Source organism: Lithohypha guttulata, assembly GCF_036872675.1.
Source record: "Lithohypha guttulata strain CCFEE 5908 chromosome Unknown scaffold_2, whole genome shotgun sequence".
NCBI classification, from domain to species: domain Eukaryota; kingdom Fungi; phylum Ascomycota; class Eurotiomycetes; order Chaetothyriales; family Trichomeriaceae; genus Lithohypha; species Lithohypha guttulata.
In genome coordinates, this window is record NW_027042751.1 from 13,384 (window position 1) to 1,099,699 (window position 1,086,316).

A 1,086,316-nucleotide genomic window follows, 5' to 3' on the forward strand; every position below is an offset into this window, starting at 1 on the left:
CGACGACTCCAGAGACTACTACCAGCTCTGCAGCGCCTACTCCGTAAGTTCACGCCCTTCCCAACCAATCCACACTAACAGACTGTTCCAGCGACCCATGTGCCTGCGACGAATTCAACGTTGGCGGGTACTGCGGGCCGCAAGGCGGCCGGTGCTTAATAAACATCGAAGGGTCCTACAGCTGCTACGGCGGAGCTAATTGCGGTGCTGAATGCTTTACCGATATTGACTGCCCTCCTAATTATCCATATTGTGTTGTTACCAGTCCCTCAGGTTGCGAAATCACAGTAGATCCGGCCACTATATACCCAGGGGTTTGCGCCGTGCTCGCTGATCAATGTCCGAATCGGAGAAAGTTGTTGAGGTTTGCAAGGGGGAACGGAATATAGCGGAATAGGTAGGAAGGCATGAGTTATTCGTAGGATATAGGAGCTGATTATCAGATACATCCACTACGATTGCGTCTCCGGCATACCTGAGATTTCGACGCTGATAGTCTTGTTGCCAATCCAAACGTGCTGCCTCTCATAGCTGCTGGCGATACAATTGGAGGTTTTCCAGTGAATCACATTGGCCTCGACGATAGAATGGCCTGGAAAGAGCATGGAAAGCCAGATACTGGATATAACAATATTGCAATGTGATTTCTAATGCATGTTGAGTACGTCGTTCGGACAGGCTCATACTCCAGCGCTACAATGAGTGGGTTTCAGGCGTCATAGGAGTTTTAGTGATGGACGTGTCCTTAGGGTCGATCAGCGGCTGGACGGTCTAATGCGTTGTGAAGGCATCAGGCGTTGAAGGTCATTGATCAACACAGTCGGTATCTTCCCAAGCTTCTACTCCCTTTGTGTCTGCACACAGAGGGGACTTGCTAGGCACCTTTCTACGGGAGAATGTCTCGATACTGCTGGGTATCTATAATGGTGTGGAAGTACGATAAGATCTTCGAGACAGCTCTCTTAACGACTTACTTGTAAGCTGCGGTGCTAGACGAGGGCAAACACCAGGAGTGTATCAATTTGACTCCTTAGTGCATGGAGGTGCGGCCACATGAGGTCGAAGCAGCTTGAAACTGAATTGGCTGATAGACGACAGTGGAAGAGCACACTGGATGTGATTGACGTCCTGGAATGAGTTTGTCGATGTTGGCTTCGGTGCGAGTTTTACAGCAGTCTCAAGAATGAAATGGAAATGTACCTTGCTCGTGAGCAGAACCCTGCATCTGAAACTTTGTAGATCAGATCACACAAGTTAAGTGTCAGCTTTGCACAATTTATCACATGGACATGCAAGTCCCGCCTCATGCTACCTAGCAGCGGGACTGATATGGTGGCACAGTAAATGCTCTTACAACAACGGTGAATTCACGTGCTTGTTCATTCCCATGTATTATGCTTCCTATGACCTTCATCTACGTTCTCGATGCGGGTGACGCGGATGTTATCCACGAACCATCTGCTTACAAGACCTTGTCTTTTGGAACATGTCAATTTTCCAGTAAGCAATACAGCCTTTCTGTGCTGACAGCATAGTTACAGGTCTGGTTGAGTGTCGTTAACGCTGAGGTTAGTCTCAAGTGATCGAGTATTAGCATGGCCGGCCCAGAGAGAAAATGACACTCATACCAATCTGCAGCTGCGGTGCGTGGCTAAGTCTTCGGACAAGATGAATTATGAGAGATGAATTTGTACATCATCAGAAACCGTGTAAGACACCTCGTAGACGTTATACCCCTTCGTGGTGTAAATAGTACAATACCTTTATCACTATAGCAGGCTTATAATCCAAGACTACACCTTTCTCCGATCAATATGAAGCAGAAACTTCGTAATAAGACAAAGCCACAGCTTTCGGCTACGAAAATCTGTGCCTAACCTCGTGTTAGACGTACCAGCAAGGGCGCATACTGACTGGAAATAGGAGATCCCTAGAGGTGCTTGGACTTCTGTGCCTGCCGCACAGTCACTGTGAGGTGGTGGCTAATGAACGCGGCTGATCCTGCATATCGACCATACTGCAGCAATATCTCACACCTGACTTGCGAATACGCAGACCAAATAGCCTAGAACGAAGGAAATGTCGAGATGATATCCTATCAGCGAACAAGAGCTTCTAAACAAAGAACCATGCGTCGGCTGACAGCCACGACAGGATCAAGGACAGTTTGGGGACTCTATCGTACTTTTGATGACCGCCTGCTGTTGATTCTGTCATATACTGGAGACTGAGCAGGTATTGATCAATTCGTATAGAGGACGTCCAGTGCTGAGCTGGTCAATAGTTCTTGCTTGGGACGCCATTGTGCACAACGACAGCACTGTATCGAGCGTGCCGTTGCCATTGCCGCATTGTGTTTCTCCTGGCGGTGTGTCGCATCGCGCGCGAGCGATTGGTGATGTTGTGATAGTGCGAATTCGATAGATGGATGTACGTGATGTCCTATTCCCTAAAATGTGTCAAACATAGCGACTTGAAAGGGATGACGCTGAGTCATTAGCTGGCATACCAGCAAGGTATTCGAGATTGACGCTCGTTGGTCTAACGATGGGCTGGCTGTTCCTGAGAGGTAGACTTGAAGGCAGACCAGATACGGAGGGCTTTAAGACAGCGTTTTTTGGTAGCCAGCATCAAGGGTGTTGCTCGTCGACCAGTTGGAGGCTATGCACAGCCAACGTCGTGATACATCGTCGGGCAGGCACTAGCCTGAATGATGGAAAGCAACGAAAGATCTGAGATGACCGGCACGATACAGGCTGAGCCTGGGTTGAGACAGTATGGTCATAACAACAGCGCGAAGTGAGTACGTGCCAAATCCGTGTTTGTGCTTCTGTCGAGGTAAACAGCTAATTACACCAATCTGATGTGTCGATACCTGTAGATGTGCTCTTTTGCAGTCCCGCCTCTCTCCATCGTCTTTGGATCGCGTTTGGTTTTGTCAATCTCAGATATTGAGATGTTTGGGTCCTCGATCCGTCATGCTCGTTTGCATAACCAGCTCTTCGTGTCTGAATACGCAGCCTGCGAATGGGAGAAGCTTGTGAGGAGAGTGGAGAGAATTCGATGAAGGTCTTTCGTAGTCACATCGGATGACGTTGTGACTGACTGATCCTCAGCGGACAGAGAGCTAAAGGTGTTCGAGGACATTCGATAAGTGACAAAGGGGAAACAGGACAGTCATGATGTCGGAAAGTTGTGAACAGTCGTCGGAATGCCAGGTGATCTCGAGTACACCGATCCAGGGTGGTTGACATCTTGAACCTCAGGGTAGGATTGGAACAAAGTAATCATTGTCTCCCAGATACCAGCCAGACAACCATATGGTAGAGCTTCCTCCGGCAAGGTCGAGTCCGTTCCTGAAGTTGTTGATGCGCAAGATGTCGTGGCAGAGACGTTGCTAAGGTAATCCACCTATGTATTTCTGGTTTGCTCGAAGAATCATGCCTGTAATCGTGACGAGCATGCTATGTTACTCAAAGTGCAAGAAACCCAGGAAGCCTTCTGCGATATAACCAGATGGCCGCAAGGATTTCCCATCGTCGAGATGGCTTTCACCTGTACCATTCGTAATTGTGATCGGTTTAAACCGTGAATCACGAAGCGTAACATAGGAGGGTCAGCGTGGTCGAATGCGGTAGCTATATCTGTCGATCACCAGGGTCCGAGGTTGTTGGAATCGCTTGTGCTTCTTTTCATTTCGATCTCCAGCTGTCACATTGACATGCACCATAGTGGTCAATTCGGCTATCTTTGAGCACTCAGTCCTGCTCCTCAGTAAGGTGTGGTCTGCAGAAATTGCTACGCAGCGCTGGTCACCTTAACCGTAAACTGAATGTGACTGTGAGATAGTGCAAAGGTAACGAATCGTGATTGACATGCAAAGGCTCGCGAGATGTATGAAGGATCGTGCACCTGCTGGAACGACATGTGTGACATTGTAAATGTGTGACAGTCATGGCCATGATACCAAGAACCGGTAGGTTCGGCGAAGGGTCGTGGTTCGGTTCATTCGAAAGTGTCGGGTTTTGTATGGATAAGTTTTGAGCACTGACAACGCAGCCATTTACGTATGTAGCTCGCTCAAACTATTTATGCAGTAACGCGAGAGTTAGGCAAGGGTCGAGGTGTTGAAGATTGAGGTTATATGTCGAGCATCATCGTTCTCGGAAGGCAGAGCGGTCGTGTTTGGTACTGAAATAGGACTGTTTGTACAGCAATGGCTAAAGTAAGCAACGGTGAAGTCATTTGTTGGGTCATCAGACTTCGACCTATGCAGGCTAGACCCAAGAAGTGGTGAATACATCGCTTAGCTGCCATGAGCATGAGAAATATATCGCATGGCACATTAGGCGATCCCACAACGGCACGAATGAGACTTTTGATCGATAAGTGCCCGAGAAAGAATCAAGGACCACCAAAGTGAGTTGGAAAGGGTGTGGCATCCTATTTGACATGCAGACCTGCTATGCTTTGCCAATTTCGACTAGCGTACAAACAAGAAGAGTGCCGGAATCATAGCTCTGGAGTGTTCGAGCAGTGACACTACTGATCCCAAACGCGTTGGCGATTGACAGCAAGGGTATCAACCTTGCGATCGTGCGGTCGTAGTTGATGAGCATCTATGCATGCATGGAGCTGATCAAATTCGGCTTGACTCTCTAATCGCTTTTGAAGCAATTGAGAGGAAGCATCAGTGTCAGCCACATTATGTGGGAGACCTGTAGGAAAGTTCGGAATGACTGGTACAGAGCATGTTTCAGTCGTGCGACGGCGGGAGGGCGGAAGAGGAGGCGAGGATGATTCGATTGGATCGTCTTCCATATTCATCGTTAGTGAGCTTGTCAATGGTAATGGATGAAGAAGACGCAGTCGTATTCTCGAACGGAAAGTTTGAATCAATGAAAAAGGTATCGAGGAAGGTGCAATCACCATCTATGGGCAGGGGCCAAGAGAGGACTGCTGCATGCTCGAATGTCCTACAGTTGACACCACGAAAGGTATTGTTTCATGTTATCGCTGAGACCAAAAATTTGACTAGTAGTGGTCAAACAGTTCTGCTCAAGTCACAATACCATGCGAGAGTTGACTGAGGACTGAAAGGCAATCTCTCCGGTACAACTCATCTAGATGCATTGAAGTGAGCTGATTATCAGTGAAATACACTTCGCAGGAACATCAAATATATCGTAACCATCCTGGAAGTCACAGCAAGCTGTACACAACCATGATGGGTTAACTGATAAAATCATCAAAGTATGCCTGCCCAAAATTAGCGACATAGCTCCCAAAAACATAGCATGTCAGGATGAGTGACACGCCGAGAAGTAGGCCAACGATGATTCGGACGTCGCATACAAATGAAAGGCCCGCGCCTTGTCTCCTCACAGGCTCTTGGCGCTTGTGAAGTGCGTAACGAATTTGGTGACCTTCGAAGTCAATAAATCGAGGGTTGGCAGCTAGGTCATACCTGGTATCGGTGAGGACACCAGCAGCGCTGCGAGGAGCGTACCCACTCGCGACACCTGGAACGAAGTCGGCGTACAAGCACACTCGACAATGACAAGGTATCATTACGATCCTGCAATCACCACAGTATTGATTCGTAAGACATATAGATGGAACAAGTAAATGCTCATGTGATTCTTCATAGAAATCAATTTAAAGAGTTTGGTTGTAATCCTCCACATTTATACCGTCCTTGAAACGAAGATGTATTGCGGACGTTTGGTATAGAGATCTTCGTGGATCAGTGAAATCGAGACAGAGGATCGTATGTATCGACGGTTGAGGAGGGAAATGCTGTGGCAGATGAGGTCGGTAGAAGAGGAGGAACGTCGTTGAAGAGAAGTTGGGAGTTCTGCTAGAGAAACGATTTAGCTTCAGAATCGTGCAAGCCACCAAGTAAAATTCATCCACCTCAGCATTTCAACCACTCACGATCATCTACTCACTCCTGATGGTGGCTCAAGCAAGATTGGCTCGTGGAACCAAGGATCACGAGCAGGTTTTCAGGCCAATTGTGTTGAATTTTGGTGAGCACCTTTCTGGAGCATGGACTGCATGTCTGAGAAGTGGCCAATACCAACACATTGCTCACAGCCAGATATCATTTGGTAAATCGTCGATGTTTGAAACGCCGATTGCAAAGATCACATTGGGGCAGAGAAAATGCACGTCTATGACTTGGACGTGCTTGTAGAGGCACCGGGAAAGCAGAGCCTCCGGGCACTAGCGCCTCGCTCTCAGCCAGAAATCTGTCGCCGTTGTTGATTGTCTACTTCGGCACATCGTGCCTCAGTACACTGCAGCGACCAACTCAAGTCCAAGCACGTACTCCTGCATCGATGACTGAAGTCTTCGTCTTTCGAAATCCTTCTCGCCTTTCGCCCAGCACTTAAGCCCTATGTGTCGCCACGACCGACTAGAAGCCCATGAGCCTGCACACTGCACCTTTGAGCGACAACTTTCTACGCCTCTACTTCTTCTCTCTAACTTTGACCTCCTCTTCTACTCCTTAGTTCTCGAGAGCCGATCTCGAACGTGAGAAACATTCCAGGAATAAGAGACAGGTTCACAATGCCAACCATGCTTACATTTGTACAGGCTCGGTCGAGGGAACAAAGTTTCATTCGATTCCGCCTGTAAAATGAGCTACAAGATGTTCCGCGATACTACTTGACTTGTACCGCCAATCGCACGAAGGAATGGCACCCTCACTGCTGACTTCGGCTTGCTGAGGCCGCAGAGACAGATCATACTTCGAGCACGACCTGGAGTTCACGTTCAGCGAATTCTAATTTCCCTAGATCCACGATGCCGTTCCGATTTCCCTTTCTTCCTACGAATTTCCCACGATGTCCTATGGCTATCGGCTGTTCTCCTCATGTCCTTTTCGCAGACGTGCCCGCTGGCTCGCAGCCTTCGTTCGCAAAGCTATGTGGAAAGAGGAATCGAGTGTCAGAGCAATATACATGCCCCCATGAGTCGACAATGAAGCTTTGTCGTTGTAGTGAGCACGAGCAAGAGCACCAGCAAATATGCTACATAAAACGAATTTGACTCAATGCAGGATATGCTTGGTCATGACGTGGTAAGCTGTCCTCGATTCCTCCTCAGTCAGTATGCTCGTCAAGCTAATCCAGTCCTACAAGCAGACAAGCGCTAAGGGACGTATCTCACCAGCATGCTTCTTTGACTACTGTCATCGTGCTTGCCTAAGACAACAAATTTCACCTACAATATCCTACGAATCGTGGTGGTCTCCCAGACCTTGGATGAAGAGTACGAGCATTTACTTCAAGGAGCCTGAAAGATCATAGTAATTGGAAGACCAGCTGGACACCTCGCGGGTAAAGGATGAATTGCTGGCTATTGCAGGTTGAGCTACAGCTACACCAGCAGGGAACGTCGTTGTCCTGCTTGAAGAGACAGAAATCAAGAGAATTTAGGTCACCAATATCTAGTATACAATCAAGAACTCTGGTGCCGAAGTGCCGTGCAAAGACGAACAACGGTATCTGACTGCACGCGGCCTTGCCACCAGCGTTGATATCAGATCAGATTCGATTCATGCGACTTCTTGCTCGACCGAGCCTTGAACTCACAGGAGACCAGCCCTGTATGGACTGCTCGAGCCACAGAATAATGTGAAGACAACGGTCAGATCTCTGTGCAAGCCATGTCACACGAAACATGCGCTTTGATCAACGAAACCAAAGATCGACCTTGACCTACCATTTGGGTCCCCAAAGTACAAGAGGCGAAATCAGGAACCGAAGGCTCGCACGACGGCGTGAGCATGCTAGCTGGCAAACCAAAGCCTGCTAGGTTTTATTAAAGACTTCTGCAAGTCGATGCAATTGACTCAAACACCATTGGCCGCAATATGAGCGGGGGCTGACATGCAGTGCTTGGCAGCACTGAATCGAGCTCGCTTTGAACGGAATCACCTCAACCGGCAGAGATCTGTCGGCCTAGGATTCAAAGCGAATCGAGAGCTCGACGGCTGCGATTCGAGCTGAACAGAAACGAGGTGATTTCATGGTCACGGTTTAAGGCTGGCCCCCAGATTCATCCTGGAGTTCTGCCGTGTTGGCACTCGCCAAGCACTTGGCATACAGCCACTCGCTTATAGCAAGCTCAAATGGTGTTTTGCAGAGGAGGAGAAGAACGTGAAGCAGATTTTCATCTCTCCAAAGTATGCGTTGATACAGCGTCGACGCACTTCAGAGCTTACACGGCACTTCAGAGCTTACACAGCACTAGGAACGAACACGATGCCAGAAGCAATTTGCTCCAATGCTCACGAATTACACATCATGCAATCAGGCTGCCAAGGTCGACCCCGGGTCGAAGCTGCATGGCAAGACTTTCGAGACTCAGAGCTGCATCTACTAGGTTGTCCAGACACATCCTTATCGCCGCGATGCCATTAGCAGGATGGTCCGGCATTGTCGCATCGCGAGGATCACCTACCCCGCTCTACTTGGTACAGCATTGAGTCGCTCTTGAATCAAGGTATCCTACCTCGAAGATTCTGTTACTACTGTCTCGCCATACCTCAACTCAAACAAATTGTGCTTGAGTTGTCTACAGCGGTATTATTCCAAGCACCATGTCGACCCAGACAGCTACACCTACAACACGCGAGCCTGTCACTCATACAGTCAGGGTTGGAGAGGTATTTCCATTCTCGTCCGAGAGGTAGGAACGTGCTGACGTCCTCCAGGCTGGGTATACAATTCTGCCGCCCTCCAGTAAGTCCTCCGACAACTCCTCGTCGGGTTCATGTCCATCGAGACATGCGATATTGCATCTGAGCCTCGAGCCCCAAGCAACAGGGTGAATGAGACTTGGCTAACACATCCTGAAGCTCTTGCTGAAGTTGGCGACTACATTGGTGAGCGCATCGTATCTTGCATGAATGTTCTGGCTGATGTCTTCGAAGAATACCTACTATATCCAAAGAACCACTCCATTGTCAGAGCCGACTTCGACTATCCATGCATACCAGTCAGTTGCTCAACAAAAGCTGATCAGATATGTCAACTAATGCTATCAAGTACGAAATGATCAATACCTCGCCAGGCTTCTACTCGGGATTTCGACCCGTAGATACCGTCAGGGATCCTTCATCCTTTATCAAAAGAGTAAATGACAGCGAGCCAATCTTCACCTACTGCTCAGGTCCTGAAGCATGTGATAAACATGGCATGGTCCATGTTGTAAATCCGAATTCGTCCACTAGCTTGGATGTGCACCGACAGAAGGCGATGCAAGTTGCGTATGTTCTTCAGCCTGGTACAATTCTCATTTCTCGAGCTCTCGACCAGATCGCTAACATACTGCAGGTGACTCGTGGCCAGCTGAGGGATCCAACGCAGCTGGCGACCAGCATGGAGAGCACTCAAGCACTAGCGCAACACTTCCTGCTACAGTCACAATAACACCGACACCAACATCGCCTGCAACATCCACGACAAGCACGGCAGCCTCGAGCAACCAGTCCAGTCTTAGTACAGGAGCAATAGCAGGTATCGCTATTGGTGCTGCTGCGATTGCTCTCATCGCTGGTATCGCTATCTGGATATGTGGTCGCCGCTCGCGTGGGCGCCGTGGTCCTGAGGATAATAATGGGACCTGGCTCAACGGTTTTGGCAGCAAGCAGAACCCGTTTCAATCCGGTACCACTACACCAGCCATCATGCCTCCAGCTTATGGCCCACATGGCGTTCCTGTCATGATCCAGGCTAACAAAGGCTATCCTGGCTCTGATGTAAACACTTCCATTGTCGAGCATTATCGACCTTCCACAGGCAGTCCACCAATACATATGTCTCCTAATTATATGGAGCAGAGCTTTCCTCCCTACTTGCTGAACCCTGCTACGTCTAACCAGAACCTATATGGGGCACAGCACCAACCCACACAACAACGTTATCATACATCAGAGATATATTCTGGCACACCAGCTCCGCGCTCACCTCCACCGATGTCAGCTTCATTCATGCCAGGAACAGCTACGGTTGCAGACAATAGGCAGAGCACTACTGTTTCTCATAGCACTCATAGTCGAGGCGGAAGTCCAGACATCAACGAGATGAACGTGATGAATCGTAGTCCTGGGACGATCAACCAGGGTGGTGGTGCTATGCCAGATATGCAGGAGCCAGTTCCACGAAGGTCTGGACTCGGAGTTCATATCAACAGGCTCGGTCATTCTGGTTGACTAAGTTTATGGATCTCCCTACGTCCAAAAAGATGGATCCACTGTCTATTCAACCGACTCTTAACAAAGATAGCACTGAAAAGGTACAACATCGTGCATTACCGAGCCAGATGAAAGCCGCTGGCAACACTGTCTACCGAAAATACCTCTACAAACTGAAAGTGATACAACTTACCAAATACCGAAGACATGACCACCTGTCTCCTGAGGAGTTGTTGGACATCTTCTTCCTCGTTTCACAACTGTTCAGCTGCATGATCTGCATGATGCGATCTAAAAGGCAGCTTCTTGCTTCACTGAGTGACTTCTGAAGGGACGGCATGGATAAGAGATGAGTCTATGGGTTTGCAGCAGCAATCACTTAGTGGCAAAGTCTTTATTGCTTAAGTATGTACTGATAGCCACGAATCAGGCCACTTTCCTACCCTTATGCTCCTACCATTTACTCGATTTTGGTGGCCCTATAGCGCTCTCAAATTTAAGTAACACTGGTCTACCCACGAGACACTCAGTCTGGTGCTGCTCATACCGGGAACGCTGATTAAGAGATTCAGTCAGAGAGCGTCTTGCTTCGCAGCAATCTCCTGCCTTCCTGTTTACAGACTTACAGAAGGCAAGACTATTACTTCGTTCCGGCCATGAAATCTGTTCGAAATCAATAGCAGATGTGCTCCCAGCCATTGTTTCGTTGATCAATTTCCGAAGGATCGTTAGTCGGTCTGACCGGACGGAAGTGGAAATACGCTAAGCCGGATCTGTCGTGCTCGCAGAGTCTCTCATTTGTAAGCTATATCTCATTTGAAGAACTCCAGCAGCGCATACCCTTATCTGCAGGGGTCGAAAGACCGGAGAGATTTGTTATAGGTGCATAAGTATCACGTTCAAGAGTTTTCCCCAAGCACGTCGTCGACCGGAAGTTGAAAGTCTTGGCATGAATACCAGAAGATGTCCGGAGTAAGTATATCCACGCCGGCAATCTTCATTACCAACCACAATTAAAACACGAGTGCATCAAAGTTTCTGAGGTGCTGACAATGAACACTGTCTATTTTCACATCCATTACACGGGCTCGATGTGAGGCTGGGGCAATGATGCAAGGTCACCTTGAGGTCGATCTCACCGGTACGCATCCAACGTTTGCAGCATGAAGATCCTTAGAGTTACGCGATACATCACAATCTAGCCACATATTTGTGGTATGCTCGAGGTGGTCGGTCTTCCCAACAATATAATATCCAACCACACGTTTTGTGGTGAACTATATAGAGCACTCTTTTCACACTGCTCGGCTTGAACATGAACAAAGCAGGACTACTCACAAGCAACATTTCTAAAGTCATATCCCTCATACAGTAATCCTCACATCTTTTCACACACCCAAATACTGTCTTTCCGGACCGAACTCCTCGCAATTTGACAACATGCTCCACAACCTGAAGGCTCTTGTACTTACTGGTCTTGTCGTTAGTGCGGCTGTTCTTAATCCACGTCAAGGTTGGCCACGTTACCGATCACAGCTGGATGATCGACAAGGTTCAAATCGCGACGGTAGTCGACCAGGACTTTCAGGTCCGGTTGATGCAGTGGATTCATGGTCGGGACAGCGTACAGATGGTGACAGATCTTCCTTTTCATATGATCGGTCTACAATAACTCAGACTCCGATGGTGTCAAGTCAAACTCCCACACTGACTCGATGGGTACAATCATCAATTAGACCGACACAACAAACAACACTGCGTCAATCGACACAACCATCTGCCAGGCCAACACAAACATCGAGTTCTACTCTTCCTCCTTCGTCAACACCAAGTCAACCCTCCGATAGCGTGGACTACATGACAGTGGTAAACAAGTGGCGCAACAACTTATCTCTATCTCAACTCACGCAGTCGCCCACCTTGGAAAGCAACGCTTTGAAGACAGTGGATGATAGCCAAGGTCAGATGATACATCAACTGAATCCAGGGTCTTTTGCGCAAGTTCTTGCTCCAGGCAACGCCGATAATTTCGAAAACGTCTTTGTCGGAGGTTGGCTATGTGAGAGACCTGATTTGCCTGGTCTCAACGGAATCTGCACGACGATGTCAGCTGGTTGGGCTTACAACGGCCAGACTGGGCATGCGGACATTTTGGTTAGCCCGAACTACAACAACATAGGATGTGCACTTGCATACGGAATATGGGCGTGTGATTTATCCTAGCTTTGTACCGGAATGGAGTTAAAGGATCTGGATATACGATTATCTATGACAATTTTATGAAACAAAAGGTTATGACGAAGGTTGGGCTTAAGTTATTTGTTAGATGATGAAGACGTGGTTCTAGTTGATCTCTCACGGTAGTTTATATGCAATTTCTGGAGTGCTAATAGATACATTATTAACCATTATTCAGCATCCTTTTATCGACATTGTGGATGATCAAGTGACTATGCGCATTAGCGCGATATAATGTATGTTTATTGATTGCGTATTTCGATTGATGTTGAATAGCGGGAATACATCCTTCTCCTGCTCTTTATCTTGGTCGCCTCCACTAAACGGGCTTAAATATTTGCAATAACCAGAGTTCGAGAAAACCATAGCTTCACATGAACACATTACGTACGAGGAAGTCATCTTTAAGCGCAGTCTCATGCAGGATACTGATCGATAAGCCTCATCTATCATGGCATTAATTGATTAAGCACTGCTTGCAACACAACCTGAGATGAGCATAGGATGGAAGTCTCTCAGAGCACAGAGAAGATTGCTATCGCACCTTTATATCATGTTTACGGAGCTCACGGAAGGTACAGTTTCTGACTGTGAAACCAACGGCGTCTGGAATCTTGTATGGACCCAGGAGATTAGCAACGTAGTGATGCTCGGCCTTGAGAGTTATCCCAGACTTCTATCCAGACCAAATAGTAAACATTATCATTATATGTCTGCCTGTAGCTGAACAAGAGCTGACAACAACTCTTGCCGCTCTTCCCAATATCTTGTCATAGACTTTCGAACACCAGATTCTTTGTACACTACCTCTTCGAACTCTTCTCTGATCCTCTCGAGAACCTCTTAATGGATCGAATGCCACTAAAGCTCGGTTTCGGCTTCTCATAGTCATCATGCCCATCACCACCGAGCGTTGCAGCACTACTGATCGTCGTGCTGTCGGTATTCCCGTTCACTCCTGAGTCTGCATCTTCTCTTTTCTCACTGACCTTCGCTGCATTCGACTCTGTGTCCACAGGCTCACCTACAGCTTTTCTCTTCAAACTCTTCCACTCCATGCATAGAGAGCAGAGAAACGCACAGCCACACAATGGAACTGCCGCAATTAAGGCAGCTTGCAACGCGTCGTTGTACAAGTTGATCAATGCGGGTAGATCAGCCGCAGGTACAACAGCACGAAACCGTATCGTACCAAGCTCGATTATTGATCTGATATTAACACCAGGGATCGCGTTTGCATTGTTCTCATCTAGCAAGTGATTTTGTAGAAGCGTATTGCCAATAGACACGAAGATGGCACCACCTGCAGATTGGCAGGCCACGACAGCAGCCGTACCGATGGGAACTTCTTTCAAAGGCAAGACGGTTTGAACGGCACTGAAACCTTGCTGAATAGCCATGCCTAGGCCTGCAGAGATAAGTACCTCAAATCCGACCCAGGTGGCGGTGGAAGTGTTGGGTTGGAGGGTGGCAAGAAGACCTGCACCGACAGTGCCAATGGCACAGCCAATGATAGCAGGAGGCGCAAACAGACCGTTCTTGGAGACGAAGATGCCTGCAAACAGCGAGAAGAAGGCGTTGACGACCATGTAGGGGATCATATTCACACCGGAGCCGATTGCTGAAGCGCCCTTGACAGCCTGAAACCAGATAGGTAGATAGTATGAATGAAGAAGGAGAGCACCATATATGAAAAAGGCTGCTCCACAAGAGGCAGCGACTGTTCGTTGGCGGATCACATGAACAGGAATAAGAGCCGCTGTGCCCTTGTGAAACATCCAGGCAACGAAAACCATTGCTGTAACACCGAAGCCACAGATGAGGCCAATGCAGCGGGCGCTAGACCACGAGTGGCGTTCTTCAGAAAATTGCAGTGCCAAAAAGAGCATTGTGCAGGCTCCAAGAAGAATGAGATTGCCGATCCAGTCAAGAGCAAGGACCCTCTTCGTGAAGGGTATGCTTACAATAGAAGAGTCGTGTTTTTGTGATGTGAAAAAGATGAGAACAGAAAGGAACGTAATGCCTCCGACAGGGAGGTTGATGTAGAAGCACCAGCGCCAAGAGATAAGGTCTGTGAAGACGCCTCCAAGGAGAGGTCCGCACAGGGCACCAACTCCATAAAGAATGCCAACGAAAGCGAACAGGATAGGACGAGCCTGCAGCCTGACCGAGTGCGTACCAACCACGAAAGAACCAGTCAGAATGCCTGCTGAACCCACGCCTTGAATAGCACGACCGATGATGAGGACCTTCGATGAGGGAGAGATGCCACAGATCAATGAACCAATTTCGAATACGCCGACAGCATAGAGAAAAGACTGTTTTGTGTCGAATGACATATAAATTCTCCCGTAGAGGGGTTGGAAAGCTGACGCGGTGAGCAGGTAGGCGCTGCCATACCATCCTATATCGTCGTATGAATGAAACCGAGCAGTAATTTCTGGTATTGCCGTTGTGATGATGTTACGATCGAGAGAGATGAGAAAGACTGACAAGCAGATACCGACGATGATCAATGCTAGAGGCAAAGGACCCGGGTACTCGTGGTCGTCATCTGTAGGACCAGCTGCTTTGCCCAGGACTGATCTGTCCTCGGTAATGGCTAGTGGTCGGACACCTGGATGAGGTGCAAAGCCGGAGAAATCAGAAGCTATCGAGCTGGACGACGAAATTGTGGAGAGACGGGTACTGAAGGATTGCTGTCGGTGGTGAGTCGCCGCAGGGCGAGGAATTAAGTGCTTCGTCCCACTGCTGCTTGACTTGCTATCAAAGGCTATAGTAGATGGAGGAAGATTGGATGACAGCCTCGATATTGGTGATCCTATACTGGTTCTATCATGGCAGTCGGCCGATAGTCTTGTCGACACGCCTGAGACAGGTCTCGAGGGAGTACAAGGTAACAAAGCCTTCACACTCTCATTAGTTGCTGGAGGCTCACTTCGATCAGGGCTCTTGAAACGCGACAAGGCCTCGAATGGTGAGTTTGCCGATCGAGTAGATAAAACTGTTCTGCTGCGTCTAATGCTAATTCGCGAGTTTCGATCACGGTTGCCATCGTCAATGTTGTGCTCTGTGGTTTGGGCTATGTCTCTAAACAAGTCGTTGAGCCAGTCGTTGTTGTCGCCCTGACCATATGAGGCAGTAAAATGTGCCATTGTTGTCAAGGTTAATCAGACAAAAGGCTCTGTTACAGGCAGGATAACAAAAGTGTGAATCCCATTCACCTCTGCGAGAGTCATGTGCGAGCGAACACTTCTAACCTGTAGGAGTCACTGATCGAGCGTTCGATGTAGCAGTTTCCTTGGCCGCAACAGGCGACAAATGACGTCGGCGCCACCAATATATGCTAGCAGAGGAGACAGTGGTAGTGCCGAACAGGAGAACCAGGTCTTGTTGTTCTGTCACATAGTCAATCTCGGAGGAACAGAACCTGCATGTCAACGAGAATGGAAAGCCCAAAATCGTGTCTGTCTCCATGTATTGGCAAACCTGAAAAGTATTGTTCCAAGGTGATTGCGTTTCCAGTTTTCCTGGTCCGGACGATTGTCGTCAGACTCACCAAGTTGGGCAGCCCCAGACGTCCAAGCGCGGTGGGTAGCGGCGATGTGGACATGTTGAGGTTCCAAGAAGTGAAGATGGTGTTCATACTGTCGTGCCCCCCTCATGACGTGTCATTGGACGAAGCGCGCCGCAAGTACTGTATTTTGGCATGACAAGAATTTCATCCAGTGTTCGTGTTATTCGTCACTTGGACGCGAACAGAGTGTCTGGTAAGAGGACTATCATACGTGGTGCAGGCATTACAATCGGACGAAGCCAATCCATCGTCGGCTGTTGCGCTGTGGAGAAGAATGATTACGTATGGTGGGTAAGGACTTGGTCGATTTAAGCTTATCTGCGCTAGAATCCTACCCTGGCATGCGCCAAGCGAGGGCCGCCTGCAGAATTGACATAAACGATCTACTAGTCCTTAATATCATCGTCTTGGTGGTAATTTTGATCCGGTATCAAATGTCAAAGCCGCATTTCTCCTGCAGATCCTCCAACTAGAGATAAGGCATCCTATTCTGATCCTAGCGTGCTTCGGTAGGCAAGGTCTGCTAGAACTTTTGTTGTCACATACTTCGCAGTGCAGATCCCTACATTCTCGGAATTTTATCCTACGACTACAGTAATTACCGTCTTGAGTGAGGGATTCCACTATCCAAGGAGATAACCCTCGAAGCCGCAGGACTGCACTTCTGAAGCACGCAGACATTGCCGATCGAGCAAAAGTGTCACCTGGGGCTCGCCCGTACCACGCCCGTGGTGTTGCCGATCAGCTCCCATCATTGTCCACTCCTTTGATAAATGATTCGCTCGAGATGATGATCATATGTCTTGGGGGAGTGACTCAATTGCATGCTTGCTAAGAGCCCAAGCACGATGTTAGCATAACGGCAGCAAAGAACATTTGGTAAGGCATGAAAGTATAGCAGACATTTTTTGCCAGTGTGCATTTGTGTAGAAATGAAAATTTCGTGATTATTCTGTTAATATTCATAATGCTCTATTCTTTTGTGACAACCGCCTAAATTCTGTACCAACTATTCAAAAACCGAGACTAGAATGAGATTGAAGGAGAAACCAAAGCATGCCGCTTATGCTTTAATAGGTGAAACTTGTAGATTGATACCATCTCTTGGTCGCAAGACGAGTCGCCACATTTTCAAGTCTTCGGGATCCTCTTTGAAAGTCTTGTCCATCTCGAAGGTGAATTTACTCAGCAGCGCACAAAGCAAGGCCTTCATCTCAACTTCGGCAAATTTTCTGCCAATGCACCCACGTGGACCTATGACAGTTAACGACCGACCAACAATCGTGAACGAGGAGTAGCTTACCTTGTAAAAATGTCATGAAAGCGTTCGTGGTATAGGTAGGTGGGAGATTGTGCCAGCGATCAGGGTCAAAGGTATTTGCAGTAGGGCCCCAGTAGCTTTCCAACCGGTTGATAGCATTTGCCATCAGGTAGACAGTGGTGCCAGCTGGAACGAAGTAACCACCCATCTGATCGTCTTCGCGCGACCTGCGCACTGTCATCGGGATGGATGGAATATATCTCAATGACTCCTTGCAGACATCCTCCAGATATGGTAGCAAATCGACATCAGCCTTCTCGAACATCGCAGAATCATATCTCTTAGAATCATCGAACAAGAAGGGCAAGGATTCGCGAATCTCATTTCTGAGTTTGGTCTGTATCTCAGGGTGCTTCGCAAGCAACATCAACGTCCAAGCAGCGGATGTGGCAGTAGTATCGTGCCTGGATATCATTAGCGCAGACTGAAAAAGTGAAGGCAAGTACTTACCCTGCACCAAGGAAGGTCATCACCTGATCGCGCATCGCGTCGATGGTCAGAGCATCCTCCTTGGAAGCTGTCATATTGTCGCGGACAATAAGTCCAATAATATCCTTGGGTTTAGAAGTCTTTTTGTTTTCCTGGGCTTCAACTTGCTTCTGCTTGATGATATCGGTCGCTCGTGAAAGAATTGTGTTCTTGGCAAAGGCAATATCCTTGTTGGTCTTCGCCGGAACCAGTCGCACAAGTTGTGTGAACGCCGCCAGACCGTTGATGATACGTGCTTGTAGACCAAAGTCGAAGCATGCTCTGTAGGCTTGTCTTAGAGGAGTTTCTGGATCATCTAGCGAGTCGATATCGGTTCCCAAGCCTGCCTTGCCGATAATATCCAAAGTCGTCCTGTTCAACCATTCCAGAACCTCGAAGGACTTGGTCTTTGTTGGTTCTTGGTGTACTTCTGTATCCCATAGTTCTGACATATGGAGTGCTTTCTTCCAGAAAACAGGCATCAAGGAGCGGATGGATGTTATAGAGAATGCTGGTGTCAAAGCTTTTCTTTGCTGTACGTGTGTTTGGCCCTCAGCAAGAAGTACACCTTCGCCAAGAACTGGCAACATCCAAGCTTTAGCTCGTAAAGGTTTTGGCCAGTTGTAAGGGTTTCGCACAGTCATTTGCTTGATAGCATCGTCGTCGGCAATAGAGAGACGTTCTGAACCAAAAGGAAAGAAGTAGCGCACTACACCACCATGCTGTGCATGCCATTTTCTGGCAGGAACAGCACATTCCGAGGTGATGATTTCGTAGAACTGACCCCATAGTGGAAATCCTGGCACTGTTGGAACGTGTCGTAGAGGAGATAAATAAAAAGGATAGATATAGGAAGAATAGAAAACATGCAACAGTACAGCTGTTGGAAGTAACCAGGAAAGGATGCTTGCTGTAGTTGTTTCGCTCAGCTTGCCTACTGAGTACCCAGCCACGGTTATCGCTGCGACATAAGGCACGAATGGTACTTGAAGAGCCATATTGGAATGTTTTTAATGAAGTTGTCCAGACGAAGAACAGTTAGATGCGGAAGAGAGAGGGTTAATGAGCATGTTGATAACCTCAGCTCAATACTTAAAACCGGCGTACCTATGCACACTAACGATGATGGCAACACGCAGAATACAGGGGCGTATGATTGCCAACAATACTATCCGCTCGAGGAGCATGGTTCGGTTCGCATTGGTGAGTCGAGCCTCCCTACATGCAATCCACGCTTGGTTGTACTCAGACATGACATGAGCCTTTCGTGATCTAATCTTCATGCATCAGTGCCTGTCAGACGGCGATTGCACAAGCTTGATCCAGAAGATCGACGTCAAGGAAAGTAGTCTCACGGAGAAAGGACAAGTTGGTGGGTCAGGGAGATTTTTTCCCGGTAATGTGGAGTCCTCTGCCCGCGGCCTTATTAGGAAAAGCTTGACATAATCCTATTGGTACGAATCGATTCAGCATAATCTGCATGTGCAACAGATTGATGAATAGACAACCAAAGTTTAAATCCACTTAATGTCTATGTGTCGACAGCGAAGGAATTGATCGCCAAGTCTACAGATTATGGCTCCCTCAACGCTTGGCGACGGCGAATATCAAGCAAGGGGAGAACTGATGATGAGGTGCCATGATCGACATCGTGGAGCTACCAAATATTGCCTTCACTGGCTACCATTTGCTTCGGGTCTCCGAAAGATATTCATGGTGTTGTCCGCTGCGATATTGGTAGCGCCTGTATAGTCAAGCTCATGGACATGACGTTCAGCCTTTCTCATCGTGGAGTATCGATTGCCGGAAGAAGCGCGAGAGCTGAACGAGTCCTCACTCATCGCAGACCCATCGAATTAGTGGCATCCTTGCTTCGACACTTGCTGGGCTTGTTTTGTGTGAACAGTCTGATTTGATGGCCGGCCCCTGGAAATTCTTAGGAGCGGATTCGAGCAGAGATACATCGCCCACCTACTGTAAGCGACAAAGTTATGGAGAAGATCACTCCAAGCTATACAATCTCCTACATGAGATCGTTGCTACACACGGAAGGGGATTATTGACCGAACACCACTTACCTCACCAATTCCACTTGTGCTCGATCCATTCATGAGACTCTGATGGTGATATATTTTGGCACGACTCTCGCCCATCAAGATCTTTCTCTCGTACACACTCATTCATTCTTTACTCAAGTACATCTTAGACATCTCTGACACCTCCGACATTGTTCTTCACCATGACTTTCATGAATTCGACCATCTCTGCTGCGGCAACCCTGCTCCCATATGCAGTTCCCCAATTTCATTCCAGTGGTACCGTTGAGTTAACTCCTGTGAATCTCAACATTGATCCCTGGTCGATATTTGACAAAGCATGGACAACTCTTGTGGGATATCCTGCACAGGATTTCAGATTCGAGGAGGGTTCGACCCCAATTTCAACCACTAAAGCTGTTCTATCGTGGATTGCAACATATTATGTGGTTATCTTCGGCGGACGTGCCTTGATGGCTAATCGTCCCGCATTCAAGCTTCACACAGCATTCATCATTCACAACTTTTACCTCACAGCCATCTCCGGTGCCCTCCTGGTCTTGTTCTTACAGCAAATAGTACCTAGCATTTGGAACAACGGCCTATACGACAATGTTTGTGGAGTTAGTGGCTGGACTAAACCACTCGTCGTCCTGTATTACCTCAACTACCTGACAAAATATTTGGAGCTGCTGGATACAGTCTTCCTTGTCCTGAAGAAGAAACCTCTCACTCTACTACACACCTACCACCATGGTGCGACCGCTCTCTTATGTTACACTCAACTCGTGGGCCAAACTTCTGTATCTTGGGTCCCCATCACACTCAATCTGACGGTTCACGTCGTCATGTATTGGTACTACTACCAGTCCGCTCGTGGCGTCCGTGTATGGTGGAAGCAGTACATTACAATGCTACAGATTTCTCAATTTGTTCTTGACCTCGGTAAGCAATCTCGCAATCTATCACGATACATCAAGTGCTAATATGATCAGGATTTATCTACTTCGCCTGTTACAACTATGCTGTTAGCACATACGCACCATCGCTCCCTCACGTGGGCACTTGCGGTGATCCAAAGCAGGAGCTTGCTGCTGCAACTGGCTGCGCCATCATTTCATCATATCTTTTCCTATTCATTGGATTTTATCTGTCAACCTACAAGAAGCCAGCTGCTGCCAAAAAGGCTTTGAAGAAGGCTTCGAAAACTCAAGTACCTACACTTGAGGAAGCTTCTGAGAAGACTGTGGACGCCCTTCGTACAGCTGGGACCACGGTCGTAGAGACTCTCAGGGATGAAAAATGTTCAATCTCGATATAATCGTTGTCGCAGTCAGCCTAATGGAAGGTAGCAAGGGCGTTTTTCATGTTCTGCCGAGCTAAATACTAGCACGCAGTGGGTATCATATTGGGAACGGTTAATGGTTTGTGGTTCAGCTCTTAGTAATCATGTTCATAATTACTTATTTTCATATACGTATGTTATGCAAATCTGATTTGTTGCTTACTGGGTAAAACAATCCAAGACACTTCACTAATCATTGACTCTTCATCAAAAATTGGTATACAATAGTCACATCTTTTCTAAGTATACATTCATCTTCTGCTTTCCTGTAGAGATATTACACGATAGGATCACGTCCACAATGCTCCAGCATGTTGTGGACGTTCAAATAAGAGCAAGCTCCACTTTTCAGTCGCAGATCCTCAGCTTTTACGTGAAGCCACATGCCGTCAGCCCGTAGGAGAAAGTTTGCTGGGTCTCTGAATCGGGACATGTGGGCGTTCAGGAAGCCGGGTTAAGACATTGGCGTCTCTTAGAATCCACTTCCAGCGGACCTGAAGATTAACCCGTACCCTATAGAAAACGTACTGTGCCCAAACTTTAGTAGTCCTCTTATTGCGGCGATTACTGAAAAAGGTATATTATCGTCTGGCGTGCAGCCGATATGGAAGACCTTGTCGACTACAGCACATGCTATTCGGCTTCACTGAATGCTCATAAATTTGTCTCAACTGTCCAACAGTAGGTATGTTTTTAGCCGAGCTCTTTCGTCATGACAAACGTTCGTTCTTTAGTGAGTGTGAATGGCGCTTTTCATGATGTCTTACCACTATCACCCGTCTCCTGTCTCTAATGAAAATGAACGACAACAACAAAACTGGATACGCAGCCACATAGTATTTATTATAAGTGAGGCTCAATATCAAGCCTCAATTCGAGACTGGTATCTGACTTTGCAAAAGTACCAGACCGTTCGAATTTGGCTTAGTAGACTGCCATGGTTGTTTCTCGGCGTTACTGGCTGAAATACTGTCTCTTCCAACCAGTTTACGGAGCGTGTCCGTAGATCTTGCATATATTCCGTTACAGTGCTTGATATCATTCGGCACCAGAAATTTCAGTGTTCTTAGCAGAGTTTTTAAAACGCCACTATCCTCATCGTGAGCCTGTTGTTGTTGTTGCTGTTTGGACTTTGGTACGCGCTTGACCAAAGACAAGCGGGCGCTGGTTGTTACGTCAATCACCGTCACATTGAAGCATCAGCCAACCTCTTTGGGTTGTAGCTCGAAACTCTGAAAGATGTTGACAAGCTGTTGACGAACAAGCAATCTAATCTAGATAGAGCGTCTTTCTGTCATGTGACGAGTGATGTGATCAGCATGCTGGCGATCCGCGATGCTGCAGGGCATTAGTAGAAGCAGCAATTTCGGCAAGCGAAACGTCAATAAATTTTTCCACTTCGATGCATCTCCTAATAACTCAGAGCCACTAATGAATGTCAATCCTTCTATTGCAGTGCTTGAATGTCAACTGCTGATTTAGTTGACACAACGCCACGACGCAGGGGCTGTCTTCATCAACGGCTACGTTTATGATGAAGGTAAACAAATTCCCACGACTTGGGGTCGTGCTGGCTAATTGACGGATCCTCGACCAATTACTTTATAATAAAGCTTGGCTTTCCTGGACTATCATCTTGTGACTCTAGGTTCAGACGTTCTGTATACGCCTGTTAGTGTCACCTCACGAAGAAGCAGCTCGAGCTGTCCCAGCTATCATCACTAACATCATGGCAACTATCTCAATCCAAGACTGCAACTCCTTTGTGAAGCAACAACATATCGTCAGCCACGATGTTTCTACACTCGCGACAGGCCTCTGGCAATACCTCAACCTTTCTCTGCTATGGAACACTTTACTCATCCTCTTGATTGCCATCAATTTCAAGAATTTTCCATTCATCTATCACCTTCGCATCCTCAATGCCATCCGCTTCGTTCTAAAATCCCAGCGTTCACCACATAAACTCACACCAGACCACCTCTTCCAACCCATGATTACCTCTTCCAAAGCACCCATTACAGAAATCGATGTCTTCGGTCACAAGTCAAACAGCACATACTTCACCGACGTCGACATCGCACGAACACATCTCATCACCACCATGTTCAGCCATTCGATTGAAAAGTTCCGCGGCGGTACTACGATGAACGGTCTGAGCGGACAGCCTCGCAGTCAATTTACTATGCCGTTGGGAGCTGTCTCGTGCACTTTCAGGAAAGAGTTCAAGCCTTACGAGGCGTACGACATGTGGACGAGGATCTTGTCATGGGACGAGAAGTGGTTCTACCTCGTCACTCATTTTGTCAAACAAGGCGACAAGATCGAGCCCACAGAGCACAGTCTATATCCTCAGCAGAACAGCAACGGCAAGAAGTCTCATCGCAATTTTGATAAGCCAATGTGTAGCTCTGTATGTGCAACAGCGCTGAGCAAAGTCGTCTTCAAAAACGGCCGCATGACTGTCGCGCCGGAAGTCATGCTCGAACTCGCTGGCTTACTACCGGCGAAGGAGGATATACAGACAGACGCTGTTCACGCACAACTCAAGACCAACATGGCCGAAGGACTAACTAGGCGCGAGGCCGTCAAACTTGCTATGGATGATGTTGAAAAGATCGAAGGCTCTGACAGTGAGAGCAGCTACGATGAATCTCGCAGATCAAGCACAGATCAAGTCAAGATTGAATGGACTCGCGAACGCATTGAAAGGGAGCGACAACGAGGCTTGGAGACTGTTGGAGTACTAGCTAAGCAAGGTGTACTGGAGGACGAATTTAGTGGTAGTGACGGTCCTGCGTTAGGTCGTCACTATGACGGCCATGGAATTGAGGGTGTCGTGACGACTCTGGCACAGCTTGGAGGCCTAAGCAACTACCAGCTACTGTGAGTTTCTGATGATTCATGTGGAGTCCCTGAGATAGTGGGGGAAGCATTTCGTTACATGATTTTATTCACGTTTCGTGCACACAGTAACGGAAATGATCTCTGCACTACAATCGTAGCGTTTACACTTAAACTTCACGTGCCAGGGCCCTGGCCGACTAGCCGCTAGTGTGCTAACGAGTCGGTATGGTGGATATTGCCCGGGACAGTGGAACCTGAAGATCCATCGGAATAGTGGAACTAGGGCTGAAACTTCGACCGGAGTTCAGCTGCAGGTCTAGCGGTAGCCGAGAGATCCATGAGTTCCACAATCTCCATGTTGACATAAAGAGTGCCCCGTCCGCTTCCGGTCCTCGCTCGGTGGATTAAGTTTGTTCGCTCCAAAGTATCAACTCCAAACCTGTGTGTTGAAGGTCGAAGTACCAAACGAACGACATCCAACAGAATAATGTAGAACAGCGCATGACTGGGACTTCCGTGACCTCAGCTTCGTGCCAGCGAGGTTCCTCCAGTCTGGAGCATGGAGACGTTCTTCTGAACCCATCTGCCATTTTACCCGACATCGTCGATCAACTCCTTGCGCTCTTACAAGACACAGAGTCATTCCGTTTCATTGGTCGTGCTCCTCATCTATCCATACAGATTTTGTCTTAGCTTCTATGATTGAGACTCAACATTGACGGATCTGGTAGTTCATCAATAAAGATCTGCAGGACTATTGTCCTGCCACAGTAGATCTCTCTTCAAGACTTCTGAAATAGTGCTATCACGCATGGGGAAACTCTTGAGGCTCTTCTTGTCAAAGTTAATGATAAATACTTGTTGATGAGTTGAACGACTGGCGCGCATTGTGCGCAAAAACAGTTGCAACTTTGTGGGGCATGTGACGCTGAGTCGCAACACTGCTTGAACATGACGCCTGTAACGTCGGTACGTTCTTATAGGTGTGGTTGAGTATGAGAGCATCGTGCCGATATGTGAGCTCAGGGTTTAACTCTATACTCATAGTCTCGGGCCTGTCTTATTTGTGTCACATAGACTGTACAATATTCGGAACTTGATGTGATAGTATTCTCCTAGTATCAACGATAATGATCATGGCATTTTCATATTCATGTGCCTTCGGGTATGCCTCAGTAGCTTTTATTGTCTACCAAATAATCAAGCTATTCTCAACAAGAAGGCATATTGCTCGTGAAGCACAAAGAAGAGGTTGTCTCCCACCCCCGGTTGCTCGAAATCGAGGGTTTTGGGGTATTAATACCTTACGCGAGAGTGTCGCAGCAACTAAAGCTGAATGGGGACCTCAATGGATGCATGCTGCCATCAATGAAATCGGAAAAGATGTGCATACCGTGCGAGCCTGTGTCTTCGACTACGAGCTGCTAATCACCCGTGATATCGATAACATCAAGGCAATTTTCAACACCCAGTCTGCGGACTTCGATATAGGTCCTCATCGTGAGAAGACCTTCAAGTCTGCGTTCGGTCTGGGGGTTATGACTGCACGTGGTGAAGCATGGCAGCACTCTCGACGTCTCATTCGACCACAATTCACCCGGGATAATACTGCAAATTTGCCAATGTTTGAGAAACATGTGCAGAGTTTGTTTAAGAAACTGAGGCCCACCCAAGATTTGTGGACTAGCAAGGTTGATCTGCAGCCTTTGTTCTCATATTGTACCCTCGACATAAGTACTGAATTCTTGGTAAGTGGACAATATATATTGCCCGGAACTCCATCTGATTTCCATAAGTACGGCCAAAGTGTTTGGAGCCAAGACGTCGACGCGCGCTCGAGGCTACCATTAAGCAGAGACCCAGAAGCACCAGATGTCGCTAATTTTGGAGCCCATCTTGACGAAGTGAAGCACATCCTTGATCGTCAAGGCGCTTTAGCGAAATATAGCTGGCTCGTCAATTCCGATGGATACTCGGAGCATTGCAAAGGTCTCCGAAGTTTTGTCGACTACTTCGTTCGGAAAGCCTTGGAGCAGACTAACGAAGAGAAGCGCTCCAGCGACATGCAAGACAAGTATGTCCTGCTTGATGAACTCGCCAAGCATTCACGAAATCCTGCTGAACTTCGTAACGAGACCTTGAACGTACTTCATGCTTCTCGTGATACGACTGCAGCACTTATGGGCTGGATCGTGTATTTCCTAGCTCGACATGAAGATGTTTTCCAGACTCTGCGGGCGGAAATCTTGAACACTTTCACGTCGAATGGAACTCCAATAGAAATCACTTTCAAGGGAATACACTCAATGACGTTTATGCCTCAAGTCATCAACGAGACCATACGAATGGTTGGGATCGTGCCAATGAATGAAAGAGCAGCATTGCAGGACACTACTCTTCCTCGAGGTGGTGGTCCAGACGGTCTATCGCCAGTTTTCGTATCAAAAGGTCGTCAGATCCTCATCCCTACTTATTCCATGCAGCATCGGGAGGATATATGGGGACCTGATGTAGATTTATTCAAGCCGTCAAGGTGGACAGGTCGTAGGGCTGACTGGGACTTCATTCCTTTTGGATCTGGCGCTAGACAATGCCTAGGACGTAAGTTTTACTTAGTCATCTGCCCATCTCTGTATTGCTAACGCCTGTCCCAGAACAGTTCGCAAGGACTCAAGTAATGTACGTGATCATTCGATTACTTCAGACATTCGATGCAATCGAGAATGTTGAAGCACCTGGGCCAATGAGGTTCCATCATACAATCGAGAACCGGAGTGGTAATGGTGTACAAGTTAGATTGCATGCTGCATTGCCGACTACATTCCATGCGCTTAGACAGGGGGTTTCAGCAGAGGAATAAGAGTCAGTTGATGGACAACCGAGTGAGCTTCGTTCTTTTGTGCCTCGTCTTTAGTGCCCTTGCCCACCATTTGCTTGGCTGTGTTCAGGAAGTTGTTGTACCGTTTTACCTAGCTAAGCTGAGCTATGTCCCGATTGAATCGTTAGTTGCGTTAGTCTATAGCACATAGCACGTACACGTCAGTTCAGATCCAGCTATGAACACGAGATAAACAGAAACGATCGACCTATCGATCCGTCTGTTTCAACACTATTGTAGTGTACGCTTAGAGAAATGCCAGTATTCTGGTACTCGTGGGTGATCCGCTGATAGACAATCGGCGCCGTAACCGTCCGGTGTCACAGTTGGCGCCAACTTAGTTGCTGTCGAACGTTGTAGATCGCTATGTGATGCATATGCAGCTTCAACCCGTTTCGACCGCCCTCGCGTCGGTTGCAGATGGGATCGACATTGGACACAGCGAAGTTCTCGCCTGCTGTTGTATGGTAGCGCAAGGATACTGGTAAGACGGGCCAGTACTGAACTAAGTCGCAAAGTGTCGTGGAGTGGTCGGTAACGCACAGCTACAACGACTGGTCGCAACTGTTCAACGGGCTCCGAGGGATGTCCAGACCGCAGCGCTGTTGCTATTATTCAAGCACTCGCCGTTGTTGATTCGATAAGATGTCATAAGTGAAAGCTCAACTCAGCTTCTTTACGCCGCAGAGGTATGGTGCGATACTGTTGTCCCTCTTTCCCTCTCTCCCTCTGCCTCTTTCGAGAGAACACTATCTGTAGGCCTGCAAAATGCCGTATAGTGAATTACTCGACCAACCGAGACGGAGCTAGTTTCCGACCAATTCGCTGCATCATGCAGTTTCAGAATACTTCCCTAATGACACGAGGCCGATATCAGCCCAAGGTCGAGCTTCGTAGCGTGAAAAGCCCAAGGCGAAGTTTTGCAAAGCATTGTTCACAGCTTTCGATGTTGAAGCAACATCTGCAATACCTGAAATGAAATTCAGGCCTATCTATGAGCCTGAGCTAGAGATTCACGAGGCTTGGCAGCACAGCGAAAATCAAAGTAAGCACGTCATTACTCAATCTTTTGGACGGAAACAATCACTTCAGACCACAACACAACATGGACGCTGTTGGTCAATCACCCAACGATGGACGCTGCGAACTCACGACACACAACCATAACAGTATCACACCCTGCTCCTGACAAAAGTGTCGCTGCATGGCTCAAGGTGCTTGGCTGCTTCCTCGTCTTCATCAACACCTATGGAGTTGCCGCCACCTACGGCGCATATCAGGCATATTACCAGACGAATCTTCTCGCCACATCTTCACCATCAAAGATATCATGGATTGGAACCATGCAAGTCTTTCTGCTCGGACTAGCTGGCGTCGTAGCCGGTCCATTCTTCGACCGTGGCTATAGTCGCAGTGTACTCAGCTTTGGATGCTTTCTCGTCGTTCTCGGACATTTGACACTCAGCTTTAGCCATAGCTATGCCTCGATCTTGCTATCTCAAGGAGTATGCATAGGAACAGGTCAGTCCCCAAGCAGCATACCTCACTGACTGACAGGTGCAGGACAAGGCTTGACATATGTACCAGCTGTGGCAGCAGTTGCCAACGCATTCACAAACCTCCGCCCAATCGCTCTTGGTATTGGAGCCAGCGGAGCAGCAGTAGGCGGCGTCATCCTCCCGATCACGTTTAGATCGCTCGTCTCCAGAATCGGCTTCGACTGGCTCAACCGTGTCTTTGCCCTATTCACACTCGTAACATCAGCGTCAGCAGTCATTCTACTCTGGCCTAAATCTCCAATTCCTCCTCGGCGAGGGTTTCTGGACCTGTCAGCTTTCAAAGAGCCTCCTTACATTCTTTTGTGCATCGGTCTCTTCCTCGTCGAGCTGGGATATTGGATTCCTCCTTTCACGATCCCTGTGTATGCCGAATTGAAGATGCGGACCGGTACAGAGTTTGCCTTTGACCTGCTGGCGATGATGAATGCAGGGTCTTTTGCAGGTCGTATACTGCCCGCCTTTGTGGCCCAGTCGAGGAGAATCGGACCAGCATGGACACTGGTTGTTGGTGCATTCAGTCTGGGTACGTTAATCTTATGTTGGATAGGGATTCAGTCTAGAACCGGGATCATGGTCTGGGGAGTGCTTGTAGGCTTCATGTCTGGAATCACGGTCTCGTTGCCAAATGCTGTTCTTCCGCGCTTGTCGCCGGCGCACGTGGTAGGTGCTCGTTCAGGAATGATGTGGTGTATCGTCTCATTCGCCGCTCTGATAGGTGCACCTATTGCAGGTATATTGGTCAACACGGAAATGAATGATTACAAGAGGGCTCAAATGTTTAGTGGAATCAGTATTTGCCTGGGAGCGTGCGCGTTGTGTGTGCCAGCTTGGCATATCGGAAGGAAGAGAAACGTATAGAATAAACTTAGTTGCTGCATGACTTTTTAATCTTTACTCCGAGAACTGCATCGAGAACCGCTAAGGACTCAGCGTACTTAGTATGCTGATCTCACCTTTGCGTATATCCTCCATCCACAGACAAGGCAGTTCCGGTCACGAAAGAACTCCTACCACCAGCCAGGTATACGACACCATCAGCGATCTCATGAGGTTGACCCATACGCTGCATGGGCACTGCAGTAGCCACTCGCTCCACCATCGCCTGCAGTATCAAGGGCGATTTTGTGGTCATGGGGGTTTCGGTGTAGCCAGGGCATATGGCGTTGATACGCAAGCCGTCTTTAGCGTAGTCCTCCGAGGCAGTTCGAGTCAAGCCTATCACCGCATGCTTCGAGGCAGTATAGGCAGCAGACAAAGGGACACCGACTACGCCCTGGATCGAGCTGCAGTTGATGATTGAGCCCCTCTGAAGCGGTCGACCATCTATGCTCGACAAGATGGGCTCTTGCTTCAGCATGATCTTCGCAGTCGCTCGCAGGACGAAGAAGGTACCGGTCAGATTGATGTCCAGCGTCTTCTGCCAGGCGGCAGTGTCTGCGAAAGCAGTACCGCCTTGGTGTTTGATCGCAATGCCAGCAGCATTCACAACGTAGTCTAGTCGACCAAATTGCTCCGCAACAGCAAGGACAGCTTTTTCCACCTCTTCTTCTGCAGCCACGTTGACCGTCAGTGTGAGAACCTGGCACGACCTGCCAATCTTTGTTTGTTGCTCATCAATCTCTTGCTCAACTGCCGCCAAAGCTTCCTCGTTCAAGTCGAACAGGGCGATTCCAGCTGCACCATCTCTTGCGAAGGTCAACGCGCAGGCCTTGCCAATACCAGAAGCCGCACCTGTAATTAAGGCGAACCCAGGAACATCCATGGAGAAGGACAGGAGGTAACGCTGGGGAGGTAAGGTGAGGTGTGGAAGTGCCACAGGTCTATGAAATTCAGCAAAAGCTCACGAAGTTGACAATCACAGGAAGAAAGCTGTACGAGCACTTGGTCAGCAGGAATTGTTGCACTTATCGAGAAGGAAACACATCTGACTATGCGCGAGTAAGTCTGCTCTGATCACAGTGGGGAAGGATCTGAGGCTCAGTCTGTGGACGCGAGACGAGGATAGCCCTCGAGGCCATACGACTTGGTGGGGAAGGGTATGCCGGTATTCGTAAGGAAAGAAGAGTAATAGACTGTGGTGGAGAAGGACCTGCGGGCATTCACTGCATGAGACAGCCACGTACTACACGTGTATGCTTCGATTCATGGATGGTGTTATTTCTCTCAGTAGAATTCGAGAAGAAGTGTTGCAGAGAATTGATAAGAAAAGAACAAGAAGGCAGGTGTCCCCGTGTTGCGAATTCCAGGGAAGGTGGAGCCTAAACCGGAACCCCGACACCTTCCACTTCCCTTGGAACATCGCTATTAATCCTCAGCAATCATGCATTCGCCATACCATGAGCAATTCAATCGACTCACCATGTAGAGTTCGTTCATTCCGTGGCTGTGGCACAGTGAGTGCCGTCAAGATGTATGTTGGCATAGTTACTCACGATAATAGTGCCGCTCCCGCCATATCAAATGCGATGAGGCCAGGCCCACCTGCTCGACATGTACGGAAAATGGTTCTTTCTGCACAGGATACCTCAAGCAGATCTTCTTCGACGATGACAAAGTCGATGGCCAGGTCCGATACAGGCAGTTGCTGTTCACCGACGAGGAGCGTGTGAGCCTGAATGCACTTATGCTGCAGACCATCCCATTCCGTAATACTTCTAGAGTCCTCGCTTACATAGAAGACCAGTGCCAGGCCACATCTACTTCCGAAGGTATTGATATCATACAGGGACCTTTTGGCGCTTTCAGACTCCCTACGCATCCCAGCTTGGACGACAGCCTGGTCTTCACTTCAAACTTCCAGCTGGATTCTTGCACGTTCGACACGCTGGATTGGAATGCTGAATGCCTGCTGCCACCAGGTGAAGTGGTCGGAAACATGAATGACGAATTGACCGTGCCTAGCGAACTCAATCTTTCAACTCAAACTGATGACAATGAGCTTTGGCAAAAGACCTTCGAAAATGCACCCCTCCTTCTGAAGCATTACGTCGAGACGGTCATTCCAATGCTGACACCCATGAGACACCACAAGACACCTTGGCACGTTCTGTTCTTACCCTTTACCAAGCAAACACTGGCCACAATCACCATCGGGCAAGATGCCGATTCTCCCAGCCTGACCACTTTCTTCGGCACACTCGCACTCAGCGCGCTAAGTCTGATCTCACAGGATGAGCGTTGGACAGCATTAGCACAACTCTTTCAATCTCGTGCACGAGAATGCCTGCAGGATACTCTCAACGATGCGCTCAGCTCGCCCAAACACTTCAAGTACAAACATATCATTATGGCCATGTTGACCATGATACAGCTGTCCATGGCTGATGGTTCATGGGATGAAACAGATACCTTGCTGATAGAGACTGAGAAGATTATACGCCTCAGAGGCCTTTGCAAGTCGTACAAGTCACGAAAAATAAGACTGCTACATCATTGCTATGCTTATGCAAGAATATTTCAAGAAAGCATTTCCTTGACCTCGTCACGATCACCACTACTTCTCAATCTTGTCGATGCTGTCGAGAGCAGTGGTGTTGTAGTCAAAGGCGCAGACACGCCTTTCTTTGGTTTGAGTGCTTGGGGTGATCTTGAACTCAAGTTTCAGGAACTCAAGACACAGGAGGTAGGCGAGAACGATTTGCACCTCGCTAGCCCAGGCACATGGAAGGCAACCCTCTACCCAGAAATCTTTGGAGTGCCTGAAACTTGGCTCACCCTGCTTTCACAAATCATTCGACTTGCCAATGAGAAAAGCATAGCCGAGATGGACGCGTCCGTTTTGTCGCTCAAAGACTTCACTTTTCGAGCAAAAGCACTGGAGAGGTATATCCTCCAATGCAACAAATCCAGGCCCGTACTTCGAGGAAATCTGCCCGACCTCATGCAAACAACGCTGTACAGTGCACTGGCGATATATTTCTACCGAAGGATATACGAGGTTGATGCGGAGCTACTTCAAGCAAGAGTCGTACACGTCAAAGAGTATCTCACTACATGCCAATCTCTCTGTAACACAGCAGGCATGTTCGATGCTCTCATGTGGCCAGCTTTCGTGGCAGGCTGTGAGGCTATTGATCCGAATCTACAGGAGTACTTCTCTGCTTGGTTTGATGTCGACACGATGCACAACAAGTTGTCGGCTTCCAAAAGGATGAGGCAATTGATGCTCAAGGTTTGGGAGAATCGTGAGCATGATGATAGAAATTCATGCAGCTGGCTACAGTTCCTTCGTAGTTGAAAGACCTGGAAGGATATAGACATCGGCTGTTTGAGAGAGATGTTCTTCACCTACTGGGTCGCCACTGACTAGACTTCTGCTTCCACGGTAGATCTTTTGCAGTCAGGATATAGCATGCTCAACAGACAACGACTTTACACCCCATCGTGAGCGAAGCAGCAAGCACTCTTCAAATTGAGGGAACAAATTTCAGCTTTGTCGTTATTACCTTCTGCCATAGGTATTCAAGCCATGCTATCACCTCCCAGTCAGCTCGTAATCAAATCCGGTCAGTGCACAAGATGAGACCTTCTCAATCCAGCTGCAGCATGCAATCTTGCAGATTCGACCAGGATCCTCGGACTCCAACAACGTGTCTCCACTCACATCTCCAAGCTTCCACCCTAGGCAAGTAATTCCTCGACCTGCCGTCGTTGATCGAAGACCACAACTCTGCTTATCTCATCCCAAGCATCAATTCACCGATCGCAAGAATCGCAAACACACCCCGGACATCCTCTGATGTGACTACAAAGCCATTGATATGCTTGCGTCCGACACCTGCAGAGAATAGAGCACATCTTCACAGCCGTAACCCTTTCCATCATGGGATCAATGCCAGTACTGACCAAGTACGACGTCCTCATCATCGGCGCTGGCCTCTCAGGCATCTGCGCTTTACATCACATTCGACAACGATTTTCCACCTGGCGAGTCAGCATTCTTGAGGCAGGCACAGGCGTTGGCGGCACTTGGTTCTGGAACAGATATCCAGGCGCAAGATTCGATTCAGAATCGATATCCTATTGCTTTTCCTGGGATAAGGAATTGCTAGAGGAATGGCATTGGAAAGAAGCATTCTCACCACAGCCGGAGACACTACGATACATTGAGAGGGTTTGCGAGAAACATCAACTTTACGATCACATCCAGTTCAATACTCGCATAAAGTCTGCAAGATGGCAGGACGCAACACGAACTTGGCTCTTTACAGATGAAGCAGGTGCTGAATACGAAACCAAATTCTTCGTAAGCTGTCTAGGCTTCCTATCATCGCCAACACTTCCAGATATTCCTGGGATCGAGACTTTTGCTGGGCAGGCCTTCCATACCTCAAGATGGCCAGCAGACTTCGACATGTCTCGCGACCTAGCAGGCAAGCGGATCGGCGTCATTGGCACAGGTGCAACAGGCATTCAAACCATCACCGAGGTTGCAAAAGAGCCAAGCATCAAATCACTCACTGTATTTCAGAGGACAGCAAACTGGTCTGCACCGTTACGCAACTGGACGATCTCAGAAGACGAAATGGTACAGCACAGACAGAACTACGTCACGACATTTCAAAGATGCAATCAGACTCCAATGTGCTTCCTTCACCAGGCAGATCCTCGCAAATCATCGCAGGTCACCGACGAGGAGCGACTCGAGTTGTGGGAAAGAATGTATTCGCAACCTGGATTTGGAAAGTGGCTGGGTGTCTTCTCTGATACGTACACTGATCGTGCAGCAAACAAGCTGTATTCAGACTTCATGGCGGAGAAGATCAGAAGTAGGGTCAAGGATCCTCAAGTCGCCAACAAGTTGATACCCAAGAACCACGGCTTCGGCACCAGACGAGTACCTCTTGAAAGTGGATATTTTGAGGCTTTCAATCGAGGCAATGTCTGCCTCGTTGATCTGCAGGAAACACCAATCGCACAGATCACACCTCATGGCATCAGTCTTACCGAAGGCACAGTTCACGATCTTGATGTCCTCGTGTACGCTACTGGTTTCGATGCAATCACTGGCGCCTTCGCAGCAATCGACTGGCAAGCAAAATCCGCCTGTCCACTTCTGGGAAACAGCCAGACCAACACAAACGCAGTCTGGGTAGATTTCAATCCACGCACCTTCCTCGGCATCCTTGTCCCTTCCATGCCAAACACATTCATGGTTCTGGGCCCCCACCAGCCCTTTGGCAATGCAACACGAAGTATCGAACACGCTGTCGAGGTCATTTGCGAAATGCTGCAATATTGCAAGGACAATGATTTCACCTACGTCGAGCCAAGTGAGAAGGCTGCGGATCAGTGGACGGAGCATGTTGTTGAGTGTAGTAAGGGTGCACTGTCGAATGAGGTGGATAGCTGGATGACAGGTGTGAATAAGAATGTGGCGGGCAAGACGGTACGGAATGTAGCGAGGTACGCTGGTAATGCTGTTGAGTATCGGAGGAGATGTGAGGAGTGTAGAGCGAATGGATGGGAGGGTATCATGTTTAGCTAGTTACCTGACACGAACGAGCGAAGCAATTATAGTATTTTCCTGGTGCGCCTAGCAAAGAGGATACGGGTGTTCTGAGCAACGTAGCAAGCCAGTTCCTCAGAGGAGCAATGTGTAGGTGAAGCGGTAACAACGATCATGGTCTTCCATCCACATCTGGAAGGAACTCCATGCTCTTTCCAAGAATTTGCTGTTTTCACCAACTCCGACTGCAAAGCGAACAACCTAGAATCAGATACGGCTCACGTGGACGGGGAAACCTTCCTGATCGACGAAGCAAACTCGCAGATTGATGAACGTCAAAGTGCTGACACCACAGTCTCGAATTAACGTAATCGGTCAAGTTCGCATGCACTTAATCCGATCGAGACTCATGTTCCTGGTTACAAGTCTTGATCTTCCACCAAAGAGAGTAGTTTCGTAAAGTGTTGCCATGATGTTAGCTGAACGACAGTTGTAAGTCAGCAAGTTGTTGGCATCCATCTGCTCGAATATCGAAACTGGTCGCGAAGCAAGTTCGTGGTCATGGCTTCCTTCGATCGCAAAGTGGTATGCACGCGCTCCTCGACTGCTGACGAAAATTGACAAGACACATTAGATCGCCGTCACCGGCGCTGCATCTGGCATGGGCTTGGAGACAGCAATGCTGCTCGCATCACGAGGCGCTATCATGTCTCTCGCAGACCTCAACGCATCAGCAGTTGAAGCAGCTGCCAAGTCATTACCTAACAGTGACAATCATATTTTCACCGTCGTCGACGTACGAAAGAGTGCTGATGTTGACCACTGGATCAAAACAACAGTAGAACGGCTAGGCAAGCTCGATGGTGCAGTGAACATGGCTGGTGTAATTACTCCAGCAACTCCAATCGCCGATATGACGGACGAAGCTTGGGCCTTTACCTTTGACGTCAACGCTCGAGGAGTTTTCGCTTGCTTGCGAGCTCAAGTGAGGGCCATGACAGCTGGCGGCAGTATCGTAAGTACATCAGCTCACGAGATACAGAGCTGACGTTTGGCAGGTGTCCGCTGCTAGCACGTTTGGCCAATTCGGCGCTCCTGGAAATGCAGCCTACTGCGCGAGTAAAGCGGCAGTAATAGGATTGACGAGGACTGCTGCGAAGGAGAATAGTCATATCAGGATAAATTGTGTTGCTCCTGGTAAGTCTCGATCGTGATTCTCGAAAATTGGCTGACGAAGGCTCAGGATCTGTCAACACTCCAATGTCACGGGGTGAAGACCCCGAAGATGTGAAGCGTGGTTTGCAAGTGACTGTGCAGAAGAGGAGAGCTGAACCAATCGAGATTGCGAGGGTCATTGCTTTTCTGCTCAGTGAGGAAGCGTCATTTGTGACAGGAGCTGTGTACAACGTTGATGGTGGTTGGGTGTGCTAATGCTGGCACAAAGAGAGTGGGAAATAGAGAAGGCATCTCACCAGCTCTAGATACTGTTGCTATCTCAGACGTGCAATCTCCGGATGATACAACGTCGGTTAGTCCGTACAGCTAAGCAGATACACTCCTGATTGAAGCCCTTGGCTGGAACGTCTGGCATGAAGAGAGAACGGAGAGCAGCGCCACAAGACCACTCCGCAGACATTTCTGATACTTCCCTGAATAAATCGGTCTTGCGATTCTCTCGTTGAATGACAAAGTTTCGCATGCCCAAAGTCAGTTTTAGTTCTGCCCCGCGAACATCGTTCTTAAGACGATCCCACGAGCTCCTTACGCGTAACCAGAGCCTCCAATGCCGTATCCTCTGACTTCTTTGAGCTTTGGTTCAGCGTGCCAGCGAGGGAGCGACTACTTGAGCATTCTTGACTCGACGAAGCATCTGAGTCCTCGCCCAGCACATCGCTCCTCAACCAAAATATTGTTGTGTGCATCGCTGGAGTCTTTCCGAGGTCTCGCGCAGATTGCCATGTCGTTCATGCTTTGTTTGACTGAATGTTCTAGTATTATCACTTCCTTCCAGTTCAAGCACATCGACGCGTTGTAGTTTATAACTTGAGATGTAGCATGTGTGCGTGAAGCGCTCGTTGATGCGGACGCGATACCGGTTTGCAGGAAGCTGGGATTGCTGTCTGTCAGCATTAAGGTATTGATGTCTGGCCATCCACTTCAAGCCCGAACCTTGATTCGCCGCTAAGGCACGAAAGACGAAGAGCCTTGATTGGCGGATTTTACCGGAAATTGGCTGGCTCCGGATCGGCTGTAAGCATGGCACAGTGCCGGTGCGCACACGACGCTTGCTTCTTTGGCTACTGACAGCTAGGAAAGCGCGATTCTGCTCCTCATGATGCACGCTAAATGCTCGCAATACATACAAGTTGCGACACATTCGATATTTCGCATAATTTCGGTTTTGGCTGCATGAAGCTTGGTTCCGGCAGCAGCATAGGTTTCGTTTGTGCAGACATCTACAGTACCAATAAACAGTATATGATTGACATGGTATATATGAGAATCCGAGCAATAGAAGATACATGCTCAGGCATGAGTGAAAGTGGAAGTCTGAGGGCGAAGCAGGGACAAGGTAATGAGATTAGCTATGTCGCGGTCGAAAACAATGATGAAGCAAAGATTTCAGTGCTAATGGTATGCTGAAACGTGTGTCTCTAAGAGAAACGGTGTTCCTCGTGGCTGTCATTGACTTCGGGCATTGTAGGCCTGACAGGGATGAGCATGTGAGTCATTCTGAGTGAAATGTGGGGATGGAATTGTGTCAACGGATGGGAGCACCAGGTTTCATTCTCAACGACCGATGCCTGGGGTTCGATATGAAGCTGGCACCATGCTCCGCTTCTTCCTTTTGGTGTGGTGGAATTCACATTGTTGCTTAGTCTCCGACCGCATCTCGGGAGCAGAAACTTCTTGTCGATGGCCGGAGACTTTTGCAAAAGGCTCGCTCGTGGTCTAGCGCTTCGGCTATGGTTGTGGATGGTTGAAGAGCGCCTTACAGGTCAGCACGAAAGATTCGGTGTTGAGCACCGAAAACAGATAGAGGAACAGAGCCGTGGTGGAGAGGGTTTGCTGTGTGTCGAGTATCGCTCGGTTGTTGTTTTGATCTGGCGACAGGTTTCTTCGTGGGCGGTTCTCTGTCAGAGCCTTGAACAGCATCGTGAAACCTAGAATTGTTAGGACAACGGCTGGCAACAAGCAGAATAGGCTTTGACTCGAGTAGTATGAACATGATGGCAAGGCTTGCATTGCTGCTTCAAGGCATGCTTGAGTTGTTTGTAGGTGTGAAGGCTTCTTCCTCGAGCTGATCGTCCTACCGTGAGTACATGGTGGTCAGTCAGAGTGCAAGGAGTACACGAGCACATGCGTAACTGTCTCTCGAAGGTTGTGCCTTCTTATTGGGATTGAGCCATATTCCGCGAACGTGGTTCTTTCTGTCCTCGAATTGCTTCTGGTCCTGACACTGGAGAGGTGTCGTCCCTCGTGTCAGGCATCAGGGCGAAGCCACTCGACGAGAAAGACTCAGCAGGGTGTCTTTAACGTTGTGAGGAAAGAGATCAGGACGACGAATAGCTCAACAAAGGACGAGGACAATATCGATCGTGATAAAAACAACGAATTTATTCGGAGATTGCTTCTTTGCTCGAAAAGTTGCCGAGCTTCCTGGGATCTAACAGAATAAACACGGCAGCCTCTCCCAGCCGCCAACTCACAACTCTGCACTAAGCCCGCAGACACGTCCAGCTTCAATCCCGGCATTCACACGCTGCCACGATTGTAACCATCAAGCCAACAGTCGCACTAGCATGCACCTGTTGCAGCTCGACAGCATATCGTCAAGCTATGCGAAGTGAAAGAAAGTCGCAAATCGAGATGCCTCTTCGTCGTGGATGCAAGATTGCGAGCAGGTGCTTCAGCGCCCACAAACCGAGTAACAGAAGACTACACTGAATGTCAGCTTCGTACTCAGATATCTTGGACGACAGGAAAGAGTCAGAGATGCAACGCCAAGGGCTTTCAATAGGCCTAACCCGCTTCTTTGCTCGTCTCCAGCCTGAAACTCAGCATATACTCCCATCACGAGCGATATGAACAGCTACACCATCTTCGGAGCACTCGATCATGCTCCGAAGAAAGTGTGACTTCACAAGTGCCACGACAGTCTGTTCCTAGCCGTGACATTGTCGAGCAACGCAATCAGCACCTCGGAAATCGTACCGTCGTGAGTCAATGACCCCCATGAACCAAACCGATGTGGGAACACCGTGAAGAGGAGCACTTGTCATCGAAATCAATGCGTTATGAATGCTGGATTGGATGAAAGAGACGTATCGGGTGTAGACAATTAGCAAAGATCTGAATATAGAAGAGCTGGAACAACAAAATTACCTAATACTCAGATACGAGTGCACATCCAGCAAGACAAACCTATCCCAACTTCTTCGCCGCCTCGATAGCCATCTTCATCGTCTTTGCTGCTGTTCCTCTCACGCCACCCTCCTCGAGCGCGATACTTCCCTGAATAGTACACCCCGGCATCGCACAAACCGACTCCCGCAGCTCCGACGCTTTCTGCTCACCAAGCAACGCGGTCGTACTTCCCATGACCTGCGCAATCATAGCATTGGCCTTGTTGCGAGGCACACCAGCAGCAACCGCACCATCAATGAGTCCATCGAGGAAAAGAGCAATGAACGCAGGTGTTGATCCACAAACAACTGTACTGGCATCCATGATTGAAGCTGGAAGAAGCACAACCCCACCAAACTGCTCAATCACAGCTGTGGCCAGATCGACTTTCTCCGCAGGCATGTCCTGATCAAAGTCCTCAACGGCTGTTGCAGATGCTTGCTGGGCTGCAGCCAGGTTGGGCAGGGACCGGACCACCCACGCTCCGCCAGCGACCTTCTTGATGCTTTCAGTGCTCACCCCAGCGAGCACACTGATTAGCAGTTTCCCTTGCAACACCTTGTCTAAACCACCAAGCACATCCGACATCAGGTTCGGTGGACATGCCAATATAACAATGTCACATGCCGCAACAACTTCATTTTCACCTTTGTGCACCTCAACACTAGGTAGTGCCTCTCGCAACTTGGCCGCAGAAGCCTCAGAAGTGACTGATGCTAGAATCTTGGATGGCCTCACTTTTGGTTCCTTCGCACTGAGCAAACCTTGCAAAATTGCTGTGCCAAGGCTTCCTGGAAAGGTCAGACTTTGTAACGAACAATGTGCATCTGCTTACCACAGCCAATCACTCCAACTGAAGGTGTAAATGCCATGGTCAACGACCTGTGAAGCACTATGCAATTGTACGATTTGCTGTTTACTTGGGGCAATGCCTTCCTCATACGGCTTGGCCTACGCTACGGCTCCTGCTCCGAAGACGTACCCCACAGATTGTTTGCAAGCCCGACAACGTCTATCTCCGCATCACCAAGCCCTCCCACATCCTGCTTGCGGGCCGAGGGGCACTCGCATATCTCAGTCGTGATCGTGTCACTGAGCCGATATGATCAAATGCAAACTTTTCTCAGACATACATAGAGGAAGGACTGAGGTATCGTATTGAGAGCTCACCACTAACACAAATATGCAACGAACAATGCTCACCAGCAGGCTGCTTCGCCAAGATTGCACATGCAAAGTCGCAAGGTCATTCAGAAGATCACTGGCAACTGCTGGCAATCAGAGATTACCTAAGCCATTCAACGAAGCCAACTTACATTATGCACAATCCTCACCAGAACGAAAAGGTCTAGAAGAGGCTCTAAAAAAGCTAAGATCACAATTACCAGTCTCAGTACCATCTATACGGAACGGCAAAGAGGTTGCCTCGTCAGGCTCTGACCAGCTGTCACAGCATATGCCCGCCGAACATGCAAATGTCTTGGCAAAATATACTGCCGCAACCAAAGAGGATGTCTCTGCTGTGATAGAAGCCGCTCTCAAGGCAAAGCAAGAATGGGCTGACATGCCATTCTTCGACCGAGCAGCCATTTTTCTGCGAGCTGCAGAACTGGTCTCCTCAAAATACCGCTTCGAGATTATGGCTGCCACCATGCTAGGCCAAGGCAAGAATGCTTGGCAAGCTGAAATCGATGCCGCTGCCGAACTCGCCGACTTCTACCGCTTCAATGTCTCATTCGCTCAGGATATCTACGATAGACAGCCAACAATCAACGCACCTGGTCATGCAGGTCGAACAGACTGGAGGCCTCTAGAAGGTTTTGTCTACGCCATCTCACCTTTTAACTTCACCGCTATTGGTGGCAATCTTATCTCAGGTCCAGCACTCATGGGTAACACTGTTGTATGGAAACCATCGCCATCCTCAGTTTATGCCAGTCATCTAGTCTACAAGATTCTCCTCGAAGCTGGTCTTCCACCAAACGTCATACAAATAGTTAATGGAGATGCTGAGATGATTACACAAACTGTCTTCGATCACCCCAGATTTGCCGCTCTCAACTTCACGGGTTCATCCGATGTCTTCCGCCATCTCTACCACAAAGCTGCAGAAGGAGTTGCCAGCAAGAAATATGGCGACTTCCCCCGAATGGTCGCTGAAACATCCGGCAAAAACTTCCACCTCATTCACTCATCGGCAGACGTCAGCAATGCCGTCAAGCACACAATGAGAGCTTCTTTCGAGTATTCCGGGCAAAAGTGCTCAGCATGCTCTCGTGTCTATCTCGCAAAGAGTCAGGCTGATGCATTCCTTACCGAGCTCAAGCAACACATGTCAGAGACGAAGATGGGGGACCCCGAAGACTTCAAGAACTTCCTTGGGCCTGTCATCAATCGTCCAGCTTTCGACCGTGTTACCAAGATCATCAAGACTGCAAATGAAGACTCTCGACTCGAGAGAATTGCAGGAGGAAACTACGATGACAGCAAAGGTTACTACATCGAGCCAACAGCCTACGTCTCCAACACTCTGGACCATCATCTGTTCGACCAAGAACTCTTCGGTCCTGTCTTGATCATCTATGTCTACGAGGATGCCGAGTTCGAATCATTGCTCGCCAAGATTGATGCTCAAGGTGGTGGCTTCGCATTGACTGGCTCAATCTTCGCCAACGACCCTCAAGCTATTCGGAAGGCCGAGAACCAACTCCGATACGCTGCAGGCAATTTCTACACCAACTGCAAGACAACAGGTGCAGTCATTGGTCAGCAGTCTTTTGGTGGCGCTCGAGGCAGTGGCACAAACGACAAGGCTGGCAGTGCTGACTCATTGAGGCGTTTCACTTCTCCAAGGACGCTCAAGGAGGAGTTCAATAGACTGGATAGCGTTTTGTACCCCAGCAATCTGTGAGCTGTGCATAGGATTGGTATAGAGTGTATTTTGCATGGGCAGGGTTTTCACGGCGTTGCAGCTAGAATAACCGGGTCTTGCAATAATCATGAAGCTATTATGACAACCCGTTTTCCTTTGCACCTTTTTAGCCATTATGACAAGCACACAGAGAGTTCTGCTGCTGCTTTCAGCCTCGTCAAGGCGATGAACACGACACCAATATGCAGAATAGCTCAAGCTGATAGAAGAGCACTTGCAGACGTCCTAAAGCAACAGCATGCAGTCCGAAAATCGACCAGATTTGATTGTAAGATGTATCATTGGCGTCTATCTGTACTCTATCTAGTCTCACAAACGACTTTGTCTTACATTCGCCAAGCTAACCTCAATCTCATTCGCAAGTACCATCGTCTCCCTAATCTTCTTCTTCGCCGCCTCATTCGGCTCGAAATACGGCCTTCTCGGCTTGAGCAACTCAACAGCATTCTTAATCCCAGCCTTCGAAGCCGTGAACTCTGCCGCAGCATACTTCGTATTTGCGATTCCCGCCTTGGTGGGACTCTCAGCCAACGCAGCAATCTTTTGTAGTCTCTTCGCCTCCTCTACATCACCTCGAGCATAGAGATTGTATATTTTCACCACCAGGTGTGGGAAGATATTGCCAAAAGCAGCGATGCATCCAGCACTTCCGACAGCAAGACCTCCGACGAGGAAATCAGACTGTCCTCCAAAGACAGCGAATCTCTCAACGTCAAAGGTAGCCGCTAATCTGGCTATCTTGGCTACGGAGCCACAAGTCAACTTCACACCGACAACTTTCGGATGCTGTGCGATTTCCGTGATGATCTCAGAGTCAAGATCCAAGCCATTGCAGACAGCAGGGAAATTGTAGACAATGACAGGTATGGGCGATTCGTCCGCGACCTGTGAGAAGAACACCTTGACCACTTCTGGCGTGGTTTGCTTGCCAAAGTATGCACATGGCAGGACGAGTGCATAATCTGCACCAGCCTCGTATGCGTCGTTGATGTACTCTAGCACCTGAGCAGTTGAGTGACCTCCCACACCAGCGATGATGGGATATCCTGGTCCAACCGTCGAGCGTGCGAGTTGAAGAAGCTGTTTACGCTCATCGCGAGTAAGGAGAAACGTCTCAGCGTTCGTGCCTAGGATGACAAGTCCATTCAGACCGGTCTTTGAGAGGTATTCATAGTAGCGTTTCTGTTCAGCTGGACATATTCTGTCTTTGCTGTCGAAGAAAGTGATTGCTGGAACGTAGACACCAGGCTTAGGCACTGGGTATGGATGTGCGGCTGTTTGTCTGACAGGAGCGGTTGCTGGACGAGAGATGGATACAGGAGTGGTCGCCATGGCTGGGTCTTTCTGCTGAGTAGCTGTCCATTGTGAAAATGCCGCGTGCTCAACATATACACAGCATCAGTGGTCATCGATTGTACGCTTGTTGGTACGTTGACAGCCTAGGAAGGTGATCGGCTCGTGTGCCGAGTGGTATCGGTAAAATCGTCTTTGTGGGCAGGCTGGACCGAGCATGCCGATGCTTGTACACGCATAGTCTGTGCTTCTCCATTCTAAGCTCGAGGAGAATCTCGAGTCAGACAAGCGTCGGATCATATCATTCCCAGCCAAGTAGATCGTTGCGGCACTTGTACATGGGGTGAAAACATTATAAACTTCGAGACACTGACTATCTCTACTCCTTATCGTGGCTCAGGCATGCCGTGCCAAGACCGTGGCCCCCGCAACGTTTGATATCGGCAGAAAACCGACACAACTCGCACGATGTGTCGAGTAACCTTTGATGACAGCATCATTAGAGGGGCACGGAAACGTTCTCAGGGAGGGTTTGTGTTTGCAATCATAGTTTCGTCTCTAAGCAAAGAATTAGAATCAGAACCCTACTAATCTCCTCCTCAACTCCTGTCGTAGCTGAACAGCTCCTTCCTTCATCCTATCCGCAGCACCACGATTCTCGACCAGTCGCCGTAGCAGATACTGCATGCATTCTTGAATTGATCCCCACGTCAAACACTTGTACACTCTCGGCACAAATAACGTGTTGGGATTCTCCTTGACCATATCATCTCCCATCTGAACTAGCTCACAACCAATATCGTCAGCCATCCCTTGCAGTTGAGCGAACTCTGGAATGACTTTCAGTTGCCCTGCACTGGCAAGCTCATTTGCCAACTTTGCAGCTGTTCTGATAGTTTTTGAATTGTGTCCAGCCAAGAGAAGGTCGAATTTCAGATCTGGTTGTGATGCAAAAATTGGGAAGTTCCTCCCTCGAAGCAGATCGTCGACAATACCGTTGTAGGATGCATCAGTGTCCGCTTTCGTGTCATGGATCAAACTTCTTTGATCGTTGGCAATGTATGCACCACGAACAAGCTTGATTCCGGATCTCCAACCTTCTTTCGCAGCAAGTTCCAATTGTCGCTGAACTTTGTCCCTTGATGACTTGAGATATGCCTGCACTGTGCTGTATATCAAGAGCTGTCCCCCTATATTGTACCTCCTCATTAGATCAAATGTCCATGAGTCAATGCTTTTCTGCAGAGCCTGCTGCTCAGCATCGACCCAGATTCTGCAATTCTTTGCAGCGATACCCTTGCATATCTCATCCATTGCCTGCATGAATTGTGCTGGAACTGGTTTTCCTTCCCGTAATGCCTCAGTGATACACACACCAGCACCTGTGAATTTCAAAGCCAACCAGTCACCTCTTCCGATCATGTCTATCGTCTCAAGATTGCCATTCTTCCATTCCTCAATCTCGACTTCCTGTGACTTCTGACATCCATGTGTCTTGTTGTGCTTGTCCAGCTGCACTTCTCTGCCATATGTCAGAGCAATTCCCGTGAATCCTTGATCCCTGATCATCGAAGATGTGTTGGATATCTCGTCACGATTCTTGCCAGCACAGAACTGGTCATATATCAGCTTGCGAGTTATTGGTCGTATCAGAGGATTGTTATCTGGGTTCAGCCATGCGGAACGTGAATTTGCAATCTTGCCGAAAATTGCTAGTCCTGGCCTGAACAGGGCTGCGTTCGTGAAGAAGATGCTCAGAAACAGACTTCGTAAGATGCTTGATGTTGGAAGTCTCGCTAAGGGTGAACAAGACAGTTCAGTAGGCTTGATGGAAACTGCATGGGAAGGAGCCGGTGTGTATGTCGACTGCCTCCTGAGGATCGAACATGTCGAGGGCTTGTTTTGGCATGAGAGAGAGCTTGTCTTGAAGATTGATTTGGTGATTCTCTTCGCCATAGTTCTCTGGATGACTTGCCCAGTTGCAGGTCTATCAGATGTTCTAGTATTTCATGATCATAGTCTTCGGTATCTTTCCCGAATGGAGCACGTCCGCCTGACCTGTAGAGATAGGATCACATAACGTTTGATCTGGTGTGAAGGATGAGGGGTAGTGTTTCCATGGCCACTTGCCAATGCAATGGATTTTATGCCCGAAAGCGTGTCGGAGAGACAAGATAGCGGGATGATAACCAATTGGAGAAATTTGAGGCAGTCGACCAACCATCTTTCAGGAAGCCGAGAGCGTAACGCAATCGGTTGTTGAAGCCGTTGACAATATCAGAACGGAATTCTGCGTACCATTCGAAACTTCGTCTACATTACGAAAGATCTAGATCTCGTTGCGTCAATGCGGCTCTGATATGTAGGTGTATGTTCTAGAAGTTCTGGAAGAGGTAGACTCTTAACTATCGAGAAACCTTACCCTGTCAAGCCAGGTCACAGAGGTAAAACCGGCTATTTTATAGAAGCATACTGTCGAATCGTCAATCGTCTATCCCAGTGGCTCAATGACAGACCTTTACTTCCCTCCACAGGCTCGATCGGTTTCACTCCCGACTTGTTGTCATACTTCATCTTCCTGAATACCTGGATTTGAGCCTGTCGTCATCCAGTCGATACCATCTAAATCGAGAGTGTTCGCAACGTTTATGAGCTGATCGGCAGTGAATGTGGTACGCCATATTGCATCCTCGATGAACTCGTAACCGAAATTTGGGTTCTCTGAATCCATGTTCAGATGCATCGCTTGCTGTTGCATGAAGACTGCTTGTTCCTCATCCACAAAGTCGTTTTGCGATGGCTGTGGCATTTGTTCGAATACCTTCTGAAGTTGTTGTAGTTCTCCTTTGCGAGCACGTGCATTGAGAAGACCTTGTGCTCCTAGCTCGTCAAGAGTTGCGTACGCCATGTCTAGCCATGGAAATTGTGTTGTGAGTAGCTCTGAGTCGACCAGCGGCGCTATTAAGAGCACCATACCAGCTACGAAAGCTCCTTCTAGGTCGAATGGCAAAAAGCTTTCTATGCACAACAATTAGCTGACGCAATCGAACATTGCAAGAAACGTACCAAGAAGATTCTGTTCTTTGAGTCGTTCTAGCACGGCTAGTATGTGTTGGGATGATTCAATGCACATTTGAAGTAAAGCTTTAGCACTGCCGGTAGTAGTAGGAATCGCCTGTTCTTCTTCCAAATGATCCAGTCGTTTCTTGAGTAAGCTGAATAGGAGTGGCCTTGTTGCTAGGACAACGCACTATACTTCATATTAGTACGAAAGACGCAGAAAACATGTAGCCTACCTGATGGTGTAGAAGATGTAGATGCGCTGCCAGCCGAGATATGCCTGCAGCTGATCCACTAGGCGGAAACTCAAAGGACTTTTTCAACTGATCAGTGATACCAGCAATAGCTTTGAGTGCATTTTTCGTGCTTGATATGAATTTCCTGTTCAAACGTCCTTCTTGACCATACACACCTATGACATCAGTATGTATAGAACTCTTTCACTGGAAACTTACTGTTGAGTATTCGTGAGATGATACCCGACAGTTTCACGTTGAGCTCGAGAGCCAGGGTCTTCTGTAAGGAACCATGGAAGGTCGGTAAAGATGCAGTTATATCGTCATCCTTCACAGCGAGTGGTACTCCCATCAAGGACGACATCTGCCTGTCTAAGATGTAGACCGTCCACCAGACATTGCGACATCGTTGGACATGTTGTTCATCCAGGCCCTCAACTTGCATATTGGTGTGCATACCTTCCCCGAGTGCTAGTCGTAGTGCTTCACCAATCTGGAAGGATGTAAGCATATGGATATTGAGGACATAATCGCACATACCACTGTATATGCTGAGGTCCTGAAGTCCAAGCAGTGAAGATAGAGTGCTTTGCAACAAAGTACTTCTATGGCGTGGACAGGCTGTGTATGAAGAAAGGTGATATCAGGCATTAATTTCATGGCCTGCACAAAGAAGTCTGCGCCCAGTGGTCTTCGGCCTTCGTTCTTTCGCGCAACGAACACCTTACCAAATGCCAGCAGGATCAAGAAGTGAACATACCAAAGACCCCTTGCTGAGTCATCATCAGTGGCCGCGTAGAAATTGTGAAACTGTCGCATAAATGAGACATCATCGAAGAGATGGAACATCTGACCACAGTGGAACTTCACAGCGTTGATAAGATAGATGGCGTAGTCAATCGAAGGCAGCAAGATATTGTCAGCCACAGAGGCATCGCGTTGTCCATCCCAACCAAGATTGTACATCGTACCATCGAAGAGAGTGCTCAATGGTGGTGCAGGTTGACCTGTGAGTCGGACATGGGCCATACCTAATACACGTCGATTGAACGCCCAATTCGAGGAGGTGCCAAGGTACCCTATCACTGATAAGCTCAAAGACCAAGACAAGCTTCATGATGCCTACAATGTCGACCAGCACTGTCAGCCTCGTAACGTGGAGCATGGTTCGAGAAAAGGTTGACTAGCTGTGCTGAAGGTGTCGCACGTCCAGACTCAGAAGTGGATGCTCTGTCTGCGAAGGAGACATGAGGTGCTCCATCATTGTCATCTTGTTCGGAGTCATCATTTTGTGTGTGGGCTTCGACAACTGCCTGATTGACAGAACCGACACCACTAGCAGCGTCTTGCGACAAGACATGACCATGACCATGACCAGGCTGCTCTAGAGGCTGATTGAAATCGAAACTATGTCCGGGTGGTGGAGCGAAAGGAAGGTGCTGAGCTGCATGTGCACGCTGCTCGAGATCGTGGATGAACCTGTTCCATCAGTACCGGCCTCGTCTCGGCCAGTTATGTAGCTCACTCTCGGGACACCAATACCTTGGACGATCTATCACCAAAATGGCATGGCAGTTCTCTCTTCGAACACTGTTCGCATGGGACACATCCGGAGCACCGTATTTTCTGCTGTCGGCAACGCTGACAACTATGGCAGGTCAGCGACTCGAATAACAAGCCTGACTGTAAGGACATACGCGTTAGAGGCACGCTTCCGATTCACATTCTGCCGACGCTCTGGTCGCTCGGAAGACATTGTGTTTCCGACATTGAAAGGACCTGAGTACTGTTCGAAACAGCCTACTGCCTATCGCATGATTGTGCAAGTGTGCGACGGAGGAGAGGTCGGTAAGTTGTGATAACGGAAGCCGAAGCCGACAACTTGACCACATAATTTCGGACTGGCAACAGCGAAGCTTGGCAGCGAATTGGACCGAAGTTCAGGCGCTCGGACAATGTCTGCCAGCGATCGAAGCCTCTTCTATTCTTACACGCACGTGGGGGTCACGAAAAGCGGCCCTTCGCTTTGGTGTGATTCACGGCGATCTGGAGGACGCCTTGGGTGATCCCCACGTGACACGATACAGATTACTTCACAGCCATAAGACACTGAGGAAGAGCTGATACCAGACGTGTAATTGAAAAGGTGCGATTAATCATTCAACAGTGATTGCTAGGATGCAGTTTTGCTTCAGCTGGAAATGCACGATTCGAGAAACCTTTGGTGATCGTTGACCAGAATCGGTTTGATGCTCTTTCACTAGCCTGCTGCTCCTGAATCACAACGCTCAAGCTGTGCATATTGAGTACAGGACAATAGTACACAGATATCCGCGAAGCTGGAACATACAATTTTGACATTGATATTGACGCTCTTGTCGATCGCAGATTGTGCACAGCCATTCCGCAGAGTTGGGTATGCTCAATAAACCCGCTTTGTGAACATCTTCGACGTGCTACGTAGCCGTGCTCATTGTCAGTATTGCTCAGAGTGATGTGTTCTAATGGGTCAAGCAATTTCTCCAAAGATCGATGCGCTAATTTGTGATATTTGTCTACCTGAATTCGGAGCGAGAGGGAACTTTCTTCACGCCACATCACAAGCGAGCTCGAATCATACGATCACGCTCCTGTACAACATCTCCAATCTCCCTTGTCGTGCCAATTCTCCACGATACAGCATCACCCCATGCTGCCATATTCTCACCTTCAGGCTTTTTCCACTGCCACCTCTTCATCTTCTGATGGCCATCCTTCAACAAGTCCAGCACCCAAGACCCAACGATTGGCATCATCTTGAAGCCATGACCTGAATCTCCTGACAATACGATGAGTGAACGATCTGTATCTGGCACAAAATCGACGCAGAACTCGGAGTCTGCAGTATCGGCGAACCAACAGATCTTCTGATCTACAAAAGGTCGATTAGCCAGCCATGGTAGTGTTTCCCTCAACAGCTGCCTCAACTTTGCCTCGTCCTCAGCCGGTATATAGTCCTGTGGTGGTGGTAGATTGTTCAATGGTGGTAACGAGATACCAGTCTTCTTGTCTGTGTTGATATACCCAGCTCCAAGTGGGCAGAGTTTCAGCAATCTTGTGGCAGGATCTGGCTCGAAGAAGAAGCCTAGATCTCTGACGTTGATGACAGGTATACCTCGAAGCAAGTCACATTCGGATTCAGTCAGTTGAACATGAGCCACTGACCATGACTTGGCCACGCTGAACTTTCCAACGTCTGGGATGAGTTCTGCTTGGTACGCTCCAAGACACGAAACGATCAAGGTCGCTTTGTGCTCCTGTCCGTCAGCTGTCCTGACGCCAACACATCGTCGTGCTTTACTTGTGTCATAAACGAGCTTTGTAACCCTGCCATTCTCTGGCCCAAGCACAAATTTAACTCCTCGACCAGCTAGGTGATGATGTACGCCTTTCATGGCATTGGCAGAATGTGCGTATCCAGCAAATCGGTTCAGATATCCAGAAAATCCAGTCACTGGCCCACGGAATTGCCAAAAGAGATCTTTGAAGTCTTGCGGCTTGTTGAGGGGTGTGATATGCGACTTGAAAACCGGATGGTCTTTTATTGACGCAAGCGCTTCATTTAGATGTTTGATGGCTTTCTGTGGTGCCCGGCCTGATGTTGCCACTACATATCCTGTCTTGTGGAAGTATGGACCGAAAAGTGGCGTCTTCCAACCTTGAATGGCTTTCTAGATGCAGTCAGTACTCTTATCTCCTCTGAAAGTGGATGGACTCACAAGCGCCAAGTCTGTGTAGAAAGGATCTTCATATTCTGGTCGTACTATCTTGTTGATGTCATAACCAGCAGAGTACCTCGAAGGTATCTCGGACGCCCTGTCAAAGACTGTGATATTTGAGTGCCCTTCATTGACGAGATGGAGAGCCGTTGACAATCCCCATGTCCCAGAGCCAAGGATTATTATTGGTTCTGACTTGTTAGCAGTCATTGTCTTTGTTTTTTGGCTGTTTTAAATGAGGAAAGGTCGTTGCACGATACTGAGATAACGCTCTTGTGGTAGAACAGTCTTTATGTTTGATGTGGCATGAATAATGTTGCGTCTCTGAATTACAATACCTTTATCCGACGGTAGGCACGGCGGCACGAGCCAAAATGCTATTTCCAAATTCTACAGCGGATAGGTTGTGCGTGGTGGTGGAAAGTGCGTGCTTTTCCATTCTGGAAGCTATGGCACTCGATTGCCACTCTTCATGCAAGCATCACGATGAATTACGGTCATCTTGTGTTACGTGCTCGGAAGTTGTTGATGGTCGCCACGTCTGAGGAGGGCATCCTTTGGTGGGCTTACGGTTGAGGAGCCGCGGTTAAGGTTCGGGAAATCTTATCTCGCTGTCCGCAGGCACGATTTACCGCATCCTTCGTTCTGGAGGTTGCTCATGCAATGACCTGCTGCGCTCTAGGCTTGAGTGACTTGAAGCTCTGCTATTGTGCAGCCCAAAGGAAGGTTTTGCCGTTCGGGATATGCCTCGCGGGATGTTCGTTTTTCACGGCTCACGAATCGGTAATGATTACCAAAAAGCCCGTCTTCCAGGGCAGATATCAACACAAGCGCGTGCTATAGCACACTTCGATGGCAGTAACACTCACCTTCATATTGGCCCATGAGACTTACCATACCACTAAAGATGGCTCAATCTGCGTTTGCTACAGCTCTTCGAATTCCTAAGGACGCAATCTTTGCTTTGACAGCTCAATATAATGCCGATCCAGCTTCAGTCAAGGTCAATCTAGGTCAAGGCACCTATAGAGACGAGGCTGGCCAACCGTGGATTTTACCATCAGTAGTCGAGGCACGAAGACGTGTTCATTGTCAAAAGCAAAACCATGAATATCTACCAATTCTCGGACTACCAGAATTCAGGAAGGCTGTGCCGAAGCTCGTGCTGGGTGCAAGAAGCTTTGATAGAGTGTCTTCACAGATCGCAAGCTGTCAGAGTCTTTCTGGTACAGGTGGTCTTCATTTAGCGGGTGCTTGCATCAAGCGATTTAGCTCTCTCAGCCCGACGATATGGATACCAGAACCAACATGGTCAAACCATCACTTAGTCTTCAAGACTTTGGGCTTCCAGTGTCGCACATTTCAGTACTACGACTTTGAGTCGAAAAGCCTGGACATGAAGTCGTATATAGATATGCTAATGACCGCCGAACCAAACTCGATTGTCATTCTGCATGCTTGCGCTCACAACCCAACAGGATGCGATCCAACAAAGGAACAGTGGCAGGAGATAGGTAATATTATGAAGCGACGACAACTCTTCCCATTCTTCGACGCTGCGTATCTTGGCTTTAACTCTGGCGACCTGGATAACGACACGTATGCAATCCGTTACTTTGTCAATGAGCTTGACATGGAAGCTGCTGTATCAGTCTCATTTGCGAAGAATATGGGACTTTATGGTATTTCAATATGTTAATGTGTGTGAAAACACTAACTTCCTGCAGGAGAACGAGTTGGTTGCACGTTTTTCGTGACTCACGGCTCGGATGTTGCAGGCAACACAGAGTCTGTACTTGAGCAGCTACAGCGCTCGGAAGTTTCAAATCCTCCTGCTTATGGTGCCAAGATTGCGAGCACGATTCTGGACGATGAGGGACTGACAAGTATGTGGAAGAAAGACCTGGCCACTATGTGTAGTCGAATAGAAGGGATGAGGCAAGCCCTGTACGATGCGCTCCTCGCCAACAGTCAGTTGATCCCACGGCAAGCAGCACACAACTAACAAGCATAGGTGCACCTGGTGACTGGAAACATATCATCAGTCAATCGGGAATGTTTAGCTTTCTCGGCCTTTCACCAGCAGTGGTCAAGGCATTACAAGGTAAGCTGACTTGGCACTTCTCCTGGCGTTGAGACTGACCTCCTGTTAGACTACCATATCTATATGGCGGAGAACTCACGAATATCGATAGCTGGTCTGAATGATTCCAACGTTGAGTATGTGGCTAGAGCAATCGCGCACGTATTGCGACAATCTGAAAAGCAAGAGTCTGGGTCAAGGCTGTTTGCCACACTGTAGATAGGTTGGAAGTGATAATGCTCAGATGCCATTTCAACGTTCATGTGGCCGCTGCCAACGACATGGAAACATCCTCAAGGAGGACAACGTCCAGTCTTCTGAGGTCAATGGCATCGGTTGCCGTAGCGTCTTGGCAGCTCCGACTTCAGCGAATGACGCTGGGCTTGGTTGATGACGGTTTCGAGACTTGTACAAGAGTCTAAGATCTGCTGACACTTGAAGAGTGGCTGAGAGACTTAGCAACAAACATCTCGCTGTGAGAAGAGACGTATCCATCGTACATATCATCGTCATGCACAATAATGCCCACAAAGCCAAGGGTCATCTTAGGACTTCTCACTTTTGGCCCACCAGAATCAGAGCTTCATGGTTCTAGGATCACATCTCTGACTGAGTACAACCGATGCTTGGACTACTATCAATCGCGTGGGTACAGTGAGGTCGATACAGCTCGTACATATGTCGATGGCTTACAGGAGAGCTTTACAAGAGCTGCAAATTGGAAGGAAAGGCAGCTCCTCCTTGCAACAAAATGCTATCCAACAGAGCCTGGGATACATTCGAAGTCAAGCATTAAACAGATTCTTACCACGAGTCTGCAAGAGTTGGGCACCAATCAAGTTGAAATATTTTATCTCCATGCACCAGATCGATCAGTACCCTTCGAGGAGACATTACAAGCTTGTGATGACATGTATAGGGAAGGAAAATTTCGAAAGCTTGGTCTGAGCAACTATGCTGCATGGGAGGTAGCTGAAATCTGGAACATCGCAAATCAGCGCAATTGGGTCAAACCGACAGTATACCAGGCTATGTACAATGCGCTGACAAGGGCAATTGAGGAGGAGTTGGTCCCTTGCTGCCGAAAGTATGGCATCGACATAGTCGTGTACAACCCGCTTGCTGGAGGAGTTCTCAGTGGAAAGTACAAGAACAAGGAAGTGCCTCAGGAGGGTCGATTCGCAGAGACTGACCCACGAATTGGCGGAATGTATCGTGAAAGGTATTTCAAGGACAGCAATTTCAAGGCACTGAAATTGATCGAGCCCGTTGCAACAAAATATGGCTTGTCTCTGCTAGAGATAGCTTTCCGCTGGTGTGTACATCATAGCAAGTTGAACATGAAGGAAGGTGGTGATGGCGTCGTCATTGGTATAAGCTCTCTGACACAGCTGGAGTCAAACCTGAACGACCTTGAGCAAGGGTCATTGCCAGAGGAGATTGTAGAAGTGCTTGATCATGCATGGCAGATCACAAAGCCGTCATGTCCGCTGTACTGGCGTTGACGGCCAGCCAATTCGTACGAACCGGCTCGTTGTGCCGATTTTGCACCTCAAGATTTCCCCGGTTGTGCAATCCATGTCAAGGATTTTTTGTCTCTCCGGAGAAGTAGCAAGAGATCGGAAGCAAGCCGATATGTCCGGAGTCGACGCTGTAATCCGTCAGCAAAGCGGCACATGCTCAGGCCGGGCGTGTGTCGCCCTGACTGGTAGTGTCTAACATTCAATCAGTCATCACTGTAGGCGTGCATCTGAATACTCTGGCATAGACCAGAAAGACTTCAATATCATTGATTCACCTAGCGATGCAAGCGAGTGGCGCACTTGAGACACGAGAGACAGAGCTGTATGCCGGACGACTAAGCACTGCTTCGATACCAGCCAGAGTACCACTCATATCAGGCACAGATGCATTAGCAGGAGCCATCGGAGGAGTGGTATCTGTATTACTTGGTCAACCTTTCGACCTCATTCGTGTTCGTTTGCAAACGTCCAACTCCAGCAATGTCCTGAAAACAGCGAAGGACATCTGGGTTTATGAAGGGCCACGTGCATTCTACAAAGGCGCAGCTGTCCCTTTTGCTGGTGTTGGAGTGTGTGTTGGTATCCAATTCGCCACCTTTCACAGCTTGCGACGGACTCTGGCCAAAGATAACCAACCTTCGGTCGTTCAAAGCTATATTTGTGGTGGTGCCGCTGGTGCCTCCAACAGTTTGATATCCTCTCCGGTCGAGCACATTCGCACAAGACTCCAGCTTCAACCTCATGGAGCAGGTAGGCTATATTCGGGACCAGTGGAATGCATCAAAGCCATAGTAAGGCAAGCTGGAATACGGGGAATCTTCAAAGCATATCCTGTAGCTCTTGTAAAGGAAATTCAGGCATTTGGCTGTTACTTCGCTGCGTTCGAGGCCAGCATGACTGGGCTATGCACGTTACAAGGGAAACTGCGCAGTGACTTGACGGTATGGGAAACCATTCCTTGTGGTGCATTGGGTGGAATCGGTTTTTGGGTGGGTAGTTTTCCAATTGATGTCATAAAAACGAGGTTGCAAGGAGACGCTTTCGGGGAGGCAGCTCAGTATCGAAGTGCTCGGATGGCAGTTGCCAAGACGTGGCAAGAAGGTGGTGTCAAAGCGTTCTGGCGTGGCCTATCTCCGACACTGGTGAGGACTTCGTTGTCGTCAGCTGGATGTTTTGCTACGTAAGTTCTGCCTCGCTTGTGGGCGCACGCAACTGTGCTAACCTTGACAAAGGGTCGAGCAGATAAGAAGGTTAATGGCGCAACCACCTCATCTACTGCCAGATCTTTGACCACTTCAGCACAAGCCATACTCGACAGAAGAAGATTGTAGTTGAATTGTTGTCGATCCACAAAAGCACATCGAAAAACAACAATTTGGTGTGAGATTCGTTGATCGCAGAACAGTCGGTCATGATTCGGCAACGTTGACTCTTCGTACTTAACTGCCTCAGGCCGGCAGTGAGCACACTCACTAGAGTAACGGATTGGCACATCCTTCTCCTCAAGTTTCTTGCTATACTCTATGGATAGAGCTAATTCCTGTATTACTGGCCATAATGAGAAATTTGAAAACGCAAGAGACTGCTAGGAAGTAACCCAGAATCATCATTGATGCTACTTTAGTTCCGAAATACTTTGTGTCTTCATCCTCGGCTGCTTCGTCTCGGAATGAACCACCTCAGCCATCGCTATGCAAGTCTCTAACGGAGCGAACGCTGCGCAAACGCCTCGAAAGAAGGTTACGACCGCTTGTGAATCGTGTTGCTTAGCACGGACAAAGGTCCTTTATTGGAAAATCCTAATCTTCAAACTTACAGATATGTCCAGTGTGATGGTCTATCTCCTTGTCAACCTTGCATCGATAAATTGAAGGAATGTTTTTATGGAAAGCAGCAAGATACCCGAACTGTAACCAGAGGAGATATGGAAGAGCTACGTGCGAAGAGTGATCTGCTCGACACGCTCGTCCTGTCGCTGAAGCACAATAGTGATGGTTCAAACAGGGAACTGTTGGACCTCATCAAGACAGATGCTTCGATAGCTGAGATAGCACAGTGTGTTGATGAGCTTTCTCAACGCCCTCCGAGGATGACTAGTCAAATTCACCAAAATGCAATGCATATCAGTTCCCTTATCGACCAAACACTTTCGCCCACAGCCCCTAGCTCCACCCTGGATCATTGGTCCAAATCACGGCGAAGTCGCCCCTGGACCGTCTGTACAAAGCGACGAAGATATTCTCAAGTACGTTCTCGAATTCTTGTCATCGTCTAGGAGGCTCATATTTCTAGCTAATCCGCAACGTTGCTTTGCCAATATGGCTTGCATCAGGAACGTGCGCCATGCTGCACGAGGCGTCCAGTGGTGTTGTCGATAATTGTTTACGGCTGTATGGTGTTCAAGGTTTGCGAGTCATTCATGCTAGCATCATGCCAGTCATTCCTGATACCCATGTTCAGGTACGTTAGCCTCTTATTGGTCTGCTTGATATTGCCATTTCGAAGCTAATACATAACCAGGGCCCCATGTATATGGTTGCAGAAAAAGCTACTCACATGATTAGAGAGGATTAGGGCTTCTAGTCAAGCTATTATCACCAAGGATTAATGACTATGCGTGCACGCGCCTTGCACTAATATTGCAGGAATCATGATTCACACCACAAATCATGGCTCTGCCGATGTATTTCGCACCTGTTGCAGCCAGAAAAGTTTGCTCTCGAGTCTACTGCCCTCCGAGAACCGCAAGTTGCGGCCATTTGTCTTCACAGAAATCTTGCAGAATCTTGTGCCCCGAGGGTAGGTGTCCATGCAAATCCTACAGCACTCGGATATCTTCAATGGTCACTTATTCAGCTTAGCTCTGGTGAGGAAGTCCTCTTCGCCTAGTTTGAGGCCTTACGTTGAGAATCTGTTTCCCGGAGTTTTGAGACAGGCTTCAGAGGTCAAAATTCTTGCAAGAATTGTCATCTCTAGTACTTCGCTAGATTCAGGGCTTGGATGGTGGTATGTCTGTATTGTTGTTGACCGGAAGCGTCGTTATCCTGAGGTTGGTCCGCAAGCATGACCGCGGATCACTGTCAATGGCTTGTGCATTGTAGACGTGTTGACTGAAATGATGTCGATTCACAAACAGGACAAGTACGGGCCTTTCCCTGACACAGCCTCGGACATCGAATTTGAGTCCTTTTGTCGTACCACCTGAAGAATTTGACGTTGCAACGAATCTAGAACCGCCAAGCTACTCCGTCCTGTTCCAGACTGAGAAATAAGGCGACACTACTCTGGAGCAATTGCTGTATTGGTGTGTGCGAATGCATTCAATCACTTCAATTTTGTGACGTTTTCGTCATTTTTGACATAAAAGTGTCTCTCTCGTCCACCCGGCACACCGCTCTGAACAATCTCTGCTGATCAGAATCTCCAAGTTCTTGCTCGTGCGACGGCGCATCTAGTTGAGGTGTTGACAGTGCAGTAGCAAAATTATCACCTGGTGTCTAGCCGATTCAATGCAAATCACAGCAAAGTGAGCGCTCGCTCTTGCTTACCATCACGCGGAAATGTACTTTACCTCGCTGCAATAACTTCGCCTGCTATACTGGTTGTCGTGGCTCACAGCTGCAATTCCTAAGCTCACGTCTTCAAACTGTGCCTCATTGCGGGCCAATTTCTAGGCCTTTTGACGTCACAAGGACAAATCACAAAATCCCAGCTTCGCATATTGAAGAAAATTACTATAGCAATAGCGGAAGCAGGCATGATGCTGGACCTCCCCACAATTACCCTCGATACAACTCTCACGGACCTCTATGCTCGCACCGGTCCTAGTCTTGGTAAAAAGCGTATCGGGCAAGTTCTTTGTGGGACAAGCTCAGCGATCGAACTCAATCAGCATTTTCCCCGCAATATAAAGTATCTTTACCAGGACAGCCCTTTCAATTCACTACCTCAACAAGAATTAATTCGTGAGAACGACAAGCTCAAATACTCACTTGCCTCAAAATACCTCTCATTGATCCCTCAGAGGGAGGCATTCATCGCTGGCAATACTAGGGTTTTCCTGTTCAATGTCAATCTATCCGACGAGCAAATTCATCACGACGAGCAGGAAGCGAAAAGAACCATAGCCGTGCTAAACAACAATCAGCGACCTGCTCTCGTGTTTTGCCCAGGACCAGAACATATCGATCTCGAGAAACATGGTGTCGATGTTTTAGCTAGCAAACTCGTGTTAGATGCTCTGGATGGTTATCCTTTGACTTGCGACCCAGAGATCCACTGGCTACTGAACACGAAAGAGGCACTTGCACGTTCTGGATTACCTACACCTCGTTGTGATATTGTCGAGCTCGAAGGATATTGTGCGGATCGCCAAGATTGTTGTGCAGCGTGCAAGGATGACTCCTCACCTTTCGTGCCGGAGTGTTGCACCGGCCCACGATCAACTTGGCTGCAACAGTCAGTACGGAAGGTCATAAAGGCTGTTCGTGGTCGTTCCCTACCTTTCGTTGCCAAGAACCAGCAGACTTTTGCTGGCGCTGGAACTTGGATCATCAATACTGACCAGGAACGCGATGAACTTATTGAGCAGCTCTCATCTGGCTTACTCAGAAAGCTGTTCTCTCAGGTGACCGCTATCAACCACACGCTAAAGCCTGCGACCATACTACTGAGCGACATGGTCGTGAATCCCATCGCGAACCATGGTCTTACATTCTTCGTTTGTGAAGATGGTGCTTCTATCTATCTGGGCACTTCAGAACAAATGATTGACGAAAACAGCTCGTGGATTGGCTCGACCATTACCTATTCTCAACAGAATCAACTTGAAGATAGATTCAGCCCGATCATGAATCAGGTCGCTACATGGCTTCACAGTCATGGATACGTTGGACCTGTGGGTACGGACATCCTTCAAACACAGTCTTCTGGTGACACTCTGAAACAGAGTCTGTCTTTCAGCATCGTTGATGTAAATGTGAGGACGTCTGGATCAATGTGCTTGCCACTTCTTCGCAAACACTTCACCAACCGTGGCTTTGATTGCGCTAGCTCTTTCGGCATCACAACAAAGGCAACAAGAGACGAATTTATTCAAGAGTGGTCGACACAATTTCAAGACGGACAAATGTGTCTTCTTGCGTGGTACGAGGACAAGTTTGCAGGCGAAAGCTTCGCAGACATCGCAATCAGTGCTAAAGATAATGAGGAACTTCGCACATTGATGGAGCAAATCAAAGCCATGACTGAGCAGGTCACATTCTAAGATTTCGAGTCCGGAACCACAACTTATCCTACAGTATATCTGGGACTTTCTGGGAAAGCAGGTATCCATTCCTTGGTACAACTTTGTCTTCAACTGCGTCTAATGAGGCAGGATATGTTGCTCAAATGAGACAGAACTGTATGAGTACCTGTCTGCTTCTAGGGTATCCTTTCCAGAAACTTTCTTTGTCCCAAGACTTCGCACTCGGCCACTTGTCTTTGTCGCTAGCGTTCTCCCGGTGTAAGTCTACGTCAGTCGGTGAGAACAACTCCAACTTCTTTGTTGTCTATCTGACGCTGCATACACGAGCCTAGTTTCATCTGCAATCCGAGCTCTACCATTTCTTTCCACTTACTCAGATCCAGCTCTCAGGCAGCTGCAAAGATACAGCCACTATCTCAGCACGTTCTCGTGCAGAAACAGTGGTCTCTCTGGTGGACACCCGCAGCTCAGTGCACTTAAATCTTGCTTTCTTGATTGCTGCTTGCTTAGGTCGAAGTGATTGTATGCGAGATGGCAGCTGAAAAACAGCCTGAAACTGCGACTGGAGTCGGCGAGACCGACATCTCCAATGACCAGCCGGATCAAAATTCTGGAATGACCGAGCAATTAAAGGCTGCTCTCGAACAGATTTTTCATAACACATCAACTGAAGTAGAAGTTGAAGTGACCGATACGGTGAGCTCGATCCCTCAAGAGCTGTTGAGGTTAGGAAATGAAGGTGGACATAACTTGCGAAAACCATCCGCTTTCCGATGGCGCCTGCGACACCAAAAAGATGCTTCTCAACCAGCATCACGCCTTGCTGAGAAAACAGACGATGTTTTCAAACATACTGATACTACACCATGGCTCCAGCTCGATTTGAACGGTAAGAGATCGTTTTGGGAGCGCAAGACTTCACCGGGCGAACTTGTCGAGAGCCATACCCTTTCAAGTCCCACTACACCGCTTTGTAGTGATAATTCCTGGATCAAGCACGAAAAGCCTCGCCCGGCTAACGCTGGGCTCTGCACTACATTCACAAACGAGGTTAACAAGCCACTTGCATCTCGAATTGAGAAACTGAAAAGCTTGAACTTCCACATGACTAATTCTGAGGAAAAGGATCAGACAGCGCAGACGCAAAAGGCGCATCCTGAATTACGAAAGCGGAATAAAGATGGAGCCATTGAACCAACTCTGTCTGACAAAATCGACGCTGCAGAGCTAGTACGAGACAGGCTGGACGCAAAGTTGAAGTCTACGTTAGCCAGCCATGTAAGACTTCAAAATCAGCTAGATGACTTGTTAGGTATGCACACCTCAGGAAGATTGGGACATATGCCTGAGTTCGATGCAGACTCGGCTACGACATCAAGAGAGGTACCAAGAGATGATACAATCCAATTGCTCGACACGAAGAATCCACGCTTGATGGAGATCTGGGCCTTTGACCACATCAGCGTAGATTGGGCAACGTCTCAAACACTCAATCGCGCCTACACACTTGCACATCAGCTTCGAGATCAAATCAACGAAGTCACAATTAGTGCCTTGTATCACAGGGCACAACCAGGCAGTGTTGAGGCAGAGCAGATCGATCATATCGTCTCGTACCTCGAGAACAAGCGATAAATTGTGGGTGTAGCTGGAGAGAACATCCAGAAAAGGCTAGAGTGGTATGTCACAGACGATGACGATGACCCTGCTGGCATCGAAGAGGAGGCTATCTATCACGACGATGTAGATGATCTACCAAGCTTGACGAGCCGAATAGTGACACTTCCAGACACAGAAAGTCCTAGATCACAACCAGTGTCACGGCCAGTGTCCAGGAGGCGAGCCCGCTCGGCAAGCTACGACAGGTTTCCAAAAGCTGACAACACCCGATTCGATGCGAACGAAGCGCTTGCTGAACATCTTCCGGTCCCAAGCCTTGATACGTTGTTATCGAACCGGAGAAATAGCCATCGAAGCAAAGGTCGTAAAGACCTCGGAGCTTGCGCGATTCTACTGTTACTGATCATACTGTTCGTGGTATTGGTCAATCTCTACTACGCACGACTATGGGTCTTTACTAGTAGTCTGCCGTTGATCTTGCAAGTATAGAGCTACTCACTCAAGATTGAACCACGAAGAAGACCATAGAATCTGACGAGTTCATCTCGGAATATCTAGATGAACTTGAGGAAACCAGATACATGTGGAGGATGTCGGTGATACCGCTCAGAAGTTCCATAAGACTGTGGCTGAACACGGTTTGAACTCCCGTCTCGTCAGCATTTTCATTTACAGGCGTGCCTCCGACACCTTTGCTGACTTGAACAAGGAACTGTGGCGGTGTCGCTTCTCCAAGAAGGGTTGGAGAAGCTGGATTGTGGAGCTGTGATGGTGGGCATGGGTGGGATCAATGTCAGTGAGAGAGGAGCGGGTATCATGCGACAGCTAAATAGAGATCTTTATCAACACAGGATTACTTTTAGTAACACCTTTCCGAAGTAGTGATCGCTCAGTACACGGCTCTGGTAGTATAGCACAATTTATCTGTCGATCATGCCCTCCACAATCATTCCCAACTCAACGGCGGCCGCCTTGTCGTCCGCTCCGTCGTCACGAGTAGCCACTGGTACCTTCACAGGCACAGTGTACATGGACAGTATATCTACAACCACACCAAGCAAGAGCGCAACGTAAGTTCCGTTATCAACCAGAATGCCCTTGCAACTTACAGACTATACACGTAGTTCAACCTCTGACCCTGGCAAAATCATGCTCAACCACGTCTTCTTCACCCCATCTTCACGCACATATTGGCACACCCATGAAGTTGGACAGATACTCGAGGTCAAGATGGGGTCTGGGTGGATCTGTGACCGAGGGGGGAAACCAAGACAGATTCGAACTGGTGACGTAGTAGTATGTGAAGCTGGCACTGAGCATTGGCATGGTGCTGCAGAAGGAAGTGTGATGATGCATCTAGCGATTAGCCTGGGTGTAACAAACTGGAAGGAAGAGGTTGGAGAAAGTGAGTGGAAAGCGAGCACAGGTGGTTCGTAGAATAACGAAGAAACGAGGGATCTTCTCTCAGCTCTCATTCAGAGTGTGTTTAGATTGGTATATACGTCTGAATTACTTCTGACTATGATAGTGCAGCCAATATGTCAGAGCTGTTTCCGAGGAAACCTGACCACGTTAGTCTGATCAATAACTGAAGGCTCATCACGACTTACCATTGAGATCGGCATTATAACGACACATATCAGTGGCAAACTGGGGGCTTGTTGTCCCACATATGTCATCGACAAAGACCACATCATAACCTATCCCATTAGTACATTACTGGCTTCGGATAATTTGATTCACCTTTAAAATAAGCATCTATCAGCGTTCCCCAGACACACTGATCGGTATTGACACCTCCAAAGAATAAAGTAGTGATCTCGTTCTCCTGCAACCAGAGACCAAGAGGAGTCTGTGGACCCCACAGACCACTGAACCTATTCTTGTTGAAATACAGATCAGTACCAGCAGCCAATCCCTCATCCTTCATTGTCTTCAACACGCCGTAAGGCTCTGCGTTCCAGGCTCCTCTGAACAACTTCCTGCCGACATTGATGATTGTGCCGTTCTCTACAATCGTGCCCATGTCGCCGCCGAAGGTTTGCGTGTTCAAATTACTACCCATTGTGTTGAAACCGTTTGCACTGAAACTTGAGAGGAAAGCAGGTGGAATAGTCAGCCGATCATATCCGGTCAGGCCCCAATTAGTCCAGAGCACTTTCATGCCATTCGCTCGAAAGCCATTGATCGTATTTACTGTTGGCGCAACAGCAGCACGTCCAGCTGTAGCGTTGGGAGAGAGCTGAGGATGTAGGAAGTAATTCTGCATGTCAATGATCACCAGTGCTGACCTAGTTGGCTCGATGATGATCTCGGGACGAGATCCCCACATTGGCAGGGTCTTTGGCGTTGTGACTGGTACAGTGTTGCTTCGAGTCAAATCGACAGTGCCATTTGCCAGTACTGACCAATAATTGTAGTAATTGCCCAGGATTTTCGTGTCATTGTCGAAGCCTGTTCCTACTAGAGAGTATGCTTGTCTAGCGTGTAGGTTGCTCTCAATCGTCGGAGACGAAAGAGCAAGCAGGGGGGGCACTAGAGCCAGAGTTTGTCTGAACAGCATGGCTAGATCGAGTGATCGAAGTACAATGCTCTGCGAGCAACAATATGTGCTATCAGGATATTGTCAGATCGACCATTGCCAAGAACATGCGAGTCCAGGCTATCGCGGAAAAATTATGGGCGTGGCCCCGACATTTTTGCTAGCCAGGACGTGGTTAGGAATGGAAGTGAGAAATCCGTCCATACGAGGTGTCGTCATGTATGTCTGACTAAATTCCATGTCCACAGATTCTCAAGAGGCAGTTTTAGGAGCAATATCATACGCCACATGCGTGCTATGGAAGTGACTCCGAAGGTGCTAAGTAGTGCGGAGCGCAACTTCAGCACCTAGCATTACTAAAGCGTTCACGCGTCTTTTCAAGGCGGCTAACGAACTTATTCCTTTCACACCGCTCAACACTGAAAGAAGAAGAACAGTGGATATTGTGTATTGAGCTACATTACGTGTGGTATGAAGGATGACAAGTTGATCTCCGGTCTTGAAAAGACAAAAAGGGCTAGACGTGGGAGTTACGCCCCGCAACACGATACATAGCAAAGTTGCTCTTTGTTCCACGTTTTCTATCTTTCTCAGTGGGCAAAGTGTTCAGTCACGTGAACTACACGTCAGGCGCGCTAGTGTTTACCTACAGCCGCTACCAGGTCGTGCAAAAGCTCAGTAGATTTGCCTAAGGCACCAGCTCTTTCCTCACAGTCACAATCGGCATGATAGCCTTATTCGAGGTGCTGTTGACTCAGGCAAATCTGTTGAGTTTTTATAAGACCTGATGCCGACTTGCAGAGCATGGCAGGGCGTTGATAAAATAACGTGAATTTCGTATACCTTCCTGACAAGACGACAAGTATGACCTTGAGCTTCATCACTGGTGCAGTGTTACGACCGCGGTACACCAGTACATCGACCACCTATCGTCATCTGGGAAGATGTGATGAGGCTCACATCACCTTTATCACAGCCTGAATAGTAGTGCAAACGTGCTTGAAGCACAGAGCAGCCTACTGAAGTCACACGAAATGTATGATCGATTTCTGCCGGAAGCCAGGTTTGATAATTTTGGGATTCGTAAGATCGTCTCGTGGTCTCGTCGTCCTGAGCAGGATGAAACTGCCTTGCCTTGACCTTACTCAACGACGAAGTACTCGAGCTGGAAAAGTGTATGCGTAGCACAGCAAGATCGCGTTGACTGCAACCCTAGGAGTATCCCTCATTCGAATATGGTTTTCACAAAGTCTGGTACACCTAGAATTCTTCATCTTGTTTCAGTTGTGTCCGGTACCCAATCATCAATCTTCTCCCTGAGGATCTTGGCAAAAGATTCTCCATGTCAAAGGCACGGTTCCGCAAACACGGTTTCCACCTTTCTGAAATCATGTCATCCTCTGTATCACTATGAAACGTGCTGCAAGAACATCTTGTTCATCTCTTCCTGGCGTCCTTGAGTACAGCATCAGGGGCGCCCTCCAGGATGCCAACGATGCGCCCCTTGAGCCCACGAGATGACCTATATCAACGTGGCTCCTTAGAATGTCCGTCACTGGAAATCTTACATCTCAGCGTGCCGAATTTGTTCTCTACATTCTCTTTTCCCGTTTCACAGGTCTGCGACCTCACCAATTCCCTCAAACCAAGATCCACAATTCGAACTAGTCGCTCATTCGCCCCTTCTGCAGTTTTCCACAAAACACATCAACGCAACATGAAGTCATTCGCTTATCCAGCCCTTGCTTTTGCTTCTTTACTCTCCGTCACATCAGCACACACTCGCTTCACGACCTTGCACATCAATGGTCGATCTCAGGGCGATGGTGTCTGTATCCGTCAAGACCAGAACCCTGGCACAACCACGAACTTCTTGCCTTCACTGACAGGCTCTGAGATGGCATGCGGCATTGACGGCACAATCCCAAATCCTAGCATCTGCTCTCTCAATGCCGGCGATCAGATCTCTCTCGAACACCGAATGTGGCCAGATGCCTCTCAACCTGGTGCGATCGATGTCTCTCACAAAGGCAACACGGCCATCTACATGAAGAAGATCAACAGCCAATCTGACCAGGTGGCTGGAGGTGGTTGGTTCAAGATATACTGGGACGGTTATGATAGCACAACAGGACAATGGGGTACAGACCACATGAATGCCAACAATGGACTAGTGACAACCAATGTACCCACTTATCTCGCTGCCGGATCATATCTCATACGTTCTGAAGTGCTGGCACTGCAGAATGTCGGAGAACCACAATTCTATGTTGGGTGTGCGCAGGTCCAGCTTTCTGGTTCAGGGTCTGCGGCGCCCTCGAATACCACGACAATTCCCGGCTATATCGACATGTCGACGTCTGCAATGAATGTCAACATCTATGAATCATTCACCTTCACAGAATACGGTCCTTCTGTTTATGGTTCTGGAGGGAGCAGTGGTAATGCCACAAGCAAATCATCCTCCGGTAGCAGCAGTGGCGTCAATTCAGCGTTCGCAAGTGGCTCGAGCTCAACCGTGGGTACTGATGTACTTGTGAATTCCGAATCTACAAGCACCAGCAAGACCAGCAATATGACCACTTCCACCGTCGATACTTCTGACTCGAGCGCAAACTCAAAGGAACCCTCGTCTACGAGTGGCTGGACTGGTGATTCTGGCGATAGCTCTGAGGTTGATGCCGAAGCGGACGAGGAGAGTACAATCAATGGGGGCGATGATGACAACGCTGAGATCGCAGACGACAGCGACCAGAATGGTTCTCATGGTTGGCATCAATGGAGCAGATGGAACGATGTGAAGACGCGTGTAAGAAGGAGTATTGCGGCACTGAACATGCGAGTATAGACGTGGCCGCTTTTCTAAGGTACAATGATCTTGAGGGCATTCAGTCAGGGTCAGACAGTGATAGTGTTGTATATTGATCGAGGGAATGTATTCGTCATTTCGGGTCGATGGTGAAGATAGTGGCAACTTCCAGCCAAACTTCCACATACGAAGACCTAGAACCATGGCGACCTGAACTTGCTGCACCCCATGCTCCGCTCCCTTCTGCTGTCCCGTCACTTCGCATCGTGTAGTCCTACCGCCGCCTACCACCTCCACCGACCTCGCGATCAGCAAGACTAACCACATCACCAATTCCGGCAGCTTCTTGCTCATCTTCGAGTGCTTGCACCTCCTCTCTGCAATCCCACCATCGCTCTTCTGCTTGTTGAAAAGCCTTCTCACGCAGCTCTTTGATTGATAGCAATGCCGCATCTCGAACGTAGTCAAGCACATATTTCTGCCATTCGTTTGTCGTTCTTCGGAAAAACTCGGCTCGGCTTTCAAATGGCCGTGGAAATGGTCTTGGGTCTTGGGAGGCGAGCTTCTCCGTTTCGACTTCTGGAGGCTCTACACTGACAGAAGAAGCTTCAGTGATCTCTGTGTTTGCGACTGATTCAACAACTGAGGAGATCTCTTCTGCTTCAGATGCTTCGGAATCGTCCTCGTCCACATCCATGTCATCGTCGTCGACTTCTTCTTCACTCTCATCCAGGACCGCGTTCATGTTCACTGGCTCGACGTAGTATAGCTCCTTCACACCATCTAGCTTGTTGAGGTCAATAGCATAAAGATCTGAGAATGTGACTTCGACATCCTTACGCTCAAACGTGCCACCATAGAGGAACAACGTATCTTCCTGGACAGCCAGGAGAGCATTGAACCGCGGATGTGGGAATTCAAACTTTAGAGGGTATTGCTTCTTGTCGATATCCTCTTCGTCCTCTTGCTTATCGACAATCATTTCTTCATCATCATCCTCGCCGATCTTGCCCTTCGTTTCCAAAGCGGCCAGGTTCTTTAGCAGCTCCTCTTCATCAGCTTTGCCTCTGTTGCGAACTCTTTGTGCTGCAGCTTTAACCTTAGCGCTAGCCCTCGGTCTTCTCAGTGTTACAGGGAACATTCTGTTTCGATCGATGTTGTACACGAAAAGTTCCCTAAAGAACTCCGAGTCGATACTCTCCTCAGTATCCTCCTTGTCATGGACACCACCAAAAAAAACACCACGACCCTTGTGGTATGCCATAGTGATACCAGCTCGTGCTGGACTTACCGCATTTGCAGGCTTTTTTCGTCTCTCCCAACGCAGTGTCGGGCACGTTCCTGACGGTACCTCCCCAGCGGGTAGGCTGACTCTCAGAAACCACGAGTCTTCATGTATCATAGGCTTAAGCACGTTCCTCTGAGGACCAGTCTTACCCTGCTTCTGCTGTCCTTTCACTCCGATTGTGGCTTTAACACGCGAGTATCCGCCAAATAGCACCGCGCCAGATTCATGTGGTAACCAACTGAAAGACGATCTAGCATCGGGCTTTTGACTTGCAGGAGGCAATTTGAACTCATGCCAGATATTCTCACGAATATCGTATATCCACACGTCTTGTAGATACCTTGTCTGCTGACTTGTATCCTGAAATCCACCAAACAGCAAGACGAAGTTCTTCCAATAAGTCATGCGATGGCCACTTCGTGCAGGAGGAGACTTATTCTTCCCTTTTGATTCGAGTCTCGTCCACTCTCTTGTGTCAGGATCCAAATACCAGAAATCGTTGTAGTGATAGAATGTGCCTTGCTTCGGACTGCTGAATTCACCGCCAAAAAGGTAGATACCCCCAGTATTGCCGCCACGACACCAGGCATGACCGGATCGAGGCAAAGGACTGTTTGGCGAAGTCACATGTCGCCATTCACCTTGATTGATCTGATAAACGAACAGATCATTGTAGAATTGAGCAGTGCCTGTGACGCCGTCGTAATACTCGCCACCATACAAGAACAGCTCATTGCGATTCGAGGGAGATGCAATGAATGTAGCGCTCGATCGCGACGAAGGCGGTTCGCATAGCTGTTCTGTAACCTTCAAGAACTTTGCTTGTTGATCAGCATATGCTGCAAGGACTGCATCGAGGTCGACGTTTTCGTCATCACTGTCGGCATCGGCACTCTTGGCCTTGACTTTCTTTTCACCTTTCGAAGTCTTCTTGGTCTGCTTAGCGGCTTTTGCAGCCTTCTGCTCAGCTGATTTCTTCTTTTTGTCCTTCGCCATACACGTAGTGGTGAAAGAAAAGTCCGATGTGCCGGTGTGCGGGCGTCCAATGAACGATCAGGTTTTTTGATGTGTGAGTTGCCCGAATGAAAAGTAACAAAAACCGAGACATTGATGGATGAATCGTGACCAGTAAGAAAGTTGCCTCTTTTTCGTGGATGTCCAATTACGGCGGCGGACGAAAAGAGGGACAGGACATATGAAGTTGAGCTGTCTAGTGGAGATGCCGTCGTGGTAGACAACTCCATCCAACAAATCGGCTTCATCTTGCGCTTCAGAATTGGATGGGGCGAAGTAGAAATTGCTTCGGAGATGGAGGAGGACATTTCCTCTCCTCTTCATGTTGACTTGGTTTCGATCAGCTCTCTAGAAGGCAAATATTTCTTTCGCGAACTGATACACAAATTATTCCAAGTTGTTCATGTCTGACACGTGAAACCCTCAGCCGCAATTACTGTACCATGTCCACGCTGTTGCGACGTGGCAAGCGGGGCTTGCATATTCGCTTGACGAACAGGCATAAATGAGCCTCTGCATGCTACAATTGGCATCTTCCTGTGTTCTCCTCACTCTGTTTATTCTTGTCCACCCAAATACTATCACCAAACCTCTCGTACTCAATATGCCTTCTCTTTATGCCCAAAAAGTCGCAAAGTGTGAAGCGATGTTGAATATCACATTTTCCAACAAACTACTGTGCCTCGAGGCACTGCAGATGTCCGGCAATATGCTTCCATGGAACGAACAGTCCCTGAAAGTCAACAAGAACGACCGACTTGCTGTTCTCGGCGATACAGTCCTGAAGTCTTATCTGTGCAAGAAATGGTATCATAGTGGTCGAGTCAAGGGTAGGTGTGATCCTTGGAAAGGAAGAGGAGGACTCTCTTAGACACCAAGATCCGCAGTATCAATCTGACCGGTCCAGGTCAATGGGCCGATGCTGAACAAACGCTAGTTAGAAACACCAATCTGGCTCGGATTGGTCTCAACAAGAGCTTAAAGGAATGTATCATCGATAATCCCGGCACCGTCCGCATCTCCGATAAGATGTTAGCAACGACCGTCGAAGCTCTAATTGGTGCAGCGTACTGTGATGCTGGCGATGATGGGCTAGCAAAGGCAATTGCAGCCTTTGGACTTGATGAGCATGAGTCCCTGATTGCGGTAACGTACCATCTCTCTCCTTTACCTTGAAGAGCTGACTACACTCATCTTTTGGGCTAACGATTACAGGACCAGTGACGCCATGGCAGTGTGATGTGCACCCGGTGGCAATCCCCAGCTGCCATGTGATCGCCATATCGGCTTGTGGCGTAGAGTCATGGTCTTTACATCACAAGCCAGCATGGCGCCGCTATGTACACTGATGCCTGCCACCGAATGTAGAACACAATGCCATGACGCCAGTGGTCCGAGCAAGATCTCGTGCGTCATCGGCGATTGCGTGTTTTGGTAGACTGTGCTACTGCAATGGCTGCCAAGCATCATACATCGATGTCGCACAAGATCGCGCTTGGGCTTCCAAACTTCCTCAAGTTATTAGGTTGCAACCGTCCGACGTTCTAACCAGTGCCTTAGCCTCAGGATCTCTTAGTCAGTGGCTGATCAACACGATAGAGGAACGAGCAAGTATACAAGTGGAATTACGGTACTGGAAGTGGTTGTCAACGTTCTTCAACGAGCTCATGGCATGGGGATGGGACAATGATTCAACATCAGCAAGCGTTTATTTCGGGCAGAAGTCTGTGTGGACCGCCTGATATAGTACGATTCATATAGGAGGAGAACTTTATAGAGGAAAAATGCAATACCCTTGACACGGATGAAGGGTTGTACTTAAGAAAAGATGTTCTTACCAGGAAGATGACAGCTCTTCTTGGTATGACAGGACGGCTGTGGGACACAAAGGGGTCCATAACGGTTACCCGCAATCTGCAATCACGATTCCGAGACCTTCTGGCTCACTCGCCAGCCATAGTATACCTCAACCGCTCGTGGTATCCGTTGAGGTACTGAGTCCGGGACTGATTGATGTTGCCGAACGGTGTTCGTAGTCCAGGGCAGCGTTGTGAGATCTTTAAAACCTTTTGACTGACCGCCCAGATATAATTTCAAGCTCTGCATATCGTTGCTGCGCCTCCGTCCGCGCTTCAGGAGCCAGAGCCGTCATCCATTACCTCCAGAGTATTATATCGCGATCTCGTTCTTCGAATATTTAGGCCACACGGATCAAGTCATCTGATCGACTGATATAGGCTGGGATGGTGATGCATTTGCCTCGGTCATTAAATGTCAGCACCCTGTATCGCTCATACCACGACAATCTCCTCTTCTATGCCATCACTGATAAGAACCTCTCCGTCCATGAAATCTTGCAGGTATGCCTCGGCCACGATTTGAAAATTGCCTTCTTCGTTCTCGCGCAAGATCAGGGGTGTATCAGCACCACTGGAGACCCACAAGACATCACCCTTACGCGCACATGGACGTCCGAGTCCCAAATAACCTTTTTGAGTAACGAAAGGTGAATGGCATCGACCCCAAAGTTGTACGGCCCAAGCATATGCGACCGCAGAATGAGACAATATCACTATGCCGTCATGCTCGACAAGCTCATTGTAAGCTTCTGAAACGTCCTTGGTAGCACGAATCTGCTCGGTGTCTATTTGGTCAGCGATGGGAACTCGCCATGCATTCTCTATCGTCGTCCCATGACTCTGCACCGCTTCCTCTACGAAAGCCTGGAAATTGCGAAGCCACTGAGTGGCGTGAAATTTCTCGCTGGGGAGTATGTCAGCAAAATGACAGATCGTGTCGACTCTGCGGCCGCGTAAAGCTAGAGACTGTCCATCAATGCGATATGTGAAATCTTTGCGGGGACCACCAGCAGCATAGATACGCATTTTGTTGATGTCGACTCGTGGGATGTTCAGAGTCCAGACACCATGTTCCGCAAAGTTTGTCACCCAGGATGGCAAGTTGAGCTTTTCTGCACGACAGATTTCGCATGATGCGAGCGCTTTAGCTCCGGTCGTTCGTAAGAGGTAGTATGTGACGTCTTGATATACCTCTGCGACTGCTTTGTTGTAATCTGGAATGATACCACAAGTTTGCCGATCACTCGCTAGGGAGAGAAGTGAATAGATATGATCAACCAGCAGACTCGCTTTCATCTCTCGGAAGATAGCGCTAGGGATGTATTCTGATAACGGCCGATCTTCTGACATCGCGTCCGCCGTAAATCGATCAAGTCTAACAGACTGACTGCGTAACGTCGCTATCCTGTCTTTCGGCCATTTCGAGGCTGTCTCCCAATCTTTCTCATGATTGATTAGGTACATGATGACCATCAGCGTATGAGCGGCATTGACAAGTGTTGCCCACGCCCACACTTGGCTGCCGATCAAGACTAAGGCTTCATTGTGATTAGCCAAAGCGACCTCCTGCACTACCCATGCTCGTTCCCAATAAGGCAAATTCATGAGAGCAACAAACGCGTCGAAAGACTTCCAATCACTTTGAGAAAATGCCTCCATGATGGTATCCAAGATCTCGAGCGTCTCTTCCCGATCCACTTTTGACTCCCACTTTGCGTCAAGATCAACGAGCATAGTCATGCGTGAATCAGGTCGTGGCGGACACGGATCGTAATCGAAAGTGCCTCGAGTATCAAGCGGCACTATGACTTCTTGAGCATCCTCAGCAAAACCGTCATGAGATCCAAGCCATACAATGACTCTTGCAGCGCTACTGTAGATTTGAGCCATTTGCTGAACTTGCTGACTCTTCTCAACGAGGTCCTCCTGGTTGATACAGATAGCATCAATCCATAATAGGTTATCGAATGGAATGATGCTGCAGAAAGTGTCTTCTCTCAGACGACCGTGTACACGCTCCCAGATTTGTAGTAGGAATTCCCACAGATTTCGGGTGACCTCTTTGATCTTGCCATCGCAGACCAACGGCAATACATCATTGGCATCACCCCAGGTATACGAAAGTGCGTGGTAGACAGGTAGATCTATACCAGCGTCACTGTCGCAACCAGTCGTTGTGAGGGAAACGTTGAAGGTCGATTCGCTACGGGTGGTCAAATCATCATGCCAGTTTATTGGCGTGCGTTGAAGATGCAGCTGGAGAAATCGAATCTCTGATGCGGGCGCCTTCAATGGCTCGTACACATATCTATCACTGCAATTGATCTTGTCGCTCGTATAAATGCGAGGCATATCAACAATTCAAGTTCACGAGGGTGTCCAAAGCGACGGCTTTGGTGGGAGGAACATAAGTGCCAAAAGCGAAGATTCGCTGCCAGTAAGGCGGGTTCCACTTCTGGACTGGCTAATACTACACCATACTATTTCACTCAATATTTAGCATAAGAATATCGGCCCAATTGCCAGTTCTCTCCCTATATCAATGCGCCCACATCCCAAACATGATCCAGCCCACCTGCAGCCGCAATCCTCTCTCTAATCTCCTTGTTACTCTTTCTTACCTCTTCCATTCTCATCTCAATTTCGGTATCACTTAACTCTTCTGTCTTGTCATCATCTTCCTCTTCCACATAACGTTGCACTCCATCGTCTTCCTGCTCCGCAAGGATCTGCCCCTCATTGTCATCCAGTTCTCTGATGTACAAACCGTCGCCACTGGCTTCACCTTCCTCAACAAACATGTCATTCGCATCAACACTCACAGGCTGTGGATGCTGCGTCTGGTACTGCTGGTGTACGTGAGCTGTACGAATAGGCTCGGCAGTCGGTATGCTGACATCGCGCATACCGAACCTTTGTCTTTGTGCATCTTGTGTCCGGATTGGTAGTCCCTGTGTAAAACTGGCTATATCGAGCCTATTAAATCTCTCCCGCATTGCGTCCAGCTTCTCAGCTGTGGACATTGGTGCTGTTGCGATGGAGGAAATGCTGGCGGCAGCAGTAGCAATCGAGTCACTTGCCCTCCTTCCGTGCTGTTGAACGGGGCTACCCATTCGCGCCCTTGCTTCATCCCTGATCAGCGCAGCATGGTATGCGCGTTCAAGATCTTCTGCTGCTTCACTTCGCTGGCCTCTCTGCCGTTGTTCGACTCGAACCTTCCCGCCGTGCACGTCGGCGGTGACACCAAATTGAGCTTGTAGCTGATTGTTATTTGCCACGCCTTGTGCTTCAAGCTCACGCACGATAGCTTGGTTCTCAGCATTGCCCTCTAGTAAGAACTTCAAACACATGACGGCGTGTTCCTTGATATATGGATTGTGGCCATCGTAGACAGTACAGGACAGAATAGTAGGGACGCCACCATACTCTCTGATCTGATCCTGTACTGTGCGCGAACGCCAGACAAGGCTTGATAGCACCAACACAATCAATTTTTTGAGGTTGCGCCATTCGAACGTACTTGGATCTTGATCAGCAGAACTCCTTTGCTTGTCTTGGTCGCGGAACCCAGGGCGTTCAGTCGAGCGGGGAGGTGCACGGCCGTGGACTGGAAGATCTTGATTGCTGCGGAGGTCGAGCGGCGCTTTAGGAATACCAACCTCAAGTTCACCAAGGAGAGTGACCAAATCATATACAATTTCCCAGCGGACAAGCACTCTTTTCCAGTCATTGTTCTCGGTCAGGACAGCGAAAAATTCAAGGAACTGATAGACGCCTTCGTAAACTCTTTCCATATCCCATAGATTCAGAGGAAAGTCTTCGCCACCATTACCATAGGGATCGAAAGCGGACGGTTGGTTTTGGGCACGAGCTTGAGCTTGCACTTTGAGTATTTGACCTTGCAGATAGATAAGAGCACACGTCTCTGGAATGATATTCCCACGGAAAACAGTGAAGATGTATCTGACAGTAAGCAGATCAACACGACTGATAGGTGCTGGAATTCGAAGTTTCTGTCCTCGTCGATTCTGTCGAACAGGCATGTCGTGCTCGTCGCGCTCGTCATGCGTAGGACTATACTTTGTCCGAAAGATGTGCGTAAGGATCTTGATAACAACTGCCTGAGCTGGAGAGATGATATCCTTAGCCTGGCCAAAATCAGAGTATGCATGGGACATCAGTCCATTCTTGAGGATAGCTTCCATAATCTGTACCATCATCCTAAAGTAGAATTCATCGTCTGGTAAGTCCCATGCTGCAATAAAGATAAGTAGCTCCCTCAGGACATTACGGCCGGCTTCTTGAGCCAGAAGAATGTGACAACGCACGGCCTGCATGTTTCGTGCACCTTGTCGTTCAATAGTGTCGCGATACTGGTTCTTCATGCCGAAGTTCTCAACTATTCCGGCCTGAATGATCATTGGCAGCGCTTCAATTTCAGTTGGGCCAAGCACAAGTGGGACATCGGTAAGTAAACCACGTTCCTGGTCGCCAATACGTCGAGAGTCGAATTCGTCCTGATCATCGTCCTCATCATCGTATTCTTCTTCTCCTTCATCAACGACATCTTCTTCCAGCATACCACCTTCCTCGCCCTCAAGTTCAGGTTCTAGTTCTGCTTCTAGGATGTTCCCATCCTCATCGACCTCAACGTCCCAACCTCCATCAGCCACGATACTACGATCGTCAGTCAGTCGACTCATAAGCTCATCCTTAGCCTCTTGTAGAGTTTCAGCTGCACTCTCCGCACTGCGTGGCATGACTAGATCGTCTTCAGTGATTTCCTGTTCAGCCACATTTGCTGGATTGACATAGTTTGCGAGAGTTGGCAGAGTACCCATCCTTGTCGTTTTTCCTGCAGCAGATCGTCGTGTTGGAATTGCAGGCATACGTGCAGCGTTCCTAGCACTGAAGTCACGAAGCGCTAGATGTTCTCGAAGTGCCGCACCTGCCCGAAGTAGTATATCTGGGTTGTTGTCCAACTGAGTCGCTGTGAGACCTGACATGCGTTCGAGATCGGTCCTGATCTTATCCATCAGCATTCTCTTCTTCTCTTTCTCGGTATCATCCAGTACTCGTTCGGCGCTCATAAGGTCGAAGAGAGCATGAACATCGTCGATGTTATAGCCAAGACCGGTTTCTGTAAGATCTTGCTGTGAATATTGATCCTGCGGCATAGGTATCGCTGGTTGTGGTTCAGGGCTAGACTCGGGAATGTCGACCGCCTCTACTTCCGGCTCTTCAACGTCAGTATGCATACCATTCTCAATCAGCTGGGCCTGAGTATTTATCCTCATTTGTGCCTCTCTGCTGATCTGCTCTTCCACTTCGCCAACCTCTCTCTGTTGTGCTTCCCTCTCAGTCGCTTTGAGACTGCTACTGCCAAATAAATCCAGCCAGAGCACAAGTTTTCTCTGCTCATTGTGCATGATAAAGTTATGCAGGAATTGCAGACATGTGATCAACAATCTCTTATACAAATTAACCACCTTCTGCCACTTGGCTCTTGACCTGTCGCCGCCCACATTATCAATAGGTGCACTTGACCCAGGTGTTCCGTTATTGGCTCCAGCCGCAGCTATCGATTTGGCGGCCTGTCCATCATAACCCCGAGCAGCGACTCGAACACAGACATCGATGAGCTTTAGGATCTGCTGATCGAACCCTTTTTCGGCTGCAAGGTTTTGAGCTCGGCGGGTTGTCGCAAGGAGATTTCGAGCAATTGTAGTAAGATCGTTCAAACGTTCGATGTCCTTGATCAAGCTTAAGTAATTGTGGGCGATAACATCTGAGGAACTAATAATTGCATGCGCCGCATCGTAGGGATCTTTTGGATCGATGAATGGTGCAAAACTGTGCGCTTCGAGGACTGGGACAGCGAAGCTTAGGACTTTAGCTAGACCTGTCCATATTTGCCCACTAAAACCCAAGTTCTGTCGGACCTCAGCCTCTTGATGGCTCTTGTATAGAATCTGCTTCCCTGAGAGGAGGAGGTGTTCGAGTCTCTTGTCGTCGATCAAGCCTGGAGCTTCGTAGTGGGTGTGAGTGCCTGTAAGAACGATTTTGAGAAGGAGCTCAGCTGGCGTGATAGGCATTGAGAAGTTGTGAGGCGTCTATGCGCCACACTATGGAAGATACACTCTCAAGCAAAGTGGCATTCGATAAATGCAACGCTCACTTTCGAAGTTGGAAAGTTTGGGCAAGCGCCTAAGGCAGGAACAGTAGCGGCAAGCTTACCTCTTATAGCTATACTCAATGAAGCAACTCCGCCGCTGGAGGAAAGGAAGGGAAGTTGTACCTCGAAAAGTAGCTCTTCAACATTTTCGTTAAGCTTATCAGCATCAATGTGTTGGTTTATCTTCTATATAGCCACCTTCCATCTTGCTACTTTCATGTGCAGACGAAATGTTCAACAAGCTGCTATGTGCAATCGCTGATGGGTATTTCTTCAGATCGACATTGAGTGAGATAAAATGCTCGCGGGCAAGACCAAACTTGCGCCTACTTACCTGGCAGGCTCCCCTTCAACCGGAACATCTAAAGCTTTCTCTTCGTTGAGCTGACCTGACAGCGCGTTGATTTGCCTTTCACCCTAGGCTCCTATGACTTGGCTCGATGAAGGTCCTCTTGCCACATGCTCAAGATGTGCAATCATCACTTGACTAAGACCTCAGGTTGTTATCAGTTTAAGGTAATCTGCCACTATCAGGGTGATCATTCTGTTCACGAGTCAGTGTCATGAGTCATCGAGCAGGGTCAGCACTCACGCATGAGGCGCAATTCGAACGTAGTAAGTTCCGAATCCACGATAAAACCTTAGCAATCCTTCATCTTTGATTACCTTTCTAGCACAATCCATAAATCCAGCATATGGGTATTTTCCATCAGGACCTCTCGACTGCTTCTGCAACCTCGTCTTGATGAAGTCGAATGGCAACGAGAAGAACGATGCGAAGAATCCAGCAATTGCGGATGCGCCAAACCTTTGCTGACCTTCTGACAACGTCGGTGCTCGAACCTTGAGTTGCTGTTTGCTTTCTGCAAAGAAAGTGAGCTGGCCGAAGTTCAAAGCCATGGCTCGAATCACTGTTGGACTAGCACCTGCCCAAAGTGCGCCAATACCTTCACTCTTGGCGATACGACTGAGTGCGTCAAAGACGGATCTGTAATTCGCTCTTTCAGCCCTCGGCCTCATGCCGTCGGATTGCATTCTGATTAACGCAAGATCAGCTGGATTACCAACCATGGCAGCCAGACCACCGGCCGTCAGACCAGCGGCACTGCGCTCGAGGAATGTCACGCTTGTCCCAGTCTTTTCGGCCTTCGCAGTCAACATGTTCTGGAACGTATCAAAGAAGCCCAGTCTCGCAGTTGTGTACACCGCCTGTCTCAGCAAGCCTGCAGATAAGCCTGTATACAGATCAAGGACCTTGCCCTGTGCGATTATGTCCCGTGCCACACCAATAGGTGATGGCTTCACCCCACCTCTTGAGCCCTCTCCTGCAAGCTGAATACGTACTTTTACCATATCGATAGGCTGGATGCACATGGTCGCGAACATGCCGGCAAGACCGCCATTGACGAACGGCAAGGCAGCTCGTACAGCTGGAAGGTGTAGGAAATCATTCTTGGCTGCTGCTGGATTTTGCACAGCCTCTGTCGTTGCGGCTTCGACTTTCTGTGCGGCGGATCGAGCACCTTCTTTGGCTCGAGCTATGGAGCCCGACATAGCGGAGGCGTGTGAAGGAAGGATTTTGAGGGACTCTTCGGAACTGCGCAGGTCAGTTGAAGGGACCTAGCTACGACAAACCCACGGACGGAAGCGATCGCTCCCATTTCGTGTCAGCGATGGGTCGGAAGAGACCATGGCTTACCTGAATCAACCTCTACTGCACTTTACTGATGGTCAAGATACTTGACAAACTTACTCCGAATCAACTGAAATGTATCTTTAGCAAGATCAGCTCTCCTGTTTGCGCGTTGGGATAATGTGGATGTGGTCGTCGTCGTTGTTTGTGACCAAGCTCAACGTCGTGCTACACAACCAACGTTTCCGCTTCACGAAAGGACCACAATAAGCAAACAGGTATATCCTCTGTACATTCAATTCGCGAAGGCAGCAAGATCGGTGAGGAGAACGCCGTACGTGCGTGAGTCTACTCCTCGTACTTAACTGAAGGTGTGAGGTTGAAAGAGGAGCTGCAGCAGCTGACAAGGATCGACTGCCGCGGACGAAGCTATCAAAACTAACCACTCACAAGCAGCCTGAAACAACAAGCATAAGAATCCCGAACCAGTACAGAGAACATCCCGTAATGGTGGGCCACAAACAACGACAAGAGCTGCTTGTGTAAGTCGGCTTTGTGCGAACCGCCAGCAGCCACTCAAGGAAGAGCAGTTTGAGCAGCACGATCGAGACAGGATCTCGTGCAAGGTGAAGACGAGTTGCGGTAAACTTGGACTGCGAGCTATCTGCGGGGTATTGGCTGGGTCCTGCATTGGGCATGATCAGCACGAATCGGAACGTGGATTTGCGATGCAGCGAAAGTCGTTACATGGCACAGCCTGGAGTGGTTGCCGTGTACATTGAGCCCAATGATATAGAAGGCCGATGTTCCCAATTCAAGCCGGATTGCCTTTGTAATTAGCATGTGAAGCTCAACGACCGAATACATTGTGGACACGAAGCGTCGACTGCAAAAAGCCGCACATGTTTTATTGCTACTTTCGTAGCGTTGAGCTAACTCTATCAGCACTACATGACCCAACAGACGGCCTCTGTGCCCACCGATCTTTTAACTCTTCATTCGCTGGATCTCGGTGTCAATGCAACCTCTTAAGATATCGCAACGACTATTCACATAACTCAGGTCAAGGACAAAGCTGTTCTGTCGCACTGGCAGTACGAAGAAGCTATGACGTGCGATTACTCTAGGCGAGGTGGGGTAAACCTTCCAGGGCTCGCCAGGCCGACATTCAAGCCCTGGTGTACCCGAAACCTGGGGTAGCGTGCCCGAGTATTTGTCCCTGTGCTTTGCTTTGCGCACACTTGGCAAACGAATAGATAGGTTGCTTGGGCTTCTACTTTGACCCTTGTGTTGTGCATCTGACTGTGTATAACGACATCTTGAACCTCCCCTTCCACCACCTCAACGGTCTGATATTCGTCAGGCATTAACTTCTTTCACAGTCAGCACGACGGATCATCCGAGAGGCCACTAGAGCTCCACTACTAGCAGCGTGTTCTAAATCACACCAATCTGAACTCAGACTAGCTTCCTAAACGTTACGATATCCATCAACATCGGCCTCAAGTTCCCGGATTGACCCGAACGTACGGCAGCGGTCATCTCGGACCTACACAGATCCGAGCAGCACGTGCTGTTTCAGCAGGCCTTGCTGGACACGATTATGATGCTAGTCAGAGGGAATTAAGTCTCGGCATTGTAGTCGTGACTAAGGATTGAGGAAGGCTATGATTCATCATGGAAGGAACCGTGACGGGAAGGAAGAAACTGGTGCCGTACTGCGGTATAGGGTGGAATAGAGGAAGCCGTAGCTGTTTGCCGGCTGAGGCGAGGCCGGCCGTTACAAATACCGCCTAGGTACGGGATCCGAGTGGTAAGACAGCTCGCATACCGACGTGGACAGCTGTTCTTGTGTTCTTCGGTTCATGACAATATGATGACCGTGCATGTTGGACAAAATGCACGCAAATGGCCCGGCCATTCGAGAACATTGTTACACTTTGTTGCGAGCTAGTAGAGCACGATCAGCCTCAATGTTTAAAGAGAGAGTCGAGACCGATGAAGATTCCGTCAATCATGCAAAGAACGACTGTACACGGGTCTGCACGAGCGCTTGATAGCACTAGCTTTGTGAGAGTACGGATTTGGTGGCATGGACCAGACATGGACGTTCAGATCAGGCCGTATATCGCGCACTAAACCCTCAAATTTTGCGAGCATGTCCATCTCGTATACCCCCGCTGTGACCAACGCCTTCCTGATATTCTCAATAGCAGTCCAGAGTCTTTGTGCGTTCAGAACAGGCAGCAGGATGAGGTAATAGACACTTATGGCCTGTATCGGCATCCTAGTCCCTTCTATCAATGTAGCAGTCTGAGCCAGCAAGCGGTTAGTGGCATCGAGGTGTGTGCTCGGCGTCGTGCTTCTGGACAGTGAAGGGCAAGCCGAATGACATACGCTGTTGTTTGTAACGTAAGATTCTTGAACAGGCACTCTAATCATCGTGACGGACCGTTTCGTGCGCAGCTTGAAGGCGTGGCCACAGCCACCAAGGCTCACTACCTCGCATCGGTCTACTTCACCAGCAAAAGGGCCAACGAAGAAAAACCGAGATCTTTGGGCTGTGAATAGCAGAGTCTCAGAGATGCTTGTCAAAGCAGCCTCGTACACCATGTGCTCGTGTGTAAAATCTATTTCACAAACCGCTGGTAGCTGGGTAAAGTACGCACAAAAACTTGCGTTGACACAGCACATCTCGTAGATTCTGAGTACCACGGGATGTTGGAGTGCTGTGTTGAGGTCTTCAATGGTGGAGTTGTACATTCTGAAGCCACGCGCCGTGTAATTCGGGGACTGTAGTCACTTGATTTGTTTCTGGCGTGGCCGACTACCTGGACGCTTTTGATATTTCTCTAATCACCATCTCTTGAACCAGGTCTTGTACATCTTCCGGGTAGCTTCGAAGCCGCATCGTTGAGCCATTATCTCGATGACACTGTCTAGCTTCCTGTCATCGTTGGTATAGAGCTTTTCGATGGTGGAGCGCATCATCTCCCGTTGCCGGCGGGTATATCTGGGTGTGACCATGATGTTAATATAAAATTTGAGGTGTGAGACACTGAGAGACCGAAGCGAAGAGGGGGGAAGTGGTGGTATTTTATAAATGTTGTTGATCAGGCTGCAGGTAGAACAAGTTAGCCTGTAAAGTTCCTACCGAATTGAGGTTAGCATCGAAAGTTCCTATCAGCCAAGAGATGCGACTGCGTCGAAGCATGTAGAGCACCAATTAGATGCCAGCTTGCAGGGAAAAGAAGATCAGCATTGTCAGCTACAGAAACATCCTTGATTATGTCCGCACAGTGTCCTTCCTGTTCAGAAGACCTTTAACGTTGAATGGTTTCTTGATCTCCTTGATTCGCCTCATGAGGTCTTTCATCCTCCTCTCACGTTGTTCAGGCGTTTGCTGTTCTCGTAAGGCATGATCATCGTCGGGCTGAGCAGTTGACCAAGACTCCGCATCTCCACCACTTCTTCTTTTCACTGTCTGTTTCAAGAAAGCATGATAAACCAATGCCCAACCCGGTAATTTAATCTTCTTGCTAATATTAGATCCGTTGGCAGGCAGCACGATCTCGGTATCTTGAGCCTCGGCAGACCTCCATGGACAGTAATCAAGATGACTATCGACCGCGTCCAAATTCTCGACTGTGGGAGATGTACCTCGATACAACCACAAGCCCAGTGACCTGAGACAGTGCTTGCACTCTATAACATCAGGCTCTTTGTATTGCCACCCACACATTGCGAGTTTCAGCGGGTTTTTGTCTCCAGCTTCTTGTAAATTGTCGAGATTAGGTGGTGGTAAATCATTATAGGCAGGTAGATCCGACACTGTGGGTATATCGTCTATCTTCTCGATAATGCCTTGCAACCTCGCTTTTGTAGCCGTGACCGTGGTAGAACCATTGAGCAGCCCTTCAATGCGTTGTATGGAGGCATCACAGCCTCTTTTTCGCCAGGAACAGGTACCGGAATGTGAGGTTGTGATCATTTCTTCATAGCGGTTGACCAATGCTTCGTAGACTTCGACCTCCAGATCGTCAGCGGCCTCATCTTGCTGAATTCCAGACTGTCGTGTTTCCTCGTCCTGATCCTCGCCCACAACAGGTCTTGAACTGACATCCAGGTCGACAGTTACTCTCTCTCCGCAATACCCACAAGCAACTGTATCAACATCGACGCAGATCCAACCTCTTTTGGCCCATTGAGCAGCATTGATTGATACAGTGGAAGGGACGTGCCATTTCGTAACGTGTCTGTAGGTTTCCAGTCTTTCTAAGAATGCAGCTCTGCTAGAAGGAAGGTAGTTGTTAATTAGAGAAGACTTCGATGTCGATCTTCCTAGACTTTGGGCAAGGCGCCGTCTTTTGAGCGAGTCGAATGAGCTATGTCTCGAGGCCGTTACTTTATTGCGTGCATTGTTCGGGTTATCGTCTTGTTGCGATGGGCTGGACCCTTCTGTGAGCGATTCCAGGAGCCGATCAAATTTGCGCTTCTTCGTTTCTATCGCGTAGGACATTGAGGTAGGGTGGGTCACGATTTGGGAACGTGCTAGATGCCTGAGAAAACTAGCTCGCTATCGACAACGACGATCACCTTAAATCGCAGTCAACAAAAGAACCATTCTCAGGAAGGTGCAGAGTGGGGTATGATGACACGTAACTACACGCTAGGACGCGAGAAGACGCGTTGCACAGTAGTTTGAGAGACTTGCCAGAGTGCCAGTGTGCCGGTGCAGGAGCACAAAACGCGTCACCCAGATATGGTTGCTAGGACTACAGTACTCCCAGGAGGACACCATCTATCGTCTCATCGAGAATCTATGTCAAGGTTCGCGTCATTCTAATCACGGTCCTGTTGGTATGATTAGGTCACTTGGACCTCTACTGCCAGTGTACCATCAATTTCTTACCGCTGAGATGACTTTACCAACTAACATTTCCGAGAGGGGTGTTCTAACATCAGCTACTGGCCTGTGACCTGCTTCGGGGAGGACACCGGTTTGTAACCCTCACGTCTGGAGAGGTGAAGGACTTGGATGGAATTCGTTGTGAGAGTAGTGACAATGAGCTTACTTGCTTGTCACTTTTGTCTCCTGCAGAATGTTGCGCTCCTCACGATCTAGTTTAGTGATGACAAAGATTTTCCAGTCTCTCGACGGCAGTACTGATGCCTGAGGTAAAATCCTTCTCGTCACGCCTTTGCTGGTCATTGTTGTGAACCGTGCCTTCCTTCTCTGGTTTTATCGCCCACGCGCCTCCACCACTATGCACGAGCTGCAGCGGCACTCTCGTTGCAGCCCACGATGTTGGTCCTTGTCACTCAAAAATCGTGTTCCAACTTCCACCACTGAACCACTATATGCACTATGGCCTGGACAGCTATCAATTCCAGCAACCGTTGCACGAAGCTCGTCAAGCAAGACGATGACCCCAACAAGTCCACCAACATCGTTATTCAGAAGCCGCTCTCCACTGCTAGCAAGTACAGAATCAATATCCTCGCTGCCGCTGAACGACTCGTGGCCAATGTCCCGAAAAAACGGACGACAGCATCGACAAAGACCCAGAGAGCTGCCTCAGCAAAAGCCAAGAAGTCTAAGAAGGTCGTTGCAGTAGCTGAACAGGATTCGACTCCAATAAAGAGAACACGAAAGCGCAAGAGGAGCATCGACAGCGAGGTCAGCATTGATAAATCCACTTGCTCGATGACGACCACGTCCAACGCGAAAGTCACACCATCCAAGCAATTTCCTCTTGCTCAGATATCATCGATCACAGATACTGTCTCTCTAAATGACGAAAATGAATCTGGTCGGCACTGCAGAAATACCTCGACGGTGGTTCATGCTTTCAAGTCATTGGTTGCTGAACAACGCTCAGCTGATGGTTGGGAATATGGCAAGGTAACAGAACTATCAGTGAACTGTTCTGGAGAAGAATCGCAGCACAGAACAGCGACGAGGCATGCTGGGCATGACAGACTGGAAACCACGATGCAGTCATCTGCTTCGCCGGTGTCCAATGCTGTTGCTAATGAGTCGATTGTCCTGCACAACCTCAAAGCTCGCTCCGTCATCGAGCTTTCGTCAGACGACAGCCTTAGCTTTGAAAATGACTTTGACGATACCATCTTCGACGACAACCCATTTACTCTGCCCACACCACAGACGACAGTCTCATCTGCATCCCTGCAAGCTCTTCCAAGTACTGACGACGTGGCTAACTCACCTACACCAAATCGCCATCCTAATGGTGCGCCATATCCAGCTTTCATGCATCCCTGTCCACCCAGTGGCAATAATGATCTTGCAGCTCGTCACAAACACATCTGTTTTCGCGCAGCTGATTTCCATCGTCTAGTGAGAGTCGCGCAGTCCCATGATCGATCACAACAAGAATACGATATCAACGTCCAGCTCTTTGCCACAGTCAACAAGATCAATTACGCGAACAGCATGGGTCAAGGCCAGGGAGTCGTCTTTACGGACTGCTTCTTCCCAGATAAGCCACCGAATATCACCACAATCTCCAAAATACCATATAGCGCAAGAGATCTCATGTCTCGTAGACAGAAGTCAGCGACAACGAAAGAGATATTCAAGGCCAATGTTCAGATTCAGGCTCGATCACCAGCAGGCAGGGTCGCAAGACGTATGCAGTACGAAATCGTCGATATTACTCCAACCTCTTGGGAAGAGATAATGGAAGCGAAGAGGATGATAGAGAAGGACAAGATGGCACGTCAATCTGCGACAACGACCAAGGAAGAGATAGAGAGGGGGATCGAGAACAAGGATACGAAGGCTAGGGAGGAGTTCAGCGATCCAGATCTCGACGAAGCATTACCCGAGCTTTTTGAGCTGTTTAGAAGTAGAGGTAAGTGATGGGCTATATGGACTACGTATGAAACCTGGCGTCTTCCACATCGAGCTGTATAAGATGAGCTGTATCATCTTTACAGCGCAACAAATCATGAGTGAAGCCCTCTAAACTATTGCCATTAGACCGCAGAGAGAACTACTACTAAAGTTTCTCTTTGAGACATTTCACTGCTTCCAATTGGGCCGGCATTTCCTACAGCGCAGGGGTCTAGCACAAGTCAAGCCATTGAGTCGTCGTCGTCGTTACCCCATAATCATGTCCTCGCCCTTTCGTCGTAGATGCTCTCTGAGCTGGAATCCTTATTAGTGCTACAGTCGACTGGTTCGAGACGTTCGAGATCCGTTCGTGCTGCAGACAAATCTGTTCCTCCATGGTTATTGTTCGTCCTCAAGCTCACCTCTAGCGCTTCAGCAATCTTTTCCATCAGGCTGATTTTTTCCAGCTTGCCGTTCATATACTCCGATACAAGTTGTCTGCGAGCATCGTCATCGAGGCCGTGAAAGAGCACTGCGAGCATACTTCTTCGACACGTTTTGCTTGATATGTAATGGTCATCAAGAAAAGAGCAACAAGCAGAACGACCGTAAATGCAAACAAGCTTGTTAGATGGCTTACCTGTCGTGTTTCGACAAGAGCAGGCAGATACTGCCTATTGTGCTTCTGCTAGCCGAGTCTAGCCGTTGTATCGTCTGAATGTTTTGCTTTCTGCGCTTCAGGAGAGTCCATTTCAGTTGACCGAATCCCGATGCCAAAGAAAGGCCCAAAGTAGCATCCATGATCGCGACCATTACAGATATGACAGCATTGGGTATGATGCTATGTCTCCATTTCCCTATAGGCTTTCCATCACACCACAAGAGCAGTGCAAAAAAAGCCGCTATACACAACATGCTTACTCTCATGCTGATGATCTCCTGTGACCAGGTATCAAGATTAAGGCGTGAAAAAACGAGCAGCACCTTGACCACAATGAATCTGAAGGCGCTGATCCGCCATAGTTGATGCTGTACACGCTCTTCTTGAGTGGATTGCAAGGAGGCGTCCGGACACCTGAAACGAGCGTCTCAGCGCTGGCGAAAGCGTGATCGAAGTCCAGAAATGAATGCGCGACCAGGTCTGGCCGGTAATCTGTCGTAGCCTCACTGCCATGGCTCATTCGTCTCGGCTGACAGGACATTTTATCCCATGGTTTCGGTCTGGATAGAATCAGAGATTAAGTGTGTTTGACTAGAGCGACCAATACACGGTAGATATTGTGGCTCGGCGCTCCGACATCGTGTATCGACAGGACGCAAAGTTTGTTGTCGCAGAACAGAAGCTCAACCATATACTCGCCTTGCTCAATATTTGCATGTTCCCACTGGACGCTAAGTATCTCATGGTTTGTAGGCCGACCGGCGTCACGATCGTCTATTGTTCGCATCCAGATCGTGCGAAAAGTTCTGAGTCTGATGAGTTGTCAAGTTTGAAGAACGTCATTCCATTATCTCTGTGTGTTGTGCCCGATAGTATTGGACGCGGTTGGATATTCGGAAAAAGAGCGATTACAGCTGCGAGGCTAAACGGGTTGTCCTTTCCGGCTAGAGCACCTTGTACTTCAGCACGCTTAAAAGTCGTTCAGCAAGGGAGCAATTCCGATTGCTGGTACACTAGTAGACAAGGCTGAACGATATGCTGTGTCACTATCTGGATGAGTGGTGCCGCTGGTGTCAACTACTGCAACTTCTGTTAACCATAACTATCACCACTCGCGCCGAAGACGTCAAAGTCAATGCATTTACACCAAATTCTTCTGAAATCGACATCAGCATATCAGGTAGCTTACTCCGGTATTTTTGTGCCGAGGTTTCTGATCAATGATTTGCAGGCATTCAAGGTCCGCCCTGGGCAAGGACATGATTGTGGTGAGAAGCGCCATGTTCGCGTATCTCACACCGTAGTGGCGGGGGCTAGGACATGCCGAAACTTTGTGAACATAACACCGTGCGGCAGCATTTCGCTTATCCATGTGAGGGCCGTCGTTGCGCCAAGGACTACTCATTCATGTCTGCCAAGATCACGACAGCATTCGGCTATGCTGTTCTCCCAGCACCTCACCATGAAGTTACCGTCCATATGCCTGAATGGTAAACAGTCGAGAAGTACAGTGTCGATGCGCGATCCATCACCAAGACATCTTACAATGTCTATCCTCGTGCTAAACCGCATAGAGACATTGCCGAGGTTCGTCCCATACAAGATATGTTCGACCTATGTTTCTGCTGACCTGGAATCATAGCTCTCGACTGCTGTTCTAAACCATCTCAATCTGACTGACCACAGCTACTTCTTGTTCAGATCTTCAGTGTCAGCAGCAGAACGTATACGCTACGCAACATCGACAAACCAAGATGATGGTGTGGGAAAGGATCGTGTCCAACCGACCTCAATCCAGATTCGCGCATTCCAAGCTAAGGATCGCTTTGGGCCAGTGATATCTGCGGCAAAGATCTGCCTGTCGTACAAGGATTTTAAAGAGAACAAGGCAAACCCTGACACAATCAGCTCATCTTTCCAGCCATGATCACCCTACCACTTGACGTTCTTGAGAAGCTGCTGACTTCGGTGGTCTGCTTCTCTATTATAAATAGCAGGCTCGCTCATTCCTTCAGCTCATGTTGCTAAGGCAAGCGAAAGGTCATGCGTTAGCGAGACTCTCGGCTAAGGTGCATGCCATGTTCCCATGGTATTCAGATCACCAACTATGGATGATTGTACGACTAGAGTTCGTACGTCTTGTATTCCCGTGACGAATTGGACAGTCCTCACCGAATTTGGGCATTAATCACCCCTCAGGAGACCTCCCGAAATGGTGTAAGTCAATGAACGGCAGCACGATCAAGGTGAAGGCTGGTAGTAGTCCTTGCTCTTCCTCCGCTAAAAAGATCAGGCGCTCAGCAGAAGAAGTCACTGTCACATAATTAACATAGCGCACGTTGTGGATTCTGGTTGTCTCGAAGATCGGTGCGGCACCTCTACAAGACTTGCTATCGAAAGACCACATGCTCCCCTATTTCACGGAACACTTATCACCTTCGGCATGTTTGATGCAGTGGCTGTTCAGCCGGTCTCGAGGATTTCCTTCGAAAGCAATGTCCTCAGCACTATGGAGATAAAGACTAAGACCTTGATCACCCTTCTAAAGAGACCAAACATCTTGATTTGTGACATGGACGCGAGTAAACTTGCATCACTCAAGAGGCATACCCAACGTCTGATGCCTCATTATTGGTGGGCATCCTCGCATCGACTTCGCGTTGAAAGTTGGGCTCGACCGTCAACTTCACCACTTCTGCTGCCCAAAATCTCACACTAGCCGATGCTGTATAGCCGTCCAAAGCATTGATCGCAGCCGCTGACGAATAAGACAGTCATAAGATAGGGGTCATGTTCGAATGGGTTATGAGTGTAGAGTACACAGCTTTCGTGCTTGTCTATGGTGAGAAGAAAGGAACTGTACTAGCCAGTAAGTTCTGCCCCGACGCCGCACTTCTCAATGCGACGTGGGTGTACAGTCACGGCTTCGACAAGACTGTGACAAACGGTGAGTGGAGCAACTGTGCGAATACGCAAGAAGTCTTCCTACACGAGTTAGGCCATGTTCTAAGGCTGAGACACGAGTTCACCATGGATGCGGATGAGTTCGAGGAGGAGGCTGCTTCCCGACTGGGCACAGCGAATCTGCACTCAGTCATGATCTACCATTTCCCGCCCAAGAACCAAGATATCGACATCGTAGACACGCGAACATTCTACAAGCTCCCAATGATGGGAGTTTTTGCGCTCCACAACTTCTCGCGTTGTGAGAGCTCACGTTGTATGATCTGGCGAGCAAAGGAGAGTGATGGAGACGGAAGTTCGGATCAGATGCTCCAGCAGGACGCTCATTGTAGTGGATTCTTGGTCTACCTGAATTTGTCCTGGCGCTAGTTATTAATGCTTTCCGCTGACTTCAGCATGTTTCTCGGATTTTAGAGTATCTCTCAAAAAACCGCTTGTATGCTTGACACCGCTCTGGCTCTATTACAACCGTCAAGTTTTGTTATTCTTTCGTTGCTCTCCTGCTGTATGTTTCTTATCCTCACCCTTCTAGGCTTCCTTCGCACCATTCCTAGCAGATACTTTTGGCTAAAGATTGTTGTCTTTTCCCACTCAAGGACAACTGTCACTTATTTGGTTTGTAGAAGATCAAACCCTACTGCATGTTATGAATTTACACATACCAACTCTAGTACTATCCATGTACGAGGACCCTTTCTGACAAGACTACTCCGAGGATCATCCAAGGTGGAGCCCATGTTTCATTCTTCGACACTTTGGTCGCAGGTTGAGCGTTCCGAAGAACCACAACCGGAGGAAGGTAGCCTTCAAGCAATGGCGTAGGTCAACGTCGTAGTAGTAGTACCGGAAGTCGGACCGGATCATAGTGGAGCACGGTCTAGTTAGTCTCTCCAAAGCTCCACTTTTATCATGATCGACATGTAAGCTCCTGACTATGGATACCCTGATCGTGCCCCCCTCGTGCAAGTACTTGCCCACAACCCAGGAGACTGACTAAACACGACCTGTCTTGTAGCAACGCATGTACGGCATTGGTCAACGGTCTTTAAGCCACCGACCGGTTTCTCGTATTGGCACCGAGTGTCGCGTTTGATCTAGTCGAACATAACGCAGGGGATTCTTCATCCTCTTGCGAGCACGCGATATGTAAAGATGTCTTCGAGGCACAGTATGCCCTCTACTCTTCCTAAATTCACAGCCCGATCCATACAACATGTGTTTTCCAGGCCTCTTTGCCAGATTAGCCCCCTCGACCACTGACCTCGAAAGTGGTCAAGCCAAAACCACTGGACAAGAACACAAAGCAAACGGATCGTCACCGTATGGTATGGCGCCGAATAGCCTACCTTATACACATAACGTCGAAGTCCAGAAAGCACTAATGGAATTTCGACATTTTGTGGGCATCCATCACGATCCTGATCTGGCTGCTGGACGAGCTGTCGCGAACTTAGGCATCTACCAGCGTGTCATCAAGCAAGAGCGGAAATACAAGCAGTGGTGTAGGGCATCGGCTTGGCTGACATACGCGGCGCTGGTCTTACAGTTAGTCTTCGCCACAGCTCTGACTGCGCTTGGTGTAGGAGACGGACCAAGAAGCGCAGTCACCGTCTTGGGTGCCATAAACATAATTATAGCAGGTACTTCGCTTATCTTCCAACAATGAAGTGGTCTGGACTAATCGCTGCATAGGATTCCTTGTCTACCTGAAGGGTTCCGAATTACCGAATCGACTCAAGTACCAAAAAGAGCAGCTCTCTCAGATCCGAGAATACATTGAGCAAAGAGAAAGGGAGTTCGCACGTGGCGACCTGGATGTAGATCTCAGGGCTGAAGTAGCGACGATTGAAGACGTATACGAGTTACTCCGACGAGACATTGAGACCAATACACCTGATGCCTATGTTAGCCGGATCAAGGAGTCTGCAGCAATTGCTGCAACACAATTGGATCGGCAAACTCGCAGAGCCACTAGAGAGCTGGACAATCGAATATCATATGTCGATGAGAAGTTTAATTCCGCTTATCATGAACATGGAAGGAAGTTCAGCGAGCCACGGTTGGGAGCCTCCGCACGATACAACGAGACATACTTAAGCAACGGCGATAGACCAAATCGGGTCACCTATGGTTGGGACGCTCAGCCAACTCAAGAGAGGCTGGCAGTAGAAAAACGATATAGGCATACTCGGCGCCACACCGACGATAGCCTGCGTGCAATGGGGCTGGCGACAGATCTGCGGCGAGCCGATTCAGACAAATGGCATTCGAATTCTCAGCGAGATGTCCGCTCACGGACACAAGAAGCAGATCTGGATAGGCATCCTTCCAACCGGCAAGCACCGATCAATTCTACAGAGCAGACCAATAACGAAAGCCTGGCCACTCAGGCACAATTCGACGGTCCGGGTCGAGAGCTGCTGCCAAGCAGTAAAGACGCGACATCTGAGTTCACTGTGCATCCTGAAGACGGTCGTCGTGGTATAGAGCTCAGGCTAAGGGAGGCTGAAACTCAGATCAAGCCACCCGAAGACGATATAATGAGTAAGGCAAAAAATGTAGCCCAAAGAGTGTTGGAGTTCACGCAACATAGGCGTCAATATTCGCCATAATGAGGAATTGCACCCACATGATTCATGACACTAGCATCAATATGAAGTGCTATATGGGACGACCTGCAGTATTTAAGCAGGATCGTATCTACGGAAGCAGAAGACATCTTTGTACATCTGACCCACGACTTATGTTCTTTCCCTTTGGTTGCACTATTTAGTAGCATGATCAGCCTCACCACTTGGTGGTATGGATACACTGCGAATACCGCTGATGCCACGGCCAACTTGTGAATGGTGTGAGGACCGCGCAGCTGATTGGGAATTAATGCACACGAGCCTGTGTTGACTTGGACAACAGACGGCGTCTTCGTGTATCATCGCTATGCTAGCTAAAGCTGGTAACAACCGTTGGTGACAGAGCAGAGATGAGTGGTACGCTAGAAGTACGTGGACTGACCTTCTGTCTGTCCACAAGGCTCAGTTGGGATTAGATCGGGCGCGTGAGACGCGACGTGTAGCGACTACGAGTAGTACCAAGCCTTGGCATATCTTTTGTTGACCGCCAGTTTTCATCTCCTCTCCTGCAATTCAGATTTCCTTGCAACAACTTTCGTCTCCCGGCTTCCCTAGCGGTTAGAGCAGAAGACCACTACGAGGACTTATCTCAATGCAAGAAACACGACGAAAAGCGTGCGAAGAATGTCGGAAGAAGAAGAAGAAATGCTACCACCATGAAAATCAGGCTGAGGTTCAAGTGCCCACAATCTCCGAGCTTCACGACCGAGCAGAACCAACGGAAAGGCCGAATTTAAGGCGCAAAATTTTACCACTCCGGGTGACGCGTAACAAACGTCCAGCTCGAGTGCGCCCTTCGAATGATGATTTGACAGACTTCAGCGAATCCAGTGAGATGGACACCAGTCCACAAATCACAGGAGAGGGATGTCTTGGTTGTCAATGTGAGACTGAAGCTCATCCGGATCAATGCGAGCAACGCAGTCCGTCCTGTGAGAGGAGCTACCATGATGTATCTGGAATACCGAACGAGGCTGAAGACACAGCAGTTTCAAATCAAAGGCACGAGCAGACGACAAGTGCCGACACGGAACTGCTGCACGATATAAAGGATCATATCGAAAAAACGACAAACGGATTGATGAACAATATAAAAGACAGGATAATCGAACAGCGAAACCATGAGAATGCACAAAAGGAGAAGATGATGAAGCAGCTAGAGAGTGACAATGCTCAAACGAAAGCTAAGATACAGCAATTGGAGGATGAGAGGGTACAAACAGAGAGCCACATATCGCAACTGCAAAGCCAGAAAGCACATGCAGAGGAGGCGACGAAACGGCTGCAGGAAACCAACACATCTTACCTGATAACTATGAAGCAGCTAGAGACCGGCAGAACCCAAGCAGAGCACGCGCTGGACGTGATGCGTGACGAACAAATACACTTGAAGGAAGTCCAGCAACTGGGAGAGGCAATCAAAGAACAAGCGGTCAAAGACAAAGAGCAGGCCGAAGAAGCACAAAGACAAGCGGAGAGAATTGCCCTAGAGAAAGAAGTCCTTATACGCGATTTAGAAAAGCAATTATACGAAGTAAGAAAAGAGCTTCAGGAAAAACGAATCCAGTACGAAGAGACCAACAAACAGCTTGCCATAACTGAGGGAATTGTAGAAGCGATGGTTCGGCCATACTTCTCAAATCCAATGGCAAAGCGACTTAGGTCAGATCAAGATACTTGGCCCATGAGTCTTCTTCCAGAATCCTCAATACAATCCGCCTCAGGTATCCGATGCTGAACAGCATAAAAACCTGAATTCGATGTCTTCAATCCTGAGAGCACCGTATTTCATTTCGGTGCTTTCAATTATCACCCTCGAGGTACTGTCTGTACCCCTGGTGGCTGATACAGACCATTCAACAACGCCACGTCTGGAGGACGACCTCGCTCCTGGTCCATGACTACATCTTCGAACAACGCTCTGGCTGTTCGAGATGGCTTGCAATTGTCAATGTATTTCGTATTTTGATCTGATCCTGACAGGACATATTACGCTTGAACATACAGCCACCACTACCAAGTGGTATGCTGGCCTCTTGGTTACCTTCCTGTTAAAAACCTGACGACTCTGATCAGGCAGACACACCGCACTATGTTCAAAGTACTTCGATCTAGTAAGACCTTCTTTTTACTGACTGCCAGGTCCTGTCGACTCAGACCACCGAAAGGACCAGCACTATTAACTCTTTGAGAGAATGCTGCAGTAAGGGTAGATGGAGTTGCTGATGCTGTGAACAATTGTGGTGATACAGGGACCAGTGCTCAAGGATTGTTGGGGTCAATCGTAGTAGCATCAGCATCGATGATGCTAAACCTGGTATTGATTACTGGTCGATTGCACACAGATTCAATCGAGAAGAGCCTGCTGGTCAGGCGACGTTGAATTTACTGGGTGATGAAGCTGGACTAGCGCTCCTTTGGTTGCTACTTTCTTCGAGCAGTCGTATCTGTCTCCATTGGTTCAGCCTCCATTCCTTGCTAGATCTCTAGGAGCCCTTCTATCGTCTTAGTTTTGAATCGATGCTGGCTGGATATGCCATTGGAAGTGGCCCCACCAAAATCCGTCGAGAGATTAGAAGAAGTTACGGAATGTCCAACTACAATAGGGGATGAGAGGCGATGGAGATATCCTACCTAGTCACAGACATCTGTTGTACTGAATTTCAACCTCTTCATCTGCCTGGTGAAGATATCGTAGCTAGCATGCTTGTGCTTTTTGAGATCCTTTAATGTAGTGTAAAGCATCTATCAACGTCCAATTGTACTCTGGAAGAAAATCATATATTCTACCACCTCGTCTTTTCGTATCTACTTGAGCTGAGGCCTCTAGAAATGCACAACATCAACTGTTCAAGGCTCTCGTATTGCTAGCCGTTCGCAACCACTAGCAAGAGTGGTGTCTGCTTCGCCAACTTGGTCCACGTTCATCGTGCACAATTCTTCCAAGCCATGGTCATGCCACGCTATTGGCTTACCTGACTGACTGCGGCGAAGATGCCAAAAGACTGTGTCGTATCTAAAAGCTTTTGGCACTAGCATTGCTGTAGGATCAATGATGAACAGAGGCCCTAACTATATCGATCGAGTCTACACTATCGAGAGCAGCCATGATCTTGAGTGACATTTCTACTCTAGGACGTGCATCGTATCTGTGCTTCGTTCGAATCCCATGATGACGACAGAGTTCAAAAGCATGGCTCTCAACCAAACCTGGGTATCTTGTCCGCATCCTCACCACTTACAGGGATGGACAGGAGTTGGAAGCCAAATATCTTGGGCACGAGGACCACACCCTGAGAATCTTGGGATGGTCCAGCCTCCGATGTGGGTAGCTTGGTGTCCAGCGCCACACGAGGCAACGCCACACTCAAATGAGGTTGCACAGCATATATGTCTACTGTCTCCAGGTGGAACTCTGAAAGTTGTGCTGAGCCAGGCAAGCTGTTGTGTAGTTAGAGTGATACCGTCAATCCAGGCCTGTAAAATCGAGCATGAAGCGAGTCTCATCTTGCTGGACCTTAATGAATGTACCGTCGAAACGAGTGAATGACGCTGTCTCGCCATCAGCCTCTTAGTTCAAATGATTACTGCTGGCGATCTCGTTCAAGATCATATCTTGCAACTCGCTATCGGTGCAAAACTTTTGGAGAGTTCCGGTATCGTGGAGTTGACAAAGCTCGCGAATATAGCCTCGTTGCCAGCGTGCTTCTATTCGACTCGGGCAATGAGTGCCGGACTGCTTAAGTGAGTCGTCCTCAGATAAGATCCTGGAAAGTTCGTTGGAATCCAGTCTCAAGAATGCCAAGATCATCAGCTGCATGTACAACTCTGCTCCAGCAGCTATCTTTATATCTTTTGAGATTGTATCACAGAGATGCGTCAAGCAAGCCTCTCTCGCAATTCGGAGTGCTGACAGTTCCTGGATCTTGCGTGCACGATCAGCCAAGGGCATCGCTTGAATGTTCTTCAGGTTCGTGACGAGCTCTTCACGTAAGTCGACTAATTATCGCCGCACGTCGAAGTCGCCTTGTCTATGCTTGCAGGTTTGGCTTGCCTCGTTGCATCTGAAGAGGGTCTCGGCTTTATCTATATACTCACGTGCTCTTGCGAAACGTCCAAGATTCAGTGTGGTATCTGCGATATTGAAGTATGACTCTAGTCTGTCCACCTCGTTCAGAAACTCCTTGTCTTAGTGTAGAGCTTCGAACGTGGCATAATTCTCATCTGAGTTTGACTCACACACAATCTCGAACGATTGTGCTAGTTCAACAGCCTGGTGAGCATAGCCCAACATTAATTCACCACCCTCCACAGCTTCACAATCATGGTTCGGATCAGTCTTGATTGTGGCAATCATTTGCTCACACAGCCGAGTCTGAGTCCTCAAATCTTTGTGCTCGGCTTTTAAAGCATACACGAAGCACAAAGCTAAATGCAGCAACAAGCATGTCTGTATGTTCTGTGTGTATCTCGGCTTTTCCAGAAGTTCAAATAAGATTGTTTCATCTCGAGCCTGCATTGCTTCGTCAAACGCATCACAAACATGTTGAAAAGCTTGTTTTGTGTGGAGTAGAGGATGATCGATCCAGATGAAAGGAGTATCAAGCTCCAAGGTCCGAACGTGAGAATAGATGGATAACCATCCCCTCGAAAGCCAAGGATAATACTCTTCGACATGAGTCGGGGTAGGAAGTGTAGGCAGTATCTTTTTCAATCTCATCTTCAGCATCGAAATGCTAGCACGAAGTGAGTGAGCCTCACTGAGCATCAGGTTATCAGCAATGCCCGTACTTATAGCGATTGCAGTGAGGCTGTCGCTGGTTGCTGCTATGAGGGACATCTTCGGGAACGATTTCGTATAGCCCCAAACCTCAGTAGCCTGGCCATGAAACAAAGCCTGGGCCATCATGATGCCGAAGGCGAACATGTCAAAAATAGAAGTGCGCATTGATTCCTGTAGCCAGTCAGCGTATCTTGCCATCTGCAGCTCAAAGAGAGGAAGGCATCGATAATGTGCGGAGGAGGAAATATGGAGCCAGTCGATGGTGCACATTTGATGGAGATAGTTTGCCGGGAACCGCAAATCTTTTGTCAGACGGTGCAGGCCAGACACAAGATGGTTCTCGAGTTGAATTTCAGCTATAGAACTGACCTCTGGATTTGTGTCGCCATTCAGGTATAGATAGGGCGTAAGTTGTAGGCGCTGGAATCTTGCGAATGCGTCCCAGAGACCTTCACGGAGCAGCGGTGACAAATCTGCGATTTTGACTCGAAGAAGTATCGAAAAGAGAGGGTTCACTGCGAGATGACCTTGAGCAATGCCTTCAAGTACACCCGTACGTCGCGTGATTGGAACTAGGAATCTCCGATCACTCTCCTGTGCATGACGCCTCAGTTTATCCTCATTGTCGTACACCGCAGTACGTTGCAGAATGACACCTGTTTCGTCCGTGCAGGAGCTTTCGTATGTCTCATCTTGCAGCTTTCTCGGCTGGCCTCCAAACATCATGGAGAAGTACATGGGATTTGAGAGTCTAGCGTCGAGACGACGAAGCAACCTGTTCTCGATTGGGTACGTGTGAGCCATAGCGAAAGAATGTAACTGTCTCTAAAACTCCTCTGGCCAAGTCGACATAGTACCAAACACGTAACGGTCTCGTAAGAACAGTTTGGACCTCCTGACTGCTTTTAATAGAAACAATCGAAACGGGACGATATCCTGTGGCATTACTCTCCAAAATATGCCGTACACCAAATGAGAAGACTCTACAACGACCTCAAGGCCTTGCTGCCAAGCATTCGAGAACCCTTTGTCGAGTCTGGTCAAAGCATTCGGGCCAACAAGCTGTGTAAAACCAGGAAGATCAAGTGTTATATCCCCTATGAGCACGCCAGTGTAGAACTGTTTCAGGTCACGGCCACTTTTCATGTACATGTACATCATGGCTTGTATAGCGAGTGAATTACCCAAAGCCAATTGCACACAGGCTTCCAGTATTTCACGCTGCTCTCGACCAGACAGATCTATCGAGTGACCATGTGAGCCGAGCCAATGCAGTCCAACCTCGAGACTAGCATGCGTGTCGAGAGGGCCCAGCTCGTAGACGTCGAATTTAGGATAAACCCAATTTGGTCTTATCCAGTACGATATCACAACCCGAATGTTTGGTTGTCGAACAATTGTCTTCACGAAAGCCCAGAGCGATGTAGCCGAGACGCAATTTATTGCTTCTTCGTCCTCATCGTCCAACTGATCGACGCTGTCAAGTATAAGGATGCTGTACCCCATCTCAGAGGCGAAAGCCGGGTCGGGAGCGGCACATTCATCCATGAACCATTGTTGCAGCAATTCGGGATCGAAATTCTCTCGCGTGTGGTAATGCAGAACTTTGGTTGCAAAGCCAGTGCCCAACCACCATTTGGCTGCTTCTTACAAAAGTGCCGTTTTACCTACTCCGCCGTCACCCCTCAACATCATGACGCGACTCCCACCAGTCAGCAGATATCCGAGATTGCTAAGATCAACTTCTCTCCCAACGACAGCTTCATGCAACGCTGTGTATGGCTCGTATATACCTGTAGACACTAGCATAGTCGCTCTCTCAACAGGTATACTTGTGTACACCACAGGCACAAAATGGTCGTCAACGTCCACTCGGCCTGCGAAACGTGACCTTCGGGCTTGAAAACATTATAGAGTCCTACGTGCAATGCTGGTTCCATACACAAGGTTGGCGGAAGATTGTCTGAGCGTGAGGTACAGAGTGGTTGTGAAAAGTGCTACCATGTCCTCTGAAACCTGGATACGACATGCCTACAACGTTTCCAATACCACATCTGACAAACTCTTGGGCTCCGTTTGCAGTATGTGCTTCGAGAACTGCCGATTCACAGGCATTGAGCACTAAGTTATTCACCCTCTGGACACTAGTAAGTCAGCCACTTGAGTAGCAGATACAAGATGGCTAGATATGATTCCACTTTCGAGCTTTACGAACTCAAGCCTGAACCTGCAGAGCATCAGCGAGGCCTCAATGCATCTCAGCCGCAGTAGGCACCCCGAACATCATGTCTGTTTCGCTGGGCGCAAGTGATGATCGGCTCAACAGTGATAATCAACGAGTCACCGCTCAGATCCAAGGGCGAAGGGTTTTTGCGGTTGAGTACCGCCCCATACGACGAAGGCTACTGTCCGGCCATTGACAGCCAGATTTTGATAGATATCCGTTGTCGGGGCCTCGAATGTTCAGTCCCGAGATCGAGACGCCCTTGCAAAGCGTCGAACAAATGGTCGAAATTATATTGGACGATGATACCATGGCTGATATAGAGGAAGCTACACAAAGCTGCTTTACCCTCTGTGTTCCTAATCAAGACGTATAGCTTTCGGTATTTGAGGTACGAAATCGATACCAGGTCGTGATCAATGGTATCTCAACTAGGTAAATGTGACCAAAGCCCTCCTATCGTAAAAACATCCAGGCTTGTAACAGCCAGTAAAGGTCAAGCGTTCGAGTTGTGACGAATTGCCCGTAGTCAAGTAGAGACAATCTCTGGTGAGAACGCAGGCGTGCTAGCCAACCTGGTCATTGGGCTCAAGTTGCTCTATGTGGGTATCGAGCTGCGACCAACCAACGGCAGCCCCGAATGGCTTGCGATTTTCATCTTAGACAATTATGCGCTTTGGCTTAATCGCATCCTCATGCGTCGACCACGGCAGTGATATGCGCCATCCTCTACTTGCAACGAGTGCATGGGTAACATCTTCCACAGGCCGTACGCAGGCTTGCTCTGGCATCTCCCGAAGTAGCAATTGGCGATGCCTCCCATCCACCGGCTCTACATCATTACGGCATGGCTGTACATTGTCATCTCCTTCCTCGAGCATTGGATCATGTCGTCTCAGGCAGCAGCAGCAATGTCTGCTAAAGTCAGCACCCTTTCTTAAATACCACTGCCTACTGTCGAATCCAATCGGACTTCGATATGCAACGAGCAGCAACACTCGCTGGCTCACTCGACAGAAAGGCGACCGATTCGCACGAGAAGCTAAGGTTCAAGACCTAAAAAGCAGAGCAGCATTCAAACTCCTCCAGATAAACGACCGATACCGTATCCTGCGTCCCGGACAAACAGTGGTGGACCTAGGTTTCGCACCTGGCAGTTGGAGTCAAGTCGCGATTGACCTTGTACGACCAGGTCTGGGACGAGTTGTGGGGGTGGACGTGCTCCCTGTGCCGCCACCGAAAGGTGTAAACGGTTTACAAGGCGACTTTCTGAGCCCAGAAACCCAGGCACGAGTACGAGATCTGCTAAGAGACGAGAGCGCAGGCAGAGCGAAGCAGCACGCACTGATGCCTGACGTGGTTGGAGAGGACGAGACCAATTATCTCGAGAGAGGAAGAGCTGCTACAAGTGATATCAGCGATAGCGAGAACGACAAGGAGAAAGACATGCAACACGACGGAAAAGTGGTCGATGTGGTTTTGAGTGACATGTCAGCACCCTGGGAGATCACCTCCGGCCTATGGAAGAACAGCTTGAGTAACCCATATTACAGGATGATGAACACGAGCGGAAACAAATTCAAAGACCACGCAGGCAGTATGGTAAGTGCTACTTTTTGGCTTTCAATCAACCAGATACTGACCACCAACAATAGGACCTTTGCCGCTCAGCTCTCTACTTCGCCTACGAGACACTCAAAGTAGGTGGTCATTTCGTATGTAAATTCTATCAGGGTGCAGAGGACAAGCAGTTCGAAAAGCAACTCAAGGCTATGTTTCACAAAGTCCACAGAGAGAAACCCGAAAGTTCAAGATCAGAGTCAAAAGAAGCCTTCTTCGTGGCCCTGAAGAGGTTGGCAAAAGTGGATCGCAACGCTGTTTTTGACGAAGGAAGTTGAGGACTCTATACCATCCCTCTATCGCCTCTACAACGAGCCGACCTGAACGCCTCGACAAAATGAGCACCGGAGAGCATCATAGCATTTCTCCTTCCGAACCCTCGAGATCATCGTCGCCCTCTTCAAAAGCAGCCTCAATTTCAGCTGCAGCAGCTTCGGCACGTCTGTGAACCTCCTTGAGGCCACTCAGCTCTTCAACATAGTCTTTGCTGTTCAAGGCCTTTTCCACAAATATCCAGCCATCTTGCTTGTACTCATCGAGCACACGATCTGAGCAAGCGCTACAGCAGTCATAGGATTGTCCTATCACATTGATACTTGTGAAATTGGATAGAAAACCACGTATTTGATGCGGTACCAAGCCGAGAGGATGTTCACCACGATCATCATTGGCTGTTTTTGGGGCTGCTGCTCGTGCCCCATCAGGATGTTGCAAGACGGAAGCAAGAAGCTCGACGAGTGATGCAGATGCTATCGCAGCAACACCAGGGCGTGTCACCGTACACTGTTGATCGAGTGTACGATCTTGCATGCTGTCTTGAGGTGCCACCACGTCATTGCAGAAATAGCACCCAAGCTCTTGCTGGCTATCCTTCTCCACTTTCGAGCCATGTCGCATCACTACATAGGTGTCGAACCCAAGCGCCGCATTCATTACAGTCTTTCCAGCTGCTTTTCCCATGACAGTCGGCAGCCATCTAGATTCTCTGGTGTCCATTAGCAGGAAGATCACGTCATGCTCATTCACCAAGTTCTGCAATTTCTCGAACTCCCCTCTGGTTTTGGCTGAATCAGTTACTGGATGACCAATCATAGGTACAGACATGACATGCCCTTCAGCTTCAACACCGGGATATATCTCTTTCAGAGCCTCGGCCGCCCGTACTGCCTTCTGCTTGCCGCCATTCAAACAATCCTGGAAATTGAAAAGTGGCTGCCGAACAGGGTTTGAGTACGATACGGTCGCGTTGTCCACGAAAGTTATCTTCCGCACACCCCATCCGAGCAAATTCCTCGACACATAGCTGCCCAATGTTCCCGCGCCAAGCAGAAGACATCTCGTGTTTTTGATTTTTTCGAGGTCCAGGTTTGGTGATATACGCCATTTCATTAGTTTGAGATTCAGGTCGACGCTTGAGTCTGCCAATTTGGTTGGGTCCATGTATTCTGTCAAATCTGCAAGACGTCCTGCCAGCTTCCCCGCTGCATTTCGTTCCCAGCCAACGACTTTTGGCATATCCGATGGAGGGATTGACACCTGCAATGACGAGGAATTCGATCTGTCTTTCGGTCTTGATAATTCCATGTCGTAGACTACACTCCTTGCTGCTTCGCGTCTTCCAACTGTCTCTCTGTAGCACAAAATTTGCATCCTGTCTCTTTTCCACCGTTGTCGTACAAGAGCAAGCAAATTCCGAAGCATCCATCCTGGTGCCGCACGACCGCCCTGTGATGTGTAATTTGATGGGTCAGCAAAACAAACGTAGCAGTCATCGCTGTATTCTCCCTCGAAGAAGCCCTTTTCGTAGGCAGCCAGCGAATCAACGACCCATCTAAACCCCAGCTGACTGAATGCATACTGTGGCTGCTGCTCCCCTCGCTGCTGATTTGCTGTCTTCCCTCCAGACCGTCTCGACTTCTTTGCGACAAAGAAACCGTGCTGTCTACCGTCCACACTTTCCTTCCATGCCTCCACTTCCTCTACCAACGCACCGCTTTCGGTCGTCGATAGCACTTTCGGCACATACTCTGTGCCCTTCGTGCTCGCGGCCACAGCATCGTCCATGACAGGACCCCAAGGCGGGTCCATGACCAATGCTGGAAATGCGAACCAATAACTAAAGCGGTATTTCTTCAAATCCGCAAAAGATATTACCAGGAAACTTGCAAGAATCGAAGGGTCAACGTAAATGCTTCCATTATCATCATTAATCGCGTCCCAGATCTTTTTTCCTGCTGCTTGGATTAAGGCGGACTTATCTAGATTGCGATAGTCCTCGATCGTGTTCACGTTGCGTATCGTTCCTGGCGCGTGGTATGTGTTAGTGTTTGACGTTGTTGTGCTTGGCGCATCTGTTGTTGCTGTAGCCTTAAGCGCATTGCCATGAATTTGCATGCGACAGCTTTGTTCGCGCGGATCATTGGGACGAATTTCGTAGAGTCCACGGATGGGCTTCGGTGATGAGTCGAGTTTGTCATGGTCGATCTTCTGGCGAGCGAGAGAGGCGTAGAAAGGGATTTCTATGTCAGAGATAAAGGGGACGTATTGCATTTCGGATTGCTGATGGTTGTTGTTGAGGATGATGTTGATGCTTCTGTTGTTGATAGTAGTGATGGATGCAGGTGCAAGAAGGTGAAAAAATAGTGTTTGCCGTCTATTAGATTGTATTCACGATGACCATGCAGGAACAGATGGCACGAGGCGAGGTCAAGCGTTTGTTGGTGTCGCCTGGCACTGGCATGTGGCATGTGCTTACCTATCGAAATATTATGGGGTCTAGCAGGCACGTGAACGAAGAAGAAAGAGGTGGCCGGTCAGGCTTTCCCCGTGCAATTTCAATGTCAAGCCTTCAGACACGATGTTTAGCCGAAACCGATTGTGACGTTCTTTGTACAATCTTGCATGCTGACCGGTGAGTGGCTCGTCTTCAAACCTGCATAACTTTGACTGAAAGCGCTCGTCCCTTCTCGAAGAGGCTAGATGTAATCTGCAGGTAGTTGAAAATATGCAACAAACGATACGGTGTGCCGCTGGCGCCGCGAGAAAGCGTGGTTGCAAGTTTCCAGCCCTCGAATCTGCCTGGTCAGGTATTGATGACGACCTCGTCAAATCGTCGCTGATTCACCTGCCTACCCATGCAAAGTGCGAAACCTAGTGCTTGCACATTGGCGCTTACGCCTCACTCCTGAAAGTCTTGATAGAGACCATCCGCGATGTGATTGCATAATTCGCGCCTGTCGTCGATCTCAGAAGCTTGGCCGCAGTTCAGTACGATGAGCGAACAGTCATCTTCTCTTGTATTGATAAACCCGAAGCGATCGTGAGTCAAGGTCCTAGAACTATTTTACAAAAGGATACCTGGTATTTCGTCTCATCTTGTCTCCTCTGGTCGTTTATTTGCGCCTTTGTCTCCTCCCTTTGCTCCAACGTTTTCACGTCCGGAATACTAACACAAAGTTGTATCGACACCATGAATTCCCAATACCAGCATTATGTACCACAACTGATCTTACGAAAGTTTTCCGACTATATTGAGCCGAAAGATAGTGCATATGCGACTAAGAAGAAATTAGACAGTGCACGTTCAAGAGCCAAGAACAAAGCAAGAGTCAAAGTCTTGACTTGGAATGAGGACTTCTCAACCGATCGTCTTGAAAGTAGGTTATGTGGCAGGACATTTGGCGTCAAGAACATGTACGCGCCAGAGATTGAGCTGGCATTCTCAACCCTGGAACAGCAAGTGTCAAAGGTGATCAAGGCTGTCGAACACGACTTTGTCGGCAACAAGACCTCCACTATTCTGTCGCGGTCCCAGAAAGATCTTCTTCGAAAATTCTTATTCATCATGGCCTATCGCAACTGTACATTCTCCAAGCGATTCGACTGTACCATGGACGAGTATAGGCTTAACGATCGGGAAAAGCTTCTCCAATATGTTCGGTTGAAAGGATTCTCAACACTGAAAGAAGTCTGGTTAAGCAACATTCGCGCCTTCATCGACGTAGATATGGAGAAGAACGGCTGGCCAGATTGGCTTCAGCAGAATGCCTATCCTGATGATGCCTTGTGGTTCTGGAAGAACATGACACAGTTCTTCCTTTGCTTCTGTACTCCACAGCTTGCTTCGGAAGAGTTCTTATTGACTCAGAACGCTTACGGTATATTTGAAGGACCAAACGATCATCTATCATGGACCGATTGGCATGTTTTCGCACCAGTGAATGATAGATTGGTCATTGTATCGAGAACAAACTGGCTTAGTAACATACCTGACTTACCGCTGAACCTAACAAGAGCCGTCACTGAGCTGCAAAAGGAACATATACGATCATTAACATCGAGATACAAGGACCCAGTGGCGGCCCATTCGTGGTTAGAGAATCTGCCAGTCAGAAGACCCACCACGAGTTACCCAATAGTGCAACCATCTTCTGCAAGTATAAACATCTCGGGACGGGCAAATTTCTGTTCATCAGACACATTCGCATTTGAATTTTTCCAACTGCCAAGCACTTTTGTGCAACGAATCAATACCGTACTCCTTGAAGAGGCCATTAACACAGATGCAATTGTTTACAAGACAAAAACTGGACTGCGGAAGGCTCTTGACTTCTATCTCGAGGCTGAGGGACCAGGCCTGAAGTCAATAATGCCGGAGCTGCAGCATGAAGGACCTGTGATTTGGCATCCTGGCCATAGCGGGTCCGCGAGATCCAGCACTCTACCAGAGTTCAAGCGTAAAGGATATTTAGGAATGCTGGAGCGAGTTGCACGATCTCTGGGTAGTCAGTGCAAAGCGAAAAGTGTTCTGATTAGGCCAGAAGTGATCTGTATCATGCCGGTTCTATCAGAAACGTTTGCAATCAGGTACGATAGATTAGGTAAGGTATAGCAAAATCGGCGAAGATCAAGCTGACGATTTCAGGCTACAGCGGACTGATCTCTGACTGGATAGCTGATCTGAAGCAAGCTGAGTGTATTACCCGTTTCTGGCTCTGTATTAACAATATCATTCGTGGTCGGCCAAAGATATTTCGAGACTACATGCAGCAAGAACGTCTAAAGTTGGTTTACACTTTGCATCCAAGGAGGGTGTGGCTACACCTACGCATGATGAGGATCCTGCCAGATACACCAGCCCCGACCCTGCAATCGTCACACGAAACAGTCTTATCTCTTCTGGTAGCGGAGGATAACAATGGTCCTGAAGATGTGATCGCTGACTGTATGTGCTTCTTACACCTTGGCTTGAACGCAGCCATCATACACCGACTTTACGGACGAGAAGCTAACAAACATGGCAAAACAGGTTCGGTAGCTCTCTGCTGCGACGATATGTCACGCGCTATGATGCGAGCATCTAGTATTCGGCAGTATTTAGAAATCGAAAGTAATGGTACATTGACTGAGCGAAAGAGAAAGCACTTTGCGGCAGCGAGGGCATTTGTGGGAGATATTGCTAACTGCGATCTGCCCAGAATAAGGACGGCAGCGGTCGTCTTGGCAAAAAGTTTCGACAAAGAGATGAAGGATTTGATGTCGCAGAATTTGCCACAAGTACCCACAGACATAATTCGCGAGAAGTGGGTGCGGTGGCAATTGCAAAAAGAGTTTGAATGCATCCTGGATGGCCGTGCACTGCAAAAGCAAGATCTCGAGCGGTTGAAGGATCTCATATTCGACCACATGTATCCAATACAATAGAGGACTTCGGCGGCCTTGGGGACGCATCAGTCTGATAGGCGCTATCGAGGACCTCGATAGGAGTTCGCAAGGATGGAGGGGAATGGAGGATCGGGACCACTTATAGGTCATTCGACCCACACAAGTAAGGCGCAGCGGGGTAGAGCGAATCGTCGCTTTTGTCGACCACCACATGCACGGGCAATACTGGCAATATTGCAAAGTCGCAGTCACGCAGGTGGAGAAGCTGGACTCTGCTTGACGGTCCTACTTGTCTCCGCCTTAGCACCATCAACTTCTTTACACGTAACTTGAACTGAATAATAGGCACGTTTTTCTTGGATATGCAAGCGTCGTCGAGATATCCTTTTTGCTCGAAAAAGCTAAGAAGCGGACCTGACTGCGGAAATAGAGTTTCGGTGTTTTTACCTCGGGTGGAGGAGTCGTAGCACGAGGTGTGGAGGCAGATTTCATCTTGTAAGTGTTCGACACTCTTACACGCCCGTTCCTCTTGTTTGTGATGATTTTTACTTCTGAACGTACAGCTTGAGAACCACGCATCCAAGAACTAGGACAAGAGATCTCTCGACTTGTATAGATACGATCGCGACGTCTCAGCAAATCCGGGTCACATCGCAGACGGGAGGGTAGACCTAAAAGAGAGCCAGATATAAATCAAGCTAGATCAAACATCGTCACTGTCATATTGTCCGCTCCTGGAGGTTGGCATGGACCAGAAGACTTCCATAAGGTCGCGTCCAAACTGCAAGATGCAGGTTTCCAAACAGACTATGTACGTCTCGCCAGTATTGGAGCAGCTCAATCCCTGAAGAACATGCAATCCAATGTCGACGTCATCCCGGAACACGCCATCAAAGCTGTTAATGCAGGTCAAAAGATCGTTGTGGTCATGCACTCCTATGGTAGGATCCCATCATGCGACCCTGTCGCAGGACTGTCGTATAAAGAGCGCCAGGCCAATGGTCTATCTCGTGGTGTGGTGCATCTTTTCTTCATGGCCGCATTCATCATACCTGCTGGCAAGACTTCAATCGAAGCTTTAGGAGGTAACGATCCCCCATGGTGGGATATTTCGGATGACAAGATGGTGGTCAACCCGATCGACCCAGGCATAATCTTCTACAATGACATGACTGAGGAGCATGTCAGGAAATGTATCTCCGAACTAGAAAGGCACAGCTATTAGGTGTTTCATAACAAGACTGGAAATGCAGTCTGGCAGACAAGCCCAAGCACATGCATACCTATACTGTTTGCAGGGCAATGCTATTCCAAAGTTCGTGCAGGAGATGATGGTCAATGAAACTGCGAAAAGTGTTGATATCAGGACCGAGATGGTGGACGCCAGTCGTAGTCCGTTTCACTTGGAGGCTGGTGAATGTGCGACTGCAATGTAGAAAGCTGCGGAAGCTCGAATCACTGGCTACTGACTCCACGTTCGGAGCATGAGGCGAAAGCAAGCATTTACTGACAGCTTCTGTGAATGTTAGATTCATAGATCTTTGTACATTGTTCGCGTCCAGATCTTGTGCATGAGATATCCTTGTCAAGATTGATTCCACGTAATCTTCTTGCACCTCGTACTACCGATCGATCTTGTACCTTGCAGCTTGTCCTATCTGCTCGCTTGTACAATCGATTCAGAGATTTGTCATTGCTGCGAGTTAAGTGTCTGATTGCCCATTCTACCTAAGAGAATCGGAACATTACTCTATCTTATGTGTAACATTGTATTACATGTCTACACTTGAAGCTTCCAGAACAACAGCCTTCGCATTACCATTCAATAACGAAAATTATGGCTAGATCTGGACGCGAAAGGGATGACGGATTAGACCGCAGGGAACCTGATACAATCGGATGCTTTATTCCCAAATAGGATGTCGAGCTCTGGCTTCGATCGCTAGTAATTACTCCGACTCGTACTCGGCAGCTTAAGCTCACGTTCAAGCTCAAGCTCAAGCTCAAGCTCAAGAAGTCTGCACGCGCCAACCGAGCTCGCTTGGATTCGGGGAGCGATTCCGATGCTTAGAGGACGGCTATTCGCGGCAGGAGATTTCCGACCTCAATGCTTATTGGTCACGGCTTGTGGACTGCCTTGGCGGGTGCAGACTTCTCAAATTCAAACTGTCGAGGAGCGAAAAGACCACACGACCTTGCCTTGTTGCTCACTCGAGAAGAGCAATGTTACAGTCTACGAACCATCAGACTTCGAATTGCCATCGCAATTAGGACCGAGACATCGGTGCGAATCATTCACTTACGTTGTCACCAAATAGACTTCAGCCAGTCGGACATGCACGTCTGTCTAGTCCCTATCTGACCTGATACAAACCTGGCGTCCTGCTCGGCCGATATTACTCTTTCCTTAACCAACAGGGATCCTGCCCGCGAATTTCAGGCAGGGCACTCCGATGTACCTCCATCGACTCCGCAAACGACCAGCGGGAGATCATCCGATTTTACCGTCTCATCGAGCATTAGATTACGACATAGTTTGACCCATGGAGTTCCGGGCAGAAAGTCTCGTTGGCCAAGTTCGCAGCTGTCAGGCAACCAGTGCTGAGTTCAAATAAAGCTTTCAATCACACCTGTGAACAGTAGCTACTCATCATTTTGCAGACACTATCTTACAGAACAGCGCTGGCTGATATCCTCCCATCATGGCGAGATCAGAGAAAGATGTCAAGTACGATGAAACACACCCCTCAGGTGAAAAGCGTGGTTCGATATACCAGATCGTCCCTCCCAATGAGAGACGAATGTCTGCTCAGGGTCGTCGCGTATCCGTTGTCGACGACATCTTTGGCGAGATCAAGGAGGGTGGTCCAAACTACCGAAATGTAATATTCACGATGTATCGAAATGATCAAAATGTTGACTGGATTAGGTTGGCTGGCTTGGAACTGCCGTATTGATGATCAAAACCCAGATTGGTCTGGGTGTTCTTTCTATTCCTGCCGTACTTGACACTCTCGGTATGGGACCTGGACTTGTCGTTCTGATCGTGATCGGAGCTATCACAACATGGTCGAACTATGTGATTGGTACTTTCAAGAGAAACCACCCCTCTGTCTATGGTATCGATGACGTTGGAATGAAGCTCTTTGGTCCAGTCGGGAGAGAATTCTTTGCGGTCGTGTTTGTCTTATGTGAGTGCGCCTATGGTTTACTTGTGATCTTGGTACTAACACTCAATGGTCTGGATCTTCGTTGCTGGAGCTGGTATGCTAGGTATCTCAATCTCGCTCAATGCAGTCTCCACCCACGGAGCGTGCACGGCTATCTTCGTCGCAGTTGCTGCCATGATCGCCTTTGGACTCGGAAGTATTCAGACCCTGCACGAAGTTTCATGGTTGGCGTGGGTAGGCGCTGGTTCTATCTTGACTGCGAGTAAGTTGTGCTTTCTAGATCTCTCTTTGTAGACAGCTTGCTAATTGTCCGACAGTTCTTACTTTGACAATCGCCGTCGGTGTACAAGACCGACCGGCCTCAGCTCCAACAACAGGCGTCTTCGTTTCCGATTGGAAAGGCGTTGCAAACCCATCCTTTGAAGCCGCAATCTCAGCTTGCTCTTCAATCGTCTTCGCATGGGCCGGTACGCCGGCATTCTTCTCAATCGCATCCGAGATGCGTGTACCGGAACTCTACACCCGCTCACTTCTTCTTTGCCAGTCAGTTGTCGGCGTCACTTACGTCGTCATTGGCGTCGTAGTATACATATACTGCGGCAGCTTTGTTTCATCACCTGCACTAGGTTCAGCAGGACCTCTTCTGAAGAAAGTGTGCTACGGCATTGCTTTGCCGGGCCTGATTGTCAGCACCCTGCTCTTCGTACATGTGAGTGGCTTGCTTCTCCTGCTACGCTGATGGATTGCTAACGGTTTTCAGATTTCTGCCAAATACATCTTCGTTCGCGCTTTGAGAGGGTCACACCATCTTACTGATCCTACCTTCCGACATTGGGCTGTATGGTTGAGTTGTACTGCTGGTATCACACTCATCTCGTACATCATTGCCAGCGCAATTCCAGTATTTGGACCGCTAGTCTCACTTGTCGGCGCACTATTCGGCACTCTTATGTGCTTTCAACCTATGGGTGCGATGTGGCTTTACGACAACTGGCACAAGCCTAGGAACGCTCGGTGGTATGCTATGGTCACTTTCGCTTGCTTCGTGATTGTGTCTGGATTCTTCTTGATGATCGCGGGAACGTATGGATCTGCAGTTGACATTAAGAATGCGAAAGGTCGAACTGCTCCATGGTCATGTGCTGATAACTCGAACTCGGTACCAACAAACTCCTAACCGTGAGCAGTCGGTCATTGGGATGCTCGAGTTGCAACGCCGAAGATTGTACAACGATGGAGGCGAAGCGTGTCTACTACGTTTCTGGCTCAAGAGCTGCTGTGCGACAGCCGGTCAGTAACGAGTGGTGAACCTGAACCTGATCAAGAGCCGACCCAGGAGAGAGGAGTGGTAGAATCTCTCGATGTGAACAATTGAATCAGATCTGAGCGTCTTGCCAGCTTACAGTGTTTCCTGCAATCGAGCATATTTTCAGTGTCAAGATTATTCACAACGGGAATCCAAATCTCGATGCGATGTACGAGTTCAGATCTCTACAGCCAGTTCACACGACGCAAGGTTCATCATATTTGCTAGGAGATAGCGATGGCAAGCGTTCGTCCAAGACCATGTGAGCCGCGTGTTCATCTAACATGTAATGTTATGTTACATCTCCACACCTCAAGCCTCCACGACAACAGCCTTGGGGTTATAAGTTTCGACCTTATGCATGTCATCACTAAACCAACATATCCCATTCGACCAATTAGTACATCTTGTAGCATACTGACATCGATGGCCGTTGTAACAATCAGGATTCTTACAATCCAAGCCGTATTCACATGCTGTAGACCGAGCCACGTATCGTAGGTTGTCGAGCTCAAATGGTGTCAAAACACGCTTGTGACTGTGCGTACAAGAATCACCGTAGCTGCAATCTTTACTAAGGTAAAACCTGTTGCAGAGCTTGAGTTGTTTGAGCTTGTAGGCAAGATCCTTATCGAGGTTTTTGATTGGTTCGTCCAAACGTTGATCGTGACCATTGACAAGAATGCGCTTGGCTTTGGAGGAAGGCTTTTGTTCTTCTTGACTTGTAGTGTGTGAATCATTCGTCCTGTCGGTGGTAGGCGTCGTGGTAGACCTTGAATACTGGTAGCGTACGTCATAGGAGGGGAAGAAAGTGCTTCAGACGTGTGTGAAGAATGTGCGGATGTTGCCCTGACCCTATTCACATCTTCATGAAATGAAACTTTTCTGGTTATAATCCTACTGTCTCTGAAAATTTCGTCAAACTTGCCGATCTTGAAGCGGTCAGACAACTGTCGCAGCTCCCTAGCAAAAGGCAGCGCTTCAATCAAAGTGATGGTCTCTGATTTGCCAGCATTCAGCGCGTATGGTCGCAGAATCTGCGCATAGCTGTTGTCACCAGAACCTGCGAGGCAGATTTGTTTGCAATGAACGTTGCGGCGAAACAAATCAAATTCAGCTGATTAAGATTGTGAGCATCAATCATGTAGGTGAAGAAGATAAACGTACCTTTAACTTTACTATCTGCGCCCTCCTTGCCATCACCTGCGTCGACAATTTGCATCAAAAGGTGTGTTCTGTTGAACCCTTTCACGAACTGCTGGAAAGAAAGCACATTTGATATGATCTTTGAATCAACGTAGGTCTTTGATAGGCCCGTCAAGTTCATGTAAATTCTCGTCACAATTTTAGAATCATGCCTAAAATACTGCTTGTCGCCAAAGTAGCCCAATAAAGCTTGCTGAAGATCTCGAGCAGCTCTTTCGCCACCTTGGAGGCCATCCATAACATATTCATCTGTAAACAAAGTATCGTCTCCATCGATAAGCACGAGCACGAACATGTCGCAATCAATGCGTCTCTGCAATTTATCGACTTGATCCTGCGTGGCTTCGAACCGATCTTGATATGTATTAGCAAGCATCTCCTTGGCTCGCAATGCCCTCACGAACTCGTTTCGCTCCCGATCTAGGTTCTGGATACTTTGTATCAAGTTGTCGATAAGTTCATGACGATTGCGCTCAGCATCTTTCATGGACTCTATTCGCTATTGCAGGGCAGTGATATCTACCGTAAGGTGTGAATTTGACATTGTCGACATGAATATGAAGCAGCCGAGTAGGGAGTTGCTGTTCCACTTTTTTATGACGAATTGTGGGCGGGATAATCAGTGGTAATTGTGAATATGATAGGTATCGCAAGGTACATCTACCTGCTGATGAAGACGTGAAATCAAAATGTATCCAAACGAAAGTCAGCCTGTCATGCCCTGCTAGGCATCAAAAGTTGACTTTAAATAGACTATTGGTTGTTCTTGACATAGAATTACTGGCTCTGATATCAGCCTACTGTTCTACATCGTAAGTAAACGTTCATCCGACCTTCAATTGCTAATCGAGTATTACACTGACCTTTCAATGCCACCTTGATGCTTTGGAATCACTATAATGCTCGAACGTTAAACATGTGTCTTTTAGGATATTTAGAATCCGTACCAGCCTGCGATGTAGCGGATTACGACGCGGACTTGTTGCGTCGCTTCAAGGTCTTGGTCAATATTTCGATCCATACCACGTGGTAACACATCATTGGTCAGCGCTACGCCGACTGTGTGGAAAGTGGCACACCCCATTCCCCATCTTCCCTTGTTTATACGACCAAGTTACCAGAATAGACACACCCGCCTGGCCTAAGAGGACTGGAGATGCCGTAAAGGGAAGATTGCTTCAGCGGGACAAGAATATGTTATCTAGTAGCGATCAATGAGGTATACGCCAGGCTCGAATCACCCAGAATGCATGCACTCAATCGCCAGCAAGCGCGCGCCGAATGTGATTGATTGGAACCATCAACTCGGATTGGTGCACGAAAGGCGGCATCACACCATGCGTCTGTCTCCACAAATCGACCCAACAACGACGTGTCAACGGCACATTTGCTTGGAGGTTTCTGATATCAAGAATTGTCGCAGTATGTGATAACCACTATCACTTGGCGCATAAGGCACAAGCTTGGAAAGCCATTCCCGGAAGTCTCCGCGATTAAGCTATGTTAGCATCCATCGAAGAGCCTCTGAGACAAAATGAGTCAGAAGCGCTACCTGAATACCCGCTTTGATTCTGTAAATCTTAGCCTTCTGGTTGCTGCCCCAGCTGGAAGCGACTTTGCTGTTCGCCTTTCTTGATCTCTGCGTACTGTACTCTCGGTTAAGTTGACAGATGTGCAGAGTACGAGACTCAAAATTTGTCATTCCGCTTCCAATCGACACGATTTTTGGCAGCTAAATCTCTGTATTAACATGCGGCTAAGCGATAACAACGATGTGTTAGATCTCATCGACGGTCTACGCTCGCAAGGCGTCAGCCACTATGTTGACCTTCCTGGAATTATAGTCTGCGGTGATCAATCCTCCGGCAAGAGTTCCGTTCTTGAAGCTATCTCTGGTCTTCAATTTCCTCGCAAAGATAATCTGTGCACTAGATTTGCGACAGAGGTCATATTGCGGCGAAGCGTCAAAGAGAATCAAAGCATCTCGATAGCACCCGCACGCGATAGGTCAGACGATGAGAGGAAGAGGCTTTTGGAATTTGGCAGAGATGAGTGGCATTTGGACAGCCTGGAATCGCTCGTTGAAGACGCGAAAGAAGCAATGGGAATAGATGGCGTAACACGCAGCTTCAGCAATGATGTGCTTAGGATTGAAGTGTCAGGGCCGTCCCAACCACACCTCACACTAGTCGATCTACCTGGGCTCTTCAGCGCTGGCAACAAGGCTCAATCAGAAGATGATGCAGATGCCGTGAAGGCACTTGTTCTATCGTACATGCGCAATCCCAGAAGCATCATCCTTGCAGTAGTGTCGGCGAAGAACGATTTCGCCAATCAAATCGTCACCAAGTATACCCGAGATGTAGACGCAGACGGCATGCGAACACTTGGAGTTATCACCAAGCCTGACACGTTGGACGTTGGTTCGGATAGCGAGAGGGCCTATCTGCTATTGGCCAAGAATGAAGATGTTCAATTTCGCCTTGGTTGGCATGTTTTGCGCAACCGGGATTTTGAATCTCGCCATGCGTCAGCTGACGAAAGAGATCAAACCGAGAACGACTTCTTCGCAAGAGGTGTCTGGAAGGAGTTGGCCAAGAAACAGGTCGGAATAAATGCTCTTAGACCTCGTCTCAGTTATCTTTTGCGTCAGCAAATCCTTGCGGAACTACCGAACCTCATTACGGAAGTTGAGCAAGGTCTACATGAGTGTAAGAGGATCCTATCACATATGGGAACCGCACGAGCTACCATCGGAGAACAGCGGCTTTATCTGCTTCGCATCAGTCAAGACTTCACCTTTTTGACTCGCTCGACGACCGACGGATCGTATTCGGACGGCTTCTTTGGTAGTGCTGCTTCAGAACATGGCTACAGAAGGCGACTGAGGGCTGTGATCCAGAACGAATCAATACGTTTTGCCAAAGTCATGAGAGAGCAAGGGCATGCGAGGCACATTGTCGATACAGTGACCAAAAAGCAGTCTCAAATGGATCCGCGTCTGATCGGAAAGCACGCTTATATTGAAAAAGTGCTGTCACTCATGACGAGAAGTCGTGGAAAAGAGCTCCCTGGCACATATAGTCCGCACATTATCGGCGACCTTTTCCGTGAGCAAGCAGAACCATGGCAGGCACTCGTCCGTTACTTTATCGTTGATGTCTGGACAGCAACACAGATGACACTAGGCTTGATTCTCGATCATGTGGCTGACCCGAAAACAGCTGCTGGTTTACAGCAGAAGGTTTTACAACCTGCTTTGAACGACTTGAAAAGCAGGCTTGACCACAGTGTGAACGTAGTGCTTGAGCAGGTCGTCAAGCAGCATCCCATCACTTACAACCATTACCTAACCGACAATATTCAGAGATTGCGTGCTGAACAGCAGACGGCCCTACTATCTCGCAAGTTAGATCAGTTCTTTGGCACCGATACAGTTTTAGGTGAGACATATTGTGAAAACAAAAGCTTCGACGTCAAGAGCTTGCTGCACACATTAACGGAAAGTACTGTGCCGGACATGGACCGCTACGCATGCTCTGAAGCTGCGAACGTCATGAGAGCATATTATAAGGCACGTACATAGACATATCATAATATCTTAATGACTAACGTTACCAGGTAGCACTGAAGACGTGCATAGATGACATCGCTCATGCTGTCGAACGTGTACTCTTGTGTCAATTGCCTGAACTGTTGTCTCCAGGGATAACAATGGCGCTTGATGATTCAATGATCAACAGTATAGCCGCAGAGACTGAAGACGTTCAACAAGAACGAGTTAGGCTCACTCACAAGCATAGTTCTCTTGAGGTCGCTTGGTCAGCCTTGCGAAATCTGAATCAATCACGGGCGTTAGGTAAGCAGTTGTTGCTATATAGACTTGGTTGAGGACTTTGCTGACATTTTAGATATCAACGAATGTGGCATTCAGTCTCCTGTTGCTTCTGAAGGTGACGAAACGTATTCTGATGGCTTTGAGAATCGTGATAACGGAGAGGACTTCAATAAAGATGGATCCAAGCAACAAGTTGGAGATCCAGGCTTTCAAACAATCACGAATTATTTTCAACAGCCTGGGTGTGGCCCCTATACAACAACGCAGACACTTGCGCCTGACCAGATTGTAGCCAGCGATGAAGGGAACTTTCTGATCAGGTCACTCGGTCCTATATCGGCATCCGTGCCCGATAAACAGACAAAGAAATCTAAGAAGAAAAATAAAGCTATGCTTCATGCTCAAGGAGAACAGGAGGGGAGTCGGGGCCAATGGTGAGCACAGTGTCACAAAAACGCCAATATTCAGTGAGCCCTTCACACTATCAGAGATGTTGAATCATCGTGATCAATAGAACAGCCTTACCTACAGCGTGTTTGTACAGTGATAAGCGCAAGAACTACCTACGAGATCATCCTGTCAGTTATGCTCATTCATGATGGAGGATACAGTCATCTGATCATGTAGATCTCAAATGGCCATGATTGCGTTCTTAGCTATGGCGTATAAAGATCGAGGATGCGTCGTTCTTCTCAAGGGCGGTCACAATTACTCTCGCAGAGCATAAGGAAAAGCACAGACAGAACAAAAATTAAGTTAATCTTGTGTCTTCATCGCCTCTTTCTTTTAGCCAAGAGAATGACCATCAGATTCAATTCTATGTGCCGACCAGAATGGACAGGCATTGCGGCTTTTGAAGTATATCACTAAGTCATTCGAACGTTTCGAGTATTCTCTATTGATAAAATGCACAAAAAGCTCTCAGGGCATTGGTTCTTCTTGTCTTGCAGGCCTTTCGTGGCCTTTTCGTTCTGTAGATTAGATTCGTAAATACCATCAAGGACATACCCAATGTTCGCCACAACTTTGGGCAACACCAGCTCAAGAGATATTCATCGATACCAAGAAAGTAGCTGATCGCCTGGTGTGTCACGATTAAGTGGTCACTATCAGCCACTTTCTCAAGATGTTCCCTCACTTTCGATTGAGATGACGAATTGACGCTGGGCACTCTCGATGCTTAGAACTTCTTCAAAGGCTTCTTTGTATTTTATCAGGAAGTGTATAAGTAGTTGGTTGCTTGTCATGCCTTTCTGTTTCAGATACTTCTTGATAAGCCATGATGGTATTTTTTGACTCAATACATTCTCATGTTGTTGGTTGGGATAAGTTGTGCATTGGAACCCTAAAGGTGAAAGTCTAACTGCGCAAACACTGTTCAATGCCAAGAGTGATTTTATGACTTACATTGTCGATGGAGCTGAAATCCGTCTTGCAGACATGACTATCAGCGCACTTGATCGGCGAGCAATGCCACAAGGCATCGTCTTGAGAAAGCTGAGACCTCAATAAAAGGACATCCGCGGCCCAAACTTTGTGGCAAGATTGGAGCCACTGGCAATATGTCTCGGGTGGGTTGACTCAGCAAGATAAGTGCCTCGAGGAACAACGAAAAGATATAAGCACGACTTCACGATTAGCTTGCCCTTCGTACACACTTCTCGCATGAAAACAAAGAGCAACAAGAATCAACAGCAGTCGTCTAGAACTATATCCCAGGCCTGGAAAAACATGAGCCTCATATGTGTCAGACTGTCGTTTCAATAAGGTTTCTAAAGAATTGTATTGAAGCCGACACCACTATCATAACATGCAGACATAAGTGTTATAGTATCTTTCGAAAACATACAACGTAAACAGTCATATTAAAATGCGCTCGCTCGAGTATTTTTGCTAGTAGAAGCGTGAGCTTGTCACCACTAAGCACTTATCTCGTGTATTGCGAGATAGCATCTGATTCTTTGACGAGCAGCTGGATGTTTGTCGGAATACGTTCGAGCAAGGTGGAAAAGGACAGCATCCAAGGTGCACTAGTATGCACAACTGTGGCAACCAATTGTGTTCGACTTAGTCGCAGTACGAACTAGTAGTTGTCGCCCCATCGGACGTCCCACGCCATGCTGTAACCTCTATTTGAGTCAGCTGTGGCGCCATTGTTGACCGGCGTATGACCGGGAATCAGTTTCACTACCCAATTCTTGCCCGATACCTGACCAATATACAGTTGCATGCCAAAGAAAGACCGCGGTAGGCTGAGGCCGCCTTTCATACTTTTGTACTCGTTGCCCGGGTCGCATTCATTCAAACCATGATCAGACAGTTGATTGCCAACTTCTCGGTCGAAAAAGGACTTTGCCTCCTGCCAAGTATTGAAACCGTCAATTTCAATGAGGATGGGGAATATAGGTTGTTGTTGCGTATATTTGACTATCGCTGTGTGGCCCTGAAAATTACCCACAATCATCTCAGGATGTCCTTCTCCAGTGAAGGTGGACCGGGTTTGAACAAACTTGCCAGCCATGTTGTTACCTCCCATCCAGGTGCTCACGAGATCGATCTCGCCCATAAAAGGTACGTACTTGCACCATACCACTGGACCGCCAGGGAGGTCATTCATGACCGAACAAGTAGCGCCCATATCTGGAGCGGTGTCAAAGGTGAAGTTCTTCGAAGTGCAGGGAAAGCTCCTGTAGAAAGAGTTGGGACCTTAAGAGTTGAAGCCCGGGCAGGAAAATTGCTTCTTATCAGGTTCGAAGGAAGCTGAGTCCAGGAAACAGCGAGAACATGGGTGAGGCACTTTTCAGCTCTCACAAGGTGAAAGACCAAGCAAGAATGGTGGTGATCCTTGCTGCGTATGTTTCTGCACCTCGACACGACAGAAGCTAGGCTGAATCGTCCTATCACAGAAGAGCACGAGCTTCGAAACTTGATCGTGATACAGATGGGAATTGATTGTGTTGCGGCTGGTCTCCGTGATATGGATGAAACAAGTGAGGAGCATCAAAGAACAACACCAATCAGTAATTCGTGAGGTCCGTCAGGAGTACGCTTGTTGTTTTTGAGTTTCAGCTTAACCAACGACTTTCGAGGCATGTGCGACACTCGATTGGCATAACACAAGCGTACTGCACGTCTGTGCAGAACATCTCAAATCAGGCAGAACCTCCGAACTTCTCTAGCATAGCTCCTTGGCAGTGGAATGGCGCTCTTCTGTACCCCGCGACATTCATATCCTGTCTTTTGAACGACTAAAGCCTCAGGTAAGGGAAGTAAAGCTAGCGAGGTCTTTCCAGATGCCAGGACATTGACAAGGAAAATGTTCAATCTAAGAGGAATATTGGCATGCAAGTAGCCACAGACTGGACAGTGAATAACCACCAATAAGACTGGATCTGATGGTGGTACGACAGGTTTGGGCTGAAAACGTTGTGCTCGCTTGTTAAAGCTTGAATAGGAACTAGTGCCGAGCGAGGTCAAAGCTTGTTCAGATAAGCGAGTCTTGTTAGCAGTAATACGTAGCTGTGAAACACAATTGATGCGCCATGAAGGCGATCATATTGTTCCATGGGGGGGTAATGCTTGGCCTCATGATCTTTTCATTCTGTTCTCAGTACTCAACTTCACTATCTGTGCAAGTTGTCGTGAGCCTACTACGACAAGCTGACAAGAAGCCACGCTCTGGCATGGCGATCCAGACAACTGTTTCGTAAATCGTTGCTGAAGTGCTGACATCCTGATGTCTTCGAGGTTCCATGTCTCAAGTTCTGGATCGAGCAGTTGCAGCTCTACTCGAGCTCTTCGAAAAGTCTATCGCCCATTGACGTCTCTAGCTAGTCAACAAGATATTTTCATCCCAGTCTACGACATTCTAATTAGGCGCACCGCCGGTGTTGGTCTAGGTCCCTCATCTAATTCAACAATCTTTTCAGGTCGCACGAAGCATGGCTCTAAGCGATCATCCTGCGACGTGTGTAGATGTGAAAGGGTTTCATATGAAGTAAAATGCGTGTGTGACGACGACAGATATGGAGCGTGCTTGGCCAAGTACATCGCTTCACGAGTCTGACACTATACATCCGATTGGAGTTTTACTGGATGGGTCTTGTTCTTCCGACATGCCGCCGGACGTGGATCGAACCCCAAGAAGTGATGCTGCTTGTGGTAAGAGAAGAGATCGAAATTGAGTAAGAGCTGAGTCTGGATTCATGGCAATACTCTGACCTAGACTCTCAGAATTCTATTCGTCTACCCTTGCTGACGCAGTTTCTGGGAGGATAAAGTATAGGAAGAATGACACAAATACAGGTACGAGATCTTGGAGAAGGAAAATTCATTGTCAGCCATGTCGATCACCGATACCTTTCATGCGCTGGACACCGTACGCGAGAAGACCTGAGAATGCCGCAGACACAGACGCTGCCGCGTAGAAGATGGCCATACGTTGCATCACTTCATACCGCTTGTACCAGATGATCAACAAATATACCCAGATCGGGAAGAATCCAGCTTCCCGGAGGTCGAGACTCAGTCAACTGGTATGATCAAGCGAGGCGATTCGCTTCGCAGAATGCGGAGTATCAAAAGGACAACTCGACTGGCGGAACCGTGGTGGAGTGTTCGGGGGTGTCTAGTGACACGGCTGGGAACCAGTGTGTCTAAGACTTTCCTACCGCTAATGTATTGGCTATGAATTGAGTAGGGAGATGCTGTTAGGTTATTCAAGAGCGAAAAAAGCGACAGCTAGTGAAAGTGGAAGCGACGCTATCGCCGAGAAGCAGGAACGCTTGGCAATCTTTTCGAAGACATCACAAGCGAACGAGACAAGGCTACTAAGACTGTAAAAGATTACCCTCAGTTTAGTGCTTTGCCAAAAGCTTGTCAGAACGTCTTTCTGGTGAATTTGCTCGCGAGGTGAAGTTTTTAACGCTACCAAGAATCCCTCCAAAAGTACGTTGAGGTGGAGAGGTGGAACCTCGGCTGGGTCAGGCAAGCTGCCAAGGCTGTGGAGTTTGGAATAGCCAAACCAAGTTCGAACTGCAAGCTCTTATATTAGTAACTTAGGTGTCACAGCCGACACTTGGTCATTCACGAATGCTACGCCGAACGGTAAAGAGATTAATTTCGAAACCTTCCGCGCCTCTCTGATTGAGTCATTCCTTCTCTAACTACAAGGTTGCTGTTCAAATGGTAAATCTTCTTTTCAGGACTGCTGATGATATCACATAGTTATCGTACCCCTCGAAACATATTCGTCACACAAGGTCATTACCTTCGACTCGGCCATATACGATCACCCCATTCTCGACGCCATCGCGCAAAATCTGACCTATCGTGGTTATTCCAATCGATAGTCACACCTCGACCTCGGCACAAGTCCCTTCTAGTCGGGCCATGCATTCGATTTTCCCACCCATGCGGTGGTGTTGTCCTCCCTTCTAGCTGTGCCATACTACGGCCACGCTCTCGATCTCTTGATCGTTGGGATGCTTGTGGCTGTGCCTGGGTTTGTGTTCGATTTGGTCGACGTGTCGTTGACGGATTTCTACCTCGTTCCTGGCTCCGTGACCGGGCTCTATCTGGGTGATGGTGTCTCTCACGCTCGCGCTCCCTCGGGCGTTGATCTTCCCGATTTTGTCGCTCGAGCTCTCTAATTGTCGCATCAACTTGTTCCCTAACATCCGAGTGTCTTACACTAAGATAATCTTGATAACGAGCCTCCCATTCTCGACGGCTTTCTCCGCGACGGGTTGTGGGACTTCGAGAACGGTGATTGTCACGTCGACGATCGTTGTCGGATGTATACCCACCAATATGACCGCCAGAAGACTGCCTGCGCCTATGGGGGTCATGCAAGAATGGGTTGCTTGGTATGTCAACCACATAGTTGCGAGCAGTACGGGGCCCAGATCTACTATTGTGCCGAGACCTATCTTGCTGTTCGATCGGAGAGGGTCCTCGTTCGATGCGATTCATGCGCTGTCGTCTGAGCAGCTCCTGCTGCCTCTCATGGTATGTCATATTGGCTCGCCGACAATGGTCTGCTAATATCTCTTCTGCTGTCCACTGTCGTGGCATGGATTTGAGCACTTTGTTTATTCTTAACTCACTTTTTGCTTCGTTGATTGATAGCTAGATAGTGTTGTGTGCTCACAAATCTGTTTCTAAATTCCACCGACAAGCAGAAATGATGCGCCATTAAGCGAGCACCACTTATATGGCAATCCATAGTAGTATGGTTAGACCTGTTAGCCGCTCGCTTTTGATTGTCTACCTACCATCGTCTTCAACAAGGCCATTGTCTCATCACAGAGGCTGATGAAAGACGAATGTCAAGCTTATACAAGGCACCTTGTCAGATTGAACGTCCGGACAATGCTAGCATTGTAGTTGTGGACGAACATCTTTGTCTGGCTGCGCGTTCCTTCCACCCGTATTGCGAAGTTCCACGTGTTTGTGCTTCCATAGCTGGTGGTGCAGGCTAGCATTGTCTACAAGCCGCCATAGTAAAAGCTTCACAAGTCGAGAAGCTGGTTCACAGCGCATCGTAAGAACTCCAAGGTATGCGGGAACGAGCTAGAAGGGCTGAATGCGTGAAGAGGCCTGTATTGATGGCCTCCAACAGACGATCGAAGAACAATGATTCAGTGTCGTGCGTCTTGGTTCTAGAGTTGAATCAGTTCCTAGAGAAAGATAAGCTTGAAAGGGGCAGGTCTAAGCATGAGTGAGGCTGACAAGGCTTTGATGGTTCTTGATCGATAGGTAGACAAGCAACTCATAGTTGGCTGCTTGGAATCGTGAAAAGACTACTTATAACGGCAACTACTGCTATGTGGAAGCATGGTTGAGATGCGCCCGGCAGCGCAACCACATCACATGCCGCTTACTGCTTGCACTGCGGCTGTAGCATCGAAGATATGTCCTTCTTGACAATGACCAATATACTCGACCATCATCTGACGAATGCAATGCCTCATCGGACAGTCCTCTAGCTGGACTATCACCGCGACTCACGCTTGCACTAGAACACTTGCGGCTTGTCGCAGTAACGACTGTGCACCACCATGAACCAGAACGAAACCTCCGACAGTATTGCTGGTAACAAGTATGGCAATGTATACGCACAAGACGATCCTTTTGTACATCTGGGACATAACTATCAGCTACGAACCCAAACTACGTGCTCGACCATGATCATCGATTACTTGACTCCCTGCGTTTTCCCAAAATGACTGCCAGGCTGAATGTGGTTGAAAGCGCTCATGGAAAGACGTTTGAATGGATGCTGCAAGAAACCACAATAGCTATGCCAGGTGAAGATAACAGACTCGATCGGCTCTTGTGAGGCCGCAAACATTATTGGGAGGGAAGATTGCAAGATTGGTTGATAAATAGCCCTGGCATTCTTGTCGTCAAAGGAAAAGCAGGATCAGGCAAGGTACGTTGATGGAAGCAAAAGATGAGGAATGACTTCCACCACATGATGACTGATTTGCCAGTATATAAGCAGAGGCTCACGGAGTACGAGGAGAGGTCGCTGAGGGGATGAAGCTGTAGATTAAATATGCGACACGTGATTGTGCCGATAGTTCCACCCACCAAGCCACGAGTAATTTCCTCCGACTCCATCTGCTCCACTTGAACTTCTTAACGGCCACGCCGTTCAGACTCTAGAGTTGCGGCTCGAGATTAACATACTTCTTTCAGGAACTTCAGATGGCATGTTGCGAGCTGATGAGTCGCGTCGAAAGCCTGAAGGATGCTGTCTTTTATCTCCTTTGCGTCTGATCCGTGTTCTCTGTTGCTGTTTCAACTACTAATCGTTCGCCCAGTCGTTCTTTTGAGCTTGTCAGAAGCCTGTAGATTTCACCATGCGCTCACTGCATACTGTGTTTCTACTCCTCTTGCCTAGCTTGACATCTCTGGTCACTGCTGATGCGCTGAAGAGAGAGGATTGGACACCTTGGGATACAACAGTAACAATAACAACGACCAGAACCAAAATCTATTGTCCGTGCGACCCCGCGAAATCTTCGACTTGGAGTCAGTGGAACAATGCCTCCAGCTCGAGCAAAACCAGAAGCTATGGGAAGTCGTCTACTTCCGTGGTAACGACGACCACCACAACTTCAGCTAGAGCTTCGAGCACCAATGCGAGCACAACAATCTCAAATGCCTCATCAACAACTGCCTCGCCCACGACTTCTAGCTTCCGCACAAGTACAACGTCGACTATCACTGGTAGCACAACGAGCTCTTCTACTTTGAGTACTACAGCTGGTACGATCACGAGCACGTCAAGTGTCAGCACCAGTACCAGCACTACGTCCAGTAGCACCAGCAAGACCAGCACGACTAGTTCGATGGGTACAACGAGCACAACCACTGGGTCGACTACCACTAGTACATTGAGCACTACACGTGCAGTAACCACGACCTCCACGGATTCGACGACAGCAAGCACAAGCACAACCAGTACGAGCACGACCACCACTCCGAGCACGACCACCACTCCGAGCACGACCACCACTCCGAGCACGACCACCACCACAGCGCCCACAAGCACAAGTACCAGTGCAACTATAACTACAACCACAACAGTGGTGACAACGATGACTACATCTGTTACCACGACTGACACCACCAGCACGACTGCCACCAGCACGACAACGACAACAGCACTACCTACACCATCCACTTGTCCTCAGCTAGCCCCATCGAACACCGGTACATACATCGCTCCCAACGCCGACAGCTTCACCATCGAATGCAACAAGTACTACCAACAGCAAGCCGAAAACGGCATTAATGGTAATGGAGAGTTTGCCAACAGCTTCAGAGACTGTCTCGATCTGTGTGCTCAGACAGATACATGTATATATATCAGTTACTACAGGCAGTCGTCCTTGTGTCTTTTGCTCAATGGTTTTGTTTCGAGCGGTGCCACAGGAGGAGATTTTGATGGATATGATAGGGCGTCGCTAATCCAGTGAAATTCATGCGTGACAAAAGATGGATAATTGAGAGTGCTGCTGCACGTCAACCTGGATCTTAAGGTGAGAATGGCTATCTTCAATTGACATAGCACAGCACATCAAGTTCGTATTGAGATTTTGTAAGTCCACACTCGGCGACGATTGGCCGAAATAAAAATCTGCGTCGATCTGTATTGCGTGATCTTGTGCTCATGACCTTTTGCCCAGTATACCAGCACTACTCCAAAACGCAGAGATCGCAGAGATACAGGCTAGCATGACTGTGATCGGCACAGCAGCATTCTGCATATCGTTCGGATGCTTCAGCATCCACCAGATCCAAAAGCCCACAGGTCCAGCAACAAAGAAGACATGCCATAGTACCACGCGAACAGGGCTGAGTTCGAATACGCACTCCAGACCCCACGCGACGCTAGGCTCTTCCGCTTTGAGAAGCCAAAAAGTTTTCTTCTTTGGTATCAATTTGACGATGTGATGTCGCGCGGTTGGTCTGTTGCAGTTGTGCCATCCTATCATCCCTGAGAAGCATATTGCAGAGCAGAAGTTAAGATAGTCAATGAACTCGCTCTCGTCAATCGGTGGTCCGTCACGTCTGGGAGGATTATGAATATTTTCGTCATACTCGTAATCAGAATCGTTTTCTGGATATTGCGGCCCGTCGTTCTGTGGATTGACTCGTTCAGCGCGATGTTTTCGGAACTGGGGAAACGTATCAGCATGTGATCCAAGTGCTGGAAAGGAGCTCACTCTTCTAAAATTGCATGTACGCAAGGCATGGACGGAGAAGTACAATCTACGCCAACCCCTTACACCTCTATAAGCTTGCCAGATCCTCGACATCGTTTCTCCATCATTGCACGAATGGTTTAGGCCGACTTGATCGATGGCTAGCGACCAAGTTTCAGATCCTTCTGCGCCTAGGATAAGCCGCAGCGAGTCAGGTGAAGTCGTATTGAACGTCTGAACTGGTATGTTGGTACTGACAAGGTTTTGTGATTGTGTAGTGCCTGTCGCTGGAGTACTCAAAATACCACTGGGCGGAGGGCCAAGCCCGGTCACTGAGCTGGATGTTGGAGCAGAGACAGTTCGTCCATTGGGCGGAGCACCCGCGGTTGTCCTCCCTGAGGCTACTGAAGATGTGGGAGTTGCATGGTATTGCCCACTTAAAATCTCCATCAATATTTTGAACGTCATCAGTAACGGTGTCAGTAGAACAGTAAAATTCGGCACGGACTTGGTTTGAACCTTACCCACGTGATGCTTAGTTCCTATGCATAGATGGTTGGTACCCAGCTTTGACCATCTCACGTCAAGCAATTTTTGCATGCGGACAGCGTCGTTCCGTGGAATGTCCCGGTGATGAGTATTGCCGCAATGCTGTGCTTCATTAGCGTGAGATTCCACAAAGGCGCCATACTCACACAGGTCCAGAGAATTCTTGCATCAGTAGAGTCGACTGCCATACGTGGACAAGGCAACGGCCACCAGTTCCAGGCCGTACGTGAATGACGTTCGACAACACACATTGCTTGATCGAGCCAACTGCTGGAAGGATTGAAGTAGAACGTAATGTTTTGTCTAGGTAGAGACAGCAGCACTCGTCGAAGGCTATGAAACTTCGCGCCAATGGTTTGAGAGTACGCTCGTTCAATCAATAGCTTGTAGGCATCTCCTTTCACCATATAGTTCTCCATACGTTGTACAAAATCTTCAGAATGCATCTCCGATTGCATGTAATCGTCATTACCATCATCAACCTCGTGCTCGATGATCGTTGAGCCAGAATCCTTCACATCATCCTCAGGTATTAGCTCCGGTGTCTCACTGGGTTGCGTCTGGTTAAAGCCGGGATTACCTTGTAACCAGTCATTCACTTCCTGTCTTGACATGCCCATTGACATCTTCGTGTTTGGGTCGTCGTCTTCTGATTCCACTGGACTATCTTCATCGATGTCCAGATTTGTACTTCGTCGTAAGAGCTTTCCGGCTAATTTGCATCGATATGCGCGAGATCGCACTATCTGTGCACTTGCATATTCTCCATTTGAGCGAGCATTGTCCCGAGCGTCGATAAAATAGTATTTCAAAATTTCCGTCAAATCTCTTTCGAGGAGCGTATCCGAGATGTTCGATTCTGAATAGCTTGATCGCAGTACTTGGCAAACACGTATGAGCGCATCCTGAGCACAGAGAGTCTGTAGAAGGTGCTTCTCAAAGTAAATGGTTATAGGCGGACGAGGACCTCTCACAAGAGATTGGATGTCTTCATCATTCTTCGCAACTGGCTGGATACCGCCTGACCGATCTAACGTTTCACGTAGCTCATAACTGTTGGCCTCAGACAGACCGAGGCTAGTCAAGTCATTGGTATGTCGCCCTGTATGACTTGATGCGTTCCAGGAAGTGGAACTTGTTTCCTGTTTCTCTGCAGTACCATAACCAGAGTCGGTGTTTTCCCCTCTGATAAAGCTTCGATCTTGAGCTCTTTCAAGCATCTTGCCTAGCTCGGTGTGAATTTCCTCAGCTTCACTACTGGTATCACACGAATCGATGCGCAGCCCAATCTCGCGCACGCAGCCGCTAGAATCTGGAGCTGCTTCAACCATACAAGCCAGTCTTGCAAAAAGACGGCGACGCCGCAGTTCTGGAGTCTTGTCCTCGTCAATCGAAGGGATAGGCCGCCAGGTTTCCGTGCTTGAAAGATAATCAACAACAGATTGGTGAATGAAGGTAACATTCGTGTGGTGGTACGATTCGTCGTCCTCATCAGAACAGAGTGCGTCTAGGCTTTGGTAGAGCGCCTTCATTCCTGATTCTGTATTGTCAAGCCATGGACGGCATTCTACAAATCCAGCCGTAAGTGTTGTCAGTTTTCCCTTCAATGCCAAACATTTGGACACGAGAATACGCTTATCGACTGACAGACCATATTGACGGTAGTACTGCAGGATATCGTCCTCAAGCATAACCATGAGCTCGAAGAGATGTAATGCATGCTCACGTGAAAGCAGGAGGATGTTCAAGATGGTGGTAATCTCGGATGAATGTCTATAGTCTCCAACCCGATAATTGAGAAACATTACATCGTATATGTCTCGTAGTTCAGGAGGTAGTTCTGAGAGTCGATCTTCCAATTGGCGAAACGTGTCGCGATTAACGATTCCCCTGCGCAAAGAGCGGGTCGCGAATTTCAACCAGAGGAATACACCCTCAGCTCTTTCTTTGAGAAGTTCGACAATACTAGCGAACCTGACATCGTTGATAGCACGGAACTCTAGGAATCCAACGAACTCTTGGCTGATGTAAGAGGAGATATCGTTGGCATTCATGTCTTCCATACGAAACGTGTGCGCATCTCGGAAAGGTTTCGCTAGCCAGACTTCTGGACGGCTGGCAACGCACAGCTTCAAATTTGGAAGCAAGCTGAGACGTGTAAGAAAATCGATTATTGAATGTGATTCTTCCCCTTCGACTTCATCCAGACCGTCCACCAAGACAAGGATACTGCCGTTGTAGTCTTCCAATATTTGGAGCAACGAGATCTCAAGGTCCGCGTACGACAAGTCGAACTGATCAATATTCAGGGCTCGATTTATTGCCGCCGCGAGGGGAGTTACGTAGGCATCGGCATGTTTTTTGTACGTGTCGTCTAGCGTATCCCGTGCTGACAAGATCTCACGTAGAAAGGTCAAAAGCATGCCTCTATGGTTGCGCGCAAGGCTAGGCCCTGCAATCCAAAAGAAGTGATGTAGAATGAGTGGTGTAGCTTTTTTTGAGTCTGCAGCCAGGTATCTGAGCGTCACAGGGCTTTCGGAGATGTACTTCATCAACGTGCTTTTGCCAGAGCCCGGTTTGCCTGTTATCCAGAAGACACCACGACCACTCTGTAACCACCGGACAAAATCTTGACCTGCATGATTTGTCTGCTCTTCCAAAATCCAATCGTAAGTGCCTGGATGAGGATCGTGGATCTGGTAGAATCGCTGACGTACTTTAGGGAAGTTCAGAGATTCAAGAATTTCATTGGATGTGTGTTTCTCTGACGAACCGACTACAATCGAGTTCCCAAGTGCACCTTGCCAGTCACTGCTGAGCCTGGTCTCGGGAGATACCCGACCTGCTACTCTCTCTGCACGTTCTTGTTGTTCCATCACGCAATTCGCGCCAAATGCCGAACCAAGGATTCAACCGCCTCTGGGCATCGTCTTCGTGGTTTAGACGTGTGAGAGCAGCGTAGCTCGCTAGGTTGGGTCAGGTTTGCTCAAGTCACAGGGAGGTTGTATGTCAAATAGATTCGATGGTGAGAAGCGCAACGCAGCGCACACATATCTGCCAGGCTCAGCCTTTCTTGACCTGCTCATCAAAGCCGCATGTGAGACCGTGGTTGATCGAACGAAATGCTACTAACAAGCTTGAGATAAGCCTGACTGCACCCGCCCATTGGCTCGGATAGGCTGGCCCCGCTCGACTCGAAGCGTCGTAATCCACTAAGTCGATGCTGACCGGTGAGCCAAAAGCGGGGTCCTACTACGTGCTTCGACCCTTTCTCGTTGGATGATTACAAGTCATCTCTCCAACCAGACATGTATCAAACGTCGCTCGTGAACTCAATCCAATATGCCAGAGAACGCGGAAGTCGCCAACATGGTATTCGTGGGACGCGGTGTTCTGGGAGGTTGACTACGTTTTAACTTGACCGACATTTACGCACTGGGAATCCGTCAGAGCTTGCTACTTGGCTTGCTCCCTTTCGACCTCGTCGCAAAATCAGCCATCATCTTCTTCGCAGCATCGCCACTCAATACTCGACTCAAAGCTACTCTTTCCCTTTCGCTAGCCAGCCTCATCTCCCTCACTTCCTCCTCCCGACTCGTTAGTTCCTTCACAAGCTTCAAACTCTCCTCATTGTACCCAGCAATCATCTCGGCTTTCTCACATACCTTTCGCACGAATGTCTCTCGATCACCGCTATCATCAACGACTTCAGTAACCAATCCATTGATCTGCATGCCATTCGCACTGACCCTCTCACTAGCAAGCAACATCCTCATTGCTCTCTGCCGGCCCATGGTCTTGACGAATGTAAAGCTTGATCCACCTTCAGGCACAAAGCCCAATTTGGTGAATGGCGTCTGAAAGAACGCCACACTACTCGCATAGACAAGATCGAAATTCCACAGCTGAGTACATCCCCAACCTATAGCAGCTCCATTGACAGCTGCAATCAGGATCTTTGGAAAATTCTGCAAGACTTGGCCCAATGCACCGCCAGCTGCTATCTCCTGATCGATGGTTGGTCCGCCTGCATCAGGTGACTGGAGGACTTTGCCTGCACAGTAGTGCTTGCCAGCCCCGGTGAGGACGATCACAATGATTTTGGGAGCGTCTCGAGCCCATTCCAGCGCTTCTGCCAGGTCGTAGTATTGTTGAAGAGTGAATGCATTAGAGATTTTCGGCTGGTTGTAGGTCAGCAAAACTGCTCTCTCGGAGATGCATTCAATTCTGATAGTTTCCAGGACTGGCGGCGACATTCTCTTTGCGCACTAGCTGAGCCTACCGTATAGAAGCTATACATATCAAATGTTGCGCTTTGTGAATATTATCGATGCAATACACCGAGGCAACTCAGAAGCATTCCGGTAAATACTCCACATCTCCGCAACTGCTCCGCGAAGCTAACCGACCGGAAAAGTCGATCCACTCAGTCGACAGCATTCACCTTTAATCACGGGCGAGAGGTTGTCGAGCAGCAGCATGTAGAAGCGGAGTGATAAACATCTTCTCATCGTCTATGAGGGCTCAAGTAAACAAGAGCGGTAGCGACTATCTCGTAATTGACGCGGCGGTCAAGCAGTGAGCTTCTGGCTCGTCATGACCACAATATCTACGATCAAAGAATTGGTTTGATGCGAAATTCTTGCCATATGCATCGCTGCCTGACTGGAGGATACCATACGGTCCTTCGTTCGAATTAGTGCGTACACGAGTACATCGATCTCAGCTTGACGCACGTGGTCGCAGTCCCATGTTGTCTCAACTTGCAACAACTGTCGTCTATAGCTCGTCAGGTAAGCGCTCACTTTCAATGACAGAGCCCATGTAATGATATCGCTTAGACAGCTAACGCACTGCATCTTTTCGGAAACTCGCTGACAGAGATATAGTTATCTTCGCATAGCCACTTTCTAGAACCCAATACACCGGCAGGGTCATCGACCTAGTCCTTGTCTGTGGCTGCGTGGGCTGCGTAGAAGACTTACCAACCTATCACGATCCTCAACACCTGCTTTTTGGCCTAGTCCTTGTTCGCCTTGACCTGTCAGCATGGTATCTTCCGTTACCGTGCACAACCCTTGTCTTTCAGCATATTGCAATAGTTCCCTTTTCTTGCACCACGCGACTTAACAACTTTGACATCATATGCCAAAAGTTATGAAACATGGCAGCCTGGCGCCTTGCCCAAATCGTGTTACCATTGTCAGCTTTCTTGACCTTGTCGCTGGCACTCAGCTTGCACCGGTTCCGCTTGTCCTTACGGACCTTGCTATTTATCAACCCCGTCTGAAACATTGGCGAGAAGGCCAATGTCTGATATAGCTTTCTCGTAAGGTCGAAAGCAGAAACCTCAAGTGGTCTTGCTGGCAGTCCAACTACTATCAAGATACCATTAATATGGGGCAATTTGGTGGCATTAGCATAGGCCGCTGTAGCCGTACTGTAAACCACCGCCATGGGCTGCCTGAGACGGTCGATGGGCGACGTGACAGAAAGTTTTTGTTTCTCTGGTTGGGGCTTCGTGGAGAACTCTGAGTAAGGCTACAAACCCAGACTATATCTCTATACCTTTTAAGTCATATACCTGTTGCTCCATCGTCCGGAAATTCGTTCGTATTTAGAGTCGGCAAATCATGCTTTTTGAGAAAACGCTCAGATGTTACATTTCGTAAGTGGAGCAGTTAGGCTTCCTTAAGTTCCGGAACCATAGCAGACGTTCAGGTGGTTTCTGGTAGGTTGTTAAAGAAGATCTCCGCCGTAGCCAATCAGCTCTATCATGGCGCATGGCGTGACCAGTACTCCGGACTTTGCGCACAGCGTATCATTGATATCGAAGAGCAGGGTCTCAGTCGTGTTGACATAGATCCATACGTGCCTGAATCTCAACGCATTCGTAAGGTGTCGGCTGACATCGACGAGGAGAATGGGCGCATCATCATGCAGTATATCTATTCGCCTTTCACAGCACATCCTCAGATGTGCACAACCGTCATTCAAGTTGACGGTTGATCTGCTCCCTATGAGCTAGCGATAGGCCATAGTTTAACGGAACAGCCGTCCCGTTGGCAACACAATCGACCGACCATGTACTTGGTCGCTTTCAAATTTATGCTGTTTGAGGCGTAGACGACTTGTGGTTTGAATTTAGAATTACAAATTTGACTGTAAATGTACGGGACATCATCAACCACTGGACGGGCCCAGCTGCTGCAAGCAATGAGCCCTCGACTCCTGCTCAGTCTTCTGGTATAAACTAGACATACACTACGCAGCCAAGCGCCTTCTCGAGCGTATCCTGATCAGAGACAGGCCTGTCGATATCACTACAGCCTCCACGAAGATTGAACTGGAAGGTGCCGGCTGCACTTGCTGGTAGGAAGTCTTCGTAAATGGTAGGCTCACATGTCAGAACTCCAGACTCGATGAGAGAGTCGACGTCGAGTAGTTGTGGAGAAAGATGGGTTGGTTCCCGAACAGAATATATCTCAGATATGCTAGTCCTTCTTGGCGTATTTATTTTCAGGTCATCGCGGAAGCCTGCCAAGCACTGGTTGCGAACAGTCGACAAGAAGTAGCTGACTCCTGTGTAGTACCTAGTCTGATGGCTCCATGAACCTCAACCTCGACGTGGTCCTGAATGTCGCGAGGGACTCCCAATCTGTGTTGCGTCTCCTGGTTGAGAGTTGGAACTATTTTCAGAAACTTGCCATATTGCGGCACCTCCTTCTGATTACATATCCGACAAAGTCGACGCAAATTTGGCACTAATGCCATTTCGTAATTGTCTCCTCGTTGTTTCTATTGCAAATGCGATCTAGACACATTTTGCTCAGGTTGAGATCAAATGAAGTGACGATTCGATGAGGAATGTAGAAGTTTGAGCTTATCTGCCTTATAAGGCATATGGGTAGGACGGCACCATTGTCTTTCTGTCCTCAGTTCCTGGTTCTCTTGCCTTGATGTCAATCCTGCTACGTCCGGCCCTCTGTGATATCGACACCCTTGATGCGTAAAAGTTCAGACATGTGTGAATGACTTGCGGTCAACATTGGCGCGCGTTGCGCCACATAAACCAAGTCCAATTGCATCGCCAGAATCAACAAAACTTTGTGCTAGCCAGAATAGTCGTGTTTGACATCTCGAGAGCAGACAAGCTATCAGCAGGGTGAGCTGGTGCTACGATATCCGCCTCTCGTTGTGATTGGCTCAAGCAAAATCGCGACGATCAAACCAATAGAAACAGGTCTGAAGTGGATCCGATTCCGCGGTTGATGGTATCATGCCTCCGCATAGATGCGGTAAGTCAAAATGTCATCTGACGGACATCGGCATTGCCAAAGTCCTAAAAGTGTCTTACTGGAGTCTTTCATGTTGTACAGAGTAAGTCAAAGTTGGTCATGAACTTGGGTCTCGGCTGAGGAGAGTTCCAACTGACTGAATGTGATTGGTTTTTGTGTCTGAGCGCGACCGAGCCAATAACAACACATTCCGGCACAAGTACCGCTGCAGATCGCTTGCTTCTCCACTTCCCAGCTATGCGTCCCGACTGTCGTGTCCGAGAATCGTGAGCTGTGCGAGCATCTTGGACAATGACCTCGTGCCACTACCAATCAGTGACACTGATCGTGAGGTAGCCTGCGGCTTGCTGCACCGCAGTTTGACTTCGCCCTACTTCACGGAGCATAAATTCAGCAGAAGTCATGAGGTAACGATTCCGAAAAAGCAAGGGAGGACAGCTCTCAAACAAACCGCAGCCACAACTGATACCGAAGTTCAACATGACCAACACGCAGTCACACAAATCAGAAGTATTGATCGTGGGCGCAGGCGTGCTAGGAACAAGCACAGCACTGTCCCTTTCGAGACACCAAAAATATACTAATAGCCATATTACTATTTTAGACGCTGCTCCTCAGCTACCCAATTCGTCAGGTGCCTCGATAGACACAAGTCGTATTTTGAGAGCAGATTATGCTGTCGAAGCATATACGCGGCTCGTGTCCGAAGCACGATCGCTTTGGCTAGATTGCAGCGACGATGGATGGGGCGGCCAGGGCCGCTATCATGATGCAAGGCTTCTTTTGACGGAGCTTCCTGGAGTCGAAGGACATGTCGATGGTTATCTGGAAGAGAGTCTAACGAATTTGAGACGGTTAGCAGCATCTGGGAAAAGCGGGTTTCATGACGAGGCATTGACGGAGTTGTATAACAGAGAAGCGATCAGACGACAAGCCCCGTTTCCCGGAGTCAGTGGTAATACCGGCTATGTTAATGACAATTGCGGCTGGGTCAATGCTGAAGCGTGCGTCAGATATGCGTACAAGCAGATTCAAAAGGTAGGAGAGAACCGCATCACAATCAAGAGCAACGCCAGAGTTAGGGGACTTCTTACAGAGAAGTACGCTTCCACTGGAACTGCCACGACGCGATGTTGTGGTGTAGAGCTTGACGATGGCTCCTTAGTACGTGCAGACCTTGTCGTTCTCGCTGCAGGTGCCTGGACGTCTTCCTTGATCGACCTTGGAGGCAGAGCCGTTGCCACCGGTCAAGTACTCTCGTATCTCACCCTTAGCGATGAAGAACAGGAAACACTGAAATCGAGTCCGATATATTTCAACGTCAGCAGAGGCATGTTCATGGTTCCACCACACCACAATGAACTCAAGCTTGGTCGCCATGGCTTCGGGTATCAGAATCCAAAGCAGGTGCAATTCTCGAAACTCGAGTTGGCTACTGATGGCAGTAGCAGCCAGCGCACCGAAAGTCAGGCCGTGGTTAGCATACCCAGGACTGATCTGCCTATACCTGCAGAGGCAGAAGCTGCGTGCAGAGATTTCTTGGTCGATCTGAATCCACAATGGAAGGATAGAAATTTCACGAAGACGCGACTTTGTTGGTACTGCGACACGTAGGTCGGCAGGAAGCCTCTAATATCGTTCGTTTGCTAACATTTCTCAGGCCAACAGGGGATTTTCTCATTGATTACCATCCTCAATATGCTGACCTGTTCATCGCGACAGGAGACAGTGGCCATGTATTCAAACTATTCCCTGTCATAGGCGATAAGGTCGTTGATGCGATAGAAGGATGTCTTAATGAAGAGTACAGAAGTCTATGGCGCTGGAGGGATGATCCGCCCGATAAATTCGTTGGTGTCAACGATGGAACACGTGGAGGGAGACATGGAATGATACTAGAACAAGAGACGTGTAGGGGTATGCCCCGAGCACAGCTGTAGTTTACCAATCAGTCCAGATCTACTTACCTTAAGCCTAGGAACTTACGTAATAAGTAAGGGTTTAAAGAAGAAACAAGTCATATTACTTAAAGACTTAAAATTCTTTATAGCAAATATAACTGGAGTCTCTTTACACGCGCATACTGCAATGATTCTGCCACGACCCATACAACTCTGGATAGCACACCGACTAAGAGCGAAAAAAACGCCAACCGCAGTACCCATAACTTCCTGGTTTTGTCCTAGATCATAGCAATGCGGCCCGAATCAGATCGACAATCCTTGCGAACGCTCATGTTTACATATGACACCCAGTAGCCACAGTCGCCTCCAGTTCAGCAGGCGTCTTGCCGTCACATACCCCAAAGCTACCTCCGTACCGACTTGGACCTTGAGGCTGATAAAATGGCGGCGCACAGAGTGCATCTTCGTCAATAGGGGGTCGTGCAAGCTGTCCGTACACGTTGTCACTACCTTCTTTCCTGTAGTTCGATGGACCGAAACCATCGAAGCGAATCTTCCAGGCTGTGAAAAGAGTCAGTGGACCTGATAGCGAAGGCAAGGTACGCTGGAATAGAACTTACTGTTAGGGAAAGGTACCATTTCATCCCATTCGGGAGTCAAGTAAGTGTCTGTTGCTGGTTTCAAGATCTTTTCCGTGTAAATACTGCCAGCAACACCTGATGATTCATGTGCAATTCTTTGTATTCTCATGGGAGCCATGAAATTTGAGTAGCCTTCAGATGATGCATCGAGCCTCACTTTCTTCAGTAGACCCTGAGCATCATGACCTCGTCGAGGATTCTTCATTTGAGCGATAACTTTGATCATGACTGGAACACTCATGGCTGCAATTCGCTTAGGGTCGTAATCGGCGATCATCTCCGTCGCGCTTGACTTGTGGTTCAGGAAGGTCTTCTTGCCAGCCTTGAGAGCTTCGGTATTGGCTCTATGCTATCATCGCAGTCAGTTCAATCGAGCTCCATGTCAGGAACACAGGTCTTACAATATCGCAAATGACGGTTTCTCCCGCCTTGACGTTGAGGTCCGTACGATCTTTTGTGGCTGTACGTACAACTGGTAGCCGTATGGCAGTACGTTCAGCCTGGAGAACAAGATCCATGAGCTCTTCGAAGCTGTTCTTCGTCTCACTGAAAGCAAGCTCTTGCACCTTCTGCCACGTTGGCGTCTTTGCGGGTATCGAGTCGGCATTGGCATAGTCATACATCTCAGCGAAGAACATGTTGAGCACAGACGTGAACTATCGGATATATTAGCGTCACAACTGTGTTGACATAATTTTTGCTTACCGCTAGGACAGAGTTGTAGGCAGTATGAAGTCCAACAAACACGAGAATGGTGGCAGCCTCAACTCGGCTCGACGCAAACTTGTGAATGTGCTCTGCAACCTCAAATCCCAAGTCAATCATGGCATTGTCACGCTTCCTTCCGAAGAGGTATTGGCCGATGCCTGATCTGCTGGCCTCATAGATGTTGCCGTCCAGAGTCAAGTCGTAGAGGAATTGAAGTGAAATCTTGAACGCCTTACGTCGTTTGAAAAGTTTGGTTTCGTCTGCATTGTACGAGAGGAAGATCTGGCAGTTAGTGATGTGCTGATAGATATCGTTCTCGGAGTACAGCCCATGGGGATTGTCTGCATTGCGAATGAGATGGCCGAAGCCCAAGAAGTCGGCCACATATTGGGTAGTCACAGGTATGGCAAAACTGATATCTTGTTAGCTCGGCTAGCACTCTTGCAATTTACTTACTCTCTTGTCGCATCAAGTTGATATGTGTTTGGTTTCATCGTGATGGACTCTCTTTTAATGATGTTCCGCATAAGTTTGGTGAAGTACTTCATGATGCCGTCTAGATCCTCGTGTACCTGGTCTTTCGGCAATGTCGCTGTCCGCGTCTGTCTCCGTTTCCCAGCTTGTTGCTTGAATAGACCTTGCATTACCTCGGGAAAGTTGGCAGGATTCTTGAAGGCAGGGTGAATGAAGTCATGTGGGTTGTCTATAACAAGAGAAATCTTGTCAGCCTCTGCGAGATACAAAGGCTTGACTGGCTTCATAGGTTCTGAAGCGGCCACATCAAAGACTGTATTGCCATTCCCTTCAATCTTAGGCTCTGGAGACATCTTGAAGTCTGCCGCATAGCCTTGCTCCTTTGCAAATTTAGCGTTCTGCTGTGAAGTGTAGAAGGGATGAAAGAACCTGATCGAGTCGTATGGGAACCAACCAGGAAATGCTCGCTGAATCAAACGGTGGAAGACAGAACTCTTGCAGATATCGTTATCTGCCGTGACCTCCTTCATGCCCCATGAGGTGAGGGAGTTAGTGTTCCAGTCCACCGTGTAGAAACGGTCTGATCGCACAAGCGTGATCGCATCTGAGAAGATGGCGCCCCATAAAGCAGCGTTCAGATCGCTTGGTCCAGGATCCAAATTCATGGTGCTGTCAGACTCGCAGAATACACCAGGATAGAGCTCAATCTTGTCCGGATGTTCATACAAATCACGCAGGGCATTCTGAATGTCAACGTTCTTGGTGACTTGCTCGAATGTCTGGTGCCTGGTCATACCGAAGAATTCTCGGAAGTCATTCAATGTGCCAATCTCCCATTTTCGTGCTTGCATGATACCCATGATCTCGACTGCTCTCAAACACCTTGGCACGTTTCGAGGACCGAAGTTCGAGATAGGATCATCCATCGCGCTTGTTAGCTCCTTGATCATGTCTGCGTCATTGAACAATCCAGTGATTGGATCACGTGCAAAGTGGTGTTTTGGATCATAAAGACCAAAAGTTTGGTCCTTCGGCTCGACAGGGTGAGCTTCGTCGTACGCCTTCTTGTCCTTCGTGGCATCGATGAACTGCTTGACAGAGACATCTTTAGCATCTTTGACATGAAAACCAGCTTTGATGTATTCTTCTGTATACGCCTCATCTCTCTGAGATATAGCGCAATGGAAACGATACAATAAGTTGAACTCCACTGTTACCTGGTTTCCAATTCCACGAGACACGTTCTTGTGGTCAATCTCGCTTCGAGGATCGAGTGTAAAATTGGTGTTGAACTGGTGGAAGCCCATCAAAGCTCTGAGGTAGTCATGAATAGCCACCTGGATGTACATTCCGCAGGTGATGAGACGAGCGGTATTGAATAGGTCGTCGTCGAGCTTGTCCCAGGCTGCATCGTATAGTGTTCCGAAATCCTTGCGATCCTGGTCACTTGGCCCTGACTGAGCGATATAGTCTTCCAAGGTCTTAGTGCAGTCCTCCAGGTGCTGGTCGTCTTTCATAGCCTGGACGTCATTCTTTTTAGCTTGGTTGGCTTTCCAAGCTGTGTTGTACTTTTTGAGATTGGCAGCAAACTGTTCATCTTTGTTCCCTTTATACCATTTTCGTGCCATTGCTTCCAGTTTTGTACCGGTGTACTTGCTCGGCACTGAGAATCTGCCGTTCTCATTGATGCGCCGAAGTTGAGTCGCAGCATAGTTGTGGTACCTGTTGTACATGACGAGCATGATACATACACCAGGCGGCTGTCGTAACAGTCTGTCCTCGGCAAACACGTCCGGTTTCAATAGGCCAAGCTTGTACTCGTCGTCTCTGATTTTGCGCTGCATCTCCATCGTGTATCCGTAGAGAGGGGACAAGTCCAGATACGATGAACTGTCGGAAATGTTCTTATCGTTGTCGTTGGTACGGAATATGTCATGGATGATGATCGTGGCATGGTAAATCAGCATGCTTGAGAGTCCGGATGTGCTGTTTCGACCTCCATCCTCTCTAGCTAACAATCTATCAAACAAATCACCAGGGTCAGGCAAAGCTCCTAGAGGATGTGTCTTCGAAGGTACTGTCTTAGCGTATGGTGCACCAGCTTGTCCAAGGTGCGGGCTCATGACATTGTTGTATTTGCCGTCAGCTTGCCGGTATTGAAACGCATCTCCCAGATAGGTCAGTGGCGGGTGCAGCATCTTATTGTAAAGACCCTTGACTCGTTGGTCGACCATCGATTTGCGAGACTTGCTGTCGTTGGACATAGATCCGGCAATAACAGCTAGAGCTTTGACCTAACATGACCTGTCAAAGCCCGGACAGGACGCAAATCCGGTGCAGTGTTTTACTCACATCTGTTTTGGCACCCGGAAGCATGCCTCTTATGGCGCTGCCAATCGCAGGTAGATTTTTAGCCACAACAATGCGACGGATGTCATCTAGTAGACCGACTTGTGTTGTTACTTTGTCCTAGAATCTTGTCAATTGAAGGCCTCGTCCCGCTGTCATCTGAACGTACACCAATGAGCTGATCTCCATGGAAGCTATCATTTTTACGATCGTGCTTTGCATTTTTGATGTCCAGGTTGAGTTGGACAATCTCACTCTCTAATCCACCCATGGCAGTTGGTTTGCCATTCATGCGTCGGTTAGCAGATCCATTTGCTTGCGTGGTAGAAGCCATGATCAGATACAATGCTCGTAATACCACTGCAGTTCTAAGAAGGGATAGTACGGTTCTGGCAAGGTAATCATCCGACTATGGAATAGCAGACAACGACAAATGCCAATGTTATGGGCAAGGTGGGTGTAAGGGTATCGTAATTGCCCAATGCTGCTCAGCACAACCTGGCGAGTCTTAGGGCACCCAAGAATTGACAACTTCTTGGAGGCGGGACGCCAGGATAGAGTTGACCCATTTCTTATATATTTCTTCTCGTCCGACAACTGATTGGCGATATCTGAGCTGAGAGATGCTCGGTGGGCCCAGGCGCCAAGAACACATAAGTCCATGTCCTGGTGCATATTGTGAAAGCCGCAGAGGTCTAATACGGGTGAGGTGATGGACATACCCAATTAGGTTCAACCAATAGTTTGTGATTTTATCCCATCACAAAGCACAGATTGACATGTGGTATGCTGAAAGTCGGTGCGTGGCTTGCACAGCTGAGCACTGTAAGACACCTGACCGAGTTCTTAGGTCTCAGCCCAGTTCTTTTCGAAGATATCCCTGATGTGATTGGCAAGGACCCGCAGCTAACGCCGCGATGGGTCAGTCTGACCTCGCAGAATGTCGTGTAGATGAAGCATGCAGGCAGACACTGCATGCGAACCCGCATCCGGTCAACAACACGGAAGATTCGGTTTACCCTTAGTGTCAAAGCTAAATGTTTTGTTGCGGAAAGGAGAACGAGAGGCTCGTTCCGTGTCACCTCCAGCTTTTTCGGAAGATTAACTCTTCCAAAATGTCATTGGATCTTTCGCAGACCCTGCCTGCTGCTCTTGGTAGCTGCCAAAGGTGTCCGGAAGTCGAAATCACAACGCGCTGATGAAAGCGAGAAAGCGAGGGTAGTGCCAAGGAGGTGAATTAAGTTACGAGGTGTAAACCAAAAGCAGTCGCAGGACCAATTCAAGCAAGGGCCGAACCCTGAAGAGGCAGCCGTACTGGAGAAAGGAATTACTCCGCAAAAACGTGGCTGGCTCCGTCTTCAGCTGGGCTTGACCCACATCTCAGCTCTCTGCACAATCTTTGCCGGATAGCGCAGGTTTGCCGAAAGACGACCAGATCCAGGAAAGCGCCATCGCTTGAGGGAGATCTAGATGGCTCTTTCCGGACGCCGATGCGTCTTTGGATAGCTGAGAAGGCTCAGGTGTGAATTGTATGTGAGAGGGCACATGCAGCTGAAGGTCTTCGAGTCTTTCTTGCCTTGCTGCACTACTTACCCTCATACGACCCTTGTACCTCATCTCAGACTTCCATTGTCCTCAATCCTCGTTCTGTCAACCTTGCCAACCTCAATCATGCCAGGCTCGAACGTACCATCGGAGCGAACTCCTCTCGTGTCATCAAACTTGTCAAGAGGCACATATGCACCAGCTGGGCCGACCGACACTCGAGGTCCATGCCCACTGGTCAATTGCCTTGCGAACCATGGCTACATCAACCGTACAGGTCGAGATATTCGTGCCAGCGACCTCAACACAGCCATGAATGTTGTCGGCCTTTCCGCAGCTTTGGGAGCCGTTTTTGCCTTTCCAATTTACAACGAGAGGCTGGATCGTAATGTGGCCAAACTGGACAGAAGACGAGGCTTCCTGGCACGTTTGTGGTATCTTCTCCGTAATCCGTGGTCCATCATGTCCAATTTTGGCCTCCGCAGACGCAAGCAAGTCGATGGCCAAGGCACCAAAGTTCTCAATCTCGATCAGCTGGCCACACCTGGCATTATCGAACACGATGTCTCGCTGACGAGACGTGACCACACACAGAAGCCTGGCAACATTGCTCCTCAGTCAGAACTTGTGGAAGACCTTCTAGCCTCTTCGAGCGATGGTAAGACCATCACTATGGCAGATCTAGCTGCTCTGAGGAAGCGGAGAATACAACGACAACTGGACGAGAATCCAGATCTTCAATATGGGGCCCTAGCACACCAAATTGCTTGCACAGAAATAGCGCTGATACTGGACGTCTTCGGCAACGGCAGTAGCGTTCCGTGTGACTATGCTCGTGCAGTCTTTAAGGAAGAGAGACTTCCTGTTCGAGAGGGATGGACAAGACGATATTGGTGGACTCTGGGATTTTATGAGCTTGTAGGTACCATGAACAAGGTGAAGTCGCTCGTCGGCTTGCAGGTTTAATCAGGTTTGATACGTTGCGGGTACTCTTGTGTTTTTACAGGCTGGCCAGCGAAGCAAAGGTTCATCGTTATGACTTATGAAGATAGCCACGGAACTTGGAAGCAAGGCGTAGTGCTTGTACGGCGTTGCATGATTTCCGACCTGGTGGAGGTACCTCTCATATGCTGATAGGCTCGTTTTCGAGTACATGCATTGTCCATCTGAGAATTTGTTCGATTATTCAGTCATTTCCGACTTGCAAAGATAGTAGTGGAATAACGTGATCTGTAGAGACAAATTCAATCTTTCACACCATATCCTTCTGAACTCATCTCCGACAACCTCGATATCGCACGCACTATCGCAAACCTGACGTCCGTCTCGCCAGCTCCACCAGTTGCAAGCGAAGCTTTCTTCAGACCTGTAGCACTCCACTCAACGTCGTTAATGAACGTGCTCATCATGCTTGAACTGCTCCCTCCCTCGCCCCTGACTTTCAGGTTTTGATCTTGTAGAACTTCGCGTAGCTTATTCAAAGGTTTCGACGTTGACAAGCCTTGGTCACCTCCGCTCTCGACTTCGGATGTTGGTTCTCCACTCAGGATGATGTTCTCAAACGTTTTCAGGATGGGTTCGGTGGACAGGCACAGAATGCGTGTCCGCGATTCATATGCAATGTCAACCAATGTGATGAATCGTCTGACAATATCCAGTTCATCGGATCGAAATTTGCGAAGGCCTGAGAGGTAGATAGTAGACGCAAAATTGCACAAAGCGTGATAGTCTGAGGCGCCGAGAAAAGCTTCGCAGAGGGATGAGAAAGTGGCCGACACCATCGGCTTGGCGTTGTCGTTGACTTCTGTAGCATTGACCTTCATTTTCCTGCCCATCACGACTGGTATTTCGATAGATTTGACAAAAGCGTCGTCCGTGACTTTTGAGAGGGATCTTTGAAATTCCGTGGCATCGGTGAAGAAAATATCATGTCTCTGATACTGCTTCCCATTGTCCATACGGTAGTCGTGCTCACCTTTCATCTGGAAAATGACACAACGTCGTTGTAGTTCCTCAATAAAGGGGATAAACAGTCCTCTGTTCAGCCCGTTTTTGTACAGTTCTGTAGGATGTCGATTGCTGGTCGAGATCATTATTCCACCTCGTTCCCAGAAAGAGGTAAACAAACGCTTGAGTATTACTGCATCAGCGATATCGCTGACCTGAAACTCATCCAGACACAAGACAGACGACTCTTTCTGTACCACATGACCAATCTGCACGAGTGGATCTCCAGCATAATTCGCTTGACTACGTGCACGGTGTAAGCGCATATGAATGTCTGTCATAAACTCGAAGAAGTGTGCGCGACGTCGCGTGACCTGCGATGGCAAAGTCGCAGCGAACAAGTCTGCCATCCTGGACTTCCCGGTACCCACACCTCCATGGATGTAGAAGCCGTTATGGGTGTTCTGCCTCAACCATCTGGTAGTGGTGAGCCTCTGCTGTAACTGACCAAGTTCGCTGGCCAACTTAGCTTGTTCCGTGTTTGATTTTAGTCGACCTGCTGAGAGCAGATTACGGTATGCTAACCAGACTGGCGAGCTTTTGTACATGCTCCGACGCCATCACATACGATACCGTGATTGATGTGGCATGACGAGTGGTTTGTTGTGAGAAAGAGACGAGCTTGTGCTGTTTCACGTCATCACCTCGACGATGTTTATGCCTAAGGCATCTTTAAACCACAAGTCTCAAAAGATTACGATTACTGCCAGCACACCCAAGAGTAAATCATCAACTCGATTCTTGACCTCCTCCAAGTGCTAGCTGAGACGAGTGGCACCTTCATACCAAATTTGTGCATTCTGATCGAGCTGCGTTGTACAGAGGTGGACTATGTTTCCAAGGGAGTGCTGGGTCAAAATTGACAGTTTCACAATCCGGCATTCTTGGCTACTCATTGACGCGGTTGTCTACTGAACACTATGTCGAAGAACGCGATGTAGTGAGGGAAGCCAACAGCATCACGACAAGTAGTGTCCCAACCCGGTGACACTTGATTTGACAGCATCTAAACACTGCGTAACAGCCCAGCAGTGACCAAGGTGTCTGTATGTCTCAACCACACAGAGATACCAGGACTGCTCAACGAAAAGCAAACTCCCTCAATCGTCTTTTTCCAGCCACACAATCAATTATAGCAATGCCCACACCACCCGCAATCCTTATCGCAAAGTGCCCAGTCCAGGTCTTCGTGATAGGTCTCCATTGCTGGTGTTGCTCCTTGGCCTACATTGCTTGCCTTCTTCTTTTTGTTCACATTCTTCTTTAGCTTGGGATCTTCTGCCTTGACAAAGGTGACTGGTTGATATCGCAGAGGCTCTGTGCCTCGACCAGAATCAGGCTTAATGTTCCCTGAAGGAACCACTATGCTGGTCTCGAACACTTCTTCCTGTCTCTCAGGTCTGGCCGAAGTGAGGTCTCCAAAGAGTCGATTTAGTGGCTGCCCACGTCTCGATCGGTTGTAATTGCGTCGTGGGCCCTTGCGCTTATTTCTGTCTTGTGGATTGTATTCTGGTTTTTGAGAGTCTTCGATCCTCACGCGGGATTGTGTCTCCACCATCTGCCAAAGCCTATGCCTCAGAGGAACACGATATGCTCGGTACAGAGCAGGTAGATGCATAACGTCATTAGCGCTGTACTTAATGAGTTCATCAGGCAAGGGTCTCTTCTGGAACAACGATTGAGTGTCACCTCGAGTTTCATCGAACCTAGCATGCATCGCGGACTTTTCGCTTCGCCAGACTTCCATCGCGTCCGCTGGTAGAGCACAATCTCGTTCGATACAAGCCTAAAGGCCTAGTAGATATGTCCCGTAACGACCAGGCTGATAATACTCCATGAGTTGGAGATCAATGACACCTTGGAGCTGAATGCCGAAGTGCTTGAAGAGTGCGTCAGAGTCATTTCGAACATCAAAGAACACCTTGATGATGACATTTGACTCCAGAATCGACTTCAGTGATATACTGTTCATCGTGGTTAGAAATGCTCCTTCGCCAAGAGCGAAGACATCAAACACGAATGCTTGCTCAAGAGAGAGTGCATAGAGCTGTAAGAGATCCAACGTGCCATTCCGACCTAGATTTTGACCCTCAATGTCACAGTATAGAATGGTCGAGTCTCTCAAGTTGGATGCAAGCTTGGTCAATGCGAGATGCAATAAGTCTACAGTATCGATCAGTAAGAAAGCCATGATGCCTAGGTTCTGAAGCGGATAGTTGAAAGACTAGGAAGCAGAGACTCAAACGACTTGTTGAGGACACTGATGTACGAGCTCTGGCTGCCCATAAGGACTGACTCTGCTGTTGAGCAATGTGTTGTCAGAACATCATGCAGTGTTTGGCGACTTGTCATTCATCAAGGCCGTGCTGTTTGCTTGGAAGACTAGCACGGTCGGCTTAGGCAAAGGTGTGGACCTAAGCGCGTGATTCCTGCATACCTAGACCGATCAAGTGTCAACGATGTGTTGTCTTGCAGTAGTAATGCTTAGCCAAGCGTAAGCACGGTCTTTTGGCCCATCTATCGTCAATTCGGTTGAGCCATGTCACATCCCAAGCACTTCCAGACTGGATCTAAATAGCCAAGCTGACCAAACTTCAGCCGTTGTGTTTGGAAAGACTGATTAGTAGACCCAAAGGATTTTGTTGACGCCACCACGGAATGTCCCTGGACGTCTTGATCCAAGTATTCACAGGCAGCACCAAAGTGTCTTGTTGACGAGTGGAGGGACCAAGAGAAACGGTTTGGAAAGGCCACATTAATTGACCTGCAAGAATGTAGATTCTACATGCAGATACCCATGATACTGGTGACGCCAACACACCTACCGTTGTCGGTAGGAAATCTGCTTTCTCTAGTCGTGGCTATGCAAACTCCGTCGGCCTGTTCTGCCACTTCTTCTGTCAACCGTTCATTGACTTTTGAGAACAGATGGTGTGAGGTGAACCAGAACAGCAATACGTCGTTCAAGCATAGGACGAAGGTCAGAGGGGGTGCATGTTGGAGAGCAGAGCCGTGCCCTGACATATACATCACAATTTTTTCGCTAAGATAAATTCCTGTTCGATCCGCATCCAACTCCAGCAATGTCGTGTACTGGTGACCACAAGTTGTGTTGTGCCGGTGCAGGATACGACTGCTCGCTCCAATGAATGGCAGTTTGCTTGGTGACAAAAGCGTTAGGATCTGTGACTTCGTGCCATGCATGGGCTAGTGCTTGGTATTCAGGTGCAGAATCGATGGCGTGAACCTCGACTTCGATCTGATCGCGTGTTACGAAATGCAACAGGTGGAAGTGATCTTCTTGAGCATCGAGTCGTGAGAGGTGGTTGTGCAATGTACTTGAAGGCGGCGGCGTTAAGCCATTGCCAGAAACACCCATATTGAGGTTATGCCATGAGCGGCCATAATTTGCTAAGCGTTAGGATAATCGACTTGAGCAGATAGTTCGCCACATCATGCACTCGCAAGTGCGGTGCACGCTTCAGCACATGTACATGTGCCTACCAGTACTTCTGTAGTCTAGCAGAGCAGAATGCCATAGCTGTGGAGATCAGCGGGTCGAATATGGAGGCCAAAACATTCAGCCTGACAACTTTACCCGAATGGCTTTTTGTGCAGCACTTTCGTTCGCCAGATGCTGCTCAGAACTCAAAGCAACCACCAATCAAGAACAGAAGGATCATGAAGTGAGCAAGTCATCGTGGTGGAATTCTGGCCACTTCGTCGTTTCCTGTTGCACAGGCATAGTGATAACTTCGAAGCACTTGGCAACAAATGTGATTCGAGGGCTTCACAAATCACCAGAGCCGTGGATAAATGCGCACATGCTCAAGCTAGGATTGTCTTCCAAAACTTGTCCGTCAATTGGATCATTAGATGCATAATTCATACATTGGCATTCGCATGCTTCGAAAGTACGACGCAGAATACAGTAGTGGATCATCTTGTGGAGTTTTGCAAATGATTTGGTTTAGAAGAGCGGCGCATATTCCGTCAAAGAAAGTAGTGGGAGGACAAACTCCTTTCGCGAAGTCAAGTCAAAGAAATCAGGCTATGCGGTTTTTGTCCAAGCGTGCTGACTTTCGTCAGGCATCAGGGGCGCCCCGTGCATCGCACGAGTTGCGTAAAGAAGAACAAGGTCAGGTGGAAGGGGCAAGTCAAGCTATGAGAAGCCATACACTCTTAGCGATCGTCTATATATCACGTCACAGTCGGCTGGGCACATGCCAGCAGGTGATGTACACACATACCTCTCTAGAATGGTGGCAACCAGAATGGGTACCCGCCATTCTTAATCCTAAACAAACTCATCAAGAAGCTATACATTCCGAAAGCCACGCTTGCCCAAATAATAGCGGCAATTTGTTGTGTACGAGCGTCCTTCATTCGTGGAACTTTTAGGCCGAGTGAAATGGTAGCGAAGGAAAGTACAGCGTCTGTAAGAAAAAGAGTTAGCGCGTGCATAGCTTTCAAATCTTGTTGAACTCACAAACAGCAGCAATAATCTGTGTCTCAATTCCAAATTGATTGGAGAATCCACCAGCGAAGTAAGTGATTCCACCTTTTCCATTCCCAGTAACGTAAGGAACTTTTCTGATGTGATTGTACATATGCCCGCTCGTGAACATCAAGACCATTATCAGGCTTAGCAGAGCCCAAAGATTCCGATTCTGAATGACAGGCAGGATGTATGGATACGCTACTGTGCCAAAAGTGAATATCCCAATGACGATCGTAACAGTTGTGATGAGTTTGCTCCAGTTGAACGGCCTGACGAGTTGAGGATAGTCACCAGCTGGTAGCTGTCGCTGGATCCAACCGTGGATACCTTCTGCTGTTTGTGGACCAAGGAAATCCAACCGCGTAGGTTGGCCGTCAGGCGAGGCATTAGCGCCAGTTGTGGGAGGAAAGAGGAAGAGGACGGGTGCAGTTTGCAATTGGTGCTGTAAGATGTTAGCTCTGCCATACTGAAGACTATTTTACACACCTTCATGAAGACGTTTCTGCCCTGATCAAAGTCAAGAGTAGCAAAGAGAACTCGACTCTGACCCTTCTTGTCGCCCTTCTGCCAGCTCTTTCCGATCACATCCCATTCAGGCTGAAACTCTCGACATATGCCGCATGCATACTTTGCATCGAGAGCTGTCAGGACGACTGCGGAGTAGTAGTCTCGAGGGACAGAAGTCAGCTCATCGTACTGCTGTTCGTTCAAGGTGATGGGAAACTGCTTTTTCTGATAGATGTCGAAAGCGGAAGGAGACTTCTTGGCTGCAACCGAGAATATAGACAGACTCGCCGCCAATAACAGCTGAAGCACTCGCATCTTCACCATTGAGCTGTGCATAGATGTAGAAGTAGCGCCTGGGAACATTTGAGGCTTCGTGGTCTTTCCGATGATTCAAGGACAAATCAGGCGAACTTTGGCCTGAGGCATGAGAATGTATTTCGAGCAACAACCGGCTTTTCCCCGAAAGCTAAGATTAATTAGGAAGCATCAACAAACATGCACACGTACCCCGTTTCCTGACTTCCGATCCAGCGTCACATCGTCCACCATCGACGACGTGAACTGAAGCGTAAAGCAAAGAGGAGGTAGGTGCTGAGACCGTCCTGGACTTAGGTCTGCAGTACTACACACACCTCAAAATGGATGACCTTTCACAAAGTATCGCTCAATCAGCTGAGCTCGATCTCAAACTCGTCCAAGCCAAACACGTCGCAGAACTCATCTACCAGGAAGAACGTGCGCGAATCTTGAGAGTCAGTCTACTTCTTCAAGAAGACGCGAGCGACGAGTTACAAGAGCAGCTCGAAGCGCAGGAAGATGCTCTACACAGGTCGGAAAGCTTGAACGAGGGCCTGCAAACACGCCTCGATGAGATGCAAGAACAGTATCAAGCCGCACAGGATGAACTAAGGGCCTGCATAAGAGACGTTAGTCAATATCAGACCGAGCTCAACGCGTTAAATGCAGCAGCTGCCGAGAATAACAAGCAATTGAACGAGAAGCTGGCATTAACAAGGGAACTGCACAATCTCCGGCCTGAATTGGATCATCTGCGTTCTGTTGTTGCTTCACAAGAGAATGTTTTGGCAGACAAGCTTTCTTTGCAACGAGAACTCACGGCTGCACAACTCGAACTCGAAAACGAAAAGCGCACAATCGAGCGCCTGCGACAGAAACAACAAAATAGTACACCTGACCCTGCCATACAAGAAGAATTGCAAGAAACGAAGCGCGAACTTAGCGAAGCCAACAAGAGAATGAGCAGACTCGAAAAGCAAAACACAAAACTCACATCGATAAAACCTGCTGCCGATGCAGCTCTGGTTGATGCAATTGAATCTCTCAAAGCAGAGCTTGAGACCACCAAGCAGCGAGCGGCACAAGCAGAATCCGCCCTCCAAACCGCGCAGTCTACCACGACCAACACCACTCCCGCAACGGAAATGTTCCAGACCTTGAAAGCAGATTTGGCCAAAGAGAAGCGTGCTCATAGCCGGACTCAACGTGAACATCTTAAGAAACAGACAGAGTGGGACACTGAGAAGACAGCCTTGGACACCAAACTCGATGCATTCCGCAACAAACTTCGAAGTACAAAAGAGCAGCTCAAAGAGGCGCAGGACGAGCTTGAAAGACGTGAACAAGCCAAGTATGCTCAATCCACCGCAGCAACGAAAGCGCGCATGACTGGAAGGGCATCTAGTGTTCAGCCTGAACATGCACAAACAGCTGCGCAGGAGCAGCAGAACCCGCGAAAGAGAAATGTTGCTCGATTCGATCCAGACATGACCATTGGAACACCTGGCAATGGTGGCGTGGCCAATAAGAAAGCTCGCTTGACGCATGGCAGTACCACGATTCTAGCAGACAAGAGCACATTTTCCATAACGCCGTTTCTCAACCGGACGATGAGTATCCTGCCCGAAAGTCCAGGTCAGATCATCGAGGATACGATCAACGAGATCGTGGAGGAGGCGGACCGAGCTATCGCTGAGAAGGAGGACAAAGCCAAGGCAGCTGAGAAGGCAGCCAAAGCTGTCGAGGTCAAGGAGAAGAGCAAGCCTGTAACTGATGCAAAAAAGCCTAGACCAAAAGAGACGAAACTTATACAACCACAGCCACTCAAAGATCGATCTAATGCCTCTACGACTCACACAGCTGCAAAAGCCCCAGCTCTCGATTCTGTTGTCGAAGAAGACGCCGACGAAGATGCAGATCAACAAGAACAAAACCCTCCCAAACCTGCCGTCGGGGTACAGCCACAACCTAAGAAGAAAAAGCTTCTCGGCGCCAGGAAAAACATTTTCGATGCAGACGAACCTGATGGACTGAAGAAAGCTGCTGGTAGTACGGCAGGCGGTGGTGCATTGGGCAAAGCTAAACTCGGTCTTGGTAGGAACAAAATGACCATAAATAACAAGCCGAGATTGTTGGCGGAGTTTAGTCCATTGAAGAAAGAAAGGAGGAGTATGAGCGTTCTGCAGCCGAGTTTTGTAGCATGAATTGGCGATATACCCTAAAAATTGAACTGAGCCTTGACCTTAGAAGAAACATTTTTATACCAAATTGATACACCTTGACATGCCGTCTCTATCGCAAGTTCGCAATGGACTATTTTTCGCCCTTCCCATGACTGATTCAACCTGCTGAAGAAGAAAGCCGGTAGTCACAACTGCATGGTGCTAATGCTATACATCTTCTGCTTGTTGTTACAGGCGATGGACCAAGCGAGTAGTGTTTTCTCGTGGTGAATGTCGAACCACTGCACTGTGGAGATTTTACCTCCGCACTAACTGCTTAGTAACCAGGGGATGTGGAGGCTCAGCGGCTGCTGCACGATCCGTTACCTTTCTCGAGATATCTTGTGCATTTTAGAGACCATGTGAATTGCTAAACATCCGCCGTTGAAATGAAGCGTTGTCTAGTAGGAACTCATCGTAATATTTGGTACAGCTGCACCACTAGGTCTGCACTTCGGGGCTGTGATCAGCTGTAGTCACTGGTCGATACTGGGGAATCTCCACAATTCATAAGCAATCTTAGAAGAGTGCTAGCCCCGACTAATCAGACTCCTCTTCGTATGATGTTCTGAAGGTAAGGAAGACTGATAGTTCTGTGCCACATCTTCTCATCCTTCTGACAAGGCTGTCGGCATTTTCTGTCTCCCACTTCACCACCAAGAACAGGCTGTACAGTGTATACACGACTCAAACTCCTCGATCTCGCCATGTCGTACTCCGGCTCAACACAGTATATTGAGACACAACCAGCCAGCCCACTTCTCCGTCTCCCAGGTGAACTTCGTAGTCAGATCCTCAGCTACGTCGTTGCTCAGCCTACCTCCATCGTCCTCTGGCCTCCCTCGGCGCCATTCAGTATTGACCTGAACGTGCTCCGTACATGCCGTCAACTCTTCTCCGAAGCCAGCTACCTCCTGCACCACTTAAATACCTTCGAAGTTCTGATCGAAAGTCGCGGGAGCATTACCTCTTTACATTTCTCGAAATACCATTCGATATGTGAGCATCGCGCGGAAGAGGCGGTTGAAGAAGTTATGAGATTGTTCGTGTCGAAGTTCCAAAGGTTCCAGTTCAGGTTCGCGAATAGCAAGGGAAGGGACTCATTGGGGAAGACAATGATGGCAATGGGAGAACTGTTGAACGATAAACACGTCACAGTCGTCCTGCCTCCTGCAAGACCTGATCGAGGTTCATCAACGGCAGTAGCAGGAGCAGGACGAGCACGCAAATACCCACAGATAGACAACTTACTTCTCCCATTCTCACTCCTGCGATGCGCGTCTCTCAAGATTCTGAGCAACGAGTCTAATCCTCGTCATCGCGACGACGGAAAACAGCACCAGAAACTCATCGACCTCGTCACAAGCAACAGACCGATCGTCGACATGGCAAAGCAATATGAAGATATCCAGCGGACTGCTAGAGGCGTGGAGAGAATGCTAATCCGGATCAGTGTCTCGAGCGAAGAGTTCGAGATGCGACGTATTGAGCTGTTTGAGCATATGTGGGGGATGTGTGAGAGTGCGCATGAGTCGGATCAGGGCATGTTTCTGGCGAAGATGGACGAATTTCAAAGGTGCTATCAATGGATTCAGGAGCAGCAATGACAGCCCCACACGCAGGACAAATATATCTGCCTCTGTAAAGAACATAGTCACAATAATGTGTGTAAGCAACTTACACGCATGATGTGCCAGTTCAGAACAATCATGTTGTGTACTGCTCGAGAAGTTAGAGGACTGTCGACATTCTTGGAGTTTTGAAAGTGAAATTACTCGTGCGGGGCGTGCTGCGCGGGACGCCTTGAACTCAAGAACTTCGAGCAAGTTTCCGGAAAGTCACCTATCTTGAGATGGATGATCGATGAGCAGCAGTGTGGGCTACAATTTACGCGATACTACTCTCTGAACAGCAATGATATATAGGATACTTGTCCTCGATGTTGTCCTCACTTGTAGTTAGACTTGACTCTACATCACCATGCATTCTTGAATAGCTGACCCCAAGTTTTGCGCATTCGGTAATGATCCTACCACTCAGCTGAAGTGTAAAGACATCCTCACTACTCAAGGCCTAGTAACTTCTCTGACCTGCAGCCTGTCAAGCTTTCTCACGATGTCTCGATCTAGTCCATACCCGCTCGACCAGACGTTCACCCACACCGCCCAGACACACACCTCTACCGTACACTGGACTCGAATCGGCTCATCGTCTCTACCTACTTTGATCTTTATCCACGGTACACCCTGGTCCAGCTTCGTCTGGCACAATCTCACATCAACACTCTTATCGCGGTACTGCATCTACCTCTACGACCACCCTGGTTTCGGCCTCTCACCTGCTCCACAACGCACCAGCAGCGCCTCATCGACGACTGATGACGAAGCAGAGGACCTAGATCCAAGTCTAACACTTCGCGCTCAGGCATCGGCAGCACTGATCGAGTCATGGAACCTTCCCACCACTCCGCATATCATCGCACACGATAACGGAGGGCTCGTGAGTCTTCGTCTCCTCCTACAGCATGACATAAAGTTTGCGAGTCTGTGCCTCATCGATGTCGTCGTGCTTCCTAATGCGGAGAAATTGCCATTCTTCCACTTAGTCGCCAAGAATACGGATGTCTTTACTTCGATTCCACCACATCTTCTGGAAGGACTGATCAGAGGATATGTAAGGAGCGCTACGTTCCATCCACTCCCGTCTGAGACCGAAGATACATTGAGTGTCCCGTGGTGCGAGGGCGGAAAGCAGGGGAACAAGGCGTTTGTGAGGGAGATGGTTCAGGCGAGTAAGCGGGATACCCTGGGGTTGGAAAGTGAATATAGTAGGGTAAGTGAGATGGTGCCGACAAAAATTATCTGGGGAAGGGATGACAAGTGGTTACCCAACGAGATTGCTGGGAGGTTGGGCGAGGCGTTGGGTGTTGGAAGTGAGGATGTCATCGTTGTTGAGGACGCAGGGCATCTGATCCATTATGATCAGCCTAGCCGTTTGGCAGTGGAGGTGGGCTTGTGGCTTGATAGGCATAATAAGTCGTGAGGATGTGTCGGCAATCTACCAGCACCATCGTTTGTGTGTCATGTTCCATTGCTGGTGACCAAATCCATACTTGGCCCTGCATCATTGCCAGCAACAGCGCTTGTGTCCATGCCAACCAGACTGTTCATCTTCTCTCCACTGTATTGTCTCAATTTCACACCCGCCTCGGCCAGTACTCTTCGACTTGCCTCGTCCATGTTATAGCTCTGACTATAGACGACCTCTTTGACACCCACCTGCGCAATTTTGACGCTACATGTCAGACATGGGCACGTGTCGCAGTACAGCACTGCCCCTTCTCTGATCCTTTCTCGTCCTGCCTCCAACAAGGCGTTCTCCTCAGCATGCAGACACAAGCATGTGGAAAGACTAGCCCCACCAGTACTGCCGCTGTTGTTGCATCGTGGACAGCCACCCTCGTTGCAATTGGTGAGACCACGTGGTGTACCATTGTAACCGGTAGAGAGGATGCGGAAATTCAAGGTCAAGACACACCCGACGCGACGTTTCATACAGTTAGAACGGAGAGACGCGAGGTGTGCCAGATGCATAAAGTAGGCGTCCCACGGAGGTCGAAGACGAGATTGAGCTGCAAGGTCGAGATTATGCAGGTGACTGAAGTATGAATCAATGCTGCTGAATGGATTGAGGATCTGAAGATGTGCACGAGCTTGTAGTTGGGCAATGCCACTCGTTACGAAGGATACACCGTGAGAAGCTCCAGCCATCGCACGTTGGTAACCCGAGCCATACAACAGGGCATCGTCTCGCAGAGTGAACTCTTGCATGGTCATTCCTGGTAGTTGCCTTTGCAGACACCTCTCCATGAAGCGTATGTACCTTAAACTCACAGGCGCTTCCACGTTCAGTAATAGGAAGAACGGCCTTCTGAGCAATAACTCGAGAGTGTCCTCATCGTGGATATCCGTCAATACCCAATGCTCTCTCCAGCGTTTAGTAACGAAGTCCAGTAGGCTATCCACGTCTGGAAACGTTAAGCCTCGAGTGCCCTTTTGATCTGTTGTAGATGAGAGGAAGCGCTTGTCCTCGTGATTGGTGTGATCGCCACGAGAGGGTAGATGTAATCTCAAGAAGCCATGGTGCTGGACCAAGTACTCTGCTGTTGTGTGTTTGCCGGAGCAGATAGTGCCCACTATACCAATGAGCATGCTGTGCTCTACTGACCACTAAGCAGATCAGGTTGCTGCAGTGGCTTGAACTTGTTCGATCGTGGAGAGAGATAGATGTCGAGTGCTCAGATTTCTGAATTTCCTTTGCAACAGAGCACAAGTCTAACAAGTGTAATAAGAGCAGCCGCAAGGAGGACACGGCGTGCTATCACATCGAGCATATACAAGGACAGTCGGAGCGAAAAGGCTTGAATCGCGATGGTAGTAAAGAAGTTGAGAAGAAATTGCCGTCTGTGTATCTTCACTGATCTGTCGTAGCGGACATGAATCCTGCGGCTGCAACAACAACCAGTAATTGGCTCCTGCCAAGCCTGGCTCGCTCTTGGTCGTTTACTGCCTAAAATTGCCCTGTAGCAGGGCATTTTGCGCCACTAAATCCAAGATATGCGGACACTTTTACAAGCGCGGTCTTACCTTGAACCAGCTGCGGAAAGCGCAGCTCAGTTGCAAAGGTCTACAACCACGATGCGAAAGCTTCCCAGAGGCTTTAACAAGCTGTCCTTCGACAAGATAAAGAGAGCATCCTGCAGCCGCCGCTTGTGTGCTAGATGTCGGACCTGGTCCCGGCTCAAGGTCACACATATGCGACGGCTAACCTGAATGATGGCTCCTTCTTACAGGCGATCTCGTCAAGACAATCTGGGGCTTCTAACGTCTCAATCACCACCATACACAAAATCTCTTGACTTTGTAACACCTCACTTGCCTGATCCATACTCACATGTCCGTGGCCCGTCATGGGACTCGGGTTGATGGATCTCTTCCCCAATAGTGGATATTGATACTGCCCACCGCCGCTCTAGCATCATCTACACTTCGAATACGTGGTACGATGATACCACTTGCTCGCTCGTCAACAACCCGCTGTATGTACTTATCGCCGCCTTTGGCGCTCACACGCACGAAAGGCGATGTTTGCGAATGTCGCGGCCTGGCAAACTTGGCCGGTTGCTTGCAGGCTAATTAGAGAGTGTTCGAGATCGACGAAGAGGGCGCCATATTCAGCAGCCAAGGCCGTTTGTACGACTTGAATGCTCAAAAACAGACGAACATCCAGTATCTGTGCAGGACGACCTTTAAGTCAGCCACTGCTCATACTGCAGGTCTACTCAAATGCTCTCTCGTATGGGCCACGCGCACGTACCTTGCACAACTTACCGCTCTGATGACATTCCAGCACGCATTTGTTTGGGATCACTGGCATGGCGTCGGCTTTGAACAAATACGGTCCCTGTAGGTCTTTGAGTACTTCCTTTTTAGTTTCTGGTAGCGTCATTAAATACAGAAAACTTCCTCCTGTCTTACTGTTGCTGCGCTCATTACCCAACGTCAGGAGACCGATACTTCCGTACTTCACATGTTCTCTTCCGACTCAATCAGGCTGACAAAATGTCCTTCTGCCTCAAAGTTCACCCGTGTCTCCTTGGCATTGAGATCCTCTTGGCTATAACACCGCGGCCCAAGAGGCATATCTTGCATGCACCATCTAAGCGAGACAATTCAATGTGTGAGATGAAGCAGGGGAGCGCTGCTGACGAACGACTCTGGCTTTGACCGGTCGCGAAAGCGATTGTTAGGAGGTAATATCTGGGCTTAGCTCTTCGGAAGTTCAAAGGTGAGGCAGGAATTGAGTTGCTGGAGGACTTTTGTTTGGCCAATACGTTGAACTTCGCCTTTCCGCACGAGCTCTACCTACCTAGTGCGATTTCGATGCCCCCATTCCAAGCGCGCAGAGTCCCATCTACCTTCGTTTGCTTATCGACTGTCCGAGACATTAATCCAAAGGGCGGTCGGCCGCACTCGCAATGCCATCAATCCAGTTTACCCGACTAATAGTGCCCAGCCAAAGAATGCAGCCGTTCAGGAGTCTAGTAGGACGTAGAGTTCCTCAGGAAAGATCTTCCTGCTTAATCTGAGCAGCACAAAGTCCTAGTATGTAATGAGTGGACAAAAGCCACACTAGATACCAGGTCAGCCCTGACTTCATTGGTCCCGTAGCTTGAACAAGTATTAGTGCATGGATGATGTGCTTCGATCTGACGGATCCTTACAGTAACCGCGCGCTTCAGTCGTGGCTCACTGTAGTAAACTCAGGCTGACGTACATCGAGCATGGTATGGAGGCTTGCTCATTGTGTCAGCCGCGCAGGCAGGTAAGCGTCTAGTGCTTGGCCAGGCATCTAGAGACGAAATCCCCACAAGTCATCTTCATCTTCATTCCCTAATTTTGTCTTCTACAATCGCGTATTCCTCCAACACACCCACACAACTCTTCGTTTCTCTATCAGCAACGTAACCACAACGAGCACGAAGTCATGGCCGTAATCTGGCTGCCAATGACTGACTGGACAGCGCAAACGATTTCAGGCACCCCTTCATCGTTGCAATCTTTGCTCCAAAAGCTCTTATCAGATACAACAAGCTGGTTTGAGAAGCCTTGTGAGTTACTCTTGCCATCACTACATACTCGTTATATCGATCGAAAGACACTCATTAATAGGTCTCTAGGCATTCTGTATCCTCTCCTCGCTTGGGCGATCACCTTCACTGTAGTCCTTACGATCCTCCTCTCACTAGGCTTCGGGCCAGCAGGGATCATCGCCGGTACTGCTATCTAACCCCGCACCTCAAAGATAGTTTGACTGCAGCTGACAACCACGCTCCAGGTTCGCTTTCTGCAGGATTCCAGTCCTTTATGTATGGCGGTTTCACTCCTGCCGCTGGCGTATTTGCGACTCTGACCAGCCTGGCGATGTTGGGGTGGTTGCAGCCGATCTTTACAGTTGTTGCTGTTATGGTAGCAACTTTGGTGGCGCTGGGAGTCAGAACGGCGTTGAGTTCTTGCTGAGTGGTTTAGAGATATGGTGATGGATTGGGAAGAGCTGTGTAGCTGTGGTGGTCAAGGGTAAAGTCAGCTAGATGAAGCAAGCATAATATCGTGGCGGGAGGACAGACATAAAATGGATGAAGGTTTTGCCACCACATGTTCGCATTGGTTTCTCCCGACAAGACAACGTAACATCTCTTCATCGATGGACACGTAGTAAACTCTCCTGGCCATGAAAGACCTGTGATTTCGCAGATATTTTTCATACGATAGCTCATACGTCAAGTCCTCGAACCCTCCATCCCAGAAGCTACCACGTCCAAACAACTCTGCAATGCCGCTTTCGCTTGTTCGACCGACCGAAAACAAGGATATACACGTTGAATATCATTTCGAGCATAACAGGCCTCAACAGAAGTAACACTCGGTAAAGTTCCAGATATACAGATATCAATATACCCGCAGAGTTCATGATTGTGGACATGTCTCTGGATCTGTCTTGCTTCGAATTCCTGGCATAGCTGCGAAAGTGCCTTGGTATCATTGCGGATACAGTTCTGCTCTAGCTGCTTGATTTCATCGGGTCTGAGGATTTGACGGAGGTCGGATAGTGCAAGAGTCTGGTTGTTGTTGGTGACATTGTCGGATGGTCGTTGCAGCGAGTTAATTCTCTTGGACATGTTTATGTTATCAACGGCTGCTCTCCACGTCGCCGTACAGCAGAATGCGATTGCAGATAGCAGATGTGATAGTTGGAGGACATTGTAACATGTCTGGGTATACTTGTCGTTGAAATCGTAACACGTTTGACAATTCATCAATTGTTTGGCCACCTCCATAGAGCAACGAACCTTGTGTACCCTCGGTAGAACGTCGTCGTCGTCGTCTATCTGGGAGAGTTCCTGCACGGCCTCGAATGTCCGTATAAGGCATGAACACCTTACTCTCTTGCTGGAGGAGACAGTAGTCGAATCTGTTTGGGCGGTGTTAGCCACGGCTGTGACTGAGGTTGTACCTTGTCCAAATTCAGGTTCGTTAGTCATGAGTGCACTTGAGGTTGCTTCCCTGATTGGCTGCAGTGAATCAAAGTTCGAATTGTGTCGTTCTTCCCCAATGGATACGGTTGACCTTGTCTCTGGCTCGGTGGCCAGGGACTCGGGCGTAACGAAGCGAAAAGAGCCAGGTCTCCCATGGTTAGACTCATTTGTTGAGTCAGGAGTCCTCATGTCGCTACGATGCCTTGATGGCCTTCCCAGAGGTCGTGTACGCGAATAGATACAGGAGATGCTGGACCTGCTGCATCTTGTGCAACCTGTCCTATCTCCTGAGCATCTTTTTTTCCGAACGCCTGATCATTGTCAATCTTGTGAGAACATATTATCCGCTCAACGGACTTACGACAGCTATCACATGCCGCACGAGGAGTACTGCTCATTATACTAGGTGCATACCAAGCTAGTCTACCGAGCTAACGCGTTAGAGTCCAGACACTGGAGATTCAGCCTGTCGAACGTAGACCGTGGATCGCGTAAATTGAGGTCACCACTGGAAAAGTCGCGAGACCGACGAGCAGTGGACGAACCATGCGATCGGTCGCAGAGTCAGTGTGAGGCAATCGGCAGGTGAGAGCGGAGGTTTCCCACGAGATGGAGAAATTGCTAAGCCCGATTGCGTCGGAAGTTCAGCTTAGCGCTTGAGATGAACCGTGGAAGGTGTCAGGCCAGCACATCTTCTTCTTCAAGATAATCCATTACTGCGTCGCCGTTTCCCAGATAATGCAATGAGTCGGCACAACTTGTTTGTCGAGACATGATAGTGCTATATTGTCGACTACAAGGTGATCGTTAAAGGTGTCTCTCCATATTTCGCAGATCAAGCGAACATAGTAGCCGCTTTCTGAATTCAAGTCGCCCGCTGCAGAAGTGAGGTTGTCACTACGCTTGCAATATACGGATTTTGTCTGCTTCTAGGCAGGAGGAAAAAGGTTAATGATTCTTATGTACTTATATTAAGCAGGTTTTAAACTTCGCCCGATCTCTGTCGACCACTAAGAACTTCCAAAAACAATTTGGGCATTGAACGTTCTCTTTGCCGAGTCGGATCAGTATCCGTTGTCGCAGTCTTCCTAATCTGCAGAAGTTTCATGACTAGCATAGTCATACTTCCAATAGTCAAACAGCAAGCAGCGAAGATTTGAGCTTGCCGGTAGTCCCGCTCAACCTCGTCAATCAAAGCTCCTGAGATCGGAGGCCCGATCAGTACAGCTAGACTTGCAATGCTAAAACCCCAGCCAATTCGAGCTCCGGTCTGGCCGACGTCTTTCGAGAAACTAGATAAACAAGCTGGGAAGAGACCGATAAGTGCAGCACCGAACAAGCCGTACAGAACGGCGAAGACATAGGCACTCGCTGTGGTTCGCGTTGCTAGCAGAACAAAACCCAAGATGCTGCAGACAATGTTGACAGGTATCGAAATCATCAATGGTCCCCAAAATCTATCCGCCGCCCACATGGGAAGTAGGCGTCCAGGCATGCCCATGCCATTCATGATGATCAAAAGGTCAACGCTGCTTTCAGACGAAAAGCCAAGGACACTTTTTGCGAATTGCGGTATCTGAAGAGAAAGTTAGCACCGCAGTGAGGGATTCATTACGGCGCAAATACTTACGAAAAAGAATGCGAAGAAAAGGCCAAGTAGATTGAAAAACATCGCCACAGTCTACCTGGTATCAGCGATACTGACCACATTGACGTTCTAGAATACTTACGTATAGAACGTAATCATAGTCCTTCAGCACAGTCGTGGAGAACACTCTTCCGCCATTTGTCGGTTGCAGACGGCGCCGAAGAGTATAGCACGAAACTGGCAACAGTGTCAGGGACATAAAACCCACACACCTGACAGACCATGCAAAGCCGACACGTGGTATAGCAGCCCGCAATAACGCTGGGATCACTATACCACCAGTAGCAGTTCCAGAAAGTACCAGTCCAAGTGCAAGAGTTCTTCTACTCGAAAAGTATGTTCGGACCACCGAGATGGCCGGAGTGAAGAGCAGACCATATCCGATGCCACAACAGATACCTTGTGACAAAATGTAGTGTATGTAAGTCTTTGATATGCTCATCATGAAGATGCCCAGTAAATTCAATAGGCATCCCGTTCCGAGAAGGACATCAAGACGCCATCCTGAGTCAAAAGCTGACCCTGAAAATACTCCAATGAAGAAGATGAGGAAGACTTGGATCGAGCCGATCCAGGATATTGAAGAGGATCGTTGAGGCAGGACCTGTAGGTAATAGCTCTGGAAGACGCCGAAAGAATTGATGATACCCCAGCTGAAGAAAGTGATCATGTGTGCTGCACCGACCTGCGACCAAGCTGTCCAGCCTCCATTGGGTGGGTCGTCTTTAGATAGATCGCTGATTGTGGTCTCAATCCTAGTCTCCGTCTTTTCTTCTGCCATAGCAGCCTTTGACCACGAAATAGAGTCAGATGCCATGGTCAGTGGTTGTAAAAGGAGGAGGCAGAATCGTGATATAGCCACATCGTGTCGTGCTGCAGAATGAAATTGGGCGGTCGATTCGCGAGCTAGAAAAGTCTAAAGCCTTCCACCAGTATAGCTCGAACACTGCCAGTCGAATTAAATCGCCGCCACTAAGCCCGATTAGGAGGAAATGCACCGCTCAGTGCCGCGCTCCCTTCGTCATCGGCTTCGCCCTCACTGACTTCCTGCTTCGCATTATGGTTGGCGGAAAGGATGTTGCGGTGCCTCGTGCTGTGACAGTGTATGATACGGGCCGAGTCGAGGGTAGCGACCTGAACTTGATTTATGGTTCTTCAGTAGCTGCGATGACATTCTACTGCTGGAGCAGTATTGAACGCAATATAGGTCTCCATGGTTGTTCTGGGAGTTGTAAACATGCGACACATATCGAGTCTCTCGCTGAGCCTACCGATGAAGCTCAGAAGGAGATCGTGACCCTCTCTGTCGAAGCATTTCATCGAGAACGTCCTTCACAGTTCCGTAATTTTGACCTCTTCCACGAGGTACAAAGAAGTTGGATTGCTGAATTTTCTGTGGTCCATAGTAGTAATTGTGGCCCTACTCGGTAGTTAAGGGGAGATATATCAACAATTTAATTCGAGAAGTCGTCTGGGACCAACTTGGGCTGTGAATACTCCCAGAACAATAGAGTAATCATATCCAACTCGCCCGGAATCAGTCTTTGATGGCCAGATGGTTGCTAGATTGTGGCATGCTCTCAGATGTATCACTGTCGTGAGATGTGGTGCGCGCTCTCTTCGCACTGCCCACGAATAAAGCAGCAGTCGTATACATAATGAGAAGACCATTGGCAGGCTGACATGTCTCCAGAGTTAGGAACGCTCTGCGAGAGACCAAGGCTGAGGCAAGCACTGTCTCTGGTCCCAAGTCGGAAGTAAATATGTCTTGGAGGAATAAAATTACAGATTTGGGGGAGAGTGCAGTCAGCGGCAGAATAACCGCGTCCTTGCCCTTCCCTCGCGTTATTCGCACGAAGTTGGACCTAGGATTTATCCTTTATAGCTGCAATCTATCTGTTGGTAATTTCTGTACTCTCGGTGCTCGATTTGGATTGAAGATAAACCCCATCACTCGACTGCTGCATGTTATCTGCCATTTACAGAGAGTGTAAGGACTATTCGATTCAAACGATAGAAGCGCGTCAATCCCTGAATTGCTTGTGATCGTATCGAATCCTTTTGGTCAGCAAAGATGGAAGACTCGATGCAGACTCGAGGCGACGACGACCTGTTCGACGACGAGATCATGCCGATCACTCCAGCGCAGGAGCTCGAACAAGGTCAACAATCACAGCAGCAGGAGCACAACGAACTAGCAGAGCAGGTCCAAAGACTAAACATGCAACAGAACGACCGTGGACGAGGACGTGGAAGAGGACGCGGACGAGGCTGGCAGAGAGGTCATGGCCCCGTACAGATACAACATTTTATTTCAAGAAATGAGACACCGTCGCATTCCGAAGCAGCTTCTGGCTCAAATTCACAACAGAGACAAAGACCTCAACATTCACAGGGTCTGGGTGCATCGAAGTTTGCGCCCAAACCCGCTGTAGCAGAACAGATACAATCGCAGCCCGAGCCTCAAGCAGAACAGCCTGAGTCTCAGCAGGACAACCAAGATCAGATTCAACAAGACACAAGCACCATTCAGACAGAACACACCTCAGCCAATTCACCACTCAACGCTCCCACAGGCCCGTCTTCCAAAGCTTTACCTCAGAAACCACCTGCCGTCCGTGGCGATCGCACAAACACAGGCGGCCTCAAGAAACCCAAACTCACCGAAGCCGAACTCTCCGCAAAACTATCAGCAGCAAAAGAAAGATCGCAGGCCCTCTCAGCAAAACACGCCCTAGCTCAAGCCGATGCTGCCGAGTTCGAGGAAAGAGAACGAATTGCCAAGCAGAAGAGAGCAGAAGAGGAGAAACAGACACGACAACTAGGTCAAGAAAGAGAGAAGAATCGTGTAAGAAAACTAAACGCTGGCGCCGGCAGGGAGTGGGATGCTGAGAAGAGAGAAGAAGATTTCAGAGCGCCGAGATATGGAGATCGGACGAGGAGGGCTGGACAACCTGAAGAACAGCAGGATATGAGCCTGTATGAGTGGCAGGATCCTAGTGAGAGAGGTTATGGATACAACAGAGGGAGAGGAAGGGGTCGAGGATCTGGAAGAGGCAGAGGTGGACGAGGGAGAGGAGATACAGATCGAGAGTTGTTTCCGGAGAAGACACCAGACGTCAAGGCTGTCGATGACTTTCCCGCATTACCTACGAAACCAAAAGGACCTGATCAGCCTGTTCTGCCACGAAAAGATTCGGAGCAGATAGCTGGCTCAAGTTGGGCCGATCAGATGGCAAGCTAACATTTGGTGGTTGTAACAAATTCGGTGGCAAGACGTTTTCGCATTCAGATCTCAATCAACAGCTTGAATTGGGTATCTGAAACGACTTTTAAAATATTGATCAGTTTGCTCCTTCTCCCAGGCTGCATGCATCCCTATCCCAGCCTTGGAATTCCACACATTAACAGCTGTGCCTCCATGCAACGTAAAAGCATTAACTCCAGCCCACTCAAAACCATGCTTGCTGAAAAAACCATTCACGAAGGACTCTTTCAAATCTGCCCTACCACCTTCCTCGTCCTCTACCTCTACCTCTTCCACGGAATCCACCACCACCACCATATCCACCTCTTCTATCACTAAAGTCCCCGCCTCCATAACCATCCTCCCCTCTCGATTCTTGATCTCTGACAGGAGGCATGCGTCCTTTGAACTCTCCACTCAGTTTCTCGTACGTCTTCCTCATTTGCGCGTATCCGAGATGCATCTTGCCGTAGAAATGGTCCGCAAGTCTGCGATCATTGTCTAGTCTGCTCAGATATGCTCCACAGACATCGCAGACCTGTAGCTTTTGATGTCCTGATGGTCCAGATGTGTCGGATAAACTCTTCAGGTCGTGTTCTGCCTGTTCTCTTGCAAGTTTTGCTGTGCGTACCTTGAAGAATTCACTGGCCGCGAGATTGACCTGGCCCAGCTCTCCCAGAACCTGTATTTCCAGTAGTCCTGTATTTATTGTCTTGGTCAAGTCACTGATTGTTTTCAATAGCGCATTCGTCCTCCTAATCTCATCCGGCGTCTTCTCCAGTCTCCTCTGTGCACTCTCTATCCTTCGGTTGCAGTCGGCCACATAACGCTCCATATCCCGCATGTAGTCGTACTCAAACCCTAGCTTCGCTTTTTCGTGCGCGTCTAGTGTCTCGTACTCGAGCTTGAGGTTTTCTGGGTGAAATTTTGGACAGGCTCCAAGATCTTGTTTAGTATTTGTGAAGAGATCGTGTGGGCAGGTGCCGCAGAGATAGGACCGACAGACTTGAGGGGAAGTGAGAGAGAGATTGGCGGTTTTCGAGGCGATAGATCCAGCAAATTGATCGCCCATCAACTGTTCGAGGAGTTTGCGTTGTTCGGCCGCCATGATAGGCGGGAAGAGGAGTGGTTGTGGTCGTCAGTAGCGGTAGATGCTTGTGGTAACAAGTGAGGATACTGTGACAACTCTCAGGCGGTGTGTACCTAACTCCTCTTCCTGGACAGAATTTCGTGAATACAAAAGAGTCCTTTCGACAGTCGCGAAGCTCACCTGGGTCGTTCCCGCTCGGAATGAAAGAATGCGCCGGCTAAACTTCGCCGCAACTACATATGTGCAAACAGGGCAAATGGAGAGAGCAATTAGAAGAACACCTCTCGACACGATGTTCACTGAACTGATCAGACATAAAATGCCGTAATGAAGGTCATCCTGCTTGCCCTGCTGGGCCTGCTACTCGTCCTCAGTGTCTCTGCCACCGACTACTTCGAACAACTCAACCTGACACCTCTCCCACTTGGCTCACTTCTTGCCTCGTTCGAATTTCGCAGCAACGAGTCTCTATCTGCCTACCAAAGCCAGAACTTCCGCTACTTCCCGCGCTCGCTAGGCCAAGTTCTGCAAAGTACCGACACAAAGGAGTTACATCTACGCTTCACCACTGGTCGTTGGGATACAGAAACGTGGGGAGCACGACCTTGGAATGGCACGAAAGAAGGAGGAACTGGAGTTGAACTCTGGGCTTGGATTGAGTCCGATACAGAGCATGAAGCTATGCGAAAATGGCTGGTCTTAAACCAGGCTCTTTCAGGCTTGTTCTGTGCAAGTCTAAATTTCGTGGATGAGACGAGAACCACAAAGCCGGCCTTGTCCTTCCAGCCACGAGGTACACATGACAACTCGAGCAATCTACATCTACTTCACGGTGTGCTTCCTGGCGAGGTTGTCTGTACCGAGAACCTGACGCCCTTCATCAAGCTTCTGCCTTGCAAGGGTAAAGCTGGCATTTCCAGCCTCCTAGATGGTCACAAAGTCTTCGATTCATCATGGCAAAGTATGTCCATCGACTTTCGCCCACAATGTTCGCCAAGTCAAGAATGCTTAATTGAGATTTATCAGACCATCGATATGGTTCTAAACATAGCACGAGCAAAACGCCCACAATCAGATCCTATACCTCGACCAGTCCAACCACACGAACTCATCTGTGACGAAACGAAACCCTACCACAATCACGAGACCTGCTTCCCTATAGATGCCCTAGAGACACCTGCTTGGAGTCTCAACGATGTCTTTGGCCGCCAGGCTGCAGGTTCTTGTCCTCTGGCAGAGACAGAAGGCCCAGAAGCAAAATCGATTTGTCTCAACGTTCCACATTCTCAGGGCGTCTGGATTGGAGCGGGAGGCTTTGAAGTCCGCTCTCCACCTGGTGTACCTGAGAAGCGCTGCTATCAACTCGTCAATGGCGAGCCATTTGACTTTGACATGCCTAAGACATCGGTCCGCACACATCAACAATTAGCAGTAGGCAGCGAATTGATCAAAGTCGAACGTACTATGACCGGACATGGTGCCGCTCAAGGTGGTATGAGGACAGTCCTCACGAACCCCCTCGACACATCCGTCGATCTAGTCATGTTCGAGTCCCTGCCATGGTTTCTGAGACCGTATATGCACACACTCACGGCGACTATGTCCGCCTCATCCATGGATGTCGACGTGGTAAAGGACATCTACTACCGCCCCGCCATCGACCGTCACCGCGGCTCACAGATCGAACTACTCCTTTCCATCCCTCCTCTCACGTCTATAACCCTGACCTATTCCTTCGAGAAGTCCATCCTTCGTTACACGGAGTACCCACCCGATGCCAATCGCGGTTTCATAGTCGCACCTGCTGTCATTCGCATCCTCAATCAGACAAGTCCCGTCTACGTACGCACAACCAGTTTACTGCTCTCCTTGCCAACTCCAGACTTCAGCATGCCGTACAATGTGATCATTCTGACGAGTACCGTTATGGCGCTAGCCTTCGGCAGTATCTTCAACATCTTGGTTAGGCGGTTTGTAGGTTTGAAAGAGGTGCCGGAAAGTGGGATTGGAAAGGCAGTGAAGAGGGTAAGAGGCAGAATCGTGGCACTGAGACGAAGAGCGATAGGAAAAGAGAAGAAGGAGGAGTAGAAAAATCACTGTTCGTCGTGCAAATGGCGTAAATGCTAGCTTGTCAGATCCGATCACGAAGAACTGGTGTTCTGAAACGCCCAACGGGTGACGAAGGGTGCGACAACATCGCTGGTCCTGCCGCCACGATGCCGATTTTTCGCCTACAGGATTATATACCCTATGTATTACGCCGGAAACGAGGTGGAGGTGACATGGAGCAGCCTCAAGGCTTTCGTCACTGTGAATAGTAAACAGAGTTGCTACTGCGTGGTGTGGGGTGATCCACTGACAACCTCGATCTGCGTGTTATATATCGAACTCATTCGGCCAGTCTACTACATCCCTCCTCCTCAACAAACCTCAACATATCATTTCAAAGCCGCATCTCATGACTGGCACGATCGATATAAACTTAAGCACGAAAATCGAGCTCAGCTGCATACTCAATTTCCTAAACGCATTCTCAAGAGCGGAGAACATCATTCTTGGAACCATGGACATTACTGTAAAGGACCATAGCCGCACACATGAAGTCGCTGCGAGCAACGCCAAACCACTCAGTCTTCTCAGTCTAAATTCTTGCGGTATGCTTGCACATCCAGATCTGCTTAAGCATGTCCTACCCCGAAACAAGCGGCTCTATAGTCTGTGGATTCCTTTGCCTGCGGCGGAAGCAAGACCTCTTGATCCCGCTGGCTTAGTAGCTGCTGATTCGCCTTACTGATTTCGAGGAGCCAAAATCCAAGAATACCTCTTTCCGGTCGCTGGAACGCTGACCCATCTGTCAATGACTACTGAAAGGTGGTAAGACCGCGACTGGCATTTCTTACAGATTGTGCTTTGGGTCCGTGGCGAGAGATACACCGATCTAGACGCACATGACGGCTCTTGTCTGGATTTGTCCTCTTTCCACAACATGACTAGTCTTGAAATTGCTGGGTATCTCATCTTTAGAAATTGCGATGCCGCTGCTGAAGGACACAACCAAGAGAAGCAGGACATATGGAAGCTCATGCCGCCAAATGCGAAGACCCTCGAAGTTTACTTCGAAGGCGAGCAAGGGCTCTTTGGTTTCCTCTGCCAACCCGTAAATGAAATTACAGAAGGCAAGGACAGCTTTCTCTGCTATTGGTAGTCTGTAACTGTCCGGAACATCAGACACAGCGACAATTTGGGATGGGCGTTTGACACCATACGACAAAAGACCATTGGCAATCTACCTCATCTGCAGGAGATGATTCTGAAAGAGTGTTTTATGCATCCCCGCCGTCGGGATGAGTGAGAATGCCTGAACGTGGCGGGGCTCTTACCACATTTTCAACAGGATGATGTATCAGTTGCTATAAGGATCCTGGTTCCAATAGAGGTTTGTGCTGAGTGTATTGGTTTACTCAGAAGCCTTGGAGACGAGGATGGCGGGGCATTCGATACTACCTACGAGGATGAACTGCGCTCGAGAATGGCGGAGCGTGGGGTAGCCTTGCCTTGATGAGCTTGCATCCTGTTTTCTTCAACAATACATGTACAGCTGTTTCTTGAATATGATGCACTACCCAAGTGAGCTGATACTAGCCAGCCGCGACATGCTTCAGAAATGCGTAAAGGTCAAGCTTTCTCGTTCAGATCTTCTTTCTATGTAACACCTTTGTTACGCCTGCAGCAGATAGGACGTTGCTCGACTGTCGAGATGAAGACGAAACACACTTTTCCCGGATGAATCTAGTTGCTTCATGGCAAACCGGGCCTTAAGATTGCAGTTTCGCACTGGTGAGGCTGTGTGTCAGTTCCAAGAATACTTCTTGACACTGACTGAGTCGACGCAGAGTATGCCCTCGATTAGGGCATTGGTATATCGCGGCCACTCAAACAGTTCGAAACAAGTCAGCCACCGACCTTGAAACAACGTATCACGGTCTGGCTGAGGTTGTCGCGTGTGGGGAACAGAATCGAGATCCAATCGATAGAATGTGTTCAATGGCGAGACCTTGTTTCGAGTTCCGCCTACAGTCATGCACCCGACACACAGTCCGTTTGTGGTCAGATATCTTCCTGTATATTCTCCTCATCTTCCTCTGTGGTTCGTAGTCTGATCCACAAGTTCTTACACACCATCTTCGATCCTTAAGTTTCTCCTTTCATAAGCTGTGTACACGAAGCGTTCAGCCGTCTACCTCTGATCTCCACAATGGGAACTGGAGTTCAGGCAAGTGATCCGGTCGCATTGCGCCACAAAGACACGAGTGACCCAACGAGCCAAGTGACAGTTCTGCCTGCTACACCATCCACTGGTTCAGCTGAACAGTGGAACAACGCCCTCGATCATGTCATCAAAGGTGTTGTGCGAATCCACCTTGTATGCGTTGCAAATTTCGATACAGGATATGCAGGACGCACATGCGCATCCGGTTTCGTGATTGACAAAAAACAGGGGATCATACTCACCAATCGACATGTTGTCAGCCCTGGACCTTCTTGGGGCTACTGCACTTTTTCAAGTCAAGAAAAGTGCAACGTTGAGGTGATATATCACGATCCCGTGCACGATTTCGCTTTCCTCCACTTTGACCCTTCGAAACTTCGATACACAGATCTCCGAGAAATCGAGTTGAGATCTGAAGGTGCGAAAGTTGGGACAGAGGTCAGAGTCATTGGCAACGATTCTGACGAGGCGTTGAGCATTGCTCCGGCAGTCATCAGTCGAATCGATCGAAACACGTTGGAGTACACCGGCTTCTACCACGACTACAACACTCATTATATACAGGCAGCAGCTGTAGCTGGTGGCGGCAGCTCTGGAAGTCCAGTTGTGAACATCGAAGGCCACGCTGTCGCTCTGCAGGCAGCTGGCACGAGTGCTTCGAACATAAACTGGTTCTTGCCTCTCGATCGAGTGGTGAGAGCTTTTCGGCTTTTGCAAAAGCGTGAACACATTCCGCGGGGAACAATCCAGTCAAAGTGGCTCTTCAAGTCTTTCAGTCATTGTAGAGGCCTGGGACTAAGTTCTAAACACGAAGAGAAGCTAAGGCGTGCCGACCCGTCTAGCCGCTTTGTGCTCGTGCTCGAAAACATCGTGCCGAAGAGTCGTCTTGATGGCAAGTTGCAGGTTGGTGACCTTTTATTGGGCATCAACGGTGCGTCTGTATTGTCCTTCATCACTCTGGAGGAGATTCTGGACACACATATCGGTCAGTCCATTACAATAGAAGTTGCTCGGGGCGAGAACGAGGTGACTGTCGAGGTCAAAGTTGATGACCTGCATGCGCTCACCCCACGACGGATGGTCAAATTTGCAGAGGCTATCTTTTGCGATATGTCATACATGGTTGCCCAATGCAAAAATATCCCCCTTGACGGCACATTTTGCTGTTACAACGGCCTCTTGCGTGCACTGTCATCAGACATCATCATTGAATCTGTGAACAATCGTGCGACTCCTAATTTGGAAGCTTTCCTAGATGTCATCAAACAAATAGACACAGGAGCGGATGTAAAGTTTGTGTACAAGGACATAAAAGATGCTCATCGTACCTGCACGGCTGTCATCCCCCTACTCACCGACCTCTTTCCAAAGTTCGAACTCTGGTCGCGAAACGATGACTACAGGCAATGGACTATCGAAGCAATCGAAACCATAAGAACTGAAAGTTCGCTGGATGTCAAAAGTGGCACATTTCCTTCATCAAACATCATCAAGAACCCAGATCAGGCTTATATCGCCAGGACCATCGTGGGCGTCAAAGCTATCTCTCTGGTGTACACCGATGGGACAGATCGGATGCTCTTTCGCGGGCACGGATGCATTGTTAATGTCACCCAGGGGCTAGTCCTAGTGTCTCGAGCACTTATTCCGCACGGTCTCTGCAAGGTACGACTTGACATTGCTAACGTCGAGGTCGCAGGCAAGATCCACTTTCTTCATCCTAGTTACAACTACGCTTTGCTGAAATACGATCCAAGCAAGATCGAGGTGGATGTCGCTGCTGTGAAATTGGCAGAGGTTCCCGTTAATGTTGGTGATAAGGTGACCATGATCTGTGACGATCCATGCCGAGACCGAACAGTCACCGAAACTGATATCAAAAGCATCCAGCGCTATAATATGGCACAGCAAAGCTGGCCGTGTCGATATCGAGCCATCAATATTGAAGATGTGTCAACGAGTTCCAGAATACAGGCTGAGAACGACTTTGGCTTGCTGCTCGATTCGTGTGGACGTGTTGTCTCAGTAATGCTCGAGTTTCAAGGCACAGGTAGCTCCGCCTATCAACTTGGACTACATGCCTCGGTCATTCGACCCTTGGTTCAGAAATTTGTACAAGGCTTGCAAGTCGGAAGGATGCTTGGCTTCGAATTCAGCGAGCTCACAGTGGCGACTGCGCGAAAGCTTGGAGTCGCTGAGCACTGGATTGATAGCATCACAAAAGACCAGTCAAATCAGGCTTTATACAAAGTCGCGCGCCTTGCATGTAGACCCATCTGTGAGGAGATAAAAGATCAGACGGGAGGCCTCCTCGAAAGTGAAGATATCCTGCTTGATCTTGACCACAAGCCAGTCTCCAATATAACCGGAATTGGTAAATTCTATGAAGCGACACATGTCCCCGCTACCGTTGTCCGTCACAACAAAGAGATGACACTCAATGTGCCAACAGAGTCACTCGAGGAACTAGAGACCGACAAAGTCATCGTGTTCTGTGGTCTACATGTCCATCGCCCACATCTTTCTGTGCGACAATACGTCAAACGACTTCCATCAAAGGTCTACGTTGATAATAATCGAGCGGGGTCCCCGGCGAACCTCTACGATGCCCCAAGATTCTGCTTCATTACACATATCAACGACGTTGAGACATCAGATCTCGAAGACTTCGTTCGAATAATTCAACAGATTCCCGACGACACATTCTTTCGTCTGAAGGTTACATCATTAGAGCTCGCTGCTTCTGTGACGACTATGAAGAATTGTGATCACTATGTAAGTTTATGAGTCCCCACCTGGTGGTCATCAAAGGCGTCCTTCCCGATATATGTAACCACATCAAACTAACCGAGCCGCTTTTGCTGACCACTACACGGCAAGCTATTCAGTCAAGAACTTGCTAACCATATACAGTGGCCTACACAGATATTTGAGATCGTCGATGGAGAGGTCACTATCAGAACTGTTGAAACAGCAACCGAAGCTGTGGAAGGCAGCTCTGCTTAATATGTGGCTTCCCAGGTGCTCCTTCTTCGACTACTTGATAGCATACTCGATCGTGAGCTGCTTGGGTCCGAACCATACACTCGACATCACAATACAGAGGTTCGCATTCGTTCGCTCACTCAGGACCGCCGCATCAGATAACAGTCGATGGAATCATGTCTGGGTCACTATTCCGACGAGGAGTTTTGCCAGAAGACATACTAGTAGCAGGCCATCACTGACTAAATCTGATAGATGTTGGCGTGTCGAATATCAATCAACCTATACCTGATCTTGTTCTTACTTGCCTTTGTCTAGCTCGTGTTCCGGTTATGCCCTAACACTTCCAAGTTCAATTGATGTAGCATAGCACCTTTTGCATGACGGCAGCTCATCAAGGTTCGATATGTGGTATGGCTTCAAGTTGGTGGAGCTCGTGACAGGGACAATGAAGCTATACGGGTAGAGGAGTTGTCGTTCTGGGATTGCTATTCTCTACTTTGTCAGCAAGGAGAGGACTCTTGACCCCGCAGTCGTGCTCAATAGTGCAAGTCGACCGAGAGTCAAGATTGCCGCTTTACCAATTTTGCCACTTTGAGGTGATCGACCTCGTTTGCTTCGGCTTTCATGAAAGCATCGAGTAAAGTTGTACCTGTCTGCCACTGCAGGCTTGTGCTCTCTCTAACATAATAGAAATGTTGTCTACAGAGCCGTGAGCATGGCTGCCGTCTCATGCCTTCCGCAGAAGATGACACCCCACGTTCTACGCTCAGCGTCGTCATCAGAATCCACCAGATCCAGCTTTACAATTGCTGGCCTCCAATCAATGAGTCCTCTCACTTGTATGCTTAAAAGCAAGTCTGTACAATGTGAGTATCACATGTTCGAAGAATTTCACGAACTTCGTCTCGATCAATCTTTCTCCAGTCAACGAAATAACCTCGTTGACTGACTGACTATTCTCCCTTTGCCATGGCTTTCGCAACATCACACTCATGTAGCGCTGTGCTGCTGATTCTGATCATCATCTCGTTCGCTAATCCAGCTGCCGCTTTTGGCGCAGGATACACTGCTCGAGGCTCTAATATTCAGGGCGTCAACTATCGTCATGGAGACATTCTGATGAACGTCTACTTCCTACAGCATGTCCACTCGACTTTCGTCCGACAGATCTATTTTGGTAATTGGTTGCGTGATTTCAGTCAACTGATTGATCGCAAAGCCATTGAGCTTGTGCCAGAGCCAGTTCTACGTGCAGTCGTCGCAATCTTTGCTCACATACAATTCGGGTATTCTACTGGAGAGTTCGAAGTCACACCAGAGCGGCTTGGCTGCTACAGGCCAGAAGAGCATATCGACAACCCCAAAGGATATGAAGGCGCTCTCGAGGGTCGGCACAAGCAGCTTCGGCTTCAAGTCCTGCCTGAAGAGATAGCTGTTGAAAGTAACACCGGGATGAAGAATTATGTCGCCAATCAGGAATTTACAGGCGTCAACGACACGAGTCTGGACTACATCGAGAAACAATTAGTCGCTGCTGTCGCCTGTGGTCGAGCCCGCGATCCTGAAGCCTATACACATCTCGGATCTGCATTGCATACACTTGAGGATTTTGTTGCTCATTCAAATTGGCTGGAGCTTTGTATACAGATGCTCGGCTCCCAGATGGGCGAGGGTCTGCCAGAGTCAGCTGCGATGAAGAACGTCTTTACTTTTACTGGTGGTGCTGCAAACGTCAGGACTCATCGTGGATTAGCTGCTCCCCTTGTTACTGGCACTTTCGGTGCGCTGGACTTGTAAGATGGGCAACAAGCATCGAGAAGTTTGCTAATACAATTCAGATATCAAACTCTGCTAGGTGAGGTTGACGACAAGATTACCGCACTGAGTTTACCTGGCTTGCAACTGGTGAGGTATCCCAAGTCAGTCAGTGATCTCGACTGACGAAAGTAGCGTATGAAGGGACCACAAGATCCGGCTTCAGGTGTGGGCAAAGCTCTGATCAGTCTTTTGGCTGGTCTTGGCACATCCGATTTCACGGACGACATCACAAGTATCAGCAAGTCAGCCACACAAACACCAGCTGATTGGGGTAAGCTGAACGAAGCGCCACATCTACTATGGGAACAGATATACCCCATCTTCCGCATACGCGATAAGATTGTACGTTGGGTGTACGATCATCTGACGGTGGATGCTGTGGCAAATGCTATTGCTTCAATATCGACAGCTCTTGACAAGCTAGTTTACAAGACAATTGGCTTGTTCCTAGGCCCGGTCCTGCAAAATATACACAAAGCGCTAGCACAACAGTCTGAACAATTGTTGCTCAGAGATCAAGAAGTTAGACTGCAAACAGGAGAATCGAGTATCTTCGATAGTGCTTCGAAGGCTACAGATCCGACACATTCGCAGCTGTGTAAAGACCACTACAACCATGAGCTGAATGAGCTAGCAGGTCGAGTAGCCACCAAAATAACTACCTTCACAATCAAAAAGATCGTCGAGTTGTGGCAGCCAGGCTCGTTGGTTGAGGTCAAACCAGCGCTGTCCTCGATTCTTGCGACCTTGCATCATCCATTCAATTACTCGAAAGACACCGAGATCCAGGCTCTTATGGTTGCCGAAGTCCTGGAGTGGTGCACATCTAAACACAAGGAATCACCTACACTATTTGCATCGCTCCTGAAACGTCTCGATCGGCCCAGCATGGCCGCCAAGCTGGGTGAAGAGGCCGAACAGGTAGCGCACTCTCACGTGCCAGCCTTCACAGCCGCTTACACTGCGCCCAACCAGATAGGCGGCACGACAGTCCACGACATTGTCACAGTCGGCCTTACTGGACCACGCGCCAGCTTTGTTGAGAAGATAAGCAAAAACATTGAAAAGAGCATCCAAGCTGGAAAGCTGAAAGGCTTCACCATGGAAGACATGGCAGGGATCAAGAAAACAATGGAAGCTACTCCTTCTTCTGAGGCGCCAAATCCGATCGATGAGTCGCTTCTTCGTATTCCAGGCGCGAATCTCCTCTCAGTCTTCGACGATATTGACATTGGAGAGATTGTGTCTGCACCTGGTGCGGGATTGATTCTCAAAGACGCAGTCATCAGGATGAGGCTGTCAGACACTGAGATGGTGAACAGAGAACAGCTTGCCGCCAGAGAGAAGTTAGGTAGTCTTGAGGATCGGCCAGTCAAGGAGATGCTGGAATTGCTTGATTTTGGATCTCGCAAAGAAGCGGAGAAGGTAGAAGCGCACGAGGATCGACCTGTGGAGGAGAGCAAGACCAGGAAGCTGTTGAACAAGTTGCATATAGGCAAGGGCTATGATAGTGTCAAGGAGCGATCCTGAACGTTCGATTGAGCCGATATGAGAACCAGCTGCATACTACCAAAACTTGCTAATATTCTCACGTGAACAGTCGGTACGGTCCGCCTGAGGCTTACCATTGCTTCACGGTTCATCTGTATGTGAGATCTACATCGACTGGTGGATGCTATTGCAACTTGGAAACCTTAGCATAGGCCAACATCAAGCCAGGAAGGGATACAATGTAACTTGTACATCATCGAGAACGTCCAGATCCTGCCTACGTTGTTGCCTCAAAGACTACGAGTATACCTGTTGACCAACTGCAACGTCTGCAGACGTCTGAGGCGGATGCGGAGCCAGGCAACTCTCGTTGACTCTGATTGGCGTTGAATAAAAATGCTGTTCTGGCGACCACAAAAAGATTAATTGCATACGGTCTTTCCTCGGACTTCATACGCCTAGTCACTCTTTTGTTGGTACTTGTAGTTACTCTTGATCGATCACTCTTCTTCGATGGTTATGTTGCGTTTAGAAGTCGGAGTGGCCAAACTTTCGAGGATGCCACAGTCAAGACGCAGACCACGCCGTTGTGCCAAGCCGTAGCCGCTCGCTTCTCTCACTCCGGTTCAAGTTTGTAATTACACACAGAGCACAGAGTGGTCCGATGACCGGAATGATCCGAGCTCAAATTGCAGAAGTTATTCGAAACAGTTCGAAATCGTCGTAAAGTTTGTACTGTAGAACGAAATAGTCGTTCTTGCGAATCGTGTCTGTAACGTACGCCACATAACACTTAGCTCACTTCTAGAAGGTCTCGAAATAGTTAAGCTTTCCTGTGAGTAATTCGTCTGTGAAGGACAAACAATGCACGAAACAAGGACTGCATAGGAACCAGATGGCTAGTTGTAAGATTGTGTAGTACGATCTGCCATGCGTGGTGACGCTGTAGCAGTGAGATATACTTAACGTCCGCCCTGCGATTGACGTTCTTGGACCTGAATATGCATATCGGAGTGCATACATACACAAGTGAAACTTTCCACCATGCCTAGACTTTTGTGGGGCCTAACAGATAGCTCTAGCTCCTTGAGGCATCGCGGCCACTGAGAAGAACGAGTCGGAATTGAGCAGAATGGAATTGTTTGCAGCAAACCCCGCCACGTGAAATGACATTCCTTTCACACCTCGGGGCCAGAAAAATTTGGCGGGGTTTACAAATCACTTCCAGATCACTCGACACTTGAGGGGCAATTTCTACCTGCAACCGCCGCACCTGCCACAATGAAATTTTCGGTATATGAAAGCCGAAAGTCGCGGTGTTTCTCGGTCTTCTTCTTCCTTCCTCTCGTACTCCCATAACCCTAGTAATTCTTTACTGCAATCTATACTGAAAACATGTCTGAGTGTCCAGTTCACACCAGCAAGCAGGCCAACGTCGGTGGTGGTGGCACACGAAACAACGACTGGTGGCCAAATGGTTTGAAGTTGAACATCCTCCGCCAGCACTCGAACCTCACCAACCCTAACGACAAGGACTTTGAATATGCACAAGCATTCAAGACCCTTGACTACGATGCAGTTAAGAAAGATCTCAATGACTTGATGACCAACTCACAAGACTGGTGGCCAGCTGACCACGGTCACTATGGTGGTCTTTTCATCCGAATGGCATGGCACAGTGCTGGCACATACCGTGTCTTCGATGGCCGTGGAGGTGGTGGTGATGGTCAGCAACGTTTCGCACCACTCAACAGCTGGCCAGACAATGTCAGTCTCGACAAGGCACGTCGACTGCTTCAGCCCATCAAGCTGAAGTACGGCAACAAGCTTTCCTGGGCTGATCTCATGCTTCTCACTGGAAACGTTGCCATCGAAAACACTGGAGGCAAGACCTTCGGTTTTGCTGGTGGCCGTGCCGATACCTACGAAGCCGACGAGTCCGTATACTGGGGTGGCGAGTCTACCTGGCTAGGAAACGAAGTCCGATACGAGTCAGGTCAGCCAGGTGTTGCAGGCCACGGTGTCGTTGATGGTGACGAGGGTCCAAAGAAAGAGCACAGCGACATCCACACCCGAGATTTGGAAGAGCCTCTCGCTGCTGCTCACATGGGCCTGATCTACGTCAATCCGGAAGGTCCTGATGGTATCCCAGATCCTGTCGCTTCAGCTCGTGACATCCGAGAGACCTTCGGCAGAATGGCTATGAATGATGAGGAGACTGTTGCCCTCATTGCCGGTGGTCACACTATTGGTAAGACACATGGTGCAGCTTCGTCAGACAACGTCGGCAACGAGCCTCAAGCTGCCAGCATCGAGCAGCAAGGCTTCGGATGGCACAACAAGCACGGCTCAGGAAAGGGTCCTGATACAATCACTAGCGGTCTCGAGGTCATCTGGACTGCCACACCAAATAAGTGGAGCAACCACTACCTCGACTACATGTTCAGATTCGACTGGGAGCTCGAGAAGAGTCCAGCTGGTGCCAACCAGTGGGTTGCCAAGGACGCTGACGCCTTCGTCCCTGACGCTTATGATCCAAACAAGAAGCATAAGCCACGAATGTTGACTAGTGATCTTGCCCTCCGATTCGATCCAGCATACGAGAAGATCGCTCGCCGCTTCGCCAACGATGAGAATGCTTTCGGTGATGCCTTCGCAAAGGCCTGGTTCAAGCTTCTCCATCGTGACATGGGTCCACGAACCCGATGGGTTGGACCTGAGATTCCCAAGGAGGTTCAGTTATGGGAAGATCCAGTCCCATCAGTCGACCATCCATTGATCGACGAGAGTGACATCGCTCAGCTCAAGAAGGACATTCTCGCCACAAGAATGACACAAGAGTCGCTCATCCAGACCGCTTGGGCTGCTGCTTCGATCTTCAGAGGCAGTGACAAGCGAGGTGGTGCCAACGGTGCTCGTGTCCGCCTCGAACCTCAAAATAAGTGGAAGGTCAACAACCCAGGTCAGTTGATCCAGGTCTACTCCGCCCTGGAGAAGGTTCAGGAGAGCTTCAATAGCTCAGCTTCTGGTGGCAAGAAGGTCTCATTGGCTGATCTGATCGTGCTTGGTGGTGTTGCCGGTATTGAGCAGGCTGCTGGTGTCTCAGTGCCTTTCACTCCTGGCCGCACTGATGCCACACAAGAACAGACTGACGTCCAGTCATTCACGCATTTGGAACCCAAGCACGATGGTTTCCGAAACTTCGGTACTGGCACCAACAGAGTGACCACTGAGCAGTTCCTCGTTGACAAGGCACACTTGCTCACCCTTAGCCCTCCAGAGATGACTGTTCTACTCGGTGGTATGAGAGTACTCAACCAGAACTACGACAGCTCGCCTCACGGTGTCTTGACTAAGCGACCAGGCAAGCTCACCACTGACTTCTTCGTTAACCTGCTCGACCTGAACACTATGTGGGCACCAAATGCCAACGACAAGGAAGTCTTTACTGGTACTGACCGAAAGACTGGCGAGACCAAGTGGACTGCCACCAGAAACGACTTGGTCTTCGGCTCTCACCCCGAGCTGCGAGCATATGCTGAGGTCTACGCCGCCTCCGATGCCCACGACAAGTTCGTCAGAGACTTCGTGAAGGTATGGGACAAGGTCATGATGCTTGACCGATTCGACGCCAAGTACTCCGAGAAGGGCAAGTACCAGGCTCGTCTGTAAGAGTCGTCGATGATTGTATATAACGTCAGGTGTTGTTTCAAGCAGGCGGTAGATAGTCCTGTAATTCACGCTGTTTTTAGACAGCTTGTTACGATGTGAATGAATTTGTTGGTCAAAGCTGCATCTCCTTGTTCTATCAATCGAAAACAGATTTGAGTCTGTCATTCTTCAAGACATCGAAAGTAATCACGTTCCCGTCTGGTGCCCACAAGCTTCGCACTTCTGGTCAAATGTTAGGGTGAAGGGTGACTGCTGCGTCATGCATTAAAAGGTACTCCGAAAAAGTCATGTAACTCTTTTTACTCCTCGATTTATCACCCTTCTACATTGCTAGTCATACGCGAGAAAATATTTTTAACCTTGATTCCGTCGTCATTAAACTCACCTTTCACCTTTTGAATATGCATGGCCTCGGCAGTTTCTGTCTCGACAGATCGAGGAAGTCATACTGATCAACGTGAATACTGCGAGCTCAATTGGCTCAATGTTCAAAAGATGTGCCTCTGCCCACTACCACAAGGCCTATAAAGTCTCTCGGCAGCAAGTATAAAGACCTTGGCCGTTCGTGAGTAAGGAGAGCGCATTTTAGCTCAGGACGCCTTGATCAAATAAAATCGAAGGCACCATTTGACTAGCAGCATTATGTGTCATGGCCATTAGATCATATCGCTGGTATATCTGAGAAATGGCTTATGATACTTCCTTCTTCAGGATTTTAGGAAGTCTCGCTACGGTACGAATGAGTCTTGTACTTTATTACGGCTTGGCATTTCTAGGATTGTTATATGCCACGACAGAATAAAGGCCTCTATTACCTAGTTGTGGATCTTCTACGTCTCGGCTCTTCTAAAACCTTGACAGTTCTTCGAGCGAGAGCCAACTCCAAATTTCGCAAGCTCTTCGAGTACACCTTGCGACATGTCGTCTTCAGGAACCGTAATCGGCAAGATCCTAGAGGACGCCGGCGTCAGGTAAGCTGTCAGCATCATGGCAAGGGGTACTGACTGCATAAATGGTGGGATCATCTTCCATCGCTTGTGCCATGTCTCCGGGTCCATCGCCAGCTTTCTTCAAGGCCTCGCCGAGTCCGTCTAAGGGATGATTTTTCGGTGCTCGTGGAGTTTTTGAAGATTAGCTAGATAGTTTCAAGATCCCAGAAGTGCTTGCATTGTAGCTGAAAGACACAGTGTGAGGCTGATGAGTAGAAGAATAATTTTAGTCACTGAATACATGGTTGTGTCGTGTTGATGTCTTTGCTTGAACGAATGACTACTTGTGGTAGTGCTTGGAAGAAGTGGTCGAAAGTTATAGAGCGATAAATTCTTCTTTAGCAAGTTAAACAGGTCAAGATAGCTGGGAGAGTAACGATCGAGTGAATAACGAAGATGGCCGAAAGTATGTGCAAGTCAGGCAGTAGCTTTTCACGTTTCAGCTTTTTGTCAGAGCATTTGTGGTCCTTACTATTGTTTCGAACCTCACGAGAGGCAGAATTGTTGTGATGTGTGACTTCTGCTCTCTCCTGTCGGGTCTTGCGTACTTTGCAAAGCAACCATCCGCTTTGGTGTGATCTGCAGCTTTCTGGAGGACGCCTCTGCCAATCACCACATGCCTAACAACAATTCCTCGTCTTTTCCACCACGGCAAGCATAGCTGATCTCATCAAGCTGAACAGTGACTGAGACAAATGCAAAAGCGGCTGCAAGAACGAGCCCCGAGACGTACTCATGCAGCATTGTGCTATGTAGTCTAGATTGCCAAGCCCCCCTATAGGCCGTTGGTAGACGGCGGATGGGTCATCAGCAATATTTACAACTTCACAAAATCTCAACGAGAGCACTGCGCTTGAGTTATCATCTTGCCAGCTTGGAGATCGGTCATCCTCTACATATCGCTCAAGCCATGGATTCTGGACTGCAGGCTTACAGCTGGGTCAACGGTGAGTATAGTATAAGGTCAGAAGACGATCCATTAGCGAAGCTTATCCCCATCATCAATCCCGCAACCGAAGAGCTGATAGCGAAGATCGAGATTACGTCCTCCGAAGCAGTTCATGATATCGTTTCAAAGTCTTTACACGCGTTCAAAACTGGTCGATGGCCGCGCGCTGATCCGTCAGAACGCTTCGCTGTGCTCTCAAAAGCCGCCGGCATGATGCGCGAGCGGATGCATGACTTCATCCGGTACGAGGCGATGCAGACTGGACGACCGATACGCGAAATGCGTGCACAATTAGCACGCATACCAGAGTGGCTCGAGTACTTCGCGTCACTAGCTCGGACCATGGAAGGACGTGTGACACCATTCAAAGGGCCAGTCGTGAACACGTTGACTCGAAGTCCGCTCGGTGTCGTCGCCCAGATTACGCCCTGGAATCATCCACTGTTGATAGCGACGAAGAAAATGGCTGCCGCACTAGCAGCAGGGAATTGTGTCATTGTTAAACCATCTGAACTTGCGCCACTCTCAGTATTGACGATGGGTAAAATATTCCAAGCCGCAGGACTGCCGGATGGAGCGCTGCAGATCATCACTGGTACAGGACCTGAGACAGGAAAGTATCTCTGTCAAGATCGGCGACTGGCTAAGATCGACCTTACTGGTGGGCTGGGCACATATAGAGCTATCGCCCCTGCTGCAAGTCAGAACCTGATCTCGATAACCGCCGAGCTAGGAGGGAAAGCCCCAGTGTGCATCTTCGAAAGCATGACTGTGGGCAGAGCTGTACAAGCTGCCTTGTTTGCGAGTTTCATTGCAAGTGGGCAGACTTGTGTCACTGGAAGTAGAATACTGGCGCATGACAAGATTTACGATGAATTCATAGCGCTGCTTGTCGAGAGGACAAAGAAGTTACGCATCGGTGATCCTACGTTAGATGACACACAGATCGGTGCGGTGATCAACAAGGCAGCTGTAGAGAGATGCACGAAGTTTGTCGCAGAAGCAGTCAATGAAGGGGGCAAGTTACTCTGCGGCGGCTCACCAACTACAGTCTCAGGAAAGGGCTTCTTCTTCCATCCTACACTCATCGAAACGTCTGCGACGTCGTCCCTGTCATGCAACGAGGTCTTTGGTCCCGTCATCGCTATAATCAGATGCACATCCGAAGAGGACATTATCGATATCGCGAACAGCACCAAATATGCGCTGGGTGCTTCCGTCTGGACAGATGACTTCGCTCAAGCCCATCGAGTAGCTGAGAAGATCGAGGCTGGCATAGTCTGGATTAATGGTCATCATCTGAATGATCCATCCTCACCTTGGGGTGGATTCAAGGAAAGTGGTGTTGGGAAAGAGAACGGGATCGAGGCGTATGAAAGCTATACCAAGGTGAAGAGCACGATCATCAACTACGGCGTACTGCCGACGTGGTTTGACGAAGATGTGGGGACGAGTAGGTATGGCTAGTGTGGCTCTTTGTTGTCACACTTGTACCACTATGTCAGAGAACAGATGTGCGAGTGCCTGAGAATTGCAAGGCAATGCGCTCGAGAGTTGACTAGCAGGTTCCATTGCCTATGTAGACACATCGATCGTCACAGGCACCTCATCCCTCATCGATCTCTTGATCGCCTCACAAACAATCAACGCTCTTACACCGTCCGCACCACTACACATCGGTTCTTCCTCGCCTTTCCCCACTCTCAAGAAATGCTTCAACTGCGATACAAACGGTACACCCTCTTCCACACCCCCTTCTTCTACCACAAGCTTCGATGACCAGGACCTCTCCTCTCCCTCAGCAAACGACCAAATGCTACAATCAGGAATCTCCAAAGTTCCCTCTGTTCCAAATACCCGATAGAAGTCCTCCCCAGTTTTCGAAATCAATGGATTCTCGCCCGTCCCAGCCTCAAAACTATGTGGTGAAGGTGTATGATCGCAGATTACAAATGTTCCAACAACACCACAAGCGAATCGCAACGTTATCGCAGCACCCTCCTCAGCTAAATATCTGCGTTGTGAGGTCGTTCTCTCAGCGTAAACACGAGTGATTGGACCAAATAAGTGTTGGAGCAGATCAATGTCGTGGATCATGTTGATGAGCAACACACCACCTGATGAGCTCTGACGCCATTCTGTGGGAGCTTGAAAATAGCGGAGTGGCTTGAATGCGGTCCAGAGTCCGTTGATGGCTATAATGTTACCCAAAGTTCTCGACTCGATGACTTGTTTGGCCCTGATGATGTGCGGATTGAAGCGACGATGATGGCCGACGAGGAGCTTTACTTGTGCTTCCTCAGCGGCTTGCACGAGCTGTTGACCTGATTCAATGTCCGTGCTGACTGGCTTCTCGACCAGGATGTGGATGCCGGCTTTGATGAGTTCTAGGCCGACGGGGACGTGAGTGTCGTTGGGTGTACAGATGACAGCGCATTGTGGTTTATCTGGCCCGGCTATAAGATCACTTATGTTCGGATAACATGGGACTTTGAAGTGAGATAAGAAAATTTTGGGCACTGCTACAGGATCTACCACAGCGATGAGACGAGCTCCTGGTTCTTCGAGGATAGTCTGTGCATGGCGACGACCGATCAGGCCTAGACCGATGACAGCTATCGAGATTTGGTCTTGTGAAGCATTCTTCATGGTCATCTAGTTATTGAGATTGACTTCCGTGGACGCCAGTCACTTCTTGTTACCCAGCCCTCGAGTGCAAGGATGCGGGCAAAAAGAGGGTTTATCAAGTTTCCATAACCGGGAAAGGATTTATCCGGTCTTTACTGGTATTTGGAGCTTCTCATCGGTGGCTCGAAACGATTTTGGTATTCAACAGGAGCACACAGATCAAACTTGCAAGTGTATTGAGAATTTTATGTTGACAAGACTTGAGCAAGCTATCACGGTATCAAAACCCTCTCGCGTGCCTGTCGAAACGACAAGCATAGTCAATCCCAATGCCTTTCTCAATTACACGGTACCCTTCTTCCTCGTAAGTGGCTTCATTAGTTGCAACTCGTGATTTTGTCCTGGCGGGCACTTAATCTGGGTTATCGTCTTCGGTAGACTGGTCTTCATTGGGCCATTCTAGATGCTACTAACCACTGTCAAGGTTTCCGCGAGTAAAGAGTGGCCATGAAGATCTGCCGCGCCCATTTTAAATACGTCGATCGGATCAATGCTCCGCTGTACGTGTTCAAGCTCTGCCGAGATGCTTCGAGTATTGTTTGGCTCCATCTGACCAGACATCCTGCGCTAATGCATGCCAGTACGGATATTGATACCTTTCGCGCCATTTCGATGCCTCGAAATATTGCTCTTTCATGAGTGTGCCTCTGGAAACAGAATATACTCAGCATGTACAAGGCCCAGGGATGTATTCACCTGCATCTTTGACCGAGACAACGACCCAGGGATCTGTAGTGAGCATGTCAGTGCTCATTCTTTCAAGGCTCGAGCTTTTTGGTAGCCTCACAATCATAGTCCTCACACATCTTGAGTAGCAGTACGTCCCATTTTCGGGATGCAATACTGTGTATCCGATTAAGGGTGTCTGTGTTCGTGTTGCAGTCCCGGAGGATAAGAGCGTCCCAAGGATGATCGTGGCAGGTCTCTGGAGGACCTCCGAAGAGTCGTGCATCTTTCCCAGAGTTGGACAGAAAGCCCCAATCAAACCCAGCGCCACGTGCGCCTTGAATACTGACGTTGACTGGAGGCTATTAGTGATCATAGGGAAGAACATGAGAAGAATGTGCTTACTTGTCATCAAGTTGTATGACAGCTCGACACGTTCACCAAAGTTGAACCCGACCTCTGTTGCGCCTCCCTCGAAGATCTTACGTTTGCAATCACCATCTGCCTCCACATTCCAGTTTGTCTACTAGCTGTCAGCAGTGCGGTACAATAACCCAAGAAACCTCACTTGGTCCCAGACTGTGCTGCCAACCTTCCCATGATACTGCACTGGATTAGCAAGATCCTCGACTGTGAATTTGAAGGCAAGTTACCAGTTTGCGCAGGAAACTGCGCGGAGTATAATCAATGAATGACACAGAAGGTGCCGAGAGAAGGGCTTTGTCACGATCGTCGATGGGGGTACCTCTGAACCATTTCTCTGGGTATGAGGCGATCATGCAGCGAGCATCTGCGGCTTTCGATGTCGGGTCAAGCCCATACTGATTTACCAATTTCACGAAAGGAGAACCACAGATTCTCTTATGTTTCTTCCAATCTGCTTTTTGGCATTCTGTGGAGCAGTAACGGGTGTATATACACTTGGCGCATTGCTTGAGCTTAGTGGTAAGTTGAGCTGGAGACTTCTTGCAATTATTGCACTTGGAGATATCGATGACCTCCATGGCGGGCAGTCTTCGGTAAAGATGGGTGTGGACGTAAAGAGGGAGAGGAGAGAGAGAGAGAGATCAGGACGACTTGCAAAACTACATGCGTAGTCGAGAAGGTACAGTGTTAGGAAGATCGCACGCTCGCAGTTTTGCAATGGAACTTGAGAGGCGCACTCAACAAAGCAAAGTTGCAATTCAGGCGGCAGGTCCATTCGTGGCTAAACACGTGATTTGTCGGAAGTGAAGGAGCTCATGTGGACAACCACAGTGAGGGACTCATTTTGGATACAGTAAATTATAATTTGAATGAATACCAGGGCGTTCTCCGACACAGCATCATGGCGAGTTCTCAAACCCTTGGTGCACCACTGAATTTTACACTTCGGTCTTCTCGTTCTTCGCCTCATCGGCATCTGCTCCCTGCTTTACACTCTTCCACTCCATGAACACTGCTCCAAACACCGTCAAACACGATATTGCAGTGGCTAGGTTAAATGTAGCTCGAAGTGCGTCGTTATAGGCAGTCAGTACTTGCGGCAGAAGCGTTGCAGAAATCATCTGCCTCAAATCTGTCGCACCCATGTTCGCCACAGATCCCACGTTAGGTCCTGTTAATTCCAGCAAACTGTGTGCCAGACGAGAGACGAAGACATTGTTGCCCACGCTGATGAAGATCGCGCCTCCTAAAGTCCGAAAGAAAAGCATCAATGCCACACCAGTCGCCACATCTTGCCGAGGGAGAATAGTTTGAGCCGCCAGTGAAGTCTGTTGCATGCCAAGGCCAGCGCCGAGTCCATATAACGCCTGGTACCCAATCCAGGCAGAATGACCAGTGGCTGGCGTGAAGGTTGAAATCATTCCTGCACCGATCGGCATGATGGCAGAGGACAAGATCATCCATTGTGTGAAGTAGCCGATCCGTTTCGTCGCAATACCAGCTAGTATTGAAGTGACCACTATGCCAAGTACCAAAGGCAGGTTCATGATGCCTGAGTGCACCGCCGACGCGCCTTTGATGGCCTGAAACCATATGGGTAAAAAGTAGGTCAGCACGGTCGTTGCTCCCTCACTGAAAAGAGCAAACCAAGCGCCCGCCATGATACCACGTCGTGTAGCGATGTGCTTTGGTACAGTCGCGTTATCACTCTTCCACCATTGCACAATCGCGAACGCGACTATGAGGATTGCTGATGAGCAAAGGAGAGCAATGATCCTGCTCTCAGACCAAGGATAGGTCACGCCTCCCCACTGTAGAGCCAACAACAGGCAGGTGATGCCAGGTAAGAAGAAAAGTGTGCCGATCGGATCGAGGCGGGCCACCTTCTCTCTGGCCGTGGTCGGCTTTCGATTGAGCATTTCCTTCGGAATGTGCAAGAATAATACTAGTAGCACAAATACGGCTCCACCACAGGGTAGGTTGATGTAGAAACACCATCGCCATCCAGGACCGTCAGTAAAGGCGCCCCCTAGAAGAGGACCAATGACGCTCGCGACGCCAAAGACGGCGCCACCAAGACCCATGATCAGCGAGCGCTGATGTAGAGGGATGATATAGACAATGACGACGACAGCGCCTTGGAAGAGTCCTGCATTTCCCAATCCTGCGATAGCACGGCCGATAATCAGGGCATTCGAGTTCGGGGCAGCACCACATACTGCGGAGCCTATCTCGAAAACGACAAGGGAGCCGAGATATACCCATTTTGGGTTGTAGAATGTGTAGATTCGTCCCATGAAAAGCATGAAAGCAGACGAGGTCAACAGATACGCTGAACCATACCAGCCAATATCCTCTAGAGAGTGGAATTGATCTGTAATACTGTTGACTGTACATCAGCATACTGAGCATCAACGTTGGACACCACATACCTTGGAATGGCAACACCAATGATCAGCCTGTCTAAGGCGATGAGGAACATGACTAAGAAGAGACCTGCTATGATCACAGCTGACTTGGCTGTAGATGGTGCTGCTGATTCAGAAGGCTCCCGGATTGACTTGGTCTCTTCCAACCCCTGTGAAGAGCGGTTCGAGCTCTGCCTGGCATCGGTGAATCTCTCATCTCGAACTATCTGCGCACTTCCTGTGAAAAGATGTAGTTTCATGGTTTCGTCTGTGGCTGTGGGCGTGCACGAGCGTTTAGGTTTGCAAGACGAGGTGGTTGCACGATAGTCCTTCGAGCAGAGAGCAACATCTTGTACCTATATAGCACTGGTGCACATACGTCGTGGGTCATGCCCTCCAACTCGGACCTCACTCTCAGACTTGTGTTCGATCCGAAGTAGTAAATACTACTGATAACCTCGGAGCAGAGCCAGCATGGTGGTAATGCGGGAGAAAGAAGGAAAGAGCAGGTCAGCCGGCGCCCGAAACCCGAAAATCTCGGGCTGGAAATCGAGTAAGCATGCCAAGCTTTCTTTAAGCTCCAGGGACAGTGCGACGTTGACCGCGATGACTCATTGCGATGGCCTCATCGACAATACGCTTTTCACAATAGATCGAGGACATTGCGAGCATACTCCACTCCTCTGCTCGACCAAGCTACCTGGCCCAGAAGTAGCGTATGCTTACAAGTCGACTGAGTGCATTCCCTATTCACCTGATTGTGTTATAGGCCCAAAAAGGCTCGTCACTACCACGAACACTGCGACATATTGCACTATCGTACATTCTGGGCCTACCAAAGACGATCCGTAATGACATAGTGATGCAGCATGTATCAGCCGACGTGGTAGCTTTGGTGTTATCGTAGCAATATCGGCCATTCCACTCAGACCATGGATATTCAAGCCACCGCACTTTCGGGAGACGATGCAGGAACTCAGTCCGCATCTGCCCGAAACCGACCATCCTACTCTTGCGTTCGCTGCTCCGATCGGAAGGTTAGATGTGACAGACAAAGACCATGCAGTGCGTGTACCAAGCATAAAGTCGAATGTGTCTACCGCCCTCCTCAAACATCCAGGAACAAAGTCAAACGTATTAAGAACGATGTACTTGTTGAACGGCTGAAACAGTATGAGGCGTTGCTCAAGGACAAGGGTATCGCTCCCGAGGCCTCGCCTATACCTTCGACGACGAAGCAAAATGTCGAGGCTCAATTGGTGGACGTTGCGTCGATCCTGGAGTCTGGAGGATCCACGACACTATCCATCACATCTTCAGCTGCTGCAGAGCCTAGTATAAGGCTGAACAAGACACAATTGCTGCAAAATCAAGGGAACTTCAAGTTCGTCGACAAGTAAGTGTCTAGTTGTTTCCTGGCATAGATGGGCTGCGGCTTCGAATCGCGCTTCTTTACGATAAAGCCTCCATTCGCTTGTTGGCAGTAATCTACCACGATATCTCACGACTCCCGCTGATTCTTCTGTAGCAGTCTCTGGACCAGGATAGTCGAAGAGGTACAGCATGTGTCCAGTGTCACAACACCACAGTAACTGACTCGGAGTCCAGTTCCCCGAGCCTCGAGACGCAATGGGAGATAGTTGGCAGGAAGACACTGATGAGGGAGAAAGTGAGAACGAGCTAGGCTTCATACTGGGCACGACTTTGAGAACCTCGTCTAGGCTTTCACATCCACCTATGGAAGCCATCCTTCAATTGTGGCAGGTCTTTATCGACAATGTTGACCCACTCACCAAGATAGTTCATGTACCATCACTACAGCCAGCGATACAGAAAACTGCAACAGGGCCAAGTGAGATGCCACGCAACTTCCAAGCGCTGATGTTTGCTATATACAGCACTGCAATCAATTCGCTCAAAGACGATCCTTGCAAGCAAGCATTCGGACAATCACGCCAAACCCTTCTAGCACATTACATATCCAATACAAAGATAGCCTTGGCAAGAGCGAACTTTATGTCCACTACCAGTCTTGTGGTACTGCAAGCCCTGGCACTCCACATATTCTCCATCAGAGACACACACGAACCTCGCGCTGTATGGAGTCTGACTGGGATCTTCTTGCGTCTAGCAGAAGGCATGGGCCTGCACCGAGACGGGACATTCCTTGGTCTGCCGCGTTTCGAGAGTGAAATACGTCGGCGTATCTGGTGGAACATGAAAATGCACGACTACCGTACAGCCGAGTTAGCGGGTCTGACTAAGTTTCGTCGCGTCGACCCAGGCGTTGACTCTCCAAACTTCCCCACCAGCCTCAATGATACCGACCTCTCCCCAGGCATGACCACTGCACCTTCTCCTCCAACCGGCCCTACAGACATGATGTTCTGTGCTATCCGAACCGAGTTCGCAGGCTTCATCGCCAAACATACTGCTAAGTTCCAAAACTCACAAACTAATGCCTGGGAAGATTACTGGGCACGTCATGAAACAAGTGAAAAGAGTTCAGTCCTCCAAGAAGCTCAGGAGCTCATGGAAACAAAAGTCCTTCGCTATTGCGACCCGTCGAGACCACTCCACCTCATGGCTAGTATCGTTGGCCGCTCAGGCCTGACTCTCATGCATTTTCTCACACACCATCCACGCAATTGGCCTGCGGGAGCCGCTGTTCCCGACGCCGAGAAGCAAAATGTTTGGAAAATCAGTCTGCAGCTCCTTGAACAATGGAACATGGCACAATCTATTCCACTACTGGAGTGCTTCGCTTGGCACGCGGCATATTATCTTCCATGGCACGCTCTGATCTACGTGCTTGACAGTCTCCGAGCCTCCCCCGAGATCCAGGATGCCAACAAAGCCTGGCAGATCATTGACACAATCTATCGCAACAACCCCGACTTTGTCTCGAACACCAAACGTCCAATCTATGTTGCAGTGGGCAACCTGTGTCTGAAGGCTTATAAGGCGAGGCATGAAATACTGGGAAGTAGCAACAACATACAGCCGCCTGCTTACATTCTTGCATTTACCCAACAACGCGACGCAGCCAAGTCGCGTAGACAAGCCAAGAAGGAGGCGCGAAACAAAAAAGGAGCTCAACAAGCTTCTCTTAGCCATCAAATCGAGTCTACAGAGCTAAGTCCGCATACCTCCAACTCGTCACAGTCGAACATCAAACCTTATCCGAACTACGACCCAATGACGCCACGACCACGACCACAAGCACAAGCACAACCTCAACACCAACCCTACTCAGCCACCATTCCACCACAACCTCAAGCTCAACTCCATTCTCTACCTCCAAACAACAACAACATCGACCTCTTCTGGCTAAACAACGAACACAATCCCATTTCATTCGCCAACAACCAGACACCTACCGATATGGACATGGACACGGACTTTCTCCTCTCTGAGAATTACGGATTCGATAGAGCGGACGGAATGACGATCGACTGGACGCAGTGGGATAATTTTCTGGGAAGTAAGGCGTGAAGACCTTGGCTCATAACCGCTACAGTTGGAGGTGAATGGATCTGCTTGAGGAGGGACACAAGTAAGGCGGAGGATGTACAGAACGATGTTGTGCAGCAGATAGTAAGACAGGTATGTGTCGTGAGGTTAGAACAAATGTATTGGACACTCTCAGATACCAGAATCAGTCTAGCTCTCTTTAAAGAGCGTAGAGCAAAGAGCAAATCATGTAGCTAATCTTGGATCTCATTTTAGCTGTTCGTACTACCACATCATACACTATACATCTGCATAATTACCAAGCAAGTTTTCCACACGTCGCAGCATGATCCCTTCGGCTTAGTAACAGAGAATAGCATGATGACAAGACAATACCGTGCTACGTAACGTGTTAATAGAATCAGTTCGCTGCCATGCGGCTAAATCGGAGTATGGTTCTGCCCACATTCAAACCCGTCACGTCCACCTGTGCCGCCAGGTTGTCCAACAAAACTAGCTGGTAGTGATCAGACACTCGCAACTCGTCGGAGGGCCAAGTCTTCATCAGCTTCTTCTTAACTTTTAGCAGCTTTTTCTGCTCCAACACCTGCATGGCGTCTGCTCGAGTGTACAGCCACTGCATCAAGAGATAGCATTGCGGACCTTGTCTAGCCTCACATAATCTAGCATATCCTTTGTCGCTATTTGAGAATTCGACGCGAACCAAGTCTCCTGCTTTGTGTGCAATATCAACTGAAGCAGAAGGTAAATCTCCCCAAGCCTGAGTTTTCTGTCTAGAAACGTCTGTGGTTACCTCATAGCTCTTGGATGTGGGTTTAACGGAGTAAGGGATTTCGGCCTCGGGTATCGGTTTGGCCGACGAAGTCTTCCGTCGAGAAGGTGCCTTGCTCTGAGTACGTGTGCTCAAAGGCGAGCGTGCACGACGAGCAGTGCGTGTTGAAGTTCGTCGCTGAGTAGTGGAGTGGTCGGACTTGGCTGTGATGGTGGCCGTTTCGGAGGCATCGTCTTGTAGTGACGAGGGATTGTGCTGATCCGAGGGGTTGTCGATGGTGATAGTTAAAGATTCGCGCTCATCGCTGGCTACGTGCGTGGTTTCTTGTTGTTTCTCTTGATTGTAATCCTCGTTGACAGTTGAAATTGGATTGTCTGTGCTTGCAGTAGAGTCGCTTGCCGCTGATGACCTAGCCTCATCTGACGACCCATCAAGTTGCCAACCTTCAAGGGTAGATGTCGTGTGTGACACTGAATTTCCAATTTTAGAGGCTGCTGCTGGTTTTTCTTGAGCTGCTCCTTGAGGTATTACTGTATTATCGAGTTTCTTTTTCAGGTCGTCTTCTCCTATTGCGTCCTCGTTCACAACTTCCTCAATCACGGCCTCTGTAGTTAGGGTACTTGAGAATTGAGGAGGGTCTTCCACAGTCATGTCGACACTGGTGACCTCCGCTGTCGGATCGGTAGTGGCATTGTCAGTTTGCAGGTTGCTCTCGGCCATGAAGTATTCTTCCTCTTCATCATCTTCGCCGTGGACATTGATGTCTGTAGTCGGTATCCCCTTGAGTTTGGTAAATGGTATCTCAGTCGAGGTGAGTTTCTGTCGTGTAGTAGGAGTGGAGGTTGAAGCAGTATTCGAGGTATCTCGCTGTCCCTGATCTGTGAAGGACTCGTCGGTAGGAGAGATGGGAGCATGACGAGAGTGCTCTTGAATTGCAAGACGCTCCGTCTGGGCTTGTTGCTCGATCGCCTTGTCCTCACCTGAATCCGACGTTTGTTGCTCAGTCGTGGAAGCAGCCTGCTCAATCTCGTCGCGAGCAGAGGAAGATTGAGCCTCGTTGTTTGCAAAAATTTCTTCAGCAGAAGAACTACGAGGTGGTGTCAGAACAGAGTTGGCTTGATCTAGTCCGTGCTCCTCCAGATCTTCGTCGGAGGATATCTCATATTTGCTCTTGCGACGTTGGATTGAACGCTGCTTCGATGGCTTGCGTGGGCCTGTAAGTGACAACATAGAAGCTGGCTTTGACGACCTGCTCAGCTTTTTCGGCGGAGATGCACTCTGCAGAGGGTCGACTGCAGCTCTCTTGGTCATTGCGATGGTTTGAACACGAATAAAAGATATTCTGCCACAAAATTCAACTCCTAAATACGAGGAGATCTACACAAGATCTGTAAAATAGTGTCCGTGTGGTGGTGTACAGAAGGTTATTGAGGAAAGAAATGGAAGTATGTGGACTACTCCGTAAAGTCCAGTATGTTAGTTGTACGTCCAGGGCAGTCACTCGACGCGTCTCACGTCACGCGGCATGATGCCTCAGGCTATATCACGTGCAACCTACGTATGCGACCACTTTATCGTTTGCTCCATTTCCTGTCAAGAGATCCTCCCTAGTGTGAAATGAGCCAAAGTTAATTGAATTTTCAGGTGACTGAAAGTCAAGTAACTGAAGCTAACTCTACATGTAAGCTAACGCCAAGGATCACGTAATATCACACTAGTTTCGACAAGGTGATTGCTCCGGATAAAGTACGACGTTCACCGTACACGGTATTGGATAGAGGCTGGTCGAGTGGAGGAGACATGTCGTAAGAGACCAGTATCCTAGTTCTGACGGCCAGGCGCTAGCCAATAAGCACACACGGTATTCTTCCACTTCTCGCAATTCGTAGCTGATACACCTCCGCCGTTCTAACATCTAATGTCATTTCATGGAATATGGAAGTCCGAAAGATCCCACTATACGGTTCAGATATAGCACTCAACAGAGTTGCATGACTTGTATACCCAGCCGAGCTGGATGAAATGCAATATGCGAATGATGCTGGAACGCCTGCGCGCCTGCACGGAAATTCCTTTTTGGCAGATGCTCGAGATACTAACCAGTAGCCCTTGCACGAAATACCATACAGGTAGCTACGTATGCTGAGACCGGCAGATTCGTCAATATCACCACATTGAGCGGCGAGCGTGACCGATATGGGCCGTCTGGCCTTTACCAGAACAGATCAGAACAACTACTGACGGGATCGCTACATCGCACGGGGTCTGACATTAGTTTTTATTATAAATGGTAAGGGAGAGAGCTGTTCCATACAGTGAAGGCGAGGAATGCAAACTTTTATCTTACAAGAGTGAGAAGTACCGCAAGGAGTGGTTAGATAACTCTATTAGGTATCTAGATTGTCTTCACCATTACACCCACTTTATCGTTCAGGCAGTGTTGAGTGGCACCATCTTCCTGTTCATATACAGCGACTCTATACACGCTATGGAGACTCTCACTAAATTGTACAATTCACAAAGTATTCTGCGATACCGTCCATCGAAATGCGGTGAAGCCACCATTCCATGATCATGCAATCCTCACACAAAGCACCCCTGTAGGCTGTTGAAGTTTGGACCATGCTCTCTTGTCTGTTGTATTGTGAGATCGTAAACTTCTTCGAACTTGTTCGCCGAGACTATTCGAGAGACGTATAAAAGCCTTCACGGAAGCCATAGCCGTGGACGTGTGATACTGATATCAGCCGATGGTGATACCTGGCCTCACCCAAACCTCCAAGCCACTGGCAGACAGACTGGCCAATCCTTTCACCTCATTCCTTGAGGCAAGCGATCTCCTCCTAGCATTTGGAGGGCAGCAATCATTGTATACAACACATTCTCCATTGCTGGAATCGTATGAGTAGGCAAAGCAAACAGAAGCACACCTTGCGTCACAGCCGTCAATGCTGGTTTCTACTGTACAGGATGACGGGGTGGTACACACAGACCCATCCTGACACCCCTCTAGAACGTTGCCAGCGCCAGTTTGGTCGCCGTTCGAACAAGTGGGGGATGGACTGGCTGTAGTTGTGGTAGTAGTAGTCTACGAATGTTAGGAGTCGACCTCGTGAATGGATATTTTACTGACCGTGGTTGTGGTTGTAGTCGTTGTAGTGGGCGGTTCAGTTGTGGTTGTGGTCGTAATCTGTCATCATTAGATTGAAGGACAAAACGTCTTTGCACGTACTGGTGTCGTCGTGGTAGATGTTGTACTAGTCGTAGTCTGGCGAGTGTAAGCAGAGGCAAATTTTGAATGCTAATTGAAGCATGCTCCGATCATCGAGGTCAGAGACTTACAGTTGTCGTAGATGTAGTCGATGAAGTGCACTTCTATGCAAGTCAGATAAGTTGTTCATCGTTGTACGAAAAAGTCTTACTGGAGGAGGTTGAATGCATGAGCACATGGTCGAAACGACATCTGCTGGTTGCTTTTGGCATTTGGACCATGCTGATGCTTTAGGATCCTGAGACGTCGTCTTCGTCGTTGTCGTAGTGGTGGAGGGCTTCGATGTAGTGGTGGTGGCGGTGGAGGACTTCTTTGTAGTGGTGGTGGTGGGAGGCTTCGTTGTGGTAGTTGTAGAAGGCTTTGCTGTGGTAGTGGTGGTGCTGAGAGCACTGCGCTTACTCTTGGCGCATTTGACTGGGTATACTGCTTGGCAAAAGGCGACTGCAACGGAATATTGCTGCAGAACAGGGCCCAACTCGCCATAGATACCGGACTGGCACACCCCGTCACGAGGCGCGAGGACATTGTCGAAAGGGTGTGCAACCGCAATATCCAAAGCGAGCAAAAGTGTGAGTGAAGACCTAGAAAAAAGCATTCTACAAGCTGGTGTTCGTTGTTTCTTGTAGTAATATCGGTTTGATTGACGCAGGATAAGGAAAAGAAGATACTGAAGGGAAGAGTGGAAGCTGAGAGCTGATATAGCCTGTTAAGAGCCAGCCCAGCCTTTCGGTATAGTCGAAAAACTTCTGCGAAATGGCCATACCCTCAGCCGCAGTGGAGCTCGGGTCTGGCCAGGCACGCATGCGAAGGCACACACGAATCCTGCACCTAATAACGAGATCTGCTCAGAGTGGTCGGGAGACTGTTCGTGGCGTTGGCTAGGACCCAGCTCTGGACCAGAAGAGTCCAAGCCAGCAAACTGGTCAAGTTGACCGCATACAAAGATAAGAACTAAGCGTGGACCAATGCTTGATAGAATTCTGTTCTGAAAGTGTTGAGCAAGCCTCAATTAGGATGCACAATAAGTAGGTAGTTGTTCAATCGTCGATCGTTGCCCTCACTGTGATAGCTTCATGCAACTCTTCTCGCCGTGGCTTGCGTCGAAGGTTCTTAGATTGATATCCCAAGACTTTTTGGCAGTAAATCCCCCAGCATACGAGAAATCTGCAGAAGAGAAGAATGTTTCTAACTTAGATGAGCATAGAAACGCGAGCTCGTCAACCTTGATATCATCAGGCCAAGATCTGCTAATGCACCTCGGAAGGCTAGCTAAATGGAGTTAGAAGAAGTCTCTAAAACCCAACGAATTAATCCTACATGAAGTCGTGCACGTGATTAGCTTCTCGTATTCCTACCGTGCGGGGCCAGGCACGAGATTACACGTGGTTATGCACGGGCTAAACTGAAAGGGTATCGTCTCACCTTCAAGTTGCCAAGAAGGACGGACAGAAGATCTTCTTTGATCTGAAAGGACTGCCCAACGCCTATCACTCACCCCTCTCATGACTACACATATCTCCTTCAGTGTATAGGATACTTAGAGATTGTAGCACTACTCTGTTTGGTCCGTCCACATCGGCGCTGACCTGAAGAGTGCCGAGCTGTGCAAACACACTCTTTGTGAAAGCTTCAGCTTTTCCGCCATACCGCATATGCTTGTACATAAAGGATCGCTATTCTGCAAGTCCTACACTCTCCTTTGTCGAGAACGTCGATATACCACATCACTGATACCAGCACTTCAACAACGTAACCATCCATGCCAAACACTGGCCGTCCGAGTACAGGCTGTGCATTGTGCCGGAGTCGAAAAGTCAAGGTTCGTAAGCATCGATATCGTACAAGGGCTGGACTTATGCTTTCTAGTGCGATGGATCTCAGCCGGGATGTGGCAATTGCTCTCGCATAAACAAAGTGTGCCCTGGTTACCGTTCCTTAGATCTTAGTCAATTCCATGTGCTGACACTCGCACCTCAACGACAGACCACAACCAATGACGAGATGGTGGAACGAGCGGTTTGCGTCTCGCTAGACCAACTAGACACTACTTCTCGTAGGTTGTACCAACTTGATCTCTTTCACTTCTTACCGAAAATGCTTGAGGCAGCCGGCAGTGATTCGCCTATCTACGCCGCAATGAGGGCAAATGCCACTGTCAATATGGCGAATCGCATGGGCGAAGACATGAGCTCACTTGTGACTGTCGAGTATAGCAAAGCTATTGGCAAAGTCAAAGCATCGCTTGCAGACCGGGAGTTATTTCTGAAGGATGAGGTTTTGGCAGCTGTCTGGTTGATGAGCAAACGAGAAATGTTTGTCGGACTGAAAGGCTCAGCTTTGTATGCCTATGACACTCACTACTCGGGAATGCTTACCCTTTTGCAAATGCGCGGACCCCGCCAGCTCGAGACCGAAAGAGGGCGGCAGCTCTTCCAACTCTTTCTTGCACCGTTGAATTGGGGCCCTCTACTCACACGCCAAGCACCTTCTCAGCAGTACCTAGAACTTGAAGCCTTGATGATCAAGACGTCGCCATGTTTCTCTGACACTCTATTACAGATTCACCGGTACTACCACGATGTGTGTACATCTCTTACCAAACCAACACGCTCTGCGGAAATAAAACGGCTGGAAGAGGAATTCAACAGGCTCAACGAATCCCCACTGGTCACTGCACAGCCCGTGTCTGACAGACCATCGTTCATCGACGACCAAGCACTATGTCTCTGGTATTTCCGAGGATGGATCTCGTTTTTCTACTGGAGCAAGTTGCACGTCGCACGCATGTACCTACATCTCTCCCAAATTCAGCTTCCTGCATCTCGAAATATCTTCCACCAAAGCCTTCGAAGTTTCCTCGGTGGCTTCTCGTACGCTCTGGGGGACGTCGATGATTTTGGCAGAAGTAGGTCTGAGGCGACAGCCGCAACTCGGAACGGCAGGCTCAAAGAAAGCCGTGGAATCAACGTTCTGGGTGCTTTACACGTTCAAGCACCCTTGAGACATCTGACCACAGATCCTAATCTATATCCGCCCGAAAGTCGTGGAGTTTCAGCAGCGTTCTCTAGGCTGAACGCAGAATTCCGGTTGTGGTGAACTTCGAGAATGCTGTTGCCAATGCAAATATTCGTGACAAAACTACATAACGGATGAGCCTTAGAACCTGCTGTTCCAGCAAGCACAGAGCCATATGATGTTCCGGAAATAGCAGGAAAAACAACTACTAATTGTCTAGAGAACCGCCTATTGGGTCTGTATCTTCTTTCAGTTTTCAATTGGTTTCATGCTCATCCACTGGTTACGTTGCACTAGCTTTGCTGCTTTCCTGATGGTCTAGCACGAGCTAGTAAATGTCAATTGGTAGTGCTTAGCCATCTGAGTCGCTGCGTCTTTCTATGAATCCTCGACAAGACTCTTGTTGACCATTGATGAGAGCAAAGAATTTTACTTTGAGAAAGATTTTTTGCTGGCGTTTAGCTTCCCGTAATACCGCTTAAGACAACTTCTTCGACCACGCATTCATCACCGCGAAGAGAGAACCATCGAGAATCGACAGGGCTCCTGTGGTCCTATCAGGACCAGCTTGCCGAATAAGTCCCGCTGCGACTGATGCATCACATTCTCGACCCTGTTCGAAACACTATCAAGTGGTGCAAGAAAAGAGTTTGCAAAGCTACAAGCGTCTGGTAGGCCGTGGCCTCCGTACGAACGAGCGTATCGCGAACGTCAGACGTGTCAATATCGCGTTCCTGCTTAAGCTTTGAGGCTTGCTTGTTACAGTAAGGCTGCTCCAATTTCATCCCCATGCAGCGACCAGCTGTCGGACGTGCTCGTAAACCTCGAAGTCCTCTCTAGTGCCCCCTCGCGGATAGGAGGGCGTATGCCAGAAAACCTGTATCCACATACCAGTCGTCTCTAGAGCTATAAGGATGTGCTGAGACTCTACTCAAAAATAATGTTATCGGCTCATAGGCTGCTGTCAGTTCACTTCTGAGCCGAACAAGACCCTTCCATGCGACACCGATTACTGGTGGTGTAGCACCAGATGGTCTGAAATTTTGGACAAGCTTTTAGGCATGACCCATCATTAGCACATGATCAAGTTCCACTATCGGCTCTTACCAACTTCAATCAACAAATCATATTCAGAGAAGATGCAAATCATGTGCTGCTGGCAATTATGTTTGACATGAAAAACCCATGGCTGAATGGCACTGGAGGCAAGAAGATCTGCAAACCAACGGCATCAACTAAGCTTTGAGTTCGATCTCGGCAAGCACTAGCGGGGCTTACCCCAGTTCGAGAACCACCATGCCATGCACGACAAGAATGGCCGCTTACCGGCCTATTACGACGCATGTTAACCGGGTTTTTTCCTAGCTCATCGTCCTTGGAGCTGCTTCGTCGGCTCCCCGCTTCTCCTGCCCAGTGACTTGGCTTCGAACATGCATGTCATTCAATCTTAGATCGAACCCAATGGCTGCCCGTGCTAGTACTAGACTATTTCGGCAGCAGTACACACAGTCAGCTTCTCGCGCTTACTCCTATATTTCATCCGAGAAGCAGAGGCGAGAACTATCGTTGACATGGAAGGATTATGTATAAGCTTGTCGTCCAGCAACATGTGTGTTCATTCCTAGACGTTGTTCCGCTTACGACGACCTGTCGCAGACATATCTAGATCACGCTCACGCTCACACGCTCTTTGAGTTGTATGATATTAGCTGCCCGTTGACCGACCATGCACACTCTTGCAAAAGTGGCCATGCTGGCCCTGCCACTTGCTTCAGCTATTCCACATGGTGATATCTCCTCCAGAAGCCTCATCAGCGATCTCGCAAAACTCGTCAACCTCACCAACATTCTACCGATACCTATTGATAGTGAAGATCGGCTCCAGACTGCCTTGACCAACATTCGACAACAGAATTTCCAGAATGAGGTGCTAGAAACCACATTTGCTGCGCTGCTTGCAGATGTCGTGGCAAATGTCGCTCCTCAAGATGTACAAGGCGCATTGACACCAATTGCCACTACCCTGGGCAACGGTGCTATTGGCAGCAGCACAATTGAGAATATTGCTGAAGCCATACTCAATGGCCTGGCTGTTACAGATCTCACACAGAACGTGCTAGCTGGCTATCTGAGTAGTGGCAATTCCTTCAGCAATGTCAACCCCGCGCCACCAACTACCATCTACCCTCGAAAGTCGCCGCAGGATGCACCTTATACCGTTCCGGAAGCTCAACTCCGTGCCGCAGTCTACATTCCTCCAGGGTTCACCTACGGAGCTAAGCAACCAATTTGTTTTGTCCCTGGCACTGGCGCTTTTGGGTATGTGAATTTCATCTCGAATCTTGGCAAGCTATTCGGCAACACCTACGATCCAGTCTACCTAAATGTCCCTGGAGCCATGTACGATGACACACAAATCAATTCGCAGTATATCGCATATATGCTCAACTACATTAGCTCGATCACAAAGCGGAATGACGTCGCTGAAATTGCTTGGTCTCAAGGCAACCTCGATACCCAATGGGTTTTCCAATACTGGCCTTCAACTCGGTCAGTTGTTACGGATTTCATCAGTGCTTCAGCCGACTTCCACGGCACAACTTTAGCATACTTTCTCGATCCAGCACTAGTCAACCCACCTTTGCCGCCTAGCGTCATTCAGCAAGAGTACGATAGTAATTTTGTTCTTACGCTACGCCGTGGTGGTGGTGGCAGTCCTTATGTGAATAGCACAAGCGTTCACAGCATCTCCGACCAAATCGTACAACCTCAGTACAGTCCTTACGCATCTGCGGATTACTTCACTCTTGATTTGCCAGGAACTCCAAACACAAATCCTACCTGCCCTGTCTCACGCAATGTACCCTACACAAATACCGAGATCCAGACCGCTTGTGCCGGTCGACCTGCTGGCGGCGTATATACACACGAAGGTGTACTGTACAATCCTTTAATGTATGCGTTAGCATTAGATGCGCTACAGAACGATGGACCTGGACGACTTGACCGGATTGACCTTAATACTGTCTGTCAGCAACTTATTGCTCCAGGTCTGACTTTGGCTGATGTGCAAGCAACCGAGGGTCTCATTCCACTGGCCGCAGTCAATCTACTTCTCTATCCTCGAAAAGTCACGAATGAGCCAGCTGTCATGCAGTATGCGGTCCAGGCCAACTCTGCATGTAGTGCTAGCTCAACAAGCAGCAGCAGAACGTCGACGTCCTCAAGCACTACACGTTCAGCAACGGGCATGACCTCTACCACTTGAAGTACTACCACGACGATGCGCACTGCTACCTCGGCGAGGAGCACAACCACTACGAGCAGGAGCGGAGCAGCCACAACCACGAGATAGATAGATCTTTACTTCATTCAACACAATTTCTATTTTCAATACACTAGCTCGATTTAATCCAGACTCATGCCATCCCGAAAAAGCTGTGTGATACGGCCTGTGATGTCTCAAATCATCTTCTCCATGCCTTGAGGCAACGAATTCTGCTTCATCATGCTTCAAACCACACTCCCGACTGTCCATAAGCGGCTTACGGTGGCCGTCCGAACCTCCCAATCCTTGTGTCTACCAAATCCAATGTACGTTGCTTCGGTGGGTCTCACTCCATCATTATCTTCGGCGGCTCTGCTTGCTCCATCGCTGCTTGCATCGCTGCATTCATCCAGTCAGCCATAGCGGTTGCGCCGTCTTCGAACCCAAACATCATCCGAGCATTTTGGTCAGCCTCATCAGCCTTCTCCTTCGCCCGCTCTGCCATTTGTACCTCATACCCCTCTATAGACAGATCCAAAAGTCGATGGAAACGAGCTCTATCACCTTTAGCAGTCTCGGTAGCTTTGATGATGACATCTGCAACGTCCAGGGCATCTCGCATCGCAAGATTCACACCCTCTGCAGCGAACGGAAGCATCACATGTGCCGCATCCCCTATCACTGTAACTCCTGTCTGATGCTCCCATCTATGACCCGGAGGGAGGACGTATAGAGGCACAATGGCTGGCTCAGCATCTGGGCTATGTTCTGCTTCCTCAGCATACGCAACTTGAACAAGCTCTTTGATTTTCGGTCCGAACCTGCCTAGCAGTGCGTCGTCGTGGAGTAGTCTGTCTCGAGCCTGCGCAGGCGGTGCGCCTCGGATGCCTGCAGTGGCACTATATTGCTCATCTGCCTTTTTGAAGCACAGATACAACCTTGCCGAATCATGAAGGCCTCTTTGAGACATAACTCCATGTTGTTGTCCGAGACACGTGAATGTCCCTGTACCGATATACGCCGCAAGCTCCGGATATTTGCTGGTGATACCTCGAATTGTCAAATTCATAAGCTGGATTCCAGAGTATGTCGGTTTCGTGTCAGTCAACATTTTCCGAACCTTCGACCAGGTCCCGTCTGACCCTACCACGAAATCGAAGGTGTACTCCCCTTTACTACCAAAATCTAGCTCGATCTCTGTGCCACCGTCGGTAGCCGTCACTTGCTTGGCCGAGCTCAGCTTAAATCCCCATCTCACCGCTGCTTCGGGCAATCGATCGTACAAAATCTTGCCTAAAGAGTTCCTCGAGATCTCAGGTCGTGATTCTGGCCCACCATCTTCAGAGTAGATCACCTTTCCATCCTTTGTCGCGATGATCTGTGCTTCACTGCACACTCCGGTATGCGAGTTGAATTCTTCCATCAAGTCGCAAGCTCGTATTGCGGCCAGTCCAGATTCTTCGTGGAGATCGAGCATTCCTGCAGGTTGAGTGAATTCTGTTTCTGTGGGTCTTGGTCGGAGTTCGAAGACGGTGACGGGAATGTTGTGCTTGTGCAGAAGGAGGGCTAGTGTTAGCCCGCCTGGACCACCGCCAATGACTGCGATGCGAGGTTGGTATGCTTTCATGGCTAGAAGAGCAGATATCTGTAAACGTACGTGGTATTGTGATGATTGGTTTAGCAGGTGTGTTTGTTTTTCGGTTGATGGTTTACCGTGATCATGAAAGAGTCCATGGTTCGATGATACTTATACCTTGGCAAACAGCTCGTGTTAATTCGCTGCCTGCGCGTTTATTCTGTCTCGCTGACCACCACTTTTGGGTGGCATTTGCAAGTGCTTCGGACTGTGGCTTCGTCCTCCAACACGTTTCGGGTCCTAGAAAAGCCCGAGGGATCATGCACTTTACCATCCTTGGATCTAAATTTCAGCTAAATCCTATTCTAGTGGCGTGTGATCCCGAGCGAAGGCTAGCTACTTCGACTTAAGCTCATGTAGGTTTGAGGCGGCTGTTCGCAAGCTTGACATGCTTGTCCTAGTCGGGCTTAGCGGCCGCTTACGAAGAAGTTCGTTTTCGTTCGCTGGAGATACTCCACGGAGCATGACAAAAGACCACCTTGGGAAACATTTGCTGTGAACATTCTGATGGAGAGATGACTTTCACGAGAATATTAGGATTACACTTGGCCATTGACGTCCAGATTACCTACGCCTTTCGATCGTTCATTTTGTTTTCCGGGTATATGCAGCATACAGAGACTTCTCCCTCCCTGGCCGAAGATACTGCCGGTCTTTGGGGTAGACCAGCCAGTGTCGGCCGGAACCAATTACAAATGCTGAGCTGAAATGGTGGGATCATAATTTTCGAGTTTGAGCTTTCCCTTCGTCCTGTTCGTGACCGTCGCTTCTCTCATGTGTCGGTCCATCGACGAGGAACTTTCACTTTGATCTTGCATGTTCCCGATCCACCCAGCTTGATGTCTAGTTAATAGCGAGCATGAATGTATCTTACAACTTTCTCGCCTCTAGAGTAGTGATGATTACATTTCCCAGAAAACGGAAGGGTGAAGATAAAGAATGTCAAGTTTCGACTACAACGACGCTCAGCGCAAGTTGGTAATGCTGCTGGCCGTCATTTTGAATGAGTGGCTGAGGTCAGAATCGTCAGATCATGCAATCGCCCTAGGAATCATGCAGACGCGACACGCGTGCCTTCCAGGTTAAGTTCGAAATTGTGCCTGTTCTGTGCCTGTTAAGGTAATTCCATCAGGCTTCACCTGTGATCTTCACAATCCCGCAATTCAATCGCCTGTCATCTTTCATGTCGTTCTTTCATCAAGTCGTGTACAAAGACGTACCCTCTGTCTTCCTGAGTTCGTTCAGTTTTAACCTGTCAATATGCTCCCTGACTTTCTGATCGGCAGCTACCGCCAGTACAAGCAGGACGAGAAATACCTGACCAAGTGGCTTTGTGCCACAGCGCGATCGTACGGCTACATATCGGAGGCGCTTCCTAAAAACGTTGATATACCAGAACAGGCGACCAAGACAAAGAAGAAGGCAAAGTACAAGACTAAGAAGCAGCAAAGAGACGCCGCCAGACGAATCCCTAAGGAGCAACGAGTCTTCACGATCGCTATAGCTGAGTTCGTGCCTCTGGCTCAATACATTACTGATCATATCGAACCTCCTTCCAAGGTCCCTTCGACTATCTTCACTGTCATAACCCGATCCATCGAGGCCCGAAGATCGACAAATTCCTGGTTTGAGAGTGACAGCACCGAAGCTGAAGAGGTCGAAGGTGGTCATGCTTATTTTATCAGTGTCCTCCAAAAAGTTCACGACCTGCTTCAGCCTTACGCAAAAATGGTTGAGAAGATCGATGAAGAGGATGAGACAACACTTGTCGAAGATGGGTTTGATATACTATCCCTTGAGGAGCCTTCGGAAGAATTTCTCAAATCCACTGGAGTCAAGTCAACGACAGCAGACGAAGCACAAGCTTCTCGAATGGCATACGAAGTGATGGGCTTTTTCAAAGGCAAACTGGAGCAGAAGCTGGAAGAGTCGCTGGCCGCCTCTGCCCTCTTTCGAGATATCCACAAAATCCTAGACCATGCCAAGCGGGTTTGGCATCAATACAGCAAGCGTGGAATAGACATCGTGGCAGCCTCTCTCACCTCAAATCTCGCGTTGGACATTATCCGACGTCTGGAAGAGGATTTTTTCGAGCAGTTTCCCAAATTTCGCAAGGTTGATCAGGCTTACCGAGACGCATTCAAGAAGAAGTTACGGGAAGAGAACATCCAGTATCAAGAGATCTGTCACAGGAAGGGAAAAGCAGGCCCCAATGATGCACAGCAACTGATAAACTGGATGTTCAGGGCCAAGTGCAATGCCGCCGGAATTGCTTATTGGTCCACCAAGGACGACGACGACGAAGAATCCCTCCAAGCACAATTTAACATGGATGCGTATGATACAGCCAAGCATCTTTTCATGGACATGCAATCCATCTTTGCGAAGTTCATCCAGTTCAGTGGAGGTATGGAGCGAGTTGTGTATTCCCCAGTAACAGGACCCGGCCGCTGGGACGTGACTGCTGTGCCTTCCTCGATGACGAATGAGGAGAACTATCAGCAGGATGCGAAGATCCTTCTAGAAATGATTCCTGATCTTGTATGGCTATCTACATCCAAAACCCGGAAGCTGGCCGAGGATGAGCTGATGAAAGGATGTAGAGAGGCAGCTGGTGGTGAGATACATATTTGGACCTTAGCTGCAGCCAGACTCTATTGTGATATCCATTATATGCTCGGCGCCGACATCGAGAAATCCTTTGAAGCTCTCCAGCAGCTTGGAGGAGACGTTAAGACTACAGTCGCCCAAGGTATTGCCAATCGCGAGCAAGGAATATCTCGTCTGTGGTCACCCGAAAATGATGATTATCTCAAGGAGAATCTCATCGATCTCATTGAGGCCTGGCTGTTTGAAGACGAGTGGAGGAAAGACGCTAGGGAAATGGCGGCTGGAGAGCCTTTCATTGACGAAGACCATCACCTTCTGCGACGTCACCCCTGGTTGTGTGGCCTCATCCGTTTCACGATCTTGGCTCGGCTTCAAGAGTTTGGTACCTCAAGCCTTGACAATGCTGGCGTCAGCGTTGCCCATCTTTACAACCTCATGCAACGCGACAAGGATTGCGCTTTTGTCTGGAGCGACATGGAATTTGTGGTCGACACACTGTCATGCGAGCAGCTGTTTGTCGGTGGCAAGCCCAACACATTTGAAGAGGCATTCAAGCGGCTCTCCATACACAAGGGGTTCTCTGTTACACAATTTGCAGCAAATCGACGCTCTCCAGGGTATGTTCGTTCGAAGAAAGGTCGACGTCATCTGCATCCCGCTGGAGAACTGATTCACGTACTAAGATCCCGTCATTACTACGAATTCGATCGCGAGACAGATAAGAAAGCTACTCTACAAACACTGGAAAACGTTGAACAGGTTTTAGACACGAAATACCAGCTGATTCACCAGGACAACAGAGTCACTATTGAGGTGCGAGATGTCCAACAGGTTCAAGAACGGACAAACAAGGCATCCTATCAGAAGGCCAAACATTCACCACTGGACCTGCTGATGATGTTCCAGTTTGGAATATCTCGAGAGATTGCGCATTTCGAGTTCGACTATCTTGCTTTCTGTGGTACATGCTGGGACATTCTTCGAGATCTGTACATCGCGATGCAGCCGATTCACAACTGCGAGTCAAATGTGTTGGCCGAAACCGAGCTGCAATCTAATATGGCACAGTGGCCTCACATGGTTGACGTGCTGTTCATGTTGTCGCTACCAGTCCAGACCATAGCCTCGTTGGTTCCAAGATCCCAATTCGACAGCATGGTCCGAGGGGTACATGACAAACCCTCCAATCCATGTCAAGCAGTCAATCCTCGTCCTTTCTTGTGTCGTCTTCGAAAAATGCTTGACAAGAAGCTTCAGGATGGCCAATTGGGCTCCAACAAAAGAGCAACCATACGACAGAAGCTGGAGGTCAAGAACATTACCTACGAGCTCTCATCCGAAGATGACAAGGCCAGCAAGGTTACGTTCAAGAAGGACAAGGCCACACTTCACAGATCGACGTTGTGCACCAAAGAATACTGTATGTGTGGACGAGACGCTCGTACTATGCAAGCTTGGGCGACAAAGCCAGAAATGATGAAACCAGTGGTGGTGGAGATGCTCACACTGATTAAGAAGGCGAAGGCTGAAAATACAGCCCGGTAGTGGACTATGGTGGTACCGAGAATGGAAAGGACTCAACTTATCGAGTTGAAAGACGAGGTACCCTAACTGCTGGTGGATCTACACAATGACTTTCGAGTTCTACTCTGTATATTCATGTGATGCGAAACGTACCAAAGTAAGTGCTCGGAAGGAGAGATCATTGAAACGCATATGTGTTCAAAACTGCAAGTAGAGAGGAAACACTGTATACTTCTGATCACTGTGAAGCTGTTCGCAGCCTACGAAACGTACTTGTGAATTGCTACGGTCCGCTCGGTATTCCTAGGGAAGTACACAATTCATGTTTAAAACGTAGTTACTGTTCTGTCCAGTGTTGCATTCGAGCTTCAAGCATCAGATTTGGTTCCTAGAGCAGACTCACAGGTGCATGTGGTGGATACATGGCCTTTGTTAAGCCGGGTCTGTACATCGATCACGGCCACTCGCTGATGTATAGTAGAGCTGCTCAGTCTACTACATATCGACCAGGTTTCTCGTCCATCTATCAACAGCATCTATCTTCCTGGCACGTCCCTAGTCATTTGCAAGCGCGAGGTCGCAATGTGCAGGGCTTCTCGAGGCTGTATCGCTTCTTTGACGATAAGCAAGATGTTTACGACTGCCCGGTTTTGAATGCTTGCCTGGGCTCTACTTCGTCCTCGATCGTCGACTCTGCATACTACCTGGTACGATGGTGGCTAGCCACTGTATGCACATTTTCAATCCAGGCCTGGGTCTTCATCATGTCGAACTGACCGAGCGACGCTTTGTACACCTTTCTGGACAGTGCACACACTAGTCAGCTTCCGGAAACTTCGCTTGGTCAGAGCTCTGCTTTCAACCACAACTCTTTTGTTTGCGTCTTTGCATCTGTCTTTCATGTCTGTCTTCGTTGTCTGCTGGCAGAGAGGAGGCCGGATTCGTCCACACCATGGCGTCCACACACAACATACAAGCACTTACTCACTTTCTTCGTCCTTACCTCACCCTCCTCCCTACAATACTTGATTCACAATCCGAATTAGCAAGGTCCCATCCGTCTAAAGAGACAGCTGTTTGGAGTTATGGCAAACGCAACAGGGAAAGACAATGAGCCTCAGTCCCCCATCGACAGTATCCGAGAAAGTAGTCAGGAAGGACCTACAGCCAATGTATCAAGAGATAAGGTGGCAGATGAGCTCGACACACAGAGAGTGGAGGAAGAGCAAGACTTATATGCCTCCTCGTCTGCGCAACGCGAGTTCCGGACGACAGACGAAACACAGTCTTTACAAACTTCCACGCAATCGTCCCGGCAGAGGCTCACTCCTGGAGATGTTCGAAGACGACAGCCGAGGAACAACACAGACACTCAACCATTTGAAGCATTAAGAAATCGGCCAACTCGGATCCCCAGGTAAGCAAAGATGGTTTGTGCTGTATGTTGGCCTAGCTGACCATTTTGTACAGAGCCCGTGATAACGTGCCCCCACGTCTCGACCGAAATCTGCGCGGATCTGTTCCCTACATCAAAAAGGACACCGGCCTGGGTAATTGGCAAGCGAAATTCCACCATACTTCTTATCCTCATGGTTATGGTCCTATGGGTGACTTCATCTTTCCCAGTACAGTCACTGACACACAGCATCGATTTGCCACAGATATCGAGCACATAAGAAAGGAAAGATTCCACTTGCTTCAGGACAATCAGTTAATCGTTCCAGCACGACTGACAGGTGTTCTGGCAAAGATCGTGGAGAATCCATACATGACGACGGAAGAACTCTTGAACGTATACCTGGAACTTACGGACAGTGAGCCTCCTATAACAAGCCTTGTGGATGGTGGCGTCATGATTCCTGGCATGCTAGTAAAGGATGACGACGACGTATCTCCGACGCAGCATGAGGAGAATACAGCCCAAGCAATTGACCACAACAATAACCTTCAGCAGGAAACAGAACCAAAAGAAGTGGACGTTCCAACTAGAAAAGGAGAGCGTCTAGTCGCTAGCTTTGTCAAGGACATTTTTCGAGTCTTCCAGCTTAATACCCAGCTTTTCGTTACCATCAAAATGGAAGATCCACAATTCCCAGACTATGAGAACGAATTTAATGTTACCATACCACGTTTCGTGTTGCGTACAAACCACCTTGCCAGAAGAGTGAGCAAGGCCACCACTGCGGCAGCTAAAGAGCTACTAGGATGGATTGGATGGATTCTACACAAACTCAATCCTTTGCCATATGTCAAGAAGCTGATCAATGCTCTTGGCGGGTTCTACCACGAGCTGCTCCGTCTGGCTGCTGGAGCTTTCAGAGGTACCGGGGCTATCATTCGAGAATGTCAAAGACTTTGGATAGACAAGGTACTGCTTCCAGCTCAAGCGACAGCCGAAGCTGCAGGGAGAGGAAGCAAGAATGCAGCTCTTCAAACCTGGGGAGGAATCAGGAGTTTAGCTACTCGTGAAAACTTCCCTTGGCTTTTCGCTTGGATCTGCATCAATACCATGCTGTGGAGATTCGGTGCGTTCGACGGTTGTCATTACTGGGACTGGACTGATTGGGCGATCTGCGGTGCTCAAGAAGCCATTTTGACAACAATTCTTGAGTGGGTGTTGGGGCCTGGACGATTTCTTGGTAGCATGTGGCACGGAATTGGCTTCGCTGCTAACTCAATCGGTAGCGGCCTCCAGTGGTTTGCAAAGTTCTGCGTCACATCGGTAAAAGCAGCTTACAGCTCTTTCATTATCGCGGTCCTGGCAAGCTGGAACTTCTTAAAGAATGCCTTCTGGGGCACAATACACTGGGTCCAACAACTCTGGGCCTGGTTTACAGCACCTGAAGGTCTCTATCGACGATTGTTTGCTCTGCTTACTCTTGGACTTGGTATTTACTTCCGCTCAGAAGCGGCAGAACTTATCGAGGAGACTGTTAAGGCATTGAACTGGAAGCAATGCTCGCTTGCTGCGCTTGGGACCACGCTTGTGGTTGCCATTGTCCTCGACTATCCCATGGATGGACCATTCATCCCTTGGCTAGGTCGAGCACTCACGAAGACATGGATCGCAACAGAAGACGCTATCTTTGCCTTGCAAGCCTTAACACGAAGAATAAGTTCTGCTTGTGGGGCAGTCATCTTAGACGGCTGCGACTACATGGAGGCTGCACTCATCTACCTCTACAATGCTGTCAAAGCCAGTATGCTGTACTTTTGCAAAAGTGTTCGAGATGCTCTGGTTTGCACATACAGCACTCTTCGAGATTATGCTATCTACTCCATCAACAGGATCCATGGATGGCTGATCTACTTCTTCAACAACATTGGAGGCATCGTTATAACGATTCTGCACACCATTCAGTCAGTTATTACGTGGCCATTCCGTCAGATTGCTATAGTCCTTCCACGCGCATACCATGCCCTCAAGCGAGATCTCACCAAACTTGTTGACAATCTTGTCCGGACATTGGTGTCTATTCGGGATGCAATCCTTCGTATATTGCGGGCTTCACGTGCAAAGCGTTCGAACAAGCCTGATGCTAACGCAGGGACAGTCGCAACTGTCCGAGCACCTCGAAGGAACTTCCTCTCAGCGGTTCCTTGGGGATGGATAAAATACCCTGCCTACTGGCTCTTCCTTGTCAGCGCAGTCGCTACAGGTGTCTGGCTCGCCCTGTGGTATTGTGGATGGTGCGGGTCAGATCTCTGCCTCAGCACTGGTCAAGGTCGAGGCATGAGTGGATTGCTAGGTCGTATCGAGGAGGTGCTTGAACAGGTGTTGGGCCGATACGAGCACGTCAGAATGATGCAGCATGAAGAAGCTATGGCGAAGTTGGAGGAGATGGTTAGAGGACTGCAGCCAGCGGAACCTCTTGCTGTCAAGTGGAAGTTGTGGTAGATCTGGATGTGAGGGGACTGCGCAGGCGTACGTGTATCAAAAGTAGTCCGAGCTAGTCGATGTACAGCAAGTCTCAAAGAGCGTACTGTTAACGTGATAATTTTAGCATGCACCTCACAATCACAACTTGCACATCCTACACTCTTGGCCATCATGAATTCACGGCCTACAATAATCCGACTTTCCTGTCCGAGTCGGTCGGGTTTCTGGAGGTTTCTCCGGAGAACCTTCAAAACCCTGACAAAACCCGCAGAAACCTGGACAGGAATGCAAAAGCCGCATGTCTGTGATTGGCCCATTATCGGACGTTGATGGATGGGACAGAACGCCTGAGGCACAAGCCTTCACAGTGCCACTCGACTCCAGGTTGTTGACCTCGACGATGGCAGCAAGATGAGAATGATGGCCTTACAGTGCGGTTATGTAGAGCAGTAAAGGTCGAGGCGTGTGCGACCAGCATTTCATCGTACGTATAAAGCAATGTCTTGAAACTGCCACCGCTGCTGAACACGGTCAGCCAGGTCACGCTAACCACACCGGGTTTTGTAAGGATCCACACAAGGGTCTCTTGCTTTGCGGGTTTTGCGGGTTTTGAGAGTGCGCACTACGTCGATATTGCTCTTCTTTACAGGTGAAAGAGAGGGTTACAGAAGCCGCAGCGAACATGTATATAATGGCTTGCTCATACTCGTCTGGACTTGTTCCAGGTAGAGCCGAATAATTTTGGAAAAGAGGTCGTCCCAAACACTCGACTCCAGCATATCCGCAAAAATGGGCTATTTAGGTGATTTGGTCCAGATGAACATTGGCCAGATCCTCCAGGACACAGTCTTGCCAAACACCAAGTTTAGTGGAAAGACCATTGTTATCACAGGAGCGAACGTTGGCCTTGGCTTTGATGCTGCAAAACACATGTGGGTTGATCCATATCCCATGACTCCGAGTTGATTGTTAACCATTGTGAAGTCATCGACTTGGTGCATCACGCTTGGTTCTCGCTTGCCGAAGTACAGAGAAAGGCGAACGTGCTCGGGAAGACATCATCGCCTCGTCAAAGTCTTCCTCTGGCGGTGGAGTCGTCGAGATATGGCAGCTCGATCAGTCGAATTTCCAGTCAGTGCTTGCATTCGGCGACCAACTGCGCACCCTCGACAGGCTTGATGCGTCCATCGCAAATGCTGGCATAGACACTCACGAATGGAAAATGTTTGAAGGCTTCGAATCCATGTTGACTGTGAATGTTGTGTCGACCATGTTGATAGCATTCCTGGCTCTTCCCAAGCTGAAAGAGACTGCAAAAGCACAAAAGCAGCCGTCGCAGCTGGCTTTCACGGGCTCTGTCGCGCACATCTTCGCAAAATCTCAATACATATCTGGACCAGGATCGATTTTCGAGTCGCTCAACGACAAAGCTAAAGCAGACATGGAGGATAGGTACAACCTCAGCAAACTCTTACTCTTGTTGGCTGTCCGATCGCTAGCGGAGCTGGTTGAACCCACAGGTCAAGCACCTGTGATCATCACTTTCATCAATCCTGGATGGTGCAAAACCGAGCTTTTCCGCACGAACGATGGTGGATTTGCGAAACGGACTGGCTTGCGCCTAATAGGCAGGACTTCCGAAGAAGGAAGTCGGACATTGGTACATGCGATAACAGCAGACTCGTCGTGTCATGGGAGGTATCTGAGCGAATGCCGGCCCAAGACAGAGTCCACCTTTATCAAGGGTGAAGAAAGCCGGGCAGTGCAGAGAAAATTCTGGTCGGAATTAGTGGAGAGGCTGGAAATGATCAAGCCCGGTGTGACAAGTATCTAGGGTTGTGTTCCTGCTGTGGAGAGGTTCAGGGAGTGTAAGCTGTGTTAAAATAGCCAACATTGTTCACGAACTCGTCCCATTCCAACCAGGAAGATGTTGTGTTGTCAAGGTTCGCGACTACTTGATCTGAAGTCGTTGTCGTACTCGTGTATACGTACTGAATGTTCGGTGAAGGTTCGGAGTGTTGAACATCGCTCTCTGTGTCAGTCTTGGGCAATTCTATCCGCACGTCCTCCTGATCGGTAACCATCAAATCTGGTGCTGAGCTGAGGATCAATTGTCTTCTGCGAAGGAGAGCTTTCTGTATCAGTTTTGACATCGCATTACGAATGGCTCCATCGCATGCCGCATCCTGTTGATACTGGTACGCCGACTTAGCCACCATCCATGCATATTCGAAGTGTGGGCTTGATGTATGCTCACAAAGTTCTGCCAAAAGAATAGCAAGTGCGTACCATTTGTTCCACGCAAACCAGCGCCACGGCCGAAACTGAACGTTGGTGTACTTGTGTGCACCTCGACTCAACACCTCCATGGCTGTTGCTAGGACATCAAAACCGTCATCTAGAGGTGGACCTGAGGCCAGGAATGGATAGATTGGACGTCGAGCAAGCAGGTTGATCGTCAGAATCATGTCCTCCCCTACTGTTCTAGTGAAGAGCCCGAAACCAGTCGTTGTATCACAGAGGCATAGATATCGTTGACTTAACAACTGAGCACAATCACTGGCTATGGCGAAACGTTCAGACCACTGCTGTTGCAACAAAGGACGTCCACTTGAATCAGAAAGGTTATGCACCAGTCTTCTTATGTACTGTAGCATTGAGTGTGTCATGCTTGCAAAAGTCATGTCCATTGGGCTTGTAAATGAGGTAGCGCTCGGGCTGCGGTGGGCCAAAATATCGCTATCGTTGATGTGAAGCGGCATCGGTCCAAGCGATACAGTGCTAATGTATGCTGAGAACGATCCCCCGTCGAGCGCTGCTTGTAATTCGAGAATGTTGATGGTGTACCAGACTCGTCGCTGCATTTCAGTTGTATAAGTTGGCGGCTTGTTCTCGTTTCTATTGAAACCCAGCATTTGAGCGAGGCGACTAGCAACAGCTACCAAAGACCATATTGGACGCCATCCTTCGATTGTACGTAGTCCTATCTGTAAATAATCAGTAAAGAGGCTGGAAGAACAGACAAACTTACCATATATAGAACGAAGGCTTGTAAAGAGGTGAGAGTTGTATTTAAGTAAAAATTCGTGCTCTTCAGGAGGACCTCGACATTGTTGCGACATTGTTGCGAAAGGACACTTTTCTGCTCACCGATTATTTCGAGGCATTCTTGCTCGTCAAGACTGCAAATCGCAGAGAAGAATATTGCTGAAACCAACGCTCCTTCATCACATGTCGGCGCCGGTGTTTCGAGTAGCAAAGAACGTGTCGACGATGGGTGGACGATCTTCAGAATCGGATCGATACGTTGGAGGTATACATCCAGCAGTGCGTATCTGACAGCTTTACTCGGCCAAGAAGTGGGAATAGACAAATGAGAAAGACTGCCTCCTTCCGAGCTTGGATTTGTGGTAGTGGATGGTGTAACTATCGCATTGTGCTCCTCGTGGTCAGAATTGCTATCTGTGATTAAGAGCTCCCGAAGTCCTGCCACCTGCAGGTCTTTATGAGATTCTGTGGACTGAGCAGTTCGTTCATCGTCCTTACCTCTTGAGCAGCAGTACGAGCCCAGTCGTCTCGAGCGCGACGGGCATTGTGTGATTCATGTGTCTCCAGAAGGGTTTCCAGCCTCGATATGCTATGCTCAACACCAGATACTCGACGTGCGGCTTGACGTCCGCGTGGTCTTCGTGCACGGGTGACTGCTATGCATTCGATGCCCCTATGTCTGCACGATTGGCAGGGCAATTGCTTATCGCACTTCCTTTTCCGTTGTTGACATTGTACGCAAGTGAGCTGGACAGATGGCTTCGAAATGATAGGTTGAGTCATCTATGGCGGAAGACTGATCTTACATATCATGGAGCTCACAGCAGTATTGTACTTGCGACGGTAAATTGGATGGACTGAACACAGCGAAGCTGAAAACATTGGTGGAGGTGGAGCAAAGTCAGCCAAGAACGATCGGGCCGAATAAGCCCCGAGTTGTACCTATTCCATCGGGGCTACCACTACATAACTGACGGCATACCTGGGGAACTTCTACTACTGGACTGGCACAAGCCATTGCACCATCGCACAATCGCAATTGAGTCTGCGTGCCGAATCAAATCATTCTGATGCAGGTTGCCCAACACTAAGTGCCCGCCGCCTTCGAGCTCACGATCTATGCAGGCAGCGACTACATATTATGGACAAGAATTTGATAGCCGTGATATTGCAACAACTCAGAGGACAAACTCTACACCTGTCAGTCTGCTCCATACTCGCAGTAGCGGAGGGTACCGCAGCTGGATCGCCGTAAGGTGAGTTGTTGGGGTGGAAAACGGGAGAAGCTGTGATCGAAACCACCATCACCATCGCGCCTGAACACCATGGGTTACAAAGGTGCTCAAGCAGGTGGTGCCACGTTCTGGTGACCAGCCACGTGTATCTGCGACACGCGAAAGGTTCCTATATTAGCAGGTGTCCCTGAAGCAGATCTTGGAGAGCTGGTGGCACTTCTGCTCCTCCTTTAGGCCAGTGGTCTGGGTATTACCCTAGACATCACCTTGAATGACCAAGGCATGCCCATCTGCGCTCATAGCAGGATAGATGCAACTAGTAGCCATGAATCAACCTCACATCGCGTAGGCTACTTCTGCTAGGGGACTGGGATGCTCCACCTCATTCAGGTATTATCTTTGCAGAATCGTTCGATGTGAAGGAAATTCATTTTGCGTTGCACACACAGAGTCAGCCACGGCGCGCGAAAGACCTGCGCCCAGTGAGGCAGTCGACTGGCCACAGCTATGTGCAAAATATCTATGGTAGACCCATGAGCACGGAAACGCTTCATTGACGGTGGTCGATAGCGAAGTCATCATAACATCGAGTCATTGTCGGCCGGACCGAGAAGGTCAAAGAATGCGCTTGTGACCCGGCGATTTGTGTATTTTGATCTTCACGTTGGGCACTGTTCCAGGCGCCGACCACTACAACCGGTGCCTACCGCTAGGATGGGAAGGTGTGACGAAATTGGTCGTGTCCGGACACCGCCTGCTACACGGAGTATCCTTGGTTATCGTGCCTCGCTCAAAAGTGAAGCTCATATCCCCATTCTGGTTTCAAAGGCTGCAAAATGAAGTGATTCAGAAAACGTTGTGCAGGAATGGTTTTTGTGGTCATCGTTCATGAGAGATATACAATGGACGACTCAATGCTCACGTCATTGGCGAGCTGATCTGCTCTGGCGATGATCGTGCACATTTATTCATGTTGTCGCCAGGTCCAATGCTTCTAGCACACCACTAGATTTGTCGACCCTGGTCAATGCAAAGTCAAAGTATGAACACTCCTGTTAACAAGACTATTTCCGTGCCCTTCAAACTAACATATTTGCTGCCACGGCGTTTCGAAGGAAACATTTTCGACACTTTTACACACGCCACCTCAACTTCGGATTCAGCAGTCAATGACTTGTCGAAAGCTGCCACTCAGGCACCATGCATCTCTTATGATGACGCCTTTGTCGACATTGTTGGACCAGGTCCATTCATCAAGCTAATTGAGGAGCGAGAACAGAATTTCGCAGGTGAAGCAGGAGTCTGGATTCCAGAGCGCGATGAAGTCTGGTACACGACCTGGATCAACGATGGTCTGACTCACGTTGAAGTCCTCAACTTGAAAGAAAAGAAGACACGGAAACTATCAACTTCAGAGCCTCTCGAGAACCCCAATGGTGGCTACTACCACGATGGTCGAGTCTACTTCACTTGTCCCCGGGACGATTCCAGAAAATGGCCTGGAGGCGTTGTCGCAATCGATCCCAGCACTGGCAAGGTCGAATGGATCCTGAACTCCTACTTTGGTTTAAAATTCGACAATATCGACGATATTACCTGGGTCACGAATTCAACCACAAAAAGGTCTTACATGTTCATCACTATCCTACCTTACCCCGACGGATCGCAGCCAACCAACACGCTGCCCTCAGGACTATGGAGATGGGATCCACAAGAAAAACTGCTACTACCAGCCATTAGTCGCACCGAGTTCCCAGTCGCAAACGGCATACGACCCTCAAAAGATCACAAAGCACTATGGCTGACGGATTTCGGTGGCGGAGAGAGAAGTCGAGTCTGGGGACTACCCGCCAAAGTTGGAGCGCCTGCAATCTACAGATACGACCTCGATGACGAGATGTGGCCCGTAAACAAACGCATCTTCGGAGTAGCTCGAATGCAAGCGCCAGATGGCATCAGGATCGACAACAAAGGCAGAGTCTGGACAGCTGAAGGAGAGGGCGTCGTTGTGAGAGCGCCTACTGGAAGAGTTCTCGGGGTGTTCAATGCATATTACTTTACCAGAGATCCTGTCAAGACGGCTATTGTGCAATTTGAGCTTGCAGGAGATGTACTAGTCATTCTGGGTCAGAACAAAATCTGGATCGTCAAATTGCAAGAGGTAGTCAATGCATCTTCAGAGCTATTGGACTAGATGTGTGGCACTTTTACAGGGTCAGAACTAGGAACCAATTGATGACGAAGTGGTGTTGAAATGCTCTAATCCTGGAGCCGAAGGACTGCACGACCAGGAGCATCGGTCTCAGCCGTACTCAGACATACATCTGACAGAAGGGAACAAGTATGCGATGAAAGATGTTCTCTCAAGGCTGACAGTATCGAGAGATGATCTACGTGCATCGAGGTCTTACAGTTCATCATCACTGTCTTCGACAACCGTTGACTTCTCCCCCTGACCACCAGTCTGCGTACCAGCATTTCCGCCGCCACTTCCTGTCCCACCTGTTCCGCTCGCTCCATTAGTGTTACCACCTCCTCCACTCCCGCCATTCCCTCCACTGCCAGTGTTTCCGCCACTTCCCGCCTGATTAACCGGCGCACCAGACCTCCCACTCAACTGCCACATCTCATTCCTCAACCACGCAACCTGCCCCTCCAAAGTCTTAATCTCCTCAAACGTCTTCTGCTGCCACCCCACCATATTATTCATCTGCGCCTGCTGCGCATTTATCACACCTTGCTGCTCCAGAATCCTCTTGTGCAACCAGGTTTGATTTGTTTGGTGATTTTTCTCGGTCTTGCGGAGGTCGGTCTTGATGGCGGATATGTCGTCTGCTTGTGTGGCGACTAGGTTGCGAAGTTTTTCGCCTGTGCGGTGAATGGTGGAGGTGTAGTCTTTCATTGTGGTGTTGGTTTTGTGGATTTCTTTCTTACTATGGGGGGCGAGTTAGATTTTTCATGACAGAGAGCTGGTTTGAGTATGAAAAATGCAAAGGAGGAAGGAAGTACTTACAACTCATTCCTTTCCTTACTGAACGCCTCATATTGTCTGTTCATCTCTAGGCGCTCACCAAGGAAGAGAGGAGACTATACCGGGTCAGTCAGTCGTCAGCATAATACAAGCGGCAAGCGGAATGCTGCTTCCCGGCAGCAAACACAAATGGACATACAGAGATTCTTTGAAATTGGTTTTTGAACATATCCATCATCTGATCGAGCCGATCACGTAAATCCTTGACATCTTTTGAGAGCCGAGCGTCTTCTGCAACGTTCTCCTGGCTCGCATCTGGTGAAGTTGAAGCATTGTCTTGACCATTCTGACCGTTCTGGCCTCTAAAAGGTATTCGCTCGAGTCTGAACATCTTAACATTCAAGAGGCAACCAGGCGGCTACAATGGGTGTCACTTCGTGATTGCACAGAACACTATGCGACGACTACCTGACTTGCGATGCACATACTTGATTTCTTTGTTCCTATTTTCGTCGCCTAGGAATTGAGCCGAGCAAGGGAGAGGAGGAAATCCATCGCAGCAATATAGACAAAGAAGGTCATCACAATTGACCGTTTGCAGAGCTTGAGAGGCAACAACAAGCCATTTAAACTTTGTCTATATCATTGTCTTGTGGTCGAGCTAATGATCTTCGCATCTGCGACGGTTCGATCAATGGAAGAGGCATCGTGCAAGTAAGATACCTGGCAAGTGAATGAGTGAGACAAAGCAATCTGGTCAGACATCGCGCGAGAGCACTCGATTCCTCCGCGTACATTGTGGACGGAAAATCAGTATAGTCGCAACGATCTTAATCGTTCTCACGGCTATCGTTTGTCATAACAGTATACATTGACAAGTAGAGAATACCCCCCAGTAACCAACATTTATGCTTCTCAGATACTAAATAAGTCGTCAATAAATTCTATATCTCACGGAGATCAACAGCCTTTCGGCACTATATCGGCTCATCTCTAGGCTCAATCAAAATCTCGTTCACAGCCACATGCTGTGGCTGTTTCAACGCATAAACAATGGACGCCGCAACATCATCTGGATCCAAGATCTTTGCCCCAGATGGTTCGCCATATTTCTTGATAGCCTCTGCATCGCTAGACATACTCAGCAGATCGGTTGCCGTGTTTCCAGGCTGCACACTTGTCACTCTCAATCCAGTACCAGCTGTTTCGAGTCTCAAGCTTTGCAAGGTAGCTTCGACAAAGAACTTGCTTGCCGAGTAGACACCAAGACCAGGAAAGACCTTTCGACCTGCATCGGAAGAAATGGCGACAATATGACCACTGCCACGCTTGAGCATGCCTGGAACGGTGGAAGAGAGACAGTGCAGTAAACCCTTGCAATTGACGTCCACAGTCCGATCCCATTCTTCGACATGAGAGTTGGCCATCATCGTGAAGTACATGACTCCAGCGCATGAGACGAGGATATCAACGGGGCCGAGTTCGTGTTCAGCATCTCTCATAAGAGCTTCCACTTGCTTGCGGTCTGTTACGTCTGTCTTGCGAATAATGACTTTACCTTCACGGATTACCAGCCTGCGCTTGATAGCCTCTAGTGCATCAGTACGTCGAGCTGCAAGAGCTAGATGCACGCCGGCCTTTGCCAAAGCAGCAGCTACTGCTGCACCGATACCAGATGAAGCTCCAGTAATGACAGCCACTCTACCACTCAGTGGTCCGTAGCGAGGAAGAGCAGCCGAGCCTCCAAGCGATTGTTGCTGTGACGGTGGGTGAGTGAGCCATCCTCTTGCATACCAATGCCGAGTGTAAGTCTCCAGCAGAACACTATCGACTTTCGGCCTTTCGACCACTGCTCGGAACGGTCTCGTTGATGTGTTGTTCAGGACGACAATACCTTTCAGGAAGCCAACACTTGGCATACCACTGCGCAGAATGTCCACAGTGAAAGCGCCGTCACCACCTTTCACAGAACTTCGCTTCTCATTCCATAGTGCTACCCAATCGTCGAACTGAATTGGTTCCGCTGGATAGCCAAGGTCACTGAGATGTTCGAAGACCACTTTGATGTCAACTGGATCTGGATCTCCAACATGAAAGACAAGTTGCTCCGCATGTGTTTGGTTCGCGAGGTGGATGATAGCTTTGCTCACAAAGTCGACAGGGGTCATCTCAGCACGCCAGCCCTCGACCTGTGGATAGCGACCTAGATGGATAGACTCTACTATGAGTGCATTGAGAAGGTCCCAAGCGTTCGCCGCACCTGTCGAACTGTGACCACTGATCGTGCCAGCACGAATGATCCTGACTGGTAGTCCTCGTCTGCCTGCCTCGACCACAAGTTGCTCGGCCACCCACTTGGTCTGGCCATAACCATCTTGAAGCTTATCTGGAACGTGATCGACGCCGAGCATTGCTTCCTCAGGCCAACCACCTTGAGAAGGCGGTAACACACCATTTGTCGAGATGTGTTGGACAGTGGCACCCTTCAAGGCTGCAAGTCGTAGAATCTCTTTCGTGCCGCCCACGTTGGCGCTACGTAGTGCGGCATAAGGGTAGACCAGATTGACAGTAGCGGCAGCATGCACGATAACGTCTGTCCTGGCTCCGAGCTTCTCGAAGGCTTCAGGTGAAAGTCCGAATCTTTTCCGAGACAAATTACCTGGCACAATCTCGACTCGCTCCATGATGGAGTCATGCCACAAACTGTGGTCAATCAGATTTCTTCGTATTCTTGCCACCCCAGCAGGAACTTCCGCCTCTGAGGGCTCGTTGCAACGCACGAGGCAAAGGATATGCGCCGATGTGCGTACAAGCAGATCGTTGAGAAGAAATGCGCCAAGAAAGCCAGTCGCACCAGTAAGAAGGACTGTCTTAGCTTCGTTCAGCGAGCACGGCTTTGCTTGAGAAGGAGGTTTGATCTCATCATCTAGGATCGAGTCTTTCCTCAACACTCCAGGAAGATCGGCTTGTACTGCTGCAGTGTGTCCATCCCTTACAGATCGTACTGTTTCAAGATGTCCATTCAGGGTTGGAGGATCGGCCAGACGAGCTACCGGGACACGAAAGCCAAAAGCTCGAGACAGTCTAGAGGCCAACTCAGCAAGTGACAGAGAGTGTCCGCCAAGGTCAAAAAAATTGTGCTCTGCCGTGATGTTGTCTCTCGACGTGTGCAAAGTAGCGGCCCACACTTCAGCTATTGCGTCACTGCTGATCGGATCTTGCTCCGTCTTGATGCCATTGACCTGTGACTTGGCTGTAGGCGGCGGAGGCAGACGCTTGAGATCTGCCTTACCAGAAACTTCATGTGTCGGCAACTCATCAAGCTCGACCCAGAGGGCAGGAAGCATGTACTGTGCAAGGTATGATGACAACGTCTTTCGAGCTGAGGGACTGTGTCCAGATTCGCCGATCTCGATCTGAGGACGTTTACCGGCGTTTTCCTTGTCTCGCACAATATAGGCTACCAACTGGCGTTCAAGACCCTCACCATGTGCGACTACTGCGCACTGTCTGACTGCCAAGTTCTCAACGATGGCGTTCTCGACCTTTCCAGGCACTACCGAGTAGCCACGAAGTTTGATCATAGCACCGACACGGCCTGTGATTTCGAGGCTGCCTGACGGCAACAACCTGGCTTCGTCGCCAGTGCGATACATCAAAGCACCAGAAGCGGAATCGTATGGGTTGCGAATAAATGCTTTAGCAGTAGTCTCGGGGCGGTTGAGGTAGCCACGAGCGAGCAGAGCTCCACCAACGAATAGCTCACCCGTTGTGCCAGGTTCCACCCTGTTGCCGTTTTGATCTAGCACATAGATGTGCTTGGGATCGACTGGAGGACCAACAGGGCAGTAGACAGCCTTGTCTTCAAGCATCTGACCAATATCGCCACAAGCTATTTCGTGAGTTTCGCAAGCACTATAGCAATTGAGCAATCGTACTTGTGGAAGAGCTTTGATAGCCCGGCGACCAAGGTCGGCGGTGACCACTTCACCGTTCAACCACAACGTGCGGAGATCAGGAAGGCGTTGTCCGAGATCGGGATGTCGGGAAAGAACGGTAGCCAGAAGAGTTGGTGTCATTAGTGTCTCTGTAATCTTTTTCGAGGCGAGGAGGTCAACAAGGGCAACTGGGTCATAGCTGGTTTCATCGGGCACCGTGACAACAGTGGCCCCTCGCAGAAGCGGGCGTAGTATCTCCCAGACGAAGAAGACATTGCAGGCCACTCGATCGCCTGGCTGAACATCCTGGAATTGAAATCTGAGATCGTATGAGAGGACAGGTGCTCTGTGTGGATTAGCGATTCCTTTCGGTTTGCCGGTAGTGCCTGAAGAATAGGCGACGAAAGCAAGGCGATCCAAGTCAGTTTCAGCTGGGAGTGGAGCAGCCTCTTTGGCATGACCGTTGGTGTTGGCGGTCTCTTTGTCAAGTGTGATCAGTGGTACACCTGATTTGATCTTGCCGACTTCAGATGTATGAGTTACAACGACGACTGGGCTGGCATCATCGATGACATCGGCCAGGAGGTCAGGAGGATAGGCGAGCTCGAGGACAAGGAATGCTCCTCCAGCACGAAGAGCTGCCAGGCATGCAATTACATACTCAGCACTGCGACCAAGTAGGACACCAACAAGGCTGTCTCTGCTGACTCCATATTGTCGAAGTTGCTGGCTCAAAGCCTCAACCTTGTGGTCTAGCTCGGCATATGTGTAGGTTGTAGTGTCGTCCTCAAGGGCTATAGCATCAGGACTAACCTCCACTTGGTCTTTGAACAGAGCTGCTAGGTCTTTCTTGGTATTAATGACAGGCATCGTTTACAAATAGGCGGTCTTCAGCCACTGACACCTTGCCTGTTCGGTCTGTTTACAGTCGGATCGACCTCGATATCGTTGTGCTTAAATTATTGACATTGCGCATGGACCTGTGCTGAGCTGGCCAACTTTCAACATACTCAAACGATGACATGGTTGCACAGCTATCGCGAGACGGTAAAAAGCTGTTTGCTTCTGTTGAAAAGTTCACAAGTGTGGGATCATATCCACTGGAGACCATGAAGAAGCTGTCAGTGGTCTCGAGCACTGGCGCAGAAATCCTCAGCCAAGCAATCTCGCTTGCGCCATCGTCCTTTCAAGACGACCATCCGTCGGTTAATCGGTGCTGGCACGATTCAATGTTGACCAGACGAGATGTGATAGAACACAAGCCAGCTGTTCATCACAGTAGAACGTCGTGCAACAACAGCCAGTTTCGTTGAGGTCGACTTGACTTGTGATGACGCACTTTGAGGGATCACTTGAGCTTTAAGGTTTGGCCTCGGCAAGTGAGACTGAGAGCTAACCCTCATCGGTACAGGTCACCACAGTTTGACAAGAAGAAGCCTCACGTTCGAGCGACAAGACACGTAATTACCGGACATGCCTCACTTCTGACACAGATGCAACAGAGCACAAAGAGCACTCAACTTGAAGTCGTAAGTTTGCTTTGCGCGATTGTGTGCAAAGCGAACGAGGTATAGCAAACAACAGTAACTATGTTCTCGTCGCGGAAGTTCGGTATTGTTAGCTGTACTTCTAGGTCGAGCAGGCATTGCACCCTGATGAGGAATGCAGTAGGTGACCACGTTTGAGCTGACTCCCAGAGGTCTTTCCTAGGACAGCTGAGGCTTGGTATAATATTCTCTGTCGACTTGCGACGCTGTGCAGTCTAGATTGACGATTGTGGCTATTTTATCTTGCTCAAGAAAGCACGAACCAGAGTCTGTCCAGGCAACAGGTAATCTCAGCAACACAAATCTGCTGGCAAGAATGCTCGCATAATTGGAGCTTGAGATCTGCCGCTAGACAACGCCACAGAGCTGCATGACTCCGGTCAGAAGTCATGGTTATGAGCCACGGCGCAACCACTACTAGTACTGTCTGGCCACTTATTTGGACGGGCGTCGGTTTGAGCGATAGGTACTTAGGCACTCGGGAAGCCTAGAAACACCCTGGAGCACCCTAAAGGTGCAATGTCATTCATGGCATCGGCATCAAGTTGTATACCCGCTTCAGGCAAAATTGTGGGAACATCCTCGAGCACCAGGACTTTGCCTCGTCCTATTCAATGGGGCCACTGGCACGATTGTGCTAGGAGCGTCGACTGCTGCTTTCAAGCAGGATGTTCAGTAACTTTCAAGCCGTATTGTGTCCTCCACTATCGTCAAGAGTCTCAGAATGGCCACTTTGAATATGTTGCCAAGATCACGACCTACTGTAGGACTTCGATCGACCTCTCATGCGGGAGACACGAGTACTTCCAAGCACTCACCGAGAGCAAGTTCTTTCGCACGGTCTGCTCATCAGATCGGATGGCAAGATCAATGACTCCCATTAGAAGAGCATGCTTTTCGGACTTCGGTCCAAGCAGCGGCAGGTCCTCAACTTAGCCTCTATACCCACCATGTCCCATGTATATATATATGTATATGGTCAGCCACGAATAACTGGACGGCAAGTGAAACCGTTCCTTCTCCAGCGTTCAATCAGTATACCCGCAAGCTCCTAGTCCTTGTATAGCCAGCAATATCATCAACATGGCAGCAATGAACACAAAGAGACGCTCCGCCGGTTGTAACAAGGTACGACCAGATCCTTACGACCCAAGGTCGCGCCGCATGGCCTATAACATTATACCTGTACGTGAGCTTCATTGATATCTTCCAGCAAACCTCTAACACAACCATGCAGTCAACCAAAGCAGCTATTGAAAGCACACAGCATGCTGATGCTAGCTCTAAACCAGCCCAGAACCACAAGAGGAAGCGTCTGAACTCGCGTGGTAAATGGAAGGCTCGTATGCGACTGCTCGGCGAGGATGTCGAGACCAGTTCGGATGAAGCAGACGAGGAGGAATGCCGGCCAAGGAAGCGTTTGATCTCGAGAGGTGAATTAAAAGCTTGCTTGGCCCTCAAAAGAAGGGCACAAGAAGAAAGCTCGGAAGGTGATGAAGAGGAAAGCTCCGAAGAAGAGCAAGTTGAGAAGAAGGTGACCATCGTGAGAAAGACAGAACAAGAGCCCTGGGAAGACGAGGATGAAGACGCCTCAGAAGAAGATGAGGAAGATGAGGAAGACGACGACCTCACGGAAGATGAAGACTCACTTCCAGTCAAATACAAAGTCGATACCATCCACTTCGCGACGAAGGTTTACGATATCCAACCTCGTCGCAAGACCATTCCTGTCTGGGAGTCTCTCAGATACCGCCACCACGTTGACCTGCCCAACGACGAGCGGATCTTCGTCGACGACATCATCAGGGTTGGCTACGAGGGATTCGCCAAGATTCTGGAAATTCGCTACGATCGTGAGGAAGGTGGCTGCCTCGTCCTCATCCAGTGGCTTTACGACAAAGACGATATTATCGACCTGCTACGGTCACGTGGAAGATCACACCTATACGCAGTGACAGAAGGCGTAGGTCGTCATCGTATACTGCCATCGGACCATTTCCAGGTCATCGACCAGGACGATATTAGTGAGACGGCCGACCTGAGAGGAAAGTGTGTGACAGTGTCTTGGTACTTTACTTGTGCTTGGGAAGGAATGGAGGAGTGGATGATGAGTCACAAGTTCCAGAAGGCTCTCGACAAACAGCTGGACGATTCGCACCGGAGATGGCTAATTAGGTCTACTCTAGAGCCTCCGAATTACTTCAATTGAAAATTCTGTAGCTGTCAATGACATATTTCCCACGACGGTCGGATCTTTGTAGCACAACATGTCTCGACAAACATACAGAAACGGATTGCAATACTAAGAGGTGGTCGTTCTGCTCAGGCCGTTGACGACTGGCCCAGCCCCGGGCAGCAATATGGGTCAGTGACCAATAGTTTGTTTATCGACATATTCGACGTGTTCATTCAGTTCTTCTAAGCATCTACAGTGACGTACCAAAGCTATCGTCGTCTGTGGAATACCTAGAAAACTCGCGGCGGAGTACACTTACTGATTTTTGCCAAAAGCGGTCCATATTGAATGCTTGAGAGGTTCACGGTAGTCTGGCGAGTTGGGAAGCTGCAATCGCGTTTCTGGCAGACGAGTGGATAAGAACGATCAGGGTTATTGTTATCGGAGCTCATGGTGAGATTTGATTGAGATAGAGGTCAGCGCATCTGCGGTGAAGGGTGAGAGAATAAGAGTATCAAATATGACAAACGCATGCAAAATTAATTTGTGATTAAATCGTTAATTTTTCCATATCCTGTCCAGCAGGAAAGTCGAGGATCCGCAGCTTTCTCGCAGGTGCCGACTTCGAGTGTGGCAGCTGTGCCCATGAAAGCATGTCACTCTCTTTCACGCGAAATATATGCTGCTGCCACCAAAGATCCTGTTCACACAGCAACAGCAGCCCGATCTGCATCAATATCACGAGATAGACGAAGGTCCATATTGCCTGCAATGTGTCTGTCACGCAGGGCACTGATATTTTTGCTTCCTCTGCTTCAAACATCTCCTGCACTCCCTCGAGGTCTTCGTTTAAATGTTCCATCCAGTTCCAGAAGAGGTCAGAAGTCATAGGAGTATCTTCCCACTCCTCAAGCCTTCCAGTACGCCATTTCCAGAACTCTTCTGATAGAAACCAGACATAAGGCTCTACGCTGTGCGTGCACCATTCCGGATGAGCACGTCGAAGCTCCTGCGAGACCCATGGTCCATAAGTCTGGATGAATAGTCCAGTCGTAGGAGACACAAACACCACATCATCTATGGTTGTGGAGCAGGGGACATTAGCTTTATTTGGAGGACCACAAAATATTGAGCCCAGGTCTCGTGAATGAAGAAGCTCATGGACCAGCGTCAGACCGACGAAGTACATGGCTGAAGACGCGCAGAACCCCAGGTCCGTACCGTCGATGTCTGACAGACGTTGTGAATCACCGGTTGTGAATCCTTGATCTCGACCCTCGAGTAACAGGCGGCATACGACCATGTATTCTTCCTCAAGCCTGTCAGGACCGTACGCTCCCGACATGTACGCCAAACCTCCGGGCTGACTTACAACCTCAACGCGCGAAGCAGTGTAATGGTATAGCTTCAAACGTGGTTGACTCCAGGTATGCTGTGGATATCCGGCTGCTCCCAGTCGTGAGGCCAAGCTCGATAACACGTAGAGGACGGTGGGTGTATCCTGCTCACGGAAGTAGCGTAGGAATGATTGACTTGCTCCTATGTCTTTCATGTTAGCCATGATCTCAGCACCTTTGTGAATAAAGATAATGGCGTCAACGAGTCCACCTCTCAGAACTTTCTCGTCTTGCGGGAAGTTTTCGAAATCAAAAAGCTCGAACTTACTGTCGATAATATGTTCATAATCTATCTCGGGCCCACGATCAACGTGACTAGGAGTAGATTTCGTGATCGCAACGTCTATGGCTTCGTTAGTCAATTGCTGGGTATTGTCTCGCGGCAGGCTTGCTTGTGGGTATGTTGATGGTTCGACTCGAAAGTCGAAGTTTAAGGGGCTTTCAAGTCCTGGATAAAGAGGTAAGTCATCCATGACTTAGACTGGCTTCTGCGACTGCTCAACAGGGAGGTGGACGGCGTATTCGAACATATGGGTGTAGAGAACAGCACTGCTTAAGAAGCAAGAGCAAAAGGCATTGTACCAAGCTTACGACAACGAATCTCAGAACGCGCATTGTCCACGCGATTGTATGCTCGTTGTCTGAACTGAAAGCAAATTGTCTCAACGTTTCGGATGTCTTACTGACATCGACATGTCCAAGTCCTTGTAGGGAAACTTGTCGTGTACTCGGTTGATGGACGTCTCAGTTGGAAAGAATGAGTGAACGAGCTCTCTTCGAGGAAGTCTGTATTTGACAGCCCTACTGTGCTGTTCGGAGGATCTACTGACAACGTTCTTCGCTCGTGCAGACTGGCGATATTCGAAGGCGTGGAATATCTGAAAAGAACCTTGTATACAACGACATGCCCACTCGTCATATCTTTTATTGGAGGAAGCTGCCCCAGAAACCAACCTGTGGTGAATGTGGATTGGGACTTCGGTTTCAGTTCATCTCTTTCTCTCAGTAAACGGCGAGGAACATATATGTCGTTTTCGTAAGGCTCCCTCTCAAGAACAGACTATCTCCAGGTTTCAGTAGGAAATGATGCTTCATTATTCATGGACCACTGCTAGACAAATATTCGTCATCGGTGGAAGAAAGTTTGAGGAGGCTCACATTGCATCGGCGTCAACCCAGGCTCTTGCTAAAGGGACTTCGATCAGTCCCTGACTCGCTGTGAAACTTTGTTGCATGCCTTGGACTCCTTCTTTGATGGTAACTTTCGAGCTACAAGACAAGCGCGTGAGCGAATCGTGGAAAACGGTGCCGAGGATGTCGATCTGCCAAGAGACCTGCTGTTCACGTCTGGGCAGTCCGAAATGCGGGAAAATAGAGTCCACGAAACTTCTCTAGGCCTAGCTTGAGGTCTCGATTCTCGAAATCCGAACTCAGAGCATAGTACACTTTGGCGATGCTCACCCAGTCCACGTTGGCATGAACTTTTGTGAACCTTCGTTCAGCTGTGTCTCATTTTTGAGGCGCACTGAATTTTGCTATACTCTCTCATAGTATCCAATATGTTCGTGTTATGTGCAACTCGTTTCTTGCCTGATTTCGTGCTTCGTTCTGTGCATGCATTTTTGAGGCGTCTATACGAGAATGAGGCCCGTGCCATGGTTGACGTGCTTGGCACTCCTCAATTCCATCGCTATAGCTGACCCAGTGTGTTCCAGCGGCTTGTACAGCATTCTGCAGCCTCTCGCGACGTACGCTCCAGCACAATCGTTTTGTTCAAGCAGGTTTCCGCGCTCGACTGTCATCGTTAACGCGCGTCGTGCAAATCTGGTAAAGAGGCAAGGAACAGCAGTGAACACTATCGCAGATGGCACACCACTGCCACCTACAAGTACTTCCAGCTCAACTACAACTACAACTACAACGACCAGGACCACGACCATTACGTCCACAACGCTCCCCAAAAGCAGTACGCCAACGACGCTGAGAACATCGACGACAACCACTAAGGTCAACAACAATGCCGAGTTGATGTCCTCCCTGTCAATAGTGGCGAGCAACATTGCCAAAACATTTTGCTCGTGCATACAGCCGCCACAAACAGTGAAGCTTTCCACCACAACAACCACAACTAAGACGCTATCCACGACAACCTCGAAATCAACCACTACCTCGAAGACCACGACGAAAACAACTACTACCACGTCAAAGACTACGACCAAAACATCCTCGAGCTCAAATAGAGGTACTACTGGCACATCAACCAAGACTTCGACCAAGACGACGACCACCACTTCCATAACAAGCACAAGCAGCAGTGATAAGAGCTCAACAACTACCTCATCGGTATCGACCTCCAGGAGCACCTCCACAAGTAGCAGCACAACGACTGGCGAGTTTCTGAGCCAGACCATTGACGGACAGCAAGTGCCGACAACTACCACAACATCGCCCATCGTCGTAATTTCCACGCCTTCGACGACGACCACTACAACGACCACTACCACTACGCCGATCACTACCACGACCACAACGACCACGTTTAGCAGTAGCCCAACCACAACATCTCCAGACAGCACTACCACAACAACCACTACTGATACTTCGACTGGTTCAACAACTACGTTTTCAGACACAAGCAGTAGCACATCATCAGCAACATCCACTTCGACAACTAGCAGTGTACCCTGTCCCCTCTCGTCCCTTCAATTCAATTGCTTGCCTTATCTGAACACACTCCAAATACTCAAATCACCATATGCACAGTCGTGTTTGTCGAATCCAGCGACCTGCACAGACCCAACAGTTCTAGCTGCAGTCACTGTCTACATAAACGATCCAATGTTCACAACCTGCATACCCGTTTTAGAGGCTTTGACGGCAGCGGATATATCGTATGCAAGCAGACTCCTTACTCTCGGGGTCACCTGTGATGCGAACGATATTGCGATCATTCCGTCTGGCGTCACCATCCCGCCTAAGCCGGTCCCAGTAACTGCCACTACCACGACAACCGTTCAGGGCGCTGCCTGCACTATCAGTCCGTCGGAGGTTGACTGTCTACAGCGCTCCAGTAGTGTGAGGTACATTGTGGAGAACAGCTCCTTCGACTGTTCTGTGTTCCAGGACGCGGACCATTGTGACGAGATGGCGTTGCTTTTGATTGACCGTCTGAGTCTGGATGACCGGGACTGTCTGGCGAACGTGCCTAGAGGATTGTTTGGGATGCCTCTGGACAGATGTCTGCCATGAGAACTGTCCAATGCTTTGTAAGAATTACATCTGCTATTTGAGGAGTACCATAGCGACAGTCTTTTCGCGTGTAGACAATCTTGAGTTTTACACCAACGTCTTCTTCTTTGCGAATCCCTAATCTGATTCAATAGAAATTATGCAGGGGCCAAAGGCTTCTATGTGCTACAACCAACTGCAGAAGACACTCGTGTCGCCGTGTTCCCGGGTCAAGCATACTCAATATCCTACAGTATCTTGTACTTCAGACTCTTGCTAGCGACTACCGACCTCATCGACGAGCAGGATCGTCCTCGCTTACTGACCATGCTCTTTACCCGCCCTGGTTTTCTGCTCAAATGCTGCCACGGGGAGAGGCTGGCTCGACGAAGAAACGTTGCGTATATGCTTCCATCTCTTGATACAGTGGTTGTCGCAGTCTTGCTTGTGACCGTATGCGCAGGAGATCGCCAGCAACGGCACGTCTGCAGATCCAGGCTCAAATCCCGTTTCTCAAGTTTTGACGATAAACCAAGAATGAGACAGAGAAACGAAGGTAGGCCAAATGAGAGTGCTTTGAAAGATCATGGCTAGACGGAGACAAATTTTGCCAATTGAATGACTTGAGAGGATGCCGAACACATAACGCAATGGAGCAAGGGTACCAACACAGCGTATATTGAGAGTCAAGTACTTGGATTGTTGAATTATGGGAATTCGTGTACCGAAAGATCTACTGGGAGAACAATGTCATCCAGCACCACGTTGCGTCCTTCCTGAAGTGGGTGAAGAGTAAATTGAGCTTGGTTCTGGCTTCCTCTATCTTCTTGCTGAGGCAAATTCAGGGTCAAATAGGTTGTAGTGAGCAAGGTTGTAGGGAAAAACTTGACGTTTAAGGAGCCGTAATTCTGTCATCAAAGTCTTTGTTTGCAAGCATACTGCTTCTGGGAATTAGAGGTTGCTTCTTTGCTCATACCGGATTCACCCACGTCAAGTTGGAGGATCTGTAATGCTATGACCCTTGCTTTGCTTTGCTTTGTTTGCTTTTGCTGTGTCCAGGTACCCTCTCGACCTCAAACCCAAAAGATACTTCGGTAACTTTGACATAGTTCGTAATCGAAAGAAAATACTCATGTCTAGCACGTGGTTGTGCCTCGTCGGACAAAAGACCCTCTGATACCTTCACCATGTATCTTACTGCGCTTCGCCTAAGCACAGAGCAAGCAGGCGGGCTGCACGTAGCCCTGCCTGAGGCTTTTCAGGTGAGACTAGGCAGTCAAGCCTGAGGTATACCCCGTCACAGTTGCCATCCTTGGCAGAGAGGGGCCCCGGCCGCAGCTCAATCATCTTGTTGTCGACTTCTTCCTCCTCTTCTTCTTCTTCCTTCTTCATCACAAGCAGCACCAACTCGCCGTCTTGTTGCGTTTTTTAGTCTTTTTTAAAAAGACAACTTCAGATTCTCGGTTTCGTCCGTTTCTACTCGGTTTTTTTTTTTTTGAATTTTTAAAAAAATTCAAAATGTCTTCGGTTTCGGTCTTGGTCCTGCTGGTGGTTTTGTTTTCGGTTTTTGTCTCTCCGGTCCCATTCCCGTAGGTACAGCTCGCTTCCACTTCTGATCAGCCTGCACTCCTTCTTCGGACAATCTCAAATCATTCGGAGCTTGGTACTGACAAAATGTGTGCTTATAGAGATCTCGACTGGGAGCCCTCTGCGTCCAAACCATAGTATGATTGGGTGTTTCAGGGGGTGGTGTTTCTTGGCTCCTTTCCAGGAGTCAAGACCACCATGGGATGGTTTTGGTCTTGGGTCTCCTGTTTGTGGTCTTCGGACGCCCGCCTCGCCCAGTTACGAAGGAGCTGGAAAATCGAGAACGAGGCACAACTATACCGCCTGCGTCAACGCCAGAAGGCTCTCTTGTCTCTCCAGGGTTGCGGTGTATTGCTGTCACCAGAGCAGCAGGCCGAATTAGTCAGGCTTGCGGAAAGGTACTGTGCTCTCACTGATGGTGAGCCTACGTCGGTGCAGCCTCTCTTCACCAGTTTTGTTGAAGCATGGCTGCCAACCTTGAGGAAGGGGTTCTTCGGGCTCCTGACACTCGGACGGCGGCTGTGTGGATACCTGGGGTCGATGCTGCCCGTGCGGAGGACCAGTACAGGGACCACCCTGCCAATGACTGGTCTGTATGCTGCTGATGACGTGGCTGCCGGTTCCAGCACTGGGAGATCTAGAGGGTCGGCTCAGCCGCGACAACCTTCGGAGGCTGAAGAGGTATAGTTAAGCCCAGGTTGGGAACCTACCGGAGCATCCCGCTGACCGAGGGGGAATCAATTGCCCTCGGTCGGGTGAACATGGGGCTGGTAGGCACCCCTTCGCTGGAAGGCGCGGACGCTCGCTTAGCGTGGGTTAGTGGGAGGGATATCAAGGCAGTGGGTGGGTTGGTCCATGTAACACCGTCACCGTTGCTATGGTCAGAGGTCCGTCAGACAGACCACCTTCTCCAGTGTTTTTGTCAGCCTCTTTTCCACCAACCATCAATACCGACAGATCTCATCATCTCAGACTGTCGTCATCACCCAACACATCTCCTTGATATCACGAAGACGAAAGGCTCAGTCACACACGGCTTTTGCGTACGCTCAGTCCATCGTCTCAATCGATGAGAGCACCGTCTTCGAACATACCAGATTGTCAAGCAAAGTCTTCGCTGGACAGTCTCACCTTGGTCGACAAGCAATCTGGAACTCAGTCCACCAGTTCGTTTGACAACTTCTAGTTCAGAATACCTCTGGAGAAAATCGTCCATATTGAGCTGTCGACTAGCAAAGCAAACTCAAATCATCAACCTCATCTCCGCACCTCTTCTCTTTCGACGGTCACTTCGCTATGAGTTCCACCTCACTTTGCTGGTACTCTACGAACTGCAACAGAACAATCTTCATTGTTCATCTGACTGTGAAGGGATGATCAAAAGAGCTGGTGTAAGAGAAGGACATACACACCATGAACATGCTATGAACACCAGAGTGACAAGCATGATCGTATTACATCACACACTGAGCTGCTGTCAGCCATTCCACCCTCAAGCTAGCCCTCAAAGAGGCCAGGCTAGCCACACCAGAGCTCATAGCCAAGCAACTTGACCATATCGCATTTCAGAATGTCAACCATATCATACTATCGAAGCCTTGACATCGTCGAACACCACAGCATCCACATCTCGAGCAGAGTCTCTTGTTCTTCGCAACAGCTGAGAATGTTTTGCTGTCGCTCCGGTTGTGAGAGCGAACGCACAAACTTGACAAGCATCTCTCTGCGAATGTCCACCTCGTAACAGGAGCCGATTCGTGAGCTACCTCAGCCTGCGCCATATCATTACCAGCAGTAAACGTCATGGCTAGCACTCAGAAGGAGCATACATACTTGCATGCCTGTATGTTGCAGGATTGGTCACCGTCAAAGATCACCCTGTGGGAGAACACGTCAGGAAAGTCGACGTCAGCAGAACAACACAACAGCCAAGCAAAACACCAGCAGGACCACACAGACAAGACCACATACACACAAGATCACACCAGCAGGACCACACCATTTAGACCACGTCCAGACATCACTCCCGCAAAGACCATATAATTGAGGGCAAGACTAACGAGAGTCATGCCACAACCACAAAGAACAAACCATAACATACCATCAAGAACACACACCATTAGGGAATAGTGCACGGAGGAACATGAAATTGTTGAGGCAGTGAGATCGGAGACGTGTTGATGCACCAAGTGGTCGACCTGAAAAGAAAGGCGCGGAGGGTTGGAAAGAACCTTCGCACGGTTCGTTACACGTATGAGCAGTCTAGCAGTTTGGGGAGAGACGAGGATTTTGAGTTGGTAGACAAGTACCAAAGCTCCTAGACAATCTACCAGCAGCAGATCCTTGCCATGAAGAAGACTTGTGAGAACTCAACATCAATCTCAGATAGAGTCAATGTGGCGCCCAAGGCAAGAAGTCGGATAAGCTTTCGACAATGAGAAGAATCGTATGGCACAGTTGGTCGAGATCGTAGAACATGCGACGGACTTGAATTTTCCGTAATTAGCAGCTCGGTTGTCTCCATGCCTTGGACGGTCCATATTGATCCAAGGGAGGCTAGAAAGCTACTGAGCTAGTGAATCTCTAGGTGCTTTGCGCCTATGCTGACAGATTGCGCAAGTTTGCACCTGAGTACGATGATCAGCCAGGATTTTGAGATTCCATCATGTTCTCTCATAGATTTTCAGTGCATTGGGCCTCTTGAAACAGAATTCGAGCAATTACTAGCATGCGAGCGGTCTCAATCACCGCTAACATTGAGCCCACTGTAGACTCGGATTCAGTGGCAGTCTCTGGCGTGTCACAAAAATTGTCTCGTGCCTCGCGAAAAAATGCTCAACAAACCGTACTATCGTGGTTCTTATCCTCAGAAAGACTTAACGGAAGCAAATTGTGCTCGTGCAAGAGCTGGTAAATTGACAGAAGATATCTATAAATGCAATCATGAATAGGCATGGATTGCAGTGTCATATCCATTTCAATCCTGGCCAGCTTCGGTGAAATGTGCTCAAGATGAGACCGTTTTCTCTAATAACCTTACTGATTGGCCTGATCATAATGTCAGAAGTCCGATCTACGGACTGTGCAAAGCAATTCCCAGAGGAGAAGTGCTTCGCGGAAGACTGTTTTGATCCAAGTCGCGGGAAGAGGGATGTAGCAGCCACGCACGATACACGGCTTAATCGATGCAATGCAACACTTTCTCTGAACGGCCTTATTGTTGAAGATGCCTTTCATTGCGAAAAGTTCCAAGACATTGATGAGACAAGGTATCATGGTTGCATGGAAGCTCAGCAGTTAGGTATCGCAGACAAGGTTTCACGAGAAGAAGATGCTAACATTCCTGCCCAGAGTCCCAGAACGTTCCTGGGCTTCTCTTCTGTTAACCATACCGAAATTCACCTGAAATTGAGGAGGAAAAGATACGACAAGCCTTCAAAACTTCTTCACGATACCGTGGGTTTGAATTCCCAGCAAACAAAGGTAGAGGAACATGTCTGGGACCCTACTTGTTGCCGTTTGACACAAAGCTGCTACGACTTCTTTTGGGACATGTACTTCAATGCGCCGGAACCAGGTTATCATTGTTCCAAATATAATAGCCCGAAGGCTGTTGCTCACGCCTTGTGTTGCATTGCGCTGTTGGCTGCTAGTTGTCAAGATTTCTCAAAATCGGGAAGGATGGTTGCGCCTACCGTCATGCATGAACCACCAGCATGTACGAACCCTGGCGAAAGTAGCGATGACGGGATTTATGTGGAAGCTGAATCAGAGTTCGACTTGTATGGTCGATGCCAACCTAAAAGAGCGATAAGTGCAGACTGTGCAAAAGACTGGCGTTTTAGTAAAGACGAGGCAGCCGTTGAGGACTCTACAACAACTCTGATGAAGTTTGTAGGATAGCGCCCAGAGGAGTCCACAGGAAGCTAGAATCGATGTCAGAACAAATACTTGCTCGTGCACATGGAAAGTAAGATTGAACCCAGCAATAATGTGCTCACAGGAACACGCCGATAGGCAGTTCCCTAACTCATCCAAACTGGCGCTGGTCTTCGAGGGAGATATATATCACTATACTCTCTGCGAAAGTGACAAGGCCTTTCGACCCTCTATTCATGATTCTCTCCCGGTGACCAATATGAAGACGTCTATCATTGTCTGTTTGTTTGTTGCCCTCACATCTGTGCGTGTACGTTGCCACGAAAAGTGTGTCAACCTCTTTCCGGGAGATAAGTGCTTCGAGGAAGATTGCTATGGCCTCAGTCGGTACAGAGATGACGGGAGCGTGAAACGTGCGACGCATCTTGATCAGCCCAACGCAACGCGCGTACTGGGCTCGGTATCAATTGGCAACGCTTTGCGTTGTGATAGGCATCGAGAAAAGGATCAGGACCGATACAACGACTGTTTGATCGCCCAGCAGGTACGTGAACATTATACTCTGTAAGTTACAGATATTAACGTGCTCGTCCAGGAGCCAAAAACGTTCCTCGGTTTCCCACCACTCGAGCATGGCGGAACTGACGTGGAAGTTACTGAAAACAGAAAGCCGCACTTTTCAAAACGTCGTCACACCAGCTTGCATGTCCGTCCTCGCGATGCGGGTGAAGAGCAGTATATCTGGGACCCTAATTGCTGTCGTTTGACCCGAACTTGTTACAACTTTTTCCAAGAGATTTCCAATCGGCATCCTGAAGGAAATTACCACTATTCAATGCACAGCGATCCTGACGTTGTGGATAAGGCACACTGTTGCATAGCGCTATTGGCCACGAGTTGTCAGGATCTGTCCAAGAAAGGGCATATGGACTTACCATACGTCTTCCACGAACCGCCATCATGCACAAATCCTGGTGAAGGTCGAGATCTGGTGGAAGGTTCGAAAGGTTGAACAGGGTTCAAGCTATATAGCTAATGCAACCAGAAAGCACAAAGAATACAGGATGCGGAGGATTTCGACGGAGCGATGGAGAGGAGACGACCATGACGACGAAAATTGAAGGGTAGAGTCAAAAGGAATTGACGGAGATCTAAGGTCGATGTCCAAGAGTCATATTGGTACTGTCTCTCCAATATCACACAACCCAACATCTTGACCCCAAAGCAAGCCTTTCTTTTCGCATTCCTCTCTCCACCTTCGAGGAGGCTCAAGTACATCCTCATAGTAGGCTGACAGTCCGCCTCGGACGGTACCGTAATGCATCGCTATACTCTTCTTGCTCCTGATATCGATGTGTATGCAAGCAGAGTCTTCCGGTGCACAGTGAACAGAGCTCATGAAGTCTCGAGGCGAGTAAAGACCTATGGGCAGAAGTGCCAAGTCGAATGGCCCGAGCAACTCGCCTATCTCCTTGAAGGCAGGACAGTGAGGCATGGCCTCCTCCTCTTCCTGTGTTGGGTGTGCTGTTGTGACACGACGGTAACCAGTGTCGCCTGCGAAGAACAGTTTCTTGCCAACCTCTTCACTGTTGAGCTCAAGTAGTGACCATGAGCACTACAGCGTTTTGTCCTTGTCGTTGACACCGCGGTTGCTAGTATGCTGTGCAGGTGTGCAGACCAGCTCGACACTACCAATGCCTTCGATGGCAATGCGTGTACTATCCCACCAATCTAGCTCTACCACATCAACATCCAGGATATCAGGCAGTAGCGACTGGAAAAATGTCTTGTTTCCAAGCGCGCAGGCTATGATCGGTGTTCGACCTCGTCGCTTGCTTAGTCTCCATACTTGAGAGATTGTCCACGTGTCTAAGTGATCGTAGTGGTTGTGGCTAATTGCGATGACATCCACTTCCGGCAGATCCTCAATCGTGCATGGTGGAGGATTGTACCTTTTCGGTCCGAACCACTGTACTGGGCTCGTCCTTTCCGAAAAGACGGGATCGAAGAGGACCCGCACACCTCTATCACATCCATAGCCTGCGGTTGTCTCGACCATAAAGCCAGCATGACCCAGCCAAGTAGCTCTCAATGTGTCAGGCGATGAAACTCCCCAATCTGGAGTCTGCACTGGCACAAGCAATTTCCGATCTGTTGGTATAGGTACATTGTTTTTATCTGCTTGGCGTAAGAAGCGTACCTCAAATACCTTGGCAAATCCAGCTAGTGCAAATGATGGCCAAGGATTCTTGAAATGTGTTGGCGGACCTCCTATGTGGTGGTCTTTGAGTGAATTTGGCTTTCGCGACGGTAGTGATGTGATTGTATGGGACATTCTTGTGTTTGGTAAGCTTCCCATTAGTCTGGAAAAGCAAGACTGTTGACGCTTACATGTCTTGAAGCTCTTTAACATATCTAGTTGGTGGGAAGATAAGGTAGAGCACGTGGTGAAGGCACATTTACTTGAACAGATTGTTGACTAGCTGCCGGCCGATTCGGAAGTGAAAGCGCTAGAGGCGGTCAGTCTGATGCAAAATCTTTCATCTCCTGTCATGATGTAACGACGAATCTCGGCCCAAAATTGCTCCGATTAACCCAATAGTCACGAAGCAGCAAACTGTTGTCGTCCATAAAACCAAGTGGACGCGCCGAAACATGGCTGCAGAGACAACAACTGATAGAGTGTTTCTTGAGGTTCTTTGACGGCTAACGATGGATACATTAGTGACATCTATGTTAGCATATTGCACTTTCGGATTGTGGGTCTGCGCTCTCGAGCCATAAATTCAACTCGATATCTTGGAGTTCTTTCCAAAACGTTCCCTCGCATTCATCTAAAATAACCACTGTTATCTATAGTTCGTCGTCGATGCTTCAAGTGCAGTCTCTGAAGAGAGGCACCTCGACAGCTTTAGGCAACGTGTGTCACCAAAGTCCTGCGGAGGCCGACGAATTCTATTCAACAATCGATGGGCGGTTACCACTTCGGTCGGCTGGGGTGTTTAATGGCCGAGCTGACCCCCCATGGCCCTCGCTTGGCCCTGAAGCAAAGACGAGATGTCGAACTAAGGTGTTCTCGAGTTCTTCGCAGACCTTTGGGGAGATAAAGATGTGCAGGAGGGACCATCCTCTGCGTCGCTTGACGACGAAACTGTACACGCCACAATTACTTAGCTATGATGTGCCTTGGTCGTCATAGGCAATGCTAGTCAACTAGTATTGGAGCAGTACTGATAGCTGCGATTGTGGAGAACGAACACTATTGACATAGATCTCGAGGTTGAACTTCGATCTGGTAAAGAGAAGGAAGCAAGCTACATCGGCAGCTGCTCTGTCTATCACCTGACCAAGATGAAAAAAGGCGATGCAATACTCTAGATGCAAGTTAGCCTCAGCCAGAGTTGACTTGTATTCAAGGTGTGTATCGTCCTGATCAGTGATGACGCCTTCGGGCTGTGTGAAGCACATTCATACCGAATCTCACTGATTGGCGTCCGAGTTGCCTGAATACACTGGTGCAGCGTTTTGCTGGACACACACGCCGGTGCTAACGACATCACCTGTCCTGCCCGAGATGATTTGGTGCATCTGGTGGCATACTGCTCCCTTCTTTTGATCTGTGGGTAATTCGATGTCGAGTATGGCTGCTGCAAGTTGCTGTGCTGTGGTCGGGAGGCTGAGGGAACTGCTTGATCAGATCCTGCTTGACGTGTGTAAAAGTGCTTAGAGATCTGCCTGTTCAGGGCCTGCCTGACGCTTTCCGACTGCGGCAGCAAAGACTGGTGGCGGCAGCCGCATTGGATTACAAGGATGAGCACTGGCTGGTGCTCTCCAAGTTGTCATTGGTCTTCCCCCTACTTTGCCCAAAATTCTGCCATACACGACCGATCTGGCCAAGTCCAGGTCTCTATGTTTGTGCCATTGTCTTTTCGCCGTCTGCCATGCCTGGGACTGGTTCTCGAGGAAGAGTATGCGTGGTCGCGGAGATTCTGTCGCAGTGTGTGTCTGTCCAGTGCGATAGTCTTGGTTGCTTTGTACAGACCTGGTCATGTCTACGAGACGTGAACTTCGCCGTTGCGATTGCGTTTGAGGAGGCTGGCTATGCCGGCGATTTACCGAAGCTTAGCTAAAGGCAGATAGTTCCTGATGACGGGGGTGTTTGAAACCGCTCATGCGGCTACTAGTCTATGAACTTCTGAGTACAAGGAGGTCGAAATTCATTGACGATAACGACCGCGTTCTACTGAAGGAGCAGCAGGAGTACTCATCATCAATGCTGATTAGAAACGGATTATAGAAGATGGAAGTTGACCTGAACACTACAGTTCAGCGTCGATAGCTTCTTACTATATGGCATGCTAGCCGTAGTGGTGACAAGTAAAAGGTTTCTTACTGCACTATCCCAGAGCATGTCTTATTGATTTACTAGTCTTGTCGCAGGCTTGTACCGCCGGAAAGAACGGGACTGCCATAGACGAAGCCTGATTATTGCCCGTCATTGTTTCCTATCATTCTGACAACAAAGGACCTGCCTACGAGATGAGGTTTCATGTGCTAGTTCGAGCTATGCTACATCATCTGTGAACAAAGAACCATCAGCAGATAAAAACATCGCGCGAGATCTTTGTCCATATCATGTCCTACGTTGGAGCCTTCCATCACCATGATCAAGCTGGAAAACTATCTTACTAGACGCTCAAAGCCGGAATGGTCACTATGTCCAAACATCCTTGGACTAATGTCCAGAAACCACTATATCGCGGAGATGAGAAGAAGACGAAACTCCAGCCTCATGAAATCACCTACTACACAACTGGCCAGCTGTTTGTCAGTTCGTGTAGGAAGATAGAACGGGATCTGAAGGCGAAGCACCGAGAACGTCATCGTATCACACCCACCAGAAGAGAAAGGCAGACTTCATCTTCAAATCCAAGCCATATACCTATCATCGCCAGACGCTGCTCAATTTGTGCCTCCAATGAGCGGATCATACCGGTATCTCCGACATCATACATTGCCAATGGTCGCATTCGGAAGTGCCGACGCGAGTCAAAATTGACGGCTCTTGGACGACAGATAGTCGCATTTACTGGATCCTTGTTCAGGCTATATCAGAATTACTACAGAGCCGGTCGAGCCTTATTATCAGGACTACCACAAAAGTTGATTCGGAATATACCACGGACATCCACTAAGAAACTGATAAGCGGTAGTGCGAAGAAAACCAGATGTGTACAGCCTACTGCAGGTGAAGTCTGCGGCGTTTGTAATCCCAAAACTCTAAGCACGATGAAGGACAAATGTTGCCTCAATCAATGCTTGCTTGATGGAGTAGAAAACCTAGCCGATACCGTCCGTCCTTCGCATCTGGAATTGCGAGCAGCCCTATCCACCGATTTAGAAACACCTCTACAAGTTGGTAGTGGTCTGGCAGCACTGATTACAGGATTTATTTTGTTCAAGAGAAACCGTCACCTTCCTTCGGTGATGCGTAGGTCTTTGAGGAGTTCTACATCTGAACAAAGGAACTCGCCAAGAATTAGGTTGAGTAGTGTTATTGCTGGAAGAATTGGTAAAAGACATCTGAACGATAGTTGCAGAAGACATGCAAGGAGGACGAGTGCGTATATTCCTGCGCTTCACTACGAGGGTAAAAGATAGTTGTTGATTTTGAGGGTTTCCATCACCTCAGAGACGAGGAAATTGATGCTGACGAGCAGAATGCTGGATCGACACAGAACGTGCCTTGATACCATAATGCTTATTCGCCTTCCAACGTGGCGCGTTCGCTGCCCACAGCTTTCTTAGTGTCAGTCTACACTTTTGTGAGGTGGTTGGTAGAGTCACGAAATTGGTTTGTTCAGGCACATTCTAATCTACTAATCAGCCACAGCAAATTGACTTCTGGAAATTCTTTTTACCAACTTCTGTTCTGAATTCTCCTTGCTGCCCTCGTGGATTTCTCAGTCTTTGCTTCTCAAGTGTACGGATCGCGCGTTGCAACACATCAGAAGCTCAAGCATCAGGATTACCAGAGTCTTACCTTCACCGTGGTTACCCGAAAAGTGCATTTCAAACACCTTATAACTTCCTGCCTTTACTCTACCACCACAATGCCAGGTCAAAAGTATGTACGACCTAAAGGATGTGCAATCTGCACTGACGGCAAGACTTGGGATCGAGGACCTTGGCGCTCGGAAACTAAGAAGAAGTCTCCGTTCCAGTGGCACGTCAAAGAAGTTCATCCTGATCGACTTGGCGATTGGAAAGAGATCATGGTAGAGTTGCCGAGAAAGCCAACACCACGGTTTCAAGAGGAGCTGGACGAACAAGGTGGGAGCTTCCAGATCTTTGAGGACGGGCAGGAGGGTCAGAACGAGGACAATGGACCATCTGCTATTGGTGTCAAGGAGACACGATCGAAGAAGAGGAGGGAGCGAGTCGCGGACGAAACACCTAGCCAAGCTGAGACAAAAAAGTGCAAGAGAACAAGCACAACAACTACAACTGCCGCAAAAGACGAGACAGTCCTATCTAAAGTCGCACCATCTTCATTAGCAAGAGCTTCCCCTCCACTTTCTGCACCAATCCCGATCAACTTTGAAGATACAAAGAAGCCTAGCAAAGGCAAGGCAAGTACAAAGAGAAAACGCGAAGACGCAGCAGAATTGACCGAAAACGAACCAAAACCGCAATCAAAACCGAAATCGATATCACAGCCAAAATCGAAGAAGCAGCTGGCGAAGGACCGACAGGCCGCGCTTCATACCTCAAGACCCGATATAACCACACCAGAGCCAGAACAAATTACTGCATTATCTATGATTCCTGGATCTACACTCAAAAATGACAACCATCTTTACGCAGACATCGATGACTCTGCTGCTCTCACTGGCACTCTCGGTCCCGAACTCCAACATCTAGCCATATTCGCCTTCCAGATCACGAATGGCAACACTATCAAACTATCACTTGAAAACATCTCACCTCAGCCTCTGGACGAGCCTCGTCTCGTTCCCTACCTGATCGCAAAAAGCCGCTACTTCAGTGGTCGACACCCTATCAGCTCCATTCGCGACATGGAAGCACCAGCACGGCTCTCTACCCTCTTCCACGACGCTTCATCAGCCCCTCCCGTGACTTTCGACCTCGATCCTGACACCGACCAAGATAATTTCGACATGAAAGCTCAAGCTGGCGAATTAGGAAATGAGATTCAAGAGTTGGTACAGAAAGCTTTTCCAACCGAAGATGGCGAGCAGATCGTTGAGGTAGGGGGAGAGATGGATGAGGGTGCTGTGAGAGAGAAGACACGTCACGTGGTGAGGTATCTGTTGGCGAAGATCCAACTGTTTCGGGAACCGAGTATGGTGGATTGTGTGGCAGTGACGGAGCAGGAAGCGAGTACTCCTAAGCAAGGAAAACGAAAGAGGTCTCTCGGCACTGCTGATGGCCTAGGGAAGGGAAAGAGATGGAGTTTAGTGCCAGAGAAGCCAATGACTTATCGAAGTATCTTTGAGGGACTGGATATCAAGAGATAGACGCAAGTCGGCGTCAAACGAAGAGGTCAAGCGTTGAGATGTACCAGGCAGTCAACATACACGATTACTTGGGCACATCAGAATCATCTTGCAACAGTTCCTTGGACGGTCGACAAACCGCATTTGAATTGTCCACGAGACACGAGGATTACGAAGATCTGCTATGGAGCTAACAACACCATTCTGACGAACAACATGGAGAAGACGATACGACGGGTTGTGTATCATTGATCGAGGGCTATTTTTTCTGTTTACAAACAAGTTGTTCTGCCGTGGGAACATGTCAGACTCAGGTTCATAGACAGGAACAATCTCACAATGAGAATAAATAGCTTGAATCTCAGATTTATCATCTGCTAGGCAGCAGCTGCTGGAATTCGACAAATTGATTCTGGATCGACCTCGACACTTTTGCTGTCCTTTTATCAGAAAGCTGAGCATCAGTATGGATCTCTGTCCCAGATCGCAACCTCAGTGTCTCAGCCATGTTTTTTCCTCGAATGGCAACCTTTCCTACTGCCCACCCAACCTCTTCCTCGCCCTCATCAACGCCTTCCCAAGCTTATTCTCGCCCCAATCCTTCACATTCGCCTCCGCCTCCTCGGTATTAAACCCAATCCCCCAAAGTCTATCGTTTGGACTCGTCTCGACAATCTCTCTCGTACCTGTCCCAAGTAGGACCTTCTTCATCTCCTCATTCTGATCGAATTTTAAGAACTGCCCTTCCTCTACAACTCTATCACAATTTTCATCCCAGATCTGCTGCTTGAAATTCCTCACTTTCCGGCCTAGTGTCTTTGCTTCAGCAGGCGTTTCGGCCTCGAGCGTTTGATCCGCTATCTCGGCATCACCCATGAGCAAGGCCTTGTGATACATCATGTACTGCTCGCTGGTGTGGAAGCGTCGTTCTCCGCCTGTTTTGGGGTCTTTCTCGACGAAGGGAGAAGGGAACCATTGTTGGAGACAGCATTCAGGTTCTGGTCTGTCGAAGCCGAAGAAGAAGACGTATTTGTCGGTTACTTTGGGGGGCAGGTCTTGGGCGTATTGCAGCTCGGGAGGGAGGGATGGGAGGTTGTCGCCGATCCAGCGTGGGCCTTTTTTGTCGCCTTGGGCTTCGTGGTCGGGGTTGGTGGGCATGCTGGGTGAGGGACGCAAATCAGCTGTGGCTCAGTCAAGGAATTCTAGCCAGGTAACCAGCGCAGTCTGCCTGTTTTGAATAAGAAGAAAGAGAAAGAGGGCAGGGCAGCGACATATAAGCCTAGAATCAGTGAGTTTGGTCCAGTTCAGTACCTCTCCGTCTGGCCGAATATCTACTCCAAATGACGCGGTTTGACGAAATTCACCACGGTTGACCATAACATGGTTTCAAGGCGATTCAACTATAGTCATTGTTGTAGACGGGACATCATCATGCTGTATGCTGAGCTTCTCTTTTTGACTAAATGCTGACCAGCAGTACCTCGACGTCGATAAGTGGTGAAATCCGACGAATCAGCTTGTCAGAATCGCGGCGATGTACCATCCACCAGGCGCTGGGACCGATGGAGCATGTGACGTTACGTGATTCTTGGCGCTAGCTTACATGTTAAGTCAAGTCCCGTTACTTGACTTTCATTTGCCTTACAATACAATCACTTTGGCTTATATTACAAGCACAAGCGAACTGATCCCGTGAATTCGTACATCTAGGTGCAACAGTTTCTTTCTCCCCAAGCAAGGTGTACAGATAATGTCACGACGATGTCGAATCAAGAAACCTCAAGGCCATAGAAGCGCCCACCCTATCTTAGCCCGCGGTTGGATATGAAGACGCGAAGCTCGGCGCTCGACCATCTCTGTGGGATAGTGCTTGCAGGACATCGATCTAGCAGATCTTTGAGCAACCTGATAGGAATGGGTAGAAGCTAACGAGCACCTTGACTTCTCGGAGCCTTCCGCAACTGGTCTAGTTGAACTTGAGTGGAAGGGAAATCAAGAATATTACCAGAACGGCGAAGTTATTGGCCATGAAGAAGAATGTGGGCCTTAGCACCGATCATATCAGAACTCCACGGCGGACCAATCCGTGGCAGGAGGACTTACATGATAATCAAACCCTACGATGGCCGCTGCTGGAACTGAATTGGTGTTGCACTATATATACAGTGTTGTGTACTAAATGTCCACATACCTTCAAAGACTTAGCAATTCAGGCTGCCTGCGAATCTATCTGTCCAGTACTCGACGTAACTGCGAGTAGGCACATGGACGTGAGCATCGCACTCAAACTCATCAACCATACATGATGTGCCGTGGCCAAGTGTAGTTGATACTCCTGGCCCAGCAGACCCTGAACGCTTGCGGTTGTAAGTAATCCAAGGACAACCATCAGCATAATGGTCTGCTTCAAATCTTTGAGGCAGTACCAAGGACGACCACCGCTATTGATGATATACGATAGCCAGCATTCTGAGACAACAATATAGGATATGGACATAATCTTGACATCATGCAGGGTTAAAGCAGCGAAACTAGAGTGATCGCTCCAGGTGATGGAAGCGACATTTTCCTGGACTAAGTTGAATATGAACCAGGATCCAGCTGAGAGTGTTGCTGTGAGTGACACAATTTCACCAAGAAGTTTTCGAAAGCTCCATTTGACGGGTGTAATGGAGTAGGGAATATCTATGCCAAACTCCGAAGATAAATTTTTCAGAAGATCCAAGACTGTAGTAAGCCCCAGGATTGGGAACAATGGAAGTATTTCGCCGTATCTGGATGCATAGAATGTCATCACCAGTATTGTGTGTGTACTTCGTACCGTCTGCTCCACAATGCTGTTGTGTCCTTGTTGGAAGATCTGCCTACAGATTCGTAGTGTATTCACTATTCGCGAGACTCCAGGTTTCAGCATTATCAGGTCCGCAGCACCTTGTGCGGCTTCGACTGATCCTTCAACGGCAATCCCACATTCTGCTTGATCAAGGGCAAGCACATGTGATACGTCATCGCCTGTGATTGCGACTCGGTGGCCGCGGCTCTGCAGCACTGTAAGTACAGCCTTTCTGTCAGCTGGAAAACATTCGGCATAGACGTCTGCTAGCTCTATCTCACGCTCTGCAGCTGTATCCAGTGGCTCGGGGTATTCCATTGGAACCACCACATTATCTTCTGATCCAACGCTGTGTGCAAAAGCTTTAGCAACAGCCATCGAGTCTCCTGTGAGCATTTTGACGGAGACCCTCAATCGTCTTGCCATTTCCAAAGATAGGCGCGTGTCACGCCGAGCAGGATCTGAAAGTGGTACTACTCCCATCAATTGCCAAGGTTCGGACTCGTACTTGCGGGCTACGCCCAGGATCCTGTTCCCCGCGTAGGCGAAGCTAGCCACGGCTTCTTTGAAGTCCTGTGCCACCTTATCGTCGACCTCACACAACTCAAGGATAGCTTTCGGTGCACCTTTGGCGCAAAGCATCCTTGCCCCCGTTGACGACTCAACCAGACACTGCATTCTCTTTGTCTCGTGACTGAAAGGTTCAAAATCTAGAACATTATGTCGTTCAACTTCTGCTTGAGCTCGTGGGAAGCGCTTGAGCCCTCTAGAGAAAGCAGCATCGACTGGATCAGCTCCAGAACGCGGCGACGAGCTGAGACACGCTGTAGTCATAACTTCCTCCGGACTTCCAGAAACACAGTATGGCTCGTGTACGACTAACCAATTCTCACTCAAAGATCCTGTTTTGTCAATACAGAGGACATTGACACCAGCTAAGGCATCGATACTGGCGAGTCTGGCGACGATACAGCCATTTGAAGTCGCCAAGCGGCCCATGCCGACAGCACGATGAGTTGATAGAGACCTTGGACCGCTTCGGGACAGAGCAATAGCGAGCCCGACTCCGAGTCTCAAAGATCTGAACGTGCTGTCAATTCGCAGATGTCTGAAGAGCCAGAAGCAAACTATGATGTGCAAAAAAGCAATACCATTCAGTGTAAGCTTCTCAACGAGAACATGATCTTGCGTGCCAATCTTGCGAGAAGGTTTCGATCTCGTGCTGCCTGGACTCCTTGAATTTGTTCGACCCACAAGTGTATTCAGACCTGTCCCCTCGACAAGCATGAACGCGTTTCCGGTGATAACTCGTGATGTTGCATTGCACCGAAGACCGACAATAACCTGTTGAACGGAGCTTTCACCAAATATGTACGCGTTGTCCATCTCTAGTGTATCTTCGAGCGCAATGATACGACCATCAGCTGGAAGATAACTACCCTGCGATAGAAATGTCAGGTCTTGGTTTGCGTCAAAACGTGGTGATGATACTTACCACTTCTAGGTGAACGATGTCGCCTGGTACTAACTGAAGCATCGCAATCTCGTGCATTGTCCCATTGCGGAGCACGATAGCCTTGTTTTTTTGATTCCAAGTGATCAAAGGATGTGGTCTAAAAGCACTCCGTGTCTGCTCGACGATGGGCTGTAGACAGACTCCTATCAGCAGGGAGATGCACGCAAGGTGTTTGTATTGTCTCGATAACAAAGCGGGGACGATTGAAACCTGCTGAAATTAGCACGTGGATAAACGGTCAGAACCTCCTCACCAGCACAACGACAAGATCCGGATCTCCGCAGACACGCTGAATCAGAAATTTCCAGCTTGGCTCAATGTAGAGTCGATTTTGTCCGAAGTATCTCTGTCGTTCCACGACTTCTGTGCTGCTCAAGCCTGTCGAAATATCCGTGCTCGTCATATAAGCTGGCAATCCCAATGGACGGTGACGTTGCTGCTGTTGTCGGTTATCCTCGTCCACTCGTTGTGCAGAGTCCATCGCTTCGAAATCTTGGCGAATTGCATCTGCGTCGTCCTTCGTGCTCAAGATCCTGAACATGTAGTTCTTGATCAGAATTGGGATCTCTTTGTCGAGTACTGCATGTCTAGACAGAAATGCGTATGTCAGTGGCCCGATGGTAGTCAGAGCAATAAACAAACAAAGCGCAGGTGAGGCTTCTCCCTCCTCCAGTCCATTCACAGCGCTGCCCAGATACGTCAACGGGTAGTAACAGAGCAAAGTAGCCTCGACCCAATCCCGAACACCCATATCCAGTACATAATCTGGTAGTAGCTTGACTGACATGCTTACCAGGACCAGTAGACGACGAGCAATTGCGCGAGCCATTTCAATAGATGGTATATCCAACAGGAAGTGAAGTGAGGACCGGCCGATATTCAAGCTGCCGCAAGCGGTGCATCAATTTATATTTACAGAGCGGCAGCAGCTCGCCATTGCCGAAATTGTGACATTCGCAAGAGTACCAATTCAGGTACTTTACATCAACTCCATGCGCGCTCAGAGACATTCCACCACATGTATGATTTTAAGGCATCCCGCGTGATGTATGTCGTGGAGAAGCTGACACCCATGTCTGATGTCTCAGCTTGTCAAAAGTTCCGTGGAGAAGGCAGGGATTTTCCAGGAGAACGGCACTGCCACGCAAACTCTTCGCATCGGCAGTTGTGAAACTTGGCCGTTTCTTGAATGCAAACGGGCCATAGATCAAGCAAGACTCAATGTCTCCTGCACGCTTGGCGTACCTCGTTATCAAGATTCACACACCAGATGTCCGCTGCAGTCTCCGTCAGTTTCGACTGCGCGCTGCGGGCCTACGAAAAGACCACAGCTGAAGACGTGTCAGTGGTGAGCATGATACAGTATTTTTATGCGGCAAGTCTTTGAGCTAGTGCCAAATTCCTTCGGCAATAAACCCGCATTGATTCCAACGAAGCTTTGCTTTTAGCAATTTCGTCTCTTATGAACCACTCTTCACAGATCTAATTTAATCGACGGAATTTATGGAAGCTTTTCAGATGATTCCCTGACAGTCGTCGATAGACGGTAGCATGGATGTGGCACACACCACTGATACGCTGCTCAGAGCTAATGCCCATCACTCAAGATTGCTGCAAAGGATCCAAGGAAGGTCATTCACCGCGGAGGTAGAACAAATGTCTATTTGGATGAATATTTGCCAATAATCGTCTGTTAGTCCTACCCTATCGACTGTGAGGTATGCACGTCTATCCTACGACTGCTTGATACTCCATTATGGGACCGCGTCGAAGTCCTGATCTCAAGCGAAGTTTTGGTGGCAAACGACTTCTGTCCAAATCACGCTCTTTTGTTCGGATCACGTCAAGATGATTATCTGAAGCCAAGGCTTCTCCGTCGGCCAGCACACCAGCAACTTGTTCACGTTCACCCTAATCCTTACCACATCAATGGTGAGCCAGCATGCGACGGGGCATGGGAGTATCGCGATTTGAGGGATGACGAAACAAACGCCTCAAGACCACGCGACATTGACGAGAAATGGATTGATCTTGGGATAATCAAAACCTGGATCCGTGAATGTGAGTATGAGCATCGTGAGACGTGTGGCGAGCAAAGCTTGGGTTCAAATTCACTGCCTTCGCCTCTACTGCTGGTAGATGCCGAGCAAAGCTGTTTGGTCTATGCCACGGAAAGAGTTCGCTACGTTACTCTCAGCTACGTCTGGGGCCAAACAAATACTTTTCTCACAACAACAAAGAACATCTCATCATTGCTCATGTCTGGCTCGCTAGACGATCCGTCAGTGGTGATTCCACAGACAATCCTGCAAGCTGTCCGCCTGACTAGCGCACTCGGCGAACGATATATATGGGCTGATGCGCTTTGTATTGTTCAAGATGCTGTTGATAGGGTAGACTACCTCAATGCCATGGCGTCGCTCTTTGCCAACAGCTGCCTGACGATTGTTGCAGCCACTGGAACCCATGCAAACAGCGGATTTCGAGGATTGCCGAACATCTCACCCTCCCGTTTCGCCCGCCAGCACACTGCAAAACTGTTACCTGGCAGGCATTTGGTGAAACCTCATGCACGGCATGTCTGGGCCGATGACCACCTACAGCCATGGTCGATAAGAGCTTGGACCTTCCAAGAAGCAGTTTGCTCGCGACGTATACTTTACCTGGCACATAATACAGTTCGCTGGGTCTGCATGCAGAGCAGTTGGAGCGAAGAGTCTATCTCAACAGAACGTGCAAACGATTACGCGACTCTTGAGCAGCGTAAACGGCAGTTGACTGGTCCACGACTGCTTCTATCAGGCCTGCCTCTCTTCAGCGAACTACTTTCCCTTATCAACGGTTACAATGTACGGAAATTGACATACCCAGAAGATGCGCTTATGGCATTTGCTGGAGTAGGTTCGAGACTGTCCTCCGACTTTGTGGGTGGATTGCTATGTGGATTGCCTGTTCTATTCTTCGATTTGTGCTTGCTGTGGCGTCCCTCCCGACGAAGAGGGCCTGCTAAAGCTCGGGTGCATCTCTTCCAGGATTCAGTTCTACCCAGCTGGTCTTGGGCTGCCTACGAGACCGAGATCACGTTACCTTATACGTGGATGCGTAATCCAGATCAAACAGGTCCGACACCCATCGCCACAGACAGTATCCTTCCATTCTACAATATCAGCATCCAGTATGGAGATGACCCAACTCGGCGATATGATCTACCATGTTCTTGGTTGGAGCACGCTCAATGCGCTCGCGAAAGTTTATGTCGACGAGGTTGGCAGTCTCGTACCGGAAGATCTTCAACCGACGGACGGCTTTTCGGCGAGCTCTTCAAAGCTCGATATTTTGTGCATGAGTCGGACGAACACTATCATTTCTGGTTTCCTGTCCCTCTGAACAGCGATCTAAGTTTGGCTGCTGATCTGGAAAGCTCTAAGCCTGCAGATGCGTCCAGCCCGCCACTCGTTTCCGCTGACAATCAAAAATACTTGTTCTTCCGGACTTTCCGTGCTTTTTTTCGGCTAGGCCAGACTCGACGTGCTCTGACTCAGATATTGACTGAAACTGGCGAAGAAGCAGGTACATTGTATCCGCACGATGAGTTAGACCTTGACTATATCTGTGCCACGGCAACATTTGACAGCTCGCGTGGAGGAATCGAATTGATCGCCGTGCTTGGTACCACGATCCCGGACGAAGACTTCGATATCTGGCAGGATTCAGCTTCGAGTTTGCAGGAGGCAAAAGCGTCGGGACAGCACAGACATCAAGATGAAAGGTTGTACCGGGCGAGAGACATTTACAATGTAATGTGGGTGAAGCAAATTGCTGGAATCTACTATAGGAAGGGTACAGGAATAATTGATCGAGATATTTGGGAAACACAGGTAACGAATGAGATTGAGGTTGTGCTAGGATAAAGAAAACCCTCATTCCTACGTTGTCACGAGAGCGGTGATTTGCCACAAAACTGCTTCAGTATTCAAGAATTTTCCATACATGCTAGCTACGACTTCAAATAGCTGAGCAGGTGCGGTGTGTGCAGATGAATATGGGGGAAGCAGGATCGGTAGATATCGCAAAATTCTGAGGGATCGTTGTTTCAAGCTGATTCTCGTCTCTCAGTGCAGAAGCTGAAGTGTCCTCCTTGATCTGTGGTGTCGAATGAGCCCACAACCACCCATTTCTGGCCAGCATATTGCCTTTCAAGCCTCACAGCCACTTTCTGAGGTCCTATCGGAGCTCATCAACTGTTCCTTGGAAATTCATGGCCTTTACAGTTACGCCTTGACGAAACTTTCAGCTATACGTCGCCTCGAAAAGACAGATTTCTTACTCCAATCGAATTACGCGGATTACACAGCAGCCATGAATCAAGACTGGCTTTCGTACCCTCCTGACTCCATGCAATCTCCGGATTTCTATTGTGGCGGAAACTCTTCGAATTGGGCACAGCCTTCCACCGCTGACAACCAAGGGACACGATATTTCGTCCAGAGTTCTCCCGTCGGCTTGCCCTCAGTCTCAATGCTCTCATCCCCGTCTAGTGTTCCAGCAAAAACAATCACAGCCCCCGGAAACCCATCAGCTGTTTTGTACAACAATGATGGACAGCTGTCGCATCCATAGAATGTTATGCCCATTCCGCTTTCGTGCGTGGTCGTCGAAACCCTCGGTGAACTGATGCTACAATTAAACTTGTCCATCGATATCAGGTTGGTTGTAGCATATGTACTGCCGGTAATCTTGCGGCAGGTGATACAATGGCAAATGGCCTGGACGTGCACGTGAGTTGGATGTCCTCCAAAGTGGTGTTCCATAACAAACTTGCCTTCATAAGGGCATGGTCATATTGGTATGTGATCTTTCCACATAGACAGCTACCAGAAGGCATTGTTGTCAAGTTTGAAGTTGAAATGCTGGCGGTATGAAAGTGCAACACCCAGCTACCTCAAATCCGAGTTCAGTAGCTTTTGAATACCTAAATAGTTACGACTCCAGAGGCTTCAATATGGTTTGATCGTGCTGACAGTCATGTGCAACTGGAGACCGAAGTCAACCGCCACTCGCCTTTCCCAACCAATGTTTCGACGTTTGAGATAGTCCCCAGGCATAACATTCGGTTGTGGGGCGGGCTAGTTGAGCCAGACTTCTACGGAAGCGAGTCTTCGCTTGTTTGACCAATCGCTTCCCAGAACACTCGACAGTTCGCGAATGCTAAGCGAATCCCGACCACTCGATCTTCAATTCACAACACAAGAAGACGATCACTTTCCGCAGGAAACTTGTTTGAATGACTAGTCATTAGTTGTGTATTGCGAGCTTCTTTTCCGAGGATCTTTTGCATAGACCTTCAGAGATCCAGTATTGAAATATTCTCGTGTTTCGAAACAACGACGAAGAATCCTATTGTAGTCGAAATCAGTCGATACGGAGTGAGGTCCTCGTCCACTTCTTGATTTGGATCGCGCGGATTTGAACAGAGTCAGACAACAGCTGATCAGGTCTCCAGGCGACTTTAAAATTAACTAAGATGACAATGCATCAGGTAAAGCCGATCATGGTGTGCATGTAAAGTAACTGACTGTTCCACGGCGAAACTAGACCATAGACTCTGTTGCACTATGTACACGTTGTCTCCTTAACTCAATACATCCTCCAGTACATCCTGGACGATGTTCCCATCCTCCTGGACATTGACCCTCCAATTACTCACAGCAATCCTGGTCGCAGGTTTTCCATCCCATACAGATCCACTTACATATATCCTTCCATCACTCTTGATCCTACTTACTAATCCTTTGTTCTTCTCTTCATCCTTCGCACGAAAAAGCACAATCATGAAGATCTTCGCAACCGCTTCCTCTTTGCTTCCACTTCCACCTTGTGGCAACAAGTCATATTGCTCATGATCATATAGCCACGCAGCAATCTTTCTTGATAGCCCGATTTGTCTCCGCAGCATGTCTACATATCCTTCTCTTCCATATGCGCTTAGCGTGGTATACACAGGTAATGCTCTAAACCTCCTGCTGTTCTCCAAACCAATATTGAAGGGGTTTTGTACATGGTCTGTAGCTGTACTAGCCAAATATGCTGGGTTGCCGTTGCTGAAGACTTCTTCACTCAATTTTTTGTGTCTGGTAAAGAATATTCCACAATCATATGGGACGTTCAAGAGTTTATGTCCATCTGCGCCAATTGAGTCTGCCAACTCAAGCCCCTTGACACCAGCAGTAACTTTTGCGTATTGGTTAGTAGTATCAAAATGATTCAGGAGCAATCTTGCAAACAAGCCCATCGCGCCATCGACATGAATCCAGATCTTGTACTTGTCGCAGATCTCGCGAACCTGCTGCATAACATGCCCAGAATCTGTAGCGAACAGACCAGTATTGACTTCTCCTGCTGAAATGGCGAGGATGTATGCTGTGCGTTCAGCTTCTGCGTCCTCGGCTAAGGATTGTAGTTTCTCGACGTCGATATCGAGAATTGAGCCCGTTCGAACGATGGACTGTACTGCCGAGCGACCTAGACCAATCACGCCAGCTGCTTTCGAGATACTACTATGCGGTAAAGTACTGAGAACCTTGACGTGATCGACACCAGCAGCTTGGGCGACGGCGAGTAAGCCATGTCCACCAACGGACATGCCAGCCTCCTTTCCCGTAGCCTCCTTTACACGCTCAGTTAGCACCCACTCTCTTCCTAATGTCAGTCCCAAGATATTCGTCGCCGTCGCCCCTGTCGTGAACACACCACCACCACTCCCTTCGCCTCCGACTTCCCATTCCTCCTTTGGCAACTGAAACAAGTCCACCAGCATATTCAACGCCGCAGCCTCGACAATCGTTCCGACACTCTCACTCGGTAAGTGTACCGCATTGTTCTGGTCGAAGATACTCGTCAGAATGTCACCTATCAGTGCAGCGGGGGTAACTCCGCCAGTTACGAAGCCATAGTAGCGTGATGATAGACTTGAGGCATTAAGATATGGCAAGATGTTCTGGGTCAAGCGATCTATGGTCCGTTGGAACGGAGGAGTGCTTTCTGGTAAATTTTCAGCATGAGCTGGGAGTGGTGGAATTGATCCGGGAAGGATTGAAGTGTTCGGTTTTGCGTTTTGGGGAGCGTGTAAGTTTGCGACCGTGGAGGCAGTCGAGAGTATCTGTTTCACGGTGTCGAGAATATCAGAAAGAGATTTGGCTTCCATATTGTGAGGTGGGCACTGTTGTAAATTCCAACTTGTAGGCTCTACTTCTAGGTTCTTGAAATAATTTATCGAGTCATCAATTCGTGTTGAAACGACATTTTATAACACCACATACGCATCGATTGGTGATCCAAAAACGATTGTGATCACACTTATTGTCTGCTTAAGGACGAAGCAAGTTCTATTGAACGAGTAATGCCTAATTATACTTACAAGATCTGCAACGAGTCGTACCAGCACCAAGAAAGTGGGCATAGAGAATGATGCTCTCCGTTTTCTCCTTGGCCGAACAAGCGTCGAAGAAAGGCTGAATGCAAGGCAATTTTCAAAGTCATCCTCATCAACATTTCACTTCTTAGTCAGGAAAGTTACCATGGCTGGGTATGCCACATCGAGCAATGTGTATAGTCCGAACGAAGCCAGCAATGATATACAGCGAAGAGGAAGAGAGAAAGGAATGCATGTTGCGCCGTCCACTAATAGCCTTCTTATGGGCCATCTCCAAAAGTGGTTTTCATTAGCACTAGCTTTCAGCACATGTTTTGTGCTTTGAAGCTCATCTATCAAATTCTCAGACATTTGTGCTTGCTTGCTTGCATGTCAGATCGTTCTTCCAGTATAGTACAATCCCATAGGCCTAGGCAAGGTCATCCTAGGTCACGAGAGCATCCGCCTGCTGAGCTTGATCAGCACTCCCCATCTCTTGCTCTTCCTCCTTGGCTTCTTCACCATGTTCCTCCGCTTCAGGTTTGATGAACTCTTCTTCGCCTTCCGTGACGAACCTTCTGGTACTAACATGACTTTGATCATCAGCACCTTGGGTAGCCTGAGATGCTTGCTCAGCCTGATCCTTAGACCAGGAGAAGCTGGACATATTTCGGTTCTGACCTGGCTCATGTGCAAAGGGACAGCGGGCGTTAGTGCAGGGGTTGAATTTGCACTTTGTCTTGAGATGTGTGAACTTGCAGTCCTCATTCTTACACGAAGCACCGAACTGACACAAAGGCATAGTTGGATGCTTGAAAGGGCAATTTGGGTTGGTACAGTTGGGGAAGAACTTGCACTCTTGCTCGGCTTTGTGAGCGGTGATCATGGCTGGCGAAGGGTGCTTGCCATGGCATTGCGCATTCTTGCAGGCGGCACCGAAACTGCAAGTTTGTGACATGTCGATCTCTGTTCCAGGCGGCGCCGAAGGACTCTGATGAGCGTATAGACATTCCTTGTTGAGGCAGCGAAGATTGAAATAGCACACTGTGCTAGAAGGATCTTTTGGTCCCGCAGGCTGGACTGTGGCGGCGTTCGTCGCATCTGTGCCCTCCATCGCATCGGGTATCATTTGACCCTCGCCTTCTACTGTTGCTTCTGATGGCTTTCTTGAACCGTTTTGTGATCCTCCTCTTGCACCCCGGCCACGGCTCGCACCCCTACCACGTTCGACTCTATCAAACATGGATCGACCGTTCTGGCCACTCTGACCATTCTGACCGTTTTGTGGTAGTGAGCCGTTCATGCCAGGAGGCATCATATTCGGCATGAATTGAGCAAGCATGCGTGCTTGTTGTTCCATCATAGCCATGAACTCTAATTGCTGCTGTGGCGATATTGGATTGAATTGACCTGGCTGCGATCCTGGCATCATGGGATTCTGCATTGGTGGACTTTGTAAACCATTGAGAGCCTTCTGCATGCCCGGCGACGGTTTGCCATTCATCTGTTTCGGACCCTTTGGCGCGCCTCTTGTATGACTGTTTATTCTGTCGTTGCCTCGTGTTCTGTGTAGGGCGGCATCGAAGGAGGCCCGCACTGGAGTACCGCCACGCCCTCCACGACTACCTCGCGAGCTGATGGACTGGCTTTTGGGACCTTTAGGACTATAAGATATTAGCATGTTCCTGTGCAGGTACAATGGTTCTACATACGCGTTATCTGGCGCAGACTCGCCTAGGTCAGTCTCATAAGCTGCAGGTATCGGTGCTTGCTCTTGAGGCTGTTGTGCTTGTGCAGGCTTGTCGCCAGCATTCGTTCCAGTCAGCTTCGCAACTGTTCCACTTAACCAGGTCGAGAACTCTTCGATTCCTTCAGCGCCAGGTATAAGTTCAGTAGACAGCTCGTTCGCGATCTCATCCCTCGATTTGCCATTGGCGAGCAGGAGGATGATGTATTCGGATAACGAAGTATCGTCGCTGTCTTCTGTCCAGCCCATCTCGAGAGCTTTTTGTTGTACTGTCGCCTTTAGCTTCTCAGCCAAAGGGCTGTTTGAATCTGTGAGGCTCGACATGTCGTCGGGTGGAGGTTGAGAGGACGCGCTGGATCAATCTTTGTCGGCCAGTCTCCAGTTCTCTGCTGATAGAGATACAGAGAAGCGTACTGTAGTTTTTCTATTTCTTTAGCTTCAAACAGGAGGCAGGTGGCAGAAATGGGATCGTCTAATCTGTACAATGCGAGATTGTTGATACCTGCAACCGGCTGCCGCTTCCACGAAATTGCTTCACACTGCATCATCACACGCTAACTGTCAAGGGCTAGCTCATCTCACGTGATTCGTTTTCTTCGGATGTCCATTTGTATCGGTTGCGCAACTGATTACCAACCACTACAATTGTATATCACTATACGTCTGCTTGCTTGTGTTTGCTGTCATATCACTATTGAACACTGCGACGGCCTTCCTATCATTAGTCTGATTATGACCTCGGTCATTCGTCATTTGAAAGGCGAACACTCGGACGGCGCCATGAGGATTGAGTACTTAACATCCCTTCTTCAACGACGATGCTCAGCTGGTTAGCATGGACAGCCTTCAATCGCCCACAGAATCTATATCTATAACATGGTGCAGCAACATTGGAGATGTTTCAAACAGCCTCCATATCAGGACGTGCTGCTAAAGCTAATAGGAAGCGCAAAAACTGCCGTCAATTACTTGCATTCGAACTGCTTGTCACCTTTTGCTGTCGCTTACAGAGACAACCGAAATACGCAAGTACCTAGACATCGGCTGTTTCCCCTGACACTTTCCGAGTATTTTCGTTTCCTGTTCCAAATCAAAAATTCTGCGATCTGCAACCTGCGACCTGCGACATCTTGACAGCTTCATATTCCTTGTACACCCGAAGGGTACCAGGAATCCAAAATGAATCTTAGACCTTGGAAAAGCTCAAGACTTCAGCTCAAGGATCAGAGGAGCCAATCGAGCCTCGAAAAAAGACCAAAAAGATAGCCAAAAGACCAAAGAAGCGACTCAATCCAAAACCTCGGCTAGGTATGATGGACTTGCCTGCCGAAATCCGCCTCACAATCTATCAATACCTATCAATACCTTTGCAGCGATTACATTCATAAGTTTGATGGATCCCTCATCATGTATGCTTACCATGAGGTAGGACGGTATACCAAACCGTTGGAATGAATCGCATTTTGGCTTACTGCTTCAGATCTGTTTCTCAATACTATCTTTCGCAAAACCGACTCTGACACCCGGATATGGCGCCAGCGTGATCGTAATACCCAGCTGCACATCATCGTTCCCATAGTCGATGATGCGATCGTACTCAGAAAATAGCCGAATGATCACATATGCCATTTCTACCATCGCGACTGACACGTGATTAGCACAATAACAACGAATATAGATGCAGGAGAACTTACACTGCTGTCCAATACATATCCTCGGTCCTCCATTGAATGGAATAAAAGTCCATCCTCCATATCCTTGCTGACTTGGCTGCCACTTCTCCCATCGTTCCGGCACCCACGTCAATGGATCTGGAAAGTTCTCGCTAACTTCTGGGTATAGATCCTTCCTACGTTGCATTATGAGCGTGCTGTACCCGACCGCTGTGCCCTTAGGTATTCCAATCGGACTCTGCCCGTCTGATCCACCACCTCTTGGGAGCGTGGTATCTGTCAATGAAGTCCTTACATTGAACGGTACGACTGGATACAGCCGTAGAGTCTCGTTGATGATCCAGGTCAAGTACTTCATGTTCTTGATGTTCTCGTAACTCGGCCTTTTGTCCCTGGCATTCTTACCTAAATGCTCTTCGATCTCGGCTCTCAACTTCCTCACCACATTCTGGTTGCGTGCAAGCTCTAAAACCATCCAGCTTAGCGTCGTGCTTGTCGTATCTCGTCCAGCCAATAACAGCGCCACAAGCTGATCTCTGATCACTTTTCTGTCCCTCGTACGCCTCGCTAATGCATGCAGGAACGTATCCTTCTTGCTCAACTTCGTATCCAGCTCCTCTTGAGTCAGTTGCAACGCCTCTGTAATCCATGGCTCGATAAACCTATCCATCGTCTTCAGCCCACGCTTAAACTCTCCCTTGGGCAAGAAAAACCTCAACGGCCCGGCCCGTCCAGCGAGCGCCTGAATCCTCTGTACCTCGTCAAAAGCCGTCGCAAACTCTGTACTTTCATCCGTCAAACTGCCCGCACTATGTCCAAACAAGAAGTGCGTGCTGGCATCCAACGCAAACCGAAAGAACAAGTTCTTCATATCAACCTGCCTCCCATCTCCGGGCCCAATCAAGTCAAACATCTGGCTCACGTGTCCCTCCACGAGATCCAAATCCGCCACCCTCTCCCTCTGGAACATCGGCCTAATCAATGCCCGACTATCACTCCACAACTTCCCATCCGTCGTGAAAATACTATCTCCCAAAAAATCATTCCACTCCTTATGGAACTGCTCGCCTTTGCCATAATCCGCAAACTGAGTCGTCAGCACGGCCTTGATGTTCTCTGGATCTGCCGTCATGATTACGCGAATATCTGCGAGGAGGCGGAGTTCCATGGTGTAGTTCAGAGACTTTTCGGCGCCGAGTTTGATCCATTCATCGAGCCAGGCGTTCATGGCGCGGTTGCGGAGAAAGTATCGGCATGCTTTGATGGGCATTTCGAGGGACCAGGGGAGATATGTTGGTATGATAGGGGCGGTGAGGCCAAGACGAGAAATGCGGCGGTGAAGGATGATGCGTCGGGTGTAAGTAAAGATTACTAGGACCAGTAGCAGGAAGATGAAAGTTTGAGTGATGGTGGGCCGGAAGGAGGTCATGAGGGAGTGATTGAGGATGGCCATGGTGCTGACTAGAATACCAGTGTCGAAAGGGTAGACGAGATATGTAGTTTGAGTTCTTTTGGTCTGAATTGGTCGGATGTGGAAGGCAATGTGGCTCTGAATCGAGGAGCTGAAGTATATTCAAGTCTTGAGGAATTGTGACATAAACTTTTTACCTTTACCTCACATCGACCTGATCCTTTTCACGTCACCTGCACGGAACGAGTACCTGCTCCAAACGAACCCCCTAGTACTGTTGTACAGTAGAAGAACCACCAACGAACGTGATATACACAAGAATGCAAACTGATATCAGAGTGTTTCTTGTGGTTGTGGTAATGAGAATAGTCTACACTGAAGCGGAGTAAAATCAGTCCGCCTACCGCGGCATAACCGGCTACTGAAACTTCCGAACCAATTATGCTTGGACACCACGAATGCGAGTTTTTGAAACGTGGGGAGAACCACGTGAGTATGTGAAGTCGTCGTACTCTTTACTCGAATGGACATTCGACTTTATGGTGAGTCAAGAGAGCCACACAAGTATCAGTCTTGGTGCCGCAATTTTTCATTTTAAATTTTCGAGTTCTTTCGCATCTGAGAAGTCTCGGGAGGACGTCCATCGAAAACCGGTTCAAAACATAGCGATACATTTGATACATCGACGCGCATTCCTGTTTTGCATTCTCCACTGCCACCATCAGGTTTGCATGTGTACCAGAGTGTTTTCATGAACATGCCAATACGTAGGAGGGATATATTAAGTTCGTCATATTCAAAGCTGCCTCGCACATACCACATGCCTAGACAAAAAGCTGCAAAGATCGGTCCGGGGTATGGCGGAGGCTTGGCAGATTGTCTGGGGCTACAGACGCCCGACACCCCACTAAACGTTGCAGCTGTCTCCGCACTTCCACGCTTCAGGCGGAGTGCCTCCTCACACTTTTGAACATCTTCGTTCTACACCCGGTAGACGACAACCCGCTAAGTTTATGACTATATCCCGCGATAGATTATGGGGTCCAAGACACCTGATGAATATCGTCGCGGTCCAGATGGTATGTCCCTAAGAGTGCTGCTTTGCTCTATCGACCGGGCTGATGCCTGAATAGAATCGCCGACTTGTGCTACGATCGCGGCTATCAATCCACCTAAGCCCTCTGCAGCCAGTGGACTCGTTCACGGTGCACTCGAAGGCGAAGGAGAAGACGGAGACGACAACGACAACGATGATGATACCGACCAAGTTGAACCCGCCTTGAAGAACATTGCAACGGCCAGCAACAGTAAGGCTATCTACAAATAGTACGCACAACCCAGCTAATCCTAGCAGACAAGAAGAAAAAGCGCAAGGGTAACAAGAAGAAGAAAAATAAGAACATCGGAGAGCAGAGTGTTCCACCCAGGGTCGCACTGTCCGACCTCTTTCGCAACAAGCCATATCCTAAGGGCGAGATTGTCGTTCATACCGATCAGAACAGCAATCTGCAACGCACCACGGCCCAAGAACTTCGTCACGTGTCTGCCTTGAAAGAAATGGACGACGACTTCCTGAAAGACTACCGCAAAGCAGCTGAAGTTCATCGCCAGGTCCGTCAACACGTGCACACCATTGTCAGACCAGGTATCTCTATGAGCCAGCTTGCTGAGGAGATTGAGGAAGGTGTTCGGGCACTGACTGGTTGTCAAGGTCTTGAGACAGGAGATGCACTCAAAGCTGGCATGGGATTTCCGACTGGGCTCTGCTTGAACAACATAGCTGCGCATTGGACTCCCAATCCAGGAGGCAAAGAATTGATTCTCAAGTATGACGACGTTTTGAAAGTGGATTTTGGTGTCCACGTCAATGGCAGGATTGTCGATAGTGCTTTCACTGTCGCATTCAACCCAGTCTATGATAATCTGCTCGCAGCTGTCAAGGCAGCCACCGATACTGGACTCAAGGTAAATATAACGAATCTGCGTACGAGCTGTTTTGTTACTAAAGAGAAGTCAGGAGGCGGGTATCGATGCTAGAATCGACCACATCAGTGCATCGATCCAAGAAGTAATGGAAAGCTATGAAGTCGAACTCAACAACAAGACCATCCCTGTCAAAGCAGTTCGCAACATCACCGGCCACAACATTCTACGCTACAAGATTCATGGCGACAAACAAGTTCCCTTTGTCAAGACCCAAACCAATCAATGCATGGAAGAAGGCGATATTTTCGCCATCGAAACCTTCGGCAGCACCGGTAGAGCCGTCCTGAGAGACGACGTCTCAGTCTATGGCTACGGACGCAATCAGCACGTCAACACCTCTGGCCTCCATCATGTATCTGCAAAGTCATTGCTCAAGACAATAGATGAGAACTTTGGAACACTGGTCTTTGCGCGACGATATCTTGAGCGTCTTGGGGTGAAGAACTACCTCCTTGGCATGAAGACACTTGTCTCGAATGGCGTTATTGACTCGTATGGACCACTAGTTGATATTCCGGGCTCATATGTGGCGCAGTTTGAGCATGTAAGTATGACCCTTGATGTCTTGTGTACTATGCTGACCCAATATCTCCGTTCAGACTGTTCTGTTGCAACCAAACTGTAAGGAGATCATATCACGAGGAGACGACTATTAAAAGAGATGTGCAAGTAGCAAGTACGCATACTCTACGCTCTTGCTCAAAACGTAGTTTCGTGCTCGGACTTCAACAGTCTCGGAACACAGCTCACTTTCATAAAGGATTTCAACATACCTTCATCATAGCATATATATGTTTGCGTCTCGCTATCTTTATTAAGCTAAAAGACTGGACCACTGAAACAGTCAAAGAAGGGGAGTTTATCGATTTGTGTTGTTGCGTCAACAGCAGACCAACGCTGATAGAGGGAAGCGCCGCCATTCATGGTCATCTCTTCAAAGAAAGTTGACATCTTTCTAAGCACAATGCGTTCATGTCCCGCACCAAAGCTCTGCCTTTCTAGCAAGCTGAATTTCCTGTATGATCCATAATCGCAACCAGTACTCATGTTTTGCGAGCCTCAAACAGGCAAGCAAAACTGAGTGTTGTAGTTTTTCCAGTCTAGTATCTGGGTGATTGACGTACCCGCAAGCCTGCGCCCTGGTGTATCGGGCACGCTCACATGCAGAACGCCAGCATACTACCTTGACAGCACCGGCAAAGATCTGTCTCATCGGTGGAACTTGTCGATTCTTTTCTTTGCCATCTTCTTGATTGATGCATATAGCATCGACCCAGATATAGGTGCCGCACAATTCGTCTTGTGCTGTAGACAGAAAATTATAGAGACTCGGTCGGACGCGAAACGTCTGGTCGTTCAACTTGATCACATGAGTAGCATGCTGCTTTTCCCAAACATAAGACAATGCAATATATTCTTCCCGACCGAGAATAGCATCATGCAGGGAAACTCCAATAGTGTCCTGTTCGTTACACGGATGTACCGTGAGCAATCTAATAGCTTCTCTATCATCTTCCAGTGGTGTATAAACGAAACTCTTCATGGTGAGAGGGTCATCGGGAACAAAGAAGATCCAGCAGAGGTTGACCCCTCACTGCCCGTGGGTGGCGGAGCTCTCAACGATTTCTAACTTTTAGCCAGCTGACGGCGGGTACGAAGTTTACCTAAGACGACATCGCCTTGCTGGTTGGTGTTGCCATCAAAGATAAGTGGTATTTGTAGAAGCAGTAGAGCTTAGATTCGTAAGGCTAAGGATGAGGTTCGGGAAGTAGTGGGGTTACTCTCGACAGGTCCAGCCCGACAGAAAAGTTGAATGACTTCCCAGTCTTCGAGTACAAGCTCATTTTCCTTAGTACGTTGACGGTGGACAGCAAACCCGACAGAATCCTGCCGGAGCTTATATTGTGACCCCAACGCCTTTGCTGTTCATCGCGAGGTATAGTAAAATCCTCATACCATTAGTGGTGTTATTGCCTTGATCTATGACTTCCGTCAGTACTCTTTCTGCTGTATCGGTCTTTGGTAAAGTAAAGTTCTTGAGCATTCAAGAGGTCGATTTCGCCCAGAGTTGTCCACTGCATAAGCAATTTATCAACGTCTTCCTCAATGTCCTCAGCAGGGCGTCGGACATCGACCAATGGCTGATCATGCTCTGATGCGCGACCTGGCTTGACTTCTCGATCAACACGAGCCGGAGACGAATTTGTATAGCCACGTGCTGCACTCGCAAAAGATAACCTGGGAAAGAGCTCTGAGCTGTCGTCGGTGTGCGCATTAATGGAGGCTGCGACGACATAAGTCGCTTTCGAACTCTCTGTTGTATCGTCCAAACCAGGTTGGTACTTAGGATCATGTACACGTACTGCTCTGTATAAATCTGTTTCGTACCAGTTGAAGGAGGCGTCATTCACACAAAATGGCGAACTCTGCAGAAGCAGATTCGCTGTCGGTCGATCCTCTATGGCACTGATACCGTTAGCAGGACATACCGGGTACTGCAATAAGGCGACTTACATAGTAAGACAATCATATATGAAGGCTAAGGCTTCAGGTGATACAGTCATCAAGACGTCGTCCGGAATCGGTGGTCCCTCTTTCAGACTTCCTAGCTTGTAAATCGCTCCAATAGCTTCTTCCTTGACCCAGGGTCGATTCCCAGCGAACATCTCTAGTGTCAGACATCCAAGTGACCATATATCGCTTTTGCAACTTTTGTCACCCTTAGACGAGACGACCTCTGGTGCAAGCCAGAAGACAGAGTCGGTTGCGTTATCCTCGGCATTGATGCCAAGAAGATCGGATATTGGCTTGGTAATGCCCCAGTCAGAGATCTTGCATTGGCCGTCGAAGGTCAGCAGGACATTGTCAGCTCTCAAGTTTCCAGCTATGACCCCTTCATCATGCAGATAGGATAGCCCCCTTGCCACTTGAGCAACAAGCGATTTGACTACAGATTCGTTCATCTTCCCGTGGCCGCGCAGACAGCTTCCTATTGATCCTCCAGAAACGTATTCGAGATCCACTTCAACCGGGTGACAAAAGTATTCGCATCTAAGATACTGCACGATGTTGGGATGTCTCAAAGACGTTAGCTCCCTCAATGAATTTTCTATCTCGGCGAGTCTCGAACCATTTTGTTCTTCGTCAAGTAGAAAAGCCTTCTTGACAGAACTGGTGAATTGCTTGACAACGTAGATGCGGCCGCTAGCAAGATTCAAGTGAATTCGTACGCTGCTATGTCTGCCTTTCCCGATATTTGGACCACAATAGCTCCCGTGCGGCGACTCGTCTGCAATCTCAGTTTTCGAGTTATAGTCACGGGCGGCTTCGATGACAGATTTGAAATTAGTAGTGCTTTGAATTGTTTCTTTTTGCTGTGCCGATGTATCAAAAGTTTCTCTAGTCTCAAGACGTGATTTTGAGTCATCTGGAATGGGGTGGCTTGGAGTATCTGGTGCTTGCGGGATATCAATATCCTTTACCGCTCCACTTGGCCCTTCAAGACGCTCAAAATCACACCATTTCTCTAGAGTCTTAGCAATTGTCCTTGCCCGAGGTCGATAAGCCCACGCAGTACGATCAAATAGTGAACCACCGTAATCTGTAGACAGGCTATATTCCAACGACTGTGCTTCACTGAATTGTTTGGTCGTATCTCGGTGGCTGATGTCAAAGGTTACTGGTCGTCCGTGTGAATGAGGAATTTGAAGGCTAAGTTCCGGCTTTTCTACAGGCATTGTATTGATAGATTGTTTAGAACTCGATTTGGTGGCCACCGGTAGAGCAAACAAGCCATCATCACTTTCATCTTCACCGGGTTGGTCGGTCGCAAAGTCGAGCTGCATTTCAGATGTAGCGTCCTTTTCCTTCCATCTGAGTGCTGCACTGTTATTGTTGTCGCTTCGTGGCGTGATGCGGTCGTAGTTGCTAGTCTTAGTCTCCCTGCCTTCGCTGATGGATAATTTGTCAAAGTCTATGGTGCTCCGTGCTGCAGTCTTTTGCTCAATTGAATCACCACTATCTAGCATTTTGCTTCGTCCTTGAAGATACTGATCTCTATCTGTCCGCTGCTTTTTTGCGTCTGTCATGCCTTGCGGGAGAGCGTCCGCATCATCTCGGACTGAAGTGACGGTAGGCCGCACTGGATCTTCGGGGTTGACTGAATACTGCTCGTCTTTGGGTGTATACAGGGGTGGCCGACCACGTGAGCGTCTGTGAAGATCTGTGAGGGCTGCTTTTTCGATCTCATACAGCCAAAATCGTGCCTGTAGATTTTTAGGGAGGTGCTCCGGTGTTGAGATGTATGCGCAACATTAAAAGCATAGAAACAGATGATATGACTTACCAGTTCAGAACCATTTCTCATGCACTGCATTATCCTTGTATCCCCATAAAGCCTACGCAAAGGCGACCATTCGTCCCAGTGTGTCTCCATGACGCTTTGGTTCAGCCTGTAGCGCACACCATGATTAACCTTGTGCTTGCGATCGTTGATTTCCTCGACGAGAGATTCCACGAGTTTTCCGTGGCTTTCGATTTGCCGGTCACAGCCCAGGACACTATCTCGAGAGGGGTTGTGCACTCCAGTAGAAATGACATTGAGGTTCATCGAGGGAGAGATAGGATCACTAGCGTCAGGCAGTTTCGTTGGCAAAGGTTTTTGATCTATCAGCTTTTGTTTCTGTTGGTAACTCTTCAAAGTGTTATTGCGATCTTCGACCAAGATTTGGAGAAGTGTTCGCTGTTCTTGTAGAATCGGAAATGCTTCACGGCTAGAGCGAGTATTAGTAAGTGGTTCCTGAAATCTTCCTAACCTACATGGCAAGATTGTACGCCTTACCTCCTGAGTTGTTCAGCAAATATGAGCACGTTGAGTATCACCACAAGAGAGCTCTTTAGCCTTTCCAGATTGGCCTGGAGTAAATCGATATGCGGTTCGAGAAATGGATATCTTAGCCTGTCTCTGAGAGAAGCGATGTATTTGTTGCTCAAAGAACCTGTGCTAAGCGCTTCATCTAAATCGGTGAATATCTTCCTGCAATCCGAGACCAAAGATCTCGCAGTTTCGATGGCTTCCTGGGAGCAGAGTCGCAGATCTTCGTCCTTCTTCAACACACTAGATAGTTGCTGCAGTATAGCTCCAGTAGCAGCGATATCCTTAGAGATACTGCTGATACTACTATGAGCATTTTTAACCTTGCGGGAGAACGTGAAAAGCTTGACAGAAAGCTTGCCACCGAGCTCTGCAATCTGGAGGACGGCGGCAGCTATGCCCAAGATCTCTATACCCGACATCTGGGTGTCTTATCGTGGTAGAGCAGCTACAATTGATCATCCCATTTCAGGATCAGACGTCCGAGATTCATTGATGTGAAATCTAAGAGGAGCCCAGCCGGAGGTGCAGTTGTCGTAGTCGCTCCTCAACGCATTTGTGACAAGCCACGATCATAGTGTGGCTATAGAAGCTGGGATTGGACACATAAAAAAATACTCGACGACTGGCATCGAGGATACCATGATGGTGGGCGAAATCATGAGGAGGTAGACCCTTGACAGACAGACCAAGATGCGACACCAGCCAGCTTCGAAAAGTTCCGCGTTGAAGCGACGGAACTCAGTCAAGGAAAGAGCAGCCGACAAGAGCTCGGCGCCAAGATCTGCTCACTAGTGAAGCATGAAGCAAGTTACGCGAACCTGCGGAAGAAGAATTGTATAGGTACTATCTAGAATACTGCGCCTCCAATCAAAAATATTCGCTCTTCTTCTCTTTGTATGTACTGCACTACCTTGTTTGCGTTCTGAGCAAGAGCGTTCCGTGGAGTGCCTGGGCTAGCGATACAATACAGTTCAAACATGGGGGTTACCCATGCAAGAGCCGAGCATGACGAGCTGACTACATGCTGAACCTTGACTGCTGCAAACTTCGCGTGCACCGAGGCGTGCAACGTATGATATATGGAGAACAGTTGTCGTCGAGAGTGCATGTCACTGATCTTGTCGGCGAAGGCTGGCATGAAGAATTGCACATTGCCTTTTGATTTGTACAGGAAATGCAGAAGTGCTGTACCAGGCACAATGTCAGTAGGAAGCAGTCGACCAGTTTGAACAGCGTGGCGGATGACCTTCAGACTGCCGTTCTTGCGTAATTCGTGCACTAGGTACGATTTCATGCTTTGCAAGTCTTCGAAACTCTCTTTGTTGGCACTGAGCAGAATGATAGCGACGGCATCTTCCTTGGCAATCTTCTCATCGATGTCTAGCTCACGAACTTCTTCAGCTGTAACGTCCAGAAAGCTCACGTACATGTAGAGGTAGCCAGTCTTGTTGAAACCAGGTAAACAGATCGGAATGAAGGACTCGCCACCACCCGCTTTGATACCTTCAGCCTCGAAGAGCATGTTGAAGATTAGATGTAGATCACCAGGATGCAAAGAGTGCTTCTTCGGTCGGATGACACTTACCAGCCGCCCACCAGCGACAACAAGACCATAAAGTAGACTGTCCACCCGAGCTTTGACCATTGTGCTGTTGATGACCTGTCGATGAGCTTTGCGTATCCTCAAGCTTTCAAGCGCCCCGAGTAACGTCGAAGGGGAACCTCTGGTAAAGCTGTCCGCCAGTGCAGACAGTAGGACTTCGGTACCTTGCAAGGGCCGTCGCAAGTCTGACGAGGGTCGGACAGAGAAGATATGCGTTAGCGTTGGGAGAGTCAAGGTGGATAGAATTTGTGTGTATAGTGCATCCAATTGAGCTCGCAGTTGGGCTTCGGATTCTGGTAAACTACTGATAGCAACGAGGAAGAGGTTTGTTTGCGACAGAACGACGAATCGTGTATCTTTCGCTTGAAAGCTGCGCAATTGACTGTCCCAGGACGAATAGGTTGAAATGATAGTCTGAATGATACCGACGTAGCTGGAGATAACAGCATCTGAGCCATGACGGGTGTATATGGGTTTTCCCGCAGCAGAAAGGATCAGGAAATGCTTCTTCTTCGCCTTCCAGGCTTCGTGTATGGCCTCTTCGTCATTCTCATAATCCGGAAGTGGTTCAAATTCTTGTGTAAGCTGAATTTGTGGCATTATGGTTGACTCATCGAAGGCGGCGCTGTTCGTGAGCAGACCGCTACTGGAGCCATAGTTGTCGCCTTTCTTGCTGCCCAGTCCATCGCCGAATATGCTTTCCTCTGGGCCAGCATCGGATCTCAACCCATAGCTTCTGATGGAACTATCGTCCGCAGCCTCGCTCGGTGCTCTGCTAGCTCCTCTGCTGACCGAAGGGCTTGCAGCAATCTGCTGTGATATGGATCGGAGGCTGCCAAAATTGGTCGTGCGTGCAAAGGCGTTCACGTCGTTTGTAGATAGTGCTGTTGTTGCAGTAGAGACTAGCCCAGCTCTTGTAGGAGGTCGAGCACTTGTTGTTGACCTATTGCTCTCTTGAAAAAAGCTCAAATTGCTTGGGCGAGGAGGTAGAGGTGGTCGCAGGTGGGTGGAATCAGTAGCGAGGTCTTTGCCACCAGAGCCGCTACGTTGGGTCATATTGACCAGACAGTGTGATCGGAATCGTCGTCGTTGGTGTTACTGCCTGATACATGATGTTTTCGACGTCCGGAGCTCCTGCCTTGATAACCTCGCTGCCATGACTTTCCGCTCAGGTGCGTAGGTCGACACTACTTCTGTCTTTTCCGGGGACAGTAATGGCCAGAAGCATTGCGGGACTACGAGGTATCTCCTGCCGGTTATAGATCTAATTCATCAACGGTTAACTTCAGGATGGCGGGCATCAACGACAAGCAGTCTTGGCGTTGCCGATACATACCTTTTTCTCAACGCCATAGTCGGCTACTTCATCTCATAAAGAGAACAGATTGACGAAACCCTTGCAATAAATTCATTTGCTCAACTATCGCGTTGCAGAAGATTCTGATCAATACTATTATTGCCAGTACTGCAGTGCACGAATCTGTATTGCTGCTTTCTAGCCGCAAGCCACGGTCGAGTCAGGGAGTGGAGTTGTCTCTGCAAAGACAGAGAAATTTGGCTCGCCAACCCGATGTTAGAAGATCGCGCAACCACTGCCTACAGTCGATGGCAGTAGATCAGAAGGCTTATCGCCGCTACCATGCTACAATTGAGCGGGCATTAGCGTTGTTCGATGCTAACAGCGACTGGGCTGACTATATTGCCTTTTTGAGTCGCCTGCTAAAATCTCTAGGTGGGTTTTTCTGCATTGTCAGGGTCACACTGATGGCAGTTCCCAGAAACATCGAAACCTGAAAGTCTTGCTGACGTTCCCTGCAAGGCTAGAATAGCACTATGTCTGTCAAGGTGTCTTCAGCCTACCTTGCCTTCGGGCGTACATCAAAAAGCCCTTGATGTGTATGCCGAGGTGTTCTCGATCATTGGTAGAGAAGCACTATCGAGGGACTTAGCGCTCTACCTTCCAGGATTGTCGCAGACTCTGGCTTTTGCTAGTCTGGGAACGAGACCTTTCGTCCTCGAACTGTTTGAGGACTACATCTTGAGACTACCCCTTACAGCTTTACGGCCTGCTCTAAAGGCACTGATTCTGTCATTACTACCTATCATCGAAGAGGAAACCAGTGAAGACTTTGACCGCTGTCTTCATACTTTCAATGCATTTCGATTGTGCTTCGCTGAAAGTGGCCAGGAATCTTTCTACTGGCAAACCTTGTTCGTGGCTGCTATCTCGAATCCTCATAGACGAGGCGGAGTCCTTGCATATGCCATTCGCTATCTGCCGAAGCTCACGAGATCTGTCTCAGAGGGGGACCCAGCAAATGTGATCATTTCACCCGAGCCAGGATTGTTAGTCCGCTGCTTTGCTACAGGTTTATGTGACGACAATTCACTCATCCAGAGAGGTTTCCTGGACCTTCTCGTAACTCATCTGCCCCTCAACGCCACTATCTTGCAGAACGCGTCGTACAGGAAAGACCTCGATGTACTTGTAAGAGCAGCCATAACGGTTGTCTTACGACGAGACATGGGCCTCAATCGACGACTTTGGGCATGGCTCACGGATATTGACAGCAAAACACCCGAGACATCGACTTCTCCTATGTCGCCTGTCACGACACAAACAACACTTTCCAACGATTACTTTCTGTCTTTTGGTCTACCGTCAATTGTTCGAGCTGTCCAGGCAATGCTGTCAGAACCTTCAGCTCACCCTGGCCCAAGGACGATTCCGTTCAGGGTCATGCTCTCTCTAATGGACAAGTGGGAAATAGGAGGCGCCATAGCCAAAGCTTCTTTCTTGTCCGCAATGGAAAGTCTGATGAAGTATCAGTCTACAGCACCAAGTCAAACTGCATTCGACGAGGTCTTTCGGAGTGCAAACGCATTCTTCGATGCCATTGAAAGCACAACGATGTTTTCTTGCCTGTCAGAGCTTTTACATCTGAAGAGGATAGAGCTCATTTCCTTCATCGTCGCTAATTTCAGCATCGAGCAAGCTGATAGAGTCCACCTGCATACGGCAGCGCTAGGTATTGAGCTTGTGCAGACGCTCGAGAGCCAACAGATTGATTCGCAAGCCATCAGTGCTCTGCTGAATAATTTGCTAGCTATCGTACCTCTTGCCTCATTTGTAGGATCTGACTCCAAGACATCTGAAGTGGCAGTAAGGCTCCTGGGATTGATATCGGACGCAATTTGCAGGTTTCTGGAATTGCCATTTGTTGATAGCACATTGAGCAATCTCTGCGTGTCCTTCGAATACGCAGCAATGCTCAGTCCGATTCGAAGCACAATTGAGGCGTCCAGTTTATTGCCCAAGCTTTGCAGCAGGGTCAGGCACATCAACGACAACGACAAATGCTCGTTCACGATCGTGGAAACTATCTCACGTGTTGTAAGCAGTTTACTCCTGCGTGGCAACGACCTCAATACGTCTATACAACAGGAAATTTTGAATTCGGTCCCGGATCTGACATATCACTTGTGGGACTTTCTCCAGACCCAAACACCTCAACATCACGTAGCAGCTGCCGAGAATATATGGAGACTTCACGATCTGACATTTGAAGAAGAAGTCGTGGACAGTAGCATCCTGAACATTTTGATCAGGGAACTTAGTCAAACAAACATAGAACGATTTGGCGTGCTGTATCACCACTCGAAGACGGTGAAACGTGCAGCTGAAGAGAGCATCCCATCAATGCTTAGAAGACCAGCCCTGCTGATTTTAGACAACACTTTGGGCGCCGAACGAGGTGAAGACGGTGTACAATGGTTGCTCAGTCTACCAAGCAGTGCTGCTATCTTCAAGTCTATATTTGAGGACGACCTAACACAGGCACAAAATTTGTCCTTGGCATTGCAGAGAGTGCACAAGCTGATCCGCATTGTACGCCTATCCCACGAACATTGGCGAGCGTTTTCCAGCTCCCCGGATCTGATACAGACACAAGACTTCTGTCTCTCTTTAATTGATTCGAAGGACCAGATCAGGACCAATCTACAAAATGAGGCTTTCTTGTTATTGAGAGCATTGTATGACAGTGACACCGGCAATACTCCGCCAGAGAAACTTGTTGTGCTTTTAGCAGACAAGCTCGGTCAAAAAGATGCAGATTCGCACAGTCAGGAAGCAGTCTTGAACACGCTACTTGCAATTCTGACTGACAAAACCACCTTGCCATCCTCGATGGTCCACGTTCTTTTGCAAGGACTCTCATCCGTTCCAGCTGATGATCGACTCGACAAATGGATCACATTACTTTGCAACTTCTTACCCAATCATCAATCTCTGCTGCCCAGTTTACTAAAGGCGACTAGCAGTTTCTGCAAGCGTATTGAGCAGGTCTTCGGTGAACTACAGTCGCTTTTCGATCACAAGATTGGCACGAGTTTGGCCAAAAGCCCCGATCGATCTATCGCTAATTTGCTTTCAGGCCTAGAATATGTCCTCGCACGAGCACACCAGCAGGTCTTTTACCTGGATGCCCCACAAGGTCAACCGACAAATGGTACGAATCAAGAAACAGCGCCAAGTAGAGCCCAATCCAATAACCGATTGACGGTAATACTGTGCATGCAAGATGCGGTTCGAGTATGTGCGAATCTCTGGGCATGGAAATCGAACCCAAGGGTTGACACAGTCAAGACGATCGCCACGGACGCCAAGTCATTCCAATATACATCAACCAAGCTAAGGTCACGAAGTCGTAAGATTTTGGAAAACCTCATCGTGGCTGAACCTCAGGAGTGTCTGGAAACCCTTGTAGGCATATGGGTCGGAGAAGCACAAGGTGCAATCCTCGATCTGCTGCAAACGCTCAATGGTGCTAGGCCTCGAATCATGTTACCAGCCGTGTTCAATGCGATCTCTACACGTACCAACCCAGCCCCACTGATGCCGCGACAGAAATCAACAGCTTCAATACAGATTGGAGAGGCAGAATTGGTAACCTTCCTTATTGAGTATACTTCAGCACTGGAGGATGATATGCTGGAGGAGATATGGTCGGATTGTGCAACTTTTCTTCGTGAAGTCCTAGGGAACCCTATGCCACATCGTCAGATCCTTCTCAAGATGCTACGGTTCTGCGCTGTACTATCACAGAAGATGGAGAACACCAGCTTTAGCGAAGGCTCACGTATGCACAAAGAATTCGCCGATATCTGTGCGAGATTGTTCACTGCAATCTTTACAATCAAACCGTCAGGCTTCGACGGTCAAAATAATAATGAGAAGAAAGTGGCTACAAGTGAGGACAATACACTGCAAACGCTCGTTGTTACTCTTCCGCATCTTGAACCTGTACTCAGTCAATCAGATCGGCTAAACACTGTCTATGGGGCGATTGCCACTCATATCACGACTCCTGCCCTGCATTCGAGAGTCTTCCCCACAAATTTAGTGATCGAGCACCTCGAGGTCATGCAGATAATGTCTACGTCAACAAGTATATCGAAAGTGTGGAGAAAAGATATTCTCGATTCTTTTAACAATCCGAGATTTTTTCAAAGCTCGATTGGACTAGTAGGACCAGGCTGGCTACCGATCCTCAAGCAACTGCAAGTCACGGAGAAAACATTGCTGTTGGATAGTCTCAACCACATAGCACCACCCGCTGCAGCAGGACTTGTGCTAGGTATTGGTGCCTCAGCCGCACGCGCTGAAGCTGACAAGAAGACTCAACTGGAGTTGAGGCGAGCATCAACACTGATGATGTCAACCGAAGTCGACTCTGCCCTTCCACAGTTGCAACAGATCTTTCAGAAGATCGAAGAGTTGCTCAGCGCAACACCAGAGTCCTCACCGTCACTAGCTACTCGGGGTGACCTATATCTGCTGATCCGAGTCCTCTTGCTCAAGACAAATGCATCGAACTTGACACTACTTTGGCCTATCCTCGACGTCGAACTTCGATCTCTGTGCAAAGATATCCTTGCCGGACCTGAGTCGAAGTACACAGCATATTCGAGGCTACATGGTGCGAAACTGCTTGACCTCCTGCTTCTACTGAGACCAGATGAATTCCAACTTCACGAATGGCTGTTCGTTACGGACACGATCGATGCGATCTATCCATCCCACGATACCCAGCAAGTAGCGTATGCAGACGAGATTGCATCTGTGCTTAATGCAGCAGATGTGCATCTCGAGCCATTGACGCCAGTCCCTTCAGCACGCAAGACTCGAAGGCCGTGGCTCTATGGCGATGAGTCGCGGAATGTGAAAGATGTTGACGCACTGCTGGCGGGATTCTTTGGGCAGCTGAGTATCAGGGCTTTTGAAGACTTGTATAGTTTACAGGTCGTGGATGAAGAGGCAGCAAAGGAAGATGTGCTGAAGGATATTTTTATGGATGTTGGAGCATAGGCGGAGGGTGTCTGTGAAACTGGCAGTCTAGATACACTGGCAGGAACTGTTGACCGAACACAACAAGTTGATCGACAAACGACTCTAACATGACATATCACCAGTCACAATTTCGGCCAATCTGCTACCGATGTGGTATAGTTAACGCTACAGCAATTCGTTGTGATAGCCTCTTATATGTGTTGCTATGCATGAGACTAACTTATGTCAAAGCCAACATCCTCGTTTGACGATGCTCTACTTCTTGAGCAACTTGTCACTTTCCTCAATCCACCCTCCAATATTTCGAAGATCGTCCTTTAGCACTATCGCTCTCCCACTCCCTAGCATTTGGGGCTCATTGGCAACATGAACCTAGTCACTCTCTTCGTCTGAAGGGAAAGCCTCGTTGGCTTGCTCGAGGCGTGTCTGGATCTCGTTCCTGTGAGTGGTTCTATCGATACTGAGCTTAGAGTCAAGATCTGACTGCAGCCGTGGTGGTGCTCGAGCTGCGTTCATTGTCTGCTCATTCTGTAATCAGCTGAGGTGCATAGGTCTCGAGCTTGGCCAGACTGACCTTCGATGTGGGAGTATTTGATGCCATTGCTTGTACGCTCGTACGTATGCTTGAGGAGCCAGTGTGAAGAGGCCTTGCTGGGTTTTGGAGAGTAATGCCTCTGCTGACTTTGGTGCGTTGAACAACGAAAAGACTTGGAGGACATGGCTCAATATGGCTGAGTATATATACCCGACCTGCTTGGAATGTACCGCAGGAAGAGAGCACTTGAAGACAGCACTTGAAGACAGCTTCTACCAGCATCAGTTCAGACGTGAAACTCTAGAGATTTTTGGGCTGCATGAGGCTTGCATAATGTCAACCTTCTGGGTTTAGTCATTGACGCTGAACCAATAAGCACCAAGGGACGTCACCAACCTTCTAGTAAGTCCCGACTGAGCGTTCCAATCTCGAATGCAGTGAGTCGGATGACTCTGTTACAGGATGTAGACACTGCTTGGTTGGTAGAAGGTGTGTTTGAGCTCTGAGTCGAAGTTTGAAGAGTAGTGGTGTAGCTGTCGTCGTTGAACAAGAAGTAAATACTCGCAACAAGGACCCACAAATGACGGACATGCCACTATATCCAATGACTTCACACTCTTTGGCATCCTTGCACGAAATACAGATATGAGTTCAGCTTAAATTCCGGAGCATAAATATGTATTGTGTCCATGAGCCCGTAGTCTCGGTTCACCTCACTTTTGGGTGACCTCTGAGTACGGGCTATTCATCTTTCCGAGTATATTGATAGAAGACTCCATGGACGTAACGGCACACACAACAGAAGTAGAGCAAAGCAAGCCATGGGTCGACATGTCAAAGGTTACCTAGTTTCGAGGCATACTTTCAGGCATACACCAGCTCAGAAACTGGGGCAGCAAGCTCTCTCTACCGAGCTCGAAGCTCCACCTTAGGTCAGCAAACTGCGGGATTTCCCTTACCAAAGCCACACGACGGTTCACAGCCACAATTGGTAACAGCTTCCGCAAACCTACGCATCTGCATGTTCAGCGATCGAATTACCTTCACCTTCTCCTGCAACTCGCTTCACGAAAACTTGTGTTCCACCATTATCAAAAACATCTGTTCGAGAGTACAAAAATGCCCTGCCGATTCGTCCTTCCTCGAGCTGCTGCGCTCAGTAGAGCGGCTCTTCCAAGCACAAGAAGCACAGTCGCAAGCAGCAGGACATTCACATCGTCGCGGCCGCGTCGAGAGACTGTTGTCGCTGCGCAACCAGTTCCAGTGAAACGACCTGTCGGCGCTTTCAGGGGAGGGTGAGTCTGCTCTACCGCGATGAGCACTACGCTTAGAGCATCGTTCTACGGACGCTGATTCCTCCTGTGCAGGCTTTTTGGCTTTCTTTTCGGTGTTACTCTTGCTGGCGCATCTGCATACTACTATGTGATCGATGAATACAAGCTGTCGAACGACATGCTTACAGAAGATATTTATGTACGTGGACACGAAGCAGTCTCCCAGAATTGGCGTTGCTCGCGACGGCTCGATCTGGCTCGTTGGCAGAAAACTAACAGTTCATAGTCCTTACAAGCGAGTGTCCAGCGTCTCCACGATCATGTTACTAAACTCGAGAACAAATCAGCACAATCGCCGAAATAAGAAGAAGTGACGTAGATGGAAGAGCTATAAACACAAGATGAACATAACTAGCAAGCGATAGTACGTGAAGTACAGGCGTTCTAGCGACGGTTTGATTGAGAGAGAATGAACGTACTTAGCACTTCTCAGCATTGGCCAAAAAATTGTACACTACAGCAGAAGAGATGGATGCATTCGACTACGGACTACCAGGCCTGGTGGAAGCGCTTCCTTTGCGCAGGGCCAGACGTTCTCTTGCAGATTCTACGAGCTTCAATTGCATGAACTGATTGCCAGCGAGCACATCACAATGAGGGACATCAGCCATTTTCCCTACTGCAACATAAATGCAACCTCGATTTCCGCAATTATGCAAAATGATACCCTGCTTGAAGCCACTGGAGAAGCCATACATGTTCTGTCATGCAATTCACATCGAGGTGAAAATAAAGCCTACCTCTCCTTTCCGTAAAGTTATCACCTGTTATTCACCAGTGCTTAGTAAAAGGTCCGGGTTGATCGTCGGCAGATGCACCTTTAACAAACACGACAAACATGCCATGTTCTTTCCTCCACTCCGCTCCGCCAAAGATTTCTTTCTCCGCATTTCACTTTGCAATGCCGCTAATAGAAGAGCTACCTGTCACTGCTCCTGTCAAAGCCAGTGCAGGCTGGGCCTACGTCCCTGACACTGCTCCTCTTCCTTCTCAAGCACCTAGTAACCGTAACGATCGCAAGCGTGCTGCCGCATCCACGATCCGGCATGGCGTCAACACTACAGCCAAGCGCGAAAAGGCCATAGAACGTCGGCTGGAGAGCCTGAATAAAGAGAACTACAAAGATGGAGTACATGTGCCTATACCACCGAGTAACCGCGAAAGAGATAAAGGAAGGAAGGTGACTAGTAACGTGAGAAGGATACTGGGCTACCAGAGGAACTTTGCGCACTATCTAGCGGACGAAGAGGGTCGCAATCCGGGAGCAACGCATTATGCGCTTCCAGCTGTAGCCACGGGGACCATGGCTCCACCTGAGAAAATGGCCACAATGCAGAAGAGTACGAGCAAGGATTTGGGAAGAAGGAAGAGTGGAAGAGGAAGGGATGTGACTACGGACGAAGGATCGGCCCCGCACGCCCCACAACCACAATCGAGAGGACCAAAGCGGAGGCAGAGTGTCAAGAGTCGAATCAGCATCAGTGAGGTCAACAGCAGTCCTGCTAGTGCTGGTACGCCTGTCGCTCAGAAGACAACCACACCACAGGTCAAAACAGAAGAGTCACAATCTGAACACCCACAATCGCAAGACATTTTCATGATGGACGCAGCTTCGGTACCCGAGCCTACTACTGTGCCTAAAGCCCAGCCAGATTACCCACCGGCCTGGGACGATGATCTCCTGCTCCGCTCTTCGACATACGACGTTCCGCCAATGCCTACAGACCGCGTCATGCAATTGCTCGTATCCGAACCACCACTAACTTACAATGCTGCCCGTGCAACACAGCTGGATGAAGACAAGCGACCACCGCCTAGACACTTCTGCGGCATCTGTGGTTATTGGGGACGTGTGAAGTGCAAGAAATGTGGAGAGTTCACGTGCGGGACTATGGAGTGTTGGAAGGCACATGAAGGTGTGTGTGAGATGGCGAACGCTCACTAGAATGTCCAAAGGGTCGCAGTCAAATGCAGGTTAGTTTATGAAGATAATGAACTCCGATTCGCTCTTGTACACTAGTATCACGATTATCGGTATACCTCATCCGCTCTAGCGACAAGATTGTGCTTTCGCTGGTGACACCTATTGCGAAGCACACGAAAAAATAAGCTTTGAGATTACTGGATCCTCAATTGCCTAATGCTGGGATACGGGGCCACGCAGATGTGTTCTGAGTTGAAAGAGCAAGCCGAACTCGATACGAACACGTGGCGACTTGGAAGCGCCGAAGGACTGCAGCCCACGGCCCTGTGGTCCAGTGTTCCGTCAAGATCAGCGAACTCCATCCTTGGCATTGCTTACAGGATTGTGGAGTTCTCCCGCGGAAAGCTTGTTACGTCCTCGACCGCTTCCACCACATACTCCTACAAGAACGTCAACGCAAGTCATTACTTCAGGACAGCACGGGAATATATTCACTACGAAACATCAAGCCTTCAAGGAGGGATATGCGACCTATCGTTGCTGGCCGATAGCGTCGTCAATGCCGCTCTGGGATCTTCACACAATCCACATAAAACATAAAGGGGCCCGACTTCGTCCGATGCTGGCTTCCACCGTGACACGAGCTGTCGAGAAGCCCGCATACATGTGATTGAGAACATTGTACTCAGTACAGCTACGCGATCAAGGCGATTGATGATTCTTAGAGGAGGCAGCACCGCATAACAAACGGTCTCTGGGTTTGATTTGTCGACAAAGAAGCACCGGTCTATTGCAATCCATGCCAGACAATATCCTCACCTCAGTTGGCTCAACCGTCACAGCGAAAACACGAAACTCATGCTATACTTTACTTCTTCTGCGTCAGTCAAGGAAACGCTGTTCTGTTGAGTGACCTGTCGACCGTTACGTTAAGAGATACAAGTGTCCCCGTGATGCAATGAACAGAGACTACTATACTGCGTAAGCACTCGAGGCAGAGTAGAGTGCACATGCTCGTGCCATCAATCCTTTAGCTTCATCAAGAAGAATTTATCGCACAGATTAAGCTGTTCGTGATTGGTACGACCCACTAGTATGTCGTTTAGCCAAATCTTCCGCTTCGCACAACCAGGAACTCTGATGTACTAGTAGGAGGCACAACCGATAGGCATGAAAATACAGTCCTTCGAGGGAGGTCAATCTACCGACCAACGTTGAGAAATATCTATGATCATTCACCCATTCCTACCAGTACAATGTTGAACGAGCGTAATTTTCAGGTCATATATAGTACTGTTCCTGCTGCCCTGGACTGACAACGACCCACGCTACAAAGAAACTAACTCTGAACCAACTTCTAACCAATCTGATACCACTTCACCCACAACTCAACCATGCCTCTAACATTCCTTGCAGGCAAAGAGACTTCAAGCCAGCTCTAGGCTACACTTTGCTGCTATTACCGCCGTACTTGTCCACGCCATCGTTTAGAGTAGGCACAATTGTCGGCGCGTTCAGCTCCACGACTGGAGACTTGATCACTGTCTTCGTCGACAGTGTGCTCGGCAACTTCTTGCGATCGAGGTCGCAAGTACCGAAGTCGGAAGAACAGCAATGATTGCCGCACGCGTCGAGTCCGGAGCAGCCACAGGTCCAAGGTGCGGGTCTTGGTGGCAGTTCAGAGGGCGTTGACTTTTGGCTGTCAACAGCAGCCGAGGTTGGATTGGGCACGACGAGGCCCGGCGTTGTCTCCACTGGCGCGGGAGTCGCAATAGCACCAGAGGCAACCATATGCTTATCTTGAGGCCAGATCAGGGCCGGCATCCACATTGAGTAGGTGCTTGCAACCCAGTTGCTTTCTGTGAGGCAGCATGCCTCTTGGGCGCAGGCGCATGCCGATACCGTGCTGGTCCAAAAGTATGGACTCGAGTAGTCGCCCTCGTAGTCGTGCCTCTTGACCGGGGCTGCTGTTGCTGGTGCTGGTGTTGGTGTTGGGGTGATAGTAGGAAGGGTGGTTGAGATGACCACGGGCCCGTGGCCGAAGAAGGGCTTAGTGGCTGACGTAGCAGCCAAGGTTGCAGTGATGAATGATGAGAGAGACATCATGTAAGTTTTGAAAGTGAGGTAAGGAAGTTGTGTTTGTAGCTTGAGTATAGAATGAGGATTGGACTGGGAAGCAAGCCGGAACAGAGCGAGAAACGGGCAGAAACTTATACCTGAGTGATGAGGATCTGACGAGGCTAGTAAGTTAATGTGCTCAAACTCAAAAGTATGCTTTAACGATCGCTTGAACCATAAGGCGATGTCGCGATGCTCAGCTATAGTTCGGTTTGGCTTGAGCAGATATTGCATATCTTGGCACATTATCGCACATGTTCACACAGGCCAGATACTGGAACATACCTCGCGTCGTAGGATCTGATGTTGATAGCCACATGCTTTTGTTGCAAGTGAGCGCGCACATTCGTGGCTTCGGTTGAGAATGATTGTGATACCCGTCCTGTCATGTTTCATATAGCAAGAGCGTGATCAAAGCCTCACTTTGCAGTCTTAAGATGACCAGTCCCTCGATCAGCGCAATGCTCCTCAGTCAGGTGTCAACTCCAGTTTCGAATATTTGGTGTCGAGCTCAACCTCACTTCTACCCAGGTCAATTGTGCGTCTTACCTTGAAGCTACGCGAGGTTTGGTAACATCCTAGTCTCTTGTCGCATCCTACATTCGTGGAGTAGCGACGCGATACCTTGAATGACGAGTCCGTGACTTGGTTTAAAGTGTCGAACGTAGTACTTACTGTATTGTTCGAGGCCGTTATATGGCGCGATCTGATAAGCATACTCGGCATTCCAAGCAAGCTCGAGCATGATCGTCTGCAATAATCACCTGCGAAAGACCACTGGCGGCGATGCACCTCACAGAACAAGTTTGCCGGGTCGTGCAAGCTTCGCTAGCTCGCAAAATTTGAAGTCAGACGTCGCAATAGTTTTTGGAGATCTCTTGCAAGAATCAATATCAACGAACTGGTAAGAGGTCAGAGAGCCAGTAATGAGTAGAGAAGAACTGCACCAGTAAGGTTTTTGCTCAACCGAATGCGAAATTCCGATCATCGCATGCCAAGCTTGATTCATATATGGCGCTAGATACCGACTGTACAGCTCAGCAAACAATAGTTCGCTTTTTTCTTCCTCGTTCTGTTCTTGTAAACAATAACTCTTACACACAAGTCGTTGTCAGAAGACGTGCGACATGGTTCACACATCCGCGTCCAACAAGAAGCGCATAATGAGGATACTTCTTGTCACGACATAGCCGTCTTGAATCTGCAGATCGACTGCCAGCGATGCATGCCTCTAAGTGGGAGTGACATGGCTTGAAAACACAGATCCTGGTCCTTACCTGCAGCTACTATGCGCCAAGCCAACACCGCTTCCAGCCCAACGAGTCGCAGCATTACATGGCTATACCCGAGCCGTGTCCGTTGCGATAAGCTCCTCTCGAATCCTTCGACTCATGCGACTCGAGTTTCGCCTAGTAGGTGAACTGCGAAGACACGTGGAGTAATACTTATCGGTGTACTGTACTTACGTGCCTGCAGGTTGCTTGTCTGGACCTCTCTTTCTGTTGCGGGAGAAAGTGAGCCGCATACAACCTTTTTCTGATTCTTGATCTTCAATCCTACACTTTGCGCTGTTCATCTAGCCACGCTTACGACAGCAAGATGTACGAGAAAGAGCTTGCCTCTGGCGTTGCCATCGAGCCTGTCGATCGTGCTGTTGAGGATTCAAACCCTTATGCTAGTACTTCCCTAGCCTACCAAGATCAAACAGTCGTTGAGAATCAAGGTCGACTCAGGCGCCTGTTCAGTTTTGCACAACTGCTAGCCTTTGCGCTGACTTTCATGTCGAGCTGGGAAGTTGTGGCCATGTAGGATGCTACCAATTCGATATGCTACTGCCTCTAATTCTCTGTAAAGGAATATGGGAGCCACTTTCTACAACGGGGGACCACGCGCACTGGTATGGGGATGCTTGCTGGTTGTTATCGGCTCACTAGCTCAAGCTCTGTCGATGGCCGAACTTGGATCTATCCTTCCAATCGCAGGAGCTCAATACCACTGGACAGATATGCTGGCTCCAGAGTCATTCCGTCGGGTCATCACCTGGTACCAAGGCTGGGTTACCTGGTTCGCATGGGTGTCAGCACTTGGTGGTAGTAGCTCCAGTCTCGCCTTCATTCTTCTTGGTCTCATCGCCGATAACGTGCCCAGCTACGCTGAAACGCAACAGAGTTGGCACTTGACCGTTGTCATGATTGCAATTCTTCTAACTGTTGGTCTCATCAATTCATATGCCTTCGTTGTTGTACCATGGCTAGAGCTCGCATCAGGCATTTTCCACGTCATCCTTTTCGTCATCTTTATCGGGGTCTTTGCTGGTCTGGGCTCTGGTAACAGCGCCCAATTTGTGTTCACAGAAGGCAATAGCTACTCCGGATGGGGCAAGTTTGCTGCGTTCAACATCGGTATGTTGGTTCCAGCTTGGGGTTTCATCGGTTTCGATGGCGTAAACCATATGTCAGAAGAGGTACGCAAGGCTCATCATGCTGTGCCTCGCGCCATGGTATACACCATAGTAATCAATGGATCAATGGCTCTGATAATGGCACTCGTTATCATGTTTCGGATGGGTGACATTGCTCCCTATCTCGAATCTGGTTATCCTATCATCCCAATGTTCTTTGCACTTGCAGGTCAGAGAGCTGCAAATGCATTGATTGCTGGGTTGATCATCATAACCTATTGTGTCGTTGCGGCTTCTCTGGCATCAGTTGGACGTGTTACTTGGGCATGGGCCCGCGACGGCGCCCTTCCTAAATATTTCACAAGAGTCGACCCGACTCACAGAGTCCCAATTCGCGCTTTGTGGCTGCCGGTCATCATTGTCTGTCTCCTGTCACTTTTGAACATAGGCTCAACTGCCGCTACTGCTTTTACAGCATTTACGTCATTGTCGTCTCTGGGTCTATACTCATCTTACATCATTGCCATATCAGTCCTGCTTTATGCTCGTCGTACAGGTCTGCTCGGAGAGGCACCATCTGCTCGAGTACAGTACGGCGAGTGGCGTTTGCCTCGAAACCTAGCTGTGCCTATCAATATCTACGCATTGATCTGGACGATATACATCACGATCTATCTACCATTTCCGACCACGTATGCAGTAACAGGCAGCAACATGAACTACGCACTACCAATATATGTCTTTGTGCTGATTTGTGCTACGATAGGTTGGTTCGCGTGGGGTAAGCGCCAGTGGCCTGGCTTGAATGCCAATGTTATTGCACTAGTCCGTAAGGAGAGCTGAAACGAGCCGAGTCTACCATATCTTCATATTACTCCGTTGCATGTTGTCAATGCCGGACCGACTAAACTATCTTTATCAAAACATATTGCCACCAAGGCAAGACAAGTATTCTCTTCACACAAAGATGAGATGGAATCGTCGCGAACGAACCAACAGTAGAAGCACTCGTTGCTTTGGCAAGCTTTCTCAGGCTAGACCAACTACACCGACAGTCGATCTCGAGCTCCAGTGAACAAAATCGCGCGATGCATACGTATTGGATAGATGTTACATCGCGGTTCTACGTATTAGACATACACGTCTCGTGAAAAGTTACTATGCACGAGCTGATCATTATCATCCAATTCTTCCAACATGTTAACACCCAGCATTACCTAGCAGCTTCTAGACGGGGAAAAATTTCTTACAAAAAGCAAGCGGAATCTTCTGATAATAAGTCTCTACTTGAAATATGGCAGAAGTATCGAAGCTTAGTGCTATGGGCCTAGGAATTTGTGCGTATATATACTCATCAGACAACAGTACGGTCCATCAGAAGACAAAGGCAAATGTCAAATATCGAAAGAAAAAGCAGACCAAGAAGATGATTGCAAAGGTTGAGAGCACATTAGGCGACTACAAGCAGTCCCGAGAAAGTTGGAACGGGTATCCAATTGGGTATACTGAACATTCAATCGCAGCTGGGCCATTGTTTACGACCTCGCGCCTCTTATTCTTGGCAAACGACAACGTATCCTTACCACTTACCTCAAAAGCACAACCATCTCCGAAATCGTCACATTCGAAAACCCCGAACTCACAATTGTATCCTCCCTCAGAAGAAGTATCAGTACGCGAGTCAGGTCTACATTTCTTCATTCTTCCTCGAGAATTTCACGATATCATCTTCAAGCATCTTCTCGAAGATGCGAACTTCAATTACGTGCCTTTTCTTGGTCGAAGGTCTCTACTACCGTATGCGAACATTAAGGCACCACACCCAGCAGTGTTGAGGACTGTTTCCAGCGGATTCGCCACATATCAGGAGATCGAAAAGATTCTGATAAGAAACAGCAAGATCAGTGTCCTGAATTGGGATGACATTTTGAAGGTATCACGAAAGATGTCGGCGGCGCAAGGACGGTTCGCAAAGACTCTGTCAGTCGGAGACTGTTTCTGTCCCCTGACAACTAAGAACTACATGCACGTCAGCGACGCCTTAGTGAGTGTTCCCTCAACATATAGTTGGAAATTCCCAATGTTCCTATCCATCTCGAAAGAATTTAGCATTGCCAGAGCTCTTCTTGAAAGAGGAGAAGAAACCGTACGTGTGAGTTATCAGGACGATGTAGCCAAGGGCTATATCTCGAGTGTGGAAGCGGAAGATCTAGCACTTGCATACCGTACCACCGATGGCTCACCAGTCATGTACTGGTACTACGGCTTCCGCAAAATCTACAACCCACTCAGCGTGCTACTGCGGTGGGCAGCAGAACGAAACATCACTCTACAAAAACAAGTAAGGCTTGTTCTTGTCGAGCGCGGCATCCCCACTGTTCTGTCTGTCGTGCAGAATGCTACCTTCAGCACCAAAGACTGGTGTCTGGAAGTGCCTCTACCTGGTGGACAAATGTTGTCGATCGAGCAGAAGCTTGCGAGGGAATGTTACCAGGCCAAAAAGGGGCATGTGAAGCAGTTGCTGGGCGTTGATATGCCGAGCACGCATGAGGTCTCGGTCGATATCAAAGGATTGGACGGTGATAGCGGGCTTGATACACATCACTGGATGTGTCAGTACGGGATATGATAGGAATGCAAATTATCGAGACTGCAAGTTCAAACATTTTGATGCTCCAGAATTGGAGGTCGAGTTGTGCGAAATGTAGAAAATAAACACGAGAACCAATAATGTCTGGAATTAAACCATGCATCGCCGCAGTTCTTCTGCGCTATTCGTAGCCACTTCATCAAGGGCACAGAAGTCTATCTATGCTCATTGCTCATGGCCCTCAATATCTTCCATATCCTCATCTTTGTGCGGCCACAACACATACCCGCGCCACACAGCCTTGACTGTAAGCACAGCAATCCACAGATAAGCAATACAAAGCAAAATCGTCATGCCTGACCCGACTGCCTTGATGGCAGGACTGTACAACACATTACCAATACTTATCAACGATATCGCCAAGCCAGCATTTGGAAAGATGATAGCCCAGTGATTGAGCGTAAAGTGCATGTGTTTGTAGCCGTGAAGGACACCCACAGTGGAGAGAGCAAAGAACCAAAATGCGAGCAGCCAGAGGAAGATGCCGATTGCAACGCCCAGAGCTTTCCAGATGTCACCGACAGGGATAGTGGTGATGCCAAGGAAGCCAGGTGGGAGAATAACTTGTGCTTGACTGCCCAGGATGATCATCGCGTTTGCGGTGTATGCGGCCGGTCCTACAGCGACATACATCCCTGGTCGTTTTGGTTCGTCTGGTAATAGGCCGCTTGTCAAGCGAGTTATGTACAAAGTATACTGGATGAACGCGAAGCAGAAACCTAGGCCTTGAAAGGCGATTCCCCCGATAAGAATTGGCAATGCTGAAGATGGCCGTGGCTGGCTGTACAACAAAGTCCCAGCAAGTGGTCCAAGGATGAGGAATGGGTAGACAGGCAGAATCCAAGCAGGCATCATTTCATCAACAGGAAGTTTCTGAATATCGAAAATCCTGTGATACTGAAAAATTGCGACCAGCATGGCGCAGCCAGCAAAAGTCCAGAACAGGACCTCAAGTGTTTTGACAAGCCACTGACCACATGAAGGCACGGCATAGGCCTGCATGCAGTAGATGATCAACGCGATGCTGACCCAGAAAGTCCCAAAGAAGAACGACTCATGTGGATGATAGAGGGATTTTCTGAAGGCGCCCCTATTCAGATAGAAGCGTAAACTGATAAGGATGGAGAAGAGGACAAAGAGAACCAAGTCAAGGATAAAGACCACTTTTCCAATCGTGTTCAGACCAGGAAATGCGTAGGGCTGCTGCGAGAGGAGGGTTGCAATGGCGCCAGTTGACATCGTACATTCGAACCATGACCAAGTGAAATGAGATAATCGTTCTCGCCATGCGACGCGGTTTCCTTCATAGTTCTTAGACTCTGCGTTGAGGATGTTGGAGTCTCGCATCGTTGCACGAGGCGGCCAGAGATGGTGGCAAAATTGTCGCAGTCGCAGATTGAGACAGTCACGCTTGTAAACTGCTTACGCTTTCGAAGATGCTTGGTTCACGGCATGGTTGAGCTTGACTGCGTGGCACAACGATCAAGGAATTCCTTTCAATAGAAGACGGTTGTGAGGATTTCTGAGGATGCCTAATGGGAAATTACTTGATATCGTCATAGTTGTCCTGTTTACATGTTCCATGTCATGGGCCGGGAACTGTAAGATTTCGGCACGCAAGAGAAGCATAGCTTGCCGCCGCACTTCGCGACCTTTAGCACCTTTTCGGAGTTCGTTGGACGGAAGAAGTCGATGATGAAGTCAAATTTCGCGTAGTCAGGGGAATTGTGGCGCGGTGGAGTGGTGACGACAAGGAAAACCAAGTACCTGTGGCTTGGCACATTGAGTCGTGAAAACCGCTGCTATCTTGGCACTTCGGTATATCTTTCCGTGCCGGCCTCTTTCACATTTACCATGATTTTCGTTGAAAGGCCAGTGGGTAGAAGACTCTGGTATTCGAGGGAATGCTATGATTGGTCCGGAAACAGAAATGGCAATAAACCTTGCATCTCTCGTGTTGTCCTAGTCGAACATGCCTGTTTCAGAGTGAGAGCCATGTAATTGGATCGGGCCACCACCCCATTGTCTCTTGCTCCAAGTTAGGACTCGGCCTCATATTTATGGTTTTCCTGTTTTGTTCATTGTCGGGTTCCTTGGTGGCAGTCTCTTCGAAGTGAACCCTAGCTACCTTGGCTGCCTCATGCTTTCGCCAATGATGCTGCTTATGAATTGGTTGTCCTATCACGTGGTGGTCCTGCTCATGCTCGTGGTTGTGCCACTTATGCTGAGGGTTTGCAAGATGGAATGGGATCCAGGTGGCTATACGATCAGACTGCTTATGTGCACCATATACGTCGTGGATAAGAGAGGGAGTCTGGGATACTGAATGTGTATCGTGCTGGATTTTGTCGGTTGTAATTTCGGGAGCTAAGTCAAGAAGGTCGGGACTCGGGCTCCTCTTGACTCTTTGTGGGATACTGGTTGGACTATCGTCGGACATATATTGTCTTTGTTGTGTTTGAATGGAGACCCGTTCTGATGTCTTCTTTAATTATATGTTCCACTAGTGAGGCCGCACTCATGCTAACGATGCGATGGTCTATATAGCTGCGTTGTATACCTCACCTGATTTCGTGTGGTGTGAGTTCGGAACCACAGCGCAATGTCACACGACTCGCTCGGGAGATTTTCTAGGCGTAGTTGCAGGCATGCCGCGCCTACAACTCCCGATGATCGAGCGACATCGAATCCAGGGATCACTACTCATCCTTCTTAATCACGCACGCTTTCTACACTGGCAGAGCCAAATTGGTAATCAGCTTCTGGCAAGACATTTAGGGACTACCACACCATTTGTAACATCGTGCTCAGGCATGGTTTCAAAAGGGTGAAGAGCGTGCCCTATAGCTGTCTATCACCCAACCGCAATAATATGACCTAGACAAGAGAGGCCATAGAACAAGAATTTCCGACTAGGAAGCATTTACTGACCATCTCAGCTAAAGAGCCTCACATCCGGGCATTACGCTCATTCAGCCTTGATCCAGTCGACAAGTCCAATGGTGAACTGCTGGTGCACGGGGAGAGCACCAAATACGACGTCGCCGTCTTTCTCTTTGCCAGCTCTCATTCTCTCGAATCTCTCCTTAAGCTCGTTGACATCCCAATGAGCCCAGACGAGTCTACCCGATCCTAGAAATGCACTCTCGGGAGACCCAGCCCAGACAGCCCAGTCTGCAGGAAGCGAGACTGTCACATGTTAGTGGTGTACCCAGAAGGAGTAAAAGACTCACTTTCATCAGTCGCCTCGAGCCCTGACCCAACCGCTGACATGTCTGTCGCCAGGATCCCGGGATGAAAGTTGATGATCTGGAGTTCAGGATGATTCAAAGCCACGTACTGGAGATATCCTGCACCGGCCAATTTTCCGATACCATAATTGACGGAGTCTGGCACAAAAACGTGTGTGACACCACTCGAGGTATGCACAATTCGTCCACGATAGCCGGAAGCGTCAATTGGTTCGGCCGGAATGTGTGGCAGATATGCTCGAACCGTATTCGCCGTACCACCAGCATTGATTTCCAGACTGGCCATCAGGCTACCGTTGTTGTCATCAGGGGCTGTGCTGACACCAGGATGCCAGCCGGCATTGGCCATGACTGTATGGACCGGTCCTTGAACTGCTTTGGCGAATGAGTTGAAGGCATTGACCATAGCATCAAGGTCGCTAATGTCTGCCGAATAGACATATACAGAGGTCTCTGGATATGAAGCAGTAATGGTCTTTTTGACCTGCTCGAGTGGCCCGACTCTGCGTCCCAGAAGTGCCAAATTTGAGACCTTGGCTCGAGCGAGTGATAGTGCAATGCCTCCCCCGATACCTGTACCGCCACCTGTAACTACGATGTTTTTCCCTTGTTGGGATAGAGCTGGTTGATCGGGAGATATAGAAGAATAGGATTTCGTGTGGTAGGTTTGTGTCGGCATTGGAAAGGGTGCTACCATGATTGCGAGCTGTATCTGAAGACTCTGCAGTGCTTCTACAGTGGACGTGATAATATTTCAGATCGAGAGCCGGTACTAGTGCGGTATGGAATCAGCTTTTTATATACGATTGAGGCACATCCTCAGAAACATCTAGAGAGTCCTCAAGATCCGCGAGTCCGTTGGTCCACCGTGACCGGACCTGAACCGCTAGCTCGTAGAACTTCCATTTTAGGGTGCTGAGAATTGCTCCTACGCTGAGAAGGCAACCGTTGACGACGTAAGTTCCAGTATCGCAGGAGGCCCAAGGTGCTTAACCTGATTCCTAAGACGCCAAGGTACCGCCAGACTGCTGGGCGGTAGAATCAAATTTGGTAAGCAGAACGGGAACATGCAAAGCCAGAAAGACACGTTGCAAAACCCTCAAGCAAACAGCTATCTGAAGGGTTTTTGATATCTCCGGCCAAGGATCTTGGTTATCGATAAAGCTCAAAATCCCTGACCTATGGAGGTCACCAAGAGCTACTGCGCTCGTTTGAATTCTGCCAAGATTTTTAACATGATCGGGCTGTGTACAGCTAAAGCAAAGGTGACGAGCCATGCAGGCAGTTGGAATGTAAACTCCGACATAAGATTTGTAAGCTAGGAGATGGTCCTGGAATAGTAAACCGCAAGTCACAGCTCGACCGTTCGGTCAAAAGTCCGACCGAATTGCTTAGTCATGTTCGACGGGTCCAAAGATATGGTAGACGTGAAAGCCGACCAATTCCGATACGTCTTTGGTATATGGCAAAGAGTCGTTAGTACAACCTCTCTTGCAAGTATGTTCCTAGTCGTGTTCGCGAGCGGATGGACAATTGCAAGTCATGCAACATCTCAGCTCATCTTGCATATGACGTTGCGCCAAAGCTCGATGTGGAGGGGACCGTTGTACTGTGCTCTAATTCTGTCGAACAGTATACCACGAAGCCAACCCGCTTGAACATACTGGCCATGAGGCATCATGTCTCCTCGCGGAACATGGCCCCTCGGGACTTCTCAAGCAATCTTCCCCTTCCCAGCACCTCCCATAACCCTCCACCATCCCAAACCAAAGGCCGCCCAGCACACTCCGGTGATCACCGGGGCTCCCCTCTTCTGTGGCTCTCCGTACTTCTCCTTGAACTCATCATCAACCCATTTTGCGCCTGGATATAATATCGCACTGACCTGCGTGATCCAATACAGACTTGCCATGACCGTAGCAATCATGAGGTTGTCCATGACTCCTTCTCTTGTCCCTGTGTTTGTCTTGCGCCAGGTAAAGTACCATGTCAGCAGGCCGAGTCCTAAACCAGTCGACATGGTCTGGCCATTGTGGAATTTGGCATGACCGCTCCATTTAGAATTGAAAACATGTGTCTCATTCCAGTCAGCGAGGTAGCCACCGATGGAGGTTGCGAAGCCGATGGTGGTGAGGATGAGGCGGGTGGGAAGGACGGCGGAGGAAAGAGAGGTAGATGTGGACGACATGGTTGCTGGAGAGCTGAAACGACGAGTCTTCTGTGATATAGAGAAGAGGACGCTGCTAGAAAGAGAAGAGGATCAGGTTCGAGGTGATATTAAGTGCTGCGAATATGCTTTTCGTGTAGCTGTTCTGACTCTTGTTTCAGGTTATCGAACACTATTTCCGAACTTCCGTGTTTCAAAGGGCCACGATTGACCACGGCGGCTGGCAAATGTGTTCTTGTCCTCTGTGAATGAAGCTGGGCACCCACTGACTCCTTGTATACTCAAGCTCTCTCCTAGCTGGTGTATCTCTGAAGTCGTTGAAGCTCATTTACAGAAAGAGCCAGGCACAGATTGCGTCACAGAAAGCCTAATGAGCAGGACACTGCGGATTAGCTGAAGCTTAAAATTGCTTGACTCTAGGCGAAGTGATTTCCGGTTCTAGGCGTGGCAATCGGGGTCTTCCCGCTTCTCCAGGCATCACCTGAAAGTCCTTGATGAACACATGGATTTCGTGTATCACAATGATATTCGAGATGGACATCAGTCCACCGTTCGACTGCCTTTCAATATATATGTCAGACAGTTCGTCTATCGCTCCCATCTCGCGTTCAAAAATGTCAGGCACCTCGACATGGAGATCTCACTACCAGTTTAGGGCCTCCCACAAGATAGTGTTTACAAACTCTCCATCTCGTGGCATGGAGACATGTCTGGCAAGACGAACATGTGCACACGTCATTCCAAAAAAGCAGATGATGGCTCAATGCGCCACCATGTCAAGTCCCAATAGTCGTTGGTGAACAACTACAAAGTCGGTGGTGTTCAACCTCATCGCCAAATGCTTTTTCATGCCACCGCAACCCCTTTCATAGCATCTGGGTTCAATTAAAGCACAGTTCCAAAATCCCAAACTGCTCCTGACCAAGAACAGCATAAACGTATAACTGACCATGCTCGACATTGGCATTATAGGCGCCGGCATAGGAGGCCTGTCCGCTGCCTTGGCCCTTACCCGTGCCAGCCCCTCCTCCACCATCACCATCTTCGAAAAGTCCCAATTTCGGAACGAGACCGGCGCAGCGATAATCATCGGTCCGAATGGAACCAGGATCCTGTCACGATGGGGCTTCGACTTTGCACAAGCTGGAGCGCTGGACTACTTACAGATGCGCCGGATCAAAGCTGACACGATTGAGGAGGACTCTACGGAGCAGTTTGAGGGCATTGAGGGACTGTATGGTGCGCGGTGGTTGATGTTCCACAGGGCAGACTTACATGCTGGACTTACGAGGTTGATTCGGGAGCAGAGTGAAAGGATACATCTTCGTCTTGGCGAGGCGGTGGAAGGCGTTGACCCAGAAGAGGGAACGATCACGCTCAGTGATGCTGGGATCGTCCAAAAAGACCTCCTCATCATCGCCGACGGCGCACACAGCAACCTGATCAGCACAATCATTGGTCGCAACTATCCAGTCATCAAATCACCCATGTCAATGTATCGCTTCCTACAACCTATGAACAGCATCCTAGCCAACCCTCAAACCAGACAATTCTACCACAACCAACCCAGCGGCTTCACAACATTCTACAAGTCCGAAGTCGGGCGACCAGGACTCCTCCTCAACACCTACCCCTGCCGAGGCGGCGAACTCTTGTACGCAGCCCTCCTCCATCCCACCAAACCCAAAGAGAGAGATGTAGAAGGATGGGACTCACCCGCCAGCATCCAAGATATCCTCGACGACGCAAAAGGTTTTCACCCCTCCGTCCGCGCAATCTGCGAAGGCGCCACAGACGTAAAAGTCTACAGGAATATGTGGCGCGATCCAGTCGAAACACTCGTCAAAAGCCGCGCAATACTCATTGGCGACGCAGCTCACTTGATGCTCCCAACTCACGGCCAGGGCGCTTCACAAGCCCTAGAAGACGCAATGGCACTGGAGGTGCTCTTCGACAAAAGCACAAAGTCCGACGATGTGCCGCATCGAGCACAGCTTTTTAATAAACTTAGAGTACCGCGTGTAAGTGCCGTGCAGACAATTTCGAACAAGATGATGGGATCACCAGACAAGATGACCTCAGAGGTCAAGAGGTACTATGATCGTCCAGTACCAGGGCCTGGAGCCAAGACTTTCTCCAAAGAGTATAACGATTTTTTCTTCCTGTATGATGTGGCGGAAGAGGCGAGGAAGATTTTGAGATTGTGAGCTTAAAGCGAAAGAATAATATCTCTGCTTTCGGCAGGACGTATGGCTCGGTACGTCTGAGAATTGCTATACTGCTTGGCTTAGCGAGATAAGCCGCTTGACCCACGCTTGCCTGAGCTCGAATACATATGAGGGGTTTGTAAGCGGTCGCACCGCTTAGCCATGGGAGCCAGATGTACCTCCGACGAATTTACTGCATTAAATACGATCCACAAGTTCAAGATGAGATAACATAAACCTACAGACTGTTATACCTACCTGCTAAAGTCAATATTCGCGACTCTGCCGCCATCGAAGCAAATCTGTATGAACATTACACCACGGACTGGGCGCCACTATCGACCAATACACTTTCGTCTTGCCACCATAAACCGTTCGATCTGAATCAGCCCGTCATTCTGCTGCAGTCAACTACCAAAAGTGTCACTCATCTCACTAGACCGCCTTGTCATTCGGTTCGGATGGACAGATCCTTTGCGAACGGTACCACAGCAACCTAGTCATACAATGAAACCACCTGGTGGAACAGACCTTCTCTTCACAGGCTTCGTGATGTAGGGTCTCGCTTGAATACATCTCCTGCGACACCACTCCTTTAGCCTCCCGACTAGTTTATGCTTGCGATACGCAAAGTCTGACATTGCTATCGTTTCTGGTAGAGAAGGTTGGTCGAAGTATGAATCTGGTCTTTCGACACGGCAACGCTGCGAGAAGGTGTATTGCTGATCGACACAGCTAGGTGGGGGCGAGAACGTAAAGCTCTTAACAGAAGAAGGCATCTTGTTCCTGAAGCTGAGAAGCTTCCCTCGTGCACGCATGCTGCGACGCGTCTTGCGAGCAGGACTGCACAATAGCAGATCAGCTGGTTCTGAGAAAGAGGATTGCTTGCGTTTCGGAGATGCAACACGGTAAACAGCTGAAAGGTCGAATTGAGAGGCACGTATAGATGGTCCCAAGTCTGGATGATCGAGTTGTGGGACACTTGTATGAGCCTTGACCTCTTTTATGTGGCTTTGAGAACTCACTCGCGATGTGTTGACAGGGTCAATAATGCTTCGTTGCGATCGTACCGTTCGAACAGAATTCTCTTTCTTCAAGCCTGCCAATTTGCGTGCGGGCATAGGCATGGCAGCCACAATGCTTGACCACGTATCGGGTGATTTCTGACAAGGGCTACGCAACGTTGAATTTAGTGACTGCTGCGAAGCGTCTGTCGACACTCCGCTTAGCTCGGCGAACCCATCGACAGCAGAGATTGGGGCACGCGTCAAACCAAGTCTGTGCAACTCAAGGACGTTGAGTGAGACCTGCTCGTCTGTAGATTGCCACTCACTACTTGCGGAAATTTTGATCGTGGGATCTCTGGTCCTGAGGTGAATCTTCAATTTTCGGCGTTTTTGAGACTCGGTCCTGTTCACCTGACTCCCGTCCACCATGCAAGGTGTGATCTTGTTGTCCGACTCAGTCGTGTCTGTAGCAGTTGAGATATTACCCGGAGTGTTTCTGAATGACCACTCCGGTGTCAAACTACGACTCAAATGCTTTCTGACTTTAAACTTCTTGATTGTTGGACCACTTTCCACATCAGTGTAATCTCCCGAGAGCAAGGTCTGCCTGCTGGCTTGTGCGGCTCTGGGATCGATATGGCTGTCCGACGGAAGTTGCAGCCATCCACATGATGGGCGGGACTTTTCATCGGGCCAGGAGAGTGTGAAGCGTGAATGAGACTCCGAGCTTGCGAGAGGAAAGACCGGCGACTTATTGTGTGCAGTATCGGCAAACAATCTGCATGGCATGAGCCTTTGCTGACCAGTAGTCGACAAACTGGTAGGACGATGCTGATCGATAGACTCGAGCTGTAGCTCTTGAAATCTGGATGCATCTCCCGATAATGATCGAGAAGTATCCAGCTCCGCAACCTGTCTTGAATCATTGCCACTGTCGTTCAGCGCTGACGAATCTGAAGCATCACAATCCCCTGATCGAAGACCGAGACACTCAATATGACGGTCTAGCAGTGATTCGACAGTGGACATGTCATGACTTGTGACACCACTCCACCTGTCCCTGCTTGACCCAGGCCCAGCACTATGCAAATTACTTTGAGCAAATTTCTTGCTTGCACTAACCACTTCCGGACTTCGGTCTGAGGGTGTATCGAGCGGGTTAGCTTCATCAACTCGTTCGAGTCTCTCCACAAAATGTGTGTTGTCCTTGAGGCTAGGCATGTAGCAATTGACAATGTCTTGTTCCTGATCAACATCGAGTATTTTGCTAAATCTCTTGCGGCTTTGTGAAGAAGTCGGCCGTTCAGGACGTGGACAGACGATCTCTGGAGTCACCTGGACTTTGGTGACAGGAGAGGTCAAGGGTCTCGAGGTCGCATCGATGTGAATGGATAGTGGCCTGAACCTAAGGTTGGGCAACTGATAACTTTCAGACGTTCCTCGAATCTGAGGGTCATGCAGGTGCGTTTTTCGCTCAGATCCTTCCTCTTGCTGGGTGACGGCATCAATGCTGCCAATCGGGGTTCCCTCACCTTCGGGGGAATGAGCTCGAGCTGCAAGATCACTGAGGTTTCGAGGACTTCTACTGGCGTTTGTGAAGAACGTGCTTGAGGACGGAGAAGGCCAATTCCTTAGGCTATTAGTCGAGTTTCGGCCAAGGGGTATCTCCGCCCGATCGACAGCTCGTATGACATCCTTGGACGCAGCCTGGCTCGTATTAGTCGTGTCTTGTCACTAGATATTTGTTCATACCTGATTCTTGTCGTGTGAGGTCTCAAGTTCCGGCTCTTGATGATCCTCCTCATCGATAGTCTGATGAGAAGGGACGTGTAAGCTTCTATTAGACTTGCTGCTTACTCTCCGACTGTGATGAGAGGGATGGTCACTGAGGCAACGATTGTGTTTGGTTGGAGGTTCTGTAGGGCTAAATTTGGAACCGTGTTGGATACCAAACGGGCTTTGTGCTGCAGGAACGGATAATCCTGGAGTTGTGGAAGTAGTTCCCGCCTCGAAGATACCCTCCTCAATGGTTGGATGCTCGGCTGGTGGAGGCAGCAACACCTGTCGGCCATAGAACGACTCACTGTAGTCATAATAAAATGGTACAATCGAGTCTGTCGGGGAGGCAGGTTCGGAGTTCAGTGAGGTCGTAATGCTCAAACGGTTGGTTTCCGGCCTATTCAAGCGAGGTGTTGTTGCTCTTGACACTGAGACTCTGCCTTGGTGATAATAGCGATTGTCGATGGCGGGCGGTGATGGGGGTTGAAAAGACACAGCCGAACGATTATGTTCAGCACGATACTCGGGGATGCTTCTGCCCATTGTGAAAACTGAGCCTGGTGTAGATGGAATTGATCTGACACTGTCATATCGTGACGTAGCAGGGTAGCGGTACTCATACAGATTACTCATAGCTGGAGAAGGTGCCCTGTCTGATCTAGAATATGGTGTAGCAGGGATCCCGCAGACAGATGCATTTCCTAAAGATGTCAGAGACCGATGACTCTGTAAGGATCGGTGAGGGAAAGGCTGATACGACAGTTGTGGAGGTCTTGGACGTGGCCTTCGGAAACGAGGCACCTGGTGGTAGCCACTCGTGCTCGAACTTATGGATTGATTTCTCTGCAGCGTCCGAGTTGAGGTGTGGTGCGAACGGTTGCGGGAATTGTGATCGGGGCGAGGACGATGTTGCCTTCTTGGCAATGAAGAGGTCGCTGTTGTGCCTGGTTGACTGGCTAAAGAGGACTGTGTCGTCGATCGAGGAACTCGTGGTCGATGAGCGAACATGCCGATATCTCCGACTTCAGTGTCATTTTTGAGCATGCCCTGTATCGAGATTGGAGGCGGTTTAGGAAATGAGGAGCTCCTCTCCCTCTTGTCGCCATTGTCTGGACCACCCTGTCTTGTGCTTGAAGCTCTCTGGATGTTAGACGGAATTTCTTCCAACGGCATTGTACAGATTCAAGACAGGCTTTTGCACAAATGCAAAGTGGATGGAGTGGTCTGCAAGCCATTCATACTCATCAGTAGCTCAAATCGGCATAACGAATGTGACGATGATTGGGTGAGACGAGGGTGAAATATCAACTCGGCGGGAAGTTTCAACATGTCTGAATTTGGCAGGCACGAGGCAGAGTCGCTCATTTCGATGGGCAGGTACTTCGAGTACTCCTAGCAGGAGCAGAGCGACCAAGCGTATCTGCGAGGACTGACGAACCACTCAACAGCACCTGCGAGTCTTGTGCATACTGCGCCATTCGCGCCTATATTCACGAAATCAACACCATCGAAATTGCTTCGAAATGCTTAGACTGTGATCGAGGTTGAGGGCAGAGCCGCACCAAGCACTCTTCTCACCGTAATTGGAAAGTCGAGTATGGTCTAGACGCATCCTGCGTTCGCGACTGCCTTGTGTACACAATCAATCAATTGGGTACAACGACCATTGCACTTGTATAGCTTCTACACACGCTTCCTCCATCCTCGCATCGTATTCTAGTACTGTATAGCTCGGTGACAATAGCAGCTGGTTGCCGATGTATCAAGCGGACTATGAATGATAGTAGTGAAAAACTTGACCTGCAGTGGTAGAGCAGACCATTGCCATGAGCATTGACGTTGCCGCTGGTACTAGCTAGAGATCGTGCTTACTAGGCAGTTCTTTCAATTTGCCCCAAGCCGTTCGAAGCTTAGCTTTGGCGTGACCAGCTTGAAAGTCGACGCGTCGATTCATTTTGAAGCTGTTACTAGTCCCTGGTGGTCATCAAAGGTGTCACCCCGAAGGAGATGTCGTGCAGATGCGGGTGGAGGCGAAGGATAGCATTTGATCAACAGACTGGTGCAGGCCTATATCTAACTTCGACCCCATACAACGCCTAGACGTGAGATCCAGCCTAGCTCGCAGATTACATCATAGAAGCCTCTGATGCTCCAGGCGAAGCCACCAGTAGTAGGTGCCTTCTCAACTACCGTATCAACATCAACGCTGACTCTTGTGTCGCCCTGGCCCAAATACCTCATGGTCGAGACATCAAGTCGCCAGGCTGGTACACTATTGCTTTCACCATCAACTCCTTCCTGCGTCGCACGAATGAACTCGAGTGTGTCGATCGATCCCTCTTCGTCAGCACTCCGCTTTCCTGCAGTGATCTTCACAACTGCAAGGTCTGACTTGACATCTGGTACCCAGACCTTACTTTCGTCTGTATACGTTCTGTGTGTGATCACGTCGCCATAATGGTACCACACTCTCAGACCTGTTAGTCGACCATCAACAGTTGGGAACGCGATGCTCTTGATTGTTCATGGCACATCAATGATATATAATGCATTGAAATAAGTTGTGGATGCAGTTGTGGCAGGCTTCCTTGCCAAAACTGCATTTCTGCGGTGAAGTTATCTTGTGAAGCTGGCAGGTGTCTGTGCAGTATCTTGACTGTGGCTAGAGCATAGATGTCTTCTGATGCTTCTGCCACGTCAATGGTAGCTCTGTTCTGGTCAAGTTCGTAAGTGGCAGGTGATTTTTGTTTCCGCATAGCCTTGTAATTCATGTAGGCGTCAAGTAATGCTCCTGCACATGTACCAGCAATTTCGTTTTCTAAAGTGAAAATTTCCTCGTTCTGTATGTGGAGACTTGCGAGTGAGGTATATCTATTCAGACTGGCATAAGCATAGGTCGAACGATGTAACACGCTCATGGCTGCACCTTCGGCACAGCACTCATTCCAAAGACACCACGAAGCAAGAGACTATCTCCGACGTTAACAGACTCTCACATCAGCTCTCGAGACCCCTTCGTCGACATTGACGCACACAAACTTCTTTACTTGGTGGGACGTATTCAACTTCATTCACCAGGAATTGCATTTTGACAATAACCCGGTTCACTCCATTCACGTTGCTGATTTGCCATATTGAGTGATCTCAACTTCCTAGCACAGTAATTCAGCTCAAATACAGCGCCCGCCATAGCCAAGCCAGCTGACGTTCCTCGTGATGCATGGCTTCGGAAGCTATAATTCTTCTTGTTCTTGGCTCCGATCCTTTCATTCTAGCGGTAAACGGAATGGCACGATATCATGTTTATCGTCGAAGCTTACCGTGTCGCACATAAGTGTCTGAATTACTGGATCTATACAAAGTGCCTAGTCATGACTGAGCTTGAACCTCAGATTGCAAGTTGCGGCTGTAATGATTGAGATGAAAGGCAAGCATGTGTAATTGTATGCATGAGAATTTGAGCAGCAGAGCTTAAGAGTACAATATGTCGTACAATTTTGATTCATGAGAATGCATAGAGAGAGTTTCATTCAGCAAAGGCTTTCTTCATAAATTCGTAGCTCGGCGACAGAGACCCACGTCTCTGACAGTCAGCAAAATGAACACTATCAATACTCATACTAGATATCTATACTTGACTCAGTTCGACTCTGGCTGTACCTCAGCACAGAAACTCCTCGCACTCTGCACACACTCCAGCAAACCTTTCTTCACCAGTTTCCACAATTGGTCGTTTGGAACGCCCGACAATCGTTGAATCTCAGCCTCACCAGAAGGCAGAGCAATCCCAATCTCGCGGAGTTTCGTGTCCGAAACGACCTGCTGCTGTAGATTGTTCTGCACCATCACACGACGGAGCCTCTCACGTGTCTGAGTCACGAAATTGTCGAGAATGCTCCGACTCATTTCATCCAGCTCGTCAAGTCGTCCATCTGTCGTGATGGCAGGACCACTAACATGTACTTTAGCACGACGAGCTTTACCAGCTCGGCGGACAGTGGCAAACCCTTCTGAGTCTTGTGTTGCATCTACGAAATCCTCGTCATCGTCACTGTCTTCTACCACCGGTCGAACTGACAGACGACTTTGAGGCTTTTGCTTCTGTCTCTTCTTCTGCCGTGCCACTACAGGCGACGATAGAGCAGTTGGTGGTGGTCCAAAGTCATTATCCTCTTCCACGTCGTCGATCTCGATCGGATTGGATTGCCGCGCACCTCGAGGTTTGGCCTTAGTCTTGGCTTTCGTTTTGGGTACTTTGGCTTTGGCTTTCTTGTTCGATCCGAGTCGAACTTGGAACTCGAGCTTCCTGTTCCCAGTTGTAAAGTCCTGATAGCTTGAACCAAGCTTGATGTACTGGGTCGTAAACCCTTTCTTGTTCGTGATGTGATACTCTTCCAGTGCGTCCTCGGCGAGTAGATAATAGAATAGACGTTCGGCATCTCCTCGATCAAGATCTGCTCCAGCATTAAACTCTTGCAAATCATCAAGTTCGTTTTCAGTAACTGCTTTACTCTTTGACCCTCGGTATGCATCGGCACATTGCAATAAGGTCACTCGCTTTTTGCTAGCCTGTCGGACTAGCTTGATGATGTTCTTGGCGTGGTGCGAGAAATCTTTCGTCTCAAAGTTCGCATCAGATTGACAATTGTCACAAGTCTCGTGACAATCCTTCTTGTGAAAGTGCTCGTTGAAATAAGCGAGGACTTGCACACGTCGACAGTCAGTTTTGTTCTCGCAGTATTGAATCATATTACGCAGCATAGATTTCTGGCGCTCTTTCTGTTCCCAGCTGCCGTCTCCGTCCTTGATCATTTTCATAAGCTGAGAGGTGTCACCGTATCCGTAAAAGAGGTAGCACTGTGATGGCTGACCATCACGACCAGCTCGGCCAGTTTCTTGATAATAACCCTCTAAGCTCTTCGGCAGCGAGTGATGGATGACGAACCTGACATCTGCCTTGTCAATGCCCATACCAAACGCGATAGTCGCGACTATAACGTCGTATTTGCCCTTCTGCCAGTCTTTTTGAACGCTCGAACGTTTGTCGGATTCCATGCCAGCGTGATAATGCGTACAGCGTATACCATGATCCTTGCTCAGTTGGTTAGCAACGTTCTCGCACGTCTTTCTGGCCAAGCAGTACACGATGCCAGATTGTCGCCGATGGCTCTCTTTGATGATATCTGCAATGTCTGAGATGGTTTGAGCACCTTTACGCTTTGATCGTACCTCCCACATTAAATTTGGTCTGTTGAAACTCTGGGTGAACACTTTACAGCCATCAATACTCAAGCTGTGAATCGTATCCTTCTGAACGTTTTCGGTAGCAGTCGCAGTCAATGCCATAACTGGGACTCCCGGAAATCTTCTACGAACATCACCTAGATTCTTGTAATCGGGGCGAAAATCGTGACCCCATTGACTGACACAGTGAGCCTCATCGATCACCAGTCTGGCTAACTTTCCACGTTCGTGGAGACGTTCGAAGACGTTGAGCAGGGCATTGCTTTTGCTAATCATCTCCGGTGTCACGTACAACAGCTGGATGAATTGATCTGGTCGAGGCCCGTTCAGGCCTTGAAAAATGAGCTTCTTCTGCTCAGCACTTATCTCACTGTTGATCATGAATGCTTGTATCTTCAATCTCTGCAAATGGTCAACCTGATCCTGCATCAAACTCAGTAACGGAGATATGACAACTGTGACACCGTTCGTGTTGCCTGAAGAAATGATGGAAGGCAACTGGTAGCACAGAGACTTTCCGCCACCGGTAGGCATCAATACAAAAGTGTCCTTGCCGGCCAGGGTTTCGTTGATGGCTTCCAACTGGTTGTGCCTGAAATTCTTCAGGTGAAACTTCTTTCTCAAGGCCGCCATAACATCGGCGGACCATGGGTGGCGCAACAGATCAGCTGAAGGCTCGACAGTCTTTTCGGGAGCAAGTGCTGGTGGCTTTTTGACTCTTTGAATATTGTGGCTCATCTCATCTAGCGGATTGCGATTGGAAGGTCGTGTAAAGTCGTTCTTATCGCCAGAAGACTGCTCGTGATCTCTCAATGCATCGAGCATGTCTTCATCGTCGTCGAAAAAGCCAGAATCTGGAAACTCTTCGGCATGAGGTGAGGGCGGATCAGGACTTCCCATGGTTCTTGAAAAATCTCGCTCCTGCCTGTAATCATCGAGGTCGTTGGACCTCATTTTCTCTGGACCAAAAGAAGTGGGCATTACCGCGATGCTGCTCGAGCCTTTCTCCATTTTCTTTCGTGATGCACCGCGGCGCTCGACCGGCTGTAGACTTTCGATTGGTGTTTGTGCAACTGACGGAGAGCCATAACGTTTTCTCGATGAGTTGGGTGAATTCGCCGCAGGTAGATCCTGAGTAACATGGCGAACATGCTGTGTGGACGAGACCAGTATTCTTTGTGACGGCTGCACTAGCTGGGAAGTCGAGTTCTGTCGGCTCTTCTGCTTGGGTTGAAGCATGTACAATTCATCGTCCGAAAAATTGGCTTGTTGAATCATTTCGAGGAGTGAGAATTCTAGTGGCGCCATATCCTTCTTCAATTGATGGATCTCGGAACTTAAAACCATAGCCTGCTCATCAATTGTTTCGTCCGCGTCGTCGTCGTCGAGAAGCGCGTCGAGCTCGATCTTCTTCTTGTTCCGGTGCAGGTACTTGGAACTCAGTTCATTTCGAAGTGCCATGATTTCGGGAATAGACTTGCTGATCTTGTCTTTCAACGGCTGTAGCTGGCCTTCCAGTTCTGACGGAGGAGTCTCTCCTTCACAGCGGTAGTTCATGATTTGCTTGCGAATCTCTTTCAAACGAGCTTGCGAGTATGACAGTAAATTTTGCAGCTGGCTTTCGGCGGCGTCTCGAAATTGGTTGACCAGAGTTTGTTGGTCCTCGCTCATTGTCTTGCTTGCTTGTCCACTACTACCGACGATGACTGGCCGAGGCGAATCAAGTACTCCACTGTTTAGATGCGATGGGTTTCGGTACATGGCCGGCTTCCCAATGAGAGTGAGATGTTCGTCTACAGTGGTCTGCGTCTCTGTAATATCATCGACCACTCTTGTTGTTGCGTGCCACCTGGGCTTAGCAGGTGAAATTGGTTCGTTGCTATCCAGCATAACTTCTGTATCATCGCGGCTTTCGTCTTGCCACGCATTGCGTGCTTTGGACGGCCCAACACCGCCACTTTCCGATGAGGTCTGCTGCCTCTTCAAGCGCTTGTTAGACGGCTTCCGTGCAGATGTCTCAACCCCTCGATGGGACGAGGAGAAGTAGGGGCTTGCCTTGTACGGAGAGCTAGATCGAGAGGGATCGCGCTTAGTCGTATTCTTATTGCTGCTAACAGCCACCGAATCCTCATCAACGTTCATCATGTCTTCCGCTACATCCTCCTCGTTTTTCCAGGACTTTCTTCGGATCCGAGTGGCAGGCCTCTGAGTGCTCGTGTTCTCTTCTTCGCTATCGTAGACCACTTGTTGCTCATCAGGTTTCGATGAAGCATCGGCGAAGAAATCGTCACTGGTCCGCTTTTTGCCTCGTTGCACAGACTGAGGCTCAACTCTCGTCGCAGCTTCTTCATTCCATAACCTGACAGGAGTGCCAAAGTTGTCGTATGACACTACGGTATTGTCCAAACTCACAGCCAGATCTACTCCGTCATGATCTTCAACTTCAATATCGTCGATGTCTTCAATGTCAATCACATCTATCACGCTATCTGCATAGTTCGAGGCAGGGGTGTTCTGAATGCCCGGCTTCGACAAGGTCGGCGTAGACGGTACCCGAGCGCTCAGAGGTATTCGAGGACTTCGTTCGGTGACTGGAGAAATCGAGTTCGAGGGTGTCGGAAGTGTAGCTGGTCTGTTCGTTTGTAGTAATCGTGGCTTCGTCACACTTTGTGGTGCAAGCTGCAGTCGAGCCATTTCCTCTTCTTTTTGAAAGCCCTCAACTTCTTCGGGTTCGCCCTCGACATCAATAGGGTCCTGGCTTAAAGGGACAATATACTCGAGGTTTGTGTCGTTGAGGGTCGATGGTTGTTGCAGAAGCCATCCTAAGCATTTGTGTAGATTGTTCTTCGTCATACGCGCAAGGACAGCGTTGGTGGCATAACTGGCCGGCCTCTTCGGTGTCACAACCTCGTACGCATATTACAGCTTGCAGATATCGTAGACAGTGTCGATAACGATGGACAAAGGTGGCGTTGCGAGCCAACACGAAAACGCGTCCAAAAACACGCAAAGCACTCAGGCCCAACTACGGCGATAACGCTACGGATGACCGTAAAATGGTCCTCCGTGCCTGCGGCGCCTGCCGTTCCGGCCGAAGTGGTGATTTCTGCACACCTTTAAAGCACATTGATCGCTCGTGGCATCAATGCACGTGCAGAGGCTGTGCCAATTCACGTAAAAAGTGCTTCTCGCTGAGATGCTCTTCTGGCTGGCGATGTAAGCAGACTCTTGTCACCCGAACTCACGACACGATCTATTCGCAACGCCTGAAGCTCGTCTTTAGCTAGCGTTGGTTCCTAATGCCCCTACCACGACCTATGCCTTTCCCTTCATGATGGTCACGCCACCGTCGACGACCAGGTTCTGTCCAGTAACGAAACCAGCACCTAGAATGTACTCTGCTGCTTCGGTGATGTCCTCGGGCATGCCAGCTCGGTTAGTTGCATGAGTTTCCTCATCGTCCTCATCATGCTCCCAGCCCTGATCCTTGTCGTCTCCTTCCTTGTTCTCGTGAGTAACCTTGATACGACCAGGTGAGATGGTGTTGACACGAATACCAAAGTGTTGCAGACTGACAGCCATGGCAGTGCTTAGACCAATCAGACCAGCTGTAAAAGTTAGCTCGCTGAACATGAACATAGAAGCGATTTTCAAACTTACCTTTGGAAGCGGCATATCCCTCTTGGTTGGGATCACTGATAACGCCACGGAAACTGCTGACGTTGATGATACATGGTCCAGCAGTACCGACCTTCGAACCTGGCAGCTTGTTCGCCGAATCTTTGTGGTCGACTTTCATGTATGGAATTGCGGCTTGGCTCAGAGCAAAGTTGCCAGTCAAGTTGACATCGACGTATTTCTTCCACATATCCAACGTCGAAGGGTCCTCCATGGTCTTGTTCTCCGGCCAGTATGGGTACGAAATTCCAGCATTGTTGATTAAGAAGTCAATCTTTCCGCCCAGATAATCTGCTGCCTTCTTCACAGTATCTCGAATGGCGTTGGTGTCTGATAGGTCACATTGTGCCCATGATACTCTGTCGGAGTACTTTTCCAAGTGTTTCTCTGCTGTGTGCTGAAGACCTTCCTTGTTCACATCTAGTAAGAACAATTTGTGACCTTTTTCTGCAAAGTGCCGAGCAAGCGCTCTACCAATTCCTTGAGATCCTCCAGTAATGAGGATCTTGGAGTTGCTCTCAATCATGTTGGGCGTGAGTTGGTTAGATATTGATGCAAGACGAAGTTTCGATTGTGAAGTGTCTTGTTTCATGCAATATTCCTGGGACATTCAGCTATGGTACGCTTGGAATCGTTCCTTCGCTTACCAGCCGTTTTGCACATCCATAGGACAACGTCATGGCGGAAGTTGAGTCCGGACTCAGAATCTAGCATGTTACCGCTGTAGAGCATGTGTTACACGCGACTACTGGCAAGTACAATGACTACCTGCCAAAGCCATTCAATCTGATGCGCGCATTGTGCTATGGAATCTTGCGATGGATTGCAGATATTACCCCAACCATCTCGATTGTGCAAGCCGATGACAGCCTTGATTGATCAGTTTCTGAATACTGTGAGCAATTGCCTGACCCAACAAAGACGTATGCGTAATGTCGATATAACAATACCAGGTTGGCGTATGCCCTTCACCTCGTTCATATGTGAGTACAGTGCGGGTATGAGCACGCGATGGTGCAGAGGCTCTTCTGATACATATATTTGTTCTGACAAGCATTCGTATCTTGAATTGAGGGTGGTACTTTAGAGGACGCGCCCATTCCGCTCGTTCTTCCATGACCTTAACATATTGAAGCCAACAAGACCGGCATCTATACCTCCTGTACTTCCTGAGAGCTTTGCTGCAGACGCTCGCAGCCAGACTGACTGCGAAAAAAATGATGATACTTCCCAGCCAAGCCAGCGAGTGATTCGAAAGGTGAGGCCGCAGCCAGAATCTAGCGATCTTATCCCATCAAATTCCGTCACATCGTGCATCGTTCAACCTGCCGTCTAGATTCGCTGTCTCGATGAGAATAGCTAGAGTGACAGCCCAAGACCAAGCCGAGACAGTTGACAATATGCACTCGCATATAAAACAAACAGCACATCCACGATACATAAATCAGCTCGCCGGCTCCTTTGTTTTGAGTGCTTGTGGTCGTTTAGACCTTAACATCTTGCCAGAAGCAGAAAGAGGCCGCGAATGGCCATGGTGACGAGACATAGCACTGCTATTTCGCAATTTCGTATAGCAATATCACTTCGCACAAGAAACGGAAAGTGACAACCTCCAGTACAGCTGTCACCATGGTCGACAACGCATGGACTGTGTCGCGTGGCATTCTTTCTACTGGATCAATATTCAACAAGTATTGTGCTCTCGTTCCACATCGTCTGATTTCTACCTGATCGTCGTACAGATCGCTGCAAGACACCTCGCGCTCTCCTTAACAGACAGCTGTCCTGGTATTTTACTAAGGGTCTCCCTTTTCGTACTCGTTGCGTATACATAAAAAAAAAATCTTGAGGCGAATTCGAAAGGCAGTCCTATCATGGTTATCTGTAGAGATTGGGGAAACGGCTATTGCCGATACTTCAACGACTGCAAGTTCAAACATCCAATTAGGATCGACGAGAATCGTGACCCGCCCAAAGGTCGACGCCACAGAAAGCTGAAGAACGAGCGGGAAATCGCTTCCAAGAAACAAGGAAGCACGAACGAGGTTGATTCAGCAGAGCAACTGACCGAGCTAACCAACTCAGACGCGCCTTCGTCTGGTCGATTGAAAGGCGCACTAACAAAGGCTCTGGCACAAAGTAAAGAGCAGACAAGCACCTTGGTCGGTGCCATGGCACAAAGCGACAGGCAAACGAAGATTATTGAAGCACAGTCGAAGATTAACCAGCGATTGCAGCGGGACAACAAGCGTCTGGAGAAGAACCTTCTGAACGCGAGATATCGACAGCAGTACCCTCAAATCGAGGCCATGGACGAACTGGAACTACATATGCAAAAGCTTGACTTGCACAACAGTACAGAGCCTTCAGACAGCCGCGAGGATGAGCTCATCTCTTCTCACGTTGCCCTTGAAGTTCTCTGGGAACTGCTGGACAATGCATTTCTCAACACAAAAGTGATGTCTATACATTCACTCCCAGGGTTTGAGCAGAAGCATCCGGTCGAGATATTAGATGCTATTTGTAGGCAGGGGGACCGATTGGTAGTCGAAGGCATCCAGGGATATTTGGAGGACCGCATGTGCGACAAGTACGAAGACAGAAACCTCGCAGGCACGTGGACGTTTTGATTTTGAGCGAGCGCAATCAAAGAAAGATGGCGATGAGTTACGATGAATCGAGAAATAGATACCGAGGGACATGCTGGCGGTGAACTCGACTAGCTATAGAATTGTCTTGCGGTTCCAGAGATCGCAACGATGGCGATCGTAAGGCTGGCGACGTTCTCAAGTCCAATGTGGTAGTATTCACGGCGAAGATAGAGGCGAGACACTTGCACACAACTCAAAGCATGACGAACAACCCTCGCCTATCTGCCATAGTAGAAGGTGTGCCTGGTAGCCTGTCTCGACCTTATCCAGCCTTGAACTTTATGCTTGATTTGTCATGGCATCTACTCGTGGGTTGGTCGTATGGTAAGTGTTTAACGTAGATCTAATATCCGTACGGAGGAGGAGCGGAAGCTCGTTCAGTTCTGGCGATATAGACAAGGGTGGGTCAACCTTCCCGCCTTTTGTCGATCTACTGCTCGCGCTATCTACCTCTGAAGCTTGCTGCAGGAAAATCTGGTGTTGGACCTCATGCAGATAGAATCTGGTGAAGACGTGGTGTCAGGATCCCGCAGTTTGATTATCTGTCCTTGCCGCTGTTTTATTCCATTCTATTGCAGCGTTGGCCACTTCAAACTTCAAATTGCTGTGCTTCATGACATGCTATCACGTGAAAGCCGGCAAGTTTTACAGGTATCGCCATGGACTTGGCATCGTTGAGCAGACATAGTTGCCTCTACTCATCCGTTTAAAAGCATGAAAAAGCGGCAGATTGCCCCAAAATCTCGAATCCATGGTCTAGGATCTCCAGATCAAAGTGAGACTTGAAAAGCCAACACAATGAGCTCACTCTGCTGACACCACGTGTTTGAGCAGGTTCGAATTCAGGATGAGATGCATACCAGATGATAATATTCACTCTGATTGGGAGAATCCGTAAAATGCGCTCCTCGACCCCAGAGTTCTTGAAGCTTTGGAGCCCCACTTAGCTCGGAATGACCTCAGTGGTGCCTGAGAGGACCTGCACCAAGTCCCCCGAATAATTGATTGCACGCCATATATTTGTTTACAACCACCAAACATTTTTCACGACCGCAATAGAGCATTTCACCTCGATCAGTAAACGTAGTGATATCCGCTGCATACTTCAAGGTGTCTGCTACTTGGGAAACCATTTACCAACTCGAAGACTTGAACTGCATGTTTAACTAAAAGACATACCATACCCTGCTCTCCGGTCTACGTCGATCCCACGGTTTCCACTACCCGGTTATTATCAAAATCAATAGATTAGATATCATTATCAACCTTACCAAGATGGCCACCATCGAAGCATCTGTCGGGAAGACTCCAGCCCAATTAATGGCTGAGCGGGACGCCGCTCAAGCCGCTCACCACGTCACTGTCGAAGATGTGGTTGACGAGGAAGATATCGAGCATCCCCCTCCATCTCAGCAAACCGGCGCTGCGACTGCTACTGAATCTCCTGCTACCAATGGCTCTGCTGGAGTTATGTCAACTAAGGCAGCTGGTAAGCAGAAGGAGAAGCCTGATGTTCTGAACACCCAAGACGAAGATGCATTTCCCACTCTTGGTGGACAATCCAAGCCGACTGCTCAGGCTCCTGGCTGGGGCTCTAAAGGTACCCTGCGAACTCCTGCCTCTCCTGCTCTCTCCGGTGCTTCTACTCCTGCCCGTCCTGCCTCTCGAGGTCCTGCCATGCCTGGTGGCGCAGTCAACCTGCCAAGCCAGAACCGCGACCACTTCGACATCTCAAAGCAAGATATGAACCCCAACGCTCCGATTCAGAAGGTCTTAGCTGATGCAAAGAGGAAGTACAAGGTTAATACTGGCATTCAAGAGATCAGTGGTGGCAGGGAACGACGATTTTATGCTGAAGGCCCCCAAAAGGCGCAAGTTCGTGCTGCTTTACTCGATATTTCAAAGGCTATCAGCGTCGAGAAGGATATCAAACTCCAGATTCCTGCTTCAGCTTCAGCTGCGATCATCGGAAAAGGTGGCTCCAACATTACTGCTTGGCAGAACCAGCATGGCGTGCGCATCAACATTAAGCGCGATCCACGAGAACCATCGGATGATCCAAATGATCCTCGCATTGACGTGGTTGAACTCAAGGGCGACGCTGCGTCTGTTCGAGAAGTTCAGTACAAGATTGGTCAAATGGTCAAGCAAAATCAGCCAAAAGTCAACATGCCATTGAGAGGTGTGCCACCTGAGCTGTACCCCTTCCTAGCTGGCCAGTACAAGCCCGACATTGATCGACTCCAGCAAGGGAACGGTCTCGATATCAACATCCCGCAGTACCACACCTGGCAGGCTCAGCCTCCGCCACGAGCCGCTGCGGATGGTCGAGCACAGTTTGTGCCACATGGTGATTCCCACATCATGTTGAGCGGCGAACAGGAGTCAGCTATGCAAGCCCAAAGAGCCATCGAGCAGTTGGTCAAGCAACTTCAGGAACAGCTCGCAGTGGAGGAGATGACATCCGAGCAAGTTCTTCATCCTTACATCGTGGGTGAACGTGGCATGGATCCTATTGACTTTCTTGACCAGACAGGATGCGCGATCGTCCTGCCACCTGGTCACCACGAGAGCGACGATATTCATATCATTGGTCCTCAAGACAGAATTCAGGAAGGTCGTGATTTGGCCGAGCGACTAATGGCCGAGAAGCACACTCGACCTATTGATCTTTCTCGACAGTTCGCATCTGCGCCTATGGGTGCAGACAGACATTCTCGGGCGCTCGCAAAGTATCTACAGGAGAAAGCAATCGAGCGCGAAATCATGAATGCCCACAACTCCGAAGTTGTTTTCCCTGTTCACGCTGGTGCTGGACCAAACTGGAACATCATCTCCAGTGATGCTCAGAAGGCAGTCGCAGCCAAGAATGATATCACAAAGATCACTCAGGCTTTTCCTCCTTCCCGCATATCGCTACTTGAGATGGATCCTTACTATCATCAACATGTCGGTGATATGTTCTCTCAGCAGCTTCAAAATGATCACGGTGTATTTATGATGATTCCGGATGACCCTGAGGAGCCAATCATGCTTGTATACGAGGGCCCTGAAGAGGCTGATCCTTATGCTAAGTTGCGAAGAGGACGACCTACTAGTCCTGAGCAGCAAGAATTCGAGCGAGCTCTACAAGCGGCACAGGACTTCTTGCTTGGACAAATTCCTTCCAGAGATATTCACGCACGCGACGTGCCGGTGCCAAGAAAGCACCACGAACGCGTAAGGCGACACGTGCGAAACCTTCAGCAGGAGACTCCGGCACAGTTCCCGGTACAACTTGACTTTGGACAGCCTAGTGGAAGACGTGCCCGAGCACAACAGCCACAGGTCGCGGAAAATGTCTTCTTGCGTGGACCTAGTCCAGACGAGGTCGAGGCTTTGAGACAGCAGATCGAGAACTTCTTACTTGAGCTTGAACAAGATGAGAAGGAGCGTGACTATACGACGACCTTTGACTTTCCAGAAAACTTTAAGAAGAACCTAATTGGCAAGAATGGTGCTAATATCCAAACATTGCGTGAGAAACACGATGTTGAGATTCACACCAAAGAGCCAGGCAAGGTCGTGATTCAGGGTCCTCAAAAGAAAGCTGATGCATGTAAAGCGGAAATAGTCAGACTTGGGAAGCAGTACGAAGATGAGGTCTCGTACACTATCAAAGTCGACCCCAAATTCCACGGCGAGCTGATTGGCAAGAGCGGTGAAAATCTTACTAAGCTGCAGAATAAGGTCAACAGGGAGGTCAGAATTGACTTTCCTCGCGCTAATAGAGGTGGCGACACATCCGACAATGTCAGCGAAGCTGGAGGATCGACTCAACGTCAAGCCTCAGACGAGATCAAAATTCGTGGTCCTCGTGCCAAGGCTGACAAGATTCGAGATGAGCTGCTGAGCTTGACACAATACCTGCAGGACAATTCTCACACAGCAACAGTATCAGTTCACCGAGATCAAGTCAGGAGCTTGATTGGCCGTGGTGGCTCTGAACTCGAAAGATTGCGGGGCGAAACTGGTGCGCAGGTCGATGTCCCTAACAAGCCAGAAGGTGAACGAGTCACCATTACTATCAAGGGCTCCAAGGCAGCCGTGGACAAGGCCCGACAGGAGATACAAAGCAAGGCTAAGGCTTTCGATGCCATTACCACACAGACTATTGCCGTTGACCGAAAGTACCATCGTGACTTGATCGGGTCAAAGGGTTTGAACATACAGAAAATAGTGCATGAGGCAGGTGGACCAGAACGAAGTGCCGAGGCCGTCCAATTCCCGAAGCAAGGCGAGGATTCGTCAACACTCACGATCAAAGGTACTCAAGATGTTGTTGACAAGATTGTGTCAGCAATCAACTCTTTCGTCGAGGAGAGGGATAACCAAGTGACACAAATTGTCGACATTCCTGCCGATCAGCATAGAATGCTCATTGGATCAGCCGGAAACATCAGAAAGTCCATCGAGCAGCAATTTAGCATAGCTTTGGATGTTCCACGAAGAGAAACTGGTAGCACTGGTGTGAAGATTACAGGTCGATCCGATGCGGTTGCACAAGCCAAGCAACACATCATTCACCTTACTAAGCAACCAGAGGGTACCACTGTCATGGTTCCTCGCAACGTTCACCACGTCGTTGCCAATGATGGACGCTTCTTCCGAGATTTGAGCCGCCAGGGTATCAAAGTCGACCACAAAGGACAACAACCACCAAGGAAACCTGCTGCACAGAATGGTTCACGGGCACGAGTAAATGCAGATGCACCATTAATCACGGACGACGTTTCCGATAGTATCCAACATGCCTTCAACCTTCAACTCCTCAATGCACTCAGCGAGGAAACCGGCGAGATCCCCTGGGTACTCATCGGCAACCGCGACGTTACAGAGGCTGATATTTCGAAGGTCGCACAGCAGATCCAAGATGCCATCTCCCAGGCCGAAGAGCCACGACACATTGGATATCTGCGTCTCTCAGACCCTGCACTTCATCGTCACGTCATTGGTCAGGGCGGACGCACAATCAACTCAATCAGAAAACGAACCGGTTGTGATATCCAGGTCCCTGGTGGTGCCAAGTCTCAGAATCAGGGCGAAGACATTACGATTGTGGGAGGTAAGGACGATATCGAGATGGCAAGGGATTTGATTCTGGAGGAGATTGAGAAGGCTGGGTCGTAGAGCGGCTCAGCTGGACACTTTTCAACAGATTCCAACGGCATGTTGTATGCAGGTGGGAGTCATTATGCTCAGGCACCTCGTCCTCAGGCACAAGGACGTCCGAACAAGAGAGGACAACGAAGACTGGTGCCCGGGAACGAGCCACTGCCACGCTAGATTGAGGATCGTGGCTGAAAGGGTACGGTGTGGGCTGCCACAATGTATAATTTGGTTGGAATGGTAGATTAAAGGCGTTGGTGCCAAGGAAAAGCGAAGCGTAAAGCTGATTAGATATTGTTTTGCTTATTACTATACTGTTTGATAAGATTGATGAACAACGACCTTTTTTGGATTGTGAACCCCGACTAACGTAGACTTCAAACTTTGAGCTTCATGCAACACATAGCGCAGTGTGGAGCGGATTGATCCTCGCGTCTGTAGACCAAGCCATACGTTTCCCATTACAACTCATTCGAATGCCGACAACCTCGTACGCTGAGCTATTCACTCGTACCACAAGTCGGTTCTCGATTGCTGGTAACTTAAGTGTATTGTGTGCTCATGCATGTCGATGCAGCAATCGGCCCTGATGTTCTCCGTTTTCGGTAACGACAATTGCTCGTTCAATGTCCCATGTCGTGCGCCCGCATTATCCTGCTCAACAGCCTTCATTCCTTCACAACGCCGATCCCTCCCCGATACTCTCAAACCTGCTTGATGCCCGACTAGACGTCACACTATCATTCTCACTTTCACTCGACTGTGACACCTGCCTCAACCTCTCTACTTCTTCCTCCAGGTGAGTGATGTACTTGATGGCCTCCTCGACGGTCGCAGCTTTACACGTAGCCTGTCTCGATCCTCCCGCTAGTCGTGACTTTTCTGACGACGACAGGCGACGCTGCAATTCCACAATCGCAACGTGCAGTCGGTCACGCCTATCTCGTTCTCGTTCTTTGTTTTTTGTCTGACGGACTGTGCTGTAAGAGCCCCGGCGGGCAGATTCATGGGTTGGATGTGTGGCCAGTGGACGAAAGGTAGTGGTAGTTGTGACATTGATACTGTTTGTCATTGTGAGGCTGTAGAGGCACGGCAGTCGAGATGTTTCCTCACTTTTGGAATGAACAGGCTAATGGCGATAGGTCACCATAGGCTTAGAACAATTACAGTATTCACCATCTTTCGACGCTGGCTCTATATTTGCGATCCGCACTGCTTGTCCATAGAGTACAGCGTTCCGCGAAAGGACCCGCACCGAGAACCTAAGAAGATATTACCATGGGAATGGAAGGTCGGAAGGACATCTTGCTAGCTCATTCGTCAATTCAGTCAGTGGTCCTGTCAGACAAAGTGTTGCTGGAGACTTCTGCTTTCGCGATCTTGATCGAGAAGTCGGTCGCTACTACTAGGCCATTGGCATAAGGGATATTGCGGGAAAGTATGGTACATGTGATCTCTTGGCGAGATCGAAGCAGTCGTACAATATCTATCTCAAAACGAGAATCTCACAGAATGCGGACTTCGGTTCCAGCAATGCTACTGAGCCTCACCTACCGTATCAATCTTTGTGGCCCTCCGTCGTGCCGCCGGGTAGTGACCCAGTTGATGGAGTTGAGCAAGTCTTCGTTGGGACAGTCAATCTCCTATTCCATGGAAAAGAATAGATAATGACTGACGTGAGCCAAGGACATCGACATTCTCGAAGAAGTCTTGTTGCTGAATGACCACAAAGTGGTTCGAGAAAGTTTCGACGTTTGAAGAAGGCGTCCAGGGTTGTACCTTTCTTGGACAGCGGGAGCGCGTGCCTGGGCGGACTGCCAAGCCTGGTGTATCGAACCAATCAAAGCGCGGGACGGAGCACGTGGGGGAAGCAATGGCCTCGAATGTTTCTACCACACCCTTCCGACGTGCGGCTGAAATCTGGAATTGCCGTGTTGCCATTAGTTATCCTTGGCTTCCATTCAAGAATCGACCATGAACCAGGCGCATCGGTGATCTATCGAAGTTCGGACCTCTGACAGGGATGTGTTGGTGGCACGTTGCTCGCTTCGACCGATAAGCTTGTGGTTCAGACCCAGTGAAAGTAAATCCAGGATCCATCATAAATCCTGGCTCAATGACATGAGCCACCCAGAATTGTTCTCAATTGTCTAGAAATCCATAGAGCAAGGTCTCAAGGGTAGACTTGGCACGAAGCTTAGCTATGGAAGAGAAATCAAGCTCGGAGCCTTAGAGAGACATGGAAATGAGAACGTGCTGTAGAGCCATACACAAACCTATTCGAAATTGTACAAACGAAGACAAGATCATCTACGCCTCTCATCTTGGCCATCGACATGGCTTGGCACTCATCGTTTGATATGACATATTCTGTCAATTTCCGCCGCCTTCACACGAATCACACGCTCAAATCAACCTCGAGGTATTTCCCAGTGGAGTCATCGTTGCAAGCCGCTCTCCAATGCTTTCCAATACAGGCCCGCGATAGGTCCAACGAGAAGCAAAGAGGAGCAATCTTCAATGCATAATCGATGCGAAAAGTGATACCACCCCATCGGTATCCGTTGCACCACCTTGACTATTAAGTCTTTGAGCTTGCCAGAAGTTCATCAAATTCTCTGGTCCTCTTCACACCTCACTGCAGATCAAGCAAGAGCAGCAACAATGGCTCCTGCAGCGACTGCCCCTTACGACTGGATCCTTGCGATCACAACCATCGCGTTTGTCGGCGCATCTGCTGGTAACGGCGCCAACGATGTCGCCAACTCTTACGCCACATCTGTGGCTGCACGAACCTTGACTATGTTACAAGTCGGTTTCCTCGCTACCATTACGGAGTTCATAGGGGCTGTTGCACTTGGAGCTCGAGTTACATCCACCATCAAGAACGGCATCATCAGTATCGGGAGGTTCCAAGGACGTCCTGGTGTACTTATGTTGGCCATGGGATGTGCTGAAGTCGGCAATGCAACATGGCTATTGACTGCCACAGGTCTCGGATTTCCTGTCTCGACTACGCAAACTGTTGTCGGCTCTCTGATTGGTGTAGGCTTTGCCACTCAATCAAGTATCAAATGGAGTTGGCAAAGTGGTTCTGTGTCTCAAGTTGCAGCATCATGGGGTATCGCACCCTTGATTGCTGCTGCTTTCTCTGCGCTTCTTTTTGGGGTCCTGAAATACTCTGTCCTTGAACGCAAGGATTCATTCAAGTGGGCCATGCGACTCATCCCATTTTACCTGGCTTTCACTGCTGCTATTTTGGCACTCTTCCTTGTCATCGAAATCCCTAACGCACCTACTCTTGAGGAGTTTGGTGTCGGAAAGATCATTGGTATTATACTCGGTGTCTTCTTTGGCGTCCTGGCTATCGGATACATCTTCTTCATCCCCTTCTTCGAGCGAAAGCTCATAAAGAAGGATCCTCGTATTAGGATCTGGCATCTACCTTTAGGGCCACTCCTTCGAAAAGAGAACCCTCCTCTTTACTGGCCAGGCAAGGGCGATGTTTATGTCACGAACTACTACGAGGACGCGTACGGCAATGTCAGCGCTGGTACGAACGCTCGTCATCATGCCGATGTGCAAACCACCATCGACAACGGTGTTCGAACAGATTCACCATCAAATGGATCAGATTCAGACTCTACCAATGTCCACAAACGAAAGTCAGATATGCCGTCTGCTCCCGATGCTGCCACTATGGAGAAAGAAGGCTACCCTGCAGCCAACGTCAACAACCAGAAAGCAACACCAAACCTCCTGAAGCGTAAACGCCCAGAACCCTATGAGCGCTGGATCGTACCCGTCAAGTCACTCTCCTGGGCCAGCCCCAAGAAGTGGTGGAATTGGTTCAAGTTCCTTCTACTCCAAGGCGTTTCGCGAGATGTCATCAGCCATGACTCTGAGCTCCTCCGCGCCATCCACGCTCGAGCCAACCGATACGACGTTCGAGTTGAGCATCTCTGGACCTACTGCCAAGTTGTCTCCGCCATGATGATGTCCATCGCTCACGGTTCCAACGATGTCGCAAATGCAGTTGGTCCATGGGCTGCAGTCTACGAGACATATCGATCTGGATACGTCAATACTCGATCGCGAACTCCAGTCTGGTTCCTCGTCGTTGCTGGTCTGCTCCTTGGTCTCGGATTTTGGTTCTATGGTTATCACATCATGAGAGCTCTTGGTAACAAGATCACACAGATGTCGCCTACTCGTGGTTTCTCGATTGAGCTTGGTGCTGCCATTACTGTTTTGCTCGCTTCGCGATTGGGTCTACCTGTGTCGACCACTCAGTGTCTGGTCGGAGCGTCGATGGGAGTGGCGCTCATGAATTATGACGTTGGAGCAGTCAATTGGCGCCAGCTTGCTTTTATCTTCCTGGGTTGGGTGCTTACACTTCCCTGCGCCGCACTCATTTCAGGGCTCTTGGCACTAATGGCTCTCAATGCCCCCCACTTCTAAGATATTGGCTGTGATGGTGTGATAATGGTTGGTAAAATTACATTCGTTGGTCCACTTCGTTATGGTGTGGTAAAACCATAGATAATCAATCTTAAAATGATCTCATCTCGCCTTATGTAACCTGAGCCTGGAGTGGAGCAATTACTTCCCTGCTGTCCTTACGCAATTCGATCCCTTTCCGATTCTCTCCAATCCTAACTCCGCAAGTAATTCCTAAGCACCTTTGATGTATCTTGAATAGTCGTATCATTGAACATAGTGTTTTCTTCTGGTCGAGCATTGATCACATCGGCAACCACGTTGACCCACGTCAATTCTTCCGTGTAGACAATGGCATAACCTCTGAAATCGATTGTTTGCAGTATTTTGCAATGTGCGATAAAGAAATCAACGAGTTCTGAGCCGACCCAGATCTCACTGAAGAAGACGTGGACTAGTCGTGGCATGTATTTTGGCTCAGAAAGCAAGACTCATGGTAAATTGCGGAAGACGTTGTTGTTTCTCAGCACCTAGGACTCGTTGCCAAGAAAATGAGTGAATTAGTATCGTCTGAATAGCAAAGGAAGGCTGCTGCGAGCTTCAAGCCGAACTTAGTTGCAGAATGCGAGTCTTTGCACCAGGCCCATGTGTCGCCGTGTTTCGGGACGATCAGGAAGAAAGTGCGTATCATACAGACGTGTATTTATCGGAAGGATATTGAGGCGGCTGCGCTTTGTTGTTGATGCTGATACTAGATACGGAGTTGATTGTCCCACCTCGTGGTGAGCTAGTCACTGTCAAGGTCTCCAAGCTGTTTAGCTTTGTTATTCCTTGGACGTAAATCTGGAAATCACACTTCCTGCCCAAGGTTTTCTCGTCTCAGTGCTTGTATTCGATTTTGTTCCAATACGTGCAGTACCCTCCGCGAAAATTCCGGCAAGACGACGAAAATCTCTCCTGTACCACAATCGCGTAATAGACGGTTCAAAGTGTTCAAATGAGACCGCGGATTAACCATTCTCTAGCAGCTATGGCGCAAGATATGAATTTTAGCAACCACAAAGCAGTGCGACATGGTCGAATCTGAACTGTTTTCGACGGATATCTGGTACCTTCCAGTCTTCCTAAAGTTTAGCTTGACTCTTTCTAAGCCCTAGCTCCTGAATAAAGATATCAGCTGCCCTCTCCCCAATCACAAATGCTGTGTTACCAGTATTAGCTCCCACATTTTCGGGAGGTATACTCAAATCCGCAAGCTTCAGACCTTTCACACCATAAACATTCAATTTGTTGTCTACCACTCCAGTCTTGTCTCTCGGCCTCATCTTGCAAGTGCCGAGGGAATGCCATGTCGTTGACAGGATCTCGCGTATCCTCTGCTCGATTGCCTGATCATCCTCAGCTGAGTACTGGATGCGCTCATTGCCTTTCGAGACTGGCCCGTCAGCTTTCTCTATGATCGCGGCTTTTGATCCAGCTGGAAAGCGAGGATGGTTGCCTGCCAATTCACCTCGGAAGATACTCATACGGCGCCAGATTTCGCGTGAGATTTTGTATGCCCAGATGTGCTTCTTGACGTCGATGTCGTTGGGATCTTTCAGCCAGCCGACGTCGAAATCAACAGGGTCGATCATGGTTGGTCCAGTAATGTGGACGTGGCCGCGAGAATATGGGTATGCAGTCCAGTTTGCCATAGATACATATTCAGAATCATCAGGGAGGCTCGAGTGATCGCCATAGTAGCTTTTTTGTGTCAGTGGGCGAAAAAGAGTGATGTATAACGGCAGCTCACCTCAGATACATCGCCATAATCATCAGAGGTCGATCAGGAGCATTTTTGAAGTCACGATCCCAAGCTTTCCTGAATTCAGGTCCAAGGCCGTCAACTTCCTCCTCCGTTGGCCGGAATTTACCCTCTAAGACAGAGATATTAGCTTCAGGATATGATAAGGATGTTAAGAAGAAGTACTTACGTGCGTCCATTGCGTTTGTACCAAGCAATTCGTCACCATTCCTGATAGCTTCAGCAATATCAAAGCGACCGTCCGCAAAGCCATTGATGCATTCGCGAGGCGACAAGTTGGTTCGGTACGTCCAAAGCGTCAAATGATGGTCCTGGTAATCAGTTCCGACACTGGGGAGATCCTCAATGACCGGGATTCCTGCGCGCTCTAGAATCTTCGGATCGCCCACGCCCGAGCGCTCAAGGATCAACGGTGTGGCATTAGCGCCAGCTGAAATGATGACCATCTTTGAAGCGCGCACTGTACGTGGAGACGTGTAGCCAGCCGCGATGAATTCAGGATTTGGCATGAACTTAGGATTTGTTTGATACTCAACACCAACTGCTCGCTTGTTGTCATCAAAAAGGATCTTGATAACCTGCTTCTCAACCAGCACATGCAGATTCGGATGCTCTCCACTTTGCAACTTCGGGTGGAGATACCTGTGAGCGGCATCCTGACGCCTTCCGTTGGGTCCGACATATCGTAAATAGCGCTCAATGGCATTGTTGTTGTCAAGAGTTTGCAAGTCTTTGACCTCAGGATAGCCGACCTCTTTGGCTGCGTCGATAAAAGAGTTCTCGGCACGATGAGCTATGAAAGTACCTCTTGATATGTTGACAGGACCGTCGTAGCCATGATGCTCCTTGTCACCAGCACCGTGATAGGTTTCGAACTGAGAACAGTCAGCACTGATGCCTGAACGTTTGGGATAAACACACTTTCTTCAGGAAGGGAAGCAGTTCATTTGCGGACCAGCCCTCTGCCTGCCAAGAGTCGAAGTCGGATCGTTGACCACGAGTATACACCATCCAATTCATGGCAGATCCACCACCAAGAGTGCCTCCTGATGGGACGATTGGGTGACGACCAGCGAGTTGTGGTGATTCGTTGCCTTGCCAGAAGAGAGTGATCTTGCTGGTCGGAAAGAGGTTTCTTGGGTAAAGAGCCGGATACACGACTTCAGGCATGTTGTAGTTATTCGGGCCTTGTTCAATCACCAGGATCGATAACGCTGGATCTGCCTCTGCTAAACGTCCAGCAATAACGCATCCTGCCAAGCCACCTGTGGTTCTAATTAGCCAGGTGAGTAACTAGCTATAACTTGTGAGACATATACCTCCTGCAATGATTACATCCACCTCTTGTAGGTTTTCTGGCAGCTTCGTGTATAGACCCATGACGGTTCAGGCCTCGAATTTCTCGAGCTGACTTTGCTCACAATCAGTTCTTCGAGAATGTCTGATTCCCGATTAATATAGATCAAAGACGTTGAAGTGGTCCAGACGACTTCGCTAATCGTGACTCTGGGGTATACATTATAGACCCTCGGCTGATATATGGGGAACAGATCTACAAACACCGACGGACCTGAGACCTGCTTCAACCCCATGATCCCCACTGTCAGAACTGCTGACAAGGATTGACAAGGTACTTGGCTTCTCCTCACCAGGAGCATATCCGGACGACCCTGACCTGCGGCCATATTCCAAAACAAAATCGAGCATCTGAGGCAAAATTATCACCTCAGGCCGCTCTCGATCAGTGATTTAGCCGGTTTTCTATTGCGTCCATATCCTCTTGTCCTTAGACAGACCTTTCCCAGAGCAATCTTATCACTCATTTGAGCTACCACAAAACAATGTGTACGGTGCTGTATTTGGCTCGAGGTAGCTTATCAAGAACCACATACGAGAAAGGAGGCGTAGGCATATATCAGGTTAGTGCCAGCCTTGTGGGAGTGAAGCACACGGGCAGTGGCCAAATGGAACATGTTGGATTTGGTAACCACGCCAAGGTTCAGTAGGCGAGGTTGCTGCCAACATGCACCGGTACAGCTTTTGCAGCGGCCACCTGAGAAGATATCTAACACTGTTTTGGTGTAAAGCTACGGCAGAGTGACGTGGTACGTGAAGTCAAAGACGCAGTTCCGCAGGAAGTCACAGTTACGATTATGGATCGGAAGCAGAACAGAGAGAGAGAGACAACAAACGCGCCTTCCATCCTTAAACAACAACAACGACAACAATAGCATTTCGGTCCATTCATCGAATGCTTTTGGTCACTTCATTCCTTTGAGCTCAATTTGTACACGTGTACAAGCTCCTAGGGTCATCGTTCGCACCTACCGAATGCGCGTTACCTAGCCAAAAACTATCACATGCTCGTAGCATACCACAACCTCCTACAAGATTGTCACGAGACATCTTCGTTGTCGCAGATAAGGATGTGTCGAGATAGTCACCGTTGATGAGCCGCTGAACTGCGATCAATCGAGATGGCGTTCAACTTTAACTGGGCGCCACTGAGTGGTGATCCCAAATTCTACGAGCAGGCGGCAGAACTTCTTACCAATGCTATGAACAAGAATCAGAAGCCACCTATAATCGTTGACGACATCATTGTGACCGAGCTTAACATAGGGGATGTGCCGCCTGATTTGGAAGTGGTGGAAATCTCAGACATTGGTGTCGACAAGTTTCGTGGGACATTCAAGATGTCCTATGCTGGAAATGCGTTCATCACCATCAAGACACGAGTTCAGGCGAACCCTATGAATACCTATCTGTCGACTAGATCAGTATACGCTCAGCCGAGACCTTTGGCTGCAGCAGCTGGCTTGACAATACCTCTGCAAATTACTCTCTCTGATTTCCAATTGTCAGCCATCATAATCCTTGTCTTCTCGCGTCAAAAGGGACTTACGATTGTCTTTCGAAACGACCCGCTCGACTCGTTGAAAGTTTCCTCCACCTTTGACTCGATCCCTTTCGTTGCAGACCACCTTCAGCAGGTTATTGAGAAGCAATTACGGACCCTGTTCATGGACGAGCTGCCTGCCATCATTCATCGCATGTCATTACGGTTGTGGGTACCAGAACACAGGGCACAAGAAGAGCGCGCACTGAGGTCAGAAGAGGAGAAAGACGTAGACGAACCGGCAATAGATCCTTTGGCTAGCCCTCCACAAGATCCAGTCGACTCTTCGGGCACAACCCTAAGTCCGGCTGAAATTGCGTCTCTTTCTCTCAATTCTCACATAGAAACACAATCCTTGTTCTCGAGAAAGAATTTGCTTCGTCTTGCGACGCTCACGGATTCGCACAGAACGCTATCTCTGTTCACTCCAAATATACAGGATGCCGTTTTTCGCGCTTGGACAGGTCCACTGGAAAGAGGAGAATTGACAGGTTCACATTCGAGGGCTACTACACCGGCTCTATCAAGGGCGCAGTCGTACACCGGGCCGATCACAACTTCTTACACCTTTGACAGCTCTTCTCATGCACGTCCTACACTACATGGTCATCATAGCTCGTTGTCTACTGCAACGCTTGGTGGTCGTGCACTCAAGCCGCACAGCAACCGGAAGAGGAAGAAGCGCGTCGTCAATTTGAGGAAGTCAGCCGCTACTGGCGAGATGGAGACTGTGGTTGAAGATGGCTCAACCGTGACGGACAGCACTAGTGTGACAGGAAGCACATCCGAAGCACCTTCTGTTTTCTCTGCGCCTCCACTAACTTCAACACTGGCAAGAAGTGCGGATCCTGTTACACCTTCGCGAAGTCCTACAGACTCTCGGTACGGCCATGAAGACATGGAGTCACAGCAGCAACCGACGGAAATAACTCCACAGACACGCATCCGTCAACGACGTCCATCACACATCGACTTGAATCTTCCCGGCGCGCAACAGACTGCTCAGCCTGCAAGAGGCCAAAATTTGCACTCGGACGACACCATCAGGGCGCGTCCAAGGCAGCGTAGGATCGTGAACTTGAATCGAACTGAGTCTGAGGACAATACTCCAAGAGCTTCTATGTTCTTGCCCGAGCAACAGCCAGGAGAGCACGATGGAATACACCATTCCGAGCGCCATCAGCAGCAAAGTCAGCCACAGCCTGGGGTCCGTCCTGGTTCACGACATCATTCCATGCATATCGAGGAAGCTTTTCCTGAAAACTTGAATAGTGCCTCATCTGCAGACCAATCAGAAATACCTCCAGCACCCAATTTCCTATCTTTCATCGCAGATAGCTCAAGCTCTCAAAGCATCGTTGAACGCGCATGGATGATGAAGATGGCTGCTGAAGTTGCTAGACGATATGAAGATGAGCGGAGGAAGGGTAGTTTTGAGCTCCCGCATACTTCTTCTGGTTCTGGATTCGAGGACGAAATGCCACCACCGGCTTATGCAAAATAGACAGCAAGATACTCACAAATTTATAGAAGGAGAATGACAACGTACCAGGATGAGGCTGAGGACTAGTAGAACGATTTGCGATTTAGCAGGGTGTTCCGGACTGAAAATTGTGGGCTAGTATTTACTTGCGACGAGGCGTTACAGACTGCTTCAATGGTCATGCCGGTTCTGTGCGGCAGCAAGACCATCAAAATATCATCAGAATATCATCGCTCCTGAATTTGTTGTGCCTCGTATTTTGAGCGGCCATGATTGGGTAATGATAGCACCAGGACTACGCCAAACGGTTCACTGAATGACTCCGCATGATGAAACCAGTGCGAAGTTGCCTACTACTCGACTGCGACTCGTTCACTCAGGCTGTGTCCTATTGTTGATTTTATACATCATTGTGTAGAGCTGTTGTGATCTAGAGAAATGTGGAAATTGCGTACTCGAGTATGCCAGTGTATGTAGCTATGCCGCACTCAAGGCTGTGCTCCACCACTCAACAGGTAGTCGCCTTGAAAGGCACACAAATTGGGACAAGCAGGTCGTTCGACCCAACAAGCTAGCAGCTAGTGGTCACTTCCGCCAAGTTCATTAATAGTCAATCTTAGACTTTCCGACCCTTGACCCACGGCTCGAACCGCCGTCCATTTCCTCCTCCTAGGGGTATCAATTGTCGTGAAGTTGTTCCAACTCTGCATCGTTAGCGACTTCAGTGACCTTGGAGTCAGGGATTTCTTCACTGCGATATACGGCTTCGAGACACTTACTACTTGCCTGGCTGATGACAATGAATCAATATGCCCACTGGACACACAAAGCGCAAGCAATCACGTCACTAGACAGAAAGAGCACAAACCAGTACGCTGGCTTCGGCACATCTCATCAACACCACAAAGAGAATCTAATCCAGTGCTGTGATCGAGCACGTCTACCTTTTGTCATCGACGACAGCATGAACATCTTTGTGACGACAACTCGAACAGCATGAAAATCAGCATATCTCGACCACCGCCTCTGGCTACTGGTCAACTAGTTGACAAACTCGATTTCAGCCACTACTTGTCGCATCAATCAAAATGCATCAAGCAATTACACTTTCGACTCTAGCTCTAGCGACAAACACAGCTCTCGTCGCAGGTCTGACCGTGAATGGTTTCAACTTCCCAGGCGATAGCCACGCGCAATCAGTTTGTCGTGGCCAGACAGCAGGATCCATGAAATGTGTAAGTCGTCATTTTCACTCGAGTTCTTTGACTCCCTGATCTTGAGGTTCGCAAACGATTCCGGCCAAAATCATCTCAGCTAATGAATGGACAGCTGACCAACGTCTCGTACGTGATTTGCACCAACGGCAACGAGAAAGAACAATTCGTCGCAGCAGGTACACGATGTGAACAGAACGGCGCAGCTGATGCAGGGAAGCTCGTCGCTGGAGCGCCCAGTACAACCCATGTTTTCGTGCAGTCCTTGGCTACGGCCAGTAGCGCAAGTGTGAGCGCTCCTAGCTCTGCTGCCTCATCTGCAGCAAGCGTTGCATCCTCAGCTGCTGCTACGGCGGTCTCTGCAGCCAGCAGCGCCGTTAACAGCGTGGCGACCCCCTCAGCGTCAGCATCAGCATCAGCCTCCTCAAGCGCCTCTCCCACAGCTACAGCCACCGCGAGCAGCGTCAGCAGCATGGCACTCAATCAGACGTCGCAAGTATTCTCCATAGCCGATGCGATTGCTTCACAAGTAAACTCTGTCCTAAAGACGATATCCGGCCTCTCTTTCACGCCACCAGCGTCAGCATCAGCATCAGCATCAGCATCAGTACCGCCTGCTTCTTCAGCCACACCTATGAACTCTGTCGTTGTGACATCGCCATCGATCGCAACCGCTTTGGCCACAGCTTCTTCCGGAGGCAAGAAGCGTGACTTGGCCTCGGAGGAAGGGCCGTTTCCGTCGGCTTGAGGGGATTCTAGATTCCGAGGGGTTTGAGGCGTTGTCGTATGAGCAGAAGGTGGCTTTGCTAGGTGATGATTGAGTTTGCGGGTTGGATTGTGGTCGGTGGATGGTGACCTGGGAGAGGGCGACGTCGACTTGAGGTGATGAGAGTGGTTCATGTTTGGAAGAGAGGAAAGGTAGGTGGAACGCAAAAGTGAATCACGAGTATCGAGGCTAGGGAATATGCAAATCGAAGTTGCCAAGTAACTGTCGATCAAGATTTGAGTCGTCTGGGCGTTTAGCTATTGTTCTTTATTGGTCTTCTTCCTCTTCGTCTTCCTCATCCTCGACGTCCATGACTGCACCTTCGGTGCTATGGCCATTCGGTTGTGAGTTTGGTATAACGCTTGCGTCTCTTCTGAGCTCATTCTTAATGAGTGTCCTTCGCCTTACCGTTGCAGGACTCGATCCAATCGGCACGACTCTCTTCCTCTTCCTAATTTGCGTGCCAGGTAACACATCAGAGTCGCTGTCGTCGCCATCTCCTTCTTCGGCGTCTGCTTGTCTGACCCTCTCTTCTGCCGCAATTGCTCGCAGTGTCCTGCGCTTCAGTAGTTGATCATCATACAGGTCGTCTGCTGTCAGCATTTCTCTACAACCTGTCTCTGGACATTGCGCAGCGATCTTGTTCGTCTGCCTCATGTAGTGCTCAGCTTCTGGCCGGCTTCTACTTCGAGGAGGATGCTGCTGATTGAGGACGGCAAGTTGTTCTGCGGTCAATGGTGCTCTGTCTGTGGACGTGCGGATCAAGCCCAGTATTGCCGACTTTTCAAAGCTGTGGGGACATTTTCTAGATGTAACGGGTTGTTTGAAGTATTGCAGAGTTAGTGGACACTTGCAGGATCGGTTTTCGGATGAGATTTGTAATTCTGTATCCTCGTTGTCCGGGTCTGCATCTTCCTGATCGTCTTCAGGTACAAAGCCTCCAGGCATGGAGTCTTGTGTATCTCGCTGGCTAACAATTGCTCTACGCTGTATACCTCGTCCTTCCTGTGAGGCAAACCACGTATTGGCTGAGGGTATTGGTGGTGCATTTTCGCCTGGGTGTTGAGCGTCGAACCTAATCTTGTAAAAATCTGCATAGACTGGATTTTCAGAATATCGTTCCGTCAAGGTTTGAGAGGTCCAAACAGTGTCTGCGGTCGACTCTGCTGCATGTAGCAGGGCTGTAGCTCTTTCGGATTCGTGGAAAGCCGATGGTCGTGATCTAGGCTCCTCCTCTTCTTCCTCATTCTCACTCTGCCCTTCCATCTCAGCTGCCTCTTGCCGTGTGTGTGTTTCCTTCGACTTTGCAATCACATGCTGCAGTGACTCAGGTATTCGCTCGTGCCAGGCCTGATCATCGACAACCCTACGGACACTCTCATCCAGCTTCTGATTCAGTTCCTCCACTTTCTGCTGGAACTCATCAAAGGATGCCTTCTCTTGCTCAGGCTCGACCTCCTCGCCATCGTTTGCTCTCTTCTGCAGCCTATTCTGTCGTCTCGTACGTTCCTCAGCTGCTCTATCATTGATGTCCCCTACAACCTGCTTGAGCAGTTCTGCAGCCTTTTTCAAACTAGCTTCGAGGGCTTGGCCTTGAGCGCTTGCTTGTCCTAGTCTGAGTCCATATTGTTTGAGCCCCTCTAAATCGCCCGTGGCTTTTTGCGTCAGAGGAAATTCTTGCGGTTCGTGTTCAAAGGTGGTGACTGTCGCCGTTCTGGCGGAGGCCACAGAGGCACGAAGCGGCATACTTGCGAGCGATCACGATTGTCCGTCCATGTATACAGCCTAAGATACTGCTCACGGGCTTTGATACGCAATTGCGTATGCGGTACTTGTCGGCTATGTGGCGGTCGCGACCTTGACGCGTAAGAACGCGACTCGACGCGACTCGAGCTTACAAATGTGGCCCGCTTGCCAAGTCTTTACTTCAATCGTCATTCCTCTCCTCTGGCATTGAAGATCAGAAACCATCTATGCTGATTGACGAGTATGAAGCGTCACAGTATGTGGACTTGGGTAGTACACGTTCCATGAAGAAAAGTGCTAGTGATGTAGACCTATGCACGCTATGGTGCGCCAAAGCACGCGTAGCAGCCACATACAAGAAGCTCTTCGTAACTTGGAACGACTGCTCTTCATCATTCGACAATACAAATAGCGGCCACTTCTTACCACATGTACTTCTGAAAGGACAATAAATTTCACGAATCGTTTACCCTTTCTCATACCTTTGTCTCGTCGTTGCGACTGGAGACCCAGCCATCAGTCTTCATGCCTCGATGCATTCTCCAACGATGCCGATGGCTGTGTCACACGTGAAGCGCTGCCAAGTCGTTGCTTTCGTATGCCTCTGACAATGCTTTGTGCTGATCCAAGATCGAAGAACCACACACCTACCGCTTCCGTAGCGACGTCACATCTACACAAAGGAACAATGAGACTCGTGAAGCTGGCCAGCTAAGAACATCTATATGCATTTCTTGCGTGTATCCAGGATGAATTGCCATACGTACTCATCAAGCACATAGTCAGAGCTAGCTTTCAAGGATAAATATCATGCACGCCCACGGACTCACGATTTGTCTGACGGCACTCCTAGCTGTTGCTCAAGCCTCTTGGATGAAGCGAGGTGAGCCAGAGGTCGAAGTCGCAACATGGACAAAAGCAGGTGCACGATACCGCTCTAGAGAGGTCACATACACTCCAGAAACAGTAATCGTGACCAAAGCCTCAACCACGAGTCCAACCAGGACCTTTCACCTGCGATCAGCCCCTACCGAGCGACAAGTCAAGCGAGCCTTTCTAGGCAACTGGTCATACAAGCGCTGTGTTGCTGATGATGAAAATTTGCCAGCATTGGTATCACCATTTCCTTATCAGCTGGATGCGAAGGATGTTTCGGGAGCTAGTTGCAGCCACTACTGTGATACACGTGGTAACTCTCTTGCAGCGCTACAGAATGGCAATGAGTGCTGGTGTGGTGAGCCGTCGACATCTCTAACTTATGTTGATGATGCCCTTTGCAGCGTGCCCTGTGTGGCTGCACCAGGAGAAAAGTGTGGTGGAAAAGACAATTTGGGCATTTGGGTCAAGGCCTGAAGCGAGGACGCTGGATTTGCTGTGATGGTCTAGGTACCAGTGAAGTATGTCTGGCTGTCGTCAACTGAGCTCAGCTAATGCAAGTCGTTTCTAGAAAATTGTGAGATTTGGTTGAGGTTCTTGAATTGCCGTCGAAATCATCCTACTGAAACCGTTGTGCGCATGAGAATTTATGCATTTCGATTCAACGAGTCCTTCACAACTTGGCTGCTCTCTATATTGTAACCACTTGCCTGCTAACCTGGTCACAGAAGGACCGGTCTACCCTCTAACGATCTTGAGCCCCCATCTCTCACGTTCTTGTTGTACTACTAACCTATCAGAACTGCAACAGTGATGTCTGAAGAACTACCAGAAGATGCCCGTAACCTCATCCAGACTATCGATGCTCAAATAGCAGCCATTACAGGCCTCCCGTCATCGAGAAGCGACGAAGATCATGCTCTTCGACAATACATCCAGGAACTAACAGACTACAAGCAGCAGATCGTCGCAGATCCGACGATTGCATCCGACAAGCGACCCAGAATCAAGGAAGAAGAGGTGGAAGAGGAGGAAAGCGCAAGGCCAGCAAAGCGACACAGAAAGACTCGAGCAGCAGAATGCAGCACTTGTCTAGATATGTTTCCCATGCGAGACACAGCAAGACTCAGATGCTGCCATACCAGATACTGCAGGCCATGCTTTCAGGAATGGATCACCACATCAATTCAGTCCAAGGTTCTCCCTAAGTGCTGCAACGACTATATCCAGCTATCGTCTTACTCTAGATTCGTCAATCAAGACGTCAAGCAAGAACACAAGGCACTCAAAGCTGAATTCGATGCTGAGAGCAAGATTTGGTGCAGCAATACAGCCTGTGGTTTCGTTATCAAGGTAGGTTATAAATCTCTTACTTCTGCTTATACTAATACAAAACAGGTCGACGAGAACAGTGAAGGTTTCCTACAGTGCTCCAAGTGTCGCAGAAAGACGTGCGCTTCATGTCGACTCAGCGTTCCAGAACACAAAGGTCGAAACAAAGTGTGTCCAGCCTACGTGGCTGACGAGCAGCTCAATGATGCTGTAGAGCAACACGGCTTGAAGCGATGTCCGGGATGTCATGTCCCTGTACAGAAGACACATGGATGTCTCAACATTCGGTCAGTCGTCAACCAATTGGTGTACAGTGTCAGGAATAGTCTCTGACCCTCGTCATTATGATAGATGTACATGCGGCGTTATGTTCTGCTACAAATGTGGGATGCGAAAGACCCGAGAAGGAGACCCTTGCAAATGCTCAAATCCCGATATAGACATCGATGCAATCGTGGAGGCGGCCATTAGGAGCGTGCTCTGAGCGGTGCTCTAAGCTCGTAGTCTTTCTGTTTCATGGGGATCTGGCATATACGGCATTGTGCTGAAATCACGCCGCTGGTTCAAGGAGTTAAGAATACATATGAGGATGCTGCCACGATACTGGTGGGAGGTAAGCTAGAGAGCTCGTATGCAAGGGTGAAGATGAAAGAAAACCCACAAAACATGCCAGCTAGCATTCAGCAAGGACTGTTGTAGCACTCCGCGTGATAGCATCGGAAAAGGTCGTCTTGACGCATGGGACGTTTCGGTACATGGTCTAAGAAAAATGTACTGATGCGAGGGTATACATGAAAAATGAGCTTGAGCTGAATGAAAGCAGAAGGACTTGATGTTATGCCTCTGTTTCCATCAAAACGTTCAGAAGCTTCTTTGTGTTCATTCATGCTAGCTGATCATACAAGGTTCATCTGACTGAGTGTCTGGAATCACATTTGGCCGCGACAGAAAACGAATAAACGAGCCGTTCAGCTTGATCCAAATTAACCTCTTCCCAACATAATTTTTTTGCTTCAGAATGTGCCATGCTCGCGTGCTTTGAATTGCCTGCACGGATGGATTGGCATGAAACGGATGGGTAGGAGGGAATGGGTACGGCATTGTCAAGTATGTGGTCTGTCTTATCAACGATATTGAAACACACTTGTTGCCTTGCTAAACCCAAGGTTGCATCATGTTACTCAGTCTGCGTCCCGAATATGACGCCAACTATCCCTCAGAACACTCGATATCAATTTCAGTACGCCTAAGCCGCTCCATATCGCGATTCAATTTGTGGTAAGATTCGTGCGTTCGGTGGGCCAATTCACTGCTGGGCCTCTTGCCTATGCTTCTTGTTGTAGCTGTATCTCTGCTGCGGCTCTTTGCCCTTCGGCGATAGATAACTTGAGCCTTCCCATCTATCCTTGGATGCTTTGTCCGCCTCGCCTTGCAAATATTGTACGAGCTTTTTGAAAGGGTTGCTAGATGTCTTGACGGATGTCGACTGTGCTGTAGGTGTTGTGCGCTCCATATTTAGTAGGCGGCGGAGTACGGGAGATTCAGCTGAACTGTATTTTACTGTGAAATAAGCACTACCACGAACTCTCGATTACTGATGGCGAGATGTATGGACTTGTAGCGAGGAGATGAACCACGACAAGCAAGTGCAGCGGCTTTATACATACTCACCTTCTTGCACAGACATCTTCGCGTCAGCACGAGACATGATTGTTACACAAAACACGAGCGGCGATCTTTCAGAGAGGTCGAGGATTGAAAAGCTGACCTTATGATCGACAGTGATGACAAACGCCAAGCTCTCGGCTTTCTCTCGGCTGTCCTGTTCCGCTTTGCAAGCATTTACGTCATGGATATACATCACGTGCTTACGCTTCGAGGTCGCGACTTCTGCGAGCACTATACACGTTCATTGTGCCTTTGCCACTTCTCTCTCGTGGTCCGCCTAAAGTGGTCGCGCAGGCCCTGAATCTTCGTTCACGCACCTGCTCACATAGTCAGCGCGATTGAACATGCCTCTCAACACCCTCCGTCTTAACCACCAACCCTCCAGCCACCCCAACGACCGTATAGTCTTCATCAAGCCGATCAAACGACCAGCCCCTCAGAAAGACGACTATGATAGAGCTGAGCTAGTCCTCAAGGCCATAGCAGCACAATGTCTTCCCATCATGAAGTCTCACTATCTATCCGTGACCACTCTTGAGGAGTACGAACCAAATCCCGAGTTCATTGGTCGCAACTTCAACAACGGTGAAATCATCCAGCTAGTCATTCAGTCCAAATCTGGTGCATGGTTACCTCTCAACATGATACAAATGGTTATGATGCATGAGCTGGCTCACAATACCCACATGAACCATGGAAAGGGCTTCTGGGCTGCACGAAATCTCTATGCAACTGAAATGAAGCAGCTGTGGAACAAAGGATATACTGGTGAGGGTCTCTGGGGTCAGGGCCGAACGCTAGGCGACATCGAAAGCGCTATCGGTGGCAGAATCTTGAGGACTGAAGAGCTAGGTGGTTTACTGCTGTGTGGCGGCACTTTTCGCAGTCGGCGCAAGAAACGCAAGGCCAAAGGTGATGGTGGCCAGGAACTCACCTGGAAAGAGAAAAAAGAGAAGCGAATTGAGAAGAAGTTTGGCAAGAACGGCAGTGCTTTGGGCGAGGATGAGGACAAGAGATTGAGCTTACAGATCAACAACAAGATCAAGGGCTCGCTAGGCACAAAGCCAAGAGTCGCACAGAGCAAACGTGGTCGTGAGCTGAGAGCTGCTGCTGCCTTGGCTCGCTTTTCAACTAACAAGCAGGAAGTCACCCAGCTCGAGGCCGAACAGGACTCGACCAAGCATGAAGATTCTGCTGCCGAGACAGAGAGTGAGTATGAAGAGGTCGATATGGATGCAGGTCAAGAGGATGCAAAGGACCAAAATGGAAAGAAGATACTCGATGGCAAGGGCCTATGTATGATCAAGGTTTGTGATGACGAGACTGGAGACAATACCGACCTGCGAAATGAAATGAAAGAGCTCGCCAACATGACTGCTCCTCTAGAAGAGAAGACTACCAGCACGAGTTCCACTGTCAAGGTTCAGAAATCGACTAGACCCAGCAATAAAAGGCAACATGTCGAATTTTCTACATTTGTGGACTCAGGCAAACTAGTTCCGGAAGCAACAAAAGAGCACGTTAGTCATTTAGCTGTAAATGAGCCTGTGTCCTCACCTCTGGCATCAAGCCAGTCTAGCGTACCACTCACTGAGGAGAGGCTCAAAGCGCTAGAGCCACAACAGACCAACGACAACAGCTCTCGCCGACCATCCCTGACCTCATATCCTTCGACTGTCGCTCTACCCGATATCATTTGCTCTATATGCTCGACACCAAATGAGCCACACCGATCAACCTGCGAAGTGTGCGCTCATGTGATTGTCAAGAGCAGAGACCCAAGAGCTTGGCGATGTAAAAGCGATGACTGTAAGGACAGCGAATATCTTAACGCTGGCGACTGTGGTCTTTGTGGTGTTTGTGGTACCCGAAAACCGCCTCCTGCAAAGACTGTTCATTTTCGCGAGTCAGTGAGCTTCGCCGATTCTCCGCAGTACAGGAGTTTCGCTGGCAACGGTTCGGGAAGTGACTCTGGCCATATCGCCCATCTGTGAAGAGAGGCAGACGCAATGTACAAAAGCGCACGACGTGTTACGTGTATGACTTTATGACGAGATACCCCATGTAGACGAATTATGTATGGACTTGCCGGTGTTTATTAATAAGATCAAACACAACTACAACGTACTTCTACGTGAAGTTGTAAGCAAAGTTCTCTTCGCTCTTCGTCCACATTTGTATGTAACCATATTCATTCTGTGCTTCTAATTCCGTCTAATATCCCCAAACGCCAACCATACTGCTTTTTCGGGTTAATGCAAAAACCCACATTTGCCTGCCATGTATAAATATAAACCTAAACCGGTCAAAACGTGCTTTTCTTTCTCTGCCTCACCCTTGCTCTACCACACTCTCGAACCACCCCCTCAACACCCGACTCAACACCCCAGGCAAATCCCGCACCTCTCTAACCACAACATAATACTGAAACGGAAACCCTTCCAAATACCTCTTCTTACTCATAACCGGCTCTCCTTCCTTCCCACCACCACCAGTCGTTGCAGATTTCTCAAAAACTACCTCCTCCAGATCGACAATACTCTCCTCGGAATTATCCACAATCACAAAGACGCACATGATTTTCTCCTCGCGCGCGCGTCGGACAAGGCGTGCGACGGTATCGTTGTCAGACCCGATGTGGCCGTCCGAGATGATGAGCTGGAGCTGCCAGAGGTCGGTCGCGTCGCGGGCCGTGGATTTGAGGCGTGCGTCGCGGAAGATGCGGATTGATTCGGAGAGGAGGGCACGGACGTTTGTGCCTGTTTGGTCGAAAGTGAAGTTTGAGAAGGTTTGGGGGCCGCTGGTGGAAGGGCTGAAGGGGAGGGAGAAGTCGTGGGCGATTTTGACGGCACGAGGAGGTTGTTGTTGTTGTTGGGCTGGTATATCGTCACCCATAAGGCTTTCGTTGTAGTCTTTTCCAAAAGCGACGATGGAGAGTTCGCCGACTTCGAGCATGCTCAGGGCACGGCTGAGGAGGCACAGTGTTTCTAGTGCGAGGATGTCGGCGCCGCTCTCTTTCATGCTGCGGCTGTCGTCGACTGCGAGCATGACTTGGTAGTTTCGCTTGCTGGGTATGGAGCGTCGCATCCAGATCTTATCGCGCTTGTAACCGGAGGCGATATAGGGTATTATCCTGCGGATGTTGAGACGCTTGCCGGTGCGGAAGTCACCACGTAGTTTGGTGGCTGTGGTTGGCTGAAGAATGAGGCGGAGCTGCTCAGTGAGGAGGAGAGATAGTGATTGAGTTCGATTTGTGGTGAGAGACCAGAGCTGCTGAGCTTCACTGAGGCTTGTTGATTGTAGAGCGTTTTGCTGGAAGCCTCTTGAGTCGATTCTGGGCTGCTCTAAGTCATCAGCAAGATCGTTGTCTAGCTCCATCGCATCTTCGTGTGGTAGCTGCGGTTTGTTTGGACGATCACGAGTGGTGTCAGGTAGAGTTGCTGTTCTTGCAGACTGCTGTTGTTCTAGTCTGTCTTCCCGTTCATGTTGCATGCGAGTCATCTTCTGCGTCAGCGTCTCCTGCTGGAGCTCCTCGATAGATCTGTGTACGTCCTCAGGCATAGGGAGATCTCCGTCAGCCAGAGCTCGAGGGTTTTCCATAGCCTGTGCTTGATCCAGGTTCTGAACGGCATCTTCTTTGGCAGTTCCAAGTGCCTGTGCTTCTTTTTGTTGCTCATCACCAATGTGCTCGAAGTCAGCATCTGCCATATCAACATCTTGCTCAGTTTGTTGCTGTTGTCGCTCCTCGTTGGCTGTGTATATCTCTCGGCGTTGGTGATATCGCTCAAGCACGTCTGCAAGCTTCTGCAAAGCTTGTGCAGACTTGTTTGGTACTTCTTCCTGCCGACCGATACCCTGCTCCACTGCACCTTCCTCCGCACCAGTCTGGTCTTGAGTCGATGTTGTTGCGCCTTTTTGTGGCTCGGACTGCTGTGCTGCGGCCTCGGCTTCTTGCTGGCCCTGCGGAGCATTTTCGTCCATGTCAGCATCCAGATCGACATTCGTGTTTGCTACCCCTGCACCCCCATCTTCCTGGTCTTGAGCATCGAACATTGCATCGTCCTCCCGGGAATTGTGCTCTTTGTCCTCAAGTCGACCTTCTTCGCCATCTTGGTCTTCCACGACTTCGTTGTCCTGGGCTTGGCCAAGCTGCTGATCTTCTTCACCTTCTTCCTCAACTGTATTCTCCTCCTCAATATTACCTTCACGATCTAGCTTTTCCTCGTCTGGTAAGTTGGCCTCTGCCTTGTCCTCTGGATTATCAGTGTCGTTAACATCTGATAGACCGTCCATATCAGCATCAGATATCTCATCCTCTTTCTGCTCTTCACCATTCAGTTGCACATCTTCCGGCAGATCAAGTGCTTGGTTTTGGTCAAGATAAGGATCAATGTTTTCGCCTTCGGCTTTCTGCTCGCCATCAGCCTCCTCTTGCTCTGACCCAGCAGCTTCAATGTCTTCGTCAGCACCAGTCTCCGCAGGATCTTCGTTGCCTGCGGCCTGATCATCGGTCTTCTGGCCTTGTGCTTTCTTGCTCTTCATCTCCTTCTCTTCCTGCTCCGCTTGCTTCTGCATCTCGTCCCACATCTTCTCATCTACAGCATTAGGATCAAGGTCATCGACGTTCCCTGTTTCTTCATCTATGTCTTGTTCTTGGTCTTCGCCTCCACTTTCATCGTTGTTATCTGACACGTGCTCATCACCACTTCCCATTTCACCTTCAAGCTCATTGGAGCCCATGTCCACAGCGTCTTTGCTCTTGTCCATCTCCTCATCGCCATCTTCGCGCTCGCCACGTTCTTGAGCCAACTCAGTCAGGTCCTCGTCATCGCCGACGTCTTTGCTGATATCTTGTGCAGCATCACCTTCACCAAGACCTGTACCTTGTTCGACTTTACCTGATTGTTCTTGGCCATCCGAAGCTTCGGAAGGAGAACAAAATCCTTCTTTACAGAGGGTTGCAAACGTTCTTCCGAGAAAGACTGCTGCTCGGCATGTCTGCAAATGCAAGTGTGTCGAATGTGCAAGCAGATACCTGGCACTGGCCTCCAATTGAGAGATGATCGGCGTCGAAACAAGCGCTAAGGCGATTTGCACCTGCTGGACTTCAGTGTTGTCATTGTTAGGTTGCAGACTCTTTAGTAACGGCTCAACAGCGTCTGAGAGCGATTCGAGTTGGAGGCTTGTGATTATTTTACTGAAGACTTGAGTGGAGTTAACAAGCCAGCCTTGCTCTTCGTTCGTGCTCGGAAGAGTATTGAGCACTGCCGCGGCTCTTTGAATCGCGACAAATATCGAATTCATATGCCGCTGCAGTTGAGTATCGAATACCTCGATTGGCAGACGTTTCACTGCTGCGGGCGAGACCACATCAGGGCTGGGGAACCACTTCTCGAGAAAGCTCCCGAGATATTCGAGTTGTGGCTCGTGGTCCGACCACTTAGTAAGATCCATCTGTAGAGCTGCTATAACCTCCTGTCGAGAGGTGCTTTCCACAGTTTGTGATCCAATCTGCTGCAGTCGTTCAGCATACTGCCGTAGTGCGGTAGATACACCTTCAGTTTGTAGCTGAGCATGCTTGCTTTGAAAGTCAACAACCCTGGCACACGTGCGCAGTAGTATAGGTAACCACGGCTGTCTTGACTCGAGCTGTGATGTGTCAGCCCCATGATCAAGATTCGTGAAGGCTTGCCGAAGGCTCGAAAGTCGATCAAGTTGTGACTGAAGCAATCCAATCTCAGTCCTCTGCTTAATGGCCACGTTGAAGAAGCCCTCCAGATATCCTAGACCTCTTCTTGTCTCACCATCTGTCAGCTCTGCTGAGTGTCCCAGTGCTGAATCTCTAGCGATTGGAAGGGTATCTATCAGCTCATGGAAAACCTCGTTGACACCGGAGTCGAGCTGAGTTACCCCTACAGGAGACATGCTTGGCAGATTGGCAAGCACCATAGTCGTGGTTGACTGAGCTTCCAGTTCAGTCGTACCCAGATTGCGTCGAACTCCCATGTACGCAACATCTTTCAGAGTGTCTGCCAATAGTCGCCGCTTGCGTTGTTTGAGATCACGAAGTAAGGCACCGTTATCATCGGTCAGTACATTTGGCGTGGCTTTTCGGAGCTCTCTCGCTGCATCACTAACATCTTCAATCCAGCTCTCGAGCTCTGCTGAAGCATAAAAGTCGGGTATGCTGCTGTTCAAAACAAATCGCATTGTTTTTGTGGCGACTATTGGGTCTCGCAGTCGCTCGGGTCTGTCTAGCCATGAGTCGATGTGGTCCGAACACAAGCGGAGATGTTCATTAATGGCGTCACTCTGCACGATTGCAGGCAGTTCCAGCAATATCCTGGGTCCCGACTCGTTGTTGGGATCATACTTGGCGTTGAAATTCGTCAATGGTTGTCCAAGTAGAGCGCGATATTTCTTTATGATTCTGAAAAGCCTGAAATGCGTGCGCCGAGCACTTTCGCGCAGAGCTGTGATATTCGTGTCTTTCCAGCTAGCCAACTTTAGTTGCTCTGTAATCTTTTTCTCAAGGAGAACTCGCCCATCTTGTAAAGATTTCGAAACTTGGGGTTCATACCGGGCGTAGTGCTGAACAATGTTGACTATGGTGTCGTGCATCATCATCACCTGACGACCACGTTCGCGCTTGTTCATTGTGAACTCAATTTCTGAATTGTTCGTGTACCACGACTCATTATCCGAGTCTTTCTCGCCAGAGGACGAAGCACCGTCTGTGGGTAAGTTTTGGAATCCGTCACTCTGAGCTAGCGGTCGACCAGGGTACTTCTCAAGCCTCGTCAATGTCTTTTGTGTGAGATAAGATGAGTGGCCTTCATAGAGCTTTTGAGCACAAGCCTTCAAACTTTGTGCGAATGCTGATAGCAATTGAAGTCTACCATTGAATTGTCCAAGTGTGGTGGTTTTCAAATACTCTTCGAGTGTCCTCGCCAGCTTCTGTGGATAGTCCTTGAGAGTCGATTCGAGTCGATTCAGTCCTAGAACTTGGACATACTGGAGAGAGTTGTATACAACAGCTTCGTACGCTATGAAGTACCAGGCATCAGCGTCTTCCTGCTGCTTCGCATCCTCCACATCGAGCAATCTTGACCAAGATCCGAGCTCAAGGCGACGCCAGTGAATGATGAGACTTGTCAAAGCTTCGACGATCGAAGACACAGACCACTCTCTACTTGCGATGGCCTGCCATTGAGCCACAATTTCGAGGAATTTTTCTGTCTTGGTGAGTAGTTTAGCAATTGAATCACTCATCTTCATTGCCATCACCTGGTTACCATAAGAAATTGCTTCAGCTGGAATCGCATGTTCTGGCCAACGATCTGCTATTTCCTGAAATCTTGCTCGTGCTTGCGTTGTGATTTGGAACAGCTTACGTACTTCCTCAACGTCGCCATCAGCGTAGATGTTCAGTCCCTGACCTGCTGATTGTCTAGAAAAAGCTCCCAACTTGTCCTCAAGACACAGAAACAAAGAAGGAAGCATCTCAGGGGACATTGTCGAAAGATCGTCGAAGCCAATGTGTGTTTCATCCTGGGCACAGAAACGGCGTCGCAAGCGGTCTTGCAATAGAATCTCGACATCTCGTTCGGCCAGCAGACTACGATGATATCTCGCCAGTTTGACGGCACTTTTCCGAGCATCAATATCGAGATGGTGATCGGAGTCCGAATCGTAGTAGATTTCTTCTGCAGATCCATCTGCATCCTGTGTGAGGTTTTGTCGTTCCACTTCTTCATGCGTTGGAAATAGAGCACGTACATCGTCCTCACTTGGCTCCTGGAGATCATCTTCACCCCGGTACGTGTAATATCTTGACTGTCTTTCGGCCTCTTGCTGATCTGCGCTCAGCTTCTGTCTCCACGACACATACAGCTCATCGATACAACCTACTATGTGTACGTGAAGACGTGTTCTTCTTGCATCGTCGATTTCGGAGACAACGAGTTTCAGACGTAATTCTGACAGATACGTCCAAAGTTCAGGGGTACTGAGCATGGTCACTTCCTTCTCTTTGTTCAAGAGCCGATCTTCTGCCAGTAGTCGCATTGAAGCTAAAGTACTTTCGACTTTTTGCTCTTCGATGCGGTATTCTACGTGTGGACGATTTTCGTGCATGAATGTACGACGTCCTGCCGCCGTCAGCTGCACGTCAATGCCGTACAAAAGCAAACGGAGAGCTAGAGCCACGCAGTGTAGCAGACCGACAACAGGCTTGACCATATCGTCGTAGGCACGATGAATCTGAGATAATCGCTCAATGCAGTTCTTGATGCGAGGAATAGCCTGATTATAGACGCTCTTGACTTCCTTGGTGTCATCATCCTGCATTACTGCCACAAGATCAGTGTTCACGATACTCCTTAGCACATTCTGGAACTCGGTATGTAACATCTTCAAGTGCCGGTCGTCTATAGGACGATAGACTGCTAGGACATCACATGGTTCACCAAGGTCAGACAACTCTTCCTCGAGGACTCGTATCACCAAACTTGTGTCCTGACCAGTAGTGTTTTTCTGAAAGCTTCGCCATGCACCTAGTCGGGCTGTTAATTCGTTTTTCCTCCGATTATGACGTGTTTGTATTAGCATTGGCAACGTGGTCGGATCAAACATTTGGTCAGGCACGAAGAGCTTGAGACAAATGACTGCCACAGTTAAAAGTCCTCTGCCACAGACCTTGTATGCTTCAGCCTGTGAGTCTGGCAATGTATTGAAATTCTGGCAGACCACAGCCAGATCGCTAAATGCGTCACTCAGTGTCTTCGACTTGTCCTTGGCGTTTTCTTTGGCCGAGACCATCAACTCGAGTAACGATGTGTCCATGTTCTCGAAATCATAGCTGTTATTTAACTCAATGTTGAGAGAGTCAGCATGTGGAACTAGGACGCAGTGAACAAGTTCTCTAGCAGCTCTACCAATATGTTTGAGATTGTTGCTCGAGAATTGCTTGGGAGTACTGGAAACAAGACTGATAAGCTCCACTAGTTCTTCCTGTGCATAATTCATTCTTCCTATTGGCTGGTCATGCAGAGTTTGAAGGGATTGTGCCAGTCGCTGTAGGCTTATTTCTGCAGGTGGTAAGTCCACACCTAAGATAGGGCCAAGTACTGATGCATCACTCAATCTCTGGAGTATCTTCATTGGACCAGATTTTTGCTGTACGTCTTGATGCTTAATAGCACTGTCGCTGAACAGCAGACAACGCTGCTCCTGCAACTGTGAACAATGATAATCTTGGATACGGAGCTTGTACAATATAGTGTCGAAGACCTTAGCAAAGTGGCCTCTTCCGCTTGTCGTCGACGCCTGGTTCATACTCAAATGCTCAACGGCACCTATGAGATCCTCAAGAACCTGTGTGTTATTGACATGAGAGTTTACTATGGTGCAAACATCTAGCATTCGAAGTCGGAGTCGTGCCAGTTGTGTTCTGCTCTCAGCCACACTATACGCGACTTCGCCGAATCGCTCTACCAAGGCCTCCACTTTCAGCTGAAAGTCGAGTTCATCTTTGGTCTCAGCGGTGCTTGATTTCCATATGGGCCACATAGTCTGTAAACTTTGGCCAGACTTGGGCGCCGGACCCATCAGCTTCTTGACCGCAGTGGTGAGTTGAGTCTTGAGTTTAGCATCAGAGTCGAGCTGGGTAGAAACATCACTCGCTATTTGCTGGTAGGCTGGTAGTTCTGGTTTTCGTGCACGGATGAGATCGATGCACAGAGCCACAAAGTCTCGTGCGCAGATGTATTCAAGTCGATTCCTGAAAGCCTCCTGGAGGACACCGGTAGCTATCGCGGCAAAGACACTTTTAGCGGAACTGTTGAGATTGGCCATATTCCACATAAGTGTGTTTCGCAAAATGCGCGTACATATCTGATCAGACGTCATGGCGGCGTCTACCAGCGTCAACATCAAAGGCTCGTTGACTGCAACGAGGTGTGAGCAAGTGTATCCAGCGGGCGTCCTTCTCGGATCAACCAATTCAAGCGTACGCATTAAGCGTCGGTTCGCAGCTTCTTGAATGACATTCTCTTCAAACACATCACCTCCGGGCTTCGTCAGCAAGTCTAAGTCATCAGCTGTAAGGCGGTCAATCCATGGTTCAAGCTCAACCTGACCATGATCGGGTTGCTCGTCTCTGTCTACGACAAGAGGTCGCAATCGAGCGATACTTGCGTCTTCAGGATAGCATGAGAGATGTGGCTGAAAGTTCTGTGCCTCTGGCATTTTCGTATCAAGAAATATTTCCAGAGATCGGTTCCTCATTGCTCGCGAAAGCTCGCCATACCTCGGATCCGCAGTCAGAATGATCTTGAATCCAGGCGCTGGACGTACTATGCGTGCTTTTCCGTCCAGGCCATGCTGCTCACTTAAAACAAGGTAACCATTAGGCTCGAGCAATGAGTTCAGACGATCAAGAACGGAAGGATTGCAGAGGTTGGCATTGTCAAGGACCAGCCAAGCCCCTGATTGTAAAGCGTCAATGAGTACACCATCATTCCAGACGAAGCGAGTTGAATTTTCCTGTGTAATCTCTAGTTGTTGTAATTGAAGCATAAGTCGCTGCATTTGCTCTTCGTCATGATCAAGTAGATCCCTAGGGATATTCTTGATGATCTCAAGAACAGCCGTGGCTGTCAGCTGTCTACTGCCTAGTTCCTGGTATGCAGACAGCACTTGCTCCAACTTCATGTCCAAACCTGCTGCCAATACCTTGTGTATAGCCGTCGCAAGGCAAGCTTTCAGTTGTTCTTGAAGCATACATTTCAGACGTTCACCATCATATTGCTCGTACCCACCAATCAAATCTGCTGTATCGATATCGGCATTCATCGAAACTTCGACAAGTCTATCACCACGGAGCGCTGCAAGATTTCGTATAAGCGACGTCTTCCCACTGCCAGAAGGGCCGACTAAGATAATAGGCCAGTCCATCTGCCATGCTGTCATGAACGACTTTGCTGCCTGAAGATGTGCTATGTCAATGGTATGCTCGTGGCGAACAAATTGCTGTAGAGTGGCACGAGCACAAAACATCGTACCGAACTGTAGTGTATCAGCGAACAGCTCGTGATGCATGTTTTCCACCGCGACATGTCCACAAGTATCATGGCAGATCGTCGTCGCTTGTTCCTTGGCTTTTGCTTGGCGAAAACGGTCGCTTACTACAGTCGAAAAATGTATCATAGGGTCTAAGTTCTCGAACTTTTCGCACAGGCTCAACCAACGACTTAGATCACGAAGATTTAGCTCCCAAGGACCTCCGTCTGCGAAGTCAGGACTTCGAGAGGCGAGCGCTTGGCAGCCGTCCACTACAGAGACAACTTCGTGAACGCGTCGTTCTGAGATGTTTGCATATTTCGAGCGGCAGATTTGTACTAGATCGTGCTTGGTGAATGGATCAGCATATACGACCGTGAAGCGATTAACGAATGAGGCAGGTAGACCCTTCCGACCACTACCTTGACTGTGCGGGTTTTGTGTTGCGAAGAGGGTGAATCCAGGATGACAATGGAAAGTTTTGTCGAGCTCTGCAATGTAAACTTCTTTTCGATGATCAAGGCAGGCGTTTAGTCCTTCAAGCACAGATTGGGAGGCAAGATTCATCTCATCGAGTAAGACCCAGTCCCCCTGCTGCATTGCCTTCAGTAAAGGCCCGTCTCGCCAGACAAAGTTTCCTATCTTCTCGCCCTCAGTCGGTGCGTCAGCGCCGAATAAATCCATCAGATCCGTCTGATCTGAAAGATTGATACGGGTTAGTGGCCTACCACAGAGTTGAGCCAGTGAGGTCACTATGGCAGTCTTTCCAACCCCCGGGTTGCCTTCAAGCAGTAAAGGACGACTTGTCTGCAGTGCACGAGCAATACGCATGGCATTTCGTAAGGTGGTCGGAACTTCGAGCACAAGATCTTGCTCGTTGCTAGCACCGGGCAGTCGCGACAAACTAAAGTCACTAATCTGAACTTTGTCTGCGTCACAGAAGTAGTTCGGTATCGCATGGTAAATTTCGCTGGCGTCAAGATCAAAAACTTCGTGTAGCCTTTGTAAACACAAGTCTCGGGCCTCTGAGATATCTTCGGCCAAATGACCAGCTAGTCCCGCTGGATTGGCGCCCAGACTATCAATGAAAGTCATCGCAGCGCCATGAACTAGAGCTCTCTGAGTATCCAAACGACTTTGGCGCACAAATTCAGCCCAGCCAAGCAACGGTCGCAAGGGTATGTTGGATGTTTCCGATCCTTCTATTCGTCGTCGGAAGAAGTTTGCAAAATGCACCATAGACGACGCTAGGCTTCTGTCATTGTGATCGCTGTGAGACGAACCATTTTTCGGCGCGTCGGTTTTGAGTCGAGCCTCCAGAATTGGAATTACGTCTTCGTTGTCCGATAATGGAGGCACCCATATCTCGGTCAGCCGATTTCTCAAGGCGGCAGACAACTCGCGCTTGCCATAATCTCCACCAGGATTCATGGTAGCAAGGAACTGAAATCCAGGCTCAGCAGCCACAAAGTTGTCTTCGGCAGCACCCTTCTCTGCAAGCAAGATCGTCCTCGCAGGCTCAAGAACACTGTTCATACGTTCAAGCACGGAGTCATCAGCAAGTGAGATTTCGTCCAGTAGAAAGTGCGAGCCTGCTCTCATAGACCGAACCAGACTGCCATCACTCCAGACGAACAAAGATCGATAGGCTGAAATGCTATCCTTGACTTTCTTGACGGCTTGTTCACTGAAGCCCGATGTGTCCATCGACCTGAATTGTGTGATGAGGTCTTCAATGTCCATGCTTTCATCGGTACGTCTGATAGCATAGTCCTCTCCAAGAGCCTGCAAGTCCTGGATGATTGTGGCGGCTAGTTCTGATTTGTGCCGCATAGGTCTCTGAGAGCCAATGAGGTCGCCCGTTTCGGTGTTCGAATGAGCATTATAGATGTTGAGCTGTCTTTCAAAAGCATGGGCTATGCACTGACAGACTTGAGTTTTACCACATCCTGTCTCTCCCACGAGCAGAACAGGCTCATTGTTTTGCAGTGCTGTGGAGACCAGCACGAATAGCCTCCGCATCGCTCTCGTCCAGGTAATCTTGCCGTCGGATTTGACGTTGTTTGGTATCTTTATGTCTCCGTACATGACCTCTTCGTCGATCTGGACCTTGAGCACGTCTTCAATCGTGCGTTTGACAACCAGCTTCTCGGTCGGGTCTCGCACGCGTTCAGCCAAGAGCATATACCCATGGTATGCCAGCTGTTCACGATCATCAACAGGTCTAGACGCCCATCGAAATAAATCTCTCAGCGTAGCAAAACTATTCTTAGCTTCAAATAACCTTGAAGACTGTCTCTGCAACGTCAAGCTTTTATATACGTCAACAATGTTTTTGCAGAAAGATGGAGCAATACGTGCTCGCTCCTTGAGAATGACCTCAAGCTCATCTTCAGGAATATCAGAGACATGAATCTCGAGGAATCGATTTCGAAATGCTCTGGATAGCCGCTTTCGTCCGCCATAAATTCCAGCAGGATTTTGAGTTGCGAAAAGCATGAAGTTCGGATGAGGTCGAACGATTTCCTGAGTCTCTGGTATGAGCAACTCTCGATTATCGTCAAGTAATCTGTTCAATGCTTCGAGTACATCGCTTGGTGCGAGATTCAGTTCATCAAGCACCAACCAGTGTCCTTGACGTAATGCTTCAACAAGCACTCCTTCACGATAATCGAGTGTCCCATCTGTTCCGGAAGCATAAGTACCAAGATACTCCTGCAGGTCAGTGTGTTCGTGATTGTTGATACGTACAAATTTATTGCCTGACAACTTGGCTAAATACTCGACCATGCTGGTCTTGCCTGCTGACGTTGGTCCCTGCAGAAGTACGGGGAATTTTCGCATCGACGCGGCTCTGACGAGATTAGTCAAGTTTCGTCTCACAGACTTGGTCACAATGTAGTCCGGCTGAGCATCAGTTGAAAAGGGTCCTTTAACAATTTCGTAGTGCTCGAATCGAACGTATCGATCTGCTTGAGATGAGTTTCTAGGCTTGTGAGAGTAGAGGGCTCTCTTGGCTTGTGAGGAGGACAACAAGCTCTGCTCGACGACATCCAATACCAGTTGCTGAGATTGGCTATCGAGAACAGTAAAGAAGCTCATCTGCAAACCTTCATGCATTGCACGGCGCAACCCGTGCCTTGCCTGATGCTGTTGGACATACTGTAAACATCGAGTAAGTGATCGCAAGCTGAAGTGAGGTAGTTCCCCAGCTCCATCTGTCAATTCATGTCGGCTGGCAAGTCTCTTGATCCCCAGATATGCTTTGGCAAGATCGGCTGCAGCTCGTTTGTCATTAGCGAGATATGCTCCTAAGTAGGCTTGAATGATCTCTACCAAATCGTTTAAATCGTCATCTCCGGCATGCACAAAACTTTCGGTGAAATGTGCTCGTAGGGCTGGAGGCAGATCTTTTTTGCCCGTATCAGTGGCCGGATTCATTGCCGCAAAGAGTCTAAAGTTCGGATGAGCATTGATTCGCTCGACACTACCAGCTTCAGCCAAAAGTAGGTACGGGGTATCATCTTCTCCGGTATGAAGCAGACTGAGTAGGTTATCGAGAGCCTCGGACGACGCGAGGTTGATCTCATCAAGAAGAAGCCAACCACCATTGCGGACTGCCTGCACTAGACGACTTTCCACAAATGCAAAGACCTGTAAGTGGTCACCTTTCTGCAGGTGAACTTTCACTCCGTTAATACTGTCGCTGAATGCCAGCCATCTATCTCGCAGACTTTGTCTCTTGCTGGTGTCTAGCTTTCGTCGCTTAGATACTTGTTCCCGCAAATGTTCCCGTTCTGATGGCTCGGGCATGTTTTTCAACGCAAGCTGTATGGCTTCTTGCCAATGGCGAAGAAGTGCCGACCATTTCTCTTTGTCGAATGCCTTTGCGATCGACTGGCGGAATTTCGCATTCTTGTTGGCTGCGAAGGTTTTATCGAACAAGAGATTAAACTCATCAATGAGCGGCACCATCAAAGAGCGAGTCGTTACTGGCTTCAGTCCCCCAAGCAGGTCTGAGGCCTCACTCTGATTCGAAAGATTGACGACAGTTAGATGCTGTTGGATAGAAGCTGCGACGTGTTGTAAAATTGTGGTCTTACCTACACCAGTCTCACCTACCAGCAGCAAAGGCTCCCTCGCACTCGCAGCACACATTATTGTCTCCATATGCTGCAGAACCTGTCGTGTCGTCGCAAAGCTGGTCTGCCTTCCCGACGACGGGTGAGACGAGCCATTTTTGGTCAATGATGCCCTTCCGACCTGTATCCTTGATTTGCTGTCCTGCATAATAGGTTTCTGATGCTTCAGAGTGTGCTCAACAGCGGCAGGGGCGATGTTGAGACTTGCGGCAATTGCTGACGCGGCTATATTAACAAGCAGTTTGTCGGCAAGATGTGCAGCGTAGCAGTCGACACCATCTTTGAACATGTCGATCATGAAGGTGTCCGGAATCTGATTGTCGTTGCTAGTCTTCCGCAGCTGTCGTACAGTTCTTCGACACCATTTTAACAAATCCTTGATGTTCGGCAAGCGACTTTGGCATGACTTGAAGGCTTCATTTGTGGTAAAGACATCAACAAGGCGAGCATGAGCTGATAGGATTCGCAGCAAGAAAGACGTCAAGTCTGGGAAGCGCTTGCTCAATAGTATTTGGACCTCCTGAGCAGAATAGGGTTGTACTTCTATAGCCGTCAATAACCTTCGGTTAGTCAGCATGGGTGTGCGGATAGCCAGGGCACTTCCAGGGCCAGACGTCCTGATGGTTCCGAGCAATCTGAACCCGTCCTTTGGCCTCAGTCGCTCCTTTCTGTTTGAAAGAAAGAGCTCATTGTTCTCGATCAACGGTCGTAACAGGCCCATTACTTCGGCTGGTGCGCGGTCGATATCTTCAATCAACACCCACCTCCCTTCTTGTATAGCTTTTGTGAGAACTCCTGGCTGCCACTGAAATCCTGTTCCAGATAGAGACGACGTATAAATACCCAACAAACTCTTAGCGTCCGTTTGCTCGTTGAGATGTAGAGTGACAAGTTCAGACAGAGTGCCGACTTTATGGGCAAGCTCACGAATCACAGCTGTCTTTCCAGCATCAGCCGGACCGTATAGCAAAATGGGTTTGTGGTTTCTCAAGCCAAGTGCAGCTCTTGTAAGGTTGTCCTCCGAGGTCGGAAAAAGGACAAAAGAGGATAATGGAGGCGATGTGGCGTGTTTTGTGGGCAGTAGCACACCACCTATCGACACCACGTACGGAGAGATATCGCTGTGATGGTCGAATTGATCTTTATACTTCCTGTTGCCCAGATTGAAGTCTGATTCAAGCAACTTACGATATATCCTCGTCCATCGTTTCTCTTCGTGAAGTTTGAAGAGCCTATAATCAATTCTGTCCACTTCCTCCCAAGGGCCATCGATGACTCCCTCACCAACGTGTTTGTGAATGAGGTCTTGTGTGATCTTATCAGCGGAGCCCATGTTCATAGCGAAGCACTGAATGGCCAGATATCGGATGTGTTTACGTTCATGGTTGAACGACATTATGAGAAAGCCAGGAGATAGGCAATCTCTGAAAGCGTCCAAGTCATAGGACAGAAGCCTGAAGGCAGCTATCAACGTTGTCGTCATGGTTTTGGAATTCAGCTCGGGCGTCAGAGGTGAAAGCTCGTGAAGGGAACATTGTGTCAGAAAGTCGCTGACAACAGGGCCAATATATGGCACAAACGGCAAAACCTTGGCCAAGCCAGATACTGTCGCGACGACGTCCACAAGACTCTTTCGGTCGCATCGTTGAATCCATCTTTGAATTGTATCGGCTGCAATGTCGAGGATGAGAGGAAGAACGTGGTCGGTATTGGTAAACGAGGCTGAAGCAATGGCGTTTAGAAGCGTTAAACCTTGTCTACTTGAGATCGAATGAGCAATTTGGAAAAGAGGACTTCCATCCTGTTCCTGTCCTATAGTATCAGCATCAGCGCTCCCACTCCTATACTCATCGACTCCCATCTTCGCTGCCATCCTTCGAAAGCGAGGATGAGGCAAAATCTAACAAATTTCATAAAAGGTTTCGACGAGGCTGCCAGGTCGGCTATTATCCCGGATTCGGCTGTTAGCGCATCAAGTCATCGCTTAGCGTGTCGAATTAGACCTCTAAGGCATCTTCTTAGGCCTCAAATCTTCTTGGCGTTCTTGTACGAGTCTGACACGTCTCACTCAGCAAGTGTCAGGGCTACCAAAGCAAAAATACAGGCGTGTCCGTAATGCCTTTGCTGGCCGAGGCTTGTCAGAGTGGGCGCGCCAAAAAGAGTGAGGTCGTGATGCAATGAACAAACCTCCATCCCCACTTCCGAAGCAGCCTTGTCTAGTCTCATACTCTTGATGAAGCTAAGCGGCAAATATCAACTACACCTGAAGGGGTAACAACATGCGGACTCACATATGCAAGAAAGGGACGTCAGAAAATGCTGAAGCACCTTAACCGCACTTTGAGAGTTCTGCCGCGATGGGCTCAAGGCCAACTTCGTGATCGAGTGGCTATAGTTATCATGGCAGTGTGGTCAAGGCGCAGCGCACGACGGATCAGTGTTCGTTTATAGCTCATTGAGAGCATAGCACAACGCGAGTTCAAGAGTCCGAACATGATATAGAGAAGCGTCCTAGGCAGGGAGACGGCATATCATATGAAGAGCTTCAAGAGCTTTTTCATACATATCCAGTCGTGCCAGGATTAGGGGCATACAAGGTTCGTAATTTGCGCGAGGACTGACCCTGAGATCGGTACTGCCAGATCCTGCCTTTGATCGGGATCCGAGACGTATGCTCATGTATAAGCAGATCATTTTTGTAGCATTGGGTTCACCAAATATCTACGTACTTGAAGATGCGATTGGACAGTCTTTGTCGTTTCGGAATGAAGAGAGCTGCCTCAAAGTATTTTGATCTCCTCTATGCAAGCTCCTCATACAGCTTCTTACATGTCCTAGTGCACTGGTGATCGAGCACAAAATTCGACCTGCTAAGAAAATGCTACGATGACGAAGCAACAGCATACTAGTAAAGAAGCGAGAGAAGAGCGTGCCATTGTTGTGTTTCTCAAGATTCTTTGTTAGACTCTCGAGTGCCTTTGTATATGCCGCAGCTCATGATAATTGTGCTAACAGTCTCGGAGAAGGCGTTATGCATGTTGAAGCACATACGCACTGTCACAAGCAAAGCACAGCCGGAATCATTAACTGCACACTAAAGAAGACATAGGCAGTGGTGCTCGATAGCTTTCGTGATTCTTTGGAGATCATTTAGTGGCTCTGTGCCCTCCACATAGGAGATCAGACGCGCTCTATCTACGGCATGGGTGGTAGTACTCGAAGGCGCGTGATAAACAATGAGATGTGAGTAGCCATTCAAGTTGTTCTCGAAGAAATTGCAAGGACGTTTAGTACGGTGAGGCATGCATACCCTTACCCTTCACGAAAGGTCATATCCGTGACACAATTGCTACTCCAGGTAAAGACTTCGCTATGTGACCAGCCATCAGTAGAAATCATAAACTCGAGGAGTGTGAACCGATTGTATTTGAAAGTGTTTGTTGAATAGTTTACACAACAAACGTGGTGCAAGCACGTAGTATCCAATTCCGCAGGGTGTACTCCAGTTGCAGTTTTATTCAACTTAACACGTCTCACATCCACCCACGCTTCGCCAATCGCAGACCCCATAAGAGGTCCCTCAAAAGGTGATTCGAATTTGATTACAAGGGATGACTCAAGTCGCTCCAGCAAATTCGCCTGTTATTGCTCTATCATGGGTATCGTGGTTCTACATGACACATGCATCGCTCGTGAAACACTTTTGCCTGCTCCCTCAGAAAAGATGATTACCTAGTCCTCGTCCCAATTTGGATTTTGACCCGGCGGCTTAGGACCCCCAGCTTGTCTTGCAACAATAATCTGGTCAACACTAAGCACTGTCCGAGCAGCATCCGTGGCAAGTCTGATAGCCCAGCTCTTGCTGACCAGCAGGTCTAAGATCTCATCATCCACAGCGTCCAATATGCCACTATTTGTTTCCAAGTCAACACCGGCCGTCCAGTAGGGCTCTTCGGACTCTGACGTATCTGTAGTTTCCTCGTTGGAGTCCTCGTCTTCTTCATCAGACTCTTCTTGCGTAGTGGCTCGTCGTTTTATGCTGCCTCGCTGCTGATGCGCCGTATATAATCGAGCCAGGATCTCGGTTGCATCCAGGCCTGCGCTTTCAGCCAATGTTCTAGGTATTATCTCAAATGCTTCAGCGTATTTTCGAATGGCATATTGTGGAAGACCAGGCGTCTTGTCAGCAAAAGCATTGATCCTCTCCACGAGCTGCATCTCTGTAGCACCGGCGCCTGGTACCAACCGTGGGTCTTTTGTGACAGCTTTGATCACATTCACACCATCATCAATGGCTCTCTCCACATCGTCAAGGTGATTCTGGGTCGCTCCTCGAAGGACAATTGTTGCTGTACGAGTTACAGCAGTATCGGATTCCTGGCGGAACACAGTGACTCGGTCACCACCAATCTCGCTTGTCTCAACAACATCAATGCTACCCATCTCGTCTGGCATGGGCGCTCCCAGCCGTGCCAAGGGAGTGGCACCACAAACTCGACATAATCTCCTCAGCTCGAACTTTGAGAGAATCTTGATGACCAGAATGTTCATGCGGTTGAGGTAGTGAAGAGCGAGCTCACCTACTGTAGATCCGGCAACAACGACACGAATGCCTGCGTCGTATAGCTCTTTGATGGCACTTTCCAGCTGACTCTCTTCGCCAGTACTGAAATCGAGCATCTCTTTTGCGTTGTGTAACAGAACTGTGCCTTTAGTTTCTGTCTGTGAGGTGTCTATAGGGCACGAAAAGACGCCAACTTTGGCCTTCTTCGCTCTCTTGACAATGCCGTCTGGTTCTCTGCCAAAGACCATACCCTTGACCACTCTCGATTGAGAGAGGTCACCACCCATAATCTTGACTACTCGTATATTATCGATGTTGAAGTTTGCTGGATTCTTGGGTAGAACTGCTTGCACCGCCTCTGCAACAAGCGGCGCAAGCACATCTTCAGAGCCGGATTGTTTCGAGGCAAGTACCGTTCTCAACGCTTTTCCTAGCTCTTCTTTCGAATGCACATCGGCGACTCGGTCGACCTCAAGTTCTATTCACAGTCAGTATTGATCGTAGCCAATCTAACCATACTCACCATCTAGTGCTTTCAGTGTAAAGTTCAAAGCCATTTCATAACCTGACACGATATCGCTCGTCTTTAGGCCCAGCCGCACCAGTTCTTCCGCCTTCTTCAGAAACTCTCCTGCCAATATCATAACCATGTTTGTGCCGTCACCCATTTCAGCCTCCTGCTGCTGACTAGCCATGACGAGCAGTTTCGCAGCAGGATGTACCACGTCCAATTCTTGTAATATAGTGGCAGCATCTGAGGTGAGAATCATCTTCGCTAAGTGATTGATAACGATCTTGTTCCTGCCGTATGGGCCCAGTGAAGTCTTGACTGTTTGAGCGATTGTGTTGCAAGCGTCGATATTGCGAATGACTGCTCCATCTTCGGCGTCGTAACTGCTGTAACCTTGCTTGAAAAGACCCGCCTGCGAAGCCTGTGGTATCGACAGCGACATCTTTATGGTGAGCCTTCTCACTGTAAAATTGGAAGAGAGTGTATTGGAAGATATTGAAATACAGGAGTGCAAGACAGAACCAGATAATTTCCTCGCCTGGCTGAATGTTTTGCGGAGTATCGCTCGTGTTGTGCTCGACCGACAGCCTGAGGCAGATATGGGGGCATCGCCGTGTGCCTGGAATTCGAGTCCAGGCACGCTTGTACACTGCTTACGGGCGGTTGCTACCTGAAACTACTAAGCAGGGCTGACAAAGGAGCAAATAGAAGTAGCCGGTACAGCACTAATATCCTGCAGACAATTCGCGCAATTCTGCAACAGCGGCCGCCTCCTGCACACACGCAAGTCGCGCCTGCCATCCACGAAGTGGACTGCTTGAGGAGTAGGCTCGACTCAAGCCTACTTAAAGCAGGCTTGTATATTCTTCCTGTCAATGATGGGAGCACTATGGGTGGTCTGAATCACAATGACTCCAATTCGGACCTCGATCTCTTTGACCAGGAACATGGTGATATATCGACCAGGTAAGAGCATCGCTCAAACCTGTTGATGGCTTGCTAATCCTTTCAGACCTGTTCCGCGTCCATTTGAACAAGCTTTAACAGGAGAAGAGCCGTTTCCCACCGTGGTATCTTCTGCTGCGTCGCTCAAAGATGTGCAGACCTGGCCCTTCACCCAAAGCGAGAAAGATGAGGCGCATGTGGATTGGAACATCGAGACACAAGGCCGTCGGGTTGAGTACGAGAACTTGACTGCGATTGACTGGATCTTCGAGTACACAAAAGAACGCCAGCGGCTGAGACGACTTCTGGCCACGAGCTCAGGTCTTCCGGGCACAGCCAGACAACTTCTTGATGCTAGTGTCGTCTGGATTGTGCTTGTCGCAACGGGCTTGATGGTTGGCGTTATCGCTGCCTTCATTAACATCGCAGCTGACTGGTTGGGTGATACCAAAACGGGCTACTGCAAGAGCGTAGGAGCAGAGAATCAGTTCTACCTGAGCAAGCAGTTCTGCTGCTGGGGTCATGACGAACTGTCGCAATGTCAGAACTGGACTCCTTGGAGGAGAGCTCTCCACATAGGCAATCTCGGAGGGGCGTATGTGGTAGAATACATCTTCTTCGTGCTCTTTGCGACCCTGTTCGCCGCTTGCTCAGCTGTTCTGGTTCAGTCTTATTCTCGATATGCGAAGCAAAGTGGTATCCCGGAAATAAAGATAATGCTGGGTGGCTACGTTATTCAGGATTTTCTCGGAATACAGACCCTTGCTACCAAGACGCTTGGAGTTTGTCTATCGGTAGCGTCTGGTTTGTGGCTAGGCAAAGAAGGTCCTCTGGTACACCTTGCTTGCTGTTGTGCCAGTCTTGCTATGAAACCTTTTGAGGCTCTCTCACAGAACGAAGCTCGAAAAAGGGAGGTTCTGTCTGCCGCCGCCGCATCCGGCATCTCTGTTGCTTTTGGTGCACCTATAGGAGGTGTGCTATTCTCGCTCGAGCAGCTATCTTACTACTTTCCTGACAAGACTATGTGGCAGTCCTTTGTCTGTGCCATGGTCGCAGCTGTTACTTTGCAAGCACTCAACCCCTATCATACTGGTAAAATTGTTCTGTTCCAGGTTCGATATACTACTGGCTGGCACGGGTTTGAGCTCGTTCCTTTCCTCCTTCTAGGCGTTACTGGCGGTCTTTTCGGGGCTCTCTTCATCAAGATCAATATGCTAATAAACAGGTTTCGAAGATCAGATGTATATCCACTACGGAACAGACCAGTGCTCGAGGTGTCCATTACCGCAGTCTTTGCAGCTCTCATCAATTTCCCAAACCTATTCATGCGAGCACAGTTGTCGGAACTAGTCTATTATCTCTTCGCCGAGTGCGCTGCTATTGGCAACAACGATATATTCGGTCTCTGCAAAGCCACACTTGTCGGTAACCTATCTATGCTATCTTTACTTGTGACGGCCGCTGGATTGGGTACTCTACTAGCAGCCATCACATTCGGGCTTCCTATTCCAGCAGGTATTATTCTTCCATCTCTTGCAATCGGCGCTCTTTACGGACGAGCCTTAGGTGTCATCGTGGAGCAAGTCCATAAGCACCATCCGGAGTCTTTACTCTTTGCTGCTTGCGAACCAGACATTCCTTGCGTCACACCGGGCACCTACGCCATCGTGGGCGCCGCATCTGCACTGGCAGGAACCACAAGAATGACTGCCTCAATTGTAGTCATTATGTTCGAGCTGACTGGTGCTCTGACGTATGTCCTTCCCATCATGATCGCCGTCATGCTTGCGAAGTGGATTGGAGATATCTTCGGATCTAGAAGTATCTATGATGCTTGGATTCAATTAAATGAATATCCATACATTGATAATAGGGAGGACGTTGGAGTACCACAAGTTCCAGCTACAAGCATTATGACTAGAGTTGAGGAAATGGCGTGCATCAACGCATCCAAGTCCTACTCGGTTGAAGATCTTCGCAATCTCCTGCGCAACGCACCTTCTAAGGGGTTTCCTATTGTCTGTTCCCCAAAGCGAGTGGAAGTTCCCAACACACGGTCAACAAAAACACCCACGATGCCACACGATAATATTCTCCTTGGCTATATTTCTAGAACAGAGTTGGTACATGCGCTCGATCACGCTGAGAGACTAGGAGAAGTCTCTAGCTCGAGCATTCCTGCAAAGACGATGTGCTATTTCATGCATTCGACTGATCGAGAATTGTTGACAAGCATCGATCTAAGGCCTTGGATGGATCAGACTCCAATTACTCTTCATGCAACCTCAAGCCTTCAGCTTGTTGTATCAATGTTTCAAAAGTTAGGTCTACGCTACCTTTTGCTGGTCGAACACGGATGTCTCAGAGGGTTCCTCACCAAAAAGGATATCTGGTGGGTGTTGAACGTCAATGAGGCCCAGAGGAGCTCGATCACGGCACAATTTGTCGCTGGTGCTGGCGTGCTCAGGGACGATCAGGCCTTCGATATTAATGAGGAGGCAGAAGGCTTACTTCGTGAAGACAGGTAAGAAACCCGCAGGCTGGAGCAGATCTGCAAACCTCTATTAGCAGTGGCAAGAAATTCCAGTATTGAGTTCAATGATCTTTATTGAATATCCGCGATCGACATCTGACTTACTCCGTTATTCCATCGCGACAAAATCGGGGATTTGCAAACACATGGCGCTAGCTTAACGGTCGCGCGTTGCTGGTCCATCTGAAACTGAAGCTTCAAAGCAACGACACGGGTAGCACGAAAGTATGCTTCCACATTGAATCGTGCGCGGCACCTCGTTTATCGTTTGTCCAGAAGAACTTAACAGGCACATACTGTAAGAGTTGTGAAGTGCTTCTGCGAAAGCTTTTTCAGTTGTGTACGCATTATTTGGCCAATCATCAACAGGCTCTTTCACAACTCGGTGTTTCCATGCTGAGTTCGTCGTTAGAATACCTAAAAACCGTCAATGGCGCAAGGTTGAAGATTACAGATGACCATGCCCTGCTTACTCAATGACGCTACTCTAGGGCATGCACAGCTGACCTTGTTCAAAGGTAGCGTGGAGGACCACATGACACAACTTTGCTACCACGCTAATGGCATCGCTCATAGAGACTTTCTTTTCCAAAGCTGCGGAGTGGTTGGTCCTTGGACCCAATGGAAATGCAATACTTTCAGGTCGAGGAGAAAAAAAGGGTACTGCGCCGAAGCATGGGTCGCACTAATCAGAGCTGAGAGTCAAATGCTTGGCATGAAAGAGACTAGCTCTCGCTGCGAAATAATACCGCTGCCTCTACAGTATCTGGAGTGCCGTGGCTAACAGCCTGCGAGAAATCGTGGACTACCAGTACATATGACGCTGCAACTTTCCATCCATCCATATCGTCCTGCAAGAAATCTGCCATTTCTGGTAACTGTATCGAACAAGCTAGAAGCTGCAAAGCTGCACATGTAATGTCGAACACCGACCGCTATCTTCTATCCCTTCACTTCATAGCTCTAGTGAGATTGGAGGCATCACTATCAATCCCAGTACGTGGATGCTTTCCTCGTGCGGCTAAGCATGGGTATGATGTGCCATGTGCTCGATGAAGCCCACAATACAGCAGCCGCCTATCCTTCGGTCTTTAGCCTACGACAAGTGATCTTAATCACAACCAAGCGTCTGCTTGCCGAGTCCTGCAATCCGGCAGTCAGATGGGTACAGTAGCATGTATATCAATCGCGTCGATCCAACTACATAGATAAACGTGGTGAGAATACAAGGCAATAGTGTAACAACATATGTATCGTTCCTGCACATTCAGCTTCGTTCATCCCATATCTGAGCGTCACCATTTCAAAACTAGTACATGGACGCAGTATCCACAAAAAAATGAACCAAGAGGTGGCAAGCAGTTGCACACGAAACCAGAGCATAACTTCACTACTTTATACAGTATAGCATTATAGTAGTGCAGGTGTGTGCTTGAAGAGTACTAATGGAACATGATCGTCACTGGTTATGGCAGCAAAGACGACTGCCGCTGCTCGTGCAGCCACCGTCTGTATGCAATTGACGGCCCATTATCGAATTTATTCAGTGATAGTATCATTGGGGCCAAGATGATTGGAAAACAGCCTACGATGGGGAGAACATGGTCGCGGCAGCGTGCTTGCACTTTCCTCAAGTGTAGCAACGTCGTAGATCGGCTACGTATTCTAGAAAGCTCGTAGTTTATCAACCCGATCTTTCCTTCTCTTTGCGTCGACTGACAGCACTCAACGCGACGCCATATGTTCTATTGACAACGAACTCTGTGTGCCTCTCGGTGACTTCACGGACCAGTGGAGAGTCCCAGCCGTCTTGAGGTAACAACGGTCGTGCCTGCAGCCCGCTACTGCTGACCCATGACCACGACCTCGTGTACGGCAGCCACTAACGTCATGCACGGCAGTACGAGTCATAAGATCTACGATATGTGAGTGTTGGTTGTCTGCAGTCTTACAGATGGTGATCGAGGAAACCAGAGACACTTTTTACTCTGGGTCTACAACAACAAGTCAGGACGATACAGTAAAGGGAGTCCGTACTCGGCCGACTGCTGTTCCAGCAAATGGGATTCGCTTGATCCTGCCTCCAGACATCACCCTGCTAAGCGAACCAGTCTAAAGGGCACCTCTAACTTTACGCTGCGACCATCGGCTGTTCTTGTAATACCAACGCACGGTGGACCATTTTGACAAAACTGCAGAGCAAGCAATAGCAGGAATACATAAATCCTAAGCTTCACAGATCGTGTCTCCAGTACAGCGCCATACTACAGTGGTTACTCGTACAGTGCTGGTGCTCCGGCATTAACTCGCGTAGAGATCGGAGTCAATGATCGATCTGCTGCCTTCCACTGCAACCAGCCGAACACCCACGAGTGCCCAAATAGGCAAGTACTCTGTAAAGAGCGACGATCATGACCTGAAAAAAAGGAATGTGCAGAATTTCCACGTTTCTAGTGTAGGTTCAGGTTAAGCTCGCCGCTAAGGGGCTGTCCAAACTTCCCTTGTCGGACAGCTCCTGTATGGGTCTAGTCAAATATTACTTCGAAGCTTCGACTCTAATACTTGAGATTGATAGATTGTGTGAAAGTATACGAAGCCACGCAGTCAATTCTTGTACGCATTGACCACATGGTGTGAATTCGTCGGTTGCAGGGCTGCTGAAGCACATGGCTTATGCCAGATGATATAGTCGGTAAGCGGAAGAAATAGAATACACCAATGCAGGTGCAACAAGAAACATAGTACCATACCTATGAACGTCCGTACTACGCTGCTCTTGATCAAGGGCATCTGATCCTGGATTTCTGTTCCTCGGACATTTTCCTTGTCCCGAAAGTCAGGCACGCGGCAGTAGTGTTCCGCCAACATAGACGGGGACAAGGCACAAAGGCCTACCAAGGATGTTCCCAGCAACTACGTGCAGCAAGTGATACTCGTTCCTCTCGCACAGGCAGATATCTGTCTCAGTAACTCTCATCGCTCCTGTTTAGCTAATGTCTATGCAACATAAACAGCATTGCGAGCCTCGAAATATCGACTGCTGACCTGCTGCCGATCCAGTATCGGACTCCCTCATCGACACGTGTAGTATTGTGCAATCGATCAAGATCCCGTGGCAGAAGATCATCATCTCCACATACTGACTTGCACATGGCTGAAACTTCAAGCCGCGTGCGAGCTATTCTCGTTCAGGAACAAGTCCTTGGCTTGCAGATACATGAGACCATACTTTTAGTCTGGTACGCTATCGGACACCGCGGCACTTCGTCCGCTCAAAGCTCCGAGCTTAGTCGCCTCCATTTACAGGCCAGCTGCACGAATCAAGACAACATTGGTGGCTGTCCACCTGCGTCGGCTATTGCTGTTGCTCGAGCACTTGGCATGTAGCCTGCAGCACTAGACGCCACGGACAAATCATGAGTCTCTTCAAGCTGTGGAGGTCAGGATCTTGGTTATCCACCATCATTTACTTGACTTCAGGCTAGAACGTTGACTTTGACCGGATCATCATCGCAAGCAGCCAAAGCAAAATACGACACAAGTGCAAGGGCTAAGCCAATTCGTAACAAGAAAAGCACGTTGCTGCACTCTCATGTAACGATATGCTTCAGATCCACGTTGTGGCTCCTACACTTTTTGCTGATCCCATGCCTCCCTGGAACGAGATTACTGCGACGGAGCTACTACTGTTGTAAAGGGACATCGCTAGGCGTAAGCCTCCGTTGCATCAGGCATTGCTTCACCTCATATTCGCATTCATGCCGTCAAAGCAGAAACACCACGCTCGAGACAAGAGCAAAGATTCAGTTGAAATCGAAAAGAATCTGGTCCAGCTGGGACTACTCTTTGACGGCAAGCCTCGACGACGCGAGAACCTTCCCTTGTGGGAACAATCCAAATCTATTGCTCCGAACAAAGGTGGGTGTGAATTGTGGCGGGATAGCGTCCGAAACAGTCTCATCGCTTGTGTTTCAGGCCTTTGACCTGTCTTCAGTCCTTGCGAGACAGTTTCAACTTATGCCTCCGACTACAGGTTCCTCCATCGCTCCTCCCAGAACCTCTTTACCTTCACGATCGGCACAGGGAGAGTCACTCTTGTTCAAACAATCCAGCATATCCCGCGGCACCCTGCATCGGCACAACGAAGGCCTACCTCAATATCAGCTTGCAAACGAGGTGATCGGTCCCGATAACCCAAAAACCGTCACGTTCGAAGACATACAACTGCATGCCGAACAGAACGGCAATATGACTGCATTGCTGGCTACGGATCGGGCAAGGTCCAGGCGTGAGAGGACCTTTGTTGGTGGTGAGTGCGCTGCTTGCGAAGAGTTGTTAGAACACACATTGCGAGGTGAAAGAGTCCTGCAGTTCTCCTGCGGTCACGTTGCACACGAAGCGTGCTTCTACGAGTATATCAAAGACTCGGATTCTCAGTATTGTCCAACATGCGATGCTCCATTAGGTTTGGATTCGACGAGAGGGGGGAGCATCTTGGATTTGAGTAAGCCGTGTTTCTCACTGGCTACCACATCTTGTGCTAACGAATAGCAGGCAAGCTAAGCAATCTGGTCCGCTCAATCGCTCAACAGAGCGACGCAGTATCCACTCGAAGTGCTGCCCCAACACCAATGCCATGGGACGGTCCGCATCCAGGAGAACAACTTTACAACGAGCCACAGCGACAACCTGACAAAGAGACGATTCGTGGACACAGAGACAGCCAGGCAGTGCGTATAGAACGACTTGGACTGGTTCCCCAGCATACCCGAACGCACAGTGGTAATGCCTCGTCTGGTGATTACCAGCCACACGACACGACAACTACAAGAAGACACGACTACGATCTGCATGCAATGGAGACTAGCGTTGCTGAACAACAACCGCACGCAGATTACAAACGCAATCTTCCGACGCCTATCGTGACAGTACGAAGCGAGTTTCCCACCATTAATAGGTCCCATCATCAGCAGAGCCTGACCTGTCTCGTAACTGTTGAAGTCCCTGAAGCGAAATGGAGACATCATCGCGAAGACCTTCTGCAGAATTCAACGCCCCTCGTGGCCACACAGGGCCTGTACGAGCAACTGCCACCACAACCGTTGGCCCCAGCTCCACTACAGCTCAACCGTTATCCGCAATCTTTGAAGAAATCTTCCACTAGTTCGCTCCGGCCTTCCCACGAGCTTAATCAGCTAACGGCAGATCTCAGGATCAGAGTCGACAATTGGCACGGATTGGAGTTCTCAAGGTTTGGAAACCTAAGACTCAATGGCACTCTTCGTGTGGGCAAGGATCAAAAATCCTGGCAGGAACTCGAGTGTTACCTATTTGGCGAGATGTTGATCTGTGTCAAGGAGAAGAGGAATGCCGGACCTCCCATCATTACCGACGACGATCGCGAGCTTACGAGATGTTCTCTCAAAGGTTCCATCTTGATTAAGAAACATCTTCAAGAAGTGCATGTACAGTCTGGTGTACCTGTTTTGACCCTCAACCTCTCAGTAGCTGAACTGCCAACTTTCCACCTGGCTTTTAGCAGCCAGACGGAACTCGAGGTATGGAGAGGAGCTCTTCTTGACCTGCATAAACCGGAGTACGCTCCACCACTTCAACCCTTCTCAGAATATGAACAGGATCCCTCCTGTACAGACGATGAATACGACAGGTATGGCCAGAACCTGCGACGTATGCCTTCGAGCAGTTCTTATGGTGCACCGAAAAGCACCACGACGGCACCGACCGAATATTCATCGCACAGAGTCTTTGTGGACCACCAGATGCCTCCCTCATTACATACTCCCTTCGACATTGTTGTTGTCATACCAGTATCTTCTTCTATGCAAGGTCTCAAAATCTCCTTGCTCAAGGATACCCTGCGTTTCCTAGTAAGCAATCTTGGAGAGCGTGATCGTATGGGGCTGGTCACTTTCGGCTCGAGTCAGGGCGGTGTGCCATTGGTCGGAATGACCACCAAAAACTGGACTGGCTGGAACAAGGTGCTTGCATCAATCCGGCCAGTTGGTCAGAAGATCTTGCGCGCTGATGTCGTCGAAGGAGCCAATGTTGCTATGGATCTGTTGATGCAAAGGAAACAGGCAAATCCTATTTCGACGATTTTGCTCATCAGCGATTCTTCGACCTCGGATTCTGAGAGTGTCAACTTTGTCGTCCAAAGAGCTGAGGCAGCTAAGGTCAGTATCTACTCATTCGGCCTGGGATTGACGCACAAGCCAGACAGCATGATCGAGCTTTCGACTAAGACAAAAGCATCGTATCTTTATGTCAAAGACTGGATGATGCTGCGAGAGTGTGCTGCAGGAGTTCTAGGCTCGCTACAATCAATTTCACATCAAAATGCCAAACTGAGGCTCAAGTTACCAGAAGGATCACCTGCCAAGTTTGCCAAGATTAGCGGTGCAATGTCAACCACGAAACGTGCCACGGGACGTGATGTAGAAACAACGCTGGGTGATCTGCGTTTTGGCGACAAGCGCGACATCCTGGTACAACTTGTCATCGAGCCAGATTCGTCAACCCAGGATCAGCTACCACAAGATCACTGGGAAACGATCGTATCGGGTCTGGAAGCTCTTGGTGGCACTCCTGAAGCCGACGACTCTCGAATACAAAGTGTGGAGGAAGTGCCTGTGTTGCAAGCCGACCTCTCTTACACAGACATGCACATGGAGGACCAAACGACACAATTGACGCGGCCATCGCTACTAACCATCACTATGCTTCCCTCTACACGGCTATCCCGCAGTAATGGTCGGTCAGCGTCACCTCTCTATCCGCCACATCCCTCCATTGTACAAAGGCGAATGGAGCTGTTGACTAGCGATATGCTCACTCGTGCCCTGACACTTGTTACAAAACAGCAACCCGATCGAGCACAACACTTACTCGCGGAAACCCGTCTAATTCTCAAGGGTCTTGCAAAAGGTGGCTTGCCACCCCTCCCTACCAAGGCCAACGCTGGATCAGCTGGCAGCGGCATCTCAAAACGTCATTCACCACCCGCTATTGGCAAACACTCCTCACGAAATGCTTCTCCTGCCACACGTTCCGAGCGCCACTCTGACAATGAGTCTCGTGCTAGCGACGACACCCCCGTCCCTCGCTCCTCGATGCCGTCGTCGTCAGTCATTGATCCAATTATCATGAACTCACTCGATGCCGACATCGAAGCCGCACTCGAGTGGATCGGTCACCCAGCCGTATTCAGCAGAGACAGTCGCAAGGCAGTGCTGCAATCTATCGACGTAATCAGCAGTCAGCGCGGATATACATTCCGCAGCGCAAGTGAAAGCATCTGGGCCGAACGCATCACCAGCATCAAGCGGATGATGGACCATTCCAGAGATTGGAGAGGCACCGAGGAGGGCGAGACAATGGCGGAAGAATAAAGAGTTGATGAAGATACGAGGACAACCGCGCGACATTAGATTACCACAGAAGAGACGACGAAGAAGATGAAGATGTAGATCCAGATGTGACGGAGATGGGTGACGACTGTACGATTAACTTGACTGGTTTTCTAGAGAGTGCACAGCTGCACGTTAAATCTGCGACAACAATGTTGTCCATGACTTCAGCTTCGCTGACTGGAGGCATTTCATATGTACTTATATATTTACTTATACAGTATTTACTGATCTTACCTGATCTTCCTCTAGCTACCTAATATTAGACGTGTCTACTTTGAAAAATTGACGTTTTGCGTGGGGTTGGGATATCACCCTAGGTGTGTCCTCGGTTGCTTTTCGAGCCACGTAAGCAATATCTATGTGTCCCTTCTATTAGCTTTGGACAGTGCACCCGTATCGTGAGGTGAGCTGGTCGACCTGCGCAGTTTGCCTTATTGAAAGTCTTGTGTCAGATCACGGAGTCTGGTGATTGTTGCTTTGATTCTTGTCATGCAGCAGCACGCCGATCAGAGGTCGTATAGCTGTGCAGTTCTCTGCTCGAAGTGCCATGATCACGTAGCTACAGAGTTTAACATCACACTCACGAGGCAGGAAGTAGGTATGACTGCGAGTAGTGCTAGAATTGGTCGATTCAAAGTGCTATGTCGTAGGTTTGCAGAATAATGGAAGCATCATGGCAGGATGGATTTTGTTGGCATACATATCTGTATGCTCTGTACCAAACCACTGCGTATAGTGTCGATATGTGAGAAAGACCTTTTTGTGTAGTGATGTCTCCTTGCTGCTGTGGTTATGTTGTTGTAGACTGAAAACTCCCCGAGTGCTTCACAAACCATAAATTCAGGTCCTGCTGCGTGCTGACCATATGCACTATCTGGGAGAGACCTCGCTCGCAATCTCGTAACAATGTCAAGCTAGTGCGCACGTCCTCAGTCGTCCCGAGTCACTGTACCGAAATCACCGTTCTCAGCTTCGTAACAATCATCATCATCATCCCTCCGTTGGTACGGGTGGTCATAGACTTTGGAGGTTCCCGTTGTATCTCCGACCACATACTCGATCTCGACTTCTTTGTCTTGCAGATGTTTGAACTTCTTCGGTCGATCGGCGATGTTATTCTTGGCTACATCCAGGTTCTTCTGTTTGCCAGTGCACAGCTTGACTTTTCCAATGCAATGTATAAGCATGTGCATGACGAGACCTGCCTAGTATATGTCATTAGCATTGTTATGTTGTATGGACAGTCTTTGTCAAGCTTACATCTGGACGGGACAGCAACCAGAAGTGACTTTCAAAGTCTTGCACAATTTGTTTCTCCAACCACGATATGCCAAGAATTCGTCGCAAAACTTGTCCAGACCAGTATGGCCTTCAGAACCTCGCAATGCTCTAGTTGCGGTAGAGAGTCGAACGTCGACCACACCGAGAGGCTATGCAATCCACTGTTGGCATATGGGAATTGCCGTCTCTTTCCTTTGCTGACTACCCGCCGGAGGAATGTTTCGTGTGCTGATTGATCATGACTTAACGCTCGATGCCCTGGATCCCAGATGCAGTTAGTGAGCTCAAACGTAGCGGTATTGAAGAATGGAGCATGTACCTCTTGATAGAATGTCCTACATGTTAGGTAAAGATTCGTGACTGAATGCTTATCTTCACGTCTCATGCCGTACTCGTGTTTGTCATTGTTTGTGATTGTGCATCCAACTGCATGGACATATATGAGCATGTCCTCGAAGTAGGCTTGGTAGACTTTTAGCCGAATCTCGGCAGGGATATCGCGAATAAGATTTATGGTCATTATCGTGGTTAGTTGAGTCTGTGCAGAGTGGTAGATTGAGAATCATAGGAGCCTATTAAGGCTCACGGAGAGGATCAGAAGAGGTGCGAGGCATCAGGCAGCCATGTAAACAACATGAAAGGTTACTAGGGAGTGAAGGTCTTCAGAAAGTGCGAGTGTGTGATGCCACATCTCGGAATTTCACATGCCGTGGTTAGAGTATATGTAAGCTCGCAAAGTCGTACTTCTTTCTGCTGCCTGAAGTTGAAAACAAGTGTTTAGTTGAGCTTGTCCTGTAACATGTTTACCTGGCTGATTCGACACTCAAGCCAGCACTTCTGCTCATACCATATATGTCCAGGTGTCTATCGGGAATCCGTGTCACTGGCAGCACGAAGTTGAGCGAAACATAGATTCGATTCCGGCTATTGTTTCGTTTGTCATCTGCTGCTACACTGGTAAGTGTTTTTAGACAAGGCATCATGGTCGTGCAGTTCTGTGTCTATTTCACCCATGGTTATGTTGCTTCGACAGGCAGTACAACCATTCAATTCGACACTTGCTGGGTCTCTTGACCGCTCAAATCTATTATCGTCAAAGTCGAAGTGCTGGCATCACCTATTTCACAAGTCATGATTCGGGGCACGCCAGGGCCTATGTTGGTTCAAGTCACTTTTATGGTTGAGAACGGTAAGTTCTCCGGACGCTGACTGCTCATTCATCATCGAAAGCTTTGTTTCATTCCAAGGCAAAGCTGAGTTTTACAAGCATATGATTTGTAGCCAGAACTGAAAGTCATACAATTGATGTACAATGCAAGGAAGTGTTCGGTGGCTGTTCGGCGATTTGACCTCCACCAGGATCGACGCGTTTGACGCGCATCCAACCAACGCCGCAACTTGAATTAGAAGGTGCGCAAAGCAAAGTAGCTCCTTCTTTTGCGCGCTCAGCTTTTCTCTTCACTCAATATTGACCAGTACTGCGCCCATGTTGCTATAAAGCAAACGATATTCTATCTCATTCCGAGACTTTAGTTTGACTATAGAACACCCCAGTCCATTGCGTACAAAACAGATACACCTCTCAGTCGCTACAATGGAAGGCGTTAAATCACCCTTCCCACCAGCTAGCGACGTGCCGTTGCATCGTAATCCCCCGTTAGCACCATCTCAAGAACTAGCATATAGAAACAAGTGCATCCAGCTGAAAAAGCGGCTGCAGGAGATCGAAACCAACAACTCGCAAACCAGAGCGCGCATATCAGCCGAGAAAGAGCGAATACAAAAACAGCGTCTCCTGCGGTCGATATTACTTCACCAGTTGCGGGAAATTATGGAAACTCCCGGCAGGAGATGGCGACCTGAAGAACTAGAACGACTAGGCATTCAAGTCAATGGCAATGCCGATGGTGAAGAAGGTCTTCATGGAGGACGTCCCGACGGGGAAGTCTTACTTGATGATAGCACCGATGACAGTGACGATGAATTACCAGAGGTGAGCAAATGGCCTGACAGAGTCCCACGGAAGCGCAATCACAATGTCAACCACAATGGATTCAGTCAACAGCAGTCCGATGCTGACCAAATTGAGTAGCCTGCAGATCGTCCTACCCGCCTGCGCAGACAGCAGAACAGCTATAGAGAGGCTGTCATGCCTACGAACCCAGGTCCAGTAAACCCGAGCCTGTATCAACCGCCTGGCTTGCCTATAATAGCTCCAGCACAACCGTACTCCCCAGCCGCCGCTCGTGAGCCTCTCCTTACAAGCTCTCTACAAACACCAGTCCCAATCGCAATAGCCTCTCCACAGCAACGAACTGCACCAAAACCGGGGTTTACACCTAGTGGATATGAGTGGATGAATCCTGGAAACCAATCCTCACCAAACCACCCACATCCTGCCGCTCAAACTGTTGGTCCTGTAATCCATCATCCCATTACTACCACGACGCGTTCGAACTCCGTGTCCCAGCCTGCGCAACTTCAAGTACAGGAACGAGAAGAACCAGCTTCGAATGGTTATGAGAGACTGATCAATCCACCTTCCACTCATAGTGCTGCACAACCAGTTCGCCCATCGCCGCCTTATTTGCAGTTCTGCGAGCATATGCGCCCGCAACTCGAGGCAGACAACTATCCAAGAGAACATCTACAAAGTCGCATAGACGAAGAATGGCGGAAGCTATCCCAGGAGAATCGAGGTCTATGGGAAGAGAGGTACAATGACCAGATGCGGGATTACGAGGACCAAATGGATATTTGGAAGCGTACTCAGAGAAACGCTAATGCAACCGCTATGAGGAACATAAGGTAGCTTCTGTCGTGTGTAATTCCTCGGCATTGAAGTGTTCCGACTCAAAGAGACAGTGTCGTGCATTAGGAGATCAAGGATCGGAGAACGAGCATATGTATCGAACTCAATTATTGCATCACTTTCGTCGTGAGGGGAAGGCAGAGTCAATTGAGTACCATGTCCCAACTACAATGTATCACCATCCTTTCGGTCCTTTGAGATTCTCTCTTACCAGAGCTGCAGTAAAGATGCCGTACTCGACACCTCCCAAGAATGCGACCCTGAAAATAGAGCCATTTCAGCTACAAGTGCCTGATGAAGAGATCGAACATTTCAAGCAACTCCTAAAGCTCTCTCGGCTTGCTCCTCAAACCTTCGAGAACAACCAACCAGATACTGGCAAGTTTGGCGTTACTCACAAATGGATGACCGAGGCGAAGGATCGTTGGCAGAATCAGTACGACTGGCGGCAACGAGAAGCATATTTCAATTCCTTTCCCAACTTCAAAACTTCAATCAAGGATGACAAAACTGGTTTCACTTTTGACATTCATTTTGCTGCACTCTTCTCTGAAAAGACTGACGCCGTCCCAATAGTGTTTCTGCATGGCTGGCCAGGATCGTTTCTCGAATTCTTGGGTGTGCTAGAAACTTTCAAGTCCAAATACAAGTCCAGCGACTTACCTTATCACATCATCGTGCCTAGTCTGCCAGGCTATACACTGTCGTCTGGTCCACCTACAGATCAGGACTTCAAAACGGACGACCTCGCGCGGATTATCGACAAGCTTATGCAAGGCCTTGGTTTCGGCGATAGTGGCTACGTCGCTCAAGGCGGTGATATTGGCGCATACACCTGCCGTTGCCTATCCCACTATTCCAGCTGCAAAGCTATCCATCTGAACTTCTCTCTCATGGAAAGGCCAAAGAATTTGAACCAGGATCTCACGGTCGAGGAAGTCGAACAGCGCGGTCTAAAAAGAGCCCGCGACTTTGGGTTGACTGGATCGGCCTATGCTCTTGAACATGGCACTCGTCCATCTACCATCGGCTTCACTCTTGACTCCTCGCCCATCGCCCTCCTCGCCTGGATTGGTGAGAAATTCATCACTTGGACCGATACTACACCGTCTCTTGAGCAGATCCTTGACTCTATAACCCTCTATTGGTTCACGCATTCTTTTCCACGCTGTATATATCCCTACCGCGAGTTTCATGGATCGTCAGCAGGCGCAGTATATATCCACAGTGATCCGAAATACCATATCAAGCAGCCTTTAGGGTATTCTTGGTTCCCGCAGGAGTTGGCGCCGATGCCAGTGAGCTGGGTAAAGACGACGGGGAATCTGGTCTGGAGTAAGAGGCACGATGCGGGAGGTCACTTTGCTGCAATGGAGAAGCCGGAAGTATTGGTTGAGGACGTGGAAAGTTTTGTGAAGCAGGTGTGGAAAGCCTCGGGCAGTATCGCATCCTCCTTATAGACGGACGATAATTGTGTTCAATGACTTCTAGTAGCTTGGCTCGTATTCAGAGGACGGCCTGGCACTAGAACCCTGAGCATGCTAAACTGACTTCCTCCTCGCAATAAATTAGCTTGCGCTTAATGCCTCAGGCATAAATGTATAGCGTTATCATCTTGCGAGCTCCTTGCCAGCTCTGACCGTATTCCTCGTGTATCCGAGTTCAAAAGCTCGAACCTAGCTTCCATTTCGAAGTCGTGATACCGCAGCGGGGTGTTCCAGCTCTGACTACTCATTGAAGCAGCAGCAGTCGAATGGCTTGGACCTTGGTTTCGTCATTCGACTCGAAGCCGCCACAGAGCTTCATCGATGTTATCAAAACGCTTTGAATCTATCAATCATGCACTCGGCAGATAACATTCTAGCCAGCTTATAGTGAATGCCTTGGCACGATTGCGTAAAGTCTCGACTCGGTCGATCACAGCGATGGAGCGAACTTATCCAGCTGAGAGATATCTCTTCACTTCGGACTCAACACCTTCCCAATGAAGCCCTCCTGGTAGGACAATTTTCAGCATGCTCGGAACATAAGCGAATCACGACATGGCTTGAAAAAAGAAATCGTTGCAATCCACTGTACCATGCAGACAGGATATGCTAGATCTCAGATACATCACGCAAATCTTGGCATTGGTTGACCATGCTGCAGTTTGTCCTTCGATACTCCACGAGCGGGAGTGCGATGGCCCAACGTCGCATGATGGTCGTCGTGTTTCCTGTAGTCTGAGCGGGCAAGACCGAGAAATCATCAGGGTCCGTCGCCAACCTCAATCCACGCAGTCACGATATGTTACCGACGACCCGAACGTTTCTGATTCACCATACATTCGACACATGCCAGACCCAGAACGATGCCAAGAATAGCATTCAGAGATTTGAATTGGATGCGCCATGTGCGGCAAAAGTCCCGAGATAGACCGTGACATGGTACAAAAGCTTCGGGTTGTCTCTGTCGAGACAGAAGTCCTGAGCGTGAATCGACCAGACTTTCCTAGGAAGCGATACCTCATCGGCCAAGATGTCGAACAAAACAGGCGAACTGGTAGTAAAAACGGAAGCAAAGCATGCTGTCGCCGAGAAGATAAGTGCGGACGCGCGACATACTTCAAACTCAAGCTCGGGAGACTCTGTCGATGATATCGACGGCGACTATGGTTCTTATGGGTTTCATGTCTTCGCAGATCCAGCAGTCGCCGCTCACTGGGCGGCTGTCTATGACAAGGCTAGCTATGAAGGCAGGCACCGATTCGATCCAGCTTTTACATGGTCGGCCACGGAGGAGAAAGCCGTCCGAAAGAGAGTCTGTCATCAGTACACGCCGATTGATGCCACATCTAACCTCGAATGCAGGTTGATTACCGCATTATGCTGTGGTGCTGGTGGATGTTTGTGGCTCTCGAGCTCAACAGGCGCAACATTAACCGCGCAATCTCGGACAACATGCTACCTGAACTCGGCATGACCACGAACGACTTCAATGCAAGTATACCTTAACTGAAGGTGGTCAAATGCTTGCTAATCAAGGACAGTATGGGCAGACAATATTTCTACTCTCCTTCCTGGCTGCAGAACTACCATCCGGGCTTATCTCGAAAAAGCTTGGACCAGATATCTGGATACCTAGTATCATCTGTATGTGGAGCATTATCTCAGCAGCCCAAGCTGGTATCACGAGCAAGACTAGCTATTATGTGATAAGATGCCTCTTGGGCTTACTTATGGGCGGATTCATACCTGACACAGTAAGTCATCGAGATTTGGTATCTGGGTCCGATGTTGACGATCATCAGGTGCTCTACATCACATATTGGTACAAGAAGAAAGAGCTTTCCATCCGCCTTTCGTGGTTCTGGACGGTTTTGTCGGTCTGCAACATCGTCGGCTCTCTTCTAGCTGCGGGCATTCTTCAGATGCGCGGAATTGGTGGATGGTCAGGCTGGCAGTGGCTGTTCTTGATCGAGGGACTCTTCACACTCATCATTGGCATACTCTCCTGGCACTTCATGCCTGCCTCGCCTGCACAATCTGCTGGTCGATTTCGCGGTGGCCGCCACAGTCCAGGCTGGTTCAACGAGCGCGAGGAGAAAATCCTGGTCAACCGGCTACTTCGCGACGACCCATCTAAAGGTGATATGCATAACCGTCAAGCAGTTACACTTCCTCTCCTATGGAAGGCGCTCAAAGACTACGACCTATGGCCGCTGTACCTTCTCGGACTAACCACATTCATTCCTGCCACGACCACACAGAATTACCTGGCACTCATTTTACGCACCATGGGCTTCAGCACTTTCAACGCAAATTTGCTGACGATTCCCTCTCAATTCCTTTACGGGACCAACCTGCTCATCATTACCTGGTTTTCAGAACGTGTCAATGAACGCGCAATGGTAGCATCAATCGCAAACTGGTGGTTCCTGCCTTTCCTAATTGCCTTGGTCGTTCTTGGTACCTCCGCATCCAATTGGGTACGTTACGCTCTTCTCTCAGGTCTTCTCTCATACCCGTATCAACACGCCATTCAGGTTGCCTGGAACAGCCGAAACAGCAATAGTGTCCGAACACGTGCCGTCAGCGCAGCGCTCTACAACATGTTCGTCCAGAGTGGGAATATCATTGCTAGCAATGTCTATCGCGAGGAGGATAGGCCGTTCTATATCAGCGGCAACAAAGTATTGCTAGGTCTCACCTGCTACAATCTGGTGTTGTACGGGCTTGTCAAGTTTTACTACGTGAAGCGTAATGCGCATCGAGAAAGGATCTGGAACAAGATGACGGCTGAGGGGAAGAATGACTATATTCATAACACCAAGGATGAGGGTGCGAAGAGGTTGGATTTCAGATTCGCGCATTAAGACATGTCGAGGCGTGAATACCGGCTAGGGGCTCAGAGTCAACCATCCATAGGTTACTATGTCCTCTTTAGAGCACTTGGCACACGTATTAATTGATGAAGCTCGTCACCTGATAGGCAGCTACGATTTGTGTGAGACGAAAGCCTCACTAGGCAACTACTTTTTGTCTTCTTGAAACGTTGTGGATGCATTTACAAAGGTCGACGATCGCGAACGGCGAGGGATTATCAGCTCTACTTCCAAATAGGCCGGGATATTTGAACATACAGCCGTTCATTCTGTCCAGTGAGAGCTCAGTGTGGTCGTCGAATATACAGCCTAGTGATGGGCGTTCAGTTGCATCAAAGACCTGTCGCCCATCCATATGTTCTTTGGTTCTTTTGTTAGTAATCATCCCTGTATGGTAAGTAATGCCGAACTGAGCTTCATATGTTCGAGCCGGTTCGTCCTGTTGTGTCGTCTTGACGATGACCTGCTCGAAGATCTGACAAGTCGGTGTCGTTCGACAGAGGGGTGAGCAAGAGCGCTTCAAAAACGGTCGATAGTGGGAGTCCGAAGATGAGATCCATGCTAAGCACAAGCACAGGAAACGGCAACAGGATCAACAGAATATTAGAAGGACAAGGTCCAATCCTCTGTACTGACGCACCGAACAATGGCCTGGAAGAGAGCTCGTCGATCAACTTAGAAGATGAAGATGAACACTTTGCCTTGCACGTGGGATACCACCTAATGGACGACAGCGATTATGGTCGCGACTCTCCTCGAGATTCCGTAGCATGCTCTGCGGACGATGACGGCTACTGTGGAAGATGCGACTATTGATTTGGTAGTGATACCTAGCTTAAATTGAGGTCAGTGAGGACTTCTGTCGACATGTGTGGAGCGTGAAGGTGCTCAGGCTGAGCCATGGGACATGCTGTCCACCATGTAGTGGCAATGATACAGATCAGATCGACCAGCGATGCATTCGATCTCGTGTCGCACCTGTTGATATGGTACACCGCGAGGTACGTATGTTGTGCATGAATGTAAGCGCTATGCTTCGTAGTATAGTATTGCATCGTTCCTGCCTCTCGGTTCGACGTGGATGAAGCCGAGAGCGATTCCATGGATCTGCTCCTTCCTTGGCACAGTTTCATCATCCAGGGGCTTTCCAGCCTTAGACGTAATAGCTCGGCGCTAAAGCAGGTACCCTAAGCTCTAAGCGGAATTGGTAAGAGCCAGGCCACGAGTCAGTTCCGACTCGCTGCGATTCACTCACTCCAGCTTCAGGTCGCAGCTGCCACGACTGGCGACTTCGTTGACCTTCACTCTTGTCCTTCAGCAAAAAGCATTACTGCACAACCACACTCTCTTACACGACTTCTCTCGCGAACTTTGTCTCACTCGTTGCATCCATCAAAGGCCAATAAGCCAAAAATAGTCGTTCTTTGTCTGAAACGCGCTCGGATTCCTTAGCAGACCCTGCGTTTGCCAGGACTGTGAAACCCGACGTCTGCGGATCTGCTCCTCTAGCAAACAGCTTACAACACTTCGATCTACTGTGAACAAGTAGCAGGTCATCACATTCACTATCACCATACACTTTCAACTATGCATTGAGAGCGAATCATAACACTCTTTCGGTCGCTACGAGCTGGACTCAATCGATCGGCTGTGCCGTTACTGATCGTGACCGAACAAAGACTTTGATCCGAATTGGATCTAACCATCTGCCGGGTAGCAGGTTAGAATAAACACATACCTCGCAAGTTTGAGCAATGGGTTGTTGTGGGGGAAAGAGAGAGAAGGAATTCTTCCTTAAGAACGACGTAAAGTGGGAATATATTGTGAGTAAACATCTCCCAGATACCATAATAGAGCTAATGGTTCATTCAGAACCTCAATGACTTTAAGTCGTCGTCATGTTTTACCGCGATCGCCTATGGTTATCTGTGGATTATGCTCTTCGTTTCAATTTCGGTTTATGCTGTCGACACCTTCACCGCAATCAACTTGCTAGCCTTCAACAAATGGGCTGGTCAAATCGAACCTGAAGTCCCACTAAAATACTCGAGATGGGTGTTCTCTGGCTGCATTATTCTCTCTTTTGTGCTACTGATTTATCGCTGGTTAAGAGCACTCAAGGTCATGCGAGGAGGAAAGGTCGCAAAAGCATACCTCGATCCACTAGCTGTTCGAGTCGAGTGTATTAGGATGGGTTCTGAAGGTCGAGGCTGGAAGAGGTTTTTGGTCTTCGCAGAACTAACGAAGAGTCGGAAAGGTGCTGATTACGTGGCACTATTCGTATACTACTCATTCGAAGCCTGGTTGCGTATTGTCTTCGCCGAAGGACCACGAGTCGTTATCAACGGAATCACCCTATACGCTTATGCTAACGCCAATATCGTACCAAAAGGCGATCACAGTGCACCACCAGGAGAATCTCCGTTCGTGCAATTCTGGAAGAACTTTGGTGTGCTAGCTGAGGAGGACAAACTACAAGTCGCGATCATTTGCGGTATGATTTGGACATGTCTGATATGGCTCATCTCAGCCATAAGCTTGGGTGTGTCAGTCATTCTGTATTTGTTGTTCTTGTGGCATCACATTCCCAGTGATGCCGGCGGTCTTACTGGATACTGTCGCATGAAGATTAATCGACGAATGGAAAGGATAGTAAAGACCAAAACGGACAAGGCCTTGCAAAAAGAGAACGAACTTCGTGCCAGGCAAGAAGCAAAAGCGGCTCGTGATGGATCAGGTGGCTTTAAACGACAGCCTACGCTGCCAAACGTTGGTCCAGCAGATACACCCTCCATGCCACCACTATCCAGGCAGTCAACAATGACAACTCTGCCAGAATATAGCTCGAGACCAGGTACAGCAGCACCTAGCGAAGACATGTTGCCACCAATGCCGACATTACCGCAAATACCCACACTACCACGAATTGACACGAATCCTCGACCAGCACCACGTCGGAATCTCACTGCCTCTTCTGACGCATCCTGGTCAAGCTACAAGTCTGATGCTCCATTGATGAGTTCAGCTAGTGATATGGGTTATTCCCCCGCTGATCGTGCTCATACCCCAAGTTCGAACATGGCAGCACCGTGGTCGGTTAGGCCTGGTCAAGCCAGAAATACCTCTGACATGCCAACCTATTCTGATCGTGCTTACACGCCTGGACCATTACGACCTGGCACTTCTCAAAGTTATAGGGGGGCAGCAGGCAGTTATCAGATGGAGTCAATACCAAGACCAGGTACAGGCATGAGTCAAAGATCACGACCGACACGCATGTCAAGTGACTCGGATACACTTCCACTAGCGCCAATTCGAGGAATGACACCTGTATCAGCACATCCTCAATCAGCCGCATCGCAGTACCCACCAATGTTGCCTGATTCACAACGGACACGTACACCTGCCTCGAACTCCAATCCTTATCTGCCGCCGGTGTCCTCAATACCAGAAATGGGTGGCAGAGAATCCTCAGCTTTCAGCTTAGGAGCTCCATCTAGAACTTATACACCAAGTGGACCACCATCTCGAGCAATGACTCCAGGTCATGCACTTCCTTTACCACGTTCGCAGATGACAACCCCAATGCCTCAGTCGGGACCGCCTGGTGGCTATGTGGCGTTCAACCCAAATATGGGCAGGACACAATCTCCAGCTGCACAAGCACTGTACAGAAGTTTCACTCAACCAGAGCCAAATCGAAGTGACTTACCTTTCTCGGCGTACTCGAACATGCATCCGGAAGAGCAGAACAGAGGCTTCAGCCAGCCTTCGACACACCAATCAAGTGCACAGACATTCGGTCCACTGAATGGTAGTCGGCTTCAACCTCATGGGACAGCGCCCCAAAGAGGAGGAAGCTTTGACGATATACTAGACCATTATTGAGTGAGAGATGCGTGATAGACTGGAAGAAGATGAACAGATGATACCCAACTGATATTAGCGTGTAACTACCAATTCATTCGAAAAGACTTTCTTGTTCCTGAGCTGTATTTGGTGGCACGTCGAGTGATTGTTCTGGAGACATGGCCAGCATCAGAACCATGTAGCCGCCTTAAGTGCCACGTATGCACTATGAGCGGCTATTTCCTGTGCGGCAAATGCGATGGTCTGAGTTTCGAACATGTGGAGATGTAGACGTGCTCGACTTTCGTCCACTGAATATGTGATTATCGTCGCCGCTGCTCTTCTTGACTACTTTAGCTGTTGCTCACGTCTCCGAGACCTGTCAATGGCTTTCTCAAGCTCCGCGTTCCAGCAAGCCCTTCATAATGCCGCACCTCGCCTATCTAAGCGGTTCTTCTCTTGCCAGGCGCATACCCGATCATCCTCCCTTCGACATGTCCTTCCAGTAGCACCATTATCCCGAAGCTACCGATCTAATTGCAGCACAAGACCAGCACATGTCTTTCGACAGCACATACAACGTCAGTTTCGAGGCTTCCGGTCATCGGCGCACCAGCGACAAGCAGTCCAACAGATCGAGCAAGTCCTCGAGAAGGAAAGCAGTACCAATGCGGATATCCTCTCACAATCTACCAAGAACAAGAGATCCGGCTGGCCAGACTCCTCCTCTAATACTGTCGCATACTGGCTTCTTGCTTCCGCCGCCAGCGTTTTCGGCATAGTCGTCTTCGGTGGTCTTACCCGACTCACTGAGTCCGGGCTCTCCATCACAGAATGGCGTCCTGTAACTGGCAGTCTCCCGCCTATGAGCCAATCGGACTGGGAATCTGAATATGAGAAATATAGAAAGAGTCCTGAGTTTCTGGTATTGAATAGCAAGATGACATTGGAAGAGTTCAAGAGTATTTATTGGATGGAATGGATTCACCGGATATGGGGACGGGTCGTGGGAGTCACGTTCCTGTTACCCGGGATCTACTTTGTTGCAAGAGGCAGAGTGAGCAGGAATATGACAAAGAAGATAACTGGGATAGCGGGCTTGATCGGGTTTCAGGGCTTTATCGGCTGGTGGATGGTAAAAAGTGGTCTGAAAGATGAGTTTCTGGTACCTGGAGAGCGTGCTGGAAGAGATGTGCCGAGGGTGAGTCAGTATAGACTTGCGACACATCTGGGCACAGCCTTTATCGCATACCTGAGCATGTTATGGTGTGGTCTGGATATCCTGCGAACAAATCGACTATTGAGGCAGAACGTGGACAAGAGTGCTAGCGACCTGTTTGCGCTACGACATCCTGGACTTCGAAGCTTTAAGATCGCAGTTGCAGCGTTACTGGGTCTGACATTCACGACAGCCATGAGCGGTGCCCTGGTCGCAGGGCTTGACGCAGGCTTAATCTACAACGAATTCCCATACATGGGTCTCGGCCTAACACCACCACGATCTGAACTCTTCGACAAATTTTACCTCCGCGAGCGCGACACAGAGAAAGATCTTTGGTGGCGCAATATGCTCGAGAACCCTTCCCTCGTCCAACTTGACCACCGTATCCTGGCGACCACGACCTTTACCGCTGTGCACGCTCTCTATTTCTGGACAAAATTCTCACCAGCATTGAAGAGTATGCTTCCACGCGCCGCCATGAGAGGTGTCCACGGCGTCCTAGGCTTCGTCTGGCTACAAGTCATTCTCGGCATCTCTACACTGATCTACATGGTCCCAATACCACTTGCGAGCGCTCATCAAGCCGGCGCACTCGCACTGCTCAGCTACGTCACTGTTCTCGGAAGCAGGATCTGGGTGCCTAAGGCTGCTGTGGAAATCCTGAGGAGGCGTGCCGGTGCTGTTGGAACAAAGTACAACTTCCCTGCTGTGGAAAGGATCAAGCCGAACTATGGCGCTGCAGAAGGTGCGCCTGTGTTGCAAGCTAGTATGGCGAGTGCGGTGGTCGCGGCGGCAGGAAGTTTGGCGGTTGCTGGAAATGTGGATAGGGCGAAGGTTGAGCAGCAGAGAATGAAGCTTGGGAGGGAGCAGATGGACTTTCTACAATGGCAGGCGCGAAAAACGTTACACTCGAGTGTGAGGTCGTAGAAACTTGAGCTGTTAAGCTTGTTCTCGGCAGATAATAATGCTTTAAAGAAATCTTGGGCTTCCTGCTATAGTACAAAAACAACTTGAAGTTGTTAATCCGACTGATTTATTCGAGCCAAGCACTAACCTACCGAGCTCATCATGGAACGGCTCCAAGCTGGCGGCATCTTGTTTTTCAACCATTACTTTCTGCATCACATTCTGTACAATTTGATGCTGCAATACATCCTGTTGTAATTAGGTCCCTGCCACTTGAACATTGTCCTGTCACTCAGGCTCCGATGCTCTACCGTTTCCCATGAGTAACACATCTCAAGCAGTTCCTGCACAAAAACAAATGAACCTGTCGATGCTACTGATTTCCCTTCAAGCATGATCTATTAGAAAACTTAGATTGTCCTTGACAGTTCATCATGTCTACGCAAAGTCAGAGCACTATGAAGACCAGATCACTGGGATCAAAAGCTCGCTCATTCATCCCTATGACTCCCAGAAACGTGAAATCTACATCTGAAGCGCGAAATGACTTTGCAAAACAGGTTGCTGAACACAACACCAGAGACGAAGATGGCCAGCCTCCTCAGAAAAGGTTTCGATCCAGTGCGGCGCCGAGAGGAACCAAGTTCTCCGTTGGATACACTGATCGAGCGCAGCAGCGCATGAATGAGCAGGAAGGGACTGGCGACGATAAGCAAAAGCGCCTCGAGAACCTGGAAAAGATGCTGAAATTGCAGCAGATCGACCAAGAGACCTTCGAGAACCTACGAGACGAGATAGGTGTGGGTGGTGACACATCGAGCACGCATCTAGTGAAGGGATTGGACTTCAAGCTGCTTGAGCGCGTGAGACGAGGCGAGGACGTGACCAAGACTACTGAAGCTTCCGCAATAACCAATTCGAACGAGACTGAGATCGACGTCGAGGAAGAACTCGAAAGGGCGCTTGAGAAGGACGTTTCAGCTTCAGGAGAAGGTACACACGTGGATCTTAACGAAGAAATCGAGCAGAATGAGCACAATCAGGTGGGAGGTGAGTCAGCTCAGCCCTCCACGATCAGCCGCGATGAGATCTTGCGCCAACTGAAAGAGAGACGCAAAAATCCACAACCGCAGCTAGCAGCCCAGGTAGCACAACCCTCACTCGATCATTCCAGGTTCAAGAAGCTCGACCCTGTCAAGAAATCAAACAAGCACAAGTTTACGGAATCGGTCAATGGTCGTAGACGTGAGGTGCTAGTCGTTACAAACAAGGACGGCACAACTAAGAGAAAGACAAGATGGTTAGACCCTGCACCTAAAGCGCCCACTACAAGAAACGGGTCACAAGCAGATGCCGGTCAAGCATGGGGAGGAGATCTTTCAGAGGAGCTGTTAGCGAGACAGAAATTTGCAGCTGAGCAGGCGGCTAAGCAGGCCGAAGACGATGATGACGGTGACATCTTCGGCGGTCTTACTGAGTACGATCCTCTGGCCGGCATAGACAGTGGAGATGAAGAGAATGAGAAATCTGCGGCAAAGAACACATCGAAAGACTCCAATGATACGCCATCTGTGGTCACGGAAGCTACAGGGAGACCACTCCAGTCAACGGCTAAGCGCAACTACTTTGCTACTGCTGACGATGCTGAAGAGTCCAACAAAGCTCCTACTCACGATCCTGCCATCCTTGCAGCTCTCAAACGTGCAGCGCAGATTCGTCAGCAGGAGGAGAACGAGACTGAGGGCACTACAGATCAGCAAGCTGACCAAGAAGACAGAACAGACGAAGCACGTCGAAAGGCCCTGCTTAAGAAGCTACAGCATAAATCAGGTCAGGACGATATTGACATCGACATGTCCTTTGGCGGCGAGAATCGCTTCGACGATGAAGAGGATGATCGAAAGCAGAAACTGAGTGAGTGGAAAGGTGCCGGGGTGGATGACAACGACGAGGAAGGTGAGAGCAAAGGGGATGGCAAGACCAAGAGAAAGAGAGGCGGAAAGAAGAAGAAAGGCGACAAGAACAGTTTCGCTGATGTTATGAGCGTGATTGAAGGGAGGAAGAAGACTTGAGACCGTCGATCTTCGAGGTCGAAAAACCAGTCGGTCGCATTGGCCACAACACGTCCATTCAACCAATTTCGGTTGATACCCGATCGATATCTCATCGCCCACGTTGTGGCGGTGGTTCGCCTTTGTTAACGAAGCATATTGAATAACAGCGCTACAACTACAACAGCTTATACATTCACCCAGATCACACGATGATGCCGGAGAGTTGTGGATCAAGCTATATCGTAGACATTCGACCGTATGGCCATTGCTGTTCTGGTCAAGGAGTAATCTACAGATATTGAAAATTTTGCTTACTCATCATAGATCGAACGTGGTTCTAGACCCTGCTAGCCCTTCCTATTTTCAGGTACAAAAGCGACCGCAAAATCAATTCTGTTCATGCGCAATACAGGCAATGATACCTTGCGAACTCTCAGCCAGCGCCGTCTGGTAGCTCACAACCTCATTGTCCGTGTACGATTGCGGCAGTCGTAGAGAATGCACAGACGTCTGCTAGACTGCCAGTATTCGTAGTGTCTCATGATATTGCTTGTCAGTGCTCTGGGCCGAGCTGCACCACACCCTTTCTGTAAAAGTGGTCGATCATTGGCCGGCTGAGGCCGCCACCACCGCCATGGTTGCACTTGCAATCGCTGCGAGGTACAGGACTCTACTCAATCAGTAGATGGTTCTGCTGCAGGAGCCTCCACAACTCATTTCTAGACAAAATCAAAACCGAATTGAGAAGCCGTCAAACCCGAAAGACGAGTTCGTGCATAGAGCACTCCTCTTTTCGGGACGTGCCAAGTGACCGAAGCACGATTTAGGTCAATAACGTTCAATTTGGAAGACATACTTGACGCGACAAGACAACAGACACTGTCAAATGGCCTGTCGAGAACCACGGACATTCACCTTCCGATTGCAGCGGATATTCCGTCCATGTCGATCTGGCTCGGGGGTAGAGTCGATGAAGACTGCTGATTCTGTACTAGCTCGTAAGCGTTGCCAAGCTTCGTATCCAGTGGGGCACGGACGTTCGACGGACTGAACAGCCGCATACTCACGCAGTGACAAATAGGCCCTCAAAAACATATGGGGCAATCGTTATCGACTGGACGGCTTGACCGTGCGTGATGAATGCAACGTATCGGACGTGTGTAATTTCAGGCTTGCGCAAAGACGAGGAACATTGTTCCACGCCCTTGGGAAGGTCTAACGATATGGCAGCGAAACACGACCATGAAGGTCTAGACCACCAAGACTACTTGGACGTTCTACTGATACCCTGGTCCTCTTCTGCTGGTTGGGATCTCATATAGACTGTATGATTCTCCAGCACGACAGGGTCCACGAAACAATACGTGATCGACACCGCTAACTACACTCTGTGGATAGTCTAGAAACACACGTTCATACTCTCTACAGTCAGTGTAGTCGCACCAATGTCACAAGAAACGCCCAAATCGCCGGAGATGTCAGACAGCTCGACAGAAGGCTGGCACCATGTGCAGCTCGATATTCACAACGACACTCGAATCTCATTAGAGCTTTCCACCTTGACAGACAAGCCCTTTGACTGGGATGTCAGGCCAGCGCAACACCTACGCCCAAATGGCAGGACTCGCGCACTGATAAGAACAAAGTCGAGCGATTCGAACGTGGAAGGCGTCATTGGATACTCCCTGAAACATCAGCCAGAGCAGACCATGTACAGCATCTATTTCTCGAATCAGGATACTGATAATGACGATTACAAGGTTGACGTGATGACCTGGGATATGGATCATATTGGCGCTGTCAGCAACGTCGAGCCGAAGGATGGCAATATGACGCAGGTTGCGGTACAGCTTTGTAAGCACTCAAACCTGTTTTGACAGGACCTTACTCACAAATTTACAGCGAAAGTCCGCAGGAATTCATGAGGATACCACATGGGAAGATGGCTAGAAGACGCCTCACGTTGAGTTTGGAAGGGTCATGTCGAGCAGGATATGGACAATTTGCAACGACGGCTTTACGTCTTTCCACGTTTCTGTTCTTTGCGCTGCAAATGCTTGCAGTGCAGGCAAATTCGTGCTTGGAGGAAGTGGTTTCGCGGCGTTACAGCTTAGCACAGCCTCGGCTACTATGGTTGTTATAATTCGGCCCTTTGAGGGGTACCAGAACATGTCATCAGGATTGTTAAGGTCATGGCGGCTCGTCCATCCAGTGATACATTGCGTGGAGCGTTTTCGGTCAGGCAAGGACATGGGATTTCGCAAGGCTACATGGCTCGTGGTGAATACTGGCATTTGCTAGTGGTAGTGATCATGTGCAGAAATGGTCCATCGTCTTCTAGAGAAAGTGACCTTAGGAGTGATTGGTTTACCTCAGGTTCAATCGTAACGAGGTATGACACGCGCGTTACGAGATTGAACGTTGAGAAGTTGAGTCTGCACCTCGGACTCCCCTTCACCAGAACCCAATGCGGGCCCACGCGATCATGGTCATATCGACAATAACCACTTGACCTATCAGATGGATTCGTGCTCGATGTGTTGATAGTGTAGCTAATTTGGATCCGAGCCACCAGCATTTACATTGTAGCGGTGGATCCAGCGCTATCGATAATAAATCGACGAGGCTTGCTATAAGATCATGCACGAGGCTGCCACCGCGATATCTCGAGATGTCATGAACTGTACCTACATCTGGTCATAACTCAGAATTATTGACAGACCTATTTCTCTTGTCCCTCACTGAAGTTCTGTACCGGTCATTGTAGAATTTGTTCCGTCTCCGGGTCCGCAGGAAACTGATGGCAACGGACACCACTCCCCAAGCACAACAGCCAGTGGCAAAATCCGACATCAATTTTGCGGCAGCACTACGAGCTCAATATGCAATCGAGACACCAAAGCTCCAGCGAAGACGACACAAGAAGTTGACACGGGAAGAGACCGAGCAACCTCTGGTTGACGAAACTGCTGCTTTGACCCTTCACTCGAAAAAGACAAAACGTCAGCAGAAACAGCAGCATAGACGAGAACAGAAAGCTGCTAGCAAGTCTTCGAGCGCCAATCTACTTGATCTTCCGGCTGAGATTCTGTCTGAAGTGTTTAGCTACTTGACGGCGTCTGATACGTTCCGCATAGCGAGGACCTCACATGACTTGAGAGACTTCGTTCACACCAATGAGAAGACTATCGCCAAGGATATCATTCAGAGACGCTACTGGATCTTACATCGATGTTTCCCTCTGCCCGTACCTTTTAAGGATGTCCCCGAAGACTTCCACGCTGGTCTACTCAGCGAAAAACGCCAGGACCTACTCAATATACACCGAAAGTCGTACCATCAGCACATCGAGATGGTGGACCCACAGCGCGTCTGCACATGCATGACATGTGTCTTCGCCTGGAACAACTTGTGTCTCATAGTTGATCTACACCACTGGCAGAAAAACCTGGCGAACAGAGAGCCTATACCTATGATACCACGAGGCACAAATCCACAATGGAACCAGGACCTGCTCACCAAGAACGCCGAAATGGTCCGACGAGCAATGGAACACCCTCTTTACTACGCCGTCATCCTCGAAAAATACCTCTCAACCATCACCGCTACCATCCTGCGCTTCGCAAAATGGAAGAAAGGCACAACAGCCAAACCCCGTCTCTACCACATGACCGACTGGGACGTCGCCAAAGGCACAGACGCCTTCCTTGAAAGAAGTGGACCACCATCTTACGATTTCCCTTTCCACAGAGATAACTACTATTCGATTGAAGCGTACTTACCTAACCGCAAGTTTGGTAATGATGGGAAGTGGCACTATTATCCTTTGGCTCCGAGTCAGCATGAGAAGGATCTTCATTGGGTGAAGTCGTCGTTTTATGCTACGATGTCGTCGGAGGAACGGAGGACGAGGGCTCTTGCGAGTTTGAAGGATCATAATATTCGGTGGTCGCAGTATTTGGAACGTGTGCAGAAGGTGTGAGATTGGATGGATTAGAATGACATTAGACACGTCACAGCTACCAGCCTGGTATGAGTCGATTACTCCTCCCTTTTTCTTCGTCCGCGACTTTCTTCGCAGCTTCTGCGCCAAGCACAGGCAGATGCTGTACTTCCCTTTCAGCCTGGTCTTTCGTCTTGAACGACTTCGGCACATATTTCGGGTCCAGCAGTCCAACCTGCAACAGCGCACTTGCCTGATCCCAGTGTACGTTCTCCGCACATACCTTATCGCCTCGAATAGCCACGACCACAACGACCACAATCTCGACTTCCTTGCCAGTTGGAGGTACACCAGGCAGGATCCATGGCATCTCTATGTTGTGCGTGAACGTCACGAGCATCTCATCTACTATCCTATCAGTGCCGACTGTGCGAGACAGCAGTTTCGTTTTAAAGTCCTTCGGTCGACTCTTTGAGAAGAATTCGCTGTAAAATCTCCTCAGCCTGTTCTTGCCCACGCCTCCTGTCATGGTGGGGACGTGGTTGACTGCACAGTCTGGAGCCATGGTTTCCATCAGCTCGTCCACTTCGTCCTCGTCGTCCTTTTCGGGTATAGCGTCCCTCAATCTCTGGTGATAGTCCCAGACACTTTCAAGATCTGGATCAATACCGAAGCCTCGTCTTAGAGTTGCGAGGGTACGTGACCAAGCGACTCGTGCGGCTGGTTTGTCATATTCTCCCAGGTCGCTTTCGGCAAATCCAGACTGTGTACCAGGGTATCGGTAGTTTCGCTGATGTCTTGTGCCGAACTTCTGGTCTGCAGCCAGGTGTATGGTCAGGTTCAGCGAAGGTGGAAAGTTGGCTGTTGTCTTCGGCATGTATGGCGGGTAGTACGCAACTACCGCACATAGTTTCGACATAGGTCTCATAGCACTTTCCAGAACGAGAGCGGCCGCATCACCATACGCGACAATGGCATAGGTCTCTCCCAGCTCAAGCGGATCAGGTAAGTGCTGTAGCTGTTTCTGATATGCGGCTTTATCCCCACCGTATGGCATGTACCAGATCTGAAAGCCTTCCTCCTTGTAGTGTGACAGGATCTCCTCGTCGAAGTCGTCAGTGTCGCTTGTAATTACTAGACGAGATGTGACACTTTGAGTCCAGTTGAAATTGATCCTGCTAGAGTCGGTCCGGACTGAGCCATCTTTATTGGTGAAGCTGCGGGTCAGACGGGTGTTCTTGTTGATTTTACGCTCGCCTATGTCGACGCCTGGTATTTCCAGAATAGGACGTCCGCCGATTTCTACCTTGACCATTATAGAGAATGTGTTTGTGTTGATTGAGGCAGTGTGTGTTTGTACAGTTATGGTACGTAACGATGGTGTTTGTTCTCACTGTAAGAAGATGTCTTCATGGACAGAGTCATAGAGAGTATCTGTTCATGAGACACTTCTGTAAGCTCAATATACGACTACGAAGCTTTACTCATGCTTGTATTAATCCCTGCTATGTGAAGGAATGACGTAGCCTGGAGAGTGAAAGTGGAGGTGCCTCCATTAGAATTGTCCCACGGCAGTGGTAGGAATTCGGAGTTACTCGAGTAAGGTCGCGACGCGTTTGCAACATTTTATATCGGCGCTCCAATGGCTTAATTTGATCGCAATATGGATAGAAGTGGTCAGCAGCTACAGGCAAACAGACCGCAAAGATGTTATCACGGAGTTTGAGTCAAGCTCGTGCTCGGGTTTCCACTCTTGGTCCATGCCCCTTCCATATACCGCTCCCGGCTCGATGTATATCTACTCGAAGCAAGCTTTTTGAAGTCGCAGAGGAAGTTGAATGGGCTCTCAGCGCAGGAAAACCGGTAGTTGCGCTCGAAACAACGATTTACACCCATGGCTTTCCATATCCAGAAAACGTCGCGCTTGCGTCTCACCTCGAATCCCTCGTCCGAGTCAATGGCGGTGTACCAGCTACAATTGGCATACTAAACGGAAAAGCTCACGTTGGAATGAGACCTGAAAAACTGATTGAGCTCATTAGCACCGCTGGAAGCAAAGACACGTGGAAGATCAGCAGACGAGACCTAGGTTTCATTGGTGGACTAGGTGGCATACGAGGACAAAAGCTCAATGGAGGCACAACCATATCAGGTACCATGATACTGGCCCACTTGGCTGGAATCAAGGTCTTTGCAACAGGTGGACTGGGTGGTGTACACAGAGGTGGCGAGAACAGCATGGACATCTCTGCCGACTTGACTGAGCTAGGAAGGACTCCTGTGGCTGTGATAAGCAGTGGCTGTAAGAGCTTCTTGGACATACCTCGCACGCTGGAATACCTCGAGACACAGGGTGTTGGCGTTGCTACGTTCTCCGATGGCAGAATAGGCGATGTCGACTTTCCTGCCTTCTTCTCTCGAGATAGTGGTGTCAAAAGTCCGCGAACAATTCAGTCTGAAGCTGATGCGGCTGCAGTCATACATGCCCAATTTCAGTTACCTGTGCACTCTGGCCTACACTTCGCGAATCCTGTACCTGAAAGTGCAAACATGCCGAGACACGAGATCGATGGTATCATAGCAAAAGCAGTGGCAGAAGCCGATGCAATGGGCATTACGGGCGCTAGCAATACTCCTCATATCCTTAAGCGGATCAGAGAGCTGAGTAACAACGCTTCTGTGATAGCGAACAAAGCTCTGATCGAGGCAAATGTTGTACGAGGCACGAAAGTTGCAGTAGAGCTTGCTAAGCTCGAGCTGGCGGATAAGCAAGAAGGGACATCAGGGTGAGGTTTGGCACCACTCGCACGATTTGCAGAGGAGTCTGGCTAATTCACAGCTAGAGCTCCAAGAATAGACGCTTCTCGAGAAGCTAGGACAAGCCAACCCCCTCTCTTGCAAACACCAGATGCACTATTGCCACGATCAGAAAACGATCGCGTTTCGGCACGCCTAATTGACTCGGGTGCAGACGCCAAACACAATCCACCAGCAAACGATCTTCTCGTTATCGGCTCGATCGCAAGCGACACATCGTGCGACTATTTACCATTTAGTGCTGACACAGAAGTCTCACCCATTCTTCATACCTCCAATCCTGCCGTCATATCAGGTTCAGCTGGAGGCGTCGGACGCAACGTCGCAACGGCAGCACAATATTCAGGTGCTCAGGTAGCTTTGTCAAGTGTAGTGGCAGATGATCTACCTGGCAAAGCCCTCCTCAAGGATCTGATATCGTCAGGCATCGATACCACTCCGATGCATATACTCGATCCTTCGAAAGGTGCACGCACCGCACAATATATTGCTATTAATGACAAGAACAAAGATCTCGTTCTGGCAATGGGCGACTTCTCCATCTTCGCACGGCCAGAGCTTGACGACCCGCTCCACTGGGACAACTTGTTTGGAAGAATTTTTGCGAGCTCATCACGACCTAAGTGGATAGTCACTGATGGCAATTGGTCAAAAGCCGCACTTTCTAATATTCTAAGGCTAGCCGAAGAATCGCAAATTCCTCTTGCCTTCGAGCCAGTGAGTACAGTCAAGGCTTCCCGCCTGTTTGAAGCAGCCAGCGTCGCCTTTCAGGGCAGACGGCAAGTTGTCTCTCGAGTTGTGAACATCGCAACTCCCAATATGCTCGAGCTAGCAGCCATGCATCAGGCCGCTCAAAACAACAGGTTCTTAGAAGACGAGCATTGGTGGGAGGTAATCAACGACTTCGGTCTCAGCAGTGCAGGATCTCGAGACAAATTTGTCCGTATGCTTGGCAAGGACTTGACTGACCAAGGGGTACCTCAGCAAAACATACGTCTACTTCCATTCATACAGCACATCGTCACGAAGTTAGGGCCTCAAGGATCGTTGCTTACAATGAGCTTGCCGTCCACTGATGCAAGAACTTCCCATCCAGACTATCTACCATTCATACTTCCTGGTGGAAAGAGAAGCGTATACATGCGACTCTTCCCACCACCCACGTTCGTATCTCAACATGAGATCGTCAGCGTCAATGGCGTCGGTGACACTCTGCTGGGTGTCATGATGGCTGCACTCGTGGCAGAGGAAAAAGCTGGACAGCAACCACGACTGGACAAGATCATCCCCATGGCACAGAAAGCCTCTATCTTGACACTGAAATCGAAGGACTCTGTTTCACCTCTTATCAAAACCATGCCCACGACACAATCGTGGTGGCAGGAATCGTACCCAGCGGTTCGGGTGTAGATTGTCACCTCCGCGTGAGCTAGGATAGCGGTACAGCACAAATCCGTTGGCTGGATTCTCGATGGAGCTACCACCCACGAAAAGCAGGCTTCGAGTGCATCAAAGCCACACTATCAGTAAATTCGCTGACTCAATCAATTGATACGGCAGCGGACATATACACAACCACGGAAATCAGCGTTGATTATGGTGTTGCAGCGACTACACGGGCCTGTCTTGTTATCGCTCGGCTAATCAAGTCCTCACCCGAACATTTATCCCGACGAAGATTCTTGGCATGCAGGACCCATTGGGGGAGACTCGAGCTCCCATTCGTTGGGAGATCTCTTATCGCAGCTGCCACGTGGGATAGGCAGTATAGAGCTTGGCGACCAATATACTTCCAGCAACAATCGGGACCAATAAACTGTTGCTCATGCGTGCTTCGCGTATCGTTGCATGCATAGCCAGTCAGACCAGGATGGTTGAGGCCTGCTGGTGCCGACTACGCGAAAACACAGCAACACCGACAGCCGTGGCTATAAGAGTACCAATTCGGCAGTGGAAAGATGAATGTGCTTTGTTGCTCGCACAAGAATCATGAAGGGTATTGCTGTCGTCGGGCTTGTGGCGTCTCAGCTGGCAGCGGTCACGGCGTTACCGCCTCTTGGCTATGAGAGAAAGCTGGTCCGAGAAGCTTTAACCGCACGAGATGTATCTGGCATCTCGTGCAGTGACGGGCCGGCACCTGTAGCCACAGCTCCTAAAACGAACGTTTGGGCTCCTATCACCCCCGAGGATAACAGAGCAGTATGGGACCTACTATACAACCCTGCAACGGGTCTCAACCTGACACTGCCTGATGATGCTACTGTGACTGACAACTATATCTTCTGGATCGATACGATACATGCCAATAAAACTGGTGTTCTACCTTACCTTGACGGAGATGGACCTTTGCCTCCAAAGTATGCTCGAGTGGTGATATTCGAGGGTTCACGTTCAGATCCAGGCTCGCAGGAGTACATGGTCGGCCCACTACCAGTCGGCAACACAACAACAATACAGCCATATGACTATGTATGTATAGATCACAGCATAAACGTCAATCTTAGCTAACCCGATATCAGGCTTTTAACGGAGGATCAGGTGGTTATGTACCATTCAATGCACGTTATGTTGATAGCACCAAATCAGCCATTGTCACTCCTTTAATGACAGCGATCATGACCAACATCTCCGATATTACTCAGGCACTATTCAACGCGTCCTACTTCGGTCCATCGAATAGAAGCACAACCTTGACGACAACTGCAGGCACACCAGTGAGCTTTGATGGTACTCAACAATTCCGCAACATCATGTTTCGTATCCCAGGCGTCGCAAGCTACATGACACCGATCGACTTCTTCTTGCTAATCAATTGTCCTGGCACTGACCCAAGCAAGTTCAGTCTCAAGGGTTTCGTGACCAACGAGCAATTCTTTGAGACCGAGGCTGACCTCCGAGCTGCATTCGAAGCAGGCGAGCTGGCCCAGGAATACACACAGACTCTTGATCAATCCTGGGCTTTAGTGGACTACAAGCCAGAGCTGGGAAGTCGTCCTTTCGATAGACAACCTGCGCCGTCATCGATTGAGCTTGGCGGCAAACGTTATGCTATCGATATGAAGGAGAAGTACGTCGAGTACATGGGATGGTCCTACTATATGTCATACACACGACTTCATGGAATAACATTCTACGACATCAAGTTCAAAGGCGAGCGCATCCTGTATGAATTGTCTCTGCAAGAAGCGATGGCTCAATATGCTGGAAACCAACCGAAAGCGGCAAACACAGTCTACCACGACACGTACTATTCTCTTGGTGTAGACATCGCTACTATGATCGAAGGCTACGATTGTCCTTTCGGAGCTACTTTCATGAATGTCACCTATCATGAGCTTAACGCGTCGACTGTCAACCAGGACGCAGTGTGTCTCTTCGAATCAGACTCTGGCTACCCACTATCCAGGCATCGATATGGAGGCGGCAATACCAGTTATCCATTCACAAGATTGGGAGTAACTAAAGGGTCTTCCCTCACTGTCCGAGCCATCGCTACTGTTGGTAACTACGACTACATGTTTGACTACTCTTTTCACGTCGATGGGTCGATTGAGATTACGGTACGGGCTAGTGGCTACCTGCAATCCTCTTTCTACTATCCAGATCAGGGTGCTTGGGGACCACGTATCGCGCAAGCCACACAAGGCTCGCTTCACGATCACATCATCAACTACAAAGCTGACTTTGACATACTCGGCACGGAGAACTCCCTGCAGGTCAGTGAACTTGTTGTCGTTAACGTGACCCAACCTTGGTTCCCTGAGCTTGGCTCGTTCCCACAAATGCAGCTCAACAAATCGATGATGACGGTGGAGCAGCAATTCAACTGGGCACCGAATAACGAAGCAATGTATGTTGTTCTCAACGAGAATGTCACCAATGCTTGGGGCGAACCTCGAGGCTATCGTCTTGTCCCTGGCAAATCCGATCTTCACTTGACCATTCTTGACTCGCCTTGGTCTTTCAAGAATTCCGAGTTCGCGAAATCGCACCTCGCAGTCACACGTCAGCACGACACGGAGCCCTACTCAAACTCCTGGCAGAATATTAATTTGCCTATGGCTCCACAGCATGACTATAGCCTCTTCTTCGACGGTGAATCTGTTGAGAAGGAAGACCTGGTCGTCTGGTTCAACCTCGGCATGCATCACTACACCCGTGCCGAAGACGTGCCAGTGACACTATTCACCGAGGCGCAAAGCAGTATCCAATTCGCACCTCAAAACTTCTTCGATAGAGCTCAGGATGGCGACCTCTTGAACAGACGCTATATCGTAGTTGACCAGAGTACCGAGGAGGGAGTATTGAACTACGAGGACTATGGTGTGCCGCTGCCGCAGTGCATGGTTGCACCGAGTGAGCCTGTGTTGGAGATTAGTCCGACATTGAGCTACGAATTTGAGGCTGAGCTTTAGGTCGCTGTCCAGCTATGTAGCTGCTTTATAGTGTTTGAAGTGTCAAATGCGAGGCACTATAAACTCTCGCAGAGAAATCGAGCAAGCAGTTTCATTTCGATATTATATTTAGCAGCTCTGTGGACCAGGCCAATCCGCTGCTGCGCATGTTGTGGTAGCCGTCAAACAAAAATGCTCCAATTCTGTATAACTCATTCCGAGACTACTGGCACAGTCCAGCACAGCGAAGTCGAGCAACAGCCTTAAAGTATATCAAGGCGATCAATGAATCAGTTGGATCTTTCTCAATCATAAAGGGCATATGCTCCTCAAAGTGAGTCGCTGGACGCAGAACAGGAGTGCCTTTTCGTCTTCAATGCTCCAGCGTGTCCAGGTTTCAATTTCAAGGAAACAATAGTTAATGCCTGAAGATTACGAAGCATCTTCAGGCAACAAACTTCGACCCCGAGACCTACGCAATTGGCAAGCACGAGCTAAGAACACGCTTTCATACCATCGCATCAATTTTTGGTCTGTCACTCCACATTCGTGCTTTCCTGAGTGAAGGCTCTACTTTTCCAAAGTGCATTGTTCAGTCGCGTCTGCTGACCCAGCCGTACGCTGCTGCACTTGACCCGCAGCCTCTTCCACCTGTACATCGCGTCCAGAAGCCTTTTCCGATTCACTTCCTGGTTCACCATCACTATCGTCCTTCTCATTCGTCATGGAAGCTCGAGCCCATGTCCACAATATGTCCGTGTTGCCAGGATCGAGGTCACGTCTCGTGAAGGATTGGAAGAGATAATACATGCCCTTGTGGAATATCCACGGAGCCATGTGTTTGACCTGGTAAAGAGCATGACGAAGAGTCTTCACACCGAAGATGTAATTCAGCTCTTCCAAAGACATGGAATTAATCTTGCCTTGTTTGGGGCTGATTACTGTTCCCGCAGTTTCTGGAACAAATAAGAAACAGAGGATTCCAGCAATCACGTTCAGGACAGCAAACCCAGCTAGGAGAATTGTCTGCGCGTTGGGATAACTGGTGTTCTCGATCGAGCCAGGGACTTGAATGAACGGGACCGCTAGACTGAGCAGACCTGTCAACCGCACGTCAGTATTTGGGTAACTCCTACTGAAGCAATCGAATACGAACCCAGACCTGCTAAATTCACAAAGACTGAGAACGAGAAAGCAATTTCTCGATAGACTAAGGGGAAGACCTCAGAAGCATACGTGAACGCCACTGTTACTGGTTAGTGCTGCCAGATGTCACCGCTCGTTGTTTGTGATCAGCTTACCAGGTCCTTGGCCGATGGAATACGCCATAACGAACAAGAAGATGAACGTTATCACAAGCCCAGCTCGAACCGCCTCGTCCGGATGCCTCCATGATAGGGCTGCTGCAAGCATTGTCAAGGCCATGAACGGATACGTCGTGAGCAACAAGAACCGACGTCCTTTCGAGTCGATGAACCAATATGCCGGGAATGTAAACAGAAAATTCGCCAAGCCTACACCTAGATTGAGCAGATATGGCACGTTTCCATCGAGATTCAGTTGTTTGAAAGCCAGAATGTTGCTTGAATAAAAGATGACAACATTCACTCCACAAAGTTGCTGGCACAGCATAACTATGCTCGCCGCTTGTTGAGCACGCCTCGTGCGTTTGTCAAGAAACGATTGTGCCAGTCGAGTCCCGTAACTAAGATGCTGGATCTGATCCTGAAGCACGAATTGGACGGCACCTTGAGACGATCTTCGCCTACCTTCTGTGCTCGATCGTTTAGGTAACAAGGTTGTCTCTACCTGGATTTGAGCATTGATGTATATCATGTCTCGTGCTGCTTGAAGTGGTGTTTCATGGAGCTCACAAAAAGCCTTGTATGCTTCCGGATACTTGCCATGCTTAAGCAGATAACGTGGTGACTCTGGGCACGTGGTCGTGAGCGTCAGAAGAGAGATAAGCGGAAAGATGATGGAGGCAGTCTGCCATCTCCATGCGTCCTCTTTCGGTCCGACCTCGAATACAATTAGCGACGACGCGAAGCCGCAGGCGATCCCCAAAGCAACAAAGAGCTGCCAGCTCATTACAATTGCACCTCTGGTACCATGGTATTAGCGACACTTACTGCAGAGAACTCGGTCTTACCTGAGATGACTCGGCGAGATTTCAGCAGCAAAAAGTGGCGTTACACATGCCTTCGCACCTAGTCCTGCTCTGCCGAAGAGTCAAAATCTCGCCTTCATGGTCAAAACTTGTAAACACTTACCCAAAGATCACCCGAAACCCCATCAAACTCTGCCATGTGCGGCATGTTGCTGATCCGATGGCACCAACGATACACAAACAGGTAGCAAAGACAATCATGCCTCTCCTACCCAGCCAAGGTGCCCATCCTTGTAAAGGGTCTGCAAGCCCACATCCTAAGATGGCGGCTGCGAACCACGTTACAGAATTGACTCCTGCGAAGATGAGTCTATCAGAAGCAGAATTTTCAATATCCAGCTTGAAGTAAGCCGGCCAGGTGAGGTTGGCAACATTCGCGATACTTTCCGCCCATCCTTGGACAAAGGCTGAAAGGCAAAGCAGCACCACTGTCACACGTAGTGGTTTCGGCAGTCGCCAGATCTTGGTCTGTTTTTCTCGCTTCAAAGCCGCCTTCTCCACAGGATTTAGGTCATCGACAGTCTCGAAATTTGGCGGGTCGCGAGCAACTGCAGCAGCCTTACTGAAAAGCGGCTCGTCTGGGTTGTTTTCGCAAACTAGCTTTACAAATTCGTGAGCTTCTTGCTTTACCTGAGAAAGTGGCTTGGCTATCAGGGGGTTGTCGATTCTGATGGTGAGAAGATTAGTCTGTTGCATTTCGAAACCAACGTGATGAAGGATTGGCCATTTCTGACCACATCAGACAACACTACTGTTGAGTACCACTCGGTCTTTGCAAGAACTTACTGCAGAGAATCATTTTCACCGAACTCGAAACCTGGCGAGCGTGATCTCTCTCGTTGCTCATCTGCTTCAGCCATATTGGGGTAGTGCTGGATATGCCCTTTTGCTCAAAGTTGGGTCAGTATGGCGAGGTTGCTAGGCATTTCCCGCTGCTCAGCTGGATATTGCTGAAACACAAGTCCCGTGGGCAAAGTCTCTGGAAAAAGAACAGCATCGTGTGTCGAGAGTTCGCACGAGTACTTCGACCTCTTCAAAATCTTACTGAATTTGCCTACCCGTTGCAATGGCACAGTCACAAGACTGCCCTGCAGAATGAGGCTGGACTTCCGCAGTGGTCTCGCATGACCTTTTGCATGGGAAAGAATTCTCCTATTCACTTCATGCACAGAAGGTCAAGATTGATTGTAAAATATGGAAGATATACACAGCCTCTTCGCTGCCTGCTGGGGCCAACAAATGATGCGGTTGTATGCTAGGATGAACTTTGTGGTTCACTAGTCGATCATTTCGACGCCAGGGCGTCAGCCACAATGTCGATGGCGCAAGCCGACTTCGTGGCCATGTCAGAGCTTGAATCGACAGTAGGGGCTGAACCTTACATGACCGTGGTCAGTCGACATAAACCACAATCATAATCACCATGCAGCAAATCGGTCAAAACCTGCTTTTCAAAGCACATCACAGTTTGATCAACACGGCTCTCGAACGCGATAAGATCCAGATTAGCAATGTCGCTCACGACTTGCGATCCAGCTTTTGCCCCGATCGTGGTTGTTTTTTCTCCGTGCGCCTTACATGTCGGAGCAAGGCAAAATCGAGCGGGGTACCTTGCAAGCGCCTAAATCAGATTCGCTAGCACGTGGCAAGTTCACTTTGGCATCTTTCTTGTCTGCATAGAGACATCTGCTACAGGCGAAGTAGTGGCTGTGTAGACTTTCGCAGGAAGAAGGTTGTGGCTTCTACAAGTTTTGGTCGAATTGCTCTCGGTAGTGTATCCACAAGACTATCGTTGCTCAAGTCGGTACGAAACGAGTGACGAGCCGCCGAAGGACTTGCTAAGCTCTCTTCAGTACAACGTAACCTCGTGCTAGCAATTACACAGCATGTCAGGCACCCTGCAGACATTGAGCTCATCGTATCACGTTGGTGAGGATTCACTCGGTCCATTTACTTGATCTTCGTGGATCCGCTGACAAAAGACAGTCTCCCTTGCCTACGACTTGGTTTGTCTTGTCAAAAAAGTCGTGCACGCAAAACCTGAAGCTCAGAGATGGTTGGATCAGTGCAAAGACCTCGAAAAGCTCGCAATCGGGGTACGTCGTGAGCTCAAGGCCCGAGCCAAAGAGCATCAGCATGGACGTGAAACAAGCAAACACGACTTGGCAGTTGAAAAAGTTCTCCGAAGCTCAATTCGCCGATGCAAAATCAGTCTTGAATCCATGATCGAACAACTGCAACCTTTGAACGAGGTAAGGGAGGAAAAACTGCTCAAGAGCCTTCCAGATCGTGTCAAGTTCGTGTTCGAAGAGGATTTCATCAACTCTCAGCAAAACCTTATCGATCGGCAAATTCGTAACATTTCTTTAGCATTTCACTTACTTGCTTCTTCAGAAAGACGTGCTGATAGAGCTGAGAGACAAATTGATAGCGCACGAGTACAGCGCGTGGAGCAGTTGTTGGAACAACTTCTCAGTCAACGCTTGGAAAGGACTAGTACAGAACCTGGTTTCGGTAAGGACGCCACCTTGACCGAGCGTGCCATTGATGCCCAGGAAGTCACAGCGGGACCTTCCGGGACAGGTCAGACACATGCTCAGGCAGTCGATGCGGATGCGGGACACGCGTCAGAGGAGGGAGTCGTGGATGCATCCTCAATCGACCTTGATGATAGTGACTCAGACCTTGCCGATTCGGACTCACGAAACATCTCGCGTGAAAGCATACTCGACGTAGCAAGAAGTCCTCTTCTCGAAGCCATCAAGTTAAAGGATGTGGATACAGCGAAGGCCTTGCTAGCTGTCATGGAGGACGATGAGCTTCGTATCTACGATGAAGATGGGTGGACCTTACTGCACCATGCCGTCCTGGCACATCCCAAGATTATGTATGCGTTGCTCAAGAGGAGCACTGTGCAGGCTAGTGAATACACCAACACCCAGAACGATCAAGGTCAAACCGTTCTCATGGACGCTGCCAAGCAGGCAGATAGTGCACAAGGCTGCGAGATGGTCAAACTACTGCTCGAATATCAGTGTGATGTCAACGTTCAAGATGGCATCAAGCGGACTGCGCTCCATTTTGCAATCAACCGTCCGCCAGATCCCGAAGGCAACAGTGAGAAAGTGATTGACATGCTTCTGGACAAGGGTGCCAACGCCAAACTCATTCTCGAGAGTGGAGCGGAGGATCGACTTAAGCATTATCCGGCACTCAAAACACATGTGGAGGAGTCAGAGCAACCTTCTAGTAGCAAGCCGCGACGCTTTAGCATCAATCGAAGATTATGATGTGATCGTGGTGTCTGTTGTTTTCATTCTTCTTACCAGCCGTGGCTTCTATCACGGGTCTTTTGCTTCAGCAGCGACGTCAGAGGTTCATGTATTTGGATGCTGACAAAGTCATGGGACCTGTTGCCTTATTGCAAAGCCTGGAAAGTGTGGTAGGCATCAAAACTGCTGTCGACACGAAACGTAGCGTCGTCACGTCTTGTGCTGGCTATGAACGTGTCTCGTGCTTGTTCAAGGGTGCATTTCTGTGCTTACTTAACACTCCTGCCAAGTTCATAGAGCGACTTTTTTGCTTAGCTTCATTTAGCGATGTAAACTCGATCGAAAGCAATCAATCTCCCAAGACATTGACACATTGTCGCTTCAACGCCGTCTTCGTGATCACCATTGTGAATTACCATATTACAGATAGGCGAGATCTGTAAACAATTTGTGACGCTTGCAGCCTACAATTAGTTATTCTTCTTGGTCTTCAGATCCTCGGCCGCAGAATTAGTAGCCTTTTCACTCGTCTTCTGCGTGGATATGAATACCGAACCGATTGCAAAGAAGCTGCAGAAGAAGGATAGACTCGAACTCCAGGCTTTATTGCAGAGAGGATATACAGATACCGAGACGACGCCCAAGACGATAGAAAGCCATAGGACTATCTGACTGGCGAGATTGGCTGAAGATCCTCTTGTGATTTTCCAGAGCGGTACAGCAGCGTATACGTTACCGAAGATTGACAGGAGAGTCGAGGAGATGAGCCACTTGAAGTCGGGGTCGGCAGTTGAGCCGACTGCTGATTCTGGAGGGTCAGCGGTCCAGTATCCTGCAAAGCCCATGCCGAACGGGACCATTGCTATAGCGACGAAGACGAAGAACAAGGAGAGTAGACTGACTTTTTCCTGCGACCTATTAGCTGAAATCCACCAATAATCGGTTGGTCCGCACTCACGAGATCAGTTGTGTTTTCCGAAGCCACAGCTATGGCAGCTGGTAGCTTGACAATATCTGAAGATGGATCATCCGGATCGAGTCCAGACGTAGGTGATCGCTGTAGTGCTTGCACCTGCTGTTCTTTCAAGCTCTCGTACTTGTCAGATGTCTGAGCGAGCAATTCGTCGAGAAATCTGAGCCATCTTTGAACACCCTGCTCTATTTCATCTGGCAAATCCTTGGTCCACTTCTGCTCTGCCTGTTGCACTCGGAGCTTTAGCTCTCGGCGCTTGTCGTTTACGACACTAAGCACAGCATCGTATGTGAACTGGTCATTGACGTGATTGCTCCTGACGAAGTGAGCTGCCAACATGTTCCAATAAGGAACTTCTAGACCGTCCTGTAGATAGCAGTGCGAACGGATACCTGTTTCCCAGATCTGATATTTTTCCTCTGGAATTTGGGAACCCAGGAGGCTGCTGATACGCTCGCAATACTCACCGAAAGATCCAACGTGGCTAGTGTTAGGCGACTGACGTGCGCTGATTTCACCTCAAATCCTTAGCAATTCATCCTCAACACCTGGCAAGCGGCTGATCGCGATTCTGAAATATTCCGCGAATGCTGCGACAGAGGTGTATCGAGCCGTTGTGTGTGAGTATGCGAAAGCATGACTTTGTGTATGGTCCCAGTAGAGCACCGATGCTAGAAGCACTGCTAAGCCCGAACTGTGTGTGGCGCAGCAAGGCGTATCGAGACTTCAGAGCTGAACACCCTAGCGCAATGTGGTCAGGCTTCATGGGTTGTGCCCGAGTAAGATGTTTTGGCGTTCTTGAAAGACTCAAGGTTTCTATTGACCCTTTAGAATGGTATACTTAAACCACTGAGATCAGCCGTACTTCGATAGCGCTGCAAGCACTGGTCCATTTCAGCACCAGTGATGCTGATGATGCTCGGGGCGATGAGTGGTTACGACCAGGGTTCTATGCATGATGAAGCTAGTGGCTTGAAGATGGGCTGTGCCAATCCTCACAAGCAACACGAAATAAGAGCATGGCGAGATACTGTAGCCTTTCTCTTTCGAGGAACCTACACCATTATTCACCTGCCACAACGAGTGTATTGTCACAAGCCTCGAAACTAGCGCATCAAGGTGCGTCCATGAAGTCCAATCGCTGGCACATGAGGTTATGAGCCAGGTATGTTGACTATCCTTTTGACTAGGTGTGCGTCATTCGGTACCTATGGCTCTTCAAAGCCAAAAGTTAGCAATGAGTTATCCTCTCTCAGACTTCACAGCTATATTCTCCTAATCAAAAAATCCGTTGTATTTTCCCTTCCAAAGGTGCATCGTCAAGCCTAGGTGCTAGATAGTTGTTGCTAAGCTATTGAAGCTGGTCAGATGAATTAAGTTGCAGGATAATGTAGAACTTGAAGGATCGGAATTGGGTAAAGACGACATCAGATCAAAATGACCGCTGCTGCATATCTACTTGGACTTATTAAGCCGCCTGTTTTTCCTGTGTTCAACATCATCCAAAGACATAGAAGAAGAGCTTTTGACCAACATCAATCATGATTGAACATTGAGTCGTTTCAACTCTGCAATACGTAGTCTACCAAGTAGTACGCCCTTCGTAACTTCCATACACTGCCTTATTTCATCTGCCAACCATAGCAACCTTAGAAGGCCTGTTGGGGTCTTGTCCCGGCAGAAGAGCCAGTATCTCATAAATCGTGTCAAGCTTTGTTGCATGGGCCTCATGGTCGTACATGCTCTGATCACTCACTCATATTGCAACATTACAACTTGTGCTGCAGCTCCTGATTTTCGTGTCTGTGTTCAATGTCTTTCCAACAACGTGTGTCCACGCTTCGCTTCGTAAGTATAAATTAAGTCCAGTGCACCGAAGCCATCATTCTACCTCGCAATCCTGGAAACTGCGGTTGCCTTGACACGGACCTAAAAGTCGACAAAGAAGTGGCCATACCTGCGAATGTGTCAGCTCATATTTCCAGCGCATAACGGGTTACTCACGGGTCATCTGCTTTCTTTCCATACTCTTCAGTCTCCTCTGGATATTTGTCGAACTGACTTGCATCACCAGCACCACCTTTGACCGGTGGCACGTATGGAGCGTCAATATCTTTCTTGACTAGTCGCTCCCATGTTACCTCAGCAAACCAAGCGTGGTTCTTGATGTCGTTCGGCCCACCGTGCAAATTGCCCAATCTCTTGGTCAGATCACTAGTAATCAACTGCACCAGCAGATCTTGAGCATCGTGATGGATGTAAGGAGGATACTTGACGCGTCCTTTCAAAATATTCTCGTAAATCTTGACCGGAGAGCCGCCGTCCCAGAAGGGTGTGAAGCCGCATAGCATTTCGAAGATGAGGATGCCCAGAGACCACCTAGCACACGTTAGCTGAGAATAACTGAACCAAGCGGATTAGTCGAGCTTACCAATCCACAGACTTGTTATATCCTTTCGAGGACACGACCTCTGGCGCGAGATAGTCGGGAGTACCACAGAGCGTCCAGGTAATATCTGGTACGTCTTTGGCAAAGCCGAAATCGGTAATCTTGACATGACCATGTCGGTCGAGGAGTAGGTTCTCAGGCTTGAGATCACGATAGATGATGTTCTGTGCATGTAGGTATTCGAGAGCAAGAGTCACTTCTGCTGCGTAGAATTTTGCGACTGGGTTGGGGAAACGCTGACAGTGTTAGCTGCTGGTCATTTTGTGTTCGCTGTGGGCTCACCTGCGACTTCCTCAGCAAGCTGAAAAGCTCACCGCCCTCAATAAAGTCCATGACCATGTAGAGGTTCCTCGAGTCCTGGAAGGTGCCCCAGAGTGTGATCAGGAACGGATGCTTGACTCTCTGTAGCATTCTCCGTTCGTCATTTGTGTGTTCGATCTGCTTCATCTTGACCACCTGGGCCTTCTTCAAGACCTTGATAGCATAGTACCTCTGATTGTGCTTTGACTGGACAAGGTGCACCCGACCGAATGAGCCTGTGCCCAGTGTGCGCTCAATCTTGAAGTCTGTAAGAGTGTATTTGCCCTTGACTTGTCGGGGCTGGTTTTTGCTTTCGACCGCACCTGTCGCGGGGTTCACCAGATTGGCAACGTTCATATCGGTCTGCTGAGGTTCGCCGTTGGTGGGAACCCTGGTGGCAGGATCTGGAGTTCCGGTCACAGGAGCTTTAGCTGCATTGGCGGAAGGACTGGCAGGACCAGCTCTAGAGGGGTCGGCAGTAGGAGCCTTGGGCTGCGAAGTGGTAGTGGTGGATTTGTACTGTACGGGTTGGTAGTTGCTATGGGCACTGGCGTTTTTCTGCTCCTTCTCCTCCTTTGTCTTGCTTCTGCCCAATAACTTTCCGAAAGTAGGCATGGCGGGCGCGTTTGTGTCGACGCGGCCAAGTCGCTTGCGTTGGGAACCGTGCACCTGGCGGAATGTAAACGAATGACGGCAGACCACCTGGACCCTTCCTGAGTTCGTGGCACCCTGTCCCGCCTATTCAGCACTATTGTCACAGATTCAAAGAGACTACGATGTCGACTGCGCGTGCAATAAGCTCAAACGATACAAGTCAAGAACGAAGCACCAGCGACAAGGACGTCAGTGCATTCCAGCGCTGTAACCCATTCTAGACTGGGTATAGCAGCTCTGAAGAGGGGACATGCAGTCTATGGAAGTTGGAGCGAGCTGTAGACATCCCACCACTCACAACGTGGAACTGCTTTCCCACGAGGCAAGATGGAGTTCAGCTTGAGAGCCCGCCGCAAAAGGCCGAAGATGTGACCAGGTTTGTACTTGGGTTACAATCAGAGAGTCGCTACTCGTACCGACCAGCTTCTCGGACATGGAGCTATGACATACTTTCCGTTGGCGGAAGGAGAACATCACCCATGCCTGGCCGAGATTATTGGATCGTTTGCGGCAGCGCGCGGCTATACCTGCTACACGATAGCTGCGTGATGAAGCGGGGAAGGAGCTGGCTTCACCTCGTTGGCAATCGCAAGTCGCGAGATTGACGACGAGAATTTAATATGCAAGCAGTCGTGCCTGAACAAGGCCGGTCCACAGGGTGAAGAAATAGATAAACTATCTGGGTATCGCCTAGCCTCGTGCCAGTTTCATTTCCTTCGTGATTTCGTCAACAATCTCTTGCGCCTCGCCTGATGTTCGAGCTTCAAAGTCATATCTCTTTGACTCTGTACCTCTGCGCACGACAAGCCGAATTAGCTTGTGATGCTTGGTACTGACCTTGCATCGTAGCATGTCCGCAAAGGCAAAAGAGTTTGTCTTAGCATTGGAGTCGATCATAGTCTTGCCGGTGTCTGCAGGCATGTTGTGCAACATATCTCCATCGAAAACCAATACCCTAGAACTGCTTTGCGAGAAGGAGGTCACACGTCGCCTCGTGACATAGTACTTCTTGAAATTGGTTGCGCTCATCATCATGTCCTGCTTTTGTGCCAAAGGATGTAGCATCTTCTGCCCCTTCTTGCTCTTCTTATCCTTTCCTGTCGGGCCTTGGATGTCGAGCAGCAAAGGAGCATTTGGTGATGCGCTACCTGGAGACCCTGTCAGGTTATTTGGCCCTGCCCCGAACCTCTTTCGGACTAGATCCAGGTCAGATCGAGTACCCAGAGCTTCCACTGTTCGATCTAGTGCGGCGACGGTATTTGTCCCTGCAACCTTGAGTAAAAATCCAGCTTTATCCAGGTTCCATCTTCGGCAGACAAGATCAAGAATCTCTGCAATGTAAGTATCTGTAGACACCTCGACTTTCGTAGTCTGACCAATTGTGTCAAGGTCAAAATACTTGACCCTTATGGTCTTTGTCGTTCCAAGACGTGGCGTTGAGGTCATTGTCGCTGGGGCTGGTTTGTCAGCAGGCTCAAGTCCGGTGTTGGCCAAGGCGGATGTGAAGGGCTGGCCAACCAGTAATGCATTTGACTTGTTCGAGGGCCTCGTGGTAAGAGGTGGAGCCATATTGGTGCTGGGCATTGCTTGAGGAGGTTGTGGCCTTTGCGATCTCTGCGGTGCCATCTCGCTCTTTGTCGGAGAGAACATGGGTGTCTCTCTTTCGTTGACTTCAGCTTCTCGAGTCGAAGCTTCAACCAATGCAAACTCATCATAGGCCCTGCCCCGAGAGCGACCACGTGCACCACGATTGTTATTCATAGTAAAGTCTGCAACAGCGCTTGTTCGAGATAGTGGTGGAAAATCATACTCGACCTCGCCATCTTCGACTAGGCGAAGCACCCACTTGTTGACATTGAGCTGCTCGGGCTCCAAGTCTGGCTTCAGCTTCTCTTCGCAATAACGCCAAAGTGCTAGGCCAATGGCTTCTGCTACGATGACGGGTTCGCCATCTTTAGAAGTCTTCAGTAGGGGCATTTCAAATGGATCGTCTGACGCTTCAGAAAAAGGGGCAAAGACCTTGATCCACAACGGATTAGGCGAGCCCTTTCCAGATAGTCCAGCAAATCTCTGAACAGGGTTACTTGTAGAAGAGCTCTGGCGTCTGAGAGCCTGAGAAAGTAGACTGACAGGCTGTATCATGCTGATGGGCCGTGGGGAGGGTAGCACTTGCAAGGCTGGAATACTCCTCATTCTCTTGGGCGACTCCGAAGGTATTGGCCTGGCACCCGCAGTTCGAACACCGGCAAGGATGGGCGAAGAGGATCGCATGTGTGGGTCGTCGCTGGTCGTCAGTAGGTCGGTGGAGTCTAGTGTCTGGCCTAGGTCAGAGGAGGCGGCGGAGTTGACTGAATCGGAATCAGAATCATCAGGATCATGGTCAGGGTCGTTTTTCTGCACCAATTCTTTGGTCAAATCCCTTTCGGGTGGAGGGGCAGCGATGCCTGAGGACTTTGAGGGTTTCTGGGGTCTGATCTGTCGTCTCTGGAAATAGGCCGGGTCGATTTCGTTCTCGGAGGAAAAGTCGCTGCTGGTGGTAGTATCTGCTCTTGCCCGTGCCTTTACAGCTTCCACAGCACCCAAAGAACCAGTACGTTTTCTGCCGTCTGGTTTAGAAGGTGAAGTTACCATGACATCTGGCTTGGCTTGAACTTCGGCTGTCTGTGATGGAGATGATCCAGCACGATCGCGAGCAGGCATTTTAGCAAAACGAATCTGCTGAGCAGCTCTTCTACCGGCATCCTCGTCATCGTCGCTTTCATCACTCAAGTCACTGCTGTCGTCGTCCTCGATCTGTTCACGACGACGGCGACGCTTAACCACATTGATACCCGGGCCTATAGTGTCGTTCGATTTGCGGCCAGTGACCATACCGCCTTCGTCATCGTCATCACGAGACTCCTCTCTAAGTAGCACACCTGGTCGGCCATCCTGAAAGTATTCAGTATTGATTGCGGTTGGAATAGGAGGAGAGTGAGTGGGCTGAACGGCATCGGTGGTCCAACCCGCAGCTCGGAAACCATGAGTGTTGAGTATGGAAGAGCTCACACTGATAAGACGATCACCAATACCGTCCTTGCAACTGTTGAGGTAGGTAGTTCTTAGATACCATATGGCGAAACTAGACAGGTTAGTGAATTATACAGCATATGTGCCCAGCAAGCATACTCTTCTGGTTGTGAAAGGGCCATAGCGACGCCGTCATGACGACTGCTATCTCGTATGGTATTAGAAGTCCATTGTCCTCATTATTGTAATCCACAAACACATAGAAGAAAAGCAGCAACGACGACAATGGTCCCAGAAGTCCTCCGACAGGCTTTAGGCGGTTTGACGCTGTTACAGAAAGCGGATAGCGTGCCTACGATGCATGACGTTCGCCTAAAACCAGGGACCAAACCCAATCAGATTGCTGGTTGTTGGCAAGGCAAGCGCAATCGGGCGTGCTTGCTCCAGCGAAGCATTTGCCATACATTCGTAGGATACTGTAGTCTTTCACACATCAACCCTCGCTTCCTCTTCCTCTATCTCGTGCTACTGACAGATTTTCACAACAAACATGGCATGCCCCCATGTTCAATCTCAAGGTATGTCCCATCAAAGCCCAGCGAAGTGCTCCGTTGACCGAACCAGACCTTAACCCACCACGACCGAGCCGGTCTGTATACAGAGAGGATTGTACCCAATGCTTCGATTCCATTGACGATCCAGCTGGTCTGGACGTATGTCTGACATGTTTCAATGGAGGTTGCGCCGGTGACCATCAGCACAATATCCTTCACTATCAATCTACAAGTCATCCTCTCGTACTCAATGTCAAGCGGACCAGAAAGCACCTACAACGAAACGAACCACCTCAGAAGATCACGAAGCTCGAGGTCGTTGGCCAGACCGAAAGTGACAAATACGAAACCACCTCTCAAGTCAACTGCTTTGCCTGCCAACAACAGAACATTGATCAATCAGCGGGTCGATTGTCGCAGGTCGTGCAAGGAGTGCTGAAGGCAAATACTTTCGCTCAGCAGGAAGAGATTAAGGCATGGGAACAGGAATTCACTCCTTGTGAACACACACTGTGTCTAGAACAGCAGCCCGCTCGACAGATTGCCTCGCAGGATCTGGGTCACTGCTCAAAGTGCGACTTGAAAGAGAACCTATGGCTGTGCATGGAGTGTGGCAATCTGGGCTGTGGTCGAAAACAATATGGGTCTGATGTTGGAGGCAACAATCATGCAATCGAGCACAGTAAAGAGGCTGGTCATGGAGTTGCTGTCAAGCTTGGTTCCATTACTGCAGAGGGCTCGGCCGATGTCTATTGCTACAAGTGTGACGAAGAGCGAGTTGATACAGAGTTGGCCGCCCATCTGGCTCATTGGGGTATCGATATCTCGGGCAGAGAGAAGACCGAAAAGAGCTTGATGGAGATGCAAGTCGAACAGAACCTCAAGTGGGATTTCTCCATGACCACGGATGACGGTAAAGAGCTCAAGCCGTTATTCGGTCAAGGGTTTACTGGCCTCAAGAACATTGGGAATACCTGTTACTTGGCTAGCACTGTACAATGCCTGTTCGACCTTCCTGAATTCCAGCAGCGATACTACCACCCCTCCGAATCTCCTCCGCAAGCGTCAAATCCAGCTGACGACCTGGAGACCCAGCTTCGTAAACTGGCTGAAGGTATCCTCTCAGGACGTTACTCCAAGCCTAACTCCGATATTGTGGCGCAACCTGATACTCCAGAGGTTCCGCACCAGCAAGGTCTTAGTCCTGCAATGTTCAAGCATTTAGTTGGCCGAGGTCATGAAGAGTTCTCTACCATGCGACAACAAGATGCTTTCGAATTCTTGCTACACCTGTTCAAACTCATCAACGTCTCCAATCGCTCTCATCCCGACCAGGATCCGGTTCAGTCGTTTCGTTTTGCCATGGAACAGAAGTTGCAATGTATCAACTGTAAGCGAGTACGCTATCGAACAGACGAGCAAGACAATATTTCCATCCCAGTTCCTGTTAGGAGGATACCGCAAAAGAACGGCATGGACGAGAACAAGGACGGCAAAAAGGAGGAGTTCGAGTCTGTCAGTCTCAAAGAGTGCCTAGACATCTTTACTGCTGTTGATACGGTTGAGCTCACATGTCCAGCATGCAGCTCAAAAGACGGCTTCCTCAAGTCTAGTAAATTCAAGACCTTTCCTCAAAATCTTGCTGTCAATGCTAGACGTTTTGAGCTCGTCAATTGGGTGCCTACCAAACTCGATATTCCTGTACAAATTGGTGATGAGCCTTTTGACTTGGCCACCTACTTGTCCCCTGGTCTTCAACCTGGCGAGGAAGAGCTACCAGAGGAGGCTGAGGTGGGTGATGCCAGCGCCGCTTCGAACCAGTTTGTACCCAATGAGGCGGCCCTGGGTCAGCTCCAATCAATGGGTTTCCCACAAGTCAGATGCGAGAAAGCCTTACATGCTACTGGGAACTCTGACGCAGAAGCAGCAATGAACTGGCTGTTTGGTCATATGGACGATCCCGATATCGACGAGCCGTTGAATCTAGGAGGAAGCGCTTCACAGTCTGGAGGGGCTAGTGAAGCCAGTATATCGCAGCTTGCTGAGATGGGTATCGGTGCACCCCAGGCACGAAAGACCTTACGCGAGTGTGACGGGAACGTCGAGCGTGCGATTGACTGGGTGTTCAGCCATCCGGATGACCAGGGCGATTTCGATGCGGATGTCCCTGCTGAGCCATCTGCACCTAAGAGTGTCCCAGGCAGCACTGCAACTCCAGCAATATTTGAACTCGAAAGCATCGCATGCCACAAGGGGTCAAGCATTCACGCTGGCCATTATGTCGCGTTCATTCGAAAAGAGATACCAGGCGAGAAAGGGAAACAATGGGTTCTGTACAACGATGAAAAGGTCGTCAAGGCGGTTGACGTTGAAGAGATGAAAAAGTTTGCATATGTCTATTTCTTCCGACGACATTGATGATTGACGATAGACGACGTTATGACAACACGAAGCGTATTCAGGTCGACACTGCGATCAGTATTGGCGTGGATACAGGTATGAGAGGAGATAGTAGAACGACGACATCTTGCACGCTGTAGCCTTGCGGAACCCGAAGAGCTTGGCAAGGTGAAGAAGAAGTGTTGATGCAACGTACCAAATAACTGCATGGCCGTAGTGCCGCTCAGTTGTGGCATGGTCGATCGGCACATCTCTAAGCAGGATACTATTCCCAGTTATAATCAGCGATCATTGTGTCAAGCATTGACGGCAGCCCAACTCATCCTCGCCAGCACGTCTTGGCTGTTACAAAGCTAAAATGCTAAAATCAGTCTGAAATCGGATTACTTCACTTGTTACCTTGCAGCTTGATTCTTTGATTGATCCTGTGCTGTTTCCCAAATTTCTTTCTTAACATGTCCACGTCTTCGTACTATGGGTTTCAACTACTAATGGAACGCTTGTCGATGCTAGAAGGTCGCCCAATTGATATATACGTCAAGTCATGTATCGGCAACGCCTTACAATGCTCGACAACCATGTTCGGCGCATCCACGGATTTGTGTAGCCAACACATCTATAGCGCATCTACAGAACGCTTACATACTTGGACAGCAAGGCTGAGGTATACATTCTGGCATGCTCATGCATTCCGAGTAGCCTTGCCGGTTCAAAATGAAACGTCCTTTGCCGAATACGATGCATCAAGATTGCCAGTCACGCAGAACACGCTCGTTGACGTGCTCAATTCTAATACGACTCTGTTGTTCAATTCATAGGCGTGTCTGCGAAGGCATGGCAAGGTCCAGCCTGATAATCACTGCTGCATTTTCAACGGCGGCACCTCGAGCTTTGCGACATGTACGTTGCAACGGAACCAGTACACCTGGCGTTTGTCCCAGTGAGAGTGATATTCAGTGCTGCACGTATGGCGCTTGTGAGAGAAAGGCTGGAGTGTGTGAGGCGGTACGTATCTACGTGTACGAGACAATGATACATGGGCTTTGTGGCGGAGATGCGGATGATGCTGGCGATGCTGGTGGGGGTGAGTAAGAACAGATTGGACCTTCGAGAGCTGACCTTAATGCTTTCGAAAGAGAGAGCTGTCTGGTCCTGAGCTCATCAGAAGTCATAATAGGGAACAATGAATATTCCCAAGCAATTGGGGAAGGAGCTATTGATGCACCTTCCTTACAAGACAGTAGTCAGCTCGAGGGCACTTGGCAAGCCTGAAACCAGCAGCTTTCTTTTGGCAGTGTAGCTTGACCATAGAATTGACCATATGCTACTGCTTGAGTGGTGAGTAAAATATCCGCTGCATCTGATATGCGGCAATTGTATAGAATATTAGCAAGAGTATCCCTGAGTTGTGGCAGAGGACTCCCTTATGAATGCTTGTGGTCATGTGAGATTTGCACATGATGAAATGCTCGCTGGTCGTTACTCCTCACCGAAGATGATCCGACCCATGCCACTTGCAGACAAACTCAACCAGAACTCGAAAACTGCCCACACTCACGCTATCAATTTGTACGGATGCAAAATTATGGATTTCACTGATCACGCGGGACTTCAGACAGGCTTCTGATCCCCATGCTGTTTACTGCGCCGTGACTCTTCTTACTTACCCATCGCAACAGATCCTGCTAACTCCCAACATGTATGCCGTCGTTGCATACCCCGTCTATGGCCTTGCTGCCTATGTCGCCATTATGCTGCTGGCCTTTGTTGGCTACAACGTCCTGCCTTCTCCTCCCTTACTGCTAGGCTTCATTGCCCGCTCCATGAGTGCCTACCTTGCTCTGATGATATGCGCAGCCTATGGTACTATTGCCAGTGGCATCCTCAACCTTCTCGATCTCCACTATAAATATGGTCAGTGGACCACTGCTCGATCCTTCAAGTATGTCGGCAAGATCATGATGGGTGTTGAATTCGATATTGAACCAGGTGGACAAGAAATACTGGACAAGACGAAACCTGCTGTCATAGTCGCAAATCACCAAACCGAACTCGACATCCTCATGCTTGGTAGCCTCTTTCCACAGAGCTGCTCTGTAACAGCCAAGAAAAGCATTGCACGAATACCACTCTTAGGCTGGTATATGTTACTATCTGGTACTGTGTTCATTGACAGAGCAAACCGTGCCCAGGCTATGAAGGCATTCGAAAGAGCTGCGAAGACCATGAAGGAACGACAACAGAGTGTGTTTATGTTTCCAGAAGGTACGAGGAGCTATTCGAGAGAGCCCATGCTGTTGCCTTTCAAGAAGGGAGCGTTTCACATGGCTGTTCAGGGCCAAGTCCCGATCATACCAGCTGTGGCTGAGAACTACAGCTATATCCTGGATGTGAAGGCGCGAAGATTCAATGCTGGAAAGGCTAGAATACGAGGCAAGAAGACCCTACATGGATGTGATCGTATGCTAACTATGGTGCAGTCCTCAGGCCGATCGAAACAAAAGGCAAAACCGCTGCCGATGTCGACGCCCTCCTCGAAGAAACCCGAGGGGTCATGCTGAAAGCCCTACACGAGATGGCACAAGACAACGAGTCAAAGATGATTAGCAAAGTGCAAGAGAAGAAGGAGTCTTGAACTTCAAAATCACCCGACGATCAATATCCTATTGAATAGCTAGCTCACCGACCGAGTATTGTCTTTATTCGTCTTTCAGTATGTTCAATCCACGAGCAACAGGTCTCAGATGCTCAGGTGTGTATTCCTCATACCATGGCCGAAGTCCTAGCAGGCATCCCAAACCCCGGACACAACCATACAACAAATGCGTCGTCAAGTACGATGCTCTACCCGGCATGACCTCGATAAAATCGTCATACGTCGCAGCCACGTACAGCGCCTGCAGATATGTCCATCTACCCCAATAACTCTGAGCATCCTCCAAAATACTGAAGATATTTCTAAAGAATACGTGCTTGATACCATCAGCCGGGTCGGTCCATTCTTCCACAACTGCATCTTCGACGTCTTTCTCGTCATCTGATTTGTCTCGATCAGCGCGCATGAAGTCATGGATCACGAATTTCTCAATGCGAACTGGCCCATGTGCGGGCGTTGCGATCTGCGATGTATTTCCAAGTCTGACAAGAACGCGACCTTGAACGACGCGGAAATACTCGACGTGCTGCTCGTGCCAGTGGCGGCCAGGCGTCCAGATACTCTTCTCAGGCAAGGTGATTCGTGTTACGCCTGGTCGAGATGAGTCCGTGTCGAAGGTGAATGTTGCCCGGTTGTTTAGATTGGAAGTATCGGACCGGTGAAAGACTTTCCTTCCTGCAGTAGTCGACTTGGCAGCCTTCGTCGCCATTGCTAGGGTAGCGATAGGCCGGAGGACGTCTTTGCGTGGTCACTAATCTCTTCTTGAGTGATGGGACATTCGCAAGTTTCCGAGTTCTTCCACATCGACGAGTTTGCCTACAGTTTTCGAGCGTTGGCTACGTATACCTCTGTGCTCTTGGCTTGAGTTTCGCACCAAACCTAGCACATAGACTTCACATCGTATCCGAATATATATCAGCGAGCAACAAGGTTCTATATAGTTTAGTCATGCAGAGCGGAAATTCCGCTCCGCTTCTCGGCGCCGATGTGCAGTTGCAAGACAACATCTTCGGAGCCACTTATCATTGTAGTACTTCGACAGACATGCCACCAGCATTATTAACCTTGACTTCAATTGGTTTTACAAGTAAGTATTGTCCTAGGCCGATTTCACAATGTGGAAAGTAATTCGTGAACGTGGAGTACACTTGAAAACGATGCTATCTCAAAATTTCAAATTTTTCTGAGCTGCTCCTCCTGTTTTTGACTCATTCGAACGTCCACTCACAGAACACTACCACCAACCATGCCGACATAATCGCGTGATGATAAACAGAGCCTAGGAACAACACATCAGTATCCACCTGGATCGCACACATCCAAAATCTGCTATCATGCCTAAAGTCCATCTCCTCGATTATGTAGCGGGCAACATACGCTCCCTTGTCAACGCGATCGAAAAATGCGGCTACGAAGTCGAATGGATAAGATCGCCTGAGGATGTCAAGACCGCTGACAAGATCATCCTTCCTGGTGTCGGACATTTCGGGCACTGCCTGACATCTCTATCCAAGGCCGGGTACCTCCCAGCTCTACACGAACACATCAAAGCCGGGAAACCCTTCTTCGGAATCTGTGTAGGGTTGCAGGCCCTGTTCGCTGGATCTGTTGAGGCGCCTGGGGTTACTGGACTGGGACTTCTGTCTACGACACTGGAACGCTTCAGTCCGACAAACGGTGATGGGTCGAAGAAGTCGATTCCGTGTATTGGCTGGAACGACGCGACGATTGTTCATGAGTTCAAGGCTTCAGGACCTGTCACGGAGTTTTCGACCAAGTCGTTTTATGGATTGAACCCAGGCTCTAAGTACTACTATGTTCACAGCTATTTCGTCCCTTACGAACAGGGGAAAATGGAGGCAGATGGCTGGACTGTTGCAACGGCCAAATATGGCGATCAGACTTACGTTGGGGCTATTGGGAAGGAGAATGTTTTTGCGACTCAGTTTCATCCTGAGAAGTCGGGAGCTGCGGGATTGAGAGTCATCAAAGCTTTTCTGGATGGAAGTCAGTGGTCGGAACCTATTCCGCAACAGGGTGTGAGTAATGGCATCGCGACTATATCTCCTCCTCAAGCCTCACGCGCGGGCGGTCTCAATGGTCTGACAAGAAGGATTATTGCCTGTCTGGACGTCCGTACTAACGATGCTGGAGATTTGGTTGTTACTAAAGGCGATCAGTACGACGTTCGAGAGAAGAATGATAACAAGAACGTACGAAATCTTGGTAAGCCTGTTGAAATGGCGAAGAAATACTACACACAATCTGCGGATGAGGTGACTTTCTTGAACATCACGTCCTTCCGTGATTGTCCTGTGACAGATCTGCCGATGCTGGAGATTTTACGACAGACTTCGAAGTCTGTCTTCGTGCCGCTGACTATTGGTGGCGGCATACGAGACATGGTCGATCCAGGAACAGGAAAGGAGATCAGTGCGCTGGACGTGGCGAAGCTGTACTTCGAGTCTGGAGCAGACAAAGTAAGTATCGGTTCTGACGCGGTAGTCGCAGCACAAGAGTACTACAAGAATGGTGGCAAAGGGTCGGGAAAGAGCGGTATAGAAACAATCAGTGCAGCATATGGTCGACAGGCAGTCGTGGTGTCTGTCGATCCGAAACGTATCTTCATCAAGTCACCTTCCGAAGCACCAGAAGGAGTTGACCCCAAACACGTCATCAAGACAAAGCTATCAGACCCAAAGACAGGTATGGACCACGTTTACTACGCATGCACCATTCACGGAGGCCGCACAACCACAACTCTCACAGTTCGTGCCCTTGTCACCGCTGTTGAAGCTCTCGGCGCTGGTGAGATTCTGCTCAACGCTATTGATCGTGACGGGTCAAATTCAGGCTATGACCTAGAGCTCATTGCCGATGTCAAGAGCGCAGTTGAGATACCTGTCATTGCAAGTTCAGGGGCAGGTACTCCGGGACATTTTGAGGAAGTTTTCAGGGAGACGAACGTTGATGCTGCGTTGGGAGCGGGCATGTTTCATAGAGGAGAGTATACAGTGCATCAGGTCAAGGAGGAGCTGGAAAAGGCTGGGTATCTAGTCAGGAGGTGGGAGGGTGAAGATGTGTAGGCTCGGCAATGCATCGTGTGGTTGTGATCGAAGTGTAGTGAGAGAAGTCGTGTACACAACCTGTTCATTGCTGCTGTGTCCCATTCTCAAGCGTCGCAGGAAGTTTTGACCCAGGTTGACTGCAAACGCAAAGACTACAACGGCCACTGCTGGAAGTACTGTTCCGTAATAGACCTGTATGGACAACCAGCATCCTCAACCCTCGAGTCTATGCCATAGCGCTTTCGACTGTACCCAAAACAGTCGTACTGTCAAGCTTCAGTCTTCTCTGGTACCCAGGTACTAAACGCCATGCCCTTTGGTGACTCTTTCCACTGCCCAGTCTCACTATTGAGCAAGTCCTGGCTCATTTGAGCCTCCTCACGTATGATTCTGGCTTTGTCGGTACTTCGACACTCGATCCGACAGGTATAATGTCTAGGTTCGACAGTTATGCCACCGACCAGATCGTCAACATTGTAGGTGATTGGCTTTCCGTCTTCACCTATCGAAGGTGAAAAGTTGAAGCCCCAAGCCAGACGGGAAATTGCCAAGAAAAGCGATCTTTCGGCAATGTGGATGCCTTGGCAGAGTCGTCGACCTGCGCCGAAAACGAAGTTGTCGCGCTTGGTGCAATCACCCGTCGCAGATTGATACAACGTAGTGAAATCACCTGCGAAGCGATCTGGGTTGAATGTGCGAGGGTTTGGTGATCGTCTGGGATCCATGTGGATGGACCTGGCTATTGATTGGTACTGGCCTTGAAACTGGGGAGTAGGAAGGAGGACTCACCAGACATTGTTGATGATAGTGGCACCAGCTGGAATGACATACCCGTTATACGAGTCCTCTTTGATCGCTGCATGAGGTACGCCTAGAATGACAGTCGGCATCCAACGTATGCTCTCCTTGATGCAACAGCGAATGTACGGCAGATTCTCATAGTCCTCAATCGTGGGCATTCGGTCAGGTCCTACTACACGATCGACTTCCTCTTGCGCCTTCTTGAGCACTTCTGGCCAGACTAACATGGCCTGGATGAATCCATATATTGTTGCCGCGGTTGTGTCTGAACCTGCCTCTAGCAACGAACCGCTGATGTAACTTGCCTGAGCGTCTGTGAAGTTCTCTTTCTCTTGAGCGCGCAGGAGATCGTTGCAGAAGCAAGGCTGTTTTCCCAGGTCAGCAGGTGCTCCAAGTGGATTGCAAAAGATGGGTAGGCATCCTCACATGGCTGTCACCATTTCGCAACCCCTCTTTAGCTCTCATCCACATCCTAAGATAATGTGCACTTTCCTTCTTGAACAATGACTCGGCGTATTTCACATTCGGAGCTAGCCATTTGGGTAGCTTTTGAAGAATTGGGAACAGATCCAGAATTTGAGCACTACCACTGGCCGCCAATTCGCCCCAGTTCGCAAAGTTCTGCCCGTGTCAGCAAGTTTCGCAACGATTTTGGATTCGGACAACGTGCAACAAAAAGCTCTTTGAGATTGGCATCATTCATGTCCGGACACCGATAACCAAATATGAGTTGAGTTGATAGCGAGAAGGTATAGCGCCGCACGTGGTCTAGAAAAATCTGTGGCTCTTCGAGGAACCCCTTCAGCATGATCTTGTTCTCGAGGTCTTGGTAAGGGGTATACGTGACGGCAGCCTTCATGTTGAGGATATTGTGGATCATGCGGTGGATTCCCCGCCAGGTATCAGCATATCTCTGTGCAGACTCGGTATTAATACATGTTCAGACGACTTTCAGATGTGGTTGACCAATAACAAGTCATTGGAAGATACCTCACTCACCATGACTACCAGTCTCAAATCTCCACTAGCAACCTTCTGTCCAATAAACATGTCTGGACGGTCAGAATAGTTACCGCTGCGCTTGTCGAGTACGTCCTTCACTGCCAGATCACTTGATAGGACGATCATGGTTTTGGTACCAAGCTGGAGAGAAAACACGGGACTGCTGATGATGAGCTTCTCACCACGTTCCGCCATGATGCAGCTGTGCTCACCCATACTGTTCTGCCCACTTCTGAAATTGCAGGTGAACATCCTTGGCAGGCATCTTCAGAGGTCAGCAGACTCTTTCATATCCAACCCACGAGCGTCGACCTACTAGGTGAAGATTGCCTAGTATGGGAATGGTTGGTGGTCCGGGTGGTACCCCCTTGGGTCTTTGCCCAACATTGGCCAGTTTCGTCCAGAGGATGAAGCTGAGCCCAGCTAGGAAGGCAATGCCTAGATAGCTTCCAGTCATCGCAAACATATTTCGTTCAGATGTGAGCTCCTGACTAACTTGTCACAAGCAAAGAGCTTACTCACATATAGATCTCCTTTACAGTCAGCACTGCACGTTCTCACAACCTGCCTTGGTGCTCGGATGTCAGGGTGTTCGATAAATCAGAGACCCAGAGAATCGGGGTCCCCAGACTTCCCCGCGAAACACACACGAACTCCAGATCAGATGACGAGCATTTGGGAGGAGATAATTATTTAGTGTCTCCTGGCTCAGTGATTCGATTTGTTGCAGATGTCGGTATCTGCTGCAACTGTCCTACTCGATCACTTTTATGTGATCCGATTGGCTCACAACTCCGACCCAAATGGGAAAGTACTTTGCCTGTGTGCATTCGACTCGTCAGTTCACTGCTTCATCGATGTGATACAACATTCTCAACCTGAATTCGCCACAAACATCGCATTGTACCTATAGAAATGGATTGATTGCTCAATTCATACGTTCATGCTGACATCCTACTCTGCTTCAAGAGATAGTCAGAATAATGGGCGATTACAACACTAATCAAGATGGAGGTTGTGAAGAAGTACTTCAGGGCACCGTGCTGATAGCTGGTGGTGGACCAGTCGGGTTACTGCTGGCTCGAGTGCTTTCGTTCTACGGGGTCAGGTCAATCTTGTTCGAGCGGAATAAAACTACAACCAGCTGGCCAAAGATGGACCTAACTAATGCTCGTTCGATGGAACTGTTCCGAAAGATAGGCCTTGCAGACGATTTACGTCGTCAAGGTGTCCCTCCTCATCTAGATCAGCATGTTCTTATCTCGTCAGGTCTCTCCGTGAAGGAGCCATTGACGCGTTGGGATCTGCCCGGTGTCGACAAGTTTCGCCAACTTATCGAGGAGGTAAATGATGGCTCGCAACCTCGTGAACCTTGGCAACGCATGTCGCAAGCTATCTTTGAAAGATGGCTCCGCGCGATATGTGACAGAGATCCATTGATTGACCTTCACTACGGATGGCGTGTGGACAACGTTCAAGAAACGGATGATCATGTTCGGACTATCGTCGTGAATTGCGACACCGGTGTCACCAAAACATACGTGACCGATTTTGTAGCAGGGTGTGATGGCGCTTCCAGTAAAGTCCGAAGGTCATTGCAAATACCTATAGACGGTGGACCTATGTAAGCAGAAGCCATTTCCTTGTATGTTCGTTCGACTGACACCATATAGTCCTGCTTGCGCATTGCTCGTTCATTTCAAGTCTCGTGATCTACAACGTCTTCACAAACAGGGTCGCTTCTGGCATATCTTCTTCTTACAGCCTCATGGTGGGTTTGGTGCTGCTATCATCGCTCAAGATGAAGTGGAAACCTTTACAGTGCATTTGTTTCTACCTTTGGACGTCGACACAGACAAGATTGAGTCCAAGGATGCAGTTTATCGAGCCTTGGGTGGTATTTACGACGACTTTCACATTGAGATAGACGAGATTCTTGTCAGGTCCGTTTGGCGACCCAACATTGCCATCACTCGGACGTGGCACGGTCCACATCATCGTATCTTTCTGGCTGGTGATGCAGCGCACCAGAACATCCCTACCGGTGGTTACGGCATGAATATGGGGATAGGCGATGCCTTCGACCTGGGTTGGAAATTAGCTGCAGTCATCAATGGCAATGGTGGCAAGGGTTTGCTGACTTCCTACGAATTGGAACGTCGTCCAGTCGCCATGCGTAATGTGGAGCATTCAGGTGTACATTTCAAGGTCCATCAAGACCTGGAAGCTATCATCAATGGTGGAGATCCAAAGCGCGTAGATGCTACGACAGTAGAAGGTATTGCTTTGAGGGAGAAGATACACAACCATTACCAACAACACGATGGCGAGAACAAGGACTTGGGGATTGAGATGGGCTATCGTTATGATTCACCGGTGATCATAAGGGACCCAGGTGAAAGAGAACCTCCATGGGATGTCCGCCGATTCACGCCGACGACCTGGCCAGGAAGCCGTGCTCCTTCCCTCTTCCTCTCCGATGGCAGTGCTATCTACGATAAATTCGGCAAGCACTGGACCTTGCTTAGCTTTACAGTCACTGAATGTGGGAAAGATCACATGGTGCATGCTGCTCTCAAGCAAAGGCTTGTTCTCGATGTGGTTGACCTTTCTCGTGAAGATCATGCTAGAGGTATCTATGAGAAGCCTCTCGTCCTCATTCGTCCTGATCAACACGTGGCCTGGAGAGCATACGCCCTCGAAAATCTCGAGACAGCCATGAAGATTTTGGAGACAGTCAGCGGCAGAGTCGAGGGCTCTTTGCCCGTCATGAAGCAGCAGGAACATGTTGCGTGTGCTTTTACTTCTACAAGCCAAACTAGATCACAAGTCGATGAATTCACTCTGGAAAGAATGGGCGACTTTCAAAGGTAGATCAGGAGATGTTGATGGCGTTGAAGTTTTGGATTCAGCTTCCTTGACCGACTTTCTGTAGCTGACATGTCTATGCGATAGCAGGATTCTGTCAATCACTCAATTTCGACAAGCCGCAAGTGGTGGGTTTTCAGCTTTGCTACGGAACAACGAACATTACGAAGTGAAATCTTGGAAGAATTGCGATATCTTATGTACTTCCATGTATTGATTGCTGCAAGTGCTAGACAAACAGCGAAGATCGTGTCATTCTTTGGTTTGTTCAGGGCCCAACGCTCTCACGCTCTCAGAATCCCACGGACTGAGAGAAAGCAACAAATTGGTACACTTGCAAACTAGAAAAAGTCGGGCAGCCCACGAGGTCCCACTTCCTTTCTGACCTTGAGCTCATTCTCTGGTTTGCCAGCAGTAAGCTGTTCAATCCACTCTTCAGGGTCAAAGTCAGCACCAATGGGATTTTCACTGAAGTGCTTAGATTTCATGAACTCAGTGGCAGCATCCGGATCGTCAAAGTTGTCCACCTGTGTTTCAATCATGTTACCGTCTGGATCTCTGTAGTAAATCGACGTTGTCGGGCCGTGATTGACCGGCCACAACGGCGAGATCCCTTTCTGCTTTCGCTGTCGGTACGAGAGCAGAAGGTCCGTGAGCGAGCTGAAAGTGAAGGCGATGTGTTCCAGGCCGCAGGTCGTCTGCTGCTTCGCTTGAGTACCGGGCACACCCAGGATGGCGATACGATGATGTTCTTCATCGTAAGAGAGGAAGGCTAGCATCTCGTTCTCGTAAATTACTTTGGCACCAAGAAATGTTTTGTAGAAGGTGACCATGTTCTCCAGGTTGTTGGTCCGCAGCACGACATGAGCCAGTTTGCTAGGACTAATGACCCGCTCAACATCCTCGTCAAAATTCGCAACCATTGTTGCGATGAAGGAAGTGCGCGAAGTGCTCTGTGTGAGATACGATCGGCGCTGTACCAAAGCTGTTGCAATTTGGTATAACGAAGAGGACTGAAGTTATGAGGCCCTGGTCTCGTGCCAGAAACTCGTTCCACATGGCCATTATGAGAAGATCGTCATACTAGTTCGGGGTAAGACACAGATTCGGAAAGGTTGCAGAGCAGTGTGTTTTGCCCGAACACAAATGGATAGCCGTTCAAGAGCCAAGCTTGCTAAATTCACGTAACAAACAGATCAGCCAATACGTTTAAAGCGTACCACCTGTTCCCGAAAATCACGAGGTTCGACTACCACGCTTACAACCCGAATAATGTCCTAAACATAGAAGCACTTGGATGCAGGCCAAATCTTTGGGAGTCCAGCTGTCCTACTGTCCATCTCACTCACAGGAGGTCTGCTATATTCGACTTCCGCCTTTCCTTAGTTTAATCTTGACTCTTTGCTGCAGCAGTAGCGGCAGCTGGAGGTGGTGACTCCTAGAAAAGCTCGTATTAACATTGCACACATGGTCAAGTCGCAGATCTCATGCAAGGAGCTGGTTCTTTGCATCAGCTTCGACAGAGATAGTGTTTGACATACCGCGAAGGCTTCGTACGACACAAAGCGAACCATCCCATCTTCATTTTGCTCGACAGAAGCATTTGCACAGAACCGACTGTCCGTGACATGACCATTGACCTTTGCGAGCTCCAAATTGCCGAGGACCAGGAACTCATTGGCACCATTGGTATTTTTGTATAGCTGTTTCAATGTGTGCTTGCGTGACTCGATCCCGTTCCACGAACTCTGGCGTGATTGCAGGATTTCTATGGAAAACCCCATGTCAATTTGCTGCCGCGAATTCGTCCTGAAAGACATCACCGGCTTCAACTGTCACATGAAGGCTTCACAAGACAACGGAGCCTTTGATTGGAATGTGATGAGCTCTCACCTTTCTGACCACTGAATGTTCCGGCTGCAGTTCTCAACTGTGCATCTTGCACAAAGCATTGTGTAAAGGCTTCTGCAGCCTCGGAGCCTCTTTGATCCGCGGAAGCAAAAGCTTTGGTGAACAAGAGTCGCACCTTCTCGGTCAGATCATCAGGCATGATACTGGGCGTGACAAGTGAGCGGAATATTTGACTAGAGGAGGCTTGAGGTTGACAACCAGAGATAATGGTGGTCACAATTTCAGTGTAAGGTTCACGTCCTGCTATTGGCAACAGCAGAATAGGACGCTTGCTGCATCAACTGGCAGTAGAGACTGTGCAGAAATGAGCCCCACATTGGAGATGCCACCACTCCGTGGGTGCGCAGCTACGGGCGCATTTTCACTGGTCAGTAGAAGAATATCAAGTCAAGACTTCCTTCGTCCTAAAAACTGGGCTGAGCCGTGGTCTCTGGAACGGCGGGACTATTTTGCTGGCGAACATGCCCCTCTCCATCTACCATGGAGATGCTTCCGGAGTCGTCGGAGACAAACTGCAAAGACACTATAGTTGTGGTTCCACACAATGACGAGGAGGCCGAACAAAAGCGTTCGGTGATTCCTCTCCGGACCCGAGAAGCAAAAATGCGCACCACCTTCGTTTCTCAAAAGTCGATTTGGCATCTACCACAGTACAGTCTAGACATGAAACGCCTGGTAGTGTCCCGGCTGAGCAAGGATAGGAACTGACACGAGACTAGTATTAATAGATAGCCCTAAGTTTCCCGTACAAGTATATACTAATTGTAATAGGGTACGACATACATTCAGGGGTACAGTATCGAAAAAGGCTTTTTTGTGTTAAAGAGTAGGAAAGTGAGATTGTGAACCGCTTCTTCTGTTACAATCCGTCCGTGATACATACACTAGTAGTCTCCGTATCCCCACATCTCCACACCCACCCCACGCCTGTGAGAAAATTCTTTCTGGAGTGCATGGCGCGGGTTTCCAGGGCCATGCGCCACGCGCAGTAGGTTTCGTGATGCAAATCACTACAGTACTGGCAGTCACAATGAGCACGAAGAATGACTGGAGATCCTGCAGTCGCACTTGCCGTTTCTCGTCCTTCAACCCGTGGAGCGCGCCCGAAGCGGCCAACTGCTTGCGATTATTGCAAGTTGAAGAAGATTCGATGTCAGTTGAGACCATTTCTGGCACATTTCCAGAGGCCGATGATTTTCGCTAGGTAACCGGGACGATTCTAACTCCTGTGCTAATTGCCTCGATCACGCGAAGGTCTGCACGACGACTTCATCACAGCCGCAAAAAAGTCGAGCTTCCGGTTTGCGTAACAAATCTAGCAGGTCGATCGCTGCTTCGAAGTCGCTGGGCTGTGCAAATGTGCAGCCCCGAGCTACAACGTTCCTCGATGAGGCTGCCTTCCTCAGCCCTCCCGCATCTGCTGTTGCGACACTCGAGACTGCACGTCTTGCCCACGAACGACGAAACGATGATGCGTCTGTGGCTAGCGAAGGAATAGTGTCAGCTCACCAGTCTTTCCGTCCTGACTCGACACATGAATCCTTGTTCAGTCACCACACGCAACACTCCCAAGACGCCACATCGTCCACAAACACAGCAAATAGGTCGCGTCTAGCAAGTGGTGCTGCAATTCCTCCATTCCGGGAATCTTCAGACGTCGCTCGACAGGGGTCCATCAGTTGTGGTGCTGGAAGCAGAGCAGGCAGCCCCCGAGTCTCTGGCAACGATGGGCATTTGACCAGCGTCGAAAGCAATCCGTTCTCTCAGGCTGTAGAAGCATGCGAAGAAGACAGTATCCCATCAGGTGAATTTGTAAGCAAATGCTCTAGCTAGACCCTTGGCTGTATCAAAAGACAGTCACTGACTTATACAGGCAAACTGGGAGTATCATGGTAAATTCAATCTCGATTGCGAAGCTAAAGGCTGATTCAAGTTTGTGCTCAGGTCCACGATCTTGCTTGTCCCTCTGTTCTCAATCAGGCGTGCGATGGGTCGAGTCCAAGACCGGACATGCAGGCTTCCGTCAATCAGCGCAAGCCTTTACCGCTGATATCACGAAAAGGCTAAGGCTTTCGAAAGAACTATCTGTTCATCGTATGCCGGATCCGAATCCTGTAACAGCTTGGAAATACACCTCAGGTAAGAGTGGGAGGCTCATGATATTGAGTCTTACACGGTTTTGACGTTAACAACCTCTAGCATACTTTGACCATGCGCTGGATGCCGCGATGGGAATTGTGCATCGGCCTACTTTTGAAGCTCAACTAAGACTATATCTGCAGGGCGCATCTGCCGATCAGGATACGGCGTGGCATGCGCTTCGTCACACGATCTATGCGTCAGGATGCCGGATAATTCTTTCTGAATCCCTCTCCTTTCACGAAGCCAACAATACGGCATGGTCATACTTCGAAAACGCACTGGCACTACTTGCCGGGACAATTTTGTTTCAAACATCGATTACTAGTATTCAAGCTCTCACGGTGATGGTACGTGTCTGTTGCTCCAAATTGTGGGCTCCTCTGACACGGACAGGCTTACTATTCCCAAAATTTCGGAAGTCCTTGTCTGGAATACATGCTTTGCAACAATGCTCTGGCCCTAGCTGTTGCTAAGGGATTACATCGTCAGCCAGCACCGGGCTGGAATCTGTCGTCACATGAACACTCACAAAGAAGTTCTCTATTTTGGGCTCTTTACTGCCTGGAGAAGCAGATCATCAAGCAATCGGGAAGACCGTCCGTGAGTATGATTCACTTCATGATGCTTCCTTCAGCTTACCCATCATTCTCAGATTATCGATGACAGTGAGGTAACCTGCCCAATTCCTAAGGCGCCTCTGCTCCATGGGGCTTTCAACCTGAAATATGTGGATATCCTGATTCAATTAGCTCGGTTCTCATCAACCATATCCAAACGCCTATCTAGTATCAGAGTCCTCCAGACAGGAGCACAAGATTTGGCTAGAATCGTTGCAGAGCTGGATTGGCAGTTGCGGGATCTTCGAACGAGACTGGAACCGGAGATATCCCTTGGCAATCCAGTCAACCCAAATCGACTGCCGACTGGCATCAACCTGCAACAAACCGTCTACCTCAACTGCTTTTATCATACGACTATGCTAGATATACACAACACGTTGACGTATCCATGGAGCAGAACCTTGCTTGGACTCGTGTCACAGCCTGTCCTTCGTGCCGAAGCAGAAAGATCTTTCGTGTATGTGGTGGAGACGTGCCATGCTGCAATGCTAACACTGCATTACGTGCACATCGATGCTGCGACTCCAGTACCGTAAGTGTTATCACAACACTACTATCTTCAAGCATAGATAGCTAAGCGACATCATTTAGGCTCAGCTTTTTCACACCCATCTACGTTTTGGTCAATCTATTTATCTGCATCTTACAGAATCCCACACATAACCAGATTCCGCTGGCACTATCTCTGATGGATTTAGGAGTTGGGTTTTTCACGCGATTACATATCGCCACAAATTCCACAGTATCCATGCAATTTGCTAAAGAACTAGCGAGCCTCGCCCAAGGAGTCGCCGAAAAGGCCCGAAACATTGCTACTTCAGGTGAAGACCACGATCACGAGCTACCGGAAGTTGCTGAACATGCTGTTCAAAACGAAGACGGACAGGGCGAACACGACCCAGAGCTTTCTTTCTGTGATGATATGCATAGGGTAGGTCTTGCAGCACGCGTCCAACTTTGATGTATGAGCTGACCGTGTTAAAGCAGGATAATGACATTTCTCGAGACGCTGACATTGAGCAATGGAGCACGCTCGTGCCTGCAGATATGGATCTCGACGGGATCAATTTTGCATTTCCTGGAGAGCTTCATCACTACTAGCCGGCAGCCAATCAGCTCTCTGGTAGATATTCATGCCACGCATGTGTCTGTATAGTGCAAAGTTATGACCACTGTTTGCATATGTGGCGCCATTACCACTTCTATTCTATCGATTGTATGACTTTGCGATGCCAGAGAAAATCGTCTGTCTCATTCAGCACGTGCAAATGGATCGAACATTTATCCAGACAAGCGCTTGTATGGCTTGCATAATTTTGACATTCAAGATTGAATGTTCATTGTATTTCTTATCTTTCCAATTTTTGAGATTCCTATCTCAACGACGTCGCCATCGGCAAGCCATTTTGGAGGCTTCATGAATGCAGCAACTCCGCTAGGCGTGCCTGTCATAATGACTGTGCCTTTTCGCAGCGTCGTGCCCCTACTTAGGTGCTGAATAATCGTTGGAATGTCGAACAGTAGGTCACTCGTACTCGTGGTTTGTCTTTGCTCTCCATTGACGGTAGTTGTGAGTTGCAAAGTTGCTGGGTCATTGATCAATTCAGTGGACACGAGGACTGGACCTATGGGACAGAATTTGTCAAACGACTTAGCATAGCCGTGTTGTTGACCGGAGCGTTCCGGCATCTGCCAGAAACGAGAAGAGACATCATTGCCTACTGTATAACCGAGGATGTATTGTTGAATATTGTCCCCAACCTGAAAACCCTTGCAGTCTTTGCCGATGACAACGCAAAGCTCACCTTCATAGTCCATGTTTTTGCAATCTTGATCGACTTCGATGTCATCAAATGGTCCAGTGAGGCTGTCTGGCATGAATGCATGAGTACAATGACTGTCATTGATCATATTGGCGAACTTACCTGGTGGTTTAGTGAATACAGTTGGGTACCCGGGGACCGGAAACTTTGCTTCTTCTATGTGCTGCCTGTAGTTGAGGCCAATACCGTAGATTATCGGGACTTTTGGCAAAGGACTCAGGATCTGCAGTTTTAAATCTCAGCTTAGCCGTGCTAGAGACGCGAGAGTGCTGAATGTGTTTACCTCGGTGACAACCGCTGTACGATCGGTAGATTCGAGGTCCCATGGCATCTCGCCTTTGTAGACTGGCACTGTCGAGTCCAGTCCTTGTCCTTCTTCAAATTCGCCATAAAGTACATCCCCATCCGCAGTTCTGAAACGGCCCAAGCGTTTGAAGATTGTTCTCATAATGCTTGTCTTTTGCCGATGATTGGATCGATGCTTATTGAGGCTCTAATAAGCATGCGTTGGTCATCGAGTCTTCGACAACGTTTGCTAGCAAAATCACATGAAGAAAAGTGTGCTACTAAAGATTGTATAAATTGTCCGAAATGCCCCTCGGCTTCGTCGTTGCCTGTCTCGTTCGGCGAAAGCAATGGCAGAAGGAGAAACATTCCGTTCGTATCTAGATTGTGAACACAAACCCATGGTTATAAGGCTTAGCTATGATACTGATCTGCCGCAAAACGGCTCTCCGGTATTATCGAGTCGCATATCTGCTTCTTGTGCTGCTGGCGCGTGGTTTAGTAGAGTTCGCAGCATGTGTAGGATGAAAATCGTTGCGGCTCGGCGAATGTTTCTCAGCTCTAGGCTGCCAACACCCACCTTGCACTGAAAATAACTTTGACCGACTCAATCGACTCGGAAGACTGTTAAATTCATAACAGCGAGCCTTGATCTTCGTTTCTAGTCCAACATCAATGGATAAAATCTTTTCGTCGTTGTTTCATTTATTGGTAGGCAGGACAAAACGAGTCTGAATTGATCACCTCTTGATTCTCGTTGTCTGCTCCGAGTACACTTTTCCTGTCTCTCAATACCACTAGCCGTGCTTAGAACGAGAACTATCTACACTCTAACGTCGACGAGCGTACCAACATGCTTCAAGGTCCTTGAATCCTAATTATACTTTTGCCTTCCAAATGCTATCGAGCAGGCTCAATGTCACCATAGGTGAGAATGAAACGAGATGACCACGATGAGTATGCACTTGAATTCTTGATGACTCGAGTTCTTCGTGTTCTGAGTTCGGTGTGACGCGATCTGGGGACAAATACCGTGGCACTCATATAAAGCTATGTAGTGCATTGAGGCGGATGCGCACCGAGACATCAGAGAATATACTCAGCTAAAAGATCGTTCCAATAGCTATTCTTGCTCGAAAGATGTCCTTGCTTGGTCTATACGTCGTTGTCTCAAGTATAGTTAGTCACTGCAGCGAAGTGTAACGTGGTTGTCGCTTAGTGAAACCTATGTCACTAGGAGCAAACATCAGGTATGAGACGAAAGATTGACAAACTCGTCTATTCAAGGCTATTCTTCTCTCAATTTTCCACTACTCTTTTGTATCCCAGCACAAAGTTGCAGACTGTGAACAAAAGTCGTCAACCTTCATTACTCCAGATCAAATTCAACCATGTCTTCAAAGCAATGGCTGGTAGACATTCCAGCCGAGATACGGAACAACTTTTACAAGTACTTGTTTCAATCGTCCAACATCGAAATCAAATCGCCAGAGGGCAAGCGATAGACAAAAAATGCGCCACGGTTGCACCTCGATTGGATACATGATATGTTCTCTGTTATTGAAAGAGCTCCTGACACCAATGATGATGTCCCTGACAAGAAGAGAGCCGACATCAACCGAGATCAGTCTGAGGTCGTCGCCGCCAAACCTCGTCCTACGTTCGTTGATCTATTCCTCACCTGTAACCAGGTCAAAGAAGAAGCTGAGTATTGGTTTTGGAAAGAGACAACCTTTGAGATCCACGACCACTTTGTCAACGTCGGTGACCTCATGCATGGCAGCGACGCCCGTGTACGACGATTGAAGTTCTTCAACGCGCCATTCGACCCCTGGCAGGTAGGCGGGCTCAGCGACATGAAGCGGATGCACGACTTCCTCACTATTGGAGCACTTGAGTACTTAAGATTGAGTAAGAGCGTGCTGAAACTCTACGCCATCTTCGACACTGATGAGTGGGTCATGACGTGGCTGGAGGAAAGCCAGGCTCGAGTGAAGGTTCTCGTCTTTCATGTCGTTTCTGACGAACCTGAACATGTGTCCTACACATCAACAGTCATTAGCTCGGAGACTATTGTCATCGAGTCGAAGAGAGAGAAACTGTGTATAGAACATCTCGGATACCTCGTGCGATGGTTCAGAGCTGTATACGGCCAAGCCCTCAAGAAACTCGATATCACGGTGCAGACGAACAAAGGCCACAAGCGGTCCTACAAGCAATGCAAGAAAGCAGTTACAGAAGGGATGTTTACTATCAAGCAGAATGGGAATATCTCGCCATTGATCAAGCACAACCAGGAGGACGACCAGATGTGAAACATACTAGCACAAGCACTGCAAGTCGCACAACGGCGCAGTTTGAGTGATAGACAGTGTTAATGATGGCTCGAAGGGAGGATACAAGCAAGGAGCAATAGAACACCTGGTCATAAAGGTGATACTCAGGCTATCGGAAGCAGGAGTTCGGGTCAATTTGGCACATTTTTGACACGAATCGAATGAACTTCGACTTTGTTTTTTCGCCTGCAACACATATGCAGCCAATCGAAGAGACCCCGAATAAAGCATGCAACTCGGAGACATCTTCACCAGCATCAATTGCCAATGTTCGGGAGTGACATGTGGTCCGTTGACTTTCTCAGACGAACCACGCCCTTTTCCAACGTCAGGTGTTCGCAAGTGTGACTGGCCGTACGTGTAATGTTGTCCTTCGTTGGTCTTGCCGTATGATATACTCCCAGCTTTGTGAATCTGTTCGATGTTCTGCAAGTCTGTTCACGGTCACATGTGATCACTCGAGTCATCGTCGAGGCTGCCTGGACCTGTAGTGACGAGGAAGGTTGGCCGACTACACGCCCTGCATCGCCCAGCTGTAGGAATTGCGGCTGAGATTTGGTAACTGCGTTAACTTGGCTTTGGCTCGTCTCGATATGTCTGCCGTGCTATCGCAGGAAGTACGCGTTCATTACAGTATGACTTCGGCGCATGAGACGTCATGTCTGACAACGACAGGCGTAACCAGGTCTTACCGAAGTCCTATGGTCCTATCATCGCCCGTGACTCGGCTCACGTCCACGCAGGCGACATCAACTACCCCCGTGTAGTAGAGCACCTGCATCTTCACTCAAATAGTCGAGATGACCTGGTCAGTCTCCTCCAGGAGCTCCTACAACCATTGCGCGGAGATGCGGCCGCACCTACCAATGCTGCGCTTGAGTGGATTGCTGCGAAACCTTCGACCAATTCCACCACAGGTGTAGAACCCCACCAAAGACGTGATAATTGCACAACCACACTCAAGAGAGAGCTTTGCTTCCTCTGGCAGTATACCAGTCAGCACGGCTTGAATCCTTCACGACTCTATCCTATTCTGCAACGCATAGTGGCATATTTATATACACAATTTCCTCGACCAATTCAGGATAGGAGTGCTAGCACAGTCCAACTGAAGGACCTGCAGTCTTCCGAGGATGTAGCTGTCACTCGAGTTCCTTGTTTGTCAAGCACTCGACGCCGATGTAATCATCAGCCCAAAGGACAGCGGGCCATATTGGGAGATTTTCTGCTGTTGTTCACCGTCCTAATGTCGATGCTTGTGTTCAAAAATGCTACTTCTGCCGACCTTCTGGACACCATAGGTAGGCTGAAGACTCTACTTGACCGCATCAAGGACGAGAAGCTCTTTGTGTTTACGTCTTTGCTGCTTGCTGCTGCTCTGACAAACACGCTTCATTCAGCGAAATCGCTGAGATCTTTGACTGAATTCTCAGGGGACAGCTTTGTGTTCGAGGACATGTACGCGCGCGAGATGTCCGTGCCACTGATGATTCTGCAAGGACACGAGACTTTGAGAGCCTTCTTGTTAGACAGGTACAGAGGCAGCAACGCTGAATCTTTCGTCGTAGAGGGAAACTACAATATCACAATTGGTCGACGTGATGGCCCAACCTTCGGTCAGGAGTACCTCGACTCACCTGTCAGCTTCAGGAGTGTAAAACGTCTCATCCTAGCAGTTCAATGGCGTCAAATTGTCCGCAGGTGCCCAGATTGCAACCATGAGCTCAAGATATACGCCGGGATGTGGATCACCTGGTACGTCACTCATGACATCTATGCCCTCTGCTGACTTTGGCATCTAGTGTATTCTGTCAACGATCTTATTTTGTGCGTGCAGGTCCATGGTCAGGAGAAGCCACTTCTGTATATGACCGTCGAGACATCAGATCTGCGACGCCCCCAGCTGATAAACTGATACAGAATTCAGGTTTGCGACCCGAGGTTGCCCTTGCACATAGGAGCGATACACATAATATCTGCAACACCTCATTCGGTGCCTTGAAAAACATCGATTTTGATCTATCTGTCGTGTATCTACAAATGGCTGAGGACTTGGACCCAGACGATTGGTATTACGACAGCGAAACTGAGTGGGATGACAGCATCTTTGATTCACAAAATCCAGAAAACTTCTCTACCCCGCCGATACAGTTCTCTATGTACGACAGAATTAGAGAGCTGCAGAAGAACTTTCCAGAGCTTATCTCATCAATCGCAACAACCGAGCGAATTGATGGGGACGAAAGACTTGCTATGTTACCAGGACGAAACGATCTAGAGAACCAGGCCCAACAGCACAAAGAGGTTGACCTATTACTGCCGCGCAACCATCTAGAAGTCCCAAATGCTAGGGGGTTTTCATCGTCCAGCGACCGTATTGTTTTTAAAGGCATACGTCCCGAGAAATTCAGTCCTCAAGATAGCAGCAAGTCGCGCCTATTTAAGGTCTTCTACAATCACACATGCTGGTTTCTGGCTTGGACTTTTTTAGTCGTGGACGACGCTCTACCCTGTGCCATCGACTTTAGCTTTATGGGAGAGCTGTTCTCACACAGTGCCACAAACTCTGGAATTGCGTGGCATAGCCGGCCAAGATTCAGCCTCCGTCGCGGCAATCTCGATGAAGGGCTTGATGCAGAATTCGAAGTTCTACCACTTTCAAGCGAGACCTCAAACTTGCCAGTCATTAGACTCAATGCAAGGTTCTTTCGGGCCTGTCGTTCAGGATTGCTGCCTACTTTTCTAGTACATGGAATTCTTGAACATTCGGATGATTGGGAAATATACCTCGAAGCACTTGACGAATGACCTGAGGTAATGCGTAGTGTGCTTCAGGCTATATACGACCGACCTTCCACAACAAATGTCCACAACACCGAGCGAATTTCAGCTTGCCACGTGGGGCCCGTCAAAATCGTCCGGTCACTTCGGCGCGATCCTCATACATCTGACTGGACGGTTTTCACGAGCACCGCGTGCCTGCTAACGACAGTGGTCGGCAACGTACTGTAGAGAAGTGACAACCGACTTGAAGGCTATGCAAGTACTACGTAAACCTCGTCATACTCGTAGACTCAGGACGTTTGCACTCGCTAAGATAGTTCCACGATCGAAGCCAGTATAATTCCTGGTTAAGGACTGTTTGAATCAATGACCATGACTTTGACAGCTGTGATGGGTGAAAGTGGAACATGGAGTCGTTTTAGCGGATGCAGATTTCTAAGTGCATGAGTACCTTTTCGCTGTATTATCGAGGGTTCTGCGATCGTAGGTCCTAAAACAGCAGAGAAAATTGTTTGAACTGACAGAATTCTATTGTCTGTCTACGAACTCTTTATACTTCTAGATGCTCCCATGCTGTCTCTATCTATACAGTGAATCTGAAGAAGGTAGCATAATCGCCCTTCTCTCTCTCGAGATCCTTCTCAGCAACAGTATATAGTTCTGGTGCCTTGTAATTTGCGTTCCTTCGTGCGTTCTCTCGTCTGTAGTAAGTAGTCATAATTCCACTGAGGACGAAGCTCATGGCTTGAAGACCAATGAGAATCGACAATCCAGTCTGGAATCTGGGGCTGTCCTTTGGCAAGAAGACGAATGAGGCGATCATACCACCTGCATTACCGAAACCAACGTGCATAGCCATAGCAACACCTCTCTTCAAAGTACCGCCATTGTTGTTTCCTTGCCAAGCAGCACCTTGAGCGACATTGGGATAGACACCCATGGAGAAGAGGAACACACCGGCGTACTTTTGCTGAGCGTGCTTGGCGTCGGCGAAAAGCATGAGCAGAAGACCGACAATAGCAAGCAGCATGCCGCCCATCATGAAGAGACCTCTTTGTTGAGTCTTGTCACCGGCCCAACCTGTGAAGATACAGCATACACAGGCAACAACGTAGGGTGGAACGGTCATGAGTTGAGCGTGGGCGTTGGTGTAGCCAAGAGTTCTGACAATGGTTGGTAGGAAAAGGGCGACTGAGTAGACGCAAGTGTAAACACCGATGGTGATACACATATGTACCCAAACTTTCCAATCCTTAAGAGCGTCGTAGGCGTATTTGAGGTTGAATTCGGTGGCCAATCCAGACGAGTCAAGCGTGAGTCTCCTCTTGACCTCAGCCTTCTCCGCGCTTGACAGGAACTTGGCGGTATCCGGGTAATCGTGTAGGAAGAACCAGGCGACGATGGCAAAGATGAAGGTGAGAATACCCTCAAGGATAAACAGCCATCTCCAGCCTGCAAGTCCGCCAACGCCGTTCATTTCATTGACACCTCTCGCAATCAGACCGCCGAAAGCGCCTGCTGCAGTTGCGGCTGAGAAGAAGATAGCAATGCGAAAGCCACACTCGTGTCTGCGGTACCAAGTCGTGATCAAGAACGCAACACCAGGAAAGAGCCCTCCTTCCGCAAGGCCGAGGAAGATTCGCGCGGCCAAAAGACCGTGGTAGTTCTTCACTATACCCATGAGTGTTGTGACTATAGCCCAGGCGAACATAATTGTTGCGATCCATTTTGATGGTGTCCATTTCTTCAACATCATGTTGCTAGGGATCTCAATAAGAATGTAAGTTGGGTAGAAAATGGCGAGTGCGACCTGTTTCCGTTAGCTGATGTCGTTATGTGAGGGCGTAGGGTTGAGGGCTTACGTTGTAGTCAAGACCTTTCATGCCGAGATCCTTCTCGAGGCCGAATAGACGGGCATTGCCGATGTTGGTCCGGTCGAGGAAGGACAAAAGATAAAGGATTGTCAGAAGTGGAAGGAGCTTTCGATCGATCTTGCTGATGAGAGCCCTCTCCTGCCTTGCATCAAATCCAAGACCTGAGTCATTGGAGGCGGACTCGATGAGATCGACATCTGCCTTGATATCCTTCTCAGTGACGCTGACAGCTCTCATAGAGTTGACAGCATTGCTGAGTCTTCTGACTGAAGACATGCTGATTGTCGTGTGGTTGTTGGTGAGACCACTTACTGTGAGGATGTTGAGTTGGAAGGAGCACAGAGGTAGCCAGGAGTGTCGTGCCAATATACCTGATCCTTACCCCAGACTTATACTTCTCCAGACTCACGTCTCAGACTGTGGGTGCTACTAAAAGTCTATTAAAGGAGCGTCTTCGCCAAGAGATTCGAGATTCCTAGTGATGTCACTTAGCCAATTCGAGATTGCAGCATCTTTTCCCCCAGACTTCTTTTCTGTCCAGCTTGCCCCAATGCGGAAGTTTCTTGGAAAGGCATCTTAAATTCAACGAAGTAGACCGACCAATTGAGGAAGAGGTCGATGAAGCATGTGGGGGAAGATGCAAGTTCTGCTTTGAAAAGCCGGCCCAGGTAGATGGTCGCAGGACTTGGCAGAAGTCAAATTGACACCCATTGACCTGCGGCGCGGAATGGTCGCGGTCGAGAGGAAGACCGAGCAAGGACACAGAACACTTCCGTGACAAATCAGGTGCTGAAGAAGTTTGGCGAGGTTCGAGAGGCAGGTCTAGATTTTCCCAGATCCGGGAACAGCTCCGATGTTATCGCATCCGTTGATTATCGAGGTGTAACTCGCCATGTGGGATCCAGGTACTCTGATTCGCCGGTCTGAGGCGTGTGCAGGCTCAAAAACTCAACCGGCGAATCATTTCGGAGTCTCCGTGCTTGGCAGATCCAGTCAGAGCCTGGAGTCTAGTGCGAAGGCCTGGCTAATGCGGGGAGCTAATGGCCAACAAAATTCATTGACGAGGTCCTGGGCTATTAGTGCATGTGATATAGCGTATAACAGACGATAATAGATCCTCTGTTGAGTCAGTGGTCAATATTGATCAATGTCAGTTTGAGAAGTTCAATGTTTGGTTGACCAGTCAGCAGCATCTATACATGCTTGCAAATGGTCAGGCATCGAAGTTGCCAACGAGCCAACAAGATCAAGCTTGACTGCATCACAAGCTTCCTGAAGGTAGCGCCTGCTTGCGCGCATACTGTCAGAGCAATTGGGAAGGTGCTTAGATAAACGATCTTTGACGTAGGCCTATAGAACATCGACGGGGTTGAGCTCAGCAGAGTGTATAGACCACCGAAGAGGGCAAAGCCCATTGTCTCGGAGTTGTCGAGCACGACTGCGAACACTGTGCATCACAGCATCGTCTTATGTCAACATCAGTTCGTGGCTTCTCTCAGTATTGGGGGGCCACCTGCGCAGAAGATCCACGGAGTGGGATGGCCGTGTCCAATAGCGTACTGGACTGCCTTTACTCTGATCTGCAGACGATCTCGAGGTAGGTGTATATTGCGTACTAGCGGAGGGTGAAGACTTGCAGTCTCTGGTCTCTGATTAGTCTTTCAGTAATAGACAGGGTGGCCACGTGGGAAGGGGCCATAGTGAATAGTGGTGGGGTGGGGGTGGAGGGTGGGACATATTTAGGGTTTGGGTGGATTTTTTGAAAATTGCAGATTTGAGAGACTGATAAAGAATACGGTGCGGCGGATTTTCTTGATAGAGCTGCCAAGCTGCCGAGATCTGGCTGAGACCGTGAACTAGTCTCAACAAGGCAGCTGGCATAGCTATGAGGCTTTGCCAAGCAGCTATCGCATGATCCAGAAAACAACCGTACTTCAAGTTGTCCACTGAGTCATCTGGCTCGCCCCATTCACCAAACAAGCCGCCTCCTGCTACTCGATGTTGCAAAAAGTCTGCACCCGCTAGAATTCCATCACTTTCTCTTAACGAGAGTCCTCAGGATGTGCTATCAACCACAACTTCCACACAGACGTGCTGTGCAGGATTTGAGCGGGCGCAGGCTTCCCGGATCAATAAATACGGGTCGACTGTTCAGGCCCTCAGAAAGTTCGAGACCAGTGACAGATTGCACAATAGTGAGCTGAAGTGTCCGCGCCAAGTAAACTTACACCCACACATAAGGTTTGGATCCAACCAGAGCCCCAGATAAACGAACCAGAACCCCAGGTAAACGGAAATTGGACGAAATAATCACACGTGGCGTAACATTCTGACCATCGAGATAGCGTGGTAGTGTTTCACAGCTTCGGACGAGGAAATTCCGAGAAAGAGCCGCATGTGCAACAGTCACTGACACGATCGTGCGAGTCAACAATGTTGATTCTTTCATCGAGGTACTGTAAGTTCGATTTGCTCGAGATGCAAGGGTAAGACAGCTCCTTGCATTAGCTCACACAAACTTACGTACCTGGTATTCCCGAAAGAAGGAGAGATTGTTTGAAGATTTGACAAGATGCAGAAAAGCTGGTGTCACCCTGCTTGCTCCCAGCAGGAGCATGAAGTCTCAAAATGAGTTGGCGACCTAGCCTCCAATCATTCAGCAGCGCATGTTGCACCAAGCAAGTCATTGTGTTTGCCGTGCAAAATCTGGCGACAGGTACACAGCTTCTCGTGATGCTACCTCTCAGAGAGTCGCTGTACTTGCATTGACTTCACACAGTGTACGTCCCTAGTCGATGGGTTTTACAGGGGATAGGTATACACTGAAAAAGGTATGAATAGTACTATTGCTTGTACTCACGGAATACAGCACGACATCAGTCGCAAGAAATGCCTCCTGCTCACGAATTTTACCTACACGCTGAAATCCTTGTTTCGCAACAAACCACGAACCATTGTCCAAGGAGCGAGCCTTGGGTCTCTATGTTCCGCCATCTAACTCCTGCGTATTCGGCTTTCTCACGATGCCTAAACCATCGAAGTCCCTAACAACGAAGGTAGGCTCCTCATGTTCATCGACTTCGCTCTCGCTATCATTTTCGTCGTCTTCAGCACTGTCTTCTGCTTCGGCAGTGGGCTTTCTACTGTGCTGCTGTTTGGGGTCCTGGTCCTCCGCTGAACCCTGATTGTACTTATACAGTACCCTCGGACTGCTCTCGGCGCTGTGAAAAGTCTCACCATGCCCAGTTGGCGCAGTCACCGCCGAATAGGCGCTGAATCGGTTTGAGTCCGCTGTATTCCTTCGAGAGTCCTTAGGCAGGTCAGCAGAATGAAACTGTTCGTCTCTGTCTTCTTCGTCCACCTCTCGAACTTCGCACGTCGTCGGGCTAACATCACCACCGGTCATGCTTCGCTCACCATCAACCGATTTGCGGCCCGCATCGATCATACTAGTGTCAACGTGTAAATGAGCACGTGTGTCTTCAAGCTGCTTGCTGGCATCTTCACTAGCTTGCTCTTTTAGCAGCTGCTCACGAAGTTTGATTCGATCTTCACTTGACAATTGCCATTCCGGACTCATTGTGATGACGCTAGCTTTCTTGCCATGTAGTACAAATCGACCGGTAGGATCTCGTTTTAGTTCTTCGCTTTCGCCAGACATGAAGCTTCGATTGTCGTCGGTTGCGGCGAAGCTCGATCCCGAATCTTTCCCTTTCTGACTACGGGCATGATGAGGGACACGCATGTTTATGCTGTGATTCCCGGAGGCATCGCGGAGAGTGCGGTGGAGACTGCGGCGCACACTGCTCGTACGTTCTTTGGGAGACTTGGGGGATTCGACAAGGTGGAGTGGTTGTGGTCGTGTAGGTCGATCGTGTTCCGATTCACTACCACGTTGAAACCTGTGCTCAAACGTTCCATCAATGCCGGTATGTGGGGATCCCAGGAAGTCCTCAGCATCAATATCAGTGGCTGCCTGACTGTCGCCACCTGCCGAATAACGCCTAGAATGACTAGTCCGGATCGAAGGCGTCCCGTCTCGTCCTTCACTTGTGATATCTTCGTTGTATCGCGGACTAGGTTTAGGAGACATAGATAGTATGCTATTCGCGGACCGACGGCGAAGTTGTGACATTTCAGGTGGCTCTTCGGTACTTGTACTAATCTGTTCGAGGATCGTCTGCGATGGCCTTCTGCGAGCGCTGGCACTAGCAGGAGTAGTGACTGCTGATGATCTCGTCACGTTTGAGCGAAGAGTTTGATCTGTCTCGGAACGCACCAAAGCGTCCTTGTTCGTCTTCGTAGGAGTCGTCTTAGCAGGAGTGTTGACTGCAGGAGTCCGAGTCAGCGGTGCCGGGAAGGCTTGCGTCGCCTCAGCTTCCAGATCTTTAATCAAGATGTCCCGATGTGTCCTAGCACGCCATATCTCTCTTCTTGTCCATTTCAACTTGGCATTCATCCGTCCTGCAGCATAGACAACTCCCTCTCGAGTTTTCTGCTGAACCGGCAGCAGGACGAGTAGATGCCGAGCATTCCTAAGTAAGTAATCAAGCTCCTTCTGAGCATTGGCGACATGATCATCAAGCGCACTTATCTTCTCACTGACAAGCTGCCTTCTATAGAACATGATTTCCCAAGCTAGTTGTGGATCAGTCTTGCCTGCAGCTGATGGCTGTCGATCCGTCGTGTGGGACGTGTCGGTTCTGATTGAGATCTCGGAGTCTTTACGAAACAGATTGCGGCCTTCGTAATTCGTGCCTAGTAATCCTTGCATGCGCACTCCTGCAGTCCTAAAGGTCGCGGCATAGTTGAGCTTGCTGATCCAGTCTACAGTGTCAACTTCACTATTGGCCAAAAACACTTCTTCAAAGCCGCCATGCTTGATAAATGTGAATGCGTTTTTGTGCCTCTTATAGCTCGAATCCAGTAAAGCAACAGCATCTTCCAGTGACATCCATGCGTCAGGATCGAACGACGTCAACGGAGGCTTGAAGACCAAGGGCATGTTACGTGACGACGTTCTGGTGTGACCTTCGTATTGCGCGACAAGCTTTTTTGCCCAGCCAACATCCCTGAAGAAATACAACTTGGTATCGGTCAGGATGACGCCCCATTCTTGCCATGGGCTCTTAGCTTTCTTCTTCTTTGTAGACTTGCGCCACAACAGACCGACCTTGGCAACTTTGATGCTAACTAGCCCCACTTGAGCTTCTGCTGGATTTGTAATAGTTGCCTGATTCGTGAAGGCATCAGGCCGCGATCGTGCTGAGACTATTTGTATGACAGCGGCGTGTACGAAGGCTCGGTGGTTGTCGTTGGAGTCAACGGGTGCAGTGGAATAACTGTCCTCGGTCTCGATCACATCTTTCAACGACGGCCGCAGAGCCTCGAGCTTATTGTCCAAGATCAATGTATATGGATCCACAGGACCACGAAGCATTTCTGAGCTCTTTGCTCTTCGTAATCCGGTCCGTCGTCTTGGCACGGTAAGTCGATGGTTGTTCACAGCTACCTCATCGTCAAAGTGAATGAAAGGTGTGTAGCAAATATTGTCATAGAAACATTCGAGTACATCCTCGGCAACGGAGATACGACCATTTTGGGTATTCTTGATGTAGTCTGTTTTGGTCATCTTTCGCTTGTTGTTTTTATTGTGGTTGTCCGACTGCAGAAGAAGGATCGAAAATGCCAGGAAATTTGCCTCATCGGCATTCGTGAAGATACCCGGATTACATTCATGATAACGATCTGCGAAGCCAGCCAACAGTCGGTCTATCTGTTGAGTTTCTTTTGGCAGGATCACCTCCATGAGCATTTTCCGGATTGAGAAGTCGATCGACTCGCCAAAATAAGAAAAGCCTCTCATATACTTCCTCAAACAAGTTTTAGAGAAGTCGTCTGCGCCCTTACAGAGAACGGTGGCCATGGCGCCTCTGGGTACAGCCGCTTCGAGTCTTTCAAGGTAGGTGGCAGGGGTATCTTCTTCCTCGCGTCGTGGGTAGGTAAGTTCTGGCTCTGGCTCACGAGCAAGCTGAAAAGAATTTGACTTTGAGCCCGGAGTACTGCCTGAGCCAGAGCCGTGTCGTACAGGAGCAGAATCTTTTCGCAGGCGTTGAGTGAGAATATCGCCGAAACTGCGTCTGCCAGTTGTGGATGTGGAGTTTCTGCTGGATGGTGGTATGTCACCATAGCGATCGGAGGATCGTCCCAAGGACCCCATGGTCGACGAGCGGCCTCTAGCCCCGAGCCGAGGAGGTGCTAATGAGCTGGTAGGAGTAGTGTCACCAGAGTTTACGGACACACTGGATTGCATTCGAGAAATGGAGGGACCAGGTGAACCGAGAGGAGCATTTGTCAAAGCAGTCGCAGAGGCAGCTGGTGATTGGACTGGAGTATTGTCTCGATCTACGTTTGTGCGCCATCTTATGCCCTGAGTAGACCTCCTGCTCGGGGATGTGGATCTCTGAGTAGCGAAAGCATCATTAGAATCGTTCGCATTCGATATGCTTGTTCGACCTGAGCCAGGATGAGGTAGCCTCTCAGGTAGAGGAAAGAGAGGACCTTTGTCTTTGGATTTTTTCTTCTTATTCGGCTTTAGCTTGAAGATCGTGGTAGTGGTCTCAGTGATGCGGGTGGTCGTGGTTTGGGCGTAGAGTCTGTGAGAACCCGAACTGCCTTCGGAGCCTCCAGATTCTGATATCCTTGGGACAGGGGTGGCAAGCATGGAATTGCCTTCGTCTCCATAAGCAGGAGGTGACAGGACGTCGACATTGTTCTTCCACGGACTGTGCTGAGACATGGCACGAATGAGGTTGGGAGAGGACGAAGCTGTTCCGTCGTTGTTCTGGACAGACGACAAATGACTGGACTGGTATAGACCATCTTCACGTATAATCATGCTCTTTCTGAAGCTGTTGAATGTGCGTGGCAGCAGCCTCTCTTTCTTCTTGGGTGGTCTTTCGTCCAGCTGCTGAGTTGGCGCAGTAGTGATTATGCGAGGAGGTGGTGGCGAAGGAGCAGTTTCGATATCAGTGGTGGACTCCTTCTCCTTGAAACGCGTAGATAGTTGAGGTTCTGAGGCATGTTTGAACTTCATGAGGCTAAAGCGCTGTGGTTTGGGGGTGACTTCCTCCTCAATTCGTTGCTCCTCCTCTTCGACAGTTTTCCGCAACAAAGGCCCGGAACTCGACTGCGACTGCTCAATCTCGTCTTTGGGGGTAGTGCTCGTGCCTGGACGCGAAAGTGGATCGGCATCTCCGACCGCCAAAGAGTTCTTGCGTGAGATCTCGCCAGGTTCCTGAGTCAGGTATTGGCCAAAGCTGGTCTCATTGGAGAGGGAGTTGCGATGGAAGGACAGGCTCAGGCGGTGTAAAGATCCTATCTTGCTGTGATTCTTCCTTGGACTTTGGCTTGACTTCGAAGGGCTTGTTATAGGTAGGGCAGGCGCAGGTTCGCGAGTGCTGGACCTCTTCTTGTTTCCTCCACTGGACGAAGGACGAGTGAGGATATCTTTCAAAGCCATAGTCGCGTCGCAATCACCTGCACGATCCTTTCTGTTTCTTGCCTTATTTGTCGGCTTCCTAGTGCTTCCTTAAGCCTGATTGCACGCGGATTGAATGCAGCATCAGACCGGCTGACGTCGCATGTAAGGCTGGGCATGTGGTATTGTCCCTATTATTGTTGGTAACGAGCGACAGTGATGATAATGGCTAAGAACGAAGGGAACAACAGCTACGACATATCGATGTGATGCATCACTTGCACAGCGCAAGTTTCCAGCTCCTGTCTCGACTGTGGAGGGACCGCCAAATCGGTACTGCAGGACATTTGGATATGCGAGGATGAATGAGGTGGAGCATGTCTTGGCCTGACCCTGGCCGCGCAGGCATTGAAGAGTGAAGGCCGTGGATCCGGAGCATAATTGTCTTCGGACGTGGGCCACCCGTGACGAAGCCTATCCGCATACGTTTTCAGGGCAGCAATCAGGTTCAGCCCGCCTATTCTCTGTGGCTTGGGCAGGTTTTGCGACAATAAGCTGACTCGTTAATCCCACATTACAACCTCGACGGAATGAAACTCAACATCTGTGACATCCTACACGTTCCTTGACCCGGATCAACAACAAGATCTTGTTGCTCTCGCAAAACAAGGAGGATCTTGATCGATCTCGCCTATTTGTGAATTGAGCCTATCGTGCTGGACAGTACTAGCCAGCAACTCCGGCTTTACTGCAACACTATGAAAACGTCACAAGAATAAGCTTAGGTATAGCCTCTCAACGGACAAGTCAATATGACACGTTGGTCTAGCAACCTTGCGTGGTTAATTCGGCCATGGTCATGGTATCGTTTGCGCAAGTGAGCATCGTGAAAAATAGGGTCAAGGCATCAATCGTTCAAAGTGTCAAATACAATTGTTCAGTCATGCTAGCCTTCATCATTGCTCGCCTTCCTCACAGAAGCGTACGTCTTTGTCGTGATCGCTGAAGAGCTTGCCACAAGCGGGTCCAACGAACAAGCATCGAATTCTACTTCCACTAGTTTCGGCATTGATGGCTCTAAGGCTCTGGATGAAAAGTTCACATAGACGAGCTGTCTCGAGATTGGATGTGGCGACCGTTGCGACGCCTTCTACTATAAGAAGGATATCTTTTCCACTACTCAAACCAAGCATTGCTCTCTTCTTGAAGGTTTCCAGCTTGGATGTCAGATCTGTATCGTTCGCTGGCGGCATGTTCCGAGGACTTGTCTTCTCCAAGTTGATGGACTGTAGGTAATGTGTTTGCTGCTGAATCAAGGAATCCATCATGTTCGCAACGATGTTTTCACCGTCGATTCGAGACGAAGCGTTCGAAATATAGATGAGCTTGGGGCCCAAAGCATGGTAGTAGAAGTCAGCGCATGCCAGAACGGATTTCTCATCGTCGTCATCCCACGACGTTGCCGCACACATGAATGTGACGTTGTCGTATGCCCACCATTGCGTAAACTGCTCACATAAGGCTTCGTCAGCACCTTCCAGAAAAGCCCTTTTTGCAAGGTAGTCCGTCTGCTCAAGCATAGCGATGGGAGTCACAGGATGTACCAGAGTAGAAGCTGCATGCGCTGTGTTCAAGTTGTTAGACTCTCTAGGGTGCTGCTCAACGTGAACACGACATCGGAGGCCTCGAAGTTCTTCTCGGACATCAGCTGCTAAGTGATCCAATGTTTGTTCTTCATGTCGATGCAACACTGCAAATTGATCATGAACACATGTGAAGAAGTTTGCGTTTTGGATGGTGGTGTATCGGTCTCCTAACTGTGCTCGCGCGTACCCTGAAATGTTAGTCGCTGACCCAGCCAGCGGTGTGTTGGTCATTCTGCTAGTCTGGTGTTGGCCTCTTGATCGCAAGCACATCAGATTTCTGGTACTCCACCACGTAATGAGGTGTACCTCACACCATTCGAATGCCTTCTTTTCGCATGATTAGACCTCATGCACAGGAGACGATGAACGTACACCTAAGTAGTCTCGGTACCTACTCGAGTATGACTCAACATACCCATCGTACTAGCTAATGGAGGCGCGACTTCAAAAGTGCCCTTGGGCTATGCTCCAGTAAACGCCCGTGGTCAAGTGGGGCCCGCCATGGGTGGATTTGTGCTGCAAGACGAGCACACCGTTGCTCAAAGCCACATTTAGTCCATTGGACGATCGCAACATGCTCTCGCGATTTAAGCGCTTTGTCAGGCCCTCGTTCCCTCATCCAGGTATTAAGCGAGATGGAAGAGCGCCGATAATACCACGTGAGGTCGGTCTGTGAAGTCTTTCCGGTCGTTGTTAGGCACCGCTACCGCCACACGGGGCTAAATCCCTTGATTCTGGCTACTAGTATGGTATTTGCATGGTCCTGCCTTGTACTATCCGCCGGTACTCGAGTAACTAATCCTTTAATTGTCGCAGAAGGCTTGATAATGGTGGTTCCTGTTACGATATACTCGAGTACGAATGATGCCTCGTCTCAGGCCATCACATATGACTGCTGAGGCAATACAGTTGTCGTGCTCATGCAGCGTTCTCCCGAAGGGTTGGCCTTTTGGGATCACCTTGGACATGAAACGAATCCATCTAGCCGCATGTTCATTGATCGAATCAAAGATGGAGAACAACGATCTCATGGCTCAGCCTTTATGCACGAGTCTCGCCATGATCAGCCTTCCCCTTACTGTCGAGTCGACCTTTTCCTTCGCTTTCTGAGTACTGATAGGGTGGCCAGCCAAACTCCAATAAGACCACGTCCAAGCTTATAGAACGATTTGCTCGATGATGATGCTCACAGAACAGTCGCCTCACACATACCCCTCAACACATGCCCGGGATATTGTTCTAGCTGGTAAGGTCGTCGAAAATGTGTCCAATCAAGCTACCAGCACATCGACCTCTTCGTCTTTTCAGTTGAAGAATCACAACATCGTGACTTCGTCTTATGAGGCCACACCACTAACTGAGGAGAACAAAATCGATCGCAAGTCTTCTTGCATCGAGAGCTCATCCGAGACAGTGAAGAGACAAGACACGATCACCGAGGACCAGATTGAAGCGCCTCCCAAAGTTGACGTTCTGTACTCGCTCCATCTGCTCAGAGGTGATGGAGGCGGAGCGAAGAGCTATTACAGAGACACTCCTTTTGGCGGAGTCGACCTCGGATTCTCAGGATTCGGTGAACCGGAAGAAGACAACGATGCTGCTGTTATATACGCAAGTGCTGATATCAAATCTAAAGACCTCAACGACAAAGCAGGCAATACAGAACTAGACTGGTCCATGAATCGTGCAGACTTCAATTTCGGTAAAAGGTTCAAATTAGACAGCGTTGTTGGTCAGTACATTCGAATAAGGTCTGCTCGCTTAATTGAAGTTTTGGAGTCGGTCATAGACTACAACCCCGACTTATATGCGGCAGGACTTGAAATTCATCATCTCGACACCGGGTCAGGCTGTTACAATACGCTTGTGCTCTACTACGATGATCTATACCGCCTTTATCGCAGGTATGCGGGCACCCTCTCCACCGATACACAACGCGCTGATGCCTTTCGCGGAATCAATCTACGTGAAAACGCGCAAATTGATCAGTTCTGGGATCCCATGGCATCATCAAATCTCGAATGGAGGTGGGACAAAAGAACAGCCGCCGACTTAGCAGCTCTTCTACGTCTCATCGGACCTCATTATGATAGTAGAATTCCGGCGATCATACGAAGATTGCAACTAGATCAACCTCGGATACCATTCGAGTACTTGTGGTTCTTGTATAAGCCAGGAACCGTGGTATACATGCGCAAGGACGATCGATTACAGGGTCTGGTCGTGGCCGCTGCGAAGAGAGAAGAGAAGAATTTATCGTTGCGCTCCGAGGGTTTAAATCACTTGACTCGTTACGAGCTAGCGGCGTGGTATTACGAATACGACGGCAAGCTGTTGAAACGTACCACGGTTCTCAACCACATCATACAGTACGAGGGCGATCGCTCTGTGATGGATCTACCCTGGATCCCAACCAGAATGTATGACAAACTTGATCGTGGGGTAGGGAGAAGAGCCTTACATACGAGAGCTGAAATCTTATTACAGATTGCGAGAGAAGGTTTCGCTCATCGGAGGTTAGACCATTCTCGCTTTTCTTACAGGGGCGAAATCGTCATTGATCCGGCCGAGTACAACGAGAAGCTCTTACATCAATTGAATCCCCGTTTTAGTTTTATATATGCTAGACCTGTTGAGTTCGAGCCTGGAACGAGTGCTGTTGAGGCCAGCAGGTATCTGACGGCCAGTGAGCCTGAGGATGGAAGAGGGTACAGACGTTTCACGGACTACCACGAAATTGACCCAAAAGATCCGGAGAGTGTCAAGCTATTATATCCAGACGGTGTTCTTATCCTTCCAGCTCGTGTGGGCGGACTAGCTTTGGGCACCAAGCAATGGATGAGATTCCACGTCGAAGACATCAGTATGGAAGCCCCGTTTACTCGGGTGAAACAGCTCAGAGAGCGTCTAGTTATCAACGATGACGACAAAGAGATCTTACAAACTGTACTACTCAGAACCGCAGCCAAACATGCTGTGCAAAGTGACTTCATTCGTGGAAAAGGGGAAGGTCAAGTGTTCCTACTGCACGGTCCGCCGGGTACTGGAAAGAGTCTGACGGCCGAATGCCTCGCGCACGACACTCAAAGACCTTTGATCTCGCTCACACAAGGTGACTTGACCGAATTCAATCAGAATCTGATATCAGAAAATTATCTGCGAAAATGGTTCACACTTGCTGCTAGATGGGGCGCGATCCTCCTCATTGATGAGGCAGACATCTTTCTGGAGAAGCGCAATGCTAGCGGGGAACATAATTCTCTTGTTACAAGTCAGTATCGCCTCGTGTATATGGCATGAATGTTCACTAAAGTGTCTGCAGTCTTCTTGAGAACAATGGAATACTACGCTGGGATATTGTTCTTAGTAAGGTGTGCCCTGTACAGTTCTAGAACATTTCAGCTAACCTTGATATCACAGACAACAAATCGACCAAAAAAGATCGACGATGCATTCCTCAGTCGAATTACGGCGTCCATCCGATATTACCCCCTGACCAAAGACGCACGCTATAGTGTCTGGCAAAGATTCTTCGACCTGCACGAAAAATCCACAAAGCCAAAATTAAAGATCACCCCCAGAGCCAAGAAAGGACTTCGAGAGGATGACACCACCCTCAACGGTCGTGAGATACGAAACAGTAAGTCCACTATCGCCATACGCGACCAACCGACACTAACGTGCTCGCAGTCTTCCAGACGGCCATTAACCTTGCCATGCTAGAGCGTCAAAACGCGATAGACAACCAGGAGTGTGACGAAGAGTGTGGCCCACAAGTCACATGGATCGATTGGGATCATTTCTCCAAAGCTCTGGAAAGACACAAGAGTTTCCTGGAATACCTGACAGGCTTGAATCGTAATATGAACGAACACAAGCGCAATATGGTACGGGATAACTACTAGTGAAGCCTAATCATACTAGTACAGATACTGGATAGCTGTGGCAAGCTGGCCTCACCCCAGTACCAACCCAACTCCAGGCGAGCAAAAAAAGATAGATAAAGGCTATACACAGACAGCATACCTAAACTTCCATCATGTCATCATATAGTACTCCTGCACGACTATATAGCATCAGTCGCACCTATCTCAACTCATCATGCTAACACTCCGTACCAATAACTCATAAAATTCTCTCTGCAGTTCTCTTCTACAACGCCTCACCAAACTGTCCACGGCCCCTCGTCGTATCATACGCCGTCAACAATCTCGTCTGCTGCCCCATCTCATCCCCAGCACTAAACGCATACCCCCTCTGCTTTCTCATCCTCTGCACCTGCCGTACCTTCCTAACCGCCTTCTGGAACTGCTCCATCCTCGGCCTGTAATCCTGCACATTGTATTTCTGAATCTCCTGGATATGATGGTACGCCTGCGGGAAATACATCCTCTTAGCGTATTTCCAGGCAAAGTCACGGAGGAGGCAGGCAGGAGGGAGGAGTAAGCACATGGCGTAGAATTGTGGAGAGGTGAAGATGACAGGAACGATGCCGATGAGTTCGGTGCTGAAGCCGGTGCTGATGGCGGGGGCGGCGTAGGAGTAGGCGGGGAAGAGGACGAGCCAGATGATGATTGAGCCGGGGATGGCGATGACGTGGTATTTGGTCCAGATATTGGTAATGAGGGCGGCTTTGCCGAGGACGACGAGTAGGATGGCGGTGTAAGAGGCCATGCCCCAGACCCAGTGGCCGGCTGTGGTGCCGTTCGACATGGGTCCGTCGTTGTAGTAGATGTACGAGGTGAAGATGTAGGCGATGATGGAGTGATAGAAGCCGTTGCCGACCCAGGAGAAGAATGAGTGCATTTTGAAGAAGGTCCCTTTTTGGCCGAGTTGGTAGAGTTGTGGGTATCGGTCGAGGAGACGTGCGGAGATGAATTGGTCGAATATGCCCATGGCAAAGGGTGGGAGGACGGTGAAGAAGACGTTGTAGAAGGAGAGCAGCCAGGACTCGAAGATGACTTGGCCAGAGAACGCGTTTTGGAAGGAGTACTAAGACGTATTAGCTTTGTGTACTGTGGTTCGGCGTAATTGAGACTTACCCAGAATTGAGTCATGAACATGGCAATGTTCTTGTAGAACGAGTACAAGATGACCTTACTGACCCTTTGATACGCCCATATGCCATGCACCAGAAGCAGCTTCCTTAGATAACGGAACTGACCAATGGCAATATCTGCACTTCTCGCTGCCTGAAGACCTTCAACACCACTTATACCTACTCCGACATGGGCAGCTTGTATCATGGAGACATCGTTAGCACCATCGCCAATCGCTAAGGTCAAGGCCTTAACATGACGTTTGACCAATTTGACGACTAATGCCTTTTGCAGAGGTGAGACACGACAGCATATGACAGCCTTGCATTTGATGGCTAGATCCAAGAAAAGCTTCTCCATATCCTTCTCGAGCGCGAAGGTCAAAGACTTGCCGTCAATGACCAATGCAAGTACCTCGTGCTCAGCACCAAGAGATTGCTGACTATTGACTGCATCCAGTTTTTTCTGTATGTTCTCTCGAGTCGCTGCCGACGTCTCTTCGTTGACAATGAGCAGAGTCATATCCTCGCTTACTAGCTTGCAACTCATGCCGATATTGATAGCTGTTTCCTGTCGATCACCAGTCAATACCCAGACCTTGATTCCTGCTGTCTGTAGTGTGTGGATAGTATCTGGAACTCCATCTTGCAGCCTATCCTCGATCGCCGTCGCTCCCAACAATGTCAAGTCATGCTCGATGATCTCAGCGGCTTTGTCAAGTTCTTCAGCACGGTTACCACCAACAGTGGTTGCAGCTTTTTCAAATATCAGTTGCCACTGCCGGAATTCGGCATCTGGTACTTCACGCATTGCCAGACACAGCGTACGCAGACCCTCAGTGGCGTAATCTTCAAGGTGACGCAACGTTGCATCAACAGCCTGATTATTCTTTGAGAGCCTCTCCAGAATAACAGTATCGGCACCTTTGCAGTATATCCTAATTTTGCCATCGGGACACCTGAAAATGGTTGACATTCGTTTTCTGGTTGAGTTGAATTCGCAAACTGCAAGAAGCTCGTATTCCAGCTCCTGACCTTCAACTTCAACAAGAACAGATCTGGGTTTTCGAGCGACGAATTTGTAACCCATCAGGACTGCGCCTTCTACCAAAGCACCTTCATCTGGTGAGGCAGCTTGATATTTGATCGCACTCTTTTCGTCCTTTCGCTCTGGAATGACGGTATGACAAGTCGCTAGGAGAGCTATGAAATGCTGTATTGCGAAACTTGATTCGTGGTTGACCATGTTTGATTTCAGCTGTTTGAAATCATGAATGCCATCGAGATCGTCGGGAGTAGAGGCTCTTCGATCCTCCGGGACCACTATAGCATATTGAATACCTCCTATCGAGCATTGTCGGAACTCCATCATGTTACACGTCAGGGTTCCAGTCTTGTCAGAGAAGATGTACTCAATCTGGCCGAGCTCTTCTACAAGAGAAGAGGTCCGACATACAGCTGGCGTGTCGGTGTCAGGGTAGTAGATATCCAGATCGCTATTAATTAGGAATGCCTGGTAGTACTTGACCAGGTCAATGGTCACAAACAGTGAAATAGGAACCAAGTTCGAGTACAGAACCCAATAAGTGAAGATGTCGAGGAAGAATTGACTGGCGGCATTAAAGGAGCCTTGAAACTCCAGGTAGCCCAGCTTGTCGCGAGAGGTGGATTGAATGATAATGTCTCCTATCGTACTGATGAGACTGAGCACGAGGAGGATAACGACCAACATGAGAATCTGCTTATTGAGCATCCTCTCAACGTCAGTCCGTTTGATGGGAGTGGCAGTCGCATTCCGCATCAATTTGGTTTCGTGGCCTGTAAAGACGACGATACCATGTATCCAAGGTGTGTTTCTCAGGGTGGCACCTCTGAGCAGAAGCTGTTCTGGATTCAGAGGCATTTCCTTGTTACCACTTTGCAGATTAGCTGTCATGGTGGCTTCATAAGTGTAGAGACTGTTATTGGGCTGCTCGGACCTCAGCTTGCCCTGTACCCGACCTAAGTCGTTAGGGTTGAGCAAGTAGGTCGTCTCTGGAAGAGCCTGCTTAATCTTCAAGTTCGTCTCTCCATCCAAATTTGCAGTCTCGATGTAGCACAAGCCTTCAGGTTCGGAGCTAGTCAGCAGAACAATGTCAGCTGGGAAAGGCTCCTCTGATTCTACCCTGACAATATCTCCTACAGCCACATTGATCCATTTCGTGTCAACAAACATGCCACCTTTGAGTACTCGAGTAATAGAATTGTTCAGTTGGTTATCCGACGTCCTTCTTCTGTAGTCTTCGACCAGTTCCTTGATCGCGGAGACCAGTAATACGAGGAAAAGCGGTACAATTGTGGTATATCGGTTTGTTGGTGATACATTAGGAATCTGCTGGAGAATTGCTGTGAACAAGAAGAACGTGTTTGCGTACTTAGAGAACTGCTCGTACAGGAATTTGGGCAGGAAAGTCGCAACGTTATACTTGGCTGTAGAAATGTGGTTGTCAGCCCAGCCGTTGGATTTGTTGGTCGCTGGATCATTCAACATTATCATCCTGGGGCCGAGAGTGGCAGGGTCGACCTTGTTCCTTTTGAAAATGGATGCAATGGAGCCGATACTGAACTTCCTCTTCTCTTCCACAGGTAGTTGTTCGTCTGTTCCTGCGGTATCGACTCGACGTTCGGTCAAGGGTAGGTTCATGTCAGAGTAACTCTCTCTTTTTCCCAGCATGCCTTTCGCCCGATCTACCATCCCACCCAGGCTCATCAGACTGCTGCGATTTCTGTCGTGTCCATGGCTCATAACATGTACCTGACCACCAGGTATCTGGTCGTCCGAAGACCGACCACCATCGTAGTATTTGTATGTCGAGGCATAGTCCTCATTACTCGCATCGTCGGCATAGCGATTCAGGTTATTTAGGTCCGAGGTCTGTGAGTAGGCTCTATTGTTGTCGGAATAAGGTAAACGTGGTGGTACTGGCTGGCCTGACGGTCTGCCTCCCACGAAGTCGTCGTAGCTGGTCGAGGGTCGCGGTTGCGGCTGGTCGGAGTCGTCTATATCGAAGTGACTGAGTAATTCATTGTCATGTACAGGTGGTCCCTGGCCCGAGTTGTAGGCAGGCCGTGAGTCGTCCAGGCCAAGCAGGTCGTTTCCAGCAGCACGACTATCGGCATTGTCGGGCCTTGCGGCCATCGCTTGTGTGGTTCAAGATCGCGGTCCTCCTTCAATCATCATGCATTCTACTTGTGTTGTGGTATTGCGTCTGCGATGTGTCCCATATTATTGCTGTATCGTTTCTAAAATTAACCGATATGTAGATTAGCCAGCAAAGAGAAGGCAGTGCTTCCAGAGGTAACGTTTCAGCTCGCGACGCTACTGCGCACTCAGTCAGGGTCTGGCTGCCGCCCGTTGCACCTAGTGGGCCCTCTATAAGCACTGCTAAACGAAGACCATCGTTGATTGGCTAGGCCTACCACTAGGTAACCATCAAACCATCGACGCATACCTACTACGTTGCTAAGTCACAAGGTCATGTTTGTTCACGATTAACCACTGGGCCATTGTCACTGGAGATCTGGTTACTATGTGTGCATTATCTTGAGGCCACGTTCTATTGTGTTGGACCCGGCAGACAGGTCGATCGCCAGAATCTATAAAGCACACACCCCTGGTCAACCAATAGGTGCTTCACCACGTTCATTTTCTGCAGACTGACCACGAATATCTCTTTTAGCCAGGTCTGCTGTCAGCCTCGCTCGCATGGACTTGTTCATCTCTCGCGCTTTGAAAATGGCAACCTGAAAACACTTCACCACAATGGCTGGATCCACTGGCTTTCCTCCATGCTTGGCAATCTGGCAGACCTCGAAATCATTGGCTGTCACCACCATCTCAGCCTCTCGGACTTGTTCCTCCTTCGCTGTTGCATCCAGAAGTACTAGCTCGCCATCTGCATAGAAGCTGAAAGTTACACAGATCGGCGAGTGAAGAATACTTAACGGTACAGGGACACGCTCGGCCATGGTATGTATGGTGACACGCTCACCTTCGACGGAAACTTCTGGTCTTCGAAAGTGGTGTAATGCAGCCATCGTGGCAATGCAGCACGCATCGGTTAGGCCTCCGTCAAAGTCTAATACGTGGACGTCGGCACGGACTGACCAACACTTCTGACCTGCCACGATACACAACGACTCTGTGTCGATTGCTCGAGATCTTCGGATTGCCTTTTCCAAAATGCGCGACAACAGCACTTCCTGCTCCGTGGGTCGACCAATCTCGAATCCAGGAGAGGCTATCGGGCTGAGTTCCGTGGTGATTGTGAAGATGCCATCGAATTTGCGTTCTTCGGAAGGTTTGGTCACTTCTGCTGAGATTTGGACATTGACCCTTCAGATACATTAGTTAATCTTTCGTGCATGCTGCTGCTCTGAACCCACTTTGTCTTGCCTAATGTGACCGTAGCATTGCCAAGCTGCTGGCCGTATGTGAGGTCAATGGACCTATATTGATCGAGCTGGCGCCCGTCAAGCCGTAATTTGGACGATATTAGTGCTTCAAGAATAAAATTCTTCTCGACATTGGATACATCCGCGATTCGAGGCATCCTCTCAGCGTTTATCGTCGATTTCGAGATGGTAACGTGGTAAGCCGAGCGGTGGGCAAGAGGCTTTCAACATTATGGTTGGCCAGGCCTGCGATGACTGTGCATTTCTTCTCACAAAAGCCGCTTGCTATAAAATAAAAGTGTTCATAGTCCATTTGTGACTTTCATTTCTGCAGGGTTACTAAGTCCACCCACGTAGTTAGCCTGAGGCATCCACGCTACGTTTCAGCCTTTCGTGAATTTCCCTCTGAAAGAATGCTCATATTTCTATACGACCACAATTCACACGGAAGTTGCGCACAGGTTCACACAGAGGTGGCTTCACTGTATACTACGCTGTACTTGAGATACCCCACGACATCTTTGAACCTGTTAGCGCAAGATGACCACAGCACACAGACCAACGTTCGATCCTGCTCGAGGAAAAGAAGCACAGCGCGGACCAGCGTACCACCAACGTCTCCAGGCAGCACACACTCAGCTCAAATACCGCAAAGCCGGTCAAGGAGGTGATGCTGGGTTCCAAGAACGCGATCTGCGCGCAGAGCTTCTAGCAGCAGAAGCAGCACATTTCAGCAAAAAGAATGGCAGTTCAAGCACAACTCCAGCTGTCGCAGGCTCGAAACGTGCGATCGAGCAAGCCACAGACAGCCCAGACTCCGACCAGGTCCAAGAAGACGAAGAAGCAAAACGCAGACGTATTTTGGAAGAGACACGAGAAATAGACAAAGACGATAGTGACGAGGACGATGATAGCAGCGAAGAAGACGATGATGACGAAGAAGATGAGACAGCCGAACTCATGCGTGAGCTAGAGAAGATCAAGCGCGAACGTGCTGAAGCAAAAGCGAAAGAAGAGGCTGAAAAGGCTGCAAAAGAGCAGGATCAGCGCGAGGAGGAGATCGCATACGGTAACCCATTACTGAATCCGAAAAGTTTTGATTTGAAGAGGAGGTGGGACGATGATGTGGTCTTCAAGAACCAGGCTAGGGGCACGGAGCAGAAAACCCAGAAAGAATTTGTCAACGATCTGCTGAGATCGGATTTCCACAAGAAATTCATGTCCAAATACGTGAGATAAAAGTGACAACGCAGGACATGTCTGCACGAAATTACAGGTCACTAGCGTCGAAGGCTGCAGGCAACAAGGGTTGGCTATGATCGAGCATAGAGAAGGCACTGTCGTATCGCGAACGACACCCTTACGCCTGGCTATTCCAATATGTGAGCCTTTGACGTCTCAAAGATGTGTGTTCGATCAAGGTCGCCTTTCTTGAAAAGTTCAACCATGAGGTTGCACATAAAGAACACCAGAAAAGGGGTCGGCCATGCCAATGCGAGGCACGTCGCGCACTGATCACGCAACGACAATACCTTAATCCATGCAAGATTTTGCACTGATGCCTGGCGGCTTGCTCTGGCACTTGTGGTACTCAGGGAGCGACTGAACTGGTGGTTTGTGTGATTGTGATGGCCATGCACGCTCACCCGCTCGTACAGCCTTGTGAAACCGAGAAGCTTATTTTTTAGCCTATACTGCTCCGTATTTTCGTGGAGGATTCTTCTGCAAGAAGCGGGAACTATCTCTAAAGGCGCCCACACGTCATTTTGCGGGGAAACCAGCCTTGACTGGTTCGCTATGGTCTGGTTCCTGACTCTACGCTCGATTGAGGTGCGCAACAGACTGGCATGAAGCAGGGTTTTGCAAGCACATCAGCTCCTCATCTTGGCCTTGGTGAAACGATTCTTGCAGAGTTGCATGTCGCAGCAGGAATATCTTGTGTCAGATCGTTGTTATGAGGGGTCGAGGGAATCGTCTATTGGCCCTTTTCTGGCCTCATGTAGGGCATCGTGCGATCTAACGAGCATATGATCCTGTTCCAGCAACTCTTGTCTCTACAAGAGCCAGGTCGAGAGATATAACATCCGCTGCTCCGCTTCGCATTCCTTCCTGGCCATCTTCTGCTCCCGGTAGTTTGGAATCATTCATCTCAGTTCTACGTCCAAAAGCAGTAACAAGAACTACCATCGTCCAAAGTCATCATGAGCCGAACGAACGACGGACTAGACCCTTCCAGTACCACTGACGCCTACAGTAGCTTGCGCGGCGCCGATTCCCAAGGCGCTAACTACCGCAGTAATGACGGTCTGGATGCAAGCGGTACCAGCGATGCTTACGGCAGCACCACAACAAGCAGTCGAACTCGTGGAACCGATGGTCTAGACACCAATACTAGCGACGTATACGACACTGGCAGCAGTGGTCGTGGTGACTATGGAGGAGGTGCCTATCGCACAACCGATGGTCTGGATTCTGGCAGCACCAGCGATGCCAGAGGAGGTACTATCAATCGTGGTGGTGATACGCGCTATGATGGTATGCTCCTGAACCTTCTTACTCAAGGACTTACAGTGAGAAGTAGCTAACGACTCTGTGCTCTCACAGACCGCACGAGCGGTGGCCTAGGTGCCGACGACACAATCGGCTCGAACACTCGTACTGGCGGCGCAGGTCGAGGCGGTGACCAAGAGACGAGCCAATATACTTCCGGCGGTCTCGGTGCGGACGACACCTACGGCACTGAGGGAGACACAGGCGGCAACGATACAGGTTACGACCATAACTACGGTATGGGCACAGGCAGAACCGTCGAGCAGGAGAAAGGGTGAGTACCCAACCGCTCCCTATCTCCAACAAACTCCCTGTAACGCAACAAACACTAACATAACACTTTCACAGCGGCATCCTCCCCACCGAGCCAGGTCGCGTTGACTCACGAGGCGAAGAGCAAGGCCTGGGTCATAGTGACAGAGGCGCTGATACCACAAGTACCAGCCAAAGTGGTTCAGGCGGCGACTCCACCATGGGTAAGATGATGGAAAAGGCAGGTGGCATGTTCAAGAACGAGAAATTGCAGCAGAGAGGAGAGGAGAAGAGACGCGAGGCTGGAGCGGGTGGCTATTGAGTGATCGCTAGCTCTTTGGTTTGTCGGTGGACGACATTTTTGAGCCACAGCCATTGGCTTCCTTGTAAGAAGACAAGCACAGCATGAACATCAAACGTTAGAGTTTCACTTAGACCCGCAACAGTCTCGGTTTCTAGTAGTCAAAGGCTGTTGCAAGACTGTAATCTGGTTATCCAGCGATTACTACAGCCTACGCTCTGAAGAAGCGAGAGAATTTACAGGCTGGGCATTACGACGTAACAATATCTTCTCTAACTTGCAGGTCATACCGTACGGCGACTTTACGTTCCCAGAAGACAACGAGGGCTTCAACGAAATATGGTGCAGAGGTGCAGACACCGAGATTCTCACAGCTATGCAAATAACACGGGCTGGCCACCCTAAATTGTGGGCGTGGGTTCAGAAGAACATGGGCGTCCTCTCCGCATGTCCACACAAAAGGATATCTGATCCCTTGGACGAGGAGTCAGCATCATTCTATGACTCATAGTCGGACACATAGTCAGATCCGGTGCAGGCATGAGACTTTATAACAGATACATAACAGAAACAGAACAGAGAGCAAGAGCAGAGCTAGAAGAGAGCGCGGACAGACCTAGGACAGACTGTCTAACTCCGAAATCGCGTTTCCAGCGACAGAATCAAACTCATCGGCGAGATTGTGGGACAGCCTTAGGAGGAATGTTGCTGTGAGCTCATGGTTCTCAGAGAATTACTGAGACACGAAGAAGACTATGTTTAGGTGACTGCAATCTTGACGAAGCGGATGAATCTATTTGACACAGGGTTCCGTAAGAAAACTACTTTTCTTCACCACGAACGCTTCTGGTACCCTTCTCTGGCTAGGGGGGATCGTTTGGCATGCCGGTAGTCGCTCTCCTGTAGTCCGCAGCTGTCCTACAACCAAGTGCTTTCGATTCTTCAACCTGCTACGAATGAGCTCAGCGTCTACCATCGTGCAGGAATTACATACAAAGTCAGACAGAGCTTTACTGTCAGCTTCAGAATGTGTGTACGTGGCTAACGCTATTCCACAGGGTGATTGCTGTACTGGCTATTCAGTACTCATGTGACTATGCTAAGTTGACATTTTTATACCGAATTGTGAGTCTGGGAACGGAATATGTCGTGCTGGCTTAAGGCTTGACGGCACTGCTACCCCACTTAGCTGAGATTTGCCGAAAAACTATTGATATTTCCTTTTGTTTCTCGAGTGAAGTTCGTGTTAGCAGTGTCTTGAGATGTACAGTGATAGAAGGTCTGTATTCCAGCGATTTCGAATTGTCGTGCCAGCAATCGATAAGTACACGATCTAGTCCCGAAATGGCAAAATCACAATAGTGCGTCATCGCGTGTTTCGTGGCCCAGCCTCTCACTTTCTGCAACCACTTTGCTCAACTCCCAACCACGTCCTTCGTAAACGAAGGACAAAGCTCGGATCATATTACAGTCACCTGCTCTACTCATCCTGTTTTACAAATCATCTCAAGCACGATCAAAGAATTTTAGAATCAATTGAATCGCTACCTACGGCCAAAGAGAAGACAACCACAGGATTTTCGAAGCAGCCGACCGCGAGCTGTCAGCTCTAATATGGCACCTCTCAACAATCTCCTACATTCGTTTGACCTCTCGCAATACCTCGAATCTCTCACCCTCAAAGAACGCGAAGATTTGACCCATCCTCATCCTGAAATCGCACGAAGAGACGAGAATGAGGAACTGAAATCACCAGGACCATGGACTGCAGTATCGCCTTCTCCATCCACGACCACATCACTTTCCACTCCACTTAGGGTGCAACTTCAAGCACGAAATAACCCAACAGGAGCTCTACCAACCGGCAATGGTCAACCAACTCATGGCGGCGCTATTGACCCCAATGAGGTTAACATGGTAGCCGTCCAGTCTGCATTCGCTGTTATCGGCTGTGCTATGGTGGTTGGCATAATCTGGTTCTTCTTCTGGGCTAAGAATGGTGGCTTTCAATGGAGAAGGGGAGATTGGGACGACTATAAGTCGACTGTGTTACGACGAAAAGGTCCTAATGGCACGACTCTCAGTAACGCAACCAAGAGCACACGATTAGGTGGTGGTTCAGTCGTTGGACAAGGATTTTCAGACCGAGATACAAACAGCTACATGGACGATACGAGTACAATATACACCGGCACGATGACCGAGTTGAGCAGTAGCACTGCCCCAATCATCAAGGAAAAGCAAGGACAATACACTGGCGACAAGAGAGACCGAAAGAAGAAGTCTCGACGAAAAGAAGACAATGCCAAAGAGCGAAAACAGCGAGAAATGAAAGAAGCTGCCTTCGAAGGTGCTCACGACGACGATGTACGCGCCTACATGGCTGAGAAACCTGCGCGAGTCGGCGGCATCAACGCTCACAGCGACACCCTCCACTACGGTACAGACTACACAGACACCGAGCCAAGCGTACACTCCTCAGCACCACGACAATCTGCCCGCCATCAGCCCTCTGCCGCTGCTGCACCACCACCACCAACCGTACCTCAACACCACAAACAACCATCGTCCTCTCGAGGCGCAGCCAAACCTTCAAAACGTGACTTCAGCTACACAATTGGTGGCCACCAGGAACAAAAGCACTTCTCCATCGCACCGAGCCAGCGCTCTGCATCTCCCCCACCATTACGCGTGCCTGCGAGAAGTATTCAGCAGGAGAACACACAGGCGTATTTCCATCCGATACCTGGTTTGAGTGGTGCTGCGCAGGCAGGACGACAACAACAGAATGGATTCAGACGTGGTGCGGGCACGGATCTGGATGATTAGGTAGTGCTGTGCCCGTAATATGGTCTACACTGACGGGGTTGAGGTTAAGCGCTTCCTTGGATAGGAGCAGGGTGGGCAGTAGATAGACAACCTACATAGCATGATAGACCAATGAAGAAACGATTCACGACAACAGACCTGCTCGTTGTCAGTATGTATATTCTCCTCCGTATGTTATGCCCGAATGCTGCTGTTGTAGAAAGCACAAGGGTATGAGTCGATAAAGTTTGATGAGGAAGGAACGATTGAAAATATTAATGCATTCCTGCATAACTTCGTTATTGATGCACCCCTTTGCACCACTGACTGTGATCATTGCACAAAGCCATCCGCACACCCGTACTGCTTTCGAGGCCAGATGTAAACATGAATGTATGTACCTATGCCTCGGGCTGCCGTCGTGCAGGCGCATATTATACTATCATTCTGCGTATGTAGTAGACCCGTCCACCCCTCCTCATGTCATTTCATGTCATATCATATCGCATCATAACACATCGCAATGACTCAGTCACAGACAAGCAAGCAAGTAAGCTCACAGCTGCCACTTGCGCATTCAAGCACGACCATATCCATTTCAATCTTCACTTCCTCGTCCTCGCTCCCTTCCCGTCCGTTCCCCTCATCTTCTTCGCCCCAGCAGCTTTCTTCCCTGGCTTGTTCGTGATTGTGCCTTCAGCCTTCTCAAGCGCACCCTCGACTTTATCCTTGAGAGGTGGCTGTCTCTTGTGGCTGGTATTTGGAGCGCGTTTCTTGGTTACGCCTGCGCCTGTGGTGCTTTTCTTGGTGGTGGTGGGTCTCTTGGTTGCGGTGGTCGAAGTGGTTGTGGCTTTGCGCTTGCGCTCGGGAGTGGTTGAGACTGCGGCGGCGATGCGTGGTTTGGAGCTGCCTGTTGAGGCGCGTGTTGAGGCCATTTGTGTGGTGAGAAGTGAAGTGGAAGCGAGTTTGGGAGATTTAGTCGTGGCTGTGAAGGAGTGTTAGTTGTGTTCAAAGGTGGGCGCGTGATGAGGATGGGATGCGATATGGAAATTATGCCTGAGCGACAGCAGAGATGAGAAGAGATGGGAACGTAGGGTGGGAAGGGCGTTTATATAGTCGCGATCACGAAAAAATCATCTGGTCAGCAGGGTAAGGGGGATTTTGCGCAACTTGTAGGCAATGCAAGACTGACTCGATCGGCTGACTGGGACAAAAGCAAGATAAGACAACAGCGTAAGAACACATACCTTTTGATAAAAGCTTGCTGTAGACCTTGGAAGTCGATAGCAGGTAAATAACTAGTGCGGGATTACAATAATCCAAGTCGCGATCGATAATATGGCGGTGGTGATTTATTGTGGTAGAAAAAGGTGAGAAAAGTCGATCGAAAAGTGGGCGATCGAGCCAGTTCTTGTAAGCTGGAAAGTTGGAGGAGTCGTTCTGCGATCAACCACGCCCATGTCAAAACCACAACCACACCATACACTTCATTTTCTGCTTTCGACAGTCACAGTGGTTGTTTTGTATGCTGATTCTCGATTTCATGTTGTCGCGTCACTTATTCAGGTCGACAGAAGTGTCGCGATTGCTCGATTTTGGCTGACCTGATTGGATTCGAAGCTCAATTGCATAAGCGCTCATGCCCGAGAGCGCTTGTTCCAGCTTTTCCGTAAACCTTCCTCGTCGATCAACTTCACTCCGAAATCCTTCCTAATGCTAGCAATACTATCATGATGACAGTGAAAGCTCTTCTCACTTCTTCGAGTTTACTTATAGTGCGATGCATCTCTTGACCTTCGAAGATGATCAGGCCACCAACCACGGCCAAGCCAATTAGGATAGCTACGACCAATAATGTGTGGATGAGAGATGGAAAGAGCTGCAGTACTGTGATCAGGCGCATTTCGTCGAACGGCTGCATCTCGGCTGTGACATGTTAAAAACCTGTTCTGCCGTCTATCCTATCGACTTTGAGTGCATGGATGCACATCGACTCATGCTTCGCTGTGTGATAAAATTTGTTTGTGTATGCGAATGCTCAGTCATACCAATCCTGGAGAGGTTTCTCTTCAGGCATAGGTCCGCCTTCGAGATAAAGCGCATTTCGCACTTCCCATTCGAATTCGTTCAGTGCTCGTAACTCGGATCCGACGAACAAACCTCCGATAAGGCCATCCAATGTGCCTCCCAAGATACCGAGCGTGCTAATCAAAAGTAGGACAAATGCAACGTAGTTGTATTTGGACCACCATATTGCGACAAAGCTGCCGATTGAGAACAGAGCAGATCCTATGAAGTGCCCTAGTCTCCATCGTCGTTGTTTTCGCTCTCGCAATGTGTATTTGTTTATCATGGCCAGGATCTGCTCATAGAAGGACGGTGTGATTACACTTGTGGTGGGTTGATGTGATATCAGCTTTGCAAGGTCTGCGTCTCTCATACTAACGATGTCTTCCGTCGCACTACCGGACCTTGGCCGTTGTAATGGGCCTTGTGCTTCCACCTCTAGAAACGAGCTCGTAGAAGGTGAGCCTTGCGAAAGTGTTGCCTCAACTGCGAAGTGATCACTAAGCGAGCAACGTATTGTGGGATGTCTTTCGGTCAGAGCGACTTGTACTTGGTCGACTTTCCAACCTTCCTCGAACCCTCCAAAGAAGATGTAATCGAGTCGCTTGGCACGAGGGTCGAGCTCTGCGGGTAAGATCTCCCGGTCATGACCTTTCTCCAAAGCCTTTCTATGAGCCTCGTTCCAACGCCAGGTATTGACAATGCTATCGCAGGTATGTCCGTGTTCATTGAGGCTCTCCTGTACATCTGGTGTTGGTGCAAGCTGCAGCCGTTTTCGTCGATCTGCTTCGGCGACATCGATGCTGGCTCCGATACTGCTAGCAGGTTTGGCGTCTCGCCAAACATCACGCACCGACCCGCGACTCTCGATGAGAACATGCGCGAAACTCATAGGAACCATATTAAAATCACCAAGCCCTATCACAAGATGGCCCCGAAGTCTAGCATCCTTCATCAATTTCGCGATGTCCCAGGCTTGTGCTGTCCTATGACAGATGTAGCTGTCATTTGGTTCTCTTTCATAAGGAGCATGTAGATGGGTGTTGAACACTTCCGCAATCTGTCCGTCGGGAAGTCGCAACTTCGCACAAGCTACACCCTTTCCCACAAACCAGTCGCCACGGAAGAACGCTGTCGGTCGGCCATTCAGAGGGTAACGAAACATCGACGATTCAACAATAGGAAAGCGGCTCAATATGACCAATCCACCACCAAAGATGCCAGAGTGGTAGAACTTTCCATATGGTAAAACTCTCTTCGTGCTCTGTCGGATAGACTGATAGTCACTGTAGGTCCAGCATTCCTGAAGACCCACAATGTCCAAGGCTGGTTGATGAAGTGACAACCGCCTGCCAATTTCAGCCAGTCGTTCGATGCGGTATTTCGCTAAATACTTCAGTCCCCAACAATTCAGTGTTAAAATATGTAGAGATGAAACAATTTCATCAGAATCGAGGAGCGTCGTCTCCCTGCTGCGTGCTGCGGCAGAAGTTGGCGCCATCTTCACTAAATCTTGATCGTAGCTCTTATTGGCTGTAGCTGCTACTTTGAATGCCAAGCAAAATCTTTATGAACGAGAAGCTCGAAACTCCTGTTACTGAAAGCCCTGAAGGCATAACGAACATCGACTGCAAGCGATTTGCGACCTCGCAAAGCCAAAGTGAGAAAGACCTCAAAACAATCCTCAGGGTCGTGGTTGCAAGGAGTCAAAGAATCTCATCATCGATCGAGCGGCCACAATACGACAGCCTGATGACATCTACGCTAACTGAATTCGGAAAGCAAGGCTACACAGCCCTCCACTCTTTCCCTGGTCATCGAGTCCACCTCACTTTCGTATCACACACACATCATCCTCACTTCATAATGTACACGAACCCTCGAATCCTGTTGGTGAAGTACGTGTATGAAGATGACAGCCGTGCTTCCGGCAGAGTTGTTGTCCTTGATATGCCGCTTCGCTGGCCGAGATGAGCTTAAAGCATTGCGCTTAACTAACCACGCCTTCGCGGTGCCTGCTACAGAGCTGCTGTTCAGGCAGATCCATGTTTCGCCAAACTCGTATAGCTTTGATCGGGCTTACGATGTCGTCGCAAGTCAGAAGATAAGCAAATATGTCAGAAGCCTTGTCTACCATTTTGGTATGCTTGGAGACTACTATGCAGGATTCGACGCGTTCAAACATGAGTATTTCGCAGCACGAAAACCAGGCGAGAAACGCGATCTTTCTGAAGTCACAGCTGAAGTATTGTGGTGCTACAATTGTTGGCTCGAAGAGATTGATGCACAGAGGACTTTTGAGCTCAGGGACGAAAGAGAGGAGCTTCAACGTTTGTGTGCCGGCTTGCCCAATTTGGAGATCGTGAAGACACTACTAGACGATATCGATTCCCTTGATGATCCTCAAGACTATATTGGCAAGCGGACAGGCATGTTCGCAGCAGAAGATCATGGTGAAGCGCGTTTTGCTAAAACGTTCGATGCGACAGTTTCAAGATCTTTGAGGGACATTTCAGCACGATCTATCCAATGGCTGGATCTCCTGGAGATGGTTGAGGCCTTAGATCTTAACGTGTCACATACACATGGCGACTCTTTTCGAAAAGCGGATTACCGAAATGAGGCGCTGGAGCAGTCACAGCTTCTGGACAAGTACTACATTGGCTTGAGAGATGCGTCTGCATGGCATAGACTTGAGGAATCAAGCTTGTGGAGCAGGTTGCAGCGATTGAGATTCCTCGAACTAGGTATCTACAACCCTGTCAACGAGCAAGCGGTTGACGAGGATGGTTATGTTCGTGATCATACTAATGCCTTGGACGTGATATTACACGCCTCGAGCAATCTTGAAGTTTTGAAGTTGGATTTCGACGAGTTGCCGTTCGAATGTCATTACGAGTCAATGTTGCCGATTTCCAGCACTATTTGCAGACATTTCTGGCAGAACCTGAGAGAGTTGAAATTGGAGGCAATATGTGTCACAGAAAATGTTCTCCTAGAGTTCTTCCGTCAGCACACAGCTAGTCTGAAAATACTACAATTGGGCGACGTTGAGTTGACCCAGCTCGACGATACTGACCAGAAGCCGAACCTTTTACGTTTGTTTCGAGGTATGAAGGACACTTTGAAGCTGACATCCTGCACGATCACAGGCAACTTCACGAATCGTGTCGATCAGTCATGGTATGTTGATACTGAAGTGGAGCAGGCTGGTTGTTTCAGAGATCAACTACAGAATTTCTTGTGCAGCACGCGCAATACAGAGACTTATAGAGATATTGCGACCTGGCCTTTCCTCATTGATGTCACCAGCTGCCAAGAGAGCGATACGTTCCACGAATTCGACCAGCTCTGCGACGACTCGTGGTATTGGTGCCCAGAATTATTGGGGGCAGATGGGTCAGAAATCTCTTCAGAAACTAGCGATATCCCACAATTCTTTCACCATTGGGAAGATTGAGCCCTGTCGAGTCGTAATACCAAAATTACTCGTGTCTCTGATCAGAAAGTTCGAGGCAATAGCAAAGCAGTCATGCTTAGTGGGCGATCGTAGACGACATCGGAGCGAGAATGCAGGAGTTACAGGTATCAATTCGCAAGGCAGAAAGTATTGAGTGAAAAAGTGGTGACTTCGCCGAATTCGGGGTCATCTGCCACCTGTGCGATCAACAGCAAACATCAGTACACTAGTATCCAGCGTTTGTACAAGCCCGTGGAGAAAGGTGATACTTTCGAACTGACACTTTGACACTTTTCTACAATCTCGGGAAAGCGCGGTCCATGTCGGTAGTGCCTTCTTGAGAGTGTCAAGTTGTCAACGGCACCCGTCGTTTGAAAGTCACCACTGTGTTGGTGGCACTTTCTTACTGCAGCTTTCTTGTCACAACTCCAGTCCACCTGAACAAATTATCTTTCCTCTCAACAGTTTTACTCAATTACAATTTACACTGGCAACCAGCATCCTAAAGTCAAGCATCCCTTTGCCAGTATCACCATTGATTACCTGAATTTCATCTCTATCTCCTCAACCTATCAAAATGCCTCCTGCCGTTACGGCTATCGAGCGAGCCAAACCCGACGATGTCAACCAAGTCGAGGCGCCAGTGACCGTTAAAGCATATCTGATGTGTGCTTTCGCTGCATTCGGCGGTATACTATTCGGATACGACATTGGTTACATCAACGGAATAATGGGCATGCAATACTTCATTCAAGAGTTTGGAAACGGAAATGTTACAGCTGGAAAGAAGTCCCTAATTGTCTCAATCTTGTCCCTGGGAACCTTCTTGGGTGCTTGTAAGGTCACAAAGTGCGATTCTACGTCAGACAATTATAGCTAACAACACACAGTGGTCGCTGGTGATCTGGCTGATTGGTTTGGTCGACGAACCACTGTCATAGCTGGCTGTCTCGTCTTTGCGCTGGGAGCGGCCCTGCAAGATGCCTCGTCTGCCTATGGTCTATTAATCGCCGGCCGCTTCGTCGCAGGCTTGGGTGTCGGTTTCATCTCTGCCATCATCATTTTGTACATGAGCGAGATAGCTCCACGCAAGGTTCGTGGGGCCATCGTGGGTTGTTACCAATTCTGCATCACGATCGGCATCAGTAAGTCGGCTCAATAGCCCCGCTGTCGAATTTGCGCTACAAAGCCTGAACTAACTGTCTGCAGTGCTTGCTTCTCTTGTCACCTACGGAACTCAGCACCTCAACACCTCAGCATCCTATCGTATTCCGATCGCCATCCAATCTGTCTGGGCATTGATCCTCGGTCTTGGTCTTGCTTTCCTTCCCGAAACACCTCGATATTTCATCAAGCAAGGAAAGATTGATGAGGCTGCCAAGTCTCTTGCTCGATTGAGAGGTCAACCTCAAGACTCCGCCTTCATCGTTGTCGAGCTAGCAGAGATAGTGGCGAACCACGAGTATGAGATGCAAATCGTGCCACAAACCGGTTATTTTTCCACATGGTTGAGCTGCTTCAAAGGTGGCCTTCGGAATTCAAGCTCACCATTACGACGCACTATCTTGGGCACATCACTGCAAATGTTTCAGCAGTTCACTGGTATCAACTTCATTTTTTGTAAGTCATGGAGGCCTCGCCTCAAGTATGCTTTACTGACATCCGCAGATTACTCGACAACATTCTTCGCCCTCCTGAACCTCGGTGTCGATCCGTTCCTACTCTCTCTCGTCACCACGCTTGTCAATGTCTTCTCGACTCCCATCTCATTCTGGACAGTGGAACGCTTTGGTCGACGTCCACTCCTGATCTACGGTGCTCTCGGTATGGCCATATCTCAGTTCATCGTGGCAATAGCAGGAACCGCAGCCGGCACGAACAAGAGTGTCATCAAGGTAGAGATCTCCTTCGTGGTGATCTTCATCTTCTTCTTCGCTTCGACCTGGGGTCCGGGTGCATGGATTGTTATTGGAGAGATCTTCTCTCTACCTATCCGATCAAAAGGTGTGGCTCTCTCGACCGCAAGCAACTGGTTATGGAACTTCGTAATCGCCATCGTCACTCCCTACATGGTAGGTGAGAACGAAGCTAATCTGCGCGAGAAGGTCTTCTTTATCTGGGGTTCCATGTGCTTTGCTTGTATGGTTTATGCATACCTGCTTGTACCTGAGACGAAAGGTTTGACTCTGGAACAAGTTGATCGTATGTTGGAGGAAAGCAGCCCGAGAACAAGCAGCAAATGGAGACCAGGAATGAACGACTTTTACTCTGTTCGCAAGCAGAGCGAGAACACGGCGGCGAATGCTACCGGCCACGAACTCGAGGATATGTCAGCCAACAAGAATACTGTTTGACCTTGGCGCTGTCAACTATAGAGCGGTGGAACACCTTGCATAGCTATTGTTGGTACAACATGCGAGAACCCTTCAGTGGGGGATTCAGGACAGAACTTGTCGTACAGATTGTTTAGAAAGCGAAGATCCTGTTGGTGATGTTGGATGTTTGCACATGCGCGAATACGTTTAATGAATTCTATCGACGCTGCCAGATAATGCATGTGATTATGAAACTATGGTACATCCTTGTAGTGTAGAGCTTAGATTTCAGCCTCTTGTGAGATTGACTTCGTCAACTATATGAATCAGATTGCTCATGATGCGCCTTAGCACCAACAGAAATCAAACCAACCAACCACCTCATCCCGTCTGAAGTCCCCTCCTCGATGGTCGGATCCTTGCTCTCACTGCTATTCACCACGCTCATACTCGTCAACGAAGTATGCCCATCATCCGGAAAATGCAGTAATTCCGTCCTAACACCTGCATTTGCAAGCATTTTCTCATAGACTATCGCGTCGTCTCTGAGCGGATCTAATCCATTCGCAGCAAGATATGTCGGAGGGTGTTTCGACATAGTTCTAGACTGGTCTGGTGAAGAGAAGAGATTCACAGGACTGAACCAGGGAGACGTATAGTCGTTACAGCCTAGGGTGGAGAGCATCTCGTCAATTGAGGCGGTATTGAAGTCTTCGGCGTGGCGGTTATCGTTGCGCGACGTCCATAGGGACTTGTATTCTGGTGGTAAGATCTCCTCTACGAAGAGGAAGGGCAGGGAGAGGAAGATCCCCGATAAGGGGTGCGTCAGTGGATATTGAGTTGGGTCTGTCGTTGTGAGACCGGCTACTACGGCAGCGATAGTTGCGCCGGAGGATAAGCCACCTAGGATGAAGCCGTGGGTCAGATCAGCTCCGAAGTGATGTGCTTGGTTATGCGAGATGATCTGCGTGATCTCCATACCGTCCTTCATGGCTTGAGGCCAAGAATGTTCTGGTGCCAATCGATAATTCGGACATAGGACTGTTGCTTGAAATTGTTCCGCGAAACGTCTGGCTGGGAAGACAACTTGAGATGGCGATCCTGCTCGGAACCCACCACCGAAGAAGTACAGTATCATAGGCCGTTTTGCGCATGTCTTCGAGGTCGTGACGCGTGGGCTGTCTAGGAAATCAGACTTTGGCATCCTGGGACGGACGACGAGAGTCTTTGAGGTCCAGCCATCGGATAAGGATAAGTCGATCCAGAATTCGTGTAGATGAGGCGGACATGGCCCGAGTCTGGTCAGAGCTTGCTGACATTGGTCTTCTGTATGTTTGCGCGTCTCGAGAATCTCGCTGAGATTCGGATGCGGAGTGCTGGCCGCTGTTCGCCCAGGACCTGTTTGCTCTGCCATCCTTGGCAGTGACGAGTGAACAGTATAACGCCTTTGGGAGCTTTGGGTGGTGGTTGCGAGTCGTTGCCTAGCCCCCAGTAAGTGGCAAGTTAATCGTGTCTGAAATTTGCAGCGAGCAATGTGTGATATGCTCCAATGCAGCATGAGGATGCTATGCAGTACTGAAAGGAGTTAAATTGCCAGCAATGATATTGTTTGCAGGCACGTCAGAGGCAACGGAGTGCCCGCAGTTAGCTCAAACTCTCTTCGATGGATACCAACCTCAATCTTTCAGTGGGATGCAAACGAGGATTTCGTGCATAACGACTGCAAGGCGACACGAAGCCTGAAGTGGTCGCACTATCGTGGTGGACGAAATGCAGAAAGTCGCACCTCAAGCTACATAGGTCCTCTGAAATTGGCATGCGCCACCTTCCACGTCTCGTCGCAGTGATCGTTTGAGGTCGATCATGTTGTCGTTGAATTCCGACAGCAGATTGCTGCAAATCTGCTTAGTGTGAAGGTCTCATGAACCACTGCACTCTCGTCTGCAGAGTCGCTAATTCTGCTGATGCTTTGAGATCGAGCGGGTTAGCGCCACTCAACTTCGAGCCACGTTATCAGTCGTCAATCAATTCTCCGTCCAAGTCTCGCGATAGCTCGCTTGATAGCTAAGACACGTCCGGAAGTTGGCTTTGGGGGCTGAATCTGAAGTTCCTTGACAACTGTTCCTTGCCAATGCATGTTGCTAAGCCGGAAACGGAAACACTTCGAACAAGAAGACATGGGAGCCACGTGAAGTTCGGCCTCCCCGAGCCAAATTGCGGAGTCGATAGGAGTCGAAACTTGATCGTTGCAGCTGCTGTTCGCAGCACAATGTGAGTTTCTCCGTTCAGAACCATTGTAATGGGATTGTTCCTGGGATCTGCGACTGCCCGAATAGTATGAGATAACCACAACATGCGCATTGGCATGTAAGTTCACTTAGCCTATTGGATGTTAGTCCAACTCGTTCTTATAGGCGGCAGCTCTCAAGGATGCTTACTAAGTAATTCTGTTGATCGTGGGTCAGTCAACTTCTGGATATTCCTGACAAACTTCTGTCGATTTTCCTCTTTGAGAGCTCCAGGCTTCCAATATTCGTACTCCATCCATTCGCCTTCTTTCATCTGCGCCTCAACTGCTTCGTGCCAGCGAGCACCCAGCTCAGGCTGTAGAGGAACAACGCCAGTCTCGTCGCAATATTTCTCCCAACACACAAGGAGTTCCTCCAGTTTCTCTGGCATTTTCTGAGCCAGATCATCTGTTTCGCCAGGATCGGCGCTCAGATCATACAGCTGCCAGGCTGATATGCCTTTAGGAAATGGAAGGAAGACTGCTTTGTACTGACCGACTCGAATTGCAGCACGACCACAAAGTTCCCAACCAAATGCCTCACTGGGATGGTGTATGGTGTCAGAAGAGCCTTGTAAATATGGTATCATGTCTAAGCCACGCATTGGTACGACACTGCGACCTTTCCATTCAGGACTTGGATGCTTGATTCCTGCTAGGGACAGGAGAGTAGGTGTAATATCCATGACGGTCACAAACGTGTCAGTAATCGTGCCCTGCTTGTCTTTGTGCAAAGCTGGATATCGTAAGACGCATGGTACACGAACGCCTCCTTCAGTGGTGTACGCCTTGAACAATCGACTTGGTGCTGTAGCAGCCTGAGCCCATCGTGGACCATACCAAACAAAGGAATCCTTATTGCCAATATTGTCGATGTGGTTGTTGTAGTGCTTACCAAGATGATCCATAAGCTGACCACTTATCATCGGATATGCTTGTTATACATTAGTGGAAACTCCCGATGTGTTGACCGCCGAGCATATCCTCTGACAAAGGAAACGTGGGGCTTCAAAGTTACTTACCTTCATATGCAGCTCCTTCAGCACCGTTGTCGGAGAAGAACATTATGAACGTGTTATCGAGTTCACCAATTGACTCGAGGTAGGAAGTCACACGTCCAATATTATGGTCAAGGCACTCAACCATGCCTGCGTAAGCCTCCATCGCTCGAGACGACAATTTCCGTTGCGACTCCGACATCTCATCCCAGCCCTGAACCTCGTCGGCTATAACAGGATGTGGTCGAACGTCTTGTGGTATCATCCCCAGTTCAATCAGTTTAGTCAACCGTGCTTGTCGAAGCGCTTCTGGACCCTCGTTGTATACGTCTCTGTAGCGATCGACATATTGTTTGGGAGCTTGCAGAGGCCAATGAGGAGCACTGAAAGGATAATAAGCGAAGAATGGTTTCTGCTTGAGATCTGGTGAGTCGTGCCACTCTTTGAGGTATTGCAGCATTTTGTCTCCGTAACCATCACTCGAGTACCAACCTTCGGGCAACTCGTCGACGTAGTGGTCGTCCTCCATGTGCAGGGCGATGACAGACTTCTCGAGGAATTTCGGAAAGTCGGCATCTGGTCGGTAGTCATAGTGATTCGAACAAGCAGGTAGCAGTGCTAGACTTCTGTCGAAGCCACGAGCATGGGGGCTGCGTTCCTTGGTAAGACCCAAATGCCACTTACCGCTCATCATGGTGTGATATCCTCCATCCCGTAGAACCTCCGGAAGAGCAGCAACCCTTGAGTTGAGATAACCCTCATACCCGGGCATGCCTCTCTGAGGGGCTGTGGTATACTTTGAGCCCTTTGGAAAGTTCTGGCCCGAGAAGTCAGTCCATTCAATCAGGTTACCTAGCCCGGCGATGTGGTGGTCAGTCCCGGTCAAAATCATCGCTCTGGTAGGAGAGCAAGCAGCTGCTGCATGGAAACCAGTCAGTCGAAGGCCTGTGCTTGCGAGCTTATCAATATTCGGTGTCCATATCTCGCTTCCGAAGCAACCAGCATCGGAGAATCCCATATCATCCGCCACGATGATGAGGAAGTTGGGTCGCTTGCTGGTGGAGTTCATAGCGTAGTCTTGTACAATACGTGCTGTAGCAACAGAAAATGCTATACTTACTTCGAACCAAAGTGCTTTCCAGGAAGAAGAGATAAGAACGATACAGCGTCTGTTGTTTTGGCGACAGCACTTTGCCGAAACCAGACTCTCGACAAGCACATTGAGGCGATCAACCCGGAGCGTCGCTCTTGGCCTGCATTTCCCTTCAGGGCCACGCTGTATGTAAGCCATTCCATGTCGACATTATCGGACGTGACATCTCGAGACGGTTCAATCTTTGAGCCGTTTCAGATCGTTCCTAGAGTGATCGCCTGAACGAGTGCATTCGAGCGCGTCCCTTCTGAGGAATGACTATCGACTAACGCCTGAATTCGCGTTCTTTCACGCGTCGAAGCCTAAATTACTGCCTATACTCGACAGAGGCTAGCTTACAAAACCCACGACCAGCTGGTGAAGCTACGATCCTGTAGGAGGTCCAACTCTCACTTTATTGTCAACACACCTCCTTGACCGCATACCAACCGACGCGTATTCCCTTCATGTCAAAAGTCCCTTTTAAGGTCTTTCGAATGCAACCTCGAAGTCGTGCAACTAAACACCCATGCTATTCCACTACATATTATCGGATCGTTGGTTGCGAGGTTCCACGACTTTCATCACGTTGTTACAATCAGCTTGTCGGTCGAATTATTCGGGTTGGGTGATGTGATTACCCTCGTGCAACACATGGCAGCGCTCGTCAAACCGCATGAACTGCCTCATTTGTCTCCTGCGGTACGAGGTCTTCCTCAGCAGGAGTCTGAAATTCCCCTATGGAGAAACTCACCATCGAGCCTAGATTCTTTAGAGAACGAAACAAGTCGATTGAACATCAATTCAGACCTGACTATCTTGCAACATGACAGTATGAAGTCTTCTCTAGGCACTTTCCGTGCGTTTCACGTTGTAAGCCTTTGCTCAATTGACTCTTCCCTCCTCGCCTACGATACTGGAATCATCGGAGGCGTCCTAACACTCTCTTCATTCCGACGCGACTTCCAATATACAAAAGCAGAAAGAACACAGGTCAATTCAAATTGCGTTTCTATCCTGCAAGGAAGTGCTTTCTCCGGCTGTTTTCTCATCTGGCCAATTACTGCCTGGCCAGGGAGGAAATGAGGTATCATCGTATTGTCGCTGGTCTTTTGCGCGGGCACGGTTTTGCGAGTCATAAATGTGCATTCACTTGGGTTGTTCTACGCTGGCAGGGTCATTGCTGGGCTGGGTACTGGCGGTGCAACAGTCATGGTACCAGTGATAGCTGCCGAGTTCGCTCCCAAACATCTACGTGGCAGACTTGGAGCGTGCTTCCAGCTGTTTTTTGCTAGTGGTGTGACGTTATCGTATTGGGTCGCCTATGCTGCGAGTGCTGGAGTTTCAAGCGCATCTTCTACGTAGTGGATGATTCCTGTTGGTCTCCAATTCGTTCCAGGTGGCCTGCTCGGACTGGGAATGCTGCTCATCAAGGAAAGTCCATGATGGCTGGCGAAGAAAGGTCGCAATGAGGAGGCGTATCAGTCATTACTTTGGGTTCGTGGTGGTGAAAGTCCTGAAGTGGCTGTTCAATTCCATGATGAGTCAAATCATTCCCTACAGCATCGCGAATATCAGTTGGAGAACTTTCCCATGTTCGGCATATTTAACCTGGCGAACATCGTGTATGTCCGGTATTTTGTAAAAGAGACGAATGGAAAGTCTTTGGAAGAGATGAAGGTTGTCTTTGGTACTGTGGATTCTTTGCCTGCAGGGATGTCGAGAGTAAGAATTGAGACACTGTTAAGAGGACTGACGATGGCGGTGATCAGAGATGATATACTGAAAAGAAAGACAACTTTTATTGTATTCGGTACAAGCTACTTCTTTTCACTCTCACTTTCAGCCTCACCTCCACTCTCAGGATGAAAGCTCTGCTCCTTCTTCCACCACAACGAGCCCATACCAACCAAACCCGTGATCGCACTTCCCGCCATACAGATTCCGACAAACACAACAAGACTCCCATACCCCTCCGCTCTAAAAGCACTCAATGCCCTCGGTGTACCAAGCAGCAATAACGCCTGAGATATCGGACCAGAAACCAGACCTCCGACACCTCTTCCCAAACACATGTAGCTGTATATCGTTGCGGCATCACGTTCGCCGAACAATGTGCCCATTCGCGCCCATAACACAATGAAACCACCAGCAAAACAGCCGAAGAGGAATGCAAAGCCAATCAAGACACCTTGACTTCTCGCCCCTGTGCCGAATAATCCCCATAGTACGAATGTGGCAATGGCAGAAACACCGCTTGACAGGAAGATCAAAAGGTTGACGTGAACCATGTCGCTGAGCTTGCCGAATCCCAGATCACCGACGAGCATACCGATGTTGCCGATTGCAAGGATCAGCGCTCCTGTCTCCTTCGAATGGCCTGATTGCGTAGCGAAGACAGGGAGATAGATGAATGGTAGATAGGCTGCACATGCTTGAAGCAAGTTCGAGAACATGAAGATGTAGAATATGCCACGTTGATAGTAACGCTTCTTGGGCTGGCGTGCTGGCCATGTCGCTCTGTGCTCGAGTGAAGGCGTAAAAGGTAGGTCTCCCACCGTTGTCCTGGATCTTGTTATTGGGGTCAAGAGCGAGCTCCGCCTCCGTTCTGGCGGGCCGGGTACAGCAGAAGCCGGTTCAGCTGTCTCCTCTGGCCTCTCGTGCAGAAACACGATGGCAGGACCACTACAACAGAAGATGATCGCTGCAAATACCAGCAGAGTCGTTCGCAAGCTGTATTTGCGCAATAGCTCAGTAGCCAAATAGGTGTAGACAACGCCAAGAAGATCATCTCCACCAAAGACAATGCCGTATGCTAGTCCTCGATGTTTGTCAAACCATGTATTGAGGATGATGAGCGCAGGTATACTACAGAGAAGGGCACCAATACCGTAAAGCAGTCCTTGCGTGACGATCAGGCCGGGCAGAGTTGTGATGAAAGCAGATACCAACAAGCTAATCACACAGAGTATGAAGCCGATCAAGATATATACTTTTCGGGACAAGGCATAATGCTGACAACACCAGGTCACAAGCGGTGCTCCAAGGAAGACCAACGCGTTGCTGAGAACGCCTATCCATGACGCCTTACTGTGGTCGGCGAAATGACCCGTGTAATATTCTTGGTAAATTCCGAAGCTCAAAATCACACCATACGTGGTTGAGTCGACTAGAAGAACTGCAATCAGTGTGAATATGGCAGCTTTGCCTTTGTCCTTGGGGGGTCTCGGCTTGGTAGGATCGTCATCTCTCTTCAGGAACTTGAAGCTTTCGCTTGTGGTGTCGATAGAGATTGTCGGTCGTGAGCTGCGGACGATCTCTGTTAGCGTGATGTTCGTAGGGACGGGTGTACCCTTGGCGATTGTGTCGATATTGTCGTCGCGAATTTGACAAACTTCCTTGAGAATATGATCGTCGACTGCCATACCACAAGACGAGGTGGTTCGGGGACCTTGGACGATGAAGCTGCCTCTGGAAAAGGGATCACATCGCGAAACAAATAGTTTGGCTGAAGAATTGAAACCTCAAGCAGGACATTAATCGAAGCTTTAGACTTTCTAACGATTGCGCAAACGTTAACACAAGACTGTCACTCCCTGAGTCATAAGAACAGCATCTCGAGTTGTAGCTTCCACTTGCAATCGCCATCCTTGTGCAGGAGCTCCCGTATCCAGAAGGAATGACGGTTGTCGTTTTCACAGCTGTGCATGCACACGGCAAGAAAAAGATCGAATCTCCTCCTGGAGTCCTTTTGCTTTCGGAAAAGCAACGTGGCTGGCTGATCTGTGTCCGTGTGAGGCATACATAATCGACATCTAGACGACAAACTCTTCCAAAGCAGCAACGCTATGACGCGAATGGAATGAAGGAGAAAAGCAAAGGTGTAGAGAAGGGGGAACTGGGCAGCTGAGGCTGAAGCTCTATTTGAGCCGTTATGGATACACGTGCGTGTACAACCAATGAAAGCACATCTGTGACCTTCAGTCTGGCATGTTTTGGCGGAGGTCTTGGTTGTACCTTCTCCTTCGGGTGGAAGATATTTCAGCTTGCGGACCATGAGGGAGACGGGAAGGTTCAGCGATGAACTTTGAAGACGACCAAACCGATCGCCAATTTCTGGCCAAAATAGTAGCGAGCATTTTTGAGTCGCTTCGAGCTCTGCAAGTACTATGTGGTAAGCGTGCTTGAACAAGGACGAGCCAGCATTATGGGACTTTCAACCATAAATGTAATTGACGTCTTCGATACCTACCCGTTCCGACAAGATACGGTGCGATGGGGATGATACTGCTGAACAAGCTCGACAATCTCTCTGGCCGCCGAAGCTCGTCAGGAAGTTCTGCTTGTCAAAAATTGCAGGCTCCCACCAGAATGTAGATTTGGCTGGCTTTCTGAGAGACAGAACCATGACTTCTCTTCAGCATTAGGCCACGTAAAGATAGGTTGGGGTGCGATTGAGTACAATACCTTGGTATCAGCGCTCGACTGAACAAAAGTATACCCACTAGGCAAGGACTACGCATCGCCTTTACAAGGGCATACGTAGTCTTCAGATCTGCACCTTGACAAAAGTCGATTCACACAATGGTTGAACTCGACCCCGGTTTGTCTCTAGCAGCTGAACAACGAGCGTTGTCTTTGTCGTTTCTTGTGAGCCGGTCAATGCCCTGCTTGACTTCCTTTCATCAACAAAGATACTGGCATAGTCAAGAATCACAATGCGATTATGTGCCGTACATCATCGCTGCTCATATATATACTCTATACTTTCTCGCAATATTCAACTCGACATAATTACAAATCCAAAATCAGAGCAAGATTGTTGAAGCCGAACAAAGTTTCCAACCTAATATATCAACTTACAACCAGCATCGAAATCAAACACTAAATTAAGTCCTTGAGCCTCGAGACAAAATGTCAAAAATGTCCAGGAATAGCGGAATGCCAGTCATGAAGCTCGTGCGGAACCAAGACAAATCGCTGAACCTGCAGCCTGTCTCAGGTGGAATTAAAACAGAAGATATATCGCGGCCGACTCTGGTCAAAGCACGCTTGCCAGATGGCACCATCCAGACCATGCCTGAGAAGATTCCCTTGGCCACTCTGTGTAATCGTTGCCCAACAATCTACCGACTCTGCAGTGGTCGCGACCTGAAGAACTGTCTAGACTTTACCATCACTCTACGAAACCCTCAGCAGCTGATTGGTTTCCGCATCGTCTATGATATTATCCTCAACTCCCGAAGACTAGAGGTCAACGATACGAGTGAGTTGAACCCCATTCCCGAACACCTACGCAACGAAGAAGCCCCACTTTACACCCTGTTGCTGACCGCAGAAGTAGCTCTGATCTTAGGTATGGAGACTTTGTGTACACGCGCTGAAGTCACAATCAAGAGCATGCTCTACACCACAATGCCCTATCTCGACAAGTACAAAGACTCCTGGAACGTTTCTACCACTGACCTTAAGCACCTTTACGAGTACCTTCGAGGTCCAAAGGATCCGTACTACTGGATCCGTGTCGAGGTCAACCAGTCCTTGGCGCTAGCAACAACCCGTGGACTCATCGACCCACTCCCCATTACCAAGTATCTGGGCGAAGACCAGAGATTACTGATGAACCATACAGGACTCGAGCAGTTAGCAACGGATGGACTTCTACATCGCGAAGACTCTATCCTCTCCTCGAGTTCATCCTCGAATGGAGACGATTACGACGAAGAAGAAGGCATTGTGCACGTCATGACCTTGGACGGATCATACGTGAAGGCCAAGGTAGAGGACGGGATTTATGTGGTTAGGGATCAGAATGATCCATCTAAATGGTTACCCTTGTTGATTGGGGGATACGCCCTACAGCCGACTTGAGAGGGATGAGACCGAGTCAAGTATCAAATAGCAAGTGCCATAACAACACGAGAAAAAGTAAGAAGAAGAAAAAATCAATATTTGTCTTTTTTTGGACTTGATATACGACACGTCCTTTGAATGCTACTTCTATATGTTCTTGTGAAATGACCTTCCGATTAGTACCTGTAATAGAGTTCTGAGGCTGCTCACCGAGGCGTAACCTATATTTTCAATGTCGCAAGCTGCTTAGCACTGATCAGTGTTTGCAAATACCGTATGGCAGTCTCATAGAGATATCGGTTTGGAGCAGTATCAAGCCTCGGAAATAGGTTCGATTGGCCGTGAGTGTTTTCTAAAGTCAGCACAACAATGAGAGATGATCGTGCTGCTAAATGGTATATTGACAGACGAGTATTCAGCTTTCAACACTACAAGCATGGGATCTTGACTTTCAAAATCGCGCATGGTCTGCACGATGGATGCAGACACAAGAAAGAACACAGCTGATTGAATCAAATAGAATGTACAAGAAACTATGTTGCTGGATATCTGCCTGTAAACCAACAATACGAACTCTTACTGAGTGTTCCAACTCATCCTACCTAAACATAGCCGTGCTCCCCAAACGACCACTTCTCAGTAAACATACCTAAACTTGACGTTTTCCTTGTCAGTCTGGTTCGACCAACTAGTAGTGTCAACGCTGATATCGTGGGCGCCCGTAGCGGCCTCTCTCTTCTCCTTCTGAGCATTTGCATATCTGTAGTAGCCAAACAGCACAACTGAAACCGCAGCACCTGCCGCCTGAGTGGCAAGCACAGTAATCTTTGCAGGAATGAACTGCGGCGCGTCCTTTGCTTGAAATGTTTGCGGGCCAACGATATTTCCAACACTAAAAGCGCCGCTGATCAACGCCATGCTTACGACGCGTTTTGTTGAGCCGGCAATATTGCTTGCTATCCACTGGTAGATGATAACCAGAATGGGGACAACAAAGTTGATGAGGTAGATTCCGGCTAACAAGCCAGCCTTGTTTGCGTTGGTTTTGCCGGATGGAAGGAATGACATGAGAGCACCGCCTAGAATACCAGGAACACAGCAAACGACGATCCATGCCCAGCGATGACCTGAGGGCAGGTAACGAACACCATAGCCAACCATTAGTGTAGAGAATATTGAGATGATACCACTAGGCATATTGAGGAGAGCAGCTCTGGGTGGGGCGTAGCCGATATTCCTGATGAGCGTCGCACTGTAGGTTGTGATGATTCCGGAGGAGATGGATACCAGTATCGTGATCAACATCATGAGCCACAGTTGAATGTCCATCAATGCCTCAAGCACATGCTTGGGTTTGAAGTGCTTGTTTACGACGCCAGTCTTGTTGACCGAGACGTGTCGCAGAAGAGCAGCCTTTTCTGTCTCCGAGAGGAAACGTGCTGTCATTGGACTATCTGGAATGAGGAAAGCTGTAGCAATGCCGATGACGATAGTGACAACACCAAGGAGCACAAACATGGCTTTCCAGCCCTGGAAGGAGGGGTTTTTAACCTGCTGAAAGCCATAACTGACGGCACCCCCTAATATCTGGCCAATGCCGAGACCACAATACCAGAAGCTGAACCTTGGAGCTTGCTCTGATTTGGTGTAGTACTGGCTGCTGATAAGCATCAAGCTGGGTGCAATGGCAGCCTCAAAGATGCCAAGGAAGATGCGTGCAGCTAGAAGTGATCTGTAGTTATGTGCTGCTGCCGTACATGCTGTTGCGATACCCCATAGAACGACGTTGGCTCCAAGCCATTTCCCTGCGGGAACCTTGTTGAGGATGTAACCATTGGGCACTTCAGCTACGAGGTAAGCGATGAAGAAGGATGTTGCTGCATTGGTAAAGTCGTTGCCTTGTAGCTTGAGATCTTTTGCCAATCCCATAACAGCAGCATACTAGCAAACAGCTTAGCAACTTTTTTGGAACGAGAACGTGTAGGGTACTTACGTTCAACGAAACCTTATCAATGAATTGCATTGTGTAGCATAGGAACATTATCGGCACAATGTACCAGTCGATCTTGCGGCGCAACCTTTTGAGGTCAACCTGAGCAGCCGCATCGTCGGCTGCATTGACATGGACGAGAAAGTTGTATGCTTGATCGGGTTCACTGAGGTTTAGTCTCTGTGATAGATCCGAGCGGGAATCGGGTTCCTGTATGGTGACAAATCCTGTCTTTTCAGAAGGCATGTTGAGTTGTATCAGACCACTGACAATGGCCAGCGAAGAAGAAAGTGGAAATGAGAAACTGAGAGACTATTATCTCCTACAGTGTGTTAAATGCCCCTGCCAATGGAACAGCTTCCTAGATCTCGTGGGAACCATGAACGGAACGGAGACTTCCTAGAGCACGTTAACAAAGGTAGCTCGCGACGAAGCAGCAAATGAAGAGCAGCATGCTGCAACATCAGTTCGCTGACAAGCGGCCTGTTGGTGACAGGGAACGGATGTCAGTGGTGTCTGCGTAAGCGTGTGACGGTACAGGGTAACCTGCAATCTAGCTAGGATCGACAAACAACCATTGAATATCGGGTGTCAAGTGGAACCAGAATTTATGCCAGGCGCGACCACGGTACTTGTGATGACTCCTGCGAATATGTGGCACGTCCCGCAAGACGGGGTTTTCCGCTTCGATGCGGCATATCACCCCAGGAAAGCGGCAAGTTTCACGTTGGTCTGCGGTTGTGTTAGTGGGTCTTCGTGTCGATCTTTACCATCTCCTACCCGCCCTTGCAGAGCGCCGGAACCCCCATATGCAAGCCAAAAGATGTGATATCGGCTCATGATCCTGAAGAAGCTCGTTTATGCAAGGGCCTGCTCTACAACCAGACGTGTAGCATGTGATGGGTAGTTATCCAAGCTGGTTGCAGATAACGCCCACAACTGTCTTTTCTGTGGGAATAAGTACTTTGGGAGAGTTGTCACTATGAGTTCAGCATTTGCTTAATTGACTGGCGGAATGACGACCATGAGCACTATGCCCACCCCCAAGATCTGAGGCTGTCGTTCTTCGATAGGATAATGGCAACCAAGGAGGTATGTTTGGCTGCTCGAGCAGATCGATGCTTGGGTTGCAGACGTCTCGTTTGCTTCTTCTGTTATCTTGCAGGTAAACGCGACCTTGGCACGGAGGTAGTACTCTCTTTGCAGTACGTGATTCAACGGATTGGGACGGCATAATTCGTCAAGCTGCAAGTCTGACGCGCCATAGCCTGTATGTGGCTGCAGGATAGCAAAGCCGTATCTGCAAGCGCGAGTAAGGAGAACGAAGCTCTCATACTCGATGAGCCAAGTCGTGTGGTGAAAGAGGAAAAGTGGTGTGATGGTTCTTACGGGAACCTTGTCCGATTATCCGCCTGCGCAGTGCTAAGTCAGGATGAAATACTGCGCCGTCGATCACTAAACTACTAGCGTGATTCATACCCATCGTTCTTGCCGCGTCCACTTCCATGACTTCGCGTATTATTGTTCAAAGAGGTAGAGCAGACAACCCGTCTTCCTCAACTTTACCGACATCCAGCTCTTGACGAGGACGTTTCCAGCCGTGGTTGGATCCACCGAATGTCGAAATCATCCCTTGGGAAGATCCAAGATGAGTATCGACCATGTTCGTTGCTGATCCTCGTATCGAGCGGATACCCAGGATATTCAAATCTTTTCGTTAGAAGTAGGTGACAAGCAGGCTTTGCGACGGTCAACGTCGTATGGAGGTTTGATACTGCTGTGCCACATTGCTTTAACCCTGTGATATGAGGGCTGGCACGTAGGCTGCTTGTTGAACTCATATTTCTCTACCTAAGTTCATCCCTGGCCATGTTCTAATACCCGTGCCACATTCATGAAAGCTCTTGGGTAACCTATATCGAAGACAAAGCATTGGAGTCCCCCCACGAAGTTGTGTATCCTTTCACGTCCCGCAAAGTGTTTGAGAACTTCTTACAAAGATAAGCCCTAGAACAACTATGACTTGGGTCGAAAATGCCAGACCAGAAATTGAGGCCGAGTCGCAATGGCCGATGATCGTCGCGGTCTGTGTAGTCTTGACAGTGGCAATGGCCTCAACTGTTGGCTTGAGACTATATGTTAGGATACGCATGATCAAATCGGTTGGCATCGATGATTATGTGATGCTGGCCTCAATGGTAAAAGTCTACTGCTCGCAGAAGTCATCCATAGCTAAGTATCACACAGGTTTGCGCAATCATCTACAACGGGCTCTGTATCGGTCAAACAAAGTATGGGCTGGGACTCCCTCTCGCTGACCGTCCACCTGCCAATCTCAATAAGTACTCAGAGATCAACTTTGCCGGACGACCCTTCTACATGGCGGGCATACTTGGCTTCAAAGTCGCGCTCTGCTTCGCATACTTCCGAATCACAAATAGAAACTCACGAGTTGCATACAAACGCGTCATCTGGGCCTGCATGATTTTCTCAATTCTCACACATATTGGTGGCATACTTGTGCTTTTCTTCCAATGCTCACCAATAAGGAAGTCTGTGCGGCCCCGTATTGCTGGAAAATGTCTCGACAACGCCATCACCTTCTATGTCCTCGCGGCGATCTCTATCATCTGCGACCTAATCATTTTCCTGCTTCCGATTCCATTGTTGTTAAAGGTGCAGATCAACACGAGACGAAAAGTTGCGCTAATCGCGATCTTCCTGCTCGGATTATTCACCACTCTCTGTTCCATCATGAGAATGGTCCAGATCAGTGTTATTTACAAGACTGGAAACTCGACCATGTTGGTTCTTTGGGGAACAATCGAGATGAATGTTGGTGTAAGTGACTACGAAAATGAAATTGTACGGAAACGACTTGCTGATTCGCTGTCTACAGATCTTCCTCACAAGCCTACCATCCCTGACCCCACTCTTCACCTACTTCTCAAACAAGGCGAAAACGAGCAGCTACGGAATGTCCTCTTATGGCAAAGGCCGATCCGCCAGTAACACGGAAAATTCAGCTGTCTCTCAACAGACCTCAGGGAACTACGTCTACGGAGGTCCCACAACTGTAGAAAGGTCGGATTCACAAGAGCACATAATATCAAATACAGAGAAAGGCATGACCATTACGAAGACGACGGAGATACAAGTTCAGCGCTTGCACGACAGTATTGGTGCTACCAATCACAAGAGTTGGTCATGAAAGGATGAAAAGGTTTCTTCTGTATGATTATGCTAGATGGCGGTACGGCTATGTATGAATATTCACAACAGCATTTACTCCATTTACCCAGCGAGATACATAGGCTCTCAGTATGAAACAGCAGATGAATATCTCACGTTTTTCAGTCAACGACAGCCTGTCATCGAGCAGGAGGAAGTCCTTCAGCTAGCACCGTAACTGCGCGTGTACCAAGCTTCCTAACCAAATAATTCTGCCTCTGAGAAAGCACAATACCACCGCGGACTGCAAATGTCTTCGATGAGGAACACTGATACAGTAGCCCAACACTTGTTCCATAGCCTGTCAGACAACAGACATGCTTGGCCGTGACTCTGTGGTGTTTTGCTAGTCAGGGTATACCAGGATGTCGATCAAGGAACTTCTTGTCCTGCCTATCAACGCCATTGCTGCAAGAAGTGCCCACCCACATCGGATGATAGTCAAGTGTTGGACATAACCGAGGCGTTCCGGAATATGAAAGAACATTAAGCGAGAAATTGTTCCCCTGTATGAAACGAACAAGCATGCCATGCCTATCCTGCGTCGCAGCTCGTGCCAGGAACAGCGTTAGTACACACACCACTATATACTCCTCCACAAGACTCAAGATGCCGCCAACAGCAGAAGAAGAAGGAAAAGCAAATCACCCAATCATGATCCTGTGAACGTGAAACCAAATCGGAACCAATCATTCGTTCGTTTACTTAATCTTATACCCTAAAATCCTCGCATGCAAACCCCCCAACCTCGACAATGCACTCGACTTGGCCGACTGTTTCACGTAATCGTACTGAAACCTCGCTTCCTCTCTGCGCGAGGGTGGAAACGACGATGTTTTTTTCGTGATTGGTTCTGATTGTGTTGGCGTTGATGAGTCTGCGGTTGGGATTGTGCTGAGAGATGCGGAGGTAGATGATGTGCTTGATGATTGGGAGAGCATGGTGGATGTTGATGAGGTTCTTTTGTGGGAGTTTGGTGTCGTCATGTTGAGGAGTGGTACAGTGGTTTAGAGATGTAGGGGCTTGGGTGGGTCTTGTGACTCTTGAATATAAATGTGGTGATACGACTTTCACGTGGCCGAGTAAGAATTAAAAAGTCTTTTCACTTGGGACTTAGTATGTCTATACATATCAGTAATCAATGTCAGGATATTTCTATCTATATAGTCTGTCAGTATCTCCAATCTGGTCGCGAAAAGTATGTTGTTCGAGAAGTAAACTCCGACGTCCATGGACTCCAGCCAAGAATGGTAAACACTGCGACTAGCGGAGGAACATAATGTGGACTGCCATCAAGATGATGGCTTGATCGCAGGAAGAGGTGTGAGAAAAGTGCTTCACTGTCGCAGAATGTGCCGTGATAAGTATCAAGTGGAGCACCAGACCATCGGATATGCATCCCTGCTGAGGGGGCCTTGGGCTTGGATCTCTCGGCGCTGGTCATGGAGTTTGGCGCCAAGTGGAAATCCGACCCTGAGATCGAAGGAGTACTTCTTCTTCCCGCATACACAATCTATTGGAAGAGGTATCGCATTCATGAGTAGCAATGCGTTCGAGATCTCGAGATCGGTGGTGAGTTGAGACCATGCGCTACGGCACTTCGAGATACCACGTGCCAAGTCATCAGCCAAGGGCAATATATATGATCATATTTTAGTACTCGTTCACGAAGGCCTGACGCCAAAGCGATGGGCCTGAAGTGGTGAGGTCTCGTCCCGCTTAAATCCGTGGATGTTACACAGAGTGCACACGCATGCTCGTTATCAGTGAGAAAGAGGGTGATCTGCATGCTTGGTTGCCTGCGTTCGCGATCACAATGTGTTGCTCCGCCGCAGTGCCACATCTGCACGTGCCGGACGATCCAAGTCTCCATCGAATCCGAGAGCGAGACGAGTAATTGCAACACAATGCGGGTCCAGGCGTCTTTTGTGGAAAAGCAGCAATTCGACCGAAAGACAAGAAGTTCAAGTCAGCAAGTGAGGAAGAAACGGCAACTCGCAATCCTTCTAGAAGTGTTAAGCCAGCCTACCATGGCTTCTGCTGTCGTGAGTGTGCCTTTGAGTTCAAGTCGAATGCTTAGTCGATGCTCATGCATGAGTTCCGTGCAAGACGAGTTGCAGTTTCTCTCTTGCACTACAGCAAGCTTGTCGTCTAGCCATAACTGTTTCTGCTCCGAAATATGCATATGTTCTACGTCTCTTTAACCCAGCTGTCATCCTCCATCTTTCCTTCTCTTTTTGGACCCTCCAACTTCCACGTCTCAGCAATACCACTCTTGGGGTCCTCATCGGGGTAACCCCGTCCCCTCCTGACGTTCAGCACAAGGTCTCTGACACGTTTCGTACACTCTTTCCTCATTTCAACAACTTCTGGATCATATTTGAGCTTTTCACTGACCACGCCCAACTGCTGTTTGTACAACTGGTCCAGTAACCGCTGACGATGCTCTTCAACATGCAGGTCTCTACCTCGTATATTGTAGTAAGACTGTACCGAAGGTCGAGGTTCATGCTTGAGTTCTTGCAAGAGTTTCTCGTTCTCCTTGTCACAAAGTTCTCGCCAACGTTTCCTCAAATCACCGAATATGTCTTCGACGTCGACTTCATCGCCAAAGCTCACCACAACCTTGTTGAACATGCGTGGTATGAATCTGGGAAACGTCCTGCTTTCGTGCATTATTCTATCTGTGCCCTCGATGAACATAGGGACTATGTCGGGACACTCAACCGGCTCGAGTATTAGGCGTGAGACTCCCCATTTGAAGTAGCGAACGTTGCGTTCTGAGGGGTCGGTCTGGTGTATAAAACCTTCAGGGAAGATGTGCACCCAAGAATAGCTATTGACCGCGTATCGAGAAGGAGCGTTGTAGGCGCGAACATCGTATGGTTGGGATGGGAAGGCTGGAGGAGGTTGAAGAGGACTGAGAGGGTCGATCGCGTTCCGAGGCCATGACAAATGACCACTTCTCTTCACAATTGCCGAGTCCGCCTTCGGATCTAATGAAAACGGTGTATCATTCAGAGTAGCACAATGAGGGCTCCAGGAGAAAGTACGACTATCAGTACGTGACAGCATGCGTATTGCCTCAGTAAACGTAGGCTGGAATAGCCCTCCATGTTTCGAGTGCTTGATGCGGTGTGTAGGGAAACATTGGCCCAGCGAGAAGAAGTGGGATAACGGCGTGTTCGTAAAGCACAAGTCATGACTTGCAAAACTCCATCTGTGACTCTGATAGCCATAGAAAGCAGCGAATGATAGAGGCAGGACACCCCATATTACCGGATCATCGATGACAGAGATGTGGTTGCTGACGGTCAATAAACCACGTGTTCGGGTTTTGTAGTCTGCTCGAGCCTTCAGCAACTCGAGGAAGCGTGGCAGACCATGTACTTCTGTCTTATTGAGGCCATAGAGAGCGGCGCGACAAATAGCATGAATGCTTAGGAGGACCGAGTAGGAACCGCTGCGCCAGAGAAAGCTAGGATATTCTGTATTCTTGTACAGATGATTGGTCAAGTCATCTATCAGAACCATTTGGAAATAATGAAAGGACAGACGACAAAGTGTGCCGTCCAGCAGGAGAGGTTCAGCCCATGTTGAGTAAATTCGTTCAAGAGGGTTGAGATTTTGGTAGACAGGAAATTGAAGCATGCGCATGGCACGTGGAAGGAGCGACTACTCTGGAACGGAATGACCGCACTGAGAGAACATCACCGCACGCATGGCAGCCAGAGTTTGTAGAACATCTTTGCCGAACTTCGTCCGTGTGCACCTTCCTCTCCGATACAATCCATTTCACGATCAGACAGTCCATCACCAGCACGCTTTTCTCACACCAAAAGGATGCTGGGCATGTTCAGACCATCAGCGCCTCGTCTGGGTGGTCTGCTATGGAAGAGACCATGGCGGCTCAGCGCTCCCCAAAAACAACGGCAGCGCAAACGGTTAAAGCTTGTCGACCAGGTCGTTGATACTTTGAGCAATGCGTTGCAGAAACAGGTATGACCGAGTCCATCTCACTCTACGGCACAATGCTATGGCAGAGATACTGATCTATGTCGTAGGGCCTATCCGCCAAAGCAATTGACCGCTGGTACGCCGAAATGCCTCGTGAAGAGGAGATGCTCGCCAAGGATAAATACACTATTTTCGACAGGAAAGAGCGCAAGTACAGGAAGGGAATACACAAATTACCGAAGTGGACAAGAGTCAGTCAGAGATTGAACCCGGCTGGTTTCTAGATGGATGTATCGTTCAATTTTGAATGAAATGATGGTATTTTGATTACCATTTCACAACGAAGTGGATCGACGAAATATCGAGTCGATCCATGTGCAGTCAAAGAGAATCGAGAAGCTGAACGGTCTGGACTTTCGTCAGCAGGTACATTCAGCTGTTGAAACGATACGACGCGGCGAGGTGCCCCCTCTGGTCCAAATAGCTGCGCAAATGGCGAGCTTGCCCAGTCATAAGGAAGCCGGAATTAATAGTATAGCGAGCTTTAAGGGTCACAACACGTGCAGTGAGACTCGCACAATAGCAACAGATAAAAAAACTTCGGGAGGGAGAGACACTTGGTGTGGGTCATGCCTGCGGCTCAAAATGTACATTATCTGTACATGTATACTGTTTGATTAAATGGCTATCGGCCAGCGTCGGTGCTTGCAACAGGAAAATGCAAGCCTGCTACTGTACGTTTTCCATGCTACTTCGTACGCCAAGAGTTTCTGTCATCTAAAACGATATCAGCCTGCAATTTCTGTCATTCGACGCCCATCGCCTCGACATTCAGTGTCCCTCCAAAATCGAACTCGATCCAACGTGCACCAACCCTCTTTCTGCGCTCTTTGATCTCTCCAGCGACCTGCTTGGCCGTATTCTGTTGGCTGATGTAACGTTCGACGTCACGCCTGAAGTACTGCTTCTCGCGTTCGTGCTCAACATTCCATGGTGGATTGACTTCCTCCTCCGGCGGCTCTCTAGGACGACGATTGCCCAGCCGCATATTGGCAATTGCTTCCAGAGACTCCTGTATAGCCTGACGGCCACCATACAGGTGTTCGATCGCACGTGTTGAGTCAATAGAACTAGTCGTGGTTGATCGTGAGGCAAAGAATTCCTCCTCGCTGGGCGGTCTTCCCGGCAGCCATCCCACAGCGACTATGATAGTTGTAAGATTCCGCCAAGATCCAGTAAAGTCTGCCCCGAGTTCATTGCCTCCATCCGTCCAAGTAAGAGCCGGAAGCCACGGCGCACACCCGCTCAAGTCGAGCCAGGTGAGGCAATAGAGGTTGCGACTGAGGGAGCGCAAGATTCCGGCAGCCTCGCGCCAGTTGTTGTCAAACGCTGTATAGTAGTCTGATCCACCATATGTCTGCGTCGGTAAAGATGGAAGCGTCGTGTCTACCACTTTGACACGTCCTTTGGCTGCGTTTGGAGTATAAGTAGGATTTGGCCAGTGAGCGAGCGAGAGTGACACGAGGCGAGAAAGATGCGTAGACAGGCTGATAAGTGATGACCATGATGACGGTGCTGAGGAAGATGCTGGATTGAGCGCCAACGATAAATGTTTGAGGTTGGTGAAGCGCAAAGAGGATCGCATGCCCGAGGGCAAAGATGAACCTGGTAATGAACGATCCACCTCATCCTCCCAGGAATCTGGAACCGTCTCTAACGCACTCTGTTTCTTTAGTGATTCTGTAATGGTCTTCGTCTCACCGGTGGGCATGAGAAGTTCTTTTTCGATTTTTCGGACTGTGGCCCATGAACCCAGGCTGTTTGCGAGATCAAGCCGGTATACGGTGTCGAACTCATTTTGGTCACAGTCGGGTGGGAACAGGAATGGAAACGGGTTAGGCCAATATGCATCGTTGTAAACAGCGAGGTAGCTCAGCAGAGTCTCTCTCACCGACACAGGCAACGTCGACAAATACGTGTTATCATATTCTGCATGCCAATGCCAATTTGTAGCTATGTTTTTCAAACAGATATGTTGGAGACTATCTTGCCTGGGGAAATGGTCGCCTGGCAACGTCGCACCCTGCTGCTGTAACCTGGCTCTTAACCAGCGTAGTTGAGAAAAAGTACCTCTTGCATCATCCGGCGCATGCTGACTGTCAATCAACCATGATCGGGGAGGTGGGGGACCGGGAATACGTCGCAGTCTTCCTGAACCTCGTAACTGGGTTCGTGGGAGGGGTGGAGCAGGCGCAGGCATGTCGAGAATTGCTCTTACCGCAGGTGGTAGGGACGACAACGCTGCATTGTCGATATTCTGTTTGTCATCCCCTCTGGCTCGTCTCGCTTCGCGGATGAGTTCATTGACTGTCCGTTTGGATGGTTCGCCATGGCTACTAGAGGCAGGAGCTCGGTTTGAGATGAGATTGGAAGGTGCGCTGCTTGCAGGTTTAGTGAGTAGTGCGCGATTCTGATGCTTCTTGGGCATAGAGTGGTTGCCGTGGGTTTCGTGATGTGAATGCTCAACCTCGAATAGAAGGCAAGAATGAAAGTCGCAGTTGCTGCAGGCAGATCCGGCGTGACGTCATACTCTTTTATGGAAACCTCATGTTGTGATCTGAGAGTATGTTCGTTACCACTATTCTTGACCCGTTGACGCAGTGTTCGTTGGTCGACATGAGATTTTGTTCGTCATCTTCTCTGCTAACAGATTGTCAATGACCTCCTTGGGAACAATTGCGCGCCACGCGTGATAATTAGTGTACTTACATCCGCGATTGTAATCATAGCGATCGGCCTCTACACGCAACGTCGAGCAAACCAGGGCCTTGGTCCAAACTGTAAGGCTGACAGAACGATCATGGTGGTTGGGAACGCATTCTAGAAGCTGAATGTTTATCCACCAGCACGTTGAATGCCCTGCTCTGCTGATCGGACCAGACTTTCGAGACCTTTTTCTCTCAACTTTGGAATGATGCCTCTGAAAGCTTCCCGTGCTTGGATGGTCTTCCCGTCTTTCAGTAGCAAGTCGGCTTTGGTCATCTCTGCTGAAATCAGTCCGAGGTCGCAAACACTATCTCGATCTTCAGGTTTAACGACTTCTGCAGTTTTGATGGCTTGGTCTGCCCAGGCTAGGATCGCTTTGCGGGCAGCGGCAAGGTTCTCCTTGTTTGCTGGCTGACCATTTATGGTGGCTCCTGGTTTCTTCATTGCTATGTCCATAGTCGAAGCAATATTACTCAAAACCTGGACCTCCTTGCATGATCGGTTACCATTACACGCTTGTCGTAGTGGTGCAAGCGTCAACATGTATACCTGCACGGCATTCGACTCTTCACCAGTTGTAGCGTAGAGATCACCCATCTGGCTCAGCATGCTAGCTATCTCATCCAGTGGCAGGCCAGCCGCGTTATCCTCGCTAAAGCCTTTGGTTTGAGGGTTTTGTGTCTCCTTCACAAGCAGACCGATTGCATCGGACAGGACTTCTTTGGCCTTTGTGGTGTTGCGCATGTATTCACCTTCGTACAACGAGGCTACCTTGGCTCGGCAACGCAGGATAGTTCTCAGCATGCCACTCCTCAAAGACTTGGTTTGTTCTGGATCCTGCGAAGTTACGCCTCGATCAATATCAGCCACCTTCTCCTCGCACATGTTGATTGTTCCGTCTAGCACTTCGATAGCGCCCTTGGCCCTCCCGAACTTCTCCAGCATTTCTGCCAGTCTCGTGCGAATGCCGATGACTTCAGGGCTGTACGGGTCCATGCCTGACTCATGCGCCATCTTGAGAGCATGAGTTAGATGCATCTCCGCTTTCTCAGGATCGGGGGTGACGTAGACATGCTGCAGCCCCATGCGCAAGGCCTGCTCGACGAGTGGTGGATAGGCGGCATATTGAGGTGCAACGCGCGTGTAGTAGTCATAGATTAGGAGACTAAGCAGTGACACTGAGGCAACCGAGGCCACGAGTAGGGCAGGGAAAATGACGGGATAGTCCTTTCGTGCTAGTCGCAGCTGCTCTTTGAATCTTTCTCTGAAGGATGGCTGAGAAGATGCGCCGAAGTTAGACGCCAGTCGAGATTGAGGGAGCTTGACCAGCGACTGATTTGGTCTTGTGTGCAGTACTTGACGGATATTCGATGGTCGCAAACATGGCTGATGTGACTGTCGAGCAGTTCGATGAGCCAACACACGAAATGATTGCATGTTTGATGGCTCTGGCCGTGGGAAGTGAACAGCGACAGGGTAGTTGACATTATCCATTGACGATCTGAGCATAATTCCAGCGTCAATGAGGTCATTTTTATTCTTCGAACGCGTCTCCAACTTTCATCTCGCATTCGTCCTTTTGATCTTCCACGAAGCACCTACTACCACACAACATCCTCTAGCAGATGTGATAGACCATGTGTGGGCGGTATGCTTTGGGCATAGTAAGTTGCTTGAACTAGGCGAATTGAGTGCGATCTGACAGCGGCAGCGTGCCTCCTTCGTACGATATCAGCTGCAGCAGCAGAACATGCAGGTCGACAATGCGCCGAACGATGATGAAGCTCGAGAGACCTACAATTTCCCACCTGGTGCTTACGGTCTTGTTTATCGCGCCGAGGTGCCCGACAACGGGTTGAGCAACGACGGTCAAGGTCATACTGAGAACGATAACACTAACGAGGGAGCATATGACGAAGCAGAGGCGCAGGAGACCCAGGAGGAACCCAGCTCGCACAAAAAAGCTGGCTTTAATGGAAAGTACGAGCTCAAGACTATGAAATGGGGTCTAATTCCTTTCTGGACGAAGCGCTCTCCAGATTATGGCTCAATGATGCGGACCATCAACTGCAGAGACGACTCTTTGATCGAAAATCGTGGTATGTGGAACACTATGAAGCAGAGGAAAAGATGCATTGTGGTGGCTCAAGGCTTTTACGAATGGCTGAAGAAGGGCCCTGGTGGAAAGGAGAAAATACCTCATTTCGTGAAGCGCAAAGATGGTCAACTCATGTGCTTTGCTGGTCTATGGGATTGTGTCAAGTACGAAGATGCTCAAGACAAACTATACACGTACACCATTATAACGACCGACTCAAATAAACAACTCACTTTTCTACACGATCGAATGCCGGTCATCCTCGACCCCAACACTGATGCCATGCGACTGTGGATGGATCCTACCACCACAAAGTGGTCAAACGAGTTGCAGAACATTCTCAAACCATTTCAAGGTGAGCTAGAATGTTATCCTGTTCACAAAGATGTTGGTAAGGTTGGCAATAACTCTCCAGATTTCATTATACCTGTTGATAGCAAAGACAACAAAAAGAACATTGCCAATTTCTTTGGAAATGCTAAGAAGAATAATGCCAAAGTCGAGGAATTGAGAGAGACCATAGACCACGACAGCTCGGAGAATCATGCTCCTTTACCCATACCTGCTCAGAATGAGAATTTGAAGCGCAAAGCTGGTGTCGAGGACGAGGGACATATCGACAAGGCAATGAAACTTGAGTTCGACCCAGATACCAAGCCTCAGACACAGGCATCCTCCAGTCCTGCAAAGCCCATCACTCCTGCAAAACCCACTGGTGCGAGAAAGACAAGAAGCGCGACCAGCAATGCGGGATCCACGAAGAAACCAAGTCCTATTAAGACAGAAGGCAATCAACGCATCACGGGCTTCTTTGGCAAGGGAGACGCCCCTGGTTGAGCCTATATGCGACACTAACCGAGATCTGAAATCTACCGTTCGCAAAATCACTCCTCGTCGTTCGGCATAGGGAAAGGCGAAATATGAGAGACGCCGAGTCAATCTGCAGGCACTTCTCGCGCCGAGCTCCTGCTATTTTATAGCTCCTGAGCTATTTCGGAGCATACGGAGAGACCCCACCCAATCGTGGTGTAAAACGTGGGGTACTCCGTGGATCCACCTCCGGCGGAATAGGTTCTCAGCCGGCGGAACAATTCTTACACATCAGCATCGATTTGCATATCAATATGTCGATATTCACCAACAACATGGCGGATCTCCAGAGTCTAGAGACGACTCAAGTAACCATGACGACCACAACCGTGACTACGTCGCCGCCTGCTACGGTGCAGGCGGTTGTTGATGAAAACTCTCCAAATAATGGTATGGCAGCACGACCACATCCATCAATATATTGGACCGTGGATAGTCTGTTGAGAAAACATGCTGCTGAAGATGAAGATATACCGATGATTGGATATCCTGCCACGGGAGCAGCAGATTATGAAGTATACACCGCGAAAATAGTGAACAGATATGTGGACGCCGCATGTGTATGGTACCAGAAGCAGGGTTTACTACCAGCCGTGAGTCGTGACCCTCTATAGGCACGAGTCTTTCTCTAATCAATATAGGACGCCTCATTAGACAACGCTCCAGTAGTCGCTCTACTCACCCCTTCCTGCTTCGATGCAATAATATCCTTTTTCACTCTCGGTCGATTGGGTTATGCTGTCCTTTTTCTCTCAACTAGACTTACAGCTCCAGCATATGTGAGCCTAATGAAATTAGCTAATTGTGCCACAATCGTGGCGACACCCCAATACAACACCGTCATCGAGGACATGCGATTGGAGATGCAACTGACCTCTTTACCACGTATCAACCAGCAGGACTACCGCTCGATCTTCAATGTTCCCAAGTTTTCCCGACCTTGCGACGCAGAGAGAGAATCAAAAAAAGTCGCATGGATCATTCATTCGTCTGGCACGACTGGCTTTCCCAAACCTATTTTCATCACAAACTTCGGCTGTCTAGCAAACTGGCGTAAAGGACTCGGTTTTCGTTCTTTCACCGTCTCGCCCTTGTTTCACTCTCATGCCCTTCATGAGTTTGGTCGAGCAATTTACGCAAAACGGCCAATGTATTTCGGCAATCACCAATTACCAGTCACCAGACAGAACTTACTTGCGGCCATGAAAGTTGCCAAGCCAGAGATGGTATGTGCTGTCCCATACGTGCTCAAATTGCTAGCAGAAAAGGAGGAAGGTATCGTGGAACTGGCCAAAGCCAAGATCGTCATGTATGGTGGGAGTGCCTGCCCAGATCCTCTGGGAGACGAGCTTGTCAGCAAAGGCGTTAATCTGTCAGGGAACTATGGAGCTACTGAAACGGGCTTCATCATGAACTCATATCGTCAACCGGGCACAGGTGACAACGAATGGAACTACTTGAGACTCTATAAGCCTGTCGCAGACCATGTGCTGATGGACGAGATCTCACCTGGTATTTTCGAATGTGTTGCATTGGATGGTCTACCAAGCAAAGTTGCCACGAACACTGACGATCCGCCAAACGCATTCAGAACGAAGGATCTTTTCAAACGACATCCTGATCCAGCGAAGTCGAATTACTGGAAATACGTCAGCAGACTCGACGACAGATTGACCCTTGTCAACGGCGAGAAGGTCTTGCCTATACCAATCGAGGGGCACATCCGAAAAAGTGAGCTCATTAGAGAGGTCGCTGTATTTGGCTTTCAGCGCACCGTACCTGGTGTTATCGTCTTCCGCAGTGAGCATGCACAACACCTCAGCGACGAAGATTTCTTGGAAAGGATATGGCCACAGATAGAAGAAGCAAACAGCCAAGCTGAGACTTTCTCACGTATACCAAAAGACCTAGTTGTCGTGCGACCTGCTGACGAAGTCTACCCGAAAACAGATAAGAACACCATAATTCGAGCACAAATGTACGAACAATACAAAGATATCGTTGCACAAGCTTATCAGCAATTCGAATCAGGTGCGCCTGCACAATCAGACAAACCGCTCTTACAACTTGAGCTCCCTCAACTCGAAGATTTCCTCCTCACGAAATTCCGCAATGATCTCAATGTACCACTAGAATCGGCAAATAGCGATATCTTCTCAGCAGGCGTGGACAGCTTGCAAACAACCAGGATATGGACCATGATCAAGAAAGAGCTGGATATTGGTGGGAATGCAGACAAACTATCGCAAAACGTTGTCTTTGAGAGAGGGACTGTTCGCTCACTTGCACAACATATTTATAATATACGACTTGGGATTGACGATAGTGATACCGACGCAAGCGAGGCGAAGATTACAGTCATGCAAGACCTGCTCGATAAGTACAGCACATTTACGCCGCACGATCCTACTGGTAAGCCGAAAGTCAACGCAAAAACAGTTCTTTTGACAGGTGTCACTGGTGGTCTGGGCTCAATCCTCCTCGCCAATCTCCTCAGACGCGACGATATCTTACGCATATACTGCCTCGTCCGTGCTTCCGACCCATCAACAGCTCAGGATCGTGTATTCACAGCACTACATTCTCGCAACCTCCTCTCGTCCCTAACTCATGGCCAGACCGATCGCATCGTCGCTCTTGCATCCGACCTCTCCCAGCCCACCCTTGGCCTCGACGAGACACACCTCACCCAGCTCCTCAGCAGCGTAACACACATCATCCACTCCGCCTGGGCCGTAAACTTCAACCTGCCCCTGCTCTCCTTCGAACCACAACACATCCGCGGCGTCTACAATCTAATCGAACACATCGCTCTTCGCACCACGCACTTCACCCCAGCCAAATTCTATTTCTGCTCTTCCATCTCCGCCGCTTCAGGTACACCAAAACCAGCCACGATCCCCGAAACACTAATCTGGGACCTGCACCACGCACAACACATGGGCTACGGCCGCTCGAAACTCGTCGCGGAACGAATCACGCATGCTGCTATGAAGACCGCAAACCTTACCAGCCGTGTATTACGTATTGGTCAACTCGCGGGCGATACAGTGAATGCATACTGGAATGATACCGAAGCCATTGCGCTCATGATCCGGTCAGCGCTGCCGAGTTCTGCAGGCTGTCTACCTGCTCTTGATGAATCTCCTAGCTGGTTACCGGTCGATAAAGCTGCTGAAGTTATCGAGCAGCTTGCTTTTGAGGCATGTGAAAGGTGTGAGAGGAGGAATATAGATCTAGCGTATCATATCCTCAACCCAGCAACGTTGAGTTGGAAAAGGGATCTAGTGTCGATGTTACAGAATCATTCAACGATGCCAAAGTTCGAGGTTGTTGAGACCAATGAGTGGTTGGAGAGGCTGAAAGCGAGTGATGGAGATGTTCGACGGAATCCAAGTAGGAAGTTGATGGACTTTTGGAAGGGTAAGTATGGTATTCACACGAAACCGGACCAGGTTCAGCCGGACGTTAGTGCAGATGTGGAAGCTGGGGAGAAAACCAAAGAGGAAGGGGATGTTGGTCAGGGCTTGAAGTTTGAGACAAAGTCGACTGTTCGAGATAGCAGCGTGCTGGGTCAGGTGAAAGATCCTGTAAGTGGTGGGCTGATGGGTAGGATCGTGGATGTTTGGATGAAGAGGTGGAATGCTGAACTCGAGGCCCTGAATAGATAATGCAAGTAGCGTAACAACGTTTATTCAGGCCATGGTTGTACTTGTTCCAACGCCAGCGAGAAAACGCTTCTGCGGACTGTGATCGAGAGAATGACATCTAAAGTAAATTGCTGTGCATATCTGAAATTCTCAAGCTACAATGCTACCCATCCTGCATTCGTAATCCACTCGGTTCCTCAGTAGGCGCATCTTTCAATACGCACCACTGTCTTGACGCTAATACACGAATCGAGTTATCTCAGGAATCTCCTATTGCAACGTCTGGTATTTGACGTATCTGCTTACCAAGCCGTAGCCCTTCCGGAACATCCTTTGTCCGCCTGGCCCGTCATCCTATACACCCGTCGACATTATTGTATAAGCGAAGCTTGCAATAAAACAACTGGTTGAAGCTATTTGAAGGGGTATACTCATCGTCCGCAGCATGTCTCTGCGCGTCAGCTATTGGAAAGGAGCAGACGTACTGCTCCTAGCCAGTTTACCACCTTATGACTCGGTGCCAGCCGGGAATGTACACATGATCATTCTCATTTAAGTCCCACCACATCATGTACTCTCCATTGCAGCTGGGAGGATCTAGACCTGGTTCCCAGTTTTCGCGAGTCCGCCAGTTTTTGAGCGCAGAGATCAGTTCATCATTTGTTTTTTTAACTTGAAAAGCATAGTCTGTGGGATCCAAGTTCTTCCAATAGGCTTCTGCGTCCATTTGAAGCTGCAATTCATCCTTGAAGAGCCTGCATAAATCAGGGGTGAATAGTCTGTCAACGTGGTGGTAGTCTATAAATCCCTGGCTGTCATGCAGTAGCGTGTATACAGGCTTGTCCGGGCTATAGCTCAATAGACGCCACTGTAGACCTCGAAGGTAGAGGCAATATGAAACCAGTCGATTGTTTTCGACATGAAAATCGTTATCGTGTACTTTAGCCAGCATTCTCGTGAGCTTGCACTCATGACAAGTATCAGACACACGGCCAAAGTCGCGGCCCTCAGCGTAATTGTTGATAAGATGCAGAATATCAAGGCTTTGGTCTCTTGCCATTATAGCAGCCTCGAGGCCGCGCGCTTGGAGAACTTCCAACATGTAAGGATAACTATTTCCGAGTAGCAAGCGAAATTAATTATGCTGAAACTGTGAAGGCTCACCGAAGTCCCATTGCTTAACCTTGTACCGAAACATTCTGATAGTGGTCAACCTCAGACACCTCCTTACGTAAGCCGTACAATATTCCTTGAAGAATCTCGCAGCTATGGAGAGTCGGCTATATTTGTTAGGGGCATCACGAGTGGTGATTCTGTTGAGTAGGATGACGCCGACTTCGATAGCGTTACGTACGGCACAGCTATCGTCCACAGTGCAGAGCTTTTCAACAGCTGCCTCGACTTGTCTTTGTTTTATTGCCATATCAAAGAGTTGTTTCGTCGAGACGACTGAGGTATCGAAGGCAACAAGTATGGCTGGCATCTGATTTCTGGCTACCTCGATTCGGAATGACGCTGAGCTTACTATATCATTGAATTGGTGACATACTAGCCGTACATGTCTATGTGATCGTGGTGAGCAAGTGAAGAAGCTGAGTATCTTGGACACTAGCTCGTTGGGCAGGCGGCTGATGTCCGTCATCTTCTGCAAGATACAGAGCAGTGCTTTCTCACCAATCCCTTTCGAGCTGGGTGGTGGTCTGTAGTGGTGACCGACTTTCAGGTAGAGAGGATGCGATCTCAGGTCAAAGCTTGTCCAGGCTGGGGAAAGAGTCTGGATAGGCTTCGGGATCATTAGGGGAGTTTCAGAGTGGAAGGCAAGACTTGTGTATGGTCTTGCTCAGCATCTATCACAATATATATTCCCTCTGACTGTGTTGGTAAGCATCTCGATGGCCGTCGTGTCTCTAAACTCATATTGTTGACTCAACTTTTACAACAAACGAAAGGATGAATGTGTCGATAGAACTACCACCCCACTGCTCAGGCATACCTGCTCAAACTTCCTGTTTGGTGTTCGCAGGTAGAACCAAGAACAAAGGTAGCAGTGTACTATACACAATGTTATGTTTATACAACCGAGTGGCTGCCCTGTTGATGACATGCTGAGATTAGCCTCTCCGTTAACACTTCGCGAACATGACAAGTGCCTGGCCTTTCTCTGAACATGACTGACTATACAGCCATGCCTATGAACTCGTACCTGAGCAACTCTTGAAGTATGAAGGAGCGGATATGGCGTGTATCGTCTGGAAAATCATGCTTGGCACTGTCTGGAAAAGGGTTCAATTAACAGAATATTAAGCTCCCATTGTCAGCAGTTTCCAAGTGTTCGCTCTTCCACGGTACCGCAAGCGAGTCAATTCGCCGAAGATCGAACCACCGACGCCAGCCAGGAGACACAACGTAGTTCGGATGTCAAACAGTTTCCAATCCGAACAGATTAGTTGCAACCACGATGCAGTCGACAATTGGCCGCCCCTACCTCGTCTCAAATCCACCAGACTGAATGGTTGCGTCGGACTTGTCGCTTCTGCCGCGCCGCCATGCTTTCCATCTATGCGATTTCTCCTTCTTCGTACGTTCCGAAACAGCCGCTGGCCCATCTTCGGTTGCATTTTCTGTAGTCGAAGCAATATCAGTTGTAGCTCCAGGCATATTGTTGCTTTCGTCTCCGCTCCCCGCCGTATCATATGCTGGAGGTTTGTTGTCGTCGACTAGCAGCTCTTTCGATGGTGGTGAGTATGGTGGCAGGGACTCCTCCTCTACATTCTGGCCTTGGTGAGGTTGGCTACTGGTAGCTCGGTTGGACTCTTCAGGCACAAGCTGGGCAGTACCATGTGCAGCCAATTTCTTCTGCTTGCGGTCTTTGCGAGCTTTGCGGACGCCAGCAGTCACAGCGACTCCCACACCAATAACTAGAAGTACTTCAAGGCCTGACATGGTGGATTGTTGCTCTGCCTTTTGTCCTCGGAAAACGTCTTGTCCCTTCGAATGGTGAAGACTGAACTACGTATGACGGAGAAGTTGATAACGATGGATTGACAGGATCGAGTCTCTATATCTCCGTTTCCTCGCAGAACATGTACGATTGATGTGACTTGTGTCAATGCGCGTCCCTCGGAGGCCAAGATAGTAGCTTTCTGTCAAGACAGGGGATATTGTTCACGAGAGACTGATGCCGATTGGTGGTGCCTACGTTGCGTCTCATTGCGCCACTGTTATTGAGGACTGAGGTTAGGGCTTCTTTGTCCTTGGCATCTGGCATACTCAAATTGTGGTTGAAACACTGCCTTCAGGCCTACCATGCTGTGCCAACATTTGCATTTCTGGGAAGTCACTAGCAGCGGATCACCGCTTCGGGGATGATTTGATGTGAAACGTTCCAATCGCATAGCAAGCCCGGAAGTCCTGCCTGACTACTCACTCGCTTTCGCTTTCTCGTTAGCTCTATCCGAGAAGTTCCCAGGTAGCAACGATATGCCTGGTCCTTTGTGTTTCACACAAATTGTCACATTCGAAGCAGGAGACTGCAATCAATATTTTTGGTCAGACTCTACGTCACTATCATCATTGGTCTCGTTGTTGCATTGCGCATCCGGAGCTACCTGAACGATGGCTGATATCCGATTTATAGCTGAAGCAGCGACCACCGACTCGACGTGCGTTATGCTCATGACACATTGACAACCTGTGGGTAGTAAATACTCGATGTCTACCATATCCCGCTATGATATGACCACCAAACTCGCGAAAACACTCAACTTCGATATTGGCGTTGTGCCTTTGTGCATCTCAATAAACCTCTTCCCAATTTTCAAGAACAAAGGGCACGAGCCAACGGTATTGTTGCAAGAGGTAATACAAAGAAGTTTGATTGTATTGTTATTGTCCTGTCATTGCATATAATTGTATACGACGGCCTGAGCTATGTCAAGAATGAATCGTCCTCTCCAAGCAAAATCCATTGCATACTCTGAGTAGCAGGTCTGCCTATCTGTGATATTGAGAACTCCACAACTACTACTCCCTTCTCGAGCCTTCCCAAGAAGCGATCCTCGGTCGACACCTTACTCCTATCTAAATGGATCCCTACCAAGTCCTAGGCCTCGAAAGAGGTTGCACGCAAGCACAGGTCAAAAAGGCATATCACATTTTGGCTCTCAAGAACCACCCTGACAAGGTAAGTCTTGAGGAACGTCCGCAAGCCACTAAAAAGATGCAACAGATCAACGATGCCTACAACAGTATTATGCTCAACGAGCCGTATCATTCTAATAAACCACAGCGCCGCAGCTCAAGGTCCGAATCAAGGTTTCCTGCGCCAGAAACCATCGTGATGCAGACCGTGCTGGGCGTCTTTTTATGCCAATGTGCAGTGTGGATGCTGTACTGTCGATGGCGGAGGCTCACTGATTGAGCGCAATGGACGACTTCATCATGAAGTGTGTATCTTCGCGTTGCATCTGTCCGACGTATAGTAGCCACGCTGTTCGTTAGTTCTGTTTCGCAAACACGTTGATTTAGAAAGAAATTGTACAAGGCAACCGCTCAGAGCAGCCATATCGAATAGCGTGCAGAGTACCTAGTCTCGTAGCCTATTTCGCCAAGCCCGACCAGGTTTCGGGACGGCCTCCTAAGCTGGAAATCGGCTGCTCTTGTGGATTCATGAACACTGATTTGAGAATATACGGAAGAACACAGTCAATAATCCGAAACATTAGGAATAGGTGCTTGTGGAAACATCAATATACTTTCATATACGTACTTATACAGATTCGTTAATTCAGGTTTCGCAGAGCATACTCCTCCTCCTCGTAGTCGTCTATGGCTCCTGCATTAAGCAGCATCTGCACTACCGTCTTGTGACCTTCTGCTGATGCGGCCCCTAGTGCGTTGCCGTATTCATCTCCTCCTTGAGCATTAACATCGGCCCCCTTCTCGAGCAGCATCTGCACTATCGTCTCGTAACCACAAGCTGATGCAAGGATTAGTGCGTCACCATAGTCCTTTCCTCCTTGAGCATTAACGGCCCCCTGCTCGAGCAGCATCTGCACCACGGTCTCGTGACCTTCTGTTGATGCGGCCTGTAGTGCGCTATCGTATATCAATCCTCCTTGAGCATGGATGTCCGCTCCCTTCTCGAGCAGTATCTGCACTACCGTCTCGTGACCTTCTATTGATGCGGCCTGTAGTGCGTTACCGTATAATCCTCCTTGAGCATTGATATCGGCTCGTGAGGTAGACAAGATACGTGCTAAGACATCTTCGAGCCCGAGCAGAGCTGCATAGTATGTTGCTGAGGCACGATCTTTAGCGGAAGCACCGTAATCGGTCTCTCTCCGCCATGGTCGGTCCGGGTCGTGAAGCATGATCCAACGGTCAAGCATCGTGCGTTCTCCCAAAAACTTAGTCGCCTTGACTGACAAGTGCGTAGCAGACTCAGCATCGGCCTGCCGATAGTGCTGATACCAATACCTTGCGGCAAACATCGCGAAAGGATACTGTTCAACCAGGTCTGGCGTCATGGCTTGTCCGAGAAACTCGTCGTCACTGAGATAGAGTAAACATGTCTGGCTGATTCGCGCATGCTCGACGGCAGCTGATATGGCAAACCGAGCGGCGCGGCCTTGTTTGATGCGATCGGACACCAGATACTCCTGCACCGAAAAGTGAGCTATACGGACAGCTTGGGCAGGGGTGTCATCATCACTGAAACTGCTGTCAGTCTGACGCGTGGTCAGATGGACCTCGATCATCCCGGGGCAGATGCAAAGCAGATCGTCAGTGCCCTCGAATCTCCGATCAGCGTCGAAACCCTTGTCATCCTCGAGGTCGATCGCGAGCGCATCGATCAGTTCATCAACTGAAAGAGGTCGAGTCGAACAACAGAGCAGCGCCAAGATCCGCTGAGCATCATCTTGCGATGCGGCATCAATGTTGCAGAGCATCCGCTCGTACGTCTCGTCGAGGGACGGAGGCAAGTCCCGAAGACGTTTTTCGAGATGTCTCACGCTCCGAGGACAATCTCGCAAGGACTGCAGCTGGCAGTCAACCCACCGGAACCTGGTTGCAAGTCAGTCTCAACTCTTTGTTCGTCTCTACATACCACCGAGCTGGTACTTACACGCCATTTGCATGTTGCGCCAGGTAGTCCTTGATCTTGCCGCGGTGGTCACCCCATCGCCGCAGGCCAGGATCGTGGTCGACATGGTGGATGAGGTAATCGTGGATATCTTGGCGTACATTGTGGTTGCTCAGTGCAACGTACTCCCTGTCCTGGATTTGGTCTTGAGAATACAGATGGTCTCGGATGTCTGGCAGGTCCCGGCTGGTGACGAGTAAGTGCAATCCGGGCAATGACCATTGGCGCATCGTCTGAATCGTTGCTAACACGTCACGACGTACGTTACCAGCAGGACATTCGTCTAGTGCGTCCAGCAAGATGTACACATGACGACTTCTAGTCACCGCTTGGCGTAGGTGTTCCATCAATACCGGCACAGCAGGCGTGCCATGGTTGGTCGAGTCTTGTAATTTTGCTAAATCTGCCTCAACACCAGCGATCTGTCCTGACAACTGCAGCAACAGCGCCCGTAGCAGCGCGGATACATCCCGCTTGGACTCATCGTTGAAGGTGAAGAAGAAGAACGCGGTCGCACTTCCCGGGCGAGCACGTTGTTGACGAAAGGCGTGCTGAATGGCGGTGGAACACAGGACAGACTTACCAGAGCCAGCAAAGCCGTACAGCCAGAGAAACGAGTTGTCCCGCTGCAGCCATGCGGTAAAGGGCGGACCTTGCACAAACCATCGCCCGGTCCCAGCGTGACGTTTGGTGCACGCGGCATTGTAATCGACCGTCGCATCAGGTGCTCGCAACCATTGACGCACCCCAGCCGCCAGATGTTGTGCTTGTGCACTCTTGACAATGTGTTTCACTTCTTCGATGTCGTTCTGGGTGTTTTGATGTTCCTTCAAATGGAGAGCTTGCAGGGCGATCGACAGGTTTTCGCGGAAGGCGCCGACGTCTTCGTCGAGCTTCGCGAGAGTGCTTTTGCGAAAAGGGTACGCCGCGCACCGTCCGGCAGCTCGAATAGCTGTAGTCACATTGGTCGTCGGCTCTTTCTGAAACTTTCGTACCTCCTCTTGCAGATCCTGAATCACGTCCTCACTTCGGTAGATGGCGTTTTCAATGTTCTGTAGAGTCGTCTGCTCGTTGGACCGCCATTTTCGTAACCGGAGCACTTCGTCGATAACACCCAGAGTCTGTAAAAGGTCGCTCAATCGGTTCGTGGTTTTGGCTAGATCCTCCTCGCGATCCTTGTAGGCTGCATAGTATTTGTAGAGGTACTCTGTAGTCTGGAGGCCGAGGGAAACAAGACCCGCTACACTAGCGGTGACGGATAAAGGGTCGCCCATCACGCATATCCACCAGCGGATAGACACCAGTTCACTCGAGCGATCGCGATGACAGAATCACGCGATGACATGTCGGCAGGCCAGGGTGTTGTTGTTCTACTTCTTCTTTGTAGTGAGGAGGAGCCGTTGACGCAGCCCGGAAGTTGCAGCAGTCCAACCTCAGCGCTTACAGATTCAGCCTTAGGTCGACACGTGGGCAGACCACCTTCGCACGTGATATGTGAAATCCGATAAGAGCACGTGAGCAATTCTCGAGTATCCTTCGCCAGATGGCAGCGATAGTGTGGCCACCGTATCCATAAGCTCCACTTTGGGATCGGCGCCTGTTCTAGCTTGTAGAGTTAGCCTTTTGCAAGGGTCTTTGACGCAAGGTCTACAACTAATCAGAGATTACACTGTACACACTGCACAAGATTGCCCGCCTAGATGCTGTACACACAGCAATCGTATGCAACAGCATGGCGCCGAAGCTTGCGGTCTCAACGCATGCTCTCGTACGCGATATGAGATCTGACCAAACACTAATCCCACATGCCATCAGCATGTGCGAAACAAACACCACCCTCCCCACCAGGAGCACTTCCAACCCCCCAGACAGTAAATGCAATCGCTGCAAACTCGCCTCCGAAACCCCCCTCCTAGTGCAAACCAACTGCTGCCCCTCCAGCAGCCACCTCGAATGCTTCATCCTACACATGCAGAGCCACTGGCGAAGCACATCCTGCGTCCATTCTAGAAACGTCAAGCAACCACTTCACCACCCCACCCCCGACAACGACAAGCTCTGCTGCGACGCCAAGATCTCAGCCGAGGAGAGTTGTAAATTCATGTGTTTGGGGAGGTGGGACGCGGTGTTTCGCGCCGTTGAGCGCGGGCAGAATAAGAATGCTGTTGCTGCGAATAGTTTGATTGAGGGGTATTGGGGTGGAGTTGTTCATAAGCCGGCGGGAGGTCGAGGGTTTTGCGGTTTTAGGGATGGTCACAAGTGTATACAATACCATATAGAAGATACATTGATCCACATTTTAGCTTTGACGAGACTTCTGTTTCCTGCTTGAACTCTTCTTCTTCTTTCGAGTGATTGTTCAGCGTAATTCAACGAATAGTTTCGTAGTCCAGTGCTTGGTAGCTCACAAATTGTGTAGACGGATCTTCAAGTTAATGAGACCCATTCACTCCATCTGTATTCAATGTCCAAGCCTGTGGCGATTTCAACTCCAACTTCTCTGCAGTCCCTTCTGACCTCTTCGCCAAATCATTCACCTTCTCGACCTCAAATCCTGCAATCGCTTTATACGCTAAACCAATACTCTCCAGCTCCTGCTGCGGAATGATATCGTCGATGTGCTTGAACCCATCTGGTGCTCTCTCATAAGCAAGTTGCATGACGTGATCGGGTCCGTTGCCACGATTGGCCATGACGATCTTGGCTGTGACAGGTAGTCGGTCGTTTTGATATTGATGCAAGGCGCCAGGTATATCTGCGAGGCTAGTACAGGTAAGGAGGCATTTTGTAAGAGAGGCAGCGTCGAGAATAGCTTGGGATGCGCCGTTGCTACCGATGGGATACATCGGGTGTGCAGCGTCGCCGAGGAGGGTCAATCGTCCGAAACTCCATTGTGCTACTGGGTCGCGATCGCACATTGGGTATTCATAGACCATGTCAGTCTTCTCGATAAGGTCAGGGACATTAAGAAAGCCAAAGGTCCAGTCCTTGAAGGCGCCCGCGAACCGCTCTTTAGGCACAGACATTGTCCAGTCAGTCTTCTCTGGTGGTGTTGTGTCAGGATCATTCTCGTCCCTTATTCTCAGCTCTGCGATCCAGTTGACCAAGGACTTGGGAGGACTTGATAGCTGTGCGCGCTTCGATATAGGGTAGGCGATGAATTTCTGATTCGCATGGCCAGACCAGATCATGCTACCACCAGTAAGATAAGGCTCACGTTCTAGACATCCTCGCCAGAGTATGCGACCTGAGAAATGTGGCGGCCCTTCTTCCGGGTACAGGATACGTCGGACCGTCGAGTTAATTCCATCAGCGGCCACCACAAGGTCAGCTTCCACCTCCGGTGTCGACGCTGAAATGTTCGTCTTCCGCTGGACGAAATGTAATCTGACTCTCTCACTCGTATTTTTCTGATCGTCGAAGCTATTCAAAGCGTGGTTGAGGTGGACACTGTCCTTGCCTAGACGTTCCTTCACAGCTTCCAACAGCAGCATCTGTAGATGACCACGATGTATACTGAATTGGGGGACGTTGTAGCCAGCATATTCGCCTCTTGGTTCGCTGATGATCGGATTACCGAAACGGTCATAATAATTGAGCTCCTGTGTCTTTATGCCGGTGCTTTCGAGTGCTGGCAATAAGCCCAAATCTCGAAGCACTAGAATGGCGTGTGGCTGCACATTGATGCCAACCCCCAACGATGTCAGCTGATTGGCTGCTTCAAAGATCTCGATGTTCTTAAACCCATGTGCGTGGAGCTGTAAGGCAGTGACCAGGCCGCCGACACCAGCACCGATGATTGCCACTCGCGCATCTGTCGCCATGTTATCGAAGTCGTCTACTCATCATTCAATGCACATGTGCAAGATCGATATTTTCGTGAGGTACGCTGGCACCTCGTAAGTTTGTCGTTCTAGACCTGTTGAGTTTAACCTATTTCCCCAGCTCCGCTGTTGGGGAAGATGAAGATCCGTTCTGCATTAACTCCGCGGACCGTCAAAAACATCGGTCACCAAAAACATCACTTTTTTCTGCGCCAACTTTTTTTTGTTATTCTTATCGCATTCAATAACACCACGCAATATAGGTAAAGTAAATAAGCAGAATTTAACAACTGCTATCGCAGTATATAATAAAGGTATATATAAGTCGATTCGAGCGACTATAACTGTATTTAGCGTCCACTATAGTACGCTAGGTAGTAGAATTAAAAGTTATACGATAATCACAGAGTCGCAATAGTCGTAGCAGAAACTCACCGATATATAAAAGAAACGACTTACCTAGATAATAATTAAGATAGAAGTAACAAGCTAGGCTATTAGCTACTAGCGTTTATAAGAAACTATATCCTTTATTATAAGCCTTAACGGACGCAATAGCTATATTAGAAAAAGATAGGTATAACGATATATTACACAAACGCTAGCTATTAAAACTAAAGTAGGTAAGTCTATTAATTATAGAAGAGTATAGTATATTATAAAAGAGGGTATATTACGGTAGTTTAACGAGCTATTTATTATATACAACAGTAAGAACATTTAAGAGTCGTATATTTAGAATATAGACGAAGTTAGTACTACTTTAAACAGGTATAGTAACTAGAATATAGTTAGTCGCTACGATACTAATATATCTATTATTAAACGTCCTTATAAACGCGAATAAGTAACGTCTATTAAGTATATCTATATAAACGGTTAGTTAATCTAACTATTATTAATCTTTAAGGGTAAGTATATATAACAGCAGTAGTTTATCGCTAAAGAGACGCCTAACTAGTACTATACTACTACTAACTATACCTTTACAACGAATAAGATAACGCTTTAATAGCTAAAGCGTATATTCGTCCCTTAGACGGCTATTAACCTCCCTAACGGTTAATAGCGACTACTAGTCTACGACGGTTATAAATTATATATAACAAATAAGTTTATACGATATACAATTACTAATCGTATATATATCGTCTACCTTATTACCTATATAAGCTATTTTATATAGCCGCTTAATATAACTATATTCTCGTCGCTTAAGCGTAAGTTTCGTATATTAGTCGCTAGAGAAACAGTATATAATAACTAGTCGCCTTACGCGAAAGCTATATTTATAAAACACTTTATATAGGCGCGTAAGGACGCTATTATATCGTCTAATATTAAATTAGGTTTTAGGGCGACAGGGCTGTAGCTATATAAACCGTCTAAAGTAGTCGAAACTCGCTAGATATTATTATAACCGATCTAGCGACCTTCTACACCTAAACCACTAATTACTAACCCGTCGTTTAAGTAAAATATACAACTTACACCACGTAACTATACCTAAGCTGTTTAAGGCTTATCGATTATCGCTACGACGACGACCGTCCCTCGCGCAGTACGTACTATAGTTAATAAAATAGGTAAGAGATTAGAACATACTATATTTAAGCTAGCGACTACGGAATAAGAGAGGAACACACTCGCTAGCAAGCTGGCTGAGGCAGCTGGTAAAAACACTCGTCGATAAGCAGTTAATGTCAATAAGCGATTTATTGATCTTGTCGACGTTTAGCTAGGGTCACATAGTCCTCTAATGCCCGTACGCGACGACAGCAGCGACGACGACGACGATGACGAGGTGAAAGAGGTGGAAGAGGAAGAGGAAGAAGTATACGTTTCAGATCCTCATATGAATACAGCTATTATTCAGCTATATAGCAATATATAACAACACCAAGTAATGGCTAATATTGATGTTTTTGGTGACCGATGTTTTTGACAGTCCGCGGAGTTACATTCTGTGTGGAGCAAAACAGCCGACGTGAAAAAGCATCGATCTGTTAAGGAATTGAGATGTCGCAGTCTGTCTGGGTTCTATCGTTACGATGCTGACGATGGGGAAAAGGACGTTTTGAGTTGTTCTTGGTCGTCAGCAAGTCATTTCGACACGACCAATTATCTACCAATAATATTGCAAATCATGGCAAGCAAGCCTCAGTTCCAACCTCATTTTGAGTGCATATCGACCTTTGGTAATGGCTTGACAACGATGTGGCAGCGCTAAGCTAGGCCGAATCTGACTGATATTGGTACTCGTTGAGCTAGAATCTACAGCTTCTAAGTTCAGCCTTGCGCCTCTTCACATCATACTCTATCCATCGGGCCTCACCACCTCTCCGCCTAGCTGTACCCTTGTCTTCGTCTACGACTCGTCCAGGATTCATGACAGCACAGCCTTCGTATGTCACAGTAAAAGCTGGTGCTTCAGCATCACACACGACTAGTGCTGTGGGTAGTGGATACAAGCTTAGACTATGTCCATAGTCCCAGAGTGTTGGTCGAATTGATGTGGGGAAAGGAGCCAGGTGAGATTGGTCCAGAAGCAGTTTTGTTAAACGGCGGCCAACGAGTGTTGCCTTGTCAATATGTTGTGTGGTAGATTGTCCAGTGGGAACGTGAGAAGCCGCTGCCTCGACATCAAGGTCAGGCATTCCAGTATCATCGAGGTTCGGTTGGATACGTGAGATATCGTTTTCGGTCTCCATCTCATCGTCCTCTTGCTTTGGAAAAAGCACCGCATTCCGCCGTATTCGACTTGTTGTGTCGTCTCTGAACAACACCATCTCCTCAACTGGTCCAAACAAGCTAATTCGAGCTGGATTGCTCGTGAAGACTGCTTCGCCGGGCGTATCAATGTCCTTTTTTAAATGTGCTTCATTGTTCGCTGTATTGATGGCACGCCGTATTCGGCTAGTGAAGAGATCAGGTATGCCTTGTTGTGGGAGAAGAGCTGCAGCACCAGCTGAAAAAGAACTGGCCCACGGGTCATTATCGCCTGGCACGAAAACCAAGGTTGTGGTCGACATAAGAGAAGGAAACTCGGAGAGAAGACTAGCAAGGCCGTCAAATACTTCTTTGTAATGGATGCTGTCGCCGCCTTTGGTAGATCCTGCCATTGAAGCGGCTTTGACAAAGTTGCCGAACAGTATTATGGTTAGAGGACAATCGACCAGGTCCGTTGAATTGTAGGTGTTGAAGATAGCTTTTATTGCCTCAAGAGTTCGAGGACTGTCGAGGTTGCACTCCCCAATCATAATAGTCTTGGTTCGCTTAGAACCATCAATTAGCTCATCGTTGTTCTTGTGACCGAGCAACTGTCTCTGAACTCGGCGCATCTGTTGACCTATAGCCTTTTCACTGCCTGTACCAAGGAAGTCAAACCAGCCATAGCCTGCACCCGCGACGGTATGAACAGCGTCTGCCTTGTGGTTGTGGCCAGTACCCAAGGTGACCTCTCGTCTCTCGGCAGGTGGTCCAGCGATTGTGTCGGCAATGAAGCGTCCTTTAATTTGGCCTCCAACACCACCTGCTGAACCAAGGCCAGAATTGTTTGAGCCATCGTCCTCATATGTGCCTTCGACAAGGACAATCATGCCAGGACAGAACCAGGCATCTACATCGGGAATTGGTCGTGCAATACTGATGTCTAGTACAGTACTTCCTGTCAAATCGGTCAGAGCGAGATCTCCAGCAGCAGAATGCACGAGCAAGCCGAGCAGGAGATGAGAGGTTCCTGATCGGCCAAGCAGATTCGAAATAGGGGTGATCTTGTATGCTCCAGACACGCTAGCCAGGTTACTGGCCGAACGGGATAACGAGGAAGAACGAGTTGTGCTTGCGAAAGTTTTTTTCTGAAATGACTCGTTACGCAGCAGGCGCTGATGGACGAGGTGATATCTGTTGCGAAAAGAAGTGATTTTATGTTGTATAGGCGGCATTAGCGACGAGGTATTTGTGACGACTTCGAGAGTCTTTTTAGCTGTAGAGTAGGTCAACTTAGGTTGAGTGAAGGCTGATACGATCTTCATGTAGGACCGTGCATCCTGAGATGTATCGGCCACATCCATTTCCTGATCTTCCACGTCTAGCCCAGACATCCCAAAACTCGTCTGACTCTCATCTCTCGGCATCTCGGGTCTACCGAGTGAGCTGTCGGATCTCAACAACGAGCTGATATTGCTATTCGTCCTACTAAGACGACCAGTGTCCAACTTGCCTCCAGACATACACGGCTCGAGTGATTTGAGGATATTTTTCAGCTTCTTGTCCTGAGCATCGTCAAGTATTAAGCCACCATTGTCACGTTTCCATTGTTTGGATATCTCGTCAAGGACTCTTTCGGCGAGGCCTTCTTGTCGCCATCCTGCACCACAATATTTACCAACAAAGATTGCAAGAGCCGAGAGAGCAGCAGAAGTAATGGTCAGGTTGTGTTTTTTGGTCAAGGTACGGAAGGCGACTGGGCGTAGCAGCTGAGGTGGTAGACTGATTGGTAGTACTGTCTGTGCATTGGCAATCTTCAGCTGGGGCGCAAATACTGGCTGAGGCACAGGTCGTGTTTCTCGAGGCTTAATCGGATGTGCTGGTGTAGCGAACCCAGGTGATGATGAGAATACCAGGTCACTCGCAGGTAGTGGTCCAGCTTTGAATATATGCGGCGGCATCGGACTCGGTATCGGTTCCTCCATGGCTGTAACATCGACTCAAATATCTGAAGTTTCCAAGAGAGTGTACCCCCCAGCACGTTGGAAAAGCACACGAGACGCGTTGCGACGCGACAACAACCATGATCCTTGCTGTCCTCCTGATACCGTCACTTGTTGTTCGTGACCGGCAACTATTTTCGACACCGACGTCACGCGTTGAGATCAATCTATGGAAGTCGCGCAGGAGAAGACGGATTGCGCCTGCTTTTCGTCCTCACTTACCTCTTATTCACCTCACTTCACCGTTGCCTCAAGACGCGGCACTACTTTGTTGCTACTGAGCACTATTCAGTAATTGCGCAATCTAGCTCGAGCATATAAACTCGTCCTGGTCCATTCTTTGTAGCAGAATATTCGTCTATTGTTGTCCAAATACATAATCGCACAATGGCTGATAGCGGTACAACTGGAGATGCACTGGCCGACTATAATGGTGATTCTGTCCAGCCTGCCACTTTACCACAACATGATACACCCTCAACAGAATCGCCGCAAGACAAGCTGAGGGACCTGACCGCACGAGCAACGGCATTTTACGCAGTCAAGAAGTACGAAGAGGCAGCAGAATGTTACTCAGAAGCCACAGAACTCCAGGCCGAGGTCAATGGTGAAATGTCAGAGGACAATGCAGACCTGCTTTTCTTTTACGGACGTTGTCTTTTCCATGTTGCGCAAAAGAGCAGCACAGTTCTTGGTGGAACTGCTGCTTCGGTCCAGCTGAAAGGAAGTGACAAGAAGCCTTCCAGAAAGCGCAAGGCGAACGGCAACATCAAGCCTGAATCAAGTACTGCCGCTACGGACCCGCCTACTTCTCTCCAGCCTATCACCGAGACCTCAGAGCCTGCCGATGTCGTTCCTTCCGAGACTGTCAATGCAAACGAGACTAAGTCCGAAAAGCCCTACTTCCACATTGAGGGTGATGCGGCTGACTGGGACGACTCGGACCAGGAAGAGGAAGGGGATGACGATGCGGAAGGCGAAGGAGATGAAGACGAAGAGGTCGAAGACGACTTCAACAATGCATATGAGATACTCGATTTCTCTCGAGTTCTATACCTGAGAAAACTGGACTCACGCCTCGCAGAGACCGATGAAAAATCCAAACCGGCTGAAGAAACACGTATCCTAAAAACCAAGATCTCAGATATCTACGATCTGCAAGCTGAAATCAACTTGGAGGGAGAGAAGTACGCCGAAGCCGAAACAGATCTCAGGTCGTGTCTCGAGCTCAAGAAAGACCTTTATCCTCTCGGTAATGCAATACTGGCAGAGTGTCACTACAAGCTCTCTCTAGCTCTTGAAGCCGCCTCACAAGTCCAGCAACGTGATCAAGATGGAAACCCGGTAGGGGAAATCAGTATTGACTGGGACAAGCGGAAGGAAGCAGCAGCCCATCAAGAAGAGGCTATTAAGTCGTGCAAGTTGAGGATCGAACAGGAGCAAAAAGACCTGGAAGCTATACCAGCTGACAAGCAAAAGGACAAGCAGAAGGCCCAAGAGAACATTGACGACGTAATGGATATCATGCAAGCGATGGAGCAGCGTCTCGAAGAACTCAAAAAACCACCTGTCAGTATCAAGGCGGAGACTGAGAAAGATATGCAGCAAGAGCTAATGGGTACTGTTCTTGGTCAGATGCTTGGGGCTGGAAGCTCGAGTATGGACGAGCAGAAGGCTAAGCTGGCTGAGGTCATAGCAGGTGCCAACGATCTGACAGGTATGGTCAAACGGAAAAAGCCCAAGCCGGCTACAAACGGCGATCAGACTGTTGCGCCAGCTGAGACTGCTGTAAACGGCAAAGGGAAGAGGAAGATTGAGGAAGTCGAGTCTGACAAGACACAGCCGCACACTGATACAGTCAAGAAAGTGAGGATAGAAGATGTGATCGATTGAGATACTTTCAAATCCTTGAGGATCTGCCATCTTCAGAGTGGCACGAGCGCAGCGATTACTGCTTTTCCCACGAATACCCTTGACATACTTTAGCTTCTTTTGCCCATGATCAGCAGCCGAGTTGACTTGGCACCTCTTCATATAAGCTTACTTACCCCCTCCTGCTTCTAGCAGAGCTTTATTTTCTCATCCGCGACCGCTGAGAAGAACACTACCACGTCCAAGCATTCCGTGTCTGGCCTCATAGTACAGCATGGTTGTGGCTGTATTTCGTCTTGGTATGAGCGGCCCGATTTCACTTGTTTCTTTCTGCTAGAACAACAGTCCTATTCTTGTTCCGGATCGACTACCCAGTATACCTCGGTCATCATCGAGTGAACGGTCAGAGTTTACTCGAGCAGCAGCGATTTTCTACGATCCAAATCGATTTTGACAAAGTACGACCATGATTGGGTTATCTCGATTCATGTGCACGCGGGGAGGACGTGACTTCAAGACAATACAAAAGTAGCGAACAGTAAGGGAACTTGAGAAAACCGTTATCATAATCTCAACAAACCTATCAAGCCCAGCACCACAGTCACGATCACATACACACTCGTTCGCGTTCTCCACCCTTCACTCGCTGCATCCCGATCATCCGCACTCATCCCCGCTCGAAACGTGACATTCTCCGTCGTCAAATATTCCGCTCCCAGTCTCGTCAGATCCCCACTATTATCCAACAACGAAACGCCATCGCCCGTCCAGGCATTCGCATTCTCCCTCCTGAAAATCCCGAACCAGCTGTATCGCCCTACGTATCCTAAATCATCGAGGTAGGGAAGGGTAGTATTCATCATTACTTCCGTGGCCTGGGCACTCTGTTGTGGAAGCGCGAGTTCAGTGATCCAGATTGGTAAGGGGTTGGGAGTGGTACCGCTGTAGTATTCGTTCAGGGTCCCGAGCCAAGATGCCAGGGCCGGAAAGTCGCCATAGAAATGTGTTGCGATGAAGTCGATGCGGCAGCCGTTGACTGGGTCGAGCTCGTAGCATGAGGCGTTGAAGGCGCGGAGCCAGTTGAGGCCTGAGCCTGTGCCGGTCGTTGAAGGGTGGGAGATCTGCCAGCGTCCGCCAGCTTGGATGCTAAGCGGGTTAATTTGCTCGACGTAGGCGCGCGCAGCGTCTGGGGGAGAGATATCCGAGCCACCACCGGAAACGTCGTGGTCTGGCTCGTTGAAGGTCAGGAGATGTGTCGAGCTTTGCGGGAGGTTGCGGAGTTGGTTGAGGTCGCCGGACAGGGTTTCGAGATTGTGTAAAAGAGGAACGAATTCTATGTCTCGGAAGCTGCTGGGTCGACCTACGGGGTAGGGTGACCAGTTGTAATACCAGGTTATGGGCGACTGGCGGGAGAGGAAGATGTTATAGTCGCTTGAGTGTGGAGTGCCTAGGTAGGCTATACCACGTTTAGATTCTGGATCTGATGCTTGTGAGATGGCGGCGCGAGCCAGACAGCTTAGAAGGACGGCCACGCTTGTGAGAATGGATCGTGGGCCGCATGACAAGACCATGATCAATGGTCGACTTAGTGCGCTGCGACTGTCCTAGGGCGGGGTACGTCCTGGAATGACCAGGGCACTGAGTCGTATATGGTTGCTATCCTGATGCTGTCGTAGTAAAGTTTATAACTCGAATATATACACGTGGTTCTGCTGTATTGTCGAAATCGCTAAACGCTGCAAAGGGTATCTTTATCAAGCAAATGAACGACTGAACGTGCGAAGGGAAAAGGCTGAGCAATAGCAGGTGTGCAGGCAATGAGGAGTGGTGAATTTCGCCACGACAAGAAGGCATGGCAGTATATGATCTTTGGATATGTACGTGTACTCTACCACGTGTGCCCAGACACGAGATCGGTATCTACGGCATGTCTTGTATGAAGAGCCAATCCGAGCAAGACACTTCTGCTTGAGCGCCTAGGACAAGACGAGCTTTCGTGGCTTGGTGGTTGCTGATGATTTCGCCAGGACGAATTTCGAGTGAAGACGTCATATGCAAGAAGCGCCATCAGATCACCTATTTCAGAGTTGCATGGCTTGACGATCTATGCTTGGCGTTATGGCGGAAGCCGCTCCAGAGGTCTTGGTCCGAAGTAGATCTCTTGGTGATCTATCCTTTTAATCTCAAGCCTGCCGCTGAGTTAACTGCCTAGCCAACTGCCTAGTTAACTGCTTAGAAGCAAAAGACCTGGTCTTGAAGTTTGCTGACTGTTCTCGCCTTCTCAAAGCCCAGGCTCTCGGTAGCCTTTTTCATGGCGCTTATCATTGGTGGAGGGCCGCACATCATCAATTTCATGTCCGGGCCAGGCGCTGGCAACTTCTCTTTGATAATGTCTGGCGTCACGAAACCAACACCACCAGTCCAGCCAGGTGGAGGGTTGTTGAGCACATAGTATACCGAGAAATTTGGATCTTGCTTGGCAAGCGTATCAATATCCTCCTTGAGCAGAATATCATCCGGGTTAACATTAGCAAAGATCAGGTTGACCTTGGTCTTGTCACCAGTCGATCGTCCTCGTTGTATTGCTCGGACGATCTGAAGCATTGGTGTAATACCAGTTCCACCCGCAATCATACCGATGTGCTTCACCATGTTTGGAGAATAGGTCATGGCACCTTTAGGACCGCGAAACTTCATGGTGTCACCAACCTTGAGGCTGTCCATATGCTTAGAGATATTGCCCTGCGGGTAGGACTTGATCATGAAGTCCACATATCCCAGATCCTCGTCCGAAGAGATAGGAGTGTACGATCTTGCGACCTCTTTTCCATCAAGCTCTGCTGCAATCGAGATATGCTGGCCGATCGGCAGGCCAAGCACCTGCTGAGGATTTGGGAGGGCGAATCTGTATATTTTGGTATTGTGCGACGTTTTTGTGATTTGACTTAGAGGTAGGTTTTGAAATTCAGCTGGCTTGAGGAAAGGACCTGGCTCTGAGGGGTTGTAGTGTCAGTATTCGTCGTCGCATAGAGATGTTCGTACTCACTGCCTTTAAAGCCTGCCGAGATCACATATCCGACTGCAAAAACCGCAATCACCAGTAGAACTGCTGGAACGTAGGAGCTCGTTAAAGAACTATATTCATGTCAGTCACGCCCAATCAATAGGTAGGAGGCGAGTGTAACATACTCCATTGCGAAGGTCGATGCACTGGATCTGGCGGTGATCTTGAATCACAGGTCTGACTCTTTTGCTCCAGGTACGTAGAAAGATACCTCGACGGCGAATGTTTCTATGCTCAACAAAGTTTCCCCACAGTTTCTGGAAATGTTCGTGAGCCGCTTTTTATTCACTCACGCGTTGCAGTCAAGATATTAATACTGCCTGGCTCGGAGCTCGAATTAAGTGCTTCCCAAGTCCACTGCAGGCGCAAGACTATATTACAGCTCTTGGTCAAGGCTTCATCGGACGATCACGTTGAGTCGCGCCCAACGTTCGACCCCCAGCATACTAGTAGTAGATATGTAGGAGCGGCAAGCTTCCGCGAAACGGAAAGCGGCTCCTCTTTATTCATTTGGGAAACTGTAACCCATCTGGGCAATTCCGAGCAGGAAAGAGCGTCTATACCAGAAGTACCACTCGCCGTGCATTTGCCCCGAATGGACAAGCTACGTGAACGTTCTGTGTAGCAGAGAGATGCAAGTTTGTTGATCCGGCCCAAGCAGCGGCTCATTGTGTAGGCAAGGAAGCAAAATCAACCGATATCGGGATCTTATGACCTAAGCAAAAAGGAAATCGGCACTGATTCAGCAAGTGAATATCAAACATGGGTCGAGGAGGCGCACGGAACGCCGGTCCCCATTTAGAATCTGAAGACTACACGAACAACAAAAAAGAGGTGCTGCCGTTCCCATTGACAGTGGTGGACCGTCACAATCTTTCCATCACTGACGAACAGTTCGAGCCACATACATGGGAGGAGCTGAAGCAGATAGTTGGTATGCTGTTTTATGGCAAGTGTTAATATCTGGCTAATCGAAACAGCTGAGAACAAGTTGGAAGTGTTGCGAAGATGGCCATCTGACTTGAAACGCTACATTAGGTGGTCTGCCGCTACCAAGGAGGAATATGGCTCAATCATGGCATATGTCATGCAGAAACGGCTGAAATGGTTGCCGTCCGCCAACTCAACCCCTGAAACTGGTTTGTCGTTTGACTACAAGGACCCTGTACCCTTCAAGGACTCTTCTGACTGGCAAATTTTACCAAACGACTGGCCATATGGTTTGGACAAGGGAATCTCGCATCTCATCGTGTGGTTAAAAAATCGACTCGAGGTAGAGCCGCCACGAGGCGACTTGACGCCAAGTGCTCGAACCATGATCGAGCATTTTGTGCAGAAAGAATTCGTGGAACCTATCGCCGAGATGACTGGGGATGGCACCGACAAGGTCATTTGGTTCAAGAACTGGGTCTCGCTGCAGTCAGTACCTGGCATAGATCACGTTCATGTACTGATTCGAGACGTCCCACGGGACTTCATCGACCGTAGGTGGACCGATGGAGAGAGGCCAGTACAGGATATGACTCATGTATAGTTCTCTGATCATTTGGTGCGGCGTTCATTCCATAGACGGTCGAGTACCTGGAAAACAGCAGTGACGCCCTCGAGGGTGCTTTGGTCAACGTTCATGAACCCGTAACGTTGTTGAACCTTATCAGGATGCCACCTGATTCTCTCTGCCTTTAGTATCGAGGATATTGAAAGGGTATGACTGGCGTCATCGGCGTGAGCCACTTCTGCGACTTGGTGAAAGAACTTCTCAATCTCGTCAGAAGACAAGTCTTTTCGCTTACCAGATTCGACGGGCCATGCGATCTTATTCCGGAGGAAGATCTGTTCAATATCGTCAGCAGATGATGTTCTACTTGATTCATGTAGGTCCTGTAAAATTTTCCATCTGTTTAGGTAGTCTTGCCAGATATGCTGCCATCTCTTTTTCTCCTTGCGCTGCTGACCACGCTTCAAACTTGCCTCGATCTCAAAGTCGAACGGCGCGAAATTGTTATGTGGCGGACCAGTTTCAAGCCCAACGCGGCTCTGTTCTCGCCGCTGTCGCTGTTGCTGTTCCTCCTCTCTCTTCTCCCGTCTCTTCACCTCTTTTGCAGCTTGAATACCTTCCGCGCTTTTCTCCCACATCTTTCTGCGTACGTATTGTGCATACTGCTCATCGTCCATCGTCTCAACTTCACCAGATTCTGCATCTGCGAAAGTTCTCGGATACTGATGGATCGGCTGACCGTAAACTCCCTGCCAGAAATCGGCTCCTTCGTCATCAGCAAGCGCATCGAAAAGAGATTCACGAAATGCATCAGCTGGAGGTAGCTTGGGTTGAAAGGATATATCTTCATTAGAGAGCTTTCTCCTCTTGTGTCTGCTATGATGATGTCGACGATGTCTGTGCCGGCGACGCTCGCTTTCCACAGACACATCTACAGGCTCTTCACGCTCATCACGATCACGCCTCTTCTTGAAACGAAAAGGTCTAGACGAATCCACAAATTCGGTGTTCTGCTGTGAGTCGGTTTCCTCGTCATTGTGCTCCGACATACTGCTGCGATGTAGAATTTGGTAGATTACAATGTAGACTCCTGGAATGCAAGAAGAACGTGAAGTTGAGCTGCATAGTAGTCTATGCAGGTAGAGGCAAGACTAATCGCCGGACGTTGTGCCTTTTTGGATCGTCGTATCGGCAACGTTTTCTTCGACGTCTGTGAGCATCAGGTTGTGCCAAGCACGGCAGGGGCAAGTACAAATGCTGAAAGACGTGAATCACTTATGCATGGTCAAATGTGACTCCATTCCAGTAGATGTTGCTCTTGCGATTGCCTAGCATCAAAACTTTTTTTTCTTCTCAAGATTTACGTTCACTCACGAAGTTCTCTCACCAATCGAGGGTACACCACTACTCGCACGACGCCTTTGGACAGGCACGGAATTTCGCCAAATTTGATAGACTAATCTGCAAAAAGGTCGATTTACATCCCAACTCAGGCTTGTCAAACACGAAACTATCTCAATTCACAACCATGCCTGATTTAACAGACTCAATGAGTACATTAAGTACTCAGGATGTACAAAATCCAGTGGACTTCTACCGACACCATATTGCTGAAAGACTTTCACCTATACTCAACAAACCTATCGAAGACGTGACCAGAATATTATCATGGACACAGACACTTGACAAGGGCGATTTGATGCTGCCAGTGGCGGCACTTCGGGAGAAGGGAGTCAAGCCACCAGAACGAGCTGAAGAGCTGGCCAAAGCATTTCCTACTGGCGATGATGTACTCGTCACAGCACAACCTAATCAAGGGTTTGTTCAATTCTTCTTCAAACCGGCAGACCTCAGCAAACGTATACTTCCGATGATCCTTTCCAAGCGACAGATCTATGGAGCGAATCCACTACCAGGTCTCATAGATCCTGACCACCCTGAGAAAGGCAAGAAGAAAGTTGTTGTCGAATTCTCCTCTCCGAATATTGCCAAGGAATTCCACCAAGGTCACTTACGAAGTACAATCATAGGTGGCTTTATCTCGAAACTCTACGCTATGAGTGGTTGGGACGTCGTCAGAATGAATTATCTTGGAGACTGGGGAAAGCAGTATGGTCTTCTGGCAAACGGGTTCCGACAGTTTGGTAGCCAAGAACAATTAGCCAAAGACTCTATCATGCACTTGTTCGAAGTATATGTCAAGATTAGCAAGATCAAGGCTGAACAGGACGTGCCAATAAACGACCTTAAGAAGCAAATTAAAGAGAACAAGGCAAAAGGTGAAGACGTGTCTGACCTTGAGAAGGAATTGGCTCCACTCGTTGCAGAGAGTGAAGACGAGAAGGCACGAATTTACTTCAAAAGAATGGAAGACGGCGATCCGGAAGCCCTAGCTCTGTGGAAGCAGTTTCGAGACATGAGTATCGAAAAGTATAAGAGGACATACGCTCGTTTGAACATTGAGTTCGATGTTTACTCTGGAGAATCGCAAGTCAACGGCGAGGAGATTGACAAGGTATTGGCGAACCTGAAAAAGCTTGGGCTGGCGGAAGACTCCGAGGGCGCTGTCCTAATCGACTTCACGAAGCACGGTGCAAAGAAGCTGAACAAAGCCATCATTCAGCGAAAAGATGGAACACCATTATACCTTACCCGTGATCTTGCTCACATCCTTGAACGATGGGAGACATGGCATTTCGACAAGATGATTTATGTTGTTGCGGATCAGCAGAACGAACACGTTGCTCAGCTCTTCAAGGCCACCGAACTCGCGGGACACAAGGAGATCTCAGATAGGTGCCAGCACATCACCTTTGGCATGGTCAAGGGTATGAGCACGCGAAAAGGTACGGTCAAATTCCTAGACGATGTTATCCAGCATGTCAAGGATGTCATGATGGAAGTTATGGTAAAGAATGAAAAAAAGTACGAACAACTCGACGATCCCGAAGCAACTGCCGACATCCTTGCCATTACTGCGATTATGGTTCAAGACCTAATGGGCAAAGTCCGCAACGGGTATGAATTCAATTTTGAGCGAATGACCTCTTTCGAAGGAGATACTGGTCCATATCTCCAGTATGCTCACGCTCGTTTGTGTTCGATAGAAAGAAAGGCCGAGGCCGATATCAGCTCATTAGGCTCTGCAGACTTGTCCTTGCTGAAGGAACAGCACGCCATTGATCTAGTCCGATCTCTAGCCCAGTATCCAGATGTTGTCGCCAACACACTCAAGACACAAGAGCCTTCGACAATCCTAACCTATCTCTTCAAAATGTCACATGCTCTCAGCTCTAGTTACGACGTGCTGCAAGTAGTCGGCAGTGAGCCCGAGCTCAAGAAAGCGCGACTAGCTCTGTATGAAGCTGCCCGACAAGTGTTATGGAATGGCATGACTCTCCTTGGTTTGACCCCAGTGGAACGCATGTAATCTAGGTCATGTTTGTGCCACATTGACCCTCACTCGGTATTGTACGCCGGGATGAGCTTGTCAGAGCGGACGATGTCAGGAACCACACAGACTGCGCTACAGCGTGCTAGTCGCTGTTTTTGCTCCTGACGCTAGTATGGAAGCTTGGGTAGAAAGTCGTTACTTTGGAGGATCGGAGTTTGATACTACATGGGTGGAAGGAACTTCACAAGACATGTGTTCTCGATATCGAAATAGAGCTCACCATTCGTGGTGCTGGCTCACCTCATCTTGCTGAGTGTTGCTTTCACGAAACACAACGACAACATAGGACGAGAGGGACGAGTATGAGGGCGGCTGAAAAGCCTATGCATACGTCGATATGCTCCTAGCAGAGGTATGACATCGTCGCTGTGGTGGCTGCACAAGCATATCCTCATTATCAATTTGTGCTACACAAAGCTGATCTCGTGCGACAACGCCAACAAGCACCCGCCAACCCGTACCACTTAGAAGAAGGTAGAATTGCGCAGAATGGGCACAAGCGAACTTGAGACCAGGATGTAGACAGTATCCGAGCTTCAAGCCATTGTTCCCCTGCCATTCTGATATTGACACGTTTTTGTGTAACTTCGCGAACACTTTCCTTTGGCTACTTGTCTTAGCGACATCTGCATGGACAACCACAGCTTCTGCGATTCCTTGTAGACATCACGGTAGACATTGACGCATATTGTTGTCGTTGACTCAATACGTACGCTCACATCGAGTATGAATCGAAAAGATTGCCAGATCCATAAAGCTGTCGACCGGTTGCGTGAATTTGCTAGTGAAAGCTAAATATTGCATTTAGGCTGCAACACTCATTGGAGCTTTGGGCAGCATTCAGTTTCCATTCCCTTTGCATCCAATAACTGGTGGTCCTTGGCAAGCGTAAGCATGCACAAGATATTCGATTCCACTCCAGCCAAAAGAATGCTACACTCAATGGCTCTTACTAGTGCAAGAGACTGCAGCTTCTGCATGCGGTAGAAATCTTTGACTGACTTCACGGCCAGTAGAAGAAAGGACTTCACACACTTGAGCAACTCCTGCAGCCAACGCTCCGAGTGTGCCTGCCTAAAAATGGTTCGTCTATGCTTTTACCATGTCATCTCGCATGTGCTCGTCGAATGATAATGCTGGGTAGCACTCATATCAGAAAATTTTCCGCCATAACTCCCTGGCTGAGCACAAATGAACAGAATCGTGTCTAGTTTCTACCCTGCCAGCGATGGGGATGTCGATAGCACGTCAAACTCCCTGGTACACGGCTGCAGCAGTGCATGACTTGCATACGATGCGTTCTTGACCAATTCAAGTCCGGATACTTGCAGCAGAACACCACTGACGACTGTCAATGCCATTGTCCTCAATCTTCACCACAGCAACCAATACGTTACCCACCATTGAATGGTTGCGGTGCGTTGTGAAACACGTCTCGCATTCTGCGGAGGTGCAAGTCGTATTCGACTCGCCCTCGGCTGTTACATCCTCAGCATCGCAGTAACCTGGATTGCACTTCGACGACAAGACTACTCTTCACTTAGAAGCAACCTAAAACAGAGGCATATTCGGACGGCATTGCTTTTGATCACAGAGTTTCTCGTTAGACTGGCCGATCGAAATATCTCATCAACTATCCTTGCTGCTCTTGAAACGCGAACCATCGTTCTGGCAACAAAGTCCTTGCTCACCATCATCCAGCAACGATTGTTCCGAGAAAAAGACAAATCTGCGTCACATTCAGAGCCAGCAAAACGGGGCTAATCCTTACGGAGCCTCTAGGCTAGGATTGTCTAGAGTTGGAGCCTGGGGATTGCCGAACGGGAGCCACTCTCTCACCCCACACAGTCCAGCTCGTCTTGCCCTAAGCAACACAAGTCCAACTTTGTCTGTGATCCACCTTTCTCTTCATTCCGAACACTGAACTTCACCATAGAAGAGCCGGATAGGCTCCCGTCTAATGTCAGCTCTGCCTGCGAGCGTAGAGGACTGGGACGATGAGGCTCAGGCTTCAGTTCCTGGAACTCGCACCACTGCCAATGCCAATGTTGCAGTGAAGAGGCATATGTCCTCCGAGTCCGACTTTTCCTCTGATCTAATATGTTACAACTATGACGGTACAGATTCTGGGTACGCATCTAAAGCACCAACCGTCTCAAGTATGGCCTCCTCACAACGTCGAAAGTCGGATCTCAAAATAGATACTGCCATCGTAACCGAACGTGAACGGAAACCCTACACAATGACGGCGGTGGCTCGTGATACGGATCGTATTGCGACGCAGATCACGAAAGAGAAAGAAACGAAAGCAGTACCTGAACCAGTGAAGAAACCGTTCTGCCACAAGCCAGGTATCTGTTGGGTATGCGACCGATACGGATTTCATTTCGATCCTAAGGATCCTCCTAGTAGTCTCGACCCGAAGAAGGTGGCAGAAAAACCGAATACGTCTGCACCTCAAGCAACATCGCAACCTTCCAAAACTGCTGCACCAAAAGTGAAGACAGAAGAGCCAACCAGGCCACCATCACGACGATTGTCGTCAATTAAAACTCGACCCACAAGCATGTACGTTGGTGGTACACCTGTGCAGGCACCCTTTCCTGGATACGCCCCCATGCACCATGCCTGGCCAGTGTCGACTCCCACTACCGCCTATCCCGGCGTCGCATTTGCGCCCTACCCTTCATACGTTGTGCCTAGCACTCCGATAGGCTATATGCCCACGCAACAAATCTATTACGAACAACCTCCCGTATTTGAAGAGCCTCCACAACCGCCTGCCACCCTGTCACGTCGCCTAAGTACGGCACCTCAAGAAAGACCACCATTGATCAAGAAACCATCACGGACAAGCACACTTCAGGTTGTCGAGAGACCTATCTCGCGCGAAAGACCACAAATCGTATCCAGAGACTCAAAACGGAGTGTAGATATGGACCGAATGGCTATGCCGCCGCCACCGAAACCGCAACCATCCACAACCGTCACTACAACAAGACCACGGCCAGGCAGGTCGAACACGTATCACTCCAATGTGTCAGCTCATCGGCGATCGGTGCAGTATGAATATAGCGAGTCGGAAGATGATGACGAGGAAGAAGAAGTGCATCTCATGGATCCTGGGGCAATGATAACGTACAAGAAACCTCCCGCATCTCCTCGGCGACCTCCCTCTGCATACCGGCGACCGACCCTGGAAGGTATGTCTGACAGACCTCAGCTTGCACCAAAGTCCAAGTCATACCATGATGGTGGAAAGACTGTTTATGTGGCGACCGCAACCCGGGAGGGACTTATGCCACGTCGTCGCACCACTGATTCTGCGCCAACCATGTCAGCAGCTGAGCAAAAAGAAGTTGACGCAGAAGCCTACATGCGCAAGCGGGGTAGTATGCCACTGACCGACCTTACTGCTGAGAATTTGAAGACTCTCAAGAATGTGGTACCTCGTCACGTCAGCGACCAAAGGTCAGAAAGTGGAAGCACAGCGAGCCATGCCACACATCACTCTTCTTCAAAGGATTCCTCAAGCGCACGTGGGCGAGCCCCAACATCTTCTGGCAGTGCTCTTGGTCACACAAAGGGCACCAGTATGAGTATCAATATCAATGGGCTCAACCTCAATATTACTGATGATGGTCATGGAAATACCGAAGCACCACCGGTGAAGCTCGATCTAGGCGGTATTCAAATCAGCATGAACAACCGTGACAAGGAGAATATCGATCTGAGGCCCAAAACTGGCCATCTTCAGCGTGCACCAAGCATGTCATCGCGAACACCGTCACGTCGTAGTTTGACTCAGGGTAGCGCCAGCCTTGTTTCTGCTGCAACAAGCGGTCAAAGGCGTGAGAAGGAGGAATTGCTTGCTCTCGAAGCTGAAGAGCAAGGTCGCGAATACGTTAGGCGAGAAAGCTACGTTGACGATGATGAAAGGCAAACTTTACGAACCCTGGGCAAGCAGAGTTCACGGCAGGCCAGTCGCAATGGAAGTCTTGCGAGACAACCCGGTGAAGAGATGTCTGCCAGACCGAAAAGCAATCGAGCGAGTGTGGATTACTCTCAACTACGGAGGGACGATGGTATTATGTGAGCAAATGAGCAAAGGGAAAGTGATATTCTTTCTCGACACTTCTGATTCTTCACGAATGGCAAGGAGGGAATGATCTGGTGCGGCTAATTTCTTGGACTTCTACGAGCGTTTCATCAACATCTGTTTCGAATGATTTAAAAGCAGGCTGGTTATCTGCTGATTTGTCTTTTCACTTCTGCTGCTAGCGTTTGCGTACAAGGTCATCCTCAGAGAGGATGTCAAGAAAAGCACGAAAAAGTTAAGATACCCTATTCGCATTGTACGGCGGCAAAAGCAGCACTATCTTATTTGGAATATTGGCCGGTTTGCAGCATCTGTGTGAGCGATGAGATTGGTATGGACGATGGGTTCTTACGAATTTGATGTTAGTGATGAAGTGCGCGGAGACACGTAGGTGTAGCGAGGGTAATCGAAGATGATTTCTATTGGCACTTTGAGTTTAAATCTGGAGATGAGTAAGATAGATACCCCTTTGTGTTTGGGAGTTTTTCAATGAGAGGACTACCGTCTGTTTGAATTATGGCACTTCCACTACAGATCGTGTTCTGCTCTTTTGTTGCTTATCGCTGGCACCGTGGTGCTTCTCGATGAAACAAATCTCGTCAGGTAATCATGACAGTAGACTTCTAAACCTAAGCTAGAAGAACACTTGAGCTTTCACGGGTTTGACGAACTGGTATGGAAGGGGTACTCGAGAACTTCGCACAGCCTTCTTCTTCACACTCTACTCTGCAGAGATCGAACCCCTTCCAACCCCTCCATCCCTCCCCCTTTCTTTCCTCAAGCACATCAAATCACATCCACCCTCGACCACGTCATAGCACTCTCCCCCTCCCCTCCTTAATCTCCCATACCCCGCGGTCACGTACCTGACATGACATAGTACTACACACAGTCGTTGTAGCCTGCTCGTAACAGGAAAGAACGACACTACTCGACTGCGACTAATCCTGCTCCCCGCCAGATCATGTTTTCGGCATGTAGATGTATACCCCTGATCAAGCTAAAATCTCGCGTTGATGCGTCGATGCATGAGTACCCGACGGGTGCCCGATTCGAGACAGGGGTGGCCGGCAAGTGCAGCAGCAGGAGTGGTTTTCGGACAGTCTCGGGATTGATGGGTACGGGGACGGCTTTGTGGGTTGGTGAGGTTTGTGGAGGTGGAGTATCACGCTGTGTATTTTCGGGACTGCTCCAATGCAGCATCAAGGTATTTATGCTTGTCTGCTTGCTGCTTATGGTTCGCGCTACTCATTCGGGTTGCTGCCAGGCGAGATGCAGTGATGGGTTGAGGCGTTGGGCTGGTATGGATAGTGTCTGTAGCGTAATGACGATCAATGTAGATCATCCTGTGGCCTCGAATCGAGGTGTACCGGAATTTAGTTCTGGTCGGCTTGCTTCTAGCACTTTTTCTTCGTCCGTGGTTTGACGAGATCGTCTTCGAAAACCCAACTCTCCTTCGGGATACGTAATCGTTAGACCACTTGCCAATCGAGCATGTTCGATGCTTGCTTAGCTTGATTGGAATATATAGCCACAGTGACCTTCTCTTCGGATTTTCAAGTAAAGTGTATCCCTTCCTGGTTAAACAGATACAATAACTTCAAAAAGTCGCCTTCGTCACACATCCTAGCTCGTTTGTCCGCAAGCTGAGCCTTGTCCTCCAGTATGGAGCGAACCTTCTCCCGTACCAGCTCATGTACTTTGCCCTTCTTTTTACGATTCGCGCCTTTTGGCAGTTTGAGCTTCGATTCCTCTTTGAAAAAGGCGGGTAGATCGTCATCTTCGTCATCTAGGTCCATTATCTCGTCGTCGTTGTCGTCGTCTACTTCACCGTTGAAGCCGTTCCATGCGTCTTTCTCACCGTTGTGGTTCTCGATTTTCATGAGGGCATCTGCGGCATCAGTTGTCTCCAGTGGACCATCGTCTAGAGGAATGTCGTTTTGTGCACAGTATGTCCTGTAATTGGTCTCTAGCAGTTGCAGGACGCTGGTCGTGCCTAAGAAATTCGCGCGCAGCATCTTGTTCTTCCTAACGAAGCATATTCTGAGTAACCCATCCCACTCTTCATAGCTGATGTTCGGTCGTGGGTTCTTCGGCACCATTCTAACGACACTAGACTCGACTGCTGGTGGCGGCTTGAAGTTATTCTTGCCCACCTTCATGATGTGGTCGATCTTTGCCCACATCTGCGCGTTGACTGAGAGTCTGGAGTAGAGCTTGTCGCCTGGTTTCGCGAAGAGTCGTAACGCAAACTCCCTCTGAAACATGAGTATACACACACGTGGCGCAGGCGCAGTCGCCAGAAGTTTGAAAGTTAACGGACTAGAGATCTGATACGGCGTATTCGATATACAAACATCAAAGTACGGTAAGTCGGTCTTAATCACATCCCCCAGCACCACATCCAATCTCTTCCCTGCCGGCGTTCCTTGTACACGTTTCGTGACTTCGGCCGCCATTCGAGGATCGAGTTCGACTGCGATACACTTTTTGGCTTTCTCGAGAATGCGCACGGTCAAGTTTCCAGAACCTGGACCGACCTCAAGGACGATGTCGGATTGTTTCAGATCTGCTTTGTCGACGATTGCTTGCGCGACACCAGGGTTTTTTAGGACGTGCTGGCCTATGTCTGTGTTCATCTTGAAGATTGCATTGCTTTGCGCTTTTGCGGCTGGCTTCGAGTACGGCGAGGCCGCACTCGAGGAGCGTTTGTGGTGTAGTGCCTTTGGCATATTGGGTGACTTCGAACGTGTTAGTATGTAATCATGTTGTGCGCATGGTGATGGTTATTGTTCAAATTGAAGGCTCATGAGAGTTGAGTCGCAACTTGAACTCCAACATTTTTACGATTGCTCGTATCGATAAGCGGCTATTTTTGTTCTACGCGGAAAAAGTAATAGTGTTGTTTATCCTCGTTCTCGTCCACCAATCTGCTCTGTACACGATGGTCGACAGCTCGTCTTTTCCAAGACCAGTCTAGCATATCCTGCTAAGGCTGAATTTCGCTGTCAACAGATAATATGGCTTCAATCACAAAAGACCAATACTTGTGGTCGATCCCGGTGAACTTGCTAGAATCTGGTCAACGTTGAACCCCTGTCCAAGGATGTCACACAATCCAACCACTGGTACACCTTCCATCGTTCGTAGTCACCTCTGCGGCAGCTTGACCATAGTCGCATACGAGGCTGACTATGTCTGTCATGTGAGATCTACTTGGCAGCCTAACTTCCAAGCTCTCACTTCCGACCGCGTTCTCAACAACTTCCCATGATAACACATACTATTCCGATCTTAGCTCCGTAATATCGACGTACGTTCGATCCATGTAAGACGCCTCCATGTTGTTCAGTCGTTACACAATCTCGACATCGTGGACAAAATGAGTGCAGAAGCTACTCCACAGGCTGATATGCCACAACGTTACGGTGATATCCACATTTCCGGACATGCAAGAGTCCATCTCGGTAACCAATATGCGCTTCATAGCGACTTGTTTGAGAGCGGCACAGCACAGCAGAGAAGAACAGGTAGGTTCTGCCAGTATCCTATATGAACCGCTGGATAACGTGTGTCAGCCTTATACAACGCCCTAAACTACGCTGGGTCGAATACGAAGAGGGACCACATTGACCTGGTTGAGGTTGGTCCAGATTCCTTCAAATGGGTTGCTGACAGCAAGATCTTCGACTGGCTTCGATCGGGAGACACTCCTTTCTGGATCGCTGGTAAACCAGGTTCTGGTAAAAGCACTCTCATCAGATACTTGGTTGATAGCAGAAGTACTCTACAGCAATTGAATGCTAGTGGCAAAAATTGGACGATTGTGCACTTCTTCTTCGATTTCCGTGCTGGCAAGGATCTGGCAAATCAGCCACTCGGCATGGTGAATTTGTTCTTGCGACAACTCATGAAATCGGTTTCTGTCGTCGCAGAATACCTAGACGACCAAGATGTTCATCAGCGACTTCTCTCCGGTTCAGTCAATGACTCATTAGACGTCTTAGCCGAAGCGCTACGATCAGCTGATGCACATGTCTGTGCGTTCGTCGATGGTCTTGACGAATACGAAGGCAGTTTGTGGGAGCTTTGTGCGTTTCTTGAGTCACTACGAGATCGGACAGGCATGAAGATGTGTTTCGCAAGTCGTCCCGAGACAGAAATTTGGCAAGCGTTTCAGAAGTGGCCGACTATACTCATGCAGAAACATAACAGCATCAGCGTTGCCGCTTACCTCGATCGCAAGCTAGCGAAACAGATGCTGTATCTGCCGATGATACAGCAACTGTTTGACAAACAGGTGCGAGATAGACTTCTCGAGAAGGCTCAAGGCGTGATGCTATGGGCAAAATTTGTTGTGGATGAGCTAGTGGGATCATGCACGGAATCGACAACAATTCAAGCTGTGCTAAAGCTCCTAGAAGGCACGCCTGCGAAGCTCGATGATCTGTACGAACGTATATTGCAGAAGCTACCAGATGCCATGCTCGCCGACGCCGCACTACTGCTACATCTTGTTATCTCCCGCGAGAGGTGCGCTCCTCGAAACCTCGAACAGCCACTTCTTTACCAAGCTATCGCCTTTATACAAACAAGTCACGGCAAGACTGCGTTTCTAGGTAGCCGTCTTGAAGAATTTTCAATGGATTTTCGTACGAAAGCAATATTGGGAAACATTGTTGATTTCGTTGTCGACGTGTCTGGTGATGTCGTGGTTCGCTCAATTCACTTAACGTTCGATGCCTATTTGCAAGACACGAAGTGGATAGCTGCGCACTTGAGCAAAGACATTCAAAGTAGATACGTTGACCTGCCATGGTCGTGTCTTATCTGTGATGTCGTTCAGCATCTGGAGCAAACTAATACAATTGACAAGACCTATGCAATAGCAGCTCTTGACGAAGTTTCTCAAAAGACTCAACAGCTGCCGTACAACGTTTATTGGGGTCGAGAATTCAGTTATTCTACGGAGGATTTCTGGCAGAATTGTTTCAGTAGAACGTCTGAGAAACTGGATAGATCCACGTGGTGCAGTCTGTATGATCTTGCCATCAAACAGGGGCCCGAAGCAGCTGAAGCGTGCCCGCTAGAGGCCGGCGAAGATAGGTTCGAGAAGAAAACATCTATATCAACGGCAGGCGTCATGCTACTACATATTAACAAGTGCCATGATTGCCGTTGGTCTACAGATAATCCTGTTTTGCTCGTGCGACTTGCGAATCTGATAACATCAGGTGCTCTACCCCTTTATATCGCTCTGCTACACAGAGATCTTACGTACCTCGACAGAGCGCTCGAATCTAGCTCTTGGAGTGAAGGAACATTGAACGACTTTCTGGATATTCTCGTGTGGACCAACTACCCCAATGTCGTGAGCGATGGAGATTTCGGGCAATTCATACAGATTCTCGCAAACCGCGGTTGTTATGTTGAATGTCGTCACATCTGTGGGATGAACTTCGAATCTCGACATCCATGGGGTGGCCACGATAATTGGCGGAGGATGAAGCATGCTTTCGTGGTACAGAAAGGAAGAGCTTGGTCACGAGAACACGCCAGGGACTGCCAGTATTTCAACACGGGAGTAGGGTTCCTGTCTCATTGGTGCGCTACGAAAGCTCAAGACCATGTGGTATGGCTCGATCTTCTACGCGACCTTGGTGAAGATGTTACTGCCCTAATCAGTCCGAATCTGTCTGCATTCCATGCGATCCTCGAGAAGCCAAATGCTTTGGCAAGAAGCAACTCTATTCAGAAATTCTTGGCCTTGGCCGAAGCTGGTGTTACGCCACTGTATGATTCGTACACAGGCTGTGCACTGTCGTATGTACGTGAATTGAAGTGGAAATGGAGATGGTATCTAGACGCCAGAAATTACGAGAAGCATGTTACTGTCAGGGATCAAGAGCTAATGAGAGAATGCATAAAGATATATTATGTAGAGCTGGTAAAAGTCCTTGAAATCTTTGAGAACTACGCAAGGACAGGGTCATGGCCAGCCGACTTCCTGGAGGAAGCGAAAGAGTATTGCAAGAACGAAAGAATGAGCGAAGATGTTTTGAAACTCATCACTGATCTCGAAGAGAGATTTCCTGAGCAGCGGGATCTACTTGACCAGGAACGGGAGAGAGCGAGAACAGGAATCTACAAAAGGATCAGATATAGCTAGGTCGGGACCTGGCGTAGCTTGACTTTCGAGCATGTTTATGTTGCGACAACATCGATCTGGATTTTGTTCGTAGGGACATTCATGGTCCAATACACCGAGTACAAACAGCGTCTTCCGAAAGATATATATATACATCCACACGAGTGTCTCGAATTGACCACGAGAAAGCATTGGTGTTCACGAGCAGTCAATCCCTTCAACAACGACCTCGAGCATGTCGTGCGCCAGGAAGCTAAGTCTACCTATTCAACGAGCGATAACACTAGACATGTCGCCTCGAGAACGATCAGGAGCCTCTATGAGCTGCTGGAGTGCACCCTCGATGCTAATCATGTTCATCCACACTGACCAGAGCCTAGCGAGCGGTCGCAGCACGTCCCTATCAAAAAAGAGTTCGACTTTGGGCGTCCACCAGAGTGGTCGTTTTTTCTGATGGGAACGTGCTCGGCCTCGTTACGATCCTGCCACGCCCACTACAAGTCTTCAGCTAGCATACTCACCAAAGGGCAGCTGAGAGCATAATGCTATACGGAAATTTCTTTCTAGCTACTTCTGCCAAAGCTTCACACCCCAATCTTCTGACCCATCGATCGTCCTTCCTCCTTGATTCGAGCGTTACATTCCTTGGGCCAAGGTCGTTGAATTCCTTAACACGATTAGTCGATCTGGAATTTCGAATAAGGATATAGAGCACAATGAATTCCCAGAGTCTTTCGGTGGAACCAAGCGCCAACTCCCAGAAGATTTTGTCATGCGAGGACTGATGTTAACGACTACCTATTACGAATCAAGCTTCTTCAACAAGGATGGTCTCGTCGACGAGGACGAACGTCTTTTGCAGCAACTATATTACCAAGCACCACGTGTCGATCGATGTCTTTTCTGCGCCATCCAACTAACAAAGCTAAACGGTCGATGGATGAGCTACGATGCTGAGATCAAGCAGTTCAGCACGACAAGCGTCGCTGACAAAGATTGCCACGGTTCGTACAGTGCACCGGCTTGAGTGAAGTGTATATCTCGCACAGAAGTGGCAGCAGAGCTACAGTATATGACGCCTTGCAAGCGATGAGTACCCGGAAAAGCACGCAATGAGACAATGAATCATCTGCTAATCATATGATGAAAAGGAACGTGGTTATGAAGGTAGAGTGAATTGGCTGAGATCTTCTTTCAGGCATTACTGAAATGCTGCTTGGTCTAGTCAAAGTCGCACCTGGCCAGAATCGATGCCCACGAAACTCTAATTTCTTGATGCGACACAAGAAGAATGGGGATAAAGGGCCCAACAGATGTAGCCAAGCTCTATAGCTTGTCTTTGAAGAGACAAAACCATGTCCGTTCAACGAGTGATAACCATAGTCCGTTATGAGCTACTACAGACACGAAAAATCACGTTCAGACCTGCCCAAGGCGCCCTAATCACATAGATGTGTCTTCATCAGACCCTTTCTTGTCCGAAGCCTCCACTTCAACACTGTATATGCTCACCGCCTATGTTAAGCCTACCATACGAGCGACTGGTTCCCTGACAACGCGTCATAAATTCGTGGGGTTTCGTGCTCTTCACTCCCGTCGTCTGTAAACGTGTGGATGCTCCTTCAGGAAAGCACGTCCTTTTGTGAGTTTTTGCTTTTTTACTGTGTTTTTTTGTTGCAGGGCAATGTTCCGGCGCGGTCTGCAGAACTTTGAACCTTCGTCTTCTGCCTCAGCTAAGGTCTCACTCAACTCTTAGCCGAACGTCGTTCTAGTTCTCCTCATATCAACGCATATCCCCGGAGTCTTCTCTACATCATGCATCTTCTGCCGCGCTGCCTAGAGCACTAGAGCTTGTGAAAAACAAGCAATTCAAGAGTCATTATTGGAAGGAACACTTGAGTGTGTAATTGCTGCTGAGTCGTTTCTTGCCGTGTGCTGCCTCGAAGTCCTGCGCCAACAGAACAGGTGTAATAGAGAAAACGGCATGGTGTCTCTTAGAGTGCTTGTAGCATATTCGGACCCTACTACAGGCATTCATGGCCGAACCTTTGTCCTACATCCCTTCCCATCACCAGTGCCATCCCTATACCGATTCTTATACTCTCTAGGCGACTCTAACCTTCCTTTCTCCCTCTATGACCCTCTCCTCTTGCTCTTCGTCGTCTCTTTAGCAGCTCTATGACTCTCCTCGAACCCCTTCCCACTAAACTCCGCTCTCATCTTGTCCTCGTACACTGTCGCAAATCCCGTCCGTAACATCTGTAGTCCGACGTCCCTTCTTAGAATCCCCCTCTAAATATACACTATTGCCACCACTCTCGAGTACTAATCGGCTTTATATACGTAGTACCAGACCCTCCTCTTTCTCAAGGAGCTCGTTAGCCAGTCTGATGCCTCTTTGCTGTATGGCTGCGCTAGACCTCTAAAGTACGCGAGTTCTAGCGTATCGACTCTCGCGAAGCGTGTATAGACTATATTATTCTTAAGGGCTTTTGTATCGTCTAGGACGTAGCGTAGGAGACCCTATAGGCCGAGGCGACCAAGCGGGGTGTGGAAGAGACGGAAGTTATCTACATCGCTGACAGAGGTGACATGGCCGAAGAGGGAGCGAGTGAAGCGCTGTGTTGAAGGAAGCAGGTAAGTCTATGGGAGGGAGGTCGCAATCGGGTAGCGTCTGAGAAAGCGGCGTTGCAGGGCGAAGGGGGGGAGGAGTAGTTATGAGGATTGCAGTAGAGATTAAAGTGCTGGGATGGGTGAGAGATTGTAGAACGGAATATCCATTGTCATTGCTCGCAGTGGCATTTAGAGTTTGTGCCAGGTTTCCGGCTTCATCTTTAAGGGAAGATGCTGTATCTTGCGCTCGGGCTTTGAGTTGATGCGCTTGTGTTGATAGGGTGGTGAACTAGCAGAAGTGGTAAGGGGTGTCCTTGGAGGACGAAGACCAAAAGAATGGCCATGGTATCTTCTACCTTGCTGCGTGAACAAGTTCAAGAGAACTGATAGGACGGTGGAAGTCCTGAGCGAGGCTCGTGTTCATATTGTGGAGAGATGGACTGAACGAGTTGCAATGTGGAGCCAATGCGTGGCAGTGGGTGGAGCATCTCGTGAATACTTCAGAAGCTTCCAACCTACACAATATTCCGTACTATGAATGTCTGTGAATAGGCGAGTAACGTGCCTGCTTCTCTGTGAGCAGCCCTTGATTAAATAGGCCTGCTGCGCTTCATGACGGGCATGTGTGCGGTGTATACGACTATCTAGGACACGAACATGCTCCCATCGCTGACTTCTCAAACACAACTTGGAATCTTTACAGGTGTTAGTACATTCCAACGCGAGTTGAACATGGCCTGAGTTGATGTGAGCAAAACACAAGCTTGACTGCTTGGAAGAGCTAGGTACTGCGCTATACTACGAGTGACGCGAGACATGAGGACATTGCGAGAAATGGTAAGCTTGTTGAAGGGAACAAACGGAGCAGGTTTGCATATCAGTGGTAAGTGTACGACTCAAGAACAATATCCGGCACATCTGTGTACGGAGTAGTGAGGATTGTGGTAGTGCACGTGGTAGGACCCACAAAGGCAGCTGTAAGGGCGGGACCGCTCTGTCTTCAGGGCACAACTGTCGTTCGTCGAGCGGAACCGCAAACTCAATATGACACGGCCACCGGATTGCTAACTACAACCCCACAATTTGGCTTGGGTGGGCGTAAAGTGGGGAGGATACTTAGTACCATCACAATACGTAAGTCCTCCTTTAGTATCTAGTCGTGTTTGAGGAATAAACAAGCCTCTAGACTCGCATCGTGCAGTGCGGAACCATGGCTGCATTGACCTTCCTGGGGAGCGCCAAGCCCTTCACCTCTACACATGCAGATCGACTAACTTGTATATCTAGAAGCCTGCACCTCTCATGCATCCGGGAGCTTTACGACGATATACAGTACGAGCAGCAGTCACATCCGTCGTAAGGTATACAACATCTGAAGTTTTTGGTAACCACAATGTCGGGAATTCTCAAGTAGGTCCCTCTGTTGCAATTACTCTCTGGCGGCCGATACAGTCAACTGACGAATTTTCTCAGCATACTCGGTCGTGTTGCCATCGTGACAGGCTCTTCATCGGGCAATGGACGGGAGATTGCACTGATGCTGGCCTCCGAAGGTGCCTACATCGTTTGCAGTGACGTAGATCCAGCCGTACGAGCAGGAGGATATGAGGAGAGTCAGGTGCCTACACACGAGCTAATCCAACAACAAAAGGGGAAGGCTGTATTTCAGAAGGCCGACGTGACTGACGCGACAGACATTGAAGCCTTGATAGAGGTGGCAGTGAATGAGTTTGGGCGGCTAGACATGTAAGTGAAATTCTAGAAGACCTACACTAGATAACTAACAAGCACCGACAACAGCATGGTGAACAATGCTGGCATATTCACCGGCCTGGCGACCATCGTCGACGAGACTGTAACTAATTTTGACAAGACCATGGTACTTGCCGCTCGTCTCGCACAAACTTGACTGACTTTGCTCACACAATCATATAGGCTGTCAATTGTCGTGGCGTATATCTTGGCATGAAATATGCCGTCACCCAGATGATGAAACAAGAGCCGCTCCCTTCGGGCGAGAGAGGCTGGATCGTCAACATCGCATCCATTGGCGGTCAGGTCGGGCTTGCACTTGAGCGTATGTTTTCCCTTTCATATTCGTTGGATTGTTTCATTTTCTCAACGCTAACTCTAACCAGCCGCGTACTGCGCAAGCAAGGGCGCCGTGGTCAACCTTACACGACAGGTAGCCGTGGATTACGCGCCCCACAAGATCCATGTCAACGCTGTGTGTCCTGGCTTTCTCGCCACAGCCATGGTGCGACCGTTCCTCGATAACAAGGAGTCAAATGCAGCACTTCATCAAGGAAGCCCTTGGCCTCACCTGGGGACCCCGAGGGACGTCGCAAAGGCTGTCATTGTGCTTGCGAGTGATGCAGCTAGCTGGATGACAGGTGGGAGCTTACAGGTTGATGGTGGATTTGTGGCGAGGTAGCAGTCTTAAAGCACGATTGAATTTTACATCTAGTATGTTAGCCAGAGACTAATCTGTGGGCAAAACGAAGCCTATGTGTTTTGGTCCAAGGCTTTCACGTTGTCATCCGTAGATACTCTTTATGCAAAGATCCTTAGCCATAATGGTGTTACGACCATGTTGCACGTGTGACCACAACAATGCAAGAGGATAGCCCCTCCGACTGGGGTTATGTAATGATTGAGACCCTAGCTACTCTAGGTTGTTCACAGCACCAGTATTTCAGGGGCACCGAGCTTGTCTTCTGGGTCAGTTCTGTTGGAAATATAAACTGCCAACCATCTACAGAGCATGAATGACGGTACCACTAGCCCAATAGCCGGAAGCGATCTTGGCTCGGTAATGCTTTCTGGGAATGCTGGGATCTGTCCCTGCAGCGATTCTCCAACCCAAGGCTGGGGAACCCCGCATTCAAATGGGGTTGTTCCTGACACGCACAGTCGCGATGTTGATGATCAACACGTCCATTTGGTCGCTTTTGCTCATAGGTTTCGCAATTCAACAACAGCTATCCACTGGCTCTGCCATGCAAACATATGGACGACCCCTACTCAGCTCGCATCAGCCTATTACAACCCAACATTCTCATTCACCCCCTTCCCGCAGAAAGCAGTACCAGAGTTGCGATGCTTGTCGCAAGAATCGTAGGGCCTGCGATGCTGGTAGTAAAAGGAATCATCCTTTGTATGTCTCGGAAGCCGGCCTTGCAAGCTTTAGTTGTTCTTTGTGTGAGAAAGCTGGGAGAGAGTGCACCTTCAAATGGCTTCAAAATCTACCAGAGGCTGTGCTGCCTCGTGGACTTAGGCGAAAGAGGCATCTTTCTGTTCCATCGGAATGCCGTACTAACGAGAAACACCCCCTCCGCAACAAGATACGGAATGTGCCTCCCGTGATAGATATGAACCCTCTAGATGGTTTGGCCTGCGCTACGCGTTTGCAGCAACAAAGCCAGACAAAGATCTGGAACTGGAACTGGATAACGACAAACACCATCATCGATTCACCCAATCCGACACTCGATTACCCCAATGCTCAGCTCTACTCTTCGACTTTCCCGAACCGGGACGAATCGCTCTACCACCAATTCCCAGATGTGCCAAATGATGTGGTTACATTTCTCGAGGCTGAAGACCCGATTTCAGCATCCGACCAAGTTTTCGTCGATGTATTCGATGTCTCAACAAGTACTCTGAGTTCATCTTCAATTCATCGGCCGGACCTTCTGGCATCTGAATGTGAGATTGCCGATATCGGTTGGGAACCTATCACTGTTTCTTCCTCCTCCTCCTTCTCCTCTTCTTCTCTGCTGGACGAATCTCTTGACCAGGGCGGTACCGCTCCTGTTCATCCTATTGAAGCGCAGCGTGACGGCTTCGCTATATCTCTTGAAAACGACTTAGCAAAAACTGCGAACCAGAAATTCATCGCTGATGACTTAGTCCAGGTCTATCGTAATAGCCTGGAAAATGCACTCGGTTGTTGGCTCGTCGAAGAACATTGCCCCTATCAACGAACTGCCCGAGCGAAGCTACTGAACTATGGCCAAAGTTCAGCTGCACACCCCACTTATCTACAACGTGTGTACGAGCTAGACCATATATCGCAACCTTTGCGGCCGGAGAGAGTGTCAGTGGAGGATAATGCGCTAACCTCAAAGGCTCTCAAGCTTGTCATCATGTCTTTTGCGAGTCAGTGGACACACGGTATCGCACCTGCGACTCGAAAAGCCGGCAAAGATGTTGCTGGATTTGAAGACGATGAATTTTTACGTGGATTTGAGGGTTTGATGCAGCAAAGCCTATGGCATGAAGCACAGAGTGAGTCTTGCACCCAGCAGTCGATTTCCTGATTTAGCTTACCTTGTGGTATAACAACACCATATCTGGTTGTTGCAGCTGAGCCTATCACCTGTCTTTCAGTTCCTCCGGCGTTACTTTAACAGCCATTTCGACACAAAAAGAAGTTCACTAACACAATCACTAACAGGATACATCAAAGCATGCGCACACATCAATTGCTTCAAATCAATTTTCGCGCAAATAGTCTTCTCTCTTGTTCAGCCCCCTACGCTTTCCGTGTACGAGAATACCGCTTTACACCGTGCGCCGTCTACCTCGCCTGCACTCGGGTCTACCTATCCAATATCCAACATCGTTATAAGAGACGGCTCAATTTCAAGTTTAGATAACACCATGCACTCTTCCGCCACCAGCACTGCAAGTTCTAACATTCAGGAGCGGCTTGGCTACCTCCATCAAGCGCTTCGAAGTCTCTTGAAATGGCGTAAAACTCTACATCCTTGGTTCGTTGGACGCGATGTTGGTGGACAAGGAATTCAACGTGCAGAGTGTATGGCTTCTCGTCGTGCGGCTCTACAGATCCAGGGTAGTTTTAATGTGTTATTTTGGTTCGGACTGATGTGTGATACCACTTCTTCGGTACTCAACAACCACCCGCTCATGATTGCTGACCGCGAGTCTTGTGCTGTTCAGCATGTTGCTCCAACCTCCAAACCACTACGCGATATACTGCAACCTTCCACAACGATGGGAGACAGTATTGGAACCGATTACAGTTCATCCACCAACCACGACTATACTGAACAACTAGATGCCGAGCTCATCGACATATGGGATCTAGCCATGATGAGCTGGCGTCATGGTTTATCACTTGAGGCTGGTGCTGGAGCTGTGCTTCAAGAGGCAATTCCTACAAAAGTACTGCTTTGGCGCAGATTAGGCGCACTTAGATCTCTCATCAGAGGAGTCACTAGTTCAGCCGTTGTCGAGCAAACTATCTCGGTGACGTTGGAGGTTGCAGACTTCTGGAAGATCACATACGGACCACTTATTGATGAGTGTGTCAGGACCCATCATCAGCTGTCATTCAAAATACAGTCCTGGTACGTCATACTAGCTATTCATTTCCATTTGGCATGCCTATTCGTAGCCGATTGCATTGAGCAGGCAGATGGCAATTATCAATCCTGTGCTGAGCAACGATCTTTGCGTCTGACAACTTCGAAAAGCCTGGAAATGATCAAATCCAGCGCTTACACCATCACCAACATTGCAGCGGTTTGTCTTTCATTGCCTGAAAAGAGCCACGGCGAACAAGCGTCCTATAGCTTTGACAGAGATTGCGAATCTACCAACAGAGGCACGGCATTGCTAAGTGAACCATGGACTGAGGTTCTTATCGAAGCGTTTTCGAAGACTTTCCAGACTCTATTCAATTGGTCAATCTCCCGTGATCCAACGCTAAGCCCTATGTACAGTCCTATTCAGCTCGAGTGGTTGATGACCAACACAAATAGTCGAGATTTAGTGGCCAGGTGTCTGGTTTGTGCTGAGGCTCTCGAGCTCCTGGGCCACAAATCAAATCATGCTTTACGTGTCGCGCGTTCAATGAGAACTCAATTGACGGATTCAGTCGACTTACCAACACTGGTATGAAAAGGTCGCACTTAGGACATGCACCAAGCGATGTTTGAGACAGACGTACTTCCTACAACGACCTTGAATACGCGGTAATATCAGGAACAGGGTATGATGTGGTCCCCTTACATAACGCCTTTTCCGCCTGAAAATTTTGGCCGTTACACTGCAGTTGGGATCCATGAACTGATATTTCTCGCCAGATCTTTCGGGGCTACTGCTGCGTGAGACTTGAAAAAGCTGGAAAAGCTCTATGTCGCGGTAGTGGCTCAGATATTGATCTGGTTACTAAGGTTGAGACGGGTTCTTGTATATGCTTATAACATTGCTCAATACTCGAAGCTTTGGCTCGAAGAGATCCCATAATTCAATCCTCACGTGTCATACATCGCTGTTCTACAACGGTCGTCTGCACCTCGTTCTATTGGCGTTCGTTGCCGTAGCCATCAGCAGGAACTGCTCGACCCCACATTTCGCGAGTGTCGCCACTGACACTTGTTCGTCAGCCAGGGATGTCCGTCTTGAGTTTATGCGGTTCCGCATGAGGCTAAGCTCGTTCGGCTTCTATGTGGTAGAGTGCTCGCTATTCCGCAAGCACTAGCGTAGTTCTATCAGGGGAGCCGCATTTGAACCTTTATATAGCTCGACTTGGCTCGTGGTTGACTAGAGGTGCTGATTATCAGACACGACGCGCTCGAGAGTTTTCACGACTAGAAACATAGTAAGTCGTCACTTAAGATCATTCCATTACACAATGCCTCGTCTACAGGATAAGGTCGTTGTCATTACAGGAGGTAGCTCAGGCTTTGGCCGTGCTTCCGCCCTCCTTTTCGCTGCCGAGGGCGCGTCAGTTGTCGTTGCAGACGTGCTGGAAAAACCCTTGGCTAAGGGTTTCGAGAACGACCTCGAACATTCCACCGCTGATGTCATTCGCAGCAATGGCGGAAGAGCAACCTTTGTCAAGTGTGATGTTACCAAAGCAAACGAGGTCGATGCCGCTGTCGCGACTGCCGTACTGGAATTTGGACGACTCGACGTGATGTTCAACAACGCCGGAATCTACCGCGGTGGGAAGCTGCTGGATCAATTCACAGAGGCTGACCTCGATGTCACCTATAATGTGAACGTGAAGGGAACATTCTTCGGCGTGCAGTCCGCAGTGCGGCAGTTTCGGAAGCAGGAGAAGAACCCAAAGACAGCTCAGCGTGGCATCATTGTCAACCTTGTCTCGACTGCCGGCCTTCAGGGCCATCCCAGTCAGTCGGTCTATAACATATCAAAAGGTGCACAAGCCAACCTCACTCGCTGCGCTGCCATTGAATACGGACATGAAGGCATTAGGGTTAACGGCATCTGTCCAACTTATGCAAAGACAGCACTTACTCGCGATCTCTTTGACAACATGGAGTTTATGCGCACTTTCACAGAGTCAGTGCCGCTGAAACGTTGGGGCGAGACAGATGATGTCGCTAACCTTGCCCTGTTCCTTGCAAGCGATGAGTCTAGCTACATTCATGGCGACCTGATTCGCATAGATGGTGGCGAGACGCTTTGCCGTTACTCAGTCTGAGGTCAGGCTGACAGACGTACCCGTTAACGCTCCACTGTATGCTGTAGCTTTTCGTATCTAAGGTCTTTTCTCTGATGAAGCAATCTTTTTCCGACCTTGGACTAGTCGTGGCTGGAGTAGAGCCGGGAATTAGAACATCCGTTTCTGAGGACAGGACAAAATGTCTCTGGGTTGATACATGCTGTCTTAATGAAGAAAACAACGTTCAGCTTCCCAATCAATTACTTTCATGCTTCGATGGTGTCGGAATGCATAGAAATGCTATACATATCTGTCTTGACACAGCAGCTTCCTGCTACGCTGGTGAAGCGAACACGTGTATTCTGTTAGAAGCATTCCAGCGAGGTGTGAAATATTCGTCCGGTCTTCGATGGGCCATGAAACATGCCAAATGAATACGATGGAAAATTACGTTACTGGAATCAGCTTCTGCTTACCAGACTCCCACATATTGCTGCTGACGGTGCGATCACTTGCTGCCTGAGTCTTGGACACGCATGACTTGAGGTAATTGCGATTTCATCGTGCCTTCCATGATACTTCCTGACCCCTGACAAGTCCAGAAACAGAAATAGATGTGCATAGTACGCTAAGTGGTCAGTATGTTTGACAGGAGAATTCTTAAACACAGTTGGCTTTCCGAGATGTACTTCGTTAGTATGGGTTTCAAATTGGGGACTCCTCAGATACTCAGACCCAAAACTGGTCAGGCTAAAGTCGGTCCAGAGAGCTAGCATTAGCGTAATTTGCATGTGAAGCATCGACACATGACGGTGGTCAATCACGATGACCACGACTTCGATGTACTCGAAATTCTTGCACTCCTGCTCGTCAGCTGTTCCTCACCTCTACCTGAGTCCTCATAACATGGGACGTCGATAATGGCTAAGTACAATCAGTACTGTCTTTGGCGGACAAGTTTTCTACAACATCGACAGTGATGACCAACGCGCCTTCGATGATGAATAGAAGGTCAGAGGCACGACGGGTACTCAAGCTGCGTCCAGTGACAACAACGACCCTATCGAAAAACTAGGAATAGCAGCGCGTGCAACAACGGCTTTGACCATCGCAGAATGTTGATAATTGTTGGCAGACAGTTTTCACGATCCACAATGAGAGTTCAAGATCGGAGCCGCAATACGTGGGAGAGTGGAAAGTTTTGCGGAACCGATTGCGGGGAAAGGACCCACTAGAACTCCACCGATGTACTGACTGACCATTAAGCGTGGTCAGGCGTCTGCTCAGCGTGCATTACATGCATATGCGCAGCAATCAACGACCATGACAGGCATATAACATACCGCTCAGTCGACTTGTCTTGAGTGGCTGTATTCGACAGAGCATCGCAAAAGTCTCGAATTTTGTGTATCAATCCAACTCGATAGCAATTCCAGCCATGACCCGCGAGGACATTTCTTTCCAAACTGCGGACAATGTGACACTTAGAGGCTGGTTCTACAAGCCCGCGAACGGGTCAGGCCGCCTTCCGTGCCTCGTAATGGCGCACGGTTTTTCAGCTCTCAAGGAAATGGACCTCAATACGTTTGCCGAGTATTTCACGAGCAAGCTGTCACTGACGTGTTTGGTCTACGACAACCGAGGGTTTGGCGACAGTGACACTAAAGAAGGTCAGCCCAGGCAAGAAATCATACCTGCTCAACAGACCAGTGACTACTCTGATGCCATCACTTACGCTCAGACCCGAGCAGAGGTTGACAGCAAGAAGATCGGTATCTGGGGAAGTTCGTACAGTGGAGGTCACGTGCTCTGGGTCGGTGCTGTGGATAAACGGGTGAAGGCCGTCCTGTGTCAAGTTCCCTGTGTCGACGGATACTCGAACTTCAACCGACTGATAAGACCTGACTTCACGAGTGGTCTAAATGAGTTGTTCGAGCAGGGTGAGTGATAACTTAGGGCCCCAGGAAACTTTTGATCTCAACACTGACTACGAGGTGCGGAAAGATCGTCACGCGCGAGCTGCAGGCAAGCCTGCTGGAACCCTTCCAGTGGTGGACGAGAATCCTCAGGCACCTTCCGCATTGCCAACGCCTGACTCGTACACCTTTTTCACAGCATGGGGCAAGAAAAGCTCATGGAAGAACGAGGTAACTGTAAAGTCGTAAGCATTGCCACGTTGCAAGACGCTCCTACCACCAAGCCATACTGACCTGGACAGAATCGAGGCATTCCGCGAGTATAATCCATCCGCACACATACACCATATCTCACCAACGCCTCTCTTGATGACGGTGGCACAAAACGATGTCTTGACGCCGACTGATCTCGCGCTGGAGGCGTATTCGAGGGCACGTGAGCCGAAGCAGCTGCACCTCCTCCCTGGGGGTCACTTCGATGGTTATTCCGGGGCAAATTTCGAGAAGAACGCCAACACGCAAGCAGAATTCTTGCAGAAGTGGCTTTGCACGTAGGATGTAGCGAATTTGGTTTTATGACATATGAAGTGATGTGATTACCCACCAGTCCAGAGTGTACTAGAACCTCTACCTCGAACAAGTGCCGAAGGGGTCCAGTGGTGTGCTTGGAGCCACATCTGCCAGTCTCCTATAAGCTCCTCACGCCAAACCCTGCATGACCATATTTCCACAATCAATAGGCAAAGCTCTTGAATTACAGCCAGCCTCTTTCTGTGACATTCCGATTCATTTGAGGCGAGAAGAATTGCTTGTAGAACAGTCTCGTGGAGGAGTTTTCTGCTTCTTACCTCGTGAATTGCCCGAGAAGATCTCTCGCTATGTCGGCCTAGGTTACCAAATAGAGTCCGTCCTTCAGTGCTGACTGCTATCTGGTAGGTCTCGAGCAGGCTGCTTCAATTTGCGGTTTGCCTTGGCACATGGTCGATCTAGAGACGTCCAGTATGCCAAAATCCGAGTCAAAGCTTGCAGACACCTGTCAGTATGCTGTATCAGTTGTAGGACTTTGAGGCGAGTTCAACCCGCTCAGATTGTCTATGAACATTATTTGCGTTCATCGGAGACATTCACAGAGCCGTCTTGTCTCTGAGCGAGCCTACACTACGCTACAGCAGAACTGCGTTCGTCCATGTCTTTGTCCGCCCTTGAACGGCACATTTCTCAAGTCATCGAGAACGAGTCCGTCGGTATTCCTACAAGGCTCTATCACTGGAGTCGAAGACTACGACACCACTCTAAGAAAACCAGGCTAAGCACTCCGAGGCGTGAAGATGAAGCTGTCGCCTAGCACCTTCCAGTGGTTCTCAGAGCAGTTTCATTTCGGATGGGTTATGTCTTGGAATTACAGCAAATAGCAACAGACGTCCTCCAGGCAGAGCTGCGCGAGAGACAAGACGACAATATAATACGCAAAACTGCCTGTGGAACAACGGGAAAGCGTAGTACATAGAATGCTCCTCTACACATCTTCTCCATACTCACGGATTGCTTCGCCGAATCCTGGATCAACCCCATAAAACCAAGCTGTGTCTAGATGTCTGTAATCGACATCGAAGGCTGTTCTTAGTGCTGCTTTGATCTACTCAGAGCCTGCAGGGGAGGTCGGTGCGCTACCGTCTGATGCCCAGGTACCGAAATCAATTGATGGAATATCCAACATCTTCCCGTTTACGATCTGAACAGGGAATGTTTGAGGTAATGATATATTCAAACCCGGAATCCTTTGGCGTATCAACTCAAGAACGGTCTACAACAGCACGACGCGATTTGCGTATATCTGGGGGGGCTCGTTTTACGACCAACAGGTGCACGTCCTGCTGCCCCAAAGCCTTTGCACGAAGCTGTCTCTGCTGAGCAGCTATGTTTACATCCGCCACGAATCGGCAAATACCCGACCTAGGAAATGCGGAGAGAAATCTGGGGCAAGATTGAGTTCGTATTGTGGGCACGTTCAGCTCAATGCAAAGGTAGTCGAAAGCCGCTGTCGGGATCATGCGCCTCAAATTGACGCAGGCTGGATAAGATAACGTTCATCATATCTGAGCAGTGTTCCATGCTTTGGTAAATGGATTTGTTTCTCGAGTTCAAGGAGTTGATCCACTACTTTGTTAGTGCTAGACTGTAGTTGGGGTTCCAGACTTCTGATCAGGGAGCTGACAGGGCAGAGGAGAACTTGGTCCTCTGAGGTATAAATGTCGGCGGGTAATATACTCTTCCATCTAGTAGCAAATCGTTCGAAGATATCCTCAAGTTTGTCGTCGGTTCTGGATGAATGCTGTGCGAGCCACGAGATCGGCAGAACGCATGCTGCTCCTGCATGAACCATAATAGCAAGTGTCTGTAGAACCATGTCACTTTGTGCCTCACGATGACGCCGTTGTTCAGGGGTTTTGTTAATGAAAGCCGGCAGTGCGAACAGGTATGAGCCCCATATAGAGGGTAAGTTGTCCCCAAGAAGCTCGTTCGGGTTACTGCCGCGAGCAAGAGCAGCCTCTAGTAACCTGATGTCAGGCAATGCGTAACCACAAGATCCAGCCTGGACGTTGAACCTAGGCTGTAGTACATAGTCTAGAATTGGCCTTCCTTGTTTGTTTTTGATAGACTCACTTGTCATATTGTCCAGCACATAAGAACTAAGCTGAAAGTCAATGGCTAGAGTCAGAAAATCACTGCGTTCAAGGTCCCATGCTTCCAGACTGCCATTGATGTACCAATAGCTGTAGTCAGGGCCAGTGACGTCTGCAGCGTGCGCAAGCCATTCGATGGCAGGCTTGGCCAGTGAGGCAATAGCTGAGGTCTTGTCATTGACCTCATCAACGGAAAGAGCTCCAAGAAGATGGCTCGCAAGCCCGACCGCAAGATCATCACTGAAACCAATCGAGGTCAGAGCAACCAACTGAACGAGCCGTGCACTGATCAGATAATGTCTCGCATCGATGGCTCTGTCATTGGTGTAACTATACAGAAGCGACTGGTTCTGTGGCTGCAGCAGAAAGTCCCTCAATGAACGATGCAGAAAGACCAATTTGGTGTTGTGCACAAGCTCTATCCTTTCAGCGAAGGTCATGTCATCGGAATCTTGGATTTGTTTCCAGTGAACAGACTCCAGAAGGCCTTTGCATCTGCTACTCAACTTGCGCAATGATGAGTCCGTTCTGGACCGGAGGACAGCCTCGTCCGCAAGATCACGACAATAAGGTTCAAAGCTGGGTCCAAGGCAAAAATCCTCGTCGCTCTCGGCGACGAAGAATGTGTCGATCAGACGGAGTGAAAAGATAGAGCCGAATTTGTCCTCATTGAACAAAGCAAGCTGTAGCAATGTGGAAGCTTCCCTTCGATGCTCAAATTTGATGGAAGACAAGATGGATTGGAAGTATCTATCGAGGTCGGCTGGTAATAGCTTCAATTTTGCATACAGCTGGTCGAGAGAATCGCCATCCCGTAGAGCTTGAAGGAGGTCACGCATCGCAAGAGTGGCCCACAGGAAGACACCCGACGCCATGTAAATGATCTGCATTGTAAACTCGAATGCTCTACTCTTGTCCTCTGCCTCGATGATGACCCACCTGCGGCTGCGGTGAAGTTGCGACGTAATATAGTAGTGGATATCTGTAAAGGTCAAGTCTTCGACTCGGAGCTGCGGACAATGATGGAAAGCGTCCTTGAAGATATTCTCCGGCCGGCTTGAGACACAAATTTTGACATTGGGGAGTTCCGATGCTTGGAGAACGACATCAATGAGTTCATCCTGCCCATCAACTTGCTCACATTCATCTACACCATCAATGACAAGAAAGAGGTTGTGATCGACTACAAGAGCTTCTAGGACGTCGAGAAAAGCCTGCTGCAGATTGCCAACATCGGAATCAATCTGCTCTGAAAACAATGAAGAGTGCAAGAAATACCCGCGGAGCTGTGTAATTAGCTGCGGACACTGTTGAAGAAATTGAAACAGTAAGCAACGATAAAACCCCTTCATAGAGTTCTGGAGAGTATGGCCCGCCTTCCAGAAATAAAACCTCGCCCTTACGATCGGTCGGGTCCCTGCCCAAGATGACAGTAGTTCAGTAGCAAGCGAATTCCTGTCTAGGAACTTGATGATAGTGCTTTTACCGCTCCCAGGCTTCCCGTGAATCCAGTATAAAGCTTGACTCTGCTGCACGAGTAGCCAGTCCCGAAAGCAGGACCACGACCGATTTGACACACTCATTGGCTGAAGCAGCCATTGACACGTCTTTGGATAAGCAGATGAGATCTGCTCAGCACGCAGATTCATTTGTGGAAAAGCTAGGCTTTTGAGCACATTCTGGCGCAGGCTCAGACTGGGATCGGTACGGGAAACTGCTAGGTTGTCGCCAACATGAACGTTCGCATGACCGGAAACGTAAAAGTTCCCATGGCTCTGTGTAAGCACAGGAGGTTCTGAAGCGAGGGCTGCTAGATCGAGACGATCTACGTACTCATGATTTGTGTTGCCGCTGTTGGAGAATGTTGAAGCCATCTTCAATCATGGACACAGGAACCTGGCGCATTCGGCGACAGCCTTACCACAGTATGTTACCAGCCAAGCAGTAGTGTAATGCTGGTGGGGTGACGACGCGTATTTGAGACGAGGATATGCATCGCGCGCGCATAACTTTCACAATCTAGTATTTTGAGTGGATACGATTGCCCTCATACCTGTCGCTTCGTTCACAGCGCTGGAGAATTGCTAGCATGATAGATGCCACTGGCGACACTAGGATCTGTAGCGATGGTGGTTCGTGTTTTTCATACTTTTATAGATGGCCTGAAGGTATACCTGATTTCGTGATGCCTGGATGCCTTAAGTGTAAATTGTCTTTCTGAGATTCAATCCATCTCTGCCTTGCACATTCACTACTTTCGGCCAAACAATTGCAGTATCACATTGGACGGTGGTCAGTCGATGAGACCAGTTCCTATCGGACCATTCTAGCTATTACGATGTCGCGTCTGGACTTTCTCAAGCAAAGAGCGCCCGAGAACTATGTAGCAGGCCTTGGACGAGGTGCAACTGGATTCACTACACGATCAGACCTTGGACCAGCGAGAGAAGGCCCAAGCCCCGAGCAGATACAAGAAGCGCTTGCAAAGCGAGCTGCAGCGCTTGGAGCTGCACCACCCACAGCATACGGAGCGGCTGGCAAAAAGCCTGAAGAACAAGAAAACGAGGACGATGACCGGTTTCAGGATCCAGAGAACGAGACGGGACTTTTCGCACATGGTCTATACGATCGGGAAGACGATGAGGCAGACAGAATCTACCAAGACGTAGACGAGAGGATGGAAAGAAGACGCAGGCAAAGAAGGTTAGTACTATTCCATTCTCCCTCTTCCCTTTCTCTTTTCTCGAATGATTGTGTTTATCAATACAATTTGTATCGAACAGATTACCGACGTATACCTTCTTCGACATATAGGGAAGCACGAGAGAAGCAAGAGCAAGAAGAATATGATCGAAATAATCCGAAGATATCCGCACAATTCGCAGATCTAAAACGCTCCCTGGCAACATTGAGTGAGGACGATTGGGCGAACCTGCCAGATCCTGGTGACTTGACTGGAAAGAATAGACGGACCAAGTTGAACCAGAAGAACAACTCCAGATTTTATGCTGTGCCTGATAGTGTCCTTGCGGGCGCAAGAGATTCTGGACAACTCGAGACGACCGTGCAAGACGAGGGCACTGACCAGAAAGATGGCACCATCACAAATTTTGCTGATATTGGCGCAGCCAGAAACAAGGTCTTACAGGTAAGGATGGATCAAGCTGCTCAAACGGATACTGCCTCGGGCACAGCGACCAATATCGATCCCAAGGGATACCTAACAAGTCTAGCCACTTCCGAGCTCAAGTCTGCAGAGGTCGAAATTGGCGACATCAAGCGTGTCAGAGTGCTCCTTGAGTCAGTCATCAAAACGAACCCAAAGCATGCCCCTGGCTGGATCGCCATAGCTCGACTTGAAGAACTTGCTGGAAGGATTGTTGCTGCCCGAAAATTGATAGCACAAGGTTGTGATCAATGTCCGAAAAGCGAGGATGCTTGGCTCGAAAACATCAGAATGAACGATAACGACAATGCGAAAATCATTGCAGCGAATGCTATCAAAAACAACGACACATCTACCCGCTTATGGATCGAGGCAATGAAGCTGGAGTCCGAGCCCAGAAAGAAGAAAAACGTCTTGCGCCAAGCTCTTGACCATATTCCACAGTCAGTTGCAATCTGGAAAGAAGCAGTCAACCTGGAAGAAGATCTTGCTAACGCACGCTTGATGCTTGCAAAAGCCACCGAGACTATCCCTCTCTCTGTCGAGCTATGGCTGGCCTTGGCGCGACTCGAAACACCAGAACATGCTCAAGCTGTGCTGAACAAAGCGAGGAAAGCGAACCCGACAAGCTACGAAATATGGATCGCAGCTGCACGACTGCAGGAACAAATGGGACAAATGGACAAGATCAACGTCATTGGCCGTGCTGTGAAAGCACTCGCAAAGGAAAACGCCATGCTGAAGCGTGAAGAGTGGATCTCTGAAGCAGAGAAGTGTGAAGAAGAAGGTGCTGTTTTGACTTGTCATAGCATTGTCAGAGAAACATTAGGTTGGTCGTTAGACGAGGACGACGACCGAAAGGAAATTTTCAAGGATGATGCAAAGGCAAGTATTGCTCGTGGTCGTTATGAAACAGCCAGAGCTATCTACGCCTATGCACTGCGTGTTTTCCCTACTAGTCGGGCTTTATGGCATGCAGCAGTTGACCTTGAACGTGCGCACGGCACTAAGGATGCATTATGGCGGTTACTAGAGAAAGCGGTCGAAGCTTGTCCACAGTCAGAAGTGTTATGGCTGCAACTCGCACGAGAGAAATGGGATGCAGGCGAGAAAGACGACGCTCGCAGAGTCCTTGGTAATGCATTCAACCAAAATCCTGGTAACGAAGAGATTTGGCTTGCAGCCGTCAAGCTTGAAGCAGACGATGGACAGGTGGACAAAGCAAGAGAGTTACTGAAAGCTGCGAGAGAAGAGGCATCTACAGAGCGAGTGTGGTATAAGTCTGCAGCTTACGAACGACAACTTGGCAATGTTGATATCGCACTCGATCTCGTCCTACAAGGTCTAACTTCGACGCCTGTAAACGGCCGCGAAACGAGGTTCCCAAGAAGTGCCAAGTTGTGGATGATGAAGGGGCAAATATACGAAGACGAAGGTAAGATACCACAAGCGCGAGAAGCATATTCCCAAGGCACGAAAGCGTGTCCGAAGAGCATTCCATTATGGCTGCTTCGAGCTCGACTCGAGGAAAAGGCAGGGGTGGTGGTACGAGCTCGATCTGTACTTGACCAGGCGCGGTTACAAAATCCGAAAAACGCAGAGCTATGGCTCGAAAGCATCCGAGTCGAACGACGAGTATCACCCAACAACCCTGCCCAGGCAAAGACGTTGATGGCGAAGGCGAAGCAAGAATGTCCGAAATCTGGTCTTCTCTGGTCAGAAGATATCTGGTACCTCCAACCAAGGACGCAACGAAAGCCACTTTCGCTCGAGGCCATCAAACAGGTGGACAACGACCCGGTGCTGTTCGTGACCGTGGCACGCATCTTCTGGGGTGAGCGCAAACTGGACAAGGCCGCCTCGTGGTTCGAGAAAGCGATCGTGTTAGATAGTGATATTGGTGATACCTGGGCTTGGTACCTGAAGTTCTTGGGACAGCACGGAACCGATGAGAAGAGAGAGGATGTCATTTCAAGATGTATGGCTGTTGAGCCCAAGCATGGTGAGGTGTGGCAGAGAGTGAGGAAGGACCCGAAAAATGCACAGCTCAGTATTGAGGAGGTGTTGAAGAAGGTGGCAGATGAAGTGCAGTGAGCCTTCGGATCACGTACTGCAGTGAGTATATAGAATACTGCAGTCTGAGAACATTTTACGAGGCACAAAATCACCAGACGGTAGAGAAATCCAAACGCCCTGGCTGGTAAGTAATAATTGTACAATGAACTTGAATATTGCTCGATGAACTACTCGCCGTGGACCAATGACCAGACCTGCGTCTCTGCTACGGTTGTACAAGCGCAAACATCTCTACGGTGAGCCGGAACACTTTCTCGTGCAAGCCATCCTGAGGCGAAGTTACCCCACCGTTTGCGTCTTAGCGTTTTCTTTGTCAGCGGAAATCGGCTGCCTGCGAAGTTTGAAACAACTCCTCTTTTCTTCAACTTACCATCAAGTTCTCCTCCTCAATCAGTTTCCATCGTCTCTTTTCAACACGACCATCAACTTTCTTCTTCGATCTGCGACTCAAACTGTGTCCTCTGGCGACCACTACAACCACTCGTCGTTGGTAATAGTCTTCTAATTGTTGTTTTGTGGGTGGTCAAGTTGCATTCTGGGCAGGTGCGAACAACTGGTTGGCCTTATACTCGTACCTTCCCATCTCGATTGAGCCAAAAAAAGTGCTCGTTACCATTGAATTGAAATATCGGCCTCTCAGTTTCAAGAGCGCTTGACTGGGGTCGTTGAACGTTTACATAAGAGAACGGAATTTTTGAGGATCATTTGAGATTGGAAGAATTTGATTGTACTGCTTCAGCCAGATCACCACAGGCGATGAGAGTCGAGGTCACTACTTTTTCAAATACTCAATTGAACCTCCATCTTGATCACATTGTGCTTGTACCTTTGCCCAAGTACTAACTACGTTCCTCTTGTGTCGATCATCTGTCACTGATCGAACCACTGGTGGAAGCACAAACATCAAACCCGCAATAGTCGTCACTGTTACTCTCTTGACAGCCATACATTCGGGTGTTGTCGACCTCGGTCCTGCTATCAGATTGAGGTGTTGCTCAACGAAGCATTCTGAGCATAGTTATTATTGACAGTCCGCCACTATGTCGTCCTCTGTATACTTCAAGTTCAAGTCGCAGAAAGAACCTACTCGTGTAGCAATCGATGGACCTCACACTGATGTCTGGAACCTCAAACGTGAAATCATCACCTTATCACGTCTCGGAGATGGCACAGATTTCGACCTCAAGATCTACAAAGAGAACTCAGATGAAGGTAAGACAAACACAATCAAGCAACTAATTTATACTGATTCATACAGAATACACCGATGATACCGAGATAATACCCAAAGATTCGACAGTCATTGCTCGACGAGTACCAGCAGCAGTTCCTGGTAAAGGCAGGGCAGCTCGGTATGTCTCAGGAAAGCCACCAGCTAGTGCGAAGCCGACAGCGGCAGCTGCAAGATCTCAAGTTGCTGCAGCAATGGACAGTGCTCTGACCGAGGAGGAAAGACTGAAGGCCATGCTCAAGATGACGGATGCACAATGGCAACAGAAACAAGAAGAAATGTCACACGACCAGAGAATTCATCTCTCTGGCCAGAAACCTGGACGGAAAGCAAACGTGCCTGAGGGTGAGCCTCCTCATGGTTACGTCTGCTATAGATGCGGCGACAAAGGTAAGCACGAAGCAGCCACATATTTGAGGTTCATGCGCTAACATATCAAGGTCATTGGATTCAAGCTTGCCCAACGAATGACGATGCTTCATACGACAACAGAACAAGGATAAAGAAGACGACCGGTATCCCACGGTCTATGTTGCAAAAGGTGGAACGGTCAGAAATAGAGAACCTCGATGAGCAACAAAGATCAAATGTTATGCTTACGTCTGAAGGAGAATACGTGGTGGCTCAGGCGGACAAGAAGACCTGGCAGAAATTTCAAGACCAGAAGAATGCTACAGACCAAGCACAAAAAAATGTGGAATCTGGAGACAAGCAGTTGCAGGAACTTGGCTTGGAGTGCCCCATTGACAAACGAATGTTTGTAGATCCAATGAAGACACCTTGTTGTGGGAAGACGTATTGTCATGAGTGCATCGAGAATGCTCTTCTTGACAACGACCTTGAATGTCCGGGTTGTCATACAGCCAACGTCTCACTCGAGCGTCTCGAGCCAGATGAAGACATAAAAAATAAGATAAAGGACCATGCTCAGAAGAAAGATGGTGGTAGTCCTACTATGCCAAATGCTGCATCACCCAAATCAGTACAAGCTTCTAACGACTCTCGTCCTGGATCTCGTGATGGAGTAACATCGCCAAAATCTCCTGGCAGTATTGTTGGCAAGAAGCGTAGTGCTTCGGACGTTACAGAGACGAATGTCAATCTTTCAGTGCCAGCCCCAGCTATGAAGCGCCAGAAGTCAGGAGGTTCTGACGAAGGATCAACCAAGTCAGCTACTGACAATTCGATGTCTGCTTCCACAGTCGATCCCAACAATCCCACCATGGAGCAGATGCAAGCCATGATGAAGCAAATGGAAAACATGCCGCAAAACATGAATGGTATGAACGCCGGTATGGGCTTCTCTGGTATGATGCCATACAACATGCCGAATCCTATGATGCCAGTAATGCCTGCGATGCCCGCAATGAATCCAATGATGATGATGAACATGATGATGAACGGCATGGGTGGAATGCCACCGGTCAACATGAACGGAGGCAATGGAATGGCTAACGGCATGAATGGCGGGTTTCCAAACAACAATACCTTCAACAGCAACTTCAACAACAACCACAACGCCAACGGTCAAGGCTGGAATAACAACAACAACAATAACTACTACCATCAAAATCAAAACCAATACGGCCCAAATCGAGGCAACGGCTACCGCAACAAGAAGTTCCACACCCAGCACAATCATCCTCATCCCCAACAACACAACGCCTTCCAGCAGCAGCAAAAGCCCGCCTCATCCATGCAGCAACAACAGCAAAATACCCACGCAATCGACCTATCCAACGTCCCCAAGGGTCCCAAATCAATGAAAACTGGTGGCGGTGGTGGTCCTCCCGTCGTACCTGGTGCGCCGACAGGACCCAAATTCTCGAACCAGCAGAGACATGTAGGGAATGAGGAGGACAACGCGTACATGAGACAGCCTGTGAATCCACATAGGGCGATGAATAGGATGAACGGGAGGAAGGGGATGAGGAATGCGGATTATAAGGAGTTGTGACTGGGGGGTTGGAATACTACAGTAGGAGAGAAAGCAGGAAGGAGGCATATCGTGAAACGGGCAGGACTTTCGTTATGATTACGAGCATATCTTTGTGAACTCACATGGAAAATGTGGCATGGCATTACACGGCGTTGCATGGCAGGCGTTGTGCTGGAATGTGCTACAGTTACAGCCCGACTGAGAGGAAACAAGGAGTACGAAGTACTCTAGCAACTATATCAAATTAGTACTAGTTACAAACACTTCCCTTTCTGTTCAGATCCTCAAAATGAACTGTCTTTTACGAATGTACGTAGTTCTGTGGCTCAGCAGCAGGAGGTGAAGCCCAAGCCGTGACATGATAGCATGATCAACGAGAGGTGTAGGACATAACTTGAACATGATCGAAGTGAGCCGAACGTATTCCATATTATAGTGCATGTCAAACGCGCTGCTTGCCTTCGTGTTTTATCAAACAGTCACCCAGGCAGATCCGTCACTAGGGCAGCCGAACAGCAGACTGGGCACCATCAAGCTCGAAAATGGTAATGTCATCAGAGGGCCAACAATTGGCAGGCATGGTTCCGTGGGTAGAGAAGATTGCCAAGGTACATTCCCTGAGCCCCTGGAAGATACTGAAGTATTCGCATGCTGCGAGGCAAGCGTCGAAGCTCGGGACGAACGCGGCTGAGACAAGGTGGACGTGGTTTCCGCCATCGTAGCCACATAGCTTCCGATATCTGCCTGCCATTTCTGGAAACGAGTATATAGTGCCGTTGCTGTCTGGACAGTCGCTCGTCGCCACGAAGCTGGCTGTAGGTGCTGAGAGTATCGTTGAGGTCGTGAGCGAGGTGCTAGTACTGATTGTCAGTCGGTATAATTAATCTCGACATGCAATGGTCCGCAAGACTAAAATCTCGAAGACTCGCTTCGCCATTGATTGAGACGTGGACATAGTCACCGTGTTTGCAATGCCTGGGGACGATTGATCCCTTGTCACCTTGCTGCCCCCGACTGGGCCACCTACGGAAGCTCCTATCACAACAATGGCGATGATACCAATAGCCAACCAAATTTTTCGCGTTGACAAATCCCCAATGCTGGGTTCTTTCCTGCCCTCAGCCTCGGTAGGACGTATTGGGCCTGGGACTATTTTCTCTTCTGCAGCATTTGGAGCTACCGGTGAATGTGTTTGGTAGTGCGATACTGCAGGCTCAAGACCTTCTTGTGACGTGCGGGCCATTCTGAATTCACCAACACGTGATCTTAACGACAGTCAAGACCAGAAATATAGCGATACTTCGTGATTAGACATTAACTGAAGTAGTGGCTGTGGAGTGTATGGAAGCAACTCATGCTGCGCTTCTGCAAGGCTTCCGAACAAACTTCTTGATATCACCTTGAAACCGTGTAACTGACACAGGGAAGGTAGCCTGCGTATGTTGCGCGACACTGGCTCGAACTCCATATTGCTAGAAGATTGGAAAAGTGGCTGAGAATATTTCGGTCGGCGAATTCATGCTCCTAACCACTATAAGTCGTCGTCACGCGTGCGCACAAGGCGCCACGCGATCTACTTGTGCTTAGCATTGCCGTGTCGAAGAGGACATGGCTCGGGATAAGATAGTGGGCTTAGGGTTTGGGGGCGTATGCTCGGCTCTGCAAATCCTGAAGATAGTATAAAATCGTCACAAAGAGGCTGCTCAAGCTGAGGAAATTGCAACCGAGGTTTGTTCGTCGATCGATGTTCGATGATGCCCAATGAGGATATTAGTGAGAGGACTTGTCTGAATATTGTTGGTTTGGACAATAATACGGTAACGCAGTAATGCAGCGGAGGGTATGGCTTAACATTACTACATTATAGAATTCTGCTGGCATGTATCTGTTGTTGCATGCCTTTGATTGAGAGAAGAGATATACTGGTAGACCTCGAAATTCTGATCCTTTTGTGTTCATGTGCAGCTGCTGCTGAAGTGGAAGGAGGTAGCTGTGAACAGGAAGGGCGGCCACTTTCTGCGTTAACATGTGCGGGACTTTGCATCAGCAATTTTATTTTCATGCGCCTTCTTCGTTTCAACCCTGTGAGTTGTCTCAACACACTCGCCAATAATTCAGTTTACAGTGCTTTTCAAACGTGGTGAATAATATTTCCCGACTCGATGTTGTTAATGTACACAAGAGCAACTCCAAAGATGGGAGGAAGTAAAGAAACATGTGGCATGCAGCCTCACGTAATGAGCTGTATGCAACATGAAGCTGCACGAGCTAAACCTGCAAGTTGACGCTTCTTGAGCTGATAGCATTTTCCTTCTTCGTCTTTCATGAGCGTGATAAGGTCTCGATCATGTCAACGTTAGCACATTACCTGACTGAACAGCAGCACATATGGGATGAGGTGGCTTTCACTTCTGATACTGACGTATGCATATCAGAAATATGGCAATTGCCGAATGCAGCAGGCACTCAATGGAGCTTCACAGAAAGCAAGGACCTGGCTCCAAAGGTGTCAACGACTACACTAATTAATTCCGGAAGCACCACTCGTCAGCTCAGATTACGAGTGTACTGGTTACCATATCATGTAAAGCAGCGGAGTATCGCATTGGAACGAAATCAGTACACGAGGTTACTGCGTGATCTGAAGCTGGATCTTGCCACAGCTTATTGTACGTCATTACCAGCTGGTATTGGGAGACTCAATGAAACAGAAACATCAGTCGCTCAGTACTATTTCAGTCTACATCCAAAAGCTCGAATGACATGGCGTGCCGACCGAGACGGAATCGTGCATGTGGTATGTGTGGCTGAGGACAAGAAGATAGACGTTCTGAAGGATCTACTCAGCAAGGAATTCTTCCAGACCATCTGCGAAGAAGAAACGATGCCAGCACTTCTATGTGCCGTATTACTGGCTCTTGAGGTGGAGAAATCGCAAGACGAAATCAAGAAACAAGTACGCCAGGTTGAAGTACGAACAGGACATCACGACTGGAAGTCGCGCAAAGAAGGAGCAGCACTCGGCGATCTAACAAGTTTGTCGGCGAAAATGAGTGGATGTTCGACCCGTTGTGGTTCTGGCTTGAGGAAGGCGTATGTGCTCATCGATGTGCTCGATTTCGTTGACACGCAGCTTGCGAGTATGGTTTCTGGTGCGCACGACCGTGTAAAAGAAAGGAGGAGAAAGATCCTCGATATGGTCCAGATACTCAGAAAGCGGGCAAAGGTCTCAATTGGAGACAACGAGTTCATTCAGCGTCGAGTAGATATACAACTCAATGCGGTATGTTGCAACTTCTGAGAGGTGGTTTGAAGAGTACTAATACAGTCTCTAGCTATATCATTTAGTTGCACAGAACGATGCGTTCTTGGGTCAGCAAATGGCGTCGGATTGTCGACTCGTCGCTATCGCTTCCCAGCGAGATTCGTCCAGCATGAAAGTGATTGCCTTCGTCACCATGTGTTTCCTACCTGCAACAGTCGTGGCCACGGTCTTTAGCATACCTCTTTTCGACTGGGAAGCTGAAACACGGACAGACATGATCAGGCGAGAATTCTGGTTTCCAAAGCTCGTTGTGTATCTTGCTGTCACCTTTCCGCTTATGGCTTTGACGTTCGCTATTTGGGGACTGTGGCTATTCGCGCAAACGATCAAGGACAAGAAGAGAGCTGTAGCGATCCGAGCTCAACTTGGTCTTGACGCTGAAAAGGATGAGGCTCAAGCCCTGGCTCTCAGACGCGCAACACTACGTGCGAACAGCATGAGTGGAGAGTGAGTCATGTCACACCACGATATATTGGCAACGCATGATTTGTCGTGCATCATGCGAAACCAGCCGTTTTCATAGCATCGAATCCCTACTGGACAGTTACAGTGAAGGGTAAGCGAAGATCGAGGTGCACCAGTCGACTAGCGTGCCAGCACAGAGCTTGAGTCCACATAGTTCGGCATGCGTAGCTCCGATTGGCTCGAAGGTCCTGCACGCTTACGACTGACGAACTGCGGCCGAGCTCTTTTGCGAACTTCTGAAGCACCTTCCCACACCTTCGTACCCTGATTGGGATGGCAAGACTATGGTCTTTGGACGTATTGGAATGCTCGATCGGCGTTACGTGACCGAGTATCGTTATGGCTTGAGTGCCATGCAAATCGAGCAAAATATTTTCTCAGCCTTACTGGGACCGTGGTACTCCTCTGTTAGCAAAGAACTCGGCAGATCTAGGTTGTAACGGTACCATATATCATGCATGGACGCGCCCCGCGACACGAGTCTTCGTCAAGACAACGCGATGATTGGACATATTCAGCCACCTCTTTAGTCTCCTCACCATTTGGAAACTAGGTCAATATCAGATACAATATGCGGATACCTTGCCTGGAGTGTCCCGCTGGAAAGGCAAAAGCGATACCAGGGAAACTACCCAAAAAGACCTCGAACAGGCGCAGCTAGAGCTTCGCCGGCATGTCTTACAGCCCCCTCTGTACAACCACCAAGCATGTCCATCCTTGTGATAGTGACTGCTACACAATCCTCATAGATTGTCGCATTGCGCTCGATCAAGGTCACTGTCCACACTGGCTTTGATGCATTTAGTTTCTCTTCCTATGCGTGTTGAAACCTGCAGCTTCACGTGCCATTCAACCTCTGCCGCTGACCGTGCCTATAATACCAACCTCCCATGCACTGAAGCTGCACCATGCGTCGCTTCCACCATCAGCCTCAATCGCAGGTACCAGATCGAGAGGCTTCTGTCAGTCCAGCACCTTTTTCACCACTTCCATATCGAACTGCGAGCCCTCAACTTTCTCTCACGACCTCCAACGACCGCCGTGAGAGCGCTTCCGGAAGTGGCAGAGCTGAAATATGGCCTTCGAATACAGTTAGGGTCAAGAGGCTCGACAAGCGGAGAAGTCCCGAGCGTATCGGTGCATGGGACCTGGCAGCAGATTTCAACCTTGCAGAATTCGCTCTGTTGGGTAAAAGACAACGTGCACCACAAGTTATTGAGGACTACCTGAAGAAGGCGACACAACAATACCAAAACGATGTACCAGAGGCCTTCAAACAAGTTCCGGATCAAGAGGAGCCTGTTGATGTTGAACAACCAGCTGCAAGCAAATTGCAACGATCATATTCCTTCGACCATTCTGGCTCGACACATGATTCTACCTACGACTCCAGACAGCCCAACGATGAACCTAGCGAGGAAGCTGAGTATTGTTGTGATGACACAAAGCGCCGTGCTGCACAAGGGGTGGGCGGCGTTTACTTTTGCTATGCATGCAAGATAACCTACTGCGACGACTGCTGGGCGGCACAGATTCCACATAAAAGGAAGGTTCCTGGACATCGCATGGTGGATGTTACCATAGCCCGCATCATCCAGAACACACTCGATGTCGAGCTGACGGAACAGGAGCAGGCACGTTTGCACCTTCTCGACGAATGTACCTCTTGGTTTGGGGCCGCCAAGGACAAGGAGGGTGCAGTGTTTCGCGACTTTGGACGCTATGCTACTCTGGTCGCGGAGCGCAATTCTGACGAGCGCAAACGATGTTATCCTGCTCTCGTATCCTTTGTCGGAGAAACTGGTGCTGGCAAGAGCTCTTTAATCAAGCTACTGGTTAGTACCACGAGGCCAGGCGCATCTGCACCGACTCCAGTTGTTGGTAGTACCACAAACTCGGAGACGCCAACTTCAGGCGATGTGCACTTGTACGCTGACCCTCATACATTCGACCAAGATCGACCTGTGCTCTATGCTGATTGTGAAGGCCTGCATGGTGGCACGCTCGAGCCAATGGGTGTCAAGTTACGTGCCCGCCGGGCTGCTACTCCTGCGGTGAGTAGACCGCGAACAGCATCATTCGAGAAACACCTGCGCCGTCGCCATGAAACTGCTGAACGAGAAATAGCTTGGGCAAAGACTCCAGAAAGGACTACACGCAAGTACTTTGTGGAAAACCTGTATCCAAGGCTGCTATATACCTTCTCCGATGTCATCGTGTTCGTTGTCAAGAATGCGCGAACGATCGAGGATGTTGTCGAACAACTCATCTCTTGGGCCGATGCGGTCATTCAATCTTCTTCCAATCAGCCTGTGCTGCCTCATGCGATCATTGTTCTCAATGCCTCCGATAATAAAGACGAGCGCTTGTGGGATGTCGACGTATCGACTACTGCGCTACTCAACAACGTTCGCGTTGCAGTCAATCAAAATCCGACTCTAAAGAAGTATGCCGCAAAATGGGGTTATCGTATCGAATCGGCACAGTCGTTGTTACTGTCATATTATTCTAGTACTCGTGTGGTCAGAATACCAGAGAAGAGTCAGCCTACTCTTATACATCTTCAAATTCAGAGATTGTACTCAGAAATCAACGTGGCGTCTTCCTCATCCCATAGCGCCAAGCACCGAGTTCGCATGAAGTTGAACTGCGAAGAGCTACAGCCCTACTTACAAAGGGCGTTCGACCATTTTTGTAGTGATCTTGATGACGCTTTCGATTTTGTGAAGGCATCCTATGCTAACAGCAGCATACCCAGTGACTTCAGTGGGAACATCTTGAAAATCGCGGTCAGTATCATGCAAAGATGGCAGAACAAGCTTACGGGACCTCTGTTATTCAAAGAGTTGAGCTTCCTTGTTGCCGGTTGTGTGATGCTAGATGCAGTTCGGCAAGGCAAGCTCGGAACAGCTGCACAAGTTCTGCCTGAATACCTTGACCACTTCGACGAGGCCATAGAAGAGTTCTGTGACAAGTTCTGGCCCTGTGAATTTGTCACTCTCAAAGGACGTTGTGTCAATGTGAAAGCTGGCCACAAAAAGGGTCATCAGTCACGTAAGGGTGAAGTACTTGGTACCACAGCCTACCAATCATCGTTCACCGCGTCTGCATACCGCCAGGAATTCCTGGACGACATCTATGCTCATCTAAATGAGCTCTTGGAGGACCTCGCTGCTGAAAGCAAGAGCATGGCAAGCATTGAGCAGGAGGTTGCAGCAAGACTACATCGAACCAAAATCCTTGGCCCTTTCTTTCGACACCTTGGTGGAGCTCAGAAGTTCATCAGTCATTCGGCCTGCCTTGCCTGCTTGGTCGGACCTGCTGAGTACAGCTTGCCATGTGGGCATGTGTTGTGCAAGCCATGTTTGACAGACTTTGGTAACGTGAAGGGCCCTACCCTGGTCGAGATGAGGTTTTGCCCGCTCCACGATGACGAGACGAGCCATTTCCGATGGCCTGTAACGATTGTTCCTCCCAATGCGGGTATTCGCATATTAACTATCGATGGTGGTGGTGCCAGGGGCATCGTGCCACTGTTGATGTTGCGAAGATTGGAGCACGAGTTTGGACTCCCTATCCAAAATTTCTTTGACCTTATCATCGGAACCAGTACTGGTGGTATTATAGGTCTCGGTCTCGGGGAAAAAGGCTGGTCTGTGGACGAATGCATTACCAAATTTGAGCGTCTTGTAAAGACAGCTTTCACAAAACACAACTTCCTTGGTTGGGACTATATCGATTACTTGATCGCTGCTTACAACAATGGCAAGTACAAGATTGAGCCACTCGAGGCTCTGTTGCGATCAGAGTATGGAGAAGAGAGTCTGTTTGGTGGCAGTAGTAGAGACCTGAAGTCCACTGGAGGCATTGCCCCGAGCAAATGCAAGGTTGGTGTGACCACAACCACAACAGCAGGTAGACCGTGTCTGCTTGCCAACTACAATCGACCTGATGTGGACATTCGATCGACCCCTAGCACACCTCACATAGGTCAAGAAGACGAAGCTGTGGCGCCTTTGGAGGAGCGTGGAAAACCCTATGACTTCATTCGCGCTGAACAACCAGCTGACGAGATATCTACGTGGGAAGCTGCTCGGGCCACATCTGCAGCACCACGCATATTCCGACCATATACTCATGGACCAACGGGACAAACATTCATGGACGGTGGGATCTATTACAACAATCCGATTGAAGTAGCTCTGCGTGAGCACAGGCTTGTATGGCCGAACAATCGACCAGAAGGGCCAGATGTCCTTCTCTCGCTAGGAACCGGTTATACTGGGGCCAGGAAAGCACGTCTTGCTGACCCGCCCTCTCTAGGCATAGTATCCCACTTCAAGCAGATGTTGAAGATTGCTGTGGATCATGTCAAGAGCTCGCAGAATTCGGAGGAGCAATATCGATTGACATATGATCGTATACCAAACAATCTCAAGGCTCGATTCCCACGGCTGACTATCTTGGTTCCTGAGGGATTACCGAAGTTGGACGATGTGTCTGCCATATCTGACTTGAAGACAGTCACAAGGGACAATCTGAACAGCCGGTGGAGCGAAATTCGTGGCATTGCAAATCGTCTACTCGCGTCCTCGTTTTATTTTGAACCTATGTCCGGAACCACCAAGAAGAACGATGATCACTCCATATCTGTGACAGGTTCTATCAAATGCCGGATCGCGGCCGGCACACCCGAGATCTCCAAGCTTGGCGAGCTGCTAAGGCGTCGATGTCAGGAAGCCTACAACAATCGTGCTGTGCATAGTCCTTGCTTCGTTATCGAGGAGAAAGCAAAAGGAAGAGACGCTCAGCAAGTCCTCCTGGCGGATCATGTGATCCAGGGTATGATTGAGCACTGCCAGTTCAATCTTGGTCATATCAAGGTGACAATATCAAGTCCGGTAAGATAGCTCCAATCTAGTATGCACCATATGAAATACTGACAGGTTTTGATACAGAATGCCATGTCTGACATTCACCTACGGTTTGGTAATGAAGCGACAAGGGCCCAAAACAATTCGATCAGCGGATTCCCCCGTTTTTGGGACGAAGAAGTGATTAAGCATTCAAGGAGAAGTCTGACGTTGAGCTTGAGTCGACAGCGCCAGGTTTCTCGACGTCACCGTCCTACTTGGTCTGTGCCGGATGTCAAAGTGGCTCGTGTACTGGGCAGATATGCAGAGCAGAAGAATCCAGGTCTTGCGACCGACGAGGATTTACAAGCCGTAGAGGCGAGGTTATCAGAGCCTACAGCTGCCCAGCTAACGACACCAACAGCTCGATCGCCAGCATCGTCTAGTAACGAAAGTTTGATTGTGCACGGAGGTGAGAGTCCTTTTGGTCGTCCGCAGGGAGACTGGGCTCGTGGGATCAAAGTCGACCCAGATGCACCACCTGGTTACAGTGATCCTAATTACGTCTACAGCGGAGGGAATTCTAGCGCTGGACCAGCAGAGTTACCAGGCCACTCGACTGCAGACTGGCGGCTGACACCTGCAGAGCTCGAGGAGGATCCATTCCCTCATATACGACCCGACAATGACCCATTTGGACCATCGCTGGGTGCAGGCGCTTCACATCTACAGATTCCTGTGTCGCCATCACGATGGTCCTCGTCTCATGGGTCATCGCGGACGAGATACTCCAATGCTTCTGGCAGGTCTACACAGTCAGTGCGGATGTCTGATTCGAGCTTACATTTTTCTGGTCGGCCAAAAGGACATGCTGGGAGGAAAAGCACTGGTACTGTTAGGGAGAGTCCGGACATGTATGGTCCAGGATGAAGACATTGTTGTTCTTGTTTAGCGATAGGATGGATTCTCTCAAAATTCCTCAAATCTGCCAATGGCGCCTTACAAAGTGCAACTCGCTATATACAATGACCAGAGTCATGCTTTCATACTTTCCGCATATTTTCATATATTATGCATGATCGGCAGCCACGACGTGGGCGGAATTATGGCGGGGATGTTCTCAGTTCCGGCCGAGGTCCCCAATTTGCAAGCCCCACCTGCGAGGATGACTTCACCAATGATGCAAGCTCTATCAACTTCCCAGTCGCTACGTTGTTGGAAAGAACATGAAAGGGGAGTTCAAATATTTGAAGACATATGCCCGACTGGTCCTGCATAACGCGACTTTACAGGCATGGAGACTGGATCGTCGGACATGCATGACTGGTCGAAGAGAACGTGATCCCTCTTCCAACGCGTCACGCTTCGCCTTGTTACACGACATGTGATCGACTCTTGACTTCGTTCGCCTGTTGCGACTGCGATAGACTTCGTATCATTTCGATCTTGTACTTATGAGTACTTAGAAAGAGTTCCATTATCTCCCAGACGTACACTTTTGGCTCAGCCTAGCATATCTACTGTAAGACTGGTTGGATATCGGTCCGAATCATCACCACTCCTTCGACTACTCCATGTCCTTCCTCTCACGCAAACCCTCTGACCCACCCACCGTCTTCCCTACCTACCTCCTCCCATCCAACCCTTTCCGTCGCAGCAGCCACGCCAAATCTCGGCATGGCTCAAACGACTCCGCCTGCACCACTTCCTCCAGCGACTCCCGGTCGTCCGCCAACAGCAACATATCCTCCATCACAACCAACACCAAGCTAACATCCTCCACCTCCCACACCCACCTCTCCATCGACACCTCATCCACATCTTCCAATCCCTTCTCCCGCTCCCCTACCCCGGTCCCAATATCCCCTTCCAACGACCCCATCCACCCCCCAACAGACAAATACCTCCACGGCCACACCTCCCACATCCACTGCTCAAAATGCTCCACAGACCTCTGCCTAACCTCACAAATCATCTCAAAGGGCTTCACCGGCCGCCACGGCCGCGCCTACCTCGTCTCCGGCCACCCTTCCTCAAAGTACTGCACTACTACAAACAAAACAAACGGTGTAAACGGGAGTTTGGCGAATACCTTTCTTTCAAAACCAATCGCGCGGAATCTTGTCACGGGCCAGCATATGGTGAGTGATTTGCTGTGCGGGATCTGTGGGACGGTGCTGGGGTGGAAGTATGTTGAGGCCAAGGAGGAGAGCCAGCGGTATAAGGTTGGGAAGTTTATATTGGAGACGAAACGGATCCGGATCGGGACGAGGTGGGATAATGGGGAGGGGACGGGATTTGGAAATGCGGCTGTTGAGGGGGTTGATGATGATGAGGACGGGCAGGATAGTGATTTGGATGCGTTGGAGTTTGATAGTCAGGATGAGGATGAGTGTGAGGATTTATTTGCTGGGGTTTGGAGTCCGGGGTTGGCGAGTAGGAGACGACAAAGGAAGAGTGAGAGGTTTAGGAGGAAGGCGGCGAAGGTGTATTTGCCGAGGGGGAGTCAGGAGAGTCTTGCGTAGGTGACAGAAGGATAGGATCTATCTATCGCGTATTCTGAGAGATATTGGGAACATCGGACACTGGATCTGAAGTGAAAATCACGAGCTGAACGGTTAATGTCGAGGAGAACTACACAATAAGCACGCCTTATGAGGCCCTTTAGCTAGGAGTTCGGAGTCACGATATGTTAAGTTATGTGAAAAGCTTGATATCTACGAACCATGCTCAGTCAGCAGAGTCGTGAGCACGAAAATTACCAGTGTGATTGGATCGCAGTACTCAAGACCTTCAACACAGGATACATAAGAGACTTGCACATTTCCGAGTCAATAAAATGAGCGTATGGTCAGTTTAGGAAATTGTTTGAACAGAATAGCTTAATTTGCTAACTGCGCTGAGTAGTTGGTGTTGCTCGTTGCAGTGAGAAGGTGTCTGTGGGCTGATCCAGCACGTCTCACGTTTGTGCGCTTAGCGTGCGTGCTTGACCGTAGTAGGGTGTGGTCGAAGGTGTGAGTTCGCGATTCATCTATTTCACACCATGCAACCTCGATACGACACGTTGATGTAGTTCACTGACTCTTTCATCATGCCTCTAGTCTATACCTTACTCCCCAAACTTGTTGACAGCACTGTGCCACGTGTACACGTTGAGCAAGACGGGTCGCGCCGATGGCAGCACCACTGCTGTGACGTGTCATGTACCTCGTATCTGCACATTCCTGTTTTATCCTGAGGCTGGTATAGCTATGGCCAGATGTCTCCCTTGCAGTGTTGATCCTCCTATCCAAGTCGCAGGGTGATACCTAGCCGGCTCTGTTTATTACCAGTACACCCCCCACCATGGCGAAAGCTTTGAGATTGTGCGTTTCTTCGCCCCTTTTGTTCTGCCGAACCCAGTATGAAGCTCCTTGAAGTGCTTGCTGTGGTGCTTCTTGCCCAAGTACACGCACAAACTATTGTTTCGATTTGTTTAAGCTACCCGGGGACGATCACTTTCACCAGCTACACCACCGTGTATGAGACACTTCATCTGAACGAAACCTCTGTATCTTCGACATTTGCAACAGCTAGTAACTCAGAGCCTTTAGCTACAACGACCACAGTGAGTCAGACAATCGACGGCATAGATGGGACCTCGACCTCCACGGCGACGTTTACAACCACTTCCAATGTTTTAATCCCTACCACCACCATTACAACGTCTCGGACAACGACGTTTTCAATCACGACGGAAGATGTTCCAAGCACTACCACGACCGCCAGCAGCACCACTACCACTACGTCATCCGTGAACCCATTAGATTCTTCCAGCACCCAGAGCATCTCTGATGTGACAACGACAACTACTTCAACCTCGACCTCTTCGACCACACTCGTCCCAGAACCTCAGAGCACTTCAGTATACATTACTGTTGGTACTGCGGACATTGTGCTTGCACGACGAGCTATACAATATGTCGTCTTCAATGGGACTGTTAGTCACCTAGTCTACGATATCGAGGAAGCCGCATTGGTGACGCTATTTCCGAATGGGACAATGGTCTTTCGGGGACTTTACGTAGCTGGCGTCCTGTCCGGCAATCAAACGTTACTGGGCCTCTCGGATACCATGTCTATGACTCTGGCAACCTGGAACACAGATGACACTGGCAACGTTATTATTTCCGGCACCGAAGGATTTTGCATAGATGCAAGCACGAATGTTGTCGTTAAAATATCGTTCACCGAGGCCACTTGTACAACCCTTCAATTGGCTATTGTAGCAGAAAATCTATCTGTATCTACCACACCTTTCTTAAGCTCAACAACGACCTCTTTGACGACCTCGGACATCTCAATCACAACAACCATGACGTCCACTAGTGTGAGCAGCTCAGTTGACGTCTCTTCTGATAGTACAACCACTTCAAGCTCCTTTACTTTCACTAGCAGCGATGAGTTCACGACTACCAGTACCAGTCTAAAGAGCACCGAGACAATGACATTAAGCAGCTCAACTACAAGTTCAACCAGTACAACAAGCTCAATACTGATTTCAGACTCCTCCACCTCAGAGAGCACAACAACCACTACCACCACTACTACTTCGGCAGCCCCGACATGTGCCGTCACAGATTCCAGTATGCTTGTCGTTGCTAACGGGGACATTGACCTATCTGCTTACACAAATCTATTCATCTCTACCACAGCTGTCCTTAACTACGCCGATGCTCCACCTGGTCAGCATGCTGTCTCTATCCAGATCGGAACCATATACCCTCAAGTCATGTTCGAGAATTCTGCATATCTGACACAGATCTCTTGTCAGAACGGCATGACCACTACCGTGGTCACTGATGATTTTGCTTCCTCTTTTGTTGCAAATTGGCCACAAAATGACTTCATCATCATCACGAACTCAGAAAGCTGTAACTCGCAGACACAAAGAGGTGTTTACCTTGTTAATAGCCATACTTTGGATACTCTCACTTCGACTTTCACATTTTCAGTTACGGCAGCAGAATGGGGGGCAGTGTCTGAGACTATGACCATCAGTTATGGGACCACAGCCTCTTCGTCCGACGACGTAGACCCTGTGTACCCATCCACTTGTACCAATACCCTAAGCATGACCGCAACGACGGCGACAACCTCTGTCACCTCTTCGTCGACGTCTTTGTCTCCTGGTGCACAAGCCATGTTGGATTTTATCAAGAATCAGCTAGCCTACGATCCTGAGGAGAATCAGATGCTGATTACCTCAAGTCCAGAACCTGTGGTTGTAGGTGGTGGCAATGATGTGGTGACTGATCCAGAACTACTCGACCAACTCAAAGACATCTTGCAACAGGACGGTCTTCCCGATCTGGATGACTTACTAGATGAGGCAAAGGATGCTACGGACAGCGGCAACAACTGTGAAACACCTCCAGAGCCCCCACGTATATGTGCGTGGCACCAGCCTCCTGCACTACGTCTACTGGTGCAAGGAGGCGATCGAGACGAAACGCTAACATGTCGGTCAGCGCCCTTGACCTGATGCCTCGGGACTTCCATTCGCATTTGGAGGAAAGAAGCTTCAAAGATGTATTGGAATATGTCTGCAGCGACTGGGCCGAGATACTGCTGTCGCCGTTCGAGCAAATAGCTCAAATTCAGGAGATCATATGTGGCCTGAAGGAAGCTTATGATGCTGCGCAAGACCTGTACAAGCTCATCAAGTGCTTGGCAAATCCTTTCTGCTTCAATCCACCTACCGTCACAATAACAATCACGTATCCACCTTCAACGAGATGGACATATACCTACAAATGGTCCGCGTCCTGGTCAGGTCTTAATGGTTACACAATCGTGTATGGAAATCCTCAAAACTATATCAGATGTACAGACTGCTCATTCTCGATCTCCGACCTCACTATCGATGGTGCAATAACATACAATGTATCAGCACAAACAGTCACTGAAGCTCGTAATACGCTGCGGATGTCTTCTGTGGCTCGGCTTATCATGAATCTCGAAACAAACGGCCCCTGGACTGGGAAAGGTACAGCCTTTCAGTCTAGTCTCAGCCTTGGCAACAATCAGATTGACTCGATGTTTTCCTTCTCACCAATTATTGTCTTTAGTATCGGGGCTCAGGCGAGCGCTAATGCCCCCGTCAGCAGCACAGGTGGCGTAGTCTTGAGCTTTAACGGTGCCACTGTTGATCTCAACTACCTGAACAAAGCTTCAAGTAATGCAAATGGGTGGCAACCTGCTATTCAAATGACCTATCCTGGATTCAAGAACGATGCCAAAATCAATTTCTCACCCGTCATGGCAACTGATATCAGAATCCAGATGAATGTCCTCAAAGGTGTCCTGAATAGCTATTCTGCTGTTACAAATCAGCTCGCAATCGGTTTTGACGCATCGTATTCAGAACTTGCGACCAGCAGCTGCGGGGCTAAGCAATTGGCGCTCGTGTCTTACGTTAGCTCCCAAGGCAACGCAGTCTTCGATGGAGGTGCACCGCAACTTCTCAACAAGGCTGTGAGCAACAATCCCGTGAAATGCTACAACGTGCCACAGTACTTTCCCACAAGCGAGGAAATAAGCTCATTGGCACAAGTTGGGGGTGATTTCTGCACTTCATTTATTGCTTACCGACCTCCTATTTCAACTATTGTGACTGGCACAGTGACAAGTCTACTATCGCAAACGGTTGAGACGACTACGTCAATTTCAACGACCACCGATATCTCAACCTCTACCATCACAGAGACCTTGTCCACCTCTCTTGTGGCAACAGTGTCTGTCACTGACAGAAATACAGTATCGGTCGGAGGAGGCTCGGACTCGCTCGTAGCATTGCAGAAGCGCTCTCCTCCAACTGCTGTACCTCAATTAGTAAGGCGTGATTCAGTGGCGACGCCAGCCTTAGTGACAACATGGGAAAACGACAAGATCTCTTATGCTTGCTCACAGATCGCAACAGGGACTAAGACAACAACGCTGTACACCTCAACATCAACCACGTATACAAGCACCTCAACAAATACAGTGACCGCAACACGATTTATTGGGGTAGACGGGCCTGTCGCCTCGGTGACAGTGACCACGACTCGATATATTGTGACATCGATGTTATCAAGCACGATTGCTCTCGCAGATCCAACGACAGTTACTACGGAATGCCCCCTACAGACACAAGCGGCTTGTTTCAAGGTCAAAGCTCATGGAGTTGACCTCATCGAAGGTCAATACCTAGGCACAGGATTGTTTCCTGACCGTGGCTTTTCCGTGCTTGGTGCAAACAGTAACCCTAACGATGGCATATTCTACCTTGACAATACCGGAAAACTTATCTCCGTTATGAATCGAGAGCCAATGTCCTACATCCAGACTACGGTGGCCTTGGACACGAATGGGGATTTCTTAGGGGTTCCGTGCAACCCTGCATTTACATACGGTACTCCTGGTGGTTTCCCTGGGGCTAGTGGCTGTTCGCAGAACTGCCCTTGCGATAGGAGACCTGGAGGCGTCACAGCTATCTGTGTTGACGATATTTTCCCGAACAGTGTGCAGAGGATACCTTGTACAGACGATAGTGTTTGCCCACCAAATACGCTATGCATTATTACTATCGGCGCTTGCGACTCATACTCAACTTGCACTTCGACGTACGGAAATTATGTGGAGTCCTTTTGGCCAGGTGAGGCATTGCTGATAGATTTCAACAGTCCTGCAGGCGCTTCGCAACTGCAAAACACACCCATACCTGGCGCACAACCTGCGACAGCAACATGCCAAATAGACTGCAATACTTTCGTACTAACATGTACTGGACCACAAGACTTGACGCAACTGTACGTCTTCGACCCGGCAGGAAAGATTGCGAACAAGAATTACGTGCAAGGATATGCGGGTTGGCCCAATGGTCTGTCCGACATGCCGTTCAGAGTAATGTGGCAGACTGTGCCTTATGGTTGGGAGATGTTGCCTATCTATCTGACTGCGGAGGAAGCGATATGCCCTTGTAGGTATTAGAAGCCACCCTTGGCCATATTCTCGGTGCCAGATAGTGTCTCTGCGTAAATCCCAGAAATGAAAATAACGTTGTCAACCAACATTTGCCTTTTCGCCTGACCCGAGCTCTTGTCCGAAACCATGTATCAATCCATCTCATATCATTGTTGCGCTCTATCCATGACGCGCCCCCGGTCATAGCGTTCTCGCGAAGATCAGGTCTTTGCCCCCATGTTACGCCGACCACGTCTCACTGGTTCTGCCTTCCGCAACTTCGCTCGATCGTGCTGGCTCCACTACCACCTGGAACCCTATTCAATCTGAGCAGATTACGCCGCCTTTACAGAAGAACGGTACTACCAGCTCCAGTCAGTCTTCATTAACCTCTTAACTACCAAGACTGGTTTTCTTGGACAGAGAAACAAAAAAACTCACTCTCTTTCACACCGTCTCACTTGAACATACTCGTATTCACCACCAATGATGTCCTCTCCATCATATCCAATCACATCGCCCACATCCCGCCTCACCTCGACATAATATACCGGCTCACGACGCGCCATTTCCCGCTGTACCTGACGCGATATCTCGCGCAACTCGTTCGTCGTCAGTGTTCGGAGGTTGATGTTGTGTGCCTGTAGAGGCGATTGGTATTGCCTTCGTGGAGGAGGTTGGTAATGTTCACCGTAGAGACGTCTGTTTTTGCGGTAGTTGTACTCTGCGCAGGCGATGATGGTGAGGGGGAAAGAGAATATCACGGTTACAAACCCAAGTACCATCGCTGTATCTTGAACGATGGTGACGACAGTGGACCACATGTTGATTGAGGTGTTTGGTTGATGGGCAATTCGTTCAGTGGGTAGTGCTGCGAAACTAGATTGGGAGTGTAAAGTGATGGAAAGAAAAGATGAGATGGTAGGACTTTCAAGGTGGCAGAAGCTGCCTTATATAACCTGTGCCTCCATGGTGTCCTTGGCACAACCACGTGTCTTTCACTGCCAGGTCCTCAGCATCCGATGTCTCGCAGCCTGATATCGGAAATCGTTACTGCCGTGCATGACCTTCTCGAAATATCCCAAGAAATGGGATCGTTCCTGCTCGCGCCAGGATCGTGCTTGCCTTGCATAGCCATGCATGTTCAGTCATATCGCAGTTCTGCTTCGCGCTCCTCTATAGTTTCAGATAGTGAAATTGAAACATCTTGAAGCATATCTTTCTCAACATAAATTCAATCTCATCTTAATATCATTTCATTATGGCATCAATTACTTCCATAATATCTTTACTCGAGCTTAAAGATCCCTCTCCCTGGACCCGCCGCTACCTCATCTTTCTGGGCTGTGCAACACTCACCCTGCCAGTCATATCCCAAGTCCTTAATTTGTAAGTGTCTCTACTTCTCTATCACATCCATTCCAATATCCTATCCTTCTATGAACACCAATAGATGTTGGTGTCTTTTCACAGGACTGACATCTGTGCTGTAGGGGCGAAAGGATTGTGCGTCTCTATGATGGGTACCTCGAACGGGTAGGGCGGTCCAAGCCACGAGAGGACCGTGGTGACAACAACGCTCGCCCTACCTGATCGTAGGTGACCCATCAGGCGCATGGCAGGGTCAAAGGCCCAGTTGATCCGGGGGTCAAGGGAGGGGGATAATTTTGGTTTTTTTTTTTGGAGAGAGGAAAAAAAAAAAAAAAAAAAAAGCAAAAACCCCCAAAAGGTTGTGGTCCTTATGGTCTGCGGTACAGACAGGCTGCAGGAGGAGCCTTGTGACGGCTTAATGCCGACAATAAAAAGGTCGTGATACCTGATGATATGTGTGTGGTTGGTGGCCGGAAGGATGTTTCTGGTGGCTCGGTCAACGACCCTAGCATGGTGAGTCAACAAGATCCATGTGCTTGAGAAGTCAAACGCTAACCACCGACCAGAAAACTTCAGCTTCTCCAACTGAGGGTCTTTCGCAACACCAAGATGACTTGCTTCGAACGGCAGATTGACCTCCGACCTTCGAGCTAGCGAACACATGCTTGTGAGCACGACTTCGGACCAGGCATATATTTAAGATACCAGTGCTTTGCCAATATGGATGGGCTTGAGGGGCACTTGGAGGACAACGACATGCCTGGTCACAAAACAGGAAGTCAACTTACATGCCTCATAAACAGTGCAAGAGGAACAATGCTGGAGATACTGCCGCTTCTGGTAAATAATACTTCCAAGCTTACCGAACAGATGAGTAATACTGGTCTCACCTAGCACAGAGGACAGAGGCAAGACCCAGGACTTCCACCACTATCCCAAGCCATTTACATCTCGCAGACCAAGACTGAGGCGGGTATGACCACCGTGTCAATTCAAAGAGCGAGTCAAAAACAATTTGAAACCCCCAATAGCTTGGGGGCCGCATACTTCCTGGACCGAGGCACAGCTAGCTCGTTTCCAAAATCTCAGACTAATTCAGCTTCATGTTGATCAGACATCAGCGACCTGGACATGGAGAATACACCGAAGCATTGGAGAGAAGGAAGGTGAAGGGTCTGTGGCGTAGGGAAAAGTCCCAGATGGACGTCTGTTGGTCGTGACTGAGTATGAGACAGCGAATGAGGTTTGAGGACAATGTGGGACTGACGAGTCGTTGCTTGGAAGGTAGGAAACAACCAGATACATCAGGAATCCTGTACCACGGCTGCAGGTATATCAAGCAGCGGTGCAATTCCTACATATAGCAAGTCCTGCGACATGGACTCGAGAACTGTTCGGAAACCTATCATCTTGTGTTTGCTGCTAGGGAAAAGTATATGAAGAATTTGACACTTGAGTGAAGAATAGATGAAGAAGTCCAGGGTGTGTTCCTACTTCGATACCTTTCACCTTACTCCCTCCTTGACTGTTTCTCATGCTGTCGCCGTCATATCAGAGCAATCGTCTCTTCCTCACACTGTGGTAGTTGTTTCAACCTTGTAAGAGCTCAGCTTATTGATGATGTGATGTGCAGAGGCAATGGGTTTAGCTGTCTTGGGCTAACCAAACGGCTTTGAAACCATATGGCCAGACTTCGAACGATGGTCTGAGTAAGATATGTTGAGGATAATCAAAAAGCAAGATGATAGTAGGTATCGGTTACGAAGTGGTCAGAGGCTTCCTGCGGTACGTATCTCTTTATTACCCATAGCTAGACAGGTGTTTTCACGACACCCAGCTGACTGAATAGAGCTATCGGATTGGAAATCTCGCTGCAGCAGTGGACAACCCAGTCTTGGTCCCTGGTACTGCTGCGTCGGTCGCAATCTTTCTCTCACTTTGTGTTCGAGGCTCTGGGTGTAAGACGTAAAAGGCGGGCTTCGCATTCGAATCCTGTGAAGATGTGTGTCAGAGGCACAGTGGAAAGCGAAATGTCGAAATTCATCTCGTCTTAGGCCCAGTGAACTGGCCCACAGCATGACCTGAGCACTAGGATGACCAACTTCGAAGACTTATTCTGTTGTCCTTGTCTGTGATCCCTGCTGTGAATTCGGGCGCGGCTAACCCTTTGACTGCAAAGTTGTAACCAGGTGAAAGGTGGACTTCTTGATCTCTGCACGGTCCAGTATCTGTCAGTTGCGCATGATCCGATCGTGTTGGCTAACTGTAAAGCATAAGTCGGCTGCAGTGCTGTTGAACATGGTTGTCGATGTCAACTCCATGGCGGTAGTGCATGAGTTCCAGGCACAAAAATGCGGGCGTTACCCCAACACTTTTGCTGGCCGGGACGTGCCAGGGCACTAGATGTCAAGAAATGACACCTAAAGTGCTACGTGTGCATGCCTGGGCATTTGGGGTTCGTCTTGCGACGACATGGAACACCGTACTGATCGATTGCATCCACCTGCTGCACCGTACTGCTGATATGCTCGAGCGAAGAATCCAATCTTGGTAGAAGAAAGCCAACTTCTGTTTCACTATGGTGCTTCCATTGGTAGTACCGTTCTTAGTACTCACACCGTGTCGATCGTCATTTTCGAAGTGAGGTTTTTCTTATTGATCGAGACAATGGCATCGTCCGGTGGCGCAGAGCTCAATGTCTCCGGACAGATCAATTTTCTCCCACCTCGTCTCACTCTGCGACTGATCAACCACGCCTCTCGTCATGGTAGCAACCACAAATGTGTCTTCAAAGGCTTCTATTGTAGTGTGCATAGTATGTGCAATCTTCCTACCTCTGAACGCCACTCCTAGCTTAGCGGTCTGTTCATCGGTCAATAATTTCCAGGCTTCCGGCTTGTTGACCTCAACCCGTGGCGGTACTGGTACATCTTTGAATTCCAGCTCTCGTAACCAGGGTGCAAGTAGGCCTTCTCCGACCATTTTGATGTATGCTTCCTTCAACGCCCAGTATACGTAGAAGCGACGTGCTTTCTGGTCCGACACAGTCATACCATGTAAACCAGAAACGGGCGTATGAATCATATCGTGCTGTTCCTCTTTCGAGAACATCTCAGCAAAGACATCGACCCATTCCTCGAGTTTCTCCTGAGTGCATAAATCCGGGGTTCTCGGTGGCTCCCAGGTACAGGCTACATCAACACCGATCCTGACGTCTTCAGGTTCGTCTTCGTCAATTTCAGATTCTGCCTCAGCTACAGCTGTGGGGTCAGGGTTGATCACAGCAGAAGTGCGAACGTTGATTTGTGCGAGATCGTCGACGCGGGCGTCTCGAGGACGGTTAGCTGTACGAGCACCAACGAGCACGACCAAGCCAGCCTGATGCGAGACATTGAATTCCAGGCCTTCGAATCCCCTCTGACACCAGTGTTCTGGAGGATTCCAATATGGTCGTGAATGCGGTTTTGGCGTCCGAGAGATCTTGACTTCTGACCATGGTATTCTGGCGGTTTTATGGATGAAGGTGTACTTCAATACCGCCGAGGCCAGCGCCATGAAGCGATCCGGCTTACGTACATAGCGACGAATTGACTCTTGGAGTTCTATGGGTAAGGTGTGAATTAAAGGTAACTGTTCGCCTTCACGTTTGGGAGGGTTGAGATGGATTGTTGCGCTGATGGGTGCATAAGGGCGTATGTCGGCGTAGTAGCGAATTATAGGCGTGCAGAACGTGTCGCTACTGTCGCTGTACGCCATGGTGACAAGTTCTTCCTCGAGTTGTTGGTATTGATGTCTTCGGACTCGCGTAGACCTAGTAGATACGATATCGAGACACGTTCATTGTTTCTGAAGAGCTGTTGAGTCACCTCCCAAGGGATCGATAGCACAAGGACAGCTTATTTGAACAACGTCATGAGTAGGCCTCAGTTCACAACGGCAGGGTGATACATGTCCTAAAGTCAGTAGAAGCTCACACGAGCAGGGACCCACTTGCGATCTATGAATAGAAGAAAGATTGGCCCTGTTCGAAGGAGCAGGTGCAAGAACCGGAGTTGCGCTAGGACCGACTAACGGAGCATGACACCATCTGTTTGGAAGAAAGTTTGCCGTCGAAAGAACAAAATCTTGCACCAGAAAGGCAACAAAAAAATGATACATAAAAGCTTGCCTATTGCTTGAGTTTAAGCTTCTGTTGAAAGCAAAAACGTTTTCAGACTACCCATAAAACGTGCGTCTACATCTGGTCTGATGACGATTACAGTGGGTGTGCTCGCAGTGCAAGGAGCGTTTCTCGAGCACTTGACGCTGCTACGGAAAGCGGCTAGCCACTTCGGCACGGACGACACTTCATTCTCATTCGTTGAAGTTCGCACCTCCCAAGAGCTGACTCGATGTGATGCTTTGATCATACCTGGAGGAGAAAGCACGACCATCTCCTTGGTGGCCGCCCGTACAGATCTGCTCGAATCACTCCGAGAATTCGTGAAGGTGGAAAGAAAACCAACTTGGGGAACATGCGCCGGACTGATTCTTTTGGCTGAGGCAGCAAATTCGACCAAGAAAGGTGGCCAGGAATTGATAGGAGGGCTAGACGTCCGGGTCAATCGCAACCACTTCGGTCGACAGATTGAGAGCTTCCAGACCGACCTTGATCTGCCGTTCCTCGCAGAGGTTGATGTCCCGTCCACATCATTTCCTGGAGTCTTCATCCGAGCACCAATCGTGGAAAAGATTCTGGCGAATGTCGAAGGAGCGCAAATAGAGCAACAATCAGTGCCAGATTCGGTAGTGGCACCGTCCAAGCAGGTTCGTGACGAGAGAGCGCGAGCAGCGACCAGTGGTGAGGTAGAGGTAATGGCAACACTGCCCGGACGGATGCGCAGAGCAGCTGAGAAGGGAGCCGAGGTAGTAGTGTCGGACGAGGCGGGAGATGTGATTGCAGTGCGGCAAGGCAACGTGTTTGGCACAAGCTTCCACCCGGAATTGACAGGCGACATTCGCATGCATGTGTGGTGGTTGCAGCAGGTGCTTGCAGGGACACAGCGAGAGTGATGCTTGGTTGTTCATTCGTATTGGTCTTCTTTGTCGATGGCTCGGCCATAACCACCTCGGCCAGGATCATACTCTTCACGGTGCTCATCTCTTACTTGACCACCAGATTTGCCTCGTCCATATTGACGGCCCTCTTCAAACCCAGGATCGAGGTCGGTTCGGACCAGGCGTTCATCGAGCTTTGTACCTCCAACGTATTTCAGGCAATCGAGGGCGTCTTGGTGGGTGTAATACTCGACGAAACAGAAGCCACAGGGCGTCTTTTGGAATCGATCCAGACCCATGACGATGCGCTTGATCTCACCACATCTGAAGCAGATTAGTGATAGTACAGCGAGAGCTGAATCAAATGCTAACGTACTTGGAGAATAACTCGTGGATTTGTTCTTCGGTGGTGTAGAAGGACAGATTGCCTACGTAGAGAGTTGTCGCATCTTTCAGAGACTCGTCTTCCGCAACTTGTTTGTTGTCGTTGCCTCGATCGTCGCTGTATCGTCGTCGCTTCTGCTGAAAATTGTTAGATAGTGTCAGCACGTTTTTGGGTAGTGATCCTGCCTTTGAGGTATGATAGGCGCTTGGCCTGTCGAGACGTTCTACAGTCGTCATGTTGAGACAACAAGGGAGATAATGTAGACGAAAAAATGGTATCGCTATGCTGCGATAGAGGATTGTACCCGTTAGTGATTGCGGAGGTGGACAGGAACGCGTCGCGTCGCTTGCCCGAGAAATTGTTAGTGCGCGCTCTGCAGAACGAACTCCTGCCTGTAGTCAAACAAACAGACCCCTACCAGCTCGCTATATTCCCTACCATGAGCTCAGTCTTGACTTCTGCCGACAGCTCACAGCTCTCCTCTGCATTCTGGATACCAAAATAGTCGTCAGAATGCCCAAGGTAATTGGTCACACACCACCATGGTTGTCTCAACCATCGCCTGGAGCTCGCATATTCTCAGATCCAGAATCACGACCCCCCGCCTCCCCTTCCAAGAAGACAGATATCCAGCGCACTGCCAGCTTGCGATCATCTGGTCCTCGAACAACGATCGCGCATAGAGGAACTGAAGTATTCACTGTGGTTGGGAACAGAATCCGATGGGCTGATTTAGCACGAGTCAAGGACGACTGGGAACAACAAAGTCACAAGCGCAGTCAGGATCAGTCACCAAACAAGCAATACAGAACCCTCAAAACTCCTGTCTACTACGAGATCACGGACATCGCAGTTTCTCCTTCTGGTCACTTCTTGGCCGTAGCGACCGAATATACTGTTCATATTGCCCTACTCCCTGCCTCATCACGCCTGCATGATGGTGAGCAATCAGACATCAGGGTCAAGACCCATCAATTGGGTCCAACCACCCATGTCATAGGCGAGGCTCCTCTTGCCACCGTTCTCTGGCACCCATTAGCTGCCTCCACATCTACCGCAGACTGTCTGGTTACTGTTACAACTGATGCTGCTGTAAGACTCTGGGAGGTCAACCAGCTAGATAATTGGTCCTTTGAGCGACCAACTTTACCGATTGATCTGCGAAAGCTGGCTGATGGCACTTCGGAAGATCAAGACTTTACTCCAGCTGGCCTCGGTGAAAACCGTGGCTTTTCTGCCGACGATGCTGACATGGAAGTCGCTGCCGCATCCTGGGGTGGCATGGCACACAACAACGAAGATCCTTGGGCCGCCATGACTTTGTGGATCGCCATGACCAACGGCGATTTATATGCTCTGTGTCCTCTTCTGCCTACCAAATGGAGACCAGGCCGTGAGACTATTCACGCTTTGACTACCTCAGCCGTCGCTCAAATCACCCTCGATACTGCCGACGAGACTGAGAGACGGGCTGCCGACCACCAATACCAATGGGCCAAGGAGCTTGACGACGAAGACCTCGCCTCTGCTGATAGCAACGATTCTTCTATCCGCTTTCGACCTCACCAACCAAGTGCCATTCCTCGACTGCAAGGCCCTTTCGAAATGCCTTTCTTCGACAGCGACATCTCAGACCTGCTTGTGATTGCCGCAAATCTTGACGAGGAAGAGCTGTACTCAGGTGAGGATGACTACGATCTTGTACCCACGCCGAAGGGCTTGCCTTTCACAATCCTATGTCTTTCGACCACTAATCATCAACTGCACGTGCTCGTTGAGCTCAATGGTATTAGTGGACAATGGCTGCCGAGGAAAGGCAAACACCGATTCAGTGCAACAAATCTTCCTTCGGCCGACTTTATTCTAATAGACACCACCTCCTACGCTACTGAAACCCAGATCGATGACAGCTGGTCTAAGTTTACAACAGATCCGTCGACTCCTAATCACTTCTTCGTCACTAGTCAGGCTGCAATCTACTCTATCTCACTTGATGAATGGGCATCACGGATTAGCCTCGAGGTTTCTGAAGTCGCCGAAGATGTCGATAGTGGTCTTCTCGGTCGTCTGAAATTGGCCTGCCAAGGTTCGATTGCCGCGAAACAGCAACTGATATCTGCTCATGCCGACGTTGGATCAGCTCAGCAGTCACTTTGTACCACCATCCTCGTGGAGAGTGTCGACCTAGGCATGATTCTCCTGACTCACACTGACCGAGCTATCGCCGCTCAACTCGATCAGTCCTCTTTGCGTACTTCGAAACTTGTAGCCAACGATGCCACCTTTTCATCCTCCATTCAGTCTCCTTTCAGATCTTCACAGGCTCTTATGAACGTCTTACAGGAAGATTCGAGGCCATTGTTCGATCCACCACCTGTTCGTGCGCCATATGCGCCGTCCCCCGTCTTCACACCGAATCCTGCGAGTCGTGTTGATCGACTCAGATCTCAGCTACCTCCTCAACGGCGGGCAATACTCACGCAAACACCCGTTCGACTTAGTCCAGCTTGCCTCGAAATTATGACAGCTGCTCATCGTAACTTCTCTCATCAGACGGGTGATGTCGAGAAGGCTGCTGCTGAACTTTTCCGACGATGCGAACGCTTGAAGGAAGAGATGGCGGACCAAGTGCGTCAGATGGCCGAATTAGCCGAGAGACTCAGCACCTTCAGACAAAGCAACGACGATGATCAAGAGAAGCGCCCAGAAGCACATGCAAAGTCTACAGATCCTTTGGGAGACCGTATCGAGGCGGCAAAGACACGCCAGTCAGAACTCTTCCGGCGATATGAAAAAGTCAGACGCAAAGCAGGTCAAGTGGGTCATGCTAAGCAAGAGCTGAGCATCAAAGAACGTGCATGGATTGCTGAAATTGATTCACTCGCCGCTCAGATTGGTGCCAGCGATGCCGGCGAAGAGCCATCCACCGAAGCACTCAAGACGCGTCTGAAAGCCTCCAAGGCGATTAGCGAAGAGCTAGTAGCAGAAGGAAAGAGTGTCAAGAAAGCGGAGCAGGAGAGCAAGGAAGTCTCAGCAACGCCTGAAGGTAAGTTACGATCACGCCTCGGGTCAGGAGGCATGAGTCGGTTCCAGAGAGAAAAGATTAAGGAAGTCATGGAAATGGTCAGTCGGGAAGCGGCTGTTATTGAAGCCGTTCAAGGTCGGTTGGATCGGTTAGGTGTCAAGGCTTGAAGAGCTATGTTTCAAGAGTCTTCGCTTTGACTTTTCTACGCTATATGCAGGTAACAGTTGTACACTGCCACTTTATTATTGAAACAAAGCAGCAGTATTGTTGTTCGACGACCGAGGTGTCAATGTAGTAACTCTTGCATCCATATACCTTGCTTCAATGAATCATACAGCATTCGTATATGTCAAGTCAAGCATGTTATACAGGGGTAAAGAACCTACTTACCACCTCTCTTCCCGAAATTGAACAGCCATCCCAGGAAGACTGTGATGCAAGACTCCAAGTCACTCATATACAACAAGTCCAGCATGAGGAAAATTGCCAATTTCCATATCCTTCTACACAAGTCGCATTCAATCAGCTATACTGCAGGGATGCCAGCTCGATTGCCTGTTGCGCCTGTGACTCTATGTAGAGACGTAGTACGTCTGGACAATCTGCTAAAGTGGCTCAGAAGTGCGCCGCATTTCTCGCACTTTACCTGTATTTTGCTCTTTCCTGCGAAATCGATCCTCGGAAACCATTTTCATAGGGAGGCATCTCGAGTCGTACGTATGTATTGTCACACGACAGAGGATGTATACACTGAGTTACAAGGAGTGCTGATGGACGAGGTAAGAGATGAGGCATTTGAGACACATCTTTCTTGTCCCGAAAACCACGTGGCACATGCGACAACAACTCAATTTTCAATCAGATCCACTGACCACCTAGGCCGTTTCAAACTGATAGGCGAGAAGTACTCGTGCAACACTATAGACGTCCGGCCACGGGAAAAGATTCCGTGCTATCATCATCATGTTGCAGAGAAGGCAAAAGGACATTTTGGCCCACCAGTCATCGTGTGGGCGCCCCGACCAGCAATTGCAAAAGCTCTTCAAGGTCAAAAGTTTCAACAGCACCATGGTGAGACGGCTGACCTGGAAAGTTGAACGCACGAGTACGTAACAGACCCGGGCCTCTCAAGCAGGAAAGACTGATCCACAATTGATTTGATGAAGAGGCCCGGAAACTACATGCGGAATTCGAATTCCGGGATTGGCGGGCAGCCACTAATGATCGATCGACCATGAAACCACGACACATTGTGGGTAGATAGTGGAGCGCTTCTACAGTTCCGCCACCGCATCACACGCTGGCAACTCAGGCTTGATCGAAGGCTGTAGCCTCCGTTCATGCAATTGTGCGCCATACGAGTTTCAGCCATATCTCCGCGTCAAATGAGGAAACCACATTGTTCTCACACAAACCCCCGGGCACTCTGCGATTACATGCCGCTCTGCCATCAATCGGCCAAATCAATACGCTACATTGTGCCAACTGTTGACTTGTGACTACTGCGCAAAGTGCGTCAACACCATGCAAAATGACCCGTCAGAACCCCTGAGTGTGCCATTCTTGCCTGCCCTGCCTTCCGAACCACGAGTACTATTACCACGCGAGACAAGAAGGACGAGGCACGTGACGACTGCTTGCCAGCAGTGCAGACAGAGCAAATCCAAGGCATGTAATCGACTATCTTCTCCCATGGCTCAATCTAATTGAGCTTCTCGGGCAGTGCAACGCAGCAAATCCATGTTCAAGATGTACGACCAAGAACGTCAACTGTACCTATTCCGACGTGGAGGATCAACGTGTTCGCGGCTCGACTAAGCGGAGACATGAACAGAACGAAAACCAGAACCGAATTTTTCAAGATGTGATTCAGACTATCCGTGACGTTGATGATCCTGACCTGGCTCAAATTATCGCACTGATTCGAAGTAATGCGCCCATCGAAGAGGTTCATGTTAGTATCACGCAAATGCTGCAGGAGGCTACCACCAATAAGCGACAAATCACCCCCAACCTTGAGCGAGTACGTGATGGCATTGAGAGAGAAAGTGGTTTCGTCCCAGCAGTCACCAGCTCTATACCTGGACCATCCTATACACGGTCTAACATACCACCACAGCACTACTCCCCAACCACTCCATCCGAGAACACGCATGTTACTCCTCCTCGAAGCCAACACTTTGCTGATTACTTAGCGCAAGACCTTCAACCGTCATACACACCAGAAGAGACTCTCAGACAGACGGACAAAAGGAAGTCTGGTAGTCTGGCCGCGCTAAAAATATCCCGGCTCATAGATACACCGTTGGTCACTGTCTCTGCCTGGCCATGGACCACCGCCACCGACGACGACACCCTCATCTCCCATCTCATCTCTATGTGGCTGACCTGGGACAAACCAATGTTTGACTTCATAGAACGAGACCTGTTTATTCGCGATATGCAGACTGGCCACCATGATGTTACATATTGCTCACAATTTCTGGTCAACTCATTGTTAGCCGTTGCGTGTCCATACTCGGATTTCCCAGAAGCTCGATCAAGCCATGGCAGAACTTCGGAGTTGATGCGGTCCTTTCTCAATGATGCCAAGGAGCACTTGAGCAACGATACCAGCATATCTATAACCAAAGCTCAAGGACTTGGACTGCTCTTCATCGCCCATTCCGTTTTGGGCCAAGATGCACTTGCTGTTGAGATCTTCCAGCAGGCCGACGATACGTGCCGAGCATTGGAAGCTCAATTAACAGCCTCTTCCGGTGCAGGAGTCTCGAAGGTGGATAGCACTTTTCGCAAAGCACTGAACAAGACGCGTTGGGGTCTTTTCAATCTCTCGACGCTTGTCATCAATGCGTTGCTCGTTCCTGCAAAGATGTATCCTCCTCTCGAACCTCCGCCCGAGTCAACGGGAGTTGCTGTGACATGGTCACCGTACCCGCTTTCTGTGGTCCCACATTTCCACTTCATGGACGAGCTTTTTGCTCAGCAGTCACGCCTTTCGCTTATCGTGCTAGACATCAGTTATCTGACAACTACGAAGAATAGATTAGTGCCACTCGAGGCAGCCGAGATATTCCTCCTTCACGATCGACTTCCAGAATGGCGTAACTCGATGCCGGCTTTTCTTCTGCCTCATTCAGAAGCCTCAGGACCAGTATTGACACTTCATTGCTACTATCTCACTGTGGTCATGAGCCTCGACGCCATTGTCAGAAGCCAGGGCATAGAGATGTCAGCCGACCAGACAGCACAACTGAACGAGAAAAACACCCAAGCCGCCCTGGGAATCAGTGTCCTGTGTGACACTCACACGAAACGCTATGGCAACGCGCACATGGCCGAGTATTGGATGCAACCCATGATCAGAGCACTATACATCCTCGTCACCTCCACACAATCCGATCAGTACAACAAGCAGATGATTTCGTTAGCAATCTTCGCAAGGTCAATGAGTCGTCGGTGGCCATTGGCCCTGGCATCTTTCGTGGCGTTGAATTCGTCAGTGCACGAGTTGGGTAAACGGTTTCCGCCTGAGACAGACAAGCTCTTTGAAGATCTCACAGTGAGAGAATGGAAAGAGCGTGGTCCGCTAGTGATCAATAGCAAATATCCAGTGGTCGGTGATCACGAGTAGGGACGTCCTGAGATTCGAAGTCTGGGGGATTTTCGGGGAAAACTTGATGTTGATGGAACAGATAGAGCTTGACGGGACAGAGCCTGGTGTACCTTGATCGCAAGGCTTCGCATATTCTGTGGAGGAAGATCTCATGATGACAGTTGTGGAGAGGCTGTTCCGCCGACTGAGCTGACCAGCCGCATGCCAGATTGCGTTCAAGACTTCACCTAATCATGATTATCACTATTAGAAACTTCTTTAGTCGCATGGCATCGTCCAATCACAACAGAGCCTTGAGCTAGGGCACAACAATCTCAATAAAGACAAACGCCGGCACAAAAGGGTCATGGTATGCCTGGCTGGCGAAAGGGTGAACCTTCACAAATTTGGAAATGACCGGCATAACCATAGTAAGCTCTCAATCAGCCGGCTGATAGTACGAAGTACTCGTTTATCAACACAGTCGCTACTGTTACAAGTGCACACTGAAGGCGACTAGGCCAATGGTCATGCACGAGAACCAACAACAGGCTCCGCGATTGCTGAATCGTCTAACAGTGCGACGATACTTTTACCTCTGCGTTGGATGATCGCGGCGTGGTCGGTGATGGACATGTCAGTTCAAAAAGCTGCCCAGCTGGGGCGTCTTTTTTGTAAGTTTCGTGACCTCGTACGGCTCGCCGAATGTACAGCATCTCAGCATGATCTCGAGTACCATGTATCGAACCAATCTCTCTCATCTCGAATCCCCACCATCGGCAATACGATCTATAGGCTTAACGTCTTCTGTCGCGAGGTCAATGACTCACGAAAGGAATTCCGAGGACACAGAGAAGATCTCGACCAACACTCGGTGTTTTGCGGACACACCCTATCCCTACAGCATCACAGTCGACGATTTAAAAGGCTCCTGGGTCGACCATTGATGTGTCAAGCGGTGTAGAGGAAGTCAGGGTGTGGCATCACAGAAGCTCATGGGAGGCGGATGGCTGTTTGTTGCTGATAGCCAGGAAATCACGGGTAGTTCAGTGTCTCTAAAAAAAAGGAAAATAGAAGAATACATATTCAACTTGACTCTTTGCCTATGAAATCGACCTGATTCCATCACTTCCGGCAACGATCTCGAGTTCTTCTAGCAAGATATCTCAGTTGTTCGAACCATATCTGGATTGTCGGTTCCCCTGACGCTTGATCGTGGATCCGCGTAGTCTCTCTAGAAGCAGCTCATGACATTGTCTGAGCCACAGAACATGCATGTAGAACATCTCTGAGCGTCTTCCCTGTGCGATACAAGACCTCTCCTGAAAGCCCACTAGTTCGGACAACCTGGATAGACAGTAGATAAGACTGTATCCTGGTCCATTCATGACTGTAAAAGCGCATCTCACGAGGCGCTATCAGCTCTTTCAGGGTCTATCAAGAGTGGCATGAGCGACGGGTTGATCGAGACCCAGCCGCATTCATGAGACTGTTTTGATTCGCTGGTGCTGACCACATCTCTTTTCCTTAGATTTGGGCATTGGCAGCGTTATCCTGTACTATTTACGAGGTACCCCCAAAGGCTACAGAGAAACGATCGAGGAAGAAGTCATAACGAGGTCATTTGCAAAGTTGTGATTGATTTGTATCGGAGGAAGATGAGCAAGAGCGATCAGAGCCAAGGTTGAAGAGTGTTCGGTAAAGTTTCCTCGACACGAAACACTACTCACATCTGACACTCGGCTCTGGCATCGTTCCATACAGTCGTCACTTTCTCACTCAGCCTATACTGTCGACATACACAGCATCACTGCATGCCTACACAGAGATGTTGCGATGCTCTTATTTGACCTTCACAGGATTCCCTCGCCAGTAAGCGCAAATCACAACCACATGGCCTGCAGTCGCTACCACAATGATTTCCTTCCTCGCCTCTTATAATATGAAGCTTCACTATCATCACAAGGCTTCAGATGTTGCCTTTAAGGTGCTATATCGCTCTATCCCAGCGACAATCCAACGCTTAGGCTCCCTAGACCTCTCACATGATGTTGATGGCCAAGTCTGCCTTCGTGGTAGCGAGTTTGTACGCATAATCATACATATTCTCATTCGTACTAGATCGTAATCGCAGAGACACGAATATGCCAGCCTTCAGCGGCGCACTCTTGCAGGGACGTATCCATCGGCACACTGGTAGATGCAGATGGAGCTGAGGAGGAATTGGACCGCCATGCCGCACCTGGATGAAGCGGGTGAACGTGTGATGGTTATGAGCTCCGCCTTTGCTTCTTTCCAATTGGTATGTTCGTGATACCATCTCTTACTGGGTCGATAATTCGAAATTGTATTTGGTTCGTTAAGCTGATATCTCAATTCACCTCCTCTCATCATCAATCCCAACGACATCCTCCGGCCTCGGATTCTTCATTTCATAAAACACCCCATTGAACGCATTGACAAGGAAGTCATTCAACTTCCCATAGACAACATTATTCGCCCCATGAAAATAGATACTATGATCACTATCCGGAAAGAAATGCACATCATAATTCTTTATCCCTTGCATATCGAGCTTATCGATCAGGGTCAAAGTATTCTGCACATGCACATTGTCGTCGGAAGCGCCATGCATCATCAGCCAGCGCACGTTCTGCGATAGAGCGCTGACGTTTGTGATTGCTGTGTTTTCGTAGCCTGTGGGGTTGAGTTGTGGTGTGAGCATGTAGCGTTCGGTGTAGATGGTGTCGTAGAATCGGAAGTCTGTGACGGGTGCGACTGCTATGCCGTACTGGAAGGTCTCGCCGGCGTCTTTTTCGAGTACTTTGAGGGTCATGAAGCCGCCATAGGACCAGCCCCAGATGGCCATGCGGTCGGCGTCGATGTATGATTTCTGAGCCCATTCTCGTGCGCACGCGATCTGGTCGATGGCTTCGTAATGTCCCATGTTCTTGCGGATTATGGTGCGTGCTTTGCGACCGATGTAGCCTGTACCTCGGTTGTCGAGGGTGACGACAACGTAGCCTAGACTGCTGGCGACGTAGGATTGAAAATTCACTTTGAAGCGACGGTCGACTTGCTGCGATCCAGGGCCGCCGTAGAGCTGGAATAGGACTGGGTAAGGGTGTCTCGGGTCAAAGTGTGGTGGTCGCTGCTCGACAACATTCAGGACGGTGCCGTCTTCAGCTGTGAAGTTTGTGTGGACTATGTGCGGCATTTCGTGCTGAGCAGCTTGTCGTGCCAGGTCTTTGTTCTCTTCGAGAACTTCTTCGTAGGTATTTGCATTCGATGGTGTTGAGATGAGTTTCTGATTGGGGATGCCTGGTCCTTCATGATTGATGATTGCGTAGCCTGCCTGAGCACTGAAACTAGCACTATAGTATCCGGGCTTATCAGTCGGTACGAGGGATTTGATCTCTTTGCCTTCCAGGTCGACACTATAGATGTGACGCTGAGTAGAGTGCTCTTTTGCTGCTGTAAAGTAAACAAGGTTGTTCTTCAAATCGAGATGAACCGTGCCTTGCTCAACCTCCCAGTCTCCCCTGGTCAGCATGAGTGGTTCAGAGCTGTCAAGTGGTGAGAAGTAACCCAGGTGGTCTCCATTGTCATAAATGACAGTGTCAATGTAGCCTTCTTGTGGTCGACCATTCGCAGGATCAGCTGGAATATACCTATTCTCTTGACCAGGCTCGACCCAACCACCATCAAGCTTTTCCACATCGAGGGTCCTGACAGTCTTTCCACTCCTGCTTTTGACGTCAACGAGCACGACTCTGACCTTGTCAGAAACCCGATTCAGCTCTTTCACTATGACTCTCCCGTCGTCGGCCCACAACACATCAGCGATAATCCGATCGTCATCAGCGAAACCATCGGCAATATTCACATCGAACATCTCGTTCGCATTGAGGTCGTAGAACAGCATATGCACAACCGGATTTGGCGCGCCTGCTTTAGGATATTTGATCCTTCTTTCTTCTGGATAAAGCTCAAGGCCCTTTTCGGGACGGACGCCACTGGGTCGGCTGAGGTAGTAATCGATAGGAAATTCCGGAACCATAGTCTCGTTGGTCCTCATGAAAGCAATGTATTTACCTTCGCGATCCCACCACGTCGCAACATTGCCTTGGAAAACCTCCTCTTCGTAAACCCAATCGGGTATGCCATAGAAGAACTCGGGACCACCATCGTTGGTAACTTGTCGGACTGCCGTTGTTGGACCTCCATTGCTGTTTTTCAGCATCCGCACGAAGAGGTTGTTGTGGCGAGTAAAGACCACAGCGTCACTGTTCGGACTCCAACGTGCCAATTGAACACGTGCATCAGGATACTCCTCGTCTAAATATTCCGCAGTCTGTGTTTCCACATCGAATATATAGTATACGCCTGTGAATGAATGTCTGTAGACTTTCTCCCTCTTACTCAACACCAATACCTTTTTCAGGTCCGGGCTGGGCCAGTAATCCTCAGCGATAACAGCACTGTCTCCTCCCTTGGGAGTAAACCGATTACTTATCATCAGTATGTTGCTCGGATGCTTCTCCCCATTCGAGTCTGGCTTTCTGGAACGAACGTCCTCAACAACCATAAAGTCTTTGCCTGGCTGTTGTATCTCCAGTAAGAGTCCGTCTTCGCCACTCGCGCCCGCGATCCAATTCAATGCAGCCCTACGAGGATACCACATCCCCTTTTGTATGCTGTCCAAGCTGATCTTACGTCCTGAGCTCTTTCCTGGTGATTCGTGATCGTAGGCTTGAGTCGAGCTATGCTGGTAGTTCTTGTTAGACACGAAGGTGAAGAGTGCGAGGACCCATCCTGCGACCGCTACTAGTGACACAAGCAATACCACTCTTTTGAGGTTTCGCGACATTGAGGTTTGGCTGCTGAAAGATAGGCTTCGCTTATGGCTCGACCATTTCGTCCGTGGAAGCTCGGGATCTGATTCATCGTCGCGGTACTCGAGAGGCTGACTCGGTCTGGTCTTGTAATAATCGGCGTTTTCGTTGAGGTTCTCGAGGACTAGTGAGGTGGTTGATGCGGTTGTCACAGTATCTACTGATGATCGAGGTGAGGACGTTGACTCGTGGCGCGTTCTGTTTTCTGAAGGAGACTCGTGAAGCAGGGAACTCTTTTCTTGCTCGAGTAGGTCATGACCTCGAGGTGCCATGGCTGCAGGTAGTACTGGCAGAGGCTTTCTGGCCAGGTCTGACTGCCACGGATCACGGAAGAATAGCGTCGTTGGCGATCGTGGCGAGGAAGGAGCAGAAGGTGGTCTGCTACCAGTACATAGTGACGAAGCACTATTCTTCGGTGAGTTCAGTCTTTCGACATCGCGTTCAGGTGATGATGAATGTGGATTGCGAGCGTCGCGTGTGTTGAAAGCTCGTCGTCGCGGACTTTCTGGAATAGATGCGTAGCGGAATTCCAGTGCAGGGATCGTGATAGGCTGCATCCTGCTTATGGTTCGCCTAACTTCTGCACCTTCCGGGCGCTACGACCCTTATGGTTACCGTTTCTTGGTTCTGCAGCAACACAGAGCTGTGCTTTATGCTGCCGTTGAACATATTGTGTAGCGACATGCTGCCTTTTTCGCGATCGCTGTATTGCGGTCATCCCAAGAGCATGTCTGCGGTCGTCCAGACTGGTGAAGACTCTATCCGTCTTCAGCGACTTCGAGCACGGACCAATATGTGTGATCGGGCAGAGTGGAATAAATTCGACGCTTGGGTCAAATCGCAGAATGTTACCTGCCATCATTGAACAACACGCAACTTCTGACTTCTGAGAATTGTATTGTCGTTCAGTTACAATGTCAGTGCAATGTATATGCAGGCACATAGACCTTAAATAGTTTATTAATCTGTACGTATATCTGTCTATATTATGTTATGTTTAGTCTCGCCGAAACCATGCTCTTGCACATCGAAGAAATACTGCCAGCGGCGGCAATGTCTCTGAATGCGTGGTGATCGGCACATAGGCCTTCTTGGTAGCATTTCAAAGATTTAAGTCGTCTGTCTAGCCCCACTCACAGGACAAGCCCCGTGTTTCTGGATGCTAGGTGCTTGTCTCTGCGGTGCCTTCGGTTGCATGAACGCGGGACACGCAAGACCAGCATCGCATTGTACGGGTCCAGATCTTGACTGAAGCCTGAGTTCGGAGAGGCAGGGAGCCTCAGTGTAATCGAACAACTTCCGAAGGATAACAAGCTGATTTCCGCCACACAGCCATTTGTCTTCTCCTTCACACACCTTCTACTCTTTCCTCATAATATCTTTAATTAGCATGATCGGAACCATCATGGTCTTAAAGCCTTAATACTTCATGGCCCCGAGTGGTGGTCGGCTGCGTGACCGAGGGCTAGTCGCGAGGCGCTCTTTGCCGAAGACACTTTCCGGTCATCATGTTCTTGTTTTGTTTTTTGTCTTTTTTCTTTACTTTCCGTAGATGGCTTGATAGATCTCCAACCCCGGTGCCGCTGTAGAGACGGAGCAGGATGTCTGGGTGATGTCGTAGCCATATCACAGTCCGGTTTCATGAAGCCAAGCTGACACAGATGCACGTGGAATAAGAGGGCCAGCTTCTGGCGATAGCTGCATGACCCAGACCTCTTCCAGTAACGTGGACAGCCCCGCAGATGGTAAGAACCCCGACAAAGACGACCACCGGACAACCATAAACCAAGAAGGTGATCTCGTCTTTTCCAGCACTTGATCACGTAGCAGGTCGCTTCCTTCCTGAAGCGTCTGCAGTCATGTCTTGTACACGTCGACGGCTGATGCGACTGATCTGGTCCGAATGCCATCGTTGCCCAACATTGGCCAGTATTGCACAAGCGCCTATTTGCTGGAGGCTATATCTCTGAATGCATTATGACGCCAGAGTTGATCCAGGAAGGTAAGCAGACACTGCGTTAACGAAGATCCGTGTAGAGCTTCAGAGCGAGACAAGAAAACGAAGCTGGGTTAAGGACATCTTGCAAGGATGCACAAGCCGAAGAACATGTCGCAACTCTTTTGAGGATGTACTGGACGTCCGCTATCTCAGCGCGGGGTTGTAGAGGCCCGTGACCACAACATCTAGCAGGACTAACGACTTAGTACCGTCTTTCGGGGTCGATGCGTGTTTGGTTACCCGATATCGTTGGTTAAGGGTCTTTAAAGACGAGACAGAGAGGTTGACCGGACCCGCAGTCAAGGAGTCATGATTGTACTCGTCCAAGAACACGATGTGCCATTGGCTAGTCACATTCCGACATTCAGTACTTGACTGCCGTGTGCCAATAAGACACTGCACAGATGCAAAGTTGTCCGGCTCGAGTATATCAAAAGGGCTCCTGGTCACTGTCTTCGTATCTGTACGCGAACAATGTCGATCTGCAAAAACGGGTCAACCTTTCACTGCAGTGAGTATTTCATACTGCTGATGATCAGTCTCGTGGTTGTTAATAGCTTGGATCTGAGTCCTAAGGCAAATCACCAATTCCTTCAATGCTGCAATGACTCTTTTTACTGTGCACGAGGCATCGGATTCTGCTGAACTTTGAGCTCAGACGGCACGATTACAGCCTATATGCTGACACGAGAGTAGGATAAGAAGTGTAGATGACAAGATAGAGCTTGAAGCCCATCACGCTCGAGGCAGTGTGACTTCGTACTCACCTGCTGCATCTGTGGGTGTTGACGGGCGCTTACCCTGCCATGAACAGTCTCGAGCTGCATATCTAGAGATTTTTCCTAGGTTATGTCTTCACAAGGACAATTGTGCTTCGTTGATGAGCCGTCCCATCAATGGTAGATGGACCGATGGATCACACTATCTGGACGAATGCGTTGCTCGATCGCGAAGAAAGGTAGGAAGGATTGCCGACTCCGACTCACTCGTGCCTGCCTCGTTATTTGGTAGCAACTGCGGCTCGCAGAGTCAAGCTTCAACGAGCAGCCAGTACTTATGGAACAGTCTAGTGAGCATGGGGTACTCGAGCAGGCGACTGAAGAGAAGAACAAGCTGATAATAATACATTATGAAAAGCTCTAAGATGGGCTTGAATCAAGCTGCTGCAGTTTGTTCAGTATTCCAATTACTATGCACACTGGTGTGCCTATGTAGACAGACTCGCTAACAATCACAAAATCAACCACGTCGACCAAACGTTCGTCGGTGAGCGCCATCACCAAGACCTCTCTTGAGGTGACCATCTAGGTAATGACGAGCAGCATCATCGCGTCGCACAACAGTATTGAATTGCTTGCTGTTCTCGGCAATCAATTTGTCAAAGTAGGTGGGCTCTCTCTTCTTCAAACCGGAATTGCCTGAGAACTTTCGGTACTTTGCGTCCGAGGCCTCATAGGACGTGTACTCAGAGCACTCTTGCTTGAAGGAATCCTTGCCAGCTAGGTCAGCTTTCTTGATATCGTCTGGTCGCTCGATCCACTGAAGGGCAAGGCCACCGTCGACGTGCCAGGCGATGTGGCAGTGCATGAGCCATGCGCCTGGATTGTCTGTCTTGAAGCCGATGACTGTCCAGCCTCCATTTGGTGGAGGTGGGTTCGAAGGAGGAGCTCCAGCAAGCATGGCTGTGTCACGTCGGATTGGATTGTCGAAATTGAGGGTATCGACCATGTCAGAGGTAAAGAGACCTGTGCCTTGGCCTAGAACCGAGAAGTCGTGACCGTGCAAATGCATTGGGTGGAAAGCAAAGAACTGGTTTTGGATGACGAAGTATACCCACTCATCTTTTTGCGAGAGAGTGATCTGATTAGCATAGGCACTGCTGTTGGCAATGACAGGTGCTCCTTCGTGAATCGACTGAAGAGTGGGTGTAGTGTAATTGACGTACATAGCACCATTGTTGAGAAACCATCTGAAGAGAGAGCCGTCATCGTCAGTCTGAACTCGTTGAACCAGACCGCCTGGAAGAGTGGACGCAGATGCTTGAAATGCGGTCTTTGTGCCAGCATCCATCTTGAGATGAGGAACGAGGCTGGCCAGAGGTTCATCGATGCAAATCGAGAAGTCAGTGGCTGTCTTGTTGCCATTCATGGTCGAAGTAGGCAGAGTATAGTCGCTCTCCTTGTAGGCGATGACACCGTTCGCTTGGCCAAGACCGCTATTGGCAGAGCCTGATGGGCACAATGTCTGGGTAACAGCTCGCAAGAAGTAGGTACCTACGTCTTGGTTCATTTCTATCACAACGTCGTATCGCTGGCCAATGCCGATATTCAGCCACTCAGTCGTGTAAGGAACGATAGGGACAAAGTCAGCAGCAATGACTTGCATCTTGTGTCCATCAATGGAGACGGAGTACATATTCTGGGATGCGGCGTTGATGAAGCGGAAGAGGTATTTCTTGCCCTTCTGAACCTCCCACAGGGCGTGTTGTCCTGCAGAGAGGTCGGTCTTAACATTCTTGCCATTCAGCAAGTAGTTGTCAACTGGAAGAGGTCCTTTGTGAGCAATCAGGTGTCCGAAAGCGGAAGCACTCATGCCGTAGGTATCGGAGATCATGACTGGGCCAGCATCGACATCATAATTGGCAGTAGCAGGACCATGGATGATGATAGGACCCATGACACCATCACCGTATTGCAGGTTCCAATGGGAGTGGTACCATGAAGTGCCATAGGACGATGCACGCCATGTATAGGTTCGAGACTTGCCTGGTGCAAGACCACATTCTGTAACACCCGGTACACCATCCTGATCGTTGGTGCACATCTGTCTGATACCGTGCCAGTGGATTGCAGTACCATTGTTGCTAAGCTGATTGTGGACATTGATGACAACGAGATCACCCCAATTACACTCAATAGCTGGGCCAGGATATTGTCCATTGATAAGAATCATGTCGACTTCGTCGCCATCTGTGTTTGCCTTGCCTCGAGACAAGACAAGGTCGTATTCGCATTTATTGCCACCAGTGAATCCAGCTCCGAGGCCACCCTTACCGAAACCCTGGCTGCTAGTGCTCAGGCCTGTCGAGCTGCAATCGCCGAAGTAGTCCTTGTAGTAGTCGGTATCAATATCGAAGCCACCGCACCACTTGGATCGATCAGAAGCAGAGTTGCAGTTGCTCTCCTTGAGGAACTCAAAGGGTTTGGTGAGATTGCTGCTAGGCGAACCAAAATCTGGTCGGGTACCATTGATAGGCTTGGTAGAGTTGTTTTTGCTGCCACCACCATTGTTGTCACCATCGCTGGTACCGTTGTTTCTGCCACTTCCGCCATTGCCATTGCCGTTGTTTCCGCTGCCTCCGTTATCACTGCCATCTTTGTTCCAGTCGCGCCAACCTCCTACACCTCCCCATGGGGTACCACGGTAGGTACCATCGGGTTGTGCAGTATAAGTGGGTGCAACGCCCGACGCAGTATTGGAAGGTGTGTCTGGCACCCAATGGAAAACATCGTCGCCTTCTCCAAGGACGAGACCGCCAGTGCCCTTGCCGCCCCAGCTGCCAGGACCCCAGCCACTGTTGCCGTTGGAGCCACTATTTCTGTCTGCGCCTCCACTTTTGCCATTGTCGTTGTTGCTGGCGCTACCTTTACCCCAGCCCGAGCCCGAGTCAGTGTCAGAGCCCTTTCCTGACCCTGGGGCAGAACCGGAGCCAGAAGCCGAACCAGATCCAGATCCGTACCCAGAGCCTGAGCCTGATCCTGCACCAGTGAAGCCACTGCTGGAGCCTGAGCCCGAGCCTGAACCTGAACCTGAGCCTGAACCTGAACCGGTGGCACTCCCACTTCCTCCATTACCCCAGTTGTTCCATGCTGCATCGGGGCTGTCAGAGACTTGAGCGCCAACAAAGAGGACCGACTTGGTGACAGTAGTCGTGCCTGGAATAGTGGAAGTGATTGTCTTTGTAGATGTGACAGTCTTCTTTGTGTCGCAAGTAGTGGTAGTAGTGGCGGCGTTACTGCTGCTGCTTGTCCACTCTACCCAATCAGGTTTGATAGATACTGAGGCTGGAGCACTTGGAAGAGGTACTACAACCGTCTTGAGGTATACTTCGGAAGTAGACTCGTAGGCTGTGGTGGTCTCTGTCTTGACAGATGTAGAAGGTGCTGCACAACTGCTGGTAGTAGTGCTTGACCACGCAGACCAGCTGCTATCTTGTGCAGCGGCGGTAGTTGCAGCGACCGCAAGGGCTGTAGAAGTTGTGAGCTTCATGTTGAAAGAATAGAAATTTTTTGCTTTTGAAAAACGAGTGAGGCAGGTTTTTGGGCTGTCTTGCCAGACAGTAAATGAGAGGCTAGGCTTAACGTCCCCAGACGATCAAATCAAAAAAGAGGGAGAGGAAAACTTGGTGCTCTCACAGCGGAAGATGGAATACAGCACATGAGGGAGGAAACAAAATTTACAATATGGGGAGGCCATTCATATTGAAGATGGCCACGCTGCATCGAGGTCGTATCTTACCTTACAGAGGCTAAACCCCTGTACTGAAACGCTAAGTTGACTGTGAATCTGGACCGTTGATGGCTCGAACGTGGTGTTACTGGATGTGGAGGGTTACACAAGCTTTCTACGCTAGAGCGAGAGTTCAGGCCAAGGTGTAGGCGGCCTGCTGCTTGCAAGGTGCCTGATGACGCGGGGTAAGCTTATTTATGAACAACAATACTTATTGGCTCATTTGCAAGCACAGCTCGTATTCATGTGTGACGCGCGTGTACTTGCAGTAACTGCCCCTGGTTCGCATCGTGGACGAACTGCGTGTCAGCATGAACATATTGGCCTAGTTGAAGTTAGACAGCAAGAAGTTGCGTAATTGTCCCAGATCACAACACCTGCTCTCGAGTTTCGAGACGCACAAGCAAAAATGAAGTCGATCGTCAGCAGTCAGACAATCGTGACTACCACAACGGGGAAGGAGCCAACAAAGAGGCAGGAGCGTAGATCGTGCTTTCGATTGGCTGTTATGCCTGCCAAGAGTAGACCAAGTCAACCAAGCTTTTATCGCCAAAAAAGCATAGCGTATCTTTGCCAAATCTTGTGCCAGCTCAGGGGTTCCTGCCTCATTCCTCCTGCACAGTCCACTTCCCCAGCTTTTGAGATTGTCTTATTGCTATTTCGCCGATACCAGATGTCCTGTGAACAATTGCTGTTGTGCCAGCCGTCCCGAAACTTAGTGCTCTGCTTGTCTTACAAATACCTGCAAGCAATTAGGTATAGATACATCGTTTTCTCAAAAGCAATTTTCTACGAGGTACAAAAGTGGTAACCTTCCCCACACAGATAATGCAGCAGAACAGCCACGTGCACAGCGTCAGTAACATGTTCGTGTCCTAGTATTCGTACGGTGATACCAGTACAATCCTTATGCTTGTTACAAGCAACTTCTTCTACCACCTCTGCTGTCCACCATTCGAGACATGTGGCGGCTTCGATCTCATCTGAACCTCAAATCAAGCAATTTGCGTGCGCAACACTACGATCTAGTCTTGCCAGTCTACAGACAAAGTTTAGACAATCCACAAGCACCAGCTCGTAACTTCTCGCGCCGTTACGTGGGCTAGCGCTTGCAGATCCACGCTTACTGTTTTGTCATAAGGTCTTTGGTCGGCGCTGTCAGACCGTCCGCCACTGCTTGCAGCGCCCCACACAACTTCTTGTTCGAGAACTGGCGCTTCCTCTTCTTTAGCCAGGTACTGAAAACCATACCGTCTCTCCACCTGATTTCATTGTCAGCTTTGGGTATGACGATGCAACAAGCTATCAAAGCATATCGTGTGCTAGCAGCAGATCATCACATCTCTCATCAAGGTGCGCACGCGATCGAGATTGCTTCATTAAAAGAGCACTAGACAACAACACATCTGAACGTAGGTTCTGCTTGCAAACAGGAAGAAGCTGCACTATCACTGCAGAGGGCAATTTGTCGAAGATGACAAAAGGATGTAATTCGAGAAATAGGCTTCAGCTGCGCAAGTCTATGGGGGGGTACTGCAGATTTAGATGGGTGGCAAGGCTCGCTCTTACCTCACCACTGTAACTCCAATGCTGCCACGTCTGCAACAGCGTTCGGACTTACTCCGTAGGCATTCCCCTGTCTCTGCATATTGTCCAAGGCAGTAATACCCAAAATCCAAGTCCTGCGTGCAAGTCCGCATGCGACTCCTGCATCCTCATGCCATAGCGAAGTCGAACTCTCCAAGGTCCTCCTTCCAGGCCTCCGCGTCCCTTCCCTCATCTCCGTCCTCAAGTGGTACAGATCTCCAGTCAGCACGATTCTCAAGCTTCAGCAAACCAGACATGACTGTGCGGCCGAACTGAACGTTGAATCGCTGATCGGAGGGCAATTCGAAATACATAGAGGTCTCACTTGTGCCTGGCGGTACGACTGACCTCTCATCAACGCCCGCAGCAATGGCATCTGCCTGTTCGACAAGTGAAGATGTTATTGGTACATCTTTGTTGCCGTTAGCATTACCATTGCTCGCCTTATTGCCGTTGGCTAACAATGATGCTTGTGATGACCAGATCCAGACTCGGAAATAGTCACTCCCACGATCCAGTAGCAGCTGATCCGGGTCACAGATGTGGAACTTCTCGTGGTCATTCTTCTCTGCTGCGATCTTGAAGGCAGCCTCCACAAGACCTTTGCCGACCATGTCTTGAGGACATGCAATCCACTGCCAGTGAAAATGCCGAATACCCGTACGGTTGACTTCCCAGCAAACAGCGCCCAGTTGACTGTTACCTCGTGCCTGAAGCATATGTTGAAGTGCATGCCGATATCGTGTCATTTCCCGAAATTCCGATTCCATTTCTGAACGTGCTCGCTTTCCATGCGAGGTCTCGTCTGCGGCATGATACATGGGAATAATCATGAGGTTACCAGAGGACTTGAGTTGCGGGAACGTGCTTTGGGTTGGCAAGGTGCCTCGTAAAGAGGTAATGAAGGATTCGTCAGCGATCGAGACGACCATCTCTGCGGCAAACTGTGGTTTACCAAGACACATAAAGCAGTTGTTGGGGTCGTAACTCTGCTTGTGCTTTTTGTTCTTGCGTCCATGGTGATTGTTGCCAGTCGTGTCGAACCGTCGGCCTGGGTAAGGGTCTGCCTCAAGCGCATTGCGCTTACGCTTCCCTCGTGGTGAAACAAGTGTGAATGGAGCGGCACGCTGAGCACCTTCTGATGTGGCAGGTTTCGAAATGTCAAGCGTGAACGCTGATATCCAGTCTGATGCTTTTTGTGAGATGTCGCCGAGAGCCTCGAAGCGCGTGACTTGTGTCTCTGCGTTCTCGGAGTAGTCCATAGGCCAAACAAATGGCTCGCGTTTCCAGCTTGTGCTCGTAGAAGGACAAAATTGATATCGAGGTTTCAACGTTGCGCAAAGGTTCGCCACCGCTATTGATGATTGAGTTATCTGGACATCTTCGGGAAGTGGTATGTTAGAGCCATTTTCAATTCTCGCACACCACTGGTTCGTCAGCAGAATATGAGCAGAATGGGCACCTTGCAAGGCTCGTGCTTCATTCTCCAAAAAGAGAGGGTCGTACTTCCCAATCGACTGAGTTAAATTATCTTCGTTCTGGACCTGCTTGCCTCCTAAGAAGATGATCTTAACGCCTTCGGTAGTCGTGAGAGTTCCTTTCCGTCCAAGATACAACAGATTGCTGCAGACTTCCCCATTGGCTTCGAGTCTTTCTTGTACTGTTTGTGGTAGAGCTGTATCACCAATGGTGAAATAGGTAGGTAAGGGTATAGATAAACTACCAGAAAGGAGTGCTTGTAGCTGACCTTCCTCACCACCTGGCCCGAACAAATTACCAGCGACAAGCGCAAAGGCGAAGTCGGTCTTTGCATGTAATTTAGAGATCTTCGAAAATGCTTTCTCGAACTGTCCATTGACAGGGCCAACTACCAATATCTTTGTAGCCATACTGCTTTGGTATACTGGACGACCTGATGAGGTTATACAACCAGTACAGTTCAGATCGGAGCAGTAGGAACGCTTGGTTTGCTTGGAATTGCGAGATAGCTTGCAGAAACGAAAGTCTAGGATGGGTTCGATCTGCATGCGAAAGTAAAATGAAGTTGTGAAACGAACATTTTGAGTTATTCGTCCTATGGTGTACCCGATCCAACGCAAGCACGCGACAACCTCAAAGTGTGACGGACAAGCTAATCATGGTTTACCAATTTACTTTGAACTTCCACACCTCTTTATACATATTCACCTTTCGTAGGTGAATGTGCAAGCTGATATTGAAAAGTCGCGACTCGAGGCTCGTGGCAAAAAAGAGTGGGTTTGTTGACCGCCTCTCTCTATCCTCAAAAGCCTTATAGCGGCCAATAAATCAATATCATGATCCCAATAACGCGTCTTTTACACTAGCTCGAGTAGAACGTGTTTAGAAGAAAGTGTAGCGAGGCTAAGATAAGATAGAGTACCATTTGCTGGTCGCAGTTACCAAAAAGTTTCTGGAGTTCGCAGTTTCGAGCAACACGCTCACAGTTAACCTGATGTGCCACTTACCATAACCCAGTCATAACCATGGCACCAATATCGCCCGGAAAGGCATCCGGCCCGCCTCGAAGGCCACACAAACCTACAGAGACAACGAAAGCACATCGTTACGAACCATTTACAAAACGACTGGCGAAGTTGAAGATAGACCCAGTCCACAAGGTGCAAAAGTCGAGGCTTAGAGAGAAAAGCGATGATATATCACAAAGCTACTTTCGTTCGGCCTTGGAGGAGTGGTCAGAGCTGAACTTAACCACGACTTTCACTTCCTTCTTGAACCGTGTCCTTCCACTGTCGGAGAGTCTACCACAGCTACTTCACCATGCCGACGAAGTCACGTCAGCCCTTCTCGAGCACATCGAGAAACAAGATTCACTGGCTCTTGAGCCTCTCTTGAGCCTGGTGGCACATCTAGCCCACGATCTGGGTCAAGAGACCGAAAAGTACTTTGCACAAATTGTCAGCTTAGTGGCCAAGGTCTCTACAACACAGGATGACCCGGCTATTGTGGAGGCTTGTTTCACGTGTCTAGCATGGATGTACAAATATCTGTCCCGCTTGCTAGTTCACGACTTGAGGCCATTGCTCGATGTTGTCTTTCCGTATTTTACGGCGCGAAAAGAACATGTTCGAAGGTTCACTGCTGAGGCGCTTGCTTTCCTGCTGCGCAAAGCAGCTGTCTTGTATCCGAAGAATTCGAAACCACTCACACTGGCACTGACACACATTCTGAACTATGCCGCGCAGTTGTCCAGACGTGGCGAGCAAGAATTGTTCGCCGAGACAGTCATGAATCTGCTCTCAGAAACCGCTTTAGGCGTTGATGCTGCTCTACATTCAAGCGCCGCCGACTTATTCCAATGTTTTCTCGAGCTCACAACACTACTCAAGACATCATTCGATACAGCCCACAATATTCTGCAAGGCACGACAATCAATCTGGTGCACAGAACGGACGCAGCTGGTTTCAAACCAATTGCTGACCTCGTTCTTCAGTTCGCTAGTATCACTGCTGAAGACGACAGCCAAACTCTGCTGAGTTCCCGACTGATGCTTATAGTTGCGGCGACACGTGGCGGCTCGAGAATCAGTCAGTGGAGTATATTAGTGAAACTGCTAGCTGAGAAACTTCCTCTTCACTCCGTCGAGTCTACCAACGTTCCTTCTTTTGTACCTGTCCTCACAACCACTGCTGCTGCAGCCTTGTGCTATGCTCCATTGGATCAAATGCTACCACTAATACCAACACTAGTCAATTCAATCACCAGTGGACCTCACCCAGCTCAATTTTTCGCCTTCTGCGAAACAGTCGCGCGACTGAGCAAGGCGAGGCTCCAAGACTTGCTCCTCTCTTATCTGCAACAATACATTGTCTCCCACTGGAGCACAGATGAACCTGGCCTCGTGCTCCTACTGAATGATCTTCACCAACTCGGATGTGTACACAGAAATTCTGGAAAGCCTGGATATTTAGCTATCGCCCGCGAATGGGAAGCATGTATCCGACGAGAATGGCAGGAAACGACGCAAGTCGTCGACCATCAGTCTCAAAGGGACTTGTTGGACTTGCTTCTGGCACAATCAATACACTTCCCTATGAGTCGTGAAGTTGAATTCGAGCTCGAAAACCACCTGCAGCACAAAATCTCGCTGGCACTTTCTGATGCTGACAATTCTTCTGACCTTCAGAGGCAGGTCGTCTTGGGTTGGGGGTTGCAGACTCTCGTTGCGCTCAAGAAAGGACGTCGCTATTTTGATGAAGCATTATTCAAAGACGCCTTGAACGTCTCGAAGGACACCTTCAGACTCCTGCCATTCGTTGAGGCTATGGCAGAGATTGCCCCTGGTTTTAGCGACACAGGCGTGCTATCGACACTGCCTGATGTTGCGCTCCTCAGTCTACAGGAGAATTTGCTCAGTACTTCAATTCCGCTTCGTAAAGCCTCCGTCCACCTGCTTTCAAGCTTGCAGCTCACAGGCTCTTCAGAGTGGCTTGTGCCAGCTTGCAGATTGTTCCTCGAAATCCTCAATACGGAGTACACGATTTCCAATGCTCGAACGCTGGCCATGCTTGTGAGAAAACTTCCCCAGACGCATGCCTGTGCCTCTCAGAACTCGAAAACGACAATGATCGTGCCACACTTCGCTCTGGGACTTCTGTCGAATTTTCACGATCGACTAAGAAAGGACGTCGCGCTGGCAATTGGTCAAATGATGACTGAACCTGCATTGGAGGAAGCCATTGTGGACATACTGAGACGCTGGTTGCAGCAACCTGCTTCAGGAGGTGTCTCCACTGCGTCCACGACTGGACCCAAGGACAATTTACCTAGTCGTGTCTCACCTTACTCTTGTACACGTCTAGAAGCTGTCCAAGACACTTTCGAGGAAGCCCGCAAACCGTTTTGTGATGCGATGCAAGAGGTTATAAGTCGTGTCAGATCTGCACATGCTCCTCAATTGACAGAAAGTCCGTATGAGAGTCGCCAAATCGCCCTGCAGGTCCTGATCGAAATGCCTTTAATTGCTGAAAAGAAGTCGAAACTGCTTGTTCCAGCCTTTCTTGCTGCTCAAAGAGGGCGTTCCGGGAGTCGGTTCCTATTCGTTGATGATGCGAACTCTGTCAACACTGTAACCCCAGATATTGAGGAACAAACTTGGAGCCTAAAAGAAAGAAAGCTCTTCCTAGAACTGCTCAGACAATTCAATAACCCCAGGGTTCTGTATCGGGCCGACGACGTGTATCAATGCCTGCTCGACTTGCTTGCGAATGGTGATCCGGAAACCCGAAAGCTTTCGCTACAAGCTGTTTTCGGCTGGAAGAGTAAGGCATTAGTTATCCATCAGGATAACTTACTGAAAATTGCCGAGGACAAACAGACCACATCCGAGCTGGCTTTGATGCTCGACGCTAACGATGAATCTAGCATGATGAAAGACGAGGACAGAGCAGAAGTCCTCCCTGTATTGCTACGCCTCGTGTTTGGACAGCTCATTGGCCGCGTTGGTGTTCATGGCTCGCAGGAAGCTAAGCGAAAGGCACTTCTACGACTTGTCTTTCGAATGCATGATGAGGAAGTATTGACTTTTCTCGATATTGTCCTGGGTCGGTTGCACGATATCTCTGCGTTGTCGTTACAAGATGATTCAGGACATATCCTTGATCAAGACTTTCTTCCCCTCGATCAGCAGTATGGGTTCCTGCGCATGGTTCTGTCAATGGTGGAAGTACTACAAACACGATTCAGCCCATTCGTGCTGAAAGTCTTTGGCCCTGTCGCATACTGTACCCTTCGAGCAAGCAATCAGATCAACCTGCTGGAAGACACGGAGACCGCACCAACACTGCTGCGTAACATTCGACGAACTGGTATCCAGTGTCTAAATTCATTGTTTGAAACTGCTAAAAACCGTGACTTCTCACCTTTTATGGAATTCATCTATGGCAGCTTGATCTCCCCTCGGATATCTAGATTCGTCAGTGAGAATACTGAAGGAGTATCCGGCCTCTTGAAAATGTTCGCAATATGGGCGCGCTCTATTCAGACATTGGATTACCTGCGCCTTCATGATGATCAGATTCTTCATGCTTGCTGGGGCCTGTTGGCTTCCGAGAATGCAAAGGCTGTGGTGAAGATCTTCGTCTTTGAAGAAATCATTTTGCCTGCGGTAGACCTGGCAAGCCAAGATGTGGAGAACCATGAGACAGCCGAGGACATGCTTGTCGCACAGGCTCCATTGATGCTTGCTAGTATCTCGACTCTTCTCCAGCAGAGTCCTTCGAAGGAGCTCCTATTAACGACAGCGAAAGCCACGCAACGACTGGTTTTCTATGTCACGGAAGATACTGCTAAGGTGAGGACGATCGATCTGCTAGTCGAGATCTTGGGCGAGCCAAAGCAGCGCCTGCCCCCTTTGATAAAAGGTCAAATACTCAGAGCAGTAAAAGAAGCTTCTGAGAGGCTCGAGATAGGGAAATACTACAAAGGCAAGTTCTTCGAGCTACTCTCCGGATTCCTCGACTTCTTCCGAGACAAGCCAAACAGAGAGATATGTGTTCAGATTTTGCAGCATATAGCACATGAAGAAACAATTCTAGCTGCACCCACGGCAGTTTGTCAGCAATTAGGCACTTCTTCGTCTACTCAGCTTGGCGAAAAGGATTACGAGCAGCAAGGTGAAGCTTTCGCGAGGATCCATGACTTGCTACAACACCCGGAACCTCGTTCTTTGCTACCCGTGCTACACAACTTGATTTTCCTGCTTCGAACAAGCGAGGAAACTGCCACCCGTGGCAATGCTCTCAGTTGCCTCAAGCATTCCGTGACGGCTATGGCAGAAGTTGCTGTAGACGTTGATGTTATCATCCTGCGGAGGATTGTACTCGATGCTATCCGAAAGCACATCAAGGACGATTCTGAACTAGTTCGTGCCGACTTTGTTGAGTTACTTGGAACTGTGGTTGGAAAATGGAGTACCGAGGAATCTCTGCAAGACATGCGAATCTTACTCGTTGGCAATGATGAGGAGGCCTCATTCTTCACGAACATTCTACATATTCAACAGCATCGGCGACTGCGGGCTATGCATCGACTGATTACTGCGGTTCAGACGGGTGCAATTACTGCGCCCAACATAGCTGGCTACTTTCTACCTCTGCTGCAGAAGTTTGCAGATGATGAAGCTACCAATGAGACAGCGCAAGCCACAAAAGGTCAGAGTATTGCATCTATGACAACGCTCTTGCAGTGGCTCGACTGGAAGACTTTCCGCTCTGTCTTTCGACATTACCGGCAGTCGTTACAGCACAAGACAGACGATGCAAAGATTGATGTACGTCTCTTGAGCCATGCTGCCGATGCACTTACCATAGCTATTGAGAGGAGGTCACAAGACAAGCAGAATGACACTCCATTCCCACATCTGGCGAAAACGTTGCTGACAGAAGACACCATTGCGCAAGAGTTGAAAACCCATTTCATACCTCAACTTGCTGAGCTAAGTCATTACAAGGACGAGGGAGAGCTTAGTCAAAGACTACCTGCCGCAGTAGTGGCCATCAAACTAATCAAGCTCCTGCCAGCAAGCGAGGTCTCGCTTCTCGCGAGTCCTGTTATACTTGATATTGCGCAGGTCTTGCGTAGTCGCACGCAAGAGACACGCGATATGGCCCGAAACAAGCTTGCTGAAGCGGTCAACATACTTGGCATTTCAAGCTTGCAGTTTGTGCTCAAAGAACTTCGAACAGCTTTAACTCAAGGCTACCAATTACACGTATTGTCGTACACGATGCATACAATGCTACTCGCCACGAAAGAACAAAGACAGATTGGCGATCTTGATTATTGTCTGGACGACATTATGAAGATTATTCTGGACGATGTTTTCGGTATTGTTGGTCAACAAAAGGAGAATCAAGATTACATAAGCAGCATGAAAGAGGTCAAGGCGAACAGGAGCTTCGATGCCATTGAAATAGTGGCGAGTGGTACAACAGTCCAGCACCTTTCCAAACTTGTGCTACCCTTCGAGCCGCTTCTTACTGGATTTCTGACTTCAAAGCAGGTCAGACATGTTGATGAGCTTCTTCGCAGGATTGGTGTCGGCATATCTCACAGCCCAGCTGCAAGCAGCCAAGACTTGCTTATCTTTGCTTATGAGTTGATCCAGTCTTTCTACAAAGCCAAGCCCGCAGCACCTGCAAGGGTATTGACTAATGACGAAAAGAACAGAGATCGGTACATTGTGCAGAAGGACAACGTAAGGAAGGTTGGCACAGTATCAACGGCATCACTTCTCTTCAAAATTGCAAAATTCGCCATCGATATTGCGAGGTCAACTTTTGCGCGACACCAAGAGCTGATGACGTCTGAAAACGTTCATGGCTTTATACCTGTCATTGGTGATGCTCTTGTTGAGGGACAAGAGGATGTGAAGATTTCAGCCATGCGCCTCTTATCGACTGTGGTCAAGCTGAAGCTGTCTGAACTAGACATTAATGCTAAGCTATATGTTATCGAAGCAGTTAAGCTGGTGAAAGGAGCAATCAGCACGAACGAGGAAGCGGCGCAAGCTGCACTGAAAGTTGTGGCGGCTATAATCAGAGAGAAGCGTGACGTCGAAGTGCGCGATTCTGATATTGCGTACTTACTCAAGCGTACAATGCCTGACCTCGAAGAGCCAGATCGACAAGGTGTTACCTTCAATTTCATCAAGGCTGTCATGACTCGACAAATGCAGATGCCTGAGGTTTATGAACTGGTCGACAAGCTCGGCCTAATGATGGTGACCAGCCAAAGTCGGAACTCAAGAGAAGCTGCTCGAGGAGTGTACGTGCACTTCATCCTAGACTATCCTCAAGGCAAAGCCAGATGGTCGAAACAGGTCAAATTCTTGGTCAAGAATCTCGAGTACCAATATCCCGAAGGCAGACAGAGTGTCATGGAAGCAATAAGTATACTACTGTCGAAAGTTGATAGGGGCGCCGCTAAAGAGCTGGCCTCGGTAGTTTTCGTTCCCACTGTCCTTCGTATGGCCAACGACGAGAACGAGCGGTGCCGGGAGATGGCTGCGGCGTTGCTAGCATTGTCGTTCCGGACAACTCCCAAGGATAGCTTATCAACTATGTTGGAACCTTTAAGAGCATGGCTTGAACAGGAGGATAACTTGCTATTACGAAAGATCAGTTTGCAGACATGGTCTGTATATCTGGAGTCAGTCAGCAATCAATCACATAGCGAGATCACCTCCATCAAGGAGCAGTGTCTGTCGATCTTGAGAAATCCCTACGACAGCGATGTCGCGTGGGAGGTCAAGTACCACACGCTCGAGCTCTTGCGACTGATGGTCAAACAATCTCCTCAGAACATGTTAACCAAGCAAGAGGATTTACTTTGGGACCACATTGTTTCCAGCCTCCACGAACCTCACACCTGGCTACAATACTCTGCCTCGTCACTTATAGCGCTGTTTTTCCGAGAGTGCATCGAAGCATCCAGTACATCTGTGCCGCTCCTATGCTCTTGGGGACTCACTATGAACGAGACCAGAATTGTAGAAATCTTGCGTTTCTCGCTCAAGATTCTGAAGCATCACTCCACAGGTGTCGATCTCGCCGAGATTGTTATGCAGAACCTGCTCTTCCTAGGGCGTGTCGTCGATAGAAGCAACACTCAAATAGCACTCAAGAGTCTCCCCGATCGAGATGAAGATGCGGACGAGGACGTTGTCGATGGCGTATGTGATGAAGACATAGTCGCGGAGCTTGAGCTCCATGGACACCAACCCGTCGACGACAACAAGCAATCGCATATTGCGGCAACAAAATATATCCTTGATCAGAGTGCGCGCACTCTTCGGCGCGAGCCAGCCAAACAGACAACAGCAGTACTTCAGCCTAAACTCTCTTTCACAAGTCTGCTTACCCACATGGTCCCGCTCCTGTCAGAAACCACTCTATTGAACAACAGCACTGCGATAACACAAGTCATAATTCCATTACTACATCTCACATCTCCGAGTACACCAACTCCACGCTCCTCGGATCCCTTGTTCGCCGCGTCATACACGACTTTTGTTGAACGCGCGACAATAACACTTGAGACCATACAATCGGTACTTGGCGATCAAGCCTATATGAAATGTGTGATGGCGGCAACGAAAATGGCGAGAGAGAAGCGGCAAGAGCGACGACAAAAGCGTGCGATTGAAATTGTTGCAGAGCCGGAACGTGCTGCACAGGAGAAGAGACGACGACACGAAAAGGAAAAGAGGCGGAAGAAAGAGGTCAAGGGAGTGTACAGGTCGAATAGGCGTAGGGACTTGGGGTTTTAAGAGCAGGCTCTATGTTCAGTGTTACGATTTACAACTGAATCAATGGAGCCAGGACGTTCTGCATATAGGTTCTTTAGCATAGCGTAGGCGTAGCTTTCCGCAGGCGTTGTCAGGAATCCCAGGCGAATGAATAATTGACTTATCTCATGATAGCAGTACTGCTTTCCCAATGAATCGGTCGAGTGAACTATGACATGACATGCCTGCTTTCGGTACAATCATCGCACACAGGCCGCGTCCAGAAGTACTATCTTACGTTTGCAGAGATGAACTTCGCCAGAAAGCTGCCAATCCACCAACGAGAGGTCGGCATCCTGTCGCCCGTCGCGTACTGTCGCGTTACTTCGCCTTGCAACAGCGCTTTCTCATTTCGCTTTGTGGAAACTTTACTTGCCCCATCAAGCAAGAGGAACGGAATTCATCCTCCGCGTCGCGTACTGTCGCGTCCTGCCGTGACGACGAGGAGCGATGGTGCCGCGCTACATTGCTACTCGTACTTTATCCTATCAATCTATCTCTCCCACGACAGAGAGGCGGAAGGTTACGTGATGGCATGCATGTCATGGTCCTCGTTGACGCGAAGGGGAAGCAAACAGCTTGAATTTCTAGTAGCATCAGAAGATGCTGGGACGACCTTTTGTGCCTGGCGCTCGGCATTCATGAGCTCAGCGAGGAGCTTGGTATTCTATTCTCTGCCGACATAATTTTTGAAAACCCAGACTTCGGAACTGTAGAAAGCTGGGGTACATATTTGCGGAGTTGAGTTTCATGAAATTGGGGGTATCACCAAACTTCCGATGTGAAATGAGGAGCATCTGATGTAAGCATGAAGTCTGAAGGTGGTGGTCCGTAGTGCACGATTGTAAGTTATGAGAGCTGCTGTGTGCAATCTCTGCGCATACTTGGTTGAGGGATGGTGAATGAATCGCGAGTTGTTGGACTGCACGGCTAAGGGAAAGAGAGCGAGAGATACTATCACTGGAAAGGGTAAGTATACAGAATAACTCAGCAGGATCTGCAATAGCTTCGTGAGGACTCAAAGTGCTCGCATAGTATTGCTGTCTTCTTTACCCAGCGCACGTCAGTCGACGAGACTCTACTTCGAACAACTATAATGATCGCGACCATCGTGTTTGCTGGTTTCGTGGTCGTGGTGCTTGGCTGTCTGTACATCACAAATACGCCAGTCAAGGTACCTGCTGGCGCACAGTTACCAGACGGGCCGGCGGGAAAGGCTATCCTTGGTAATTTGCTCGACATACCTCCTGCCCACAGCTGGTTGAAATTTCAGGAGTGGAGCAAGACATATGGGCCTCTATACCGACTGAATATCGCGGGTCGAAATCACATTGTTGTATCAACTGAGGAGATTGCGAATGACTTGCTTCGAGAACGAGGAACGATCTACAGCGATCGTGAACAGCTGCCGATGGCAGCGCAACTATTGAGCGATAACCTGAGACCACTTTTTCTTCCTTATGGTCCGATCTGGCGCAATGTTCGCAGATTGATGCATAACGTCGCGAACGTGAACGTCGCGACGAGTTATGAGCCTGTACAGGAGGAAGAGAGTCTTCGTATGCTCTGGGACCTTGTCAGACAACCTGAAAAATATGAGACTTGGTTTGAGCGCTACTCATCTGGACTCATTATGAGGCTAGCATACTCGAAGCCCGTGGTTACTGGCGGAGAATCATATGTCAAACGCATACTCGATGTTGTCCATACTGTTGAACGGGTGGCTAGTCCTGGTGCGTACCTAGTTGACACGATCCCTGCTCTCATGCGTTTACCATTGTCTCTGGCTCCTTTCAAACGTGAAGGCGCAAAACTTCACCAAGAGGAGCTTAATCTGTTCACAGAGTTGTTGACGGAAGGAGTTTATAATAGCCAGAAAGATTCTGGTAAGGACAACTTCTGTGGTAAGTGGTACAACAATAAGGAGACCTACAATATTAGTGATGCCCATGCTGCTTATGCGATTGGAACGCTCTTTGAGGCTGGTGCTGGTACCACGGCAGCCGCGATGATGAGTTTCATGCTTGCAATGACGCTGCACTTGGATGAGTTCGTGGAGTTGCAGGCAGAAGTCGACAAAGTCGTCGGCTCAGATCGCCTGCCATCGTTCAGTGACATACCTGATCTTCCACGAGTTCGCGCCGTGGCCAAAGAGACATTGAGATGGCGTCCAGTGACGGCTGGTGGACTTCCACACCAATTAACTAAAGATGACGTATACAAGATGGAAGATGGTCGTCCGCTCTTCATGCCAGCAGGTACTAATATACACCCTGTTCAATGGACGATCCACAGGGAGCCGAAAAGATATCCTGATGCGGACAGCTTCCGACCTGAGCGATGGCTTGATAGTAAGTGGCCGACGTATCGAGAACCTCTCAGCGAGTACCCCAATTTACAGAATTTCAGTGCTTTCGGTTTTGGAAGAAGGATATGTCCAGGTCTGAATATCGCCGAGCGCTCCTTGTACATTCAGATCGCTAGAATTGCCTGGGGCTGTAATTTGTCAAGGAAGAAGACAGCTGAAGGAATCGACATCATACCGCCATCGTACGATTACGTTGCTGGCTTCAATGTAAGTTTGCTGTCTGCTGCGCAATGCATGTCCGGGACTGACCTGTTCTAGACACAACCAAAACCATTCGATTTTGCACTTACGGAACGTCAAGATCGCCAGCTCACACTGGCCGACAACTACAACCTCGTATGGAGTAGGCAGTAGCATGGAGGGTAGGATGAGACTGTGTATGCTCTTGTTGCGCTTCACGAGAGTGATGCTATTGCCAATATTCGCGTTGCCGAGTTTGTGCACGATTCATGGGAGGCAGGGTCAGGTCACAAGCTTGCATTACTGCCTGGGACATCACCCAAAATAGGGAAGGAACGACATCCGGCGGCAGCATGCTTGAGCAATAACTATCCCCACCTTTCCATGCAAAACTTTGCGACTGCTCAATCCACATCATTTCATCTCAGCAGAGGCTCTTCCTCACCTAATCTACCTGATTCTGCACCTGTTCCAGTTGCCTTTGCTTTTACACCTCGACCACTCAATCCCTGATACATCGGCGGTCTACCACCTGTTCGCAACAGCCTCTGCTGCTCAACCCAGGCGTCGTACTCTTCTTTTCGGATTCTCATAGGGTGTAGACGCTGCTCTCGAGGGATCTTCTTCCAGTGCTCCTCGAAGTCTCGCTGCTCTTGCTGATCCTGTAACAGTCGTTCAGATGATGGTTCTATTTCCGCCTTGGCATGAGACTTGCGTTTCCAGAAGGGCATGGTGGCTCTGAAGGAGAATATGTCTGATTGGTCTTGTGGCGCTTTTCGAAGTGTGGGGTGAACAAGAATACTCATCTTCAGTCACAGTGATAAGATACTGAATCCGCTTCGGACTTCACAAAGTGCTTTGTTTAAGATGATAACAATGGCATACATTCATGATATTGGGATAGTACATGTTTCATATGCTTTGTCTCATAATTAGAGGTAATTTTCGACCTTGCCGAAACTTCTGATCTTGACCGCAATCACTTGCGCTGGTCGATTCACCTAGGTCTTAACGAAGCAGAAGCCGTGGTAAAAGGAAACAGCCTCTTTCTCCTCGTCGGACATCTGAAGTGGGCCTCCAGGATGTCTAATAACTCCCATTCTGATACCGAGATCTTCTAGCTCTCTTGCTACAGCAGCAGTTGAGTCTTTGCCCTCAACACTAGGTTCTTGACCCCATCCACCACTGCTCGCTCCAGCTGCAGCCGCACCAGTGTTTGTAGCTCGTTCGGGATCTGTCTCGCAGTTCCAGATGTCTAGAAAGCCTTTGCGGTATCGTTGCTCCAGACCATAGTTCTCGGCGATCGCTCGAAAAGCCTCCCAGGGCACCACAAATTCCGGCACGTCGACCGCCTCTGCGATGAAGTAGGTGTACTTGTGAGCAAAAGGTGGACGAAAAGAGCCGTCGGGATTCAGCGAGGGCAAGTCTGCTGTTGGCGGCGGAAATTTGACAGAGTAGATAGAATTGCCCCAGGATGGTGCTGACGGCTCACTGCCGTTTGTAGACGCGACGTTTGGATGAGCTTCGCCATTTGGAGGCGTTGTTGATCCATTACTGGTAGCGTTTTCTGGTCTATACGTACCGGGGTTCTTGGTAAACCAGTCCTTAACTCGTTCCGAGATGACATCGCTGTTCGGGCAGACACCTATCAACCGACCTCCTTTCTTGAGGGCTCCCGAGACATTCCTGAGCATCATTTCGACCTTCTCTTGGCTCTCGAAAGAATAGTGCATGGTGAACATCATTGTGACGATGTCGAAGCCGCCACCTTTACCCCATCGATTCATGGTGTTTGGAGTAGGATCGATACCAACTTCTTTGACAATTGGCACGTCGCCGATCCATTCTCCGAAGCAGTCTTTCGTTCCGAATCGTGCATCGAAGCGAGGGCGACGACCTCTCCACATAGAATGATATCGTTCTTTTGCCTGGTCAACAGAGATATCAGCAGGATCGAGGCCAACATATAGCCCGACGGGCTGAGGTGCTTTGTCCCACTTCTGTAGATCACCTCCCTTCCCGCAACCCACATCTAGTACCAACAGAGGCTTGATCTCTTCTGGCTCTTTTGCAGTCTCGCCCCAACCAAGCTCTTCTTCCTGCTCAACCTTCTTATCCTGTGGACTGAACTTCTGTATTATACAGCTCTTGACCCAATTGTTAAAGCTTCTTAGACCTTTGATCTGTGACTCGTTCCTGCGCCAGTCTCTACCCTTCTCCTTTACATATTCAGGGACAGCATTGTAGAACTGGTTGACGACACCTTGTACACCGCGATTAACGGTGACACCTCGTTCCTGTTCTCTCCGAGCTCTTAATGCTTGCTGTTCTGCTAACACATTCCTGCCTCTGCCACGACCACCACCTGGTCTGGGAAGTAATGTACTGGGCGGAGGAGAGTCGCGAATGGGTGAGGGAGATCTGCTTGGGTCACGCTTATGTGCAGCTCGTGGTGGAGATCTTCTTCGATAGGCGGATGGCACTCGTGCTGTGGGTGACCTTGACCTTCGTTTTGGACGATCTCTTACACGGTCGTAGTCGCGTGGTCGTTCGTCGTCGGGTCGTGTCCTTGTCTCTCGATTGACGTCTGGCCTGCGGTTGCTGAAGGCTGCAGGTGGTCGTGGCGGTCTGCTTCCCACTTCTCCTTCTTCACGCGCTACCTTTGGTATCTTCGGAATTCTTGATGCACGAGCTGTCGACTGCTCGTCTCGTTGTAGAGTAGAATTGCCATTTTGATAATTATCTTTTTCGGCCGATTTCCGTCTTTTCTGGGGAGGTTCCGAGTCTTGTGTCTGATTTGTGCTGCCATGGGTTGGCGTGGCTGATCTCTGTCGTTTTCGCGACTCTGGAGACTCGTTCATGGCTTGAATCCTGTTACTAGAAGGGGAACTTGATACAGCCTCTTCGACAATAGTGTCTGGAATTTCGGTGAAGGTATCTCTCGCTGGGTCATATGCTATTGAGGACCGACGCCGAGGAGCAGCAGTAGGACCCGTCGCTGGAGAAGGAGATTCGTGTGGATCCATAATGACCAAGTGAGCCGTCTGTCAATTTCGTATCACGGAGAGAGTACAAGGTGGAGGCTCGGATCATGCTTGAAATTTCATCTCAGTCTCTCTTTTGAAGCTAGCAAGACATCAGTCATCCAGGGAGTCACAGTGTTCGCCGGACATGTTTACAACAAAGGGCTCGTTCCTTCGTTCGATTGAGCGCGATGAACAGACACCTAAACAGTAAGGCTCTCAGGCAGGACACGGTATCATGTGATCGGCCAATACTCGAATGACCCCAAAGAGGATCGCTGTTTGATCGACTCGTTACCGCGCGAACATTGCACGACCCCTCAGACACTCCCACTCAATTCTCCTAGCTGCCTTCACTTTTGGCAACGTGCTCCTTGACCCTCTCGAACTTCGACATTTTGCCTACAACTATGCTGTCAAGCTATGCTCGAAGTCAGGATTGAATTTTCAACAGACTTTTCATGCTTTTCTTCAGCGCCGACCTACACTATCTCTTGTAGGTTTGTGGCGTGTAGGCACTGCCAGGTTGGGATGATTTGCAGGCCGCTCATCCAAGTATTCACCAGACAAGCCATATGAGTATTTCGCCGTCGCTTAACAGCTAAACATCTCTCCATGGCCTCAACAGTCCATCCTTGAAATTTCCAACCAATCCTAAGTCATACAAATTATCAATCTCATCCAGACTCTTGACTCTCTTCCATCTTTCATCAATCACCTCTTCGACTTTTTGTCTCCCACTACTCTCGTACTGTCCTTCGAGTGGCTTCCATCTCGTTGGATTCACTCCTCCCCGTGTCCTGATGATCCACCAATGTGCCTTGCGTCCATAGCCCCAACTTGGGACCTGCCCGCTTCTGCTTGTGGCGTCTCTAAAGTTTCGGGAATCATACACAATCTTCTCGTCCAGTGGTCCGGGATACTCCGTCTTGACATCGTCAATCCGTGCTTGCCAAACTAGATCATCTTGGATGTCCTCACGCAGATCGCTCCACTTTGCAGTTTCGTTCGTTGTTGTTCCGGCCCAGATGAGATAGGCGTGGTAGACAAGAAAGCCAAGCGCGAGTGGACAGGTCATACTTGCCAGTAGTGTTACTGCCCCAATTCGTGCATTGGTCGCAAGGCAAACGGTATACGCATTGAAATACTCCATCCAACTGAGACCAGTAGACCATCGCTTATTGGTAAGACTACCAGCCGTTAGGCGTCTAGGGACAAACATCTCCTGCAGAATCTTCTCGAGTATGCCAAAGCCAGTGAGAGCACCATAACCTAGAAGTGCTGCGACGGTGACGAGCAGCGCAATGAAGTAATGGTAGTTATGCAGACCTACACAGTTGTTGATCCATATGCAATGGTGGTCTTGCCGTTCGATACAAGCCTTGCAGATGGGACAGTGCTTGCTTCGTGCGGGCTTTGGATAATGACAGGTTCGGCACATCCGATGAGGATGGTAGAGTGTGTAGTCATAGGGATAGCGTGTCAGTGCTTGAGGATATGACTCCGGAGTAATATGGTGAGATGAGGTCGAATAAGAGAGGTAAAGGGTGGAATAGGGTAGGGTGATCAAGACAGGGAGTACAAGGTACCGCTGAACGTTTGATGGAATATATGTCCACGCTGGCGGCAGGAACAGAAGCTCGGAGCCCAGCTGCAAGAGCACAAATATTATGAGCACGACTGGGTGCCGATCGTACATAAGATAATTGTACACTCGTGTTGTGGTTCGGGTAATGCGTCTGCCTGTCAATTTTTCATCAAGACCGACGAGCGCGTTTGGAAGATATACCATCAGCAGCCGATAGCACCATCCTACAGGTGTTTTCCGGAAGACAGGTAGGCGTCCAAATAACGCGACAAAGACGAGAAAAGATATCGAAGCCACAATAAGGATCAGCGTCTTGAGCATGTCCATCATAGGATCATCTGACTTGCTCCTCGCGACCTTGTCTACAGAAGGCATGGTCAATGAATGCTCAACGTAAGGCACTAGCACTTGTCTCGAATCGCTGGAGACGAAACACTGCTGCTGTATATGGATCTGAATATTGAAGCACTATCGCTACTCAACGAGACTTTCGCGAGAACTGCCTCTTAGGAAGGTTTCGAAGTTTGACATGTCATAAATGACTTCTTGCACGCATCCGCGTTCCTCTGTAAAGATCTAGAGCAAAGTGAAGATTGTGCGACAGGAAGTGGACGTAAAGGTCGACGGTGGGAAGGAGCGATTCGCTGTAATATGTCGATTCAGGTGTGCCATCAATGCAGAGCTTCAGGCTGCCGCGAGTTCTCTCTTTTGGTGGAGGAGTCACCTTGATTCACAACATTAGACTCATAATCGCGAACTCCACTCAACTCGATGAGAAAACGGTCTCTCGCTGTGTGATCCTACAGGTTGATCTTCAGCACTACCGCTTGCGACTCGTATCTGTGTGACGTCCCAACAAGATGGCAGTGAACACCGACACAACTGGTCACGTATCTAGATTGTTACAGCTCCCTGTTGAGCTCCAACAACGCATCTTAGAGCATGTTGTCCACCCCTTCGACGTCGATGTATGTCTTGTCAGGCAACCAGATAACCACCAGTACGCTGCCATAACACGTATTCACTGCTCCCGAACTCCACATCTCGAGACTACTTTCAGAAACCTGAGACGAACCTGCAAACATTTCAGTGCTGTGCTCGCATCGTTAAGAAGCCGTCAACGCGATGTCTATAGCAGCAGTGCTTTCTTAGGGACGTTGACACTATACGGTAAGCTAGACTATGGACAAAAGGATCCATTCTTCTGGCTACGGCAACGTTCCCTCCTATCAGTCGAGCTAGCTAAGACACCAGCCTGCCTGGAAACGACAAAACTTGCTACATTGACACCCTTCGTAAGAGTGTTGGATTGGAGGGAACCCGTCCCAAATTCGCGGCTTATGAAAGCCCCTACTCTTCTGCGTACACTACCGAATCTAGAGACCGTCATAGTCCATACATCGTCATACTGGCTACCAGAAAATCCAAGAGCTGTGACAGGAACGGCGGCTGGCTCAGTAGAGAGAATACAGAATCCGTGTGCCGTACCTGGAGACGAAGCATGCATTGACACGTACTGGTCAGGCCAGCTGCGCCGCACCGGCGTCTTTCGATCTTGGAGAGATTTGCTCGAATGGATGGAGACGCTGCATACGGACAGCAAAGGCAAAATTGCAGTAATCAGCTACCACTCGCTCGTGCACAATCATCGAGACTGGACAAAAGCGTTCACACCAGGCTTCAACAGGGCAGGAGGGTACTCCATGGAACACAAACTGGTGAGTTCATTTTTCTAGTTGTTGAAGAAAGTGAATAACCTACTCCTTGATTACTGATACTGCCGCCTTTCCAGCTGCTCGTCAGCCAGATTATCGGTCCCGTTTCCACTTCTCCCCGAACTGCGAGGCTTCTCCAGCGAAGGTGCATGGACAGAGGAGATGATGTAGTGAACTATGAATTTGCCGAATTGAACGTCCACCGAACTGGACATTAATGGATGAGAAGCACTATCAAGCATTCGTTTGAGCAGAGAAGTCCCCTAGCATAACAGAATGCGCCGCAGTAAACGTGGTCTTTTCATCAGGAACATCGTGCTTCAGCGTTAAAGATCTCGACGGACTTTGCCCTAGAGCACTGCTCAATGACTAGCCTAGAAGTAGGCAGATATTAGATATGATGAAAAGCTTTCACTATAACAAGACCCTCAGCATGAGCCTCTAAGAAAATCCATCCTACTATCGAAAGAACCTCGAAAGCGCATCCCTCGCGCTCCACCATCCCTGCCCAGCAGTATTCGATCGATACTGACCACCGATCGGCCATCCCTGAGTCACATCAGAATATGCACCACGTGAAGGGTAATACTGCATCTCGCGCCCTCCTCGACGATAAGGCCGACCGTCGTATCGCGTAGGATCGCCGTCGCGCCACGAGTAGTCGTTTCAACTAGGATAGTATTCTCGATAGCTTCCTGCAAAACGACTGGGACGTTCGTTGACATAGGAGAATTCGGGTTATCTCCAATTCTGGTTGCGTCGTGTTGATCATCGGGCAGACATGGTGGCAGCTGAGTGGGGGAGTCAAAGTCGTTATGTGCTTGCTGTTTGAAAACAAGATGGATTGAAAGGCTGTGGGTTCCTGCTCTTGATCAAGTGACATAATGTGGACGACTGCGAAAAACAGAACAGCAGCTGCAAAGGAAGATGGAAAGCATGTTTGAGTCAAGGTGTACGCTCTCAGTCGTCCTTTAGTGTTGCCGCCAGGTATGCGCTGTGAAATTCAGTGTCACCAGTAGCCCTCGTATACCTGTTGTGCAGGATACTGCATCACCTCACATACGAAGTATCACACAAGGGCTGCTCGAAGTACGTCGATGTATCGTCTCGCTCTGAGCATCACGCCAAAAGACTGCAGTAACATTTTAACCCAGCTGATGCAGTTTTGTAAAGACAGTATGCGGGACGGCATCGCTGCGAGGGAAGCACCGTTGTCGCTGCGGCAATTGAGGCCCCTATTTCTAGCGAGGCCGAATGTCAAAACTGGACGCATTGTTGATAATAATCACATATCAGTGTTTAGCAGATGCAGGAATTGCGAGACGAGGTGCGGAAGATGGAGATAGAAAGTGTGCCGTGTGGCATTCCCCTGGCAGGCGAGAAGCTTGCACAAGAAGAGGCGCTTTGTATGGACCTACCAAGCAGAACTGCTGTTTTGGCATGTGAACGTAATAGCAAAGGGGGGTAAGCTCTGAAATAAAAGTCAGATTCGTTGCTCGTTTAGGAGAAAGATACTTGTCCATGATGCTGTAGTTGTGATGTTTCGATTTGAATTCTGCCCTGCATTTCCAGCAAGTTAGCTCGAGGTTCAGGTGTACAGAAAATGAGTACTGCTCGGGCAAATCCAATGAATTACAACGCCAGATGCAGCAATATCTCTCAGTCGTCAGGCCCATCTTGCTCGTAAATATGACGGCTCTTCTTTGGGTCGGCTCTCATGGTCTGGCCAGAGCCAGTGAAGCCAACTATACACCTGTTAGCGTGATATCCCCGCGATATGGAATTACTCACCTCTCGCAGATACTCCGTCTCCAGTCCTGAACATACTGTCCTTCTTACCATGCTTGATTTTGGACTTGGCAGCGAAATCTTGCCATTTGTTCTTGCCCGCTTCTAGTTCGTTCTTCGCTTTCACCTTCCTCGGAATTTTGGCTGGTCTTACTGGACCATCGCTGACTTTGCTGGGTTCACGCTTCGCTTGTTGTGCTAGGTTGGGATCAACTGTCGAAGCAGCAGAAATGACGCTTGGGTTTGCGGCGGCTGATGTGGGTGTAGACGAGCCTGACATGTTATCAGCTTTCCGCTTCTGTGCACCACTTGACAATGGCCGGATATCCTTCGAATAGCAAGTCTCTGACGTCCCGTAATTCTTGAACTGCACTATGTAAACAGGATTGGCGGAAGAACCTGTGATGGAGGTGATCCTCGCATTGTAAAACCCGCCGTCCCCAGATTTCCATCTCGCCAGCACAGTGTCGTTAACGGAGAAAGTACTTTGCGTTGGCTGCTCTTCCTGTTCTGCTTGTGCTTCTGGCGGTCGATAACCAGCCTTGTAAGCAGGATGGTTTTCGCGCGACCACTTTTCTTTCACCTGCGGCGTCGCAGACTTGGTAGGTAACGAAGCTGGAGTAGGCTTTAGTTCTGAGATGGCAGACTCGGTCAGGGCTATAACTTCTTCAAGTTCTGTTCTGAGGCTTTGCAACTCTGTACTATCTGGGTCGTTCTGCAAAGACAATGCGACTGTTTCGAGTTGTAGTTTGTACTCTCTTACTTCTGCCTCGAGGGCCGCGACTTCGGAGCTCATTGCGGATCGTGGAAGGGCTAACAGGATTCTAGCGATGAAAGAAGGTGTAGTCGGATCTCTAGAACTGAACGTGTCTTGGATCAATCAAGAGAATGAAAAAGACGTATGTGGTGAAGTGAAGAGGCGATCTCTGAATGGAAAGCAGATCTCGACCACATCGCGACTGCCACAAGTCGCAAGCACAGTGTGGTTTGATTTGTTTGCACCGCACCTGTACCTGCCACTAATCGTCGGGCACTTCAGCCTCCTGATTAAGCCCGTTAGAATGCCTAAAGTACAGTCTCTGGGTGTGCTTCCAGCTGGAGTGCGACCATTGCAATGATAGCATGCTTCGTCCTCGGGAAGTGACAAGGAGGTTAGATTGTCGCACATCTTCACCACGACAATAAGGATGAAAATTGTCCTTCCTAAATAATGGCGGATGTGGCACTATCAGTCGAATACATCTGTCATTGCAATTTTCAAGGCAAATAATGATTATTCGGGACGAATGTTCAGATGGAAATAGAGATGTGATTCTATACATACTTACAAGGTCGGCTGAGTAGGGATTTCTACCTCGTAAATGAACTCCAGCCATGGCAGTCAACTTCACCTATCTAAAGTCTGGATCTGACACATGGCATGATATACACCTCGCTGACCCAATAGCTCCTTGTGCGTGCCCATCTCCACGATCCTTGTCCCTTTGCGTCTGTTGATATCTCTCTCCCCGAACACGAAGATGACATCGGCTTTTTGAATCGTTGCTAGTCTATGTGCGACAGCCACAACAGTCATGTTTCTCTGACCAGCAAGACGTTCAATAGCACCTTGGACAAGCTTCTCAGACTGCGAGTCGAGACTGGACGTCGCCTCATCAAGCAGTAGCAGCTTTGGCTTTCTCAACAAAGCCCGCGCCAGGCATAGACGTTGTTTTTGCCCTCCTGAGAGTGCAGTTTGTGTGTTCAAGCCAAGCTCTGTCTCGTACCCATCAGGAAGCGAGATGATGAAGTCGTGGATTTCAGCATCGCGACATGCTTGCACTATCTGGTCTTCCGTAATTGTTGATCCCTCCACACCAAGAAGTAGATTCTGCCGAATTGTACCAGAGAAAAGACGCGGCTCTTGCGCGACCAGTGACAGATCTCGCCGATATATTTGCGCGTCGACAGTGGTAATGTCTTGACCGTCGAGCGTGATCATGCCAGAAGTAGGCTCGTAGAATCGTTCTAGCAAGGAGACAACAGTCGTCTTGCCGCAACCGGACGGTCCCACGAAAGCAACAAACTGGCCAGGTTCGATAGTGATGTCGAGATGTGTAAACAGCGGCACCGATTGCTGAGGGTAACTGAAGTTAACGTCTTTGAACTCGACCTTTGCGCCGAGTCTAGCGTCGTTCGATGCAGTGACTTGTGCCGTGGGCTGCTTGAGGTTGCCAACCTGACTTCGGAGCTCAAGCATGCGGTTTGCTGCTGCTGCCGAGCGAGCAACATTCGGAGTGATGCTCATATACATCCCAGCTGCTTGAGCACCTTGGATAATTGCTGCATAGACAACGAAGAATTGCAAAACATTATACTCTCGAGACGCTAAGAGCTGGCCACCATACCAGAATGTAAGCGCCATCCCACATAGGTCGATGCTGTCGGCAAACGCATAGACCAACTTAGCATAAGTTGACGTTTTGGTCGACTTCCGCACTTGCTCCTTGAGAAGATATTCGTATTGCTGCAGAATGCTCTCTTCCATGGTAAGAGATGTGACTGTCCGGAACGCGCCGATAGCTTCGGTGGCAAACTTAGAGCTGTTCGCAAAGACTTTGGCGTCCATCGTCTCAAATTGGAGCTCGTACCGCATACGCACAAAAGACGCAATCAGAATAGCAGGTGCAGCTGCAAAGAAAGCCACCAAAGTGAGCTTCCAACCAAAATAGAAAGATATGGCGATACTGCCTATCAGGTTGAATATCGATATCGTCGGGAAGGCGCCGTTTATGCCAAGGAGCTCGGACATCTGTTTTGGATCGCTTGATAGTCGTGACATGACTGAGCCAGAAGAATTGTCTTGCCGATCAAAATAGGAGATTGGCATTTTGATAGTGTTTTGGAAGTATTCTTTCTTGCAGGTGCTACCAACATGCTACTACACGTCAGCTAATCAATAGTGCGATAGTCTTCAAACTTACAGTCGATGATGTCGCTGCAAATAGCATCAAAGCACCATAAGATATGCCGACGACCAAAGCAAGAATGAAGAACATCAGGCTCCAAAAGTTAGCGGCACTGACAAGCCTCTGACCAGTGTACTGAAAGACCTGTATCAGCTGAGCAAAGATCCAGCTCTGTATCGCGTTCGCAGCTGCAAATGTGTTAGTCTGGGATAATGATTACCAGACCGCAAACTGCTTACCTCCACAACTCATAGCTGAAATCAATATGATGACATAAATCGGCCACTGTGCACGTTGTTCCGAAAGCAGGACGCCCACGCTACCAAAGAACCCTTTTCTTTGGTAGGACGTAGTCTCAGCGGCTTTCTCAGGGTCTGTAGCAAAAGAACTGGCACGAGACTTGGGGCGACCAACTTCATCGAGTTGTCTTTCCACACTACCCAATCCTTCCTTGTTCATAGGATGCTCATTATCTGGGTCAGTCTCTTGTTCTTCGATCTTTTGCGCTGCTGTCAGACCACTGTACAGACTATCAGCTATTGAGAGAAGCTGCTCATGAGTGCCTTCTTCGATCTTGATGCCGTCTTTTAGTACGATGATGTGATCAGCCTTCTTAATTGTGGAAAGTCGATGAGCGATCATAATCGTCGTCCGATTTCTCGATAGGCGATCGAGGGCTTCCTGCACAATTCTCTCGCCTTGTACATCGATAGCGCTTGTCGCTTCGTCCAAGATGAGGATAGCCGGCTTGCGGACAATACTCCTTGCGATGGCGATACGTTGACGCTGTCCACCGCTAAGCTTGACTCCAGCTTCGCCCACGATGGTCTGATAGCCTTGAGACAAATCCACGATGAACTCATCAGCGAAAGCCTCTCTGCAGGCTTCTTTCACCAGCTCCTGCTTTTTCGCTTCATCTGTATGCTCCCATTCAGTGCCAATGAGCCCATATGCTACATTCTTCTCGATCGTGTCATTGAAAAGAAAAGGTTCCTGCTGGACGAGACCTATCTGAGAACGCCACCACTTCAAATCAAATTGTTTGATATTATGAGAATTCAGTCGAATGGCGCCAGTGGCAATTCCTGCATCGAGACTTTCTCCAGCATGATTCTCACTGCCTTCATTACTCACGCTAGGAGGAGCGACCGTGTCTTCGAGCTCGTACCATCTCTCAAGCAGCGCAACCACGGTACTCTTACCTGAACCTGACGGGCCCACCAGAGCCGTAGTTTTACCTTTCTCAAGTCGCGCACTAAAATTCTTGAGCACCTGCACTTCAGGGCGTGTTGGATACACGAAGGTAATGTCCTGAAGCTCGATGTCGCCATGTGCAGTCACATCCGGCTCACGCAAACCACTTGTCGAGACAATGTCTGAATCAATCATGTCGAAGAACTCCGACGACGCACTAATAGCCTTGGTAATGCTCATGAGAGGCTGGATGATATTGCCCATCACGTTAGTCACGATGAGAACCGAGAAAAATACACTTCATTTTAGTCAGTCGAAAAAGTCCGGGTCATGAAATTGCTCAACTTACATGATGACTGTGCCAACGTTGCCGATGTGGCCTTCTCTGAACAGCTTGAGGCCGAACCAGAATGCCAGGGCATACACTGCGTAAAGTGCGAAGAACATGAAAGCCATCTGTGATGCGAACCACGGTGCCTGTTTCAACCCTTGTTTATGTGCCTCCTCAACCCATTTTGAGTGCTTCTGTGTCAGTCTGACTTGTGCTCCTAGGGAGAAGACAGTCCTAATCGAGCTTATGACCTCGGCAGCAACAGTGGCATGTTTGGCATCTGTCTCGCCCATCTGCTTCTCAAGCTTGAGTAGACGTGGCGCCGTCACTCCAAAGACACAAAGCATAAACAGCAAGGCAGAGCTTGTAGCTAGTGTGAGTGCCCAGGAGTACCGGAATGCTATTGCATAGGCACTGATCATCAAGGACAATGACTGAAACAGTAGGTGTAACCTATCCGATATGCTCACCTGAATAGTGTTGGAGGCAGTTGTGATAGTGCTGGTGACTGTACCAGCAGATACTTGATCGAGCTTTCTGATGGGTTGAGAGAATAGACTTTGCATGTATGCCAATCGTAGTGCTGCTGAAATGCGAAGTCCTGTAGTGCGGAAGCAGAAAAGCGAAACATAGCTGAGGAAGAATTTGCCAATAAAGAGGTAGACGATGTAGAGTGTGGCTTGTGATACTTGGTGCTTGAACTGCTGCTCCGTGACATTGTTACCAGGAAGAAAGTATTCCGTGAAGTCAGCTGTGAGGTTTCCGAACACAATGTTCATCAACGGAAACGCCACTCCCGAGGCCGCCGCACAGGCAATGGCAACGAGGATGCCGGCATGTTCAATGCGTGTACCAAATGCTAGAATGCGCTGTTGAAGGTCAGGCAATATCGTTGATAACGTGGTGGTGACCTACTCGATAATTACTAAATGGCGGAGTCTTGGTTTCCTCTGCATCGAGCTGGGACGCTTTTGTGTTGGCCGTGTCCTTGAGTTCACTGTCTGTTCCAGTTTTCATGGTACCCAAAAGCGCAGATGGTTTTTATCGGGAAGAGTGGTGTCCATCTTCGAGCACAGCAAAGGTTAATGTAACGGCTTTGATTGATGCCTATGTTCAGCAAACAACAATCCCTGTCCATAGAATTAGTATACGCGAATACGAGTATGCGATGTTGCCACAGTGGAAACGGACTAGCATCTGCCTCGCCTGGAACGCCTAACAGCTTGCGTACTGCTCATACTCGTATACTTCATGAGGTTCGGAGCCTATGAACAACGTCAATATCTCACAATTACGACACATGGTGCAGGAACCTGTGAAATGGCTGAAAATGCCAGCTCGTCGAGGGACGATGCCTACTACTCGACTGCGCCTGTAGTCTTGGTATAAGCTAGGCATCAGCGGATCTGGAGATGAGCTCCCTATCAAGCAGTGGCAGTCCAGTTTCTCAGTGGGCAATCACGGAATTTCATGATTGTAGTATGTCTTGGCACGGATGTCCTAACATCCGACTCGAATAGTAACCACGTATTCAGAGGTGCCAGACTTGAAGTACCCGTTTTTGATGCTGAATTGTCTATTTTAAAGTGGCCACTGTAACATAGTAGTCTTTCGATTCCAAAGCGTACTGAATGCGCGACGTTACAGCTTCTGCGCATGCTTCTTACGCGTATCGCGTCCACCGATCAGATTCTTGATCGGTACAAGCACATTGACCTGTCGAGCCGAAGCAATGATCTGGCCCGACTCGTCGAACAACGTTACGTCCTCAATATATCTCCTCCCATCACACTCCTTGAGCTCCGCGCGCCCGAATACCCACATGTCGTCCTTCGATGATTCCTTCTTTGCCATTTGACACGATATACTTTGTGTCAGAATAAAATATTCTACTCCTTGTGGAAAGTTGAGATGCAGTGGTAAAAATGAGTCGATAATCACAGGAAGACTGCCTGCGTCGAGCGACTCCCCGAGCGTCCACCACGTATCTCGAAATCTTGGTCCCAGTGCTGGATGCGGTACATGCTTGCTATTGTGTAGGTCTGATTCTGGCGGCAAATATGCTCTGGCCTTAGGTTTCGTTTTGAAGAAAGGATTGTATTCTCCGATTTGCCTTGATTCCCATCCTTCAGCTTTTAACATTTCTTCCGTGATTGGACGTTGGAGGTTGTGGAATGGCAGCTCGTTCATTTCTGGCCCTGGTAAAGTCACATGCGAACTAGGTGCCTGTGACTTAATCTGCTGAACGGTCGCTTCGACACATCGCTTGCTGTTCTGCCATAATTCGGCTCGTACGATTGTGGATGCCGAACTGGAGCTCAAAATCGTTGTTCTGATCTCTGCTTTGCCAGGAACGCCAGGTTTCAAGAAGTGGGTCGTCCACGAGGATGTATCACTCTGATCAGGTCGCTTCTTTATGCATTCCTGCCTTGCGGCTGTGACGACTGTAGAGATGAGATAGCCACCATGCGATCCTAATTCGATGTTAGCTGATGGTTACAGACCTTTTGAATCACTCACGGGGACCATACGTCCAGTCCGGCTTCAGTTCAATCTCGTAAACCCCTGGCCCGGTCTCCACGAGCTGAGTCGCCTCTGCTAACGAACTTGGTTTCTTGATGTTTGGGTTCAGTGGGATACTGTTGATCATTTCAAGCTCGATCGGCCGTGGCATGGTGACTTGGCTATATTGAATTGTGGGAGCTATGGCAAGTAGTGTCTTTTACGCTTCGAGGAAGTAACTCCCTGTAAACGAGGTTCCTCGAAGAGACTATATATCAATCTCGACTCCTTCTCAGTCTTGTTCCTGCAAAAGTAGCCTGATGAGGTGTCAATCCAACACGCTTATAGATAAGATAGCAAGGGTCGTCGTGGATTGGCACTAACAACGTCAAAGCTCCCTCAACATTCCTTGCCTGGAACCTCGTGGTTATCGACATCCAATAAATGTAGTCTCGTTCCTGCGTTACCCTCAAAAAAGCTCGCCGATCGATGGAGCCCTGGCCTCGAGAGCGATTGCCGAACTTTCCACAATCGGCCTTTTTCACGTACAGAAAGGTGAAATCTCGAATACGCGAAACCTAAAATGGAGCCTCACTTCGTCACCGGCAAGCCACACATAGGCACTGTGACCTCAGAGTGGGCATTTTTATACATAGAACTGGACCATCCACCTCACAACGCTTCCACAATGTGCGCAGTCTTCGTCACTGGCAATAATCGTGTTGAGAACACCATCGATATTCTGTGGGGGAATGTGTCGATTTGACCATGTCTACTCACGATAGGTTTCCTCATCCAGGATCTGCAGTAGGCAAGACAAACAGAGTGTCGCCATGGACGACATATTGCATACGCCGGTGCTTGCTGCTTGGCCAAGCGGTAAAGTAATGCTGCTCATGGACGGACGAGAGATTCCATCCTCGCCGGCTGGAAAGTACACCACAAAGAACACCACAACTGCAGTCGCTCAAGCTGGAAAGCAGTAAGGTGTCTTGAGTAGTGACGAGCCGAAGTGTGTGCTACCGGCAGGAGCGAGCGATTTCTAGGGTGTGCCAGCTTACTGTTTGGGTCAGTCAGAGAACACAGGCTGACCTCGCTTAAGAACTGCCAGGGCGGACGCCGCAAGGGAGTTACAGGGAGGGCCTTGGGAAGACGATATTCCTGAAAGTCGAGGAAGTTAAGAAAGAGCAAAGAGGGAGCAGAGAAGACGTCGCTGCAAAGAACAGAGGTTCCGTGGGGTAGCTCATTCCACAGTAAGAGATTGGTACAAAGGTACTCGCCTGTGGCTGGAGCATTGACCTGGTGAGGTAGCATGTTGTCAAATTTCGATTCATAGCTGACCATGGAGTATACATGGACCAGGTATCTCCACTGGAGGTTGGGTCAAGAACAACATCTGCTCCGGGACACTCTGCAACGTTGACCTGAACACTCACAATTTGACATCTACTGCCTCTCCTTTCATTGTCTTCTCATCTTCCATGTAATATCTATACATGCCCTGCAGCCTGCTCAGACTAGGTTTCATCATCACCCATTGACCTCTATTGTCGTCGTAATTCCAGTCGAGCGGATGTACGCCATCCCGAAACCTCATCGACTGAACTATGTTCTGCCAGTATCGACAAACTTTGGCAATGCGGATGGGTGCAAAATACCTCCACGATTCACCGAAGTAGAGTATGTTGAAGATGGTCTGCAGTATCTCTGGAGGCAGATTGATGATATAGCTTTCACGTTCTAGTTGTTTGAGCAGAGATTTGTGTCGCTCGTGGTGCCGGCTGAGGCGGGCTCGTCTTGATAAGGCGCGGCTGATTTGCTTGTCAGCCATGCTCTGTCTGGTTGTGGGTTTAGTGGTCAACTCAGAATCTGATATCGTTGGTGATAAAGATTAGGAACAGATAGCGTTAGGTGGGGAGGAGCTTCGGTTACCGGTTGTCGAAGCTGACAATGCCGTCTGCATTGGGCTTGTTAGTCCCTGCATTAGTGCTTGTTTTATCGCCTTATTGTTGGGTTGTACTCCATATCGTCAGCTGAGATACTGGCAAGGCAGGGAAGTACGCCTTGGCTCAATGGACGTGGTGCATGTTCCAGTCGGTACGACTGTACACTGCAATTCGAAGTTAACTTCACGTTTGTAGGCATGAATAGTATAGGTGAGTTAAGACGCATTCTGTACTCTTCACATGTAGCATGACCAGGCGGACACTTGGAATTCGGGAGCTGTCAGAACAGGCTCTAGAAATAGTTCAAACAGTACCACGTACGAATGCATCGCAAGGCAAACCAGGTCTCGAACGAACACTTTTCGGAGGTAATAGACCTTCGCAGGTGCGGAGTGCCAAGTTACGGCCACTTCGCGACAATGACAGGCTGACCAGCAATTTTATATGCCTGAGGCAATAATCAGATTTGCGTTATTGAGCTAAATTTAGAAAGGCGTTCGACCACTAACAGAACTCAAAGCTAAGCGCGGGAGATATCGCTGGGTGGCCATGTTAATTCCCATAATGGAGTGATGATTGATATTCCTTCGATCAAGAACGTCTTCTTTGTGCTGTCAAATCAAGATTGTCCTCGGGGATACGCGACGACACTCGTCTAGATCTCGAGCGAACAGCCACGAAAGCATTGCTATCAAGCCTCAACCTCTCAGCTGCCATGAGTGTTTGATATGGCTGTGCACCACAATCACTGCACATCATTTTCACACAAGAAGGCCAAGGGACTTTTGCTCACTTCGTGGCGGAGCCGGAAAACTAATGCCGAGGCTGTGCCTCTATGTTGCGCTCCAATCACGATCTGACTTTGGAGATGCCGGATGAACGAATGGGGTGAAGGATGACGTACGCCAGGGTGTACTCAGCCAGTCATCCGTTCACCTGTTCGTGGCGCGGGGTTGTGTCGTGTCCTTGTCACCAGATGCTTCCAGTCGACTGCTGTAAGAAATTCTGTTGCTTACTATTTAGTCCTCAGCTGATCCCGTCTTATTCTTTTTGCGTTCGTACACAAGACACCTCGCACGTTCTTACAGTCTCAAATCCTAGACTCTCAACCACCTCAACTATTCGAATAGAGACCTATTCGAGATGTCCGGCCCATACAACCAAGGCGGCTACGGCGGCTACCCTCAACAGCCTGCCTACGGCCAAGGCTACACCGATCCCAATGCCTACCCACAAAACCCTCAATACGCCCAGCAACAAGGCGGGTACGGTGCTCAAGAATTCGCACCTATACAGCGACAGGACTCGTACGGTCCCCCACAACACGGCGGCTTCCAACACGGCCAAGCAGGCGGGGTATACGGACAATACGATGCTAGTAACCCCCAAGGCCATGCAGGATACTATGGTGGCTACCAGCAACAACAGCCACAATATGGTCAGCCTCAGCAGCAGCAACAGTACCCTCAACAGCAACAACAGCAATACGGCACCCACGATTCATTCGCCGCAAACCAAGCATACCAGAACCAGATGGTCGGTCAGGGTCAGGCACCTACAGGCGCCCAGCCAGACTACCAGTTCCAGAAACAATCTTCTGACCCAAATGCACCGAACTACGATCCCAATGCTCCTCCAATGACTGAGCAGGATCGCGGTCTACTGGGTGCCCTCGGTGGTGGTTTCGCCGGACACAAGTTTGGTGGAAAGCAAGGTCATGGGTTCTTGGGAACTGTTGGCGGTGCTATTGTGGGTAGTTTTGCGGAGGACTTTTTGAAGAAAAAGAAGAGGACGGGTGGGAGCAGTCATGGTGGTAGTCAGTGGGGCGGTGGGTCGAGGTGGTAGATCGTTGATACTAATGGCACATGCCATTAGATACGATCCACTTAATGAAGGGTTTTGTGTCTTGGTGAATGGCGTTTAGCTCAATGACGACACGAAGACTTGCCAAGCATATATCTAGGGAATGGTTAGGATGGCATATCGAAGGGGAGTACATATGGTGTTTCTGCAACAGAGTCTCCCGAACGCAATACTATTCATTCTCAGGGTTGTTCCACAAACTCTGCTCAATGTCCTGCTTGCTTGCTCATGTATTCATCGATCCATCGCTGTCTCAAATCTTGCAATATTCTCGCGTTCCTCCTCTACCTGTAATTAGCTTGTTGTTGCAGATTACCGGAATGTCCTGTAAAGACATTCTCCCTAGCAGTAGGTACGACTCTCTTCTGCCTGACTATTTGTAGTGTCGATCAAAGTTATGGTCCACGAGCTGCGGATTACCTCAGCTGAGCTACCAACAAGCGTGCGTGCGGCAGCTTTCGAACTTTATTGTAGCCATCATTGTAGCCATCAAATCACCACTTCTTGCAGCCCGCGATGCTCATGTCTGCCAGCCCTGCAAGTACCTCGTCCTCGTCTACTTCTCCTAAGTCATCGTACACATCTGGTTCAGGGTCCTTCTTAGCATGCTGACTGATCCACATAATCTCTGCACCCCCATGCAATACACAATGATCAAAACCTTTCGGAGGCTGTCGTTCACGAATGACACGAAGAATTGTTCGGTACGATCTGCTGGAGTACTGTGCGACATAGAAATCGTTCAACTCATAGTAGTCGAGAGCTTCGCGGTCAGCCTCTACATCTTCTGCTTGACCTGTCACGTCTGACCACCATTCTGCTGGACCAGGTAGTTCAAGCCACTCCGATTTGGATTGGCCCCAATCGAAGCGGAGTATCTGTTTGTCGTCCTCGTCGAAGCAAAGGTGAGGTTTGTGGCGATCTATTGAAGAAGTGTCAGGCGTAATGATTTCGAATACTATGACCTTTTGCTTACCATCAGCAAAGCGAAACCAATGTGAGTTCAGTCCAACATTCCTATAGTTATCACTCCCGTCGTCGATCTTCCAATACATGGGACCGATGACAGTCTCGAGATAGTGCTTCTTGGCCCAGCAGGTAAGAAATTGATCGAGCATGGCCACACTCCATATTTTCCATCTAGAGTTGAGCAATGTTCTCTGCACTGTGAACTTTCTGTTCGCAACGTCAGTAATGCAAGATGCGACCACAAAATGATGAGAAAAATTTGGCTCGCTTTATAGCTATTGCTTCAGCACTCAATTTGGTCTGCTCGTATCTCTGCTCACTTCGAACTGCGATCTTTTCAGAATCAACGCAAGTGATTCCATGCTCGTCCTCTTGATCGATCTCATCCTGCCACCATCGGGGGTCACCATGTGGAACCTTCTGTACAATCATACGCTTGAATTCTTCCAACTGGTTGCAGTGAAGTCTGGCAGCAAGCTGTGGTTCACATCCACCAAGGAGCTTGAGAAGCAGGTTGTTCTCACGATCCTCGAATTCCTGTTTCCTGAACAGGAAGTGAGTAGATGCATACAATGACGGTGACAATACCTTACCTCTGTTGCACAAACTTTTGTTTTTGCTCAGCTTCTCTTGCTGGACGGTCCTCGACTGCGATTCCTGAGTACTCTTCGCCCTTTTTCCATTCGCCCATCTTCCGGGACACCCATTGAGCCGCAGCCCTCCTGGCACGCTGAGCTTCATCTCTGAACCGATTTCCAGTAACCTGTCGCTTTCTTGATTTGACTGAATGGGGATTGGTGGAGTATTCTCCCTCAGATTTACGCTTTTCGCCAGCGCCGCTGCCGGGTTTGCGTCCACCTTTCTGCGTGGGATTCAGTAGGAAGTCCCTTACACATGGTCAGTTGGAGACACTGAGAGCCGGACAACCTACTTAGCCTGCTCAAGATCATTATCAATGGCCTCGGCTGAGATTGACGCTGAGTCAGGATCGATCTCCATTTTGACATTCGGCGACTGGCTCTCCACAGCCTCCACAGGCTCAGCTGGATCAGCAACGATATCAGTGTTCTTTCGCTGGCGCTTGTTGGTTGGAGCGCTCTTCACCTTTGCCATGGCTGATAGTCGTGCTGTGCAAAGGGTAATGGGAAGTATGGTGTTGATTTATCGGCGAAGAAGGATTTCGAGGCACAAAACTGAGATCTTCACTGCCAATAGCTGCCTGCCATTTTTTCACCCGAACCTCACTTTTCAACCTCAACCTCACTTCAAGCTCAAGCTCAAGTGACACCAGGAAATGACTCAACCTCTTCCCTCATCCTGGCCTTGTCCTCACTTTCTAACTTCTTAGTCACGCTCGGTCCATGTATATTTATCATTTCCTGTTTACTTGCTTTTCCGTGTGCCTATCGGCGCATTACTGCTTCAAATCCTGGACTAGTCCTTGTGTTCCTTCTCTGTTTGATATCAGCTTGTTGCATGAGATCACTGGGCTGCTACGGAGATGGCCACATCAATGTCGAAAAAGGGTGCTGTCGGAGCTATGCTCGTCGATGACAAAGAAGGACTGGAAAATTTAATCTGCTGTCGTCCGGAGCTCCGGCTCCGTGTCCTGCTGTTCATGTCTTGCCATGATCCCAATGTGCTTACCTTCTAGCCATGTGTAGTTCTGCGGCTTCGAAAGGATGTCATATCTGTTTCGAGTGTACTTCCCCATGATTTCGCCGGCTCCTTCGCTGCGATCATGTATTTCATTTATCTTCCGTCGCCATGTCTTACGTGTCCACTTTTCCAAGCTTTGCCAGAACCTGACTAGGCTCCCCATCGGCCCTCGGCCTCCGACTGAGCGTTTCCTTTCAATTCACGATTGGCCAAAGTGGCACGGCCTGGGGCGCGCCTCATTATCGTAAGATTATGAGTTACAACTTCTAAGTTTGCCTCCCAAGCCGGCTCACACATGAGTTCGAAATTCCTGGAGGTTGATCTTCCGAGGACCGCTGGCGCAACGGTAGCGCGTTCGACTCCAGCGATTGGAGTTCTATCGAAAGGTTATCCGTTCAAATCGGGTGTGGTTCATGCTTTTTGCCGTCAGCAGCGACGTGGTCGTCGTCGTGGTGGTGTAGATGGATTGGTTTTGGGTGGTGGTGAGGTTGGACGAAGGAGTGGCACTTTTTTGAGTAAGAACTTGCCGAGATTCGCGTGCAGAGATGCGGAGAACCGGCAATTTCCATCCTGCGAAATGCCAAACCCATCGTGTTGTCTACAACGTAAGTAACGGTGTTGTGTCAAGGCGAGTCGTTGCTGGTGAATAGAATCGTTTTGAAGGACGCGCAGATGCCTGAGCCGACTGAGAGTCTCGCAGCGTGGTTGTGTCGAGAGGAAAATTTGCACAAAACCTTTGTGAGTATTGACCTGAGACCAGTATGCAATGGTACTACACCACCAACACCTCGATTGACTCTGGAACGTCGCTTAATTAGCCAGTAGATCCTCCTACTCGACGAGCTCGAAGGCATGATTCTGGCCAGGAGGTATGGCATACCACAAGGTATATTCAGGGGTAGTCATCATCCAAGTCGTTACCACTAGGAACGGGTTCTTTACGACCCAGTGAGATAGCGACTGGTGAGATTGGCATGGAATGCAACATGTTTCATGAACCCAGTGCGCAAGTATGCTGCTTGGGTAGCTGCAGACTGGGATGTAGGTGTTGCGCGACCAGGCCAATATTGCGCTCAAAGTAAGGAGATATCGAAGATCTGACTTCTGCGACCTGGGCTTCAAAACGAATTGGTGCACAAGATGGAAGCAAACAATTACAGAGTACGGAACGCATACGCGACGCGATACAGTAAGAGGACGATGTAAACAGTGACGTTGTGAAAGTAGCGACGAAGTTTTGAAAACCGGAGATCAAACAAGACAGATACCCACGACTGCGACGTACCTAGTATGCTCGTCACGCAATGGTAGGCACTACACTTTCGATGGTTGTACTGGGAGCATGCAACTTGAAAGTGAAACAAGACCACCTGCTTGCTTCACTGCGTCCTCCTGAGTTGTCTGCTAGAAGCCTTCGACGATAGCACGCGGGCAAGTGTGTACAAGGAAAACGTGTGTCAGTTGAAGACATGTTATGCGAGAGACACTCTTCCAGTGATTTCAGCGATCCTCTCAGTCAAGAACAGACGCCCTCCAGAGGTTGGCTCTGCTTCTCCTCCAGACCTTCAACTGCACGTCAAATTCATAGCCTTGATCATTTTCGAAATCGTTGTGGTCGTTCATGACACTAACAGCCTCTTCCTCCTCATCCTCGCTCACTACCTCTGCTAGCCTTCCACCATACCTACGATGCCGACCTCGTCTTCTTGAACGTGAACGTAGTGCGTGTCTTGTGATCTAAGCAGAAAAAGAAAAGCTGTTAATCATATTGCTCATTCAACTGGAGAAGCTCGAACATCACCGAGCCGTAGATGTTCTGCCCACCTTTCGACCATTCACGACCTCAGTCTGTGTATACGCTTCATCACCCATCTGCTTTTCGTGGTTCACGACCATCTGTCTCACACGTTCTATGCGCTCAACTGCCTTCTCTAGCCTTTCCAACCTTCTCCTCTTCTCTCCGTCACGAGTTTCTAGCAATTTCACCCTCTCTTCCAGCTTAGCCCTAGCTTTCCGTTCTGCCGCGACCATCTCGTTGGCCTGACCAAAGAGTTGTGCAGTCAGCTCTTCCAGCTCATTTTGCGATTGCGCCAGGGTAGTTTCAGCTTGTTGACGAAGATTACGCTCTGTTTCTAGGCTGGACTGTAGACCCACGAGTGTCAGTGACTGCCCTTGCCGACCTGGATCTGTAGCAAATGGCGGAGGAGATGAAGCTCTCATGTACTCGGTGGTTGGAGTCGAAAGGTTTGGCGTTGACTGATTGAGACTTGTGTTTAGAGGTGGTACAGGTGGTGGGTCTGACGCTGTATCTTTGCGCCGTAAGGGCAGGTATGAAGTCAAGCTGCCTAATCTGGAGAGACTTTGTCTATTCGGGGGTGCTTGAGTAGCACTCTCTTTCTCTAGTGGTGGAAATGGTGGCATATCCTCCTTCGACCTGCCTGCATTCTCTTTTGAATTTGTTGCTACAGCACTGTCCTTTTCCTTTTGTAGCCTTGTGCATTCGGCTTGTAATGAGCGTATTTCGTCTTCATAGTCTGCTAGCCTGTCGACATAGGAAGAAGCTTTCGAGTTAAGTAGTCGCACTTGAGTTTCGAGGTCGGCAATTCGCGCCTGCGCTTCGTTCGCATCGGTCGAGTCGAAGGCATGCCCACACTTAGGGCAATGGCTAGACATCTTTTGCGATTTCTATGCTCGGCTTGTCAGCCGCAAGTAGAACAACAGTTCGCGGCAACTCACACTGCCATGAAATGAGAACCACAGCAGGACTCGAGAGACGATATCAGTAGTATTATGACGATTTGCACGACGACCTCAATGCCGATCTTCTTTTTCCAGGAGATGGGGTCTCAGATTTTTGCAGTTCTGGAGGGCGCCTGGGGTATGTCTTGGTGAAACATGGATGTCCAGTGAGGTGGGCAGCAGTGATGGAGCATGACTGGGCTAGACACACTACTACAACAAAAAGGGGTACCACGCGACATCTGGGAGTTGTGCATTCAATTCGTGGACGAGGAATGCTAAGCAAGACGAAGCGTGCATTCCATTGAGCTCGTGCAGTAATTACCCAGACATTATCGGAGTGCAGATGATTGAACGGCATGGATCTGCAGGAACAATCATATTCCTTCACTATGAGGTCACGCAGTCACATGAGCTGGCTGTTCTGCTCGGATTGGCGGCCACCGCGGCATCAAGCGCAGAGAGTGTACAAATAAGACCCATGCTTGCGGGACAACTTAATGAGCAGCCATCAAAGTGAGACGATCAAGTCGTCGCTCATCAAGCTCATTTAACTAGACTGCTCCGAGCTCTAGATGACTTGGACTTCTACACAGCAATTCATGTAGTAAACCCGACCATTTCATCCCATCAGCTCCTCCATAAAAGCAGCTAACTTACAACATCATAGCAATTAGTAGTGCCTGAGAGCTACATCTGCGAAAGCTCATGATTGCGGTCTTAGACATGATATGCCAATGGATCCAAACTCCCCTTTACATGGAAGCAGAGGAAGTGAAAGCCTATCATGGACTATGTGTAGCCTCGCGCCTGCTTCAGTCAACCCGATCGCGGGTGTACACCTCAACTGCCACTCCCTGACGGCCTCAGGTATTTACAGCAGAGCCACGTAGATTCTGGTTCAAATCACAATCTAATATGACATAGCATCGGTGTCCAATATGTCAGCTCTGCGCTGGGCCAGGTCTCGTCAAGAAGCCGAGAACCAGGCAATGCTTGCAAGATATAGAGGTAAACAAATCAATCTCAACGCAGGGAACAGCCGTCACATCTCCCAACCTCTATATTCCGAGCGTCCAGTCTCCGGACTTTCACACATGGACCATGACATTTGGCGCAAGGCTTGCATGTTCGTCCAGATAGACCCCGAATCAATTGAGGCATTGCCAGAGAACACAACTTGCATTGGAATTTAGGGCTGCCCAGTCAAACTCTATCCGCCCCAACTTTACGCGGCATTCTTATCTGCTGATTGGCGAAAATCGAGGTCGACATGGCTTGAGTTCTTCTGACGATACAGGCCTTGGTAAGTCATTGACCACCTTACTCTACGCCACTGGCTATACTGGTCAACATAAATGTGCAGGACTGTCAGGATTACCCTGGTGAACACCTTCGAAAGAAGACCAAGGCACACATATCAGCACCAGATGACCAGTGTCCTTCACAATTGCTCGTCAGAGCTCGAGCAGGCCCTTGATCTCAGTCAATAGAGCCAGAGACAAATGCAGGATCTTATCGAGGTCTCAGTCTTCACAGCAGACTAGTCAAGGTTTTCGTGGTATCATACACCACGAGGGACATGTCGAGAAGGATATCGGTGACGGCTGGTGAGAACAAAGATCAATATTCGCGCCTAGTGGTTTGGGAACGTAGAGTGAGCCCATAGACCAAGGGAAAGCAGCGGTCGAAATTAAGACTCGCTTTCGTCATATGCTGTATACTCTTGTCAGCAAAAGGCAGACCACTCGAGAGTGCTTGGGTTCGGTGCGTTAACAGAGAATACTACAAAGCACCACATGGACACAACTCTTACAGGGACAGGGCACCCTCCTAGCTTCTGTCAACCTTGATCCACTCTAATAATACGTTCCGTATGGTCTCCATTAACTGCGAGAATTTCAAAAAGAAAGTACTATTAGCATTCTTAGAACGACCTTTCCTGTACTTGAGTATTACATTACACACCACTTCGAGCTGCTGGCTAGTACTGCACAAGCTCTATAGTCGCATGTGTTTGTGTTGGCGGTCCGGACCAACCTCAATATCCTCAAGTAGACCCCGTAGTAAAATCACTTGCCCGTCAATTGGACTCGGAGAGCGTCTGCCTTGTCGGATAAAGCACCAAAACCACTATCTCATTGGTTGCCTTTCTCTTGAGCCATTGCCATGTTCGTTCACATCTACGACTAGCATTCTGAGTGCTTGTATGGGAATCAAGTGATACCAGAAGCGAAGCAAAATAGTACCTTTCAATACGTAGGGACGACACGCCAACCATGGCGCTAGTCCTTCGTCAAGCTTGACTAGGTTACCGTGCTGTATGATATGTGAGCCATGATTGGCCTTAAAGACTATTTTAATACCCCTTCTCGCTGGTACAGCAATTCATGCATCGTCCCAACATGGGTCATCATACCCTTTCGCCATAGATTCAATCCCTTTGCACCACATATGCTCATTACACGTAAAGCTTTCCGATATTTCCGTAACACCAATGATCATACATGCAAAAAGGTATATTGATAGCACTCCGTAAAAACAAGCCTTCATTATACTTTTGTTGCAGCCTGAGGAGACTTCTTCGAAAGCCATGTGATCAACATCGAATCTAATTGTGATTGCATGTCCGCTAATTTTGTCCTTTCTGACGCAAAAAGTCCATTCATGAGAGGATGGTCGGGTCCAACTGGAGTCACATTCGTCTTGTCATGAACGATGATCAGCAGATCGCGTATGTCTTGATCATTGTCCATGTATGACCGCAACGATGCGTCTGACCAGGTAGGTGTTGACCGAGACGTGGATGGTGTGTGAGTGGGTATCGAAGGTGACTGCTTGGATGTGCTCACCGTCTGATCACTAGGGGATGTTGGAGTAAATGCCATGTTGCCCACTTGGTTGCTACTTCTTTTCTCAGCATTATTAGATTCAACCACGGATGGCTGTAGGTTGGTGAGTGGATCCAACGGCGACACTCTCACATCCGAGTCGGGTCTTTGATTGATGTCGTTGTTGTCCAGAGGAGAAATACTGCGATGGTGAATTGAGGATTGCGCCGTTGGAGTGCTGTCGTCATCTGAACCACTGTCATCGATAGCAAACCTCTCCTTTGCTCGTTTCGCATATACAGGCTTGATTGTTGTGTCTGCCATGTCTTGGCTCGAATTCTTGGAGCGCAGTGCACCAGCAATAGGCGCAAAAACCGAACGCTTCTCTTGCAAGGATGGGAACCGGCTTGGATGCTGGCTTTGCGGCTCAGGATTGAGGCTGGAAGGCTGTGGTGCTTGAACAGGATCGGTCTGCGATCGTTGTACTGGACGCAACGTAACAGTGGCGGGTGTGGAAGTTGAATCCTTCTGAGGTGTACGAGTTTCAATTGGCGAGCCTTTTGATATTCCCGAAGCAGGAGGAGATTTTTGAAGTTTGCTGGGTTTTCTTTCAGGTGCCAGATCCGAATCCATAGACTCCTTCGATTGAGGTGAACGACCAGAATCTTCGGAGAGACGGTCTGCTTCATCTGTATCACCTTTACTCTTGCCGGCTTTGTCTTTGCGCTTGAAGATCCCGCCGAACATTCCTTTCTTCTCTTTCTTCTTGCTGTCTTTGGACTTGTCATCTCCAAGAACCTTGTCAAAAGTATCGACGCTCGATATTTGCTGTCCATTTTGTGCTGCAGCAGTAGTAGAATCGTCACGAAGTAAGCCAGGAGTAAGCGAAATTTTCTTCGTCTCAACAGTATCATCTCTAAAGAAAGAATCTGTATTGCGCACCACGCCTTTTCTGGATCGCTGTACACCTTCTTGCGAGCCCGGTTGCAACGGAGCTAGTGCTTGGGTTTCAGCTCGAACAGGACTCGATGGCTCTTCTTCATCCGTATCTTCGTCTGCATTCACACGATGGATGGTAGCAGAAGCTGGCTGTACTCTTTGTGGCTCGGTAATGTCATTGACCTGCTGCACCTGCTGACCTTGGTGATCTTCTTGCACCTGTTGCGGATCTTGCGAATGTTCTTGAGTTTGCTCAACTGTATCGTCCTGAGTTTGTAAGATTGGACCATCTTCATCCTCGTCATCTTCTTCGTCGGACCAAACACGCTCTTCCGGCTCGAAATAGGTTGGAGGAGCGAAATTGACTGTTTTTGCGTTTCTCCTCCTCATTGCTTTTTTCAGAGGGTTTTTAGATTTTTCCGGATTATCACCAAGCATTGCAGCCGAAAGCTATAAGACTTAGCATTCCTCAAGTGACGAAGTTCAGGCCTAAACTCACGTCGATATTCCTATGTTTGTTGAGACGTGCAAGCCTTTCAGTTGGTGTTTCAATGTGTTCAGCAGGAAGATAACCTCCTCCTTTTAGCACAATACCAACACGCGTGGCAAGTAGACTTACCTATACTACCGTCTTTGACCACACGAACAAGCCACCAATAACTGTTGCTATCATCAAGCAGGACCATAGTGTCACCTTTAGTGGCATTGGCCTGACCTTCGACTGTGGCGACAAAGGTATGTAGGGCGTATACGAACTCGAAGTCGATGTCCTCTGCGTCTCGTAAGCATTCGCCACCCCAACCAGAATCAACGAAACGAGAATCAGCATCGAAGGGGATATCATCATGGTCGTCGTCAGAGCTCCCAGCATATCCAAACGACTCCTCATCTTCCCAGTCAGGATCGAGATCATCGAAGTTGATTTCGTCCAAACTTAGACCTGTTTCGTTGTCAAGGAATGGGTCGTCGAGAGGTAATAAATGACGGCCTATATTCTCTATAGAGCTTGACTGCGTGATACCGGACTTTACAGGAGATAGTTTCATATCTCCAAACTGCTTTGGCGACAAACTTGGCAAGTCGTTGAAGTCGATTCTTCTCTTTGGGCTCAACTGAGTGCTCTGACGACTTCCGGGATCTCCTCGAGCGGAGTCCTCTTCAACAGGGCCTGAAGGAATATAATGGGGAGAAAAAGAAATGCCTCGAGTCGGCGCTGACCATGAACCATGGGGGAGTTCATGACACAGAGAGTCCGCTCTTGCCGGCCAGGGTGGCTTACCATCTTCGATAGAGGGTGAACTTGAAATTTTATCCATTAGTTCGTCGTCCATATCTTCGTCCTGGGAATCGTTGCCGTCTCCATCATCATAGGCCTCTCCGTGACGAACACCATTGACGCCGTGGTGGTGGGTGTCGTCCTCATCTTCGTCCTCCTCCTCATCGTACATATGCGTCTGACCGTCAGAAGTGTGGTGTGCATGGTTGAAACCACCTAAACGGGGACTCCTCTGGGCCTCTTGATGTGATTCGTGTTTTGCATTGCGGAGAGCTTGAACGTGGTGGGGACCAGGCTGCAAGCCATGCTGGTTAGAGCCTGTGTGATTGTAGCCCAAATGATATTGTCCTCGAGTATGGTCCTTGGCCGAGGGATTCTCGTGTGACTGAAGATCGATCGTATCTAGTCCTCCTGTCAGCATCTGTCAGCACTGTCGCGACATGTTTTCGTATACCTGCTCTCAACAACAGTGGCTTCGGGGCCAGAGTCGTCATGATCGCGTCGGCCTACAACCAGCAGGACGCCCTCCACGGACTGAGCGCGAAACACGAGACTGCAACCGTTGATACTCGGTGCATTGATGGGTAACCTTTATCGCAAGTCCTGCCTTCGCCGTATTGACTATAGCATACGAGAATGTCTAGCCACTTGTTACACCATGTCTAAAAGAAACCAGGCAAGCGCGAAGTGAAATCAGGTGGTAAGGACAGTCGGTCGTGGTTGCCGAAGCACTGGCAGTGGTGCAGCTTGAGTAATCGCAACAAGGAGGGAGCAATTGGTATCGATGCGCGTCGCAGCAGGGAACGAGGAAGGTGTCCAAGGTTGAGTCGCAGGTCCCAAATTGACCTTGATCCTGGGTGCTAGAACAAATCGTCGCAGAAGGGGGTAACTGGCATGATTCCAAGATGAAGCGCGAAACCGAGTCGCAGCCACTGAGCTGATCAGGGGAAAGGAACTAAGACCTTGGCGGTGTGGCTGGTGTTCCGAGCGTCGATCAAATCGTTCCAGTTCTCACCGCTGCTCCGACCATATGGAAGGCGCAGGAGACTCGCCAGCAGCGTCATTCATGGAAACTTGAATGTATTACCTGGCCTTGGTCCACTCATTTGTCTATCCTTGGTATCACTCACTTGCTGTACGCTGTGTATAGCAAGCGTTCATGATGAATGGTTAACGACGATGATCAACCTCAGTAAGATTTATGCCTTTCGGCCAGGAGCGTGGGATGATCCTGCGCAAATATTGGCAGAAACTGCCCGCCGGAATATCCTCGTGGTTCAAAGTTGTGTCTGCTTTCTGAGTTGCTCACTTTTCACAATGCCTGTTCGCTAACTACAGCCCTTACATGACCAGCTTTAGCACGTCCAACATTCTACTCCTGCTCAGGTGCTTGTGTTCAAGGACCTGATATTCTTCTTACTGAGTCTTTCGCCAGCGTGGCGCCACGAATGGCGCACAATCCTCACGATCATTCGTCGCGATTTCGAGGTCTGAAGCTTGACACGCATGCGGACGAGCATCGGCAGTCTCAGGATTCTACTAACTCTGAACAGAAGCATCTACAGCGCCCTGGACTCCGATCCTCTACACAGAGTGAAGACACTATCACGCGAATTTGTGCGACACCACCTATTGAGATACCCCAGCCAGACTACAAGCATGAAGACTTTGTCGCAGTCGAAAGCGCATCGTCGCTTCAGGAGTCTGACTCTTTCGTTGATGATTACTTGAAGGAGAGGGAGACTGCCATTACTTTCAGCCCCGTCGTAACAACCAGCACTGGCCATAGGCACAGTATTCTGGAACCCCCGGGAAGAGCCGCTCAGGACAAACCTCGCGGACGAGCACTGGCACAAGCCCTCTCAGACCATCACAATGTGCGACCGCACAGTGAGTCGGATAAGAGTCACTATGATCCACGTACTGGCAGACATCTGCCACAATACACAGATAGCCCTCCTAAGGAAGAGCCTCGCATAGGTGAAGCCAGGTTTCCCTTACTTCAACAAACAGTGGACACACTAGCTCGCCAATATTCCCGAGATTCGGACCTTCCACAGTCTATGACATCCGAGGCAATAGTATCCCCAGTAGAAGGAGCCGTGATAACGCCAAGTGACAACAATACCACTTCACCAATTGGTATTAGCCCTTCTCTTGTCCGACACTTTTCCTCCTCCTACGATTCACCACGTGTCAGATCGCAAAGAAAGGCGTCGGAGAGATGGCGTGATGGCGAGGCTGCCACTGATTTCTTCTCGCGTGCAGGTAGTTTGAAGAAGTCAGATCGTGATTCTGGAAGACGAGCTTCTCGTCGCGACACGCTCAGCTCTACAAAATCTCCTCGCTCTGCCGCCTCCTCATTCCTTCGCGGCTTCTCCGTATCGAGTGGAGCTGATACCGAAAGCACCCCGCTTCCTGTAGACGCGGAAGGTGCGACAATAGGTGACGACTATGTGCTGGGCAAACAAATTGGCTACGGCGGTTTCAGCATCTTTCGGGAAGTCAAACAGATGAATTCTCAGACTGGTGAACAGCGGACCTTGGCTGTGAAAATTGTTAAGAAGCAAATTGAAGGCAAGAGCAGGACCGAGAACGAAAATGCTCAGGCTGATTTTGAGCACGAAGTTGACTTGTGGCGATTGTTGAACCACAAGCATATTCTGTCGCTCGAAGCAGTCTATGATCTCGAAGAGGCCACCTTCTGTTTCGTACCGCTCAATGTCGGTGGCACACTTTTTGACGTTGTCAGCAACAACCGACAAGGCCTGCCACAAGATCTAGCCGCCAACTACAGCTATCAACTTGCATCCGCCCTACGTTATTTGCACCTTGACGCACGAGTTGTTCATCGCGATGTTAAGCTTGAGAACTGTCTGGTCGAAACCACGAATGGTAAAGGACCTGGTCTGCTTCGACTCTGCGATTTTGGTTTGGCAGAATGGATCTCAAGTGACAGCGATAGTGCTGCCTCCCCTTCTACATCATCGTCCGACCTCGGCCGTGGCGACAGACCATTAGCTAAGTACTTTGGTCCTGCCGATAGCAGCTCCTCCGCTTTTGCTGGTGGTAGTCTGGAGTACGCAGCCCCAGAGATCTTGAAAATAGCTTCATCTGCATCAGGCAACGTTCACTCGAATGACATGCCTCCTGAGAGAAGTATTGTCTCTTCTGCAGTCGATATTTGGGCCATGGGTGTCTGCATATTTGCATTGATCAATGGCCGTCGACCCTTTCAGGATGCATTTCAGCCTCGTGTTGTCATGGCTATCTTGGCGGGAGACTGGAACAGAGAGTCTTTGAAGGAGAAGGCCAGTGATGAGGCGTACAGACTTGTGAAGGCTTGTCTGAATATGGATGCCTCTCGACGACCAGGAATTGGTGAGGTCTTCGACAATCCGTGGTTCGATGACGCGAGAAGTGTGCATGAGGGCAGTGATGCAGGAAGTGAAAGTGGTCGTGCAAATGGCTGGAGGCTTTAGGTGAGCAAAGCCCTAGGAGATTTGACGGTTGGTCTGCGACTGCGAGGGAAGAGCTAATTGTCATTGTTATTGCTGTGTTCGATGTTGATGTACCGTATGATACCCTTCGCTTACCATTTGATCAGGTGCATAATTGCATTTATTCTGTTAACGTCCAACTGCATGCAACGAAGCATTCATTTTCTTCCTCAAGTATGATCACTTCAATAACTCCTCGGTAGACCCAGCACCTTCTCGCCAACGTAGTTGAGAATCATCCTGCTCCACAGTAAGTACCAAAATTCAAGCATATCAATATGCAGAAAACTTACTCTCGACTAACAGGCGCAATACGAGGAATCAAAGACTCCCTGAGATATCTCTCCACATGATACTCTTTAGCATACCCATTCCCACCCAAAACCAACACAGCTCGCTCACACGCTTCAAAAGCTGCCTCTGCTGCCAAATACTTACTCGCATTAGCATACTCACCCGTATCATACCCCTGATCATACAGCCTCGCCGCAAGATACACCATCAACCTCGCTGATTCAAGCTTCATCCAAGAATCGGCGAGCGGATGCTGAATAGCCTGGTTCTTTCCTATCGGCCGACCGAACACGACACGGTCCTTGGCATAGATGCTCGCGTGACGGAGCGCGGCGTATCCTAGACCGAGTGCTTCGGCTGCGATCAGGATACGTTCGGCGTTCATGCCTTGAATGATTGATTTGAAGCCGTTGCCTTCTTCGCCGATTAGGTCGGTTGCGGGGACGTGCCAGTCGTCGAAGAGGAGGATGTTGGTGTCGACCGCTGCGCGGCCCATTTTTATTATCTCGTTGACTTGGACTTTGGAGCGGTCGAGGTCGGTGTAGAATAGGGATAGGCCGTGGGTGGGTTTTTTGACTTGATCGAGGGGGGTTGTTCGGACTAATATTAGGACCTTTTCGGCAATTTGAGCGGTTGAAGTCCAGATCTTGTGGCCTTTGAGCACGTAGTGATCGTCGCCTTCTTTCTTTGCCGCGAATGACTGTAGCTTTAACGTGTCGAGGCCTGTGTTTTCTGTCACTCCAAAGCACGCTCGCTCCTTACCAGCAATCAACGGGACCAGGAATTTTCGTCTCTGTTCTTCTGTGCCGAATTTTACAACTGGTTCCAGACCAAAGATATTCATGTGCACACAACTGGCCCCAGCCATTCCAGCTCCAGACTCTGATATCGTCTGCATCATCACTGCTGCTTCGGAGATGCCTAGGTCGGATCCACCATATTCAGAAGGCATGCAGATGCCAAGCCAGCCGTCTCGGGCCATGTCTTGGTGAAGGTCGTGCGGGAAGGAGTGGTCATTGTCCTTCTTCAGCCAGTATTCAGGTGGGTACTTGGCGCATATCTTCGCTATTGCTTCGCGTACAGTACGTTGTGATTCAGTCCAGTCAGGCTGGTTCGATTGTAGGAACTCTTGAGCTTGAGCGTGAATTGTACGCGTTGAGTGCCAAGATGTCTTGGTCAAGAGACGCTGACAATATATTCGCGATATTGATGCTCGAGTAATTGCGCCGAAGACGTGTCTCGTGTGCCCAAAAGTCGCCATGTTGAGGGTATATACCACATTGAGGTTGTGTTAGTGAAACTTTCTAACTGTTCAGCTCATGCTTTCGTAGTATGCGTTTGAGATCACAGATATTCAAGCTCTTGACAAATATCAGCAGCTCCTCTGCCTCGTGAAAACATTTCAAATGAAGGCACTCAAGGTCTCAGAGATGGGTTGACTGCCGAGGTACTTCAGGTAGATTTGGAGATGACACTGGACATTCACCACAACATTCTGATTTCGAGTAACACGTACAACTTGAGGCCTTTGAACATGTCTGATGTCCTTGTTGGCGATCCGAAACGAATACACGTCATTGGCAAATATTCTCCCAGCAAAGCCCAGAAGTCTTTGTATCGGGAGCTACCTGGAAATCAGATGAGGTCGATACACTGGTGTGCTCTCGGTACAACGTGAAGTGCCGTCTCCCTTCTTTTGAAGTTGTGACAGACGAGAATTGCAACATTCCCGCGAACTCAAGATCGCAAGAGCAGAGATGGCCATATAAACAGATTTCAAAAATGAGTGTTGCTAAGCAATTCGGCTGCGCGACTGGTTTCCTGCTTCGCCGGAGTTCAGGAATAGCTGTGCTCTCTTCGAGTTCCAGGCCTGCTCTCCAGCTCGAAAACAACAGAAATACACGACACCTAACTACGAGCAATGGCGGCCAGCCGAGTAATGGAGGTGCACTGGCTGGCCTCAAGGTTATCGATCTCTCGAGAGTGCTGGCTGGACCAATGTGTACACAGATTCTAGCTGATTACGGTGCCGATGTCATCAAGATTGAAAGTATTGGGACGGGAGATGACACTAGACATTTTCAAGCAAAAGGTGAGAAGAAGGCTTGGAAGGCTGACATAGGACCCATGTCCGTGAGTACGAGATAAAAAGAGCTCGAAGAATCACTGATGAGTGAGCCAGAACTATTTTGCGGCGATCAACAGGAACAAGCGCTCGTTGACGCTGGACTTGAAATGTGAAGAGGGACGGAACGTCTTTCTGGACTTGGCCAAGAAATCGGACGTGGTGGTAGAGAACTTTCGGACTGGTACTATGGAGAAACTAGGTATTGGCTACAATGTGCTCTCGAAAATCAATCATAGGATCATTCTAGGTTCCGTCACTGGCTATGGCGCTTCCGGACCTGACTCGCAGAAAGCCGGCTATGACTCGATCGTGGGAGCAGAGGCAGGAATGATGTACCTTACAGGTGAAAAGGATGCGAGGCCAGTCAAACCAGGACTTGGCGTTACTGACATGTCTTCTGGCCTCTTTCTTCATGGCGCTATTATGGCGGCATTGTATGCTCGCGAAAGGACTGGTCGTGGCCAGGAAATTAACACGTCCCTCTTCGAAACACAAGTGGCACTTTTGATCAACGTTGGCATGTCGTGGCTGAATTTAGGTCAGGAAGCAGAACGATGGGGTATGTGTCGCTATGCAAGAGGGTGTCCTCCCGAGCTAATGGGTCGCCCATAGGAACAGAACACCCGGCTCTAGTCCCCTACGGTGCATTCAGAACCAAAGACCTCTACTTTGTGTGCGGAGCAACAAATCAGAAGCAATGGAATAAGTTCTGTGAACTTCTCGACGCGGAGTACCTACGCGAAGATCCAAGATTCAAAACGAACTCAGACAGGGTAGAGCACCGTGAGGAACTGTCTCCGATCATCGAAAAGATCTTCGAAACCAAGACATGTGACGATTGGACAGCAATCTTTGAAGGCAGTGGCATGCCCTTTGCACCAATTAACAATATGGAAAGAGTGTTTGCACACCGTCAGACGAAAGCAAGAGATATGGTGCAAGAGCTTGTTTTCAAGTCAGCAGTAGCTGGAAGTTTAAATGTCATTGGTAAGGAGGTCATCATAAGTGTTCAAATTAGCTAATGATTCGGAGGTCCAAGTGTAAAGTTCAGCGAGAACAAGGCTTCGATACGGCGGAGACCTCCTCTTCTGGGAGAGCATACGAAGGAGATACTCAGGGAGTTAGGTAGGTCAGAAGCCGAGATTGAGGAGTTCGAGAAATCGAAGGTGATCTAGCATCTCCTAAGTCTAGAAATTCTTCAGATTAGTCCGTGGCTCGAGCGTTACGAAGGAGATCGCCCTGATGACGAACACAACGGCTTGCCACACTATGAGCAGGACAAACAGCCTATATCAGCAGGTCCAGCGAGCATGGAATATTGTTATCACTCTACTCAGAGTCAGGCTCGTCGCGGTTCACTTCCTCCACAGAGACACTAAGAATTGTATCCTTGTGAGACGAACCAACGTTGATGTTAACGATGTCCTCCTGTGTACGATGTGTCACAGTTTTAACGCACGACATCGCTGATTCTCTGCCTGGCAAGGCGTCATTTAGCAAAGATATAAACCTCGTCACACCTTCCTGAGACGACTACAGATCAATTCTTGGGCTTCTCCGACTACGCAGTGCCAGAAGTCCGATACTTCAGAGGGCAACCACGTATAGCAGTTCAGAGAGATGTGACGAGGTTTATATCTTTCCCAGTACGGCTCTGCTGGTAAAAGGTAAGATAGAGGTGCCGTGGTTTTCCATAGTACGATTGCGTCATTTCCGCGCTTACGGCACATCAAGAAGTCTCTTCGTGACCAACAATGACGATCGTGCAGAGACAACCAGGTACAAAAGTAAACAGAAAAGCAAAAAGCACGTAGGTACTTGTTCAGCATTAGTGTAACCTTTCTAGACTTCGACTTATCAGGTATACGCCCGAGCATATCCAAAGACTCTCAGCAAACATGGGTCAATCTACCTACGACCTCATTGAGACAGCACTCATTACTGGTGGCGCAGGCGGCATCGGTCGTGCTATAGCTGAGAATCTGATCAGTAAAGGCAAGAAAGTCGTCATTTGTGGTCGCACCGAATCGAAACTTCAGTCAACCGCCAAGGAGATAGGGGCTGACTATTATGTCCTCGATACCAGCAAAGTCGACCAAATACCAAACTTTGTAGCAAAGCTGCTCAAGGACCATCCAGATATCAACACTCTATTCAACAATGCTGGAGTTCAACGACCATTTGAGATCCCAGGCTCGAATTTCAGCAACGGCGATTATGGCTTCGATCTCAGCAAAGCGGATCAAGAGATCGACACGAATATTCGGGGCCCTATGCACCTCATCGTGGCACTTCTGCCACATTTCACATCTCTTCCATCTGGCAAAAGTGGCGTGGTTGTGAACGTCAGCTCGGTGTTAGGCTTCATGCCTTCTAGTATAATAAATCCTGTCTATAACGGGACCAAAGCATGGATTCACTCTTTCACCGTGAACATGAGAACACAATTGAAAAAGAGCGCGAACGTCAAAGTGATCGAAATAGTTCCACCTACTGTTTCCACCGACTTGCATCGTGAAAGGACGAACCCAGACGACAATAAGAAGGCCAATAACCAGGCAGCGCTAGAACTACCCGAGTTTATTGCCGAAATCGAAAAAGGACTTCAGAGTGGAGAGGATGTGATCAGCGCAGGTACCGGGAAGGCGTTGGTGAAGATGTGGGACGAAGGTCTGGGAAAGAAGTATGAGGAGGCTGCTAGAAAGTAGTGGTCTTCGTGATGACAGTTTGAAGATTGTCTTCAAAGCTCTGCTACCTGTAAATCTCGACCACGACGCTGTCTAAAATCTGGTAGGCGTCCTTCAGAGCATTGTCCTTATCACAATGATTTCTCGCGGCCGATCTCGCCCTCTTCAGATTTGAGCTTCTCTTGCCTGAGCATGTTTCTCCTACTGAGTATCCGTAGCGTCCGTTCTTTTTCTGATTCCGCCATACTAGCCCAATTTGCGATTCTGCTCAATGTGCCATCGGAGTTCACAACCAGCGGTCCGAAATGGTCGAGCTTCACTGTATGAACAATATCTGAATTGTTCGTGGGCTGTGGTGGAGGAATCCCTGAAGTTGAAGGCAACGCGAGAGGTTCATTACGTAGATGCGTCTCTCTGGATGCCATGACTGTGGGTGAGCTGAACATGTGCTCGTGGTGAAGACCCAATGCAAACAAAGAGAGTCAGAACGAACCTTAGGCGCCTGTGGATGTGGAAAGAAAGTGTAACGAGGCCAACCTTCGATATCCTAGCGTATATCATGCTCATGCCTCAGGCAGTAATAGGACGCATCCAGGCACCTGCCACTAAACTTTGCTCGAAACAGTAATTCTCGAAATTGGCGACTGCTTTGCATTGACTGTCACACCCTCCTACGTGATGCATCGTGAAACTCACAAGGATGTCTGCCTACAGGAGTCAATTTGTGCGCTCCAAAAAGGTGTAAGCTACTATATAGGGGTTTGCTAACTCGCCTGTCGCCTGGCCATTACGAGTACCACGACCTTGACGATTCCCGGAAATATCAGCTCGACCACAGGCATCGTCCCTGGCTCTCCACGAAGTGACCAATTACAGCGACCTGCCAACTGAATTTGTCGTACCTACAGTGTTTACTACATCTGCATCTGATCCAGCTTATGCTAGCTGTCGCAAGAGTCACGATAGTCGTCACCTATCGCACCGGCAGAAATGCGCCACATTCGGTCTAGCCCCTGAGACAAGCGAGCAGACGTGGTTTCGTACCAATGACCGTTGTTTCAGCACTAGGGCAAAATACGAGATATAAGACACACAAGTTCAATGCTGATGATCAATTCGCAGAGCGGTTCGTATTGTTCCCTCTGGTCTGGTCGTGTCTTGAGGTTCTTCTGTTGCTATCATGCGCCGAACTTGATCGCGCATTCGCTTGTCCGGCCTTCGTGAGATGACAGGGAAGTTGCTCCACGAGTCAGTAAAAGCTTTCATATCCTTTCCTGACAATTAAACCGAACCACGAGCCACAGGACTACATCACTCCTTGCTTTTATCTTTCACCTTTTTACTCCCTGTATATGTCACTAGCCTGTGTTTGACTGACTTTCTCTGCTGATTCTCTATATCGTTGTATCGCCATCATGGTAAGTCAGACGTGTTTCAGTTGAGGGGTGTGCTCATCGTCGTGTTAGTCCTATCATAGCGCCTCTGGAAGGCTTAGACAACACCAGCAGCACGAGTATGCTCTTTGAAGTTGGTTTTCGCAGAGCTGATTCAGAACAGCAGATATCCTATGACACCACAGGCCCGCCCTCGAGATACGAGTGCTGGGCACATCCAGCAATCTCACCACGCTGCAGGCTCAAGTCCATACTGGTCGTCGCCTGATCCAAGATCTTCACCTCCACAGGCCCATACATATATTAACCAAGACTCGTATGCCTCACACACTCCGGATACATCTTACCAAGGTAATTCAACCTGGACTTATGATGTACGTGAAAACAATCATCCGGGATACCATTCGATGAGACACCAAAGAGACGTGCGTTCCCACGAAAACCCCAAAGCTCTTCATACAAGAATCGACTGACCGCCCTCAGGATATCGAGCAGATACGTGTGGACTATGAGCCTGAAGACAACCACAGCCACGACGCAAGATCTAATTATAGTGCTGTAAGACTGATGAACCGATTTCCAGCTCCCACTAACAGATTTAGGCACATCCAGAGCACACACAAGAAGAAGCTGGTAAACCGATCTTCACTACCAGTGTCCGCGAAGTCAAGCAGAACAGGCGAGGAGGACACCCAGATACTAACATGAAAGCTATGGACCGAGTTTTGAACAGACTAATGGACGCGATCAAAGCCAAACACTGGCTATACTGGATGAGTTCCAAATACTTCCACCGGGACGCGGTCTTCAGCACAAAGAACCCCGGTTCGTATCAAGCACCAAGTCGAACTCCACAATCGGAAGGATCCAATGACAAGAGGTATGTACATCTAGATGTGTTCCGTCGCGGCAGAAAGTTGAACAACGACGATTACTACCTGGACCCGCTGAATGGCAAACTTCGAAAACTCTTTGTGCAGACCACCGACACAATCTACGAAAGTAATACCGATGCACGTTCCTGGCGCAGAACTTATATCAGGAACGTCAGCCCCCGCTTGATACGTCTGGCTTTTTGGCCCTATAGCGCTGCACCAAGCTCTCGGGCCACCCATAAGCTAAAGAGGCGTGACATCTTGGACAAAGTCAACTCTAAGACTGCGGACTGGGATCAATCACATTGGGTTGCGGTGGGCGCCCGTTGGCTGCCAGCGTGTATCGGTCTCCTTGTCTTGGTAAGCCCATGATGAAGAGGGTTCTTCAAACGTCGTTCCTGATTCGATTTCGCAGATGTGCTTGCCAACTGATGCCGAGGGTCAAGTCAGAAACAATGGCTTCTACGATCCTGTTCCATACAAGTGGTGGAGTTATCCAACAGCTGCACGCAATATTTATGAGGATCGCAACGTGCAAGCCTTGAGTAAGACGAAGCACGTGCTTATGGAACGACGACATCTACCTCGATTCTTATGTTTCACCGATCGCGTCAGAGACAGAAACAAGTATCCTCGAGGTAGAATGACACCTGAGGAATGGATGAAAGAAACGGGCGAAAGCGTTCCGCCTGCATATCTCTTCGTCTCGTACACTGGTGAACATTTCAAGAGGGCCTGCCCCGAAGGGTGGAAGCAGTTTGGACAACGTGGAAAGGTAGAATGCAATTGTACGTGGTAAGTGTTTCGCGCAAGCCAAACTTTGACTGATATTGACCTAGGCGAGCAATGCCAGAGTCACAAGTCTGATGTAGAGTTCCTGCATGAGAAATCGCGCCAAGCAGCCAAGGAAATTGGTGTCATCGCTTACTGGACCGATCAGAATTGTATGTCTACAGATGAGGTTGAACACAGTCAGGATGTTTACAGTATATGTGACATCGTGCGGGCAGCATGTTCTATTGCGATTATCGTTGGGCAGGCAGGTACGAACGAGCTCCCTCAAGACGTGACAACATCCGATCTCATGAAGGAGTGGGGCGAAAGATTATGGACATACCCTGAAATCCTGCTCAGTCCGATCGGCAAGCCTATTACGGTCTACACTAGGGGCTCATCAAGAAAGCCATGGCAAGTATCCAAAGCGCATTTTGCGAAGCTGATATGGAATGACGCCGACTCCAGTCGCCAGCTGATGGAGCACTATGAGAATTCACTGACCCTCAGTCGGTTAGAACTGGTTGTGATAGCGCTTGAATGCATGACGAATCGTGTTCACAGGGGCACAACGAATTACAAGGAGGGCGATCTGGCGTACTGTTTGATGGGATTGCTTAGACAACGTCCCAGGGTCGAGGCAGACGATACTGCGTTCCAGGCATTTGCTCGCTTGTCCTTGTCGAACGATAGCGATCAGCTTCTCGAACGTATGATCTGTCTGTTGACGAACACGAAGAGTGAGGACCAGCGGATTGTGAAGAATGCAAAAGGTGACGAAGAGATAAACAATCGACACTGGTGGACTAACCTGGAGGACGCCTGGGGTGTCAGATTGTGGGACATTGAGCCACTTTGCCAGGTTGCAGGAATAGCTGATAATGACACCGTCATCCTCGATGGAGCTTATGGCGCCACTGTCACCTGGGACTCTTTCCAGCGAGTTGCGATCACGACACGTGAGACCTGGTCGAGGATGCTGGCCAGGCTCTTAGTGCGCTTCAGCCCTGTTTGGTTCCTGACCGATCTCATCATTCTTGTCATTGGCTCTAGTAGCAATGACCCAGGTATGATCGCCTTCGGTGTCCTCCTCCTCTTGCTCGTCCTGACTCTCATACTCTTGTCACCTATGTTGGTCTTGAACATATATTCTGGCAAAGTCTGGAACGCGCAGCCTTGGCTTTTTGGCTTCGAAGGATACATGGATCTCGACGCGATTGAGAGGAAATTATTCGGCTTCCCTTGTGATCGTCTGACATGGGCACCATATTCTAGTCCCCTGTCACAACACACCCTGAACGAGCAATTTCTTGACGATGAATGTCAAGGTACAACGCCACTACTAAGCGACACAGATTCACAAGCAGGAAACTCGTCAACAGCTCATGAAGTCAACGGTATGAGACTGTTCACAATCGTGGACACACATACTATGTAAGATAAGCCTGCATATACTAACTTCTGAAAAATGCTAATCAGGCTTATAGGACTGTATCAGTTTTTCGAGCAGAGCGACCACCCGTCGTTGCCCTGCTGTGCGGCTCAGGAGGAGGCATGCAACGGGCTGTCATGTGCTCGTATGATTGGACTACTCAGACATTTTATAGGGAGACTGTCTTAAGAATGGAAACTCGCATGTTGGACAGGACGCCTAGGATTGGTAGGGTTCGATTCGGGATGAAGAGGATGAAAGTCGAGATGTGACAATGCAATATGTCGGAGAGAGGTTTCGTCATTCTGTTGTACTTCGGGCGTTAATGACTGGAAGGAATATCGGGCGGATGTTGTGAAAAGGCTGAGGAGGACGCCCCGTTTCAATAGGTACTAATCTTCTCTATATGCTTAAGATTCATGCTATTTACTCAGTCACTCCTCGTGCATCGTTGTGACTTGATACTACTCTAGTAGGAGCTTGCGATAGAATATGGGTACACTCTGCTCCTATCGTGGAACTCATCATGATCAACGCATCTACTTCCAATCGAGGTTGTGCTTGATCTGAATACTTGAGTAGATTGTCAATTGACAGTCTCTGAAGGACCTTTTTCGCCATTCTTAATACAGTATCAACTGCACAACAAGCACATGCGATTCAGAAACACATATACTTGGTACAATCTACGTAACTTTCCTCCAAACCTGCAATTTCACCTGCCAAGCCGCCCAGAAACGTCGAGGCGTAAAACATGGCGTTCGTGAGCGTCAGATCCTGCCGAGAACTCAAAGCTCCGCCCCTGAACGCCGAAATTTCCGGCGTCTAAATTCAGATTGCATTTTGAAAAAGCCCCTAACGTGGATCGGTTCGTGGTGGCTGAAGTACGTAATGTACGGAGTACACGACTTTTTGAGGACTTCAAACATTGTATCTATGATCTACTGTGGTATTGCAGCATGCGCCGATTAAGCAAAGAGAACCCCATAAGCTATGATGAACGCCCGTAGGATAATGAATTCAGACACTTGCTCTGTGTGGCGGTGCTGAGGACTTATAACGTTGTTCAGGCCGTGTTCAGCTGAGACGAATAACGGCATCATGAGCTTCAGCCATGGCTTGGACTGATTTCGTAGTTGACTGTAATAGTATGGCGATGCTGCTTGTAGTGGTTTTCGATCGCTGGAAGTGTTCAAAACCACAACACCTCTGCTCATGTCATTGTTTGCACTGGTGCCCTCCTGAAATGGCGTAAAACACCATTATCGCATCCTGTAAATATATCCGTCTATGTTGTAAGAACAAATGAAAAATCCCTGGGTAAATTCAATGCCACTCTATTGTCGTCCAAATCTAAATCTATGTTGTATATTGTATTGCCGTGTTATGTCGTTTCGTCGTCCCTAGTAGGGTCTGTGCATCTGGAAGGAAAAGCTCGAAAACTACAGAATTGCTGTATGTGTGTGTATGCGGGGATGCCTTTAGCGATACGCCAACCCGTCGGCCTGTGGGATGAACAATGTACGATCGCCTCTTGATGATTCAAACTTCGTAGGTATTTTGCCCAGGCTATCCAGCTTTTCAGGTCGATTGAGTCCGTAACTGACAATCCTATAATCGTAGTGCCAGTCGTTGAACTTTGGTTGATGCCCGCCGTATACGAATGCGACCCAAAAAGAGGCGACCATCGCTAGTGCTAGCAAGAAGACTCTATGGCAGGTGTTGAACGCCATTGTTGAAGTGAAAGGTCGGGGTTTGTGGAGGAAAGAACGTGAGGAACAAGCAGAAGCATCAAAGAAAGGTACACACGTACAGGGAACGATGGGCATATAGCAGTATACGCAGCATGACTCGCGAAAGTGAGAGCTGAAACTTATCTTGAATTGGGATGCACGTGCCGGAGTTGATGAGTACTATAGATAACGCCCCTGAAATTCCACATGTACCATGATACGCAAGCGATGGACAAAGGTATTGGAAAATGGGCGGGAACATGTCAATGCCCAGAATAAATGTACAGGGATTCTGAGCGCAGCCAATCGAAGACCGGGACCCTTGCTGGTCCATTCATTGGCTGGTTCGCTCGCGGCATATGAGTGGAGTGAAGACAGGAGATTACATTGTCGTGCCTAGACAGTTACGAAAGCCACAAGCTGAAATAGAGACAATGACTCGCAGCACTGATGATTTTCGATTCAGATTCAATGTCGCATTTGATTGAGTCTGAATATTTGTGGTCTTCCAGGTCTTCCAAGTCTTCCACGGGTAAGAGTTCGACCCGTCGGCCCTAATACTTGGCTCCGACAACCAGCGTGCTCCAGGATACACAAGAAGAGTGCTTGCCTGACTACGACCGCGGGCCGTGAACCGCATTATCTCACTCAAATGACCTGCCTAGATCTTGAGGTCTTTCTCCTTTCGGGCGGTTTCTGGATGACTGTCTTGGAGGCCATCAAAATACTTCCTCTTCTTCTCATCCATCTCTTTTTCCTCCATGCCATCTTCGTATTTGACAACAACATTACCTTCGTCATCAAGGAGGTTACTCTTGTTGTCGATTCCCTCCCACTTGACAAGCCCGTCGCCTGTGAAGTCAACTGTACGCTGGTTGTAGAACATGTGGCAAGTCGGTTTGAAGTTGTCCCGAACCTTCTTCTCTGCAATATTGTCGATCAGTGTTGGGAAGAGCAGGATCATGTTTCGACCTTCATCCATAATAGGAGTTCGGCAAAATGCGCACTGCACCTTGCACGGAAGATGATGTGTGTTGGACTTGTTAGTAGGATCATACCAGCCAAGGTCGTGGATTCCGTTAGTAAAATTAATTACATCTTTGGGAAAAATCGTGGCCCATTGGAACGGAGCCTGGGTCTGTTAGCAAGATTTTCGACCATCAGCGACGACGAGGACGTACTCCGTGCAACTTCCTGCAGGTAGAGCAATGGCAGAATTTCGCTGCGAGAGGCTTCTCTTGACTCAGTTCATATCTGACCTTGCCGCAGTGGCACCCTCCCTTCCATTTCGCAGGGAACTTGGAATCATCATCGTGGATCTTGTATGGCACTCTGTGCTTCCACTCGTCCTCCTTTCGGTCTGACCGATTACCAGCTTGAAACTGATGAGCTTCATCTGCGGCACCAGATTGGTCCTTTCCAATATGCTCGTTGACAGCCTCCTTGTTGTTGTGTTTGTTCGGCATCTTGAGAAACTGAGACGACGAGAACACTCGAGCGTGTAGAGAAGCTTGAGGCGATCTGAGATACGAAGAACTAGTTGTAAAGTTCGTGGTACAACGAGATAGACGTAGAGGTGAAGTTCGAAGGAGAAAAGTCATGGGCGGAATTTTGCAGGTGTTTTTCGGAGAGACAGGTTGGAGAATCCAGTGCGCATGGACCTGTTCATCAATTGATATCACAGCTGCAGCCGTACGTCAGTCCAGATGTGTCGATGTCTTCACTGGTAGAGTGCGTGGGAGTGAATGCGCTGGCTTGCCTATCACAAGCTGTAATCGCGAAAGCAGCACGCGAGAACCCCACAATCGCGCCTCCCCTCTGAGGTCATCACTATGATGCTGACATTGTTGATCTAGATCTGATAGATTGAGTTTCAGTCCGACCAATCACGAGACAGTACAGTAAAAGCCAAAAGTGACCGCTTCTCGGGCGATGACACAGCATCTAAGGCCATGTTTATTCGTTCGGACTTCTTTTAGCCGCACTACTGTAAGGTACAGCTTAACGTCTTGAGCTTGAACATGATGCAGTCCTGCTTGTGCATTTACTCGTGCACAAGAAACAACCGCGATGCGTCGTAGAGTCAAGATTAAGTTTGATTATGCTAGATCAAAGTATCACTTCAACCCGGTGGCCCGAGCGATCCTGTTACTACCGAAGAGTTCGAAGAGTTCCGCAGATGAGCTCTCGAACCACGAAACAAGCTTTGCCAAATAAAGGCCTCACTAAGCAACAGCTCGATGTCCTTTTCCGTCCAATCTCTTGTTGGCAGCGCCTGTAGGAACATCAGGATCTCCTGAAAGTTCATCTTCATTAACTGATCTGACCACTTCACCAGGAATGCAGCACAGACATAGAGGTGAAATTGTGAAAAGCCATCTTCTTCCGCCTAGCACCATTCGTTAGAGCACTTCTTCATAACGTTTTGCGTACTTACAAGATAGGTGTCCCACATCCGAATAATACTACGCATGCTGAACTCACGCATAAGCAAGCAGTTCATCCATCTGAAACTGAACTGCATGTACTCGACATTTTCCTCTTCAAAATGCCTAGCCAGACGATCGTCGATCCTTGCAGTAAGGTTCCTCAATGCTGCGACTTGACGATGAATACCCGGCTGAGCCACAATGTAGTTGTCTTGTATGCCGTCAAGTAGTTTGGATAAACACCAAAACGTGTCGGCTTCCACAGCGTCGAGTACCTGCTTCGGTAGCTGGCCAGGATCCATACCTCTTTCGATGTTTGAATCCGTAATATACACTGCCAGAAAGACTTGCCAGAACGGTGTGGCCAGATCATTGATACCTTGGACGTATCCACTGGCGGGATGTCGTAATGACCAGACGTACAATATTCGCTCTAGCGACCTCTGGGTGGCTTCGTACTGATAGAGAGGAATATGTGGGTTCGTGCGAGGCACGTCAATAACGATTTGATGCCAAAGTGCTTCGTCCAACCCACGACCGCGACCATTCGTATACGAGGAATTGGAGGCAAGGCCAGAACTGTTGTAGTTTCGATGAGCAGCGCTCCCTTCCCCAAAAGCTTGCCTAACACCATCTAGATATTCCTTTCGCTTCCTGTCCAGCGTGGTAATCCTTCTTTCACTTTGAGCTGGCAAGTACCCAAGGAGAAGCTGCCAGGTCATCGCACGCACTTCTTCAGGAATACCTGACCATGCTGCTGATCTCAATTCTGGAAGTGATACCGTACTGGTCTGAAGTATTCGTTTGAACTTGTTTATCCTCGATATACGAGTGTTGTGTGTTTCGACTTGTTTTGCACTGGCGTCCGACGACAATGGCGGATGTCTGATGAGGTGTAGCGAGTTCGCGGGATCCGACAAGACCTCCTTGTATTGTGGTCTCAAAATCTTTCCTTCAATCCTACGTGCACTCGGGTACGATAATGGGTTTCTTTCTTCTGCAATGTCGAAGCTGCTGGATCGCTCATGTCTCGAGGTTGACGGTACTAGCAAATTTGGTGCTGAGCTTGTCCTCTCGAGATCCGTGCCATATTCCAGCATGGACAATCTATTGTTTTTGGCCTTTTTGCTCTGGAAATTAGCTATACTTGGTAGTCCAAATTCGTCTTCCTCATCCTCGTAAATCAGCCCATCGTCCTCTTCGTCAACAGGTGCAGGCCGATCTATGACACTCCAGCCGCTCGGAGGTGAGGAAAGGCGTGTCGCAGGCTTGCGCTCGGGCGATTGGTACTTGTTTCTATCGAGGGATGGAGTAGGTGATGCTCGTGAGGAAGACACTGGCGGCGTTCGGGGTCTCGAGGAGGATCCAATAGAACTACAGCTCTCAGGGCTTGCTCTCAGGCTACAATACAATACTTACAGAGAGTCAAATTTCAGCATATCAGCGTGAGAGTATGATGCTCCCACTATCATGCCTCCCCTGCCCGAGGCATTTCTAGGTGGCTGTGGTCGGCTACGCCAGAAAGGTGATGACGACCGGCTTGAAACAGTCAGTTTGACGACTGGACTCGAGATTGAGATTACATACGTACTCTGGTCTGTCTGCAAGCCTAGTATGTTAGCCACATGTTTTCAGGTGGAGGAAAGAGGCATGTGCACAAAATGTGGAAATAGGTGAACCCACCTGTACCATCTCCTAGTCAGGTGTTAGCCATGTCCCTCTATCGAAAACAGCTTGCGCACCTGCTGAATCTTCTTGGAAGTCATCTTGTTGTGTAGGTACTGCTACAGCCTGATCAGGTGCTGGGACGAGCTGGTTTGTGCCGCTCGTGGTATGCCCGTCCACATTGAAACCAGATGTTCACGTTGCGCAGTATTTGCTGCTTCTTGATCGATGTTGTACTACTGCTGTAGAAGCGTGTATTGTTCCACCACAATGGACGTCGTTCCTGCCTATTGTTGCTCCTGCGATTATGGGCGACTTCTAGAGGCAGGAGCGGCCAATTACGTTTGCCAAGACTGGGGATTTAGGGTTCGGTTGGCAGTCGCTTTCACCTGAACCAGGCCTGCATACCACGCCGTTTTTATCACTCCCCTTTGCAGTCCACCTTCCCTTGACTTGCTTCTTTCAACCACAGATCAGTCTGACGCAGTACGCGCACCCATCAGGGATTCAACTTAGGGATCAAAATTATCTAACGTCCACCCCTTCCGTCATATTGTAGCACAATCTTGCTTCGTACTATCTTTCTTTCTGAGCACTCCAGCACGAGAAAGCTTTACAACGCTGACTGTACCTGTCGAAATTCGATCGACACTCAACTTTCAAAATGGCAGAAGAGATGGAAGAGGATCTCTTCGCTGATCTATACGACGGTGATGAGACCACGAACAATACCAAACCAAATCCCCCTATGCCAACAGAGACTGTCGAATCGAAACCGACACTACCAGAACCTGCAGGCGTGAAGGTAGAGCCTGGTTATGGCGAAGAACCAGACACAGCAGGTGTCCCGGATTCTTTTGAAGACGCAGGCAATGATGACTACAAAGAAGAACCTTTTTCTCCTGGTGTTCAAGATTTTGACAGACCACAAAGCACGGTAGATATGTCCTACAGAGACGAGCCGTTACAGATGAAAGAAGATGGGTAAGTCAATCCTCCTACACTTTTACGCGTTGTAGTCTGTGATCGTTACAAGAAGTGAGTTTGCGAAAAGCCGCATGGTACTGCATACAACCCAATCTTCGAAACCTTGATGGGCGATGATTCGGCTATCAAGAGAGAAATACGTACTCTTTGGTACCAAGCCGTTTTGAGGTTTGAAGGTCTCAAAGCGTCCACTCGACGGACTTGATCGAGCACAAGGGTGGGATATACAAGGAATCAAGCGAATCTGGACATCACGCTATCAGAACTCAAGAAATCTTGTTTCATAAATGGAAGTCGGGTCAGGATTGCGAAATTCTGCGATCGTATTTGCGAACTAGAGAGTTCCTTTGGTGGAAGCCTAGACATCAGATACAGGTGTCAGTGCAGACACAACTCAGCCATAGCATGTCTGATATGAGAGAGTGGCACGAATTACTTCGGTCTTCCAAAACGAAACTCAGGGCGGAGCAGTCATCTTCAAGTTCAGACAGACAACACAGTCCATAACAGATCGATCACCATAGAATTCACGCTCGCCAGAACCATGAAGGATGGTATCTGCAACAATAGCTCCCGTGCTCTGTTGAGCCAGGCCTAGCAAGTACGATTATAGAAAGAGCAGTATCTATCAGTGATCATACGAGAATCGAGATTTACTACATCTTGACCGATCATAAAGCTGAGCATATGCGGCCAGCAGAGCTAAACCAAATGAGGAATTGAGGCAATGAGCTCTGCAGGCATATAGACATAAACCACACATATGTTTTGCACACACGCAAGCAATTACTATATTGAGCCAATGAGGACTAGAGCGGGTTGGCGCTGGTACAAAGACTTTGTATTGTTATGGCCTAGGACTTGTACCTCCGTTCCAGCCTGCTCAGCTATATGACCAAAAGGCGAATGGCATGATATGACCTTGAATGATCAGACTCTCTGTTCCAGCGAGGCGCGGGCGACGACGACAATGCCCACAATATACACCTGCACCGGGCATAGATATGCAGACCACATGAATATGCGAATGCAGTACCATGCGGCTTTGTTTGGGTGGATGACGGCAGCAAATGATTGTTTCACGTTAGATCCTGGATAGGTTGATAGCTAACGTATATTCTTCGCAGAAAAATGTTCATTGGTGGCCTCAATTGGGAAACAACTGATCGTATGTTCACAAGCAATAATTCTGGTATATCTTGGTTGTTACGGAGTGTATCTAACCAGGACAGAATCCTTGCATGAATACTTCTCACAGTTCGGCGAAGTCCAAGAATGCACAGTCATGAGAGATGGCGCCTCTGGCAGATCTCGAGGCTTCGGCTTTTTGACATTCAAGGATCCTAAAGTCGTCAATACTGTCATGGTCAAGGAACATTTCCTAGACGGCAAAATTGTAAGGCCCAATTTCTTTGAAGATTCCCTGGAAAAACAAGTTTCCCTTGGTTCTGCCCCCGCAGAAAAACTTGAAAAGCGTTATCGTTCCCCGAACAAAAGACCTTGTAACAGAAGCTTACAAAGAGGTGTCCAGATCGACCCCAAACGGGCCATCCCACGAGACGAACAGGAAAAGACCTCCAAGATATTTGTCGGAGGTGTTTCGCAGGAAGCTACTGAAGACGACTTCACTGCATACTTTGCACAATTCGGGAGAGTCGTCGACGCGACCTTGATGATGGACAAAGATACTGGCCGACCACGAGGCTTTGGATTCGTTACGTTCGATAGTGAGGCTGCAGTTGAACGAGTGTTGGAGCATTTTCCATTAGAGATTATGGGCAAGGCAATCGAAGTAAAGAAAGCTCAGCCACGTGGCAAGATGGGCGAGGAGGAGCATGACCAGCGAGGAAACCGCAAGGGTAAGTTCGGCAGGGATCAAGGTTTTGACAACCAACCACAACAACAAGTCCAACCAATGCAGAATCAAAACATGATGGGTCAGAGCGGTATGACTCCTCAGATGATGGCTCAGTATTGGCAAAAGATGCAACAGTGGCTCGCCATGATGCAACAGATGCAACAAGCCACCATGGGCGGCATGGGCAACATGGGAGGTATGGGACAGATGAACCCTCAGATGATGGCACAGATGCAGAACATGCAAGGCGCTGGGATGCAAAACATGACTCCTCAGATGCAACAACAGATGATGCAAATGATGCAGATGCAGAACGGCATGAATATGGGTAACCAAAATGGTGGTGGAGTAGGAGGCGGTCGATCTGGCTTTTCAGCAGCTGAACAGCTCGCGTTTGAGCAACGAAAGTATGAGCAACAAGCATCCCGGAAGTCCAGCGGCTTTCAAGGTCGAAACAACAGCCAGAACCAAGGTGGACCACAATCCTGGGAAGGCATGTATGACGGCGAGCCTCAGCCTGATGGTGGTAGTCAAAATGGACGAGCTTCTGTCGGAGCAGTGAGACACAATACACCTCAAGGCAATCGACCTCCTAAAGGACCAACACCACAGCCTCAAAGCAACGCTCCTGTTGGTGCTCCAACTGGCCCAAAGAATGCCGGCAAGCCTGGGTCGAACTTTCGGGGCGGACGAGGTGGTGGCCGTTACCATCCTTATGGTCGTTAGAAGCGTGCTTCGACCTCTGTACTATGACTTGTGACAATTCCACATTAGTAAAAGGAAGGGTGTGGGACAAGGGTGATCACGTTGCTTGTGCTGGTATGGTCCAACATTCCAAGTGTGATCAGATTAGGAGTTCATTCCATTTTATTCAGCAGTAATGCTCAACACCAATGTTACCACATAACGTAAAGAAGAAGCGCCTGGAGTCGAATTTGGGGGTCAAGCCCTGTTTCAGAGCTGACCATGCAACCAGCTTGTACGTAACGAGATCGAGCATTCTTGCGTTAACAACTCTTGTTGAAAGCCATAAGTAAATCGTAGAATTGGTAGCGGCTGGAGCGTCCGCAAAGTGATGCGGAGCCTCGTCGCGTTTTATGCCTGAGGCAGACATCTTGTCACAGTATTGGTGCGCAAATCTGAGTGAAGCAACATGAAAGCGACATCACCAGCTCTCATAAAAAGGGACTGATCTTACTGTATCGCAGACAGTACACTTATTCTGACTGTTTGCTTGTACTAGCCACTACAGCCATCATTATTTGACACCACATCCGCTACTCACTCGAGCCCTGAGATCCTTCTCCCCAACCATGAACGGCGATTCATATGGTGGAGGCCGTGGTACGTCTCTCCTTCTAACGAGTTGCCTTTGACTAATAACTTTGTAGAATCTGGCCGGTCGCGAGAACACTATGTGAGAAGACCTGCGACGACGGTATGCTTCGCTAACAACTTTCTACAGAGCTCGCGACACGAAAGAGACGACCGAAGAGATCGCGATCGGGATAACAGAGACAACCGACGGGACGGTCACAGAGACAGAGAGCGCCGAAGAAGTCGATCCCCACACGGACACAGATCACGAAGAGAACACGACGATTCCTATTCCTCGAGCAGAAATTACAGAGAACGCGAACGAGAAGAGCGATACAGCAGCCGGAGAGACGATAGAGGAGATTGGGATAGAGATCGTGGTCCACGACGTGGAGGTCGAGACGATCGCCGCGATAACCGCAGAGGAGACCGTGATCTATTCGACGACCGCCGTGGACCTCGTCGAGGAGGTGGAGGAGGAGGAGCAGACAGGCAGGATGATCAAGGTTTAAGGGAAGATCGTGACGAGTTCGCAGCTCAAGCTCGCGGCGCAAAAGCAAGCAGTCCTCCTCCCAAAAAACGTGAACCAACACCTGATTTGACTGATGTTACACCTATTCTTGAACGAAAGAGACGTTTGACGCAGTGGGACATCAAACCTCCTGGCTACGATAACGTGACCGCGGAACAGGCGAAGTTGTCTGGCATGTTTCCTCTTCCTGGTGCGCCTAGGCAGCAGATGGACCAGGCCAAACTACAAGCTTTCATCAATCAGCCAACGAATGCCGACAAGTCTGCGCTCAAGCCTGCTACGGCTCGACAGTCGAAGAGGTTATTCCTGCACAATATACCGGCCTCGGCCACGGAGGAGAGCATGCTGGGTTGGTTCAACTTACACCTGAACGGATTGAACGTGACACAAAGTAGTGACCCTTGCATATCTGTCAACATGTCGAACGACCACAGTTTTGCTATCGCAGAATTCAAGACACCACAAGATACGACCGTCGCTCTGGCGCTGGACGGTGAGTCCACAGAAGAGCATGTGCGTGAAGCAAACGGAAATGCAGAGCACGGCGTCAAAGGCCTGGAGATAAAGAGACCAAAGGACTATATCGTTCCCTCGCCCGATCCAGAGCAGTACAATGCTCTCGGAGATGGAGGAATATCGACTGAAGTACCCGACTCGGAGCACAAGATCTGCATAAGCAATATACCCTCCTTCCTATCAGACGACCAAGTCATAGAATTAGCCAAATCGTTTGGCGACGTGAAAGCTTTTGTGCTTGTCAAGGATCGAGGTTCTGATACTTCAAGGGTAAGTACACTGTTTCACTCCCTTTATCATTCTAACAACGATACCAGGGCATTTGTTTCCTCGAATACGCCGACCCTGAAGCAACAAGCATCGCCATTGAAGGTCTCAACGGCATGGACATCGGCGACAACAAACTGAAAACAAACTTCGCCTCAATCGGTGTAAAACAGGCAATCGGCATGGAAATGGGTGCTCAAGCCATGTCAGCATTCGCAGGCACACAAGCAGCCGACAGCCAAGAAGGCCGAGTTGTACAACTTCTTAACATGGTAACAGCAGAAGAACTGATTGATAACGACGAATACGAAGGTATATTCTTGTCCTACTCTTTCTCCAAAGCCATCATACTAACACGACCCCTTAGAAATCTGCGAAGATGTCCAGGAAGAATGCTCAAAATACGGACAAATCATCGACATGAAAATTCCACGACCAGCCGGAGGAAGTCGCCAGTCCAACGGCGTGGGTAAGATATTCTTGAAATATGTGGATGCAGAAGCTGCGAAAAAGGCGTTACAGAGTCTTGCGGGTCGGCAGTTTGCGCAGCGGACGGTTGTGGCTACCTATTTTGACGAGGCTAGCTTTGAGGTTAATGCGTGGTAATAGTTCAGTGCGGCAGCACGTTTGCAAAAGAGTAAAGCGGAACTACGAGAGAATTTTTTGTATGGAACGGGGATACTATGAGCCTGAGAAGCTGCTAGGTTATATCGTGTCGTGTGTGCGTGAAGGCTACAGCTGGCCTTGGGGAGAGAGCTGAGGAGAGCACACTGCGGCTGTGAAACCTGTGCAGGCTCAAAGCCTTCACTGCTGAAAAATGCAGGCTCGCAGGTGAAAGCTAGTGGTAGTGATGTACAACAATGCTTCTTGGCCTTCTGCGAAGCTCGCTACTTAATTGATTCTTATGCCTGTCTTGTACATACTGCCCGCATGCGAGAACCTATGTACGTTTCATGCCACAGTATTCCCCCTGATGCCAATATTGTCCCACCAAATACGTGCACCAGGACCGTCACAAGCCACTTCAAATCTCAGAGTCCCACTCGAGCCTGCGGGTGTGAATGGTATCCACCTGTCAACCCACACCCCAATGTTGGAAGGCATCGTGAATGTGTCAATAGCTGTGTCGAAGAACTTGACGTTGACATTACAAGAAATCGGATAGAATTGTTGGTAATACGAGTATGAGAGGATCAGACTATTCGCTGCATATCCGGAGAGGTCGACGTTGTAGCGTTCAAAGGTGCTTTGAGGTTGATCTAATGTGACGAGAGCACACTGGCCGTGGACTAGGGTGACGGGGTCAGGGCGGAAAATCCCAGTCTGTTCGCCTATGGACCAGCCGCCGCGAAGGCCGGGACCTAGGACTGCTCGTTCCTCGATCGGCGTATCTTCGAAGTCTCCGTTGAAGAATCGTGTCTGTAAATTAGTAGTGAGCGAAACTGTTCTGATAAAGTAGAGGTGAAATCGAGTAGGAGAACTTACAGGACCGGATAGGGTTGCCTCTGTGATGGCGATATTGTCCCAGAAAACAACAATGAAGCTATCACATATTATGTCCCATTGCAAGGTACCACTTTCACTGACTGGTATGAAATCTATCGTTTTAGTGACCCAAGGAACTCGAGATGTACCAGAGGCTTCGAAAGCAAAGGTATCGAGAATGGCCTCTGCAAAGCTAACAGCAAACACGACAAGGATGAGTGCCATCATATTGCTGGTACGAGAAGGACAGAGAAAGCGTATTGCTGGAGAACTCCGCCAAATCGACGTTGTCCTGTTTGAATGTGTATAAGTTGTTGGCATAAGTAGCGATGATTTGGATACCATGTTCCAAAGAATTTTCGCTGAAATCGTCTATCCAGCTGTACGCATCAAGATCCCAGCCACCACGTAGCCCAGGGCCGTTGAGTTGCCGTTCGTCTGGTGGTGTGCTTTCAAGGTTCCCATTGAAGAGTGGCGTCTACGAAGATGTCATTGTTAGCGTATGGTGTTCAAACGGCTTTGGGAGAAGGTCACAGAGAAGCAGACTTACAGGAGCTGGTACAGACGAAGTCATCGTAGTCGTTTCTTCTGTCGTTGCCGTCGTTGATTCTTCAGTCGTGGTAGTGGTTGTGTCCTCTGTCGTAGTGGAGAAGGAGGAGGTGGTGGTGGTGCTTGTTTCCGAGCTGGAAGTCGTGTCGTCTATCGTAGTCGTTGAGCTTGTGGTAGACATCGTGGTCGACGTAGTGTCTATGTTCGAACTTGTTTCCGAACTTGTCGTAGCAGAAACAGAAGTAGCTAGTGAACCTTCGTCAGCTTCTGTACTTGTAGTCGAGGTAGACGTCATGCTGCTGGTAGTGCTCGTGGTTGTTGGGGAGGTAGTCGCAGAATATCTAGTTAGTTCTGTGGAGTACGTAGTACTGTCTACATTGTCCCTAAGTGTTATGGAAGTGCTGACCGTGGAAAGCATGGATGAAGTATCGTTAAAAGAGCTAGTCAAAGTGGAAGTGGTCATGGTTGTTGTCAATCCATCTTGAGTTGTGGTGGAGCTTGCACTGAGATACGGTGGCACAGTAGTAGTGGTAAATGTCGTTTCCTGATTTGTGATAGAAGTCGTTCCGGTGGAGGTGGCTGGTAGACTCTCGCTGGACGTGTTGCGGTCAATTATGGGAACCAGTGTGACCAGCTCAGCTTCAGCTGGGGCTGACTGGTCTATTGGGACTACTGCGATGAATTCGTTGGCGGCGTAGAACACGAAACCTGGGAGTGCAAGAAATGAAGAGGCGATACTCCAACCAGTAGGACCAGTGAAAGGCTGGGATCCTCCTAGATATGCTCTCATCAAGGATGATTCTGCAGAATCGAAAGCAATGATATAACTGGTGTTGAAGATAATCAATGAGCCAGAAGTAGATATCATCAATGGTGAAGCTTGAGTAGGAACGCTGACAAGAGTTGCAATATCGCCGATAAAGCTGAGGAAATGAACGTCTCGTTTAGCGAGTTGGTCACCATTGTTGAAGATGATCTCGATCGAGAATGGTCCTTGGGCCACAGAGCTTGTTTGCGAGCTCAACGTGCTTGTCGTGCTCGAAGTAATGCTGTCTGGTCGCGACGACAGCCCGGTAGTCAAGCTGTATGCTGATGGTGTGGATGTCGTGTCTATAATCGACGAGCTGCTCGTCGATGTCAGTGTGCCTCTATCCGTGTTCTGAAGAGTCGTAGATGGACTGGAAGAAGCAGAGAAATCATCATTAGTGTTTGCACGGGAGGACGTTATTGTGGTGATGGCAGTGGTCGTGGTTGTTGAAAGTTCGTCAATCTCCCTAGTATTAGAAACCGTTCCTGTAATCCTTGTCGACGTAGCTGACGCAGTCACGTATACGGTTTTAAATTCAGTGAAGGTCACTGTGTATGGATATTCAACACAAGTCGTTATCATAGTTTGGGCGTAGGTATGCAGTGCGAGCAGCCGAAAGAAAAAGAATACAAACAACATCTCCGATGGCTTCACCAGTACATTCGACCAGTCCTTGTGGCAAGTTGCATTCGTCCATCTCGTGCTTACCTGACTTTTGTGGTTTTCGACGCACCCTTGGTTTCACATTCCGGAGACTTTGACCTCAAAACACGTCGAGCATCCCTTGCTTAGCATTGTCCTCGAGCACAGATGCTCTTGTCTGGCTCCTGGAATGGTCTCGACCATAATGGGTCGCAGTACACATATTCAAAGTACAACACTCAAATGAGCTTCGGGTATCACATGAACCAAACATGCATGTTAGGGGACTTGCACAATATCGAACGACTAGAGCTTGGTACGCAGATGTGGCTCAGCTTCGTCTCTCCGTGATAGACCTGTGGCTGCGACTGTACGTTTCAAGATTGGGAACACAGAGGTGCAGGTGACATCTTGCATGAACCTCGACCAGTCACGAGAATATCAGCAGCCAGCTGGCCACATCCAATGCAGTGCGTTGGTCCTGTAGTAACTTTCTGGCTCTAAGCTGTTTGGTCGACCTCGCATTCGTCCCACAAATGTTCAGCCAATTCGGGCAGAGGTGACATCCGTAGCCCAATAAAACAGAAATCTCTGCAGAACACTGCATACATACTGCTTCTTCTGCAAGCGTTGGGCAGCAATATCGTGCAAACGAGTATATTAATCACACAACAGCTTCATGATAATCTTTTGTCTAGCTGTCAATGAAATATACAGACCGAATACTCACACCAAGTACTTCACCCGGAATTTGGGTGGTATTCCGTTTGTCTCGATGAGTAACGTTTTCGCGTGCCGAGGACCACATGATCCGTCTATGTGAAGTTAGTACTGAGCGTCTTGTTCTCGACGGTGCCTTTCAGGACTGCGCAGTCCTTTCTGAACACCAGTATCGTCATGCTTCACGTTCCCGAATGAACGTCCTGCGATCTCGAACCGTGGATGGTATGATGGCGTTCCGCTCGGACAGATTCCGCAAAGGCATCGTTCGATTTAGACTTGAGGCATAGGCTTAGCTGTTGTCCCGTCTCAAGATAGATTTGAAGAGGAAACCGACCGAGGCAGAGCTCGCCGAAAACGCCGAGCTTTCCCGTCAGCAAGACAATTGTGCCCTTCTGGAAGGCATAAGGCAAGAAGCTACTAAGCACGAACGTTTGAGCTTAACTCCAGAGCCATCCAACAGTAACCATGGAACCAAATCTTCCAAACCGAGGTATACAGCCGCCCAGGATGTTGGAGCGCGATGTCACTCTGTTATGGGGGACTCAGATGCTGTGGTTCTGATGACCTTGACGCAAGGCAGAATGTCTATACTGAACTATGTCTGCCTCTCAGACGCAGTCGTTGTCTCGCGGGATCAGTCTTCCAGCTTCAAGTCTGGCTGGTCCATCGGGATTATGATTCGGGAGTTTGCGGCCATCAAGTTTGCAATATCATCGTCGTTTCCTCAAGCATTTACTAGCCAAGCGTCTAACGCAAGTCTAGAAGCTGCTATCCACTTCAACGGCCGTCACTCGAAGCCAGTTCAACAAGTGATCGCGAGTCCATTGCTTTGGCCTACCGCTACCTGCGTTCTAACTACGTTTCAAAGTGATGCGCAGTCTTCCCTATCGATGGTGGTTCTAGAGTAGCTGCCTCACTTTCTCTCGGCTAGGTCCGACGGATCCAGCAGGCGGGTGTGGTATTGTTACATTCCATCGTGAATCGGGCCGTTGGCGAGAGGCCCAGGTTTCGGTTGGCGATGCGATCTCCTATTCGGATCTACCTTTAGTATCCGGGAAGGGAGAACAGATGTGATCAAGAAGACCAAGCCCAAAGTACAGACTGGGCCCGTTTGCGGTGCGCACTAGAATGTCTACAAATGAAGAGCGATAGTAAAGAACTGACAAGCCGTGTTAGCCGCTTGTCCATGCACGGTACTTGCTTGCATCACAATTGCACCGAGAATGAGGTTAAGCATATTTAACTCTACTCGTGCAGCACTGTTTGGTGCATCAATACTTCTGACCTGAACCGTGTCAAATTCGTGACAACGACTTACAGAAGCATTGACAATACACAGATGAGTGACTATTCCAGCCGACACGTGCGTTCAGCGATAGTGGAGGACGAAAGCAGAAGAAAGAAGAGTTTGCAACGACACAGCTTTCCGAAGGACAACATCTCAGGTAACATTGGATCGTTGTAGGCCACTGCCCCGAGTGGAGCTGACATTGCTGTGTAGAAGTGTTGTGCTCGCACTCGAGCCGGAGAAGAAGTGAAGTGAGAGCCTCAAGTCTCGACTCTCCTTCTCTTGCCACGGACGGACGAACATCACTAGCTGAAATCAGCAAAAGAGATAATGCTAGTGCTACGAAACAGCAACATCGAATCAAGGCGATAGACACGGTCAAGAGCCACGACTATCCTCAGCCTTGGTCGTCCGTTCAAGCAGGCAGCACCAATCCTCGCATATATACTTCTGGGACTTCACGAAACAACTCACAGGGCTCACTCTACCATCAACAGAGTGCTACACCTCTATCTATCCAGCCCTGCGAGCACGTGATAGTTGGTGTGGGTCGACATGTTGATGAACATTACTTGGCCGATTCCGATTGCTTTCTGGATAAGGGACGAACTGAGATTCATGAATGGCTATTATCAGTGATGCGTCCACCCTATATCACAGAATTTGCCCTCGCATACCGTCGAGCCACTGATCCAGGACCTTGAACGCAAAGTGACAGCACATACAATGCACACGCCATATGGATCTTCTACCCTTCAATGCGTCTGGAGTTTGACACAGGCAACTTACTTTTCCCTGGTTCTGTATTACTGGATTACAACCCCTGACTTTTGGTTTCTCGTCATTTCTGGATACTGTATAATTACGATTTCAAACGTTATCAGGCGTAATGTTACTGGCACAGACATCATAATCTTGTGAACTCCTGAGGATTGATATTAATTGTCGCAGCTTGTGCACTTTGCGTTCTCTCTCTCCGTTTGGATCCTGCCTACTCGAGGCTGTATTTGTACATGTGCTTGTATACTATACCAAATTTTATTTAGAGTTCAATCACATATGCTTAACATTTCAGAGCATTGTGATGCCTGAACAGTCTCCTGGCGAGGAAATTTTCATCTTCTGCGTCCACACGATGCTTTGTTGCTACTAGTTGTCGTGAATACAAACTGCATGGGTGAAACGAACAAGACTGAGAATCATTGTTGGTGCCTCGAGAGACAGGCTGCAGCAGGCGACAGCCGAGTGAAATCGAATATGTACCAATTTCAGGGTTTCCGTTCAGTGCTCGTGTCGTCACATGCCGCTAAAGTGATTTCTTTTGTTTACCTGCCGAGTTCAAGTTGTGACCCTGCAACCATATTTGCCTTACAGAAAGTGTTGCGATGCGCCTCCTGTAGCAGTTTCTTACCTTTCAACTTAGCTCCTTGTTCTTGTGTCTTTCTCACCTTGCGACGATCGCGATAGACTTTTTTGGCTACCATGGCTGACGACGAATTGTATTATTTGCAACCAGGATTCGACCTGAACACCTTGACTATCCCAAGACTCAGGCAGATACTGGTGGCGCACGACATTAATTATCCTTCTTCAGCGAAGAAAAGTGATCTAGTTAGCATCGTGACCCGAGATTTACTCCCACAATCGCGAAAACTCCTTCGCGAACGCGATAGAGTACGAAGGACCAGTAGAGGCATCACGGATGTGCCCAGCAGCCAGGAAGGTAGCACAGTAGACGACTATGAGGATGAACGAGAGCAGATGCCACTACCTGCGCCTAAGACGCCCAGGAGTCGGAAGAGCAAGAGTCAGCTCGTCCAAGAAGAGGTAGAAGCAACGCCCAAAACATCCCGAAGGTCAAAGACACCCAGCACGCGAAGGAGTACGAATACGCCTGCCATATCTGAAGCAGAGACAACCGAGACTGAGCAGGAAAGAGCACCGAGGTCAGTGAAGAGGACAAGGAAGAGTATGCCTGCACCAGATCCTGCCGTGAAAACCCCAGGTGTGCGATTGCAAGATGCTACAGACACACGCAGAGCTTTGGAAGCCGATGAGAGTCCTTTCACTCAGGACAATCCATTTCAGTCGGGCTCCAGTCCACCATCGGATTCGAGACGTGTACCCTCGAGTTCGCGTACCAGAAGATCGCTAGGCACCTCTAAAACAAGAAAGAGCACCAGCCGCAGAAGAACCTCACCCACAACCATCAAACGAGAATCGATTGAGTTCCCAGTCTCGCATCTTAGTACGGGCGTTGACGGGGTCGAGACCACCGAGGAGTTTACAGAGGATGCAAGGCAGGAGTTGAGTCAAGAGATGGCTGCCGATCGCAAACTTGTAAAGGCTCGAACGAAAGATGTGAAGAAACTGCAAAAACGGCCTCCTTCTACGGCTGCAAAAGCCGCACCTTGGACTGTACTTGTAACAGTGCTGAGTGCGGTTGCGGCCTGGTATCGCCAGGAGAAGGTTGCTGTAGGGTATTGTGGCGTCGGCCAACCACAATGGTCCCTGGCAAACGTCGAGGCTATTCCTTCATGGCTCCACGAAAACTTTCAACCAGAATGCGAACCTTGTCCTCAGCACGCGTCCTGCTATCAGGACATGAAAGCGCAGTGTGACCACGACTTTGTACTGAGACAACATCCTCTGAGCTTCAATGGTCTGATACCATTCCCTCCTACCTGCGAGCCAGATAGTGAGAAGGAACGAAGAATTCACTCTGTCGCCGATAGAGCTACTGAACTACTTCGAGATCGAAGAGCGACATATGAATGTGGCGGTGATCTCTCAACAACCACTTCTGGCACAACGTCTGCTAGCAGCGTAACTGTTGTTTCTCCAGCCAAGCTTGAAATTTCAGAAGAAGCTCTCAAGGAAACACTGTCTAAGCAGAAGCGTAAAGGCATGTCCAATGACGAGTTTGAGGATCTCTGGAACAGCGCCTTGACGGAAATCAAAGCTCGCAACGAAATTGAGGTAACCCATGACAAGTAAGTATCCCTATTCCCCAGCCACAACCTCTTTCTCGGTCCTCGAAAAACATCTCAAGCGAATCACTAACTAACAACAGCCCCGACATAGATCCGGACGAACTCTCCTCTCAAGCAACAGCTTCGCCAACCTCCCATTTACATGCGCCATCCGACGATCCGCCATCAGAGCCCTGGCAGCAAATCGAATCCCTATTTTCCTTTTAATCACGATCGTGTCCGGCGCCTTTTATGCGTACCGACGTCTACTGCAATTCCAGGCTGCGAAAACCCAGACTCCACAGCTTGTGGAAATGACACTCGATCGACTTGCCACTCAAGCTGCGCTACATGAAGATGGCAGGGTGTCCGAGGCCTACCTCGCTGTCGGACAATTACGTGACGACGTGTTACGGAACGTTTTCAGTCGCGCTGAAAGAGAACGTACCTGGGAACGAGTAAGGAAAGTAGTCGAGGCCAACAGCAATGTCCGAGCCGCAACGAGAGAAGGCAAAACCGGCGAATGGAGCAGAGTATGGGAGTGGATAGGTCCTGTCAACTTCGTGCCTGGTCTCGAAGGCAGGAAGAGTGGAGGTTTGATTGGAAGTTCTCCTGCTACTGCTTCTAGGGAAGGCACGCCGCCAGTTACTAATGGAAGAGTTACGGATCGAGAGTTCAGGAAGTGGGATGAGGGAAGGGCGATATATTGAAGGAGAGTCTTCCTTGTAATTGCTTTTACTTCTTTTGATGTGATACCCGTGTAATAATACTTGATCGTCTTACTACCTTCGGTCGATGTTCTCCAACAACTTGAAGCTGAAAGTGGTCGAGTGGTGAGCACGTGACACAGGGATTCGTGATTTGGTCGTTCCTTCCCGGACTTGCTGCTTGACAGCATTAGATATTTCGACATGCGCAAGAAAACAGGGTTAAACGATTCGCAGTCCCTGTCGACTGCGGGAGTGAAAAGACGAAAAGATTTTCTTTGCATGCTATCCAGCTTTGAAGACGTGCATTATGCTTGCTTGCAAAAAAGGTTCATGGAGAAGTACCTGACCTCGGTTGAGGAAATGTACTTTGTACCTACCATCGGCGAAGCACCGTATATGCCGTTCTCATTGCTGAGCAAGCTATTAGTACAGTAGGAGTATGTCTCTACTAATGTACTACATTTCTGCACCAGAAGCATGAGCATCAGCACGAATGACCATGTCGACAAACCCAATCTGAGACTCATTGATAACCCATGGTTCCAAAAATGCCGTCCTTTCGTGGTAGGAGGTTGCTCTGGCATGATATCGACGTGCATCATACAGCCCTTGGATCTTCTCAAGGTACGACTACAGCTGTTCGGTGAGGGTTCCAGTGGCGGACCGAAGCCTACTCCGGTCGCATTGGCTAGGACTATCGTTGCTCAAGATGGGGTTGTGGGCTTGTATAATGGTCTATCTGCGGGTCTCTTGCGACAGCTTGTGTATGGTACGGCACGTCTGGGGTTGTTCTTCACCTTTGAAGATACGCTGAAGCAGAGGGCGGAGGCAAGTGGGACATCGTATGGATTTGGACAGCGGGCTTTTGCTGGACTTGCCGCGGGAGGTTTGGCTGCTTTCATTGGTAATCCGGTCGAGGTGGTGCTGATTAGGATGCAGTCAGACACCTTGAAGCCACCGGCTCAACAGATGAGATATCGGTCTGCGTTCCATGCGCTGTCTCAGGTGGCTAGAGTTGAAGGTATTCGAGGGCTGTGGACAGGCTCATATCCGACCATCGTCAGAGCAATGGCGACGAACTTCGGGCAGCTAGCTTTCTTTTCAGAGACAAAGAATCAGCTATCCCGACACACAAGTCTCTCGGAACAGAGCAATAGTGTGATAGCATCTGGTGTTGCGGGGTTCTTCGCTTCGTTCTTTTCATTACCATTCGACTTCGTCAAGACGCGGCTTCAAAGACAGACTAAGACCGACGCTGTACAGTATCGCGGTCTGGTTGATTGCTTCGTGCGTGTAGCGCGACAAGAGGGACTTCTTCGATTCTATCGTGGATTTGGAACCTATCTGTTGAGGATAGCGCCTCATACGTAAGTGTGTGATCCTCTTATACGTTATCAGAGCTGATGGTTGTGTAGTATGATCACCTTGATTATCGCAGATCGTATCAATTCGTTGCTTCGACAGCGAGAAGACGGAAACTGAATAGATCGACCCGTTTCAGCGGATGAAGTGTCAAATAGACTGTATATTGGATAGGTAGCAAACATTTGCCCTACAACTACTATGAACAGTCCGGTTAGTGTAGTTGTAGTGGTCAACACGTCTGAGTCATGTATAGTAGGAGTCGTCGTCGGTATAACATTGGCTACTCCTCCTATAATCAAGAGTATCAGCCTGTGGCTAAGAGAATGCATGTCTCAGAAGATCGCAGGTTCGAGTCCTGCACTGGACGTTTTTTTTGCTCGTTCCTTGATGTTCGTGTCGGCTACTGGTAAGGACGTCGTCGTGGAGGATCAACCATGGACGAATGCCCTGACCTTGCTGACAGCGAAGTAAGAGCTCGGAATCGGAGTCAAATGCTGGTTAAATTATATCGGTTGGTAGTAACTTGCACGACTGGCACGATGACAGTAATACCGGCTGATTGGCGCGCATAGTTAGGACAAATAACCCTTCTGTATCGCTTGTTGTTCATGCTGCCGCTTCATTGTAGCTGTATATATTCAATCTACCATCCTTGTCATCATTGTAAACCATAGTACGACGTCCGGTCTTGCTCCACGGCCACCTCGTCTTTTATGAATACTTATAAAGAAGATTAGAGCCAGTGTATTTCTTTCGCCGAGGTAGCGATAGTGCGGCGTCGAGTAGGTCTCTCTCTCGTCTCATGCTGGTTTGTTCCTGGCTTGCGTCTGCATTGCTACAGGTTTTCTCCATAGAGGACTGCCAACGAATGTTCTCAAAAAACAGTTCTACAGTCCACCATTTTTGAGAGGCGTATAAGAAACTTGGTCCACACCATTCCTTTTTGGGCAGCATCGGGCTTGCAGCCGCCGCATATAGAAACTCAAAGAGCTGGCCAGGAACGGGTCAGCCTAGTAGACAGTAGCAACGGCGACCATGGCTGCCAGTTGCTACAGTAAAGTACATTGAGGTACAGTCTCAAATCGTTCAAGCAACGGTAGTCAAGCCGACAATGCTGTACGTGCAACAACAAGCAGTGTAATGCGGCACTTGCCACTGCGACCTCGTCTCTTTCCTCTTTCTTGAGCGTTCACCAGCGCACAACTTTTTCAAATTCCTCGTGCGAGCTGGCTGCATGCTGCTATGCCTGGTCTACCCTGTACGTGATTAGTTACGCTGCAGAACTTCAAATACTGATATGTACAGCGAGTATTGACCTCGACCAATGCATCGAACAACTTTACCGAAAACAGCTTCTCGCTGAGTCGCTCATCGAGGCAATATGCGCCAAAGCCAAAGAATTGCTGATGAAAGAGAGCAATGTCGTACATATATCTGCACCCGTTACTGTCGTCGGCGACATTCACGGCCAGTTCTTTGACATGCTAGAGATCTTCAAGATCGGTGGCTACTGTCCTGATACAAATTACCTGTTTTTAGGTAAGTACCTCGCCACTGAGTGTCGTGGCACTGGACTGACACACAGCATTACAGGCGATTATGTCGATCGAGGCCTCTTCAGCGTCGAAACCATTTCTTTACTCGTTTGTTTGAAGTTACGATACCCCCAACGCGTGCATTTGATTCGAGGCAACCATGAGTCTCGAGGCGTTACACAATCATATGGCTTTTATACGGAATGTGCCCGAAAGTACGGTAATGCCAACGTCTGGCACTATTTCACCGACATGTTCGACTTCCTGACCTTGAGTGTGGTCATCAACGATCAGATCTTTTGTGTACATGGAGGACTAAGTCCAAGTATACATTCGGTGGACCAGATAAAGATCATTGATCGATTCAGAGAGATACCACATGAAGGACCCATGGCTGATCTAGTATGGTCGGATCCAGATCCAGAAAGAGACGAGTTCAGTCTATCTCCAAGAGGAGCAGGATATACATTTGGAGGAGATGTGGTCAAGAAGTTCTTGCAGGTCAACAGCATGTCACACATCCTTCGGGCACATCAGCTTTGTCAAGAAGGTTACCAGATCTTATACGATGACAGGCTTAGTACTGTGTGGAGCGCGCCAAATTACTGCTATAGATGTGGTAATCTAGCATCGGTATTGGAAGTTAGTGATGCTGGCGATCGGTTCTTCAACATCTTTGATGCAGCACCAGAGAACGACATGCATCGAGAACAACAGCAGATGCAACAGCAACAACAGCAAGGAAAGGATGGCATGAATCCGATCGCTGACTACTTTCTGTGAAGGGAAGAAGTGGTCGAAGCCCAAATGCTGAACGCTGGATGCTGAAATAAAGGCCAATCCATGCCTAACCTATCGTGTCCTTGCCGACACCTGCTCATTTCCAATCTTTAGCGATCTCAAAAGACCAGTCGAATCTCAAGTGCTCCACGTTATCATCGTCCATGAATCTGCTCACAGCATCGTACTTGCCTCTTACCAGCATTCCACTTGGCGCCTCTTCAGGGCTAAATGTCTTGCTGTGGACTGGCTTATCGGTTGTGCTCGGTGGAAAACTACCAATCATCTCTTGGTCCTTGCCGACAGGAAGGCCTTTTCGCTTGACCTGCTGAACATATTTCAGGCCTGAAAGGACTTCGTGCTGGACGACAAAATCGGCTTTCATGCGATACGTTGCGCCTTCCTTGATAATGAAAGGTTTCGACTTGAGCTGTTGAAGGGCGCCAGGTGTGGAAAGATCGATTACAATGTCGGGACGGCCATCGACAAGCTATTGATATATCAGTCGGTGCCTGTGTGTATCGAACTGGCTGTGTGGACTCACCAAAGCCAGTTTCTTGATAATGCATTTTCGTGGGTCACTAGGATCTGATATAGATTCACCAGTCCCCAAACCTAGAGAAGCCTTCCATCTGTTCATGGCATCATCGTCCTTGTCTAAGTAGATAGAGTTAGTGGTATTCTCCCACGATGCAATCAACTAAACACGGCCAATCTTGAGGTCATCGTGAGAGCAATATTGAAACATTCATGATCACGTTAAGTGGTCTTCATGAAAATAGTAATGATTCGGTGTATTTTAGTCAATTTTCAAAGTCCATGTGTGCCACACAGTCACGACCTACCTAGTTGATGATATTCATCCATCGTCTTCTTCTCACCGACCTTGAAGCCGGGAGTCTGGTCGGGTTGTACTTCGTCCGCCATGGCTGCTTCGCTGTGCTTCGATGGTTCTATTCGTCAAATTGCGTATTCTTATGAGGTCGTAAGGAGCGTCGTGAGATACTAGCAGAAAAACAAATTGTATATTTGTAGACAATGTCTCAGCTGAAGTTGTGCTTGGACAGAGGGGCAAGGCTGAAATGAGTGTATCTACAAAAGGTCGGTGTAAGCAGAACTGTGTGGGGCAGCTGGGAAGAAGCCGCCCGAATTAGGGCTTGGCAATTGAGACGCGTCTTTAAGAACTGGTGACAAGCTCGCGTCAAGCGCAATTGCTCGAGAACCACCAAGACCGGCTTCAGATGGCTGATTACTGTACCTGTTGATATTTCTGCTCGTAGCTAGATTCGCAAAACTCTCCCGGCGTCAATGATGGCCGCCGCTTTTATCAACAGGATATTCAGCCCAACCATTTCTGGCTGGGTTCCTCGTACCATTTTTTAGATTATCGAGAAGCAATGCTCGATCTAATTTCCAACTTCATTGTCGTAAGCTCATCGTAATTCTGCATGAGACAGGATGCTAGGTGGCTAGACGCATGCCATGACCTTCGGTCTCTGGTGATAACCACTGGATGTCTTCACTCAAGCACGTCTATTGATATACCTCGATAGCATGACCTAACGAGGACTCTGCAGTGCGGACATGCCCAAGAAGTGATTAAATCAGCAAATATGAGCTATCCAGAATCAGGAGTATTTGAGCCAATAAGAGCTTTGTTAGTTCACTCGCCAGCCATGCTTCCCGCCATCTTGTTCGTGAAATTAGTGGAAGCTTTTCGTCCCCAGACTTCGCTACACCCAGCAAGGTCTCTTGTGTACCTACAGCTACATCATTTCGTGTCGCAGCTTCCTTTGCGAACTTGCATAATCGCTACTCGTGTAGTTTCTTCTTGTCTATCATTTTTTTGCCTTTTAGTCCCCTCTTCAATCAGTGGTGGTCCATCCCTGCGCGTCAAGAAGCTTATCCTTGTCCACGGTCACGTCACTGCAAACCGCATCGGCGCGACATCATCGTCACCCATCTGCTCTTCACCACCAAGAATCCTTTGCGATAAATCGCGTTTCATTACACTCTACATACAACACCATGTCGCGCACATTACCCGAAAAGAGAAATCCTCTCATCGCGTCGGATTCTGACGGCGCACCTACCCGTACGATTGGTCGCAATAGCGCGTAGATAACAAGCTGATTCAAGATAGACGAAGAACTGCTCGAGCGCAGACGACTAGGACGTACTAGGCTATCAGTGAAGCCAGGTCTGGTCGGAACCACCAATGCGACACAAAAGGAAAACCTTGGTCCAGTCGAGTACGCGCATCTACGAGCACCTCTGCCTGAAGACCTGTCTGCATCAGAAATCTTTGCGCCTCAAGAGGGACAGCCACATCCACAAACATATTTTCTGATGGTGCGCAACCTCGAAGCATAATAATGTGATCGCGACTAACGTGTTAATATAGAGGCGTAGCAAGGATGGCTTTGTTTCGGCCACCGGCATGTTCAAAATCGCGTTCCCGTGGGCCAAGCATGCAGAAGAAAGAGCAGAGCGCGAATACCTCAAGTCGCTTGAAAGCACGAGCCACGATGATGTCGCCGGCAATGTTTGGGTCTCACCAGAATCTGGTATGCACACGTTTGTAATAGAAGGACGACACTAACATTTACAGCATTGGAACTTGCCGAAGATTATGGGCTTGAACACTGGATACGCGCTCTTCTAGACCCTGCTGACATTCAGTCGAGCCCTACGAGCGCTCGAAAGAACATTTCCGAGCCTCCCAAATTCGAGCTTTCAGCTTCACTCAAGGAGAACGTCAAATTATCACCACCTGCCTCACTCGGCAAGCGTGGCCGCGGCGCACGATCCTCATCTCCAATGAAAGCCACTCCTCAGCGAGTCAAGGCCTCACCACGGAAACGGCAGACGAAGAAGGAGAAAGAGGCCAATACTGCTTATGCGAACGCGGCAAGTGCAAGCTTACAGTCTGCGCTGGACGATGCCGCTAGTGTTGCTGAAGCGACGCCTGCACCAGAATCCGTTGTGAACGATACAGAACACACCAACTCAGAACTGGACGGAGAAATTCCAGCTCCAGAATCACCAGTAGATGAGTCTAAAGTTCGAGTCGAGGTCGATCAAGAGGTCGAAGTCAATGGCGATACCGAAGTCACCCATACGAACGTCACAGTAGAAATGCCTGCGAGCCTACCGGAGCTTTCGATACCGCAAGACACTGAATCTATGCTACGTCAAGCAAAAGAAATGGTTGAGAAGGCGAAGGAGCTAGAAAGTTCACCAAGACCGTCGAGATCAAAGAGGAAGATTGAAGAGGTCGAGCCTTCAGATGTGGATGCTGAACTACCTGTACAGCCGACAAAGAGGGCGAAATTACTGGAGGAGAAGTTGAAGCGAGAGAAGGTCAGGACGAGGGCAGTTTTTGGAGTGGCTGCCTCTTTGGCTGTGGCGTAAGTTCACTCTATCCTATCAGAAAGCCAAACACTAACACACAGACAGCGCCGCCATTCCATTCTTTCAGACGTTTTTCTAATGCTTCATATAATACCTGGTGCGCGTTTAGGAGGATTTACTAGGGTTGCTTTCTGTACTGAAAATAGGTTGTCGCAGTCAAGACAGAAGATTTTCGTATTTCGAAGTCAATCAGAAGATGGGCTCAAGCAGGCGAACATTGCGAATCTGCTCGCGCCACGTTACTATGCTACCTTTCGCCTCACTTCAAGCTCGTCAATAAACACAGTCAATGTTCAAAGCTATTATTCTCCGAAACCAAACAATATCTTAGAACCGAGCGTCATGTTCCAGTCATCTTGGATGCCACGAGTCCGATTCATCTCTACTTTCGCCGCGATTATGTCCTTCTGAAGCAATGCCCAACAATCTCACGCGCGCACTTGGGATCCTTCCCAGATCGTGGGCTCATCCACACGCTCGGCGTAAGTTTCGCCACAAAACCGCCCGTAACTCATTTGCTACCTCCCCTCCCCTCTCCTCTCTTCTTCTCTCCTATTCTCCCTGTCCCTAACCTCAACCCTCACTCCTTGCCCCTTCCTTTCCTCAAACCTCCCCTTCCTCCCAGACTCCCCCCGATATGCCTCCCTCCCAGCCACTTTACCGATAATCTTCCCCTTTCTCTGCTCGGCTTTCTGCTGATAATAATCTGCTGCTTCTGTTTCGATCACGTTGGAGGTGAGGCGTTTACCCAGGAGACGCATGATGGCGCCGACGAGGGGGAAGCCGTTTTCGCGGGTGTATTGTGTGCCTGTGTAGGGTTGGGAGTTGCGCATGGTGAGATGGTTGGAGGGAAGAAGTGGTCAGGTGAGGCGTGTTAGATTACTAAATTCAAGTTGGCTAGTATTCGCAGTAGCGACCAGGCTGAGCTTGGGCGATGCAGCAGTAATAATCTCGTAGTACCTGTATAGTAGAGTGGTAGCACTTGAGTATATCAAAACATTTGACACGATAAGCACGTCCGTAGCAGAACTCGCTTCTCCTCCTTGAGCATAGGTCTGTCTGTACGAGTACGATGGTTAGTGCCACAAACAGCCAAATAAGCGAGTCGTAGCCCTGCAGAAGCTGTGGAGTGCGTACTACATCGCGATAGCAGTGCTAGAGTACATCCAAGGTACGACGATGCTCAATGTGGGAAATGGTGATTGCACTAAGGGTGAATTACGAACGTCAAAGACCCTAATAAGTTGCGGTCTCTGTCCTTGGTTTCCTCGTCGTGTCGCTGCTGAGTTTTACTCAACCTGTTCACTTCACGTGCTGCGGCAGTATGTTCTCGATAATTTGGTTGCATGTGTCAGGTAACCAAAGCCTTGAGGTGCATCATATTGGACGAAGCAAGACTTGGCATGGCTGGAAAGGAAGCAGATGAGAAAAAGGTGATCTTGCGAGAGGTAATGGTAATTTACGGACTTCGTGGCAGGAATAAAGTCGAAGTGGTTATAATCTCTAAACATAATATAAGAACAAACGATGAACTCAAAAGCAAAACATGATGTTCTCGGTACGCTCCTAATACTGTTCACATGCTGCTGAATAAAATTGCTCGCTTTTGAAGTTTGGTAAATTGGCACTAATCCAACAATTTCTTGTGCGGACAATGATCAACCTGTGACAACTATGCCCGCCCCCAAGAATCAGCAGTCGCATCTACCCAGATCTCAACTGAGATCTCGCAACCCAGAGTTCGCACGAATTTTTTCTCTGTGAGTCCCTGAAACTGGCGGGAATCCACAGACACTAACCAGAGCTACGGTAAACCAAAAGTCGGTAGCGGATTGAAGCCGTAAGATCAGACTGTTCTGCCTGCTCCGCCCTAAAATCAGCGTCCTTGCCAGCTTTCGGACGGGTGACAAGGACTCCGTAGGAGAAGAGCTGATCTCGATATGCAAATTCAAGACGACGATGTGATTATCGCTTAGTCCTCTTCCACCCAATCCACCGCGCCTATAAATTAACTGGCGTGCTTTACTCCACCCAAAGATTTGTGTTCAGGCTGAACAGAATTTCAGATCGCATTTCGGCTGCTCAGGTGGTCGGATCTTAAGTGTCGGCCGTGCAAGCTGACAGGGAGCACGTTTAAGCGTGTTCGTTTCTTCCATAAACACGATGTTGCATTTGGCAACATCATGTGTATTAAAGCACTAGGTCTTGTGTCGCTTGACCATACCAAGGACCACACTGATATCGTCCAATTTACCACCTTCAGCAGCAAGACCTTCATCAACAGCTCGGGACATGTAGGGACTGCCAGCGTATGGATCTAAGGCAATCTCTCTCGCCGCGTTCATTATCGTTCTTGCAACGTAGACGATGCCATCTTCTGCCTCCTTTTCATTGGCCTTCCACTTCTTCATTGCATGACCAATCCATTCGGTGATCTCCTCTTCCCAAAGATTATCAGTGACACCATCGGAGAGACATAGGACAATATCGCCCTCCTCAACGTCCACTCTGTCCATGAAAGAATTTTTTGTAGGAGTGTCGGGGCTATTCGTCCCCAATTGTCTCGGGCAATCAAACCAATGCCAGTCCTCTTTACTCTTGTAGATCATGCTCTCATTCCTCGGCCTAATAACCATGATTGCGCAGTCACCCAAACTTGTGGCCAGTACTACTGGCTCGTCAGGACTTTTGTGATGAAGAAGCGCTGAACTTGCTGTAGTAGTGCCCATGATCTCATTCTCTTTGCCGAAATTTGTAACGTCCTTGGTTCGACTGAACGCATTCTCAAGATATTTGACCGTATCGAGTTCATCGAGTGAAGGTGTACGTCCATCACTTTCGGCCTTCTCGGGATTTCGGAAGGCTTTCTCAGCTTCTGCTGCCCAATAGTGCGCAATCAAACGGCTCCAAAGTGCAGCATGCCCACGTTCTTTCTGAGCCCAAGCACCCACACCATCGTTCACAGCCAGAAAGTTCTGGCCATCTATGATTATGGCATCATCGCCGTTCGTGATTCCTCTCAGCAACTGACCGTCAACCTCAGCTTGTCGTAACCTCGGACGGTTATGAGTGGTCAACGGATCAGAAAAGGAACCAGAGGGATAGGACACGAACGGAGGAGGAAACGGTCTTGTGGGTCGTTTCGCAAAGATTGAGTACGCAGTATCGAGGTACCAGGGTGACCGCTGAGGTAGTTTAGGAAGAGGCGAGTCTTTTGGCTCGGTATTGCGACCTTCTGAGATCAGATGTCTACGGGCATTTGCACGACTTGAAGAGTAGCGGAGGGATCGCTTGAAAAAGGATGTTTGCAACGACGCTACATGCTTAGGCAGATAAGAATGGTTCATACTGCGAGAGCAGTCATACTGATTGTGCAAAGCTACAGCATAACGAAATGCTTAAAGAGCCAAAGAATAGGTGAGGAGCATGTGTTTGTCAAATCGAAGAGATAAGATTAGGGTTCAGAACAATAAGCGATCGTAGCGCGTGCCCAGAAGCTGTTCTTTTGGTATGGGTAAGCAGGAGCGACCCTAGCGCCTGAATACTCACACCTCGCCTGTGTTTTTTGAACAACCAAACAGCTCCGACTGTCCCTTGACATTGAGTAACGAGTCCATGGCGACTGACGTCTCAGCTTACCAGACATCAAATACATACCGAATTTCGGCTGCTAGGAAACGTCTGCAAATACTAGCACGTCTGCCTGTCGTAGCCTCCGGCTAGTCTGCTGGTGCTGTAGCTGGAGCTTAGTAGCAGCCATCCGCAGAGCGAGCACGAACGCCACTTATTGAGTCAGGCTTCTTCAGAGGAGTTTGCCAACTTGATCGATGTTTTCTTTGCTGGCCGACAATGAGTCTTAACCACAGAAGGCACACTTAACGAAGTTGTTCCATATAGAGGAAGTTCACAAAAATAGGATTTACTGCATTCAAGTTCAACATACCCAACAATTCCAGCCTCATGTTTCGACGCAAAACATCATTCTTTCACGTACTCATAAAACACTAGGCACGACATTCAAGGAGTCTCAGGGATGGCCAGCATAGATACTGTGCCTTCGCCTGGGCTAGAAAATACAACCGTGAACACTTCCCTCCTCGATCTCCCATATGAGATCCGCGAAATGATCTTTCAACAAGTCTATGGTCATCGAGTGGTGATATATCTGCGCGTGCACAATGCCAGTGCTCCATCTTCTCAGCAAGCGTACTGGAGAAAGAGAGCTCGCATGGATTGGCGAAACTATATTGATTGGAAGGACCCCTGCCCGCAGCTACTTCTTGTCAACAAACAGGTTTACTCTGAGGCACTGGAGGCTCTGGTGCATGCGAGCGTATTGGACCTATGGGGCGCGACTCAGATAGGCCAAAAGACTGCAATTCCTGCGCACATCGCTGAACATATAAGAAATGTTTCTGTCTCATTCGATCGATGTAAGTGGCTCAATATGCCTTTGCATCAGACCATAGAGTGCTAACATGTTTCACGCAGTGCCGGATCTGATGAACGTGTTGCCAAGCTTCAACAGCTTGGAAGCACTATTCATCGATAGCTACAACTTGTCAGCTCAGGACTTTGCAACGGGATTCCGCTCCTTACAGAGACGACGAGACCACGGTGTTAACCTGGTGAACCAAATCGAGTCACCCACCAAGGCATTACGTTCCCGTGATGCCCTTTGGATGGTGTTAGCCGATGTGCTTCTTCACCAGGGTCCTTCAGCAGATGAAAATGCGGCACCAGTCAAGGTCTATGTACGTTCTATCACCTACGAAGAGGTCAGTGATTGTACCAGACGAAATCTGTATATATGTGCTGACGCAGCCATCAGGAAGTCGTATTGCGCGTTACGGACAGCAAGACCCCGACTGAGAGGGTTGTTGGGATTGTACCCAGGTTTGAGTACAAATTCCCTCAGAGTAAGGCAAAGGGATCGTGAATAGAAGATTTTTAGCTCGAACACGGTCTCCAGAGAATCATCTGCAATTATCCTGCTCAGCAACGATGTCGCAAGAAGAGTCTTAAGGCCCTGGCTTCCTCCTATATATTGTTCTCCGACTTACTTGGCCTGGACTCTCTTTCTTTGCGTGATGTTATTCTCTCAAGTGAACTGTGGCCCCACAGGTGTACTCAATACTGATATCAAATTGTACTACAGCACGTTACGCTGAGCACTGGGCTGACAGCTGTTAGCTCGCATAGAGCTAGCTCAGAGGCCAAAGACAGCACCTAGATCCTCTACATGCATTTCACTTCCGCTTTCTTCCACCTCAGAAAACAGATTTCACAATGGACAACATGCCACACACCAGACCTATGCGAATAATCTTGCGCACTCGAGAACAATATGAGTGGGATTCCGTGGATATTATCGAACAATGCTTCAATCTCTCCCAGCTACAGATTGGAGAGGACTACTTCTGGCACCTTGTCCCCGAGACAGACTCGCCCGTCGTGCATATCGTTCTCGATGTTTTGCCCAGCGCGCACCCTCAAGTTGATCTAAATCGTATTGAGCACACGATGTACAAGGTATACAAACGTGCGGACTTGTCAGTCCGATGCTATTTCGTTGGGTGCTGCTAATGGATCGTCAGCACTGGCTCTCCTCGGCCAGTCGAAATGGACTTACTACGTCGTCGCTGTGCGGCACTGAAATGGGGTTGCTAGGCACGTTAGTCGGATGAGTTAGGTGCCGATTGTCCTGTACATTGTGGACAGTCGCCTGTCACGTCTGTGTCTTGAACATCCAACAAGAGTGAGAGATCCTTCATGTTGCCTGACGGAGGAACACAAGGTTTGTGGTTGGGCCTAGCATTTGCCGTGGCACAGCGAAGGTATATGCCGTGTACATTGTGCTTGAGGGTACGGCCACAATCTCGATACGTGGTTATCCTAATCTCACACATGGCTTTTGATCTCCATGCAGACGTGGTTTATCCGGAATGCGAACTGGAGCCTGACTGACAGATTGTACGAAAGAAGGAATAAAATCTTTGGCAACAAGAAGATAAATATACGGCATGGTCGTCGTTTGTGCTCATTGTTGTGACTGAGGTTGTTCGTTGGTCAACTTGAATCATCTGCTGAGATGCTCCTGAGCAGAGTCTTCAGAGCAGAAGAAACAAGCGGGATGGGGCGAACCAAGCATCATTTCACTTCGAAGACACAGCCTAGCTCGCGCTGCTGTACCTCATTGAAGTGAACTTTTGATATCCTTGAATTCTTTCTCAAAGTCACTTTCCGGAACGATCTTTCGAGTTTCGAATTACATGATATCGAAATCCTTGGCAGAACAAAAACAAAGGTTTCTCACCTTGCAGTCAAATACAGCTTCCGACAAACGCAGTTGGTAAAGCGCTCTCCATCGACGAGGAGTGTGGTGGTCGACATGGTCCTCAAGGAGTGTATGGTATTTTTACTATTCAAAGTTTAAACACGACAGTGCTCAACTTACTTTGTGGTGACCGTTCAGTGTCTCTCCGTTAGCACTGGCCTGCGGCTTCCTCACGAGTTCTGGCAAGTCCCAAAAATGTGGCCAAACTGTATCGTACTCGGCGTGTTCTCCTTTTAGGATGTGACGGAGGTGAATGCCCCACACTATGTAGCAATACGCACCTAAAGTATCGTTAGCATGTGTTGGTTCGGGTGGCTTCTTGTTGTCAAAGTGACTCTCCGTACCGTAACCTGTAAAGATATGCCACCAGCCGTGAAGTTCGAGTAAGACACCCCAAGGTAAACCCAACTCGCGCCGCCATGACCTTAGAACACCACAATACTTATTGTCCAGCCCCCAGAGCGCGAAGCCTCCTAAGAATACGCCGACGCCCCAGACTACCAGGACCCACATGTCCTGCAGAATCCTAAGATCTCTCTGGTTGACTCGTTCTTGTTCCTCTCTTGACATCACTGGCAGACCTTGCTTCGCTTTCCGTGCCCTGTCAGGCTCAAGGCTGTGCCTCCAACTTGGCCTCAAGGATATCTCCATTTGGTATACGCTGCGGAACACGAGCCATACCGTCATAGCTGCGTAGATGTTTTGATGAAAAGTAGGATCCTGCAGATAGTGGTAATAGACAGTGATAGCAGCACAGAACACAACGCTGCCAGCTGCCAGAAGTCTTCGGAACTGACTGGATCGGTCGTAAGACAAATTCGCGTATATCATGAGGCAGGTGGTGTAGATCATGTTAAGCTCGTCCACCAATTGCCAGGGGTACTTCAATGTTGTATGGAACATGAAACTTCCGAATCCGACGAGGAAGTACCCATAGTAGCCGACCTCGAAGACTTTATCATGACCATTCTTGCGACAGCTCTTTACACCTTGCCAGGCACAATACCAAAACATAAGGTTCGTCAAGGTGTTTATGATCTCCGCAGAGTAGTAGGTGGCATAGTAGTCCTGTCAATGTCTGAGCTGAGCAACTTAGAATCTCTCGTGATCAATACCTCTTCGCACCATTGCAACGTCGAAGTCACAGGAGACCAGAAGCCGGTCTGATCAGGAGGAGGGTAGGGCCATGAAGGCAACCACGATGGCATGCTGAGTTGTCCCTATATGACATTCAAATGCTCATTCGCAAAAGAAGAGAGGCGAACATTGTGCGAAGAAGTATGACTCCTTGTTGACTATAAATGGATTCTAGGTAGACCAGCTATCACAACGGCGGAATGTCGCTGGAGGCAGGTGACAGTATAAATTTGGTAGTCATTTTGCTCCTTCAGAAACCGCGTTTGGGACGCAGAATGCACCGGAGTCAAAGTTGTGACGCGTTGCGTCACCCTGGAGAGCTTGATGAGCTTCGCTTCGGGGCTTTGACCCACCGAGCAAGCCTGCTGCTCCTACTAACACGTGCTTTTCGTGGTTGGTACCAGACTGCGATTAATCGTCTGCTTCATTGTACCAAGAGACCTCTAGAACTCGCACCATTGACTCTTGAACGGAAGTTCCAGAACTATGGCATTGCCCAATGCTGCGCTACAGAAGGTCCGTACAAGTCACTGCAATAGAGAAAATCACTGACTATTTTGCCAGTTGCTCGAGGAAGTGCAAGTTCAGTCTATACAATCCCAACAGCAGATCGCTCAGACACAAGCCGAAATCAATGCTCGAAAACGCGAGACAAGGTTGAACCAATTGACCTCCACTGAGATTAGCTCACTGCCTAAAGACAACCCTGTGTACGAAGGCGTCGGCAAGATGTGAGTCGATTCTTTGTATTATTCCTCTCAGACTTGCGCTGACACAAGGAGGTTCGTCGCGGTCCCTATCAGTACCTTGAACAAACGCCTTGCCGGTGAATCTTCCACGCTGAAAAAGGATATCAGTGATCTGGAGAAAAAGCTTCACTACCAGGAGACCACTTTTAAGAACAGCAGACAGCACATCGAGAAGTTGTTACAGAGTGGCGCTAGGTGAACACCATATCGAGCACGCTAAACAAGCTTTGTCTTCAACTTCGAATACTTAATGCAGCAGTATGTGCACACTATCGTTGACAAGAGACAGAGCCTCAATACGTTTCACCATCCAAACCAAAGTTGTGTCCTAAGGCCGCACATTTTCGTCAGTGGAGCGAAAAAGCGACCGCAAGGTGGACCGCAACAGTTCCCTGCCACTTCCCACCGGTTGGGCAGTAGCGGCTTCAAGACGTCGTAGCGGAATTGTTACTCGTAGACTGCTATGGCTCTTTATCCTCGTCGTGTCCAAAACAGCCTCATCCGAAACGAATGCTACATACCTGAAGTGGCCTTCTGGTAATCAGCGTTGTCTGAATCAAGTGCTATACGATAAATCGGGACTTTTGAATGGAGCAACAGTACTTGACGATTTGCTTGGTGACAAAAGTGCTTCTTTCAATTGCAGCTAATGCCGAGGGTACACTAGGCTCGCGTCGCGACAATGTATCGGCCTTCTCATTGGCTTCTTCACGACCTGGCCTGTACTGCGAGCCAATAAAAGAACCAGAGCATATCCTTTTCGAATGGACCTGCCGACTCAAGCTGTGTTCTTGTATGCAAAAGTCTGCGACTTTCGCATTATGGTCGTGCCTGGATCACCAAGTCAGATGCTATCGTTATATATTGGACGTTGTGACCTTCTCAGAAGACACTATCGCACGACTCATGACAACTTCTGCCTGCTTAAACCACCCTCTTCAGCTCGCACACAGGCTGCTGGAAGAGATATGAACATGTTCGACGTGACTATCTCGTGTCCTGATCATTGTCCTTTCAATTCTAGAGCTGTCACGATCTCGCTTAGAGCTCGCTAATGGAACTATAGGTGGGGCCAACGTGCGTGAAACAGCCCGAATACACTTGAAAGAGGGGCCAGTTCCCGATAGTCATTGGATTCATTCTATCGCTTGTTCGACCGCTGAGATGCACGGATTTAGTCCATGTTTCGTGTATTTTTAAGGCAGCAGCCACTTTCTCAGTCCAGTCATGACTTGTTCTTAAGCAGGGCGCAATCGTTTCTCACTCGATCTCGCTTCTAGTTTCATGGCTCATTTGTTCGCGGAACTTGAACCAGCATCGAAGCAGGCACAACGGGTTCAAGTTGCCCCCGTGTGCTAGACGTTCTGGGTTAGATCCACCAGAGATCGTCATCTACAAAGTCCTGAGTCAGCAACTACAAGCAGAATTATAGCCATGCCTCCAAGAGGTCGCCTTGCTGAGCCTGCCATACGTTACGAATATTGTACCGATGACGATGAAAGCTACTACGAAGAGTTGCCGACCGCTTCGAGGCCGGTAAAGAGAAGCTCAAGCAGGTTAAGGGTCGAGTTTGACGATTCCCACCGACAGCCCTCGCCTGTCCGACGAGTGAAACGCCAATCAGTTCACCACCACCACTCTTATGCTGCTCCGTTGTCGGCAACCGATCCAGCCGACAACATCATAATAGAGAATCACCTCAATCTGCCGCCTCAGCCACGACCACGAGCTTCTAGCACCGGAGCAGCCCCACATCCCAACTTGATCTACGTCCAAGGACCACCACGAGAACCGAGTCGCGAAAGAGTCAAGCACTACCATCATCACAAGCACTATGACTCGGAAGAGTCAAGCGACGATGGCGGTAGCTACAAGTCGTCTCACCGAAGACGAAGACGATCCAGTCATCGCGATGAGGGCCAGCTGCCTGCAGAAGTCCTGAGGAAGCTGGCAAAGCTTGAGCTGATCGAACAGCAGAACGAGAGTCTTTCGCCTGCAACGGCCGAGAAACTCGCGCGTTTGAAAATGCTGGAAGAGCAGCGGAAGAGGGAGGAATATTCGCCCGCAACTGCTGAGAAGCTAGCGAGGCTCAAGGCACTAGAGGAAAAGAAGAATAGAGACGAAGAGGAGGCTGCGCTACGTGCTCGCATTGAAGATCGAGAGAGGAAAGAAAAGCTTCGAGAGGAACAACTTCTCCTCAGGTATCAAGAGAGGCAGCGACAGGAAGAAGATGATCAAAGAAGAATTCTTGCTGAAGCTGAAGCCAAACGTACGAGGAAAGAGGTTGAGGCCAAGGCCGAAGCTGACAGGCTGTTAGCTCGTCAGAAGGAGAAGGAAGCTAAGGAAAAGGCGGAGAGATTGAGGATCATAGCTGAAGAGAAAGCCAGGAGCGACAAGGAGAGAAAAGAAGCAGAGGAAGAGCGCAAACGTATACTTTTGGAAGAGGAGCTGCGACGAAAGAAAGAGAAGGAAGAAGCAGAAGTGTTACGGAAACGTATCCTAGCTGAAGAAGTTGAGAGAAAGAAGAAGGAGAAGGAGAAAGCTGAAAAGGAAGAAGAAGAGTTTCAACAGAAGGTGAAGGAAAAGTTCATGAGAGCTGGTAAGTTTGCACATTGCACAGTGTTTGAGTTGGTGACTGACATGTTTCAAGGTTACTCGCCAGATTATATCGAGGACATTCTCGACGAGAAGAAAAAGTCAAGTTCTTTGGCTCGAGTGGGCTCGAAGAGCCGCAGGCGCGAGAATCAACTTGCTCTCGAGGTTTCGCGCCCAACATATATTCGAGTCCAGGTCCGTCATCTAAGCGAAGACACTCTGGACTACTATGGCCTACCATGGGAGTACGACGAGAATGATCGTCGATATATTTTGATTAAGGAATACATTGGTCACGATTTCCAGCAGGAGCTTTTCGAGCATACGAGGAAACTCAGGGTCAAGAAGCAGAAGTTACTCATTACCGATGGGTACGTGAAAGATACTGTCACCACTTTGAAGCCCAAGGACGTGTACAAGGATAGCAGATCTGACGAGATGTTCGTCGTACGGCGGAAAAGTGTGAGCAAGAGTCCTTCGAGGAGGAGCTGGATGTTTACATAAATTCAGTCAAATTGTCTGAGAAGTCCAGTAGCAATATGATCTATGACTTCATTACCTGAGCTTCGTGCTTGTTTGGTCACAGCTGGATGTTCCTCAGGCAGTCGCTACCAGCTTCTACGAACCCAGAACAGTTTACCTGCGCAGCTATGAGTGCACCTTCGAACTTGGTCTGCCAGCTGTCATCCTGTCTATCTTACAAGAGCGAAATTCGTAATACGCGTCTTCTTGTCGTGCAGCATCCAAGTCTAGCTAAGCATTCGCTTGTCAATGAGACTATCCAGTTACCTCCAACTTCCGGACCTGCCAAGTTATGCAAGGGGGGTGATCTCGAGGAATGCCAGTGAACAGGGTCAGTCGATTATGACCTTTGTAGGAGCGCGAAGAACACATTGGTGTCAAGTACTACTCCAGACGATCTCTCGTATTATCAAATTGCCATTTACAAAGAGACAACAGGACTGCAGAGGAATTAACGCCCAAAAGTAAGGACAAATCAAGCTCTGGGGAAGCCCCATACACCACACCGACCTAGCCGGGTGGTGGATTCGTTTTGCTGACTGAAGAACAACTTGCATTTTATGAAAAGAGTAATGATGGGATCGGCCCGAGTTTCTGAAGTATATTGCAGCACAATGTTGATTTATCCTGTGCACACAAGCACGAGTTTTCCAGGGACCTCGTCACCGTGTCTCCAGATCGCACTCGCTTCTTCACATCAAAAATGTCCTAAGACATCGATAGTCTGACATACGGCTAGCATCTGAAGCACAACGCCAACTTCGGTTTACCATCAGTATGGCAAGCAGCGGCGATGGGCAGAAGCCCAATTTCTTCAAGCGACAATGGCAAAAGCTCGAGATAACACCGTTCTTTATCCTACTCGCCATTAAAGGTGGCCTTCCAGCCACAATTGCCTTAGCGGCATATCAATCCTATGAGTTCGCTGAAATATACACAACGCTTGGCTATATCATTGCGATTATGGCACAATTGAGTCTAGCAATTCAACCAAGAGCCAAGTTTGTTCAGTCGATGCTAATGAATGTATTTTTCATCTGCGTTGGCGCCGCAACCGCACTCCTGGAAATCCAATGTGTGATCGCTGCTAGGTCAACACCACCAGCAGGTGCCATGACTGGGCAGTCTAGTGCACCAGAAACTCCTGTATATGATGCATCGGCCTGTACAGTTGCAGCCGTCTGGTTGTTTGTCGAGATTTTCCTTGTCAACACTGTCAAAGCTGTACGGCCTCAGCTAACAATTTCCGTCATCCAATATTCAATATTTACCATCGTTGCTTCAGTCTATGCTCCAATGTTTCCAAATATGGCTGCGGGAATGTCGTTCGTAAGAAGATTACTCATCAGCTTCCTCACAGGACATGCTATAGGCACAGGGGTTTCTCTCTTCGTACTTCCTGTCACGTCTCGGGGCACAGTGTCAAAGCAGCTCGCTGGCTTGATGAATCTGCTCAAAGCCTGTATAGCGTCTCAGGGCGCCTATCTAGGCAGTCTATCTCATGACGGACAAGAGAACGAGAAAGAGAAGGCAGCTGCCGCAAAAGTGAGGTCAACATTGACAGCAGCTTCTGAGCTCCTAGGCAAGGTAAAACTCGAGTTGGGGTTCGCACGTAAAGAGATCGCCTTTGGAAAGTTGAGTCCTGAGCACTTTTCAGGAGTGTTCGAAAGAGTGAGGTCTATGTATCAGCCTGTCATGGGAATGTCCGCATTCCTGGAGATGGTACAGGCTGTAAGAGAACATCGGCTTTCCGCTGCCGACACGCCTGAAGCAGAAGACGCCCTGCAAGCTATACAGAAGTTGGAGATTGAAGAATGGAACGACGTCGTCAATTTAACAAAAGAATCTCATCTCGAGCACGAGAAAGTATTTTTTACAGGTCTTGAGCACGTCTCGCTCCAGCTTGAGCTTGTGAAGAGACCTAAGAGTGCCGAAGAACATAAGAATGGCGATCCTGAGAAAGATGGAGGAAGTACTCCTCGACCAGGAAGTGCTGGTTTTACCAAACATTTCGAGCAGCAGCTCCATCGATATCAACGACAGCGAAATGAGATCATCCAGGACTGGGCAGAACACAAGAACCTCGGTCTTCCACAGCGCTTTTGGCCAAGCTCAGGGGAGAAACCAACTTTGCAACGAGAAGAAACCAGAGTTATGAGAAGAAGACTAAACCAGCATCAATTATACTTGGTACTATTCCTCAACTTCCTGAGCTTCTCAACAGGCGAATCGATCCTGAACTTGGTCAAGTATGCTGACAGTCTGGTCGACGATGGCACAACGAAGAAGAACCGTTTCATCTGGCCTGGAATGCGTCGCATACACAAGCTGCTCATGGGTGGCCTGACAAGAAGTTCGCAAGATGAGACATTGACTGCAGATGTGAATGGTGGAGGAAACATTTACCTTGGTGATGGTTTCAACCAGAAGAAAGACCCGGAGCATCTTCCACCAACCGACATCTATGAAAACGTCACAGACCGCATTCGCATGGCATCAGGTATGCTGAAATCGGATGCAGCCAAATTTGGCTTTCGTGCTGCTTGTGCCGCGATGAGCATTGGTGTTGTCGGTTACCTACGTGCTACCAGGCCATTCTTCTTGCAGCAACGGGGACTATGGGCCTTGATCATGACTGCCATATCCATGGATCCTCATGCAGGTCAAGGAATATTCGGATTCGTAACCAGGATCGGTGGAACTGTCGTCGCCATGGTTGCATCTATGACAATCTGGTATATGTGTAACGAGAACCACGCTGGAATTCTGGTGGTCTTCGCCATTTACATGAGCTGCTGGACTCTTTTCATGATCAAGAAGCCGCAGTACGCTGTCGTGGCAATGATCTCATCGATAACTGTCATTCTCATCATCGGTTACGAGCTTCAGGTTGAACGTATCGGCATTCAAGTGGCTGAGTCGAACGGCCAGGAAGCATACGCCATTTACGTTCTTGCTCCTTACCGGTTAGCCACCGTCGTCATTGGAATAGGGGTTGCTTTTATCTGGACATACTTCCCATACCCAATCACCACTCATGGTGCCCTACGACAGGATGTAGGGGCGACGCTATACATCCTCGCCAATTTCTATTCATGTGTGCACACAACCCTCGAAGCCAGGCTAAAGATGGGTCCCGCTATTCACGATCTTGCTCCTAATCATCCTATCAATAAACTGGACAAGGCGCGGACTAAAACATTCGGCAAAGTGCTGTTAATGCTGACAGGGCTACGCAACCACAGCAACTTTGCGAGGTTTGAGCCACCGTTTGGAGGCCGCTTTCCTCGCGAGACCTACACAGAACTCACCAACAGCATACGAAATGTCTTCACCTACCTTGCGCTAATAACGTACTCATCACAGGCATACATACGTACCCCTCAGGGGTCTAACCAAGAAGAAATAGACGAAGAAAATGAATGGCTCGACGAATTTCGCAGCTTTGCAGCAGACACCAAAATCACCTCTCACGAAATTACCACTAACCTATGTCTCTTGTCCGCTGCAATCACGAACGAGCAGCCCTTACCACCATACTTACGCTCTCCTCGACCTTTTGCCACTGGTCCCAAGATGGACGGAGTCGATCCAAGCATACTAGGTGTACAGCATTTTGCTCACCCCTGCTACGCAGCATTCGCGGTAGGAGAAGTTGCGAGCGCATTCGTGACGGCAGAAATGGCGAAGATTACGAAACTGATCAAGCAGCTTGTTGGGGAGGTTGACTTCAGCTTTCACGTCGTAAAGACAACGGACGATGGGTCTAGTACGAGTAGCACGTTGTGGGGGAGTGACACGTCGCTGAAAGCGCCTAACGGTAATTCGAGTAGTAAGAAGTCGAAGGGCGAGTGAGATGCTGGAGAAAGAGGGAATAGTGCGATAGCTACTAGTATTGTGTGATTATGTAAAAGTTATGGTGGATGTATAGCGAGCATGTACTATATACTGTCTACTTGGAAAACCGAGATGTAAAGACATCAAGCATATGCGATCTTCAACGGCGGAGGCCCGCTCAAATCAAATTTACAACTTGCATACAGCGTTACAACTCGAGTTTCGGAATGTTCGCCGAATCGGCTTTTAAAGCGGGAAAATAGTGTTTTAGTGGTAGGACTTGCCCGAACGCTGGTGGGTGATGGATGCCTCAGGGCGTATCGTCAGTCCAAATGTACCTGTAAAGTCAGTCGCGGCAGGTATTAATACCTTCTCTGGCATCGAGAATGATAGTGAGGACTGTAGCATTAGCGCTTCGACTCAGATCTTTCACTGTTCGAGCTTACAGTATGGCACGTGAGTACACGACCTGACTTCGCTACCGATTTTGTTCAGCTGACACCATTTTTATCTAGACTCAACATTCCCAGCAGACCTACCAAAACCAATTGACGATGGCGCGTGCAACCACTTGACAGGCATGACCGTCCCCAGCATCCGTCTCCCCCCAACAAGCGCACCAGACTCACCAGTTGACATCTCCAAGCTCAACGGCCTGTCCATAATCTTCTGCTATCCACGGACCGGCGCACCAGACGAAGTCGTACCCCCTGAATGGGATGCAATTCCTGGTGCTCGTGGTTGCACGCCCCAAGCATGCTCTTTTCGGGAGGCATTACCCGATCTCAAGAAGTACGGTGTTAAGAACCTTTTTGGCTTGTCAACGCAGGACACGCCGTATCAGCAGGAAGTTCGTGAGCGTGTTCACCTACCTTATGATCTTCTTAGTGATGCGAAGCTGGAATTCTTGGAGGGATTGAAATTGCCGTCGTTTGATTACAAGGATAAGAAGCTGATCAAGCGTCTGGCCGTCGCGATAGAGGATGGGAAGGTGATTAAGTACTGGTATCCTGTTTTTCCACCTGACAGTAATGCGTCGGAAGTTTTGCAGTGGTTGAAAGAGAAGTCGTAGATGGTTACCTTGGATGTACATTACTTGATAAATACTCTCGCACGCGAGCATGATGGCATTCCCCATATGTTCTGGAATGCTGCAATGCAACGCGCCTCGACAAATATCTGCACAGCACAACACGTGGTAGCATAGTAACGCCAAGATGAAGACGTGACCTTGGTCGCGGACCGGCTCCTGCTAGGCCGAAAATCCCCGGTCTCAACCAATCTTCTTTCTACAGTATAACCTGTTCATAAATCGTGTTTCAACGCCACCATTGCGTGGTGATCGACAAATACCATGATTTTATGCTTGAATAGCCACGATAGACTTTCAACCAGGCAAGTGTTCGTCGATCATGCGTTTGGCCTTCCTGTCTGCCGTCTCTGAATGACTTTGGCAAGTCACGGTTTGTTGTCACTTGCTTGTTTGCCTTTGAGCTTTGTACCTACATATCGCCCTATTGTTCGCGCTTGTGACTGATATTGATATTGTCTGCCTGTTACCATTACTTGTTATAGAACGTGAGGCATCCTTTCACAACATCAATCGCCTCTTTGAGCCCTCTCGACCGAACAAGTTGTACTTCTCAACTCCTAAGGCCACCACATTTGACCCCATCTTGAGAGACAGGCCGAATTGCCATTGGGCTTTAAAGCGAGGAAGGATGAAGCCGGCACATGCTCAGTGCCAGGCACAGCACGCCTCAATGGAATTGCAATCACTGCCCTCGTCCCTTCAGGGTGCGCTACATTCGGCTACACGCAGCCTCCATGCCCAGCTCAACAAGACCATTATGACTCGATTCCCTCTATGCCTACCACCCCACGCTACAGACCCTATGGCCTACCATCTGGGCATGCTAGTGTTCAGCCAGATCTTCAAGCAATTCGAGCGTAGTATCGACCTTGTCCTCGCAGAATTCGCTCAGTCTCGGACCAGCTTGCTCAAAGACGACTGTCGAGCACGGCATATACGCGTTGTGAAGAGACAGTATACCAAAGAGTTACTCCGAAGCCAAAACACTCAGCATGATCAAGAGTTCCTCAGTCGCAGGCTAAAACGTACAGAATCTACAAACGAACTGCTCGGGCAGCTAGAAGAGAAACTGAATACACAAGCAGAATCGCATGCAGGGTACATCGGATCTCATATTCAGGAAAAGCCGTACCTGGCTCTGGCTTATACATGGACAATGTACCTTGCTCTTTTCAATGGTGGCCGCTACTTACAGAAACTACTCGCAGCTGCGGGTCCCAAATTCTGGCGTGAATCATCGCGTTTCGACTCTACGAACCAGTCCTCGGAGTGTGAAGTGACGACCGCATACTCAGCACTGTCATTCTGGCACTTCGATGAAGCGACCGAGGACGATCCGCAGGCCGAACAACTGAAACAAAAATTCAAGCGCAATTTCGACGAAGCCAGTCTTCTCCTAACTGCGGCGGAGATCGAGGAGGTCGTTCAGGAAGCCAGGTCAGTATTCGAGTTGTGCTTAAGGTTGATACAAATGTTGGACGAAGCAATGTTGGAGATGGAACAAATACAAAACCAACCAGAAGATACAGTAGCATATGCCAGACCACTACAAAGTGGTGTCTTGGAAAAGCTATGGCAAGGTCTAAGTCGTTCGATTGTGGGACCTGCTTGCGATTTTGCTGGTTGGCACTGGACAATATCAGCGGGTAGTGAAGTCAAAGTCGCTGAATGACAAAAGCTTGCATTGCCTGCGCGCTAAACCTTTCTCCCCCACAATTTCCTCGCTCAGTTGCCACAGGTAGTTGTTCGGGCCATCTTGGGGTCCGTAAACCACCTAGGCGCCTAGTCGGCGAGTTGACAGTCGCTCAAAAAAAGGGTCTTTGTCACTAATCCTAGGATCCAGAGCTGCCACAAGGGGAGTGGAACATCCTTGTTCCAAATCCTTGAGGACAACAGATACACTTCTCTTCTTGACACGCTCCGTTGCCAGCTTTGTATCTTCCGGGTCCATGTGACACGCCTAACTCTGTCGTGCTCACTCCAGGATGCAATACAACAGAGAGGATACCACTTTTCTCGAAAATCCTCTTGTTCAATTCTAGACTGAACAACACGTTCGTGCTCTTCGGTTTCCTGTGGGGCTGCTTGTGGAATAGAGGCTTTATCTTCCGTTTTACCCAAACTGAGCTGAGGCTAGATAGTTACTGTTGAAATAGTGTGATAAACGCAATCGAGTATTCTTCTCACAAAGCAATGAGATTGACGCGGAAGAAAACACACACGACGACTTCGAGACTTCTTATACCATCAACATCCAGTCTTGCGGGAAGTGATCCAATCCTCGTCCGTCGACATGCAGCAGCACGGATACATAGTGGACTGGAGTTGACGACTCTCGCTCGCCTCACACAGAAAACATCACAGCACGACGGCGTCACCGTACGCCATATCTGGACCAAAAGACGAAGCATTATCGGGAGTACATGCTCACAGAAGTGCGATGATACTTTCGACACATTTTACGATTCAGCTTGGAACCTGCATATGCATGAAAGCGGAACAGCCGGAACTTAGATACCTGCACCTTGTAGAGAAGGAAAGCCTCATGAATGCTATTCTCGTTGCCAGCAGTGCACAAGGATCGTGGAAAACTTGTATGAGCCGTGTGAATACAGACGAGTGCCTCGTTATAGCAGTGGTTGATCGTGGCGATCGGCGGTAAATCAAAACATGATCGACGCATTCGTGTCGCTCAGGCATCGAATTCGCAACCGGAAGTGCCAGATTAGCGAGATATGATGCCTCAGGCTACACATCCAGATTCCTCCACGCGTCGCGTTCGCTGTCTAGTACTGTTGGATACTGCTTACGAATAGATGTGATTGCCGTGGACATGTACGCCGACTTTATCAAGGAAAGATCTATACAGCCAGATTGTCCTGATCGAAGTGTCCAAACACAAATTCAACCAGGAGAATCTGTCAGCTCTCCTTGGCCAACATGTTGGTTGGCGAAGATAAAACTACGACCAAGTACCTCCTGCTTGAGTCACGATTTCTGACCTGCATCAAGATGATATACTCAGAAGCTATGTCGACCATTAACAGCAATGGGGACACGTGTCAGTGTCCGACTCCCGTTAACTGTTCTCAGCTCAGTACATTTTCCGTTTCGGGAGGGCTTTGTATGCCAGGTTCAAGGTCAAGACAATGGCCACTACCAGAAGCGGTAATGGGATCTAGTACGAGAGTAACACGATGATTACACTCAGCTTGGGATCTGTTCTAATGGAAGGTCCTTATGTGGTAGCCCTACTTGCCCGCGCCTGTACGTGTCGATATAACAGAAGCGACAATGTCCGAAAACCGCCAGTTCATGCATAAATTACCACAAGCATCGCGACGCTCCTCCAAGCAGGCTACTTTTGACAGACAAACTAAGTCTTCGGTGCACGATGGTGTGGTAGCACATAGTTTTCAGAAAAGGACAACCAATGTTCAAGATAGACAATTATCGGAGTCGAGCTCTGCTAGCTCTAGCTCGAACACATACGACTTATCTGACAAGCAGTTTCAATGTCGCAAAGAGTCTTATCCACAAGAAATATACCCGTCAGCACGATTACGCTCATCTACTAGTTTGGATGACCCAATCGAAACGCCTCTTACCAGCGGGATTCCAGAATTTCATGAATCCTTCGAGAATCCCCTCGATAGTCCTCTAGAATCATGGCCAGAAAGAAGAAGTAGTGTTGCAACCGATTCCGACGAGGAGTCACAACCTTTTTTGGAAAGACTCGAGGACGAGGTTACGAGGAATAATGCCTTCGACAAGAAACTGGATCAGCTCAGAGATGACTTGATGCAATCCGGGGAGAAGATCCTGCTAATGGACAAGATAGGGGAAGCCATCTTTATGTACTACGAAGGACAGCTTACTAAAGAACTCCTTGAACTGCTGACTCAAACAACACGCTATGCCCAGGAGTGGGGATACAAAACAGTGATGATACGTGCACAAATCTGGAAGGTTGCTGTTTTGCACGACATGGGACTAACTGACAACATCCCTCTGGCTCTTGCGGATATACTTGCAGTGGAGCCGGACGATGAGCTCAACGCGACCGACTGCTTTCAGATGAGGAAGTTGCTCTCTGGATATGTAGAGGATGTTTGGGAGGAGCTGAGGATCAGGCAGGTGCAGAGTTATCCTACCGAATTTCGGGATGTCGCGAGAGCTCATGTCTTGGAGGACGAAGAGGCCGCACGCATAGCTTGTTCTGATTGGACCCAACGAGTGTTCGCTTCATTTGAAGCAGGTTTCGACGCTAACGAATGGCCTGACCCCGATCAGGCCATGAGGGGTGTAATAGTCCAGTCGAAGCCCAAGCATGGTTGGTGCGCAACAGACCAGCAAAATGGGCTAGGCTGCCTCGAGCGGGAAGTCGATGAGCTACGCATCATTAACGAGCGCCTGATGGTGGAAAACCGTCGTTATCGCGAGGAAATGGGACTATCTGACACCGCAGACACGCCTGTCTCAGCAGCACCACAGGCATCCTGGCATGCGAATCCCTTCTACTCACCCCTGGGTTGGGCACATAAGCCAAAACAAAAGGTCGCCTCGCCGCAACGTGATGCTAAAGCTGAACTTCTTGATCGCAGTCAGATGGTCAACAGAGAGAGCCAGTCATCATGGTCGCCTCAATCTCCGGATCGCCAGCCATGGGGTACACCACATATCTCTGAACATCCTTCAGCGGCTTCAGATTCGATGTTTGGTCGGTCAATGAGTATGAGGTCCTCCTATCATGACAGCACTCAGAGACCTAAATCTGTCTACCCACCTAGTCCTCTGCACTTACGCAAGAAGATCAGGTTGTCGCGAACTTACGCTTCGCCTTTAAGGTTTGCACGCAAATCTAGATCGACGCAGGTCAACAAGTATCGTCGTTCTGAAGACTTGTCTCTTGATGAATCTCAGAAAGAGAGTTCTCAGAAGAGTACGAGTGGGATGCCCATCGATCCCACTTCAAAGACTTCTTCTTCGGAGGAAATATCTGGAGATTTCTTCTCGCCTTTTCTGTCACGATTTGATGATCTTACTGCAGCAGTGATGGCTATCGCTCAGCCAGGCGCGAACGCAGAGGCCAGTACTCCAATTTCAGAGATGCGCAGAGGCAGCGAAGTGTTGAGTCCTCACGCACGACCGCAGACACAACCTACTGAATCAAGTTTTAGTAAACCTGCTCGTATACCACGAGCAGATACAAGCAGACATCATCGAAAGCCTTCAAGCGCCTCACCAAAGTCTCCACTCGAAGGGTCTAAGTCAGAGAACCTGTCACTAACTGATACACCATCTCCAACCAAGCTCGAGGAAGTAGCACCTCATTTTCGTGAGCATCAGGAACAGCGACGAAGATCACATACCCGCTCACTAAGCCTACCAATATCTCCAACATTCAGAAGCTATGAGGACGAGAGGAGTCATGTAGTGATTGCCTCCAATACTCCGCTCCATACTAGTGGTGAGGTCAAGCAGCAGCCAGACGGGACCATTCCTCATCCGTACACTGGCATCAGAGAGTTTGCGAAAGGTTTCGCCGATTCCACTGCCGATGATTCGGGCAGCCCTTCTTCCAACAAAATTGGAGCATTCAGGAGTGATTTAGGAGATCAAGTTGCTGGAAGTAAGATCGATGAGGCACTCCCAGTCAACATGTTCAGAGAACGTACCCAAGAGTTCCAATCTGGAATGCCAGCGAGCCAGCGGCAAGAAGGTTCGCAAGTCGTGGATTCGACACAGGCAAGAAGATCCGTCCGAGGACGTCTGTCAGATCGTCGTAGCCTGACTGACAAATATGCTTTGGACAAAGTGGCACCATTCACGCCGAGTTCGAAATCCTCAGCTTCTTCTGCAATTTCCAAGCCCAAATTACACTCAAAGATTCTTAGCACCTTGTCGGATACAGATTTTGGTGATACACCCTCAATCCGGGATAAGGCATCGTTCGTGCCAAAGAGCTCGCGTCTGGCTAGTGACGAACTGGGTGAAGATTTCCTAGATGACATGCAAAATATTCCGAATGATTGGGTTTTCAATCCAGCACAGCGCAATGCACCATTTGCAGAACGCCTCGATGACAGCCGTGAGCTATATGGAGATCGTTATGGTAGTTTCGATAGTCAGTCCAGCATCAGAACAGCAAGTGGCTATACTGAAGGCGCACGTCTGAGCAACCTCTTGTCGAGGCTACAAACTGAACAGGCCATCGCGGTAACCCACGAGCGTAGATCGTCCAAGCCAGCAATTTCTAGTCCATTAAGAAGAGGCTTTCAGCTAAGCGAAGATGAGCAGGATGACTTGAGGCAAGAAAACATTCCAATAAGTAGCCGAGGCGGAGTGTTCACTGAACCTGAACATGCTAGCATCACCAATGGTGAGGTAGACGACCAGGACAGTCCAAGGAGCAAGACTTTAAAAGCTCTGGCAGGACTTGGCACTGCCGAAGAAGCCCTTGTTTCAGGGGTAAGACGATCTGCAAAAGCAGCTCGTGCTGCACTACTAGCCAAGACGAACGCAAGTGTTCATCTGAATAGTTCGGAGCAGACTTCGTCCAATGGTATCCCTAACAATGCCGCCTTCAATCAGCTCACTTGGAAAACACACACCACTTCGCGCGACTATGGCCTCGACACTCCTGCCCGAAGAGAACGGCAACGCAGCATTTACGATGAGATAGACGATTCGTATCCTTCTCCTACAGGACCTCTTCACTCTCAATTCGACACCGCATACGGTAACAACGACAGTGAGATCAAACATATCAGTGACACCGCAGCAAATATTGCCGACATCGAGGGTTTTCGTTCCATTGATGGCTTAGAGGCATCCTTGGCTGAAGATGTCGATACCACACCTCCAGACTACCCCTTCGGCGCAGGATCGGATTCTGCACCTGCTTCGAGAGAAGACAATGACGAAAGTGGTGGTGATAGTGGCGTCTCTTTGCCCGAATCTTCAGGAAGTGACCCTGCCAGATTCGACGTGTCGGGCCGACGAGGTCTCTTGCCAATTACCAGAGGTAGAAGAGAACAGCAGGAGGCGCGCAAGAAGTATTCAAGGAATCACAGATTGCAGGAAGCCAAGATGAACAGTAAGAAGGAAGGAGGACACCAGATTGAAAATCTGTCCATTGCAACAAATTTCTAAGTCGAACTCATAACGACTTCTTTGGTCCGCAGTTCTGGCACGGACGCGGCCCGCAATGATGACTGGCTCCTTAGCTCAGAATTTCTTCGCAAGCTAATGTATCTGCCACGTACCAGATTGACGGTATTCTAGATTACCTTTCAGGGAGGGGTGGCGAGAACGTCGTAGTATATTCACCGAGGTCGTCGGGTCGAGGACGGCCGGAATCGAGGGGGGCAACCTTCCGAGTACTATATACACAGTAGGATAAGCTGGAGGCAGCCTGACTCTACATTTGCACAACATGAGTGGATGTAGAAATATCCCACAAATTCTAGTACGCAACTGACTCTGCATGCGTACTGTACTGTAGTTGACAATCAAGATAAGCTTCCTCGGTATTTGTGAGCAATAACGAACCTACTTCTATGCAGGGTCAGTCACAGTAGTACCAAGGTATAGCAATCCGGATGACGGAGGTATTGTGCTCTGCGGTGTTACCAAGTCGAGCACAGCTCCCGATCCAGCTTCCGCCCCCATGAACAAGTTGGCGGTACCGCAACTTCCATCATACCATCACGTCGCATGAATCGTGATGTCCCTCAGCAAAACCTGAAACCGGGCCCTGAGTCTCTTTCTCCTACCGGAGACTTCTTGGCACATCCTTGGACGATCGGCAAGGGACGACACAAAGAAAGAGCAAGACTCAGGGGTTGTGAAAAGGTTTCAGATTGGGGACTAAACGCGGGAAGGACAGAGAATGGTCGAACCAGCGATGTGTAGCGTGTCACGCGTGGACAACTCCACCCACAGCCAGCTCTAGAGTCGGCTAGCGCAAGGTCCGGGTTGCTGCTAGCCAGGGCGCGAGCTGTTTCTATAGGCTTATGCAGAGCCGCTCACAGATCTGGTCTGGTCGGGCTACGATGAGCTCCGTTTTGTTGCTTCTGTCCAGTGAGCAGGCTTCGTGACCCTCACTTCCGCAATCTTCCCTTCTGCGTCCTGCACACTCTCGTTCTTTTCACACTCATTCATCCGCCCAACACTCTCCTTCTCCGAACACTGACTGGTCGACTAAACACTCATTTTTTCGTTCGCTTCTCACTTTCGATCGTCGACTCGCACACACCAGTTCGGTTACCCTCCTTCCTTCTTGTACAACGATAGATTCGTTGCGCAATCCAGTCATTCATTTCCATTCCCTTCTCATAGTCTGCAGCTCGGTCTGCATTCTGACATAAGCAAAGAACTTCACTGATCACATAGAGGATTCTACCCTCCACGACAGCTCTTTCTCGACTGACAAACAATCTCTGTGTCAGCATACAACAAACAAACAGTGACCACGACTCAGGCAAGGAAACAGACAGGTTCTACAAGTGCCTGCTGTGGAAGACCATCATCAGCCTCTAGATTTACGGACCTCTACACTACACGTCATTCCTTCATACCATGTCTCTGGTCCGCAATCTTACCAGGCGTGCTCGCGCGCACACTCGTGGTGACGAGGCCCCTAACGTGCCGCGTTCTTGCACAGTCAAGTACGCCCCAGGGACAATCAACCGCGCCAAAATCTCTCTGCCAACTGAGTTTCTGTCCACAACTAACGTGCACGCTTTGACTGCGCCAGATATCAGAAAGGTCTCGGCTGAATCAAGCACCACTTCTTCGTCATCAGACTCGATCCACTCTGACAATGACTTCTCAAGTATCGATAAGAGCTTCCTCAGTGCCGACAACTCGTCTACCTCCGATCTTTCGCCTGTGACCCCGCTTACACCCTTCTCGGACTTTGGCCTCAGTAGCGACACGAAAGACTTCTTCTCGAGCAAGCCTACTGTCAGCCTAACAACTTCGACACCTGCCTCCGAGCCCGTTCCTGCTATTCCACAGCGTGCACCAAGCCACAGCAAGAAAGCACACGTCGAGCTATCCAGACAACGCTCTCTCAAGAGAAGTCTTTCACCTCCTCCTACGGACATCAACACTGTGACCACCCGTGACACAGTTGCTACGTTCTCCACTCCTGCCTCGAGACCTACCTCGGAGAAATCAGCTCATCCTTTCGGTCGTGAACTGGCCAAAGTGGACGAGGTCGCAGAGAGTTTCCGTGCCTCTGGGGCCGGCGTCATACTCGATGAGGAGGAAGAGGAGATGCTAGCCAAAGGACTACACAAATTCACCGTCAACGATTATCTTGCCGAGATTACAGGCATGACAGGCGGAATCTACGAGGACAAAATCAGGTTGAATCCTTGGATCTAAGCCTCTGGTGAAAGTTAGTGGATGGTCATGATGGCACGAATCTCTTTGGTTGTGGTATTTGTTTTCTTGAAAGGTGTAGCTTTGGTACCAGATCTGGCTCTTTCTTGTCTATATTTTGATCTTTCTTTTCGGGCGAGGGATATGCAAGCAAGTACAGGAGATCTGAACTGTCATATCGTTTCAAGAAATGAAACATCTTCAAAAGCTACCCAAGGAAGTTTCGGTATAGCACAACATTATGGTCTTGACTGAACTATAGACTTTCGATATAGTCTTTGTTGCCTGACTATAAGCAATCGCCTGTCGCGTGCGTGAAGTAGATCATGCTCTCAATTTGGCCAGGCAAGTGTTAGTCGGATGTTGTCCATGGAATGCTTGTGTTCAGCGGAAATGCACAAATCTCCCGATTGGTAGTATTAAACGGCAAGATCCAGTGCGCCTTTATGATTCCAGATTTGCTCCTTCGTGCGCCACTTACGAAAATTATTGACCTTCCTAACGCGTGTCGATAATGGATACTGCGGCAATATTTCACTGAGCAAAATTCACCCAGATCCGACCCTTGTGCAATGCACTTCTCTTGACTCTCGAAGCAAAAGCATTCTTACACAACAACACAACAGAAGCTCAGCTTTTACTGAACTTGATTGTTAACAGCTGCGAAGTATAGTAGCCCATTTTCCTGTTCTTCGTCGTCGAACTCCTGGGCGCAACGTTCGAGAATTGTGCACCAGCATTACCTCCACTACTGGCGCCACAAATATTGTCATCGAATCACCAGTCATTGTGACCAGAAACCAGACCAAGTGATCGGTTCACAAATGACACCCGCGAATGTGTAGAGTCATGTCAGTGAGCGAGACAAGCAGTTGTTTGCATTGCCATGCATACTGTCGAGGATTCTCTCAAGGCAGGTGCTTTTGAGCATCAGCCAACTCCAACAATTGTGCTTTCTGCTGACCGAAACGTTGTTTCAATCAATCGCGCTTGCCAGCGCCTATTTGATCACCCGTATGCATTCGTTGGCAGGAGTGTGCTGGATCTCCCTATACGGTGGCAGGATGGCACAGAAACCGCCTTTCATGAACATTTGACACTACGACAGCCCAATGGTGGTAATATTCCCATTTATCATGAGAATGCTGGATCTAGTTCGGTAATGCTCAGACTACGAGTCGAGCTGGTCAAGCACACCGATCAGACGCTGATCACTGCCAGAATGGCCGTCGTCGATTTTGAGGTATCGGGTGCTGTTCATCGGATGTTATCCTTCGAGAATATTGAAGAGACACACGTTGTGCAGGCTCGTATGCGCAGGAGTGGTATTGGGCGTCAGAACAGCTCGCATATCGACGCTCTATCATCTTCTGCAACGCGGCGAAAAACTCATACTTCCAGCAGGGCTGGCTCTTACGCCACAGCTGAAGAGCACCTTGAGTCTAAATTTGCACAGTTACGTGACGCCATATACTTCAGCACCAATGATAAACGCGCTGGCTTCTTGCTCTCTGCTGATGAAACGTTCTGCTACCCGAGTGTCTTCACGGGAGAAGACCCTGTTACACCTGTGGAGATTGATGACTTCGAGTTATTCTTCGAGGGATGGGAGATGTTCGATGCGCATTTTACGAAGAAGATATCGGTAGAAGATTATCCTGTACCCTGGCTCAGTAAGAATCGCACGCCGTTCCGCAACAAGAGGTACGGCATCAAGGAAGCTGGCAAAGATCTTGTCATCGAAGTTGAAGGACAACCTCTATACAACAGAGAAAAGACAGAGTATATTGGCTGCGTGGTGTGGGTTACAACGCTTGGAGAGTATGCTGATGTTGTGGCTGCCGATCTGCAAGCTTCACTGTTGGATTTTCGAACAATTTGCGACCGCTTGCCTCATCTCTTGTGGACAGTCGATGTCGAGGGAAAAGCCAATTACTTTTCACAGAGTTGGTACGATTGGACAGGTTTAACAGAAGAAGAGTCGATGGGTCTTGCATACACTTCCATTATAGATGACGAGCATACGAAGACAATGTTCACGGATTTTGCAGTTGCCGTGGAATGCAAGTCGGATTTCCGTTGCGAATCCAGGTATCGCAGGAAAGATGGGCAGTATAGATGGATGTCCGTTCGCTCAAGACCACTCCTCGACAGCAATGGAAAGGTACTCAAATTCTATGGCACCTTAACTGAGGTTCATGATATCGTGGTCGCACGATTGGAAGCAGAAAGGAAGAAGGCTCAACTGATGGCTATTCTTTCACATGCGGAGATCGGATTGTTTGAGGTTACCGTCGAGGACAATCTACGAGTACTCGAGGGCAAACTGGGTTGGATTGACGAACACAATACGAGCCTACCAATTACAAAGCTGGAGGAAGCACAAGGTCAAGGAGTTACTATTCTCAAGAATAATCTGCAGAGTATCATGCACACAGACAAATCATCTGCGGTATTTGAAGGACAGATTGGGTCACGGTGGTACAAATTTCGTCTTGTCGGCGATGGCGAGCTTGGAGACGACCTGGTTCGACCCAGAAAAGTTCTTGGTTGTTCAGTTGATGTCACTGAGCAGCATGAAAGGGCGAACCTCGAGGCGGAAAATGCTCGCCTCAGCGCAGAAACATCTTTGGAAACGGAACGAAATCGATTAAAGACTGCCTTTCTTGCACATGTTTCACACGAAGTGCGTACACCAATAGCAGGAATTATTGGCACTGCCGATGTACTAGCTGAGTCGAACCTCAACAGTGACCAAATGGATAGCTTAGCAGACATACGGACATCCGCGAATAATCTGCTTGCCATCGTCAATGATATCCTCGATCATTCCAAGATTGAGGCGGGCGAATTGCAGATGGAGAAACTTCCTTTCGATGTGAACGAGCTGATCGCACAAGTGAGGAAATTGTTTTCATTCACTGCTCGAGCCAAATCTATCCAGCTTTTTTGTCGCGTGCCAGGAACAATAGAGATGCTTAGTGATCCGAACAGGGTGACACAAATAGTGACGAATCTGATCTCGAACGCGCTCAAGTTCACTACAAAAGGCTCGATAACTATTTCCGCCGAACAGCAAGGCGCCAACGCTCGAATAATAGTTGAAGATACTGGGGAGGGAATTGACGCACAAACCATGGGGACTCTCTTCAGACCTTTCGTTCAAGGTGATGCATCAACCGCTCGTCGACATGGTGGGACAGGACTCGGCTTGACAATCAGTCGCAACCTCGCGCAAAGAATGGGAGGTACGCTGGTACTTGAATCGACGCCATCCGTTGGCACGAAAGCTATCTTAACACTGCCCAAAGAAATGGGCTTCACCGAACCTACAAGATCGAATGGATCGGAATCTAAACAGTCACCGACGAAGAAAGTTGCGATAGACATGACTGGAGCTTCGCAAATGGCACTCGCAGCAAGCCACGTCCATTTACCCACCGAATCCGCTTCGGCGACGAGGCAGCCATCGCCTGCACGTGGACATCATAATCAGTATCACGTGCTCGTCGTCGAAGACAACGCCATTAACCAAAAGATCGCCATTAACCTAGTCAAGAAGCTCGGGTACATAACCCAAGCAGCCTGGAACGGCCAGGAAGCACTTGATATACTAGAGCACCTCACGCCCACGGACTCGTCAGCACCATCGATAATACTTATGGATTGTCAGATGCCGCTCCTGGACGGCTACGAGGCGACACGAAGATTAAGGACCGACGCTAAGTATGAGAAGATGAAGGATACTCCCGTGATTGCGTTGACTGCGAGCGCTATACAAGGCGATCGAGAGAAATGTCAGGCTGCTGGGATGGATGACTATTTGAGTAAGCCAGTCAATAAGGCGTTGCTGAAGGCGATGCTGGAGAAGTGGATACCAACTCGGAATGGGACCTGAAGAACTACTCGTGACAGTATACGATCGGAACAAAGAAGAAGGGGCCATCCTATTCCCGACACAGGACCCCTCTGTGAAGACAAAATGTCATGTCTTCACGGTCAACGTGCTCGGCTTCGACGCCGTCAAAGACATCTATCAACATTCGCCAATAAACAGAGCGACGAAGTATAGCTTGGACTGGCCCTCTATTATTATATAGGCGTCGTCCCGAGCGCTAACCACAACGACACATGTCTCGAAAGCGCAAAGACACATAAGCGACAAACATATGTGCATTCACCCGCATAATACGACAAAATTGACCAATGTGTTGGTTCTGTCAAAGGGGTGTTTATATTGGTGGATCGGATACAGACGAGCTCTCCTTGCAGGGAACAAAGGACACATGATCGAGCAGGGGGTATGCCCATACATGGAAGCACACCAGTAGTTTTGGGCCTGGGTAATTCGTCAAGTGAAAGAATCCACTGAATATACAATTCTCACAGGTGACCGTCATTATTATTGCACGTAAAGAGATACCGTCTCAGTCGATGTCGCAAACAGTGTCTATTGGCGAGCACTATGTTATGGCATTCATACTTCTATAAGCCCCGTCGAGGCTGCTTAAAAGGGAGACTTCAAGGAGGAATGAAGGCGCAGGAGGCAACACAAGCAGGCCTGATACGAACAATATCTCGTATATGTAGAATTTATTCATATAGCAAGCGTTTTTGGAAACGTAACAACATTTGGAATAGAAATTGGCTATGAGCCCTCCCACGTCTAAAACTTGTCCAACCTCAGTCATCATCATCCAAATCCACGTTCAATGCATCCGGATTCGTCACGGGCTGAGTCTCTACCACAGTAGCTTGTGATGGCGGCGGAGGTCGATTCCCACCCTCCGGTCCAGTACTAGCAGCCACGAATCCAACAGGCGCCCTCGCCTGCCTCTCAAGTTGTGCCATCGCATCGATTTGTTCCGAACTTACTTCTTGTTCTCCTTCTCCCAACTCCTCTCCATTCGCCATTCGTTGCTGCTGCTGCATCTTCGCAGCTCTAGCGCGCTCAACAGCCTGGCTGGCAATATACCCAACATCAGTGTTAAAGCTCGCCGCAACACTTCTCTTCACCCTCAGCATCTCTTTGAACGTATCCTCATTACCGTGCGCAACCTCAAATTTCTCCCATACCTCCCAGAACTGTGGTTCAGTCTTCGGGTTCGCAAACTGGCTGCCGTGGCCGTAGATCGCCCTTGCGCGATCAATCTCACCGAGTCGACGCTCCATTTCCGCAAACTTGAGACACATTTCTTTTGCTTCTCTGTCGGGGAGAGAGCCGATGGCGCGCTCGTAGATGGAGCGGGTGGATGTCAGACCGAAGTTTGATGCGGCTTTAGTGGTGTAGAAATTGAACATGGATGCCCGGTCTTCGTCTGAGACGGCACGGGTGGCGCGGTCGTAGATACGCATGGCGGAGCGGGCGAGGCCGCGCTCTTCTTCGAGTTCGCCGTACATGAGGTAGATTGGTTTTGCGAATTTCGGAGGGACGTTTTCGACGGCTTGTTCGAAGAGGTCACGGAGACGCTCGATGGAGATTTTGCGGGCGACTGCTTTGGTTAGGTAGAAGTTCCAGAGTTCGAAGGCGACGGGGTAGGTGAAGAGGTCGAGGCCGCGTTCGTAGACTTTGAAGGATTCTTCGAAGTAGGCGTTTTCTTCGAGGAGGTTGGCGTAGTTGACGACTGTTTGAGGTGTGGCGATTTTGAGCTCGAAGATGCGGTCGTAGACTGCTCGAACTTCTTCTAGTGTGCCGACTGATTCGACCATGTCGACGTAGAAGGACCAGACTTTCCACGATTTGTGAAGACGTTGCTGGGGAGATAGTGTCTCATCAAAGTAATCGACTGTGCTTCGTTTTGGAGCTTGAACAGCTTTGGCCATGACTGCCATTGCTCTGTCAAAGTTTTCGTTGCGCAGTTCCATTTCAGCCCAACCGATCCAGGTTTCGGCTAGCTCAACTACCGACTTGTACGGTACTTTCACGGCTTTATCGAGGATGATGCGAGCAGTGTCGAGGTCGCCATGCTCTTCGTAAAACTTGGCGTAACTGATCCAAAGTTCATGAAACTTTCCAATTGCTTTCTTCGGTTCTATTGCTGCGATGGCATCGGCATAGGTTTGAACAATCTCTTTCTCGTTGTCGCCCCATAACGAGACACGCTTCTCCCATTCAGGAACGTTGTTGTGGTTTTGGCGCAGTAATACATCGTTCAGGAGGAAAGGTCGTCGATCCATGAGATATTCGAATCTCATCAAGCGCATGTCCAAGTCCAAGTCCTTGTCGGAATCTGTTTGACCTTTCGCGGAACGAGCTTGAGCAGCATCCATTAGTGTCGATATTAACGACTCCTCAAACTCTACGTATGCATCGAAGATCATGGTAAAATCTCGAACAGTCATAACAGTAGTGATACCCTCCTCGAAGACGTCTCTTGCACGGTCGAAATCTCCCACTGTGATCCAATAAGTAGCCAGACCAGCCCAAAGCTTTCCTCTCTGGTCAGGAAACCTCTCAATACCACTTCGGATGATACAGTCGACATCAACGCCGGATACTGAGCTATCGCCGATCTGCCGGGCTTTGCTGACCATCAACTCGATCATGTCGTTCCACAACTGAAATTCGCTCTTGACGTTTTTTGACTGAAACTTCGGATTGTTGAGGATTTCAATATATCTCTTAACAGCTTCCTTGTAATGATCAGTTTCGATCAGCAAATCGATGTAGTCCTCGGTATCTTCTGAATGTAATTGTACATATCTTGCCCAGACCCTGACTGCAGTCAGTCCACCGGCAGAATTTGCGAACTGCTTGTATAGCTTCCATATGCGATTGTGTTGAGTTACAGGCAATGCGCGCAAAGCTCGATCGAAGGTGTGTCGTGTCTTGGTGACGAGAGGCTGTCGTAGCAGAAAAGCCAGATACATCTCCCAGATGACTGGCATCTTATTGAGTAAAACCAAAGCCCGTTCGAAGAGTGCATTAACCTTGTTGAAGTCGTCTCTTGCTCGAGCAGCGTTTTTCTTTTTCAGGTGCTTGACACGGAAATCAAGGTACAACTTCCATAACTTGTACGATCGAGGTAGATGTATGCAAGCTCGTTCCATAACGAATGCCTGCTCCAGTAGGGTACCATTACGCATTTTTGCATCGATATAGGCCAGCCATGGTCGAATACTGCCTGCATTGCGAAAGAGGTCCTGCTCGTATACAGTATCGTCACTACTGAGTAGAAAAAAGTCAGGACGAGGTTCCTGCTGCGTAGTGAGAGTAATCGAGCCCATCGTTAGGGACTGGTCGAAGAGAACGACGGCTGGTTCGCATCAACAAAACATAAAAGTCAGGGCGAGCACAGTACTTTTCTTAAGCTCAAGATTTAGCGCCCGCCAGACGTGGTGGAGCCTAAACCAAGGGCAGGATTGCGCCTGGCACATGCATTTTCGGGGAAGGTTCCTGCCTGAGCGCACCAGAGTGGGTTTTCCGAGGACTGACGACAGCGCTTTGGCTGATAACGAGCACCCACTGCTGTCCAGCTATACCAAGACCATATTCACAACTCCGTCGCTTCTGGCCATAGTCGATACCGCGAGCCAAAATGTCGTCAGGAGCAGGCGTACGTACTCGTTCTCTTCAACTTCGGTCAAGACTAACGAGGGTACACAGCGTGAGCAGGTCTTTCCCACCCGACAGGTGCTGGGTCAGATGAACAGCAAACTCAAGGGAGCTCAGACAGGCCACAGTTTGCTCAAGAGGAAGAGTGAAGCCTTGACCAAGTATGTGTACATCCAGAGCCTATGTGACTGCCACTAATCTGTGCATAGACGGTTTCGAGGTACGCGGGAAAGGACGAAGCAGTGGACTGCCTCTAACAAAATCTAGAAATTCTCAAGCGAATAGATGAAGCAAAACGGAAGATGGGTCGAGTCATGCAGATTGCCGCCTTTTCCCTCGCTGAAGTCACCTATGCTGCTGGAGGAGACGTGGGCTACCAGGTTCAAGAATCAGTCAAGAATGCTCGCTTTCGCATACGGACCAAGCAAGAGAATGTCTCGGGTGTCTTCCTGCCTCAGTTCGAGAGCTATACCAAGGAGGACATCAATGATTTCCAGCTAACTGGTCTCGGCAAGGGTGGTCAGCAGGTCAAGAGATGTAGAGAGACATACGCCAGAGCCGTCGAGACTCTGGTAGAGCTGGCCAGTTTACAGACAGCTTTCGTCATTCTCGACGAGACCATCAAGGTGGTCAACCGAAGAGTCAATGCCATTGAGCACGTCATTATACCCAGGACAGAGAACACGATCAAATGTTAGTCGTTGCCCTTCACGATAAGCCCAGGCTAACCAGATCGCAGATATCAATTCTGAGCTCGACGAGCTAGACAGAGAAGAGTTCTACAGGCTCAAGAAGGTATCGAACAAGAAGCAGAGAGATCAGGCTGCATCGGACAAAGAGATGAAGGCAAAGAGGCAACAGGAGCAGCAGAATGGAGTCAAGAAGAACGACGATGAAGACGAGGAAGAGGCCAAAGATGTCCTTGGTGAGCACGAGGATGACGATGTCATATTCTGATACGGCAGCACTTCATAATGCCTGGGTATCTTCTGGTTGTGTAGTACTTTTAGCGCCGTCCTTGAACCTGTGAACCTGAGAAACGACATTCTTCCCTGTAATAGCACATTTCTGCCACATATCTATGCGCGTTGATATGTGACCCGTATGCCTTTCCCTTCGTCTCCTAGTTGCATCCCACTAGTCGCCTCTTTCGCACTGATAGCACCGACCTCAGCCTCGTACTCAACAAAAGCAATTCCCCTACGACCTGGCACAAGTCGTACCTCTTTGAAGCCTTCGAACCGACTGAATATCCTGCTCAGTCCATCCGCGTCATAGCTGTCTGGTATATCCCTCAAGAACAGAATCTTGTTCGGCGGCAGATACTCATCAGGTATAACAGCACTCGCATTCGCACTGCTCCCCTTCAATCCTGCTCCCTTCTGCGTCTTCGCCGGCCGTCCTCCGTCCACAGCAGCAGCTGGCTGCGTCGGCTGCCCACCAAGCGGCCTCTTCGCTCCCGCCGCTGACGCCGTCACACCAACCTTCTCGGCCGCCTGCTTCCTCTCCTTCTCCGCTAACCTCCCCCTCTTCCACCTCTCCAAACCCCCATCCCCTTCCTGCTGCTTCACTGTCGCATCGCTCCTCGACCGTGCAAAATCCAACTTCATCGGCTTCCCGAACAGCTCGAACCCGTTGATTTCCTCAATCGCTTTGGCGGCGCTGTCTGCATTGTCAAAGACTATGAATGCCTGTCCCTTGGATTTTAGGTTACTCTTTGCGACGAGGTCTATTATTGTGCCGTATTCGGAGAAGATTTCGGTGAGGGCTTCGGTTAGGGCGGGGATTTTTATGCGCTCTTCGAGGTTTTGTGCGTAGACTGTAGTTACTGGCCCGTTTTGGAGGGCTGTGGCCATGCTGGGTGAGGTAAACGACCACGGAGGAATAGTGGAGGAGGACCAGTGGTTGAGACTAGGTGTGACAGATAAGTCCTTGAATAGTTGAGGTTGATGTCGCGATTTGTTTTGGAATTGACTGATTAGTGGGCCTGTTTGCTACTGTTTGGGCGTACTTAGAAGTGTTTGTTGCGCCAAATTTTGAGCATGCAATGGTGTAGCCTATACGAAAGAGAGTATGAAGTTCAGTTTGCTGTCTACAGCCTACTTGAGTACCGAATTTCAGCCGTGATGTCCTCTTCAGGCTTTCGACGCTAGTACGCTAGAAAGTAGTATGTCTCCCGGATTCTATGTTCTTGCCAAACACTACATATCACGCCCACGATAGCCGCCCATTCTATATCTCCACAATGCCAGGTTGTGGAGTTCGAATCAATACCATGTGCTCCGGGTCCTGTGATGTGGTAATATATCGTCCTTTGTGCCATCTGCCTTGGCTTGCTCTTCCTGTTGCTTGCAAAAGTCGTACAGGAAAAAGTCGATCAGAACAGCGTTAAATCTCTCTTTCACCTCAGGGTGCTGCCGGACCATCTCTCTCCTGAGCAATTCCACAGCCCAAATACTACAGCCTCTTACCTCAATTTCCATGTTTTCACCAGATCGAATCTCCTCCCCTCTCTTGATCTTCGTTTCGAGACGCGGTGAGTACCAGAGCACGTTCAGAGACTGCAGAATCTGTGGGATCCTGTAATCTGGAAAGATAGTGATATGCTGAATATCGTCGAAAGAACCAAAATCTTGGCCGTTAAAGGCTGCCCACAAATCCGCAACCATGATTTGCGCTCGTTTGTAGAACCGCACAGTCTTGCCATGAAAGACATGCTCGTCTCGAAAGCCTGGGAAGTGATCTACCAGCAAGTTCACGAATCGAGCAGCGGAATGGTCAGCCTGTTTGATCACGTTGATAGGCAATCCATCGAATTCCTCTTCTAGGATTGCACCACTTTCGCGAAGTAGATTAATACGATCATCAAGTAGGGGCATCTCTTCATCGGTGGAGGAACGAAACACGTATCGAAGTTGCGAGTCTGTAGCTGCTGACCAAAAAGATGGAGTAGTGATGGGAGTGCCTACTTACCTATATAAGCCACTGCCAGCCACAAACCCATACAGCAAAGTTGCAACTCACCTTCCTCAAGAGCCCGCTGAAGAATTGCGACAAGTGACCAATATCCAGTCCAGCTTCGACCTTTGTAGTCAATCTGGAACCGTTTGTCCTCGGTTAGCGTGGACCAGAAGCTGAAATTAAGAAGATCCATGGTGAAAATAAAGTTGACAGTACTTTCGTCCTTTGCCTTGGGATGTAGCTCATGTTCGGACCAAGTATTGGTCGAAATGTCCTTGTCTTTCATCAACTGCCATATTGACGCAGCAGCAGCCTTCGTTGCTCCTGACACAATACTAACATCGATTGCATTGTCATACACAAATTCTGCTGTTTCCAGCACCCGTGTGTTGGGAGGAGCTGAAGCTGATACAGGTCCAAGTCCCAGCGTTTGACGCAACAGAGCTAGTAGCTCTGGATCGGCCTCATCGTCAGACATACTTTTCTCTGAAGCGTTTAATGGCAGCGAGCTGGACTACGAGATTGTGCGACAAAAATCGTGAAGCGAGTTTTAAGCCATGCAGGCACAAACAGGGGAAGTGCAGGATGATGCAGCTAGGCAATCGATGACGGTGCCTAGCCAATCAACTTGAGCGCACCCCGGAAGCTTTTTGCGTAATTAGACTTTGGGCGGTAGTTGCTCTCCAGCATGAAAGTGCCAGCGCAAGCGGCTTCACTTCAATCTCTAAACCTTCACCATGATTTGCTCCTTTCTCGCTCTCTTTTGACTTGAAGCTCACTTGCGAAAGGCCTCAGCTCATTCTCGCCTGAGCGCTGTATATAATAGATTTTAAGACATTTGCGCCATCACCCGAGCATGGATTTATCTCTTACATAACCATTAGCCTATTTGCAGCACAAGCACCACTTCGATACCATGACCGACTCTCATTCGACATCGAATCCGAAGCAAAAGCAGGTGGTGGCTCGGGAGCGCTTCCAGCACCGTGCGCTAGGCTCTACACACGACCAACTCAAAAAGGTAACCAGATAAAAGACTAGACTAGGAGCAGGATACTAACACCAACAGGCACGAGTCCTGCTTGTTGGCGCAGGAGGGATTGGCTGTGAGCTTCTGAAGAATCTGGTGAAGTCCGGATTCAAGGAGATCGTTATCATCGACCTCGACACGATAGACCTGAGCAATCTCAACCGCCAATTTCTATTTCGGCACGAGCACATCAAGAAACCCAAGGCACTGGTAGCGAAAGAGGTGGCCCAGAAGTTTGATCCGCGCGCGACGATCGTAGCGCATCATGCGAACATCAAAGACGAGCAGTTTAACGTGGAGTGGTTTGCTGCATTTACCATTGTGTTCAACGCCTTAGACAACCTCGATGCGCGCCGACACGTCAACCGCATGTGTCTGGCAGCTGATGTGCCTCTGATCGAATCAGGCACTACTGGCTACAATGGCAATGTTCAGGTCATTCAAAGGGGGAAGACTGCCTGCTACGACTGCAAAGAGAAACAGGTACCCAAGTCGTTTGCGATTTGCACGATCAGGTCTACCCCAAGCCAACCAATTCACACCATTGTCTGGGCCAAGAGCTACCTCCTACCTGAACTATTTGGCGTCAGTGAAGCTGCTGCGATGAACCTGGATACTTCAGAAAGCGCCAACAATGCTGAAGAGATTGAGAAGCTGGAAAAAGAGACGGCGCAATTAAGAGAACTGAGGGAGGCCATGGGATCCGATGACTTTGTCCGGAAGGTCTTCGACCAGGCCTACAAGAAAGACGTTGAGCGTTTGCTCAGCATGGAAGACTACTGGAAAAATAAGAAAGCTCCTATACCTCTCGACTACGAGACGATTGCAAGTGGTTCTGAAAACATAGACCCTTTGGTTGCCAAACTTGATCAGGATGTGTGGACACTTCAACAAACCTTTACTGTTTTCAAAGACTCCTTGTTGCGCCTCTCAAAACGTCTTGCGGAAGAGCGAGCGGCGGCGTTAAGGGAAAATCAATTGGAACCTGTCATCGAGTTCGACAAGGACGATGAAGATACACTCGATTTTGTTACGGCTGCGGCCAACCTCCGCTCAGCTGCCTTCAACATTGACCCGAAATCCAAGTTTGACACGAAACAGATGGCAGGCAATATTATTCCAGCGATAGCAACTACTAATGCAATGGTTGCTAGTTTATGTATATTACAGGCTTACAAGGTCATTAAGGGCGACCTGGGCCGGACAAAGGAGCTTTTCTTGTCAAAGGCGAATATGACTGGTGATTCTAGTGACTTACCAAACCCGAACTGTATGGTTTGCAGCAGGGTAATGATGAGAACGAAGATCGATCTCGAGAAAGCTACTGTAGGAGACCTGGTCGACATCCTCAAACTCGAACTTGATTATACTGGTGATATTACGATCACCACTGAATCATCGCAAATGACGGTCTTCGATTACCTGGATGACGACGACGACGACGAGGATTCTCTTGCTAAGCGACGGGATATGAAATTGGTTGAAGTCGGTGTCGGGAATGGGACGTCATTAATTGTGCTAGATGGAGGAGATGACGAGCCCCGTGTCGATCTCCAGCTCTTCGTTGAAGACATGAATGCTGAACGAGAGCAAGCACTAGTGGTGAAGTTTGTGTTCAATGACGGAGAAAAGCCGGAAATACCACGAAAGCCTGCGAAGAAGCCCACAGAGATGAATGGCACAACGACTTTGGATGGTGAGGCTCAGTCTGCAGCCACTGGAAGCAAGAGAAAACGAGGGCAAGACGATGAAGTCGAAGAAAGTGCGCCAGCCAAGAAATTACAGACAAGTGCCAATGGCGCTACGCAGGAGGACGATATAATAGTGATTGATGATGAAGGCGCGATTGTCCTTGACTGAAAATGTAACATACAGAAGAAAGTGCGGCATCAACGATATATAGAACAACATAAGACTCCAGCAGCCTGGAGATTGTCATATATGGCATAAGCGTCGGCTGACGGAGAAAAGCTGTCAATTCACGAATCGTCTTGATTGCAGCCAGCACCACAAACTCAGACACAACAACACAACACACCTCGTCCACGGCTATGTGCTTACTGGGCCCAAGTTCGAGCCCCTAAGCCACACGTTGCGTTTCCGGCGGCGAACGACCAGTTCTCAGTCATTCGTCGCCGACAACAAAATGTGCTTCTTTCGGTTCTTGGCTATTAATTTTGAGAATATCCTGAGGGCAGGCACTCATCACAACAATGCAGTCCTGTAAGGCCCTGAGCACGACATAATCGCCATCCGAGCTTACTGTCGGATCGAAGCTCACGTCACCACCCGCCGATACCAGTTCCTTCCCATTCGAACGAAGTTTTACTGGAATGTTCATCCACAAATTCAAAGGGTCAGGAGGACTAGGGTGGAAACCGAAGATACCACAATCCCTCTCCAGTCCTCCACGAAAATTATCTGAGCAGTTGTCGTGATATTCAGCCTCCGGAACACCGAGCTCGTGATAGCGATGGATGTCACACGCAGCGATCAGTGTATCGTGAACACATTGAGGATATGTCGTATCTTCGAGAAGCTCAAGGATCGGCTTGCGAGTATTGGTAAGGAGTTTGTCTCCTGGCAATGGTGTTAGGTGAAGAGTTGATGCTCGAGTATGACACATGGACATGTATTGGAAAGCTGGTTCCTGTTTCGCCGTCCTGCTCATCAACGTAAAATTCGTTCGTGTTGGCTCTCGAGCCAGCAGTATCGCCCAAGTGTCCACGACTTGTGTACCGTGGGTGTTCACGATTTTGATGGTCTGTCCCTGCTTCAGAGGCACGGCCACTCCCGACCGAGCTGGAATTGCATGGAGTTCACCGTGTGTATACTTTGACGCTGGGAGGTTTGGCATGGCAGATAGTTGATGTGAGTTTGAAACCTGAGGGAACAAGTTTCAAGCGAGTTTTAATAGTTATATAGAGAAGAGGCTCGCTATCAGTTTTCCATAGGACATCTGCGTTGCTTGTGAGCACGATTTGGTGACTACTATCTTGCGTGGAAGTCCGTGCTCGATACTGGCAGTCATAACCATACTCGCAGAGTTACCGCATCTACACAACCGTAGAAGTTAACCGTACTCTTACTATGCCAACTCCGAACTTGATTGGTTAGCGACCATCTCCCATCCCATGGCTCTTTCCAATGACAATAAGCTCATCAGATGAAAGTCACTCATTCTCGAGCTCGTTCGCTGTATTGCCCACATTCGTAACCATCTCAGCCATGACTGTGCCAACACCCAAGTCAACTAGGTTCATTGCCTGGACTGAGGACGACGTGCCAACCATCGACATCAATGAGGACTTTAATGCTGTGGTTCAGAAATTAAGCCACTATATTATCAAAGCGATTGACGCAGCATACAACTACGAGCAGCTTCGAACAACTATAGCGGGCCATAGTTTGCGACCCTTGGTGTTTCAGCTTGGCGAGGAGTGTCGTTATCCAGCTATTATTGCTGCGTTACTGTAAGCTAGGTGTTCAGCATGACCAAATCAACTAATAGGGGTAGTGCTGCTCGGTACTCCTTTGGGAACATCTCAGAAGATCCAAGATTGGCTGAAAGTCGTGCGCTTGCTTGCGAGTTAGTGGCGTTCGATCTTGTGTTGACGTTGTCTGAGAAAGAGCTCATTGATCAACTGCTGTATGAGCTACCAGTAACTAGTGAAGATGATGAGATTGTTGGACTCGGTATCGGTGTCACGACACCAAATAACCACACCAACAACGAGTCAAGTCCTTTGCTTGAAAACCAAAGACACAAAATTCACCCCAGTCCACTAAGACCACCCCAGCGACCAAGCAGAGTCTCAACTTTGAGTTCTAACAGCATACTGACACCCAAGATTGGCGCTGACCAAGACGACCTTGCAGACGAAATGGCAGGGTTAAATGCGCTCGAGATCGCAGCTGTAGCAAATTGCAAGAAGTTCATGTCACAGAAGCCTGTTCAAGCGGTCGTGGAGGATATCTGGAACGGCAACATCATATTTTGGGTGAGCACCCACGGACGTGATGGTCTTTTAGGAGCTGATATTTGGGCAGGACTCCCTTAGCACAAACGCAAAGAAAAGTGCAAAGATCTACAACAAGAGAACAGCCGACCCATTCTCACGCCTCAGGGTCCCCAAATACCAGAAAGCCTTCCAGGTAGCTTTCTTTATCGCCTTCCTTGTTCTATATTATGCAGTCCTGGTGCAACGGAACCCTCGATCAGTAACCGTCACGGAAGTCCTGCTCTACGTTTGGATCGCGGCATTTGCTTACGACGAAATCGTCGAGCTACGAGATGCTGGCTTTCTCTTCTATCAGACTGACTTCTGGTCGATATGGGACCTCGCCATTATACTTGTTGGGCTTGCTTTCTTCATCACCAGGGTTATAGGGCTCGTCAAAGACAGTAGTTACATCACAGATGTGGCATTTGACATCTTATCAATGGCAGCACTCTTCCTAGTCCCAAGGTATCTACAATTTGCATTTCGCCAGACACTGCCAAGACTAATAGCGAACAGGATTTGTTCGGTGGCGTCATTAAACCCGTACTTCGGCAGTCTTCTACCGGTGCTAAAAGAAATGGTAGGATCAAACACATACCATGAACTGAACAAGAGCTGATATGCGATGCAAGACGACCGCTTTTTGCAAATTTCTGCCCGTCATACTTATCCTATATCTGGGATTTTTGACTACTTTCACTATGCTTGCTCGAGACAGACTCACTCTCAATGAAGTCAGCTGGCTTTTGATCAAAGTCTTCTTTGTGAGTGATCCCTTCACGAGCACTTACCGTGAACATGAAAACTGGTTGGTGCAATTCTCGCTGACAAGATTACTTACATAGGGATCGAGCTATCTCGGATTTGTAAGTGTTAATGCAGTGTGCAGTTAGAAATGCGATTGCTGACAGGAGATTGATCAGGATGTTGCCGTTCAGGTAAGAATTACCCGGTGGTGGCTGCACTTGGAAGAGGCCATCTCTTGGCTAATGAAGACTAACGGTGCTGCAGATCTCGCCCATTTTCGTAAGTTTTGCGATAGTCATTCCAAGTTGTACTTCTGAGAACTGACAATTAGGAAGGGCTATACTCTCATGTAAGTTACGTCGACCTTCGAATCCCGATTGCTTATGACCTCGAATCTATCGAGCTTCAGTCGTGCCAATCTTGGCCCCCTGCTCGATTCAAGCACCCTTGCCGATTTCAGCCTAGGCTCCACAATTCCGCATGAACTGGAAGGCACGGGCACGCGGCAAAAACCTTTCATGCTTGCACAGTATCTGATACGTTCCAATAGGGTCGTATTTGTCGCATTGACCAACATCCTGCTGCTAACGGCGCTCGTGTCGTTGGTCAGCAATTCTCTCACAGAAGTCATGGTAAGCAGTACTTGAAGCGCTTCTCAAGCCTGATGGACATGAGGCCGCAGATACGTGTCCAGGTCGGCCCCACTAAGCTTGAACTAGTGGCCCTCGGACACCAAACTGGCGCCATTCCCCTGTCCAAGATCCTTGGTAGCGTGATATGCTGATTAGCTATAGGCTCATGCGAGAGAGGAGTACCTCTTTCAGTATTCCATCTACGTCCTGGAGAGCTGCACGTCGCGACGACTCACATATTTTCTTCCACCCACTAACCTCATTCCATTACTGTTTATTCGTCCACTCAGACTGGTCCTGCCCTCGAACACAGTACGTCAAATCAGGATTATGCTGTTGCGTGCTGTATCAATACCATTTGTTCTGATCATATGGTGTTACGAGGGATCGTGCCGTCTCCTTAGCTATGGTGATCGCAAATCACCGCTAGCAAGGATGCGGTCTCGACCATTATCTTCAAGCAAACCATCTAATGGTGGATTAGGGATGGCTCCGGCGCGTAATGAGAGTTCAGCCATGGCAGTCATCTCGAGCAACGGGTCAGCCGAGGACGGCCGCACTAACATAGGTTATAGCGAAGTTGTTACTCTCGTGCAGAAGTTGAGTGCTCAGGTCGATGAACTTACAGCTATGGTAGCTGCACAAAAGTCAGATTGACCTAAAAGCAGGAACGTGGAAGAATCCTGGTTGCACATGATGTGGCCTCGAAAATGGTTACAACATACATCTGATTGGAGCTTCCTGTACTGCGCTTGTTCTGGTTTTCCGAGAAAACAATTGTGCATCTCGAGCCAATATGTCTGTGCATCTTGGATCTATGCGAACCGAACTTGTGTCCTCGGTTGTCCTAGTAGCACGATAAACCTTGCTCACTGGCATACCTCAAACTACGGTTCTTTCTTTCGCTGCAGCGCCTAGCAATTGTGGATCTTGCACAGTGCCGGAACTGTGCTTAACGAATCGTCTCAGTGCTGCCCTGCTAAACTCCCCTTTGTGGCTTGGTATACGCACCTGAGGATCCTCTGACGGCGCTCCAAGTCTAAGCGTCTCTGCTAATGCATCGAAGTTCAGTTATGCATAGATACCTGTCATTTCCAGCAGCTCCAGATCCACACCGCAATCAGCCTCGGGGCCTGTTAACGGCCTTTAACCCACCAGGGCCATGCTCTCAAATCACCAGGACTTAGTCCAGAAGCACTGCACTCCAACACCCATAGTGCTGCAGCATTGAGTATAGTGGGCCGTTATAGCGAGAATTGTTCTCCAGATGTTGCACGTAAATTATGTGTTAAAGCAGCTCCTGGACGTCTCCTCCCTTCAGCTTTTCTTTCGAAAGTTCTGAAGTTCTCGGCCTCTCACCCTCGTCCGTGGAAACCACATAACAAGAGTTGCGTCACTACAGCATGGCATCGAACCATCTGCCATTCCGCTCTAATGACGAACAGCAATTTTGTATGTCCAAAGTCGTTCCGATTAAATTCGAAGCCCTCAGAGCAGATACCTACCAAGTCGTTGATCAATGCTCGCAATTCTGTTGTCAGCCTCCGCCATATGCTACGCCCTTCATCATGCAAGCATCAGAGCACTACCTTGACCTGCAGCTCGGCTTACTGCACCAAGGACCATGGTGCAATACTACACCTCAACAAGCGGCACCCCATGAACAGCAAAGCGGTCTATGGGTCCAGACACAACTCCCGCTATATTCAGCTCAAGAAAGCCCGTGCCATGTAGGTCAAGTACTCACTTCCGATGCATGTGCTGATCAGGGAAAAAGTCTCCTCAAACACCACAAGCTGCCGTTTCTCTGCCTCCATTTATGTCACAAACTATGTATCGTTCTTGCTCGAACTTGACAGCAATCTCGTCTTCGTCGTGCGAGAGTGGTGCCGAAGATTTAGTCGAACATTTGTATTCGAGCCCGCAGCAGGGTGATGTCTGTGGACAGCCCTCTGTGCAGCCTGCTCTTGCACACCCAAAAGAGGAATGTCTCACACCAACCGACTCACAAGGTGCAAGCGACCATGAAGGGCCGAGTGGCCATATGCATCTGACCAATCCTCACAAACTGTCGAGTCCAGCGCGAGGTGCACGCCCGTTGGCACCAGGTTTTACGTGCAGAATCTGCTCGCGAACCTTCTCAAGGAACTCGCATCTGAAGCAACACCAGCAACGACATGTGACCGAACTCAGCAGGCCTTTATGCTCCATCTGTGGCAAGGACTACGGTCGACGAGCCGATCTTGCCCGTCACGTCCGCAGTGTAAGTACTATATGTCTCTCTACAAGCATTCTTCAAACTAAAGAGTTTTAGAAACACGAAGAAAACAGGTTCTGGTGTCGGTATTGTGGCAACATCTATAATAGAAGTGACATCCTCAGAAGGTAAGCTACAGTCCACACCCTCCTTAAACCCACCATTCTAACTGAAGACAGACACGAGACTGACTCTTGCAGAGGCAAGAGACCTAAGGATCGTGAAACACGCAAAAATCGAAGGCAGCAATTTGCAGCAAAGCTATGAGCTGCAGCAAGGACATAAAGCGCAAAAGAGATGCAATATAGACAATCTCGTAGCTGCAAAGCAAAACTCTGGTAGTAATGGCGAATGCCTGGACGGAGGTACCATGGCTCGTGAAGCTGCAAAGATGTGCCCAGGTGGTTTTTTAGTCATTGGTCTACAAGAAGAGTCCTCGCCTGCTGCTGGTCAACTCATTTCTCTTCATATCATCCGCCCTTTCGTTGAGCTTCCGATGTACTCACATGTAACATGTGGTATTATGTTGGTAGATGTCTTGCTCGGATGTATCTTGTTTCTGGAATTTAGATCTTGGTCCAACGATCGAGGCATGGTACAACGTACTGTTCCCAGGTTCTGACGGCGTTTTTGATACTGCTTACACCTTTGGCCGTTCATCCGACACTTACGATGTCGTTAGCATGAAAGTCAATTCAAGCATTAAATCACCGCTCATACGTTTCAGATGCACAGGCTGTCAAGGCCAACATAGAACAGGCCTGGGACGCCTTGCCTGTTTGACCATTAGCGTCTATAGCTGACCAATGATCTTTACGAACTTTTTACCGTGTCGCGCCTGCTCATTTCCTTTGCTTTGAAGGAGAAAAAGTCAGGCCACCTCATTGAGAAGTTGTAGAGCAAAGCTACGTGTGAATGAGAGAGGAGCACTTTGCCAAGTGTGGTCCTCGTCTTGGTGAAGCCAATGCAGTGGCTCATGTCTGACTCGCTACTCGAGTAAGTCAATGCTCAATCGCAGCACGGCTTGTCATGACGTCTTGGCCGCTCGTTCAGAGTCAACAACCACTTCCCAACGAATTATGCATTATAGAGGTAGCCTCGGGCGAGTTCAGAATCAATCACATCAATCGCTTGTCGAACCGAGTCAAACGCGATGCGTCGGATCGTACCAGATTGGAAATCGCTGATCATCACAAGGAAGAATGAGGACGATACGAACATGGGCGGTAACACTCAACAGCAATAGGTTACCACGACAGTGGTACCAATCAGCAAAAGGCTCGTTGCTTCAACATTTGTCACCATTATCTCAAGTCCATCCACCACAATTCCACATGATGTGTCACTACTGAATGGCTGCGGACAGCCTACTCATTCTTGCATAGCATGTCTGATTGGTCTGGTCACGCATTTCCGCGAAATGATTCCCATTACCCGCAACTGCTTGAGCCCGATCTACTCGAGCTAGCATCCTACGCCTCCCCGATTGAGCTTCAGTGTTGCTTTGGATGTGCATAAGTCGCAGTGTCCCGATATCATCCTCAGATTCAAAGCTCAAGGCTGTTAGACAAGGACGTGCCGTGAAGCACTCATCGTTTAGATGAAAATTGGCTTTACGTCGCGTGCCGTTCCTCTGTCGATCAGGTCACAAAGTCAATCCTCTCATCGTTCTTGCGGTACATGGAAGTATCTTCCAGATTTTAAACCCGTGTCTTAAGCGAGCAAAATACGTTGGCAGCATCTTGGTCATTTTACACGATGGATACAACCTAAGTCGGGATCTTCGGCACTTACTACTTGTTCCTCAAGCCTTTCGGCTCACAACGGTGAGGTCGACGGGGTGAATTCAATAAGCCGATACTTCGCATTTTACCCTGGCACATTGCAAGAGGCAACCTATCTAGTCCGCTCTTTCTTTGCACCAATGTGGTACAAGCAGGCTCTATTCTAAGAAGCCGGTTGACTTGCTTGACACCGCTAGTCCACCAGAGCACTATGAGCTTCGCTTGCGAGCAGTCCCAGTGCCGGTACATGCACAATTGCATGCAGATGAGGTGCTTACCAGTGGCTTGACAAACGCTGAACGAGCGACCCCTGAGAGGTCCGATGGACAGCGTGGTGCACATGCCTCTGGATTCGGGATGTGACGAGTCAGGTCCTGAAAGGAGACAACTTGTCCCTATCCTCATCGATCTCGTTCTATTGCAGACAGTTCAATACGGCGAGCTGTATACTCTTGGACTTGAGCACATACGGACCAGCACGGCCCTAAACTTGGCTTCCAGCCATGCATCCTAGGCTATACTCACGTACAGATCGACATCAAAACCACTAGGCCAGTTTCCTTGATGTCTCTCGGGTGCAAGTTTTCACAGTAGCTACACGGCGAACCGCACAGCGAACAACAACCTCGTTAACCTGCATCTTCACACAATGACCGATTTGCGACTCGGAAGCTGGAAATATGCAAGCACTTGATGCATCATCTCGTCTCGCTCCAGACCGCCACCTTATGCGGTTCCAGCAATCCCCGTGACTAGCTGTACAAGCACTGAATTTGGTCCATGCCCCATGCGGATATGTCATACTGGCATCAACGGAAACAGTGTTCCACACTTCATGTTAGCCATGACAATCGGCTCTTTACTGGAATGACAGGTGAGAATGCTCTGCTTCTGACCGATACCTTTGCCTCGCCTTTACCTGGAGTCGATGCTCCTCTACATATGGATATGACGCATAGTGCGAGGTTTTCATACTGTAAGTGGGTCATACTGTTGGTTCATAATTTTGTCAATATTATCGCATCGGAACTGAAGCTCGAATCGAAGTTCTGATAAATACTGACTCCGATTAAAATGTGGAATTACGTAAAGGTTCGACACAAGAAGCACACAGCTGTAGCCATCGCGCTACAGTGTAAGGCTCATATTGATGTGTTGAAGTTGATGTTCATTTATACTTCGGACTTACTCCGTGTATGTTACTGATCTGGCATAGCACTTGGATCTCACACCAGTATGGCATGGAATTGCGGCGTAGATTCGCCTATTTGGCGACCGAAGTACATGTTTTTTTTCCTTCCCGTTATGTATTTCGTGCACAGAAAAGTAGCTACACTACGTATGTATTGAATCTGAACAGTGGCTCAGCTAAGTATGGCTGGCAATAGCTCTTCAGTTTCGTAACTTGCAACGTGCTTGATGACCAGGATTGCTACAGAATCAAGACTTCATAGGAATAGTGATATCCAGGATGAAAAAAGCTTACTGGACTTTACGCGAAAAATACAAAGCCAATAACGGTTGTGCATGACTTTACGCGTGCCTAAATTAGAGTCATTATGGGGAACATTTTGGGGTAACACGTAAGTACACTTCTACGCCAATTTTTTACCAATGCGTGCCTGATTGTCTGAATTTGTTACCTCTTCAAGCTCAAACCATGGCAGATGCTGACGAAGATCTCATACCTTCTCTCGATCCTTCTCGACACTCCCGCGCACGACCACAGACCGAAGATGCCTCAGACTCAGAATCAGACTCCGACGCAGCTCCTGACTACCGCTTCCTCGCAACCACTACCGTCACCAAGAAACATGCCCTGCCGTCGCGAGGCACAAAGGATTTCGAGCCCAACCCGACGAACAAGCAAGCTAGTTCTCTAGATGTCTCGCGCAAAGCTATGGTCGATGCGCTCAGTGTCGTCAGGGTACACATTCCGCGAAGAGGTGAAAATATAGGTGTTTATTTTCCTGACCCACGAGACTGGGATGGGCAGAGATATGAGGAGGTTGCGTTGAAGAAGATTGAGGATGAGGAGAAGAGGAGGAAGGCTAGAGAGTCGAGTGTGCTTCTGGCTGGGAGTGGGAGATGTGTGGCTGTGGAGAGGTTGACGAGCACGTATGCGAAGACTATGGGACGCAGTGATAGGAGGAATTGGTTGTGGTTGTTGCCGGAGGAAGCGTTGTTCTTGCTGGAGAGAGGGACGCTGGATTTACGTTATGCTGTGGAAGGGGAAGAGGAAGACCTCGAGGCAATGGCTGTCGATGGTGAGAGGCCGAATATCGTTGATGAAAAGACTACTTCACCTGGTCTGGAAAGTGGTGGGCAAGAGCTCAAAATCGGCGACATTCCTCTGAGCCTTCAGGGAGCATACGCAGCTTTCATTGGCAAGAGTGGTCTCACACTGGAGCGCTATAATGTCTTTGCAAACCTGAGGCGCGCGGGTTACATTGTTCAAAGAGCGCCTACGTGGCATGGGGCACTAGAAAAGGAAGCTATTGCTTATGAAGACCTGTCGTCTACATCAGAAGATACAAGAGCTATACACGAACACTCTCAATCACCAGCATCAACCTCACTAGTATACCGCCTACTATCCTGGCTCTTCCAACCAACCACCAAACCCACAACCATTCCCTGCCACAATATGATGACTGGCCCTCTCATCTCTCCGGGCCTGTTCCGCAGCTACGGCGACATCTTCCGCCAGCTCTACCTCATTCCCCAGCACAACACTACGATCCCTCCCCCAATCTCCGAACCAATAATCAGCTTCTCCAATTCCAACACCCTATCCCAACCTCCCTCCGACACCCGCCTCCTCCCAACCTACCACGTCTCCAAACCCTCCGCTCTAGCCGGCTACAAGAAATCCTCTCCTCCCTCACCACACTACACCATCGTCGTCCTTGACGCACGCACCTCCACCATCCCTACATCAACACAGATCGGCGACCTGCTAGCTTCAATGCCAGATGAGACACTCGAGAACGCTGGTAGGAAGCGGCTGGAGACAAGGATAAAACATGGGAAGAGGAGTGTGTTGTTGGCAATTGTGGATAGTGGGTTGGTGAGTTATATGAGGTTTAGTGGTGGGGGGTTTGGGGTGGAGAATTTGTTGTGGGAGGAGAACGAACGGAAGGGGAAGTTGAGGAGTGGTGGAAAGGGTGGTGGTGGTGGAAGAGGACGAGGGAGGGGGAGGGGGAGGGGAAGAGGAGGTAGTGGTGGTGCTGCAAGTGGAAGAGGTGGTTGATTAGGTCGTATGTTTTACGTTGGGGTCGAATGAGGACGACTCGTGTTGGTGTTAGGGATTACGAAAGGGGTTTTACTTTGAGGATCACGAAACTCATGCTGACGATTGTACGATATTATAGATGAGATACCCATTGTTGTTAGAAGCAAAGCTCAGGCACGATAGAGAATATAGCACAAGCGATTGGAGTTAAATACTTGACCACGTTTTGAAACAGTGAGAGGCAAAGATGTACAATACAACATAGGATTGAGACATGGAAACGGCGAATTGCTATAATCTGAATCGAGTTGAATATCTATAGCAACTCTATGAACCCCGAAAGCTTGTACATTGTAAGACAATTGTTTCCCTACTGGAGAACGTCCATATCAGTCTATTTTCTGTGATCTGGACTGCGTGACAAAACCGGGAGCTGCTGTTCTTCCACCTGCTATAGACGTCTCTACCATTGAGGAAGAGGGGGTTGGACGTATATGCTTGAGGTGGTGTTGTGCTTTCAGAGCTTATGCCTACCGGCTGCGCTGTGACTTGTGTGTATAGCTCATTTCATGGTGGAGGTAGGACGGTTCACAATCACAAGAGACATGCGCGTATCCTTGATTGCGAACTTTGCACTTAGCGGTTGTTCAGGTTTGCATTCTTGTAATCCTTTGGTCTTAAGCACGGTCGTAGGTTACAGCACATATTGACACCTGTATAGATGATCGGTGCGTCTTCAAGTGTCAAGGTAGTCAGCTGCCATCAGGAGCTCGAGGCATAGATCAGCAGGAATATCCATGTCTCCTACACCTTGGCTGTCTTTGTGCTTCTCATTATAGTAGAAATATTCAACGACTTTCTCAAGAACAACTCCACTGAGGCTTTCGAAATGACAGATACCGGTCTGAGCTTCGCTGAAGCCACCTGTTCAAGTCAGTTCTTGCCTCGATAGCCTGGAGAATCTTTGCACAAACTCTTTGGATCCAGCATGCGTCGAATATGGCCTGAGACACAAGCAGCTGAACGACGCACATGAAATTCAAAGCCATCGAACGAGACGAGTGTCACGTATGACGATGGCTGCGTCGCTGAGTTCGCCATCTCTGCTGCTGCCGCCTACCCCGGTACTGCAATGCAATAGGAGAACGGCGCGGAACATAATAGAGTAGGAAGGAAGAGACTGCGACAAAATATGGAAAAGCACGACAGCTGTGCCGCTGTTCTGCCGACGTGCGTTGGATCACGTGGTTTCACCTTCTGCTTGAGATCAAAAGGGAGTAAGCACAAACAAGCTTCTCTTATTACTCGTACTTGAACTTAGCTCTCGTTCAAATCGAGACCAGGAGCAGAGAGTCATAGGTCTAAAGGTTGAGATGGTAATTCAGTACACTATTGGGTCGCTAATGCGGAGCTCAGGCACACATTGCTGTCGATAGATACTGACAGCGCGAGAGGTCCGTAGAGTATTTTGGGTCTACGATCCACGTAACGATGGTTGTGTTCTCCCCTGCCAGCAGAAGGAGTGTTATGCAAAGCAAAGCATGGAAGGAGCTATGTCGACCCAATTTCCGCCTGAGTCAATCTTTGCGCAGTAAATTTACGACTTCTACTCGACTATGGTCTACCCCAGACGACACAACCTTTGACACTAAGCAGCTATCGTCACGATCCGGAGGGGGTCGGCTAGGACGTGACTGTATTGTCACTGGGGGTACGTTCATCAATTATGCTCCAAATGCGGCCAGTGTCTGAACAAGGGGTGTAGGTGCTTCTGGTATAGGCTATTCAATATCCAAGCAACTCGTCCTCCAAGGTGCAGCATCTGTGGTCATTGTGAGTCGTGGTTCAGATAAAGCTCAAGCCGCAATACAGCGCATCAAAAAAGAAACTGGAATGCACAATGCTCCTCTCAGCTTCATCGCACACGATTTCAAGCAGTCCGTGGAGGGACTTCTCGAGCAATGGCATGTATCTGAAACAAATACCCTTATTAATTGTGCTGGTGTGTCACAGACCGAAGGATTGCTAGCAACTCATCCTACTACAGTTTCCGACATCCTAAGGCTCAATCTTGAAGTACCCATACAACTCTCACGGCATCTGCTAAAAGATTATTTCTCTCGTGGTCGACGCCAGAAACCGGCTTCGACCGGAAAGCACGAGAATCGCCAGTCCCTGTGCGTTGTCAACGTCTCGTCCTTGTTGGCTACCCGAGGTGGATACGGGTCTTCAGTATACTCTACGAGCAAGGCAGGCTTGATCGCTTTCACACGGACGCTCGCTCTCGAGGGGGCAGCTATCAGAACAAGGTTCCCTACGCTGCCTAACTTCCGTGCCAATGTCATTGTGCCTGGTTATATCGATACACCCATGATTTCGAACTTCTCGCACGCGCAGAAGGAAAAGCTGATATCCGAAATTCCTCTGAAAAGATATGGAACTGCAGAAGAGGTCGCAGATGCTGTCATGTTTCTGCTTCGAAATGAGTACGCAAACAACACAGTTCTAAATCTCGACGGTGGTCTCAGTGCAGTGTGACTTGCGTTTAATCAACTACCTGCGACGATCAATTGCTGATCGCTCTATCGAAATCCTCAATACCTCGCGTTTTGTCTCGAATCGAGTGTTTCAGCAGGTCTTTGACAGGTACCTATCAAGGCTCTGCCTCCTCGAGTTCATCCTATTTTGGTCGGCACCACTTTTTGTTGCTCAACAGGAGAACTTTGCGAGCTTTCCTCGTCGACCTCGATTGCTAACATGGGAGTACCATGAATTGTATGTGGTATCAGTGTGTTCTTCTGCGGCCATACGAGATTCAAAACAGCATAGAGCACCACACTCAAAACGAAACCATACAGCCAATTGATTGCGAAGAGATGTTTCAGCCCGTCAGGGATGGCCACGGCACGCGGGTTGACCCTGTTTGCCAAACCTGGCATCATCTAGAGATTGTCAGAAAGCCGACCTTAATGGTGATGGGTCAAAGAGAGGAGGTACTCACTGGCACAATAGTCACGACAAGAACCAGTAATGATCTCCAATTGCACTTCCCATATATGCCATTGGGATCGTACAGGGCAGGCACGTCGTATCGTCGTTTTTTGACTATCCAATAATCGCAGAAAAGAAAGCCAGCCAGGGGAGCCTGGGACCTTGTTAGTCTCCACTCTTGCGGCACCTGAAAGAAGTCGACGCTGGACAAAAAGCATGTCTCGGACACTCGAAGGCGAAAAGATGCACTTACCATGAATATAGCGTAAGCTGACATAAAGTTCAAAAATGTCTGACCAGACTTCAAGATCAACCAGGGACACAGTGCCCACCCACCAAGCAGGAAACATAATACTGAACCTCGGCGAATATTGATATACCTTGGGAGCATCGAAGTGACATCGTTGGAGAACGACAAGGAGTTGGCCGACACGTTGAGGCAAATTTGAGCCAGACACCAGCAGACAGAGCAGAAGAATGCCGCTGCACGCCCACCACTGGTTCCATGCCAATGGTCAATGATCAGAAGAGGGTTCCACAACGGTGTGCCCCAGATCTTAGCAGAGGCTGACGCCGATATAATTCCACAAGCCCCGATCACAACCTTGAAAATTGGTATGAAAGGCAGCTGCCATATCTGTGCCCCGGGACTCTTTGCAAATCTGCTGAAGTCAGGTATATTGACAGCCAATGTCGAATATGACCCAGTCACAGCCGTCATAGAACTCAGCCAAAGCCAAACTCGAGCATTGCCGGAGACTGTGGATGGCGCATCGAAAAAGTCATTACTGCCAGCTCGGGTCGCAATCCAGGCCACCATACCTATTGCAACTGGTGGCATGACTATTGCTTTTGCCATGAACATTGGCTGCAATTTGTGCATCGGAATAAACAAAAACGGCAACTGGACGAGGTGGTAGAGTACGTAGGACACCATGCCCTGAGTTGTTATACCGGCAGATGCTGGAAGATGGTTCGGCAATCTGGCATACGAAGGCCATATCGACTTGATGATCTGTGTCACTGCAAGTCCGCCAGCTGAGAATTTTAGTGAGCGAGTCTCTGTCAGCAGGATCTTGCCTACCTGCACTGTTCACGCCGAACCAAAACAACGCTAGAACACCTCTCGAGACCACGGCGAAATAGGACAGCCAGTATCCATATGCTGCCCTAGCTGCGATCGGAAACGGTATGTGTAAGTTGCTGCCGATCGCGCCGTTGAGGACTATAGGGACCGCATTGCACAGACTGGCAACGAAACAGATAAGCATGGCGTCTGTCGCCGATAAGCCTGCCGCCACGACTGAAGAGCCCTGCGACCATGTCGATACAGTCACTAGATCAGAGAACCAATACAGCACAAACGTCCATGCTGTCCACGTCCGCCGTTCAGGGGGTACAGGATCCTGATCAGCATTACTCCAGACATTCGCTGGTGCGACTGAGCTGACTTGCTTCGGTAATGTCCAGCCAGAAGGTCGACTGTAGCGCCCCACAGCATCTTTTGTTGGTAACTCAAAACTCCTCGACCACGTCATGTTGGGCGCAGCAACTATGCGAGGGAGATTGCTACAAAATCAACTCGATGCATTTGCTGAGTGGAAACCACAATATCTTATGACTTCGGGAACGTGTTGCGAAAGATAGTCTCTATGCAACACCCAAGACAAGCAAAGCGGCCGGATCAGCCTGGCGTGAACCTGAAATAGTCGAATGTTATCGGCGTAGTCGTGGGTACTACGTTGCTATCGGAGTGCTATCTTGATAAGTATCCGATAGATTTCTTGGCACTGACACCCGATGTCGTACGATCAAAGGACGTGCATCAAGCTACGCCTGCCAGAACTACAATGCCAAAACCACGACGAACTTGCACTGAATGCTCTCTACGAAGGCAGAGGTGCGACAGAGCGGCCCCATGTGGACGCTGCATCAAGCGCGGCGTTGCGGAACGTTGCACTATCTACTGGCCGAGCACTGGTCCAACGACGGCCACTGTCCGAAGCTTGCATACACAAAATTTCGAAGCAACAAAGACAAGTCTACTTGAGCATACTACAGGAAGCGACGTCGATTTAAACCATGATGTCAATTTTAGTGGTGGAAACAGCCTTTTTGAGAACACTACACATCTCGTCATTACTGACCTGCAAGAGCCACGTCAAAAGTCAAGACCGACACTTTTGGGTAATGACTTGCAGGTGTGCAGCGATCCGACCGACAGGCTCGCTTCTCTTCAGCTATTGTTGCCAAACCTGATTCTCCTAAAAAGGTTGGTGAACTACCACGAGAAGCGACTGCTGTGGTATCATGGATGCTTTCACGGGCCAACCTTTAACACAGAACTATCTAAGCGCATTAGTGCTCAGCAACCAGTTGTCCATGACACTATTAAGCTCTGCGTGGACGATCTACAATGGTTCGCTTTGCTGTTCGCAGTCCTCGCAGGCTCAATTACGTGTGCGAATATACCAACGCTGATGGATTGGGAGGTCGAGCAGCAGGAAGCGGCTTCTTTATCTCGACACTGGCACAGGGCGAGCACAACGTGTCTCGAGCTAGGTCAATACCGATCACACCATCAGCTCCATGCCGTACAAGCGATAGCCACACTTACTATGTGTGCTCACACTCTTGGGCGCTCGAATGAGCACTACGTACTGGTAGGCACCGCGATCAAGATCTCACAGGCCTTAGGTCTGCATAGACTGAGTCTTGGTGGGGACGAGACCGTTGTCCACGATTCGACATTGAAGGTGAGACGTCAGGTCTTGATGAGAGAAACTGGTAGACGGCTCTTCTGTCAACTTTGTGTCCAAGACTGGTTTAGTATTCCCTTTGCTGGCGTCCACACAATACATCGGAAGGAGGTCAGCACAATTAAGCCTAGTGACCGCGACTTTCAGACGATGGAGCCTTTGCAGGTGGGTGAGCCTAGTTATGTGAGCTACAACAATTATCTGTACGAGATTGCAGCACTCATCCTTGAATTGCACGAGAGAGCAATAAAGTGCAATACAGAGTTCACGAGGTACGAACAGGTCATGTCCATTGATGCTCGAATGCGTGAAATAGCTATTCAAGCGCGACCTCGTTATTTCGATGTGACTGTGCCACTGGATCGTGACTGGCCATGGTTCATTCCGTGGGCTAGAAGAAGTCTGACAATTTGTTTCGCGCACAAAGTTATTATCATTCATCGTTCTTTCCTGGCACGCAGTTTTGAGAACGCGACATTCAGCTTCTCAAGGAGAACCTGCATTGCTGCGGCCAAAACGATACTCAATGAAGCCAATCAGCAACAAGATGTAAATGAACCAGTCATCTGGATTGATCAGGTAATTTTCCGAGTGCAGCTTGTTGTATGTACTAGTTACTGACCTTAATCAGGCATTCTGCATAGCCGCAGCAATCACCCTTTCCGTCGATGCCATTCATCGACATCCACACGAGCTCGAGTTGAAAGTACACCGCAAGCTCGTTCATGGATGTATTAATAGGCTCCGTGAGTACCACAACAGCCCATTGGCTGAGCGAGGTATTCGACTGCTGGGTGTGTTGTTGCTGATTTCCGACCCCACACGAGCAACAAACACAATTTTGCAGAGGACGAGACTTGAGGTTGACATTTCCAAGACCTTGGCTTACGCTTATCGTGGCCCCTCAAACGATACTGTTCATCTGGACGCGTTTCTCAGCCCGATTTGCCCAGACTCTGCAAGGTCTGGCGACAATGTGGACAATGAGATGAGGACGCAATACCACGTGGATGCAGCGGACCTTGTCGAAAATAGCGTGCCTGAATTGTTTCCAGCTCAATCGGGTTTCTCAAATGCCTTTATCTTTGAAGAGCTTCTAGCCCGAATCTAGGCTGTTGGCTGATTGTCGCGCTTCCCTGTCGGGTCTTGGCGTTGGTTATCCGATAAAGTCCTTGTCGAGTATCACCAATGCGGTAATAGTCCTACAACGGTCAGTCTATATCTCATTCAGCTGACAGGCTGGTGCAAGATCTATAGATGAAGACCTTCAACGCACATCATTGTTCCTTGTCGACATCCCCTTGACAGCTTATCCAAACATGACGGCCACAAAGTACCTTGATCGGGCAATCCCCCAAATATCGCTCGCCAGTTTTGAATCACGCACTGACGAGATCACCCTCGAACTTGTCAATGCAGCTGAGAACATTGGCTTCTTCAGTATCATCGACCACGGTATACCTTCGGAAGTGGTTCAAACTATGTTCGAGGACTCAGCACGCTTCTTCAGCCAACATGATACAGTCAAAGCTAGAGTACCATTCTCAGCAGCGGACAACGCTGGCTGGGAAAAGAATGCGCAGATACGACCCAGTACAGGCGCGCCAGACAGGAAGGAATCTTACCAGATGCAATTCGGCGAAGGTATGAATGGCCGCTGGCTCTCTGAGGAGAGTCTACCAGGCTTCAAGGAGACATCACTAGACTTCATGAAGCGTGTTCAAGCTGTATCAGAGAAACTCATGATCTGTTTCGCACGAGGTCTTGGCTTTCCCGACGACTTCTTCATCGCATGTCACAACGTCAGCAAACCAGACTCCCAGACTGTCGCTCGCCTTCTTCATTACTTCGAGACCCCAAGGAGCACATCAAGTGGAGAATGGCACAGAGCCGGCGCACATACAGATTGGTCTTTTCTCACCCTGCTCTTTCAAAAAGCTGGCCAATCAGGTCTCGAGATATGCCCTGGTCGCGAAATCTCAACCTCGTTTGGACATGGCGACACCTGGACGAAAGTCGAGCCTGATCCAGAGTCTAATGCTATCATTTGCAACATAGGCGACCTGCTGATGTCATGGAGTGACGATAGATTCAAGAGCACTTTCCACAGAGTTAAGGCTCCTTCTGAGCCTGGCGACTTCTATGGCGAAAGATACAGCATTGCATTCTTCAATCAACCACGGAAGAGTGCGAGAATTCAAGGTCCGCTGAAGAAATATCCCATGGTAACTGGAGAGGAGTTCACAAGGAATGCTATGCAGAAATACTACCAGGCTGTGCTTGACAAAACACCCATGCGAGGAAGGAAAGATGCAGGTGAACCAAGATTGGTGGATTATCGGGTCACGCCGATGATTGTTGCCTGAGCTTGGCTTTCACGTTAATTGGAGCTAATCTAGAATGAAGACTTTTTCTGCTGCCAGTTGTTGTGGATCGTTGAAAGCTTCATCATCCATGATTCCGTGGACATAGCACTCACAAGTGAACGTTCACGTTGATTCTTGATCCTTCGCAAGTGAAGCAGCATCATTGTCCCGTGGCCGTAAGACGAAAGGTACATCAGCACCAAACATTATACATATCCAATCGCCCACTTTCACATCCACAGAAGCCAGACAAATATATTCATCATCAGGCTCCTCGCCAACAATATACATTGTCCGGCTGCGCATGACTTCACTTACGTAATTTTCATGCTCCCGAAGCACTTCGTATGGTATGTCTGGCGTACAACCCGCTCTTGCCCACTTATGCATACGAGGGAAGCGATCGTGCCACTGCCCTTTCTTAAGGCGTGACTCGTGGGTGCGAGGGTGGGTGTCGGCTGTCATGACGCGGCGTAGTGTTATGGCAAGCATGATCTCGTTGTAAGGGTGTGTGGGTGAGGATTTGTGGTAGAGGATGTCGCTCGATGTGTCGTGACTTGAGTCGGAGTCGCGTGTGCAGGATGGTGGTATGCGAAGTCGTGCTACTTCTGCCCTGTATCTCTCGCATCACCAGGCGTAATCATATGGCGCTACGTCTACAAGGGTACTATAGTCGCGGATTGCGATCGAGTCGTTGATCTGTGGAGTAATTCTCCGAAACTGGATGCCTCGAAGTGCAATTCGACGAATGTTATCTATAAGCACCATTTATGGAGACGTCTTACGACTGGCATTGTATAGTCGATCCCCTGTCGATTTCCCATACCGAGATCCAGCCCATAGCAGTTGCGTTGCTCGGCAAAGTTTGGTGTCTATGAAGGCAAGTCGATGAGTGTTTCGTCCCTCTTTGCACTGACTCCAAGATTTCCATAGATTGGTCCACGATGATAGTCGCTTTAACAACACTAGAGTGGATTTCTGCCACTGACTTGGTATAATCCACAACCACATGCTGCAGCATCTTCTGGTCACACAGACCCAATAAAGCGTAGATCCTGTCTCCGCGGGTCTTTGCAGTTTGATACAGTAGTGCTTCGAGGAAAATTACTGATGGTACGGAAGTCCTTTGTCCCTGACGGCGGCTGTATCGCACATCGCTAATGACATTAGACATTCAATCGCCAACGAATGCCGGGGTCTTCCAGGTCAGAACACTGGCGCATACACAAAGACTGAAGGCCTGCATGGCTGCGTTGAATCTCTCAATGTTGCAGCGATAGTGGCCACAACGATACTCCGACTGCGAACTTGCCAGAATTGCTTCCTGGACAATCCATAATCGACTAAACCAGGCCCTGCTCAATAAATCAAGATAGCTTGCAAAGTCTGTGGATTTTACCAGTGGCAATGCTGACAGGACCTGTTGAACACGTTCCGGCTGTGCTTCACAATGACGTTTTCCAGTAGCCTCCATATCATCTGCTGTCAGTACGAAGTCGACATCTTGCTTACGCAGTCCGCACTGTTTGACGTCAGCAAGCTTCTCCAATACATCAAATGCTAGTGCAGTGGTCTTAGTCGCCTTGCCTAGCCAGATCACGGTTCGTTGTGCATTAGCATATATGTCACATATGAGGGCGACTTGTGCGGCTCTTTCAATGTCGTCTTGCTGGTTGATACAGACTTGATCAATCCAGATTGTCCTTGCGTCCGACGTGGAGCGTAATTCAAGCGGGGCATGGCTGACATTCGGTGTTATGAGTAATGGCGAGCCATTGCACCTAATTGAAGTCGAAGGCACTTAATCATCCCATGTATACGACAAAGCTTCGTGTACATTAGGATTGTCGATGGAAACGGTTTCTAGATCAGCTTCCACAGGATCTGGACGGCTACCAGCTTGAACCTGCAGTACGCGAATGTGTCTGGCGTGAAGCCCCTCGTAGATAGCCTGATTCAAAGTGATTGGTCGGCCGGACTGCATAGTACTCTAAGCAGAGCGTCAAGTACAGTCAATCAAAAGGAAAGTCGATGTTCGTGATATCCTACTCCAATTCTGTCAATGGTAGTCTTTTTGATGTGTACTCTATAGTGAAAGACGATGAGGATGTTCTCGTCGCTCATCGAGAGCACGTTTTGACTACATGGGCAAGTGACTGCACGCCCAGCAAAGCGGCAGCTTGCCCTAATATCTGATTCATAAAAAATGTGCGACTCTCATGTAGGCGAATTCAAGTTGTGGTGACCTTGCTCATTCATGCACCTAGATGCTTCGATGTGAAACATCAGGCCCTAGACATGTGCACAGGCACAAGGCACGGGGTAGAAGCATCGCGAGGTCAAGTGCTCGAGTCTTCCACGAAGCGCATGACGCGTGAGGTCATTGGACGCGTCGTGGCTATCGCGTCTTTTCTCAAAGTGGCAGGAATGATCAGAACGATCCCGCCTAATACGAATATTATTCTTGAACCCAGACAAAAGCATTATTGAAACACAAAATGGGTATGTCGATATCTTCGTACGTACTAGACTACATTCGCTGACTGATTTAGATTACAACGGCTATAGTGGCAACAACTACAATACCACCAGCTATGGCGCTCAAGGTGCAGCCAACGGCGGCGGCTTTATGGGCGGCGAGGTTCAAAGCAGCCCAGCAGGAGCAAAATCTGGATACGGGAAAGATACAGTCAGACCGGTGACTGTCAAACAGATATTAAGAGCTGAACATCCTCATCCTGACGCGGAATTCAAGATCGATGGAGACATTGTCACACAATTGACCTTCGTCGGCCAAATACGCAATATTAGTACACAAGCTACGAACATTACGTACAAGGTAGACGACGGAACTGATATAATCGAGGTCAAACAATGGCTGGATAGCGAGGCGAATCAAGATCAGATGGACATGGACACTAAACCAAAATTAGTGGAAGACAGCTACTGCAGAGTCTGGGGAAGATTGAGAGCTTTTCACGACAAGAGACACATACAAGCGCACATTATCCGGCCGATAACTGACTACAACGAGATCAATTATCACCTGCTCGAGGCTACAGCAATGCATCTGTTCTTCAAACACGGTCCTCCAAATGGTGCCGCTGGAAATGATCAAAAGGCTGGTCAGAACGGTCAGACAAATGGCAATGCGGCAGAGACTGTTGGAGGCGTAGAACTGCCGAAACACTTATCACCCAGGGCGGTCGCAGTCTACAAATACCTACGAAACTCACCTCAGAGTAACGAGGGTCAGCATGTGCAACTGATTGCCAGCAACACTGGTATGGAAGTGGATGCAGTCTTTAGAGCTGCAGAAGAGCTAGTGGAAGCAGGATTGACCTTCACTACTGTGGACGAATCAACTTGGGCTGTACTCGATTTCTAGACGTCGGATCGACAAGAAGGGAAGGCGGAGCACGTCTTGTGGAATGTGACCAAGAGTTATGAGACACTAAGGATTAATGAACACCTGTATGATAGTACATTCTGGAAAACGATTCACGTATGATCGTGTGCATAGAGACCAGGCTTCCTATGAGCATTTTTAAAGAGCTCGATGAGCCTCCAAGCTGTCGAAGGCGCAGTTCGGGTAGCATGGAACCATTGCTAATGAAGATACGAAATGCTCTGCGTGGAAGCTCTAAGCTATGCTCTTGAGTGTTCTTGCAGAAGGACGGTTTGCTCAATTGCCTCAAGTGCTATGGCTCTCGACAGTGACGCAGTTTATTGAAGATGGGAAATTCAAACATGCTTCAGGTGTTATGCCAAATTAGGCATCGGTAACTCATCCAGAGCCTCAAGGATCTGAAACCGTATGTGATAGCCTATTCTTAGGACGGACCAGCTCACCTGATACCCTATGAACCGTCTACGCTGGTTATCTTGAATGACTATGATCAGCACGGTCGCCACGATACGCGCAACTTTCCGACTGAGGAGAGACGACGTTGGTCAAGGAAGGCATCGAATGGAAAGGCACGCTCAACGGAAAATGTTTGCAATTGGTCAATATCCCAGCTAGGAAAGTCCTTGCGAAGTACGCATCCCACGCCTTCCTGGAGTCCGCCTCTTTCGTATCCCACCTGCCAATGATCAAGCGAGAGTGGAGAGTCTGATAGCGGACTCCGCTCGGATCAGCCATTGCCAGTGCTTTGTGATATATCAGGCGTTCCTGCTTGCTTCTTATCCTTTCCACGTTCCGCGTTTTACGCACTTGAGCAACCTTCTGCCTCATCCCATACGTGCCAGATTGCAACTTATTTACTTCGTGCTGCGCTCGAACTTACCACCTTCCACACAGTTCACAGACCATATCTTCGACTGATTATCTTTGAGGCCTCTACAGGCAAAACCTCACGACCAAGATCTTGCTCCCGAAACAAACAACCTTAGTGTGACACTGCTGCACACATCAAACCGTCGTCCTTCCATTCACTCTTCTTCCCCTTTCTAGCCCAGCTAGAACACCCACATACAAGCTGATGTCGGTTGAAGTACGAGAGTGTTGTGCAAGTCTGCGTTATCCTTCTCGATACGTCACCGTGTCGAGAGCTCAGTTGTCCTCGGTGCATACGGGTGATCTTACACGTCCCGCTGAAAGTAGTAATAGTCGAGGTTGAACAATCAGACAGTAAGTGGACAAACTTCCCATCCGTCGAATACTGAATCCTTGTGCCAAGGAATAGCAAGTCTAGTATTGCAATCATGGCTGCCGCAAGCATTCTTGCTCCAGCCCTAGACTCGACTATCGTGATCGAAAAGCGTAGTTCGACGGCTGATCGAATCGCCGCCGACCCTAGAAGCAATTCCATCCGCGTTGTTGCCCCTTATGAATACAAAGAAGCTGCCAAATGTCTTGCCGAGGCGTTCAAAGATGACCATGTTGTCCGATACGCGATTGACACTCCTGACCGAGCCCACTGGAGCGAAGAAGAGAAATATGCGCTCCACTTACAAGCCATGGAATACGTGACCTACGCCCACTGTCTGAAAGGACTTGTGACCACCGTAGGTCCTGACTATGATTGCGTTGCTTTGTGGATGCCGCCCGGCAAGAACATCGATGATCTGCTCACCATTCTCCGCAGTGGTATGTGGCGCCTGAATTGGCAATTGAGCAAAGAAGGTAGGACGCGTTTCTTCAAGGAGTTCCTTCCTCTTCTTGCAAGCACCAAAACAGAGGTGCTAGGTGAACGTGATAACCATGCCTGGTATCTCAATTATATCGGTACTAAGGCTGGAAGTCGCGGTAATGGTTATGCTCGACGCTTGATCGAGCACGTTGGAGACGTGGTAGGTTGACCCGTCAACGATCGTAACATGGTAGCTGCTAATACACACTAGGCTGACCGCGCAGGACAAGCTTGTTACCTTGAAAGTTCTCATGACATCAATATCAAGATTTATGGAAAGATGGGTTTTACCCTGCGAAAGCAGATCTGGCTTGGTCTTGACGAAACCATCAGAATGGATGTCATGGTCAGGGAGCCGAAGGGTGTTCTCAAGGAAAAGATATAGAGGAGAATTCAATAGTGTTCAATTGAACTCAATGGAGAAATAGGAGTCGATGATGGAGAGATCGAGTGTCCGTGGAATTCAACACCACGAGCCATAGGAATGCCTGAATAGCCCACCTCAACGTGGGCTACAATTAGTACACCAACCAATATTCATTCGTTAGCAACAACAATAGTTCGACTCAATGGACAAAAGCACACAAGCATGTTATGACCACAGAGCTTGTCCCTGTAATGTCGTACCGGCTCAGGTCCTATTACAAACTTGAGGCAGACTCTACGTGCGCGTTGTACTCGTGTTGATTGTATGTCTGGAAAGGTCCACTGCGGCTCGTTTCATTAGCAGTCGGGGCTTAGCTTTGCACAGTGTGCGTCACCCCTGTCGGCTGACAACCTAGCCCGACGCCTCTTAGAGGAGCAAAACAAGCGGCAAGAACAGCAGCACAGCGCAATTCAGACACAACTCTTTACATTACTAGTATTCTGATATTGAGCTGATTTATCGTTATCGTTATTCTTGCCTCTCCTGTCTGTCCTTACTGCCTAGTCGAACTCGATCCTCAGAAATTACTGTGAAAATTTTCGCTGCCACATTCTCTTCTACGCTCATCGATTCTGCAGGCAGGACCCAAGATGTGCACACGAACGAGCGGGCAGTGATTCAGACGCGCCTGATCAGAAGTCAGTAGATCGCAATTTCGAAGAGCCATGGCTCCTTCCAGGTCTCCCTCTCCATCGCCTTCTACGTCCTTCAAGCGTCGTGTGCGACCATGCGCTCGAAAAGTCGAAAGAGGCTGTTGTCTGGTAGCGACCTACTTTCCACTGGCCTTTGTGTACGGCTTGACAACGTGGGCAGTTTCAGTGGAGGCCAGTATAGGCATACGTACGACTGAGACAACGCCGAATGTGCCATGGTCGAGGAGGGCTCTTTCGCTTCTAGGCATCCTGATGTATATCATGCTAAACAGCTGCTACACGATCGCAGTCTTCACAGACCCTGGTTCGCCTCTGAAAGGAACGAACAGCAGCACAAGAGATGGGAAATACTCTGTCTTACCGACATCGGAAGTCGCATGGGATACCCGAGGTGTTGACACAATCACTGTTTCCTCTACTGGTGGCGCTCGATACTGTAAGAAATGTCAAGTACCAAAACCAGACCGAACTCACCATTGTTCAACTTGCAAAAGATGTGTTTTGAAGATGGATCATCATTGTCCCTGGCTGTCGACGTGCTTGGGATTGCACAATTACAAAACGTTTGTTCTGTTCCTGATATACACTTCGTTATTCTGCTGGGTATGTTTTCTTAGCACTGGATTGTGGGTATGGACAGAGGTCTTCGAATCGAGGCAATATCTTTCTGAGTTTGCGCCTGTGCAAGTGATCATACTGGTGGTATTGGCAGGCATTATCGGGCTCGTCATTACTGCATTTACGTCCTGGCATATGTACTTGTGTGTACGCGGGCAAACGACCATCGAGTGCTTGGAAAAGACACGGTACCTGGCTGGTGTGCGGAAAAAGGTGGAACAAAACCGCAATGAGCAACACTACCTGCAGCAACAGCACAAGACAGGAGGTCCAGAAGGAGGGATATCGGAGAGCTTGCAGAGAGCTGGGGGACAACTACTCGAAATCCATGCCAACGCTGTACCTGGCGCTTTCAGGTACGAGGAAGGCGAAGAACATAGTTCTCCTACTCCCAGCGTACGCCATGCTTTTCCTGCGCCAGCTGCGACCATGTCACAATACAGTGATTTCCCAGCTGAGAGCGACCATTCACCAGCGCAACAGGCATTGCGAAAGAACTATACATCCTACGAGACAGATCGCGAACGCGAACGCTACGAGGATTATCTCGACGACAAAGAAACCGCGAAGATGCCAAACGCGTTCGATCTAGGGTGGCGCAAGAATTTGATACATGTCTTCGGCCTTAACCACTGGCTGTGGCTGTTACCAGTATGTAACACTACTGGTGATGGGCGAAAATGGGAGGTCAGCCAGAAATGGATGATTGCATCTGAAGAGGCGGCGAGGAGGAAAGAGCAGCGGTTACAGCAAGCCAAATTGCAAGGACACTGGTCTGGCTCGCCAGTACCTCAACGAACAGCAGCGGGTGCAGGACGACATTACCGACAAGAGGAGAACAGTCACAGCTACGACGATAGTTCTTCCGTGCATGGACATGGTTCCATGTCGATGCAATCACTCCGTAAATCTCGCAAGCAACGTCGTGATTACGACCTTGCTGGAGACGATGGTGACGTCGGCAGTTTTGAAGTCAGCGATTCTGACGAGAGCAGTCCCGACAGTGGAAGTGACGATGAGCATGATGCTTGGAAAAAATAGTCAAGTAGACGAAGTATATCAATATCAGCTTACTCTTGACATGTGGACCAACGAGATTGTGACTCGATCAGAGAATCTACGGCAGCAATCCATGCTCAGTCGTGCTAGCACAACAACCATGTACCGAGCCTGTATGAATCTCAGGAGCGTGCCGCAAGACCCGAGGAGGGCCGAAGCTGGAGTCAGGTCCACAACCATGGTGAACGACCTGGTCAGATTACAGACGCTTCAAATTAAGATGGTGTATGTGACGTTCGTTTGGAAGCCAGGTGCATGAGTAAGCTGGACCAGCAACCGGTCTCGACAACCAGTTCTTACCCCAGTACAGCAATGGTAACTCTGGAGCACGAGAAAGCTTCTCCTACGGGATTGCACAAGGCGCACGAATAGACCTGCTAGGAGGACTCAAATGAAGCCTGGCGGCATGACGGCACACGCGGAAGAAGGCGGAAATACAAACGTCATGCGTATGAGCTAATCAATCTTAAGGACAATGCGCGCGCAGAATGGCTCTTGAGACTATCGAACGTGAGCTCTATAACGACCATACTCTTGGTCTCTGAACATGAAGACCTCGGACTCGCCTCAATGACTGGCTTTCCCAAATGTGCCAGCTCCTCGTCAGGCGTGCCGAAGAGATCTGAAACTCGTATTTGCGCAGTCAGGTTGCCGAAGGACCCGAGAGTGGAGACGCCGTGATCTACGTTCGCGTGTTCGCATAAGCTTGAGGCCTTTATCATCATAAAATTTTAATCTGCCTCACAGATATTTAAGGCCAACCCCCAGATTTGTGGATCTCAACTTCCCGTTGATGGTCATGGACATTGGCAAGACGAGGAAGGTGTGATTCTGTCGTGTTCTTCTGTCCAACTCATAATCCCAATGCTTGTTCACACTTAATCGTTCTACCGGTTTGATTAGTACCTCGTCCCTCCTTATTGATCACAACAGCACTCGGAAACAGAACGTAGCGGTAGTTGCAATACTCGTCAACAGCTGTATATCTTGAACTACACCTTTGGTGTTTCGATGAAAATAAAACACCACAAGCATATGAAGACGATAAGTAAAATTACACCAAAACCGCTAAGCCCGAGTTTTCGGCTGCCTTCCGTTACAGCGAACACAAACCACCACCTGTGAATCAGTCAAGAATCATTCCTCCGCCATCATGTCTTCCACCTGTCACGGCCTCGAACCTTTCCCACTCTTCGTCGACTCAACCAGGCCACCAACACCTGGCTTGCTCTCCTCCAAGATGACGAGTCCTCTCAGTCTTCTCAGCCACGATCCATCCACGACATCAAAGTTTCGGACGAGCAGCATGATACCGACCAAGATATCCAACTACTTTTGGTTGCGATATTACCAGTACGAAGTGACCTTCGGTCTGTATATGATGACACTAACGGAGAAGATCGTGCTGAACACTATATGTGTTTGCATTTTCGCATGTCTAACGTATGGGATCTGCTTTGGTCTGCAACCTTTGCTGGTGCGCTTATTGTGCCGACTGGTCTGGCTTATTTCAGGCACATATGAGGGGGTCGAGGATATCTGCACGGGCAGCCAGATTGGAGGGAATTGTACATGACAATTCTGAACTGAGGTTTTGAGGGCGTCTTCAAAATGCTGGGGGCAGTCTCCTCTACCCAGCACACGCCACATGGCCATCGAAATGAGCAAAAATCGAATCGAGCATTTGCTAGGAGGTGGTCGGACCTTACTGAGCCAACGTTGGCTCAGGCTGTTGAATTACAAGCGTAGAATTTTTGGAAACGAAGTGGTTGGCTGGGCTAGGTATAGTCTGCCAAAGGAGGTTGTATGACTACGATTCTACGAGTCAGCTTGGACGAAACTATACGTTGGTCGTGATAACCTTTGGGCAAGCGTGGGGATGATTTACGAAGTTCACGATCGTTACGAACCTAATGCACTTTTTACTCAAGTCACGAACATCGGGCGTGGTTTTTGTTTGCGTCTGGCACAGCGTTCAGCACTGTATATTATGGATCTGTGGAGCAGACTTGCCCACTGCTATCGTTAAGAAAGGTTGTAATTGCTCACCTTGTTTAATAAGTTCTGATATTGAGGCAGAGACTACAGTAGTACGAACTAGAACCTTTGTGTGCTCGACCACGCAATCTTCCAGTGGGTTTAGTAGTATGCTTGCCGTGCTATGATGTAGAGCTGCTGACGATGGAGGTCAGTTGTGGTAGCTGATGGAGCTTCCTGCAGGTACCCATGCTGCTCCGAAACCTTATATGCGGTCTGGCCCGTCTGGCTTTGTTGATTGGTTGTTGCCCCTGTACTAGGCACAGATTTGCTTTGGGGCGTGAATTGGCTGAGTGCGTCTCCAAGCCACCTTCAGGCTGCACGGTCTGAAACAGCAATCGGTCGCTCGTTCACAAGCACTGTGTTCCAAGTTTGGCTTTGATCTTCTGCTCTCGTTGCAGGTTCCAGCATTCTCTGGGATCTTACGATAGTTGCAGGCCAGCTTATACCAGTTTGTTTGCCTTGTGGAACATTGCGAGCACATGTCCACGACGAGCCTGATCCAACCATTGCCTTCTTTGAACTGCTACTACAAGCAGATGGTGGACAACGACTTCACAAGTGGCGTCTGAAAACCACATCTCTACCTGTATCGTCGCCGGGAATGGCTGCTCAAGACTACTACCAACCTTCGACGCACCAGTACCAACCCTATACCTCTCAGCCATCTGTACCGTATCCTCAATCTCAGTATGGCCAAGCACCATCGTACCATCACAACGAGCCTCTGGACCACAGACCAACACCACCACCACCAGCTGACCTCCATCCTTCGAGCATGTACACCGACGACATTCCCTTGAAGAACCAGAACCGCGTTCAGACAAACCAAACAGAGTGGCCCGCAGCCCAACACACAGCATATCCTCCCTCTCCCGAATCGCAGCATCCTGATCCTGCCCTATTACCATCCTCTGACAAAAAGAGACGGCGGAAACAGAAGAAGAAGGGTGGATTCTTCTCTGGCAAGGTGCCATGGTTTGTCTATTTCGTTTCTCTTGTACAGATCACAGTCTTCATAGCAGAAATAATAAAGAATTGTGAGTACATGCCGGCTTTCCCAGGCTTCAGCACTGACAGGGGTTATAGCAACAATGACAGGCTCACCGATAATGATAAAGCCCTCATTCAACCCTATGATAGGACCCTCTACCTACGTGTTGATCAACATGGGCGCACGATTTGTGCCTTGCATGAGAACTACATACCAAGAAAACAGCAACCTACGTTATCCTGAAAGTCCATGGCCATGTCCAAATACTACAAGTACTGCCACCACCGACCCGAACAACAAATGTACCCTGGGAGAGCTTTGTGGCATGGGTGGCTTCGATTACAACCACCCCAACCAGTGGTATCGCTTCATAACGCCCATCTTCCTGCACGCTGGCATCATACACATTGGTTTCAACATGTTGTTACAGCTGACATTAGGAAGAGACATGGAGAAAGCAATCGGAACCGTGCGATTCATGATCGTCTACCTGAGCAGCGGCATTTTTGGATTCGTCCTAGGAGGTAACTTCGCAGCACCAGCCATCGCCTCAACAGGTGCTTCAGGCTGCCTCTTCGGCATCCTTGCCCTCGTCCTCCTAGACATCTTCTACACCTGGAATGAGCGACCATCCCCTGGAAAAGACCTCCTCTGGCTCCTCTTCGACATCGTCATCTCCTTCGCTCTCGGCCTCCTCCCCGGTCTCGACAACTTCAGCCACATCGGCGGCTTCCTCATGGGGCTCGTTCTTGGAATCTGCATCCTCCATTCCCCAAGCACTCTACGCAAACGCATCGAAACTCGCGGCCACAAACCATCATATTCTCAAATCGGCTCGGAAACCAACATCCCAACAACACTAGCCAGCGGCGCCATCCCTCCAACCGACGGAAAAGACACCACCACCACAACAACCACAACGACAATAACCCGCCCCGCCTCCCTAACCCGCTTCACTAAACAACCCGTCAGCTTCTTCAAAAACCGCAAACCCGCCTGGTGGGCATGGTGGCTTATTAGGGCGGGCTGCCTGATTGGCGTACTCATTGGGTTTATCGTGCTACTTACGAATTTCTACAAGTACCGCGATCAGTGTTCGTGGTGTAAGTATTTGTCGTGTTTGAACATTACGGTTGGTGGGCACAATTGGTGTGAGTTGGGGAACATGACTTGGCAGACGACAGAGGGGACGGGGAGTGGGAGTGTGAGGAGGAAGATGGTTAGGAGGGTGGTGGGAGGGATAGTTCGGAGAGTGTTTAGGGCGTAAAAGGGTTTAGGTACTACAGTGGGAAACGTGCATTGTATGCATGGCATATGAAATGGAACTGTAACTGAACGTTACGTGGAGTTTCAATGGTCCTGGCATTACTAGCATGAGCACTGCATAGCAAGAGATTCGCTGTGCTATCACAACGAAACATACGACTACCAAGAGCTTACTCAGCCTCACCTCCTCCCTCTCCTCACAGGTCTCGCATTTTTCTCTCTCCTATTATCCTTCAACTTCCTCGCCTTACGAATATCATCAACTGAATTCGTGATCTTGCCCTTCTTCACACCCCTGACATCTTTCCTATCATGGCGAGCTCCGCCAGCATTATCACTCATGCCCATCTCCTTCTGCTCCTGCTGCTTCTCCCTAAATTTCTTACTCTTCTTCTCATAGTCATCTCTAAACTTATCGGGCCTCTTCGCCTCATCGGTCTTCTTATGTTTGTATTTCTGCTTCACACCCAACGTACCCGTACCAGCCCCCGCAGAACTCGATTCCGCCTCACCAATCCTTGGCATTTTGTGAATTTTATTCTTTTTCTTCCAATCTTCAAAACGGCCTGATTTGAAGCTCGCAGCGATTTTGGCGCCGCTTTCACCGCGGATGAGGCGTTGGCCGCCCTTGGAGCCGTCGTCGTCGTTGGTGCGGCGGACGTATTTCTTGTGGCGTTTGTCCCAGCGCATGATTTGGGTTGGATTGTTGGAGTTTGTACCGTCGTCGCCTGCGAGGTCCATGGTAGCGGTGCGGGCGGCGGAGGTGAAGTCGGAGGAGCCTTGGTTGATGGAGTAGCCGGCGTCTTCGGCGGAGTTGTGGTCGGTGGGGAGGTAGGACATGAAGTTTCCGGAGCGGAAGCGGGAGATTGGGTCGGGATTGGGATTATTGTTGGTTTTGTTCTTGTGGTTGCTGAAGGTGACTTCCAGCTCGGAGTCCGAGGCTGAGAGGAGGGCTTCGGGGTTTTGGATGGTTATCTCGTCGTCGTCTGTGTCGTCGTCTTCGTTTTTGGCTTGGTCGTTCTGCTCGTCTTCAGGTGAATCAGGGAATGGGAGAGCATCTCTTGCGGTCCTCGCAGCTATCGACTTGTGCTTCTTGACATCTAGACCTGATCTGATCTTCCTGATAGCCTCAATTGCTTCTTCGTTGTGCTTTTTCCCACCTCTTCTATCTGTAATTTCGAAGATTGACTCGCCTGGTCGAAAGCCACCAACAATTGCTAACATCTTCTCCCGTTGTGCTTCCATATCGTCGGCCTGGTCAGCAAAGAGAGGATGTACCTCGCTCCAACCTGAAGAAGTGATAAAATCTCTGGCTCGCTTAGCACTCTCTGCGGATGCTGAAGGTCTGGTCTGCTGATATCGCTTGTCGCCATTGACCGCAGCACCCCTAGCAGTAAACAGATCGACTTCAACCTCCAACAACTTGTTCACGTACTCGCAGTGTGACTGCATTTGGTCTCTCTGCAAGGTGCCAACCACAACTTCTTCAGCCATGTTAACATCCTCGATGCTAGCTCGACCGACACTCAGCTTCTTGCCCAGGAACAGTTGCAAGTCCAGCAAATAAGGAGCATCAGCATCATGCACGATGCTGTAGGCCCAACCTTTTTGTCCAGCTCGAGCAGTTCGACCGACTCGGTGGACAAAGATTTTTGGCTGGGATGGGAAGTCGTAGTTGATAACGTTGGCGAGAACGGGAATGTCGATACCTCTTGCAGCTACATCAGTAACGACAAGGATATTCGTTTGGCCGGATCGAAATGCTTGAACCTGTTCCTTTCGGGCAGTCTGGTCGAGGTTACCATACACGTGTGAGACCGCATAGCCAGCCCTCTTCAGCATAATATCGAGATACTCGACGCGATGCTTAGTGGCTGCGAACACAATAGTCGAGTAAGGATTCGTAGCAGGCTTCGTGGTGCCATCATCACCATCTCTCTTGCGCTTCTTTCCTCGTTGTTTGCCATCCTCGCTGTTTTGTCCAGAGCCTAAAGTAGACCTTGTTGGAACGTGTATCACGTCCTGTAAGATATGCAGTAGAGCTCCTTCCTTCTCGGATGACTTGACTGTAAAGAATGCACTTTGTAGATCTGGGGAAATCTTGCTTTCAGCATCCAGACGGACCAAGACAGGGTCCTGTAGACCAGCTCGAGCGAACTCGACCAAGGACTTTGGCAAAGTGGCTGAGAAAAGCAGAGTCTGCCTTGAAAAGGGCAATGCGTGTAGAATCTCAGACAGTTGAGCAGCGAATCCCATTTCAAAAAGGCGATCAGCTTCATCGAAGACGACGTATTGCATGGAGTATAGATCCAGGTTCATCTCGACCATTAGGTGCACGAAGCGACCAGGAGCGGCAATAACAATATCAGGATTTGTTGACATGGCACTGAATTGGTCCTCAAGACTGTCGCCACCAACGAGGAGAATACATCTCAAATCTGTACCTTTTGCCAGCTCTTTAGTGACCTGCAGTGTCTGTAAAGCCAATTCTCGAGAAGGCGACAGAATTAGAGCTCTCGCTCCAACTTGAGTTTTGTGAGCCTTCAATCTTTCTATCATGGGTATAACGAAAGCAGCAGTTTTTCCAGAACCGGTCCTTGCCATACCAACGACGTCTTTCCTGTCAAGTAGAAGAGGTATAGTCTTTCGCTGAATAGGAGTCGGCACAGAGAAGCCCTTTCGAGTGATAGCCTTCAGTAAGCTCGCATTAAGACCCATGGCTTGGAAGCCACCACCTTTCTTGACCGTTCGACCTTTGAGATTGGAAGCTTTACGATTCGAGGCAGCTTGAGCTGCCAATATTGCGGCATCGTCGCTATCGGGATCTTCCCCCAGTACATATAGACCCTGTGTTTGTGTTTGATTCTGCGCGACCTGATTACCTAACTCTTCTGAACTGGCTCCTCCACCAAATAATGCAGTGCTGATGTCCAACCCATTCTCGGACAGAGCGGGCGAATGTGCTCTGTGAGGCATTGTCGATCGAGATTTTAGATCCGCGGTGTAGGAGGAGCTAAGGCCTTCATGTATGCATGCTCAACTTTCTTGGGTAATGCTCGCAGCCACAACACGCGCAGCAGATAATTTTCGCAGGCATTATAATCCTTATCGATAACTCCAACACCCGGAATTTGCTGCGCTTACATGTCACGACTTGTTATGCGGCTGGACCAACCTGGACAACCCCACATACATTTTGCTGCTGTCCAGTACTTCTTGGCACCAGAACACACGTGACTAATGGTCCAGTGACATCTTCAACTTGAGGCTGAGACCGAGCGCAATAGAGGTCGCGCTTTTTGGTTCTTTCCATCGAGGAAAAAGAGGCTTCGAGCCCACAACGCTGCCAGCTGATCAATATAGCCCGATATGGCTCAAACAACGCTGAACGACATAAGAAGGCACCAAACGCTTCGTGGTGATACTTACATCGCAGGCGATGCACGGGTGCACATGGGTGATGTATACATGACCGGTCGTGAAAGCGGGAATGCCAAGGAGAATGCTAAGATATGTAGGTAGTCATTGCATTTTTCACAACGAACTGACATACAACAAGCCTTTCTACAATCGCTGTGCTTCCCTGAGATGGAAAGCCGATATCACAATGTCGACAATGCTATGCCAAACACCTGCCAATGGTTTGTCAACCACAAGCTCTATAAGCTGTGGGAACACACAACTCGGGATAGTGTTTCTCACAGGATTCTTTAGCTACGAGGAAAGCCCGGGTCAGGGAAGTCGACAATCATGAAAAGTGCTGTGCTAGATGCGCGGTCAAAGTGTAAAGTGTAAGGAAGTTAGGCGGATCGCGCTGATGTCGTTGCGTGCTTCTTCTTCAACAACCGCGGAACCTCTCTCGAATCCACGGCCTTAGGCTTCTTCCGTGCAATACTTATTCAGATATTCGAAAAAGAAAATCTCGATCTCGATTATAAGCCGCTGAACACATTCTCAAGGAAGCAGCGACTAATGTCAGGTAACTGGGATTAGACCCTAGCTGAACTTCAAGCTATATTTTGATCAGCACTCGCGACCCTAAAATCCAAATTCGTGCTTTATATTAATGCCCTTAATAAATGCGATGCCGCTACGAATAGAGACCTTATAGACTTTCTACACACAGAAGTGAGCAACGTCCATTCCTCTAGTACGAGTTAGAGAATTTATATCTCAAGTCGGCATTATCCGAATATACATCTTAATAACTGTCTTACGCTTGTTGCTAAAATCTATAACCGTACAGATATCGAAAAATATATAGACGGAAACGTGTATATGCTCGGACGCGATTCTCTATTATTACAGTAGATTACAGAGCAGTGCTGCGGTGTATTTCTTTAGGCAGTTTTGGTAATTCGTAAGCTTCGTAAAGCTATTAAAGATGGCGAGCCTAGGTCGAGGCTCTTAAGTATCCTCGGTTCGACACTAAAAGATTTAGGAGAAGTATTTCGCACTCTCCTTGGCTTGATTATAGAAGAAAGTGAACAGAAGTAAAGTCTACTACTCTTACTCTTTATCCTTTATGCTAAGCGACCTATAAAGCTGCGAGAACTTAGGCTCGCTCTCGCTTTCGCAACTCGATATCGATTATAATAGGAATACCGAAGCTCTACGGAGTTTATAAGCGATGAACAGTAGTAGAGACTGATAGTGAAATGGTCGAGAGGTCTTGTTAAAGTTACTTCCATCTCTAGCAACGTCTAATTCATTCATACATCTATAAAGGATTTTTTACGCGAGAACAGCACCATACTCATGCCACATTCATTATACAGTTCCGAGGTTTTTGCGCAAGCTAAACATAAGCTTGCTCGTTCCTACTTCAATTTTCTAAGTATCAAGGACTCGTGGGATTTTAAGCTACACCAAAGATATCTCGATATTAAGCCGAGAACCTTTCGTTAGTCTGATCATCATCCTTTGCTGTCTTACGCACTTAGCTACGGTTTTAAGCATGCCGAAGCTGCCGAACATGCAGGCGTTCCCCAGACACACGTCGCAGAAGCGCTAAATCTCACGTTATCGCGAAACGCGCGACCAATTGAGCTGACAGAGGCCAGCAACAAACCTTATCGTTCACGAGACGTATATGGAACAGGTGACTCTTAGAAGCTATGGATCGGAGAGTCATGGCTCACTGACTCAGCAGTCAGGAGGCCGTGGATGCAGGAATCAGGCCTGTGTGACCCAGTAATGACATCCTTGGCAATCTGTTGTTACCATGGGTTAGCGTCCGTTGTTGAGGCTCTCCCGAAGCCTATCTCGCTAGAACAGGCTACGCAATTAGATATATACGAGGCTTTGAGTCTCGCCATTCATGAAGGTCATGGAGCTGTCGTGCAGGCGCTGATCTCTATAGGCATCAGTTTCGACACGGGCCCCGTCCCTTCTGTGTATGTAACGGTTGCATCGCCACATGCCTATATTTTATCTCTGCTCTTGGAGAAGGGAGCGAATCCCAACCGAAAAGGTGAACGTGGAAGCGCCTTGAACCTTGCAGTAATGGTTGGAAATGAGGAACACGTACGTATGCTGCTTAAATATAATGCCAATCCTGGACTTGGCGACACCAAATATGGACACCCACTTCTCAATGCTGCGTCTGGAGGCTGGACGGAGATTGTTAAGCTGCTCCTTGCTCATGGAGCCGAAGCAGGATTGTATGGAAGCTACTGCTGCTGGGGGTTCCAATACTACGGGAAGACACACGCCCTTATAGAAGCAAGCTCTCGTGGCCACCTCGACACCCTATCTGTTCTCCTTCAAGCAGCCGACCGAGAATCCTTACACGAAGGGTTCTACGAGGAAGCATATTATGCAGTATTCTCACAGGATCATGCTTCATGTGCTCTGCTGATCAAAGTCGCTGCAGAGGAGCGAGGTTTTGCGGCAATTTCGACCAGATATGCGATGTCAAGTTCCTCACCGATCGATGAAGCCAGACAGGCAAGATTAAAAGGCATGATAACCGTGCCAGTCAAGAGATTGACTGGCCTACGTAATTATATCCAGATCTCCAAACATGCCAAAGGCATTGTCCTCAAACAGGCTACCGAACAGCGTGGAGAGTTCCCTTCTCACCAAATGGCTTTTATCGTCTTGAGAACGTTTCCTTCTCCTGTCTTGAGACCGTTTCACCATATCAGGGACGAAGAACGCTTGTGTGATATTGGTATGGATGGTGACTCTGTCGAAGTAACGTTTAAATTTAAAGCGACTTGCTACTGGGTTGAGGACAGCCTGGGCATCAAGCGTGCACTTCGACTTAGTGCGCAAGAGGCACAGCAGCACGAAGGACAACGTCTTATAAGGTAGTAGATAGATCCTAGCGTAGTAAAGTTGATGTCACTATTTATACACGGAGGAGATCTAGACAGAGTGCCTTAATAGTCCGATCCATATTCTTCATGGTAGAACTCACATCGCACTAGTCACTGCGGTTCGTTGGTACACAAGTCAGATCCGAGGCCCGCGTTCTGCCCGAGCAGTTCAGGGGCAAACACGTGGCTTTACCTTGTGCTAGACATCGTTGTATGCAGTGAGCGTGGGTCCTGCCATCGTCAGGTATGATGCTGACAGTACCGTATATCAACACAGTCTCTGTATGGAAGATTGTGTCAGTCACATGAAGAAGGGAAGATCGGGAATTTCATTGTGGTCGTAGGGGAAGTCGAACAGTCTTGGCACGGATATCACCTCGTTCGAGCAGCTCTTTACCTGGTACATACATTCACGTAGGTTCATAGATACCTTGCTTACTTGCCTCGCTTCTTACGAAATTGGAATGATGATCTAGATGAGGCGACTGCAGACAAAGTAAGACTGAAAAGGCTATGGAAAGAAGCACGCCAGGTTGATGGAATTACGCCACATTCGGAATAGATTATCCTCTTTTTAGCCTTGACATCATCTTGGCACGTGTTTCGAGGGGGCCTGTACAGGCAAGTGGAGAAGAGCATCTTGCATGTGACGTCGTACATGCGATCCTGATCTCTAAAGACTAAGAACCATGAATGTGTTGGCGGGTGTGCCATCCGATTGACATATGATGACACGAAATGCTGGCAATATACGTTTCGCTTTTGTATTTCCGCCGACTGCAAGACACGCCATTCGTCGAGCTTCTTCCTCCCAACATGCGGAGCAGTACACATCCTCCAGAAAATTACATGACTGAGAGAAATTGTCGCTTCAATAAAAATCCCTCAGAGGGACTTCCTCGGGAAACATCACGCCGTCGACGTGCTGACACGAAACATGTGACTAGGGCCTGCTTAACGTGCAAAGAAAGGAAAAGCAAGGTTAGAGGCTACAACATAACTTCACGTCCAAATACTAACCATTGCTTAGTGCGACGGGCACAGGCCCTGTCAAACGTGTATAGACCGTAATATTCATTGCAAGGTTAATCCGAAGGAAGACGCCAGAACTACAGCTGGTAGGAAACGAGATCTAGATACCGCTAACGCTGATGACGTCCTCGCAATCCTAGGCAGAGTTAAAGACTTTTGTCAGGACGAAGATAAGGCTGCAGTTGAGCCCCTTGTCCTCAAGCTTCAGCAATATGTCAGCCGTTCGTCGAGACCTACGAGCGCTGCTGTGCTAGATGGAACGTCAGAAACGGTTGTAACTGTCGAAACCCCGGGTCTGGTTCTCGAGAACAAAACGAATCGTAGGCCATCTACACACGATTACATACTGCAGCCCCCAACTGACTGCAGCGGCGATGCGACTCTAAGCATGATCAACACATCTGTGAAGCTGCTCTACAACGACCTTTCTACAGGCTCCTGGACGTCCGTAACCAATGACAGCCATTTGATCCACCATTTACTGAAGCTATTCTCTACGTGGTACAGACGTTACATATGGTCCACCATTGATGTCGCACAACTCGTCAGAGACCTGCATTCTCAGGGTTCGGATGCAACTCCTTGCAATCTTTTCCTTTTCAATATTGTACTGAGCGAGGCGTGCATCTATTACGATCATCCTGATAACATAGAGCTAAGTATAAAATTTTCCGAGGAGGCGGAACGGTTCTGTGAAGCTGGGGCCGGCATAACATCGATAGCTAACGCTCAAGCACTCATGTGTCAAGCTGTTCGACATCAGATGATGGGTAACGACCGTCTGGGTGAAGCTCGAATGCTTCGTGCTCTTGACATGCAGAAAGAGCTGGAGCAGTCCTCCGTGTACGAAATCTTCGATGGTGCACACAAAAAATCGAAGCAGGAAATTATCACGCGCATAGGTTGGGCGATGTTCAACGGTTACGCCAAGTCAGCGGCAGTGCTTCTGTGGCCGGTGAAGTATATCCCATCCAGAGAGCTAGTACTCGAGAGAGACTGCGATCGTGCCGCAACTGACACATGGTCACCATATCCTGTTGATTCTACGACAAGGTCGGATCATCCTCATTGTTTCTTCCGGGCAGATATTGAACTGTCCAAGATCTTCGCCCGGATAACTCAGGTCCTCATCGACGATTCCCTGGACTTTCATCGATTTGAACCCGAGTTGGAGAGTATATGCCAGAAGCTAAATACTTGGAAGCGCAACCTCCCCATATGCCAAGCGCTATGCCAGAACGCTCCCGCTGATTATTTTGCCCAGCATGCAGAATTTCACTGGGCCAAAATCATGATTCAAACTTTTGTTCAAAAACAAAAGACGCGACTTCTGTCCGAAGGCCTCAAAGTGAACTCTGACAAGCTCACGAAATGCGTAACGAAGTCTGACGCTATATACTCAGCGCAGCAGATAGCAATCATCAATCACGACTATATGGAACAGTTTGGCACCAGGTATATGCAGATCTTCATGATCCAGCCCACCGCGATCGCTCTGTTCCTGCTTCTCACGGATCTGGACTCTATTGAGAACCAACAGAGTTTCACAGTTCTTAGTGAGGCTGCAGCAGCAAATGCACGATTGTGGAAATTGTGCGAGGCCATTCTGACCATGGTTCGACAAACAGCAGAGGCATTGAGAGTCACTCTGCCTCCGCGAGCAGAGCGTTTCCTCCATCAAGACGCAGGAACTGCTAATCTTCACGGTAGGAACAAGTTCGAAGGCGACTACCCTAACTTTCTTCTTGCATCTGGGCAGATTCAAGAAAGCGAAAAAGTAGCTGCAGTCATCAGTGATCTAAGTAAGATGTACGATGCGCTAGATCTCAATTCTGAAAATCCGGCCCTGACGAAAACTGCATAGCTGGAAAGCTATCGAAGTCGACATGTGTGTAGCCAGTCCTTCTGGCTACGATGGTTAAATCACAGGTGTCACTGCGTGGGTTTCGAGCGAATCTTCTGGACAGTTGCGATACCGCGGACTGTAGACCATTGTTATACTGACGTTCGGTCGTCTTATTGCCTTGGTGAATTATCCTGCAGCATTGCCCCTTACTACTCTTCTTGTCGTAATATATGTGAAGACAGAAGGAAAAGATTGATCAGAATGACAGTATCGAAAGCTACACCTTCTACCGCTTCTGTAGCCTATTCCAAATAACAATATCAAGTTCTTCACTATAAAATAATAAGTTATATGCTTCCCTTACCTATCTAATATATAGTATCGTAAGGTTTACGGGTACAACAAGTAATATCTAAGTTAATAGACTAACACCTTGAGTAGAAGAGGAGCCTTTGGATGATTGTAGTTGCAATAGCCCTGGTGGATGAAGCGCAGCAAATCCTGGGTGGTGGAGCCAAGCGACAGAGGAACCGAGCGAGGTCGTGCCGCAGAGCTCGAGCTGTTGCCTGGCTCTACCAGCCACTAAGTGCTCCTCCTCATTACGCGTTGACTGCACGTCCGCCAGGTACTTTACGCGTGGCGATGGAAATCGTGATTGCTTCGAGTCCTGTCACAATCCCTTCACTTCAATCTGTACCTGACTACCTTCGATCATATTTAGTGTCGTTCTCAAAGACAGTGACAAAACCCCTCGAAGTACTGCAACTCATGGTGTTGGAGTAAGAAGCCCGAGCATAGTGGGAGCAGCATGTATAGCAGCAATGCTACACAGTAATGGAGGAAGTGGACTGGGCGAAAATGCTGTTCCCGTTCAGTCTGAAGGACGCCTGAGATGGACACCCGAAATACCAGACATCGACTGCGACGAAATTCCCATCCTTCCTGATACCATTGTCTACGCCGAAAGTTCCGATGGGGACGTCTACGATGCAGCCACATTTGCAAAACACAGAGCCGAGAGGGAGTGGAAGACTAGACAGAACGCCAACGCATACCTCAGAGGCGAGAATCTATGCATATCTACAGCCGAGCTGAGAGGACCCTTCAATAACGGCTGGCAGAATCCGTGGGCTGCTGGACCGCGGGACAGAAAAGACGATAGGGCCGAACGAGCACAAACTGTATTGACCTCGGACTTTGGTGACGAGACTCCATGGAGGAGGAAATCACGTCTACGATCCCAACTTAATGATTTGGCCCAGCGCCGCAAAGAGAAGAGCAGGGATCACCACTTCGCCCTTCTTGCGAAGACATCTATCACCAAGCAGATGACCCCTGATGAGAAGATTGATTCGTGGTTGAGGAAAGGCCATGCCTACTCTCAGCCGTCCGATGAGGAGAACCTTGACGAACCTGGCTCACCGACACCTGGAAGATCGAGGCGCCTATTTTCTACTCGCGACAGAACTCCTATAGAACAGCTCATCAATGTCAATAGTCAACATGCTCGAGCTCCTCTCCGACTACCTGACAACGAGGCCACGGACTCTTTTGAGACAGCAGTTGCCATTCCACACGAGCCCGAGAAAACCCACCTTCGCCTACAAAGTGCTCTTGCTGTCGAGCCACCTACCAAGAAGAGGCTGCGTGCGGACATGGTCGGCATGGATAGAGCTGAGGCTGCCATCAAGAGATACAGAATTACTGCTTCCAATATTCACGAGTCAACGACCACGAGCACGACCCCAGTACGTCACGACTTGCAACCAGTAAAAAAACCGTCATCGTCCAGACAGTCACTACACCAAACTGCTGGTGTAGCAAAAGAGCCTGAGATCAAGTTTGAGATGCTTGAAGTTGCTATCGATGAGCAGCGAAAGTCGTTATCGACTTCAGAGCAACCACATTTGTCATATGATTCTACCGACTTTTACTTCAGCAGTAGGTCAGCTGAGGCCTCGGCCCTGACTACTACGTCGGAGAGTAATCCTACTAACCTGATACCTTCAGCCCAGCCTACGTCCGACGTGCAAGCCTCAATCTTACCTTCAGAGCCTCTTCTGCCCGATCGACCAATGTCCACGCGAGACACTGTTGTCGAGCACGTGCTTGAGGCTTCAGCTCCGGGCTCAGCTTCCATGATCAAATCTAATATTGATCATGAACCTGTTCGACGGATGCAGAATGGGCAAATGCAGAGGTCTACTGAAGAAATGCGCCTCGAGAAAGACGGTACTGCAAGCATTGATAAACCATTATCTCCCCAACCCCTAGACACACAGACGCTAGCTCATGATGCTGGCACAGCTGTATGTCCTGCTGGTCCGACCGTGAATTCATCTCTACCAATGTCGTCAAAGCGAAAAGCTACCAAGCCCGCTGGAGTTCCTCCGAGCAAGAAGCGCAAGTCAGCAACCTCTGCAGCTGAAGCGGAGTCGTTCTCGTCTACTGGGTCCATTAAGAGTGTTCTCAGAGTCCGAAAGGTGGCGGACCAACCTCCCGACTATGTAACCTCTCCACGTCTTTCCTTTCAGAAACCTGGTCTCGACATGGAGACCTCTATCGATGAACCGAGCACGATTGTCCCGACTGCTAAGGCTCGAAATTTGAAAAGTATTTTGAAGCCGAAGCATGTATTCTCCCCTCACCCAACGCCTCCTTACGCTGCTGCCTCCTCTCGTCCTTCGCGACAAGATACCATGGCTAGTGGTCAGGGTGCTCTTGTACACAATAGAGGGGACAGGTTTGACCTTGACGGCGCAATGGACGAACTCGGGAGCTTTCTAAGCTCTTGGGATGCCGAGAAGAGCGCATTGCATATATGAATTCGATGTTGATATACAGGACATGTATGATATGGTGGGAAATTTCTTATACATCCACTCAGCAGGATCTGGGCTTCCATGATCTGTACGATATTGTATCTCAGCGACGGTGTTATGGTTTGGTGGACATGTTTCTATTGGCGTTTTATCTAGAAGATTGCAGAGTATCGTGGATCTCTACACATTATCTCTTTCTGCTCAAGAGAGGAAGCAGACGAGCAGACAGGCTCACCTCAGTCAGGACTATATCACAAAATGTTCATATCCACAAGTCACAAACTGTTTTTGAATTCGTAAAATTGCTGTATGTTGATGTCTGGTGAATAGCTGCGAAGGACAACCGAATTATGCTCTCGATGTCAATGTTGTTACGCGATGCTGTATGCCAGGCCGGGACAAGACATTAGTCCCTGCTTGGCAGCACTGACGACAACTTCAAGCAGGGAAGCTGCCACACAGCACCTAGCAATCTTGCTTTACCTACCTTTAATTTAATTTTAATATGCTCGAGTCTTACAAGTAGCAATAGCAGGCCACAACACAGGACTTTTGTATATTGACCGTGGAGCGTCCCCATCTATCCGTGTCGACATAGAGCTTGTATAGCACGTGCCTCAGCCAGATTCGTGTTTCTTTTGTCGACTTACAGTACACGCTACCAGAGTCGCGCGAGAGCTTGCAAACAAGAGTGACAGGAAGTGAACATGGAACGCCTTGGATCACAACCTGACCATAACAACGAAGTACAGGATTCTCGCACCAACCACCACGATGAGTCCTCACCCTTATTACCATCCATCCTTCGAGGTCACGTCGCCGAAGAAGGTGAATCAGGACGCCGTGGCTTTCATGTCCGCCACTTCCTGAACGTGTCTTACACCTCTTCCAACATTGTCTCGAAATATGTCAACCTTCTCTGGCCATTCGTGCCAATCGCCATAATCCTGCGTTATGCCATGCCAAAGGCACATCTGTGGATCTTTGCCATGAGCTATATTGGCATGATACCTTCGGCGAATCTTTTGGGCTTTGCGGGTCAGGAGTTTGCAAAGAAAATGCCAAAGGTGGCAGGTATCCTGATTGAGACGACCTTTGGCAGTATCGTTGAGATTATCCTGTTCATGGTTCTGATCGTGCAGCATAAGAACCAGGAGGATGATGAAGGGAGTGGTGACGAGGGAAACCTGATTCCCATCATTCAAGCTGCCATTCTGGGCTCGATCTTGACTAACCTGCTCTTGTGTTTAGGTCTCTGCTTCTTCGTGGGAGGCATCAGACAACAGGCACAGAAGTTTCATGCTGTAGTCTCCGAGACTGGTTCTGGTATCCTGCTCGTTGCAGGCTTTGGCTTGCTGATCCCAAGTGCCTTCTACAGCGCTCTAAAGGGAGAGACAGTCACCGAGGTCTCTGGAAAGCTGCGAATACTACACGAAAAGTTCACGCAGGAGACTTTACAAAGGGACATCTTGAGAATCAGCCAGATCACGAGTATCGTGCTCATTATCGCGTTTGGATTCTTCTTGTGGTACAATGCTCGAAGCTCGCACAGTCTCTTCGACGAGGTCATTGAGCAGGACGAGCACGCAGACTTGGATCGACACCATGATGAGGCTCGAATGAGATTTACAGGGACTGAAACGTAAGTTGAACCATCACTTCGCCTTCCTTCCTCTACTGTCTATTTCGAAAGACGACACTAAACTCTCCTACAGCACCGTCGCCCTCATCCTCTCCCTTGTCAGCGCAACCCTCCTCCTCATCTACCTCGTCGAACAAATCGAACACGTCGTCCATACCGGCGTCCCCGACCAATTCCTCGGCCTCATCCTCCTCCCTCTCGTCGAAAAAGCCGCCGAACACCTCACCGCCATCGACGAAGCATGGGACGGCGTCGCCAACGTCGCGCTCTATCATTGTCTTGGACCTTCAATACAAACGGCACTCTTCAACGGCCCGCTCGTGGTGCTTGTGGGCTGGATGCTGGGGAAACCGATGGATCTGAATTTCGAGATCTTCATGATTGTGTTGTTGGTGTTGAGTATTATTGTTGTGGGAAATTTCTTGAGAGATGGGGAGAGTAATTGGTTGGAGGGGGCGTTGTTGGTGGTAAGTTGACCTCTGTTTCCCATTCTCCCCATCTGCCCGAAGCCACAATCTCTTCTGAATTGCCTGAGTGAATGAGTTTATGCTAACAGAATTTCGCAGGTCGTCTACGCCATTATCGCAATCGCTTCTTGGTACTACCCGAATCCAGACGTTGCGACCTCGAACGGACTAGGCGACATGGCAGGTCAGAACGTGACGATCAGTGCTGAAGTGCTTAGAGGTTTGCTCGCCAAGCTCAATATGTGAGCAGAATGATAGCCGAAGCAGATTTTACATGCTATCACGTAACAACGACGAACCTATGTCTGAATTTAACATATAGCGTCGCACGAGCATGGGACAGGATGGAATGGGTGAGCACTTTGTATATTCACTTCTCAAATAGGTAGATATTTACACAGAGTAGAACAAGAATCAGCACCAAGAGGTTGAGATATCCATGAAGAGATGAAGCCCCAGACCCAGACCAGTGTTGATGTCCTAATCGCCCGTCAAGTCAATAATCTCGGTCTTGATACCAGTCTTCATCCTCTTCACTGCATCGTTCTCACCACCCTCACCTCCGTCCAGAGGTCGTTTTCTTCCTATCCCAGACCCAAACGCATTCTGTACGTTAGCACCAGTCGGCTGTAATGGTGTCCTTTGCAGATCCGCATCGATGGCTGGTAGACGCTCGACGCGGCAGGACATGATGGCGTCCACATCCTCCTCACCCAGAAATCGTCCGAGTACTTCATTTCGTGGTCCGGCTAATTTCTTAAGATGGGTTTGTGCCTCGATGTGTCGGTGTTCCCACTCTCTGATCAATTTCCGTTCTACATTGTGGTTCTTGACACAATGCCAGGTGTACGGGCTCCTTCCAGTGATGGTGTTGATGGTATAGCCCAACTTCTGATCGCGCCGGTTGGAGCTCCGCGAAAATAGAGAATAAGCATATGATGTGTATTCCTCAAAATGTCGGCTCAAATGTTTTCTTCGTCTCTCGACTGCTGGGAAATGTAACTCCTTCTGGTGTGGGTTCGCCATGAATTGTGCGACGTGCTGACAATCTGCACAATTTCCACAACCTTTCTGTGGTCTGGACCAATTGAGGTTTCGATTGGGTTCAACCCCGACATACTTTCGAATGTATGTGCAGAGGACTGTGGTGATGTACGATGAGAGCGCATCGTAGAGCGCTTGATCGTCTTCGAGAATCAGAGCATGCACTTTGTTGCGCATAGCGGATGTGATGAAAGGCAACAAGGTCGACTGTATGTACTCTGGCTTTTCATCTATGGCAGCTGCTCTCATGTTATGAAGGGCATCGACCATAGTCACACCGCCATTGTTCTTTGTTGCATCGAGGATCCTGGTCGGGTCGTCAATGGATATGCTGTCAGTCGCCTCAATATACGTAAACTTGGACCACATCGTTGATATCACTCCATTAACCAAGTCTTCTGGTAAAGCTGTAGCTGAAACTTCCTTCTTTTTAAAAAGCTCGAAAATAAAGGCTGTAAGAGATGGAAATGCAGCTCGAGCGATTTGAGACATGTGTTTGTTCGTGAAGTCAATCTGCATTGGCCACGAGTGCTTTATGACAACTGCCAGTGTTGTGGCATCCTGCTTGCTAATCCTGTTTTGTGGCAAACTGTCGAACAAGATGTCCAGGACGCTAACGAGTAGTTTGCCCAAGTCTCGTTGGTACTCTTGATTCTCGCAAACTGCATCAAAAGCGGTGACCAGATTCATGATCATCTTGTATCTGGCTGTGACAGTTTCTCCAGCCTTAAAGATTTGCCTCAAAGTTGCGTTCCATCTTTGTACACCATGTTGCGCCAAATTATGCGCAAGACCCTGTAGAGACTTTTTGTCCATCTTCGTTGTAGGAGGAAGTCTGTTATAGAGGTCAATCCAACTGTATTCCAACAAAGCAGTAGTAATTCTTTTAGCCAATGCAGAAACTTTTGCATCTTCTCGCGCTGAGAGAGTATTCCTGTTTGGATACATATAGCTGTATGTTGTGCTCGGCCTTGACCTGAGATTGAGAAAAGGTAGAGCCTTGGTACATAATTCATACAATCCAGCTATGTCCAGCGGCTTGCCCGTTTTCGCTCGGCCTTCAATGTCGTCGAACAGTGACAAAGCAGCACTGATGCTGTCTGAGCTAGCGAGTGCGAAGTCAAGCTTTTTAGATGGTGGAACGAGTACAACAGCACTTGAGCGATACCAATATGTGGCAGGAGCACCTTCGTTGCCGGTCCATCCCTCGTGTTCGGACTCATCGTAGTCTTCGTCGTCAGTGTCTGGTGGGTCTAGAAAGTATGACTTGTCGTAGTGGTCAGGCACAAACGCACACTTGTCCCCATCCAGTGTAGTGAGTCGCGAGAAGCCGTCATCGCGGTTAAACACTTCGTCGCCACAATCATCATCTTTATGAAGGGCCTTTTCGACACTTGCTAGGTAGACTTCGAAATCAAGTTCTTGGCAGACATCCCGCAGACACTGTACCTGCCTAAAATTAGAGCCTTTCAGTGAGCCCAATTTCAAGCCATCCTCGGTGTAAGGATGCTCAAGTTTATGGATGATATATGGAGGATAGCCTTTTTCGTATCCCATGGCAGCCTTCTCGTACTGCTTAAGATGTCCTGCAATCACATTTGTCCAGTCGCTCAATGGTCCTTTCGGAACAGCTGTTGATCCTGTTTGGACCAAGTTATAGGTCAAAACTAACCTATAACCCGAAGTTACAGGTGTCACCTCATGAAGGACATCAGCATACCAGGCTGCGCAGGAAGTACCAAACTCGGATGTCGTGGACGAGTCGTACTGAACCCGCTTGCCACTATGAGTGAGAATAACGGAACCTCCCTCATGCTTCGATGGCAGGCTAACGACCATCGTGCCAAACATACCGGGAGTCTTTTCGGAGTCCTGATGTGCCTTGAAGAAAGCACCTTCCTCGTACAAGAGCAGCTTGTACATCTGAGCTCCGATGTTGTTGCGTTGTCCAGGAAGACTTAGTCCCCCGTGCACCTGATTTAGTAGATTGTTGATAAAGCCTTGCCATGCCACATTCCTGATTGAGAATTGTCGCGAGTCCAGCTCCCAGGAGTTGCGGACTGATTGGTCGACCAGAGTTTGCTCTCCTTTGCCAAAAGGACTTTGTCAACATTTTGTGATGATGGTTTTCGCTTCTCGTTCTGAAAGTGGTAGACCGATGATTCCTAGCCCCTCAATGGTAAGTCCAGGGTTTGGTGCTTCGAATTTGGTTGACGAAAGTGCAAAAGTTCTAAGTAGTAGTCATAGTCAGTCGATGAATGTTTCTGATATCACAGAGAAAGTATAGACGGACCCTTCATTACGTACGACAAAGCTCAAGGCAGATTTGAGATCTTCGCAAAAATCCTCGTAGCAAGGCAAGTTGTCGCCGTCGCCGTCATCTTCCGTCTCCTCCTCCATCTCTTTTTGAGCTCTACATTCGGGATTGTCCGCCTCGGCTTCATCGTTTTCATCACTGCTTTCTCTAGTGTGGTCCCATTCGTCACCGTAACTACTTTCATAATCGCTTTCGTCACTATAACGGCCCATACCTGGGACAATACCAGAAAAGACCCACTCAAATCGGAGTGTTACCCGCAGCAGTCACTGCTTCGCGCGCACAGACTACACCGTCGCACCTTCCAGCGCTTATGCCTAGCTGGAGCTCGGTGCACGTGTTCAATGTGCCTTCCATGCGTGGACGACGATCATTGCAGTCGATCGAATGGCAAGTACGACCCCGCCTTTCTGGTCCTGTTTACGTGTCGCGGACGCGTCGTGCTAAAGTCACGCATTTCGTACCTTATAGTAGAGATGGTTTCAGATTCATGTGCTTTTTTTTGGTCAAAAGCTAGAAGACTTCGTTCTCATGCGCTGTGGACTTGAAATAGTCAGCGGTATAGGGCTGCACAGGGCGAAGCACTGAATCGGAACTACCATGTGTTTCACTACGAGAACCACGTATATACACAACAAAGGACATTTAGACTTTTACCGAATTGTTATACAGATAATCCAGCCATCCCAAAAAGTCATAGCCATCATAACACTTCATTTCCATCGTCCTCATTACCACGCAGTCACCGCTGCCCCTAAAAACTCCATTGCCTCATACCTCAGTCACATGTACACTCGCTTCCTTTTCACGTTCCATTAAAACCCCTTTCCTCATTAACCTTTCCCAAGTCGACTTCTCTCGTTTCAGGACCTCCCTATCAAGAGCTAAGCCGTCGATCTCCTCGACATGTTGACAGCGATCAGCAAGTAGAAGCTCCATTGCTCTCCTCCTCAACCAGGTCACTTCGTCCATCAACCCTAGCCATCTTTTGTCCTGTTCTGGTATTCTTGCAGGTAAACACTGCGGGATATGTTCGTCTCTCTCTTCAGCTAGTGGTGCATAGAAACCAACTGTGAGGGGATTGTCCCTGAGGTCCACCTTCTTCAGTGCTGGTAGACGTGATATCGTGAGGCAAGTGCGCCTCATTTTCTTGATCCTGTTTTTGGCCACGCATAGCTGTTTCAGCTTGATTGCACCTTGCAATGGCAAGAGATCGGACAAGGCGTTGAAATTGAGGTTAAATACTCTCAAATTTGGGAAATGGTCGCCGAACCTTTGAGGAAGAACGTGTACACCACAAGAAGCAAGCTCCAGGCATCGTAATGTGAAATTTGGTTGTCGTGGGAGTACTATCTCGCCTTCTGTTAGAGCATTTGCCGACAAGTACAGCTCAGTGCAATCATGAGAAGTCCCTAACACGTCGTTGACAAGACTAGAAGCCACTCGCTGGTCACGCGCTGAGAGCACTTTCAGGTGCTCGGCTTCGGGAAGTCCAGGTAAGTGCTTGATGTTGTTGCAGTCGATATTGAGTCGTTCGAGCAATGGGAAAGCCGTCAAATCAAGCTCGGCAATCTCGTTCTGTCCAAGGCATAACGTCACTAGTTTCGGCACGATCTTGTCCCCTTTGACCACTAATTCCTCCAGCAAATTTTCGCTCAAGTCTAGATACTTCAACTTTGGCAGTTCATACAGATTCTTGGCATGTACAAGATTGTTTCTGCTCAGGTCCAGCTCTTCCAAAGATGTCAGCTCGCAATCGACAAAGTCAACGTCTGGAATGTCGTTGCCACTGAGATCAAGCGTTACAAGACCACTCAAGTCGAGTATAGCCTCGAGATTGTGGATTTTATTGTCGCTTGCCTTGAGGTGTCTAAGATGAATGAGGCCACTGAAGCACTGCAGACTTTCGAGCTGGTTGCCAGATACATCAATGCTTTGCAGATTATGAAGGTGTGTCCACGAAGTCATGTCAGTGATCATGTTTGACGAAACATTCAACGACCGTAACGATATTGGCAAATCCGTCAGCTGAGACACCTTGTTACCTCTCACATCGAGGTGCTCTAGCGCTGAGCAATAAGTCTTCAGCCCGTGTAGTGCTCCAAGACCACTCTTCTGCAACGATAATCGACGTAGCTGCTCCCAAAAGAGCTCAGATGGCTCAGCGTCAGTGATGGCCTTGACCACGTCGTCCTCGACTAGGGCATGCGAACCATGTGCCTGTCTCAAGGCCTTCGGATTGGCTCTTTCGGCAACGAAGCTTTCTTCAGGATGGTTCGCTTTGTCAGCCTGATGCAGGGTGAAGTCCGATAGGGGCGTAAGACACAGTATACTCGACTCTTTCCGCGCAGAAGCTTTCCGTAGGCTCATCTGTCTCTCCGGCAGTGGGGTCATATCAGTATGCTTGATGTGAACGAGTGACAGCTCCCGATTGTCCTCTTGGTCCTCACTATACTCATCTATCCTTGAGACAGGCCTTCTATTCAGCGTCATTGCTCGGTATTGCTCATGGCGCTCGGTGGACCCAATGATTGGACGCAGACGTGATGTCCCATGCTCAGCCAACGGATCGATTTGCTCTGTAACTCTGGCAGGACTACTGGCGAGTACAGAACCCTCATCGTCCAAAGGTAGAAGACTGGGATCGTCTTGGTCCAGATCCGCGTCAGAGATGCTTGGCGGATGTGTATATGGAATCTCAGAAGCAATGGGTGAACTAAACGCGATTGTGACGACTCTCGGTTGCTGTTTAGCGGACGCGCCAACATCCTCAGAGGCAATACCATCATGTAGGCGTTCTTCATGCTTCGAGGCTTCTGAACCCTTCGAGATAGGTCGACTCTGTTCGGTAGTGGGCCGCAATTTGCGAGGAGATTTCATGGATGACTTGCCTGGTGTGAAGATTGCCGACACATTGCGTGGGCCGTTGTGCGGGTCCTTTGGTTGCTGGACACGAACTTCCACGCCGGACTCTGGTGCTTGTTGTCGGCTATTTGGTTGCTTTGGACTCTTCTTCAGATTTGCTTCCTTTGTCTCGTCGATACTGAGATCTGGTATACCATCGAATGGGTCTGCCTCGCTATACTCCCTCCCAGCTTTGCTTTCAGGAGTAGCACTTGGGGCAGGGATTTTCTTTGTTCTTATGTTTTGCTTGACCCAGATTTGCCTCTCTTGATCAAACATCATTGCGCCAATGGTATCAGGAATAGTCACGGTACCCTGACTAATCATACCTCTTGTTCCAGTACTGACAGAAGAGGTTGTGTTTATTGTGCGTTTAGAATCGCTGCTGTGTATGTTTTGTGAGAGGTGAGCATCTGCCGAGTCAGCGTCCGAGAGAGAGTATTTTCTCTTCCTGTCGTTAACATCCAAGATGCGAATACCTGGTGGATCGCTTTGGAAACTCTCGCCAATATCGAGCTGGTCATCTTCTGGGACAGGCACAAGTGCAGCTTCTTCGACAGCTTTATTGTCAACAAGGTGCAGCGTTCCTAGTGCAGAGGTGCTCGCGAGGAGTTCGAGGTCATCGGGGTCGCGGAACTTGTTCAGATGTTTCGCTGTCTGAGCATCATGTAGTGCATATCTTCGATCCGGTTTGGGCATAACACGACCTTCTCGAGATGGCGGTCTTGAAAATGAGTCTTTTGTGGAATCGTCGACTTCGAGATCGAGTATGGCATCAGGGTTGAGCTCCGAGATATCCTGAGGCTCCTGTATGTCAGGCAGGGGCAGCTTCGGCTTTCCTCTTGCACGTATAAACTCCATCACTTTGTTTGCCTCTTCCATATAATCCTTGGTCGCCAATGAAGCCTTCCGGGAGTCTTGCTTTATCTCCGCTGCTGTCTTGACGAAAGATTCTAGCTCGCCGGCCAATTGCTGCGCAAGGTCTGTAGGAGGAATTGCATCGTTGAGCAGAGCCTCGGAGGCTGAAGCAGTCCTAGTATGACTATTCGAAGACGACTTCCGGGAGCCTGCAGGGCGTAGAACAGGCCGGGAAGCCATCGTGTCGGGCGAGGCTTGCTCAGGGTCTTTACCAGGCAGAGCGTCCCGTCTTTTCTTTCCAGCCAAGCTATTACCAGCTACAGTAGTAAGTTTGACCTCGACTTCCGTACCATCTACCACAATCTCGTCCTTTAACAAAGTTCTTCGTCTCTTTGTAGATCTTTCTCTGACAGGCGAAGATTGAGCCTCCGCCTGCGTCGTAGTGTTGTGTTGTGCGACGTTCGAAGAAGCAAGGCCTTTGAAGACTTTCTCAGCCACAGGATTGACTTGCATCTCTTGTGGCGGAGGACGATCAATCTGCTTGTCGAAGCCAAAGGCGTCCAGCTCACCTTTTCCAAAGTTACTCATACGAAAAGCAGCGGCCTCCTCGGGCATACTTGGCTCGGACCGATCCTCTTCAAATTGACTTAGAACACGCATGAGTTTGTTGTTGGTATAGGTATCTCGGTTGCCGAATAACTTCAATGGACTTCCAGCGGTGCTATACTGGGTTGAGGTTGGGGCATGATGTACGACACTCGTATCTGCAGGACTAGAAGGTTCGCTCACTGTAAGTCTGCTGTCTTCGATGTTGTTGGTCCGATATGGAGGAGGTGAACTGCGGAAGTTTCTATTGTCATCAGGATGAGACGATGTTCTTATGGAGGTAGCTTTCCTATGAATGACCGAGCTGCTGCTAGCTCCAGTGGTTTGTCGCTTAGTCATGACTTCGAGTATACTATTGGGCTGGTAATTTTGCGTGCCCATTGACAGGTCTTCCGGCAATGATTGTGAAGTCATCTCTGCGGCAAGCTCTTCTGGTAAAATCGACTCTTCCAAGCTGTCCAGACCTTGAGCGTCGTAGGATATGTCGTGATCACTGCACGGCGACTTCGACCTGTCCCTACTCGTCTGTATCTCTCGCAATCTGCGCCTCAGGCCATGGGAATTGGTGTCAAGCGTCTCTTGTAAAGCCTGCTTCCGAACACTGCTCTTTTCCGAATCTTCGAGTGGAGAGAAGACTTCATCGCTCATCTCCTTGCGACCGCTAATCGTGCGTAGGCGTGGATCGTGAGAAGTTCTTGGACTGTTTCTACTGTGAACTAGCTCCAGGTTACTAACCCTTCGTCTCACGATACCTTCGACTGGTTCTCGTCCAATGATAGACGATATGGCTGAGAGGTCAAAAGCTCTATCCTCATCTTCTTCCTCGACTTCCTGCAGGGTGCCCATGCCTGAAGGTCTATTCTTCGACGTTCGATATGAGGCAAAGTTCTCGGAAGGAGGTGGGAAAGCGGTGTCGTTGAGGAAGTTCCAAGGCCTTTTGTCGGTGGTTGTGATTAACAGCGATGCATCGTTCTCTTCGTCCTCAGGGTCGACAGGACATGACGACTGTTTGAACATGCCTTCCAGTTTCGAAGGAGAAAAGAGGTCGACTCCATCACTAGTGAGTTCAGTTCCTGCCTGCAAGCGCTTTTTCCACTCTGGTGTTTCGTGTATACCGGACGATCGATCCATCGTGTGATGCTGGACCGATGTTTGTGAGGCGGACATACTAGAGCTCGAAGATCGACGAGGTAAAGGAATGGTGGATGGTGCTCGTCGTTTTGAGCCACTGATTGGGGAGGATATTGGTAGGGCGTTCAGGCTAGACGGTGACCTCTCGCCCAGAGCATTGTTCTCTTTCTGTCTCGCAATACCACGAGATGAGCGTGGCTTGAGGAAGCTACTGTTGCTAGCATTCCGAATATTGTGTGCCAGGTGAGGAATCCGACTCTGTGAGCCGTTGCTGGAGATTTGGCGACTCGTATTGCTCCTACCGCCCATGCTAGAGCGAGGTGAAGAAGGTGCATGCTCCGACTTCCATTCTTCTGACAGTCCATCCAGCCATGGCTCCATTATATCTTGCTTTGCTTGTGTCGCTCGTGAAATGCAAGGAGACTACCTCCTGTATTGCTATTTGTTGGTCATGAAGGAATAGCTACTATGGCATACAGAGTGATAGATGCGCAAAGTCGTGATATTGGGGTCATGTAAAATGAGGGACACAGGGCACTTTAATATTGCTACTAGTCGGCCATATTTCTTGGACACGAACGCGCCGTTGAAAGTTGTGTTGTGGTTTGCCCTAAATGAGGAAAGTGCCAGAGATGGGTCCAAAGCTATATCCGGCTTTCTTTCAGTATTGAAAAGTAGCCGCACATAGGCCCGGAAGACTATCTTAGCGGGTAAGAGTGCCGAACGGAGTGTTTTTGGTAAAGGAACGTCGGTATAAAATCAATACTTCATGCGCGACTGAAACTGTGTAGGTGAATCCGAGGTTTGCCTGAGAACGTTCAAACGTGGAGCGAAAATTTTAGACTGTTAACAGTCTTATTTCCACATAGACGAGTACTCACCCGTCGTGGCAAACTACTGAATACATGCTGCATCAAATGAATACGTACTAGTATACTCTCAGCCCTTGGGGATCAAGTGTAAAGGCCATGCCCATGTCTGCAAAGATATGGTGAAATACATAGTAATCAAGAAAAAGGCATCTAGTATAGTAGCATTTCAGAACTTGTATACATCGTAAGCATATTAAATCCAGAAGCACCTCAATATTCACAGATCAGAACCAGTCCTCCACGTCGGATGTCTGCAAAACATCGTAATCTCAAACAATATGAACATAAATGCTATTCATCTTGCGCCACAACACCTTGCCATCCGAGCAATATCCTGCAGATCGTGCTGGTTCCATCGAAAAGTATGTCATCAAAATCCTTTCTCTACACTTCAGCAAGTCGACCTAGTCGAGTCGACCGTTCAGGCATGTGCTTCTTCTCGACTGGCTCGCCGTTCATCGAACCACCCATGTCGCCATCCACGCCATCCACGCTCTCGTCGCTCACGATCTTTGTGCGAGCTGCACCATCTCGTATGCTGTCACGAGCTGTGTAGGCTGTAGGTGCTGTACTGGCCATCGACAGTGCTGTGCTGGATCGTTGGTGGACAAGCTCGGGCGTGGGCGGGACCGAGCTTCGGTCACTAGTCGGTGTCACACGACCGTTGTTTCGTGATGTCGAGCGAGATCCGCCCGATGACTGTCTCTCGTCAGCTGACAGATTAGCATTGCTGGTTACATCCGTTTCTGCTTCACTCATGCGAGCAATTTCGGCGGCTTCATTGGCAAGCTGCAAGCCTTCGACTGCTGCTGCACACTGCTCGCTAATGTTGCGAATGATGTCTGCAATCGCATCCGTCTTCTCACGAAGATGTCTGTCAGCCACATCATGTACATTCTGGGCCGAGTATCTCTTGTTGGCTCGGCTAGAAAGACGTCCGTCCAGAAACTCTTGTCCGTCGTTAGATGCTGAAGAGGCTGCACGTCGGGCCTCTCGTCTCCTGGCGTGGTTTTCGTTGCCAGAAACAGCCGAATCTTCGTCGTCTGCATCTTCGAATCCTTGTCTGACGTGCTCGGCAAGCTCGTTAGAGGAGCCGATGGATCGAACGATATGCTCCATGTGATGAGTCTGTCCGCTGATGAGACTTCTGAGGTGCAGGACCACTCTTTGTGCTTGATCACGTTGCTGGACAAGTGTGCCGTTAGCGTGTTGCAGAGTGGCGATTTCTTTCCTGTTACGATCTCGCTCCTTCTCAAGGTCTTCGGCAATACCTTGTTGAAGCACGAGAGCTTCCAAAGCATTGTCACGTTGTCGCTCTGTACCGCTAAGACGAAGCGCAAGTCGTGCTTGGTCGTCCTTCTGCTGATCGATGATACCAGTAAGACGACGTTGCTCCCGCTTACCAGCCTCGATCTTGACTCGAAGCTCGGCAAGCTCTTTGTTGAGCGATTCGACGAATGCTTGGAATTTCTGGAACTGCATCTTCCATGTCTCTGCTTCCTGTTCCAGGACGTTGTTGCGCTTGGCGACCTTGGCAAGCTCGGTATCCATACGACCTTTGAGGTTGATGAAATCTTGCCATGCTTCCAATGCGTCGCGAGAGTACTGGTTGCGCTCCCGGACCATCTCGTTCATGTGTCGCATAGAAATCTTCGTCATGAGCGGCTTCTTGTTTGCACCCTGGAAGATAGCTTTGATGCCAGAGTTGCGACCTAGCTTCTCGCAGACGTGATCCATCACAGCCATGACAGCGTCTTGGTTCCACCAGATCGGATCAACCACTCTTTCCACATCACCTCCACGCAGGACGATTATGTCACCAGCCGGAATGAGTTTTCCACCGCCATAAGCCGACTTCAAGTGCTGAGGCACGCCTGCGAGCTCAACATCCGAGTTCAATGCTTGCGTTAATCGTGTAACCATCTTGGTTCTTTGACTTGGGGAGAAGACATTTGGTGGATGATCTGTGATGACCAAGTTCCTATCGAGGTCGACAAGCAGTGCGTCTTTGGGCGGTGTGAAGAGGGATCGGCACTCGGTGGTAATACCAAGGATGTATGGACCAGGCTCTTGTACGAGATCGTGCACACTTCGTGCGTGGGCGACCGGGACATACAACCCTGTCCAGTCGTAAACTCGAGTCGAGAAGCGAATTGTTTCAGCTGCTATAGTAAGCATCGCAGGATGATGTGACATTAGGATAATGCGTCGAGTTGGTGAGACAGCTGCTTCGATCAGCCCAACAATGTTTGGGATGGTCAAGCAGCTAAACAATGGCCACATCGCGAAGTTCTGGAACCCTGTCGGGGAGGATGGAAACTGGTAGCACAGTGCGTAGTCCTTCATATCGATGCGGACAAGGTCGTTCAACCGTGGCGCAGGGAAGCTTAGTATGCGAGATACCTCCTCAGCATGGAAGAGATTCGTCGCTTTGTTCCAATGGATCCACATGCCTCGAAGGTAGTCGCCGAGCAGGTTGTACAGTGGGTATCGAGAGAGGAAGCTGAGACAGTATGGGATCCAGTATGTCTCGTCAGCCACGTCCCTATAGTCAGGTTCTGTCTTTCTTCGCAGGTCTCGGATGGTCTCTGCACGTTTCTCGTCTGCTCGCGACCAGACACGCAATGCTATTCCGTACAAGGTGTGAGACGAGTCTTGCTGTAAGACGAAGGAATGGTGGACACAATGTGGCTGACTACGGCCTGTGCAGATCTCGACGTCGTGAGGAAAGCATGCCTATTAACGTTAGCTTCGGTAGAGTCGATGGACTGGTAGTCTTACTCGCATAGCACCATGAAGCGACCTTGCAACTTCATTGTCGGATTCAAGACGTGGGCTACTACCCAAGATCTCAGGTAGCCAAAATTGACCTACTGCCCCTCGCATATGTTGAATCTTGCCTTGACCTGGTGTCGCGGCCTTGACCCATTGTGAAGGTTCACGACCGACACCACAAACTAGATAAGCGTAAGTAAGAGTCTTGGGTGTAGGTCGTTTTCCTGCCGTCATCGTGCTCGGCATCGGTTGTGTAATTCGTGAATGTAGCGACGACGCTCTGCTAGGTACAACATTGTCACCAAAGCCTCCTTGTTCACGCGTCGCTGGTCTGCTTCTGCTGGTTTCGCGAGTTGCTGGTCGCTGAGCAGCCGACGAGGGTGCTCTTACGGAAGGCGCCATGGTCCAGAGAATGCCTCGCGGTTGCCTGTTCCGGTCGTGACCTCTCAGCACGAGCTACTGCTCGTGCACAGCAGTGTCTCACGAGCAAACACTACACGATATTGTGTACCGTGTAGGCGATGTCGATCGTTTCAAAGTAGTATGAGCGCCCAGTGAAGTCGAAATCACGACTGTGTGAAATCAGGTCGTAGACACGCACAGTAGCAGTGGTGAGATCAACCGAAGAACAAGAAGCAGGGGAAGGCGAAAATGATCATGGTGCCTATGGTGGAATCATGCCTGTCGCAGCAGAAAAAGTACAGTTCTCTACTAACGTCAAATCGAGCCCAAAGGCTTGTAAGGAGTGGAGGAAGGTCATGACAGCAACGCCGGCTCAAAGCTACCGGATGGATTGGCAATGCAATAATTTGGTTCAGTGGAGCAAACATCGAGCAGAGCTGAGCAACCCTTGACTCTTTCAGGTGTCAAACGATGCATGGCTCCGATGAGATGCAGGATGTGACACGACTATCGGGGCCGGACTGCATGGTGGCGTCTTCTTTGCATGGTAGCGTGTGCGACGGACATGGTTTTTCTGCCACAGCATTGCTGACCACACTTACTGGATCAGCTCTAGTCTCCATTAGCCAGGAGAATTTGACCTCGTAGATCTGGAGCTCTGCGCCAGCTTCTTCTTGAACAACGCTAACTTGCGTCGAAAGATTTGATACCACAGTTGAACTGGCCCACAATCGATGCACTAATACCTCTGAAGAAATTGGTGCTCGAACTTTGTATCCAATGGCTCGCGAACCAACGAACCCTCGACCTGATCTGGGGTCGTCTATCAGAGATAGGCATACGGCGGAGACAAAGAACAACCACATCCATGCACTGTACCAGGTGTCCATTTGAATGATGATGCCCACGAGCGTAGAGCGGAAAATGCAGAACAAAAGGTCAGATATCATGTGTCGGTCTTTCACCGGCCACATCGACTGCTCGATTATGTTCCATCAGTCGAGATGCATTGAGCACACGGAACCCCGTAGCGCAAACATCGTCTGGCCGGAGGTCCTCCTCTTACACAAACAAACTTTCGTTCTACAAACTTTCGTGGAGCATCACGATAAATCGATCTCTGTGGTGAAACATGCCCCCTGCATTTCTACTCGTTCTGCACTTCCAACTCTCACACACTCGAGCTGGCACCACGTGGATCGTCAGAGGACCGATTGCGCAACTGTACTACTAGTATTCCACAAGAAACTCCTCAATTATCAACAAATCAGAAATACATAACGACGAAAAACGGAAAGTCAGGAACTTGCATTTCCTTCGCCGAAAGCGTTGATGCTGCGAATATCTCCAACGTCGCGGACATACACACAGAAAGCATACCTTGGCGATTACCGACCTGCGCATCGCACCACCCATGCAAATCGCAGCTCGCCTGTTCAAAAGTCTCTACCAGCCGGGGTTGTATCTGTAAACCCAATGTCTTCCTTGCCCTCCTTCCTTCCTTTCTCCTCCACACACCGATCTGCACCGCGCTGCACCAGATCTATACCCTTTCCTGCCCCGCCGTGCCCAAGGATCAGACATCCAAAGCACAAAGAAATTCCTCTCTCAGAACGGTACCGTGCGGAGAGCGCTAATCCGACCGAAGCTCAAAGATTCTGTAATGATGCAACCGTGCATGAAGACCCTAGTCTTAAGTAATCGTGCATTGTTCTCGACCATCGCTCGATTGCTGAACCATCTCTGATTTGCTACCCGTATCATCGAGCACCACTTACGTCGAGCTGGAAGCATGGCGTTACGGTACACATGTTGTAGAGTTTGTCAAAGAGCTGTAACGTCCACTGTATCCATGTCGAATATCGTCAGTATGAGTACATTGTGAGTAAGCGAGCTCGCTAATGCATGGTAAGGTAGAGAAGTGTGCATCGTGACTCCCCACAAAGAGCTGCGGAAGTTGTTCCCGTCCTTCTCTGATCGTGCGCAGGCCGGAGAACTTTTGCGACGTTCGTGACCGTTAGATGCAGCTTCAAGGGGTTCATGCAGCCGCGTACTCAAGTAGTGAAACCTGTGCTCCTACAGTTGGCAACGAGTGCCTTTGCATCGAGCTTTACAGTTCATCTAGGAAACAAGCTTTGCGGTAAGCCACACACTACACAAATCCGTCCAAGAGAGCTGTGCATGAAGAGGATATCTGAAAACTTTGAGCAAGTCTACGAAAACCAATGCATCTTATCTGAGACTTTCCACCGCTTTTTTCCTTCGATCGAGAACATCCGTGCGCTTGACCCGACTGCGCAGCATCTCACTGGCGTTGATAAGTGCGTCGATAGTGATGTTGTGCGCTGTCATGTTGTGATTTAAATACGTGTAGACTTGAGCTGGAGAATCTAGTGCAGTAATAGCCTCCTCATTTAGCTTCAATAACGCAAGGCTGAGCTGGAACAAAAACGGCGAGCAAGTCCCGTCATGGTCCCCACCTGATTTAGAATCATCAGTACTGGCCGTGAGAGTTGACGGCGTGGTTGGTGTGCTAGGCTGCACAGCGTTCAAATAGCCCTCCACGCCTAGTGTCGCAGCCGCTGACCGTTGTTGAAGAGCTATTGGTGCCGAGTCGGAGCTATTGAGACACAAGGTAACGTCCCAAGCGCGGTAGAGAGCCTCACCTCCTGTTAGAACACCAGTATACAGACTGAGAAACCAGTGGAATGTGCAGGCCTCGAGCTCGACCCCAAGTTCCTGAAGTTTGGCGTCCAATTTAGGGAGCACCTCGGCCACATACTCCCTCAAAACAATCTGATCTGCTCGTGCTACGAGCAGGTTCTGGTCGAAATACCCGCTAGGCAAGATGTAGTCGATGATAGCAACCAGTAGCCAAAAGCAATCTTCTGGTGTAGCGCATATCAGTAGCAAGGAAGCTGTGATCAGATTCATGCCCTGACAATAACCGATCCGTGGGTTGTGCAAAGAATATGCTCTCAGTAGCTCTTCCAAACGCTGCGCGCCCGGCGCTGAAGCATCTCGAAAGAAAACATTGTCTTTCAGTGTTCGTTTCACGTCGGCTTGTATCTGCTGCAGAATATCTGCTTCCATCTCTGAATCGTCATTAGAGCGTGCTACCAAGTCTTCGTAGTAACCAGGAACACGTAAAGAACTTGCGCCAGAACACTCAGCCCAGATCTTTGGTCGGAGGGAAACTGGGATTCCTGCAAGTACTAACGACTTGAAGTGCATGTACTTGGCCTTGGTTTTGCTAGAGCGGCCAAGAGAGGCAATCCCAATGAGCTCTCCATTCACCAAATCTGCTTCCGGCGCGTTTTTGCTAGGCTTGTCCGTTGTGGCTGTCGACCTTTCTGCTCTAACACGGCGCAAGAAATCGTTCCATTTCACTGTTCGTTCAGCCTGTAGATTGTCATGAACTTCTGTCAGCTGGTCCAACAAAGCTTTTGCAGCACCTATCTCGCTAGCTTCGTCCTCAATATCCTGCGTTTGACCGGTTGAAACCGCAGTTATTGCAGATGTCTTGGCGCCACTTGGGAGAGCCTTCTGTGAAGTAGCAGACACTGAAACAGATGTGTCCTTCATTCGGGGTGGTGTAATAGTGCCTTCCGCCCCTGCCGTGCTTACGGTGACCACTGCTCCTGCTGAAGGTGTATGAGCTAACAGCTCTTTTGGTCTCCTCATGTTGGACGCTGTTGAAGGCAGTAAGTAATCCTGCCAAGATTTCTTTGGCGAATCGTCATCTATCGAAGCTGGTGTCACTGGCCTATTGGCGTGCTCAGTTGTTGCAGGACCGTCACCAGAATGGAAACTTTTGAGGCTCGCAGTAGCCGATGATTTATATTTCTGATGTCGTTGGGCTTGAACGTGCTGCCTCTTGCGCTTACGATCATAGATGAAACCAAAGCGATCGACCAGCACTCCCTCAGTATTGTAGTTTGACATGGTAGGAGGCAGTTGGGAGCTCTCAATCATGGCATCCAATTCGACAGTAGGAGGAAGGCTACTAGCATTGGAGTCCTTGCGAACATGAGTCTGACTCTGGTTGATACGACTGAGGGTGGCGGATCGCTGAGGCTGGGGTCGGCCTGAAGAAGCGGTAGGACCAGGGTTGCCTCTGGCGGCAGTGCCTCTAATCTTCGTATGAGCATTGGTTAGGGAATCGTTGGGGGGTGCATTGGCCTGGTCAATGGAAGAAGCTCTGGACCTGCCAGACTGATTGCGAGTGCCAAAGATACGAGTCCATGAAGTGGCGGACTTCCCAGACTGTGTTGACTTTACGCTCATTTCATCACCAGCCTTTGGCTTAGTTGAGATTTTCTTAGAACCACCGCCTATGAAGTAACTCGTTGTGGTCGATGGAGGCTGAAAGATACTTTGCAAGCCGGTGACTCGAGAGATGGCAGAACTAGGCTGTCTAGGTCGAAGAGTTGACTCCCGATCCCCATCGTCGCCACTAACGATACTGTTTGTGCGGCTGGAATTACGGCTCATCACATTTTCGTTCTGTAGCTGACTTACGGACGCAGAGCTTTTCAAACGTCTCATCATTGCTGCAGGCGGACTAGGCAAGCCTGTAGCTGCAACAAGCTGAGGAGACTGCTTCACAGAAGACGAGTCGTGAACGTCCACTATGGCATCATTGATCATTGAATCAATAGACACCGAAGAAGTTCTCTTTGGGCCCGAATCACTTCCGCCAACAGTGCTAGTGGATATGTTGGGAGTTTCGAGGCGCAACAGACGCTTCTCAACTTCAGCGGATGAGACATCTGCCTCCCTAAGCAATCTCTTCAGTTCCCTCTCTCGCTCGTCCGCACGAACCCGGAGAGCAGACATCTCAGCATCCCTTTGTGCCAGATCTTGTGCATACTGTCTTATGAGTTTGACAGCTCCTACTCTTTTAAGTAGACGCTCTATATGTTCATCATTTGTCAAATGTAGGGAGCCAGGAATATCGAGTGAAGATCGTGGGGAGTCGTCGAACAACGCATTCGAGGTGTTGAGTAGGCTAGGCTTGGTCAAGCCAGCTAAGGTGGCCTTCCTGGCTCTCACTCTTTGTGAAGTGGTTCGGGTAGGCTTGTCAAGGTCCTGGTTGGCTGGAGGTACATTCTCATCTGGTTCCGGTGACAGCGAGGGAAAAGAGGTAAGGGATGCATCCTGGCTGGATTGACTCTTCAGAACAGCACGAGAGGCTCCCCTCTTAGGACCACGAATAGTCTTGAGTCTTTTGCTGTCAGCCGATGCTCGTGAGGCTTGCGAGGACGATCGACGAGACAGTGTACTTGTTGAGTCTGAATGAATTGAGGCAGCGGTAGTAGCAGCAGTAATGCTGGTTTCGGAGTTGTCAGTCATTCTTATCTGATCTCAACATCGTTATGGTACAAGGTTGACTAGCCAGAGTCATGAGCCCAAGCGTACTGGTTCCTATGACTTTCTGAAGGGATATAAAGTCAATCGAGAATAGAGCCACAAAACAGATTGCATAAGCTCAGAACCAAGCACTCTTGTTTCAGCGGCTCATTCCGTGATATCAATCTAGGAGATCAACTCCTAGATCTGACTAATTTGGAGCTGGATAGTGCAAAAGAAAGCAAGCAAATAATGTACGAGGATGGGTAGCCGAATTCGAACGTGCCACACGACACCTTGCGAGCGGGAAGGGCAATGAGGTCACAATGCAAGGCACCTGGGCACGAATTGAGGAAAGTCCGACTGCGTGTTTGTTATGTTTGTTGATCTTCCTCGCTCACACGTTTACCTATCCACCTCAAACCATGTCCTGCTGTAGGCCACCGTTTGTAGTCGTCCGAGCCGTTTCCTTCTCAACAAACGAGTCCCTGACCCTGTCCACGGTCCGTACAGATGTGTTGACCACTGTACGCTTCGACCGCCTTGCCATATCCTCATGTGCTCTTCCAAGAAGCAGCGTTTCCGTGATCATGTGGCCTTGAACCCAGGCTAGTATCAACCATTAATCGCGAGCTCAGCACCATTCTCCCCAAGTCGAAATATTGAGCAGAGGCAAGATGGGTCAAGGATATTCTATGGCCACGCTCTCGGCAGCGTCGGCCACTATAGATGTTCCTGAGCTGTCTGATATGACCCAAGACAAGGTTCTTGCTTCTTCCAGATTCATGAAAAGCATCCGTGCCAGGAACCAGAATGGCTTCATCTTCGTGAAAGCTTTGATGAAACCCTACTCCGCATTCGATGTTCGTGGATATGTCAAAAGGCTGATCGACGAGCGAAATATTATTGCAGCAATTCCGAACGCTTTGGGCTACCAAAGAATTGTTGAGGTCGCAACAGGTGGCTTTCTTGTCCGCCAATACATGTTCAGCTCTGTCTACGACCGACTGAGCACGAGGCCATTTCTCGAAGATATTGAGAAACGCTGGCTCTCTTATCAGCTCCTCTGCGCTGTCCGCGACTGTCATGCACAAAATCTACACCACGGCGACATCAAGACCGAGAACTTGCTCGTCACCTCCTGGAATTGGCTATATTTGACCGACTTTTCCTCCTCATTCAAGCCTACTTCCCTTCCTGAAGACAACCCCGCCGACTTTTCCTTCTTTTTCGACACCTCGAGCCGTCGTGTATGTTATATTGCTCCAGAACGTTTTCTGTCAGAAGCTTCTCAAGATGTCGCTGATGAGCTTAACTGGGCTATGGATATGTTTAGTGTTGGGTGTGTCATTGCAGAAATGTTTCTCGAAGGCCCCATCTTCACTCTCAGCCAACTCTTCAAGTACAGGTCAGGCGATTATAATCCGGAACATGCTCATATTAGCAAGATCGATGATTCCGAGGTTCGAGCAATGGTCCTGAACATGATCGAGCTTGATCCGGAAAAACGTTATAGTGCTGAACAACACTTGAGCTTTTACAAATCGAAGATATTTCCAGAGTACTTCTACAGCTTCCTTCACGATTACATGAAGGACCTCACAGATCCTGCCTCCCTGGACACTCATATCACCCTGAACGAGGACCTACTTCTTGAGTCTGATCGGAAAATTGATAAGGTCTATCAAGATTATGACAAGATATCGTACTTCTTAGGCTACCCAGAGACCTTGATTACGAACGAGAAGTCACCCTCGCTCTTCAGTAATAACAAGAGCATACCACATGATCCAGGGAAGCACATCGATAATGCTTTGCATGATGGGACTTTACTGTTTCTCACCATTGTGTCATCGGCAATGCGAAACACAGCCAAAGCATCTGCTAGACTGAAGGCTTGCGATTTGCTTGCGTCTTTTGCTCAGAGATTGCCCGATGAAGCAAAGTTGGATCGGATCTTGCCTTATGTGGTGGGTATGCTTGGCGACAAGAGTGATGCCGTCAAATTTGCAGCTCTACACGCTACAACGTCAATTCTCGCCTCCATTAAAGTTGTGTCGCCAATCAATGCATACCTCTTTCCCGAGTACATCGTCCCAAGACTGCGGCAGTTTCTAAATACTGGTAACGGTCAGCCCAGCCCTTTAGTACGCGCTGCATATGCATCATGCCTTGCCTCGATCGCGTTGGCATCAGGTCGAATGCTAGACATGATGCAGGCTGTTCGCGCAGATGGTAGGATGCCGTCCGTGTCTGCAGACGCTAGGGCGCCTGACTCGCCTTCTCATGGGTTGTACGATATAGCTCGAGCTGAACTTGTCCCGTTCTTCGAGGAAGCAACCAAAATCTTGATAACCGACCCTGACACGTCTGTACGTAGGGCACTCCTAGGCTCGATCTCACGCCTTTGCATGTTCTTTGAGAGCACAAAGTCGAGTGATCTCATACTAAGCCACTTGAACACTTACCTCAACGAAACAGATTGGATCTTGAAATGTGCCTTCTACGACGCACTTGTCGGCGTGGCCACATATGTCGGGATATCAAGTCTGGAACAGTTTATTGTGCCGATCATGATCGGATCGCTCACTGACGCGGAACATTTTGTGGTTGAAAAGGTCATTCGGTCTCTGGCAAGAATGGCCGCCCTTGGTCTTTTCCAGAGGTCCGTCCTATGGGAGCTTTCTGGATTGATTTCAAGGTACCTGGTACACCCTAGCATCTGGATCAGAGAGGCTGCTGCTCAGTTCGCCGAACAAGCGTGCAAATTTCTCTCGACTGCGGATCGTTATTGTATCGTGTTGCCCATCCTTCAACCATTTTTAAAGGCACCGCTACTCGAGTTCTCTGAAACAGGCATCCTGGACAAGCTAAAAGCCCCATTCTCTCGCGCAATATTTGATGCCGCTGTGCTGTGGGCCACGAAGCGGGAGAGAAGCCTGTTCTGGACAGCTGCCAGTCAAGATCATAATTACATGATAGCACGATCGGACTCATCGTTTGTAACATCGAACTTCACTAAACGGTTCCCTCACCGCATACCACCATCTCATAAAGACAGAGACGACCAACAATCACTAGAGACATTGAGGAATTTCGGACTGACTCCTGATGATGAAGTCAAGCTCATGGCTCTTCGTCAATACATTCTCAAGTATTCTCAGCACAGATTAGACGACGACGCGGATGACAGGCAGCGAATGCTGAACAATATAGTGTCGCTCTCCCAACTTGATATTACACCTCAGAATGTCTTTTTCGATACGGTTCAGCCGTACCGTCCAGCAAGGAAAGGAAAGACTCCGTCTAAAGTTGCAGACAAAGAGACATCTCGCAGTATTGCTGATGCTTTGCTGGACGCGTCTGTCACTCTTGATCAACAGCGACGTTCTGATGACCCGCCGAGTCGAGATTCGCGTGATAAAGCACAGTCTTCCAATGCACACGCCAGTGACGTGGAACATTCCCCAGGTGACAGCGCAATACTTTCAGCCAGAAATGGTAGTTTCGATAGACCAAACATCAGAATTGAAGGTCTGAAGGCTGAGCCTGCGAGAAGGTCGTCTTCTGTGGGAGGAAGACACGCCTTGCTTGATGCTGATCGTCTGTCAGTCGATCGTCGAGGTTCGACAGAGGTCAAGCACAAAAACAGTCACTTCAACCTGCTCGGCCGTGCAGAAACTATAAAAGCTAATCCAGAAATTTCAACTACGCAAGAAAACGCTTTCGGTAAACTTGACCGATCCCCGTCAGACATGATCGGAGTCAAGGAATCGTCTTTGACACGAAGCCTCAGTGCTATGGAAAAGGCACGGTCCGGGTCTCCTGGAAGTCAGACGTCTGGCCTTGAAGGCTTCGAGGCTAATCACTCATACACTGGCAAGGAGCCTACAGTCTTGCGACTGTTAGGCAATCATCTGCACGATAATTTCCCTGTAGATCTCTTCGACTTCGGAGCGCCCAGAAATGCAAGCCAGATCGAGACGCCCATCAAATCTGCAACGACGCCATCGCCACCACAGACAGCTACTGCTCCTGCATCGCAGAATGGCAACAAACATCCTTGGCAGCCTTCAGGCTTGTTGCTTGCTCAATTGGTAGAGCATACGGCCGCCATTAACAAAGTTGTCGTCGCACCAGATCACGCATTCTTTGTCACAGCTTCCGACGACGGATCTTGCAAGGTATGGGACACGGCAAGGTTAGAAAAGAATGTCTCTGCGCGATCGCGTTATACCCATCAGCATGCTGATGGAACACGAGTCAAGTCGCTCTGCTTCATCGAAGACACGCACACTTTTGTAAGTGGAGCTACAGATGGAAGCATACATTGTGTTCGACTTGAAGTCAAACAGACCGAGTCAAACGACGTGACGAAATTTAGTCGGCCAGTCCTAGTTAGAGATTGGCAGATACCTCAACAACTAGACACCACAAGCGGTGAGCTAGATGGTGAAGTCGTTCAGAAGGAGTATGCTGTATGCATGCACCACTTTCGAGAGCCCAATTCACAGAGTATCCTGCTCATTGCCACTAGTCTCTGCAGAATCCTGATGGTTGATATGAAGAACATGGAGATTATTCGTAGCATGCACAACCCATTTCAGCACGGCACGCCTACCACGTTCTGTATCGACAAGAAACACCATTGGTTGCTCCTTGGGACAAGTTACGGTATCCTTGACCTGTGGGATTTACGATTCAAGCTCAGACTTCGCTCCTTTGGTATTGGTGGCCAAGGTGCTGGTCAACGAGTCGAAAAACTCCTTCTACACCCTAGTCGTGGCCATGGTAGATGGGTGATCGCTAGTTGTGGAGGCGAAATCAGTATCTGGGATATTGAGAAGCTGACATGTAGGGAAGTGATACGTCCTTCATCATTTCAGGACGACCCTAGCCGGAAGGTGAAGAACTACGAGCCGTGGTTTCCAGACGAGGAAAGCAGTGAAAGCTTGCTCAAGCGTTTCTCAACCAGGTTGGCGAGTGATGAGGCTGTGGTTCAACCATCTATGACTTCAAAGGACGATGAAAAGGTCGTTACAGGCGCAGGTGCAGAGGAAACCTCCGCCCTAGAAAGTGCTCATTCTCAGAGTATCACATCACTGGCTGTATTCACAGATTATATCATCAACCAAGCTCAGCCTGAAAACCCCAGCAAGGTAAGCCTGATGCTCAGTGCTGGGCAAGACCGGACAGTGCGATACTGGAACCTGGCAAACATCGACCAAAGCACAATCGTTAGTGGTCCCGTCGTTAATGTCGTCGGCGAAGAAAACAATACCAAAGCACGATATGAAACCAGCTGGCCTACAAGCATGAGTCTATCCGGACTCGTTCAGCTTGTCGAGGAAAAGCTCAGTGACACAAGTCAGAATGACCTGAAGGACGGCGCAGGGAGTGCTAGGAACACTCCTAGGAAGAAGCGGGACGCGACCGCTAGAGGCGGTAAAAATAATGGAGACGCCGCTACTAAGGGTAGCACGAGCGGTAAGACACCTCGGAATGCCATCATTAGTGCAGCGCAAGAGCAGTTACTTAAAACTCATCTTGATGATATCACGGACGTTTGTCTGCTGCGCAGGCCGTATGGGTGTATCGTTAGTGTTGATAGAGGCGGAGCTATCTTTGTGTTTCATTGATCTTGACCAAGTTCCTAGAATAGAAGCCTTAGCAAGCAATATAAGCGTTGTGAACTTCACAAATCCAGAGAACCGCCTGTACTCAAGTCCCAATCATTTGCCGCAATAATTCAGTAGTCATAGGTTCACTATCACTATCTTCCTCATCTGTCGTTTCCCACTCCACACCTTCTCCTGTGGGTGCCGCGTCTTCATGCCAGAAATCGTCGTCCCCAGTAGACAAGCCCATTATACCCGTAACTTTCATGTACTTCTTCAACCTACTTGAGATCTTGCCCTTGCGAATAGACTGTGCAACGACAGCCATCAAAAAGCCCGTCTCCTTCAACTCGCTGAATTTCGCACCCCGAGCAGTTTTGAATACCCTTTCTGGTTCTTCGAAGAGTTGATCAATCAGACCGTCCGCAACTGCTTCCGTATGTAAAGCTCTATATATCTCAGTTTGGACTTCCTCTTCCCCTGTCATTTCCTCTACGTCGTCGATGCAAGATAACATGCGCCATCGTTTACTTTTTGCAAATTCGATCGAGTGCTCTTTTGTCACTGGTCTAATGTCGTCTAATGTCAATCCACTCTGATTGTCTTTTTCGTCCATGTGGTATAGAGCTCGACGGAGTGCGAGGTAGATCATTATCATGTCGCTGTCGAAGGTCCATGTTAGATTCTGGTTGATGATGTGAGTGATGTAGCGGTGGCTGAAGTTTGTTAGTAGGCCGGTCTCGAAGCTACGGCGCTTGATCGTTTTGGCTAATTTCTTGTTGATGCCCGTTCTACTGGCTTCCCAGGCATCATTGAGGCCGTAGGAGGCGGCGAACTCTGCCTCGGTGGGGAACATGGCTTCGTAGATACGGCGAACTGTGTACCGCATTGTCATCATCCAGTGTTTGTTGAATAGATCCTTGACACAATAGGCGATAAGGTAGAGGTTTGTATCGAGGTCGGCACCCATGAGTCCAGCTGACATCTTGTCGAGGAAGTAGATTCCTAGAGTGACGGCTTCTATCGCCTTAGGCGCCTGTGACCCTGTCGACAACACTTTGGCAATAGCTCTTCGTGTTTTAGCATCATGAGCCGCTCGGTTGGTGAGCTGCTGGCTTGTGACGACGTGAGATGGATAGTGATTCAGCTTGGCCAGTTCGGGCATTTGCGTCTCGTATACTTTGCATCGCATCTCGTTTGAGTCTGCAAGTTGGTGAAGTCGTCGATTGACGAGCTTCACGTATAGGTGTGGGCATTGTACAGTCGTGAATGTGGCTGTGTATGAAATATAGGAGATTATCTGGAAGAGAAGCTCATCGGGCAGGCTGTCTAGTGAGGCCATGGTTCCAGGTTCAACCACGTACTGACCAGGAAGGACAAGGTACTATTGGCGACCAGCGCCTGCAAAGGTATTGTGCCACACGTGTGCATGGGTATCGATAAACCACACGCTTGATCTGCCTCCAACATGAAGCACGCGTTCACGTGATGCGTGATGTCCATGAAACTCGCCAGCTTCCCTACCGTGCCTACCTCGAAGTATGCAAACCGCCCGCTTGATACGATGCGCTTACTGGGTGTGAGGCAGTCACTGATAACGAAGCAAGCACGACCGTACCCGTGAGACTAAGAAGATGCTCCAACGACCGATTCCCTTCGATCAACGCGTCGTCAACAGCGAATGCCAGAAAGAAAAAAAAGATACGCGATGAACACGACCAAAATCGCCAAGACTGATCGAAACCCCATACACTTATGGTTGGTAAGCCAGCAGAACATCGCTACCATCAGACGGTCAATATGGCACAACTCGAAACGATCCATTACTCTTAGCCTGAACTACTGGCTCCGTAGAGGATACGTACCTAAGCATGTGAATCCTCCGCAATTCGTTTTGAGTCGGATGTGAAGGTTGTTTCAGCCGAACGCATCTTGCTTTGAGGCATGACTGATGTTACTGTATAGGAATCTGGCACAACTGATTCTGATATGCGATTCAGGACAACTGTCAGAACGTACAAATACCTGAAATTACTGCCCGTATTTTAATCTGATTTGACCTCGAGCCAGATGGAATCGAGACTGTATACAGTTGAATCAGGCTACGCAATCTGGTACTTACCTCAAAAACGTGGCACCCGTTGCGCGGAAAAGCTGAACGATGGCGATATGTTTGTTGAATCTGTCGAACTAATGGACCCAGAAAACCTCATCTCGAAGCTTGATTATGAGGAAGGAATGATTCGCAGGCTTCATCTTAAAGTCATTGCGGTTAATTATGTCCTCAGATTTTACTTCACTTATCCTCCCTGAAACGTTCACTTTACCCTTGACATCCTCACTACTTGTTTAGTTCCTGCTTCACACGATGACTCTTTGGGGCACTCGAAAAGGTATATAACGAGCGTCTGCCTTCGACTTGTTGCAAATCCTCAATCACCTCAAGGAAACCACGATCACTCGTCCTCTCTGAAGGTCTTCAAGGAAATCACGATCACAAGCCCACAAGCACAATCGCTAGCAACAAGCATCCCATCTGTCACCTAAGCAGTGCTCAAGATGAGTGGACCCAAATCCCCTGCAACGTCGACACCTGCATCTCCTGTACACTCGGAGCGTGGCGCGTCGCCTTCTGCTCATTCACCACGATCAGCCCGTTTAGATACCCTTCCCAACATTGCTTCCCTGACCACAAAAGATCCAAATGCCCACCAGCTAGCTTTGAGACCTGGTTATGGCAACGTGGGCAAGCGTACCAAGGCACGAGCCAATTTCATAAGGCTCGATCTCTCGCATTTCCAGGACATGGTCGCTTATTCTGCTGAGCACAAGGAAAAGAAGACAGGTCGCGGCGCACGAGGCCGTATTGTTACACGAGCGGATTCCCTCCTCTTCCAGAACTTCCAGAAGGTTAACTCTACACGTTTCGATAATGCCGCAAGCAACTATGGCAACAGGTTCTACAGTCGACAGGCTCATCCTCTTGTCCAACCTGGAAAATAAGTATACACTTATGTCGTCGATTACTATGAAGTAGAAGAAAGTGGACCACGACAAGGAGATCGGCAGTATGAGATCTCTGTGATTTTGCAAATCGATGGCAACTTCATAGCGGCACCACTACAGGCCTACATCAACAACCCTAACAACTTCAACTTTCCTCGATTTCTATACTATGTGGCAATGTTTAACACACTTCTCGATCGAGCCGTATCCGAAAACACAGCTCTAGCAAATCATGCAAGACGGACCAACTTCTTCAATATTACGAGCAATAACGGCAGGTAAGTCATTCAGCAAGTCCCTACACTGATTCGATACGAGAATCAGTGATTAGGTTATGATGTTAACTTCGTATAGAGCGGCACTTAGTGCAGGTCTTGAGGCGTACCGAGGCTACTTCAAAAGTGTCAGAGACTGTATCGATGGTCTCTTTCTCAACATTAATACCTCCGCCTGCGCGATGTTCAAGCAAGGTAGGCTCGACATGATCATCAAAGAGCTAGGTAGCGATACTCGTTCCCTAGGAGCCGTGCTGAAGGGTTGTCGAGTCAGTACAGGATACTCTGGTCAAACTCGCATTAGAGCTATTGCAGGACTTGCTCCCTCAGCTAACATCAAAAGGGATCCAACTGCAGACAATGTCAGAGTTCAATGTCCTCAGCATGGCAGAGAGACTGTTGCTGATCACTTCAGCAGAGCGTGGCCACGGGCACCCAGGCCCAACACTTCTGCTCTGGTCATAGATTTCGGAAATCAAGTTTATATACCTTCAGATTTGTGCACAATCATAGCAGGTCAACCCTACCGAGGCGATTTGTCTGCCAACCAAACAGCCAACATGGTGAATTTCGCCTGTCGAAGACCGACAGTAAATCACGACCTCATCCTGAATGATGGTCTACCTTACCTGGAATTCGACAATCAAAATGGCGGGCCGTCCAAGAAGTTCGGTATCGCCTTGGCTTGTCGCAAACCAGAAATGACGTTGGTGAATGCTCGACTGTTGCCGCCTCCCGATGTCTGTTTTGCTAGTAAGACAGAGAAGTTCGCGGAGGGAAAGTGGAATTTGAGGGGAAAGAGGTTCGCCCGATCCACGAAGAAGGACTTGTTGAGCCTATCTTATCTTGCATTGCGACGTAATGGTACACCTCCTTGCCGGAACACCGACCAATTTGTCAAAAGCATCAACGATGGTTTAAAGAATTACTTCAACTCTAGTGAAGTGGTCAAGGTGATCAAAAATTTTGCTCACGACCAAGCTCTACTCGAGGCTTGCAGTTCTGATGAGCTTGCCAAAAGGCTTGAGGAAGCCTTCAAATGGTTACAGCACCAGAGGATCAAGCTGGTGCTGATAATCTTGCCAGACAACCAAGTGAATACATACTATTCTATCAAGAAAGCCGCCGATCGCTTGACTGGTATACACACTGTTTGCATTGTTCGAGACGCTAAAGGTCTTGTGAAGACGGATCCAGGTACGGTTGGAAATCTCATGCTTAAGATCAACCAAAAGCTCGGCGGAGTCAACTGGGGACTTAGAGCTGATCAGGTTTACGCGGATGTCATTGGCAAGAACGCAATTTTCGTTGGTGCAGATGTCACTCATCCGGGCCGTGCTGCGATGCTGAACGCACCTTCGATTGCCAGCGTGGTCGCTACTTGTGACCAGGATTATTTCCACTATGCTGGAAGCGTGAGGCTTCAGGCGTCACAGGACGAAGAAAAGAAAGCCCTTGAGATGATCGAAGACTTCCACGGTATGATGGTCGAGCGTTTGAAGCTGTATCAACACAAGAATCAAGGGCGCCTGCCCGACCGCATTTTCTACATCCGGGACGGTGTCAGTGATGGACAGTTCCAGCAAGTCCTTGACCAGGAGCTCTCTCAATTGAAGCGAGCTTGCAAGCAGATGTACAAGGTATGTCTCATTCTTCGTCCTGAGTTCGAGTTACTGATTATTAGCAGGATCAGCCGCTGCCCAAATTGCTTGTCCTGACAACACAAAAGCGCCATCACACTCGGTTCTTCGCAGACCAAGGAGACAAGAGTGATTCCATCGATAATAACCGAAACTTCCGTCCTGGTCTGGTTGTCGACACGCAGATCGTCAGCAAGCAGCACTTTGACTGGTACAATACTAGTCATGCCTGTATCCAGGGTACATCCAGACCATGCAAATACGTCGTACTCTACGACACAATCGGCGTCTCTGCAGATCAGATCCAGATGATGGTAAGCTGTGCTCTCTTCCTATCGAATGAAAATGTGGCTAATTCTTGGACAAGATGTACCATATGGCATACACATTCGGACGAGCGACTCGCTCCATCAGTATCCATCCAGCAGCCCGCTACGCTGACTTGCTTGCTGAACGAGCTCGACTCCACTTCCGGAGCGTATATAATCCTCCACCCACCCCGCAAGGACAAAAGAAGCCTACCTGCAGCGTATTGGGCCGCCATTGGACGGGGTCGTTCCACGACGACGTGAAGGACACGATGTTCTATATCTGAGACAGATGGAGGGGAAGTGGCGGCAAGTCTCAGTGTTCATGTGGTTGTGAGATTGGTGTAAACAAATCTGAGTGCTTGCCTGAAGGTCTTGGAGCTCGGTGAAGATCTGAAAATGGCTTGTTGATGGATTCTGCAAGACGAACACACAAAAGGAGTTTAGATTAGTGATTGGCGGAGACAGATCATTGATATCGATGTCCTTTGATGACATTGGCATCTCACAATGCCATGAAGGCTGTTGTTTTGAGAGCCGCAATAATTTCTCACACAAATGATCAGCCCATACATGCCTGTACTTAACATTCAGTGACGTAGTAAGCTTGAGATGGTAGAAGGTGGCCATCCTTGCCGACTAAACTTGGCCAGAACAAGAATCTGAATACGAAACAGCAGATTTGTACTATTGATAGTCAATTCGCACATCTTTCCCAGCGATGTGATGTGAATTGCTCACGTTTCTACAGACGAATCCATGTGGTAAGCTCACTGCTCAGGCCGTGCACAGCGCGAATTTGAGCTCTATATTCTACACCTCGAGCGAGGTACAATGTCAGAAACAGATACTACTGCTGTTGCACGTCCTTCGGTTGATGCAACGGCAACTCTCAATCATCGATCAGAGACACGTCATGAGACGAATGACGGAGCCCATATAGGCCATCCTACAGCACAACTTGACGTCGAAGACACAGCACAACCCAATGACGAGGACATCGTATGACCAACCGGATCCAGGGTCTGGCTCGCTATTGCAGCCACCTACACAGCGTTCTTCTTGAATGGCCTCGTCAGTGTATTCAGATAGCGACTGCTAAAGCGTACTGAAAGAAGGCAGGATATCACAATCGTGGCCGTTGCGGTTCCTCGCTTGACAGACTATTTCAAAAAGGTTGATGATATAGGATGGTATCCTGCGGCTTAGTATGGGTCGCCTGACCTACTGTGTCATGGTTAGCTGCTGATAAAAGAGTAGGGGTATGACGGCCAGTGCTTTCATTCCCTTGTGAGTTCTTGCTGATCGCTGGACGTGTCTTTGCTTGACCACTATACTCACTGCCTGCTCTAGCTGCGGGAAAGCCTGTACGGTTTTCACGCCAAGATCTATCGCTCTGACTGGCCAGATTGCGTTCCTGCTAGAATCCATCATTTGTACATTTGCATCACAATCCGGCACTTTCATCTTCGGTCGAGCTTTCGCTGGTCTCGGAGCGAGCGCACTGAACGCATCATGCTTGACACTGGTGACTCACGTGTTCCCTTCGCACAAAAGGTCTCTCTGGTTGGGTCTGGCCGGCAGTTCCCAAAGTACAGGACTCTCTTTGGCACCTGCTATAGGTGCTGCCTTGATTGACAGGTTCAGCTGGAGAGCCTGTTTCGGGATCAATATACCTCTGTGTTCTCTCGCTATTATGTTTTCGTACTTCTTCGTCACGGATCCGCTCCCACCGCCAGGCCGTGACGCTCCACTTGCTGAGGAAGTCAAGAAGCTCGATATTCCTGGTACCCTGGTTATAGTTCCATACGTCATATGCTTGCTTCTCGGACTTCAGTGGGGCGGCATCAGGTATGGCTGGTCCGACGTTCGAATCATCGTACTCCTGGTCGTGTTCGCAATACTCGCTTTAGGGTTCGGAATTTTGCAGTATCGTCTTGGTGAACGAGCTATGGTGCCACCCAATATAGCTAAGAAACGCAGTACGATGGCGGCGATGTGGTTCGCCGCGTGCTGTAGTGGGACCCTGGCGATCACCGAATACTACACCTCGATCTACTGGCAGGGCGTTCGGGGTGATACTCCGACGGTCGCGGGCTTGTTGTCTCTCGGTCTTATTGTTGGATTGAGCTTAGGCTGCATCGTCTCAGGATTTGGCATTAACATCGTCGGGTACTATACACGTGAATCACTTCAAAATAGAACTGTGTTCTTCCTACTGGTTCCTGACTCCAGCTTTCATGATCACTACAAGCATACTTGCACCTATAGCCTCAGGACTTCTCACCACCATCGACCTGGACGAAAGCAAGACAAAGGTCGTTGCAATCTTAGCAATGCTCGGATTTGGCGTCGGTCTTGGGCTCGGTGTCCCTTTTCAAGCGATGGCAGCCATTCTGTCTCCTCAAGAAGTGTCCCTTGGTATCGCCATGGTCGGATTCGCTGGAGGTCTGGCGTCAGCTCTTTTCATCTCAGCATCTGCCACTCTTTTCCAAAACAGGCTCGAAGACGAGATCTCGAAAGTTGTCCCTGGAATCGATTCTACTGCTTTGAGCCACGCTGGTCTGTCTGACATAAGAGGATTGGTAGGTCAGCAAAATCTCAAGGACGTTCTGACTGGCTATAACCGTGCGACGGTTGAGACATTGTATATGCCACTTGCTTTGTCGTTGTTGACAGTGGTCGGGTCAGCAACGATGGAACGGGTTTCGGTGAAGAAGAAGCGAGATTGATCAGATGTTCTTGTTCTCGGAAGAGCTGGGCAATTTCATGTATACTCATGTCTGAATCTCGTGGTTGTAGAATCCATTTTCTTCGCAATCGAGAAGTAGTGCAGATCAATGCATGCACTGTCCTCAAGAAAGGGCCATACCTTTATCCAGAAGAGGTCGTTGTAGAAACAGAGCACTTACAACCATCTGCAGTGCTTGAACTCGCCGAATATACAGGTTAGTACGTGTTTTGTAGAAACGTTGTACGGCGAACCATTTGCCACACCCAGTCAGGACTACGGCAGCCTTGGCAATGAGGTGTCGCCATCCTGCCGCCGGTCAAATCATCGGCGTCCATGCGACCTCATTGTCTCGACCACCATTCTATCTCTTGCTCAAGAATTGTGTACTGCTCGTTACCGTGAGTCGCAACGACCACCGAGCAGTAGATGTTCAACTCTTCACTGCGCCGTGTGGCGCGGACATGTCCCAACAGCGTCCTCTGCAGTCGACCCTCCCCAACAGCCTCTCATGGACAGATAGCAGCTACCTTTGCTACGCATTGTCATCAACGACGAAACTCCTCTTCTAAGCCACCGATACCGCCTAACAATGGTTCTCCACCTATACCTGCCGCCTCAGTGAAGCAGGTGGGCGCACCTCGCTCTACAGATAAGCGACCAGGCGTTGAGTCACGCTTATCGAAGCGTAAAGTCACAAAGACTGAAAAGGTCGAGGTTTCCAAGCCGAAGGAGGACTATTCGAGCGAATGGACGAGATCTCTGCCGAGTGTGCCGAGCACTCAGCATCTCAATCCAAAAGGTAAGATAGCTAGAAGTAGTAGGAAGAAGACTTGACTAAGAACATGACAGATGTCTACGTGGCATCCTTCTTTTCAACACATCGACCAATCTCTATATCAGGTCCGCTTCCACCTGAAACCTCCATAGAAGACATCGAGAAGATTTTCCAAGTTCGACCCCGAAATCAACGGAGACCGCAGGATGTTATCTATACCATCTCGAATGTGTTGCAGAATCTTGACGAGAACGTGGCAACACAGCAACAACAGCAGCAAGCTGCTCAGCACGAAGAAGGTGTCACTCAAAGAGCAGATATCATCAAAGCACTGACACAGCACAACAATTCTGCCACCAACCCAGCAGACTCGAATGTCATTCATCTCGATGGTCAGCCACAGCAACAACAACAAAACACAGCAAACCTACGAGTTCCACCGAACGTCAAGCTCGTCATCCAAGCCCTAGCACGCCAATTCCGACCCTTCAACCCCCCACCAGCACCTGTAGCTGCTCCAGAAGTGGAGTTCTACCCAACCGAAGAACAAGAAGCAACCACCACCACATCCCGAACTTCAACCACCCAAACAGCTACAACCACTCAAGAATCCGCAACCCAAGAACAAACCGCAAACACCTTCTTCACCCCTTCCTTCCAACAAACCTCCCGCCGCACCCACCGAGCTACACTCCTCCCACGCCACCTCCGACAACTGCACCACTTCCGCATCAGGGATGTCCGCAGAATAGGCGGGATCAAGGAGATACTGCTGATCAGCGTGCGGAGACAGAGGAAGCTGAAGATGAAGAAGCACAAGTATAAGAAGCTGATGAGAAAGACGAGGAATTTGAGGAGACGGCAGGGTAAGATTTGAGTTGGCGAGAGGATACATGGCGATGGGCACACTTGTCGGAGCATTCGTATACGCCTCATATGCATAGATTTGTGGCTTTGAGATACTCTGTCATCTAATGGAGCTCTCCAGCGAACAGTCAGCCGCTTCGTGTCAGCTCGAGGTCTCGTCGAGTTGAACAATGCATGAATCAGTCAAGTCGAAGAAGGACCAATCACTATGCTTCCTGTCATTTGGGGTTTTGCAACAGCGACCGTTCGAGTTGGAGAAGGCATGACTTGGTCGAATAGTCGAGCGTGCTGGACTGATGTGCCTTTCCAACACGAGGAAGGACTAGTTAGAACAACTTACTGGACAAGCAGAAACGCATGGCATGGCGCAGTGCAGGTATTTACGCGAATGAGCATACATTTCTCTTGTTTGCGGCATAGATTATGTCAGTAGTTTTGATGCACTCCAATCATATCCATTCATCAACTTTTCCGAATTGGTGTTTTACAGAAGATAGAGTTCTCAAAAATGGGTCTGTACAGAAATCCATTGATTATCTATTGAGGACTGCCGGTAACAATCCTGGACTACTGAAACATATCGAGGCTCATGGTCACATATTTGCGTTCATGACCCGACTATCCATTGCTCCTGATCTCCCCGTCATTGTCAAAGTCTAATATTGATTGAAGTCATACAATGCGAATCCGTAAGCAGAAAGAGAGCCTGTTCCTGCGAAGGTTCTTGGTGTGCTGCTGGTATAGGCGCTAGCTGTTGTCTGAGAATCGCTCTGAGTTGTTGATTTTATCTCATGGTCCGAGGGCTTGTAGATTGAGGTTGAGAAGGTTGCTATGATCTAACGGTTGCCTAACATCTGACATCGGTCTCGGCCTTCGAGTTCATCAATAGAGCGACGATCAGACCGTATAGACCCAAGACTTCGGCGAAAATGAGAATCAAGATCATACCGACGACTGTACCGTGTTAGCATTGTAGTTTCCAACATGTGGATGTACATACAAAGTCTAGGTTGCTGAGCGGTTCCTCTGACACCAGCATCACCAACAATACCGATGGCGAAGCCAGCAGCAAGACCGGCCAGACCGACTGACAGGCCAGCGCCGAGCTGGATGAAACCAGTGAATAGAGGCAAACTCTGCTTTAAGCCGTCTGAGATCAACACTGAGACGACCAGGCCGTAGATACCAATGATACCAGCCATGATGACGGGCACAATGTCTATGCATGCGCGTTAGCTCTTGACTTTTCTTTCCGCCCCATGATTGAACATACTCTTGACGATCAAATCTGGCCTGAGAACACCCATGGCTGAGATACCAACACCAGACTTAGCGGTACCATAAGCGGCACCGAAGCAGGTGAAGACGATGGCAGACGTGCAGCCCATGGCACCAAAGAAGGGCTATCGATATCAGTCAGCATCATCGCACATGTTCATATGGTTCGAAGCGCGCAAGGTGAGGAGGTTAACTGGCGTCATAGTTTGGGGATCGTTGTAGGCTGCAAGGTGAACATACCGCATAGACGGGGCTGTAGGCACAACGATGTTAGCATTCTTTCGTGCAACAGCCAACTTGAGCCATGAGATGCACGCATCGCTTATCGTGGATGTCGTGCATACTCATGCTCAGAGGCGAGGGATTGGAGTATCATACCAGAGATCAGTGGCCATTGTGTCGGGTTATAGGATGATCTGCTTCTTCACGAAAAGACTGGTCGGCAGTATAAGTCGGTTGAGTTGTTCAAGAGCTGTATACTATCAAGCTCGATGGATGGCGACGACAGAGTGGGATGAAAGTCAGGATCGAGGTGCAGTCAAACGATGATGAGGCCAAAGATTGACCTTGGAAGCTGCAACTCTCCCAAGCCAAGCCTTTTAGCGCCTGCTGCTGCGGACAAAGTGCAAACTGCACAAACATCTCGGTTCCGATACCCTACAGCCAATTTTTTTGACCACTCTAACATTACTCGAAACCAGCAATATTAATTAGTTATCGCAAAGCAGAGGGCGAGCCAACGCAAGGAACCCTTTGCCAAACAGGAGTTCAGGGAGTAAACCAGGTCAATCTACCACGTCATCCAGCCAACTGTTTCGAACATATACATATTGCAATAATGGCTGAAAATCCATCCGCTGCCTGGCCAGTCGCAGACGAGGCTCTGTCGCAAAAGATTTTGGATACTGTTCAGCAGGCCTCCCACTACAGACAACTCAAGAAGGTAGATGGTATGCATTCTCGACAACAAAGACTTGCTGACATTCAACAAGGGTGCCAACGAAGCCACCAAGACTCTCAATCGAGGTACATCAGAACTTATCGTCCTGGCTGCAGATACTTCTCCTCTAGCCATTCTGCTTCACCTACCACTTCTCTGCGAGGACAAGAACGTTCCATACGTTTATGTTCCTTCGAAGACTGCCCTCGGCCGAGCTTGCGGTGTTTCACGATCTGTCATCGCTGCCAGCGTTACCACAAACGAATCCAGCGACCTCATGCCACAGATTCGAGAGCTTAAGAACAGAGTCGAACGATTGATGATCTAATTAAATAGTATGGGCGGTACAGGTCAAAAGGTCGACAACATCAGCTGAAGTCGTTGGCCGCTTGTTTGAGAATTGGCCTGGGGTTGCCATGAAATACGACTTCTTGAACAACCCATGGCCAACAGCTTGCACATCTTGATTGCTTTGGCTTGCACCGTGTCGGATTTTTGGGACGACGCAAACCACGGTCCTTTCAAACTCTTTTGTTGTTGTTGATGAGTTCGGTACAAGTGTCTTGTGTCTTCGTGCCAGCCGTTCTTCTAACCTTGCATGCACTATAATTATGCTATATGCTTGTCCCATCATATGTCCGCGAAGGCATCCTTGTTGGAGGATTCGATATCTCAAAGGTAGGTGTCTCTCACCGCGTATCCATGTCGCTCCCTGCTTAGGACAATCGATATTGTCCCCAACAAAGCGATTCGTACTTTCAATACTCCTCGTCCTGACACCCTGAACAGGCGCTGTGGCACTCCCAGACTAACACACCTTACTGAGCTGCTAACTGAGTCTGCAGAGTTGGAGCTTCATCTTGCCGTCTCAGCAGCATTTCCCGTCAAGACTAGCTAGCTTGTGTTCGCAGTCCGCTCAAGCCAGGCACTTTACTATTCAGATAGCAATATTCTGGAAGTCCGTTTGTTTTTCAGTGACACGGAAATCTACAAACATGTACTTGCACTTACGTTCAGTGACTACGTGTTCGACTGAAGTTTCGGATATCGATATGTCACCACGACCGTTTGCTGAGCCGCGTAAAGGATGTCAACTTCAACAACATCATACATCCTGCTGTTTACTCTCTGCAATCTCCTGTACACTATCTTTCTTGCACGAGTCTTCTTGCTCACATCCCTGCCAGAAAAGCTCAAGCTTTAGTCATCACTTCCGACCTTCATAATATTTTCAACATGGGTTTGAGATCAGCGCTCAAGGGCTTGGCCACAAAGTTCCAGTCGAGACAGGATGCCTTCAAGAATATCAGTGACATCTCTGCTTACGACGAGCCATCAACGCCGGTGGCTCCTAAACCACGTGTTCTATCCGGAGAATTCATATCATCAATCGACAATAAAAAGTCGAAATATCCCTCAGGCTCAGCCGTAAGTCCTCCAAGGAAGTCTAAACTGCCACGATTCCTTGTCAGGCCAAACAAGCACGCCTGCAGACCATTTCCAATCAGCCGAGAGCCAAACGATGAGACTTGTTACAATCGAGCAAACACAGCAAGGACTACAGTTGAAGAGGAAGAGGAGATTGTTGGGCAGGTCATGCCAATCTATGACATAACAGCCAAACCCAGCTCTGACAGAGAGACATCTGCAGCGGACGAACCAGAGACTTCGAATACCGAGTCGGATCTGCCAAAAAGGAGCACCGAATAATCCAAAGACCTGATTCACCCAGTCACACCTTCAAATCGATCACAAGCTGAGGTAGACGAAGAGCATCTGCAAAGAAAAAGACGATCTTCCGTCAGCGTGCTCGAGGCTCTCGGTCGGGCATCTTTCTGCAGTGCTTTCGACGCGAATGTGATTGACACGACATTCGTGTCAACACCTACACCTCCGGCGTTCTCGTCCACGCCTCACCATGTTGGAAGAGCTGGAAATTCGGCGGCCGACCCTATCACGTTTCAGTTCGGCGAAACGAATTTTGGATGTGCCAATGCTGCCACCGCTCAGTCAGTCTTCATCGACACAGATAACGAATCGGTCAGGAGTCATAGGACTCTTGACACCTTTTTCGAGAGCAACGCTGAGGTCGACACCGACGCTGAAGCTGAGACTGATGCTGAGGCCGAGAGTGACGCGGAAGCAGATAATGTGCGAACCGGCCCGAGGAAAATCGGTCGCGCCTGGTTCGAAATCATGCTTGACAAAGAGAAACTCGCTCGACGGGTTGAGGCGCTCGAGGCAGAAAGAGAGGCCGGCCTTCGATTTCTACAGCATGTCAGGACATATGGTATGGCACTATCCGATCATCTCCTCGCGCAGAGTAATGGCTTAGATGCTTACGCTCATGATACCCTTGTGCTTCGAGAGACAATAGCACATCTTCGAGAACGATCGCGGGCACAGCAAATCCAGTTGGACCAGACCTTGGAGGCTTCCAGGACGTCGGAAGGTATATTCCAACAGGCTTATCGCCTAATCGGAGGCTTGACTGAGCAGAACACCGCGCTACGTTCTGACTTGGAAGAATCTCGTGCAAGAGAAGAGGCGAAGGACGCTACGATCTCAGAACTAAGAGGTGACTTTCTTGTGCAGGTCCAGGGGTTTGAATCTGTCAACCTCCTGCTGCAGCAAGAGAAGGAATCGTCCAAAGAATCGGAGACGCAATGGAAACGGGCCTACGATCGACAAGCCCAAGAGATTGAGGAGATTGAGGAAGAGCTCCGCAAGGCCAATCAGGAGGTCGACTCGTTACTCGACCAACTCGTCGCTCACGAAAACAAGAGCGAAACGAGTAATGGAGACGAAGTGGAACGTCTTCAAGAAACGATCAAGGATTTGCAGCGACAAGTGGCATATACAGAAAGGCAGCGTGACGCTTGCAAGGCTTTTCTGAAGGAGTCCGCCTCTGCCCAACCTTCCTCGAGTGGCAATGAGGCCCTGAAAGACAACTTCAACCTCGTAATCGACGAAAACGTCGACCTTCGCCAACGCCTGTCTGAGACACAGTATCAGAACGCTGACCTTCGCCACTTTCTCTCTGGCCATATTGACCAAAACGTCGAACGGGCAATTGATCCTGCCAACGCCGATCCGCGGGACATTGCGCGCTTCCAAGAATCGGAGCGCTGCATTCAATACCTGCAGCAGCAAGTTGAAAGGGAAGTCGCTGGCAAGAACGCCCTACATAACCAATCGGACGACCTCCGAAAAGCATTGGGCAAGCAAAGGAGGGAGAATGCGGTGCTACAACGAGAGAAAGAGCACTCTCAGCCATGTAAGTCAAATGCCACAGTCACCGCTCGAGTTGGCAACGAAGACCACGGTCTCTGCCAACACTACATCGCTCTGAAAGCCTATCCTTGCTTAGTCCAGAATCTGGAAGACCAACACAAGGCAGAGGTAGAAAAACTACAGCATGAACTCTCCGAAGCGCAAGAGTCGGACTTCAACCACTCTGGGCTCTTCATGCAAGAGCAACTAAGAGCTGACAAGCTCGAGAAGGATAACAAGATCCTGAAGGCCGTGAATACTCGGGATTTGAAACTGCAGAAAGAGCTCCTTGAGCAAGTCCACAGGCGAGCTTACGGTGATGACAAGGCTATCGTCGAAGGTCTTCACCGACAAGAACTTAACGAGCGAGATAAGTTGCTCGAGACCTACTATCGAGAGATTGGCGAGCTCCAAACCACGATTTCGAATCTGCAGATGGACGCTGCAAACAACACGTGTACGATATACATGCAGCGATCTGAGAACCGTGGGTTGAGAATTGTCGGTGCACGGAACAAGGAAATTGTGCATGCGATGGAGCAGAGATTTGGTGCTGAGTTGAGGGCGAAGCCGATGTTGGTAGACCTCCGGCCTCATCGGGCTCATTTCACGAAGGATGAAATGGAGAATTTGGCTGAGGTAGACGAGAGGTTGTATGAGCTCGTGGGTATGGAGGCGAGTCGGTCGGGCAGAGGAAGATATGATGACGTTATGGAGTAGACTGGCTCAAGATGCAAGGTCGAGGGAAATGAAAGAGGTGAAAGTACTGTGGTTAGAATATCTATGTCGTTGGTTGCGGGTTTTGAGTATCGGTTGAAATATCTATCGAAGCACGACAAAGGATTCGAATTTATCTATCTTATAATTGAAGTCGTGTTCCTCCCAAAGCTCGTATTTCTTTTCGTCCTGATTAGCTTTTATCAATTTGTTGCAATGTTCTCAGCCTGTACTCTCTCACAGAATGTTTCGACAAGAATGAGCAAGAGAGATGGATGGTGAAGATAATGTTGTTCAATGGAATTTTTTCTGATTGCTCGCTTTCGAGCTTGATCTACTTATCAATTACTATATTAACTATCTAAGGTTGTCTGTATCTGTACACCTCCTCCTCTATCTACCTTTTTTCCTTCTTCCTGTATTGTTCTCCTTTGCTCCTTTGCTTCGTACTTGCCATCCAAATACTGTTCAATTGCGCCGCTTTTAATCCCAAGCTCCCTTGCAAATTGCACTGTGCCAACCCTGTAATTCTTTTGTGAAGTGTCGTTCTCATCGAAGCTAGTCGTAGTCATAGAAAGTCGGAAAATTCCTGTGTCTCATATTTTCATGTTCATATGTAGTCGTGGGGTCGATCATGGTTCAACGAATCCCTCATAGAGCGTAGAAAGCAGCACCGACAAGGGCAGCAGCAAGAGCCATCACCTGTTCTGGAGCCTCAATGGCGGCAGCAGCGCCTCGGAAAGGAGTTGCTGATGGTGTTGCGCTGGTGACTGCGGATGGTGTTCGCGAAGCGCTTGAGCTGGAGGAGATAGCAGATGTAGTTGTTGGTCTGACTGAGGAGGATGAAGAGACTGTAGTGGTTGAGTTCGAGACTGGCTTTGGTGAGGCAGTAGTGGTTGAAGTTGACCAGACTTGCCATTGGGAGCTGCTCACGGCAGGGGCAGTGCCAGTTGTGCGGACAGTGGTGGTGTTTGCAGCAGGTGTCCAGACAGACCAGATTGGAGCTTGGCTTGTGGTGGTGGTAGTGACGATGGGCACAGGGGTCTTAGTGGTCGTGGTTGTAGTTGTGGTAGTGTTCACAGCTGGAACAGAGGACCAAACTTGCCATGCTGAAGAGGTTGTGGTGGTCGTAGTGGTTGGGACTGGTACTGAGGAAGTCGACCAAACTGCCCATTGACTTGATGATGGTACGGTAGTGGTAGTAGTGGTAGTAGAAGGTGTAGTCCACACTTGCCAAGGAGTTGAGCTCACTGCCTCTGGAGTTTTGGTTGTTGTGGTAGTAGGAGGGGGAGGAGGAGGGGGAACGGTCGTCGTGCTGCTCTTTGTGGTGGTTGTGGATACAGTTGTGCTCGAGCTTGGCCAAGGTGCCCAGACATGCGAGGAAGAGATAGCTTCTGGAGTCTTCGTGGTTGTTGTAGTTGTTGTGGTGCTTGAGCTCGAGCTGGTCCATGGAGCCCAGACCGAGGTAGATGAGGTGGCTTCTGGGGTCTTTGTAGTGGTTGTGGTTGTGGTTCTGCTGCTGCTAGAAACCCACTCAGACCAAACAACACTTGAGGATGATGGAGGGGGAGGGGGAGGAGGAACTGTCGTGGTTGTGGTGGTTGCAGTAGTGCTGGAAATGGCCTCAGGAGTGGTCTCTGGCCAGTTACCCCATCCGCCGTGGTTGCCTCCATTGCCTCCGTGGTTTCCGTTGCCCCAATTACCCCATCCTTGTGGTGCAGCCATGCTCAGAGGCAAGAAAGCTGCAACGAGGACTGCGGATCGTGATCTGGTATGCATGTTGAGAGATTGATTGGTGTGTTGGGTGTGTTCAAAGATTGTACTTGTGTAAATGAAGAATATTAATGTAGATTGAAAAGATGGTGCTGCTGAGTGTTGCAAGCTTGATGTGATGTAGAATGAAGTGAGAGATACATCGGATTGGTAGCACGTCTATATACCTGAAGCTGTCGTGATAGCAACGTGCATGAGGCAGGACAATCAGATTGTCCAACCTCTTCGCCATGTGCTAATTGCCATGTTCGTGTGGTCGGAAAGAGACTAAGACAAGCTAAGGCAAGTAAGCTCAACAAAAGGCAGGAGGCTAGCGAGCTATCAGCAGCTTAGTAGGAGGCAGGAGGACTTAGTCTTCGAAGACGATACGCTAACGGATGGTTAGCTCCGGAAGTGAGTATAGCCATTGGCTGGTTCCAATACCAACCACCATTGAGTGAATTTGGCTTTCACTAGTGCAGAGATATCCCGGTGCCATTGCTCGGTCAACCTATGAGTGACCAGCTCGACATGAAACAGCCGAAGCCGACATGTGGATTGCGCTCCACATGTACGTGAAGTCAAGTACAATTTTCCGAGCGGCAGGAAAGTCTGCCAATCTGTTGTGAGCATCTGCGATACTGTCATTTTAAACATGAATTCCAGGAAGATGCCGCAGGACTGCTGTCAACACTGGACGCACCCTGCGTAGCAGCATCTGTACCTCCTAGAGAAGTCGCCTCTTGCAAAGATGCCATGTGCTCAGAAACCCTGGATCGCCCACCTGAATTGACACGCTCCACTTGGGTCATCGTATACAATGTTGACCAGGCAATATAGTTCGCCAAGAGAGCCAGTCGAGTTCGAGATCCAGAGCACATTCATATCCGTTCCGACTACCTATTCCTTGTCGTGGCGGCTGAACCACGAGATAAGACGAGCTGATATCGATGTCTGGTGGTTGGTTTCCTAGCCAACGTGAAAACTGACCAATCACTATTGTGGTTGGCTTTGGCTGACCCACAACTCGGCTGTTTCAGGCGCTTCCAGCTTTCCAGCTTTTTTTGTGTCATGCTATTCAAGTACAGTATGTCGTTCTTCTCATGTGCCGCTGTCGCCAGAGAGGGCAGTGAATCAAGGTGAGAGTCGCACAACTTAGCTGTCTCATTTCAATATCCTTCTTGTGCTGCAAAGTTGCTTTCAGTTGAACACAGGATGAGGACTCCTCCACTTGCTGTGCAACCATGTCCTTGCCATCCGGTCTTCATAGACTAGACTTCGTTCTCGCAACCACTCAGCGATCGATGAAAGGTGTACGATGAGCAGAGACATACGCGCCTGGGATAGAGAGGTGGTGCCAGTGGCCCTTGCACATCAAGCGCAACAAGAATGTCTGTCTTGATCTGCAGGCATCAACAAACACGCTGCCCTGAATCAGTCGTTCCTGTCAATTCACTACCTCACTCAATGACGAACTCTACGGGCAACCGCACATATGGCTAATTCTGCTACTGCGCTGTCTATGTCAGGACTTGAATTGCGTGGTCCTACAGCCGTGCCATGCGACATTACGTGCGTGTTGACCTCAACTCAGCTTCATCAAACTGAAGGTTCTCGTTATCTCTCACATCGAGTCGCTGACATCGGTCTATCCTGCAGTAACCGACGACCATGAACCTATGATGCAAGCAAGCCGCCGTCAATGCGAGCTCCTTCCAGATAGGCGAGATACTGTCATTCTTGCCTTGCGGTGGTCTTGCTCTCGTAGAGATACAGGTCTGGGAACCGCCAAGTGAGCCGTATTCTCATCTGCTCCTGTTTTCGAGCATCGTGACTACGAATGATAGCAATCATCAGAATACCTGGCCTTGTGCCAACCAATACTAGTAGCTGAAAATCGGAGGTGGGGAAGCTTCGGCATTATCGATGCATTGCTTCGCAGCTCGATTAACTTTTCAGCAAGAGTATGCGCTGTGTGAAACTGGTTGACTAGAACCACAACATCGTTTCGTGAAAGGTCAATACTTCTGCTATCCGGATGTACAGGGAGAGCACAAGAATTGCTGGACCAAGTCTCTATCGCCTGGAAGTGAATCGCGACCACTGCCGAATGCTGCCTCGGTAAATGCGTGATGCCCATTTACAAAAGTCCAGCTTCGCCAGACAAACAGAACGATTAGATGTGAGACACTGCACTACCTGAGCTAATATACTACCTGCAAATTGACTTCACAATGTATCCTCCGTCAGACTCAGTCGAGCTTCCTGCGTCTTATGCTAGTCTAGACCTCCCTCATATCAAGATTTCTCATGTTCCAGAGTCCTCGAAAGAACCAACACCAGTGTTGCTCCTCACGCTTTACAGACCTCAAAACAACAATGCCTTCACTAGACAGATGCAAGAGAGCATCACGACCTTCTATACCCTCGTAAACTCAGATGATCGTGTTAGGGTTGTGGTTTTGACAGGTCATGGAAAGATGTTCTGCGCTGGCGCTGACCTAGATATTGGTTTCCTTGGGGGCGCAGCAAAGGCAGGTGCTAAGGCAGTAGCGAAGAGTGAGAGAGACATCGATCACAGAGACGGGTAGGTATAATTCAATTGAAAGAGCTTCCACTAATACCTGCAATAGGGGTGGTCGTGCATCCTTAGCAATTCACCAGTGCTCGAAACCCACCGTTGCCGCTCTACAGGGTTCAGCTGTAGGTGTAGGCATTACGATGTGCCTGCCCGCAACAATTAGGTTGGCATATGCAAAAGCAAAGATCGGCTTCGTGTTCGCGAGACGAGGTATAATCATGGAGGCATGCTCCCATTACTTCCTACCAAAACTTATAGGACTGTCCCGAGCACTGCACTTGACCACTACTGGCAGTGTCTACCCAGCCGAGCACCCTCTGATGCGTGAACTCTTCTCTGAAATACTCCCGACTCCGGAAGCAACCTTGGCACGAGCTCTCGAGCTGGCCGATGAGATTGCGAAGAACACGTCCACAGTCTCAACCAAGCTCATGAGAGATATGATGTATCGCGGTCCAGCAAGTGCCGAAGAAGCGCATTTGCTAGACTCGAAAGTCATCCACGGATTATTCGGTAGTAAGGACAATACAGAAGGCGTGAAGAGCTTCTTCGAGAAGAGGCCGCCAAACTTTACAGGCACTATGGTCAACGATGCACCAGAAGCCTGGCCTTGGTGGTCTCAGGTCGATGTTGGGAGTGTACCTAAAGTCGGCCCACGGACCAGCAAGCTATGATAGTATTGATATGTGATGACCATGAATTTGCCGAATCCTCTTTGTATTGCCCAGCGATCAGTTGTTCTATAGTGAACTGCGCTCAAACGTGCTATTGTGGACACGAGTACGGAGTAAGCAGCATGTACGATGAGGTAATCAGATCCTATCACAGATGCATTGTTCATGCGTATCAAGCTCACCTTTGTCGAAAGAGCAATTTACAGTGGCAGTCTTCGGCAACCTTGATGGTTTCCTACAGCGGTTTATCTAACGATGTGTCTGGCCCAGAAAAGTCTCTCGGACGGGATTGATCAGTATTTGAGTTGAAAATTGCATCATTACAAATACCGTGGTACCGTGTTTGAGGTGACGATATTCCAACTGCAGTAGCGAATTTTAGTCACTTGTGCTTTCCGTTAACTTTCTATCGTTCTTGACATGTCGTCTTGCCCCTCGTTCTCCTCCGTCCAACATTCTGTTCGTGCTCTCAGTAGACGATCGAATCCTCTCAGCGCATCCCAATCCAGAGCATCCACACTGAACTCATCTTCCAATTCACCTGCCTTGCGCCTCACCAGTCTGTCAAGGCAGTTCTCCTCGACAAGAACCACTATGGCCCCTACTCCGAAGCAGTATGACTATATTGTCATTGGTGGTGGTAGTGGTGGCTCAGGCGCAGCCAGAAGAGCCAGTGGCTGGTATGGCAAGAAGACTGCCATTATAGACGCTGGCCTCTCTGGCGGCTGTTGCGTCAATGTTGGGTAAGAGGAGACATGCTGCTTGGATAGACAGCACTGACGATGTGCAGTTGCGTACCGAAGAAAATGACCTTGAACTACGCCTCTATATCGGAGGCCATATCAGCTGGAAAGCACTATGGCTACAACATCGAAGGAGTTACTCAGGATTTTGCCTCGTTCGTCGAGAAGCGCCACGCACGAATAAAAGTCCTAAACGGAGCATATGAGAGCAATTGGGCAAAAGAAGGCATCGAGCTGATTAAGGGAACAGCCACATTTATTTCCGAACACGAAATGGAAGTCAAGCCTAAAGATGGAGGCGAACCGTTCAGGATAACTGCCCCTCACATCACCGTTGCTACCGGTAGCCATCCTTCGAAGCCAAAAGATATCAAGGGAAGCGAACATGGCATATCGTCTGATGAGTACTTCTCCATAAAATATCCTCCCAAGAAGATGGTCTTTGTGGGTGGTGGCTACATTGCTGTTGAGCTTGCTGGTGTCATGCACGCTATGGGCGTCGAGTGTCATCTGTTCATCAGGCATAACACTTTCCTACGGAAGTTCGATGAAATGATTCAGGAGACGTTGACAAATCATTACGAAGAAATGGGCATTCACGTTCACAGAAATCACCCTGGCATAAAGGAGATGGTCCAGCTCAACCCAGCCAAGGACGATACCGACCCTAGAGAGAAGAAACTCAAACTCATCATGAACGATGGTAGCGAAATGGAAACTAACGAGTTGCTCTGGGCCATTGGTAGAGCTCCCGAGATTGAAGAGCTTGACTTGGACAAGATCGGCATGAAACGTGGGAAGTCAGGCCATATCACTGTGGACAAATACCAGAACACGTCCGTCGAAGGTGTCTACGCAATCGGCGATGTTACTGGTCAGGCGGAGCTTACCCCTGTGGCCATTGCAGCAGGCCGCAAACTTGGTAATCGCCTGTTTGGTCCTCCTGAGCACAAGAACGACTATCTCGATTACGACCGCATCCCATCTGTCATCTTCTCCCATCCAGAAGTTGGTAGCATAGGTCTGTCGGAATCAGAAGCCGAAAAGAAGTACGGAAAGGAGAATCTGAAGGTGTACAACACCAAGTTCTCCGCTATGTTTTATGATGTATACCCACCAGAGGAGAAGAAAAAGAACCCAACACAATTCAAGGTCATCTGTACAGGACCTAACGAAGAGATAGTTGGCTTGCATATACTAGGCAAAGGTTGTGATGAGATGATGCAAGGCTTCGGAGTGGTGGTAAGAATGAGAGGCACGAAGCAAGATTTGGACAACTGCGTTGCTATACATCCTACCTCTGCGGAGGAGTTGGTGACGTTGAGATAGACATAGATGTATAGACGTCTTTTATTACTTGTCAATTCGTACTATCACTAGGTATTCACTGAATTATCGGAGCATGCAAAGAGTGTTTTTTGTCCAAGTTTCAGCATTGATGAAGTTTTGATAAAGAAATTGTAAAGAGAAGAGGAATAATCCCAGTCTGGCAGTGTTGCCGATGGCTCTTTACCAGAGACACGAAACGCGCCACTTCCTTCCAATCCGGGCACGCGTCAAAGACGCTACTAGTGCCTGATACGTGCCTGAGTTATGCAAGCACTAACTTTGTAGTATCGACTCTGCAATATGCAATACAACACTTCTGAGACTTGATAAAGATGCTACAGCAGCTGTAGCATCGAATCTGATTTCGACTTTTACTTCCGTCTTGCATGACTGCATGACTTTCGAAGCACAATGCCATCTCAAGTTAATGGCACGGCAGACACAATACGTATTCTTGTCGCTACCGACAATCATGTTGGCTATACGGAGCGAGACCCTATACGAGGCGATGATTCGTGGAAAACATTTGATGAAATTATGACCCTGGCCAAAGTTAGAGATGTTGATATGGTTCTACTTGGGGGCGACCTTTTCCACGACAACGTTCCTTCCAGGAAATCTATGTACAATGTAATGCGATCACTACGTCTGAACTGCTATGGAGACAAGCCCTGCGAGCTGGAACTTGTTAGTGATGGTACCGAACTCTTCGATCCGACTATTGGCCACGCAAACTACGAGGATCAGAACATTAATGTCGCGATACCAGTCTTCTCTATACATGGCAACCACGACGATCCCTCTGGTGAAGGTCATCTTGCAGCGCTAGATCTTCTCGAGATGTCAGGTTTGGTCAATTACTTCGGTCGAATTCGTCAAAGCGACAAGATAGATGTCATACCTGTATGCCTTCAGAAAGGCTCAACCAAAGTTGCCCTCTATGGCATGTCGAATGTCAGAGACGAACGCATGTATCGTACTTTTCACGACGAGAATGTTGCCTTCCATAAGCCTAGCATACACGACGATGATTGGTATAGTATTGCTGTGGTGCACCAGAATCATCATGCTCATGGTCCAACCTCATATCTGCCGGAGAAATTCTTGCCACAATTCCTTGACCTTGTCATTTGGGGCCACGAGCATGAGTGCGTGATTGAACCCTCACTTAACCCGCAGATGACCTTCAAAGTCATGCAGCCTGGTTCATCTGTAGCCACTTCGCTCGCTCCAGGTGAGGCAGTCCCAAAACACGTCGCCATACTCAGCATTACTGGCAAGAACATGAAGTGTGAACCAATCAAACTCAAGACAGTACGGCCATTTGTGTACAAAGAGATTGTCCTCGGCATGAACGAAAAGGCCAAGGCAATTGCAGAAAAGCCAGGTCATAGACACAGACTTACCGAGTGGCTGATGAAGCAGGTCGACGATTTGATTGACGAAGCTAACCAACAATGGGAAGCAGATCGTGAAGAGGATGGCACAAATGATGAACAAGAACGACCACTACCACTCATCAGACTACGGGTTGAACATGGGTCAATCGAAGGCTTCCGCTTCGAGCTCGAGAATCCTCAACGCTTCAGTAACCGTTTCTCAGGTCGAGTTGCGAACAATCATGATGTCGTACAATTCTACATCAAGAAGAGGACTGTTGTAGCCGCACGAACGAAGGCTTCCGAGGAACTCAAGCAGTTAATGGATAGACCAGAAACAGCAGAGAGTGTCAAAGTCAGCAAGCTTGTGGCTGAGTTCCTGTCTGCGCAGTCGCTGACGATACTACCACAAAACTATTTTGGCGATGCTGTAAATCAGTACATTGAGAAGGACGACAAGCACGCCATGGATCTATTCGTGGACGACTCTTTATCGAAACAGATACAGGCCATGGTCGACATGAACGCAGAGCAAGACGAAATGGATGATGACATGACCGCTGGATTTTCCGATTTTCGAGCCCGTCTGGAAGAGCAATTCATGAAAGGAGAAATCAAAAGAAAAGCGGGCGACAAGTCTATATACAAACCTAAACCTCCCGACTACGACAGCGAAATGGACGGGCCGTGGGAGGAACAGGCAGCAGCGCGCATCACAGTCGGCGCTGATAAGGACGGCGACGCAGAATCGGATAACGATAGTGACGCGACTCCAAAACCGGCACATGCACCTGCACGAGGAAGAGGACGTGGAAGAGGCGCAAGAGGTGGGACGACAAGCACGAGGGCGAGAGGTGGTGCAGCCGTCAAGAAGACGACAGCATCAAGATCCTCCGCTACTACCAGTACTCGCGGCAAAGGTCGCAAGAAAATAATCGAAGAAGAGTCTGAGGAAGAAGACGCCAACAGCGACATAATTATGCTCGATGACGACGACGGCGACGACGAAGACGCCGCTAGTCCCAGTATTGACTCCGACTCACAAGCAATGTTCTTCCCCGAAGTGAAGAGCGTAGGCAGTAAACCCACGGCAACAACCAATGGGTCAGCGCGAGGATCTCGAGCAGGTTCCCAAACAAACAATACCACAGCCTCGAAACCAGCAACTAAATCAGCAGTTCCTGTAGCGTCAACGAGGAAACCCGCCGCACGTGCGGCTGCAGCGCGAAGCAACAAGCAGAGTACATTGAGTTTCACGAATAGTCAAGCGAGCGTGTTTGGGAATGGGGGAGGAGGAGGGCGAAGTCAGCGAAATGTCAATGATATCGAGGATGATGACGACGATGATGAGGATGCGTTTGAGCCGGCGACTACATCTAGAAAGAGCACGAGGAGTCGGAGGTGAGGAGGGAGCTTGCATGTCTGATGTTACTGGTCTACACTATCGGATTAGGTGAAATGTAGGATACAATGTGGCGCATGCTCAGACTTGATAGCTATGGTGTAAGGGGAATAAGTGCAATTATGGACGTGGAACGATCGATACTCGGACTGATAAAACAACGGTATCAATGCACATCACATATTGGCGCCATCATGGACTCTTGTGGGGGGTAACATTGCGCATACACAATAAGAATGCATGATCCGCGTGTCCTTGTCGTAACCCTTTCAATCCACCCCACCACTTCCGTCCCATTACAGACGTATTATTCAATTCACGAGTTGCAGCCTAGAGGGATTGCTCGGAGACCGACTGGGATCTGTGAACTTCGATTCTTGGATCAAAGGACTCAATTTCCTTGGGTTATCACAACATGCGAATGTAGTGCATGGTTTCTCTTCACTCTGCTGCGGACGCGTTTGTGTTACCCTCTGGTGTGTAAGAAAAAGCCCTTCCGCATGATATAGAAGGGTGGTCAGGACTTCGTGGCCCCTAAAATAACATATCAACGGCGACGTCCAGTATCGTCGGGTACACTGGATCGGGCCAACGACAAACACTCTCTGGTTACGACCACTCAGGGTCTCTGTAGCAACGACGTACTCGTGGTATATATGATGTGAAGGTCGCGACACTTTCGGAGAGGCACATCTTCGAGATGCATCGTCGTCATCAGCAACGATTTTGTTCGTCGCTGCGAGTGAAGCCAAGAAGCCAGGCCACTGAGTCGATGTGCCAATCCTGCCACAGTAAGAGCGGACGTGTTCAGACTTGATAGTCAAGACAACGTTATGTCGTGGCGCATGGCATTGTGTTTTTCGAACGTCAAAAAAACTCCCATCATCGTCCGACAGAATACGCGAAAGCTTTTCTAGGTCTTGCCGTTCGCAGCAGGCGCGGCTGGAGTGTTAGTCGCAGCGTTGGGATTAGGCGAGCTCGCGGCACGATTACCACCACGAAACTGTCCTCCTTTACCACCACGATAACCTCGACCTCGATAGTTTGCTCGATTGTTGCCACGAGGCGCTGACGGAGGTGCCGCCGCCGTTGAGGAGGAGGGACTTTGACTGGCATTCTCCGACAAGACATTGTTTTGAGCCTTGTTCACTGCAGCGGGAGTGGCGTTCGTCGTGGGTAAGGTTGAGGCTCTGATAGCAGCAGGGTCAGGTTCAACGGACTGGACGAGTGGCTGTGTGGGCTCGATCGTGGCTGAAGGTTGAGCCTGTTCTGCAATATTCGACAAGGAAGCCTGAACAACTCTTGGGGACGAAGGGGTGCTTGGGTTAGGTGTCGGCGAATTGGTATTGCTCCTTGTAGCATGTTGTGAAACTTTCTTGTAAGGTGTTCTGTTCTCTAGTACCACAACTGAGCCGTTACCAATCTTAATAGGGCTTGCACTCATGGCCTTCTTCAGAGCTTCTGATTCTGTAAAGTCAATATAGCCTAGCCCTTTCTTCCTGTCAATCTCACATCGTGTAATTGTGCCGTACACCGAGAACGTCTCACGCAGCAAAGCCTCAGTTACCCCTTGCGAAGGATTCGCATGTTTGAGGAATGCTGATCTGGCACCAGGAGAAGGTTGCGGTACGGACTTCGACTTCGAGGGTTGGAGCGTCGCTACAGGTTGTAATGCAGGTAACTGAGGTGGAGCATTGCGAAGATTTCGTGGGCCTGTAGGTGGTTGAGGTGAAACATTCAATGTTTTTGTAGCATTACTGGGAGCAGGCTGTGGTGGAGGGGGCTTGGCAGCCGCTGGGGAATTGGTAGACGGGTTAATATCAACGGCAGTAAGAGGCGCCACAGGGGCAGGAGCAGGAGAAGTCACAGCTCGTTGTCCTCTGGAAGCTCGACCTTCCTTCGGCACAAGGCCAAGGTCACGACCGATGATTCGTGCTGCAGCACTGGCATCACCTCTTTGACGCTCTCTTTTCGGTGTTGGCTGATTGGTTACAAGTTCTTTCTTTTCCATGGGCTTAGGCTCCTGCTTCGGTGTGGTCTGGCCCTTGATCTCAGCGACTGACTTCTTGATGGATTCCATGGCCTGTTGAGTTGCTTTGGCCACCTTAGCTTTGTCTACTTCGGTTGCCACACCCTTCTTGGCTGCAATAGCCTTCTCAGGCTTCGTAGGCGGTGCTGCTTTACTGTCCTTATTTTCCTTGACATCTTTCATCTCTTTGACTTCCTGTCCTTTCTTTGCACTAGCTTTGGCAGCTACAGCAGCCTCCTTTTCCTTGGCTTTGTTGGCCTTCTTCTCTTTGATGTATTGGACGAGTGGAGTGATAGTGGCCTTTTCTTGCCTAGCCTCCAGGGACTCTTCGTTAGCTGCAGACTTTGTGATAGGTTCTGTCAGAGACTGCAGAAAATCTATGAATTCGGGATCTTGGTCGATAGTGCCCTGGCGTCCGTCGTGCCTGAGCCTAGTGCTTGGTATCTTGTTGTACGGGGCGAACTCCAACGATGGCGGGCCGATCAGACAAGGGTCTCCGACAGAGTTCTTCGCGTCGTGAAAGTTGACAATTCGGAGTTGGGTGGATAGCTGATCAAGGTAGGAAGGATCCTTGACCTTCAGATATGCTCGAGCGGGTCGTGAAGGTTTAGCAAGGTCTTTCGAGATCTTCCCTGCTTTATAGGCGGCCCAGTCAACCTTGCCTTTTCCAACTTGCCAGTCGACTCCTATGCAGTTCCAAAATTCGGTTTCCGTAAGACCAGGAGGTAGCCGTCTGATGATGAGTCGCAATCTGGGTGCTGGTGGACGAGGTTGCTGTTGTTTAGGAGGTTTCTTGGTCTGTGCGGCAGTCACTGGCAATACGCCACGTCCTTTTGTGTTAACAGGCATCGTGTTGGATTTGGTCTCGTATTGAGAATAGCCGGGTGCGAATGTGCACTGTGGAATTAATGAAATGGCAAGGGTATGCCAAGTAGTTGGATCTCAGGTGAATTGGAACCAGCAGCGTGGTTTTATCTTCAAAGGTAGTCACCGCGCGAGATGGTCACAAATAAGGTAATCGCCTAAAAAGGACAATAACGAACCATACAAACTCGACGTAGAACTTCTCGTAGAGATCCTTGGATATTCGAATGGCCAGAGTTTGAAATGGGGTTCTTACGCCAGTATTGGCAAAGTTATATTAATTTGTGTCGTTTTTGCCTGTCACAATCTGGTGACACCAACAAAGTGATAGAATCTTCCGCGACGCATTTGTTCAAGTACTGTTAAAAGTCCATGAAAAGTAATATCACGAAGGATGAATGTTTGGCTCGAACTGGTGGACGAGGCTAGTGATCAGGGTTCGGACTGTGGCGCTCCGAGCCCGAGGGCGGCACACGACGACCACACGCCTCTCACAACCGTTTACTGATCACGAACCTGTTTCCTATGGAGAACTAGACATCGATGCGCGCAGCTACGGAGTCGACATATTGAACGACCCCTGCTCTTCCCTCCTCTTGCCAAAACCGCAATTACTGCATACGACGGCCGTATCATATATCCTTTAGTAAACCGTCCCGACTGTAGCATCAGGTCGCCATACTCGACACTATCCACATAGGAACGTGGCCTTGAAGCAGCGGAATATGGCGCCAGTAGGAGGTGTCAAAGTGCCTATACCAGGTCCTGCACGCTTGAAAAGGTCAGCAGGACCAGATGAATGGCTGGAAGCAGCAAAGAACTGCAAGTATCTTTCAGAATACCACATGAAACAGTTGTGCGAGATTGTGAAAGAATTTATGATGGAGGAATCCAATATACAACCAGTCGCAACGCCTGTGACGATTTGTGGTGACATACATGGTCAATTCTACGACCTTCTCGAACTCTTCCGTGTCGCAGGCGGAATGCCTGGTGAGACAGCCCCAGAAGCCCCGACAACAATAGACAACATCATTACAGCTGCTGATATTGAACCTCCGTCCACAATAACCAACCCGAAACTGAAGAAGAAGATAAGGCTAGGAGGCTCACAACACCCGGATCCAACAACACCTTTGGAAGAAGTTAGTGACTCTTCCCTGGTAAATTCGACCGCCGTCTCAGAGCTAGGATCAGACCAAGATGCAGATGAGACCATGACTAGAGGAACAGAGAGGAAGCAGAGTGCCAATTTCGTATTCCTGGGAGATTACGTCGATCGCGGTTACTTCTCTCTGGAGACTTTAACCCTTCTGTTGTGTCTGAAAGCAAAATACCCAGAACGAATAACACTTGTCAGAGGCAACCACGAGTCGCGCCAGATCACACAAGTTTATGGCTTCTATGAGGAGTGTGTGCAGAAATATGGCAATACAAGTGTCTGGAAAGCATGCTGTCAGGTCTTCGATTTTATGACTTTGGGAGCGATTGTTGATGGGAAAGTGCTGTGTGTCCATGGCGGCTTGTCGCCGGAAATCAGGACGCTTGACCAAGTAAGAGTGGTCGCAAGAGCGCAAGAGATTCCTCATGAAGGTGCTTTCTGTGATCTTGTCTGGTCCGATCCAGAAGACGTGGAAACTTGGGCTGTCTCACCACGTGGAGCTGGCTGGCTTTTTGGCGATCGAGTCAGTCAGGAGTTTTGCCATGTCAACGGGCTGAATCTTATTGCCCGGGCACATCAACTGGTCAACGAGGGTTACAAATATCACTTCAAGAGCCAGGATGTCGTTACTGTGTGGAGTGCACCAAACTACTGCTATAGATGCGGTAACATGGCCTCAGTTTGTGAGGTGGGAGAGGATATCAAACCCAACTTCAAGTTGTTCAGCGCTGTCAAGGACGAAATGAGACACGTGCCTCCTTCGAGAGGTGGGCGGAATGAATATTTCCTATAGCCACGGACTGTGGTCCGCCGCAACGATCTGCAGAGTATATGCAGGATCACTATATTGTATTATAACAGCATGCATGGGAGTAATGACTTGAAGATTTTACGAGATTGGAGCTGGCGACCTGGTAAACAATCGTGCGTAACTCAAGATGTAAAGACTTATCGTCAGACAATCAGTATACGCAATGTGTGAGCTAAATCCGTATAACAATACTGTACATCACACTATGTATTCGTAAATTGAAGATAGTTGACCTGCATCGTGCCTGCCTGCCGGCCTGGCTGTGTCTGTTATTGCTTCAAATTGTGCCGAACAATTTCCGAATCTGTGACGAGCGTGACTTCCCTCGAAAGTGGCAGCCCTCTCCTGGAAATTCCCTCAACAGACAGATAGAACACATCGGCCTTGCCGTGAACAAGACACCTCGTCCATCACCCTTAAATCTTTCTTTGACTGAATCGCCCTTTGGTTCAGTCCCAGGTATCTGACCCAAGTTCGAGCAAGACTTTTTATGCAATCTGCGCCTCATCAGGATCCTCCAAACGCGACTTCAACGAACACTCACCCGTCCTATTCCACTAATCAGCATGGCCTTTCAACAACAGACCAGTTCTCTGACAGTCGCTCACAGGAGTCGGCTGTCAGAGAACCCACGTCGATCGACGATACACCCGACGACGCGTCTGTTGTATCTTCAGCAACGAGTCGAGGTCGAAGGGCAAATCTGCACCGGGTGAGCACTGGTCGTGACTCCCAAGAGAGCTCACCTGGCAGTCGTATCGACGCCTACGAAAAAGCAAACACTATACCAAGAAGACCATCCGATGGGATGATCTTTCAGCTTGTGCCTTCTTCTGGTCAGCCAGGATCAGGGGTCTCATTGTTAGACGTGCCAAATGGTTGGTCTTAACATTCATTACTTGGATCTATATTAACGTGCTACAGAGGTTCTTACGCATATTCTGTCTCACCTGCCACCAGAGTCATTGTCCTTGATGAGCCTTGTTAATAGTCGGCTCCATCGGCTTGTGACCACTCCACCTGCATGGAGAATTGCCTTCGCTCGCTTCTTTCCTGGCTCCGAGTCTTTAGAAACATCTTCAGCTGCGGGAGTTGCAGATGAGACACAGAAACCACACCGAAGAGCTTTCACGAGAGTGAGTGCTCTAGCATCATGGAGAAGCGAGTACATTCTACGAACACGCCTGCTTAGATCACTTACTCGTGGTCGACCTGCCATTCAGATGACCACAGATAAAGGACAAAAGAGCAAAGCACCGGCTACCGCGACCATTATGTACAATTCTGGCCTGATGTATCCTGGTAGCCACATCCATGCGAACTTTGGTGTGGGATTAAACAAGAAACAGCCACTTTTCGTTCACGGAGCCGTTGAACAGGGAACGGTCACGTCAAGTGATCCAGCAACCGGTAAAGCCTCTGGTTGGGGATTAGCTGACTTTGAGGCATTCAAACACTTTGCAGATCTCTATACTGGTGAGGCACCTTACGGCTTGGGTTCTGGTGACGTTGTAGGTATGACCAATGTCATGGATGTCAGCCAGCCTTTTGGAAAGCTATACGGTGAGGCATGTCCTGGCGGTAGACTTTTCTACACCAACACTGCTGAGCAGCGAGGTCGCTTTCTCATGGTCAGTTCACCTGCAAGCTACTCGGATGGTATTCCCGAAGTGAGCCCAGTCAATGCTGCCATCACCTCAGTCTGGCTTGCAAAATCAGAAGGTATCCTGAAAGTCACCAACGGTCTCTTCGGAGCTTTAGCTGGATCTTCTACTGGCGTACTCTCTGCCTATGCTATAGGCACCAACCCTGTTTATGACCGTCGATTCGACCGAGGCGAACTCACTGCACGATGGGCTATCTGTCCTGGCGTGCCTATTGTCGCGATCAGTGTCGACCACAAGGTATCTGCTAGAAGAATTGGTCGACAGCGCATTTGGGCTACTGTCCTGAACGCTTTAGGTGAGGTTTTCTACCTGATCAATCCTCCTATTCGCCCAGATACACGTGGCAAGCTATCCGAGTCAGAACTTGACCGACTGGCTTGGCAGACTGGTCGCACTACTGAATGGCAAATGCTTGAGTTATCTCGACGTACAGGCAAGAATGATCCCTTTCAGTTCAATACTATCGACGGCAGCTACACACCTCGATCGTCTAGTGCTGCTCAAGGCTTGAACCACTTCCAGCTAGAAGCCGAAGCCAAAGAATTGACCCAATTTCTCAAGTACAAGCCGAAGCACTTCCAGGCTCTCTGTGATGGCTGGGACATGCGTCGGTCCCTACTTGCCGACTATGGGGGTGATGATCACCATGGAGGAGGAGAGTCTGTCTTCGTGGTCAGTCATGGTGGTGAAGATCACTTGCCAGCTGCGATCAGAAGATACACACGCCACCGTACAAAGCTATTGTCCAGTTGTGACCAAGATGCATATCCTGCCATCGCTGCACCTCAACGGCAATCTATATTTGGAACACCATCTCAACGATCCAGTGTCATGTCGTCCCCGGGATACAGTGCGCCTCGTTCTAGAACTTCCAGCACTGATGATTTCGAGGATACTCTATTTGAAAGCTCTTGGCGCCTTTCGAACCACAGCTTTGGACCGCTCAAGACCATTGAACTTTCTGCATTAGCTGTTGACGACTCTGACTTTGCCGTATTGTCTGTAAACGAGGACCCTTTGTTGGGAATGTCTGGTGGCTCCGACACTTCATCTCCTATGACCTCGCCGTTTGGCAAGACAAACCTAGCTGCAACTGCCGCCGAGATCCCAGGTCATCGAGCCCGCTTGTTCGCTGTTGGCACAACCACAGGCACAATCATGTTGTGGGATATGCGAGCAGCAAGTCCACCAGCAGCTGACATTGTCAACACCATCGCACCAGTCCGTGTCATCTATACCCGGTCGCCACAGATCTCATCACTTGCGATGACATCCCTTTACCTTGTCCATGGTGGTAACGATGGTCTAGTGCAGGCCTGGGACGTGCTGGCTTCTACGACCGAACCTGTCCGTACTATCAATTCTCGATTCTCTGATCGTGCTCGACGACGCATGGCACAAGCTGACGCAGCAGTTCAAGATGTTGGCATCAATTACTATGCAGCCGGGGCCGTAATTCTCGATCCTGATCCAACCATGCTTCGTGGCATGGTGACGCTGGGTACACACCTCCGTTATTGGTCATTTAGTGCTGGAGCTGCAGACGCTTACAAGAGCAGGAAGCGTGGCCAGTTACGTCGTCGTTCCAACAGAGGCAGCACTTCTACGCCGGAGCAAAAATACCATCACACTGGTCGTGGTGTGTTGAAGGATATCATTGCTGATGAGCGCTTCGAGCTGGAGCATGAGAAGACAATTAAGCAGAAGGAGGAAGAACGACTTAGCAGCCGTTTCGGTACGGCTTTGCTTGGCGAGGGTATTAGCGAGGAGGAGATGCTTGCTTATGCTGCCTTGCTTAGTGAAGAGAGCTATACAAGCGACCAACTGAAGAGAAACACCAATCTACCAGCTACATATCCTTCTGCTAGCACAGTTGCACCTGCAGAAATAGACGACGAACTCGAGGAAGCTATTCGCTTGAGCTTGCTTGATACCGATATTGCTGCAGAGTCTCCGCAAACCACCGAGCACAACGTTCCCATCCGTTATGGGAAGAAGAGCAAGCAGAGAGCACCCTTGAGACAGCAGCAAAGCAGTCCACCTATGCTGGGCCGCAGCACATCCGAACAAGATATGGAATTCGCTTTGCAACTGAGTATGGCGGAGCAGGAGAGCCAGAGGCTGGCTGACGAATACGAATTCCCGACTCTGCAGAAGTCCCATTCTGGTTCGAGTGTAGAAGGCAAGGGAAAGAGCCGGAAACGCTAGGTACAGTATAGCTAGAGAAAGTCGATCCTTTGCATCTTCGTCTTTTGACGAACTGTTTGGTCGAAGAGTCGGAAGCGATTCTCGAAGATATGTATGGTGTTTCATTCTTATTAATGTCAAGAGCTACACGAGCACGCGATGGTCGAGGGTGCGGAAGCGGGACCTGGACTCATTGCTTGATCTCACGTGTTAGCAATCTTCATCAACCACCTTGATTATAGGGTCTTGAGAAATAAGATTTCAGCCACGCAACCATAACAGTTGGTTTTCCTGTTCATCATCAAAATTGGAGGTGTAGAAGGGGACGTATGTTTGGCTGAGGCGTGTATGCGTGACCGATTCACTCGCCTCAGTACGTATGAATGCCAGGGCTAAAACAAAAACGGGAATCGTACAATGATCACGTTCTCGTATCCTTTTCGGCAGTGTCGGTATGCTGTTGACTGCATTTTGACTGTGTGTTGAAATCATGTCAACACCATGTCGATAGCAAGTCAACCATATGTCGACACTGTGTCAACACCACGTAATATTCGTTGGTACTCTGGCAGAGACCACCTCTAAAGACTTTCCCGAGCCCGCACGGTCCTACAAGCTGTGTACGTATTAGAGCATAGTCGTTACAAAGAATGCATATGTACATATCTAGAGCAGAATAATCCGTGTCATTAGGAAGTTTTCGTAAAAGGTTGTGCTGCTCGAGAAAGCAAGATGGAGAGTTTGCGGGGTCTAAGCTGCGTGCATGTAGAACGGCTCTCTGAACGTAAGTCATGACGCAAACGGACGTAGGATGAAACTACTATGAGCAGCTTTTGGTTTAATCACGTACGGAATGTCCCTCTGTGCTGGGAGAAAACTGTGGATTATGTACCTGAGCTACACGACGCGCAGTCTCTCATGTCCTAGCAACAATCGTGTCGCGTTCACACCTACACGTACCGTCCTGGTCGCGGCTACGTATTGTCGACGAGTACGTGCGTAGAACATGATTTGAAGATGCTCCTGAGCAGTCAGGCATTACCAGAATAAGAGCTGCCTGGCTCGTCTATTTGAGGCAGCAAGCCACTTACGTTCCGCCGACAAGTGGGTCGAAGCACGCATCAGAGAAGCTCAGCTGGGTTTATCGATTAGCGACGCCCATACCCGGGCATTATGTTGGTGGGGTCATGGAGTGTATTGAGCCAGGAGTTTGATCCTATAACTTTTCTGGTAGACTGCTTCAGCTGATCCTGCCAGAGTCGTGTGGGTTGAGGAAGGCTTCTGCACTTCCGGCACGGGATGTGTGGATCTGGAGTAGGGGAGCGATGGTGAAATGCACATTTGCATTGTGATCCGCTGAACTTCCCCATGGGGAAAGCCTGGAGCAGCTAATCGCTTCGCAGGACGAGGTACTCATTCGACGATGACAGCGGGTCGATTCTTAGTGCAGGGCACTTGTATACATTCGATCTAGCGTTAGCAGAAAGGAGGTCATGGGAATGAATTCAGTGTGATAATATCCTTACCCTTCCCCTGTTGAGGCGAGTGAAAATCAGCAATACGTAGTCACTAGCTTTTGTGGTGGCTCAAAACACTGACAGCGAGCGGGAGTGATCGGCCGCCTTTTGTTCGATATTTCGGAGGATGGCCTACGTGAGACACAATACTCTGGGGAATCGAGCAGCAGCTTCGGATCGTAAGCCATGCTGACCGGTACGTTTGTAGTTCCACGTCATATGATTTGCTCCTGTTCTATACCAACAAGATATAGGCGATCGTGACAAAGAAAAGGATTCTCGTATGCCAGGCGAGACCGAAAAAGTGCTTCAGTGCAAGGGAAGTTCAATTCTGGGACGCTTTCCGTGATGCATGACGATTCCTTCTGATCTACATCGTGCTTGCATATCTTCGGAAAGTCGCAACCGCACCATTCGATGAGGCTCGAAAGTGTCAAACAACGAAGGATCGCAATGCTTTTCTGCTGGAAAACATTTTGAGGAGTCATTAAGTCGAGCATCGTTTCCACGTAAAAACATATTGCAACATCTACCCACGTAGTTAGAAAGCCTCTAATAGCATGGTGATATCAAAAGTGTACTACAATTTTGGGAATAGGTGGGCCACGTACTGAAATCGACCCTACTCACGCTTGGACACCAGAGGCCGCTGGCTGTTTTGTCAGGCGGACTCGCCGTTGTTGTGGGGCTGAGTGTATTCTCTCAAACGTCATCCAGTCGTATTTTGTGGTGGGTATGTAAAGTGTGCCGCCAAGCAAATGTCGAAGGGAAGCGAGCTTCTGCTCAGTACAGAAGGACATTGAAAGCACGAGTGGACTGACAACCGATGCCAACAATAACGAGGATGAGGCAGATGAGGTGCAGGAAGATGATCAGGCCAGAGCTTGCGCAACAAGACACGAGCGATGAAACCAATGTTTGACGTTGCGGATCAAGTGGGCAATGGTTACCATATTGAATGCCTAAAATGTCAGCTTTCACGTTATACATTTTTCGCGTGTTGACCAGCAATATCGAGTAGACCAGGCTTCCCCAGTTCCGTAAGCATAGCTGGCACTCGTCAATTCACGATTCAGTGCCCGAGAATAGCCGAGAAGTTCCCATTTCATCGCTTACTTGGGCAGCAACGCGAAAAAAAGGCGTATCTGTCTATTGAGCAGTGAGACTTTGTGCCTGACAATCATGTTCTGGTAAGCCTTGCTTCAGACCATTTTCGGGCTGCTCCACATGTCACGCTTGCGTTGCACGTCGCATATTGCTGTGACTGACAAACAAAGTATTCTTATCCGCAATTGTAGCCTGTACAAGTCGACATGTGTTAAATTGCGGGTCAAAGAGACAATTCTATGCTGACAACTCAGGGCATCAAGTATTGTTGAGGCTGATGGTGTGCAGAGGTCGTACTACGGAGCGCCTGTCGCACGATGCGTGTGGTAACACAAAGCCAGTATTCTCCTGTAAAACTTTGACCCAGTCGTGTGGCACGATCGACGGACTTTGTTCTGGTCCTTGTCGCTAGCAGTATACGAAGTGTAACACTCGCTAGCAAATCGTTGACCACACCTGTGAGACGTGGATTTGAGACAAGGTGCAACCAGGAGACATCAGTACTTCGTCAAGCTGTAGCATCGAGAGTAGGCCTCCTCAGTGCCAGGACTCGATAGATATTTAGGTGAGCAAGGAGAGGATTAGAATTGCTACATCGACGACGAAGCATTGAGCTAAGGGCTTGTGGAAAATCCGGCTCTGCTCACGAAGGCTTCCAGGTGACGTCCGCTTGGCATCCAGTAGACCGACACGAGGCAAGCAATTGGTCGCAGAAGTAAACGAGGTCGATGCCACAAACTCTGGAAGATCGATTAGAGGATATATGGCTCACTCCATGAAAAGATTGGTTATCATTTTAAAGCTCGGAAGACCAACGGAATGAGTCCGGGGTGTGGGCTCTACAAAACCTTCTTGCAACGTTCGCTTACGGTTATCATCCTTAGCGGCGGCCGGGGAACTTCATCGTGCTGCGCATTTAGATTCTGGTCATGGAAGCACTACGATGTATTTCGGTTTCAGCTGAAGCGTTTTGAGCTTCTTAGTCTCGATATATGCCTCAAAGGGAGCTACATAGCTTCCCTTGCCGTGAAACGCAAAACTCGATCGCATTCCAGAATGTCGTCTGGCCAGCATCTGAAAACAGGGCCAATGTATTATGCCAGAACGCGCCGCTCATGGTAGCTGAACAACTATTCGTGTTCGTAGTGTTGGCCAAAGCTCTACCTATCATCGTTCTCAGTGATCGAAGATGCAACGATACAGGTCATCATCATTATCCTCGCAACCTGCAAGCCATCACAGTGACAGCGTGGGATGTGAACAAATTCGAGCAATGAGAATTGCGATCGGTCTCCTTGCCAATGCAATTTAGGCTTGGTAAAAAGCCACGGACCGCAGACACGTACCCCATAGCTCTTTAGCGCCCCCAGCTACCACGGGGGATGTGCCAGGGCCCCATACTGGACCTTCGTGTCTGTAAGTCCTCCGCATATGGGTCACAGTGGATATTCTTGTGACAGGCCTCATGTCAGGGTCATTTCAGACAAGGAGAAGTTGGAAACGAATGAATCGGATGTCGAGTATTCGGGACCGCGTTGACCGCTCATTTAGAGCTTGGGCATCCGTGTGGTATGAAAACGATCAATTTATGACATTGGAAAAGGACGATAAATCGAGCAAAAGCAATAGCTGGTATCTCGTTGCGGCGATTTGACACGGCATTGCTCCAGCACATTCGGTCTTTCCCAAACAAGGAAAATTCCTGACATCCCTTCCTGCCTAGCTTTCTGAGATATTTCTATACTTTGTTCCTGGCCTTGCCTCTTCCAAATTGTTTGCTTCTTTCCCTACACAACTACAGTTACTTGTGAAAGTCCCTTTCCAGTTTTACATCTCCTGTTGAGCTTGTAAAATCAGAACCACACTTTAGTTACAGGCATTCTCTTTGATTCAAGGGATAGTGAGTGTACTTGTCGGTTGTGCCTGACTTTTGCTGACCTCAAGTCAGACCCTACTCAGCAAAAACCGCCATGCCTTACATGATGGAAAGATCTTGCTATCGATCTTCTGTATTAAGCTCTGAGAACTCCTCCTCCGAAATTCACAAAGCCGTGGCATCACGACCGAAACCAAAATACATCGATACCGATCGTGATGAGGTCTCCGAAAGCCACCCACCGCCTCCACCACCAAGTCCAGTCTCGTGGCGAAGAGACAAGCAGGACCGCAACTAGGGCACAAAAGAAGTCCTAACAAGTTCCCAGGAATTTGGCACCTGTTGTGTCTGTGCGACAGTATTCCGTACGACGTAGACGATTTGATCTCGAGCTATTGCGTTAGGGCGTTAGTGTTTTTCTTCAACCATTGTCGTTGTTTGCTACTTCGGGATTTGGGCCAAGAGGCGGAACATAATTTGGACTTTGGAGTCTACTGGAAACATCAGCTGTAATCATTCCGGATTGAACGTCAACTTCCACGTCAATCTCATGTTCAGCATCAGTATCATGCAGCTCAAGCTGCGAAGACGTATTCTGTGGTATTGCTGGAGCATCAGGTGTGCCGTCCTGCAGAGACCGGTCATTGGTTGGACACCGAGCAAGATACATTTTTTCAAGCTTTCGAAATGCTTCACCATCACCTCTGACTGCTTTTCTGTTCAGTTCTTTAATTTCTTCAGGCTGCACAGAGGCCGTTGAGGCGATCTGACCTGCAACCGACATCTTGTCGCTCACAGCAACCAACACATTATCACTCTCGCCACGATTCTTCTTGATTTTCATTAGCTGCTCGAGAAAACTGGCCTGTTTACGAAGGTCTGCATTAAGCTTTGCGTTTGTCCTTCTGATTGTGCCGAGGCTTTGGCCCGGACGAGGCACGTTCGCTTTGTTGTTCTCCTGGCTGGTCTGTGGTGCTGGAGTGACTTTAGCAGCCGTCCCGACAAGCTTGATTCGAGAGGTACCGATCATGTCAAAGTCAGATGTAGATAGTAGAGGCTCAGACAGTGGTGTATCTTGGTCCTGACTGAAGAACATTGTCGTACCCATCATGTCTGTCCATTTGCAGCTGAAAATTTGGCCCTGGTAGGATACGATGGGGTTGGCAGTATGCAAATCTAATACTTGCAAGGTGTGCTGTCGGGACATAGTATCATCTTGACCTTCGCCCAAGCTGGGTGAATTTTGCTCTGGGTCTAGGTGCTCTTGTTCAGGTTGGTCGTCGTTTCTGTCTTGAATTACTTCGGCCTGGTCGTCAACAGTTGCATCGTTTCCTGATTTTGCTGATAATTTCCTCCGCTTTGAAGCAGGCTTGTCCGATATCTCCTTCAATTTCTTGTGGCGGTTTGCCGTAGTTGATCTGATTGTGCGATTGACGGTGGTTAGATCCAGATCAATAAGAAAGACCTACCTCGTGTAAGAATGTATTATCTTAGGCTAGATTTTTGCAGCAGTCGTGCCGCTAACCCACCTCAGTCTCGTTCTCGTCGTATTCGTACTCCCACTCCTCGTCTGGCGACCTGCGTTCTGAGGCCATTCAGTCAGATCGATTTCCGATCTCGATGTGCATTGATTATTATTTATTGCGCACGACAACTGTCAATTACGTTTCAGTCTACTGTGCATGTGGTCATCTGCTCAAATCATACAAGATAACACGGCGACTGCACAATGCGTTCGAGTACACTGATATATGGGCATCTCAAAAGTCCTCACGTTTGCTTGACTATGACATGGCTCAATAGAACTGGAAACACCCACTCCAATTTCCATAATGCCTGATTTGTGCCTTATCTCTATGCCTGGATCAGGCAGTAGGATCAAGCTACGATCGCTTCACTCGGCAAGTAAGCTTCCCGAACGCCTAAACCACAAACCAATGATGGAGCATAGATGGAGCACAAGGAAGATCTTCGAGAGAGAAGCGGGCGCTATTTGTGCCAGGGTCGCACTTCTCCAAGCCCGCTTACAGTTGTGGCTGTCATCTTCAGCAACACGATGTTTCTACGATAATTGGTCATCTGAGCATCAGAGATGCTGAGAATATGGTATAGGCTCAGCTTGTGACGAGATTACCTTGCGTTTGTGTTTCCATCTGCTTGCGACCCTCAAAGACCACTATAACGACGGGGCTATTAAGGTCGTTTGCCTCAGAAGCGGTATATGCTTGTAAGGACATTTTAGTATTAGTAAGTGCTTCGTATCTCACCTTTGCTATACGTGGTATGTTTCGGAACCCGCGGCTCTTTGAATAGAGAGAGTCTCCAGAGGTGGGACACAAAACGCGCGCTTTTGAAGACTTATTGTCAGCACTCCCTCGTTCCATATCACGTTCAGTGAAGCTGATCCGCAGGCTTCCGCATCGACGATAGTAGAATCCCGTCCTCGATTTACCTTTGCGACAGCACGAGGTTATGAATATGTTCCAAGCTTCGAACATAGCTAATGGTTCTGCTTGCTTTATTTAGTGGAAATCTCATACCACCATAGTTGTCCACCGTACATATCACCTACTCAGCCTTCCTCGTCTCTTGCCTTGAACCCTCATTGCGGACACGGAATTCCGTCCTCCCTGGATGGCTCGAAGTTCCCCACGGTACAGCTAGACCGTCACGAGAGTACGTCAGATCAAGAGGCGAAACAACGGAAAGGGAAAGAGACGGAGGCATTCACTGAGATATGGCATGACCCTACAGACAACCTCGAAAGCCCGAAATTATCAGAAGCACAGACTATGAAGCAAGCTAAGACAAAAGCTACGATTGGAGCCCTTGCGACTCTGATCTCATATGTTTCCTTGAACAGCTGGGCTCACGCCTATCATCCCGAGGCATTTATCTGGTCACCTCAAGATCGAGAGAATGCGGAATGGGTAGCAACATCTAACTCCTGGCTTGACAGAAAGGCATGCCGCTGGCTCGGAGTCTGTGGGGGTTCACATATACACTTCTCGCGGCAGCCAAACCAAGCACTGGTCTCACATGAGCCAGCTCTGAAGCATCCAGGGAGTGAAGGCAGTGACGACTGGCAGAATGCCTGGAAAGAACCCACGAATACATCAAAACATTGGAATAAAGACGAGAAGACGTTACGAGAAATACCAGAATATGTCTTGGAATATGCCCCATTAGTGCATCTGTTTTCTGGTGAACGATATTGGCCATGCGATATAGCTGAACACTTGTACCACGTTACGCCTGAACTTAACTACACAGCCATACAGTCCGGATCTGTTCATCCTGCGTTGACTGATTTGAATAAGTATAACGAGTACCATGGTGGGGGATGGGTATATTTGACCAGCAACGACAACCCGGAAGAATATCCAGACTGGCTAGGAGGACAGAAGAACATTCCAAGTGTACCAGAAGAGTTAAAGGACGACTTCAGTGGTAATGACGGCTGGGTTCATCGACCTGGCAGGACATATTTACAGGGCATCAAAGACGTCATAGCGGACATGAAAGAGTGGTTCGGGTCTGATAGCGACAGTGCTGCCGATCTGAAGGAATCTGCTACTGCGGCCAAAGAGTACGCGCGGCTCCTCCTAGAGCAAGGGTATCACCAAGAGTTGAAAAGAAAAACGGCTGATGAAGATCCAGAAGGTCGATTTCGAGGAGGTCGAAGTGAAGCGCCAGCTGTGCTAATAGCTATCGACAAGGGCCACGGAGTCGTCGATGCGTTTTGGTTTTTCTTCTACAGCTTCAACAGGGGCAATTCAGTGTTCAATGTTGTTTTTGGCAATCATGTCGGAGACTGGGAACATACTGCTATTAGGTTCCATCATGGCGAACCTAAAGCTGTTTTCTTCAGCGAACACAATTTCGGGTCAGCTTACAGTTATGATGCTGTCGAGAAGATCGGCAAGAGACCTGTTATCTACTCTGCTACTGGCTCTCATGCCATGTATGCCACTCCCGGGCTACATCCTTATGTTCTACCATGGGGTGTTTTGCACGATCAAACCGACAGAGGGCCACTGTGGGATCCTACGCTCAATTCGCATGCATTCACTTATGATTTCGAGAAGGACATCTTGAGAGCCTCGAATATCACACCACGCGCTCCGACGGGTTGGTTTCACTATGCAGGCCGCTGGGGGGACAAGTTATATCCATTGGGTGACAAGCGCCAATACCGTTTCGCAGGACAGTATCACTATGTCAGTGGACCTCTTGGGCCTAAGTTCAAGAACCTTGGCAGGAAGAAGATTTGTGGTGGGCCAGACAGACAGCCTTGCATCATCAAACATTGGTTGGGGGGAGAATCCAAGATAGGAAGATTGCAACACAAAGGAGAGGAATCTGATCTTTACACTGAGGAGGAGCGTCATCTTGGGATATCGCAATAGGAGCCCTGGTGCACTGATTGGACATTTATTCTGGATTTATGATACCCTATACCCATTGCGCGATAGAATCACGACTGTATTACTAGCATAGACAACAGAAGCTATGTTAAATAAAACGATGCGTCCATACAAACAGCAATAATGCTCTTGCTCAAATTGTCCTGAAACTTCCCCAGGATTCCGAGTCGTGCCAACGAGAGCCAGGGAAGCCTTTGTGGCTAAAGTCCGGAGTCCATGGGCTCCGGTGCGCCACTCCGAGTTGACCTCTTTCATCATCTCTTTATGCATGCGGCAACCTGATCGATAACATGCATTTCCTGGATTAATACGCATCTCATTTTCTGTAGCAGCTGGATCTTGGATAGATCTATATCCTGAAATTGGATCTGATCGTCGCAGCTGTAATCAAACCGCGACAATCCAAAACAGCACGTACTACAGGCATCAGTCGACACAATGCATCGGTAGCGTCCGCCTGATCTCTGCTTCCATGGCTTCGACATCAGCGGCCGCATTGGCTGCCACATCCGTCCACGCCCTTGCAAATGGGACGGCGCTGCTTGCGACCTCGACAGTTGCTACCACCTTCCCTACCACGTCGATGAACGGCACTGCTCCCGATGGACGTCCCGCAGATACAGGGAAATGCCAATTGCTGGGGCCCTTTGCTATTCTTGTACAGGGAGCGTTAGGAGCACTCGCTTTACTGTCGTTGGTATTCAAGAGATGGCGAGAACGACCACAAAGGCCTGTGAAGATATGGGCCTTCGATGTGTCCAAGCAAGTCTTTGGGACATTGCTGCTTCACATGGCAAACCTGTTGATGTCCATGTTCTCCGCAGGCGAGATAGAAGCTCAGCTGGCAAAGGCTGCTGCAAAAACAGTGGGAGCAGGAACAGACGATGACTGGAGTCCAAACCCGTGTTCGTTCTATCTACTCAATCTAGGCATGGATACGACAGTTGGTATCCCAATATTGCTCCTGATATTGAAGGTCCTACACATCGGTGCTAGCAAGACACCTCTGGCGAATCCGCCAGAATCTATACAATCTGGTCATTACGGCAATCCTCCGAGGGTGTCCTGGTGGCTCAAGCAGAGTATATTGTACTTCGTTGGTCTATTGGGTATGAAGGCGTGCGTTTTCTTCATCTTTCAGCTCTGTCCATGGATTGTGGTAGTGGGAGACTGGGCCTTGAAATGGACAGAAGGCAACGAGGCTCTGCAGATTGCATTCGTAATGCTAATATTTCCTCTCATCATGAACGCCTTCCAGTACTACGTTATTGATGGCTTTATCAAGAAAAAGCCGGAAAGTGGTGATAATGCATCACAGCATTCTCGCGCCGAATCAGATGGTGAAAGAGGAGGCTTGTTGGCTGGCGACGAACACAATCAAGCCCACGAGCACGATGACAACCACGGAAACGTGGTACGTGAAGACTCGGCTTCTAAAGCCGGTGTTCGTGCAAACGCAGCCGAGCCTTCGGATCGTGATGGTAATCAGGAAGATCAAGACAAGCAACAACACGACGAGAGTGATCAATCGAGCAGTAGCTCTGCGACAATTACGGAGCGACAAGCCGATCAGCAAATACGGGCATCCAAGAGCTTGAACCTACAACCTGACGGCTCGCCTTTAACAGGGACGTAGGACTTGAAGTTGCGACGTTTTTGGATAGCGGGCCGTGCTCTGAATTTCGTTGTAATTATGGCTCTCTCCTTCAAACAAATCTCCTTTGCTCTTGCCCTCTGTTTGAGCTTGTTCCGATCCTCGGTGCTAGCTTGATTGGGTATTATCTACCAGTGCCAGTGACGGACTCTACCCCTGTAGCACGTTCCGGCGTCGTGGCGCTCTTGAAAGCTGCGGAGAATAAAATTCATTTCTCTTACCCCCAGCTTTCCCCGGATTGCTACATTTAACTCTGGGTTTACCTAATTACTCTTCCTTCGAATGCCGTAACCCAGAATACTTGGGCCATTTGATACAGTCTGCGCTAGAACGAGAAAATTTGTGATCAAGTGTTCTTCATTTGAGTCTTTTATGATCCAATAATGATCCGCCTGTAGCCGTGATGAGAACCATGCGCATTTGGGACGCATAACCAGGGCTCGAGCTTAAGACAATGCTCCATTGTGCTTGTACCAATAGGCACTAGCTCGAGGCGTACCTGAACCCAAAGTGACGTTTTAGTGGGACATTTGTTATGGTCACGGCTCATGGTTGGCGATGCGGTGTTCCAATGTTGCATAAGTTTATGAGAAAATACTTCTCCATGGTGAAGATGTTTCTTGCCTTTACGCAACTCAAGAGGAGCAACGTGGCTGCTGAGAATCTCAAGAGATATAGAGGCAGGGGTGCTTGTGATTTCTGGGTAGCTGCATAGATAATTACACAAAATCCTGTTCCTGACAATCCTCCTCGAACTTGTCTTTCACTGCTTCAACTCCCAGGCACTTTGTTTCAGCTTGGACGAACGTGGTGCTTACCTCTTTTCGGTGGCCGTACCAGATAAGATCTTAAGTACAGGTGGCTTGTTGACGGTGAGACGACCCGATCGAGCAAGATATCCGTACAGTATTGTCCTGTTTCATTGTTGCTCTGCACAAGTAGCTTCTACTACTACATGATATAATCGACGCATGAGCACGACCATTGAGCAAATTTTAGATCATGGCGCAACCTCAGGTCAACGGGACAGCTCGTCCGCAGAACAAACTGGTGGAACAAGTCATTCGAACACCAGATAGAAATCCTTCACCACAACCTACATTGCTAGGAGTACCAGGAGCGTCGCAATCTAACCAGTCCCTACACAAGATCTTAACAGATCATGGCTCTGGATACGTGGCTCCTAAGTTCGAGGGTAAGAAGCAGCAGATGGAAGATGGTAAGTCACAATGTCTACCATGAGATTCACGTGTGCTGACCAGAGTAGTCATGGACATCATAGAAGAGAAGGGCTTTCTCCCGACCGAGTTCGTAGCCTCAGAAACCGAGTGGTTTTATGGAGCCTTAGGGTTTGACGACATGTACTTCGCAACCGAGACCGTCGAGGCAATCGCTAGCAATATACTTTCTCTGTACGCAGCCAAACTCGCAGCATATGCCAGAGATGATAAGAAGCTGGAGATCAGACTACAAAAAGAAGCCTCAGATCATGCAGTGTACATTGACACGAGCAAACCGGGTATTTCAATACTCGAGGGTCCAAGATTTGAACAGAGAATCGACGAGAAGTACATTGACGGCTCAAAACCTTCGAGAAGCTACAGAGTCGAGTCCTTCCGAGCCTCCAACGCCTTACCCGAGAACCCTTCCGAGTCTCTGCGATGCTATTTTGTCTACCAGTGCGATTTCAAGGAGCCTAATGTTGGTCCAAACGAGACGGATCTCGAGAAGATTGGCGAGCGACGATTCTTACAAAAAGCCACAAAGAAGACCAAAGAGATCTACCAAGAAGTCATAAACTATGCCGTGGCACGAACTGGTCCTGTCATTGAGATGTTCGATATAGAGGGTACTCGGGAAAAGAGGATGGTTATAGCATATCGTCAAGGTTCGGCCATGGGTATCTTCAGTGCTCTCTCCGACCTGTACCACTACTACGGCGTTACCAGCTCAAGAAAATACGTCGAGCAGTTCGCCAATGGCATCACCATCATCTCGCTATACCTCCGACCCGCCGAAGGTGTTAGCACAAAGCACCCACCGATCGAGGCTGCGATACATCAAATTATCAAGGAGATCTCATTGCTCTTCTGTATCCCTCAGAACAAGCTGCAAAACCAGTTCGCTAGTGGTAATTTGAGCCTGCAAGAGTCAATCTACGCTCACTGCGTACATGTCTTCATACAGCAATTCCTGAACAGACTGGGCCCAGAATACACATCTCTCGTTGCGGCGCTCAAAGGCGATACGACTGGCAACGCTGAGTTGCTTTCCAAGATCAAGAAGCGGTTGAGGACTGAAACTTTCACAGCAGAGTACATCCTCGAGATCCTCAACAGATACCCGGAGCTCATTCGGATTCTGTACCTGTCCTTTGCAGGTACCCACTATGTACAGACACGAGGTGATCGCGATGATTTCATACCGACTCTCAGCTATCTGAGGCTTGATGTCAACCAGGTCAAGGACGAGGAAACCATTGCCGAAATGATCTCAAGAACTGCAGCCAACCAGCACGACCAGATGGTCATGTCATACTTCCTCATTTTCAACAAAGCTGTGCTCAAGACTAATTTCTACACACCTACTAAAGTCGCACTCAGCTTTCGTCTGAAGCCCAGTACGGATTTCTTGCCAGAGCAAGAATATGCCCAGCCGTTATATGGCATGTTCCTGGTCATCGGCTCCGAGTTCAGAGGATTTCACCTTAGATTTAGAGATATAGCTCGAGGTGGCATCCGAATAGTCAAATCGAGAAATCGCGAGTTTTACAACATCAATGCTCGGTCACAATTCGACGAGAACTACAATCTTGCCAACACTCAGCAAAAGAAGAACAAAGATATTCCAGAGGGCGGCTCCAAAGGTGTCATCTTGTTAGACTACAATCACCAAGATAAAGATCGTGTTGCATTCGAAAAATACATCGACAGTATCATGGATCTGCTTCTACCACCCACTAGCCCTGGTATCAAAGATCCTATCGTCGATCTGCACGGCCAAGAAGAAATTTTGTTCATGGGGCCTGACGAGAATACTGCTGGACTTGTGAACTGGGCCACAGAACACGCACGAGCAAGAGGTGCACCATGGTGGAAATCGTTCTTCACCGGCAAGAGCCCAAAGCTTGGAGGTATTCCTCACGATGCCTATGGTATGACCACCTTGTCGGTACGAGAATACGTTCTAGGTATCTACAGAAAACTCAACCTCGATCCTTCCAAAATCCGAAAAATACAGACAGGTGGTCCTGACGGCGACTTGGGCAGCAACGAGATTCTGCTGAGCAATGAGACATATGTTGCTATTGTGGATGGTTCAGGAGTCCTTGTCGATCCGAATGGTTTGAACCACGAGGAGCTTATCCGTCTGGCGAAGAAGCGAGTCATGATATCCGAGTTCGATGGTAGCAAGCTATCTCCACAGGGCTACCGTGTACTTGTTGACGAAAAGAACATCGTTCTGCCTGATGGTGAGAAGGTCAACAACGGCATGGTATTCCGGAACACATTCCATGCTCGACCTGGTCATCTTTACGACCTATTCGTGCCATGTGGTGGTCGTCCGGAGTCGATCAACCTTGAGACCTGTCGAAGCCTTATTCAGGAGGGCAAGTCGACAATACCTTATATGGTGGAGGGTGCCAATTTGTTCATCACGCAGGATGCCAAGTTACGCCTTGAGAAGGCAGGCACAATCTTGTACAAGGATGCTTCGGCAAACAAGGGTGGTGTTACGTCTTCGTCCCTGGAAGTGCTTGCCTCGCTCTCATTCGACGACCAGAGCTTCATCGAGAACATGTGTATCGGGTCTGATGGCACAGTGCCTGAATTTTACCACACATATGTCAAAGAGGTACAAGCTGTTATCCAACGCAATGCACGACTCGAATTTGAAGCGATTTGGCGAGAGGCAGAGAAGACGGGCAGACCTCGATCCGTTATCTCTGACGAGCTGTCCCTGGCCATTACCAAGCTGGATGAAGAACTTCAGCATTACGAAGAATTATGGTCAAACATCGCCCTGCGAACATCGGTGCTGCAAGAAGCACTGCCACAAACACTACTCAACAAGATTGGTCTGGAGAAGATCTTGGAACGAGTACCAGACAACTATCTGCGAGCTATTTTTGGAAGCTATCTGAGCTCAAGGTTTGTGTATGAGATGGGACCTCAGCCAAGTCAATTCGCATTCTTCGAGTTTATGAGGAAGCGTATGTCTGCTTAACGCGAAAGCTATGCAGTCACATTGATGATAGGTTTAGGCGTGTGAGGCGCAGACATGATGTCCAAGAGGTGAACAGTATTGCTGAGACTGCCAAGTGTTTCGGATATGGGTACTGGCAATCGAATAGATTGAGTTTGTGCCACAATGGCTGCTTGAATAGACGATTCAAGGCAACTTGTTATGCTGCATAAGACAGCCATTCTTGGTAGCTTGCAATAATGTGTTCCGCTGTTGTCACCATTTCGATCGTTTCTGCATAAGGTTGTAACTCAACGTAACTTTAATAGGCAAAAAGTGACAGGCAGGAACGAACGTGCTTGGTCCTTTTCGTCAACCCGGCAAATGCCCAATCGACCCAACATGATATACACCACAGCCATATATTCGACGACTACGATAGTATACCTAGGACTGCGTGCAGTATGCCAAGGTCGCGATGAAGACAAGACAAGGATATTTGTGCTGAGCAAGTGTCTAATTATAGCCCTAAGGTACATGGACTCCACCCTGCGTCCATACACACTGTGTTCACATATAATACTCAAGAGACGGTGAAATACTTGCATAGCCAAAGTGTGAGAGAAAACCCACGTCCACAATCATGACATCTCTTCACGACCTTCCCGACGAACTCTTGCGGCTCATCTGCGAATATGTCCAAGAACACACAGCTCTACGCGATCTGGGCTTGGTGTCGCGAAAGTATCATGCCATCACATTACCGTACATATGCAAGCATGTAGACACCCGCAGGATATCTGTCCCACAGCTTATCAATTGCCTGCACAAGAGACCTGAAGTTGGACAAGGCATTCACGCGCTTGACATAGGCGACTGGCCAGCCTTGAACGATAGTCAAGATCAGGTAAACAAAATTTGCACGAATGTGCTCGCCGACAGGAGTACCTATGGCAAGCATCTATCATCATATATCAAGAAAGAAACGAGCACCTCACGTATGCTGTTACGAGCTCTGCTAGTGTTAACACCCAATGTTGAGGTAATCAATTTCCACATCACTCCTTACAACACCTTCTCTTACACTACAATGTGTGCACTGGCCTCCTTTATCACATCATTCCAATTCTTGGAAGAGATCAATGTATCTCACGAAGAAGGAGGTCTCGAGTTCAGCATGGAGTTGTATTGTCCTTTGTTGAATATAGCGCGAGCTCTTTCAAAATTGACCATCTCAAATTGTGTATATGCGGAACTAGAAGATCTTCCAAGGGGAAGCTACCCTCATCTGCGCGAACTGAGGCTGAAGTCTGTGAAGCTTTATGGACCTCAGCTCATATGGATCATGAGGGCATGCTCTCGCCTAGAGATCTTCGAATATGGGACAGATCATGATACCAAGTTCTGGATGACACCACAACAACTATCTACGGCTCTTCAACCCGTGAAGAATTCCTTGAAGACATTGATCATCGATCTGACAGCGCAAGACAAGCTTTTCCGGGGCATTGACCCAATCAAATCTCTTCGCGAGTTCACTCAACTCGAAGAACTTGTTCTCTCGCAAGAGGACATCGTCGATAATACAAACATACAAGTTCGTGAAGAATACCCAGACCTTATCAGACCATTCTTTGTCACCATGCGAAATCCTATAGCTGACAAACTGCCTACATCACTACGAACCTTGCAAGTCAAAAACACAGACCAGACGTTTGACTATGAACTGGGCAAGCTTGCGATGGTGGTAGAGTCAGACCTGCCGCATCTCAAGCTGATCAGGGTTGATCACGACTTTGGCGAGGATGCGGAAGTAATGTTCTCCTTTGTCGGGGTGTTTCTGCAGCTCCTCTAGGTATTAACGTCGTAACGAGCAGCCTGGCTCCTTCGTCCGCCTCTATCGGCGAAATTTATTGTTGTTTACAGGGCACCGTACGGACATATACCTCGTACATCTCACGCAAAGATATTTTGTGCGGCGAAGATTTCGCAGGGATCGGAATTTGTTCAGCAGTAACACTTCAGGCCAAACAGGACCTATATGCGAAACGACGATGAACATTTCGCCGACGTATCGTGAGTTTTTGGATGCAACTTGGCAGTAACGATATTGGTTTTCATGGCGCGCAGATAGCGAAGCCGGAAAGAGAACAACGCTGCATGGCTGGACGACCGAGCCGTGACTCCATATGACCATTATGGTAGGCTTGTCGTGAAAGCAGCGCCCGGAAACAGCACAACTGGATAGATATGCGTATGAACTATAAGGTGAAATTGCCATCAGCACAACTGTGTGTATTCTCGTGTCACATATGCGACCTAAAGAGAAAGAACCATCTAATTCCTAGACCGCAATGACCTATCTCGCCATTTCTCAAGACTCCGAGAACGCTCAAATACTACTGTACCATGGGTATCACAAATCAACCATTACAACAAATCAGAACCCCATCCCAGCAACCAGGATCCCACCCCTCAAGCCTTCTTATAATTCGCCCCCAGCATGACCACACCTCCATCCCTCACCATCCCCGCCAAAAACTCTCTTAGTTCCTCGTTACTAAACGGAAACCCACCCGGCACAACCATTCCCAACATCATCGCAATCCTCGGTAACGGCATAGCACCCTGATTCGTCAGCATCGCCATCACAAATTGCTGATACACCGCCATCTTAGCCCGTTTCTCCTTCGCCTCAGCTTCTTTCGCCGCCTGCTGCGCCGCGAGTTCGGCGGCGCGGTCGGCGGCTACTTGTGCTGCGGCTGCGGAACTAACGAGATCGGCGTTGGTGTGGGTTGGGAAGGTGGTGGAGTTTGTGGAAGGGTCGAGGGCTGTGGTGAGGGTGCCGGGGATGGGAGGGAGGTGTTCGAGGACGGTGAAGGCGTCGTGGATGTTGGAGCTGGGTTGGAGGATGCGTTTGGAGACGAACAGGAGGCAGGCGGAACGGACGAGGGTGGTTGGGAGGGTGAGTTCAGTGGAGAGGTCGGAGACGGTTCTTGTGATTGGTTCAGTTAGGGTTGAGTCTTCGTCCTCGTTGTTGAAGGCGTAGATGACGCCGGCTTGGTAGGGGAGGACTTCGTCGTGGTAGGTCCTGCCATCGGCGAAGCTGAGTTCGATTTCGACTTGGCCGAGATTGTCGTTCCAGGTGAGTTTGCGTGTTTGTTTGAGGTTTTCGAAGCCTTGCTCGTATAGGTTTCGTTGATGGAGGATCGATAGTGGTGGTTTGAAGCGTTGCTCTTCTTCGGAGTCGTCGCCGTAGGCTGGAGTAGAGCCAGGCAGTGAGGGCCAAAACAATCTTGACAGGATCTTCGCATGTATCTCCGGCTCTTGTGTATCTTCTGTGTCGCTATCGTCCTGTAGAAGTCCCTGGTCCTTTCTGATGACTTGATCTAGTCGTCTCGAGTCAAGTACGTCCTTAAGCATGACTTCGCAGGCCTGCAAGGCCGCATCACCAAAACGTATCTTCAAATGCTCAATGACTGACGTTTCTTGGTCGTAGTTTTCCTTGTTCCTCAACAGCCTCTCCGCAAGAGTGACCTGCAACTCTTTCACAAACACATCCTTGCTCTCGAATAGACTAATCACGCTGCCGATCACATCCATGTGCTTCGCCGATTTAGCTTGGTCTGGCACTGCATCAATGGGTTCAGGCTGCCATTTCATGTTGTTCCAATCCATACTATTTACGTTCTTGCCAGCATTCAGATCTCGATGCTGCAGCTCCCACGCAAGTTCACTGAGCACATCAGAGTTCTGATCGGAAGCCCGCTTTTCAGCTATTGTCGAAGGGTCGGCGAGTAGTCCTGCTACCACAAGCTTGATCGTGTCATCCCTTTCGCGCAGGTATTGTCTGACTCGCCCGCTCACTTTGCTTAACAGCACACCACGTGGATCCAGTCCCTTGAAAGCTCGTATGGTGGAGATATATATCTGCAAGATTTCGACAGTGCTTGCTCCTGGATGCAGCAAACGTGTTTGTAGGGTTGTAGCGAACTTCTGGCTGACGTACTGCCGTGCCTGTGGTGTAGTCAGTAATGGCTTGATATCGTCGATACCGGCAACTGTGTCGTCCCAATCAACCACAATATCGAACAGCTCGTTGACCCTTAGTGCCCAAAGTCTTGAATATGCCATGTTCTTGTACCGCTCAACTTGGGCCTTACCAGGTACTGGCACATTGATTGGCGCAGGCACAACACCACCCTGATCAGTGACACACAAGAAAACCGAGATCCACACAGAAAGCACGTGCTCAGTCCAGTATCGTAAATGGTCTTGAACTTCCTCATTGTACGTGCCCGCGTACGCCCAAGCCACAAAATCGCTCATCACCTTATCGACAACAACAGCAAATATCTGCTTCATCCTGACGGTTCCCAGTTGGGCAATCCATAGACGCATCGAACGTTTAATCGAATCTGTACTCAGCATTTGGGTAATCATATTGAGTCGTGCCTGCCTATCTGGCGGAGTAACGACCGCCATACTTGGACAAGACACAAAATGTGAACGAAATGCATTGTTGTGTTGGGAAGACAGGCTGAAGGATTCATCGTTCAAACCACAGACACGTCTAGTGTCTGCCTCGACCTGTTTTGTGGCTTGCGCTGTCAACTTTGGTACATCTGGTTGGAAGTGTATCGCGTTACGTGGTGGAGTGATGGGTGTGCTAAATACGGATGAAAGAACCCTTGAATTATGAGCAGTTACATTCGATAACTCGAGAGTGGTCATGCTGTTCATACAGTGTCGGTGAAACACTGGAAGACTGTGGTTTAAATGACATCGAACAGAGCCAAATGCACCTGGATTCGCGTCCTCTCACGAGGTCACGTGGATCAAAGAAGTGAGGGTCGAATCAAAGGCAGCTGCGACCCCTTGTGTTTGCCTCACCACAAGAAGAACAAAATAGGACAAATTAGTACCATTATGAAACTTATATAACGTGCTGCGTAAGTATGTATATCATTCGTCGTAGCAGTACTCGGGAATCAGATACCCAAACTGAACCAGTGCTCGTGGCGCCCATAACGTATCGCACGCCACTGCATTCACGCTCAATCGCTTTTTACCCACGTTTGCCAGAGACACTATCCAATTCCTTCTCTTTTCCAGATTTACAAAACAAACCGTTGACTTGCTCCTTTCGCCTATATCACCGACGCTGATTGATTTCCAATTGAAACCAACGATCGGCATAGCCCAAATGTACTGTCCCAGCCAAATACTGTTCCTAGCTAGGGCTGGTCACTGCTGCTTCTTTCGTTTCCAATTCTCCTTACTTTCCCGTTAGCATCGACTTCAGAGCTGTCGTGAAACCGGCGCTGCCAGACCTTCTCATTCATCATCACTGGCGTCCTCAACCCAGCTACCACCGCCACTACGATAATATTGTAATGCAGCAGCAACTTCATCCAATATGTTTTTGATAGGTCTTGCTTGATCAGCGATAGAAACTCCAGCCCTGAGCGGCTTCATCATATGCCGCAACTGCAAGGCAGATACGCAATTTTCAACTCTTGTAACCTGATGCTCCATCAAGTTGATCATGAAGTTGTCACCGATTTGTCCTCCTCTTTCTTTCATGCTTGTCAGCAGACTCATTTCGGGCTTCTTTAGCCCTCGTGTCCTGTCTGGATCTTCCAGAGTCGAACAAAGCATTTCTAGTCGCAATGCAAGATCCCATAGTTGCCATACTGCTTCCAAGTCTAAGCCTTGTCGGAGAGTGCTGTTTTGATCAAGCGCTCCAGGCTCAGTCTTCTCATCGGCTGATGGTCCGAGGTTGAGTGGTAGATCTCCAACACCTGGTGGAATTGCCATGCGACCAGCCAAACCATGCGGGTACATCAGGTAGATGAACTCGGGATTCTCAAGTCCTTTCAGCTTTTTCTCACCAAGCTCTTTGACCTCAAAGCCAAGGCTCTGAATCTGTCGCATCTCCTTGCGGAGCTGCACAGTCATAGGATCATCGACGGTATCTTGAGAACCGACACTATCTCTTCTCTCATCGTCCTCTGCATATGCCTCAAATGTTCGTCGTATTTCCGAAATTGCATCTGTGCTCACCGATATTTGCCCACCATCTGCAACAGCTGACACTCGAGCAGCCTTGTTCACCATAGGTCCAAAATAATCCATACGCCGAGTGATTGGATCGGGTTCACATACAGGTCTACCCCAGTGAATGCCCATCCTGACACTAAGGCCACGGTAGATAATGTTTTCATCTGCATCACGTTTTTCCTGGCAGTGAACAGTATCCAAAATCTCTGTAGGCCATTCAAGATCGAGCAGAGCGTTTTGACTTGTGAAACACCAGATCAGTGCTGACGTAACCGTCGGGAACGCACACATGAAGGCGTCACCTTCCGTCTTGACTTCGTATCCGCCGCAAATTCTTAGTTGCCGCCGCATGAGTTGATTGTGTAGCTGGATTGCTCCTCGCATCGGAACGGGGAGGATCTCCCACAACATGGTCGAATTCTTGATGTCAGTGAAGCAAATAGCAATCTCTCCTGTGGGTGCGTCGGGCTCTTCCATTCGTGCCAACTCAGAATCTGCAGGCTGATCACGACCTTTCCGTTTCCGTATGGCGCTAGGGAATATCTGTCCATCTTCCGCTCCAAGTTCTCTGGGGAGGGCGAAACTGCCAGCACGATACTTGTGGTGGTTCCGCTTCCTCAAATCAGATATACCAAGAACCTGAACCATGATCTTGTCTCGTGCCCCAAAAGCGATAGCGATATCTCGCAACTTTTGAGCTGCAATCATAAGATCGACCTTTTCAGCTCGTACCAGGTCGACTGCAAGATCGACAGTGACGAAGTCCCAAAACTCCTTGGTGGCAACCACTATAAGTTCATGAGTGTCCAAAATTTGCATATGCTTGGTCCAGGGGGCTGCTATGATTGAGGGCATGGCACTGAAGTACCCAAATGCACGACTGACTTCGATGGTGTCGTTGAGCTTCCCTTGTCGTGAAACGTAACCTCCTGCAGCTCGAATACGTTCCCTTTCTTCTGAAGGAAGATGCTTGCTGGTTAGTCGAGTATATTTGCCGTCAGTCGAGATAGTATATGCTTCGATATCTCCTACGTTGGCGATATAGAGTTCAATTCCGTTGAGGTACAGAACTGCTGCAGTACAGCCAGCATCAAGATCGTCGGCACTGAGTTGGTTGGCGACTGAAGAGGCACGATGGCCATTTTGTAGTCTTTGCTCTCTGTTCTCGATGGCACTGCTTGCATAGTTTGCCATCTCCTTGTTCAGTGAGAGGAAGGAACGTCGGAGCGCATCTTCCGGCGTTTCCTTTGCTTGTTCTGCTTTGTTCAGTTCGGCCATGAAGTTCGAAGCGAAGTGTTCGTGAAGGTACTTGGCAACTCTACTGCCGCCACTTTGCAATGTTTCACCATCGAACATTCCGACAACAACTTCTGCTTCGTGGCTTCTAAAGTTTGGCTTGAGCAGATCCAGGGTGGCCAGATGATCGTTCTTCCCTAGTGTGTCAGCCATGCCATAAAGCAAGGCACCAGCAAGTGAAGCCGATGTCCTCACACGTCTGTCTTCGTTGTCATCAGGTACAGTGTTGGTCAAAAGTGTGACATCCATCAAACCGAGCACGCGAAGGTATTTCAAGCTGTTGAAACTCGTCAGGTCTTGCATCTCTCCACCATTCATCGCTGCAAATTGGTTCATTGCATTTTGCTGGGCCGGCTTAATTTCCAGCCTGCGGTTGGCAGAGAAGTTAAGGTACTTGAGGTTTTGATTCCTGTTCCAATTCCAGTCATAAGGCCAATTGGAGACATTGTACTTCAATGAATTGCTACCAACATCTAGAACAGACAATTTATGGACATTGCAAAGCTCCGCGGGCAATACCTGAAACCTGTTCACATTGAGGAAAAGACTTCTGAGGTTGCTGTTTTCTTCGAAGTCCTCGGATGGCAATGAAGTGAGAGTATTTCCAGAAAGGTAGAGGTCTGTCAATTGAGGCCATCGACGCAGCACGCCTTGTGGGAAGTCATCAATCTCGTTGTACGAGAGGTTGAGCATTCGCAGCTCCAGCAAGTAAGCCAGTTCACGAAAGATGTCATCTTCCAATCTATTGTCGGCAAGATAGAGGTATCGCATTGATCCTGCAAAGGTGTTTTGCAAACGTGCTTGGGATAAGTTTGAGTCCTTCCTGGTTGCAGTGGCCATCGAGTAATCAGTATTCGTCCTACTAATCTGAGACATCTTTCGACCGCCCGAGTTGGAAACCATGGAGTTCTTACGTCCAGTGGCGCCTGGAGAACTGCCGATGCTCAACATACCAGTAGAGGCCTGACTAGGCCGGCGAGCTTGAAAGTCTTCGAGCTTGCCCAGCTCTTCGAAGCTAGGAGAGTGCGTGAGTGTCGCGTTAGACTCCTTTTGGATTTCAGATGGTGGTGGCGGAACGGCGTTCATCTTAGGAAATGCGTCCAGCACGTTAGATGATAGGTTAAGCATCTCGAGACTTCTGCAGTACCAGATCTCTCCAGGCAACCTATTAATGTTGCATTCACGTAAGTTCAGATGTTTCAGTTCAATTAGGTTGCCAATGGATGCTGGCACTGCACCCATGCGGTTCTTCGCCATGCTCAAGTGCTGCAGCTTCGTGAGTCGCCCAAATCCAGACGGCATGTTCGTGAAGTGGTTCTTGTCCAGTATCAGCTTCTGCAGATTAGCCATGTTCTCGAATATACTGTCCTTGAACTCGACAATCTTTGCAGAAGCAATGTTGAGGTAGGTCAACGTCGGGACGGGCTCTTCGAGGTCAAATGCTGTCATAGGATTATGATCAAGGACAAGAGTACGCAATTTCTTGAACGAGCCTTTGAATGCAGAGATTGAGTTATGACCAACGAGCAATTGCTCCAGATCCGGTAGACCCGCGACGTTGTCGATGTTTGTAATACTGTTGAACCTGGCGTCAATCTCCCTGAGTTTCGATAACTGCTTGAAACCTTCATTAAAGGGTCCTTTCAAATCGTTGTTAGTCATCCATAACTTCTCCAGGGTGGTCAGCGACGAGATTCGAGGTAGCGAGGATATCTTATTGAAGCTGATATCGAGGTCGGCTAAGGAGCGCAAGTTGTAGACCTGTTCTGGCAATTCCTTGAAATTGTTCGATGAGATGTTAAGTGATCGTAGTCCTCGAAATTGGACAAAGTTATTGGGCAGCTTTGAGAGATTGTTGTTTGCCAATTTCAGGCTGACTAGATTGGTCAACCTATGCAATTCAGCAGGCTCAAGTTCTTCGAGTCTATTATTCGAGAGATCCAAGACGTTGAGTCGTGAAGCCCACGCTAGACTAGCTGGTAGCTTTGAAGCCTCATTGCCGGTGAATCTTATCTCTTTCAAATTGATACAATTTGTGATGAAGTCCTTGGGCACAGAAAGAGCCAGATTGCGCGACAGATTGAGAGATACAATATCCGAGGCTTTGGTGTATAGAATGATGGGAATAGTGATCAAAGACTTTCCAGACAAGTCAACGTGACTAAACTTCTGCATCCTGTTGAAGCTCGGATCGTTGTCTAACCCCGAGCCGAAGCCCGTCTGCTTTTCGTGACTAAAAGTGAATCGACACAAATAGCTGTTATCTTCCCTTCCGACCTCTTCAAGATGATCGTTCTCCTGATAACCAGCTTGTGTTAGCATCTTCTTCTGCATGGCTATCGGTCTCTCATTTGGACCCAGCTGCCTAGAAAGCTGATTTTTGCGCAGAATCAGATGATAATTCTCAATCGCGTCGTGTAATACAGATTTTTTGGCCAGGGACTGTAGCACTTCTGCCACAGTCGCGTTGACGAGCATGGAGAGGGTAGCGAAGGTGCCGTCAGACCTGAAAACACGCATGAAGTATGATATTCCGTCCTCCTCTTCAATAGCCTCCAGGCCATTCTCTGCCACATCGTGAGGTTGTGTCCCTATGCCGCTATCTTGACCTTTTACAGCCCAGCTATCGGGAGCATCCCATATCGGAGCAGATATCTCTTGTCCCGGAGTTGCTGGTAACATTTTGCCATCTTTGTCCAGAAGCTGGTCAAAGTATCCTGCACCTCCTGGTGGACTGTGCAAGACATCCGACATATCTCCCAAATTGGTATCTAGGTGCCATAGTCCTGGTGTCTGCAATGCTTGGTTCTTAAAACTATCAGGCGGGAATGATGGAGCGTTACTAGAACCCCGATCGCGGTTCCTTCCAGTCAAGCGGTGACTGAACTTGCTGGCTTTCGAGTTCGTGGATAGCTTCGTGTCTGTCCTACCGACGGAAGGCATTTCAGGTCCCTTGATTGTTTCCACTGAAGCCACGCTACTTTCTCTGTCTTTCCGCTCTTGGCTGGACGTACTCGATGGTACAATGGACGGATTTTGCTGCGACTTTTCTGAGTAGCCTCGTTGTCGCTGTACAGGTCCGGGAACTGGTGGCTGAGCCTCTTGTGACTTTTCGTCAGGACCTTCTTTGTCGCGGTGTCTATGTCTCAATCTGGAAAGTAAGCCAGGTTTTTTGCTCGAGGGTCCATTGGCCTCTTGTGGGGTATTTGATTGTACTTTGGTTAGCAGAGGTGATTGAGAGCTCATTGAAGTAGAGGAAGAATTAATATTGTTGCCAGAAATCTCACGGCTAGTGGCGGGACGTTGTGGCATAGTAGGTGGTGCCAGTGAAGGTATCTTGGCCGAATCGTCTTTGCTCTTTGTAGGCCTGTGTGCAGAGTGCAAGAGCCTATTCTTGAGGCTGCTCGCACCTGACTTTTGGGTCGTGCCATTCGATTCTTGTTCTTGTGGACCAAGCTCTTGCCGTATTGGAGCAGAACCGTACTTGCTGACATCCTCAAAACTTTGAAATGCCCAAGGTGTTACACTACTCTGCGGTTGAGGCTGAGGTGTTTTTGGCCGATCTTCCGAGCGAGCAGTCGTCACAGAATTATTTCTCACAGCTCTTTCATTGTGTGCAGCCGGACCATCACTTTGTGTGAGGTAGGTTTGTGACCCTTTCCTAGGGTTATTGCTCGGATCGTCACCGAAAAAGGCCTTCAGGGCTTTGCGTTGAAACTTGCCATTGGTGGCGCTATGCTTAGATCCCAAACTACTGACAGTTTCATTGCTTGCGACCGATGGTCTTCTTGCGTCGATGGAAATGTTTGGACTTTCTTCAGAGGTATTGTTACTGCTGGGAGGCCACGGTGGCAACGAAACATCTCTTGCATTGTCATTAAAGTAAGACTGATTGAAAGGCCGTGTACCACCGATCATGGCCTGTGGATCTTGTTCGAGGGGTGAAACTTCTCGGTCTCGATCTCGAACGAAGTCGGAAGAGGGTTCGTCCCATGGCGCTATGGTGGTCGACCTACTCAATGTGTTGTTACCAGGCTTGTTGTGCGGCACGATCCTGGTTGAACTCATGACGGGACCGTTCCTTCGGGTGCTCATATTCAGACTCTGAGCAGTTCTGAAAGAGGGTTATCGATCTGCTAGGGTAGATCAGTGAATCGACAGCATTCGCCCGAAGTCAGCTCTAGTAATGGGCTAGATATCGGAGGGACTGCCGTTCACAAGGACTTCACTCGTCGGTGTTCATAAAACGGCGCGACTCAAAACCTCAACAATATTCGTACACGACTACAGTTCGGCCTCAAATGTCCAACAGCAGCCAACAATTTCATTCACGGGTTATGTCTTCAACTCTTCCCTTGTAACAGCTGCAGAATATCGGCGGGTCGAATGGTGACAAGATCACTGCGCCATATCACAGTGTTGTATAAAGCTCGATCGGCAGGCAAACAGATGGGTCGAATGCGTCGGGCGAATCTTCGTCTTCAAGCGTCAATGAAGAGCTCGAATTCAAGAAGCGCGTTCGGCGAGGAGTTGACAAGTCTCAGCAGCTCGTCGAAGCAAGAGTGACTCGGCATGCGCAGAGCACGGCTTGTTGCATGGTGCAGTGCCTTGGAGTGGGGTGTCGACTGTCGAGTCTTCGATGAACGACTGACTGACAGGGATGTGGAGTAGTAGGAAACGGAAGCTGATCGATCAGAGGTTTACACCTGCAGACGTCAATGTAGCGTTGCAGCAAGACAGGTGGCGACGACGAGCACAGCAGCTGATGGTTGTCGCGTAGGCAGTCAGTGATATTGACGAGTCCGTCGCTCCAAGGCAGATCGCAGTCAAGACCCAAGACCAAGACCTCCGACCCAAGCAAAGCACTGGCAGCACACGGCCGAGACTCTTGTCTGGATGGCTCGCCTGCAATACCCGGATTTGCGCCAATGAACCAAGTTCGGACAAGACATGGCGAGAGTCCAGGCAAAGCATTGAAGCTTGAGTCAATACGTCCAAGCGTGGCTCGTGGCTTGACGATCGGTTCTTAGGGTTCACTGCAAGTGGAGGGAATGCTTGGACCGAGCCTAAATACCGTAGGCTGTTTCTCCTCAACAGGCCAATAATTGACGCGATGGATTTGAAGTGCATTTATAGACGTTGCAACGTAGGATATCATCTGACGACTTCAATGCTCGTACCAAGCTTTTACGTCCTGCGACTGCTTTCTCATTCTCAATCGATCACCTAGTAAAACGTGCAAAGTGAACACATATATTCGGTTTATTCGAAGGTCGCGGACACCTCCGCTATATTGACCTTATGGTGATCTCGGCACAAGATGCACCAGAATCCAGATCACCCGATCCGGACGAGGCGTCAGTCATGCTCCGATCAAATATAGCCGTTTCCGGTAGTACAGATCGTATGTTAAAGCAGCTAGACTTTCATCGTCGAAGTTGGGCCCGGCAAACCCCGGTCATGCCCGAGCACAGTTACTCTACTGTGTATTTTTAACACATACTCTGGTACTCTATAATTACAATGTTCTTCCAAGCTATTCGTATGGAGTGGCATTCTCATCTACGATGAAAAGGTTATTTCTATTGCACCTTGGCATAGCAGAGGAGTCACATACATGACGTTGTTGTTCAAAACAGTGCAGCGTTGAAGGATACATGTAGTCATAAGATATTGTCTCATTCAACGTAAGCGTTCAGTACATACACATATATTTACAGCAACACCATACTCACAATATTGTGCTCACTTCCCATCCGACACGATTAAGGCGTTGCTCTCGCTCTCGTGAGTAGTGCTGATCCCAAGTCCATGTAGCCCGTCAACAGGTGCAACTTCTTCCACTTGAATAGCCTCTGTTAAATCCTGCTTGCCGTCTGACCCGGGTCCTGACTCCTCCACACTCTTCCCTAGCATTGGCGTTGGTGGAAAGGCATGTTTGCTTGTTATCGACGTTGGACTGAGAAGGCTCGGTGACTTCTGAGATTGTCCATCTATCAGCGATTCACGCCGGATACTCCTGATGCTAAGATTTGATCCAGCTGGTGATGGCTGACCTGTGAAGAATGCCTTCCATTCGTTCGTGGCATTCGATGGTTTTGTACCTGTCTTCTGAAGCTCAGAGGGTCTACGTTCACGAGTGATCGACCTATTTGTTGTTGTGACAGGTGTTGCGGCACTCTTTGCACTTGTCGTGTTGCTCGTTATCGTGCTCGAGGGCTCCTCAGAGCTGACCGCCGTTTGTGGGAGCTCACCATCATCAGTGCTTGCTACGAACGTCGATCCCGTGTTCTGAGCATCTGATGACGACTTAATCAACACTTCCTCGGCTGCCGTTGCGACTTTTTCTGCAATAGAGTCGCTATCTTGTGTAGAGTACTGCTGAGCTGCGTCCACCCTCGTCGACGACGACGGAGACTCAGACGTACGACGGTACGTAACAGGATCAGGGGGCAGTCGTGGCGAAATAGGTGGTGCCTTGTATGTCAGAGCAGGAAGGATGTACAATGATTCTGTTGCGCACTGAGTATTGGCAGATTGGTGCACTTCCTCTTGACTCCAAGACTCTCCAAATGGTGAAGGAGGTATCGGGATGTTTGGCGTCGACACGAAGACGACACTCGACGATCGTGCTGGCTCTTTCTCGCTGTGAACAACCTGTGGTATAACATCGATATCTCCGTCTTGTTTTGTGTCGTGTATGGTCGCAACTTTTTCGGATCCTCTATCAGCAGCTTCTAGCGTCTTTGACGTTGGAACCTTATGTTTATCTGAATCAACACTGTTCTCAGCCACATTCTCACCTATTTTGCCCTGACTTGCAAGCTGATTACTGAGAGTGTTCGTCTCCACTCCGTCACCTGTTGCAAGCTGCCCAAGCCCGTCGCAGGGAGATACTGAGTGTACTGGTATCCGTGGTGGAGGCGGTGGGGCCAGCTCCTCCGGCTCTACAAGTTGATTGCTCTGTGCCGCCGAAGATGTAGGCATTTTGGGGTTTGGTGGAAGGACGAAATGTGGTTGGTGGACTGACTGTTCCTGGGCATCCATTTCCGCTGTCTCTGTTCGAGACAAGGGCTTGAGTTGTGGTCGCGGAGGCAAGACGAAATGCTGCCTCGGCGCCTCTAGCTCCATGACCATATTCCGTGTCGAGGCCACATTCTGAGCTGGGACAGGGCTACTGCCTTCCATCTCCGCTATAAATTGTTTGCTGGGTACTGGCAAGGGTGGAACTTTGTCCACTACAACCTCGGGCGCATATGCCGATGCTCGTTTATCATGGTGTCCACGTCGCCCAGAGTGCGCCGAGCCACTCTCAGAAGCCGTTACCTCCGGACCAGGTTCTCCTAGTGTGCTCTGACCGGCGCTTGAAGAGCGTGAGGGTTGTCTTCTGGCTGCAGCAAGGGCTAATGGGTTTACAAAACCAGGTCCTCGATTCAATGGTGGACTTCCGAGAGGAAGATCCGGTGGGTGAGAACTGAATGCACCCCTTTTCAGCAATTCCTTCTTCTTTTCTGCTTGCGCAAACGTCGTAGTGGCCCAAGCAGGTGTTCCTGGGAGACCGTCTTGTTCTCCACTTCCTTGCACGGTGATTGTGGTCACTCTCGGAGAGCGACCATCCTGAACTGAGAGACCTTCGCCAATTGAAGTTGTATCGCTGATCGAAGATGATGGCTGTGGTGGAGGTAACATCGACGTTGTACGCCTGACATCTGGCGACAATGTGTGTTCGGTGCTCACGGTTCGCAGCGTTGATACTCTCTGTGACATCTCAGAGGACCTAGATGTCGGTCTGTTGGCAACGTCTGCCTTTGCTGGATCCGAGCGAAGCAGATCGACCAAGGTAGAGGTCCTCTTTCCTAAGTGCCGATCGTCTTGCACCACTGTGAGTCCCATGCTAAGTCGGTTCTGCTTCGACATTGGTGCTTGACGCATTGTCTCTTGTGGTACATGAGCTGGAAGCTCGACTGGTGGAAAATGTCTCCCTAGTTGTTCCTCATAATTGATGATTTGTGGCTCAGTGGGTGTGCCGTCTGTGCTGGGAGAAGCATCAAAAGCTAATAACGAGGGCACCATAGACTGTACGCGGGCTTGAGAATTTGAGCCTATTTGTACTATCCTTGGACTGGCACCTTTATTGACCTGACGTGGGGCTGGTATCCCATCTTGAGGAGTTTGCGCCCTATTCAGCAAAGCATTGTGCCTTAAGCTCTCTTGAGAAGCAGCGGCACGTAGGGGTGGTGCACTCCTCACAGTGTCATTTGAGGCGGCCTGCCTCAAAGGGGGTCGCGGCATACCCGGTAATTGCTTGGTGGGCTGAGTCTGAAACCTCGAGGTTGGCGTACTTCGTCCCGTTGGTCTGCCCATGATTTGTTGATGCTGTACTTTTGCCTGGTGAAGCAGTCTCCGACTGACTTCTCCCGCTCGGGCCTGCATTTCATTTATGATATCAGTAAGCCTTTTCAGAGAGCCTCCGAGCTTGTTGCCTTGCACATGTAAGGCTAAGAATGCCTTCCGCCAGCCTTCGACATTTCCGAGCATGGCGACAAAGACTGCCTCGTGTTCGACGGTGGACCTTCGCCAAGTAGAACAGAGGCTTTGAAGATAGAGCTCGAGACAGCTTGTTGAATCAAAACCCTTCTGTACATCTTTCAGTGAATCTTTCATTGCTTGCGTGGTTCGCTCTACAATGTGCTCGATCTTCTCGTTTCCTTCGACAATGGAGAGGCGAAAGTTGCGGTCCTCGAGCATTTTGTCGAACGTGCCTGGATGTGAGAGGGGCAGTTTAAGACAACGTAGTCGTTCTTGAATGTCTTCTGCAGCGAGGTCAAAGTCCTCAGTGGTTCGTTCGAGAAAGCCGTCGATTTCGTCCACGTGAGCTTGCAAGATCTGCATCACATCGTCCTCCGACTTGGCCATTCTCTCAGCCAACAAGTGTATTCCGAAAGCTATCTGGGCGATCAATTTCCAAAGAGGGTGGAACTGCTCCCCCGGCTTTTGTTTCCATCTTCCAGCGACTACTCTTTGGTATACTGGGGCTTCGAGGAGGATATTTCGACGGGCGATGGGATTGAGGAAATTATCTGGGCCGGCCTCTTCGTGAACGGACTCAAGCATAGACTCTTCAAAGGGGCCTTGCAGTTGAGATACAGGGTGTACTGGTGCCGAAACAGTATAGGAGCCATGATGAGGTCGATGAGCCATGGAGGCTCAAAATTTGTAAATCAGCCTCTTTCAGTTGCACCTATTCAATCCTGACATGGTCCTTGCTTCACACGAATGTAGTATCACAGCATCAGCTCAGTCCCTCGCGCTCGGTTGGGATTTAGAAACTGTTCTGAGCCCTCAGCTGATATACGACACAAAAGGCTCCTAGGAGTTTTCGATACAATGTCTGTTGCTGCTTGCGATAGACGTGAAGCAAGACGCAGTTCAACGCTTGAATGAGGTGCAGTGTATGGAGATTGGACTTGGTTGATCTCGTGTCGGTTCTTCAGGGAGGATTGACTAAAATGGTGCCCGCATTGGTTTCCTTAGATTAGAACATGATCTGTATGGTCCATCTTTATACTGTACCCCTCCTTAGCAAAGCGAAGAGGGTGCAAGACGCGGGTGGCTTGCGATGCTTCGAAAGCATGCACGAAGAAGATTACGAGCCTTAGCCCATTGTGCAACCTTGACAATTCGTCAGCCATTTTAGTATACAAGGACTGAATGCATTGTGGAATCTGGAACGCGTCAATTTCGAAGGTCTCCAGCTAGCACGTCCTCGGAACTTTACTTGCTCCATCACGGCGGCAAAATCCAGCAACATTGCGACAGAGACATGGGTCAATCGGTCTTTGTTGCACTCCTGGAACAAGAACCATGAGCGCGGTAAATTTACCGGAAGGACGTGCAAGGTCAAACCGGGGAGCTCCTTTCGCCGAAAGGAACTATGATCTCAGAGGTCGTCCAGTCTGTACTTGCAGTGTGGCACAAAGTATACGACCAATCCTCAGGCGACTTGTCCCGTAAGCCCAATACAGTACAACGTGAAGAGCTGCTCGATGCATCTGGATGAAGTTCAGGGGTGACTCCGTCAGCATGTGGGGCGCGGCACGCCTAAAACAAGAACAATAAGGCTAATGCAGGTCCAGCTTTTAGAGTCGCTCATCCTAAAGAAATGCCTCCAATTCTGGTGATTGGAAGTATGGTGGAATGCACGTATGCACGTGCCTGTGACCAAGCTCAAACACGATCGAGAAGGACTTTACCGTACAGGTACTCTTCTGTACTCTTGTCTTCCCAAGAAAGTATGCAAACCAAGGAACGCGCCTAATACGTATGAATCATCCACGCCTACTAATAAATATACGCAGCTAATCCACCTCACCCAGATGGGACCAATCAGCTTGCCGACAGGGTGTTATCACAACTAACAAGTATTGAAGAGTTGGCTGCAATGGAGCAGAATAAATTGTAGAGTTGTCCCAGCGAGTGCAAACTTCCAGGATTGTCGACTACATACGAAGAGATCTATAGACTCGATGAGAGAGAGCGGGCCAACCGGAAGTTTGGGGTAATACATTCACCCGTACTATCAGCCTCCACGAATCCCGTGAGTCAACGATATACTGTGAGAGACAGAGTATATAGGTAAGTACAGCTCCGGACGTCGTTCATTGTGTTTCAATTCGCATTCAAAACATCCCGACATGGACATCACAAACAGTTACCCACTCCCAGACAGGGCTTCGTTGAGCTCAGCCTACGTGGGCAAGACACTAAAGGATGTACCATTACCCAGTGCTGTTCTTGACCTAGCAAAATTAAAGAAAAACTGTGCGTTGATGCTCGATACGGTAAAGACACTGGACGTCGATTTTAGGGCTCATGTGAAGACACACAAAACGGCAGAACTTGCACGATATCAAGTCGGCGGGGAGTGCAAAGATGTGCGACTCATTGGTTCTACTGTCGCTGAGCTGGAAAACCTCATCCCACTGATGAAAGACTATCAGAAGGCCGGTGCTCGCGTGAATGTTCTCTACGGTATACCTGCTGGGCCCTCTCACGCGGCTCGTCTAGCTGGACTCCTACAGTCTGTTGGACCCGGGTCACTATCATTGATGATTGACAACCCAAGGCAGCTTGATACCGCCACTCGAGTCTATGAGCTAGCTGGTTCTCTTCAGGTCAGAGTGTTTCTCAAAACAGATTCTGGTTATCATCGTGCCGGATTAGCACCGACTTCGGATCGGATGCAGGATCTCGTCAGAGAGACATTATCATTCGAGGCTCAAGGTATCGTTCTGCTCGAAGGCCTTTACTCCCACAACAGTCTCAGCTATGGCGGAAACTCCCCACTCGACGCCATGGACAACCTGCGCACCGAAGTAGACGCCTGTTCTCAGGCAGCTCTCGCCAACACTCCAAACGGCTACATCTCATCGCGTGACCGGCCACTCAGCATATCATGCGGTGCATCTCCCACAGCCCTCTCCCTGCAAAACTTGCTCAGCAATGGTTCCGGTACAGCAGCCACCAAATCGGCAGATACCTTACGTGCATCCCTCGCCAAAGCACGAGAAGCAGGCATTCACTTCGAGATCCATGCCGGTGTGTATCCCACATTCGACATGCAGCAAGTCGCTGCCTCCTCCCGAGAGCTCGGAGAAAGACCCGAGGACAATATCGCCTTGACCGTCCTGACTGAAATCTGCTCGACCTACCCGGATCGGACAGAAACTCCAGAAGCACTCGTCAGTGTCGGAACCATCGCCCTCGCAAGAGAACCATGTAAGTCCTACCGCGGGCATGGTGTGGTCGCACCATGGAACATGTCCGCGGAATATGATCCGTACAGCACTCAGAAGAGGATTATCGTAGATCGTGTCAGCCAGGAGCATGGGCTGCTACAGTGGGAGGATAGAGGTAGAAAAGAAGCACTGCCTGTTGAGTATGGTCAGAGAGTCCGAATTTGGCCGAACCACGCTTGTATCACGAGCAGTCAGTATGGTTGGTATTTGATCGTTGATAGTGAGAGTGAAGATAAGAATGTGATCAGAGATGTCTGGGTTAGGTGGAGAGGTTGGTAATTATTCTATCAGCTCTTCCAAGCTCTACATATTTAAGAATAGAAGAACGGTATAGACACTCACGAGCTCCACATGCTGTTCGACTTTGTCGCTGTTTCTATTGAACACTATCTACCTGCACAAGCTCATGAGCTATGTGGTGACAAAAAGAAGCCTTGTATTGATTGATTGACGAAATAGCTGATCTAAATCGACGCTCCTGATATAGCTGTGTCGATTTGTCAAGCTTTCATGGTATTTTCCAGTGACAAGCCTGTACAGCCCACGATCGGTGCTGGGGCACGAAAGTGAAGTCGTGCAAGGCGAACCGTACGTTGCTGAGCTGGCTTGCAGGACAGGATGAGCGCCCAGTATTTATGCCTTCGCCTGCATTGAGTCCTGCCCGTGAGTGTTGCCGAGGTGCTCAGACATCAACACGTTATCTCTCCTTCGTCCGGTCTTAGTCGCAGTACCAGTGCCCGCAGATACCATAGCGCATTCTCGCCTATGTATCAGCTCAGGTTTGACATTTCCTTCGACATGCTCCGCGACAGTTCTCCTACTGACCGAGGCTTCTGGTGTGCTTGGCTTAGGGTCTAAATACCACCCTGCAGTGATAGACTCCTCGTCTCCCTTTTCGTACATTCCAGTTGGGAAAGAAGATGTTGGCCTTACCCTGAGCAAGTTCGATACCACCAGAATGTTCGGATCGCAGGCTTAATCCGACACAGTCTTCGTAGCCACCAGCGATGATGGTGGAGACAAATCTTTCAAGAATGGCTGGTATTGCGGGATGGCGAGATCGATGCCTTTGTCCTTGCTCAGAGGTCGGAACTCGAATTCGAACGGCATCACGTCAGGAGATCCCGGGGTTTTCATGACTCGCCAGCTGACTGGCACGACCTGACCACCGACGAGCTCGTCATCCTGTAGCCTGCAGCTCGTAGCTTGGTTGTTATAGTCCACCAGTTTTTCATCCTTGTCGAGGTCGAAATGGCGATGAAGAAGCACGACACCAAAGGTATCGCTGAGCTTGTATTCGAAAAGAAGAAGTCGTAGGGAGCTAAGGACAAACGCTTCGCCTTGCCGATACTGAAAGTCTTGCGCAGAGGTGCCAAGGACAGGCACTTTGTTGTACTTCTCGACGGAGTATGGGAGGACCTGTACGGACATGATCGGGTTGGTGAAGGTGTATTCTTGTACAGATTATTCTGATTCGTGCGGAGTGTCCTACGTGTTAGCGAACTCTCCAAGCGTCAATCTATCAATAGAGAGGATTGAAGTGGTAAGAAAAAAGCAGACGTTCTTATATGGGTGTCCATGTTGAGAGACAACGCCTTAGTGCCCATTCAATGGTGACGAGTGATAGCGACAACCTGACTTGTGAAGCTGTTAACCTCGCAGTACGTACCACGAGCCCTTATGAGCCGTCTTCCCCGTTGGCGGTCCATGTCGTCGCGGTTGCTGAAGCGCTTAGCATGATAGGTAGACGCGTCATGATAGAGGGGTTTGTTGTCGTATGGCGTGTACCCGAAACACATGCTACACAAGATAGCCGTAGTTCATGAAGAGTAGAGACTGCCTCAATCCTGCTCTGTCCAGAATCCTCATGATTAGCAGCAGAAGTCTGTACGTTTATGAGGGCATCGTGAACAGTTTTCGGATGACTACAAAAGTCACACAGATTCTGCGCGTAAAACCAGTATACACATGCTGAGACGACTCTATACAGTCGAGATTTGGGACGAGCGTTTATCTCACTGACGGTAATGTCTCGAGGAGTACTGAGTCAGTGCTTCGAGATGACTTCGTCGGACTGCCAGTGGCATTAATCACGTGCATACGCGACCTGTCTCCTTAGTTCGCCCTAGAACATCAAACACGAAGTACGAGCTAACTCGCTCCGATCCCTTGGTAGATCTCTTATTATCAGGCTGTGATTAGCTTGTAATCGTACACTGATATATCAAAACACTGGAAAGATTGGTGGATAATGCTACGAGTCAATCAACAGCTGCTCGATATCTGATTTTGCTACCTCGAATTTCGCGATATTAGAGCGGTCAGATCACCTTCACCTTGTGCGACAGACGTGAACGCGTCCGAGGCGGAAATCGTAGGGCGCGTGCAATTGTCTTAGGATAGACTTGATTGAGTTGTTGGCAAACACGACACGCCAGTATGGCGAACTATAGAGACGACCAGGATTTTGATGCTTTCAGGAAACGAAGACCAAGACCTGTGACCGATTATGGATCGTCAATGGTACAGTGGGTCCGACAACGACAGCAACCTTGGAAAGGACCGTTTCATTACGAACAAGAAAGGCCCAGCATAAGCTATATCTTGGACGTGCTGCCACCCTCAGCTATGCTTGACCGTCCTGCAGAATCAATACCGACACGCTTCCTGCATCAGTCACTTGGTAAATCAAAGAAACCCGTAACAATCGTACGATGGATGCCCGAAGGTAGGCGTTTGTTGGCAGGTGTCCACAACGGCGAGTTTATGTTATGGAACGGAATGTCGTTCAACTTCGAGACAGTCACTGCTATGGGCAGCTCTTCATTACGCACAGCAGAATGGTCGCATAAGCAGGATTGGTTGGTAGCAGCCAACGACGAGGGCTCAGTCTTTTACCTACAACCAACGCTTAACATGACGCATCAATTCAAAGCTCATGACTCCCCAATCCGAGATGTGGCTTTTAGTCCAACAGACACCAAATTTGTCACTGCGTCGGACGACAATTCGCTAAAGATATGGGACTTTACATCTTCAACCAATGAATCGACATACAAGGACCATGGATGGGATGTCAAAGCTGTAGATTGGCATCCTCAAAAAGGGCTAGTGGTGTCTGGCTCGAAGGATCACAGTGTTCGTCTTTGGGATCCACGTACCTGTCGCAACTTGACCACACTACATGGCCACAAGAATGCGATAAGCACGGTTTCCTTCTCCCGACTTCGACCTCAACTTCTCGGTACTGCTGCACGAGACGGACAGTCGAGGATCTTCGATCTCCGCATGATGCGAGATGTAGCCATATTGCGTGGTCACGAAAAAGGTGTTACTAGCCTATGCTGGCATCCAATACATCCGAGCATCATCTCCACAGGCGGAGAAGATGGCGCTCTTCATACTTACCTCCTCACAGAACCAAACACACCTGCAGGAATTACCACATATACGACTTCTCCTTACAACACTCCCGATCCACGTTCCGCACCTGCACAATCAATATACCCTGCCCACAAGATCACATACGCACACGAATCCTCAATATGGAGTCTAGACTGGCATCCACTAGGCCACATCCTCGCCACAGGCTCGAACGACCACTACGTCCGCTTCTGGTCCCGCTCTCAACCCGACGACCCACAGAACTGCTTCAAAGACAAATACCACCTCGGCGAAGAAGCAGCCGAAGCCCAAGGCACCTACGACAGAAAAGCCAACGCGCGACAAGCCCGAGAACAAGAAGAACAAGAAGCAGAAGACGAAGCAGAAGGTCTCGAAGACCAAGCCAACGCAGATAGAAACCAATTCAGCATACCTGGACTTCCTGGACTGCCGGGTCTCGCACAACCAAGCGCACCAGTTCCAGGCGCCACATCCGTCGCACCCACCGGTTTCCCCTCCTTACCTGGCATGGGAATGGGAATGCCAATGCCTGACCTCCCCCACCTCCGAAACACATCCCAACCACCCAACGGCCTCAACCACGGCCACGTCGTCCCTCCACCCCCAATCCCAGGCATGGACCCCACCCAACTAGCGCGCTTCATGCAATCTCAAGCCCAACACCACCAACACCGTCCAGGAAGTGCTTCTGGCCCTCCTCCACCCCCACCCATCCTCGGGAACATAGACTTTTCCAAACTCAACCTCCCACTACCCATGCCTGGCGCCAATGGCTACCTACCACCGCCTCCTCCGCCGAATGTTTCTTCTGGTGGTGGCCCGCCGATGAGTGCGATTCCGGGCCTGGGTGATTCGGGGATACCGGGGCTTGGGTCGCCGGGTCCTGTGTCTGGTGATCCGAGGATGATGAGTAATGGTACTGGTGTCAGGAGACGAGCTCCATTGCCGAGTCAACAAGAGGGGTTTCAGGCTGAGCAGGCGCAGGGGAGATATAGAATTGCTAGGTAGGGGGAGTGAAGTTGTGGAGTATACTTGAGAGGATACGCGAGCGACGATGAGTTTCAAGTATTGGCTAGAGGCCTTTATGTTTTGAGTAATGCCACGAGAGGGAGCGTTCGAGAGAGATGGTTGAATTTACGACACTAGAGAAACAACATAACCGAAACTACAGCTAGCATGCACATGCTGATGGTCGCCTTCATTGGACCGACATTGACTGCCAAATTCTGCTTCGATCCACCGTTCCCATTTTCGTCAGAGCTCGTATCAACTTTCTGGAGTGGAACCGCCTTAACCAAAGACTCAACCTCATCATCCCACATCAAACACTGTACGGGAAGCACAATCTCCGTCTCAAGCAACGGAACAGCCTCACCATGCTCATAACCAACATTCAACACCTCGACCCCCACATCCCACTGCGCACCTCCTCCAAACATCGCGCTCGAGCTAACGCGTATCAATCCGTCCTGCGCGTCTTCCGATACCGACGGCTCGCAATTCTCATCCCCTCTGTCGACCATGTCTACGGTAGTGGCTAGTTGAGGTAGATCGAGGTAGACGCCGATCCCGCCGTCGGCGCTTGCATTGAGAGTGTCTGAGCCAATGCCTGCTCCGAGTATGAGTTGGGGGTTGAAGCCGATTGTCAGATTGAAGGACAGTGCTTCTGTATTGGCGGTGAAAGGAAGAGCTTCGAGCTTCGTCTCGGAAAGACCAGATGTGAAAGAAGAGTTTGGTTCGCTCATGTTCAGGTATATTTTCGTACTAGGTGGTGCAAATAGATTAAAGCCAGTACGAAACACCACAGGTGAATTCAGTGTGATTGCCATAGGAAAGGCCAAGTCCAGGACAGGACCGAATTTAAGGACTCCAGCGATGACTATCGCACCTAGTGGTATGCTCGGAAGTTGCGCCGTGTATTCTAACACGTTCAACCCTGGCAGGAGCTCGAGCTCAAAATCCATCATGGCTGCGATATTGGTTGCATCGAACTCGAGAAAGCCATCGTCGAAGAAGTCCATCAGTACTTCAGGGTCGGAATCGGTTACTGAGAAGCCACCTGCTTTGAGTTCAATGTTCCCTGTCATGGTGCAGTTTTGACATGAAAGACGGATGTTTTCATGAATGTTAGCATATGGTAGGAATTCCACGATGGAGCTGTCGGGTGGCAATAGGGTCGTGTTGAGTCTGGAGAAGGACACGTCTGCTGCAAGCGAGGTTCCTGTGGCTAAGGCAGTGGGAGACGGGTAATCGAACGTTGTGCTGAGTGACGTGGAGCTTTCCTGTTCGATTGTGCTTGTAGCAGCATCTTGCCGGGCAATAAGGGCCATTGTATTGATGTGGTCTGTGATATGGTCGCCGATTTCGACATTTAATTTGTGTGTTACCTCCCTCAGTCGGAAAGACTGCGTCTTAAAGACTATAAGCCTTGCATCTCTGTCGTGATTCGCCATTTCCACACTTTGATACAATTAGCACCGCAAATCAAAAATTCGAACAGCTTACTGATAGACCGTATGCTCGTCACTGGTACGACAACCAGCATGGTTCGTTATCATGACAAACGTGTCGTGCAAGGACCACGCCGCCAAAGCAGAATCGAAGCTCATGTAATCGATGAGATATAGAGCGAGCGTCGATTCCGAGCACGAAACCGAATGCAGAAGCGTATCGAAGTCCTCCAAAAGCAGTGTTGGGAATTTTGGCTGAAGCTCTACCTTTGCGGCCTTGAGCGAGTCTTTCCGTGTATCAGTACTCAGCGAACAGTGCTGGTTGCTAGCGACCTACCATCCGCAAAATAAATGGATAGCTGATCATAATTCGGTGTAAGACTTTTGACAGCTCGTTTTCGAGTTGGGTGTTTGGGCGCAGCACGGAAGTGTCTGTCAGTCGAGGCAAGGATAGGAAAGATAAGGGCAAGCAGAATGGTCAGCAATTGAAGTTCTTTGGATGAAGCCATGGGTCATAGAGATGTGGTTGAAAGCAGTGCAAGCAACCCGTTGTGCCGCACCTTATATATGCCACCACGCTCCGACCTTTCCTAGCATGTCCACCTAGCCTAACAGCGATCGGCCAGCAGAAGCTCGAGAAGTATGTTTCGTCTCGCATTTTCGACAAGTGAGGAACTAGTCTGCCGATAGCATACCAAGGACAAAAGATAGGATAGTGCATATGATTCCAGCCAGAACGGAAACTTGGGCAAGGCTGTCCGGTACTGCTCAATGCACTAAGGCAGCCACACAGGTCGCAGCCTCCGGTGCAACCAATTCCGAACCTTGCGAGCCGTCCGCCAAGGTGATGATCGTGGGTCCAGATCTTGTCCAGGTAGTTGATAACCATGACAGGCATGGGGTATGTGACAGAAAGTTGCAGCTTCGCATAGTCGTGTACACAATATATTGTGCTGCTGGCCTGCGAATATCAAGCCAAAAAGTCATATGCAGGGCTTGTCTGTGATAATGTAAAGTTCCCATAGCAGGAAGTGCCAAGACACCGGAATGCCATGCGGCAAGTGCCGAGCCATTAGCTAGGTCGAGTAGCTCTTGTGGAAGCGCCTTCGAAGCGTGCAGTATGTATGTGTTTCAGGCTGGCCTTGGCACGACCATTTTCCACTTCAAAACGGGCTTGGCTGCCGCAAAACGCCATGCATCTCGAGTGGGCTGAAATCCGTCCGCTTGGTACTAAGCAGGCGAGAGATAAGGAACCCCGATACTAAGTCAAAGTTAGATCAGGCGTTCAGGCTCGAATCACTTTGTATGAAGACAAGAAATGCTCGTCGATCATGCCTCCATTTCGGTATCCTCCCTCTTGATTTCAAGCTGCACGGTGTGACCTTGCCCGTTGACGTTCTCTTTCACGACTTTGGATTCATCGTCGTTGTCGTTGATAGACCTAGGTTCAACATCTTCTATCCAGACTTTTAATGTTCGGTCTTTACCCACACTCGCCAACATGCCTCGTCCGTCCTTCAGTTTTGCCCAGTCGACAGACAGAACAACGTCGCTGTGACCACTTTCGTGCCATAGTATCTCCTTGCTATTGATATCCCAGACGAATATGTCACCATCTTCACTTCCACTTACGACGAACCCTTCAGTCTTTTGCAGGTCTGTTTCCTCGTCAATTGTGGTGTATTCTCCAATTGTGCCACTCAGCGAGTATGCAGAGTTGAGGTGACCTTGATACGTCTTGACACAGCCACCACCATCGGCGCCAAGGTATCGCCATAAGCGTATGCAGTTGTCCAATGTCCACGCCAGCACATAACGACCATTAGGCGAGAACCTGACTGCAGTGACTGCCTTCCGGTCTTCATGTACCAAAGTCTTCAGGCATTGACCGGTTCCCGCATCCCATATGCGTATCAGCCCATCACTCGCACAACTGCATACCATTGTACCGTCTCTTACGAAGTCCACACCTGAAACTGGATCTGAGTGTGCGGGGAGTTGACGCATGACCTTAGCACTGCGCACATCCCAGAGAAACACGGCCTCATCGTAGCTACCCGAAACGAGCATGTTGCCCTTTGGTGAGAAGGCCAAGCTGTAGACATAATTGCTGTGACCCAGATATGGGCTCGGTGGAATAGGGAAGTCGCTACTCAGAGGACTCCATATCAGGATACTTTTATCATCAGATGCTGAAGCGAGGGTGTAGGGAGGACCGGTCTGAGACCACGATAGAGCGTTGACGCCAGCTTTATGGCTGCGTAGTGTTTTCAGAAGTTTGAGGGAGGGCTCTGTTGTGGGTTGACCCAGCACAGAATAAATATTGATGCTTGCATCGGCAGACGCTGTCGCAAGCAGAGCGCCGTCTGGCGAGAACTTCGCAGAGGTGATGCCTCTTGCGTGAGCTTTCGGTAGAGAGGCTAGCGACTTGAAGCGTAGTTTAGGTTTGCGATTACGCGAATGGCTACCGGAAGACGAAGGTTGCCTGGAGGGGGATCGTGATAGCGGGCTATATCCATTGCTTGGGCTACGAGCTGGCAATGACTCTCCTCTTAGGTCTCGTTGGACTGATGTGCTGCGCCGCCCGTTCCTTGATCTGCTTCTTGAATGAGATGATGCACGTCTTGCCGAGCGGTCGACGGGGCTTCGTTCTTGAGATACTCGTCGTGGGGAATAGTCTGATCCGGCTGAGGAGGTTCTCCTGCGCTTTCTGGGAGGTTCGTTGTCCATTGCAAGTTGATGTCTAGCCAGGATTCTGCTAGCTTTCACCAGCAACTGGCAACTTCAAATTGATCTCAACGCGAATTTCATCCTGTAGTACCCCAGAATTGAACGCGTCTAGCTTAGTTAGCGTGTTCATATGCGACCACTCATAGTGCTCTAAGGGGTTCTTGGATTCAGGTGCACCTAAATTTGTACCAGGGAATAGTGCCTAAACAAAAACCATTCAATACCGCCCGTCTCTTTACAACAAACACCATAAGAGCACGAAAAACCACGCATAAAAGACGTTCGAAGAGCCTCATCAACACAGGGAACTTTGTCAAGAGTTGAAGCACATCCGGGCCAGAGGAAACGGTATTGTTTCCACCTGTGCTCATCCCTTACTACTAAATAAAAAGTGCATGAGAACTTACGGAGTACCTATCGTATTCGTATAGCATAGCGCCTCGATCGACGAGCGTTACATCTGGCTCAACTTAGCATGGTATCAACACATGAACTTGCTGGGTTGGCAAGGTTCAGGCACAGGGATGTCCCAGAGAGCGCAGATCGCCTGTTATGAGCATAGCAGTGGGCTGATCTATAGGCTTGGGCTCATAAAAAATGCGTCTGCCTGCACGAGTAGGACATAGGTGTGGTCGTGTATAAATTTGCATATGCTGTCAAACGCCGTTATCTGCAATGCTATCTACGGCACATGTGAACGCAATAACTTATTGAAGTGAATGTGATCTCTCCAATATTGTCGTATCTTCAGTTGCTTGTCCTGACCACGTCTGCACAGCAATGCAAGACGTACCCAGGTGAAGCTGCCTGGCCAAACGCAACAACATGGCAAGCACTCAACGAGACTGTATCAGGCAGACTGACAGCTCCTCTTGCCTTTGGCGCAGTATGCCATCGACAAATGGATTCTTTCAACAACGATTCGTGTAATACACTATCAACTCAGTGGAGTAATACCTCCTTCGTTGCCTCGAATCCCTGGCTGGCAGACTACAACGATGAAAGCTGTTCGCCCGCCTCTCCAGACTCTCCATGCACTACAGCTGGCTATCCGGCCTATATCATCACTGCCGCCGAAGTGGCGGACGTGCAAGCTGGATTGGACTTTGCACGAACTCACAATATTCGTCTTGTTGTCAAAGGCACCGGCCATGACTTTCCAGGTCGCTCATCCGGGGCCGGCAGTCTCTCAATATACACGCACAACTTGCGTGGCATGGAGGTCAACATGTCTGATCAGACCGCAATGCGCTATGGTGGTATCGCAGCAGTGAAGATAGCGGCAGGAATGCGATTTCGCGAGATCTATACAGAAGCCGCAAAGCACAACATTACCGTCGTTGGTGGTGCGGACCCTGGCGTGGGCATTGGAGGCTGGATACTGAATGGAGGACACAGGTGAGTCCGATCCATTCCTCGGAAATTATTCAGTGAAGGGTGTAGAGCACCTCGCGGGCTCTCAAGCTGACACCTCGCAGTCCTATCTCTTCCTTGTATGGCCTCGGTGCTGATCAAATTCTGAGCCTTGAAGTCGTTACATCAGATGGTCAGCACAGGATCGTCAACGAAACATCCTTTCCAGACCTCTTCTGGGCTCTGCGAGGTGGAGGTGGATCAACCTTCGCTGTCATGCTCTCAGTCACTGTCAAGGCATATCCTCAACTGAGAGGAGCAATCAACTCGTATTCGTTTGCCACGACTGCAGACAGCGAGACCTTCTGGTCAATGTTGACTTATTTCCACTCCGAAATTCCTAGGATTTCCGAAGCCGGTGGCATGGGCTATCACTACCTTGTTCGTGGCGTGACTATCGGTATACCTGAAGTAGATATGCTGACCGGCGGCTGGTTCTTTCCACAAAAAACAGTGGAGCAGATGAACGTGGTTCTTAATCCAATTTTGGCCACTATCAACGCATCCTCTTTGGGTCCAGACACGATCCATGTATCAAGCAATGATTCTGTCTTCGAGGCCGCAATGTACCTTCTAGCACGCTCGTCAGGTGAAACAGCGGGCATTTCGGGCAGGCTCGGTTCATGGTTGCTCACTGGGCCGGCCCTTACGAACAATTTTGAGGAGCTCAAGAAGGGTCTCAGGACGGCAACTCCACAGCCCTGGAATTTGATCAGCCACGTGGTTGGAGGTCCAGGCGTGAGAAATGCTGTGGCTCATCTGCCCGGAGGCAGCAACGCTGTCTTGCCAGCTTGGAGGATAGCCTATACGCATGTTGGTAAGTCCACCCTTTCCTCGTGCCCTTTTAAGGCCTTGCACATGGCAAGCTGAATGTATTGACACAATCTAGTCCTCCCTCGAGCGTGGCCAACAGATCCCAGCAATACCACACTGAAGCAGTCGGTTACATCAGCTCTCAGGGACGTAACGGTTCCAGCTTTGAAATCGCTTGCACCTGTATCGGGCGCTTTCATCAACGAAGCTGATCCCACCAACCCAGATTGGAAGCATGACTACTTCGGTAGCAACTATGAGCGATTGCTTAAGATCAAGCACACCTATGATCCTCGTGATGTCTTCTGGTGCAAACCTTGCGTCGGATGGGACGAATGGGAAATCGTTGATGGTCCGGATAATCTGCCTATGGCAGAATGGGGCGTCGGACAAAGTAGTGGAAGACTGTGTAGAAAAGTCTAAGCTCAATAGACCGAGTCGAGAGTTTGTGCAAGAGCATTTCCACCTGCCGCAGTAAACAAGGTAGAGCAGCGTAACTGCGCTGGTCCTAATATCAACACTCTAGTTGCTGGATCAGGGCGATGAAGAAGCAGCCATGTTGACCCGTGTATGACGTGCGGCCTCTATATATCGATAGAGACCTATATCCACCGTGATAGCTTTGATCTGACGCCGAGAGAGTTTGAGGTGTAAACATATCTCCTCTGTCTCAGATGATGAATCAGAGTAAGTCGATCTCTTCTCATCCATTTCTTCGGATGAAGATACCAGACTCAGTGTGCGCATTAGTGGACTTATATTGTCAGCTGAGTCTTGCACTTCGTCCGCGACACGCTCGCAGATCCAGCAATAACACATTGATGCTTCTGTATTTGAATCAGGGCGTTTGCCTGTCAAGCCACCCGTATCTACTTTCTCGTATGCAGGTGGGGGTACTTCGTTGCTGTTGTGGATATTGTGAATATGTGCAAATGCTTTCCATGCGCTGTGATAAGCCCTATGTGTGCTGAGAACCAATTGAGCCACCAAATCTAATTCGAGGTCGTTCATAGATCTTGCTTCTCCATCGAAACTCACGACTGGTATTTGTTGCGTGCCAAATATGGTTTCAGCTTGGCTTATTGCAACTTTCTGGGCATACCGGACTAGCGCTCGTTGAATAGTGCCTCGCAGGGCAGGTGATCGCAGCCAAAGGTTCTGCTGTATCTCTCTCGTCATTTCAGTCTGTCTTACCACAAGCTCGAGGATCTCGTCTTCTGTACTTGTGAAAGCCGCTCCTGACATAGTCAGGTCGAGATGGATGCAGCTCTCACAATCTGCAGGTATGCCGACCATCTTAGACCATAGTGCCTCTGCAGCGGCTGTGAAGTTGTACTGTAGATTGTCTTGATTGATAGCAAGCAAAACAATATCCCAAGGAAAGCATATTTGGCTCAGAAGAATGAGATTGTTGCTCGAGATCAAACGTTCGTAGGCAGCTGGATCTTGGAGGTAACAATACCAGATCAGTAGCACATCAATTGGGGGCAAGTAGTTAGCCGTAAAGGCTCCGTATAGATGGCTTGTATGAGTCAGCTCACATTCAGTAAGTTTCATTCCGAGAACAAGGACCACTTACCTGCCGGTACCATATTTATTGAAAACTGCCGAATGTCGTATTATCGAGTCTGCTCTCGCGACCCATAATCTGAACCTTTTAATTGCCAGACTTAGGAATAGGAACCATGGCGACTGTAAGGTGTCACTGCCTCCTGGTCCGGACACGAACGACCTAGGACTACTCCGGTGGGCTAGTGACGAGGTTTCGATGTCACATCTCAGCCGATCGAAGCACTCAATCAATAAAAGATGCGATGCGACATGGCCGGCTGCAGGGTACTCCTTCACTGTTGGTAGTATTGGTACGTGTCGTGATAGAGGATAAGGTATCATAACATCGCGGAATATCGATGGGTTTGGTGCAGCGACATCGTAGCTGGAGGAGCTCGATCGGTATCGTCGTCTTCTCGTAGTTGGTTCCGGTTCTGGAATAACCCAGTGGTGTGGATGAAGGCCTGCCTCCTTCCGCCTTTGAAGTGGGTTGATTTTGTTCAGCATGAGCTCTGCGCCGATGAGTGTAGTAATGCTTCAATTGTTCTTCCACTCGAGTAATGTCTACGACAGGCCAGAGATCTCGACACTATACCTTCGACCTGACGGAAGAAGCGTATTCAAGTACTCCGCCAGCTGACTTCGAGGCATGGTGCTTTTTGCTTGTCCTTCTCGGCATCCTCTCATGCCTGGGGAGGCCAAGCCCAGGTTGCCGATCGGAAGAGCTGTTTGGCTGTGGATTCAGCTCCAAGCCTGTCTAACTTTAGCAGGTGACGTGGACCGATGTAAGCCAAGAATCACGCCGGTACAACTTTGCCGAAAGTCCAATAAGTCCTTTTGCAAGTATCAGCTGCAGGTATGACTATCGCGGAGAGTGAGTTTCGCAATACCTCAGGTGCGATGGCATTTGTACTGAGTGGCCACGGAGTTGTGGGCTTGAATAGCAAGACCTAACGTCTAGCCATAGAAGTCCTACAACGATCTTCGGCAGGCTTCTCTTCCACGGTGCTGGCTGTACCAACGCCTATACATTTACCATTACGAGCAGTTCGAGACATCTAAGCCCAGGAATCTTTCCCTGCATAGACATGACAGTTCGAAGAAACGATCGACGGAGATACAGGCCGGGCACAAATGGAACTAAGCAGAACTGCTGAATAGCAGTTTCTGCGGTTAAGAAAGGTAGGTTGTCTTACGATCAGTATCGCCGTACTGACAAAGATATCAACCGTACCTACACATGGAGTCAAAGATTACTTGGATAACAGCAGAAGGACTTGCAACAACTAAAGGACTTTTGATTTGGCCTAGGCAGGAGTGATACATATCTTCACGTGATCCAGATAGACTCGTTTCGTGCTAGGGCAAACGCGTAGCGGCTGCGATTCAATCGTCAGCCAAATCAGCCTGCTACAGGTCGTGCTTGGAGCGTTCGTCAATTCATCCCCATCACGCAAGCAAATCTTCACGCGCTGTTGACCTCGATTTACCTTTGCAACGTTTCTACCGAAGCTCACACCTGTATCGTCCACTATATTATTCCTCTCTTAACGACAAGCAAAATCCAGCATGGATACCCTAGTGGCCCAGTACACGCAGCCGCCATTCTCTCATGAAGGCTATACTCAAGACGAACAAGAAGACTATGCTGAATCAATACCTCCGCTGTCCCTGAAGTTTGCACTGCCGCCAGTAGACAGACCTGCACAGTTCCTGCGAGCAATGACAGATGATCACTCTAACCCAGATTGTCCTATTAAGATAGCTCACGGCACGACCACACTTGCATTCAGATTCAAGGGAGGCATAATAGTAGCAACAGATTCGAGGGCGACAGCTGGAAACTGGATAGCTTCTCAGACAGTGAAGAAGGTCATTGAGATTAATCCAATGTTGCTGGGAACTATGGCTGGTGGTGCTGCTGTATGTTAACGTTCATTGATTGAGAACTGAAATCCGTGCTAATACTTTATCACAGGATTGTCAATACTGGCTCGCGTATTTGGGTATTCAGTGTCGACTTCATGAGCTTCGCCACAAACGCCGAATTTCTGTCGCAGCGGCGTCCAAGATCCTGGCCAACCTCGTCTACTCCTACAAGGGTATGGGTCTTTCGATGGGTACCATGATCACTGGTGTCACCCCGCAAGAAGGACCAGCTCTTTACTACATCGATTCAGATGGGACAAGATTGGCAGGCAACCTATTCTGTGTTGGTTCTGGTCAAACTTTTGCTTATGGTGTGCTCGATGCTCTCTACAAGTACGATTTGGAGGACGACGAGGCTTTGGAGCTGGGCAAGAGGAGTATCCTGGCCGCTCAACACAGAGATGCATACTCGGGTGGATATATTAATTTGTATCACGTAAAGGAGGACGGCTGGGTCAAGCACGGTTTCATGGACTCGAATCCAATCTTCTGGGAGACCAAGCTGGAGAAGGGCGAGTTCTCCAACGTCACAAGTCACCTATGATCGCCCGAGCAAGGAACTCGTGGCGTTCAATCATATCCGCTGGCTATTGAATGGTAATGATGTACACTATCGGTTCTTCTCGAAGCATTCCAGGTCGCTGGAGCAGGTGTATTACCACAGGTTACACATAGATGGGTCGATTTCGTTGACTCGAACTAAGGCTGAACGAAGCATGTTCATCGCTTCCTGTTTCTCCAGCCGTACTCCTCCAACCCTTTACTCCCAGTCGTGCCAGTGTTTGTACCATAACCATTATCGAAATAGAGTGAAAATTTGCCGCTATATACAGCTGACACCTGAAATGTGCGGCTATTGGAACCTTGACAGAATCCCTAACGGAACTCAGAGATTTGCTGTGTTTGCGCGATCGCGTCTCGTCGCGCAGGTTGAAAGTCGCGAACTTCCCCAAATAAATTGAATATCTACATCTCTGCATTACCAACTTAAGTCAACCTTGTTATTGTATTGTGACGGTCATGGATCAACGAAGTCTGAAAGACCCGGCTGCGGGTATCCCACGAGAGCTGGTACGACGATATGTGTAGATGAGGATGTACAAATCTGACATTAAGACGAATAGCTTCCACATCTGCATCTGGTCTCGAGACACCAGTTTCCTACTCAGCCGAGCCCACCGCTAGACACCATAGTGCAATACCTTGTCGCAGCACCAAAGATTATGCGTGAACAGGCACCTGTGCAATGGCAGTACCTCGATGCGCCATCAGACGGCACGTTATACCTAGTCTGGCAGCCAACTGAATATATGGGTATGAACTTCGCTAGTGATGGTTATGTATGGGGAGACGCCGAGCAACCTTTTAATAGTGAGGTTCGAGGATATGTATGACTCACTCTGAGTATTCTCAGGAACGATGTTGCTAATCAGTACAGACCCTGCAAATGTTCTGGCACCGAGCAGGATACAAGCCTCACGCTGAGAGTGTCGCAACACATACGAGAAGAAGATATCGCCTTCTGCCTAACAATCAGATGGGCATGGGCACTCCCGATCCACACTTATGGCTTGTCCATTATTCAAAAGCACAACCTCGTGATCAGCATCCTGCGACTTCGATACAAATGCTACCTCATATTGCACAGGTCTTTCAAACACGTCAGATGATTCAGCGGAGTGGACAACTACCCAGAAAGGAATTTATGCTGCATGATCGGTCTCAGTGGCCAGTAGTTCAACTCCCCACCGGAGTTGGCAGATCAGGATCGTCCGGACAATTGGTAGGCGGTCACCGTCGGGGAGCCAGTCTTGAAAACACGACTATGGAGGAAGAGGAGGATGTGTCTCGAGGCGATGTCTTAGATTTCATCACACCAAGGGAGATCAGCCGCATGCGGTATGAGCAACACCACGAGTGGATGGAAGAGATACTCGAATCGCCATATGCAACGAAGCAGATTATACCTTCTGAGCTTGGTCTAGGTAGGAAAGGAGCGCTCGAATCGTTCACCAATGGCTTCTTCACTGCTCCTGTCTCAACTGCTCATGAAGCGGTGAATGGGAAAGTCGGCAAGTTGGATCTTGCAAGGACGGACGAGTTTACTAAGCATGCCAACGCAAAATTGGCTGAGATGCAAGCAGATCTCGAGAAAATGAAGCAGCAGCACCTTCGACGAATGGAGAAGTTGAGAAAGACCACTGATCTAGGTAGTGCCGAACGCAAGCTCCGAAACATGAACCCAAATGACGACAACTACAAAAATGTCGCTGCTCAGGTGCAGAACATGATGGGCAGGAAGATAGAAGCAGTCGAGAAAGTACAGCAGATTGCACGAGGTGGCTTGCAGGATATCAAGCCAATCCAGGAACCCCAGTATAATGTGCGACAGGACTACACAGCAGCTCTTCAAGCACAGAGTCAAGCTCTATTGCAAGCACAGCAGCAACAGCAGCAGCGTGTCCAACAAATGCCTCAACAGTCACAACCAAAGCCACAGCCAAACTTGCAGCAACAAGTGCAGCAACAGCAACCTCAGACTCAACAGCCAGCCCAGCAAGCGGCGCAAACTCTACCACAAGCCCAGCCTCAACCGCAGATCCAAACGCAACCACAACCCCAAAGCGTGACACCAAGCAACCAGCCCGCAGCTGTCGCACCGCCCACTGAACCCGCTCAGACACAGGAGTCTGTAGCACAATCAGAAGCACTAATACAAAACAACGACGCTGTGGATAGCAACGATATCGACATGGGTGATCTGGGAGATCCAGAAGGCAATGACAATACAGATGGAAATGAATGGGACATGGTAAACGACCAGCCAAGCGGCAATAACAGTCAAAGTCCTCAAGGGAATGTTAACAACCAACAACAACAAGCGCTTCAATCGGATTCAGAGCAGCAGAATGTTGACGAGTCTCAGTCACAACAAGCATATCAGGCTGACAACAACACGCCAGCAGGTGAAGCCAATGACTTCGACATGGTAAATGACTTCGATACGAATATGGACACGGCTGGAGATGCATTAGCTGATTACAACGTGGACGACGATCTGAATTTAGACGACTCGGCATTTGGCGATGCTTTTCATCACAACCAGCAAGATTTGTCCTAGGACGACATATCAGAGCTAGGATCTTGGAAGTCTTGACACTTGCCGAGCTGTTCCACACTAATAGCTTGCAATCTATAGACAACTTCATACTTTTTGCAATGTTTCGTACTTACCCATTCTGTGATTGGCTTGTGGAGTTGCACGTGCATCACAGAACACGAATTTTCATAGTTGATCCCAATCTCTTTCCAAGCAGCAAACTTTCGTAACGTATTAATGGCTAAGACAAAGACCAGCGTTGAGCTTGTTGTATTCGACCAAAGATCGGAACAAGATCTAGGTCAACTTTCTACACAGAATCCCCGGAAACACTGAGCAAAATCAGCCAAGATGGTGGAGAATGTATCCGACCATCTGTACGCAATAGTGGATATGGGAAGGTAAACTCAACACCACATATACCCAATTGCCAAGCACGTACAATCGTCCGAGCTAACATATGAACTGGACAGTAATGGTATACGATTCTCAATAACTGATCTAGCCGCTCCGACGACTCGATCACTACCAACAATATATCAATCGCGGCTTGGCATATCGCTGTACGATGCCCAGTACTCCCGTGGGCAGCAGGTCCCAATACCGCCAGATGTTATTGATACCATCATCTCAGCACTAAAAGACTTTAAGCGAACCTCGCTCGACTTTGACGTTCCTCAAAAGGCCGACCATGTACGAATATTAGCGACAGAAGCAACGCGCAATGCTGTAAATAGTCAGGACTTTATTTCTGCTATCGAAAAGGCACTTGGCGAGCCATGGAGAGTCAAACTGCTGAAAAAGGAAGACGAGGGAAAGATTGGAGCATTAGGTGTTGTCAGCAGCGTTGGTGGAAGTGGTGGGTTAGAGGGCTTGGTCATGGATTTGGGAGGTGCGTATCTCCCTCACTACTGGATACTGGAACATACTATGCTAACCTGAATTGTGCATACAGGTGGCTCGACTCAACTCACATGGGTCATTGCTCGTCCAGGAGAACCACTACAGACTTCCCGTATTGGCAGTACCTCATTTCCTTACGGCGCCGCAGCAATGACCCAGCTTCTTTCCGAGCTTCATACCGACAAAGACCGCGCCAACTTACATGCCAAAATGGTCCAACAATTCCGCGACACATTTGATGAACTCGAACTCTCACAGTCTTTGCTAAATAAGGCAAAGCAACGTGGATTGACACTCTATCTGTCAGGTGGTGGCTTTCGGGGTTGGGGATACCTCCTCATGTCTTCTCATCGCATTAGACCCTATCCTATACCGATTATCAACGGTTTCAGTGTTTCGGTAAAGGACTTCAAGGATACAGCTAACGTCTCGAACATCGCTGTAGACAGTCTTCAAAGCGAGATTGGTGTATTTCGAGTGTCGAAGAGGCGAGCAGCCCAAGTGCCCGCTGTGAGCTACCTCGTCGATGCTCTGATCGAAGCCATACCTGTGATTCATGAAGTGAGGTTTTGCCAAGGTGGTGTCAGAGAGGGCTGGCTATTTGATGGATTACCTAACGAGGTTAGAGCGATGGATCCACTAGAAGCTGCGAGTGGGCGGTTCGCGACCGATGCCGAGTCTGCGAGGAAACTAGCGACGCTGATTGCGGCTTCTTTGCCAAAAGATTGTGATGTTCTTGATCGAAGGGTGCCAGCTGCTATCAGGGAGAAGCACTTACTGAGCAGTTTCGCCAATCTGATGTACTTACAACAAGGACATAGCAAGGAAAGTGCAGCTGTGAATGCACTGCACGTACCTATCACAGGCGTCCTTGCTTCTACTCACGGTGTTGGACATTGCGAAAGAGCATTGTTGAGTCTCATGCTCTGTCAGAGGTGGGGCGGAGCAGGAGAGCTACCAGCACCTCACGGTGAATTGCGGAGTCGTGTTGAGCTCCTGCTCACGCAACAGGAAGTGTGGTGGGCGAGATATCTAGGTGTCATTGGTTGGACTTTGGGTAGGGTATATCCTGCTGCTAAGATCAAGGAAGAACGAGTCAAAATTAGTACGAGGTGGGCCGAGGGATTAGGGAAGAAAGGAAATATGCAGGGTGTCGTAATGGACCTGAGCGTGAACAAGGACGCGCAAGGAGAGTTACTTTTAGGTAAGGACGTCTTGAGAGAGCTCGTGGAGGACATTGAAGCAATCGGTAAGAAGAAGAACCGTGTAGGTGGACGAGATTATGGTTTCGGAGTCCCTGTGAGAGTTCACTGTCACTGGTGAATCTTACCAGTGTCAGTTGATGTCATTGGACCTGAGACACTGCTTTACAATCTTGTCGCAACCAAACCTGCAGCCGAGCACTGGTCAGTCCCGACACAGGAGGGCCGACAGCATAAGCTTGGCATATCCACCTCGATCGTTCAGAGGAGGCAGACCGGCATTGAAATTTACTGCTAAGTACAAAACGTTCTTGTGAATTCACAAAGGCTGAGTGTGAGAGAGCTATCCGGGGGTCCTCGCTACCTCTGCTTGTTGCTAAGCACTTACTACTCGTCAACTAACTATTGCTCACGGTTCTCGATGTCTACCTGGTCCTCTTTCGGTGGATGGCGATCACTCCAGCTTTCGTAAAGCTGTGCGCCCTTCAAAAGTCCACCAGCCGTCTCCCACAACGTTACTAGAACGAACAGTGCCATGACAGTCATCACAAATTCCGTCGCATTGAGGTGCCTGTGTGTTTCAGGCATCACAACGAGCACAACCGCAACAACCAGCCGAGGAGCAATCCTCAGCCATCGCGACATGATCAGTTGTCCTTCGTCGTCACTTCGAAACAGCATACCGAAGACCCAGAGACAGAACATCCCTATACCTAGTCCGCCACCTAGTAACCATCTCTGGCCGTATTCGAATTCCTTCAGACGAACGCTTACTGCCAGTATATGTCCGCCGATCAAGAAGGACATGGCTAAAGGTAGATGAAGCAGGAAGAAAGCGAATGCAGTCCAAGCCGACCTTCTGATCGGATGCGTCGCTTGTAGACTGCCGTCACCTGTAACGTAGATCCAATTTAGACAGAAGGCGATGACCAGAGTACCAACTGCTTTTGCGTACCTGCTACTCAGCCCAGTTCCTGCTGGGTTACCCACAATGATACTGTACACGAACTCTCCAAGGATGATGATAAAGAAAGCCGCCATTCTGTCGACCTCGTGCGCAATGTCGACTGCAGTGCTGTAGGTCAGCTTGAGCTTCCTCTTAATCCAAGGAGAAAGCGTAATCGCCCACGTCGCCTCCTGATAAATGATCATGACCACTACAACCATAATCTTCGTCCAAATACTCACACCCTCGAAGAAAAGAGGAACCACAAAAAGCAAGCCAACAAACATAAACCCCGCCAATATCCTCGCCTGAACCCGATGCTGATAACTTGCAAAACTACTAATCAAGAATATCATCATCGTCGTGAACCTCGCCACCACATACGCACCCGCCGCCGTCCTCAACGCCCCAATCTCCTCATCCACCGCATTCGCATTATTCGCATACAAAACTAACAACGCCATAACAAACAAAATCACCAGCCTCTGCACAATATCATCCGTATAATACGAATTCATAATCTCGCGCAGATCCGCCCAGATATGCCATGCCGGCGCGAAGATGAGGACGTATTTGGCGAGGTGTTTGGGGTTAGGGTTCTCGGCGAGGTCGTCGGAGAAGTTTGCGACGAGGGCGACGTAGAGGAGGTCGAGGAAGAGTTCAAAGCGGCCGGCTTGGCGCTCTTCGGAGGAGTCGGTTATGAGGGTGCTGTGGTGGAAGTATTGGAGGGCTTTGGGGCGTTTGATGAGGTAGCGGGTTGGTTTGGTGGATTGTTGGAGTTGAGCGCAGTTGACCATTGTGGTGGTGGTGGTGGTGGTAGTGGTAGGGGGGAGAGGAGGAGGAGAATGATGGGTTAGATGAGGAGGGAGAGGGTTGAGTGAAGGAAGCAGCAGAAAATCTTGTTCATTGCTGTGTAGATTCTGGGAGGAGATTGGGAGCTGTAAGTCGTGCTTGGCAATGTCAGTAAGCGGTATGGTAGAGTGGTTGCGTGCGGGGTCTCTAACTCGTGATGTCCAATAGGAAAAGAGTTTAAGCGAGTTGCAGGCGATGTTGGTAATACTCGAATAGCTGAATTCTTGCATCCGATTTGGATATCGTGACCGGTAGACCTGCTCACCAGTCATTAGGTATTCCGTAGGAAGTGCCCCTCTGGTAGAAAAGATAAAAGCTTGAGGATGATGGTGGCAGTGAGGCTTCGTTCTACAAACAGAACAGGCTAATCGAATGGCAAGAGCATATATACAGCACAGCGCTTGCCGTAGCAGTGGCACATTTGCTATAAGCTCACTTCTTTTCTTCCTTCTTTTCTTCAGGTTTTGGTGTAGGTAGCTTGAACTGCGCTGGCTTGCGGTCAACACCAGTTCCGACTTGTTCCCAAGCACTTGTACCACCCTCAAAGTTGCGGAATGCCTGAGTCAGCTCGAGTGGCTCGACGACTATTCTCTTCTTCTCTTCATCGTATCTAATTTCGGTGTATCCCGTGAGTGGGAAGTCTTTCCTTAGTGGATGACCATCAAAGCCATAGTCGGTCATTATCCTTCGCAAATCAGGGTGTCCTGTGAAGAAGACGCCGAATAAATCGTAAACTTCTCTTTCATACCAGTTCGCGCCGTCGTACAGAGGAGTAATGGAAGGAACGGGAGAGGCTTCGTCTGCATAAGTCTTGACCCGTATGCGCGAATTGTGTCGTACGCTGAGCATGTTGTACACGACTTCGAATCTGTTGGGCTTCGTAGGAAAGTCGACGCATGTGAGATCTGCTACCATAGTGTATTCTGCTGCAGTATGGTATTTCAAGAAGGTGAAGGTTGGGATAACACCATCAGGCGCAATGTAAATGGTGAGTTCGTCCTTCCAGACACTGAATTGTTGTACGTATTTTGGAAGACAAGACATGATGTATTGGCCATACTGGTGCAGTGGAACTGCCTTGTCGGCATATTTGTCGGCCTCGTTTACGATCGGAGCAGTCAACTTGCCCATGGCTAAGTAGAGGATTAGCTTCACGGTTATACAGAATCTGGTATGCTAGCAGAACATACGTGGTCGAGACGCCTTTCTGAGCTCTCCTAGCAGATCGTCGCCAGGTTGTCGTAGTTTCTGATCGTCGGTTTCAGTCGTATGGATAGGTAGACCTCTACCCTTCTCAGTCGAATTGATCTGGAGACATCTTTTGGGGACGTTGGAACTACGACAAGCTATCGAGGTGGCCCGTCTGCTCACGCGCAGCAGTGTATTTGAGGCTGACATAGTTACTTTTGTGTATGTTATGTGTATATCGCCGTTGATGCAGCCATTGAAGTCGATGATGCTTGTCGCAGCTCTAAATCACGTGTTACTGCTAAGCCGTATGTATACTAGTGGCTTTACGTGACTGCCGTAGCAAGTGGTTGTGCTTCTTGCGATCTTTGGCTTCGATTGCCAGTGACACATCTCCATCATTTTCGCCTTCTACCATTCACCAATCTGTACCAACTCTTAATCAATAATAACATTGTCGCGTCGCTGTAACTTGAGCGCAACCCTATCCTCTAATTGTACAATACGACGATCCGACAACCACTTCTTCAGTTGTGTATGGAGATCACCTTGAACAACTCATTCGTGGAGCAGGAGTCGAGAGTCGAGGCAGGCCAGCGTTACCTGCGAGCATATCCATTATGAGTCGATATCAGGATACAGTGATCGACGACGATGATGAATCGTGTCCGCTGTGTATAGAAGAGTTCGATCTGTCCGACAAGAATTTCAAGCCCTGTCCGTGTGGCTACCAGATCTGCCAATTCTGTTTCAACAGTCTGAAGAATACCTACGAGAAGTCCACCTGTCCGAATTGTCGCCGACCCTACGATAATTCTACGATAAAGTATAAGGTACCGACCGCAGAGGAATTGAAACTTGACCAGCTCAACAAGAACAAGAAATTGGCTGCTGCGAAGAGGAGGGAGACCGAGAAACGTGAAGTTGAGACCTCCAATCGTCGCAATCTGGCTGGTGTACGAGTCAAGCAGCAGAACTTGGTCTACATCATTGGCCTTGAACCGAACAAGAAGGATGAAGCCACGTTGATGGAAACATTGCGAACTATGGAATTTTTTGGTCAATACGGTGAAATCGAGAAGATCGTCGTCAGCAAACCCAAGCCTGGTGCCATCAATCAAGGCGTAGGAGTTTATGTGACCTTCAAGACAAAACAGGCTGCTGCTGACTGTATTAATGCTGTGGATGGGAGCCAAAACGGTGACAAAACTTTGAGGTATGTTGTTATGCGCTATCCATCCTGTCTGTTACTGATGACCCTTTAGAGCTCAGTACGGTACTACCAAGTACTGCTCGACCTATTTGCGAGGCGACGTGTGCCAAAACAAAAACTGCTCTTTCTTACACGAGACTGGTGAGGACGGTCACCAAACATCCTTGCAGAACGAGCCTATCGAGTCCAAGACGAAACCTATCCCTGTGCGCTCTCAGCCAACTCCACAACCTCACGCTACATCTCAAGCTATGGCTCATGAAGGAAGCAGAGAAGGTGCTACAAGCAGGCAGAGCAGCCATGATGCTTCGGCCCTGCCATCAACCGTTGCCTGGGCAAACGCACCTGTTGCCAAGGCCCGTAGAGCTAGCCTGGCCGCCTCGACATCGACTGCAAGCCCTCAACTGACTCAGGCCTTGATCGTGAACAAGAAAGCTGAGCCTGCCAAGCAGCCGGATCCACCTCCACAACCTATTCCATCTATCACCACAGCCACAAGCTTGCAACTTTCGCAAACACCCTCACCTGTATCAGCTACCAAGCATCAGACTCCTCCATCCGACCCTCTCAACGACATTCTTCAGCATTTAAAAGCGGCCATCAGTAACGATGCATGTGCCTTCCACTTCGATGATTCATCCTTGTCTGAGGAGGTCCGAGCTATGGTTGCTGCTCTGCCGCCACTGATTGACCCCTATGGCGGCGCTAAGCGACGTGTGATGCAAGATAAGCGCATCGCAGCACGAGCCAAAGAGGAGGCTGAGGAGAAACAACGCCTCGAGGAACAAGCCAAATCTGCTGCAGAAGATGCTATGGACGAGGATATCACTGCAACTGGCAGTCTTGCTCTTGGTGGCGAACCAGAAGATATGCCCAGAAGTGCTTCAGCACGAGGCACGATCGGACGACCATCCCAGCCAACCCCCTCGAACATGTCCGTGGATCAGCTTTCGAGTCTCAGCCTCGGTCGAAGTATGACTCCACAGCAACGACAACAGTTCGCCATGATGAGTGCTGGTGGTCGCCTGCCTCAGCCCGCAACACAGAACACCGCTTTTGAACTATCCGACTTCGATCGCCGAGCTCCTCAACAATTTAGCCAAGCACAATACGATCAAATGAGCAGTCATGCACGTCATGGGTCTCGCTATTTCAATAACGATGCCAAGGCTAATAGTGGACGTTTCTCAGCTTCGCAACAGCAACAACAAAGCCTCTTTTCGAGCGGTATACAAGGACCTCCTCCAGGCTTACCTACCGCCGGCACCCCGTCTGTCAGTGGAGGAGGAATGTTTGCGCACGGGCAAGGATTTACCAGCGGCTTTAGTACTTCAAAAGATTCAGAAAACACGCGCGTTCGAAGTGGTACTAATACTGGACACGATGTCAAACGTGAGTTACTCCTTTCCTTGCAAAACACCAATAACCCCTTGCGTTCACCTCTTACCCAAGCCTCTGCTCCTGGTGCCTTGAATGGCATGTATGGTCAGTTCCTAGGGTCGTATCAAGATCCAAACCTTGTCAAGCAAAAACGGAAGGGTGGAAAAAAGCAAAGACACGCTAACACTTCCTCTTCAGGAGGCGGTGTCGAGCATCTTGCTGCTGATCCCAGCATTCTCTCAGCCAGAGTCCACCAAGGCACAACAGGTCAGGGGCTTTTCGGAGGCAACCAAGGTGGGTACAACCAAAACAGTATGGCGGCGTACAATGGGAACTTCACTCGGTGGTGATTGATTCTCTAGAGTTCGATTTTTGTGCTTTTCGCTAGGCGTTGGTGGTTCGTCCCTTTGATACACCAAAAAGCGAGTAACTATGGCGAAAGCTTGCGGGACCTTCGATATGGGACAGTACGATTGCAATGTGAAAAACCAGATCTTCGATTTGAGGTTGCCGACTTTTCAGCAACATCACTTTCGCAGAAACACGGGACATGTCATTCTTGCAGATCACGGTTCGGAAGAGATATTATGTATGTTAGGTACGAAAGACCTGATTTCGGTCAGACGAAATGGAGACAAATTCTTACTTCCACTATAGGTTCTGGTTCCTAGCAAATACTAGATATCCTCCGATCGTGATCTGTGAGAAGACATTGTGACGTGAGAGTTTTGTGTTTATGTATTTAGATTGCTTGAGCGTTCCACAAATTGGCATTCATCCTTCTCGAATCTCGCATGGTCTCGGCTAACGATCTATTCTTTAGATGCAACCAACGATGTCAATTCAGCCAAATTCACTGAACCACAATCAGCAATTCACTCTCGAGTCTCATCATTCCATAGCCTCTTCGGACCACGAACAAGTACTCCCAAGGTACCCCCAGGCCTTGAACGAATTCCAAGCTCTATCTCTCGAAGTGCCACGCCTCAAGTACCACCTGGTTTCGAAAACTTGCATGCACATCCCAGCCGTACCGATGATGTGAAAGTCAAAGCTTCTCCTAAAAAGGATGTGGCAGTGATGGGAGTCATGCCTGTGGTACCAGCTGTTCCGTCTTTGCCACGATCCAGAAAGTCGAGTCTGCGCGTAGATCAAAGGACGGAGGTAAAAAGAACCTTGGATGCTATTGCCGAGCCAACGAAGCAACAAGAGCCTATCATGAACGAGACGAATAATGAGGATGTCGTGTCGGAGGAAGCTCATGTCAGTGTTCCCGCAACTGAAGCTACCGACGAGGAGGTAGAAGAGCCTACACCTATGCCCTCCTTCCAGGCTGAAAAAGAAGAAGTCATCGAGGAGGAAGCTACACCGACGCCTATCGTGGAGATCAAACCGCTCGAGAAGATAGATCCTCAAAGTGAGGTTGCCCAGAAAAAGTCCGCCCAAGATGACTCGAAGCAACAAGCAAAGACCGAGTCTACAGAGCCTGCAAAGCCTATAGAGCCTCAAGACATCACAGGCAATACGCGAGAGCCGAAGGCGGCACCTGTGCTCGAAAGCAATGATATCGTGGAAACTCCTACTGTCCTCAGCCGACCAAGCACTCCACCTCCACAGAAGCAGGCCGATACGAAGCGACCGACCTTACGCACACTCAACATCACGACAGAGATGATCGCACGCAGTGCATCACAGTCTCAAGCACCTGCCTCAGCTATGACTGAACGTTCATTGGCTTTTCCAACTCTTTCGCAGATCAGGCAGAGTTCTCGACAAGCATCAATCTCTGTTTCCACAAACTTCAGCCGACCCTCCACGCCTGCGATTTCCGAGCAACTGATGTCACACGATGTTTCACGAGCTGGAACACCACCTCCTGGCGGTAGTGTCGTAGGCTCTGCACCCACACGGCAGAAGACAAAGAATCAGCTCAAAAAAGAACGAAAAGAGAAGGCCAGAAAGACGACCGAAATGTCAGAGACTGGTAGTATCAATGCAGCACCTACTCCGCCCGCTGCAGAAGAGGTCGGACCGATTGTTGCTAGACAGAAGAAGCAGAAGAAGCAGAAGAGTGCGAGCGTTGCGGAAACAGTCCCAGTCAAGGTGGCAATACCAGAGCCTTCAGTCGACAAGGCTACTACAGAGGAAAGCAAACCTATCGAGGTAGTCAATACCCCGAAAAAGAAGAAAAACGAGAAGAAGACAGCGAAGAAAGAGTCGGTAGAGCCGGTACAACCATCACCGAAGACATCGACACCACCTCCACCCTCGCCACGTGTGGAACGAATGCCTGAACCAGAACCGGAGCTGGAACCCGAACCACCTCATTCCTATACACTTCGAGATTTCTACAATGATGCTGGCAGAATTGAGGACAAGTATGAAGGGGATGAATCTGATGCTGCCGATGCAGAAAGACATAAGGAGATACAGGATTTACTCACAAGCAGTATCTCGCCATTGCAGAAGCTTTTATCTGAAATGATTACTTCTGGTGATTTGGCCAAGGATCATGCCTTCTTTGCTTCACCTCCATTCACGAGCGCTGCCTACAAACTGCCGTCTGACAACCGAAAAGGCCAAGCATATTTGGACGGCAATGGATACAGTCCTTCAGATGTCTTTGGTATGGTATACCTGCCGAATAAGGAAAAGCGGGCACTATACAATGGACATGCTGTATCTGTGGCTGACAGCGGAGATCGTAAGGACGATCTCTTGCGAAGATGTCTCATCACACCTAACGGCGCTGTCCTGCGACATTTGAGCCGAGAAGAAGGCGAGAAAGTGCTCGACTTGGAAGAGCGTCGGTCACTATACGTCGAAGAATATGGCGATCTGGGACGCATGGACGGTCTCGATAGACTTGAACCTGAAGACTTTATCAATCTGGAAGGTGGTTTTGACGAGCTCAGTCGTTTTGGAGACCGTCATGGAGTATGCTGGGTCGTCAATGATGCTGAACGAGCCAATGCAGCAAGACGAACAGGGTATGGAGTACGCACGAGCGATGGGAATGGTCTTGAAGATGACTATGGCCTTGGTGAGATGCCTGTCGATGCCCACGAGTTTGATGATCAGTTCGATGATCCAGAAGACGACGATGACGATGACGACGATGACGACGAAGAACTCGAGGGTGAAGAGATGGTTCTTGAGGCTGACGGTGCTGACGAGGTCGAGTACATTACTGACGACGATTTGGTCTTCGATAATGTGCGTGGCAGCTTCCAGAACCTACCTCCTCTACCAGACGTCATGAACATTAGCATGCCTGGTTCCTGGGATCCGGCTTTCAACACGGCCACGTACCCTGTCCGTGTCACGCCACACCAAGCAGCACAACATCACAGCATGTACAGCTCTCTCGGACCCGCATACACGACAGATATTGACCTTCCTCCACCACCTCCTCCACCTACCAACGCAGTCCAAGCTGCTCGAAATCCGAATACTTTGCCACCTATAAGACACCCATATACACAAGGCAGTAGGGATAGCTCCATCAACCTAAGAGCTATGACGGCCGAGCAATTAGACAAAAGAGCGAGAGAAAAGGCGAGAGAGATCGAAGCAAGCAGAAAGGAGATGGAGAAGGCAGAGAAGATGTTGAACAAGAAGAGTAAGGATGCTGGCAAATGGCGTGACGGAGTCTTCAAACTGGTCAGCGCCTAGTGGTCCTGATAGTTGAGGGTCGAATTGAGAGTCCATGCTGAATGTGTCCAGAAGAAGTGAGCTACTTTTATCAGTCGTTATGCGAGTGTTGTTTTGGATGGTAGGACTTGGGCTGTCAAGCAGTCGGGAGAGGCTTGATATTCTACTCAAAGTTGTCATAGGTTATCATTTGTTCATATTATGATAGTGGATGTACTCGATGGCAGCAGATATGCAAGCAGAATTAGAAGAAGTTGTCAGCAAGACTTGCTGTAAAGAAACAGCATCCGGATTTCGAATTCACAAATGATTGGCGAGTCGCGTGTCTCCGTCGCATCGCCTTGAACGATGACTATTCCATAAACTGTCCAATACTCATCACACAAAACACCGACTCCACACTCCCTAGCCTTCCACCTCTCTGAACACGCGCCACTACCACTACCCTATTCATCGAATCATTCCCAATCACCATCTTCACCTAAACCCCGACCAGAACATCGTCAACCACTACCAAACCACCAGTCAGCAAATCCTGCCTCTAGCCTCTAGAACATCTTTAATCTGCCTTTTCTGCCTTTGGAGGATAGCTCTTCCCGCCAACCTCGACTTTCGGATCACAATCGCATCTGTCGGATTCTGCGACCGAGTCCATCACCATTGGGATGTGTTGGCCGCAGCCCCACCAGGTTGCTTTACCTATTAGAGGCAACAGGTGTTAGTGGACAGAGAGTGGAGGGCAGGAATTGAAGGGGGAAAAGAGATGTGTGGTGAGGCGGGATAAAGGCATACATACCGCAGTTGCTGCAGGTTGCTCTTTTGCACATTTTGGGGGAGTGGTTGGATGTGAATGTAGGAGTGGTTTTAGTTGATCTCTTTGAGGCTGTCACGTATCACTTTGGGGCTAATATGTGTCTGAATTGTAATCGAGTGGTTAACGTCAGTATGCTCGAGTTGAATAATGTTAGCATGGCACGTTGATGACACGAGGGGTCTAGGAAGGCTTTCGTCGGCGACCAAAGTGGGGTAAGTTGGCCTGACTCAGCTCGCCGACCCGATCTTTTCCAGCTTCTGCATTGTAAGATACAGACACAGCGCAGTCAGCTGGGTCGAGAGTATGTACGACAGCACGAGCATAGGGAGTGTTTGGAACAATAGTAGATCAAGGGTTGAGGCTCCAAGTGCTATTCTTATAGAGTTGTCTTGCTTCAAGGTGCTCATGCTTGGCAACTTGTCTTCTACGTCCAATAGCAATCCAGGATGACCTTTGGCACTACTAATCTAGAACTGGCTTCGTAGGAACTGCTGGAATATATCTGATCACTCGTTTTTTCAAGAGCACAACTTCATCTATCAGGAATGACTCGCGAAAAGAGATAAATCCTTCACAGACTGTAAGTGTTGAAGCTCTCGATACGTAATGAGTTGTCGCTCGGGTCACGACCTGCAGCAATCTGATGAAGGCCTGTGCGAGTGACAGCATTCCACCCAACACTAGAGGCTCTGCCGCTCTGATCTCTTCCAGCCTCAAACTAAATTCAGGATGATGTGAGTACAGGTGCCCTTGTCGAGCGTGTGCAGCATGGTCAGTGCTGATCTCTTCGACGGTTCGTGATGTTGTTGCTCGTGTGTAAGTCACTCGGCGTGAATTACATGGAAGTTGCGACCAGCAAGTTGGTCAGACTCATCTGTTCTTGCTGCACCAACTACTACGCGCTGGTTCTCATAGCTCTTTCTTCCTCGAACGTTCTTTTTTTATCCCTGCTGTTGTCCTCTCCTCGAAGGTATGACCAGTCACGATCACTTTCATTCAGCTCACCGTGCTAGTCAGTCGCTACCAAACCCAGTCCAGGCATATATTCTGGTTGTTTATCGTCGTGTCTTGGCTCAACGACCATGAGCTCCTGCAGCGGGTCTGTAAGGAGCTTCTATGATGACAATGAAGTCACTCTTTTGGCAGAAAATTTGGATAGTTTCGAGGCCGAATCAGCCAGTGAGACCAGTGAGGCCTGGTCATACGACAAGCAGAAGCCGACATCAATATATGTTTCGTCCTCACGACACGCAATCAAATGCATGCGTCAACTAGGTTGGCTGCTCCACGCAATCCTACCTTCGTTCCTTCAAACATGTTTGCAAAAAGAGTCTGGCCACAGTCATCCAACGAGCTTGCATGCTACAGCCTATCTGGATGGTATGAGAGGACTGGCCGCTTTTGCGGTGTTCCTCTGTCATTTGAGCTATGTGACCTTCGATATCGGCCATGTGTGGGGGGCTGGTGAAACGCTCCAGGAGATGGAAGGCAACATGAATCTTTTACAACTCCCTATCGTCAGGTTGTTCTATTCTGGGCCACCTATGGTCGCCATCTTCTTCGTCATTTCAGGTTACGCTCTGAGTTACAAACCGCTGAAGCAGATGCGCAAGGGAGAATTGGAAGGACTGATGAACACTCTGACATCTTCAGTGTTTCGACGAGCTCTTCGGCTGTTTCTGCCATGCCTTGCATCAACGTTCATCATTGTATGTCTCGCACGACTTGGTGCCTACCAACTCACTGAAGACTTTGCAGAGGATGTAAGAGCTGTACATGAAGTGCATTACGGAACCACTCCGGATCTGTCGTCACAGGTCGTTGACTGGTCGCAGAAGATGCTCAACTTCGTCAACGTGTTCGATTGGTCATTGTATGCTGGTGCGAATGACATTGATCCACATCTATGGACGATACCTGTCGAGTTTCGGTGCAGCATGGCACTGTTCGGCACCCATTTATTGGTGGCTAGAATGTCATCACTTACACGAATCTCGACTCTGACTTTCCTGCTTGCTTGGGGCACATACTGGAACAGATGGGAGATGATACCCTTCTGGGCTGGAGCAGTCGTCGCCGAGCTAGACCTAATCAAGTCTTCCAAGGAGGAACAGCTCAAAGAACTGACAGCTAGTGATTACGACGACTGCATCAGCTATAGGTCGCTATGGAAGAAATGCATGTTTATGGGAGTATTTGTCGTCGGCTTGTTCCTTGCATCATATCCCGATGCTGACGGACATGTTTCTCCTGGGTACATCATGCTCACCAAGATGATTCCCAAGCGATATTCGGAGAAGCACCGGTTTTGGGCCAACATTGGTGCCATCCTAATCGTATGGAGTGCTGGCAACCTGTACTACATCAAGCAAGTTCTCAATACGAAACTCATGCAGTATCTTGGCACCATCAGCTTCCCTCTATACGTCTGCCACGGGTTTGTCATACATACCTTCACCTACATGTCACTTGACTGGATATGGGAGGTTACTGATGCTTACAATGACTGGGCACGATTCGTGAAAGGTTTCACGATTGTGGCTCTGTGCACGATCACAATTGCTGTTTGGATTTCTGATCTGTTTCTCCGATTTGTCGACGCCAGGTGCGTCAATTTCGCGAGATGGTTAGAGAAGCAGGTCTTTGTCCACTAATCTGTCTCAGTACGGGTGCATTCCTTAGCAATGAGAAGCCAGCAAGAGAGCATGCCGAGCATGTGATACTCCGTCGCAGAACACGATAAAGGTTTCTTGAGCTTTGCATAAGGGGAAGCGGTCAAGCATGAGGTGCATAGACATTCACATACCGAGCATACTATACGAATGGCCACCTGAGTTGAGGCGCATGATTTCACGAGTCAGACAATGCTTGCAAGGATGAGGTCATGATGAGGCAGACACAAGTATGTCATATTAGCTTGCGTGATACAGGAATACAATATACTGTAGCTCTCACCATCGCCGCAACTCTTTCACAACCATAAACCAAGTAAGACGGACCATCATAGATTACAACCTCTCTTTGAGGCTCTTCGACCGTGCCACAGCCACGGTGGTGCCACACTTGACCCACGTCATCAAACCTTCACCTGCAGAAGCGGATGTGATTGCCAGAAAAAGTGGCATACTAAAATTCTCCGTCGAAGATCAGAGAAACCACAATACAACAATCTGAACACCACCAAAATTTGAGTAACTTGTTCTCTACTTTTCACAGAAACGTCCAGCATGTCTTCACGACCAGGCGCTGGTCGCAGGCCAAAATCAGAGCTGTCGATCCCTCAATTCGAACCTCTACCAAACGACTCCTTTCTCAACCGCATAATCAATAAGCTGCTGGCGCCTCTGTTCTACCTAATCTTCACAATCATAACCGCCATCGTAGTCGTCCCTATCTACACCATCATTGAAAACTTTAAGCAAGGACGCAATTCGAGAGGTGGGCGACGTGTTCCAAGGAACGAGGATCCAAACAAGCCGGAGACGAGCAATCAGGCAATGGACTTCCTGAAAGGTTATTCCAGCAGTTACGGAGGAGCAGCAAAGCAGCGACATCAGCACCACCACCACCACCATCACCATGAGCAGGAACAAGACCAGGATCGCAAGCAAGAGCAGGAGCCTCAACCTCAGTCTCAACCCAGACGACAGAGTGCATATATGCAGACAACTAGCTAGCGAGCCTAGCACTGGCAAATGAAGTGTCGCAAGAGTTGACCACGTTTATTTGTTACTTGCAGTACGGGCTGTGAAAGAGCAAGCACATGTGAAAGAGCCTAAGAACCGTGGTAGCGAGCACTCAGACAATGCTGAAAGCTCCACTACATGGTGGCACCAACCGAGTTGAAAAGTCATGTTTGATGACGCCTGTGGAAGGTCTTCTGGCCGGAAACAAACCAGTCGAGAGCACCTGTTTCGTGGTCTACATATTCTCTGCTAAACTATATCCTGTTGTGTCCGGTTGACATGAATGCACAAAAAATACCGGATATCAACGCAAACCTTCTGTGACATCTTCTTTGCTCACATCAATGTGCCAAACGATATTGCGGTTTTCTGTGAGCACTTTTACGTGTATCTCTGTTTCCGGCGAGAGGAATCTAGAGAGCGATATCAAAGCGAGGCAGTTTCTTTGCCAACCGTTGCTGTAGGTTTGTACCACACAGAAGTAGATCTGTGCGACTCAACCGAAACTCAGATGAAATTGAACCACCATGTCTGACCTGTTCCTGCTCTTCTATCTCGCTCACGTTGTATAGGATCGGACGAGATCACAATAGTAAGACGTTGGTGATAACCTGTCTTGCATGTGCTCATATTAACAATGAAACTGTTGAAGTCAGCTGCGTTTGCAGTTAGCAACGTTGTATCACGCAAGTTCCCAGTCCTAGGGTAAGTAGGGCTGATCACAGGCAGTGGGTGGTATGTTAGCTGGTTAGTAACAAGAAGTGTGAACACGACACAGGGAAGGTACTTTGGAAGGTACTAGTAGAATTAGTAAGAGAGATTAATTATAGGGAACCTATTTAAGTAACTAGTGTCAGAATCAAGCCTAGTATTCCCCAAAAAGGTCGCCAAAATATCACCAATGTTGGTGATAGTTTGGAAGGCTTGGCATATAAGGCTGTTACACCGCTAGGCGCAGTCTCTGCGCACGGTCGTAACAACTTGGAAGGATTCCAAGTACAGTGGCGACGTCGGTACGCAGGTGATGTGCATGCGCACCTCGCCCTAGCTATCTATGGTGCACCCTAGTAGCACGTGGCCTGTTCCGACTAATGTGTGTATAGTCTGACAACTAAGTATAATAAGCTTTATAGTCTAGCCTCACTAGACTTTCCTTCGTTATAGGTTTTGGTCTAGACTAACCCTACCCTAGCTTAGTTCTTAGTCGTTGTATTTCAGGTCTGTCCTGTTTTAGTTTAGTCCAGGCTGATTCGGGTTTAGGCCACCTGTGACCTGGCCTGGTCTTGGGTATGGCCGTAGACTTGGCCGCATGATAAGTCGTGACACGTTGTCTACCGTCCTTTGTGCCTGATGCTATACTGGCTACACGACGATACTAGTATAATCAGTCCAGGCAACCAAATATGCGATGTCGTTGCAGCACATTCTGCTTCAACCAAAGCTGTTACTTGTCTCCGTCCTAATATTTCTGGCGATATTTTCTCTGCATGCACGACTAGGGACCTTGAGGTCCGCGTATGCTACAATAGGGGTGCAGGACGATGATTCCCATCACGAACCCGATGGCCCTGACTGGCAGGCAAGACTGGCTGATGTCCAGAACTCAACACTAGGAGTACGAAGGCTGTCCACAACTAGTAAATACTGCTAACAATCGACATAGTTCCAAAAAGTCTTTGCAATATCCTTGTCTGAACGTACAGATCACCGAGACACACTGGCCCTCACTTCCGCCTTGACCGGCTTCGAAGTTGACTTCATTGATGGCGTCAAACCTAGCGACATCTCCGAGAAAGCCATGCCACCGAATCCGGGTATTGGAGATGGAGGCGCAAGAGGCGCCTGGAGAGGACACATGAACGCTCTGAGAAAGGTCGTTGCTGAGGGCATCGGAAGCGCTTTAATAGCAGAGGAGGACTTTGATTGGGATATACGACTCAAGAACCAGCTTCAGGACTTTGCAAAGGCCTCGAGTTCTTTCCTGTCTCAATTCGGGACCGATCAGGTTCCACATTACGCTGAAGAAGCAGGTGAAGCGATCGAATACTCCGAGTTGTTGACCTGGTTTCAAGACAATCAAAACTCCATTCCTGTTCCTAGGTCTCCATATGGTGATGGCTGGGATGTTCTCTGGCTAGGAAATTGTGGTATGCGCCTCGAAGCCAGACGACAAGACTGGCAGACCTTAGCTATCGTGCGTCACAACGATTCTGCCACCGTTCCAGCCAATCAGTACTATAGCTGGGACTGGGACCGTCCCGATCCACATCCCTACAAAAGCTACCCGAATCGAACACGCCTCTACCTCAGCCAGCCTACCGACGGAGTGTGTAGTATAGCATACGCAGTCTCTCAACGTGGTGCTCGCAAGCTTCTACTCGAGTTGGGTCTTGAAAGAGCTGACAAAGCGTTTGATCTGATGTTGCAGGATTTCTGTCAGGGTGGATGGTATGGTGGTCTCGCCGAACCTCATGCTTGTTGGGGTGTATTGCCTTCGTTGTTTGACTCGTACAGAGCTGCTGGACCGGAAACTAAGGATTCTGATATTGTGGACGGTGAAGCTGGGAGAGTCAGGGATAGTGGTTATGTGTTGAATATACAGCGGAGTGTGAGGTTGAATGCGCGGAAGTTATTGGCTCAGCCGCCAGAGGAGATCTTCGACCAGTATCCTTATGCTGAAGGAACATGAAGATTCTCCCAACGTCTTTAGAGGCATACAAGGCGTATGGCTATTTAGATCACGAAAAGCTGAAGGAGGCCAGCACCGTCACAACCATAGTTGCCACTGCGCCAACTAAGAATCATTGTGCGAACTATACACCAGAAAGGGTTATGTTTTACCTAAAGCTTCAGAAAGAAAGCACGACTTTGGTGTCTGCAGCTAGCCGTTCAACTTTCTCCATGTCGCTTGCATTGAAGTTGATCGGAAAGCTGGGGCAGGATCTTCTACCTCAGCAGGCACCTGGGTGATCGCTCACGCATGCTGCCTTTGAGCTTCACCGGTCGCTATCTCTTGTTTGCTATGTAGGACGATAATGAGCCCCTTGCACGGATCGACCTGGAGCTTGCTGGACGTACATGTGCCTACTCTGTGCCTGGACACTAGGTCGACAATACCGCTTAATCACAATACTTGAGATTTCCTGTGTTATGGTTCAAATGGTCTTGGATTATATATCCGAATAGGCTTCTAGCATTTTTGATAGGCATCAGCTGGAGTGAGTAAAGTGCACTCGAGCCACTTCCTTTCCAGGGTGACTCGAGCGACTCCTAGCGCTAAAGCTTTAGCAAAGGTGCCTTTGTCCATTCTGGGAAGCTATGCCGTCGAAGCCTCAACGACTTTTGGTGTTGTTCGTGTTGCCACCCATCCCGAAAGATATGCCTGTACTGTGCCGCCTTGTGCTCTTTCAGCATGTGACAACTTCTAGTGTTCGTTCAACACCAACAGACGTTGGCCAGATCATCTTGCGTACAGGCATTCGACATGGTTGTACTAGGCAACTGTCGTGCTATAGAGAATGAGAGCCTGGCCATCGATCTTTGCATACGCCCAGGATCATGTGCCTCAGAGCGCGAAAGTGCCTGATCAACGATGATCTGTGTATGAACCATGTCGAACCCTGCATCTTCATCAGGCAGAATCGCTGGAGTGAGATCATGGCTTAAACTTATATACTCAACGGCAATGCCAGTATCAAACCTGAATACCCATCTGTCATCCTGCCCCTCAGTCTCTACTATAAGATCTTGCTACTGAATCTTCTTTCTAGCAGCTATGCTAGACGTCTCTTCAGGAGATTCCAATGGCTGCAGCACTGAACCCGCGGCCGAGGCTAATGTCCCGCCAAACAAGGACAACGGCAATGAACTTCCCTCAAAAATGGTCGATGCTCTCCAGACGGATGTCGATGGCGCAGTAACCAACTCGACCTTGACCAATGGGGACGACAAGAAAGGAGAGGACACCAGGAAGAAAGAATCCCAGAAGTGCGAGGTTCAAGCCTACGAGGCCCGGTTCGACAGCGATGGTAAACGTGACCTGAAAGTCATTGATGCTGCTGCCGCAGAACAGCAAGATGCCGACACCGAGAACGAAAAGCGCAAGCATGCTCTATGTTCCTACAAGTGGTACAAGCGAGATGGAGAGATCGAATGGGAGTCAGTGGAAGTCATGTCGCCCCATATTATCCTTGCCTTGCAAAAGGTCATCGATGACTATCCTGGTGAACACTTTTGGTCCGATACAGTCACAATTGACGCACCATATCGACCCATCTTTCACCACCGAAAGGAGCTTGCAGAGTATGCTGAAAAACTCGACGACAAGGACGCCAAAGCCCACATTGAGCTCATTCTTAGCTTCCAGGAAAAAGAGAACCGGAGAGCTGTCTCGGAGTACGACTCGAACGTCAAGAATGCTGTTGATCGACCTTCAGTTAGATGGTCCAACCTGTGGATGGTTTACCGGCCCGGTCTACTGTGTTTTACACGTAGTGCCAAAGGCTTGAAGTGCATGGAGATCGTCAACTCGTATGAACGTGGCGGAAATTGTCCAGCATATGTTGTTGTGGCCAAGTCGTTCACTCACGATGGCAAGACCTTTGGTTACGATTTGACACAAATCGATCAGTGTCCCTACAAAGGTATGAGAGAGTTGAGCAAGCTCCACTGTATCCCTCACGACTATTATACCGAAAATCGAGAAGATGCGAAGAAGGCCTTGATCCTTCGTGGTCGCAAATTCTGCTCCTTGAAAGGTAGCCATTATCGGACTTACGCTGGAACTGTTGCGGCTCTTGCTAATGTTCGTGACTGGGAAGATCGTGGCCGCTTTCGAGAAGAGACGATGATCATCTCCTCCCGCATCATGGTTGACAGCAAGATGTTCTCCATCATGAAGTCTCCCAACCGTATCTATTTGGACGAGGCCAAAACTATGCCAAAGGACTGCAAGCCAGAAGAAGAGCACGAATACATCACCCAACGCGACTTGCTCATTTGCGACAATCGTATACCAGGGTACGCCTTACAGATCAAACGGTGGTGCTGGTTCAACATCGATGACATTGCTCCTGTCGACTTCAATAAGGACGCCTTTGCTGCACTCTTGATCCCAGCTCGCCAGAAGTCTCTAGTTCACAGTCTTGTCAAGACACATGTTAGCAAGACTGAAGAGTTCGATGACATGATTGCAAACAAAGGCAAAGGTCTGGTTTTTGTGTTGCATGGTTGTCCTGGTGTGGGCAAAACATTTACTGCAGGTATGTCACAGGCTATCCTCTCCAACACACATCTGACCACAACTAACACATCCTGCAGAATCAGTCGCCGACCATATCGAACGACCTCTTTACGTCCTCAACAGTGGCGAGCTCGGTATCCAGCCAATGGAGGTGGAAGACAACCTCAACAAAGCCCTCATGCTAGCAGTCGCCTGGAACGCAGTCCTTCTCATCGACGAAGCCGACGTCTTCCTCGAACAGAGATCCGTGCAAAACCTCCAGCGCAACTGTCTCGTCTCACTCTTCCTCCGTGTCCTCGAGTACTTCCAAGTATGTATCTAACCCCCCAACCACATCCCTACCTCTCAGCTAACATTCCACCCCCTCCCAGGGCGTCCTCTTCCTCACTACCAATCGCGTCAGCACCTTCGACCCAGCATTCAAATCCCGCATCCACCTCGCCCTCAAATACAACGCCCTAACCGCCACAGCCCGCAAAGAACTCTTCGCCAATTTCATCAGCCGAACGTCCAAAAACCCACCGATCTTTGACGACGAAACCTTAGGACGCCTTGCGGCAGTAGACATCAACGGCCGACAGATTAAGAATGCGGTCAGGACGGCGAGTGCGTTGGCGAGGGATCAGGGTGTAGAGTTGAACGAGGACCATTTGCAGGTTGTGATAGAGACGATTGCGGAGTTTGAGCAGGATTTGGCGGCGAGTACGGATGAGTGGTCTTCGTGAGTGATTGGCAAGTGCAGTGTTATGAGGTGTGTTGTCCTGTTTTGTGGATAGATATGCTCTAGATTCGACTTTAGACTCTGTCGCAATGTTGGGTATCAAAAGTGATAACGAAGACGATGTACTCTTACTTGTTTGCGAGAAACAGACATGCCTGGGTCTAGTTCTTGCCATCAAATTCGAGCATCTGATGTACCTATACTTGCAACTACGTAGGAAGCGGAAACGGAAACACAGCAACCCCCCTAAACCCATCAACACTTCTCGCCCTAACCCCAAAAACAACATTATCCTTCCCTAGCCCAATCGTAGCAGCTCTCCTCCCATTCCCTCCAACAACCACCTCCCCCATCCCAACATCAATCACCTTCTGCCATTGTGGTGCCGTCGTCGCCCTCCAAACAATCTCATACCCACCCACACGCTCCTCACCATCAACAGGCGGATCCCAGAAGAACTGGCTATCATTACTCAGCGTCGTGTTAATATACACATTTTGCGGGACACCAGGCGACTGTGCGAGGCTATACATCCCTGCGAGGTTTACTTTGCCCACACGAGCTGTGTACTCATAGTCGACGAATTCAGGGAGATCGCCGTACTGCACAGGACCTGCGTCCGGAAAATCTGGGTCGATGGCGACGCGGACGTCCTGGTGTTGATGTCTGTAGTCTTCGTAGGGTTCTGTGAAGCGGACTGCGGAATAGCCAGCGGCGAGGAAGGAGCTGTGATCGCCGCCGCGGAGGTAGCGGTCTTGGCGGTTGATGATTGCGATGGACATATTTGTTGCGGCGTTTTCGGAGACCTCTTTGAGGAAACGCGCGAGGTTTCGTGTTGGGCTGTCGTCTTCGCCGCCAACGGTGATTCTGCGGGCTCGTATTGTAGCGTTTTCGACGGTTAGAGAGGGGAGGCCTTGGGCGAAGAGGCGGATGGTATTGGGGTCGGATGAGGAGGGTGCGTTGCCAGTGTCGTAGGAGTTGCGGGCTTTGGGGGAGCCGATGATGTCGTTATCTAGCATGCCTTCCACGTTGATGGGTTGGGTGGAATTTCGGTAGGTGAACGCTAGGTTGTTGGAGCCGTAAAGATTCTGTTCTTCGCCTGCAACGGCCACGAATACAAGTGAAGCACGGAGTTTTGGTACGTCAGGACTGGAGAATATGCGCGCGAGCTCCAAGGATAGAGCTACACCGGAAGCATCGTCGTCGGCGCCAGGCGATGGGTCAGCATAGTTCAACGGATCCGAATTTCGAGAGTCGTAGTGACCAGAAATTACATAGACGCGACCAGGTTCAGCGGCAGATCTGTAGGTTGTGCCTGGCAAGAAGGCGACAACGTTGGAGATGTTGACTGGGAATAAGATTCGGCTTCCATCTGGTCCTTGTATATAGGAATTCAGAGACACCTCGAGGCCAGACTCGGGATTGGCTAATGCATAACTGTTGAACTCATCATAGAGCCAATCTCTGGCTCCTGCTATACCGAATGTGCTGTTGGAAATGTCAACTGACAGAGTAGCTCGAGTTACGAACGAGACAAGCTTGACAATGTGTGACTCGATGTTCGCTACCGATATTCGAGAAAGCAAATCGGTGAGGAGGCCATCTGGGTCCTGTAAAGTGTTATCAAATCCGACTGTGGTCGGAGGCCATGCAGAAGCAGGACAAGTCAAAGCATCGGGCAATCCTATCTGACGCTCGAAAAGCACTGCTGTAGGATTTTTCGAGGCAAGTGGTGCGGCATAAGATCCAAGAGCTGAGAACGGCAACAACTTGAGGTAGGAACTCGTCTTCATATTCGGGAAGGTGTGGAGGTAAGAAGGACGCACGTTGTACCTACCGTGTCAGCTCTTGCACTCTTATATAATGCTGCAACATGGTGTCGACCAATACGACCTTCCAGTTTGTACCTAGTACGAACACTGGACGCTCGAAGTTACCTGGATTCAGGCGATACATATTGGTCGCATTCTGCTTTCGATGCCTGCTGATGGACGTCACTCATTTCTGGCAGTCACTTGGATAAGCATCTCGAGGTAAGCTCTTGTCAAATAGAAAAAGGCAGGAGTTCGCTTGGTGGAGGTCGACGATCTTCTCCTCTGAAACGACATGGGTTGTGATCAAGGGCTAAGCTCGAATTGTAAGGTCGTCAGCACGCCAAGAAGATCGTGCCGTGTTATCGATGAAAGACGCGCTCAATTCCGGTTGAGTTCAGAGCGATCACTTTTCGGTAGGGACAATTTCGACAGAACACTTCCCAGTAACGAACTCAGCGAGCTGGACCATGGAATCTACGTAGGAACGTAGTGGTAAACTCCTCCTAATTATTTGCAGTGCAATATATACCAGCACATTAACACATATATGCTCGTGTCCATTTCCAACGACCTGAGATAGCCACACCAACCTGTTGCTTTCTGGTACAGTCCTCATACCATTGACCTGAAAACACCTCTGGAACAGTTTTAGACACGGCCTCTCCAGCCGTCATATACAAGGCAGAAAATTTAGAACAATAGCCATGGGTACCTCAAAGACATCACGTTTGATAGTGACGCAGTAGGAGACCTCGATAGAGTCTGAGCTTCCAAGCTTCGACAGTCCTTTCTCACCGCTTATGCCCTTCTTCGCATCTAGCGGTCGTGACATAGCAAAGGAATCCATTCGTGTCAGTCCTTGTCGAAATCGTTGTAATTCGGAACTGGTCATACGATTATTTTCGTTGTGATCTGTGCCGTTGTTTTGTGACTCGTGTTTCGCCTTTAGCAGGTTCGCCGCCAATACGTCGTCTTTGGTCATGTATTTGAGCAGCTTCCCTTGTCTCATCACGCTTCCACGAGAATCACCAAATGCAAGTCTTGCAAAGTCCTCGTAGAATTGCACGACAGATTCATCGTCGAGAACCTCGGCAAGAAAGACAGGCTGATGACGACCCGAGGCTCCATCGACGTGTTCATCTTCTAGGCGTCGTCGAGCGGGTGTATTCATACCCGTGCCGCGACCCTTGGAATTAGCACCACTTCCTGCCTCGCTCGGAGTGCCGCCCGAATGACCAGTATTGACATTCAAATTTGGCTCACGTCCCAGTAGAACATTCTTTTTCCATCCAGTCAAGATCTGGAACTCCTTCCCGACGGCAGCAATCTCTCCTGTTCTTCTTGCAACGAGGGTAGGTGTACCGACACTTTCGATGAAGCCTTCATACTCCCAAAGGGTGCGTTGGAAGCACTTTTCCATGAATATTAGATCTTCTCTGTTCAGCGTCTTAGTCGTTGCTATAAAGGAAGGCCGAATGCTGGCAAGGGATTTAGCTATTGCAAGTGTTTTCGATGGCGAGGCAGCAAAGCGACGTTGTAGATAGGCGATCAGACTGTGAAATCCAGTAGTGTAGGGATAAGGAGACGTGACGGAAGTGTATATGGAGGATGGGTCTCGTGGTCTTTTCAAAGTCGATGGTTTTACAGGCAGCTGAGACTTGGCTTTCAACTGCGGTGTCGAGATAAGAGCAGGAGGTGGTGCGGAAGTTTTCGTCTCAGCAATGTTGCCAGAGGTTAGTGGGAGGAAGTTCGTGGCGGAAGACGTCGGTGGTGGTATGTGAAGTTGCTGCTGGTTCTGCATGTTCACGTTCATCGTGGATGAATCCTCGTGCTTTACGCCTTCTGGAGTATTGCTATGGGCTTCAGGCGATGTGAAATTATGCATGTTAGACTCAATGGCAAAGGCATTCGGCCCGTTGTGGTTGTAAGGTATATTTCCATAGAAATTGACTCCGTTCGTCCAGTCGACTGCTCCTTCCCCGTAGCCAAGTGATGGACTTTCGCTTATACTGCCAAACGGCATCTGATATTGACCGATCGAGCCTCTTTGTGTGCCCGTGTCACTGTCAGGGGTGTCTCCAGCTCCTGTGGCCATCTTGCCAAGCATGCCAAATTCCAGAGCACCGTAACGATTGCCAAAATTTAGGCCAGCGATGTCGAAGTTGAAGACACCAGAATCTTCGAATAATGCATCTTGCCACCCAGCAGAAGGCATAGAGACGGATTGAGCATGATGGCGGACAGATGTAGGTGATGGCATCGTTTGAGACATGGTCGAGGCGAAGGACTGCTGGCCAAAGGAGGCCGTTCTTTCGTGCATGCTAGGCGGAGGCATCGCAGACAGCTGGGTCGGGGTAGTGGTGTACATCTGAGGGAATGGCTGTGGGTTCTGAAAGAAGGATTGCTGTGGTTGGAGATTGTCGGTCTGGATGGAAGGTCTGTTGGCTAATCGCTTCGCCTCTCCATGGCTGTAGTGATTGGCAGCACCAGGCAACAGTGCTTCATTAGGAGCGTCGTGAAGGTATTTCGCCTTCTTTCGCACACCATCTTGGCAGGCATCAGCAAGGCCGCGCTTGATGCATCGCTGGCATGGACGTTCATCACCTACACACCCTCGAGTCAGTGGCAGAGTTTAGGATAAGGACAGGTCATATCAATAGCCCAGAAAAGCAGGATCAGTACATACCACATGTCAAATGAGCTCTCTGACAGGCGTAACAAGCCCTCCTTGCCTTCTTCCTCTTTGGGCGATTAGGATCCTTTGCATTGCTGACAGGCTTACCAATGCCATTTCTTGTGTGAGAGTCAGCAGCAATCATAATAGAGTCAGATTCCAGATCCTGCTCGTTGTCACTGGCATCTGGGGAGATGGATGGAAAGTCTTTGGAATCGACATGGTCATGGACGGCAGACGGCAAATCCATTATACTCCAGACCTTATAGCGCGCGGGCGCATCCAGCTGAAAGAAGATTCCTCGAGTGCCGGGCGAGCCAAGCGCAATTACTACGAGACCAAGTCTGGCTGAGTGCTATTGGGTCTGTGATACCTGCCGAACCAAATTATGTCCAGGGTGGGTATAGATAGTATCCTGCTCTTCACAACTGCAGCAGGGGGTCCAGTGCTGCTCAAACGCTGAGACGATCGTTATGACCCACTCAATTGTTTGAGACAGGCCTGGACGGCACCGAAGCAGCGGGTCGTTGAGTTCTGCAGCGGCAGGACGTGCATACGCGAGAATCGAAGCTGACTTGCTTCAAGTTTTCCTGTATTACGGAATGATGTTTGTACCAGGATGAGTGGTTCCTGACGTCTTTGGAGGATAGATGGTGAGTGCAGATAGTTCCTCAGTTCAGAGAGGTGGTGCGACCTGGCCTGCTCTTGTGTGACGGTGATGGAACATGCATGAACAAGCAGCAGCGGTGTTTGGACTAGGATGTTGATGTCAGGAACGAGCCGAGTGGATAGTTTCCACCAATTTCAACAGCATGCAAAGGTCGAGCTCTTGTTCACAGTCGTTAAGGTGGCTGATAGCTGTACTCGTGCAATGTAGCGATGGTCGTGCGAGAGGCACGAGAGCTCCTGCAAGCTATTTTTGCAGCGGGGACGACGAGGTCAATCTTTCCAGCTTGTCGCATTGGCTGCTGGTATCCTGCGACCATCACTTAGGGAACTGAAGGCGCTGCGACGAGGACATGAGTGAGTGTGTATTGTGAACATGGCCAGCTGCGCTTCACCCCACAATGTCAGTCAATTTCAACTCTACTTGGGGTGGACCTGCCCAGTCTGCCCCGACATGAACCTGGACTTTTGACAGGTCTTTAGCTCGCCGAGGCTGGAACTCCTCCGACGATAGGCTTGGTGATGGCTCAGCCACTGCTAGGTCACCCCTCTCGGTCGCGTCTGGACCACCAATCATCTGCGCCTGCTTACTGAGGCGAGCCTCTTTCCTATTAGTTGTTTCATGTGCTCTATGCAATTGTGCAGCCATCTCACACTACCACGTCTTCACCACGCGATCACACAAGGCTCGTCTACGTACAAAGTACACAAGAAAATTTTCACATCGAAGCCACGTCTAGGTAGAAGTTTCTTGGGCTAGCTGAGATCACAAGCAGTTGTGTACTACGAGTACAAATACGTATGCTCTGCTCGTTGTCCGCTATACCCCCCCAATCTCATGAGTCGATGTTGTCGATCCAGGCACATCTTTGACTCTCACCATTCTCGTGTCATCGAATGCCCTTTGTTGTTTACCACACCTGCTAGATGTCAACCATGGGGAGCTAGAAAAATGTCCATTGAGAATCGCATCAGACTACGATGTTCAGCAATGGCTATGAAGACATGCGGTCAATCCATAACGGGAGCGACTGGTACACCAGGTAAATATGTAGAGAACCGTTGACTGGTCGGTATCTGTACGTCGTCCAGCATCACGAACGATCAACCCATCTGTCTCCACCTTTCATTGAGATAGGCGACAATCTAACCCGGCAGCAAGGTTTCTTTCAGATCGCCCACAGGTACAATGCAGCACCAGATAAGCGAGCGTTTTACCATGCTGATGGAACGATGACTCGACCTGGTGGTGGTGGGTGGTGGGTGGTAGAATGGTTCGTGAAACACAAGAACGGCGGTCTGCTCAGAACTGGTCGAAAAGAAAATTATTGGTCCACACGTGCCATCGTTGCAAACACACCTACCAGAAATCCGAGATCCTTCAGTCCTTCCTCTGGAAACGTTGTCCTCAGTATGCAAGTCCTCCAGCAAAACCCTTACGAACAGGGTTTCCTCGCGTGTTGCAGATCACGGTGAAATCTTCCTCAAGCATCAGACCGCTATCCACGAAGACGAACCAAGCTTCAATGAGCGGCCTTGCTGCGAGCAACTTATTCTCCGACCCACTGCACTTTCGGCAACTCCCTTTCCTTGCGTACGCTCATGTCGTCAACAGCATTTGAAGTGCAGATCTCCAGCAGTCGCCTTTCGTTTACGGCCTATCAGTTCGCACCTTCTTGACATAAAATCAGAAGCGGTACAAACCAGTGTGCAGACGACCCTTTGAGGTGATATCGATACTGCACATGCCCAAGCGACCTCATGCCCATTTGGATATTGAGTGGTCCCCCAACTCCTTCATGTTTGAGAAGGGCTGAATCGGCTCTTAGCTCGAAGCCGTTTGCCGTACACATAGAACAGAAACGGAAACGGCGCCATCACCAAAGTCAAACAGGCCAACAAAGTACTCGCCCAATGAAAGCCGAGAGTCGTGTACATCTGCCTTCCGAACAGAGGGAAAGCACCGGCAAAGGAACTTCGAGCGAATGAATTTGCCGACAGTGCACTGGCCGCGTACAATGGAAAGGCCTCGACCAGAAACGTGAAGATGCCTACGTAAGTTAAGATAATGCCAGTACCGAAGAATGCCGTTCCTATGATAGGAACTATCCAGTGAATTGACGAAAAGATTGTCCCTAGACCAGTCAGCTTCTCAGACCGAATTATGATCGCATGTGCGAAGCTCGTAGTGGCTGCACATACGTACTCTCGGTATACTCACATGCGAACCAGAACAGCCCAACAACACAGAACCAACTTCCGACCACACTCGACGGCAATCGGTATTCCGGCTCCGACGCCCTCTCGCCATGTTTTCGTTCATGCACGTCCAGCTGATGAATGTACAGATAATGCCAGATTGGATCTGAGGTGATCCCTATTAACATGCCAATCAATATGCCCAAAAAGGCGAGACCGTTTTGCCAGAGGTTGAAACCGTACACGTTGGCGAAAACCAAAGGAAACGCCCCAAAGAACAAATATAGAATTCCCAACAGAATGGCGGAAAACAGACAAAGACTAAAACACATCGGGTCGAGGAATAAAATCAGGAATGGCCGATAAAGAGAAACCATCACGGTCCGGAGAATGGATTTGTCGCTGACCTCCAATTGCGATTTCCAAGACTCGTCGCCAGTCTCGGCTCGAAGCTTACGTGCTTTCACTCTGAGCACAGCTGGAGCGTACGTTTCAGGTACCAGCACAGAAATCGCCACAAGCATGACGCCAGCCCAGATGAGGAGGATGTAGTAAGTCCAGCGCCAGTGAATATTGGAATTGACAAAGCCACCCACAATCGGACCCTGTCATGGTCAGTAATGGTGTTCGAAAGAGCTCACATACGTCCTCGGACTCGAGCAAGGTGTACTTACTATACCAGGACCCAGGAACGGAGCAGCGGAGTAGATCATCATTGGCGCCGACAACGTTTCCTTTGTAAACATATCGCCCACAGTTCCACCAGCTACACTTAAAAAAGCCGAGCCAGAGAAGCCATCCAGAAATCGCGCAATTAGCATTGTTTGGATATTCTGTGCCACCGCACTTGGTATCAACCAGACCAGGAACATTGAAAACCCAACGATGTAGATAGGTCTTCGACCGAAGAATTCACTCAGTGGTCCAAGTATCATCGGCGATAGACCCAACCCAAACACAAATAGCGATAGACCCAATGTCGCCACGATGCGAGAGCTGCCAAATTCCGCGTTCATCTGGTCATAGGTCGTGGTGTAGATCGACGAGGTAAGCGTGACACACATTGAGCCCAGTGCTAATGTCAAGACGATCATCCATTTGCGCCAGGTTGGGAAGTTCTTCGGATTCAATGGGTCGTCGGGTCCGTCCCAGACAACTTCCTTGTACCCTTTCTCATCTGCAGAGTCCTCTTCAGCTTTTGTGTTGTTGCCGCCGTTGACATGGTTCTCGTCCACAGAGGGACGACTGCTGTAGTAGCTGTGACCATCGATATGTGAACGTGTGTGCGTGAGCTGACTTCGTCGTGAGGCGGAAGTCTGCACTGGTGTCAAGTGACTGCCGTACGAGAAGATTGGCGCTTCCAGCTTCTCTGCCACATCGTTGCTGGCGGTAGTGTCTTCGACCATCAAGCGCGGTATCGAAGCTGTCGCCGCGTCATGGTAAGTCTGAGAAATGGCCATCCTGAATGTACCACCACACCTGTCCGTGAGTTCTCCTTCACAGCTAGACAATAGCAAATCTTATCGACAAAAGAGCCTAAGCTTTTGATTCTCGCGTGATTCACAACGTCCTCCTGCTGTTACCAGCCAGCTGATCGTTGTACGAAATGCGCTCCCAGGCTCACCATTACCACAGCAAGACAGTTACAGTACTAACAAACATAGCACGATAAACTTGAATCGGCCACGAACCTCCTTATCATTACAACTCTTTTTCCATAATTCGTTAATAAGCTCTCATGGTTCACTAATAAAACTACAAGTCAACCACTGCATTACTCATCATAGGTCGTCATAGGCACAAAGAAGATTTCTGTGCTCTACTGGGGGAGGGAATGGATGTACGGCACTTGAGACTTTTAGCTCCACTTTTCTAACGGGTGAAGGACGGAGTTTAGCCGATGGACAGCGGAGCGTTGATGAGGCGGCCAGGCATCTCTATTGTGGTGAATAGTAGTACGTTGTTCGTGCCGTTAAAGACGCGAGGTTCGTACATCCTTATTATAGAAGATCGTTTCGATCGCAGAGTGTGACTATAAGGACAATGTTGATAGGGTACGATGGGGCTTGTCGAGAGCGTATAGAGAGAGCCGGGCCAGACGAGAGACAATTCTGCTGAGTAATTCGGCAACGATTCAATGTGCATTGGTATCACACATGACAAGCTATTGAGACACAAGATTACCCATTCGTACTGCTGACATATCACATCCAAACATACATACCCACAGATTACTTACTATCTGTCTACAACGACGGCATCCTCCCCATCCCCGTCGCCTGCGCCTTAGCATCAACATCCTCATTAACACCCCCCGCACTCCTCTCCTTAACATGCTTCCTCAACAAATTCAAAATCTCACTGTCCTTCCACCTCTGCGGCACCGGCCGATAAGCAGGCTTGAATGTCCCCACCGTCTGCGCCCACTCTCCACTCTTCGGCGCACCCTGCTGCCAGGCTTTTGTCTCTTGCTGTTTCGACGGGTCAGACGGCGCGTTATACTGTGAATCTGTCGAAGGTGGCATGTTCGAGACCGAGCCTTCGGCGTATTCTAGGGATGTCGGAGAGCCGCCCGCTGCGGTCTGTGTGGCCCAGTAGTAGATGTCCCAGTCGTTTTCGTCGAGGAAGCGGTCGTATTGTTCAAGTTGGCCTTTGTCCATGTTGTTGAGGTGTTGCGAGGCGAAGGTGGAGAGGAGGAGGTCGGATTCTAGTGTGCCTCGTTTTCTGCTTTGGTCTGTGAATGAGCAAACTAGTTAGCATATTTGATCTCGGCTCTGAAGTAGTGGCAAGACAGTAAGAAATACGAACATAGTAATCTGGCTCGCATGGTAGGTGCATCCTCGCCCGTCCGTCTTATAGGCTCAATCTTGAACTCGGCGCCTTCCATTTCACCCACACCAAACTCTCCAGGAGCGGCAGTATTTGATTGGCTTACTTTGTCAGGGTCACCTGTCTGAGTGCCTCCAGTCATCTTCTCTGTGTTTTCTGGATGTTTGTCCTTTGGGGTATAGTTTCCATCGACATGGCTCAAGAAGTCTGCTGGCACGTTGAGTTTTCCTGCTGATGGAAGTTCGTTCTCGTTGACCGCTGCTGGGTTGGTGTTGGTCATATGAGGGTTGAGAGGTCGTTCGATTTGAGCTTTGCGGTGCTCGTCAACGTTAGGGTGTTGCCGCTGGGCGGATGTCTGCTGAGGCGAGACATGATCGGTTTCTGCTTTGAAGAGTGCTCGGCTTGAAAGTGATAGAGGTCGCTTGCTGAGCACGCTTGCGTTCTGCCGAGTCAAAGCTCGGAAAGCGAGTCTGGTGTTGTTCATCGTGGACGCTGTATTGTTGGAAGCTCGATTGAGGTAGGGAACCAGAGATTGTTCGAAATATACATAAACTTGCACTGGAGAACGACCTTGAGATTGAGCTCAGACTGACATCATGCAGAGCATGAGTTCCTTTCAATGGCTCATAGATGTCCATTTGATGAAGTGACCGCCTCCATCAATGTCAGTGCACGTTTGCACGGTTAAGCATCACCCGCATCTCCATCTTACTGTAGTATAGTACCAACCCAAGACATTTCTCGAAGCCGTTCCTAAACAATTCGGTACTCGTTGTGGCGTAAGTAAAATTTGAAGTGTAAAGTAATGGAAATACTTCGCGTGGAAAGGACTCAAGACCAAGAGCTGTCCGGTTCAGTTCTTGTACAGTCTATTCTAGCTCATGCTCATATGACTGTATACAGATATATACTATGCAACCATGCTCCTGTACAGGTATCTCAAACTCATGTTTCATCAGATTGCCTCTTCGACCCAATAACCAATTCAAGGATTATGCCTGCCATCCGAAACTCCTTAACACCATACAAAATCTGACGTCTTGGTAGTCAAACAGCCACCCATGCTTCATAACAGTTCAAGAAATTCGTTTACCATGTTTCGGCAATGTATTGTCCAGCTTCCTTCTTTTCTTCCCAGAATGCCTTGGCCTCATCCTTGTTGAGACCACCTTTGCCAATGGCAACGTCGATGAGAGCGGCCTCCACGCCTTCACCCATACCCTTCGAGCTTCCACATACAAATACACGTCCATCAAGCGCATTAATGATGAACCATACCAGGTCCGCTTGCGCTCTGACTTCTTCCTGTACATATCTCGATTCCGCCTTTCGTGACTGCACGACTTTCTTCACTTTGTCCTCGTGAACACCCCAATCACCGGCGTAGAGCTCATCCACAAGGCTGTCACGGACACCTTGAAGAACCCAGACTTTGTTGGCGCAGTTGGCGGACTTCAATCTCCTGTGTACAAACCCACGGAAAGGTGCGACGCCAACACCTGCTCCGATGAGTAACATGGGCCCGTCAGTCACAAATTGACGGGCCAGAGGATTGGCCATTAAACCTCTGAACATGGGCACTCGCAGATCGAGGTCTTTCGGGTCAATACCGTTCTTCTCAGCCTCAACCACTTGCATAGCCAAGCGTTCTAGAAAACCAGAGCCTACACCAGTCCTGTTGCCTCCTTGCCAATCCGCAGACTCGTGGACGGATACGGCAACCTCGATCAGACGTCTACCCTTGTCACCTTCGCGCTCGTGTGAGACAAGCGGGTCCTGAGAGAGTGAATAGAAGCGAGGCATAAGCTGGTTCAAAGTACCCAAAAGGTATTCCAATGGAGGCATCGAGGATGGAAAAGCGTGCAATAGCTGTAATAGGGTAAGGTAGGGCCCGGTTCTCAGGTCACAGAATGTTGCTTGACCTTGGGCTGAGCTCAGGTAGTATAAAATTTGCTTCTCGTCAGCATCAGATGCATGTTCGGCAAAGAGGCGGAAAAGCTGTTTCGTAGGAGGGTATGACTGTATATCTGTGCACCAAGTGAGAAGTTCTCGTCGTGTTGTGACCAGTTCACGTGCTTCATCCTCTCCCCAGATTGTCGGCCACCGACCCTTGGTTGTCTTGAGCAGTACTGGCTTATCCCGCACAAACTTTGGGACACCGAGTCTGTCAAAGATCTGATCGACCAACTTGGGGTCATTGGGTGCACACACACCAATAGCACCTCCCACACGAAACTCGACATCTCCTCCTTCTTCTGGATAATCTGTCACGTCAATATCGAAGTGAAATGTTCTCTTTTCAGCTCCAGCCTTGGTAAGTTCTCTTGCATGGTAAAGTGGTGCGGAGAAGACGTCATAAGGAGGATGAGGTTTCACAAAATTTGGGGGGTGTTTGTCGTGCTGAGTGGCTTGTGTAGAGCTGTCTGCCTTTAAAGACTCGAATGAAACAGTCTTCTCAGGCAGCTCGGCTAATTCAGTCAACTCGCTTTCCAGACCTAGCGCAGCATTGAGTCGTAGGTTGAGGCTTGTGTATGCATGAGTGTTTGGCTCACGAACCGAGTCACGCGAAGTTAGAGCGGGGCGCTGCTTGAGCTCTTTCAACATGCAGCAACCGCCCCCGCAACAGGCTTTCTGGAACATTTGAGTAGCACCACCTTCGCCTTGGAGGAACAATTTTGCATCTGGTGTGTCCTGCGAAACCAACATAGTGGAGGCACGCCTTCTTCTTCGAGACTTCTGTCCATGCTGTCGATCTGAGAGCTCTTGCACTGACCCGTCCGAGTCTTGGTCGCTCATAGGTGTCGAGGGCGTGGTGTCGATATCTGAAGAATTGTCGTTGGTGAAGACAGTGTTGAGACTCGACTCTACAGACTGCTGACTCAATGCTGTTATTGACACGGCACGTGTTTTGAGAGGTTCTTCGGGGATAGGGTTGGAGGGATGTGACGAGTCTGTGTGAGGAATGGGCGAGGAAGTCGCCATCGTTGCAGTACCAGCCATTGCGGCACGACGTGGTACTAGAGAGGATTTGCTGTATGCTTTGAGCGCGTCTCGAGTTAGCAACTTCGCGTATATCTATAAGAGAATAAGGGCAGCGACGAAAGACATGGTTTTGACTTGAACAACGCGCGTTGAAGGGAGCAGTAGGTTTAGGTAAGATTGTGTAGAAGCTGAGAAACTCACCACGGAAAGCGTTGGTCAGGATGACGTGAGTGTTAACTTTCGGTGCGGAATCAGAGTGCTGTCTCTCAATGAAGGATCCAACCACCGCTCTTTTTACCTGGCCGAACGAGGACTTGCTGATACGAAAGTTGCGTGTCAGGCTCATTCGAGCATCGAGACTGACTTTGCCAATGCAGACACGTGAGAATATATCAATGCAGTTCAGGTACCACAAGAGGAGTAGAGGCGGTCAAAGTGGCTTACCACACAAAGATTATCAGATCAAGAAATCTTGAGGCGAAAGCGCAGGCAAGCCGACAGTTACGCGGGGGCCGGCGGCACACATGCCGAAATTAGTTGGGTGAAAGGTCACCCTGGGGAACATTCGATCCGATGGGAAAAGATAAGGCGGACGCCGCGCTTGCTTGCCTCTTCCAACTCCCGAAACACGAACCGTCAGCCATGGACCTTTCTTTATCTGATCCGGCTCAATTTCGTCTGTGCTTCTATCCTCAGCAACTCACGCAATGATCATACAGAAAGCACTGGCACGGTGAAGCTATCAATTGCGACGTTGGAATAAGGCCGTTGGTTGCATGTCCATAGATTACTGTTAATAATGCTCGTCTATGATATCAATGTAGGAGTTGATTGTCCGTCAGACGGCTGACACAGTCCTGGTCAAGTGGAGCACATGAGGGGAAAGAAGATAAAGGACCTTCGGCTAACCAAGCGATGCTGTTTTCAACAATCCTTTCGATGGTCAACACTATCCGGTGCTTTCCAGTACCTTGTGCTGAATGCTTATAATGCAGCTCACTCAATACGATGTAATTCGCGACATGAGTCTAGCTGTTTGGCAAAAGCTGAGTCGAATACATGTTGTATATAAGCGACGAAATTCAAGTGTGTACCCACTGCATTCATATCGGCCCGGTGTCATTGTGCAGCTCCTTCCACCAAATCCATGCCCCAATCTGGAATATTTTCCCCACGATTGGTGTTGACAGCCAACGCTCCTATCTAGCTTGAGTACTTTTGATGACTCCTTATTAGCTGTATTTGACCAGGCTTACAGTGAACATCCAACGTAGCTATATCGTACCATTTCTTTCCTGTTGCAGCTGATTTCTGCTTACAGAAGCTTTCCTGCAACTGCCAAGCCTTTTCGCGTCTGGATCGTTCCATCAGTGCGGATCAGATAAGATCAGAGGGCTCAAGATCATCGCCAGCTCACTGGCTAGTAGTCATCCATTGCTCGATGGGAAGGTGGGACAGCCAAGGCTGTTGATTCGATCTCGGAGTCTGTCATGTCTCAGCCTCCTATACTGTACCTGCGTGCACCATGTTGCTGACCGGTACCGGACTGCCGACCTTCTGCCTAGGCGGATACATCATGAAGACTGTAAAACAGTGTGCCTGCAATCATTTAGGGTCGAACTTACTTTTGACCTCGTGTATGGTATGGAGGGGCGACAAGTCAGCAAGATGTACCAACCCCGTCAACCCGATGTTCGTGTCATGAAGAAGTTAAATGATGTCGCTGATGAGGTACGTCTACTATAGGCACGCTTCTTGGTTGCAGGCGATGAAGTATCAGAGGATGAGTGCGGATGTTTCTCAATTCGCTGTATTTGTGGTATGACCATAGCCCGTTTGCGGTTTGCCCGCCTCAAACAAGCTGCTCTACCTCAATAAGCATACATGTACAACTGACTGACCGACTGTGCTTTCTGCCCGAAAGTCGTGAAAGCTACGTACCTCCCTCTCGTGTTCTTGGGATTTGGTTCACCCCATCGTAGTAATGCTGACATGGATATCGAACTCCTATATGCTAAGACTTGACTTATGCTGTACCAACAACAAATGAACAGTTTTCCTTACACAAGCAACATTGCCTTGGTATCTTTGTATATGCTGTGGACGAGCGTTGCGCAAAATATGATCTTTGTAGTAGACCGAAAGGGGACCGAAAGGCGAAACGAAAAAGCAATGCTGAAGCATCCCGAGATTGTTACATGTATGGTGGTTGTCGTATCGACAAGTCACAGCTTGTGGCTGGACATTGTTAGAGGTGCCGACCTAGTGGTTTCCGCTGCTGCGATCTCGCCTCTTTCATTGATGGCCAGTGCCGCCGGCGAGCATTGATGAACCAATTGCTTATCTATATTGTCTGTCAGTCAACGTTGTTGGATCTGGACTGAGGATTGCTCACCTGTTGGATAGTCAGGTTCGTCTTCGCCATTAGCATCTGCTTGTCTTCGTCTGTTGGATATGGATGCTCTACATGGTCGGCAAACCATGACTTCAGAATATCCGTTACGTGCTTGGGTAGGTTGCCGCGCCGACGTCTTGTTGAGCCGATGCTAGCTGTATCACTGCCAACATAACCAGAGCCGCATTGTAGTGATGGTGGCCATGACGTGCCGTTAGGATAGCAGTAGGGATCATACATCGAGGAGCTATAGTCGTTCGTTGCCATATTGTAAGGAGTTCTGGGAGTCTGGTTGTAGATCGAAGCACCAAAGTCATTCTGGTTTGTCTTTCCATACGATATCTCTAGAGGCTCGGTTGGTGAAGTACAATAGTATGATTGGCGATTCAGCTGTGTTGGCCGCGAACCATAGGTGGGCGTGCTTTGACCGAGATTCATCTCTGTCAGCGAAGGTAAATTTTGTTGGCTGCGTCCCAAGGGTAATGGTGCACGACTGTAATATCCTTGTGGGGACGATGTGCTAGACGCATACGAAGCAGGACCATTTGAATACTGGCTCGCGGAGCCCCAACCTCCAGATTGCGAAAGCATCTCGTCGTTGTAATTGCTGAGGTTAAGCTCTTGATAACTCGAACTCAAGGATGGTATTGACGTGCAAGGCGGTTGCAGCGGCGATGTCTTTATTGGACTGCTTGATTGAGCTCTGCAGACAATAAAGGTATGCTGATAGTCCCAATCGTCCTCGTGTTTCGTCTTCCGGCCAGGGCTGATATTTGTCTCCGGCTTGATTATCTGTAGACAATTAGCTCATATCCAGAAGACCAATCTCGTCAAACCCACGTCTTGCAAAGAGGGTAGCTGTCTCTGTCGTTGAGATACTGATAAAAGTTGATGTTGACTGGAGTTGTATTAGTGCTATATTCCGAGTTGTTTGTGCTGTAGACGGCCAATATGTGTAGATATCAGTTCAACCTTCATCTGCGGCATGCTTTCATGTGTATTATGCCAGCAGCCTCCTGTTGTGGCTTGAATTGAGGTGGATGGCAAAGCTGGCGTGAAAGTGGAGGTTGATATCCTCAAGGATTATGGTCGTGCTCACCTTCGAGAAGATATACTATGTGGCAGCTGCATGTCAATGACACATGGCCTGGCACATCAAAAGGCTGAAATCTTGATTGTTGTACTCCAAAAAGAGCGGTGAAAATCTTTGAGTTCCAGAGGACGAGATTGAAGACGGTCCCCAGTTCAGCACAAGGACGAAATGTTAATAATCAGGTAGCATGAATTTTAAGAAAAGATAAAAAGCAGGAAAGTTGAAATCTTTGTGACGACGGGCACGAGTTAGGGAGTTTCAGCTGTCATATACATTCTCTGCTCACCTCGAAGGGTCCCGATACCCCAGATGTGTTGTTGCATAGAATCAGGTAGTGGGGTTCATCCAGGCCAGATTTTAGGTCAGGGGTGTAGGATATGACGAGAAGATGGGAACCACAAGTACGGACGCCTCTAGCACCTGGTGGCAGAACTTGGTGATCACGATGGTGCAGGCAGCCGAGCCAAATCTGCGGCTCCGGTAAGTAAGTAGCGCCACTCATGGGGGAGTACAATGCTAACAGCATTGACACTATCGGTATACGATAAGCCGGTGTGAAGTGAATGAAAATTGTGGTCGTCCAAGAAGTAGGTAAGTGGGAGCTCTACGCCCACGTTCCTGCGTAAATCTCCCGTCCAAGCATAATCAGCCAGGAAGTATAGAGTACTTGGTAATGCTCGGAACCATCTTGAAGTGTTCTTCGGAAGCAAAGTGCAGCGAACGCACATATTCTGCTAGGATCAAGCCGACCTAATGGCAATGTGGGCTGAAAACAGAAAATCGTGGTGATGATGTCGAGATAGTGGATAAACCAGGGAATGCTTAGCGTGTGAAAAGGACAGTCCTGCACCTCTGGCTTAAAAGTGTTGTCGGCTGCACAGTAGCTGCATCCTTAGTCCCAGGTACCTGACCCGGAGTCCTTCAGAATTCCGGACTTTCTGAGCATCTCGGTGCTCGCTTCTACTCAGCTGGCTCTGACCAGTCGCTTGCGAGCATCCAGCTGCATGGCGAGATTATCGAGCAGCCAACTCATCAGGTGAGAATCGAATATCTAGCATTCAAAGACCAGCATGATGTGGGACGCCCTATGGGAGTAACCAGCGACTCGAAAGCCACACCTATCACACTAGTCGATAGGATCTGCGATCTAACTAAACACTCTTTTGGCTTGCATAGGGGCTGCGTAGGTGACAGGGTCGGCTCAACGACCGAAAGCCACTCCATTGATGCGACAGGCACCACAAACGTCAAAAACGACATTGCGCAATCCTTACATTACTAGCACATGGTCTAAAATATGTTCTATTTCTGTGTTGTTGAGCAGACAAGTCATCTCAGCAAAGTAGTCAACCGGGAGGTCATCGGCGTCGCGAAACGCAACGAAATTGATAAGAAGCTGCGGTGAGGTAGTTCCGGAAGTTTGGATCATGTCGCACATAAGTTCGTCCGACAGGTCCTTCAGTCCAGATGGTAACTCGCGAATCGATCGAGAGTGAAATCCAGCGCCACATTGTAGGGATACCTTGCTGCTCTGCACCAGACCATGCGAGATCCACGCTTCCGCCACTAGGTTGAGCGCAACTAACCGAAAAGCGTCCGCAGCGAAGCAGGTGGTTGGGTATGCCGATCATGCCAGGTCTCCACCACGACTCGATGCAAGGGTCGTCGTAACGTGCTAAGACATATAGCTTCATGTAGTCGCCCGTTAGTGACCGAGACCTTGGGACGAAGTTATGTGATGTATCGGAAAATCGTTGGCATCTGAGCAAAAGTAGTTCCTTGTGTATTGACCAAACAGAGGTGAACCCAGACCTTGCCTGTAGAAGAGACGACTAGCGACAATAGTTCGTCTCATCTGTTATCCACAGCCGGGAAGAGCCATCAAGCTAATTCGTACCTCAACAGCAGAGCGAGTACGACGTAACAATGCTTAAGAAGCGCTTAGACCTACTGAAACAGTCCGCCCGGCCGAACGTCAAGCGCAAAGACTCGAGGCACAGCGCTTACTGGACCGTTACTGCACGCTGTTAAGACGACTTCCTGCAACACAGTACCTGGCTCTGGCACCTGACTGCATCTTGAAACTGTTGTCCATGTAGTTCTGCACGAGAACCGAGATTCGAGCTGACAGAGAGGTGCATGGTGCTTCTTTGACAGTTGACAGGCTGGCGACGTCCGCGTAAGAAAAGCTCCGAAAGTCGAAAGATGTTAAGAGATCTGTGTGGTGAGTACTCAAGTGTACCTTGTTGGCACGAAGTTCGGATCCACTCTTCATTTCTTACAGTAAATTGCCGTACAATATCTCCGATATGTAGGTATATGTCTAGCACCTGGGGAGCGTTAAGCTTGCAGCGTATTTGGAGTACTGCTGACTTGGGCTGTGTTGTGTTGACGAGCACAACGTAATAGCATATGTGGTACGAGCTTTTGACTTCCCGGTAAACCACGATAGCTAAGAGACAGAGCGCAGAATTGAGCTAACAACGTACGCCGGTCGAGGAAGTCCACGTTCGGTCATACACGAGCAAGCCGTACCGGCCTGTTTTTGCAGAGCCTTGGCTGGTTTGACTAAAATGAGTTACACAGACTGCTTGAGTGAGTGTTCCTGGTGGTGTGTTTATTGTGTGTGCTGGAGAACTCGCTTCTGTCGTGACGAGAAGGATCTTCGCAAGCAGGTACCCATGACCATTTTTGCTTCGACGTCAGCATCATCGGTGGTTGCCAAGTAGCACCTTAATCGAGCAACCTCCCCCAAGATGAATACTTCAGGCTCACCGCAAGCACGTTTTATGACTCGTCATCTCTTCTGCAGTCAGAGATCGCTCCGAAAGGCAATTTCCCTGTCAGTCTGTAGGGCAGAACTTGTTTCGTTCGAGACAGTCAGCATGTTCGTTCGCTGCAATGCAATGTCCACCAGATTGGGCTTGCCGCATCCATCGCGGTAGGCAGTGTGTATTCCCTGGTGACGAGACTCTCAATAGCACTGCGAAGCCCAATAGCTCACTATCTTCGAGCCCATCCAGCAATTTTCGTTGCTAGATACAAATACTGGTTCGGTATATGTCCTTGAGCTTCTTGTTGGGGTATCGTTACGATATTCGAGGTTGCTCGGTCAAAGGAAAGACATTGTGTTGCCAAGGCAAGCCTGCAAATTCACAGGCAGCGACAGATCAGATGGTAGAGGCCATGATTGACATGAAGGTGCAACCAAATGACAGTAAAGCTTGTGGAGCTTTATTCCAACGCGGTTCACTGAGCAGAACTTTAGGAGCAAAGTGCGACCTCGCAAGGATTGCCTATTCTCGCCTTCTTTACGTTCAGATGCCAATCCCAGACCAAGCAATAATAATGCGAAACTGAATTCTAACTTTCAACGTACACATGATTGAGGATCTGTGTGGCTCCCAGTATCGCAAGCATCAAAAGGAGACACGGCAGGAGCGAATCCTCTTTCCTTATACTGGCTGCATTTCGCGTTTGGAGCACAAGTGATGCGGCAACTGTAGTCCTCTGTGCTGAGAAGTGGATGCTAGCTATTCTCAGTACAAACGATCTTTTCTTCGTCTTCGACCACTCACTGATCAAACCTACAATCATTTAAACTGCCCCTACTCCAGTACTCTTCTATATGGCCTCTAAATCCGCAGAAGACACGACTGGCACCCTGTATCTGATCGCCATCCAGGTAGTGTCAAGAGGACTAACATTCATAGGCAATCAAGCATTGCTCCGTTATGTGTCTCCTGGACACCTAGGCCTTGCAGTACAGCTGGAGGCTCTGTCCACATCTGTCCTCTACACAGCTCGTGAGAGCTTGCGTGTTGCTCTACAAAGAAGCCCGCGAATCGCGTTTGAGAAAAAGAGCCGTCGCATAGCAGTCGCAACGTCTCAATCTGCTGTAAATGCTGCGTGGCTCGTGATCGTTCTTGGTGTGGTACTGGGTAACCTCTTCAGCTTTCTTTATCTATACCCTGCTAGCACAGATTTGTTAAACTCTCCAGATTTCAAATTAGCTTTTTGGCTCTATGCTGTAGCCACGATATTAGAGCTTCTGTCCGAGCCCAGCTTCGTTGTCATACAACAGAACTCGCTTTTCAAGAGCCGTGCACGTGCAGAAACTTCGGCTGCAGTAGCGAGGTGCATCAGCGCTTGCTTGACTGCTGTGATTACGTATCGAAGAAAGATGCCTATGTCCGTGCTCCCATTCGCTGTTGGCCAAGTTCTTTATGGACTGTTTCTGTCCAGCATATATTGTTGGACGGCAGCTGTCAAGGCCTCCTCAGCAGGCTTCTCTACTCTGCCCGAAAAGGTGGAAGCCACGTCAGACATTTTGTTTTCCCGTTTCTCGAGACCACTTCTTGGTCTCGCTGGAGCTTTCTACGGACAGTCTATCTTCAAGTGGTTGCTGACACAAGGTGATACACTAGTCCTGTCTCTATTCGCTGACCTAAGTGCACAAGGCATTTTCGCACTTGCCAGCAACTACGGAGGACTACTTTCCCGACTTCTATTTCAACCAATGGAGGAAAGCAGTCGCAACGTGTTCGGACGACTCTTGGCTAACGAGAAGTTGACGAGGACAGGAGACTCTACTGGCAAATCACCCGACTTGATTGACAAGCGCAAACAAGCACTTCAATATCTGTCTACAACCTTGCGCGTGTACAGTCTAGCTATTGCGATACCATGTATCACCCTTTTACCTCAAATCTTTCCACTACTTGTGCAGACACTCCTTGGTTCCAGGTCACAATGGAATTCAGCACAGACTTCGGCTCTGTTATCAGCATACAGCTATTACATTCCGTGCTTGGCATTTAACGGTATCCTTGACGCCTTCGTTACCAGTGTTGCTACAGAAGCAGAACTTGGGGCACAATCACTCATGATGATTGGCACAACTATGATCTACCTCAGCTCTGCTTACTTGGGCATGACCGTCATGCAGCTTGGCGCGGTCGGTTTGGTATACGCAAATATCCTCAATATGCTGCTGCGGATTGGCTTCAGTATATGGTTTATCGCTGGCTGGATACGAGGGTATCTGCCTTTGAAGAGGGCTAAGCATCAAAGATCAGTATTTAGACAATTTGTGGACAACAGCATTCCAAATCCGTCTTGTCTATTGGTATCGGCGCTTATCGGCGCGGCGCTTCTGGCAGAGGGTAACGTGAGACTCGTCTTGGGAAAACAAGAGAACCCACAAACGACTGCTAAAGTCAAACTTGCGGGACTTTTCTTGGACTTCGACCTCTTCAGCTTGAGCTACTTCCTGACATGTGTCGTTCTACTCATCAGTTCTGTAGCAATAACAGAGAGCACTTTCCTGCTTGAAGTGCTGGAGCCGATCGTACCACAGAGAGTCAAAGCATGGCTCACGTTTCTATTCCCACCTCGGCAGGACAGCCTTCGGACGAAGCCAAATGATACCAAAATCAGCTGAGACGGAGAGCTTCATTAAATCAAGAGGTGCAGCCAAGACCCCAATCTATTCGTCCTATCTTTGGCGGTCCGGTGCTGAGCTTCAACAAGAAGCCAGGCTCAGACCGGCAATGTCAACAACACAACCAGATCAGGCCACCAAACAGCAGGTACGGAAATACATAATGCTCCCACGCAGGGATCCAGCCTCATGTAAAGATTAGACTGCCAAGTCAGGACGTCAGACCAGGATATGGACGTGCTGTCAACGTCTTTTCAGTTTCAGACACGCAGCAATGGCAAATAACGTGGGTTGGACCCGAACAGAGCGATGAGAAAGATAATCACCATGCTAGAAAAAAAGAATCATATTCGAAGTTGTCTCTTCCAGAACTCCCGCTATACCTCTAACCTGGAACACTTTTGCGACACGCCAATTTTCCCACAAATAGCAATTTCAGCAGCATTGACATGAAAACTCAGTCATCAAAAGTTACTTTCGTACTCTTTCTTCCTTCCATCCCCTCTTTCGGACCAAAAGCACCATAAGCCTCATGCTGCTTCTTCTTTACTGTCGTACCAAACTTCAACAAATCGTCTGGAACAGGTTGTCCGGCTCCCTTCAGTACATTCACCAAACCACCCGCGAGCTGTTTGTCCTGCTCTGTGAAGAACGTGATCGCTGTGCCGTCTTTACCTGCACGTCCCGTTCGGCCTATTCTGTGGACGTAGTCTTCGGCCGTGAGTGGGAAAGTTACGTTGAGAACGAGCTTGACATTGGGTATGTCAAGACCACGAGCAGCGACATCGGTAGCGACGAGAATCGTGCTGCTGCCAGACTTGAATGCGGCTAAGGACCGCTCTCGAGCTGCTTGAGCGAGATCACCGTGGATTCCGGCGACTGCGTAGCCATTACGGCGGATGAGCTCTTCGAGCCTCGAGGCTTCTTTCTTGTATAGTGCAAAGACTAGTATCTTGTCGTCTTTCGGTTGTTTTCTCAGTATTTGCAGAAGACGACCGGTCTTATCGTATCCGTCCATGACTTCGACGGTCTGCTTGATACGTGGATTTGCCCTCAATTCGCCGTGGTCATCCTCGTTCTCATCGTCGGCTGAGGCAGCTGGACCACCACGTCCGATCGTGATACGTACTGGATCTGACATGAAGGTACTTGCTAGTTCGCGAATCGATCTAGGCCAAGTGGCTGTAAACATTGCTGTTTGACGCTTCGAACTAGAAGGCATAGAGGAAATTATGTGCTTGATATCGTCCTCGAAACCTTTATCGAGCATGCGATCTGCCTCGTCGAGAACAAGATAGCGAGTCTTGCTCACGTCTATTGTGCCGTCGCTCATGAAATCTTTTAGCCGACCAGGTGTAGCGACTATGATATTGCAACCTTTCAGGTTCCTGCGCTGCTCATCTTTGTTGGTTCCGCCATAAACGCAAGTCGCTTTCAGCTTCGAGGACGAGGACGCCTGGCTGAGTTTGTCGATCTGCTCGAACACCTGAATAGCAAGTTCGCGAGTAGGCGCTACGACGACGGCGCGAATACCCTTCTTTTTCTTGAGACTGGTAAGACATTGTATAAGTGGCAAGCCGAAAGCTAGAGTTTTGCCAGATCCTGTCTCTGCAATTCCTACTACGTCTCGCCCAGAGAGCAAGAACGGCCAGGCAGAAGATTGGATAGAAGAAGGTTTTTCGAATTGCGATAGGAACGAGGAGAAGAGCGTGGTGATCTCGGCTGGGAGGTGGCTGAACTGCAAGATAGGTCGTAAGGACGTGCTCTGAGGGTCTGTGATCTGAACGTTCTCTGCCTTCAAGTAGTTATCTACGTCGGCTTGTGGTAAACCTGTAAGAGCTGGACTCTGCTTGTATTTGCCATTTTCCTCGTCTTGCTCGCCTGGTGCAGGTGTGCTCTCGGCGGTGATGTCGGTGGATTCGGGTGTAATGTCTTCGTACTTGAGGGCTTCTTTGCGATCTTTCTTCTGTCGCTTCTTTTCGTGTTTTGCGGAGGTTCCGTCGTCGAGTCTGTGCTTGCCCATTGTGTGATGCTGGTTCAATGAGGAGTGTTGGTATCTGAGCGCATCTGAGAAAGTTTTCGGATCGAAAAATTTAGTGGGTACTATATCGTTGTCCGAAAATTACCCGAACCACCAACAAATTCTGCTCACAGCAATTTGAACAAGCTTGAAATGTTTCCCATCGATTACAATCGAATGAAAGACGCAGCATATTGCGAGACTTATTGCAAGAATGTCGGTCTCACCCATGGACAGCGTGAAAGCATGCTGGGAAAGAATCCAAGCAGGAGCACCCATCTACAAATTTCTTCTGGTAAAAGTTGAGTTTGTCAGTGCCGAGAACGGCTCTATGGTAGCCAGGTTACCAGTTACTGAAAATCTGCTGAACTCGAAGAAAGGCCTGCATGGTTCAGTCTCAGCTACGATCGTTGATTGGGCAGGTGGCATGGCTATTGCTTCGACTGGAATGGAAAAGACTGGAGTAAGCACTGATATTCATGTTTCTTATGTGAGCTCTGCCAAGCTTGGTGATATCCTTACCATTGAAGGTAAGGTTTCGAAAGTTGGTCGGAACCTTGGTTTTACAACTGTGACTATCTACAAGGGTGAAGGAGACGATCAGCAGATCGTTTGTCACGGCACACATACGAAATATGTGCTTCGAGACCAGCCGCCAAAAGCTGCAAGTTGAAGCACGACCAAATACTGAGCAGCATATGTGGTGTTGTTGTTTCCCTCCTCCTGCGAATGCCTAGTCCAGCTGAAAACGTCAATCTTACGAGTCTGTTCAGCTAGGTGATGCACATTGTATGTTTTATCTCCTGAGAACACTTTCGGGTATAGTTGCATATTGCACCAAAGGAACAAGACAGTTCCTACTTCCCGCTATCTCTTTGCGTCCAGCATGCGCTTCAAAGCGGTCATGTAATGGACTCACTCTTATAGCGAAGATTGTGACCATAGCTGGCCTTTAGATGTTGCTCAAGCTCTCGGTTGCTTGAGAAGCGTGTTCGGCGTGGGAAATATGGGGTCTTTGTGCTCAAGCATTGAATCGACCGTCGGCGATCCAGGCGGACCAGAAGCCACCAATCTCTTTAGCCAAATCCAATGCTGTCATACCATTGTCATCCTTCAGTGTACGTATGTCTGGCTCGGCCTTGCGATCGCTTTTGCTTAGGCCCAGGCTCTGCATCGCCTGCAGTACAGGTTGCGGAAATTTGGCCCAGTCTAGGTTGGAGGCGATGGCGAGTAGTAGCCATGCGACTTCTTCCTGCTGGTAACGTACAGCGACATGCAATGCAGATCCAGATATGCCTTCAAATGTGCCAACATACCTCAAGATGTCTGTTTCCTCCTCGTCCTCCTCTCCGATATCGTTGTCTGGGTCGTCCTTGATTAGGTGCAGGACAGCGTCAATGTCACCTTCTCGACAGAATTCTAGGAAAGCATGTCCCCGTCGTTCTTCTGGAAAGGCTCGTAGATAGGCTTCCTCGGTGGCAGTAGGTAGGATATCAAAGTTGGGTTGAACGCCTCCTTCGTTGCGGACAGTGCAAAGGACTTGCTGTTGGCCTTCAGTAGTGGAAGAAGATATATCTTTCGAGCAATTCGGACATTGAGTAATGGTATAGGATTCCAAAAAGCACTCCCTACAGCTTGTTAAAAACGAAGGCAGGGAGGAAGGACTTGTACGTACCAATGAAAATGGCAACCGCAGTTCAATTCAACATCATCAGGAACGCTGTCCGAGGTATCTGCACTCTGTTTGGAGTCTTCTGCTTCACTGTCTGACTCGAGCAGAACCACTAGTGGCTCTTCACACACTGCACAACCGCCAGACATTGTTTGTTTTGAAACTTCCACTTGTTCCGCTGAATGACTTGCTTTCCTTTCAACCACTTGTTGCGATGCTCGAGCAGAATGATGGAGTTTCTCTTGTCGCGTATCGTTCAACTTCCTCTGCTTTGAACTTTTTTTAGCGACCAAAAACTAATCCCACCACATTATCGATTGGCGTCCAACCATTTGCGGAGCTATCAACTCCACCATCTGCCCAAAGTATTCAGCCGCACCTACCCTCCTGTTCATGTCTACTGAGTGCCAAGATGGTATCAAAGTGAACACAATGTCGACGCAAGACTCGAGTGACGATGCATGTGGTCGGAGTGAGTCTGTATTGACCGAGAAACCGACCGTTGAGCATGATGTATCCGAACCTGCTGCCGCAGATTCTGTCAATATTCCAGCTTCGCCAACATCCACGAACCCGCTACCAACCACATCGGACCGCGTCAGATCTCTAACGAATGACATCCTGCACTTCATCGGCAACGCAAGTAACGAGACTCTTGGAGCTTGTGCTGTGGGCTTAGCAGCCTCGACATATCTCGTGCTCGGAAGGCTCGGCCTTGTGCTTATCGGAACATTTGGAGGGATCATACTTGGCTCAACCTGGAACCACGACACGATCGCTGAAGGCAAAGATGCGACTAAATCTGGGCAACGAAAGAGGGAGCTCGGTATAGAGGTTGCAAAGAGAGCGTTGGACTTGAGGAGTCAGGATCGACAGGGTGAAGAGCGTACACCTCAGGAGAAGATTGAGGCATCTACAAGTCAGGAGATACTGGACTTCTCTCAATACCCTTCACAGACCGCCGCTGCTCTGACATCCTTCTCCGATGCTGTTGTTCAGGACTATGTCAAGTATTGGTATTCTCCGATCCTACCCACCGATCGTTCGTTCCCTACCGACTGTCAGCAGATCCTGATTGCCTTCATAAACTCGTTTTCGAACCATGTCTCCCGAAAGAGAGCTGCCGATCCTTTTCTCGACTTCATTGCAAATTCCACTTCTGTAATAATTGTCTTCCTACAAGAATTAGCCCTCGCGTTGAAAGCTTCACAAAGAGCAGAAGCCGAAGAGGCTCTAACAACATATCTGCAATTTCAGCCCGATAGTAATTTAGCGAACGTGTTGAACAAGGAACAGCAAAAACGAAAGCTGCACATAGTAGCAGATGACATTCTACAGAATTTCTTGGACTCCAAAACGTACAATTGTCTTCCGGCTAGGACTTTTCTCAGTGAAATCCTAGCCGGGCTGATCCTGGATGGTACTCTAATCTCCTGCTCCAGACCCGAATGGATCAACGAGTGGATCGTCTATCTGCTTGAAGACAATGAACCGGCACTGCTTGACGCTATTGATGCTGGTGTCACTGAACTCGAACGAAATGCTAAAGTGGCCGATGCTCCAGTCGAGGACGTTGCTCAGAAAGCTCAGCATAAGAGACGTGTTAGTAGAGCGGAACAAGCTATGCAGGATGCTATGATGGAAGCACAGCGGATAAATGAAATGATTGCGCAGGACGAAGCTAGAAAGAGGCAGGCGTTTCCTACCATGGACAGTGAAGATGCTCTTTCAACCACAACTACTACCGATACGGGTGTCGCTACTCCCATCTCGTCCGATGAAGAGCCTCAATCTCGACCTACTCGCGCCGTCAGTAATCCTATGGTTTTCGACAATGAGGGCAATGCCATTCCTTCTGTTGCTCCGAGTCCTGCTAAACCAGTACGACTACAATCTACCTTCACTGACTTCGATCAGCTTGAACAGCTGCAATCACCTATACCAGTTCAGCCTACCTCACAGGCACCCTCCAGAACAGAGAGTATGATTGCTATTCCACTTACCCTTCACAACGCATCCATCAATATCATAGAGCTAGGTATGGACAACCCCCAAGTCGTCATGAGACAAAGACCCGATGGCGATATGATGGTGCAGATAGAGCCGGCTTCATCCAGGTTTCCAGGATGGATTGTGACTCGCCAATTCGCGACCTTCGAGCCTTTGCACGAGACCTTGCGTCGCATTGCCAATATCTCAGGCGCTTCAGAATTCAATATCGAGTATCCAGAATTACCGTCGTGGCGAGGTCAGAAAAGAGAGCTCTTGATCCACGAATTAGAACGCTACTTGCGAACAGCCTTGAAATTTGAAAGACTTGCAGAAAGCGAAGCCATGAAACGCTTCCTTGAGAAGGAGACTGGTCTTGACAAGATTCCATCTTCGCAAAAGAACGTCTTCATTCAAGCTGGCAATGGACTTGAGAACGTTGGTAAAGGATTTGTAAATGTTCTTGGTCAAGGTGGAAAGGGCCTTCAAGCTGGGGGCAAAGTCTTCCAGACAGGTGGTAAAGCAGTACTAGGTGGTGTCACAGGCGTGTTCGGAACCGTCGCAAGCGGGCTGGCAGGCCCAAAAAGACCTGGTCTGTCGACAAACAATTCGTCCTCGTCGGTCACAAGGTCGCAGCAACCACTTGCCATGTCTGCACGTCAAAGTCATGACTCGAGCCGTCAAAGTACCGACCACACCAGCGCACGTAGACAGTCACCACAACTATCAATGAGCGTGAGGAGCTCCTTGGAGCAATCTCGTGCATCACAGGATCTGGCAACGAGCACGTCTCCACAACCAGACATGGAAACGATGAATCTTCCACCACCTCCCGACATGATGACTGACGAGTATGAAGCCGCTTCTATCTCGTCTCCGACCAGGCAAGGGCTCAACAGGCAGATAGCGCCACAACCATCCCCTTCATCTTCTACAATGAGAGCGAGCACAAGCGAAACACAAATTGCACCGAAAACACCATCCATGCCCACAGATACAGGATCTGTACCACCTCGAACTAAACAGCGAACTCAAGATGTACCCATCTCAGACGAAGAAACTCGCATGACTGTGGAACTTATGTTCGCACTGATCACGGAACTTCTCTCCTTGTCTTCAGCATGGACCTTCCGCCTGTCCTTGCTCACAGCTGCGAAATCTTATCTCCTCCGCCCTAACAACCCACAGTTAAAATCTATTCGGGCTCTCCTTCAGGAAAGTCTTATCGACGCCAATACTTCCGATGCCGGTATAGCAGCTCATATTCGGAAATTACGTGAAAACGCATTACCTACAGAGGAAGAGCTGAAGGAGTGGCCAAAAGAGCCAAGTGAGGAGGAGAAGGAGAAGTTAAGAGTCAAGGCAAGGAAGCTACTGGTCGAGAGAGGTATGCCACAGGCTCTAACCACGGTCGTGGGGATTGCCGCGAGTGGAGAAGCGTTAGGAAAAGTGTTTGATTGTCTGCAAAATAGGGATGTAGCAAGAGGTCTGATATTCGCGTTGATGTTGCAGGCGTTGAGGACGGTGATACAATGAAAGGATGACCTGTGTATGAGTAGATATGGATATGTACGATTATGGTTACGACTATCGCTGCATGGGCTTGTATAAATCCTCTAGCATAACGTGCAAGGAAACTAAATACGAAAGCTCCCAAATAGCTGTCTTGTGCCTGGTATTTTGCGATGAGAGGACGGATTTGCTGGAGCATTTCAAGCTGAAGCAGAAGTGGCAATAGTTTGCTGTGTTTGCCCAAATAATTTCTCGGAAAACATATTGCCCTCAATTTTTGACATTGCCTTTGCACGAGGAATTGCTAAGGTCAGTGAAGCTTTCGTATATGCCCTAACCCTCGAATGTGATGCTAACAATACCGTAAAGCCGTCGAACCCTTTCCGTCAGCATCGAGTCCGCTAGTCAATGTCATGAAGCTCACTAACGCCGCCGTACCAGTCTATACAGTCGCAGGCTCATCCGCAGCTGGCAACATTCCAGAATGGGTCAAGAACAAAAAGCGCAAGAAAGGCCACGACTATGCGAACCATATCGAACTCCTGCAAGACTTTGAGTTCGAAGAAGCTTCCCAATGTATACGAATTAGTGAAGATGGCGAATGGGCAATGAGTACAGGAACATACAAGCCTCAGATACATACACATTATCTGCCGAACCTAGCACTCTCGTTTGCGCGACATACCGATACAATTAACAAGACGTTCTTGCTCTTGAGCAGCGATTACTCGAAAAGTGTACATTTGCAGGAGGACCGGAGTATTGAGTTTCACACGCCCGGTGGATGTCACTATAAGTTGAGGATACCACGATATGGAAGAGATTTAATATACGACCGGAGTTCAACTGAGTTGTATGTGCCGGCTGTGGGTGTGAATGCGAATGGTATGGGCGAAGTGTTCAGGATCAACCTCGAACTGGGAAGGTTCATGAACGAATTCGAGATCGATGTGGGTGGCGATGATATGACTTCTGCAGGAGGTGGAGCATTACAAGGTGGTATTGGAGTTGGAGGTGTCAATACTGGAGCTGTTGCTGAGGCGTCACATGGTCTGCTTGCGTTTGGCACAACTTTGGGAACAGTCGAGTATTGGGATCCTCGAGTTAGGACACGGGTGGCAAGCGTGACACTGCCGATAGAATTTGGTACGAGGCCAGAAGTGACGGCGATCGACTTTCATAGGTCAGGCATAAGAAATGCTGTGGGCACATCTAGTGGTCTAATCTACTTGTACGACCTGCGCTCACCTGTACCGACACTTAAGAAAGATCAAGGCTACGACTATCCAATACAACACGTTCAGTTCCTCACATCCAATTCCTCCACACGATCCACACATTCCGAGCCCAAAGTCCTATCCGGCGACAAGCGCATCTTGAAGATCTGGGAAGAAAGAGATGGCACACCGTGGACAAGCGTTGAGCCAGAGGTAGATATCAACTGCGTGGCCTGGTGTCCTGATTCTGGCATGATTCTTACTGCAAACGAAGGTAAACAGCAGCATGCGTTCCTGATACCCCAGCTTGGTCCTGCGCCCAAGTGGTGTGCGTTCTTAGACAACGTGGTGGAAGAGATGGCAGATGACCCCAACGATCCGAATGCCTACTCCGCTGGATCGAGGCGAACAGGTGAGGTGTACGACAATTTCAAATTCCTCACCACGGCGCAGCTACGCACGCTCAATCTCGATCATCTGGTCGGGAAGACGAATCTGCTCAGACCATATATGCATGGCTTCTTCGTGGCACAGAAGTTGTATGAGGAGGCACGACTGATAGCCAACCCTACAACCTACGAGGAGGAGAGATCGAAGAGAGTGCAAGAGAAGATTGAGAAAGAGAGAGAAAGCAGGATTCGTGGACAGAAGAAAGTCACTGCGAAGGTTAACAGGAAGTTGGCTGAACGTATCCTGGAGCGCGAGGCTGCTAATGAGCGCAAACGAGCACAGAAAGTACTTGCGCAAGGTGGTGATGAGAAGGCTGTGGTACCCGAGACAGTGGTCAGCGACGAAAAGGGCTTGCTTGCAGATTCTCGTTTCGCGCAGATGTTTGAGCAGGATGAGTTCATGGTTGATGAGGCGTCGCGGGAGTTCCAAGCTATCAACCCTAGCACCAAAGTCGCACCACGTTCGAATCTCGACCACGAAAGAGGGTTGACAGCTGTGGAAGAAGACATGATCGATGAAGTACCTGGCTCCGACGAAGACTCTGACGCCGAAGATTTCTCCTTCCGCAAGCAAAATGGAAGAGCAGAGCGTGTATCGACGGCAGATTACAAACGCAGACCGGAAAAGAAGAAGTCGAAGCAGAAAGGAGGTGGTCTATCGATGCAAGTATCATCGTCGAAAGCTGGGCCGAGAGCTGCAGGACGACAACAACAAGATCGATCTTTCGGAGACAGGGCTGCAAACTTCAGACCCGACACTAGGGAGAAGAGATCGGGAGGGGTGGGCGTGGTTGGAGAGAAGACGATTTCGTTCGCGCCTGCGTCGAAGAAGAAGGCAAAACCCGATTTCGACTCTGGTCGATCTGTACAGCGAGGCGATAGGAGGAGTGCTTCGAAGAATCAGTTCAGGGGGATGTAAGAGCGAGTGAATACCCGATGACGTGCTTGACGGCTTTAGCATGGTGTTCAGGTAGACCACGATTCACGCATATTTATGTAGCTGTCTCTTGTTGTGAACAAAGTGGCCATCATTGATGTATTAGTACGTGTGTAAGAGGCAACAATTGGACCCCAAAATGTCTGTAAATAATCCTTGAATTCGATTGTCCTGCTCGTTTCTTGATACACGCAGTCCAGAATCGAGATGATGGAACGATATCATGATATTAGCAATACAGATATGATCTTTCAGAAGTCCATGATATGACACTCGTTATAGGACACTTGGTAGGGCGGTGAAGTTCAGCATGGCTCTAACAGAGCTTAGCGCATGGGTTGGCCCGGCTGCAATTAGGTTGTTGACATGCGATGCGGCGAACTTGTGGACTACTCGTACCGTTTGCTAGTCGTACCTACTCTACTACCACACTCATGGACTGATATTCAGCTGCAGTATTCGCTCACCCGATCATACTAACCATACAGGAATACGTGATATAATCCTAGACGCCACTTTCCGACAGCTGAAGCCGAGACAGTAGAACACGCCGACGATCTCGATCAGATCCAGACTAGACACAGCACGACGATATCCATGGACGCCATACGACATACCAGAGCATAGCCCAGTACGGTATACACAGCTGCAGAACAGAAAAGCCACAATACCAACCAGTAATGACCGGCTCGGATAGGTCGCTGCCCTCGTCGCCAGCGCCAGGAGCATCCCCTGAAGAGTCACTGAAATTCTACAAAACTCAGTACGAATTTCTAGAAGCAGAACTCGCCGAGTTTCAAGCCTCGAGTAAGGACCTCGAAGCAGAACTAGAGCGCGACGTTGAACAGGCTGAAAAAAGGGAACGACAACTTAAAGAACAGGCTGCCGATTTACGCTACCAGGTCGACGAGTGGAAGGAGAAACACAAACAAGCTAAGAGCGAGGCTGCCACTGCCCAGGCCTTGCTGGAAAGAGAAATCAAGAATCTGCGACAGGAAAACCTGACCCTAAGACAACGAGTCCGAGACATTGAGGTAGCCAATGACGATTATGAACGCAAGCAAAGGACGACAGAGGTGTCGCTGGAGGATATGGAGTCGAGGTATAATCAGGCTGTCGAGCGAGCAGTCATGATGGAGGAGGAAGTAAAAGGAGGGGAGCAAGAAAGAGAGTCTTTACGTATTGAGACACAGCGACTCAAGGACGAATTCTCCGACTTCCGTATAGAGACCGACGTTGTGAGGAAGAAGCTGGAAAGAGCAGAAGAGGAATTGGCCGTCAAGAGAAGGTCTCTGACCATCAACCCACACATTGTCGCAGCATCACCAAGGTCCGAGCTATCTCCAACCACAACAGACGCATCCGCACCATCCTTCGATACTCCACCTGCGAAGACAAAGACCTCGTCGAGCATCTCTGACGCTCCTACTCCACCCTCACCACCTGCATCAAATAAGATGGCTGTAAATACACCATCCTTTGCTACACCTGCTCCAGTAAAAACAAGATCATCAATAGGAGCAACACCCAGACAGCCGCCCTTATCGGCAAAAGGTCATGCACGAGGCGCATCAGTGGCTACGATGGGCAGACCACAGCCAAACTCGACTTACCGACAGAGTCTTGGAAAGCCTCTCACGACTGGTAGGCAGTCCATTATACCCAGTGGCTTACCTCAATCATCATCCATCGTTCAGCTGCGCAATCTGCGAGGAAAGATGCAGAGTCTTGAGGAGCGAGTCCACAAAGCTAGGTCAAGATTACCTGGTCCAGCTGACACACCTCCTCGTGGCTCGCCCAGAAGTGGTTCCGCTTTGAGCAGCCACATGCCTGCTTCAGTAACCATGCGTAGCAAGCGCAAAACGGGCAGTATTTTTAGTGCTCAAGATTCTGAAGAGACTCCCTCAACACCATCTGCCACGCGGACGAGGCCGAGTCGACCGTCACTGACAGGAAGACCAGCATCGCCTGTGAGAACATCCATGGCTGCACCGCCACGGCCCTCCAGTCGAGCTAGTGCTGTTTCAACCCGTACGTCGATGAGCCAGTTTCAGCCAGGGCATAGTCGGCCCGCGAGTCGGGCAAGTATATCAGGTCTACGAACCCTAGCAAATGGGCACCATGCACCCAATGCGAGCACAGATCGAGTACGGCCACATTCCAGTCTTAGCAGTCACGGGGGCTACGATGGGACTTTCGAGGAAGAGCCAGAGTTAGACAGCAACGTATCAAGCCAGGTAAACGCAACACCTCGACGGACGACATACACAAAACGCGTCAGTGATGTCAGTTCCGGTATACCGACACCAGGAACCACGAAACGGCATAGTCTAGGTGGAGGCAGTCGACTGCCAGCATTGACCAGGCGGCAGAGCGGTGGTGTAGTACCGACTGAAGGTCGTCCACCGTCTCGGCAGGTCCTGGACGGTGTCAAAGAAGGCTTTCAGGATGATGATAACGAAACGTTTTGATGCGCAATGACACGACCCCCTGAAGATCTGACGAATGTAAAGTGAGCGAGACCTATTCGCTTTGCTGTATGAATGGGATTTATGAACTACTTCCAACTTCTTTCCTCCTCGTATGGCGTGCTCGCATTGTTGGTGTGAACGTTCTCTTCGTAGTAGGCCAATGGTACCCTCTGGCCAAACGCACAGCCACCCACCCACCCACCACTTTGGTCGTGGATCAGAAAGCGTGTGACAGATCATTTCAATCGCAGAGCCAATAACTGTAGATCGTGAATTTACGGCAATCCACTTTCTAGTGCAGATCGAGCCGCTAAATTGCTTCCCTGTTCGATGAAAGGCAGTGATGTCACCTTGGCTCCAAGATGGTAAACACGAGAAGTTGAAATGATCTGCCCCTCAGGCTGCTGACCAAAGTTTGTGCTGCAGAAAGGACATATATTCACACTTCCAGTCCTGCGACCGAGATCATTCCGCTAACAACCGAAATACTCTATACCTCACATATACTGTTAGCCTGCAAACATGGCCTCACACAATCCAGCTACACGCACCAACACTGCATCAACCTCTGGCTATGGCTCCGACGACGATGCTGTACCAGGAGGTGATCCCGGCACCTCGCTCGGTCTCCTTCAAGAACGTCTTTCGGCGTACAAGCATATGTGTGCCTACCTGGAGGACTACGTCAAGGCCGTTGCGAAAGATCAGAAGTCACAGAGCAAAGACAGCGAGAAAATACTCAAGACCCTCAACCATCCTCTGAAGGAGGGTCACCACTTCAACCAAGAGCTCGGCGGTATCGCAGGCCTATTCGAGAACCTCAGAGCCAACACTCAAGCCCAAAGTCAGCTCTATGCCGAGACCGAACAGAATCTCGAGAAGAGTGTTCTACCCATCTTCGAGAGGCTACACAAGGAGGTCAAAGCTAAGAACAAGGAACTCTCTTCTGGAGCCGGAAAGCAAAGCAAGGCTGTCGAGCACGCTCGCAATGCCTCTCAGAAACACATCGAGCTGCTTGGTCAATATACTGCCACTTTTGATTCGGCGGGAGGAAGGACAACCGCAGCCAATGATCCATATGTCCTTCAGAGAGGTGCCTGGTACCGTTTGAACAAGCAGCTTGCTGAGGAAAACAACCATCGCTCCGATCTTATCAACATCCAGAACAACTTTCAGGCGTTCGAGAACCATATCATTGCGACCGTCCAAAGTGGTATGACCACCTTCAACCAATACATGGCTAGTTCGCTTGATCGTTCCAAGGCCATGTATGGTGATATCGCACACACGGTATCGAACATCGACCAGAATGTGGAGTGGAATGGCTTCCTCAAGAGAAATGGTCACATTATGATCTCGCCCAATGCTCCACCACGATCTATCGACTCAATGTCTTTCCCCAACATGAACCACCGCGCAACTAAGGCACTTATCGAGGGTAGTCTTGAGCGAAAAGGAAAGCTCTCCGGCTACAAGGTTGGCTATTATGCTGTCACTCCAGCTGGATACCTGCATGAATACAAAGACAATGACAACTTCAGAGCTGATCCGGAGCCAGAGCACTCCCTGTATCTTCCTGACTGTGTCATCGGCGCCGTCGACGGTCAAAAATTTGCTCTCAAGGGCAAGGACTCCTCTGGCAACAAGCTCGTCCAGAAAATGAGCATGAGCACCGAATACCATTACAAGGCACATACTCCACAAGACGCTCAGCAGTGGTATAACGTTATCCAATCAGTCTGTTCAGGCACCACCAATAGTCTGCCGAGTTCCCCAGTCAGCCAACAAAGCTCAGCCACATATCCACCCATCGACACGGCCGGTCACCAGCAAAGTGGCATCACGTCAACTATGAGTCCTCAGCACGGCCAACCAGGTATGGCGGGTCACGATATGGCACATCAGCCTGGCTCAGCCACTACCACGTCTCCAACATACAACACAGGTGAGATCCCTCATACCATGACAACCTCGCAACAAACGCGCTACGAACAATAGGCTTGGACTCGAGGCTGATACAATAGTTCACAGGCGAAGCCCAGCACTCACTGGCACCTCAGGGTCAAGGTCAGGCATTGCCTGATCGTACAGCCGGTGGTTTACAGGCTCCACAGAACCAGGGAAATCTTGCGAGGACGCCTTCTGGTTCATACCATGTTGCGCCCATGACCAATGAGTTGGAGCCGAGGAAGTACTAGCTATCCAGGCAGGCGATGTAGTGGGGGAGTTGCAAAAGATACCAACCGGATTGTGACTGACGAGATTGTCTGTGTCTTGATATAGGTAATATTATCTGATTTAAAGTGTCTGTTGTCATTCTCAAAGTCAATCACTTGTTATATTGCTTACCATACTTCTCGCGCAACTAACGGCATGATTCAAGATAAGACGCAAGAAAAGAGCCATGCTAGGCTTGCATAGCAGCCACAACCCTGCTAAAGGACACGATAGATCACTGACAAGTTGAATTGGATCTTAGGAAAGAAGGCTCATACTTGGTCTACCAAACACTCCATCCATCTTCAAAAGTTGCGACGATCGTGCCTCCAACAAATCGCTGTGCGTGGTCAGACGCGCAATATGTGAACGAATGAGTGATGGCAAAGGTCAGACGTATACACGTCCACACGCGCAGACACACACACGCGCAAGCACCAATGTGAGAACACAAGTCACAACTTCTTGACACATCTCTACTGCGTTCGTCTTCAAAAGGGTATTAAAAGCCAACTAATTCCTGCATCTTCTGTCCAGAAACATCTAAATATACAATCTACAACCAAATCAACCATACTTATCCAACCAATACCAAAATACATATTACCAGAAACCCTCCTTATCCTTATATGCCCACCCAACCACAACTACGAATCCTAGTCCTCAACCAACCACTACCATGGGATCCCCTCCTCTCAACAACAAAGTCCTCAGCGGCCAACCCCCTCGCCAGCCACGACCACGAACACCACCTCCAGAACGACCACCACCACGACAACCCAGACCACAGACACCGTCTCCAGAACGACCGAAGCAGCGTGAGCGGGCGTCGTTGGGGCCGAACCCTCCGTTCGATAATTGAGGCGTCGAAGATCAAAGCTGAGCGAAAAGCTGGACTGCTTCAGCCAGCTTCGAACAATAAGGACAGCCACAACGACGATGAGTGTGACGATGATAGGCCAAAACCGCCGCCTCCAGGACCAGATCCTACAGTTGACTGTCACTATCAATTCTTCGCAGAGCCGTATGTAATTCATGACGATGACGAGAATCTCTTCGTGAATAGACCGGGAGCTGATCCGGAGTGGTTCAAGCACGTTTCTGAGGAGGAGCGATATTTCTCGTTAGGAGAGGGAGTGGTGCCTGGGACTGAGAGTGGGAGGGGGCATGAGTGGGTGGTTTATTATTGAGCTTTTTTGTATGTGGTGCGAGACGGAACTGGAGCTGGAGCTGATTTGATAGTGTGGGGAAGGGGAGATGTATTCTGGCTTTTCTTGTAACGTATAGTTTTGCGAGTCAGTTAGCTTTTTGAGCTGTGTCATGAGGCATAATACATCGTTTTTGAGCTATATCTCGTGGTGGGCTTTTGAATTGCTTAGGCCGTGTGCTTCTTTGCTTGTCACTTGTCAGCTTGAGCTAGGCTTGCAGGCAAACATTGCAAGGCATCGGATATGGCCAAGGATTGTGTTGAGCAGTAGCAGCAGCAGTACATTACCTGTGTGGCAGTAATGCTTGTGCTTGGCCAGCCAAAAGCATTTGCTGGCTGTGAGTACGTGGTTCTAAATATTGCTGCGCACCAGATTTCTTATCACCACGAGAAGCTGATGACAAGCAGTTTTGTGTAACATGTAGGATTTGTACAAGTCTTCTTGTTCGATTAGACCATCCGATCCTAGATTGTCTTCTTCTTCCATTCCAACCTAGTTCAGTAGTCCATACCAGAAGTGAACGTCTACCTCTCTACGATTGTAAACATGTTCAATCTGTCAAAGGTCTTCGGGCCACAGGACGATACTGCTCCTTCTGTGCAGGGTCACAAAGACCAGGACTCTACCTGGACGTCTGCTAGTTCCTCCTCTAGCTCTTCGTCAGACGGTGATGAGCACCAGAAGTCAAGATTTTCACCACTTCTACCGCAGGACATAACCACGCATGCTTTCAAGCAAGGTAGCGGATCCGAAGAGCAATATGATCACCACTCTCCAGCTCGCCATGCAATCGACATCGTGAGGCCAGAAGGCAGAAACTGTACGACTGATCGTCAAGCGGACCGTAAGACCGTATCAGAAACAGGACTTCTGCTTCCTGCTGAAAGCAAACACGCTGCGTGTCCACAGAAGAGGATGGCTGGAGACGAAGAGAACGTCTATCTGCTTACCCCCCCCCGCGACACACTCGTTTCATCCTCCTATTGATTAAGGCACTCTTAGCCATCGGGTTCCTCGTTCAAGGAATTGTATTCTTCTCCATCCATGGTTCACAAGATGAATCCAAGCTGACCAAGCGAAATGAGCAAGAAGCAGTGATTGGCGGAATTATTGCTGGAGTGTTTGTCTTGGTGGTCATTCTGACCATCTGCTTTTACAAGATGTGCAATAATGTTCGAGGGCCGGTTTGGGGTCGTTGAATGTGTGCTGCCTATAATGGGACTTTGGACTGAGGTCGTGCGCAAGACTGAGCTATTTTGAAACCAATGTGAAGCTCTGTAGCTAGGTCAATACAGCAAGTTCTCACACCTGTGACATCATATAGGTCTCCTATGAAAGGCGTTCAAGCTCAGGCCGTAGTTGAAGCCAGGATCAGCTGGCGATACCGAAGGTCGTCAATCACTTTGTGCAAAGATTTCGATTGTTTTGGATCGATCGTTCTGTGGCACTTCTTGTATATGGCTGTGCCGACAAACTCATACCGCACGTTCGGCAGATGGCTTCTGTATGTTGCTTGACCTCGACCATTTCCTCTCCTCCACACACATCTTCAGCAGCTTGTACAAGAAGTACAGCGGAACCCAGCCTAGGATCAGAGGTACGACGAAGATGATCTGTGCCCACAACGGCCAATCGACGAAGAATGTCATGGTTGAACACTATTTCTGAATCTCTTCTTCTGTAGTTGTCCTCGTCAAGTCAACACTGCACTCCTCTGCGGGCTGTGGTAGTACGTATCCGGATTTCGAGGTTGTCAAAGCCTTCATCTAGGTATTCTGTTTCCGAGCTCGTGTTTTGAAACCATAAATTTAGTAGTCAAATTGAAGAGACTAGACGTGTTCGTCATGTCCAGAACAGTAAACAGGAACGAACACCTGACATTTCGCGACTTTCACACGAGAATGACTGGCTTTGTTTCGAGCTTCCGCAAACGGAAGGCCAATTGCGTATCTGTGTGATAGAATGCAAAATGTGATTTCCTCAAAGCCATTTCCTGCCAGCTGCTGCTACTCGAGTACGGAATACAGGGCTCTTGATCTCATCGCCTATCTTATAGAAGGGGTTCATTAAGGTCTTGACCCATATCTCATAAACTTCTGTCATAAATTGGCGAATGGCCTCCTCAGTCTGTGGACTGGTGGGATTTTGAGCAATAGAGCTTGATGACAGGGTCGAAGTTCTACTACCAGCTGCTGCAGCAGGACCGCCAGGTTGATGAAGCAGCATGAACCGTACGTTGGTGCCAGTCATGAAACAGCTAATATGAGAATTGGTTGGGGCATAGTGGTCGATCACTTTCAACCACATATTTGGAGTCAACCATTGAACTTCTTCGACGACATCAATAGCTGCGTGGATGATGAACTGATTCATATACCTTGAAGACTCGCCATTTCGAAAGTGTGCTTGGCCGTTACCACCAGTTTTCGAGGTGCCAAAAGTATACTCAAACAACGGCGTATCTGTCGGCGACACTACCACAAAATAGTATGACATCTCAGATCCTCCTTAGTACTGTTCTCTATGCAACTCGAAGTGAAGAATCAAAACGAGATAGCAAGAAGTCATACGCATCGTGTGTTTCGACTGCGGTTGCAACTCGAAGGTGATAAGGATAGCTAGCCGTTTTCGGCAAGCGCAACGCGTCACACTTTACTCTTTAGCGTGTTTCGGACTACGCGTTCGGATTTTCGCTTTCGCTTCACTCCTTGTCGTACTTACTTTCATTTCTGCGCCGAATGCAGAGAGAAGATACGCTGGAACAGTTCGCAAGATCTGTGTCAGGCATTCCTTCTGGGGTTTAAATTAGCTATGCCAGTATATTGATGAGCGGAGTGATGATGCGGCAAGTCACGCCAATATCAAGTGCTAACACGGCTCCTGCCATTGCCTACTGCCTGTGATGCCCAAGCGAAATTCACAAAGTCGTGCGAGTCTCATTCTTTCGTGCATGGAGAGCTGCGCGTTACTGATGTGCTATCTTTACACGTCAATACTCATTATGATCGATAGTCCTAGCATTCAAATTTCGAATAACAAAATCACTCACGCTTACGTACTGCAATCAATGCTCCGGCTTCGTGCACAAGCTGTAAGGTGGTATTCCTTTTGAAGTCGAAACCCACAATGCAGCGCTTACTCTCTCGATTCTCACACCATGTGATGAATCCTTTGCACGAAAGAAAGAAGAAGATGTCGCCAGGAACACCCTCGCTCATGCTGATGCAAATCGCTACTGACTGCAATGATGCGCCTTTTTCGACCGATCTTGAACGCAGAGAGGTAAAGATAAGTGATGTTACTGAACTTGGAAATGTCTTGAGCACTTCTACCTTTGTGAAACGCGACTTGGGCTTTCAAGGACAATTAGGGTCCTACATTCTACTCACATACGGTGATACAATGTTCAGTGACGCCGAAGGAAGTGATCAATTTCGTGGCATGACATGCAACTCAGTCGCCATTGCTGGCAAGCATTCTACGAAGGTTCTGGATACTCGCCTGGATCAAGATGGGTTTCCACACTGCTTTCTTCGACCATCTGAACAGTACAACGAGGACCCTAGTGTTTACGCGTTGGGGCTTACAAACGTTGTTGAGATCTCGCCTGGTAAAGGTATGAAGAGTCAAGTATAGCGGGCGGGCTTCGACTGATGTTTGCCAGGTATTGTCTTCTTTCTCCTCAACCATCGACCAGACTACGTGAACCATCTCATTGGTGCTGGCGTTGCTGATGTCTCGCTCGAAAGTCGTAATGGTGTTCCAGTGCCCATGGCAAGAAGACACGAAAGATTCTGGTGGGACGGTGAGACAGAGCCCTGGTACGGCGACGTCTGTGCTTTAAAAGCTGGGGGCCATGTCTATGCTTACGGTCATGCGAAAGACAATCCCTGGATATATCTCGCACGAGCCCGCACCGAAGACGCAACTGTTCTCGATGCTTATGAATACTGGAACGGGGTAGACTGGCAGCGCGAAAGACTGAGACGGCAGGAGCTAAACGAGAAGCAGAGCGTCTTCTGGCAGATCAACCAGGGTCAGGTCATCTGGTCTAGGTATCACAACTGTTTTCTATTTGTGTACTGCGACAATTTCTGGTCGTGTCAAGTACTGGTACGTTGTGAGCAACATTTACATACACGAGATTGACAATTAGACAGGTTAAAACAGCTCCTTCGCCAGAAGGACCGTGGTCAGGTTCTGTTACAGTCTACAAGCCAAGGCCTATCACTGGGGGAGGCAATGTGTATGCAGCTATACCTCATCCATACTTCGATCCATCTGGCAGGACGTTGGTCATCTCGTATACCAACCACCCAAACACTGTCCAGGCTATCAAAGTAGTAAGCGCATTCGATTCTCCGGAACCAGGTTCAGCTTACGTAACTTTGCAGGAGTTCTAGGTGTTTACAACGTTCATCAGACGTTCAGCGAGAACCGGAGATCGAGCTTGGAAACACTCGTACCACATGGCAGCCACCAGAACAAGTTCACAAGCGCGACATGACCTATGTACACCATGTCTCTGAAGACTCACTCCAACGATGCTTTCGAAGCAACCCTACGCGGCTGTCCATCTGTGATGTTGTCACAATGCTTGCAGGATATACCTCAGCGAGCGGTGCAGAGGAGCATCGCTGAGAAGCCTACACACCAAATTTGAATTCTTACAAACTACTGGTCATCTTTTCTTGACTGCCTTCTCGATTTCGTCCAGCTGCGAGATTTTCCTAAGTGTACCATCCAACGTGCCTACAGGCATATGAGTCGTGAGGCGGAGTACATTGACACTTTCTCCACCCCAAATGATGTATGGACACCGTACTCGCGACATCTTCGTGACCATTTGATCAGCCCAAGTATGAGCATCAGGTGTGTTCTTCGTCCACAAATGTGATCCGTCAGCATACATCGCCTTGAGCCCTCCAGGCAGGACATTGTAGATAGACTTCTCGGGCAATTTCTTGGGCGCACGATTGTTCAAGATGTTAGACTTGACCATCCCTGTCATCAGAGCTATGACCTGAACATCAAAAGGTGCGAGCTCTAGGCGCATCGTCTCAGTAAGCGCATTCGCGGCCGCCTTCGACGCATTGTAGCCGCCTTGAAAGGGAACACCAATATAGGCTGCCATGGAGATGTGGTTAATTACTTTCGCGTTCGGCGTCTTCAGGAGAAGAGGTAGAAATGCTTGCGTGGTAGACACCAAGGAAAAGGTATTCAGGTCAAACAGCTTCTTCATCTGGTCCAGCTCGGTATCCATCATGGGAAAATTGTCAGTTCCACCTGCATTGTTGATGAGAAGATCCAAGCGGCCGTTAGTGATTTTGGTGAGGCTCTCTGCACATTTTGCTATCGATTCGCTTGAGGTTACGTCGAGTTGTAGTTCTTCGATACCGGCATTCTTGGTCTCGGAGAGCTTGGATAGGTCTCGGGCTGTCGCGATGACTCGGTGGCCTGTTTTGTGGAAGCTAAGGGCAAGTGCTGAACCCTGTGCTCGTGGGTATTGTGAAGGTGTTTCGGGGTGATATGTACTTACCAGCCCGCCGTCAGAACATCCAGTAATCAGAACGACTTTCTTGTCTGCCGCCATATCGAGGCGCGACCGATTAATGCTTCGCGCATTAGATGCGAACCTCAGTGGTCAAGACTGTTGCTTTATATAGTGGAACGGAGATGTTGGTGCCAAGGATGGTAGCCAGGCGTCTGTGCACCATGGCATCTGGGCAATAAATCATGCTCAAGAGCTCTCTTCTCCTTGCACATCACGACGGCGGAGATACATCCTCATGTTGGCGCGATGGCTGACTCAACGATATCAGAATCAGCGTCTTCTTGGCACCGGAGTCAGAGTCGTGCCGCTGGATAAGAAAGCGGTGCAATATTTGCGCCGTGTAGACTTCTTCTGGTCAAGGCAGCAAAGAGAAGGTATGACCTTCGGTTCAGGTCGGCCGCGTGTTGATCTGCGAACTGAGCAGCTAACGTACGAAAACGACACGGCCGATTACCACTCTTGTTGACTTACCTTAGATTCAGACCGTAGTGATCTTTCACAATATGCTCGGCAAACTGTCCACAGATGGTTCGAAGCTGGTCTGTACTTCTCACACTAGGCTGCTAAAGCATCAAGCCTGATCATTAGGACAGGCACCGCGGATCGAGTTCGTTGCGAACAAGCTAGACAGCGGGTTTGTGGACGAAAGTTCGAACGAAATAAAGTGCTACTGTAAATGGCTGTAGCCTAATTACGATGTTCCCTTACCACATGCCCTAACCACATAACGTCCCAGTCGTCGCCGTAAGGTGATATTCTCGGGGTAGTCGAATGCTAAAAATTGCTAGCGGACACTTCAGTGACTTGATGATAAACTCGAAGAAGGAAATCGGATCCCAGAGCGAAGTCCTGCAGCTGTTGACGAAGCCGGACATCCCAATCCACGTCGTAATTGTGAAGTGGTCTTAGTAGCAGTTGATGGCGAAGCAGCGAGGCCATGTCTAAGACTTGCAAGCACATTGGATGCACTGCGGTTCAACCAAACGGATGGAACATCACCTGTCTGGAAATTCAGTTCTATGCGGGATAGTATCGTACATGGCACGGCACGGGATGGTAAGGGCAACGACAGAAGTACCAACCAGGACATGATGCATGTCAGCCAAAATGTGATTCTAGCTTGAGCAGTAGCTGGTCTACCAGTCCGAGCTCTTCTTGATTCTCTCGTTCTGGATAACCTCGATCCAGTAGTTGTCTGGATCTAGCACAAATGCGACGTTCTTCATACGGCCATCGGTCAGCCTCTTCTTCCAGTCCACACCCTTCTCGTCCATGAACTTGCAGGCTTCGTCCAAGTTGTCAACAGAGACGCAAATATGGCCGAATCCTTGCGGCTCATCGTTGCCGTTGTGATAGACTTGTCCAGACTCTTTCTCTGTTCCATGATTCCAGGTCAGCTCGAGTAGACCTTCTTTACCAGCTAACGGGTTGACACCATTTGAAGAGTTATCATCGATCTTGTAGCTACCAGGATATCCCAGGAAGTATAATGTGAAGCCTGCCTCTTTCTGTTCACTCGTCCGCATGAGCTTCATGCCGAAAACGTCCTGGTAGAATTTGAGGGACTTTTCATTGTCCTTGACTCGGATCATGGTGTGGTTCATGCGGTAGGCGGAGGTTTCTGTGCTGGTGACATCTTTGGTTTCGTCGACTGGCTTTTGTCCAATAATCTCGACCCAGTAGTTGTCTGGGTCTAGTGCGAAAGCTATGCTCTTCATGCGCCCATCTGTGAGTTTCTTCTGGAACTTGTAACCCGCGTCTTCGATGCGCTTGCACGCAGCCTGGATATTGTCTACACTCTAGAACACGTCCAGTCAGATCTGTCCATCAACTTCTTGCTCGGGATCACTCACCACACAGACGTGGCCGAAGCCTTTGCCTGGATCTTTGTTACCGTTGTTGATAACGAACGAATCATCGTTTTCCGATCCATAGTTGTGAGTTAGTTCAATAACACCTTCTCTATCGGTCCAGTGTGCGCCTGTCGAGGCCGAGTCAGGACCGTCATAAGCTGTGGATGCGTTAGCCACCAGTGCAGGTACGGTTAGAGGCAGTCCTACCCAAGAAGTACAAGCAGAACTTATTGTCTGGAAAGTCCATCTTATTGACCTGCGACATTCCCAGTAGTTTGTAGAAGTCTACCGACTTCTTGGGGTCTTTCACCCTCAGCATGGTATGGTTGAGCTTCCATTGGCTATGATCAGGAGCCATCTTTGCGTACTGTCGAAGGAAAGTGGTCTGGATGGAAAGTCGTTGTCGCGGAAGTAGTATATTTGATACTTGGTGCAGTCGTGTCAGTCGGGACCACATTCAGATATATATGTATGAGCAAGGTCGAAATCCTGTGTCATCAGCAATAATTCGTTCGTTCGCTCATGCAACGAACTCATCACTGGTGGTGCATTGCGGGGATCAACTTTTTGTTTTTGGAGCATGACATCAATATCGATCTGCGGGGATGGTTGAGCTTAAAAAGCTTAGCATTTAGCGGCCTGGGCTCTAGGGTTTCGCAGGACTTTCCTTCGAAACATCGGCGTGATTACGGGCCTGCACCGATACTCTTAACAGTCCTTTCAGGCATTCTCCCCGCAGAGAGCTCGTCACAGGAGCCTCGGTGCACAGAGAATGGAGGTCAACAAGCTAGGGCCTGGGCGACGCTGCAGGCCTGTTACTATACTCACGACAGCGCAAGACGTCCTTCATTCTTCGACTGCTGAATACTTGACTTCGTTGAAACAAGAGCAGATCCCGTAGAGCATCATGTCTGGTGCTCCGGCTATACGCATCGCTCGCACAGCGGCACAACGTTCGACGTCGTTGCTAAGAGCTGTTCAGTTCGGCCATCCTGCTACATGTCCTTGTCACTCGAATCCAAACCACCACCATGCGCCAGGCACATTCTCAGCTGCTAGAAGAGCCCTAGCGACCCCTATCGATCACTCCAGACAGAAGGACTATGCCTTCGAGATGGCTGCAAGCTCCATCCGTTTCGGCCCTGGTTGTACGAAAGAGGTCGGCATGGACATGGAGAACCTTGGTGCAAAGCGAGTTTGTGTGGTGACGGACAAGAATGTTCTGAAGCTTGATGCCATGAAGCAGGTTCACGAGGGCCTGGCAAAAGCAGGAATTGAATATACCGTGTATGATGAGTGTCGAACGGAACCAAAGGATTACACGATCAAACATGCCATTGACTTTGCTAAACCTTACCAACCTGACGCTTTTCTGGCTGTTGGTGGAGGCTCGGTCATCGATACAGCCAAGCTGATGAATTTGTATACTTCATTTCCAGACGCAGAGTTTCTGGACTTCGTCAATGCTCCAATTGGCAAAGGCAAACCTATTCCAGGTAGACTTAAGCCACTAGTGGCTGTGCCTACCACTGCAGGTACGGGTTCCGAGACGACCGGGACTGCGATCTTCGATCTTGTTGAAAAGAAGGCAAAGACTGGCATCGCACACAGGAACTTGAAGCCTACTCTTGGTATATGCGACCCAATCAATACCAGAACTATGCCGTCAGCTGTGCATGCCTCTTCTGGCCTCGATGTTTTGTGCCACTCGCTCGAATCATGGACTGCGATCCCATACCACGAACGAAGCCCTCGTCCTGAAAATCCAATTCAGAGACCTGCATATCAAGGTTCAAACCCTATCTCAGATATATTCTCGATGAGGGCTCTACACCAAACAGTTAAATACCTACCTCGAGCTGTGAGGGATCCAGATGACTTTGAGGCGCAGAGCGAAATGCTTCTGGCTGCAACATTAGCGTAAGTGCGCTGCCATTAAGGGATTCTATGCTAACAGGAAATACAGAGGTGTTGGCTTTGGTAACGCAGGCGTCCATCTCTGCCACGGTATGAGTTACCCCATCAGTAGCCAAAACCCAGGCTACAAACATTCTGGGTATGTCACAGACAACAACATCATTCCTCACGGTGTTAGTGTTGCAGTTACCGCACCTGCCGTATTCAGATTTACTGGAGCGAGCAATCCAGATCGTCATTTGGCTGCCGCCGAGGCTTTTGGTGTAGACATTTCACAGGTCAAGAAAGAGAGCGCAGGCGAAGTCCTAGGTGAGGCTCTAGCCGAATTCCTGGTCAAGCTTGGCGACCAACCTCGAGGTCTCAAAGCTCTCGGCTTCAAGGACAGCCACATTGACGACCTGGTCGAGGGCACCATTCCTCAGAAGCGAGTGCTGATGCTTGCACCAAGCTTATCCGAGGAGGTCAACGAGGAAAGGAATCAGCTTCGACAACTTTTCGAGTCGTCTATGTCTTTTTAAATAGGAAACAGTCATGGCACCATGCAGTATGGCGAATCTGGAGTCCGAACAAAAATTGTTATTATGTTTCAGCAGGTCGAGCCCTCACATACTATTATTTTACATTGTGGAGTCCCCGGATTCTGGTCTGGGAGTTTCGTGCGGGATGCTTGAGAGCCGACCACGGAGTCCATTGTGGCTCGATTGGTGAGGCGGGGAACCACGTGAAGGACCACAACCAGTCATTTTACCTGTCTAGCATTCGATCGTGTAAAAAAAAGAAAATCGCACGACTGGCAGTCATATTATTTGTCCAACTAATTTACAAGCTGTGCTTCCGTTACCAATATCGCCCAATTTTGAGTCTACCTTGCAACTTACCATTTTCGGCATCTCCTTATTCCTCCACTGTGGCTGATTCACGATGAACGGTACTAACGGGACAGAGGTCCGACCTAAGGTCCTTGTACCTGAGAAGCTTTCTCCTGACGGTTTAGCACTGCTTCGGAAAACTCTCGATGTTGACGAGAAGAAAGGGTTGACTCCAGAACAACTCATCGAAATCATACCAGAATATGACGCCCTACTCGTCAGGTCAGAGACCAAGGTCACTGAAGCCTTGTTACAAGCTGGCAAGAAGCTCAAGGTTGTGGCACGGGCAGGCGTAGGAGGTGAGTTGTTTGGGAAGCCCGTACCAGCTCCTGTTATAAGATAGCACGGCCGAGTACATTCTGTCCAGTGTTCGAGCTAACACTTGGAATAGTGGACAATGTTTCTGTACCAGCCGCCACGAAGCTAGGCATCGTCGTTGTCAACAGTCCTCAAGGCAACATACAAGCAGCAGCCGAGCACACTATTGCCCTCCTTATGTCGATGGCGCGAAATATCCCAGACGGATGTGCAAGCACAAAGGCTGGCAAGTGGGAGCGAAGTCGTCTTGTTGGTGTCGAGGTCAAAGGCAAGACCTTGGGCATCATTGGCCTAGGCAAAGGTATTTATACATTTCCTGAGAAGCATGACCTGTACTGATTGTCCCAGTCGGTCTGATTGTTGCTCGTATGGCTCGAGGTTTAGGCATGAACGTTACAGCCAGCGATCCTTATGCTTCTCCTCAAGTCGCTGCCGCGAACAACGTTACACTAGTCCCAACACTGCAAGAGTTACTTCCTCTCGTCGACTTTCTCACGATACATACACCTATGCTAGCCTCTACCAAAGGAATGATGTCGACGAACGAGATCAACCTCATGAAGCCCGGAGCTCGCATTCTCAACGTGGCCAGAGGCGGTATCATAGACGAAATCGCTCTCCTGGATGCACTCAACAGCGGCCACCTCGCAGGAGCTGCAATAGACGTATTCTCCTCCGAACCACCAACCAAAGACGCTGAAAGCACAGCCGCAAAACTGGTAGCACATCCACGCTGTGTCGCAACTCCCCATCTCGGCGCCAGCACAGTCGAAGCTCAAGAAAACGTCTCCATCGACGTCTGCGAGCAAGTCCTCGACATCCTAAGCGGCGCCCTCCCACGCTCCGCAGTCAACGCACCAATCATCCTACCTGCCGAATACAAAACTCTCCAACCCTTTGTCAAACTCGTCGAAAAGATCGGGAGCATCTACATGCAACACTTCACCTCTTCCTCCACCACCACCTCCCCCTTCCGCAACCACTTCGACCTCATCTACGAAGGCGACCTGGCCTCCATGTCCTCGACCAAACCCCTCTTCGCCGCCCTAATCAAAGGCCTCCTGAGCCCCATCAGCGACTCTGCCGGCCTGAACATCAACATCGTCAATGCCGAAGCCCTCGCCAAAGAACGCGGCATCTTCGTCAACGAGCAGAAATCCCGTGATCCCTCTGGCCCTTCACCATACAGCTCCCTGGTAACACTCGTCGCACGCCCACCCAGCCGTCCCAACAGCGTCACGCGCATCGCGGCCGAAGACCTCGCGAGCAAAGGCAGTAAGAGCCAACACATCATCTCAGGGTACATCTCCGATAACCGCCCGTTCATCTCCCGCCTCGACCGCTTCAGTACATCGTTCGTCCCTGCCGATGGTGCTACCCTCCTCATCTGCCATAACTACGACGCACCGGGCAAAATCGGTGTCGTTGGCTCGATATTAGGTCGAGAGGGCGTGAACATCAATTACATGTCTGTGGCACCTGCGTCGTTTCCGGGCGATAATAAGTTCCTGCCGGGGAGTGGTGTGCATACGCCGAGTTTGAGTGGTGGAGAGGCGGATGGGCAGAAGATGAGGGAGGGACAGAAGGAGGCGTTGATGATCCTGAATGTGGATGGGGGGGTTGGGCAGGATGTTGTGAGGGAGTTGATTGGGGCGGGGGGTGTGTTGAGTGTGAGTGTTGTTAGTCTATAGATCGCGAATTTGCCTAGTATCCATTCAGGGAGTATGCTCGGTGATAGAATGCTAAAACGCAGCTGCATTGTTAGCTACTCTGCTCCCTTGTGAGTTTGCGCCTTTTGGAGCGGTATATTTTCGGGGTTGTGCAATAATCTGCAAAACCCTGGTAAGATCTAATGCAGGGACCATTAACGTAGGCAGAAATCCTTGCCGAATACGTGGCTTCCTTTTTGCATCACTATTCTAAGATGTAAACCATAAATGTGGGTTTAATTACTGGCCACTGTACGAAGTGATCTGGCTACGATGCAGCACCAAACAGAGAATACCATAAAATCCTAAACACTATATTCTACACACTCTTCCTCGACTACATATCCACCACCACCAATCTACCCATCCAGCAACCATTGCAAATTACTCCTCGGCACCTGCTTCATCTGCTCCTTGGTATTCTTCCACCTAAAGAACACCGCAGCCGGGAAAAAGACAATAATATTAATCCCGACCCAGGCAAACAGAACTCCAAAATTCAAGCCGATTCTGCTGTGAGTGTCGAAGAGAATGGTCCGGGAAGCTTCGACGATGTTGTGGAGGGGCCAGGCGTAGCCCCATTTGAAGAAGCCGGGCTCGAGGGGGATGGCGTAAAAGGATGTGCTGACGTTAGTGATGACCCAGAAGATGAGCCAGAGGGCTGTCCACTGGATTGGTGGGTTAATAAAACGTGTCAGGCTTAGGGGGTGAAAGTGGGGCTTACCGGTTGTCCTATTAGCATAGTTACGTTCTCGGAAGCGAGACCGAGGGCTGCCATGCCCGTCCAGTTGAGCATCCAGTATACCACGAATGTACCTTTGCCGTATGCATTTGGAATATTCGCAACTGTGACGTCGTTGTGTGGAAAGGTGTTCGAGAATGGAATCTGAAACGACAGAGAGACGAGCGAATATGCCAAGCTGAGGAAGAAATATGTGAGTATGACCATCCCCAGTCTCCAGAGCATCAACTCCCAGAAATGCATGGGTGGATGACCCTTCGGAATGACAAATTGCGAATAAATCGGCAGGTAAAAGCCGAAACTGAAGAATGCTAGAATGATGAGATAGATCAGGCCAATCGTGACTGCTGGCGTCGCAGTAGTCGGCAAAAATGGTCGGAGGTTGAACGTGGAGAAACCGATCGCAGGTGACAGTGCTTGAGGAACAGTACTGTAAGTCGCTGGGTTGAGAGAGGCGTCGCCGAGCACCTGAGAAGTCCACTGGCTACCAACCATAGTCGTGACCATTGTCTGGAATTGCTGGACCTGCGGGAGGATATAGTTGGCATATGTCGTTTCGTCTCTGGCCTGTACGTAGACGATCTGAGCCGCACCAAGCGGATCGTATGAGACGTTGCCTGTCTGTACAGCGGCCCGAAGGAGTGCTGTAGCGTTGTTGTTGATTATCACTGCGACCCAAGCATGCTCATCATATATGTACTGGCGCACAGCAATCGGGTCGAAATTGAACCTAGCTGGGTTCATCACTTCCCATCCGATGGTCCCTGTTGGCATTCTAGTCTGCCTAGCAGCTTGTGTAAGAGCTGGTCCAACTATTGGCTGCACGTTCTGATAAGGAGCCGATTGACCATCGAAGTCGACCACTATAGCTGTGAGTGCGGACATGTTCTCTTCGACACGGAATAGCACTGCCCAATAGAGGGAGAGGACGCAAAGGATAAAGACCATCAGTATTATTGCTGTCCCTGATCAGTATTGTGAATATCAACCTTTCAAACACTTTGCTTACTCGTCAACACATATTTCTTCGCCACATCGATTCTTGTCGCGTGAAGTCTCTTGTCGAAGAAGCCGACTGGGGGCGGTGGTCCTGATTGTCCTTTCTCTTCCTGACCTTGATCATCTTCTTGCTTGCTCCGATCATTCTCTTCGTGGTTCTCTCTCTGTTCGTTCAAGGTACCGGAGGAAGTTCTGGAGCCATTTGCACCTTCTGGGCTATGCTCCTGTGACTTCGCAGCCTCACTACGTGAAGGCATCTCGGCTGGTGAGGAGAGGGTCGAAGGACAAGCGTATACCAAATCCAAAGGAATTGGTGCAGAGAAGTAGGCCAGACATGATCGTGATGTATTGTGTTCGGATGTTCAGGCTACTCAAACTCTAAGAAAAATGCCACCCACTGAGTCAGTGACGTGCTGAAGTGGTAGCAGTTCGAATCACTGCCGACATGAATTGAAAAGGCGATATTGATGACATCAATCAGCCTTTTAAGCTCACGCCATATCAGCCAGCGCCGTCACTCCGAAGCTTCTTATCGACAAGCTATTCCATGTGCAGCGGCACAGCGGCACACGTCGCCTGCATAGCAATCTTTCCTCACCACTGCTGATTCGCGCTGCTACTGGCGTGGTTGGTAACCACATCTTGCTGAGTTTGGCATGGTGTTTGTCACGACATGGTACTATGTGTTTGATTGTCCATGATAATGATCATTATTGATATCCAATAGGTGTATCAGGTAGGGTTATAGCTAAAATATCGCGATGTGCAGCACAGCCAGAATGAAAGCAAGCGAGGAGTTCCTCGAAATGCGACTAGACTCCTTGCGGGCATGGTGCCAATACCGTAGCGACGATCTTGAAAACGAAGAGTGCGCCTTTGCCATCATCCCAACACCACTTACTCAAAGCTCCTGCTCGAACGGCTTTATCCACAGCGCACACTGACAATTTGGCTGGGATTCCTAAATGGTATCTTCGGAGTCATCTGCGAGTTGTCGTTGGTAGACTGTTCCAGATATGGTGCGACATATGTATTGCCGCCCTCTGTAACGAAGCCGCATGGTCCAGTCTTGATTTTCGTGTTCACACTGGTCGCCAGTCCGATGGTATTGCATGGCACGGGTCCGACGTCTCCACTCGAGAGTGGAATACAGGTCAAGTCCGCGAGAAAACGAGTCCGTGAGTCGTTGGGTGCTGCTAGGAAGTACATGCTCCCATCATGTGTCGCGATTGCAGTATTATACCATGTTGTATCTGCAGAATCGACAACCCTTGATTCGAGGATGCCCGTAGGCAGCATTCGTGCTGTGACCTTCGCTCGGCCATGACTTGCGCTGTCAATGGTCTCGACACCCGTAGGGGGTTTTGGATCACGAGCAGAATCGTCCGAGTCGAGGAGGTCGGCGAAGCTCAAGGCAGGTGGCACGAAGTCGTCCTTGGAGAGACCACACTGGACGCTCAGGACCCGGCCAGGTGCAGTCAGTGCTAGACGACTAGATTTGTGGTCGACACGAAGAGCGTGGTTGTAGCTTGAGAGGTGGAAAGCACAGATGCCGGCTGACTCCGTAACTTGGATACTGTCGGCGACAAAGTCGCAGAGCGAGCACCGAGAGGGTTCAATTTCCAAAGGACCCGTGCAAGGCGAAGCGCCACCATCACCCAAATTTAGGGAGCTCTTGTTCGGAGGCACCGGTAAGAGATAAGTCGAGCTACCAGAAGTGAAAGTCACGTTCGAATCATCTGGGATCATGCACTCAGTAGCCTTGTCAGCAGCCTCGTCAACATGGTTGTAGCTGCGTTTTTCTTCGTATGGAGCGCAACTGATCTTGACAGGACGGCCAGGAGTACCAAAGCCGAGTCGTTGTGTACCATACAAATCATAGTGTTCAATTCTGCTGCCGTCGTCCTTAGTGATTGTGATCTCACACTGGCCGTCTGACATTAACTGAACGTAATCTACGTGCACATCACAGCTCACGCATGGGCCTCCCAGAGCAGAATTGTCCACACATTTTGTATCTGGTGTGGAACCTGCAATGGTATAGGAAGTGGAGGTTGCTGGTACGAACATGTCGTAAAGTTTGTCGCCGCCTGTGAATTTGAGTCTCTGGATGCCTTCCCCGCCAGAACAACCAAGGACATGCTGAGAAGTGTATTCTTCTGCTGCTGGCAAGGCAACCACCGTAATGGTAGCCGTGAAGATCGCTCCACAGATGAGGTGAGAGGTCTTCATGGTCGCTGATACGTATAGGTAGTAATTTATGATTAGTATTAATAGGTATAACAGTCTCGTAGTATGTAGGAAATCTGAAGAAGGACATGCACATTGGGCAGTTAAAATAGTCCCAAAGTTGTGGCGAATCGTCGTTTGTATCTGCGTGGGCAAGTTCAGCAAACGGGTACCGATTCTGTCGTCAACGTCTCTGCCCATACGCGATGACTCGTCCTCCAGGATTGCCTACTGACGGATAACAAGTCGATCACAACTCTCACCTGCACTTCAAGCACATAAAATCCGGTCTCGGCACTGGCAGGTGGTCAGCGTCATCATGACTAGAGGCACGGTACTATCCGTTGTGAGAGTAAGCAGGTGTAAAAATGTGTATATCTATGGCACTGGACATGGACGTATCCTCTGACGTCTTTGTTGCTGCTCACGCTGTTCGATGTGGCCGTCTTCGTTGTCCACAATGCCTACTCATCGTAAAACAGCAAGCGACATATTTGCTGACCGTCACTGCTGGTTTGAGAGTTAGCGCACTTCTTGGGCTATGTGTTGGGAAGTAGGTGCTTCTCCGACCACATCCCACGAGATTGGAGCACTTGATTCTGATGATAGGGCTGGAGGACTCAGAGTAGTGGTCATCTTGTCATCGAGGTTGACTTTCGAATTGGCTTGAGCAACAGTTTATGATATTAGTGCACTGCTGTCCATGAGGAGAAGAAATCCTATCTGTTGAGCTAAGCAGGACGTTATTCGAGGAGGTGATTTGGTTGGCAGTAATTGCGGAATATCGGGTCTGAACTTCGAGTCTTCTGTTAAGTTAGCATGCAAGGACTAGCGACAAAGTCCTGCCGTTATTACACATCTTGGACCAATACCTCTTCTGGTGGTTGAAACATCTCTTCAGTCAATCTCGCGATAACAATAGCTGGAATGAAACGAAAAATGCCGAGGAAGGTGAAAAGCGAGAGCGGCGAGTTAATCTATATCTTTGAGGCCTTCGACTCGATAGTGTTACCGTCCCGACTGAGCTGCAGTTTGTTGAAAATTGCATAGCCTCTGAAGTTAATGGGAAACAGTTTGTGCTGCTCATAGTGAGCACCAGGAGGAATTCGCAGAAGCATAAGCAACAAAACGAGCAGGTATCATCCGGCAAGATCGACTGTTCTACCTCACTGGCACTGTTCGCGTTAGAGATAGTCACGAGGGACGGATGGCAGTCGAGCCAATCCATGTCGTCCGTTCCAGCCGCCTCAGTATAAAACAAACACGATACCCATAACCAATCTCTTCTGACACTGCATTTTGAGCGCTTCAAACTATATCGATACAGGGCATATTGGACTGTTTTACATGTTGGACCAGAGTGTGAAAAAGACGTGGACCGAAACCTGGATCTTCCTGAATAAGAATTTCGTGTTAGGATTCACACGCCCACCGTAGATTGAATTTATGCCATCTCACACGTCTCTACCCAGCACTTTCATCTTTGAGTAACTGGCAGCTGATGACTTTTATCTCGGTCTCTACTGTGGACAGCCGCAGACTCATACAATGAGCTGTTCAAATTGATGGTTTCGAGCGCATGTGATACTTGCACGAACATGTTGATCGGCTTGCGAGACGGTCGACAGCTGAGCACAAGATCCCTGCCAGGTTCGACGTCACAGGCACCAGGTCAAAACCTGATCGATCACCTTGTGATCCCGGGCGTGTAGCACAGCGTTGCACACGAGTCGTTATGATGTCTTCCCTGCGCTGAATTTGTGTGATTGCTTTGGTTCCTGCACGCGCCGCTTGCTGAACAAATGACTGAAGAGACAGAGAATCGCATCAACCTCGAAGACAAGAGCAATCAAGCAACGAGCGACATGGCCGAGAATCAGGAACAGAAACAGGACGAGACACAGGCCCAGTCAAAAGAGGGCGGTGGTAGTATGGCCATCCAACATGTCGCGAGCTACAACTGACAGGTACGCAGGCTGGTATACCAAACCTGAAAATATGGGCAATAATGCAGGAGAGTGGGTGGAGGGCAAACTGAATCCTGTTGGAAAGTACACCGGTAAAGGTCTGGAAACAGTCGCAAAGCCAGTGGGCGGAATCGTCGATCCTTTAGTCGGAGGTGTCATGAAAGGAGGAGAGGCCTTTGGTGATCAGTTCGGCTTGGGCTTCGGGAACAAAGAAGGTGGACCGGCGAAGCAACAAGAAGCGGAGGGAGAAAGATTGAAACAGCCTACAGCTGGTCAAGAGCAAACCGGAGAGAACCCGCTTGGACTGAACAGCAAGGCTACGTAGGGATTGTGCTTGGTTTCAGCCGAATGCGCCGCGAAAGGAATGACTACGATAGCAATTCTCTACTGTCAATACACGTTCCAGTCGGGTAATGACACTGGCATGCTCTCTATACTCTCTACGTACCGGAATTGACATGTCCAGCTTTAGGCACATCTGTAACAGTAGCTGCAGTCGCACCTGCATCCACAGGCAGAATCACTCCAGTCAACCACCGTGAGTCTTCAGAAGCCAGAAACCTGACTGCCGCACCACAATCCCAAGGACTACCCTCTGTCTTCAACAGGCTTCGATTCTTTCTAGATTCTCGAGCCTCAGGACTCATCCCCTGTGAATACATCATAGGAGAGTAGACCATTCCTGGACAGACGCAGTTGACACGGATCTTGTCAGGACCGTGGTTGGCTGCCATGGCGCGAGTCATGTTCACGATCGCTCCCTTTGACGTCGGATATAGCAAGTGAGGTGTCCCTCCTCTCATCCCGGCCACGCTTGCCATGTTGATGATGCTGCCCCTGTATCCTCGTGTTGCTTCGTTTTTGCGCATTTCAGGAATGCAATATTTGGCGACGTTTACCATAGAAGTCACGTTGATTTCCAGTCCCTTTGCCCATTCTTTCATGTCGACTTCCACAGCAGTACCAGCAGCGCCTGTCTTGAGTCAGTCCCGTACCTCAATCTCAAAGGCATAGAATATTACCTCCAATGCCGACACAGTTGAACAGTATGTCAAGTCTTCCGTAAGTCTCGATTGTCTTCTGCACCAGTCTCTCGCAATCTGCCAATTGAGTGACGTCCACCTGTATTGCGATAGCTCTTCCCTTGCCTTCCGCCTCGATCATCTCCACAGTACGCTGGGCAGATTTGAGGTCCAAGTCAGCACAAACCACAGCACAGCCGTCCTCGGCCATTAGTATTGCTGCAGCACGTCCGTTCCCAATGCCATCCTCGAGAGCTCCAGCTCCAGTCACGATAGCTATCTTACCAACCAGCGACCTGTTCGGCCGGATTAACTCGTCTGTCATTTTATTAGATGGTATGAGGCGAGTGTTTGCTTCGGGTCAGTGACAGTACATAGAATGGAACATATCAAGATTGAAGCAGACGAAGGAGGCTGTTGTCCACGGTAGTGGGAGGAATACGTTGATCATCAGCATCAATGGACTCACTCCACGGGCCCTGATATCGTGGAGGTCTTATGAGGAGAAGCTTGCACAGCCGCGGTGCTTAAACATCACCTAGCTTTTAATATGCATCATGCTTGCGCCCATACTTTCGCTGTGGAAAATAAATCTTCGAGACGCAATTCAGATACCTTCACGTAGGACGCGGGCGGTGACGAATGGAACAAGCACAATGTACTGCAAGAACAAAATTTGTAGAACTTGAATCGAGGCGACAGCATCCGATATTCAAAGGAATTCGGAAGGGGCAATCTGGGGCCTATCGCTGTGTCAACGAAACTGCAGGCTGCCAGTGCGGCAAAACTCATCATCCTCCTCGGTCGATCGCTTGCCACGCCGATGAATAGCACGACATGCATTCAACAACTGACAATAAAATTCATATAGAAAACTATCAGGTGAAGGCATTCGTGGGTATGATGTCAGTGTATCTGGCCTGGTCTCCAGCCTCAAGCAAGTGATGGCTCAACCGTGAGCATCGATGCACAGAACCATCTGATCACATCGCCTTGAGCTTCAGCACCTCGGCATTTCCCGAACTGCAAATCTCCTACAAGACCACATACATCTGTCCGGCCAGCAGGATGACCGGACAGTCGAGTCAGCAGCCGTCTGATAGGCCCTTGTCTGTTGCCGGCTTCGAAGCTATCGCTAAGACCAAGCTCAAGCAGCAGGTCTGGGATTACTACGTATCTGGCTCGGATGAACAAACCACCATCAAACGCAATCGATCATCATTCGATAGGCTACTGCTGCGTCCTCGAGTTTTCCGCGATGTCAGTGTGATAGATACCTCCGCCACATTATTTGGCAGGAAGTATCTTTTTCCAGTTGGTGTGAGTCCAAGCGCGATGCAGAAACTCGTTGGTGGAGAAGGTGAGTTGGATGTTGCTCGAGCTATCGCCGCTCGAGGTACCTTAATGATTCTGTCTTCAAACTCAACTTCGAAGCTGGAGGACGTTTTAGATGCTGCTGGCGGTCCGGACGCGAGTTTCTGGTTCCAGATCTACATCTCACAAGATCGCGAGAAGTCCTCGAGGCTGATCAAACGCGCAGAAAAGGCTGGGTACAAGGCCCTAGCTGTTACAGTCGATACACCAGTACTAGGCAATCGCTACAACGAAAGGAAAACACAACTTGTCTTGCCCAAGCCATTGACTCTCGCGAACCTCGAGGATAACGACCCCACAGCATCTAGCAAACCTAGTCTCAACCGCGAGCTTCTGCAAGCACTAACTAGAGAAGAGGCTGCCCAGATACAGGATGCCGCCAAGAAGCGTGGCTTACTTAATGCTTCGGACTTGACATGGCATGAAACGATTCCATGGATGAAGCAGCAAACAAACAAGATGAAAATAGTGGTCAAGGGCGTCATGACTGCCGAGGATGCTCTGTTGGCCATACAGCACGGTGCTGATGCCATAGTGGTGAGCAACCATGGTGGTCGGCAATTAGATGGCGTTGCCAGCACACTTGAGGCACTTCCAGAAATTGTGGATGTAGCCAAAGGACGAGTCCCAGTGCTCATGGATGGCGGGATCACGAGAGGAAGCGACGTGTTGTAAGTGCCCGGGTAGAATTACACCAACGCTCCAGACTGACGTTTTACAGCAAAGCTCTTGCCTTAGGTGCGGACTTCTGTCTCGTCGGTCGTCCAGCGCTATGGGGACTGGCTTATGATGGACAGAAAGGTGTGGAGATGGTGCTAGATGTGCTTGAGCGAGAACTCACTCGAACCATGGCGCTTTGTGGTGCTAGGAATTTGCAAGAGATCGAGAAGGGAATGCTCGGGGTGGAAAGACGTGATGGCTTTGGGGTAGCAAAACTGTGAATCCAGTCACCACTAGTCGGTCATAGAATTCTGGACATTATTTCTCACCGAAGAAGGCAGGTTTACACAACACACATTGCATGGACGCCAAGTTTGCTTATGGTGCTTTGAGCACCTGTGATTGCACTTGTGAAGGGCGTGAATAGGCCGATGACTGACAAGATCGAGGCCGGCTACCTCAAAGAGGCCCGGACTATTGATAGAGGTGCGCGTGTGACTTCGACGAGGTGGATGCGAGTCCTAGTCTGCGCGAGTTGCATTTGCGGAGTCAGTGTCTCTTTTATTAACCTTCTATACCACCAATCCCAGCACTGTCAGTTTGCATCTTTGCGACATTGAATTTTTCACTGGTAGGCAGCTCGATGTGCACATTGTGTACCACGGCGACACCCACATTGACCTCACCTTTCGAGATCATCTCTAATATGTGACCTCCAGCCTTCTTGTCCTTGCTAATGAAGTGCATATGCTCGCCTGCTACCATGAATCCTTGCCATGCAGAGGGTGTTCGGAAACCAACAACCGTAGCTTCGACGTTCTCATACTCTTGAACGGCCTGCTTGCTACCTAGTTCCGCTAATGGTTGGTTTTCGTATTCTTGTCCCCTGACTGTTCGGGCCTTTAGATATGAGAAGGTACCATCAATCCGATAGCTCATAAACAGATTAGCTGCGTGGTTGTCGAATTCATCTAGCACTCTATCGAGGTCGTCTTTATTCTTGAAAACAGCTTGGACGGTCCGTTGTGGAACAAACTTCGTCGCTACTGCATATGGTAATTGTTCTTCTGGTTCGGCAACCCGCACATCCCCGGAAGCTTGAAGCTGATAAACTTGATCCTCAAGCAGGACCAGCTCTCCTTGTATTTTGGTGAAGGTACCGATCCCCAGGTTACCTTTGGTCGTGAAATCGGATACTTTGATACCAGTATCAGCTACACCTGCCATCAAGGCATTAATCAGTGAATACTGGTAGATGTGATTAGGCTCGACAGTCATATTGATAGGTTCTATCACGTGGTTGTCTTGAGGTGAAGTATAGGAGGTGGCGCAGCTGTCCTGGTTCTCTGGATTGCTTCGTGGCCTTGGTTGTTTCCTTTCCTTTATCTATTAGATTGGTGAACCATGAAACATCGTGAGCTCTCACTGCACGATTATGACTTGTTGGGATAATACCTCATAGGAGTGGTACCACCAAATCCGTCAGAGCCGCCTTCCACATGTCGTTCCTGCGGATTTTGAATTCTAACAAAAATGACGCAACGCCTTTCTATTTGGCGGACAGTGCCGGATGCACTTGCAGGATCATTTCTTCGCCAATCGCCTACCACGAAGTGAGCTAAGCTTTTGTGATAGACAGCATCAGTTCAATAAAGTTGTTCTCACATAAGCTTACCGTACTGCAATGATACATGTGTGGTGTGGTTACAATCGAGTTGAGGTCTTACCAGGTTCCGGATATAAACTGTTTGATCTTCCCACAGGTCTAGTTGATCGTGGGTAATCACACGGAAAAACTCGAGTCAACATGACTGAAAAGCAAGTCTCCCATATCATTGTCGAAAGCATTTACAATGCTGGAGTAAGAGTGGTATTTGGCATACCTGGAGCGAAGATAGATACCATCTTCGATACTTTGTCGTACGTCGATTTCACCAATTGACTTCGTGACCAACTGATACCTATAGGGATCATCCAGAGATCAAGCTGATTGTTTGTCGCCATGAACAAAATGCCGCCATGATGGCGGCAGCTCATGGTCGCATCACAGGCATACCAGGTGTCTGTATCGCAACATCAGGACCTGGTGCCTCAAATCTAGCGACTGGGCTAGTGACGGCGACGACCGAAGGTGATCCCGTTGTGGCACTAATCGGCTCTGTCCCAAGGAACATGAATACACATAGAACCCATCAGTCAATGAAAGCACTAGACATCCTCGGGCCTACAAGCAAGATCGCCCTAGGTATTGATGTGGAGGATCAAGCAGCTGAGGTCATTCTCACAGCGTTCAGACAAGCAGCAACTCCTCCGAAAGGCGCCGCTGTCATCAATCTGCCACAGGACGTTTCTAAGCTCAATAGCAAAATCTTGGCTTTCCCTCCTGAAGCATATCCAGCACCTCGATGGGGTATTGCTAATCACGAGCAGTACGGAAAAGTTTTAGACATGATTCAAAAAGCTAAATCACCCGTTCTCTTCTTGGGCGCCAGATCCTCAGCACCTATTGTGGTTTCAGCTGTACGGAATCTTTTGTCCAAGTTCTCCATCCCGACCATTGAAACCTTCCAAGCAGCAGGTGCTGTGTCCAAAGAATTGGTACACTTGTTCTATGGACGAGTAGGGCTCTTCAGAAACCAAGCAGGAGACAAGCTTCTCGCGTCTTCGGACCTTATTCTCGCAGTCGGCTTTGACCCCGTTGAGTATGACGCCTTCATCTGGAATCCATCCGGTGCTCGAAGGATAGTGCATATCGATTACCAGCCATCCGACTACGGCGTGTATTACCACCCTGTGGCCGAGTTGCTTGGCAGTGTGGCAGAAAACATCAATTTCCTGGCTGACAACATGAAGTCTTTGACACATGATATCTCTAACGACTTTCTTGCGGACCTGAAGAAGCAGTACTACGGATGGCAGTCCTTGCCCACAACTCAAAGATTCAACTCAAGCGATCCGGTCCATCCCCTCACATTCATCACCGAGCTTCAGAAACGTCTTTCGAAGGATACTACCGTTTGTGTCGATGTTGGTACAGTCTACATCTACATGATGAGATATTTCTTCGCCTACGAGCCTCGACGACTTCTCTGCTCGGACGGACAGCAAACGCTTGGTGTCGGTCTTCCGTTCGCCATTGCAACTTCACTCACACAAGACCCACCGTGTACTCAAAAAGTTATCAGCATGTCTGGAGATGGTGGCTTCATGTTCAGCAGTATGGAACTTGTGACTGCTGTACAACAAAAGTGCAACATCACTCACTTCATCTGGAACGACAGCAGCTACAACATGGTCGAATTTCAGGAAGAGATGAAGTATGGAAGGAGCTCAGGTGTGAAGTTAGGTGGTATCGACTTCAAGACATTTGCTCAGAGCTTTGGTGCTCGAGGATATAGAGTCGAAAGTGCAGATCAGCTCAGAGGTGTTATGGATGAAGCACTGAGCTTTGAAGGGGTCAGTCTTGTTGATGTGCGGATTGACTACAGTGAGGCCGGCTCACTGGCGCAGAATGTGATTCAGGATGAATGGAATTAGACCGATATAGACGCTTGTGGGCGTGCCTTAGAAGTCAGGCTGCGAAACTGTGACCACAGCTGCCAAACCCGAATGGTACCAATAGAGGCAAGATCAAAACATATCTATGTAAGATACGATCAGGAGGTTTCGCCTGCACAGCCAGGCAATTTCCTGTCCAAATCTATGCAAACCAATAAAGCTGCCCATAAATAATCGCACAAGCAACCGTAGTCTGCACCACCAACGGCAAGAAATTCACCACCGCAAACTTCGCCTGACTAATCCGAATATCCTTATCCGCCAACAACGCTCTCCACAACAATCCCGCCAAACTCCCCGCAAAAGTATAACTAAACGCCCCAAGATTACTCCCCAGCGCCGTGGCATATATCGCAGCAAGCATGATCCTCGGCTCGGCCCTCGCAACAGGAGATTCCGAGAAAGCAGGATCCCGCAGGATCTCGACGAGGATGATTGTCGCGCCGATGTTTGTACCCGCGAGAGGACAGAGGAATGCGGCGGAGACGAAGCCGAAGAAGAAGACTGTGGAGAGGGGGGTCGTGCAGGCGTTGCTGAAGCCGTGGGCGAAGACGTTTATCCAGCCGCGTTGGGAAAGGCCGCGGACGAGGATGAATTCGCAGATTGCGAAGGGGAGGAGGGGGAGAGGGAGGCGGGTGATTGTTAGGGATGTGCCGGGGAAGTGGGTCTTGAAGGAGCGGAGGAAGGAGGATAGGGTGGGTGAGGTGTCTGTTGTGCTGGTTGGGACTGTTTTGTGGTCTGATGGTGAGAGTACTGGAGTGTTTTCACCTTTCGAACATGTTTGTGTAGAATCTTCTTTCGAATGTACTTGTGTGGGGTGCGCATTGTGCCGCTGGTGTATGTCCGACGTTATGGATGGGGAGCGATCGACTGGCCTCATTTCCGCTGCCTGGTCCGAGAGACCCTGATCTTTAGCGACCTTACGCTGTTTGTGCCGCCACCAATCACTACCAAGGTCGAAAAGAAATGCCAGAATGCCTGCAGGTGCTGTGACCATCCACACTTCAACGGCATGATTAGGGACAAAGCTCGTTCCGATCAGCACTACCACTGTGACAACCATGAGCACGCTGAAGAAGATTGCGCCCGTAGGATCTCGTAGCTTTGACCATGGGTTGTCCTGAAGAGGTGCTATTTCTCGAGGAATTTTCTTCCAGAACATGGCCAGCAATACTGGGTAATTGAGCAGAGCAGGTACGATCGATGGCAACACAGTCCATTTGGTGAAATCAGTCAGAAAGTTGAGACCGAAACTCCCAGTAATGAGAATATTGGTGGGATTCGACGACACAAGAACGGCAGAGGCAGTGTTTGCTGCCATAAACTCACTAAAGACCCATGCTGTTGGTTCGATCTGTGTATGATGTGTCAGATATGCGAGAAAAGGAGTACCCGAGAGTATCAGTGGATCGTTGCCGACAATGCATCCAACACCCAAGAAGAACACGTAGAGATAGGTGAAGAGTCTGATGCCGGAGCTTCCACCACGTTTCGAAACCCAAAACGCGACTGCCTCTAATGCTCCCGTACCATCGAGTGCGATTGAGATGTAAGCGAGCGAGATGAATAGTACCAGAACATCGTAAGGTTTCACATTCTCGTCGCCTTTTACCCCGAGTTTGATAGTGCTGCCATCAATGGTTGTAGTCGCAAGAAGAAGGATGACTCCAATTACTGGCGCGGTCTCAAGTGACAGTGGAAAGCGAAGTCTCCTTGAAGCAAGGCGCTCAAACTCGCGTTGACTTATCACCCGACATATCTTGAGCACTCTTAGGAGTCCATGCTGAAAAGATCGGGCTAGTGGAACATGGACGGTGAAAATGACAAGGGCTGAGACAACGATAAAGACCGCAAGGATAAAACCACTATGGCCATTGAGATGGTCTTGAACTCCGCCAGTCGTGAACATTGGATGGTTGCGACAGGCGCAAGTCAAAGGCAAGGACAGACATGATACTCAATCGCTGCGAGAGTGTACAGATTATCGAAATAAAATTCAAAAAGCAACCTCCTGCCGAGTCAAGAGACCAAGAAATGTTCTCGGCGAATGACGCGGCTACTGGTTAGGCTTACTTGGACGAGTTTAACGCCGATGAAAGTGGGCCTGCCATGGCTCGCTCCTTCAGCACGTGGGCAGTTCGAATGCGAAAAGAGAATGGCTGCCACTATATTATACAATTCACTTATCAACTAGCGACAGCGCTCTTGTAACCACTGAAACTGAGGTGATCCTCTCGCAGAATCTCCGGCAGTTCGTCGTCAATGAGGCTCTGACGCCAATCCTTCTCGACTGGCGTCCACCCAAGCTCTCTCAGCCTCACAGCTCGACTCCTGGAGTTGAGACCGACAACAGCACCAGTGAAATCACCAAAGATATCTCCGTACAGGTCTTTCGGTATCGTTCGTGGCTGAGGGTCATCTATCTTACCAGCTTCGTGCAATGCACTACCGATGACTGTTGCGATCTTCAACCACGAGACCTCTTCGTCTCCATTCTCGCAGAAGTAGTATGGGTTATCCAGGAAGGTTGTAGCCGAGGACTGCTCCATATGATGTAGGAGGACCACATAAGCTCGTGCCAGATCCACGACGTGGATAGTGGACCAGATCGGTCTCCCACTACCCACATGTGCGGCGTAGCCGTGCTTCAATGCGAACCTTGTAAGTGTCGGGATCTGGATACTGAGTCTCTGATGTTTTGGGTTGACTAGAACACACAAAGTTAGCGAAAGATAGCTACAATACCTGTGCAGGCCTTACAGCCATATATCAGTGGTGGAACCATGATAGCGATCTTCGCTTTTGACTCAAGCTCTTTTTGGGCCTTGATAATAGTAAGGTCTATCTGTCGATGTGGTGCATTGTCGGATACAGAGTCAACCTCTTCACGGCGATTATCATGGTAGACTTTCTCGGTTGGTTCACCACCTTCAGTACCATCACCTAGAACTGAGGTGCCTGAGGTGTGGATGTAGATAGTGCTCAATCCTTGCTCGGCTCTCAGTTTGACACCATCAAGAATAGCGACAGCACTTGGTAAATCATCAGCAGTAGCGATGTGGAACACAATGTCGTTTTCAACAGTGTTCTTGGTGATGAGCTCCTTGTCCTCGAGTGAGCCCATTACAGGCGTAGCTCCCGACTTCTTGATGCCCCCAGCATGCTCGTTTCGGCGCACCAGGGCGCTCACGGAGTAGCCTTGTTCAACCAAGATGTCGAGTACATTCCAACCTATAAATCCTGGGCCGACGATGAATACCTTTTTGCCTGAAGACATCTTGCGTAGGAGGTTTCGGTCTAGAGGTTGGAGTGGTTGTTGAGTCTGAATACTAGTTTGCACTGAAGACCCGCGAACGTCGAAGTCTTAGGCTAAATGATGTGCTCGAATTGTTTTGCTCATGCACTCCATTTCGTTGGAGTGATGGAATAGCTACGTCAATATTGCTTTTTGCAATAACGCCACAATTTCGTGCATCTTATCGATCGTCAATTTTAGGTGCTATTCGAATAGTGTATTGCGGAAATGAAACGCGTCCCCTCTCTGAGTGCGCTATAGAAGCTCACTTTCCGTCGAAGTTAGCTGAATATATCTGAATACATCCTGCTTCCTCTTCGGTCGAGTATGACGGAGAGGAGTCTTGCAACAGCAGATTTCAAGCGACATACTGCATTGCGTTGCAGCAGATTTTGTGTCGAGTTTCTGTTCATCTAATTGTATACACTCGAAGCACTCGGGCGGAGTAACCAAGCACGTGGGGGTTACCAAAGGCGTCCCCCCAGATCGCTGTGAATCACACCAAAGCGAAGGGCTGCTTTTGGTGACCCCAACGTGCCAAGCTAATTTAGACAGATGATTTAAGCCTCTTTGACCTAGTAAATACTAGGCTGATGCCGCTCTGGCGCAACTCCGCCTCATCTATATAGCACCCAGAAAGAAACATTCGCTAAGGTCCACAAGCAAAAGAAGGCAACAGCAATAGTCACGACTTGCTGAGACAAGCACAGTCGTATGGTCTAATTCGCACACAACTTAAACAACCTCCCATGGCGTATCCGAGAGCCTGATATGAGGAGTCATTGCCTCGAGATCCTGGTCAACCTCGCCTTTGGTTCGTCCAGAACCCAGGAACGCCCAAGGATCGTCTTCCATGTATGTGATGTCGAAATGCTCCCATCGTGGTGTCTTGATCGTCTTGACATAGTGAAGAGACTGTTCTTATTAGCTTCAGGAGTCTCATGTAGCAAGGCAACACAAGCCACATACCGAACCACCCCAGCACATGATCTTGCCATTCACGGTGTTGTTCTTGTACCAACTTTTACAGTCCTGTGATACATGTCAGTAGTGCTTGACACAAGAACAATGGAAACTTACAGATGACCACACTCCGCCCTTGTGCCATTGGTCAACATGTCGGTTCAACATATTCGTTATGTTCTCTTTCACATCCATGGCCTTGATGCGATCGCTCTGCATTTTCTTGGCCATTTTAATTCCATATTCGATCTGCGATTCGAAGGAAGGCAGCACAGTACCATTGCACAAGGCGCCCCGAGGACCATTCATGATGATGTAGTTGGGGAAGCCAGGCGCTGCAATTCCAAGGTAACAGTTGGGGACTGGTGACCACTTATCCTTGATATTGACACCACCTCGACCGATGAGCGAGAAATGAGGTGTCCAGGCCATATCAAAACCTGTAGCAGCAACGATAACGTCTACCTCGTGGAAGTTTCCGTCCGCTGTCCGTAAACCCTTGGGGGTTATTTGTGATATCTCGTCAAAGACGTGTTCCACATTAGGCTTGATCAACGCTTCAAGGTAACCATCGCCGGGCGTGAGACGGCTACCGGACAGTCAGCACAGGTCTAACTCGCCAGACAATCGTATCTGGTTGCTACCCAGAAATACTTACCGGCAGCCTACATCCCAGCTTGGGATTAATTTTTTGCAGAGCACTGGATGATTCTCCAATCGGCTTTTCATACTCATTACCATGTAATCCTTGACCATCTTAGATGCCGGACTGTCTTTGTAGAAAATCTCAAATCCTTTGCCAATCTCAAACTCAATAGTTTTTCTGTACTTGAGCAGCAACTCTGGATTCGTCCGAAGTGCTTCGATCTCGTGTGGTTTGTAGAAGTATTGCGCAATATTTGGGTCGTCATTGTCGTAGTCTCTCAAGGTTTCGGGATCGATGTGGTCGAAGCCCTCACCCTTTGGCTTCCCCACTCCGAGGTCAACTGGCATTCTTTGCATAGGTGGTGAGATCCAGGTTGTTGATCTAAGTCCTGTTAGCTACGGACAAGTTAGGTCACCAAGAAGGAATCATTGACTAACCTCATGAAACATTTCAGATGACTTGCCACTAGAGATCGTGAGCATTACATCGCATCACTACTCCCACAGTACATACCTTTCTGCACTTGAGGTGTGATCTGAATAGCTGATGATCCAGTTCCTAGCACGGCCACTCTCTTGCCTTTCATGTCAACAGACGCTATCAAAGTTAGCACGGTTTGCTCTACACAATGAAGGGAGGAACATACCATCCCAGGCTGCTGAATGCAGTAAAGGGCCTTCGAAATCATGAAGACCTTCAATTTTGGGCCCTGCTGATGTTAAATCTGAAAATGACTCGGTAGCCCGAGGTTCTACTCACATCGCCACTTGTTCAGCAAGCCGGAACCGTTGAGAAGGATATCACAGAAATCCGTAAAAGTCTCACCGTTGTGCTCAACTGTAACTTCCCATTGGCCCCGATCTTCCTGCCAAACGGCACTCAGAACTCTGTGCTGGAGTTTCACCCATTTCATCAAGTCGTACTTCTTGGCAAAATTCACGAAATATTGCTGGATTTCTGGGGCGTACTTTAAGGAATCAAGTCAGCAAAGGTCAAACACGATAGATGTCAGGCTTGATAGAACTGACTGCATAATAGGAAGACCAATTTGGATTTGGCTCAAAAGTGTAGGTGTAGATGTGTGCAGGACTTCTGAAGGTCAACGATGCGTTTCTGTAGTGATAGCCATACCACACTTACACATCGCAGGCACAGCCTGGATACCTGTCTTGCCTTCGTTAGCATAAGTCGAACAGGAGACACAGAATCTTACTCTCAAGCCATGTGCCACCTATATCAGCGTTCTTTTCGTAGCAGACCAATTCGTAGTCTGTCAATTGTCTCTCCATCTTCCAGGCAGCGCATAATCCGGTAGCGCCTGCCCCGATGTGAATGATCCGCAGCTTTCTGGGCTGTGAGTGCCATTGTGGCAGGAGACCCGGATGCTCGGCATGGCCGTTTGTCGCGGTACCGTCCAGAGGCTGGATCATTCTGTTCGATGCTCAATTCTATCTCCTTTTCTTCTTCTTCTTCTTCTTCTTTGTGGTAGGAATAGATATACCAACAGTGCACGATACAGATACACTAGACCTCGTTTGACGCGACACCTCCATTTTGATCACAAGATTGACTCGTCGCTCTTTGTAACACTATCTCACTGAGGCAAGCACAACTGTAAAGGACGATGTAAGGGAAGCTGACATCAGGTCAATAAATCCACTCTTACCCCAAGTACATCCTTGGTCTCCTCCGCTTCGGCTGCAATTAGTTCAGTCTGAGCCTTGGCGCTTAGTGGCCTTGTAAAAGGAACTGGCAGAACACAACATCAGCTTTTTAACATATTAACTACGGCTAAAGACACTAGGATGGATCAGAGCACCATTCCCATTCCCGAGATCAAAGCAAGTACAGGCTGGTCATTGCTTGAAGCAGCGTATTATTATACAGGCGCCAGTTTACTACGCAATCTGGTATGGCTTATGACGGGAGATGGTCGAAATTTCGATAATGTGATCTGGATCAATACACCAGGCCTCGGATCTGGGAAAGTCCGGTGTGCCGTGGCACGACCGAAAGGAAGCAGGCCACACGACCAACAATTCCCCGTTGTCCTTGTACTCGAGGGTGGCGGATTCATCCTTGGTCAACCCGAGGATGGCGAGATCAATTGCCGTAGAATTGCAGATACTGTAAGACCACAACTTTGATATTGCTCGGCTGACACGTCTTATTCTGACATTTGAGTAGTGTCAGGCGATAGTCGTATCCATCGACTATGCAAAGGCACCAAGCTATCCGTTTCCTCATGCCTTGTTACAGATTCATAGCGTACTGGCCTGGTTGTTCTCACCTGAAGCCAAACAGCAAGGTCTATCTGTAGATCCAGAGAGGGTGGCGGTCATGGGAAATTCGGCAGGTGGTAATCTCACAGCATCGCTGTCGCTGCTTGTCTCATTCACCAAGGGTCCATGTGCACGTCTCAGACGAAAACTTCCACAAAACTTCCAGCTCAAGTATCAAATAATCCTGTATCCGGGCGTGGATTGTCACTTGTTATACCGTCACCGATACAGCGAAGCTGATGAGACGACTCAAAAGGCCAGCATCCCGATCGCGTTTGCGGAGCTGATGGAGGGTGCGTATCTGCCTCCCACCATCGACAAAAAGCAAATCTTCGTTGCCCCAACCTTGGCAGATCCTGCCCTGCTTCGAGAGCTCAAAGTACCTCGGGCTTTACTGCTCCTTGCTGGTCGGGACTGTCTTGTATTCGAAGGACAGAGATTTGGTGCGAACCTTAAGGCTGCCGGCATCAGAACAGTAGTCCACGAATACCCCGACGCTATCCACGGATTCAGTCACTACAAGAAGGGAGCTGACTTTCGGCCTGAAGACGTAGAAAACTGTTGGGTTCGGATCTGTGACGCTCTTAGTGAAGCGTTTCGGAATTAGGTGTTGTTGAAGACGGGCATGCTATACATCCTCCTTCGATGGTAAGTACCAGTCATGGTATGTGTATATGGTATTGGAAGGATGAAAGCAAGTGTGGTAACATGCTCCGCTTGACAGATCGACGTCAGCCCACTTCAAGTAGATTCATAGACGAGAATTCTGGGTGTGCTTTGAAAAAATCGGGCTTTAAGGTCCACCAGGATAGATCTTCGGCCTGTTTCTCGATCGTGGTTAGAACGTCTAATGATGCCGGTGCACAATTCGACCATTTTGTCTCGAGATGCTGCAACGTAGATGTCCCAAATTGTTCAGGATCCATCCTTGGGTCTTGAATCAGTTTCTGACGAATTTTTGGCCTATCGACAAAGAGTCTTAGCCACAACTTAGGCAAAACATGGAGTTGCTCACCATATCAGCATGTTAATGAAGGGTCGATGTGGTATAACACATTCCAAAGGTGTAGGTCGCATAAATATTGGCAATCTCTCGTAGGTAGACTGAGTTCTTAGTGCGAACCACTAAGATGTGGTCAGCGCAATCGTTCTAGAGACTAGTAAACACAATACTTACTCGCAAGACCAGATATTGAACCCAGAAGATTCCAAGTAGGAGGTGCAGTGGCATAGGCCCGTAGCTGGTGATGAAGTGAAACAGTCGGAATGACAGCACATCTGACGGCAGATCTGCCAGTAACTTCTTCAGAGAAGGTTCCGATGCGTCGAAGCGGCCTTGGAGATGTTCAGATCGAGCTTCCTCAACGAGGCGCTGCACCATCCTGTCGGCCTCGCCGACTGGAGGGGACAACAAAGGGAAGTGAAACTTAACCATTCCCGCACCACCAACAGCATACGCTGTACCTGTTGGCAGGAAAGGCTGATGTGAAGGTTCATATGGGAGCTGGAGAAGTGGTAATGGTGCGGTCGAGGAGAGATCGGGCATCAATTCGTAATCGACTGCTGAAGGATTGTGAATCTCCGGGTATTCGATTGCGATATTTGTAATAACATAGTTATCGACAGGTAACAAGCCAAAGTCATGGGCGTAATGCGAATTGTTCGCGACTGGAACCGAACTCGAGCACCCGGGCTCACCACCAACATATGATCCTGCAAAATGTCGATTTTCTGCTTGGGCAATATCTGTATCGGAAGCATCGGATGGCAGGGTACGAACGTCTGTCGTGTCAAGCACTTGATCGCGGTCGTGCTCCAGGACTGATTCTGAAGACTGTCTCTGCCTCGGCTCATCATCGTCCAAATCATGCTGCGTGTTGAGTGTTTGAGGTTCGACTGGGACGTTCAAGGCTGTGCGCACCCGATTGAGTTGTGCCTCCAGCTTCTCGCATTTGCTCTTCCACTCATCTCGTTCTCTTAGAAGTCCTTGTGTACGCTCTTCAGCACTGTGGTGTTCGTTCCATTTCTTGACAGTGTCTTCGAGTTCTTGCAGATATGCTTTACGACGTAGGCGGTGGTTGTATTGAGCTCGGCGGTCGGTGGCTCTCTTCTTAGCCCGTCTTGTTTCTTCGGCGCCTGGGGCTGCAGTCATTGCATGTGTCCAGAGAACGAGCCAGCGTAATAGGCTTCGCTGCCAATATGTACCTAGAAAGGCACGAGGACGAAGGACTCAAGAGGATGGCATGCGAGTATTGAAGCTTAAACAATCAGCCCAAGGATGTCTGAATTGCAGCCAGCTAGTGTCACGAGCAGGCATAATTGCACATTAACCCGTCTTCCTAACAGGCTCAATTCAAGCCTTCTTGATCAAGGTTCGTCTGGGGAACCTTCTCTGGGGAAGTGTGGAAGCAAGCACCACAACCTGAACTTGCATCGCCTAAGGCGGCCTAGACGGGTTATGAAAAGTGCTTCCGACCCCCGCTGTGGGGGCTTTAATAGCATGCTTCGGCAGTGCAGGATCCTCGTATTCATCGGTATCATCTACAGCAACCATGAACCTGCACAACACCGCTTCCTGAAGCTGTCGTACCTGACGAGCTTTATGTTGTGATTCTACTATCTTGCTCCAGAAGCGTACATGGTTTCTATACTTGAGTACCTGTTCTCGAATCACGCGAACTGTCTAACCACAAAAGATAGGTTCCATCCACGCTTTGTAACTCTGCTCGACCTCATACAAAGCTTTTCCTTTCACGAGAACTGTTCGCCCATGAATGTCGGCTGCTGGAGCCGTCGCTGTATAGAGTACAGCTTGTCCAACATCCTCTGGTGTGCTGGCTATCAGACCCTCCAATGCCGCAGGATTGATCTCCGCTGTCATAGGAGTCGAAGTCAAGCTAGGGCATAGTACCGTGGTTGTTATGCCCTTGCTCAGAACTTCAGGTCTCTGGCTGACACTTCGAATGAGCCCAAGTACTGCGTGCTTGCTTGTGTCGTAGATGGAATTGTAAGGAATGGCCATGTATGCATCTGCCGAAGCTGTGACAATGATTCGACCACCTCCAGCAGCTGCCAGATGGTGAATGGCCAGCTTGACGCCATACACTGGTCCTTTCACGTTTACGTCCAACACCACCAGTGGCGGTTCTTTCAACTTGGTCGCATCGCCTGCTTCATACTCATCTGCAAGGAAATTGGTTCGCACTTCGCCGATTGCCCGTTGTGCTTCTTCTCCACCCGCACTGACCTTCAATTCTGTATCAATTCCTGCGTTCAGAAAAACGATTGTAGGAGAACCGAAGGTCTTCTTCGTAAATTCGAACAACGCTACGTTCTCTGCCCACGAGGAAACATCACATCGGAACGATTCGGCGCCATGTCCAATAGCCGAAACAGCCTCTTTCAACCTATTCTCCTGTACATCAACCGCCACCACTTTGACTCCATTACTGGCAAGTAGCTTCGCACTCGCGAGTCCTATTCCAGAAGCAGCACCTGTGATGACGGCGACCTGACCCTGAAGACCCTGTAGACTCTGCGAATCAGGGGAGAAGTTGATGCGAGACATGTATTCGGCTTGCCGATCGAGTTGGCTTACTGCGAGGCCTTCGACGAAGAGAGCAAAGACCAAGTCTCTATTAGTACTCCATGCATACTGCTCTTTCGAGATCTTCGACCAATTCGTGTTTCCGCAGTCTGCCTGACGTCAGCTTTCCTGACGGTATGTCTTCTGCAAGGTAGTCACTCAAGTCGAATCTGCTACAAAGCGGATGAGAGTAATGCTCAATATCGCCAGCTCGTGCTCCAATATGTGTTGGTGGCTGAAGCAGATTATCACATGTGCTACTCAGATATGTTCATTCCAGATCCTTGACTATCTCTCTAATGGCTTGTACAATAGGAGCATAGGTCCTCTCGGGCTCTAAGATCATGGGAGTGTCCATATTGTTATGGCAAATTGCCACGGCTAGATCCTTTCTGAAGTCCGCCCATGCCAGGGACCCTCCCGCGCCCGGGCTGTATACGATCTCTCTGTGATCACCCACTAAAGGGTCTGAAGCCGTAGGTTCTCCTCCTAACCAATATCCAGCCGCGCCAAACCAGACAGGAATGGGCAATATCTTATCTTGATCATAGGCTCCTTCCCTGAATTTCGCAAAAGCTTCAACTCGCTCGGGTGACAAGAATTGGTGTCCGCCAAACTGACCTTTGCCAGCAACGATGCCGAAAATTGCGGCAACAGCACTAGCTGTAGTAATGGCTCCAGCACCTGGATCTACACCTTGCTGAACGATTCTGGTGTTGTGTATTTCTGAGCCAGGAAATACTGCCCTAGGACATATTCCATAGTCGTCCTGCATAACAAAGTCGTTGCCCCCACTGAGCTTGGCAACACGTTGTAGTTCTGTGTCTGGGACACCAAGGAAGAAGTTCTTGGCCCCAATAGGCTTACAGATCTCGTCATAAACAAATTGTTCAACAGGTCGATGCTGCGGATCAGTGCGCCGCACGACCTCTCCCACGATCCAGCCCCAAACCAGTATATGATAAGCATTAGCCTCGCCAGGTGGAAAGATTGAGGTGAACGACTCAATCTGTTTGATCATCCACTCCCAATTGGCCATTAGTTCTGGTGTGACTCCCTTTGGCATCTGAGGAATTCCTGCCCTGTGAGATAAAGCTTGCTCGATCGTAATGGTCTCTTTGCCATTTCGACCAAATGCTGGCCAATATTTTGCTATGCGCTCATTGAGATCAATTAGACCACGTTCAGCCTGTAGATGGACTGCCAAAGCTACGACTCCCTTCGTAACAGAAAAGACCGGGAACAGAGTATCTCTGGTCACTTTCTCGCCAGTCTCTGCGTTTGCAACACCAGCAACAGCGTCAATGATCTTTTTGCCACGATAATATGCTGCCACAGCTATCCCAGTCTCACCAAGCTCAAGTGATCGTTCTAGAGCGCGTATGATCCGTGGATCTTGTTGTGCATCTCCGTTCGACGGCATGGTGGTACAGTCGGTAAAGTTAACTGTTAGTGAGCAGGGAGTTTGCTACGTACTTCATGACTGTCGTGTGTTGATGCTCGTTGGATATACTCACTCGTATCTGGACGTTCTTGTGCAACTCGTACTATGACTCAGCCCTACTGATCTAAGCGGACGCTTGCACCAAGCAACCAGGGTTGTACATCAGGAGCTCGTATTTTGTCCATGATTGTGCTGGGGACCAAGCTCATGTGTCAGGATCGTGTTTGCACATTGTTTCGCAGTATTAAATTCGACTCACTCCTTGTACGATCAGTCAAAAAGATTCGAAAGCACCTAGCGAACAATAAGAACAAGGACCGCTGAATCCTCACCAACGTTGTCAATCGTCGACATGCACAAACTGATCATTTTGGCTGTACGAAAGCCAGGCATGACACCAGAGGAATTTAAGAACCATTACGACAACGTTCATGTACCCTTTGTGCGAAAGCTCTCGTCAGAACTGTTCCCTGCATCCCACAAACGCGACTATATTTATGCACCAAATGGGGAATCTACGTTCGACTGCATCGCTGAATTGACATACAGGGACGCGAAACATTTCCAGGACCATTCTGCTCTGCTCATGTCGCCAGAGCATCAAAAGGAGGTTGAAGATGACTGCAAGGCCTTTCTCGACATGACGAAAACTCAGCATCACGTGATTATGAGTACCCAGGAGGTTCGGGCATGATTCTGTTGGCCATGGTAGCCAGTCAGTAGCACATTGTGTGCAGGGACGACTAGGTCGAGTACACAAAAATACAGCATGTCAAATATCAACACGGAAGACTGCCTGGTGGTGTCAACGTAAAACTCGGATGTTTGGCAACAGCACAGCCGTCGGCGCTCCCCCACAACATGCAAAGTCTGAGGCGAACACGCGTATACGAGGGTGGATGCTCGATTGGGGTCATGGATGGGAAAGAGCCAATCATGTATTGGTTATCTCAAATTTAGCCCATCAGATGCGGCTCTTGGCTTCATCGATAATGACTTTTTTTTATGTATTTCTCGATGCCACCAGCGAGTGTTAATGGTACAACGAGCACCACTACTTAGTACACGAGCATTATTGATCTCCCCACCTAGATATCCAAGTATCTGTGCATGACAAACGAGATACACTACTGAATTGATGCAACCTGCCAGCTTCTGCTACCCCACAATGGATCCCTGGGCTTCAGCCCCTGGAAGAAGCGTGGAGAAGGCGGAGACAGTGTCTGACATACTTCACCTTATGTCAGTCACGATGTGTGTCGCGACTTACACCTGAGATCATTGTAGGGGAGGAAAACACATAGAAACGAGGTTCGCCAGGATTACAATGTCACTAACTGAACGTCATCAAATATTATGGCGGCAGAGAACAATACTCTGGGCGGCTTCGGTCAACAACCTGCCTACAGTGAGCCCTCATTCCTGAAGTCACTCGACAATGTCAGTGTTTCGAGATGGCAGATCTTCTTCGGCCTCATCACTGCCTATTGGTTATACTCAACCATCCGCTTTCATAGAACACAGGTACGTCGTCGATGAACATACCCTACCTCTCGTACTTCCGTGCTTACTGTCATTAGGCGAAGGTCCCAGGTGTTGGCTATCCCACTTCTCCCATATTTGCTGCTTTTCCACTTGTTGCATCATGGATTGCAGCCTACAGATTCATGCGCAACCCTCTGGGTTTAATGACAGAGGGATTTGCGAAGCACAGGCCGGGCTTTTTCCGCATCTCGACACTGCAGAGCGAATTCGTCATCGTTACGGACATCAAGAAGACCGCGGAATACCTCAAAGCTTCAGATGATGTCTTCAGCTTTCAAGATGCAGCAAATGAACAGCAGCAGATTCCATTTACCATGGGCTGGGGCATTGGTTACAGGACTTATCACACGCCAGTCATCCGTGTTCAACTTACACAGAGCCTGAAAACTCGTGTGCCATTGATGCTTGGCGAAATCCAGCAAGCGTTGGACGAGCTCATTGGAAGTCCGCAGGAGTATCAGCCTTTTTCAATGTATGGACTAATTGCAACGGTTGTGGCACAAGCCAGCAACATGGTTATGATCGGTCCAGAACTGGCGCATAACAAGCCATTCCTTGCTTTAGCCATCAAATATGCGGAAGCAGTTGTCATCTCGGCAGAACTGATCAGACCTTTCCCTGACTGGCTCAAACATATCCTGATACGAATTGCCCCAGTATGGGCTCGACGAAAAGACGCGAGACGCTATCTTGAACCAATTCTCCGAGCAAGGTTAGCTGGTGACTTCAAAGATGGCCAAAAACCAGATGATCTGCTACAATGGCTAATGGACGTTGCGCCACAAGGGATTGAGAGGTCAATTCCTGCCCTTGTCGAGAGATACATGGCAATGAATGTGGCCTCAATTCACACAACTACCATGGTGAGTGTTCAGATCGTTTCTCCTAAATTTCCTAGCGACTGACTTGTTTGCCTCAGACTTTCTCCGGCGCTATATACAAACTCGCGGCTGAGCCTGAAAAGTACGCGGGTGAGCTTCGAGAAGAGCTTGAACAAGTCCTGAAAGAGGGTCCTCTGAGCAAAGACTCATTACAGAAGCTCAAGAAGATGGACAGTTTCCTACGTGAATCAGCTCGTTTCAACAACTCAGGTCTACGTAAGTGCTCAACTTCATCACTACGGCTCATAGTGGTGGAACATGCAGCTAATTATCGCGCTCTCATAGTGGCTATGCAGCGCAATGCAAGACAAGAATTCAAGTTCTCCGACGGAACAGTACTTCCACCTGGCGCTCGAGTTGGTGCACCAACTCGTTTCATTCACCGCGACCCAGACAGATACGAAAACTCCCAAGAGTTTGACGGCTTCCGGTTCTCGAAGATACGCAGTAGCAACGAGGATGCAGCGAATAAATACCAGATGGTGTCTACTGAACCGGAACTGCACGTCTTCGGACATGGGAAACATGCTTGGTAAGTACTGTCTTCCAGACACTTTCCTCTAACATGATCTGCAAGTGCAGCGGTGTCTGCAGCCGGATCCTTAACGACATGAGGGCTAATCATGCATTTCATCTAGCCCCGGAAGATTCTTTGCAACGAATGAGATGAAGCTTATGCTTGCCGAACTCATTCAGCGCTACGATATGAAACTGGCTGAAGGTGAAAAGCCGAATGAGTTCTTGTTGGGTACCATGTGCTTTCCCGACACCAAATTGAACGTGTGGTTGAAGGCGAGGACTCGATGAGTGTTTCGGGAGCGATCGACCTGTGCTGTTCAGTGAAGATGCAGCACTATGGCTTACTACTAGCTATGTATTGAAGCGTTTGCTACATTAGTTTTACGACCTCTTTCTCGGATAGTCAGTACTCCGGAAAGAACAAAATCTTCGGCCAATCATCTTTCCCCGTGCCGAAGAAGGAACAGTTTCTCTTTGAGCATGGTATCATCGTTGCATTGTGGTCTGAGCTCTACTCGAAGGTGTCCTTCTTCTCACCCTCGATGAAATTCATCTTGAACACGATGTTCGTCGCATCGTCAGGCACAGTCACCTGGTCATTGACCGCTTTGCTCTCATCAGCATATCCCACAGTAACGATATACCAATCAACCTCGCCAGCATCCACTGCCCATCCATACTTGACACTCCCCGATCCGCTCTTCACATCGACGTCATTGCTTGGATTCTCCTTGCCTGCCCCAGCCTTCCAGATCACGACCCGCTGCGCAGCGTCCCGCAACATTCCAGGTTGGTCGAACTTGTAGTGCTTCACCAGTGGCATCCCTGGCTCGAACAGAGTCTGGATGGTATTGCTGACGGGCTCGAAAGCTGGTGTGAGCCAGAAGTCCCAGTGGTCCTCAATCTTTCGCCAGTCGAAACCTAGAATTACGGAAGATGCGTCATCAACTCCGCGACCGTATGAGACTAAACGGATACCGTCGCCAGAAGCGCTGGGCTTGGCGAAATCGTCTCTGATCTTGTTGAGTAGGGTGTCTGAATCCTGTGATATGAACTCTGGTAGGAGTTTGAAGATAACGAATTCGGTTACTGGAATACCTCTACTGCTAGGAGGCGTATACTGCTCGAGCTGGGCCTTGACTGCCTTCATATCGTAACCACTCGCCATTTTCGGAAGCTGATATGGGGTTTTTCTGGGTAGGGTAGCTGTTAATTCACTCGGGCTTAACGGAAATGCTTGGGGACTTCGACAAGAGACATTCCTGCTCTATGTTGGAAGAGCACAGTATTGTACTCCCTAGCAAATCCGTACTGCCCGCAATAGTGGGAAGAGTGCCATGGCACGATCCTAGAGCATCAGAGTGAACAGACGAATGTAAGGAATTACATAAGTCATACTGAACTCAGCACCCAAACCTCTAAACGCCGCTACTGATTCCACAAACAACTCGACTCTCCAAGAAGCTAGACAAAAGTATTTGGAGAATAACACAATACACAGAAGTCAAGCATAAGCACACAGCCTTGAACACATGCGAGTGGGCACTGAACAGCTCAGGCCAGCAGCGCCAAGAGGTACTTGACCGGCCCACTTGTATGAGAACGCCAAGCTTCTGCTTTGCGGGGGAAAGCGGGTAAACTTGGGCTCATCAAACAAACAGGGTTCAGGCAGTTTCGGCTCCACGACCTCTTGAGTCGCCGAGGCACTTTCGAGCTCGGCAAGCATCGAGCTCAGCTCGTTGTAAGGACGTACCTTGTACAGCACCTCCGCTCCTTGTTCGGGCGTGGCTTCTGTCGTGTTCCTGGCGTGCGCTGGCCTGGAATGAGTGGTTGCAACGAACACGAAACTGCGTGAGAGCCCGGCTCGTTCGAAGCAATGCTGCGGAACCTTGAACACAGGCACATAACATAGTCTTGGAGTGGTAACTTGGGAGTTCAGCAGTATTCTTCTTCTGTGTTCTTGTTGCATATCGTGGGTAACTCGAATCGAGCCGATCACGCTGATACGAACATCTTTTTCGCCTGAGCGTACTGCAGTGGTTGGGTAGGAACTTCTAACAGTTGGATCTATCAAGGAGGGAGTTACATTCCAGGACATTCGTGTCAGGTAGAACACCGACGCCATCGTGTCCAGAGATAACCCTCGTACGAACGCCTTGTACTGACATCTCGACGTCTCCACACAATCGACAGTAGGAGCAGCATCCTTCACATTCACATCCGAGTCCAAAACCTTGCAAGATGGCAGAACCAACCGCCTTCGCAAAAGCGACAAAAGCTATCCGAAGCACCATAGGTCTGCCTATCGCACTGGCGAACTGGATCGCGCGCGAACCTCTCATTACTGGCCCCTTACTCTGGGCTTTGACCCGTGGCCCACCAGAGCTCCGCGAGCGCCTCCTCCAGCCATTCCGCTCGAACTTGCTAGCTAGGGACGCAAATGTGCGACTTGGAAAGTTCATTACCGCCTTGAAGATTTGCGTGGCGCTGGGTACAGTCAAAAGAATAAATCGAGCGCTCGATGCGTTGGCTTTGAACGCATGGTATCTGCCAGGAATGAAGCCTATGGCGAAGTGGAGGTGGGACGGTAGAACGGAGGTCGTGGTCATCACTGGTGGTTGCAGTGGGTTTGGGTATGAGATGGTGAAAAGGTTTGCGGGAAAGGCGAAAATTGTGATCATTGACATTATGGCACTGCCAGCTGAACTTGAGAAATGTACGTGCTGTCATTACCTGCCTGTCTTTTATGCTGCGAGGTGTTAGTGCTAACTATCTGGCTTTTCTATGGCAGTGCCCGAAGTTCACCACTACCACAGCGACCTTTCCGATCTGAACTCTATAGGTGGAATATGTTCTGAGATTAGACATAGACATGGAAATCCAACAGTACTAATCAACAATGCTGGAATTGGCGGCGACTTCAACATGGTTCGACATAGTCACACCAAAACCGATAATGGTCTGATCGGAGACGGAAGGACCATTCTCGATACATCCACAGAGTTTGCGAGTCGAATCATGGCTGTCAATCTGACGAGTCATTTCGTGTTGATACGGGAGTTCTTACCGGGCATGCTTGATGCAAAGAAAGGTCATGTTGTGGGTATTGCCAGTATGGCCTCCTTCGTGTCGGCTCCAGGAATGGTAGATTATTGTGTCACCAAAGTTGGCGTTCTTGCTTTGCACGAAGGTAAGTTTACCCTGGAGAATCTTCTAGACGTCATTTGATGAGTGTGAACATGACTGACTGCACTCCAGGTCTCCGAAACGAACTGCTAAGCAGATACGAGAATGGGTACTGCATTGCTACGACATCAGTACATCCCTCCTGGCACGCGACCGGGATCATCAAGGGTTTGGAAGACAACTTGGCCAATCACGGCATCGTCGTCGACCCGCCTTCCAACGTGGCTGAGGCAGTCTTTGATCAAGTCCTGGCTCACCGAAGTGGGCAGATATTCATGCCCCGAAGTGCTGAAGGTGAGTCCGGCATGAGACGCATGCCGATCTGGGTGCAGGATGTGCTGTTGGGCAATGTCCAACTCAATCCCTTCAGTCGCAAGAAGTCCATCTCCGAATAGTCTTCAGGTGTCCAACTCGAAGCATGTGGGACAAAATGAACGCCAATTCAATTAATGTATCCCCGTTTTGATCTGTAGTATGCACCATATAAATAATCTTTCTGCTTCTTTTGACTTCTGGCCGTTACAAAAGGCGGAAAACTGGCCGGATTTCTTGTCTACTGCTATCACAACTCTTCTGCCAATTTGCTTTTCTGAAGAGGAGATCGTCGCCTGTTCGGCTGCTGGAGGAGGAGCTTTGTGACCATTTTTAAGGCTGTAATATTAGTCATTTCGTCTATTCCTTCAAATTAGTGTGTCGGACACGCTGGTCAAGAGTAGCATAGAGTGAGTCTGCTGGTCACCGTCCCAGCTATACCTATGATTGCCCTAGACCCATCCACAATATGCGCGAATATATACCAAAATCCACTGTCATCCACCGTCTGGCCCACTGGGTACCACATCTGGTGTCTCTGCGGAAAGAGCTGTTAGTGACCCAAACGACGCCATCCTTCTACTTCTGACGGAGAGGACTTCGTGTCGGCTCCATGAATGAATTACAAATCACAAAAAACTCGGCGCAGGCCTGGAATGGGCCATATACTGTCCAAGGGAAACCCATGACTACGGCTCGGAGGAGTGTTTGACGTTCTTACCACTATATCTCCGCTCCCGAAGAATCCGGTTTCATCTGTAGATAGAGCCCTTTCGAACTCATCTGGAGGTAAATTTGATTGTTAAAACATATTTATGAATATACCAATACTCGTGACTTCGGGCTTCAGGTGTCACTGACGACTCGGACTTAGGAAATCTGGAAACCAGTGATTGATGGTGGGTGTTAGAGGTAGACAGTCAAGAGAGTGAAGTGCCTCCACCAACTCTGAATACTCTCGGAAGCCAAGACATGATCTAGTGAGATGCCAAGAATTTGCTATAGCTTGGGACGGGTGAGAACAGGAAAACTCTTCGTCGTACCTGGTATCTGCGTCAGTATTCGAAGCCTTACGCTGTTCATACACGATGGTGTCGCAGTTACAAAAAGCCTCCACGATAAAATGAATTGATCGGAGGACGATTGGCTTCTCTGTTGGCCTGTGTAATTAGATCCACACAGGGAGGAAGTCTCAGACTCAACGTACGCCCTGCGAGACAAAAGGCACAAGTAGTCACTTGAGATATGTCGTTATCTCCTTTAATTTTGGACAGATCGGGCTATCATTGCATGCAACGAGTAGCGGCGGTGAGACTGTTTCCATTCCTCAAAAAGACATGCAGCGAGGATTTAATCTATATGGATAAAGATGACGATGATGTCCCTCCACCCCTGCAGATGTGGTGGCGCAAGCAAGAAGCTCAAAGATTATGAGTTCCAATTTTGGACTGTGGCTGCTGAGCCAAGACCCGGAGCTGGCGGTGGAACTAATTCTCGATGCTCAAGGTAATCATTGGACGCCTCTTTGCCTGCTATACGCGATATGTCCTGATAACGCTCTCGGCGTGCTGCGGCTTCCTTGATGGTGAAGTGAGAGAATACTTGGACTGCGCCGCGGTGTCGATGCAGGCTGGCATTGTTAGCTATGGATTTCGTTTCACGTCTCAGTGTTCTTGTCCGAATGGTGCGACATCTAGTGAACTTCTTCCTGGTTGAAACATCGATTCAGCAATACTTGGGCGTAGCGGGAAGCTCACCAGCCTAGAGATTCATACTGCGATGACTTCGAACCCGTCATTTGAGCCATATTGCCCATTTGGAGGTTCCTGGTATGCCTGTGGGAATGGAGCGAAGTTCACTGGATGCTGTGGTGAAGACCCTTGCAACGACAATGGATGTTCTGCTGGCCAACTATATGCCGCTAGCTTCCAAGCGTCCAACCATGGTCTCTTTCCGGATCAAGAATGCGGTGCAGGTCTATGGTATACCTGCGTGTGGGAAAACCAAACCGTCGATACGTTTATGGGATGCTGCCAGAGCAATCCTTGCTCGAACAAGGGCTGCCCAGTAGACTCGCTTGCTGCTGGGTACCTTTCCAGCAATCCCACCATAGCACAGCAATTTGATCCATTCCCGCCTCTGCCGACGGCTGTTTCTTCGGCAACGACCACTTCATCGACAGCGAGCAACACGAGTGCGGCCGCAAGTTCATCACAACGCCAATCGTCATCAAGCCCTGTTGCGATAATAGCTGGATCTGTAGCAGGTGGTGCAGTCTTCATTTTGGCGGTCATTCTGATAGCATGGAGAATTGCATGGCGAAGTCGGCGAAAAAGGGCTGCTGCTACGGCATCGAGGCGTTACGACGTTGCACAGCATGTTAGGCATGATCCACCACCAGGCCACTTTGACTCTTCCAAGGCTCAGCAGGCTCAACACGCCTTTTACGGTGAGAATTACTGATTTACATGCAAGACTCAAAGATGTTGACTAATTGCAGACTCACCTACTATACCTCCATATTCGCCTCCGCAGCCATACTCGCCTCCACAACGATACGACGCTCAATCGCCTGCCTTTACCACATCGCACTTCAGTGGTCGGTCACACTCGCCGAATTGGAAAAATCATGCTGGAGGAGGACATGGGTCAACCCGATGGGCAATGAGTTCCCAAGGGCCGCCCACTGAAATGGCGGACACCGCACGAGAGCACTTGCTCTACTATCCTTCGCAGCATCGTGGAGCCGGTAGCTTGGATAGAACAGATGGCGAGCCTGTGGAGTTGGATTCGCGATCAATGTATCCAACATAGATGAAGCTCATTAGGTATGGTCTTATTACTTGAGGCAAATGTTTTCGTCTTAGCGTTCTGAGCGTGTGATCAAATAGCGTATATCTCAATGAAGGTGTGCTTCATGCACTATCATAATTTTTAGACTTCAACGATAAATAATGCGGGTTCTGACCTGTCCCGGATTATAGGTGGCTAGTGACTGGACTTCTATTCGGATGATCCAACAGAAGTATAGTAAGGACCATATGAGCAGGACAGACAATATGGGTGAAAGGGATGAACAAGCCAATATTGAATGTGGAAGGTGCGACGATGCACCTGCCTCGGCTCCTGATAAACCTGCGCGAGACGCGTTTCGCGAGCCCCAGATCGGTTTCTCAGTAATGTGCTGACAGAGCGCAAGTCGCAGGATGGACAGGTCGCTGGCGACACTGCTGCGGTCGCTACAGACGTCGCAGCACACTGATGACGCTGCTCGGTTACTGCCATCTGCGACAGGTCTACTATCGCGCTTATCGAATCCGTTAAACGTTACCCTCCTAGCATCGCAACTGCTGGCGAACGACTTACTATACTCGAATCCAATCGATCTTCAGTCGTGCCGCAGTGTCTTAAGTGTTTTCTACACAGCTGCACTACGCTTGATCGAAGACCAAAAGAACGAGCAAGCACAGCACAGTCGAAGCAACCTGTCACAAGTAGAATGGACGAAGGCTGCAATACAGGGTGCAGACAACAAGTCGCCACGATGGAGGCATTTGTTGTTGTTAGGAGGTCTTCTGCTTGCACTCGATGCCCAAGGTCATCCTGACCTCCCTCGAGATTTGAGGAAGAAGGTTGAAGCTGCACTCATTACAGCGACCAATTTAGCACTGCAGGAGAAGGAAAGGAGTCATGCAAACAGTCAATTATGTTTGGTATTTGTACTCAACACTGTCTTTCCACTGCTCTCAGATCAGCAACGAGCAAGTATCCAGTACGATCTTCTACTGCCAGAACTGGTTGAATCCGCCTATTTCTCACGCGAAGGCCTCGAGCATGGATACTGGTTAGGCACAATCGATGTAGATGTCGTACAAGTCTCCCGGACACAATTTCATTGGGACGCAAACTCAGGCTCGGCGCAACGCATACAAGCAATCAAATCTAGAGTTCTTGTCAACTCTCTTGGTCCCCTGTCACGCCTTATCGCACACTCGATTGAGAATGCCTGCGATTCAGGTCTTCTGGTTGCCGTTCTTGCTCGCCTAGCTGAATTTAGTCGCAATATTTCACTCTCTTGGAGACAAAACAAACTCTCCGAGGTCGAACTGTCCGAGGAGGGTGATTTCTTGGATAACGAGACTCGTCGAACAACACTGCCGGAACTTCTGCAGCTATTGCGAAATACGATGTTCTCAATTATCATATGCTTGAGAGCAATTACTGGACGCATCATACTTGATACTGTGCTGTCTTCCGATCTCAAGGCCCCTACACTTGCTGTCCAGACATTGCACATCCTTCGGGATTTTAACTTTATTTCCCACAGATTTGGTCAACATTCTTCTTCACAATACATGTTTGTCAATTATACAGCTATTGATATTTTGAACCAGTTTCCAGCTCAAGCCGAATCGTTCCTGGCTTCCATTAGATCCGCCGAGGTCGGTAAAATACCTGCACACCCTCTAGATCGCTTGAACGACCTCTTCTTCCTGAATATATCAGAGCACTTTACCTTGACTTTACGGCCAGAAGCCAATCGCGATTTACTAATTAGTAATGCTCTGCCGTATATCACTGCACATGGCAACCGCAGGCTGAATGAGATTTATGAAGCCGCTCATAGTTTGCTTCTTGCAGTCTTCGCAGCACCACAAAATGGTGCTATATCTTCACAATACATCCCGTTTTACGCGGATACCTTACTCGAAAGTTTCCCATCAAGCTTGACGCCACGACAGTTTAAGCTCGCTGTGAAGTCGCTGATGCAAGTGGCCGCACCTCGTGCGTCTGTCGCTGCTTCTTTGCCACAGCTACAAGAAATCGTGCTCGACGTGCTGAGGTCGCGCCTGCCTTATGCACAGGAAACACCTCTTCCCCTGCCGGATTCATCCCTGGCCGAAAGCGACCCGACACTATCAGAGAAATGTGTCTTACTGCTCGCGATAATAGACAATCTAAGCTTTCTCCCTGTGCAAATACTAGAAGAATGGCTCACCGTGGCTGCAGAATCGCTACAGTCATTAAAGGACATGACGCAGCGAAGTGAGTGCCAGAAGAGGTTCTGGGAGTTGCTCAGTGGCGGGGAAATGGACCTTGAAAGAGCTGCTGTCTGTGTTGCTTGGTGGACTAACTGTGGTGGAAGAGGGCTGGTACTGTACGGGGACGAGCTGCTCGACCCGCATTCGCAGATGAGCGGGGCATTACAAATCGAAAGCAAGATGTGAGCACCGAATATTACTCTTGAGAATCTAGGTGATCTGTACCCCGGAGCAATCGATTTCTACGACTTTCAGAAATGCCGCTGCCTGACTACCACTTCATCAGACTTTGCCAGCCTCATCGCTGTCGATTGAGGACAATGTCACGACAATCACAAGGATAGTAATCACTGGCAGCATCACGAAATCTGGTTCGTTATCCGGAAAAGTCGTGTCAATCACGGGAGGATGAAGAGCAGGCCTTGGAATCTTCTATACTCGAGATGATCTACTGGTACTTGCTACCAAGATCGGAAGCCCGGAAGAGAAAGGTCAGGTGAAGGTGTGGGCTGGGATGGACTGATGATGACGACGACGTCAATGCCATGGGTGCTCGCATACTCGTGGTGGAAAGCGAGAGGAAACCAACGATGAGAATATAGCGACAGGGGGTGACAGCATCGAGATGGAGACTACTAGCATCTCCAACGGTCGCTGTAAGAGTCTAGCAAATTGCATGATCACAACCACGTCTGATGCAGTGCAGGTGTAGATAGAGCACAGGTAGAAGTTGTAGGCACCAAATGCCCGGAACTTGAAGCTTAGGGAGGCTTCAGAGGAGAAGCTGAAGTGTGCTGTTGCCTTAGGCATTAATCTGGATTTCGATGATCGTTTCGCACATCTGCTCCACCGTAGTCAAGATCGAAATCTTTCTCTGGACTAGAATATGCTTTGACCACTCTGAAATGTCATCGAGGAAGAGGAAAGCTGTAGACGCATTCCAGACAGGGAGTCCCAGAACCCCATCTGCCACACTTTCGTGTAACACGAGCGACGATGCAGAAACATCGAATAGGCTGCCTATTACAAATGGTAACCGAAGCAGCACCAAGCCGTCTTTGAGAGAAAAGGCGCAAGTACTTCGAGAGACACGCCAAAAACTTCCAATATGGCCTCACGCAGACGAGATTCGGAAGAAAGTAAGCGAGCACGACGTGCTTCTTCTTGTCGGTGAAACTGGTTCCGGAAAATCTACCCAGATACCACAATTCCTGTATAATGAGAAATGGTGTCGACCTCAACATATCGGCGAACGCCAGCAGCGTATGGGTGGTCGCATCGCCATCTTGCAGCCACGCCGAGTGGCAGCTATATCTCTTGCGAACCGTGTCGCTTCTGAAATTGGCACGCCATTGGGAACAGCTAGCCCTGCTAGTCAAGTTGGTTACTCTGTGCGTTTTGACAACAATGTGTCTGCGTCAACGCGAATAAAGTTCTTGACAGATGGTATGCTACTGCAGGAGTTACTGCGCGATCATTGGTTGAAGGAGTATAGCTGTGTGATCGTGGACGAAGTGCATGAACGAGGTGTCAACGTCGACTTAGTACTAGGCTTCCTTAAGCAGATACTGGATGCTCACAAATCAGGAAAGCAGGATGGCAGACAAGGTGTGCCGCTGAAGGTTATCGTTATGAGTGCTACGGCTGAAATGGAAGGCATTGAGAAATTCTTCCTCGACACACCCGAGTTGCAGCAAGCAGCAAATGGTGACCAGACCCCTGAAGCCGATGAGGACGACTTTGCCGGCTTCTCTGACGACGAAAAGCTAGTAAACAACACGGATCAGCAAGCTAAACACACTATTAGTGTAGCAAGCTGCCACATCAAAGGTCGCCAGTACCCTGTAACCCTATCCTACGTGCCCCAGCCTGTTATTAACCTCCTAGACACAACAATGGACAAGATCACCTACATCCACCAGCACACGCCACTGCCTGCCGATATCCTGGTCTTTCTCTCAGGACAAGAAATGATCGAGAATCTCGAATCTCTCTGCAACATTTACGCCACAACTCTCGTCGATAAGGAAAAGCAACAGAAGCAGAAATTGCCAGCCTTACAAGCACTTCCCCTCTTCGCGAGTCTACCGAACCACTTACAGGCTCGAGTCTTCCAGCCAGCTTCTGCTTTCACACGCCGCGTTATCCTATCTACAAATATAGCTGAAACTTCAGTCACAGTACCCAATGTCAGGCACATTATCGACACAGGAAAACACAAGGCTCGTCTCTTTAGACCTGGTCTTAACCTTGATACGTTGCTAAGTACTCCTATCAGCCAATCTATGGCACGTCAGCGTGCTGGTCGTGCTGGTCGAGAAGCTCCTGGTACTTGCCATCGTCTGTATACTGAAAAGGATTTTTGGAGCCTCGAGAAAGATACAAAGCCTGAGATTCTGAGCACGGACTTGAGCTTTCTTGTGTTGACATTGAAGGCTCATGGTGTGGCAGATGTGCTTGGGTTTCCGTTGCTAACCAAGCCACCACGACGAAGCCTGGAGGCTGCTTTGGAGGGCTTACTGAACCTGGGCGCGCTTGACGGGGAGACTGGTGATATCACGGAGATCGGCAGGAAGATGGCTACATTGCCTGTGCGCCCAGATCTAGCAAGATGTCTGTTGGAGGGCAGTAAACATGGCCAGGACGTTATGGATACAGTAATCGATGTTGTGGCTGCCTTATCACTAGAAGAGGGCATTTTCCTACCTGTACGCAACGGTCAGACAGGAAAACAGAGCATGAAAAAGATGGGAGCAAAAGAGCTACTGCTTGGTGAGAGAAACGGTCTCAATGGACATACCAATGGTGAATCTGCCGCCTTACACGACGATGCTGAACACCCCGACTCAGACGAAGACATCTCAAACCCAGTCGAAACTGCTCGCCGCCAGCTTCTAAGCCGACACTCCGACCACCTCACTCTCGCTAACGCGATCTCTGCATACAGCTCACCCAACACATCCGACCGTCGAGCCTGGTGTGATGCCCACGGAATCTCTCACCGAGCAATGTCGCGCATCATGGATGTTCGAAAACAGTTACGACAGATGATGAGTAACCTCAAATATCGGCTGGTACCGTCCAGCAGCAACAACCCCGATGGAAACATCGGAGCAAACGGCACACTAGCTGACCTAGTCAAGAAAGAACTCGTTCTCAAATGTCTAGTAGCTGGCTTGTGGCCCAATGTGGCTGTACTCTCCTCACTGGCACCGAGTCAAGCTGGCCAGGTGAAGCAGAACCCGAATCAGCGAGCACCATATACAACTTTATTGACGAATCAGCCGATACACATCCATCCGAGCTCTGTGCTGTTCACGCATCGTGGTGGTGGTGGTGGTGCGAAGAAGGACAAGGAGGATGAAAATGATAAGATGAACAGGAAAAGTAGTGGTGTTGGTGCGAGCACGATGCCCAGGACTATCATTTTCACAGATCTGATCTATACGTCTAAGCCGTATGCGAGGAATGTTAGTGCAGTGGAATTGAATTGGGTGGCTGAGCTGGGGAGGTTGAGTTGACGAGCTAGAAGGCTATTAGTACTTTGTGTATGTTGTGGCCTGATCCTATCTTGCATGTGGTAGGCTCATTTTTCCCGTACTCGGTAAAACTCTTTGTCCTAGATTGTGCTAAACTCATTCACTCCCGAATTGCTCAATATCAACAACCCCATATACGGAACTTCTTTCACCCCTTGTTTCGACAGGCTCTTCTCTTTCTCTAATATGTGTCCTTTGACCCCTGCCTATGCATATACATGTGCCTCCACGACTCGTCCTTACATCGTTGTCGGATCGAGAGTCCCTAGCTCGTAGCACGATGTGCAAAAGGACCTAGCTTTGATTCTCCTGACACACTCGTCTTTGACGCAAGAATAAAACCAAGCGGGACGACACAAGCAGGGAGCCTTGATGATGGTCTGCCCAGACCATGCGCAGAGGGAACACTCATAACACTCTTCGGATATATGCAGCCTAGCCAGATCGACTGCAAGGTCTGGGATTTCCTCAACCAGATCATACAGAAACCTCCACTCGTGCATCTCGTCAAGACGATCTAACCGCCACTTGACGTCTTTGAATACCACATCACGTAGTCCTCGATCGCTCTGTGGTGTGGAGCAATACACATGCCGAATCAAAGAACCAATCTTCTCAGGCTCTTTGAAGAGAGAGACTAAAACTCGCCGATCCCTGCCTAGATCGCAGTAAGCGTGGAGAAATTTGTTCCGAGCGTGTGCACGAAGCTCAGGCATATCAAAGCGGTCACCGAGAGCATACATCCGGCTGGCAAGCTCGAGAGTGTGAAAAATCTGGTATACAGAGTCTGCGACTGTATCAACATGAGGAGCCTGAAAGACTCCTCGGAAAATCTTGGTGTCGAGATAGAGTGGAAATCCGGTTGGCACATAGCAGAAAGTGATGAGACGTGCTACTAAGCTTGGCTCGATGTCGGCGAAGATGACTTTGGATTGAGCGACCTCCTGATATGCATTAGTGTGCTGTGGGTTGTGTGAAGGTTTGCCTACCCTGTTCTTGCACACCAGCAATTTTCTGAGATACCCCGACTGCATTTGAAGGAACGATCTATGGACTCTGATGCTGTGACCCTGAACCTCGATCGTGAAATCCGTGAAAAGACCATCTCTAAGCAACCTTTAATATCTTGTCAGTGAATTAACCGCAAGAGGCAAGGCTTTTTGGTCTGTCCTCCTAGCAACAGGCCGCGGTGGGGCATCTCCAGGATACGCAGCTAGTTTTCGATCACTTACGACAAGGCCGCCATTATGACACCAGGAACGGATTTGTACCCGAAAATGCTGGTGCTTGCAGGTCAGTAGATATGTCGAGAGGAAAGATCGAAAATCGTAGTCGATCGAATAGTTGTTGTTGCAAATTGCAAGAACGATCTTGGTTGCGTAAGAGAAGAATTGAGCTAAAATTTTGACCTGGTACTGAAACTTCACTCAGTGGAGTTCTTAGTATCTTGTTTGAGCTTCACAATGTGATCAGAGTCGTAAGACTGAGGTATGCCAATCAAGTACGCTCACTACCCCTCAATCTAACGTTCTGTCCATATTTCTGCAGTTTTGTAATCAAAGCATCACCTTGCTTCACCACATCAGCGTACTGTTTGTTCTTGTCGTCAGGTCGTGTTGTTTCAATTATTCCCTGTACCCTATCGATCGTACAGCTTACCCGTCCTCCTGCAATGAACTTGGCCAGATCTCGGTCCAGTAAGTCAACACTGATTCCAAAAGCATCCGCCATGGCCTTCAAGCCAACCACTCTGTACGACTGTAATAGCTGCTGATAACCTCGTAGCCTCATCTCTCTGACAAACCAGACCTTGTGCTCGAACAGATACCGATCCTGCAGTAAGAACGTCTCTTCCACAGTAGCCAATGCCAAGAAGAATGCTCGATAATTACCCTCATAAAGACTTCGAACCAATGACGCCAAGGAGGAAAAGTCAATGGGTGCTTCGGATTCTGCACTCTCCATGCCTTGACCTGTTCCCAGCGTGGTCAAGTTCACTACTGTTGCCTTTTCTGGTGTAGCTGTAGATATGTCTTCCATCTCTTCATCTTTGGGTACCTTCTCGTCGCCACTGCCAAGTATAGCCTTGATTTCAGGAGCATCCACAACTTTCGTCTTGAACTCTGTTCTCTTAAGAGCCATTGTTCCTGCTAAAACTGCATACATGACTAGTGCTGAATAGCTGCAGAGTTCGTAGCTGGTAAACGTAGATAGAGAGTCGAGTAGAAGTGGTGCAGCAGTATTGTAGGAGCGGACCGTGAGTAAATGCAGACCCTTGTAAGCCTTAAGCCTATTTCTTCGATCCCAATCACCACCACTTTCTACCAGAATGTTAGCTCGGTCGACCTGCTTCTTGACAAAGACTTTGTCGTTGAAGAAGAGGCCGATTCGTATTATGGCGAGGACAGTATCGATTTTCGCGCCTAACGGACCAGTCTTCTCGAACACTGCCTCGTAAGACTCTATGGCTTTGTCCTAGAAATCCTTGTGAGCAAAATGCTTCTCGAAGAGCATTACGAGCTTACCTTGTCTCCCACTCGCGCCCAGAATTCTGCTCTTTTACTTCGGGCTGCTTGTACTTCAGTTTCCCCAGCCGTTTCTTGGGCCTGTTCTTCCTCTTTCTGAATTTCCTCAAGCTCTTTGTCGTTCTCAGTCTTCAAGTCGTCATAGAGCTTCTCATCCCACGGAAGGACCTCTCCAGATACATTGCGCTTTGATGGTACCAGGTTGCTCGAAACCAATGAGGCTCTTCGATTGCGCTGAGTTGTGGGTGTAGGTACTGCTGATGCACTTCCCTCACCCTTCACATTCAGGATACCTTCAGTAGGATGAGCTAGGTGCCGATATAGCGGTGCCATTTTGTGGTCTTTAATTGCATCTTGAATGTACTTCAATGAACTCTGCTGGGTTTGTCGGGGCGAATTGTTTGCAATGTTGAAGATGTTCTGAGCGAGGGCGAGGTTCGGGTACTTCGAGAATTGAGGTTCTGAACCCATCTTGAAGATAGCCGATTTAGGTTGCTTGAAGACAGATTGTAAAGAGCCGCATACAATTCTACTGTTTGGATAACGGAAGAGTTCCTGCGTGTTTAGAAGCAACCAAAGCCAGGGTACTGACGCAGTCGGTACCTGCCTGTGATGAGTCGCCGATCCGGCTTATCTAAGCCAAACGAAAGAGGCTTGGCACTCCACGCGTTGAGCGCGTCCTCTGAACACTACGAATCCTCAAAACGACGGTCCTTACTGCAGTCCTTGTTGCCAGCGAGCAGACGGGAGCAGAATAGTGGAACATGATTGTACATACCAAGTGCAAGCCCCATGCCCTAGTCGCGAGGCCACATGAATGCAACAATATATTACAGCTTCGCTCTCGGAACCGCGATAGACGCCTCGTTCTTTGCTCTGTCCTTCAACAAACGTCGCAGAATCTTGCCTGCCGCACTCTTTGGGATCTCTTCAACAAACCGCACACCGCCTCTCAGCTTCTTGTGATTCGCCACCTTACCAGCAATCCATTTTATAATCTCATCAGCATCCTGCTTGTCGTCTTCTGTTTCAGGTAGGCCGGTTTCTCTGTTGCCAGCCTTACCACTTTTCTTTGCGTGCACTATATATGCCCTCGGCACCTCTGTGTGCATCTCCTTATCTTCGATCCCAATCACTGCAACGTCATTCACCAACGGATGATCCATTAGTTTGCCTTCCAATTCAGCAGGCGCAACCTGGAAGCCTTTGTACTTGATGAGCTCTTTCACACGATCAGTGATGTAGAAGTTGTGGTTCTCATCCTGAAAACCAACATCACCAGTCTTAAAGTACCTCAGTCCATCAGCTTCAACGATAGCATCTTTAGTGGCCTTCTCGTTCTTCCAGTACCCTTTGAATATGTTCGGCCCTGCCAACCACAGCTCACCAGCTTCACCAGGACCCAGCTCCTTCTCTTCTGCACTCATATACTTGGCGATCATGTTCGGGAACATCTTGCCAACACTACCCACACTGTCATACCATTCATTCCACGGTTGAGTATGTGTCATAGGACTGGTCTCACTCAAGCCGTATGCTTGGTTGATCTTGATCTTGAGTCTTTTGTGTACGGCGTCTACCAGCTCTTGGGTCAATGGTGCGGCACCGCTTGTGATCATCTTGACGGAGCTTAGGTCGTATCCATCAACCACTTTGTCCCTCGCTAACCTGACTATGACTGGAGGCGCAACATAGATGAAAGTGATCTTATGATCCTGAATTGTGCTCAGGAACAGCTTCAGATCAAATGCTGGCATGACGACAAGTTCAATTCCGCGATGCAATGGCTGATGAACGAGCCCTGTTAGGCCATAGATGTGGAAAAACGGTAGCACTCCCAAGATCTTGTCCTTTCCAGTTTCATACCAATGCCCGACCGCGCCCTTGATCAAGCATAGGTCCGAGATTACATTTCGATGGCTTAGCATAACACCTTTTGGCAAACCAGTCGTGCCAGAGCTGTAGACTAGGAAAGCAAGATCGTCATCTGGTTGCAGCTTCCTTCGTCGATACCTCAGTGCGCCGCTCGTCTTGCGGATGTTAGTCCAGTGCTTCACCCTGTGCTCTTTGTCTCTCGCCTCCCCGAGCAACAATATCCGGTCCTGTGGTATGCCTGCTTTCTCGGCCGCCTTCAGCGCATTTGGTAAGAATTGGACAGTAGTCACCAAAGCTCGGCTACCACTGTTGTTCAGTTGGAAGGCCAATTCATCAGGGCTATATGCAGGGTTTGCCGGACTGATGATACCACCAGCAAAGAAGACACCGTATATTATTGGGCCCACATCTATGTCGTTTGGCGCATAAATAGCTAGGACCTCGCCTTTCTGCCAGTCCCAGAGATTTTGCAATCCTTCTCCGAAGGACGTCGCAAGAGATCTCACGTCGGAGAAGGTGTATGCTCGTGACGTGTTAGTAGCTGACCGGTATATGACCTGGCTGTCTGGGAACTTTCGCGGCTCGGGGTTGTTGAACATGAAAGCCCACATATCAAGATCTGGAATTGACACATCTGGAAATGAAGATTTGGTTGGCATCTTGAAGAAGTGATAGAAGCTACGAGCTCTTTGTTGTTATAATGTTCGATGTTCAATGGTTGGGTGTTTCGTTTCAGTCAATCGCGGCTTACACTCTGACAGCATACAATGCTCCTCAACGCTCTTGCTCGGCTCACCAAAAGATGATGTTCATAGATTGAAATTAAGTAGATACCCCTGAAACCGAACGAAAACGGCTATTGAATGTGAGTAGTACTTGGATAGGACGAAAGGCATCATGATCATACCCATGATTTGGAGCTGGGGTACTCGTTAGCTTCCGTAAACGCCTCGGTCTGGGGAAATGTTCTAGATTAGGGTTGACGCGTTTAACTGTCACCACATCCAATACTCTACCATTTCCAACCACTGAAGACCGATTCTTGAACGGGCACGTTGAGCGCCCGAACATGAAGGTCTTCAATTCTGATTTGGTTTCTATAGACAGCTTTGGGACAAATTCGAACAATAATGCTATGTTTGCGAGTAGCACGTGTGTTACGGCTGTTCAGCCTATGGCCGGATGGCCAGGCTTGACTCCAGTGTGACCGGCCACATAATATACCTTCACCTTTCCTTGTACTCAGCCGTGCCTCGGTAGCTAGGCCTATCTTTTATCATTCTCCTGTAAACACCCTGCGTGCTTGCGAATTCAGCTTGATTGGGCTCAATCCTCTACCCATCTACCTCAAGACGTCGAACGCTCAGCGTGAAGCACTGTGATTATAGACCGTGCATAACACATCACCGCAATCATGGTGGCAGACGCGCTAATCCAACACCCTGTGGTCACCCACTATCTGCGATACGTCGCAACGACAGGTGCAACTACCCATGTTCTATACCACTACTAATTACTGACATGCCTCATAGTCGGTCGCGACAAGATCCTGAGAACGATCCAGTACTTTGCTCGTTTCTACGCATGGTACCTGTACAGAACCAACAACCCCACAAGCGCCATTCAACCATGGGCAACGCTTAAGAACCAGTTCGGCCTGACGAGGAAGATCCTCAGAATAGGGAAATTTGTTGAGCATATAAGAGGAGCGTCAGAACTGTATGATGTAGCCATGAAGAATGGCAGTGGGGACAAGATCGTACAGTATCTGCAAACCCTGCGACAGCTGGGTTATGCCGGATACATGCTTTTCGACACATTGACAGTGCTCGATGCTATGGGAGTCAAGAAATACGAAGGCGCCAAGCGATTGCAGGCGACTGCCTACAGATTCTGGTTTACTGGTTTGACAGCCAGTGCTCTAGCAGGCATCTACAGTTTGTACCAGCTCAACCAGAGGACGAAGCAGATTGACGAGAAGGACCCCGACGGCAAGATGGAGAAAGTGAAGGTTGCTAAGTACGTTTGTTGTCGCTGCCACACATGGATACTGCTAACGAAACTTCACAGGCAACGCAAAGTCGCAAACATTCAGCTTACTTCAGATTTGTGTGACTTGACTGTGCCATCAACCGCTTTGGGGTATGCCAATTTTGACGATGGTATCATTGGCCTGGCAGGGACGTTGAGTAGTCTGCTGGGTATTCAAGGAGTTTGGGCAAAGACCGCTTAGACTACGGAGGCCGATGCCGTATTCAATGCCGGTGCACCGGCGCAACCGTATAGTGAAGTCCCTAATATTTCCGACACAACTGCCGGATCGATCCAAGGTGCAAACTACTCAAACACGAAACTGCTAGCCTTTGTAACGACGAGAAAAGTTCGGAGCAGGCTCTACACATCTCGATACTTATCCATCGGCTTTCTTTCAGGCGTTCGAGACCACCAGTCGGTGGACCACATTAGCGACTTTCTGCGTATACTGCGTGCCAAGCTCATGAAATCTATACACAGTACAAATGTACTTCAATCTGATGCAAAGATACGGCTGCCCAGTAATGTGGCAAAGAATGATGCTCTCCTCATTATCGTTTCTGTGACTAAAACTCCAACATGAGGAGAGCGAGCAAAAGTCGAAATCGTCATCTTGAATCTTGAAATCTCGAATGTCTCGTAATCTGGAGGACATCGATGCATGCTGAGCCTTTCAGCAGGTAAGCTATAGCTCTCTCAAACGCGGGCAGAAACGGAAGTGGTTGCGGCTTGTATCCCAACGTCACTTTGGTAGCTTCCGTTCAGAGTTGAACACAAACAATAAATAACATCGAATTCTTCCCGCGTGTTTATAATTGTTACTATAACAGAAGTATCGACTGCATGTTAGCGTCTAGACCTTCTTGACTGACCTGCCTGAAACCCCATACATATCACGTCGGAACATCTCGGACGTCGTCATCATACACTGCAACTTCTGACCCCATCGTTCAATCCTACCCAGCGAGACGGATAGAGGTCCGAATAGACCCGTGAATTCGTGGAGAAAGCATTTCGGCAGTCCTCCTTGGCCAATACAAGAGAAAGGATACATAGGGAAGCATTACGCACATGTCTGCTCAAAACGACTTTGAACGTCGACTCTCTGTTGTGAACGGTATCTCAGATCGTCGAACGTCCACTGCAGAACCACGTCCTGCTACTCCTGGACCAGAAGAAAGTCAAGCTCGTGCAGAAATCGCCAAAACACAACTACGAAACTTCGATCCAACCATGGTTTCTCAATCTGTCAACAAAACAGCTTTGCACCCAGGTGGTGTTCAGTAAGATCTCCTACTGATTTTGCTGAGTACTTTCTTACACATCTATAGGCCAAGTCGAGAACACACAGAGCTCGAGGAAGAGCTACACACTCACGCTCATATCGACTATGACCGTGTAGCCATTATCGCCAACCCATCGGTAGCAGCTCTATACGAAGATGCTCTTGTCTACGAAACGGGCTCTGCCATGACCTCGACTGGTGCTTTGACTGCATACTCAGGTGCCAAAACTGGTCGATCGCCCTCGGATAAGAGAGTGGTCAAAGAGCCAAGTTCCGAAAAGGACGTTTGGTGGGGACCAGTCAACAAGGAAATGTCACCAGAGGTAAGCTCATCTTTGCTTTCAAGAACCGAACCTCTTCAAGATTGCTCTGCGGCTGTGGCATGCATCCTCCGGCTATTTGGGCAAGGACGTCTTATCACAATCCATCGGCTTACATCTTGCTGCTTTGCTGGCTGATGGTGTTCAAAACTTTGAAGCGAGCTGTTCCCCGCAAACACGCGACACTAGAAGCGACCTTTCCCCCCACATACAAATGACGTCGACGTCGCCACCCGTAGCCGAGGACCAAGAGCCGGAAAATATCGGGCTTGATGACGGATTCGTTCCGTGTTGTTTGGGTACCTTTGCTAATATGTGGTGTCCTAGGTCTGGAAGATCAACAGGGAGCGAGCAATCGACTACTTGAACACTCGAAACCGAATCTACGTCGTCGACGGCTATGCAGGATGGGACGAGAGATACAGGATCAATGTCCGAGTTGTGTGCGCTCGTGCCTACCATGCCCTCTTTATGCGAAACATGCTTATCCGACCAAAACGATCAGAACTCGAGCACTTCCATCCTGACTATGTAATTTACAATGCTGGTTCCTTCCCTGCCAACAGATACACTACTGGTATGACCAGCCCGACCAGTGTTGCCCTCAACTTTGCCGAGAAGGAGATGGTCATTCTGGGAACAGAATACGCTGGTGAGATGAAGAAGGGGATCTTCACGGTACTGTTCTACGAGATGCCAGTCAAGCACAATGTCCTCACACTGCACTCCTCTGCCAACGAGGGCGAGAAGGGAGACGTAACAGTCTTCTTTGGTCTGTCTGGTACTGGCAAGACCACACTATCAGCTGATCCTAAGAGAAAGTTGATCGGTGATGATGAACACTGCTGGTCAGACAAGGGTGTTTTCAATATTGAAGGTGGATGCTACGCCAAATGCATTGGCCTGTCAGCAGAGAAGGAGCCCGATATCTTTAATGCCATCAAGTTTGGATCCGTGCTCGAGAATGTGGTCTTTGACAACGAGACCAGAGAAGTTGACTACGACGACGCTACCTTGACAGAAAACACCCGATGCGCCTATCCAATCGAATACATCCACAATGCGAAGATTCCATGTCTATCTGACAATCACCCAACCAACATCATCTTGCTTACCTGCGACGCCCGAGGTGTGCTACCACCTATCTCTAAGCTTGACACCAACCAGACTATGTTCCACTTCATCTCCGGCTACACCTCGAAGATGGCAGGTACCGAGGACGGTGTCACAGAACCACAAGCTACTTTCTCATCTTGCTTCGCTCAACCATTCTTGGCGCTCCACCCAATGAGATATGCTAAGATGTTGGCCGAGAAGATATCTGAACACAACGCCAACGCCTGGCTATTGAATACTGGTTGGGTAGGTGCTGGTGCTACCACGGGCGGCAAGCGATGCCCTCTGAAATATACTCGTGCTATCCTCGATGCCATTCACTCTGGTGAGCTCGCCAAGCAGGAATACGAAACATATGACACATTCAACCTGAACGTGCCAAAGACATGCCCGGGTGTTCCAGATGAGCTGTTGAACCCCAAGAAGAGCTGGACCGGCAGTGCTGATTTTGGTGAGGAGGTCACCAAGTTGGGCAAGCTCTTCAAGGAGAACTTCGAAAAGTATTCATCTGAGGCTACAGAAGATGTCATTAAGGCTGGTCCGGCTGTATAAGTAGTTTCTTTGACAACTTTTTGACGAAATATATCTACCTTGCCAACGTTTATCACTATCAATCCTCCTGGCGTTGTATGTTAACGACTTGAGCGGTCTTGCATTGGGTATCAACAAGTATACGGATTGTTTCATTTCATCTCATTTTTTTAATGACAATGTACTGTTCTCGCTCAAATGTCCAAACACATCAGAGAATCATAGGACTATCGTCAGATCCTTGCGACGCGCGTCGTCTTGTTGTGATGCGTTTATGCTCTAGCTGAGTAATGCAGGTTACTGCTCCATTTTCGTCTTCCATTCAGCTTACGCTCACAGTGAACCTGACCGACACAAGTTCTATCCAGGTCGTACTTCAACAACATGACTGTCGGAGGGCTTGGAGATTCAATATGCTGACAGGACATACAGCCCCACGCTGGAGACTCGCCAATGGCACATCGAGGCATTCTCGGATATCTGTGAGAAGTCATTGCCATGTAGTTTGCCTCACATAGAACTGCATTCCCCCAAAGACACGGGGCTATAGGTTGTTGGACAGATCCGTTGATGTCTACGAGTGATTCGAGGTGAATTCAATTTTGGAGGTATTCTTCGTAGCAGTCTTCAAGAATCGCCATGCATAAATTTAGCAGCCAGTAGGGTTTAGTCAACTCCACTCACAGCACCGAATGTGCCTTCCTCCACCAGCTAACCAAAGAGAGGGCATCGCACTGTACCATACTGGACTTCACCACTTTCCAACTTTCTTCCTCCTTGTTACTTCACTTTGCACGGAAGTTGCCTCGAAGCAAATCAACAATATGGCAGACCCCGACTGGTTACTTTGACAATAAACTTGTTCTCGAACATTTCCTCTCGACATCTTTCACGTGGCTTTCAATTCTCAAATCTACAACTTTTCTTCTGCTCTGCGATACACAATAGGCTGGATTTATCTCGCCGAATTAGTACTTTTGCATTCAGACGACTTTCCTTTCTCTCGAGATACCCCATCGAATTTGTTTTACGGTCGTTTGGAAAGGGGGAGTTGGTATATGTGTGATTTCTTATAGAGTCCCGAGGATTGCGCCCGCATTTCGTCGGAGGCAACATTTTCCGCTTCTGCGGCAGAGCAGGACTCACCCATTGTGGCGCCGAGGCACTTGATACGAGATGCTGATCAACGGCGAGAAGTATGCTTGTGAAGCATGTGTCAGAGGCCATCGAGTGTCTTCATGCTCTCATAGTGGTTAGTCACTACTTGTGATGTGGACGTGGCCACGGCAAGCAGACTAACTTGTGGATTAGAGCGTAAACTACTTCATGTGAACAAGAAAGGCCGACCTGTGTCGCAATGTCCTCACTGTCGAAGTTTACGAAAGAATCGATCGCAACACGTCAAGTGCGAATGTCAAGACAAATCGCACGCAAAGGAGGATTGTCCACACTTGAAAGACCTGCAACAGGACGGACAAGGTGGTAAGTGAAAGATTTAGCAAGCTGTATTCGTGCTGACATCTGACGCAGACTCTCCTCCAAGTACGTGTTGCTGCGGTCATGGCGGAAAGTGTACTTGCTCACTGAAGAAAGAACCTTACCTCGATACTGTGCCTGAAGACCTCCCCTCCCTATTGCAGCAGCAGCAGAAAGAGAACAGGAAATCTACGGGACCTAATGTCAATCAGCATGATAGCAGACCTACAATATTCACCAATGGTCATCACAAGCCTGTGCATAAGTTCAACGACGCTCACAATCATTGTGGTGCTCCTTACAGGATACCGTCTAGATCACACAGCCATCACGGTCCTAGCCATAGGGAACTAGCTCAAAGGTCTACAGACAGTCTACCATCAATGAACCGCGCCCTTGTCCACCATGAGTCTCCTCTGCACAACGTTCTGAATGCGTCCCATGCACAACGCCAGGCTCGATCTGAACACAATTCACCACTACTTGCGCCTACAAGCAATCCTAGTATACCGTTTCAAGTCGAAATCCCGCCATTAGATCCGAACGCCTATTCGTACTCACCATTCGATGCGCAAAGTCCTAGTGTTGGGCCTGCGCCGCAGTTCCCAGAAAACATTCCCGAGGACTGGTTCACAACGCACGACGATGCTCATAATTATGGTCCACCAGCTGTACCTGAACTAGCATACATCGACTGGTCAAAATACGGGTTTGGCGGCACGCCACAGATGAACAGTCCAGGAAACATGAAGAACCTATATGGTGATGTTGCTAACAGCCAGGTTCCATCGTATGCTACATCCATGGAACATTTGAACCAGTTGACTGGTTCGGGGTTCAACACACCTTCAGCCGATGTTTCCGAAGTCGACGATCTGCCTACTAACCTTCGGCCGACCGCTTTTCGCACCATCAGTCATGCTTCCAATGATATGAGTAGCACTGGAGCCACAGAAGACGACATCAGCCATCGCTACAGCAATTCTTCGAGCTACTATGGCACACCAGCTGGGAATGCACTTGCCAATGGCATGGGAGACCTCGATATTGACAAATTTATCGCTGAGACTTCCCGACAAAACAGGTCGCCGCAGCAGGTGAACCAGTACGCTATTCCCCCTTCCACGTCATTGACGCCCGAGATTCAGCAACAACAATTCTTCCAGCCTCCATATCCTCAACAGCAACGGCAACATCCTGTCCAACAGCCTTCACCTCCACGTTCACAGCATCAATTGTCGACACCACCGGAATCGATACTAGGGTTCTCGATCACATCTCATCCTTCGCCGCCAGAGTCAACAGATCTCACAGCTCCGTACTCAATACGAGAAGCCCAGGCTCAGGCTCATGCTCGCAGCATGCCGAAGCCGAATCTGCCGACAGAGTTGCCGAGGACGTTATCGAATCCTGATACATTCGAAGATCCAATGTGGTGTGCACCTGACGTCGATCTTTATGGTGTTGCTAGAGGTTTCAATCTGGACGATGAGAGGGAAGATGAACAGTGGGCAAAATAGGTCGTGTTTGAGAATGAGAGCTGGGTCACCCTGGAGGTCTAGGCTGGCGTATGGAGTTTCAAGGTAGAGCAACAGTCAACCTGGAAAAGACAAGCTGCACATATGAACCATTCAAATAAACAACTTTTACACGACATGATGCGATATGAAGATGATTCGGAAACAAGTCTGACGAAGACTCGGCTGGCGTTGGAATGAGAAGCACGACTTAGCAACGTATATGGCAGGCACGATCGGTTGGGTAATGGAGTTCAAAGCTAGTGTTGCGTTGTTCACTTCAAGCGTATCTATTTTGGCTTCGGTCTGTGGCTCCACGAAGCCTGAGCCTTCCTGACACAGTATCATGGGAGCACTGACTTCTCTAACTTTTATTCGAGTTTGACATCGAATTACTTTGTCCTTCACAACATCCTTCTGATCATCATTCCGTCAGTACCATGATCGTGAATCTTTTCCCTTGTCTTGTGTACTACAGCAAGGTTGTATAAGAAGCTGAATGTGGTCGCCGTAAATAGCAAGAGATGAGTCAAAGTTGCAGCGCCACCAATGTAACCGTGCTTGTAATTAGGTACCCAGTTCTCAGTCTAGAACATGCGAGTCACAAACTGGCAGATCGAACAAATGTGGATTCAGCGAGCGTAATGAGAAAGACACATTTGATGTGTACTCATTCACCGCGGTACGCACTGTTTTAAAGTACTATTTATTGCATTGGGTCAGTATAGAGCTTGATACTACGGGTACTACGTAAAACTTTGAGTTGCGCTCCTACCCCTTACGCTCTTCAAATCGTATACACCTTGAACCCACCCACACAACAGCACAAATTTGCTACCAGAGGAAAAATAGATAGAGCAAATTAAACAAAAGAAATGACCACCCACACCACCCTCACTACACCCCGTCTCCTCCTCCGCGAAGCTCGCCCATCAGATGCAGAAGCACTCTTCGAAGCATTCAGTGACCCTGAAGTGATGCGGTATTGGTACGTTTCGTTAACTCTTTTCCGTTCAGTTCTTACCAACAGCCTCATATGCTGACTCGCGACCTTGTAGGAGTACACCACCTCATCCAGATATCGCATGTACGGAAAACTGGATTGCGGGTATGATCGAGTCGGCACAGAATGGTGTCACGGATTTTGTTATTTGTTTGAGATCTGGAGTTGAAGTTGAGTCTGAGGAGGACGTCTCGGGACCGATAGGTAAGATAGGGATCTATGCGAGTCGGCCGTCGAATGAGATTGGGTTCTTGTTAAGTCGGCAGTATTGGGGTAAGAGATATACGAAGGAGGCGTTGGGTGTGGTATTGGAGTATTTGTTTAGTCTTGAGAATCAGGACTCGCACGATGTCGGAAGAGCTGGTGGTGGTGATGCGAAAGGTCTCATCGAGTGGACGGTGCTTACGGAGGACGAGCTCATGAGTCGGTGGCTGTATCCGTCGATAACGGCAGACACAGATCCGAGGAATGCCGCATCGATCGGGTTGTTGAAGCAGCTTGAATTTGTAGAGAATGGATGCCAGAAAGAGAGTTTGGTGGTTGGTGATGAGATTGTTGATAGTCTGTACCTGAAGCTGGAAAGGGAGATATGGCTGCAAAGAGATGCTCAGTGAAAGAAGGATTTAATTCTTGTTTTCTAGTCTTTGATCCATCCTACCTGAAAACTGGCTATACTTTCGTAGCAAATCTGCTTACTTAGACAAGTCATAATAAAATGGATAACCGCTGGCTATTGAATACTGTGCACTTCGTTAGTGATTGTATATCCTTGTGAGATGATCGGACTTACCGCTCAATCAAATGGACACCACTCGCCGTCTCAACAATTCCGCTGATCTCACCTGGCTTCAATGCAAAAGCAGCATCCTCAAACTCCTTCTGCATCTGACCCTTCCCGAAGAAGCCCAGGTCCCCTCTCTTTCTCGCACTGCTGCAGTCCGACTCGCTCATAGCGAGGTCTCCTAGACTCTTCTCACCACTCTTGATCTGTGATTCGTAACCACGTAGCATCTCGATAGCCTCGTCTTTGCTCCGCGTGATGTTCGCTTGTTTCCAACTGGACGGTCTGCGACTGCCATTGTGTTTGACGAGGAGATGAGCAGCACGGATCTTGTTGTTGTCTTGCCCGTCGATTCGACCATTCGCGCTGCTGTGGTGTTGGGCCATGAAGATCTTCAATTTCTCAGTGTCAGCGTCTTCGGGAGGTTCCCACCTCGACTCGTGGGTTTTGTGGTTGAAGTAGTATGGGAGATTCTTGGAGTTGGAGTGTCGAACCTCCCAGTCTGGAGGAAGACCTGTGTCGGCCTGCTGAGAGGGAGGTTAGCTGGACAATAGTGCTAAGGCTGGAATCGTTGAGTTGTTTACCATTATAGTGCAGTCTGTTGACCTTGATCAGGTGTGTCTGTCAGAAAGTAACAGCACCAGCAAGCAGGTCTGAATTTGTTTCTTCTACAGCTCAGGTTGGAGGTTATGTCAATGAATGGTGGTAGTCTGATGGTCGGCAGTAAATGAGATTCAACAAAGATCTGGTGACCATCTGCGATCTGCAGTGGGGTTCAGTTGTACAAAGCCCTAATGATGTTGCCGTGCTCCACTGCTGCAAGGAACCGTGGAAACGTGCGGGCGGGGAATTCACGGGCGCGAAGTTACGCCCAAAGACTGGATTCAGTGACACCGCTTCCTGCGGATCTTCAACATGATAGAACGCAATACCATTCTGACAGCATAACAATCCAACCACGCGCCACGTCTTCTCGTTTCCTACGAACTGAATTTAGTTTACAAACGACAATATCGCCATCCTCAAGCGATCAACCGTGTGGACTGCATCTTGCCTAGTTCATCTCGCCGATTGCCACACCACATTCACGAAACAGAACGAAGGACGTCGGGTTACACCTTTGTCACACGTTCATCACACTCCGTCTCGTCGCAGTCGATCGATACACATAGCCCAGGATGTCTATGGCATCGCCTACAGCCAGCGAAGAGGGCGCAGGCAGCGGTGAGATCGCATACAGATTTTGCCAGGAATGGTACGAATAATCTCGTTATTCTACGTCCAACACTGGCTGGCCGAAGTACTTACGATTACCTATTTAGTTCGAACCTGCTGTACCCTCGTGAAGACCGAGCTATGAACAAACTCCTCTACATCTGCAAATCCTGCCACTCCGTCCAAGAACACGAATCAGCCTGCACATACCGACAGAATCTGAGTGAAGCTGCGCAAGAGTCTATGGGAGAAAAGGCCTATGTCGCCAATGATCCAACTGTGGGTAACCCCTCTCCCACCGACGATGAAGACGACATGGTCATGTGCACAATGTGTGGACAGTGTTTGAGGTGCTCGAAGTGTGGGCTACCAAACAACAATGAGTCTGAAGAGGATCAGACGCAATCCTCTCAACCTGAACAACGTGGCTATTGAGTTGCGCACTGTTTCGCCCACTTGTTGTTTGCTATAGTCTTGTGCTTTTTGATTTCCTGGAATTCGGCTGACCTCTTGGTCTACAGTTGCCGCACGAACAACGTGAGTGTCCGAAATGCCATGAAACCGACGTTGTTTATTTCCAGTCCCAGCAGAGGAAAGGAGATATTGGTATGGTGAGTGCTGGACCAAGATATCCCCTCCCAACCATTGTTTTGCTGACGTTCGCCAGACTCTGTACTATATTTGTACAAATCCGAACTGCAACCACGCTTGGGGCAAGGCCACGGAGCCAAAATGAGTGACGATTTTCAGCTTGGTTGGTCCTGAAGTGATCCAGATATGGTGACTTGCGTATGGCATCGACATTCGCGCGCAGTTTCCGATTCGAGGAGGACCTTGAGTTTGAATCGCTTGTAAGCGATTTTTCCTATTCTGAAGGTTGGACAAGGTCTTGAAAAATCCTGGAGTTGAAATTTGATCTGCTTTTTCTACACATGTAATGGTGCCAGACTCAAAATCTTAGACCACTTCTTCTCCCTCAATTCAGCTCCCACCACACCCGTCAGTCGCGTCCCTATCGGATCCCCACTCTTGTTTATCAGCACGCAAGCATTGTCGTCGAAACGTATATAACTTCCATCTTTCCTTTGCTGCTCTTTATGTGCTCGTACCACGACTGCGTGCCGTATATCGCCTCGTTTGACTTTGTTCGCGATGGATAGTGATGCGCCGCCTGGTCCGCCTTCACCAAAACTTCTTTGTTTCTGGACGACGACTATTATCCTGTCACCTGGGTATGGAATTAGTTACTGATATCGTGACGGATATTGAAGGAAGTATGTATACCGATCGAGGCTGTTGGTCGCATGCCGCGCTTTTTCATCACTGCTACGCATTCTGCTACTGCGGCGCCGGAGTTGTCTATTACGTTGAGGAGTGTCTAGAAAGACATCAGCATTCTTGAATGAGTAGGAAGCTCAGAGATGTGACCTTAAGTTGTATCATGATTGCGCTGAGGATGTGGATGAGCACTCGAGAAGGTCGAGGTCTGCCTGTATGCGTGCGTGGTGTTTGTAGTAGCTGATCTGAATCAGTAGAAGAGAGTTTTGCCAGCGATGGAATGTAGGAATGTCGTAAAGCACGTTGGTAATGTAGTGGGCGGATAGCAGCAGTTCGATAGTGAGGACTTTCGTCTACAGTCCCATCCTGAAAGCCATACGGTGTTGTAGCCAGATGGGGAAATATCGGCCTCCTCTCGGAGCCTTCAATTCACTTTCATCGCCCTTCCCTTTCCTCTTTACGTCTCACAGCACAATATCGAAAACGCAACCCTATTGTCGATGTTATGTATTTGCTATGAGACATTAATACCACAGCTCTGTCTAGAACTTCAATAACGAAGCCAGCTCTACCCTGTAAGCACCATATTCTACGCTCACGAATGCAAGATTCCCAACTGGGCAAATCGAGGTTGGATAGAACCAATATCCAGCCAAAGCAAAGAGGCTAAGCTCGAAATTACGAATGAATCTCCTTATGCTGTTGCCATAGCTTCTATCAAACTCAAGCTCATCATACAGACGTCTGTCCGTTGCGGGCAATGGTCAGAATGCTGTTGCGCCAGCTCTGCATCTCCAGCTCTCTGTGGGCACATCATAGCTGTGGATAAGACGTTCAAATCCACGAGCAGATTTCAGTAAGACTGATAAAACTCAATGCCGTGGTTCGCTTCATCGAAAATGCTTTGCGACGGCAAAGAAGCCAAATTGTATGGGTTCTGATCTGCCCGTCTTGCTCTTCGAGGTGACCTCCTTGTCGGCCTTCTTTGGCGGCGGTGGTGGCGGCTTCTCTCTGGCACTTCTCTGCTGTGCAGCCATGATGGCTCTCTGAGTGTTTCTGTCTGGCGGATTGGTGGTAGCGCGCTGAGTACCATTTTTGGGTGAATATGTTGTGGCTCCCTGGGTGCTCTTCTTCGATCTTTCCGCGGTGGCGCTCTGGGAGATGTTATACGGTGCATTCGTAATGGCTCTCTGAGGACTTCGGTGTGGTGCATCCTCAATGGCTTTTTGTGCGTTTCTGTTCTGCGCACTCATGATGGTTCTCTGGAACGGGCTATGGCCGGTCGAACTTTATCCTGATAAATAGTCTTCACTATATATATTGTTCTTGGGATCTTTGCTTTCTTGGGTGATGGTGGTAAGGACTGGCAGGGAATATTTGCTTTTATATCTTCTATTTCTGCTGTGTTTGATACACTGACTGGACCAGGACGTTGGCCATATCGGAGCGGTCATCCTACCTGAGTCCCTAAAGACATGGCTTTTGACGACGCGATTGTGCAGACGTATACGCATTCACCTAGACCCTACGGATCCTCCCAATGGCGCGACTTGCATCTACCACCAGACTGATGATCACCCCAGGGCAAGCGTTTTGACCACGTACACTATGAAGAGAAGAACCAGTTCCTGTGAGTAGAAACGACTTACTCAGCAATCTGGCGACTAAACGCTCACAACCAGTGATGAGAATGACAATCGGGAAGACATGCCTGAGAGTGCAAGTGGTCATGTAGTCTGCTGATTGACGTTCGACTGCCTTGACTAGTCAGAGAAATACTGACTATACGAGATGAGGCTTTTGAACGGCGCGGCGGCACCATCTGGTGACTCGAACAGAAATTCACAAGGAATCCGGAATATCTCTAATCAACTGATTGGGTTATACAGACTTCAAAAAGAAGATGTGAGGCACGGCACCAGGGACTTAATCGAAGAGAATGGATACCACGAACCAAATACTCGCGCTTGTCTGTTCACTTTCGACTACACATTCAACCTGGAAACGAGAGATTGTGTATAAGCCAAAATGAACTATCATTGCTCTGCCAGAGCATATGTGTATTAAACGGTTCTATGCCGAAAGCGCCTAGAAAAAGTTTATGCTGTTCTGTCGACTCCTCAGACGCTCAAAAGCCCAGACGTCTCAACCACAAACTCCAGACAACTGCAGTCCCTCTCCGTTCCTGCAGACCTCCTCAAGCTCGCAATTCCTCCAGACAGACACTACCTCCTCACCCACGATCTGCCTTTACCACCCAAGCTCTACAACCCAGCTCCAATCTAATTCCACCACCTCGCCCATCCCACACAGTCTTAACCTTCTAATCTCTGAATTACCCTCCCTCTACTTTAAGCACTTCTCCCCCTTTTCCCCCGTCGTCAACAGCCCGACCACCATTCCCCTCCCCACAACAACCGCAACAAGCGTCTCAAACGCCCGCACAGACATATTCGATGGTGCAGAAGTATTGATCTCAGCTTCTAGTTGGACGATGCTGGGGGTGTCGAGATCGAGATGATAGTAGTTGCCGTAAGCGTCGGCGTCGAAGCTGGATACTGAGGACATGATTTCACAAGAGAGTGTGGATGTGGATGTGTGAGTATATGATGTGGTGTGATCTGGTCTGATTAATGTATGGTAGTGTATAGTATTACGTTGCTTGGATGATCGTGGAGATTTATACTCTGTGGCGCGGTTCTTAGTCCCATGACTTGAATTGCTTTGCTTTGAATAGGATAAAGTAGGGGAGTGGTCGAGCTATGACTGTTGCTGGAGAAGGAGTTTTTATATGACTGTTCGGATGTGGTGTCGAGTAAACGAGGTGGTGTATGGCGTACGTAAGGCCGGCTGAGGACGTTGTTCAGCCGTGGTCGACATGTGGTCTTAGTGGTGTACGCACGGTATGTAACGGTCGTGATACCCATTGTCAACAAGGAGATGCGGTCAACGCAAGCATGGCGTGGAAGGCGGGTGCATACATAGCGCAATCAAAGGAGTTTGACTCAGATCACGCTGTGAGTCGACATTCAATTGTACCAGCATTGGCAAATCCTTACTCGACCACGATGGAAACGCAGAAGACTGGAGTGTCAATGTCGCTCGACTGTGCGGTATTGTGACACGATGTCTTCTTTTTCTCGAATCTAACTAAAACTTCAGAAATATCCCCTTCCGCTTCTCTTCTTCACGATGTTCAAACATGACTTGAGCGCCCACAAACAGAACAGAGCAGGCAACAGCTGTATATAACAGACCCGCCGTGCTCGAGATCATCGCAGTCACCAATCCCTTCAGGCCATCCAGTCCAACAGCAAAACCAACCAGATTCGCGGCCATCATCATCATGATATTGAAGACTGCACCGACACCACAAATCATACGATAGGTAGTCGGTCTGTCCCTCCATTTAGACTTCGGGAACGCTATCGTGGCTAGGATCTCGGGAAGCACGAAGAAGACAATCAGCCAACCCCAAGCCAACAATTGGAGGTTGATATCGTGCCAGAGTGCAACGAAGGTAAAGACTGCAAGCATATTGATAGTACCTCTGACTGCACCCGTGCCACCTCCCGGCCCTCCGCCGAGTGGAACGTAGAGATACCGCACGATCCATCTGTTGAAACTTCTGTGCCATGCTCGCCAGAAAGAGAGGGCAGAGTAGTTGTCGCTCATACATCTGACCACATTCTCGACAGGATCGATGCCGTCGATAAGTGACCAGAGTCTGAAGAAGCGCCACGGGATGAGCAACTTCAGCCAGATAACATGTAAATTGAAGTAGGCGAGCATACTCAATTGAAATGGAGTAAAGGCTAACCAGTCTGGATTGGACTTTGAGATAGCCACAACGTAGGTTGTATGTAGGAGAAATTCCATACAAAAGAGTGTCAGGAGGAAGCGGATTGCATAAAGCGTGGTGCGACGAGTGTTGATACTTGCTGATTGGTAGGTCGATTGAGAAATGTAGTCGTTGAAGTTGAGAATCGGCCCAGCAAGGTATAGCGGAGGATATAAAACATATGCGAGGTATGTTTTGAAGGATGTGAAGGCCGACTCAGGAGCTGGAATAGAGACTCTATCCCGTTCTGACAGAGCGGAAGGATCTAATTGTTTCTTCTTTGGTGTATTAGCTTAATTCACTCGAGTTGGACACGTGGGGAAGAGCAACAACCTACCTCAATTGGACTTCCAGCTCGATCTCGACTCAATGACCAAAAGTAATCCATGTTGAAAGCTATAAGTCGAAGAATGGTAATATTGAATAAGACCTCCCATCTTGGAATCAGACCCCCAAATGAATCTAAGAACTTTCCCACATCCTCTGCACCAGCGTAGAAAGGAGCCGTCGCTGCCGCGATAGAAGTGAAACGGTAACCCTGAGCCAGCTCATTCGCAAACAAGACCCCAACATTGAACATCCAGGTAGCTGAGGGCATGAAATCTCGAGGCAATCGCATGGCTATGCAGTAGTTGATATACAAGATGGTCAGTACCTTTGAAGCAGAAAAGCCATGTAGGGCAGTAATGAAGACAAGGCCAGAAACGAAATCAAAGTTTGCACGAGCAGAGAGCCGCTCACTTGCAGACGAGGTAGAAGAAGTCCTCTGGGTAGAGAAGACTAAGTTGTATGCCCGCCTCAGTAATGGGTGCACCACCAATAGTATTGCTAAGTAGGGTACATTGTCCCTAAACCCAGCATACTGACTGTCTGAGTTATCGACCTTGCGACCGAACAGCCAGCCATCAGACAACAAGCTCGCATACTCCTTATAATGCTTAGACTCTGGCTGAGAGACATCCCAGACCGCCTTGTACATCAATGGCACACTTATGACAAAGACCAAAGTGTACAGGCCAAACTCTGGGGTGGTCCATTTCGAGGGTGAAGCGCCTTCTGGTAAGTCCTTGTCTCTTTTTGGTCCATCTACTGCAGTGTCTGCGGAGATCTTGCTGGCATCCTTAGAAGGGGTCTTGGACGATGTGGTCAGGCGAGTGTCGAGCGTATCGAGGGAGTAGATGGCACGAAGAGATCTCCGAAGAGATGCGGATGTTGTCACTTCGGTCTCTTCCTGTGCATGATGGCCCACCATTCTCGCCTTCGGTATTGCGCGTCTGCGATCGCAGCCAGACTTCGAACGAGTTAACAAGTTGGAGTCGCGTGCAGCACACTCATAGCCGAACGAGTTGCAGGCAAGTGCTTGGCACGGATGGCTGCCTCTTAAAACGACGAGATTTTCTAGAACAGGAGCGGAGAGCGAATGTCAATGTGATACACGTATACACAGACTGGTTCAGAAGCTCTGATTTGCTATCTGCTGCTATTTCTAAATCATTGTTCAAAATCTTCACAGCAGCCACCAGACAATCCACCATGTATCGAAAGTTGAGCGCCGTGACGTGTCGTCGCATTGCTTTTGAACCCCGAGTTGCATTGCTGGCAGCATTCTATGCTTCAGCATAAAATCATCCCTGCTATACGGATGGGGCTGCGTCGCATTAATCGAGCCGATGATATACCTCTCTACCTCATCTTCTTGCTTCAACAACCTAGAATCCTCTTCCTCTCCCCCTACCTCTACCCATACCCCTTCCACCACCACCTCTCCCACCTCGTCCACCTCTCATACCGCCCCCAACACCACCACCTCTTCCACCTCTATCCGCATCTTTCCTCGCCTTATTCTTCGGCTTCGGCGTATCATCAATCAACAACGTATCTAACGGCAACGAATCCGGCAAAATAAAATGTCGAATTGTGCTGCCTCGAATATTGATTGTGTCGAGCGATATTGTCTCTCCGACCTGTCCTGGATTCGACCGGTTTTTCGTAGTCATCTTTACGGCGCGTAAAGCGGTGTTCATTTGTGGGGAGACTGAGGTGATTGTGCCGTGGACGATGGTGCCGTTTTTGAGCTCGATTGTGACGGTTTCGTTGGCGCATTTCATGAGAAATCTAGGAACTCCAGGTTAGCTGGGAGTCGCCTGTGTAGATGTGTTCAGACGAGTGTCCTTGACATGGGAAGGAAGTGCTTACCTGACGAGCTTCATCTTGGGGTTTCGCGCCTTCGCTCAGGCTGGCTGTAGTAATTTGGTTTGAAGGTTATGTTCAGTGTTCGTAATTTCGCGGGACTAGAGTCGCGAGTCGCAGTAAGATGATAGAGGATTACGATTTTAGAGCGCGCCTGCTTCTGGAGACCGCAACTTGGCTATTAGTCCACGTTTTTAGTTTGTGTTGTACCTGAATTCACTATAGAAAACTGGTGGAACATACAAGGCTTACACCGATCACTCATGTGAGAAGCAAGGGCAAGTTAGCCGACAACTATGTGTGGTTTTGTCTTATTCTAGTAGTCTGACGAGCTCTGAGTCGTTGTCTCGTTCTTGCTCATGCTCATCCAATAGTGTGATTTCTTTGTACATAACAACTCCATCTCTATTCCTCCCATAATAATCCAACAAGGACTGCAAAAATTCACCATGCAGAACGCACTCATTATGATGGTCCTCGAGCACCTGCTGGAAGACGCGAAGTCCTTTTATGTGCCTTCATCTCGGCCGAAAAAGCCAGGTCCGAATTGCAAAAAACATCGATGAGATTACCTGGTCGGGCCAGCACATCTTGCCCGCGATCTGGTGCTGAACACAACTTTTCAACTGCTCGAACGCAATTTTCTTTTCTGCGCCCTGCAGGTCGTCCTCTCTTTCGCAACCTTCGTGCTATCTGAGACCCAGTCCTCGTCGTCTTCATCATCGCCGAGGTGTTCATCGGGTATACCATTGGCTGAATCCTCGAGATCGTTATCTTCGGTTTCCTAAACGCGAGAGTAGATCTTGTCCGTGGTGATCCTACCACTTCTCCGCCTTAACTCGCCATCGGGTGTTAAGCTGTCCCGATCCATAACCTCGCTGTCGGTGATCCTGCTCTTGCTCTCCCTACCTAAGCCGAAAATTCCAATAAAGTTGCCTTCTCCTTTGAGGCGTTCGACTTCAGCCTGCTTCAGAAGCCCACTCCTAGCGACAGCCTTCTCGTCTTCCGGCAGCACGAAGCGATGAACGGTTCGATGGTCCATAGTTCTTTCCTCATCGTCGCCCACGCCTTCGACCCAGGTGCCCTTCCCCTGCTTACCTTGTCTCCGGTAAGCTGAGTACAGACTGGGGTCTTTCTTCTCCTTCGTGCTGCCTGGACGTTCCAATATCTTCCGAAAGTTGGGGTCCGTTTTTGGCCAAGCAAAACCATAGAGCTTAGAGTGTCGTTCACATCGAGGGCATTCCCTTCGTGTGAGATAGCCATCAGCTTGTAGGAAGTACCCCAAGCAGCGCTCATTATGACACTGGACCCATCTGTCATGCGGCTGAGCCAGTAGCTTTCGAGTTAGGAACCAATCACCTGGTGTTCGATGGAATTGTGAAAGCGGTTGTATTTGTATATTTGTGTTTGTTATGACATCGACCGAGTTGGATTCTATCGACTCAACCAGGACGTTAATTGGAGGTACTTGTGACGCAGAGGAAGCAATTGCTGTAGTTAGCTGAGTCGTGGTAACTGTAGAGATCGCTTGCGGCTGTGATGATTGTGCAGCCATCGGTGGGTTAGGCGCGACACTGTTCATATTCGGAACAGGCGTATCCTTCTCAAGCTTGACCACTTCTGTGGTCTCCATTTTGACGACGATAGTATCGTCCTCTGTCCTAGCCTCATCCGGATCATGTGGTGGACTATTGCTTTGCGACATGGGCGATGGTAAGGCAGGGTTAATATCTTTCCTGTCTTTCGGTGATTGTGCGGATAGTATATCTACCTTCCGTCTCTTACACGTTGAGAGTTGTGAGATTGATCGACTGCGTTTCTTGCTTGAGCTTGCATCTTGATCCGCCCAAGCTTCTGCTTTTGCTTCCAGCGAATAGCGAGAGTTTGCAGGAGAAGCAGGCACTGGATCGTTCACGGCGACCAACTCGACACTCTGTCTGCTCACACTGTCGTCTTCATCAACCTCGTTCACAGACGTAGCACTATCCGAAGGTGTCCAAGAATACTGAAGCTTGGATGGGGAAGGATTCGGTCTTTGTCGCTTGATCTTTGGCAGCTGCTGAGGCACGGGCGATTGGCTCTCCGAGTCTCTCTTTCGCTTGCTTGACGACCTCCCAGGTGATGCAGCAGCTGAAGGTTGCCGGCTAGAGCCCATATCATCTTCTCCTTCATTCGGCTTTGGGCTCCATCCATTCCGTATAGCTTTCTCACACGTCGCGCAGAAGCAGTCGATGTTTTTCGGTCCGAAGTAATCGTCCCCGTATGAGACAGTGATCTCCTCTCCAACATCAATGTTTCTCAAAGCCACGACCTCCATACTATCGTCGCCCTTGGGCACAAGTCGCGCATTAGCATCGCAGTCGTGGTTGGCAAACCGAGCAGGACCTAGGAAAATAGATTGAGCTTTCTTGCGACCAGCACAAACAATGCTGAAGTTACGGTTTGTCGCGTCCAACTGATTTGATTCTTCTGCAGTCAGTTTGACCAATGTACCGACTAAATAAGGGATTGTCTGGTGCTGTTTTATCCTCGTTCGAGCGGTTACAGCTGCTTCGAATGATGTAACTGTATATCTATTTGTGGTGGAGACCTCCCAAGGGCTGTCCGTCTTGTACATTGAGATGTATTTGCGCAAGTGTTGCATGAAGTTCTCCCGCACTGCTTTTCCTCGGAGCCCGCTAAGGTATCGCTTTATTCCAGACACATCTAGGAGAGCCTTCTCCGTCGCCCTGTAGTCTTTCTGGTCGATCAGTTTGTGTAAAAGAATATTGGGTATTTCTTCGTCCTTGATGCCGCGTAAGGGCGTGTATCTTGGTCTGTTTTTCCGTATTTGAGCTCCATAGAAGGCATTGTCAATGAGGGCGTCTGAACAGGCATCGTCATGAGCAGCTAGCTCAGCGAGAGCCAAGCGATGCGTCTTATCAGGCTCGTTCTTGCGCGACTTCTTCGTCATGGTTGCGACTGTCCGAGAGGGTCGCGTGAAAAATCACTTTGCGCCGATGTTGCCAAATCGTTTTCCAAACTGGGCGGTACGTTTTAGGAGAGGGCAACAGAGGAACGTGAGTGACAGTCAATTAGGATCTCGCGAGCAAGTGTTCCAAACATTAGTGTATATCACGTATTACAAACGCTAAAAGAGTGTTGTAGTATGCGCCGGGCAGATAGTGTCATTATTTCGGCTGCAAGCAAACGGTCGTGAAATTCGTCGTTTTTGTCGTGAGTGAGGGTTGTGAAGGTGAAAGCAAGAGAGGGGGGATAAGCGGCTTGGGTCGATGAGTGCTCCTTCCTTGCATCTGGCAGTCGCGCTTTCTGGTGCATTGGTGCAAGGATTTTCGGCCCCTCCCTCCAATCATGTTGTTTTGTGGCTGAATATTGAGGCTAGCCTTGTCTGCATTGGAAAAAGCTACATGACCCCAACTTAACATATGTTATGAGGCCGCAAGTGCTTGACAGTTTCTACATCTTCTCGCCGTACCTCAACACAAAGAACAATCACGTCTGGGAGGCCGAACGCTGCTACTGGTTATCGTATACATTGAGACTGGAGCATGTTTGGAATGCTGCTTGATGTGACCGAATCAATAGGGCTTGACGGCTATAGCAATCGACGACTGAGAGCGATTTTCGACCAATTGATACAGTCTCGAGAATGTTGCTAGGCTCATGTTACCAGCTCTGCCTGTCTGTTGCACCCACGTGCTACACCCTTCCCGAAGTCTAGCAGTCACTCATTGTGAGCTGTGCTCGACGCTCATTTCTGCAAGTTGCTCGCAATAACATTGAAAGAGAATCATCATAGTCGCCTGCTCCGGGTATAATTTTCAAAAACGCTAAAAGCAGAAAGATAGAGACAAGAAGTAGAGTACTCCCTTGACATCAACCTAATCATCACGCCATTCTTGGGGAGTCCCGGGACCTGGCACTTCTGACTCGTGGAAAGGTCGAGTAGTAGGCAGAGGAGGTGGTGTGTTTTCCTTCCCTTTGTATCCCTTCGAGGGACTGCCTAATGGACTCGCGAGTGCCAGACTCCTAGCTCTGGCGTGCAATTTCTTCTCCTCCTCTCCATTCCAGTCTTTCGTAAGATCGATGCGAACTGCTCGTAGCCACTCCATGACCAGATGCTCAAACTCCCTCAGGATGTCTGTGTCGGCTGAAGTGGCACTAACTGTAGCCAGTACATTGAGCTTCCTTGATATCTTAATCTCAAATCTGAGCTCTGCTGCCTTTAGCCAGTATCTGATGTTTTCTGCTCTTCGGTAGGGCTTGTTGACGTCGTCATGGCACTTCTCGATATAGTCAAATTGTCGCTTTGACTTCCTGACTGCGGCGTTGTGCATCTGCACCAGCTTCTTGCCATCTATCAAAGTGTGCCAGAATCTGTCCTGCAGAACTTCATACGTCTGTTCTGTGGGTGTTTCTGTCTCTCTGAGTAGGAACGATAGGAAATCTAATGTCCGTCCTGTGTCATCTCCAATCCAATTCGAGTCGTCGACCCATTGCCAGTGCTTCCTCTGCCGTCGGTCTGCCTCTTCAAGTTTGGCCTCTTTGTCTATCATCATGCCAACATCGCTAACCCATACAAGAATGATCAGACGTTCGTCTTCCCTGAGACCACCTGCGAAGTTCCTATTCGCAGCTCGTTTCAGCACTTCTAGAACGTCGAAAAGCTCTTTCCGCAATGCTTGGTCGGACCTCAACGAATTTAGACGTTTCGGATTAGGATGTTGAGTATAGTACTGCCTTGCAGCTCTAATGGCCAGGGTGGTTGTATCGAGAATTTGAATTCCTTCTAGTTCGTAGAATCCTTGAGATATCTCCTCTCGACTCTTTTGTGTCTTCTCAGATGCTTCCAGGGCGTGTAGAGCATTCTCCAATGCATCCACCAGCTCTCTTTTCAATACTTGCTGACTTGGTGGAGGAGGTACGTATTGTGTGCCACTGCGGTACGTGGATACAGTAGGTGGAAGCATAATGTCATCGCCGTCTTCCTTAGCAGCTTCGAAAAGCAGGGCACCCTCTTGCTCGATTGGAGAAGTATAGTCGTCAGTGTCTAGTTTTGCAAGTTTAGGGATGTCATATTCTCCGTTCTCTTTCTTCCTAACAAATTGACCGCTTCTCCCATCCAGCAAACCAGTTCTTGCGAAGTAATACTGTAGATGTGCTATGCTCCCCAGGCTCATCACGCTTTCTCGGTTCTTCGCAGAAGGAGCAAAGCTAGCACCTTGTGGTCGGACATATCCCCTCCTTCTCGACGCGTTGGAGGACAGTGAGGTGGCTTTCGAGTTTGAGGACGCGTTCGAGTAAGATGTAAGACTGGACGTACTTGAGTAGCCAGAGAAAGATCTTGTGCCCGAGATACGCGATGCCTCTATAGGAGATGGCTCCAATCGTGGTGAAGGTGCTGATGTTGAGACTGATTGCGCATCCTCGTTGTTGTCGAGGCTCGTGGTGAGAAAGAGACTCATGTTGACTGATTCACCCTGCCTGCAGGAATATGCTTGTCGTTGGTATTCAGACAATAAGCTCTAGATACTTCCTATCGTCAATGAAAGTGAATACTCTCCAATCTTCCTGCTGTTGCTAAAGTCAGCTTTGCACGCGGGTTTCATTGGGACATTTCTGAAGCAGATGCACGGACGAACGCATTGCTGGAAGGTGCACGATCTCTAACAACATAGAAAAGGGCTAGTGTGGTGCTAAGGATGGTGCCTCGAGATTACTGCAATGCCGCTAGCAGAGAAAGGGGCTTCGACGCGGGAGCCCAAACAGCCATTGACTACTAGTACGCTGGTGAAGTTGATCGGATCTAATGTGGTAAAGATGGTCAACGTTCTGAGACCCAAGTGTTGAATTAGATTTAACCATCAGTGTCGTGTGTGCTACTGGTACATCATGCATAGGGCGACGGAGAGGTGTATGATCGAGTCGTGCATAGTGGAACAAAAGAAACAGTAATGCATTCACTACTGCCGAACTCAATCTCAGATGGTCAATCCTCTTAACTCGACCTCGCGCACCTTGACCACCAGGTTATAGCCATTGGTCGTTATGAGCATGATATTCTCGATAGTATCTCACAGTTAACAGGAGCTTACTATGGTAATGCAGTGCTACCGTCAGGTCGCAGGGGGCAGTACGAGTATCGTCTTTCTCCACAGAGATCTCGAGCAGGGATCTGCCAGTGACAGGGGCTGCGGAGACTCCCCAAGCTTAACTACTTCAGGAAGGGTGTTTTGTCAATAGCTCGTCGATAAGATACTCGTGTGCACTTTTCCAAAAGTTAATCTACCATATCCTGCTGGGACGATCGAGCGACTGGAAGCCCAACCCAGTGTACTGGTAGACTGATTTGGTACAATCAACAACGAGTTGATATTGCTTGCAGAGGGAACCTCTACTGCAGCAAATCGCTGACTCATTCCCTGAGCAAGCTCTGGTGCTATGAAAATGTCGCAAGACTCTATGAGTCTTTCTCATCCTTAGAATCCGTCCCGTTCACGCGAGAGATCCGGAAGCAAGAGCCATGCAATACGGATGACCATCCTAGCCATTCCGTTCCCATCCCAAAATGCCTAGACAAAAATCCCCAGTCACTGAAACGCCTTCGCTATGCTTGCAATCCAGTATGATCGCATTTTATTTGGTCACCAAGTCCCCTCCACTCAGGTTGATACCTCCAAACGACCATTGACCGGCAGCATATATCCAAGCTCCTTTCAGCGGTTTCTTGCCCTCCTGCACTTGCTCCGCCAGATTTTTGACACCCACAAATCCACTATCAGCTCGGTTGGTGTCCGTGTCTCGAGCAGGTAGCGCAATTCGACCTGTAGGCGTTATGCCGTTGATCGCGTCGACTGCATTTATTGCCGGACCTTCGTCGAAGAAGTCAACAAGCACGAAAGTTGGTGCTTTGCCGTATGCTTGCTGACAAGTGCCCAGTGACGCTCCCAGCATGCCGACGGCTGTCGTACTTGGACTATTCGTGGTTGTGATATTGTCCACGTCTGGAGTTTGGATGTCGAGGGCTCCCACTTCGTACAGAAAGTGATTCATTAATGCTAAGCGGTTGGAGGAGATGGCTTGTTCAGTGTTCCCTTTCACCTCCCTAGGACGATCGGGAATGCAGCTGAAGTCGCTAAATTTTGTGTTTTCATAATTGTTTTCGAAAACAAATGTGAATTCGTCCATGAGATAACTCTGTTCCACGATGGTTGATGCGGTAGGAAGACTTCCAACGAATACCATCAACCTCGTACCTGCTGAAATCAAGGTCTGTAGAGTTGGCCATTGTACAGGTCGCGTCGTGGTCGAAACAGGTTTATATGCTAAGTCTGTGATTTTGGCTTCTGTAAATTCTCCATGAAGTTCCAAGGGAGTGGCATTGTCACTATTGACAAGTAATATGGTGATCACGTCGTTCGGATTCGCTTCCATCCATTCTTTGATATCTTTCAACCAGTCTGACAGTAACCCTGCGTCGAGAAGATCGCAAGAGCTGTGGCACAAATGCCAGTCTCCGTTGTTCTTGTGCACCTGTGCAGACAACAATCTTACGCCCGCGCTCAATTGTACTGTCGAGTTGTAGTATTGATTGCCACTGATTGAGTAGCCGGTTGAGGCATCGCGAACGAAGGGTGAATCGTGAGCTCCGAAATGTGTTATCGCAGAGTATGACTTGGAGCACAGAGCTGGGGAGTTATTGCATGCTGTGGTTTGTCTAGACTGTATCGAGGCTGCATTTGTCAAGGAGAGGAACGAAGTCAGTAGTAGACCAAACGGATGCATGATGAGTCGTGTCGATGCGAACAGGAACGAAGGCGGTAACGACAAGCGAATGTATAGGGTGCGATCGTGGAAGTAACAACAAGAACAACAGAATAGTGACAAGTGAGTGAACGATGCTGAATTACATCAAGTCAACACATGGGAAGTAAGCATGATCACCCAAGGCCGTGCGTTACTCATGGCGCAGTTCATCCTTCACGGAGGTGAATGGCTGCGTCGTTTGCCTCTTACAAATGTCTAGCACTGCCTTCCCCACCAGAAGGACGGAATCAGATCTGAGACTCTCGAAGCCAAGAAGAGACGACACAAACTGTTTCAACCATGTCACATCTTCCGATTCGTGCGGTTAATTGACCAAGCACTTCTTCGTGTGAACTGTCCTTAACAGCTTTCTTCATCGTGTTTGTGGAGTTTGCCACTCTGCCTGTACCAAAAATAGTTCTGCCTGTTAGACAGCCACGGCACACAATTCTACACAACATATAGTACAGGAAGAAGGATACCACATTCGAATTTGGAGAGAATTGCTATGGCTGGTATTCTAGCCTTTTACAGTCATTTTCTTTGAGTCCTTCCGTCTCTTTTTGTCAGCTTCCTTTTCCAAGAACTTCTTCTGGTCCTCCGCACTCATTCCTTTCATCTTCCGGTCTCTTTCTTCCTTTTTCAGCTTCTCCATCTGTTTCATACGGTCCTCTTCTGCTTCCTTGTCGGCTATCTTCCTGAGCTTCCCACTCTCCGATTCTCGAATCTGCTTGATCTTCTTAGTTACTTCGGGTCTGAAATGCGCGTTCGCAGCCAAATGATCGGCAAATCGTATGAACGTTTGGAACAGTGGCAGGACCTTTCCATAGTCGTTGTCGCTGGGCAAACGGAAACATATATGGATGCGCTTCCTGGGTTTAGCCTCGTCAATCGTGGTGGGCTTCTCAATCGGTTGATCTGTAACAATGAAGTACTCAAAGTAGTCGCCTGCAGTCTCTATTGCCTTGACCAGTTCTGCGGTTAACATTGTCTCTGTTATTTCGGCGGACTCAGACATGACACTGGCCCACACAGGAAGTTTGGCGTTGTCCTTGGTAAAGGTAAGGGACAGGTCGTAACGTTGTTCACGCAGCCGCTTCATAGAGAGTTTGTTGACGATCGCGAAAATGAACTGGTCGTAAGTCGAGTTGCCAATCGGTTTCGTCTTCTTGATCTCCTCCGACCCTGGCACTGGTGGTGCAACAAAATTCTTCTCGTTGCCATCAAAGGCGTAGGAAACACATTCAATGCGCTCTGGTTCGACTTTTAGGGTTTCGAAGAAGAGTCCCATTCCAGATTCAGCAAGAAGCAGCATCGGATTGTACCACTTCCACAAATTGACCTTGACGTCGACGAACGCGACGTTGGCACGTCCCGTCGCGTAACTTTCGAATTCGAACGCTGTCTTTCCCTTTATGACCTCTTCGGAGAGGTTTTCGCCAGTAAGCTTAGCAGATGCAGCAATGAGACTGTCGCCTTGCGTGCCTTCTGAGTAGGGAACATCTTTCGGTTGCGTGCCGAAACCAACAAGAGCAAACTCGTTCTCAAGAATAGGGCTTGCGGTTGCCATGAATTTTCGCGCCCTCCTTCTGTTGCGACGCGTTCCCCAGAAGTGAACGAGTAAGGCCACAACGAGGAAGGGTATCACAGCCAACTCGAAGTAAAAATCCGCTATCGTAGTGCGCTCCCATACCCGGTACCATTTTGTGTAGACAACCGGTCGTCCTCCTGAGCCCGACAAAGGAGTTTGTCCAGTTGCTTCAGCTGCAGCTGCATCGGCAACGGAGCTTGGTATTGAGACAGGAGAGGCAGCCGCTGGTGCAGCATAATCTGCGAACTCTATCGATGAATCAGTAGCTGTTGTGTTCATAGGAAGAGCTACCTACCGTCGTCGAGAACTGGAGCTTGGGATGGCTTCGCGCCAAGCAGCTTTTGGAAGAAGTCCATGTTGGTCGAGTTCAAACCAATGACTCGAAGAGGACGAGAGTGAGGATGTGAAGGTAATGAAAACTATTAGAAAGGAATTGTGCAGGGTGTGCAGAGGATCTGAGAACAAAAGTGCACTGTGCGGGGAAACTACTGTACAGTAGCTCGAAGACAGGTTCAAGTTGCACGTTCTCCAGTGCGATACTGGCGTCACATTCGGCAAGAAACCACCATTCTAATTCATTGTGGCTGAATAGCAATTTCGATAACATCAGCTTGCTTAACTGCGGCTTGGCTCGATTTCTAGCTGAGAAGTGCTTACCTGAAAACAGTCATGCCTGCTGGTGCAGACAAAAGCTACGGCGAAGTTGGTTTGCCTCCAAAATGTACGGCTGACTTTTGTTTGATACCACTTGGGACAGCAGAGGCTAGTGTGTCGAAGCAGATCGCGGAGGTACAGAGGCTCGTTCGAGGCCATCCTGATGTGAAGGACGGTACAGTCAGTTGGACAATGCACAGCGCTGGGACGACGCTGGAAGGACCTTGGTCAAGTGTCACCACGATTATCGGTCAAGCACATCAGATACTTCACGACCAAGGCATTGTCCGGATACAAACTGACATCAGAATCGGGTCAAGAACGGATAAGAAGCAGACCGCTAAGGACAAGGTAGATGCTGTGGAAAAACTCCTGGCAGCCGATCAAGGGCAAAGTAGCAGTACTGAGGAGCCTGGCATGGTGAGTCTCACAGCAGAGGTCGACTATTTGTCTACTGTCACTGGTAACTAATATTTCGTGCGTCTATAGAAGCATGAGAAGGATACCACAAGGGACGCCCCAAATTCAACTACGATGCCGGGCGAGGTGAGCGGCATCATTCCTGACAAATGAACAGTCACAGATCCTTCCTCTGAACAGGCCGGCTTCAATCTTGTGAAGCGTTTAAGCACGAGACGATTGAGTTGCATGGCTTCAAGTTTTTGTCGTGTAATTCTTGCTATCGATCACTGTGGCTCGAGAAAGTTATCACTCGGCATGAATTCTGAGGTAATCAGCTTGTGAAGCTGCGCGAGAATTGAGATGCGGCAATAGAAACGTGACGTCAATTGCTCTGCTTCGAGCTACCTGCATTTTTATACAGTGTCGTGTGACAATAACCCATACCACTCAACTCGAGTATGCCAGTAGATTGAGACGACAACGATCTTGACTCAAAGACTTAAACCCTGCTCGATAGAGCGATGCCCACTAAAGTTTCACGCTCACATCCTAAACTAGCAACATCTCTACTGCAGGAGATACCCTTTTGTTCTTGGTGCTTATGTCAGCTTTGAATATGGGTCAAGGTAGCCAATCAAGATCACGACCTGGACCACTTTGGGGAGTAGGTTCGCGCCGTTCGCGTACAGGACAGACACACTCGAAAATTTGTGCAACACTTTCGAAGTAGATTCATTAAATGTGTCAACTTAAAATATGTCAAACTTCAAACGTTGCAAGCGCTGCGATCTGCAGTCTCTGACCAGGTCTACTCATTCTTCTTTCAAGCAAAATGAACAAGAATGACGGGCCTGAGAACACGGCAGAGCTTACGCCTGTGCGAGCAAACCGGGTTGACGAGGTCGACGATCAGATTCGCGGACTCCTCCGGCGACTCTCAGTATTTTTCAGGGAGCCAGTTCCAACTGGCAGCTTCTCGTTGTCCTATTTGGCAGAAGGTGCAGCCAACGTGGTCTGGCTCATTCACTTCCAGAACTCGAATCTGGACCAACATGATTCTAGCGTAGTGCTTCGCATGCGCAAGGATGTTCCATCAACGCTCCCGATGGTTCAATTTAAGCGCGATTTCGAGGCTCGTATCGCGCCATTGTTCTCGTTCGACCCGTCACTGCTTCTGCCAGTAGAGCTGGTGCAGCTTTGTCCTCAGGTTATCGACCGCCTGAACAGGCAATTACGTCAGCTAGAGGGTGCAGAAGGACGTAGCGCACTGAGAACTGGAACGTATCATCCTGATTTCGCGGACGAACAGTATGCCATGGTGATGCCTAATCTTGGCCATGGTCCGGGTGTGATTGTTGAGTTTAAGCCGAAGTGGCTTACGCAAAGTCCTAGTGCTCCTAGAAACGCGCAGAGGTGTCGTACATGTGCGATGAACTCCATGCGGCGAAGTAAGGGTGGCAGCGGACGTGGAGATTCGGGTTTCTGTCCTTTTGACTTGCTGAGCAGGAAGGATGCAATTCTGTTTGGCGCATTGAGGCAGATATGGCGCGACGAAGACACCTTGTCAAGTTTTGCTGATACATTCAGATCTAGGGTCCAACCAGCATTAAGACAACTACAGAAGCTGCAATTGCGACATAACGAGGTCGGTCTCGAGGATTTTCAACAGCCTCAGGAGAAGGACTTTGCTGTTGCGATGGCACTAAGGGATTGTAGTATGGTGCTCAAGGTTGTGCAGTCAGGTTCAGGGTCGGCTTCACAAATTCCGACCGTCAAATTGCTTGACCTCGACCTAAAAGATTCAGGGGGTGGCAAGCTGGAAAAATGGGCTCGTATGGAGTCAGAGCTGATTGAGGAAGGTTGGTATACGAACGAGCCAGATCCCTCAGTACAGTGTGCGATGGTCTTCCACTAGATTTGCTAGTGATGGTACTAGTCATGTTGGATATTGAATATTTGATCAGCTTGTTTTTGGAAAACTGGATCGTTAATAGCCTTTATCTCGGCTCGAATACGCTGGACTAGATCTTTGGACAGACCACTCTTGTGTCGAGCATATACGTCAATTCCTGCTGGGGTAAAAAGTGTCTTCTCGAAGAACGTGACAACCCAGCCACCTTCATCTTCGCCATAACCAAGCACTTCCCAGTGGCTGGAAGCGATTTTTAACCATCCTTTCCCTCGCCAGTTGTAGGCAGCACTGATGTTGGCGTCGGGCATATCAATTCCACGGACAGTCTTCAATTTGTCAGATGTCAGCGGCAGGTATTCCACTAAGTCGTCGATGGCTCCTGGTGGTGACTCAAGTGGTGTATATGTTATAACAACATTGCGGTTCTTCCTCCACATGGGCAAGGTAGAATGAGTAACATGCCATGCTCCTTTCAAAAAGCCCAAGGATGGTACTGCAAACGACGAGGAAGGTCTCACAGCAGAGCTAGACGGAGGACGGAAATTGGTTGAAGCTGTTTCGATTGTGTTCATGGTCGTAGGGAGTTTGCTTGCCAAGCAGAATGTGACGTGGCACAATCTTCACTTCAAAATGCTTGCTTGTATACCCCCGTCTTGAAATGTAGGACAGTTGCTCAAGTATCTGCTTACCCCAGCGCATGCAGGCTATGATCAGGTTTTCCAGAGGTTACTGTATCTGCGAAAGGACAAGCTAATACTACCCGAGCGAAAAGAATCAGAATGTCAACAAAATGCTCGAATTGGTTTAGTGGATTAGTGGATACGATGTGCTTTTGCACTGTGCTAGCACATCAAGCGCAGTCAGATCGAGCAACAAGATGGAGTGTATCCAGACATGAGGGCGAGCAACCACTTGCACAATGTTTTGAATCTGACACAATTGTACTTTTGTCTATCAATTATTGTCGCGTGGTTGTTCAGGTCGTTCATTACGAGCCTCAGGCATGAACGTCTCCAAATTGTTGCTGCAAATACGTCATAAGCTGGAGAACTGAAGACGAGACCGAACCATACCAATCTTCAGCTCAGCCTCAAAAATAGAGGTATAGTCGCGTGAAGCTCATCTTGTGAAGTCCTTTTCTCAAAAGGTACTACTGTTAGTGTCTACTCGATTTACTCGACCTCGAGTAAAGTCCTTGGGATAATTCCTCCTGTCAGCAACATCTTAGTCTCGCTGCAATTAGAACCATGTCGAAACGCATCTCTTTCCTCGTCCACGGCACCGTTCAGGGTGTGAACTTCAGGCAAGCTAGAGACAGGTCCTTTGTTTGAGACTTTGGCCACTGACGCTAATATGTCAAGGTCGTTTACTGAAACACAAGCACAAACTTATGGGCTGACTGGCTTTGTCAAAAATACCAGTGATGACAAGGTGGGATATCTGTCACTGTCATCGATAATGTGAGCTTGATTCTGATCTCATACAGGTCGCGGGCGAAGCACAAGGCTCCGAGGATGCTCTGCAAAAATTCAAAAAGGATTTAAACGAAGGACCTCGTGCTGCACATGTCGTCAAAGTTGAAACCAAGGAGATCGAATCGAAGAGTGGTGAGTCGTCTTTCAGCGCATCTTAGTGGTACTTAGGGAACGTTGGGTCGAGTCTGACACACTCTTGATGTGCCTGTACTTCCTGATGCCTATCAAAAATTGAGGCTGAGTGTGGCGAGGATCGAAAAATTGCCTCTGCCACTTCCCATGGATAGCAGATATGGCTTGTGGCCAAACATTAATCCAATCTTGACGTTCTTGATTTGGGAGTACAAAGGAGGCGACGAGCGTCCTTCCGATATTTCTTCGCAATTTGCGCGAAAAGGCTCCCAGCTTACACGAGGCTGAAGCATCCCACGACATTTCCCGGTCGCTGAGTCATCTACTGCTCTGGTTTCAACCAGCATGCGGACATTCAGCCCTTTTTCCAAGTCATTCCTGTTCATCTGAAATGTATGCGGCAGTCTGATATGGCTTTAGTGGGTGACCTTAAGAGAATGCGACGACATCTTGTAGAATTCCAAAGCATGCGAACTCACATAACTGTATCGAAGATCCACCTTCGTGCGGATTGAGCTTAGTTTCCGCAGTGGAAAGTGGATTGGTCAACTGACTCAAAAAAGCATTCTCGCCTGGCTGACGCCCTTAGCTTCCTGCAGTTCGCGAAGAGGCACTCGACATGCAATGCAACTGTGACTCAATGTTACCAGAAATATCTCAGCCCTGATTTTGTGTCGCTGGTTTAGGATGATTAGTGTCATTTACATTGACGTTTGAAATGTCGACATTGGCTGTCAGTCTTCCGCTCAACGTCCATTATCCACAGGGACGTCTTTGTGTCGGAGGAGATGTCCATGCGCGTTTAAAATGCTCGAAGCATATGCTTTGTGTGGTCAGATATAAATCGTGAGAATGTCTTGCCACGCCTTCCTCATACCATCACATACCAAACACTTCCTAACCATAACCCGTATCTAAGCGAGCCACATCGTCACATTGAGAGATGAACACCACCCGAACTGTGTGCACAACATCTTTAGCGCCCAGCCTTAGCAGGGCCATTCATCAGACACTTTGTTCACAATCGTCCAAGCATGCCCTCAGAGCTAGTTACTCGATTGGACTCAACGCAAACAGACAATTCTCGACAAGTAGGCAATCACATATCGAGTTCTTCCCACCAGCCAAAGAGACACAAAACATCAAGTACACGTAAGCTTTTGAGTCCCGTCTACCAGCAACGTCAAACTGACACCAATTTAGACCACCAGCATGGCCACATCCAGAGATAACGGAGAAGCAGCTGAACGGCATCGAAGCTTTTGTACATCGTGACTGCCAGACTCTATCTGATAAGGTTGCCTACGGGATGGTCAAGACAGCCAGATTCTGGATGGATTTGTTCTCTGGCTATCGACACGATGAAACAAAACCATACGTGATGAACGAACGCAAATGGTTCACACGCTTCATCTTCCTCGAGACAATCGCAGCTGTACCGGGCATGACTGCAGGTATGCTCAGACACTTCCGCAGTTTACGTCGAATGAAACGTGACAATGGCTGGATCGAAACTTGTTTAGAGGATGCTTACAACGAGCGCATGCATCTGCTCACCTTTATGAAGATGGCCGAGCCAGGCTGGTTCATGAAGATGATGATCCTGGCTGCGCAAGGTGTCTTCGCTAATGGCTTTTTCCTGGCCTATCTCGTGTCGCCAGCTACTTGTCACAGATTCGTTGGGTATCTCGAAGAGGAGGCAACAAACACTTACACCATGGCCATACAAGATCTGGACAAGGGTCTGATACCAGCTTGGAACAAATTACAAGCACCAGATATTGCTGTCAAATACTGGAACATGCCCGAAGGACACCGAACTATGCGAGATCTTCTGCTGTATGTCAGAGCAGATGAAGCAAAGCATAGGGAGATTCATCACACACTCGGCAATCTCAACCAGGCCGAGGACCCAAATCCATTCGTGTCAGAATACAAGGACGCCTCGAAACCGCATCCCAGTAACGGTTTCGAGAATCTGAGGAGCAAAGGATGGGAGAGAGAAGACGTGGTGTAATGCGCAAATTCTTTTGAGGTTTGCATTCCTGTAACCTATGATAGCGTTGTCGTTAGCAGTCCTTCGTGAACTAGACATGGAGAGAATATTGAGTTCTGCTTTTATGTGTATCGCACGCACACAAGTCGTGCCAGGGTATGCTGCCAGCAACAATCAGAACACACGAATCACACCCCGGAAACACAGCGGTCGCCTGCAAAGTTCCATCGGACATTGAGATTCAATCGGCAGCCGGATACACGTTGTATATGAAACAGACGGAAGCAGTGGATGTAAATGTAAAACTCGACTATTTTGCCACTGACAACCCCTATCAGCACGAAGATCTGTTCCGGTGCAGTATTTCGACAGCCTCTTTCGACATAGAGTGTCTAGGCCAGCCACATCTGAAGCCCGAAACATTACGCCGATCTACTGGATATCTCTTGAATCGCGTAGAGTCATGAGATCACAATCGACAGTACACATCTTGTGATATACAATACCTCTCTGATTCAGCATGTAAACAAACAATCATGCAGGTTAATGGACACCAACGGAGTTGACATTCACGTTTAACGGGCTTCATGCAAGTCTGCGGCATGATTTGATTGAAGTTTGTGGTTTACAGGATGCAGCTAAACAGATTGCTGGTTAGCGCAGTGCTAAGCTAATGATCTCCAAATGCGGCCTAAGCGTCACATCTTAGGAGGAACCCAAGTCGTGTTTGCTACCAATTTGTATTGCATTCTTCTGTATTCTGTAATTCCAATAGTGGTCGAGGACCTTCCTCACACAATGGTAGAACGAATTGTTGGTTACTCACGACACACGATCCGCACGTCGGAGTCTTTAGTTCGAAGTTTCGTCTAATTCATTATACGTGCAGCATCGGTAATTGAGGCCCAACTGTGCCTTCCATGAAACAGGCACCTGCGGAACGACCTGAGCACGCTCGCACATACGACCCTCAGCTGGAGTCGCGAAGTAACGAGGTCGGTAAAGAGCAAGGCCATGTCAATGCAGGAAATGTCGTTCAAGGAACCCTCATTCGACCTCGATTTTCACCAACTCCTCGTGCCTAAACAACCTCAAGATCGAAAACGTCGCAAGAATGTCAAGGAGCAATCGACATCCTCAAGCGATGCAAGCTCTTTCTTTATTCCCGAGCCGCTGTCTCGAAGCAATTCCGTCTACTCCTTTGGACGCGCTTCGCTTAGCAGTCAGCTTGCAGGCTTAACGTCCATGAGCCTGCCAAAAGCCGAGTCACTGTCTGCTAACATCAGTCAGTTGCCTACTGCTCGCAAGGCATGCAAGGCATTGTATGTCGCTGCCGAACAGATTGCTTCGTGGAACCGCAAAGCATTGCGCATGCTAAGAGACCTTGACGGGGACGACGACGTGGAATGGGCAGCTGCGGCTGGACGCGATGCCCTTGACGACACAAATAAGACGATCGTCAAATTCGAGCATCTAATTAATGTGTACGTCCTTTCCATCGAAGCGTTGCAGAACCGGCCGGATGTAGGCGAATTGAGACCGGAAGAGCTGAGCACAGTAGTCGAGCAGATGGAATATATCCTTATCAGCTGGGACGATGTTCGGAATGGCTTGAAAAGGATACAAGACCAAGTCGAGGTCGCAATGGAATGGGAAGAGCTTTGGAACAAAGTCCTGGGAGAGGTAGGGCAGGAGTTGGACAGCCTCAGTCAGCTGGTTTTCGAGATGGAAGAGAAGAGACACATGGCGTACATGACTAAGTCAAAAGACGAGCCCGAGGAACAAATTAACATTAACGAGCTGGAGAGCTTCATTGACGAACCGTCAAAGAAAAAGGAAACCATCACAAATTCGAGGTTCAGCATGACTTTCGAATCCTCACCACTTGCATCACCTGTTGTGGAGAATCCTCAAGATGACACAAACCTACTAAGTCTCTTTGCACGTATGCAGCCATTACGTGCTTCTCTCGACTTCCTGCCTATGCGTCTGTCCCTGTTCGAGACTCGAGCGGAGCCATTGTTCCCACAAGCATGTAGAGAATTGCAAGATAAAAGGCAGCGACTGGAGAAGAGCTGGCAACAGTTATCTGAGGAAGCCGAGCGATTGAGGCAGGAACTGAGTGAAGACAGATGGGTTGTGGTCTTTCGCAATGCTGGAAAACAAGCCCATAAGATGGCCGAATCTGTTGAGAGGAGTGTGACCAAAGTGCAGGATGCCTTGCAAGCGGGTTATGCAAGGAGTAACCCGGCGACGTTGGCAAAGCGTGTGGAGAGCTTCGAAGCCAAGAAGATGCACTATATGCCAGCTATCATGCGCGTTCTCACCATCATCCAGAAGGGCCTGAAGGACCGGTTGACTGTGAATGGCGAGATTCTGCGTCTCAATAAAGAGTTGGGCGCCAGAATGAGAGACCTCGAAGATCGAATCCGCGAGCTGGCAACCCTACTTGAGCCTGTGACAGCCAGGTCAAACTCGAGCCTGAGAGAATCAATCTCGAGTATTGTGTCAGCTGATCGGTCTTTATCAAGCGGCACCTTCGCTGGGACTCCTGGTAGTTCACCAGCATCCTCCATCGATCTACCCACTCCAGCCTCGACGAAAATAACGCCCAAGTATGGTCTTAATGGCTATTCCAAACCTCGAGCTGCAACCTCAATGGCAGCACGTCCTGGACCGCCTATTTCTGCTAACAACAGACGCATTTCACTACAACCTCAAATCCAAAGGCCGACAACCCCTATGAATGGCAGCAGATCAATATCCATTCCACGACGAGCAATGTCGCCTGCGCCACCCTCAGTATACCAACAAGGACTTTATAGGCCGCAAGTTATGCCATTGCCACCACGAGCAGCTGACACACCATCCGACCGACCAAGATGGACGTCTACAATAAAGGCTAATGAGCAGGCTTTGACCGCTAACAAAAGAGCTTCGATCACACCCTCCTCTTACTATCGCCTTGGACCTAGATCATACTCGGCCTCGACGACTGTACCGCTACGAAGTCCACTCAGTCGCCAAGCAACTTCGTCGCCAATATCACAACCTACACTACTATCACATCGTTCGAGCCATTCGCACTTGAGGTCCTTTGCTGATCGCATACAATCTCCAGCACCAGGTGAGGCCGGATTACTATCACCAGTGCCATATTCGAAATCAAGAACTTTGCCAGTACCAACCACGGGCACCATCCGCTCACCTTCTGCTCTAACAACCAGACCCCCTCTGGCTACTGTAGCAACAGCTCCTGCTCGATCGCAGTCGTCACTTCGCAGCTCACGACCCACCACGAATTCGGCATTACGAGCAGGATCACCCAGCTACCACGCAGCTAGTTCGCCAATGAGTAATCTTGATGCAATGCTCAGAACACCACCGCGGGCGTCGGACGATAGTGCCATTACAGACGGGGAAGACATAGAACTACCTCGAATACCATCAGTCGATCATGATCAGTACGTCGAGTCACTGGACGACGACAGGACAACAGAAATGGGATCAAGTCCGCTTTCAAGGCGCACCATTACGCGACCGTCGTCGTCTGTCGGCAGTAGAGGAAAGAGGGTAAGCATGCTGCCGGTGCCAAGGGGTACAAGGTCGAGCTCCTTGGCATCCTATAAATAAATGCTCGCTGAGAGATGTGGTTGGCTATCGCTGATCACTGATACATTGGAGTACAAGTTTGGGGCATCGAGACAGGCAGTTTTTTAATCTGTCACAAATTGGTTATAAGCGTTCAAGCCAGCCTTGTCGTTGAAATGTAAACCGTTACAAGCCTTGAAATTTCACTCAAGCACTTCTCAGTCTGTTGTTTCGCTGCATAGTGTTTGAATTTCGATTTAAGCAGGGTGTTCATCATTGCTATATTAGGCTTAGCGGCCGTTGCGCGTCCGTGCACGCGTCGTGCCCGGCCTCTCAATTCTCAGCTCTTCCAACCACCCCAACCACCACCACAAGACTTTGCCACGACTCACTGCCCCACGAAAAGAGCGAAGCGAATCCAATGATGACTGCAAACAGGGTGCGTAGTAACACGCATATTTCCAACTTCTGACGAGACTGTGCCCGGCAACCATGAGTAAACAGCCAGCCACCACAAAGTAAGTACTAGTTGAACAATTGCATTGAGGCGACACTTTAGCTGCTTGCTCTCGTGCAATTACCCGTTTTCACTCACAAATTTCGTGTGACTATTGCTGTGTCCTCATTGTGTTTCGAATCGAGTTCGTCTTTGCATGCTTCTTACCGACGACAATTCAATTATGAACACAATGCTGGACAAGCCACTACCCCAGCTGATCGCCCTCTTGTTGTTGTTCTCTGTGGCATCGGCACAAACGTACAGCACTTGCAATCCACTTTTGTCGCCAGGTTCGTTCATTCATATGGTTGAGGTTACTACTGTACTAATGAAATCTAGGAAGTTGTCCAGCTAATTCTGCACTCGGCAAAAGTGTCAACATCGCGTTTACCCGTCCTTCTGATCAATTCACAGCCACAGGTGCACCAACCTACGACTCGAATGGAGCTGCTTTTACGGTCGCAAAGACTGGCGATAGTCCAACCATAGCGTCGAAATGGTACATCATGTTCGGTCGTGTCGACTTCGTCGTTAAAGCAGCTCCAGGCACGGGCATCGTCAGTAGTGCCGTGCTACTGTCCGACTGCTTGGATGAGATCGACTGGGAATGGCTTGGTGGCGACGACAACCAGGTGCAGAGCAACTATTTTGGCAAGGGTCAAACAACAACTGGCTATAATAGAGGCGCTTTCCATGGTGCGCCTGGAAACCACGATGGCTTCAATACCTACACCATTGACTGGACCGCTGAACAGATTGTTTGGTCGATCAATGGCAACACCGTCCGAGTTCTCAAAGCTTCTGAAGCAGAAGCCGGTCAATACCCTCAGACACCAATGCAGATCAAGGTCGGCAGCTGGGCTGGTGGTGACTCAGCTAATGCTCCTGGCACGATAGTATGGGCAGGGGGCCCAGTGGACTACTCGGCTGGACCATTTACGATGTACCTCAAAGGAATTGCTGTCACAGATTACTCGACTGGCTCATCCTACAGCTACGAAGGCACTACTGGTACCTGGCAGTCCATCAAGTCTAACGGTGGCAAGATCAATACGAGCGGATCAGGATCAAGTCCTGCCGTAGTGGTTAGCGACCCATCCTACAGTACGGCTGCAGGCAACCCATCAGTACCGTTCTCGACAGACGCCGCAGCCTCATCGGTATATGCCACTAGGACTGGCTATCCATGGGTGACTGCAGGTGCGTCTGCAGTGACAACAGTAAGTCCCACAGTAACTTACAGTTCCATCAATGGCTTGCCTAGTGGGTGGACAGTAGCAGCAGACGGCAAAGTCCGCCCACCGAGTGCCGGCGCAATCAGTGCGTAGACCCCTATTTCACATGTGTTTCTTCATTGGTCTGAAATATCGCTAACGGTTTGCCTTTCAGGAAATGCCCCAATCTACCTCCTCCTCGTCATCAGCTTTGCCAGTGGGTTCTTCATCACCTGGCCTTGAAGTCAAGACAACCTACAATGATCAAGGATTCCTCACGACATTGACAACTGGAGTCAAAACCAGCACCGACGCAGGTTCAGTTGCAGTTCCCTCGCCGCTAAGCTCGCTTAATGCGCTTGCTCAAGCAGAGGAGAGCCACACGATCATAGTCCATACCACAAGCTCGTCCGTCAGTGGAGTCTTTGTGACTGCGAGTTCGACTCCGTCGCCTCAGGTCGGCCAATCCAGCAGTAAGAAGACGTCGACGTCTCTACGAACATGGCTAGCCGTACTGGTCATTGCATTGGCCGTGCCAATGTTGTAATATCAACAAAAAAGATCATTTTGAGCATAGCGATGGAGTATGGGAATGATACAAGCAACAGATCTTGAGAAGGTACACCGGCCCCAGGTTTATTGGGAAGAAACGAATTATGATCATAACGAATTCTAGTAATACATGGACGAAAGATAGACTTGCATGGGCGGATGGACTTGTGGTCAGATTCTGGGACTGATCAAACAGATAATAGTGTACCAAAACTTCTAAGTACATAGAGCATGGAAATACAGTTCTATTGATAACAAGTACGGATGCAGTTGCCGAATATGCTGAGCAAAGCTTTTCACAATCCATCCCACGAATCTTTGCTAGTGTGCTTCTAGAAAGACTCCGAGTGTTCTAAGTTTGCCACAGGTTAACCAATGACGTCGGTTGAGCTTGTGTTTAGACCCTGCAGTCATGCGGCTAACGTTTCTGACGGTTCCTTCTGGCACAAGCCGTTGAAATGCAATATTAACCCCCACTCGCCACAAAACTTCGTATTATATGTTCCTGCATTACTTTGTGTGGTCTTTCGTTTGTGTCAGAGACTATTACCGCTTACTCCCACTTCCAAACTGATCTATTGAAGCACAGTGAACAACTTTTAGTATACCCAGCGAAATGGCGGACGTACTACAGACCCATCCCTACACCTGCAACTCATGTGCAGTGGCCTTTCGCAATAGCGATGCTCAACGAACGCACATGCGATCCGACTGGCACCGCTACAACCTCAAGCGAAAAGTAGCAGACCTACCACCAGTCTCCTCGGACGACTTCAATCAGAAGGTGATTACCGCACAAGCCAGCACAACTGCAGCTAAAGAGCAAGCCTCGTACACAAAATCCTGCACGATTTGCCGCAAGACGTACTACAGTGAGAATGCTTTTCAGAGTCACATATCCAGTAAGGCACACAGACAGCGAGCTTCTGCAGCTGGTGCTAAGTCGCCCTCTTTGGCCCCATCCCGTGACACGAATGGGGAAGAACCAATCTCACCCGAGGCAGAAGCCGAGTTCGAGGACGTAGTGGCAGGGATGAAAAAGACAAACTTGGTGGACGATGTTGTACCCAGAAGAACATTTGCACCGCCTCCAGGAGTTGATCGTGCAGAACATCCTCTTTCACCTCCAAAAGTTGTGCCTACAACCGCCTCCGCTTCACGATGCCTATTCTGCAATTATGACTCTCCAACTGTCAAATTGAGTGTTGACCACATGACCAAGATTCACGGCCTATTCGTTCCGGAACAGAACTATTTGGTGGATCTCGAGGGGTTGGTCTCGTATCTGCAAGCAAAGATTCACGAGAATCACGAATGTATCAGCTGCCACAAGCTGAAGAATAGTGCTGCAGCGGTCCAGACACACATGCGGGACAAGGGACATTGCATGATTGCTTTTGAGGAGGAAGAAGAGATGATCGAGATCGGTCAATTCTACGACTTCTCTAGCACATACTCGGACGAAGAGGAGGACATGTCAGAAGCGGATGGTGCGAAGGTCGATGGCGAAGATGCGGGTTGGGAAACTGATTCAGACGTGTCTTCTGTGGCATCAGAGGAAATCACAGCTATTCCTAACGATGACCGGACTGATGCGTACCAGCGAATGAAGCTCAACAGACATCACTCCAATACAGTAGAACGACCACACAAGAACATCGACGGTTTCCACTCGCATGCCCATAACCACAACAACGCGGTATTCTACGACGAGCACGAAATGCACCTGCCCTCGGGTCGAATAGCAGGTCACAGATCTATGAACAAGTACTACAGGCAAAACTTGCACAACTATCCTTCCCAAGCTGAGCGTATGGCTAGAACACAACAACTGCTCCGAGACGGTCCACCGACAACTTCTGACGAGGATAGTGATGAAGAAATGCAGGATGTAGAGGGACAAATCACTCCGCCTACACCGCCTAAGAGTCAGTCTTTGATGAGAAGAGGCGAGGCAGGTATGTTGGGTGTCACAGAAGTCAAGAAGCAGCAGGTCAAGAAAGCAGAACAAAAGTCGAGGACAAGAGCACAGAGAGATCAGAACCGATATCAGGCCAGGTTGGAAAAGCAGAACAACAGTCAGAAGCATTTCAGAGATCCTCTTCTGCAGTAGTCGGATAGACATTGCAGGAAGAATTATCGGTTGCGCCGGTACATGGCAAGCGTTATTCGACGTCAATTCTTCTGTTGAGAGAGATTAGAACTTGCATAGCTGGAGTACCACGGGTTATCGCATAGGGCTGCAATGCTCGAGTTGAGCAACTGGTTGCATAAGCATATCGATAGAGCAGCACAATAGAACTTGTCCAACTTTGTGTACCAGTGTCTGAGTACGAATGTGCGTCTTATGATTCAATAAGCTGTTTGTTAGCTAAGAAATCCCCTTGCTCTTTACTGTTCTTGTTTTCTCCTTCCTCGAGTAGTGATCTTGCGAAATGCGAATTCCCACTGAAAAGTGGCCGAATTGAAGTGCTTTGAACTCTAATGGTAGCGGCAGCACGAATCTGAGCCGGTACATCAGCCCGAAATAGCCTGGGACAGCCTCGTCGATCTCTATATCGCGAAATGATGCTATTCATCAGTGATCATTCAGGCATAAAGCGCGTGAAACAGTTCTGTCTACAACATCATCGCTCACCACGCATCACTCACCAACTGTGGTTTTAGTATCTGCTCGCCAGAATGGCAAAGAAAGGTACGTAAAGCATGCACCAACCGTCCTTCCTTCTTTCCTCACATCCTCGTACCACTACCCATCCAGCACAACCTCTTCAATCCAGCTCCAGCTAACCTGTTCCCACCACAGCAAAATCCCGCACAGTAGCCGTCCGCCTCCTCTCCATGGCCCTAACAGGCTATTTCAAGACCTACACGCGCCCACGAACGAGTAGGCCGCTGAGTATGTTAAAGTATGATCCTGTGGTGAAGAAGAAGGTGTTGTTTTTGGAGCAGAAGAGGACTAGTAAATAAAACAATCTAAAGGAGTTGTGATGGATAGATATGATATGATACGGTACAATACAGTTAAAATATGGGCAAAGAGATGGTTGGGGAGCTGGCTGTGGATTATCACGTCGCCTCGTCGGGGTTGGAGGGGATGCTCGATAGAATGTATGGGCAGGCTCACTGGTGTTCGGCACTGAAGACGTAAGAGGCGCGAGAGGCTTGGTATGGAACATATGTTGGATTCTGAAATGATCGTGGTTCGTGGGAAGTGCTGCTTAGCTCTGAGATCGAAGGCAGAAGGACATTAAGAGCTTGCGTACAACGAAGTGCAAAGGAGGACGGCAGAGAACGGTAAATCTTCCTCCAGCTCTACACCTTGACCACAGCACCACAGGACCAAGATCAGGACGGTGGAGGAGCATGGCACGGCAGGAACAAAGCATCGCTACCACTGTACGCGGAGTTGTAGGCACTGCGACACATCCAAGAAGAACGATTGAGGATGACGTTGTACCATGTCCGTCGATATACGCACGACAAAGCCTCTGCAATTCCTGCGGTTACACGAATGTTTCGATTGGAGGCTCATCTTCTTTCAGCTAAAGCCTGCTTATGAGCTGACGGCAGGAACTTGATGGGCGGGTAGCAAAACGGTTTGGGTCTGTGTAGACATGCATCAAGCACTGCGTCGTCGAACAGACTGCAATGGAAATCACAAAAAATTCGTCAAAGGACATTATGCAAGCTCGATAAAACAAGGTCTACGACCGCCAAACGTCAATAATGCTGAACTTAGCTGGTATCATCAAGCAACTGGCTTGACGGCTGAGGAGAGTTTGCACCCGAACATCCTGCGAATAGTGTGTGAGGCATGGCAAACGTTGTCAGTAGTGAAGCTGAGAGTGCTTGTGTGCTCTTACGAATAAAGATCATAACAGGAAACGCTTCTGCTTCTTCCACATCTATCTATACTTTTGACTATATACATATTTTGTCCTACATCTGTTATATCGTTGTGGACTTGCTACCCTTCTGACTCCCTGTACACTCGTTGCTGTTTAGCCCTGACCCCAATGAGCTACCCTAGAGGCTGAGTATCGGTGAACACGTATTGCTGAATGAAAATGGTTGTTTACCTTGGAAAGCTATTGCACATCAGCGCTGTTTCGATTTCTGACGATGCTGGCGGTTTACGAAGAACCTTCATTGAAACGAGCCTGGTATTGGGCATGCTTGGACGTCGTTTTCGCTGGAGCATTAGTCTTTTTTCGTTGTCCTGGAACAGGTGCATTGGTTCCGATAACACCACCAGATCTCCTGCTATTGTTCGACAGGTCATGCCAGAGCTGTGGTTGTCAAATCGCGTCGTCTTGGACGTATGCGAAGCTTGCGACATGCTTCTTCCCTCTAGGTCTGTTTCGTTGCCTGCCCGTGTACGTACTCGTTTCACGGCACTTTCAGGAGCGATAGTCGTTTGTTTACGCTTCATGGCCGAATTCGGCGCGGGAGACGCCCGTGAATTTGCATGTGGTGTTGTTGGGACTCTGCTCTGACTTTCTGGCATTGGCATTCCATGTTGAATCAGTGAACCAGCTCGAGTTTTCATGGGACTGGTAGTTTGAACGCCTTCAGCTACTCGAACTTCGGCAGGAGTCCGACCTGATCCACTTTCTCCTGTTATGCTATCCTCTGAGCGAAGTAGCATCTCATCACTGGCGGTTCCAGGCCGACTATGTGCTACTTCATGCTGGTTAACAGGCACGTTTTTTGCAAGCTGCCTCATGTTCTGACCTGAACTCTCCACAATTTGTGTAGCTGCTTCTAGGTCGAAAGCATCTTCGAACAACTCGTCGTCCATATCGAAGCTTGGGTCAGGCTGAACAGGTTCTGGAGGTCGCATATCGAGCCATTGGCTTTGAGAGTCAGGGACAACGGGTCCCTCAGCCGTCTGTATGATGCCTCGATTTGCTGCTCGTCGGGGTGGTCTCACAGCGTCGGCATCTGCTGACTGCTGTTCGGTGTCTTGAGTGGCTCGTCGTTCAGATTGAGTTTGGTTGATAACATTTTTGAACGAGAGGATGATCTCCTCGTCAAACTGATCAATGTGCTCCTCATCGATATAATGTCGAAGTAAGTCAAACTTTTTGTTGCTGTTCTCAAGCGCATCGTGGCTGCTTGTCATCTCCACTAGGCGAGTACTCTTCTGTCGTGCTTCATCCTGAAGCTGTTCTACCTGTTCCTCGAGATCATCGAGCTTTGCAACCCGATTCTGAAGACCTGTAACCAGCTCCTCGTTCTCCCTGTTCTTCATTCGTAGGTCTTCTATTAAGACATCGCGAGCCTTCATGCCCGCCTCGAATTCGGTCTTCAGCCTCTCGGCTATTTCGAGACTTCTCCGCAGTTTAGGTAACTGATCCGCAGAGTGCTGGGCCGTAATGAGCGACTCTCTTACACTCTTCAATGAACTCTGTGCATCTTCGATCTCCTTTTTGCACTCTGCAAGTTCGTGTTCAAGACCACCCACTTTCTGTGCCTCTCGGAAAGCATCCTGATATTTCGCTACAACATCGTTGTACTTGCTGCTTATGTCAAACTGAGCTCTCTGCAGAGTCTGAATTTCTGTAGGCAGGTGCTGGAGTTTGGCCAGCTCGTTCGTCGAGGCTGTGAGCTTGTCCTCCAAGGCTTTGCAAGACGCAGCAAGCTCATCCTTCAATTTCAGCTGTCGTTGAATCTTGAACAGCACAGACCCCTCCTGATACACGTCGCTGCCGGGCATTGCTTCTCCTCTATCAACACAATCCAATCGTGTTTTCAGGGCAGCCAGCTCGTCAGTGCTAACTTGCAGCTGATTGATTTGCTGATTCATGGTCGCCATGGTCGCCATGGCCTCCATCTGCTCTCTTGGGCTTCGTGTGTCTGACTCTAGGGCAGTGATCTGCCGGCCTTCTTCCTGAAGTTGATTATCTCGCTGCAACAATTGATCATTGAGCTCTGTCTCCAAATTTTCGAGCTCAGCAATTCGCGACCTCAATGCATCGTTAATTATCGTCTGTTTCTGGAGATCGCTGGACCTCTGTGACAATTCTGAAACTTTTGTGTCGAGCTGCTCTTGGCAAGAAGTAACCTCACTCTGATGACTTTCTGCAAGATCCTTGCGTTTCTTTTGCCATTCAAATTGCTTTGAGGAAAGTTGATCCTCCAGAACCTTGACCTTGTTCTTACCTTCCTCAATGTTATTGTTCAGCTCCACTATTTCTGCTGACTTCACTTGCAGATCCTCTCTCGTGTTCGCTAATTCTGACTGAAGTTCTAATAATTCGCCGGCTCTGGAAGACGCTAAGCTTTGTTCTTGAAGGTATCTAGACCGCCATTGTTCACTTGACTTCGCCTTCTCTGACTGGTCCTCAGCAACAGAGATTCTCCTGGCTATCTGTTTGTGAGCTTCCAACAATCCAGCAGTGAACAATTGTTGTGTGTTCTTCTCGCGCTGGGTGGACCTGAGAAACTCCTCCTGATCTCTCATCTTCTGAGCCATTTCGGCTCTATTGCGTTGCAAGGTTGTCATGTATTGCACATCGGGTTGCAACTTGTCGATGGCACCAACCAGACTCGAAAGCTGCAGTTGAGTCGCAGCTTGTTGATCATGCTGACCGTTTCTGATATCTACCATCGCCTCTTTCACTACTTCCTGGTTCTTCTCTACCAGAGTCTGAAGGTTTTTGAGCTCACCAGCATCCATGGTACCGTGCTCAGCTCGTTCCCGAATCTCTTCCAGAGCTTGAAGGATAGATGTCACGATGTTGATGGACATGTTCCCATCCTGCTTTTCAAGAGCAGTCTTGAGTCCCGTGAGCTCGTTTGTCAGTTCATCCTGTCTCTTGCTGAAACTGGCTTGCATGGCACATCGCGAGGTTTCGAGTCGTTCGATATAAAATGCATGATTCTTGTTTCGAAGCTGTTCCTCTCGCACTTTTGTTTTTTCTTGAGCAAGCTTGTCTTGCAACACATCAGATCGAGCTGATTCTGCTTTGATTTCGCCGATTTCGCTCTTCAGAATGCTGACCTGCTTGACAGCCGAGTCACAATCAGACAGCATTTTCTCTACATCAGTCCTGGATGCTGCTCTGAGTGTGTCGAGAGCTTTCAGTTCCTGGAAGGATACATCGAAGCTCTCTTTCAACTCTGCATAGTCCTTGGCAATGTCCTGAGCCCATCCTTTGAGCTTGATGTACTTGTCTTTGAATGCTCGAAGTTCTGCCTCGTGAACATGGTTCTCTTTGACGCTAGCATGCCACTTGCTGACAGTATCATGTAACTCTTGTTGACCCTCGGCGTTAGCAATCTTGAGTTGCTCGTTCTCGGATACTGCAAGTCGATATGATTTGAGTAATTGAGCACTAGATTCGGCCTGTTGTCGTCGTCTGCGGAACAACAACAACGTTATATCCTCTTCTGATAATGAGGTTGAGGATGGGCCGTTCATTGAGGGTGACGAATTACATACAGATGGTCTGCGTGGGACCTTCCTGACCTTTGAGTCTCTGTTCTGAGGCTTCAATACAGACTGTGGTGGACTTTGTGGTCTTCGCTGAGGTGTGCCTAGACATGAAGTGTCCTTGGATGGTATTCTTGAGCTAACACGAAAGTTCCATGGCCTGAAATTCATCATGTCTAGGCGAGGATCTGATGCGGATGTCTGTTGGCTGCCGAACTGAGTGGCACCACCACATGACCCTTCGAATTGTTGGTCAGTAGGCTCAGCCTGTGGTGTGCCATCAGCATGACTGGGATACTCTATAGATGGTGCTCCTGCTTCTTCAGCTGGCTCGGCGATCGATAAATTCTCGACATCAGGTTCGTCTGCAGCCAGTGGAGCTGCCGTGGTTGCCTCAGCTGCAACTAGGTCGTGTTCTTGACTAGTGATTGTGACCGAGGGTTCGTGGGCTTCGTGAGCTTCGTGTCTAAGACAGCATGTGAGTTCTGGTATGCATTGAAGTTGATGGCTTACTTGTCAAACCTTAAAGGGCTTGTTTCGTCTCGCCGCTCAGGTAGAGTTTCAGACTTATCGTTGTTGACCGAATTGCAACGTGCGAGCAAGGCTGGAACCATCGGGTCTGACTGATGCCCGACATTTCTAGGCATGTTCAATGACAAAAAATTGAAACCTGTATGGTTCATATGGTCTTCTAACGATTCAAGGTTGTATGCAGCTCTCTGCCGAACAACACTATGCACGGTGGAGGAGGCAGTAGTCTCTGGCAGATTGGCAACAGCATGGCCTCCAGGAATGTGCTCATATGGCTCATCGGAAAAAATCAAAGCATTGTTCTCGTCAATGTTATACTCTCCGTTGCCTGGAGTTTCATTCCAGTTCTCATGGTCCTCGTTTGGATTGTCGGCCATATTGCAAGATCTTAGAGTATTAAATCCTTGTCACAAATGCAAGCAAAGGAGGGGAGCTCGACGACGAAAGCCAGTAAGCTGAAACAGATGGGAGTATGGAAGTCTGGGTCCAGGAAGGTAATTCACGCCTGCCATGAGCCATTATTCTCTGGAGGGCAAGCACGCCTCAACCCCCATCGTAGTTACCTCGATCACAATTGAAGTTCGACTCCACGACTGCGCAGTTCCAGCCAGCGACAATGATCATAGGTCTGCGAGATCTTCGGGGTATGGGTATAGAAGCAATCGAGACCACGTTGCAAGCTCTTCACCTATCGAGCGCATTATTATCTGCTGGTCAGGAAGCGTGTGCCAGATCTCTCGGTCAAACACGTCAAGGTGTAGCGAGCAGAAACGAAGCCTAAGGGCATTATGAAGGCGAAGTCAAATTCGTGACTGGGGGAAATGAGTGAGATCAGCTCGTCGGCGACACTCAACTTGTCCTTGGCGCCTAATAAAGTTGTATTCAAAACTTCCGATCAACCATAATTGTCGAGACGCATTCCGCATGTTATTCGGCTTTCTTCTCAGACAGACTACCATGGTCAGGACACGGACGGAGACGTTCATGTACGGCTTGCTGCATTTTTTTTTTGGTAGAGCTACTGTCCCAAGTCTTTTCTTAATCGAGACAGGGGTGTGCAGTGCGATAGGTAAATGGCACTAGAATTTATACCTAGCTATTTGTGATCAAAACCAAAAGTTCTAGGAGCCTTCATTTACTTAGATACTGGCCTATCCGCATCGAGTAGTTTGTGCTCCCCGAGAACATGCTCGCCCAAGACAATGTTTGACCAAATTAAAGACGCTCGACATTCTGACGCGGTTCACATCATCACTCCATTCGAATGGCCGCCATTGATGTCATGTCCCTCGCCATTAACAATCACCGAGCTGATCGATGGTCTTCTCGAGGTTACAGCATCAAGCATGCCTGCACTAGCAGCCATGAAGCCCAGATATGGTGGACTGGGTCTCAGCACGCGACTCAGATATTCGGGGTGGAACTGCACACCCACAAAGTAAGGATGATCTTTCAGTTCCACAACTTCCATTCGCTCTGCCTTGTCATCCTTGCCAATAAAATTCAGGCCTGCTGCGCTGAGCTTGTCAATGTAAGCAGGATTCACCTCATACCTGTGTCGATGTCGTTCGTTGATCACTGGAGCGCCACCATACATTTTCCGTAACTTCGACCATTCTGAACCGTCCTGAAACAATGTTGGCCGTAATCCTAGTCGCATGTTTCCACCCATGGTCTTCGTGTCGATTTCAGGCATGAAAATGACGAGCTTATTGTCGGACTGAGTATCAAACTCCTCGGAAGTCGCATCCTTGAGCCCTAATTTACTCCTTGCGTACTCGATAACAGCAATCTGCATGCCTAAACATATACCGAGGTAGGGCTTTGGCTTAGTTCGAGCCCACTGGGCAGCCTTGATCATACCTTCTGTGCCTCTGGTACCAAAGCCACCAGGGACCAGGACACCGTCAGCAGTGCATAGCTGATGCCATGCCTTGTGGTAATTTTCTGGATGCGCATCAAGCGTTGCTTGCTCGAGCTCTGAAGCGTCTATCCATCTCAAATCGAGTTTCCGGTGGATTGCCATTGCACTGTGTTCCAAAGATTTGATAACAGACAAGTAGCTGTCATGCAAGTTCGTGTACTTTCCCACCAGAGCGATGGAGACTTTGTCTGTCTCTAGATATCGTTCTTGAGAAGTGGTTAGCGTTTTCCACGAGCTCCATATCTTCTGACCCTTGTCTACCAGAGACTGGGGTATTTGTGAATCTTGTAAACGAAACAAGCTAGAAAGTTGTTTGACAAACCCTTGCTTCTCGAGTAGCAAAGGTACATGGTAGGTCGAATGGACATCATGCACTGCCACTACCTGCTCTGATTCAACCTGGCAAAACATTGCCACTTTGTTGATGGTAGATTCCTGTAATGGTTCGCTGCATCTGCAAGCAATCTGATCGAGGTCAGCATAAACTCTCAGAAAGTGACGCGTGGTGTATTACCAAGTCAGGAGCCAAACCAGCAGCTCTGACATCTCTGATAGCTTGCTGCGTTGGCTTTGTCTTCTGCTCACCACTTATAACAGGTACCAGCGACACATGTATTTGTAGGAAATTATCCCGTCCGGCTCTTCTTCGTAATTGTCGCATTGCTTCAACGAAAGGAGCGCTTTCAATGTCACCTACCGTGCCACCTAGCTCGATTATGCAAGCATCGGGCTCTTCGCCTGTGTCATCCACAGGCACCTTTGCAACATTCTCGATCCAGTCTTGTATCGCATTGGTCAAGTGAGGCACAATCTGAACTGTTCGACCTAGGTAGTCACCTTTGCGTTCCTTATTTATCACATGCTGATAAATTTTGCCGGTGGTAATATTGTTATTGTGCGTCAGAGTAATGTTTAGATATCGTTCGTAGTTGCCAAGGTCGAGGTCGACCTCACCACCATCATCAAGGACGAAACACTCACCGTGCCTGTTCACAACAGTTAGACAGACACATGCAGAAGTTGGAAAAGAATTACTCCGTCGGTGCCATGGTTCCGGCATCAATATTGAGGTATGGATCGATCTTGATGGAGGAAACGTGCTCCTATTGTTAGCACATTTTTTTAGTGTCTCGGGCATTACATATCTTCAAACCAATTGTCTTCAGTAGCAGCCCTGTTGAAGAGGCTGTATAGATGTCAGACTTAATATGAGCCTTCACCAATACAAAACATACCTATTACGCCCTTTCCAATGCCGCTTATGACACCCACGATAAGTTAGTCAAGGTTCCGAGAGTCGGAATTTTGTGCCTTACCTCCTGATACAAGTACGTACTTCATGTCGACAACTGATCTGACAAAGACGATGTTACAATAGGACCAATTGCATAGACATCGTCCTGGCCAAAGCCAGGCGGGAAGAATCAAAAACAGAAGCCGTAGTGCCTGCAAAATTTCGAGTTTAGTGACTCGACGCGTTGAACACGCGCCTACGTCAAGGACCCACCTGGTATTAGTTTACAGAGCATGTGAAATTTCACGTTCGAAGAAACACGTTGTATTGCGAACGACGGTTGAGTAAATGTTTGAGTAGACTGAATTGCTTCATGTGCCTAAAAATCTATTTCTTAAGTGCCGATACTAGAGCCTCAACGGTCTTCTGCAAGATCGTTATCTGTCGTGTCTGCTGTGCGATCACGGTCTTCATGTTCCGCATCTCTCGCTCCAACGAAGCGATGCTTGTAGCTTCATTGGTGCCGGCTGACGATGTCTGGACATCCTCGTCCAGTTCGCTCGCCGTAGAAGTTGTTTGTGGCTGTAGATCAATCTGTTCTTCCTGCTTCTGGGTCGTTGACGTTGGAGTCGTATCCTTTTTGGGCGGCAGTGCACCTTCGACCTTGACAGTTGATGGTGTTTCGGCGGACACGGATTCTTTGACCACATCTTCTGGTACAGATTTGGTGGCTGGTCGTTGTGCTGGTTTTGATATTTCCTCAAACTCCGACTCCTCATCTTCCTCTTCAGTCGGCTCAGTATCTGCGAATCTGTCCACCATTGAGCTCATAGACGCGCCCTGCTCCTTCATGGACGCTGGCGGAGCTTTAGATGCTACTGACGGAGGTTCAACTACCACAGGTTCTTCCTGTTTCTTGGTAGCGGTTGGTGCAGGTTCTGCTTTTGGAGCAGGCCTTGCAGCAGGCTTGATTTCGTCCTGTGGAACTTCCTTTATTCCTTGACCATCGAACAAGCTCTCCATCGATATCTTTGGCGGCAAGCCTTCCGATCCCTCGAACCATTCTTTACCGCTTACTGCTGGCTTCAGACCAACCGTAGGCGGGTAGATGTCTTCTTGAAATGCTTCAGCTCGTCTCGGCACGATGAAAGAAACTGGTTCGATGTGGCTGTCGTTCACCGTCTTGTAAGCTCGCATAACCTCGTTTTCATGCGTGTTGACACCTCTTTTCGGCACAAAGGCGATTCCCCTCTGCGGGTCGGCAGATTTGTACTCGGACAGATACTCAAAGTTGTCGTTCTCGAATTCGTAGTAGCGAATATTGCCGTCACCTTTACCAGCAAGGTACAGACATTGAGTTCCATCGTCCCAGAACGGAACACAGACACCTGATATAGAGTCGAGCATCTGGAAACCACCGACTGGCTCACGGTAGGCCTTGATATCCCACAAGGCGAGCTGTCTGTCGCTCATCCTCGAGAAGCCTGTAGTCGCTATGCGATCGTGCTCGCCCATCCATACTGCTCTGCTGTTTTTTGCACCTGCGTGACCTGCGGTTTCTACAACAGGCTTCTCTTGTCTAGCATCCCATATTCTTAGCTTTTTGTCTCGGGATGTGGTAACAAGTAGAGATCCGTTCGCACTCCAGGACATTGATTGGATGACTTCGCCGACTTTCAGACTCAATTTTGCAGTACCAGCTTCTATGTCCCATAATTTGATCGTGAAATCACCGGATGAAGAGGCTAGCACATTCTCGGCAGCAGGATTAAAGAGTACGTGGCCGACTTTTCTGCAACAAGGTCAGTGTGTGTTCAACGATTGAAATTGCTCCTCCCACCTCGGGTGTCCAGAAAGCTTGCCAACGGGTGCAACGTCTTCGATCTCGTCTGGCTTAACATCCGGGTGTAGTGTAAAGTTCTCCGGCACGCGCCATAAAAAGACCTTTCCGTCATCAGACCCCGAAGCTAGCAGCGAATCGTTGAAAGGGTTCCTGTGTCGTTCAGTATCCCTCATCAGCAACAGCCCAGTAACCTACCAGTCAGTGTCAAGTACCACTGCAGTATGGCCTCTGAACAGCGGTATCCTATCTGGCACGCGTCCTCTTTCTTCGACTGGTATGACAGCAAACGCGCCGCCTCCGCTTGCTTCCCAGTTAACGGAGATATACTCTGGGTTGGCCTGGGATATTGTTAGGTATTGCGGTAGAAAGACGGACCGCAACGGCGTACTTTAACCAAATTAGAGTCCCAGGCGTTCTTTGAGATTCTCAAATTGTCGTAGCATTGCTCCTACACATGATTAGTACATCAGCGGCTTTGACCTGGCTTGTCTGGCATACCTTGCGAGTAGGGCGACCGAAAACATGGCGATACTTGGACGATCGCACAAAGCGTCCAGCCATGGTTCTTGTGCTCTAGTCGTGCATGAAAGGGTAGTCTATGTGTGGGTGAGGAAGGAGCACACGAGCATGCTGCGTGTTTGCCCAGTACTAGCAGGCGGTCGGCCAGGCCAGCATCATCTGTTTTCCGCGAGCCGGATGTTTTCACCTTTGGCCGGGCATCCTGATGTCTTGGCACTGCTGCGCCCTCGGCGTGACCAAAGCCACCTCCCTTTCAACCGTAGACATGACCTGAACAGAACGAAAGTGAACTGTATCACCATTCATGTCAATATCGATCAAGCGTAGCGGAGCAAAAGTGGTGTTGCCGGAAGTTTTCGATCACCATGGCGCACAAGTCATGAACATTTTTGACAAATTACATTCTACGTCAAAGCCTGTAATGAGCAACTCGGCATCATTGCGATGCAAGACCCGGCTAAATCTGAGCTCTTAGAGCTTGCTCTTTGGCCATTTTCGAGTTTGAAGACTGCCGACAAGCTGGTAAGTATGACCCTCCTTCTGGCATCGACTATATTGTTGATGCCTGTGAGCCTGGTTGTGCTTCAACTGCCAGTCCCCACCTTCCTCTACTGCAAACTCAAAAGAAATCTCCATTCCACGTGCACGCGTTCTGTTCGTTACCTCCAATCAGAACGAAACAATGATAGCCGATCGTCCTTTTGCTTGCTGCCTCGCGTTACAGTAACCCTTACCATTGAGTGTTGGTATCAACAGTTGTACGCTCACTTCTTTTCTGATGATCAGAACGCGGCTGGTGTGTTTCAGGCTAGAATTAATCACGGCTTAGATCTAGTGAAATGATGCGACACTATTGATAGGGTCCGAGTACGTGCCGCTCAACTGGTTGACAAACTTGTGGACAATCTGACAGAAGCTTTTCTCTGTCTTTGACTGTGGTAAAATGGAAGCGCAGCAGAGCCCTGTTGGGGGAGTGCCTGCACGTGCTGATGATGGGAACGCTGGAACGTTACGAGTGAAGCGGAGAAACCGAGTGATCAACTCGTGTCTGGAATGCAGGAGGCGTAAGTTGAAATGCGACAAATTGCAACCTTGCTGTACCAATTGCAGCAAATTCTCAAGAGACTGTATGTTCCTGGCTCCTACACTTGATTTGGTGTCTAAGAAGAAATTGAATGAAATCAAAGAAAAGATGGGTTCGCTAGAGCGGACGCTCGAAGAGAACGTTGCCAGACGGGGCTCAGACACCAAGAAAGACAGACGTACATCGGCTGCTGACTTGCCAGGTGAAGGAAGTGAGTCTGAGGATGATCCCGTGCCAGAGGACGAAAAAGGACTTGAAGCCACACCCCTGGCGACTGTCGACGCTATCTATGGAGAAAACGACGACACCAATGACGATATTCTAGACCTCGGGTTTCGCGTTGGCAAATTTCGCATGACTGAACGTCTAGGTGGATTATTCCGGCCGAAATTGTCTGAAGAAATGGTCTTTGCTTTGGTTCGAGACAACAAGCGTGGAACTGAACCGGAGGCACCTCTTAAGGACGATGAAAGCACCTTCCTAGAACCTGGACCTACTTATATTGCACCTGGATCGGGTTTCATGTTCGGCAACACAGGTGTTCGAAACAATATTACCAGCTTCTTGCCAACCAGAGTGGTTGCTGATCTGCTTATGAAGCGTTATCACACGAATTGTCACTTTGTTGCTAGAGTTGTACATTGGCCAACCTTTCAGAATCAGTATGAGACTTTTTGGGCCTCTATCCATGCAGGGACCCTGCCGCCTCCATCCCTACAGGCCCTATTTTTCTCTGCCTGTTTCTCAGCAGTAGCGAGTATGTCACACTCCGAGATAGATTCAGTTTTCCATCAACCTCAACGTCAAGTGCTGACCAATTTCCAACAAGCGACTGAGATAGCTCTTGCCAACGGTCACTTCCTCCGGACAACAAAATTTGAGACGTTGCAAGGACTAATCATCTATCTCGTACCTATGTGCCGGGGTGAAATATCTCGGGCTCATTCTGTTTTGGTCGGCGCTGCTATTCGTCTGGGCGAATGCTTCAGTCTTCATCGCGACCCAGTGGAGGCGTTTGGATATCCACCTATTGAGGCGCATGTTCGACGTCTTGCATGGTTTCAGTTGTGCTTTCTTGATTTTCGAACAGTTGAGGCGCAGGGGCCAAGACCTCACGTCAAGCGCGAGGATTACGATACCAAGATGCCATGGAACATCGACGATGATGAGCTGATTGCATTGCAGCCTACGACAAGTAATCCTGTGGTTCAGTTACAGGAGAAAGAAGGACAGTGGACTGACGTGACGTTGAGCAAAATTCGTTTTGAATGCGCTGAGATGCAACGCATCGTCTGGCACGATCGCATCCGCCTCGATAAAGGCAAGGTCAGCATCACCTACTGTCTGAGTAAGATTGAGTCGTTCAAGAACGCGATGGAGGCCAAGTACAAATGGCTTGATGTAGCGATAGCTATACAACACTACGCCAGGATCTTACTTGACTTGTTGCTGCTACGAATGCATATAATGATTCTTCACAAGTTTCATAATGCAACAACCACACGGATACCTGACCGGCTGCGGCAGATTATCATTAACTCTGGCACTAAACTCAGTGAGTCGGCTGTAAAACTGGATATTGATCCCAAATTCAATTGCTTCAAATGGTATAGCAGCGCATTGCAGCAATGGCATACAGCATTCCTCCTAATAATTGAGGTATTCATATTCCCAAATCGCAAGGAAGCAGACAGGATATGGAGTGTTATAGACCATGTTTTCGAACCAGATTTGACTTTGACTCGAGTCCAGAAAGCTCGGAGCATTTTAGGTGCAGTTCGAGATCGTGCCGCAGCTTATCGGGATTTGAGGAAGATGAAGGAACCGCTTAGCATGCAGAATAGACTCAACACCAATTTGCCGCCCCGCGCACGGATTAGAGGGCCAGACATGATATTGCCTGCAGGTGGACAAGCCAGACAGAGAGTCGGGACTGAGGTACAAGCTGGCTACAGCAACAAGGACCTGGAAGGCCTGAAGACGAGCACATCGGATTCACATGTACAGACACCAGTACCTGGTCAGGTAGGCACAACAAATACAGCATCGTCGAGTGACTGGAACTTTGACACACCAAACACGCTGTTCGTACGCAATCATGAGTCACCGACAACGATTCCAAGTCGACCCGGCATGTCCGCGAAAGCCTCTCCATCATACAATGGAATCCAATATTCTGGCGATCCTAGTCCATCGAACTCGTCTCATCACACCGATGCGTGGCCTCCGAGCGTCACGGCTGTCCAACAAGCAACATACCTCTACCACCAGAATTCAAGTTCTGTTTCACCTGCCCAATTTCAGATGTCTCCACCGCAGACAAGTCGTTCTTCCCCACCACTGTATGGAAATTCTGCAATGGGCCTAATGTCTGGCACATACATGCCTCAAAAGCAGCTTGACCCAGCCCGAACACGCGACATAGCGTCACAAGAAAGCGGTCCACAAGATGGGACATCTCGGCTTGCCATGATGGGCACGGTAGGCTCAGGTATATTGCCAAATAATACATGGAGCTCGGCACAGGTGTTTCAAAACATTCAGGATGTGCCTATGCTGGATATCGACTGGACTGAATGGGACAAGCTATTTCCAATCGAGATGAATAATGGGGAGTTGGACATGCCAACGACAAACACAGAAGTGGACACCGTATATTAGACGATGGAGCCTGGACATTTCTTCACGGAATAGACTCAATTTCACAATCGGCTTCGTCTTCATGCTTCGACAAAGGTTGTAGGAAGAGGAGATACTTCGAGTCTGCTCTTGCTCGTCAATGGGGCCCAAAAGGATTGCAAGCCGTTGAGTTGACTGGTAAACAACCAGGTCTGAACACACATGTCCACTAATATCTTCCATTTCACTCTATGCATCGCAGTGACCCAACAATTGACAATGATCATACACGATTAGAGTACTCTTAGGTTGTGGCGGCGTGCTCCGATTTCTTTTGGGTCTAATATCTCCACTTCGACCAGACAGTGCATATCAGCCCATGGCGATCGAGCAGATACCGTATACAGCAGGTGCGATTGCAAATTTAGCGCATTGTGGAATGGTCTTCACATTCACTTGCTCCCTTAAGCAGGAAAGACTGCTGTATCGAGCAGAGCACTAGAGGGGCATGACGAGCCTGACATTTTCGAACTGGATCGTGTGCTTAGTCGATACAGGGAAGAGCAGGAAGCGGACTGCGTGATAACTGAGCTGATTGTCAAGGCTTCCCATCTTTGCTGCAATGTTACAAGAGCGAATCTTGCCTTCAGAATGGTTCTTTCGAGGACAGCGAAGCCATTGACGAGTCAAAGAGTTGCTAGCATCATAACAAACACAGATTATATGACTTCTGAATCGAGGAGAAACGAGTAAGCTATATTGCGTATATTCGTGCAACCAAAACGCGGAGTGTCCTAAAATCAGTTCTTCAGTGTATTGAATGTCATTCGACTGTGTTTGTATGCCGTGTGTATTCCGACTGCAATACTCTCTCCTTTGTCACCGGCTTCCTACCGGCCCTAGCACGTACTCAGCAGATGTCCCAGTATTGATCGTCTGTCCAGGATCCACTCCCTTGCCCTTCCCATGCTCTCTGGAGTCTATCGAAATTGTGTCGATTGGTTCTGCGGTGACCTGAACCGTTCTACTTGCTTTTTCGGCGACATACCGAGCCTCCACTACCTTGTCGAGCTCTTCCTTCGTTATTTCCGCGGCTGCTGTTGAGGGTTGTGGTTCGCTGCTACGCTTTTGTATTCTCCTTCTTCGACTGATGAACCAAGTTGTGAAGGCTCCGAAGAGGAGGAACGCGACCACGCCAATCACTATACCTGCGATATGTCCAGCTCTTAAGTTCGAAGACATTGTCGTGGAGGACAGAGGTGGTAAGTAACCTTTGCGTCGGCTATTTGCGGTGTAGGTATTGTGTCTCAACCATCGGCAAACGACTCGTACTGGGCTGTCCTCTGTCGAGATCGAGTCGGGGGAGAATCGTGTTTGGGTTTCAATCCGGGGATGTTATAGTCGACCCTTGAGCGGTGTAGTTTGACAGCTAAATCATGACTCGCAATTTTGTGGTTTCACTATCTAGCACAGTACTTGAGGACGCAATGGATGTCATGCTCTTGATAGGCATAGTCAGGACTGGTCCGTATTCGCAAAGGGATAGACGATCTGATCAACAAGCAGCCGGAACGCGTACCCTGGTTCATTGGCAGACTTGGCAAACCAGAGCGGAAATACATGTTAACTACCAAGGATCGTCTTTTTTGATCCCATGGACCTTCGCCTGGTTCCATGTAAGTCAAAGATCTGAACATAGTCAATTCGCAATGCACAGGGCCATTAGCCTGACAAGGCTGCAAAGTGTGTCTGGTTGCTAGTGTACGGCAGAAAAGTTACTTCACGAAAGTCAGCATGCTTCCACTCGCTTCGTAAAGTCCCAACTCGTGACTGCCTGTATCTTGGAACTCTGTTCCAATCGGGCCATTCATCCCTTCCCCAATCAGTATCTTTCGCTCTCCAAGCCTCAACCAACCAAAGCACAACGTGAAATCAGCTTGCATTCTCACTCAACCTATATCGATCATGCGGTCCTGGGCGACTGACCTCATACGAGCCTATACGATGTGACGATAACTACATAGCGGCAAGCCGCTCATTCACCACAATCGCCAACTAGTGATAATCGATGCTTATCCATCGAGCTGAAATTGTCTATGTTCAAGTCATGCAAGTGTAGCATCTTTCACAGGTCTTCATCACAATATTGCTACAACTTCATTACCAGGGTTGCCAACCATGACGACAATGCTGGGGAGTCGATCAAAGTTTTTGCAGAAATCGAAATCATCGAATCCTGTCGTACAGCGCTACCTGCCTACACCATCCACTCCAATTATCCCGGATATGATCATTCCGAATCTCTATCTGTGTGATATGGGCACAGCTCGAGGCGTGTTGCTGCCCACGTATCCTGGTCAAGGACGACCAGTTATTAGATATGTCCTGAGCGTTCTCGATAACAGCATCTCTCAACCAAAGCCAAAGCCAGTGAACATGGACAAGTTCGTACAAAAGCTCATCATTATGGACGACACGATAGACGCAAACTTACTGCCTAAGTTGGGCGAGGCATGTGATTGGATCGATGAGATGATGAGCAAGGCTGACGGCGGAGTCTTGGTGCATTGTCAGCTAGGACAGTCCCGAAGCGCAAGTGTTGTGATCGCATACCTGATGCGGAAGCAGAATATGGACTACCAGACAGCTCTGTCTAAGGTCAAATACAGGAGAAGTATCGTTCGGCCTAATCCTGGCTTTCAGACGCAGCTTCAAATGTGGCATCAGATGGGCTGTGACATCTTTGAGCCTGACCCGCAAACCACCGGCCAGTTGAGGCAAAAGGAGCAGTATTCGCAATGGAAAGAGGAACAGAGGCTGCGAATACATAAGAGCATGACATTTTGAAGCACCGTGCTGCAAGTATTGCCATATCCTGTTTGCTGGCAGAGTGGATCGAGTCATGTTTCCCCTTTGAGCACGTGCTGACACCTTTACGCTTCTATCTGCATAATCGCAAGTCTTTTCTTTGGAATGTCATTACCCGAAGGGTTTTCAATCTCCCAAAAGCCTTTGCTCTTCTCGGCAAGGCCTGCATGACAAGGACAGCCTCGGACGGATTCATAGAGCCCATTCAAGACGTCACTGGCACCCGCTTGAATCAACGCACCTACATCAAAGTCTTCTGGCAGAGACGGCGGGGAACGTGGCCCCTCGTCCTCATCTTCGGGCCCACCCTCATCTGATACCATCCTTGGTGGCATTTCAGAGGCAGAAGCAAAGCGCGTCAATCCAAGGCCAGCTTCAGCATCCTCGTCCACCGCGGTATCATCCTCGTCATCGGCCGCAAGCCTTTCTCTTGCCGCGTCTTGTCGTGGCGTAGCCAACGCTTCCTTGCTCTCCACGAGACGCTCCTTCTTGCTCGCTATTGGAGCTTCAGAATCTTGCGTCTCCTCGATTTCCGCAACCCGATATAGCGCCTTGTCAAGGAGAAATGCATGCCCAAGTAGAAAGCGTAGATTACGGTCTGGATGACGCGCTGACATGTTCAGCTTACATTGAGCACTATGGGCGAGTGCAAAAGTCTGGTGGTCGGTGAGTTTGCTGGAATTTGCAGGCATAATGAAGATAGTGAAATTGTATTTGTTTTCAGGAGGTTCGATCTTGATAATGCTACAGAGGGCGATCGTGCTGGTTCTACAATCCTGTGTCCTTGTCGATGGGAGAATTGAGCGAGGGTGCCCAGTGGATATGGCAAGGCGTGCCACTTATCGTGAACTGATTCGAATCAGTTCTCAGCTTACTTGACACAAATCTTAGGTGGCTGCTCGATCAGTACAAATACGCCCTTAATTATCTAGATCGTTTGAGTCAATGAAGCCAATGGATTCGGAGAGAATAAAGAACACAATCCCATTATTTGGGCAGTCCAGAATCGCATATGCATGACCGAAAACATTCCAAGACTGGCGACTCTGGGCATGCGGGAGTCGCGATGCGTTTCCTTATCCTGTGCTTTTCTTTACGTGTCCTATCATCCTTCACGTAGCTCAAAACAGAGCTTACGTTATCTTTCGAGGAAGCTCAAGATGATAACATGCAGCACTTACGACATTGACTGAGCTCAAGGAGGTCTCATGATAGGTATTGAAATGCTTTTGAGGCTAGCAAATAACTTCTTTATGGCTTGATTCCATGAGAAGCTGCCAGGTCGTCTCCTTTCCCATATCTGAGACAACTCGCCAGACAGAGAGATCGAAGCACAGTGCTAGATTACATTTTTGCCATGGACAAGGCCTCGTCGATGCGTCGGCTTTTTCTTTGTGGTCTAGGCCACATCATCGACCCAACTCAGCTCGATGGATGAGTAAGAAGTTCGAGGGAGTGGGTTGATCCTCTAGCTCTATGGCAATGACGTAATAGAAGTTGTTGGAGAGAAACACCGAAGAGGTACAAATTTCGTCTGGAAAGTCATCAGCAGAGCTTCATTGGAATGCACATGCTGCAGGTGGGCTGATTGACTCCGTCTGCTATGAATTGCGTCGCCAGAAGATTTCGTCTTGCTCCAAGCACTTCATTTTCACGTTTCTATACATACAAACCTCAACGCGTCACCAGCTTGCAAAGAAGCACTGAAGACCTCTACCCGATCAGACAGAGCTCTAGAATACAAAGAGCTAAATTCTCTACCACGATGTCGTTCAAAACTCCTTCGGAAGATCCTCCAAAGCATGAGATGGCCTATTTCCCTGACATGACCACGTCCTTGCCGAGCACTTCAGGAAAGTTTCGACGAGTGCTATGGACAGGATTGTACTCGCAGCTAGTACTGATGACAGTACCTGTTGGTGGTGATATTGGAGATGAGGTCAGCTGTCAACGTGCGTTGAACGAACAGTACTGATGTTTGACTCAGGTACATACCGTCGATCAGATCCTCACCTTTACCTCTGGAATAGGCAAGGCCACAATCGCAGGAAAGGATCAAGATGTCAAGGCAGGAGACTTGATCATCGTCCCAGCTGGCACTCAGCACCAGTTTGTGAATACCGGCCCTACACCACTCATCCTATATACAGTGTACAGCCCTGCTGAGCACAAGCCAACCTCCGTCCACGACACGAAGGAACAGGGTGACAAGGAGGAAGAAGATGGCATTGATGAGGCCCCAGAATGGTCGCAGCGAAGCAAACAGGAGAACGAGAAGCTCGGGCTTGTCAAGGCAGAAGAACACTAGACATTGCGCCTCTTGTGCTAGCAACACTGAATAGACAATTCAACCGAAACTTTATTGCGTCTCTTGACCAGTGCCTGCGGAGATTACGTGTGGTAATTCCAGATGCATGTTGCTTGTTTCACTTTTTCTTCTTCCCTACAACCTTCGTGAAACCATCCTCATCGATTTCAGGTTCCGGTTTCTTTTGCGGTGGTATTGGTGGCGCATCTCCCATATGGACATCTGGAGTGTCTTTGAAACCATTCCAGGTCTCTGCCTCGTCCACGTCGTCCTCGTCTTCATCGGTTTCCTGATCGACTTCCGGCCCTTGCGTGAGTTGTATCCTCTGTTTCTTCTTTTGCCTCTCTTCCCATAATCCCATTAGTTGAGTGACTTCAGTGGTATCACCCTGCAGTAATCTTGCCCGGCCAGCCCAGATATTTCTTGCGATCTCTTCTAAAGAGCCATCGTCGACCACGACTTCGAACTCGTCACTCATTACCTGCTCTAGCACGTCCTCGACGTCTTCGACATCGCGCAGCTGGCTTTGCGCAAACATATCTGACAATGACCCGGCCAGCCAGGCACGCTTATCCTCACCTACTTCGGGCGATGAAGTTCCCCAGCCATTTTGAATAGCTGCTGTCAGTGCAGGCCATAGGTGGAGATGTAACGCTATTAGGTTGTCGATTTGTGTAGGTATGTCGGCCTCGTCGAGTTTGGCGGTGCTTAGTTGCGGCGCGGGACCTCCGGCTGTATTCATCGTTGTTATTTTGCAATCAACGAGTCTTGATGCTGGCGGCGAACAAAAGTTCACGGTTCACAAAATTCCCATGCGCATGAGGCTCAAAGTGGATCATGCTTGGCCTACGTTCGTGCTGAATGTGCAGTGGTTCTCCGGGCCTATGACCGCCGGGACCTCGGGCGTCCTACCCCGAAGATCTTTTCGCACAATTAAACGAAGCACGATGGTTGTCTATTGTTGACACGACGTAGAATATAGCTTGACACAAGCCATGGCGCAGTGTCAACGTGGACAATATCTTTTATGAGAAGAGAATCCACTCTAATGTCTTGAAACACAGCTTAGGTCAGTGAAGGCGGATACTTTCCTGGACGTGCACATCTTGCCGAGTGATAACCTTCACTGTCTGGTTTTTGCGTTTTTTCTTTAAAACATGCTATTTCTCAACTACAAGCCCTCAAAGCCTTCGTGAATATATCGTAAAGATGGGAGCAGACCAGACCAATGGTCAGCCAGCCGCGCCAATGGCCAATCCTGATGACCGTGCTGCTTTGGCTTCTCGAGTTCTGCCAACCATGACCTTGTCAACAGCTGATAGTCCACTTACAAGACCACTCGAACCGACGTCTGCTTCTTCACCTTCTGAACGAGCACTAAATAGGTTTCAGGTTGAGGGCAATGCTGTTATCACAGGCGGTAGCGGCACTCTCGCTTATGCTGCAACACGAGCTCTGGTAGAGCATGGATGCTCCCAGGTCACTCTGATGGATCTACAGCCTTCAATCGAATCTGCTAAAGAGAAGATGGCTGAGTTAGAGAGAGACTTTCCTGATGTGAAAGTTCATGTGGTCACTGTCGATGTTACTGATCAGGAAGTTGCTGAAGCAGCGTTCCAGAAAGCTGCAGAGATTATGGGTGGAATAGACATTTTGTGTTGTTTCGCAGGAATTGTCGGTTGTGTCCATTCTATCTCGTCAACTGCAAAGGAATGGAGGAAAGTCATCGACGTGAATTTGACCGGTTCTTTCATTTGTGCACAAGCAGCGGCTAAGCATATGATTGCGAGCAAGAAAGGTGGCAGCATTATGTTCACGGCTTCCATCTCAGCACACCACGTCAACTACCCCCAACCTCAGGCAGCCTACAATGTCAGCAAGATTGGAGTTACTCATTTGACCAGAAACCTGGCTGCTGAATGGGCTGTGCATGGTATTCGAGTGAACTGCATATCTCCAGGTTATATGGATACAGTGCTCAATGATGGCGATAACCTCAAGGAGGTCCGAAACATCTGGGCTTCTCGATGTCCTATGGGCAGGATGGGTGACGTGGAGGAAATCACAGGTCCGGTCGTCCTACTGAATAGCAAAAGAGCCGGAAGATATATTACCGGCACTGATCTCATCGTTGATGGAGGTGCCATGTGCTTCTGAGGGCGACCACTACGACAGCACAGCAAAGTTACTTTCGAGAAACAAAACTAGTTCAATTCTTTCGAGAGTTGCCCGATGCCAGAGCAACGTTGTAATGCGCAATCAGCCTTGCTGTTCGTCGACTTTGTGTGACGACCTGCACTGCACTCTCGGGAAGTGGTGGTGGCCACGAGTATTCAGCACGATCCACCATTATGCACACAATCTATGCAAGGCATTTAACGAGCCTGAGAATGACGTATTAGCTTATGAATAAGGTGTTGCCCCAGATATTCGGGGATTTCGAAGTGGAACTCCTGTAATTGTTTATGTATGCAATGCATTGCGCAGTCACTGTAATCTGTGAGACCGAGCTTGTTGACACTTTGCCCTTCAAGCATCCAGCAACGTGCTCTCTCTCTTTCTTTGCTCGCTATTTCAACATCAAGACATGGTCTTCTGAAAGGATGCCAAAAACTGTCCTCGTCCACTCGCAACGCAATTGTCAGCCCCTTGTGCTACAACAGATACACTAGCACCACACAAATGCCTATAACGACGATCGGTATCGGTGCCGCTGTCACACCGACAGTCGTCAAGACAGCATTCTCTCACGTAGGCTGGATCCATGCTACCAGGATAAATAGAGAGCATACGTACTGACTCTTTAGTACACAAACCGAAAACCACGAGCACAGAAGCCCACGGCACATATATCTTATGATGAAGGCCTACACCTAATTCGTTCGTTCCTTCTATACGCATCACACCACACAGTCGAAGAAGTACAAGCATTTACAGGCCAGTGGGTACCGCATCCACGCTGGACACGTATTGAAGATGTTCCAATCCCTGCTGCATCAATAGACAAAGCTGCAGAGTTGCTTACTGCACAGCTAGGCGAGGATGGTATCCATGCGATCGGCGGCAAGAAGTGGTGGTTGTGGCGCCGTAAAGAAGCAGAATTGAAAGGAGAATGGATCGAGATGCGCTCCGACTATACAGCTCGCCAAAGGGAGAAGCGATCATGCAGACGCATTATGATGTACATTCATGGAGGCGGCTATTTCTTTGGCGGTGTCGACGAGCATCGATACCAGCTTCAGAGGCACGCCAGAAAGCTTCAAGCGCGAGTTTTCGCACCTAGGTATCGGCTCGCACCACAGTTTCCATTTCCTTGTGGTATGTTGGATTGTCTAGCGGCCTACATGTACTTGCTTACCACTCACGATTCAAGTGAGATCATCTTCGCCGGAGACTCAGCTGGGGGCGGAATGGCCTTGAGTCTATTGTGCTTGCTGAGGGATCAGAACATACCACTGCCAGCTGGGGCCATACTGATTTCACCTTGGGTGGACCTCACACACTCCTTTCCAAGTTTGAGTAGAAATGATGGATATGACTACATACCCGCCTATGGGTTTCACCAAAAACCCTCTCGATCCTGGCCACCACCAAACGAGGATGAGCTGCAAGAACTTTTGAAGGAAGCGACACACACTGCTGAACCAACAAGCGACTCTGATAATATTGAAAAACCATTACAGCACATTAACACTACCGAGGCTGCACGTTCAGCCAGGAAGATGCAACCACCCATTGCTCTACAGATAGACGGCCAGCGAGTCGTGCTAAAAGACCAAGTTCAGCTTTACACAACGAATCAGCTCATTACTCACCCTCTAGTGTCTCCAGTCTTGCAGCCTTCTCTTGGAGGACTTCCTCCTCTTTTCATTATGGTTGGTGGTGGAGAATTGCTTAGGGACGAACAAATATATGTTGGGCATAAGGCTGCTAACCCACAAGAATACAGATTGCCAGAACAATATCGCCAACTCCACGACCCCAGAGATGAGATTCTATCGAAATACAAGCCAACCCCAGTTCACCTACAAGTTTGGGACGACCTTTGTCATGTTACACCAACTCTCTCGTTCACACGACCTGCAAAGTACATGTATAGATCAATTGCTCAATTCGGAGCTTGGGCTCTATCTCGAGCTCAGAAACGTGCCATTGAGATCAATGAGGAACAGAGTTCCGAAGATTCTTCTAGCGAGGAGGACGCTGATCCGAAGGCGGCGTTCACGAACGAGAAGTCTACCTCAAACAGTCCTTATGCGTCGGTAGGTAAGGCAGGAGATCCACTTCCACCTTTCAAAAACAACATGATACGACAACGAGTGGACAGACACGGCGACGTATATCTGTTGCCACGGGCTTCAGATTTACCGGCTTTGCAGATGGATCCAGAACTGGTTGGTGTGATCAAGGAGGGTCCCATTCGTACCTGGCTCAGTGCAAAAGCACAGTGGGACAGTAGATATGCTTCGACGCGACGCAAGGTTCACAATCAACGACTAAATGATGTGCGTGCTGGCAGAGCACGATGTATAAAAGGCGAGGACCCACCTCCATCGGCCTTGGCAGGAAGGTTACATGACGCAGAAACGTACAGTGCAACCCAGAAACTGAAGAAGAGTTGGGGTCTTGGTGTATGGAGTTCGTGGAGCTGGAAGCACGATGAAAGATCTATGCAGAAGGACGACGAGCTTGAGAAGGAAGACAAGGAATACCCAAATGATGATATATCAGAGAAGAGGGACGTTCCTAGCACTCTGGTCGATGGGACTTCGTCAACTCAACATGAGAAATCCCGCAGTCGAAGCAGACGGAGATCATCGGCAACTAGACGGAAAACAGTGACTGTTCGTGACGAAGGCCAAACCGAGGGCGACGGTTCTGCATCACAATCGCCAGAGGCAACAATCGTGCGGGACGCGGACTCCACAACACCGACATTGACACTCGATCCAGCTGCTTTCGACTCGAGGACGGACACGGCGAGCTCTCAGCACTTGTCTCCATCATACGTCTCAAAATGGAAGCACAGCAATCATTTGAAGGACGAATCTAGAAGCTTCTCCGATGCAGCGAGTACCTACACACAAGCAAGCCATATGGTAGCCGACAATGCGAGCACCAGAGCAGTCTTCTCTGCAGCAGGCGTGAAACGAGATCTCTCCGCGGAAACTCCAACACCAACCCAGGAAAACAAACAATTCGATTTCAGATCCGCGACACCTTCAGGTCAGAGAGATAATCTAGGTGGTTACGACACTCCTCAGAGCAGGCGAAGTCTAGAGCGACTAAAGAGGCACGACACGGGATTGAGCGATGGACAGAGTGTGCATTCATCTATGCCAGCTTCAATGCTTGGTGTTGACGGCACAACTGATGCACGCTTGCAGACGTTTAGGAACCCCAGTTCTATGGCTGTCGTGCAAGCCGAAGGTGTCATTGAGCCTATCAAATCATCTGTCGAGAACGAAGGGAGCCCAACCGCTGGTACGGCGTCATCGTCTTCGTCGGAAGCATCAACGGCGCAGCGTGATGGAACCAACATTCCCGACCAGAACGCGACTGTAATGGGCGAACCTCACATCGACGGCGTCAAAGCACCAACCACTTCTCAAAGGCCAGGCCTCTACGAGAGAGACGCCTCTACCTTTGTGACGGCTAGAGAGAAATTATAGCACACTATCAACTATGTTTGGACAACAGTCACGAAGATTGAGAATAATACCAGAACCCCATAGAGCAACTTAGAATTAATTCACGACAAGACCAAACAAACCATGTACTACTTCTTCTTATAGACATGCTTCGCACATTCATTGCTTTCGAAACACGACCTCTTCGAATCAGTTGTAACGGTCTTCATCCCCTCTGCTTTGGCGAATTTAAGACAGTTCAGCTCGCGTTTTAGCTTATCTTCTTCCGAAGGTCTGTAGTCTATTTGGCGCTGCAGGGAGCTTATGACTATGTAGTCGTTGAGTTAGCTGACGACGTATCGGTTCATGTTATATTGTTATAGATAGGAGGCAATTGGGTGAAGTAGCTTGAATAGTGAGGGTGTGCTTGCTTGCCTTCTTCGATTGTCTGTTTTGGTGGTTTCTGCTTGGATGAGGAGTTTCCCATCATTCGTGAGTCTGATTGGAGTTTCTAGCATATATATATATATATATATAGGCGACCAATGTGTCGCAGAGAGATCACGCAATGCGCGAGGTGGGAGACTTACGCCGAATATTTTTTTGGGATGCAGCAGCCTGTGTAATTGGTTATTTCTGGGTTTCTTCAGAAACCCAAGGAAAGGACGACTATGGTTAGCCCCACCTGCCATAAGACGATCTTACTGTGAGATTGCTGCGAGCCAGCCGTGGGACATACTCGAGTATTGAAGACAAACTTGGAATGGGGATGATAGGTAACTCTGCAGAAGGTACTCGTCTTGTAGACCGGAATACCAGGCGAAGACTAAAGCGTGATCTAGGTTAATATTGAAAATTGCAGGAGATAAAATCTCTTATTGTTTACATACGTCAAGCCTCGAGCCAAAGCCCAATAACTTGAACGCCATTATTAAGTTAGACATATGCTAGTTAAGCGGAACCAGCGCCCGCACTAACGATATAACCACCATCGACGGCGACGTTCTGTCCTTGCAGATATTGGTTTGTGGCCGCGAAAAGAATAGCATTCGCCATATCCTCATCCTTGCCTGGTCGTCTAGCTGGAACCTTGTCTTCAAATTTCTCCTTTGGTAATTCACTCTTCTGGTCACTACCACTTTCTGAAGCAGTCATCTCACTTGGGAAGACACCAGGAGCGATGCCATTGATGCGTATCTTGAGACCGTTGTTGGCGATCTCACTTGATAGCAAGCTCGTTAGATGAATAGCGGCACCCTTTGAGGCGTTGTAGGCAAAGTGGTGCTGCGCTGTCTTGACAATACCGGAGATAGAAGTAATGTTGATGACCGTGGCAGAATAGCCTTTTTTGTGCTCTGAAGACTTCTGTAGAAGTGGTAGGAAAGCTGTGGTCATGAAGAAGATCTGTGCCACGTTCGTCCTGAAAGTGCTGTCCCACATATCGAAGGTTTCATTCTCGTCGTCGAAAAGGTTCTTACTCAGTTCCTCAGCAGTCTTAGCCTCAGTTTCCTGGGTGTTGATGCTGATACCGGCGTTGTTGATCAGAATATCAAGGTGGCTCTCTTTCCCGCTGATTTCTTGAACCAGTTTCTTGATAGAGGCTTTGTCGGACACATCTGCTGTAATTGGGATGATCTCGCCTGCGATGTTCTGGCCGTGTGTCTGAATGACGTTGTCAAGTTTTTCTTGAGTTCGGCCGACGATGTACACCTTTGCTCCATTGACTGCTAAAGCCTGTGTAGCCATCAGACCAATACCTGAACCTCCTCCAGTAATCAAGGCAACCTTGCCTTTTACTGAGAAGAGGTTCTCAAGCTTGAACACATCATTGTTGGTGTTCTGGGAACCCATCTTGCTAGGAGTGGACGTGAATTGACGTGAAATTTGCGAAAGTCTGCTGTGACCTGCCGTGATGCTCGGTATGCTTCGGATTGAGTACGAATGTACAGCTGTCGAAGGTCGAAGTTTACAGGCTTTGTTCGTGATCTGAAGTGCACTCCTAACTCGAGGCACTGAGAACATTGGATCAGCTAGATATAGGCACTTCTTGTGATGGAGAGCAAAATATTTGGAGTATCGTCATGAATGAGGACTTTTGTTACTCGCTCCCACCTTTCTGACGTGACGTTGCCATGATGAAACGACCTTGACGATCATTGCCCGGATAGTGGTCCGGCAGCAGGAGCTATACACGAACGTGGTGCGAAAATCAGGCACGTCTCCTTTAGAATCGTTCTAGAATTCTGGTCATGTCATACTGCATTCGCAAAAACGTTGTCCTCAAAAGTACTGCGGTGAAAATATTTGTTACAGCTGAACAGCAACGCAGACTGACGGAACAAAAGGAAGGTGCTTTCTGAGAGCCTCATGACATGTGATTGTGGTGCCTCAGTCAGGCGGCCACCATAGTCAGCTTCACGGGCAGAGTCGCGTTTTGACCGCGTGGACTGGTGCACAGCAATCAACCAACTATTCGAGAGACGAGGCCGAAACATGAAGAAACTGAAGTGAAGGAGACAGCGTCCCAATCAATATCCACAATGTCCTATGGCGCGCAGCCTCTTTCCTACGATACACCCGCGTTCCCTTCACTCTACTGGCCTTTCGACACCAATCCAGCCACACCCAAGTACCTCTATTCGCTCACTGACATCTGGCGGTTCACGCTCTACTGGACTCTATTGACGGTACCAACCGCACATATTCTCGTTGCAGGCTGGGCCGTCATCATGCAGTTCTCCACCGCCTATCAAAGACATCGCTTCCTTCATCATGCGCCTGAAGGAGTGGCCTTGAGCAAGAAGAACAAAAAGCTCCTTGGTGAGAAGCCCATATATGAGTGTCTCACCTGGGTTTGGCTTATCCCGCTTGTGTACGCGGTGATGGCAGGTACTCTGGCATTGCTGAGCGGCAGTGTTGTAGGACTGATTCTAGGAGCTATTTACAATGCGGGTTACTTCAGGATGAGTACCTGGACCCCTTTGTTTTGGGGAATGGTGAACATGCTTGTACTTATCTTGGGAGGTTTCAGAGTACAGGGTGGTCTGTGAACTGTTTTCTTACACGACTCTGAAGAGTCACAATACTACACAAGCGACGATCAGAACCCCAATGTGCAAAGTTGCTCCATATGACCGTACTACTCGTGCTGCTAGGCGCTATAGCTGAATCGGCTTCTCAGGCTCGTCCTGCCAGCACAAATGCTCAGCCTGCCTCCAGTTCTACAAGAATTGCGCGACCTGGCCATCTTCATTCAATGCCTGCAGTGTCACAACACACTCAACGAGGGAACGACTGACTTCCAGTGTCACGTTGTGCCGACCTCAATAGGCCTTTTACATGGTGTGATTGAAGCGTAAGCATAACAACAGCCAATTCGAGGCGAAACTTTGATACCTACTAGGTATATTCCGACAACCTCGAAAGAGTACGGCCCGAATTGAAGAGACTGGAGATTGGTCCAGGCACGTAGCGAAACTCCGCTTCTAGGCAGAATCGGCTGCTCAAGCTCCGCATTCGACCTCTCTCATGCGTTCACACCTCGCTAAACTCGCTTTCGTGCAAGCCACCGAGCTCTGGTTATGGTCGACCTCTGTACACACTTGTCAACAACCAGACATCATGTCTGATTTCTCGGTTGTCAGACTGGGCATGCTTCCGTCTTCTCAACCAGATATGACTTTGACCAGTAGCTGATGCACTGGCTTTTGGCCCCGCCATTGAGTCTCTCGCAAGGCTGAAGATGGCTGCAACCACTTTTCTTCTATCGCAAGGGAAAGTCACTGACCATCTTCTGACATTCCGTTGCTCAGTCATGGTGTGCGATGGAAGCGTCTAAGGTGCCCTTTATCAACGCTCGTGGGGTAAAGCCGACGTTGCGATATCCTTTACGACAATACCGACCAAGATGTACACAACCATGGGTTCTGCTCCTCTTCCTCGTGGCCACGAGTGTCTGCTTCGCCATGCTTGTGGCCGTCAGCCTGATAGACAAGCAAACAAGTCTGGGCACAGATGCAGAGGTGACCCAACTCGTGGAACGTCACCAATTGCACCATCGACAACAATCTAACGCAAGTACCACAGTGTCGCGGTCGACTTCAGCCGTACTTAGCCTTACTGCTCAGGCATCAAGTGCTTCTAGTAGGGCGTCGGCGACGAGGAGTAGCAAAGTGCTTAGCCTGACTTCTGTGGCCTCAACGGCTACCGCGTCTGCCGGCTTATCGCTCACTTCTCAGAAGAGTACCATTCCATCAACAGTCACTGCTTCGTCGAGCGCTGTCCTATCTCTGGTCTCCCCGACTGTGTGTTATGTTACGGCGACAGTAACGCAGAAGATCTACACGGCAACGGTTGGAAGTGGTGATATCACTATTGAGACTGCTGCAGCTCCCACGTTCTCAACGCCGTTGCCTTCAATCGCATCGTGCCAGACGTTGACCATCATAACGCCCCAGTCACTGATCTTATCATTGACCTCACAAACGTCACCACGCTTCTCAACCACGACTGTTCGATTCTCTACGACTAACCAGCTCTCATTAACCTCAAAATTGACTAGCACTACTCCGTACGCGACTAACGCGGTAACGAGTACCCCAAGCAGCATCGCAACCCTTTCAGCGAGTGTACAACTATCGTTAAGCCTAGAATCTAGCGCAGAATCTCCCGGAGCAACGTTAAGCATTCTCTCAGTCACATCGGCAACTGCGCATCCCTTACCAACTCCTCAGGCGGCAACCGTTTCGCAGCTTGTCAAGATCAGCTCCTCCGATGCCACATTGAAGACGAGTGTTGTGCAATCCGCGTCGTCGACTACGCGGGACAAACAAGAAAGCACCCTAGTCGGTTCTACGACCCAGAGTAGATTCGAATCTATTTCTGTTACCTTGACCATTGATGGAGCAATTTCCTCAACTGTAACTGAGGCAAGGACGGCGTTGCTTGGAGCTTCATTGGAGTCTGGTACCTCACTATCGCCTGTTTCTTCAATGCCACTCACTTCCGCGAACAAGCACAGTGTATTCGTCTCAACATCATCCTTTCACCTGAGTACAGGCGGAGCTATAATTTTGCTAGCGACCATAGACTCAACTACGATAGATGGGTCAACTCTGCTAGGGACTCTCATGACGATAACCACTATGCCTGTTACTGGTACGGTCTCTACGACAGTCACTCTGACCGCCAACCTTGTACCTATCGAGACAGCAGCCGATTACACCGTCTTTGGCGTCTCTGTACCTGGTACCACAATTGCTCAAACAACAATACCTCCAACCATAGCTGCAAGTGTCGTTGTTGGTGCACATGCAGTGTCCATTACGAATACTGCAAACCCAACTCTGAACCCATCTTCAGGATTTAATAATAGCACAGCGGTCGATCCTGCTATCAATGATGACCTAGTCCTTCTAAGGATCGACTTTCACAAGTACGATTACTTCTTGGCTGTGTACTTACCTAAAATCGTTGCCGTCATCATGGCATGCCTCTGGAGCATCATCTTTGCCAGTCTCAAGCTTATGGAGCCTTTCTATAGACTCTCAGCCAAGTCAGGTGCTTTCGGCAAGGAGGTACTATTTGGCAACTATTTGTCCAGTGAGATCAATCTATCGTCTTTGTCAGCAATGTTTCAAGGACAGTGGGTGTTGATCTTAGGAGGCATTACATTACTAGCATGGGCAGCAGTGGTTGCTCTTACCTCGGAGGCCATGCTTGTTATATCGAAAGGAACTTGCAAAAACGAGGATGGAACCGAGTTTCGGTGTGATCCAGGCTGGGCGGTAGATTTACCAATTCTGAAGACGCTGCTTGTGCTACTTTTTTTGATCTTTGTGCTTACATTGGTCATGACATGGATGGTTTTCCGGCGTCGACGCAGTGGGGTCTTCGTCGATCCCTCATCCATAGCGGCAATGGCAGAGCTGTTAGGCAATCCGAATGTCATGCAAGACTTGCGTGATATCGATCCAGCGGCTAGCGATAAAGAAGTAGCAACGCTTTTGGCTGAGAACAGATATAAGCTTGGGTTCTATGACATTGTTAACGGCAAGGAGATGCACGCAGCAACACACGAAGAATCCGACCAACGCTGGGGTCTGATCAAGCTTACGGGTGATATAACCTCAAGGTCCCTAACACTGGACGGGCGAGTCACTTACGGAGCAGTTCCTAACCCCAGCATCAGCAACACCGCAGTAGGGATGGTCAATCGCAAGAGAAGGATATGGCAGGCGATTATCGATGCCGTAATGCTGCTGACAGAGCTGACAATTTTCGCAGTCGTGCTTGCATATTATTTAGATGGCAAGAGCGATCCTTTCAACGACTTCTTTAATAGTAATAGGTTTGGTCCTCGCTTCGTGCTCACCGCTCTGGCTTTAATCCTCTCAGCCGGCTGGCGAACAACTTCACAAGAGGTGACATTGATGGCACCGTACCGTAACATGGCAAGAGCGTTCCGGAACGACACAGGAGTACCTGGCAAGAGATCAATCCTTGCCGCAACTGCCTGTACTCCTTTCACTGCTTTTCACAAAGGCTTAGTGCTTCGAAATTATCTAATTGCAGCGGTGGCGATGTCAGCCGTACTCAGTGAGGTTCTGCTTGTTGCCGTTTCTGGAGTCCCATTCAACACTGGTCAAATCAAGCCTAGCCTTCAAGCATCGACTTTCGTCTCCCTAGGTATATTGCTCATCATGGCATTAACAACAATTGCAGTGATGCTACACCACAGGACATCAGCTGGGGGAACTCGACGTCTTCCTCGCAGCCCGAATACCCTCGCTGGTGTATGGATCTACCTATGCGGTAGTGGCTTAGCACAACATGACCATAGAGATGAAGAGGAAGATGGCCAATCTGCTCCACCTCTTAATCAGGAGGGATTGGTTGCAAGATATAGTTCAGGAAACTACGCCTTCGCCTGTGCTGTTGGAGTGGACGGCATTACTCGTTGGACAGTCGATGAGGCAGGTGAACTGCACTCGAGCAGGACAGAAACGCTTCAAGAGAAGCGCGACTGTCAGCAACGACCCTACCAGCTAGATTGGCCTGTAGGAGCTGCAGAAGGACGACCCCATACACCAAGTGCTTACTCAAGCACGGGCCCGAACAAGCCACCGGGACGTTCATCTTTGCGGCCTCGATCACACGAGGTCAATGCTCAAAATTATGCTAGTCGTCGACGGCGGCAGCGATATGACGACGAAAAGCCTCAGCCATCGGATTCGAGAGCGATTCAGCGTAGGGGTTTGGGAGGCGATAGTATGTTTGAGACACACCACCGAGGACAGAACTCCAGCATTGTGCTGCCCTATATCCACCAAACAGAGCAAGACGCGGCAGAACATGATTTGGGAGAATGTCTGCCACTTAGGAGTTTAGATGAGAGTGCTGAACATGGCTGGTGGGTCACGCCAAAGCGTCAGACAAGATTTCGTGATAGTTGACAAAGTAGTTATACTCATTAACATTGGTCGCGCCCTGGACAAGGCTGGCATCCAACCTGCTTCCAGTCTTCTCTCGCTCTTGAAATACTGATGAATTTCGCTTCTACTCCTTCACCAGTGGCACACATTACATAGCTACCTGCTCTGCTGTCCTGAAGCAGTCCATCGAGTCCGGTTCATTACCCATCGAAAATAAATCCCGTCCTACCTTCTCTGTGTGTGGCGTTAGGCGTGGTGTCGGGCTTGAACAGCCATAACTATTCTCTAGAACTTCATTGTTCTGGGGACTGTGGCCTGTGGCTCAAGTTGGAAGGTACCACGACACCCCCATTCGACGAGCGATCACCTGGCAAGTCTACCGCACCGTTTCACAGGGAAAGAGCTCGAGCGCTAAAAACCCCAACATATCTAACACCGAGGTATGCGTCCTGGGAGAGCGCTTCAAAAATACAAAAGAAATATGACCGCACCACTGAGAGAAGCATATATCATGAAGCAGTGATCCAGCAGTCACTACGTAGCTTAAAAACATATAGCATTGAATAGTTCTCGAACAAGTCTCCTAGTAACAAGATCTTGTTTTTTCGAGTGAATATCTGGTGTGAAGTGCGACATAGATGTCTAAATATGAGACATGAAGGTCCAACATGATAATCCTTTCCAATCTCGCACGATGCGAACCACCATCATCGTGCTCGTGATTTCGTTCAGAGAAGACAACAACAGCATAATCCTTTTTCTATAACTCGAAGAGGACAGTAAAAAAGCTTCTGCACGTCCCAGTTTCTAGAGTTCAGGGAGAAGGGGCTACGGTGCTGTCCTGGCTGTCAAGCAAGAATTTATACCTTCCTGCTTGCATCCATCGAGGTGTCGTGAGCAAGAGATGCTCGTCGCTTCTCTGTGCGGATGTCCCCAATAAGGTTCTCATCGAGTTGATATAGTGGCTTGAGCTGCGCGTTCTTGTTGAAAAAGACGTAGCGCTTGATGAACCATGGAAGCCATGTTCCGGTCTGATAAGACATAAAGCGGCGAGTTGGGACAGCGAAGATGTAGTCAAGTTCTTCGAGGGTACGTTGCTGAGCGAAGTTAGCAATGTTTCACATCGCGGGTAGTGGATGAGAGATGGACATACCTTGGTCTCTGGGACCCACAAAAAGATCCAGACAAAGGCAATCATATTGAGTGCGGCAAAGAAACCAAACGCGCCGGTTGGGCCAAATGCCTGTAAAATTTTTGGAAAGGTCAATCCTAGGACACCGGCCCAAAATAGACAGGTAGCCACGGCCCAACCCATACCGACCTCTCGGTGAGACAATGGGAAGACCTCGGCTGAATAAGTGAATGGAACAGGTCCCTCTCCTGGCGAGTAGAAGGCGCAGAAGAGATAGACAAAGAAGGCAATCATTCCAAGATGAGCGGTGCTTTCCCTTGGGATATAGAAGCAGAAACCGGCAGCCAGGAGTGTCCAAGCCATTTGTGGGAAAGTAAAGAGCAAAAGGTTTCGCCTGCCAAATGTGTCGATTGTGTAGAATGCTGGGATGGCGAAAATGAAGTTCACTGCACCAAAGCCGAAGGAGGCGAGGAGGGCGTTGAAGTATGATGCACCTCCTTCCACGAAGATAGTCGAGGAGTAGAAAGCGATAATGTTGATACCGCACATCTGTTGACCTATCATAACAATAAATGAAGCCAGTGTTGCGCGGCGATTTCGTGGAATCGTGAATAGCTCGAAGAAGCGTTTGATGTACGAGGACTCTCCGACTATCTCTCTCTCGATCTCAATCTGTGTGCTGATATAGTAAAGATCTCTTGCAGCGAGGATTTGGTGATTTCGAAGCTTAACCAGTGAATTCCAAGCCTTCCTGTGCTTGCCGTGCTTGATATACCATCGAGGACTCTCAGGACAGCAGTAGACCAGGATAGCGAGTGGTACAGCAGGAATAAAAGCAGAGCCTAGCTGGAGTCGCCAACCGATGGCTCCAGCATTGTAGACTGCAAGGTTGAAAGCTGTGCCGAGGAATATACCAAATGCTGTCCAAAATTGCCAGGTCATGACCAAGGCACCACGAATGGCAGCTGGTGCGTTCTCTGCAGCGAACACTGGCGTTGTAGCACCCTTGAGACCCATGCCTACACCCATAATAATACGGGTAGCAAATAGTTGTTGCCAACTAGCGGTAACAGCTCCTCCAATTGGTGTAGCAATCAGAACAATAGCTGAGACAAAGATAGTACCTCGTCGACCAAAATAGCGATTGAAAGGGTCGGAAATCCAGCAACCAACGAATGCACTCCCAATGTAGGGGGCAGCGTTGACCAAACCGACAATCCAGAAATCCCTATCCGATCCACTCGCCAAACCGAATACCACAGGGAATGACAGATTGGCACCATTAGTTCCAGTCTGATCCCATCCTTGCACCGCAGCACCAATTGAGCAAACTGCGACAGTCATGTACAGCTTCCAGGGATGGTTCCATTTCTTGGTGACTTCGATTCGGAGCGCATCTTTCTCGTCTGAAGAAAGTGCTGAAATGTTCTCGTAGCCAGCAGGATTTTGAGCCACGAGAGCACCTCTCTTGAGAAGGTCAATTTGATCGGTCATGCCGGTGCGACCAGCGAAATTCTCGACCTGTCGAAAGGATTAGATAAGACAAGGAGATAGAAGGAGTGGCTCACATCTGCGAAAAGTTGATCTGTTGTGAGGTCCGCAAGAGGATTCGAAATCCTGGTCGCCGTCAGTATGGACTTAAAAACAATTATCTCGGCTTACTCACTTTGCATCCAAATTTTTGTGCCGGTTGAGGTCCGCGACGCTGGAGTGACGTCGTGGAGCGCTGTCAGTTTTCTCTAGATAGTCATGATGGCCATCGCCATTGGCATAGCCATTACCCTTCACGTCCGCCATGTTGATAACTGAAACTCAGGTTGGACAAGAGGGTCGAAGGTCAAGTAAGAGAGACAACATCTCAGCACGGACCAGGAATTGGTAAATTTGTATATGAATTCACCTGGTCAGGCGACATCTGGAATGTGGAGTACCTGGAGACACGAAGGCATGGCGGAGGTGTCATCGTTCTATGCCAGAAGATCTTCTCCATCGTGCCATGCAGATGATGTGATTCATCGAAGTACTGTAGCGTGCCAGTATGTGCCGCTGTGGTGGACAAGTTAGCGCCTTGAAGCTGGACAGTCGCAAGGATCGCCTTTTCTCGAGAGTCCATTGCACGATCCTTCCAAAGCAAAATCGAGTTGTGACGGAGGTGGAGGTCGATTGCCTCTGCCCAGCAATGAAAAGCACTCGCGAACGAAGGTTAGCCTGCATCTTGACGAGTCAAGCCCAGGATCAGCCTGATAAGACGACCAGCAGATCTTCTTGGCAGGAAGTATAGCGGAGTGTGCCAAGACTCACCTGCTTACGATGTCACCTCGAGAAAGTGTGATCTTCCGGTGTGAGAGCGCCGAGCAGAAAACTTACAAGCACTGCTCACTTGGCGCGGAGAAACCCTTGCAGCTGCGATGGGTGGCCTGACGAAAGAATGGCCCTAGATAGCCGTATCATCTACGAGCAGGAACGGCTAAGTTGAAATTCATAGCCAAGCGCAGTCATAGGTGCCACAATCTGGGCAGCGCGGGGACGATTTTCACCCCATTTTCTGTCTTCGACCATTTCTTGCAGGCTTGTTCTTGGGCGTCTTCCAAATCTGCAGTCGAGTTACAGATTTCTCCGCCACTGACACGGTCCTGCATTCTCGTGTGCCGTGTCAACCTGCCAAGGACTTTCAGGTGGTACGAGTATTTGCAACAACGCAATTAGGATAGAGACGACAATAACCAAAATATGTAATCATATTCGTGTCGATGTTTACTGGAGCCCGACGAACCTCGGCTTCATGCTTTCAATCAACGCACACGCTTCTTGTTTGTTAACCACAAGGACTGTTGTGTTTTGCTAGCCCGTTTGGCTGAGAGAATTCTGTAGTCCACCTCGGCGCGGCCGAGTGACCCCCAGCAGATTGACCTTGCCAGTACATATTATGGAGTATCGTCGCATAGTTCTCAGAACGAGATATGACCTCGCTATTCGGGAACGTTTTGTGCGAACATCAACGCGCTTCTTCCCTCGATAGAATGATTCTGGCCTCTGTATCAAGTCCTTGCTTGAGGCATATGCAAAGACGCTGCGTCGATATGTAATTCTGGAAGAAGTTCATGACCAGAGTTGGTGGTCAAAATCGTGGCTGGCAATCTGGTCACGAGCATGAAAATTTGCACCTTGTACTATACCTCCGCAGTGACTTTGTCATTAGACGCCAGTGCTATGCAACCCCAAACAAAACATGCAGTTGAAGTCCGCTGGAATGTCCACGACATGAAATTCGTGTCGCATAAAGGTCAAGCGTATTCAGGAAGACTGTGACGAGCAACCACTTCCTATATTCTTCGATCTCAACGATGACATCAAGCAACACCATGTATTTGCTGACACATCTCATCGTATCTTCAGTAGAACCCAGGTTGCTTACAGTAGGTAACGAGACGTCCCGCAATGAATGTCAATTTTTAGGTTCCGGATAGCAAAGCACTGGTGGTTAGGGTTCAGCAAATTCATTCGATATCGTGATACATTGGACGTGAGTCGACATTCCACATAACAGCGTCATATCGTCAGACCGTTTCTATTCCGTATAGCCACAGCATTTGCTGAATGTGAGGGCGCACTTCGGCTGCGTAACGATGAATCGGATAGTCGTAGACCGGCTGATTTCGAAAATGTATTTCGAATATAAAAATGCAAACCACTGAAGAACAAACACATTGCGAACCTTGCCAATATCTAGGTAACACTTCGCGGGAAGTGTAGGTAATTTTCCACAGCAGACATTCTCTTGCTGCACAACAAATCAAGCATGTTTATTCTTCACAATTACTAATACGGACATGTTTGCGTTTCGCTGGTCTATGCAGGAGCACTCGTCAGTCCAGTGGCAGGCGGGCTGACTATTCTCTTTGGCTGAGCATCAGTGAAGCTTGCACCTCGCATCTGTGCCGTGATGCTATTCATTCCATCTCTACTCGGTGGTTGCACAGGCCGTTGATGGCGTACTTGTTGCGAGCCAGCTGCCTCGACCAACCCGTTCATACTTTGTCCACGGCTTCGGCTACTTCGCTCTGCTTCTTGCTTGACAAGCAAACTCTTGAAAGCACCAAGCCAGCTTTCTAGCTCGTCCTCGCTTTCGGTACGCAGCTTGTACGTCTTCTCTTCTCCGATGACCTGAAAACAATTGTATTTGTCTTTGCGCTCGATTTCTGCGGCCTCAATAATTGCATATAGTGGAAGAATGAGGATGGGAGAGTATTCGTTATTTGACTTGTAGAAGGAGAGAGAAGAGATGCGAAGTACCGCCCAGATAGATCTCCATTGTTTGACCCCGGAAACTGTTTTGCTCAGCTTTAGATAACCTTGGCGAACAACGCGAGATGGGTCATGCGTGGGTATTTGCTGCTGCGGCTTAGGACCATTTTTCGAACCAGGCAAAGGTTGTCCAGTGGTATCAGAGAGGTAGGATGTATTTCTGTTCAAGACAGGCTTCGGCGTGCTGCGGACATCATCCAGTATGGGCGCTAGTGTGGAGGGCTGTACTGGCGTGGAGCTCGAAAGATAGCTCTTTGGACCTGGAAACGAGCTGCCGAGGCCATCTGAAAAGTCTGACTGCGAGGTCACGAAAGATTCATTGCCTGATGGATAAGGAGCCAGACCAGAGAGTCTCCTCGGATCGGAATTCGCCTGAGGCATGAGACGTGTCTTTTGTCCTCTCATAGTCCACTGTGAGACTTTCGGTGAAGCTGGGGCGTCCAGATCCTCGTCGGCCGATATATCAGTGGTATCGTACCCTTGACCCTCCATGTGTCTGAAGCCAGCGTCTGGTGGGCTTAGATCGGTCTGCTCTTCTGTATGCGCCTCCAGCCGCAATATTGCAATCCAATCTGAAGTCTCGCGAGCATTTGCACCAGAGAAGTGGTAATTCTTGGAAGGCGAAAAGATGCCGAAGACATTATCGTGGTGTGACTTCTTCACAGTTGCGACAGCTGTCACATCTGACAAGGTGATGGAAGCCCTGAGCTCAGTTTCGTCGGTATCCTTATAGACGGACAGAAGATTAGGTCTGAGGACAAGGTAAGCCGGCTTCCACGAGGCCTTCCATGCGCCCTTCTTCTTCACTCTTCTCTCTAGCTTTCCACGTTTAATGATCCTGTCCCAGGCGAAACTGCCATTCTGATTTACAGGTGACAAAGGGCCGATATTCGAGGAAAACCGGTGCGTTGAGGTCTGGATTGGTACAGGTTGTCCTTGGGCAAGCACGCGTGTGCTCAGTAGTCGATGCTGATGGTTTGGTGTTGTCGGTCGCACAGAGGCGCCCTGTAGCCCTTCGGCCATGTTTCTGAGCTTGAGAAATGCGATATGCGGGTCACGGGCGACTTGGGCAATTGTGCTGTGTGTATGCACAAACAAGGCCAGACAAAGTTGTCGACATTCGATTTTAGTCGACCTGGAACGTTGTTAATGTGGAGAGGCGGAGCAGTTGGACTTTCGAGAGTACTTTTTGGAGCAGTGGTTTCACATTCGTGGTGCGAGAGACTTTGCTCTGGCAACGGTAAGACCTTTCGCCCCGGCAGCGCACCTTTATGGTCTGCAGACCAGATTACTGCGCCTCCTTGTAGCTCCGCAACGAGCAGTGATTCAATACTTCGTACTGTACATATGTAAAGAAGCTGTTGATGCCGGTCACGACCTCATGGTGAGTGGAAAAACAAGGGAAGCCTGGCGCTCGACGAGCTCCATTTCCGTGGCTTTGGGGCAAGATGGTGCCTGGTTAGAGAAAGCTAAAGGCTGGTCGCCACCTACCCGGAAGATGCGTGCGTGACAAGCTTTCGGCATTGCAGTGACTGTCGCCAGATGCAAACCTAACATCGCAACCGAAGCAGAGCGCAACTTTGGGTAGTCAAAGACTGCGCATCAGAATTATATCTGTCCTCTACGGCCACGAAAAGAAACTTCAGCTGCTTGCGTGTCGGCTGCTTGGCGTTCAATTAGAGGGAGCTTCGGTACAAGTACGGTGCCCCGAAGCCTCCTTAGCCCTGGTTATCCGACGTGCATCTATTGGTGCTTAGTAACTAGTTTGGCGAGTGATGGCCAAATCGTCCATCTCCTTATTTTTGCGATTCATCAATCCATCTGCGACTGACCACATGTTCGTGCTACAGTGACTAACTACATCGTTCGAACATCGAGAACACCTCCGTCTGATGCTCTCCTTTCGTCGCTAAATTTAGACACACCAGCACGACCCAGTCTGCTCGTTACAGAAGTCGGTAGTTACCTGCGATAAACACAACAATCACTTAGTCAACATTTTCCTCGGACTGGCCAAAGGCCTGGTTATGACCTTACCTTCCTTCTGAAGTACTAGACAATTGTTCACTTCTGATGTTGTCCCGTTAACGCCTCCGATTTCTGCGTCTTCAAGATGAGTGAAAAGGCCGCTCCAAACAACAGCTTCGTGCAAAGATTGCTGAAACGTGTGCCATATACCTCTGCTCCTCCCAACCTAGGCGAATTCAAAGCAGCGAAAAAGGGCTCATCGAGGTTATCTTGGCTGCAAAGACGCATACGGTTAAGATCGAATTCCACAATCTCCATACCACTCGGCTTCGTGCTCCTATTTCCCAGCATAGTCGTGCTTCTCATCCTAATATTGGTCGTCAAGCATCCGTCCTCACCGGGGCGAATACTCATTCCTGCGGGGACACCTCCGTCAATCAGAAAAATCAGCGAGAAACATGACAAGGTGTTTGCGACAGGATGCCTAAATCCCGAGGAGCAGGCCAGACAGCCAAGAGCAAATGCGGCCTTCGTCGTACTTGCACGTAATCAAGAGTTGGAAGGTGTAATACAATCCTTGAAGAGTATAGAACGACACTTTAATCGCTGGTTCCATTATCCATATGTCTTTTTGAATGACGGTGAGTTTACCGAGGAGTTTAAGACGGGCGTTCAGAACTACACCAGTGGCACAACTGAATTTGGTCAAATTGATTCCAGCATGTGGGGGTTTCCTGACTGGGTAGACCACGAGGTAGCCAGGGAGGGCATTCGAAAACAAGGCGATGCTGTCATCATGTATGGAGGCATGGAAAGCTACCACCACATGTGCCGTTTCTACTCTGGCTTCTTTTTCAAACATGAGCTTTTGGACAAATACGAATGGTACTGGCGACTCGAGCCGGAAATCAAGTACTTCTGCGACATCACATACGACCCGTTCATCGAGATGGCTCGGAACAACAAGACCTATGGTTTCACCATAGCAGTCAAAGAACTCAAAGAGACCGTGCCAAACATTTTCAGGTACGCTGCTGCATACAAAAGAAAGAACAATATCAAGTCACAAGGACTTTGGGAGATGTTCCTTGAGCCACAGCCCGAAAAAACTAAAGACACTGAAGAGACAAGGGAAAAGACGTTACCCAATGAAATTCTGCAAACCGAAGTTGGCCACCAAAACATCGAGGAAATCGATCCCGAGGACATGGAAGGTGAGAAGTACAATATGTGCCATTTCTGGAGCAACTTCGAGATCGCACGTCTGGATTGGTTCCGCAGTAAGGAATACAGTGATTTCTTTGAGATGATGGATCGTAGCGGAGGATTCTGGATGGAAAGAGTGAGTCAAGCACATGAGAAAGCGGGATATTCACTAACGAAGTTCTAGTGGGGCGACGCGCCTATTCATTCGCTGGCTGCCGGTGCACTCCTGGCACCACGTGACATCCACTACTTCCGCGACTTTGGCTATCGACATACCACCATCCAGCATTGTCCCGCTAACGCACCTGCTCGACAGTCACCACACATACCGTATCTAGAGAAAACTACAGAAGACGAAAAAGAAAGAATTGCTGAAGACGAATATTGGGCGAATGCAGATCCGCCAAAAGAAAATGGGGTTGGCTGTCGATGCCGATGCGATACGGATATCCGTGACGTTGAAGGAAAAGAAGGCAGCTGCTTGGCAGAATGGGTCGAAGTCGCTGGAGGCTGGGCCTCACCATGAATAAGCAAGAGGCTCAATATTTGAATATTATGTGCAGAAGTCGGCGTCACCTAGCTTGCATGCAACCAACCAGGGTATGTTGATTGTAGCGTTTTTCGGCGATGGGATCTTGGAATTGTGCATATCACATTTGACGACTTCGAAGATATTTACGTATTTGGATCGAGGAGGAGGTGAATGTGCCTAATACATGCAGGTTGCGTGGGCCGTGCTACAAGGGTGTAAGGACCCACGGATCAGCACACACAGCTCAACGTCGTCCTCGCCTTGGATGAGAAGCAGAAGTCTCCAATGCATCTGACGTGTCAAACCCGCCTGGAACTACTTCCGCCTGAAGTGGTGAGCAGTCCTCCTCACGAGAAGTCGGAGTGCTGTGGCCTGTTGGTGGTCTTCGTCCAGATGGAAGTATTCCAATAGTCCCGCTGATACCGAACTTGAGTGGAAGGAGGACCGGCACACCGTCAGTAACGACTCGTAGGAGGCTGTCGAGCACGTTTACATAGTGAGGAGTAGCCACCATGGTATGTGATCGTGGTTCAGACAAGACGTCGCTCCGAAAGGAAATAGGTTCGATTTGCACGACTTACGAAGAGAAGAGAGACCGTTTAGCTGCAACTGTCTCGCCCTGGCGTGCACATGCTCGTCGAGCGACCATTTCACCAGCAAGTAAGAGGCGGCAAAGGCGCCATCCAGACAGCTGGAAAATACACCAAAGTGAGCGGTCGCTTTGCTGGCCACCATAGCGTCGATGCAGATGAGACCTTTGATCTGCACATCATACCATAAACGAACAAGCGCCAAATCTAGTCACATCGCGTGTTACAGTAATGCGGCATGGCGGGGCAGTTGCCTGATTGTCCTGAAAGTTACCCAGTCGCTCTGACCATAATAAGTGATATTGATCGAACACGCTTTGCTGTCTCCAGGAAGTTCTGTGCCTCCTCAACTTTGAGCTCAAGTGCCGATCCAACGGCGTCGAGTGATTCTATGATTCACAAGCTGACTTCGCTTACGTACGGCATCCGATAACACTACTAGTTCGACATCAACCCCCAATCACTATAAACTGAGACAAGGCTACCAAGACTGCAATGACCTTAAATTGACCCCCTCAACTTGCCTTTTAGACTGCAGGCACCAAGGACACCTCAGGTAAAAGTGTGTTTTCTGGTCTGTAAGTGACCGTTTTCTTTACTACTTTTATCTTCTCTCAAAGTCGTCGCTCTTGCGTACTCAGAGCATTGTACTGTGCTAGAGCATGGCTGATGTTACTGCTAATAACATAGAAGAGACTACTCAACCTTCGTCTGAAGGTGCAGATCAGACGTCGGTCCCACTACGTTTCCCCACTATTGACCTTCAGACCTCTTTCGAATCTCTACTTTCCCACTCCAGCACTTCTTCGGCCCAAACTGCAACCATGGGACGATCTACCAATGTACCACCGTCTCTTGACGAGAGCTGGGCCTCACTTGACGCCTCCGACTTCTTCCAGGACGAAGAGCTGCAGTCAAACAATGCCGATACTGAGTCCTTGATCGACCTCGGTAGCAACCAAGACACCGAGAGTGCAAACAACGATGATACATTGAGCCAAACTCAACCCGAAGACGAAGAAGCCGAGAACATAGTTGCTGTCGAGCCAGCTGAGGTTCAACAACAAGATCGCACTGGACAAGAACCTTCAGAGGAAGACGAGCCTATGGACGATACAATTGTGTTACAGAAATCGAACGTCCAGCCTAACGACGACTCTGTCGAGCTTGAGTACAACTTCGTCTCAGCGAACAGCGTTCTACAAGCCAAGGAAACAAGACAATCAGTACAAGAAACCATCAGAATGACTGTCGCTAAATCTCCCCTGAATTTGGCTGGTCACCCTTTCAAGGTGGCTTATTATGGTGCGGCCTCAACCCGCGGTACGAAAGACGAGCTGTTAGGCAAAATTGGTGCTGCTCTGGTGTCCCCAATCCCTAGATCTCCTCGCAAGGCTAAGTCGTCGTCTGTCTATAGTGTTGTGCCGACAGAGTTTGGCCCTGGTTCCAGACCAGCTTTTGCAGATCTTATCCCTTCTCATGCTCAAATGGCTGTGGACGACATCTCTGTCAAGAATTCTATGCCAGAACAGCCCGGAAATATCCAGTTAGAGCTTGAGGAGGGCCTCACACTTGAATCCCGACCTCGTCGACTGCTAAGGCAACCTAGTAGTCCTCCTTGGCGTCCAGACCTTCTCATTGTTCAGATTAGCCGTGACGATATCGCAGACTGTCTATCTGCAGTTTCTGACATTCTTGAAGTTGCTCGGCGGCATCGGTGGCCTACTGTTGTGGTCACGACAGACACTGTACCGTCACAATTCTCGCTGCTGGTTGACCATGGCATAACGAAGTCCTATACCATTGCGACAGTAGATGGTACCTTGGAGAGATCTGAGGCTGTTGACCTGGACACCTTCCTGTCATTGGACACTGATCAACTTAACCACTACTTGCAATTTTTGACGGAAAAGTGTCAAGAGACCTCAAAAGTCAAGCCTCTTTTCGAAAGAGTCTGCGACCTTGCTCGTGATATATATCACACTGTCCAGCCATTGACAGCGGTCACTGGTGAAATACCAGGTTCCGACGGAAAGTACGATCTAGTCGTGGTGCAGCCTGAGCACAATCTGGAGCAGACTGATTCCGACGTCTTCAAGAACAAAGATTGGTCGTCGATGAAGATTCGTGACATGGTTAAGGATGTGCTTTTGAGCTGCACAATAATGTTGCTAGGCATTTACATCGCGATCTTTTCTCACAATCTAGTTTCCGAGGCGGTTACTTCTGTCGAGGCCAACACAACAATGGCTGCTGCCCAGAATCCGTCAACTTCCACAAGACTTGCTGCCACACCTTCAGCACTTATCTCTCCTGCTGTTGATGTCGCGCAGATCGAGCAGGATGTTGTTGTATATGGCCCTGTTCTTTTCGACCAAGTTTGGGAGCGTCTCACCGGGCGGACCTCTGCTGAGCAGCATAAGTCTACAGTCTCTGAACCAGTATCAAAAATCCCACAATCACCCGTAAGCATCGACATTGCCGATACTGCCAGAGAGACTAGGAGCTATGGGAAGAAATGGAAAGATGTCGTGGGAGCCATGTATGGGTCTTCGCATACAACAGACCAACCACAGGCGGCGGAAGAAGGATTCAAGGCTACTGTGAAAAAGCAGAAATCTCCTGCGCAAGGGGGTAGCCTGCACAAGGTCGGAACAGTGAAGGAGACGCCCTCTCATGCCTCCTCCGCAATCCACGAACCTAATCAAATGGTGACGAATTTCAGCCGTGCCGATAGTCGGAAGAGGCCTTTTGCGTTCATTAAGCAAGGATTTGCCGAGACGTTGTTGTTTGAGAAAATAGCTCGACGACATAAGCTGAAAATGGACATGCGGGATCAGATCCGAAATATACATCAGCAAGTGTCCGGTTTCAGCGCTGACGTGTCAAAGAAGATGCATGGCATCGGCCAGCAGACGCAGGATCAATTCATCGACATAGTCAAGCAGTCTCAGACACAGTTTAGACGAGCAAAGTGGGCTGGTGAGAGGCGATTGGAAACCATCCTGGATAAGCAGAAGAACTTGCTGGCCAAAGCACAGCAGCAAGCACACGTGCTTACTCACGAGGTACCGAAGCGGAAGAAGTCTTTCTTCCCAGGACGATAGGACAATTTTGGACGTTTGAATATACTTGGAAAGGCGTTGGGTTGAGTTACGGACAGGGCTTATGACGGAATCGAGCGCCGACAGTATGAATTTGGCTGAGTAGGTCCACTGAAAGATGGTAACGGCAGTAAATTGATGCACATACAGATACCCGGGTCCGTCATTGCTGGTTAACAGCTTGGGATTCCAACTATGACTGAATGAAATGTTATGCATGTACCTAAACACCTGCAAGGCGGTCACTGCGCGAGGAGAATGTAATCGAGTATTCATCTCTGGCTGAACTGAAAATATTGCACAAGTGGTCGTCTTGCGTGTCCGTAGCATTAATTACGTCGACCTACACGAGACTTACTGGCACTTCTAACAATCCACTGGTGGCTTCGTCTTGCAATTCCTGACTTTCGCCATATCGAGGATTTCTCAACAGTGCTACCTGATCAACTGGCCTCCTACAAGAGCGCAATCATGCCCTTCGCACAACTCGTAGTCGGCCCACCCGGCGCCGGCAAATCAACCTACTGCAACGGCATGCAACAATTCATGGGCGCAATCGGCCGCAAAGCCAGCATAGTGAACCTCGACCCAGCCAACGACCTAACATCTTACGACGCAGCCCTTGACGTGCGCGAACTGATTACGTTGGAATCTATCATGCAGGACGATCAGCTTGGGCCAAACGGTTCTGTGCTCTATGCGCTTGAGGAACTGGAGCATAATATGGAGTGGTTGACGGAACGGTTGAAGGAATTGGGTGAGGATTATATCCTGTTTGATTGTCCGGGGCAGGTTGAGTTGTTTACGCATCACGATAGTTTGAGGAGGATATTTATGGCGTTGCAGAAGATGGGGTATCGGGTGCGTACTGTGAGAACCACTACTTTCATCACATTGCTGGATGAGTGGGGAGTTCTACCGCTGCTGCTGCTGCTGCTAGCACTACGTATATCTGGAGAGACGGTCGCTGATCGTTCAATAGTTAGTCGTAGTAAATCTCATCGATTCCTACGCCCTCACGCTTCCCTCATTGTACATCGCGAACCTCTTACTGTCGCTACGAACTATGCTCCAAATGGACCTGACACAAATCAATGTCCTGACCAAGATTGACAACCTGCATAAATTTCCCAGCCTCCCTTTCAATCTAGACTACTACACCGACGTCCAAGATCTTGATTACCTCATCCCTTCGCTCGAGGCAGAATCTCCAATGTTCGCGACGGGGAAGTTTCAGGCCTTGAATAAGGCTGTTTGTCAGCTGATTGAAGAGTTTGGGCTGGTGGGGTACGAGACACTTGCGGTTGAGGATAAAAAGAGCATGACGGCGCTGCTGAGGGTGATTGATCGTGCGGGCGGGTATGTCTTTGGTGGTGCTGAGGGGGCGGGCGATAGTGTCTGGCAGATTGCGATGAGGCAGACGGAGGGCAGAGTCGATGTGAGAGATGTGCAGGATCGATGGGTTGATCGCAAAGAGTTTTGGGATGAAAAGGAGAAAGAGGAGGAAGAATTGGAGCAGAGAGCGCGGCAGAAGGAGTGGGAGAAGAATATGGTCAGGACGGGCGGAGGGTTGGAAATGGATGAGGATGAGTTGGCGGAGATGATGAGGATGCCAATGGATAGTGGTGTGAAGGTGAAGAGGTCGGAGCCGTCTTGAGAGATTTCTACTGTGGTGCAACCAAGACATTCAGTCACTAGCAAGCGGTCTCAATCCGACTCGTCATCGTCGTCCTCTTCACCACCACTCGAATCCTCAATGGATCGCATCGACACATCGACCACAGCTGCATCAGAGCCAGATTGAGTCTTTCGTCCCGTAAAACTCGACAGCAGTTTCGCAGCACTACCACCACCCTCAGCCAGCTTCGCCCTCACAACCTGCCTCCTCGCTCTTCGAATCAACTCCTCCTCCGCCTTTCGAATTGTCCCACTAACCCTCACGACCTGAATCACACATGGTATTCCTGCACTGGCCGCACTTGACCCTCCTGCTCCTCCACCTCCTCCTGCACCACCGCCACGTCTCACAGCAGGTCCCGGCAACTCAGTGATATGACTAAGTGTAGCCCACACGATTCGATGATGGTTCCGCGGCACGCGCAAGATCGCAGTCGAAGTCGCTGCGGAGAAGTATACGACTTTCAGAGCGGAGAGGGAGACACCGAGACCAAAATCGCCGAAGAGAAGGGTCAAGTGGGTCTTTAGGTGTGTGACGAATCGGCCTGCGTCGACATGGTCGGGTGTGGGAGCGTAGAAGGATAGTGTGGATGGTGCGGAGGATTTTGAAGTTGCGCTTTGGCCTGGGTATAGGATGTTGAGGAGCAGGTATCTATACTTGATACGGACCATGATTTGCGATGGAGATTGGTCTTGGTAGCATGGTGAGCTGAGTATCTACCCGCGTGTCGTGGGCTCTGTGCTTCAAGTTCTTACATATTGTACTGGGACAAGTGGGTGCACTCTCAAATTCGAGAACAACCCGCGATTTTGGGAGCGCGAAAACACGTGACGGAAGAGGTTAGGTTCCGAACGATCGTAATTCAACTCGTCGAACACTAGTAATCAAGCACTATCCAGTAACTGTGAAGAATGGACATCTGCGTCAAACAGCTTCTCACATCTCGAAATCAGACCGAAACTACACCCCACACCAACCCAACTTTGTGCTTTCGATGTTAAACAACAGCCATGTCTGAACCAGAAGAACAAAACTCCAACTCCGTATGATCACTGATTTCACTCTGCCATGTTCTTCAGATGTAGAACATAGTATCCTTCAAGTCTTTGTGTACTTGAACTTCCTCGCTCCTTGCCTCGCCTTCCGAAGCGGACGTTGCCTTGTCATCGAAGACCCGACTCAACCATCGTCGCGCTCTGTCACACACAAGATCGGCATAGTAAGCTGGCGGACAAAGACTAACCGCTTTGGTAGCACGTCCAAACATCTGAAGAAAAAGATTAGCGGGCTGGTAATAGTGAAGAGGATGCAGAGAACCTACATAGCACATGGCGTGCGTTAATGCTTCCAGATCATCCTGTGCATGCTGTCCTGGGGAACGACCATCTCTTGCTTTCTTGAAAGCTCGTCGTCGGAAGATTTCATCGTGGACGACAACATAATGACAAGGTTTGGCCGTACCTTGAAGAGCACTATGTGCCTGCAAGTAGAAATCCCAAACACGTGTCTCTGTGATGCCCCGATCAACAACGGTGCCAGGTCGAGGGCTGCCTGTGCGAGCATCTGCGCTGTCCTCGTCAGTTGGATAAAAGCGAGTATGATGTCGTTTGCCACAGATGACAATGGTGATGGACGGTATTCCAGCTTTGGTCTTTGGTGCTGGATAGACTTCTTGACATGCTGCTCGAATGAGTGGATACTCTTTAGTCATGACCAGGCTGTACATTGACTCGCCTACTCCATCACGATAGATGAGAATTTCTTCTGGTAGTTGAGAGTTGCGACTCTGCCATAAGCTCAGTCGTGATTTGAACATTTCCTGCAGACCTTCGATCATTTCTGTATACCCCTTCTGAAGCTTGACATCTGCTGGCCACTGCGATAGCCTATTGTCCACCGAAGCCACAATCGATGAAACACTGGGTGCGGAGGAAGTAGAACCAGGTGCAGGATGTGTAACGTCGAGACCAACAAGCATTGTCTTACCTTCACTGATGAAGCCAAGGTCAGCAGGTCTCAGCTCCTGGTTCTGGCCACCGAGTTTGAGATTGAATTTGAGGGCGACATTGGCAAAGTACTGTGGGTTGTCGTCTTGTATCGCTTTCGCAAATTTACGACCATCGGCTATGACATTTACGGTGTGGACGCCGGACTCGATGTCGCCTGCTCGCTTTACAGCATTGTAGATCACCGAGCTTGTGTTTGGCAACACCACGAGGAGAAGCTTCGTCTTAGGAAGAAGCTTGGCTTGAGCGGCGAAGAAGGCCCCGATTTGTGGCACTGGATCTTGAGCATCTTGGAGATCTAGCTCCGTGCCTACTACCGCTTTCGGAACCGCAATGCCACATTTTCCGAGCATTGAGTGGAATTTGTTGACACACGTGGCGACCTCTGAGATCCTAGAAAACCGTCCGCCGTAACCGTTGACTTTGATCCAGACATAGGACCAACGCAATGCTGACTGGTTAGCTCCTCTAGCAAATGTGACGTTCCTCATATTCCAGCTACCGTCAGATGGGTTGGCGTGATTTCCTCCCCGATACTCTGGGTTGACTGCAGGCAGTACACGTGCGCTGACAACAATCATGGATGGGTCAATCTTAACACCAAACGTGTTTAGCATTGCCTCGCTGTTGTGTTTCAGGAGACCGATGCCATTACTGACAATGGTCTGTGCGTTGACAGGAGCTCGTCGAACGGCATGCTTGATCATCTCAGCTGTCGCATCTGGTGACAACTTGTTTCTGTAGTCCTGGTTCAACTTGATCGTGCAGACTTCTGAGGGCATGTAAATGGGGTTCTTCCTGTTGCCAACATTAACAACTGGTCCGTGAACCGCGATCTTGTGCTGTTTCTGAAAGTAGTCTGCGACCGAAATGTATTGGTTGTCCTTACAAAACTTGACCTCAGTTGCTGTGGCTCCCCACTGCGGTACTTGTGGAGGGTCTTTGGTTCCTCTTCCGTCCAGTGGTGTCGCCAATCCTTCAATACGCTTCAAGCGGTTCTTCAAGCGGTTCTTCAAGTGTGAGACATGAACATAGAGACCTGCAATCATGCGATTTGCCTCTTCCCACCTCATTTTCTCACTGCGGAACTTCCTCATCAAGTCTAGGAGAGGCTGGGCTTCCCAAGCAATAATGTGTTGGACCTGGACATTCAGCAAGATACGACCAGTAGCTGCTCGAACACTCATAAAGAAGCCTCGGAAAGCTTCTAGTCCGCTAGATAACATCCAGTGCTCGACTAGATTGCTGCTCTTACCTGTGGGGAAATATTTGTTCCTAGACCCCTTTGTTTTTTTGATCAGGATATCAGACTTTGCTTTCATGGAATGACCTAGCACAATGTTCGTGGCTTGTATGATTTCGTCCTTGATTCCAGGCCTGTCGACTGTCATGTCGGTCGATTGGAGGTATGCAAGCAAGGCGCCGAACGTCAATGTTCCTGTGAATTCAACTTTAGCCCTGAATTTTGGTGATTTACTGTCTGGTCCAGATCCACCTTCGGAATGGTACACAACGAGGAATTCTTTCGAAGTGAAGCCAAGAGGTCGAGTAGAGAGCATGGTCGAACTGTGATCGGTTGCAAGTGGGACTTTTGGTAGTTGTTCCAAAAGAAGATGGACCAGTCTTTCCAGCTTCCTGCCTTTCGGCCCTTGGTCTTCGGCGTTTTTATCTTTAGTAGCTCCTGGTTTGGGCTCTTCCTTGAAGTGAATGGCGTAACGATTGAAAGGAGCATCTTCAGTCGGTAGAAGCTCGAAGTAGTTGGTCCACAACTTCACAGGTCTACCCTTCGTGCCGTACCCTGGTCGGGCTGGAATCAAGGTCTTCTCAGTCAGACTCATTTTCTGCAGGCTGGTTTGGAGGTCGCCAGCCATGGACTGTTCTTCGAGCTGCGCGATGTGTTGGCTGGGCTGATGCACTTGGCCATTTTGCCTATTCCTGTCAGTCTCTCGAGCCCTCGAAAATATTGAACCTACTTGAAGGTCGACGCAGATGCAGGTGCTGGTTGACTATATCCACCTCGACCTGGACCACCCCGACCTGGACCACCTCGGCCTGGTCCTCCACGCCCTGGTCCTCCTCGACCTCCTCTACCACTCCATCTGCCTCGGTCTGCCATGTTGTCGCCAACCAAGCTTAAGCAAATGTATGGTGTACCTAGGTGTAAGTTTGGATGCTCAGACGCAAGCACGAATAGTTACCTAGTTGCAAGGCCGTTGATGAGAAGAAGAGAGCAGATCGGATACAAGAAAACATTAAGAGATTGGTATATATGAATGAAACCTCTAAGATGTTATATAAAACTGAGATGAGTTTGTGTGAAGCAAATATGAAGCTGTACAGATGCACAAGCATCAGGCTGGTGGGAGGCAGAGTGAAAAGCAAGCTAGGTATAAAGGTCCGCAGCAGGAGCAACAGCCATGGTGCACAGACCATCCCTCCGTCCAGCAGGCGAACTTCGTCATGTTTCGCATATCTGCAGTAGGTGAAAAGTGCAGGTCACCGGTCGGTGAAGGTCTTGTTTCCCTGGAGAGAGAGGGACAGCATCAAGAAACATTTGCTGGATTGCTTAACACACTGGGAGAAATGCTGGAGCCCAGAGCAGCTCGTGATTGGAAGGATCAATTTCCCCACAAACTCAATTGACAGCACATCCGCCAGGTCTTTTGTTCAAAACGGCATTTGCTTGAAGCAATTGAAACACGAGCTGTGCAATCAAAGCTCTGAGATCTAGGATGTTGCGAGCGATTTCTGTACGTGCATGCGTGTGCCGTCAGCCGTCTCACAGCTCTACATCGTCATTGGGTGGGGATGCATTTTCTAGACGCTGTAGCTGCACGTCGATTGAGGGTGCTTTCACTTTGAGCACGATGACCTCTTATCAATCAGGCTGGAAGAAGCCCAAGCTCAGGCTCAGACATGTGATCGGGTCTGGTGAAGTCTCGGGTTTGGCTTGATATTTGTTCTGGAGATTAGTATACTGTCCTTTCTTTTCATGCTCGAAGCATACGAATTCAGCGTACCCCAGACGGATCACTGAAACATGGCATCTCGCAGACTCTTGTTACTCATAGCAATCTCCATTCTAGGTGTTGCTGCTATAATCTTCGCAGCTGTGGCATCAGCACGATCCAGAGAACTGTCCTTGCCACTTCCAGCTTCATTGGCAGCCCTTAACATCCTCATTCCGATCGTTACCGCTCTAGCTTGGCCACTGACACGAAGTCTAGCAACTCAAATACGGAAACATGCCTTGAGGCTAGCATTATCATACCTCGCCTCTGCATCGACTCTAGCACCATTTGCATTATTCATATTGTCCTTGGTGTACGCCATCCCATCTGACATCCAGGTATGCGCAGCAGATAGGCACTGGCTGAGCATGTTCGAGAACAAAGATGCCAACTCGATCAGATCGATCCAGATAAGACTTCAATGTTGTGGACTGAACTCGGTGCATGATCGAGCTTGGCCATTTCCGAGTCGAGGCGTCGACGCTCGTGCTTGCGAACGGAACCAAGGCTATACAGTGGCTTGTGGCAATATGTGGCGACAGGAGGAGTCTCTTGCAGCGACTTTGACTGCTATTGCAAGCTTTTTGAACTGGTTGATGATGGTAAGGCTTGTTGTGTCTCGTCAACATGTGCTCTACTAATTGACCGTATAGACACTAATCGTTTCTGCAAGTTCTGAGAGCGAAGGACAGATCCGACTTCCAGAGTGGTCTTCGAGCAGACCCACTCACCTGATCGAGGCAGGCGAAGGCCATGAAGAGTCTAGCCATCAGTGCAGGACGACAACTGGGGTAGAATCAGAAGAGGAGAGGATCTGGAACCAGGAGACACAAAACGGTTGTTAGAGCAGGATCAGCAGAGCTCGTTCGGAAACGAAACTCACGAGTACTCTGTGCTCCGCACAATACGCCATTCTTGTGTGTCCACAAGGTCATTTCCGAGAGCTCGAATTGAATGCTATACACACGATTGTCGTTGTGATATTTTACACGCTTGAACGCAGCACTGGAACAATACAAGCACATCTTCATGTCCTTCAACGAATACCCCGTCCGACTTTTGTGAATCGCTCTATACTGCGATCTTAAGAGGCAATACCCAGTCCTTGCCGAAGTCGACCCCCTGCCTTCGTCGACTTCCATTCCTCTGCCACGCCACCAGACTCAGTCCAATGTCTGCTACAGATACAGCCACTTCATGATTGATATTGCCAGCGTTTTGAGGCATATATTGATACTCCCCAGCCATGTAGGCTAGTGACCCGACTTTAGGTGCACCCAGAGAAACGATGTGTGTAGTGGCCATGAGCAGAGGAGTGCCATCGACCTCAGTTACAACACCCGAGGCCGCGGACACTCCTGAAGGGACGTCGAGTGAAAGGACAACAATTCCTGCTTCAGGGTTTTTGCTAGCCAGCAGATTGACCCACTTAATCATGCTGAATATGGTGGCTTGCTCGTCAGTCCGTAGCTCATCAAAAGCGTGATGTACACCAAGCAGACAGTCAACAACGAAATCTGGTGGCTGAATCGCGCTGATATTTGATGCTATTGTCGTTGTCATCGCAGCCCCGTTCGCGACCTTTGCTTGATAATCGTCCCATCGTTCCACGTATCCTTGACTTGCTCGATAGATCTTAAGCTGTTTGCGCACGATTTCAAGGAGGTGTTCTTCGCCACGTTCCAATCCTACAAGACATACTGTGACTCTCACTCGTCTGTTGCGGAGGTGTCTAGCCGCTGCCAGAGCGCGTGCCGCGGACTTGTGATTGCCGAGAAGGAAGAGGACGTTCTTGACCTCTGTCTGTGCTTGTGGCGCGACGGTATTGATCAACGAGGCAGACATGATCGAGGATGACTTCAATACTGCTTCAGCTATTGATCGACCGGCATTCTCACACAGCATGTCTTCGGTTAACCCAAGCTCCGATGTGCACAATTGCTCGAGTTCTAGCATCTGAAGTGGTGAAATTGCATGACACGGCTTGTTATTCGAAGCTATTCGAAAGGACGCCCTGTTGCCCGATACAGAACCGTTCAAGGGCGAGCCAGTAGCTATTCGAGTCAATGGGCGAGGAGAGGGTTCTTTTCGATCCAGGTGGCTCGGGATGGCACTACCTTTCCGTGTCTGCACTGGTCGTCTCGATGCCGCTCGTCTCGAGTTTCTGCCGCTGCTGTAGTTGTCGTCCCGTGGGACTTCATCCTCAGTCTCGCCCGCTTCAGACTTCCATCTGTTTGTATCTTGCGTGTCCGGTACATCAAGGACATTCTCGGTGAAGTGCAAGTTTTTGCCTCCGTTCGTGCCTGGACGCGGCTTGTTGTTTCTGTTGAAGCTGACTAGACGTTCTTCGTCGGCCGTAGTGTCATCTCTCCTGATATCATCGAAAACCTTTCTCTTGTCAAATTTCGCATGGTTGCCCTCGAAATCAAATTCGCCCATATCTGCGATGTCTGTAGCGTCCTCGGTAGCCCAGCCATTGGGGTCCTCAGCAGGATATCGACCTCGTTGCCTGCGACCTGGGCGAGGCTTTTCTTCTATGAGAGGTGTATTCCGCCAACCGCGTCCTTTTCCTGGCTGCTTCTTGCTCTGCTTCTGTGGCACGGGATGGACATCTTTCAGATCTATTATACCTGGGCCTGTCTGCGATATTCGCTTTTCCGCATCCTCTGCGTTTGGTGGCTGTTGCTTAGTGATCTCTAGCGCACTGAAAGGTTCTGTGAGTGTAGCGGTCGCAGTGGAATCTCTTCTGCTCTGTTTTCTTGCTGTGCCTATACTAGATATAGAACTTTGTCCACGGAGATTTCGCTGAGGTAGCGCTTGAACTGGACTTATTACAGCGCTGTCTGCTATCGTGATCGGCGATGTGGACGTCTGAAGTGTAGGTTGGATCTGTGGTTGCCGTGCATTTCGGTTGAAACTGAGGATAGCAGGATCGACGAAAGACGATTGCTGGAGGAGTGGCTGCTGGGTAGGGCCAGTCGGTGTGGGCAATTCATCGTCTTTGGCAGGGGCTATTTCGAGGTCGGCGATAGAAGTTGCATCAAGCGCATAAGAGGTCAATCGTTGACCTGTACTGCGGACAGTTACTGATGCGTTTAGTAAGGAAACGATATGTCGACTCGGCTGACTGACCGTCACGAAGGTATAACTTCTGATTAATCACATCTGACACAACTCCGTCCAGCTGGAAGCCAGGCGGACTGCGCAAAGTAACCAGGATCGAATAGCCAATAAATTCGGCGGCCATGCTGGATTTCAGGCTGCTTGCATATCAACGCGTGGAGGAACAACGAGAGGGATTGCTTCTTTAGTGATTTAACTAAACCGCAAATTGTAGACTGTGACCAATGGATATGGACAGGGAAAATGGTATATAGCAAATGTGGAATTGAATTCTGTCGGGTTCGCAATGTTCGTAAGGAAGACATGCTCCTTTTATCGACGTCATAGGCTATAGTATACAGAGATCTACAGGTACTGCTTGTTAGCGTACGTTGCGAGCTATACTAGTAGTATCGGGGTATCCTTGAGGCTGTATCGGGGCGATTCAAATATTCTCAACCATTGCGACCGTGCTGCATCTAGCCATACATGTACAGCTCTTGCTCTTCATCGATCGCTTCGCCAGATTCCCTAGTGGTCGACGAGGTAGTCGGCTTCGCAGTCTTGCCAGCAAGATCGTTATAACTGGTGAGGGCTTTATAGAACGTGATGACCTTTGGGTGCACCATGACTTTTCTTGCATCGAAACGTAACACTTGAAGACCTCCTTGACTAGTGGCACGACTGAGTGCGACATATGCCTGGCCACGCTCAAAGACTTTACCGAGATCAACCTTGACACGAGAGAGTGTTTGACCTTGAGCTTTGTGAATCGATAAAGCCCAGGCCAGAATCAAGGGCACCTGGACGCGCTTTGCCGCAACTTCACCAGTTTGTGTTTCGGTCTTCCATTCTTCAGGTTGACACAGCATATCTCTGAAAGTGCCGTCAGCAAGTGGGAACCGAATCATTGGCCAGTATCTTGTAACTGCACCAGGCTCTTTGTGCTTGTAACGTGCAGCATCAAATCTGGCTCTAGCAGCTTTGGTTTCTTCATCATCACTCATACCCTCACGGTAGGCTGTACGATAAGTCTCCTCATCTCCTTTGTATGTGGCATAAGTCGCTTCGTCCATAAACGATATGACTTTGCCCAAGGTGCCGTTGACGAGTTGCGGATCGATGTTCTTAATGAGCATGACTTGCGCACCTTTTTTCAAGGTCAATTGCTCAGGCGCTAGAAAATTGGCGAGAATTTTGGCTCGTGCATTAACCTCAGCCACACCACTATCTGTCGCTTGATATGTCATGACCTGGCCAGACAGACGTTGCATGCGAGTGTTGTTAGCCATATCGACCTCACCTCGAGTGGGAAACAGTTCGGTGGCATCCACGTCGTCAGTGAATGTAAGTGGTCGGGACAGTTTCTGAAACTCTTTGATCGAAGCAGGACTCAATTGACCCAATCTCATTTCGTTTAGCATATTTGCGAAAACAGGATCCTTCTGACGGAACACATGAGTCAAGAGGATAGTGTGTTGAATACAGGTGCTCCAGGTCGCTGCATCGAATGCAAATTTGGCAACCTGGTTCTTCTCAGGGACTGGCGGCAGCTGGAAGAAATCACCTGTGATCACGAGTTGAATCCCTCCAAAGGGCCGACCATTGTTTCTCACTATTCGAGCGACTTGCTCCAGTTTGTCGAACAGCTCGCCGTCCACCATGGAGATCTCGTCGATAATGAGAACCTTTGTTCTGGACCATTTCGCTCTGGTCTTCGCATTTCGCTTGATCTTCTTTACCAGTTCAGGGGCTGGTTCCTTGCCCAGACCTATTCCGGCCCAGCTATGCAAAGTTGTGCCCTCGATAACGCAAGCAGCCAGACCCGTAGAAGCAGTGATAGCCAGGCGATCAGGCTCTCGTCTGTATTTTGCTTTCAACTGTGTGATGATACTGCGCATCAAGACTGATTTACCAGTACCTGCTGATCCCGTGAAGAACACACTCTTTCCTTCTTCTACCACAGCCTTGGCAACTCCTCTTTGCTCATCGCTGAGATGTGATGCAGCAATCTTCGGAGTGATGACCGCGCCTGGGATGGCTTTGACTTTAAGTGCCGCCTGCCTACTCGTGTTCTTCTTCCTCAACTCTTTCTGGCCGTCCTTCACAGCGGAAGCCGACTTCTCCCATGGATATTTTTCACCATCAACTTTCGCCTTGGGTAGTGGAGTGAACGTGTTCTTGCTTGATTGCTGCAGATGAGTCTGCTCTTGGAGCTGGGAGTCGTTTTTCTGCTCCCAGGGAAGTGTCCTCCTCTTCTTTAACGGCTGCTCTTCCTGTACAGGGGCGAGAGTCCTAATGGGTTTTGGAGAAGGCTTCCTGTAGTGTGCTGCTGGAGAAGAGGACCACTCAACAGGTGCACTACTTTGCGGTACACGTGGTGATTGCGATGGATGAGATACAGGAGGAAGTTCTGGATAATGTATTTGACCTGCTGAGCCTAAACTCGGATACTTGATCTCAGTAGCCCTAGGTGGTGAAGAGGTTAGATCAATGGCAATATCGTCATCGAAATCATTCTCGTTGAAGACGACGTTCTGGTGCAGCGCACTCAAGTTGTTGGTACTGCTCATTGTGCGATCGAACTTGCGTTTAGTAGCATTGTTTTGTACTGATTGCCTCTGCATGTTCGTAGCAGCATTATTCAGGTTGAGTGGTTGCTGTACTTGTGGTCGATTTGCAGAAGCGTGTGTGCTCACTGCTCGACTCAACATATTGGCGCCTAGAAAAGCGAGCGTAGGTCGAGTCAACGCAGCATGAGGCAAGGGCAAGTTGCAGACAAGATGAAGCAGTGACATACACGAACGTTGAGTTGTACTTGCGAGTTGTTTGGTGGTCGTAGAAAGAGGGCCGTGTATCTTTGTGGTTAAGTGCCACAGGCGCGTTCGCGTCGCGCGCAGGGCCGCCTCGCAATTTCTTGGCGCTGACGGCCTCGACTCCACCAGTTTCGGATTGAAAACGAAGCTTCATTAACTATCGTTCTTACGAGATTTTGTAGCTCTAAGCGACGCACATGATGTGTTGCAGAAGAACGACCATTTATTCAGAAGCGCTTTCATGGTTATCGAGGCGACTCCCTTGAGTCTGTTATGGTTCAAAGTGTCGAAACGGCTAGGCGTTGTTGTTCATGGAATGAAAGAACATCCTAGGAACACAAGATACTGAGCGAAGTACTGGACAAGCACAGACGAACACCTATTCAGCTAAGAAACCATTTGCCGACCTATTGTGAGTCGAAAATAATGCTCTCAAGTGTATGCCCACCCATGTTTTGCGTCTTATGGTCAAAATATTGAGATACCTCGGCATATCGCAACCACACAATTCGCGGTCAAGATGGAAGCTTTTAATGTGTTCTGTAGACATATTAAACTTAGTAGGGTATGCTGACAACAGAACAACGACACGATGGACGACAACGAGGAGACTGTAAAGAAGTCGATATTACCAGATGGCATCTGCTTGATCAGCCTCAATCGACCACACAGACGCAATGCAGTAGACCCAGCCACAGCCAAGAAGCTCTACGAAGCCTTTCTTGCCTTTGAGGCAAGCACAGAGCAGAAAATTTGTGTATTCTACGGCGAGCATGGCACTTTTTGCGCTGGTGCGGACCTTCATGAAGTAGCCCAGATCAAGGATGATGAAGCCAAATCGCTGACTCCAGTACAAGATCGCAATCAGGGTCCAATGGGTCCATCGCGGCTGCAAACCAAGAAACCAGTGATAGCTGCTGTTGCAGGTCATGCTGTTGCTGGAGGTCTTGAGTTATCTCTCCTGGCTGATATGAGAGTTGTCGAGGAAAGTGCCATATTTGGTGTTTTCTGTCGACGGTGGGGAGTACCTCTGATCGACGGTGGCACTGTCAGGCTACAGCGCATCATCGGTCTTGGACGAGCGCTTGACATGATATTGACTGGACGTCCGGTCGGAGCTCAAGAAGCCCTACAGATGGGACTAGCAAATCGAGTGGTAGCTGACGGCAAGGCTCTGGATACAGCCATTTCAATTGCACGGCAGCT

At 49.1% G+C, this 1,086,316-nt stretch overlaps 373 protein-coding genes and 1 non-coding gene across 374 annotated transcripts in view; 202 read left to right on the top strand and 172 right to left on the bottom strand.

Moving 5' to 3' along the window:
- Positions 1-13,251: 13,251 nt before the first annotated feature.
- On the bottom strand, positions 13,252-15,603 carry LTR64_002142 (uncharacterized protein; the record flags this gene model as incomplete). The annotated part of the gene is made up of 1 exon (XM_064896515.1): positions 13,252-15,603. The coding sequence occupies one exon, from the start codon at positions 15,601-15,603 to the stop codon at positions 13,252-13,254; it is 2,352 nt and encodes a 783-aa protein (XP_064755465.1).
- Positions 15,604-17,088: 1,485 nt separating this feature from the next.
- Positions 17,089-18,812, bottom strand: LTR64_002143 (uncharacterized protein; the record flags this gene model as incomplete). The annotated part of the gene is made up of 3 exons (XM_064896516.1): positions 17,089-17,279; positions 17,329-17,750; positions 17,797-18,812. 3 exons carry the CDS (start codon positions 18,810-18,812, stop codon positions 17,089-17,091), a joined length of 1,629 nt encoding a protein of 542 aa, XP_064755466.1.
- A 1,241-nt stretch (positions 18,813-20,053) lies between these two features.
- ELO2_1 (Fatty acyl-CoA elongase/Polyunsaturated fatty acid specific elongation enzyme) lies at positions 20,054-21,171 on the top strand (the record flags this gene model as incomplete). Its single annotated transcript, XM_064896517.1, has 2 exons — positions 20,054-20,795; positions 20,846-21,171. The coding sequence occupies 2 exons, from the start codon at positions 20,054-20,056 to the stop codon at positions 21,169-21,171; spliced, it is 1,068 nt and encodes a 355-aa protein (XP_064755467.1).
- Positions 21,172-22,924: 1,753 nt separating this feature from the next.
- LTR64_002145 (uncharacterized protein) lies at positions 22,925-24,085 on the top strand (the record flags this gene model as incomplete). Its single annotated transcript, XM_064896518.1, has 1 exon — positions 22,925-24,085. The coding sequence occupies one exon, from the start codon at positions 22,925-22,927 to the stop codon at positions 24,083-24,085; it is 1,161 nt and encodes a 386-aa protein (XP_064755468.1).
- Positions 24,086-25,394: 1,309 nt separating this feature from the next.
- Positions 25,395-26,902, top strand: LTR64_002146 (uncharacterized protein; the record flags this gene model as incomplete). The annotated part of the gene is made up of 2 exons (XM_064896519.1): positions 25,395-26,643; positions 26,697-26,902. The coding sequence occupies 2 exons, from the start codon at positions 25,395-25,397 to the stop codon at positions 26,900-26,902; spliced, it is 1,455 nt and encodes a 484-aa protein (XP_064755469.1).
- A 1,382-nt stretch (positions 26,903-28,284) lies between these two features.
- On the bottom strand, positions 28,285-28,697 carry LTR64_002147 (uncharacterized protein; the record flags this gene model as incomplete). The annotated part of the gene is made up of 2 exons (XM_064896520.1): positions 28,285-28,413; positions 28,476-28,697. The coding sequence occupies 2 exons, from the start codon at positions 28,695-28,697 to the stop codon at positions 28,285-28,287; spliced, it is 351 nt and encodes a 116-aa protein (XP_064755470.1).
- A 731-nt stretch (positions 28,698-29,428) lies between these two features.
- Positions 29,429-30,241, bottom strand: LTR64_002148 (uncharacterized protein; the record flags this gene model as incomplete). The annotated part of the gene is made up of 1 exon (XM_064896521.1): positions 29,429-30,241. One exon carries the CDS (start codon positions 30,239-30,241, stop codon positions 29,429-29,431), a length of 813 nt encoding a protein of 270 aa, XP_064755471.1.
- Positions 30,242-30,815: 574 nt separating this feature from the next.
- On the top strand, positions 30,816-32,716 carry LTR64_002149 (uncharacterized protein; the record flags this gene model as incomplete). Its single annotated transcript, XM_064896522.1, has 2 exons — positions 30,816-30,872; positions 30,920-32,716. 2 exons carry the CDS (start codon positions 30,816-30,818, stop codon positions 32,714-32,716), a joined length of 1,854 nt encoding a protein of 617 aa, XP_064755472.1.
- A 585-nt stretch (positions 32,717-33,301) lies between these two features.
- LTR64_002150 (uncharacterized protein) lies at positions 33,302-36,358 on the top strand (the record flags this gene model as incomplete). The annotated part of the gene is made up of 4 exons (XM_064896523.1): positions 33,302-34,867; positions 35,562-35,942; positions 35,986-36,124; positions 36,171-36,358. 4 exons carry the CDS (start codon positions 33,302-33,304, stop codon positions 36,356-36,358), a joined length of 2,274 nt encoding a protein of 757 aa, XP_064755473.1.
- A 2,994-nt stretch (positions 36,359-39,352) lies between these two features.
- On the bottom strand, positions 39,353-40,206 carry LTR64_002151 (uncharacterized protein; the record flags this gene model as incomplete). Its single annotated transcript, XM_064896524.1, has 2 exons — positions 39,353-40,125; positions 40,170-40,206. 2 exons carry the CDS (start codon positions 40,204-40,206, stop codon positions 39,353-39,355), a joined length of 810 nt encoding a protein of 269 aa, XP_064755474.1.
- A 311-nt stretch (positions 40,207-40,517) lies between these two features.
- On the top strand, positions 40,518-42,245 carry LTR64_002152 (uncharacterized protein; the record flags this gene model as incomplete). The annotated part of the gene is made up of 1 exon (XM_064896525.1): positions 40,518-42,245. One exon carries the CDS (start codon positions 40,518-40,520, stop codon positions 42,243-42,245), a length of 1,728 nt encoding a protein of 575 aa, XP_064755475.1.
- Positions 42,246-42,575: 330 nt separating this feature from the next.
- LTR64_002153 (uncharacterized protein) lies at positions 42,576-43,598 on the bottom strand (the record flags this gene model as incomplete). Its single annotated transcript, XM_064896526.1, has 1 exon — positions 42,576-43,598. One exon carries the CDS (start codon positions 43,596-43,598, stop codon positions 42,576-42,578), a length of 1,023 nt encoding a protein of 340 aa, XP_064755476.1.
- Positions 43,599-44,135: 537 nt separating this feature from the next.
- PUT1_1 (proline dehydrogenase) lies at positions 44,136-45,515 on the bottom strand (the record flags this gene model as incomplete). The annotated part of the gene is made up of 1 exon (XM_064896527.1): positions 44,136-45,515. One exon carries the CDS (start codon positions 45,513-45,515, stop codon positions 44,136-44,138), a length of 1,380 nt encoding a protein of 459 aa, XP_064755477.1.
- Positions 45,516-46,122: 607 nt separating this feature from the next.
- Positions 46,123-47,884, bottom strand: LTR64_002155 (uncharacterized protein; the record flags this gene model as incomplete). The annotated part of the gene is made up of 5 exons (XM_064896528.1): positions 46,123-46,577; positions 46,626-46,809; positions 46,856-47,031; positions 47,075-47,348; positions 47,396-47,884. The coding sequence occupies 5 exons, from the start codon at positions 47,882-47,884 to the stop codon at positions 46,123-46,125; spliced, it is 1,578 nt and encodes a 525-aa protein (XP_064755478.1).
- A 1,568-nt stretch (positions 47,885-49,452) lies between these two features.
- LTR64_002156 (uncharacterized protein) lies at positions 49,453-50,823 on the bottom strand (the record flags this gene model as incomplete). Its single annotated transcript, XM_064896529.1, has 2 exons — positions 49,453-50,565; positions 50,614-50,823. The coding sequence occupies 2 exons, from the start codon at positions 50,821-50,823 to the stop codon at positions 49,453-49,455; spliced, it is 1,323 nt and encodes a 440-aa protein (XP_064755479.1).
- Positions 50,824-52,033: 1,210 nt separating this feature from the next.
- On the top strand, positions 52,034-52,618 carry AAT2_1 (Aspartate aminotransferase, cytoplasmic; the record flags this gene model as incomplete). The annotated part of the gene is made up of 2 exons (XM_064896530.1): positions 52,034-52,295; positions 52,341-52,618. The coding sequence occupies 2 exons, from the start codon at positions 52,034-52,036 to the stop codon at positions 52,616-52,618; spliced, it is 540 nt and encodes a 179-aa protein (XP_064755480.1).
- A 50-nt stretch (positions 52,619-52,668) lies between these two features.
- AAT2_2 (Aspartate aminotransferase, cytoplasmic) lies at positions 52,669-52,915 on the top strand (the record flags this gene model as incomplete). The annotated part of the gene is made up of 2 exons (XM_064896531.1): positions 52,669-52,717; positions 52,767-52,915. 2 exons carry the CDS (start codon positions 52,669-52,671, stop codon positions 52,913-52,915), a joined length of 198 nt encoding a protein of 65 aa, XP_064755481.1.
- Positions 52,916-53,217: 302 nt separating this feature from the next.
- Positions 53,218-54,201, top strand: LTR64_002159 (uncharacterized protein; the record flags this gene model as incomplete). Its single annotated transcript, XM_064896532.1, has 1 exon — positions 53,218-54,201. One exon carries the CDS (start codon positions 53,218-53,220, stop codon positions 54,199-54,201), a length of 984 nt encoding a protein of 327 aa, XP_064755482.1.
- A 299-nt stretch (positions 54,202-54,500) lies between these two features.
- On the top strand, positions 54,501-55,550 carry LTR64_002160 (uncharacterized protein; the record flags this gene model as incomplete). The annotated part of the gene is made up of 2 exons (XM_064896533.1): positions 54,501-55,361; positions 55,452-55,550. The coding sequence occupies 2 exons, from the start codon at positions 54,501-54,503 to the stop codon at positions 55,548-55,550; spliced, it is 960 nt and encodes a 319-aa protein (XP_064755483.1).
- A 2,429-nt stretch (positions 55,551-57,979) lies between these two features.
- Positions 57,980-59,485, top strand: LTR64_002161 (uncharacterized protein; the record flags this gene model as incomplete). The annotated part of the gene is made up of 1 exon (XM_064896534.1): positions 57,980-59,485. One exon carries the CDS (start codon positions 57,980-57,982, stop codon positions 59,483-59,485), a length of 1,506 nt encoding a protein of 501 aa, XP_064755484.1.
- A 513-nt stretch (positions 59,486-59,998) lies between these two features.
- LTR64_002162 (uncharacterized protein) lies at positions 59,999-61,102 on the top strand (the record flags this gene model as incomplete). Its single annotated transcript, XM_064896535.1, has 1 exon — positions 59,999-61,102. One exon carries the CDS (start codon positions 59,999-60,001, stop codon positions 61,100-61,102), a length of 1,104 nt encoding a protein of 367 aa, XP_064755485.1.
- A 1,504-nt stretch (positions 61,103-62,606) lies between these two features.
- LTR64_002163 (uncharacterized protein) lies at positions 62,607-63,650 on the bottom strand (the record flags this gene model as incomplete). The annotated part of the gene is made up of 3 exons (XM_064896536.1): positions 62,607-62,650; positions 62,698-62,787; positions 62,831-63,650. The coding sequence occupies 3 exons, from the start codon at positions 63,648-63,650 to the stop codon at positions 62,607-62,609; spliced, it is 954 nt and encodes a 317-aa protein (XP_064755486.1).
- Positions 63,651-65,346: 1,696 nt separating this feature from the next.
- LTR64_002164 (uncharacterized protein) lies at positions 65,347-66,477 on the top strand (the record flags this gene model as incomplete). The annotated part of the gene is made up of 1 exon (XM_064896537.1): positions 65,347-66,477. The coding sequence occupies one exon, from the start codon at positions 65,347-65,349 to the stop codon at positions 66,475-66,477; it is 1,131 nt and encodes a 376-aa protein (XP_064755487.1).
- A 235-nt stretch (positions 66,478-66,712) lies between these two features.
- On the bottom strand, positions 66,713-68,722 carry KEL3 (Kelch repeat-containing protein 3; the record flags this gene model as incomplete). Its single annotated transcript, XM_064896538.1, has 1 exon — positions 66,713-68,722. The coding sequence occupies one exon, from the start codon at positions 68,720-68,722 to the stop codon at positions 66,713-66,715; it is 2,010 nt and encodes a 669-aa protein (XP_064755488.1).
- A 622-nt stretch (positions 68,723-69,344) lies between these two features.
- LTR64_002166 (uncharacterized protein) lies at positions 69,345-69,916 on the top strand (the record flags this gene model as incomplete). The annotated part of the gene is made up of 2 exons (XM_064896539.1): positions 69,345-69,570; positions 69,648-69,916. The coding sequence occupies 2 exons, from the start codon at positions 69,345-69,347 to the stop codon at positions 69,914-69,916; spliced, it is 495 nt and encodes a 164-aa protein (XP_064755489.1).
- A 1,115-nt stretch (positions 69,917-71,031) lies between these two features.
- Positions 71,032-72,951, bottom strand: MET7 (Folylpolyglutamate synthetase; the record flags this gene model as incomplete). The annotated part of the gene is made up of 1 exon (XM_064896540.1): positions 71,032-72,951. One exon carries the CDS (start codon positions 72,949-72,951, stop codon positions 71,032-71,034), a length of 1,920 nt encoding a protein of 639 aa, XP_064755490.1.
- A 182-nt stretch (positions 72,952-73,133) lies between these two features.
- On the bottom strand, positions 73,134-76,694 carry LTR64_002168 (uncharacterized protein; the record flags this gene model as incomplete). The annotated part of the gene is made up of 1 exon (XM_064896541.1): positions 73,134-76,694. One exon carries the CDS (start codon positions 76,692-76,694, stop codon positions 73,134-73,136), a length of 3,561 nt encoding a protein of 1,186 aa, XP_064755491.1.
- A 668-nt stretch (positions 76,695-77,362) lies between these two features.
- MIC33 (putative mitochondrial 2-oxoglutarate/malate carrier protein) lies at positions 77,363-78,328 on the bottom strand (the record flags this gene model as incomplete). The annotated part of the gene is made up of 1 exon (XM_064896542.1): positions 77,363-78,328. The coding sequence occupies one exon, from the start codon at positions 78,326-78,328 to the stop codon at positions 77,363-77,365; it is 966 nt and encodes a 321-aa protein (XP_064755492.1).
- A 3,365-nt stretch (positions 78,329-81,693) lies between these two features.
- Positions 81,694-82,926, bottom strand: LTR64_002170 (uncharacterized protein; the record flags this gene model as incomplete). The annotated part of the gene is made up of 1 exon (XM_064896543.1): positions 81,694-82,926. The coding sequence occupies one exon, from the start codon at positions 82,924-82,926 to the stop codon at positions 81,694-81,696; it is 1,233 nt and encodes a 410-aa protein (XP_064755493.1).
- Positions 82,927-83,775: 849 nt separating this feature from the next.
- LTR64_002171 (uncharacterized protein) lies at positions 83,776-85,399 on the top strand (the record flags this gene model as incomplete). The annotated part of the gene is made up of 2 exons (XM_064896544.1): positions 83,776-85,285; positions 85,371-85,399. The coding sequence occupies 2 exons, from the start codon at positions 83,776-83,778 to the stop codon at positions 85,397-85,399; spliced, it is 1,539 nt and encodes a 512-aa protein (XP_064755494.1).
- Positions 85,400-85,544: 145 nt separating this feature from the next.
- LTR64_002172 (uncharacterized protein) lies at positions 85,545-86,067 on the bottom strand (the record flags this gene model as incomplete). Its single annotated transcript, XM_064896545.1, has 2 exons — positions 85,545-85,812; positions 85,907-86,067. The coding sequence occupies 2 exons, from the start codon at positions 86,065-86,067 to the stop codon at positions 85,545-85,547; spliced, it is 429 nt and encodes a 142-aa protein (XP_064755495.1).
- Positions 86,068-87,334: 1,267 nt separating this feature from the next.
- Positions 87,335-87,854, top strand: LTR64_002173 (uncharacterized protein; the record flags this gene model as incomplete). The annotated part of the gene is made up of 2 exons (XM_064896546.1): positions 87,335-87,417; positions 87,614-87,854. The coding sequence occupies 2 exons, from the start codon at positions 87,335-87,337 to the stop codon at positions 87,852-87,854; spliced, it is 324 nt and encodes a 107-aa protein (XP_064755496.1).
- Positions 87,855-90,104: 2,250 nt separating this feature from the next.
- LTR64_002174 (uncharacterized protein) lies at positions 90,105-91,503 on the top strand (the record flags this gene model as incomplete). Its single annotated transcript, XM_064896547.1, has 2 exons — positions 90,105-90,531; positions 90,584-91,503. 2 exons carry the CDS (start codon positions 90,105-90,107, stop codon positions 91,501-91,503), a joined length of 1,347 nt encoding a protein of 448 aa, XP_064755497.1.
- Positions 91,504-95,710: 4,207 nt separating this feature from the next.
- LTR64_002176 (uncharacterized protein) lies at positions 95,711-97,108 on the bottom strand (the record flags this gene model as incomplete). Its single annotated transcript, XM_064896548.1, has 1 exon — positions 95,711-97,108. The coding sequence occupies one exon, from the start codon at positions 97,106-97,108 to the stop codon at positions 95,711-95,713; it is 1,398 nt and encodes a 465-aa protein (XP_064755498.1).
- A 21-nt stretch (positions 97,109-97,129) lies between these two features.
- Positions 97,130-97,852, bottom strand: LTR64_002177 (uncharacterized protein; the record flags this gene model as incomplete). The annotated part of the gene is made up of 1 exon (XM_064896549.1): positions 97,130-97,852. One exon carries the CDS (start codon positions 97,850-97,852, stop codon positions 97,130-97,132), a length of 723 nt encoding a protein of 240 aa, XP_064755499.1.
- Positions 97,853-99,875: 2,023 nt separating this feature from the next.
- Positions 99,876-100,426, top strand: MRM2 (2' O-ribose methyltransferase; the record flags this gene model as incomplete). Its single annotated transcript, XM_064896550.1, has 2 exons — positions 99,876-100,130; positions 100,184-100,426. The coding sequence occupies 2 exons, from the start codon at positions 99,876-99,878 to the stop codon at positions 100,424-100,426; spliced, it is 498 nt and encodes a 165-aa protein (XP_064755500.1).
- Positions 100,427-100,502: 76 nt separating this feature from the next.
- On the bottom strand, positions 100,503-102,698 carry ATG7 (Autophagy protein 7; the record flags this gene model as incomplete). The annotated part of the gene is made up of 1 exon (XM_064896551.1): positions 100,503-102,698. The coding sequence occupies one exon, from the start codon at positions 102,696-102,698 to the stop codon at positions 100,503-100,505; it is 2,196 nt and encodes a 731-aa protein (XP_064755501.1).
- A 919-nt stretch (positions 102,699-103,617) lies between these two features.
- LTR64_002180 (uncharacterized protein) lies at positions 103,618-105,851 on the top strand (the record flags this gene model as incomplete). The annotated part of the gene is made up of 2 exons (XM_064896552.1): positions 103,618-105,014; positions 105,080-105,851. The coding sequence occupies 2 exons, from the start codon at positions 103,618-103,620 to the stop codon at positions 105,849-105,851; spliced, it is 2,169 nt and encodes a 722-aa protein (XP_064755502.1).
- An 814-nt stretch (positions 105,852-106,665) lies between these two features.
- On the top strand, positions 106,666-107,037 carry LTR64_002181 (uncharacterized protein; the record flags this gene model as incomplete). The annotated part of the gene is made up of 1 exon (XM_064896553.1): positions 106,666-107,037. One exon carries the CDS (start codon positions 106,666-106,668, stop codon positions 107,035-107,037), a length of 372 nt encoding a protein of 123 aa, XP_064755503.1.
- Positions 107,038-108,514: 1,477 nt separating this feature from the next.
- On the top strand, positions 108,515-110,159 carry LTR64_002182 (uncharacterized protein; the record flags this gene model as incomplete). Its single annotated transcript, XM_064896554.1, has 5 exons — positions 108,515-108,694; positions 108,742-109,003; positions 109,086-109,244; positions 109,300-109,691; positions 109,743-110,159. 5 exons carry the CDS (start codon positions 108,515-108,517, stop codon positions 110,157-110,159), a joined length of 1,410 nt encoding a protein of 469 aa, XP_064755504.1.
- Positions 110,160-110,600: 441 nt separating this feature from the next.
- LTR64_002183 (uncharacterized protein) lies at positions 110,601-111,981 on the bottom strand (the record flags this gene model as incomplete). The annotated part of the gene is made up of 3 exons (XM_064896555.1): positions 110,601-111,033; positions 111,081-111,405; positions 111,456-111,981. The coding sequence occupies 3 exons, from the start codon at positions 111,979-111,981 to the stop codon at positions 110,601-110,603; spliced, it is 1,284 nt and encodes a 427-aa protein (XP_064755505.1).
- Positions 111,982-113,244: 1,263 nt separating this feature from the next.
- Positions 113,245-115,141, top strand: LTR64_002184 (uncharacterized protein; the record flags this gene model as incomplete). Its single annotated transcript, XM_064896556.1, has 2 exons — positions 113,245-115,072; positions 115,116-115,141. The coding sequence occupies 2 exons, from the start codon at positions 113,245-113,247 to the stop codon at positions 115,139-115,141; spliced, it is 1,854 nt and encodes a 617-aa protein (XP_064755506.1).
- A 67-nt stretch (positions 115,142-115,208) lies between these two features.
- LTR64_002185 (uncharacterized protein) lies at positions 115,209-115,770 on the top strand (the record flags this gene model as incomplete). Its single annotated transcript, XM_064896557.1, has 2 exons — positions 115,209-115,353; positions 115,406-115,770. 2 exons carry the CDS (start codon positions 115,209-115,211, stop codon positions 115,768-115,770), a joined length of 510 nt encoding a protein of 169 aa, XP_064755507.1.
- A 1,645-nt stretch (positions 115,771-117,415) lies between these two features.
- On the bottom strand, positions 117,416-117,970 carry LTR64_002186 (uncharacterized protein; the record flags this gene model as incomplete). The annotated part of the gene is made up of 1 exon (XM_064896558.1): positions 117,416-117,970. One exon carries the CDS (start codon positions 117,968-117,970, stop codon positions 117,416-117,418), a length of 555 nt encoding a protein of 184 aa, XP_064755508.1.
- Positions 117,971-125,629: 7,659 nt separating this feature from the next.
- Positions 125,630-128,476, bottom strand: LTR64_002187 (uncharacterized protein; the record flags this gene model as incomplete). The annotated part of the gene is made up of 2 exons (XM_064896559.1): positions 125,630-125,702; positions 125,850-128,476. 2 exons carry the CDS (start codon positions 128,474-128,476, stop codon positions 125,630-125,632), a joined length of 2,700 nt encoding a protein of 899 aa, XP_064755509.1.
- Positions 128,477-129,046: 570 nt separating this feature from the next.
- LTR64_002188 (uncharacterized protein) lies at positions 129,047-129,856 on the bottom strand (the record flags this gene model as incomplete). The annotated part of the gene is made up of 1 exon (XM_064896560.1): positions 129,047-129,856. The coding sequence occupies one exon, from the start codon at positions 129,854-129,856 to the stop codon at positions 129,047-129,049; it is 810 nt and encodes a 269-aa protein (XP_064755510.1).
- A 3,522-nt stretch (positions 129,857-133,378) lies between these two features.
- Positions 133,379-134,838, top strand: LTR64_002189 (uncharacterized protein; the record flags this gene model as incomplete). Its single annotated transcript, XM_064896561.1, has 2 exons — positions 133,379-134,508; positions 134,559-134,838. The coding sequence occupies 2 exons, from the start codon at positions 133,379-133,381 to the stop codon at positions 134,836-134,838; spliced, it is 1,410 nt and encodes a 469-aa protein (XP_064755511.1).
- A 298-nt stretch (positions 134,839-135,136) lies between these two features.
- Positions 135,137-139,308, bottom strand: LTR64_002190 (uncharacterized protein; the record flags this gene model as incomplete). Its single annotated transcript, XM_064896562.1, has 7 exons — positions 135,137-135,363; positions 135,423-135,792; positions 135,845-136,099; positions 136,149-136,563; positions 136,608-138,919; positions 138,978-139,094; positions 139,144-139,308. The coding sequence occupies 7 exons, from the start codon at positions 139,306-139,308 to the stop codon at positions 135,137-135,139; spliced, it is 3,861 nt and encodes a 1,286-aa protein (XP_064755512.1).
- Positions 139,309-140,645: 1,337 nt separating this feature from the next.
- Positions 140,646-141,485, top strand: LTR64_002191 (uncharacterized protein; the record flags this gene model as incomplete). Its single annotated transcript, XM_064896563.1, has 1 exon — positions 140,646-141,485. One exon carries the CDS (start codon positions 140,646-140,648, stop codon positions 141,483-141,485), a length of 840 nt encoding a protein of 279 aa, XP_064755513.1.
- A 278-nt stretch (positions 141,486-141,763) lies between these two features.
- On the bottom strand, positions 141,764-143,116 carry LTR64_002192 (uncharacterized protein; the record flags this gene model as incomplete). The annotated part of the gene is made up of 2 exons (XM_064896564.1): positions 141,764-143,055; positions 143,095-143,116. 2 exons carry the CDS (start codon positions 143,114-143,116, stop codon positions 141,764-141,766), a joined length of 1,314 nt encoding a protein of 437 aa, XP_064755514.1.
- Positions 143,117-143,652: 536 nt separating this feature from the next.
- LTR64_002193 (uncharacterized protein) lies at positions 143,653-144,273 on the bottom strand (the record flags this gene model as incomplete). The annotated part of the gene is made up of 1 exon (XM_064896565.1): positions 143,653-144,273. One exon carries the CDS (start codon positions 144,271-144,273, stop codon positions 143,653-143,655), a length of 621 nt encoding a protein of 206 aa, XP_064755515.1.
- Positions 144,274-146,780: 2,507 nt separating this feature from the next.
- OST3 (oligosaccharyl transferase subunit ost3/OST6) lies at positions 146,781-147,897 on the bottom strand (the record flags this gene model as incomplete). The annotated part of the gene is made up of 3 exons (XM_064896566.1): positions 146,781-146,962; positions 147,016-147,469; positions 147,514-147,897. The coding sequence occupies 3 exons, from the start codon at positions 147,895-147,897 to the stop codon at positions 146,781-146,783; spliced, it is 1,020 nt and encodes a 339-aa protein (XP_064755516.1).
- A 275-nt stretch (positions 147,898-148,172) lies between these two features.
- Positions 148,173-150,268, top strand: LTR64_002195 (uncharacterized protein; the record flags this gene model as incomplete). The annotated part of the gene is made up of 2 exons (XM_064896567.1): positions 148,173-149,925; positions 150,249-150,268. 2 exons carry the CDS (start codon positions 148,173-148,175, stop codon positions 150,266-150,268), a joined length of 1,773 nt encoding a protein of 590 aa, XP_064755517.1.
- Positions 150,269-150,760: 492 nt separating this feature from the next.
- On the top strand, positions 150,761-151,660 carry LTR64_002196 (uncharacterized protein; the record flags this gene model as incomplete). The annotated part of the gene is made up of 1 exon (XM_064896568.1): positions 150,761-151,660. One exon carries the CDS (start codon positions 150,761-150,763, stop codon positions 151,658-151,660), a length of 900 nt encoding a protein of 299 aa, XP_064755518.1.
- A 508-nt stretch (positions 151,661-152,168) lies between these two features.
- LTR64_002197 (uncharacterized protein) lies at positions 152,169-153,095 on the top strand (the record flags this gene model as incomplete). Its single annotated transcript, XM_064896569.1, has 1 exon — positions 152,169-153,095. The coding sequence occupies one exon, from the start codon at positions 152,169-152,171 to the stop codon at positions 153,093-153,095; it is 927 nt and encodes a 308-aa protein (XP_064755519.1).
- A 6,035-nt stretch (positions 153,096-159,130) lies between these two features.
- LTR64_002198 (uncharacterized protein) lies at positions 159,131-160,613 on the bottom strand (the record flags this gene model as incomplete). Its single annotated transcript, XM_064896570.1, has 3 exons — positions 159,131-159,724; positions 159,779-159,829; positions 159,879-160,613. The coding sequence occupies 3 exons, from the start codon at positions 160,611-160,613 to the stop codon at positions 159,131-159,133; spliced, it is 1,380 nt and encodes a 459-aa protein (XP_064755520.1).
- Positions 160,614-161,870: 1,257 nt separating this feature from the next.
- On the top strand, positions 161,871-163,040 carry LTR64_002199 (uncharacterized protein; the record flags this gene model as incomplete). Its single annotated transcript, XM_064896571.1, has 1 exon — positions 161,871-163,040. The coding sequence occupies one exon, from the start codon at positions 161,871-161,873 to the stop codon at positions 163,038-163,040; it is 1,170 nt and encodes a 389-aa protein (XP_064755521.1).
- Positions 163,041-163,302: 262 nt separating this feature from the next.
- On the bottom strand, positions 163,303-164,151 carry LUC7 (splicing factor; the record flags this gene model as incomplete). The annotated part of the gene is made up of 1 exon (XM_064896572.1): positions 163,303-164,151. The coding sequence occupies one exon, from the start codon at positions 164,149-164,151 to the stop codon at positions 163,303-163,305; it is 849 nt and encodes a 282-aa protein (XP_064755522.1).
- Positions 164,152-164,460: 309 nt separating this feature from the next.
- GPI16 (Subunit of the glycosylphosphatidylinositol transamidase complex-like protein) lies at positions 164,461-166,221 on the top strand (the record flags this gene model as incomplete). Its single annotated transcript, XM_064896573.1, has 2 exons — positions 164,461-165,094; positions 165,296-166,221. The coding sequence occupies 2 exons, from the start codon at positions 164,461-164,463 to the stop codon at positions 166,219-166,221; spliced, it is 1,560 nt and encodes a 519-aa protein (XP_064755523.1).
- An 898-nt stretch (positions 166,222-167,119) lies between these two features.
- Positions 167,120-167,338, top strand: LTR64_002202 (uncharacterized protein; the record flags this gene model as incomplete). Its single annotated transcript, XM_064896574.1, has 1 exon — positions 167,120-167,338. The coding sequence occupies one exon, from the start codon at positions 167,120-167,122 to the stop codon at positions 167,336-167,338; it is 219 nt and encodes a 72-aa protein (XP_064755524.1).
- A 1,050-nt stretch (positions 167,339-168,388) lies between these two features.
- On the top strand, positions 168,389-171,409 carry LTR64_002203 (uncharacterized protein; the record flags this gene model as incomplete). The annotated part of the gene is made up of 2 exons (XM_064896575.1): positions 168,389-171,178; positions 171,317-171,409. The coding sequence occupies 2 exons, from the start codon at positions 168,389-168,391 to the stop codon at positions 171,407-171,409; spliced, it is 2,883 nt and encodes a 960-aa protein (XP_064755525.1).
- Positions 171,410-172,360: 951 nt separating this feature from the next.
- LTR64_002204 (uncharacterized protein) lies at positions 172,361-174,739 on the top strand (the record flags this gene model as incomplete). The annotated part of the gene is made up of 3 exons (XM_064896576.1): positions 172,361-173,184; positions 173,230-173,296; positions 173,342-174,739. The coding sequence occupies 3 exons, from the start codon at positions 172,361-172,363 to the stop codon at positions 174,737-174,739; spliced, it is 2,289 nt and encodes a 762-aa protein (XP_064755526.1).
- A 1,356-nt stretch (positions 174,740-176,095) lies between these two features.
- LTR64_002205 (uncharacterized protein) lies at positions 176,096-178,372 on the top strand (the record flags this gene model as incomplete). The annotated part of the gene is made up of 1 exon (XM_064896577.1): positions 176,096-178,372. One exon carries the CDS (start codon positions 176,096-176,098, stop codon positions 178,370-178,372), a length of 2,277 nt encoding a protein of 758 aa, XP_064755527.1.
- Positions 178,373-180,271: 1,899 nt separating this feature from the next.
- On the top strand, positions 180,272-181,777 carry LTR64_002206 (uncharacterized protein; the record flags this gene model as incomplete). The annotated part of the gene is made up of 1 exon (XM_064896578.1): positions 180,272-181,777. The coding sequence occupies one exon, from the start codon at positions 180,272-180,274 to the stop codon at positions 181,775-181,777; it is 1,506 nt and encodes a 501-aa protein (XP_064755528.1).
- Positions 181,778-181,885: 108 nt separating this feature from the next.
- Positions 181,886-182,959, bottom strand: LTR64_002207 (uncharacterized protein; the record flags this gene model as incomplete). The annotated part of the gene is made up of 1 exon (XM_064896579.1): positions 181,886-182,959. One exon carries the CDS (start codon positions 182,957-182,959, stop codon positions 181,886-181,888), a length of 1,074 nt encoding a protein of 357 aa, XP_064755529.1.
- Positions 182,960-183,756: 797 nt separating this feature from the next.
- LTR64_002208 (uncharacterized protein) lies at positions 183,757-184,668 on the bottom strand (the record flags this gene model as incomplete). The annotated part of the gene is made up of 4 exons (XM_064896580.1): positions 183,757-184,019; positions 184,070-184,187; positions 184,233-184,268; positions 184,318-184,668. 4 exons carry the CDS (start codon positions 184,666-184,668, stop codon positions 183,757-183,759), a joined length of 768 nt encoding a protein of 255 aa, XP_064755530.1.
- A 360-nt stretch (positions 184,669-185,028) lies between these two features.
- Positions 185,029-186,758, bottom strand: LTR64_002209 (uncharacterized protein; the record flags this gene model as incomplete). The annotated part of the gene is made up of 2 exons (XM_064896581.1): positions 185,029-186,472; positions 186,523-186,758. 2 exons carry the CDS (start codon positions 186,756-186,758, stop codon positions 185,029-185,031), a joined length of 1,680 nt encoding a protein of 559 aa, XP_064755531.1.
- Positions 186,759-187,430: 672 nt separating this feature from the next.
- LTR64_002210 (uncharacterized protein) lies at positions 187,431-189,993 on the top strand (the record flags this gene model as incomplete). The annotated part of the gene is made up of 3 exons (XM_064896582.1): positions 187,431-187,894; positions 188,030-188,054; positions 188,107-189,993. The coding sequence occupies 3 exons, from the start codon at positions 187,431-187,433 to the stop codon at positions 189,991-189,993; spliced, it is 2,376 nt and encodes a 791-aa protein (XP_064755532.1).
- Positions 189,994-190,372: 379 nt separating this feature from the next.
- LTR64_002211 (uncharacterized protein) lies at positions 190,373-192,055 on the bottom strand (the record flags this gene model as incomplete). Its single annotated transcript, XM_064896583.1, has 1 exon — positions 190,373-192,055. One exon carries the CDS (start codon positions 192,053-192,055, stop codon positions 190,373-190,375), a length of 1,683 nt encoding a protein of 560 aa, XP_064755533.1.
- A 3,961-nt stretch (positions 192,056-196,016) lies between these two features.
- LTR64_002212 (uncharacterized protein) lies at positions 196,017-197,111 on the top strand (the record flags this gene model as incomplete). Its single annotated transcript, XM_064896584.1, has 2 exons — positions 196,017-196,068; positions 196,123-197,111. 2 exons carry the CDS (start codon positions 196,017-196,019, stop codon positions 197,109-197,111), a joined length of 1,041 nt encoding a protein of 346 aa, XP_064755534.1.
- Positions 197,112-198,756: 1,645 nt separating this feature from the next.
- LTR64_002213 (uncharacterized protein) lies at positions 198,757-200,298 on the top strand (the record flags this gene model as incomplete). Its single annotated transcript, XM_064896585.1, has 1 exon — positions 198,757-200,298. One exon carries the CDS (start codon positions 198,757-198,759, stop codon positions 200,296-200,298), a length of 1,542 nt encoding a protein of 513 aa, XP_064755535.1.
- Positions 200,299-200,644: 346 nt separating this feature from the next.
- On the bottom strand, positions 200,645-202,032 carry LTR64_002214 (uncharacterized protein; the record flags this gene model as incomplete). Its single annotated transcript, XM_064896586.1, has 2 exons — positions 200,645-201,943; positions 202,012-202,032. 2 exons carry the CDS (start codon positions 202,030-202,032, stop codon positions 200,645-200,647), a joined length of 1,320 nt encoding a protein of 439 aa, XP_064755536.1.
- Positions 202,033-203,194: 1,162 nt separating this feature from the next.
- Positions 203,195-206,089, top strand: LTR64_002215 (uncharacterized protein; the record flags this gene model as incomplete). Its single annotated transcript, XM_064896587.1, has 1 exon — positions 203,195-206,089. One exon carries the CDS (start codon positions 203,195-203,197, stop codon positions 206,087-206,089), a length of 2,895 nt encoding a protein of 964 aa, XP_064755537.1.
- Positions 206,090-207,153: 1,064 nt separating this feature from the next.
- LTR64_002216 (uncharacterized protein) lies at positions 207,154-209,966 on the top strand (the record flags this gene model as incomplete). Its single annotated transcript, XM_064896588.1, has 2 exons — positions 207,154-207,485; positions 207,539-209,966. The coding sequence occupies 2 exons, from the start codon at positions 207,154-207,156 to the stop codon at positions 209,964-209,966; spliced, it is 2,760 nt and encodes a 919-aa protein (XP_064755538.1).
- Positions 209,967-210,737: 771 nt separating this feature from the next.
- Positions 210,738-211,782, top strand: LTR64_002217 (putative secondary metabolism biosynthetic enzyme; the record flags this gene model as incomplete). The annotated part of the gene is made up of 2 exons (XM_064896589.1): positions 210,738-210,880; positions 210,933-211,782. The coding sequence occupies 2 exons, from the start codon at positions 210,738-210,740 to the stop codon at positions 211,780-211,782; spliced, it is 993 nt and encodes a 330-aa protein (XP_064755539.1).
- Positions 211,783-215,273: 3,491 nt separating this feature from the next.
- On the top strand, positions 215,274-216,425 carry LTR64_002218 (uncharacterized protein; the record flags this gene model as incomplete). Its single annotated transcript, XM_064896590.1, has 1 exon — positions 215,274-216,425. One exon carries the CDS (start codon positions 215,274-215,276, stop codon positions 216,423-216,425), a length of 1,152 nt encoding a protein of 383 aa, XP_064755540.1.
- Positions 216,426-216,638: 213 nt separating this feature from the next.
- Positions 216,639-217,593, bottom strand: LTR64_002219 (uncharacterized protein; the record flags this gene model as incomplete). Its single annotated transcript, XM_064896591.1, has 3 exons — positions 216,639-217,164; positions 217,245-217,318; positions 217,402-217,593. 3 exons carry the CDS (start codon positions 217,591-217,593, stop codon positions 216,639-216,641), a joined length of 792 nt encoding a protein of 263 aa, XP_064755541.1.
- Positions 217,594-218,179: 586 nt separating this feature from the next.
- LTR64_002220 (putative NRPS-like protein biosynthetic cluster) lies at positions 218,180-222,010 on the bottom strand (the record flags this gene model as incomplete). Its single annotated transcript, XM_064896592.1, has 1 exon — positions 218,180-222,010. The coding sequence occupies one exon, from the start codon at positions 222,008-222,010 to the stop codon at positions 218,180-218,182; it is 3,831 nt and encodes a 1,276-aa protein (XP_064755542.1).
- Positions 222,011-223,770: 1,760 nt separating this feature from the next.
- On the top strand, positions 223,771-224,896 carry LTR64_002221 (uncharacterized protein; the record flags this gene model as incomplete). Its single annotated transcript, XM_064896593.1, has 2 exons — positions 223,771-223,872; positions 223,925-224,896. 2 exons carry the CDS (start codon positions 223,771-223,773, stop codon positions 224,894-224,896), a joined length of 1,074 nt encoding a protein of 357 aa, XP_064755543.1.
- Positions 224,897-225,413: 517 nt separating this feature from the next.
- On the bottom strand, positions 225,414-226,733 carry LTR64_002222 (uncharacterized protein; the record flags this gene model as incomplete). The annotated part of the gene is made up of 1 exon (XM_064896594.1): positions 225,414-226,733. The coding sequence occupies one exon, from the start codon at positions 226,731-226,733 to the stop codon at positions 225,414-225,416; it is 1,320 nt and encodes a 439-aa protein (XP_064755544.1).
- Positions 226,734-241,067: 14,334 nt separating this feature from the next.
- Positions 241,068-242,495, top strand: LTR64_002223 (uncharacterized protein; the record flags this gene model as incomplete). Its single annotated transcript, XM_064896595.1, has 1 exon — positions 241,068-242,495. One exon carries the CDS (start codon positions 241,068-241,070, stop codon positions 242,493-242,495), a length of 1,428 nt encoding a protein of 475 aa, XP_064755545.1.
- Positions 242,496-243,008: 513 nt separating this feature from the next.
- On the bottom strand, positions 243,009-243,632 carry LTR64_002224 (uncharacterized protein; the record flags this gene model as incomplete). The annotated part of the gene is made up of 1 exon (XM_064896596.1): positions 243,009-243,632. One exon carries the CDS (start codon positions 243,630-243,632, stop codon positions 243,009-243,011), a length of 624 nt encoding a protein of 207 aa, XP_064755546.1.
- Positions 243,633-244,683: 1,051 nt separating this feature from the next.
- Positions 244,684-247,610, bottom strand: PMA1_1 (plasma membrane H+-ATPase; the record flags this gene model as incomplete). The annotated part of the gene is made up of 3 exons (XM_064896597.1): positions 244,684-246,747; positions 246,803-247,033; positions 247,077-247,610. The coding sequence occupies 3 exons, from the start codon at positions 247,608-247,610 to the stop codon at positions 244,684-244,686; spliced, it is 2,829 nt and encodes a 942-aa protein (XP_064755547.1).
- A 4,845-nt stretch (positions 247,611-252,455) lies between these two features.
- On the bottom strand, positions 252,456-254,027 carry LTR64_002226 (uncharacterized protein; the record flags this gene model as incomplete). Its single annotated transcript, XM_064896598.1, has 1 exon — positions 252,456-254,027. One exon carries the CDS (start codon positions 254,025-254,027, stop codon positions 252,456-252,458), a length of 1,572 nt encoding a protein of 523 aa, XP_064755548.1.
- Positions 254,028-254,679: 652 nt separating this feature from the next.
- LTR64_002227 (uncharacterized protein) lies at positions 254,680-256,305 on the bottom strand (the record flags this gene model as incomplete). The annotated part of the gene is made up of 2 exons (XM_064896599.1): positions 254,680-255,898; positions 255,947-256,305. 2 exons carry the CDS (start codon positions 256,303-256,305, stop codon positions 254,680-254,682), a joined length of 1,578 nt encoding a protein of 525 aa, XP_064755549.1.
- A 1,152-nt stretch (positions 256,306-257,457) lies between these two features.
- LTR64_002228 (uncharacterized protein) lies at positions 257,458-259,107 on the bottom strand (the record flags this gene model as incomplete). The annotated part of the gene is made up of 2 exons (XM_064896600.1): positions 257,458-257,624; positions 257,676-259,107. 2 exons carry the CDS (start codon positions 259,105-259,107, stop codon positions 257,458-257,460), a joined length of 1,599 nt encoding a protein of 532 aa, XP_064755550.1.
- Positions 259,108-260,101: 994 nt separating this feature from the next.
- Positions 260,102-261,707, top strand: LTR64_002229 (uncharacterized protein; the record flags this gene model as incomplete). Its single annotated transcript, XM_064896601.1, has 5 exons — positions 260,102-260,144; positions 260,199-260,372; positions 260,420-261,030; positions 261,083-261,595; positions 261,651-261,707. The coding sequence occupies 5 exons, from the start codon at positions 260,102-260,104 to the stop codon at positions 261,705-261,707; spliced, it is 1,398 nt and encodes a 465-aa protein (XP_064755551.1).
- A 1,311-nt stretch (positions 261,708-263,018) lies between these two features.
- Positions 263,019-266,346, bottom strand: BCK1_2 (mitogen-activated protein kinase kinase kinase; the record flags this gene model as incomplete). The annotated part of the gene is made up of 4 exons (XM_064896602.1): positions 263,019-263,517; positions 263,566-265,316; positions 265,397-265,823; positions 265,892-266,346. The coding sequence occupies 4 exons, from the start codon at positions 266,344-266,346 to the stop codon at positions 263,019-263,021; spliced, it is 3,132 nt and encodes a 1,043-aa protein (XP_064755552.1).
- Positions 266,347-266,774: 428 nt separating this feature from the next.
- MON1 (Vacuolar fusion protein mon1) lies at positions 266,775-268,586 on the bottom strand (the record flags this gene model as incomplete). Its single annotated transcript, XM_064896603.1, has 1 exon — positions 266,775-268,586. One exon carries the CDS (start codon positions 268,584-268,586, stop codon positions 266,775-266,777), a length of 1,812 nt encoding a protein of 603 aa, XP_064755553.1.
- Positions 268,587-270,054: 1,468 nt separating this feature from the next.
- LTR64_002232 (uncharacterized protein) lies at positions 270,055-273,900 on the top strand (the record flags this gene model as incomplete). Its single annotated transcript, XM_064896604.1, has 2 exons — positions 270,055-272,782; positions 272,852-273,900. The coding sequence occupies 2 exons, from the start codon at positions 270,055-270,057 to the stop codon at positions 273,898-273,900; spliced, it is 3,777 nt and encodes a 1,258-aa protein (XP_064755554.1).
- Positions 273,901-276,652: 2,752 nt separating this feature from the next.
- LTR64_002233 (uncharacterized protein) lies at positions 276,653-277,737 on the top strand (the record flags this gene model as incomplete). Its single annotated transcript, XM_064896605.1, has 2 exons — positions 276,653-277,667; positions 277,697-277,737. The coding sequence occupies 2 exons, from the start codon at positions 276,653-276,655 to the stop codon at positions 277,735-277,737; spliced, it is 1,056 nt and encodes a 351-aa protein (XP_064755555.1).
- Positions 277,738-279,118: 1,381 nt separating this feature from the next.
- On the bottom strand, positions 279,119-279,778 carry LTR64_002234 (uncharacterized protein; the record flags this gene model as incomplete). Its single annotated transcript, XM_064896606.1, has 1 exon — positions 279,119-279,778. One exon carries the CDS (start codon positions 279,776-279,778, stop codon positions 279,119-279,121), a length of 660 nt encoding a protein of 219 aa, XP_064755556.1.
- A 1,614-nt stretch (positions 279,779-281,392) lies between these two features.
- LTR64_002235 (uncharacterized protein) lies at positions 281,393-283,037 on the top strand (the record flags this gene model as incomplete). Its single annotated transcript, XM_064896607.1, has 2 exons — positions 281,393-281,598; positions 281,648-283,037. The coding sequence occupies 2 exons, from the start codon at positions 281,393-281,395 to the stop codon at positions 283,035-283,037; spliced, it is 1,596 nt and encodes a 531-aa protein (XP_064755557.1).
- Positions 283,038-283,488: 451 nt separating this feature from the next.
- On the top strand, positions 283,489-284,823 carry LTR64_002236 (uncharacterized protein; the record flags this gene model as incomplete). The annotated part of the gene is made up of 1 exon (XM_064896608.1): positions 283,489-284,823. One exon carries the CDS (start codon positions 283,489-283,491, stop codon positions 284,821-284,823), a length of 1,335 nt encoding a protein of 444 aa, XP_064755558.1.
- Positions 284,824-285,009: 186 nt separating this feature from the next.
- Positions 285,010-286,191, bottom strand: LTR64_002237 (uncharacterized protein; the record flags this gene model as incomplete). The annotated part of the gene is made up of 1 exon (XM_064896609.1): positions 285,010-286,191. The coding sequence occupies one exon, from the start codon at positions 286,189-286,191 to the stop codon at positions 285,010-285,012; it is 1,182 nt and encodes a 393-aa protein (XP_064755559.1).
- A 1,621-nt stretch (positions 286,192-287,812) lies between these two features.
- Positions 287,813-288,792, bottom strand: LTR64_002238 (uncharacterized protein; the record flags this gene model as incomplete). The annotated part of the gene is made up of 2 exons (XM_064896610.1): positions 287,813-288,033; positions 288,078-288,792. The coding sequence occupies 2 exons, from the start codon at positions 288,790-288,792 to the stop codon at positions 287,813-287,815; spliced, it is 936 nt and encodes a 311-aa protein (XP_064755560.1).
- Positions 288,793-289,809: 1,017 nt separating this feature from the next.
- On the bottom strand, positions 289,810-290,283 carry LTR64_002239 (uncharacterized protein; the record flags this gene model as incomplete). The annotated part of the gene is made up of 2 exons (XM_064896611.1): positions 289,810-289,980; positions 290,011-290,283. 2 exons carry the CDS (start codon positions 290,281-290,283, stop codon positions 289,810-289,812), a joined length of 444 nt encoding a protein of 147 aa, XP_064755561.1.
- A 929-nt stretch (positions 290,284-291,212) lies between these two features.
- LTR64_002240 (uncharacterized protein) lies at positions 291,213-292,469 on the top strand (the record flags this gene model as incomplete). Its single annotated transcript, XM_064896612.1, has 1 exon — positions 291,213-292,469. One exon carries the CDS (start codon positions 291,213-291,215, stop codon positions 292,467-292,469), a length of 1,257 nt encoding a protein of 418 aa, XP_064755562.1.
- A 500-nt stretch (positions 292,470-292,969) lies between these two features.
- On the bottom strand, positions 292,970-295,798 carry LTR64_002241 (uncharacterized protein; the record flags this gene model as incomplete). Its single annotated transcript, XM_064896613.1, has 2 exons — positions 292,970-295,183; positions 295,229-295,798. 2 exons carry the CDS (start codon positions 295,796-295,798, stop codon positions 292,970-292,972), a joined length of 2,784 nt encoding a protein of 927 aa, XP_064755563.1.
- An 8,016-nt stretch (positions 295,799-303,814) lies between these two features.
- LTR64_002242 (uncharacterized protein) lies at positions 303,815-304,703 on the bottom strand (the record flags this gene model as incomplete). The annotated part of the gene is made up of 2 exons (XM_064896614.1): positions 303,815-304,107; positions 304,160-304,703. The coding sequence occupies 2 exons, from the start codon at positions 304,701-304,703 to the stop codon at positions 303,815-303,817; spliced, it is 837 nt and encodes a 278-aa protein (XP_064755564.1).
- Positions 304,704-306,051: 1,348 nt separating this feature from the next.
- Positions 306,052-306,807, top strand: LTR64_002243 (uncharacterized protein; the record flags this gene model as incomplete). Its single annotated transcript, XM_064896615.1, has 1 exon — positions 306,052-306,807. The coding sequence occupies one exon, from the start codon at positions 306,052-306,054 to the stop codon at positions 306,805-306,807; it is 756 nt and encodes a 251-aa protein (XP_064755565.1).
- Positions 306,808-308,103: 1,296 nt separating this feature from the next.
- Positions 308,104-311,997, top strand: LTR64_002244 (uncharacterized protein; the record flags this gene model as incomplete). Its single annotated transcript, XM_064896616.1, has 1 exon — positions 308,104-311,997. One exon carries the CDS (start codon positions 308,104-308,106, stop codon positions 311,995-311,997), a length of 3,894 nt encoding a protein of 1,297 aa, XP_064755566.1.
- Positions 311,998-314,640: 2,643 nt separating this feature from the next.
- Positions 314,641-316,437, top strand: LTR64_002245 (uncharacterized protein; the record flags this gene model as incomplete). The annotated part of the gene is made up of 1 exon (XM_064896617.1): positions 314,641-316,437. One exon carries the CDS (start codon positions 314,641-314,643, stop codon positions 316,435-316,437), a length of 1,797 nt encoding a protein of 598 aa, XP_064755567.1.
- A 1,103-nt stretch (positions 316,438-317,540) lies between these two features.
- On the bottom strand, positions 317,541-319,600 carry LTR64_002246 (uncharacterized protein; the record flags this gene model as incomplete). The annotated part of the gene is made up of 5 exons (XM_064896618.1): positions 317,541-318,159; positions 318,209-318,332; positions 318,390-319,095; positions 319,142-319,485; positions 319,540-319,600. 5 exons carry the CDS (start codon positions 319,598-319,600, stop codon positions 317,541-317,543), a joined length of 1,854 nt encoding a protein of 617 aa, XP_064755568.1.
- A 1,097-nt stretch (positions 319,601-320,697) lies between these two features.
- On the top strand, positions 320,698-322,623 carry MDM34 (ERMES complex subunit; the record flags this gene model as incomplete). The annotated part of the gene is made up of 1 exon (XM_064896619.1): positions 320,698-322,623. The coding sequence occupies one exon, from the start codon at positions 320,698-320,700 to the stop codon at positions 322,621-322,623; it is 1,926 nt and encodes a 641-aa protein (XP_064755569.1).
- A 1,676-nt stretch (positions 322,624-324,299) lies between these two features.
- LTR64_002248 (uncharacterized protein) lies at positions 324,300-324,716 on the bottom strand (the record flags this gene model as incomplete). The annotated part of the gene is made up of 1 exon (XM_064896620.1): positions 324,300-324,716. One exon carries the CDS (start codon positions 324,714-324,716, stop codon positions 324,300-324,302), a length of 417 nt encoding a protein of 138 aa, XP_064755570.1.
- Positions 324,717-324,849: 133 nt separating this feature from the next.
- LTR64_002249 (uncharacterized protein) lies at positions 324,850-326,328 on the bottom strand (the record flags this gene model as incomplete). The annotated part of the gene is made up of 1 exon (XM_064896621.1): positions 324,850-326,328. One exon carries the CDS (start codon positions 326,326-326,328, stop codon positions 324,850-324,852), a length of 1,479 nt encoding a protein of 492 aa, XP_064755571.1.
- A 1,689-nt stretch (positions 326,329-328,017) lies between these two features.
- Positions 328,018-328,869, top strand: LTR64_002250 (uncharacterized protein; the record flags this gene model as incomplete). The annotated part of the gene is made up of 2 exons (XM_064896622.1): positions 328,018-328,557; positions 328,603-328,869. The coding sequence occupies 2 exons, from the start codon at positions 328,018-328,020 to the stop codon at positions 328,867-328,869; spliced, it is 807 nt and encodes a 268-aa protein (XP_064755572.1).
- A 1,679-nt stretch (positions 328,870-330,548) lies between these two features.
- LTR64_002251 (uncharacterized protein) lies at positions 330,549-331,743 on the top strand (the record flags this gene model as incomplete). The annotated part of the gene is given in 2 exon segments (XM_064896623.1): positions 330,549-331,724; positions 331,738-331,743. 2 exon segments carry the CDS (start codon positions 330,549-330,551, stop codon positions 331,741-331,743), a joined length of 1,182 nt encoding a protein of 393 aa, XP_064755573.1.
- A 578-nt stretch (positions 331,744-332,321) lies between these two features.
- Positions 332,322-347,268, bottom strand: MDN1 (AAA ATPase midasin; the record flags this gene model as incomplete). Its single annotated transcript, XM_064896624.1, has 2 exons — positions 332,322-332,334; positions 332,540-347,268. The coding sequence occupies 2 exons, from the start codon at positions 347,266-347,268 to the stop codon at positions 332,322-332,324; spliced, it is 14,742 nt and encodes a 4,913-aa protein (XP_064755574.1).
- Positions 347,269-349,139: 1,871 nt separating this feature from the next.
- CCT8 (T-complex protein 1 subunit theta) lies at positions 349,140-350,924 on the bottom strand (the record flags this gene model as incomplete). The annotated part of the gene is made up of 2 exons (XM_064896625.1): positions 349,140-350,449; positions 350,495-350,924. The coding sequence occupies 2 exons, from the start codon at positions 350,922-350,924 to the stop codon at positions 349,140-349,142; spliced, it is 1,740 nt and encodes a 579-aa protein (XP_064755575.1).
- Positions 350,925-351,371: 447 nt separating this feature from the next.
- GEF2 (chloride channel) lies at positions 351,372-353,955 on the top strand (the record flags this gene model as incomplete). Its single annotated transcript, XM_064896626.1, has 2 exons — positions 351,372-351,448; positions 351,495-353,955. 2 exons carry the CDS (start codon positions 351,372-351,374, stop codon positions 353,953-353,955), a joined length of 2,538 nt encoding a protein of 845 aa, XP_064755576.1.
- A 3,763-nt stretch (positions 353,956-357,718) lies between these two features.
- On the top strand, positions 357,719-361,369 carry LTR64_002255 (uncharacterized protein; the record flags this gene model as incomplete). Its single annotated transcript, XM_064896627.1, has 3 exons — positions 357,719-357,878; positions 357,994-358,464; positions 358,515-361,369. 3 exons carry the CDS (start codon positions 357,719-357,721, stop codon positions 361,367-361,369), a joined length of 3,486 nt encoding a protein of 1,161 aa, XP_064755577.1.
- Positions 361,370-362,319: 950 nt separating this feature from the next.
- Positions 362,320-363,191, bottom strand: LTR64_002256 (uncharacterized protein; the record flags this gene model as incomplete). Its single annotated transcript, XM_064896628.1, has 2 exons — positions 362,320-362,595; positions 362,751-363,191. 2 exons carry the CDS (start codon positions 363,189-363,191, stop codon positions 362,320-362,322), a joined length of 717 nt encoding a protein of 238 aa, XP_064755578.1.
- A 1,074-nt stretch (positions 363,192-364,265) lies between these two features.
- Positions 364,266-365,483, top strand: LTR64_002257 (uncharacterized protein; the record flags this gene model as incomplete). Its single annotated transcript, XM_064896629.1, has 2 exons — positions 364,266-364,664; positions 364,980-365,483. The coding sequence occupies 2 exons, from the start codon at positions 364,266-364,268 to the stop codon at positions 365,481-365,483; spliced, it is 903 nt and encodes a 300-aa protein (XP_064755579.1).
- A 227-nt stretch (positions 365,484-365,710) lies between these two features.
- Positions 365,711-366,943, top strand: LTR64_002258 (uncharacterized protein; the record flags this gene model as incomplete). The annotated part of the gene is made up of 1 exon (XM_064896630.1): positions 365,711-366,943. One exon carries the CDS (start codon positions 365,711-365,713, stop codon positions 366,941-366,943), a length of 1,233 nt encoding a protein of 410 aa, XP_064755580.1.
- A 1,057-nt stretch (positions 366,944-368,000) lies between these two features.
- Positions 368,001-369,837, top strand: LTR64_002259 (uncharacterized protein; the record flags this gene model as incomplete). The annotated part of the gene is made up of 4 exons (XM_064896631.1): positions 368,001-368,282; positions 368,333-368,461; positions 368,512-368,724; positions 368,773-369,837. 4 exons carry the CDS (start codon positions 368,001-368,003, stop codon positions 369,835-369,837), a joined length of 1,689 nt encoding a protein of 562 aa, XP_064755581.1.
- Positions 369,838-371,600: 1,763 nt separating this feature from the next.
- Positions 371,601-373,734, top strand: KCH1 (Potassium transporter; the record flags this gene model as incomplete). Its single annotated transcript, XM_064896632.1, has 2 exons — positions 371,601-371,669; positions 371,719-373,734. The coding sequence occupies 2 exons, from the start codon at positions 371,601-371,603 to the stop codon at positions 373,732-373,734; spliced, it is 2,085 nt and encodes a 694-aa protein (XP_064755582.1).
- Positions 373,735-374,080: 346 nt separating this feature from the next.
- COX15_1 (Cytochrome c oxidase assembly protein cox15) lies at positions 374,081-377,895 on the top strand (the record flags this gene model as incomplete). Its single annotated transcript, XM_064896633.1, has 2 exons — positions 374,081-375,832; positions 376,384-377,895. The coding sequence occupies 2 exons, from the start codon at positions 374,081-374,083 to the stop codon at positions 377,893-377,895; spliced, it is 3,264 nt and encodes a 1,087-aa protein (XP_064755583.1).
- A 1,427-nt stretch (positions 377,896-379,322) lies between these two features.
- Positions 379,323-379,802, top strand: LTR64_002262 (uncharacterized protein; the record flags this gene model as incomplete). The annotated part of the gene is made up of 2 exons (XM_064896634.1): positions 379,323-379,731; positions 379,780-379,802. 2 exons carry the CDS (start codon positions 379,323-379,325, stop codon positions 379,800-379,802), a joined length of 432 nt encoding a protein of 143 aa, XP_064755584.1.
- An 875-nt stretch (positions 379,803-380,677) lies between these two features.
- LTR64_002263 (uncharacterized protein) lies at positions 380,678-381,859 on the top strand (the record flags this gene model as incomplete). The annotated part of the gene is made up of 1 exon (XM_064896635.1): positions 380,678-381,859. The coding sequence occupies one exon, from the start codon at positions 380,678-380,680 to the stop codon at positions 381,857-381,859; it is 1,182 nt and encodes a 393-aa protein (XP_064755585.1).
- Positions 381,860-381,896: 37 nt separating this feature from the next.
- LTR64_002264 (uncharacterized protein) lies at positions 381,897-383,135 on the bottom strand (the record flags this gene model as incomplete). The annotated part of the gene is made up of 1 exon (XM_064896636.1): positions 381,897-383,135. The coding sequence occupies one exon, from the start codon at positions 383,133-383,135 to the stop codon at positions 381,897-381,899; it is 1,239 nt and encodes a 412-aa protein (XP_064755586.1).
- Positions 383,136-383,527: 392 nt separating this feature from the next.
- On the top strand, positions 383,528-386,047 carry LTR64_002265 (uncharacterized protein; the record flags this gene model as incomplete). Its single annotated transcript, XM_064896637.1, has 2 exons — positions 383,528-384,606; positions 384,664-386,047. The coding sequence occupies 2 exons, from the start codon at positions 383,528-383,530 to the stop codon at positions 386,045-386,047; spliced, it is 2,463 nt and encodes an 820-aa protein (XP_064755587.1).
- A 579-nt stretch (positions 386,048-386,626) lies between these two features.
- LTR64_002266 (uncharacterized protein) lies at positions 386,627-389,052 on the top strand (the record flags this gene model as incomplete). Its single annotated transcript, XM_064896638.1, has 2 exons — positions 386,627-387,106; positions 387,157-389,052. The coding sequence occupies 2 exons, from the start codon at positions 386,627-386,629 to the stop codon at positions 389,050-389,052; spliced, it is 2,376 nt and encodes a 791-aa protein (XP_064755588.1).
- A 549-nt stretch (positions 389,053-389,601) lies between these two features.
- Positions 389,602-392,061, bottom strand: LTR64_002267 (uncharacterized protein; the record flags this gene model as incomplete). Its single annotated transcript, XM_064896639.1, has 6 exons — positions 389,602-390,131; positions 390,188-390,277; positions 390,333-391,135; positions 391,184-391,252; positions 391,305-391,868; positions 391,988-392,061. The coding sequence occupies 6 exons, from the start codon at positions 392,059-392,061 to the stop codon at positions 389,602-389,604; spliced, it is 2,130 nt and encodes a 709-aa protein (XP_064755589.1).
- A 1,026-nt stretch (positions 392,062-393,087) lies between these two features.
- LTR64_002268 (uncharacterized protein) lies at positions 393,088-394,491 on the top strand (the record flags this gene model as incomplete). The annotated part of the gene is made up of 2 exons (XM_064896640.1): positions 393,088-393,130; positions 393,188-394,491. The coding sequence occupies 2 exons, from the start codon at positions 393,088-393,090 to the stop codon at positions 394,489-394,491; spliced, it is 1,347 nt and encodes a 448-aa protein (XP_064755590.1).
- A 452-nt stretch (positions 394,492-394,943) lies between these two features.
- On the bottom strand, positions 394,944-395,785 carry LTR64_002269 (uncharacterized protein; the record flags this gene model as incomplete). Its single annotated transcript, XM_064896641.1, has 2 exons — positions 394,944-395,381; positions 395,432-395,785. The coding sequence occupies 2 exons, from the start codon at positions 395,783-395,785 to the stop codon at positions 394,944-394,946; spliced, it is 792 nt and encodes a 263-aa protein (XP_064755591.1).
- Positions 395,786-397,446: 1,661 nt separating this feature from the next.
- TPK2_1 (cAMP-dependent protein kinase catalytic subunit) lies at positions 397,447-398,810 on the bottom strand (the record flags this gene model as incomplete). Its single annotated transcript, XM_064896642.1, has 3 exons — positions 397,447-397,825; positions 397,878-398,131; positions 398,178-398,810. 3 exons carry the CDS (start codon positions 398,808-398,810, stop codon positions 397,447-397,449), a joined length of 1,266 nt encoding a protein of 421 aa, XP_064755592.1.
- A 729-nt stretch (positions 398,811-399,539) lies between these two features.
- AVO1 (Component of a membrane-bound complex containing the Tor2p kinase) lies at positions 399,540-402,040 on the bottom strand (the record flags this gene model as incomplete). The annotated part of the gene is made up of 2 exons (XM_064896643.1): positions 399,540-401,970; positions 402,018-402,040. The coding sequence occupies 2 exons, from the start codon at positions 402,038-402,040 to the stop codon at positions 399,540-399,542; spliced, it is 2,454 nt and encodes an 817-aa protein (XP_064755593.1).
- A 381-nt stretch (positions 402,041-402,421) lies between these two features.
- Positions 402,422-404,830, top strand: ubp14 (ubiquitin C-terminal hydrolase Ubp14; the record flags this gene model as incomplete). The annotated part of the gene is made up of 2 exons (XM_064896644.1): positions 402,422-402,436; positions 402,458-404,830. 2 exons carry the CDS (start codon positions 402,422-402,424, stop codon positions 404,828-404,830), a joined length of 2,388 nt encoding a protein of 795 aa, XP_064755594.1.
- A 1,679-nt stretch (positions 404,831-406,509) lies between these two features.
- Positions 406,510-407,447, top strand: SLC1 (1-acylglycerol-3-phosphate O-acyltransferase; the record flags this gene model as incomplete). Its single annotated transcript, XM_064896645.1, has 2 exons — positions 406,510-407,272; positions 407,293-407,447. 2 exons carry the CDS (start codon positions 406,510-406,512, stop codon positions 407,445-407,447), a joined length of 918 nt encoding a protein of 305 aa, XP_064755595.1.
- A 128-nt stretch (positions 407,448-407,575) lies between these two features.
- Positions 407,576-408,177, bottom strand: LTR64_002274 (uncharacterized protein; the record flags this gene model as incomplete). The annotated part of the gene is made up of 2 exons (XM_064896646.1): positions 407,576-407,594; positions 407,630-408,177. 2 exons carry the CDS (start codon positions 408,175-408,177, stop codon positions 407,576-407,578), a joined length of 567 nt encoding a protein of 188 aa, XP_064755596.1.
- A 625-nt stretch (positions 408,178-408,802) lies between these two features.
- On the top strand, positions 408,803-410,554 carry HIS7 (Histidine biosynthesis bifunctional protein hisB; the record flags this gene model as incomplete). Its single annotated transcript, XM_064896647.1, has 2 exons — positions 408,803-410,174; positions 410,238-410,554. 2 exons carry the CDS (start codon positions 408,803-408,805, stop codon positions 410,552-410,554), a joined length of 1,689 nt encoding a protein of 562 aa, XP_064755597.1.
- Positions 410,555-410,805: 251 nt separating this feature from the next.
- On the bottom strand, positions 410,806-412,534 carry LTR64_002276 (uncharacterized protein; the record flags this gene model as incomplete). Its single annotated transcript, XM_064896648.1, has 5 exons — positions 410,806-411,271; positions 411,326-411,702; positions 411,764-411,958; positions 412,011-412,250; positions 412,337-412,534. 5 exons carry the CDS (start codon positions 412,532-412,534, stop codon positions 410,806-410,808), a joined length of 1,476 nt encoding a protein of 491 aa, XP_064755598.1.
- Positions 412,535-413,322: 788 nt separating this feature from the next.
- On the top strand, positions 413,323-415,213 carry LTR64_002277 (uncharacterized protein; the record flags this gene model as incomplete). Its single annotated transcript, XM_064896649.1, has 2 exons — positions 413,323-413,963; positions 414,013-415,213. 2 exons carry the CDS (start codon positions 413,323-413,325, stop codon positions 415,211-415,213), a joined length of 1,842 nt encoding a protein of 613 aa, XP_064755599.1.
- Positions 415,214-415,548: 335 nt separating this feature from the next.
- On the bottom strand, positions 415,549-416,130 carry LTR64_002278 (uncharacterized protein; the record flags this gene model as incomplete). The annotated part of the gene is made up of 1 exon (XM_064896650.1): positions 415,549-416,130. The coding sequence occupies one exon, from the start codon at positions 416,128-416,130 to the stop codon at positions 415,549-415,551; it is 582 nt and encodes a 193-aa protein (XP_064755600.1).
- A 464-nt stretch (positions 416,131-416,594) lies between these two features.
- Positions 416,595-417,257, bottom strand: LTR64_002279 (uncharacterized protein; the record flags this gene model as incomplete). Its single annotated transcript, XM_064896651.1, has 3 exons — positions 416,595-416,645; positions 416,749-416,975; positions 417,101-417,257. The coding sequence occupies 3 exons, from the start codon at positions 417,255-417,257 to the stop codon at positions 416,595-416,597; spliced, it is 435 nt and encodes a 144-aa protein (XP_064755601.1).
- A 1,957-nt stretch (positions 417,258-419,214) lies between these two features.
- On the top strand, positions 419,215-420,981 carry LTR64_002280 (uncharacterized protein; the record flags this gene model as incomplete). The annotated part of the gene is made up of 6 exons (XM_064896652.1): positions 419,215-419,257; positions 419,318-419,607; positions 419,654-419,860; positions 419,913-420,412; positions 420,472-420,811; positions 420,868-420,981. 6 exons carry the CDS (start codon positions 419,215-419,217, stop codon positions 420,979-420,981), a joined length of 1,494 nt encoding a protein of 497 aa, XP_064755602.1.
- Positions 420,982-421,203: 222 nt separating this feature from the next.
- Positions 421,204-422,151, bottom strand: LTR64_002281 (uncharacterized protein; the record flags this gene model as incomplete). Its single annotated transcript, XM_064896653.1, has 3 exons — positions 421,204-421,751; positions 421,806-421,926; positions 421,987-422,151. The coding sequence occupies 3 exons, from the start codon at positions 422,149-422,151 to the stop codon at positions 421,204-421,206; spliced, it is 834 nt and encodes a 277-aa protein (XP_064755603.1).
- A 1,384-nt stretch (positions 422,152-423,535) lies between these two features.
- On the top strand, positions 423,536-424,303 carry LTR64_002282 (uncharacterized protein; the record flags this gene model as incomplete). Its single annotated transcript, XM_064896654.1, has 1 exon — positions 423,536-424,303. The coding sequence occupies one exon, from the start codon at positions 423,536-423,538 to the stop codon at positions 424,301-424,303; it is 768 nt and encodes a 255-aa protein (XP_064755604.1).
- A 1,267-nt stretch (positions 424,304-425,570) lies between these two features.
- On the top strand, positions 425,571-427,132 carry LTR64_002283 (uncharacterized protein; the record flags this gene model as incomplete). The annotated part of the gene is made up of 2 exons (XM_064896655.1): positions 425,571-426,079; positions 426,127-427,132. 2 exons carry the CDS (start codon positions 425,571-425,573, stop codon positions 427,130-427,132), a joined length of 1,515 nt encoding a protein of 504 aa, XP_064755605.1.
- A 559-nt stretch (positions 427,133-427,691) lies between these two features.
- LTR64_002284 (uncharacterized protein) lies at positions 427,692-429,258 on the bottom strand (the record flags this gene model as incomplete). Its single annotated transcript, XM_064896656.1, has 2 exons — positions 427,692-428,918; positions 428,971-429,258. 2 exons carry the CDS (start codon positions 429,256-429,258, stop codon positions 427,692-427,694), a joined length of 1,515 nt encoding a protein of 504 aa, XP_064755606.1.
- Positions 429,259-431,962: 2,704 nt separating this feature from the next.
- On the bottom strand, positions 431,963-436,504 carry LTR64_002285 (uncharacterized protein; the record flags this gene model as incomplete). Its single annotated transcript, XM_064896657.1, has 1 exon — positions 431,963-436,504. One exon carries the CDS (start codon positions 436,502-436,504, stop codon positions 431,963-431,965), a length of 4,542 nt encoding a protein of 1,513 aa, XP_064755607.1.
- A 914-nt stretch (positions 436,505-437,418) lies between these two features.
- Positions 437,419-438,339, bottom strand: LTR64_002286 (uncharacterized protein; the record flags this gene model as incomplete). Its single annotated transcript, XM_064896658.1, has 1 exon — positions 437,419-438,339. The coding sequence occupies one exon, from the start codon at positions 438,337-438,339 to the stop codon at positions 437,419-437,421; it is 921 nt and encodes a 306-aa protein (XP_064755608.1).
- Positions 438,340-439,287: 948 nt separating this feature from the next.
- Positions 439,288-441,408, top strand: LTR64_002287 (uncharacterized protein; the record flags this gene model as incomplete). Its single annotated transcript, XM_064896659.1, has 2 exons — positions 439,288-440,528; positions 440,652-441,408. 2 exons carry the CDS (start codon positions 439,288-439,290, stop codon positions 441,406-441,408), a joined length of 1,998 nt encoding a protein of 665 aa, XP_064755609.1.
- Positions 441,409-441,444: 36 nt separating this feature from the next.
- Positions 441,445-442,013, top strand: LTR64_002288 (uncharacterized protein; the record flags this gene model as incomplete). The annotated part of the gene is made up of 3 exons (XM_064896660.1): positions 441,445-441,474; positions 441,529-441,748; positions 441,799-442,013. The coding sequence occupies 3 exons, from the start codon at positions 441,445-441,447 to the stop codon at positions 442,011-442,013; spliced, it is 465 nt and encodes a 154-aa protein (XP_064755610.1).
- A 247-nt stretch (positions 442,014-442,260) lies between these two features.
- DRS2 (aminophospholipid translocase) lies at positions 442,261-446,324 on the bottom strand (the record flags this gene model as incomplete). Its single annotated transcript, XM_064896661.1, has 2 exons — positions 442,261-443,100; positions 443,151-446,324. The coding sequence occupies 2 exons, from the start codon at positions 446,322-446,324 to the stop codon at positions 442,261-442,263; spliced, it is 4,014 nt and encodes a 1,337-aa protein (XP_064755611.1).
- Positions 446,325-446,803: 479 nt separating this feature from the next.
- RRP45 (3'-5'-exoribonuclease) lies at positions 446,804-447,738 on the bottom strand (the record flags this gene model as incomplete). Its single annotated transcript, XM_064896662.1, has 2 exons — positions 446,804-447,521; positions 447,572-447,738. The coding sequence occupies 2 exons, from the start codon at positions 447,736-447,738 to the stop codon at positions 446,804-446,806; spliced, it is 885 nt and encodes a 294-aa protein (XP_064755612.1).
- A 382-nt stretch (positions 447,739-448,120) lies between these two features.
- Positions 448,121-448,909, top strand: CWC15 (complexed with cef1p; the record flags this gene model as incomplete). The annotated part of the gene is made up of 2 exons (XM_064896663.1): positions 448,121-448,810; positions 448,865-448,909. 2 exons carry the CDS (start codon positions 448,121-448,123, stop codon positions 448,907-448,909), a joined length of 735 nt encoding a protein of 244 aa, XP_064755613.1.
- Positions 448,910-449,781: 872 nt separating this feature from the next.
- On the top strand, positions 449,782-450,704 carry LTR64_002292 (uncharacterized protein; the record flags this gene model as incomplete). The annotated part of the gene is made up of 3 exons (XM_064896664.1): positions 449,782-450,115; positions 450,185-450,404; positions 450,479-450,704. The coding sequence occupies 3 exons, from the start codon at positions 449,782-449,784 to the stop codon at positions 450,702-450,704; spliced, it is 780 nt and encodes a 259-aa protein (XP_064755614.1).
- A 1,593-nt stretch (positions 450,705-452,297) lies between these two features.
- LTR64_002293 (uncharacterized protein) lies at positions 452,298-453,512 on the top strand (the record flags this gene model as incomplete). Its single annotated transcript, XM_064896665.1, has 1 exon — positions 452,298-453,512. One exon carries the CDS (start codon positions 452,298-452,300, stop codon positions 453,510-453,512), a length of 1,215 nt encoding a protein of 404 aa, XP_064755615.1.
- A 584-nt stretch (positions 453,513-454,096) lies between these two features.
- Positions 454,097-454,426, bottom strand: LTR64_002294 (uncharacterized protein; the record flags this gene model as incomplete). Its single annotated transcript, XM_064896666.1, has 1 exon — positions 454,097-454,426. One exon carries the CDS (start codon positions 454,424-454,426, stop codon positions 454,097-454,099), a length of 330 nt encoding a protein of 109 aa, XP_064755616.1.
- A 1,103-nt stretch (positions 454,427-455,529) lies between these two features.
- ISC1 (phospholipase C type enzyme) lies at positions 455,530-457,059 on the bottom strand (the record flags this gene model as incomplete). The annotated part of the gene is made up of 1 exon (XM_064896667.1): positions 455,530-457,059. One exon carries the CDS (start codon positions 457,057-457,059, stop codon positions 455,530-455,532), a length of 1,530 nt encoding a protein of 509 aa, XP_064755617.1.
- A 411-nt stretch (positions 457,060-457,470) lies between these two features.
- Positions 457,471-459,018, top strand: LTR64_002296 (uncharacterized protein; the record flags this gene model as incomplete). The annotated part of the gene is made up of 2 exons (XM_064896668.1): positions 457,471-458,741; positions 458,808-459,018. The coding sequence occupies 2 exons, from the start codon at positions 457,471-457,473 to the stop codon at positions 459,016-459,018; spliced, it is 1,482 nt and encodes a 493-aa protein (XP_064755618.1).
- A 577-nt stretch (positions 459,019-459,595) lies between these two features.
- Positions 459,596-461,372, top strand: LTR64_002297 (uncharacterized protein; the record flags this gene model as incomplete). Its single annotated transcript, XM_064896669.1, has 4 exons — positions 459,596-459,854; positions 459,909-460,163; positions 460,228-460,638; positions 460,687-461,372. The coding sequence occupies 4 exons, from the start codon at positions 459,596-459,598 to the stop codon at positions 461,370-461,372; spliced, it is 1,611 nt and encodes a 536-aa protein (XP_064755619.1).
- Positions 461,373-463,710: 2,338 nt separating this feature from the next.
- On the bottom strand, positions 463,711-465,687 carry LTR64_002298 (uncharacterized protein; the record flags this gene model as incomplete). The annotated part of the gene is made up of 3 exons (XM_064896670.1): positions 463,711-463,715; positions 463,772-464,554; positions 464,643-465,687. The coding sequence occupies 3 exons, from the start codon at positions 465,685-465,687 to the stop codon at positions 463,711-463,713; spliced, it is 1,833 nt and encodes a 610-aa protein (XP_064755620.1).
- A 1,883-nt stretch (positions 465,688-467,570) lies between these two features.
- Positions 467,571-469,175, bottom strand: LTR64_002299 (uncharacterized protein; the record flags this gene model as incomplete). The annotated part of the gene is made up of 1 exon (XM_064896671.1): positions 467,571-469,175. One exon carries the CDS (start codon positions 469,173-469,175, stop codon positions 467,571-467,573), a length of 1,605 nt encoding a protein of 534 aa, XP_064755621.1.
- A 1,498-nt stretch (positions 469,176-470,673) lies between these two features.
- Positions 470,674-471,621, top strand: LTR64_002300 (uncharacterized protein; the record flags this gene model as incomplete). The annotated part of the gene is made up of 1 exon (XM_064896672.1): positions 470,674-471,621. One exon carries the CDS (start codon positions 470,674-470,676, stop codon positions 471,619-471,621), a length of 948 nt encoding a protein of 315 aa, XP_064755622.1.
- Positions 471,622-472,239: 618 nt separating this feature from the next.
- On the bottom strand, positions 472,240-473,839 carry LTR64_002301 (uncharacterized protein; the record flags this gene model as incomplete). Its single annotated transcript, XM_064896673.1, has 2 exons — positions 472,240-473,544; positions 473,597-473,839. 2 exons carry the CDS (start codon positions 473,837-473,839, stop codon positions 472,240-472,242), a joined length of 1,548 nt encoding a protein of 515 aa, XP_064755623.1.
- Positions 473,840-475,972: 2,133 nt separating this feature from the next.
- LTR64_002302 (uncharacterized protein) lies at positions 475,973-476,804 on the top strand (the record flags this gene model as incomplete). The annotated part of the gene is made up of 2 exons (XM_064896674.1): positions 475,973-476,434; positions 476,493-476,804. 2 exons carry the CDS (start codon positions 475,973-475,975, stop codon positions 476,802-476,804), a joined length of 774 nt encoding a protein of 257 aa, XP_064755624.1.
- Positions 476,805-479,014: 2,210 nt separating this feature from the next.
- On the bottom strand, positions 479,015-480,358 carry TAZ1 (Lyso-phosphatidylcholine acyltransferase; the record flags this gene model as incomplete). Its single annotated transcript, XM_064896675.1, has 2 exons — positions 479,015-479,820; positions 479,890-480,358. The coding sequence occupies 2 exons, from the start codon at positions 480,356-480,358 to the stop codon at positions 479,015-479,017; spliced, it is 1,275 nt and encodes a 424-aa protein (XP_064755625.1).
- A 309-nt stretch (positions 480,359-480,667) lies between these two features.
- Positions 480,668-481,065, top strand: LTR64_002304 (uncharacterized protein; the record flags this gene model as incomplete). Its single annotated transcript, XM_064896676.1, has 2 exons — positions 480,668-480,823; positions 480,889-481,065. 2 exons carry the CDS (start codon positions 480,668-480,670, stop codon positions 481,063-481,065), a joined length of 333 nt encoding a protein of 110 aa, XP_064755626.1.
- A 521-nt stretch (positions 481,066-481,586) lies between these two features.
- LTR64_002305 (uncharacterized protein) lies at positions 481,587-483,269 on the bottom strand (the record flags this gene model as incomplete). The annotated part of the gene is made up of 1 exon (XM_064896677.1): positions 481,587-483,269. The coding sequence occupies one exon, from the start codon at positions 483,267-483,269 to the stop codon at positions 481,587-481,589; it is 1,683 nt and encodes a 560-aa protein (XP_064755627.1).
- A 407-nt stretch (positions 483,270-483,676) lies between these two features.
- On the bottom strand, positions 483,677-485,041 carry LTR64_002306 (uncharacterized protein; the record flags this gene model as incomplete). The annotated part of the gene is made up of 1 exon (XM_064896678.1): positions 483,677-485,041. One exon carries the CDS (start codon positions 485,039-485,041, stop codon positions 483,677-483,679), a length of 1,365 nt encoding a protein of 454 aa, XP_064755628.1.
- A 143-nt stretch (positions 485,042-485,184) lies between these two features.
- On the top strand, positions 485,185-486,482 carry LTR64_002307 (uncharacterized protein; the record flags this gene model as incomplete). The annotated part of the gene is made up of 2 exons (XM_064896679.1): positions 485,185-485,211; positions 485,259-486,482. The coding sequence occupies 2 exons, from the start codon at positions 485,185-485,187 to the stop codon at positions 486,480-486,482; spliced, it is 1,251 nt and encodes a 416-aa protein (XP_064755629.1).
- A 308-nt stretch (positions 486,483-486,790) lies between these two features.
- LTR64_002308 (putative secondary metabolism biosynthetic enzyme) lies at positions 486,791-490,186 on the top strand (the record flags this gene model as incomplete). Its single annotated transcript, XM_064896680.1, has 2 exons — positions 486,791-487,073; positions 487,284-490,186. The coding sequence occupies 2 exons, from the start codon at positions 486,791-486,793 to the stop codon at positions 490,184-490,186; spliced, it is 3,186 nt and encodes a 1,061-aa protein (XP_064755630.1).
- Positions 490,187-492,646: 2,460 nt separating this feature from the next.
- LTR64_002309 (uncharacterized protein) lies at positions 492,647-493,108 on the bottom strand (the record flags this gene model as incomplete). The annotated part of the gene is made up of 1 exon (XM_064896681.1): positions 492,647-493,108. The coding sequence occupies one exon, from the start codon at positions 493,106-493,108 to the stop codon at positions 492,647-492,649; it is 462 nt and encodes a 153-aa protein (XP_064755631.1).
- A 1,838-nt stretch (positions 493,109-494,946) lies between these two features.
- LTR64_002310 (uncharacterized protein) lies at positions 494,947-497,584 on the bottom strand (the record flags this gene model as incomplete). The annotated part of the gene is made up of 2 exons (XM_064896682.1): positions 494,947-496,231; positions 496,293-497,584. The coding sequence occupies 2 exons, from the start codon at positions 497,582-497,584 to the stop codon at positions 494,947-494,949; spliced, it is 2,577 nt and encodes an 858-aa protein (XP_064755632.1).
- Positions 497,585-498,742: 1,158 nt separating this feature from the next.
- On the bottom strand, positions 498,743-500,134 carry LTR64_002311 (uncharacterized protein; the record flags this gene model as incomplete). Its single annotated transcript, XM_064896683.1, has 1 exon — positions 498,743-500,134. One exon carries the CDS (start codon positions 500,132-500,134, stop codon positions 498,743-498,745), a length of 1,392 nt encoding a protein of 463 aa, XP_064755633.1.
- Positions 500,135-502,401: 2,267 nt separating this feature from the next.
- On the bottom strand, positions 502,402-504,828 carry DPB2 (DNA-directed DNA polymerase epsilon, subunit B; the record flags this gene model as incomplete). Its single annotated transcript, XM_064896684.1, has 1 exon — positions 502,402-504,828. One exon carries the CDS (start codon positions 504,826-504,828, stop codon positions 502,402-502,404), a length of 2,427 nt encoding a protein of 808 aa, XP_064755634.1.
- Positions 504,829-505,233: 405 nt separating this feature from the next.
- On the top strand, positions 505,234-506,739 carry LTR64_002313 (uncharacterized protein; the record flags this gene model as incomplete). Its single annotated transcript, XM_064896685.1, has 2 exons — positions 505,234-505,279; positions 505,331-506,739. The coding sequence occupies 2 exons, from the start codon at positions 505,234-505,236 to the stop codon at positions 506,737-506,739; spliced, it is 1,455 nt and encodes a 484-aa protein (XP_064755635.1).
- A 542-nt stretch (positions 506,740-507,281) lies between these two features.
- Positions 507,282-508,289, bottom strand: LTR64_002314 (uncharacterized protein; the record flags this gene model as incomplete). The annotated part of the gene is made up of 1 exon (XM_064896686.1): positions 507,282-508,289. The coding sequence occupies one exon, from the start codon at positions 508,287-508,289 to the stop codon at positions 507,282-507,284; it is 1,008 nt and encodes a 335-aa protein (XP_064755636.1).
- Positions 508,290-508,950: 661 nt separating this feature from the next.
- CBR1 (NADH-cytochrome b5 reductase) lies at positions 508,951-509,912 on the bottom strand (the record flags this gene model as incomplete). Its single annotated transcript, XM_064896687.1, has 3 exons — positions 508,951-509,711; positions 509,765-509,853; positions 509,908-509,912. The coding sequence occupies 3 exons, from the start codon at positions 509,910-509,912 to the stop codon at positions 508,951-508,953; spliced, it is 855 nt and encodes a 284-aa protein (XP_064755637.1).
- Positions 509,913-510,544: 632 nt separating this feature from the next.
- LTR64_002316 (uncharacterized protein) lies at positions 510,545-511,316 on the top strand (the record flags this gene model as incomplete). Its single annotated transcript, XM_064896688.1, has 2 exons — positions 510,545-510,716; positions 510,763-511,316. The coding sequence occupies 2 exons, from the start codon at positions 510,545-510,547 to the stop codon at positions 511,314-511,316; spliced, it is 726 nt and encodes a 241-aa protein (XP_064755638.1).
- Positions 511,317-511,324: 8 nt separating this feature from the next.
- Positions 511,325-512,329, bottom strand: LTR64_002317 (uncharacterized protein; the record flags this gene model as incomplete). Its single annotated transcript, XM_064896689.1, has 2 exons — positions 511,325-511,922; positions 511,944-512,329. The coding sequence occupies 2 exons, from the start codon at positions 512,327-512,329 to the stop codon at positions 511,325-511,327; spliced, it is 984 nt and encodes a 327-aa protein (XP_064755639.1).
- Positions 512,330-512,808: 479 nt separating this feature from the next.
- Positions 512,809-514,710, top strand: SYR1 (arginyl-tRNA synthetase; the record flags this gene model as incomplete). The annotated part of the gene is made up of 1 exon (XM_064896690.1): positions 512,809-514,710. The coding sequence occupies one exon, from the start codon at positions 512,809-512,811 to the stop codon at positions 514,708-514,710; it is 1,902 nt and encodes a 633-aa protein (XP_064755640.1).
- A 2,185-nt stretch (positions 514,711-516,895) lies between these two features.
- On the top strand, positions 516,896-518,830 carry LTR64_002319 (uncharacterized protein; the record flags this gene model as incomplete). Its single annotated transcript, XM_064896691.1, has 2 exons — positions 516,896-518,205; positions 518,302-518,830. The coding sequence occupies 2 exons, from the start codon at positions 516,896-516,898 to the stop codon at positions 518,828-518,830; spliced, it is 1,839 nt and encodes a 612-aa protein (XP_064755641.1).
- Positions 518,831-520,389: 1,559 nt separating this feature from the next.
- Positions 520,390-521,565, bottom strand: DIM1 (Dimethyladenosine transferase; the record flags this gene model as incomplete). The annotated part of the gene is made up of 1 exon (XM_064896692.1): positions 520,390-521,565. The coding sequence occupies one exon, from the start codon at positions 521,563-521,565 to the stop codon at positions 520,390-520,392; it is 1,176 nt and encodes a 391-aa protein (XP_064755642.1).
- A 650-nt stretch (positions 521,566-522,215) lies between these two features.
- LTR64_002321 (uncharacterized protein) lies at positions 522,216-525,002 on the top strand (the record flags this gene model as incomplete). The annotated part of the gene is made up of 2 exons (XM_064896693.1): positions 522,216-522,363; positions 522,412-525,002. 2 exons carry the CDS (start codon positions 522,216-522,218, stop codon positions 525,000-525,002), a joined length of 2,739 nt encoding a protein of 912 aa, XP_064755643.1.
- A 3,985-nt stretch (positions 525,003-528,987) lies between these two features.
- LTR64_002322 (uncharacterized protein) lies at positions 528,988-530,028 on the top strand (the record flags this gene model as incomplete). The annotated part of the gene is made up of 5 exons (XM_064896694.1): positions 528,988-529,004; positions 529,068-529,340; positions 529,395-529,473; positions 529,530-529,671; positions 529,733-530,028. The coding sequence occupies 5 exons, from the start codon at positions 528,988-528,990 to the stop codon at positions 530,026-530,028; spliced, it is 807 nt and encodes a 268-aa protein (XP_064755644.1).
- Positions 530,029-530,965: 937 nt separating this feature from the next.
- On the top strand, positions 530,966-533,522 carry LTR64_002323 (uncharacterized protein; the record flags this gene model as incomplete). Its single annotated transcript, XM_064896695.1, has 2 exons — positions 530,966-531,884; positions 532,054-533,522. The coding sequence occupies 2 exons, from the start codon at positions 530,966-530,968 to the stop codon at positions 533,520-533,522; spliced, it is 2,388 nt and encodes a 795-aa protein (XP_064755645.1).
- A 736-nt stretch (positions 533,523-534,258) lies between these two features.
- On the top strand, positions 534,259-535,074 carry LTR64_002324 (uncharacterized protein; the record flags this gene model as incomplete). Its single annotated transcript, XM_064896696.1, has 1 exon — positions 534,259-535,074. The coding sequence occupies one exon, from the start codon at positions 534,259-534,261 to the stop codon at positions 535,072-535,074; it is 816 nt and encodes a 271-aa protein (XP_064755646.1).
- Positions 535,075-536,575: 1,501 nt separating this feature from the next.
- LTR64_002325 (uncharacterized protein) lies at positions 536,576-537,506 on the top strand (the record flags this gene model as incomplete). The annotated part of the gene is given in 3 exon segments (XM_064896697.1): positions 536,576-536,975; positions 536,992-537,196; positions 537,254-537,506. The coding sequence occupies 3 exon segments, from the start codon at positions 536,576-536,578 to the stop codon at positions 537,504-537,506; spliced, it is 858 nt and encodes a 285-aa protein (XP_064755647.1).
- A 1,995-nt stretch (positions 537,507-539,501) lies between these two features.
- LTR64_002326 (uncharacterized protein) lies at positions 539,502-540,987 on the bottom strand (the record flags this gene model as incomplete). Its single annotated transcript, XM_064896698.1, has 2 exons — positions 539,502-539,509; positions 539,616-540,987. The coding sequence occupies 2 exons, from the start codon at positions 540,985-540,987 to the stop codon at positions 539,502-539,504; spliced, it is 1,380 nt and encodes a 459-aa protein (XP_064755648.1).
- A 986-nt stretch (positions 540,988-541,973) lies between these two features.
- On the top strand, positions 541,974-544,895 carry prp1 (U4/U6 x U5 tri-snRNP complex subunit Prp1; the record flags this gene model as incomplete). Its single annotated transcript, XM_064896699.1, has 2 exons — positions 541,974-542,338; positions 542,450-544,895. 2 exons carry the CDS (start codon positions 541,974-541,976, stop codon positions 544,893-544,895), a joined length of 2,811 nt encoding a protein of 936 aa, XP_064755649.1.
- A 1,022-nt stretch (positions 544,896-545,917) lies between these two features.
- MPE1 lies at positions 545,918-548,065 on the top strand (the record flags this gene model as incomplete). Its single annotated transcript, XM_064896700.1, has 3 exons — positions 545,918-546,089; positions 546,136-546,498; positions 546,549-548,065. 3 exons carry the CDS (start codon positions 545,918-545,920, stop codon positions 548,063-548,065), a joined length of 2,052 nt encoding a protein of 683 aa, XP_064755650.1.
- A 2,329-nt stretch (positions 548,066-550,394) lies between these two features.
- LTR64_002329 (uncharacterized protein) lies at positions 550,395-551,823 on the top strand (the record flags this gene model as incomplete). Its single annotated transcript, XM_064896701.1, is given in 3 exon segments — positions 550,395-550,716; positions 550,732-551,330; positions 551,383-551,823. The coding sequence occupies 3 exon segments, from the start codon at positions 550,395-550,397 to the stop codon at positions 551,821-551,823; spliced, it is 1,362 nt and encodes a 453-aa protein (XP_064755651.1).
- Positions 551,824-552,745: 922 nt separating this feature from the next.
- LTR64_002330 (uncharacterized protein) lies at positions 552,746-557,620 on the top strand (the record flags this gene model as incomplete). The annotated part of the gene is made up of 2 exons (XM_064896702.1): positions 552,746-556,738; positions 556,796-557,620. The coding sequence occupies 2 exons, from the start codon at positions 552,746-552,748 to the stop codon at positions 557,618-557,620; spliced, it is 4,818 nt and encodes a 1,605-aa protein (XP_064755652.1).
- A 2,415-nt stretch (positions 557,621-560,035) lies between these two features.
- On the top strand, positions 560,036-562,214 carry LTR64_002331 (uncharacterized protein; the record flags this gene model as incomplete). Its single annotated transcript, XM_064896703.1, has 2 exons — positions 560,036-560,055; positions 560,093-562,214. 2 exons carry the CDS (start codon positions 560,036-560,038, stop codon positions 562,212-562,214), a joined length of 2,142 nt encoding a protein of 713 aa, XP_064755653.1.
- Positions 562,215-565,113: 2,899 nt separating this feature from the next.
- Positions 565,114-565,500, bottom strand: LTR64_002332 (uncharacterized protein; the record flags this gene model as incomplete). Its single annotated transcript, XM_064896704.1, has 1 exon — positions 565,114-565,500. One exon carries the CDS (start codon positions 565,498-565,500, stop codon positions 565,114-565,116), a length of 387 nt encoding a protein of 128 aa, XP_064755654.1.
- Positions 565,501-568,699: 3,199 nt separating this feature from the next.
- On the bottom strand, positions 568,700-569,803 carry LTR64_002333 (uncharacterized protein; the record flags this gene model as incomplete). The annotated part of the gene is made up of 1 exon (XM_064896705.1): positions 568,700-569,803. The coding sequence occupies one exon, from the start codon at positions 569,801-569,803 to the stop codon at positions 568,700-568,702; it is 1,104 nt and encodes a 367-aa protein (XP_064755655.1).
- A 1,307-nt stretch (positions 569,804-571,110) lies between these two features.
- CBC2 (nuclear cap binding complex subunit) lies at positions 571,111-571,705 on the bottom strand (the record flags this gene model as incomplete). Its single annotated transcript, XM_064896706.1, has 2 exons — positions 571,111-571,408; positions 571,461-571,705. 2 exons carry the CDS (start codon positions 571,703-571,705, stop codon positions 571,111-571,113), a joined length of 543 nt encoding a protein of 180 aa, XP_064755656.1.
- A 277-nt stretch (positions 571,706-571,982) lies between these two features.
- On the top strand, positions 571,983-574,661 carry LTR64_002335 (uncharacterized protein; the record flags this gene model as incomplete). Its single annotated transcript, XM_064896707.1, has 1 exon — positions 571,983-574,661. One exon carries the CDS (start codon positions 571,983-571,985, stop codon positions 574,659-574,661), a length of 2,679 nt encoding a protein of 892 aa, XP_064755657.1.
- Positions 574,662-576,463: 1,802 nt separating this feature from the next.
- Positions 576,464-578,128, top strand: LTR64_002336 (uncharacterized protein; the record flags this gene model as incomplete). The annotated part of the gene is made up of 2 exons (XM_064896708.1): positions 576,464-576,517; positions 576,614-578,128. The coding sequence occupies 2 exons, from the start codon at positions 576,464-576,466 to the stop codon at positions 578,126-578,128; spliced, it is 1,569 nt and encodes a 522-aa protein (XP_064755658.1).
- A 2,338-nt stretch (positions 578,129-580,466) lies between these two features.
- On the bottom strand, positions 580,467-583,541 carry LTR64_002337 (uncharacterized protein; the record flags this gene model as incomplete). Its single annotated transcript, XM_064896709.1, has 1 exon — positions 580,467-583,541. The coding sequence occupies one exon, from the start codon at positions 583,539-583,541 to the stop codon at positions 580,467-580,469; it is 3,075 nt and encodes a 1,024-aa protein (XP_064755659.1).
- A 2,681-nt stretch (positions 583,542-586,222) lies between these two features.
- On the bottom strand, positions 586,223-589,252 carry LTR64_002338 (uncharacterized protein; the record flags this gene model as incomplete). Its single annotated transcript, XM_064896710.1, has 1 exon — positions 586,223-589,252. One exon carries the CDS (start codon positions 589,250-589,252, stop codon positions 586,223-586,225), a length of 3,030 nt encoding a protein of 1,009 aa, XP_064755660.1.
- A 1,955-nt stretch (positions 589,253-591,207) lies between these two features.
- LTR64_002339 (uncharacterized protein) lies at positions 591,208-592,968 on the bottom strand (the record flags this gene model as incomplete). Its single annotated transcript, XM_064896711.1, has 1 exon — positions 591,208-592,968. The coding sequence occupies one exon, from the start codon at positions 592,966-592,968 to the stop codon at positions 591,208-591,210; it is 1,761 nt and encodes a 586-aa protein (XP_064755661.1).
- Positions 592,969-593,583: 615 nt separating this feature from the next.
- UTP20 (U3 snoRNP protein) lies at positions 593,584-601,389 on the top strand (the record flags this gene model as incomplete). The annotated part of the gene is made up of 2 exons (XM_064896712.1): positions 593,584-594,646; positions 594,809-601,389. The coding sequence occupies 2 exons, from the start codon at positions 593,584-593,586 to the stop codon at positions 601,387-601,389; spliced, it is 7,644 nt and encodes a 2,547-aa protein (XP_064755662.1).
- Positions 601,390-602,503: 1,114 nt separating this feature from the next.
- On the top strand, positions 602,504-604,129 carry LTR64_002341 (uncharacterized protein; the record flags this gene model as incomplete). The annotated part of the gene is made up of 2 exons (XM_064896713.1): positions 602,504-603,982; positions 604,034-604,129. The coding sequence occupies 2 exons, from the start codon at positions 602,504-602,506 to the stop codon at positions 604,127-604,129; spliced, it is 1,575 nt and encodes a 524-aa protein (XP_064755663.1).
- An 827-nt stretch (positions 604,130-604,956) lies between these two features.
- On the bottom strand, positions 604,957-606,981 carry ABD1 (mRNA cap guanine-N7 methyltransferase; the record flags this gene model as incomplete). The annotated part of the gene is made up of 1 exon (XM_064896714.1): positions 604,957-606,981. The coding sequence occupies one exon, from the start codon at positions 606,979-606,981 to the stop codon at positions 604,957-604,959; it is 2,025 nt and encodes a 674-aa protein (XP_064755664.1).
- Positions 606,982-607,579: 598 nt separating this feature from the next.
- Positions 607,580-608,941, bottom strand: SWF1 (palmitoyltransferase swf1; the record flags this gene model as incomplete). Its single annotated transcript, XM_064896715.1, has 1 exon — positions 607,580-608,941. One exon carries the CDS (start codon positions 608,939-608,941, stop codon positions 607,580-607,582), a length of 1,362 nt encoding a protein of 453 aa, XP_064755665.1.
- A 2,999-nt stretch (positions 608,942-611,940) lies between these two features.
- On the bottom strand, positions 611,941-612,865 carry LTR64_002344 (uncharacterized protein; the record flags this gene model as incomplete). Its single annotated transcript, XM_064896716.1, has 2 exons — positions 611,941-612,026; positions 612,073-612,865. 2 exons carry the CDS (start codon positions 612,863-612,865, stop codon positions 611,941-611,943), a joined length of 879 nt encoding a protein of 292 aa, XP_064755666.1.
- A 591-nt stretch (positions 612,866-613,456) lies between these two features.
- LTR64_002345 (uncharacterized protein) lies at positions 613,457-616,475 on the bottom strand (the record flags this gene model as incomplete). Its single annotated transcript, XM_064896717.1, has 3 exons — positions 613,457-614,986; positions 615,033-615,205; positions 615,257-616,475. 3 exons carry the CDS (start codon positions 616,473-616,475, stop codon positions 613,457-613,459), a joined length of 2,922 nt encoding a protein of 973 aa, XP_064755667.1.
- Positions 616,476-616,556: 81 nt separating this feature from the next.
- LTR64_002346 (uncharacterized protein) lies at positions 616,557-617,559 on the bottom strand (the record flags this gene model as incomplete). The annotated part of the gene is made up of 2 exons (XM_064896718.1): positions 616,557-617,411; positions 617,458-617,559. 2 exons carry the CDS (start codon positions 617,557-617,559, stop codon positions 616,557-616,559), a joined length of 957 nt encoding a protein of 318 aa, XP_064755668.1.
- Positions 617,560-618,183: 624 nt separating this feature from the next.
- On the bottom strand, positions 618,184-619,216 carry LTR64_002347 (uncharacterized protein; the record flags this gene model as incomplete). The annotated part of the gene is made up of 2 exons (XM_064896719.1): positions 618,184-619,016; positions 619,063-619,216. The coding sequence occupies 2 exons, from the start codon at positions 619,214-619,216 to the stop codon at positions 618,184-618,186; spliced, it is 987 nt and encodes a 328-aa protein (XP_064755669.1).
- A 2,917-nt stretch (positions 619,217-622,133) lies between these two features.
- LTR64_002348 (uncharacterized protein) lies at positions 622,134-622,835 on the top strand (the record flags this gene model as incomplete). The annotated part of the gene is made up of 1 exon (XM_064896720.1): positions 622,134-622,835. The coding sequence occupies one exon, from the start codon at positions 622,134-622,136 to the stop codon at positions 622,833-622,835; it is 702 nt and encodes a 233-aa protein (XP_064755670.1).
- A 512-nt stretch (positions 622,836-623,347) lies between these two features.
- LTR64_002349 (uncharacterized protein) lies at positions 623,348-623,971 on the bottom strand (the record flags this gene model as incomplete). Its single annotated transcript, XM_064896721.1, has 2 exons — positions 623,348-623,775; positions 623,830-623,971. 2 exons carry the CDS (start codon positions 623,969-623,971, stop codon positions 623,348-623,350), a joined length of 570 nt encoding a protein of 189 aa, XP_064755671.1.
- A 70-nt stretch (positions 623,972-624,041) lies between these two features.
- LTR64_002350 (uncharacterized protein) lies at positions 624,042-624,935 on the bottom strand (the record flags this gene model as incomplete). The annotated part of the gene is made up of 3 exons (XM_064896722.1): positions 624,042-624,366; positions 624,416-624,709; positions 624,754-624,935. 3 exons carry the CDS (start codon positions 624,933-624,935, stop codon positions 624,042-624,044), a joined length of 801 nt encoding a protein of 266 aa, XP_064755672.1.
- Positions 624,936-625,810: 875 nt separating this feature from the next.
- LTR64_002351 lies at positions 625,811-625,895 on the top strand. Its single transcript has one exon. It is a non-coding gene; the product is annotated as a tRNA-Trp (tRNA).
- Positions 625,896-626,993: 1,098 nt separating this feature from the next.
- LTR64_002352 (uncharacterized protein) lies at positions 626,994-628,154 on the bottom strand (the record flags this gene model as incomplete). The annotated part of the gene is made up of 3 exons (XM_064896723.1): positions 626,994-627,145; positions 627,166-627,218; positions 627,283-628,154. The coding sequence occupies 3 exons, from the start codon at positions 628,152-628,154 to the stop codon at positions 626,994-626,996; spliced, it is 1,077 nt and encodes a 358-aa protein (XP_064755673.1).
- Positions 628,155-630,772: 2,618 nt separating this feature from the next.
- On the bottom strand, positions 630,773-633,760 carry BUD14 (protein phosphatase regulator; the record flags this gene model as incomplete). Its single annotated transcript, XM_064896724.1, has 4 exons — positions 630,773-632,355; positions 632,610-633,158; positions 633,270-633,668; positions 633,721-633,760. 4 exons carry the CDS (start codon positions 633,758-633,760, stop codon positions 630,773-630,775), a joined length of 2,571 nt encoding a protein of 856 aa, XP_064755674.1.
- A 685-nt stretch (positions 633,761-634,445) lies between these two features.
- Positions 634,446-636,748, top strand: LTR64_002354 (uncharacterized protein; the record flags this gene model as incomplete). The annotated part of the gene is made up of 2 exons (XM_064896725.1): positions 634,446-634,458; positions 634,653-636,748. The coding sequence occupies 2 exons, from the start codon at positions 634,446-634,448 to the stop codon at positions 636,746-636,748; spliced, it is 2,109 nt and encodes a 702-aa protein (XP_064755675.1).
- A 203-nt stretch (positions 636,749-636,951) lies between these two features.
- LTR64_002355 (uncharacterized protein) lies at positions 636,952-638,321 on the bottom strand (the record flags this gene model as incomplete). The annotated part of the gene is made up of 2 exons (XM_064896726.1): positions 636,952-637,006; positions 637,060-638,321. The coding sequence occupies 2 exons, from the start codon at positions 638,319-638,321 to the stop codon at positions 636,952-636,954; spliced, it is 1,317 nt and encodes a 438-aa protein (XP_064755676.1).
- Positions 638,322-638,842: 521 nt separating this feature from the next.
- On the top strand, positions 638,843-640,363 carry LTR64_002356 (uncharacterized protein; the record flags this gene model as incomplete). Its single annotated transcript, XM_064896727.1, has 4 exons — positions 638,843-639,193; positions 639,243-639,747; positions 639,801-640,175; positions 640,221-640,363. 4 exons carry the CDS (start codon positions 638,843-638,845, stop codon positions 640,361-640,363), a joined length of 1,374 nt encoding a protein of 457 aa, XP_064755677.1.
- Positions 640,364-640,942: 579 nt separating this feature from the next.
- LTR64_002357 (uncharacterized protein) lies at positions 640,943-641,896 on the top strand (the record flags this gene model as incomplete). The annotated part of the gene is made up of 2 exons (XM_064896728.1): positions 640,943-640,998; positions 641,050-641,896. The coding sequence occupies 2 exons, from the start codon at positions 640,943-640,945 to the stop codon at positions 641,894-641,896; spliced, it is 903 nt and encodes a 300-aa protein (XP_064755678.1).
- Positions 641,897-643,973: 2,077 nt separating this feature from the next.
- On the top strand, positions 643,974-646,356 carry LTR64_002358 (uncharacterized protein; the record flags this gene model as incomplete). The annotated part of the gene is made up of 3 exons (XM_064896729.1): positions 643,974-644,504; positions 644,560-644,932; positions 644,984-646,356. The coding sequence occupies 3 exons, from the start codon at positions 643,974-643,976 to the stop codon at positions 646,354-646,356; spliced, it is 2,277 nt and encodes a 758-aa protein (XP_064755679.1).
- A 2,388-nt stretch (positions 646,357-648,744) lies between these two features.
- Positions 648,745-649,549, bottom strand: LTR64_002359 (uncharacterized protein; the record flags this gene model as incomplete). Its single annotated transcript, XM_064896730.1, has 2 exons — positions 648,745-649,215; positions 649,265-649,549. The coding sequence occupies 2 exons, from the start codon at positions 649,547-649,549 to the stop codon at positions 648,745-648,747; spliced, it is 756 nt and encodes a 251-aa protein (XP_064755680.1).
- A 656-nt stretch (positions 649,550-650,205) lies between these two features.
- On the bottom strand, positions 650,206-651,951 carry GYP1 (GTPase-activating protein; the record flags this gene model as incomplete). Its single annotated transcript, XM_064896731.1, has 3 exons — positions 650,206-650,472; positions 650,521-651,808; positions 651,932-651,951. 3 exons carry the CDS (start codon positions 651,949-651,951, stop codon positions 650,206-650,208), a joined length of 1,575 nt encoding a protein of 524 aa, XP_064755681.1.
- Positions 651,952-652,841: 890 nt separating this feature from the next.
- On the top strand, positions 652,842-653,203 carry LTR64_002361 (uncharacterized protein; the record flags this gene model as incomplete). The annotated part of the gene is made up of 2 exons (XM_064896732.1): positions 652,842-653,161; positions 653,197-653,203. 2 exons carry the CDS (start codon positions 652,842-652,844, stop codon positions 653,201-653,203), a joined length of 327 nt encoding a protein of 108 aa, XP_064755682.1.
- A 1,092-nt stretch (positions 653,204-654,295) lies between these two features.
- LTR64_002362 (uncharacterized protein) lies at positions 654,296-655,748 on the top strand (the record flags this gene model as incomplete). The annotated part of the gene is made up of 3 exons (XM_064896733.1): positions 654,296-654,332; positions 654,397-654,560; positions 654,696-655,748. 3 exons carry the CDS (start codon positions 654,296-654,298, stop codon positions 655,746-655,748), a joined length of 1,254 nt encoding a protein of 417 aa, XP_064755683.1.
- A 587-nt stretch (positions 655,749-656,335) lies between these two features.
- On the top strand, positions 656,336-658,260 carry LTR64_002363 (uncharacterized protein; the record flags this gene model as incomplete). Its single annotated transcript, XM_064896734.1, has 5 exons — positions 656,336-656,366; positions 656,414-656,439; positions 656,488-657,657; positions 657,705-657,966; positions 658,022-658,260. The coding sequence occupies 5 exons, from the start codon at positions 656,336-656,338 to the stop codon at positions 658,258-658,260; spliced, it is 1,728 nt and encodes a 575-aa protein (XP_064755684.1).
- Positions 658,261-658,605: 345 nt separating this feature from the next.
- On the bottom strand, positions 658,606-659,869 carry LTR64_002364 (uncharacterized protein; the record flags this gene model as incomplete). Its single annotated transcript, XM_064896735.1, has 4 exons — positions 658,606-659,073; positions 659,140-659,324; positions 659,347-659,617; positions 659,690-659,869. The coding sequence occupies 4 exons, from the start codon at positions 659,867-659,869 to the stop codon at positions 658,606-658,608; spliced, it is 1,104 nt and encodes a 367-aa protein (XP_064755685.1).
- A 4,762-nt stretch (positions 659,870-664,631) lies between these two features.
- Positions 664,632-666,831, top strand: SRC1 (inner nuclear membrane protein enriched at telomere/subtelomere region; the record flags this gene model as incomplete). Its single annotated transcript, XM_064896736.1, has 2 exons — positions 664,632-666,142; positions 666,234-666,831. 2 exons carry the CDS (start codon positions 664,632-664,634, stop codon positions 666,829-666,831), a joined length of 2,109 nt encoding a protein of 702 aa, XP_064755686.1.
- A 477-nt stretch (positions 666,832-667,308) lies between these two features.
- LTR64_002366 (uncharacterized protein) lies at positions 667,309-668,313 on the top strand (the record flags this gene model as incomplete). The annotated part of the gene is made up of 2 exons (XM_064896737.1): positions 667,309-668,198; positions 668,247-668,313. 2 exons carry the CDS (start codon positions 667,309-667,311, stop codon positions 668,311-668,313), a joined length of 957 nt encoding a protein of 318 aa, XP_064755687.1.
- A 1,125-nt stretch (positions 668,314-669,438) lies between these two features.
- PPG1 (putative serine/threonine protein phosphatase) lies at positions 669,439-670,514 on the top strand (the record flags this gene model as incomplete). Its single annotated transcript, XM_064896738.1, has 3 exons — positions 669,439-669,454; positions 669,502-669,735; positions 669,790-670,514. 3 exons carry the CDS (start codon positions 669,439-669,441, stop codon positions 670,512-670,514), a joined length of 975 nt encoding a protein of 324 aa, XP_064755688.1.
- Positions 670,515-670,608: 94 nt separating this feature from the next.
- RDI1 (rho GDP dissociation inhibitor) lies at positions 670,609-671,438 on the bottom strand (the record flags this gene model as incomplete). The annotated part of the gene is made up of 3 exons (XM_064896739.1): positions 670,609-671,001; positions 671,056-671,168; positions 671,357-671,438. The coding sequence occupies 3 exons, from the start codon at positions 671,436-671,438 to the stop codon at positions 670,609-670,611; spliced, it is 588 nt and encodes a 195-aa protein (XP_064755689.1).
- A 1,513-nt stretch (positions 671,439-672,951) lies between these two features.
- On the top strand, positions 672,952-674,004 carry LTR64_002369 (uncharacterized protein; the record flags this gene model as incomplete). The annotated part of the gene is made up of 3 exons (XM_064896740.1): positions 672,952-673,078; positions 673,123-673,921; positions 673,971-674,004. 3 exons carry the CDS (start codon positions 672,952-672,954, stop codon positions 674,002-674,004), a joined length of 960 nt encoding a protein of 319 aa, XP_064755690.1.
- A 2,119-nt stretch (positions 674,005-676,123) lies between these two features.
- Positions 676,124-677,542, bottom strand: LTR64_002370 (uncharacterized protein; the record flags this gene model as incomplete). The annotated part of the gene is made up of 2 exons (XM_064896741.1): positions 676,124-677,273; positions 677,475-677,542. The coding sequence occupies 2 exons, from the start codon at positions 677,540-677,542 to the stop codon at positions 676,124-676,126; spliced, it is 1,218 nt and encodes a 405-aa protein (XP_064755691.1).
- A 416-nt stretch (positions 677,543-677,958) lies between these two features.
- Positions 677,959-678,864, top strand: LTR64_002371 (uncharacterized protein; the record flags this gene model as incomplete). Its single annotated transcript, XM_064896742.1, has 3 exons — positions 677,959-678,358; positions 678,417-678,703; positions 678,757-678,864. The coding sequence occupies 3 exons, from the start codon at positions 677,959-677,961 to the stop codon at positions 678,862-678,864; spliced, it is 795 nt and encodes a 264-aa protein (XP_064755692.1).
- A 4,718-nt stretch (positions 678,865-683,582) lies between these two features.
- LTR64_002372 (uncharacterized protein) lies at positions 683,583-685,247 on the top strand (the record flags this gene model as incomplete). Its single annotated transcript, XM_064896743.1, has 2 exons — positions 683,583-684,747; positions 684,799-685,247. 2 exons carry the CDS (start codon positions 683,583-683,585, stop codon positions 685,245-685,247), a joined length of 1,614 nt encoding a protein of 537 aa, XP_064755693.1.
- Positions 685,248-686,042: 795 nt separating this feature from the next.
- LTR64_002373 (uncharacterized protein) lies at positions 686,043-689,120 on the top strand (the record flags this gene model as incomplete). The annotated part of the gene is made up of 1 exon (XM_064896744.1): positions 686,043-689,120. One exon carries the CDS (start codon positions 686,043-686,045, stop codon positions 689,118-689,120), a length of 3,078 nt encoding a protein of 1,025 aa, XP_064755694.1.
- Positions 689,121-689,551: 431 nt separating this feature from the next.
- On the top strand, positions 689,552-690,174 carry LTR64_002374 (uncharacterized protein; the record flags this gene model as incomplete). Its single annotated transcript, XM_064896745.1, has 2 exons — positions 689,552-689,558; positions 689,618-690,174. The coding sequence occupies 2 exons, from the start codon at positions 689,552-689,554 to the stop codon at positions 690,172-690,174; spliced, it is 564 nt and encodes a 187-aa protein (XP_064755695.1).
- Positions 690,175-690,865: 691 nt separating this feature from the next.
- Positions 690,866-691,867, top strand: LTR64_002375 (uncharacterized protein; the record flags this gene model as incomplete). The annotated part of the gene is made up of 1 exon (XM_064896746.1): positions 690,866-691,867. The coding sequence occupies one exon, from the start codon at positions 690,866-690,868 to the stop codon at positions 691,865-691,867; it is 1,002 nt and encodes a 333-aa protein (XP_064755696.1).
- Positions 691,868-693,489: 1,622 nt separating this feature from the next.
- Positions 693,490-697,350, top strand: LTR64_002376 (uncharacterized protein; the record flags this gene model as incomplete). Its single annotated transcript, XM_064896747.1, has 1 exon — positions 693,490-697,350. One exon carries the CDS (start codon positions 693,490-693,492, stop codon positions 697,348-697,350), a length of 3,861 nt encoding a protein of 1,286 aa, XP_064755697.1.
- Positions 697,351-698,778: 1,428 nt separating this feature from the next.
- Positions 698,779-699,591, top strand: LTR64_002377 (uncharacterized protein; the record flags this gene model as incomplete). Its single annotated transcript, XM_064896748.1, has 1 exon — positions 698,779-699,591. One exon carries the CDS (start codon positions 698,779-698,781, stop codon positions 699,589-699,591), a length of 813 nt encoding a protein of 270 aa, XP_064755698.1.
- An 883-nt stretch (positions 699,592-700,474) lies between these two features.
- On the top strand, positions 700,475-703,486 carry LTR64_002378 (uncharacterized protein; the record flags this gene model as incomplete). The annotated part of the gene is made up of 1 exon (XM_064896749.1): positions 700,475-703,486. One exon carries the CDS (start codon positions 700,475-700,477, stop codon positions 703,484-703,486), a length of 3,012 nt encoding a protein of 1,003 aa, XP_064755699.1.
- A 785-nt stretch (positions 703,487-704,271) lies between these two features.
- Positions 704,272-706,815, bottom strand: SYF1 (pre-mRNA-splicing factor syf1; the record flags this gene model as incomplete). Its single annotated transcript, XM_064896750.1, has 2 exons — positions 704,272-704,418; positions 704,464-706,815. 2 exons carry the CDS (start codon positions 706,813-706,815, stop codon positions 704,272-704,274), a joined length of 2,499 nt encoding a protein of 832 aa, XP_064755700.1.
- Positions 706,816-707,126: 311 nt separating this feature from the next.
- VMA8 (H(+)-transporting V1 sector ATPase subunit D) lies at positions 707,127-708,100 on the top strand (the record flags this gene model as incomplete). Its single annotated transcript, XM_064896751.1, has 5 exons — positions 707,127-707,144; positions 707,195-707,304; positions 707,353-707,363; positions 707,411-707,836; positions 707,883-708,100. 5 exons carry the CDS (start codon positions 707,127-707,129, stop codon positions 708,098-708,100), a joined length of 783 nt encoding a protein of 260 aa, XP_064755701.1.
- Positions 708,101-708,222: 122 nt separating this feature from the next.
- LTR64_002381 (uncharacterized protein) lies at positions 708,223-710,582 on the bottom strand (the record flags this gene model as incomplete). The annotated part of the gene is made up of 3 exons (XM_064896752.1): positions 708,223-709,054; positions 709,418-710,072; positions 710,168-710,582. The coding sequence occupies 3 exons, from the start codon at positions 710,580-710,582 to the stop codon at positions 708,223-708,225; spliced, it is 1,902 nt and encodes a 633-aa protein (XP_064755702.1).
- Positions 710,583-711,020: 438 nt separating this feature from the next.
- Positions 711,021-712,994, top strand: UBA2 (E1 ubiquitin-activating protein uba2; the record flags this gene model as incomplete). The annotated part of the gene is made up of 2 exons (XM_064896753.1): positions 711,021-711,125; positions 711,174-712,994. The coding sequence occupies 2 exons, from the start codon at positions 711,021-711,023 to the stop codon at positions 712,992-712,994; spliced, it is 1,926 nt and encodes a 641-aa protein (XP_064755703.1).
- A 1,368-nt stretch (positions 712,995-714,362) lies between these two features.
- Positions 714,363-716,238, top strand: LTR64_002383 (uncharacterized protein; the record flags this gene model as incomplete). Its single annotated transcript, XM_064896754.1, has 9 exons — positions 714,363-714,607; positions 714,652-715,135; positions 715,185-715,603; positions 715,655-715,718; positions 715,771-715,902; positions 715,984-716,004; positions 716,062-716,076; positions 716,150-716,164; positions 716,221-716,238. The coding sequence occupies 9 exons, from the start codon at positions 714,363-714,365 to the stop codon at positions 716,236-716,238; spliced, it is 1,413 nt and encodes a 470-aa protein (XP_064755704.1).
- Positions 716,239-722,218: 5,980 nt separating this feature from the next.
- On the top strand, positions 722,219-723,811 carry SEN54 (tRNA-splicing endonuclease subunit sen54; the record flags this gene model as incomplete). The annotated part of the gene is made up of 1 exon (XM_064896755.1): positions 722,219-723,811. The coding sequence occupies one exon, from the start codon at positions 722,219-722,221 to the stop codon at positions 723,809-723,811; it is 1,593 nt and encodes a 530-aa protein (XP_064755705.1).
- Positions 723,812-729,693: 5,882 nt separating this feature from the next.
- Positions 729,694-730,654, top strand: LTR64_002386 (uncharacterized protein; the record flags this gene model as incomplete). The annotated part of the gene is made up of 2 exons (XM_064896756.1): positions 729,694-730,122; positions 730,175-730,654. The coding sequence occupies 2 exons, from the start codon at positions 729,694-729,696 to the stop codon at positions 730,652-730,654; spliced, it is 909 nt and encodes a 302-aa protein (XP_064755706.1).
- Positions 730,655-730,862: 208 nt separating this feature from the next.
- LTR64_002387 (uncharacterized protein) lies at positions 730,863-731,909 on the top strand (the record flags this gene model as incomplete). Its single annotated transcript, XM_064896757.1, has 2 exons — positions 730,863-731,187; positions 731,227-731,909. The coding sequence occupies 2 exons, from the start codon at positions 730,863-730,865 to the stop codon at positions 731,907-731,909; spliced, it is 1,008 nt and encodes a 335-aa protein (XP_064755707.1).
- Positions 731,910-734,407: 2,498 nt separating this feature from the next.
- ssb2_1 (Replication factor A protein 2) lies at positions 734,408-735,297 on the top strand (the record flags this gene model as incomplete). Its single annotated transcript, XM_064896758.1, has 2 exons — positions 734,408-734,411; positions 734,462-735,297. The coding sequence occupies 2 exons, from the start codon at positions 734,408-734,410 to the stop codon at positions 735,295-735,297; spliced, it is 840 nt and encodes a 279-aa protein (XP_064755708.1).
- Positions 735,298-736,616: 1,319 nt separating this feature from the next.
- On the top strand, positions 736,617-737,429 carry LTR64_002389 (uncharacterized protein; the record flags this gene model as incomplete). The annotated part of the gene is made up of 2 exons (XM_064896759.1): positions 736,617-737,204; positions 737,256-737,429. 2 exons carry the CDS (start codon positions 736,617-736,619, stop codon positions 737,427-737,429), a joined length of 762 nt encoding a protein of 253 aa, XP_064755709.1.
- Positions 737,430-738,136: 707 nt separating this feature from the next.
- Positions 738,137-739,783, top strand: PFA3 (palmitoyltransferase for Vac8p; the record flags this gene model as incomplete). The annotated part of the gene is made up of 2 exons (XM_064896760.1): positions 738,137-738,560; positions 738,837-739,783. The coding sequence occupies 2 exons, from the start codon at positions 738,137-738,139 to the stop codon at positions 739,781-739,783; spliced, it is 1,371 nt and encodes a 456-aa protein (XP_064755710.1).
- Positions 739,784-742,442: 2,659 nt separating this feature from the next.
- LTR64_002391 (uncharacterized protein) lies at positions 742,443-744,056 on the top strand (the record flags this gene model as incomplete). Its single annotated transcript, XM_064896761.1, has 3 exons — positions 742,443-742,878; positions 742,928-743,935; positions 743,989-744,056. 3 exons carry the CDS (start codon positions 742,443-742,445, stop codon positions 744,054-744,056), a joined length of 1,512 nt encoding a protein of 503 aa, XP_064755711.1.
- Positions 744,057-744,278: 222 nt separating this feature from the next.
- Positions 744,279-747,074, bottom strand: DBP10 (ATP-dependent RNA helicase dbp10; the record flags this gene model as incomplete). Its single annotated transcript, XM_064896762.1, has 1 exon — positions 744,279-747,074. One exon carries the CDS (start codon positions 747,072-747,074, stop codon positions 744,279-744,281), a length of 2,796 nt encoding a protein of 931 aa, XP_064755712.1.
- Positions 747,075-749,603: 2,529 nt separating this feature from the next.
- LTR64_002393 (uncharacterized protein) lies at positions 749,604-750,416 on the top strand (the record flags this gene model as incomplete). Its single annotated transcript, XM_064896763.1, has 1 exon — positions 749,604-750,416. The coding sequence occupies one exon, from the start codon at positions 749,604-749,606 to the stop codon at positions 750,414-750,416; it is 813 nt and encodes a 270-aa protein (XP_064755713.1).
- A 1,425-nt stretch (positions 750,417-751,841) lies between these two features.
- Positions 751,842-753,317, top strand: LTR64_002394 (uncharacterized protein; the record flags this gene model as incomplete). Its single annotated transcript, XM_064896764.1, has 2 exons — positions 751,842-751,897; positions 751,961-753,317. 2 exons carry the CDS (start codon positions 751,842-751,844, stop codon positions 753,315-753,317), a joined length of 1,413 nt encoding a protein of 470 aa, XP_064755714.1.
- Positions 753,318-754,120: 803 nt separating this feature from the next.
- LTR64_002395 (uncharacterized protein) lies at positions 754,121-756,124 on the top strand (the record flags this gene model as incomplete). The annotated part of the gene is made up of 1 exon (XM_064896765.1): positions 754,121-756,124. The coding sequence occupies one exon, from the start codon at positions 754,121-754,123 to the stop codon at positions 756,122-756,124; it is 2,004 nt and encodes a 667-aa protein (XP_064755715.1).
- Positions 756,125-756,828: 704 nt separating this feature from the next.
- LTR64_002396 (uncharacterized protein) lies at positions 756,829-758,476 on the top strand (the record flags this gene model as incomplete). Its single annotated transcript, XM_064896766.1, has 3 exons — positions 756,829-757,763; positions 757,837-758,230; positions 758,330-758,476. 3 exons carry the CDS (start codon positions 756,829-756,831, stop codon positions 758,474-758,476), a joined length of 1,476 nt encoding a protein of 491 aa, XP_064755716.1.
- Positions 758,477-758,710: 234 nt separating this feature from the next.
- LTR64_002397 (uncharacterized protein) lies at positions 758,711-761,803 on the bottom strand (the record flags this gene model as incomplete). Its single annotated transcript, XM_064896767.1, has 2 exons — positions 758,711-761,375; positions 761,568-761,803. The coding sequence occupies 2 exons, from the start codon at positions 761,801-761,803 to the stop codon at positions 758,711-758,713; spliced, it is 2,901 nt and encodes a 966-aa protein (XP_064755717.1).
- Positions 761,804-762,362: 559 nt separating this feature from the next.
- On the bottom strand, positions 762,363-767,471 carry NUD1 (the record flags this gene model as incomplete). The annotated part of the gene is made up of 1 exon (XM_064896768.1): positions 762,363-767,471. The coding sequence occupies one exon, from the start codon at positions 767,469-767,471 to the stop codon at positions 762,363-762,365; it is 5,109 nt and encodes a 1,702-aa protein (XP_064755718.1).
- Positions 767,472-768,346: 875 nt separating this feature from the next.
- LTR64_002399 (uncharacterized protein) lies at positions 768,347-771,139 on the bottom strand (the record flags this gene model as incomplete). Its single annotated transcript, XM_064896769.1, has 2 exons — positions 768,347-770,698; positions 770,837-771,139. The coding sequence occupies 2 exons, from the start codon at positions 771,137-771,139 to the stop codon at positions 768,347-768,349; spliced, it is 2,655 nt and encodes an 884-aa protein (XP_064755719.1).
- A 2,232-nt stretch (positions 771,140-773,371) lies between these two features.
- LTR64_002400 (uncharacterized protein) lies at positions 773,372-776,494 on the bottom strand (the record flags this gene model as incomplete). Its single annotated transcript, XM_064896770.1, has 1 exon — positions 773,372-776,494. The coding sequence occupies one exon, from the start codon at positions 776,492-776,494 to the stop codon at positions 773,372-773,374; it is 3,123 nt and encodes a 1,040-aa protein (XP_064755720.1).
- A 674-nt stretch (positions 776,495-777,168) lies between these two features.
- VPS15 (Serine/threonine-protein kinase) lies at positions 777,169-782,130 on the top strand (the record flags this gene model as incomplete). Its single annotated transcript, XM_064896771.1, has 2 exons — positions 777,169-780,792; positions 780,847-782,130. The coding sequence occupies 2 exons, from the start codon at positions 777,169-777,171 to the stop codon at positions 782,128-782,130; spliced, it is 4,908 nt and encodes a 1,635-aa protein (XP_064755721.1).
- An 82-nt stretch (positions 782,131-782,212) lies between these two features.
- LTR64_002402 (uncharacterized protein) lies at positions 782,213-783,451 on the bottom strand (the record flags this gene model as incomplete). Its single annotated transcript, XM_064896772.1, has 1 exon — positions 782,213-783,451. The coding sequence occupies one exon, from the start codon at positions 783,449-783,451 to the stop codon at positions 782,213-782,215; it is 1,239 nt and encodes a 412-aa protein (XP_064755722.1).
- A 2,499-nt stretch (positions 783,452-785,950) lies between these two features.
- Positions 785,951-787,625, top strand: LTR64_002403 (uncharacterized protein; the record flags this gene model as incomplete). Its single annotated transcript, XM_064896773.1, has 3 exons — positions 785,951-787,030; positions 787,078-787,344; positions 787,398-787,625. The coding sequence occupies 3 exons, from the start codon at positions 785,951-785,953 to the stop codon at positions 787,623-787,625; spliced, it is 1,575 nt and encodes a 524-aa protein (XP_064755723.1).
- A 1,409-nt stretch (positions 787,626-789,034) lies between these two features.
- Positions 789,035-790,070, top strand: LTR64_002404 (uncharacterized protein; the record flags this gene model as incomplete). Its single annotated transcript, XM_064896774.1, has 2 exons — positions 789,035-789,521; positions 789,574-790,070. The coding sequence occupies 2 exons, from the start codon at positions 789,035-789,037 to the stop codon at positions 790,068-790,070; spliced, it is 984 nt and encodes a 327-aa protein (XP_064755724.1).
- A 428-nt stretch (positions 790,071-790,498) lies between these two features.
- Positions 790,499-791,724, top strand: LTR64_002405 (uncharacterized protein; the record flags this gene model as incomplete). The annotated part of the gene is made up of 2 exons (XM_064896775.1): positions 790,499-790,871; positions 790,922-791,724. 2 exons carry the CDS (start codon positions 790,499-790,501, stop codon positions 791,722-791,724), a joined length of 1,176 nt encoding a protein of 391 aa, XP_064755725.1.
- An 837-nt stretch (positions 791,725-792,561) lies between these two features.
- CUP5 (vacuolar ATPase V0 domain subunit c) lies at positions 792,562-793,387 on the bottom strand (the record flags this gene model as incomplete). Its single annotated transcript, XM_064896776.1, has 5 exons — positions 792,562-792,668; positions 792,715-792,933; positions 792,988-793,117; positions 793,233-793,245; positions 793,371-793,387. The coding sequence occupies 5 exons, from the start codon at positions 793,385-793,387 to the stop codon at positions 792,562-792,564; spliced, it is 486 nt and encodes a 161-aa protein (XP_064755726.1).
- A 443-nt stretch (positions 793,388-793,830) lies between these two features.
- SNU13 (RNA binding protein snu13) lies at positions 793,831-794,260 on the top strand (the record flags this gene model as incomplete). The annotated part of the gene is made up of 2 exons (XM_064896777.1): positions 793,831-793,942; positions 793,965-794,260. The coding sequence occupies 2 exons, from the start codon at positions 793,831-793,833 to the stop codon at positions 794,258-794,260; spliced, it is 408 nt and encodes a 135-aa protein (XP_064755727.1).
- Positions 794,261-795,168: 908 nt separating this feature from the next.
- LTR64_002408 (uncharacterized protein) lies at positions 795,169-797,925 on the top strand (the record flags this gene model as incomplete). Its single annotated transcript, XM_064896778.1, has 3 exons — positions 795,169-795,360; positions 795,551-795,611; positions 795,665-797,925. The coding sequence occupies 3 exons, from the start codon at positions 795,169-795,171 to the stop codon at positions 797,923-797,925; spliced, it is 2,514 nt and encodes an 837-aa protein (XP_064755728.1).
- A 1,042-nt stretch (positions 797,926-798,967) lies between these two features.
- Positions 798,968-799,647, bottom strand: LTR64_002409 (uncharacterized protein; the record flags this gene model as incomplete). Its single annotated transcript, XM_064896779.1, has 2 exons — positions 798,968-799,403; positions 799,457-799,647. 2 exons carry the CDS (start codon positions 799,645-799,647, stop codon positions 798,968-798,970), a joined length of 627 nt encoding a protein of 208 aa, XP_064755729.1.
- A 2,261-nt stretch (positions 799,648-801,908) lies between these two features.
- Positions 801,909-802,929, top strand: LTR64_002410 (uncharacterized protein; the record flags this gene model as incomplete). Its single annotated transcript, XM_064896780.1, has 2 exons — positions 801,909-802,261; positions 802,308-802,929. The coding sequence occupies 2 exons, from the start codon at positions 801,909-801,911 to the stop codon at positions 802,927-802,929; spliced, it is 975 nt and encodes a 324-aa protein (XP_064755730.1).
- A 594-nt stretch (positions 802,930-803,523) lies between these two features.
- Positions 803,524-805,001, top strand: GLR1 (Glutathione reductase; the record flags this gene model as incomplete). The annotated part of the gene is made up of 2 exons (XM_064896781.1): positions 803,524-803,672; positions 803,720-805,001. The coding sequence occupies 2 exons, from the start codon at positions 803,524-803,526 to the stop codon at positions 804,999-805,001; spliced, it is 1,431 nt and encodes a 476-aa protein (XP_064755731.1).
- Positions 805,002-805,412: 411 nt separating this feature from the next.
- Positions 805,413-807,785, top strand: MRE11 (meiotic recombination; the record flags this gene model as incomplete). Its single annotated transcript, XM_064896782.1, has 1 exon — positions 805,413-807,785. The coding sequence occupies one exon, from the start codon at positions 805,413-805,415 to the stop codon at positions 807,783-807,785; it is 2,373 nt and encodes a 790-aa protein (XP_064755732.1).
- A 910-nt stretch (positions 807,786-808,695) lies between these two features.
- On the bottom strand, positions 808,696-810,857 carry LTR64_002413 (uncharacterized protein; the record flags this gene model as incomplete). The annotated part of the gene is made up of 2 exons (XM_064896783.1): positions 808,696-810,708; positions 810,855-810,857. The coding sequence occupies 2 exons, from the start codon at positions 810,855-810,857 to the stop codon at positions 808,696-808,698; spliced, it is 2,016 nt and encodes a 671-aa protein (XP_064755733.1).
- Positions 810,858-811,400: 543 nt separating this feature from the next.
- Positions 811,401-812,630, top strand: SIT4_2 (sporulation-induced protein; the record flags this gene model as incomplete). Its single annotated transcript, XM_064896784.1, has 1 exon — positions 811,401-812,630. The coding sequence occupies one exon, from the start codon at positions 811,401-811,403 to the stop codon at positions 812,628-812,630; it is 1,230 nt and encodes a 409-aa protein (XP_064755734.1).
- Positions 812,631-813,138: 508 nt separating this feature from the next.
- Positions 813,139-816,523, top strand: LTR64_002415 (uncharacterized protein; the record flags this gene model as incomplete). Its single annotated transcript, XM_064896785.1, has 2 exons — positions 813,139-813,526; positions 813,573-816,523. 2 exons carry the CDS (start codon positions 813,139-813,141, stop codon positions 816,521-816,523), a joined length of 3,339 nt encoding a protein of 1,112 aa, XP_064755735.1.
- A 4,900-nt stretch (positions 816,524-821,423) lies between these two features.
- Positions 821,424-822,597, bottom strand: LTR64_002416 (uncharacterized protein; the record flags this gene model as incomplete). Its single annotated transcript, XM_064896786.1, has 2 exons — positions 821,424-822,467; positions 822,532-822,597. The coding sequence occupies 2 exons, from the start codon at positions 822,595-822,597 to the stop codon at positions 821,424-821,426; spliced, it is 1,110 nt and encodes a 369-aa protein (XP_064755736.1).
- Positions 822,598-823,794: 1,197 nt separating this feature from the next.
- VPS62_1 (Vacuolar protein sorting-associated protein 62) lies at positions 823,795-825,411 on the top strand (the record flags this gene model as incomplete). Its single annotated transcript, XM_064896787.1, has 1 exon — positions 823,795-825,411. The coding sequence occupies one exon, from the start codon at positions 823,795-823,797 to the stop codon at positions 825,409-825,411; it is 1,617 nt and encodes a 538-aa protein (XP_064755737.1).
- A 490-nt stretch (positions 825,412-825,901) lies between these two features.
- On the top strand, positions 825,902-827,065 carry LTR64_002418 (uncharacterized protein; the record flags this gene model as incomplete). The annotated part of the gene is made up of 1 exon (XM_064896788.1): positions 825,902-827,065. The coding sequence occupies one exon, from the start codon at positions 825,902-825,904 to the stop codon at positions 827,063-827,065; it is 1,164 nt and encodes a 387-aa protein (XP_064755738.1).
- Positions 827,066-828,085: 1,020 nt separating this feature from the next.
- On the top strand, positions 828,086-831,310 carry GDH2 (NAD-dependent glutamate dehydrogenase; the record flags this gene model as incomplete). Its single annotated transcript, XM_064896789.1, has 2 exons — positions 828,086-828,302; positions 828,351-831,310. 2 exons carry the CDS (start codon positions 828,086-828,088, stop codon positions 831,308-831,310), a joined length of 3,177 nt encoding a protein of 1,058 aa, XP_064755739.1.
- A 601-nt stretch (positions 831,311-831,911) lies between these two features.
- LTR64_002420 (uncharacterized protein) lies at positions 831,912-833,123 on the top strand (the record flags this gene model as incomplete). Its single annotated transcript, XM_064896790.1, has 1 exon — positions 831,912-833,123. One exon carries the CDS (start codon positions 831,912-831,914, stop codon positions 833,121-833,123), a length of 1,212 nt encoding a protein of 403 aa, XP_064755740.1.
- A 620-nt stretch (positions 833,124-833,743) lies between these two features.
- On the bottom strand, positions 833,744-835,753 carry LTR64_002421 (uncharacterized protein; the record flags this gene model as incomplete). Its single annotated transcript, XM_064896791.1, has 1 exon — positions 833,744-835,753. The coding sequence occupies one exon, from the start codon at positions 835,751-835,753 to the stop codon at positions 833,744-833,746; it is 2,010 nt and encodes a 669-aa protein (XP_064755741.1).
- An 852-nt stretch (positions 835,754-836,605) lies between these two features.
- On the bottom strand, positions 836,606-842,695 carry LTR64_002422 (uncharacterized protein; the record flags this gene model as incomplete). The annotated part of the gene is made up of 1 exon (XM_064896792.1): positions 836,606-842,695. The coding sequence occupies one exon, from the start codon at positions 842,693-842,695 to the stop codon at positions 836,606-836,608; it is 6,090 nt and encodes a 2,029-aa protein (XP_064755742.1).
- A 1,677-nt stretch (positions 842,696-844,372) lies between these two features.
- On the bottom strand, positions 844,373-847,828 carry LTR64_002423 (uncharacterized protein; the record flags this gene model as incomplete). Its single annotated transcript, XM_064896793.1, has 1 exon — positions 844,373-847,828. One exon carries the CDS (start codon positions 847,826-847,828, stop codon positions 844,373-844,375), a length of 3,456 nt encoding a protein of 1,151 aa, XP_064755743.1.
- A 1,493-nt stretch (positions 847,829-849,321) lies between these two features.
- LTR64_002424 (uncharacterized protein) lies at positions 849,322-850,704 on the top strand (the record flags this gene model as incomplete). The annotated part of the gene is made up of 1 exon (XM_064896794.1): positions 849,322-850,704. One exon carries the CDS (start codon positions 849,322-849,324, stop codon positions 850,702-850,704), a length of 1,383 nt encoding a protein of 460 aa, XP_064755744.1.
- A 696-nt stretch (positions 850,705-851,400) lies between these two features.
- LTR64_002425 (uncharacterized protein) lies at positions 851,401-852,134 on the bottom strand (the record flags this gene model as incomplete). The annotated part of the gene is made up of 2 exons (XM_064896795.1): positions 851,401-851,879; positions 852,095-852,134. 2 exons carry the CDS (start codon positions 852,132-852,134, stop codon positions 851,401-851,403), a joined length of 519 nt encoding a protein of 172 aa, XP_064755745.1.
- Positions 852,135-852,864: 730 nt separating this feature from the next.
- On the top strand, positions 852,865-854,838 carry PFS2 (pre-mRNA cleavage and polyadenylation factor (CPF) complex subunit; the record flags this gene model as incomplete). The annotated part of the gene is given in 2 exon segments (XM_064896796.1): positions 852,865-853,153; positions 853,172-854,838. 2 exon segments carry the CDS (start codon positions 852,865-852,867, stop codon positions 854,836-854,838), a joined length of 1,956 nt encoding a protein of 651 aa, XP_064755746.1.
- A 134-nt stretch (positions 854,839-854,972) lies between these two features.
- Positions 854,973-856,439, bottom strand: LTR64_002427 (uncharacterized protein; the record flags this gene model as incomplete). The annotated part of the gene is made up of 2 exons (XM_064896797.1): positions 854,973-856,290; positions 856,336-856,439. 2 exons carry the CDS (start codon positions 856,437-856,439, stop codon positions 854,973-854,975), a joined length of 1,422 nt encoding a protein of 473 aa, XP_064755747.1.
- A 1,170-nt stretch (positions 856,440-857,609) lies between these two features.
- On the bottom strand, positions 857,610-859,444 carry SWD3 (WD domain protein; the record flags this gene model as incomplete). The annotated part of the gene is made up of 2 exons (XM_064896798.1): positions 857,610-858,707; positions 859,418-859,444. 2 exons carry the CDS (start codon positions 859,442-859,444, stop codon positions 857,610-857,612), a joined length of 1,125 nt encoding a protein of 374 aa, XP_064755748.1.
- A 467-nt stretch (positions 859,445-859,911) lies between these two features.
- LTR64_002429 (uncharacterized protein) lies at positions 859,912-861,659 on the top strand (the record flags this gene model as incomplete). The annotated part of the gene is made up of 3 exons (XM_064896799.1): positions 859,912-860,408; positions 860,489-861,240; positions 861,313-861,659. The coding sequence occupies 3 exons, from the start codon at positions 859,912-859,914 to the stop codon at positions 861,657-861,659; spliced, it is 1,596 nt and encodes a 531-aa protein (XP_064755749.1).
- Positions 861,660-861,770: 111 nt separating this feature from the next.
- On the bottom strand, positions 861,771-862,828 carry LTR64_002430 (uncharacterized protein; the record flags this gene model as incomplete). The annotated part of the gene is made up of 2 exons (XM_064896800.1): positions 861,771-862,675; positions 862,816-862,828. 2 exons carry the CDS (start codon positions 862,826-862,828, stop codon positions 861,771-861,773), a joined length of 918 nt encoding a protein of 305 aa, XP_064755750.1.
- Positions 862,829-864,356: 1,528 nt separating this feature from the next.
- On the top strand, positions 864,357-865,260 carry PRE2 (Proteasome subunit beta type-5; the record flags this gene model as incomplete). Its single annotated transcript, XM_064896801.1, has 2 exons — positions 864,357-864,710; positions 864,766-865,260. The coding sequence occupies 2 exons, from the start codon at positions 864,357-864,359 to the stop codon at positions 865,258-865,260; spliced, it is 849 nt and encodes a 282-aa protein (XP_064755751.1).
- A 766-nt stretch (positions 865,261-866,026) lies between these two features.
- Positions 866,027-867,837, top strand: LTR64_002432 (uncharacterized protein; the record flags this gene model as incomplete). The annotated part of the gene is made up of 2 exons (XM_064896802.1): positions 866,027-866,104; positions 866,155-867,837. The coding sequence occupies 2 exons, from the start codon at positions 866,027-866,029 to the stop codon at positions 867,835-867,837; spliced, it is 1,761 nt and encodes a 586-aa protein (XP_064755752.1).
- A 330-nt stretch (positions 867,838-868,167) lies between these two features.
- Positions 868,168-870,042, top strand: RTG2_2 (retrograde regulation protein 2; the record flags this gene model as incomplete). The annotated part of the gene is made up of 3 exons (XM_064896803.1): positions 868,168-868,217; positions 868,290-868,708; positions 868,772-870,042. The coding sequence occupies 3 exons, from the start codon at positions 868,168-868,170 to the stop codon at positions 870,040-870,042; spliced, it is 1,740 nt and encodes a 579-aa protein (XP_064755753.1).
- Positions 870,043-870,323: 281 nt separating this feature from the next.
- LTR64_002434 (uncharacterized protein) lies at positions 870,324-871,664 on the bottom strand (the record flags this gene model as incomplete). Its single annotated transcript, XM_064896804.1, has 1 exon — positions 870,324-871,664. The coding sequence occupies one exon, from the start codon at positions 871,662-871,664 to the stop codon at positions 870,324-870,326; it is 1,341 nt and encodes a 446-aa protein (XP_064755754.1).
- Positions 871,665-872,151: 487 nt separating this feature from the next.
- ALI1 (putative NADH-ubiquinone oxidoreductase 30.4 kDa subunit, mitochondrial) lies at positions 872,152-873,117 on the bottom strand (the record flags this gene model as incomplete). Its single annotated transcript, XM_064896805.1, has 2 exons — positions 872,152-872,852; positions 872,910-873,117. The coding sequence occupies 2 exons, from the start codon at positions 873,115-873,117 to the stop codon at positions 872,152-872,154; spliced, it is 909 nt and encodes a 302-aa protein (XP_064755755.1).
- A 410-nt stretch (positions 873,118-873,527) lies between these two features.
- Positions 873,528-879,175, top strand: NOT4 (transcriptional repressor general negative regulator of transcription subunit 4; the record flags this gene model as incomplete). Its single annotated transcript, XM_064896806.1, has 3 exons — positions 873,528-874,123; positions 874,173-875,794; positions 876,324-879,175. The coding sequence occupies 3 exons, from the start codon at positions 873,528-873,530 to the stop codon at positions 879,173-879,175; spliced, it is 5,070 nt and encodes a 1,689-aa protein (XP_064755756.1).
- Positions 879,176-881,050: 1,875 nt separating this feature from the next.
- On the top strand, positions 881,051-882,711 carry LTR64_002437 (uncharacterized protein; the record flags this gene model as incomplete). The annotated part of the gene is made up of 2 exons (XM_064896807.1): positions 881,051-882,573; positions 882,633-882,711. 2 exons carry the CDS (start codon positions 881,051-881,053, stop codon positions 882,709-882,711), a joined length of 1,602 nt encoding a protein of 533 aa, XP_064755757.1.
- Positions 882,712-885,062: 2,351 nt separating this feature from the next.
- On the top strand, positions 885,063-886,343 carry LTR64_002438 (uncharacterized protein; the record flags this gene model as incomplete). The annotated part of the gene is made up of 2 exons (XM_064896808.1): positions 885,063-885,269; positions 885,318-886,343. The coding sequence occupies 2 exons, from the start codon at positions 885,063-885,065 to the stop codon at positions 886,341-886,343; spliced, it is 1,233 nt and encodes a 410-aa protein (XP_064755758.1).
- A 1,086-nt stretch (positions 886,344-887,429) lies between these two features.
- LTR64_002439 (uncharacterized protein) lies at positions 887,430-889,621 on the top strand (the record flags this gene model as incomplete). The annotated part of the gene is made up of 3 exons (XM_064896809.1): positions 887,430-888,915; positions 888,974-889,206; positions 889,268-889,621. The coding sequence occupies 3 exons, from the start codon at positions 887,430-887,432 to the stop codon at positions 889,619-889,621; spliced, it is 2,073 nt and encodes a 690-aa protein (XP_064755759.1).
- Positions 889,622-889,826: 205 nt separating this feature from the next.
- LTR64_002440 (uncharacterized protein) lies at positions 889,827-891,410 on the bottom strand (the record flags this gene model as incomplete). The annotated part of the gene is made up of 1 exon (XM_064896810.1): positions 889,827-891,410. One exon carries the CDS (start codon positions 891,408-891,410, stop codon positions 889,827-889,829), a length of 1,584 nt encoding a protein of 527 aa, XP_064755760.1.
- A 691-nt stretch (positions 891,411-892,101) lies between these two features.
- Positions 892,102-894,355, bottom strand: ERT1 (Transcriptional regulator of nonfermentable carbon utilization; the record flags this gene model as incomplete). The annotated part of the gene is made up of 2 exons (XM_064896811.1): positions 892,102-894,035; positions 894,118-894,355. The coding sequence occupies 2 exons, from the start codon at positions 894,353-894,355 to the stop codon at positions 892,102-892,104; spliced, it is 2,172 nt and encodes a 723-aa protein (XP_064755761.1).
- Positions 894,356-896,568: 2,213 nt separating this feature from the next.
- On the bottom strand, positions 896,569-898,430 carry LTR64_002442 (uncharacterized protein; the record flags this gene model as incomplete). The annotated part of the gene is made up of 3 exons (XM_064896812.1): positions 896,569-896,906; positions 896,993-897,575; positions 897,645-898,430. The coding sequence occupies 3 exons, from the start codon at positions 898,428-898,430 to the stop codon at positions 896,569-896,571; spliced, it is 1,707 nt and encodes a 568-aa protein (XP_064755762.1).
- Positions 898,431-899,216: 786 nt separating this feature from the next.
- Positions 899,217-900,283, bottom strand: emi5 (Succinate dehydrogenase assembly factor 2 mitochondrial; the record flags this gene model as incomplete). Its single annotated transcript, XM_064896813.1, has 2 exons — positions 899,217-899,704; positions 899,779-900,283. The coding sequence occupies 2 exons, from the start codon at positions 900,281-900,283 to the stop codon at positions 899,217-899,219; spliced, it is 993 nt and encodes a 330-aa protein (XP_064755763.1).
- Positions 900,284-900,888: 605 nt separating this feature from the next.
- Positions 900,889-902,799, bottom strand: LTR64_002444 (uncharacterized protein; the record flags this gene model as incomplete). The annotated part of the gene is made up of 1 exon (XM_064896814.1): positions 900,889-902,799. The coding sequence occupies one exon, from the start codon at positions 902,797-902,799 to the stop codon at positions 900,889-900,891; it is 1,911 nt and encodes a 636-aa protein (XP_064755764.1).
- Positions 902,800-909,897: 7,098 nt separating this feature from the next.
- On the top strand, positions 909,898-911,712 carry RFT1 (Oligosaccharide translocation protein rft1; the record flags this gene model as incomplete). Its single annotated transcript, XM_064896815.1, has 1 exon — positions 909,898-911,712. The coding sequence occupies one exon, from the start codon at positions 909,898-909,900 to the stop codon at positions 911,710-911,712; it is 1,815 nt and encodes a 604-aa protein (XP_064755765.1).
- A 457-nt stretch (positions 911,713-912,169) lies between these two features.
- Positions 912,170-913,735, bottom strand: DBP3 (RNA-dependent ATPase; the record flags this gene model as incomplete). Its single annotated transcript, XM_064896816.1, has 1 exon — positions 912,170-913,735. One exon carries the CDS (start codon positions 913,733-913,735, stop codon positions 912,170-912,172), a length of 1,566 nt encoding a protein of 521 aa, XP_064755766.1.
- A 1,018-nt stretch (positions 913,736-914,753) lies between these two features.
- LTR64_002447 (uncharacterized protein) lies at positions 914,754-915,553 on the bottom strand (the record flags this gene model as incomplete). Its single annotated transcript, XM_064896817.1, has 2 exons — positions 914,754-915,360; positions 915,408-915,553. 2 exons carry the CDS (start codon positions 915,551-915,553, stop codon positions 914,754-914,756), a joined length of 753 nt encoding a protein of 250 aa, XP_064755767.1.
- Positions 915,554-915,836: 283 nt separating this feature from the next.
- Positions 915,837-921,490, top strand: ENP2 (Small ribosomal subunit biogenesis; the record flags this gene model as incomplete). The annotated part of the gene is made up of 2 exons (XM_064896818.1): positions 915,837-918,780; positions 919,296-921,490. The coding sequence occupies 2 exons, from the start codon at positions 915,837-915,839 to the stop codon at positions 921,488-921,490; spliced, it is 5,139 nt and encodes a 1,712-aa protein (XP_064755768.1).
- Positions 921,491-922,188: 698 nt separating this feature from the next.
- On the top strand, positions 922,189-923,979 carry NDE1_1 (NADH:ubiquinone oxidoreductase; the record flags this gene model as incomplete). The annotated part of the gene is made up of 1 exon (XM_064896819.1): positions 922,189-923,979. The coding sequence occupies one exon, from the start codon at positions 922,189-922,191 to the stop codon at positions 923,977-923,979; it is 1,791 nt and encodes a 596-aa protein (XP_064755769.1).
- A 522-nt stretch (positions 923,980-924,501) lies between these two features.
- On the top strand, positions 924,502-926,177 carry LTR64_002450 (uncharacterized protein; the record flags this gene model as incomplete). The annotated part of the gene is made up of 2 exons (XM_064896820.1): positions 924,502-925,924; positions 926,011-926,177. 2 exons carry the CDS (start codon positions 924,502-924,504, stop codon positions 926,175-926,177), a joined length of 1,590 nt encoding a protein of 529 aa, XP_064755770.1.
- Positions 926,178-930,530: 4,353 nt separating this feature from the next.
- LTR64_002451 (uncharacterized protein) lies at positions 930,531-931,807 on the top strand (the record flags this gene model as incomplete). Its single annotated transcript, XM_064896821.1, has 3 exons — positions 930,531-931,020; positions 931,069-931,517; positions 931,565-931,807. 3 exons carry the CDS (start codon positions 930,531-930,533, stop codon positions 931,805-931,807), a joined length of 1,182 nt encoding a protein of 393 aa, XP_064755771.1.
- A 278-nt stretch (positions 931,808-932,085) lies between these two features.
- Positions 932,086-932,997, bottom strand: AYR1 (NADPH-dependent 1-acyl dihydroxyacetone phosphate reductase; the record flags this gene model as incomplete). Its single annotated transcript, XM_064896822.1, has 2 exons — positions 932,086-932,895; positions 932,944-932,997. 2 exons carry the CDS (start codon positions 932,995-932,997, stop codon positions 932,086-932,088), a joined length of 864 nt encoding a protein of 287 aa, XP_064755772.1.
- A 1,097-nt stretch (positions 932,998-934,094) lies between these two features.
- Positions 934,095-935,169, bottom strand: GLO1 (Lactoylglutathione lyase; the record flags this gene model as incomplete). Its single annotated transcript, XM_064896823.1, has 3 exons — positions 934,095-934,757; positions 934,812-934,969; positions 935,019-935,169. The coding sequence occupies 3 exons, from the start codon at positions 935,167-935,169 to the stop codon at positions 934,095-934,097; spliced, it is 972 nt and encodes a 323-aa protein (XP_064755773.1).
- A 549-nt stretch (positions 935,170-935,718) lies between these two features.
- On the top strand, positions 935,719-937,246 carry LTR64_002454 (uncharacterized protein; the record flags this gene model as incomplete). Its single annotated transcript, XM_064896824.1, has 2 exons — positions 935,719-936,731; positions 936,778-937,246. 2 exons carry the CDS (start codon positions 935,719-935,721, stop codon positions 937,244-937,246), a joined length of 1,482 nt encoding a protein of 493 aa, XP_064755774.1.
- A 403-nt stretch (positions 937,247-937,649) lies between these two features.
- On the top strand, positions 937,650-939,606 carry LTR64_002455 (uncharacterized protein; the record flags this gene model as incomplete). Its single annotated transcript, XM_064896825.1, has 3 exons — positions 937,650-937,896; positions 937,989-938,216; positions 938,264-939,606. The coding sequence occupies 3 exons, from the start codon at positions 937,650-937,652 to the stop codon at positions 939,604-939,606; spliced, it is 1,818 nt and encodes a 605-aa protein (XP_064755775.1).
- A 377-nt stretch (positions 939,607-939,983) lies between these two features.
- LTR64_002456 (uncharacterized protein) lies at positions 939,984-941,622 on the bottom strand (the record flags this gene model as incomplete). The annotated part of the gene is made up of 3 exons (XM_064896826.1): positions 939,984-940,292; positions 940,349-941,325; positions 941,376-941,622. 3 exons carry the CDS (start codon positions 941,620-941,622, stop codon positions 939,984-939,986), a joined length of 1,533 nt encoding a protein of 510 aa, XP_064755776.1.
- A 667-nt stretch (positions 941,623-942,289) lies between these two features.
- LTR64_002457 (uncharacterized protein) lies at positions 942,290-943,597 on the bottom strand (the record flags this gene model as incomplete). The annotated part of the gene is made up of 1 exon (XM_064896827.1): positions 942,290-943,597. The coding sequence occupies one exon, from the start codon at positions 943,595-943,597 to the stop codon at positions 942,290-942,292; it is 1,308 nt and encodes a 435-aa protein (XP_064755777.1).
- A 1,799-nt stretch (positions 943,598-945,396) lies between these two features.
- Positions 945,397-945,886, top strand: LTR64_002458 (uncharacterized protein; the record flags this gene model as incomplete). Its single annotated transcript, XM_064896828.1, has 2 exons — positions 945,397-945,523; positions 945,570-945,886. The coding sequence occupies 2 exons, from the start codon at positions 945,397-945,399 to the stop codon at positions 945,884-945,886; spliced, it is 444 nt and encodes a 147-aa protein (XP_064755778.1).
- A 115-nt stretch (positions 945,887-946,001) lies between these two features.
- LTR64_002459 (uncharacterized protein) lies at positions 946,002-946,908 on the bottom strand (the record flags this gene model as incomplete). Its single annotated transcript, XM_064896829.1, has 2 exons — positions 946,002-946,534; positions 946,584-946,908. The coding sequence occupies 2 exons, from the start codon at positions 946,906-946,908 to the stop codon at positions 946,002-946,004; spliced, it is 858 nt and encodes a 285-aa protein (XP_064755779.1).
- A 743-nt stretch (positions 946,909-947,651) lies between these two features.
- On the top strand, positions 947,652-948,898 carry LTR64_002460 (uncharacterized protein; the record flags this gene model as incomplete). The annotated part of the gene is made up of 2 exons (XM_064896830.1): positions 947,652-948,628; positions 948,679-948,898. The coding sequence occupies 2 exons, from the start codon at positions 947,652-947,654 to the stop codon at positions 948,896-948,898; spliced, it is 1,197 nt and encodes a 398-aa protein (XP_064755780.1).
- A 283-nt stretch (positions 948,899-949,181) lies between these two features.
- Positions 949,182-950,310, bottom strand: LTR64_002461 (uncharacterized protein; the record flags this gene model as incomplete). The annotated part of the gene is made up of 2 exons (XM_064896831.1): positions 949,182-950,003; positions 950,293-950,310. 2 exons carry the CDS (start codon positions 950,308-950,310, stop codon positions 949,182-949,184), a joined length of 840 nt encoding a protein of 279 aa, XP_064755781.1.
- Positions 950,311-950,424: 114 nt separating this feature from the next.
- On the top strand, positions 950,425-952,154 carry LTR64_002462 (uncharacterized protein; the record flags this gene model as incomplete). Its single annotated transcript, XM_064896832.1, has 2 exons — positions 950,425-950,537; positions 950,585-952,154. The coding sequence occupies 2 exons, from the start codon at positions 950,425-950,427 to the stop codon at positions 952,152-952,154; spliced, it is 1,683 nt and encodes a 560-aa protein (XP_064755782.1).
- A 163-nt stretch (positions 952,155-952,317) lies between these two features.
- Positions 952,318-954,084, bottom strand: LTR64_002463 (uncharacterized protein; the record flags this gene model as incomplete). The annotated part of the gene is made up of 1 exon (XM_064896833.1): positions 952,318-954,084. One exon carries the CDS (start codon positions 954,082-954,084, stop codon positions 952,318-952,320), a length of 1,767 nt encoding a protein of 588 aa, XP_064755783.1.
- A 277-nt stretch (positions 954,085-954,361) lies between these two features.
- On the bottom strand, positions 954,362-955,452 carry LTR64_002464 (uncharacterized protein; the record flags this gene model as incomplete). Its single annotated transcript, XM_064896834.1, has 2 exons — positions 954,362-954,882; positions 954,936-955,452. The coding sequence occupies 2 exons, from the start codon at positions 955,450-955,452 to the stop codon at positions 954,362-954,364; spliced, it is 1,038 nt and encodes a 345-aa protein (XP_064755784.1).
- A 753-nt stretch (positions 955,453-956,205) lies between these two features.
- On the bottom strand, positions 956,206-958,509 carry LTR64_002465 (uncharacterized protein; the record flags this gene model as incomplete). The annotated part of the gene is made up of 9 exons (XM_064896835.1): positions 956,206-956,385; positions 956,440-956,502; positions 956,551-957,022; positions 957,092-957,460; positions 957,517-957,544; positions 957,593-957,676; positions 957,726-957,788; positions 957,839-958,036; positions 958,293-958,509. 9 exons carry the CDS (start codon positions 958,507-958,509, stop codon positions 956,206-956,208), a joined length of 1,674 nt encoding a protein of 557 aa, XP_064755785.1.
- A 375-nt stretch (positions 958,510-958,884) lies between these two features.
- On the top strand, positions 958,885-959,968 carry LTR64_002466 (uncharacterized protein; the record flags this gene model as incomplete). Its single annotated transcript, XM_064896836.1, has 2 exons — positions 958,885-959,208; positions 959,267-959,968. The coding sequence occupies 2 exons, from the start codon at positions 958,885-958,887 to the stop codon at positions 959,966-959,968; spliced, it is 1,026 nt and encodes a 341-aa protein (XP_064755786.1).
- Positions 959,969-960,092: 124 nt separating this feature from the next.
- On the bottom strand, positions 960,093-961,513 carry LTR64_002467 (uncharacterized protein; the record flags this gene model as incomplete). The annotated part of the gene is made up of 3 exons (XM_064896837.1): positions 960,093-960,324; positions 960,377-960,486; positions 960,539-961,513. The coding sequence occupies 3 exons, from the start codon at positions 961,511-961,513 to the stop codon at positions 960,093-960,095; spliced, it is 1,317 nt and encodes a 438-aa protein (XP_064755787.1).
- Positions 961,514-962,044: 531 nt separating this feature from the next.
- LTR64_002468 (uncharacterized protein) lies at positions 962,045-962,929 on the bottom strand (the record flags this gene model as incomplete). Its single annotated transcript, XM_064896838.1, has 1 exon — positions 962,045-962,929. The coding sequence occupies one exon, from the start codon at positions 962,927-962,929 to the stop codon at positions 962,045-962,047; it is 885 nt and encodes a 294-aa protein (XP_064755788.1).
- A 289-nt stretch (positions 962,930-963,218) lies between these two features.
- LTR64_002469 (uncharacterized protein) lies at positions 963,219-964,760 on the bottom strand (the record flags this gene model as incomplete). Its single annotated transcript, XM_064896839.1, has 2 exons — positions 963,219-964,393; positions 964,724-964,760. The coding sequence occupies 2 exons, from the start codon at positions 964,758-964,760 to the stop codon at positions 963,219-963,221; spliced, it is 1,212 nt and encodes a 403-aa protein (XP_064755789.1).
- A 987-nt stretch (positions 964,761-965,747) lies between these two features.
- LTR64_002470 (uncharacterized protein) lies at positions 965,748-967,624 on the top strand (the record flags this gene model as incomplete). The annotated part of the gene is made up of 5 exons (XM_064896840.1): positions 965,748-965,915; positions 965,972-966,799; positions 966,856-967,033; positions 967,103-967,349; positions 967,456-967,624. 5 exons carry the CDS (start codon positions 965,748-965,750, stop codon positions 967,622-967,624), a joined length of 1,590 nt encoding a protein of 529 aa, XP_064755790.1.
- A 223-nt stretch (positions 967,625-967,847) lies between these two features.
- LTR64_002471 (uncharacterized protein) lies at positions 967,848-968,504 on the bottom strand (the record flags this gene model as incomplete). The annotated part of the gene is made up of 1 exon (XM_064896841.1): positions 967,848-968,504. The coding sequence occupies one exon, from the start codon at positions 968,502-968,504 to the stop codon at positions 967,848-967,850; it is 657 nt and encodes a 218-aa protein (XP_064755791.1).
- A 1,073-nt stretch (positions 968,505-969,577) lies between these two features.
- Positions 969,578-970,917, top strand: LTR64_002472 (uncharacterized protein; the record flags this gene model as incomplete). The annotated part of the gene is made up of 3 exons (XM_064896842.1): positions 969,578-970,052; positions 970,224-970,526; positions 970,595-970,917. 3 exons carry the CDS (start codon positions 969,578-969,580, stop codon positions 970,915-970,917), a joined length of 1,101 nt encoding a protein of 366 aa, XP_064755792.1.
- Positions 970,918-974,040: 3,123 nt separating this feature from the next.
- LTR64_002473 (uncharacterized protein) lies at positions 974,041-976,062 on the top strand (the record flags this gene model as incomplete). Its single annotated transcript, XM_064896843.1, has 1 exon — positions 974,041-976,062. The coding sequence occupies one exon, from the start codon at positions 974,041-974,043 to the stop codon at positions 976,060-976,062; it is 2,022 nt and encodes a 673-aa protein (XP_064755793.1).
- Positions 976,063-976,781: 719 nt separating this feature from the next.
- prh1 (Salivary acidic proline-rich phosphoprotein 1/2) lies at positions 976,782-979,397 on the top strand (the record flags this gene model as incomplete). Its single annotated transcript, XM_064896844.1, has 1 exon — positions 976,782-979,397. One exon carries the CDS (start codon positions 976,782-976,784, stop codon positions 979,395-979,397), a length of 2,616 nt encoding a protein of 871 aa, XP_064755794.1.
- Positions 979,398-980,912: 1,515 nt separating this feature from the next.
- RPN7 (proteasome regulatory particle subunit) lies at positions 980,913-982,411 on the bottom strand (the record flags this gene model as incomplete). Its single annotated transcript, XM_064896845.1, has 2 exons — positions 980,913-981,890; positions 981,941-982,411. 2 exons carry the CDS (start codon positions 982,409-982,411, stop codon positions 980,913-980,915), a joined length of 1,449 nt encoding a protein of 482 aa, XP_064755795.1.
- Positions 982,412-982,770: 359 nt separating this feature from the next.
- LTR64_002476 (uncharacterized protein) lies at positions 982,771-984,726 on the bottom strand (the record flags this gene model as incomplete). Its single annotated transcript, XM_064896846.1, has 2 exons — positions 982,771-984,449; positions 984,723-984,726. 2 exons carry the CDS (start codon positions 984,724-984,726, stop codon positions 982,771-982,773), a joined length of 1,683 nt encoding a protein of 560 aa, XP_064755796.1.
- Positions 984,727-985,229: 503 nt separating this feature from the next.
- PEX11 (Peroxisomal membrane protein PMP27) lies at positions 985,230-986,048 on the top strand (the record flags this gene model as incomplete). The annotated part of the gene is made up of 3 exons (XM_064896847.1): positions 985,230-985,296; positions 985,348-985,834; positions 985,886-986,048. 3 exons carry the CDS (start codon positions 985,230-985,232, stop codon positions 986,046-986,048), a joined length of 717 nt encoding a protein of 238 aa, XP_064755797.1.
- Positions 986,049-986,920: 872 nt separating this feature from the next.
- Positions 986,921-989,122, top strand: PCK1 (Protein kinase C-like 1; the record flags this gene model as incomplete). The annotated part of the gene is made up of 3 exons (XM_064896848.1): positions 986,921-987,132; positions 987,181-987,457; positions 987,782-989,122. 3 exons carry the CDS (start codon positions 986,921-986,923, stop codon positions 989,120-989,122), a joined length of 1,830 nt encoding a protein of 609 aa, XP_064755798.1.
- A 1,155-nt stretch (positions 989,123-990,277) lies between these two features.
- LTR64_002479 (uncharacterized protein) lies at positions 990,278-992,097 on the top strand (the record flags this gene model as incomplete). Its single annotated transcript, XM_064896849.1, has 4 exons — positions 990,278-990,353; positions 990,413-990,583; positions 990,632-990,643; positions 990,695-992,097. 4 exons carry the CDS (start codon positions 990,278-990,280, stop codon positions 992,095-992,097), a joined length of 1,662 nt encoding a protein of 553 aa, XP_064755799.1.
- An 872-nt stretch (positions 992,098-992,969) lies between these two features.
- Positions 992,970-993,711, top strand: LTR64_002480 (uncharacterized protein; the record flags this gene model as incomplete). The annotated part of the gene is made up of 2 exons (XM_064896850.1): positions 992,970-993,082; positions 993,153-993,711. The coding sequence occupies 2 exons, from the start codon at positions 992,970-992,972 to the stop codon at positions 993,709-993,711; spliced, it is 672 nt and encodes a 223-aa protein (XP_064755800.1).
- A 116-nt stretch (positions 993,712-993,827) lies between these two features.
- On the bottom strand, positions 993,828-994,465 carry pin1 (peptidyl-prolyl cis-trans isomerase Pin1; the record flags this gene model as incomplete). The annotated part of the gene is made up of 3 exons (XM_064896851.1): positions 993,828-993,837; positions 993,888-994,405; positions 994,463-994,465. The coding sequence occupies 3 exons, from the start codon at positions 994,463-994,465 to the stop codon at positions 993,828-993,830; spliced, it is 531 nt and encodes a 176-aa protein (XP_064755801.1).
- Positions 994,466-995,056: 591 nt separating this feature from the next.
- On the top strand, positions 995,057-995,528 carry RPB9 (DNA-directed RNA polymerase II core subunit rpb9; the record flags this gene model as incomplete). The annotated part of the gene is made up of 2 exons (XM_064896852.1): positions 995,057-995,133; positions 995,201-995,528. The coding sequence occupies 2 exons, from the start codon at positions 995,057-995,059 to the stop codon at positions 995,526-995,528; spliced, it is 405 nt and encodes a 134-aa protein (XP_064755802.1).
- A 1,733-nt stretch (positions 995,529-997,261) lies between these two features.
- LTR64_002483 (uncharacterized protein) lies at positions 997,262-997,811 on the bottom strand (the record flags this gene model as incomplete). Its single annotated transcript, XM_064896853.1, has 2 exons — positions 997,262-997,658; positions 997,792-997,811. The coding sequence occupies 2 exons, from the start codon at positions 997,809-997,811 to the stop codon at positions 997,262-997,264; spliced, it is 417 nt and encodes a 138-aa protein (XP_064755803.1).
- A 1,710-nt stretch (positions 997,812-999,521) lies between these two features.
- GUP1 (glycerol transporter) lies at positions 999,522-1,001,464 on the bottom strand (the record flags this gene model as incomplete). Its single annotated transcript, XM_064896854.1, has 2 exons — positions 999,522-1,000,490; positions 1,000,550-1,001,464. The coding sequence occupies 2 exons, from the start codon at positions 1,001,462-1,001,464 to the stop codon at positions 999,522-999,524; spliced, it is 1,884 nt and encodes a 627-aa protein (XP_064755804.1).
- Positions 1,001,465-1,001,921: 457 nt separating this feature from the next.
- On the bottom strand, positions 1,001,922-1,002,422 carry smd1 (Sm snRNP core protein Smd1; the record flags this gene model as incomplete). The annotated part of the gene is made up of 2 exons (XM_064896855.1): positions 1,001,922-1,002,327; positions 1,002,409-1,002,422. 2 exons carry the CDS (start codon positions 1,002,420-1,002,422, stop codon positions 1,001,922-1,001,924), a joined length of 420 nt encoding a protein of 139 aa, XP_064755805.1.
- Positions 1,002,423-1,003,186: 764 nt separating this feature from the next.
- On the bottom strand, positions 1,003,187-1,005,355 carry set9 (histone lysine methyltransferase Set9; the record flags this gene model as incomplete). The annotated part of the gene is made up of 1 exon (XM_064896856.1): positions 1,003,187-1,005,355. One exon carries the CDS (start codon positions 1,005,353-1,005,355, stop codon positions 1,003,187-1,003,189), a length of 2,169 nt encoding a protein of 722 aa, XP_064755806.1.
- A 928-nt stretch (positions 1,005,356-1,006,283) lies between these two features.
- On the bottom strand, positions 1,006,284-1,007,867 carry LTR64_002487 (uncharacterized protein; the record flags this gene model as incomplete). The annotated part of the gene is made up of 2 exons (XM_064896857.1): positions 1,006,284-1,007,677; positions 1,007,726-1,007,867. 2 exons carry the CDS (start codon positions 1,007,865-1,007,867, stop codon positions 1,006,284-1,006,286), a joined length of 1,536 nt encoding a protein of 511 aa, XP_064755807.1.
- Positions 1,007,868-1,009,038: 1,171 nt separating this feature from the next.
- On the bottom strand, positions 1,009,039-1,010,187 carry LTR64_002488 (uncharacterized protein; the record flags this gene model as incomplete). Its single annotated transcript, XM_064896858.1, has 1 exon — positions 1,009,039-1,010,187. The coding sequence occupies one exon, from the start codon at positions 1,010,185-1,010,187 to the stop codon at positions 1,009,039-1,009,041; it is 1,149 nt and encodes a 382-aa protein (XP_064755808.1).
- Positions 1,010,188-1,010,728: 541 nt separating this feature from the next.
- LTR64_002489 (uncharacterized protein) lies at positions 1,010,729-1,012,155 on the bottom strand (the record flags this gene model as incomplete). Its single annotated transcript, XM_064896859.1, has 2 exons — positions 1,010,729-1,012,047; positions 1,012,095-1,012,155. 2 exons carry the CDS (start codon positions 1,012,153-1,012,155, stop codon positions 1,010,729-1,010,731), a joined length of 1,380 nt encoding a protein of 459 aa, XP_064755809.1.
- Positions 1,012,156-1,012,645: 490 nt separating this feature from the next.
- ECM15 (UPF0045 protein M15) lies at positions 1,012,646-1,013,026 on the top strand (the record flags this gene model as incomplete). Its single annotated transcript, XM_064896860.1, has 2 exons — positions 1,012,646-1,012,873; positions 1,012,943-1,013,026. 2 exons carry the CDS (start codon positions 1,012,646-1,012,648, stop codon positions 1,013,024-1,013,026), a joined length of 312 nt encoding a protein of 103 aa, XP_064755810.1.
- Positions 1,013,027-1,013,687: 661 nt separating this feature from the next.
- IPK1 (Inositol-pentakisphosphate 2-kinase) lies at positions 1,013,688-1,014,880 on the top strand (the record flags this gene model as incomplete). Its single annotated transcript, XM_064896861.1, has 2 exons — positions 1,013,688-1,014,714; positions 1,014,792-1,014,880. The coding sequence occupies 2 exons, from the start codon at positions 1,013,688-1,013,690 to the stop codon at positions 1,014,878-1,014,880; spliced, it is 1,116 nt and encodes a 371-aa protein (XP_064755811.1).
- A 2,437-nt stretch (positions 1,014,881-1,017,317) lies between these two features.
- AOX2 (inducible alternative oxidase 2) lies at positions 1,017,318-1,018,391 on the top strand (the record flags this gene model as incomplete). Its single annotated transcript, XM_064896862.1, has 2 exons — positions 1,017,318-1,017,526; positions 1,017,578-1,018,391. 2 exons carry the CDS (start codon positions 1,017,318-1,017,320, stop codon positions 1,018,389-1,018,391), a joined length of 1,023 nt encoding a protein of 340 aa, XP_064755812.1.
- Positions 1,018,392-1,019,384: 993 nt separating this feature from the next.
- Positions 1,019,385-1,021,116, top strand: LTR64_002493 (uncharacterized protein; the record flags this gene model as incomplete). The annotated part of the gene is made up of 2 exons (XM_064896863.1): positions 1,019,385-1,021,038; positions 1,021,070-1,021,116. 2 exons carry the CDS (start codon positions 1,019,385-1,019,387, stop codon positions 1,021,114-1,021,116), a joined length of 1,701 nt encoding a protein of 566 aa, XP_064755813.1.
- Positions 1,021,117-1,022,641: 1,525 nt separating this feature from the next.
- Positions 1,022,642-1,024,221, top strand: CRH1 (transglycosylase; the record flags this gene model as incomplete). The annotated part of the gene is made up of 3 exons (XM_064896864.1): positions 1,022,642-1,022,750; positions 1,022,800-1,023,680; positions 1,023,850-1,024,221. 3 exons carry the CDS (start codon positions 1,022,642-1,022,644, stop codon positions 1,024,219-1,024,221), a joined length of 1,362 nt encoding a protein of 453 aa, XP_064755814.1.
- Positions 1,024,222-1,024,842: 621 nt separating this feature from the next.
- REI1 (pre-60S factor rei1) lies at positions 1,024,843-1,026,339 on the top strand (the record flags this gene model as incomplete). The annotated part of the gene is made up of 1 exon (XM_064896865.1): positions 1,024,843-1,026,339. The coding sequence occupies one exon, from the start codon at positions 1,024,843-1,024,845 to the stop codon at positions 1,026,337-1,026,339; it is 1,497 nt and encodes a 498-aa protein (XP_064755815.1).
- A 1,965-nt stretch (positions 1,026,340-1,028,304) lies between these two features.
- Positions 1,028,305-1,032,575, bottom strand: LTR64_002496 (uncharacterized protein; the record flags this gene model as incomplete). Its single annotated transcript, XM_064896866.1, has 2 exons — positions 1,028,305-1,032,133; positions 1,032,181-1,032,575. 2 exons carry the CDS (start codon positions 1,032,573-1,032,575, stop codon positions 1,028,305-1,028,307), a joined length of 4,224 nt encoding a protein of 1,407 aa, XP_064755816.1.
- An 866-nt stretch (positions 1,032,576-1,033,441) lies between these two features.
- Positions 1,033,442-1,035,171, bottom strand: URA7 (CTP synthase ura7; the record flags this gene model as incomplete). The annotated part of the gene is made up of 3 exons (XM_064896867.1): positions 1,033,442-1,034,587; positions 1,034,637-1,035,108; positions 1,035,158-1,035,171. The coding sequence occupies 3 exons, from the start codon at positions 1,035,169-1,035,171 to the stop codon at positions 1,033,442-1,033,444; spliced, it is 1,632 nt and encodes a 543-aa protein (XP_064755817.1).
- Positions 1,035,172-1,035,743: 572 nt separating this feature from the next.
- CRN1 (Coronin-like protein crn1) lies at positions 1,035,744-1,037,760 on the bottom strand (the record flags this gene model as incomplete). Its single annotated transcript, XM_064896868.1, has 5 exons — positions 1,035,744-1,037,148; positions 1,037,197-1,037,349; positions 1,037,395-1,037,537; positions 1,037,588-1,037,647; positions 1,037,698-1,037,760. The coding sequence occupies 5 exons, from the start codon at positions 1,037,758-1,037,760 to the stop codon at positions 1,035,744-1,035,746; spliced, it is 1,824 nt and encodes a 607-aa protein (XP_064755818.1).
- A 1,150-nt stretch (positions 1,037,761-1,038,910) lies between these two features.
- On the top strand, positions 1,038,911-1,041,463 carry LTR64_002499 (uncharacterized protein; the record flags this gene model as incomplete). Its single annotated transcript, XM_064896869.1, has 1 exon — positions 1,038,911-1,041,463. The coding sequence occupies one exon, from the start codon at positions 1,038,911-1,038,913 to the stop codon at positions 1,041,461-1,041,463; it is 2,553 nt and encodes an 850-aa protein (XP_064755819.1).
- Positions 1,041,464-1,043,599: 2,136 nt separating this feature from the next.
- On the top strand, positions 1,043,600-1,044,268 carry CPP1_1 (tyrosine/serine/threonine protein phosphatase; the record flags this gene model as incomplete). The annotated part of the gene is made up of 1 exon (XM_064896870.1): positions 1,043,600-1,044,268. The coding sequence occupies one exon, from the start codon at positions 1,043,600-1,043,602 to the stop codon at positions 1,044,266-1,044,268; it is 669 nt and encodes a 222-aa protein (XP_064755820.1).
- An 86-nt stretch (positions 1,044,269-1,044,354) lies between these two features.
- Positions 1,044,355-1,045,475, bottom strand: LTR64_002501 (uncharacterized protein; the record flags this gene model as incomplete). The annotated part of the gene is made up of 2 exons (XM_064896871.1): positions 1,044,355-1,045,057; positions 1,045,471-1,045,475. The coding sequence occupies 2 exons, from the start codon at positions 1,045,473-1,045,475 to the stop codon at positions 1,044,355-1,044,357; spliced, it is 708 nt and encodes a 235-aa protein (XP_064755821.1).
- Positions 1,045,476-1,046,054: 579 nt separating this feature from the next.
- On the top strand, positions 1,046,055-1,046,597 carry LTR64_002502 (uncharacterized protein; the record flags this gene model as incomplete). The annotated part of the gene is made up of 2 exons (XM_064896872.1): positions 1,046,055-1,046,228; positions 1,046,277-1,046,597. 2 exons carry the CDS (start codon positions 1,046,055-1,046,057, stop codon positions 1,046,595-1,046,597), a joined length of 495 nt encoding a protein of 164 aa, XP_064755822.1.
- A 118-nt stretch (positions 1,046,598-1,046,715) lies between these two features.
- On the bottom strand, positions 1,046,716-1,047,436 carry TSR2 (rRNA accumulation-related protein; the record flags this gene model as incomplete). Its single annotated transcript, XM_064896873.1, has 2 exons — positions 1,046,716-1,047,329; positions 1,047,394-1,047,436. The coding sequence occupies 2 exons, from the start codon at positions 1,047,434-1,047,436 to the stop codon at positions 1,046,716-1,046,718; spliced, it is 657 nt and encodes a 218-aa protein (XP_064755823.1).
- Positions 1,047,437-1,047,806: 370 nt separating this feature from the next.
- LTR64_002504 (uncharacterized protein) lies at positions 1,047,807-1,048,754 on the top strand (the record flags this gene model as incomplete). Its single annotated transcript, XM_064896874.1, has 1 exon — positions 1,047,807-1,048,754. One exon carries the CDS (start codon positions 1,047,807-1,047,809, stop codon positions 1,048,752-1,048,754), a length of 948 nt encoding a protein of 315 aa, XP_064755824.1.
- Positions 1,048,755-1,049,279: 525 nt separating this feature from the next.
- On the top strand, positions 1,049,280-1,052,269 carry LTR64_002505 (uncharacterized protein; the record flags this gene model as incomplete). Its single annotated transcript, XM_064896875.1, has 2 exons — positions 1,049,280-1,049,348; positions 1,049,405-1,052,269. The coding sequence occupies 2 exons, from the start codon at positions 1,049,280-1,049,282 to the stop codon at positions 1,052,267-1,052,269; spliced, it is 2,934 nt and encodes a 977-aa protein (XP_064755825.1).
- A 909-nt stretch (positions 1,052,270-1,053,178) lies between these two features.
- Positions 1,053,179-1,054,078, bottom strand: LTR64_002506 (uncharacterized protein; the record flags this gene model as incomplete). Its single annotated transcript, XM_064896876.1, has 1 exon — positions 1,053,179-1,054,078. The coding sequence occupies one exon, from the start codon at positions 1,054,076-1,054,078 to the stop codon at positions 1,053,179-1,053,181; it is 900 nt and encodes a 299-aa protein (XP_064755826.1).
- Positions 1,054,079-1,054,767: 689 nt separating this feature from the next.
- LTR64_002507 (uncharacterized protein) lies at positions 1,054,768-1,055,277 on the top strand (the record flags this gene model as incomplete). Its single annotated transcript, XM_064896877.1, has 1 exon — positions 1,054,768-1,055,277. The coding sequence occupies one exon, from the start codon at positions 1,054,768-1,054,770 to the stop codon at positions 1,055,275-1,055,277; it is 510 nt and encodes a 169-aa protein (XP_064755827.1).
- A 5,243-nt stretch (positions 1,055,278-1,060,520) lies between these two features.
- Positions 1,060,521-1,062,589, bottom strand: LTR64_002508 (uncharacterized protein; the record flags this gene model as incomplete). Its single annotated transcript, XM_064896878.1, has 4 exons — positions 1,060,521-1,060,757; positions 1,060,814-1,062,313; positions 1,062,361-1,062,409; positions 1,062,459-1,062,589. The coding sequence occupies 4 exons, from the start codon at positions 1,062,587-1,062,589 to the stop codon at positions 1,060,521-1,060,523; spliced, it is 1,917 nt and encodes a 638-aa protein (XP_064755828.1).
- Positions 1,062,590-1,064,641: 2,052 nt separating this feature from the next.
- LTR64_002509 (uncharacterized protein) lies at positions 1,064,642-1,066,120 on the bottom strand (the record flags this gene model as incomplete). Its single annotated transcript, XM_064896879.1, has 1 exon — positions 1,064,642-1,066,120. One exon carries the CDS (start codon positions 1,066,118-1,066,120, stop codon positions 1,064,642-1,064,644), a length of 1,479 nt encoding a protein of 492 aa, XP_064755829.1.
- Positions 1,066,121-1,067,210: 1,090 nt separating this feature from the next.
- omh4 (O-glycoside alpha-1,2-mannosyltransferase 4) lies at positions 1,067,211-1,068,797 on the top strand (the record flags this gene model as incomplete). The annotated part of the gene is made up of 2 exons (XM_064896880.1): positions 1,067,211-1,068,407; positions 1,068,456-1,068,797. 2 exons carry the CDS (start codon positions 1,067,211-1,067,213, stop codon positions 1,068,795-1,068,797), a joined length of 1,539 nt encoding a protein of 512 aa, XP_064755830.1.
- Positions 1,068,798-1,070,055: 1,258 nt separating this feature from the next.
- Positions 1,070,056-1,072,500, top strand: LTR64_002511 (uncharacterized protein; the record flags this gene model as incomplete). Its single annotated transcript, XM_064896881.1, has 1 exon — positions 1,070,056-1,072,500. The coding sequence occupies one exon, from the start codon at positions 1,070,056-1,070,058 to the stop codon at positions 1,072,498-1,072,500; it is 2,445 nt and encodes an 814-aa protein (XP_064755831.1).
- A 468-nt stretch (positions 1,072,501-1,072,968) lies between these two features.
- On the top strand, positions 1,072,969-1,074,154 carry LTR64_002512 (uncharacterized protein; the record flags this gene model as incomplete). Its single annotated transcript, XM_064896882.1, has 2 exons — positions 1,072,969-1,073,358; positions 1,073,480-1,074,154. 2 exons carry the CDS (start codon positions 1,072,969-1,072,971, stop codon positions 1,074,152-1,074,154), a joined length of 1,065 nt encoding a protein of 354 aa, XP_064755832.1.
- A 50-nt stretch (positions 1,074,155-1,074,204) lies between these two features.
- POP5 (RNA-binding protein pop5) lies at positions 1,074,205-1,074,846 on the bottom strand (the record flags this gene model as incomplete). The annotated part of the gene is made up of 1 exon (XM_064896883.1): positions 1,074,205-1,074,846. The coding sequence occupies one exon, from the start codon at positions 1,074,844-1,074,846 to the stop codon at positions 1,074,205-1,074,207; it is 642 nt and encodes a 213-aa protein (XP_064755833.1).
- Positions 1,074,847-1,075,250: 404 nt separating this feature from the next.
- LTR64_002514 (uncharacterized protein) lies at positions 1,075,251-1,078,297 on the bottom strand (the record flags this gene model as incomplete). Its single annotated transcript, XM_064896884.1, has 3 exons — positions 1,075,251-1,075,442; positions 1,075,497-1,078,110; positions 1,078,155-1,078,297. 3 exons carry the CDS (start codon positions 1,078,295-1,078,297, stop codon positions 1,075,251-1,075,253), a joined length of 2,949 nt encoding a protein of 982 aa, XP_064755834.1.
- A 1,263-nt stretch (positions 1,078,298-1,079,560) lies between these two features.
- LTR64_002515 (uncharacterized protein) lies at positions 1,079,561-1,080,037 on the top strand (the record flags this gene model as incomplete). The annotated part of the gene is made up of 2 exons (XM_064896885.1): positions 1,079,561-1,079,794; positions 1,079,846-1,080,037. 2 exons carry the CDS (start codon positions 1,079,561-1,079,563, stop codon positions 1,080,035-1,080,037), a joined length of 426 nt encoding a protein of 141 aa, XP_064755835.1.
- A 226-nt stretch (positions 1,080,038-1,080,263) lies between these two features.
- Positions 1,080,264-1,082,439, bottom strand: EDC3 (enhancer of mRNA decapping; the record flags this gene model as incomplete). Its single annotated transcript, XM_064896886.1, has 2 exons — positions 1,080,264-1,082,278; positions 1,082,325-1,082,439. The coding sequence occupies 2 exons, from the start codon at positions 1,082,437-1,082,439 to the stop codon at positions 1,080,264-1,080,266; spliced, it is 2,130 nt and encodes a 709-aa protein (XP_064755836.1).
- A 3,263-nt stretch (positions 1,082,440-1,085,702) lies between these two features.
- Positions 1,085,703-1,086,316, top strand: part of LTR64_002517 (uncharacterized protein) — a gene marked incomplete at both ends in the record, with an annotated part of 825 nt that continues 211 nt past the window's right edge. The window contains one exon of the mRNA XM_064896887.1: positions 1,085,703-1,086,316. This exon is cut by the window's right edge and continues 211 nt beyond it. Coding sequence (XP_064755837.1) covers positions 1,085,703-1,086,316 — 614 coding nt within the window.